Source organism: Podarcis bocagei (genome assembly GCF_964188305.1).
Source record: "Podarcis bocagei genome assembly, chromosome: 1".
Lineage (NCBI taxonomy): Eukaryota > Metazoa > Chordata > Lepidosauria > Squamata > Lacertidae > Podarcis > Podarcis bocagei.
The window spans coordinates 51,344,273-52,489,409 of NC_138125.1; the positions used below are offsets into that span (position 1 = coordinate 51,344,273).

The window sequence follows — 1,145,137 nt, forward strand, 5'->3', positions numbered from 1 at the left end:
CCCTGCATCTACCAAGTAGGAGGTGAAAGAATGAGGCCCAATTCTTAATTCTTATGTGATGGATGGTGTTTGGGAGCCACTTCCGCAGACCATGATCGCATAACTCTGAAGACATCTTGCCATGTGAGTAGGGCGAATGGTTTTATTACTTCCCCCCCAAACACTCCAGGGCTTCAGCCTTCCTGGAACCATGATGACTTACAGAATCTTAGATGGTATCTAGCCTGAGACGCCTTTAGTCAACGTCTCCAATTGCACCAGTTGCTGGAACACAGAAACCTGGTTACTGTAATCCATACCTTGGTGGTTGATCTCCAGATTGGCCTACTTTATTTCAAGTGGGGCTGTCTTGGAAAATGGGCCAATAGCTTAAAATGCTACTGCTGCCTCTTTAACGTATTGTTACAAAAGCCTGGTGCCTGCTCCTCTCTCTGCCAAGCAGCGGCAAGAGTGCATGAGGCCACAGGCACACAAACACACATGGTCTGTGTCCCTTTGGAGAATAGAAGGCATGGTGGAGACTGCATGAAAGAAGTCCAGATGTTAAGGCATTGCCCAGAGTATTGCAGGCAATCTTCCCTCTTCTCCCCAAGATGGATCCCAACCTCTCTTTGTCCTTCTGCCCAGACCTCCCTTTTCCTGTCCCCTCAAACACACAGTTAACACAAACACAAAGGCAACCTTTGTGACATGTGACTCCCCAGGCCAAAGAATCAACACCTTTCTGTAATGCTAACAGGTATGCTCTTCCTCCAGCCAGCCAGGCTGGTTTGCATAAGCCAGCCCAGAAATTCATTTGCAGCTTGCATTCTCCCTTCATACCACAAATAACCAAAATCCTAGCATTTATCAATTTTACCCACATCTATAATAGGGTTACCAGACATCCCCGGTTCCCAAGGACAGTCCCCGGATTTGCAAATCTGTCCCCAAACAAATTCCATCCCCGGAATGTCCCCAGATTTGCAAATCTGTCCCCGGGAAATGTGGCAGCGGCAGTCTCAGCAGCCCGGAGCCAGCCTGGTAGCGCAGCTGCCGCTGCCGAAGGGGAACCGGGGATGTCCAGCTGTACAGATCTCCTGCCCCCTTCCCCCCTTGTTTGACAGATCAGGGGAGGCTCGGGAGTCACGAGTGGGTGGCCATTGCTCAGGAGGGGCGCAATGCACGCAGTTTCTCTGCCAGGCAAAGTGCAAAGCCCTTCTTTCATACCCTGTGAAATATAAATTCGCAGAGTTTTATAAAACTGGACAACGGCCGCCCGCTCACAACTCCCAAGCCTTCCCCGATTAGTCAAAACGAAGGGGGAAGGAGATCGGGGGAGGCTCAGGAGTCACGGGTGGGTGGCGTGCCATTGCCGTTTTTTAAAAACTGCACATTTATGTTTCACAGGGTGCAAAAGAAGGGCTTTGCACCTTTATACAATATGCATGTGTGCTTGGGCCCAGGGTCTTTTGCCTCACCATCCCCACTACTGACTCCCTGTTGCTACTCAGCTAAAAAAAAAAAAAAGTGTGGTGTCCCCGGATTCATTGAAAAAAATCTGGTAAACATATAACACCATGAAGTATCAAGTGCAAGAACTAGAGCTGTGTCAAAATGACACCCAATTTACAACCCTACTCTCATGCAGGGCATTTGGAACCAGTTTGAGGGGGGCAGCCACTAGTGGAGGGTCCCCCAAAATGTCCTGAGAAAATGTGCTCTTGCATATAAGACCACTATGGTTGTGGACTGCCTGCGGCATTGTGGGTGGGGATGGGAATGGCAGCTTCCAGGAGGCAGCCAGGAAGATTGCATTTGCTGCTTCCCCCAGTTTTAAAACTTTTTTAAAGGGGGGGAGGGTTACTTTGTCCACCAGAATTTGCAGTCCATAAAAATTGGATAGACTTCATGAGGTTGGGGGTAGGGAATCATCTCTCCCCATTTCTCACATGATAACTTTTTAGTTCAGCTCTAGTGCAAACAGATATCAAACCATCTGCATTGGTTACCAGTTTCCAAAGCTAATTCAAAATTCTGAAGAGATGCCTTCTCCCTTATGAGCCCAGTGGGGCTTTCGGAACTGCCAATCTAAGTGCCACCTTCCCAGGAGTTGAGATTAGTATGTATTAGGAGAAGAGTCCTTTCAGCTGCAGCTTCAGACCTGTGGCATATACTCCTGAATATATTCTCAGGAGCCCTATTTGTGTTCTGCCTCAAATGTTCAGAAACATTTGAGATTTATTTGGGAATGTGTTTTTATGGGTGTTTTGTTTCTGAATTATTTCATTAACATGCTTTATAATTTTTATATATACACATGCTTCTCTGGTTGCTTTATTGTGTATTAACTGTCTTGGGAATACATTTGTTATAGGGTGTTGTAGAAATCGGGTAAATATGTAAATATGTTGGTCACATGACTGCAGGACTTTGTATTTATGGGATGGTTCATGAATGGTTTTGCCACTTCCTGTCTCAAAGTCCTTGACCACAGTAATGCGCAGCTGCTCACCATCTTCCCCAAACCACCTCTGTCTTCTCTCACAGATATATCAGCTCCCCTTCTTACATTTAACATGTGGTTTTTGCAATGCTTCTATAATGGCAGTTTGAGAATGAAGCCCAAGAAGAGGCATCACAAGATCCAAAGCAGAAATTCAAAGTAGATTTCTACTGCTAATAATAATTTAATAATTATTATTATTATTGGCTAATTATTATTAGCCACTCTGGGCAGCTGTGCTTAAACATGGCCATTCAATATGTTGGAGAGAGATTCCAACAGCTACAGCAACATAAATCCCTGTTTGGCTTCCTGTATGATATATGCAGTATCAACAAAATATCTGCTGAAGATGTACATAAGGCCTGCAAGAATTTGGAAAAATCATTGATGCACAATAGAAGCAAATATATTGATGCTGAATATCTATGCTGTAAACTTATAGCTTGAAGGCTTCCAAAGTCTATGCCACCACATCTCTTCATACTACAGGTACAGCAAAAACTCCTAGATAATGTGTCTAATGTTTCTGTTGCCCTAAGGATCCTTCTCACACTTCCATTGTCAGTAGCAAGTGATGAATGCAGGTTCTCAAAGCTCAAACTTATAAAACATATGCTCAACAATGTTGCAAAAGAGACTAATTAGCTTGGCAGCTATATCAATTTGAACATGCCCAAGCATCAGCACTTGACCTGAAGGAATTGGTGGGGAGAAAATGCAACAGAAATAGCACATAAAGTGAGATTTTTATGTGCCTGAAATTGAAGCTTTTTAAAAGAAGAAACTTAAATTTCAACATAACAAGTTCGTTCAAAATGCTTTGTGTGCTAAGATATTTTCTTATGACGATAAAAGATTGTTGTATTACTTACTTTTGCAATTTAAAATAAATTTAGCAGTTTCAAGTTTTAAGCTGTTCACTTTTTTCTACAACACATCTGTTTTTGAAAATTGAAGTTAGCAACCGGGGGCGGTGCAAGTACTTAGCCTTGCCTAGGACACAAAATAGCCAGACGCCAGCATTGGTTGGACCATAACTTGGATCAAAGTTGACCCAGAACCCTCACAATGCACCAAACAGTTTTCTTTCTTTCCAAGCGCCCGCAACATAGAGGACACATCGTATTTCCCACACGTTAAGGAGCAGGACTGCAAAACTGCATTAAATACCATTTTAATCACTGGGTATCAATCTACTCTCAAGTCCTGTATCATAGTCTATTGGAGCATGCTCTGGCAGACTGTTCTCCCTCTCTACACACTTACTAAACAATTAATACCACAGATGTTTGAACAGGTGATGTCACAATCTCATTTCAGGTATCCATGCTGCTGCATATTAATTTGCCCACTGAATTGTTACTCTGCCTCTCCATCATTTTACTTCTGGCTCCCATTTGTTCCGGAGGCAGCTTCTTGGAAATGATTATATTGATTAGTTTCCAGAGTGGTAGCTGTGTTAATTGTACCCCAGCAACATTTGGGGATCCAAGGTTGGGGAAGGCTGCTATAAGCCCAAGATCTTGGAAAACATTATTTTGTTAATGACAGATGTAGACATCTGTGTCTGGGTGTATACCTCTGCTCTACCTCCACAATTGGAGGAAGCAATGCTTCTGAATACTAGTGGCTGGTTGCCTTCTGAGGTCCAATTGCATAAAATAATAGATTTCATACTTCAAATTTTAAACTGTGAATGTTAAAATACCATTTTTATAGTAAAACTTTTACAGTAAAGAGTCCTTGGTGCAATTATTTGGACTGTGAAGTGAAGCAATATTTATAAAACATCAAAAAGGTTTGGAATTTTCCAGCAGTAAGCATCAAAAAGAAAAATACAGTTCTTACAATACTGGTATATGATAAAATGAAAGTATAACGCTCTGTGCGCTTTCATTCAGTATGAATGGAGCACCTGAACGCTAGAAACTCCAGTGAAAATCAATATATACCTTCCTCTGCTGTTCTAGAAGCACTTGGTGCTTCTTAGGATGTTGCTTCTGAAAGCTGAAGTTCCATTTAGCTAGCATGACTAATACATTGCCAATGAAAAGCATTATTGAAAGCCATCTACACTAATGGCCATCAGCAAACCTTGTTGTAGTGAATTCCACTAGCTAACCACTGTAGGAAGAGGTAAAGCTGGCAGCATTATTTTCTGAGGGTGCCTGAATTTGGTTTTCCTTTGACATCTGTAAACATGGGAGATCATGGAGTTTGGGAGGAAGAGCACTGCAGGTCATGAAATACCATTGCACTGCAGAAAATGGGTCAAAAGCAAAAATTACCCACAGTGCAGAGCTAGCCTATAATTTCTTAAGATATACTGTACTGCTGTTTGATGCATTTTTACACAGAACAGCTTCCAAAACCAAAACTTAAGCCACACTCACTTTGCACTTCAGCTGAGGTGTATGTTTGAGACAGCCATTGCACAGATGACAGTTTAGACACAGACCACAGCTTCATGCATAGGGGTTGGAGGGTTGGGGTATAGGGGCAGGAAACCAAAGAGGTAAGGTACATCATGTTCTTCCTCTGCGGTGTGTAGAGCTTGCGGCGTTCATCTCGCTTTATTGGTCGAGGGAGCCGGCATACAGCTTCCGGGTCATGTGGCCAGCATGACTAAGCTGCTTCTGGTGAACCAGAGCAGCGCATGGAAACGCCGTTTACCTTCCCGCCGGAGCGGTACCTATTTATCTACTTGCACTTTGACGTGCTTTCGAACTGCTAGGTGGGCAGGAGCAGGGACCGAGCAACAGGAGCTCACCCTGTCGCGGGGATTCGAACTGCCAACCTTCTGATCGGCAAGTCCTAGGCTCTGTGGTTTAACCCACAGCGCCACCTGCATCCCTGCAGGTAGCTTTAGTTGGGGGTTAAATAATTTGAAGGTCAGTTTCCAAAAGATGAAGAATCCTTTCTTAGGCACCTGGAGTGAAACTGTATATTCATCGGACTTACTGTAATAAATTCCCATTATATTTAGTGGAATCCATCTTTTCATCCTTAGTGGCTGCTTTCATTTCCCCATATGGCAATTCTGAATAAATTCAGAAGAACAATGGTTGGGAAAGCTTAAATGTCACCCGGGGGTGGGGGGAGCAGGGAAGAGACGTCAGGCTACTCAGTTACATGAGTAGGTATCTGAATAGCTTCTGCACAGGCATTTGTCAGACAAGTAGTCTCAGCCTACAGAAATGTGTGGGCTAAAATAAACAGAGAGTACTTGTGATTTGTCCAATTATGCTTGCGAGTGCGTAAAATTAAATGCATCCCAAACTGTTGCACAATGGCTGTACAGTAGACTTATTGTATTAAAACAATATAAAGCTAAGATACACTTAGAATACAGTCGTGCCTTGGTTTTCAAACAGCTTAGTTCTCAAACATTTTGGCTCCCAAACACCGCAAACCTGAAAGTGACTGTTCTGGTTTCCAAACTATTTTTGGAAGATGAACATCCGACGGGGCTTCTGCAGCTTCCGATTGGCTGCAGGAGCTTCCTGCATCCAATCAGAAGCTGCACTTTGGTTTCTGAACATTTTGTAAGTCGAACGAACTTCCGGAACGGGTTACATTTGACTTCTAAGATACGACTGTACTCAATAAATGGTGCTGTTGGAAACTGAAGAGTGTGTGTGTATCACACACATTAAACTTCACAAGTCCAATGCCAATCCCCAGGAAAGCTATGCCTCAGCTGGGGCTCCAGGCAGTGTTTAAATTATGAGGAAGTAATTTGCATTACAGGAGAGGTCTGTAATGAAATTCACAAGCCTCACCCAATGACACTTGCTAATGTTGGACAAATCATGCTGCCAGTAATTTAAAAACAGTAGCTGAGGCGGGCATTACAATAGGTAAGGGGGTGGACCCCCTCTGGTCACTGGTATTTGAGCACTAGTCCCAGGCATTGGGAGGGAGCCTATTGAGCATATTGTAGAGGGGGACTCTCCTGTTTGTTTGTTTGTTTGTTTGTTTGTTTGTTTGTTTGTGTGTATGAATTATCTTACCCCAAAGCAGATGTTCAGGTGGACACCCCCAATAACTTTTTTTCCTGCAGTTTGTCTATATTCAATGTGCATAGGTGCGCTCGACTGTGCTATGCATTCACAGGAAGCTCTGGGCCGGGCAGGATGCATTGGCATCTCATGGAGAATACCTTCCCATTTTCTTGGCTGCACATTTTGCCCTGGCCTGAAACAGATTATGCAATGGGACCCTTCTCCTTAATACATATATTTTTCTGCATACTTTGGTTATCTTTGTTGTGCATAGATGCCTATATCCATGCAGCACAGCCTGGATAGCTGGATAGCTCAGTTGGTAGGAGCATGGCGCTGATAATGCCAAGGTTGCAAGTTTGATCCCCATATGGGACAACTGCATATCCCTGTAGTGGGTTGGACTAGATGATCCTCAGGTCCCTTCCAATTCTACGATTCTATGATTCTGTGTCATGTGCCCACAGGAAGCTCTAGGCCAGGCAGGATCCATTGGCATCTGGAATGAGACATTCTCCTGTTTACACTGGCCTAAACAGGATTTTGAGGTAAGCACCTTCAGTTACTCAGTTTTTATGTTTTCATCATGCATTCATGAACATCTGCAAGCATTATAACTTTAGTTGAGTAGCTTTATTCTTGAGCTTGAATTGAGGAGTCCCCTAATCAAGGGGATATATGATATGGGTATCCCAACATTTATTTTGGGCATCAGTGACAGATAAACATCACTTTGGAGATGAGGGAGGTGTGCATTTTCCTTCCTTTTTCATGTTGCTAACTTTTCAGCTAATCAGGAACTGGGAACTAGTAACCAACTTCAACCTTGTGCTGTGAAGGAAAAGTCCAGGAAGAGGAGCGGCGAGGGGAGGGGAAGAAGAGTACAGGCCTGCCCAGGAAGAGCATGGGGATGGGAAACTTGTGACCTGCCAGATGTTCTTAGACTCCAACTCCCATCAGCCCCAGCCAACAAGGCCAGAGGTCAGGAATGATGTGAGTTGCAGTCCAATAGTATCTGGAGAGCCAAAGTGCAAAAGTGTTGCTTATGTCCAATGCTCCATCCGCAGAACTGAAACCAAACAGTTTGGCAAATCTGTCAGAGCTGGAAATGAAGGCATATAATCTCAGCTACAGGCACCACTAAGTGTTCTGCCTAAAATTATAGTAAAGGCTCTGTGGTGAAATGTTGTGGCCTGAGGGGAAGTTCTTCTTTCCTTAGTTACTACTTAAGTTCCTGTTGCAAGATCAAGCTACTAAGCCCATGCCAGGGAGCCTGTGATGGTTTTATAATGAGAAATAAAGTTCTTTGGAAGTTATTATATGAAAGTACATATTTTCATGCCTCATATTCTGAGTGGAATATATAGAGATAAAAACTCCCAACTCCACGACGTAAAATATCCATTATAAAACTGATTTATGATTATCTATTTTTTTGTGGTAGCTTATGATGGTATTTTATGGGACTGCATATTCGAATTAGTTTGTAAGCTAAAACCTTTTCCTATCCATTAGTGCAATGCAAGAACATTTCAGCTGCCGCCATTGGGGTTCATTTCCACTAGTGCAGATTTTGGTAATGCAAACTGGAACATTGTAAACTAGTCTCCACAGATGAGACTCTTAATTTCAGGGTCATGAGTTCAAACCCGACACTGGGCAAAAAGATTAAATCAGTGTTTCCGAAACTTGGGTCTCCAGCTGTTTTTGGACTACAACCCCTATCATCCTTAGCTAGCAAGACCAGTGGTCAGGGATGGGAATCGTACTCCAAAAACAGCTGGAGACCCAAGTTTTGGAAACACTGGACTAGATGATCCTTGTCCCCTCCAACTCTATGATTCTACAGTACTATGGTTCTATGATTCTTTCACCTCATTTAATTTGAATTGTACCACAAACTAGGTGGCAGCCTGATCATCAAAAGAATGACACAGACACAGGGTGGTTACACGTTGCATATAATTTCACACAGTGCACTCATGTGTTCTCTATCCTTACAGCTGGTGTTACACAAATATTTTGTCTTTACTGAAATCAGTGTATTCTGCCATACATATAAATGTAACTCAGAGACTATAAAACAAATATTGTAGCATTTGTAGCTTAATTATGTAAAAGCCTGTTAGCCTTGTACCCACATATTTATTTGGTTCATGGTATCATTGCCTGTAAAATCTACTTATCTGGCACATTTTCATGTATATATATTGACAGGTAGAGAGATCCAGATCTGCACTCACTGATAAGAAAACAGAAAGCGCTGGAGTTCCCTTTCTGGGAGGTGCAGCGAATTTATTACAATTTCCTAAGCACTGCCTTTGGGTGGGGGGAGAGTGGAAGGAAGCAACAAAAATGGACATACTCAAGGGGTTGTTCATCCATATCACAAATATTTAGCAGTCACCCTATATCTGTTTCTTGTTGAGAAAAACTTTTCAGACGAGTAATGCTAAGGGTTGTGTATATGTTCAGTTCCATTGAATGACACAGCACATGGCAGCTTTTCTTAAACTGGTTTTTAGCTGAAACTAAGGTAAAGGTAAAAGGTAAAGGACCCTTGGACATTTAAGTCCAGTCAAAGGCGACTCTGGGGTTGTGACGTTCATCTCGCTTTCAGGCCAAGGGAACTGCCTCTGTCCACAGACAGCTTTCCGGATCATTTGGCCAGCATGACTAAACCGCTTCTGGCACAACGGAACACTGTGATGGAAACCAGAGCGCACGGAAACACTGAAACTACAGGTAAAGCATTATAAACAAGTTTCTTAAACAGGTTTTTTTAGCTGCAACTACAGGTGAGGCAATATAAAACAGGAGGGGGACACCTCTGACCTCTCCTGCTCTATGCCCTTCTTAGGTCCTTTTGCCTGGTTGGAATGTGTCCTTGAATCCTCTTCCTTACCTGGATGTATGTGTGTGTGTGTAAACCTCTGTTTTTTCCCTGGTTATAATGTAGCCTATTTACAAAAGGAAGAGTCATATCCATTCGCCCACCCACTTTTTGCCCCTGGCCCCTCCTACTACTGTCATGTGGCTCTTGGGGTGAAAAAGGTCTAAACCACAGAGCCTAGGGCTGCCGATCAGAAGCTCCCGTTGCTTAGTCCCTGCTCCTGCCAACCTAGCAGTTCGAAAGCACGTCAAAGTGCAAGTAGATAAATAGGTATCGCTCCAGCGGGAAGGTAAATGGCATTTCCATGCACTGTTCTGGTTCGCCAGAAGTGGCGTAGTCATGCTGGCCACATGACCCGGAAGCTGTCTGTGGACAAACGCCAACTCCCTTGGCCAGTAAAGTGAGATGAGTGCAGCAACCCTAGAGTCATCTGCGACTGGACTTAACAGTCAGGGGTCCCTTTACCTTTACCTTTGCCCCTGATATAAAACATATGGACCTAACCGCAGTGCAGTAATATCTCCTGTAAGTAAACTTCTTTTACTGTAATTAACTATGTAAAGCACCCTGAGAACCTGTTGAAGGGTAGTGTTTATATATACACAAACAAATTTGCTCCTTCACTCATCCCAAGAGATGGGAGAGGGATGAGGCAGCAGGACTGGGGAACAAGGCAAAAGTCATGACTAGATAGCAACTTTGACTGGAATGCAAACCAAAAGACAGGACCAGAGAACAAGAAATACAAGGCACCTTAGAGCTCAAGGAGTCCTTGTTGACCAAAGCACCACCTAAACAGGAAGTCCTCATATTTCTTCCTGCCCAGAAGCTTTCAATGGTCAGCTCTGCACACAGGGCTTTGCTCAATACCTAGCAACAGAAGGGCTGTAGCACAACTTGGCATAAAAATTGTGTATGCTAATTTTTGTATATAGATGCAAATTTAGCCCAACCTTCAGCGGGAGACAGGGGCAAGCAAACAACTTATTATTATTATTATTATTATTATTATTATTATTATTATTAATAATACCCCACCCATCTGGCTGGGTTTCCACAGCCACTCTGGGCGGCTCCCAACAGAACACCAATAACAATAATAAAAAAGCAACAACATCAAACATTAAAAACTTCCCTAGTTCTTCCTTTAGGACTTAGTCTGAAATGCATGGTGTTTTACTGCCTCTGCAGCTGTTTTATATGCTTTGGCTTTGTCATTTTTAACATTGATTAAAATATGGTTTCATTGTTATTTTGATATTATTGTTTTAAAAAAATTGAAAGGAGAAAATTTGAATGTGTAAGAATATCTATTTGAGACCACATATGGATAATACTGTTTTTCTTTTTACTATGCTCTATGGTATATAATGCACCATTTAAAAATGAAAATCAATTTAAAATGTCATATATGAAAGGCCGAGTCCATCTTTTAAGCAAACAATCACACAATTAGCTGCTGTATATATTGTGAGAGAAAGTGGGGATTTGGGAGGGGGAAGCAAGTAAGTTATTTAAGCAGCAACATATGCTAGATTTAAAGCTTAGAATCTTGCCTCCTACATTTGTGACAACATATTTGCCTGTGTTTCTGGCATACATATACTGTCTATTTCTGCCGTGTGCCATTACATGTTTTGTGACATTTGGCATGCTGCCTGGCGCATCCCATTATAAGCTCTTAAGTGGTAGCAGAGTGAGTCTTGGGATCAGTCCCAAGAAGGGTAGAGCAAAGCAGGTGTTCAGTATAAATCCCTTATAGGAGTCAAGCAGCATGGGAGCTAAGTGCTCGGCCAGACTTCCGCTTGTCCTGTGCCTAGAAAGCAAAGGTGCAAGAGGTTTCCGCTTGTCCCGTGCTTTCTAGATGTGGGTCAGAGCAGTTTTCCATTTGCCCTGCTGTTTCCCCCAGGAAAACCCACTCTCTATTGCCTGATCAGAGCAAATGTCAGTCCGTGGAAAACCTGATTGGCATTTGCTCTGATTCAGAAGTAAAGAGCGAGTTTTCCCCGGGGGGAAACAGCAGGCCAAACAGAAGTGTGGACAAGCCCAAACAATGCACCCTCTTGTCCAGGAAGGAGGTAAGGGGAATGGGTTCTTGGTTCTAATCCTGCTACGGGGGCAGGGGTCTCAATAATCAGTCCTAAGCTTTTTGCTGGACGTTTTTCACAGGGTATATATGAGCACAGGTATATCCGAGGGACTAAGCATCACAAATCTTTATACCTTATAGTTTTAAGCATGTGAAAATCAGGCCTAGACAGTTTTCCCAAAGCAGCACTTACATGTTAAATTAAATGCTTAGGGGGGTTTAAGTCTTCAATTTAGACAAACTTACAAAGCAGCAGCTCCTGCATGCTTTAACTCTTGTTACCATGCAAGAAAGAACCTGTTTCTGTTTAACAACACTCTCTCCTATTTCAGATCATCCTGCAAAACCCACATTAAATGTTGTGCCTACAGAAGAAGGAAATAGTCAAGACCTCAAACCTAGGATAGATGCCAAGGGGAATCAATTTTATCTATGATATCTGAGTCTTGTTTATACCTTTTGTGAAAGCCTGCACATTCAGGACAGAGCTAGTCTTTGTAGACATCTCTTTAACTGGAGGAACAGTTGTCCTGAGTGTCCCTCCCCGTTCTTTGTTTTCTTAAGTCAATTTTACTGTGTTTGGGGTCAAATCAGTACAGTACATTCAATCTTTTTGGCAAGTAAGTCACAACTGAAGGTCTGATGTATGATATGATACATGATACATGATACAGGGCCACCCTAAGCCTTCTTCTGGTGCCATCACATGAACAGGGAACATGGATACAACAGGGATAAACCTTTAGCCCCACTCCCTCCAACCCCTTCACATGTTTACTTTTTGAAGTGGTGATCCATAAGGCTCCTCACATAAGTAGAAGCACTGGAGGATCAAGGTTCCCACCTGTGTGAGAAACCTCCCCACTGCAAAATTTCACTGCAAAGGGGTCTGAGGAGTTGTGCAGTTGTGGGGACAGGGCCCCTCCCCCTGGGTTTCCTCTTCAAGTGATAATAGCCAATGAGAACTCTAGTCTACACTACGCTACATATGCAGCCCTGCACCTTATGGGGCTCTTGCCTCTCTGCAATTAGCATGAGCTTATATATCTGTAAGATTCTGTGTCACATCCAAAGGATGTGTGTATCAGGTCTTCACTGGAAATTGGACTCATGATTTCAAAGCAAGTAGAGACTGTGTGATAATCACTCTGGGGAAGAAAGCCAGCAGAGGAAGTGTTGAAATGCCATCCTACACAAAACAGAAGCAGGAAGCAGGTGTTGCTTTTAGTCAAGAAGTATTAATTGAATTGTTGTTGCCCTATCCTTCTGGAATTCACCATGAGTGTACATATGTGTCCAGGTTCTCAGTGTCCTCTAACCTGCCAGTTTGGCCCTGTCAATTCTGTTCTCCTCATAAGTAGCACAAAACAGCAGGTAGTAAGGAGGAGTCAGTTCACAGTAGGAGGCTGGTGGAATCATGGGAACTACAAACTTTTGAGGCTCAGTTGCCTTCAATACAATACAGTGGTACTTGGGTTACATAGGCTTCAGGTTACATACGCTTCAGGAGACTTAAGTATGTTGGTTATATGAGACTGATTATCTCACAGCCTGTTTCATGACTCTGATGCACAATTTGCATGCATGATTTATTCCTGTTCTGTAAGACAATAAATTTGCATGCACAGATCTAACACCAGTACTTACATACACCATTTGATGGATGGGCACTGATGTTGTAAATTTTCCTATGAATTAAAAAAAACAAACCCACATATTAATGTAGGTCAGTATCACCTGTAAAGAGAAAATGAACTTTTTGTTTCAGCTGTTGACTGGATACGGGAGTACATGGCAGGGTTCCCCAAACCCGAATTCAGCACCCTAGGCACAGTTCAGCCATGGATCTGACAGGGTCTCTGTTGTGAACTATATTAAACTGACAGGAATTTCAGGGACAGGAATTAATTTCATGTTCCTTTCAGATTCTGATATGATAATTTGGAAAATGATTAAACCAGAAATGTTCAAATTGAACCAACTTGTTTGTATGAACAGTATATTTATTAAGCATATGTTTGAAGAAGAATCATAATAATAGGATTTTTGAATTGTAATACTTTTATTTTTTTCTGTACTTTTATATACTTTTAGAAACTTTGGTACTCTCTGATACACATTTGCACACGTGCACAAAAAGTTCATTTTCTCTTTATAAGTGATACTGACCTGCATTAATATGTTTTTTTTAAAAAAAACACCATAGGAAACTTTACAACATCAGTGCCCATCCATCAAATGTTGCATGCAATCTTTATAGTAATTTTTTTTTAAAGAGAAGTAATAAATAAACTCATTACATAAATTTAAATCCAGCCCTGTTTCCAGCCATCTGGCTAGATAGAGACCTTACCTACTGCCTCTTGCAATAGAAGGAAGAGGATGGCGAGAAGTGTTCCATCTGTAGTTCGAATTAGATATCAGATCCACTTCTGAGCAAGGCAATAGTTTCTGGAATTGACACCCAAAGTCTGACATCATAGCCCTTGCATTTTAGAAGGGTTACATTGCATTAATCCCTGTCACTATTCAGTGAATAGCAATCACTGAATATTACAGTATCTTATTCAAACCTTAGACCAGGCTTTGGAAAAGCCATTCTACATGGCTACATTACCAAGCAGCCTTAAAGTAGTATAGAAATTTTATGAAATAAATAAATACATGTACATCTTGTTTCATGATCATATATGTTGTCAGAAGTCCACATATATTGACTACATGTTGCATTCCCGCTTCTGGTAACTTCCAGTGTTGTTTCTGGGAATGAATGTCTCACCCCAACACTGTCAGCCTCTGTCTTTTCAGTGCTATATGACCTAACCCAACAGGCATGTGCATATTTTGCAAATTCATACTGAAAGCATCATAATTCACTGAAGTTCCCCATTGTGTTTGTGTGTATGAGAGAGAGAGAGAGAGAGAGAGAGAGAGAGAGAGAGAGAGAGAGTTGTATTTCTGCCAAGAGAAGAGTTTTAATAATCTCCACATGTTAAGCAACTACAAACTACCACCTTTCTATTTATAACTCTTATTTTCTTCAGTTTGAGAACAAGGTTTCCGTATGTATTATTACCCTGGCTGAGTCATAAGCCTTGATTAGAGTTGATGAATATGAAGCTAATCAGTTTCTTGGTTCTGGGAGTGACATTTCCAGGCAATAAGGCTGTAGTACAATCAAGCAAACCAACTTAATACATAGACTTGTTGGGTGAATCTGGAATCATCGCAGCACTATAGTGGCACCTTCCCCACATTGCCCTTGTTAGCAGCAAGTAGTAACTAAAGTCAATGTAACTGACAACAGGAGGGGAGCCACTTTCCATGTTTGTCTGGTTTTCTGACTGGACTTGTTAAATTATACTCTAGGCTCATTGTGATTTAAATGGAAAAAGTTGTATTGATTTTCTTAAAACTGTCTGAGAAGAAAAAGAGCATCCCCGTGTCTTATACAGCTTCCTATCAAGGATTTTGAATTATGGTGCTGGAGGAGACTCTTGAGAGTCCCATGGACTGCAAGAAGATCAAATCTCTCCATTCTGAAGGAAATCAGCCCTGGGTGCTCACTGAAAGGACAGATCCTGAAGCTGAGGCTCCAATACTTTGGCCACCTCATGAGAAGAGAAGACTCCCTGGAAAAGACCCTGATGCTGGGAAAGATGGAGGGCACAAGGAGAAGGGGACAACAGAGGACGAGATGTTGGATAGTGTTCTCGAAGCTACCAGCATGACTTTAACCAAACTGTGGGAGGCAGTGGAAGACAGGAGTGCCTGGCGTGCTCTGGTCCATGGGGTCACAAAGAGTCGGACACAACTAAACGACTAAACAACAGCAACAACAGTCAAGGATACCTGGAAACGCAGACTGCATTCGGTGAATGTTCTCCATGAAAAGTGCCAATGTTCAATTTGCAGCATGGCACCCAACCTGTTTGAAGATCATTGAAAGGGGAAGCAGAGCGCACGCAAGTTAACGACGTATTTTAAACTTAAATTGCAAGCTTTCAAAGGTTTTAATGTTTAAATTGAGAACAGAAAATATTAATAAAATGCTGAGCAAATTTACAGCTAGAAAAAAGAAGAAGCTGAGGCTGCTGAGAAGGCCGGATCCTATCTCAGATGTGAGTCTTGCGGCAGGGGAGGGGGTCCTGCCCCCTGCCTGACAGGCCTCTTCCACCTGGCCTAGTAGGGCGGGGCCCTGACTAACTGCAGCTATGAAAGTTGCTGCAGCTGAACACACATTTGAATTGCAGTATTGTTTAGCTGGTTTCGGTTTCGTTGTGATTAACCCCATTGTCTAAAATGCTTTAAATTATTTTCAACGGTTTTTACAGGGTTTTTGTGGGTTTTTGTGGGATATGCCTGGGAAGAGAGGGGCTGGGGAGAGCAGGAGGGCCCAGTCACAATGGTTCAGGGTGTGGAGCAGTGGGACAGGCTGAGTAAGGGGCACACAGAGCAGGCAGTGAGTGACTGTGCTATGTGCCAGACCCTCCTCCAACCTGGGGAACTGTGGTTGTCATATCAGTCAGCCTTCGGGTTTGCAGCTGCTGTTGTTGAATGTCAGGTCTGCTCTGAGTAATACCATATTGGTCCGAATATAAGCCGCACCCGCAAATAAGCCGCACCTTTAGAATTCGGGGGGGGGAGAGAGAGAAAGAAAAGATAATCATCATCAACATCATTTTATTTGTATGCCGCCTTTCCATAGTTGAAACTATGCTCAAGGCAGCTTACAACATGACAAGATTGACATAATTACAAACATAACAGAAGTCATAAGCAATAAATAAAACACATCAAAAAGTACACAACCAAATGGAAACAATTTCCACGTAAATCGTAAGATCTAAAACTAGAGACACAACAATAATATCAATAACAGCAATAAGCTCTCTCAACCCCCCATAGAAAATACTCCAGTCCAAGAATCTGTTCGACAGCCTCAGTTTTTGTGGCTGGAGTCAGTCAGCACTCCACTCTCCCAGGACAGATGGGAAAGGGCCAGCGAGGCAGGGTGCAGGTCTTCCAGGGCTCACAGCCAAGATGGTCTCATTTAAAACAACACAGATAAAAATCAAAAACAATTTAAAAGAGGAGCCCTTTCTGCTGAGCAGCAGCCACGGTCCTTGTGAAGCCTGTCAGGCCCTGCCCCAAGCCAGGTGGAAAGAGGCAAGGGCAGGGCCCTTCAGGGCCCTAGCAGGCGGCCCTCAGCAGGCAATACCCGAATATAAGCCGCTTGCTTAAAATTCCACAGGCATTCACACCCGTAAATGGCAAATGTAGAAGAAAATCCTACGGGTACTAGAGAGGACCTGCAAGTGGGTTAAACACTTGTTTGTAGCACCATAAATGCAAATAAAAAATCACTACTGCACTGTAAAATATGGGGAAAGCAATGAATGACATTAGACTTAATTGCACAACCGTCTCAAGCTCGCAAATTGACAATAAAACAATTTTTTTTGTTCCGTTTTACCGTGTGTCTGTTTCAGCAGCGATATCGTAAAAGCCAATTTTTGTAAGGTCACGAATTTAGGCCGCACTTTAACTTCTCACGGTCAGAATTTTGGGGGGGAAGTGTGGCTTATATTCAAGCCAATACGGTACTTGTTGCCTGCATTGCATCCTCACTTTGCCATCCAGTCAGAGCTCTTCTGGGCAGTGTGGGGCTTCTTACAGTCCGGCCCAAAGGAGGTGGTAGAACTGATGGTAGCTCACTGTACACTTCTTTGCAAAGCATTTTGAGGAAATAATCACTTGCCTCCACCGGGATTGTGGCTCCGCTATGATAGCAGATTAATCTCAAGGGGTGTCCAGAGCACTGTCTAGTCCTGTTGTGCTGGATGAATTTTAGTTGGTAAGGCTTGACGGTGTGGACAAGTCAGTATCCAAATTTAATAAATAAAATAAATGAACAAATTAATTCTTCAAGCAATAACAGTAAATGTGAGCCCACAGTTCCGATCTTTAGCTGGTTTTGATTTATACCATTTTTGTGAATGCAAGTGTGCCTGGCATGTTTCTGTGGGCTAGCTTTCAAATAAAATGCTTTTATATTGAAGGAATTAAAATGGTTATTTTGTTGAAAATGTTTGCTTTTTTCTTTTGCTTTTTGTCTGACCAGACTAAAGTTGCTCATTATTTTCATGCTGAGTCAACAATATATGGCAGTAAAAAGAATTCTGGAGCAGGGCATTGGGAGTAATGACAAAATCTTCTTATTTTCTCAGGTGATTCTGTCATATAATAGTGAATTCTGTCCTTCTTGGTATAATGAAGACACCATTGATGATGTGCTCGTTTCTATCAATATGACACAAGTAAGCTGAGATCTCGTAATTGTCAGGATTGTGTCTGCTTACAACAAACCCTTTTAACCGTTGATTAAATCTATGATCGTGTAAGCAAATGGAGATTGTAGAGCTTTTTTAAAAAGAGAGAGAGAGAGAGATAAAAGCTGTGTAGAAACAAACAAAGAGTGGGAAAACTATTTGTAACGGGTCTCTGGTTGTTTACCCACTTTGTTCAGAATATTTTTAAAAAGCTAAACTACACCCCACACTTTGCAGTGCTTTGTGCACAAATGAGTTTTCAGTTCATTGCTTGCCTTGCTATTTTGAAATCAGTTCAAATCTGAAATACAGGCTTTCGCAAAATGGTAATGGAGTGCAATTTCCATCTGAAACTTGGTTTTTTTGCATTATTCTAATTTTTGCCATTTGTATTTTTTTTCTTGTCTTTTTCAACCAACAGTCAACAAGAGAACACTAAAACACAGACTTCTTCTTTTTGCAGAATCCTGGTATGTATCTAAGATAAAAGGCTCTTGCTTGAAGGTTAATTAATTGTGGCCATTAAACGTAAGTGGAAACATTCTAATGAGATAAAAGCAGGCTGCAGCATTGTTTTCCTACCTCACATTGCAGAATTGAAAGGAAATTGCCCAGCTAAATGATCTCATTTTCAACTCTGTTTGTTCTGATAATTTATTGAATGTTTTGCCTAGCTACAGGGAAAATGTAGGAAATTATAGGAATCAATAGACATTACAGATGAAATTAAAAGGTCATATCTGGAAGACCACTTCTGGTATACTTGAATAGAAGGAGGGCTGTGGAAATCAAGGTTTGAATTTTTGCTCAGCCATGAACTTCAAACAGATAGCCTTTTGCATTTCCCACTGAGCATGGTTAACAGGACTGAAGTTAAAAGAGCATGCTGGGAAGGGGGGCTTTTCCCTGACAAACAACTCAAAGCTTCTCTCTGGACACAGCTTTTTTAAATGTAGGTCTAACTTGTACGGCATATTTCTATTTACAACTTAAGCAACTTTTAAAACTGACTCCCGACCCAACCTACCTCACAGAAATGTTCAAACAATCAATACAGGCCATTCCCATTTTGTTTTTTCCTGTAGGAGGCATATGTTAGAATGGCATGAAGAGAATGAAAAGGGGAGGAGGCAAAGAAGCAGTTAAAAAGCACCAGCTTATGTTAAATGTTTCTGGAAAAGGATGCTGTGGGATTTTTACAATGAAGGGCAGTACATTAATGTTTTAAACAAAATTGTAAAATATTTGTACAGATCCCCCAATAAAACTGAAATAAGTAACATCCCATTGAACATATTAGACATGTCACCCAGTCCTATCTAAATAAAAATGCCTGGTGATCATGAGGCATCTGATCAAGGCCTGTATTTTAAAATGAGCTTAAAGATAGATATATTTGCAAATGTTTGTATCTTTCATGCCAGGCAGAAAAGCAGCTGGCTAAGTACTTTGGCAGTTGTTTATCCTCTTGAACAGGGCCTCCCTGATTTATAGCAGTAGCAGGAGACACGTTTCTCAAAGTTGTAAAAGGAAATTACAGGCTGGGAGCAAAGGTCATACTGACCATACATATTCCAGAATACAATCAAGCTGCAAAAACACTAATTAAGAGTTGGTAAATAGTAAGATTTATTGTTTAACAGAAAATAATACCAGGTGCCTCCCATTAGACTCGAGCCATATTTTCATAAGGTTAAAGGGCAAGAGCTAATAGGAACAGCAGCTGGCTGGGAAAGGGGGTGTAAACTGAAGAGGCTTTTTTTGAAACTGTTTTTACTAAGTTCCTTTTCTTCTAAAAAGCTATATATGTTAATGTATGAAATATATTGGCTTAATGTAATTATGCAAAGGATTTAGAAAGTAAGAAATGTTAGATTCTTATGTTAGATTCTTATTTCATTGATGGTGTGTGAGAAGGTGAACCCAAGATCTCTGTTACCATCCATCTGTTTTAGCCATCTGTTTTGGAGTGAATAGGGCAATAGGGCAATAGGGTAAAAGGTGATCTGGTAATTAAGGTGCCTTGTCGAGGCAAATGTAAGATATATGGCTACTTGTCTGCCATTTATGGATAGAAGGAAATATAGCTCTTTGTCTCCCATAAAAGGTAATAGGAAATGGGTGTATCTTTTATGATTGGTTCTAGCAAACAGCCAATAGGAATTTCAACCAGGCTGATTGGACAAAGGCAGCCAAAGGAGGAGCAAGGGGGCCGGGCTGAGGAAATATAAGTGCTGGCCATCAGGGCTAGAGTGGGCAGAGCTTTGGTAACCATATACCACTGTGTCTCTCATTTATTTGTCTGACAAATAAATTATTATTTTAATTTATCTATTGCTGCGTTGAATATTTCATTCCAGCTAAGCGTTAACCACAAGCAGGGTGCTACAATCACACTATGCGTGACACAAAATATGTCACTTCAAGTGCTATTTCCCTCCCACACTCTAAATAGCAGGTCCCAGGAAGACACAATCAGGATGGGGACCATGACACATATGGGGAAGCCCTTTCATCCCCTGTCATGGTCTAGAGGAAGTTATCCCTCCTGCCCATCCCCCACCAAGCCGCTATTAGCCCTAGAAGGGAAGCTGCAATTAACATTTCTTCTTGGGGACAAAAGGCATCTCAGGTAGCAGAATTTTCATGGTGCTGACCTTTAAAGCCCTAAACGGCCTCGGTCCTGTATGCCTGAAGGAGCATCTCCAACGCCATCATTCAACCCAGACACTGAGGTCCAGCGCCGAGGGCCTTCTGGCGGTTCCCTCCCTGTGGAAGCGAAGTTACAGGGAACCAGGCAGAGGGCCTTCTCGGTAGTGGCGCCCGCCCTGTGGAATGCCCTTCCGTCAGATGTCAAGGAAATAAACAACTATATGGCATTTAGAAGACATCTGAAGGCAGCCCTGTTTAGGGAAGTTTTTAATGACTGATGTTTCAATGTATTTTTAATCTTTTGTTGGAAGCCGCCCAGAGTAGCTGGAAAAACCCAGCCAGATGGGCGGTGTATAAATAATAAATTATTATTATTATTATTATTATTATTATTATTATTATTATTATTAATTATTTAGAGTTGGGGTAGGGAGGAAGAATAATGAAACTTGGAAAGGATGGGTTCAGTGTCACAGGCCATTTGGCACATGGTCATTCTTGCTTCCCAGCAACTCCAGATACCAGTTACATCATTGCCAGGAAACAATATTTTACCAATATTTGGAGTGTGTGGTAGGACCACACTGTCCAAGCAGATTAGTGATGGCTGGGTAGGCTGCCTGAGGAAAAGACAAGACCCAGAGAGCAAGAGCAGAGAGTACCACTTAATAATGACATCCACAAGAATCTCTGGATATTTTCCAGCATCTCCCCCCCCCCAACGTCAAAGCTATAGTGGGGATTATCACATTGTGGAGTTTCATGTTTCTCTTCTGAAGTACAGAGTGTGCCTACATCACCAGCTATTTTATTTGCATTTGGAAGAAGAGATTCCTGGCAGGCCCCAAACCCACTTGGAAATGGACGAGTCACAAAACTGTTGATATATATGTGTAGCTTGTAAGGGCCATTTCAAACTATGTACAACCCCGGGTGTTTTCACCCAGGTTTATAGTAGCATTCAGGTAGAATGTAAGGAAGAGACCCCAAATCTGGAGGCAGTATGCTTCTGAATATCAGTTGAGAGCCAGTGTGGTGTAGTGGTTAAGAGCAGTGGACTCGTAATCTGGTGAACCGGGTTCATGTCCCCGCTTCTCCACATGCAGCTGCTGGGTGACCTTGGGCTAGTCACACTTCTTTGAAGTCTCTCAGCCCCACTCACCACACAGAGTGTTTGTTTTGGGGTGGAAGGGAAAGGAGAATGTTAGCCGCTTTGAGACTCCTTAAAGGGAGTGAAAGGCGGGATATCAAATCCAAACTCTTCTTGCTATAAGATGCAGGAGAAAAGAATGCTGCTGTGCTCAGTTCCTGCTTGCAGGCTTCCCATAGGCATTGTCTGGCCACTATCAGAATAGGATGCTGGAATAAATAGGCCATTGGCCTGATCCAGCAAGCTCTTATGTTCTTATGTATAGTATAGTAACACAACATGGAGTCATAGCAAATCATTACTCCCCAGCTTGGTGCATGTGCCGAAATTCTTGGGACATGAATATCCCCTTAATGTTCATGGCAAGTTCCACTGGATCACTGCTGTAGAAACTATGGGCCGACCTATAAACTATGAAGCAAATAACTTCTTATTTTCTCCTTCCTCATGTAGGTATTTTTCGCCCTATAGGACGCACTTTTTCCCCTCCAAAAATGAAGGGGAAATGTGTGTGCATCCTATGGGGCGAATGCAGGCTTTCGCTGAAGCCTGGAGAGCGAGAGGGGTCGGTGCGCACCGACCCCTCTCGCTCTCCAGGCTTCAGGAAGCTCTGTGCAACCCTCGGGAGACCGGCTCCGAGGGTTGCGCAGAGCTGCCTGCAGTCCCGGGATCAGCGCAGCTCTGCGCGGCCAACGGGAGCCGGGTGCGAAGTCCCGCCCCGCTCCGGATGGCCGCGCAGAGCTGCCTACAGTCCCCGGCTCAGCGCAGCTCTGCGCGGCCACCAGGAGCCGGGTGCGAAGTCCCGACCCGCTCCGGATGGCGGCGCAGGGCTGCCTGCAGTCCTGGGATCAGCGCAGCTCTGCGCGGCCATCGGGAGTTGGGCGCGAAGTCCCGCCCCGCTCCGGATGGCAGCGCAGAGCTGCCTGCAGTTCCGGGATCAGCGCACTTCTCCCCATCGCCAGCCCCACAAGCTCGGGGGACAGCTGGGAGGCAGAGCGTGCCTTCCCACTGTTCCCCGACCTGGTTCTTCCAGCCCCGCACCTGGGGGGGAAATTAAAAAAAAATTCTTTATTTCCCCCCAAAAAACTAGGTGCGTCCTATGGGCCGGAGCGTCCTATGGGGCGCAAAATACGGTAACTACTGAAGTCCATTGCATCTCATTTCCCGCAGATCTGTCCCATCCTGTTTCCAGGCAGATTTTAAAGCGCAAATTCATAAAAATCCATCCACAAACACTAATTATAAAGGTAAATTTTAAACAATTTACAAGGTGATCCAAAGGTTACACACTTTATCCATTCTGCCCCCCTCCAAATAAAAATAATTTCCTTTTAAACCTTCTGAAAGGATGTATCCAACCACTGCCAACCCGAGTAGCTAGGATACAAGGACTTTTGCTTGAATGAGCACACCTTGACTGAACATAGAACAAGTTACCGTACCTTGGGAGCAGCAGGGCTTGATGGCATGCCATCACTCCCAGAAAAACATGGCTGTCCCCAGGAATCCAAATAGCCTGGCCAGGGATCTTTCTTGATCCCTCTTCCTATTACTAAAATGCTAAGGATCCCGAAAAAATCAAGTTGATATTTTTGCTTGTCTTCATTTGCATCCTTCCCCTCCATGAACTAAAAAGGTAGGTCATAAATGCTAGCAAGTTTCTTCCACTCTCTGTCCACTTGGACCCAAACAGGCAGAAGGGAATGCTTGGCTTCCAGCAAAGATGGAGAAAATTGACTCCTGTGAGGATAATTCCTCTTCATTGAAACTGTTCAAATGTTCTAACTTCTAATTGCTTTCTTGAATGTAAATGGGTTGATTTCTCTACACTTGGGTACTATAAACTTAATGATGATGGACAAGTGAAGCTCATGAAACCATACATTAAACAGCATTCCGTGGTTTCTCCCTTTGCGTTTATTTGAACTCAAAAAAGTCAGGCTGTGAATGCACATGAGGAGTGAGCGTGGGTACAGGTTGCTTAAACCTCTACCCTCCTGTCATTTTCCTAGCTCAAAACCACCCTCCCCAAGCTGGTTTATCAATCACAGCTGGAAAGAGCCATGAAAATGACATGGATCCCACATGTTTAATTCACCAAGCACCTGGCCACGTTAAAAAAAAATGTCCAAGCATTTAACAGCATTTGATTAACTTTGCACCACCTCCCGCTGTGCTGTGTTTTATGTTATTTTTAATCATACTGTGTTTATAGGCTTCTATTTTTAGGCTGTTTTATTTTTATGACAATGTTGTTTCAAAGAACAAATTGTATGCTGCCTTGTGGACCACACCATTGGAAGGTGGGGGCAAAAATATTTAAAGGCTACAATATTACGTGCACACTTACCTGGAAGGGAATGTTGTTGAACTTCTGAGTAGACATGCAAAGAATTACACTGGAAATGAATAATCAAATTAATACACATGTGAACTCACTCCACTGAAAAGTGTTATGTGATGACTGCAAAGGCATTTGAGCATCCAGGTCATGCTGTTGAGAGTTAGGACCTGTTGAGAGTTGCAACCCCTGGGCCAGGTGCCACCAGGTGGTTAACATCCTCACCCCAAGGACCTCACAATCCACCAAATGTGCCACACTACTGTGAGCTCCAAACAAACCACAAGCTGTAATCAAGGTTTGTCTTGATTTACAGTTTATGGTTTGTCTGGAAGAAATAAACCATGAGTCTGAGTATGGACAGCATGCTAAAACAAACCATGGCTTAGATCAGGGGTCAGCAACCTTTTTCAGCCATGGGCCGGTCCACCGTCCCTCAGACCATGTGGTGGGCTGGACTATATTTTGAAGGGGAAAAATATGAACAAATTCCTATGCCCCACAAATAACCCAGAGATGCATTTTAAATAAAAGGACACATTCTACTCATGTAAAAACACGTTGATTACCAGACCGTCTGTGGGCCGGATTGAGAAGGCAGTTGGGCTGCATCCGGCCCCCGGGTCTTAGGTTGCCTACCTCTGGCTTAGATCACAGAAGTGCAGCAAGAGCTGATCAGAGGAGGAGGCAAGTGGCCATGATCTGTCTGGAAGCCCACAAGCCCATACATTTGTACTAAACCATGGTTTGGCTTATTGTTAGGCGTGAACAGAGTCACTGTGTTCAGTGGGGCTTTCTCCCATGGAAGTATGCATGTGATTGAAGTCCTTAAGTTGTTGTGATTAACTGATCTTTGCTCACTCTATTGAATCAAATTCTATGTGGAGAAGGATTAGGAAGAGGTTTTTTCAACACTTCTTCCCATGATCAATTACTCAGTAACAAAAGGTTTCCACCCATGCATCTTTTCATTCTGAAATGTAACAAATTGTAACAAACCACCTCTCTCTCTCTCTCTCTCTCTCTCTCTCTCTCTCTCTCTCTCTCTCTGTGTGTGTGTGTGTGAGAGAGAGAGAGAGAGAGAGAGTTATGTTAAATATGGTATTTTCCCAGATAATCAGTTTAAATTCATCATTAATCGTCCTCAAGAGATGGGAATAAATCAATTTCTCTTTTTATTGTATTTTTCATTAATTTTAGATGATCTGTTGTGTGTGTATGATGTGTGAATAACAACTCTGTAAAAATCTGCTGGTCATTAAAAAAACCAAATATTAGGGAAATGAATAACCATTCATTGCAGATAAAGTAATAAAATGAAAACTATATTTCCAGCAGATCAGAGCCCAAGGTTTGCTCAAAATCCGCATTCAGAAACCGCGTTCAGAAATGCGTTCCAGTAGTATCAAGTCCTCTTTGGTATCCACAGTATTGCCTAATCAAATACAGTAAAATGCTTTCACACAAGGGATCTCAAATGAAGATTTACCAACATGAAGCAGAGAAGAAGACAGCTGTGTTTTTATTGTGGTTATAATGATCCAATTTCATGACCACATTATAGCCTAACTTTCTATAAAGGGAACGGAAGAGTCCTCGTGTGGAGTCTGCAATCATTCAAAAAGAACATCCGCTGATTCAAGTGTGGAAGTGAGGATAATGTCAAGGGGGGAGATAAATGATGGGAGCAAACCAGAAATGGCAGGAGAGAGTAACAGTTATGGAGCAGAGTGAAGAGAATGGAACTCAGAGTAATCAGCAATACGTAGGGATCTACATGTTGGTAATGGACAGAGGTGTGATTGGGGCAGATGTCCAGGGTCCCATTTTGCAGAATATGCAAGAGCTCCCTCCAGCGCAGCAGGGCTGGCTTGCCACTCTGGAAGTAAGTGAAGTAATGCACATTGCTATATAATAAGAAGGGAGCATAATAAGACCGTAAAGTCCAATGTTTAAATGGCCTAACTGCTTCACTGGCAATGAGAAGTAGTACAGTAGCAGGAGAGCTAGGCAGATTTCAGAGGAAGGAAACCAAAAGTCAATGGTAGGGCTTTAACGCAGTAGTTAAGGATGATAAGGAAGCATTTGAATGGCTATATAAATATAACAATCAATAAAGGAGAGGAAGGAGTTGATGGAACTGAACCCAAGGGAGAAATGATATGGGATATACACTAGAAGTCAAATCAGGGCCCTTCACTGCAGTGTAAACATGGGTATTGCTGGTTTCCAGGTGATCAAAAAGAGGATCAGAAAAGGGCATCAACCTAACCTGGAACATCAATGAGGACTTTGATAAGCTTGTGACCCTGTACCCAAACTTAACCATAATTTGGTCCCAGCTGCTGGAGAGACGTTGTTGGCGTGGTTGCCCTGACCCAGTTGCCATTAATAGAGCCAGAAAGAAGGCAAACCGCGCAGTTGTGCAAAAAGTGCAACAGTTGAGCGGCTGTGTGATACGTTACCCTGCCATCACCTTTGAGCAGGAGGCCTTGTTTCGCGGTGATGGGGTGCACCTTTCCGACGCTGGCAATGATATCTGGTTGAATGACATTTCAGAATGCATCAGGGATTGGTTGCAGGTGTGAGGGTATTGGTGGTGAGCCATTTGGTGTCGAGAGGCGGTTAGGCATTGGGTAAGCTTTTGTTTGGATGGAGGGGAGGTTGCAGCCTTCACCTGCCCTTCCTCAGTAAGGGTATCCTGTTAAAGGGATCCGGGGCCTCCGGCCATGTCACAACCCCAACGGAGACCCCTGGGGGGGTCCCTATTTGATGTAAGTCCTAGAGCTCCTCCTATTGGTGGTTTACCCTATCGTGTTTTTAATATTCTGTTGAGAGCTGCCCAGAGTGGCTGGGGAAACCCAGCCAGATTTAGACTCCCTGCAGACAGGTGGGAGTCATAACCTGGCTTCATCCAATGCCTAAACCAAACTGATCACACCTGTAAACAATAAAGTTGTAGCCTATCTGAACACATAAACCAAAATAATTGTGTCCATGTTCCATAGGGGAACTGTGGGTCACGGGGCCTTTGCATGCAAGTGCACGACAGGCACACACATTTCGTCTGTTTGTGGTAACTAGTTGTTTAATGAAGGGTCACCATGAATATTTCCCCTTGATAAAGATTCTGTTGTAACATGCTGATCCTTGCAGGTGTCAAGTGTGTGTATTTGTGTACACAGGAACACAGAATGCTGTCTGACCATTGGTCCATCTAGTTCAGTGTTGTCTAAACCGATGGGCAGCAGCTGTCCAGGCTTATGGAGGATGGGGAAATTCCTAGCTCAGCTGGAGATGCCAGGGATGGAACCTGGGATACTTACCCAAATATACTGTTGGATTGTCCACTTGCTGTGCTAATTTGCTGGTGCAGGTTAGCGGCTGGGGAAACCCAGCCAGATTTAGACTCCCTGCAGACAGGTGGGAGTTAGAGAGAAAGGCCCATCTCCACAACCCATAGGATACATGGGGTCCTTCTAGACAGGCAGCACCTAGCTATCAAGATCAGCACAAGATATAGCTAGATAGCTATAGCTATAGTCTTGCTCCAGGTGGGAGCCCAGCACCTAATCCTGTCTTTTTTGGCTACCATGCAGTAGAACATAGGAATGGGCTATAGGCACCTACTTATTGTTCCATACAGATGAAAAAAGTAATTGGCCAGCATTTTTCTGTTGTTTTTTAAAATAATAATACTAACAGAGCTTTTCTTGAGAACAGGATATGAGACAAGTTAAGCTAAACTCGGTCCTTTGACTTCCATTCAACCATGGCATTGTGAATATTTCATATGAACACTGCAAGAATAGATGTGTGCCTCTTTCCTCCCCCGCCCCAGCCCATCTCTTCTTCCTTAACCACTATTTCAGCCAAGCCTGCGCTGATTTTGCTTTCCTGTCCTTCATCCAGCTCTTCCATTAGCCACAATGAGAGAGAACTGCATCCTGAGGTTATTGGCATGCTCGGTTACTAAGACACACTGTGTGGTTAACTGCAGGAAGATGACTACAGCTGACACAATGGGGGGGCAGGGGGGGCGGAAGACTCAGATGAATGTCTATATAAAAACCACAAGCCTAGCATAGAAATCACAAAATGGTTTAAAATTACTGGGTCAGTTTCTTCTAACAGATGCGGGGGACATATCTTTAAAGTCTGGCATCCTGATCCTGAACACATTACAGGGAAAGAAGTCCAATTTGTTTCATCTGGCCTAAATTCCACAAAACACATTGCAACCCAGAGGTCCGTGTGTGCAGCTGGGAGCTATTCCTTAAGCTCAGATGACATGCAGCCCTGCCAAATCTTGACTTGCCTTTCAGACTGTGGCAGAGTGCATGCAACAGTACCGTGGGCAGAAAAGGGTTAGTCATTGTAGGAGGAGCCATAGACCTTCCAGAAGCAGGGTGGGAAATAATAATAATAATAATAATAATAATAATAATAATAATAATAATAATAATAATAATAATAATAATAATTTTTATTTATATCCCGCCCTCCCCAGCCGAATCTGGGCTCAGAGCGGCTAACATCAAATGTATAACACATTAACAAAATCAGACAATCAATTAAAATACATCCTCAAATCAGCTCAGAATCAGAACAAAATCCAATCAGATGGCAACCCACAGATTAGGGTTGGGGACCTTAAATGCTCACCAGGCCCAACTGTTTGTGCTGAACTTATAAGGGCCTGTGAGAAAAATTGGGAGGCCACTTTCATGCAAGTTCTTATGAAAGGGGAGAGGGAGTCAGACTGAACCCTGACCAAAAGCCTAGCAGAACAGCTCCATCTTGCAGGCCCTGTGGAAAGATGTTAGGTCCCGCAGGGCCCTAGTCTCTTGTGACAGAGTGTTCCACCAGATCGGAGCCACAGCCGAAAAAGCCCTGGCTCTAGTTGAGGCCAGCCTAACCTCTCTGTGGCCTGGGACCTTCAGGATGTTTTTATTTGAAGACCATAAGTTCCTCTGTGGGGCATACCAGGAGAGGCGGTCCCATAGGTATGAGGATCCTAGGCCGTATAGGGCTTTAAAGGTTTCCGTGCGCTGCTGTGGTTCGCCAGAAGCGGCTGAGTCATGCTGGCCACATGACCCGGAAGCTGTACGCCGGCTCCCTCAGCCAATAAAGTGAGATGAGCGCCGCAACCCCAGAGTCGGCCACAACTGGACCTAATGGTCAGGGGTCCCTTTACCTTTACCTTTACCTTTACCACTGTAAAACCTTACAGTTGCCCAGTAGTTAACTGGGGAGACAGTGCAGATCCCTTAACAGCAACCTTACTGTTGCTCCTAACAGCAGCCTAGCTTCTGCCCCAGCTGCTGGACCAATCTTAAGAGAATCCCTCTAAGCTTCAACTGTGTTATGTTTTAAAACAAACCATTAAGTTCAAGGACACATCCATGACATATATTTAAAGCACTCTTGTACCACTTTAACAGTCATGGAGAAGCCTAGAATGAGTAGTTTGTTAAGAATCCCTAACCTACAGAGCTACAGTTCTCAGCATTCTTGACAAGTGGTCCAAGAGTGCTTTAAATGTATGGGACCCAACAGCATCTATTCTTACCAGAAGCCTGAGAACACCTCTTGACTATTATAGCACAAACAAGGAGATTAAAACCCAATTTTGCTGCTCATCGGAGGTGGCTGTTGTACATCCTTGTACTCTAGGTCCACGTTGTCATTGTCCAACTTGTCCCAAGTACCACCAAACAGATAACTGACAAGAGAGATTGGTGGGTGCCTGGAATGTGCTCTCTCCTTCCAGTAAGGGGGATTGAGGTGTTTCCACCAATGCAGCTGCAGACATGCAGCCAGCTGTTGTGCATTATAATACTTTATCCCAGCTATATCTGCCTTATACCAGGTCAGATCTAGCCCAGTTTTGTCCACTCTGACTATCAACAGCTCTCCAGCGCCTTAGGCAGGCATAGACAAACTCGGCCCTCCAGATGTTTTGAGACTACAATTCCCATCATCCCTGACCATTGGTCCTGTTAGCTAGGGATGATGGGAGTTGTAGTCCCAAAACATCTGGAGGGCTGAGTTTGCCTATGCCTGGTCTCAAGCATAGGTCTTTCATATCACCTCCTACCTGAGTCCTTTAACTGATAAGAGGATTATCACTGCATAGCTGCTGGAGGAAGTGCTACCACTACATGTTTCCATACAATCACAGAAGTCGATCTGAAAGGGTACTCTTCCACAACTTTTTTTTTTTTTTACTATGACAGGATGAGTAAAATGGATGTTAAGGTGTAACTAATTCATATAAAGTGATCTTTAGCTGTATATACTTCAAAAGACCTGCCTTAGAGAACCAACTTTTAGTCAATTGGCCTGTGATAAGAACGAAGGCATGCTAGATTTTCCCCATTACTCATCTTCACTACTAAAGTCTGCTTACATAGAAATAAATTTCATCAAAGCCAAAGAGGCTTATTTTAAAGTGAAGTTGTTTAGGACCGAGGTTTAAGGTTCATCAGCTCATCTTCTGCTACTTATCTCAAGAACAGCAGCAAATGGTGTCTCTAACCAACCATGGTTAGCCTATATACCGGGATTGCAATGAATTGCTCTTCAGAAAATTACCTTATTTTCTTGCGATCCAGCTCTGAGATGTAATCACATCAGCCCTTATAAGTAGAAATGCAGTGGGTGGTGGTGCACAGAGGGTGTTAAACTTTAAAGCAGAAAATCACAGTGGCAATTTGGGAAGTTTTCGTCCAAGCCAATACAGTCGCATGGCGATGGTGCAAAGTTTGATGTTGGTGGGACTGCTTTGAATAAACTGTGAAAATGGGTCCTCAGCAGCCCTGATATAGTCAAGCTCTCTCCGTACAATCTGTGGAAAACAGGAATGTTCAAACCAACATCCTGGCCAAATTCCAGTATGGGTAATTATACTCAACCCACCTACATGGATTGGCAGGGACAGAGAAATGCATTGTGTCTCTGCAACAGTTGGAAGCAAAACGAACCTCCGGCAGATTAAATCACGGCTCCTACAAAGGCTCTTGTTTTAAGCTTCATCTATGACAGGGGTAGCCAACTCCCAAGAGACTGTGATCTATTCACAGAGTTAAAAACTGGCAGTGATCTACCCCCTTTTCGGGGGTTCAGGTCAAGGTTGCTGAGTTTTTCTTAGGAAGGAAAGCCCTGTGTTTTGGGATTCAGGGCAAAAATGTTGAGCCTTTTTTTAGGGGAGCCAAAGTTGTTGAGCTTCTTTGGTGTGAGCTAGTGGTCTACCAGTGATCTACCACAGACGTCCAGTGATCTACCAGTAGATCACAATCTACCTGTTGGACATGCCTGATCTATGAGAAGTGAAAGATTCCACTGATCACGTGGCCATTTAAAAAGAAAAAATCTAAAGAGCAGCACAAATGAAAAGATTCTATAGCAGACCTTCACAACAGATTCCTTTAAACTATTGATGTTCTATCAGCTTTGCTGATCAAAAAAAAAGAAAAGAAAGGAAAGGAAAGGTGGGTAAGAAATGAAAATCTATTAGGAAAGGTAAACAGCAACACGCCTTCAGAAAAGCGAAATAAAAATAAAGCCACCTCCAAGCAATTCAGAGGTTTTGACAAGCAGGGTTAAACTCCTTGTGGGAGATGCCACAGGCGACTGTGCTTAACTGTCCTGAAAAAATAGAGTCAAGGAGCTGGCAACCAGCACAGACTCTTTGAAAAATAACAGTAACTTTGTCTGACTAGCTTAGCTTAATTATGTTGAAGGCAGCTTGACAAGCAATTTGTGGGGAAAGAACATTATGGATACATCTAAATGAGAAATGTCTTCTACCTGCAATTGCCGGGGATGCTTTCTTCCATTTTCCAGATGACTTACGTTAGTTCGTAAGTAAACAGACGTGATTGTATGTTGAAGGCTCTTTAGCACGGTGCCATAGCAGAGAGGAAAAGGGAATGGAAGGCAGCAGCAATTTTCTACCACTACCTCTCGAGAGTCTTTTTCCCCCCAAGCTGTGGTTATTTATTGTACTTACCTGATTTCCTTAACACCTCCCTGATACCAAGTTTCCAAGTTGTGAGCAAAAATCTCTGCCATAACACGTGCAAATGCCATAGGCTGAGAGCCAAAGGACCATAGAGAGAGCGCTGCACAAAATCACTCAGTGTCTGCCCTGGGAGGCAGGTCAGTGGGAGAAGAAGTGATTTCTGGAGGTCCCTCTCTTATTCCTATGTGGCAGCGGTGGGGAACCTCAGACCCAGGGGTCAAATGTAGCTCTCAAGAACTCTCTACTTGGCCCTCCAGACTCAACCTAGGCCACGTCCCTCCCCAGACCACCCCCTCACATTCTGCTGGGTGGAATGTGTCCTTTCAATGTGACAATACCCTTTGATTGCATGGATGGAAGATGGAGAATGCTGGGCTTGTATAGAAACCCCTGTTTTTGGTGTATTTGAAATGTAGCCTACTGTAGAAGGCTAAGAATTTCTTCCACTGCTCCATTGACATTTCCCTCTGTGCCCCCTCACCACTGGAATGTGGCCCCCAGAAGGTTGCCTATGAGGTTATGTGGCCCTGGGGAACCAGGAGGGGAAAATGGTAAAATTGGGAGTAGCCCAAGTCCTGGAAATTTTCAGCTGCTGTCAATACCCCAATTTTAAAACAGTTGAAAGGGAAGCACAACCAAAATTATAAGCCGTGCACTTACAACCATTGCTTTTATTCTGGGGGTACGCAGGGGTACGCATACCCCTAAACATTTTGTGAATCTATCAGGAGAAGAAACTAATTTTTAAAAAATAAAAAAATAGTTTCTTCTCTAGCATGGTGAATCGTCAGTTCCATTGCTACCCCCGATGGTGGCCTCAATTCCTGTCACAGTGTTTCCTGAGTCTCAGACGGAATGAGAGTACCCCTAAACATTGTTTTACAAAAATAAAGCATGGATTAAAGTTTTTAACACTGTAACTCCTCAATCCACTCTTAAATACTATGGAGCACATAAACTATGTGACACCAGCGACTTCTCTTTTTCTTAAGATTTGGAAAACATGTTGCAACTAAGCATAAATACTGGGAAAAGCAACAGTCACATGTTCTCCTGTTTACCTCTCCTTTCATTTCCCAACCTCTGTGGTCTCCCTGAGTCATTATCTAGATAACAAGGCCACCATTTTTTCTTTTTTGCAAAGCACCATGTACATGGATGACACTATGGCTGGAATACAATTTGTATTGCTGCACCCATGAAAACCAGTATAGCCAGTGGTCAGGGTTAATGGGAATTAGTTGTAGTCCAAACCATCTGGAGTACATCTGATCTAGTGAGTTAAATTTCCAAGACAGAAGGTTTAAACTAATCTTTTGCAACATCAGAGGTATAACAAGATTACAGCTCTAAAAGGAAATTTTTAATAACATGTCTTATGCATATGACAGAGGTTTGAACTTGATGTGTAGTTAAGATAAGAGAAGGGGTCACCGTGGTCCTAGCCAGGGCTCTTAAATGACAAATACAAGAAAAAGTTGATAATTAGTTCTAGTCTCAATAATTGCAATGGCAAGTTGATTTATTCCTCTGACACCTTTTGAACTGATGAGTAAGTGAGAAACAGGCTGACTTGTTCTTTACAGCAAATAGGTCAAATGAAAATCTTAATTTCAGTAATTAAGACTTGCAAAAAATAACAGTTTCCTCAAATTACACAAAATTTTGAGGAACTCAAATCATGCCCCCCCCCATATTTTAAAAATTAGTAACAACAACATCAGACTCCTTAATGCAGGGGTCAGCAAACTTTCAGCAGGGGGCCAGTCCACTGTCCCTCAGACCTTGTGGGGGGCCAGACTATATTTTGAAGGGAAAAAATGATACAAGAGCACCACAAGCCCCAGTGGCTGCTTACCTGTGTATTGCAAGCGGCAGGGGCTGGTGGCGGCGGCGGCGGAGGGATGATGAGCGGCGCGCGAAAGGGCTCCAGAGAGGGGCTGCTTAAAATGGCGGCCGCTCAAGTACTGCTGCTGCTGGCACCAACAAAGCCCAGCCCCCTTTCTCCTCTAGGCAGGGCGGGGAGAAGCCAGGAGGAGGGAGGGAGGAGGAGGCGCCCTGCTGTGTGAGGGAGAGGGAAAGAACGTGGTGATTCCCAGACCGTCCACAGGCCGGATCCAGAAGGCAATTGGGCCTGATCTGGCCCACGGGCCTTAGTTTGCCTACCCATGCCTTAATGTTATTATGACCCCAGAGTACATCAGTGACTAGGACATAAAGTCGGTGGCTCTGTTGAGGACTCTTGACTCTGAAGCCGATGCTGCTGATCACAGGACCACTGAAGCTGGCAGACAGGAGCCCACAGAACCAGAAGCACAACTCTCATGAGTACCTTTTCCAGGACCCAAGGAACCAAGTGCCTCCCAAACTGCTTTTCCAAAAGCACAGGGCTCACCTCAGGTGAGAAAAATGTTCATCTTTACTTCAGAGTGTTGGCCCTTTAAGAGATTCTAGTTTTCAACAGGTGGGCAGGGTTTTCGTGAGGTGGACTGGAGGCAGAGGTTCAGAAAACCACAGTTTGCTTCCAGCCCTTGTGAGAGTGGATGTCTCACTTGGAGCTCTCTGTGGTGCTGTGACAAGTAACCTGCCTTTCCTCTTTCTCTGTGGGCCCCTCCACAGGTGCAGAACTGGACAAGTATGTATGCAGAAGTGCTTGTGTGTAACAATTGACTTGCCTGACTCCTTTTTGCAATTATCCACAATGGGCACTGCTCTTCATACATATGCAATAGCTGTCTGTGTTTCTCTGTACTGTATTTCACTCCCGGGGGCACAGGTGGTGCTGTGGTCTAAACCACTGAGCCTCTTGGGCTTGCCGATCGGAAGGTTGGCAGTTTGAATCCCTGTGACGGAGTGAGTTCCTGTTGTTCTTTCCCAGCTTCTGCCAACCTAGCAGTTCGAAAACACGCCAGTGCAAGTAGATAAATGGGTACCACTGTGATGAGAAGGTAGAGGGCATTTCTGTGCGCTCCGACACTCATCATGGTGTTCCATTCCGCCAGAAGATGTTTAGTCATGCTGGCCACATGACCCGGAAACCTATCTGTGGACAAATGCTGGCTCCTTCGGCCTGAAGCAAGATGAGCACCACGCCCCATAGTCTCCTTTGACTGAATTAAACCATCCAGGGGTCCTTTAGCTTTTTTAAAAATTCCACCCTCCGCCCCACCCCCCACCCAAATTGTATATTTACTGAAGTGATGCTTTTACTGCCTAGGAACATATGCATGTACAACTTAAATTCTAATAACTAGAACGTATGCCTTCTCTGTTAAGAAAGCTATAAACAACCAAGAACAAAAACAATATGAGATCAGGTTCCTTGGCTAAGAGTGCAATCCTATCTCCACTTAACTGGGAGCAAGCACCATTCAACTCAGTGGGGCTTCCTTTTGAGGAGACAGGTATAGAATTGCACTGAAGTACTTTCAAGTTCTTGGTTCAATAGGATATGCTTAAGTATATTAAATCAATGGGACTTCCAAGTGTTCCACTCTAACTGGTTTTGACATGTGTTCATGACAACATATACTTTCTAGCCTGCACCCCACACCTCCTGAAACCTGGGACGAACCAAGCATGGAGAAACCCAGGCTTCTTTATGAATTGAGAATGTTTAGCTCATTTGTGATGAATATCCACCAAAAACTCTGTCTCTAGATTCCTGGTTCCTTTCAGACGCAATTCAAAAATTTTATTTTTGTAAAAAAAATACTGCACTCTCAATCCTATGCCTGCTAACTCAGAAGAAAGTCCAATTGATTGAAATGTGGCTTACTCTCAATGGCAAGTGCAGCCTTACTGGGTTACGCTAACTAGTACTTCCTCCTGGGAAGCACTGTGGGAAGAGAATTAAGATACAAAGTGAGTCTTAGGGCTTTTGCCCTGGCTGCAACCCTTGGCCCCATCCACCGCTGAAACATTAGACATGAGGGAATGTGTCTCTCAGGCTGAAAAGGTTTCTCAGCCCTGCCTGTGGTAAAAGCCCCATGAGACCCTCCATAAGTCCTTTATTTTGCAAGTTCATGATGGTTGTGCTCACAAAGACATTGAGGTGATTCTATGCGAGCCTGCTTTCAATACTCATTATGCCTTCAGATGTTTTAGGGTAGACATACTGCTTCTTTTCAAATTTGTGCTTGTCTATAACATCCTCCTGAAATCCTGTAATATTTTATGTCACAAATGTTCCAGCTTTTTTTAATCAGGTTATCATTGCGCTATGGTCTTCCAATAACAATAACATTGGGGAAACCAACTACAAAGTTGGAACAGGTTCAGGTATAAATCCACCAGTAACACACTATTATTGCATCAATGACATGTTGCAGAATATACTTGTGGGGGGGGGGGGAGCTATGACTGGTGAAGCCCATAGCCCAAATTCAAGCACACAATATATGTCAGAAGAGAGACACAAACACTCTTACCAGAGGACAAACTAGCCTAGGATTGATACTGGCAATTTTGTAAAGACTAATGTTCTCTCTTTCTTAATTAGACACTTGACCTTTCCAAGTAGACAGTTATGTGGTCACTGTTATTAATTCAAGTAGGAAGCATGCTAGATTTCCTGATACAGTATGCAGCGCAGCTTTACAACTGGATTTATGCTGCTGTAGCAATTCTGTTGTGCCAGCAGGACATTCTGTCTGTGTGACCTCTTCTAGGGGTGAGACCCCACTAGATGCACAAATGGGTGAAATTATGAGTAGGATAGAGGAGGAAGAGGCTTGCATCCAAAGCCAATGCTCCTCCAGAGGTCCTGATGTCACAATATTGCAATTGTTGTTGCTACTCTGATGCAGTTCTACACAATTGCTGTGGTTCCAACTCTGCATGAGATCACAACTAGAGGCGCTTCCAAACTGCCACTGTTTGGAGGTGAGATTCAGTCACAGCCCAGCAAGTTCAAGCTGTGCAATTAAAGCTGATTTGGAGCTCTTTTGAAACAAACCGAAAATATATTTCTGTGACCAGGCAAGCGATGGGAAAATGCATTGGGGTAATATTTGCTTGACACAATGCTGTCTAATTGCCCGACTGACAAATCAGGGTGAATCCTTCTTAAATAGCCACCATTGCCTAATCTCAATGCAAATAAATGAGGCTAAATGCTCGTTTAACAGGTTGCCTAGAAGCAATCACTGTTATGCTGGCAGAAGGCTGGCATAGTGACAGCTCAGCAGAATGAGACCATGGGGTAGATTCAACTGAACAATGGTGCAGGTGGAACAACTCCCCCCCCCCCTCCCTCAGCCATCCCCAAATCTGTCCTGGAGGATTGAGGGAACCCCTATAACAGATTTAGAAGTATTGCAGGAGAAGGAGACAGAAAGAACGTTCCATTGTGCAAGGAGAGATCTTCGCCCTGTGAAAACATTTCCCTTAGCACTGCTTTGATTGCAAACCCCTCATCCGCCCTTATCCACCTTGCAGTGAGCTGTTCACCACAAGGCAGGTGGCAGTTACAAGGTGTGCTGCAATATTTGTTTTGCACTGCACCAGTGGAGCCTCATCTATTAGGGAGATGGCCCTAGCTGTAGCAGCTCCCCCTTCTGTAGTCTCAGTGTTGTCCCAGTAGGACTCAGGGCAGAGGAGAAGGATGGGGACCAAAACAGAATTAGCTAGCTCTTGCTGTCACTGGTTATGGCCCCGCCTACTACTGGTCTCCCTGCCTTCTCCCCTATCAATCTAAGTGGGCACCAGTCACCACTGCACTACAACCATAGCATATTGCAGCACACCTGTGCCTGGCTTCTGTTTCAAGTTATTTGCAGATATTCAAAATATCCTGAGGAAACTATTATTGCATTGCATGTTCTGGGATGAAATAAGAAACACTGTTCATTCAGGGCTTTAGATCTTAGCTTTTTCTGCTTATCTTTTAATGGGGTGTGATTGAGTTGTGGGTCTGTTTTAATGTATATTGCTTGTGTACTTTGGCTTGTTTTATCCTTGTTTTTAATGTTCCTTTTGGAAAGTTGCTTGGAGTTTCACTTTTTTGAGGGGGGTGGGAACTGACAAATAACTATGTGGAAACAATGGAAACGCACATATCTTGACACAAGGACAGCCATTGTATCTGTCTGAGAACAATTGAACCTGTAAAGGAAACCAAACTACTTTGCAGTAAGCTCTTACCCAGTGTCATTCAGAAATCTGGATCTTCCTAGCAAGAGGTGAGGAGAATGACATCTGCTGCTGCTGCTGCTGAGTGGCAATATATGTGCTACAAGGTGAAGAGAAACAGTTGTTTGTACAGGTTTATTGTTTTCCTGTCTTTCCAAAATAAATGCTCTTGCATTAACTCCACTGAAAGCAGAACGGATGGCATTTAAGTGTTTCTGATACGTTTTAAACCCTGAAACCAATCCATAATACTTTTAAAGGAAAAGATGGTTCCAGAGTCGCCAGTTTGTGAAGGCAATGGGGGGGGCATTGCGCATGTGATGCCCTGATGTCACGCACATGACAGGACATTGGGAGGAGCCGGAGGCTATTTCTTGTCTTTGCTCTGAGTTGGCTTTGTATGGACACCAGGCAGCCATATAAGCTATGGTGGAAACAAACCATTCTGTTAGTTTCACCTCATCTGATCCACTTGGATGCAATGGTGGAGGAAGAGGAGTGGGGGGAGCGCACCTCCCCTGGCAGTGCGATCCCAGTGGGGTGCCATCGCGGCTGCCCCCCACCCCTGCTGGGTGGCGCGCCATGCCCCTGGGGCATGCGCCAGCCCCAGCCCCACCTGCTCTCTGCCCCCCAGTGCCGGAGCATGAAGCTCCGCCACTGCTTGGATGGTTGTACTTGCTTTTGTACCAATATTGCAGGCTCAGAGAGTCTCAGTTTCTCTGACCATGACTAGGTCTTCCTTGTCATGTGTGTTTTCCTTTGAAACGCACATAAACAGCACTGATCATTTCTTCATAAATGAATGTGGGTGTTTTAAAGGGGAAATCAGTAATCTATGCACTTGGATTCCCTTTTGTATCTGATGCATTACACATGCCTTTTGTACTCTGCAACTGAAACTGGAATACCAAGTGATGTGTAAGAAGCCCTTCTGTGCGATGATGGCAGACCATCCAAGAGTCCCTATTTTCCAGGGACATCCCTGATTTAGAGAAGCCATCCTGGTTTCTGATTTGATCCCAGAATGTCCCACTTTTCCCTAGGATGTCCCTATTTTCATTGGAGAAATGTTAGAGGGTATGGAGTTATCCGATCCCCGTGCCGCCTGTAGGCAATCCTGTGTAGGGAAGGTTTTTTTAATGTTTAAAGTTTTATTGTGTTTTTATATATGTTGGAAACTGCCCAGAGTGGCTGTGGCAACCCAATAAGATGTGTGGGGTATAAATAGTAACATTATCATTATGGAATGGGACGTCCCTATTTTCATCAGAGAAATGTTGGAGGATATGTGACGGGAGCCCCTCTGCAAGCCATGAAACCGATTTCAGTTGGAAGTAAGTTGTGTGCCGTGGGTTTGAAATGGAGAATGGATCTTCCCCCGCCTCACCAAACGAAAGATGTTGGGGGTGGGGAAATAGTCTGGATGCACCATAATAATCTGATTCTTGCATCTGTTAGCAGTTCCAGTCCTGCTTACATGGGGCATGTTGTTGCAAACACAATCCTATCCATTGTTTCAAGCGTCTCTCTCCCCTCCTCTCGCTTTCCCCCACAGTAAATAATGAAGAGTAGACAAAACGTCTGTAGTTCTACAGTGGTGCAGTGAGCCAAAGGCTTTCAACAGGTAAAATGCTTATTGTATCTCTGAGTGCTTTCAGGTACTGCCCAGTACACACACACCAAAAGAGAGAAGGCCAGCTAACAAATGATGGAATTTTTCCCAAGGTATCGCATTAGCCGTTGCATTAACACTTGTGCCAAATCCCACTCTGCCAAGGCACAGGTGGGGGCAGTGGGTGGGCACATGTGCATACTGGTGCTCTGTTAACACGACCGGATCTCATTCTCTCTATTTTTTTCCACCTTCTGCACCTACATTGTGTTTTACAGCAACAGCAGAAGTTCACGTGCTGGTACAGTTCTTGTTTTGGCACTTGGTCCTCTTCTGATTCAGTCATTCATAACCTGTTCCTTCCAAGTGTCAAAATGAGTGCCAAACACAGATGTTGCTGTCATCATTCATATTGCAAAACAAACAGGTACCCGGATATTCAAAGTAACAAGATATTTAATATATTATTTAATATTACCTTGTCTGGCCAGTTTCCTCGCTTGCATAGAATATCATCTCCTCTCAGAGGTCTCTCTGAGTAAGAACTGTAGTAGCATTTTTGCTGCCAAATATGCACAATTTGGCACCCCCACCAGCAGCAGGAGAGGACAAGCCAGGACAACTGCACAGCAGGTAAAACTTTCTCGATCTTCCTGTTCTGCTTTTGCTTCTACTCTCTCTGAACAGAGAAGAGAGGTGCTGGACCAGAAATGGGGAACCCCTCAACCCACCCACCACTGATTTATAGCAGCTGGCTTTCTTGCCAGACTTCTGGGTTGGGAGGGGAGAGTGAGAGAAAAAAATCACAGTTGATGTAAATGGCTTTTGGGCTGCAGGAGTATCAGTGCTGACTTGTTCTGTTTATCAGCTAGTTAATGGGTAGGAGTCTTGCTTTCTTTGTTTGTGTGTGTGCTGCTTATTACAGTTATAGGTAACTGGTGTTTTGATTTTGTTTCCCCAATATGTTGTACGGAATATTAATGTACTATATGATCCAATATTTTTCTATTGAGAGAGAGAGAGAGAGAGAGAGAGAGAGAGAGAGAGAGAGAGAGACCCCCTTGGCTGACAAGCAACTAATAAGCTAAATAAATAAATAAATAAATAAATAAATAAATAAATAGTCACACACACACACACAGCTAAAGCAGCCAGTTATTGCCTATACATAGCAGCCTGTTTTGGAGCTTTCCAACCCTGTTTCCCTGTTTCAGCAGCCTCAACTTCAGGTTTCCTCAAGCTTAGGGTTCCTGCATGTCATAGTTTACAAAGGACAGTTCTCTGTTTGGAGGGCTGCCTGGTCCATAGCCAGTTTAAGGATAATGAGCCATTGTAAAAAAGGGGAACAGGGTCTTTGAAGTTGACCATCTTCAGCTAGCACCTGGCAATAGACTCAGCAGGTATGCAGTTCACCTGTTCCCCACTATGATAAGATGCCTTGTGTTTCTGTTTAAATGATAGTAATTAATTCTAAAATTGCTTCTATGCATTATTTTGTGTTTTTTATATTGTAAACCACATGTGATCCTCAGATGAAGGGCAGTATATAAATTTAATAAAAAATAAATAAAATGAAGTGTTGTGCAAATGTGCCCTCTCTCTTTTTGGCACTGCTTTTCCTCAATTTTTTTGTTTTTTTAAATGTATTTTTATTTTAAAATTTCGTATTTTTTCCCCATGTAACTTTTTTATTTTTTTTAACAAATGGTTTCATTTGTTGAGACATTAGGAAGAATAGGAGGAAAGAGGTGGAGGGGGTGGGGTGGGGTGGGGTGGGGTGGGGATATTTCTATTTTTGCTTTTCCTCATTTTGTAGCAATACGTAAGTGGCTTCCCAAGGTGGCATACAGTTTATGGTCAGCAAGCTGCTGGGTGAGTCACCAGTTGCTCAAGCAACACCAGCATCAGAGGGTGGCTGAATCAGGCATTTGCTGTCCCCCAGCCGAAGGCCTGCTGCCAGTCCCTGGTGTCTCCTGATGCTTCTCCTCCATGTGTTGGCTCCCTGTCCTCTCTGAGCAAACAAGCAAGCAGTTGGAGATGAGCAAAGTAGGTAAAGGTGAAGGTAAAGAACACTTGGACAGTTAAGTCCAGTCAAAGACGACCATGGGGTTGGGGTGTTCATCTCGCTTTTCAGGCCAAGGGAGCCAGCGTTTCTCCACACACAGCTTTCCGGGTCATGTGGCCAGCATGATTAAACCACTTCTGGTGCAATGGAACACCATGATGGAAACCAGAGTGCACAGAAACACCATTTACCTTCCCACCGCAGCAGTACCTATTATCTACTTGCACTGGTGTGCTTTCGAACTGCTAGGTTGGCAGGAGCAGGGACCGAGCAACGGGAGCGCACTCCATTGTGGGGATTCAAACCGCCAGCCTTCTGATTGGCAAGCCCAAGAGGTTCAGTGGTTTAGAGTCTACAACTCCCATCATCCCTAGCTAACAGGACCAGTGGTCAGGGATGATGGGAATTGTAGTTCAAAAACAGCTGGAGGCCCAAGGTTGGGAAACACTGGTTTAGACCACAGCGCCACCTGTGTCCCCCTAGGAGCAAAGTAATCTCCACACACTGAGAGGTGCTGCAGGTTGTGCCCAGAAGAAGGAGAAACTAAAGCAGCATCAAAGGGGAGACAGTTAGGACCCTCCTGAGGCTGGAACCAACAGGGTGCCCAGGCCCAAGCCCAACCCTGTGTAGGCCAGCAGTGGAGCTCCTTTTTCATGGGGAAGTCTCATTAGGCAGTGGCGTAGCGTGGGGGTTGCAGGGGGGGCCGGCCGCACTGGGCGCAACATCTGGGGGTTAGGGTTAGGGGGCGCAAATCTACGGGTTAGGGGGCGCAAATCCACGGGTTAGGGGGCGCAAATTACTTGCCTTGCCCCGGGTGCTGACAACCCACGCTACGCCACTGTCATTAGGTATTCTAAATGATCAGTGAACGATCCTAAAAGCTACAGGTGTGTGCACTTTCCTTCTCCTCCCACAGGTACAACAATGTACACTTTGCACATATGCATTTATCTGCAACCTGAAACAATACAACACTTTTAACCATTGAATACTGCTGGCGGCAGGGGTGGGGAGGAAAACATCAGAGGCATGCTGGATGCAGTATCCAAGAAGCGTGGGCGGGTAGGAGTGTTTGCATAACAGTTTCCGAACAGGAACAGTGAGAATTTGGAGTTTAAGCAACAGCCACAGCCCTCCCATGGCCCGTGCTGTTTGTCACAAAGTTACCTTCACCAAATAGAGGTGAAGGTAATCATTGCATTATCTCTGTGTATCTCATTTTCTGTACACATGGGGGGGAAATGTAGGTTATAACGTGCAAAAACATGAAATCAAAACAAATTGGTTAGATTTCAGTTACCTCTGTTAGACACCTGGGCAGTCATTGGCTATAACTGAACACCAAAACAAACTATGGCATATTGTGATTAGAACAAGCATAGCATAGCCTTCCCCTCCCTTCTTGTTTTCACTTCTGCTGCAGTCTAGAGGAAGAGTTAAGAAGCTTTCGCTTTTGCTCTCAATTCACCATAGTTAAGATTAAACAATGATTAGTGAAAGCAACCCACCTTGAAGTTGGCTTGTTTTAAACAACCCATAATTAAGATTAACCATAGCTAATTGGGTTCAGACAACATGGCAAGCCACAGTTAATCATAAATTGATGCAGAAGATTTGAAACTCCTCCTCTTGGCCACGCTTCAGGTGGAAGGGAGAGTGTGCCAGCCCAACTGCAAGTTTGGCTCATTCCTGTCACAATAAACCATGGTTTATCATGTCCAAATGTTGCCATTGTACAGTGCAGGGGTGGGGAACCTGTGGCTCACCAGATGTTGCCGGATCTAATTGGGGTTGATGGGAAATAGAATTCAACCATATCTGGAGGACCACACAGTTTGCATACAGTTAGTCTTTTCTGATAATCAGTATTTTTAAAAATCATATTCAACAATGTAAATGCATACCTGCCAGTACAGACAACTCTCAACTTACACAGGGGTTACATTCTGGGGATTGTGCATAATGCCAACATTGTGTACAGTTGGCGGATGGTTCAACGGTGAATGGGATTGCCCAAGTCATTCTTCTCGGAAGCCCACCCCCTTTAATTTATTTATTTTAAAACTGCCAAGCACATAAAGCTGAATATGTGCAAGTTAGATGTTTGTAAGTTGCGAGTTTCCTGTACTTACAATTTTAATTTATTATTTTCTTTATGTAATATGTAGAGTAAATTGATTAAAAGAATTCACTACAGTGAGATGTGATTGGAGTGTCTAGCATAGATCACAAAACCCTTACCAAAAAGGGTTAAAAAAAATTCCTGGAGGAGAGGTTTCTTCATAAATGTTAGTCAGTATACAGAAACCAAATCTGTGACTCTCTCTTTCTGTTCGTTTAGAGTACCCAGGACATTCATTTTGCTAATGGAGACCAGGCTGATGCTACAGTTTATCTGTAGAATTAAGCAGGCTAGAGCAGACAATGATAATTAAATGACAAACAGGCTCAGATTACTCTAGCTCTTCAGAAACACAGCAGCAAACGTGAGATATGCAGTAGCAGAAAGATACAATTGCTACCTGTACAGAACTGACCCACCTGTAGCAATGTATGTGGAACTAAGTAACCTCACAGAACCATGGTAAGGGCCAAACCTGGCATGACATTATTGGTGCTATTAGCAATTCTGCAACTTTTTTTTTTTTTTTAAGGGAGAGGGAGCAGGGGTCCAGACAGGAGCTGTGGGTGGGAGTAGAGAACTTTAGTCCTTTGCCTATCTGATGGGTCCAATCAGAATCAGCTCAACCCTCCTTCCCACAACTTCTCTTTGCACCAGGAGGAGAACTTTCCATTGGCACTAATGGGATTTTTCTGTCAGAGGCCAATAGCAGCATATGTAAAGGCAGAGAGGCCATTATTCTAAAGCTGGAAATGGATTTAATTTAGAAAGTGCACAGAATGAAGTGTCAGTTTAGTGAATATTGGATGGTATTACCTAGCAGTTGGAGGTTATGGTGTTATATCATTTCAGAATGCCCTACGCAAAGCTGTCCGAGGTTTTGATGATGCTCATTTCTTGCTGGGTTCCTATCAGCATTGGAGATTTCCCATTGTGAACTGCAAAACTCAGTAGATTCAAAGTAAATAGGCTAAAGGCGATGCACCCCAGTGCCCATTAACACATTGCAGGTCAGGAGCAGACATCTCCACCTCTCTATCCAGTTCAACCCACACAATCATCTTTAACAGGTCACAAAGTACAACACACTGCTTAGAAGGCAAGTAGCTTCCACGGCAGTATCCTCCAGAGAAAAATGTATTTTAAAAACGACATTAGTGCCACAAAGGAGAAAAGACACTCATGTCTTACGTTGATATTTATAAGCAGGCCGGATATAGGTTTGATGAGGCCCTAAACTACTGAAGGTAATGGGGCCCTTTTTATGGCCAGCTGTCCTTTGTCAACAACAAATTGTCGCTGTTTTTTGTATTGAATATATGCTATATGGTAATTGATGGACCTTAAAGGTAAAGGTAAAGGGACCCCTGACCATTAGGTCTAGTCACGGATGACTCTGGGGTTGCGGCGCTCATCTCGCTTTATTGGCCAAGGGAGCCAGCGTACAGCTTCCAAGTCATGTGGCCAGCATGACTAAGCCACTTCTGGCGAACCAGAGCAGCGCACGGAAATGCCGTTTACCTTCCCGCTGGAGTGGTACCTATTTATCTACTTGCACTTTGACGTTCTTTCAAACTGCTAGGTTGGCAGGAGCAGGGACCGAGCAACAGGAGCTCACCCCATTGCGGAGATTCGAACCGGCGACCTTCTGATTGGCAAGTCCTAGGCTCTGTGGTTTAACCCACAGCACCACCCGTGTCCCCAACTGATGGACCTTACAGGTATCTAAAGCCATTTGCCACTGTTACTGTATGTAGGTTTTATTTTTTTTATCTTATATTTTTGAAATTTTTTCCTTTAATTTTTTTTTGGGGGGGGCCAAGAGAGTGGGGCCCTAAGCTATAGCTTCTTTGGCTTATACGTAAATCCGGCACTGTTCATAAGACAGGTGGAAAGGGAGCTTCCACATGGCAGTTTATTGTGGACTCGCTGCTCATGTACACAAGTTTTGCATAGTGTCCACACAGTGCAATCTTCAACAATATGCCGTCTTATATTTCATTTCCCCGTTTTCCCTCTATGCTCTATTTGGCAGACAGGCAGCAGAGGGAGGGAGTGGAGTAGCAGCGCAAGCAAGAGGGGCAGCAGGCCAGGGAGCCAGGCTTATGGCTCAGGGTTGAAGAGTCTGGCTGAGCTGGGCTTGTGGTGGTGGGCGAGTTGAGTGACAGAGTTGGCGTGGCAGCATGGCAGGGCTGGAGTGGGCAAGGGCTTTCAGAGGCAAGCCAAGCAGGAGAGGAGGGGCAGGAGAGCTGAAGAGGTTTGGTGTGGCTTAAGGGAGAGGGTTAGGTGTGGGGGCTTTTTTGAAGGGGGTCGGTGAGCAAAGTGAGTTGGGATATCAGCCTCTTTTAACCCAGATTTACTATTTCTGTGGAAAATCAAGTAAGTAAAAATATCCATGGAAGGAGTAAACCCAGAATAAAGGGGGAGGGATAAGGTATGGCATTTTGATGAGGATATTGTGTGGATGCTTAAAAAAACAACACTTGCATGCATGAGCAGTACCAGGTCCACAATAAAGTACTCCTATGCAAGTGCCCCAATGTCACCTCCCCACAAATAAATCCAAATGAATGCTCAGTAAACATGTCATCTGGAAGCAACCAGGGACACCATAGAAGACTGGATCACTATGACCTGTAGCTCTAGGAGCTGCACCTGTATGGTTAACATACATGCTGCTGCCTACTTTATCTTTTGTGCCTCCAATTTAGAAAAGGAAAATGAATCAGAGAGCGTTCTGTCTGCCAAACAGCACAAAAGGAGTGTGGTGCATCACAGACACATTATTTGCACGTGCCAATTATGCAGAACTGGTGGGGTATAATTTTAAGAGAGCCATCTATTATTGTCCCAGGAAGAGAGTTAGGACTGCAGTCAGGGAGCAAGCAGGTAAATGAATTGTCGGAAGGCAACCAGGTCGCGGGTAGTCATCAAGCCTGGTCACTCCTGGAAGCACTTGTTCATTCAAGGTGTATGACAGCAAGAAATGACTTCAGAAAAACCTGCCTTTGGGCTTATCCAATTACATTTCGCCCCACTCTTTCCAGGCACAGGGGCATGTTTGTGTCCCAGCATGGTATTTTTTTTTTTGCCTCAAGCTTTCCCCACAAAAACCCACTCTTTGAAGTTCAGTCAGAATGAATGTTGATTTGGGCTTTGCATGGATTGACATTTGTTCCTATTGAGCATTAAAGAGTGGCTTTTCACAGGGAAAGCTCAGGGGCTATATCTATATCTACATATCTCGGACATGGAACTTTTAAGTGCGGACCGTGCCTGGAAAGAGCAGAGGAAAGGTAAGTGTGAACAAGCCCTTTATCCCTTTCTGAAGAGAATCAAGTCCAAGTAGGGAGCCAAGAAGGACCTGATGAAAGGCAAAGATCTGGCAGAATTAGGTCTGGATGCATTATCCAACTGAACGCATGGTGTAATGGTACACTGAAGTAGCCTGGAGTGTTTATAGTTCCCAATGCTTTAGCTTTATACCAGCGATGAGGAACCTGTAGCCCTCCATCCATATATTGTTGGACTCCACTTCCCATCAATCCCATCTAGTGATCAGGGATTATGGAAGTTGTAGTTCAGCAGCATCTAGAGAACCAGCGTTTCTCCATCCCTGCTTTATCTTCAGTAGCTGGTAGATGCATTCTAGAGGAACAGTCATGTTAATAGCCTGAAGCAGCAGAAAATCAAATAATTTTCTGTCTTTTAAAAGACAAATATATTATGGCATAAGCTTTCGTGGGCTAGGTGTCACCTAGTCACAAATGTAAAAGAAAAAGTGGTCTCTGGCCTATGAAACTTTATGCCACCATATATTTACTGTCTTGAAGATGACACAAAACCGTTGTTATAATGAGCAAACAAATAATGCATTGTAAAGTGCTGGAATACTAGCTAGGAGGCAATAGCTCTTCCACCTTCCCGCAAACCAGGTTGCCATTGTACTTCTGCCAGCTCTGAAGGAAAACAAAAGCAAAAAAGATTGGACACTCCAATATTATTGTGGAGCAATCCATTTAGTACCTTTCCAAAGCACATTGTGGTACAAAGCACATTTAAAGCAAGCAGATACCCGTTGCATTGCGGGCGGAACATGTTTCGGCAGCCTCACTTTTAAAGCAATTTGTGGTCAAACAAGGCAAAAACAAAAATCCTTAAGAGGAGGAATGAAACAGTTGAATGCTTTTGCCTGGGGGGCGGGGGAAGGAGGGGGGATAGTTTTGCTAAAAGCTTGCAGAGAGCTGGACTTAAGGACATGGGGGTCATTTTAAAATTCATTTTTCCTAATTGCAAATGGGCACAAATACACAAAGGCGGAGGAAGTAAAAGAAAAACCTTGGGAAAGCTGACGGCCATCATCCAGTGATGTATGACTTGGACATAGCAAAAGTGCAATGGGGAGCACTAGTTCTTTTAACACATCTTCAGAGGTGGCCCTGGAGGAACAGGAGACACCCAGATAGATGTGGAGGCTGAGATAGTTTTGGTTTGTTTTTTAAGGGAGAAGCAGGGATGCCAGCTTAACAATGATAAATGTTCTCCCGCCCCCCTCAAGAAGGCTTAGATGTTCTCTCTCTGAGCTGTACCTCATATTGTTTTCAATGCCTCTACGCTCCAAGCAAAGTGCTTTCATTCTTTCTTCAAAGAAACTGTCAGTTGCCTGAGGGGTAGTGTGAAAAGCGTAACACACTCTTTGTTTCCTTTTGTGATTTGGGCCAAACATTCCTCTCGAAACCCAGTGTTCAACCTACCAGACAGTCATCAGTGGCATTTGTGCCTCTGGACCTCTGTTCCTCTCTAATAAAAGAGAAGAGACAATGAAAATACATTTGGGGCAAAATAAAACAAACAAACAAAATTAAGCCCACGTAATTAGTCTTTTAAACCTACATTGTGAGTCTCCTAATTAAGTATAAATGATGTGGTTTGTCAAGGCACCAAGGAGCCTAATTTAGGCTTTTGGAGACAGGGGTTGAGCACCGAGTTATAATAATAATAATAATAATAATAATAATAATAATAATAATAATAATAATTTGCTGTGGGCTTCTTCCTGGCTCTCAGATATTAATTTACCAGCACACCGTCTGCATTATTAGCCAAATAATGCAAATATCACCTAGGCCCTTTCCTTCTTCCTACAGAATGACCACCCATCTAGAAGGAACCTCTAGTTCTCCAAATGTTGTTGGACTGCAACTCACATAATCTCTAATCATTAGTCTAATAATATCTCCAGCTCCAAGGGCCTTCTGGCAGTTCCCTCATTGCAAGAAGTGAAGTTAAAGGGAACCTGGCAGAGGGCCTTCTCAGTAGTGGCACCCACCCTGTGAAACGCCTTCCCATCAGATGTCGATAAACAATAATATGACTTTTAGAAGACATCTGAAGGCAAGCCTATACAGGAAATTTTTAATGTTTGACATTTTGTGTTTTCTATATTTTGCTGGGAGCTACCCAGAGTGGATGGCTTATTATTATTATTATTATTATTATTATTATTATTATTATTATTATTATTATTATTTGAAGGGCCACATTCCTAATTCAGATGTACATTATTTGCACTTCCTTTCAAACAATTACAAATACAATAATCTTACCTTGGTCCTCTGGTGGAGGAAGGGGACGGGGGGGCGGTCCACCCCGGGTGCCATCTCTGAGGGGGGGTGACAAAAAGGCATCCCGCAGGGGGCTCGCCCCGCCACCCCCAGGCACGGTGGCGTGAGCCGCCACAGCTGTGTGTGGAGGATCGTGCCGCCCCACTGCAGTTGCAAGCTGAGGATCCCGCTGCCGCCGCTGCAGTAGTGAGTGGAGAATCGTGCTGCCCCCACTACAGCTGCAGCCATGAGTGGAAGTTCGCGTTGCCACCGCTGCAGCCGTGAGCTGAGGATCCCGTTGCTGCCACTGCAGCCGCAAGCGGAGGATCCTTTATAGATGGAGGCCACCTTTATAGTAAACACCTTCAGTTGGGCCAAGTATCAAACAAGCAGCTAATGCATCTCCTTGAGGATGGGGGTAATGTGATCCCAGTTCTGGCAGCCGGATTTTGCATCAGCTGCAGCTTCTGGACCACCTTCAATGGCAGTCCCAAACAGAGAACATTGCAAAGCATGAGGCCACCAGAGAATGTACTACGGCCACTAGGTTCTCCTGGTCGAGGAAGTGTCGCCATTGACAAGGCAATTGGAGCTGAAATACTGCTTCCTGCTGAGGCTAATGGGGCATCGGCTGACAATGATGGCTCTAGAGCACTCACAAGCCACAAACCTGTTCCTCCAGGGGAATTGCAGCGCCGTCCAAAACTGGTCATCCCAGACCCAGGAACTGCCCACTGCTAGGCTGCACTTAGTTCCTTCCCACTGAAATTAATGAGCTTAAGTCATGGCTAACTTCTACTATTTATCACTCACTTAATGTAATTAAGCATATTTGATGCATTTGACAAAGCTAGTCAACCTATTAATTAATATACAGTAAGCAGCTAAGTCAAGCCCTCACAAATTATTTCTCATCAACGCTATCTGTGAAATCTTTGCTAATTTTTAATTGATCCCGTCAAATCCAATGATGTCGAAAGAATTTCATTCACACCCTATTCCTTCCATATCAATGAAGTCACCAAAAATTAATTTTGTCGATTTTCAGCTGTAATAGATCATTCCGTTCCCAATCTTGATTGGCACAGTATGCCATAGTAGAGTATATCTGATAGATTTTTGGGGGGGAATCCTCTTCAGAGTCCCCTCCTGGCAGTGGATGGTTATCTCCCTCTTGTGGAGATTAATACTGGCTTATGTTTGCAGATGAAATTGCTGTCAGCATTCACAAGAGCATGCTAGGCTAGTTTTGCCAGTCAACTGCTAAGCCTAGTTACAAACATAATTTGGATAGCTGATGACAACGAGTAGTTCATGCATTTTTATGTCCTTTCCATACGCACCCCTGCCCCCAAAAAACAATTAGAAATAATTAAATGGCGCCGATTAAAAAAAAATAAGCTGTATTTATCATTACATCAGGTTGTATTTCCAGTGTTGTTTCCTAGGAGCCTTCTGTTCCTCCCCTGGATGCATTTCTGCTCCGAAATTACAGTCTTCTACGTGTCTACTCAGAACATTCTGTTTGGCAATTCCTGAATTGTAGAATTCCCTCCCCACAGAGGTATGTGTGGCTTCTTCACTATACAGTTTTTGGCAAAGGCTGTACTAGACGCACCTCTTTACTCTTGTCTTTGATACCTGAGATGCGCAGTTTTGAAGCCCACCGTATTCCTCTGACTGTACTCTGTTTTTCACTGTTTTTAATTCTGAAGTTTACATTGTAATCCACCCGGGACCTGCTGATGAAGGGTGAGTAACAACAACAACAGCAACGGAGTCCTATTGAATTCATTGGTGCTTTCTGCCAAGTAAATGGGTATAGGATTTCAGCCCTAGCCTACTCCAAAGATGGGGTTACTGCCAAGCATGACAGTCCCACCATAGGACTTGGGGTTCAGTGGCATGTGAAGGGCATATTTCATATCCCACTGGGCCCACTGCAGAGTTTAAATCCAAATACATATTCCACTGAATAATAAGTCTCTGCCACCTTCCAATACTAAAGAGGTACACAAGACGGACTGACATCATTTTACTTTGCACTGTAATGTGAATGCCACTTGGAAAACTTTGATAAACACTCAAATCAAAAGCAGTTCTGCCCCCCTTGCAGATATTTTCATCTTTATGACTTGCTATTTGCATAAGAATGGAATCTTAATTTCTGATGCATATGGGCCTACATCATAATTTCCTGTTTGCGACTTTATCATGCTTTGTGGTGAAGTTGTGAGGGGGAGAGAAGAGAAACATCTGATGTAAGATGAAACTGATACTGAAAGGGGAGAAAAGCAAGCGGCAAAACTAAATGAAAATGGAGGCTTATAAAACTTGTAATCTTCCACCAAGCACAGACCCCCCAAGTGTCCCTATTTTCCAGGGACAGTGCTGGATTTGCAGAAGCCGTTCCGGTTTCTGATTTGATCCCAGAATGTCCCACTTTTTCTTAGAACGTCCCTATTTTCATCAGAGAAATGTTGGAGGGTATGTAAGAGTTACACGTGTCTCTGGGAACTTGCATGTATCGCACTTCACATACAACTCTGAAACATAAGTGAAAAAGGGGGTTGTTTTATGTGGGTCAGCCATGTGCCACCCTGGGCATGTGTCTGACAGAGTTCAAGATCTCCTGTTGAATGCTAAAGCACCATGTTTATTAAAGTGGAGTGGGAAAGAGAAATTCGACTACACACTAAACAATTCAGTGCAGTATATATAACATGTTCAGTCAGGCCATCTTAAGCATATCCGGCGCCATGGTGCAAAGTTCCCTCCGGCGCCCACCCTTCCCAGAGTTGTCCACCTTTTTATAAGCAGGACAGCGCTGCCAGCGGGGCTGGAGGAGGAGGGCAGCGGCTGGAGGGCGGCTCCTCCGGAGGGGAAGAGGTGGAGGCTGGACACGGTGGCTCCCGGCTCAGCTGGCCGCTTCGTGCCACGGTGGCCATGGCAGATGGAGGCTCTGGGCACGGCGCTGCTTTGGTGCGGCATGGCAGAGGCGGGCGAGGGTGGCAAGCTGATGCTGGGGGGTGCCACATCCAGCCTCTGCCTCTTCCCTGGTGCCCTCCAGAACTTGGCGCCCTGGCGCCCCGCACCACTAGCCTCTATGGGTAAGACGCCCCTGTGTTCAGTTGTGCCTCTTAACTATTCCCTTTTTCATTCACAATGAGGGAAAGGGGGCAAGAAGAGGGAGAGAGAGAACACTCAACTTAAAAGAGCAGAGGAAAAGAGATGCTATGATCATAGATTTGTAGAGTTGGAAGGGACAGTGAGGGTACTTGAGTCCGGTCCCCTGCAATGCAAGAATCCCAACTAAAGCATCCATGACACATGGCCATCCAACCTCTGCTTTAAAACCCCCCAAGGAAGGAGAGTCTACCACCTTCCAAGGAAGTCTGTTCTAATATCGAACAGTTCTTACTGTCAGAAAGGCTCTGTACCCTCAGGTTCCAGCAACAGACAAAATTCACAAACACAGAGACCTTATTGTCCTCCATCCTAGGATGCTGTGGCATACAGCCAGGTGAGGTGGGGAAAGGCCCACCCATTTGTCTCTATAGCAACAGAGTCCCTCTTTAAGATAATGATGGTGGTACTTAGCTGAGTGGCTAAGACCATTACCTTAACAAAGGACTGGTCCAAGCAGTTCAGCAGGTTTACTCTTACAGACCCCTCAAGTGTCCCAATTTATTCAGGACATCACAGATTGGCGGAAGCCGCCCCAGCTTCTGTTCCCAACCCTGAATGTCCCAGTTTTGGTTCCCTGCTCTGGTTGCACCAGAGCGAGGGACCAAAAGGCAGCAGGCTGCGTTGGCCAGACACAATCTGCCAGAAGGTCCTGACATGGCGCAGGCTGGGTGCTGTAGAGGAAGACAACTGGAGAAAGGTAGATGGGGGGAGGGATGGAGTGAGGGGGTGAGCGGGTGAGCAAGAAAGGGGTCAGCGGCAGGGAGGGGGCAAGGGACAGCAGGGTGGTGGTGGTGGGATGCCCCAAATTGCCCTCCCAAAATACACAACCACAGGTCTGGAAAGTACCCACAGATATCACTCAAACCCAGCCCTATAACAATTATTTATCTATCCAGCGCTCAAAGGTGCTCTTGCAGCTTTAAATGGGAGCAACACTGTGTGTATGTGTTGATGCCAGCACCAGGTGCCCAGGCCAGGAGTTCTATGCCTCCAGTTTTCATGTGATTTCAGCTCAGACTCATGAGCCCTGACGTTCAGTTGCTCTGAGTAATGTAGCAGTGAGAGGGACGACCAGGTGGTAAAATACCCACCACAGAGCTTCCCAGCCTGGTGTCCTGCATTGAAATGCTGCTGACAGAGAAGGAATTCAGCTACATTAGTTTTTAAAAAGTGCTTTATACCAAATGTGTTATAACACTGTGACACCAGATGGCGCTGTAGAGTTTCATCTTTGGCCAATATGATTTCCCCCTTTGAGGTTCACAACACGTTTTTCTGAAACGCTTTTTTGATGTGTCTAGGTCCTGCCAAGGTAACATGTAATGTACATGTCAGAAGAATCTGGCTTTGTTGCATGTGTGGGAACCAGAGTCATGTGCCCCTTTACTAGGATTTCCGTCTCACAGGAATGCACGGGAGGGGGGTGGGCTTTCTCCACCCTGATCCTTTTTAGGAGTGGGTCTCAGATTACCAGCGGGGTGTTTGTATGTTGGTCCCAAGAGGTGTGGTGTATAAGATGTTGTCTTATTTGCACAGGTATGTCTTCACCCAAGCCTGGATTGCGTTCCAGATACAAGCAGTCTTCCCACTAACCTATAGTGCCTTGCCAGCTGTTTGGAAACTTTCCCATTTTTGCAGGTTTCCTCTAGCTGTCAACATTTTGCAGGAGGGATGCATACCAGAAATTTAGCTTTGTGCAATTGAAGTGGATTAAAGCGTTTTGTCATCCTAGCACAACAAATGCCCTTAAAAACACAGAGAGACTTTTTCAAGTCAGAAACGTGTCAGGGAAATGCACTAAACAGTGTGAGGTGAATGAATGATTAACAGAAAGGCATATAAACACTCCGCAAGCAAATCAGGATGAATTCACATGGTTGTTTAACCATTTCACACACAAATCAGGATGAATGCCCAGTGCAGACCAGACAGGGCCCAGCCTCCACATAAGCTTTGTGCATGCTCCGTGAAGAGGTCATCTGAGGGAACCTGGGGGGGTCTCAGTCAAGCAACAAAAATAGAGGTTGTTGAGCCCTTGATGGGTTGCCATGTTGTTCAAAGGGCTGCCTTCTGTTAGGTGAGTCACAGATTACAAAGGCCTACTTAAAACCATTTGTTTCCATAATGGTGCCTTGCCATAAAAAAGATACTGGCAACTGCCCTCCCTTGTGTTTCAAGTGGTGCTAGTTATATTAATAATCACAGGTGAATAATATAAAACAAATAACTTTATTCAAACAAGCTTGCATTCAACTTCTAACTCTGTCTCTCTATTGATTGTGCTGAGTCACTTCCTGGTAGCTGCTCCCTTAATTTGTGTCTTATCTCTTTGTCACCAAGTTTCTCTCCCTGACTGTGGCTGCTGGGCATGGGACAAGGGGCGCATGGACAAGCCCTCACTCTCATGCACATATTAAAGGCATGGGAGACTTTCCGTGGTGAAAAGAAGAAGAAAGTGGCAAGCCAACTTGGGGATGAAGAATGAGCTCCAGACTTGATCTATTCTTGACCTTACACTTGCTTGCTTGGGCAAGCTACTGGACTTTAAAAAACAACCCATGGCAATTAACATGGCAAGGAGATTATGAGTGGCAGGTATGCCTGTGACAAATGCAGAAAAAGAAGTAGTCAGCCGGTCCTCAGAAAAAAACAAAACTTAAGCCATTGATAGATTAGAAACACATGGATTAAATATGAGTTAATTGTTTTAAACAACTTGCATTTCCAAGGTGACTCGGCTGATCCTTAAAGCAGCTTTATATGGTAATGCGACATTTTGCAGCCTACGTTCAACCAATTATCTCTCATAAGAGGGGGGAAATGACCAAGTTGGTTTGCTGGAAAAGAGCCTTGAATTGAAACACACATGTCTGGAAGAACTATAAATCTGAGGAGATAATGCAAGGGCTGAGCATGGAAGCTGAAAATGAGTACAGCTGCCAGTGCCAGACTTTTGGTCATTCACACACACACACACACACACACACACACACATGCACTCTCTCCCCTCTCTCTCTCTCTCTCTCTCCCTTTGCAATTCCCTTTCACCCCGAGGCCTGAACTACAACCACAACCTTAAGTGATCAGAGCTCAGAATTCCTTCATTCACTAAGTACACTTGCTGGAGTCCATCAGAGACATCCATTGAGGGCTAGCAGCAACTTGCAAGAGGGAATGGAGGCAGTTGTGTCCTGCCAGTGGTAGTGCTGCCCTCATCAGGATGCAGAGGGGCAGGGCAAGGTGGCAGGAAGGTGGCGGGAGCTCTGGATTGGCAGCAGTGACCCCACAAGTACACACACATCTGCAGAGCCATGCCCATCCCATAATGTCCCAGACCTCGCCACAGCCTGATGCTGCTCATCCATATAGGCTGTGCTGGCTCCTACTGGATGAAGTACTCAGACTTCATTTTCTGCTGCAATGTCAGCGTTCAAATCAGCATGCTGCAAAGGCAAGGCAAGGATCCCCTGTGCACAAGTGCATGGCATGGCTAAGCAAGCTAGGATGTTGATCAAACAGCTGGGTCTGTGCCAGCAGATTTCACCTTGGAGGCTGGGCAGGGAAGAGATAGGCGTCTCTTCCAAAGAAACTGTCCAATCCTGCCTCTCTCTTCCCTTCTCTGCGGAGTGTTGGGTTGAACCGGCCCTACTCTGTAATCTATTACCATGAAACCTGGAGGAGGAATGTGTGATTAATATTTTACATTTCTAAAAAACATTTTGGGGTTAATTATTTAAAAACAGAGCATTAAAACTCTCCTAGGAAGTCCAAAGTGTCAGGTCAATTAGTATTATTAGTAGCAGGCTGGCTTGGAAACATTTGTTCGGCTGCTGTTATGTAGGATGGTGAAACGTTGCAGAAACAGAGGACGCTGTACAGTAATGGCTACAAAAACTGATGAGGGACAGATTAGGTTGGGCAGAGAAGAGATGGGCTCCTTTAAGGGTTATCTGAGGCCAAGCGAACCTGCTATAATTAGTTGCCCAGCTGCCATTGACGGGAAATACCCAAAGACAAGATGTAGCCCCTGTTCACTGTGTGCTGCACAGATTCTGCTACCAGACTGCTCCTCAGCTACTAAGAACACCCCAAACAAGCAGAAGTTAAGCAGGAAAGACCTTTCCAGTTTATGCCAGGGAACGCTTCACCTGCTTAACTTCTGCATATCAGGTGGCAGTTAAAGGCCCAGAGTCTTCACTCATAACCTGTTTTTTATGTTATGGTTACCACCTTCTTTTTGCAGCAGATTGAATGGCATCAGCAAACAATAATGATCAATGCTATGAAGTCTTTCGGGCTGCTGTTAAAGGCACAGTAGCTGGGGGGAAATAAGTTGGCAACCCTAAATGACTGCAAACTTTTAGGCTCCTGTTAAAGGCACAGCGGGCAGGATTCCACCCCACCTACCCACCCGTGACCACTTCACTTCCATGTGAAGAAAAGCATCGCCTGCTGAATTTCTGCATGTCAGATGGTGTGGCTAAAGGCATAGGAGCAGGCTGGGCTGGTTCTTTCTGGCAACTCCTTCTGCCAGCGACCTTCCCTTTTTTTGCGGGAAATTCCCTTATTCCAGCGCCGTTTCCTGCAGCTATCCCGGATTGTTAGATATCCCATAGACTGTCCCCGGGACAGGTGAGGCTGCTGATCCCTTATTTTCAAATCTGAAAGTTGACAGCTATGGCCAGTGATGAAAGCATCACCACCGCGCACTGAACCAAGCAGCTCTTGAACATACAACAAGTTGGGAGGTTGTTTGAAGTCATCCCATATATCTTTCTTCCTTCCGTTTTTATGTTTTCCTCTTTATCACTAAGAACCAGGTTTTCTCCCAGCTGGACTGCTCTGTCCCAAACACTCCCTGACTGACAGGGTTGCCACCTTTTTCACTGGCCCTGCTTCTGCCTTCAACAGCAGCCTGACTCTCACCCTCCTTTACAATTGTTATTTTTCCCCATTGAGCACAAGCCTGGGCATGCCTCACAGGAAGGCTATTGTTGTATACAGTTCCCAGACATTTGGGAATTGTAGTTTTCTATGCATGATGAGAATTTTAGCTCTGTGGGGGTAAACTATAGTTCACAGGGCGTGTCCCTTCCCTGTAGCATTAGAGTTGCAGTTTCGTGTCCTGGTGTCATGGATGCAAATGAGTGGTGGGAGGCGTCAGCTGGGGAACATCCAAGGGAACCCCAAAGGAAAGAAGACTCAGAATCAGGGGGTTGATGGTGGGATGACGATGAATGGTCAGAGGGCTGAAGAGGGAGGAGCAGAGACAGACAAGACCAAGAAGTCTCAGATTGCAAGGGGGAGGAGGAGACTTGGGGAACTGTGGGAAGGCAGGGACTTGATTGGGACGAGACCTGCTGGGAATAGTTGCTGTGCTCACTAGGCCTGTGCTGTTTTCTTTCTTTCAATAAAGAATTAACTTCTCCCGACTCCGACACCTGGACACCCGATACATCTGGGTGCCCCTTTAAACCTCCCAGCAGAAAGTACTAGAATGAGCAAATGCATTCCAAGGTCGAAAACGCTGCATCCTACGAGAAGGCAAGCAGCTATTGTGCTTTTCGAGGAATGCCAACTTTTCAACAGCAGATTGATCTGTGGTAATTAGAAAGCAATAATCTTTAGCTCAAGGCCATAAAATAATGCACCTGCCGATTTCTGCATGTGGAAAGCTCCATTAAAGACACAGAAGTGTGCCAGGCTGGTTTATTTCTAGCTAGTTGACAATCCAGCTCCTCTCCCTCCTGTTCTCTTCCTGCAATTTCTCTCTTCTTTCCCTGCCCTGCTTCCAGCACACCATAGGGCACACCAACCAACACACCACACCAACCAACCAACCAACAGGGCTCCTGCACCTTTACTAGTTGCATGGCAAGCTGTACTTGCTGAAAGTCCTGCTTCGACACAGCTCTTAAAGGTACAGAAGCCCTGCCCTCTTTTGCATATGGCCCTCTAGAGCACTGAGAGACTGGAAAGCATGTATCTGGTGTTGGAGAGAGGAGGAGGCAACCCTACCAACCATCCAGTGGCGTAGCGTGGGGGGTGCAGGGGGGCCGGCCGCACCGGGCGCAACATCTGGGGGTTAGGGTTAAGGGGCGCAAATCCACGGGTTAGGGGGCGCAAATCCACGGGTTAGGGGGCGCAAATTACTTGCCTTGCCCCGGGTGCTGACAACCCACGCTACGCCACTGCAACCATCCATTAAGCGGGAAGAGTAGGCGTTCTTCCATGTCAAAGATGTGTCTAGATATGAAAGTGACTGGGTCTTAAAACAGTCATGGGGTTACTCAGGGAGAGACTTTGGGGCTGTTCTGGGAGGAAGGGTGGAATATACTATTAAGTGATAATATAACAGCCTGCTAGACAATATGAGAAAGGTGATTGCATGTCATGGGAAAAAAGAAAGAAATAGGCATAGTGGGATCAAGTTTGGTACTACAGCACATGGGAAGGAAGATTTTACCCTTCTCCCCAGACTGAAATTTGCCCCCCCCTTCACCCTTAACCACCCCTTTCCCATGCACTGCAGTCCTTATGCCTGCTATTTAGAAACAAAAACAAAACAAGACTCATGAAATGTGCTCATACATGTCTCATGTTGTCCCAGAGGATGCCTAGAATCTGATTAGAGATGTAATTGCAGCTAAGCCCTTTGGGAACTGTGAGGATAAGTGAAGTCACCACCAGTTATTGTCACATTTCTCTTTGGGCTGCCTCCCTGATTTAGGGTGACAAGGGGTTGAAAGGGGACAGGGGATCCTGCACCTTTGATAGCTGTGGTGCTAGCAGAGGCGGCTGGTGCCTATTGGGGCTAGTAGGACATAAGGCCAGGAATCCAACAATGCTTGGAACCACAGCCCATAATAGGCAGAACTAACTAATTCTAGTTTTGTCTCCATTCTTGGCCTGATATTTCTACCCAGAATGATTAGCTAGCGGAGTTCATTCCTCCTGAACTTTCCAATTTATTGTACTCAAACTCCTCTTTGCCATCTTGACCAGCACCCTTGCTAGTGCAATCTACTCTCTCCTTTCTGTACATCTCTACACCCAGGTATACCCGTGTCCCAGCTGATAATCGCAGTCCCACCAGACTTCTGATATTCCCACCACAGCTGTGTTCTCTTCTAATACTATATTGCATTGGTATAACTTAACCCTGAAGCTCCAAAAATGTATATTGTGTTGTGAGTTTGAGTGGTTAGACAGAAAAGGATTGATGAGGGGAATTAGACATTGTGTTCTCCCAATCGTTCCATCAGTGCAAGCATTTCAGGTTCCCCAATGCAATGGACTCCCCTCTCTTTCCCCCACATGCTGTCTGGAGCTTCTCCTGGGCCCCACAGAGCTTATTTGTGGGGGGCATAGGAGAGGAGAGGGTGGAAAGTCCCATTGTGCTAGCAGGACTCCTTGTGCTGGCTCCTACTAGTGCATCTACTACAGGGGCGCCGACTTATAAAAAATATTGGGGGGGCCCATACTGGGGTCCTGCCGCTGGTTCGCTCGGGTAGCCGGGAGAACGCAGTTCGAGGTGGCGGTGTTGGGGAGAGACCCTCGCTCAGGGCGCCACAAGACTTGGCGGCCGGCGGCCTATCTGGGGGGTTTTGGAGCGTATTTCGGCGGAGCGATTGGGGAGGAGGGGGCTTGTTGCCGGATTCTTCAGCTGGGCCGGAGATCCGCTGCTGCGGGTCCCTGGGCCGAGTTGTGAGCACGGCCTGCTGAAGGGAGATCCAGCCGATTGCGCGACGGGGACGGCCGGGGCTCTCCGGCTAGGGCGTGCGGCTGGCTGGCTGGCTGGCTGGTGAGGGAGCAGGTGGGGAGGAGGCGGGGGTCCTCACTCTCTTAGGAAACGCACCCGCGCGCCCGATTGCCACGAAGTCCGAAGGGTGCGTGTGTGGAATTAAAAAGCAAAAACGAGATATGGGCAGGGCAGGCAAAGAGTTTTCCACAAGAGGATGGAGGGCAGGTTGAAGAGAAAATCACTCAAGATGAGACAGTCAAATCAGCCATGATAAAATGGGCTCAGGATATTGGGTATAACATCATGTTTGAGGACTGGGAAAGGTTATGGACCACCGGAATGAAATTCACGGCATGTAATGCCTTGATGGAAAATATTATGAAAATGATTTATAGGTGGTACATGACCCCAGTCAAGCTTGCAAAAATATATCACCTGTCTGATAATAAATGTTGGAAATGTAAGGAGGCTGAAGGGACATTCTTTCACCTCTGGTGGACTTGTCCAAAAGTGAAGGCCTTCTGGGAAATGATCTATAATGAGTTAAAAAAGGTATTTAAGTATACCTTTCCCAAGAAACCAGAGGCCTTCCTCTTGGGCATTGTTGGCCAGAAAGTGTTAAAGAAGGATAGAACTTTCTTTATGTATGCAACTACAGCAGCAAGAATACTTATAGCAAAATATTGGAAGACACAAGATTTGCCCACACTGGAAGAGTGGCAGACGCAAATGATGGACTACATGGAACTGGCTGAAATGACTGGCAGAATCCGAGATTTGGGAGAAGAAACAACGGAAGAGGACTGGAAAAAATTTAAGGACTATTTACAAAAACAATATAAGTTGTATGAATGTTAAAAATTTACACAATTCGGAAACTATAGCTTCAGCAATTAGATTTGGGAAACAGGAAATTATATTTTAAGTAAGAAAAGGTCAAAATCTAAGGTAATACTATGTTTAATTTAAGATATAAGTAACTGATGAAAAGTATGTTAAATTTAGAGGTATAGTATTTGAAAAGTACAAAATAAGGTACGAAACAAGGTAATAATTTGCTGATATCTTTATTATAAAGAATGCAGGGTAAGGGAGATGCGAGGAAGTCCAGTTAGTTATATAAAAAATGTGTTGAATGGTTGGTTTTCTTTTCTTCTTTTTCTTTTTTTCTTTTTCTTGTTCTTTTACTTTTTTCTTCAGTGTATGTTTCTAACTTTGTATTTGAAAACTTAATAAAATATTTATAAAAAAAAAAAGAGAGAGAAAATCCTTTCGCTTTTCTGGGGCGCAGGGAAGTCTCAGAGCCGGAGGTTGGGGAAGGGACCCCCTTTGCTCTGCCCTCTTCTCCCGTCTTAGATTCGCATGGGGGTCCCCGCCCGAGCTTGCCTGGCCACCGGGCCACACAAGGGCCGCGCTCTACGCGGCACACCTTGCTAGCCGCGCAGCTGTCCTCCGCGGCTGCGGAGCGGCCCTGCGCCGGTGCCCAGCCCCTCTGGGCGCCCGCTGCGCTGCCAATGACAAGCGGGCGACGTCGCGGGCGGGGAAGGCGTCGCTTTCTTTCCCGATCCTTCATCCTCCCAGTCTTCCAGCCCTTTTTTGGGTTGGAAGCTCGTCTCGTTCGCCCTTCTCCTTTCTTCACCCTTCGCGCAATTTTCCTCCCTCGTCTCCCTCCCCATTTCTCCTTCCTTCCTGACTGACTGGCGGGCTCTGGCTCTGGCTCGGGCTCCGGGTCGGGCTCAGGCTCAGGCTCGGGCTCGGGCAGCCACAGCGTCGGCGGTGTTGGCGATCGGCGGCGCGGGGGGATGGTCCTCCCGGGGGAGCCGGCGCTGCTCAATGGGGTTGCCAAGGAGACAGGCCGGCCGCCCCCCTCCCCCGGCCCGGCGCCCCCCGCCGCGCCGGTGCCCTATAAAAGCCGCGGACGCGCCAAGCGTCAACAGGCAGAGCCTCGAGATTATCTCGCCGCGCTCGAGATTATTGGGGGGGCTGAGCCCCCCCAAACGAATTATTGAGGGGGCTCGGGCCCCCTCAAGCCCCATGGAGTCGGCGCCTATGATCTACTAGTTGAATCTGGGCCTATGATCATAGCTGTCAAGTGTCCCTTATTTGAAGGGACAGTCCCTTATTCCAGCGCCATGTCCTGCTGCTGTCCCTTATTGATGGATGTCCCTTAAATGTCCCTTAAATGACGTCCCTTCATTTTAAAGGAAGCAGCTCCTCCCCCTCCCTCCCTGCCGGCCAGGGAGGAGGGAGGCTCCAACTGTGTTGCTTGGCTGGGTTGCTCACCCAATAAGAAGCCTAAGAACGACTGGGGGGTGGAGCTTGCATGCCTTGTATGTGGCTAGTTAATACAAGCTGAGGGGTTTTTTGAATGCTGGACGCCATTTTGTTGCACGTGCTGCAGCAAACTTTGCAGTGCAAAGCCAGGCCAGGGAGCCATCTTAAGTTGAGGCTGCATAGGCCTTGTGGTGCATTTGATTCAGATTCTGTTCAGTTGAACCTCTAGTTATATAGTTGGTTGGGCAGTGTTCTCGAAGCTACCAGCATGAGTTTGACCAGACTGCAGAAGGACAGGAAGACTGGAGTGCCTGGAACAGGTGAGGCTGCAGGTCCCTTATTTTCAAGGCTGCTGGTCCCTTATTTTCAAATCTGTAAGTTGACAGCTATGCCTATGATACCAGATGCCTATGATGTTCTTTTGTTAGGAAAAAGAAAGGCCAACAGCCCAGGAAATCTAGGACATGCTAGTGACTCATCCTTATCCCCTCACTCCAAAGGGAGGGGCAAGCTAGCTGTGTGTGCAAAAGAAGGAAATAATAGAACCTGAAGTTTTTGAGTGTGGTGAACAGAGGAAGAGAAGCAGAGAGGGCTGAGGTGAGTGATGGGGCTTTAAAAGCATCTAGGAGGAATACAGGGATGTCTGTCTGTGTAGGGACTTCTCCACACTGGAGTTTACTGTGTGTTTGTAACTGTTTGGGTCCCCATTAATTTGTGTAGTCCTCATACAAAACCAATCCCCATGCTTTCCCCCTGTAAATTTGGGTTTACCTGATACCTACTGCCTTGCAGTACATCTTCCAGAGAAAAGGCTAAGGAGTATATGTGGGATGTAAAACACAGAGAAGTCAAATACAACATTCCCAGAGTGAATATGTTTACACATGAGGAGGAATGTTTGTCCAGCCAGCAGGTAAACTTCCTGTTTCCTTCTGGGCTGGGAAGGCTTTCTCTACATATGACCAGAGGTGGGTGTGACCTTCCCTATGCAGGTAATGACAAAAGCACAGGGCAGGGCAGCCATCTCTCTCTCTTTGACTCCATTCCTCGAAGAAGCAACATCTGCTTAATCTGAGATGCTCAGCCAAGAGAGGACAAAGGAGCTATCTCCTTATGGGATAGTTTCCAGGTATATTACTCTTGTAACTCAAGTCTGTCTTCTGGGATCCATCTGTGAACAGAATGAGTGAGTAAATTCTTTTTATACTTTTATAGAAGACTGTGTCGTGTCTATCTTTTTATAGGGGACTAAAGGGGAAATTACCAGGAAACTTATTTTTGAGGCTTATACAAGCCTGGCAAACGCTATCCGCTGCACAAGTTTAAAAATGTTACTCTGCTAAATTGTAGAACTTGTTAACACAAGTTGGAAAGGATATAATTAAACAATATATCCTCTCCTGCCTCCCTGAACATTCCCACAGTAAACCCTACACAAATTCAGAGTGCAGTCCCTTAAAGGTTGGGTGGTGGTGCCTTGTACGCCTCCTTCCGGCAACTCCTGCAGCCAAGCTTGTGCCAAACGTATTGCTCTGCTTTCCTTTGGACCACATCAGTGAGGCTGAGATGGGGGTCTTGTCATCTGGGCAGCCCAGGACTTCCACACACATTGCCCAGGCTCGTGCCCCTAAGAGGTCACTTTGGTGCTGCTACACAGCAAAAACCATGTGAGAGGTAGCAGTTACGAGTTACCAGTCTCTACAGCCACAGCGGGTGCTGTGATTCTCCAGTGGTTTGACTGCACCACTGGCATACCTTCTAACATTTCTCCGATGAAAATAGGGATGTCCCACTCCATAATGATAATTTTACTATTTATACCCCACACATCTTACTGGGCTGCCCCAGCCACTCTGGGGAGCTTCCAACATATATAAAAACAGAATAAAATATTAAACATTAAAAAAATTCCCTATACAGGATTGCCTTCAGATGGCTTGGGGTTGAATAACTCCATATCCTCCAATGTTTCTCCAATGAAAATAAGGACATCCTAAAGAAAAGCAGGACATTCTGGGATCAAATTAGAAACTGGGACGGCTTCTCTAAATCAGGGATGTCCCTGGAAAATAGGAACACTTGGAGGGTCTGCACTGGAGGTGCATTTCATTGTCTCTTGAGACAGATGCCAATAACCTGATACAAGGATAATTAGATAAACTGGGGGAAATGAGGTTCCATGCCACTCCAGATGGATCGTGGATGATCTGTTTCAGTGTGTTTGGATCAATAATCCCTCTGCCGCGCCACTTTCCATGCCTGCTACTTACTTAATACTTTCATTTCTTTTCTGACTGCACTTGTAACTTTTTCTGGTGTGCTCCTAAATATTTTTCCCCCTTTTGGTCCCTCAGATTTGCACAAAACCAGAAAGCTGCACAATGTGCTTTTGCACACTTTTTTGGTCAGGGATTATTCTGTTTTTTTATGGTGGAAGGGAGATAAAATACCAACTAAAATGGAGCAGCAAGTGAAATTATTTGAATATGCAGAATCGGCAAAGATGACAGGAAAAATTAGGAACCAGACAAACCAAAAGTTTAACCAAGAATGAGATATATACAAATTATACTTAAAAGAACATTGCTCACATATGAAATCTTTGACATGCTTTGATTAACTTCTGCAATGTTATATGCCACAAAGATTACAGACAATTTATAATAAAGGGTATACAATATGCAGTCAACAAGGAAACAAAGGACCCATACTGAGGAAGACGAAAGTCCCAATGCATGGAAGAACTTTATTTTATAAGTAACATTCTCTTTGTATAGGGTGTGATTTGTTTTTTCTTTTGTTCTTTTTGGGGTGAGTGATTTCAATATTTAAAATCAATAAAGATTAAATTGCGTGCTCTCTCTCTCGTTTTTAACCCAAGGTATGCAGCAGCTATCTCTGCACATGCCCTATCACAGTGTTTCCCAACCTTTTTTGGGCAAAGGCACACTTGTTTGATGAAAAAAATCTTGAGGCACACCACCATTACAGCCCCGTGACGTCAGCGCGCAGTGTCACGCCGGGAGGGACGCACGAAAGTGTAAGTTTCAATTTTTTCCCCTCCCCCTTGCCGGGGAACCTCCAAGCTTTGGGGGTGGGGGGGAGGAGGCAGCAAAGCGAGGCAGGAAGGAGAGCGCGGCTTGGCTGGGTGAGCTTTGGCAGGGGCAGGGAATGAGAGCCGCGAGGCGGGCGCTGCGGCCGGAGGCGCTGCCCGCTGAGCTCGCAGGCAGCCAGGCAGGCAGACAGTGAGAGCCCCACGCTGGGCGGCCTCTCCTCGCCGCCACCGCCCCGCCTCTCGCCGCCCGACTCGCCCGCCTCCCTCCAGGCAACATCTCGCGGCACACCAGGCAACATCTCGCGGCACACTAGTGTGCCGCGGAACAGTGGTTGGGAAACACTGCCCTATCAGTAGTTAACTAGCATAAAAGAATTCACACATTCAAAGGCAGAGACCATCACAAAAGGGACCGCCTACTGATATGAATGGGAGAGACCAAAGCTGCTCCTCATATACAAACTCAAATAGGTGAGGGTGTAGACTACTGTACTCCAGTCTAATCTGAATGGGAGGGGAAGTGGATTAACAGTTTTAAAATGCTCAAAGGTTTCCTATGATGTGGAACAGCCTTTATTACGAAATACCTGGGGAAAGCATTTCATTGATGATTCAAAGCTGTTTGCATAATAGCTCTGTTCTTTCACTGTTTGGTCCACTAAAATGCGTAATTCATACTAAGTTTCTTGTTTTTTTTCCACTGCTTGAGAACACGGCGGCTCCTACTTTTTTTCCAGCAGTGCTGGAGCCTCAAAGGGCAAACATTTGTATGGCCAGCAGGAGACTTGGGTTGTTGTGCTGTTTTTAGCAGCATTGACAAAACAAGGTGTCAAAAAAGCCGCTTTCTATTCAATGAACAAAAACACCATTTTGATGGCTAGTGTGATGTTGGAACATTCTGCTAAAAGCCTTATTGCAGACCCTGGGTGATACCCTGCCCTCTGTTTTCAAGGCAAGCCATTACAAGGAGGAGTTTGAGTCAAACAGGAGCTTGGGAAGATAATAAGATACTATTACTTCCTTATTTCTGGTCATCTCTGATAGTGGGCAGCTGTTGCAATGCCTTCAACACATGATGTATTTGGTATATATGTTCTTACATGTAAAGCGATCATGTGGAGAAGACACGACAAGAGGTTTATAATTTCATGAAGCATCTGGAGAAAGGGCTATCCAGGGCAGCAGATTTGCTAAAAGGGTGCTTAAGCTGTCCAGCTATTGCAAAATAAACTAACATTTTTAGTTTTATCTGTCTTCCTCTACCTATGTTGTTGTTGTTGTTGTTGTTGTTGTTGTTGTTGTTGTTGTTGTTGTTGTTGTTGTTGTTGTTGTTATCCCGCCTTTCCTCCATGGTTTTGCCCACCGCCCTATTTTATTCCCTCAACAACCCTAAAAGACAGTGACTGTGTCCCAAGGTCACCCCATAAGCTTCATGGCTGAATGAAGTTTTGAACCCATTTCCCAGGTCCCAATCCAAAATTATAACCACTGCACCGTGCTGGTTCAACTTGCATAATGCCAAATAAATGAAAATGTGACAAAATGCTGTAAAACCCCAAACCTAGCTAAGCACTCCCTCCAGGAACTTTTTAGCTCTTGGAGAATTAAGTAGGGGGAGCATAACAGTGCATTACGGTAGAGTTAGCCCCAGTGTATTTATACCTAGCTGGGATAGTTCAGGCAATAGTGCACAAGACTCTTAATCTCAGGGTTCAAGCCCCACATTGGGCAAAAGATTCCTGCTTTGCAGAGGGTTAGACTAGATGACCCTCATGGTCCCTACAATTCTGAGATTCTATGATTGGTCTGGCTGTGTATGCAGAGCCCATGAATCTATGCCTCTCTGATGCAGACATTTCTATAGGAAATACCTTAATGACTCACTGAATGATGATGCTTAAAGAGCTAACTGTGCCTGCTGTCAGCTTGCGCCTTTTTCCTGTGCTTCCCCAGAGGATGATTCAGCAAGAGGCCTGGCTAGCCTCCTTTCTGCAGATTTGTAGCGTGGGCCATATAGCAGCTCCTTTAAATGAAACTCTTAATTGCTACTACTTAGTGCATTCTCTGAAGAGATCATCAGACTGCAATGGGCAAACATTCTCTTTGCTTATGCTTATGCCAAATTGCCACCAAAGTTCTCCCCACCCAGCGGCGGAGCTAGCCGCTCAGGCACCCAGAGCAGCACACATGCTGTGCACCTGGGGGGCAGCAATCTGCCCTGGGGGGACTTTGTTACCCCCCTCTGGGATGACACCTGGCACGTACCACCCCCTTTCCTACGCCCCTGACCCCACCCTCTCGTTCTGCCATTATCATCCAATATACCCCAGCCACTATACCCACTATGTGGACACAATGAAAAACCAGATATTCAAAAGTATCGCAGCAAAACTTTTGATAGAATTGAGGAACAAGGCACAGAAGGAGGGACAAAACAGCTTTAGAGCTAGGAGAAAGGTGTCTCAGAAGAAATAGGATATAGAGGATTATAACAGGAATGATATAAGTGTAGGGAAGATGGAGCTTTCTCTTTCTCCCAGTGATGTTAACTGATACAGTTGTACCTTCTAAGTTGAATGGAATCCTTTCCGGAAGTCCATTCGACTTCCAAAACATTTGGAAACCCAAATGAAGCTTCTGATTGGCTGCAGGAAGCTCCTGCAGCCAATCAGAAACCACGGAATACCCATCGGATGTTTGGGTTCCAAAGAAGGTTCGCCAAACAGAACACTCACTTCCGGGTTTGCGGAGTTTGGGCATAGGCGCCGACTCCATGGGGCCTGAGGGGGCCCGAGCCCCCTCAAAAATTCGTTTGGGGGGGCTCCGCCCCCCCAATAATCTTGGGCGCCCCTCCAGCAGAGCGCCACCGCCGCCCCTCCCCCAGCCCAAAATGCACAGGGTCGGGCTGCATGCCTCCTGCCCTCCCTCCCGAGCAAAAGCTCCACCCAATTTCCTTCGGAGCTGATTAATAGGCGCAGCACGCTCTCCCCTATTCGCTCACGAGGAGACGGCGCCACTTTATCTGCATATTCATGAGCTTATTTATTATTCATGAGCTTTCGCGGGCTCCCCCAATATTTTTTATAAGTCGGCGCCCCTGAGTTTGGGAGCCAAAATGTCTGAGTACCAAGGCGTTTGGGATCCAAGGTACGACTGTACTAGGTTTGAAAGAGAGAGAAAAGCAGCGCTATTGTACACAATGCATCATACTTCACTTGGAACTGACTGCCACAGGAAGTAAAACTAGAAGCGTCACAAGAAGCCATGTGGAGGGAGTATTTCAGATTGGTAGTGCTGGGAGAGATGGGCTTGTCACGTTCTCGATTACACCCCTGAAGCTGCTGTTTCCCCAGGGAGGAGGACATAAAAATGCCATTTATGCCCCTGGATGCTTTCCTCCATGGAGCAAATACCAGCTTCAGGGGCATTTTTATATGGGAAAATGACACAGGTAGAATAGGTTCAATTTACAAGCTCCTCTAGTGCCATGGTCCTGATCCAGTAGGATTCCATGTCTGTTCTGGCAGGGCTCTTTTTCTGTTAATGCTGCCATCCTGCCTGAAGGTCTGCTGTTCTTTTAAAAATTAAGGATTAAATGACTGCTATGGGTGGGAAGGAAATTTGATTCACTTCAGACTTAAAGGTGAATCTATCAGTTTTTCACTTTCCGAAACAATACAAATCGCCGCCCTCTTTCAAAATTCAAAATTTTGTGATGCAGTTCTGCAGTGAAATGATGCTTATAAAAAGGCATGAGTTGGGGGAAAGCGTGCATAAAAATAAATAGCACACAAAAATGTATTATATTAGAGGAAATTGCTTACCTTGGTCAAAGGAACATACAAAAATGTGGTTATCAAGAGAAATTGACAGATCCTCCCATCCCTAATGACTGTCCATTTTATCTTGCTCTGCTTATGGAATAAGTACACAGTATCACTTTTCTCTTTTTTGCCATTGTTTTATTAAAATGCCCTTTCTGTAAAACTTTGTGGCCTGGTGAATAGTGTGGTGCAGTGGTTAGACCATTGGACTAAAGCTGCAGAGACCCAGGTTTAAATGCCCACTCGGCCATGAATCTCACTGGGTGACTTGGAGCCATTCACTATTATTGCATTCCTGCATTACATTTGGGCATGGGCAGAGGCAGTTTTAGGGTAGTGTGACCGGTTTGGCCATACTGGGTGCCACGCTGCAGGGGGCACCACAATAATGCTGTACAGTGGAGTGCAAGGGGGGATTTTAGTGTTGCACAGGGCACCACTAAAATTTGGAGAAGGGCCACAAATTAGTGGTAGAGTACACATGGTAGATTTTTGCATGCAAAAGGTCCCGGGTTCAATCCTTAGCACTGCCAAGTAGGGCTGAGGGAAAAGACTTGTGTGTGAAATCCTAGGGAACCAAACCCAAGAGATCTGCTGCCAGTCAGTGTTGGCAATCGTGAGCGAGATAGACCAACTACAACCAAGCCTAAGTAGCGCCACAACATTTGCTCATATTCTTGTCTCAACCTTCCTTTTCTTTCCTTGTCAAAATTAAGTTTATATGCTCATGGGGAGCAGAGATCTCTCTTTTGTCTCTGCTCTGTGAAGTGTCATGTATGTAGACAGTGGCAAAATATAGAGCACATAGCTGCTCCTCCACTGAGATGGCTGAGCAGCTCCCAGCTGATAATGGCGTTTGCGTATTTGCGTATGTGTGTTTTCCATGCTCAGCCAGTGCTAATATTTTGTGCTCTGCCAGATATAATGCTAAACCACGAGCACTCCTCTAACAATTGCTCCAAACTAATGAAAGGTTTTCCTTCGCAGCAAAGGGCAACAGACATTTCCCTGTTCCACTGCTTCCATATCAGATAATTACCTCGTGAACTGTTGACATATGTAGGATGAAGCCTTGGTGCTAAATTTGCCAACGCACTTCAAAAAGATGGCTATCCTTTTGTGCAAGATCCTTGGTGAGCAGCTTCAAGGACTTCAGCACACAATTGCTCATTTTCTCACATGCTCGCATAAGATGCTGGGGTCATGTCCTTCCAAACATTTCAGCACATAGCCAACTAGATACAAATTGGCCTGCCTCACACAACACAGTTAAGCCACTCGATGATTTGCTGGGACTCTGAGAACATGCAGGCTCCCAGAGAGGAGCTCATAACAACTGGTCCTTTTTGATCCCATGCCACACTAAGCTAAGTCAAGGTTTGGCCTAGCTCGGAGCAGAATTCAATGTTACATCCATAAGGAAACCTGGACAGTTGCTTGGAACCAGCTGACTGGAACTCCCCGGGGAGAAAAGCAACCTTGGGAGGGCAAGAGTCGCAGAAGGAAATTGATAGGTAGAGAAAGGGTTAAATATTCCCTCCCTCTAACATTTTCCTGCTCTAAATTTCCCCCTCCTGAGGTGGCTTTGCACATACCCTCCAACAATTTGGGAAGCCAAATCGGGACACCCGCCCACCCCTATCATTTGCTCGCGCACTTGCCAGTTGCCACTGCCTGCCCACCCACCCCCTTCCTCCCTTGCCCCTCCCTCCCCCATTGCACTTTCTCCCGCCAATGATGCCATCACTGGCACAACCTCCTCTGAAGCCACTGGCTCCTCCACTGCCAGTACCACAGAAATACTTCTGGAAGCCAGTGCTGCAGTTCCAGAAGTGCTGGCTTCCAGAAGTGCCACAGCAAGAGAAGGAAGAAAAGTGCGGATGTGGGGGGGGAGGGGCAAGGTAGGTTTTGCTTCTGTCTTTTTTCCCCACAAAAAAATTATTCATTTTATAACACAAATAAACAACACAAACAGAAAAACAAACAATACAAACAATTTCTTGTCTTGCCCTTATTTTTTCTAAACATTGTTAGGTGAGTTTCCCCAAGTCCCCCCTATCTGATTTTCATTTTACCTCATCTTTAGCAGTTTACATATATCATAATTTTTAACCATTTTCTTTTATCACACTTACTTTTACCATAAAAATCTTCACATATTACCCCTTACAAATAATACTATTTTTAAATACACTATCTTCTACTTCTAACCCTACAGCCTATATCCACTTCCAAAGCTATTCTAAGATTTAAATATTAACATATTTTTTCAAATGTTCTTTAAACTTCTTCCAGTCTTCTACCACCATCTCTTCTCTCTGGTCCCGGAGTCTCCCAGTCAATTCGGCAAGTTCCATTTGCTTCCGTCTTTTAGTCCCACCCTCTGGTGTGAGCCAACTGACTCACGCCACAGAGCGGGACAAAAAAAGAAAGGTGTGTCTTTTGGACTCGTTCTCTGGAGCAGCCAGAACCCAGGAGCCAAAACAGGATGTTCCGCTTAAAACAGGACACTTGTATGGTGTGCGTCTAACTGTTGAGCTGCTTGCTTCCCACTCAGCTATCAGCTCTCACACTCCCAAAAGCCGCCAGACAATTTGGCTGTTCCTATTTCTTTGTAGCTGATGGCAATATAATTGTCCTTGGCTAGTGGGAGTAGCAAAGGGAAGGGCCCTTTTGACCCAGGAAGGCTCACTGATGCCAAGCAAACCCCCAGAAGTGATGTAGTGTTTGTTGAATGTGGTATTTGGTGTGAACAGAAATCCTAGGATACGCTGCAAAATAGATCCTAGCCAAAGATCAAGTGGAGATGCTGAGGAGAGGAGAGGAAGGAATGTGCGTCTCCACTGCGCAAGCCGCTGCGAGAGAAAAATGGGTTTAAAAGTAAAGATTGGGAAAGAGAGCCTGTGTGAAACTCTGAGCCGGTATGAAAGAAGCCACAATACTCTGCGTGGGATGGAAACAAAGGCACACAGGTTAATGGTGGGAGAGAGCGAAAAAGTGAGCCTGTGGGGCAGTCACACTGAATGTGTGGGTAAGCTGAGCAGAACGCGGAGAGACAATACAAATGCGAGATGGATTTGCAGGTGGCTTGTTGCTTTGCAAGTATTTTCTTCTTCTTTTTTTGTCCTTGCCTTCTTTTGTGCCTTTCTGTAATAAATAAACTTCTGAGGCCTTAATCTTGTCAAAGCAATTGCTGCACGCAAGAAGCCAATTCAGTAAGACATGCCTGTAGATACAGCTGCTTTCTGGCTCCCCCCCCCCCCCCGCCCTGATTTCTGAAGAAAACTCACATTTCTTCACTATTTTAAGTACGTAGCTGGGACACATTTTCATTTATCAGCCTCATATCCAGAATCATCTTCAACAGTTCTGCTTTTCATTTAGAAGGCAGTATTTGGTGCAGAACATAGTACAAAATGAAGATTGCAGCGCTTTCGCCTCTTGCATTTTTTCCCTTTACAGTTATGTAGATGTGACAGGCACAGGAGCCCTGAGAGAGCAAAAAGTTGGCAACTCAAGTAGACAGGCGGCCCTGTCCCAGCCCCTCTCAGCCGCCTCCTCCTCCTGGGGCTCTTCCCTCCCTCTAGTAACTGCTTCTTTCCCCTCAGCCACTCTGTCCTTTTGTGACATCAGAGGCAGCCTATAGCTGATAGCAACAGCTAAGGAGGGGTCAGCACAACCTCCCTTGGCCTGACCATTGTGGGGGCACCTCAGTAATAGTTTATTATAAAAAAATATTTACAGCCCACCCTTCATGTGTGCTGATTGGGGGGGGCAGGGGGTCACACCATAAGCTCAGGTATTTGACCTTCCATTATCTGTCTGAAGAAAAAGATAGAAGAGACATGAAAGGTACCGGTATATGTATTCGGAAAAAGCATTTATATAGAAATATAAGCTGGCTTGTATTTAAGCCCTGCAATTCTCTTTCATTGCTTTCACCAGGGGTGGGGGGTGGGGGTTCAGATAGCCCTATGGTTGGTTTCATGCATGGTTTTGGGAAAGCTTCATCACCTTCAGATATTCCTGGAATCAAAAAGCAAAAAAACAGACAGTGAGGGCGACAGCTACCATCCAACAGCATCATCCAAGCACCACCACTGACATCTGCCTGGTGACTTCATCCACTAACTTCATCCTTCCAACTTCCACAGGTTTCGTCTATTCATAACCAGTTTCCTTTCACACCTCTCATCCAAGCACATGCACCTACCATTTGCCTCCACCACATTCAAAACTTCCCATTCACGCGCTCAATCATTTGCCAGCCAATATCCAAGAAGAAGGGTGGGAGAGTGCTACAGTTCTGTCTAGTCCTGTTACATGGGATCAATTCCAATCTGTTACCTCCGAGGATGTGGACAGGCTGCTTGGACGAGTGAAGCCAACCACCTGTCTCCTTGATTCTTGCCCATCCTGGCTGATAAAAGCGAGCCGGGAAGGGCTGGGTAGTGAATGCTTCCCTCTGTGAGGGAGCCTTCCCAGACCCGCTGAAAGAGGCGGTCATTAAACCGCTTCTTAAAAAAAATCTTTAGACCCAGCCAATTTGGCCAACTAGCGCCCAGTCTCAAATTTACCATTCTTGGGCAAGGTGACTGAGCGGGTGGTTGCCAGACAACTCCAAGCACGCCTGGAGGAAACAGACCATTTGGATCCCTTCCAATCGGGATTCAGGCCTCACCATGGGACTGAAACTGCCTTGGTCACGCTGGTTGATGATCTCCAGCGGGCTAGGGACAAAGGTGAGAGCTGTTTCCTAGTTCTGCTGGATCTCTCAGCGGCGTTTGATACCATCGACCATAACATCCTTCTGGACCATCTTGAGGGGCTGGGAGCTGGGGGCACTGTCATACAGTGGTTCCGCTCCTTCCTCCTGGGCCGTGTCCAGAAAGTGGTGGTGGGGGATGAGTGTTCAGACCCCTGGGCTCTCACTTGTGGGGTGCCTCAGGGTTCCGCCTTCTCTCCCATGCTTTTTAATATCTATATGAAGCTGCTGGGAGAGATCATCAGGGGGTTTGGGCTGGGTGTTCATCAGTATGCAGATGACACCCAGCTCTACCTCTCCTTTAAATCAGAACCAGTGAAGGCGGTGAAGGTCCTGTGTGAGTGCCTGGAGGTGGTTGGAGGATGGATGGCGGCTAACAGATTGAGGTTGAATCCTGACAAGACAGAAGTACTGTTTTGGGGGGACAGGGGCGGGCAGGTGTGGGGGATTCCCTGGTCCTGAATGGGGTTTGTGCCCCTGAAGGACCAGGTGCGCAGCCTGGGGGTCATTTTGGACTCACAGCTGTCCATGGAGGCACAGGTTAATTCTCCAGGGCAGTTGTCTACCAGCTCCACTTGGTACGCGGGCTAAGACCCTACCTGCCCGCGGACTGTCTTGCCAGAGTGGTGCATGCTCTAGTTATCTCCCGCTTGGACTACTGCAACACGCTCTACGTGGGGCTACCTTTGAAGGTGACCCGGAAACTGCAATTAATCCAGAATGCGGCAGCTAGACTGGTGACTGGGAGTGGCCGCCGGGACCACATAACACTGGTTCTGAGAGATCTGCATTGGCTCCCAGTACGTTTCCAAGCACAATTCAAAGTGTTGGTGCTGACCTTTAAAGCCCTAAACGGCTCGGTCCAGTATACCTGAAGGAGCGTCTCCACCCCCATCGTTCAGCCCGGACACTGAGATCCAGCGCCGAGGGCCTTCTGGCAGTTCCCTCATTGCGAGAAGTAAGGTTACAGGGAACCAGGCAGAGGGCCTTCTCGGTAGTGGCGCCTGCCCTGTGGAATGCCCTCCCAGCAGATGTCAAAGCAATAAACAACTATTTTACTTTTAAAAGTCATCTGAAGGCAGCCCTCTTTAGGGAAGTTTTTAATGTTTGATGCTGTACTGTTTTTAATATTCAGTTGGAAGCCGCCCAGAGTGGCTGGGGAAACCCAGCCAGATGTGCGGGGTATAAATAATAAATTATTATTATTATTATTATTATTATTATTATTATTATTAATCATCATTCTCATTCTCATTCTCATTCTCATTCTCATTCTCATTATTAGAATGCCAGTGGACACATTCACTCCTCTTTCTCTGTCCGTTCATTCACACCCCACCATCAATTCACAAATATCCACTGGCTCCTGCCAGCTGGCTTAAGAAGGTGAATTTCAACCAGCTTCCACCCACAAACTTGCCTTGTTGTTGCTCTAAAGCATCCCACAGCCCCATGATCACCTCCGTCCATCTGTCAATTTGCTTCCTCCAAGTGGAGGGAGACTGCATGGTGCTGAATGCCATAGCTGTTGCCTCTGTGGAAGAGGGAAAGGCCCACCTTTCTATCCACTCAGCTGCCATGTATTTTTGTGATGTCACAGGTAGTCTGTAACCAATGGCAACAGCTGGGGAGGCATAATCTCCTCAGGCCTCACAATTGTGAGTACAACTCAGCAGTGATTTATTTGTGTTCTTGTTTATTATTTAAAAATATGTAGACCAACCTTCCTCTGTACCGCTAGCAGGCAAAGCCATAAAACCATCCTACCCAGGGCTGCATGCCAGTGGTGAGGCAGAGGCAGAGGGGAATAGCACAGTCAATGTGACTCCCGCTTTTGTACAGCTATGCAAAAGTCAGAGGTTTCTAAGTGCCCCCCCCCTTTAAATCCACTTAAGCAAGAATGTTCAAGGAAACATTCCAACCAGGCAAAATCACTTGAGTGTGTAGCGTACAGCTGGAGAGGAGTATGACCTGGAGAGAGTCCACTGTTGTTGTTTAGTCGTTTAGTCGTGTCCGACTCTTCGTGACCCCATAGACCAGAGCATGCCAGGCACTCCTGTCTTCCACTGCCTCCTGCAGTTTGGTCAGACTGATGCTTCAAGAACACTGTCCAACCATCTCGTTCTCTGCCGTCCCCTTCTCCTTCTGCCCTCCATCTTTCCCAACATCAGGGTCTTTTCCAGGGTGTCTTCTCTTCTTATGAGTCCACTAGGCTGCATTTAACTCATGGGCTGGACGTTCCCCCACCCCTTTCATAAAACCCAAGGGTTTTATTCAGCATTAGCTATATTCAGAGTAGACCTAATGAATCAGTAGACATGGTGTCAGAGCTGCCCAAGGTCCCAGCTCACAAAGGACCAACGCCAGTTCGTTGTTATATACAAAAGTCTTTATTGAAGTTCAGTTTGTCTTTCACATCAGCAGCGTGCAGCTCTACGTCTGAAACTCTAGACCGCCGAAGCTCCGTCTGAGTCTCCTCCCCCCAGACACCAGTTTAAGACCCTAGCCTTGCTCCACCTCTTCCTCTGCTCTTTCCTCCTCTGGGTCCGCCTGTCAGCTGGGGTCTCGCCCTTCCTAGACTCTTCTGACACTGATTCCCCTGAGTCTTCTCCCTGCTTCCGGCGGGCTTTAGGACCTGGTTCCCGATCCAGGCTTTCTGCTGTCCCGCGTGCCTGTACATTTGAACTTGGCGCGCGCGCCCAGCCGGTAACCTTCCTCCTGACCGTTACACTGCTCCTGTCACTGCTTCCCCCTTCGGGAAGGCTAGCTGGACTTGACCTCCCCTCCGTTCCCCCACTCTCCGATAGAGGCGTGGTCAGTCTCGACTCATCTTCTCTCCCTGCTGGAGGAGACGCTGGCCCTGACACATGGGACTCCTCCCCCCCTACTACGCTCTGGTGGGGAAGCTGGTCCTGATCTCCCGCTGCTGCTTTGGGAGTCCCCGCTGGCCCCTTGTTTCTGGTGCGTCCCCCCTGGGACCCCCCTTGCCCTGACCATTGGCGCCTCCTTCTGGGAATCTTCTGATTCGCTGGAGAAGCTCATGGAATCTCTCGGGTCACTGCCATACTCCCCTACGCTGCCCTCAGATCCTTCCCCTTCGCTCTCCATCTCCTCTCTCCCCTGTGCCTCTGTCCCTGAGCCCCTGACACATGGTAACTCAAATCCATTGATTTTGAGAGGCCTACTCTATGAAGTATTTGAATATTACTCCAATTATTAAAGACGTAAGAAGTTGAACAAAGGAGAAGGCTAAAATACTAACTTCACACTTTGTTTTATTTTTAGAAAACAACCTTAAAAGCTTGAGGGCACTTAGAGGGCTAATACCTTCACAACGCTGATGGTCATCCTTACAACAATATTTTAACTGTGTGGTGTGTGAAGAAATGCATGTTTCTGTCTATTGTGAACCTCCCACTATTCAGTCTCATCTGCAGGGGCATGCCTGTGTCAGAAAGGAGTGATAGCTCATTTAAGATGGTGCTTGCTTTCTGTAGTTGTACATGTTTTAAAAGTATTATCTTTTCAACAAACAAACAAACAAACCCTGCCATCTGATTGAGGGGACCTTTATAACTCATTAATCAAACCAATTATCTGATTAAACATTCAGACCTTGTAGTCCCTTCCAGCTCTAGAATTCTATGATTTTAACAAAAATAATCCTAAAAATGTAACTTGCTTTATGTGGATAATCGCTTGTATGTGTGTCCGGCAAGGTACAAGGACCATTTTCCCTGCTCAAAGGTTCCCTACAATATTCTTATTCTTAGATTCTCCATTTACAAAAGGAGAAAAGCAGACCAATTTCATGGGCAATGAGCACTCACAAAGCACCAAACCCACTTGTATGTTTCCTATAGGGATCTGGCTGACCACTCTGAGAAGGGTGCTGGACCCAATTTTTTAATTTGTTTATTTCACAAAATTTATTTACCGCTTGATTGCAATAAAACCTCCAGGTGGCTTACAAGATAAACCTCTAAGCAGCTTACAAGACACAAGATTGGTCTTATTTTCTTATGTTGTGTAAACCATGTAACCTATTGCGACTCTAAAATCAGATTTATTGTGGGGCAGAAGGGAGATCAAAGCAAATGGCTAAAGAGCCCTTTAACTTTGCTCCTTATCACTGCATTTCAAATACATGATTGCCCTCTGCTGGAAGGATTTTTAAAAGTTCATTAAAAAAATCAAAGAAAGAAAGAACTTGTACATTTGGGCATTCTGATGCGAATAAAAAGTATGCAGGTGTACAAGATGGTTCCCATATATGCATATTTGTGTATGTGCCAGATGTTCATATCTGAACATGCCTGATACTGCTGGTTTTAAGTGGTGGGTCCACTACAGCAGCAAAATGGTTAAAGAGGTGAAGCTTTGCCATGTCTGAGAAACAGAGTTCAATCTATATAACTTGTCACTAACCACCTTGAGCAAATTTGGGAAATGGGGGTGCAACCATTGGAAGCAAATATATACAAGGGCTTTTCCATGTGATCAACTGAAGTGCATGCCAAATGCATTTTTTCCTGATTGGCAGTATGTCCTCACAACCCTGCTCAGAGAATGTATTCCCACTGTAAACAGATAAATGGGCGTCTGCAACTTAGGCAACAAGCCAAAGGCACAGCCTTATTTTCCTTTCTCTTTTTTTAAGCACGACAGTAGGCAGCCAGGCAGGCACCTCTTTGTGCTATGTTCAGTACATTTGCTATAGTTATGCTGAACAATTTCCCTAGTCATCACCTTAGGACTTGTCAGCTTCAGAGCTGGTGTTGTGCTGCACAGGAGCACACTGCCTCTAAATAATTTGTAAGGTGGCTAAAAGAAAGTGTCACATAACACAGCATAAGAAAGCATTGGTGAAGTGAGGTAATTGGGCAGAGTACAGTGGCTGCTTCAGGCAGCTTGTTTCAGGAGTCATGAAAGAGCCGTGGAGATTTGTTTATTTTTCTTGTATTTTTACTGCCAGGTAAAGGGGAAAGTGCTTGTGGGATTTTCCACCTCTGCTCCCAAAATAGCTTGGCTTGCCTTGAGTTCTAAGCATCATAATGGGATGGGAGTGCCTTTTGCTGCTCCACCTCAGGCAGCAAAATGTCTCAGGCAGCCCTTGGCACCAGCCACATGTCATATGATAACCGTAAGGGCAGCCACATTCCACAAAGCAGCAAAGCAAACTTGGATGACTTTAAAAGGGGATTCATGGAGGATATTCTATCAAAGGCTGCAAGTCATGGTGGCTGTTGTCAGGAGTGCGTGCAGGAGCCAGGCCCTGTGACCAGTAGGGCTTCGCAGGACTGGGGCCTTCCTAAGTTTATTCTGGAGAGGCAAGGCACGACTGCACAGGTGAGGCCATTTGGTAACTCACTGCACCTGGTGGCGAGAGCCAGGAAGGGATATAAGGTCAGCATTTCCCTTCAGCTCTTTGCCACAGGAACACGCATCCTGCCTTGTTGCGTTTGGCTTCTTGCTTCCTGATCCTCGGACCTTGGCTTTGTGACTCCTTGCTTCTCAGTCCTTGGACCCTTGACATTGTGACTCCCTGCTTCCTGACCCTCAAACCCCTGGTTTCTGGACTCTTTCCTGCTCCCACCCTGCCATCTTGCCCCCGGTCCCCATGTCCCCCATGGATTCAAACTACAAGAAAGAAGATTCCACCTAAACATTCGGAAGAACTTCCTGACAGTAAAAGCTGTTCGACAGTGGAATTTGCTGCCAAGGAGTGTGGTGGAGTCTCCAACTTTGGAGGTCTTTAAGCAGAGGCTTGACAACCATATGTCAGGAGTGCTCTGATGGTGTTTCCTGCTTGGCAGGGGGTTGGACTCGATGGCCCTTGTGGTCTCTTCCAACTCTATGATTCTATGATTCTATGATTCCTCAGCCGAGACTTCAATTGCCCGTAGACCAGACCATGGCAGCTGGTGTTCTGACTCCAGTATCGCATACCAGTTGCTGAGTGCAGAGAGTGCTGTTGTGCTCACGATCTTCTTCCAGGATTCCCATACGCATCTGGTTAGCCATTGTGGCAAGCAAATATGGGACAAGATAGGCCTTTGGTCTAATCCAGCAGAACTCTTATGTTCTTAAGACAGCATTATCTAATCAAAGGCTTACTTTCCCCCGCAGCAACAAAATATCCTCATTCAAGTTCTCTGAGAGTCACAGTTTAAACATCACAAAATCCCCACACCCCACCCGCCAAAAAACAAGATGTCTCATCTCACTGCCATTTAACAATCAAGTTCTGAAACTGTTGGAGGGCACATTCTTAAAAAAGAAAAAAGAAAAAAAAGACCAATTATTCAAGCAGGAACATGCAAATTTGTTCTGAATGCGTATTTGTAATTATTGTGATTGCAGACAAAGCTATGTTATTCCAAGTGAAAATGACCAATTAAGTCCATAATTGGCCCTTTGCATGTGAACTGCTTAACTGGAGAGCAAAGCAGTAGTAACTGTGCATGCAAATCAAGCAATCCCTGTGACAGGCTACGTTTAAAGCTCAGACCTTCTTCCATGGTGGAAAATTACAAAGCAATGATAGTTCTGTAAGGAGGACTTTGTGGGAGTTAAATCATCTCTATAAATACATATTCTAATTTGCCACTATATTCCACAGTAAGGAAAGAGAATCTAGCATAGAGCAGATTGGATTCTCAGTGGCTAGAATCAGGGAGAAGGAAACTAACCCCATCCTGTGCGCGCGCACACACACAAACATTGCCCATCTTATAGTGCCCCCAACTGAACCCATTTACCTTTCCCCCATTTGACTGCATAGTTTAAGTCTTAGGAGAGGAATATAAAACACTGCAATGGGAGGCCAAAATCGACCTTCTATCCCCTCCCCCCATATTTGATAACCTGGTCCAAATTTATGGAATTTTTGCAATGAGGGTGTAATGTGTCTGTCTCATGTACAGAGGAATTATATACTTTCTGCTGTATGCTTGGAGTGCTACACATAGTAGTAGGTTAGATGCTTTTCATTTCACTCTGTTGTGATGCTCACTACAAAGCGAAGAACTTTACAGGAAAAGGGTATTCCAGCATCTCAGAGGGCAACATCTGAGCCAGTCAGTCTGATTGCCAGTTATGCCGAGGCCACATTATGCTTTTCTGGCAAGGTAAAGAGAAGTTGGCCATCTCCCATCCCAAGAGTATTTCCTGAACAGATGTCGTCAGCATTTGCTATGGCATTAGGCCTAGACTTGTCAGGCAAGCAAGTCTGACTTGGACAGTTCAAGTTTGTGCTGTTTCCTACCTGCCATGAAACTCTAAACCAGTGACAACTCTTGTGGGTGGCCCAAGCGGGATCTGTCAAGCCTCAGCTTCTCCATCAACCCCTCCTGCCGGATGAGAAGCAGTCAGAATGTTTTTGAGACTAGCGAGCAACATTTCATTTCCACAATGCTGATAGTTTTTTATTATTATTATTTCATTTATTTATTCAAAGGATTTATAGCTTTTCTTTTGAGAATGTGCTCCACAAAGTGGCAAGCAACATATCTGAAGATATAAACTTAATAAATAATGAAAATATTAAACCCAACCAAAGCACAGAGATAAAAATAAAATTTTAAAACTCCACCAGACCCTTGTGTAACACCTCCTGTTTATATTAATCATTAAATGCCATCAAGAAAAAATGAGTCTTCAAAGCCCACTAAAAGGACATAAATATTGGAGCCTGTTTAATTTCAGAGGAACGGAGTTGCGGGGTCACCAAAGAGAAGGCCCTGCAATGAATGTTCAGTTTTATTTATTTGTTTACTGCATTTATTGCACTTATATACAGTACTGTCTTCCTGCCAAGACACTTAAGCAAGCCATCTGAGATGGATCTCAGCATAATTTTTGAATCCAAAAAAAAATCTGCTTCCGCAGGCGTTGATTGAAGTTGCTGGTTCCCTCTACAGCCCTCCTTTGTGCTACCTTCCATACTCTTCTGGAGGGTCTCCCACCCTCTGGAGCAGTCTTTTTTCAAGGGTGCGATGGTCTGCAGCAGGAAAGAGGAATTGCAAAAAGCCACTTCCCCTTCTCTTAAGTTAGTGGACACCTCCTCTGGATTAAAAGCAATTTCATAAATAGGACAGCGAGCTACGTAAGATTCCCCCCAAGGCTTTTCTGCTTATCCTCAAATGCCAGCCAGTACTCGTCTGTAGATGTTCAAAACACTAAAAATCATTAGAAAAGTTTAAAATCTTGTTTGGGTGCATTTTCTAGGAAAGACCAGTATTTCACGACTCCTTCTAGACCTCTCCTTGCCATGTGTTTTTATTTATTTTTAATGTATTTGCTGCCTCATCAAAAGTTGATAAGGTAGACTACATTTCCTAGTTTAATGTATTCATTTTTTACAATATACTAGTATGACACTCTCTCACACAAAAGCCAGCTGCCTTACTTCTTACTACGGAGAAAATTGTGGGAAATTCACAGGAGGGAAATTCTCATATGGAAGGTAAAAATCAGAAAACAGAACAGAAATTGTAGCTCATTTCCTCCCTGTTACAAAAGAAGAGCCTGCTGGATCAGGCCAATCTAATACAGTGGTACCTCGGGTTACAGACACTTCAGGCTACAGATGCTTCAGGTTACAGACTCCGCTAACCCAGAAATAGTGCTTCAGGTTAAGTACTTTGCTTCAGGATGAGAACAGAAATTGTGCTCCGGCAGCGTGGCAGCAGCAGGGGGAGGCCCCATTAGCTAAAGTGGTACCTCAGGTTAAGAAGAGTTTCAGGTTAAGAACGGACCTCCAGAACGAATTAAGTTCTTAACCCGAGGTACCACTGTACAGGATCCTGTTCTCACAGGGGCCTATGGAAAACCCGCAAGCAGGATTCAAGCAGAAGAGCACTCACCTGTGGTTTCTGGTGTTCAGAAGCTTTTTGCCTCTGACTGCTGAGACCTTGTTCCCTTTCCCAGATACAAGAAAGCACAAATCAGTGAAATAATGGACACAGTGGAAGATCAAAGAAAGTGTTGCTCAAGGGAGTTGCTTGGTTACTCCAAAACCATATATTTCCCACATATAATGGGAATTATTTGAGAACCCACCTTTTAAACTGAAATGCTGCACATAATGCATGATGGACTTTGCAGCTTCCTCCACCCTCTTGTGTAAAATCAATTTGGAATGCAGTTTTCTATCCTGTTCCCTCCATTTTCAGGCCAGATTGGGAGATTGGCTCATGATGGTAGTCATCTTACATTTCCTCCAGAACTGAAAGATAACAATTTACTGACACCTGGACCTTGACAGTATCCAGCTTTTGAAAATCAAGGCTCAGCTCACAAGGCAGATCTGCAAACATATCCCCCCCCCAAAAAAGTGCTATGGGGCAGCCTCCCCACAGAACCATTAGCCCTGGCACCAGATTCCAAAGGATCCAGAATTTGAAACAGCCCTGTCAGTGTAACATCACTTTGGCTTAACTGAACTCCATTTATTTTTTCATACGAATAGAATATTCTGAACTCTGCTCAGTTTCCTAGCATCATCAGAAGCACAAATAAACAATTCACTTCACATTAGTTTGGTATCAATTCATATTTAAGGACTGAATCAGCTGCCAGGCGACTGGCTTGAGAACAGTGTAGCGGCAATTCATATAAACAGAGCACAAATATAACAGAAAGAAACAATGTCAGCTCACATTAACAATAGGAACAACCCAATGATCCTAATTTAAACATATATGTTAATATAAGCAGTCCATATGTCCAAATACATAACCAAATGAGGCTGGCAATGGTAAGATGTATGTATTGCATTTGCAAATCATTAACTTGATATCTGATGGCTACAGCCCTTTTCCTAATATAGAAGAAAGGGGGTTGCCAGCTTTTGGACCTTTAGAGCAACTGGATCTGCAACCATTAGCAGATGATTACATTTGCTTCTACATTTTCTTTGGAATTTGCCATCCTTTGATCGCTCACTTGCTTTGAAGACTCCAGATGATGAGACTGCCAAGCTATTGCAGTCTGGTGTTTCCTGCGTGTTGTCCTCCCTCCTTCCCTAGACCTAGTTCGTGACAATGTTTTTTTTCTGGCTTTAAATGCGGTAGCAGTGCATTCAAAATAATTTTCCTCAGTGTCTCACAGCAATGCCTCAGATATTGCGAGTGTTTAAATGGTGGCTCGTAGTTGCTCACTGCCAGGCTGTGCTAGCACATCCTCCAACATTTCTCTGATGAAAATAGGAAACTACATCAGGAAACTTCTCCCACATTTGAACCCTGTTGCACGCATAGACATCATATACACATCGGACACCTCGAGCCAATTGCAACCACTCTGCCAAACCTACCTCACAGAATTGTTGTAAAGGAAAAATGTGTGAGGGAAGGGATTGTGTGCAACACCTTTGACAGATAAATGGAATGAAATAAGATTTTAGCTGTAAGCTGCCTTGAGTCCCTGTCAGGGAAAAAGGAAGGAAATAATAATAATAATAATAATAATAATAATAATAATAATAATAATAATAATAATAATAAAAAATAAATAAAAATAATAGCAACAACAACAACTGTGAGAATGAACAGGAACATACTAGAGAGTAACTCCTATTGAACTCAGTGGGAGTAAAAATGTTTAGGATTGCAGTATAAGAGTGCCCAGTCTTGGCCCAGTTACCTGGAAGTAAGTTCCATTGAATACATTGGGACTTACTTACGAGTAGACAGTGTAAGGCTCCATTTACAATAAAGGAATAAACACTCCATGCGTTTCCTTTAAAAATGGCTGGCTGAATTGCAATTATAGAATTTAAAGTGGATTGGTGACATTTTCCTTCAAAATTTATAGGAAGGGCTTTGTGTGCCAGCTTCACCATTTCCTTCATTTGGTGCAGCTGTTTTATTTTCAGGATAAATATGACTCCGTTTTTGCACTTGAGCACACATTCACACACACATACACACACCATTTTTTATTGTTCTCCGAGTCATGGAGGGGAGGAAAAAGGAAAACATGGACATTCTGGGATCAAATCAGAAACCAGGATGGCTTCTGTAATTCTGGGACTGTCCCTGGAAAATAGGAGCACTTGGAAGGTTTGTGCTAGTGGACTTTGGTGTGGGCTGTGGCCCTTACAGCTGCCCTAGGGGGTAGGGTCTGGGGTGAAGCCTGCTGGAACCTGATATTCACTGAAAACATTTATGTCCTTAATCTTCTTACAGCTCATCTCCTCAGTCCTGGTCACACTGAGCTCATTCAGATCCTCATCTCCCCAATTATGCACCAGCATATTCCTAATTATGGAGCCCAGCTGGCCTCCGATTTCCATCTCGCCCAGACTGAAGCCAGGGTCAGGGTTTCCAGGCAGCAGCCTCTGCATTTCAAAGGAACGATGCCTTAGAGACAAGCTAATAAAACTGGTAAAAGTACAAATGTAGAGTGTTTGTATCTGAAACACCTTTCCGGAAGTCATTCACGTTGCAAGCAGCTCAAACTGGGCTCGGTCGAGTATTTAATAATGGTTGAAGCAGCATGCAAAATTCTCCCTGTCTGCAAGCATTAACTAAGACTCTTCCCTCCTGCGGTTCTCTCTTTTATACAGGAATGTATTTAAGATTCATAGCAGAGTTTTCAGTTATAATACTGGAAAAGTGAAAAGTTAGCTTGTCATGAGAAGCTTCATTACGGGAACTTCAGTTTTTGATCTTTCTGCTTTGTGGAACCGTCTAGGTTTAGTCCCATTTCCCTGACGGGGCCTCTGTCCTTTCAACAGTGGCATGATGGGTAGAGATTGAGGAGACGCAGCTTCCCCAGCAGGGGATTCTACTGAGAGGGAACAAAGCACTTCCCAGAAGCCTCTGTCAGGTGGCCAGGGCTGTAGCTCAGTGGCGGAAGACACGAACCAGGTGGCGGAGATACCAGGTTTGATCCCCGCCATCTCCAGCAAGGGCTGGGGGAAACTGCCATCCGAAAGCCTGGAGGAGAGCTGCTACCCTGCCCATCAGTACAGTGGTACCTCGGGTTACATATGCTTCAGGTTACATACGCTTCAGGTTACAGACTCTGCTAACCCAGAAATATTACCTCGGGTTAAGAACTTTCCTTCAGGATGAGAACAGAAATCGTGCAGCAGTGGCGCAGCGGCAGCAGCAGGAGGCCCCATTAGCTAAAGTGGTGCTTCAGGTTAAGAACAGTTTCAGGTTAAGAACGGACCTCTGGAACGAATTAAGTACTTAACCCGAGGTACCACTGTATAGGCATTGCTGAGCTGGATGGACCAAGGGTTTCACTCATTGCAAGGCAGCTCCTGTGTCCCTAGCCTTTATCTCTGAGGTAGGCTTACCATCTCAGAGGCGCTGACACGTCCATCCCCTGTATAATCTAACAGCCGAGCTCCCATCAGCATCAGGTGACAAACTCTGGCCGAACTGCCTAGTGCAAGATTTGCATCCCTGGACACACCAAGCTAGCATATCAAGGAGAATGCTACCACCTACAATCAGGTGTAGCACGGTGGGGTGCCATGGGTGCCATGGCCCCAGGTGCCATTTTGAGAGGGGGCCCAAACAGGCACCCCATAGCAGGCTCCTTCACCGGAGCCTGGCTCTGCACCAGAAGTAGCTGGGCCTTGGCTGCAGTGCTTGTGCCTGTTGCAATTCCGCCCCCCGGCTCAGGCCTGACCTGGGGGAGCAGAGCAGGCCCATGGGTGGCAGTGGAGATACCTTGCGTACACAGGCTCCAGGTTGCCCCCAAGATTGGGGGAGGCCAGTGCACATCGTGCAAAGTCACACACTTCTCCTGGAGCCATGCAAACTGGTGAAGCTAGCTGGAGTGAGGCCCGAAGGGGCCCACTGCAGCCACGGGAAGGCCTGACAGGGCCTGCCATAGACCATGGATTTTTTTTTTTAAAAGATATTTATTGAAGTTTTACAAATTATATCAAACAAAACAATACACACAAACACAAACAAAAAAAAACAAGTATAATTTCAGAACCTTATTTTCTTAAAATTTACTTCACCGACCTCCTCATACCTCCCCTTTCTGCATTCCCATGATAGACCATGGATTATTGAAGGCACTTGGTCCCCTCCTTGCAGGGCTGATACAACTTAACAGTTTGTGATTTCAAGGTTCCCAGGAACAGTATCTTTCAGTCATCAAGCGCCTGTGGGAAAAGTTAGGCTTCTGAATTCCTCCAGAATGTAAATAGTGAGAAGGACAGACGTATCTCACCAGGGAGGGCATTCCATAAATGAGGAGCAACCACCACAAAGGCCCTGTCATGGGTAAAAGCCAAGAGGGTAGCATCCAATGGTGGCACCACCAACAAGGCCTACAATCTCTCCTGAAGTTTTAGGTACTATTTTAGGTACTATTTTTTAAAAAAAAAACAACCACTATTTTTATTAAAAATGTCTTGGTTTACAAAAGTATGTGCAATGTCTCTTTTTTCAAGTTACATTTTCTACAGATCAGTTTCATTTGTTGAGACATTAGTGTTACATTAAGAAGAAAAGGGGGAAAGAAGTGGAGGGGGCCATGGTGAGTGGGGGTGGAGTCGGGTGGTGATGTTTCTATTTTACTTAATGTATGTGTGGGGTTTTGTGGGTTCTCTTTACTATTCACTTGTGTTCCTTTGGTGGTGAGAGAGGTTGGGGTTGGCCTAGGGTGTGGTTCCTTGTTTGTGATTGGCTGTGGTGAACTTTGTTTTCCTGTGTGTGTGTGTGTGTGTGTGTGTGAGTGGGTGGGTGGGTGTTTTTGAATCAGGTTAGCCATATTGATGCATATGCTGTTGGTGGATTCTTGTCGTTGCATAGCTGTCAACTTTTTCCCTTTTTTAAGGGAAAATCCTAATCAGAATAAGGGAATTTCCCTTTAAAAAAGGGAAACGTTGACAGCTATGTGTCATTGTCTTGTTGGGCTGTGTATGTGATAAAGGGGAGCCATACCAGGTGAAGGCGTCTTCCTCCATTTGTCCCCACGTCAGTTTCAGTTTATTGGTTAGTTTTTCTAAGAAGGCTGTTTTCCATACTATTTGGTACCATTGGTCCATGCTTACTCCTGACAGGTCTCTCCAGTGTCTGGCTATGATATTTCTAGCTGCTGAGAGTAGGTGGATTATGAGCTCTTTGTGATGTGAGTGGACATTATTATATTGAAAGATGTGTGGCAGGGCCAGTTCTGGGGTGACTTCTAATACTTGCTTAGTTATTTTGCATATTTCTTGTATGATTGTTGGATTTGGGGGCATTCCCGCCACATGTGGAGGTATGTGCCTGTGGAGGTGCATCCTCTCCAGCATTTTGATGAGGTTCCTGGGCATATTAGAGCTAGTTTCCTTGGTGTTAGGTACCATAATTTCAGGTACTATTTAAGGTTTTGTATGTGCTAACACCTTGAAGTGGGCCCTGGGAGCTCACTGGCAGTCAGTGCAGCACTTTCGGTGAAGCTACCGTACATGTAGTAGCCACATTTTGCAGTAGCTCATAGACTCACAGAATGATAGCTCCTGCTTCCAGACCAACTTCAAGGGCAGCTCTACATAGAGTGCATTGCAGTAGTCCAGATGGGTGGTTACTAGAGCATGGGGAACTGAGGGCAGACTATCCCAATCTAGGAATGGAGCAAGTTTAGTGTGAGCCTGGATCTGACACACCCACACAAAAACTGATGGCTTAATTCAAACACAGCTCTGCCCCCCTTTTGCTATTTTCACTGCATTTTCAGTCTTACTTGCAAATACCGAGCCAGAGGACATGCTTTGCAGAGTGGCATAACGTTTTGACAGGAGGCCTTGCCTGTCCCAACGTACCAATGTGTGTTTTCGGGCTATTCTAAAATTGTTTCCTGAAATCTCTGTTGTTTACACCAAAATTACCTTGATGTTATGGGAACAGTGGGATAGAGGTCCGTGATGCTGAGCCGAGTTTGATCTAAAATTAATTATGTCAGGTGGTGCCTGGAGCTGCCTCTCTCTCCCTCTTTCTCTCCCAGGTCTCCTCATCGCTCGGTGTATGTTGCTAAGGGAAAAGCATCAGAGAGAGCTGTGGGAGGCAGGAGGCGAAGATTATGCTTGAATTTCCCCTCCTCTTTATGAGCTTTGCGCAGCTTTGCCCCAGCTCCCTGCCCAGCAGCTCTCCTTGACCTTTCCAAAACTGGGCTGGCCCCAGCCTTGCAGATGGCAGCTCTGCAGTCAGGCCACATCTTCTGCCTTCAGTTCAGCTGATTTTCCTCGAAATGCAAACAACAAACGACAAGCCACGTAATAAGGATGCCTTTGTCGGCAGAGGAGAAGCAGCTGAGAATTCTAGCAGGGAAATATGTTTCATTTTGAGAACGAGAGCCAAATGCATAAGCAGGAGGCCAATTAGAACAGCCTAAGCAGGTGCAGTCAAGGGGCTAGAAGTTTGCTTTTCTCAAGGACTTAAAAAATTGCACGATGGGCCACTGTTCAAAACAAAACTAGAAAGAAATCATGAATGGTGTGGAGATAGTGGAGAGAGAGCTTTTGTCCCTCTCGCTCAATACTAGAACCTGGAGTCACAAAGCTGAAAGGGGGGGATTCAGGACAGAGGAAAGGAAATACCTTTTCACACAGTGCATAGTTTAGCGATAGCATTTGACCCCGTAAGATGGCGTAAACTTGGGTGGCGGGTCTAAAAGGCAATCCAACAAATTCAGAGAGGCTGAAGTTATCAGTGCTGGTCAGTATCAGAAGCAGTATGCCTCTGGATGCCAGTTGCTAGGGGACACAAGCCAAAGAGGGCAGCACCAGATTAAGGGCAGTTGCCACCTTTGGTTGGGCAAAATAAAGGACAGGTCAGGCAAAATATGGGACAGGTCGGGGGGGAATAGGGGGAATTTTATGCCCCCTTTGTGCACACAAAAAGAAATTTTTCTCCATGGTACCGGAGCAAGCCTATGCTGCTGCAAACCCCTTGAAAGTGAGAATTTGTTGTATTGATTACTAAATTGTTTATAGCGATTTTGTTAGCTTTGATTATTCACTTTGGCAATGAACTAGATTATTGAGGCATATTGTTTTATTTATATTAGCTGCAGAAAAAGAACACACACACACATATATATAAATCACACATTTTCCCCAAAGTATCCTGGGAACTGTCATTTGTTAAGAGGGCAGGGAATTTCAGCTCTGTTGCAAAGAATGCTGCTTTGGCGCAAGATCAATGTGCTTTAAATACATGATGCATACACAGCCAAAAATATATATAAATGCATTATACACCCATCATGGGAGGCAGCGGTGTGCATTTTCTGAATCTGGTGAGACCAAAGAACAATGCGCTCTGGCCCTTTGTCTTTGTCAAGCGCAAGTCTGGCCTGATTGCACACTGGCTCAAAGGAGTCCAGCTTTGCACAGAGTGCCTGGAATTGCCAACAGAAGAGCGGGCAGCTTTCCTGACACCTCAAACAACTACGAGGATAAATGAAAGCACTCGCTCAAGCTTTTATCCTTATGGCATGTGAAGCTGAAAACACAAGCTCTTCATGGAATGCACATCATTATATCTGCCTGCAAAGGTGTAGTTGAACTCTTACACTGTCATGGGGTGATGGGGGGCGGGGAGTAAAGATTCCCACTGCTGAGATGAGTGAGAAAAGCCTGAGCAGGAGGGCCCAGGAATGGTGACATTTTAATGATTGTTTCAAAGCAACAGAATGTCTGTGCTGGAAACAAGCTGCCTTTCATTACCTTTGGACACGAATCACTGTCTGCTATTAGGTGCAGAACCATCTGGCAAAATCAGGCAGCTAGCCTCTCCCTACTTACTCCTGGGCATGAATTCTGGGGGCAAGGACTGTGGGTTGTGTTTTTAAAGTCTGGCAGTGATTAGTTTCTTTTAAAGTAGGTTTTTTTAAATACAAAATTTTATGAAGCTTTTTTAAGAAGAAGAACAAAATAAATGAATACAAAGAACAGCACAGAATGTAAAATACAGAGAAAGCAACAGTGACCAAAAGACCTCCACCAGTATCCAAGAGCAGACACCTTCGAGATAAATAATTCCACAGAGCAAAGGATATAGAATCATATAGTGTATATATAGAGAGAGATTCCACCTGTAGTGTTGGAAGGCACCACAAGTGTCATCTAGTCCAACCACCTGCAAGCTTTTGCCCAGCATGGAACTCAAACGCACAACACTGAGATTAAGAGACTAATGCTCTAGTGACTGATATATATATATATATATATATATATATATATATATATATATATATATAAAAGTTGGAAAGCCTGACAGTTACAATAGTGAATTATAGACTGTCTTAATATTGTTCTCCAGCTAGAGTCACTGCAAAAATCTTCCTTCCTTCCTTCCTTCCTTCCTTCCTTCCTTCCTTCCTTCCTTCCTTCTTTTATAAACTTTACTGAAAAAAATAAAAAGTGTTCTGCAAATATTTCTGTAAAAGCCAGAAATCACCATCATCATGTCCACAGGCGGGCAAACATACATAGGTAGCTCAAGCAGCAACTATCAGCATTTTAAATGGGTAATCGTCTGGGGAATTTTTTTAATAATATAATTGATTTTTAAAAACAGAAATTACATTTTGTTCATTATACTGTATTTCATAAACTACAATGGGGAATCTTATAAAATCCAATAAAGATACCATCATAAATCTGATTTATCTACAAATATCATATCATATGTACTGCTAAGCAGTAATTACGCTCCTGAGTAATCATTTTATTAAAATGCTAGTATTCAAAAGGTACATTCTATAACCAATTCCAGTTTTCATATTCTTGCCTTGTTTAGCTTCTCCCTTGTGACATGAAATTTTATCATATGTGAACATTTCACCAATACACAAGGCATTCCAAATTATTTTTAACCAATTGACTAAAGAGACCTTCAGTAGCCTTCCATTTACTAGATAACTCAATTATTGCAGTTTTTATTAAGTTACTAACAGTTTCTTGAATGTTCTTTATGTCCTTTATGTTCCTAAGCATGAATCTAACTGATAGCATTGGAATAATCTTCACGTTTAAGAGATTCTTCAGTCTCCTTCCAAGCAGTCCTGAATCATTTGTACAACAGCAATATAAAGTAATGCACCAGGATATTTCTGCTCTGCCTATTCTTAATCCATTTTGCAGGAATGAGATACCATTTGTATATAAATCAGTAGCGATTTTTTTCTTGGAGGCAGAGTATCTGATATCATTAAGGAAGAGAACTTTCTACTTTTCATCCATTAATTCCTCTCGTAAGTTACTGTGGAGTCAGTGGGGAAAATTTTAATTTTAAATGTTTACCATCCAACTTTTCCTATATCATTGTCGTAAACATTTGATAAAAGATTCTGGAATTGCTATTTTTTTAATCAGCAAACATGGTTACATTTCTATCCCCTCCATTTTCTCTTACAAATTGTACTAAAAATAAGCTAAAAGTACTTCATGCAGCGCATAGTTAAATTATGATACTTGCTCCTATAGGAGGCAGTGATGGCCACCAGTTGAGATGGCTTTAAACGAGGATTAAACAAATTCATGGAGGAGAGGACGATCAACGGCTCCTAGCCATGATAGCTATCCTCTGCCTCCAGGGTCAGAGGCAGTGATGCTTCTGCCTATCAGTTGCTGAAATCCAAAGAAGAGCGTTCTTGTGCCTGGGTCCTATTTGCAGGTCTTCCACAGGCATCTGGTTGGCCACTGTGAGAACAGGATGCTGCGCTAGATGAGTCCTTGACCTGATTCAGCAGGTTCTTATTATGTTTTTTATGTTCTTAAATAAATAATACAAACATACATACATAAACAATTGGAAATACTGAATTGTGAGTCCTGGTCTCCATAATGTGTCCAGAGGAGGGCAACCAGAATGGTCAAAGGCCTGGAAACGATGCCTTATGAGGAACGGATAAGGGAGCTGGGCATGTTTAGCCTGGAGAAGAGGAGGTTAAGGGGTGATATGATAGCCATGTTCAAATATATAAAAGGATGTCACATAGAGGAGGGAGAAAGGTTGTTTTCTGCTGCTCCGGAGAAGCGGACACGGAGCAATGGATCCAAACTACAAGAAAGAAAATTCCACCTAAACATTAGGAAGAACTTCCTGACAGTAAGAGCTGTTCGACAGTGGAATTTGCTGCCAAGGAGTGTGGTGGAGTCTCCTACTTTGGAGGTCTTTAAGCAGAGGCTTGACAACCATATGTCAGGAGTGCTCTGATGGTGTTTCCTGCTTGGCAGGGGGTTGGACTCGATGGCCCTTGTGGTCTCTTCCAACTCTATGATTCTATGATTCTATTCTATGATTCTATGATAATCACCATACTCACTAAAGTTCACCACGTTCAAAAAAAACCTCCCAATTTATTCACCACATTCAAAAATCTCCCAATTTAAAAACAAATCTATAATCTAATTGTAACTATAATTTGCATATTATCAGTTCATGAATGACACTCCATGGGCAGGGGGGGTGGAGATTATCCCTACAGATGACACTTTAGAACTAAGTTTGCCTTTTACTTTCTCTCAGCTCAAAAAGCATGTTTTCGTTATGGAATGCTTACTATTACGGTGTGACTCCCCACCCCACCCCCTCTTTTCAAGCACAGTTGGTAAAATACCGCATAAAGTTTTAGTTTTCAAACACCTTTTCCTCCATATAGACCTAGTGGTGAACCAGCACAAGAACAGACCAGGACAGGAGAAACGTGATGGATCTCAAGAGGAAAATATGCATGTTTACCCAGAGGAAAGTCCCACAGATGATAATGGGACAAGTCTGAATTGTATTGCTCCACTGACCTGTAATCATTGTCAAATTCTGAGATCCAGTATAATGTTATGTACAGGGCCGGATTTAGGTTTGATGAGGCCCTAAGCTACTGTAGGTAATGGGGCCCTTTATATGTTCAGCTGTCCTTTGTCAACAACAAAATTGTCAACAAATTTTGTGCTGAATATATGCTATATGGTAATTTATGGACCTAATAGGTATCTAAAGCCATTTGCACATAACAAAATATGTATTTTATCAAAGTTGAACTGAAATACAATTAAGAAGAAGTATACAGCGATACCTCGGGTTACAGACACTTCAGGTTACAGACGCTTCAGGTTACAGACTCCACTAACCCAGAAATAGTACCTCGGGTTAAGAACTTTGCTTCAGGATGAGAACAGAAATTGTGCTCCAGCAGTGCAGTGGAGGCGGGAGGCCCCATTAGCTAAAGTGGTGCTTCAGGTTAAGAACAGTTTCCGCTTAAGAACAGACCTCCAGAATAAATTAAGTTCTTAAACAGAGGTACCACTGTATTAATAGTGAAATTTTGGGAGGACCCCAAGAGAGTGGAGCCCTAAGCTATAGCTTGTTCAGCTTATACGTAAATCCGGCAGTGGTTATGTATCTGCGCAAAATGTGTTACAATGAACAGAACTCAAAGAAAATATTTGCTATACATTGTCTCCATCTTTTGGATATTCTAGGAAATGCATTTCAGAAATCTATCCATGCAGTATATGTAAAACATATACACCCACAAAGTTCAAAATTGTATATTATTTTTGTGTTTTCACTCAGTTACTTTGCAGTGAAGTTCTTTGGGAGGGGGCAGGAGAAGTGCCCCCCCAAGTTTATTAGCATTGCCATTAATATGGTGTGGGTGTGCTGCATCATGTGATCAGTTATGTAGAGCAGGGCTTACCTGCCCCCCCCCCGAAAATATTTTATTGGAGTTGGCACTCCTGCTACATCTTAGTTGCGACACCCTGCAGCACCCCATAGGCTTGGCATCCAGTGCAGAGGAACTGGTCACACTGCCCTAAATACATCTCTGTCAGTGAGCAGCTCTGTTTTGCACAATCTGCAGCTTCTTACATAGAGCACATTACAGCAGACTGCTCTTGAGGTTAACAATGTGTGAGTCAAGAGTAGCTGTGGATGTGAATGAACCCTGTAACATTCTCATGCGCCATATTTCCTGAATGACAAAGTCACTTCCTGTATGGTTTCTTGAAAAAGATTTAAACGTTTCTTTATGCTTTGGGTTATATTTTGTATATTAATAAAAGAAAAATTATTTTAAAAAGAGAAATGTGTTTGGAAGGAAAAGATTCAAATTTGAGTTCTGCCAGAATAAGAGCAACACTAGTTTTGTTAAATTATAATGCAACACAAGCACTGTAGAAAATGGTAGGCTATTAAATCAGGGTATTCATTTATATCCTGCATTTTTACCCCATAGGCTCTGTGATTACATCTGCCTTCTGGTTTTGCAACATTGAAACTGACCATGTTCTTCCTGGAGAGGACAAACTCCGGGGTTACGTCATGTGTTTCCTTGTGAGAGGAAGGGCAGGATATAAATGTGACCAGATAGGGAGACAAATAAAATAGCAAGGCATAGGCTTGCTTCTAGGAACAGGCAACATGCATGTTGCTAAGATGTAATATTCACTTGCAAACATTGTACTTCTTTTGGATAAAATGAAGCACAGGGAAAGCCAGTGCTCTCTTCACCAGTTGTGGTTGCTATGGCAGTTGGTCTACATTGTTCATTTTAAAACAGTGCATTTTTCCATGATTCACTGAATATTCTTAGCCATTCTTCCCTTCTACTTTGAGCCATCCCTCTACTGCCTGCCACCTTATTCTCTGCTGTTAATAACTGTTGGCCAGGTTACAGCACGCTTGGAAATGTTTAAAAAGGAACTGACTCTGAAAGTCAAATTTCCTGAGCACCTCTTCTGTAAAACAAGCAGTTCAGTCAATGATACAGAACTTACCTTGAGCTTCAAAAGACCATTCAGACTGCTTGATCTGCTTTTACTTGCTTGCTTGCTTGCTTCATTTATTTATGTTTACTGCTTTGGGGATTATTGTGATGTTTATAAGTGCTACAAATAAATAAACGAATAAGTAAGAACCTATTCCTATAAATACACAGTAAGCCCTTAACACTCTTTAAGTGCTGTACTACTTGCACAGATAAAAGTTGAAATGAGTTTACATTTAATGCAACCCCCCCAAAGAATCTTGAAAACTGTGCATTAAACATCATTGAAGTTCATCCTAAAAAGGTTAATTTCCAACCTTAATTTCCCACTCTAAATCATGGGCTATTGCAGATGGAGAGTGGGCTGGGAGGGAGGCAGTGCAGAAGGTCTCAATGTCAAAACATGGGTAAGTTCCACTCGATGCTGTGGAAAGGGGAAGAGAGAGCTAGAAATGAAACTGCTACTTATTGCCGCAGTAACATGTTTAGGACCACATCTAGTTTGGCCGAAAGACAGACTCCTTCAAGCAAGCATAGGAAACCTGTGGCCTCCCAGATGTTCTTGGACTCTCCTCATCCTTGACCATTGCCCATGCTGACTGGGGCCAAGATGAGTTGGAGTCCAGCAGTTTCTGTTAGGATTTTTATCTATCCGAGCTGCTCCAGCGAACTAGGTATGTGTATACATCATGTGAGTGTCTGAGAGAGCGTGAGAAAGGAAGTCTGTATTATCTCTTCCTTCTGAGTACTATTGGAAGTTAGTTTCACTTCTGTGGGTGTCACAGTTTTCTGTACTGGTGTTCAGAGAGCAGAGACATACTGATGGAGTCTCTGTATAAAAGACTGCAAATAAAGTAGTTTTAGAATTACAATTGAGTCTTTCTTCTGCTATGATATGCCAGAAGACTGACGTGCTCTTTTCAGGAGAGAAGGGTCGCTTACTACCGGCTACTCTGGACTGAAGGAGATTTACAGCCAGAGGGGGCCACCGGGGAATGCTCCGGAGACTTGGGACGTTTGCAGCCTTCCCAGGGCATGTTTCCCACAGTTTCTAGAGGGCCACAGGTGCCTCATTTCTGGTTTCAGGGATGATAGAAAGATGGTCTACACATCTGGTTAGATGCTGCCCCAACAACAATCTCAAATTATGGGGAAAGTGTGTAAATCATACATCCCATTCCCAAGCAATGATATTTGAACATCAAGATCTGCACAGATACACAGACGCTGTACTTCCTTATATTAAAGTGTGCACCGATAATGTAACAACAGAGAGGTTCATTAGAGTCTATGGGAACTGCAAACCCTGGATGGCTGCTGAAGTAAGGTCACTCCTGAAAGCTTGGGATACTGTCTTCAAGGCAGGGAACACAGAGGGGCAAGAACAAAACTCAGGAAAGGCATTAAGGTGGCAAAACAACAATATAAGCTTAAGGTGGAGAATTGCCTAGCCGATAACAACGCGAAACAAGTGTGGCAGGGACTGCAGCACCTAACCAACTACAAGGGCAATACGAGGAACACAGTTAAGGCTGATGATTTGTTGGAAGAGGAGCTGAATATCTTCTTCACCCGCTATGAGGTAAAAAGATCAGGTATCATAGCTCCTGCCTGCCAGCCTACAAACTGTCAGCCACTTATTCTATATGACCATCAGGTGAAAGGTGCATTGAAGGCGGTGAATCCCAGTAAAGCTGCTGGTCCAGATGGGGTGCTGGGGATAGTGGTAAAAAACTGTGCTGATCAACTAGCAGGGGTCCTGACAAGGATTTTTAACATCTCTCTGCAAATGGCTTGTGTTCCATAACGTTTGAAAGCAGCCACCATTTTCCCAGTCCCAAAGGAAACAGCAACTAACTGCCTAAACGACTACAGACCTATTGCATTAACATCTGTAGTGATGAAATGCTTCGAGAGATTAATCCTTCAACACCTTAGGACATGTTTTCCAATGGATTTTGATAAACATCAGTTCGCCTATAGGAGAAATAGGTCAACAGATGATGCCATAGCTACAGCCTTTCACCTTGCAGTGAGTTATCTGAAGAGACCGGGGAATTATGTTAGAATGTTGTCTATTGATTATAGCTCGGCTTTTAATACCATCCTTCCGGACATTCTTATCAAAAAGCTGGTGGAACTAGACCTTTCTTCTACCATCTGTGACTGGATTAAAGACTTTCTGAGGGATCGGACACAAACAGTAAGGATTGGGCCTGTTACATCTCCCTCCCTGAAGCTCAGCACTGGCACCCCACAGGGATGTGTGCTGAGTTCCTACCTGTACTCATTGTATACATATGATTGTAATTTCATCTGATCCACTGTAATTATTAAGTTTGCAGATGATGCTACCATAATGGGTCTAATTACAGGTGGAGATGAATCAGCATATAGGGAGGAGGTTCAACAAGTCTCCACATGGTGCCTAGAGAACAACTTGCACCTTAATATCAGCAAGACAAAGGAGATGGTGTTGGACTTTCAGAAGAAGAGAGGGGTACTAGCCCCGTTGTATATTGGGGGGTGGGGGTGGAGAGAGTCTCTTCCTTTAATTTCCTGTGAGTTTACCTTAAGTGAAGACCTCACTTGGAAAAACAATATAACTCAGGTGATTAGGAAAGCCCAACAGAGACTCCATTTTCTCAGGGTCTTGCGAAAGAACAATGTTAAACAACAATTGATGACCACCTTCTACCGGTCCACAATAGAAAGTGTCCTCTCACAGTGTGATACGTTGGCTTGACAGTCACAGACAGAAAGTCTTTACAGAGGGTGGCGAACACAGCACATGGTATTATGGGCTGTCACCTGAGCCCGCTAGATGACATCGCAAGGGATTGTTGTCTTAGGAGAGTGAGAAAAATTCTCAGGGATGATTCACACACCAGCCAGCACCTCTTTAATCTTCTACCCTCAGGCAGGAGATGTAGAAGTATAATCAGTTGTGCCAACAGGCTAAAAAATAGTTTCTATCCGTGGGCTGCTGAACGGAAAATAATATAGTGCAACTGACTTTCAGGGTTGGTGTGTTGTGCGACAAGCACACAGAGTGTAATGAGACTGAGTGTTTGGAGGGAAGCTCAGTTAATTTCATTGTACACAGGTTGTACATTGACAATAAAGGTATGATGATGATGATGATGATGATGATGATGATACTGTTACTGTAACTGTATCTGATTAAAATTACTGGCTTTTTGTATGAGAGCTTTTGGCTTTGAGATATGATAATAGGGAAAAAATTGTATATATGTTTTCATTATTTCATTATTTTAAACCCACTATGTCAGGGAAGAAATAGGCCACTCCTCTTTTTTGTATGGAGAAGCATTCGACCATGTAATGACTCTCCTTCAGTCAGAAGTGATACGACGACAGTTTGAGAACACTTACCACATGTGCAGTACATGTAGTCTGGATCAATCATGGTGATGGTCCTCTGATCTGATAGAACATCACCCTCTCAGATTTTATGTGAAAGGTTGAGTGTTTGAAAGCATCCCCAGTGTAAAAACAAAACTCCACACATCAAAATTTTGCTGCCTCACAGACAAAGTCATTCATATGGGATAAGTGATGGCCACATTAAAACTGTGGTGGTACAGTCAGTCCATACATGCAAGGGCTGAACCACATAAAAATGAACATGTCAAGCTGGGAGGGAAGCAGTTTTGCAGATAGGCTCCCACCCCAGTGAAAGTAAGTTGGGAAAAGTGGAGAGAGGGTTTTTCAAGCCTGAATTGGTTTTGAATAGTAGTTTTAATATCAACATTTGCTGATTTGCCAAAAACACTCCCCTAAGTATCCAGTAGATGGTGGAAGGACATCACAAATGCTTCTCAGTTCAAATGGTTTTCTAAATGCAGCAGAGTTAAATATATTACAGCAATCTTCTCCCCTATCCATCAATAAACATGTTTTTATGTAAGTAGTTCTGCCATTTTCATCCTCTTCATTTAAATTATACAAATGTATCAGAATATGCATTGTTGAATTGATGTCTTACTATATAATCTGATCCCATGAATATTGAGCTCTTACAACCCTCCTGGCATATGATATTTTGAAATCTTATAACCTTCCTATACACTGCACGTATGTATCAATAAGACCCCTAGAGGACATATATGTGTTGTAGTGCTGTGAAAGAGAGGGAGGCTTGGTTCACAAGCACATCCTGCTACTGTGTGTGTGTGTGTGTGTGTGTGTGTGTGAGAGAGAGAGAGAGAGAGAGAGAGAGAGAGAGAGAGAGAGAGAGATTAGATTGTAACAAAACTAAGCGGCTGACAAGAAATATTAAAAGTATCAACAAAAGCAGTTAAAAGCAAGTAACTAAAAACATTTTAAAACAATTTGAAAATGCAGTAAACTGAAAAGAGCTTAAAACACATCGGCAGCTACCTTTCTGGACAGGCTTGCCTAAACAAAAATGTTTTAAGCAGGCCCCCAAAAGGATACAGTGAAAGCGCCTGCCTGATGGAAGCGGTTCCAAAGTGTAGGTGCTAACACACTAAAAGAACAATTTCTTTCAAGTATGGAACACGTATTGTACCAGATCAAAGTGGTCAAGTGGTAAGGTGGTCCTGAAACTAGACTGGTCCCAAGCTTCTTAAGTGCTTGATATACCAATAGCACTACCTTGAACGTGGTAACAAATCAGCAACCAGTCCAGATCTCTGAGCAGTGTTAGGTGCTGGCAGGGTCTCGCTCCTGTCAACAGCAGTGCTGCAGCATCCTGCACTATCTGCAGTACAGTCATACCTCGGGTTACAGCCGCTTCAGGTTGCGTTTTTTCGGGTTGCAGACTGCCAAACCCGGAAGTACCAGAACGGGTTAGTTCTGGGTTTCAGCGGTCGCACATGCACAGAAGTGCTAAATCGCACTTCACGCATGCTCAGAAGCGCCGAATTGCAACCCGCACATGCGCAGACACGCAGGCGCAGGTTGTGAATACTGCGGGTTGCGAACGTGCATCCCACACTGATCACATTCGCAACCCAAGCATCCACTGTATCCTGATCAAGTGAAAGGGAAGCTTCACACAGAGTCCACTGCAGCACTGAAGCCACCGCTGCCTGGCCTGCCATGGTAAAGCTCCTTCAGGGGCAGTCCAGGGAGGTTAATGGACCAATTGCTCTATCACATGAACCACTCGCTTACAGTGCCTCTGTCTTGCCAGGATTCAAGTTCAGCTTATTTTCCCTCATCCATCCCACCACTTTGTCCAGGTACCACTCCAGGTCCTGCACAGCCTCCCCTGATTCAGATGTTATGGAGAAATTCTAATGACAGCTTCCAGTGGTTTCATATAGATTTCAAACAGCGTGAGAGAGAAAACGGCGCCCCGTGGAAATGCCTAGCACAACCACTAAAGGTAAAGGTAAAGGTACCCCTGCCCGAACGGGCCAGTCTTGACAGACTCTGGGGTTTGTGCGCCCACCATCTCACTCTATTGGCCGTGGGCCAGCGCTGTCCGGAGACACTTCCGGGTTACGTGGCCAGCGTGACAAAGCTGCATCTGGCGAGCCAGCGCAGCACACGGAACGCCGTTTACCTTCCCGCTGATAAGCGGTCCCTATTTATCTACTTGCACCCGGGGGTGCTTTCGAACTGCTAGGTTGGCAGGCGCTGGGACCGAGCAGCGGGAGCGCACCCCGCCGCGGGGATTCGAACTGCCGACCTTTCGATCGGCAAGCCCTAGGCGCTGAGGCTTTTACCCACAGCGCCACCCGCGTCCCAGCACAACCACTAGGGGCCCCCAAAAGCACTCTTCCAATGCTTGAGAATAACCAGGATTTGTTCCCAAAGGCAAGACTGGAACCATGTGATTCAGTCAATGGCACTGTAAGCCGCATGAGGGACGCGGGTGGCGCTGTGGTCTAAACCACTGAGCCTTGGGTATGCCAACCAGAAGGTTGGTGGTTCGAATCCCCGCGACGGCATGAGCTCCCATTGCTCGGTCCCTGCTCCTGCCAACCTAGCAGTTCGAAAGCACGTCAAAGTGCAAGTAGATAAATAGGTACCGCTCCAGCAGAAATGGCTTAGTCATGCTGGCCACATGACCTGGAAAAACTGTCTGCGGACAAATGCCGGCTCCCTCAGCCAGTAAAGTGAGATGAGAGCCGCAACCTCAGAGTCGTTTGAGACTGGACTTAACTGTCAGGGGTCCTTTACCTTTTTTTTACTGTAAGCCACAGAGAGGTTAAGAAGCAGGAGCAAAGTGACAGTCCCCTTGTCCCACCTTCTGTAAAGGTCACCCATCAAAGCATCTAAAGGCACACACCTTCATTTCCAATCAGTACATATCCCACAGCTTCCTGATGAAATCCTTTTTGTACCATAGATGTTCGTTTATTTTTGCCCCACTTTTGTTGTGCAGTACTGCCCCTCCAGACAGCAATAATGTGGTATCTTTGGTGAAGCATCAGAGAACATACTGAAGCAGAATAAATCTACCACTAAACTAATGCACAATGATTGTGCCAAGAATGTACCCACAATAAAACACCACTCTGGAGGGGACCTTAGTCAAATTTGTGTGGGGTTTTTAAACCCCCATCATTCATTATTTTACCTGCTTGGTAAAAAAATAATACTGTGTGGGCAGATTGTTTCTCTTTGTTTCAAATATATCCAACAACTTGACTTTTAAGACCTACAGATGACACCCTGCTGTTAATGCCCTGCTTCCATGGGGCACAGAGATTTTTTGTTGTAACTGCAGAACTCTATTCTTCTGGTCTTTTGTCTGCAGCTTCTGATATTCAGTGCTATATTGCCACTGTACATTTAGCTATTGTCCCACTGATAGACCTAATATCCTCCATGAATCCCCATAATCCTTTTTTTAAAATCCCTTTAAAATCCTTGTACTGTAATGGGTAGGAGCTGCCTTATTCTAAGTGAAACCACTGGCTCATCTCCCACAGTTCTGGCACTACTGACAGCAGCGTTCCAGGTTCTCAGGCAGAAGTCTTTCCCAGCTCTGCTACCAGAGGTTATTTACCCAGAGATATTAGAGAATTGAATGTCAAGGCATTGTGCACACAAGGCATGCGCTCTGTGACTGAGTTTGGGGCCCATTATACACATGCTTTGCATTTCCTTGGCCTGTGTCGACACAATAACCAGATCTATAATATCTAAAATGTATGTTTGCTCTAAAAATCATTCTCTTCCACTGTGTATTCCATTTGAACAGCAATCATAAATGCATACTAGCAGCAAGAACAATCCTCAGAGTTTTTAGTTGGTGTGGGTGCCTGTAAGCCTTCCCCTCTGCAGCTAATAACAGCTTCAGAGTGGGGGGTGGGGGGGTGAATTTGCACTGGTGAATCAGTAAAACGACAACACCATTAAAAGAAATCACACAATGGTCCTGATCCGAATCCCACATGCACGCATGTGCATGGAGCTTCATTCATGGAACCCACACATAACGTCTACTGTGGCCTTCAGAATCTACACTGGAGTAAACAACGTTTGCTTACTCTTGGGTGTTCTTTGCAGGTAAACAGATTTTTCACATAAAAATACACTAAAAGGACTCAGCTATACAGCTGCAAATAAAACGTTTAAAGTTTCGTATACAATGTGACACTAAATGGTGATCATGAGCCTTATGGAAAATTCAATGTATTTTTTTTATAAAAAAAACATTTTCAGAACATTTTTTATATGTGTATAGATTCCACCTATGAGAATTAGGGAAATTCCTTATATCCATCACAAAAGTACAGGGGGAGGCATATGTAGATGATGTGCTCAATTCAGAGAGCCATACCTATTTTAAGCAAGTACCCAAACTGTAATCAGTGGTCTCCCAAAACAGTGTCTCCTTGTGACCACTGAATCACATATCTCACAGATGGCTGTCAGTCAGAAACTGTATGTGTGTGCATGCGCATGTAGTGTGGTGGGGAGAAAGGCTGGGTAACTAGGATGGTGCAGTGTTTGTGCTTGAATAACCATTTATGTCTGAAGATAGCAGAGAGCTGCAAGGAGAATATCTGAAAGAATCTGCTCTCTGTGAGTGTAGAAATGGATGCGGAGTGACAAGTGCAAGTTGCAGGTTTACTTAACTGGAAAACTGGTAATACATCTAGAGTTCATGTTGTTATGTGTGGTTCCATAATAAAAGCCATGACATCTTTGAACAGATTTAAAACCCATAGGATCTGGAGAACTATTATTGCAGGTGAATAAATTGTCACCATCATATAAGCCGCCTTCAGCTGTCCATTTTTCCATGGGAGGAGGGGAAAATGAGAATAGCAGCACTCATACTCTATCACCTTCCATGAGCTGGAGGGCAACTGTCTCTGCAATGGGGAGTCAACACTGCAAGTGAAAGTTCCCCATGCATTTTAGGACCCTGGTTTTCCAGGACTTTAAAATGCACAGGAGTCTGCATGATAGAGCAGGCTAGGAATGGACAAATCTACTCATTTTTCCAATCTTAAGTTCAGATCTCTACATTTCTGCATCACTTGGTGAGTTAAAAGTCCTCATGAAAACCATGAATGTATTCAGTTTTGCCTAATATTTGCAAGCATTTCCCCCTAATGTAATGCTTTAGTATCCACACCTCTTCCTAATACATGCATTTCTGTGCACATATTTGGGTTGAAAACTGCATGTCAGAATTCAGGAGTTGCTTTTCAGTTCATGTATCATCATGGGAAGTGCAAATTAGATAAGTCTAAATTAAATTGTGAGCCAAGCTATATTTCTTCTTCCATTCTTACTGCAGACATTCACCCTCCAACTCAACTGGAGCCACCCTTAGAAGTGTACATAGTGCTCTTGCTTGGCACAGCATTATCTAACCTCCCTATAACAAATCAGAATGAATGCTCAGTAAATAGCTGGTGTCTTCTAACCTCCCTGCAAATTTTGTTCAAACAAATGATGAATGCTCAGTGAACAGGTCACCTGGAAATGACCTCAGGAGTTGTGAATATTTTACAATGCCACTAGTCTATTGGTTGGAAACCTTCCATTTGCTTCATTTGGATGACACAGTGGAACTCATTTGGCTAATGAAACAGGGTTTCCACATGAACTTCTGGATCTGAGCACAACTGCTCCTTTGTCAGCGAGGTCCCCCTACACAAAAGCCCCCACCCTTCTCATTGTCCTAGAAGGGGTTCCTTATTGGTGTCCTTGCTATTGCCTAGCTTTGAAGTCTGGCTTGTTATTTGGTTATATCTCGGGTTGCAAAAAAACTGATACAGTTCATCCGGTTTCCATTGTGAGGGAATGATTTCATGTAAAGCAAGCGAAAAGGCACCAGTTTATTGGCCAGCTGAGTGGAACTGAGAGTGTGTTGCATGCAATGCTCACTTTAACAATGCAAATCTGGCACAATTCTACAGAGAAACTCAATGAACAGAGTTGAATCAAAACAAAAGTACCATATTTTTTGCTCTATAAGACTCACTTTTCCCCTCCTAAAAAGTAAGGGGAAATGTGTGTGCGTCTTATGGAGTGAATGAAGGCTGTGCAGCTATCCCAGAAGCCAGAACAGCAAGAGGAATCACTGCTTTCACTGTGCAGTGATCCCTCTTGTTGTTCTGGCTTCTGAGATTCAGAATATTTTTTTTCTTGTTTTCCTCCTCCAAAAACTAGGTGTGTCTTGTGGTCTGTTGTGTTTTATAGAGCGAAAAATACGGTATCTCAGTCTAACACAAACCAAGAGGGATCACCTGGTTGCCAGGAGCTGATACATAAAGGAACTGAATCTAAACTCTTGTTATCTTCCTCCATCAGGAAAAACATCGTTTACCATATGATATAGGTAAAGGGACCCCTGACCATTAGGTCCAGTCGTGACCGACTCTGGGGTTGCGGTGCTCATCTCGTGTTATTGGCCGAGGGATCCGGCGCTTGTCTGCAGATAATTTTCCTGGGTCATGTGGCCAGCACGACTAAGATGCTTCTGGCGAACCAGAGCAGTGCACGGAAATGCTGTTTACCTTCCCACTGGAGCAGTACCTATTTATCTACTTGCACTTTGATGTGCTTTTGAACTGCTAGGTTGGCAGAAACCATATGATATAAGCAGCGGTAAAACATGAGTGATTCAGTGTGCATTCAGATAAGGTTTGAATAACCTTAACCAATTAGAGAAACCAGTAGTAATAATCACCAGCCTATTGTTTGGAAGAGTCCTGCAAGGCATCTCAGGAGGAAGGGGAGGAAGGGGCAGTATTTATTTCTTAACTATTCTTTCCACAGCTGTTGAAGTATTAGGAATTTGGCAATCCTATGGTTCTACAGCTAGCATTTCTGGAACACAGAATTATGCTTTAAAAAATCCACACTGCTCCCAAAAAGTAGCCAGGATTGGCTGAAACACAGAATTTATTTAATTAGGTCTGGGGAAACCCCTGACATTGACTAGCATTAAAATGAGCATATGGTGTTGGCATCCTAGATCACTAGTAGTTTTTACATGAAAGAACCGCCCTCTAACTAATCTTCACTGAAAAACTGAGCTATTTACTGAGAGTGAAAACATCTATCTTTCCAGCAAGAACTTTGAAACCAGATACAAGGTATAGGAATATGAACTTCTCATCTTTTGCATTTATCTTTAATACACCATGTGAACCCATAGCCTTAAGACAGCATCAGTCTCAAAGTAAGATTTTAGGTGACAAGCTGCACCCAACATTTTAGGAATAGTCCTTCCTTCTGCACTTAGGGCTCCACTAATGGAATGGGGGGTTGCCAAATCCCCCTCCTTCTTGCAGCCCTCCAAACCACTGCATCTGCAGTTATTGAGGATTCTTCTAGAACAGGTTTTGCGGGGAAACGGGACCACAGGAGGAATGGAAAATATCACCTTTCTGCTTCCATTAGCACAGGCTTCTGATGTATCAAAAGCCCTTCTGTAGACAGAAAGACTTTTTCTGTTCATGGAAAGGCAATGTTGGATGCAATCCTTCAGCACCATTAGGCGGAATGGTAGGATACAAATTTAATAAATAAATACCAACATACATGAACACAAATACAAATACACTTTCTTCAATTTTAGTGAAATAAGCTTATGGTTTTGTGTTTGTCTTCCAATATGTGTCATCTTTCTGTCCTGAATGTTTTTAAAATTGCATGTGCCTATCCATAATTTGCTACTACAACTGAAACAAGGATTGTGGATGCATGTGAAGAGGATTGGGAGCCAGGATTCAAAGCTCCATACTCAAGTCTTTGGCCCCCAGTAAAGCTTAAAATTCCCCAATTCAACTGAAATAATTATTATTATTATTATTATTATTATTATTATTATTATTATTATTATTATTACCCCGCCCATCTGGCTGGGTTTCCCCAGCCACTCTGGGAGGCTTCCAACAAAACATTAAAAATACATTAAAACATCAGTCATTAAAAACTTTCCTAAACAGGGCTGCCTTCAAATGTCTTCTAAACATCAGATAGTTGTTTATTTCTTTGACATCTGATGGGAGGGCATTCCACAGGGCAGGTGCCACTACCGAGAAGGCCCTCTGCCTGGTTCCCTGTAACTTCGCTTTTTGCAGTGAGGGAACCACCAGAAGGCCCTTGATGCTGGACCTCAGTGTCTGGGCTGAACGATGGGGGTGGAGACGCTCCTTCAGGTATACTCGGCCGAGGCCATTTAGGGCTTTAAAGGTCAGCACCAACACCTTGAATTGTGCCCAGAAACGTACTGGGAGCTACTGTAGGTCTTTCAGGACCAATGTTATGTGGCCTCACTGGCCACTCCCAGTCACCAGTCTAGCTGCCGTATTCTGGATTAGTTGTAGTTTCTGGGTCACCTTCAAAGGTAGCCCCATGTAGAGTGCGTTGCAGTTGTCCAAGCAGGAGATAACTAAAGCATGCACCACTCTGGCAAGACAGTCCGCGGGCAGGTAGGGTCTCAGCCTGCGTACCAAATGGAGCTGGTAAACAGCTGCCCTGGACACAGAATTGACCTGCACCTCCATGGACAGCTGTGAGTTCAAAATGACTCTGAGGCTGCACACCTGCTCCTTCAGGGGCACAGTTGCCCCATTCAGGACCAGGGAGTCCCTGGTTCGGGTTGCGAACACTGCAGGTTGCGAACGTGCCTCCCGCACAGATCACATTTGCAACCTGAGGTTCAACTGTAGTAGAAGGTTATGGCAGTGTGCTTCTAACTGGAGCCCCCAGGTGAGCTCCCGTCATTTCTGACCATAAGTCTAAAAAGGTTGGGATGATGGGACCCAATGTTGAAGAGCACTGTGCAGTCCTGGTTATAGCTGGATTGCAGAGTTGAGAAGACCAAGAGATCACAAAGAGCACATAGCAATAGTCCAGCATCAGTACCTGGATTGGTGCACCATGTGAGCCAAAGGCCATGTCAAGGCTCAGGTAACCTGGAGCCAAAGGGCAGGTCATTTGGAGAGTCATCCCAGCACCAGACTAAAGCCTGATTGGGCTGCATTTGGAAAATGCATGCATTTCTCTGCAGAGTACTGTTCTGCATATAGCTGAATACAGAAAGGATGCAGGAATTGAAGAGATTTCACAGTGACTAGTTAACAGAGAATGAAGGCAATGAAAGTTACTATAGAATTCATCCGATAGAAGTTAATGTTTAAAAATGGTGAATCAATGAGCCCATTCAAGGTTATTCCCATTGAGGGACTAGAATCATGGAAGCAGACCATGAATCATACCCAAGTAGTATGGGTAACAGTGTAATAGAGAGGTAAATGAAATTATGATTCCACGGCTATGGAGCAGAGATTGATGAGGCAGCCAAAAGCATTATTGAAGATAGAGATCCTAGATCCTTTTCCAATTAGATAACTGTCAACTTGGGCAAAAATTAAACAGCAGCAGCATTTTCACAAATAAAGTCTCATTCCAAAAGTCTTTCCAGACATTTTTGTGGGAGGTATTCTGGAAAAAGGAAATTGGAATATCAAGCACAGCTGATTAATTAAATTACCATAACTGGCAGAACTGGAAAAGTCCCAAGAGTATAGACTGGATGCAGCAGGAATCACTACAGTGGTGCCCTCCAGATGTTGCTGGATTGAAAACCCTACCAACCCTGACTATTGGCCATGCTGCCTGGGACTGATGTAGCATCTGGAAGGCAATACACTGACTGCCTACCCCTGTGATACAAGGTGAGTAAGAAACAGGTCTCTCAATTCCCCCCTCCAGCCTTCAGGAGCCAACATGTAGGAGGAAGTCTTTCAACTTTTGTTGCCTTAATTCATGTAGAGAAGGAGGCATGAATTACTCACAGTTTCTCCAGTTGGCAACCATCACTTTTAAAATTACTGAAACATAGTTGTTTTTTGTTTCCATGGACATTTTTCTCAGCTGGATGTGGAGAAGTAAATTAAAAATTTGTGCCATGGAGCAAAACGTGATGTCCAAATCTATAAGGGCAGCATATGCTTGGTCCCACTAGAAAGCTGTGTGGTTGTACTTGAAGTAACAGATGGCATGACTAACTCAATGATATTCTGAAAATGTTAAGAAGAGAATTAATGTACAGTTCATTGACAGAAAATACCTGATGCAAGGGACAAAGCCACGACAGAGTGGCTATCTTGGCAAAATTGCATGGCTCTAATTGTATGGTATGTTTTGGTTTTTTGAATACAAGGAGATAATTATGCATTATAACAACATATAAGAATAAGCTTAAGTTTTCATGGGGGAGCATCTATATTATTATTAGCATTATTTATTTGAAACATTATACCAAAAAAGTCTCAAAAGTGTCTTGCTGTCATGGAATTCTACTCAGTATTGATCCACAGTAGATTCCAATGTATAGTTAGCAGAGCAACAACTTAAACATGTTGCAGGATTCCCAAAAAACAGAGGCAATTGTATTTCATCCAGCAAAGCTTTACTGCTACTGAAGGCAAATGAGCATAATGGTCACAAATCCAATACATTCAAGATTGGCACTGTCCATAAGAAATCCAGTTGCAGTAGACTTAATTTAAACTTATAATAACTTATAATAAGTCTAAACTTTAACACTAAGCATACTATATACACCACACCAGAAGGAAGAGAGATAGAAAGAGGAAGTGGAAACCCAGGCTCCTTCAGTCGGCATGACTTTGACTGAAAGACATAAGAGAACCAGTTTAAACCAGCTGTACTCAGCTTCTCTGAAGGAATAACCCAAACATCATGAACCTTCTACTTGTTTCTTTCATACATACAGAGAAGCTTCCAGAAGCTTCCAGAACCCTCTTGAATTAATTAGAATAGGAAAGATCTCTACACATCAGCTCAATACTTTCTGCACTAATGAATGCAAACTGACACTTACAACATCATAAAATTAAAAAATGCATAAATTAGTTAAAGAACAAGGAAATCAAAATAAAGTGAACAAATATTTCCTGGAGTGCCCAAGCAGCAACACTCTTACAAGGACACATCCTACCTCACCCCACTAAAAGATGAGAACCACAAAAGAGGCCCAAATCATACTAAGTATCATCCAAAGCTAACAGCCAGAAGCCTGGGGAAACAGGAATGCCATAGCCTATAAGTTAATAATGATGCCGTTGGGTGTATTTTTCTAGGGAAAACATTCCACAGATAAGGAGCCAGCACCAAAATTGGCTGTTCCTGTGTTGTCACCTCCACAGCTCACCAGATCTGCTTCATCAAGTGTATATGAAGGAAATTCAGTTAACATTATCATCAGTTTTGTTCTAAAAGGAATAGCATGTGGAATGCTGGCACTCCCAACCTAATGTGGATGAGAACAGGTTTCTAGGGGGAGAAATTACTATAGAACAAGTGTGGAGAGGTTTGGGTCCTCTAGACAGCCCCAGCAAGCAAAACCCATTGCAAGGGATATGGGGAGCTCAGCAACATCTGGAGGCCCCAAGGTTCCCTACATCTGTTTTAGAGAGTCATAATCCTGTAGAAGGACAGATCCTGAAGCTGAGGCTCCAATACTTTGGCCACCTCATGAGAAGAGAAGACTCCCTGGAAAAGACCCCGATGTTGGGAAAGATGGAGGGCACAAGGAGAAGGGGATGACAGAGGACGAGATGGTTGGGCAGTGTTCTTGAAGCTACAAACATGAGTCTGACCAAACTGCGGGAGGCAGTGGAAGACAGGAGTGCCTGGAGTGCTGGAGTCCATGGGGTCACGAAGAGTCGGACATTACTAAACGACTAAACAACAACAACAAAATCCTGTAGACTTCTGAACACAGCAGGTGAGCCTTCCCCTCCTTTGAACTAAATATTACTTATCATTTCTGTGGTGTTCATGGCATTCCTTAGGGCATATCTCTCTACACCACAGACTTAAATTTGTTTAACAGTTATTCATTCTCTTCAGGGAACCCTTGGAACTGTAGTTCTGCAAAGGTGGCTGGGGATCTCAAAGAATTCTCAGCAACTCATCATCACACAATTCTCAGTATTCTTTAGGGAAAGCTATGACAGTTCTCCAAAAGCATAAAGCTGATATAATTTTGTAGTGCAAAGTAGAAATTTAGTGTCGTCAACTACAATCCAAGCAAGATCACCCCAAGAAAATGCATTGAGGGTTGAATCCAGAGGAGACCCACTGAAATCAATGGGGCTTAAGTTAATCGTGAATAACCTAAGCCCTACTGATTTCAGTGGACCGATTCCAATCACAGCGAAGTGTGGATCCAACACAGGGCTCTTTCCTTCTCTACATTCTACATCTTATCACTCTGTGTCCTGGTTAGCCATCAGAAACTTTGACGATGGAGTTCCTCATCCTTGCTTAAAGAGTCAAGAAAGATCTCAGATGGGCCCTAGAATTGCCTTTTCACTCCAGGTGTGCTGGACTACAACTCCCATCATCCATGACCATGGGCCATGCTGGCTGGGGATGATGGCTGCTGGGATCCAATATCTGGAGGGCTACGGACCTGTCCATCCCTGTTTTAAAAATAAATCAGAAAAATGATTAAGTGTAATAGAGAAGCTTTATACGATTGCTTAATTAGCATTAAGAGGGCACAATTTTTCTTCCTAAGGATGGAGAACAGCAGGATGAGCTCCTTATAAATGCATATTAATGGCATCAAGCAACATGATTTTATTATGCACTGTAGATGACCCCAGGAAAGCGAAGGAGTCCCATATGGTGTCTCAGCAAGAGAAGACATCATACACCTACTACAGAAGAAGTCGCAGTGACTCACTTGAGAAGGTAAACAGAGGGCAGGCAAGAAAAGAACTGGGTTCCCTACTTTACTGAATATGAAATGCAAGTCCTATGTGACACTTAAGGAATTGTCGTTTTATCAGTTATGATAAATAGAGCAGCAGGGAATGAGATTTTTTTTAAATTCCGTTTTATCCTTTTTCTTTTTATAGAGCTTTTGTGTTCTAGCACAATTGATCGGCTCCTTTGTATTTTGTCTCCAGCAATACCATCTTTGTCATGCGGGTGGTATTTGAAATAGGTTAAGTGCTCCATGTGGTGAACTTAATAATTGTTTCTGATGAGGTTGTTAAGTCGCTTTGGGCAAGATAAAATGACTACCAAATCCTAGCACTCCATCATTTTCCATGAGTTTGTGTTGGGAAGTGATTGATCAGCTCTGTAGAGTGTGTGCTACTGTTGAACACAGTGGTCCCATGCTGGCTCTAGAGATAGGGGCTGTGGTCTCCAGTCCAGGCTTAGGAGTCTCCAGCATCTCAGTTACATAAGCAACTTGGCCTCTGGTGTCTCCTGTTCTGCAGTGGTGTTCAAGCCCTCCTTTTATGAAACCACTGGTCCTTCAGCCTTTGAGTGTGCCCAAGTGTGATCATGATACATATGCAGGCAGACGAGCTAACATGGGGTGGAATGATGAGTGGGATGTAGGCAGCTCAGGGACCATATCCTATACTCCTTCAATCCACAGGCATGCCCACATCAGTAATACGAACAGAAGTGTTGGTTAGCCAGGCTAGTGGTCCATAAAGCATTCCTCCCGACTGGCTCAGCTATGTATCCTGGATTTGAACCTGGGTCACCACACATGTGTAAAACATGTGCTCTTAGCTCCTCCTGCAGCCACTGTACCCCTAGCATCTATGGCCAGGTACTGAGGTGAGAGAGGCAAACAGCCTGTTATGAGTGTGATTTGGGTCTGCTATTGCGGTTGCGAGGTTAAGTAACTGCTCTGTGAGTTTGAGTTCCTTCTCTTTTGCCTCTGACATTCTGTTTGGTGAGTCACTGGAGGTTGCTACTCACAGTGTGTGTCTGAGTCTGCCCTGGCCCCTTCCTCCTGTTTGATTGCTTGGCAAAAGTGCATTTCCCTCCTTGGGTCGGCCTTGAACCCTTGTCCGAGGAAGAATGTGCGTGCTCTCTGCTGTAGGCATCCTGCCCAGAAATCTTTGTGATTACTCTGTGTTATGTCTTCCACTTCCCTACTTTCTGTCCATTATAAAAAAGTGTTTGTGAGGAACATAAGTGTGTGTCTTCTGTGCCAACTTTTAAATGCCTGAAGAAAACTTTACTGTTCCACCAGGCCTATGCAGCAATTAAGAGTACATCGCCCACAATGGTTAACTGATGTTTCTTTTTAATTTTATTTTCTCTTTTAACTAGTTTTCAACTTTCTATGATTCTGTTGTTTTGTTTTTATATTGTTGTAAACCTCTGCAATATATTTTTATGATACAGTGGTATATAAGTATCTTTATAAATAAAAACAGATAAAATAAATTTGAACACCTGCCTTTAGGGATGACTGGAGACTGACAGTACAGATGGTTATTATCTTATTCACATCCCAATCTATCAAGGCCTGTGCTCTGCATTTGCATCAGTGATCTCTTCCTCATGTAGGCTGCCTCGTTTATTTTCATGGCTTTGCCCAGGCAAAGGAATATGCACATAAGAAATCTTTGAATTGAGGTTTTGTTATTCTCTACCCAGAGGCTCTGGGATGAAGAAGAACTACAATAGTAAATAATATTATTATACTCAAGCTATACCAAATTAGAATTGTCTAACATTCTAGCCACTAATCATATGTGACCAATTTAGAAACTAGATGCAGCTAACTGAATTTTTAATCACACATTAACAACCGTAATAGATGCACGTTTTGGGCAAATGATCTTTTGTGCTCACATTTGTCTGCTGTTAATTACAGTCAGTGTTTGCTCATCGATCATTGTACTTCTGTTACTGCATATTGGTTCTCTGCTGAAGCATAGCACCACTGAAACACCAGCAATACAGCAACACAGAGGGCAAACCTGTCAAACACACTCAGCTCAATTGACCAGAATAACTGCTTTTAGCTAGAAAATAAAAAGGCAAGCTCAAACAACACTGCTCAAGTAGTCCCCTTAGGACAGGGCAAAGGGCAAGCAAAACTCAGCTGCATTCAGGATGGACAGCAGGAGCAATTGTGCTATGTTCACACAGGAAATGACAGACAGCACCAAAAGCAGGGAGTTACTGCTTCTGGTGTGCCATTTACCAAGATTGTCTCTCTCTCATGTTCTCACTCTATAATGATATGCAAGGGTTTCAACCGAATTTATGAGTTCAGGGTGCTTGGCTTCCACTCTGTGAGACAACCTTTTCCGCACCTCAGTAGGAGCACTGTTCCTGGCATCTGCAGTTGCATGGTGCTACAAGGTGGTAGAGAAGGAGAAGCTTCAGCGGACCCCAAGGATGATGGCAGAACCACATTCTCATGATGGAGTTAATGTGCTGCTGAAGGGCTCCCCCTCAAGCGAAGTGGCTGTATTATCCAAATCACAGTCCTCCTCAGGTCAACACATGAGGCCTTGAAGCCGAGGACATGAAAATTTATAGCAAGGGGGTGACAAGCCCCTGGGCCAGATCCATTCCTTGAAGGCACTTCTGGTGGTCTGCCAGTCCTTGGTCAAAATTAGTGGGAAGCTATGGGGCCATTACAAGAAGGTAATGGCCAGGAAAAAGAAAGCCGCTCTAAGACTTTCTTGTAATGGCATCCCACCAGAATAAGGCAAGAGAGTGGGCAAGCTTTTCTGCCTCTGTTTTTCTACCCAGATGGTGCTGTTGGGCTAGGAGAAGATCTAGCAACTGCTTCATTTGATATCTTAAATCTTTGGTTTTGATTCATTATTCTGATGGTCATAGGATCTTTGAAGGCTAGGAGTACAAAAACCCATCACAGGTTAGGGCCATCCATCCATCAGCCCCACACAAAATAACACGCACAATCTACACATGCCTCCAATTCCCTGTAGTCTAGTATGTGGAAATTAGTTAATAGACACAGATCCAGCACTCAATGACTGTGTCGGTCATTTCAAAGACAACACAATAAAGTTCAAATGTAGACTGTCCATGATGCTGAGCAAAAACTAAGGTGTAAGGTTGCTCCTACATGAATATTTTTGTTGGAACAGAATGCTGGACTAGTTTGGCCTTTGCTTTGAGGCAGTTTCCTTCGCTCTCTCTCTCTCACTTAGTTTGTCACCCTTTAACTTTTCTTGCCTTTAACAGCTGCATCAATAGAAATCCAACAGGTCCCACCATGATTACAAAGGATGTGTCAAGGGGTAAGGTAGGTAGCTGTTACTGCAAATACCATGTATTTGTATTTACCAATGTAAGGTAAAAAGGTAAATGACCCCTGGACAGTTAAGTCCAGTCAAAGGCAACTATGGGGTGCAGCACTCATCTCCGCTTTCAGGTCGAGGGAGCCGGTGTTTGTCCGAAGACAGCTTTCTGAGTCATGTGGCCAGCATGAATAAACCACTTCTGGCACAACGGGACACCATGATGGAAACCAGAGCGCATGGAAACGCCATTTACCTTCCTGCCACGGCAGTACCTATTTATCTACTTGCGCTCGTGTGCTTTTGAATTGGTAGGTTGGCAGAAGCTGGGACAGAGCAATGGGAGCTCACCCCGTTGCGCGGACTTGAACTGCCAACCTTCTGATCAGCAAGCCCAAGAAGCTCAGTGGTTTAGACCACAGCGCCACCTGCTCCCTCCCAGGCAAGGTGGACCCAGCTGCCCCTAAGGATTAGCTTCCCCAAGACCTGGATCTTGGGCATTGCCCCTCCCTTCCTTCTCCTTTCCAGAAGGGCTAGTCATTTGGTGGGTGGAGGCGGGGAAGGATACAGCCTCCTCCTCCTTCCCAAGGACCTGTGCTTGCTTTTGGCAGGCAGAAACCCCTCAGGTTCAGCTTCACCCCCCCCCCACATCGCCACACCTGTTGAATTTCTGCATCAAAGGCGCCTTCCGCAGCACCATTGGAAGGAGCCCTGAGGAAGAGGCACCCCACCACCCCCACGAGCAAGGCGCCGCAGCCATGACTGCCTGGCATGGGAAGCGAGACGCCGCGCCCCGCCCTCCGCGCGCGCCCTTCCTCGGCTCCTCCTCCGGCCCCGGATTTTGCGCCGGAGCCCCGCGCGCGCCGGCGCCCCTTCTGCCCAGCCACCCCGCCCCCGCCCGCCCGCCTGCCCTCCTCACAGCCGCGGCGCCGCTTCCAGAGCTGTCAGTGCAGCGGCAACAGCAGCCGCCGTCCAGCCGGCTCTCTCCCGCCTCCTCCAGCAGCAGACGGCGGCGACGGCCACTTCAGCAGCAGCAGGTACATGGCGAAGCGCCACCTACAGCAGCGCCCCCAGGGCAGCTTCCATTGGGGGTGCGTGAGAGAGGCAGCCGCCCGAGGTTGCTTTTCCCACCTTTTCTTTTTCTCTCTCCCCCTGCTTTGATACAGTGGTCTCTCCTCCGGAGAGGGGGCAATGAATGCTGTATATGGAGGGTTTGAAGAGGAGGAGGGGGTTGTCCTACTGTGAAGCGGGAACGGGGGGTGTCTCTCTGTAAAGTATTATCCGGGGCAGATGGGATTACCTATTTGATGCATGGCTTATCTTTATGGAGCTTTGTTCTGGTCCGGAAGGGGGAGTCTGGATGGAGCCTGCGGGCTAAAGCCCCGTGCAGAATCCTGGCAACGGAGACAGGGAGGCATTTAGCAAGATATAGATGGTGTAGCCCTGGATATAGATAAAGACTCCTCAGCCTTGTAGGTTTTCTTGATCAGCTCCACCCCCATCCCCATTCTAAGGTCCTTACAGGTGACCTCCTTTTCCAGGTGTCCTTCTCCCCACTGATCCACTCCCCCCACCTGTCACTGATTTAAGAAGCCGCCAGATCAAAACGTAAAAAAGAAGGGATGTTTTAGAGTTGTGCTTACTGAGGCGGGGACACCCCCTATTTTCTATGGAAATGTGAAAATCAGTTAATGCCAATGGAGCTAAAGGGATCGATTCATGTCAATAGAACCAAGGTACAGCCTTTTAAAAATGAAGGACACCTCCTCAGTCTGGGATATTTGACCCCCGAGATCTCTCAAGTGGAGCACTGTTTTGCTAACCTCCTCTCTACACCACAATGATGGGATATCATCTGATTTCTCGTTCTATTTCTCATAATCTTTGGGTTCCCTGAGTGCTTTCTCTAGGGTTAGAAACTGAGGCATACTGGAACGTGTGTGTGTGTGTATGGGTGGGTGGGTGGGCATCTCAGTTCATGACACAAGGTTATCTGGGAAGGCATACGGAGAATCTCTCTAGTCGGTCTCTGGAGTTGAAACCTGAGGACAGAGTTCTATTCGGCCAATTTTTTTCCAGCAGGTAAGGAGCAGGAGGAGGAGCAGGGTGTTAAACCCAGGAAACACATTTTGAGGCTCATTTCTTAACATTTGTTTATTTGCCTAACATTGTGAAGCAATTGCCTTCTGATCAAGAGGCCATCCCGATCCAGGGCGATGTTGCCACAGTCCTTGCTGTGACCTCTTCGTGAGCCCTCCTCAAAGCTCCTAGGAAAGTGGGTCAGCTTCTCCTGAGAAATCTATCTATCCGGCACTTTCTTTATGAGTTTCTGCACTGCCAGCTGGTTAGGAGGCTGCACTCTGGCCTCTGTGTTTATGCACATATTGAATGCGCTTTGCTTCAATTATTCATTTTTGGTGCTACAGTAATTTCCTGCAGCTTCTCTTCTCCAGGGAGCTGGTGCGTAACAAGATTTTAACATACTCTGCTTTTGAGGATATCATCCCATTTAGCCACATGGCAGCTGTCTTTATTTCTGTGCTTAATATCGGATACGTAACCAATAACAGGAAAATCATTCTGGATCTGTCTGAATACATCAAGGGTCTCAATCATAACAAGTGTGGGAGGGAAGTATCTTAGCATTTCAACGTGAGGCTGAATGTGAGGTGAAGTCACATCTAAACCAACCTTTTCCATCTTTTGGGCAGGGGGGCAGGATTACTGGGCTCATTTGTATGCACGAATAGCCTGCCGTGACCATAAAGCAAGTAACTAACAGTAAAACACCAACCAAAACAGCCCCCCCCCAGCCTTCAAACGTTACGACTCTTATATTTGCTGGCTTCACAATTTTGAATGACAGATTGTAAATTCAGTCAAGCTCTGTCCATTACATCAGAGGTAATGGAGTAATTTTATCAGGGTTCATGGATGTCAATTCCTTTCTGCATCTGCAATTTCAGCCATAATATCTTGTTTGCATGCTACTTATACAAATATCCATTCCCATTTCTTCATCCGAAGTTTCTGCAAACAATGCCCTTTGTACATAAATCATGCATCCCTGAGTTCCAGGTTTGGTCTCCTGACTCGGTTATGCAATCAGATTAAATAGATGCAAATATTCTCAACTTCCTACATTCTGGTGTTTTGCCCATTTAGATTTTGACACTGGATCCATTTAAATTTTCTTTCCAAAGCAGGGTTGAATGATTGGGAATAATATGTGCAGGGAAAGAAGGGAGGGAGGCCATGGTTAGGGGGCTCAGCCATTGCAGAATAGCAGCACATGGGATCATGACTGATAAACTTCTGCTCATGGTGTGGAAGCCTCAATCACTGGCCACTGGAAGCCCCCACAATTCTTTCCTGATTTCTGAGGACCGAATCTAGACAATCCGGGTTGGTTTTGATGCAGTTGCAGTGGAAAAATACTCATCTCTTAATCCCCACATAGTAAAGAGGTGGAGTAAACAGTTTTCAAATGTAGGAAGGGAAGAACCAGGCAGAAAGGTAGCTTAATGGCTGGCATTTGAAACCCCCAGAATGGCGAGGGAGGAATTTAAATCATAAGCTGTTGCAATGATGTCCCAGGCACTGTCCCAATATCAGCCCACAACACCAGCACAACCACTCAAGTCTCCACACAGTATTTGTGCAAGAATTGTGAGACACACATCTTCAGCAACATTGTGCTGTTGTTTAAGCACTTAGAAAATGTGGTTTCTGCTGAAACAGATCAGCTCATCATAGGAAAAACGTCTGGATCGTGTATGGCAATCAGATTTCTACTCTACATTCTGCACAATCTGGGAAGGGCCTGAGCCGTTAGCAGATATTGCCCTCATGTTTCCAAGCCTTTCTTAACAGCCTTGTGGTCTGGACTCCCCCCCCCCCCACTCTCTCAATATAAAAGGTGAGACACTTTCGGAACCAAATTTTGCATTTCAACAAAGGAGTCTGTGGATACATGAAATATACACACCTGGCCATGCTTAGAGTGATGCAAATTGACATGGAACAAGAATGGATATTTTTCTCCCCTTGCCACTTTAAAACAACACCTTCTAATCTGCCATTCCCTTTCAAAGGCAAACGACATTATTACAGGACCATTTCAGGCTACATTGTTGGATTTGAAAAACAGAGAAAGTCAAAGCTCGAAAACCTAAAACCAACATTTCATCATCAAAGCCAGAGTTTTATGGGATTCAAAGCTATTTGCCTACTTTTGAATTCAACAAATTCAAGCATCAGAGCTATGTCTGATTTGAATGTTATGTGTGATTTATTTCATTTACCACTATTTAGCAAAGAGACCCCCTGATAAAACATCATACTGGGGTAGTGCCTTCTCATCCCATTCTTATGCCTCTCCTGCATTAGTTTTGAAGACAGTCTATAATATTTTGGCAGAGTCAGCCTAAGAAGCTAAAGTCTGAACTCTGCTTTATTCCCTAGAAGTAACAAATCACAGGTTTATTCTTTCATTCATTCCATATATTTATATACTGCTTAAAACTTGAGACAATCTCTAATTGAGTTACAAAATAACAAAAATGATATGTATACCATTAATGTGGCAAGCTCGTTAATCTCCACCCATTTGTTCTGTGCATCCCTTGAATATTCAGTTCTTAAAAGTAAAGACCAAGCATTTTGAGTGAAGGAATGAGGGCTAAAACAGACAACTAGTGACCATGGAGAAAGCACTATCATTTGCATGCCATCAGTGGCACCTGCCCTGGTCACTGATCACTGGCATGTTAACCCTACATGAGTATGGGCCAACTCACATGGTAAGTGTGTTAGACACGGTAGTGCATGCATGAAATACTTGCATTGGAAACATAATGTGGGCACACACTTGGCTTATGCCCACTCTCACATCTGCTATCTGCCTCACTTTCTGGATTTCCCCAGAAATTTCAGAGATCACTTGATTGCAATCAGCAATCAGTAGAGGCGGAGATCCTGGCTCTTATATGTCTTAGAAGCTCATTACTCACTGAAAGCCTGAGCCTGTGGTTCCATTTATACATATAATCAGCCTATGCATTGCAAGGGTGAAAGAAGCAGGAAAACCTTTGCTCCAGCTTACCTGAAGCCAGGATACAGTTGTACCTGCTCAGGTACAACTGTCCCTCCCCACGAGGGAAGGTCAGGGAAGATGTACATCAGGAACAAGAGAGGAAGAAAGATTGGCACTGGCATCTGCTGCCCCTGTGGATCTTGCCACCTGAGGCGGTCCCCTCACCTTGCCTCATGGGTGGACTGGCCCTATAAGTGCCCTTATGCAACCCTTCTATGTTGGGGGCTGGAGGCAGCCGCCATAGCAGGACCAGCAGCTTTCACTGATAGTATAAGTAAGTGTAGCATTAGAGCAAGTCCACAGTGCTGCAACGTAAGAATCCAGATACATGCAATGTTATGCTGCTTAACTTTTTTCACTGCAACTTGAGTACTTCAATGTTGTCCAACTGTTTTTATGCAGCCACATGTAGCCTGCTGGAAATTTCTCTCATCCCCCTTCTGTGTGTTCTTTCGTGTGCCAATTCTGGTACCTCCGTAGTCCTCTACTGCCTCTCACCAATGCTTTGTAAATTACTGGCATGCTCTAATCAGAGTAAAGAACAAGAGAGAAAATCCTTGCTGTGCCTGATCAAAGGATTGAGGCTTCCAGTAGGAATCACCCTGCTAGGAGCAGGAACTGATCACAGAGCCAAGCAGCAGAGATATCCATCTAGAGGCTGGTAATTGATTGCAAAGGCTAGAGGAGAGGAGCAGGGAGAGATGAGTTCATGGTGGCAACCTCCCCCTCAGCCTCCTGTATTTGTCAAATGCTAGAATGTCTACCTTAGCAGTGCTGAGATGAAGACTCAAGAGAGGGGCAAAGAGAGACTGGTGATGACTGTAGAGAGAATATTAGCTGGAAATTACAGCCATTTTTGAACCTATGCAAATCGATATCAGGGCTTCAAGGTATGATGATGTACTGCCTCTCCCACCTACCCTTTTCCTTGCTTCAGTTTTTCCTGATCCAGTTACAAAGGGCTGGATCTGTTCCAATGGCATCAGAAATACAAAGCAGGTAATGTGGTATCTTCAAATCAGGGATGGGGATCCTGTAGCCCTCCAGATGTTTCTGACTCCCAACTCCCTTCAGCCCCAGCCAGCTTGGTCAATGGTCAAGGAAGATGGGAGTTGTTTTCAAGCAACATCTGGAGTGCCGCAGTTTCCCCATCCCTGCTTTAAAGAGATCCATGTATTCTTACTGTAAGGGAAGCTGCTCCCATAAACTTTATGACACAAACTATATAATTACTTCCTTTGCATCTCTGACATGAATTTGAGCCTCATGTGATTCCACTGATCAGAGGGAGGCCAGCAGGTCAAAACCTTGTTTAATCATGTTAGGGAGATGATTAGTGAGATTCCAGCAGATTACATGTTGGAATTGTAACTGTGCGTCCTAAATCTGAAAGTCTCATCAGCCATAATAATAATAATAATAATAATAATTTATTATTTATACCCCGCCCATCTGGCTGGGTTTCCCCAGCCACTCTGGGCGGCTTCCAAAAGAATATTAAAATACTATGATACATCAAACATTAAAAGCTTCCCTAACTCATCAAGTGGCCATGGGAAGATAACTTTCGCTGTTTTGATTTGTAATATTGGGCAGAGAAATGGCAGCCACCTAACTCATAGGCTTGCTAGTGGAACGAATTGAGAGAGAATGATAAAGCATGTTGCACTCCAGAACTACTCTGGAAATTATGAACAGTCATCATATGGATATCTTGATTTGCCCTCACTGGAGGAGCAGTTATGGAGGGTGTTTGCTGAAAAAGGAGTCTGAAGTCAATTATATTAACTGGAGGTATTGTGTCGTGCATATATATGTTGCCAAGGGAAAGTATCTTGATCTAGAAGGCATGCGATTAGTTTTTGGTTTTTTGCTTTCCTGAAGCATAGATGAGGAATGTGTCTGAAGAAGAAATCCCATCTGCACCTTTATCAATATCAGCAAGACCTGTAAAAGGCATTAAAATGTGGAATGTGGAGTATTTTGAGCATTTCATTTTCCATTAAGACAAACCTGATAACAATTAGCTGTGCATTGTGTCTTATCCATACTGCATTTTAAGGGCTCATCCAGATTTCATTTTGTGCTGCACTCCTAGACAGAGGTCGCGGCTTAATGCTCCATGTTTCAGTGGTTTTTGTTTTGCCTCTGCACTTTCCCCAAGAAAACTCTCGTTTTGCCGCTGAATCTGAGCAAATGTCAACCTGCAGAGAACCCAATTGCCATTTGCTCTGATTCAGTTTTCCCGGGGGAAGCGCTGGGGAATATACCAAAAAGCTACTTGGAAACAGAGATTTAAAGCACAAACCTGTGCCTGGAAAGTGTGGCACAAAAGGAAATCTGGATGAGCTCTCAGTCTTACAAGAACAGTGAACGTAAGATCAACTGACAATACCAATAGTGGAGCAGTTTCAAACCATGGTGTCACACTTAATACTCTGTTAATGAGCTGAAGCCTTCGTTTATGACAGATACCATTAGTGACTCGAACCATCATCTGGAAACTTTGAAGATTATCTTCAGAATGAGAATTCTACATAGTTCAGTTCCTTTTAAAATAAAAACCAAAGATTCCAGAGCATACGTTTTCAGTCTTTAAACAACAGCATTATAACTGGAGAGATGCAGAATCTGGCAAGACTCAGAGCTGCAGCCACAGAGAACCTGAAGATATACAGACTGATCATGAAAGTTATTATGTTTATAGGAGATTCATTCACTTTGTATTTTTTATAGGAAATGAAGCCTGAGGATCACAGCCAGTCTCCCTCTCTCATGAATAAAAATCAAAAATTACATGCTAAATCTCAGAAAAGAACAAATCCTTATTGATAATATCAGCAATCAAAGGCTATCTGCATTGAGCGTATCATAATCCTGGCTTAGTAGAGGATGCTTGATGCATTTCTTAACAGAAAAGGAGACAAAATTAAACCAGCCGTATGAGGAGGAGAATTATGAGATAATATCTTTGTTGATAAGGCATATATATATATATATATATATATATATATATATATATATATATCCTGACTGAGATCCTTTGACTAAACCCTGAAGACTAACTAGTCAAAGAGATGTCTTCTCTAGGTGGAACATGACTCAATAAGAGTGTGGAGTCAACAAATGAGTGTGGTTTAGTGGAAAGAACATTGGGGAGAATTCAAAATAATGTTCTTCAGCTTGCCAAATGGAACACCTGCCAATTCCCTTTGAATGCTGTTCTGAGGGTTCTCCTGACCCCTCCCTGAACCAATTTCAGGGGGTGGGCATGTAGGACAGGGGGGAGGGGAGCCCCATTGTGCAAGCAGAAATTCTTCCACAGTGCTTCCGCTGACGGGACCCATTCAGTGAATTGTGCCACTGAGTTCAGCATCATGCAGACTATTCAAGTTTAGAATTTATCATTAATTTACAAATAGCAGCAAGAATGTGAATCGGAAACAAAGGGGATCCACATTTAAAGAGATCAGCATTTGGAAGACAGGTATGGCTATCACAGTGAAACACGCTATCTTTGTGAGAACGCTGACAGCAGAATGAATAATTGGTCTGAATAGACCTTTTGAACCGTCAAATATCCTTGCAATTTATTTTCCATGTTGTAAACTCTGTTTGAATAAAAACACATTTGGACAGCCATAAGAAGCTCACTGAATCACTTTAGGCAAGTTCCTGTCTTACCATCTAATGTGGTTGCTGTGAAAATGAGATCACCCCAGGTATGCTGCTGCAAGGTTATTAGAGGAAGGGTAAGATACAAATAGGGTACGCAGGTGGCACTGTGGTCTAAACCACTGAGCCTAGGGCTTGTCAATCAGAAGGTCAGAGGTTTGAATCCCCACAACAGGGTGTGCCACCCTGCCCAAAGAAGCTGTAAATGTAAACTATGATATTATTGGGTATAGGGATGCAAGTGGTGCTGTGGGTTAAACCACAGAGCCTAGGGCTTGCCAATCAGAAGGTCGGCGGTTTGAATCCCTGCGACGGCTTGAGCTCCCTTTGCTCGGTCCCTGCTCCTGCCAACCTAGCAGTTCGAAAGCACGTCAAAGTGCAAGTAGATAAATTGGAACTGCTCTGGCGGGAAGGTAAACGGCGTTTCCGTGCGCTGCTCTGGTTCGTCAGAAGCGGCTTAGTCATGCTGGCCACATGACCTAGAAGCTGTCTGCAGACAAACACTGGCTCCCTCGGCCAATAAAGCGAGATGAGCGCCGCAACCCCAGAGTCGGTCACGACTGGACCTAATGGTCAGGGATCCCTTTACCTTTATTATTGGGTATAAAGTAGGGCCTTATCGGTTGAATACAGGTATTGAAATAACATGATGATAAGTGTTTCAACAAGGCAATATACCGATGCACAACAGGCTTAACAGCTTCCCAGGAGGTAGCCCAGCTGGACCGATACTTTACAGATACTTTGCAGATAATTTGCAGGCACGTGGTCTCCTGCTTTGTTTGCTCTCTCCCTCCTCCCTCCTAACCTAAAGGATATGAAGATAGATAAGAAGATGAGCCCTCACACAAACCAGTAAACACTTTCAGCTTCACCTGTATCTTTCCACTTAGGTAAACAATAGCAAATATAATAACACACACAAAAATTAACAAGATTCTCTGAAATATAACATATTCTCTGGAATATGATTTCAGTTTGCAAACATAACGCCTGGATCTGTGGCAGAGCCATCTAATGTGGTGTCTTCCAAATGCTGTTGAACTACACTTCCATCAGCCCCAGCCAAAATGGCCAATCATCAGGGATGGTGGGAGTTTGTAGTGGCCACTCTGGCTACCTCTGATCTATATATTGTTGCTGTTCATTGCTTTGCATTGCCTAATGGGTCATATCTGCCATTCAAAATGTCATGTCATATTTATGACATGAATAACATATAATATGGCATGAAAGTGAACTGGGAAATCTTAGGATCTGTGTGAAGAAGGAGGTAGTGTAAATACAAAGGAAACAAGGCAGTGATCTTCAGATAACTTGCTGCTAATGCCCACTCTAAGGTCCCAAATGAATTAGGCACAGGGGAAAAATCATTTTGAGTACAAACCTGTTTTGATTTGTTGTTGTTTTTTTGAAAGGCTCTTGAGAGAGTTTGTAGTTTTTCTTCTGCAGGTATTAGCCATTTCCAAACACCTAAAAAGACAGCTCTGGGGGAAGTTAAAGATCATCAGGTACCAGGAGGATGAGAAGTGCATTTCTTCCACCAGCCAAAAACCAGAGGAAATCTCTCTGGGACCAGAAGGCTGCAGAGCAACTGCTGGAAAGGTGTTTTTTTTTTTATTGAATGCACAACATAAACCGAAGCTGAGGAATTAGACTCCTATACTTAAGTCTTCTCATTGAGGCTTTGCCCATTTGACTGTGGCATATTAACACTGAAATCCCATGAGGCTTATGCATTGGTAGAATGCACAAAATTGTATGGAATATTCCCGATGTCATATTCTCTGGGATTTGTAAGAATATATTATTGGGGTGGGGCGTGCAGAAGGATCAGGTATAGTGGAATGGGAAACACTGTAATCATCATTCGTGCACCCCTCAAAAAGTGCCAACCCATATTGCTATATAATCAACCTTGAGCTAAGTGTCATAGTGAATACCCTACCACTTGAAATAGAGTCCACATACTGGGCAGTTTTAGTGCTCTGCATTAGGGTGGGCATGCAGCTTCACAGAGGCCACTCTTCTATTTGAAGGGTCCAAGTCTGGTTTAAAGACAAAGAACCCTAAGAAGAATGAACAAGAGCCTCAAAAGCAGAAGGGCTCTAACTTAGTGGCAGAACGTCGTGCAGAAAGTCCCAGGTCCTCAGCATTAGCAGGTAGGGCTAGGAATGTCCCATGTCTGAACCCCTGGAAAGCCACTGGTAGTCAATGTAGACTATGCAGAGCTAGATGGACCAATAGTTGGACTTGCTATAAGGCAGCTTGCTATGTTCCTATGCTGCTGACCATCCAGAGTTAATACCTGGACAGCAGACTGGGTAGGTGCACAGGTCACCTTCTCATAGTCTTCCTCGCTCAGTTGTAGTTATTATTTCTACAAATGGATCCATGCGTATAGATTAGCATAGGCAAGGCTTATGCAAAAGTGTGTCCTCTTTTTTGGCAATGCAGACAACCAGGCAGGCAAAATCTTCTACCACGAACAGAGCCTTAGTTTCATTTGGATTCAGTCCTTCTAAGGTATAATTAACTTTTTCCTGTGATGATGCATGCAAATTATAAATTGCATCATCACCTGATACTTGGGGTCAGCATCCTGTGAATGGAACAGGCAGCACACAGTATCAGGGCAAATCAAAGAAAAAGCTTTATCACGTCTCTGCTAACCACAGGGCATGCAGGCTGCTCATTGTACAGGCTTTTGATGATTCATATAATTGAGACACTTGCAGCTGTCCTAAGACATTAGGGTGATGTGTTACAGTGCAGCCGGCTAGAAAGTACCAGGATTTTTTTTTAAAAAATGCAGCTCACGAGATATTGAGAAGTACTTATATCATTCCGTGCAGCTACATCATTTCATGTGAGTAGGCAGTTCACCTTTTTTCGATCATGGGTCTAATCCATTAGCCATATGTCCAAAGAGTCTGTGTTTGTAGAACATCTGCAGTGTCCAGATTAAAATATAGAACTGTGCTGTGCCTCCTCATAAAATTCTGGCCTCATTAATTAGAAGAAGGCTCACCTTTCCATAGCCACAGATTCATTATGGACACCACCTGCAGTCTTAACACCATGAACATAAAAATGCAAGGATAAACTTCACCTACCATTTTGACTTTGCCAGAGGTCAGAAAAACTCCTCTCTAACCAATGTGAGGCTATTGATATTTGTTTCCCTGAGAAAATGGTGAAATACTTAATTTCTGAGAGGGGCTGAAAGTAGTGGCTGAACATGTGAACTGTTAAATGTTTCAGCTCTTGACTTCCCGGTCATTAATTTAATAGCAATAAGATGAGTCACATGTGGGTACACTCTGGGTGCTATAACCACATAAAAATTGCCATCTGTTCATGATTGATGGCCGAGAGGCGGACTTCATTAATAAATAACATTTACAGAGAAATCACCATCTAATTTATGTTCTGGACTCATTTATATCCTGCCCTAGTGTGCTTCAGAAGATATGCAGCTTTATAACCTGAATGTAGCTGTGTTGGCCCAAGGATTTAAGGTATGCTTTGCACCCTCAAGGGAGCACCTTAATTTGGAGGATCTTATGGATGTTCAAACTGAAATTTCTCTTCTCCTGCACCTTATCTTCTTAGATAATCCAGGCAAAGTGATCCTGCTGATGTCTGGAAGTGGGTTCTTACCTAATGATGGGACCTAGTAAATGCCTGGCTTAGCAGAGAAGGATCTAGCTGTTCAACTGCCTGATTTCCAACCCCTGGAGCAATGTGTCCACATGGAATCTCTCATCCCTTTCACTTCCATGGGAGTCTTCTCAATGGGACACACTACTTCCAGAGCTGCACTTTATATTTAATTTTCTTTCTTTCTTTCTTTCTTTCTTTCTTTCTTTCTTTCTTTCTTTCTTTCTTTCTTTCTTTCTTTCTTTCATACCTTTTTATTGGGGGAGGGGAATGGATTTTGTACATTAACAACACAAGGATTGGTAAAATAGCCATCAAATGCAGTAAATACCGGTAGCTAAATATTTCTAACCAATGTAAACAAATCACATAACCACTTTTACTTTTGTAAGCATTTTCTAATCCGGGGAACATTTGGGAAACTATATTAATATATGAGGACAAAAACCAGTGATACATTCAGATCTGGGTGAGCCTGAGGATAAATAGTGCCCTGGCCAAGGAGCACCTTGGTCAGTGTTGCAGTCTTGCCAAGATGTTTGACTTGGAAAACTGAACAGTGTTAACAGCTTCTCCAGCTCCCAAGCTTTTCCAGCAATAGCCACGAAAAACTGCTTCATTTCACCCCTAGCTCACAACATACAGTCAAAAAGCACCAGGCTTTGCTCAGTGCTCCCTTCCAGTCAGCACGCAGGGTGAGCCTGCAGCTCAGTCAGCTTAGAGATGGGTGAATATGTCAATGATGGTTTCTCCATTTTTCATTTTTTCCACTTTTGAATTCAGTTCCCCGCATTTCCACATCAGTTCGGGCTTTGAAAAAAGAAGTCCTTGTAAAAATTTATCGGCATTTAGTACATTTAGTGTATTTCTCCTAATTTAGTGTATCTAGTGCATTTAGTGTATTTCTCCTAATACACACATCTTTGTATGGAATTTTGCCTAATATACTCATTTTTGCAAAGCATATTTTCCCTAATGTAATGCATGTTTATATGACATTTTCACACTAGTATATACACTTTTGTCCATATTACTTGGCCGGAGAAGGGCACTGCAAAATTCAGAGAAGTATGAATCTGAAAGGATGGCTGTGTTTCAGTTTCCATCTTCTTTCAGAAAGTGTGAGTTAAGTAGGTTGTCCTTTAATGTGAACTGAATGTGCGCATGTACAAAGGCATTTCATGATATTTTTGTGGTTTAAAAATGTTTGCAGGTAAAAGTAGCTCAATAGTCCCCTCTATTTCTGATGAATGACTATTGATTGAGACAGAAGATCAAACCATTCTGACGTCTTTGTCAAAGGGAGATTTGGAATTCTGAGAAAATGCAAATAATTTGCTGACTATTTAGGAAGAGCTCTAATTCAAAATGAAACTAAGTGGCTACTTCATCCAAGAGCTGCTGCAAAGCGGCTAAATTTAGCCTTTTCTATAATGACCTTATCCGGAAATTAACACTGAAGCAGTAACAGGGCAGTTGTTGTTTCAGGGACCGTGGGGGTCAGCATTCAGTGGAGACGTCTTCAAGTCTGCAAGCCCTTTTTGCATAGCAGCTACCAGCTGCCTCTCTGAGAAATGCTGAACCTGTCCCAGAGAATAAGACGTGCTTTGGAACAATGCTGGCTACATGCTGTCAAGCTCAGTCCTTTGCTGTCATCCCCAGCCTGAGTATGAACAAAGACATAGCAGCCCTCCAGGGCTTCAGTGCAATCTTGTGGCCATAATATCTGAATGCACTAAGGATTCACAGACTTAGACTGGAGACAGTTGAAGGTGGTTTGAAACAGATTGCTTCTCATGACATGTACATTCATCCCATTTTCACCTCTGGTAAACATGCTTTGCAGGGTTTTGCAATTGTTTCAAAGCACCTCTGCATACACACAGTCTTTCTCATACCACTTTTAATGCTCATAGAGACAATTGTGTGGCAGATACAAAGCTGTCCTTCTGCGCCATTCAGAGCTCCTGAGTGGAGCCAGTTCCTGTTAAATGTGGGGCTTGTATTGGGCACTGAATTTAAGTCTCAAGTAGGCCTCACCCCCACTATGCATTTAAAGCACTATGGTACCACTATGGTACCGCCCCCCCCCAAAAAAAATAAACTCCTGGTAGTATGTTAAGGTGTTGAGAGTTGTTGGGAGACCCCCTATTCCCCCTGCAGAGCTACAATTCCCAAAGTTCTCTGGAAAGAGGGATTGACTGGTAAACCACTCTGAGAACTCTGGGAAATGTTAAACCATTATGGGAGAGGAGTGTGGTGAGAGAGTCCCATTTCACGAGTGGAAACTGCTCACAGGATCTGGATTCAACCTTATAATATCTTAATTTAGAAGCAGTTACTTAGATAAAAACTGAAACATGTGGCTTTGCAGTAAAAAAGTGTACATCAAGCAGCTTTGAGTGAAGGCGTATTTTTTCCCCTGTTCTGTGACTGTGAAAATAGTGAATGTGTTTACTATTCTATCGTACCAGAGAATTGAGAGGAAACCTTCTGTAGACACAGTCTTCATAGCTTTGGGGTAATGAGCGTGCAAAGGTTTTACATGAAAGGGGTCTGCTTGAAAGCCGTTGCTGTTTGCAGCACACGGGGATAAAAGAGATCTGATATTTCCCTCTATTTCTAATTATGCAACTGCTGATTTAGACAGATCAAACCATTCAGAAGTCCAGATTTGTGCCTGGAATTTGAGACACAGGCCTGAGAGTAAAGACAACCAGGACTGAAATCCTCACGGCAGTATTTTGTCTTCCTACCAGCATCTCTCCCTAGAAGAGGATCCCAACACCTGTAGGCCACTTGCTTTACTTCTGCTTGTGCTTCAGAGTTTCCAGACACACACACACACACACACATGGCGAAGCGTATCTTTTTCATGGTATCTCTAGCACTTTGCCTTTGAAACCCTTTGATGCCAACAGCACAGCCTTCTAAATTCATAGGCTGCCACCTGGCAGTGGGCCAGCTCTGAAGTGACAGACAGTGCAGACAAGAGACCCCAGCCATTGAGCTCTCAGACTGAGTGATGTTTTAATGAGCACAAGAAAGAAAGGACAGTGAAAAGAGCTCCATGTCTATGCCATGACTGCCAGGTTTGTTCTCAGGCTGAAAGTGCCAATAGATCATGCTTTGGCCTCTTGTCATTAGGATTATATATATTGGAGCAGGGAGGGAAATGCATTTAGTTCTTTCTCATCTGTGTTTCTCGTGGACCATCGATGGTTGTTTATGGTAGGCAACCCAATCTATTTCTATCCCGTAGTTTGGATCCCCCTCCCTTTCACGAAAGGTCTGGTTTTTACTGCTAATATAGACATTGTGCTTTGTGCTCTCTGGTTCCATCCCCTCCTGTGTGTGGAGCTGCATGCAGATTGCCTCATCGGGGGGGGGGGTGGAACTGGATTATCTGTCTGGAGTTTTAGCCTACCAAATGATAAAATCAGGTTTGTGAACAATGGTGTATTCATTTTCATGTTGTCGTCCCCCCCCCCTTCACTTTTTTCCTAATTTTCCCAGTGAAATGCCCCTACTGTTTGTGCTGGCAGTGAAGTAGCCTTTCTGGAACCAACCAGGGAGCAGCCCTAGATCTCAGCAGCTCTGTTTACATTTGCCTACTTCAGAGCTGCTAATAGGCTAAGCAGGACAAAGCCCACACATCTCATCATCACCCAATCCCTTTGATGGGTGACCAAATCACATCCAGCCCTGGCATGCAAACAAGTAAGGCACCTTAGGAAAAGGAGGCAGGGGGGACTAGCAGTCGAAGTCAGAGTGAAATGGGAAATACATTCTAAACCAAGGAATTATTTATCACAATAATTATTATACAAGCAAACCCTCCAGAAATAAATCCTTAATAGGCTAAAACCTCTGCAATATCTTTGAAGATGAGCCAAACCCATTTATTTGATGCTTTGGTGGAGACCGTAAGCAGATTTAGCCTATTAAGGATTTATTTTTGGAGTCCTTGTATATATGATAATTTATTTTATTGTAATAAAGAATTATATGCTTAAAATACATTTACCTCCACTACCACCCCAAGCTCTGTTTTTGAATCTAGCCCTGTTAACAATAGTTTCCGGACCTCTTGCTCTCAGTGGGCAAAGCATCTTGAATTAGCAATCAGTGTTCCTTAAAACCAGACAGCAGTGTTCAACTGAAAAGGGAGAGAAATGTCAATAGTAGGTTTAGGTGAACAAATACTGGTTAAAAATGGAGAAACAACTAAAATATTGGACAGAATTAGGTTGCCATAGCAACAAATAGAGCTCTGTTTAGAAGTCTGCAGGGCTTGTCTGCAGACACATGTTGAATGGTTGGATTCACATGAAACTCCAGCAGTCTCCTCCACTATCACCCCACCTTCCAACACTGATCCATGATGACTCATGTCACAGCTGGCAATTAAGAAAGTTGGCCAGCCCAACTTCCCCCATGCCACATTTTCCCACATCAAAGGGTATTGTTCTGGATGGTTTTGATTTTAAACAGTCAGAGTTGGATATGCCCTTGGAGTTCATTCCTGTGCATGTTAAGGGTCTTCATGTTTTCAGTCCCAAGTAACCATACATAAACGTGTGGGCTGATGCCAGCTGAGACTGGTCAAGGTATGGTAGTCTTACATGGATTGCCACAGGATCTTTGTTGCTTGGATTTCAAATGCTTCTCTCCCTGCTAATAATCTGTTCCAGTTTTGAGTGTGATCGAGCTGCAGCGCTGAACCTGCTCTTACCTTGTTTTGAAATACTTCAACTAAAATGTTGTCCCCTTCACTTTTTAAAAAAAATCTTTAGATATGACGACTCAACTGAGAACCCAACTTTTGTTTGGCTTCCTGTGTCAAATCACCTGCTCCATTGTCTACGGCTTCCCTGCTGATTCTGGATCTGAGTTCCGGTCTGCTTTCTCCGTCGCTAGAACCAGCAGTATGGAAGGCAGCACTGAAATGGTGATCACCTTTGACAAAGTCTATGTGAACATTGGCGGGGACTTTGACCCCAAAGCTGGATTATTCCGATGCCGTATCCCTGGAGCCTACTACTTCTCCTTCACGGTTGGAAAGTACCCCAAGAAAAACTTGTCTGTCATGCTGATGAGAAACAAGAACGAGGTTCAAGCCATTGTATATGACGAGCATCACCGTAAAGAGCGGAAAGTGGCAAGCCAGAGTGCCATGTTGCAGTTGGACTACGGTGACACAGTCTGGCTGCGCTTACATGGAGATCCCAAATATGCCCTCTACAGCAATGTAGGTCCCTATACAACTTTCAATGGGTACCTCATCTATCCAGACACATCCAGCTATTTTCAAAACAGTGTCGGTTCCCAAGAGCTAGGAGAAACTTCAGGGCCTTCTTCACCTAATGTAATTCAGCAACTTTCAACGAACCAGAACGAAATCTCAGAGAAGCACCTGTTTTCGGACCAGCCCAGCAGATCGCAGGATACTCGCTCAGCCTTTTCTGCTGCCCGTTCGGAAAGCCTCCTGGGGTCAGATGAGAAGCAAACCCAGCACGAGCCAATCACATTTGACACAGAATTTGTGAACATTGGGAAAGATTTCAATTTCTCCACCGGCATCTTTACGTGTCGCGTTCCAGGTGCCTACTATTTCTCCTTCACCATTGGCAAGATGCCCTTCAAAACCATGTCCGTGAAACTGATGAAGAACCACAACGAGGTTCAGGCGATGATCTACGATGACAACCACTCCAAAAGGCGTGAGATGCAGAGCCAGAGCATTATGCTGCCTCTGCAATATGGCGACACCGTCTGGCTCTACAGCCACCAGCACGATGGCTATGGTGCCTATAGCAACCATGGCAAGTACATCACCTTCACTGGATTCCTGGTCTATCCCGAGACAAAGACAAAACCGCCTCCAGATGCCAACATGTCTCCAGGGTCAAGAATCTAAACAGATATATGAAAAGGGCATAAGAGAAGCCAAGATGCAGTAGGCTCTGGTGCAGGTCCTGGACGGACGTCATCTTTCACATGACAATGTTAAGAGCATGCTATTGTATGTCCAGTGCATTCCTTATGCTGCACGCTTGTGTTCTGACTACAGAGCCATTGTTGTTTCTCCCACTCATTCATTCATAGAATGACCTTCACGGGATATGTGTGTTTTGTTCATTATTGATGTTTGATTTAAGCATAAAGCATGAGGTAGCTTGGGGAGTAGAAGAAATAGGGGCAGTGAAATGAGATGTGAATAAAGGAACTGCTTACGGGAATGCTGGAAGAACTTATGAAAGACTCGGCAAGGCACTTGGGAGTTGATAACATCCACTGCAAATGCAGACCAACACTCTGAGAGACGGGTGTCTGTAATAAAAATAATGAACTCAATAAAATCCTGAGAGAAAAGGTACTGGGTTTCCTTGTCTGTTTTGATGTATTAGATTGATTTAGATGTATTAGATTAGATATAGCTACCTCCATCATCAGTTCATAGAACATGGTAGTATGTTTTGGAGCTGCCAATTATTAAAGAATGTGAGGCAGATTGGTTACAAAGAGAGGTGATCAATTAACTAACAGGCAATTGTTAATTTATATAAATTTTAATATTGCCAAAAACTCAATATTGAAGGAAGTGTGAGTTAATAAGCATTAACTACTTCCATAAAAAAACTGGAACCAACATAACCTTAAACCCAATAACACGTCTGCCCTTAGCTGGCCCCTGCAATTAATAATGCCCCCCTCTAATTAATCAACTAAATAGGGTAAATCCAATGGTATTTATTCACTAGCAGAATACAGATGGTGGAAACGATTCCCCTTTCCCCTCTGTGCACCCCATAATCTGCTCTAGAGGGTTGGGGCATTGTCCAGAGCAAGAATGGGAGGGAACACAGAAGACTGCATGAGAGACAGGAGAAGGGTGAAACTCCATCATGCGTGATGTGGAATGTCGCCCACTTAACACTTCTGGCCTCTGTGTGTGCACAGCTGTGTTGTTAACACAACAATGTATTATTGGCTATTGCATATATTGATGACCACAGTTGGTGCCTTCAACAGATAGGTTAGGTGCCTGAAGAGCAACTCAGTTGTCTCCATATTAATAAGCTTTGGAGCTGCAAATGGTTAAATTCTGTTATCGAAGCCAGACATACGTCCACTGGGCAAAGCTATGCAGCTGCCTAGAGCCACTTTAACAGCAAATGAATGGGACCCAAACCCACTGAGTTCTGTTCTGTGGTATAAGTTTTTCTGCTGTTTTAAAAGCATTGTTTCCATGTTTGGGTGCTGGGGCATCTATTCCCTGTATGCTTGGCCCTGGCATGCTGCATTTTGACCAATACAACTGGTGTAGGATTGGGATATTCCGGCACAGACACCTGCTGAAGCCCACTTCTGCATACAGGCAATGATTGATTAAGTTAAAAAGCCAAGGGCAAGACTAAAGCTATTTCTTGGCTAAGACAATGCTGTCACAAGTATATATATTCACATTTTAAAAGGTAGCATAGCCCTTAAAAGTTTATATCAGGTCCCAACCACAACATATGCAACACTCTAGTCTCATTTGCTTACAAACTCTGTTAACTAATCCCATACAGACAGCTCCCTAAACGGCACATTCCTTAATACAGTGGTACCTCAGGTTACATACGCTTCAGGTTACATACGCTTCAGGTTACATACTCCGCTAACCCAGAAATAGTGCTTCAGGTTAAGAACTTTGCTTCAGGTTGAGAACAGAAATCATGCTCCAGCGGTGCAGCAGCAGCAGGAGGCACCATTAGCTAAAGTGGTGCTTCAGGTTAAGAACAGTCTCAGGTTAAGAACAGACCTCCGGAACGAATTAAGTACTTAACCTGAGGTACCACTGTACATTCAAAATTAAATTCCCACAAGTGTTTGATACCACAATTCAGTTATGGCTTCCCCAGTGCACTGTTTATCACACAAAGCATATTTGATTCATATATGGAGCCAAGCAAGCTTGCTTGCTTAAGGTACATTCAGTGGTTAAAGTTGCAGGTCGTGGAACAGACTTACTAAATTTGCTAACTGCTTCCTTCAAATGGTCTGGATGCAGGGGCATAGCAAGGGGGGTGCGGTAGGTGCGGTCCGCCCTGGGTGTCCCCACTGAGGGGGGTGACAAAATGGTGGGCGACACTCACCACGGGGCCTGCAGTGCGCCTGAGCCATGCGTCTCTTCTGGGAGTGACGCGGTGGCTTGAGCGCCCGCAGGCCCCGCGCTACCGCAAACAGTCCGCCCATTGCCTCCCCCTCAGCTGTAGGGTGACTGAGTGGGAGGAGGCAGGCAGACTCCTTGGAGGCCCCGCGGTGCCCCCATGAGCAGCTGGCCCCGCCCCTGGGCGCAGGGCACGCGCGCCACCCCAGGTGCCCAATCGGCTTGCTCAACTGTTGTCTGGATGCCAAACCTAGTAGAACTAAACTAACCCTTTTCTGACATAGTGGCTTTTAGGGCAAACTGTACACTGTACCTGAAGACTTTTATGTTCTACAAGAAGAAACACTAAGCTGGAAGGACTGCCCCATTGGGCATTCAGTCTCATCACTTTCTTTCTGACATAAAGCCTCCTGAACTGATGCTTGTCCATAATTTCGTAAAAGCTCCCTTCTAAGAAGATACATGTTCTGTTGGTAAACAGTTCTTACAATTCGTAAGAGTTCCCTAGTGTTTAACATGGATCTGGTTTCTTGTAATTTCCGCTACACACAAAATTGCAGTGTAACACATAAAAATCCCAAGAGCAGGGACATGTAACTCCATGTTCCTCAGTAACCCAATTCCAATCAACAGCAAAGTGCTGTCTGAACTGCATGTCCTATAGAGAGCGCAGGGCAGAGGCCTTGAACAACATGCTAATCATAGAAATCCAGTGAAAAGCTAAGCAGCAGCTACACCAGAGATAAGAAAACAGGAAGGGTGACACTTCTGTGCACATTCCTGGAGAATGAACCTAAAAATATATATTTGCATATTAATTTGGCTTAGAGGGACCAAGATTTCCCCTTTATGGATGAGAGTCTCTTTGGGTCCTGGCTAGGCTAGACCGGTAGAATTTCTTCAGTGCAGAAATATAGACAGGCATTTCCTGCCAAGGCCTAGAGGCCAGAAGCTGAACAGAATCCATAGATTCCTTCGAACAGAATCGTTTGCAGAGATCACGGAGTATTTCAATAACCAGCTGAGAGAAAAGGTTGATCCAGAGGTTTTTCTCCAGGCCTTGAATGGAGCGAATTTGGTAAGCACAGTAGACAGTGGTAAAGATGAGCTTCTTGAATTCCTGTGGAGTTATAGGGGTGTCAGACTGTGAGAGGAAGTCCAGGTACTCTTCAATCCCGTCTGGGTTTTTTGGAATCTCATGCTGAAAGACCCGGAGTAATCGCTTGGTGGGACGCAGAGAGGCAAACTCCTCATCCTCAATCCTGATTGTCTCATTGGCCATAATTTCAATTCCTCTCCAAAGTAACTGGAAGAAAAAGAATAGAATTGTGAGGATCAGCAGACAGTTTATTCTCTGTGGTAAGAAGTGATCATGCTCGAGAATTAATTTTTGCTCAGGGCAGAGTGGCTAATGGCCAGGAGGATAAAATTTGTCTTCTGTTGTTGCATGTGACTTGACTTACTTGCTTGCGTATTCTGGGTTGTGTTATTAAACTAATTCCTGACACCATTCAAATGGCTTGTTGTGGACTCTTCTCTATTCACAGCATCTACAATCCAGCTTAGATTGGCTCATGAGAAATAACTGGTGATAAAAAGGACTCTTGGCAGTCCTATCTTTGGACCAATGCAAGGATGGGGAACCAACATCCAGATGTTGTTGAGCTATAGTTCCTGTCATCCCTAACCGTTGACCATTGGGTAGTGAAGTCCAACAACATCTGGAGGGTCACAAATTTCCATAGCTGTCAACGTTTCCCTTTTTTTAATGGAAATTCTCTTATTTCGAATAGGATTCGAAAAACAAGAAAAGGGAAAAGTTGACAGCTATGCAAATTTCCCGTGCCTAGAGCTAGATTAATTTTATCTCCATTCTAGCCCTGTGACTCCTTATCCAAAGTTTCCTTTCCAACATAGCCTGTACCCTCTACAGGCATGTTGTCAAACTTGGGTGTCTTTTAGACTGCTAGGCATGGCAGATGGAGTGAGGGATCATCAAGAGAATATTGTTCACAACGGCAGGATTGTGGAACTATCCAATACCACATCATTTCTGCTCCTAGAGGAGATTTGTTTCCTGCATTCCTGATTCTAGCTCTTCAACACAAATAAGGGCAGGAAATTCTGATACAGGCTAAGCAAAGCTCACGAACATTAAGTGAAGATTACTGCTCAGATACCCATCTGCATCTGGCTGCTTGAGACCTCAAAATGAATTGTGCTCCAATATAATAAACAGAGTTCATCACTGATATCACCACTGTTTTGGTGGCAATGGTGTGTGTGTATTTAAGATTATTTTTAAAAAAGGAAGGGTGTGGAAGGTTCACACATACAGAGGGAGAATAAATATTAAGCATGGGTTCCCTGTTGAAGGTTAACGGTGGGTTCCCATTCTGAAGGATGAAGACCATCACCTTAAGAAATACTGCTGTTAAAGAAAGTGGTGAAACAGCAAATGTTGGTAGCCCAGTACTGAATGTGTTCTCTGTCACTCAACTGGGCTGTTGCACAATCAGGAGTTCAGAATCTTTCCATATCTCCTTCCTATAGCCCAGCCAGCTAGCTCAGTCTAATGAGCAGAAGTAGCCCAAGGCTGCCATCTTCTGGACCATAGCTTACATAAACAGAAAACAGTGTTTCTCGGGAGTTCCATTTCTCCTCACTGAAGCTTCAACCCGTGCCTTAGCTGAAGTAAAAGAGAACCTGAAATCCTTAGTAATATGGAGCTGCTGTAAAAAAAGGGGGGGGGGCATTGTGCAGTATAATGATCTCTGTCGAAACTGAAGAGCCAAGAGAAAACAAATCGGAGCACTAATGTTATTGAGGGCCATTGCTACCATACCCTATACCAAAATTTTGAAATTTGCCTCAAGCATTGGTAACAGTAACCAATTGCTGTGGTAGAGAATCTGCTGGCAGAAGGTCCCAGATTTAATCTCTGGCATCTCCAGGTAGAGCTCGGAATGTCCCCTGCATGAAACGCTTAATATTATAATAATAATAATAATAATAATAATAATAATAATAATAATAATAATAATAATAATAATACTTTATTTATACCCTGCCCATCTGGCTGGGTTTCCCTAGTCACTCTCAAAAGCTGCTGCCAACTCAATACAGTGGTGCCTCGGGTTACATACGCTTCAGGTTACATACGCTTCGGGTTACAGACTCCACTAACCCAGAAATAGTACGTCAGGTTAAGAACTTTGCTTCAGGATGAGAACAGAAATTGTGCGGTGGCGGCGCAGCAGCAGCACCAGGAGGCCCCATTAGCTAAAGTGGTGCTTCAGGTTAAGAACAGTTTCAGGTTAAGAACGGACCTCCGGAACGAATTAAGTACTTAACCTGAGGTACCACTGTATATGGTAGATTCCTAAGCTCCTAGATGCACAGTGACCATCTTCACACCTAACACAGCCACATTCCTCAGTACTAAAGAAGGGGCAGAAGTGTGTCCTTGTTCCTACACAATGACAATCACACTTCTCCTCCTGGCACCAACAAAATGAAAGGTTGGGTAGCTGTAGGCCAAGAAGTTGGAGCTGTTGCAGTGATATCGGCAGGCCATGCCAAAGGTGAAGGAACCTCACATCCTTTTCTTTGTGGATTTGCTTTTGCCTAAATTACCTCTAGTATGATGCCAGCATTCTCAACCCCATTTGTATCTGGAGCATCCTGGAGATCAATTTGTTCATCTGGAAAAACAATAGAGAAAATAGTATTTAAATCAACATCTCTTCACCTATCCTCCTTCACATAAATGCCTGATTTTCTGAGATTTATTTTATTGTGTTCAATAGTAACCTGAGGTAAAAATCTCAGTTATAACACTTATTATAAAATAATTTTTATTATTATTTTTAAAAAATGTATACCACTTTTTATATGAAGATCACAGGCAGGTTCACAATATAAAAATACAAAATAAAAACACAAAATACATAATAAAACAAAAGCAAAACGAATAACCCACTTCCCAGAAACACATTTAAAAGGCCATAGAATGTTAATCAGCCAAACAGCTTGTGAAAGAGAAACGTTTTCACCTGGCACCTAAAGGTAAGTAATGAAGGTGCCAGGCGAGCCTCCCTGCGGAGAGAATTCCACAAATGGGAAGCAATAATGATACAATCTGTTTTGTTCTCTCGGGTACACCAGTAAAGACAGGTGTCAAATTTCTTCAATATAATGTGGTTTCATTTATGTAACAATCAGAGCATAGCTTTGATATTTACTTCATCATGGTCTTGTTCTCTCCTAGCTCCCTCATACACAACTCCAACAGACAGTCTGCCTCTGGCTGAGGCTCCATCCTTGCATATAAACCTCCCAGAGGGTTTCCCCTTCAAAAAGTTTCAGTCCTTTTAAAGCCGGTTGGACTAAGTCAGGGGTTGGGAACCTCAGGCCCTCCAGGCCTTTTCAGCTGGCCTGAGGGATTTCCTCTAGACAATGGCTCCTCTCCAGATCATGCTCCTCACTTGTCCTACTTCTGCACCCTTCTGGGTTCTTTGTCAGACTGGAGTGCGTTGCTTGATCTGCAATAATGGTTCATTCTCATCAGGACGGAGAGACATGTGAGTAGGGACTCTGGTTTTTGCAAGGCTGGATTGTGCTGTGTAAAGCCAAGCATCACATCCATTCTTCCACCCACTTCTGCCTCTGACTCCACCCCCCCCCACTGACATGTGACCCCCCCCCACCTTGTGTGTGGAACAGGAAAGACTGATTGGCTTAGAGATTTGGGGGAGTATTATTATTATTATTATTCTGCCCCGTGGAGGACCTTAAGGTCCACAAATGACAACATTTTGGAGGTCCCAGGTTGCAAGGTGGTTAGATTGGTCTCAACTAGGGCTGGGGCCTTTTCAGTACTGGCCCCGACTTGGTGGAACGCTCTGTCACAAGAGACTAGGGCCCTGCGGGACTTGACATCTTTCCGCAGGGCCTGCAAGACAGAGCTTTTCCGCTTGGCCTTTGGTTTGGGCTCAGTCTGACCCTTATGTTTCCCTCCCCTTATGGTCTTGATTTATCAGCTACTTTAAAATGAGGCTGCATTTTAAATTGCATTTTAACCTGTATTTTAAATTGGGGTGTTTTTTCCCCTCTCTCTTTTTCTCCTGTTATGTTTTTATTGTGATTTTATTGGTGTTAGCTGCCCTGAGCCCAGCTCTGGCCCGGGAAGGCGGGGTATAAATAAAATTTATTATTATTATTAGGCATTTTCAGTGGGAGGTCTGTGCCCCAGTAGCCCCAGTGGACCAGCCTCCGCTGCATGCTGATAAAGTTAATAAAGTATACTGCAATGATCACAGTAAAACTTAGAACTACTGTATTTTGTTCAAAAGGATGAAATTTGCTGTAAGTGAGGTAGCCTGTTTAAAGGTCACGGAACTTCCTCCATTTCATGTTGTTGTATATTGTTTTAACTTAACATGCTAAGTTATACTGAAGTCTTACCTCGTTATTTTATGTATTCATACTTAGCTGGTTCTGCATTTAATATTTTTCTCTGTTTAGGCATTATTATATATTTATTTATATCCTGCATTTTCCCCTGGCAGGGACTCATGCGCTCCATTGTTACAACCCGCAGGCTAGACCAAAAGTGGGGGCCCCGTGGCCCTCCAGATGTTGGTGAAGTACAACTTCCATCAGCTGCAGCAAACATTGTGAGTGCTCAAGAATGATGGAGTTGCATTTCACCAATGACTGAAGGGCCACTAGTCCCCAAACCAAACAGTTCAGCTGTTCCCAGATTTCTTTGCTAGGGACTGTGGGAGGCAGCACCAGGCCATATTTTGCAAGTGGAGTTGCATACAGAAGCAGGTCTGGAGTGCATTATATTGTGGAGTCCAAAATTAGGCAAGTATCCTGGAATGGCGTACCAAAGATGAAGAGGTTAAAACTGTGATAATACATTGGGCTAAAAATTTTGGATATAATATTCAATTAGAATCATGGGAAAGGTTATGGAAGGAAGGTATTAATTTTACTGCATGCAGCGCACTTAAAGAAAATGTTATGAAAATGATGTATAGATGGTATTTAACACCAGCTAAACTTGCCAAAATGTATAAGACAAGAACTAATGAGTGCTGGATATGTAAGGAAAAGGAAAGTACATTTTAGCACATGTGGTGGACTTGTAAAGAGGTAAAGGCTTTCTGGGAAATGATATATACCGTAATGAGTTAAAGAAATTGTTTAAAAATACTTTTGTTAAAAAACCAGAAGCCTTTTTATTGGGTATAGTGAGTGAAGAGATACTAAGGGAAGATAAAAGACTATTTATGTATGCAACGAAGTACCAACAAAAGAAGAGTGGCAGTTGAAGATGATGGACTTTGCAGAACTCTGACAGGAAAAAATCCTGACAGAAGCTGACAGGAAAAATCGAAAACCAACAAGATCAAGTGTTTCAAAAGGACTGGAGTAAATTTATACGATATCTGAAAGATTATTGTAAACAACTAACATCACTAGCAGGGTTGTTTGAAGTCTTGTAATGAGAAACTTTCTACCTTTCTATATTTATTTAAATTTTGAGTTATTTTGTAATGTGTGTAATTAGAATCGGAAAACATACAAAATGCAATGATATAAAGTTTAATTCTGAAAGCCATGAGGTGGGAGGGAAGGAGGTTGACAGGCTCTAAAAAGCCAGGGACGTAAAGTGGAGTGTAATAATATATATAAACTAGGCAAGTACCCTTGGGAATAAGGCACAGGGAGGCTCAGTGTATTGTCGGAATGAAAAAGCCAGTGGGAACTCCTGATCTACAATATTTTCATTTTTGGCACAGATGTAAAAAGTTAAGGTTCTCAACTCACAGAGGCAAGATAAGAACTAAAATAGAGGTTAGGCTTGCTCTAGAAATGTATTTTCTGAATTTCATCATTGGGATTATTAGATTAAGCTAAGGAGGTGCCTGCAAGAAATATAACATCTGCTGTTTCTGTAACTTTCCTTATTGCAGACAGCTTCCAGCTTTCCCTTCTAGAGTAATTCTCCCCAGAGTCATGGAGAAAAACTCACAGAAGTTGCTTGGAGAATGAGGCTGTGCACTTTTGCTTAGAAAAGATGATGCCTCTAGCCAGGTTGCAGTCTCCTGATCAAAGCCATCTGTCTTCAATTTTGGATTAAAGCTCAGATTGCAGCTGCATTTCACTTCTTCATAATACATAATTCAGGAAGTCTTTTGAGACTGGCAGGCAGGAACAGAAATATTCCATTAAAATAACACTAATGGTGAAGTTAGTATAGTTCTCAACATCTGTTTTGTTGAGTTCACCCAAGTGACTTCCAAGCCTTTAAAAAGAAAAAGGTTCTGTTGGCAGTGGCAGGCATCCTATGCCTTCAGTAAATGATATGAAAAGCCCTATTTTGTGCTACCTTTAAAAATATTGCTTTTCCCCGGCCATTGCCACCCGAGGTGTATGTTTTTGGGACCCATCCAATTATTGTGAATGTGGTTTGTTTTAGACGGCTGTATTTTAAATTGTTGTAACTTAACCTTTAACATTTAACTTAATCCTTGTGGTGAAGTATAATAAAATAATAATAATAATAATAATAATAATAATAATAATAATAATAATAACTTTGCCACTTTTTTTTAAGGCACAAGAGTTGCTTTCCTAACCAGGACCTGGCAACTTCACATTTGATTACCTTACCAATGTAATCATATCACTACGGTAAATTCAAACTCCTGCTTCTGAGAGTGAGGTATCAAGAAAACGGCTACGGAAATTCAGTATATAAATAGACCAGTCAGAAACTAGCCCTCTCTGGAATTGTTAGTCCAAAACCATTCGCCATTTTGTGAATGCAACAGTGCGAGCAGCAATTGGAAGCAGAATACAGCAACAGAGTAAACCACTGCAGAAATAATAATAAAGTCAAGATTTTCCCCACAAAGCACCTGCCTCATAGCTGCCACCTATGTTTGAAGGCTGCTGGAAAATTCGCAGATGATGTTAACATGCTATTAATTCCAAGAGAGAAGAACTGCATGAGTGTCCCATACAAACAGATGCTTGTTTCAGAGATTAAACAGAGGAAAAGTCGTTGATACGTATAGCATTCCTTAGAAAGTATGTGAAAGGGGTGTGTGAAAACTCAGTAGAAAGTATCTGTGTCTGCACTCTAGCAAGATCCTGACTTATTTCCTTTGGCACAGTAGCAATCCTTTCTTGAGTTTTATCAGATAACCTTAGTCCTGAAAAAAGCCCATGAAAAACACTCCACTAGCGCTCATGCACAAAATAGCCCAAATGGTTGCATTGATAATAACAGAAATATATTGGCTGCCCACTGCAGAGCAGCCTTCTCCAGTTGTGGGTGAGCTTCCTACCTGTCTGTCTCCGGGATCCAGCAAACACACAGAGCATCAGAGCTGCCCACAGGCAGGTTCCAAAGTGCAGCTGCAACACCTGGGCCATGTCAGGAAGAGTCCTTACCCCTTTCTGCAGATAAAGCACTTTGGGTGAACCTGAAGTTGTTTACTGCTGTGTCGTTTCTTTCTCCTCTCTTTACAGTCCAAGAAGTTGCTGCTGAGACAGCTGGCCTTTCTCCAATTCCAGCCCAGGGCAGGGCTTCCAGTTCAATTCCCAGTTCCTAACAGATAGTTTCCATCATAATGCAAAAGAAAAAGAAAAGAAAAGAAAAAAACTTTGAAGGCTCAGGCTCCAGATTCTCCAAATGCTGTGCCAATGCAAGTCCCATTTATTTCCACTTGGAGCATCGGGCTGTTCCTTATTTGGTTTTTGGCTCACCAGGTTAAGACTTTTATGATTCTACCCCTTCCCCCAACCAGCTGCGAGCTTTTAAGAAAAGAAAGAACATGCTCTTAATAACCAAGGATTTATACTGACAATTTGAAACATGCATGGCCATAAACTAGTCCTCCTTAGAATGGCCCATTGATACTGCCTGAAGGACAGTGGAAGTGCAGCTTGTTTCATTTTGCTTCAAGTCATTCTTTTCCCCCTCAAAGTTTGCTTTCCAGCACTGAAATCCAACAGAAATTCTGACATGCCACAGGAGGGTGGGGCCTGCAAATCTATGCCAGAAAGTATTCAGTAGAGAGGAAAGAAAGGTCATTTCTTCAACTCCGTTGCTCTTGGAGGAGAAAGAGGAGTACAGTGACCTGTCAGAAACCAACACACACCCAACCGTCTCCATCAGCCAGCTATCTCCACATGGGAGGACCAGTTTTAAGAAGTTTGATATTATCATCCGTTTCAGCCATTCATAAGAATTTTCCACAGCACTTTCCCACCCCCACCCCTGGATTTCAGGAAAAACAGGATTTATGACCTATAACCCTGCAAATCCACTATGGCACTCCAATTGTTGTTGGGACTACATTTCCCATCATCCCTGATCATTGGCTGTGTGGGCTGGGGCTGATGGGAGCTGGGCCAACAACCGGAGGGCCTCAGGTTCCCCATCCCCTGCTGTAGGATCTCTCTCTTTTAGCACCATCCCAGTGTTTTAAAAGGGTTGCTTGATTCTATATATTTAAATAATTTCATGGAGTGGGGGACTGGTAAGAAACTTTCTGCACCTACCCAGTCCCCCCCCCCTTGTACCAATATCAAAAGCTTATCAAGTTTGACCCAATGCTGTGGTTCAGTTTGCACCACAGACGTTTGCATGTGCAATGGAATTCCCCCTTCCTCTCCCCTACAGCCCCCTCATGCACCCTCAACATGTATCCCAGAGGGATGTGGGTCCTTCCAAAGCAGATAGGGCAGCATTCAGACAAAGGAGAGGAAGGGTAGTGCCAGTGTGCAAATGGCAATCCACTTGTGCAGTGTTGAAATACAACCCAAATCCCATATTGATACACCAATATCTAGAGGGCCTTGATGTATTTCAAACCTATAAAGACACCTGCAGTCAAAACAGTATTGTTGCCCACAATCCTCTTCATTTTCATCTTTCCCAGCTACTGTATCATTTTCAGGTTTGGGGCCTCCACAGGCGGAATCTCTTCTTCCTCTCATTAGGAAGAGAGACAACAAAAGTGCCACAGTATCTTAATGCTACCCTTCTTTCCAAAACAGGTCTAAGCACACACTAATCCATGAAGTTCGATTCATTGCATCTAAGCCAGTTTTCTGGAAATTTTACCAAATTGGGTACTCCCTAGAGGTGCGTGTGAGGAACCTCTAGAACATGTCTTGTTGACAAAGGATCGCTGAAACATCAAAAATGGCCCTGGACTTGTCATTTAAGTTCACTCCAGTAATTCTTGACAATCTGCAAAGTGTTGCAAAGGCACAAATCCATTGTAAGGAAAATGGCAAATGCTCCCCATTATCTAGAAAAGGGGAAGATGTTTGGGAAGATTCACTCACCCTTCTCCCTCCAATGCAAAGTGGAAAGCACTCTGTAGCTGATTAGCTCCACATGTGCTGAACTCCAGCTGCTCAAATCTCTGCAGTGAGCTTTGGCACAACTTCTGTTGTCTCTCAGAAATCCCCCATACTGCTGCAACAGCAGCTTTTTTTAAACAAATGAAATTGAACTAGAACAAAAGCTTAAAACATCTGGATTCCAAACATTGTTCTGGGTTCAAACCCTCAAGAAAGGAAACGTTCCATATAATATATCTGAGGTCAAATTAAATCTATTGTTTGCAGCCCTCCACCCACTCATCCTCCCCCTTCTCTTATATCACACCCGGTCCTCTATGTTACAGCCTATGCTCAGGGATGGGGAACCTGTGGCCTTCCTGATGTTTCTGGACCGCAATTCCCATCATCCCTGACTATTAGCCATGTTGGCTGGGGCTGGTGAGAACTGGGGGGCCAACTTCCAGAAGGCCACAGCCTCCCCATTCCTGTCCTAAGCCCTGCAACAATCTATGTCTTGCTTCTGCAGAGTGTTTGGCTCACTTTTGGTGCTTAATGTTTATTCTCAGTAAAGGGGCAACCAGAAAACCACAACTCATATTGCTCCACATTTCAAAGAGCAGCCTCCTTTAAGGCCACATTCATTACTGAGTAACAAAGCCATATGCTTGCGGTCACATTTACTGCAGCATATTGGGGTGGGGGGTGGGGGTCACAAATGAATTGGCAGATAGAGACATTAATAAAATGTATCCAACTTCATGGCCTAGAGAATTTCTCAATAACCCGCAGACACTGCTGCCAGTGTCCTCCAACAGCAGCTGCGTGACGACAGCTTGTTTGAAGACACACAAATAGGCCTAACAATCCAATAGACTTTATGTGCAGAGTTCCATGGGACTTCTCCTTCCTCTCTGCTCCCCCATAGCCTCAAAATCGGCTTGAGGGTCTTTCTGGATATTTTGAAGGGGGGGCACAGGGGAGAGGAAGGGAAGTTCCACTGTGCACGTGGAAGTCTGCTGCACTAGCTTTTGAATGCGACCCGTTTTGCTTGTTTCAACAAAAAAATCAGTTTTCCAGCTACACAGAGTATTCAATAATTCTAGAATGGAGCCTTTTACCAAAAGTGAAAAAGCAAGGCTGGAACTTTGGTGCCTGCAGTGTCTCTGGGCAACTGAGGGTCTGTGCTTGCGAACAGTTGATGGTCATAAAGCATGGGATCCTTCTTTCTTGAGGCTTTTGTTTCTTTCCTGAAGGGAAGCAGAGTCTACTGTTCTCATAGTGCTCTTTTAAAAAACAAAAAACACAACCTCCCCAGTTCTTTGTACTCTTCCCTGCTGCTCCTTTGTATACCTTGAACCCTGCTCCAATCTTCTGGATATTAATAACACCTTATGCATGCTTCACAGCCAGTCTGAAAGCTGCATTTCCTGCACATATCAGACAGACAAAAAACCTTATGTCAAGTTTTTTTTATTGATATTTAATATATATAAATACTTAGATCAAACAGGAAGGTGGTGACACAAGGATATCTCTGGCTTCCTCTCCTTCTTTCCTGCTGCTATTTCTCATCTCCTTTCTTCTCTCCTGCCTCTATCTTGATGGTTTGCGGAGCCTCGCGATAGGCAGGGAAAGTCTCCCAGGGACTGTTCAGATCAAATTTGCGGAACTCCTGCGACAGCTCCACAGGCTCTGCCACCACTCGCTTCACCTCATCATCATACCTGACCTGAAGGAGGAGAAAAGGCATTAAGATGAGCGATGGTGATGGCGGTCAACTACAAAAACATACCTGGAATTTTAGAATTAAGCTTCCTCCTCATTTGTAGGTTGCTTAGTATAGATCAACAGTCAATTTTCCAGTTAGTTAAATTTTCCAGTTAGGCGATAAAAGCAGTTATCTCCAAATCTACAACTCCTATCATGCCTAGCTAACAGGACCAGTGGTCAGGGATGATGAGAGTTGTAGTCCCAAAACATCTGGAGGGCTGAGTTTGCCTATGCCTGTGCTAAAGCTTCTCAAGTGGTTTGTGAGCCCAAAAGTCATAAAGTGTAGGATTCTCAGGACATTATATTATGTAGCATCAAAGGCACTTAATCAAAGGCATGTCTCAAAGGGTAAAGGGTGCTTAATACATGGACTTTTGGTCACAGGGCAGGAGACCAGGCAGGAAAGAGTTAACCCACCCACCCACCCCAATCAAAAGCATTGCCAGCAGAGTCAATGTCCCTTCTGAGGATGAAGTTCCTCCCACGTCCAGGACATGACTTCATCCATCCAAAATAGGAACTCATAAACCAAGGGTACAACATGCAGCAGCAGAACCATTGCCCTAAGGAGGCTAATGAACAAATATCAGAGAACATATCCACAAACAGGTGAGCTTCCTTTCCCTTTTCTTGAATTCTGTTGCCTGTACAGCTGAGTAAGACTTCAATGTAACTCAGTTATAGGGTTTGATGTTTATTTAATATTACATTTATATCCCACCTTTCAGCCACAGAGCTCATACATGCTTCTCCTCTTCCCTGTTATATCCTTCCCACAACCCTGTGAGAATTAGGCTGAGAGCTGCTGACTGGCCTACAGGACCTCCTTGAGCTTCGAACCATGCTCTAGTCCAACGCTTGAACCACTATGCCATACTGGGCCTCTGGAAGGATTCTGCAGTTGAGTCTAGCTTTTCCAAATGCTCATACCTCCACATATCCAGAAAGAGGGAAGTCCTTCCGGAAGGGATGACCCTCAAACCCGTAGTCTGTGAGGATTCGCCTCAGATCAGGGTGGTTAGCAAAGAACACTCCATACATATCCCAAACCTATGAATATGGGAATCAAGTAAAGAAACAGCAAAGTATATCAATTTTGGTTATATATATATATATATATATATATTGCTTTTTATATATATATTATATATATTGCAATATATATAATATATATATATTGCTTTTCGTATATATATATATTCAAATTTTACATTACAAATTAAACACATTTTATTATACCATACATTTATTACTTCCCTCCCCTTCCAAGGGTCATTTAACTTTCTCACCATTCCTCCATATATTGATATATCCATCTAATTCTATTTTCCTATCTTACATCACTTCAAATTATACTGTTGAATTTACTTTAATACTGTCAGCGTTTTCAATTGTTCACAATTATTTTCAATATACCCGACAAAAAATTTCAACTCCTCCTTGAATACCTGTTCTTTTTATTCTCTTATTCTACTTGTTAGACCCACTAACTCTGAATATTCTAACATCTTAAGTTGCCAATCCTCCTTGCTGGGGACACCCCTCACTTTCCATTTTTGGGCTAGCAAGATCCAAGCCACTGTAGTTGCATAATTAAACAATTTTTTCTGTCTCCTAGGAACCTCTGTCTGAATAATTCCTGACAAAAATGCCTGTTTTTCCCCCCCTGGAATGTTGTTTTGAACGTTTTTTTATCTCATTATATATCATTTCTCAATATTCTTTTACATTTTTGCATGCCCACCACATATGAAATAAAGTTCCTTCTACTTCTTTATATTTCCAACACAAATCCAATTCTACATTATACATTTTAGCCAATCTACACAGAGTTAGATACCATCTATGGATCATTTTCATAGTTTTCTTTCAGTGTGTAGCATGCAGTAAACTTCAAATCATTCTTCCAAAGTTTCTCCCTGGCTTCTCCTCAGATTATATAATTTTTTTTTGCCTTTTACAAAGTATAGCAGTTTTGAAACCTAGCTTGGACCGATTTATATGAACATTTTTATTACCTCACAAATACAAAGCATCAGGCACTCATTGCTAGCTGGCTGAGACACCTCATAGGCAAGGCAGCAAGTGAGATTCAATTGTATAAATGCTGAAGATTTAAAAATACATCGATCACTTGCTTAAACTCTACTATTTTACATCATTTATATGCTGCTTGCATAAAACATCTAAGTGGTTTCAATTGTCCTGAAATGGCAACACTCTCCAAATAATGCCAAACAGAAGTTATCCAGGACCTTAAGGCCTATAGAATTGAGACCATGTCATTGGGAAGGAGTGATCACTGATCAACACCTAAAGGGCCATTGAGCCAAATGGGACAGAATGTGATGTTTGCAGAATAGGAATGTGCACACAGAAAACTGCGAGCAGCACCAGGCCCTTTAGGGCAACCTGGGCCACAGGGACTGTGTTCAACTCAAATTAAACAGTGGGCTCCCTCTTCTTCCAAGAAAACATACCAGATCTGTCCCCTCTTCCCAAATGTCAACCACCTTGCAGCTTACCTCTCTTTCATACCAGTTTGCTGCTTGGTGCACTGGGACTGCTGATTCAATGGGTGTCAATTCGTCAGTATATGTTTTCACACGAATCCGGGAATTATAGGCTATGGATAAGAGATTATAGACAATCTAAAAGGAAAAGGTAAAAAACAGCATTGTCATGTATTAGTACACATTATCAGATTGTGACATCACAAAAAAGAATAACATGTATGATTATAGTACAGCCACATAAAAAAAGACACATGGAATTTTTTTTTTAAAAAAGTTCCTTAATGTTGAAATGATTTCCAAAGCTAACAGTATATGCAACAAAAGGTCTTGTCTATACATGAAGAAATGGCTACTTCTTATAATGATCATATACAGTGGTTCCTCGGGTTAAGTACTTAATTCGTTCCGGAGGTCCGTTCTTAACCTGAAACTGTTCTTAACCTGAAGCACCACTCCTGCTGCTGTGCCACCGCACAATTTCTGTTCTCATCCTGAAGCAAAGTTCTTAACCCGAGGTACTATTTCTGGGTTAGCGGAGTCTGTAACCTGAAGGGTATGTAACCTGAGGTACCACTGTATCTCTGGTTTATTTCCAAGATATACAGATTTCTTAAGAGCCCATCTGTCAAAGTTTGCAGCACTGTGGCTGGAAGTACTACAAACCCACAACATAGATGAAATGTGATACAAATTTAAATACTTTTTGTTCAGTTGGATATTGTATTACACTGATGAAACACAATTTAAACTAATTTGAGCTAGAGAAGAATTTGAATTGCTATATTTAGGTCAATCTATGAAGACATTTATATATGTGTGAATATTTTAACATGGTCGAGGCAAAGAAAAAAGAAGTTATAACTCTGTTGGACTGTACAGAGCTGTCAGATGCTGTTACTAAGAGGGTCCCACAAGTAAAATTATAGCTTCCCTTCTGTCAAACTAATATATTTTCAGGTATATTTATAAATATCCACTTCTGGAAACAGGTGCTGCGGCTTCCCAAGACAATGCTTGATGACTAAGCAGGTCAATTAGCTGTTTAAGCAACAGAATTCTCTCCCAAAACAAATGTCACTAACATCACACTGTTAAGCACAACCACCATTTCTAGATCAGCGACTACATAGATCAACAGAACAAAAACTGAGAAAGTAACCCAGAAGTAATATACTAGTAGTCAGTGAGCATAAAGCCAAGGCACCAACATGGGGGGAAACTAGGATACTCTCACATTCTTGTTTAGCCATGTGAATTTTTTTGGAACTGTGTCTTCCTTAGAATCTTCTTTGTAGCATAGCTTGAAGAGCAGCTTCTACCTCAAAGCGGTTCTGTCGAGATGGAACATCGATTGCTGTCAGATCAGCTAAGTTTTTGAACTGGGCGTTGGTGTGATCTTTAAGAAAGGTCAAAACTGGAATGATCCCATCTGGATGAATTAAGATTTCTAGCTCGTTGAAACATGTCACCTGTTAAAATGAGAAATAGTAAAATTTTGTATGGATCAACTTCATCCAAATTCTAAGCACACATACTTAGATAGAAATCTCATTAAAACCAATGAAATGACTTCCAAATAGATGTGTTGAAAACTGTAAAGCAGTTCAGGCTGCAGAACAGCAGACCAAGGAACAATTGTATACCTTTCCAGGTCCTTGTAGCACTCATTAGCTTTCAGAAAAGGCTTAGTACTGCCTATTACAGTTTCAAGAGAGAATGATACAGCTGATGGAACCCACCTGGACTTGTTGAACATACTTGGGCAGAATTTCAGCCACATATTCTCCAAAAGCACACAGCTGCTTTTGTGTCACTTCATCCTTTGGTCTAACAGTAGCTGAAAAGAAAGTTTGCGGTGGTGAATTCTAAAAAGAACAGCACCAGCTCATAGCCAAGCCAGCTCAATGTTATTCCAACTGCTATCACAGGGATGGGAGCAGTTCAACACTGGTCAACATGGTCAGATATACCTATTGTACCATTAACTTTTCTGCTGTGTGTGGGGTTCTTTTTTGGAGGGGAGTGGGCCAATCAGCACGATAGAAAACATAATTATTCAAACTCTACAGCAGATTAGTGCATGCCTGACAGATAATATAATGCCTAGTAAGTATTCAGTGTCCACGAAACTGATAGTATTGTCTCAGAAATCAGGGAGCCTCTATAAACATTAAGTTTACCAGGAACTTAAGAATGAATGAGATGAAGTCATTTGCACATGTCCTTTTTAACATCAAACTTCATCTGCTTACAATCAGGTGGTACATAGTTTTCACTTAACAAAACTGTACTTACTGTAATGCAAAATAAAGGATGAGTTGATCAAACACTAAGCAAGTCAGACTTACGTTGAGTCACAGCAGTATTCCCTTCAAACCGAGCTTGCAGTAGCATTGCAGATCGCCCAGAAACTATAAAGAGTGGGGAAAGTGTTAAATTGCCATTATTTACAGCCATAGCATCTACTGATCTCCACAAAGAAGTAGCTTCAAATATACCATAAAAATGTACAAATAATAAAAGCAAGATGGTACATTAATCTACATTTCTGCAAGGAGTAATAAACATGGAATTAAAGGTATTTAAGCAGACCAATTGTGAGTAGGATTGCAGTCAAGATAATCTAGTTTAGAATGGAGTGCTGAAACATAGCATCTACAGCACTGGTCTTCAACTGGTGGACTAATCTGAAGTATATTACAATAGGAGCACTACCATAATGCAAATATATAGTAAAAGATTAAGAAATGGGTCCCCAAATGACTGTTTGGGTTAAAAGTGCTTACTAGGACTGAAAAGATTGAAGTCTACTGTTCGGCTCAGCAGGAAACTGCTGACTAGGATACACAAACTCAGGGCCCAAAAGAATACTTGAAACATCTATATCAGGCCTGCTCCACATTTTACTAACACCTATACATAAAATCTTTTCATCTTTTGATTAAGGGTGGTATAAATATATAAGAAATAAATGGAAATACCTTATTTTATTTTTATTTCTTATATTCTTATACCGCCCTTAAGAATTATTTTTAAATGGTTTAAAAACCTATGTATAGATTTTATTGTGTGATGGCAGCACGTGTGGATTTCATATACATCCCTTCCATGCATTTTTTTTTAAGTGGAGCGCTAATTACTGGGAATTGTAAGTGGTGTCAAATGCTTGCAGGGTTTCTATAGGCATTTGGCTGATCAGTGTGAGAACAGAATGCTGAACTATAGCTGGGGCTTTGGACTGATCCAGCAGGGTTCTCCTTACGCTTGTAGAAAACCAAGGACTGCGCTGTGAAAACCAAGGACTGCGCTGCACTGTTTTATAAAACAGGGATCAACTGCAGTTACCAGTGTCCCTCCAGATGCTGCTGAAAAGTTTAAAACCAAAAACCCAGCAAGGGACTGCCTCGGGCCAAGACCGATAACTGACCCATCTAGCTCGGTAAGTATTGACCCGTGCGCTCCTTTTGTGGTTTGTCCATTTATTTGGCATAACCTAAACCAGGATTTCGAGGAGCAAAGTGTGCGGCGGCGGCGGCGGAGACAGCAGGAGGCGGTGAATCGGTGGACAGAACGCCAACTGTTTCGCATCGCTTTCCCCATCATGGCGCCCTCCAAAGCATTCTGGGAACTGTGGTTTCGTGAGAGAGCTGAGAACACCGCAGCAAAGCCCGGCCCCCTCCTGACGGAACTACAGCTCCCAGAATCCTTTAGGAAGGAGGGAGAAAAGGAGGCTATGCCCTCTGCAGACAAACACCCCAGCGTCCCCTCACCAGCAACGGCCACAGCCCCTCCAGACGGGAAGCCCTCAGTCTCCTCCTCCCAATAGGCCCCGCCAAGTCGCAGGCTCACCTCTCAGGCCGGCCCGAGCCAGCCCCAGCGCGGCCGCTAACATCTTTGCCTGCTCAGGGTCCGCAGCCGGAGCCTCACAAGGACACCGAGCGAACTCGTAAGGCGCACGCGCGCCATCGAGCGCTCTCTCCTATTGGTCCGACGTAGCAGAAAGCACTGCGTCCCGCTCGCGCAAGCTTCCACCACCGGAAAACCAATCCGCGCGAGCGGGGCGGGACGAAATGATCCGGAAGTCAGAGGCGCGCGCGGGCGGATCGGGTGATCGGCCAGCTTCCGGGAGCGCTTAAAAGAGCGGCGTCGGGAAGGGCAGCCCCTTCTGGCGTCCCCCTGAGCCATTCCCGGTGCGAAGTTCCGAGCCGGCGGAATGAAGGGAGGCGCCTCAAGTAAGAGCTGCCGCCCGCCGAGGCCGGGGCGCTTCTCTCCTCGGGGCTCAGCCCTGCCCGTTGCGGGGGCGGGAAGGTTCGGTTGCCGTCCGCCAGGGGGTGGGGCCGCGCACCCGGACGCCGGGAGGCGGCGGCGCCGGAGCCGCCTTCCAACGAGGCGCCTCAGGGCCCGGCTCGAGGGCCCCGTGAAGGGCTGGGCTCGCTCGGGAGCTCGGCGGCGCCGCACTCGGTGCAGAATCGCCCGGGATCCCTGTTCAGGTTCTGTTCGTCACGATGTTGGGACTGGGCGCCTCCGCTCAGTGAGCAAAAGCATCGAGAGACCTGTTTCCAGATACTGTCCCTGGCAGCTCATTGAGCCCTAGCTGCTTTAAAGCAGATACCGAAACAACCGCAGGCAATTTTAGACTGGGCTGCATTGCTATAGAGTACATTGCTTGGTCTAGGTCTCATTGTACTCTAGGGCAGTGTTTCCCAACCACTGTTCCGCGGCACACTAGTGTGCCGCGAGATGTTGCCTGGTGTGCCGCGAGATTTTGCCTGGAGGGAGGCGGGCGAGTCGGGCGGCGAGAGGCGGGGCGGCGGCGGCGAGGAGAGGCCGCCCAGCGCGGGGCTCTCGCCGTCTGCCTGCCTGGCTGCCTGCGAGCTCGGCGGGCAGCGCCTCCGTCCGCAGCGCCCGCCTCACGGCTCTCATTCCCTGCCCCTGCCAAAGCTCACCCTGCCAAGCCGCGCTCTCCTTCCTGCCTCGCTTTGCTGCCTCCTCCCCCCCACCCCCAAAGCTTGGAGGTTCCCCGGCAAGGGGGAGGGGAAAAAATTGAAACTTACACTTTCGTGCGTCCCTCCCGGCGTGACGCTGCGCGCTGACGTCACAGGGCTGTAATGGTGGTGTGCCTCGAGATTTTTTTCATCAAACAAGTGTGCCTTTGCCCAAAAAAGGTTGGGAAACACTGCTCTAGGGGTCTCACTTCTGAGTAGCCTCACGGAGAATTGCACTGCCTTGCTTTTGATCTGCCCAATGGTCAGCTTTCCCCTTCCATCGGCCTCGGTGATCTTTAGGGCCTCTTCGTGCACCATAGAAACCAAACATACCTTTTTAAAGATGGTGTATGCACGGCAGTCAAACCCAACCCATCACAAACTTCCCGATGTCGGTGTAGTCTTTCAAAATGCACATTTGTCATTCTTCATATATTGCAGTTGTAATGTGCTCACCATGTAAGCAGAGCACAAAAGGCTTCTGAGCTTTTTAGTGTTCTGGTGATATCTGTACAATGTTTTGGGGATAGTTTTTAAAACAACATAAACTTCCTGCAGTTCATGGGAAAAGGAACCCTTGTTAAGAGTACTTCTCTTCAGGTTAGCCAAGTTCCATTGACTCATACTGGGGTGTATTCCCAGTATGTTCCTCATACTCTACAAAGTCTTGTAATCTGTGATTACCCAGCATTTAAGGATTGGTCTAACTTTTGAGTTCTTGTAAATATGGTGCACTATGTCACATACTACATAAATGACTTGATCCTGTTATGGTGTTACTTGGATACAAAACACTGGTACACAAAGAAGTAACACAATCTTTTGGCTGCTATTTCTACATGATAGGACATGTGTTCCTTATCTGTAGCATTTGTTTTTCCTTTCTTTTTATTTGTTTGCTTTAGTTGAGATACAGTACAGCACAAGTCTGTGATAAAAGAATCTCCAATGTCTGTTGTATTTCAGATTGCTGGAGGTCAGATCTAAGCGGCAACATGGACTCACTGGAGGAGACTGGAGGTTCCTCAACAGAGGAAACTGGAAATTCCTTAACTGAGAACTACTTTGTAAATTACACTTTCACTGACCGTTCTCATTCAGGCCGTGTGGCCCAAGGAATTATGAAGTTGTGCTTAGAGGATGAGCTCTTTGCAGATGTCACCATCTCTGTAGAAGGCAAAGAATTCCAACTGCACCGGCTAGTTCTCTCAGCTCAGAGCTGCTTCTTTCGTTCTATGTTCACTTCCAATCTGAAGGAGGCACATAACCGGGTGATTGAGTTACAAGATGTTAGTGAGAGTGTCTTTCAGCTCCTTGTGGACTACATTTATTATGGAACTGTAAAGTTGAGGGCAGAAGATTTGCAGGAGACTTACGAAGTAGCAGATATGTACCAACTAACTGCCCTCTTTGAGGAATGCTCTCGTTTCTTGGCTCGAACAGTGCAAGTGAAAAACTGTTTGCAAATTATGTGGTTGGCTGATCAGCACAGTGATGTGGAGCTCTATACGGCTGCCAAGCACTGTGCCAAGTCATACTTATCACAACTTCAAGAAACTGAGGAGTTTCTGCACCTTCCTCTCCGTCTCCTGACAGATATTGTCTCAGGTAGGTAGAATGGTTACTGAGACCTGTGGTTACTAAGGCCTTTCTGAGAGAGATGGATTAGTACCACTGCATTTCAGTTTCAGACCTAGTTTAGAATCCGATGCCTTTGATTGCCCAGGTACATGGCTCTAAAGTGGACAGAAGGAGCACCTTCCTGTTGGATCTGCTGCACCTCTCAGAGGCTTTTGGTACAAAAACTTGTGGTATTCCAGGTTATTTAGTGAAGATGAGGCTTGGAAGCACTTTTTAAACAGATTCTAGTCTTTCCTGGAGTAACAGTTCTTTAAGGTGGTACTGGGGGCCTCCTTCTCATCTCTTTTGCTTATGAAGTTCCACTGGGCTCTGTTCTGTTCCCCGCCCCCTTTCCCAATTGTAATTTGTTTTACACATTTCTATACCCTTGTTGTTTAGTATCTACATGAAACCACTAGAAGTGGTGATATAGAGATTTGGAGGTCTATGCAATCAGTGTGCAGATTACATCCTACTCATTCATCACATTCCAGGGAAACTAGCAGTTTTAATAGAAATAGAAATCATTAATAGAAATGGGCTGGATGGCAGCTAGTAAATTGAAGATTCAACTAAATACAGTGGTACCTCGGGTTAAGTACTTAATTCATTCCGGAGGTCCATTCTTAACCTGAAACTGTTCTTAACCTGAAGCACCACTTTAGCTAATGGGGCCTCCCGCTGCTGCCGCGCCGTCGGAGCACGATTTCTGTTCTCATCCTGAAGGAAAGTTCTTAACCCGAGGTGCTATTTCTGGGTTAGCGGAGTCTGTAACCTGAAGTGTATGTAACTCGAGGTACCACTGTAATAGCCAGTAGTATATCCAACCTAGAACTAGGGGGCAGTATCCACCAAAGTAGAACCACTAGTTACGATCTTAAAACCCTATATGGTTTGGGGACAGGATAAATTTCTCCTGTATTAGCTTACCCATGCATTCAAATGCTCTGCAGAGGCCTTTTGTTGGTTCTACATTCATTTGGTTGGAATGAAGGGGAAGGTTTTTTGTTGGAACTCCCTGGATGTTGATACTGCCCTCTCCTTGACCATCTGCTGCAGTGCAAAGCTCTTTCCATTTAAAAGGGCTTTTGGCTTTTAGTAGCTGGACTATACTACTGTACTACTGGTATGTAATCTTTCTGTCTCATATATATTTTATTGCTGTTTAATTGCTTTATTGCTCTTTGTTGGGCCTTGTTGTAGTTTATGGGTTATCTGCCTATGGGTGTTAGCAGATCACTAGACATTGACTTCTGTTCATTCAAGCAGGGCAAACCCATAATCACCAATGCCAAGCAAGCATCTTGCTGTGAAGCCACTAGGCCTAGAATGCAAGATTGCTTGCTATGTCTTGCCTATCATATTTACACCTTCAGAAACCCTACAGCAGCGAGGTTATGAAAGCTGTTTATAACCCACAGCTCTAATTACCCCATCCCCTCAATCTCTGGATTAAGACCTAGCAGCTCTGTTAGGTGGTTGTGTGCTTTTCTGCTGTGGGGAACATGAAACGGACCCTTAGAGCTCTGCTCTGTTATCCTCTCGAGGGAGCTCTTTTTTTAGTCCGCTATCTCTAGGAATAGCAAAAATCCATTTTGCTTGCTGTTGAAAGAACCACCTACATCTTGATTCATGTTACCTAGGAGTATGTTTTGATAAGCTGTAAAATGTAGTTCAGAGTGTTTTGTTTTCTAGCTGCTTAAGAGGTTTTGTTACAGTCAAGCAATATATTACATTTTGTCAAAATAAAATAGCTCCTTCTGGAGATAGATTTTACAGTAGCCATGCGTTCTTCAGTAATGCTATATACTGTTAAATCTCAAATTCTTAAGTTTAATGTGTTTCACATTTGAGTTTAACATAGTTCAACCCTGATAACCACAAATACCCTTTTTGTTACTAATGTTATAAAAATATTTCACTTCATGCATCTAATACACAGCTCTTATGTAGTAAGGGTGTACCCCTTTTCTTCTGCTCTTTATTTTTACTATCGCAAAATTGTTCTATAAGAAGCATTTGTGGACAGAATGCAGTGAACTTGTTCTGTCAGCGCAAGAATTTCTGCTTGTGCAACAGAATTCTCCTCTCCCCCGTGCGCACCCTGCACCCTCCCCAAATCAGCTGCAGAGGGCTAGAGAAAAACCCAGAACAGATTTAGGGGGCACACAGTGGAAGTTCCATTGCACAAGTGGAATTCCTCACACTGACAAAACAAGTTACTCGCATCCTGCCCTATATGTTTAGCCAGGCCTGTGGAAACATGTCAGGGGGAGCCAACATCACCTAATACGTTTGACTGAGGGAAGGGCGAATTGTATGCAGCTCTAGGTGGTCATGCAAGAAGACAAATCATATGTCAGTATATCTTTGTGAGGAATTGAGTAATTCTCAAATTTGTTGACTGCAGCTCTGGTAAAATTAGCATTGAAAGGGAAATCCCCAGATCCACCAATAGTTAGGTTTCCTATGGCAACCACTTCTGGCTCTCTTCATCATCTAAAGGTCCAGCCACCTCCTATCTGGTTTTCTGATATTAATGTAGTTAAAGAACTTCTTGCTGTTGGTCTTTGTTTTTAGCAATGTGGTCCTCAATTTCTTTTTTTTTTTTTGCATCACTTTTCGTCCACTTGCATTTCTTTTGCTGAAGTTTGTGTTCCCCTTTTGCTCTCCTAATTTGAACAAGGCTTCCATTTTATAACACTTGCGTGTTAACCAAGTGGGCAACCTCTTGGCTCTGGTGGGACCTTTCTTAATCTGAGCATCTAATATTGTGATTTTAAACAACTCCCAAGGAGTAGCGTCCTCCTTTCCATGACAGCAAAGGAACGGTCATCCTTGGAGCGTGACGAGCTATCACGCTTCCTGAAGGCCTTGTCCACCAAACTCTCTTCCTTTCTCAGACTCTCTTGGTCAGCCACTTTGGCCTCAAGGGAGTGAATCTGTTCCCTGAGAGCTCACTGCATCAAGGACCAACCCAATTTTTTACACCACATACAGGGGTCAGCAGACTTTTTCAGCAGGGGGCCGGTCCTCTGCCCCTCAGACCTTGTGGGGGGCTGGACTATATTTTTTGTGGGGGGAATGAACAAATTCCTATGCCCCACAAATAACGCATAGATGCATTTTAAATAAAAGGACACGTTCTACTCATGTAAAAACACGCTGATTCCTGGACTGTCTGTGGGCCGGATTTAGAAGGCGATTGGGCCAGATCCGGCCCCCAGGCCTTAGTTTGCCTACCCATGACATAGATGGTGCACGTGACAAATTGTGTAATACACTGGAAAGCAGCCCCCCACACCTCTGCTGGCATTCTACCTGCATATCTACTTTTGCATTTTGTTTGGGTTTACTTTATTTGGAATTTGTTACGTGAGAGGGTGGAGGAACAGTGTGCTGAAGAACCTAGAAAGGGACTGGACATTACTTCCTGAATAATGACATACTAGATTGAAATTGATTTAGAGACTGAAGACCTCGACACACAACTCAAAAATTCTATGCAGCTATGTACTCCAGGTAGTTTTTAATACTCAGTTACAAGGGTCATAATTAGTTATGATTTGTAACATGATAGTTATATTACAAAGTTTATTAAAAATTTAAACTGAGACAATACATTGCTTAGTCTTAAATATTTATTTATTCAATTTATATCCCATCCTTCCTCCCAAAAAAGCTCAGGATGGTGCCTGATGTATGTAGTTTCCCTTTAAGCAACAGCTAATGCCAGAACTCAGAGCTAGAGGAAACTCAGAAAAAGCAAGCTTAATGGCCAGCATTAATACTGAATAAAGTTTAAGATTTATCTGTTGTTTGGTCTACTGACCCACTTTTTCAACTGAAATCCCTATTAACTTCTGCTGGTTTCTACAGCCACTGATCTTATTACTAGTAATGGGATTAACCAAGAACCAGCTTTCCCACAGAAGCAAAGGCCTGCTATCCTGAAGAGCAGGAAGCGGAGTACTTAATTGAATCAGGCAATGGAACTGTATTTGATTGGACTTACATCATTGTACTGAAAGCACAGAATATTTAAAATTATTTCCAATGCAATGCAATGCAGTAACTTAAAACATGTCAGGATTTGTAATGTGGTTAAAAGTTTCTTTGTACGCAATACTGTCACCAAAAAATATACTAAATGTTCTGGTGAATAGCTTTTCTAAAATGACAACAAAGTTCATGTCTGTTGCAGCATCACTTCTTAAATGTCATTCTTTGTGAGACATATGACAAGAAAATATTTAAAAAAATAATCAAAAATTAAGCAGGACAAAATGAAGGCCTAACTGTTTAACTGTGGCAAACAGAGAATGTAGTCTGGTCCTGTTAATAATCTTGAGGCTATGGTTACCAGATAACAAATTCATTAAGTCGATAGCCTTGGGCAGGAAATATTTTTGCTGCTTCTGTAGAATAGGAATGCTAACATGCAAGGGTTCCTGCTCTTGTTTATACCAGCTAAACCTGGTATGTGTTGGGGGGAAAGGGAATACTGTACTTGCTATGCCCACGCCATGAAAATTTTATACTTTAAACATTTTTTTTATCTGCAACCATACAGATGGGGTTCCATGTACACAGAATCCAGCAGCTGCCATAGAAACCTGGATTGGCTTCAATAAAGAAGAGCGTGCAGGTTTCTCAGAGATCCTGCGATCAAGTTTAAAGGTACATGACAAAGCAGTCTATTCAGTGTTTCAGCCTGCCTCCCTTAACTGTAATCAATGTAGAAAAGTTTCCTTAGTTAGAAATGTGGGCTGCTCTTGACACTAGAGTGATGTAAGCAGTGGCAATTAGTCTGATGTGATAATAGAATTGTAAGTTCATTTTCAACAGGGGGTGGAGGAGGATCCACTGGTGGGTTGTTTCTCCTACTCGATCCACTAGGCAGAATCAGCCCTGCCCTTTCAGTTCCAGAAGGTACAACAGCTAGCTGTAACCCAAAAAACAAAAGCATGGCAAACCCAAGAAGAAAACAAAATACCCCATGAAACAGAAGATTAGAATTGCAGAAAGTTAACAATTGCACTATCATAACCTCATTTCACCCAACCATGGATACACTACTGTGGTGGTTCAGAAAATGAACTTATCACTGTAAGTCCAGTGTTCGGTTTTCCTGCAGTGGAGGACGGGATCTGTGGTTGGGATATAAAACAGCAGTAGCCAGGAGGCCACTGCAGGGACCTCCTACCTTGGCACCACTTGCCAAAGCAACTTCCTGCCAAAAGACAACACAGCAGAATTAAACGTAATCCTCATATAGCGCTTCAATAATGTGAAAACAGGTGGTCATTGCTGCTCTGCAGATGTCAACTCAAGGGGCATTAGTGCTAAAGGCAGCAGTCAAAGCACTCCTGGTAGTGTGATCCAGAAGCTACATAGCACTTAGCTATGCACGTCCATATCCATCAAAACAGAGTTGAGGAGACATTTTTTCTTGCAAAGTGCTTGGCTAAAACAGAATCAGACTGTCTCAACTCCTTTCCTCATCCTAGGTAAATTCACACCAGCCTATGAACATCTAGTGACACTACTTTTCCTTAGGACCTGGCCAAAAATGATGGCAATTAACTTCCTGAGCCCTGTGAAAAATAGAATTCCTTTTAGGAATGAATGTAGGGTGAAGGCCATTGAATCTGAGTGGAAGATACAGAGTTCTTTCCAAGATGACAGGGCTCTCTGCTCTGAAATCCTTACAGCAGAGGCAATTAACTACCAATAAAACCACCTTATGGCTCAGACACTTTTAAGGCTATGGTTATAAAACTTGAAATGTGATTTTGCGAGGGCCTTGTTTAGGTCCCAGGTAGAAAAACGATATACCAGGGGAAGTTTCAAGTAACTCCTTATAATAAAAGGATGTGAGGATATGCAACCCTTGCATCCCTGAGACAGAAGAGAGAGCTGCCACTCGCCTTTTTGGAGTATTAGGTGTCAAGCCCCAATCCAGACCATCCTGAAGGAAAGTGAACACCCACTTTGATGTTTGCATGCAATGTGTCCTCATCTTTTCCTGCACCACCTCACAAAGATTTTCCAGATTTTCTCATAGGTGCAATGTGCACAAGTTTTATATTAGTTTAGAAAGGTAATGACTGCTCTGTAATCAGAGCCTTTATGTTCCAGACCCCCTCCTCTTTCAGTTGTTAAACAGGAAGGTACAAGGTCTGGGTGGAGAAAGTGTCCCTGGGATCTCTCTTCTCTCTACCAAAAGGATCCCAGTCCCATCAGATTGGAAAACCAAGCCATGCTGGCCCAGAAGGGAGACACAAACAACTATCCCCCCCCTCTATACACACCCTTCAAATAACCCTTTAGATCATGGTTGTGGGTGGAAATGTTTATAACCTGCTCACCTTGGAATTTGGCTAAGGACACAAACAAATTACCTATATATGGATTCCCTTCTCAGCTGCTGGAAAATACTCAATTGAAATGTTAGTTTAAACTTGCTAGCTACATAATTCAGTAACTGAACCTGCATTTCTTAACTGTTTATCTAGTTTTCATCTTGCTTGTAATATAGGAAGTTGCCTGTAATGATTGACAGCAAGTCTCAAAAATGTCAGGCAAAAGTCTTTTCCAGCTCTCCTTGGGGATGTTAGGGATTGAACCAGAGGCTTTCTGCATGCTAAGCATTGGCCTGGAAAGCTATATACATTATGGTTATAAAAGAGTCACAAAAGACTTCAGTCCCAGCATGTCAGCTATCAGTGGCCTAATACATTGTGGTAAGTGTGGAATAGCTTACTAGTAATTTGAGCTGTGAAACCCCAAGCTAATTTGCCGTAGGTATTTCTTTGCACTTATCATTGGCCGCCTCTTGACTGAATTTCTGCATGCATACCTATGCACAACTTTAATCAAATTTTGTTTTATTGTTTAGGAAATTGGAGAGAACGTTCATATCTACCTGATTGGAAAGGAGTCATCCCGTACACATTCTCTTGCTGTCTCACTGCATTGTGCAGATGATGACTCCATCAGTGTTAGTGGTCAGAACAGTTTGTGTCACCAAATCACTGCAGCTTGCAAGCATGGTAGTGACCTCTATGTTGTTGGAGGATCCATTCCACGGCGCATGTGGAAATGCAACAACACCACAATAGACTGGGAATGGTGTGCCCCCCTGCCCCGCGACAGGCTACAACACACTCTGGTTTCTGTGCCCAGCAAGGATGCGATCTATTCACTGGGGGGCAAGACACTGCAGGACATCCTCTCAAATGCCATCATATACTACAGAGTAAGAGACAATGTATGGACAGAGACTAGCCAGCTGGAAGTTGCAGTGTCTGGGGCTACAGGTGTAAATCTCAATGGTGTCATTTATTTGTTAGGCGGGGAGGAGAATGACCTTGATTTCTTTACCAAGCCCTCTCGGCTTATCCAGTGTTACGATACCAATACAGAGAAGTGTCATGTAAAGCCTTACGTGTTACCCTTTGCAGGCCGCATGCATGCTGCTGTGCACAAGGACCTGGTGTTCATTGTAGCAGAGGGGGATTCGCTGCTGTGCTATAACCCTCTGTTGGATAGCTTCACGCGGCTCTGCTTGCCAGATGCCTGGAGCTCAGTACCATCTCTTTGGAAAATTGCTAGTTGTAATGGCAACATCTACATCTTCCGGGATCGTTACAAAAAGGGAGATGCCAACACCTTCAAACTCAATCCAGCCACTTCTGTGGTGACTGTCACCAGTGGCCTCAAGGTGCTACTCACGAATTTGCAGTTTGTGTTGGCATGAAGGAAGAAAGGTGCAGTGCCAGAACGAAGACATTCCTTTAAACAGCTCAGAGATGTATAGACCCCATAGCTCCAGCTCCTTGAGAAAGATCACAATACTTTAGAGAGTTCCCTGCCCCACCTTCCAACTCGTGCTCACAAGCAGCAGCATTGTAGCCACACATAGGCGGCATCCACATTCTGTCTGGATTACTGCTGTCACTGTGGTCCCCTGCTGGTCAGCTTCTTATGTCTCAGAACCCCACAGCTAAGAGGCTTCTTGGGCCTAAACCCTTTACCAACAAGCCCTATGCAAAATAGATGAAGTATTTATACTGTCTTATGTTGCAGGCTATCTAGTGCAGCAATCTGTCAAGGTACAAAACATCCCTTAGAGCTGCAGCTAGCAGATAAAAGTGAAGGCTCCCTCCTTTATCAGGGCTACGAAGGACAAATCTAGCAAGAGGTACTGAAAGTAACATTAGCAATGCATTGGATATGATAAAGGAGGCAGCTATCCCTGACTGTGTTACTACCTGGCAAAAAATGGAAAGCTTGGACCCTTGCCCTCATTTAGAGGGCTCATGCTGTGACATACGGGGGGGGGGAGGGGGAAAGACCATGTTGAAAGAGGAGAATCATGTCAAACCTATTTGTTGATACTGTAAGATCCTTGGGCTGCAAGTCTCAATAAAGGCCTTCCGGAACAACACAACTTGTTTATAATTGCTTGTATTTGAGAGGGAGCAGCGCTGGCAGTGGTCCCATGCTGGTGCACTGAGATAAGTAGTAATAGAGACCAGCAGTAGAGGCAAACCATGTTCAACTAGCAGTGATAAAGCTGGAAGCTACCAGATCTCCTTTGCTCTCATGCTTCAAGAAACTTTGTGGTAGCTGAGACAACAGTCTACCCCTAAACAATATGTTAGGAACCAGATGTTTTCAGTGGACGGTTCTGCACGTTGTGTGTTGGCTTGTTCTTTCCTTGCTGAATCTTTGGTGGCTCTTGCTGTGCAGGAGTTCCAGCAGTTACACACGTATGAAAGTCCTCCAGCAACTTCATTTGCTTTTCACGTATGATTATATGAGGACGTATCTTAAGAATTGTGGCTATTGCTTGTTGAGGGGTACAGTGGTGGAGCTGCAAAGGCAGAAAATCCAAATGAAAAACTATCTAAGCTGGGAACTAACTAGCTTAAGCAGTGGAATGGAAAAACAGATAGTGAGAAAGGGAAGTTCAGAAACAATGCCCTCACATTTAAAAGAATCCCAAATATTTGTTGTCATTTGTGAGTCTGTTGGCTAAAATCTGCCTTGTCTGATCCTAGCAGATTACTCAACAACTGTTATACTTAACTATCTCTTTTTTGCTCCTGCTGGAGGAAGAATGGCTGCTGCATTGCTTTCCATTCAATCTCAAAGCATAATTGATTATATTTGGGCTATATGCTCTAACACTATCCAAGTATCCCAGCATGATGAATGTATACAAGCCTAGACAAAGATCTTATTTTCAAAACTAAATGATGTACAACTGGTAAGGAAAAAATGCACTAATAGTCGTCTATCTAATATCCTACACATTTTCTCCCCACTTTCCAGGCAGCAAGGGGCTTGCAAGTGCAAGCATTTTTCATTCATACTGCCAACTTTAATACAGAAGTGGAAATGACTCCCAAGTCCATCCCAGTCACAGGGAAGCTGACAGTCATACTCATTTTCTCTCCCAGTGAGTACTAAATAAAGTGCTATAACCTAATTAAAGCCAATAAATTAAGACTGTGTTGGAAGCAGAGTAGCAGTCCTGGGAAGAGTTCCGCTTCTCTTATTCTTGTTTAACAGAAGCAGTTTGTGTACAATTGATCCATTACCACTTTCTCAGTGTATTAGAAGCTTTCTTACCTGAATTAAATATGCAGCAACCATAGTGGCACTGCGAAAGCGGCCAGCTTTGCAGTGCACATATACTGAGTTTCCTGATGCACGATGCTTCATCACAAACTCAACACCTTTATGCAGGTTTTCCAATGATGGGACGCCAGTCAAATCAACAGTACTAAGGCGCAACTGTTCTACACCCATTTCTGCCCATTCCTGCAATTAACCCAGAAAACACAGAATCATCCATTTGGAAGAGAGAGGCAATGACCACTGTCACCTTTTCATTGGGCACAATGAAAGTCAAGGGAAAGATGCCACAAGAAAAAGTTGCTAATTTGGGCTGCAGTTATCTTCTGAACCCTACTGAACTCCATGAGACTTGGAGTAGACACACATACAATTGCACTGTTAAAAGTTATCGAGGAAAGCTGAAATAAAGACTGCAAAAACGGGACTAAGAAAATAATGCGGGAGACAAAATGGTAAAATTAGGTAGTACAGTGAGGGTAACTAAGTGGGGAAAGGGGGAAATTTATCTGAGTATAATTCCCACTGACCTCTGCATTTATTCAGAAGTATGAACAATTATGTTCAACATGCCTTTCCACCAAGTAAACATGCACATAATTGCAGCCCAAATCAAGACGTTTCAGTGAAAACATGGCCTGAGGCTTGCGCACCATGGGAGGGCAGTTTGGTGCTAATGCAGCAGTTTGCCTTCACCCCAGAGGCGCACTCCATTGTCTCTCAAGACAGACAGGTGCCAACAATGTCTGTGTAAACATGCACAGATATGGTAGCATAACATGCAGTTCTGATTCAGTAAGATTGTGGGCTGTCCTGTATCCCCCTCAGACAGCATTCTATACTGATGTTTAAATATTCCCTTCTGAGGGAGCTTGTCAGTTGGATCCCCTCTTTTCTTGGACACAATGGAGCTTGTGGGGGGACTCACCTCAGAGGAATAACACAGGAAGCGAGTCTCATACTCTTCGTTCATGGTGACCACTCCTCGGACATTCTGCTCCTCTACCAACTGCAGGAAGAACAGACAAGTCCAGGTCTCAATATATTTCAGTATCTAGCCCATCCTCTCCTAATGGTTCTCACTCAATATGTGCCATAAAGAGAAGCTTGCAGACAGAAGGCCATAGAAGCAGGTACCCACTCCCTTTTTTAACCACTTTTGGTGGAATCTAAATTGTTGCTCTGATTTTAATTTATGCTTTAGTTTTGTCAATATGTTCTGCTGCCATTTTAGCTATAATTTTTGCATATTTTATTTTGTTCACTATTGTTCAGTTTTCTTCTATATAATGTTTTATACATTCATTCTGGAAACTGCTGTGTGATTACCATACAATGAATAGCAGTCTTCTTCTTCTTATTATTATTATTATTAAATTTATATACTGCTTAATGCCAAGATGGCTTCTGAGTAGTTTACACAACATAAAAACCAATTGTACAACATTGTTAAAATACACAGCAAAACAACCCCATAAAGCAATAAAATATAATCATCCACGATGATTGAAATATGCAATCAAACAATTCCATTCAAACAGCACAGCAATTAAAACATGTATCTTCTAAAGCAAGTAGAATGTCAATACAGATGGGGGGCCTCTTGTATTTCTGCAAGGTATGCATGCCTCAGCACTGATACCAGCAGTTAAAAAGTCCATCTCTGCATCATCACAAGCCAACAATCATCAGGTTGTGGCAGGACTAACTGGGATCTTAATGCTTTTACCCGGCAATGGAGCAGAGGTCCACCAGGTAGCCTGGTTCAGGGCTGTTTAGGGCTTTATATCAATCAATCAATCAATCAATCAATCAAAGAACTAAAAACTGGCTTGATAGCCAACAGGCAGTAAGTGTTGATCCCTTCACAGTTGGCATGAGGTGTATCCAATATGGGGCACTACTTGCCACCTGGATCTCAGCATTCTATACCAGCTGCAGCTTCCAAAGCAGCTGTCAGAAAAGTTCACAGTGCATTATAGTACAGTGGTGCCTCGCAAGACGAAATTAATTCGTTCCGCAAGTTTTTTCTTCTTGCGAGTTTTTCGTCTTGCGATGCACGGTTTCCCATAGGAATGCATTGAAAATCAATTAATGCGTTCCTAGGGAAACCGCCTTCAGACCAGGTCCGGGGGCAGTCTGTCCCCCGACCTCTTCTGAAGGCTGGGGGGGGGAACAAGGGCTTTTCTTCCCACCCCCAGCCTTCAGAAGGCTGTTCTGAAGGCTGGTGGTGGGAAGAAAAGCCCTTCTTCTCACCTCCCGCCCCGCAAGCTCCGGGGACAGGAGGGCTTTGCTGCCGACCGCCAGCATTTTAAAAGCCCCTGCTGTCCCGGGGCGATTTTAAAATGCTGGCAGGTGGGAGCGAAGTCTCTGCTGTCCCGGGGAGATTTTAAAATGCTGGGGGTCGGGAGCGAACACTTCACTGCTGACCCCCAGCATTTTAAAATCTCCCCGGGACAGCAGAGAAGCAGCCCCCTGCGACCCTCTCCTGGCTGGAGAGGTGACATGCGCCTATGGCAGGAGCCTCCATAGGCGCGCGTCACCTCTCCAGCTGGGAGAGCGCGCGCGGGGCTAAAGCAGCCCCCTGCGACCCTCTCCCGGCTGGAGAGGTGACGCGCGCCTATGGCAGGAGCCTCCATAGGCGCGGGTCACCTCTCCAGCTGGGAGAGCGCGCGGGGCTAAAGCAGCCCCCTGCGACCCTCCCCCGGCTGGAGAGGTGACGCGCGCCTATGGCAGGAGCCTCCATAGGCGCGGGTCACCTCTCCAGCTAGGAGAGCGCGCGGGGGGCTAAAGCAGCCCCCTGCGACCCTCCCCTGGCTGGAGAGGTGACGCGCGCCTATGGCAGGAGCCTCCATAGGCGCGCGTCACCTCTCCAGCTGGGAGAGCGCGCGGGGGGCTAAAGCAGCCCCCTGCGACCCTCCCCCGGCTGGAGAGGTGACGCACGCCTATGGCAGGAGCCTCCATATGCGCGGGTCACCTCTCCAGCTGGGAGAGCGCGCGCGGGGCTAAAGCAGCCCCCTGCGACCCTCCCCCGGCTGGAGAGGTGACGCGCGCCTATGGCAGGAGCCTCCATAGGCGCGGGTCACCTCTCCAGCTGGGAGAGCGCGCGGGGGGCTAAAGCAGCCCCCTGCGACCCTCCCCCGGCTGGAGAGGTGACGCGCGCCTATGGCAGGAGCCTCCATAGGCGCGCGTCACCTCTCCAGCTGGGAGAGCGCGCGCGGGGCTAAAGCAGCCCTTGCGACCCTCACCGGGACAGGGGGAGATTTTGAAATGCTGGGGGTCGGCAGCGAACGCTTCGCTCCCGACCCCCAGCATTTTAAAATCTCCCCGGGACGGGGAGATTTTAAAATGCTGGGGGTCGGGAGTTTTAAAATCTCCCCGGGACAGGGGGAGATTTTAAAATGCTGGGGGTCGGCAGCGAACGCTTCGCTCCCGCCCGCCAGCATTTTAAGATCGCCCGGGGCAGGCGGGGGGAAGGCAGGCGGGGGGGGGGGAGCAAAGACTTTTGCCCTCCGCCGGCCTTCAAAAGAGGTCCTCTTCTGAAGGCCGGCTGTGGGCGAAAGTCTTTGCTCCCGACCGCCAGCATTTCCCTATGGGCTTTCGTCTTGCGATGCAAGCCCATAGGGAAATTCGTCTGGCGAAGCGCCTCCAAAACAGAAAACCCTTTCGTCTTGCGGGTTTTACGTCTTGCGAGGCATTCGTCTTGCGGGGTACCACTGTAGTCTAAACATAAGGTTACCAGTACATATGTCACAGTGGCCAAACTACATTGTCCAGACTCCAGGAAAGTTGACTAGGTGCTCTTCACCAGCGAAGTCCCTCAATGCTATTCTCTGAGTTCCATCATGCAAGCTGGAGCAGAACCACCACAGAACAGTCTATAAACCTGATTTATAAATCTACCGTTGCAGGTTACAAATTGATTTATACCATTAGTGGCAAGGGATAATTTATTCCTTCTGCTCAGTGCTCCACTGCAGTGGGCCTTGGACCCAAGAGGGGCAGCTGCCCCCGCTTGAGTTGAACCAAAGCTAGAGAAAGCCTTGCTCAGGAACTTTTCCAGGGCTCACTACTCAGCCCTTCACATGAAACAACAGAAGCCAGGATACCTTGTAGCTTGTGTGGCCCCTAAAGAATAGCCCCAGCTGTTTGCTGGGTTCGAATCAGGATGGGCTTGCAAACCTTGAGCTTCTGTCAGATTTCAGCCTCCATCTCCTTCCATGTTGACAATCCTACACCGGCTACCCTTTTGTTGATGGGGTCTTGATCACTTTTGCTGGCAGATACCTTTGTATCTTTCAACAGCAGAAATCAAAGAGGTAAAGCCACAGAATCTACCGAGCGTGTCCAGCGCAACGCTGCACGTGCCTACTCGGGAGTAAGCCCGCGCCGAGTTCAACATAGCAGCGGGAGCAGGGCCAAAGCCTGAGTTTCTAAAGGGAAGGACGCAGCTAAAGAAGCAGAAACCTCGTGCGCCGTGGGAGCTATTCCGAGGTACCTCGCTGCTCCCCAGCCGAGTGACCCGCGGAGCCAGCCTTGGGGAGAAGGCGAGGAAACGGCGCCTGGCGCTGAGCCGTAGCTCCCGCCCGGCAGCTGAAAGAGCACCCGCGGGCGAGACGCCTGCTCCGCCCGGCCCGGCCCTCCCGTTACCTGGCGGCTGCGTCCCCGCAGAGGCAGCGCCCCCAGCAGCACGGAGCGGTCGACGCGGCTGAACCAGGGCCGCTGCGAGCCGGGCAGCCACTCCCGCACCAGCGTGTACAGCAAGGTCGGGTAGAACAGGACCCGCGCGGCTCCGGGACCCAGCGCGCTCAGCACCATCGCCAGGCTGCCGGCCTCTTCGGGGCGGGGAGGGCCGTTAGGGCAGCTCATTGCGCTCAGCGGAGAGGGGGCCGGGCCGCAGGCATCTCGGCGGCGCGGACGTGCCCGCGCGTCCAGACGCAGCTACAACTGTCGCGCGGGTGGGCGGGGGAGAGCAGCGAGCGTGCTCATTCGCGGACGGAGGGGCGCGCGCGCGGGGACGAGTCCGCTCGTTCCCTCGCGCGCCTTTATCTCGTTGGTGCGCCTCCTGCCCTGGGATGGTCTTTCCCGGAAGTGCCGCCATCTTGCGAAACCGGCCTGAGGCGGAGAGAGCCGAGCGGGGCGCGGGCGGATCCCCCGGGGCAGGCGCGAGGGCGGCGGCCGCCAGGAGGAGCCCGGGAAGGGCAAGGAAGGGAAGGCGCGCAGCCGACGGTGAGTCCGCTCAGTCCATTTCTCCACCTTATTAGGACTCTTCTCCCTCTTTTAATTGGGCCTCGTTAGGACCCGAACGACTTTCGCTTCCCTTCCCCGCTGGCGAGACGGGAGTTTGGGCGGCGGGGGGGGGGGAGGGGAGGCTGCGCTGTCTGCCCCTTTTCTCTGCCTCACAACGGCCACTGCCTTGACGCTGACGGGCCGCCAGCTGCGCGGGTTGCCTGCCTTCCGCGGGTGGCGAGGCGGGAGCGTCTCATGACCAGCCGGAGACTGTCCCAAACCCGGGGGGGGGGTTGAGAAGGAGGGAGAAGCGGCTCTCAGGCGCTTGGGTGGCGGGCAGCGGCGGGTGTTGACGCTTGTCCCTTCTTCTGGTCTTTGCGCTTCTCCTGAAATAGTTGCTGGCGAGACATTCCGGGGTGGGGGAAGAATTTCGCAGGCGCGCTTTATCGCCCGCGGGGCTCCGGGGCAGCGCAAGCCGCTGGCGTCGCCATCCCCGGGCCCAGGGGGCGGGGCTCGCCTCCGGGAGGCTGAGGGTCTGACACCACACGTCTGTGTCTCTCGCCTCCGTTACGGAGCTCCGCTTTACCTTTGAGATATTACTCTCAACTTCCACTCCCTCGCCGGCAAATTTGATCCCCCGGGCCGTGATGATGACCCGCTGGAAAGTGATTCCGACGAGGGACGGGATGTACGATGTATTCCTGGCGGTTTAATGGACCCCAAGTGGAAGGAAAATGAGGAGGTCGGAATCCCTGAAAGATCGGCCACGTGCTGCGATTTAATGACGACCCCCTGACTCTTGTGAAACGTCTCCCTGGCTTATAATGGCAGCCCCCTTAGCTCTCCCCTGGCCACTTGGCTCAGTCAGAGTAGTGCACCACAAGTAGTTGGGGTGTTGTGTTTCAAAAGGCATTTTGCCAGTAGGGGAGAAATAAACGCAGTAAACTTAGAGCAGAGGCAGATGAGTGAAAAGGTAGTCAGTGAAGTACAAATGGAGGAAAGAGGGACATGAGGGAGATGCTTTAAAAAATAAAGTAAAGTACGGGTTGTACTAGTACTTTAGTCACGTTATGTAGGTATGGTTCAGTGCTAAACTACACAGATACTTGCATGGTTCTTGTGTGGGAATTGCTGTACTGCACTTTCTCCCATAAATTTATTAACTTACTCCTAGGATACTAATATATGAGAAAATACTGCATGTATATGCTTCTTCCTTGTTCCATGTACTGCTCCACTGCAGGAACATACAGTACTAGAACAGTTTCTCTTGCTGCAGAAGAGGGAAGTGTTGCTGGGAGACCATTTTCTGTACAGTTTTACATGATCTGGAATTTACTTCTTTCAGTTTGCTATAGCTTGGTCTTTTTTCTTCTTCAAATGCTCTAGAACTATTCACTTTTGCCACTTACATAAAACATTCACGTAGTTCCTCATGTTTCGTTTCCTTACTATGTTCTGAGTACAATAGAGAAACAGCATATTGGGAAGTGGCTGTCAAGGTAGACAAGAAAAGAGGGCATTGTCTATCCTATGCCTCTGTGTAATGTGTTTTCATTGCAGTATACTATACTGCTATGATGGCTGCTGCTTGCTTTGCCCCTTGATGGGGGGGAAGCATACTGAAGTTGGCTGTCAGACAGAGTGGTCCCTCTGCTTCCTCCAGGGTCACACTACCTGTTTCAAGGCAAGGGGAAAAGGTGTAGTATTGGGGTAGATGAACAGAAAGGATAGGGCACAGAATGGCTTGAGAAACTGATTTGAGGGGGGAAGGGATGGAGTGAAGGGAAATAAGGCAATGAGCAAAGAGCACTTCCTCCACCCCAAGGGAAAATGGGATATTGGTTCCTATTTCTAAAAGTGTCTGAAACTGGAAGTGTACGGTATAAATTCAATCTATCAGTCAATAAAAATGCAACACTTAGATATATTACTGAATGATGGTGGAGACTGGCCTCTCTCCTATGGGGAGGGGATAGTGTTCCTTAGTCCTTCCACTCCAAAATCATAGACATTCTGCTAGTTGATTGCTATACCATTTTGTGGTGGCTTTGTCCACTATTCTAGAATTGGATTTTTGTAAACTGTAAATGCCCAATTAGTCACTTGATATACATTTGCTTGCATTTGGCAACTGAATGTTTGTGCAGATTTTTGCTGCCCTTACAAATTATTTATTGTGATTCCTGACTGCATTTTTGTGTGCATCTGGTCATTAGGTTTGTTCTTTCCATACTTGTTTCATCTACTTAGAACATTAGTGGAGTGTTAAAAGTTAAAACACACTGAGCTAATTTGCATGTCATGTTCAAGCCAGGGGTACCTAATCTGTGTCCTCCAATTGTTGGTTGACTACAGTTTCCACCATCTCTAAGATCATAAGAATAGCCTGCTGGATTAGACCAGTGGCCCAACTAGTCCAGTATCCTGTTCTCACAATGGCCAATCAGATGCCTGTTAAAAACCAGGATTCCAACAACTGGTATTCAGAAGGATTGCTGCCTCCCAACTGTGGAGGTAGAGCATAGCCATTATGGTTAGTAGCCATTGAGAGCTCTCTCCTCCATGAATTTGTCTAATAATCCTCTTTTAAAACCACCCAAGTTGTTCACCATCATTGCTTCCTGGGGGAGTGAGTTTGACTATGTGCTGTGTGTAGACTTACCTTCTTTTATCTGTCCTAAATCTTTCAATGTTCAGGTTCATTGGATGTTGATAAGTATTATGTAAAAAGGTAAAGGTACCCCTGCCCGTACGGGCCAGTCTTGACAGACTCTAGGGCTCTAGGGTTGTGCGCTCATCTCACTCTAGAGGCCGGGAGCCAGCGCTGTCCGCAGACACATCCGGGTCACGTGGCCAGCGTGACGAAGCTGCAGCTGGCGAACTGGCACCAGAGCAGCACACGGAAACGCCGTTTACCTTCCCGCTATAAAGCGGTACCTATTTATCTACTTGCACTTAAGGGTGCTTTCGAACTGCTAGGTGGGCAGGAGCTGGGACCAAATGACGGGAGCTCACCCTGCCGTGGGGATTCGAACCGCCGACCATGCGATCGGCAAGTCCTAGGGGCTGAGGTTTTACCCACAGCGCCACCCATGTCCCTGTAAGTATTATGAGACAGGAAGAAAAAAAATTATCTGAACTTTGTCCATTCCATGCATAATTCTATAAGCATCTATCATGCAGCCACAGAAAGCCCTCTCCCTGGTTCCAATAAAATATATATATATTGGTGGGAGCAGAAGTAGGACCAGAAACAAATACACAATCTAAGTCCATATTTGTTCCTGCAGCATGAATTAAATCATGTGTCTCTGTTTTGCTTTAAATGAGGCTTGATTATTTTTTGCTTGCTGTCATGCATAGCTGTCAATGCAAAGATAGAGGTAATCCAATCTATGTGTCTCAGAATGAAGGCTGATTGGTGGGTTCATGAAGGGATTTTTGTCCTGTGTAAAATGTGATACACCAGAGTGTGTATCATCCCAGGCACATTTTAAAGCATATGGAATCTGGTGCTTTCCATGTGCACTTGTCCTTAATAAATTTCTTGCTGTAAAGTAGCTGCAAAATTGGAAATGCCCATTTTGTTTAATTCAAAAATGCACTGTCCTGAAGATGTCTTCATTACTTCTTCATCTCTGGATGATCTTACAGATGTCTCTGGACACTTTTTTCCAGACATATGCTATTCCACCACCATTTGTGTTTCTGGGTATCTGGGCAATGCAGTCAGTGTAGTCCTTGAAGGCCTCTTCTTACCCAGGGTCTAACTTATTTAAGAGCCCAACCATATCAGCTTAAATCCTGCCTTGTTCTCCAGCAATTTTTTCATGCCTACCATCCACTTCCTCTTTTCCCTAGTTTGAGCGTGCTGCATAGTGATTTTCTTGCTGCCTGTCTCTGAAGCTGAGTTCCATGGCAGTGATAACCTTATTGCAAGGCCGAGAACATTGCAAGGCCGAGACTAAGGCTGATACTAGTACAGGCCCCAGAACTAGTATCCTTAAAAGTATTATTATTAAAAAGTATCACTCATTTCCTAATTTTACCATTGTGAAACTAAAATATTTTTATGCTGTTCAACCTAACTTAATTTTTGCCCCCCCATTTATTTTTCACAGGAAAATGAATATCATAATTCCCAGACCAAGCTGTCAAAATTATGCCTGTATTTGTCACCTTGTCTGTATCGCTCTCTTTTTTATGAATGTAATTATAACTAGTCTGCATGCATGCAGATCCTTGTCTGTTCCATTGTTCAGAAATTTTCTGTAGTATCCACTTGTCCATTAACATTTGAAAAGTGGGTGAGTTTAACACATTTCTCCCTGTCAATTAAGTTTCCTTGCATCTGTTCATGGCATCTAGATTTTTGGTTATATAAACTGGACATTTTCTTCACTAAACATATTTTGCTACATTTCTAAATGTGAAATAGCTTCGTTAACTCTCACTGGGTATGTATATATTAGCGGGCAGAGCAGAAGCTAGTTTCTCTTAGCAACCATGTAAGGGTAAAACCGCTGAATTTTTTGCTCCTCAAGAGAACGTGGAGCTAAAACAGTTCTTCATGTCTTCTGTATTGGTACAAATGCTGCAGACTAGCTTGCAGAGTGGATGGCCTTGTGTGTCGCATTGTATTTCAACCAGGCTTCCAGTCTCTGCATTTGCCAACCTGTTAGTTTGTATGCATTTTTGCTACAACTGGGGGCCCAAGCAAAAGATGATAATATTGGTCTCTGGCAGTGCTAATGGCCTTGGAATATATCTTGCTGATAAAGTAACTAGTCTGTGAATGGGTTAGCTCAGAAGATCAGAGTTTTACTTTGAAACGATGAATATTTTTCATCGGGGGTGTTTGAAGACCCTGTCATTGGTTGGGAGAAATATATTTATGAAAGGGCATTATAAATTCTGTAATTATTTGATAATGTGGGCCCATAAACTTTGAGTTGGCATACACAGCAACCATTATTATACTTAGAAAACTTGGGAGAGGGGTGAATTTGTGCTTGGGTTGGAGCTACCAAACCAGGGAGACTTGTGCTGCTTCTGCCTTTGATGCCCAGTGCAAAATGAAAGGCACTGCCCCATAGGCCACTGCGTTCTAAGGTTTTGCACCATATATTTTTACTGCTTGCTTCCTGTGATGGTATCTCAGGAATATAGTGTGCTGCATTTTGATGCAATATTATCTCCTAGATAACCAGAGAGATTTAACATCCATGAGCAGTTCAAAAGCATACTGGCTCGACTAGATAAATAGGTATTACTGTGGCTGGAAAGTAAATGACATTTCCATGCACTCTGGCTTCCATCATGGTGTCACGTTGTGCCATAAGTGGTTTACTCATGTTGGCCACCTGACCCGGAAAACTGTCTGTGGACAAACACTGGCTCCCTCGGCCTGAAAGCGGAGATGAGCACTTCACTCCATAGTCAAATTCAACTGGACAATGGTCAAGGTTGATGGGAGTTCTATTACTACTACTACAGTTTATTATCCCCCCCTTTATCCTAAGATTCCAGAATTAAAATGCAACATTAATATTCATACACTGGTACCTTGGTTTAAGAACGATTTGGTTTACAAACTCCGCAAAACCGGAAGTAGTGTCCCAGTTTGAGAACTTTACCTCGGTCTAAGAATGGAATCTGAATGGTAGAAGGGCACTGGCGGCAGGAGGCCTCATTAGGGAAAGTGCACCATGGTTTAAGAATGGTTTCGGTTTAAGAACGGACTTCCGGAACGGATTAAGTTCATAAATCGAAGTACCACTATACACGATTTTCCACAATATTAAAAACAGTTTAAAACAACTTAAAATTACGCAAATAAAATGTGTCCTTAAAATATACATCAATTGTCAAAAGCAAGGCTAAAGAGGTGTAGTCCAGAACATATGGGGGACACCAGGTTGGGGAAGGCTTCTCTTTTCCCACTGTGTGTGTGTGTGTGTGTGTGTGTGTATATATAGACAAACATTCACAAACATGCACACTGATTACTTTCCTCACATCTTTTCCCCTATGTTACATGTTAACTGGAAGACAGTAGCCTCTTGGAGGGGCCAGAAGGTTTAGCCTGTAAGCCTTGCCCATGAAAAATAAAAACTTTGTTATAGCTGTAGCTGGTGTCCAGGAGACAGTTCTGTTTAGTTGATTGCTGTTGTTCATTGTAGATCAGCTTCAGTGGGTGGCCCCAAAGAAGAGATTGCCCCTTTGGGTTGGGGGTGTGGTGAAGGCAGTTGGGTGTGGATGGGCTTGCTCCTACAGCCCTAAGTGAGAGATTCAAGCGAGGCAGGAGGGATGGATATGAATGTACTGGCTTCCAAGTTAGAAATGCAATGCTGGGGGACTTCCGGGGTGGCGGCATCGGCAATGGCGGACTCCCTCTGAACCGGAGGGACCAGCTCCGCACGAAACGGGTCTTTTCCGCTGCGGCGAAGCGGGGACCCTTTCAGAAATCACAGGCGGATGAAGCCTGTGACCGTGGGACTCGGCGGGCACCTTTAGCGCCCCCCCAACCCGCAAAGGAACCCACTAACGGGCTCCGAAGCGAAGAGGGGGAAGTGGCGCGGTGTTGTGAGTCAACTGCTATTTCCGTGGAGCGAAGCCGCACAGCCGTTGCCAGAGAGCGCTGCCTTTTTCCTGGGAAAATTTGGCATCTAAAGTAATCACCCGTGAGTACTCAAACATTGAATAATTGGACTTCAAATAAGAACTGGCGATTAGAAAGGAATTGGACTTAAACATTTATCTTAATTTGGTACTGAAACGGGAAGGTCTAAACAGGAAGTCAGCCTTTCGTTTCCTTGTAGTCAGAAGAAAGCAAAGACAACGTAAACTAGAGCTTAGAAAATTACTTTTAAAGGATTGTTTTTCACCATCTAAAAGCGTTGAACCCCCCTTCGGTAGCAGGAGAAGAAGGGGGATCTTTTTTGGACTGTTTAAACCTGCAGAAGTGAGTTTAAAGTAAAGTAACTTTCCACCGTCCTGACCCTGGAGCGGGGTGTCAGAATTGACGTTTTGAAGCTCATTGACCAGAGACAAATGTTTTTGACAGATAGTTAAAAGAAGAATAACATTGTGATCCCACTGTTTCCTTTCGCATTTTAAAGGAACAAATATTGACAAAATATCTTAGAAAAAGAAACTTTGTTGCTATTGTTCTTGGAGGAGAGAGCAACCGGAGGTTTCCCCCTAGAGGGGGACTGTGAAACTGTAACCAATTCTAGGGAGCTTGCAGCTGCCAGATTACAACCGTGGGAAAGGACTTGTGACCTTGCAGGACAATGTTTTCAGAAGCACTGTTGGGTGCTTTCTGTAAAATAAATGCCCTATTGGATCAGTTAAGTCAGAAGACGGATTTGATGACTAATGCGGCCAGAACATTTGAACAGGTAGTGGGAAATTATATGGAGCCCACCCAGGAACTTAAACAAGAGTGTGTCCTGACAGAGCAGATGATAGAAGAGGATGTTGCAGAATCCTGGGCGCCAGAGATGGAGGGACTTTGGGCCCAGCAGGAAAATGAGCCTTTGGATTTAACAAATGAACTTGGAAAAAACCAGATTTGGAAAGACAAAGTTTGGATTGACTTGGAAATGGGGGGTTGGACTGACCCCCCTATGCAGGGAAGTTTGGACTTTCCGAATCTGGCAATGGGCCGTCAGAGGTTTGGAGCTGTTGGGACTTCCAATTTTGGAGGGAATTTGAAACATGTCTTAAAATACCACATGGAGTCTAGTCTGGACTATGGGAAAGGGGCTGATTTGTTGAAAAGGGTCAAAAACAGTACCAAGCTGGAGTTCCCACGAGTGAAAGGAAAATATGAAGAAGAGCTGCGGAAGGGACATGGAAGAGATTTGAAGGCCTCGGATATAAGATCACCAGGTTAATGTGCCAGACCAATGGGACAAAAAGGACTGACAATCCCGGGACCGGGGGGAGGGGACGCTGGAAGAAGATTGGATTGTTTTTATTCTCCTTTTTTATCATTAGAAATGTCTTATGAACGTTGGGAAAATGTTGAAATGAAACTACTTGGCTCTTGTAAAAATGTTTAAAGAATTAGGTAAAAAGGTAATGGTTATGAGAAGCTGGTAAAAATAAGATTTAAGTTTTAAGGTTTTTTATAAGATAAGATGAAAATAGAGTAAGGTAATGTAATGACAGAATATTATGAATTATGGAAAGGATTTGCTGTGACAATTATTAATCAAGATACAAGAGATGGGAGGAGGAGGAGGTCATGGAAAGAAGGTAATGAAAGTGGAGAATTTGAAAATGATGGTTTTATTTTTTATTTTTCTATTTTCTGTTTTTGTCTTTTTTCTTTGTAATTTTTTTAAAAAATCTTTTTTCAATAAATATCATTTTTAAAAAAAGAAATGCAATGCTGGGGAATTGTGTCTGTTGTGAGAGCAGATTCCACCTGTGTGATTGGAGATATTTGTTGATATTGTGATCTTATATTGTTTGGCATTTACAGTCGTACCTTGGTTTTCGAACAGCTTAGTTCTCAAACATTTTGGCTCCCGAATGCCACAACCCCGGAGGTGAGTGTTCTGGTTTGTGAACTATTTTTGGAAGCCGAACGTCCGGCGGGGCTTCCGATTGGCTGTAGGAGCTTCCTGCAGCCAATCAGAAGCCATGCTTTGGTTTTCGAACGTTTTGGAAGTCAGACTTCCACAATGAATTCCGTTTGACTTCCAAGGTATGACTGCACAGTACTTTTATACTTTTTTTGAATTAATATGCTGTTCATCACATCTGGGGCCTTCAGACCAAAAGCTGTTTATATACAAATCATAACATGAATATTTGCACACAAACATGCAAGCATTCACAACCATGAAACTTAACAACATCATAACTTACTTTCAACACTCTCCATACCCAGTGCATCTGGTTGAAGGTATGTATGAAGATACAGAGTGCTCTGTGTGTGTTTATACAAATATTTGCCTTCTACTTACCCAGTTTGAAATGTTTTATCTCCCTTAAACAATACAGTCATACCTTCGCTTACCTAAACTTCAGGATACGTAAGCGGCAAACTCGGAAGTATATTTCCAGGGTTTTGCCACATGTGCAGAAGTGGTCCATCCAGTTGCGGAAACTTCAGGATCCAACCGGAGCTCCGGAACAGATCCCATCCATAACCGGAGGTACCACTGTAGAGAATTTTAACTAGGTCAAATAAAGATGTCCTGTTTGGGTGTGGCCAATCTACTACGTGACTGGCAGTCTTATGTTATACCATACACACTTGCCTGGAAGTACGTTTCCTTTGAGATCAATGGGATTTACTTATCAATTAGTATTGCACTGATACAGTTATCTACATTACAGTTGTATTCCATCTGAGGACCTTAGTGTTCTAGCTTCGCTAGTTGTCCTGAGAGATGTGAGCTCCTTGTCCCAGTAAATTTCATAAGCGAGTGACCCACTTTCTCCAGCCATAGGCACTGCCCTGCTAGATCACCATCTAGTCTAGTCCATTATTCAGTTTCCAGGAAGGAGAAACAGGGAAGATGGAACAAGCTTTTTTCCCTGCTATTCCAGAGGGTAGGAACTGAGCGATTGGATTCAAATTACAAGATTCCAACTAAGCATTAGGAAGAACTTTCTGATGGTAAGAGCTGTTTGACAGTGGAACTGACTCCTTTGGGAGGTAGTGGACTCTCCTTCCTTGGAGGTTTTTAAGCAGAGTTTGAATGGCCGTCTGTCATGGATGATCCCAGGGAGCTGAACTAGATAACCCTTGGGATACCTTCCAACTCCATGATTCTATGAAACCAATTGAGTCCTAGGAAGATTGCAAGCAGCCTTCTTGTATTATTAATCTTCTAGTCTCTGGCATCTTGAGGTATGTTTCCTCTGTCTATGAAAAAGCTGCTTAGCTATCATGGCTGAATTCTGTTAATTTTAAATTATTTAAAAAAACAATCTAGGCTATTGACCATCACTACATTGTAATGAATTCTATAAGTTGTTGATCCATTGTGTGGTATGCTGCTTTTTCCATTGGTGACATAACCTGACCCTGAGTTCTAGGAACAGAACAGATTGGGGTTTTTGGGAGGTTTCCGGGGGCATAAGCAGATTTCTGTTGTGCAAGTGGGTGGACATCATTGGTCAGCTCACATTTTCTATACTGAGATGGCTAATCTGTGGCCGTCCAGATTTTGTAAGGCTACAACTTACATAGGGCTTGTGTGCAGCCAAATCATTTTGCATGTCAAACAACTTCTGCAGGTGCAAAGGAACTTCCATTCCCTCTTCTCTCTGGTGTGAAGCCCCAGTCTGATCTGGGGTTTTCCCCAAGCCTCAGAGCAGATTTGGTGTCAGTGTAGGGGGAGGAAGGGGAGAGGGAGTTCCATTGTGCTCACAGAAGTTGCATACACAGTGATTTAGGTGGAGTCGATCTATAATTGCTGACCATTGTCCGTGCTGGCTAGGATTGATGGGAGTATGAAGTCCATCAACATGTGAAGGTCACAAGTTAAGGTCCCCTGTCTACATTATTTGAGTAATTACAGCAGGGCTGTCTTTAGCATATGCACCGCCAGGGTGCAAAGATCCGCCCAGCTCCCCCAATTTTTTTAGGGGGGGGGCGAACTCAAAGTTGTTGAGCTTTTTTGGAAGGGGGGAGCCAAAGTTGGGTAGGAAATAACTGCTTTTGTTTCCTGACTCGTTGGGAATATTTGACACTGGGGGGGGGCAGGAACTTTCGCTCCATTGCTTTTCAGTGCCACCGATCGAGAGGGACCGGTATACAGTTGGTATGCATTTGGCGCTCCCCGGAATTCGGTGCCTTGCACCCCTGGGTAAAGACAGCCCTGAATTACAGCTAGTTTAGACACACCTCATTGTATGTGTGAAGTTAGGATTTTTTGCTGTAATGAATATCCCTTTGCTACTCATTTGCTATTTTGTTGCCCATTTAGTATGTGTGAAATTTAGCCAAATCACTGGGGGCTTGATAAAATTGCTGCAAATGCAGGATGTGATCCATAAGCTATCAGTTGACCATTCTTGCTATGTATTATAAAAGCATGAAAGAATGATTTCTTTGGCATTGCCCAAACCTCATAGGGGACTGTTAACACGAACAACCTGCCACATGGAGCCATACCCACTTGGTTGAATTGCAGGTTGCCATCTTCTTTAGTTTTTGTACATAAACAAGCCATTATCTCTTGTGGACAGACATGTTCCTACGCTGCCAAGCATATTGGACTGAGTGTTGCATTCCCTCCCCCTTTAGTTAAGTAAATTTAATAAGCAGCAGAGCTACTGTGGCTTAAAGGATGTCTAGAGTAGTTTGTAAACTAAAGTTGTAGACTACCATGAACCAGTGTCAGGAAAGTGACTTTGGTTCTATTATGAGAGGTCAGTTCACTGGATCTATAGGTTTTGGTCTCAGAGAGATGGCTCATATATCACAGAGAAGCACACTTGTTTTCTATTGTAACATGCAAAGTGGGACTCTTATTTACTGCTTTTGCTGCAGTTAAATATACTCATCCCCCATTTTGCATGTAATGGCAGAAGCACAACCAATTCATCCTTCTGCTTCCCCCCTCTTGAGTTTAGAATCCTCTGTCTTTAACCTCAATTGCTGATTTACACACCTCAAAAGAGAGGAGTATTGAGTGTGATGGGGGGAAAGATTTAAAGAAGTTGGGTTACATAATCATAACAACATAAGAGACTAGCTGGATCAGACCAAAAGCCCGTCTAATCCAACTTTCTGTTCTCACAGCAACCAACCAGACGTCTGTGAAAAACACTCAGGCAGAACATGACACATAACAGCACTTCCTACTTGTGTTTCCCAGCAACTGATATTCAGAGGCATATTGCCTCTGATAGTGGAGATAATATAGTTATTTTGAACAGTAGTGATTGATAGCCTTATCGTCCATGAATTTATCTAATCTCCTTTTAGAGTCATCAGAGTTGGTGGTCATCACTTCTTCAACTTGTACAAGTGAATTCTGCTGTAGAAAAAAGTGATTTTATCTGCCCAGAATATCCCACCATTCAGTTTCATTAGGTGACTGGATTCTGAGAGGAAGGAGATCTATTTCCATTTTCTCTACACACTTTAACTTTACACACCTCCATCATGCCCCCCTTATTGTCATTTTTTAAAGCAAAAAGCCCCAAGCCTAATCTTTCCTCACAGGGGAGATGCTTCAACCTCCTAATCATTTTGGTTCTCTGTGTTCCCATCTTCAGTTATTTTTATTGAGGTAAATTATACTGACTCATACTTCAAAGAAATCCATAAGCGGTTAATCATCTATGTATAACTCGTAAGTTTGAGCACTACAGCTTTAGGACAATGAGCACGCAACTGCCTTTAACATGACAGTCATTCTCCAGAAGTGGTTGTTGAAGCAGTAAATATAAGCCATCATATTACCAGGCACTTAGCTTCTGACTTGGTTTACAAGTAAGAACAATAGAAGTAATAGAGACTAGCCAGGAAATAAGCAAGCTAACTAAATGGAGATTGGTACATTCAACAGGTATCAGAGTTGATTTCTACGGTAGTTCAGAATTAGCCTTGAAGGCACCAAGGAACCCGAACTTCATATGAAAGAAGACACTCCATGGTAGGTGTAGGAAAGTTAATATGCATAATTTACCCACCTTTTTTTTAGAACTCTGTCAGTTTGGTAAAACTTGCGTCTGAAGAAGGTTTTAACTAATGTGTGGGAAAGCAATTTTGGAAAAGGAGAAAGGACTTCAATTTAATGCCAGAGCTTGAGAGTTTAACACTGTGAGAATTTCAGACTGAATTGTGTATTGCAGTGAAAAATGCTATCGATGATTTTTTTCATATCTTGTAGCTAGCATATTAAGAAATGACTTCTTTGGCCAGGAGTCTCTAAATTTCACCTTGTTTTCCAAGTGAAATTGGGAAGTTTACCAATAGGTTCAATTGGGATTTCTCCCTGTTCTATATGCAATACTCAAGGCTGAAGTGAAATGTTGTTCTATTGAAGGAATTAGAAATCTTGCCCAGCCCCACATAGCAAGCATGTTGAGCCTGGTTATATATATGTTGAGCCAGGATTTAATAAGCTTCCACCATCTCATAAAATGTGATTAGTTGACCTCAAACCAGGAAAGCAGTGTAATGATGCTTGGTTTAAGAATATTCTACCTAAAGAAATATTTAAGGGCTCATACTTTTGTGGTAGTGAGTTTGATTGGAAGCTATGAAGCTAGTTTGTGTTCTTTTCTGCTCTGTTGCACACAACTATCTTCATGGATCTGACACTCTGTTTATCTGACAGTGCACTCAGTACTGCTTTGCCAGGGAAAATTGCACAAAACAAGCCCAGTGCATCAGCATTTTCATTGTGTACTGAGCTGAGTCTCTCTTCACATGGTCACATCCCCTTTTTAATCCTGGTCCTCATGTTTCTTTCCCAGTCCAGCCTGTTTTTGTGGTGTCTGTTGCTGGTCTCCCCAAGCTTGTGTTCTTGTGGTTTGAGTGTTATTTTGTGTGGATCACTGTGTTAAGACTCTCAGAAATTAAGTGGTGGTGTTCAATTGGTTCGACAGGACAGTGATCTAGCATTAGTGGTTTGTGGTAAGCAGAGAAGTGATGGCTGCTTTTAAGTTGGATTTCCTCCCAGAAATGATGGTGGATCATTGCTCCTTGAATGCCAGCCCTATGTGAGTATTTTGTTTTCATAGCTAATCTACATTAATGCTGATTGCTTTCAATTTGTTCTTTTGAAGGTAATTGGTGGGGAATTTTATTATTGTTCTGTATTAAGGGAAGAACCAAAAGAGGCATATAAGACCCTAGAGTTAATTTATGGAAGAGAGCCTAAAAAATGCTTGGAGTTGATACTCCATGAACAAGAACTCAATTGGGGACAGTATGTTAAGTTTGTACCCAGCATAGGATTATGTTCCAGGGTGAGTTAATTTTAGAGAAATACACTTTATGGTTCACATAGCCGTTAAGATACAAATAAATTAAATTCTGCACTATATGTGGCACATCCTTGCAGTTCAGGAGGGAATGCCAAATACATTCTTGTGAAATTTCATAGCTTGATTTGTAACTATTGTACTTTTTTAGCATGTTAGATTTGCAGTTTTACACATTAAGTTAATTTTCTGCTCCTTGTATGTGCAGACACCTTAATATACTTCAAACACAATAGTAAAGTTTACTGATCAAAATTATATGGTATGGATGCATGTAGCTATCAAAGCATCATTCAGAGGCATTTAATGGTCGTGGTATTAGCTTCATTGGAATAAACTGTTTTCAGGTAAGTGTGGGACATCTATTTTCTTGATTTTAATCCAGAAAGATCCCAAATGTGTGTTTTAATCCCAAAGGATCCCTATTACAATTGCATTGGGGCTACTTCTGGCCCCTTCGATATCTAACTTTGCTCTGGGATAGCAATTTAACATACATAGTAGAAAGCGACTAGCATGGTTGCTTGCACCATGTGTGTGCATTGTGTTTCAGAGTACAACAGAACAAACTCTACGTAGAGAACTTACAAACACTCATAATTCAACACTAGGTGATGATGTAGTGTATTCATTGGAGTCTGAGTACATGGGGGGAAATAGTATTATTTCAGTAACATATATTTGGACTTGGTTACAAAAGGGCAAGGAGACACACCTGTTTATACCTAGATCCAAACATGTTGTTTCGGGGTTGTATCCAATTAATTATACTTGGAGTAGACCCATTGAAATTAGTGAACCTAAATTAGTTATGTTTATTGATAACTTTGGTTTATGTTTCATTCGTAACTCTTAGTAGTACCTGCATTGGATACAACCCTAGGAGTCTGTAATCCAGTCAGTTTTGCACAACTGACTACACTTGTTAATCTATGGATGCCAGAAATCCTGATGCATAGGCCTTTTAAGAATCAGCTATCTGTATGAGCTGCACTTTTGAAAAATAAGTGGCCTGCCTTGTTCTGATATTTCTTGATTTTACATAATCTTACTGTTCTCTTAGGTGTGGAATGGTGGGTAACCATTTGAGGTAGCAGTGAGATCACACAGATCCAGTTTTCGGAGCATGTCCTAGAAGTGGGATTGAAGGCAGTCCACAAACAGGCAATGCGTGTTGCACACCCAATCCAAATTTGGTTTTATTCTTCTCTCTCTCTCTCCCTTTCTTAAAAAAATCTTTTAAAGCTGTGGGTCCCCTGAGGAGTCACAGATAGAGTTAAATGAAGCATATCCACACTTATTGATACTTTCATACAACAATATCTACAGCAGAGTAGCATACAAGTCCATAAAACATACTAGCAGTAAAAAAGGATTTATTTCAGAATAAATCCTTTTTTACTGCTAGTATGTTTTATGGACTTGTACCTGATTATTTAATTTTTTAAAAAAAAACATACAGTCACAAACCCTTTAAAAGCAAAATAAAACACCAAAATCATACCATTTTTGATAGGAAAGGGGTTAAAAATAAGTTACATATATAAAATAAGAAAAAGAACAAAACCACCCAAATCTCTTTATAAAACTTTTTTGTGGAAAAGATAAATCTACATAACCTATAACAGTAGCAGCCTGAAAGAAACATAAATGCTTTTCACTTTGTAAAGTCTTGCTGTCTGGTTGCCTGGAGGCAATTCTTAACTTTCAGTATTGGAGAAAACTAAAAACATTTTTATAGAGTTTATGAATAAATGGGTCAGCCATCCCCTGATAATAATCACTTGAAAATAATGGCACTTAACGTGGTTCACAAGAAGGAAAGTGACAAAAAAACCCCACTGAAGTTAAAACTGTACAAAAAGTTACTCCCTTGCTGTTGCAGCTTGACTTTCAGATTCTGCAATATTAGCTCTGTGTATGTTGTATGAAGTTGGATTGAACAGTGTATGCCTTTGGGTAGCATGATGTTAATACAAGTCTACCTCCTGTCCCTTCACCACAATCTTATTCTCCTTTTTCCTCCCTGTAGCTAGACTGTAAAGCAGGGATGAAAATATGTGTTTCTTCAGATGTCATTGAACACCATCTTCCATCAGCACCAGCCAGCATGGCCAGTGGTCAGGGATGTTGGGAGATGTAGTTCAGCAACAGATGGAGGGTTGCAGATTCCCTAGTCCTTATCTAGAAAAAACACATAGGCAAAGGAAAGCTTTGGCAGTTTTTTGGTGATCTGTGGTCCAGATGCCTAATTAGAATCATAGAATCATAGAGTTGGAATAGACCACAAGGGCCATCGAGTCCAACCCCCTGCCAAGCAGGAAACACCATCAGAGCACTCCTGACATATGGTTGTCAAGCCTCTGCTCCAAAGGAGGAGACTCCACCACACTCCTTGGCAGCAAATTCCACTGTCGAACAGCTCTTACTGTCAGGAAATTGCTCCGTGTCCGCTTCTCTGGAGCAGCAGAAAACAACCTTTCTCCCTCCTCTATGTGACATCCTTTTATATATTTGAACATGGCTATCATATCACCCCTTAACCTGCTCTTCTCCAGGCTAAACATGCCCAGCTCCCTTAGCCGTTCCTCATAAGGCATCGTTTCCAGGCCTTTGACCATTTTGGTTGCCCTCCTCTGGACACGTTCCAGTTTGTCAGTGTCCTTCTTGAACTGTGGTGCCCAGAACTGGACACAGTACTCCAGGTGAGGTCTGACCAGAGCAGAATACAGTGGCACTATTACTTCCCTTGATCTAGATGCTATACTCCTATTGATGCAGCCCAGAATTGCATTGGCTTTTTTAGCTGCCGCGTCATACTGTTGGCTCATGTCAAGTTTGTGGTCAACCAAGACTCCTAGATCCTTTTCACATGTACTGCTCTCAAGCCAGGTGTCACCCATCTTGTATTTGTGCCTCTCATTATTTTTGATACTGAGATCCGAAACTCAACTTCCTAAACAATAAGTCCATGGTGGAAGCAACATCTAGTAGGGGCAATCAGTATGTTCATACAAAATTCCACAGAATGGAAGAACCTGAAAGTCTCAGTAAATATATTATTTACAGTCTGTTCCAGTATTCTGAATAGTGCTTCTTCCTTTGTCTCAAATTCACAGATTATCAATAGGATTGACAAACAGTCAGTTGACTGACTGTTGTTTGACTTTGATCCAGTAAAGCTAAGAACACCACTGTGGGTTTTGTTATTTTAAATTTTGAAACTGTACACTGGCCCTGGCATTCTATGGTAAAAGTCAAAAGACAAAAACTGTTCAGTGAATTATTTCAGTCAGTAGAAATCATACTTGACATGGTTAAAAGTTATAATAATTCATTATTATTATTAAAAATCCAATGTTTTACAATAACAATTTGTTTTTATAATTAATGTAAGTATTAAATGTTTTGATGATGACAGTTAATTACTAGGTTGAATCTGTGTGCCTTCTGATATTAAAGCAAGGTTGCTATTTTTCTTCTTGTTCAGTTTTGAAAAAATATGTCACAGTGTCTGTGGATTATGAAATACAGGTTTAAATAGGAAGACAATGAATGCCTATAAGTGGAATGATCAAATGGGAAATTCAAATTCCTTTGTACAATGCCCTGCTCATTTAAACCTGAAACTCAGCAATCTACCATTGTAGCACAATTACCCTAAAGTGCTGACTCCTGAGGTTTGGGGCTAGGGGAGCAGGAAGGAAGCTGCTCATCTAGCCACAAATCTGAGTGGTGCAGCGCAGTGAATGAATGTTTCTGTTTTCTTCTCATCCTCTCAAAATATGCTGCCTTTAAGCTTGAAAGGTGAAACAAGTTTGAATGTGCACCTCATAGTGCAGGGGTGGGTAACTTCTGCTTAGCAGGCTAAGTTTGGCTTGCTGCTGGTGCAGTTTGGCTCATGAGGCCGTTTCCCCAAAACCATGCCTGCCCACCCATCTTATCAACATCAGTTGATAAGCAGGAGGACAGGATTTTATCCTGCATTGGCTGTGCCACTCTAGTGTCTGCAGGGAACAAATCACGCTGCTGAGGCAACAGGATTTAATATCAACTCATTAGATGACATCACATGACTGACAGGTGGAGAACCCTTGCTGGAGCAGTGTGAAAATGAGGGTGGAGGTGCTTCAGAGAGCAGTTGGCCAAGCCGCTCTCTGCCTCTCTTCAAAGAACAAAGGGTCTTAACCTTTGCCCAGCAGCTGATGGGTGAGCCTTGGCTGCACAAACCTCTTCCCAGCTCCCCACCTCTGCCATAGGGGCGTATCTGTGCCCCATCTTCCTTTTTTCTCTAACTGACACTGAATTGATCTTCACATGTCATTGCTCCTGGATGTCTGCTCAGTCCATTGAATTGCCAAAGTATACAGACACAGTTCAAGTTTGTGCAAATAGTAAACTCAGTGATCCTAAGTGACCTATCAAGGATGATGCTGAGTTTGGTATTAGTATAGATATGTGGCACCTGCATGAAAACGTTGCAGTGTGTTGTCACTTCTGAATATGAGTGCTTTTCAGAGTTTCAGCTGGTCTTTTCTTCCATGCAGAGTATTATACCCAAACCAAACCATTGGTCTATTTTTACGATTCCCATTCAAGAATTTTATTTTTATGGTTTTTAAATGTTTTTTTAAAGTTCTATATGTCTGCAAACATTGGGTTCTCCCAGGCAGGTTGACACCTCCCTTTTGTTTCTCAGTGGCCCTGTTTTGGCTCCCATTTTTGTTGACACTCAGCACTTTAGTTTGCTGTTAGAGGGATTGGTGATATTTTTTCATCTTTATACTTACTACTAAATTCATTAGTTTTAGGTACACCAACTTTTAGCTCAGTTTTCCTTTTTCAATAAACCATTATTTACCCTTTATACAAGACTATAAGGCATTCTATTTCTAAGATGCTAACGTTTCTGGGGGAGAAAACGGCAAATTCGTCTGAGACATCTGAAGGCAATCAAGTCTTTGGAGAAGTGTCTCTTCTCTCTTCCCACCACGTGCCTGGTTTTCAGTGGACAGAATATGTTCTCTGAATATCTCAGATAAGCAACACTTTGAGTTTTAATTATTATCTTTCTAATACATTTGAAGAAGGGTTGGTTGGGACAGAGTCTAGGAGGACCCTTACCATATGTTTCTCATTGACTCATGCAGCTCAAAGAAAATGAATGGCACACTAGACCATCCTGACCAACCGGACATTGATGCCATCAAGATGTTTGTGGGCCAAGTCCCACGGAGTTGGTCTGAAAAAGATCTGCGAGATCTTTTTGAACAGTATGGTGCTGTCTATGAAATAAATGTCCTGCGGGACAGGAGCCAAAATCCTCCTCAGAGCAAAGGTGAGAGCCCTCTCTTTTCTTTTTACTGGAGGTTTTGGTCCAAGATCATTATGCGTCTTATTGACACTTATTACTCTGAGAAAGCATGTCTTTGTGTTGTTTTGATATCACGATCCATGCATGATCTTCATGTTACTGCATTTGCTTTGGTAGCAAGAAAAGCAGATAGTAGGAAGGTTAGTTTAAATGTCTGTTGTTCTTCACATGCAGATGCAAACTTGGGCATGTCACTACATGTTGACAGTTTTATTGTTGAGCTGTACCTGCATAGTTTGCTTATTTTATAGGTTTTCTCCTGAAAAAGCATAAATGTGTGAAGTAGCCCTAAGTTGGGGGCATAATTCACATAATGTTATTCCATTTGGGTGTCTTACTGATAAGATTCAGAAGCAAGGAGTGTCCACTTGATGTCCATTGAAACATTTTCTACAAGATTGATCTGTCTTTTGACCTGTGCAACTCAGTCTCAAGTGTGAAACAAGGCTCTCAAGAGTTTCAGGAAGTTGCCACAAATGGTGTAAGTTCCTGACCCCCTATCTACTTCTGCCTTGAACTATTGACCAGGCCAGGAGGTAAGACTGTAGGAAAAGGTTTACTCTTAGTGTTACTAATAAGCATCTGATGAGGTGAGAATAAGGTGCAACCATCAGCAGTTAACTTGCAATAGTAAAAAAAGGGTTTTATCTGCTGTATTGTGAATTCTGAAAACTAAAAAGTCATGCAGTGAAATGAGACCTCAAAATCCAAATGTCCATAGTGAAGGACGTTGCTTCAAGATGCAGATAAAGGGGACATTTTTTTTTGCTCTCTCACTTAAAAAAAAGCTCCCTGCAAGTTGGGAAAAGATACTATTGTATTCGGGACCCTGTATCTTAAAAAGCAGAGGCATCACCTTGCCAACAAAGGTCCGTATAGTTAAAGCTATGGTTTTCCCAGTAGTGATGTATGGAAGTGAGAGCTGGACCATAAAGAAGGCTGATCGCCGAAGAATTGATGCTTTGAATTATGGTGCTGGAGGAGACTCTTGAGAGTCCCATGGACTGCAAGAAGATCAAACCTATCCATTCTTAAGGAAATCAGCCCTGAGTGCTCACTGGAAGGACAGATCGTGAAGCTGAGGCTCCAATACTTTGGCCACCTCATGAGAAGAGAAGACTCCCTGGAAAAGACCCTGATGTTGGGAAAGATGGAGGGCACAAGGAGAAGGGGACGACAGAGGACAAGATGGCTGGACAGTGTTCTTGAAGCTACCAGCATGAGTTTAACCAAACTGCGGGAGTATTGGAAGACAGGAGTGCCTGGCGTGCTCTGGGGCATGGAGTCACGAAGAGTCGGACACAACTAAACGACTAAACAACAACAACATTCAAATGAGGAATAGTTGATTTCTTGTTAGTTCAAGTTCTGCATGCCTCCAGCCTTGGGTCTTGTGAATACGTAAGTCACTTATATAATTGGGGCTGAAGTATGTTAAATAGTGAAGGCATTAGAAACATTAATTTTGATATGAATCATATCCTTCAAATATTCAGACTTCAGTTAGTGGCACCTTTTGACTTAATGCATTCTGCTATCAAATAATTTATGCTGGAATGGATTATTTTTATATGTTATGCATCATGTAACTTGTTTGCATTACAGGATGCTGTTTTGTTACATTTTATACCCGTAAAGCTGCACTAGAAGCACAGAATGCTCTTCATAACATGAAGATTCTCCCAGGGGTAAGACAATAGGCATCATGTATTTAATCTGCTCTTTCAATATTTCTGCATGAATCCACACTCAGGATGCCATCTTTTCTGGGATGGGTATGTGGAGCCCCTTGGCTTGACTAATATAAATACAGGCAACTCCTCACCTACATGGGGGGTTACATTCTGGGCCCCCACGTGCACAAGTGAAAAAACACATACAGTGGTACCTTGGGTTACATATGCTTCAGGTTGCATACACTTCAGGTTACAGACTCCGCTAACCCAGAGATAGTACCTTGGGTTAAGAGCTTTGCTTCAGGATGAGAACAGAAATCATGCTCCGATGGCGCGGCGGCAGCAGGAGGCCCCATTAGCTAAAGTGGTGCTTCAGGTTAAGAATAGTTTCAAGTTAAGAATGGACCTCCGGAACGAATTAAGTACTTAACCCGAGGTACTATTGTAGTTGGGAGTACTCTCTCAACACCCTTTAAACACCTTCTCTGCTGCTCTCTCTTCAGTCGGTACCAAAAAGAATGTATCCACAGCTAGAATTGAATCCCTGGGGCTGGCAGGAGGACATACGGGAAAGGGGCAGCTGCTCTTGAGCTATCCTGCACATCAGCTGTTAGGTGGGAAGGCTGAGCAGCATAAACAAAGTCCTGCTGCATTTCAGGTCTCTTCAGGTGCTTCCTCTGTCCTCATTGACATCCTCTTCAGGATTCAGGGAGGGTCTCCACGAGGACTCTCCTGCTCTCTCCCGCCATTTCCGGGTTTGAATTGAATTACTGAATTATTTCCCGGCACTTTGTGTGAGTTGATTGTGCAGAAGTGGGGAGACGCCTGTACTGTCTTCTCTGTCCTCTGAATTAGTCTCTGTAAAAATGGATTTCTAAGTTCCCTGGTTACAACAGCTTTGAAAGGAATGTATAGTTGTGGCTGGAGGTGATTTACTCCCCAAAACTTGATTTCCACCTCTGCACCACTCCCAATCCTAATTGCTTTATCTTTGTTACAGATGCACCATCCCATCCAAATGAAGCCAGCCGACAGTGAAAAGAATAATGGTAAGTGTATGTAAAACAGGCTTTTTTCAATTTAATAAGTCTGTTATATGGAAAGTTCATTGATTTTGACTTAGAAAACAGCATCCAAGTTACTAAAGCATCCCATACTACTACTGCCTTTGTGCATTGCCTTTTGCTTTGCACTTAAGAAGTGAAAGAAGCTGATCCGTCTCCCTTGGTTGAGGAAATGCTAATAATACTTCTACAGGTTCAGCTTCAAGTTCTATAAAAACATATTCATTGCAAAGGCTTCATTGTGATCCTAAAAGAAAAGGGGGAAAGCAATATATTTGCTTTCTCAGAACGATTTTGTTACTTTTGCTGCCTACTGAATGAAGATAATCTCTGGCATATAGTTCTGCATCTAGAATTACAAGGCTGCTCTATATACACAACTTTCTCTTCTCTTACTATAAACCCTTCTGTTCTAAAAGAAGATTATAGTCTATTACCGTATGCAAAGATTTTTATTTTTTAAATGAAGCATTGTATTCAGGCTTGCAAGCTTGTTTCATACTGGAAATTACTTTGTAAAATCCACCTATGTTAAAGGAGAAATCACTGTCTTCTATTTATATTGAAAGGATGATCAATTTCTCAGTAATAATAAAAGCTGGTCAGTATTTTTTGCACTGTAGACTACTTAAGCTTTTCATTTTCTGTGGTTTCTGCACCATGAGTGTTGGGGAAGGCCGCTCCCTCCTCAGGCTAACTTCACCAGGCCTAGGGGGCGGGGCCCAGACTCACCTCCGCCACAGCTTTAAGGACACTGGTGCTGCAGCAGCAAATGTTAAAAATGTTTTTATATATTTTAAAGTGTTTTAAAGGTGTTTTTACTTTTTACTTTGTTGTACCACCGTGAACAGTGGTTTTTATCTATGTATTTTTATTTTGTTCCGTTTTATTTTAGTTTGGGGTTGAATATTGAGTGGGGATTGGTTTTGTTTAGGTATAATTGTTTTTGGTTTGGTTTGTTTTTCTATTTTGTAAATGGAGGCTAGTATGAGGCTTGGGATTCTTACTGTGGAGGGGCGAGGGAGGTATGGCGGTGGGGGCAGATGTTATAGGCGAAGGGGATCGAGATACGGATATGCTCGTACCCCTTCCAATCTGCGCCCCATCCCGAGAGACGAGGGTAGGGTGAGCAAGGATTACTCACCTCCGTCACTGGTGTTATGCAATGCCAGGTCTATAGGCAACAAAACCGCCACCCTGCGAGATTTCTTTACCTCGCAGGGGGTCGACCTGGCTTGTGTGACGGAGACCTGGGTGCGCGAAGGGGAAACTGTTACCTTACGAGAGATGGCGCCCCCGGGTTTCTCCGTCCTCCACCAGTCACGGACTGTGGGCCGGGGGGAGGGGTGGCATTATTAATCCGGGAAGATTGTTCTTTCAGGGCTCTACCATCACCATCGATCCCCGGCATTGAATGTGTTGGCCTAGTGTGGGGCTCTGAGGTGAGCTTGGCTGTCTGGCTGGTGTACCGGCCGCCTAGCGCACCAGCAGCCATCCTGTCAGGCCTGCTGGAGGCGGTGGCCGGCTGGGCCTTGGAGTTCCCTAACCTATTGGTATTGGGAGACTTCAACATCCATGCTGATGCCACTCCCTCCTCACAGGCTCTGGACCTGGTGTCTTCCATGGCGACACTAGGGCTCTCCCAGTTTGTTTCGGGCCCCACACATCAAGCAGGCCACACGCTGGATTTGATCTTTGGCGTTGGTATAGATGTGATCGTGTCTCCTTCGATGAAGGTGCCATGGTCTGATCACTACGCTCTGAAAGCCAGGATTGACTTTCCACCCCCACCCTGCTTAGGTGGCGAGCCGATTTGGTCTCGCCCGCAGAGGCTGATGGACCCTGATAGATTCCATCAAGCCTTGCGGGACCTTGCTCCCCCTGGTGACTCATTGACTGAGCTTGTTGAGGGCTGGAATATCCAGCTCCTGGCAGCCATTGATGAGATCGCACCTAAGCGCCCTCTGCGACCCCGCAGAAACCGGGCTCGCTGGTTTACCGAGGAGCTTCGGAAAATGAAGCGGGACCTCAGACGGCTAGAGCGAGTATGGCGGGGTGCCTGTGACGGAGCCTCAAGAACATCTTATGGGGTTTTTATGAAAACCTATGAGATGGCAGTGAAGGCCGCTAAGAAGTCTTACTTCTCGGCCTCCATTACATCCGCTAGCTCTCGCCCGGCGCAATTATTTAGTATAATTAGGTCTTTAACGTCCCTTGAAGGACAGCCAAATTTAAATAACAATCTGACACACAGCTGTGAGGCATTTGTGAGCTTTTTTGCGGAGAAGGTCCTGTTGCTCCGCCATGACCTCCCTGCCAATTTGGATACAATAAAGGAACTGGAGGCCCCTCGACTGTCCTCGGGTCCAGTATTGGACCACTTTGACCGGATATCCCCAGCCAATGTGGACAGACTCCTCCGAGCTGGAAAGCCCACCACCTGTCCTCTTGACCCGTGCCCGTCTTGGCTGATTAGAGCGTGTCCAGACGAGATGCGGGCCCCCCTGGGGGATATCATCAATTTGTCCCTTGGCACCAGGATATTCCCAGGGGAACTGAAGGAGGCAGTGGTGTACCCGCTCTTAAAGAAAACATCATTAGATCCCTTAGATCTATCCAATTACCGCCCGGTTTCAAATCTTCCATTCCTGGGTAAGGTGATTGAGAGAGCGGTTGCTGAACAGCTTGGCAGGTTTCTGGATGAAACATCGGCTCTGGATCCATTCCAGTCTGGCTTCTGCGCTGGTCATGGGACCGAGACGGCTCTGGTTGCCCTAACAGATGATCTCCGCAGGCAGCAGGATCGAGGCGGGTCGGGGCTGCTGATTCTTCTAGACCTGTCAGCAGCCTTCGACATGGTCGATCACGAACTCCTGGACCACCGCCTTGCCGACGTGGGGATCCAGGGCACAGTCCTTCAGTGGCTGCGCTCGTTTCTCTCTGGTCGGGGACAGAGGGTGGCGCTTGGGGGGGAATTGTCATCACACACTCCTTGGTGTGTGGAGTGCCTCAGGGTGCGATACTCTCCCCGATGCTTTTTAACATCTTTATGCGCCCCCTCGCCCAGCTTGTCCAGAGTTTTGGACTGGGTTGCCATCACTATGCCGATGACACCCAACTCTATCTGTTGATGGATGGCCATCCTGACTCGGCCCCAGACACATTGACCAGATATCTGGAAGCTGTGGCTGGATGCTTACGTGGAAGCCGGTTGAAGTTAAATCCTTCGAAGACAGAGGTCCTCTGGCTGGGACGGGACGATATGGGATTGAGAGGGCAACTTCCATCTCTTGCGGGGGTGCAATTAGTGCCAGCACCGTCCGTTAAGAGTTTGGGTGTAATCTTCGATACCTCCTTCTCTATGGAGGCACAGATTACAGCTATAACAAATGTGGCATTTTTTCATCTCCGCCAAGCTAAGCAGTTGGCTCCTTATCTCTCCCACCCTGACCTAGCCACTGTGATCCACGCGACAGTCACCTCCAGACTGGATTATTGTATCTCGCTCTACGTGGGGCTGCCCTTGAGACTGACCCAGAAACTCCAGCGGGTGCAGAATGCCGCGGTGAGACTCCTTATGGGGTCTTCGCTGCGAGATCACATTCATCCATTACTATACCAGCTGCACTGGCTCCCGGTAGAGTACAGGATCAGTTTTAAGGTGCTGGTTTTAACCTTTAAAGCCCTATACGGTCTAGGATCCTTGTACCTACGGGACCGCCTCTCCTGGTATGCCCCACAGAGGAACCTACGGTCTGCAAATAAAAACATCCTGAAGGTCCCAGGCCACAGAGAGGTTAGGCTGGCCTCAACTAGAGCCAGGGCTTTCTCGGCTGTGGCTCCAATCTGGTGGAACACTCTGTCACAAGAGACTAGGGCCCTGCGGGATTTGACATCTTTCCGCAGGGCCTGCAAGACAGAGTTGTTCCACCAGGCCTTTGGTTAGGGCGCAGCCTGACTCCCTCCTCTGGCAATCTGCACAGAATTTTGCTTAACGGTTGCCATCAATTTGATTTAATTAATTTTTATAATTGAAATGTTTTTAGAATGTTGGATTATTTGATTGTTGTTAGCCGCCCTGAGCCCAGCTTTGGCTGGGGAGGGTGGGATATAAATAAAATGTATTATTATTATTATTATTATTATTATTATTATTATTATTATTATTTAATGTGTAATACATTCTTTGTTACAAATTATGTAATTATATACAATACAAATATGTGCTCATTTGTCTATCAGCTTGTTCAAGAATGAACAAGTTGTTCATGGTTTAAATTCGTGGTTTAAATTTTAAATATGGTTTTACATTTTTGTGTACTGGAACAGCTTATTAATATTGCCAACAAAAATACGCCAAGTAGCAATGTACAATGAGAAGATCTCTCTATTTAATCAATTCTTAATCTAAGTGACGGTATCCGGTGCTCCTGTTCTGCTAGTTGATTTACACTACAGAACAGAACTTCACTTCCTCTCCCTTACAGCCCACCTGCCCCCTCAAAATCTGATTCAAGGGCTTGGGGGACCAGATGGAGAAAATTTTGGGTTCATACGGTGAGGGGTGTGTTTGTAGATAAATTGTGAAGAAATCTATTTATATAATTTTACTTCTTTAGTCAGGGCAGATAAGTGACTTCCCTTTTTGTTCTTCTCTTAGCTGTGGAAGACAGGAAACTGTTCATTGGGATGATATCAAAGAAGTGCAATGAAAATGATATCAGAATGATGTTTTCCTCCTTTGGGCAGATTGAAGAATGCAGAATTCTACGGGGTCCTGATGGCTTAAGTCGAGGTAAGCATGGGGAGCTGGTATGAAACTGTTGATCGTTTTGGAGATCTCACACCCAAAGTATCTTACTGGAAAGCATTTTAAATCTTTGAAATCAGCAGAATGTCCGCTTTTTTTGTAAAAGGTTTGTGTAAACTTAGCAAGTGAATTTGATCCTACTATCTTCCCAGGTTGTGCTTTTGTGACTTTTACAACAAGAGCTATGGCACAAACAGCAATCAAAGCAATGCACCAAGCACAGACCATGGAGGTAAGAAACGTTATTTAGAGTAACTGGGATAGTTTGAATAAAAAAATTCCTTCCAGTAGCACCTTAAAGACCAACTAAGTTAGTTCTTGGTATGAGGTTTCGTGTGCATGCACACTTCTTCAGATACACTGAAACAGAAGTTGCCAGATCCTTCTATATAGTGAGAAGGTGGGGAGGGGTATTACTCAGAAGGGTGGTGGGAATGGGAGATTGGCAGTTAGCTGAGATGAGCCTGTTGACGATTCTTAACGACTGTAATAGGTCTTACAGGAAAAGGCAAGGGGTGAGAAGGTGAGAAATGGCTTAGTCATGTATAATGAGATAAGAATCCAATGTCTCTGTTCAGACCAGGTCTCTCCATGGTTTTAAGATTTGTAATGAGTTGCAATTCAGCAGCTTCTCTTTCCAGTCTATTTCTGAAATTCCTTTGTAGTAAAACAGCTACTTTGAGATCTTGTATAGAATGTCCTGGGAGATTGAAGTGTTCTACTGGTTTCTCTGTTTTGTGATTCTTGATGTCAGATTTATGTCCGTTTATTCTTTGGCGTAAGGTTTGGCCTGTTTGTCCAATATAGAGAGCTGAAGGACACTGTTATTTGTGGCATTTGGAGGTAATGTATAAAGTATAACTATGTGAATTGATATTGCAGGGATGCTCTTCTCCCATCGTAGTGAAATTTGCAGATACCCAAAAGGATAAAGAACAGAAACGAATTGCACAGCAACTCCAGCAGCAGATGCAACAAATCAGTGCTGCATCAGTTTGGGGAAACCTGGCTGGACTGAACACACTTGGACCCCAGTACTTAGCAGTGAGTTTCCCTGGCACTTTCTGTGCAAAATCATTCGGTTTATCCACAATAATTACTTGTAGCAGAAGAATCCTTGTGCTGATGTTCTGTTGCAAAACTCGGTGTTTCATGGGCAGGTTGATGAGTGTAGGTAATTAAGTTGCTACCATTTAACAGCATTCATGTGCTCAGGTTGGTGAGGAGGGATCTGTCACTGTTTCATGAGGACTGAAGTACTGGCCTTCTAAAGGTTTTCATTTGGCATAAATACAGAAAGGATCTGTGTTATTTTCTGTGTTATTTTCTGTGTTTAGTATGTGCGTAGTGTTTTCTGTGGTGTGAGGCATTTTTGCAATTACACAATCAGTGGCACACTAGCCATGAATTGAGAGAGAACATTTTGCATGCAGTTGTGGTGGCAGTGAGATTTCACCCTTTTAATGGTATTTGGGAATGCTATTGCTTTGTGTGCCGCTTGATATGGTCTGTTTGAACAGTGGCTATTCCACTTAGGACGGCGCTCTGGCTGTGGTGTAGTGCAGTGTCTCCCAGCAGTGGAGCCAGCCCTCATTCTCACTCTTGTTCTGTTTTTGGTGTAATGTCTAGCTTTATTTACAGCTCCTTCAGCAGACAGCAGCTGCCTCCTCTGGAAATCTGAACACACTGGGCAGCCTCCACCCAATGGGAGGTGAGTGTTTTCTTTCCTTGTCCCTTGGAATCTCAAAGTAGGTTCGATGTCATATTGAAAAAGAATCATGAGAAGGCTGTTAAGAAAGTGTGGTATGATATACTAATGTCAGTGAAGATGGCTCTCAATTGCTTATGACAGAGAAGAGTCTGGAGTTGAATTTTTACTCTTCTCTCTGCACTGCCTCTTCATTATTTCTAGGGATTTTATTTCAAATGTGCAGGAAGTGTTCTAAATGCAGAAGAAGTAAGAAGTACAGTTGCAGTTAGGTGACTGTCCAACTCATGTTCCTCATACTCAGGCATATTTAATATATCTACTTTTCTATCTATTCTGGAATCTTTGTAATGGTCAGACAATAATAGGAAAAATATTGCTTCACTTTATATAGTGAATTTCAAGCTGTGTTTAATTTTAGAATCTACATATGTCTAGCTCACTAATATGGATTTTTCTGGGGGAGGGGAATCAATTGGAATTAATTACTTTTTTGGGGGGAGGGGGATTCAGTTTGCAATAGAAAATTTACTAGAGTAACTTAATTTGGCATGCTTGTTTTTAGTTGTATTTCGTAAGTATAGATATAGCTTTAAAAAAATAGAAAGTGGCACCCATTCATTGTTACTAATGAATCTATAAAATTAAGAATATTCACAGAAAAATAAAGCACCAGAAAACTTCAGAAATTTTTCTACCTCACATCACTTGTCTAGCATCTGTCCTTTTGTGTTTGGGCAATCTTTTTGTTGTATCTCTTACAGCTAATAGCTTCTCTTTTTTTAAGAACAGAGAAAATTAGCAAAATAAGGCAAACAATTCCTGTCCCAGTACCTACAATTTACCATCAGGGTAACAAAAGCTTTACATATTAAATGTAAAGTAATTTTTAAAATATTGCTTTTGAACAAGAGACTACAATCATCAGTGAAGAGCCACAGCTATCTTTAATAAGCTTTCCATTTGAAAGTATTAAGGGTAATGGAGAAGAACCGCATGGAACAATATTGTAAAGGATAAAAATGTATAAAATTAGATGGTGCATACCTCATACACTGAATTAGAGGTGGGATGACAGGTTAATGTCAATACAGTGAATAAGGGGAAGAATATACAGCTGTGGTCAGCATTTTTACTCTTCTCTCTGCACTGCCTCTTCATTATTTCTGTGTTTAGTATGTGCGTAGTGTTTTCTGTGGTGTGAGGCATTTTTGCAATTACACAATCAGTGGCACATTAGCCATGAACTGAGAGAGAACATTTTGCATGCAGTTGTGTGGGCAGTGAGATTTCACCCTTTTAATGGTATTTGGGAATGCTATTGCTTTGTGTGCTGCTTGATATGGTGTGTTTGAACAGTGGTTGGACTAGATGACCCTTAGGATCCCTTCCAACTCTGCAATTCTATGAATCAGAATAATTTGAATTCTGCTTTTTCCAGACAAGATACAGTCATACCTCAGGTTGAAGTAGCTTCAAGTTAAGTATTTTCAGGTTGCACTCCACGGCCACCCGGAAGTAACGGAGTGTGTTACTTCCGGGTTTCGCCGCTTGCGCAGACACTCAAAATGTCGTTTTATCTTTACTTCAGAATGCGAACGGGGCTCCGGAACGGATCCCATTCATATCCAGAGGTACCACTGCACTACAGAGTCCCTCTTTAACATGCTGCATTCACATGGATTTCAAGTCATTGGCAGTTGTAACTGGGAAATGTAGGACAGCATGATCAAGAACTTCACCATTTAAGTTAGGTCCCTGGAGAGGTTATGGAATCATAGAATTGTAGAGTTGGAAGGAACACCAAGGGTCATCTAGTCCAACCCCTCGCAATGCAGGAATCTTAACTAGATCATATATGACAGATGGTCATCCAACTGCTGCTTAAAAACTTCCAAGGAGAAAGAGTCCACCAACTCTTGTGAGAGTCTGTCCTACTGTAGAATAGCTCTTACCATCAGAAAGCTTTTCGTGATGTTTAGGTGGAATTTTGTTTCTTTTCACTTGAATCCATTGGTTCAGTTCCTAAGCTTGTTCTATCTTCCATGTAACTGGCCATTAGATATTTGAAGATGGCTGTCATATCTTCTCACAGTTTCTCACAGTCTCCTCTTACCAAGCTAAACATTCCCAACGCCCTCATAATGCTTGGTTTCCAGGCCCTTTATCATCTTGGTCGCCCCCTTCACGTGATCCAGCTTGTCAGTATCCTCCTTAAATTGTGGTGCCCACAATTCATCCTGATTTGCTTGCACCAGGCTTACATAGCACATAGTTAAAATATGTAACTCACTCCCACAGGAAGTAGTAATGGCCACCGACTTGGATGACTATAAAAGAGGATTAGACAGATTCATGCAAGATAGGGCTTTCAATGACTACTAGCCATGATGGCTGTATTCTGCCTCCATGGTCAGAAGCAGTATACTGAATTCCACTTGCTGGAAATTGCATGAGAGGAAAGTGGTGTTTGCGCTCCGGTATTGCTTGCAGGTTACTCGCAATCACCTGGTTGGCCACTGTGATAACAGGATGCCGGATGGAATGGTCATTGGCCTGATCCAGCAGGCTCTCCTTATGTTGTTGCCCTGTAGGTGATAATATTATTTTTAAAAAATTTAAAGGTTGTGGTGCTTGAGAATGTTAGGCTTCACTCTCCTCCATAGAGCAACTTCTGAATGCTGTTGCATTCACTAGTGATTTAGTGCTTAGTGGTACCAGAACAGAAACACTATTTATTGATGTGTTGCAGGATTGAATGCAATGCAGTTACAGAACCTAGCTGCATTAGCAGCTGCAGCCAGCGCAGCTCAGAGCACACCAAGTGGTACCACTGCACTCAATTCTTCTAACAGCCCTTTAAGTGTGCTCACCAGTTCAGGTAAGAGAGCCATGTCTTGGTATAATACAGTTTTGCATATCTTAAGGCCACATGACAATGAGCCGGCTACTCATTAAATCATAAGCTTTTTTGTGGGGAGACTTGATTAGTCCTGCCTCCCCAAAACACATTTCTGCTGTTTACACAACATGAAACAAATCAGTGTAGGTGTCTTCAGCATATGTGATAGAAGTGGGTGTATGTTGCATCTGTAAATAAAATACATTTCTGCTGAACATATGAAGTAGTCCTCAAACATCGAAGCCATCTTCCACAAGAAGGTGTTCTTTTTCAGAATATAGTTGATCTTCTCTCCTGTGTTGTGATTCTCCAATTTTCAACTTGCTTTAGAATATTGCAGGGTCAAGTGGAATTGAGAGAAGGGTTGCATGTCATAATTAGTTGGGAGAAGATAATTTGCATTCTGATCACAGATGCAGGCGCACCAGGCCACGTATTGGCGTTTCCTAAGTGCAGTGCTGTACTTTGATACATGGAAATGAATGGTGACTTTGAAGGAAATTAAGGGATTTCATTTAAGGACTTCATGAGAAAGAATGGAAACTAAAGCGGTCCCAGTTATCTAGCAAGTCCGATGCCAGAGTAGGAGTGGGAAACGTTTTTCAACCTGAGGGTCACATTCTCTCATGGGCAGCCTTCTGGGGCCTGCAAAGCAGTGATGAGTGGGATAATGGATGTGACTCTTTACCTTTGTACAGTAGGCTACAGTCCAGTCACGCAAAAGGTCAGATGTTTTGACACATGCACCTCTCCATCCAGTCAAGCAAGAGGTATTATTACAGTTTAAGGACACATTCCAGCCAGGCCAGAAGAACTAGAGGGGGTGAGGAGCAAGGCTTTGAAGGGCTGTGGCCTGTGAAGAGCCCTAAGAGCCTGATAGAGAGGCCTGGACGACCACATTGGTCCTGGACCAGACATCCCCCACCTCTGTGCTAGAGTGTAGGAAAGGGGAAGTACTTGGGAACTGAATGGGTATATCATGATCAACTACTGAGCAGTCAACTGTTCTGAGGTAGTAGAACTCAAATGTCAGTAATGCAGCATGGTACAAATTCATGTCAGATCAGCTTCCATTGTGCCTGCATCAACATGTCTAGCTGCCAGTTGATCAGGACAAGTGTTCCCAGCCTCTGTTGAGCAAGGCACCCAATACTGTGTAGGTCCCTACCCAGAGGTCTCATTTCTACTGTGGTTTCTAAGCAGGTTACCAAACAACAAAGGTCCCTTCTCAGCAGTCCTGCTGGTTTTTTATTTTCTCCACACACCATACAAATGAGAGAGACTCCATCTCCCAAGGCATCTGTTCATTTCAGAGATTCTGAGGAGGAAATTGGTGATGACCTCAAATAATGACTGGCTTGTAAACTATGCCAACATTTGTGGACCCCTGCCTGCCTTAGTGTCTAGGCACAAGGTTACCAGTGAAACAGGCTTTGAGGTTTGCACCCCCAAAAATACACTGCTGTACACAATTGGGGAATTTTAAGTTTTGGTATTTTAACTATCCTTGGTATAAATTACTGAAACCTTCGATGCAACATTTTTTAGTGCACATTTTGGAGAAAGTAGTGAATTGATTGCGTTGGTAGCAGCTATTGGTGTCTAATGCTTTCATTTTAATAGCAGGATCATCACCCAGTTCCAGTAGCAGCTCCTCTGTTAACCCAATGGCTTCTCTTGGAGCACTGCAAACACTGGCAGGGGCTACTGCAGGCCTCAACGTTGGCTCTTTAGCAGGTATGTTTAGCATGAAGAAAAGAAAGAGCCCTTTGTTCCGGTTGCCTCTCAGCTTCCCTTAATAATAACATATGATTTTAAAACTGGTTGACAAATCAGTCACTGACATTTATTCAAATTTTCTGCTTAGGAATGGCAGCCTTAAATGGTGGACTAGGCAGTGGTGGTCTCTCAAATGGCACAGGGAGCACTATGGAGGCCCTATCTCAGGCTTACTCTGGGATCCAGCAATATGCCGCTGCAGCTTTGCCCACACTTTACAACCAGAGTCTGTTAACGCAGCAGAGTATTGGTGCAGCTGGAAGTCAAAAGGAAGGTAGGTGAAAGACAGTGGCGGGAAGGTTGGTTCTCTAAGAGCTAGAGTCCTGTACTTTTGCAAGAGAGAGAAACAATAGAAACTACAGACAAACATTATGTTAAAATATCAAATATTTTGGCTCCCTGGCCTCAAATGGCTAATGTACATAGACTGTTTCTAGTAGCCTTTGGCTATTGTTACGCATCCAGGTACACATACACACTCTCACTCTCTCTCTCTCTCTCTATATATATATATATATTCCTTTCACTGCTGCATTTAATTTTGAAAACCTTCATAAATTTTGTTTTTATCCCTTCTTTTAGAATCTTTAACAGTTCCAGATTCCTGGGAAAGTGGGGAATGGTTTTCATATTTCAAGCGGTGCATTTCATACACAATAAATTCTGTCTGTACAATAGTCTAGTAAGGTGGTAGGACACTGACTTTATTGAGAATGTAGAGAGCACATTGGTGTGCTCATGGTAAAGGCATCATTGATGACTGGCTTTGAAAGGTATAGGAACTTGGAAGCTAGTTTTGTGCCCACATAATTAGCTGTAAAGATTCATTTCACATTTGTATGAAGTTGTGAGATCCCCCCCCCCAACCTGCTGAAGACATGATTTAGAAACTAAGACTGAGAAGACACACTTTTAAAAGCTGCAGTTTTTTGGCAGGAAGTGGACAGATTTTTCACTGACAGAGCCAAGTTTGAGTTGAATGACTCTTAGTACTCTGGAACCATCCCTAGCTCTTGAGAACTGAATGGGTTTTGATCTCTGCTTCAATATTAATAGCCAAAGAGTTGTGCTTTCTTTGAATTTTTCTCTAAATGGATATTTTCAAGGTCCAGAGGGAGCCAATCTGTTCATCTACCACCTCCCCCAGGAGTTTGGGGACCAAGATTTGCTGCAGATGTTCATGCCTTTTGGGAATGTTGTCTCCGCCAAGGTTTTCATTGACAAGCAGACTAATCTGAGCAAATGTTTTGGTATGTTGGGTATATTTTGCAGAAATGTTCTTAATTCCTTTCCTTAAGATAAAATAATATGAAATCAACTTTTGTGTGCATAGCTCTTCACTGCTGTGTGAGCATGATAGAATCACATGAGCCACTTGTATCTCTCAAAACCTAGCTTAATGAGATTCAGACCATGAAGATTTGTTTTGCTACCTTGTAGGATTTTGCCCCTTCATGAAGTAATATCTGATGAAACTTCTTTGATAACTTGATATTCACCAGTTCATTGATATCTTTGGTAATGAGGACATGCCTGTGCAGCTTCATACTCACCAGTGGGAATGCAGCCCACGAACCATAAAACTTGGCCTGACCTGTGCTTGACAACCCATCCCAATATTTCTTCATGTGTTTAACTTATTTCAAACACATGAAACACCTTTTGTAGATGTATGAGTCTTGTTCTGCCGATTTTGAACCAACTTATCACATGATTGCCTCCCCCTTTCTGTTCTAATGTAGATTGTTTTGACACAGTGGCTTATGTGTAGATTCATTGTGGAGGCAGGTGATACCCTCCAGTATGTAACATAACTTATTATAGCAGAAGTAAACATGAAAAGAATAGTTAATAATTGGCACATGTTTCGTATGACAGCAAAACTTTATCCTAGTTACCCTTTCAATTACCTTCTTAATACTAGAATTTCTTTGCTATCAGACAGGTCCTCTTTTTGTCATTTTCAACACAATTCCTAGCTTTTTCCAGACCTAGGTAGGTAGCAAAACAAGGTTTATGAAACCATTTTGGATCAGGATATGGTGTTCTGTGTTTGCACAGAGCTTTTCAGTTCCTTCCATCCCACAGTAGTCCGTCAGAGGCCTTTCAGAATGGCACTCCAGGAGGCACCAAGGGCTACTTCCAAAAGGGAAAATAGACCCCACTACCATATCTCACTCGCACTGACACCTCACTCTACGTAATAAACATATAGTTTTCTAATGCAGTGCACTATTGGCTTAACATTATCTTATAATCTTGTGACTTTGAGTCCTGACTACTTACAAAGTTCTACGCAATTCCCATTGACATTGGTGTGACTTGTATGTATTTAACTGGGTACATAATTGCAGGCAGGTATATTTAGTGTTGATGTGTTTTGCCTTCCTGGGAACAGAATTTTAAATACAGCAGAAGGGAACTTGACAGAATCCTCCTATGCTCTGCAATTTAGTGATTAAAGTGCCTATTTGTTCAATCTCCAAACACACTCTACTTGGTTGTAGCCTTTAGCATTGTACTGAATTCAGCCGTTTCCCTATTTATACTCACTAACACTTTACGTTTTACCAGCTGTCTGCCACTAGTCATCTCAGCTCTCCTTAACACAGCACCCTGTCTGGTGGTCACAATCCCTGGCTGTACTGGGCTAATACTGTACTGAACTTAATGTTTAGAAGCAGCTGGAGCAGAACTTCAAACTCTGCAACTTACACTTCACATAAAATATCACTGTTATGTAAGAAGTCATTTACTATAGCTCAGAAAAGCACCTGTGTACTCTTTCGTTTGAGTCATAAGGAAACTGGCCTCCCTTGTGATTTTTTTAATAAAAAAAAAATCGTAGCCCTCTTATATTCTCTAAACCTATGAACAGTTCATACACTTCATGGTTGCAGTACCAATGCAAGCACAGGTGATGATGTCAAGGTACAAAAACAGAATGGGTTATTCCCATTCCAGTCTGACCATAAATGTTTTAAATGTATGTTTTCCTTTTCTTAGGTTTTGTAAGTTATGACAATCCAGTCTCTGCACAGGCTGCCATCCAGTCAATGAATGGATTTCAAATTGGCATGAAGCGACTGAAAGTACAGCTCAAGCGCTCTAAGAATGACAGCAAGCCATACTGAGCGCCCCTCCCCTCTGGAACTGGAGTGAGAAGGATCTTCTGGTAAGTTGGGGAGGAGTGTGCCTGGTGATTCAAAAACTCTTTAAGGCTGTATTTTTACAGTCACAGAAGCTGATTGATGTCATTCTAACTGGCACATCTTCCCCTGAAGACTCGGCTGCAGCCTCTACTGGGAATTCTTCGGATGGAGGACGAGTTTGTGATTCTGTTTCCAGTGTTTTACTTTGGAGTTTAGGTGCCATATCGCTGATTATTATTTTTTTAAGTTTGCTGTGTTTGTAACCAGTGTGTTTTGAGAAGGACCAATGCCAGCCACCTTGGGGAGATGGGGAGATACCAGGTGCAATTGGAACTGACATCGCATGACTTAGACTTAAGAAGGAGAAAAGACCTATTGCCAGGCCCCAAGTTATATTCATGAAAAGAGGGAGGGAGAGAATCTGAATCCAAATCACTTGGTGGTTGGTTAGTGAACAGACCCTCAAGGAACATTGCCAAATCCTCATTTGCCCAGCTTTACTTAATTAATGCCTTATGGGAGAATGTTATACTGAATCAGTCACTAGGGTGGGAGAAAAGTAATTGGGCGAACAGATTCATGTATTAAAGGAAAACTGCAGTAATTAAGAGTGTGTGGTCAGCTTACAAAATGATCCAATTGTGTTTCTAGAGCAAACATTTACAATCCAGCCAGAACAACCTTTAAAAATTGGATACTTCCAGTTTTCCAGTATTTGTTGTTTAATGGAAACTAGGCAATTTATAATGGAGGTATACATCTTAGCCCCACAATTTGCTCACGATCTGCTGCAAATTCTGTATGTCTTGATTGAATTTCCTTTGCAGCTTCTGCCCCAGTTTTACAGCTTGTACATAAAGATATTACTAGAATCAGTGTTCATAAAGCACTATTTAAATCCTAAGCACTAAACTGACAGATGGCTTCTAAATAAGCTCATGGTTCTTTGAGTCCTGACATTCTGCTTTTTTGCGCACACTCTTTAGCTGAACATTCAGAATAATACTGCCCCAAAGATCAAATTTTTTGCTTATATAATTTGATTTTTCGTATGTTGCTGTTTTGCTACATTGCAGTTTTCCTTTGAGTGCATGGGCCAATATAAAACACAAAGGGCTGAATCTGCTGCACAGGATCTTGATCCTGCTATTGTTTATCACCCAATATATTTTAACTCACAACTCAGAATTCTTCCCCTTCTAATACACACTTATTTTTTTCCACACGTATGAATTTGCCAAAATGTTAAAGGGTGGTTTGTTTTTTTTGTACACACTGATGACATGGGACTAAAGGGAACTTTGACATTCTGGCCTCAGCCATGGCAAGAAGTCAGTGTAGAAGCTAGCTCTAAAGCTACAAAAAGCCACCTCTATCTGTGAGGAAATGAACGGTGTTATATATAGATTCACTGCATTCCTGTGTCCTCAGTTTATTCGTCTCTTTGGCCCCTTTTTTATTATGTTTTTTTTCACAGCACCCCAGTCAACCCACAAATTTTGTGTTTGGGAATCGTGTTTAGGGGAGCAGGGAGCAGGTTTTTTTTTTAAAAAAAAGGCTTTCAGTTCACTCTGTCAGGAAGCGCCACAAGGCTTGTTGAGCCTGAAATGCCATTTAAGAATGTGCCAGAAACTTGGAAATCAAACATAACCAGGGACTGGGTCCCCTGGTGTATCAAACCTCAGAAGTATAAGATGTATTGGGCCTTCCTTCTCAGGTTCAAGTAATATTTTTCTTGTAAATTTGGAAGTATTGTTGATGCAAACTGTCAGTATTATAAAGCACACAGAATGGTGGCAAAAAAGGTTGAAAGGTCAGATTGCCAAATTTCCCATTTATGCTGGCATATGGTACCCTTCTGTGTTCAGTATTTGGGTCTATTCAGAAGCATATGAATACATTTAGGTGAACTGTATACATTTGAATTTTGTGCACTAGGAAAAGTTGTGTCCTGATATTCTGAGGGGGGGGGAGTATTGGAGTGTTGAGGCTTCCAGAGTTGTCATGGGATTTTTTTAAAAAAATAAATAATATACTTTTCGGGGGGCGGGTGTCATGGTTGGGAGCAGCTGCTCCATTTGCAACCTGATATAACCAAGAATGTTGTTTCTATTTTTATAGAAGTTTTATACTGCTCCAGGGTGGAGAATATTTATTATCTAAATTATTTCACTGGAAAAAACAGGGTTTTGCATAATCCTGAATGTGATTGTGTTACACATACATACAGCAATGTGCATGATTGAAACTACTGACTTTCAGTGACCTGTCTGCAGTTGGAAAAGCTGCTAAATAGGAAAAAATGCTGTGAACTAGTGGAGAGGGAAAGCTGTGCTCAAGTTTCTCTATAGTCACTTCTCCCAGTACTTCCTCTCCCCTGCTCCCTCCGTTACATTTTTGTTTTTGTTTTGACTACCCAAATTAGTTTTCTGTGAATTATCTGTTCGCTCACCCTTTTATTTAATGTCCATAATATTCCTAAACAGCATATATGCTCTCATCATGGAAACTGTGAGGCAAATCACCTCCTGTTAAATTAACATGACAGCAAGTGGGTATAGATGGTTTTATAATCTGAGAAGTATGATTTATTTGAGTGCTCTCATCCCACCTGAGAATTGCCAAAGTAAACTTTCCAGGTTAAATTCCAGAAATCAGGACTCTGGTGGCAAAGTTGCTGCGCCTTCCGTGCTGGTGCTCTGAATTACTTTTAACTAGAGGAATTTAACCCCATATTCCTCTCCCCTCCCTCAGTTTAATTCTCATCTGCCCATTCATGCTTTTCAAAACAAGTAATAAAACTAAGTCTCTGGAGTAGGTTCTCTATTGGCAAGGAAATCGCGTGCACAAATTCAGCTTTCCACTTGTAGGATTACGGCCTATTTGTCACATTGTGGGTTGTTCTGCACAGTTTTTAATTTCCTCCATCCTTTTTCTTTTCCAAGTTTGAACAGATCCTTTGACATAAAACCCTGAATGTTACCTTTTTGCCTATCCCTCTGTAGGAGACCAGTTTATTATCTATGTTTGATCCAATATGACAAAGGGATCAAATTGGGAAGAACAGCCAATTTTAGTTGTTCTTTATTAAGAAATACAGGCTGCTATGTATCAACTTAAGTTGTATTTAACCTAAAACAATCATAGATGTATTTTAGATTAAAACAAGTTCTCATAATAAATTGGGTGTCTGGTAACATGCAGAGACAAATCTGTAATCAATAAAAGAAGAAACGTTGAACTGAAAAGTATTTTGGGCTGACTTTGGCATTCCTGAGGCATATTCCCCCCCCCCCAAAGAAAAGCCTTATTCTTGTAATTTAAAAAAGGCTCTCAACAACTGCTGATGAATTTGCCTCACAATAGTGTGCATTTCCTCTGTAACATTTTAACTTGAGTAAATATATGTATATCCTTCAGCCTTGTGAGTGTGTCCTGGGGGCTGGGGGGGGAGAGAATCTACTTTTCAGATTCTGCTTGATGTACATGTTAAGATCAAAAATCTAAGACAGTAGAATAGCTTAGCACTTGTAAACAGAAGCTCAGTTTTCATTTGGGAATTCACACACACAAATAGAAAAATAAACTTTTTAACACTGAAATGAAATGCAACCGTATGTTTTAAATCAGAATATTATATGCCTTTAATTGTAATTGGAATAAAAGTTACAGTAAACCTAACAAGCCTGCTTTTTCCAGTAATCACATGCTGCCTCAGACAGTTTTCCATGTCATTAACAGAATGCTTAAATGTATTTGTCATGCAAATCACATCTCTTGTGTTGTGCCCTTATTGGAGATTCTATCAATTCTGAGAAAATGTCAAGATACTCAGACAAAATTCCTTCCACTCAAACTGGTAACAGTGACTGTAGAACTTATGAGAGCCCAGAATTCCACCTCACAAAGTCAGGGAGAAGGATTTATTTATTGAAAAAGTTGCAAACGTTTATTTGTAGGTATTAAATAAAAAGGGCTCAGCTGAGGCAAGTTCTTGACTTGCAATAAAGTCTTAATTCCTTCCTATTTCAATGGGTTTCACTTCTATTTATGTATCTTATGTCATTTTTTGGTTCTAAAACCAACAGCCAGTATCCTTGTTTCCTAAAGAATAGCTGAAACAGAGGATGGATTTCTTAGGCTACTACTGCCTATGTATGTCGCATGATAGGAAAGAAGAAAGTATAATCAACCATCAACCCCAGTGGTTCCTCCTGTGTCCCCCCATCTCTTAAAATCACCCTGGAACCACATTTTATGGATTCAAGATCTAACAGAGGAGGAGATCTGTGTTTTCTTCCTCAAGCAGAGGTAGCAGGAGCACTGGCTCAGGGCTGTGGTGACTGCACAGCTGTCTGTATGCCACTAAGCCATAGTCCATTCTGTAGCTAGTGTCTAAAGGAAATCCCAGGCCTCTACTTCTATCTGGTTTCTGGTCGTTTTGATATTTATTTGGTGTCTTATGCACTTCAACTTTTACTTGTTTGTTGTTGGCATGTGCTGCCCTTCCCTGTCAACTCCCCTCCCCAAGAGGTCTCATTGTACAGTGCCCATTCTTGTTCTCTCTTTCTCACTCTCACTCTCTTTCTCTCTCTGTTTGGATGTACTGCTCTGTGTAACTCAGTGGGTCTCCTTCTTTCTGGTTTGTTTTTTTTTCTAGATTCCTGCCGTTTGTTCATCGTTGTGCCTAAAGCATGTCGATGTGGCGTTCAAGTACATCGTCCAAATCCTTGTCTCTTCAGCTTCTCTGATGCTTGAACTCTCACCTTTGACCTTGTGTTGACTTTTTGATGCTGATGTGTATTTTTATTATGTTTGTTTCTTTTCTTTTCTTTTTTTTTCTTTTTTGTGCTGCCAAATTGGTTTTGCTAGAAAGACTGCTGAAGGGGAATATTTAAACTTGCATTTGAATATAAAAGAATTCTATTTTTCTAGAACTTCGTAAGATAACCACTTGATTTTGTGATTCTGATTCTTTGTAACTGTCTTCAGAGCAGCCTTGCTAGCATACCTCGTGGAGTATTGTATTTCTGTGAACATACAGCCAATCACTTTCTAGGCTTAGTTTTTTCTGTGTGCTTAGTTTTAAAACAAATCTTTGAAGGAAAAGGTAAAATGATGAGACTTTAAAAATTTAGGAGGCTTCTGGTCACATTTTGCTGAATCTATTTTCTGTGCTTGAGGAGACAGCATGTATTCTTTGACTTGAGTAGCCTCAGCAGAAAACACTTGAACAACACTTTCTCCTGATTGTAGCTGCATTTTTGCCCTGGCACTTACTGTTTTTTTCCTTCCTGTGTGATTATCAGCCTTTGTCTGCAGTGAAATTTAATCAAAGTTGATGTTGTATTTTGTTAAACCCTAGCATGCTTAGTTTTTTGTAACTACAGTATCCTCATTAAAATGTGAGATTTTGTTTTTTTCCTCCTTTAAAAACTCAAATAACGCCCTTGTAAACGTTTTGCATGTTTCCTGCTGTGTTCTTCACAACCTTGTGTATATAAACACCCTTCACCTCTGTTTTCTATAGTTTGTGCAAAAACTGAGTAATTCAATAGGTTTCAGATCTATCCTTTTTTGGATGCCAGACTTGTGGTCATATGTCACGTAATGACATCTCCTGTGCATTTAGACTGCTTTACACGATATCTGCACCTTGCTCTATCATCACAGCTATTGAAAGGTCTCAGGGGGCTTGATTGCACTGTTCAGGTGGTGGTGGCGGCGGCGGCAGGGATAGAAGGAAAGGTGTGGGGTGTTTGCAGTAATATTGCTTCTAAGATCCATTGGAGCGAAAGCTCTTTTGGGGTAGCCTTAATTTGTACCTCTTGTTTAATATGTGGCTTGCTTTGTGAGGTTTAGCACCATTAAAGCTCAGTGGATGGAAGCTTGATTGCTCTCCAGTCTTTACACTTGAAGTATCATGTTCTGCATATCCCATAGAAGGAATCTGTAAGTTTAGGCACAGAACTGCTGACTCTTTCCCCAAGCGACAAGCACAATATAACAGCCTAATAGCTGTTGCCTGAACAGGGTACCAACCCCGGCTCCTTTTCTCAGGGGCCTTAGCTGGGGGATGATCTCTACAGAGATTATTATTTTTTTTAGTTCTTAAATTGGGTAAGGAGTCATGCAGTCTTTCTTTTTTTTCTGGCCTGATGAAGAAATAGCACGGATTATCCTTCTCTGGGAAGCATGCATCAGCCTTCCTGCATAAACGACCTACTGTAGAAGCTGAGACTTAGTACTGGGTTTCACAGCACCTGCGAGAAACTCCTGTGGTAGGTGCCTAATCACAAGGGGCAAAGGGTTGGGGAAGCTATAAAGGAACTTCAGACAGGAGAAAGGAATGTGAGCAAAACTTCATAGAGTAGGGATGTTTGGGAGACCTGTCTCTAGGCCATATGGAGTGTTCTAGTCTTTAGGACAAAAAGAATTCCTGCTCCATTGTTGGGTGGGTAATATTTCTCCATGCTTGTTAGATAAATATGCATAGGTAGCTGTTCCCTCAACCTTGTGATCTTCAACTTTTGAGGGTGAGAGTTGCTTGCAAAGAGATGATTGCAATATCTGGGTATACAGCTGTGAGATAGTTGCTCTTAGGCTCACAGTCGCAATGCACAGGGATGTCTGATGGCAGGGAATGTGAGACCCTGCAGTGTATTGATTAATTTTGCCAATACATTTCTTTACAATGCGCATATAGTTTCATGAGGAACTCTGGGGGAGCCTGTGGAAACAAAAATCTCTGGAGAAAACCAAAATGCCAAACGTTGGATGTTCCTTTTCTTCTTTCCTTTCTTTCTTTGGTTGTTTTAATTATTCTGTGGTGGTTTTAATGAATTTGAGACAGTAACGCAGCAGCTGCCTTTTATTTCTGGCTGCTTTTTGTGAATAATTTAAAAAAAGAAAATTTACATTTTGGAAACAAACCTGTGGGCTTTTTTATTGGTACACACATTGTATTTAACACTAGGGGTTTTGTACAGTTTTTTGGGCTTTTCTACTAGAAAACAATGTAAAGTGATTCACAAATGTGACAAGAAAACAAATTGCCACTATGACCAAATGTAGAGTCTGTTCTGCAGTAACAGGATTTAATCAACTCAAATTTGTGATTCTGTTGTAGCAATGCTTTTCTTTCCTTGTTTGAGCTGTTCCTTTTTTCTTGTTTGATTTGCAAAATGTCCTTTTTGTGTGAAATTGTGTTGTACTCTGTAGAAAATTATGGCTTTTACTTTAATGGTTTAAAAACAGAAGCACATGTTGCTTTTCTGATCACGGAGTTTGTGTAGTGGATTTAAAAATGAAAGTTTTGTTAAGTTTGGAACAAGCGAGTATGTATTAAGGAATTTTCTTCCTTTTGTGTGTGGTTTCTTTTTGTCCCACTGGGGAACCTAATGCCGTTTTAATTGCACAGACACACAGACAAGAAGTCATTTTGTATATGCCAAGTGTGGTACCTCCCTTTGTTTATTTGCTATTAAACTGTTTGAGAAGAATTTTCTGTGTCATTCTTGTTTTTGCTTGCACATCACTGGCTATGTGGGTACATGAATTCTAGAATATGAGAAAGAGGACTGCTCCGACTGCCAAGACTAGAAGATAGAATAAAATTTCTTAATTGTATAAACATGGGCATAGCCAGGATTTTTGTTAGCGGGGAGCAGTCTTTTGTTAGGGGGGCAGAACCTCAGATATAAATTGAAGTTTATTGATTTGGATTGATTTAGGGGAGCAGCTGCCCCTCCCCTTGGCTATGCCCATATGTATAAAACAGTGGCCTAGTGTTCGTAGGTACACCTTGTAATCTGTCCTTGGTTCTTTATTTTTCCTTGTCACCCTCTCTTAATTTAAATTAACCTCTTGCTGATCACATTTCCTATCTGTGTGAGTTTTACTTCCTTTCATGAATGGTAAGTTTGTCAGACTAAGGATGAGTTCTGTCTAGGCCTTTCTGGAAAGCTAGTACAGTCATACCTCGGGTTACGTATGCTTCAGGTTGCGTTTTTTAGGGTTGCGGACCGATGAAACCCGGAAGTACCAGAACGGGTTACTTCTGGGTTTCAGTGGTTGTGCATGCGCAAAAGTGCTAAATCACGCTTTGCACATGCGCAGAAGCACTGAATTGCAACCCACACATGTGCAGATGTGACACTGCGGGTTGCGAACGTGCACCCCTCACAGATCACGTTCGCAACCCGAGCGTCCACTGTACATCAAATGCAGTCATACCCCAGAGTTTATTTGGAGGGATACAAAGAACAGCATTGCTCTTTGCCCACAGCAGTTGGAATACTTGGTGTGAGTGTGGTCGCATACACACTTACACACTTACATTTCCCTGTCTATATGCCGGATTTTTTCAGTCCAGTGATTCATTAAGCCTTGGCATTTTATATTCTGACAATGGCTATTCCAGTGCCACAAAGAAGTACATAAGTGAAGCAAGATGGTGATATTTCCTCCTTTGTCTTTCATCTCCACAGCCTATTAGAAATGGGCATAACATTTCTAAATATAGACTTTGATAGGGCTACGTACAAGCTACCTCTGCTAGTAGTCATTGATGTATCTGTTCCCCATGTTTTGTATTAAAGCAATTAAAATAGGCCATCACAACATTGCTTGATCGCATAAGGCAGTATTTTTTTCAAATATGCTGGTTATGACTAATTTAATGTCCTAACTCTTATGGTCTTATAATTCTCATTAATGTCTACTGATGATTTTATAACCATCTAAAGTAAAATGTTACAGATGCTTAAACCCTTACTTATAAGAAAATATACTCCATCCCCTGATCATCCTAGATGAACTCTGCTGCAACTTTTTTTTTGTTTGTTTGTTAGATAAGGCCGTGTATAGTTGTTGTTGTTGTTGTTGTTGTTGTTTGGATTTGATATCCCGCCTTTCACTCCCTTTAAGGAGTCTCAAAGCGGCTAACATTCTCCTTTCCCTTCCTCCCCCACAACAAATACTCTGTGAGGTGAGTGGGGCTGAGAGACTTCAAAGAAGTGTGACTGGCCCAAGGTCACCCAGCAGCTGCATGTGGAGGAGCGGAGACGCGAACCCGGTTCCCCAGATTATGAGACTACCGCTCTTAACCACTACACCACACTGGCTCTCATAAGAATTTCTTCGCCAGTTCAGGCATCTCTAACAAACAAGCACATCCTTGGTATGGATACACAATAAACTTGTATAATGACACTCTGTTGCTTTCTGTTTTTTCCCATCTATTCCCTCATTTCAGATACTGCATTTGCTTCTTGTAATGCCACAGCAACTCATATTTGTTTTCAGAGTGCTTTCTACTACATCTCATCTTTAGTAAGTAGTTAGCCAGTTCATAACCCCTATCAGTATTCATGTACAAATAGGAGCATACATCCTGCAAGTGAACAATTCTGATTTGCATTGAATTTGTCGGTTTGGAGACCACCTGTATTTTTATTGTGCTGATTACTGCACCCTCTGCATCAAATCACTACCAAGTTCTCAATTTATTGAAAAATGGACGTTAAACCAGCTGTTTTCTTTTACAGTACATTGTAGGTGCTCCCCAGAAACGTAAAGCAAAGTGGACTCTTTTGCAACAAAATGACTTGCATAAAAATATGAGTATTAGGCAGAATTTCATTTAGAAGCCAGTTGGGACATAAGGAATCATGCTCTTAAGGAAAGTACAGTTAAAATGAAACATCTTACTTTTCTTAGAATCAGGGTCTTCTTGTTTGAACAATTTAGGAGGTATGAATAGCTTTTCCTCTTACTGGATCAACACCTTTAAACATTTTTAAAGCAATGTTGTCAATTTAATTACTGTAACAGTGACTGTAAGGTAGCAATTATTCAGTCATGCATTCCATCCAGTCATCCAGTTCAGCCTTTTAAGCATACAGCAGATGGTTGTATCACCTTTTTGTGGTACACAAAACAGCAGAAAAACTAATAGCTGTTTAAAGTCCAAGAAGGGTGAGTAGAAGATGGAGGAAGCAACTGAATGACCCATTTTCCTTCAGTGAGAAATGGGAACAAAGCATCATTATGCTCACTGTGTGTTATTACCAATGTGAAGCTGCATTGCTTGTATAAAAGAAGATCAGCTGAAACCAGGCCTATGTATTAAAACATAGTATTCATTTTCTGTCTGGCTGTAGTATTCGTTTTCTGTCGTCCTACCTTGGCTGCATGTTCAGTCCTTCCGAACCTCAAGAAAGATTGTTTTGTTGTTCACAGTTGCTCTAGCTATGGAGAGATCAAATGTGTTCCCTCTTTCTGATCTACAAGCAAACAGTTGTCAGAGGTCAAAGGGGCACATTGGTTGCCTGATGTGAATTTTTTTTCCAGCTCTCCTAATCCACTAAAAAAAAAAAAGCACCTTGGAGGCCACAAAAAGATTTTGGAGAGGCTATCTGGCCTATAGGCTAAGAGTTTGCCACCCCTGCACTACGGTAAAGAGTTCTACATGTACATAGCACCACCTACTGAAAAAGCTGGCCTTCACAGTTCAGCCATTTTCATTAATGAAGCTGTGCTGTGAGAGATGGAGAAACTTGCGTCTTTTTCTTCTAGTTTCTTCTAGACCTATTAGTATAGTTCTCTCTTGTGAACATGCTGCTAAGAATTTTCTACCACTATGCATGTGGCCCTAATTCACCTAGTAACTAGTCAACCACTAGAGTCCAAGAATTCCAGGATTTTGCTCACAGGACTATTAGATCAGACCAAAGGCCCATCTAGTCCAGCATCCCTTTTCTCACAGTGACCAGCCAGATGCCTTTGGGAAGCCCACAGTCAGGACTTGAGCACAATAGTGCCCCCTCACTCATAATTGCAAGCAACTGGTATTAAGAGGCATACTGCCTCAGATATGATAGTCATAGCCACTATAACTTGTAGCCACTGACAGCCTTAGGCTCCATGAATATATCTCATTTGTATTAATTTGTACACTAATATGCCACCTTCAGTAAAATATGGATGTGCCACAATCTGTCATGCTGAGTACCAGTCATAGCTATTTTTGTCACATGCGTATCTGTACTTATATAAAATAGTTTTTGTAATGTAGGGTTTCCCCCCATGAATGCATTCATTGAGAGGCTGATAACAGGAACTGACTCTTCAGTGTGCACTGGGCCAACCAGCAGTTTCCGCATTACAAAACACATGCTTTCATACAAGTATGGACCGGAGAATACCGAAATACAATGTGAGGATTGGTGCCAAGTTCCCTAAGCTCAGCTTTACACTTGCATGAAAAAGGTCCCAGTTAAGTTCATAGCTGGCAAATAATGTTTCAGAGCCACTTCAAATGTTACACTTTAAAATGTACATCTAAGATAAAGTGTGTTCCTAAATATTAAGAGGATGAGTGCCACGAATACACATAGCAGAGACGTTCACTCATTAGGGAGCTGTGACTGTCAACAGCCCTCTGAGGAATGTATGTTATGTGGCAATCTGAGGTTTGCTGCTGTTTAATGTGCGAAATGATCCTCGGTGTTAAATCCTTCTGCATTTAATACTCAGGTTTCCAAGATGTGTGTTTGGAATCCTAAAGATGGCAGCGTTCTTGGCCATTGTGCTTAACAAGCACCACACATCTCATCTCACGGTTAGGCTACTCATAAACCCTTAGTGCTCTTAGAGTCTGTTTAATGCTAGAATGGAAATGGATGAAGGCCTTAATTTGCTCTACCGCAGCAGCAAAGGATGCCTTCTCTGGTATATTTATAAAAGCAACGTAGAGGGAAGGACAGCGGCTGCCTCTGGCTTGCTTTCTGACCTTGGGAGTTACCAAGACTGGCATTCCTGTGAAGTCATGTGATCAGGATTGGCGGGCACAGCTGTCACCAATGGAGGGGAGGGGCACAGGAGTGGCCATTCCGATTGAATTTCACTCCAGCCACTTGAGATTTTTCTCTTCTTTTCTTGCAGTGGTTTTTTTGTCTTCCGCCTCTTTTGTTCATTGATTTGGGTTTTAGGAAGTTCTAGCAGGACAGCAGCATCCAAGATGCTAGCCTAGAATATTAGGATGGTTGCCCTAAGACCTTGGTGGCCACACTTGCCATCTCCTGCTGACATTCCTTCATCTGAATCGTCCGAGGTTCCTGTGGTCCAGAGCTTCCGAATGGTAAAATCTGCCTTCCAGTTTTAGCACCAACTTTATTGTGTTTCACGGTGTGTCTGCTGTCCTGGCAGGTTAGTATATGACGCTCTTGAGCACAAAGGAGATGGGTCAGGACCAGACAAAGCAGCAGATAGAAAAAGGACTCCAGCTTTACCAGTCCAACCAGACAGAAAAGGCCCTGCAAGTTTGGTTGAAAGTTTTGGAAAAGAGCACGGATGCTGCTGGCAGGTTTCGAGTCCTGGGTTGCCTCATCACCGCTCACTCAGAGATGGGCAGGTACAAAGACATGCTAAAGGTAAAACAGATTTCACGCTGAATGGCTGCTCTTTTCTCTCACTAAAAAGGGGGTGGGAGCTGTGGTGGGCAAGCAGGCTTTGGGGAGCAGTTCAGCAGATAAACTGCAAATACAGTGAGCCTGGATTTGGTAGAATTGCTCTTGAAAGGTCCTGTAAATTGCTTATATTTGTAAATTGCCATCCTGCATCTCTGCTCCCAGTTCTCCATCCCCAGAAATTCTTAGATTGTCCGTCTTTGATGTTTAATTCCCAGGAACGTAATTGCGCTAGCCAAAGCATGTTGTGTTATTGTAGAAGATTGTTCAGTTTTGCAAAGCATTATTTGCGTGCGAAAGTGTGCATAACTGTTCAGGAGGCAATGCCCTGAGGCTATCCTTTGATTTCAGTGATTCATCTGTCATATTATGCAATCTTCAGAAGAAGGGGGTTATACAAATTAAATAAATCAGCAACAATAGCCAGACACTCCTTTCTTGTTATCATTTTACTAGCATTTATGGTCTGATGCCAGTAAGGCAGTGACTCCCCAATGGTGCTTCGTCAGGGTTGCCAGAACTTCCCCTAAATGTTCAAAGCACCCTGCATACCTTCTTGTGATGACCTAACCAGGGGGTGAGGGGTAAACAAAAGATGAGCCCTTATAGATCAGACCAAAGAGCTATCTAGTCCAGCATCCCCTTTCCCACAGTGGCCAATTAGATGCTCCTGTTGTTGTTCCCCAGCAATTAGTATTCAGAGACGTGCTGCCTCTGATCCTAGAGGGAAGCTATACAACCATCATGGCTAGTAACCACTGGGTTGTAAGTGCTTTGCAAAAGGCCATCCAATGATACGAGACTGGAATTCAGATCTTCCAGAATCTCTGTTCTTATTGGCCACTACATGACACTAGTTCTTTTGAAGGCAGGGATGGTGAATCTGTGAGCCCTCCATATCTCATCAGCCCCAGCCAGTGTAGCTGATATGTGGGGGCTGTAGTTCAGTGGCAGGGAACACCCAGCCCCCAGGCCTCCCCCTTTGGCCTGTGGGGCAGTTTCAGCCAAGCCACAGCCACTTGCCCTGCACTTACGTCTTTTATGACTACAGTGTAGTTCAGCAACATTTGGAGGGCCAAAGGTTAAGTCACCCTTATTTTAAGGCAGTTGTAGGAAAAGTGCAGTGTAGACAGTTGTGGGAGGATTATCTGTATATCGTGGGTTGGGTGCTGACTAGTGTACCTTCAGCAGAGACTCAGCTCCACTAGTGGTCCCTTCAGTAAAATACTTGGGAACCTAATTTCTTGCTAGTGCAGCATGTACTAGTAGCATTTGCAAGCGTTTCATTTGAGGGTTCACTGAGCCCCAAGACCAAGTGATAGCCACACAAGGGATTCTATAGAACCTAACACTAAAGTCTGAAACATGGGCAGGTGGATACAGCCCTGCCCCAGAGAGCTCACAGTCCAAATAGGTATGCACACAAACTTAAAAGAGGGGCTGCAGAAGAACAACAATTAGCCACCCCCAACAGTTGCTTAATGTCATTTCCTCAGTTTGGTGTTTCGTGTTTAATCTTGTCACATCTTCCACAAAGCCAAGTGCATTAATCTCTGTGCAGGCCTCTGAGTGATGCAATCCATCTTGAAGAGCTCACAGCCAGGTGCTTATTAGGTAAGAACAGATGCATTGGATGAGGAGGTGCTTAATGATGCTCAAACCCATACACAGTGGCCAGGAGCATTCCAGTTTGCAAAGGAGGGCTCTTCTTATGTTCTTAAGTGTTCTGGGAGGGCGTTCCAGAACAGCAAGGGGGAAAGGGGGAAGGCATTGCAAGGAGCAGGCACCCTTTGGATGGCTGAGGGTTATAGGAATGGATGAGTGAAGGTCACAAGAGGTACATGTTGGGAGATCAGTGCAGAGGGATAGGCAGGAACAAGGCGATGGAGGCTTTGCAGATAAATGGAGAGCAGGAGAGGTTCCAAATTGACCAAAATATTGACAGGAGCTTTTAAAAGTTTAAAGTCAGGGTTTCCCAAATTTGGGTCTCCATCTGTTGTTGGACTACAACTTCCATCATCCCTAGCTAGCAAGGCTAGTGGTCAGGAATGATGGAGCCGTAAGTTTAGGAAATACAGGTTTAAACCACAGAAAAACAAATGAGACAGCAGGCTTGAAATGACACAGTAGAATCCAATGTTGTGTGAGCAGGCTTGCACTTGAGCAAGGAGACTTCCTTTCCCTCCAATCTCCCCACCCCCGTTATACCCCCAAAATCTGCTCTGGAGGGTCTACCAACTCTTTAGAGCAGATTCTGAAGGTGAGAAGAGCAAAGAAGGTGAAGTCTAGTTGTATGAGTGCATGAGTTCAGTACACACAGAGAGAGAGAGAGATGAGTGTGCGAGTGCATGCACAAACATGCATGGACAGCATTGGCTTATATCTAATATTAAGTCTTAAAATAATAAACAGGGACGATAACCTGTGAAACATTTAATTTAGCTAAGATGACTTCATCTCTAATGTGTGCTTCATCAAGATGCTGGAAATGATACAGATACCTTGCCTTGAATACTTCAGAGTCTAAATTAAGAGACCTGGACCTAAGTTTGGAGAACCTTCTGGAATAAACAATTTATAAATGGAAAGCCTTGCCAAGCACTTCTGTTCATCAAGATGGCGCTTAATTCTTTGCCTCAAATCTAGCATGGGAGCTGGTTTTAATTAGCTGGGAAAGGACATAGTTGCACCTGTTTAACACTAAAGGAGAGACCACAGGCAAAAGTTCTGGATGACAAAAGCTATGTGAGTTGAAGAGGGGCTGGTCTAGGGTGCAATTCCAGGGATCAGCATCCTGGCTGCAATTAATCCTTTTCTTAATGATACACAGAAGGGAAGCAAGTTAATGGAAACAGTTGTTAGGACTGCTTTACCCAGGACACGCTTTTCGCTATGGAAGGGAAGCAGCCCACGGTAAGGAGACGCAGCAGGGAGAGAAAAAGAGTTGGGAGTGGTTTGTTTTACTTAATTATATTGCATTTGGGTTTTGACCAGCTTAATTTAAAAAATCAAGGCAGCAATATCCTACCATTTCTGACTCACTTGTTTCTTATACAAGAAAGCCCTTTCTTCGCCCAGTGTGCTTCCAGATTACCTGCTTATTGAGCATTCATCCTGATTTCTTTGCAAAGGAGATGAGGCCATGTTGGCTATTTAATGAGCATTCTTTCTTCTTTGCTTGTGGGGAGGTTAGATGTTACTGCATCCCATGTTTCTAGTCACTTTTCTTGCCGCAAAAAGTCCAACCTTTTGGGGAAGCACCTTTGTTTCACCAGATCTCTAAATCAGCTTTAGTTATACCACTGAATTTGCTGGTAGCGCCCTCTGCCCTCTTAGCTTCCCCACATGTAACAGTTTTCTTCAGCAATTAGTCATTTATCCCCGCTAACCTCCACTCAAATAATAGGGTTAAACCAGAAAGCAGACAGAGTAGCCATGAAAACGATTAGTTTTTCAAGCCAAAAAGCAGCAGACTGCAGTGCAATGGGAAGAGTGAGCCAGGGAGGCATGAGAGTGATCGGATATCACAGTGTTTAGTGGTTGAGAGTGGGACGTGCACAGCTATTTAATTATTTAAGAAAATTAGTTTCGTTAAAGCTGTTCAATATTTCATGTAGTTGAAAATAAGCCAAAACAAATTATTTAGGGAGCAATTCAGTCCATTCTCATACTGCTGCCATCTTTCTGAAAATGCCAGAACTGAAATATAAAAAGACAGGGTAGGATATGGGTAAGGACTCTCGAATTTTACTGAAAGATATCTTTCCTGAAATTCCCTCACACAGAAACTCTGGTAAGGATAATTGAGTAGGAAGAAAACTGACCTTAGCTAGCAATAGACTGAATGGAATCATTGGAGTTTACAGTAGTATAGCTGTGAGGAATGGGGATTAATTACGATGCCCATTGAGATTCATAAAATGATAGAATCATAGAGTTGGAAGGTTCCCCATGCAATGCAGGAATCTCAAGTAAAGCATCCATGACAGATGGCCATCCAAGCTCTGCTTAAAAACCTCTAATGAAGGAGGTTTAAATTCCTCCCTCTCTCACCTTCTGTCTCCTCCTGTGACCATTGGCTTCTCCTCCTTATACCTACTTTTGAGGCTTCTTTGTCATGAAGGTCTCCCACATCTGCTTAAACCACCACCTCTGGCCTTAATTCACCCAGAATACAGAATACCTCTGTATTCTTAACTCCAAGCTTCTCAGTGCATCATGCACCTGAATGCATCAGCGGTATCTTTTCTAGCAACAGAGATGGTGTTCCTTAAATGTTCTGTTCTCTGCTGGAAGTTTGCAGTTGTGCAGATTGACACAGCCCGGGAGCTGGAGGATCCGGACTACCTTACAGAGAGCTACCTGAATCTGGCTCGGAGCAACGAGAAGCTCTGTGAATTCCAAAAAACCATCTCCTACTGCAAGACCTGCCTGAACATGCAAGGCACCACAGTGAGCCTGCAGCTCAATGGCCAAGTCAGCCTCAGCATGGGCAATGCCTACCTCGGCCTCAGCATCTTCCAGAAGGCTCTGGAGTGTTTTGAGAAAGCCCTGCGCTACGCCCACAACAATGACGACAAGATGCTGGAGTGCCGGGTCTGCTGCAGCTTAGGGAATTTCTACACACACCTCAAGGTGGGTACTGCTCAGGCAGGAGGTGGAGAGGGACTGCAGTTAAGAAGCTGGACAATATGACAGGAGCAGAAGGAATTTGAGGCATGCGGACAAATGTCCATGGGCCTGTCCAGACTGTGGTTTGGTCATGTAATGCGCAGGATGCGGTTGGGAAAGTATCCTGGTGACAGGCAGATACCTTTGCCCCCTCTTAGGCTGCCCCACAATGAGTGTGGGGAGCCATCATGCAGGCTGAAAAGATCCTGACAACCCTTGCCAACAATAACAGGAGGAGCAGGGCACTGAATGCCTAGTTAGCAGAGGTGGCAGTGCCAAGTTGGCAGTCCTTAAAGAAGGGCTTGACTTTGAGGCTGCTCCATATATTACAGTTTTGGTATAGGAAGCCTGCAAATTACGAAGGGGTTACATTCCAGCAATCACGTCTAAACCAAAATCAAAACACATTGGGTGCAGTGGCGGGTGGGATTGCCAAAGTCTTTTCCCCCTGGACAGCTGCCCCCTTTCCATCCCCCTTTTATTTATTTACTTATTTGCCAAGCAAATAAAGCTGATTGTGCACAAGGTAAATGTGCTTAAGGGGGACTGTAATATTTATAACTTACTTACACCATCGTTTTCAAGGTATAACTGCAGTTATAGCACCTTTTGGTCATGTGGTGTGGTTGTGTCTGATTAGCTGTCACATATAGAATTTTCTGAGAAAGTGAATGCAGTGCCCATCAACATGGACAATGTTTTATCAAATAACTCAATAAACTACTGCCTCACTTGTGTGAATGAATCCCAAAGTACTAGTACTTTTCTTCTAGAAGAAAAGGTACTCGCCATAAAGTTGTTAGAGTAAGTGCCACACTTTTAATAAGTGCTTTTCTTCTAGGGGGAAAAAGGTGCTGGTACTGCGTACCTTTGAGCACCCCCAGGGAGGGAAAGCACTGCTAGTACCAGTGTTTTCCATTGGAGAGGGTTTGGCAGGTTTCCCCCCTAAAGCTTTACATTTCTGAGAAGGAAATTCTCCCAATTCTGGGGAAAACAAGCATATTCCTATTCTGGGGCAATAGCCCCCCTGACCCTGGGTGTAACATTGGCAACGCTTGTTTTTAATGCATTCTCACTTTAAATTTGGGGATTTGTAAAAGACTCAAACCCTTTCCCCAAATTGGTGCTCACTAAAATCTGTACAATGAGATGCAAGTCCCTTTGAAGAGCAACAGCAGTGTGCAGAGTAGGTGGGTTTCCCTAAGTTACTGAAAATAGGTGAGTTTGTAAATCTGCTAAGTTTTATCTTCTAATTTATGAGAGGTCGTGGAATTAAGAGATTGATCAGAAATAGGCATGTCTGCTGTACATACCATACAATGCATGCACCTTACAGCCTGACTGATTAGGGACTAGATTTCAGCCTGCTTGCAGAACTGGAGATAGGTGCTCCCATTATTACCTTGACAGGCTCTTTGCTGCTCCACAAGCAGTCTTAAGGGTCTCATGCTTCTCTCCCGCCCACCTCTGTCCCTGCTTTTGTCTCTTATCTTTTTAAGGACTATGAGAAAGCCCTGTTCTTTCCATGCAAGGCTGCGGAGCTGGTGAATGATTATGGAAAGGGCTGGAGTCTAAAGTACCGCGCGATGAGTCAGTACTACATGGCTGTGGCCTATCGGAAGTTGGGGCGCTTGGCCGACGCAATGGAATGCTGTGAGGTACAAGGTGGCGAGGCGCTAAAAAAAGAGAATGAGAGGTCTCTGCAGGTCAGCAAGGGATGGACCGTAATTCTGTGGCAACAGACCTGCTTTGTGAGCAAAGGATCCTAAGTTCACTCCCTGGCATCTCAAGTTAAAAGGTCATATAGACCCTAGAGAGATTCTGCCAATCAAAGTGGACAGTATTGCGCTAGATAGAGAAATAGAAGGTCTGACATAGTGCAAAGTATATTCCCACATAGATAAAGGCATCTATTGCAATATATGCCCTGTAGCTCATACAAGTATACTCCTGCTTTCTCTTATTGCCAGCAGATAACATGGGTGAGGGCTCTCCAGTGCAAGTGGGGCACAAGACCAATATACAATATATGAACACCCTCACCCCCAAGTAGATGCAAAATTCTTAGAGCAAACTGGATCTATGGTGTGGTTGACAAGGTTTAAATTCTGATTCTGTGACATTTTCTTGCTAGGAGTCAATGAAGATTGCCCTTCAGCATGGAGATCGTCCTTTGCAGGCACAATGCCTGCTTTGCTTTGCTGATATCCACCGCAGCCGTGCAGATATACAGGTATGCAGGCCCATGCGGAGTGGGATGGGGGGCAGCCAGGTACACTTGCCCACGACTAAGCCAGCTGAGGTGCCTTGCCAGAGACCTACTGCTTTTTTGTTTGAGTTTATGACTTTATTCTAACAAGACTCCTGTCCTGGGCCTCAGACAAGCTCCGCATGCTCCTGCAGGTATGAAACAGGCAAAAGCAGTCTGGAGATGAAGTTATAAGGCTTGGAGAGTGATTGACCTCTCTTATACCGCAGACAGCATTCCCCCGTTACGATTCCTCAATGAGCATCATGACCGAGATTGGGAACCGTCTGGGACAGATCCAGGTGCTGCTGGGCGTGGCCAAGTGCTGGGTGATTCAGAAGGAACCGGACAAGGTCAGTGATAGGCTAAACTGAAAAGCTGAATAGATGACATCTGATTCCCCTTCGATCTCTTCCGTTTCAGTTCTTTCCCCTAAATCCCAACAACTTGGCCCTCGCAGTTACCACCTTAAATATTATTCGTACTGGTAAGGCTAGCCTGTACCAATCCAATGTTCCTGTGGCCTGATTTTTATTACATGAATTAAGAAGTAGCCTAAGACACCAATGTAGCAAATGGGGAGCAGAGGGGGATTGATGCTTATCACCATGGCACTTTATTTCTTCAGTTCTATGCTCATTTTATAGGAAAGTGTAACATCCAGTTCCGATCAAAGATCCTTGGTTGTGGCTGGGGAAATTCAAAAGTTAATAATAAGGGCAATCTGGAGATAACCGTGAAACATTAAGATTACCTGTTCCCATAATAGATACAGTACGGTGGTTTTTCTTTCAGGGTTAGTGAGCATGAAGAGACAGAGACAATGCCTTCCTGCTCAGATATGTTCACGGACCATTCACAGAGAGTATGACTAAGGATTCCTTCATGGCAGGGGTAGATGGGAAATCTGCAGCTCTCCAACGTGGGAGGCAGCAGTTACAAGTTACCAGTTTCTGCAGCCACTGTGGGCGCTGTGATTCTCCAGCGGTTTGAGTTTGCCCCTAGAGACGCACTCCATTGTCCCTTGAGACAGATAGATGCCAACAGCGATAAATCAGATGTGGCAAGCAGGACCATGTAGCTGCACCGTAGATTTCCACAAAAGGCCTTACCAAATTGACCATCTTAGTTTATGTTCCTTCCCTAATAATCTCTAGGGTGGAACTAGGCTTTCTCACTGCCACTGCACGGTTGAGTTGAAGTTTTCAGTGAGCTATCCAACATGAGTAGATATAGGAGCTCTTACAGAAATGCACACAATAGATTGTAATAATATTTTTTTAAAAAAATTCAAGCTAAAGCCATAGCCTTTTCACCTGAGGTGTGTTTCGGCATGCAACATGAAAACTGCATAAAATGGATTTATTTCTGTCTCATCTACAGTAATATGCAGCATAGTGAGCTTGTTTCATTTCCCACAGGCACTAGAAAGTATCGAGAAGGCTTATGAGCTGGCAGAGGGACTAGGAAACAAGGTAAGTCCTCTCATTGCCAATTCCTTGTGCCAATTATGAGGTAATCTGCTCTATTTATTTAAAATATTTGAGTTGTGTCCATCTAAGTCATATTCTGAGGAGACTCGCTGAAATCAATGACCATTGACTTTGATGGGTCTACTCTAAATAAGAAAGGATATAAAAAGTTGAATCCAGCTTTCTGCTTAACAGGCCTCCAAGGCAGCTCCCTAGTGAAAATGAATGCACAATATCACCATAAGACTTTTAAAAGGCAGTGGTGACTGATGAAAGCCCTGGCGCTGATGGAAAACTATAGACTTGTAATTGGTTAACAGTCAATTCCTTTCACCAGGGTCCTTTTGAGGGAGCAGGAATAGGAATTCCTAACAGAAACTGCAACACCTCACCAAAATACAATTCCCAGGATTCTTCAGGAGAACACTTTAGTGTAAATTGATAATGTAAGCTGCGCCCTTGGTGGAGGGAGGCCATCTTAATAGAAAAGGAAGAAAAGAGCTATTCCTAGCTTTTTATAACTTTCAGGAAAATGGAGTTAGCATGGTAGCTACTACACTGAGGAGAAAAAAACCTCTCTCATTTTACAGATGGTTTAGGAGAGGCAATCATTGTAAATGTCCATAAACTTCATTGGGTCTCCTCAGAGTATGGTTAATGTGGGAAATTGTCCACTGAACCTGAAAAGAGGGACATTTTCATCAAGCTTGATTAATATGTATGTTGTAAGATTTTCACCTTACAAAAACAAGAGTTCTAGGTGAGAGAAGACTAACCTGGCAGATGGTAGAGGACAAGGAGGAGCACAAGGGGAGACACAGGAGGTGATAAAGGTGTCAGAAAGTTGTAAAAGAGAAAGTTTTATTGTTGATTAAGGATTCAAATGGCTGGATCCGCAGAAAGCCAGTCTAGTCCTCTGTGATGCCCTTTCTGTCTTTCCCCATCTCCACACAGCTTGGCCTGCTGAAGGTTCACTGCCTGTGTGAAGGCATCTACCGCACAAAGGGGCAGCAGCGGGAGCTTCGCAACCATGTGGTGAAGTTTCACGAATGTGTGGAAGAAATGGAGCTTTACTGTGGCATGTGTGGCGAATCCGTTGGAGACAAGAACCACCAGCTCCAAGCTTTGCCCTGCTCCCATGTCTTCCATATAAAGTAAGTAACAGAAAGGGATGCATCAGATCATAAGTGATAGAGCTGAATTGACTGGGGGGTGTTGGTGAATGAATGAATTCTTTATTAACTAATGAAGGTCTGCTGTTAATGACACAACTCTTGTTTTGTAGTGAAGTTGGTAGGGAGGTATATTGAAGTTTATGACCCAGTAGGAACTAGGTCATATTGCACCACAAACTAGTCGCAAAATGTGGAGAATTGGAAGAAAGGATGGATTGTGCTTGATGTCTACTCCAAAATGAGCAACTAGAATAATAAAATCAGGAAGTAGTTGAAGGTCATCTATTCCAAAATGTTGTCCAAATGTAGCATATGCTGTGCATTAAAAAAGGAGTTGAAGGGGTAATCTGTCGCTGTGAGTTACTAAATGCTGCATTACATGATGGGAAATGCAACAGGCAAGTGGGGAGAGCGAGTGAATGGAGCAACTCCATGCTTTGCAGAAGCATGGAATGAAACTAGGGGAGTTCAGGAGTGGTTTGGAAGTCTGATTGTAAACAAAGAGGTCCTGGAGGCCAGCATCAAAAAGAAAACAGCAAATGACCTCATGGATGAGAAATCTTGGCATCCATAATCTGGCAAGGCTAACTTTAGCATGTAGTAAATAGCAGATCAAATATTAAGAAACAAAAAAGAGAATGTGAACAGGTTGGTAGCCTAGCCATGACTAATGGTTAATGTGAGTGGATAAAACCCACAAATTGCAGCAAATGAGTTGCTTAGTTTTCTTCAATGAAAAAGAAAGCATCCCTGTAACAGATTTGGAAAACAGTGAGTGACTAAGTCGATACATTGAGATCAGTGGGCTTATGTCCTTTAATTTCAATGAGTCTACTCTGAATATTGATTTGTGTGGCAGTGTTTTTTTAATGGTACCGTTATGTGCCTTATTCCTGTATCTTAAATACTGTACTGAGATAGCTCAGTTGGTAGACCGTGAGACTCTTATTCCCAGGGTGGTGGGTTTGAGCCCCATGCTGGGCTAAAGATTCCTGCATTTCAGAGGGTTGAACTAGATGGTGCTTGTGGTTCTTTCCAATGATTCAATTATGAGTATAGGTAATTAGTCATTATCAGGTCCTATTCCTCCCTAAGGACTAGTTATTTAAGTTAGGACCTCCTCTACACTCCAGCTTAAGGTGTTCTTCTTTTTCACTGCAGGTGCCTTCAGACCAATGGGACACGTGGTTGCCCCAATTGCCGGCGCTCATCTGTTAAACCAGGATTTGTGTGATCCACTGAATCCATGATTTAAGAGAGCTCATTCGATAAGTGTCAAATAGCTGGAACATTTTAGGCTCATGGTATGGAGATGGGGAACCAATGGGTAGGAAGAGGGTCTCCTGCAGACTGGATGCAACATGTGGACCTAGTTCTCTGCTCCCTGATGTTCCACACATCTGAGTTGTGGATGTCTACCTGGAGTTCTCTGACATCTCTTTCCTCAAAACCAGTTATCACAACCAATATGTCACCTCTGTTCTTTGAAGGGAGTTGGTTAGCATGTCTTCCTACGATCCCAGTCCTCTCATTCTCATGTTCTGCTGCTTCTGGTAGTTTCTACCAGGTCCAGTTCTGACACTCATACCACACACCTTATTTTTATTCATTCCTTGTGGGAAACAAAATTATCATGACAACACACTACTTGGATGATGTAGCTATGGAGAGGTACCAGCCATTTTCCAAGTACCGCTATAAGTTACTTCCTCATGGCATGTATTGGATGCCTAGCAGCAGTTCCCTGTATATACTTTGGGAAATGAATATGATATCCGTAATATAAAATAGGATCCTTTGATGAGCTCACCTGACTTATCAAATTCAAGCTTCTTTTGCCTTAGAATGTTCAGCTCTGTGATGTCTCCACCTGTCCTTCAGCAATGTGTTTGTGTCTGCCACAGTGTGCTTGGGATTCTGCCCAGAGTATTGGATTTATTTGGCTTGAGAGCCACTCTGTTCTGCTCCTGCAGAAAATCCAGTTGCTGCATGGGACTACAAAGGGAAAGCCTCTTGGGCCAGGGTGGGGGAACGTGTTTGTTGGGGGGATGTTTCTTTTGTTTTATTCGTTTGCCATAGTATTGTGATGTTACACAAGCAGAAGCAGTTATCTGTCTGCAATTATGTTGTCTTCAGTATATTTATACATTCGGTAAAACTATTTATACTGGAATCAATAAAGTTGTATCAGCCAACGACTCAGTATTTTCAAATTACCTTAACACAGTTCTCTCTCCCATCACCACCGCCCACAAACATTAAAAGCAGTTTTTAACCCAGTAATGCATGCTGTAGTTAGCATCATTTTTTATTAATATACTGTTGCATTTTGTGTTCCTATCAAAACAACAACAGCAAGAAGAAAACCAGAATGTAGAGAGAAGGGAATGGCATTTTTAATGCAAGACCTATTTGAGGAGAATTGGAAAAGGCTTGTGAGCAACCCTAGGTGCAGATGAGGGATTAAATCAGTATGTTTGTTAGGGTTTTTGTGGATTTCTTATGCTATGTGTGTGCAGAATCTTAGCAGATTTCCTAGCATGGGTTGTGGAGGGAGGAGAGCTGAGGCTGAGGGTGGCTTGCAACAATCTCTTAGCATGATGTCACCCATTATTAATAATCCATCTTGCCGGTGTGATGGTGGCATGCTGCGAGAGACAGTGGCTTATGTGACAACCCTCTAATGAAGTCCACTTTTAGCATCCCTATATTGCAGACTGCGTGAGAATTTTAACCAAGTGTGGGTCACGATCTCCACCTATCTGATGGGGGACTGAGTGAGAACGACTTGGCAGCGGTCTTTATTGTTGAAACATGACTCAGATCCCGGTCTCAACTGCTCTATTACACAGTAAACACATTTTACGTAGATAACGGCGATTGCAAAGGAGAAGAGCGCTAAGAGTGTTCTTTCGTCTGAACCACCTGACGTTGAGCGTATGGGAACATTGAGACGCTGCCAATTAACTGAGCACTTTAAAGGGAAAGTTCACAGTTAATTGACTGCCTGAATATTATATCCCTAAAAGGCTTTAAAGCTAAGCTGGCCTCCGTACTCATTCTTCCCTCGTCTCTCTCCTTCCCTGTTGCTGGCCCCCGTTTTCCAGCCCTGCCAGCAAACGGTATATAATAACCTCGTTTAATGAACTTGTTATGTCAACCACACGTTTTGGTGGGGACGAGGCAGCATACTGTTAAGAATAAAAAGCTTGCATCAGGTTGTTATAGCTAAGGAAAACCTAGCTGAGCTGTCCATTCCTTCGTTCACATACGCGCAAAATAATACCAGGCGCATTTGTGCTTGTTTACCCGCATTCTGAAACGGGGTGTTTCCCTCCTCCTCCCGCAGTGTAAAACCGAAATCGAACTGAGGACTAGGGGAAGGGTGCTCCTCCTAAGGTTTTTATCTCTATGAAGCTAAGTCGTCCGAGGTTTCCGCCGCTGCCCTAAACTAAGATGGCAGCGGAACCGCTCGAAGTTCTACTAAGGAGCTAAGGAAAGACCATCACTCAGCGAATTTGAGCGCGTGGTCACATGACTACAGTGTAGGGAAATCGCCTATTCCACCTGCTTCGGCAGATTCGACTTTCCCATGTTTTCTCGCTGGGTTAAGGAAAAGGCAACTGTGGTAACTCAGCTTTAAAGAGAGACGGGGAACATTGAGAGACGTCGGTCACCACTGCAAAGAGTCATTATCGCTGCTCTCGCCAAGCGCGTCGAATCTGCTGCTTCGAAGGCGGAGCTTGGCTAGTGTGGCTAAAGAAAGATGGCGTCGGTCTGGGATGAAGCGGAGGTGAGGAGATGGGGGGACGGACGGATGAGGGCGCAGGGGGTGAAAGGGGACCCCGTGGTCTCGGTACTGTTCGGCGGCAGAAGCTCCCCCGGTCGGGCCGCCCCGTGGCTTCCGCGGAAGGGTCCTGGGTGGGTGAGGAGAGCCGGGCCTGAAGAGACGGGCTGCTTCTGGCCATGACTCTGTGTTTCTGCCTAGGATGGGATCGGCGAGGAGGTCCTCAAGATGTCCACGGAAGAGATCGTGCAGAGGACCCGCCTGCTGGACAGCGAAATCAAGGTGAGGTTGCGCTGGGCTGGGCTGGCAGAGCCGGTGGCTCCAGGTTGCCATTGTCCCTTTTCAGTCTTTTCTGTTTAGTTCCTGTAATCGAGACACACCCACCCGGCTCGCCCTTCCCCTTAAGGCCGTTCTCGTCACCTAGCATACCTGTTCTTTGGCCTGCCTTTCGAGGCAAAATGCCCAGTCACTTAAGTGTGACTTAAGTCCTGGCTGCACTATACATTTAAAGCAGCACCATACCGCTTTAAACAGACATGGCTTCCCCTGAAGAATCCTGGGAAGTGTAGTTAACAGTCCTGAGCATTGTTAAAGGTAAAGGTACCCCTGCCCGAACGGGCCAGTCTTGACAGACTCTGGGGTTTGTGCGCCCATCTCACATCTATTGGCCAGGGGCCAGCGCTGTCCGGAGACACTTCCGGGTCACGTGGCCAGCGTGACAAAGCTGCATCTGGTGAGCCAGCGCAGCACACGGAACGCCGTTTACCTTCCCGCTGGTAAGCGGTACCTATTTATCTACTTGCACCCGGGGGTGCTTTCGAACTGCTAGGTTGGCAGGCGCTGGGACCGAGCAGCGGGAGCGCACCCCGCCGCGGGGATTCGAACCGCCGACCTTTCGATCGGCAAGCCCTAGGCGCTGAGGCTTTAGCCCACAGCGCCACCCGCGTCCCACAATTCACAATGGTCTAATAGTAAATCTGTCTTCCCAGGGAGCTCTGAGAATTGTAGCTCTGTGAGAAGAATTAGCTGAGAGTTGTTGGGAGACTGTTCCGTTTTCTTCTACTATGGCCAAATTATTTTTGCTGCTTCTTTTTTTCTCAGCAGATTTGTTTCCTTTCATTTTTTGTTTAGTTGTTCCTCTCTAGACTTGCATGAACATACTTACGCTGATGCTTGTTTTTTGAAGTAATATCTTACTTGGAATTTACAGATCATGAAGAGTGAGGTGCTGAGAGTAACCCATGAGCTGCAAGCCATGAAAGATAAGATCAAAGAGAACAGTGAGAAGATAAAAGTAAACAAAACACTGCCATATCTTGTTTCCAATGTCATAGAGGTGAGTTTCTTATGCCAATAGTAAAATGGATGCTGCTAAGATTGATTGTTTCTTATTTGTGCACATGAGACGATCCTTTGGTGCTTTAGAAGATGGCTTAAGATGGTAGTGCTAAACAGGTTCTGCAAAGAGAACATGGATGGAGTCTGTGGAGAAAGCACTATAACAACTTGGCCTGTTAAAATATGTAGGTTGTTTTAAAAGGCATTATTTCTAATGTTGTCGTTGCTGCAGAGTTCCTTTCATAGTTTTCACTAGCTCAGTTTGATTTCTTGATGCAACTTTTTGGCTGCAGTGCTAAATAAATTTATTAGGTAAACCCCACTGAAGACAATGGAACTTAACTTCCAAGTATATATGAAGACAGTTGTCTCTCTCCCTGTGCTTTAATTTGCTAGTCTGAAAAATAGTCATAAATGAATCAACTTCAAAGAGGACCTACATTTCTTGGCAAAGGCAGCAATCTGCAGTCTCCCTTTGCATTTCTAATGGGGACTACTTTTCATTTTAAAACTTAGGGGAAAATACTGAGACAACATTTGGACACTGGTTATTAGCTTATATTTTGCAGTGAACTACCCTGGGAGCTGTTTGGCTAAAGGGTGATATAAGTAAATGCTTAATAAATTAAATGGTGTCTGCCTATATTACACAATATTTCCTAGCTGTTGTGCAATAGGCGAAACTACCTACTGACTTGTACCTATTGATTTCCCCTGCAAAGGAGTGATGGACCAAGATAATTCTGGAGGCCTCAAAGACTCTTAATAGTTTCTGGATAACTTAGTGCTTCTTTCCATTGCTGTGTGTAATTGTCAGCCAGGATTATGATGTGATTAATTGTGGTATGCTTGCACTCCTGTTGGTCTCTTTGCACCTCTAGCTGCTAGATGTTGATCCCAATGACCAAGAGGAGGATGGAGCAAATATTGACCTTGATTCTCAAAGGAAGGGCAAGTGTGCTGTGATCAAGACCTCTACTCGTCAGGTGAGAACAGCTTGTTGAGAGTGCTGTCATTTATACACACATATATGAAGCTACCTTAAACCATTTTAACTGGAGGTGCAAGGGATTGAATCTGGGATTTTGTACATGCAAAAAAGTATTGTTGTTTTATTATTTATTAAATTTGTTAGTCACTTTATTTTGCTCAGGACAACCCAAAGCAGCTTACAACCAACCAAACAAACAAACGGATCCATTGAACCCATTGAAAATAACTATTGAATTATGCCCCCCCTCCACAAAACACTAAAGATCATGACATTACCTCCCAATAGAAGCTTACCTGGCATATCTTTTAAACCTGTTTTATTTCAGCAGGCATTTTTAAGCTAGGGCTTTTTTTTAGGTTTTAAGAGTGCATTTTAGATTTATTTGTTGTGTTGAGCATTTGGCGAACTGATGGCACCTAGGTCAAATCCAAATGTTAATACTTTGTTGCATTTTCTTCAACAGACTTATTTCCTGCCTGTGATTGGGTTGGTTGATGCTGAAAAACTGAAGCCTGGAGATCTGGTGGTGAGTAGTTTCTGCTCTGCGCAACCATAAGCAGCCATTTGTTTTTCATGATATACTGTTGAGGGTAAAGGTAAAGGGACCCCTGACCATTAGGTCCAGTCGTGGCCGACTCTGTGGTTGCAGCACTCATCTCGCTTTATTGGCCGAGGGAGCCGGCGTTCAGCTTCCGGGTCATGTGGCCAGCATGACTAAGCCGCTTCTGGCGAACCAGAGCAGCGCACGGAAACGCCGTTTACCTTCCCGCCGGAGCGGTACCTATTTATCTACTTGCACTTTGACGTGCTTTTGAACTGCTAGGTTGCCAGGAGCAGGGACCGAGTAACAGGAGCTCACCCCATTGTGGGGATTCAAACCTCCGACCTTCTGATCGGCAAGTCCTAGGCTCTGTGGTTTAACCCACAGCGCCGGATAGTTTACCTTAAATGAGGTATCCCTAATTGTCTTGAGAATTATTATGACATTTTAGTAAACTGCCACCCCAGGCAATCTGTTCAGCCAATATTTCTTAGCTGTTTGATTTAAGTCCGTAGTAGACTTCCCTTTTAATGCAGCTGAGGTATGTGTGAATGCTGTACAGCAGGGGTGGCTTACCCAAAAGTGGCCCTCCAAGAGTTTTTTGTAGCCTATCAAGACCCCCACCTCCCCCCAAAAAGAGAATTCTATTTAAAGAAATATTGGATACTTATGAACACTGAGATTCACTTCACAAAAGTACTGCTTGGTGTCTTATTACGGGGTTCTTGTTTACTCCTCTGATGCTGAATCTTGGTGCATACAAGAATTATTTTTCTTATGCCTCAGACTAGTGGTTATAACATGAATTATGATGACAAATATTCCTTTTCATGAATGTCCGTGGCTGTTCGCTTTTCGCAGTTTAGTAACTATTTTCTGCTTTAAAGTAAAGACTAGTCTCTTGTTTGATTTCAAAATGGAGTCCAAAATTAAACCAGTGCAACAGTGCTTGTTGGTTCATCTAATGCCCAGAAATAGTAACTCTAATGTTTAATTGACAGATTCTTGATGGATTTGCAACAATAACACAAGAGAATTTAAAAGGGGGGGAGGGGCAGAGAGCATGACCTGAGTATGAAGATGTTGGTTTTGGAGTAAAGACTAATTCCTGAACTTATATCTGCAGGGAGTGAACAAGGACTCTTACCTGATTCTGGAGACCCTGCCCACAGAATATGACTCACGGGTCAAAGCCATGGAGGTGGACGAGAGGCCTACAGAGCAGTACAGTGATATTGGGGGACTGGATAAACAGATCCAAGAGGTGAGAACAAGAGGCAGGGGGGGGGGAGCAGTCTTTTAAGCTGTAAGCCTGCAAGCAGGGATTGTCTTGTTCTTAATATGTCTGCGGCATTGGATACATTTTAGGTGCTTTATAAATGATAAATAATACCTGTCCTGGAGTGTGGATTAATGGGCAGCATGGTCCATGGTAAGGATTCATCATCTCTTTCTGTATTGGCAGCTGGTAGAAGCGATTGTCTTGCCAATGAATCATAAAGAAAAATTTGAAAACCTGGGTATCCAGCCTCCTAAAGGAGTCCTCATGTATGGACCTCCAGGAACAGGAAAGACACTTTTAGCAAGAGCATGTGCTGCACAGACAAAGGTAAGATTTGATGTTGAATTCCCAAAGTCCAGGAACTGTCTTAGTATTGGGTAGGGGTCTGTATGGTGATTCCACAGCTGCGTAGTCCATGCTTCAAATCCAAATCCTTTCATACTGCATTTGATTTGATTATTTTATTTCAATATTAGTTTTTTTATGTTGTTTTACTTTATGGAAGTGTATACTGTTAGGATGCAAAATACTGTATTTAGTACAAATTTTGTTTGCCTGGGATACCACACTTGTGCAGAACCCACAAGCCTGCATATGCTTTCCTTTTCTGCTACCCACTCTCTAGGCTACATTCTTGAAGCTGGCTGGCCCACAGCTGGTGCAGATGTTCATTGGAGATGGAGCCAAATTAGTGCGAGATGCCTTTGCATTAGCCAAGGAGAAAGCACCTTCTATCATCTTTATTGATGAACTTGATGCCATTGGCACAAAAAGGTAAGATCTTGGGACTGTATATGATCTGGAAATCATGCCAGGCTCCTTTGTGAAGCCAAATAAGACTGTAATGTACAAGCACTGATAGGATCGTTCCTGATTTCTGTAAGAATATATGTTAAAAGATGGCTGAACTTTTGTAGTCCTAATTGAGATCCATGGTAGCTGTTGAAAAACCACCCTCCTTATAAGCTAGCTCTGTATACAGGCAACAGCAGATTTGCATGGGGTTTCGGTTCCTGACCCCTGTGTGCATCAGCAGAGCATGCATAAGTCCATTTTGCCCCATCAGGCCCCCTTTTCCAGCCACTGCTAGGTTGCTGCGTTCCTAGTCACACATCAATTGGTGGTTGCCTGTACATCAACTACAGCTGTTTTTGGACAGGAATAGTCTGGCCATAGTGATTCATACATTGCTATAATCAAGTCTTGAGGTTACCAATGTGCTCTGAATGGGGCTACCCTTGGGCCTGGTCTGGAAGCTCCAGCAGGGGCTAGACTGTTCATGGGGACAGACTTTCACCAGCACAGAAGTCTGGTGTTCAAAAGCTTGCATTGGCTGCCTGTAAACTACTAGGTCAAGTTCTAGGTTCTTGTATGAACCTTAGCAACTTGAATCCAGGAGACCACAAGAACTGCCTAGTATCTCTGTCCCATCAATGAAGTCTTTGGGGGTAATCACTGTTAGTGCTTCCCCATGGCTCGGATGCACAACTTGTATCCACCGGGAGCCATGTGTTCCGCATTTTGGGCCCAAATTTGTGGAACTTCTTTCCACTTGAGGTCAGACAGGTCCCCTCCCTGTTGAACTTCCACCACCTACTGATGATTGTTGTTACAGCAGGCATTTTAATTGAAGTCAGATAGAATTGTCCTAAATCATACTACTGTTTCCCATGTCAGCAGCATAGACCCCATCATCTATCTTGATTAGCCTATTGATATTGGCCTATTAACACTGGCACAGTAACTAATAGTATGTTTACATGACACATGCAAAATCCATGCTTCTGAAGGTTCAAATGGTGGTTGTGCTACCAGACCATAGGGGAGTCATTTGCTTCACTGACTATGATGACCTTGCAGTAGCAATTAGATTAGGCTTATACTTGTATGGTGAACAAGAAAATAAGGTTTCTGCAAGGGATATGCTGTGTAACAAAAGTTGACTTTATACCATGATTTCTTCCAGATTTGACAGTGAAAAGGCTGGTGATCGGGAAGTACAGAGGACCATGTTGGAATTGCTGAACCAGCTTGATGGATTCCAACCTAACACACAAGTCAAGGTAACTTTCCTTTGCTTGAGGGTACGAGGTGGGCGTGCTGCAAGCAGAGATTACAGAGTGGCTTTCGAAGCCATTTTGATGAGAAAGATGTTAATAGGTTCACCTGCATCTCAGAGCACTAAAATCACTGTTTCTGGGTTCTCTCTTATCCAGGTGATTGCTGCGACTAACCGTGTGGATATCCTAGATCCTGCTCTGCTCCGTTCAGGACGACTGGATCGTAAGATTGAGTTTCCAATGCCCAATGAGGAGGCTAGAGCCAGGATTATGCAGATCCATTCACGCAAGATGAATGTCAGGTATTAAAAAGGAATGAAGCCAGCTTGTGGAAATGGCTGGGTTGCAGGCAATAGTACTCTTCCTTTATTCTCCAGGCCTTGTCATAAGTAAACTATAGAGTGTTCTTGTCTTGGATTCAGTAGGAGCACAGGTTATGCTATTGGGCTTAAGAATCTTGACTTTCTCAGAGCTCAGTTCTGATCTTTATGGCTGTAAACACATGTTAGCGCTGGGTGGTACTTGCTGTAATCTCAGAAATCTAAGGGACAGCCAAGCAATATTTCCAGTGATCAAGTGGGGCTTTAGTACCCCTCATTGCTTCTTTCCTTTCCCTGTGACTTGTCAAATCAGAATAATTAATTCAAATTTAAATACAGTAAGTGTGCTTAATTTTATACAGAGGGCAGGTTTTTTGCTTTATGTGGTGCAGAAATTAATTTTTATCACTGAACATTGCACAGCCCTAGCTTTCACGTTGAAGCATTCTCAGGAAGTTTTTGTGTGTCCTTTCCAGTTGAGTTCTTTCCCCCTTTTTAATTTTGAAAACATGATTTCTTTCTTTGCAGCCCTGATGTGAATTATGAAGAGCTGGCTCGTTGCACAGATGACTTCAATGGGGCACAGTGCAAGGCTGTGTGTGTGGAAGCGGTAAGTAGATCTACCCCACCCCCAATGTTGCTTCCTTTGAGAAACTGTCCTTGGCAGCTTATGCTGAACTGGGGAGAGTGCCTTCAACACAAAAGAGTGGCAATTTTCTGTGATGTATTATTAGGTTTTTTTCCTGAGCCATCCTTTTTCTCTTTGGATCAGGGGATGATTGCCTTACGGCATGGAGCTACAGAGCTTACCCATGAAGATTACATGGAAGGAATCTTGGAAGTCCAGGCCAAGAAGAAAGCCAATCTACAATATTATGCCTGATTCTTGCACCTGAAGCTTATTATTCAGGCTTTGGCTGAGAAACCAGGATCAAGAGTTGGATCTGGAACTTTCTTACTTTCTGTTATTACCTGATGGGCTAAAATAAAGCATTTGCTTTGACTAAGGCAGCTGTTATGTTGCTACACCTTGAAGAAAAAGAATTACCTTCGTGGAATGGTACCCTTATGCATGTATGAGGCATATGTCTTTCTTTTAACCTCTTAAAAACACCAAAATTTGCACAAAGAACCCAGATTTGTCATTTGCTGTTTATGTGATTGAATTCTTAATCTTTTTAAAAATTACTCCTTCACCACAGCATTCCAGTTCCTGCTGATGTATGCTTACACCCCCTACAGAGCACTTAAACTAAAGGCACAGGTATACTAAAGTCCCCTAGAGGGTGTAAGGTTGCACCAATCAACCTGCTTATTCTCTGGAAGTAATTTTTATTTGAGGCAAAACTTGTTCCATACACACATTAGGCTTTGTGGGCAGGAACAAGATCAACAGCTGGGATTACGAGGCCGGCTGCCAAATAAGTGACATTCCTGTCTCCCTGCATGACAGGGTTTCTCCAGCAGCTGTGATTGTGTAGAAGTGCAGAAAATTAATGTCAGTCTCTCTTAATGAGATCCAAAAGGCTGAGAATCTCCAGCTTCTCACTGGACCCAAGCCTTTTAATTTAATGCCTCTTGAAACTTACAACTTCCATTTAAAAATCACACTTTCCATGAATACATTGACTTTAGCACTGAGTTATTAATTACATGCCACTTAAAAATACAATGTAAACAGCCCTCCAAAAAAGGCTTCTGTGTAGTCTTTTGAGGAGACAGAAAAGGAGTACAATGAGGAAAGACCAGTTCCTCCCCTTCAGCACCATTGTTGATGTTCCTGAGTTAGGCCCAGCTCTCGTTGTTCACGTGCATACTGAGTCCATTTAATAAAAAGTGCTTCCTTTTCTGTTAGAAGAGGATGCTACCAAGCGGGCTGTCTTTTCAAGTTTCTGTGCTCATTATCCAAAATGGTAAAGTTCTACAGCCTGGAAGGATTTGAAGCCGCTTGCAAATCTCATTTGCCTATTACAGCAGTTGCCATGACAACATCATTTCTAGGATGGGAGCCCTGGTCCACTTTCTTGCCTCAACCAGAAACCTGTTGTTTTGTTCTTTGTGTTACTTCAAGCAGGAATATCACACGTGACTAAATAACTTAATTAGGTTCAGCCACCGCTGCCATCCCCAAAAATGATTTTCTGTATGCGTGTGAGTTATCTTGACACTAACTCAGGCCTGATGCCTTGGTGGAAGAATTCCTCAAGCACTGAAGTCTCATTTATTTGCTGCTTGCTCTAACTCCCTATGTGTTATCCCAGAAGTAACCTTTCATGAGCTACTGCTATACATATTTGGCTCCCAGAACTGGCATAGGTTAGATACTGTGTGGTCCAGAGGAAGAACTTGCTAATGTTCCTGTCTGAATGTCTATAAAGCCCCCACTTAAGCTGGTGTCAAAGGCTGAAGCAGTAGGCTGTGTTAAGCCTGTAACAGCATCAGGTCCCTGCTGCAGAAGAGAATCAGTAGGATAGCTCAGTTGGTTAGAGCGTGGTGCTGATAGCACCAAGGTTGCGGGTTCAATCCCTATATGGGATGGCTGCATATTCAGGTTGGACTAGATGATCCTCAGGGTCCCTTCCAACTCTATGATTCTATGAATACTGAGACTGGCTGGATTTCCCTTTGGTCTTTACCTCTGACTGGTCCTCAAAGATTCTTGGAAATGGAGTTCCCTGGAGTCACAAGGATGCCAAAGGGAATTCACAGTGGCTTCTGCTCCTAGCAGAAATCTGATTCAGCTTAAATGGTACACAGATCCTACAGCAACACACCCTATTTAACAGAAAAGTTCCCTTTAGGCAAGCCAGGAATAAAGAATTAACCTGATTTGGTTGGTTGTATCAGACAGGCAGGCTGAAGAATCAAAGGAAGGGAGGGGTCCCCCCCCCAAGTCTTTGACATAGCAGCTGAATTCCTTCGTTTGTTTGCAGTGGGAACCTCCCTTCTTCATGAATTTCAGATGCCCCCACTATTGGCAGTAACCCACTGCCGGACCTGGCCTGGCCTGTGCTTGCTAGAGTCCTTTGCTCCCTTCTCATCACACAGTACCATTTTCCTGTCTGGGTTTCTGTACGACAGTCCGGGGGCTATTGAGAGAGGGGGCCAATGTGCATAAGAATCCTGCCAGAAGCGTCAGTCCCAGGCCTCCCCAAGCACAGAACATGGACCAGCCATAGCCATGACTGATGTCCTCTGGTAACCCATAGACATAGCGAGGGTAACGAGACAGCTCAAAGTTTATCCCAGCCACACATGTGCAAAGGGAGATGATGCAGCAGGTACCTGAAAAAGAAGAGAAGAAAGATAAAGCCAATGTTTCTCAGCTTCCTTGCAAAGGGCTGCCTCAAATATGTAAAGCTCCCATTTTTTGTGACTTGAGGAATTTTGTTGTAGAAGGAAACAAACTTCCACAGCCTATTATTCACAGCATCTGATTCTCAGATTCAAGGGCCTTTTTCCTGCCCCTTTTCAGGCTACTGTCAAATCTGAACTATGCTTTCACATTTGTTTTGATCTCGCTGTTTGATCTCCACAGAGAAAAGAAATCTGTTTTGAATATCTTCTTCCTCATCAGCTGCTTTTCTCTCTAAAGGTTATGCTGCTCTTTTCATGTTGTACTGTACAAGGAAATGGAAAACTAGCTCCTTTGGAAGAGCAGGATATAAATTTATAAAATACATAAAAACCATTAGAGGGTTTCTGGTTTCACCTAAAACCAGTTAGTTAGTTAGTTAGTTAGTTAGTTAGTTAGTTAGATAGATAGATAGATAGATAGATAGATAGATAGATAATAAAGAAAGAAAGAAAGAAAGAAAGAAAGAAAGAAAGAAAGAAAGAAAGAAAGAAAGAAAGAAAGAAAGAAAGAAAGTTTTCTACTAGCACACCTATGAAGTAGCCAGTCACATAGCTACAAGCACAGCAGTGGGTATGCTGTGCGCCAGACCCTTATCAGTATTTGACAGATGGTCAGTGCCACCCACTGGTCAGTCACATGCTACCACATGAATGACAGGTGGGTTGTCCTACCCATCTGTCACAATCCCTCATGGAGGTTTCCCAGGGTAGAACTGGTCCAAGAACTGGGTAAGTACCATTATCTGACACATGTTTCCATCCCGGTCCTTTTTGTCATTTGAAAGACTTATCACACATTTTAAATTCATTGAGACAGTCCAAACAATTATATCACCTGTTCCCTAGTTCTTGTCCTGTGAGCCCAGGTCCGTCCCCCCCAAGGCTTTAATTCATTACATATAGGGCACAATACCAAATGCATTTCTTCAGAAAATGGCTCTCAGCCTACGAAGAAAAAAGAACTCTCACCTCCCATAAGGAAGAGCAGTCCAGCTACATATTGCATGAGCTCATGCTGTTTACAGCAGCCCAGCATACCAATGATCCACCCAAAGAGAATGATGGAAACTGCCATACCAATAAAGCCAGCTGTCATTCTCCGCAGATCTGAGGAGGTGTTGGTGCAAGGAAGAAAGAAGATGGAGAAAGAGGGAGAGAAAAGAGAGTCTGTGAAGAGTAATTTGGAGACCGCAGAGGAAATCAGAGGTGGAGGCTCACATTTGCACCAGTGATCCATGAATATGAGTGCTTCCATCTTGTGAAATCTTATAAAGCATTTAAGAAGGCAAAGTCTCAGCGCTTCCTAAAAATATCACGCCTTTCCGTAAGAACCCCCAAGTCAAGAACATAATCACTTTGGAAAATGAGCCAGATTGTGGAAATTTGCCTTCTATATTTATTACAAGTGGTTTACACTGTGCCTTTATGGCTCTTTACAAGAAAGCACATAAAGAGGCAATCTCTTTGACTCTCCATGCCATCAGGCTCCCATTCAGAAGCATGATGTGCTCCTGGGTTACACAGACTGCTGATGTGGTGCAGTTACAGGAGCAAGCTAGGTTGCTATTGACATGTGTCCTCAAAGAAGTCTAGAAAAGTATCCATGAAATTAGGCAATGAAGAGGAAAGGGTTAGATACTCCTTAGCATATGGCTAGTGGGTTGGTGGAGCAGGAATGGCAGTGAAGAAAGGAAAGTAGTAATTAAAGTACAAGGTATGATACCACCAGAAAGGAAAGCTATATGGGGAACCAGCTGTTGAGTGGCAGTATTTAGCATTGTAAGGGGGTTCCAGTTTGGAGCACAAATGTAGGAAAGCCCTGAACAAAGCTATACAGAATTAAAGTTGTCTTACTGGCCACCATAACTGTGTAGTTCAGAGGTCAGAATAACCTCCGAGCTAAACCACCACTCCAAGAATACCTTAACCGTGTTTTTGATTGCATAAACTGATGGGAAAGGGACAAGATCTTAATTTGGGGCATAGATGACCTTTTGAGCCCTTCTGGCTTTAGGAATATACGAGTAACAATGTCAAAGTCCTCCTATATGCAGCGGTGTAGCTAGCCACTCAGGTGCTGGGTGCGGCCTGTGCGTTCTTCAGCCACCCATGGGGGCAGGGCAGGTTCTTCCATTCAGTTCTCTCTCTCTCTCTCTCCCCCCCCCCTCTCTCTGACACTGACACACACACACACACACACACACACACACACAACACACACACACACACACACACACACACACACACACACACTCATTCTCTCAATGTAACCTTCCTGCCACCAGCTGCAGTTTTGCATGAAAAAAGGATCCTATTTTAGGAGGCTTTTTCCAAGCCTAACTGCAGTGTGGGAAGTGTTTTCAGCAGCTGTGACCCTCTACAAAACACTGCATTTAGGCTTCAAAAAAGCCTGCATATTGGAGCCAATAGCAGGTAAAATTCAAGGCTAAAATAAATGAATACAAGGCATGGTGGTCTTGGGTGGGCTCAGAAAGTATTTGTTTACTCCTGTGTATCAAAAAGACCATGTACATGGAAAGCTAATGTGTCAAGAAGAAGGCTCCTTGATATGCTAGCTTTCATGTGCATGATGCTTTCAACAGGAATAGTCAAACGTGTGATTTACCCCACCTGCATTCTGAAGCAGTACAGTTCCAGGAGGTACATGTGATTCTCCTGAACTTTGATGAATTCTGGTAACAAAGATACAAAAGAACTATGTTCAGCGAGTGCTTCGGATACTCACGGAGGGCATGCCACTCATCCTGGCGAATAGTGTTGGTAATATTAACAGGCAAGTTGCGTGGCAGGGAAGATGAAGTGTAGTGATACTTCACAGATGTGCAACGCTGTATGACTCCTGAAAGAGAAAAAATGACAAACAGAAACACTATATATCTGACATTAGGCTTTATTGACATTGCTTTCCGTTTACTGCCTCCTAAACTATATTAGGCTTGCTTTAGTTTGAACTCATTTGTACTCATTTAGTTTGTACTCATTGTACTAAGCCATCATTCAATGCAGGGCCAGATTTAGGTTTGATGAGGCCCTAAGCTATTGAAGGTAATGGGGCCCTTTATATGTGATATTTTAGGGAGCAGGCTAGCAGGCAGGGGCCATTACTTACATCATAGGACACAACACAAAACACTGTTGCTGTATGCGTTTTTTATTTTTATTTTATCTTATATTTTGGAAATGTACATCCAGTTGTTTTTTCCTTTAAATTTTTAGGGCCCCCCAAAGAGAGTGGGGCCCTAAGCTATAGCTTGTTTAGCTTATACGTAAATCCAGCACTGATTCAATGTGAACCATGTCACTTAATTTCACCTCTGCCACAAATTCAGTACAGAGTATTAGGCAAACCACTGATTCTCAACAAAAGCCCAGCATCTGCAATAAGGGAGCTACAATACAGATCCTATTTATAGTGTTGTAAGGATTGCAAAAAGATAATATATGTAAAGCACTTTTAATATTCAGAATTATGATGTATTGTGATGATGATGATGATGATGATGATTATTATTATTATTATTGATATTATTGTTATGTTTATTACTAATTATCACATTTCATTATTAAAGCACGGCATCAAATAATCAGCAGGACCTATAGTAATATACTCTTTTCTAGGTTGATGTTCTGGTTATAGTGGACAGGAACAGAATAACAGAACAAGATTATTTCTACTATGGAAGAAACAGGAGAAGCTGAAATGGGACCTGAAGTTTCTAAAAAAAATAACAGGATGAAAACTGTGAAGAAAAAAATAGAATGAATATTGTGACTGTGGCCTTTTGAATCACTGTTCATAACCATTAAATAGAGGCAACCTCTCCACAATGTAATCCATGAGTCCCTCCTCTTATATCACCCTTAATTGGCCTTTCCAAATTAGTTTGTGCTATGGAATATTATAGAGCCAAACTAAAGAGTTATCAATTCATGATTTTATCATTATGATAACAGTGAATTACGTCTTTCAGATAGACCCCCAACTCAAGTCAGTTTCTGGTGTCTTCTGTAGGCTCCCAGGGGATTCTGTTATCACTTGCTAGAGCTCTTTGAAGATTTGATTTAAATAACTGAACTTCTCTTTCCTGAATTTTCATTGTATTTATAATTAACTGCTTAGCCATAGGACAAGGCAAATATGTGCTTAAATGTCTTCTACCGATTTTCCCCTGCTTTAGGAGATTAGGGAGTATCAGTTTCTTACCCTATCTTTATTGAGACATCAAATCCAAGGTAGTCTCTGCAAACCTACTTTTTATATTGGAAAAAAATATTGCTTTGTGACAAGCAGTTCTCTCTCTCTCTATATATATATATATATAAACTCACTTTTAGGAGCTTGAAGAAAATTGTGAAAAAGAATAAACAAGGTTGCATTCTCCCCCATAGTGGTTAAAAAGCATATATTTCATAGTTCAAACAGGTAAAAATTAATCCTTGCCAGTTTTTCACAAGTAGGAACTGTCACAGAAAATTGATGCATTGCATTTAAATAGCAGAAGTTTAAAAGATGGTTGCATCCATGCTCACCATGGATAAACTAAAGCTTTTAAAGAAAGATACTTCAGTATTGCACAGCAGAATAGGAGACATTTATCTCCAGCCATAATGTAGTGGTAGATCACATGCCTTGCATACAGAAAACTGGCATCTCCAGTTAAAAAAAGAGAGCTGAAATCAGGGAAGGAAAGCCTTGTGCCTGTGATCCTGGAGATCCACCACCAGCCAGAGTAGAAAACACCAGCCTAGCTAGACAAATAATATAAACTGGCCTATCTAATCTCTTATATCTTCTCCTATAATAGGGCCTGTGCATGAAGAAGCAAATAAAGAATCTCATGCCAGCTCAAGGGACCCAATCACAGAATAGGCTTCCCACTGCTTGATCCACTACTCCAGTCTTGTCTCCTTCATCCAAGCAGCCTCCAATGCAGGCAGATCATTCTTCCATGTCTCTGCACCAAGTGCGAGTGGCTCTTTCATTTACACCTGATGCAGAGATGCAACAGAATTACCTGCCCTCAGAAGAGGCACACTCAGAACAGTGACTCACAGGCATACCTAGCAGGGCTACACTGAAGAAAGATAATTCTTATCCTTACATGCCTTGGATGAGATCTAAGTTTCCTCTACTTCCCCCTGCAGCCCCACATGAGCTCAAAATCTAGAGGGATCTTCCAGAATAGATGGAAAGCTGGAGAGGGTAAAAAGAGAAATTGGAAGTCCAGTTGTACAAGTGCATTTCTATTGCACAAGTGGTCAGAAATCATTAGAGGTTGATGTTTAGAAGTAAGCCTTTTCAAATGTAAGAATGAAGTATGCCTACAAGTCTATTGATTGATTGATTGATTGATTGATTGATTGATTGATTTTTAAGTGTCTGAGCCATCAGAAGTTTGGAGCACACTGCTCTAGTGACTATAAGTACATGATGAGACACACACATGTGCTCATTACTTTGAATAACTATTGTTGTTTATAGAGGAACTGACATGGAAACAGAAGATAGGGAAAAGTTGAACTAAGAGACTAGAAGAAGTACAATAATTTGCAGTGCAATACCATACATGCCTACTCAGAAGTATATCCCAATGCAGTCAATGGGGCTTGGTTGCAGGTAAGTGATTATAGGATTGCAACCTGAAAAAACAAGGCTGTTTTCTTTTATGTGCAAATATATCCACACACAGAAAAATATTAATTATGGCAAAAGACACAAGACTATGACTATGAAGAGTTATTTTTGAAGGCATACTAGCCAGGAAGGATGCTGGCCCTCTAAGCCATAAGAAAAAGGAACCCAGGAAGGCATTTAGGCCACAATCCAACACAAGGGACACAGGTGGCGCTGTGGGTTAAACCACAGAGCCTAGGAGCTGCCGATTGAAAGGTCGGCGGTTCGAATCCCCGCGGCGGGGTGAGCTCCCGTCGTTCGGTCCCAGCTCCTGCCTACCTAGCAGTTCGAAAGCACCCCTAAGTGCAAGTAGATAAATAAGGACCGCTTTCTAGCGGGAAGGTAAACAGCGTTTCCGTGTGCGGAGCTGGTGCTGGCTCGCCAGATGCAGCTTTGTCACGCTGGCCACGTGACCCGGAAGTGTCTTCGGACAGCGCCGGCTCCCGGCCTCTTGAGCGAGATGAGCGCGCAACCCTAGAGTCGGTCACGACCGGCCCTGATGGGCAGGGGTACCTTTTACCAACACAAGAGCATACGTAATCCCACTGAGTTTAATGGGTTTACCCAAAACTAGCTCTGTCTTGGATTGTAGCCCCATTGTCTGACATGAATTAACTTTTCATAAAAGAGAGAACATGCTGAAAACAGTGTTAGAGAACAAGCAACAGAGTTTGTTTTCAGTCCTTCTGGAAATAACAGTGGGAGCAGAAGGCCTTTGGCCAAAGTGGAGGAGAGAGAATCAAAGAGATGTAAAACAGCATGATCCACGACTATACTAATTACTATAATGAAGTAAATGAACTGCTTTCAACATGGAAACATAAAAATGCAGAAGATGGATTCTAGTGAATTAAATGCAGGAAAGCAGCTGTGATGTTACAATGGGTTCTGTAAAGAGAATCTACATCTATATCTTAGACATGATACAGGATCAGAAACACCAGGTTAGCAAAATAATATAGCACCATTCATGGACATCAGGCTTCACAAAGAAGAGTTTTGACAGGTTCTCAACCCAATGATGTTCACAACTTAAAAAACATGCTGTGAAGCCTTAACAGAAGGGGCAAAACAGAGGTTAGGATAGGGCATGCTATTATTTTAATTACATGTTACACAATAGTCTATGAGCTGTTCCAAAGGCTTTCTGGAAATGATGAGTTTTGAGGAGAAACCTGAAGGAAGTAAAGGTGTTTTCAGGGGCAGTTCTAGGTGTAACGGGCAGCAAGGGAGTAGATAGTTTATTGGTGTATATATTCAAAGACTTTTAGAGCTAGAACTCTACCTCAAACCATCATCTTGCCATCTCTATATGTATCCTTAAATAATCACTGAGAAAGAGATTTCTCAAAATGCAGGGTATAAAATACATAAATAATTTTAAAACACCCCAGATGTTTCTCCAACAGGCTTTCATTGTTACCAGTTTTAATGAGCAACATCTTTTACCCTTGTTGCTGTTTTTTTTAATTTGTAAGTATTGGTTGTAGAATGTTTTTTGTCATTTTTTTCTAAATTCATTGCTAACTGAACTTTTTACTGATTATGCTGTATGTCATTCTTTTAGCAGACGGCTCAAATATATTTTTATTGAGTGATTTAACTATTTCCTATTGTGAGATGGAAATGCCACAATCTCTGCTATTAGCAATTTCTTCAACTGCCTGGAAGACTATACTTGAAATGTAAGGAAATGGGCTGAAGCATCTTGTGCTGCCAGCATCGGAATATTATATAGCTCATGTTTATTGGAAGCATGAGCTTCCATCCTGTTGCAATTTCCACAACTGTTACAGGTAAAGGAAATCCTCTGGAAAAGGTGTGAGATTCAACCACTCTATGTCCAATGCAGCACAATGAAGACAACCATTGCCAAATTTTAGAAGGGTAAAGCAAGAGCTGCTTTCTATGTGCAGTTCCTGGGCATATGTCAGGAATGCCAGGTACATTTCTTAGCCTCTCATGGTGGAAAGTGGAACAACACATAGCAGCCACAAAAAGATTTTGCCTGACAATCAAGAGATATACCTGACAGTGACCTGCAGCTGGATATGGTGGAGCCATGTGTCAGTAATGGCGCCCAGCATTCAGGTTTGTCACTCATATATAGACAATGCCACTTACAAGGCAACAGCCCTTTCTGACACCACACTGCACGACTCCGGAATTGTGCATAGCGTCCCTGGAAAATGAAGGCATGTTTTCTTTTGGGGCAATCCTATGTCTAAAGCAAGATCTTCCTTGTGCATAAAGCACATCCCACCCTGGCCAAACAAATTGCACCTCTCACCCAGGTGGGTACAGCACCCCCTGCCCATTTATTTATTTTTAACTGTGTGCACTGCATTTTGTTTGGCAGACCTGACCACCTTTGAGCAGGTGGAAGAAATGCATTCCCAGGGAGAAATGAATGGTGATGGACAGCTGTGAACAAGCATCACTTTCCCCAATGGCTGCAACCACAGAAACCCTGGCAGGTTGTACCCATGCCCAGCTGGTTCACCTGAGGTCTTCCAGAGGAACATATACAGGAGGTATCTTGCCCGGGTTATTCTCATGCATAAAGAGGGCATTGTGGGCATTTGGGAAAGGACCCTAAGCCGTGGAGATCTAGGCCGGAGGAGAATCCAGTGGGAGACATGGAAATAACCACCATTTTAGGCAGCCTTGACTTGAGAAAATGCAATTGTCCCCCCCCCCCCTTCCAGCTCTTGTTGAGCCCTCTTGCCACCATGGAAGGAGGAGGAGGAGAGAGCCTGCAAGGCTCTGGGGCACCTGGCGCTTGGCTAGAAATCTGTGAGGAGAGCGGGTGAGGAGGCTGCCCTGAGGCGGGGACTCGGCCCCACAGCCCCAAGGAGCTCAGCAGAGGAGAAGGTCCCCGGAGGCGTCTCCCTCCCTGGCCTGGGCGGGGAAGGCAGCTCTGCAGACTCAGCACCCTGGACAGCAGCAGCAGCACCCACCCCACCGGCGCCCCTCAAAATGTTCCCTCGACGGGAGCGAGCTCTCTCTCTCACTCCCGCGTGCGCGCGCCCTCGACCCCCGCCAGCACAGCCCTCCCTCGACCTGTGGGGCGCGGCCGCCGCCCCCTCCCCGCGCACCTTTCTGGATGAGCTCCTCGCTGTCAGGCTCGAAGCCCGCGCGGTGGCAGCGCCGCCAGAGGCCGGAGACGGTGGAGTTGAAGCGGCGGCCGCAGTGCGATTCCAGCGCCAAAGCGGCGGCGACGGCGGCGGCCCCGGGGAGCAGCAGCGGCTGCGCTGCCGAGGGCGGCGGCGGCGGGGTTTGCCCGGGGAGCAGGGCCCTGGGCGGGCGGGCTCGGAGCGGCAGGTGCGGGCTGGGCGCCGACATGGAGCCGGGCGGGTCGCTGTTGTTGTTGCTGTTGCTGTGGGCGTTGCGCTTGTGGCCGTAGCCGCGGCAGCGCTCGCGGTGTCGCCGCGCGTCCGTCTCGTACCAGGAGTCGGTGCCGATGGCCACGGCCAGCAGCGCCAGGGCGGCGGCGGCCAGCAGCAGCCCGGAGCAACTCAGCGCCTGAGCCGCGGCCGCCATCTTCGCCGCCGCCGCCGCCGCCTCCTCGGAGTCGCGCCGCCCGCCACTGCTCCCCCTGCAGCCCGGCCGGGGGGCCGCAGCGCCAGCCAGCCTCGCTCGCTCGCTCCTCGCCTCCCGCGCTCTGCAGGAGGCCCTCGTGGCTGCCCAGGCCCGGCCGCCCCTCGAGCAGCGAGCCGGCCCAGCACGGGGAACCCGAGGGCAGCGACAGCGCGTTCCTGGTCTGGGCTCTCCAAGAATTACTTGGGTTTATTTTGTTCGCAGTCTCAGGGCTCGGCTCTCCGGGTTCATTTTCAAGCCTTCCTAGTGAAGGCTTCCGTGCACGTTTATTTCTCGCGGGTCAAGCCCACGTTTTCCTTCAGGGAGGCCTACCTGTTTCTCTCCCTCCTGGCACAACAACCCTGTCAGGTAGGTCAGGCGGAGAGGCAGTGACTGGCCCAAGGTCACCCAGTGATATTCGTGGCCCAGCAAGGGCTTGAATCATGGTCCCAATCCGACACTCTGGCCATTACACCACACTGGCACAAAGTGCATCTTTCCACCACCCCACCTGTCTTGGTAAGAGTTTCAAAGCAGTTGCTGAGGAATTAAAACACTTTCTATGCTGGGCATGTTTGCTGCTGTACTTTCCGGAGCAATCATGTGAAAGGAGAAAGATGGAGACACATTCCTAATGGAGACACATGCCAAGAAACTGGTGATCTGTGGCTCCTTGGCATTTCTGTTGTTTCAAGAGCAGGGAAAGGAACCTGTGACCCTCCAGATGTTCCTTGATTACAATATCCATAATCTTTGATGCAAGTTGAAGTTGATGGGAATTGGAGACCTCCAAATCTGGAAGGCTACAAGTTTCCTGGCCCTTGTTCTAGAACAGGCATAGGCAAACTCGGCTCTCCAGATGTTTTGGGACTACAACTCCCATCATTCCTAGCTAACAGGACCAGTGGTCAGGGATGATGGGAGTTGTAGTCCCAAAAAACATCTGGAGGGCCAAGTTTGCCTATGCCTGTTCTAGATCCACTCAGCTTTGGGCAAATTCCCTGACTAGGAAAATGAAAGAAATATGAAATGATCATACTTAGAGTCACGAGGGATTAGACCAGAGGCTGTTTCTTCTTGTTCCTTCCAACCATTGAGTAATGGCAGAGATGGTTCTTTCCATGATTTGTCGTTTTTTTCAGTGATATACATTCTGGAGTCCAATAAAAGGGTGAAAACATCTATGCTGATGAAGAAGAGGCCACACTCAGTTTTCTTTATTTCATCTCTACTGCCTCCATGCCAAGATCAATACAGATGAATGAGAAAATGCACAAGAGCTAGTGCAAAACAAAGCCAGAAAGACAGGATTCTCTCTGCATTTCCTGAAGTGACAAATAGTGTGGAGAAATTAACTGTACTCCCCCCCCCCGCCGCCCCCAATCCTGTACGTAACACTGGGGTTGGCCTCTTCCCTTGGACCCTGAATGGCCACTTTAGGCAAAGCTTCCCAAGATCTGCAAACACAGTCCAGCCCAGGGCAGTCTGGGCCGCAAGCCAGAAGCAACAGCTCACAGAGATTAATGAGTCAATGTCACCCACTTTGCATTCCTGAACTGTGATCAGAAAATTCCTGCTGCAGCTTGCAGCCTACGCCAAACCGAACCCTGATGCAAATAACATACGCTTCTGGGTACTCCCTCTTGGGTATGCACCAAAGCCTCTTACCAATGCCAACTGGATTTTTAAGGACAACAAATATCCTGGAACAATATATAGGGTACTTTGTCTTCCATGGTAGCTTTCCCTCCTTCAAGCCAGGGCTTTGCTAGTCCGCACAGAAGCGTGGCAAATTAGAGTCCTGGAGCAGCACTAACTGCCTAACAGTGAATAATCACACAGGATGCCTGGGAATAGGAAGGGTGTCTGTTTTGGAACAGTGATGTTCTGAAGCTGGATGCCTAACAGCTGACAACAGCTGTTAAAGAAAGGCTACTTTCCATGGGCAGATCAAGAGAGACAGCCTTTTTCATGATGAGAGTCAATGAGGCAGACCAGATGCATTCACTGCTGCTTTCTGGAAAATATGTGATTGAAACTTTCCTCTACATGGGTACTATAGGCAACCGTCCTTCAGATAAAGCCACAAAAATAATGCAGAATCACAGTGTTCCCATCCCTGCAGATTTAAGGCTGCATAAGCAACAACATATGTTTCCACTACAAAGCAACAGGGAGCAGATGTTTAAATTATTCTCCATGCCCCGCTTAAGCAGAGAGGATGGTGCATGAGGTGATCCAACAGTGGATGTTGTTCCTGCAGCTTATGCAGACTACAACCAAGCAATTGTCCTAACGATTGTTCTGGCATCCCATGACTCAGTAGCACATCAGTAGCTGCAAGCTGTGCAATCATACAGAAACACCCACCCACCCCTCAGGATCTAGACAGAGACCCAAGGGGCATCTCACCTTTAGGCTTCACTAGAACTCACCAAACAAATGATCTGAGGATTGAAAGCACTGAGGAGTAAAGGCATGTTCAAACCAGAACAAAATTCAAGAACTTAATACAGTCTGAACCCATCTGACCTTTCTTTTAAACATCCTAAAACAGGAATATAACAAAAAGACTTGTCAGGACAAAAAACTGCCAGATCATTTGCACTTCCCCACGTGTAATTAGCAGCACATCCACGCTACTGAATTAAAACAAACAGCACATACAACAGATGCCTGGAGTGGAGAATGGCAGCAGAGTTTTGTGCTGATATTCTCCCAGTAGTGTTTTTGAAAGAAGAAAAAAAGTAGATCAGAAAATGGTCATCCATTTGCTGGAGTCAGGATGCAGATTTAGCTGCTGCCGTGGAAACTACTGTTTGTTCTAGGGCTGCTTGTGTCATTGGTGCAACACTGTAAAATGCTGAGGGCGGCTCCCAGGGAGAAGAGAAGCTGGTCATTGCTACGGTCAGGCAGCTTTTAAATGCTTTAATAACAACATATTGAATTCCCAAACCCTTGTGGCACAACGGGTCGGTGTGCCTGGCTGTTAATCAGAAGGTTGGTGGTTTGAGCCCACCCAGGGATGGCTGTAGGATTCCTGCATTTCAGGGGGTTAAACTAGATCAGGGACGTCCAGCTCCCAAGAGATTGCAATCTTCTCCCAGAAAGAAAAAAAACCATGGGGGGGGGGCAGGTCTAAGTTGTTGAGCTTTTTTGGAGGGGGCACCAAATTTGCAGTCCTAATTAGTTAATGGGAATGCTGAAAAACCCTCACCAAAAACAGGGCCAAGCAACGAGCTTCTGTTTTAGCGATCTTGCGTGAATGAATGACACAGAGGGGCTGGGGCCAGTAATGAGCAAGTGATCGACCAATATCACCCGGGAATCAACCTGTCGATCACGGTCGACTGGTTGGACATCCCTGGACTAGATGATCCTCATGATCCCTTCCAGCTATACAATTCTATGATTCCAAGGAAATGCCTCCTTAGAGGCCCAGTGATAACCAGGCCTGTGCCCATTCCACAATTTGCTTGCTGCACTATGCAAGTACAGAAAAAAGACACACAAGCACAGATTATAAAAAGTTAGGACTACAAAGAAAACCATACATATCTGCAACTAAAACTGTAACTATTCACAGAAAACAACATAACTTCTACAAATAATGATAAAACATTTATTTATAAACAAGTTCAAATAACGAAACAGCTCGTTATATAAAGGTAACATCATTGTATTCTTTTATTTTGAAGAGCACATAACCTCACACACAATTTACCTTTGTGCCACTGAAGACAGCTTGGTCAAAATGCATTTGACAACTGAAAGTGCTGTTTATTTGCAACAAGACCATTTAGTCATTTGTTCTTCTGTCTTTCAATACACACGGAATCTCATTGCTGTTTTTAGACGCCATTTCATCTCACTGTTTGGCAACTGAAGGGCCTATTCGAATTAGGCTGTCAAGCTGCGTTTACTTCCGTTTTTAAACTAGAAGTTATAACACTTAGTTTACTTGACAGTCCTGACTTTAATAATCTGTGCTGACGCTGACTGGCCAGAAGTCATTCCTCTTTGTTTAACCCTGCAACAGTTGCACATCCAGAAAATCTTCCTTTTCCTCTATTTTTGGTAAAGCAAGCCAGCTCACTCAGCAAGGAGCTACCAGGTCAGCCAAAAGGAATGCAAAATGTGTCACAGGGGCTGAGACAGATCCAGAAAGGCAGAGTCTGCTGCTTCCATACTACCTTACGGTTTGAAAGCATGAGGAACTCTTCCCAGTTTAAGCTGTACAGCCGTAAACCAGGCATTATAGCCAGGTTCTTTGGTTAGAGGCAGGCATTGAACAACCTCTCCAAAAATTTCCAGCATGAATACTGATTTCAGCTACAATGCTTCAACCCAACTGGATCTTCAGTTACTGCTTAGGGAGAGGCACAGGATCAGGCAGTAGCAGACCTCATCCTAGAAGGTTCAGAAAGCAATTTTATGGCAGGGTGGGAGAAGGTTTCCATAGCTCAAAGGTAGCACTTATGATTTCCATGCAAAAGGTCTCGGATTCAATCCCTACTATCTCTAGTTTGAAAGGGATCTTGGGTACCAGAGCCTTCCTTGCCCAAGATCCCGGAGAGCCACTGCAAGTCAGAGTACATAATGCTAGGCTAGAGGGACTAATGTAAGTCTGACCAGGTATACTGTGGTTTCCTATATGAAACAACCAGGTATTTTGGCCAGGGTTGGAAGATAATTCTTTTATCTCTATGCTGACATTGCAACCTGCCTTTTTATTCTAGCACACATCAAGTCCAAACTGGCAACACTGCCCCTTTCAGCAAAAGCAGCACCTCTCTTCATTGCTGGTTGTTGTTTTGTGTTCATTTAAATTATTATTTTTTAACCACACACACACAACTTGAAAAGAAAAATCCAGCCACCCCACTTTCTTTTCTCAATACTTTGGAAGTCCTGGCCTGTGAAGCTTTAGAAAGAAGAAATGGAGTCCAGAACCAGGCTTCCATGATTTGCCTCTCGTAGCAGCAGCCAAATCCACAGGCACACAAAAGAAAAATTCAATGGTGTCCCTTATTGCTCTGTAACAGTTCAGAATGAAGGCAGCTTTGGGAAGCAGCAGAAGGCAGCCGGAGCAGGAGTCGCTCATTCGGTAGTGAATGAGAGAAGCACCATGACAATGATGCCAGTACACAGGAGGAGTACTTGTTGCACTGAGTTCCTAGGCAAAGGAAAAGAAGAAGAAGAGAGGATGGGCTGAAGATCAGGCATGAGGAGGATCTGGATCCTTCCACCCCCCACATTCTTATTCCTCCTGGGACCCTCAAGGCGGCTTATAATGGCTCCAAGATCAGGAATGGGGAAACTTTGGTTCTTCAGATGTTGCGTGACTCCAACTCCCATCAGCCCCATCAACACAGTCAATAGGAATGATGGGAGTTGTACTCCAACAATATGGAGGGCCACAGATTTCCCTTTGCTGCGCTGGAAGTTATGCATGGGGTGTTCGCCACCCCCACAAGTTTTTCTTCCCATAAGTAGATGTGGTGAAGACACTTACCAAATATTCTTCTCTTCTAAGAGATCGGGCACGACATTTACCAGGGCGATGTATAAAAAGCCCCCCGAGGTAAATGGGAGAATCCAAGCGATGGTTTCCCCTGTGTAGATAGTGAGAAACACATCAGTGACCAGGAGGTGGCAGGAGAGAACTGTATTTGGGTAAGATGGGATGGATATGTGGGTCTCTCATTCATCCCTTCTGCATACTCCAAGTCTTACCTGTCCCTTTAGGTGACTGAGCACAAATTGCAAAGCAAGCACCGAGAATGCCTCCAAGGGCCGTGGAGAGCTGTAACTTGGCTGCGCTCCAGCGATCAAAGCCGGCACGAAGGAGGATGACAAAATCTCCCACCTACAGCAATAAAGCGGGGACAAAAAAAAAAGAGAACTGGAGAACTGCACAGAAGCTGACAACAGTCCCAAAGCATGGCACTGCAAGCTCTTTTCCAGAATTGCCATCTACAAAAAGTCCTTTCCTGAACAGATAACTAATTCCAAGCCGCAGAGTTAACAAGTGGGGAAGTCAAACATGGAACATAGTCAGTTAACTCATTTATTCTAGCCTCATAGGGAGGGAAAGTATTCTTTCCAATTATTTGGTTGGCAATAAGTAATTCTAAGCAAACAGAACATTCACCATCTGCTGCCACCACCACCAACACGTTGGCTGAGAGAAAGCCTAAGGATGTGCAAATATACAATATTTGCTTATCCCTTGTCTCTCCCTTCCATTCCATTTACTTCATTCATTGTCAAAATCCAGATTGTAAGATTCTTGGGGCAGGTACCTTTTTGGATTTTGTTACTCTGGAAAGTTTTGTGTATTATTGGTAGTGTGTGTGTGTGTGTGTGTGTGTGTGTGTGTGTGTGTGTGTGTGTGTGTATTAGAGAGTGTGTATATTACAGAGATTTGCTCACTCTTTCAAACAAAGCCCTGGCCTCCCGGTCAGACAAAACATTGAGACAACTTCCCAGCAAGCCTATTACAGATCTTACTTACCTCATGGGGAATTTCATGCAGAAGGATTGCCATAGTGGTCAGGAGCCCAACCTACAGCCAATGGCAGAAACATGTTAAGGCATTCCATATCACTCAACAGGGACACAAGGGCAGCAAAGCAAGACTTTTCTAAACATTTTTTTCCTTGGAGAAAAGGGGAGATGCTGACCCTGCCCCCCTTTGAATGGTGATCTGTGCAGTTTTAGTGTTCAAAGCAATTGCAAGGGCTTTTAGTGTTGGGTTTTAAGGAAGAATGTGGAAAAAGCTGTAGTTATTTAATACATATTATATAGATATTCTGGAGAGTGAAAGTATTAGGAAAATGCTATAAAGAAACAGCACAGAATTGCTTCTTATTTGTCTACTTGCTTTTAACACCAAGCTCTGGGATCTGAACATTAGGGGAGAGTCAAACAGGTCCCCTAAATAGGGAACTTACCTTTCTGCTAACCAAAAAGCTGGCTGCCACTGCCAGGCCATGTGTGAAATTATCTATTGTGTTGGCCAAAAGATTGAGGTATCCGCTGATCTACAGTGGCAGGGGAAAGAAAGAGAAATAAAATCAGAGCATCTAACACCTGAAAGACAAGGAGACCACAGACAAAGGCCATATTCACAAACAAAGGTAAGAATGCCAATTTTATCCACAAGGTAGCTTATATAAAACTTGTGAATGTGGTTAACGAGGCACATAACATAGTAAGTAGCAGTCTTTAAAGTGACTATCGTATTCTAACACCCCAATGGATGTGGGTTATCCTGTTTTGACAAGCAGATGCAGAAATTTAAAATATGGGTTGTCAGCTGTCAAACAGGAATGCAGCACGGGGCTTTTCTCTTAGTGGATGTGGTCCAGCTCTCCTCTCCTGAACTGTAAAATGGCAGTTATATTCTTAAAAACACAGAAAGATGTTGAGAGGTGGCATTTTTGTAAAGACGTGGGAATTTTGTTTTTAATGATAGAAACTTTTAAAGAAAGCAGCTTAAATTCAGGTAAAGACTGTGTACATAAAGGATCAAGGAGAAGGCAGGTGAAGGTCCACACCAAGCAGGCGATGATGGAGTTGAAACCATCATTCAGTGGTAAGATCCAAGGCTCAATCCCTGCCAATTATGTGGGACTGGGAAAAACCTCTGACTTTGACTCTGGACAGCTACTGCCAGTCAGAGTGGATGGGGCTAGACAGCCTGACTCACTATAGGGAAGATTCATACATGTTTAAGAGGAAAGCATCTGCATGCCTGATCTCCCCTAAAAGTGGGGGTTTGGCTATTTTTTTTTTTTTAATACTGCCTGCCATCTTTGCTTTCAGGAAGTTATCGAACTTCCTTTTGAGTTGTTTTTGCTTAGACACATATCGCATTTTCTCCACTGGCCCATGGACCCCACTCCCACCACCAAATGGTTTGTTTACCTTGATCTTCTGGGCTGGTAGAGAAGACAAGTGAGAAGAACCATTACTCTGAGCTGTGCCCAACTTCTTTCTTTGGACTGGACTGGCTGCCTCCTGCACAGCAGAGAAACTGCTCCCATTTGGAATCCGTTTAGCAGGTGCTTTGGAATCACTGACCTAAGTCACGGAGAAGCGGCTGGTCTTTTTCCATGTCCATCAAACAGTGGCCCAGAAACCTTTTCCCATTCCCTTCATATAGTGCTATCCTAAACTCAAAGAAAACTATAGCTACTTCACATCTGATGAATTCTAAAGCAGAAGAATGTTTGCAAAAAAAGGACACAGAAGCCCAGAGGCTGTCATTTTAAGTGGTTTGTTAGGCAAAGTCACACAAATCAGACAAGGACGACCTCCACTTTGCTCATGCAAGGTTGACGGGGAAGCAAACAGATATCCTGCTTTCCTGACTCCCTAACTCTAACCTAAACACACACACACACACAATTCAAAACTTGAAAATCCCATACTTTGTATTTTGCATAATGTATTCAAATACCATATTGAAAGCATTTATGCCAAATATAGAGGAAGTTATGCCAAGTACAGAGGAATTGTGCACATGGTGGGGGAGGGAACTCATATAGGATAGGGGTGGTTAAATTGTGGCCCTCCATATTTTTGGGGAGTCTAACTCTCATCAGCCCCAGCCAAATGGTGAAGAATGATGGGAACTGTAGTGCAACAACATGTTGGAAGGCCACAAGTTAACCATTCCTGCCATAGGGCATTATGGAGCCCTTCTGTTCTCCTGCTGACCTTCACACCATGAATTTATGTCATGCCTCCTGAATCACCGAGGAGGCTACTGGGAGGGATAGGAAGTTAAGCTTCATGCTGCGTTTCCAAGATCACATGGCAATATCACATGTCATAATCAAACTGGGATCTTGTGCCCCTCTCAGAATCCACTCACCAAGCTGGAGCTTCCTTCCTTTCCACTGTCTGGGAACATCTTCTGGAGGCTCAGGAAGGTCAGCAAACCAATGATCACCCAGAGTCCCAGGAGCTTCTGCTGCTGGAAACTCTGCCCTTCTCCTGTAGAGGGGAAAGAGGTAGAATGGACAAGTCTCACCAGAATTTGAAAATCAGGAGCCCCCAAAACCATTTTCCCCACCCAAAAGCAAACAAATTAAAACACACCCCCCTGCTTCATTCACACAAAAGGCAAACTGGTTTCCAGAAGAAACATACAAATCTGGGGCCAGTGCACTACTCTAGAGCAGGGTTTCCAGACTTGGGTCTCCAGCTGCTTTTGGACTACAGTTCCAATCATCCCTGACCACTGGTCCTGCTAGCTAGAGATGATGGAAGTTGTAGTCCAAACACAGTTGGAGACCCAGGTTTGGGAAACCCTGCTCTAGAGTATTATCAGTGCTGCTGGCGTAAAGTAAGAACCCACACACTCAGCACACATCTCTGATAAAGCTGAAACAAAAGAGTCTAAGGGTGCTTCCACATGTCAGCTATAGTGGGGATGCCAACTGACCCAGATCATCAATCACCTGTAAACAACACAGGTAGGCAGGGGAAGGATGGATGAGCTCTGTGCATGATGCTGGAGTGGGTGAATCTATAATAAATTGACCCAGCAAAGCTCTTCTGTTCTCAAGCACTCTTCTCAAGTGTAGAAAAAAGAAGCCTTGAAAATAGAAGAGGACTCTGTAGCAAAGGGTGGAAGGGCACCTGTGCTTTCTATAGCTCCCTCTTCCTATGGCTACCACTCTCTGTCTCTCGGTGTATATCTCTCCCCACCCATCTCTTCCTGGATACCTTCACGTACCTAGCTCCCTGCCAACCCACTTCCCGTGACAGAATGTTGATTCCTTGAAAACTCAAATCCTGCAAGCTGGAGATGCTTTACTTGCAAATTCATTAACTCTGAATGTTTTATTTGGAGAACAAAACTGGATTATTATTTTTTTGTGCAAAGACATTGGCAGCCCCTGGTTACAGCCACACGTTTACCAGTCAAATTCTGAAGCTGAGCCTGCCTAAGCTGCGTGCACAGGCATGAAGTCTGTGCTCTGGAGAGCTCATTCCTCCTCCTCCTCCCGCCACACCCTGGCAAAGTTCTTTGCCTAAGGACAAAAGATGTCCTTTTTGATTAGACGGAGTGCGGTCAGCTTCCCACACGCTGTTGAGACTGGCTGTAGGCAAGGGAGAATGACAGGCATGTGTGGGGTGACGCAATCCTGAAGCCCAAAGGCCAGATAAAGGCTGACAAGGCGGGGGAAGTCTTCCAAGGTCACATTTTCAGGAGGCAGCAACACCTGCGGACTCAAGGCAGGCAGCAGCACAAGAGCAGGTGCCCTTCTTATGGAGGGAGACCTATGCAGACCTTCAAGATCAGAGGAAGTTGTCCTTTACGAATCAAGCAGTTAATTGCAGGGCTGCATGGAAGAGCACCCTTCCTCAAGAGAGGCAACAACATGCTATTCAGGAGCAAAGGCGGCTGTGTTTGTTTCATCTCTTGCGTCTATAGAAGAGAATTCCTTCCTCAACTTGGTGCCTTATTGTTGGACTACAGCTCCCATCGACTCCTGCCATAGTGGTCAATGGCCATGGAGAAGGGGACCTGTCCTCCAACAACATCTAGAGGGCTACAGGTTGGGGAAGAGGGACAGGGCATTTCCCCTATGATAATCATCCATGAAACTCACTGGGTGACCTTGGGCCAGCTGTTCACTCTCAGCCTAACCTACCTCACACGGTTGTTGTGAGGATAAATGGGGAAGAGAAGAACTATGTTCACCATCTTGAGCTCCTTGGAGGCGAGGTGGGTTACAAGTGCAACAAGTTAATTAGTAATTCATTTGACACAGCTTTGGAAGAAGCATGACTATATTATTAGTATTATTAAGAGTCAAAGCATAGAACAGAGAGAAAACAAGCCCTGGCGTCCAGGCATCCCCTTTGAAAAGATAACAAAGACCCCAAATGGAACACAACAATCTGTGCAGAAGCAGGGAAAGAAATGGCTGTGGCGTGCCTTGCAGATCAGTGCCTGTGTGATTTCAAGGCATTTGCACAGTTCCAGGCATTACCTGCAGTGGCACTGCAGGTGTAGGCCCAGGCCTCTGGGAGCAGGTGCAGAAAAACATTTCCCAGGAGCCCACCAATGGCAAAGCTCAAGAACTGCTTCATCCGATGGGATCCCTCTGAAAAGACAAAGAGCAGCCAGTCACCAAAGAGCTTGATCTCATCTTGCTATGCTACTCATGGGAAAGCTGAGGGAACAGTCATCTCTTCCCCCATGCATAGGGTTTGCTGCCGTAGCAGCTGATCAGGATGCTTTGTCTACTTCCAAGAAAATGCTGAAACTGGGAAAGCCAGTTGAAACACCTAGTACATTGCTCCCACCCAATGGGGCGGTTGTGAACTTGCAAGGAGAGGTAGGGCCAGTGGGAAAACTGTGTCCGCCTAGTGTCTGGAGAAGAGAGCAGGGCTGTGTTTATTCCACAGTTTTGAGCCTGCACCACACAAACACACAACTTAGTGTAGAAGTCAATATCCTGTTTCTAGCCCTTAAGAGTACAAGGATAAAATCAAAACCATGCAAGTGGCACCAAGGGAAATCTCAAAAGCCACAGAAAGGAGACATTTCCAACTGGATTTCCAGTGGCCAGAAGACAGGGCTTCATTGTTATGCCTGATGCTTTGCCCTTTCCCATGGCTAGTAGGAAACAAAGGCTTACAAAATACTTATACCTATACATCAGTTACACAAGTCACAGAATCCACCTCTCTTGACATGAAATTTGGTTTACTACTAGAGGGTGAAGGTCCTGTTTTAGAAAATCCACCAGCACATGCTCAACACCCTAAACTTAGCCATTGTCCGCCCACCTGACTTCATGGAATGACTTGATAAGAGCATATTGCTCCTGTATTACAATAAGCATGCCGCATCCAGGTCTTGCATTTAAAAGCTGTGCTACCCCGAGCAATCCCTGACTGGGATGCTGAGCCAGAAAAAGAAGGCAGAAATCATCAGGGGGTGCTTACCTTCTGACTTCAGTGCTGCCCCTGTCTCGAGAGGAATCACCAGCAGGGGAAGGACCCCACTCAGCCCAACCATAACTGAACCAATCAGAGAACAGATCCAAGCATCCAGGCGCTCCTCGCTGAATATGGCCCCCCAGGACTCAGTCTCCTTTTCACACAGGGGACTAGCCTCATTGTCAGCCTGGGTCAGTGGAAGGTCGTGGGCCTGGCAGGCAGCCATAAACATCAAGAAGGAGAGAGTTCCATGGAGAAGCAGTCGTTCCCCCATCATCACTGTGCAGCCTCAGCCTGGCTGGTCAATCCCTGCAAGGAAGAGAGAAAAGATGAACAGTCCATGCCTATGACCCTTCAGTGCTTCTCCTCTTCACCCATCCCTTTTGAAAGTCAGTCCCAAGACATTTGTTCTTTTTTTCCTCCTGAACTGAATTAGTCTTCCCATTGTTGACTTCAGGGGCAGAAAGGATGAGTCATACTTCTTTCTCTCATTTTTTTACTAGATGGAAATCTCATAATGAAGCGAGATGTCCCTGCAACTCCTAGGTAGCTACTTATTCTTGTATGTGGGATCTTCATATTGTGAAAAAGAGGTATCAGCATAGATCTCGGCAGCCCTTTTCTGTGACTGAGCTTCACTTTCCTCACATTGGGGCTGTGTGGTTCTGAACCATTCCTAAAAGAAAATTCACATATCTCCTGTATGTATAAACACTTATTGAGCTGGTGGGATTTTTCTGGTGTGGCCTGCTGGCCCATTTAAATTTGGCCACGTGGCCCAGTTAGACCAAACAAAGGTTCCCCCACCCATTCCAAGCATAGGTGCCAAGGGCATCTGGCAATATACCAACCAACCATCTGCGCTCGTGACAGCAATGGAATCTGAGATGGAGTGGCAACCTGACCAGTTCACCATGGGTGGCTTGAGGCAACATGCTGACTGATGAGGACATTACAAGGACAGCAGCCCAGCTGGAAACCCATCAAAATGGTAGTACAAAACTAGACCCAGAGTTTAATGGCTTCTGCAGATACTAAAATTATGTAAAAGAGGAATTCAACATGCCACTAAGCAGATCTGTCAGCACAAGTATTTCTGCTTACCTAATGGAATGATCCACTCTCATCCCCCACCATGCCATACCCTCCAGCATTCCTCAGATGAAAATAGGGACATTTTCATCTGAGGAATGTCGGAAGGTATGCTGCCCCTTCGGCACCTGTGTTTCTGCTGCCATGGCCCCAGGAGTTCTCACTCTCCCCCAATTGACCCTCACTGACCCCCACTTTTTCTGCCCCCCCAGCCCTCACATAGAGCATTTCCTACCAAAGGAAGTGCAAGTGCCACCACCAATACGCAAATGGATGTATTGCCCTCCACCATCCTGAAAAAACACCATTTTGTTTTGTTTTATTCTTTGGTAGATTTACAAAAATAAAAGCACACACCAAAAAATAATTTGAGGGAGGGAGGGGGAAAGCCCCACTGCTATAGCAGAAGTTCTTGCATAGGCTTCTGCTGGCAGGGCCTGTTAGTTGAATCCCACCCTTAGTGGTTAAAGATGTTGGACTTTGCCTGGGGAAGCCCATGTGTAAGCGGCTGTTGATAAGCAACTCCAATCTCCAGACTGCTGTGGCCTCATCATGGCCAAGTATAAGCACAGACCTGGGGGATGGGGATAGGAGTGTCAAATCCATCCTTATCAGTAGATGAAGACTCAGAAGAACAGCAAGAGGGAGATGCAGCAGCAATATAACTGGGAACCTCCACAGCCTACAAAGGCAAGCAGCAGGAAGTCTTTACCACCTGGGGGAGGAAAGCTAAATGAAAGAGAGAAGAAGAAAGAAAGAGAGAAGTATTCCAGACCCTGAAGGGTGGTGGTGGGGGAGTCAATCAGAAACTGTGAGTTATGGAACTCCAGAGAATCAGAGAGAGAAAGTAAACTTTGGGGCTGTATAAGAATTTTAACAATATTTGAAACTTAAGTTCCTGCTATTCAGAAGTGGTTGGGACTACATGTAGGAGAGGGAGACCTTCCCAGCTCTCCTCTAGAATCCTGAGGCCTACTTGAGTCTCTGAAGGAACCTACGCTGCCAAATGTTGCTGGACCTCTCTTGAAGAGAAAGGAAGCAGTAACACCATAACAGATATATTGCAAGTGTATCTTCATATTTTTGTAATCTGGTCAGGGCTGACCTGCTTCCTCCCTCTTTGCCCCATCTATGCACTTCCAGCCAGGTTTGTGGTGGTGTGAGAGAGCCAAGCAGCAGCCAGTTCCACAATGTATGCTCTGTCCTGTCCTGACACATGTATATCCAAGACACCATGTGGTCAGGAAACACCTTTGGGGAAGTCACTGGAGCAACCACTCAGAAACGACAGCTCAGGGGTTTAAGGCTCTTCAACAGGGATAGCCGCAGAATTTTTTAATATTTTATTTAGCCCATCTGTTGGCCCTGCAGTTTGAAGCTAGGAATTTCTGGTCAAACTATTTCTTCAGCCAGTCTGTCCTGTCTACTCGAGTCTGATTGGCATCAGCTTTCCATGGTCTCAGGCAAAGATCTCTTCCGGTCCCACACTTGCTTTGTAGTTATTCAGTGGAAGTATTTATATCTTGCCTTTCAATCATACTAAAAAGGCAATTAACAACATTTTCAGTAACCCAAGATACTCTTGGCTTGAGTTGCCAGAGATTAATCCTGAGACGCTTTTTGCATGCAAAGTGTGTCCTCATCCAATGAGCTCAAGCCTTCCCCTCTCCACCCTCACATCCCTTCCTCTCCTTCATAGATTTGTATTCTACAATTACTTTCTCCCCAAGGTTTTCTGCAGGCAATGCAGTCAATCTCTCCTGCTCCCCCAAAAAAGTTAAGCTGGCAAACATGGGACTCCCTGCCCCTCTGCCTTCAGAGCAATCCTGTGAGATATGATTAGAATCAGACACAAGCCTTATTCACTCAGTCTCCCCACCTCCTCCAGCCAATTACCATAACACAAGGGGGTGAGCCCATTGGCCTTGGCTTCTCACCCCTGGCACTGTTCCTACAGCCCCCAATATGCTGAGGACTAACTTCTGCAGTGAAGAGGCTGTCCTACTCATGGGGTCTCCCCATCATGTGATCTAGAACCCCAATCTTCTTAAGACTTCTTAATTGCATGGGGAGCTTTCTGCCAGTGCAGTTTGCCATCTTTTGGGGTTCCTTTTCCAGTCAGCAGTGTCACCCAGAAAGTCTTCCAGAATCTTCCACTTCACAGTTCGGCTCTTCTCTTGGTGAACTCCCATGTGGGAATAAACACCTCACCCATTTTTGTTCTTCTTAAAGTATTTATTGTCAAAGTAACACTACAGTGTATACGGTTACCAGATTTTTTTCAATGAATCCAGGGACACTCCCCCCCCTTTTTTTTGAAGCTCAGTAGCAACAGGGAGTCAGTAGTGGGGATGGTGAGGTGAAAGACCCTGGGCCCAAGCACACATGTATATTGTATAAAGGTGCAAAGCCCTTCTTTCGCACCCTGTGAAACATAAATGCGCAGTTTTTTAAAAACTGGGCAATGGCTCCCAAGCCTTCCCCGATCTGTCAAAATAAAGGGGGGAAGGGGGCAGGAGAACAAGGGAGGCTCAGGAGTCATGGGCAGGCATTGCGGCGTTGCCCAGTTTTAAAAAAACTCTGCGCATTTATGTTTCACAGGGTGCGAAAGAAGGGCTTTGCACCTTGCCCAGCAGAGAAACCGCACGCCTTGCACCCCTCCTGGGCCATGGCTGCCCGCCCGCAACTCCCGTGCCTTCCCCATCAGTCAAAACAAAAGGGGAAGGGGTCAGGAGATCTGTACCGCCAGATGTCCCCGGTTCCCCTTCGGCAGTGGCGGTGGCAGTCACCAGCCCGGAGCCAGCCACAGCCAACTGAGCTACCAGTTGCTGAGGCTTCCGCTGCCACATTTCCCGGGGCCAGATTTGCAAATCTGGGGACATTCCGGGGACGGAAGAGTAACTACTAGGCGGTACTACTGTCATTTGGGAGACAGCTCTCTTTTTCAGTCTACTCACATCTGCCAAACATAGGACATGTGAACAAGCAGGCAAGGACAAACATTTGTGGCTTAGCAGCCCATATGCACTTGCTTGCAAGGCCCATGGTGGAATCAGTGAGTTATGGAAAATTCCTAGAAGGCAGAGTTCCAGGGGGCTAGAAGGCCTGGGAAAACACTGGGGAGCAGGAGGGGACAGAGCAGGGCTCCCTTAGTCATGCCAGTGCCAACTAATTTGGGGGACCTATGTAAATAACTCCATCTGAGACATGTGAGGTATCAAAATGCCTCCCGAAATCCCTTTTGAGTTATCCTAGGTTGAACCTGCATGTGATGCTTTGAGTAATCTGTTGTCCCCATAAGAGCATAGGAAGCTGTCTTATACAGGTCCATCAAGCTCAGTCTTGACTGGACGCAGCTCTCCAGCAGTTGAGACAAGCGTTTTTCGGAGCCCAGATGCCAGAGGCCAAACCTAAACAACCACATTTCCCCTAAAGTCAGCACACCTGCTTTCTGCAAACCAAGCAGCCCACAGAAGCTCCCTGCTCCCTGCATAACATATGGGTGAAAGAAAGCAAAGCTCATGTGGGGAACACACTCTGCACTACTCAAGTTTCCTGCAGGATTCCCTCCAACCATCAGAGCCTTTTTCCTCCCGGGGAATATTTCCCCTGTCACACACACACACACACACACACACACACACACACACACACACTTCTTGTTTAGAAATAAAACGGAACAAGGAAGCACTATTTTTAACTACCACAACTCCTCTAGGGAAGATGCCTATTTATAAAAGGATTTAACCAATTCATGGCAGAAGATGTTGATCAATGGCCATTTCCCATTACAGCTCCAAAGGAAGTTCCATTTTCAAAGGGAGTGTACCGGATCATCAGATGTTAAGGCCAACTATCGGAATATTTCTGTTATGTTCAGGGCCTACTTGTGAGTTTTCCACAAGCATCTGGCCAGCAGAAAAAGTGCAGAGCTAGGTCAAACGCAGCAAATCAGTTCTTACATTCTCAAGTGGCAAGTATGGGAATAAGGAACCTATGGCTCTCCAGATGATGTTGAACTAAAATTCTCATCCCTGACCACCAGCCATGCTGGCTGGGGCTGATGGGAAATAGAGTCCAACAGCATCAGGAGGGCCCACAGATTCCCCAGCTCTTCCCTAGGTGTTTGCCTAGTGACTGTTAGGAACTCTGAGCCAGTGTACAGGTTTTATGGTGTTTTATATTTTGCTGGAAGCCCCCCAGAGTGGCTGGGGCAACCCAGTCAGATGGGTGGCATATAATAATAAAATTATTATTAAATTATTATTATTACACTTGCCATGAGGTTACCACCCAAAGGCAAGTGATCTCTAAACCAGCAACCATATATAGTAACAGGTTTTAGGTGATCCCCAATGGATCCCCTTTCCACTTCTCCCACTCACTCTCCCTCTGTGCGCAAACTGAACAGCCTCCAAGGTACGGACAGTGATATGCAAGGGAAGTGGAGGGTGTTGTTCCATTTCCTAACTCATCATTGCTTGCCCACTTGGAGAGGACCGATGAACAGGCACCAACGGCAAGTTGATGGACCAGCAAACTTCAGAGCATGACAGTGGACCCTCTCCTGTAGTGGGGTGGTACCCAAGGATGCCACCTGCTTCTGCCTGGAACTCCATTATCATATTGTGAGCCTCCAAACCTTCAAACAATGAACATGAAGCCAGGGGAGCAAATAGTTCTACATATTATGACAGAGAGACGGAACATTTGCCATGGAAATGAGGGGGGGGCATTTTTGGCAACATCCCTCCAGAGCTTGAGTGATGAGGGCCAGCACAAAAGATTCTGCATCTCTCCTCTCCTGCAATTGCAACATGTCACATTAGTAACATAAAGAGGCAATGTGTTTGTGGGATTGAACCATCACAGGTCAGGCACCATGGTCAGAACTTCCATAACCTCTCACAACAACTCAAACTCAATGTTTTTCAACTGAGTAAATTCCTATATCCAGCTATGAGCCATCAAGTATTAAAAAACCTATGTTTTTGTGTGTGTGTGTGAGTCCTAAGAAATCCCCATTATTTATTTATTCTTTTAAAAAAGAACTCCAGTCCTTGGTAACTTAGGGAAACAGCTTTAATGCAAAACACATCTGGCCCAGTGACCCTTTCATAATTCCCAGCAAACAGGATTGAGGTCATGACCCACACAATTTTTTTAAAAGTAGAAGCTTGACTCAGAGCACATTCCATTTGGGGGTATTAGAAGTGGGAATTGTCCCAGAGGAGAGGAGACTCTGCTTGCTAGTGAATAACTGTGTTCCCTGGAGGATTATCTAAATTGTGAGGAGCTCCTGAAATAGCAACTGGAGGATGATTGATATACGTAAGATTTTTTTTCCCCCAATTCAGAATGAGATGCTGCAGGAAAGAAACCCAAAACCAGACAACAAGAAACACAAAAAAGCCTTTTCATATGGCACATGTAGATGATTGGGGTTGCTATCTGAAAAACACTTCTGGTTAAGCATGCTTAGGATTATGTTATTAACACTGTGAAAAGTCTGCATGCCTCTCTAGACAGGAGACCTACACCCACTCCATTCTCTTGGATGGTAGAATCGATAGCCAATGCCACTTGAAATATAAACCTACACCAAGAGAAAGAGAGAAACGGAAAAGGGAAAAAGACCAGAATGTTTACTTGAGACATTTCTGAAACTGCTTAGTCTCCCTTGCAAGAGATTTCCAGTCTATTCTAGAAATGGCCTTTATCCAATGCACCTGGAAAATCCAGCTCAGCTCTCCCCACAGCAAGCTCTGTGCAGCGGTCAAGAGTTTCTTCTGCTCCTGCCTCCTCCCCTGACAGCCAGCAGCTTTACCCTTTTGCTGACCACACTGTTCCAGCATTTTTCCAGTCTTGTATCCTACCACCATGCCACTCTTAAAATATATATATTCAGGCATATTCCTCTGGAAGCCCAAGGCTCATCTCTAATTATGCCAGAGAGCCCAGACAAAATGTCATCCTATTCCCCCGCAACGGAAATAGAAACAGCAATAAACAAACTCTCTTCCAGACCCTTTTACGAGTCCAGCAGCAGCAGCAGTAAACGCCTGGAATCCTACTGGAAATCCTGACCTTCTGCCAACAGCTACAAGGCTTCACAGCTCCCAGCTGCACCAATTCCGCCACTGTGGGGTTTGAAGCAACCCACTCACCCTGGAGTGACCCATTCAGAACCAAAGTGTAGCCTGATGCTGGAAGCAGGTCTAGCTCTAGTCTGTGGCTGGATGTAAGTTTGCCTGGGAGCCTCGTTCCCATGTCAGGGTTCCATGATAGAGCTCTGTTAAATAAACAAACTTCTTTCCCTGCAGAGACAAACTCCTGTCAAAGAACATACAGATCTGAACTGGAAGAAACATTACAGCTGTTGACATGTTTTTATGCCACTTCTAATTTTGCAAAGTGCTCCAGATCATATTAGAGTATACAACTGCCTTATGAGGTAGGCCATGTTCCCATTCTACAAGAGACAAAATGGGAAAAACAAGTTTGATTTGTCCATCCAGTGAGTCCATGGGAGTGATGGGCTTGCCCAACATACTACTTCAAGAGCCATCATGGAATTCTCAAAAAGCACCTAATTTAAGCCTACCAGGAGCATGAGTCAGTCACAGGTAGGACTGCGTGGACTCTGTGCTAAAAAATTAAAATAAACTTCAATATCCCAAGCAATTCTGCACCAAGAAAAGCAGAACTATCTTTCTTACTTTGCCTAATTTATTCTTCAATACTTCTTCTTTTGCATAATTTATTCTGGTTCTGCAGGTCACTGAAACGCAGCTATTGGAAGCCTTATTCAACCAACTCCCTGACTTCTGATATTTCAGCAGACATTGGCTAAACAATCTGAAACATTTTTTGTAGCCATAAGGACCCAAAACTTAAATGAAAGCTGAGGGGAAGGTGGCTTCTGCATGCAATACCACATTATGTGTTTCCCCTCCACTTTCACAAAGTCACAGCAACATACAGGCTTGACTATTATTAGTGTGGAATTTTTCAGCAAGTGGAGACATCTATGAACTCATCCTATGAACAGAAGTGCAGCTAGCAATTCATGGGGGGATATGTTCTGCACCTATTCAGCAACCTCTAAAGGAGGAGAAGACGCCCCCTTTCTCCAAACTGCTCTTTGATTCTTCTTCTTCTTCTTCTTCTTCTTCTTCTTCTTCTTCTTCTTCTTCTTCTTCTTCTTCTTCTTCTTTTGCACCTTATTTTGCTAGCAGCGTTGTCCATTAATTTCTCTAACCCCCTTTAAGGGCCATCTCAGACAATGGCCATTATCACAAGCTGTAGCAGTGAATTCTATCAAGTGATTACACACTGTGTGAAGAAGTGCTTTATGGTGCCTGTTCTGAACCTTAAAAAGTTCATGGGAGGACCCAAATTCTAACATTATGATGGAGGAGGAAAAAGGTTTCTGTGAGTTTTGTCCACACTATTCATAAACTTCATTGATGCCCCACCTTTACTCTAAAGAGAAGCAATTATCAAATCACCACACCAGCAGTCACTAAGAGAGTGAGAACATAATGAGGCAAATGACAGGTGAACTTGCTCCTACTTGAAAGAGGATCAAGTCATGAGTCCTTCATAATTTAAAACATTTCCACTACATGGGTCCACCATTCACCAGTATTATACAACCTCCATGAAGATACAGCTAATCACAGATCTTTGAACGGCATGTGTCCTTACTTAGCCTCAATGCAGATGTTCCACTGTGTTTCTAAAAACTTGTGTAAGGTCACAATGAAGTATAGTGGGTCATGCCTTCCATAAGTTAATATAAACTACTTGTGACACAGTAACTACTCTGCACCCGACCAAATCTGCCCATTCCAGTTTCCTATCCTATTATAGGTAATCAACTTAGCACAGCTAGGATGACTGGGTTAGCACCCATAACTACTATTGTGAATGGATCACTGTGCTCCTCTTATATGCATTTGAGCTTTAACAGACTTGTCAGAAGCTTTTTGCATTTCACGGCTCTTTGATCCCACTTTTTACATTCCACCCTCCCTCCTCTACATAGTTATGTATATATTTTATCTGTCAGTTGAGGATAATACATTATGCATCTGGTGAAGTGAACTCCAGGTCACAAAAGTTTATACATGGGTGGATAACCTGTGGTCCTCCAGCTGTTGTTGGACTACAGCTTCCATCATCCCTGACCATTGGCCATACTGGCTAGGGCTGATGGGAGTTGGAGTCCATCAAGATCAGGAAGACCACAGTTCCTGATCCGTATAATTATCAGAAAGGCTGCAATCCCACATGTACTTGGCTGCAAATCAGTCTTGTTGAACTCAGTGGGATTTACTTCTGAGTAGACTTGCAAAGGCTGACACTGTAAAAGTGTCTGTATTTAAGATGCCACAACACACTTGTTTCTGCCTATAAGAAGTATTCTAACTCTTACAAGACCCAATTCTGGGTGGCCAAGACATAAAACTTCTACCAGATGGAATACACTTCCATTCATCCCCAGTGCAGGTGCCTCTATGTACCAAACCATTATTTTGCCTTTGAAATTCTTCTCTCCTCATCTCCCATTATAATTTGTCTGAGCTGGAAGCTATAGTTTTGAGTGGGCCAGCTAATATGCTAAAGCTGTCACCACAGATGTTCCTTTATTAAAACACGTGTCTATTTATTAAGAGGCACAGTGGGACATTATCTAAGAAATTGTTCTATGCAGAGTTGCCTTGGGAGTAAACCTCATTAAAATAGCTTCGGAGCAAACATGCAGAGTCTATTTAGCGGCGACTTCTGCTGGAAGGAAAACTGGTGGAGGACCGGAGAAGTGAAAAGCGGTGGGGTACGTGCAAGGCTCATTAAGCACATCAATATGGTCTGCGTGCCGTATGGATCAGAACTCTATATTATGGCTATTTTCCTTCTGAAAACAAAATTACCAGGCAGCTCTTGCTCCTTGGGAGAGAAGAGCGCTACATTATCCTAGTATCACCCACTTCTAGGAAGCCGGTAAAAGGAAACCCCTTCTCTCAACAAACCATACCGAGTCTAGGAAACACACAGTCAGAAGATCTCAAAAGCGCAGCAGTTTAAAAAAAGGAAGAAAGTGAAGGATCAGGCTATAATTAACGGCAGAGACAACGAAGCTAAATGCAACATCTGTCAGCAAGTTTCCCCGAGGCATCAAGTAACCCACCTGGTCTATGAAGGATACCCCTCCACACACGCACTTCAATCCCGGGGTGCTCTTTCTTTTCCTACTGCTGCCCGGGCACAGGGTACCACTCGCGCCTCCTCTGCCCTCGCCTCGCCTCTTCCATCCCGCTCTAAGCCCCGGCCGCGCTCCGCCCGCCTCTCTGCCTCTGCCGCCCCGGAAAAGTTGGGCTCCCTGGACCCTCGGGATGGAGGGCAGGGGTGCTTCCCCCCCAGGGGCAGCTCAGGGGCTGGTTCGTTACCGTGCGACACCGGGGAGCTCCGGGCTGCCCCTGCCATCCAGCTGCGTCTCCGCTCGGGACTCCCCCCGCCTCTTCAGCCTCGGCTCCGCCTCCAGAAGCCAGCCACGTCGGTCCCATTCTCCTCGGATCAAAAGCCGCCGCTCCGGCGGACGCTTTAGCGCGCGGCACCGCTTCCGACGTGTCCGCCAAAGGGGGACCGGATAGCGAGAGCACACGCTTCTTCTCCTAGAAACGCTAAGGGAGCCGGCGGGGAACAGGACATGCTTCCGGTCAGGGCAGGATGGGGGACCGGGAAAGAGTCTTACTCTGCCGTACAAGTGACAGAGCGCAGGTCTAGGGCTGCACGGCTGAGTCTTCACCAAAGCTAGGAGTCGCCGGCGGAGGTAGCCGCGCAGAGAAGCTGCCGTTGCTTTCTCGTGCCCCACGCCTGCCTCTGGGACATCGTTTGTGTTAAAGACTCAGGAAGAATCCCTTTTTGGGTCTATTTGGTTGATAGACATCCGATGCCCTTTTAAAATGAGTTTTGGAAGAGGAGATTCTTGTTCTTGTTTTTATTGTGTATTTTGTGTTCTTATGTTGTGAACCGCCCTGAGACCTGCAGGTATAAGGCGGTATACAAATTTAATAAATAGTAATTGAAATATCCTCGGAGTCGAGAGTGGATTTCATGCTCTTTATTCAGCTCATAGTGGTGAGGCAGACTGGAGTTCCCCCAGACTGCTTTATATATAGTGTGGTAACTCTGGTTAAGTACTTAATTCGTTCCGGAGGTCCGTACTTAACCTGAAACTGTTCTTAACCTGAAGCACCACTTTAGCTAATGGGGCCTACCGCTGCCACCACGCCACCAGAGCATGATTTCTGTTCTCATCCTGAAGCAAAGTTCTTAACCCAAGGTACTATTTCTGGGTTAGCGGAGTCTGTAACCTGAAGTGTATGTAACCTGAAGCGTATGTAACCCAAGGTACCACTGTACAGTATTTACACAATGGGCCCCACGTGATTGGCTAATTCTGGGATTCTCCTGTAGGCCAATCAGGTTGCGGATTCACTTCCACCTGGAGCTGGATTGGGTGGCTCCTGTGGACCAATCAGACTGCTGCATTTTGGATCCTGTTCAACTCAGTACATAACAATAATAATAATAATAATAATAATAATAATAATAATAATAATAATAATAATAATTAATTGCAAACCTTATAAAGAAGCCTTTCCCAACTGGTCCCCTCCAGAGGTTTTGGACTGCAACTCCCACTGGCGGGTGTTGAGGGGATTCATGGTTCAAAACCTCTGAAGGGCACCAGGTTTTGGAAAACTCTTCTAAAGAGTGGCCAAGCACATTTCTTGTAACCTAGAGTGCTTTTTAATTTATTACCTGAAACTAGTTCTCCGTGTCTATTCTTTGATCTTTAAAATGCTGGAACTGGCTAAGACTTTCAATTGGGTTAAAGCAGGGATATGTGTAGACAGCAACCTGTGTAGATTGTTGCAATTAAACTTTCAACAAAACCTTTGTTTTCAAAGTGCCTCCCTTCACAAAAGCAATGTCTGAATGATAATGCAAATCATTGAGGAGTAAACATGAAAGGTTTGTGAGGGGAGAAAAGATCTGAAGGTTGGAGCCACTGAAAGCACGGAGAGGTTTAACCTGGGTGCTGGTAATGACTGGAAATTTCTGAGGGTTATCAGATGCCTCCAGGTGTTTGTTTACAAAGTACAGTGGTACGTAGGTTTTCGACCATAATCCATTCCAGATGACCATTCAACTTCCGAAACGTTCAAAAACTGAAGCATGCATTTCCGGAAGCATTTCCGTCTGGAAATCTCAATACAGAAGCCACATGGCGCGTTTGGCTTCTGAAAAGCATTTGAAAACTGAAGCAGTTATTTCCAGGTTTTCGGCATTCAAAAGCCGAAACGTTCAACTTCTGAGACATTTGAAAACCAAGGTTCCACTGTATCTCCCCCTTCATAAAATGATGCTTGAACAATAGCACACTTTATTATTTATTTGTTTATTTAAATTTATATACCGTCCTTCACCTGTAGATTTCAGGGCAGTTCACAACATAAAAAGATAAGATAAAAAACACAAAATACATAACAAAAATAAACCAATAACCCTCCTGCCCCCTAGTTTAAACAGCTGCACAGTTTAAACACTTGCATATTTCTGCACAGTAGCCTATGTTGGTCCAATGAAAGGTGAGCTTTCACCTGTTTTGTATCTCCTCAGAGTTGTTAGCAGCATGAGAAGCAGCCTTACATCCTTACAGTGCAGTCCACTGAGTTAAGTGGGGCTTACTCCCTGGTAAGAAGGGTTAGCATTGCAGCTTTAGTAAAATAGTCTGCCTATCCTTCCCCATATGCACCCCTCCTTTTCAGGGGATGAGCAAGGACTGGAAAATACCATTATGGACTGATGGGAACTGCTTCTAAGAGCCCTGTCAATGTTTCCTAAATGGAAGCTAAATTGTTAGGATGCCTTTCTTTTGATATCTGATCTCTCTCAATTGTTCAAGCTTGGAGGAGTTGGCACCTGAACCACCACCGCTCTGTGGCAGTGTGGATATTATAAAGTATGCATTCATGAACAGGAAATAGAGTTAGTAGGTTTTGGAACGGAATCAGCATGTGAATTAGATTAAGGCTGGAAGCATATTGTGCCCATACAGGACCTCTCTCTGGAAATGTGAGGTAGGGTTGTAGAACTGCCCGCTTTGAAGGAGTGCTTGCTGTTTGCCTCCTCTTGTGTTCTACATTTATCTAGTTTTGTAATAAATAAAGGAAATAAATTTTTAAAACCGTCTTCTCCAAAGGAAGTAAATGCCAAGTAGAACAAAGCTTCTTGTGACACTTTAAAGACTAATAAATTTTCTTATAACATGATTTTGTGGTGTGGATTGGAGCCTGCTTCATTAGATAAAAGCAGTGTGATTCTCAATTGTAAAGGGGAGAAACATAAAGGTTGATGTTAAATGGCAATGGAACGCAGAGATACATTCTGTGATTATTTAATCAGAGCTTAAATGAATGCGAAATGTCCTGTCACAGCAGCAGTGGCATCATAATGCAGTCATCTTAGTACAGTGTAAAGTGACGATGCAGCTATAGCTTAAATATATCTAAATGAGCACAGTGACCCTTAATAACAAGAATGATTGGGAACTGTATTCACAACAACATAAAGAGGTTTGCCACTTTTGTATTATGGCAAATCATAGAGAGATAGGCTGTGTACACACCATAAACACATTCAAAGCACATCTGCCCCCAAAGAATTATGGGTACTGTAATTTGTTACAGGTCCTGGGAATTATAGCTCTGTGAGTTATAGAGTTCACAGGATTCGGGGGCGGGGGGTAGGGTGCTTTAAATGTGCTTTAGAGATATTGTATGTAAGCAAGTCATAGACCCATTCACAATACTCAAAGATGAAGCCTCAAACAAGATTTGCTTAAAGTTTATTTCGTTAGTGAACCAGCACCAAATGGGGAACATGTAGATAAATGGTGCCTCCATGTGGCTATTCTAAGATGCTACAGTCCTCAACTTCCTATTTTGCTCATTCAGTGGAAGTCAGAGATTGTAACTTCATAGAATAACCACATGGAGGCACCATTTATCTATATAGTTTTATATCCCTAACACTTCTTTCTTTCTCTTCCTTCAAAATATTTGTATTATAACAATGCTAAAATATAACAAGTCAAAGCCACCAGCAGATTAAAACTTCATACAGATATCTCAGTCACATTTCAACTTGTGTAGCATACTCCCTTTGGGACAAACCGTTGCCATTGTCCTGGAAACGTGCGGAATTTATATACAGTGGTACCTCAGGTTAAGAACTTAATTCGTTCTGGAGGTCCGTTCTTAACCTGAATCTGTTCTTGACCTGAGGTATCACTTTAGCTAATGGGTCCTCCCGCTGCTGCCGCACAATTTCTATTCTCATCCTGAAGCAAAGTTCTTAACCCTAGGTACTATTTCTGGGTTAGCGGAGTCTGTAACCTGAAGCATCTGTAACCCGAGGTATGACTGTATTTATGAGTTGCAAGTTAATTGCTTCTACAGTTGGGAGTAAGGTATACATGATGTTTCAGTATCTAATGTCTCTAAATTTCTTGGAGTAACTTTCTGTCTTTAGTCTCACTGACATGACCCAGCCCCACTGTTCCTGTTGGAAGAGCTGGGTGATGGTTTGATCTGTGTAAGCAGGGTTTGTCCAGCCTGCACTAAGATTGCATTTCCAGATCCCTAAACATTACTAGCCCCCTTCGCTCACTGTTCACTTCAGGGGTCGACGAGAGTGCAAAGGGGTTGTTTAGCTGTGCTATTCCATGGGTTCTTCCAGCTTGCTAACTTGTTCAAGGGAAATGCCAGCAGTGAGGAGGATTCAGACATCTCTGAGCCCCCTTCTCCTCCTAATCCCCCTTATTCCCACCTTTAGCATAGGCTGGCAAGGGTGGTTACCTCACCCTCCCACCCCCCAAAACTACATAGAGCTGAAGGAGGAAGCTGGAAAGGTGAGACTCCTTTCCCCTTCATCTTTCACCTAATACTAACTGAGCTGGCTGAGGTCAGGATCTTGCCCAGCCTGACTGCTTGATATTGGTCTGGACCGCGTCTGCACCTACCAGTCTGAGGATTCTTGTTTCTAAGAGAGAGGGTTAATGAACCTGAAACCAGGTAGGTTTGGCCCAGATTCATCCATTGCTAGATCAGTCAGAGGTGGTAGGTTGTCACTGGAGCTGAACAGTAGGCAGATGACTCTTAATGGTCAGCAAATATCTGAATGGGGTGCCTCTTCTCGCCTCCCTCAGGAATGTTGTAATCCAAGTGTGTGTGTCAGAAAGGACACAGCCAGTAGCTTGAAACAGACTGTAAATTTTGGGGGATTTGAAGGTGCTGGCTGTTCCCCAGAAGACCTGATATGGGTGCAGCGAACTGGGGGGGGGGGTATTTTAGGTTGTTTGATGCTGCACCTCCAACGACGCCCAAGCCACATACTTGTAAATAAGGGCAAAATTTTACAAAACACCATATAACCCTCCGGTGACCTGCTTTCAAAGGAAACCAAACCCCTGAAACTTCTCATGACTTAGAGAAAAAGTGGAGTGAGCAAAAGAATATCCTTGAGGTGGGGTTGCCCAAACTGAAACTAGGATCTCACTCATGCACATCATGTGATCTTCCACAGCCTTTGTCCTGGATACACTGCCTTTCTTTCAACACATACCCAAAAAGCACCACAATTGAAAACCAGCTGGGATGGTCTCCTACATTAGTGTTCATCAAACCCTCTGCTTCCCATTGCTCAAACTTTCTCTTTCCTCTACATGGCTTATCTAGAAACACCCTACCCTTATCCAGAATTCTTTAAACACTCTTAAGCTTATAATTGACCACATAAAGTGATTTCTAGAGACTGGTGTAATGAGCATTCATTTTGATTTGCTTTGGGGAGACTAGACAACTTGTGCCAAGCAAGTGTTACCCCATACTTTCCAGTGCATCTTCTTGTCGCTTTTTACAGCAAAATGTCTGATCTTCTGAGGAAGAGGGTTTGTTTCACAAGAGCTCCAAATCAGCTTTAATTGCTCAGCCTGAGTTTGTTCGGCTGTAACTAAATCCCACCTGAAAAATAGCGACAGTCTGGAAGCAACCTTGTGTTGGTAGGGTGGGAAACTAGACAGAAATAACCTGCTACACAAAGTACAGTTTGGAGAAACAGAAAATTCAAATTTCTTGCTGTTTTGCTTGAAGTTGTCAGAGCAGCAAGATATTCATATGTGCATGGAAAACATGTGAATTATAGAGAGACAAACCGGTGGTTTCTCCAGTCTTAAGTTCAGTTCACCCTATTTCCACATCAGTTGGCAAATTTCATATTTAAAGTCCCCCACCCCTCCAAATGTCAGCATTATCTTAATGTACATTTCTCCTAATACACACATTTTTGTATGCAATCTGGCCTAAAATGCACACATTCACACAAAAAAACCCCCTTAATATAATGCATTTTTATGATGTTTACATATATATATATATTCAGACTCACTTTCCCCTAATATACAAGAGAAGAGGCCTGCTGGATCAGGCCAGTGGCTCGTCTAGTCTAACATCGTTTTCTCACAGTGGCCAACCAGTGCCTGTGAGAAACCCATGAGCACCACAGCACTCTCCCTTCCTGGACTTTCCAGCACCAGATATTCAGAAACATGTACACATTTTTGTACACATTTTTTTGGCTGGAGAAGTGCATTGCACAATTTTGAGAAGTACAATTTCTAAAGGATGACTGCATTTCAGTTCACATATTGTTTTGGGAAGTTTGAATGAGTTACGTACGTTTACATATAAATGCGAACCGATCCAAATTTCTCCACTAATGTGCACCATTCAGTGATGAATTTCTGAAGCAAGTCACCGCTTCCTGGAAAGAATCCCAACATGCCCTTTAAAAGTAAACTGCTGGTCTTAGTGGAGTCTGAGAAGGGCCTAAACAAGGGACAATAAGTCGTTCTAAAGCCTAGAAAAGGTTTGTGTTAGAAAAAGTCTAATGAGAACAATTGGAAGTTATTTTTTACAGAAAACTTTATTCTGAAAATAAATGGCAAGACAGAAGTGGAACATGAGTATGCAAATGTCTAGCACCATCTGAATCCATTGTGATTTGTAATGGGTAGTTGTATGCAAATTATTCAGAGCTCTTAGGATATATTTTCTTGGCGTTTCCAAGTACTGTGCAAACTATCCACTGCTTTGTAAATAAAAATAGACATGTGCCAACTTGTAATCACATGGAGGACCAAGAGGGAAAGGATGCAGAAAAAGTCAGGCAACTTTGTTATGCTTGACATTTTTGAGCAATGATCAGGGCATCTTTCCCATAAAGGAAGATTGCATAAAGGAAGGTATAGCAAAGGATACTGTTAGGACTTTGTGAGTGGAGTGTAGGCTGTATGCCTGAGCCCCCTTCAAATTCCTGGATCCATCAAGGGTTAATATCTGTAATGGGTTTAGGAGTTGCTCGTGCGTAAGTTGCCGCCACTCCTGGCTAGGTTACCTGGTTGAACCCTTTCTGACTGAACAGCCTCTAGCATCGTGACTGTCTCAGTCGCTGGCAGAATCCGTCAGTGGGTGTTTCTTGAACTTCTTCCAGCACAAAAGTTCTTTGACGCCTAGTCTCCGCCTAGTCTCCCTGCGCAGAAGCCTTCTGTGCAGGGAGGGTGTGGGCAGCGGAGGACCCGTACTCTCTCCGCTGGTCTCCAGCGAGGAGTCTTGGAGCCTCCTCTCCGATTCCCCCATCTGCCCCCCTTCTCCACTGGTGTTACACTGATTTCCTTCCCCAGCAAATGGGCTGCCCCTCTCCCTACTGGGACCCTCTCCGGCATCCCTCTGGAGCCTTCCCTCCGCCTCTAGCTCCGATGGCAGTTCCCTGACAATATCTAAGCAAGGATTAATATTATTGAACGAGCCAGACAACTTTTGTGGTAAGCACCATCTGAGCCATTAAGGTAACAAAAGAAGTGGCTCTATGCCAGTTGAAAATTGGGTGGGTCCCCTCCCTCAGCTCACTGGTAGTCAGAAAGACAAAAGCCAGAATAGAGCTGGTGTGTGTGTGAGCTAGAATCTGGAAGCAAGGCTGCAGGCTGAAGCCTGTGAGACAGAGCCATGCTGGACGTCTGCTGGAACCTAAAACTGTGGCTATGGGAGAAGAAAGCCCCTCTTGGAGTGTTACTGCTGTGAGTCCCTCCATTACACGCTCAGGTTGTATATATGTGTAAATAAACTATATAGCCTAAAGACACCATCGTCTCCACTGTCTCTCATTCTGAGGAAACTGAATCCTGGGTAAATGCCTGGAATCTCACACCACTCAGAGATTGGGATGGTATGTAACAATACTCTCAAGTGTTTGCCAGGAACCAACATGATACGATCCGCAAGCAGATTTCCTGAGCTTTTAAGAAACAATCTCAAATGCAGCTGTGAGACGCTCTGCATTTGATCAGATCAAGCGGGGACAGAGAAGTCCTGATCAAAATTACACTCATACACCTGACTGTTATGCGTCCTGCAAGGCAGGATGGAGAGAATATGTTTTCTCTTGCCAGGCATTGAGGTTGAGAAAACATATACTGTACAGGGAAAGGATTAAACCAGAGGTTTTCAACCTTTTTGAGTCCATGGCTCCCTTGACCAACTGCATTTTTTCTGTGGCACCCCTGTGGGGCTCAGGAGCCCAGTTTTGAGAGCTGGCAGCCTCTCACCCTTTTTCAAACACCCTCCTTTGTGGAGTGTTCCCTCAACCTCCTCTCCCCCCTCCTTGGGAGTCCTCCTGGCAGCCACCACAGCCCCGCCCCCAGTCTCTGCGCTGCCTCAGCTCCTGGCTACCAGTGCCCCCTGATCAGCCCCAGAGGCACCATTTGCCTGGGGAGCTTGTACCCAGGGCTGCTGCAGCAAACAGCTGTGCAAGCTTTTGGGAGGCAGAGACATGAGAGGGCATCAGAGGAGGGAGGGGAGGACAGAGGAACAGAGGCTAGTGTTGCCCGCAGCACCCCTGGCCATCATTCAAGGCACCCCAGCGTGCCACAGCACACTGGTTGAAAACCACTGGATTAAACACATCCATGCTACTTTGATCAAATTCAGAGATGCCCGCTACCCATCACCACCAACACAAAGCTTTGGGAGATCCAATGGCAGGTGTCCCAGACAACCTGTAATTTAGCAACGAGCCCTGGGGAGTAAATTTGTGGGTGCTGAGGGAGCAGAGTGCCTGAAGATCATGGGTTGGCTGTGCTGTTCTGACTCATCCCAGGATGCAGTTCTGCAAGGCACAGCAGAAAAGGAGAAGTCACTGCTGGAGAAGGAGGAGGGTCCTTGCCCCTTGGAAGCACAAACCAGGGAATTTTAGTCTTACTCATCATATTATTTTTATATCTGGTTTTTCAGATGTAAACCTCAAGGCTTCTGTCAGGGCATTAACTCTTGAGTTGACAGCCACACACCCAGCAGAGGCCTTGATTTCTAATTCCTAGTACCTTTGCCAGGGCAACAGATATACAACTGTTAAATAATCTGCTGTGGGGAATCCAGAACTCTTTCCTCAAGGCAGCTTCTGCGTTACGGGGATTTGTCACATTTTCCCTAGCGCTCCGAGCACAATATTTTGTCACTAGGGGAAAATACTTATTTCTCCCTGCCCCCACAGCCAGTTCACGCTGAGGGCTGTGAGGAATGTGGCTTTGTGAGTATGAAAGGCATCTCCCAGCTGGTTGGTTGTTTATTTAAAGCATTTTAACTTTGGTCTCTCGAGTGGCTTAAAAAATATCAGAACTACAATCTAAGGCTGCATACAAAGCACATCTCCCCACCCCACCCACGAGTTCTGGGTACTGTAGTTTATTAAAGGATGCTAGGAATTAGAACTCTGCGAGGAGTAAACTACAGTTTACTACTTGTACAACAATAGTAGAAACAGCACGAAAAGAGAGAGAGGTGTGGAACCATGGAGTGCTTCATCAGACAAAATTAATTTGGAAAATGGGTATGTTTAGCTTTGGAACTAGGTCTTCATCACAAAGGTGACTTTTCCGTGCAAGGACTTCTTAGTGTTTGACAGAACTTCCTCTCTCTCCCCCGAATGCCTGTATGCCGCCCCCACCAAATCTGCTCCAGTGGGTTGGGAGAAAGGGAAACCCAAAACACATCTGGGGGTCAGGTGGTGGGGGGGAGGAGAGGGAGGGGAAGTTCCACTGCTCATAGGATGACTTCGCTAGATACTATTCAGTGTTCTTGTAATAATCAGCTGAAATGAAAATAATTCGGGGGGGGGGAAACGTTGCTGGTCTCTGACAGAGGGGCCTTGTAGTGCTTAAGGTGGTATGGGATGCAAGTAAATGTCAGGCTGCTGTCAGCAGCTTCCACGGCCAGTTGCCCAGGAACATACAAAGACAAGGAATGTTCTTACCATCCACTTTTAATTCAGTATTTACAGAGAGAGGCTTTAGAACCCAGCCTCTTGGATAATGGTGCCCTGAGTGAATCTCCCTCCCCGCTGTCTCTCCCACTTCTTCATTCGTCATCCTCCACCTCCTCTATGGGTGCCATAGCTGTCAACTTTCAGATTTGAAAATAAGGGATCAGCAGCCTCAAAAATAAGGGATCTGCAGTCTCACCTGTCCCGGGGACAGTCTACAGGATATCTAACAATCTGGGATAGCAGTGGGAAGCAGCGGGAAATGGCACTGGAATAAGGGGATTTCCCGCAAAAAAAGGGAAGGTTGACAGCTATGATGGGTGCTGATGAGTGCCCTCTGTCTGTGAGCTCTTTGCTCTCCTACTTCAATGATCGCTGAGTTCTGGGAGAGGGAGGGTCTGGAATACTTTCTAAAGACACGTGTTTGTCATCTGTCACCACCACCCCCAGTGCTTCCTCCTCCTCCTCTCCCATTATTTCCCAACTTTTCCCCTCATCTACCTCTGAGCTGTGACCTCCCTTAAACCCCTGTTGTAATTCTAAACTGTCTTCCTCTTCTCTGGAAGGGTCAGGCTTTGGAAGGCAGTCTCCATCATTCTTCCTCTGCTCAGTCCCTGACAGTAAAGCAGTAATACGGGGGGGTTTTATACAGCAAAGCACATACCAATGAAAGATAAGAGAGCAGAAAAAAACAAGAAATTTTGCAAGAAATAAAAAGAAAAGAAAAAGAATCAATACATTCTCCTCAAATAGAGATAGTGATCAGGGTATCAAGATGTTGCAAATGCAATATTCAATTATAATAAACCAGGAAATAGAGCTGAAAAATAAATATTTGAAACAGAAACAATTTGAACAGGTTAACAAGCCAGGGAAACTATAAGCTTGGCAAAGAAAAAAGAAAAAACCTGCATTAATAGAATAAATATAGGAGGCAGAATTGTGGAAAATCAGAAAGAAATAAGAGATCAATTTGTGAGTTTTTATACATAACTATATTGAGCCAAATGAGGTACCGGTAATTTAGAAGAAATGGGTAAATATTTAGAAGACAGTGGACTACCTAAGATACCAAAAGATAAAATGTAATTTCTGAATGGACATGTGACTATGATGGAATTACAGCAAGCAATTTTACAGGCAAAATTAGGGAAGGCACCCAGACCTGATGGACTTTGAGCAATCTATTATAGAAAATTACAAGATTACCTAATACAACCTTTAAAATATATTATGACTATAACTTTGAATACAGGAGTTACCAGAATCATGGAAGAGTGCATAAACAACTCTGATTCATAAGCAAGATAGAGATCCAGAGCTGGTTAAGAACTATCAACCTATTTCATTGTTGAATAACAACTATAAACTGTTTGCAGACATATTAGCTAGTAGGTTGAAAAAATGTATTAAAAAAGGTATCCCTCAAGATCATGCCGGATTTTCGCCGGGCAGACAAATAAAAGATAATATTAGAAACATAACTGATGTAATAGAATATTTAGAAGTGAGAAATGAAAAACAAACAGCTTTAATGTTTTTAGGCGCTGAGAAAGCATTTAACAATGCTTTCGTGGGCATTTATGTTTAAGGATTTGGAATATATGGGTTGTGGAGACACTTTTATAAAAGGAGTTAAGACAATATATACTGATCAATCAGCAAAATTGATAGTAAATATTGTATTGAGTGAGAATTGTAAAATAACTAAAGCAACTAAAGGCCGTCACCTTTATTGTTTATAACAGTTTTAGAAGTTTTGGTACAAATATAAGATATAATCAAGATATTAAAGGAATAAGGATGGGACAGAGACAATATAAATTAAAAGCTTTTGCAGTTGACGTGGTGATATCTGTAGAGGAACCAATAGAGTCAATCCCAAAAGCACTGAAAGAGATTTTTAAAAAATCGGAGAAATAGCAGGTCTTAAAATTAATAAAGATAAAACCAAGCTCCTGGTAAACAATATGAATGATGAGAGTAAAAATAAAAAATAAATTACAAAGTTTATCAGGCTTAAAGTTTGAAAAGAAGATTAAATATTTGGGTGTGTTGTTAACAGCAAAGAATATAAATTTGTATAAAGATAATTATTTAAAAACTTGGGAGGATATTAAAAGAAATTTGCAAATATGGAGTAGAATGAAACTTTCATTACTGGGTAGGGTGTCAACCATTAAAATGAATGTATTACCAAGGATGTTATTTTTGTTTCAATCAATACCAGTGATTGTCAAGACAGATTGTTTCAGCAAATGGCAAAAAGATATTTCTAAAAATATCTGGCAAAGGGGGGGAAATTGAAAATAAAGTATAAAATATTCATAGATGCGAACAAGAAATGTGGTTTCTCCCTGCTGGATATGAGATTATATTATGAAACATCTTGTCTGTGCTGGGTGAAGGAATGGTTATTATTGAAGAATCCACATATTTTAGATTTGGAAGGTCATGATAATATTTTTGGTTGGCATGCTTATTTGTGGTATGAAAAGGTGAAAGTACGTAATCGTTTTACAAACCATATAATCAGGAAAAAAAATGTATAGAGTATGGGATAAGTATAAAAACTTGTTGGAGACCAAAACACCACAATGGCTTTCACCTTTGGAAGCCATAGCAATGAAAAAGAAAAAATATGATGGAAAATTGGGCAACTTATAGAAATTTATTAAGAGAAGAAGGTAGAGAATTTAAATTAAAAGAATTTAAGGATTTATCAGAGGTGATAACAACATGGTTACAATATTATCATTTGAACGAAGTATTTAAAAAGCTTATGAAGTGGGAGTTTGGGGAGCAAACATCACAATTAGAAAGAGACTTGTTAAATTGTAATGTTAAAGTAATATCTAAAATGTATAAGATGTTATTGGAATGGGAGACAAAAAGTGAATTCTTCAATGATACACTGGGTAATAGATATTGATCATGATATAGAAATGGATGCATGGGAATGTTTATGGAATGTGGATATAAAATTTACAGCATGTTATAATTTAAGAGAAAACTATATGAAAATGTTATATAGATGGTACCTAACACCTAGTAGGGTTGGGACGCGGGTGGGGTTGGGACGCGGGAGGCACTGTGAGTTAGACCACAGAGCCTAGGACTTGCCGACCCGACCAGAAGGTCAGCGGTTCGAATCCCCGCGACGGGGTGAGCTCCTGTTGCTTGGTCCCTGCTCCTGCCAACCTAGCAGTTCAAAAGCACGTCAAAGTGCAAGTAGATAAATAGGTACCGCTCTGGTGGGAAGGTAAACGGCGTTTCCTTGTGCTGCTCTGGTTCACCAGAAGCGGCTTAGTCATGCTGGCCACGTGACCTGGAAACTGTACGCTGGCTCCCTCAGCCAATAAAGCGAGATGAGCGCCGCAACCCCAGAGTCGGCCACGACTGGACCTAATGGTCAGGGGTCCCTTTACCTTTAACACCTAGTAGAGGGACACAGGCGATGCTGTGGGTTAAACCACAGAGCCTAGGACTTGCTGATCAGAAGGTTGCAGTTCGAATCCCCGTGACGGGATGAGCTCCCGTTGCTCGGTCTTAGTCATGCTGGCTTAGTCATGCTGGCCACATGACCCAGAAGCTGTGCGCCGGCTCCCTCGGCCAATAAAGCAAGATGAGCGCCGCAACCCCAGAGTCGGCCACGACTGGACTTAATGATCAGGGGTCCCTTTACCTTTAACACCTAGTAGATTGACTAAAATATATAAATCCAAATCAAATATACGGTGGAAATGTAAAGAGAAAGAAGGTACCTTTTTTCATATGTGGTGATCTTGTAATAAGATTAAAGTTTTCTGGGAAATGATATATAATGAACTGAAAAAGATGTTTAAGATAACATTTATTTTTTTAAAAACAAGCTTTTCTTTTAGGAATTATGGGATCAGAACTACCTAAACAAAACTGCTGTTGCAGAACCTGATATTTCAGAGATCTAAAATAACATCCTTGTCAAAGCTGCATACATCTCTCTCTCTCTCTCTCTCTCTCTCTCTCTCTCTCTCTCTCTCTCTCTCTCCTGCTTGTCTTAAAATGTGAGAGGAACTATTAGGGTACACTGGGTGGGGAGGGATCTGATTTTCAGGTTTTAACATTAAGAAATCTTATACTGGAAGACTACACAATAAAAAAAATGAACACATACACCTGCTGCTTGCCAGCACCACAAAAAGTTTGACCCAGTACATGGATCCATGAGCCCGGCTGCGGCTGGGCAGGGTGGGATATAAATAAAATTATTATTATTATTATTATTATTATTATTATTATTATTATTATTATTATTCATGTTTGCCTAGAATGCCAACAAAACTACCCTCAAATCCTAGAACACAGATGCGGACACAGAAGTGAGCTATGATTTAATTGTGGTTTTGAAGGGACAGGATACCCAAATCCTGTCTGAAATCACCCCAGGCTTCAATAATCACCCCAGGCCTCAAAACTGTCCAAAATTCCTTTTGTCTTCTAAAAATCCAAAACAGCTTTTCTCTGCTATTCTCTGCTATTCTCACAAGATGCTGTGCGTAGGCAAAATGTTACTTTTAAAGGCTAGTGAATAGGCTCTGTCATTGCCAAGAATACTCAGGTCTGAGAAACGAATCTTATCTTATTCCAGTTGCAACACATCTGAACATGCTGAACGCAAGGCTCTCACCCCCCCTTTCCTGGGAAGGGTGCCAAGAGTCCACAATAGTCCCAAGCCAACTTTCTGTTCATGCTCAGAGGAACTCATGGGCAGGACTCTGGAAGAAGGAGGAGAAAGGGGGAGGGAACTGGAATGGGTATATATATACTCTGTGCACATGACTGTGAACTTGTGCATGGTTTTGTGAACTATCACACTTGCTCCTTCTACCAGTTCATGGATGGTAGAAATAAAGCTTTTTCTCTGAAACTATTCCTTGAGTGTCTGTTGACTCCCACTTCCCTTTCCCGGGCGCAATATTTTTCTCACCCGAGGGCAAAGCCTCATAAGGCTACAGTTTCGCAGGTAATCCCGTGTAAAACTTAAGCTGTATTTCTCTCCTTGTGTCCCTCTGGCTGTAAAGGTTCGCCAGCCTTGCTTTAGCAGTTGATTTCTCCTCAGGATTCTAGTTTTGAAATGGTTTGCTTATGCTGTTTTCCTATTTACAAAACAAAGAAGCTCTGCACTGTAGGATTCACAGAGAGCCTAGATGGCACCATGTTGGGAGTGGCAAAATATAACTTTTTTGTACATATTTCTCTGCTTGCAAACCTTAAACCTCCATCTGCACAGTGCCACCTACTGGCCCTTGTGCATCACACCCCCCTTTTTAAAGTGGTAACTATGACAACATCAACACATAAAACCCATACAAATGAACTTAATAAGCACAGTATGGTTATTATAATGTCCCGTGAAGGTCAGGGATGATTCTGTCCTATGGACAATCCGTTACTAACTTTTCTTTTCTTTTCTTTTCTTTTTTGCGGACCACCCAATGTTATGTAATCTCTCAGGAATGCTGGTGGTTTGTCTGAGAGGAGCAACACAGGGTACCTGAGCTATAAGATTCACAGCAAAATTAGGGTTTTTGCAGAGAAAATGCCTCCACTGTTAATGCCTTCATTGCGTGGTACGCAAGAGCCAACCCGTGACAGGCTTCTCTTCCCCCAATATGGCTCTTTTTGTTGAGTAACTGATTGATTTTGCAAGAGACAATGACATGAGGAGATGACAGCAGATTCGCACATCCAGGTTGCCATCATGAGTAACAGAATTTGTGGGTTTTCTTTCATTTCTTAGATTTTCATCTTTTCTCGGACGATGAAGGATCTGGAACAGACAGGGCTAGGGGTCACTTTCCTCCTTGCCTGCCCTCAGCCCAAGTCCACTCCATGGATTGAAACACCCAAGGTCAAAGGTTCTCACATCCTCCTCTCTCTCTCTGCATTCTGGAGTTGGGCTACGCAGCTGCCCAGCACTCCTGACAGAGCCCAGAGGAAGTTATACAAGAACACTTTGTCAACACTTGTTCCCATACAGGCCAGCTCTTGTCTCCCTTGTTACCGTAAATTGGCACAAGAGCTGCTGAATCATGAGATGAGAGAGTCTCAGAAAAGTTATGAGATCTTCTCTCCCCTCTCCACAGCTCAGAGTTTCCCTTTTGTCTAGTAGTAGAGGGCCTGAGTTTGCCTTTCAGACCCACCTCCCCTTCCCACACAGTTTCCTTTTTTTATAAGATATTTATTAATGTTTCACAAATTATATAATCAAACACAACAATACAAACAGACACAAACAAGAAAAAACAAGTATAATTTCAAATCCTTATTTTCTTAAAACTTACTTCACCGACCTCCTCATACCTCCCCTTTCTGCATTCCAATTTCAAATATTTAGTTCAGCAAATCCTCACCCTTAATTTAATCTAATTGTTAACCTTTCTTTTCTTTTAACTTAATCTGTACAGCTGTAATCCACTTACTTTCTAAAGCCGCATCATTTTAACACTTGTTAATTTTACAATGTTTCTTGAGATAGTTCTTAAATTTCTTCCAATCTTCTTCCGCCGTCTCTTTTCCCTGGTCTCGGATTCTGCCAGTCATTTCTGCCAATCCCATATAGTCTATCACCTTCATCTGCCATTCTTCCAAGGTGGGTAGATCTTGTGTCTTCCAATACTTTGTGATGAGTCCTTCCCACACAGTTTTCCACCTGTGCAACTCCTTCTTTATAAGAGAGCCATTTAAGGGTTTCTATGGACAATTACTGGTACTCTTGAGAGTCCCATGGACTGCAAGAAGATCATTCTTAAGGAAATCAGCCCTGAGTGCTCACTGGAAGGACAGATTGTGAAGCTGAGGCTCCAATACTTTGGCCACCTCATGAGAAGAAAAGACTCCCTGGAAAAGACCCTGATGTTGGGAAAGATTGAGGGCACAAGGAGAAGGGGACGACAGAGGACAAGATGGTTGGATAGTGTTCTCAAAGCTACCAGCATGAGTTTGACCAAACTGCGGGAGGCAGTGGAAGACAGGAGTGCCTGGCGTGCTCTGGTCCATGGGGTCACAAAGAGTCGGACACGACTAAACGACTAAACAACAACAACATGGACAATTAGTTTTCACAGAATCATAGAATTGGAAGGGATCCCGAGGGTCATCTAGTCCAACCCCCTGCAATGCAGAAATCTCAATGCATGGTCCTCCATCCAATTTGAAACCATACTGGACCCTGCTGAGCTTTGCAAATGTGTTAGCCGTTTTATTGCTGCACCACTAACACAAATGTGTAACTCCTATGTTATAAGAAATGCAGACACCTCATTTTAAGGTTTTTGCCTCTGTTGCAGGAAAACGGCCTTTTTCTATAATTCAAACCACAAATTGTGGTTGCTGGGAAAATATAATTCTCCTTCCACAAGCAGGAAAAGAGTTGTGCAACTGGTGTTAACTTAGTTGTCTAGAGTGTGAGTCAAGAAGTCCCCCATTCAATTTTTACATCTGCTCTGAACTCGCTAGGCAAGTTGGTGTTAGGATAAGATATGCACTCACATAAAAGGAACAATCTCATGTAAAGATCTGCCTCAGAGGGCTTGTGTCATGTGCCCCCACCATCAGATGCACAGTGGGTGATTACTGGGGCAGGGCCTTCTCAATGGTGGCACCAAAATGAAATAATTTCCTCCCTAGGGAAACATAAAAAACAAAGGCAGCCATACTGATCCAGAAGACACCCCTGCAAAAAAATTCAAGTTTGCTTTGTGTCTTACCAGGCACTATTTCAGATGTGTGGGGGGGAGGGTCCTCCAGTTGATAGGGTTTTTAGTTTTTATGATACTTTGTGATTTTGTTTCTTTTATGTCATTACTGTTTTATAAATCTTCCTCAGGAGCATGGGCATAGCCAAGGGGGCGTGAGGGGCAGCTGCCCCCCTTAATCAGTAAAAATCAATACAAATCTGAGGTTCTGCCCCGCATAACAAAAACTGCCCCCCTAACAAAAGCTTGCCCCCCCCAACAAAAAACCTGGCTATGCCCATGCTCAGGAGCATGTATTTGCTAGAGCATTGCCAGTACTGGTCATTATCAAGCTTATACCCTGTTATTCCCCCATTGTGCAAGTGATGTAAAACAACTGAACCTATTTCCTTCCATCAGTGCTGATACTCAAGACTCCAATAAGCTCCAGTGCATGACAGTTTGGAACCAGCCAGTTCCTCTACACTCTGTGTACACACCAGAATGTCCACGTTAATGTCCACATGAGTTGCACAGAACCAATTTTTCAGTGTGTGATTTCAGTAGAACTCAATGGGTGGAATTCACTATTGCCCTGTTCTTTGCAGCTTGCCAGATGGAACAAACCCCTCTGCTACCCCACACTGTTCTTGGGGTTCTCCCAATCCTCCCAGAGCCAATTCTGCGGCATGTGGATGGGGGGGGGCACAATCTGCTGCACAAGTGGAAATCCTTGCGCAGGGCTTAAATGACTAGGCTTGTTAGGTCAATCCTGCCCAATGTTTCCACTCCAAACTAGTGGCTTGTGTTTGATGGGATGCATTTGCACTGTGTGCTGTTGTCCCCTCCCCTCACTTAGTGCTTCCACAACCTCCCTGACTTCCAGTAATCTAAGGTCCATTGTGTGCACAAGGCCATTAAAAGACAACAACACTGAGGTACAAGTTTTCCAATATACCAGACTTGCACAAAATTTCCAATATACCAAACTTCCACAAAATTATGGGTGAAAAATTAAAACACCTGGCCCTACCAACAGCTCACTGAGGAGCACCTCGCCATTGTAGGCAGAAGGTATGATGATACATGATAGATGGCACAATGTGTTTTAAAAAAAAACACCTACCAAATAATGCACATAAGTTGTTTTAAACTGTTTCTAATACAGTGGTACCTCGGGTTAAGTACTTAATTCGTTCCAGAGGTCCGTTCTTAACCTGAAACTGTTCTTAACCTGAAGCACTGACTGACCGAACCCAAAGGGTTCTCATCAATGGTTCCTCTTCATCCTGGAGAAGAGTGACTAGTGGGGTGCCACAGGGTTCTGTCTTGGGCCCGGTCTTATTCAACATCTTTATCAACGACTTGGATGATGGACTCAAGGGCATCCTGATCAAATTTGCAGATGACACCAAACTGGGAGGGGTGGCTAACACCCCAGAGGACAGGATCACACTTCAAAACGACCTTGACAGATTAGAGAACTGGGCCAAAACAAACAAGATGAATTTTAACAGGGAGAAATGTAAAGTATTGCACTTGGGCAAAAAAAATGAGAGGCACAAATACAAGATGGGTGACACCTGGCTTGAGAGCAGTACATGTGAAAAGGATCTAGGAGTCTTGGTTGACCACAAACTTGACATGAGCCAACAGTGTGACGCGGCAGCTAAAAAAGCCAATGCAATTCTGGGCTGCATCAATAGGAGTATAGCATCTAGATCAAGGGAAGTAATAGTGCCACTGTATTCTGCTCTGGTCAGACCTCACCTGGAGTACTGTGTCCAGTTCTGGGCACCACAGTTCAAGAAGGACACTGACAAACTGGAACGTGTCCAGAGGAGGGCAACCAAAATGGTCAAAGGCCTGGAAACGATGCCTTATGAGGAACGGCTAAGGGAGCTGGGCATGTTTAGCCTGGAGAAGAGGAGGTTAAGGGGTGATATGATAGCCATGTTCAAATATATAAAAGGATGTCACATAGAGGAGGGAGAAAGGTTGTTTTCTGCTGCTCCAGAGAAGCGGACACGGAGCAATGGATCCAAACTACAAGAAAGAAGATTCCACCTAAACATTAGGAAGAACTTCCTGACAGTAAGAGCTGTTCGACAGTGGAATTTGCTGCCAAGGAGTGTGGTGGAGTCTCCTACTTTGGAGGTCTTTAAGCAGAGGCTTGACAACCATATGTCAGGAGTGCTCTGATGGTGTTTCCTGCTTGGCAGGGGGTTGGACTCGATGGCCCTTGTGGTCTCTTCCAACTCTATGATTCTATGATTCTATGATTCTATGATTCACTATTTCTGGGTTAGTGGAGTCTGTAACCTGAAGTGTATGTAACCGGAAGCGTATGTAACCCGAAGTACCACTGTACTGTGTAATATTGTGTTTTAATATTAATGTGTTTTAATTGTTGTAACTTGCCCTGGGGCCTTAGATTGAAGGTCTAGAGTGTTGTAATAACAATAACAACAATAAAAATAACAGAAAAAGTAGTCTAGAGTTGGGTAACATGAAATTTTATGTTGGATTCCTGCCCTGCAGATCAGGGGAAATTTGAATTGAACAGGAGAAAAGTAGAGGCTTCCATTTGGATGAAGGCAACACAAAAAACATGTGCACGTGGTATGCATGGTAAACTGTTGTGTGTACACAGACTCTCTCACACACAGCCTGATCATCTATGATGGCATGCACTGTATGCCCTCATCCTCTCCTGTACCCATTGGAGACAGGCCTCTTGCCACAGTGCTTGTGGGAAAGGGAGGAACTGGAAGCTGTCTGACAGAGATAAGAGGCTGAGGTTAGGAACAGACCAACTGTTACACCCCAAGGGATTTGCTGCTCTTTGTATAACCTTATTGTGGCTAAGCGATACAGATCAGCACTATTTTGATAAATTCCTTCCACTGAGGCAACCAGCAGTACATTTCCAAACCCTTTATCCCCCAAGATATTAACTCTGGACTCCAGAGGAGCAGTCCTGTCAATCCACCACAAGGAAAAGACAAAGAATATGACAACACCTTAAAGGTTCACCTTTCTTGTTGCATGGATTTCTATAGCAAGGAGGTGTTTGTGTCTCACACCTACATTTGGACTGAATAACATTTGATGAAAAAATTGGTAGTGGGGGCTTCCCTGTATTATTATTGTCACAGCCTGCCTTTTAGGGTGTTTACCTGTAAAGGTCTGTGCCTCAATAAACTAATTAGTCTTTACAATATCACAATTTTCTGTGCCCCCACCCCCTGTGAAAAGCTATCAAGGTGAAAGAACTAGGGATAAGAGAACACACAGTCTGCGGATGCGTCAGAGAGAATTAAGTATGTAGCCAAACGAGAGACTATGCTTTGTTCACTGAGAGGATGATACAACAGATGTGTCTGTTATAAGAAAAAACTGCTCCTTTTCCCTTATAGGGTACCCAAGAGCCTATGTAGGTTCTCTATCGGTAGGAGAAAATAACAGAGGCCAACCAGAGAATATTGAGAAGCAAAGCAGCTAGTAAGCCTGATCTTTATTAAACTGTTGCAAGAGGGTGCTTACCACCCCACACAGGAGGAAGGAGGAACCCAGAACAATGGTGTGCAAGCTCTTATATAGACTTTTGAAATTGCCACCTTGTAGCTCAAGAGCACCCCCCAATACATCATACATACATCACAGAAGAGGCAGTCTACAGCAGAATCCTATCTGCCAGGATACCTGATAATGGTCACTGATTGCTTTTACCAGTAGTAGATAGGTAGCCGTGTTGGTCTGCCATAGTCAAAATAAAAAAATTCCTTCCAGTAGCACCTTAAAGACCAACTAAGTTAGTTCTTGGTATGAGCTTTCGTGTGCATGCACACTTCTTCAGATACACAGGGCATCCTGGCCATTCTTTTGTGATGGTACAGTTCCTGAATCCAGGTCACATGCTCACCCTATTCATACACAAATACGCTGTTAAGACAGGATTTGTGAGCAAAGAGACAATGGGGAGGCTTTCCTATTTCCTTCCTCCTTGCAGAGAAACATTTGAGGTCAATTTGGGAGAGTCAAAATGGTTTCAGGACTGTCTTGCTGTACTGTTTCAGACATGTGGTTTATATATTTATGTACGTTTTTGCCTTGCACATTTATGAACCTTTAATTTATATATTAGAGACCTTAAATTCTTATAACACGTCTATGCAGCTGGCTTGAAGTGGATTGGATGTAGTCACAAGACATCAGTGTCTTTAGCCCACACTGTTCCTCTGCTTGTCCTTTCCAGTCCTAATCATAGTTTAGAATGCCTTCTTTGGCTGGGAAGAGCACCCTTTGACCCTGTAGGGTCAACGGATGGGTGTTGTCTCTCAGATAAAGAGTCCAATCAAAGCACTTTCTATCTATTTATCTATTTTTTATCTATATTTATCTATTTATCTATTTATCTATTTATCTATTTATCTATTTATCTATTTATCTATTTATTTATTTATCTATTTATCTATTTATCTATTTAAAGTGGTTTTAAAAAATCCGCTAGCACAGATCAATTGGTATACATATTCGGAGGGAAACAGTTTTCTATTCTTTTCCAGCACACCTTTCTACTCTGCCTAACATATTGGCCCTATGTCAACTCTGTCATTAATAGGAGGGCTGGTTGTTTAGACTGGGCGAGAAGTGAGATCACACTTGTAACAAAGCAGGCCAGTCAAGTAACAATGGCCTGCTTGTATATTGTTGGGAATGACACTGAAAAATTCAGTTGTGGAACCACGAATCCTCTAGAGCAGGAGTCGTATTTTCACCATGACAGTGTGTGACCTATATGGGAGTGTGAAGTTTATAATTGTGATGAAATTATGTTTGAGGTGATACTTATGAACAAAACAGATGTGCTGGCCGGCAAGGATGTCTCCCATTTCCCCCCACAATACTGCAGTTTGCGTGCTGTGAAAATGTGGCCTCCCTCCCAACAGAACTGTAATTGCAATGACCAGAAAGACTCTCATATGCTATTTGGCAATTTCACAGTACCACAGATGTTGTGTTGCAACTTTCTGATGCTTCAGATCAAATTAACTGACAGAAGGGGGAAAATAATAATTAAAACTTTCCAAAGCACGTTCTAGTAAGAGCCTGATGAGGTGGATCAGCAGAGAAAATAAGTAATTCTGAATTAGTGATTCAGTCTCTGTTCTGTAATTGATTTATTATTTACAAAATTTCTAACCCACTCTTATCCCAGAGCAGACCTGAAAGCAATATATTTTATTTTGAAGCAGAGCACAGAATAAAAAGCCTCCCAAGAGTTGTCATAAATCCTTCTCAACTGTAAACAAGAGCCTGGCTAAAGAATGATGACTAGAAGCCATTCCCAACAATCGCCTTTCCCCCCCAGAGGACATCTTCTCATTTGTTGAACACGATCTCACCCATCTTCCTTCAAGACTGCATTTCTGCGGTGAGGATAGGAAATTCCTTATCAAGGGGTGGGGGGAGAGTCTCCCTCAAATTCTTTGACCATGGAGAGGTGGGTTAGGAGTGATTTAATACATAAAAAGAAATGCATGCATTTAAAGTACTTTTAAAGTACATGGCTTCGCCCAAAGAACCCTGTGAGTGGTAGTTTAGCCCTCACACAGCTAGAATTCCCAGTGTCCCAGAGCACACTTTCCTCCTCTCAGGTGCCAGGGGTGGTGCAATCAGGATAAGCAGTCGGGGGGCTTGGGGAACAGATGGCAGGTGTTGCAAAGTCCTCTCCTTGTTCCTACTTCTCTGACTGTCTGTATTTCTCTGCTGTTGCGTGGCAAGTCACCTCCCCCAATGAAATGAAGACACGGACACAATGATATAAGGTTAATGGGCGTAAATGGTCACAACTTTATTGATTACGAAATTTGAAGGTATTGGCCTTAGGCATTGGCTCCTATCGACTACCCGGCATGGTGACCGGGAAGGGTTGAACACAAACCGCGGGAGTCCTGTTGAAGTACGCCAAGTAGGATCCCACGGGTGTCACCGCTCGGGGGCGTGCCGGGGGCCCAAACTCGCAAGGCTTCGGACAAGGCCACGCCCCCCGGAGTCCTCTACCGGACTACCCCTTCACATTGGGGGAAGGTGATGGCGCTTCCTTCCCCCCCTCCATTTGTCTAACCATTGCCCCATGCCAATGCCTAACCGCCAATGCCGAGAAAGTTGTGACGATTGCTACGAGGTAGGCGAAAAAACCAAAAGGCAGGAAATTGCGCCAACTTGGAAAAATTCCTACCAGGCCCCTTGCGGCGACCAACCGGAGTCCATAGCAAGGCCAAGTCTAGCTAATCTAAGGGTGGGTGGGATGGGAAAACCGCTGGGCAAGGGGGAAAAGAGGGCGGTCCCCGGGCGTGCCTGGCCCTAAATAGCCCGGGCCACGCCTCCCCCGCCCGCCGATTGGCGGGCTGGGTGGCAGACACGCCTGGGGATTCCCCCAAGTCTCGCGGGGGCAAGGGAAGCCCCCGCGGATGTGGGAGGAGGATCCTGCCCGCAACACCCTCTCCGCTGCAGGGGCGGAAAGGGCTTTGTCAGGAGGAGCTGCAGTGCATCTCCTTTTACGGATGTAACCTGGATGTGATGATGAACAGCATTCTATCCACCCAAATCCCATGTACCTTTTTCTTTTTACCATTACACCACCCCTGCACATTTTCAAGGTTTTCCTTCCTCCATTCCTCATTTCGTATCTTTTCTCGCTCCACCTACATGAATATAATTGCTTTCCCAACACTATTCACTGCATTCTGCAACGATTCTCCTGTATGGATTTATTTAATTGTTTTAAATGCCTTTTGATGATTACCTTAGTAAAAATATTATACACAAAGAGAAAATCTTCTTTCTTATCACTTTTGTTTCTGTTGTCCTGGTTACTCTTTGGGCCAGTAGTTCTCCAAACAAAAGATGACATCATTTTGGTTTCGAATATAACACAATGTGCTGTTGGGCAATTAACAACTGAGTGTTCTTTTATTATTCACATCCTAATGAAGGATGGACTCTTTGGACCAGAAAAGAATGACAATGCAGCCTTATTATGAGTAAAAACAAAAAGCAGACTACAAGAAATTATACAGAACCCCAAAACTATATGTGGTGTTCAAATATGTTTTACTCAGAGTAGAACCACTGAAATTTATGACCAGAACTAAGTTAGGGCCATTAACTTCAGTGGGTCTACTCTGAGTAAAATTCACCTGACTACCATCCCATGCCTTTATTGACAATACAAGACAGGTATAAAAATGAAGAATGGAGCACAACTGGTGATAACTTTACAATTGTTTTGATACCAGGTCCAATGAACAGAGTTCCACCTGTCAAAATTTGACCCTTGAGGCCAGTCCTGAAAATAATCTGAGCCATGGAGCCAAAAAGGTCCACCACCCTGGTCAATGAGGATATTGTAGCTTTGGGAAAGGTGTAGAAAATGGCAGTTAAAATGATCAAGGGGCTAGAGCAACTCACCAGTGAGGAAAGGCTTTTTAGCTTAGAAAAAAGGTGAGTTTAGCTTGGTGTGCACAGTGTGGAGAAAATGCACATGGAGAAGTTTTTCCTCTTTCATAACACCTCATGTCATCCAAGGAAGTTGAATGCCAGATTCAGGACAGGCAAAAAGAAGCATTCCCATCCCCCAAGTGCTTAGTTAAATAATGGAATTCACTACCAGAAAATGTAGCAATGGCTGCCAACGTGGACAGCTTTAAAAGGGGATTAGACAAATCCAAAGAAGGAAAGGCTACCAGTGGCTATGAGTGATCATAGATGGCTGCACACAATCTCTATGATCAGGGGCATCATGCCTCTGAATACCAGCTGCTGGAGGACGGTAGCAAATATCAAGAGAGGGATGGCCATTGTGATCATGCCCTACCTCATCCTATAGGCACCAGTTTGGCTACTGTAAGAAATGGGAGAAAGCTGTACTGGACAGGCCATTGGACTGAAATGTACCTGTTCTTTTGTTCTTGTTCTTGTTTTTATTATGTATTTTGTGCTTGCTTTCTTGCATTTTTATGTTGTGAACCACCCCGAGATCTACGGATGAAGGGTGGCATACACATTTAATAAATAATAATCAATAATACACAGCAAGCGGGAGAGCAATCATTTTCTAAAGCGATGCTCTTTACACCATAGTGGAACTCGAAGTATGGTGAAAATTCTGAAATATCATTTTAATTAAGTCAAAATGTATATACTGGCTAAATGCAATAATTCAACAGCCTGAGTGAACAGCCTGAGCTTTGTTAATTAAGAAGCAAAAAACCCCAATGAAGCTTATTCAAGTGACAACAATCTGACCACATAGATTATTACGGGTCTGAGGAGTTGATGCCCGGAATTGCACAGAGGCTGATGGGTCAGCAGATTTCTCATTGCTTTCCCTCTGGAGCTCACCAAGTGTTCTGTTAACATTTTGCAACAGGTTCTGCAGCTCAGTTCACTGGGAGGGTGTAAGAGCCCACTGCTTCCTGTGGTGATGGTGCTTCCTGTTTTCTCAAGACTGATGGAGACGAGCTGGCGGGGCTGATGATTTTGAAACCAGGACAACTGCATGATCGCCTTGTGAGAGTCAAGATGGGAACAATGAATCACCACCATCATCCTCACTAAAATCCAAAGTTGGAATTTAGAAAGTGCAGAGCCTCACTTTCCAGTATCAAAGATGAGTAGGGCAATGATGACTGTGGCTAAATCAAACAGATATACATTCTGTCTTGAGCTGTAAATGCACCTACCAGAATATTAAGGGGATATCTTCACCCACTGGAAGGAGCAAGACAAACACATTTTCATGTGAATGCATGTGGCTGCAACTATGGTTAAAATCTTAGTTCCTGTGGAGTTTCCAGTACCACCTGCTGCCACCCAATCCCAAAAATCTGAACAGGACTTATTGATGGACAAAGCATAAATTAAAGGTTAACCCAAAAGGCTATTTCTCAGTTCCAAACCAACAGGACTGCTGGAACTAGCTCTCTCTCTCTCTCTCTCTCTCTCACACACACACACACACACACACACACACACAGAGAGAGAGAGAGAGAGAGAGAGAGAGAGAGAGGAGGAGGAGGAGGAGGAGGAGGAGACGACGAAGAAGAAGACAGGTCACTGTCCTAAGAGCTTAAAATAAAATAAAATAAAATGAATACAGTGCATCCAAGAGGAAAAGAGCAAGGAAGCGAAAACAGAGGTAAACAAGGAAGCAACATCTCATAGCTTCAGTGACACATGCTTAGGTTTATTTTCAGGGAAAAGATAGGCTACTGTTCTGCCCTTGTCACATTTATTTATTCTGTAGTCCACCCACACGCCTCTGTCCCAAAGGCCCATGGCAATTAACACTAATTAAAAATAGACAGAAACATATGCACCAGATCACATAAGCACATATTTATAACAGAGGATGGGCAGAAGGCATTTGGTGCAGATTCATCTGTCTTTTCCCCAGCAGACAGACCGGTGGAAGCAGCCTGAGAAGAATTATTTCTGGCAAGGAAATGGCCCAAGAGGAAAGGATTAAGAAGCCCCTCTCCATCCATCCCAATCTTCTGCATCAGATTACATTCTCCACAGTATAAAATACAGTTTTGGATATAAACCTTGGAAAAAGCTACATGTTATTCAGAGTGACTTTTAGTTTGGCCCTGTGGTAACAATATGTGAAATGCTTTGAACGTTTCCCCCTCCCCCTTTTTACTCTTTTTTAAAAAAACCAACAACACAAAAAACCTTATGGTGTATCTAGTATGGCTGAATGCCCACCTGTGTTTTGAAATTCTATCATGGGCCCTTCCTGACTGTTCAGAAAACAAAGACTGTGAAAGAGAAGCCTCCAGTTTCCTGTTGGTGCAACTCAGGCGTTCCACTTTCTCCTCACCTCATTCACTAAAGCAAACCAGAAGCACTCTTCATCTAACTTAGCTTTCCCTCCTGCTTTGTTAGAAGGCAAAACATGGTATGATAAAGGTGGGTGAGTGAGGAAAGAGTTAGGCGGGAGGGTGAAAAGTGGCCAAGATGAGAGATACCGAGGAAGATGGAGGCTGAATTTCCCCACACAAATGGAGGTGAACACCCTACAACTTCCTGTGGCAGCGCAGAGAACTCTAAGGAACACCTGACATACATTAGTAGCATTGCGTTCATAATTAACCAGTAGCCATAGGGGCCAACTCTCCCCAATGAAGTATTTGAGGGGGCCGGCCCGCTCCAAGGTTGATGGGCATTGTCATTAAAATGGTGTGTGTGTGCTGTGTCTTGTGATCGATTATGCGGGGCGGGGCTTACCGGGCCCCAATTTTTTTATTCAAGTTGGTACCTCTGCCAGTAGCACAGGTTTTGTGTCTTAAGAACAAGCATATAGCCACACAGTCATTCACAGTACTCTACTACTGTCTAAGGTGGGATAGGAATCACTGCAGTGCAGGAAACAACAAGGCAGGGTGATAATGAATTCTGAAGGGTTATTGTGGTCCTCCCAGGCTTGCCAACTCTAGGAAGCCGTGGTGTCTTCGGCACCCTTGATATTTGTTTGAAGGGGCCCTGGCCCCCTCAATGTTGAGGATGTGACGTCACTTATCGGGAGACAACACTTATCGGGGGACTAGTGCGGCCTAGCAGAAGGCTGCACCAACCTGTGTGGTCTTGGGAGGCGTGAGTGATGTCACACACATGTATTCGGCTCTCATATTTGACTGTGGGTGAATAGGTCTCGTGGTAATCCTGTCCTGGTACCTGTGAAAAACCTCTGGCACATGCAAGGCATCCTGGGCCCTCTCAAACCTGGGGGCAACCTGGCGCCTCTATGTCCTTCAGAGTCCAAAGAAAAAACAACTCAGAATCAGGGCTATTTAAAGGCAATATGTTGGGGGTTTTTTTCCTTTTCATTTGCCTTGGTTGTCACTTCCTCTTTTCTCTTCACCAGCTCAGCAGTGCTAGTAGCTTTTTATAAACCATGATTCCTACTGCTGTCAGCTCAGTTAGCAACTCCATGTTCAGTTGTGTTCTGTAGTTTAAATTGCTCAAAAGGGTGGGGAGAGGGGAGAGGAGAGCAAGAGGAGAAAACAAATTCACCCATTCTGTGCATTTATTCCCATATGCCATATAATTTAATCCTCTGTTAGCACCACTCTCCACCTGCATATCATGTAGAAATTACATTGGAAAGCCAGAATGAGATGCTTCATGGTATATTTCATGGTATATTTCATGGTAAACCTACAAGTCTCCTAGTTGGTCACATTATGCTTCTGTGGGCCATGCTGTCTTGATGGACGGATCAATGCCCTCTTTCATTCCTGGTAAGGCCTCATCACTGATAAGACAACAGACTGCACCTTCCATAAGCATCTGAAATATGTTATGAGTCACTTGCCCAAGGTGGAAGCTGAAACCAATCTTTGCTCAGGCTGGCAGAGCTATTAAGAGATTTTGGGGGAGAAGCATTTTTTGCTTTGGAACTACTGCTGCCTATCTCTGTCCGTCCCTCTGGAGTCTCATTATCTCTACTTATTCTGTTCATTTGTAAATAAACAGACCTCTTGGTAATCAGACATGTCAGATCAGTTTGTGCTAACCATAGGCTAGAGCCAGCACTATGGGTGGATCTCCTAGATGTATAGTAGTCAAACCACAGTTTAGAGCTATTTGGTCGATTTCATTTCCCACCTAACACTTAGCTATACTGTACATACACTCCTAAATTCACATCATCTTCATGGCACAGCAACCTCTTGAAACAGACCAGTGGCCATAACTGTGAATTGTCAATGGTTGTAGTTGTTGCTGCTGCTGTTGTTATATTCATGATAAGATCTCAGGGTGGTTCACAAGATAAAAATACAAGGTAAAAGCACAAATAAATAGTTAAAACGAAAAAAACAACAAAACAATACTCCCCCTCCCAAAAACACATTCATTTAAAAGGCTGTAAATATTAATCAGCAAGGAATGTTTTCACCTGGTGCCTAAAGATATATAATGAAGGTGCCAGACAAAACTCCCTGGGGAGAGCAGTCCACAAACAGGGAGCCAATGCAGAAAAGGCCCATGCTCATGTTGCCACCCTCTCAACCTTTTGTGGAAGAGGCACATGAAGAAGGGCCTCAGAAGGTGAACAGGGAGTCTGGGTCGGTTTATATGGGGAGAGGCAGTCCTTGCAGTGTTGCAGTCCTGAGCCATGAGCTGACATGTTAGGACATAAAACAAAGCGTGTCATGGCATCATATCTGAATGCAGTTCTGAATTCTCCAGAGCAATGTCCTCCAAGCCAAATGTGACAGTGGCTATTTCATTTGTTTAAACCAGGCTTCCTCAATCTAGGCCCTCCAGATGTTTTTGGCCTACAACTCCCATGATCCCTACCTTGCAGGACCAGTGGTCAGGGATGATGGGAATTGTAGCCTCAAAACATCTGGAGGGCCGAGGTTGAAGAAGCCTGGTCTTTAAATATGCTTAAATTTGGAGGATCTGGTTTTTACAGCAAAAAAGGGCGCACTGGTAAGGCATGCTAATTTTGTACCCACAGCTTACTCCTTTGCATTCTGTTCTCAGCTGAGCTGCAATATACCAAAAGCGAGCATGACTAGAAGAAAAACATTTATGAGGAGAGGCTACAGGGAGGAAAGTGTAAAATACAGGGACCATTCATCTGCCCCTTAACCATGCACTCCTTTTGGTCATAAAAAGTCAACCCCACACCGACTTCTGCTTTAGATATCTGAATAACCAAGTCTGTGGTGTCATGTCTAGTTTGATTCTAAGCTGACCATGCAAAGTTTGCTCTGAACTTTCCACCGCTTGAGGGGAAGGGGCGCATCGGGGCTGCCCCTAGACCATGAAGGAAAGGATTTGACACCCCCGCCCATTCCACATGCAAAAGTTGGCCAGACTGCCAGATGGATCTTCCATTGACAATGAAAGAGGGCAGTGTCCCCCATCACACCAGAGGGCTAGTTTAGGAAGTACAGGGGAGGCCACGTGACACGCACAGCTCTACCTATTCCCCACCACTCTACATTTGCCACCAGAGGTGGCTGCTACACTTTGGGGGGCCCTCCATACATCCTTTTTATTGCACTTCATGATTATTTGCACTCACAATGCCATTAGGGCGGTCACGTGCAATCCTGCTTCGAATACTGTTTGCTCCTGCAAAATGTTTTGGAGTGGTCACACTGCTTCACTTCCAATCAGTGTATATCTCAGAACTTCTTGCTGAAAGCACATAATGTTTTTACCACAAATGTTCTGGTTTATTTTTGTCCTGCCTTGGCTGTTCTGTAGGCCGTGCAGACAGCAATAATGTGTTAACACTGGGGAAGCATCTCAGAACAGCTGATAAATCCACCACTAATACACTATTATTGTGTGAAGAACATGTACAGGATCATAGAATCATAGAGTTGGAATAGACCACAAGGGCCATCGAGTCCAACCCCCTGCCAAGCAGGAAACACCATCAGAGCACTCCTGACATATGGTTGTCAAGCCTCTGCTTAAAGACCTCCAAAGAAGGAGACTCCACCACACACCTTGGCAGCAAATTCCACTGTCGAACAGCTCTTACTGTCAGGAAGTTCTTCCTAATGTTTCCTAAGGATACCCTTGGAAAAACAACAACTCCAAAACACTCATCTGGAGGGGTACTCTATGTCATGGTAGGGCCTGTTCCAGGGCTCATGAGACAATGCTCTCTTTCCAGAGCTTCTCCACCTGTCCTACAGTTTTGGAACTAAAGCTTTAAAAAGCTAAGTGTGGAAGAAGCACCAGAAGTCTGAATTTTCTTCCAGAATGCATACAGCCCTCAGCCCTCAGTTTCATATTCATGCTGTTGCATTGTTAAGAGAGGACTTTTTCTCTTGCTTCATCCTGGAACTCACAGGACATGGTTGTGCAAAAATGTCTACAAAGCAGTCACTCAGGCTTCTTACATAGCAAGAAGACTGTGTGAAGTTACAGTATCTTGCTTTCCCAGCTGCATGACTGTTGGTCAACGTCACTGATGCAGAAGAATAGAGTTCCATGTTAATGAACACATACCAGATAGCTTCTGGCAAATTGTTATCACCTGTGGAGGAACTACATGTGACAGTAGCAGACCTGCTTCTTTGAACCACTCAGTCAAGCAGCAGTAAAACACGGGTTAGGATTTCCTCTAGAGCTGTTGTAAGTGGTTGGGAGGTGCTGAGCCCTTCAGCCAACTCTCCTTCTCTCCCCAACTGTTTCTCTGTTTTTCTCCCAGACTGGAAATTAGCCCAGACAAGGGAAACTAGGTTGTGGGGAAAGATTTTGGAGGGAAGATGATGGGCTGAGGAAGGATTTGGCACCCTCACCTCATCCACCACTTTCTGATTTGAAACAAATCTCCTTCAAAAAAGGACATAGGTAAAGGGACCCTTGACCATTAGGTCCAGTCGCGGATGACTCTGGGGTTGCGGTGCTCATCTCGCTTTACTGCCCAAGGGAGCTGGCGTACAGTTTCCAGGTCATGTTGCCAGCATGACTAAGCCACTTCCGGCGAACCAGAGCAGCGCACAGAAATGCCGTTTACCTTCCCACCAGAGCGGTACTTATTTTTCTACTTGCACTTCGTGATTTTGAACTGCTAGGTTGGCAGGAGCAGGGACCGAGCAACGGGAGCTCACCCCGTCATGGGGATTCAAAATGCCGACCTTCTGATCGGCAAGCCCTAGGCTCTGTGGTTTAACCCACAGCACCACCCGCGTCCCTCAAAGAGGACATAGAGACCAACAAACTAGAAATCCTAAAGGGGGATTCTTCCACAGAATCATTGTGGGTGGTGATAAGGAATTTAGCATTGTGGACATGCTGTCATTCCCCTGATGAAAATGCTCAGGGTAATCTTGAGATGGAGAATGAAATCAAGGAGTTATTCAAAAGAGGAGATGCTGTAGTTATAGGTGACTTCCATTACCCTTACATAGACTTAGTATGATGTGTGTTCTGCTCACGACAAAGAGGTAAAATGTCTAGATATACTAAATGACTGTAGTCTATTAGAGACAAGCTGTTAGAGACAAGAAGATTTCATTTAGAAAATGGAGATCTCATCTGCATGAGGGGAAGAAAAAGGAACACAAACCTTGGGTAAGCATCTGAAACCCCTGGAATCTCACACCACTTGGGAGAGTGGGATGACGTGCAACACAATATGATTAGTAATAAATGCAAGGCATGGCCTGGTTCAGAACTTGTGGGCATCATAGAGGTTTGCCTACATAAGAACCTTTCAGCAGAATTCAGCTTGGTTTTAAAGTGTGCATTCATCTTCTTCTTCTTCTTTGGTGATCACTCGTAGCCAAGTAAGATTGTCTTCCATAAACACGGTTTTAACAATGAGTCTGTAAGTGACTGTGGAGGCCAATTCTGGATCCACACGTCCTTCCACAGTGGGGACATAGGTTTCTGGGTGGGATTTGATCATGGTAAGGGTTTGCCAAGCATGCCTTCCTCTTAGCGCATTTCTCCCTTTCGTCCTGAGTTCGAGTGTCTTCAAAGCCCATGATAACTTTGGTAAAGGCTGTTCTCCAGATGAAATGCTCGCAGACCAGTGTTTCCCAGTTGTTGGTGTTTATACTACATTTTTTAAAGATTTGCCTTGAGAGAGTCTTTAAACCTCTTTTGTTGACCACCAGCATTAGGCTTTCTATTGTAAAGTTCGGAATAGAGTAGCTGCTTTAGAAGACGATAATCAGGCATCTGCACAACATGACCAGTCCAACGAAGTTGATGTTGAAGAATGCTTTGACACTTTGCTTCTTTCAGTATACTGGCATTAGTTCTTCCCAAGTGATGTGTAATTTTTTTTGGAAACACCGTTGATGGACTCTTTCGAGGAGTTGGTGGTGGCGTTTATAAGTGGTCTATGTTTCACAAGTATACAGTAAGGTTGGTAGTACGATAGCTTTGTAAACAAGCATTTTGGTTTCCCTGCGAATGTCCCGGTCCTCAAATATTCTGCAATTTAATTGGGAGAAAGCCGCACTCGCAGAGCTCAGGCGATGCTGGATTTCAGCATTAATGTTGGCCCTTGTGGAAAGATAACTGCCCAGGTAGGAGAAGTGATCAACATTTTCCAACATTACACCATTGAGTTGAATTTGTGGCGCTGCAGACGGGTTGTTTTGTACTTGTTGGTGCAGCATGTTGGTTTTATGGATGTTGAGCGATAGACCAAGCTTTTTGTTAGGATGGTTTGAAGGTCATCCTCTGAGTGTGCACACACTACGTTGTCGTCAACATACTGATGATTCATAATGAGCCGTTTGCAAACTGTTTTCAACATGCCCAGCTAGGACTTAGTACTAGATATGGAGGAAAATCCAAAGAGCTTCCTAAAGGTCACCCAAGAGCTTGGGCAGGCCAAGTGGGCCTATTGACCTTTTCCCTTTGAATGGCATATATCTCCCACCCTTCAGTTTTAAAAGAGGTTTTCCCGTGTTTCATGGCAAGCAAAAAAGAAATATGAGTCCAAGGCTCCCTGAGGCGTGTCATACTAGTCATGTGGTTATTTGGATGCAGACCTGATGGTTGAATTTGTGTGTGGACAAATTCCCAGACAAAATGGAGAATAGTAATTTCTTTAGTATTAACTGCTGAATACTGCAACAAAGAAGGTGACAAAAAAAGGTCTTCCTTAATGACCTGATTAACAGGAATTCTGCCTTTGTACAAGAGAAGCCATAAGAATTATAAATATACAGCCTTGGTTTTGTTTTAGTGTTGGCTCCTCCTCGTCTCCTACCACCATCTCCTGCTATGAAACAAACCATTTCCCTTTTTTCAGTGACCACACACATCATTTAGGGAAATTCCAGAATATGCTGTGCAAATTCTGATTCACTTTTACCCCCACAAGGATTTAACTCATTCTGGGAATTGCCACAAGCGAATCCAGTCCAGCACGCTAAAGATATCGCGACTTCCCTTTTCTTTGTTTGATTGTTGTCAGATTTCATGCAACATCTTAATGTCCCAACTTCTTGCCACCCAAGGGCCTGAGCACGAGGGGCAGGCAAAGTAACAGGCCTCTCTGGGGTAGTTTGAATTTTCACACCATAGGAAATGTAGAACCAATAGATACAACACCGTGCACACAGCTCAGGTTGTGGGTCCTTTGTACTATTTTTTTATAAAAACCACAAAATTCCGTAGCAATGTACTTAAATTATTCTCACCAAGAAACTTAAAAAGTCAATAATTTAAAATGACCTAACATGCTACTGATCATATATTTAATGGCCTTGAATTAGGGATTTAAAGCAGGGGGACCAGTGCTGAGATGAAATGTAAAAGTGAGTGCGTGTCTGACAGCAGGAAACACAGAAACATTGAAAGTAATAGTGTACCTGTCTATAAGTTCAACTCAAACAGCAGGTCAGGAAGGTAGCAGAGCAACATAATTTGAACAGAACGGAAAGGGAGGTAAAGAGAAGAGCAATCAAGGAGCATGTTCCATACAACTCCTTACTCCTCTCCACTTGACTGGCAAAAACAGCATAATTTATGTTCGTTAAGCAAATAGGCTTCAATTTCACAATTTATACATGAATTTTAAGTTTCTTGGTGGAGAAGAATTTAAGTACAGTACATCAGCGGCGTAGCGTGGGTTGTCAGCACCCGGGGCAAGGCAAGTAATTTGCGCCCCCTAACCCGCCGCCACTGCCAGCTTCTTCTTGCTGCTGCCTGGTCTGGTCTGGTGTGGTTCTCTCCCGCGCTCAGCGCTGCGCTGGGTGGCCGCTGCACTGTCCCTCCCCCAGATAGTCCCTCGCTCTCTCTCCGCACCGCACGCCTGGCACCCACCCCCTCCACAGTGGGCGGCGACCCAGCGGCTCGGATCGGATTCGCACAGCCAGCACTGCAGTGAGAGAGAGTGAGTGAGCCAGGTAGGGGCAGAGAGCTGCGAGTGCGAGTGCGCGCCCCCAGATGTTGCGCCTGGTGCGGCCGGCCCCCCCTGCACCCCCCACGCTACGCCACTGCAGTACATTGCTACAGAGTTTTAAAAGTCAGTGCAACTTCTGCATAGCACCCAGAACTTTGTATGCCCTTGAATAAAAATTGGGACAGTCTTATCCCCCTCCTCTTTAGGTGGAAATGTGCACTACTAGTTAACCTACTTCAGAATGTGGTAATGGCTGCTTACCCAGTTCATGGGTGAGTAGTGGTTGCGACTCAGCACAGCGCCTCCTTCATCCCCCCAAAGCCACACCATTTTTTTTTGCGGCTGTTGGCCCCTTCTCCCTGGCATCCATAGTGCATCCTGGTTCCCGCCAAACCCAGATTTCAATTTTTAACCAATCTGCAGTGGCCTAGAGAACAGACCTTGCTTCCATAGTCTTCACTCAGGTCTGCTTCCGGTGTATTTAAGCAGGCCGGAGTGGCCTGGCTCCTGGGGTAGAGGGTGCTGTGACTGGGTACGCAATAAGCCAAACTTGCTGCCTTTTGGGCCTTCTTATTCACGCTTCTTACTAGGGCTCTAGACTGCCACCCCAAAGTCCTGGAGTTGGCCCCACTGTAATGAATTACCTCTGCACACCAGTCTTGAGTTTTATTCAATGACATACAAAGTTCTAGGTGCTTTACAGAAGTTGCACTGACTTAAAAAAACACACACACTTTATGATGAACAATTTTATAAATTTCAAATATACCTTCCTTGTCACTCATGGCTGTCTGCAGCAAGATTTTAAAAAAGGAAACAAACATAAAGACAACATAAAGCTGCAATAAAACATCAGCAGGAAGCATAAATGACCTACCACACAATCCTCTAATACAGATAGACATCAAAATACATAATTTCATAGTAGTAGCCAACATTGCAAATGTTTACTGAAGTGAGCCTTGTATTTCTTCCTGAAAGTAAATTACTAAATGGCATTTCCATAACTCAAGAACGCCAGCATACAGAGGATCAAGACACACACAAAGCTACCAGCCAAGCAAGCACCAACTGTAAAAAGTAGAATGACGTGTATTTCACAGATGTTTCCTGTGGGGTTGGTGAGCCAGTGTTCTCCACATCCAGAAACTAGCAAAATAGCAAGTAAAAGTTTTTTTTTGGGGGGGGGGGCAGAGGGGAAAGGACATATCTACAATATAGACTTAAAGTGATTTAACAGTCATTTCCCACTTCCTGGGAGAGGGAATTCCAGGGACTATAGTCCTGTGAAAGGGTTGGTGGTCTATGGACATTTAACAGAGAATTCCCATCACCCTCCACAAATGACATCTCCCATAATTCTTTGAGAGAAGCCATGACAGTTAAGCCACATCTGCATGATACATTTAAAGCACCATTATACCACTTTAACTGCAATGGCTTCCCCCAAAGAATTATGGGAGTTGTAGTTAGTTAAGGTTGCTGAGAGTTGTTAGGAGACTCTCATTCCCCTCACCGAATTACAATTCAGAGTGGTTTAACAATGGATCACTTTTCCCAGGGAACTCTGGAGAGCAATAGAGAAGCCCTTTTGTATAGAACTCACTAGCTGAATCCTACCCAGTGTTTTCCTCTTTCCTTAAAAACTCCAGTATTCCTCTCCTCCCTCCGTCATAAGAGATTTAGAACCCTCATTCAAAAAGAAGGTTTTCTTTAAATCCTGGTCTGTTTATTGGCCTACAACAGCAATTCCTATATTTGGCATAGAGAAGCTTTTGCCAATCTGGTGTGTGCTAGATGTTTTGGACTACAACTCTCATCAGTCTCAGTCACCATGCTTATGTCGGCTGAGGCTGATGAGAGTTCGAGAGCACCTAGCTGGTGAAAGCTGACATACAAGGGCCCACAATTCTTCAGAATCTCAAATTTGCACGTGAGTGAGGAGGAGTTTCATATATGACTTCACATTCATTATGTCAACAATCCTTACAACAGCCGTGAAGTATTACTGTGTGCGTACTGCAGTTGTGGTGGAAAATGTTACTAAGAGATAACAGCTTACCTAAGATCACCTACTGAATTTGTGGCAGAGATTTCTATATATTTCAACAGGGGATTTCATGGATCACATGTCAGTTTCTTAACCTTTATGCTACAGTAGCTCTGCAAGAAGCATAGTATAAGGGGGAAGACATACCATGATCTAGCCATAGATCCTGGGAGATTTAGGCTGAAATGCTAAACACACTCACATGGGAGGAAATCCCATCAGTTAAGAAGGCTTCTGATAGACTGGAACATGTCTTGAGGAAGGTGCATGGCTCAGAGATCAACTTCTATCAGGAAAATTTGAAGGAACTGAGTATGTTTAACTGGGAGAGGAGATTATTAAGAGCTGATATCATAGCCATTTTCAAATAGCTGAAGGGCTGTAATATGGTAATATGATGGAGCAGATCTGCTTTCTTAGCAAAGCAATGGGTTCAAATTACACAAAAAAAAAATATGATTTAGACTAAATGTCAGGAAGAACTTCCTGATGATGCAGGCTGTTTGACATAGTGGAGTAGATTATCTTGAAAGGTGGTAGGCTTTATTGGAAATTTTTAAAGCAGTGTCTGGGTGGCTACCTATAAGAGATGCTGCAGAAGTAGATTTTCTGCATTGGTAGATGGTTAGACTTCAATGCCACTTCCAACTCTATGATTCTATGGAGTAGATTACCTTTGATGTTCCTTCCAGTTAAATGACGCTATGAACTGAAGGTAACTTCTGAGTAGGCATGCACAGCGTTGTGCTGCACTGCTGCAGTCCTACCCACATACTTAGCTGATAATAAGTCTAATGGAGCTGAATGGAACTTCTGTGTGTGTGTGTGTGTGTATATATATATATATATATATATATATATATATATATATATATTTGCTTTCGTAGATTTTCACGGGTACAGGAATGCAGGTTTTGGTGTCTTCGGGTATCTTCCCGTGTAAGAGTTGGGGTGTCTAGGCGACGTTTCGACGAGGTCTCACTCGTCATCTTCAGGCTGGTGCTTTCGGCTTCTTGTTACTAGAACAGAGCAGGATCTCAGTGTTTGAGTTCCTATAAATACTGTTGAGGGGGTGTGGTGTATAGCCTCCAACGTTCTGGGCAGAGAGGAAGTTCCCAGGTTATTGTGCCTTTTCTTCTTTTGTTCATTAATTACTTGAGGGATATCTTGAGTGATTTCTTGAGTGATATTCTGAGTACCACTTAGGAGGGTCATTAGGTGTGGATTAGTTGCTAAAGCTTTCGTGTCTTGACCTCTTGAGCTTGTGAAGAGTTTTTCTGAGTTTTTCTGAGAAGAGTTTTTCTGAGAAGATGGCTGTACTGCACTTAGTTGTGCTCTGGCTTGGCTTCGTGTATAGGGGCGAGCTGTGGTTTTGTGCCCTGTGCCAGCCAGATCTGTGTAGGGATTGCAGGGGGGTGCAGCATCCGGAGGTGCCACTATGGTTTGGCTACTGGATGGTGTCTGTAATTTATCTGTGGAGAGGGTCTGGGTTTGGGTCTGGTGTGGTTGATTGGAGATGGCGTTCTGTGTGCCTCTGGTTCTGGTGTCGGTTTTTGTGGGGAGGGCTAATTTCCAGATGTCTGGCAGGCGGGACGTGTCGTCACGCTTGTTCATGTTGTGAGGGTGTTTCTCTATCTCGATGGCTTCCATGATTATTCTCTTGTGGTGATGTTCCATGTTAAAGAGCAATTTGGAATCTGCAAAATTAATTTCGTGTCCTGTTTCTTTCATGTGTTGAAAGAACCAAAACCTGCATTCCTGTACCCGTGAAAATCTACGAAAGCATATATATATATATATATATATATATATATATATATATATATATATATGATAATCTTCTATCCAAGATGATTTCCATGCATGCAGGCACACAATGAGATTAAATTTTTTTGTGTGGAAATATACCGTATTTTTTCAAATCATGTCAGTGAAAAGTGACCTTCAGGATGCTTTAGTCCTCTGCACCTTAACTGTCTTGAAATGTACATATTACCTTTCAGCTGAGAGACATGTAAGCAAGATTTTAATGAAGATCAATATCTGTGAAAAGGATGAGATATGAGGAAAATCTCATCATTCCTATTCCTTTGTCCTGTGACTTGTTTTAACTGTTTTAACTTGTTAACAACTGTTGTTGTTGTTTAGTCATTTAGTCGTGTCCGACTCTTCGTGATCCCATGGACCAGAGCACGCCAGGCACTCCTGTCTTTCACTGCCTCCCGCAGTTTGGTCAAACTCATGCTGGTAGCTTCGAGAACACTGTCCAACCATCTTGTCCTCTGTCATCCCCTTCTCCTTGTTCCCTCAATCTTTCCCAACATCAGGGTCTTTTCCAGGGAGTCTTCTCTTCTCATGAGGTGGCCAAAGTACTGGAGCCTCAGCTTCACGATCTGTCCTTCCAGAGAGCACTCAGGGCTGATTTCGTTAAGAATGGATAGGTTTGACTGTTTTAATACTGTGTTTTAAATTGTTGTAATCCACCCTAGGACCTGCTGTTGAAGGCCAGGTAATAGTAATAACAGTAATAACAGTAATAATAATGGCTGAGAATCTGCACTGTGCAGAGAATACTTCTATTCTAGCACAGAGAAGGCATGAAAGAGGCAAAATCTGATTGTTAAGAAAGTAACTGAAATAAAAATCAGATAGGTGATTATTGATGTGGTTTGGTTGGGAGGAAAAAGAAAGCACCTTAAATTGTGTGCAGGACTTGAGGGGAAACCACCTCAGTCTGATGTGGCTGGCAGCTATTGGGAGGGGGTAGAAGAACTGCTCTTCATTTCTGCAGTGGTATTTGCTTCTGATGTGCAGCATCGGATCATAACTATTCAGTATAGTGATGTTGAAGGAATATGATGTTCCTCCACACCAAATCTAACAACACAGGTGTCAAAGCTTAGACCACTTTCACATGAAACAAATCTGCATCACAAACATATATTGGCTTTATTCCAGCCTAACTAGCATGGTGTTTCTGACAGAATCCTGAAAACTATAGTTTACTGAGGGCGTTGAAACCTCGCCATTAGAGATATGCAGATTGGTTCAGAGTTCCACACTTACTAGAGTTACCTCGACAGAAGTTATAATGAAAACAAAAAATTTAAAAAGCACAGAATGGAAAGAGGTAAAGTACTGGGTGGGGGGCTCATCACTAATGCTGCCCCACAGGAACTGTTCAGTAGGTGGCTCTCACACTGACACAATCCCATGTTGCACAGCACTCTATAACAGCAATGTGTGAACTCCCTGCAGGAAGAAGTGTAATGACAAATATATTAATGTACCAATGTCCCCAGGAAGCTACAGTAAGGTAGCCTCTCTTATGCTTCCTGTCTAAGCTTTCCTAGTTCCTTCCCTAATACCTCCCTGCATATCCCTGGAAGCTGAGCCTTTTGACATAGTTCCATCTTTTCTATTTTAAAAATGCATTAAATATATAGAAACAATAAATGTTTATACTGTACATCTTAATTCTTGCTTGGGATGGGCAAATCTGTGACTTTCAGTTTCCCAGTCTTAGTTCAGTTCTTTACATTTCCACATCAGTTTGCATTTTTTTAAAAAGAAGTCATCGTCAAAATTCATCAGCATTTGAGTGTGAATTTCTACTAATGTACACATTTTTGTTTGCAATTTCCCATAATATAAATACACCAGCAAAACAATTTCCCATAAATAATGTTATTTTTGCTAACATACATTTTTATAAAAAATTCCTTCCAGTAGCACCTTAAAGACCAACTAAGTTAGTTCTTGGTATGAGCTTTCGTGTGCATGCACACTTCTTCAGATACACACATACTTCAGTGTGTATCTGAAGAAGTGTGCATGCACACGAAAGCTCATACCAAGAACTAACTTAGTTGGTCTTTAAGGTGCTACTGGAAGGAATTTTTTTTTTTACTATGGCAGACCAACACGGCTACCTATCTAATACATTTTTATGGTCACTTTACCCCAGTGTATGCACTTTTGTACACATTACTTGACTGAAGGACTGCACTGCAAAATTCAGAGGAGTGTGAATTTCAAAGGATATCTGTGTTTCGGTTCTTGTATTGTTTTGGAAAGTGCAGATTAGAGAGGCTTGCCTTTAAAACCAAACTGAATCAAAATTCCCCGTCACCCCTATTTATGGCCCAACCCAGCACAGGCTTGCTAGTATGTAGTGGTTTTGCTTTCATTTTGCTGTTTCGTTTTGCTTCAGCCAACGTCTGGTGGCCACCATTTTATTTTCCTCAAATTCCCCCACTGTTTCATGATTCCAGGGCATTTGATGTGTGGGGCAGAATTGGTATGGCAGGTGTCTCCAAAAAAATGGCAGCAACCAGTTTCCCTTTAGAATGCGCTAGAACATCCTTTCTCCAACTTGGTTCCCACTGGAAGTTTTGGACGACAACTTCCAGTAGCCCCAGCCTCCATGTGCAAGCACAACATTATGGGCATTCTAGAAAAAGAACATGGTGGCTTCAAGGAAGCAGCCAATGATATCAGCTGATACCACTGGAAAAAAGTAATTCCCACTGCTGAGTAAGCTATTTATGTGCATAAATGGGCGACAAAAAACCCTCATGCAGACTCATTCATCACTCATGACATACGTTTTGAATAGTTTCCATGTTAATTTTTTTCATTCAGAAGGAATGAATGTGCATGACTGCTAGCACTAAAAATTTCTCAGGGCGGCACCTGATCTCTCTACCTAATAATAATAATAATAATTTATTATTTATACCCCACCCATCTGGCTGGGTTTTCCCAGCCATTCTGGGTGGCTTCCAACAAAACACTAAAATACAATAACCTATTAAACATTAAACGCTTCCCTAAACAGGGCTGCCTTTAGATGTCTTCTAAAAGTTTGGTAGTTGTTTTTCTCTTTCACATCTGGTGGGAGGGCGTTCCACAGGGCGGGCGCCACTACCGAGAAGGCCCTCTGCCTGGTTCCCTGTAACTTGGCTTCTCACAGCGAGGGAACTGCCAGAAGGCCCTCGGCGCTGGACCTCAGTGTCCAGGCAGAACGATGGAGGTACCTGATACTTCTTTAGATACACCAGCATGCACTTGAACCAGCAGTGATTTGTGGGCTGGCACAAGCAGGGCACTTGTCTTTCCAACAATAAGTGCCAATGCTGCTTACCAAGAGTAGTGGGGCAAGGAACAGTGGGCTCAGTGTGGCGCAGTGTCAGGAGTGATAGACTGGCTCTGCCACTGCCACTGCCCCTGCACCATGCAGAGCTCTCTGTGCCTCACCACCCTCCTTTCGGGTAAGCGGCAGCGATGATTGCTGCCAGGAAGTCAGATACGCAAAGCCACCCTACCTGTGCCACCCCACTGACCACTGCTGACCGCAACCATTTAGGTGGACCGAGGAAAGGTTTATCTGTATTGGTCTCAACTGATTTGTAATCAGAAGGAACTATTGTGCGGTGTGAAATGTACCAGGAGAAACACTTCATTTGATAGCCAATTACATCTTTTCTTTCATGCACACCATTGCTCTGTCTCTGATCAGGATCTGCTTATGTATTCAGCTGGTCGCTTCTGTAACAAGACTGCAATCTCTTTTCAGATGCAAAATTGCTTCTTCTCCTAGAAGATTTGTTTTTCCACTTAGCTGCATTATTGAAGATACAGAGAGTAGAAATTTGATGAACATACTGGAATATACTGAAGAATCTCAGCCAAAAACATTAGGAGTCAGTTTCTCTCACTCACTCATAGTTACTAACAGGTTTTGTATGTTGAAGTTGGAATCCTAAAAGGGATAATTTTCAGTACAGGAAGGAGATAAAGGCATATGGGAGAAATGTGCGCCCCCCCAATTTATTTAATGCATTAACTGAGGAAGGAACACAAAAGATCTCAAGGTCTCCTCAAAAGTTTGCATAATTCTCACTTCCCATGGAATTATGGCAGCCTGGGAATTGTAGTTCTGTGAAGGGGAACCAGTGCTTTTTTCTGGGCGGTCTCAGGGGTACGCATACCCCTAAACATCTTGTGAATCTTTGTACTTTTGTCCATTTACTGTATTTATTTTTACTGATTTGAAATATAAAATGGTGATTTTCTTGAGTCAAAATGAGAGTACCCCTAAACATTTTTTTTAATTAAAAAAAAAGCACTGAGGAGAATTACTATTTTTAACAGATTTCAGTATCCCAAGCTGTCCCCACCCCCTTTTGGGGGATAGTGTGGGGAGGGAAACCATGACAGTTGAGGTGGCATAATTCAATATATACTCACAGTGTAAATAGATAAGGTCTCACTCTTCATGGCTGTCTATTACGATTATGCAAGTTTCCCTCACCATTGTTTGTTAGCTCTCCGAGGAATATTTATTGGTAGATGGCCATATAAATTTAATAAATAAATATTCAATAATATTATTCAAATGGTTCCTAACAGGGCCTCACAGACCCAAGGCCTCTTTCCAGGTCTTAATACACAGTATGATAAATGTTAATTACCCATTCACCAAGTTTCTTTCTAAATTCTTGCACAATTTTAGATCACGTTTTCTGTCTTTTATCACCCTGGCAGAACAGAATCACAAAAACGGGTTCATGTTCCTGAATTCGTCCTATAGACAGTTGTCACAAATGACAGCCTGCCTAACTTGGTTATTCTGGAGAGAAGTGCAAATATCACAACATAAACTCATCATGGTTTCATCTAGAAATGTTATCTATCTGTACCAAGTTGCTAGTTCTTGCCTGGACTGGGCAATAATGTTTGCTGTTGGTTATGAAGCAAGTACCCGATCAGGCTGGCGACAGACTTCCTGTTAACAACACCACAACTCCTTAAATGTAATTTATGCAAACTGGTTGAAAGGCCGGGTTTTGTTCTGATGTCACACTGGGCTACAACAGCTCAAGGGCTATCTCCATCCTACAGATATGTAGTGAAATCAGGAACTTCAGATACGTCGAAGGGAAGAACTCACCTCCAGACCTTTTGAGGGAAAGTATGAAAACTAATTAGGGTCCTTCCTGTCCTGAGGTCAATCACTGCAAAGGGCCTTCAAGGAGTTCTGTTTTAATTTTAAAAACAGGATCGATGTTTTAATTTTTATTTATTTTTATTTGTTTGATGTCTTTTTACAAAGCTGGATAACTGAAATTAGAAAATTAGTTCGCAAAGAAGTTGACTGAATGTTGCAAACTTGCAAGATGGAAGGATTTTCCCTCATTTCCCCTGTGAGTATATGGCATTAATCCCAGTTTTGTGTCTTTTGCTTTGCCAACAGACTGCAAAACAAAATATGTATGATTTGTTGTTGAAAAAATGCCGTTCTTTTGTTATTTATAATACTAGAAAGTTTTCTGCTGGCTCGTGGGTGTATAAAATTAGTGATTTGTTATTTAATGAATGGATGGGAAGTTAGCATTTCCCCTCTGCTTCTTTTATCTCTTCTGCCTTTCACTGATATGACCCCAAACAGTATTATTTTATGGGTATAATAAGCCAGCAGGCATCTAGGGGGGGAAACTTGGCTTTGTGGTTGACTGTTGGGTTTTGTGTGATACTGTAGGTATATTGTAATCTATAGCTAAATATAGGTTTTGGTGTTCATACTATATGGTTTTAGGCGACAAGGGAGAAAACAAAATACAAAGGAAAGAGAGTTATGTTCTAAGCATTTTAGGATTGTCCTCTCTTTTTAGGGACTGTATTTTCTTGTCAGTATCCGGATATTTCAGAGGAATTTCATATCTTTGTTTAGAACTCTTAGCTGTTACATTAAACAGAAGCAAAATCTCTCGACCTCATCTGGTTTTCCCAACTCCTCCATCTTAAATGAGACAAAGGGGCAAGACTTTCCTGCTTAGGTTGATCAGATGGAATGTTCAGGGGATAAAAACCATTCTCTCTCTTTCACCTCCTGCAGACTGAAGCATTTATTAATATTTTACTATATGCTTGTTCCAATATTCTTGGTCGTTTTTATTTTTATTTATATTAATTAGTAGCAAATTAATAATTAATTTGGTTGGCATTTATAGTTTTCTAAGCACACAAATGCTGTCTTATATATTTGGAGTAGATTTCATCCGTGCTTGGAAAACTGGCAGGCCAGAAGTCCATTGAAATACGACCCATTGCTAAACATGTTTTCTCAGAAATACGTCTTTCTTGATCAAGTGGGACTTCCTTGTAAAAATATTGAGGTTTGTAGAATTTAAACAAATGCATATTTAATTTCAAAGGTGCCAATGAATCTTGCTTAACTGTGTAGGAGTACATATTAGGAAAAACAAGATAAGCAAATTTGATTTTTTCTTATCACCTGACATATGGCTGTGTGGTTGAGTAGGGCAGGCTTGTTTTCAGTTGCACTTTAGGATGCAGTGAAAGTAAGCAGAATACTAAATAATTTTGGATGTATCTTCATCAACATCTCCATCACCACTGTAAAGTAGTTAGACTATGTAGAATACTAAATCATTTGGCATATAGGTAAATGCATTTGCAAAACCACCCCTTAAAAAGTCAATATGAACTACTTTGCCTCATTAAATATGTGGGCTTAACTTCTGAATAACTATGTGTAGGTTTGCACTGTAAATTACTTTTATTGCAGAATATTCTACAAGTTAATATATCTCATTGCACTATTTGCCAGGATGGGAATACTCCATGAATACCGAGAGCCAACAAAACATATACCTAATACTCTGTGTTGCTGGTTTACTTGCCTACTTCAGTCTCTTCCAGGCAACTTTTTTTATCGAGCATTCACCCTGATTTGTTTGGACAAATTTTGCATTGAAGTTATACCGCACCACTGTAGTTGTTTGTAAACTTATTTTATTTAAATTTACTGTTCATGGAGCATTCATTAAGACTTGCTTGTGCACTGCAATTATCCCACTCTGCATTTCCCTATCGCTTTTCTCATCACAAAAGTTCATGTTTGTTTTTGGTTTGGGTTCTTAAAAAAGCACTACATGCACCATATTTGTGCTGCATCTGATTTAATCATACCCACAAAATAGTGGTTGTTTGGAAGTGGCCTTTGAGTATTTTCACAAAGGATGCTTGGACTGCAATTGTATGTACACTTATTTGGGAGTAGGTTCTATTCTATACAGTGTTATCAGGTTGCAGTAACTGCTTTGTAATGCAGCATGTGCCGCTTATGAATGGTACACAAAATACATAGCATGACTTTTGAAAATAAAATGTACATTCTAGTCAACGTAGAGATCTCATGGGCAAATGTCCCATCCTGGACCCCTCCTTTGGAAGTGTTTGATTTAAAAATTATTATTTATCAAATTTATAAGCTCAAGCCATTCCTTGCTAAAAAGAAAAAGTTACAGAATGCTGAAAAATGCCAAATTGTGGATACAGTGGTACCTCAGGTTAAGTAGTTAATTTGTTCCGGAGGTCTGTTCTTAACCTGAAGCACCAATTTAGCTAATGGGGCCTCCTGCTGCCGCCGCACTGCCGGAGCCCGATTTCTGTTCTCAACCTGAAGCAAAGTTCTTAACCTGAAGCACTATTCTGGGTTAGCGGAGTGTGTAACCTGAAGCGTATGTAACCTGAAGCGTATGTAACCCGAGGTACCACTGTAGTCACGACTGCCAATTGTGACAGTTTCCCATGGAATGACAATTGCATATTGGGATTTTCCTGATTTAAAGATGATTGGAGTTATATTCTGATGAGAAGTTATCTATAATTCATAATCCCCAACATCTTGTAGCCTTGCATGCATTTACCCTAGGTTGGGGTTGCAAATTCTTGTGTGTGTGTTTGTGTCCACGTCGGATAAGGCAATATCCTGTTTAACAGGATGTAACCAGAAGCAGTCATGGGGGTATATGATATAACTCTTTCCAGTTAAGTGTTACTAAAGTTGCAGCCCTATGGACACTTACCAGAAAGCAGGGCCAGCTCAAAGCATATCACCACTAGAGGCAGGACAGCAAATTACACTCTCCCCCAAGTCAAAGAAGTTAATAATACAGAAAGTTAAGAACATAAAACAAACCTGCTGGATCAGGCCAATGGCCCATCCAGTCCAGCATCATGTTCTCACAGTGGAAACAGCACTCGGCTCACCTGCAATTCCCAGCAACTGGTCTTCAGAGACATAATGCCTCTGACAGTGGAGGTAAAGCATAGGCATTGATCCCCTTATACAGTGGTACCTCTGGTTATGAACTTAATTCGTTCTGGAGGTCCATTCTTAACCTGAAACTGTTCTTAACCTGAGGTACCACTTTAGCTAATGGCGCCTCCCGCTGCCGCCGCATGATTTCTGTTCTCATCCTGAGGTAAAGTTCTTAATCTGAGGTACTACTTCCGGGTTAGCGGTGTCTGTAATCCGACGTGTTTGTAACCCGAGGTACCACTGTACTGCATGAATTTTTATAATCCTTTTTTTAAGCCATCCAAAATGGTGGCCACTACTGCCTTCTGGGAGAGCAAGTTCCATAGTAATTGCATGCTATGTGAAGAAGAGCTTTCTTTTATCTGTCATGAATCATCCTACATTCAGCATCATTGGATGTCTATGACTTCTAGTGTTGTGAGAAAGGGAGAAAAAGCTTCTTGACCGACTTTTTCCATGCTATGGGTGGCCAATTTATTTTTCATCTGAGGCAGAGAATTCCACAAGCACCTTTCCCTGGCAATAAAAATGAATGTGTCTGAAATCTTAAAAATTGCTATCCTTTCATGATATCCAGATGGTAGCTGCCCAACTTTGATCTTTGGTAGGTTTAACCCTGCTGGAAAGTAAGTTCTACTGAAGTCACTGTAACTTACTTCTGAGTAAAAATGCATACACTTGGACTGAGAGAGCTGTATGGCTGCCAAGACAGGTTTTATGATGTGCCATTACAATTTTTTAGCTCCCTCTAAAGATTAAGGATGTTTCTGTGCACTTCTTTAAATGTATTTTTGTTGTTGTTGTCATAGGGGTGTTTAAGTGGCTCTATGTGCACGTACGTGTAGAAATGTTATGAGAGATTTGTCAGTTTGCATAACTCCTCCTGGGCAGATACATTTTTAGAACCCTAAATATATGTCGAAACCTGTTCACAGATTTTCACTGGAAATGGGACGTGGGCAACCAATTTCCATGTAGTGCCATTTTGGCTAAAAGTTGGGAAACAAATGTAAGCAACAAATAAAACAAAGCATCTGAAAAAGCAAGCTATAGAGCTTGTTTCTGATTTTGCAATGAAACTCCTGTTTTGGTGCTAGTTGAGGGAACAAAAATCTTTTTCTTTTTATAACCGTTTCAGTCTTTAAAAAAGGGATGCATAAGAGAGCAAGGGCAAGGGAAGGCCCATAAATTGTTTTCCACAATCCCTAGTGTATCTTTTTTTGACGTAGATAAAGTACTACAGAAAAGGACAGGATAAAGCACTGAAGCTTCTTTGTGGGGGAGGGGAGGGATTTGACTCTTGCACCTTTAACAATTGAATGACAAGCTATACCTGCTGAAATCCCATCTTTTACACAACTATTAAAAGTGCAGGACCTCTGTCCTCTTTTTCACCTGGCCACCCTAGTCGCCAGTAACACATAGGTGCAAACCCTGCCTTTCCAAATTGTTGCAGCCCCAATAAAATGACAAGCTCCAAGCTTTCTGCCATAGAAATGCTAGGTTAATACTACAGCCCTAGTGTAAAGCAACCCCATGATATATGAGGGCAAGAGTGGTTTTGCGTATTCCACTGCCAGGTGGCTGACATGGCTGACACATACCCTTGTTGAAGTAGTGCAGATAATTTAGTTGACAGGAGTCTTCTGGGGTGGGTTCCTGCCTTTTCCAGGGATATTCCCCACACTCCCACTTTTATTAGGACATGAATATCTTCATTTCCCCAGGACAGCCCATCTATTTATCATTAGACCTTACGAGGGTCCTTTGCCACCCCACCTGTCAATGATTAGGGACAGGCTAAGTAAGTAAGGTGACTGGCCACAAGCCACACATTTTGAGGTACCATTAAACAGCAGTGACTAGTCAATAGGAACATAGGAAGCCGCCTTGTACTGAGTTAGTCCACTGGTCCACCTAGCTCACTAGTGGCTACACTGACTGGTAGCACCTCCAGGACTTCAGGAAGGAGTCTTCCCCAGCCCTACCTTGGGCTGGTAAAGGTAAAGGTAAAGGACCCCTGACAGTTAAGTCCAGTCGTGAACGACTCTGGGGTTGCAGCACTCATCTTGCTTTACTGGCCGAGGGAGCGGACGTTTGTCCGCAGACAGATTTTCCGGGTCATGTGGCCAGCATGACTAAGCCGCTTCTGGCGAAACCAGAGCAGTGCACGGAAACACCGTTCACCTCCCCACTGGAGTGGTACCTATTTATCTAGTTGCACTTTGACGTGCTTTCAAACTGCTAGGTTGGCAGGAGCAGGGACCGAGCAACGGGAGCTCACCCCATCGCAGGGATTCGAACCACCGACCTTTTGGTCGGCAAGCCCTAGGCACAGTGGTTTAGATCACAGCGCCACCCACTGCGCTGGTACATCCTCCTAATTATTTAAGTTTATGTAGTACTATATTTTAACACCACTGTATGTGACATTTGGCTTTCCCCTGTCAGGCACCAAAATGCCTTGGCCAGACTGTGGCTGGGTCACAAACCAGAGTAGTGGCTCAGTGTTAAAAAACAGTATTGCCAGCAAAGCTCCCCAGGCTTCTCTTCATCTGCCTTCTCATTTGTCTTCCACTGTTTAGTTAATAACTTATTTGTTCACTGGGGCTTTTAAAAAAACACCAAGCAGAAGTTGCTTCCCTTGTTCTGCTGCTATTTAAATGTTACCGTACTTATATATTTTTTAATTTTGCTTCAGTTTATTTTTTATTTTCCTTTATTTTATGTATTGTTTTTATTGCAGAGGTTAATGGTTGGTTGCTCGTTGCCCTTTGGCAACTTCTTGGGAAGATGATTTTGTACATATCATGCAAATGAAATCAAATTAATGTTTTTGGCTACGTGCTTCAGCACTTAATCCTACCTTTCCCTGATAAGATGTTTGGAAGTGCTGCTCATGCAGTCAATATCACAGGCACAAAATGTAAGACTTAGCAGGGAAGAAAGAAATCCAGGATGAATGATGAGAGGTGTGTATAATAAAGAACGTCAAGACGTCAGGGAGGCTGATATGCTCCGAGAAGGAACATTTAATATGATCTTCTAATCCTTTCTAAAAACCATACAGTTATTTTGTAATTCTTTCCAAGGAAATGAGGTTAGGTCTGTCCGTTAAACCAGCCTCAGCTGTGCATCACGGGGAGTCATGTTGGGTATTTCTGAATCATCTGCCAGAGAAAATTCATATCATAATTTAAAATAGCAAGATTAAACTGTGGTGCATTTATGGAGGAATTGGAATTGGCTGAATCTGGAGATGGACAAATCTCTCAAGTTCAGCTCTCCAAGTTTCTCATTTTTCAGTTTTTGATTCAGTTCTCAACATTTCTGCAACAATGTGTAATTTTAAATTCTTCATGAAAATTCATCAGCAAATCTTAGTGCGAATTTCTCCCAATAAACCTATTTTTGTATGCAGTTTTGACTAATATACAAATTTGTGCAAGCACTTTCCCCTAATATAATGCATTTTGTACTCTTCTTTCACTAATATATGCATTTTGTGCACACTTTATCCTGGTAAGGTAAAGGTAAAGGGACCCCTGACCATTAGGTCCAGTCGTGACCGACTCTGGGGTTGCGGCGCTCATCTCGCTTTATTGGCCAAGGGAGCCGGCGTACAGCTTCGGGGTCATGTGGCCAGCATGACTAAGCCATTTCTGGCAAACAAGAGCAGTGCACGGAAATGCTGTTTACCTTCCCGCCAGAGCAGTACCTATTTATCTATTTGCACTTTAACGTGCTTTCGAACTGCTAAGTTGGCAGGAGCAGGGACCGAACAACGGGAGCGCACCCCATCGCGGGGATTTGAACCGCTGACCTTCTGATTGGCAAGTCCTAGGCTCTGTGGTTTAACCCACAACGCCACCCGCGTCCCTACTTTATCCTGGTATATACACTTATTAGTGTATAATTATTATTATTCAGATTTGTTTCCTGGAGAACCTCATTACAAAATCTAAAGACGTGTGAATTTTGAATGGTAGTTGTGTTTCGGTTTGCATATTATTGTTATTTTAAATGGTAGGTTCACCTTTAGATGTGAACAGAATCAATTTTCTCCCCAGCTGTATCAGATGTTGCATAAGTCATATATTGTTGCCACTCACTGTCTCCCATAGTGATGATCTTGACTAACGTTCAGATTGTGCCCTAAAAAAATCTTCTATATTACAATTTCTCTCAATGCATAAGAACTGACCTGCAGACAAATGCTTTTTAAAAACATACAGTCACAAGTCATTGTCATAGCTATTGGGAGCAGGGAACTAGCTGGGGTTTTTTGCCCCAGATGAAGTCTCCAGAGGATCACCATTGAGGCTCCCAGCCTGTGTAAGCAAATCTGCATGGGTATGTGTACCAAATTGGGTATTTGGCCCGGGTAAAATAAAGCCTAGTTTCGCCTGTGCACAACATAATATGGGATTCCTGCCTGATAGTTTAAGGACTACCAACTTAGAATAGTGGTAGAACAACTAATGCAAAAAATAAAGTGAATCTGTACTATAATGATTTATGCACTGGTATGAATCTAGGAGATTTATGAAGCATGCAGTAGAGCTAATTCTGTGGGGAGGGGCTCAGAGCTCCTGAAAACAGGATTGACATCAAAATAATAACTCCATTTGTACATAAGAAAATAGGAGCCTAGGAAGAGACCTTCTGGATCAGACCAAAGGCCTATCTAGTCCAGCATTCAATTCTTGCAACCAGAAGTTTACTGTCTCCCTCACATTCCGCTGCAGAAAGTACTCATCATGATTAGCAGCCATTGAGAGCCTTTTCCTCCATAAATGTACCCAACAATCTTTTAAAGCCATCCATCATGGCGACTGTGTCTACAGTCTTGTATTCTTGTAGCTCTGTAATCTGGTGTATGAACCTAAAAGGCTCCTTCAGCAACAGCTAGGATGTTCTCACTGAATAACCTCCCAGCTTGCACTGTCATGGGGTTCCAGTATGAACTTTTTACAGAGTCACTTGCATTCCAATTTGTTTCCTTGCCAGAATGGCTGCTCGTGCTGTTAATAAGGCTTACAATGAAGGAAAGAAACCTACAAGATGGTTAAGCGTTTCACCTTAACTCTGCTTCTTAATTACAATAGGGTCATATGATTTACTTTACTGTTCGTCACAGTAATGTACTTTATGGGGGAAATACAAGCAGACCCCACCAAGACTAGAAATATAAGCAAAGAATCAGGGGGGTTAGAATGCAGGAAGCACAGTTGGTGCAACAGTTCAGAGCAAAAAACCACATCAAGCATTACTTTCTTTCTTTTTTTGCATTAGAGAAAGTAAAATCACATGGACTTTAAAAAACTATTATCACAATAGGATGCCTTCTAGATATATACTTTCTTGTGATCTGAATAAGAACTGAGATTTAGTTTATGGTAGGAGATGGCTGTTGATCTGAAAGGACCAAATACACAATAAATACATATTTGTATTTAATATGCATATTTTTTTAAAATGCAAATAGCCACTGGCAGGAGCCCGGCAGATAAATGTTTGAGACTGCAGCATATAGGGAGTGTTTAATTTTTTCCTGCCCTCTTGGTATTCAGATGAAAACTGATCTTCCAAAACTGCACTTGCATTGGGATGGAAGCTCACATGCATCTCTGTATGCAAGAACCCTGCTGAATCAGACCAAAGGTCTATTTAGTCAAGAATCCTGTTTTCTAACAGTAGTCAAACATGCCTCTTGGAAGTTGTGGCGGGACTATATTCTATCCCTATGTGTAAGCATAGGAAATGTTGTGGCACTTTGGGGAGAAGAGCCATAGCTGAGTGTCTCTGATCGCGATTTGTATGCAGGAAATCCTGGGTTCCACCCCTGCCAACTCCAGGTAGTTCTGGGAAAGACTGTTGCCTGAAGACTGGGATAGCTGCCTCCAGTTAAGAGGAGAAGAACCAATGGCCCAATCTGGTATAGGCCAGCTTCCTATATATTGTGAGAATGCCACAGAGCCCAGGTTGCACTCCACTGTGCCCCTCTTGTGTCTTGTGGAGTGTTGCCAGCTCTTCTCCAGTCTGGTAACTGGAGCCAAACCCTCCATAAGATACAGGAAGTTTCAAATATAGTGTAATATGCATAAAAGTGGCACCCAAAGGCTGCCCACCCACCAATGGTTTCAGAGGTATCATTTTCCAGGAGTCTAGATGTTCAGGGTGTGTGAACTCCTGCTGGTTCCTGCCTGTCCACCAGCTGGCACAGATATGGTCCTGTCAGCAAGGCCTTGTGCTGCCTTCGGGGTTTGTTTCCTCAGCTTGTTACAAGGTTGCCCAATGAGAAAACAGACTTTTCCCCAGCGCATTTCCTGAGCTCCTAGTGAAGGCGTGAGAAGCCTCCATCTGGATGAGCCCATAGTCCACAAAGACTGGCCACAAGACCAGAGAGAGGAAACAGCAGGCAACTTTCAGATCCCTTTCTGACTTACAGTTCTTTGAAACGCACATAGGCTTTTCTTTTCTTGGCATTATAAACACAAATGTTGAATGGAAAAAACCTAAGTGGGGACTTGCAGGAGGGTTTTCAGGGTGGACTTTTTATCACCCAACCTCTCCAGTTGTACCTATTTGATTGCCATTGCATCTGCTATCTAACTTCAGTGGTGAGTAGCACGTTCTTAGCATTTATTTGCAGGAGTTTACTGTCACATTCTTAGGCTGAAGGCGCCTCTTCTTGCACAAAAGGAGTGCGTGCTGCTGACCCACACCTGCAAAAACATGTGACTCACCAAGCCAAATACTGCAATGTACTGTGGTCCACCAGGTGTTAAGCAACCTTCCTGCTTACACAGTCTTAGTCAGACAGCATGGACAGGTGGTTTCTTGAGCTCCTTGTTGGGTGCTGTGCATGGACTGATGGCCTCTGTTCCTCTTGTTTGGTCATGATTTGTACATGCCCACTTTAGTGCCTGTCACTGCAGTCTGATTGAGCCACGGAGCTGTGAATAAAAATTCCACTTCAAAACTGCAGAAAAATGCTCAGGGCCTTTAAATAACTCCTTTCTCCTAGAATTACATAGTTACTTTGGACTGGAAGGCTGTAAATTAAGTTTCTGTTTTGGTTCTAAGACCATATGGTATCATTTTAAAGTATTAGACTGGTATATCACACTGAAATTACACAGAGAGTGCTAATGAGATCCACTTTTGTGATACCCCCAGAGGGCTCTTCTGAAAAATACCAGACACAGGTCAGTTGGAAGCTTATAGTTTCAAGGCATGAGCTGCTTACTCCATGTACAGAATGGCTTCTTCAAAACTGCTGCATACTTAGGAAGCCCAGCTGATCTTTCTATATTGAACAGGTTCTTACAAGCATCTTGTAGACAAAGTCTAGAAAAGCCATGTCAATGCCAGCCCTTGAGCATGCTGGCTGGGGTGAAAGGGACTGCAGTCAAGCAACTTGGAACACCTCTAGTTGTCCCTTTTATTGTGTGGGGGCGGACCATGTGGATCAGCCCCACCTCCCTGCAGAGGGGAAAGGTCATGGAAAAGTCTAGTTGCACCAGGAAGCGATCTGACCATGGCACTTCATTGTTATGCTGGAACTTAGTGTCAGATCACACGCGTCCACAGAGGTCAATACCAGATCTAAGGCATTTCCACGGCAATGAGTCAGGCCAAACTTATTCTGGGACAGCTTCATGGAGGCCTTGCTTTCCAGAAAGTCGTGAGCGGCCCCTTGTGAGGTTGTGTTGGCATAGATGTTCTAGAGCATGAGACATCATTCGCTAGGTGTTGTGGATTTAAATTCCTCTATCATATCATTGTAACTAACTGACAAAGCCAATTCTTGTTCAATGTACAAAATCATGAATGAAGGATGGTCAGGGTGGGTTAGACCAGTGTTTCCCAACCGGTGTTCCGCGGCACACGAGTGTGCCGTGAGACATCGGCTGGTGTGCCGCGAGATGCCTGGAGGGAGGCGGGCGAGTCGGGCGGCGAGAGGCGGGGCGGCGGCGGCGAGGAGAGGCCGCGCCTCCTGCTGCTGCCTGGCGCTCCTCCTCGCAGCCGGCAGCGCTGCCTGGGCGCCTCCGCGCGACTCTGCCTCGCTGGGTTTGGTCTCCCAGCAGAGACGGGTCACACGCGCACCTCCCTCCCTCCCTCAGCCTGCGCGGAGGGAGAGCCAGAGAGAGGCATCGCTCCTGCGCGGCGGGAGAGGGAGCAGCCGGAGCGATGCCCCAAACGAGCTGAATTCCGAGCGAGGGACTGAGGGGGGAGGGAAAAAACTTTCACTTTCGTGCGTCCCTCCCGGCGTGACGCTGCGCGCTGACGTCACGGGGCGGGGCTTTAATGGTGGTGTGCCGCGAGATTTTTTTTCAGTAAACAGGTGTGCCGTTGCCCAAAAAAGTTTGGGAAACACTGGGTTAGACAACAATGCAAACAAATAAGGACAAGAAAGAGGTAAAGAGGCAAAAAGCTAACAGAGCAACCACAATAAACAGGGTCAAGAAGCCAAAACAGGAGACCAGAGGCAGGGCATATCTGGATGAGGGTGGGATGGCTCCTCCCCCCTGTTTCATGCTATAAAAGCAGCCCCTCACCCACAAACAGTGGCAAGCAAAGCTCAGATGGAGACAGGGCCATCAGACAGACATAGACAAAAGGCAGAACAAAAAGGATGGAAAGAATCTGCAGCTGCCGCCTGTGCCACTTCCAGGGACAGCAGAAGATGCAGATCCATTCCAGCCTTTTTGTTCTGCCTGTGTCTTCTTCCCTGTGAGTCATGCTAGGTGAAGGAGCTGGGTTGCCGCTCCATACTCCGTCCTTCTCACCATGATTATCAGGTTGCTGTTGTTGTTGTTTTAAAAAAACTTTGTCAGATGGTCTAAGGCAGGGGTGCCCAAACTTTTTTCAAAGAGGGCCAAGATTTGATGAAGTGCACATGCGTGAGGGCTGACCAAAGTTGCTGAGCTTTTTTTAGGCCCCCAAAATGGACTTTGGACATGCCTGGTCTAAGGCCAGGGTGAAAATGTGTTTCTTCAGATGAAAACTACATAATGAGGATGCCAGACACACTTCTGTGGGGAGCAAATTCTACACCTTAGAGGCGATGACAGAGAATGCCCCCTCCTGGACTGCTACCCCCCCCAGCTTCTAAGGGTTGTAAAATGATCAAGGCGGGCCCCCTCTGCCTCCCTGAGCCTCTAAATGCTTATAGTTTCTTATTGATTGACAATTGGGTTGGGGGATGCACATCATGAGATTAAATTCCCCTTCCTACATGATACAGGGAGTTTCAAGAGGGAAGAAAGAGGAAAGAGCACTTTTCCCACCCTCTAGGACTTCCCCTTCCACACTACATAGAAATAAATCAAAAACTCAGATTCAGGGCTGACACTAACAGTCACAAACCTGAGTCCCAAACCCAAAACAGTCCCAAAACAGTCCCATACCAAGGCAGGAGAGGTTTCAGAGCAGGGGTAGGAAAAAAAGTATGTTCCCCCACTCTCTTTTCTAAAACTTTTTGCCCCTCTGCAAATATCCAACAGTCCTTCAAAATTGCTGTTCCACGATGACTGGATCCTGTTAGCATCTGGGAAGTACATTGATATATTTTGTGGTATTTTGTGGTTCCCCTTTGTGTGCATTTGCAATATCCTATCATTTTGTTAGCCTTTTATGTTACTGTATCTCCTTTTTAAATCTTTGCTTTTTAATAACTTATTTGGAGTGTCTATTGCTCCGACACACACATCCTTTTTTCAGCCTTTGTTCACTTGCCTTCTATGGAGAAATCTAGATATTGTCATCATCATCATTTATTTATTTTTATGCTGCCCATCTAACCGGGTTGCCCCAGCCACTCTAGACAGCTTCCAAGAAATTAAAACATCAAACTTCCCTATACAATCAGCACCGTCCAACGTTTTCTGTGTTTTCTCTGAAGTGTGGCAATTATTTTTCCGCACAATACAATTGCAGCACCAGCCTGTCCAGTGTGGGCAGGGAAAGATACATCTCAGGGCTTCTGTGCCTTTAATTTAATATCTCCTGTTTGCAGGTCTAACCTTGCAATTGCTTCTCCTGCAGAGGATTTCTTACAGATAGCTTCCTGTAATTACTCCAGAACACATTCCCAGAGGGGAGGCTTTGAAAACTGCTTTCTTCTCAGTATTCTCTTCTTGTTTTTCCTCACATAAAACAGAACTACACTGTAAAAAACACACAAAAACTTGACAAGGAAAGCAGTTATAAAGACCTCCCCTCTATATAAGAACAGAAATGACTTTGCTTCAAGTAACAGAGGTCATTCAAGAGCAAATGAGACCCTATTCTTCATTAATCCTACCCAGCCACAATCAATACCAACCATCAATCAATAGGAACTCTAAAACAGGCAGGACCTGCAGGAAACTGTCTTGTTTCAGGCTAGACTCAGACTGGTGAGGATCCACAGCAAGGTGTGCAGGCAGTCCAGAGACTGAGTATACAGCAAGCAGTGCAAGCAAAGTGAAGAGCCATCTCAGTCTGGCCACACAGAGGTAGTAGTTCAATCAAGGGCCCATAAACAGCAGGCCAAGCTAAGTGTCCAAGAGGAAGGCACAGGGTTGATGGGAATACAATGTTCCAGGTTACTCAAATGCTGGATCTGGACACATCAAAGAAGCGTTTCAGTTAAACACGTTGCAAACTTTGTATGAGAAATCAGGTTAGCAAAAACAGAACTCCATATTACCATCTGGTGCCACAGTGTTGGAATGCATAAACAACGCATATAAAGCACTTTTTCTTTGCCAGTGTAGCTGAATCCCAAGACTTGTATCGAGGCTTTTAAGACAGGGCCCAACCCAGAGCCCAGCTAAAGCCCAAGGTTTCTGCAGAAAGCCCTCCTTATGAGGAGAGCCCTACTCTTGAGGAGCCTTTTACTCACAAGGAGTCCTTCTCTGCAACTGAGCACTTCTCATTACTGTGAGGACCTCGGTGTGCCTCTTGAGATGCTATTGCTCTTGGGGGATATTCTGTCTCTGCTTCATAAGAGGAGGCATCTAATGTGAGCATGACAGGCAATGATCTTTGGCTGAATGGAATTTAGAAGTGAGCAAACATAACAGAGGGCGTGGGGGCATGGAGAAAGTCACTGCTGGATAATAAAACTCTAAAGTGTATTGCAGGGCCTCTGTTTTAATTTCACTCTCAATTTCGTAAAAGCAATGCCTCAGCAACTTTAAAGAGCTTTAACATGGGTGTAACCAAACTGCTATACAGACGCAGTATACACTGTTACTCATTGCATACGTAATACCAAATCTATTTATCTATTATTGTTTCTGGTGAGGGCTAAAGCCATAAATTGAAGATTTTTGCTGTATACCCAATGTGGGCATTTTATGCTATTCTTGTTTTCATAATTTGAAAGCTACAGTGTTTCCAGATCAGTAAAAAATGTCCTTAAAAAAACTTGTAGCAGGTAAATATAGAAATCAGTTTCATAATATTCACAATATTCCAAGCCTTTCTATAACTATTGAAAAATGCTACATTTCTGCATTCAGCTTCTAACTTTTAGTTTAGACTAATTTAGCAGCTCTAATAAAATTGCTCAATAAAGAAAGATTTTCCATTGCCAAGCATCTGAACAGTAATACTGTTGGGTTATTTCAAAATCTTTGTTGAATTCTGAACTAAGTCCATGCCAATTTTGCATGGACAAGATATTGCAATATTTAAAATGGAAAGAGAATTGGAGCATTGAAAAGAGAATTGCAGAAGAGCTAAAATTTTGTGGTAGTTACAAACATAAATCATATTACAAAACCATACACTGTTTGGGAATTGTGTCTTACTGGACAGAAAGTCCCAGAAAACACATACTGTGACAATTAGCTGTCTACAGAAGCACCAGGACCAAATTTCAAAATACTCAGAGAAATGCAGTGCACTGACTGAAGGATCAAATTTTCAATTGCAGAAAATGAAATGGTTTCATTCATCCATTCTTTTTGATTCTCTGCCATCTCAAAAATGTTTCCCCAAAAGTTGAAAGCCAGTTCGAATCCTATGTTTCTAAGAATGTCCTGTTTCCATGAAGTGAAAGATAACATGAGCTTTTTGCTGTTGTGTTCTGTTGGCATAAGAATAAGGAGATCGACAAATGCTCTGTCAAAACTGGGCTAGGACAATCCCCCAATATACTTCCATGGTCTGATTTACCGGTACTTATTAACCCCCTGCATCTGTAATACCAAACTGCTTTTTAATTTTAGCTTGGATTCTGTAATCTCCCTAATGTTGTTATAGTTTGTACCGTTATACCCTTCTGATTGTGGTGATGATACATATTCTGCCCCCTACTGTATTTCTCCCTACTAATACCACTCTTGTGCTGGATCCCTAAAAATTGCTGATACGCCCCAGCTAAGGCTCTCAACTATTCTAAGGTCTAACCACATCGGAGAGATAATGTTTTAATGCTTTCCAATCACTGCTTCAATACTTTCTCCACCATTCATGCTGATATGTATTGTTCCAGCCGACATACATATCTGTAGTGTTTTGCTCTTCCCCAATCCTATCCTTTTCGATTGGCAGAGGACATAATGTTGGTCTTTGAATGCTCATGTCTAACAATTCCTCCCTCTTGCAGCCCTCTGAAGATCTGATATCCTATGAGTCAGACATCTACAGGCAATCCCATGACAGTTACCAGTATCTGAACAGTGATGCAGATAGTCATGGCGGTAAGTGAGCTGTAAGGCCTCTGGGAAGAATAGAGTGATGGGTTTGGGGACATTTGGAGGAGGAATGATGTGTCTTGTCTATTAAGCACATTTTTCAGTAATAATGTTTCATATGCTTAATGCCAGCACTGCCACTGAGTTAAAGCAATTCCAGACCACTTGGATTACGTTAAAGAACACAAGTAACTTTCAGGAAGTAGTTAACTGTTGCACCATCATCTCATAGACCAGGTGCAGGGAATCTTTAGTCCTCCAGATGTTGCAAAACTGCAACTTTCATCAACCCCAGTTAGCATGTTCAATGACTAGGAATGATCTGAGTTATAGATCAGCAATGTCTAGGGAGTCAAACGTTTCCTGCTCCAGTCATAGACCATAAGCTAGATTGTTTGCTTATTTTCATTGCAGCTCCCACAACACAATATATTGGTGACAAGGGATTGTTTGCTGTAAAGCAAGCATGGCCAAACTTGGCCCTCCAGATGTTTTGGGACTACAACTCCCATCAGCCCTAGCTAACAGGACCAGTGTTCAGGGAGGATGAGAATTGTCCGAAAAAATCTGGAGGACCGAGTTTGGGGATGCCTGCTGTAAAGGCACCTCTGAAATTGTTAGAACAACATTCTGGAGTCAGACTAAAGCTGCATACACACAAAATTTTATTCTAGAATCCATGGAATCCAAGTCCACACAGTCTAGATCTATTGCAGGCATGGCCAAACTTGGCCCTCCAGATGTTTTGGGACTACAATTCCAATCCTCCCTGACCACTGGTCCTGTTAGTTAGGGATGATGGGAGTTGTAGTCCCAAAGCATCTGGAGGGCCAAGTTTGGCCATGCCTGATCTATTGTATATATTTTTGCCCTTGAAAAGCACATACTGAGAAATTATTAAAACTGATTCTGTATTACTCAGCAGTGTATCCATTTGAAAACCACAATAGGGGGCGTATCCACACCTGTCCAATGGCATTGTTGGTGGGTATATACCAAGATCACAATCACCACTTCCTTCTTTATTCACCTGGGGCATGTTCAGGAAGGAAAAGATGTGGATAATCTAATCAAGAGGAGAATTTTCAAAGGTGTATCAAGAAGCCATAACCATCCTTGTAGATGGCACATCTAGACTCAATCTATTTTTTAAAAAAATGATATTTATTGAAAATTTTAAAATTACAAAGGAAAAAAGAAGGAAAAAACAAGGAAAAGAGAAAAAGAAAGACAACAATAGATAAAAGTAACAATTAAACAATACAAATCAATAGAAACCAAAATCAAAAAGAAAAAACAAAACACACAATACAACAAAGTCAAAAAACAAAGATATACAACAAATTTAAAAACAAATCCAATATTCCCAAATCCTTAACTTTCATTAACTTATTTCATCGACCTCCTCACACCTCCCTTTTTTGTATTCTAGTTGTTAATTATCTCAGCAAATCCTTTTCATCTTTTGCAATATTCTGTCATTAAATTACCTTAATCTATTTTAACCTTATCTTACCATAAAAAACCCTAAAACTTAAATCTTACTTATACCAAATTCTTTTAACCATATCATATTCTTACATAATTCTTTTTAACATTTCTGCTAAAGCCAAATAATTTCATTCCAACATTTTTCTAATACTCGTTAATTTTACGATACTTTTCTAAATAAATTTTTAAAACTTTCTTCCAATCTTCATCCATCCTCTCTTCTCCTGGTCTCGGGTTTTGTCAGTCCTTTCTGTCCCATCCATCTAGTCCATCAGCCTGGTGACCTTATATCCGAGGCTCTTAGGTCTTTTCCTTGTCCCTTCCGCAGGTCTTCTTCATGTTTATACCTGTACTTTACTTTGTCTTCTGCTCCTTTCACTCTGGGAGACTCCAACTTGACAATATATTTGTCCCTTCTCGACAAGTCAGCCCCTTTTCCATAGTCAACACTGAAATCCATGTGATACTTAAAGGCATGTTTCAAGGCCCCTCCAAAATTAGGGGCCCCCACAGCTCCGATCTCCCCCCGGCCTAAAGCCAGACTTGAAAAGTCAAAACATCTCTGCATAGGGGGGTCCATCCAGCCCCCCATCTCCAAGCCAAGCAGAACTCCATCTCTCCAAGTCTGACTCTTTCCAGGTTCATTCATCAAGTCCAACGACTCATGTTCCTGCTGGGCCACAGCTCCCTCCATCTCTGCCACCCGAGGTCCAGCAACAGCCTCCTCCCTCATCTCATCTGTCAAAGCGCATTCCTGGATTAATTCCTGAGTGGGTTCTATATAGGTACCCACTGCCTGTCCAAAATTTCCTATCGCAGCTGTCATCAAATCCATTTTCTCATCTAACTGTTCCAATAAAGCACTTGTCTTGCAAAAGGCAAGCACCAAAGCCTCTGAGCACATTCTTGTTCAAGGTCGAAGTCTGGTCCCACGATCTTTAATCTTTTACAGCTGCAAAACTCCCCAGTTCAACTTAAAAACAGTTTCACAAGCTCCCTCTAGGGGAAGCAATTTCTATTTGTATTCGTCTTTTTTTCTCCTTTTTTTTTTAAAGGCAGATTTAGCAACAAAGTTTTCCTTTTTCAGATATTTTGTCAATATTTTGTTCCTTTTAAAAGCGAAAGGGAACAATGGAATCAATATGTTTCTATTCTTTTAACTATCTGTCAAAAACGTTTGTCCATAGTCAATGAACTTCTCCAAAACGTCTGTCTTGACACCCTGCTCCCAGGTTCAAGACGGTGGAAAATTACCTTTCTTTACTCTCTTCTGCAGGTTTAAACAGTCTAAAAAAGGTTCCCCCCTCTTCTCCTGCTTCCAAGGGGAGTTCAGTAATTTTAAATGATGAAAATTTAGTCCTTTACAAACGACTTTCTGAACTCTAGCTTGCCATGTCTTTGCTTCAATCTATCTACAAAAAGTGGAAGGCGGACTTCCTGTTTAGACCTTCCCGCTTTCGGTGCCTAATTAAAAAATTTTCACAGTCCAATTTTCCGTTCTACTCACGGGCAGTTGTTTGAAATCCAATTGTCCACAGGAAAAAGTCAGCGCTCTCCGGCAACAGCAATGCAGCTTCACTCCGTGAAAGAAGCAGTCGATTCAAAGCACCGCGCCACTCACCCCACGTCGCTCCGGATCCCCAAAACAGGGTTTCCCCGCAAGTGGAGGGGGCGCAAAGGTGCCAGTCGAATCCCACGTCCACAGGCTTCTCCCGCCTGTGGTTTTTGATGGGTCTCCGCCTCGCCGTGGCGGTTCAGACCCTGTTTTCCACGGAGCGGGTTCCTCCCGATCGGAGGAAATCCGCCATTGCCAGAGGCGCCAACCCGGAAGTCACATCTAGACTCAATCTAGATTGAAAGCAGCATGTTGAGGACGAACGGGAATGATACCGGATTGAGAAAAACTACATTTTGTGTGTGTGCTACAAATGGATTAGTGTGACTGCAGCCTATGTCTGTTAGAAAGGAAGGGAAGTGTTCCCCCCGCCATCTCCACTATGACTAAAATGGCTGCATTAAGCAATATTTGAAGTGAGTAGGCCAGCTTCTTGTGACTATTCTCCTGAGTGGCTTTCCTGTTTCCAAGAAGCTAATGAATGCTATTTCTTAGGAAGAAAAAAATTATTTTGACCATTTAGCCCTATTTGGCATTCCCCTCCACAAAACTGTAACTTTATTGAGAGGGAGAACAGAACTCAATCAACTAGAGTTGACCCCACCATCTTGTTCCCTTCTATGTTCCTCCACTCCAATGGAGGACACAATCACATAGAGGATAAGAGAGTGAAAAGGCCTAAAGTGGTGCCCAAACATTTGCCATTGCTAGTTCCCTTTACAGAGCCTTCACGAAATTATAAAGACACAACACAATTTTATTTACTGAAGAATCAATATATTGCCTTTCAAAAGAGAGTTTTCTCAAGGTGGCTTGCAATTAATAGAAACATCTAAAACTGATTTCTAAAAATATTTAACTTAAAACAACAGCATATAACACATTCTAATCAGCCAAAAAGCCTTACATTGTTTTAAAACAGATAAAAGACATATCAGATCCCACCTCATCATTTCAACTGATTTGAAATAAAAAAGGCATTTCAAACCCATTTATAAGCAAACAGAGACGAAGCACACATTTCTAAACTGGCAAAAATAGCTATAGCCAACCATCTAATATGTAGATTGTTGTTGTATCTAATACTCAGATGGTGGTGGTGGTGTCTACAATTTCTTGGCCTTGTGAAATAATACAGGTCCTGCCCTTATAAAAGAGAATAGGGAATGGAGCTCTAAATTATGGGCTGTTTCCCCATTCCTGCTAAGGAATAATGCATGTGTTTACAAAAAAGAGCAATCTCTTAATTTAGGTGTTCCTGGACTACAACTCCCATCATCTTTGACTCTGTTGGTCGTACTGGCTAGGGTTGATGGGCACTGGAGTCCAACAGCATCTGGAGGGACGCAAGTTCCCCGTCACTGCCTTAATTGGTTCATCTTTAGCTGTCAGACTAAAATGGGTTTATCTGCACGTTGTTATCCTGATTGTAAGGAGTCAAGCGTAGGTTAGCAATAAAACACCCGGTGTCAGTGAAGTTAACTTTTTATTCAAAGAAGCCAAAACAGCACAGGCCTAGTGATCACAGCAACTCTTCCCAGTATGTATTGCTCCAATGGGGCAGTTGTGAGGACTGAAGGTCCCAATCTTCCCACAGCTGCCTAAGTCCCCTCCTCTCCAGCATTTTCCCCAAGCAGTCATAAATTGCGACTGTGTACAACCAATCTCTTTTCATTTCTCTGCGTGTTCTAGAACACCAAGGGGAAGAGGAGCTTGTCGAGGCAGGAGGGGGAGACTCTCTGGCTTCTTCAGCAGCTGCCTCATTGCTGCCTCTTGGCCCTCATCCACTTCTGCCTCTGAGCCTGGACTGCTCTCTGCCACAGACTCTTCCTGCTCACTAAACCCTGTTGCCTCTTCAGCTTCTGACACCTCCTCCTTCCCATCTTCTCCTTCTGACCACTTATCATTGTCCCACAACCAGTCCCCTAGATCTGAGCCTTCTTTCCCTGGGGGTTCCCTGGGGGTTCCCCAGCTGGTGCCTCCCACCACCCCTTTGTACCCAGTCAGCCCATAAGACTGATGTGCACAGGCACATGAATATATGAACCTTCTTAAGTGCATGGAAAACAAATCCCAAGAAGCCTACTGATTTTTGTCACTGGAGTGCTCCCCACCCCACCCCAACCACAGCCAATGGAAAGTATAGAAAAACATTTGATGGGAATTCTCAGACAAACTTAATGTATTCTGCCACCACACATGTGGGTTTGTTTTGAGACATTTTACTGTTCTGAGAGGCATTTAATTTGGCTTAGGGTAGTAAAATGTCCTCAAACACTGTTTGTGTAAAATATTTTGCCCTGCTTAAGAGGCGATATTTATGTACTGCCACTTAGCAAAGCTTCTGAGGGGCTTACCCACACACCCACACACCCCAACTCCAATCTCCTTTGCCCATAACAGCTGCCCTGTTAATTAACACATGGGAGAAACAAGCCACCTGAGCTGTTCTCTTGTCAAATAACTGATATATGCAGAGGAACTAGACTTCTTTGAAGAAAGAGAAAAGAGAAAGGTCCATGCTAATTTGTATTTCTCTCTTTTGTTGTTGTTCTTTCTCTTCCCACTTTCTGTATCCTTCAGTCTCTCCTCTTGGGTTAAATCTTGTTACTATTGTCAATATGAAAATCTGACCAACTTTTGTTTGAAGTTCCAAAGAAGGAAGGAAGTGGGTTACAGAAACACCCCGTGTGTAGCAGTCACCTCAAAAGAGGGAGGGGTAGGCCACAAAGAATTTTGCCGATCATACCTGACAACAGTCACATTTTGATTTCGGTTTGTTTTGTAAAAATCCTGTGTTAAAGTTTGATGAAATCAAGAGTGAAATATAAGAAATATGGGTGATTTATGGGTAGCTAGTGGCTAATATTTAATAAAAGACAGAAACATGTAAAAGTTCTCCCGTATGAATGATTTTCTATGTTGCTGTGGACACACTGTACCTTTAAAGCACATTCAGAACACATCAATTATGGGCGCAGCAGTTTGTTAAGGGTTGATGGGATTTTTAATTCTCTGAGGGGTAAATTACACTGCCCAGAATTCTTTGAGGGGAAGAATGGGCTTCAAACATACAGTGTGTACACAGCTGAAGTGGGGAGCAAATATACCACCACTCTACCCCATGGGTAGAGATAGGGGAAGTGGGTCTTGTCCTTCCTTTAACCTTTCACTATATTAGACAAACACTTTCCATGTCTCTACAGCAAACAATTCTCTCACATCCTCTTTCATTTCACATGACATTTCTCAGAATGACTCTGGCATTTAAAAGCCACCCAACTCGTACGGATATTTCACTGGAGAACAAACAAAAACTTCACCCTTTCCCCACACCATCTTTAGAGCTGGACATAGGAACCAACTTCTAGAGGACGTAGGGGCTTCAGCCCCGACAATAAAATATTTGAGGGAGCTGGGCCCCATCAACAAAGTTGATGGGCATTGCCATTCAAATAGTGTGTGTGTGTATCGTGTGATCGATTTCGTGGGGCAGGGCTTACCTGGGCCCCCACAATATTTTATTCAAGTTGGCACCCCTGGAGCTAGAAGCGAGGGAAAACAGACAACCACCCCCACTGAACATTTGTGAATTGCAAAGAATGTGTAGGAGTGTAAGTGTCATAGCTTAGCAGCAAAACACTTTTGCATGCACAGGGAGTTCCAGATTCAGTCCCTAACATCTCCAGTTGGAAGGATCTCGGGACTGGAGGGCTGGGAAAGAACCAGAACTTTCAGTTGGGTTTGGAAATGAATCAGGACCCAGCAAATATAATAAAGTACTGGCATAACATGTTTCTAATACCCGATGTGTTAGCACGCTTGCAGCCACATTGTGTACCAACTCAAGTTTCTGTACCATTTTCAAAAGCAGTCTAAGTGAATAACTCCAACCAGAAGGTTACAAGCTCATGGCTCACTGAAGCCAGGCTCTCTCTGCCTAGATCAGGGGTAGTCAACCTTTTTATACCTACCACCCACTGATGCATCTTTCTTGATGGTAAAATTTCCTTACTGCCCACCAGTGCTCAATGGAAGGAGGATTCAACTTGTGGCATAGAACCCCCTACTGCCCACCTAGAATCCTGAAAGGCCCACTAGTGGGCGGTAGGGACCAGGTTGACAACCCCTGGTCTAGAGTGGTAATTGGCATACCACTCTAAGCCAATAAAAAGTGTTCGGAGCCTTCTTGTGTCTCTAGGGGCCATACTATGAAACTCCTCCCTTAAACATGAAACCCCCTCTAATATGTTGTATACTACCCAACCAAGCAGACAGATCACACAGTTATGGCACCTATACATTGACTTGGGTTTTGCCATCACCCAATCCATTACCATGGACAAGAACTGATTTAGCATCCGACCTGAGTGAAATGAAAAAGAGAGATAAGTGTCATCCATCTACACAAGACAGTGCATTCCAAATTGCTGGATCAAAACTGAGATCCAGGCACTGAGTGCCTGTCGTGCTGCTCCCTGTACTTCCTTGGGCCTACCAAACAAGGACTGATCCAGTGGAGAGTGATGGTGAGCCCACTGCCTTTTAAATGTCCAACAATGCTCCAGAGTGGCACTTTATCAGGGCACTGTGGGGAATTTTAAGTGGTGAGCAGCTCACAGCTGCCTGCTGATGATTGCAGTGCTGTTGTTCACTGCCAACAGTACGTCGCACATGCACAAATGACTCATTGCTCTGAGTTTGTGTTTCAAACCTGTTGAGATCTGCAGAAACCTAAATCCTGCCCCAGATAACAAGATCCAGTTCAAATTCCATGTGTTTGTCTGGAAACAAGATCTATGTCGAACGATACTGGAAAGAGTTGTAGCTAGCTCCTTGGTACTGTTCATAAACAGAGAACTGAATGATTTGCTTCTGTGTTTAGCAGGTGAATTGTTTTTATGTCCATCAGACCACTGCTGGGAATATCACCCCCACCACCTGCACCCGGAGTTTGAGACCTTTGGGGACAACCACTTTGCAGAGCTCCAAAGCGTCCAGCCACCTCAGTTGCAGCAGCTGTACCGGCATATGGAGATAGAACAGATGCATGTTCTAGATCCTGGGATCCCTGCCACACACTTTGGGATCAACCACAACCATCAGGTACAAGAAGCACCTTGTTATGTACCTCTGTAGAAATGCCTTATCGCTTTTCTTTCTTTTCTTTTCTGAACACCAGGTTTCAGTATGAGGGAGAAGAGACCCTGGCAGGAAATGTTATGGAAAATCTGATCCACAGTAGAAACTGTTGCTGTACAATCAAACCATGATACTGACATAGATGAACAGAGATACCAAATGAGGGTTGAGATAGGTGTTGCCTGTAGTAGTTTGTAGCCTTCCCTTGACTTTAACAACAACACAATACAAGCTGTCACTTCAAGAGCCTAATTAAATGCAGCACTTGAAGTTGCATACTTTTTTTTTTTTTTTACTAGAAACAGTAGGAATGAGGACATTAGGACCCAGACTCTAGGGCAGGCATGGCCAAACTTGGCCCGCCAGCTGTTTTGGACTACAATTCCCATCATCCCTGACCACTGGTCCTGTTAGCTAGGGATGATGTGAGTTGTAGTCCCAAAACAGCTGGAGGGCCAAGTTTGGCCATGCCTGCTTTAGGGCATAGAAGTTTTAATAATCCCTTTCTTCCTTGCTGTTGTCCCAACAATAATCACCCCCCTGATGGTGCTATTAGCTCCAGAAGGGAAGTACCCATTGCCTCCTTATGGGGAAATGACAGGATGGAAGGAGTTGCATGACATTTCTTTTATCCAATCCAAATCCCACACACTGCTAAGCTCCCCCCCCCCCGCCCTCTCCATGCCTTCCCTTCCTACCCAGCCTTAGTAGGCCTGCAAAGAGAAGTAGAATGTTTTGCCCAGTGCTTTTTTCCTTAAAAACACACATTTAGGGGTACTCTCATTTTCCTACTCATATTGAAATACTGCCCCCCAATGAGGCCAAGCTTAGATTCACAAAATGTTGAGGTGTATACATACCCCTGTGCCCCCCAGGAAAAAAGCCCTGGTTTTGCCTACACGGTGACTCAGAGAGCAGCTGGATTCAGTGGCTACTATTGGGTGTAACCAAACTGTTATAGCTACTCTGTTGTAGAGATGGGAGTTTCCTTTCCATGACAGAGAACACCAGCTCACCAAAAAGAGGAAAGGCACTAATATTTTTGGACCGTAAATTGAAATGGATTTTAAAAAGAAAAAAGCGGAGCAGAAACCTTTTGAATGAATGAATGAATGAATGATATGAGCACACAAGAAGAGCAGCTAGGCAGGGCAGAGTTAAACATCCTTTCCTTGCGCGATGCAATCTTGAAGGAAATCCCCCATGCACCCACTTACCTAGAATCCCTCATGATGTAACGTAACGTAACCACTTCAAGGTTTCAACTACTTTGAGGATTGTTGTCTTTTTTGCAATCAAGTAGCATATAAATTTTACAAAATATATAGTAAAATAGCATGTAGGCCCTCAGAAACTGGCTGTGTGTTTGTGTGTAAATATTACAAATTAAAACAGAGTTTCTTAACTCCACACTCACTGGCTCCTCTTGTGCCTTAGGCCATCACACTAACTTTATCTGCACTCCTTCCCACTTAGCGTTGCTGGTGAAGGAATACATTTTCATTGCCTCTAAGAGCTTTCATAGGAAAGCAGATCTGCAGTTCTGTATCAGGGAGAATAAACATGTTACTCACATGGCACAGTTACATTATCTTGCTGCTACTTAGCCCAGATGTGAAACCCACAATAGTTTTAATTGAAACCTCTTGAAAATTAATATTCCACTTGCTATCACCTTAGTAAATGATGCTAGAAGGGGAAAAGACAGGCTGGCTGCATGCGGGGCAAAATTTCACAGGCAACATTGTCTTCCCTCTTGGCAGAGAAATTATTATTATTATTATTATTATTATTATTATTATTATTAAAATCATTATTACACCCTTCATCTGCAGACATATAGAAGCATATATTAGTTAAAATAACTTACACAAATGAATGAAACTCTAAACTTCCCTTGCCTCTCTACTACACAAACACACACCCCATCTCTAAGGCTGCAGTTTTGTTTAACTATAAGGTGCTCAGTGTGACTCAGTGGATAAGGTCAGTAGTTTTACCCTTGAATATTTGGCAGGAAATGTGCACACACAGTTACCCAATTCCAGCCCTTCCAACCTTACTCATCTCCAGACAATTTGCCAAGTCATTAACCGCTTGTTGCTGTGCCCCTGAAGCAACATAATTGCACATTCTTTACTGAGGCATTTCGGAATAACATCAACAGAAAAACATCAGATGTCCAATGCCTGACCTACTGGGCAACCGAAGTCATGGGCAAAGTTCCATTACTTATCTTATCTTTCAAGGTGCCCTTTCTGTCCCTCTTTGTTCCAAACACACTTGTGACATATTTCTTGTACATATGACCAAAGACAAGGATCAGGCATTTGCTTTTATGGACAAATGAAACAGTTCTCTCTCTCTCTCTCTCTCTCTCTCTCTCTCTCTCTCTCTCTCTCTCTCTCTCTCTCTCTCTGTTTTTCCCAGCGAACACTACTGTGCCTTTTTTGCAGGTAAATGCACCTGTGAGTTGGCACTCCAATCAAAATTACATATTTCTGAACTGCTCATGAGTTGTTTGTAAGAAAGGGCCACATCTACACTAAGAAGAGAGCTCAAAGCATGCTTACAGTGCTACGAGAGCCTTTTAGTATTATAATATTTTGTTGGAAGCTGCCCAGAGTTGCTGGAGAAACCCAGCCAGATGGGTGAGGTATAATAATAATAACAATAACAATAACAATAACAACAACAACAATAATTAGTGTTTGTCTGTATGGATCCTGAGCATGGTAATGAAAAGAAATAACTTAAATGTGATTGACTGAGAGTTCTTTAATTTCCCATGTCACTCTTGCTGCGACATCCACCTTCTTTAATTGGAGTATTTTCCATTCCCACCACACTCCTTTATCCCCAATACTTTTTTTTTGCATCTGACAGGTTACATTTGTGCCTCGTACCGTGTGTGTGTATCCCTCTCACCACCGCAGTTCTGATGACGAAGATCCAGACAGACAGAGTCCACCACTGGAAGTATCAGATGGGGAGACTGATGTTAGGGAACCTGGCCCTGGGATTATAAGTGGAGAAGCAGGTAGGTAGTCAGCGCTAGGGATGCAACTCACTGTTGTGTACCAGTTCATCTTTTGGTTGCTTTATCATTACTCTAACTTGGTCTGTTGTGGTTCACATTTCATCAAATCTGGAGTATCCCAGCCTGGCATGGTGTTTTGCAAAAATAATATTATTTGTTATTCTCTTGACAGTAGCATGTTCCCCTTTTACATAATGGATATCATTATATTCCTATATTTTTCACTATTTACAATACTGCTACTGCTATTGATTGCCCATTATCAAGCAGCCATCCCCTGCCCCCCCCCAGCAGTTTTACTTTAAGCCTTATTTACTTGGGGTGGGAAACAAATCTAAAGATTTAAAAACATTGCCTGCATGTAAATGACAGAGATCACTAGCAAGACATCCCTGATGGGAATGGGCATTGTAACACAGTAACAAATCTCTATTGACTTCCCTTCCTCACGCAGAAGAAAAGATGGCAAGGCAATTGCTGCAAAATGCAAAGAAAGCAGCATTTTAAACTGACCTATATTTTGGATTATGCCATGTGTGCAGCGGCGGAGCTTCATGCTCCGGCACCGGGGGGCAGAGAGCAGGCTGGGGCATGGCTGGCGTGCATCCCGGGGGTGTGGTGTGCCACCTGCAGGGGTGTGGTGCCCAGCACGGGCGGGGCCCCACCAGGATCGCACTGCCAGGGGCGGTGCACTCCCCCTGCCCCCCTCTTCCTCCGCCAGTGCATGCGTTTGAGTCTGGTACAGAATGTTCATTGATGATGATGAAAGGAAGGATACAAAGTACACAGATGGGGTAACGTCTCCCTCCGCCCAATGAAATGTTGCAGAGGCTGGATGGGTGGATTTTTCCTTAGCATTTTGCAATAGTGAAACTGACATAGCTTTTGTGCAGCAATGTATGAGACGCTCGGAGAAACTCAGAGAATAATCATTTATTTTTTTAAAAGAATGCATATGTGTTTATAAAACTACTCCCATTCAATGTTATTACTTTAACTCGCTGCCCAAACATTCCCACACACAATGATGCAATGCAGAACTATTTAAGTAGGGAGACAGGGTAAGAAATACAACAATGAATGTTAATGGCTACCATTGTCACCTCAATAAAATAGAGTTCAATGGGAAATAAACTTCAGCATTTCTGAATTGCACAACCAAAACAATGACAATAAAGAGAGTAACGTTAGTTTAAGAAATAATTGTTCAATATGGCAAGGTTTTAAGGAAGCAGCATTGTTCATTCCATCAGATTGTGTGTGTGTGTGTATGTGTGTGGTATCAATAAAAAAAAACTTCCTGCTTGCCTGGTAAGTGAGTGAACTGCTGCAGAGCTCGTGTCCCTGTTTGATTACTGCAAAATTCCCTACCATCCCTAATCAACACCTTGCCCCGTTCTACCTTTCTGTCCTTATTTCCTTCTCTAGCCTGCCAATGGCCATACTTCCCTCTTCCAACTCATCTATACTGAAAACCTCCTGTTTTCTTGAGCAACTCCCTTGCCATCCCTCACTGCACATGCAAAAATTCCAGGTTCAATCCTGGCATCCTTACGTAGGACTTAGACTCCTGTCTGAAACCCTGGAGAGCTGCAGACAGTCATTTTAGACAACACTTCAACAAATTGTCTCATTTGGTATAAAGCAGTTTCTAAGGTCCTCACTAGAGCTGTGTGCAATTTGCCTCTCAAAATTCCCCACCTCATTTGTGAGGAGAAAAATTGGGGGGAATCATTTAACTGAATTACCTCAGCATGAAGAGAATCAGTGGCGTAGCGTGGGGGGTGCAGGGGGGCCCGGCCGCACCGGGCACAACATCTGGGGGTTAGGGTTAGGGGGCGCAAATCCACGGGTTAGGGGGTGCAAATTACTTGCCTTGCCCCGGGTGCTGACAACCCACGCTACGCCACTGAAGAGAATTTCTCTAATTGTTTCTTGAGGGTGGTGCTCCCCATTCAACAGTGGCAATAATATTGTGCCATTCATTTTTTGTAAGTTTCTGTGTTTGTGCATTGCTGCAAGTGGAATCAGCAGCAACTATGATGGCAGTTTGGCCACCATTTTGCAGCCTCTTCCAGTGCTCTGAATCTAGCGTTGTTCTGGGTTAGGGGTGGGGGATAGCAGCAGCCACAAATATGTGGCCTTTTTTTCTAGAAGAGGGAATGAGAAGAAGAAAAATCCCAGGAATCTTCTTTAAAAGATGTGACGTTTTGGCTCCTTTTCAAAAACGGCTTACTTTATTTCTTCCTACAGGCAGTAAAAAGAAAATCCGACTGTACCAGTTTCTTCTCGACCTGCTTCGAAGTGGAGATATGAAAGATAGTATCTGGTGGGTGGATAAGGATAAGGGCACTTTCCAGTTCTCCTCCAAGCACAAAGAAGCACTGGCTCACCGCTGGGGCATTCAGAAAGGCAACCGCAAGAAAATGACCTACCAGAAGATGGCACGGGCACTGAGAAACTACGGCAAGACTGGGGAGGTCAAGAAGGTCAAGAAGAAGTTGACCTATCAGTTTAGCGGAGAGGTGATGGGAAGGAGTGGTATGGATAGGAAGCACTATAGTCTTTGAAGGAGAGACCCTGGAATAATGAAAAGCCAGTTAATAAAGACACATGAGTTGGACTTAGCAGCAGAGGTTGCCAAACACATCTTTTACTATGCTTCCAAAGCCCTCATCTCTATCTCATTGAGGCGAAATTTCAACAGTGTTTCTGGTACGAATTCCCTTCTTCAGCTTTGAAATTCCTACAGAACCCAAATGCAACAGGTTGGACATCGCAGGGATTTTCTTTTTTTAAGGGAATGTATCTTATTTTCAGAAAATATTTCATTGTGCTGTAATTAAAATTTGCAGCTGACGGAAGTTTTTTGTCCTTCACAGGCAAGTCGCATTTCACCTTCAAAGACTCTGCCTTAGCTTACAGCTTAAAACTAGCATTAATACAGGCTCTGCTATAGTTCTCCATGGCTAGAGAGAAGTTTGCAGATCTTGGGAATATCTTACTGTGCAAATATTAATAACGTGTAAATATTTAATAAAATCAGGTTTAAGAAAAGCGTATTCCTGTAGTAATCTGTAATGGCTCATGAGTAAGTCTTGCAATCACTGAGTATCTATCCACAACACAGACTTATTATTAATCTGTAATGGTGCATATCTGCAGCCCAGATTTATTATTAATCATTCAAGTATAAAATGGTTAAATTGTAACGTGGAATTATTCATTTACTTAGAACGATATATATGATGATTTCAGGTGTTATTTTCACAATTTCCTGATATATGATTCATCAGTGGCAATCTTCAGGTTGCTAAAGTGTTGGTTTAACTCTCATATTCTCCCCTCCCCCCCTTTAAAAAAACTGTAGAGGAAAAGTGATTCCCAGTGATACCATAGCAATGAAAGATCCCTAAGAACACAGGGAGTTGACTTATAGTATACCAAGTCAAAGCAGTGGTCCAATATCAGCAGTATTGTGTACACTCTTAAGGGGTTTTCCAGACAAGGCTCCTTCCCTGCACTGTCTGGACTTGGAGATAGCAAGGTTTGTACCTGGGGTTTTCTTTTTGAATGTTCAGACCCAGAAACCTCCCCCCTAAATAAATTCACACTTGACTCAAATTTTGTTTTTGGTTTTTGGCAGAATTTAGGCCACAACTTTATTGATTACAGAAAGTGACTGGTTGCATAGGCTCTGGTTTGACTAGCTCCCTGCCATGCAGCTAGCGGTGACCCAGGGTTCCAGCATAGGTCAGCTGAGGGTGAACACCTGGATAAGTGGAAAGCCGGGAATGGGCTAACTCTGCCACCCAAATGTCCCCCTGGACTCAGGCACAACCCCCTCTACGGGGGTTGACCAAACCATCAAGTCTCTGGATTCCTTTAGCGGAACACTCTTCAAATAGGGATGGTGAGAGCATTCTTCCATCCCTATCACCAGAACCAGAGCCTATTCTCAACCTTACAAGTTGTGACGATTTGCTACGCGGTAGACGAAACCCAAATGGCAACAGCCAATCAGCAAAGTGGGGAAAATTCCTGCCATGCCCCTGACCCAACGACAGATGACACATGACAGCATAGCAAGGTCAAGCGCAAAGCCCTAAAAATAGGGAGAGGTGGGTGGGTGTTCCGAATGCATGGGCCGAAAGAGGAAGCTCTGGGTCATGTGCATGGATATAAATAGGTCACTCAAACTGTTTTGACTGTGTCCCATTGGCCAGATTGCACCCAGCTACAAGAGACCTACCAATCGGGTGTTGTGGCTGACCACTCGTGCCCACCCACAACATAGGGAGTCAGTTGTCCAGGTCTCACCGCAATACATGCCCTCTTTAAGGGAGGACCCGATGTGCAGAACATGTGCTAAAGACCCAGCCCTCAAGCTGTATACTCTTCACCATTGTACCATGTAAGTATGACAAGCCAGAGAAGCAACAGCAATAGCAGAGCTGGAGCATCTTTCCCACCTGACCTTATAAGTCTCTGTTTCATGCAAACATCAAGATTTCTATATTGTTTCATTCCAATCTTCCTTTCCATATATAGGGTGAGAGTTAACACCTGCACTCTTCCCTCATGCCACTGAGTGATATATTTTGGTAAAGGGGTGCATAAAAATCAATATATTAGTAAAAATAACATACAGAAAACGCATTCTATGTGGGAGAAATTGCATGCAAAACTCTAGTACATGCAAAAATGTGTTCACCAGGGAGAAATTCACACTAAAATGCTGAATAATTGTCATGGTAATTTCTACAAATAAAACATGCAAATTGCTGCAGAAATGTGGAGAACTGAACTGAAGACTGGAAAAATGAGAAACTGGAAGCAAAATTGGCAGGATCTTTCCATCCCTTGTTTTCACTCATTAATATTGTTTCACTGAAAGTAATTGCATTAGGGGAGGGTGGGCACTGCGACGGGTACCGCAATGTCAGATTAGAACAAGCAGACATTTTATGATAGAACACATTAAAAATAATTGTGGATATAATTTCATTTTCATTTCAAAGATTTCCCCCCTCTTCCTCCTCTTTTCTAAAAATACTACATTTGAGATTAGTTAGAGTTTCCACCACAGCTGTGAAGGGAGCCTCATGCTCTATCCAGCTGCATTTATCAGTCTACATTTGTTTTACACACCTGCATTTTTCCAGACTGGCAACCGTTCCATCAAAGCTCTGTCACTGTGATCTAGTACTGTAGTTCTTTATCCTTACACACACATTCCACTCTCCTATATTCAGGGATTCCTGTTTTCTGTGTGCACATTGCTACTTTAGAGCACAGGGAAGTTGTCCTCCCACCCCAGCAGTGTGTTTCACAGATCTTTCTCTCCCAACTATTCATATCAGCACGGCTTCATTAGTGTCAAATTTATTTCAGTTTGTGTATAAACCAGGGAGTGTTGATGGGGCAGGGCTGTCTTTACCCTGTGCAAAGGTGTCCACACCTTGACTAGAGATTAATTAGGAACCACTTAAGGATTCCAATTGGAGCAAAGCTTGTTTGAGAAACAGCACATCAAAAAGTTTACACTTCTGTGTTACAAATGCTAAGGACAAGCAACACCCCAGCAAAGTGTTTCCTGTGTTCTTAGAGCACTGGTGTCTATTACTTTCACAATTCCCATATCACACATTGGAACAAACAACCATTAAATGATTATGTTTCAGCCTTATTGAGGAAGACCTTGGGGTTATAATGGATTACATGTTACGTATGAGTCAGCAATATAAACTTCTTCCAAAAAAGGCAAATGCCTTGTTCAGTTGCAGACGTAACACACGCATGATACAGGAACTGTGAGAGAAAGGCTGAAATCTAACCCTGAGGCAAGGACTTCCTTTCACCCTGCTGTTGGTAACATTAGCTGAGAAGTAACCAGAATGCAATTTGCAAGCTTTTAAGATGGGCATAAACAAATGGAATGAAGTGAGCCCAACTGAATTCCATGAGATTGCTTCCTGGTAAGTATGTACAGGATTGCAGCCTCAACAGTTCTCAGACTCTTGCAAGTGTAGGAACCAACTCCTAGGGGCCAAGGGGGGCTTCCCACACAATAAAATATTTGAGAGGGCTGCCCCCCCCCAAGTTGATGGGCAATATCATTCAAATAGTGTGTGTGCAGTGCATCATGTGATCGATAGTGTTGGGTGGGGCTTACCTGGTACCCCCCCTATTTTATTCAAGTTGGCACTCCTGTTTGCAAGTGTTTAACTGCAATTCTTGCAAAAGGTTTGAAGCAAAGCACTGACCTCTGCTGCCCCCTTCTACCAAACCCCCAAACTTACCCTTGGGAAGATGACTACAGTGGAGGCAGGCACTGCCAGAATCTGCCAGATTCTCAATTTCTACAAAGGCTTGGAATCTGTGGCAAAAATTATAAAAGCTAGCATCAGCTTCTAGCCAGGAATTCTGAGACTAGCCCCAGTGCCTGGTAAAAAAAAGATGATTTGCTGGGATCCTGTATTGTTGTAACCCCCACTACCTGGGTAAGCTATTGGTTTAGGGGAAGGGGGAAAGGACTTACAGGATCCATGTAGCACCATGGCATCTGCAGAACCATACTTAAATGCAAAGAATACTGTATAGGATATCTAGCCAAGTCCAACAGACAGCAAGCGATTGCCAACTCTTCTCACCTCTGAGCAGCAGGACTGGGCCTTTCCATCTGTTTCACCTGGCCTGTGAATAATAGCAGGAGGCCCTTGTGCCCTGGGGGTGGTGATATCAACTAGGCTCTGCAAGCTCACCTGCTGCAATGGGAGTGGCAAGAAATTGACAGATTTGAGCTAGGCCCCAGAAGATTAAGGCTCAACCCTAAGACCTACTGCTTCTGGTGGCTTAAGAGTCATTTTCTGGGAAGTTAGGGTCACCGTCTTGCCTGGTCTGAGTTCCTGTTGCTGGCCATTTTGGACTTGGTAGTCCAACTCTTCGACTCCAAGCGTTTTCTTATCTAGCTAATATGCTGTTCCCAAGCAGCTTTGCTCTTTACATGACAGCCTTTTCTCACCTATAGTCCCCTGGAAAGAGTCATACTCCAGGGGTCTCCACCAAACCAAGTAAGTAGGGTAACCAAACCAAGTAAGTAGGGTAACTTTTTTGGTAATAGCACTCTATCCCTGGGAGTTTTGTCTGGAACCATCTTCATTGACTTTTCAGGTGAAGCACTCTTTATTCACTCAGGCCTAGGCCTCTCTGTTTTAAATTGAGTTTTAAACTGTTTTCATCGTGTTTCAGCTTCTCAAAAATAATTTATTATACTCCCCCCCCCCTTATTTTATACTGTATTTTAATTTAATGTTGTATTCCTTTGCTTTGCGGCAGATGTTATGTGGCAGCTATATAAATGTAATAAATAAATAAACATCAAAATAATAATAATAATAATAATAATAATAATTGAATAAATGTATACCCCGTCCTTCCCGGTTCAGAAAACCAGGCTCAGGGCAGCTAACAACAAATTTAAAACAATTGATGCAATAGTAATAATTAATAGCAATAATTCCGTAAATTTTTACATCACTTTCAAGTGCTCAAAATGCCTCATATGCATTATCTACTTATAATCCTTAACAGCAACAGTGTAAGGTAAATCAGCATTATTAACCCCCCCCCATTTTTTATTTTTAGGTAGTGGGGTTGAGGCTGGGGACGAGTGGCTTGGAAAAAGCCACTGAGTTCCTGACAGAAACAAGATTTGAGTGGGGAACTTTGAGATTCATAGCTTAGTCTCTTAGCTGTGATAATATGCCACTATGTGTGGTCAATCTCTGGGTGGCAAAATAAATGTTATCCATTGCACCGAGGCGGAGTCTGATGGCTTGAAGCAAACCTTATAAAGTTCAGTGTCCAGTTAATGACTTCAAAACTCCTTACAAAGGGAGATGAGTGAGCTCTGAAAATTGGAGTATGTCTGTGAAGGAACATAAAACTCAGCGCAGACTGGGTAATATGTATTATCATTACAATGTGGCCATCTGGTAGCTAGCAGCACAGTAGCAGCGGGGGCAGGGGGGGCAGAAATCATTCCTTGTCCATGTGTTCTTTGAGCATGAGGGCGAGATCTGAGCCAAAGAAATAAATATGTGTTTTAAAACAGAACAGCTGAGAAGTTTATATAAGAGCCACAAATATGATTGGGCTGCTTGCCAGTTCCCAGCCCAATCTTCATAAATGAGGGAGGTGGAGTTAAACTATTAAGAGGAGTCTCCATTGGCAGGGTAGATATGAAAAAAACCCCTAACTCAGTCCTAAACCACGTTTTACAGGTTCACTTTAAAAAGAAGAAACCTTATGCTAGGCAAAAATGACACCGCTGTCATTCTTTGTGTTCAAGTGCCAATGCACAAAGAGAGGACTCATTTATTGCAGGAAGGGGGAATTCATATTTTAAGATAAATTAAGAAAAACTTTTGCAAGCATGAAAAGTAAACTTAACTTTTGATAAAAGCCTGACTGCAGTCTGTAAGGCTGATATAAGTTGTTATAATGTATGGATCATAGATACCCAACACTCTTCCTGAGTGAAGCCCTGTTATACTCCTCTCTTGCAACTGTGCTGCAAAGTCAGGATGCTGCTAATGGTCAGGTTTGGGTACCCAAGTCTACCATTTGTCACTGTGATTCCAAAAACAAAGGAGACAATTCAGCCAACGTTAAGCCTGTTTCTATCCCACTGATTTCAGTGGGAGAGATTTGAGCATTCACTCATCACCTCTCGCATTTAAATGAAGGGGACTTGAAAATGCCTAACTTTGGCTGGATCATGCCCATAGTGGGCACTTCCAGGCTGTCACTATTTTTGGATGTGATTAAGTCACATGCCGGCAAATTCAGGTTGTGCAATTAAAGTTCCTCTGACCGTCTTCCACATAAAAAACCCATGTACCCCCCTCCAAAAGATTTTTTTTTATATACTTCTTGCAATGCATGGGGAAATGTACTGGAAAGTGTAGGAAAACAATTGCTTGGTGCAACATCATACAACTTCCTTGTAAAGAAATCAGAATGAATGCTCAACAGCTGATGTTATCTGACCTCCTCACAAGCTTCATGCAAACAAATCAGGATGATGCCCAATAAGCAGTGTCGCCTGGAAGAAACCAGTGTATTTAGAGGTTCAGTGTGCGTGGTCACATATAAATATGCAAATTGCATGTGGCAGAGAGGGTGAGGCAAAGAGCATCATGGTGTGCGCTTGGATTTGCCTTCCATCAAATGAGCAGCAGGGCCTGTTCTTGAGTGGTTCACACTCCCTGACGCATGGTACCCAGCTATATTTATCCTGGCTGGAAGAATTCTGTCAAGTGCTCTGTGCTGTTGATAAGGTAGTGGTGCTGACAACAGTTGGGGAACAAGAGGGAGGAGCAGGAGGGGGCATCCCAGTAGTATTTCTTTAGCAGGGAGGCTTGGAAGTCATTTAGTCTCCTTGCAGTCTCACTCAGTCAGCTCCTGGTAAGCCAGCCTTAAGATGCCAGAACCTGTAAAGAAACCAGGTAAGGACTTCAACTAGAGACATGAAAAAAATGAGCATTGCCTTCCTCTTTGGGAGAGAGACTGCTAGGTGGAGCAGGTTTCCTCATCAGGCAGTGAAACAAGATGCCTTAGCAACAACTGTACTGAGGGGGAAACAAACAGGTGGCTTTCTTTTGAAGTAAGCGCATAGAAGCCTAATTCAAGGATAATTAAATTAACTGGGATTAGCTTCATTTAAACAAACACATATCACCACCACACAAACATCTAATCAAGAAGGGCAAAAGTAAAATAGTTTTCATTTCCCAGTTCTTCATTTCCTCTCCTCATCACCTTCAAGTTGGAGGAAGCAGGGTGTGGTACGTCTCTTGGAAGCTTTCTTTGTGGAGGAGAAAAGTGACTCCCATTGTTGTTATTTTTTTCTCCATCACTTTCTTTCAGGCAAATGTAAGTTTACAGCTGAATGAGAAAACGAGGCATTTTTCTCTATAAGATTGGTTCTTGCCTGCCACTCTGAGATCCCTAAATAGTAAATGTATATCCTTCCTCCTCTTTGAAAGGTGGTATAGGGTCAGAATAGATTTTGTCACCAGAAAAGTCACTTTTATATCTTCTCTGAAAGACTAGGTAGTGCAGAGAAAGAAAACAAAATTTATGGTTGTAAATATTCATCTTCTTTTAATTGTCTATAACTGCAGCATCTAAATAATTTTGAACCTTACCCAGTGCTTTTTTCTGGGGTGACGCAGGGCTACGCATACCCCTAAACATTTTGTGAATCTAAGTTTGGCCTCATTGGGGGGCAGTATTTCAATATGAGTAGGAAAATAAGAGTACCCCTAAACATTTTTTTTTAGAGAAAAAGCACTGACCTTACCTATAAGTATTTAACAACTGCTGTTCTGAAAACAGTATTCATACTCTCTTCTCAAGTTCTGTCTCTGTAATCTAACGACTGGAGAAGGAGGCATTCATTGTTGTATTTGAAATGTTATATATAATTAATTGTTTAATGTTTGCCAGAATATAAAGGCTAGTCTCTTTTTCATTTCCAAGCAGCTGGTAAGCAGAGAAAGTACAGTCACCCAACATCTGATATTTCCCTGATTTAAATTAGTTTTTTTCCCATATAGTGCTTCTGAATATTGCACTTTCTTGTGTGTCGTTCTATCTGTCTGTCTAGCTACACACACACACACACACTTGATACAGTGTTTGCTGTGTTAACAAGTTGTATCCTTTTGCCTTGTTTGCATGTAAGTGTGCTTGAAATATATGATTTGTGTGACTTAAGCTGCCTCACACGTTTTTAAAAGGTATCTGAAAAAGGCTGTATGCATATACATAAAGTGTGATGTATAAGTACATATGGTTATGTAAATCTGTTTATTATGGATGGTTTTGTCAGAGGGCTGTGACTTACCATAGTTCTTCACCATGCACACTTAATGGTGAAGAGCTTTGATTGCAATGGCCCTGTTCACACTTTGCAGTAAACTAGAGGTAGCCAGTATGGTACCTTCCAGATTTTCTGTACTACAAGTCCCATCATCCTTGAAATGTGTGTGCTGAGAATTTACAGTCTTTTTCATTTCTGTTTCCAGGGCTCTTGAAGAAGGAGCTGTTTTTCTTTCCCTTTTGATCCCTCAGATTGCACAAGACCAAAAAAGCAGAAGCAAACCACATTAAAACTTGTGTGCTGAGAATTTGCAGTTGCCTTACTGTATGCTTTTGCACGCTTCCTGGATGGGGGTGTTGTTTTTTTAAGACAGTGTGTGCTATCTGTGTGCATGCCCAGTTGCAACTTAATCATCATAATTCAATCAACAAATTAGAAGGCAGGGCCAAACACAAAATGTGAACACCTACTGGTGTGAACAGGGAAGACTGAAGCTGTTCCTTATACAGTATGTACATTCAACTTGCAGATAACTTAAACAATAGGGAAATATATCTGGGATCCTAAGGGTATTTAGTCTGCTGTCCTAAAATCTGAATCAATTCCCAGTCTATGGGAACTATGTTATTGCTTCTCTGAGTTTGACTTGTCATGTTATCCCAAGCATTGTGGAACCAAATGCTGAGCCCATGTTTCGCATGAGTAAGGTCTCCAGTTAAAATGCTCCGTTGGCAAGTGATAAGAAATATGTCTGCCATGAGCTCTAGAGAACTATTGCCAGTCAGAACAGATAGTCATAATCCAGATGGAGAAATAGTCCGACCTTGGATAAGACATGTACAGTGGTACCTCGGGTTACATACGCTTCAGGTTACATACGCTTCAGGTTACAGACTCTGCTAACCCAGAAATAGTACCTCAGGTTAAGAACTTTGCTTCAGGATGAGAACAGAAATCACGCAGCAGCAGCGCAGCAGCAGCAGCAGCGGGAGGCCCCATTAGCTAAAGTGGTGCTTCAGGTTAAGAACAGTTTCAGGTTAAGTATGGACCTCCAGAACGAATTAAGTACTTAACCCGAGGTACCACTGTATCTTCCTGTGTTCCTGATCAACTTCCAAAACCAGATCATTTGGGTGATCAGATGCAGTAGAAGTGCTTCTTTCTGTATCTTCAAAAGTTCTAAAAAAGAAGGAAGGTTTTGCAGCTGCACTTTTGCGGGAATGAGACAAGCTGCACCTATTGAAAATTCTTTCTTCTGCATAACCATTGAGGTTCAAGACAAGTCCTGCCATTTGCTATATCATGCTGGCAAAAAGGCTTGAAGTCTTTCTCACTTACGTAGGAGCTTTGGTGGAAAATTTAAACCTACAGCTTTTTAGGAGTTGCTTCCACACTAGACTAGACACCAGCTCACTCCATTTTTACAAATTTTATATATAGTGGTACCTCGGTTTATGAACATCCCTGTTTACGAACTATTCAGTTTATGAACTGTGCAAAACCGGAAGTAGTGTTCCGGTTTGCAAACTTTACCTCCGTCTAAGAACAGAATCCAAACGGTGGAAGGGCATCGGCGGTGGGAGGCCTCATTAGGGAAAGCGCGCCTCAGTTTAAGAACAGTTTTGGTTTAAGAACAGACTTCAGGAATGGATTAAGTTCGTAAACCGAGGTGCCACTCGTATGTGTGTTTGTGTGTCTCCAGAGAACATGGCTGCATTCTAGTATTTTTCTACATTGTCCTGTTTTTTTCTCAGACCTGATCTGGGGAGAATTTTGTCTCCAAATGCAGTTGGAACACCAGCTTGCCCACTTCAGCCTTGCTACTTGGGGCTTATGCTAGGGCTGCCCCAGGATGTTTTGCCACTGAGAAAATGCCGACCCCCACCTCTACCAGCTGCTCCCCTGCCAATTCTTTCCCTGCCCCTTGCTGATAACAACTCTGCCCCACCCCTGCCCCCTCCCCCGCTGCTGATGGCTCTGCCACCACCAACTCCACAGCCTCCCTCCACCCAAAATCGATGAGAAAAAGGAAGCTGAAAAGGAAACTAGGCAGGGAACTGGTGGTGTTGGTGGCAGTGGCAGTGGGGAGGAGGAAGAAGAGGAAGCGGCAGGTGGCGTACCTCTTTATACGAGTTGCTGTTGAATACAATTGCAAGAGTGCTGTTGTGCTCATATCCTTCTTGTGGGCTTTTCATAGACCTCTAGTTGGGTCCTTGTGAGAACAGGATGGTCCACCAGATAGGCCTCTGAACTGCAGGGCTCTTGTGTTCTCCTGTTGTTATGGATGGGGGCTTACCATCTCTCCCTGGGCTCCCTGATTGTAGTAAGGTTTTGCCCCCTCAAGCAACATACAATATACAGTAAAGATAAAGGGACCCCTGACCATCAGGTCCAGTTGTGGCTGACTCTAGGGTTGCGGCGCTCATCTCGCTTTATTGGCCGAGGGAGCCGGCGTACAGCTTCCGGGTCATGTGCCCAGCATGACTCAGCTGCTTCTGGCGAACCAGAGCAGCACACGGAAATGCTGTTTTCCTTCCCGCCTATTTATCTGCTTGCACTTTGACGTGCTTTCGAACTACTAGGTTGGCAGGAGCAGGGACCGAGCAACGGGAGCTCACCCCGTCACGGGGATTCAAACCGCCAACCTTCTGATTGGCAAGTCCTAGGCTCTGTGGTTTAACCCACAGTGCCACCTGCGTCCCTACAATATACCATATCTTCTATCAAATATTACCTCAGTCATGAACACACTATTTTCCAGGCTTCTAGTCTCATCCCTGCACCTCCTTTTGCAATATGGGATAAGAAGACATTTGGTTCAATGATTTCTGAATTAATGAAGTGCTCTGAAATGATTATTATATATTTTGTTAATGTATCTGTTATCCTGGGAACAATTACAGGGTCAAACAGGGAAGCTATAAAATGGATTTTCCAAATACGGAATCATCTTATAAAGTTTTGTGGGAAGAGCAGTGATACTTAACAAAATTTGAACTTTAGGCACTGTGAGTGGGTTTTCAAGAAGAAAACTGCTTTTGATAAGTAAACGAGAGAGAGACTTGCAAACAGCAGTGGTGTTCACATTTTTCAGAAAAACCTTTGCATTCTCTGTAATAATTTCCAGTGTAGTAGATATGTGAGTTCCATGGCACTTTTAAAGACTATTGCACTAGTTTTAAGCTTTCAGATTCTAGTCTATAAAAGCTTATGCGGTAATACATTTGTTGGCCTTTAACCTGCCGTAAGTCTCTTTGTGCTTTTTAAATTCCTCTTGGAATCTAAGTGAGGCATAATTAGATTTCACAGACTGGAATGTTTTACTAGGTTTTCTTTTTGAAGAGCTTGAAGGTTATGTAATTCTTTAGTCATACATTAAGTATTACTTGTTTTTATCTGCAGATTTAGAAGAACTGTAAAAAGGGAGGGGGATATAAATATAATTATTTTGCATTATTGCACCAGTGGCACAACAGATGTACAGAACAATTATATACACAAGGTTATAAAGTAAGGTTGTGTGTGTGTGTGTGTGTGTGTGTGTGTGTGTCCGTGTGTGTGTGTGTCCATCTTATTGCTAGCCTTTTACTCATGTTACTGGAATTTACAGCCTCAGCTGCTGAAGGGGAAGAAGAATGTAAGATAGCGAGACTTGACAAGTTGGGATCAAGGGGTAGCTAAGCCTATAAGTGCAGAAAGTGCCTTTGCCTCTTTTCAGCTGAGGAATTTATAGTAACGTTATATAGCTCCAGAGCAAAACACTTAGACAAGTTCCTTCGCTGACACATTTGGAGCATTCGAATGTACATGCCAAACTCATGGGCAGTTATTTTGTTGATTGGAGGCAAATTGGAAGAAAATACTATTATCATTCATTTTCATGTGTGCCATGGCTGTGCTGGAATTCACAGGAAGTAAAACTAAATAAAGGAACATGGATTCTCACATTCAAAAATCTTATCTTTGGAGGGGAGGAATGCATATATGAGCCTGAGTGAACTAAAGACCAGAGCTTTGCTGGGGATCATCAAATTAAGAAGGGCTGGAGGGAAACCCCTTTTAAATGGGTGGAGTGGGGACCATGACTCACCTAAAAAAAATTTTGGGGGTCAATAAACTGGACTACCTTACTTTTTTCTTCTTCAGTTCAAGTCTTGGCTAAGGGGAACGCTAGCAGTCTTGAGTGGGTCCAAGGGCAAAATTATGCAGGACAATCCAGTGACTGTAGTTTTTGGTGAGCCTGGGGTAGAGCCCAGTGAGAAATTACCTAAGGTATGCAGCCTGCATGAGGCATTTATGGCCCCGGAGCCAATCAGAGGGAGGCCAAGGGGGCATTTGATGCAGGGTTGCAAGCTCAAAGGGGGGGTGGAATTAAGGCATGTGTTAATTTGTTGGCTTTTAAGAAGTTCTGGAACTAGTTTTTATGCTCATTGGATGAAATTGTGACACTCGCTCTCAGCTTAGAAATGCAAATTTAAGCAACCAAGAGGTGTGATTTGGTAAAATACACAATTTTCTGGTTAATTGATCCATATTTTGTTATATCCTTAACACTGACTGTGACGTTGCATGAAATCATTTTTTTTCTCAGTAATTAGTATGTTTGTGCAGCTAAGGCTAGATTATCAATTGCGCAATAATTGGAAGTTATCTAAACATTTGATTTAAGATGGTAGCAGTCCAGGGGTTCGGGGACAGCATGGCATAACTGCCATGGAAGAACTGGAGACATCTGAGAAGAGACAAATTCTCAGTGTCCTTCTGGCTGGAAGCTGTACTAGTTTACCAGAGTACAACACGAAAGCTTTATAGACAAGACACTTGACTAATCATTTGGCAGCAAAATGTTGACATGGCTATACTTCAGGAAGAACTATTAAGAATTACCTTAAATGGAATGGGACTGGATATTACAAGATGATTCAGAGAAGGAGATATTAGATATCCAAGTTCAGGGAAGGAGACTATTTTTATTTGTTTGTAAAGCTGAGTCATTTCAACAGAATAGCTGAAGTGATGTATGAGAAGAACAATGTGAGATAACATCATGATGATAGAAAAACATAATGTGTGAATCTTACCTGTGAGTTGCAGTGTGTTTCAACTCTACAGCAGCTTGATTTTTTAAAAAAATAGTATATAATTAGAAAACCTCCCTCTTGTGAACAGGGAGTTCCTGACTGCAGCTGAAAAGATGCCATTTAAAAGTTGGAACTTTTACAGGATGCATTGTTGTCAAGCAGTTAACATATTTACAAAAGCTTTTGAGGCTAATAGGATGAGTGATGATGACTGGGCTTCAACAGAAATATTTCTCTAAATCTTTTTAAACCCAATGCTATGGGGAAAGGAGCCAAATGGTAGATGTTTGTGCTTCCTGGTAATCTTCCAAAATGGCATGACTCCCAATTGTGCTAGAGAGACTGCGAAAAAGCTCCCTGGTGCATAGTCACACAGTACCAGTCACCACATATGCTTTGATCTCCCTGTGACCCTGCACCTCCTTTTTCTGTGTTTTAGCATCTGTGATATGTGTAAATTTCTGCATATCATATGAGTTTAATGAGTATTAAAAGAGCTACTTAATATCCATTGGAAGGGGATTTTAAATATTAATATCCATGGTGCAAACACAATGGGTCAACTTGTCTGGTGCTTTCACTCAGCTGCACAAATAGAGTTCTGCCTTCAGGGGACTTGTTTTGTATGAGTCTTCCCAGATGTTTAAACAGCAAGAGCACAGGGTGGACTGCCAGATGCTGCCAGATTGCAGCTCCAGCACTTCGTCATGCTTGACTGTGGGGCGAATGGGAATTGGAGTCCAATAACACTTGTAAGTTCACAGGTTCCCAACCTTGGCTTAGCAAGACACTGATTTTTGACTGGTCAAATGAATGGGTGTGTGTCTATCATAGTGCTAGGATTTCCATATGTCCAGAATTTCCCTGACACAGCCGCAAGCAGTGTCCGGGTGACAATCAGCGAAAAGTTCAGGAAGATCTGGATGTATGGCAGTCCGTATCGGCAGTGTCATTTTTGCCAATTTTCCTCAAAAACGCCCAATTTCTTTGTGATTTTGCAATAAAAGCTCAACATCTTTGGCCAGAACTAAATAAAGCTCAACAACTTTTCTGTCCAGATTTTCACTTTTTGAAATATGGCAGCAGACAGTGAGCCAGGAACAGCCCTGCCATTAGAGAGAAAGTGGCAGCTGCTCCAATGCAGTGAACCTTGTCCTCATTTCATATTTTGCTATATCCTGTCCCCAGGGTGATGGCATTGCTGTGGAAAAGCAACCACACTCATTATCCCTATTTCAGAGATGTGCCCTATAGTTTTATTTAGTTTACGGCATTCAGTAAACTAGAAACGGAAAATAAGTTTTAGAAAACTGAAGATCCAACAGAGGCATCGTTGGCCATGCTGTAGATACTAGTGTATTTTGTCCTGCTATTGTCTCTATCTAAACATATGATACAGGATGGGGGTTTTTCAACCACTATACAGGCCTACAACATCTATTTGTAGATGATGGTAGGGCAAAATAAATGTATGGATATTCTGTGGATATTCAACGGCAGGCCTGCTAGTGGATAGAATGGGGAGACCACCTTAGGCAGGTTATTTGGGGTATCATGAAAGAACAGCAAATTTATAATTTATTGTATTTTTATTATCAGAGAGGAGGAGAGGGGCTTGTGGGATTTTCTGCCTCAGGCATGCCACCATGATAACTTAATCAGCCTTGGGTGCTATGTACTTTGATTTGGGAAATGGGATGTGCAATTGCTGCTCCACCTCAAGGAGAAAGTGCCCTTGGCTTTTCCTGTGTCAATCAGTCAGTCAGCCATTTATTAAATTGCTTAAAACCAAAGACCAACACAAAACCGTAAAAGATCCATTTGCCAGCTGGATAAAAACAAAGGTGTCAGAACAATATACAAATATGTCCTGGGTATAAGTAAATTCCACTGGAACTTAGAATCAAGTTGTGCATGGCAGCAGGATGAACTTTGGGTTAGCCCCACAGTCAATAAAATTAATATGAAATTGTTAATTTTTAGAAGAAGTATTTAAAACATTATCTCTTTCATAGACAAACTATTATGGAAAATGTAAACCAATTCTCTCAAGAGGGCTTTGCCAGGAATTAATAGAGCTGCTCAAGCAAAAAATAAACAGGATTTGTAGAAGCTGTAAACAGTTTAGTGTGAAATAGTGATTTAAACAAATACAAGTTGTGAATGAGGAATTCTACACAAAAATGGGATAGGGTGTTGGCAAGCATATGTCACAATGATGTTAGCAATTCAGAATTTCTGTATTGTGCTTTTATGAGCAATAAATTTAAAATTGCCAACATTTCTAACTAGACTAAATGAGATGAAATTCCCGCCATATAAAAAAAATCTTAAAAACGCAACAGTCCCCCAAAGGAAGATGTTTCGTGCCCAAGGTATTCTTCTGATTACTCACAGTCTTATTCTTTTTCTTATCCAATTCAATTTCATATGCACTGTAGGTAGAAGAGTGGGTGGGGGAAAGGGCAGATCTGCATGCATTTGTCAGCCTTGCTGTGGAAAATAAGCCTTTTCATTTCCTCTTTAGCTTCTGCATTCATCAAGAAGCCAAAGACAACAGATGTCGTCGCAGGAGGTGTTGCTGTTTTTGAAGCAGAGACAGAGAAGACAGGTATCAAGGTGAAGTGGCAGCGAAATGGAATAGAAATCGCTGCAAGTGACAAGTATGTCATCAAGTCAGAGGGGAACAAACACTCACTGACCATCAATAGTGTCGGAAAAGAGGATGATGTGACATATGCTGTCATTGCCGGAAGTTCGAAGGTCAAATTTGAACTCAAAGTCAAAGATCCAGGTAAATGGGGTTCAAGATGGTTCATGGATGCACACAACCTCATTAGAGACATTATGATGGAGTGGTTATTTCATCAGGCCTTTCTCAAAAGCCTTTAAGACATAAATTATTGAGCTAATGGTACTCTCTTCACTGGGAAACTACTTTCTTGCTAACTGGATATAATTTGCAAATAAGGCCGTTAGTCCAAATGGGATAAATTATAATGCATGGTACCAGGGTTGTGGTTTTGTCTTGGACGTAAACTCAACAGTCAAGCATTGTTTTATGGCCCTGACAATACATGAATAACCCAGCACTCCACAGCAATCTACCCTCGCATATTGGTCTCTCTGCAGTCAAGGGCATGATTTTAAGGGCGAAAAGACATTTCAGTTTTCCCTGAGAAGGAACAAGCAAGAATGCTGCCCCAGTTCACTTGCAGTTTTATGCAGCTAAACCATTCCGGACAACAACCCTACAGGAAACAGGTTTGAGAAAACAATTGTACGATACACTCTTGTCTGGGTGTCTTGACAGAAACGAGGCAGCTAATCTTTTTTTCATTTTCATCTTTTCTTTCATTATATTCCTTCAAAGATATAAAGCCTTCTTCAGAAACTGAGTTGCCTGTGTGGCCAGGGCCTAACTGTTCTAAAAAGAGTCTACTTTGTTCATTGCAAAGTTCATGTAAGAGCAGGAAAGAAAACCCACAAATAATAATCTTGTGCTCTACAGCCACTTCCCCCACTTTTAGCATCAAGTGTTTTAGCTGCTCTAATATTTCCAAGTTTCTAACTTATATCATTAAAGCCTTCTTAAAATAAAATTTCAAACCCTAAAAAGCAAAAATGTAAGACCAGTTCTATTGACAGATGCTTAAATGATGCAATTTTGCATCATTTTCTCAAATTTTGCATCATCTGAGCATGCATTCTGCTCAAAAAGTATGGATTTATTCATTGCTGATTTGGATCCTATTGTGCATATACCGCAGGATCATGCATGTAACATGAGACACCATTTAAAATAATACACTATACTTTCCTGAAAAGCACCAGGTTTTCAGCATGTCCCTTATTCATTCTTATTACGAAACTGAAATAAAACATTTTTATATATAGAAAATAGCATGGGGCTTTTAATTACTTTTCTTTGATTCCCTTCCTTTCTAGAAAAGGTAGAAGAGACGCCTCCTCCTCCTGAACCTGCTCCTCAACCAGCTGTTTCAGATGCACCTAAAGGAGCAGATACTCCTCAGCCAACTATCTCAAATGAACCTACAGGTGATAGCAAGAGTTCAGAAGGTAAACAAGATATGATGGTAGTAGTCTCCCTCTAGTTGGAATAATGGAATAATGAAAATAATAACATAATAGGCTCAATGGGAAAAGTAGAAACAGTTAAAAATAGTAACTAACAAGAGAAGAACAGGAATGAACTTGTGAGCTACATCCAGGGCTATTTTTCTAGGAAAAAAAGGTGCTGGAACTCACCACGAACACCTCCCTTGTTCTCTTAGCATGGCAATGGCGCCCATCTGAGAGGTGCCAGAACTGATTACCAGTGAGTTTCTGCTGGAAAAAAAGCCTTGACTATATTAAATGTACAAACGGGCACCAGTTCATATATTACTTCATACATGTGTTGAATAAATGTGTCTTTGTACCAGAGGGAAAAACAAAGACACTCGCAGCACCATATATGTATTACAAAATGCAGGCCTGTGCATACACTTCAACTGTCCCTATTTACTTGTCCAAATACATTGTAAATCACACACTGTTTTCCTTCTACAGGTAGGGGCATAGGAAGCCATCTACAAATGTAAGAAGGCATTTTCTGTTCTGCCCTGGATTCGCTGCATTTCCATTCCAAAGCCATATAATGGGTCTATCAAACTCATTTGACTAGCAACAGCTAGAGTTTCAGACAGGAGTCTTTCCCAGGCCTGCCTGGAGATGCCAGGGGTTGACCCCAGGGCCTTTCAGTTGCAAATAGGGATGCTGGAGAATCAGTCCAGCAAATACGATCAGTATTAGCTGTTGCTTTCAGTCCTCAAACAATATGCAATCTACTTGCATTGTGTTTTCTTTAAATTGAAATGAATGGAGTGCAATAATGTAACGATGACATAATGTATGTTACATAATTTTGTCACAACAGACAGCAAGAAATATAACATAGATTTTGGTAGAAGACGAACTGCAGTGGAATGGAAATAGAGTTGCATGCAGTGAATCCATGGCAGAACAGAAAATGCCTTCTTATATCCCTAATTGCAAAGCATGTGCTCTGGCACAGAGCTGTCACCCCACTCTAACCTGTCAAAACGTTATCGGTACGCACAAATGTGCACTCAAGTTGTCATCTATGGAATTTTGGCCCCCTTCCCATAGAATTAAAATCTGTCAATGCACTAGAGGGAAGGGGACCATTTTGACAGGTCAACATCTCAAGCACAGCTTGTCCAATTGTGTTGTTGCACCCAAATCTCCGAACAGTGTGTGATTCCAGGGGTTCCAGGCAGGGCCGCAAACTTGCCCCCCACATTTTGGGGGGCGCATTATGTGACATCACATGACGCAGTGCATGCTGCCCTGTGATTCGTCCCGCCCAGTGGGACATGCTGTGGGGAGGAGGAACCGGTGCTGGGCTCCGCACTCTGCCTCCTCCCTGCGGCATGTGCCAGAGGGCGAGATGTGGAGGGCAAGATTTGTTGAAACAGTTTAGAAACAGGCCTGCGAAGTGAGCGTTAATGGAGCATCTCAAAGGGATAGCTCTATACGTAGAAACATATACTGTGGGCAGCTTGGAAGTAGCGTGAAATATCCATACTGTAGTCTGGAACACATGATACAATGCAGTGGGCTGGTCCTAAAGACCCGTATATCAGATATCAAAGGCCAGGGTCATTCATTTGCTTTCCAGTTCTTCCTACAGAAGCCCAGCAAGAGGCACCTGTGGATCCTATTGGTGTCTTTGTGACTCGGCCACAAGATGGAGAAGTGACTGTTGGTAAGTGCATAGCCTAGAAATGGGATGGGTGGGAATGATACTTCTGCTGGCTGTCTCTCTCTCCAGTTGTTATACCTCAGATGACACCTTCACCTTAATATATTTCCTTCTCAAGGTGGGAACATTACATTCACTGCCAAAGTGGCAGGCGAAAGCCTCCTGAAGAAGCCTTCTGTGAAATGGTTCAAGGGGAAGTGGATGGACCTGGGAAGCAAAGTGGGGAAACACCTCCAGCTTCATGAGAATTATGACCGAAATAACAAGGTACAACTCACAGACTAACCGTTCCATCTTTTTATTTTTAGCATACTTTTTTATTTTATTTTTGCTGTTTCAAGGCTAAAGAGAATCTTTCCTCTGCGGTAGAAATGCCAGGAGTTGCCTACACTAGCTACCCTACATTCCTCTTGTGTCACAAAAAGTTTACTAAAAGCTACGCTTTCTATTGGGGAAAAACTGTGCAGAGTTAAACCGTGAAACTTGCTCACAGGAGACAGTGATGGCCGTCAACTTGGATGGCTTTAAAAGAAGGTTAGATACACTGCCAATCTATATGTTGTAATGGTGAAAGTTTGGCAACTGGAAGGTTTGGAGAAGAAGAAAAATGCAAAAAACACTTTCAATCTGGAGAAGCGAGTTGGAAAGAGTGAATGTGTAGGTATTTTATAGATGAGAATGAAGAATGCTTGTTGGGTTTCTCAAAGACACAATAGGAGTTCAGTTCTCTTGGCAGGCAGGCAGACACACATAGAATCGTAGAATTACAGAGTTGGAAGGAACCCCGAGTGTCATCTAGTCAACCCCCTGCAATGCAGGAGATCTGAATGCAAAATGCCTTGTGTGAAGTGGTCCATTTATTTCTTCTTCTTCTTTTAAGATTTATGTCTTTGAAATGCAAATCATTGAAGCAAAAATGGCTTATGCAGGAGCATACAGATGTGAAGCGGCTACGAAGGACAAGTTTGATAGCTGTAATTTTAGCCTCGTTGTCCATGGTAAGATGATTTTTCATAATGGCAGAGGGGCCTTGCATTGCTGGAGTAGCTATCCCTCCTTTCTTCATGGTGATAATATTTCTGAGATAAGCACTGATTTGAAAAGCTACATCAACTGGGGAGGGGGATCACTCTGGCCACTTGGTAAAAGAGTAAGAATGAGATTTCTGGGTGGGCGAGCAAGAAACGATTAACTGTAGTTAAAGATTTCCCCCACTTGTCATTTGAGTTGCCAGACATCCCCTATTGTGGAGATATTTACTAATTCAAAGGGTAGCCTTTATTTTAAAGGATACATTTAAGAGCTTCCAAGATCCTTCAAACTAGGGATGGTGCATCAGTCTTACTCTGTTCCATTTCACTTTTGAATGCATCAGCATATAAGTCTGTTCCATCTGTTTCCACATTGATCTGTAAAACTGCACAATTTTTTTCATTTAAATACATATTTCTGAACACTTAAAAAAGAAAGAAAATATGCATTTTAAAACAAAACAAATAAATGTTTCCTATCTTTGCAACAGATTTTAAGAAACATAATGATGGATATCATAATGCATTCAGTTAAGAGAATTGTTAAGTATTTGAATATTAACTAGGCTAACCCTTGACAGGGTTTCTGGCTGAACTGTCTCTTCTGCCGTCTAATTTAACAAACCTATCTGAAAAATCAAAGTCAAAGTCTTCTGCCGTCTAATTTAACAAACCTATCTGAAAAATCAAAGTCATGTCTTGTTTGTGGTTGTGGTTTTTTAATCTTGGCAATCTTAAAACAAGCAAATTGTTTTAAAACAAGCAATCTTAAAAAATGGAAATTGACTGCAAGCAAATTGAATGGAGATGAATTCTGTATCTCCATCTAGTCCTGGTCAGTCAAGTCAGCAAAAGTAAAAAAAAATATATATGTCAGAATATAAACCATGGCTCTATTTAGGTTCAGTTCTAAAAGAGGAAGTGCAAAGAAGGGAAAATGAATTTTACCGCACATAGTGCTTCCCCACACAAGATTTGAAAGAGTAAGTTGGACTGTGCTGGAAGCCCATTTCTCTGACTCCCCTCAAATACAGGAACTTGCAATATTTTTAGATGACTAGTTTGACCATCAATTTTACTCTAAAGGCATTGTGCAGTTACCGCTTTTAGCGCATCTCAGTTGCAAAAGTTTCTGTCGCTGATTAAAAGGCAAATGAAATGTTCACTATTGTTTCAGCACCTTAGTACAAAACCAGAACAATGAGAGCTAGGCTGTGGTCTATTTACGTATTGTGGGGGGAAATAAAGGCACTGATGAGAGGGCCATGCATACAGGAAGAATCACATTTAAACAGATCAAATAGGACACAAAAATCACCTCTGGTGTGTTCATCATTAGATATGTTTAAAGCATTTGACTATGTGAAACCAAAGTATTTAATTGGAGTGGTTAAAAAAAAGGATTTGGTCCTAAATGTGTCAGAATACTGGAAAATATTTATGGTATTACATCTGTTCAAATATCATGGCCTGCAGGCAAAATAGCAAAAAATAGCAAAATAACTAATACCATCTTTGTATACATCTATTATAGATGTTCAATTTTGCTCTCAGCACAGTTTGAGAAGATGGTGGGAACTGAATTGGGGCTTAGAATCTGAAGAAGAAGCGTGGAACAGACTGTGGACAAAAATGCCATACAAAACCATATTGGCAACCCCCAGAGAAAGAGTTCTTAAAATTGTGTATGGTTGGAATTCAACACCTAGGTTCCTAGCCTATATAAAACCAAACAGTTCCCCAATGTGTTGGAGAGGATGTCCCACTATTGGGGAATATCAACTCATGTGGTAGGAGTGTCCAAAAATTGAAAAAAATCAGGGAAAATGTATTTACAGAAAGAAATTTGATTATGGGCAGACAGTCCCCATGACCCCCAGGACTGGCTCAACTTGTCATGATATGTTGCAAATTAAAAACAAGGAACTTATAATATATCTGTTAACCACTACAAGAACAACAATTATTAACTATGGACATATGGTATATTGCAAATTGGCAAACAGCATTATTAGAAGAAGTTGCAAGAGGCCAAAAGAAACATGACAATTTTATCCAGTGTGCTATTATACAAATAACCAGGCATATGGTAGAACAGTATCCATAGTTTGCAGCACAGTCTGACATGCATGAAATACTATATAAAACCAATCAGTTCTCCCACGTGTTGGTCGCCAATCTAAGCAATACATGTTATTTCACATCATTTCATATCTGTAACAATTTTGGCAATTATTAGTTATTATTTATTTATTAAATTTTCATAACATCCTCTATCTGAAGACCTCAGGGCTGTTCACAACACAAAAATACAAGATTAAAAACACAAAATGTGCACTAAAAAAAGAACATAAACAGGCCAATAATCCACTTCATCCCCTTTGGCACAACTTTGGTAATATATCCTGAAACGTTTATCTGATTGTTGTTGTTTTTTTAATTTTAAGTAATTGTTGCAGGTCATATGCTCTAATGTAAACAAAGATATATCTCAGTGCAACCATGTCAATCAGTTTAAAAATGAAAATTAATAAAAACTATGTTGCAAAAAGAAGAAAAAGAAGAATGAGAGCTAGAACATAAGCAAAATGGGGGTATGATTGCTCAGCTTTTCCCAGTGGGGACAACTAGAAGAAATGCAGGGAAAAATCAATGCCAGAACTATAAAAGAGAACGCCCCCAAGACTGAAATCTATACACACTCACCTGTGTAGTCACATTGTGGTTGTGAGTAGAGTAGACACCTATAGGAAGTTGCTGTGGTGAACACAAAAATATAAAAATTCCTTCCAGTAGCACCTTAAAGACCTTAAAGACAAAAATATAATTTATTCAGCCTCCAAGTTAATATCCAAAACGAAAGGTATGAACAAGTTTTTTGAGGGGACGATTTTGAGAATGTTTCGGGTGTGACTGTTGGTGCCTTGTATGCAAATATATTTTCATTACTACAATTTTTCTTTTTGCAATCTATGTTGTTTCAGAGGCACCTGCAACAGGGGAGATGGACTTCCGCTCAGCACTCCGACGAGGGTGAGTATCATCAGAAATGTACTGGTCTAATGTGAGTGAACACTTTGGGGCAAGTGAACAGGGTTGCTAATATCAAATATGCCCCACCTCTGTGTACACACGATCCAATGGTAGTTTTAGACACAGGTAGGTGTTGCACAGAACTGGTGATGCATACATAGTAACCACACATCAAAGTCATAGAAAATAGGTGGGGATGTGCAGCCCATCTGCATCACAAAATGGATATGAAAAATGCGCCCCCATCCAAATCATGCAAGGCTGATAGAGATTCTATTGGCTAGGTCAGGGTAAACAAAAGTAGATCAGAATATACTGGTGGTTCCCTGGAGGATTAGTAGGAGGCTGACAAGGGTTTATGACTCCTCGTTGTTTAGTTCTCACAACCCCAAGCTGTGACAACAAAAAGACACTTCTTTGCCCTTAAATGGGCTGCTGAAAGAAAGAAAGATTGGGATAGCCAGGACTTTTATGTGAAAGGACTGTGAATTCTGTCTCTTTAAATTCCATCCATATGCCTTTAACACCTAGCTCTGCTTAACTGAACTTGGGGTTGTGAGAAATAAGGTTCTGATCCCTTGCTAGCTCAGAGTCACAATCTACTTGGAGACAATTCCCACCACCCAGTTAATTTGAATATTGCCTCGCGATTATTCACAGAATAAAGCTTCCTTTGCAAAGGTGCTGCTTTTAGAATCCCTAGGTGTTTGTCTGTTGAAGTTGGGAAGATGTTGAGAAAATGCTGTTGGACTAAGTGAAGTTGTGCCCAACTGAATTCTGTGTTTTGTGACTCTCTTATTCAGGAGCATGGTGGGAGGAGGGAGACGGATGACTGGAGCTTTCGCCAGGTAGCCACATTTAATCTGGTGTTCAGCCTCGGTCTTCATGATGAACTGTTGCTCAATGGCCACGCTGCCTAAATTTTGTGTGTAAAATTTGTTGATGGGGTAGTATAGAAATGGGACGCAGGTGGTGCTGTGGTCTAAACCACTGAGCCTCTTGGGCTTGTCGATCAGAAGGTCAGCAGTTCGAATCCCCGCAATGGGGTGAGCTCCTGTTGCTCGGTCCCAGCTCCTGCCAACCTAGCAGTTCAAAAGCACACCAAAAAGTGCAAGTAGATAAATAGGTACCACTCCGGCGGGAAGGTAAACAGCGTTTCCATGCACTGCTCTGGTTTCACGAGAAGCGGCTTAGTCATGCTGGCCACATGACCCAGAAAAACTGTCTGCAGACAAATGCCGGCTCCCTCAGCCTGTAAAGCGAGATGAGCGCCGCAACCCCAGAGTCTTCTGTGACTGGACTTAACTGTCAGGGGTCCTTCACCTTTACCCTTTATAGAAATCTGACACTGATGAATTAAAATGGTTGTTCTTTGGAACACATGCATACCTTTAAATCCACTAACTATACTGCTGATTGGAGCCTTAGCATATAGTCCCTGAATTAGATGTGGCTATTACAAGCCATTTATTTATTTATTTATTTATTTATTTATTTATTTATTTATTGCATTTAGTTGCTTTTTACAAAATAAAAAGTCTCAAAGAGACTTAACAAGATAAAATACCGCAGATGGAACAATTGCGAGAAGGTGCAGTGGCATCCATGAGAGACAGATTCATTCCTTGAAGAGAGTGTTCTGGACACACAGTATGCCATGAAATGGTGCTTTCTTAGTGACTGCATGAATGCTTTTTGTATTCACCTATTTCTCTTGAATATGCATGGATTTCACCATTCACATCTTCACCACTACGACCCTGCATTTTGAGAACTGCCACAGAAGCCCTGTTTCCCCCTCAGTAGAGTTCCATTCTTTTTGTGATTCTGGGTTGGTATAAACTAGGATAAGGGCTTTCTTAGCAGTTAGCTACAATAATGTAGAATACTGTCCTTGGGAGTAATGTTTGCCTTCATCACTGGCAGCTTTTTGGAAACTGACACTTACCTGTTTCATCTACCCTTTGAGGCTGATAAACTGCTGAATTTCATTCTAGTTCATTTATTTTTTTTTATTGGTTTGGGCTATTGTATTATTTTTCACTTTCCCCATAGCAATATATGGATGCCCAAGGCAAGACCAACTCTGGAATATTTTATGTGGGTACGGTCTGAAACAATAACGGAAGCAAAATACTGTGGTTTTCCTGGACTATAATTTGAGTCAAACAGGCTTCTGTTTCCTCAATTCTTCCTGCTCTCTCCTGTCAACACAGGATGGCCTGTTGTAGAAAGTGTAACATTTTGTGTGGATGTGGTTCACTGCATGCAAGATCTTTCCTATCCTGCCGGATCAGAGAAAACAAGGCCTGACTGCATTTTAGCCTGAACAAAATATGTACCGTACATAAGTCACTTTTAGAGAGATGGTACTCATATAATCACAAAATTCTATGCTACTAATGTTGAATCAGCAGAAGTATAAGACTTTTTTTGTGGGGACGGGTCTCTTAAAATGCATGTGAAACTTATCTGACTTTTATCTTCAGCATGAAGATGCTTTAGTCTACATCTTTGTGTGAAGTTATTGTTTCTGCTTTTACTGCATTCTGTTTCTGTTCTGTTTATTATTAATGCTACTGCACAGTGCGGATGGACATGAAGAAGGCAGAGAGTTGGATTTCAGTGCCTTGCTGAGAAAGAGGTGAGCACGCTGCCATCTGTAAAATGATGGTACAAAAGGCTAAAGGTCTAGATCAGTCTTTCTCAACCTTGGGACCCTACAACTCCCATCATTCCTAGCCAGCATGGTCAGCAGTCAGGGACATTGGGAGTGTAGGGTTAGGGTTAGGGTTAGGGTTAGGGTTAGGGTTAGGGTTAGGGTTAGGGTTAGGGTTAGGGACAACTAGGGACCCAAGTTGAGAGAGGCTGATCTAGAGTAACTGTCTTTGTCATTCTTACATTTGCATTCACGTGGTTGTACTAGGTCTCTCAAGCCTGTCAGCTGTGGCAATTCGTATGGTCTGTGAAAATTACCTGCCTAATGTGAGAGTCCCTGTTTCTCATTGTGCATGTGCTTAATTATTCAGTTTTCGAAGAGGGAAGAAACTGAAGCTTTTTAGGACCAAAAGAAAAGTGATCTCTCTTTTTTTGTGCACAGAGAACAAACAGGAGAAACGTCACTCTGCTTAAACTGTTTTACGATCTCATGTTGGGAGGAGGAAACAAGTTCCAGAAATTATTGAGCAACTGGTGGGGGTGGAGAGAAAGGGGATGAGACTCATAGTCTGTAACAAAGAATTATCAGCTTTGATTAAGATTTCTTTTTCATTCTGACTCCTTATATATTTTTTCATTTTCTTTGTCTCCTCTTCCCTTGCTTTTCTTTCTCTCTCTCTCTCTCTCTCTCTCTCTCTCTCTCTCTCTCTCTGCCTCTCTGCCTTATAATCTTCCTGTCTGTACTTTGCTGTCCTGTTGTGTCTTCCATCTGGCAACATATCTTGGAATTCTGATGTCTGGAACAGAGAGTAAGATTTTATTTCTTTTTCTGTGTGAACTGCATGGAACAGAGGAAGTTAAAAGGCTATGGGGTTTACAGAATGTACAAACCTCCCCTTTTCTTTTTGAAAACTTGGAAGAGCATAGGTTTCCCATCCCAGACATTATTTTAAAATCCAGTTAATACAGATGGAAAGCAATTAATTTACTTTCATGAATATTCTAATTGTCACTTTTGAAGCAATTTTAAAATTAGGACAGGATTTTCATTTATTTTTCTCCCCAAGCTGTAGAAATGCTATTATCCAGAACTTTGAGTTATCTCAGTGCATCTCCCCAGAGTGTTGGCCATGTCATTGCAACCCTGCATAACGTCCAACCTTGTTCCTCTGCCTACTGGATTATGCAGACGTTTCTCAGGTCCCTTAACCAACTGAGGTGCTCCTATTTCCCTACTGAATTCCTCATCAAAGGTGGAAAGAGTTTGCTGACCATGTTTTTGGATTCGATGCAATCCTAAAACATCCCCAATGAAGTAGATTGATTAAAAATAATATTTATCAGTGACATAGCATCTTCCCTGTGACCAGATCCCACGCTGATCCAGTGGTGTGTTGACTGGATCTTAGTTCAGGTATGCCAATTTAAGAGATGTGTGGTCACAGTTAGAGAGAGAATCATTTCAAAACTTGGAGGAATTCTACATGACTGGTGTGTAGCCTAGTTCTCATTTATCTAGGACAAAAGAAGAAGTGACACCATTCACACAATTAGTATTATATTATATTAGCAGATAGTGTGGTCTCAATCCAGACTGAAATGCAAACAGCGGAATAGGGGGGCTTTAACCTTTCGTTCCCTGCATTCCGTCCAATGCAAATAGCAGACCTGGGTGCTCCCTATGCCCTCCCACTTGAGTTCAAAGCTAGATTGGGTGCCCTCTGCCAGCCATTCACCATAAAAAATATTCATGCAACTGCTAATTCTGTGAACGGTGACATGTCTGGTTTGGTCCTTAGAAGTAATCAGCAGGACTTATTTCTGGTTTATTGTGCTTAATTTCCCAGCCTTTGTTAACTAGCCATTACTGTGACTTATTTAATTCAGAAGATGAAAGTTTCCGTTTTAATACTTGCGGCAGCAGAGTATCAGAAGGCGTTCCTGGATTTATATTCCATTCTAGTGGTGTTGCCAGAAATGTGCGATGTTTCTTCAAAGGATAGAAATGCAAGTAGACCAAGGAAATCTATGATAAAGAACTCCCCATAGGTGCAGGATACGTCTTGCAGTTGTCACAACCAGGGATCCCTCCCATGTTAATCAGCAAGTGACACTGTTCCTGGAGCTCCTGCTGGAAAGGGTAAAACTTTATTAATATTGTTCCAGAGTGTGGACCTCTGTTTAATGGCAGAATAGTTTAGATGACATTGACACAGAGGTGCCATAGGCCAGAAAGAGGTTGGGAGGAAAGGGAACAGTTGTCACTCTGCTTTGACATGGGATGGTGAAGGGAGACCTTGAAGGAGGTGACAGCTGAGAGGTCTGAATCAGTTTAAGGTAATAGGATAGGAAAGGCCCATCGCTGGAGTGTATGCAACTATTTTTAACTCTCCCGCACATGTTTAGAACACATTGACAGCTTACTTTGTGTGGAACAGGTTCTGTCTAAAACACCTCAATGCCTCCAAGTTCATGGGTAAACTGTGGTCTTACTGCATCTAATACCCCTCCCTCCCAATATAGTGTTACTAGTTGGAGCCAGTGTGGGAAGGCTAGTGTTTCAAAGAAATCCTGTGTTCCAACATAAACCCGTGCTAGTGCAAATTCTTCTTGTGACCCCCAACTCCATATCTCCACTTGTAGCACAGACAAAGTCAAGTCAGGCACAGGACAATCTGGGTGGACTGTGCAGGTCAAATGTGCTTTGGAGTAGACCTGGTGTACAATCAACCCATTTATTTGTAAAACTCATGCAAGCTCTAACTGTTACTAACAGAAAGCGGTGGAAAATTGGCAGGAGGCTAAATCTAGTGGTATGTTTTGCTTATTACTTGCCCTCTTAGAGCTTAGCAATTGCTCTGTCTTCCATTCTGTTCCCTTTGTTTGTGTGGCAAACTGATCTGCATGACATTAGCCCTCTTCATGCTGGCATCATGAATTCTCCATATATGCTAATATAATGGACTCTATCTGCCTGATCAGGGGCCCTGCCTTCTGCATGGTTCCCAATCCCATGGACACTGCCTTGATGTATACAAATTGACTCTACATAGGATTTCATACATACCTTCAGCTGAACACATGAATGTTGGGGGCACAGACATTGAGTACAGTCTGTGGTCTCCTTCATGCATGAAGAGCCATATAATCACTTGGTATGCCATTAGGATAGATATCCCGAAAAATATCTGCAGTCTATGACTCCCCAAGTGTTTCATTTCTTTCCACCAAAACAAATTGTCAGGGATAGCTGGACAGGAGTTGAAATGGAAATGTCGATCTAGCATTGCAAGCTAGTTAGATTCTTGTTTTAAGCAGATTTTCTCTCCTTTACAAACCAAGTTCACTGACTGTAGGCTGAGCAAAGTCATAAACCCTACTGCATAAATTGTGCTGTGACTGGTCCATTGATGTGCATTATAATTAAAAAAGAAACCTCTTTCTAGGAGTATACATAGGTTTCTTCTGCTACATTTATGCTTGTTCTTGACTATGTGAGACCACTTGAGTAGTACGCTTTCCAAAATCGGAAATGAAAAAATGAAAGACTATATATACATGATATATTCCCATTACCCTAAATGAGGCCTGTTTCCAGCAAAGCTGTACCTCACGTGGTCCCTCTAGGTTGGTATAAATGTAGGGCCGTGAACACACTATACCTTTAAAGCAGGCATTCCCAAACTCAGCCCTCCAAATGTTTTGGGACTGCAACTCCCATCACCCCTAGCTAACAGGACCAGTGGTTAGGGATGATGGGAATTGTAGTCCCAAAAACATCTGGAGGGCTGAGTTTGGGGGTGCCTGCTTTAAAGCATATTCTTTTTCTCAAAGAATTATTGGAACTGTGGTTTACCCCTCACAGAATTATAGTTCCCAGCAGCTCTTAATAAACTATGGTGCCTAGAAGAAGAGTTTGGATTTGATATCCCACTGTATCACTACCCGAAGGAGACTCAAAGCGGCTAACATTCTCCTTTCCCTTCCTCCCCCACAACAAACACTCTGTGAGGTGAGTGGGGCTGAGAGACTTCACAGAAGTGTGACTGGCCCAAGGTCACCCAGCAGCTGCATGTGGAGGAGCGGAGACGCGAACCCGGTTCCCCAGATTACGAGTCTACCGCTCTTAACCACTACACCACACTGGCCTAGAATTCTCTGAGGGTGAAATGAGCTTCAAATGTGCTTTAGAGGTGTAGTATGTACACAACCTAAGACTTATGTAGAACTGGATTGTTTAATGTGTGCTGTGGCTTCTTTACCATCATTTTTCATTATAGTAAATCCTTAGTCCTTACCAACAAAGGGCTGCCTTCTTCTAGTAATGGCGCTAATGCTAACACATGTTGCCCTCTTTCTTGCTCATGGGGATGCTGCATGCTCATCCAAATGCTTCTCTGCATCGTTCTCAAGTCCAGCAGCTTCTTGCGCTCAGTACATCGGTAAGCTTTCCATTCCCTCGCCTCTGCTAACTGTTAATCAATCTCTTACATGACTGCTGTTTTTGTTAATAAATAGATTCACAAAAAGAATATAAACAGATTCATGTGCCTAGAAGATGCCTAAACTGTTTAAGTGAATAATCGGCTCAGGGGCCCCAAAGTTGCTATCTTCCTATCTAGTTTCTTCCATTCTAATTGTTTTTGAAATCGGTACATGGTCGATAAATGCCCAAGTTTCATTTTGAAGAGAAATTAACACTTTCTACTTGCAAGACGGAAAAACCAAATTATTTATTTATGATACTTATATTCGCCTTCATCGTCATTAAACAAATGAGCTCCTATATAATTAAGAATGGTAAGTCAATGGCGCTTTCTCACTCAAAACTCACACCCTAAAGCCCACAGAAAACTCACCTGTTGCCTAACATCATGGTCTCCATGACCCCTATTGCAAGATACAGTGGTGCCTCGCAAGACGAAATTAATCCGTTCCGCAAGTCTCTTCGTCTTGCGGTTTTTTCATCTTGCGAAGCACGGCTATTAGCGGCTTAGCGGCTATTAACGGCTTAGCGGCTATTAGCGGCTTAGCGGCTTTAAGAAAAAGGAAACAAACTCGCAAGACGTTTCATCTTGCGAAGCAAGCCCATAGGGAAATTCGTCTTGCGGAACGACTCAAAAAACGGAAAACTCTTTCGTCTTGCGCGTTTTTCGTCTTGCGAGGCATTCGTCTTGCGAGGTACCACTGTAGAGGAAACTGGTATTGTTGTTAAGTAATTGATTTAGGAACTTGAAAATAATGGTCCAATCATTGAATCTGACACATTATCTGATCTTCATCAAGGCACTTAGTCTTTCTATGCCTTAAGCACCTCACTGATGATGAGTCCCCTAAACTGACAGGTATTTTAATATAAATAGGAATTTATACAGTAGAGACACAATCTAACAGGCAGGCTATTTGAAGTCCCTTATGAGAAAATGTTCTATATGCCCCTTTTTTACAGAATTGAGGCAAAAACTGAAGCACAGCCAGATGTTGATGTGTGGGAAATCCTCCGGAAAGCTCCTGCATCAGAATATGAGAAAATTGCTTTCCAGTATGGTATCACAGATCTGCGAGGTATGTTGAAGCGTCTCAAGCGCATGAAGAAGGAGGACAAGAAAAGCACAGGTAAGAGAACATGATTGCTTCTCTTCTTTTTTCCTTCATGGGAAAGGCCTCTTTTTAGGGGGGAAATACAATGTATGAAGCAGCTTTCAAACTCTTCCATGGGAGGAAAAATATGAAAGACCATTTCACATGTATGTGTCAGTTCCCATGCTTCAATTTACTATCAAGAAAAGAACAGTAGGTTCTAGAGAATTAGAAATGAGGAACCCAGATGAGAAAGGTAGCCATTAAAAGGAAGTATACGAAATTAAGAGATAATAGTGGTGCTTCTGGCAAGTCTTGTGGAAGAATGCAGCTTCAGCAGAAGAAATAAGGGAAGAGAGTCGTGGTTTACCATAATTCAATAATGATTTGAAGATATTAATTAGCTGAGAACATAGGTAACTCTCATTAAAACACATAAAGCAGAAAGTTGGGAAGTGGACATTATAATTAAGCCTCTGCCCAGTTACTAGGGATGGGTTAACCTGTCAATGATGGTTTCTCTCAATTTCTCATTTTTCCAATCTTCAGTTCAGTTCTCCTTATCTTTAGCCCAATGAACCCATAAACCTGAGATTAAGAGTCTCATGCTCTACTGACTGAGCTAACCCCTGTGGGCAGAGTTTGAGTACATAAACTGTTTCTTCCCCAGCCTTTGCCAAGAGACTGGAACCTGCCTACCAGACTGACAAAGGACAGAAGATCAAATTAATGGTGGAACTTGCTAACCCAGATGATGAAGTGAAATGGCTGAAGAATGGGCAAGAGATCCAAGTCAGCGGCGGGTAATTTAAAAAAGCAATAAATACTAATGGGAAAGTGTGGGCTATAGAAGCTCGAGTCATTATCTGAAGGGGGAGAAGAAGAAAAATAGGGTCTATCAGAAAGAAAAGTGGAGAGAATAATGAAGGGTCTATATAGTGGATATAATTGGATGGGAGGATTGTGAATTAATAGGCAGATTTTAATGACTGTCTGATTTTGTTCCCCCCTCTTTCAATCTCTGCACCTGGAACTGAACCCAATCACTGGTCTGTCTCTTAGCAAGTAAGTTCTCATGTCGTGCTTTCCCATTTGTGATTCAGTTAATTTCCCTTTCTTTACGATATCCTGGCAAAGTTGTTATACAATAAGCCCATTATCAACATCAGTGTCGTTTGGTCCATAGTGTTCCTTTATGCATGTCCCAAGGGATGAATTACTTCTCTTGGGGCTCTGTGTGCCATCAGGGAGGCAAAGGGAGGAAGGGATAAGGTGTGTCTTCCCACTTAACTACACCAGGATGGGGGCATCTAGTCAAAAGCTCTGCTTTATGTCATGATAGAAGACAGGGTGGTGAAGATTTAGGATTCCTTCTCTTTTGATACCTTTGAATTCTCTTTGCATTTCACCAGATACATTTTTGAGGCTCTTGGGAACAAGAGGATTCTGACCATCAACCACTGCTCACTGGCTGATGATGCAGCATATCAGTGTGTGATTGGAGAGGAGAAGACTTTCACAGAACTCTTTGTCAGAGGTAAGCATAATTCATAACCACCATTTTATTGGGATCAGAGAAGGGTCCAGCAGATTGATCTGTAGCAGATTTTGAGGGGTGTGTAGGAGGAGGAGGGGAAATGGAACTCCTGTTGTGCCAGTGGAGCCCAATATTTTCATTTGAAGGGACTCAGAAACTTAACCTGCTTCTTCCCTTCCACCTTGCCATTCTCTTTCTTTTGAGACTTTATTCTGGTTTACGCCAGAATTTTCTACATTTTAGTTTTAAGGGAGGATTTAGGCAGTCTTAGGTTACAAAGAACAATCAAGTGTGCCAAAGTCCTGATTTATAGTTACAAAGAAATGAAGGGAAATGGTTTATGTAAGAAAGTCAGTTATGTAATTTGGCATCTCAGCCAAATTGGAAAGAACTCTGGGAGTGTAAGGACCTGCTATTCATATAGCTACAGCTGACCATCAGCTGGGAAAGCTGGATGAGAGTTCCAAGGTTTTTTGTTTTCCTCTGCATTCCTCTCTCTCTGAAATTAGGTTTCCTCCCTGTTTCTAGAGCCTCCTGTCTTGATTACTCATTCTCTGGAAGACCAGGTGGTCATGGTTGGTGAAAGAGTGGAGTTTGAAATTGAAGTGTCAGAAGAAGGGGCTACTGTGAAGTGGTAAGAAGCTGGGGAGAAGTGGGGGTTCCTACTTCCTGAATGACTAAGAAACGAGAACAATTGCCCTCCAGAGTCCTAGGGGCTCAAAACTATCACACAAGTGCCCATCACCCCTCTTGCATGACCAAAGAGAGAAGACAGAACAGGCAATAAGCAGAGGAAGGGGTCCCTAGGTCAGAAAGATATTCTAACTGACACTCACATTCCATTTTAAAGATAGGTCTAAAGGCTGTTGTGGTTTTCTAAGAAGATCTACAAGTAGGAAAGAAAACATAACACATTTGAAGTGTGGTGCAAGGATTTATTTATTTGCCTTAAGTTACTTAGTTAAGGGGGTGCTAATGTCTTTGGGTCAGTGGGCACATTTTGAATTTTGAGAAGGGCCCCAGTCACAAAATGGCTGTCATCGCATAACACAAAATGGCTGCCCAGAGCAGAAAAAGACAGATGACTATGAAGGGGAGTGGGCATGCTCTACCCTCAGCGCCCCTTCCTAAATCAATCTGGAAAAGCATTAAAATCAGCCACACCCATGCTCACTCACAGAGAGAATCTCTTAGCATCAGTTTGGTGTCTGGGAGAAGGACTTGTTGGTTGTGGCACCCAAGAAGTAAAATGGCTTCCCAAGAGAGGTCTACTTAGCCTGTTCTGTTTGCTTTTAAGCACAGAGTGAAGATTTTGGGTCTTTCAGAATCTTGATTTTGTTGAGTATTTTGCAGTTTCCCAGGCTTTTTTTTTAATACCTAAGATGTTTTTTTTTAACTGCTGTTGCTTTGTTGTTTTGTTGTTATTGCTTATATGTAAGCCACCTTGTTGCACTCTCATTAAAATACAGGGTATAAATTCATCAACATTATCTGCATAGCAAGCTAATCTGCACCTTCTTTTATTGTTTTAAAACAGCTTAAATACAGCTTTTCGTTCATAAAAAAATATCAAAGCAGTTCACAAGTCACAATACAAAATTCAGTGAAGCAGAAAACAACCATTAAAATCAAGTAAATATACTGCAATGGAAACCCCACCCCAACAACCCCCATCATTGCCTTACAACTGATGTGTGGTGCCATGTGGCTGTTCTAATGTGTCAACCAGCCCTTCCTGAGGAAAAGGGCAAGAGGGTCTCCTCGTTACACAAAAGAAGCTGACCAAACTGGCACTTGAGTCTTACTTGAACATTGGCAACGGGACAGTGTCCTCCACTGAACTTGAGGACAGCTTGGAACGGGTGCAGGGCAGGTTCTTTGCCCTAGACAGTTCTATTTGCAACACTTGCTCACCTCTCTACATGATAGCTGCTTACTGCCTGCTCAAACAAATACTGCAATGCATCAAAAGTGGCACCAGAATCTGTCACGGCAGCAGAATGACACACACACACACACACACACACACACACTCTTACAGGGTGCGTGCTGGAGAAAGTGGACAGGGCTGGCTCCCTCTTTGCCTGCTTGCTTAGTCTGTTTTCATTTCTTTTATGAATTTATTACAAACAGCTCAAATCACAAAGCTTTTATGAATTTATTACAAACAGCTCAAATCACAAAGCTCTGTACATAATAAAAATTATCAATAAAACACAGCCAAAATGATGCCCACAAAACTGTTATACATAAGATAATTATTAATAATGTAAGGTACCTTATGCATAAGGTAATTGTTATACATAAGGTAATTGTTAATAAAAACACAGATGAAATCAGTAAAAACAAGCATAGATAACTAAATTCTGCAGTATATCTGGGTAGGCTTGCTGAAATAAAAATAGTTTTCCGTTGGCATCTAGAACAATATAGCCTTGCAAGTCAGTCCAGGCCATTAACAAGCAAGCATTACTAAATAATAATAATAATAATAATAATAATAATAATAATAATAATGATGATGATGATGATGATTTAATTATACCCCACCCATCTGGCTGGATTTCCCCAGCCACTCTGGGCGGCTTCCAACAGAATATTAAAAACACAATAAAACATCAAACATTAAAAACTTCCCTAAGCAGGGTTGCCTTCAGATATCTTCTAAGAGTCAGATAGTTGTTTATTTCCTTGACATCTGTTGGGAGGGCGCTCCACAGGGCGGGCGCCACTACTGAGAAGGCCCTCTGCCTGGTTCCCTGTAACCTCATTTCTCGCAGTGAGGGAACCTCCAGAAGGCCCTCAGAGCTGGACCTCAGTGTCTGGGCTGTACAATGGGGGTGGAGATGCTCCTACAACCAAGGTGTGGACCTAGGAGGGCAGAAACAACCAGGGAGAAGCATCTGCTGAGCCCCAGTACCCCCTGTCTGTGGCCACTGTCTTACTTTGCCTAATGATAGGGCCAACCCAGAGTGCAAGAACAAAACTGCTAGCTGTTGCTGCAATACTTATAGGATTCATCAAACTTAAGTGTTATCATCTGTTCTTTTTTGGGGGGGGGGAGATAAATAGGCCCATGCAACTGGTGACTGTGTGTACATTGCATGTATGAAAATATAGCACAGATGTACATTTGTTGTTTGGTGTTCATATAAGGATGTCTGGAGATATCATACTGTGTGGGGTGTGTGGGTGTATATGGGTATGGGAGTATCTAATCCTTCCCAAAACATGTTGCAGCTGCCACTATCTGATCCTGTGGCTCATGGCTGCTCCCTGAAATATAAATACTCATTATAGAGTATTGATAGCTGTGGAATGGGCAGCAGACAAGGGTAGAAGTGCAGCTGTCCCAGCTTTAAATGGAGGCAAAGCCAGAGGAAGAACTCTCAAATTTTCACCAAACCTCTAAAATAGTTCAGGGTCTAACATCATTCTTCATCATTTCAAGAGTACCAGAAATGAATCCTTGTTGGCGTCAAACATGAAATCAACATGGAGAAAATATTTTTCCCTTTCTGAAAAGGAAAATCAAAACTATAAAATTAGTACAAGAGTGAATATTCAGTCTTGTCATATTCAGTCATATATAATGTTTTTGTGCTATATATTATTGTAACCTGGACCCTATGTGAAGGGTGGATAATAAATTGAAGAAGAAATAATAATAATAATAATAATAATAATAATAATAATAATAATAATAAATAAATAAATAGCCCTATTGCTGCTACATTCAAATTCCATCCACATGGAAGGTTTTTCTTTCCATACCACATATATTGGAATAAACTTGTGCTCATTTTACATATGAAGAAGCAGGGAGACATCTGGTTTCACTAGAATCACACAGGGAAGCTAAGACAGCATTTTGATGAGCATGTCTGCACAAAATTACCCAAAAATGTCTCCAATCCTGTCCTCCCAACCTGAGGCTGGATGTGCAGGTTCACAGGTGCATCCACTACTTCTGGTAATCCCTCAAAGATCATGGGTAACATACCCATGGACCATGAACTTGTGCTATATGAACAGGAGCCGACTGCCCTGTTGCTGAGCATTACGGAGAGGTGTAACAATATTTCATACCTGTAGGGAGAAGGACGGAGTGGAGCTGACCCGGGAAGAAGCATTCAAATACCGGTTCAAAAAGGATGGAAAAAAGCATTACCTCATCATTAATGAATCCACCAAGGAGGATAATGGGCATTACAAAGCAAAGACTAATGGTGGGGAGTCTGTTGCTGAATTGATCGTGCAAGGTGAGATACAAAAGGAACTTTTTAATAATGTATGGCGGCTGGTAAACCACTTTGTGGCTGGGAAACGGCCGTTAGCTAGATGGCTAATTGTAGGACAGCTAATTGTGGAGGCCTTCAAAGCATATTATGGGGATTGTTAGGCCCATGTGCCGGATGTAATAGATATCCTGATAACAACAGGTGCTTGCTTATCAAGTCCTGTTAAAGTCCCACGTGCTCTGGATGTCTCTTCCTATTTCACCTTTCCCAAAACAGTTCCTTTAGCCTCTTCTTTTTGTAAAAGACACATCCACAGCTTCGCTGCTTGGTTGACCTCTGACCTTCTGGTGTTTGTGTTGCTCCATCTGCAAAATTCGTGATCTCAGAGAAGAAGCTGGAGGTGTACCAAAGTATCGCAGACCTGACAGTGAAGGCAAGGGACCAGGCCGTGTTCAAGTGTGAGGTTTCTGACGAGAATGTGAAAGGCATCTGGCTGAAAAATGGGAAGGAGGTGATTCCAAATGAGCGGACTAAAATCTCTCATATTGGCAGGTAAGTCATGCTTCAGAAAATTAAGCCAGGGTGCTGTAAGTTGCTTGAGTAACAAGCTGCTAATAGTAATAGAAGTAGCAATAATAAATTGGTGGTGTTAGTAGTAGTACTTTCCTTTGGGTGGAGAGAATATGTGATAAGATGGTATGTGGTGAGAGAGAGCAGTTGTATATAACCCAATATTATATTCTAATTTTACTCAGAGGGAGAATGCAACCTTCCCTCTGAATGGCAAGGAGATATCTGGGAATGCCTTCGTATTGTGCTTTGTGGGTGTTTAAATTGACGTGAGGAGTGTGTGTGTATTAGTTTGGAAGAGTTGTACAAAGGCTGTGGTTATGTTACAGTGAATGATTCATGAATCTCTGGGAACAGATCTTTCTCCAGTTTTCAGACAAGCCCCTATGAAGGCTGACGATTTTTGCATTCCGGTCACTGTGGCATTTGTGGTAATACAATTGCCCATACTGTATACTGGAAATGGCTGCTACTTTATGAAATGCCCTCAAACATATAGTAATATACCTAGAGCTCAACCAAGCCCATTGCAGTCCATAGAAGGATGGATTCCCCTATTCTGTGACATGTATGTGCAAACAGTACGCAAGGTTGTTAGAGGGAATGGGAGGTGTGTCTACAGTTCTCAAGTTTTTCTCCTTCAACTTGGCCAAGAAAAGTGAATTTGTTCACTAAGCAGAGCACAGAGGAAGACACAAGGGTGCTGAAGGCACACTCAGACACTTCCTATTCCCTACCATGACCTGTAATGATTCAGCACAGTGTTTGTGTATGGATATCATGGAGGAGGAGTGAAATTAGGATTTTGTTATGCCTTATACGGATCTCTTTGAGCACAGGTGCCGCACCTGCAGTACATGGGATTGAAACACTAGTCGAGTTGATTTGAATGGGGCGACATCTTAATAAAGTTTGTGATAATAGGTTCCACACTATTTATGCTTATTTATTATAATATAGAATATGCATACGTATATATGCATGTGGCATTCTTTCTTACCTATCCATCTACTCTGGGGATGGGATTTCTCCTGTACGGAGGTGAGTGGACCCAAACAAAGCTTGTATTTTGTATTTTTGCAATATCAGAATCCATAAACTAACCATTGATGATGTAACTCCAGAAGATGAAGCTGATTATTCTTTTATACCCGAAGGATTTGCATATAATCTCTCAGCCCATCTTCGTTTCTTGGGTAAGTGTTCTGGAATCGAATTTCTGTTCTTGGTGGGAATGTTCACTTTGTGTGAAGATGAAATGGGAGATTCCCTCTTGGTGATGCCTGAGCTTCAAAGCACCTTAGTACTGCGCATCTCTGTGTGTCCACTGTGGCAGTAAGGGTGAAATAAGGTTCTTCTGTACCCTAATAGGGATATCTCCAAGCATGGGCACTAGGCCAAATGTTTTTATTTAAAATGTCAGCCCACTTTTTGACTGATTTTTTTAATCCCTCTAATTGCCTTATGTAGCACCACAGGAACTCTGTGGATAAATATCTTATACAGTGGTACCTCGGGTTAAGTACTTAATTCGTTCTGGAGGTCCGTTCTTAACCTGAAACTGTTCTTAACCTGAAGCACTACTTTAGCTAATGGCGCCGCCTCCTGCCGCCGTGCCGCCGGAGCACAATTTCTGTTCTCATCCTGAAGCAAAGTTCTTAACCTGAAGCACTATTTCTGGGTTAGCGGAGTCTGTAACCTGAAGCGTATGTTACCCGAGGTACCACTGTACCTTAATAGAGAAAGTTATGAAAAGAATTGTGGTATTGACCAAATTATGGGAAGGTCAACACTGGATGCCACAATTAAACTGAAATTTAATATATAGAGAAAAGCACACACAACAATAATGAGTAGCTTCCACTTTCCTATAGTTTTGGCTGTGAACCAGCAGAATTAGGTGCAATTAAGCTTATTGATCTCAGTGGAATTTATGTGCACATAACTGTGCATTAGATTATCACCATGGTGTAAAGGTTGCTTCTGAATTTAGTTCATGGAAACAATTGCAGCATTATAAACTGTTGTTTCCTAGAAGCTAATTCTAAAACCCAAAAGAGGAAAATCTATCCTTGTTTTGATAATAATAGGAAGGGGCAAACTTCCAGGAGGATATAGCTCATCTGCAAGAAAGTCTTACTCCAAGCCAGCAATCTCTTCTGAATAGTTTTTGTACTGTTTTTGGTGTAGAGGACCAATCTTTGTACATAGTCTTCTACTGCAATAAATGGAGAGCCTCAAGTCTGCAGGTGCTCAATGTGTGCATTTACCTTCCCATTATTTTATGGCAAGTCATAGGACAAACAGTATTGTGCTAGCAATTTATTTCAGTGTTTACTGTATATGGAAAATCCATTATAGCTTCTGCTCTCATTCATTTTTATAGGTACTGTTCAGTTTCATTCCCATTTGGCAGATATATATGCTCAAAATATAAAGGGTTTTAATTGTTGATCATTGTGTCATTGGTGCTGTCTAACCCCCCCCCCCAAAAAAAAAAACTAGTACAAACCATATCCTCATCTATAGGACTGTTTGAAAGGATGTGGATTGTACTGTTCAGGATAAGCCTTGGTCGATCCACACATTAGGGGCATGTGGAAAAATTTGTCTGTTTTAGTTTCTTTCCATTTCTTATTTTTCCAGTCTTAAATCCTCCACATTTCCACAGCTGTGTGCCCATTTAATAAAAAATCCTCATGAAAATTTAGTAGCATTTTTAGTACAATTTTCCCCCAACACCTTGGTATACAGTTTTGCCTCAGATACACATTTTTGCAAGCAATTTTTCCCTAATGTATATTACTTCATGGATGTATACATTTAATGCATTTTTTCCTTCAGTACATGCACCAGACTTTTAGAAGGCATCTGAAGGCAGCCCTGTTTAGGGAAGCTTTTAATGTTTGATGCGTTACTGTATTTTAAGATTTTGTTGGAAGCTGCCCAAAGTGGCTGGGGAAGCCCAGCCAGATGGGCGGGGTATAAACAACAACAACAACAACTTCTTCTTCTTCTTCTTCTTCTTATTATTATTATTATTATTATTATTATTAGGGTGGAAAGCTGCTCTACAAAATTCAGATATATGTGAATTTCATATGATAAAATGTGTTTTGGGTTATGTATAGTTGTGAATTAGTTTCTCATTAAAATATCGAAGAAAGAAAGAAAGAAAGAAAGAAAGAAAGAAAGAAAGAAAGAAAGAAAGAAAGAAAGAATCTCACAGCCCTGTTCTAGACTCTGGACTGCAGTTTGGACTAGCAGTGATCAGAAAAGGAATAGGCATGATCCTCAAGTATGCTGAGTGTCAAGTGTGTGCAAGTGCACACCTAATACGAAACAAAAAACAAGAAGTGCCTCCATCCAACTGAGCAAATGGAGAAACAGCTGTTCAAATTAAAAATGAAAAGAAACATGAGTCAGATGGAATTCCAGTAGAGGTCTTGAAGCCAATGGTTGGAGAAGGGTGGTGGCTATCTAATGTCTCAAGAATTTCATTGTAAAAAAGGAGAAGGTGCCAGATGGAGAAGTGTTAGGACAGATGGTCATGGCTATGGAAATGTGCAGGTCACTTCTGACCATTCCTAAGCCTTGCTGTACTGGCAAGTACATGCCTTAGATATAGCATACTGTGCGCCTGCATTGATGCAACACCACAAAGCCTGAAATAGAAATCTGGGCTACCTGAGCCAATGGGAAAGATCTCTTCGAGCAATCAGCATTGTTTCACAATGTAAGGGAGAGGTTTTATCTGTAATCCCAGCTCATTACAGTACCTGTACAAAAGACACCTGTTGACAGAAGCAATCAGTCCAGCAGATTCCAAAGTAGCCACCATGACCAAGACCAAAGAGCTGTCCAAGGATGTCAGGGACAAGATTGTGGACCTGCACAAGCAGGGGATCAAATACTCCCCCCCCCCCCGTATGTAAATGGGGAAGCACTCAAAAATATTCCTGTCTGCAGTCCTATGTAAAAAGTGTAGCTCAGCTCTTATTTACAGTACAGTTCAAAGTTAAGCACTTTTGTCCTTTTAATTTCAACAGGAGAGCTGAACATGTGCTTAAATTTCTCCCATTGAAATTAAATTAATGTGTCTTCAGTGCTTGACTTTGGTGAGATTGTACCGTCACATAAGAAAATTATTTGTGTTTGGTAAAGATTCATAAGTTAACCCAATAAATAAAGTTAACGCCCTCCACCTATCAGGAACTGGATCCTAGCCTGCTTTGGCCAATGAGGATGCAGGCTGGGACTTGGGCTGTGCCAAGGGATGGAGCCGGCGGAGTGGGTAGGTTTCACTCAGATCCCTCAGAACCCTTGCCCATTTAAGCAGCCCACATTTGGGGCACTAGCTGGTCTCAGTTGGCAGTTGGGCATTGGGGAAATCCTTTATTTTGGATGGAGGGGAGGCTGTAATCTCTGCTTGCCCCTCCAAACACTGGAGTATCCCATTAAAGGGATCTGGGGGTGGTGGCTGTGGCAGCATGCTGAGGCAGGGCCAGGCCCAAAAGCAAACCCCCAGATGATGGTCCCTGCAGGGGTTGCCCTATTTTATGTAAGTCTTAGGAACCCCCACCTGGATTGACCACACATCACTTCCAGCGGGTGAGCCAGAAGTATTTAGATGGCCCCATGTCCAAGCCAAACCTCTTTCATCTGTGTTCAATAAAGTTGTGTCCTGTTTTGACCCCAAGCCAGTCTTACTGGTCTCTTATTTATATGGGTTGGGGTATGGGGAGCCCGGCGCCTGGTCCCACAACGAGCATGCCGCTCTGGTGGTGAAAGGCATGTGACAGGATAGTGTGTGAACTGTTTCAGCAGATAGAAAATATACAATCCCAAGTATTCACAAAGTAAAGTCATTTGTTGTCATAAAGGCACCAGAACTTCTGAGATGAATCACTTCTGGGCAAAAATTAAGGACAACGTTGCTTGCATTGTATCCTGATTTTCTAACCTGCTTCTCCTAATGTTGACAGTTTTGCATCATGAGAGGTTATTGTTTATGCATTTTTAAAATGAGCCTATGATTGGTCCATTTTCACATCCAACAGGGGAACTGACTTTGGGGTGCAGTTCTAAAGATCTGTTATTGATGATTTTACTGCGTTTTATTGTGATTTTATGGCTCTGATGACGGTTTATTATTGATTGATTTAATTAATTTGTGTTGTTAGCCACTCTCTTCTACTGAGTGGAGGAAAGGGTGGGAAATAAAAATAATAGATAATAAAATAAAAACTTTCTGATACATTTTATCCTTTTTCTTTCTTTTCCAGAGGTTAAGATTGACTTTGTGCCTAGACACGGTAAGGGCAATATGTGCCATTCACAAGTCAGTGAAATGGGAGAAAGGCAAAATAAAATTGAATCTTTGAGTAATCCTTAGTAACGCTAGAAAATGCTTCTTTGCCTTTATGCTTTTGCTGCAGAACCTCCCAAAATCCGCCTGGACTGCATGGGCCAGTCTCCTGACACCATAATTGTGGTGGCTGGAAACAAGTTGAGACTTGATGTACCCATATCAGGAGATCCAGTACCCACAGTGATCTGGCAGAAAGTAAACAAGGTAAAAATGTCACCGTGTCCAAGATGGTTTAGCTCAAGCACGTATGTTCTTATGTCTTATTTTATTTCAGAATTATAACTGGATTGATAAAATAAAAAGAAATGGTTACTTGAAAAGATATCAACTTTAATGTGTGTTCTAAAATAAAAACTATATAACGTTTACCATTCCAAGTAAGCACTTTAAAAAAAGGCAACTTCAAAATGGTCAAAGCAGCTTCAGTTCTGAGTTTGTTGAGGATAGCAGTCCAAGCAACAAGGTCAAGTCCCCTTGTGGTAGTGGATGTGTTCCCACATTTATGTTCATTGCACTTATCTCCCATCTGATGAACACGTGGAAATGCTACTATTTACGGTATGTTTTAATCATTTATCATGGATCATTGCTTCTTGTGACTAATCCAAACAGCAGTTACTCAACAATGGAGGATCAACGTATGAGGGAATGATCATATATATATTCTTCCTCCTTTCCTTCCTTCCTTTCTATTGAGTCAGGCCATTGATCCATCCCAATGTTTGTTCTCCAGGGTTTCAGACAGGGGTTTCTCCCAGCCCTACCCAGTGAAGTCAGATTGAACATGAAGTCTTTTCCATGCAGAACCCCTTCCTCTGGGGTTTCACTGCATATAGAAAACTTTAGAATCTCATTTCTTCTTGTGGGACCATTTCCTTTTTGAAGCGTCTTGGCAGCAGTTCTGCTAGACTTTTCCGTATGGAGCTCATCTGAAGAACAAGGATGCTGCGAGCTTCAATTGCTTGTGTGAATTTATAAAATGCAGACGACTTTCCCTCAATGAGACTTGGAAGGAGATTTAGGACTATAAAGTAAAACACCCAGCATTATGTGTTTGGAAAAACTGCAGGAAGTTCAAAGGAATGTTCTGGACCACATAGTAATGGGAGAAAATGGAATGGAATCTCTCAAGATTCTCAAGGCCCTCTCCTTTTTAACATTTCTATTTGTGTGGTGCAAGGCTGACCTCTTGTGGCCCTTATTGCCAACTAGGCTTGTCTGTCCCTTTGAAATTCTGATGCTGTCAAACAAGGTGTGTGGTCATGGAATGGGGAGAAATGCCCCCTCCATGGCAGTTGCTTTGAGGGTCCAACCCACCTCCTGAGGGTCTTCCTTCCACAGGCTTTTCCCACTTGCTTGTTGGCAAGACCAGACACTTCCAGCTGTCAGCATTTATCTCATCTTGCACCCCTCTCTCATCTTGGCCTCCAGCATAGTTTCAAGTGGACATTATTAGAACTTGCACATGCTTAAGGTGAATAAGAGGAGGGGGTATAATATGGCAGTTATTTCCCATTCTTTACAGGTCTTTCGTGAACTGGGGAACAGTTTTTGACACCGCAATTCTTTTCTGCACATCTTCAGAACATGTGGTTTTATTTAAGCCCTAGAACATTTTTTGGGGAAATTCTGATATGTGAATTAGCATAACCACACAGAACCTGCTAGTTCAATATTTGTTTATTAATTTATTTAAAATATTGGGCCATTTAAAGGAGATTCTGCATGGTTTAATTCCTTACATCCAACCTTTATTTTCTATTCAGCTTTCTTTAATTATTATTCTTTCTTTTTTAATTTCCTTTCCTTATACAGTGGAACCTCAGTTCTCGGATGTCTCTACTGACGAACAATTCAGAACCCGAATGCCAACAACCTGGAAGTGAATGCTTCCATTTTCAAATGCACCTCAGAAGTCGAATGGCTTCTGAGCCCCGTTTCTCCATTTTTTTCAATGGATTTTGCTGACCGCCCTTTGATCTTCGGTTTTTGAATGTTTCGGAAGTCAAACAGTCTTCTGGAACGGATTCTGTTGCTCAAAGGGTCTCAGATACTAATGCCAGGAAAGACCTCCATCTTGAAAAGCTGTGGTTTGTTAGATGGAAGACTGAGCTGGATAAGCCAATGGCCTGATTCAGTAGATGGTAACTGCATATGGTGCTAGGCTTGCTGCTTTTAATCCTGAAGGGAGACTCTTATAGCAATCACTGCAGAGCGAAGTGAATTAGCTGCCCTTCCTTTTGCCATTGTACTTCATGGGGAAGAAATTGTGTATCTCCTTGCTTATATCTCCTAGTTCAGGGCTAGACAACATGGTGCCTTCCAGATGTTTCCCCACTCTTCCTGTGTTTTGTGTCTCTTCCAGAACAACGATCTAGTGCTGCTAAGTGACCAATCCAAAGATATTACAGGCACAGGTGGAGAGTTAAATAACGACAACAAGGCAAGTTCTTTGCGCTTCAACCAGTCGAACAGAGATATCTGGTTCTTAATAAAGAGTCTTGGTGACTCTGTCATGAATTCAGTAATTAACAATGCTGGAGAAAATAGGAAAGCTGACCTCTTGCATAATAAATTGCTATTTTAAAATATTTGTTTAAGGTATTTCCTTGAAATCTGTCTCTCTTTGGACTCAGAGTTTTTGAACTTGAGCAACCCTTCTAAACTTACAGGGCTGCCAGCCAAGCACTATTTATCTGTTCTGCAGCTAAATGTGCAGAGATCCTTGTGGAGAGAGGGAGCAGAGAATCATGTGTATACAGCCTGCTGCTGTGTGCAAGGATCTGTGGAGTGGCAATAATCTCACACTGGCATTAGAAGAGTACTAGAGCAGGATCCCTCTGAGCCCTTTCTAAAACTGGGCATAGGGAAACCAAAGAACAAAACCAGAAAGAGTTTCAGAACTCCATCCATCCAAAATCACATTGTGATGACTAGGGAGGGAGTGTCTATAGTCACCCATCCAAATCCAGTGTGGATCAGTTAAGGTCTACTACCAGGAACTATTTGGTCTTCCCAGATCTCTGCTGGTGAGGGAGAAAGAACAAGTGGCTCAATCTGTTCCCAGCACAGATCAATGACACATACAGTGGTACCTCGGTTTAAGAACAGCCCTGTTTATGAACTATTCGGTTTACTCTGCAAAACTGGAAGTAGTGTCCTGGTTTGTGAACTTTACCTCGGTCTAAGAACGGAAGCAACATAACATAACAACCTTTCACCCCATAACTGCTCACAGGTCTTCTCTGATTCCGAAGGCCGAGTCCGTGTAGAGATGTATGAAGACCATTGTGTGTTCACCATTGAAGGAGCTGAGAAGGAAGACGAGGGAGTCTACAGAGTTACGTTTAAGAACCCAGCAGGGGAAGATACAGCTGATATCACTGTCAAAGTGATTGGTAAGCAAGGCAGATGGGCACTTTCTAAAGCCTGGTACAAGTGAGCCAAGTCTTCTCTCTGCCAGCCTAACACGCAGAAACAACCACTGGTAGAATAATACATTTTCCAATGGAGCAGGAGACCCTGCAGATGATGTTTCTCCTACCAATGTCCCTCTGGCCTACTGTGGCAAGTAGGACTCCCAAGTGTGCCACATAGCAGGCAGAGACTGAAAGGGGGAGAAACCTGCCATCTGGTAGTACAGTCGATCAAAAGGATTAATGGACAGATTAGGTGATCATTGCGGCCCTAATAAGTAGTTGTCTTCATTGTCTAAACACAACATGAAACACAACATGATCTTCTTAAATGGATGTGCCCTCTCTCTGTGACTTAGGAGGGGAAGAGATATGAGAAAACTGAGTTTTTAGATGAGATTCACTGTCTGTGTCTCTTTCTCTTGTTTCCTTCATTCCTTCATTCTTAAATTGCTTCAGAGATGTGGCTTTGCCCTGTTGACCAAACAATATATCATACTTGAATTTACCCCAAAATCAGCTGTGCAATTTATGCATTTGTTTTATCAGGAGGTCACACTTTCTTTGAAATGAAAAAGCTACTTAAGGTTAGACTCTTTAGATAACAGTTGCAATGACAAATGCATCAAGACGAAGAATGCTTCCTGCAATGAAGAGGGAGCTTTATGCAGTTTGTTAGAATCATAAATAGGGTTACAGCACATTCATATGGGAACCTCTAAAATGAAGGAGTAAATCTGGTTGTGTGAATAGGGAATACTGAATCGTAAGAAGAGCCCTGCTGGATCAGATCAGAGGTCTGTTTACCATCCATTTCTCCACAGTGGCCAACTGGATGCCTCTAGGAAGCCCATAAGCAGGACTTGCATGCAGTAGCCCTTTCCTCTTTGTGTTCCCCAGCAACTGAAGCTGTGGATATGCTATATATTTAAAGCATAGCATTTCCCCCAAGGAATCCTGGAAACTGTTTTCACCCCCCATAGAGCTACCATTCCCAGGAGCCTTAAGAAACTACAATACCCAGAATTCTTTGTTTAAAGCCATGTGCTTTAAATGTGTGATGTACATGCATGTAGCCTTATATTGGGAGGCATAACCCTCAGAAGCTGTGTATAGCTATCATGACCAGTAGCCATTGATAGCCTCACCCTCTCTGGATTTGTGTTATCCCCTCTTAAACCTGGTGACTGTTACTACATCTTGTGACAGCAAGTTCCATAGGAAGATATTCTGTGGTGAATCAAACACTAGCCATAGAAATACGGTGTGTGTGTGTGTTTTGAAGGAAACAGGCAGTTACAAGAGAAATATTGTTACCTCTCTTTCTTTCTCCAGATGTACCTGACCCTCCTGAGGCTCCTGAAATCAGTAATGTTGGTGAAGATAACTGTACAGTGCAGTGGCAGCCTCCAAAGTATGATGGAGGACAGCCAGTACTGGGTAAGAATTGCTATAGTGAAAACATCACCTGGAGGATGATGATGATGATGATGATGATGATAGAAATGATAGTAGTATTAAGTAGTAGTAATTTGTTATTTATACAAGGCAGCTCCCAACAGAACATTAAAAACACAATAAACCATCAAACATTAAAAGCTTCCCTAAACAGGGCTAAACAGGGCTGCCTTCAGATGTCTTCTAAAAGTCAGATAGTTGTTTATTTCCTTGACATCTGATGGGAGGGCGTTCCACAGGGTAGGCGCCACTACTGAGAAGGCTTTCTGTCTGGTTCCCTGTAACCTCACTTCTCGTAGTGAGGGAACCGCCAAAAGGCTATCGGAGCTGGACCTCAGTGTCCAGGCTGAACAATGGGGGTGGAGACGCTCCTTCAGGTATAATGGGCGGAGGCTGTATCCAGAATGAAAGGATTTTCTGTATGTTCCCAGAAATACATTTGTACTGTGAATTATTATATTTTACAATATAATTATGACACTGTGAAATAGGCAAAAGTTCCTCAGTTACCTCTTTGATTTCCCATATATATAGTTTTTCTGTCATTTTGAGGACAATATGGGCATTACTGCTATTTCTTGAAAGGGTAGTTTACTAAATACCCCACCAGCACTGAAAGAAGATTTGTGGGGAGTGAGTCTTGCTTCCTGTGGACCACCTGGAGTGGGAACTGCGTTTTATTTATTTTATTTAATCAAGTTTTAGCTCGCTTGCTATAAAAACAAACAAACCTTGAATTGGTTTGGAAGAAGAAGAGTCGAAACTCTAACACATGGGTAGGCAAACTAAGGCCCGGGGGCCGGATTCGGCCCAATTGCCTTCTAAATCCGACCCACAGACAGTCCAGGAATCAGCGTGTTTTTACATGAATAGAATGTATCCCTTTATTTAGTACCAATATTTGAAGGCGGCTCAGTTGCAAATAGGCTAATAGGTAGGTTTTGCATCTTCCTCAGAGGTGCTGAAAGTGGAAACCTGGACTACTGATAAGCATGTGCTCCACGTACACGCCTGCCAGTTTCTCCCAATTTCAGCTGTTGTTCAGGAAACACACAAAGAGGAAGCTCAGACCACTTCTACTTCCTCTGGCAGTGCTGCAATGTGCAAAGCTGCTCTCACTCTGGGACACATTTAATGGAATACCCTTGAACAAGGTCACTAACGGGAATATCAAGTATCAGGATAGAAGGACAGGATGAAACTGTTACCAGAACCAGCTGAAGTTAAAGGACACACACTGCTGGCATGGTTCAGCCATTGAAACCACTGCCAAACTTTGGGTGAAATGTTAGCCAAAGCCCCCCAAAAGTGCTATTTTACAATGGCTACCTGGTTATAATGGGATATGGATCACCAACCCTGTGTCCATGGGTGCAAAGTTGGCGGCCTTCATGTATTTTGGGGGGATTTGGGGGAGAGATGGATTTTTATGTGGGAATAGCAAGTACTTCTTTCACCTGTGGAAAACCTCTCTGCATTTGAGTGTGGGTGCTCAAGGTGTGTGGGGGGGGGATATGTATATGTGGCATGTGGGGGAGAGGGGGAGATATGGATGTGTGATCTGTATGTGGACATGGTGAGCTTGTATATGTGGTTTTGTGAGAATGAGGGAGAGGTGTATTGTCCAGCTGTTGGTATGTAAAGTGTATGAAAATATAAAGTGGTATAGAAATGAAATAATTATTTATAATTAATAAGTGTGTGCAGGGGAGAGGGGGGGAATGTGTGATTGGTAATCCCAGTAATAAAATAAAAGCTTTCATTAGATAGTATTCTAAACAAAAGAAGTGAATCAAGAGGTGCTTGTATCAGTTTTTGCATTTGTAAATTCCGTAAGGATTTATTATGTATATTCAAGTGCCTCTTTTTCACTTATTATATCATATCAACCAGCGCTATTTTTCTAGAAAAAGATAACTCACCATGAACACCTCCTTTGTTCTCTTATAATGGCAATGGCACCCGCCTGAGAGGTGCCAGAACTGAGTTCCGGAAAGTTAAAATGATATATATATATATATATATATATATATATATATATATATATATATATATATGCAGGTTTTGGTGTCTTCGGGTGTCTTCCCGTGTAAGAGTTGGGGTGTCTAGGCGACGTTTCGACGAGGTCTCACTCGTCATCTTCAGGCTGGTGCTTTCGGCTTCTTGTTACTGGAAGTTCCAGTAACAAGAAGCCGAAAGCACCAGCCTGAAGATGACGAGTGAGACCTCGTCGAAACGTCGCCTAGACACCCCAACTCTTACACGGGAAGACACCCGAAGACACCAAAACCTGCATTCCTGTACCCGTGAAAATCTACGAAAGCAAATATATATATATATATAAAAGCCCTGATTCATAGTGAAAGGTGTTTACATCTATAGAAAATGGTTGTAACCCTAAATACGCTTGCTAAGGAGTAAGCCCCATTGAACACAGTGGGATCAGGGGGGGTGAGCATGATAGGGTGGTGCCATAGAGCTTTTCTCCCAGCACCAGTGTTGCTACCACTTACCTGGACTGTGTAGGTCAGGTCAGGCTACTGGTGATGTCAGCGCTGTATGGGCACAGTGAGAGTCAGTCCAGCAGTCATGACAGCATACCTGCGCAGGCATGAGTTCACCACTAAGTTTGCCTTACCCTTACCTCATCCAGGTAACTAGCTGTGATGTTGTCAGAAGGGTGGGCCTTCATCAGCACCCCACCATGCCACACTCTTCTGAGTGAGATACTTCTAAATAATAGTGTGTCAAGTTGCACTATATGACGACCACCCGTTATCAAATTCATTCGTAATCTTCAGTTCTGTGTCTTCTTGCTGTAATTAGTCATGGAAATGGCTACCCTTAAACCAAAGTTTGAGTGTGTCCTAGTAGACTGAAACATTCCCCCACTGCTTTCTGTGTGGTTCTATTTTTAATGCCCAAAGCATATCTCTGAGGTAAGTGAACTTCATTGAATTTACTTCTCGGTAGACGTGTATAGAATTGCACTGTTAATTAAGCACTGACCTAATTGGGCTGGTGGCTGATGTCATATATTATTTTAGAAGATGTGCAGGTGAGTGAGCGTTTAATAATATTGATGACGTTATTAGGTCCTGTAATGGATTTGATGCAGTAAATGTAAAAAAAGGTCTGGTACTTGGGCTTGTTGTAGAGTTTGGTCCCTTGAGCCATATTCTTGACAAGTGATGAGTGGCTATTCTAAGTTATTAGTCCATCTGTGATCATTAGACTTTCCTTCAGTTCAACTCTCATTACAAAGCTAGTCCTTTTCCAGAATCGTTGTTAGGTGGCTAAAATGCCTCAGAGGTATGCGTTTTATACAATGTCATCAGCATTTCCGAAAAGTGAGATTAACAGTGTTGATTCTCTTTCACAGAATGATGTCGTCGCATTTTGACGAACAGCTGAACTTAGCACATTAGGCAGGATAGGAGAGCGGTTATTACTGGGATCCAGAGTGGATCTAAAATAGTCCATACAAGGTTTGAACTGTATCCATTCTATGGATCAGGCTTTAGTTGGTTCAGGGCACAGTCCTAGGCATGCTTACCTGGGAGTAAGCCTCATGGAAAACAGCGGGACATTTCTGAGTAAACAATTTTAGGATCCAGTTTCATACCAGTAGATTAAGCAAATAAATCTGAAATGGATTAATAAACCAGAGCAAATGTTAAATCCATAAGGCTGTGAGTTAAAGGCAAAGCTTATTATCTTAAGACAGGCATAGGCAAACTTGGCCCTCCAGATGTTTTGGGACTACAACTCCCATCATCCCTGGCCCATCCTGTTAGCTAGGGATGATGGGAGTTGTAGTCCCAAAACATCTGGAAGACCGAGTTTGCCTATGCCCATCCCAAGAACTAATAGGGAACGAAGGAGAAAATATTAAAGACGGTCTTTCCTTCCAACCATGTTACTTTCTCCTTGTTTTCTTATTAAATGGTAAGTTGCCATATTTTGCGCCCTATAGGGCGCACTGGCCCATAGGGCGCACCTAGTTTTCAGGGGGGGAAATCAAGGAAAAAATATGATTCCCCCCCCCCGCCGCAACTCTGGGAGCAGCGGACAGGCTGCACGCAGCCTGTGCGCTACTCCAAGACCTTCTTCCTGCTTTTGCGGGAGGTGGTGGAATTCCCCCACCTCCCAGAAAAGCCAGGAGAAGCCGCACGCTCTTTAAAGGGGTTGCGCGGCTTCTGCGGGAGGTGGAATTCCCGCTGCCCCCCAATCCTCTGGGGCTGGCGATGGGAGGAAGCGCTGCTTTCTCCCACTGCCAGCCTCAAAGAGCAGACTCTTCTGGCTTCAGCGAAAGCAACGCGAAGCCTCCGGAGCGCAGGCTTCCTAGGCTTCGCGTTGCTATCGCTGAAGCCAAGAAGCCTGCATTTGCCCCGTAGGACGCACACACATTTCCCCTTCATTTTTGGAAGGGAAAAAGTGCGTCCTATAGGGTGAAAAATACGGTATCTTGTTCTTTGTTCATTCAATAAAAACGGCATAAACTTGTATATTTTGGTTGTATGAAATTGGGGTACACCCAAACTAGCACAAGCACAGAAAAATTCATACTGAAGAATTTTCCACCCTTCTTCCAGTTGTCATCCACTACACCACACCCTGTGCTGTTGCTGAGGGTACCCTGATCCACAGAAGATGCTTTTCAGGGATTGCAACAGGGCTACAGCAAGGAGAGAGATGGAGAATTCCCTAGTACAAGGCTGGCATGTGGTCATGTTAGTGTGGATGTAATACCACACACTTAAATGGAATTGATTTTGTAATTAGCTAAAGGGCAGGTGATTGAGCAGCAAAATATTCTTTAATTTACTGCCTCCCTTAACCTATGTACAGAGCAACTAAATGGGAGAAGCTCTGAAATGTAAATTTGGTAAAACGGAGTCTGCTTTGGGAGTTTCTGTGCAATAAAAGCAAAATGACCATACTTGTGTCTCTTGTAGAACAGGCTCTCTATCCGTGGTGTCTCTTTTCACTTTGTAGGCTACATCTTAGAAAGGAAGAAGAAAAAGAGCTACAGGTGGATGAGGCTGAACTTTGACCTTCTAAAGGACCTGTCATATGAAGCGAAGAGAATGATTGAAGGAGTTGTGTATGAGATGCGAATTTACGCCGTCAACTCAGTTGGTATGTCCCGGCCCAGTGCTGCCTCACAGCCCTTCATGCCAATTGGTGAGTGTCAACACACATTGTGTTACTTCTCAAACATCCAAAGGAGATGAAGAGACACATGGGCACACAATTACCTTCTCTTTCTCCACTCAGTAGGGACACAGAGTCCATATTTGTAAGACAGGTGGCTCCTTCTTGATCTGTTTTATATTTTCTAACCTTTTTCTAAAACCCTCTTCGCGAATGGGAGTAGCAAGGTTCCAATTTCATGAAATTGCTGATGAATTTCTAACTGTTAAAATTAGAGGTGTGAGAGGCAAGCTGGGTCTCGATGAGAGAGGGGAACTAATTGACAGTGACCTCCCATTGCCTCTCAGCTTCCCCCATTCCCTTATGGGTGCAAATATCACCGTATCCCACCCAGTGCTTCATTACTCCCACCCCCTGCGGAGCTGCAAGGATAGCTGATTAAGAAAATATCCATGGAATTATTTTCTATAAATAATCATGATGACCCCACAGTGTTTCTATCAGTCCCTGAACTAAAAGCAAACTGTGGGAGTCTTTGAGGGAGGAAAGAACAATCTGAGCGCCTGAGGTAGAACAGCAACAGAAATGACTAAAGTGGTGGTTCAGCTCACAGAAGATCATAAGGAAGGGGACGAGTTTTGTGAAGAAAAGAGTGTGCCACTGCAAAACCCCAGCGATGGGCCAACAGAGAACGAGAAAGAGCAGGAGGAGGCGGTTAATTCTGATCTTCAGCCAACACTCAACAGTTGGGCTGTGCAGAGCGAAGAAAGACAAGAACCCCCACAGGAATCAACTGAACTAAAAGGTTCAGGGTTTTCTTGCAATAAGAAATGATATACTTGATTAGAAATAAGGCTCCATCCTACAACTATGGAGATGAGGCACTGGTTTGTAACATGCGTCGTGTGGTAATCCAACCATACTCCTATGTGTGATGCACATGCTTTTAAAGACTGCTTTGAATGTTTGGCTTTAATTATAGTTTAAGAAGGGAGTAAAATGTTGCAGCAGGATGATGTGGGATGCTAACATTAGGTTCTCCATCTGTTTGTGATGTTTATTTATTTTTTTAAATGGTGTTATGTGGTAGGGAACATTCTGTATTTTTGAAATATTTAAAATAATGCACACAATGTGTTTAAATACCACAGCTTTCCTGGCTTATGATAACCACACACATGGCATGGGGGGGGGGGAATACTTCAGGTATTGTTATTTTTTCAAATACACAGAATCTAAATGATTTGAAAATGAACCAAAATGACTGAGTATCTGTCACTGCATGCAGAGATAGGCCCTTTGCAGTCTTTGTGAAATGTTTTGCCAAGGAGTAGAACAGCTTGGTTTTGCACAGTGGAATCTGAAGGGTGGAAATGGTACTTCTTAAATTCACAGCATCTTTAGATACAGGAAAACTTTTCAAAAGGGCAATGCTAGTACCAAAAGGACAAATTCCAATTCTGACCATGGTAGGTAATAATCTTGAACTTCTCCAAACTGACCCACACCCCCAAATGTGAATTTCTATAGTTGGTAAAGAAATAATATTTGGATAGTCCTGTACTGTATGTAACCCAAATATCTGCAGTACCCTGTCCTATATATTCTAGAATCACAGACACAAAACTCACCTAGCCTCACTTCTCTTCACTCTTTCACACATATGCATTTACACAAATTAGGATAGACTCTGGAGTCCCCCTGTGTCAGGGGTGGGGAACCTTGGATCTGGAGGTCCGGTGATCCTCTGGGCCTTTGCAATTCTTCCCAGCCTGCACCCCTCACTGCCCCTGCTTTGCATCCCAAGTGTTTTTGTCTGGGTGAAAACCTTAAACTCTTATAATGCCGCTTGCTTGGCTGGATGGAGGGTACAGTGGAGTGGGTGAGTTTCGAAACTGCTGTACTGTATAAATTTATATTTGTTTCTCCACTTATTTTTGCCTCTGGCCTCACCCACCACTGGCTTTTGGAGGCAGAGGTGGATTTAGGGCAATGGGAGCAGCATGGTTGCACCAGGTGTGCAGCCAAGGAAGGCGCCTTCTCAAAGCCCAGTAAGCACTTGTCCGGCTTTGGGAAGGAGATGTAACAGCTCTGACAGGGTCCCAGAGTTCTGTCTCCTTCCCAAAGCCAGGCAAGAGCTTACTGGGTTTTGGTAATGAGGAAGGAGGGCTCTAGGACCTTGGTAGAGTTCAGCACCTCCTTCCTAATGCCCAGCTTAAGCCAACACCGCAAGGGCTGGTGGGAAGGTGTCAAATGGCCTCACACAGGGCAGCATTTTACCAAGGTCCTCAGGCGGAAAAAGGTTCCCCTACCAGTGTTCACACATGAACACTCTTCTCCCCGGGCTACTGTGCCCGAGAGCAGACAGATGAGCACTGCATATAGGAACTATGGGGTTTTCCACATACCACACAGAAGTTATTGTAGATCCATTAGGACTTATGGATCCTATTGGCATCATACCTGGGGCCCATGCATACTGAATTTCACTGGTCTCATCAATGTACCCTCGAAGTGAGTTCAAAAACTGAATACTGTATTCCCTGTCTTAGACCGAAAGCTAGCAGGAGATTGGCATTCCCCTAACTTAGCAGAATTCCTACTACCAACTGATGTGCACTTTTGCTGTGCATCTACTGAATTCAGGACCTATAGCACTAGGCCCACAGCTGCCTTGTAATGATATTCTTTGTTGGCTGCATAAGGCATCAAGGTCTAGTTAGTGGCCATTTGCTAATTGTGAGGTACAGAAATATGAAGTGAATCACTATTTATAATTAGGGTACATCTAGTTCTTTTTTTGCTATTTTGCTTAATTATGAAGTCTTATGCTATTTATTAACCTGCAGCATTTATATACCACTTATTTGCACTTCTAAGCAGTGTACACCAAAACAATCCTAATATCTTTTTCCAATAGGATAAATGTGAAATAAGAATTGTAAGGCCATTTATATAATACTGCTCTTGTGCCTATTATATATCCATATCATTTTGCCAATATTTTAATTTTATCTGGAATGCATTCATCAAGAGCCATCCAAGCAGAAGCTTGGTGTCTCATCCAGTTATAAATTTAGCAGAAAACCTTTGTGTCACAAGAATTCATTCTAGAGAATGTTTTCTAATCTCTTGCTAACGCCTTTTCCCTCCTAATATCTCACTTTGAAGATCAGTAATTGCCACATCATTTGTTTAGCAGCTACGAATTCATGACTGCAAGGACTGTCTATTGTGGGAATGTTTAGAAACGGCAATTAGTGCAGAATGCAGTAGCCTTGCTCCTGACAGGAACAAATCACCAACAGCATTGATTTGTTTTGTTTCTTTGTTTAATGGTTTTTAATTGCTCCCACAAGTGGTAAAGTGGTGATACCCCCTGAACTGGATGACTTAAAAAGACGATGAAGCAAATTCAAGTCCTGCTTTTGGGTTTCCAAAAAAACCCATATGTATCTGGTTGGCCTCTGTGAGATCAGGATGGTGGGCTAGTTGGGCCATTGATCCGATCTCATTGCTCTTCTCATGTTCTCACTCCAGTTTTCAGTGGAAAAAGGCTCCCTGACTTCAGGTTTACCCTCTAAAAGACAGAAATGGGATTGGAAGTGAAAAAGAAAAGGCACCAGTTCTTAGTAAAAATATAGCACCTCCTCCTCCCCTCAAAGATCAGATAGATGTGTTGCCTTAGGCTGCTCACAGTTCCCAAACAGGCCTCAGCAGGTTGCCACAACAGGCTTGTATCCAACCTTCTGTTCCTCACAGGGCTTTTGGAATTGATGGCCTTCACCAGCTTGGCCAGGCTGGTGAAAGCAGCAGTGAGAGGAGATAGCAAAAGCTGAAGTTCTCTTTAATGTCTATAAGTCCTACCCTGTAGACATTGTATTGGCTGCTGAACAGCATCCAATCCCAATTTACCCTATAAAGCTCTAGGCTGGATATACAGAGAACATATCTTAAAAGATCAATCACGTATCCCAATATGAGCCTTGCTATCCTTTGGAGTAAATAAATATTAAATCAACAAAAGTACAATGCAGGACTATGGTCCACATTTTGTGGAAGCCAACAATCCGTTGCAGGGATTCTCTTCGCAGGTAGTATTTTTATTCTGGCAGGTATTTTGCAGTGGTAATCATTTTAACTGGATATAGATTGTATTGCTTGTTCTATCTTGCGAAGTTTTAAGCATTTGTTAGCCATTTTGATAATTTTAATATGAATGCTACAATATATTATTAGCATTAAACAAATAACCCAAAGGCTCTGGATTTTCTATTCTGTTTAGCTCCTCCAAGTGAGCCAACACACTTCACAGTAGAAGACATTTGTGATACTTCTGTGACTTTGAAGTGGAGACCCCCTGAACGAATTGGAGCAGGAGGCTTGGATGGCTACAACATTGAGTACTGTAAAGAAGGATGTAAGTAAGCCCATGGTGCTTTCGGAATTGTTGTCACATGCACATCATACACTAAAAGCCCAAGGCTTCCCCCAAAGAATCCTGGAAACTGTATTGGGAATTGTATTTCTCTGAGAGATAAACTACAGTCCCAGGATTGGTGGGGAGCTCCATATGCTCTAAACATATTTTAAATGCATGGTGTGGATGTCACCACTTTAACAGTCATGGTTTCCCCAAAAGGATTGTGGGAAGTGGAGTCTGTTAAAAAAACACATGGTGCCAGGGTGGTGTAGTGGTTAAGAGTGGTGGACTCGTAATCTGGTGAACCGGGTTTGCTTCCCCACTCCTCCACATGCAGTTGCTGGGTGACCTTGGGCTAGTCACACTTCTTTGAAGTCTCTCAGCCCCACTCACCTCACAGAGTGTTTGTTGTGGGGGAGGAAGGGAAAGGAGATTGTTAGCTGCTTTGAGACTCCTTCAGGTAGTGATAAAGCGGGATATCAAATCCAAACTCTTCAAACTCTTGCAAGGAGAGCCTTACTAGAAAGTTCCCAGGATGAGTCTTAAAGTGGCTTAAAAGCAGAGCTGCCCACCTATGAGGCAGCAAAAGTGCAAGCAGTGGTGCTACGCTGGCCCCACTGCTTTTACCACCAAGAGAGAGGTACAATATTCTGGCATGCGGCATTGCCACTTGTCTTCCACACCCCAAGGCAGAGAAGCTGAGCAGCAATATTTTGAGGAGTGTCCCAGCTCCTACGAAGTTCATCGAGAGCCAGGGCATGGTGACATTGGATGTGGAGGCAGAGTGCAGAAGCAGCAGGTGGCAATTCCCATTTTGCCTCAGGTGGCAAAAAAGGGCAGCTTGAAGTGGATGGTGTGAGTGTCATCTAGGTTCTAGGATAATCAGTTTAGTCACCTTTTAACTGAGAAAGGCAGCAGCCTTGGGCAGATAAAGGAGATGGAGGATGGTATTGGTACAGAATGAAAAGCAACGTGCATCTGTCTTCAAACATCTGAGATTAACGGGGACAGAAATTTTGTTCTCCAGTAGGGTCAAGCCCCAGAGATTCCCTTTTAAAGGAATTAACCATTACCTATATTTCTGTGATCATCACAATCTTGCATTTCTTTGAAACGTTGTGTGAAGTTGTTGTATCTTATAGTGCATTGGATGCCATGGGTGCTTCAGCTGTTATTTTGAAAGCTTTAGCTGTGATTCTAAAAGGCTGAATGCCACCATTCTGGAATATATGAAGCAGTGGTGCAAATAGAAAACATGAGTAAAAATACTTGGGATTGTGCCTTCAGGCATAGTTCTATAAACCTCTGCTTGAAAAGCTTTGCCTAACAGTAAGTGATCTTGCATTTGCAGCCACAGAATGGATCCCAGCACTTCATGGCCTGATTGAGCGCACCTCTGTCCTGGTAAAAGATTTGGTCACAGGAGACAAACTTAATTTTCGCATCACTGCTGTAAACCTGGCAGGTGCAAGTCAGCCAGCTGTTACAAAAGAGCCGATTACCGTCCGAGAGATCTTGCGTAAGTATCTAGGGAAAGCCAGCACTAGAATCACTGAAATCTCACCACTTGGAGATCTGGGGTATGGATCTGTATTAACCTGTGGAACTTTGGTTCTGATATGCAATAAACCGGTATCCCTAATTATTAATACTTAAATTGCACACAGCTTTTAAAAATTACTTTCTTCCTCAGTACAGCTCTCCTTCTCCCTGTGAGGTTACTGTGCATTTATTTCTGATATTTCATGCTTGGTGTGGATTGTTGCTTAGGGGAGTGAGGCCAAGCACCCGGCTGTCAGTCTGGTGAACATTCATGATCTCGGTCATTAATCATCACCTTGTCTGTAGCCCAAGAGTACAAGTGGTCTAATTCAGTTGGCTGGAACCCAGAAAGACGGCTCAACTGATATAACTTCTCAATCCTTATTTCTGTCTGGAGTTCTAAAAGACGTGACCCGGATTCTATTAACACCAGAATGACCCAGAGCACTATTATTAAACTACAAGCACAGGGCATCCCAAACCCAGAGGGACTTACTTAAAGGCAGGGGGATTCAGACAGAGTAGCAGTCACAGATAAAGAGAACCTCCTTCAGTGAGTCAGAAGCAAACAGACAATTCATTATTATCCCCATTCTCCCAGCTGTGATTATCCTATATGTTGTTGGACTCCAACTCCCATCATTCCTAGTCAGCATGAGTTGGGGTTGGGGATGGTGGGAGTTCAATCCGGAGACCTGCAAATTAGCCACCTTGCTCTAAAACATCAATCACTGGAGACAGCCAACTCTGCAAACCACAACAAAACATTGCAGCATCAATTACTCCTGTCCAGTGTTGCAGCCAGCCATGCCCTAGAACACATCCCAGAGTCCCCTATTATAGGGGTGGGTGATATGTGGCGCTCTGACCAAATCCATGCAGCTGGTAAGGAGGGAAATGTTAACATTGTTACCAACAACCCTCTCTCACCCTCCTCTCTCTTTCTCTTTTCCCTCTCCTGAAAGAAAAGAGTCAGGGGTGGTGATCATCCCCGCCCCATGTGGCCCACAAGAGATTATGCATGTTAATTGTATGGCTCTTAACGATGATGGCTGTCTACTTCTGCCCTGCTGTATAAAGAGGTTCCATGACTTCTATTTCTCAGATATCATTACAATATTTGCCACTGGTACAAATTCATTTGAAGTCAATAATGTATTCAGCTACTGAGTATCCCTAGTAGGATCATGACAGCTTTCTCTCAGAATTTCTTGGATTTCTACAAACTTTAATTGCTAGAATTTCTTGGTTTTCTACAAACTTTAATTGCTCTTCAATTTTTCTGATACATATGACATATCTAGTAAGTTGGAGAAAAAACCCTGACTTCATAATCCTCTGATCCACAGAGCGTCCCAAAATCTGGTTGCCACGCAATCTCCGACAGACTTTAATGAAGAAAGTGGGCGATACAATCAACATTGTCGTTCCTTTCCAGGTACTCGATTTAATTTGCTATTCGAACTCTTCCCTTCAGTCCAGCAATTCCTGGCAGACCGCTGTACTTCAGGAGCTCTCCCCCTGCCCCATTCCAAATTTCCTTATTTGTTTAATGGAAGGGTAGCTTTGTGCATCATTAAACACACAGAGAGAGATGCAGTTTCCATTTCAGTGAATAAGAAAACAATGTTCACTTCAGAATAGTCTATGTGGCTTATATAAACCTGGAGTCCTGTGCTTTCCTAGCTCATTCAATTCGACAGTCATACGGTTTCAAAACCTATATATCGGTTTTAAGGTCTGTTCAGATAATCAAATGTTGCTCACTTATTATGGAGGATTTAAATGGCTTTTCTTAAAAGTTGTGCTTGAGAGACTAATCACATTTTCCCAGCTCCCAAATGACAATATTTTGACACTAACAAATATGCTGTCTCATCCAACCACACCACACTGTGGAGATGAAGTTTTGACATATTTTCAGGGAGCAAATATAGGTCAGAACTATTAAGTCAACCATGTCACAGACAAGACAATTATAAAAGGGATCTGATGTCTTTATGTGTGTGTTATTACGATGTGCAAAAGTGTCAAATGAATGCTATAGGGAGTGAGCAAAAACGAAATAGTTGAACAAGAGATAATAATTTTCTTCAGAAGAAATAGGGGATTAAAGGCACAAACTACTCAAGAATCCACAGCTGGGCAGTAACCTTTATGTGAACCAACCAAAATGTCAAAGAATAGTGAGCAAGCTTTCAAGTTCTCCAGAACTCTTTATCAGGCTGGATGTTATGCAAAGCAGGAAGTGGTAGAGAAGACAAACAAAGAACCAGGTCAGTCTGGGTAACTGCTGGCCTTTATGTTTCCAAAAGTGGGGGCTGGCCATTGCTAGGGCAAGCAGAGACCTGCACTCCCTAGCAGACTAATCCAATCTGCAAACTCCATTTTGAGATTGAGTCTAAATACAGAGCTGAAGGCAATAACCAAGCCAATGTTTTCTTATTTGTTTGTTTTGCCCTCTTTCCCTTTCCTACCCTACTGCTTTGTGTAGCATCCAAGCTGAGGAAGAATACTGGAGAATTCAAAAGCTTGCTCACTATATTGTGACATTTTGCTTGGTCCTACTAAAAGTTTAGTCCAGCTCTACATTTTGGAAAGGACCAACAAGACTTCCTTTGCACTTTATGTGCCAAGTACTCAGTAGCTTTCCTTTCCTTTTTTTCTTCTGCAGGGAAAACCTAGACCTAAAGTTATCTGGACAAAGGATGGTCAGCCAATAGACTCTAAGGAGGTGGGAATTCGAAACAGCAATACAGACACCATTCTCTTCATCCGAAAGGCTGAGCGCCACCATTCTGGAATATATGAAGTAGAGGTGCAAATAGAAAGCATGATAGATAAGGCTACTATTACCATTCAAATAATGGGTAAGGAACTGTTTGGAGTCTTATGAATTTCCCATTTAAACACAGTCACTTTAATGCAGGGATTTGGTGCAGGTCTATGTACAGCACTTCAAGTACTCACAGGAATGCTCCTGTTCTTATCAAAAAAGGCAAGTGTAGCTGTATGGTGGCTAACAGACTGAGCTACTTCTAAAATCGTCTCTGCCAGGAACCCACTAGATGGCCTTAGGCATCTAAACCTAAATTTCCCCCCTCCCTAATCTGCAGTACAGTGGTACCTCAGGTTAAGGACTTAATTCGTTCTGAAGTTCCGTTCTTAACCTGAAACTGTTCTTAACCTGAGGTACCACTTCAGCTAATGGGGCCTCCCGCTGCAGTGCCGGAGCACGATTTCTCTTCTCATCTTGAAGCAAAGTTCTTAAGCTGAGGTACTATTTCTGTGTTAGCAGAGCCCGTAACCTGAAGTGTCTGTAACCAAAGGTATCACTGTATGTTGATTTACCTTACAGTAGGAGTTTGGAACTGGTTTTGGCCCCTCTCTCCCTCCACCAGGCCAAGTTGCCTTATGGCTTCAAACAAAGCCATAAGGGCAAAGACATAGCCCTGTGCAAGCATGTTGACCCTATGATCAGATGATCATTGGGGCTTACAAAGTGCCACACACAGGGCTTTGCGAGTGCCTCCAGGTGGACAAAGCAAAAACCAGGGCAGAGAATGAGACTCTGTACTTTCCATCTGTGCTGCTTGTTTAAACCTTCAAGGTTTAAAGCCAGTTTGAATGAGCAGAGCAGCCTTGGAAAGGGCTTTCAAATAGCCTGAGTTGCATTTTGAAGTCTCACCAATCAGGGTTTCTCAGTGCAGTATCGTGGGCAGGATGCTGCTTGCCACCCCCCTCCAACCTGCCATCTCTCCCCCTCCCCACACATATGTGGTGTCGGTCAGGTGTGCATAGCCTTGCCAGTCAAATAGTGATGCCTGGCCAGCCTGATTGGACCTGCAGGTCAGGATTACAGTTCATGCATGTGAAGCAATTTGGCTACTTGAAAGTGCTGTATACAAATGTCAAGTGATATTTTCTTTTGGACGCATGGAGCAGCTTCTGTCACTGAAATGAATGGGAACACCCATGTGTACACAAAGGGTGACTCCCCAGTACCAGGACAATGAACGCCTGCATGCAGTGAATTAAAAAAAGCTGTGACTGCATGTAGCAACTGACAAAAACATGAACTTTATTATCTCTAGCCACCCCCTCCAATGTGGCCCATTTTTATCCAGCCTTTTTGGCAGCAGGAGACTTGGCAGCAATAAAATCCACAATACTTCAGGACAAAATTTAAAAGCCACTTACACAATTTATAATGAGAGAGAGAACAATGAGTGACGTCACTCAAGCAGCTTAACAGCATCAGTTCAGCTAATTGCATTTTCTCCTTCAGATCCCATAAAAACCAGCTGGCTATTAAAATTTCTTACAAAGGCTATTCTGTGTGTGTGTGTAAATCCTGCTTAGCATTGCTGATGCCGCAGCTCGCAGCTGTAATAACCAATGTAAGATTAGCGCTGTGAGTTTCTTTCTGCTGCTCTCTAAGATTTGAACTGCATACATAATGTGAAAAAATATCCATAAGGATGCCAGATTTGGATGAGAGCCACAGTACAGGGTGAAAGGCCTAATCCTTTGCCTGTGCAAAAACATGTCGGGAGCCATGAAATCCACACAACACATGTAGGCTATTTACACACTCCTGCTTATCCTGCATCCAGTACGCTCCCATCGCTGGTTTGGGATGCAGTGTAAACACGGCATTTCCCACAATCCATATTGTAGTGGTTGGGAGTTACTCGTGCGTAATCCTGCCTCGTTTGAGCATTGGATTGCCTGGTTAAACCCTCCGGACTGCACAGCCCATCTCAGCGTGGCTGCCCTTAGTCACTCGTAGAATCTGACTGTGGGCGTTTCTTAAAGCGCTGCCAACATAAGAGTTGTTTGACACCCAATCGTCTCCGCCTCTCACTGCGCGGGAGTCTCCTGCGCAGGGTGGGCATGGGCAGCGGGGTGCTTGGGCTCTCCTCAGTAACTTCCAACGAAGAGTCCTGGAGCCCCTGCACCTCCCTGTCCCGTTGCTCTCCTGGATCCCTGGTGTTACACTCATTTTCTTCCCAGCTGAGTCTCCCCCTAGCGCTGGGACCTTCTCCTGCAGAATCAGAGACCCTCTCCTTCTCCCGTGCCTCTGATGTCACTTCCCTGACACATATATATCCTGTCATTTCTTACAAAATATTGTGTTTTGATGGATTTTCCCCAAACCAGCTTCAATCCAAATTTGGGGGGGGGGGACAACCTAGATGCTTTTTAGGTCGGTAATGTGTACACAGAGCCACAGTTTGACTCTAATTCTGGTTTAAGGAAGTTTCAAGTTCAGTGCTAATAGGCAAGGTTTGCAGCAGCATAGCGTATAATTTTAATCCTCAGTGAGAGGCCTGGTTATCTAAGGCTTGCTTCGCTCAGATTACATTTGTCCCTCCCCAGTACTATCAAGTTTCTAGTTTGATTTTTTGTGTAATATTAATAATAATGATAATAATTTCTAATGTATATAAAGCAGTGATAACAGATCTGTATGATTTGGGAGCAGAAAAGATGAAGGCAGAACTGAAAGAACTGATTCAGTTACTGTGAAGTGGTGTACATATCATTTGGAAGGCTGAGAACCCAGTCCAACATTCCCAGGGGTAACTAGTGAATTACTCACAGAGCATTTGAAGAGTCTGTTAGAGAGCTAACTTTCTTTGACAGGTGTCTTGCTAAGAAGGGATTAATGGATGTAGCCAATAGACATATGCTACTGTCTTTTGGATTCAGACATAAATTAAAGTGACATGCTGGACTGAATTTCAAGAGAAAGTATTAATTATTCTAAGCTTCCAAACAACCATAGTTACAATAAATGAGAATCTTTGTCAGTTATGGCAATGCTAACAAAAACTTGCATTCATTTGCAAATTGCTGCCAAAGTGGGAGCAAATAATGGAGCAATATTAATTGGAGATGTCAACCTTAAATGTCTGTGGAAGGTATGTGTGCATTGATCTATACAGCAGTCTGCAGGAGTTAGTCTTTATCTTGCCAATATTGTTTTGGGACACTGGCTCAGTTAACAGAACATTTTTGATGTTTGTCTATTACCAATTAGTTAGCAGTAGACCATTTAAGTCTTGCTCCTTTTTCTTCCTGAAAATACTGAGTGGTAGATCTTGAATACCTTTTCTATGACTTTCTGTAGACAAGCCTGGCCCTCCTCAGAATGTAAAGATTGTGGATGTGTGGGGATTCAATGTTGCGCTGGAATGGAAACCACCCCAGGATGATGGCAATGCTCCAATCACAGGATACACTGTCCAGAAGGCAGACAAAAAAACAATGGTAAGGGTAATGGGCTGAATGAGTGTATGAATCCACCCTAAATTATGTACAGTGAAACTGTAATACCTTGAGTCCTAGCTCATGACTCAAAATCATGTCAGCAGAAGAATGGTGGTTTTGGGCAATTGCACTCCATACAAGTGGCTAGCTTGGAGCTGCACAATATATAGAAGCGGAGCATAATTGAGAAGCCACACTTGGAATATTTATCCATGATAAATTACAAGATTCATTGTTGTTTAGTAGTCTTAGTCATGTTCGACTCTTCGTGACCCCATGAACCTGGGCATGCCTTGGAAACTCACTTTCTTCTCAAAGCTTCTCCTTTTTATGTCCATGGAGTTTTCCTGGCAAAATACTGGAGTGGTTTGCCAGTTCCTTCTCCAATTACAAGATAGGCAAAAGCAAAAATATAAGATATGAGAAACTCCCTCCCTTCCTATTTATGACTTTAACATCCATGACTGGAGGTCTTGATGAGAAAACACGAACATACTCAGTGCCAGTCACTGGATTTATTAGAAATTATTCCTAACACATAATGTTCCAAAAATCCAGACTGTGACCTTCACAAGATCTGATTTTCTGACAATGGATTATTTCATTTCAGGAATGGTATACGGTTTTTGAGCACTATCGGCGCACTAATTGTGTAGCATCAGATTTGATCATGGGAAACGAGTACTATTTCCGGGTCTTCAGCGAAAATCTATATGGGTTGAGTGAAAATGCTGCTAACACCAAAAATTCTGCCTACATTAAAAAAACAGGTAACAGAGAGTACCTAAATTGACGTTTTCAGGAAGGGGATCTGAAGAACTAAAGCAAATTATACTGGTTGCAAAGCTATCAAGTTCTCTGGCCTTATTGGTAAATTAAAAATCGAGAAGTAGTTGGGTCACAGGACTCAATTTGAAACTGATTTTCAAATGAAGATATGTATCTTGTTCCTAAGATTGTCCTTTGACTGGAAAAGTGACCAGTTTAATAAGATTTCTAGGAAATTAGAAGTGAATTTGGTTAACATCTGTTCTGGGTAAATTTTAGAAAGCATTTTTAAAGATAACATTATCATGCACATTATCAAGTCTTGCTCAGGAAGAATCAACTTGCACATTGTGGCATAAAAAAAAAATATTCACATAGTGCATAGTTGAACTGTAGGATTCACTACCATAAGCTTAAAGTTGGTTTAGAAACTGCCAACTTAAAGACTGTTTTAATGAACTTAAATGTGCACTGCCTGGAGAGAGAGGCACTGGTCCTGTTATGTTTCTTGTGCAAATAAAGTTCATTTCAGATGGGAAAAAGACAATTAGATAAATTCATAGAGGATAAGGCTATCAATAGCTACTAGTCATGATAGCTATACTCAAGCCCTAAGTTCAGAAGCTTCATGCTTCTGTATACAAGTCATTGGCGAATAAGAGTAGGAAAGAACTATTGTGCTCAAGGATGATGTGGCATTCAACCAGGGAAGGGGAGACCCATCCCTCCTTTGGGTAGCACCATTAGCTATTTGTTCCTATGACAACATGGTCAATTCTTTGGTAATGCAGAGAGGTTGCTTAATTGACTTGGCCACGGCCATTATCTTAACAAAGGATTTACCCACGCTTCCTCTTGTACTGCTGCTTCTCCTCCAACCCCTCCCAGGGAAAACGGCTCTTTAGCACTCATTCAGAGCAAATGGCAATTCAGGGCTTATTTGGATTGAAATTTGCTCCAATTTACAGCTAAGAGCTGGTTTTCCGTGGAGAAAGAGTAGGGTAAGGGGGAAAATGTTTAGACCTGTGCTTTTAGACATGAGACAAGTGGACAAGATCCTTGATATGTGTTGAAATAATACAGGTTTCCTGGAAGGTAGTTTTCAAAAGCGGTGGTATTTGATGATTAGCATGCCATTGTATTTGGTCTTTGACAGCTGACATGGAATGGAACTTTTTGTTCTTACATTATTTGATAAGTAACATACAATAACCATTAGTATTTGATAGTTGCCTGCCAAACTCACAGCAATCAGCAAATGCAAACAAGGCTAACACATTCCAATTCACAATCTGTAATGCAAGGTAGAATTTGGCCTTGAAATTTATCATTCATAAATATAGATGGCAGAATTTCAAAAAATTCCAAAGCTTATTATAGCATGATGTGGGAGGAATGTGTGAAAGCACAATGTGGGAAGAGTAACAGCTAGTTCCGAACCTTCTGCCACTCCAAGGAGACCTTAAACAAGTGTGATTCTGAATGGCTGGAGCCAACAGGGGGTAGGAATCGGATGAGACCCTGCCCTATTGATTCTCCAGATGCTAGATATAAATGGCCAGCATTCATTCCTACAGGGAAAAGGAGAAGAGAGCCAGCATCAAGGAGTAGGACAGGGGAAGTGAGTGAGTGAGTGAGTGAGTGCTGCAGAGAGGTATAAGGTGGGGGGGGGCAGAGGAATTTAGGAGTGGAGAGTGCTGGAGTCTCCTGCCCTCTTGCTTTTTCAGCTAGGAGCGCAGGAGACCTGGAATGAAGGGGGATGCAGTGATAGAACACAGATGGAAAGGGGAAATGCTCTGGAGCTCCCAACCCATTCATATTAGGTTCTCCTACCCATGTTCTAAATAAAGGCTGCTGCCTCGCTGATATGTCAAGAGAGAGAACCTTAGAAGATGTTCCTTCTCTTTAAAAAAAAACAAAACAAAAAAAAACCCCTGAAGGACAGGCAGAAGATATCATCCCGGTTCTTAATATTTCAGTACAATTTCAGCTGCCAATTTTCAAATTATGTTAAATCATGGGCAAGATTAAAATAAGTGTGCTTCTGACTTTGTTTCTACCCACCCTAAACTACAGGCACAGATTATAAACCCCCCAACTACAAAGAACATGATTTCTCTGAAGCACCAAAATTCACTCACCCTCTTCCAGATCGCTCTGTGATCTCTGGGTACAATGCTACGCTCAGCTGTGCTGTAAGAGGAAGCCCAAAGGTACACACACCTCTTTTCTCAATATGCAGTTAAGTGAGCGAGGGGAACATTGGTACCCTTAGTGAGCAAATGATGCCATTATTCCAGTTGACTTGGCTGAATAAATTATATTTTTGAAGCGGGGGGGGGGGGAGCTTACAGGCAGGTGGACCAGAAATGGGGTGGGTGGGGTTGAGGAGAGCTGCTAAATAGCAGGGAGATCTCGAGAGAGCAGTTGAAATACTCTTAACTGCAGCGAGCCTGTATGCTGATATTGCAAGATTTCAGGACCAGAAGTCAGCCTAGACATTAATTAATATTAGCCGCAGCTGCTGCTGCTACTATAATCCACCCTTCACTATCAGGTGCCAGGCCAGCTTACAACATTACATGTCTAGGAAAAGCAGAGAGCCTGCACACCTTGTGTGGAGAGCAGCAGGAAAAGAACAGGGGGTGGAATTAAGAGTGGGCTGCAGGAACAGTACTGACGCATAATAGAAAGTGGTTGGATACAGCCAATGAAAAGTCCTGTGGTATCTGTTGACTGAAGAGGGCTAATAGGAAGAGGGCTTTCCTGCTGATGGACTCCCCTCCCATTTTTGAGGCATTGGTGGGCTGGAACCACCTCCTCAGCAGATCCCCAGATCTTCTTCAGCTGCACTTTTCAATAATTTTTACTTTGCAAGGTATTCCTTGGAACAAAGCTGCTCAGGTGAAACATTTGTCTCTTATAAGGTTCAAAGAAATGTAGGTATTCTACTGGTTAAAAATAAACTGTCTCAGTTGGTGGTACCCCTCACCCCATGTTTCATCTTTGCTTTTCCTATTATCATATACTTAGCCAAAAATCTTCTGGTTCAAAAACAAAGTGGACCTTTCTGGAGATGCCAAATACCGCATGTTTAGTAAGCACGGAGTGTTGACTTTGGAAATCCGGAAGCCCAGCCCATTTGATGGAGGCCTCTACACTTGCAAGGCTGTGAATGAATGCGGTGAAGCTGAAATAGAGTGCCGGCTGGATGTCAGAGGTAATGAGGATGCCACACACTCAGTACTCTAAGCTTAAGCAAAAAAAGTGTCTCCAACATTTGAGGGGTCCCTTTAAACAACAATAGCTAACTAGTGGGGTTCCTTTGGGGTCAAAAGACAGCTTCAATGTTTCTTCCATGACTCGAGTAGGAATGAAGCTGTTTCATAAGAGTGAAAGTTGAGCATAACCAATGCAGAGTTGACTGGATTAGATGCTTCCTTGCAGTTTATTAGTCTGTCTTGGAGCCAGGTAGGTACATTATTCATTGTTGAACTTTGCTTACATAGCTTTCAGCATTGTTTCATAGGAGCTTTCCTATGCAAATTCCAATCCACAGAAGAGGGTTGTAGCAACCAGTAACATGCAGAGAACAAAGCTGTGGGCGGTGCTCCCAAAATGTATACGGGGCTATGTCTATTTTCTGTGCATAGCAAGATACATGGATATGTATTGTGTGCATCTTCATTTGCAATAAAGGGCTGAGGAAGACAGTATTCAATTATGCTGACCCCACTCCATTCACATATTATATAGGCCACCTTACCTGTATCCAGTGACATCCCATAGTGCACAAGCAAGTCAACTGCTGGGTAAAGATGACTGTGTCAGGAGAAAACATGATGGGTAGTGGAGAGTACAGTACTTTACCCACACACAAAGTAGAAGGTCTTCCCATATCTGGAGGAGCTGTTGGCTGTCCCCCAGATTACAGAGGCCTAGCTGGCCTCAGCTAGGCTACAGCATTTAATGTCACCAGTCCCACGCTGTGGAACCCTCTCCCAGCAGAGATTCAGGATGCACCCTCGCTTTTGACTTTCCAGCATCTCTTGAATACCTTTATTCATGAGCATAGCCAGGATTTTTGTTGGGGGAGCAGAACCTCAGATTTGTATTGATTTTGATTTATTTAGGGGGGCAGCTGCCCCCCTGCTATGCCCATGCCTTTTTTAGAAGGGGTTCAATTAACTATTCACTTTAATAATTCTATATATATTGTTTTCTTAATGGTGGTTTGTATTTTGTTGCTGCAACCTGCCTTGATATTTTATAATAAGGCAGTATAGAAATTCTGCTTATAAATAAATAAAAACAGAGATTGTGCTGTAACAGTTTTACCTAGCTAAATCCAACATTATGAGAAATGCAATTACAACAGTGAGTGAGCAGCACATTGTGCTCACAGTCCTCTGGATCAGGGACACTCAAGTTAATAGTCATTGTCTGGTTGCAGCATTGTCAATTAGTATTTCTCTTTTTGCTTTCTGCAGTTCCACAGTAGAATTCTGAACTAATGGCTGTCATCGATTCCAGATGTGGAGGCAAGTAATTCTGTAGAAATCAGATGCTTCTGAAGCAGGTGGTTTAGCAGCAAAGGGATGGAGAGTGAGAGAGATAAAAGACCAGACACAAAACCTTCTACTCATTTACAAATTCTGGCTTCTGGCTCCCAGAAACACAAGCTGTACTAGCCCTATGCTTCCTGTAGGGCTCACTCTCAGGAAAGTTAGAATGTGCCTACAGATGCCATCCAATAAGGTAGAAGACTAGACTGTACTAATTCAGAGCACATGTAAGGCAGGTTTTTAATACTCCCCTACACCAAAAAACAAACAAACAAAAGCTACATCTCTCTGCAAATAGAAAATCCATACAGAAGGGACAGGGCCCTGATGTGTTAGCTTACAGGGTGCTTTTTATGTGGAATAGTATTCAAGAATGGCATTCCCCACTTGCAGTCTGAAATGGCACCACTCTCTCCACTATTTCATTCTACTTTCCATGTAGACTAGGCTTTGCAGTAGTCTAATTTATTAGCTAATTTATTAGCTAAATGAAAACGTAGGAGTCATGGTATCTATAGTAAAAAAAAGGGAAGTATTAATTCACTGTTGAAACATCATACATGCTTGCTTGCAGCACTAAATCCTTCATTCTGTCTTTCAGGTCATACTGGGAATGGAACATAGCAGAAATGCATAAAATAAGTGAATAAAAGACAACCTGAGATTATCTAAGTAACTACTCGTCTTTCAGTGTCTCATTTGTCAAGTGTGCAATGGGGAAAAGAGAATATTTTGTTGCCAAGCAAAACCAGGCAAACCTTGCAACACAAAATTCTTAATTCTGTTTAGTAAAAAAATTCTCAACAGCCTGTTCTAGACCATCACATGTGCACATGGAATGCACCAGCAAATCCTTCTCCATTAATCCCAAATAGAGGAGCCCTGGCACACACACTTTGTGCACACAGCTTTGAGTTTAGGGAGACACTCTCATGGATAAGGCAGCACTTTGCAAGGAGCCTCCTCCAGGATAGTCACTTATTCAGCAACAATTGAATACCAGTGGTAGTAGAGGCATCGGTATCCTCAAAAGCACCACACTTAATGTCTGAATTAAAAGACTTAAATAATCAGTACCCTTGATTTCCACTCACAATCCCTTTTTGAGAGTTTCTGGTTGTGTTGTCGTGCAGGTTAATTTTTTCTGTGGTAGCATAATATGCCAAACATAATTGTATCATTGCCTATTGTTATTCATTTAAGTTAAGCATTATAGTTTAACACAGTGAAACAAATAAAATCCACAGTGGTTTCTTTCTGAAAGTCTCCTGCTTCACTTAAGCTTCCATTCTAGAGTTCTTTTCACTAGCTGTCAATGTTTTGATAAAAAAAAATGGTTTCAATATACAAAATGCAAAACAAGAAAGCGGCAGTCAGAAGAACAACTCTGTGCAACACAGGATTGAGTTGATCCCTCCCTTGCACTAAAGGCACAGGAAAATCTGCACTGTTACTGTAGCTTATTTTCCTCATTCTAGAACAATGAGAAATAGATTTAGAATGAGAAACATTAAAACAAGAGCTTTTGATGATATAGGTGTGTATCCCGCTATACCTCATTAGTTTCTACCAGAGTAAATCATAACATTGCAACAAAATGTTTAAGGTTGCAATCCAACATTAGTAGAATGCTGTTCAATGAGAGCAAGAATTTCCACTTGTACGATGGAACTTCCTGTCCTCCTCCTCCTCTGCTCCAGGGGGGTTGGGGAACCCAACCAAAACAGACTGGGGGGAGTATATGGAGGAGGAGAACATTCCATTGAGCAAGCAGAAATCTTGTGCTGATAAAACATTCACCTTTGTGCTTATATTATACATTATTTATTCTAATTTATGTCCATAACCCTTCATGTAAGTTGTATGGTCTTGATTGATTACATTCATATAAAATTTATATTGCATGACGCCGCCTCCCCAGGGTATCTTTTTGGAGATTATGAAGAAAACAGTTTTTCTTGAGTGTTGTTACATGTTTAACTGTACAAAAAGTTATGGAAAGGAATGCAAATCTATTTATTACTTTAGCATCTAACCTATGATTCTAACCTATGATTTGATTTGTTACTCAGCTCTTCAATGCCAAGGATTCTCAGAGCAACTTAAAATAGAATTTGAAAACATAATAAATACCAATTGAACAGCACAGCCACAGCACAAACAGTAAAAGTTAGTATTTATTATGTTTTCAAATTCTATTTTAAGACTACTCACTACGAGAAGTGAGGTTACAGGGAACCAGGCAGAAGGCCTTCTCAGTAGTGGTACCCGCTCTGTGGAACACCCTCCCATCAGATGTCAAGGAAATAAACAACTATCTGACTTTTAGAAGACATCGGAAGACAGTCCTGTTTAGGGAAGTTTTTAATAGATGGGGTATAAATAATAAAATTTTATTATTATTATTATTATTATTATTATTATTATTATTATTATTATTGGGTGGGAATTCCAAAATCTGGGACATCACCACAAAGTAAACCCTATCTAGTCACAACTTGTCCCATTTTTGAGATGGGGACCTGAGTAAGGAAGGACCTCTGAGGCTCCATTGGTGCAACACAGACAGAATCAGCCCTATATTATGGGCATTATATATGCCATTAAATAAGTCATGGCACTATGGAATTGGGAGTGTATGTGATACCGACATGGAGACATTGTTACTAGGTAGGTGGGCAAAGCCTAATGCATTAAACAGCCCCTGCAGATGCCTAGTGAAAAAGTACAGAAAACTCATCCTTGGCCAGTTCTCTTTTGTACCCCACACAGCTGTAGATGTAAACATGTTGCATAACTTAAAGGACCTGTGAGAAACTCCTCTAGGTTTATTTTTTCTCCTCTCCTCTTTGGCTGGTGTTAGTGATGCCTACAAAATGTTGATATACAGAAAACCGCTCTTGGCAGAACTCAAAAGCTTTTTCTCGGCTCGGCACTTAACATGCCATTTTGCTGTGGCCATAGCACAGTGATAAGGCAATCATTTTGCATCTCAGCCAATTCCTGCACCAGTTTTAGCTCACTTTACATGCACAAGCGAAATAGCCATTGGTTAACAACTTCCTTACATGGACACTCTTTAAACAACTGTACAGAGAAGCTGCTGTATTACCCTAACCAAATGTTGCACTTCTGTTTCTTAAATACATAATCACTTAAACCAAAAGAATTGTAAAAAAAGTATTAATTACAACTGATAAAGTTTTATATAGCCTTAGGAACATTTTAAACACAGAAGCCTTTCAATTGTAGAATTGGATAGCTATTTATTTACAGTCATTGTCATTTGGATGATAGAAGGGAAACTTTGAAGCATACCAGTTCATGTAGTGTAGATAGATTGGTTAGATAATCTCCAGGATCCATAAAGTATTTTAAATTCTATATAATAATTTTAATAATTTATGAAATGGCTTAGTCATACTGGCCACATGACCCGGAAGCTGTCTGCGGACAAATGCTGGCTCCCTCTGCCTATAGAGCGAGATGAGCGCGCAACCCCAGAGTCGTCCACGACTGGACCTAATGGTCAGGTGTACCTTTACCTTCACCTTACCCCACCCATCTGGCTGGGTTTCCCCAGCCACTCATATATACACAAAGGGCTAAGAATTTTATCGGGGGGACATTTAGCTGCTCTACTCAACTGTGAACAGAAAAAATCAGGGCTGTATATATTACATGGAGGATAAGGAACGGGCTCTCTTCTCCTCCCCAGTCTAAATCTTTTCCCCACTCCAAGCTGTTGTTAGTGCCACTAACATAGTCGTTAGTCACCAAACAAGTGAGATAATTCCTTTTATTACAACCCACGTATATTAAAATATAGCTTTTGCAAGCTATTTAGCATGAGTAGGCAAACTAAGGCCCTGGAGCTGGATCCGGCCCAATCGCCTTCTAAATCCGGCCCATGGACGGTCCAGGAATCAGCCTGTTTTTACATGAGTATAATGTGTCCTTTTATTTAAAATGCATCTCTGGGTTATTTGTGGGGCATAGGAATTCGTTCATCCCCCCCCCCCAAATCATAGTCCGGCTCCCCCCACAAGGTCTGAGGGACAGCGGACATGCCCCCTGCAGAAAAGTTTGCTGAATCCTGATACTGAGTAACAGAACCTTCCCAGGGTAGTAGTATGTTCATGAAATGGGGGGAAATACGATACTTCTGAACCTAGATGTGCTCCAGCCTGGCTTACCCTTGGCTGTAGATCATTTTTTCCCACTCCTGAAACTGAAGAAAATACTAACAGACTTCATTATGTTAAGGTCTGGACACTTTTTGAACCACCAAACTGTGTCCTGTTCCTAAATTTCGATTTAGACTAAAGTAACACTACTTTTCTATAGTTAACTGTGCCCAAAGTGGTCATCAACCAGCAACTTGTCATGAAAATGCATAACAATTTGTTACAAAACGTATCAATAAACTCAAATAAGACAACAATTCAAAAAACACAGGACAAGGTCAACATTATAGTAAAATAGTCTAGGCATGCAATTAGTAGGAGGGCTGTCCACTTGCCTCTAACCCAGGAGTTGGAGCTGCACAGTTCTACCCAATATTTATCATGTATACAAGAACCAAAGGGTGTTTATTGTGATATCAGTGCTCCTCTGGCATGCAGTGGTTTTTTGTCCATCCGTCCCCATCATTCACATGACTTTGTTGGCATAAAAAATGCCAGCCCATATTTTCCCTATTTAATCTGAATTTTCCAGGGAAACTTTGTAATCAATGACCTGTTTGCAGATTAAAGCCCAGCCTGGAAGCACCCTTTATCTCCTCAATCAAGCCTTCAAACTGGTAATGCTCCCACCCCCCCTTTTCAAATGTGAGAACAGAACAGAGAAGGAAAATGACAATATTATTTAGAGACAAGGGCTGTTTTGAATGCCACAATTCTGAGGTCTGTAATGTTCCTGGACCAAGAGTGTATTGCTTTTACACGATTCAGCTTTCAAAATACATCACAGATTTTCAAGTCACACAAAGGCTCTGAAACAAAGTATAAAGGAATGTGTGTTCCTTTTATTTATTTCTAAATAGTTCTCACACATTATCCTGAATACACTCCCCCCCCCCTTTATGGTTTGTATATTTTTTTGAAATAGAACCAATCTTCCATTACTGCTTTATCCCTGCAGCCTTGGTGTAAATTGAAACCCTGGTTAGATGGTTTGACTGTAATTGGATTAAGGCTAAAATCTTAATCCTTCTCAGAAAATATCACACTGCCCCCATCTGCTACTTTCTACCAGCATAAGACTTTTTTAAAAGTCTGCAGACAAGAAGGGCCAGGCTAATGCTGTACCTTGCACAGAAGCATCTCTCATTCATCCTTTTTGCTTTTACTTTTCTTGAACACTCAGCCTGAGGAAGAGTTTTGTTGCCCAAACTCACAAGTCATTTCTAGCAGGCATAATCTCACTTGTTTTTGCAACACCAACATGGACTCCATATTATGTTTCTTAGAGGAAACTCAGATGCATTTAAGCCCTACTGATATAGCTGAAGTGCCACTCAAAGCAGAGACATCTATTTTAGGACAGCAAAGCAGTCGAGTAAGTGGATCCCATTTCTGAAGACCATACATTGTGTGACATAAGGACCACATCCTAAAATGACTTGAAGTGGTGAAAGATTGAAAGTGCTAACTATTGCAGCCTCCATCTGTTATCCCTGAGCTTGAGTTGGCATGCCCAAGCAAAGAGGCGGACAATAGAGAAAGTCTTAAAATAACACTTACTTAAGATACTCAGCCAGCAAATAAGCAACAAACCTTACTGAGAATAATGTACTTCAGGAGGGTAGGAAGGGAAATAGAGATAACTAGTGTCCAAGAAAGTAAACTAACCCAGGCTTAATAAAAGGCAGAAAATGTAACAGTCCAAAGAAAAAGAGCAAGCCAGAAATCAGCTTTCCTTTCCTATGATCAAAGACAACCAGAGATTCACAACAATACAATTCAGAACATGGCCTTAAGTTTTAAGTACTGTCCTCCTTTGTGGGTACCCTGTTTTGAAGAGAATGGGATAGAATCCAGACAAAATATGGAGGATTTGCAGCCTAGTTGCTGCTAGAACATCCATTCCAAAACCCCAGAAGACCTAGAATGACATATTCTGTATAAATTTCAGATAAAAGAGCAACATTTCAGGGGAAATAGTATTTTTTTAGGAGAAGGTCAAACTAACAAACTGCTAGTACTGTACTATTTAATTCACAATAGACCAAAACTAGAATCTGAAACAAAATTCTGCTTCATAGCTATCTCAAGTTTTATTTTAAGAAAAATCAAGCTTGCAACCTTCACAGTTTTAGATAAAAAAAATCTTTGAACGTATGTAGACAGAGTTAACTCCAAAGCAGGAGCAATATCTCAACTTTCTACACAGACTCTCTTTATATATGCTATGGCTTTTATTCCCTGAATCCATCTTGACAATCCATGGGTGAAGCCAGCGGGGGAGGCATCAGTAAAACTCAATAAAAATCAATACAAATCTGAAGTTCTCTCTCTCTCTCTCTCTCTGAAGCTCCCAAACTGCCAATGGAATACATAATACAAACTGTTACAGAAAATTAAAAATTATACAAAATTATGCTGAGAGTATCATATGGAATGTATGCAGGTATAAAATATTTGCCAGCTTTGCTTATATTGTTAGCTATTGAATTAACAACGAAATCATTTCATATGGCTGATTTCTATCAAGCCTGCTTATTCCTCCCACTTGTGCAAGGAGAGTGCTCTTTTGGCTAGATAATGAGAACTATTAGTATATAAATATATAGGGCCTCCTCTGTCACATGTTTTGGCTTTATTTGAAACTTAAATCACTAAATTTTAAACAGTAAGCAAAACTAATGTAGTTCAAACCACAAGAGTCAAGGTCGTTTAATGGTAGTTTATTTTCACATTCACACAACTGTACACTTTTCTATAAATAGATGTGGGGCTGAAATATGTACATCTTCCCTCCCTCCCTGGAAACTCATTCATAATACACAGTCCATTCAACAGCCACACAGACCAAGCTGAATGGAACAATCCCAATGATTTCTGGAGGCAGATTGCCAATAAACCCTGTGAACTCATATGGTACTCCAATATGAGTCAGAGAAGTCAGTCAGATGTTCTACAGTTTGTTACATACTGCTGATCCTCTCCTTCAAGTACCCTGGTGCATGTTTGCATTAGAGTCCAGTACAGTCCATGAAAAAATAAAAGGCATATTAAATATTCATTTTCCAGCTTACTTAGAAATAAAAAAATCAAATGATACTTTACCTGGGAGGGAGGCTTCATTGCACAGTAGCACGGTGTTTGCAAAATTATTTAATATACATGTACAATTTGACAGAAGCAATGGCTAAAAGGAGACTTGGAATGAGGATATACAGTGCTATGGACAAACATTTGCATCCTCACAACCATTTTATGATTTGATGTGTTTCCAACAATATATAACAGAATTATAGGGTGCTCTAAATACTGAAGCTTTATGTGAGTATGTAATGATTTAACCAATAGCACTGTGTTGATTTTGGTGGTGGTGGTGGTGGAGATTTGCCTTTCTTCACTTAATTCTAGACGTTTACCATGAAGAAGTCTATCACTATGAGCATGTACTACGGAACTGAACTGGAATGTCAGCAAAATGTTAGTCTCCTGTTTAAAAGAATATGTACAGTACATGCACACTGGACTGCATCATCCTTCCTGTGCCTTGATTTCCACCCATTCCTCTGAAGACACAATGACCAGACATGTGTGTAGTTTTGCTTCCACTCTCAAACAACCACGCCTTTCTGTGGAATGGGTTGGAGCAGCTTGCAGACAAAAAAGGGCCGCGTGAAAGTAATTCCATGCTGACAAAGTTAAGTCTGGAGAGCAAGGAACAAAATAATGTACAGTAAAGCACATTAGCAGCAGCAGCAGCAACAACAACAACGGGTGAGCCAGGCAAGACTGAGTTGCTTTCATTGCATACATAACAGAAAATATGAAAACAGAGGCTTGATTCTATAAATAAAAAAAAAGTCAAACAATGGTATCACTGTAAAATAAAGAGAGCCGAACCTCATGTGAGCAAATCGTCTGGGACAGCTAATTCCAAGAGCATGGCCAGAGCAGACCACACTCAGTTCTAGAAAGGATGCCAAGAAGTGCTGGAGAAGAACAGCTTCAGCACACAAATGAATAGTTAAGTCTGACTTTTGTAAAGGGGACTTGCAGGGCCATAGATAAACAAACAAGTTTTCATAAGAGATGGTTATGTGAGCTCCAATAACAGCCATAGAAAAGGGAGTATTACAGGCCAATGAATTTCCCGTGGTGGTGTTGATCAGCTGGAGACTGGGCGAGGTGGCTTGCTTTTGCTTTCTGCTTCTTTCCCACGAACTGCAGCCACATAAGAGAAGAGACACAATACCGAGTAGCAGATCTCATGAGCCTAGAAGACATTAGGAAAGACAACAGTGAAGGTTTGAGTAATTAAAGGTCTCCGGACTGTATTTATTGTATACCTTAGAGTTCCTTTACTTCGAGAACAATTATAGAAAGCTCCAATAGATGCCTTGAAATTGGTGATTCATCTATCTCATCCACACATATAAGGCTAAAGAATGCCCACTGTTTCAGCCTCAAATAAATTAAGGCAATAACAGGTGTAATTTTTTCCACCTGTGGAACCTATCTGCAGTGCCCTTACTTGCATTTAAAATGGAGCACTCAAGTGAGAGGCCCAAGGGCCATATGTAGCCCTCAATGCATCTTTTAGCACCCCCACCCAGCCCTGGTGCTGTGTTCCCAGAGCCGGGTGAGGCTGGGCTTTGGGAAGGAGGCGTGAGGGCTCTGATAGAGTCCTAGAGTCCTCCTTCCTCATTCCCAAATCCTGGTTTGTGCTTTCCCAGTTTTGGGGAGGCAGTGTGAGGGCTGTGCCAGGGGGGAGGGCATGATATTATAGCCTTGCTCCCTTCGCCCCATCCAATAAGGAAGTGTGCAGCCTGAGCGTTCTGTGTCAAAGTATTCTTGTGGCCCAGTTGATATGAAAAGTTGGACTGCCCTGATTTAAAACATACCTTTGCTCTTCAAGGTTGAATTCTATAAAGACTGGCTCTGCGTAAACGGTTTATGCATGGAGCCTATTAAATTCTATGATAGGAAGGACGTCTAATTCGGAAGCCCTTTGCGAGCGTTCCTGAGGGATCCTGCCTTATGCCACTGAGATAAGGTTTGTCCGGAAATAACAGAAGCTCCGCCTCCTAGTTAACAGAATTGGATGTCAGACCTTGTCTGCTGCCAAAAGGAGGTGCATTCTCAGAAGTCAGACTGCCCTACTGTTACTATGGAGGCAAAGCAAAATCAAGAGATGAATCAGTGCTTAAATGAACAACCATGCAGTGCTTTACAAAAGATAAAAGGCAGGGAGGGAGCAGCTTGCTTGAAGCATTATGGAGGGGCAAGGTTGGCATTCCATTCACTGATATGCGCATATATCATTTCAGCTGCAAAACTAGTGCGTAATTATTGTTGTTTGTTTGTTTGTGGTAAAAATTGCTTTTGTTTTTCCATCTTTCATGTACACATCTGTAAGATCACAGTTGAGTAGGTATGATGCCCTCCTGCATTTCTCATGCCTTTTGTGGTCACTTGTATCATAAATACCTATTAACTGTAAACTCAGTAAAAATATTGGAAGGGGCACTGCAAAACTAGGAGGAAGCTGGGTTTGCACTGCAATTGAGGTGCCTGACAAACATCATGTTTCCATATCAAATCTGTCTTCATCCTGAGTAGAGGACTTCACAAAGTGAAAGTAGAAGTTACACAAGTGTGCAACCATTTTATGTGCCATCCAAACTCTGGCTGGCTGCAAAAGACTTTTATGCAATAATAAAAAAAAACTCGTTTGAGTTTGCAGCAAAGCATCAGGAGATCTATGGAGGTAATGTTTAAAGGAAATGATACCAAAATTCCACCTAAAGGTTCAATATTATACACAGAGTGAAAATGGTATGTGGAAGGTCTGTTTCTTATTCTAGGTCATAGCCCAAACATATTGTTAACCACTAGACTTTGTCATCTACACAAACATACTTATACAGTGTCTAAATATTTTTTTAAATCCTCTGCTAACTGGTAGCATCAAATGTACCCCAAAAGGGGGGAAAAACTTTTCTGCCAGTCTTTTGTAACTGTCTATTAGATCCCACACACCATTCTTGTGGGTTTATATCCTATACAATGTATGATGTTATTGATCCCAATGATTTATTTGCAACTATATTGTTTTACTAAAAAAAAGGTGACTTTTCAATGAAGGTGTAATTTTGTAGATATGTACTTGCTCTCATGCTTAATACAATCTCACAGTTTTTTGTTTTAGTTTTCTTGGGGAAAAGTTGCCCTCATTTGGATATAATAATTTTTTGTTGTTGCTGGAGGGTCAAATCAAACAGTTTTAAAACTCTTAAGATATCTGCTTCAATATACACCTGACGATTATAAAAATTTTGTTTTCAGATTAATTCAAAAGATCTCAAGTGGTAATCATTAATATAGTTATGTTCTCAGTGATCGTAAGCCAGTATGTGTAGCATCTTAAATACAAGACTTTTAAGTTAATTATAGAATTGAAGATTCCCATGTTTTATTAGCTCAAACCACAAATCCTCCTAGTTTCTGGAAAATGGGATGGAAAAGTAAACATTAATTAGTAGTTGTCCCATTTTCTAGATGCTGACTGAGGTCTTTAAAAAACCAATTATTTTATACTGTATAGTTGAAGTAATCAGATAAAATGCAAACCATCAAATTTTGCTAGTCTAGTTTGCTTCTGAAGCCCTAGTTTGCTTTCTGAAGTTCAACACAAAAATAAGCTGAAACCCATCATCAGAATACACACAAAAACCTGTAGGCTTATACATTCCTTCAGTCCTTATTTTTATTCTCTTCATTTTGAAACTGATCATAACCATACTTCCCCAGAAGCTTCCATTGAAGTGAAGTTGTCTAACTTGGGAAAATTAGCAAGATGGAGAGCAGTCTGAATGCTGAAATGCCACAAGGTGGACATGATAAGAAAACTTTTGAGAAATAACCAGACGACATAGCAGATGACTCACCATTGGCGTCTTGTACTTGTGGCTCACCACTTCTTTAGTTTCAGGAACTAAAACCGGACGGGCAAGAGACAAAACAAAGAGTTCAAAAAACGACAAGAAAAATTGAGGGGTATAGTACAATGTTCCCAAAGGCAAGAGGAAAGGAAATGTGCAATGAGCTGCAGGGGGAAAAAGCACTCAGAATCACAGAATTGTAGAGCTGGAAGGGACCCCAGGGTCATCTAGTCCAACCCCCTGCAATGTAGGAATCTCAACTAAACAATCCTTTTTTACTAATGCTAAACTTTACTCATTCTTTTTTCTTTCTACCGTTAAACATTGACCTATACCTGTGCTGGTGCCATTAGTTCTTGCTTTAGATAACGTTCCAAAGGAAGATTTGGCAGACACCATCTTAAGAGCCTAAATACTTCTGTTCAATCATTTGTCAATGTGACAGGCTTAGTTTCAGATTTCACCTGTACATCAGCAACAGCAGATACATATTCCACTCTTATATAAACTAGCAGAAATTTACTTATGGATATTAAAAATTAAATGCCAGGAAGTCCAACTTCTATTCCCTCTGCAATAAGGAAGCAGAAGTAACAACGAAGGAAATACTGCTCTTCTTTTATCGCATTCAAATTGACCACATCAAAAGCTTGTGCATTAGTACAATTTCTGATCTGAATAACGTAATCAAACAACTACAGGCGTCCCTCCAACTTACGTGCGATTGACCACATATGTGAGCAGCATTGGGAAATAAATAGACTCAAACCAGGAAATGGCAGGATTGCACTAGAAAGTCCTCGTAACTCATGAGGAGACACTTCCCAGAGTCTGAAGAGGACTTCAGTGAGGGCAGAGGAAGCCCCAAAGAGACCAGAGGCACAGCAGGGCTTTGCTTTGGCTGCTCAGCCTCCCCACCCAGCAACTGACATACATGGGAGCAAGTCACCACCTATTTTCTGTGCATCCTCTAGCCTCCAAGTGGCCCCAGAGCTTCAACTCTAGTTTCAGAGAGAGTTATATGCAGAGAGAGCTGGAGAGCATGTAAAAATGGGCATTCAGAGGCTTTTTAGAGAGTATTCCCCACTTATGTGATTTTTGCTTATGCGAACGGGGCCCCCAAAATGTAACCCAAACATAAGTGTGCGGGAGGACGCCTGTATATTCTAAAGTCAAATTATTATGGAATGATTTTGAATCTTTTCTTTGCAAAACATCTCAGATTTTCTAGGTTAACATAAAACAACTGAAGAAAAGAGCCACTCTCCCCACCCCCCAAAAGGAATCCATGCATTTATCATGGGGAAAGATAGAGTAAGTATCTTATCATATAAACCCTGATATCACCTACTAAGACAGAATAAATGAATAGTCAATCTATGAACAAATGAATTCAGTATAAATGCTTATGTGGTGAAACAATATAGCTCAAACAAGCCCTTTCATACACGAGAACAAATGCTATCCAGGAGAAGGTCAATACAAAACGATAAAAAACTAACCAATATTACAATGAGTCATAACTCTAATACAAAACTATGTGCCAGCAGCTAGAACACAGGGCATTGCGGCATCAACATTTCTGGAAAGTTCTTAGGAAAATCCCACATATTTAACATATGTACATCCCCAAAAGACACTATTCCATGCCACCAGGAACTAGATGAAGAGCAAGGTCTCACTCTAAACTACTTTAGTATCAAATAATTCTGGTACCAACTCTGTATCCCCATAAAAATGATTTAAACAACTAAAACCTGCTATATCATCACAAAAGGAATAAAAAATGATTAACACATTTCTGAGCTTGGAGTTAGTATGATCATTTGAAAGGCAAGTATATTGGACAGAAGAAACTGAAGTCAAGAAGTCTGGACCAAACAGAAGAGGAGTTGCAAAGTTCCTGACCCTTGAGAACTGGTTTTAGGAAGGGGACCATCACGCTCACTAAATCCCCCTGTTCCCCAACTCCAAAAATGAAAATAGGTTTTTAGAAAGGAAACTGGAAGAGAACCGGGGGGGGGGGGGTTACAAAGACCAAAAAAAGTTTGGTGGGGGGAGGGGGATAAAACATTACTACTGCATAGTATTAACAAACAAACCAAAAACAAGCTGAAAGGGGGCATCTGATTTCTGAAGCTTTTACAGTTAGAAGGATGAAAGAAATAAGTACACAAGTGCCATCCTGCTTCCTCTTGCCCTGTGAATAAGAATACAGGTACAAAGTACTAACAAAGGATTGGGAGGAGGGGCAACACTTTACCTGCTGGAGAATGAAGGTTTTCATAGCAGCAACAGTGAAGGGGTCACCAAAAAGTTAAGCACAAATACATAGCAGTAACTCAAATCTCAGAGCCAAGGCCTGGTGCTTCCTACTTTCTCTAAGCAATTCTTTCCAGGAACACTTGCTTCCAGCTATACGCCCTAAGATCTCATCTCCAACTTCCACATTGTCCTTTGTAAAGTGGTCTTGGATAACATGAGAAACATAAAAACAACCAGTTGCAGATAGGTAGCCGTGCTGGTCTGCCATAGTCAAAATAAAAAAATTCCTTCCAGTAGCATCTTAAAGACCAACTAAGTTAGTTCTTGGTAATACCAAGAACTAACTTGGTTGGTCTTTAAGGTGCTACTGGAAGGAATTTTTTTATTTTGATAAAAACAACCAAGCTGACAAAATGAAGATCAAGCAATGTGAAGTATAATCAGTAAGACCTACAGAACAACCTTATTACTCATTGGTTAGCTAGTTATTTTGGATGGCGATTAAAAACTACAATTCTTCCTATTAGGAAAAAGCAGGAAAATCTGCTTTAGCAATTGTGGATTCCATGCACTACCACTTTCATACTTTCATATGCAGCTGATAATGTCTTCTTTTGAAATTATCAAAACATGAGATAATTATATATTATATACAAGGCTTGGGCCTATTGTCTATAGTCATTGAAATTTCGGTTTCAAGGTCTGTCAGACACAAACTGACTGAAACAAAGATGGAGACAAAGTGGCTCTTTGCTGGACCATAACTCTTAATAGTCTCTCACCCTTGGCCGCACTTATCAGGTTCTTCCTCGCAGGCTAAATTTGACAGGTGGGCAAAGCTGCCTGTCTGCTGATCACCTGATGTCACAAATGATATCAGGTGATTGGGTGCTTTGAAATCAGCCAAGTCCCACCCCTCCCTGCCCTGCAATTGACATCAGGTGTAGGCCGGGTGGGCATGATGTGCACAAAGCAGTTTGCAGGCCAAATAGGGAAGCCTGATGGGATGCATCTGGCCCATGGACCAGAGGCTTCCCACCCTGTTCTAGCTTAGTAAACTTAGTAAACAATCACATAGCACAGGGGTGCCTGATCCAGATCAGGGCCATATCAAAAGGAAGAAGGGATGAACCTTTCTTGGGACAGGCCAAGACTGCAACAACTTATTTCTTTCCAGGGGAGTTTCTAGATGGGAAGTTTATTGTGGAACTGGTGCTGATCACTAACACAAGTTTTTTAGAGTGTCCTCATGGCATTGTCATCAAACCGTCAGCCCATTTTTTTATATTTAATACAGATTTCCCCTTAACCTAGAAAATATACATAAAATTAACCTCCAAATACATCTTCAGTCACTTCTGGTCTGAAAGCTCATTAGCTTTTGGTGGGTGGTTTATTATGTGATGGCATTTTAGTAGATAGTCTCTGTCACATCTCTAGTCATTTCACTTGCAGTGGTCCCCGGTACCACTGGAATATTGATCATTTCATGCTGAAGGCTTGCCTGTTTTGGAGAATCTAGTCTCTCAGTACCTTCACACCATGTAGGGAGATTGCCTTTGAGACTAATTGGAGTACATACACCAGGGTTTTAAAAAATGTTTGATATGGAGGTCTTGCAGAAGACCTCTTTATCATTCTTGCCCAAGTCTTATGGTAAATCTCACTCTTGCACAAGACCTCAGTGCTAAAAATTAAAAATCAAGTGAACAAATGAAAATGAATATGGCCCTCACTACAGCAAAAAAGCACACTCCTCCATTTTACTCATTGTGAAACCAGATAAATGGCTGGATAAGACTGGTAATGTGTTCTTCTGGGTTTGTTTTTTTTTTAAAGATACACACATCGGTTCAGAAATACCTGTATACATGTATATTCAGACTAGAAAAAGGAGATTGGGGAAGGTGGGAGGAGTGGCACAAAACTCAGCTCAGATACATTCTGTCAAGCTCTGCCCATGGTGAATGGCAAGCGGCAGAACAGAATGAACATTGATGACTGCAAATGGAAATGTGTGGCTAATGTGTCAAATGGACAACCAACCAAATCAGATCTGAAGGACCTATTCTGTGGTATAAGGCCACTCTCTGGAAGCACCCAAACAGTACTTTCACAGAAGAAAGGGTCTCCCAAAGCGAAGTGAACTGGAATATTGACCAGCAATTGCTCTCATCAGTCAGTCTGAGTATCAGTTGAGCATTTATGTGAATCCCATGCAATGACCTTTGGTGCAGTGCAGATGGCATGGACTGCTTACAAACTGCTATAGAGCTTCGGCGTAACTGACCTGCTGATTTGTACCAGTGTACATACTCTCAAAAGATGTCTTGGAGAACCATCTACAGAAGATGGAATTCACTTTTACATTACATGCCCCCACATTTCAATGAATTTGAAAAGAAAAATGATTATTGATATATGGAACTTCATAAATTGGAATAAATTTGGAACATCCATAAATATGGAAGTTTAAATTGCCCTGAGTTAAATTCTACACTCACTTCATGTAGCAGAAGTTCTTTACCTAGCTATCCCTTTCCCAGCTCTTCTTTTCCCATCAGAATAAGTTCCTTGTCAAAACAAAACAAATCACTATGCTGAATTTACCCCATTCAACGAAGTTTTCTTAAGCAGCAAAAAAGAAGTTAACTTGTTATCCTCATTTCACCTCAGATCAAATACAAATCAAAGAAGTGTAGACATTGTAGTCTGTTGCAGAACATACAACAAGAATCCTCTAACACATTGAAGTAGCAAATTATTGTGGCCTAAAATTCATGATCCAGAGCCCATTTCATTGAAACCAATGCAATGCATCAATACTATATCTAGTAACAGCCTAACTACTATAGAAAGATAGCCTAGTTAAAAAAAACAAAAAAAACACAAAGTACACTAATTGCTGGTCGCCATCCCCATCTGCACTGGACAACCTCAGAAAAGTCAGCTATGTCCTGCTGGTCTCTCTCTCTCTCTCTCTCTCTCTGACACCCACCCACACGTTTCTTCCTGATAGCAACAGGGAGCATTCCTCAGTAACAGGAAAAATATACAAGGCAGTCACACCTCACTCATTCCACATACACTCACCACACACATACAAACCACAGGTGCACATGCAACACTCACTCTCTCTCGCTCTCGCTCACTCATACACAACACACTTCATACCTGCATTTCTCCCTGTCTCTCTGTCCAAGTGCATCTGTCACAGACATGGGTGTCCACAGGAATTTTTCCATTGGGGTAGGCAAAATAAAGCACTGAAAGGATGAAGCAGCCAATGTCTCCCCCAAAATGGGAAGAATAGTGCCTATAGGTTTTGCCTTATATCTCAGGTTCTAAAATTGTTAGAAATGTACATCCTGGGGACACTAAAAAGGCTTTCGCATATGCCATGGTGATGTATTATACTCAGACTCTTGGGCAAGTAACTTGCTCTTTTTGACCAGGCAGATCCCCATAGTAGCTGCTTTGTGGTGGTGCCCATAAGAGTTGCTCAAATTCCTAAATATGCCCACAGACCCAAAAGGTTGGTGACTCCAGCTCTAAAATCTTGTTATCTAAGCTTAACAATGCCTCAAGTTCACTCATGTCTTCTCCAGTTCTAATAACCTGTTTAGACACAATTTATGCTGCTTCCTTTGACCTTTCCCTGCCACCCCCCAAAAAAGAAAAATCTATCAAAACGATACAGTTCTGCCTCATGGAGAGGATCAGAAATTTGAGTTACTGCCATGTGAGTACAAACCTAATATCAAAATAATGTAATTACCAAATTCTTCCAGGACAAAGACTCCTCGCACTGTATTGCACTTTTTAATGTGATTCAGCTCTATGAAAACCTGAAAGAAAAGAGGAGGAAGACACATGATTAGAATAAAGAATGCAATGTCAAAATAAAACAAGAACAAAAAGCACACCACAGCAGTTATAACTTGGAATGTTGTAGCATATACTACCAGTTCAACTATAGTTTACTACTTAAATCAAAAGAAAGAGAAATTGGAAAATAAAAATCAAAAAATTGCCACAATGCTAGAAATCAAGAAACAACTTAAAAGGCTAAGAAGCTAAGACAGCAGAAGATGGAGTACCTTCCGCTCCTTGCAGGAGGAGAAAGCATGGAAGAGAAACGAAAGAGTTAGTAACTCTTGACATATCCAACATTGCTACCCCCTTCAGGCACTCAACTGAGTTACAGCAAAAATAAAAACCAACACACTTTGAAATGAAACAAAAGGAGGGACACAGACTGCTTCCAGATTTGGTCTGTCATTTGTGGTCTTGCCCCATCCCATTAAATGTCTGCCTCTCCATGCATCCTCCTCCGGCACAGAGGGCAGGCAAGAGGTGCCATGCTTCCCACCCAAACCAAGGGTTTTTCTTCTATGTTTCCACACGTGATGATGCTCAAGATTTACAGACTGCAGATTACACTAAGTGCTAAAACAAAGGGAGGTTGAGAAAAAAACGAAGCAGCAGGTTTTCACTTCTCTGACTCAGAAACAGAAAGTGTGTGAAAATAAATAAGCTATCTTATTGTAGTAGTCCATTCAACACCCAAAGTAGCTTCTCAAACATCCATGCGCATCTTGGAAAGTGCAATCACACTGTTTCATTCAGGACGAGGGGTAATATACGGCCTATGTGGAAAAGTACAGGAGGGAAATCATATCTCTATACTAAGATCTCTCCAAACAATGGCAAAATCCCAGGTGTTTTTCTATTAGCAATATACTTACACTAGCATACATAAAATGTCAATATGCCATCCCCAAAGAATGGGAGGATAGTCTGTTTACAGGGATATGATGGGAGAGATAAGTAGGAGACTGCTTTATTAAAGGAAGATAGCCTGGTTTGTTTCTTTAAAAATGCATTTAAAAATCTAGCCATTTCTCATTTAAAAAAGTATAGTACTAAGTCCTAGGAAAAGATGCAACATCCCTGAAAAAGAAATGCTTCTGGAGGGAAAGATGTTCTCCAACTAACTGAATAACAACATGTTTATTACCGTATTTTTCGCTCTATAAGACGCACCAGACCATAAGATGCACCTAGTTTTTGGAGGAGGAAAGCAAGAAAAAAAATATTCTGAATCTCAGAAGCCAGAACAGCAAGAGGGATCGCTGCGCAGCGAAAGCAGCAATCCCTCTTGCTGTTCTGACTTCTGGGATAGCTGCGCAGCCTGCATTCGCTCCATAAGACGCACACACATTCCCCCTTACTTTTTAGGAGGGAAAAAGTGAGTCTTATAGAGCAAAAAATACGGTATGTTGTATATTGCATAACTGACAAAGTCCTTAGAATCAATCATTTATAAAAATAAATAAAAAGCTTACAAGGGATGATTACACCTATCTCTATCCTTTTCTGTTTTACCAGAATCTACAATCTCAGTGTTTACCCAGTGCATGGCTGCAAAAAATAGGTTGTCAGTCTTCGAGCAATAAGTTTCCAAATCCGGACAATGCCACAACAAAGGGCTTGTTATTTGGGCAAAATACAGCAATACCTATCATGCTAGAGTCTATTTGGGTTTATAGTTTCGGGGTGCTTTGGGAATCTACTGCTGCATCTGGGACTACAGATTGCAACAGTGGACAAAATTATAGCCCCAGAGCATGGTTTAAGGATACTGTACATGATTCTGCTACTTCGTTGGCAAACCATTGGGAACCCTGTGTAAATTATCTTGTTTCCATGATGGAATAAAGGCATGAAAGGTATGTACAATTCAGTTGACACAATCCCCCAAACAGCTTAAATACACAGAGAAGTGTGAATTAGAATAAATGGTGAATTAGAATACACCTGAAAATTTATAAAGAATTGACTTGCTTTATTCCAAGGTTCAAATGGCAAGTTATGAGGCAACTATAGGATTCCAAACTCTGTTGTTATAACATGGGTGTAGCCAAGGGGAGGGCAGGGGGGCAGCTGCCCACCTAAATCAATACCAACCAATACAAATTTGAGATTCTGCCCCATAACAAAAGCCTGCCCCTCCTAACAAAAACCCTGGCTACGCTCATGCATTATTGTGTTTGAACAGGGTGCTAGGGAGATTTGCAAGGGAGAACCAACATGTAAGATTGAGATGTTAAATCCTTCCACTGCCCCTGTATTATCTCCTGAAAATTCCTGCCTTACTGTTGTTAACCAATTTTCCCCATATTGATTCCAAGACCAGAAGCCAGACCAACTGGGGGGAACAGCTAGTGGAGGGAGGCATTTACAGGGGGAATCTATAGGTGCCAGAAGGTTCACACACGCCACTTCTGCCCACTGATTCTCCTCAAGAAAAGTCCCAATTCATGCAGTCATGTCACCCTGGCAAACACAGGTTTGGGTAGACACATTTGATGAGATAGCCCAAATGGTTAGAAATTCAAGGAAATCAGGCTTATACACAATGACTTCTGATCACCGCTTTCTGTGCTTCATTAGCTACACTCCCCCCGCCCATGTATTCAAAGTAGCAAATGCTCAATCATTGTTGAAAAGTGAGTGTGTAATCCCACAGAGCCATTTCTGCTGAAAAGCATCTTGCTTCTTGAGCAGTGCAAGTGGCTATACTGGAAAGTTAAAACAAAAACAAAAAACCTCCATCTGTATGTATATTTCTCCCCAGCATATGTGAACAGCTTCACTGAATCTCAGCCTAGGGCTCCTAGGGACACCAGTAGAATTTAGGAAAAAAATTAGAAAAACAACAACAGAACACTGCACAAAAGACTGACTGACAAATTTAACTCTCTCCCCATCTCTCTCCCCATCTCTCTCTCTCTCTCTCTCTCTCTCTCTCTCTCTCTCTCTCTCACACACACACACACACACACACACACCCAGCCCTAAAATTGATTCCACAGCATATGCAAAACAAACATGAACACCAAGCAAAAGTAAAACAATGATCAAGAGAAGCAAAAAAGAAAACACATCCAGAGAAAAGAACAGAGTGGCACACAAATCCATGTGTGTTTCCTCTATACCTAGAGATAATGACAGATTCAAAAGGGAATAAATAATTACGTCTGTATCTTTATGAGAAAAATTGTTTCTGTCCGATTTATTGAACAGCCTCCGCTTTCAACCACAGATGAACAAGAGCACTGCCCTGCCCTGCCCCACCCATTTAGGGGGCGCAGCCATGTGACGCGTTTTGTGACACCAGGGGCAGGACTCATGGAGGGTGGCAATCTTTGCGCTTGCTCGTCGCAGCCCCCACCCAGCTCCTAGGCAAAGGCTGGCCAGTGGCAGCCCCCTCAATATTGGGGGGCACAGCACCTTTCCCCTGACTATTAGGGGGCAGGAGCCCCTTGCGCCCCATATACCTGGCGCCCCTGCAGATGAATTACACATGATGCAGGAGCGGCTACCTATCTTTTTACAAAAAGTTTGCTAATGCCAATTTTAGTTATTTTAGTTTATTTTTCCATACAACAATAGTTGTCATGAATTCACCAAAGTTAAATGGTGAGCAAATTGTTCCATAAGGCTGGAAAGTTATTTTTTTAAATATAAAAAAGCAGTGTTTTTTGCTACGTCCATACAATATACCTAAGTGTTCCAAGACTAAATGTTGTTGGAAATTGTTTTGGAAATCCAATGTAAGCAAACCTCACCATCACCTGAATTTCATTTTTTTCTTCAGCTTGAAAGAACAAAATACATCTATAGCATCATTAAGAAGATTGAATGAACAACCCCATATGCTGGTTGCAAAGAAACTAAAGCTCATTTAAAGAATTATTTGGATTAGGGCCATTATTTTTGTTGGTAGTTTGTGAATTCTGCGTACTAGTATATAGAGCTAATATTTCATTCTAAGACAGATACTACATAATTTAAATACTAACACTGAGATTCTCTTAACTGTGGAGGAAAAGAATTGTCTTTCTCCTTCACCTCCCCAAGGGAAGAGGAAACACGTTTATTGGTGCACTTTAAGAAGCTCCATGCTCAAATACTCTTGTTCAAGGGTTCTTTCCTACCTGACTGTGCATGAATTTCAGGTTAATCCCTTCCAGTGTGACTTGGAGAAGCCCCCCTTCACCAGTTTTCATATCCTGCACTGGGAATTCCCCACCCAGTTCAGGGCCTGCAATGTAAAAAGAAAACAGAAAAAAGGAGGAAAATGCTTCCCAATACAAAGTGATTTACGTACACAGAAAAACATAGGACACTGCATTTAAAGGAGGATCCCAGAAGCAAACCCTTTCCTCAAAATGGTGCCATAGCACATCTTATTTCTATAGGATGGATAACAATAAGCAATATAGAGATGCTAACTAGATGTCTGTAAACACTGGGACTTTAGAGATCATGGTATGTTTTGTCATTTATGCCTGTTAAATTCTTATGAAGGATAACCAAAGAGCTCTAGCCCTAAGCAGTAGCCTAGCATTTCATTATGTTACTATAATGCATGGGTAGGCAAACCAAGGCCCAGGGGCCGTATCCAGCCCAATCGCCTTCGAAATCTGGCCCACGGATGGGTGGGAATCAGTGTGTTTTTACATTAGCAGAATGTGCCCTTTTATTTAAAATGCATCTCTGGTTATTCGTGGGGCATAGGAATTCGTTCATTATTTTTTTCAAAATATAGTCTGGCCCCCCAAAAGGTCTGAGGGACAGTGGACCAGCCCCCTGCTGAAAAAGTTTGCTGACCCCTGCTATAATGCCTCACTGACTCACAAGCCTCACAACACAAGGGCCAATCTGTTGGTGTTCCTGCAACTTTGTACTGTTTTGTTCTGGCCTGATGGGCGACAATCTTGCTGTCTCTTGAACTGTTATTTTCAGCGTGGACAAATGATGTCCTAATGTCACACTTTAAATTGGGAGTGGTTTTAGTCTGCAGAATCATTTTGGCAATCTTTCTGAGCAGGAGAAAGGCTCTGTGGGCAGGAAATAAGTGACATTTCCTCCATTTCCTTATAGGCTATCTGCACACCTACGAGTTGTTGAACATATATGGATTTTTAAAAAAATTCTGCAAATGTCTACATGTGTAGCTGTGTACAATTTTGCTAGTGGCGCTTAAGACTTCTGCAAAGGATCAGGTGTGTATCTTGGAGGTGCCGGGAGATTTTGGGTCTTTAGGACATTTGTGGGGCTTGGTGGAAGAGAAGATTTAAGAGCAACCATGTCCTAGTCATCTGGCTGCTAAGCTCAGTATCCCATTATTACTGCAGTATCAGGGGAAATAAATAATGTTTATTTCTCCCCCGGCAATTCCTTGGAGGAAAGTCAAATTCCTTTCTGGCATCAGCATTTCCAGAGTGAAAAGGAGGGGCAGTATTTTCAGATCCTTTAATATAAAGGACAACACACTCCCAAAAACTCTTTTAGAAAGTTGTGGCACTTGCCAAAGTTCATCTATGCCCGTTAAGGCTCTTACCAGGTTTTGTGCTTTGTTGTCTTGCCGCCGCTCTCTCCATACTGTCTTTTACACAATAATATAATTCCCGGCACTACAACGGATTAAAATAAAATAAATAAATAAATAGGTTTTCTGCAGATACATAATGGAGATTTATAAAACACAGAGCTAATACAGTGGCGAGAACTTAATAGCGCAAAGAATAATAAAGCATACAAACAAACATTTCTGAGTACTTATTAATTATCTGCCACATTTCCTCCAAGCAGCTCAACTTCTTGAAGGAAAGTTGGGATACAATGCACAGGAAATAACAGTAGTATTTTAGACCATACTTTTTAAATATTTGCTAAAAATAATAAAATACGGTTATCTCAAAATACGCCATTATTTTGAAATACGTTTGGGATGAAAGGATGGGGAACTTTAAAGGCAAGACATTTTTATGATTATTCTGTTTTAATGGCATTTTATGCTTCTTGCATTTGTAAATTTTCTTGAACTGATATCTTATATGAGGGGCAATCTATATGTATTTTTTTAAACAAACAAACAAACAGTGGTGTTTGGTCCACATATATAGCTCTATTTTTTCTTTATTTTATTAAATTTATATCGCATCTTTCTTTAGTCATAGAATCTCATGTCATAACTGCTTCCCTTACAAACAATTTGCATCAGCTGAGTCTGAAATTCTCTATATGTATGTAAATGAATGCTATCCAAATGTGTTATTTTATTAAAACAATGCACTATAACTTCCTCATGTTACAGGCAAAAATGTTACATAGCTCTCCAGATCCAAGATGCATCTATCCCATCATAAACCCAAGATTAGGATGTGAGCATTTCAATAGCAATGTTCTACCCACATCTCTCCACTGGAAACTATGCTTAAAATTGCTGTTATGGGTGGAGAGTGATGCAACTCAAACCATGGAAACAATATCTGGAGACACCACTTAAGAAAAGCTTCTCGCATTGTATGTCAGCTACTGATCATCTCAGCATCAAAACCCTGCAGCAGATTCAAAGACAGATAAAATATACAGTGGTGCCCCGCAAGACGAATGCCTCGCAAGACGGAAAACCCACTAGACAAAAGGGTTTTCCGTTTTTGAGCTGCTTCGCGAGACGATTTTCCCTATGGGCTTGCTTTGCAAGACGAAAACGTCTTGCGAGTGTTCCGCTTTCCCCCCGCTTTCCCCCCTTTTCTAAGCCGCTAAGCCGCTAATAGCCTTTTAGCCGCTAAGCCTTTAATAGCCGCTAAGCCTTTAATAGCCGCTAAACCACTAATCCGCTAATAGGGTTGCTTCGCAAGACGAAAAAACCGCTAGACGAAGAGACTCGCGGAACAGATTAATTTCGTCTTGCGAGGCACCACTGTAAATGGTCCAGTAAAATACTAAGTCATTGTAAACAGAACATTGTAGAAAATGTACCTTTTTGGTGTAGAACTTATTCAATTGTGTCTCCTGGCCATTCCTCCTCCAGAGACAAAGCACTTTTGTTTTGGGACAGTATGTCATGTTGATGAGCTTCTCATACCACCAGCGTTCATACACCGTGCCAATGTTACTCCTCAGCACAATGCAATCATCGCATACCTGGAGACGTATATATTATTAGAGAGGAATTGCCATACAACCCAATTAACAGCAATCATTTTGTTAACTTTTAACCTGGTCTCTACCTCCATGAAGAAGATGTCCCCGGTTGTGTCTGTGCCAGCATGCACAACAAATGTTTGCTTCTTGATATGTCTGCTGCCACTGGGTCGGATTTGGAGCTCCCTGACATTCTAAATAGAAGGAAAAATCCTATTAAAAACCTTCCACTTTAATCTTTACTTCAGCTTCAGCAAGTCAGATCTCACCCATCTCCTGTACAAAAGTAAAATTGGATTAAAACACTGAAAAGCACCAAGTATTTTTTCAGTACTAGGGAGCAGTTTTCAGCCCCATAAGGGGGAGGAATGGGGCAGGTTTATGAGTTTGTACATGCTCCACCGATGTGCACAATGACCCAGAACAAGACCCCTGTACAAATGGGGAGTTGTCTATAACTCTACACCCAAAGTTTTCAGAGTCAGAGGAGAATCTGGCTAGCTTGCGCCCAATTATGTTTTTATAGCATACACTTAACACAATGTATCTACACACCGACAAAAAAAATGTAGCATGCTCATGCAGCAACTATGCTTTCTAAAAACATGTGTATGGTGGGGAGGCACAGCAAGCAAAAAGAACATGGGAAACCCATCAACTAATTTCTCTTTTAGTAGCACTATCAGAGAAGTAAAGATGGAATTCAGTGCTGTGCTCTTACAATTGTTCTGTCTGCACAAGCATTGCAGCTTGCCAGGTGGAATGATTCCCCCCTCTCCCCCACAGCTGTTCTGAGGGTTCTCACTGAATCTCAGGATATAGCATCTTCAAAAAGCCCCAAAGACACCCACCCTGGAGAAGCAGCCAGCAACTACAGCAATAAAAAGAGCTGGTTTTCCCCAGAAGCAGCTGGTTCAGTTCCTTACCCAGGCTTGTAACAAAACGACAAGAGATTAAGCCTAGAGAAGCTGCTTACCCATTCAGCTACTAAGGAGGAGTTTAGGAAGCAGCAGTTAGTGCCTCTAGTCCAGCAGGAAACTGGCAGACCCCAGCCCGGGCAACAGAGTGAGAAGGCAGCTTGTAGCAAGAATTTCATTCTACAGCTCTTGAGAGCAACACTATAAAAAGTTCAGAAAGATCTGACCTCTGTGTCTACTGTCTTGAATAAAACAGGTGAGGAGTCTGATTCTCTGTCAAGCAAGGTATTGCTGAGTAAATCTATACCATCCAAAGATCTGGGTCCCACTAGCCCTTGCCATTAAAAAGTACATGAAGAAGGCAAGATATCAGAATGTTTCTATCTGCAGTATTTTAATCTTGTACACAATTTGTGAAATACATTATAAAAGAGGAACATAACTCTTTTCAGATTTGTAGCAATCAACACTGCCATCTGAACTGCAGTGAAAGATAATCCTCCTCTTCTATCGAAGGGACAGAGATATAGATACAGAGGTGGTCAAAGACTTACTATATTGGCAAGTTTGTCGAGTATTTCATTTATTTCTTGACTATGCACTAGGCCAATGTGAGATTTCCCCATCAAACGGCGCACTTTCTTCCTAATATCATTCTTGGACACCTACACAGCAAAATACAGCATTTGGTTACTGACATCTCCTTAGGCACTTGCATATATATTTATATTTCAGTACATAGACAAGAACTCATTTACTGTGTTCCAAAGAGTTTAAACTACCATAGAAACAGGTCAACCAAGAGAAGACACTGTGTAATAACAAGTAACTGCAGAAATCAAGTAACTGGGAAGAAAGAAGTGATCAAATACATCCCATTGACCTAAAAACAAAGCCAAAACAAAGTATGACATGGCATTATTTCTGCAATTAATATGGGTTTGCTCTTGCATGGGGGGGGGGTTAAAAATTTGTGGCCACAGGACACCCATATTTCTCCCATACCCTACCACAAATCTCACAAAAAAATGCGCAAAAATTAAATTAAAATATGAAAAAGTGGCACCTTCAACATAAGCATGTAGGCTATCATATTGTGAAGAAGCGTAGCCAATAAGCGGTCTTCATCATCTTCTAAACGCTTCCGGTCATGTTCTCCTAGAGACAAATACCTACAAAAGGAACACACATGTACTTGAGTCTCCGATGGACTAACTGCCACTAACTGCAAAGAAAGATGCAAAATGTTCTGCATCCTCTTCCTTCTTTTATCTTTTTTAACGGAATTAAATCTCTCCACAGACCCAGTACCAGATGATCAGAAATTAAACTTAGCCTTAAGTTACATTTCCTTTTATAGGCCCAACATTAAAAGACAAGCAAAGCTTCAGGGAGGTCCAAGGTGGTGGGAGGGTTTTTTATTGGTTTTTGGTTTTTGTTCTTGCTTTTATCATGTATTTTGCATTTTTATATTGCATTTTATGTTGATATCCATCCAGAGATGTACGGATGAAGGGTGGCATACAAATTTAACTAACTAACTAAATATTTCAAAAGACAGACTTTGTGTATAAAGAAAATTAAATTTGGAACAAAGTCTTAAATGTTTTATTTTTTTAAAAAAAGTTAGAAAAAAATTGTAATCTGCTTAATAAAAAAACTCTAAGCAGTATACAGTACATAAATTAATATAAAGTGATTATTTATTTCAACAAATTTACTCAGAATAAAATCACATCCTGAATTCCCAGAAAGTTGCTAAACTAAATAATGCAGAGGGAGAGAAAAATTGCAGAGAATTTCTAATTTACCTGTCAATCATCTCTTGAGGCCCCTGATCCATCCCCATTCCTTCTCTTTCCAACATCACAGCATCTAGGTAAGCATCTTCCCAGAACTGCATATGGTCCCACAGGGTTGATCGCTCTTTGCCTAGATAGCAGAGAATAAATTAATCCAGAAGACCAATAATTTTGCAAGGAAAAAACAGGAAAAAACCTTTTTCACCACAAGATGTGCCGAGTAATCAACACCACCACCACCACCACCACCACCACCATCATCATCATCATCATCATCATCATCGTACCGCCACAGCAAAATCAGTTCTGTTAAAAACACAACTGAGATCAAAACAAGCCAGGAGATGCAAGGTTCCCTGTCCTAACTCACTGTATATATTGCAAACATTTATGGTCCCATCTTGCTACCTTGCCTAAAGCAGTGCACCAACTTTATTGCGTTCTGTGTTATTGTTTTCCTCTATCAGTATTCACCAAATGAAGAATGCAGGAACAAGAAAAGAAGAGAACAGTGGAGTGTATAGGAATACATGTGAGAAATCTTTTTAATACACACAGAAAAGCAAAAAGAAGAATTATTACTCATAGAGAAGGTTTCCATGGCAGCATCCTCTAATTGGTCCCAGACAGATCCTTTATCCCTCCCTTTATAGTTCCAAGCAAGCAGCAACATGGCAGCAAAGAGGAGAAATGAGACATATAACAAGACTGAGCAACCTTTCTGGAATAATGAGACTCAGGAGAAAAAGTGCAGTGAAAAATATGCTACATATTGCAATTGTGGTCGAAGGCCATGCCTCTTCTAATCCATCAATATAGTCTGATCTTTAGCATACTGTGTTATGAAACAACTTCCCTGCTCAGGATACCATTTTAAATATATACTTGATTTGACAGCATGTACCTTATATGATAAATCTGTAGCCCACTGATTGAATGTGGCCCACACGGCCTTCCCATGCAGGCTTCTGGCCTGAACCCCACTCCCATCCTTGACCACATTTTCTTTGCTGCTGAGCTATAATCTCTTAACAGCTAAGCAGGTGGCAGGAGGGAGAAATTCCTGCCACACAGCATAGAAGCATAGTGAGCTCCTTCTTCCCTGCTCCCGGGCTGTAACCTTTTATCAACTGGGCAACGAGGGGTCGGGACAGAACCACCATGGACTACATGTACCTCATGCTGGAAACTTTGAGGGTGATCGCACCCCCCACAAATCAACAACTTTCCACCGCCACCACCAAATGTCTGGATTTTCATTTCTATTTTAGAGTTTTGTTTTCTTAATTTGGGGTTCAAAAAAATAGGGGTCGTCTTATACATGGGGGCGTCTTATACACAGAAAAATATGGTATACTAATGACAAGCACTTCTTATGAAATGTTTTGAAGAAAACCATGAGTTTTTAGCTGATGATTTGTCTATGGTATGTTAGAGAATTCAAAACTCATCTATGGAGGTTTCACTTTAGTAGATCAGATTGTTGTTCTTTAATTTCTTTTTGTTTAGAAAATACTACGAAGAAGATTAGCATGTTAAATGCTATTTCACTAAAATGCCTATGCTTTGAACAAATTTGCTTCAAACAAAATAAATGTCAACACGTACCCAGAAGACCCTCATAGAGATAAACTCGTAGGCTTGTATCTTCTGGTGCTCTCCCAGGACTGCTGCATTTATCGTCTTTCATGGTCTGCTTCAAGCTATGAGATTTACCCTTTTTAAAAAAATAAAAATTAAATGCCAGTTTAATCAGGCATGCTCTATTGCTCTGTATTATGTATTCAACTACCAAGATTATTCTGCAAGCAATATATATTCCTTGTAAACAGAAAGATAATTCAGAAGGTAAAAAGTGGGCAGCAGAAAAAGCTTAAGCCTCCTCTCAAATTCAACTCAGTTCAAAGATACTTCATTCTCATGATATGACATTTGAGGCCTTTAAGATTTCCAAAGGTCTTTAAGAGGTCTATCACTCTAAGCCAATTTACACTTACAAGGTCAGTGTGCTTGCCACATATATAATTGAGTTTGCAGTGCATGCACACCCTGGAATATATATGCTGGCTCAGAATTGCTGGTACTTCTTCACTAAGGATGGACCGTTTCTAATGTGATCGCTTTCCATAAAGTAATAGGTCTTTTACACTACCCACCATCACTACAATAATTCCTAAGCAAAACCAAAGCATGTTCTTACAAAGATAGTGCTAGTTGCTGAATTTGTCTCAATCTCACTGTCTGACACGGTGCCTCGTGATCCTGTCAGATTTCCACCGCTTTCTCCACCAAGGCCATCACCAGCATTGCTGCTCAAATCACTATCTGCTCCTAATGTCTCCCCAGAGCTGTTGCTCACCTGAAGAGGAAAACAAACTGTTTAAATGGTCAGTCCTTTACTCAATACGAGTAGTTAATGTGGAGACAAAGATTTATTCAGAGTGCCACTCCAGAGAAAGCTAAATCTCAATAATTCCTGCATCCCAACCAAACGTAAAGGGGCAGGTTTCTGCTAACTCACGTTACATTGGGACCCAGCACAGTATACTTTAGAATGCAAAGTGACTATTTGCAGGGCACTGTGTTTAATGTTTTAATGCTTTTTTTTTCTTTTTTAGAGCTTCAGTCATTAAAAATAAAAGGCTGGGCCTCAACTTTTAAATTAACATTAGGATGAAGTCAGATTCACTTTTTTTAAAGAAAAAGAACACTAATAAATGTCTATTCTTTGGCCCAACAGGACAATTTAAGATAACTGTAGACATTGCCACAATCATTAATTTACAACAACTATTTTCCGAAAACAAATGTCACAATTTAACAATATAAACACAAATAAAATATGTAAGATTACAAAACTGTAGCAGTGGATAGGATCCCCATACCTACCAGAGCATTTTATGTACAATTGGGGGACATGATTAAATGTAAAACTGGAGAAGGATGGAGAGTGTATGCCCTAGAGATGCACTCGGCGCTTGCAATTTACACAGGTGTTGAGTAAGAAAGTGTGTGCAAATGATCAAGCCTGAAAAACACCACTAAAGCAAAGCACAAACATTCCACTTCAGCCATGCCCTACCACTGTGCTAACTTCAGAGTCTTGGCTGGTGCTTCGGATCATAACAGCAGGTCCCACACTTGCCACAGAATCCAAATCACTCTTCTGAAATCATGAACAAAGAAGAAGAAAAATAATGCACATTAGTCATTACTATTTCTGCTTGGAGACTTGGACCACACATCTTATTTGGGCCCAGACTACTAAGGAACTGCAAATCTCATGCCTCATGTTTCTAGCTTCCCAGAATCAACAACACTGGAACATGTGTTGCTTTCACATAATTATCAATGCTTCCCCAAAGTGAGTACATGCCCCCCCCATGAAAACCAGAATCTATGGACAAAGACACAAGGAATTCTCACTACCTTCTACCCCCATGTCAATCTCCTTGAGGCATTTCTCAAATAATAAACAAAATGTTCAAGACACTCACATGAGAGCTGGAAGTTAAGCTCAACCCACTATCTGCACTGATCTGGGATTTCTTCTCATCTGTCTCCCCGAGATCATGAGAGTGTTTTTTACCTTCTGACCCTAAAGAGAGGGAAAGTGATATTTCATTACTGTGAACAAGAAAATGAAAGAACCAGAAGGCAAATGATCGCTTTGGTGCATGAGAAGTACCAAGAGGGGGAACCAGAGGATCTTCTCCTGTACTCTTGAAATAGCATCCACCAGAAATATAGCCTGGCTGGTTGCAGCCACCATTCTGTCCAATACATAAATGCACCTGAGAAGCAGACCAACTGCCTTAAACAGTCACCCATTGGAGAAAGGAAAAGGGGAAAAGAGACAAAGCAGGCACCAGACAGATTCCAGTTAATACAAGGCATGCCAAACGGTCGACACATGACTCTGGAAAGCCACTTCCTTATGTCACAGATACAAGATTGCTTTTGTTGCTGTTTGCTTTTTGGAGAGGGGCAGATCTTATTGTTGGACACTTGGTACTTAATCTAATATGCTACCATCTACAGCCAAAGTTATTATTTTTCTCATGTTCACCAAGTGACTCATGGTGTGACCATCCAAACAGTCAGCAATAATAATCTGCATACCAGAAATGAGAGCTTCAAATGGGACATTTTGGGGCAAAATAGCAATATTATACAGTCACTGTAGGGATGTATTACATGGCTCTCCAGAGTTTGTAACAACAAAGGTGAAGCAGTGAGTTTCAGCTGCTACGAAGACATGCATTCATCATCCCACCCTATCCATCTAGAAAACAAATGGTGAAGGGATTTATGCCATGATCATGCAGCTTAATGTTTTTTTACCCTCCCGTGATGAGATGAAAGACAGAAAGAAAATGGATGAGAGGAGAGACAGAATTGAGAAGGGTTTGGAAGCTGTGTGCAATGGAAGTAAGGAGGCAGGAGAAGAATACACTGCAGACTACACAGGTCACCATTAAGAGCTCGAAGGGAGAAGAGACTGAATACAACCCTTCTGCCATAGCCATATCTGCCAACCGTTCCTTAACAGGGACACATGACCAGCAGCTGGAGGATTTTATTTTATTTTATTGCAGATCTAGGATGTGTACAAATAATGGTGTGTGGCAACTCTATGTACACAATACAGCAGTACCTTACATACCACTAAATATGATGAACTAAGAGTTAGGAGTGCAAGTGGGATGTATGATGTCTATCACTAGATACTGCCAACATCAGAAAAAGTGAAACAATGTGCAAGAAAGAAAGAAAAATTATATATATGGTGTGCGTGAAAAAAAGACTATTGGTGTGCATTTTTGAGATGACCATATTATTCATGAAGGTAGAATTGTCAAAAAGATGGGCAGCTTATCCCAAAGGTTGTATGTACTAGCCATGGAGTATATTTAAAGAGAGAGTATCATATATAGAACATTCAAAAAAATCAACTGGCATTGGTTTATAAACCTGACTTTAACATACATTTCTAGACTATGTTAGTACTTAGATGCCTCTAACTATGATGCTAGAAGTAAATAGAAAGTGGAATCATGAAATTCATTGGACTTGTTTTCAGATTCTGTTCACAACTTAGGTACATTAGCAACAGATTCTTTTTTTAATAAATACCTTTAATCAGTCAAAAGCATGATTTAAAAAGGTGTTATGAAAACACTGGGACGCGGGTGGCGCTGTGGGTAAAACCTCAGCGCCTAGAGCTTGCCCATCGCATGGTCGGCGGTTCGAATCCCCGCGGCGGGGTGAGCTCCCATCTTTCAGTCCCAGTTCCTGCCCACCTCACAGTTCAAAAGCACCCCTAAGTGCAAGTAGATAAATAGGTACCGCTTTATAGCGGGAAGGTAAACGGCGTTTCCGTGTGCTGCGCTGGTGCCAGCTCGCCAGAGCAGCTTCGTCACGCTGGCCACGTGACCCGGAAGTGTCTCCGGACAGCGCTGGCCCCTTAAGTGAGATGGGCGCACAACCCTAGAGTCAGACACGACTGGCCCGTACGGGCAGGGGTACCTTTACCTTTATGAAAACACTAACTGGTTAATTTACGTATTATTCCAATCAATTTAATAAGCACAGAATTTAACTGTGGATTTTTAAACATACTAAAGATTATGACTGACTGTTATTTACAGTTAAGGACTGTGAATGAATATTCACGGTTCAGGGCACTGATGGAAACAAAGTTATACATACAGAGAAGGCAATTCCTTCAAGATGACTTATCTGTAGGGATTGGCCAAAAATATACCTTTGTCAATCATACTCAGAAGTTCCTTTGTATTTCAGTTAATTGATCACACAACAGAGAGAGTTAGTTAAGTGAGGAGGGGGGGAAACAAACCTTTAATACTTGGTCAGCCTAAGTCAAAAGTCCATAAAGATGGAAAATAGCTATTTCTTTAAATAAAAAACCCTACACAAAGTTATATTTGACTTGAATGACTACATTTCAAAGATTAAGTGACTAAAAGGGCATAAGGACCATATTCCAGAGAACAGGGAACACTTAAATTTCACAGAAATCAAGGGGAGTTAAAGTTCAATTCTATACCCATTTGTCTGGAAGTAACTCCTGTGAGACTAATGCTTGAGTTGATATGCATTGGATTACACCGCACAGCATTCAAATAACACGATTAAATTATTTGACTTCTCAGCAATCACTGGCCCAATTAATACGTTATTTTTGCTGAGCAAGGGTCACTTTTACAGAGTCTAGTTTTAAAACATTCTGCTGTCAGAATGAGGCAAAGGCTTCTCCAAGTCTCTTCTACTTCTTCAGTTAAGTATGGAAGTAACTTTTCCACCTAAATACGGAAGTTCTCGAAAAACATGGGCACAGACTTCAGAGATCCCCAGTCTATTAGAATAATTGTCTATTACTTATAAGATGGGATACGGCCTAATAAAAGCATCCTTGAAAGTTTCCCTACTAGCCTGTCTTTTAAAAGGAATATTCTTTAAAAGAACCTAGGACCAGCAATGACTAAATCTGGCCAGCTTACTTTATGAAGCAAACAGGCGTCTTGGTTACATACTTCTATAATGTGAATTAATATCTTCTCTATACAATCCAACGAACTTTATATTCACAGTATTTAAGTAGTGATACTCTTTTTTGCGTATTCTCAGTGTGTTCTCTAAAGCATTATAGAATAAGATTTCTATAGATGCTATAAAATAAGATACTATAGTGGACATTGGGGTTGCGAACATGATCCGTGTGGGAGGCACGTTCGCAACCCGCAACGCTGTGTCTGCGCACGCGCGGATCGTGATTTGGTGTGTCTGCGCATGCGCTGAAATCCAGAAGTAACCCGTTCCGGTACTTCCGGGTTCGGTGCGGTGCGCAACCCGAAAACGAGCAACCTGAAGCATCTGTAACCCAAGTTATGACTGTGTACATAAGTTCTTAACCCGTGGTACCACTGTATAGTAGAAACAGATAGAAATACTATACAATGTTGCTTCTGTAGTTAAGTCAGCAATATTTTTTTCAAATATTCAATAAGCGGCATACTATAGGATAAACTATATGTTACACTGCAGAAATTCAACTGCCTCTCCTTCTTTACAAAGAGCCTGTAGGCACTTTAAAGTGGAGGAGAAGGAACATGGGAAGGCTGGTGGGAGAGTTTCAACCCTTCCCCAACAGCCTATTTTCACCCAAAACTGAAGGGAACAATCTACTATCACTTTCTACTTTATTCAGGTGCTACTGAAAAGGAATCAGACATATATATCAATATATTTTTTAAAATCACACACCGTATATTGAAGATACAGTCTGTAAATTTAAGAAGTTGCAATTTAAGAATGTAAGAAAATTTGAGAAGGATATTGACAAGCTGAAATGTGTGCAGAGGAGAGGGAGAGGGGCCAAGATGATTAAGGGTCTGGAAATCAAAGCTTATGAGGAACTGTTGAGGGAGTTGGGTATGTTTAGCCTTGAAAAGAGAAGACTGAGAGGAGACAATAGCCATCTTCAAATATTTAAAGGACTGTCACACAGAAGCTGGAGCAAGCTTGTTTATGCCTGCTCTGGGGAGTAGAACCTGAACCAATGGGTTCAAGTAAGAAGAAAGAAGATGCCAACTAAACATCAGGAAGAACTTTCCAGCAGTAAGAGATGTTCAACAATGGAACGGTCTCTCTTGTTGGAGGTTTTTAACCAGTGGCTGGATGGCCATCTCTCATGCATGCTTTAGCTGAGATTCCTTCACTGCAGGGGTGGGAACAGATGATCCTTGGGGTCACTTCCAAGTCTACAATTCTATGACTCTGTTATTCTAACTATGTGCATTATTAAGCACTATCAGTTTTATGCATTTGACAACAACAACAAAAGCAGAATGTTGAAGTGGGGCTTAGCTGGACATTCCACTCTTTTGTCCCAAGGGTGGGAATCAAAGAACTACAACCTAGAAAACAATACATCATCCCTGTGGATGGAGAACTTCACATTCCATTTCCAGTCAACCACCATTCTTCATATTATTCCCCAAGGTTACTCCCAACCTCATACAAAATAATGAATCATCAAACAATAATTGTGGACCTTTCACATTGGACTTGAACTTTACACTTTATATCTGCTATTGGTTAAGAATTCAGGACGAACATTTCTTTACACAGAACACTCCATGATGCATATATTGCAGAAAACGTTGGTTTACCACCAAAGAAGGATTACAATTTCATGGGGGAAAGACTGTCCAAAATTTAATTTATAATTCAGTGGTAAGGAAGGATTTGAAACTTGGCTGGAAGAGACTGTATTTCCCCCCTCTCCTCTCCTGATACAAAAAGGGCTATTCAGTGAACCCCAACACTAGATTTCTTTAAGAAATAGTGACCTCCTTTGTCTGCCCTATGGCTCATGTGGCATGGGTGTTCAATCAAAGGCTTAGAGAGTTGGCAGTTATGGGGAGGCTTGGAGGAGTGTCAAGTTTCTGTCCTTTTATCATATTCTTACTCAGTTTTTCCAAAGCTTTTTGCTTTGACACTTCGTTGTGCTTGTTCCACAATTCTACTCAAGATGCAATGTAAGCAGGAGAGAAAGACAGAAAAAATGTCAGATGCTGATCAGAGGCGGAAATGGAAAATAAAAATAAAAAATAAGCCACCCAATCCTGCCCTACCAAAGCAGAAATTAATGATAACTGGCATGTGAATAAATTAATCACATCTTCAGTCAGATCAGGGTAGAGACTTCCATCGCTTTCATTCACAAGATTTCAAAAATAATACCTATATATAATTAACTGGCTGAGACTCACCTACCTGATCTCATTTGCCTTCACAGAAATGACAGATTAAAGAGAGACAGAGTCAGGTTCTTTATGTCCAACATTTAAAGTTTCTTATCAGTGGGTTACACAAAGAATACAGTATGTATTTTATGTATCAATGCGCCCCAAACCACCAAATATATTTCAATTCAAAGTGTAATAAGCGATAAGAAAAACTATTTCTATAAACACTAAAAAAAAACTATGTAAAAAAACAATTAGTTTGGGTCTGAATATGCCTGTAATAACCACTTGGCTTCTTCTAGCTTTACGTATGTTAACTATATCAGACTACAAATCATTTTCATCAGGGCAAAAAGAATAGCAAAAAATGGGGAGGGGATCTAAAAAAGGAATACACACCATTCTGTTCAAATGGTACCCTAAATTTTCATCCCTGTGGCAGAAAACTTCAGATAATTCCAGATGCTGGCCCAATGCCAGTGGCAGAACCATAATAGGCATAATGGAAATTCAAGTTGGAAATGCATTACTGTATTTTAATATTTTGTTGGAAGCCACCCAGAGTGGCTGGGGAAGCCCAGCCGGATGGGCGGGGTATAAATAAATTATTATTATTATTATTATTATTATTATTATTATTATTATTATTATTATTATTATCATCATCATCATCAAGTACTAGTAGTGCACTTCATTTCCCCTCCCCAAATAGGAAGGAAGAAGCTGGGAATGCTACAAAGTAAGAAGCAAACTCAGCTCTTACAAGAGCAGAGAAAGATAAGTGCAGAAAGTTTCTTCTGCTATGGAAACAGGGCATGGGAAAGCACAGATAGAAATGGGAGAGGAAACAGGCTCAGAACACTTGAGAGCAATTCAGGATTTGTCTGCAGTAGGAGAAAGACAGCTAATTATAATTTATCCAGAAAACCTAATCAATTTCCCCATGCTTTATTTGATGGAGCAACACCAAATAAACAAACAGCGATAAGTACATTCAAACTGAAAATGAGATTTCTGGAGGCTCCCTCGATTCCCTGGTGCTATTATTTATTAAAGGTATAAACACCATGGCTGCCCTTCTTTCCCCATCCATCACAATTCTGCTTGCTCCCTATGCACATTGGTACAGAAGGTTACTGTATCCATTAAAGGGAATTCATCTCAAACTATGGGAGGGGAGTCATGCTTCAGAAACCCATCTGACAAATATGTTTGCAATTATATAGTTGTCTTTGCACAATCTCTTGAGACTGGGTAGGCTCTTTTTTTCTACATATGCACGGCATTATCTGCTAGAAACCCTCAAAACTATATTTACTTCTGTCCTTTGGATGGTGAGTGAACGTAGCAAAAAGTATTATATTTGTTCTTGTAGGTTTTGCTTTGGTGGAAAATAGAAGATTATACATTATACAGAAACACCCACAGCACAAGGGCTAGAATTGAAGATGAATGAACATGAAGTCCAAAGCTGCAATCCTGCACACTTGTACTTGGGAGCAGATCCCCAGAAATCAATGGCATAGTACTGGGCCATTTTCCTCTCAATAGTAATTTGTTTTTGTGGCAACTAGTCCCTGGTGCACACACTCCCAAGAAACTGTTTCCATTACAGACCAGACTATTCTGCCTGTAAGACTATGTGAACAATGATTAAAGTTCCCTATGCCAGCATCATACGGCTATCTCCACTAGCCTAGCCATAAAATTCCAAAAAGCATAGAAACACCAGAAATGCTTAGCCAATATTTCTCCAAGCTGTGAGAAGAGCATATATGAATAGTCTTTGCAGTCCAAGTGAGAGTGAAGCACATTACTGCAGCAATGATAAGGCAAATGTTTCAATGGGAAAGATGCAATCAGATTCTAATGCAGTGCACACTTTCCTGCATTCCATATACACATAAATACACACCAATAGAAGCTACAAAATTTTCCTCCTTTAGACTCCTTGTGTCAAACTCCCTCGGCCCTTTCCCTGCAGGGCTTGGGGCCCTTGGCATGAGCTGGGGTACTGGCAGTTGCACCTTGGGTTTCGGTTCAACCCTCGTGGCTAACATAGGGTCCTTGCCAACCGGAGTGTATGCTCCATCTGTTGGGCTTCGTTTTCTTTTTTCTGGCTCTTTAAAAGAAAGGAGGAGAGAGAAATCAGCAGCCAAAAAAGGGGGGAAATGGAAAACACATACCAGCAATGGTAAAAATAGAAGGATTAAGAAAAAAATGGGAGAAGAGTACAGAAGAAAAAGATTGTTCAGATGGCGTTAATCATTTGTTTACAGATAATGAAAAAGCAGCTCTCACATTTAGATCTTAAAATCAATGTTCAAAAGCAGTGCTCAAAACACAGGGTCTGAAGGCTTCGTACCCAGTACCTCAGAGTACATTTCTCACACAAGATTGACTGGCTAAAATTTGCTTCAGAAGACTTTCTGCAGGAAAGTCTAAGATCCAGTAAGTAGTACTATGTTATGGATTTAAACAAATTTAATACTGGGCAATATCAAACTACATCTCATAAGGGAATCCCTTTGCTCTGTCCCAGCTTCTGCCAACCTAGCAGTTTGAAAGCATACCAGTGCAAGTAGATAAATAGGTATCGCTGCTGTGGGAAGGTAAACGGAATTTCCATGTGCTCTGGTTTCCATCAAGGTGTTCTGTTGTGCCAGAAGCGGTTTAGTGATGCTGGCCACATGGCCCGGAAAGCTGTCTGTGGACAAATACCAACTCCCACGGCCTGAAGCACAATGAGCACCACACCCCATAGTTGCCTTTGACTGGACTTAACTGTCCAGGGGTCCTTTATCTTTAGCTTACTAATAATTATTAATAATTCCAGCTCCCCATCTTTCTAGTTCTCATGGCAAGTTTCAAAATGTAAAGAAAAACCAATTGTGCTGGGGTACAACATGGATACTAGATTTAGATAATACTGCATACTGCTCTTTGCAACCCTCTCACCTCCCACACTCCACCAACAGGATGTACTCTTTTAAATTTCTCAGCCTCCAGTAAAATTTGAATGGGTGCCAGAAGCTCCCTGTATATAATGTTTCCTCTTCCCCCCCCCCCATCATAAGCTTGGTAAGGCAAGATGCTGGGTAACAGGAGCGGGGAATGGCTGGCCCTCCATATGTTGCTGAATTACAACTCCCAGCAAGCCTGGTCAGTGATGATGGGAGCTGTAGTTCTCATCAAGCACAAGCTCTGTATGCAAAATATTATACATTGGAGGGCCAATGGTTCCCCACACCTGCTATTTATATACACACCATTGCCCTTATATACAACTGTATCATCCCCACTGTGCTTAATAAATAAGTGCTATTGGGGCATGGGCCTTTTCCTTAAGCAGCTAAATATTTGCACTTTTTCTCATGGCTGAACTGCTGAAATGAAATTAATTCAGACAAACATTTGCGTGTGCCAATGAAAACAAAGTAACGGCATTCTGTACTGGAGTTGACTGAAAATACATTAATCATTTTCGCCATGAAACTATTTGTACTTATAGAATTATAGATGCAATTCAAAATACTTATTCCAATAAATTTCTTTTACATGGTTCAGTAATTACTCAAAATCTAAAGCTGTGATAAAATAAATGTGATTATTGGTTATGCCAGAAAGTCAGACTAGCTCAGATCTACAACAAGTAGGGCATTTCACAGATTTACATTCATTTATTTTATATATTTCATTAGTTTATCTTATTCTCTTACCTTTGTTATAGTAGTGAGTATGAGCTATTTCCAGCAGACCAAAGACACTTGCCATTCCCCCAAGTCCAGCATTTGCATATGACTGCTCAAGGCTTGACACAGTACATTTCAGCAAATCCAACATCCCTTTATAAACCTTGCGGCTGATCTCCTACAATGGAAACATTCATACGGGTAAGGATGCGTCATTTATTAGGAACCTGGTTCAGCTGATTAATTTCCACTAAAGTAAGCCATAATTCCCTTGCATTCTAATTAATTTTCTGTAGCTTAACTACGCCTCCTTCAGCTTAGGACCATAGAAAGCTGCTTTGTAGCAAGTCAGGCCAATAGTTCCTCTAGCTTAGTATTCTCTATGCAACTCACCAATGTTTCAGACGCCACACCTCAAGATACCAGAGACTGAACCTGGGACCTTTTGCATACAAACATGTGCTCTACTACAGATCTATTTCTGTACCTAAAAGAGAATTTATCTTTATAGAATTACCTCTGTTAACTAACTCTGTGCAAATGCTCTTTCTAGTAGGTGGAGGTTCTGACAGCACTTAAGCAAACTGTTGTGAAGCCTCCCCTAGAAAAACCATTACTCAATCTCACTCAATCCCACTGATCTCAGTAGCTTTCATCAGTTTTTAATTTGGCTTTTTTCAGTAAGTTACTTCAGTGTAATCAGTTCTAGGTCTTCTTGGTTTCCCTCAACCCTCCACAGCAGATCTAGGGGTCACACAGGTGCATGGGGAGAAGAGAGAAAAGGAAGTTCCATTACACAGCCAAAAGTCCTTGTGCTACTAGAACTGTTTGGTTGGATACCCTTCTGATTGTTAGGATCCTTTCTAATCTGGTTTCTGACCTGGTATTTGGAACAAAAATGGCCTTGGTCACTTTGGTAGATGATCTGTACCAAAAGATGGGCATGAGGCATCTGACCCAGTTGATTCTCCTAGATATCTCAGCAGCTTTTAGTATTGTCAGCCATGGCACCCATCTGGGCCACTGAGAAAGGATGGAGTTGGGAGGCACAGCTCTGTAGTGGTTCTGGTCTCCCTCACCAGCACCAGCACCCCACCTCTCAAGGGTCTCAGAAGGTCTACTACTCAGCCCCATGACCTCTGGCTTATGGAGTGCTTCAATGGCCCATCTTATCCTCCATGCTGCTTAACATGTCTGGTTGAAGTCACCCTGAGCTTTTGGCTTGGGTATCATCAGTATCCAGATGACACTAAGCTCTACCTCTTGTCTGCATTTCCTGATCCCAATGAGGCAGTATACCCACTCCCATTAAGGGAGACGAGAATGAATCATAGAATCATAGAGTTGGAAGAGACCACAAGGGCCATCGAGTCCAACCCCCTGCCAAGCAGGAAACACCATCAGAGCACTCCTGACATATGGTTGTCAAGCCTCTGCTTAAAGACCTCCAAAGAAGGAGACTCCACCACACTCCTTGGCAGCAAATTCCACTGTCGAACAGCTCTTACTGTCAGGAAGTTCTTCCTAATGTTTAGGTGGAATCTTCTTTCTTGTAGTTTGGATCCATTGCTCCGTGTCCGCATATCACCCTGGTCTTTCATCAACTGCCCTGATTATCAATTGGTTTCCTGGCTCAATTCTCTGCCTTGCTCTAAAGCCCTATATGGCAAGGTAACAAGACTGTTTCAGAATTACTTCTTCCCATTTTACCCAGGAACTCTACTGCACTTCAAAGGCCCTCTCCACGTTCTCTTCCCATCCTTTGTATGGGCATGAGAGAAATAGGTTTCTCTATTGTGACACCTAGATTTAGAAACAGCTTGCCTAGGGGGATGCACCTTTCCCATTGCAGCATGCTTGCCTTTTGGGAGGTGATGAAGGTATGTTTATTCTAGACACCATTCATCTAACTGGGCCTCTGATATTCTAAGTACTGGGTTTTTAACTTATTGTTGTTTTGTAATCTATGATTTATTAGTTATGGTTTTACTGTGAGCGCTGCAGCAGAAAGACGAAATAAAACCATTTAAAAGAAAAGAGGAACAGAGAACTGACCACATCCTGGACAACATCCTGCCGTGCATCTTCCTCCGATTGGATGGTGCGATTAAGCTTGCTTAATACAAAGACACGGAGCTGCTCACTCTCCAGGAGACGGCGGACTCTCTTCATGTGAAACCAACCAACTCCTTGTCCATCTAGGACATTGTGCACCACCTCTTTCAAGAACTGCTGGTTCTCACTATATTATATGGATACACAAGCAATAGGGGGCATAACCCTCCAGGACACTTCCATAGGTATATTAGACTTTACAATAGGAGGATACTGACACAACATAAATCTACCTGTATTTAGCCATGCTGACTTCAACTCTAACCATAATATGCTAGGTATCCTTGATGCAACCTGCATCGGATCCTGCTATATATCTCTATCACTGACTCAAGTGGAGCAGGTGGAATAACTAGGCTGGGGTAAGAATTGTGGCTATCACACTTCCCCAGCCCTTTCTGCCATGTGGAGCGCCACTGCAGAAAGGAAGAGATGGGGCTGTGCCTAGATCTGTGGCTCAGCAAAGCAGAAACAGCCTGTAACTATCATTTTGGGTCAAAGTATCCTGCTGCCCATCAAAACTAGACTCTTGTAACCTAGCATCACACTGTTGATGTGTTCCATTTGTTATGAATTACAATCTCTATACTTTTCTCAGTAATATGTCTAACCATTAATACCTCCTTTTATTTCTGCATTTGGCTGTTTCTTATTTGTGCAAACAGAAGACGTTTTGTGAAAGTGGGTTTCCTAGTCTCTCCTCACCATATTGTCCCTCCTACCCTCCCTAAAAAGCAGCTTTCAAGAGTCACAATATATACTGGAATAGGGTTGGATGTGGTGCAAGATCTACTGGGACAGAAACAGCCAAAACTAAGTGGAGACAACTTGCATGAGCTGATCAATTGTGTAATCCATTACAGTGATTCAAAGATAAAGTGTAGGTCACCTTCTTTAATTTTTCCTTTTAGAAGTATCACCAGATCTTCTTATACTCAGAGCAGACGTGCCCAGGGCATGCCACATAAAGCTCATTTTGCATTGTACAGAAACTCTAAGCAAATGCTTTTACCTGGAATTACTGCTTCGTCCCTGTGGTGAAGGAGTCTCTCTTTTCACTGTCGGGCTGTGCTTTATAACAGAAGACTTTTGATCCACAAGTGCTCGTCTATTTCCTGAATAAGAGAGGAAGCAGAACAAGAAAACAGTTACTGAAAAGGATGCCCAAGTCCAAGAACGGTACCAATGAGACACACAAAAGTCAGCTAACACTTAATTAAATGGACATACAAAGAAACTTGGAAAAGCAGCAGCATATTTTGTATTATTGCATCATACATCGGCAGAAAACAGTAATGGGAATGAGACAGAGACAAAAGAGAAGATGGTAACAAGAGCAGAAGGTGAAAGGCAGGAGTTTGGCTGCTCTGCATGCATTTCTGCCACAAGAACCATCTTCTGATTAGGCAACATATGGAAAAGCAATGTGTTACGGGAGTGTGACTAGTAGAAATCACATGATACTGGCTTCCAGTGGAAAAATTGCCCAAAAGACAGGCACAAGAATGCTGGCTGGGAGTTGGTATGTCATGCACAGTTCATAATGCAAGGAACCCACCTTCATTGCTTACTGGCCCAGCTTCAGTAATAATCTCCATTATAGTATTTAGCCCAAATACTGGGACACAAAATAAACAATTAGTAGTGCACTGCAAAATCACCACCATTTTTATATTTGATTAGTTAATTGATTAATCCCCTCTCTTTCAGAAACAGCCCTAGATTAATGTTGGGGAACATCTACATTGGGGTGGTCCATATAACAGCTTCCCCCATGGCTAAATAGGAATAAACTAAACGTGGAAGGAAAACTTAAGGAAGAGGTATTAACTAGCCAGTGTAGCAGGGGAGGTTTCCTACATTCCCTGTTCTATCGGCCCACCTGTAATGGTGCTTGTTCTTGATTTGGTCCTGGGATTAGCACTGCCCTTGTATGCCTTGTGAGCATTAGCTCGGCTCATTCAGTATGGTAGAGAGACTCAAAACAATCATCTCTGTAGAAGCACATTTTGAAACAAATTTCCCAACCCTAATGGCTTCGAAACACAAAATCACAAGCTCTAATTTCTACTGTAGATGTGTCCTAACCTGATTTAAGGTCACTTGAAGGCTCAAAAGTTACTCTGAACCCCATTCAATTCAGGAATAATGCTTCTATTTTAGGAATTATTGTCATCTTTTATTTCACAGGAACTGCAAAAAATAAAGCTTATCTCCCTTCAGAACATGAAGGTAAATAAAACTAAACATTAATGAATAGTTGAAAAGGGTAATGAAACAATGGCAATGAATGAAATGAAAAAATATCTAGCCATCTTGTATCTCAAAGAATTCAAACATTAAGAAAATTGATATTTACCTGGCATACACAAATCATTAAAATGTAGAGTTGGAATGGTCCCCCAAGGGTCATCTCGCCTAAATATCTACTATCATGCCATCCCCACCACCCAACTAGTATGATACCTGTCAGGTCAGTCAGGTTATAATTTTTCTTTATATATGAAACTGACTAAATTACTGACAATTTTATCCTATAGAAAATTGGAGATGCCACATGGAACAAGAGTCATCAAGAAATGGCAATAAACTGCAGAAGATGAGACACAAAGCATGGAAAGACACAGAAAAACCCATCACTGTTTTCTTCCAATGTGTGTTATCAATAATAGGTTTAGCTAACAGAAGATCTCTGCACAAACAAATGTAGGAATATGACTAAATGGAAATATCCCCAGAGACCATGCAGAGTCTTCACCAAACTACTCACAGTCCTTCTGCGTTGGTTTCTGGTTTTTCTACACACACACACACACCCCTAAGAAAATGTTAACTCTTATCCAAAGCAAAGTCCAATGCAGCAACACAAAACTAACTTTTGGCCTTTATTACTAAAAGGTCAAAGGTCAGCAAACATCATACCAACCTTCATCCACATCCCTTCCCACTTCCAGATTAAAGTAATCTTTACCGATGAAAATGGAGAGGGGGAAGAAATAAATAAAATCAACTTATTAAAAACAACTTATTAAAAATAAAGCATTCTTCCAGCTGAGCAACCAAAAAAATTCAATGCAAAATCAAACAATGGTAAATTAGATTATCTTTCCTTTAACAACAGCAATGACAAAAACCAACTGTAGTACAGATAACATGGAGTAATTTCTACAGATTCTACTCCATATTTTTCAAGATTTAAGAAGTCTACCTTAGGCTAAGTCCTATTGCTCCAAATGAATGGCTTTCAATAATTTTCCTCTTAAGGTAAGTTTTAGCCCTTTAGATAAGGGACAATTAAAATGTGATAGCCTTTCCCATGAAAGTGTTTCACGTAACTGGTGAAAAGTTGAAAAGGTTGGTCTCCCTCTATCTGGGCTGACAGTGTCCATGTGCCAGGAGAGCCAACAGCAGTGATATGCAGCTGTATACATCTGAGGCAACACACACACACACACACACTAAGGATATGCTTGCCACATAGACTGTTGCCAGGGAAAGGGCTTTTAAGCTGCCTCCATGTGGGGTTTGTGAAATTAAATCAGTCCAGAGGATTAAGACTTTGCATTCACTTTATGCAAAATCTCTTTCCACCAAATTGCATCTCATACAGCCGGTGCATTAAAATAAAGACAGACCAAAAATAATACTCTCTTCCATACAAAAAAGTGTAATTAATAGTCACTTAAAGAATTCTGCTTAAGAAATCTGAAGCATCACTCAAAATGAATTCCTAATTCTAGACTGCCTGGTTTCCCAAAATGATTTTTTTAAGGGTTGGGTGTAATTCTGTGACTGCTTGGCAATCAAAGGGATTCTGAGAGCAGTAAAAGGCAAGGAAAAGTGATTACCTTTCAGGCTAGGAAATGGAGTGTTTTTGTCTCTCCCAGCTTTGGTTGGAAGGGCTAAATTGGACAGACTAAAGCTTGTGCTGTGGTTCTTGTATAGGCTACCTATAACAAAAATAAAATAAATCAAGTGATCTAATCATCCCCTTATCTCATTCAGAAATTTACTGTGCAGTTTACATCTGAACAGCTTTCTGCACTCTGGGATAAACTAGACATGACCTTAAATGCAGCATAAAGGTTTTTAAACATGAAGGTAGCATCAGCTGGTTGGCACTAATGAGAAATTCCCCCACCCCAAGAACTTCCAGTTTCAGAAGTGGGGTTTCATCAGGACCACAGCAGAAAAGATAGGCCTGACGGGCTGCCCTTCATGGCCCCTTCAGCACTTACTGGGCCCTTCCCAGTGCCTGTCATCACTTGGGTCTTCCAATGGCATTGCTACTGCAGAAGACAGCATTGTCATCCTCCTTGTGCTTTTCCATGGGCATATTCATAGTGGAAGCAGCCCTGTAACAGGCCACAAGTTGGGCAGCTACTTGGCTTCCAGGTCACTATGTACTTTTGGCTATAAAGTAAGCTTTCACGTGAAGGGCAGGGGAAGTTGCTAGTAGCCTCCTCCTTCCTCTTATGTATGGCACCACAAACACCCAAAGGGAAGGGATGCAACAGCCTGCCAGCCTCCCCTTCCCTTGTGAAAATAACAACAACATTTATACCCCACCCATCTAGCTGGGCTTCCCCAGCCACTCTGGGCGGCTCCCAACAGAATATTAAAAACACGATAAAACATCAAACATTAAAAACATCCCTAAACAGGGATGCCTTTAGATGTCTTCTAAAAGTCAGATAGTTGTTTATTTCCTTGACATCTGATGGAAGGGCATTCCTCAGGGCGGGCGCCACCACTTTGCAAGAGCTCCAGGGGAAGGCTGTGGCCATAGGAGCACCACTACCAGGTAGGCAAAGGATGGCAGGTACAGGGGTGGAACTAGGGCATGAGTCCCAGTGAGCTTTGCTGGGGCATGTGGGTCCCAGCAAATGACAGGTCTGAGGAGGAGGAAGGAGGTTTGATCCCCAAAATTAGCAGCCCATCAACTGATACCATTTCAATTTCAAAAATCTGCATGTTACCACATTTAGCATCATGTGTAGTTTTGCCCTCAACAGCAGGCTCTCTCTCCCTCTATGAGAAATGGAATAGTTCCTTACTTCTGCTACAACTCATGAAGATATTTTTGAAATGAGACAAGGGGAGGAGGAGGCAGAATAAACACTTTACTTGTTTATCCTGTTCCTCTACTTCTCCATTTAATTTATTCAATGAAATGAATGTATTTAATTCAAAATCTTGACATTCCATCATTTACATTCCACTATCTCATTCTTAAAATGTGCAAGGCAGTTAACATTCAAATCATTTAAAACATCAAATCGACACAGCAGATAAAATTCAGCTTTAAAAAAGACTGGGAACTAACACAATGGTTAGGTAGGATCAAGAGCATGTGAGACCACAGACCTGCTGGAACAAAAATTATTTTAGCTGATGTCTAAATGTCACTAGAGAGGCAGCCACCCAGGTCACCCCAGCCTGGGTGCTATTGTGGAAAAAATGACAACTGGTAACCAGAGTAGCACATTCAAGTTTATTGGCCCAAGGCTTTAGGTAACCAGCTCTTTAAACTGGGCTCTGAAACAGACCAGAAGCCAGTTAAATTGATAGAGTAAGAGCTCATCCAGACTTCCTTTGTGCCATATTTCTAGGCAGAGCTTTGCACTTCAAGGCACTGTGTCCAAGCACTCTTTTTTTTTTTTATCCCAGCCTTTTCCCACTCTTTATCGTTGAATTGGAGCAAACGGCAAATCGGAATTGCCGTTTGTTCAAATTCAGTATTAAAGAGTGGGTTTTCCTGGGGAAAGCTCTGGAGGAAAAAAAAGTGTTCAGACATGGAGCTTTAAAGCACACACCTGTGATTAGAAAGTGCGGAGCCAAACGCAAGTGTGGATGAGCTCTCACTCTCCCCCAAAATCTGAGTCATGCCGAAATTTTGTTTGCTGGTTTTTGCACTAGTTGTAGCTTCTGTACATTTTCCCCAGACAATCCACTTAAGGCACATTATAATACTTCAAACTTGATGTAACCAGTGCATACACAACTTCGGCTATTATCTGCCTTCTCCAGGAACAGGTACAATTGGTGCACTACCTGATTGTTCAAAGGGAGCGGGACCCCACACAAAACACAGGTGAACCACTATTTTTGAGACAGCAGTACTATTGAACAGGAGAATTAGTAGCTCTATGACAATGTTGCTCACCTGACGTGATTGGATACAAATGAGGGTAGACCTGAGCTAGCTCTCTCCCTTCCACTGCATTCTCATCTCCTGCCCCTCCATTGTTGGTGTTTTGGAGGGCAAATATCTGCAAGCAGGGAACTTTAAGTGCATGGAGATCTAGGACGAATACAGTAGGCTGCACACTGCAGTTGTTTGCCATACAAGGACAACAGTGGGGCTGTGAAAAGTTAACTAGCACATCCCAGCTACAGTGATTCCTCTATTGCATGAGGACACCACCTGAATAGGGTTTGTGCCCTATCTGAACTAATTTCAAAAAGGAGCTAGCAACACCAACCTTGTAGAAAAGAGCACTACATAACTAGGGCCCATCACCAAACATGTCTTGTTGCTAGTTTCTGTCAACCTCACTCACCCCAGTTGGAGAAAGCTCATGGAACAGGTCCCACCAGAAGATCTCAACGCCCAAAGCTGATTCCAAAGCTATGAAGGGCTTAACTTTTCAGGATGTCATGAAATGAGTGTGGGGCTTCTGCTCAATTCCATGGCACTATGTCCTGTGGAATCCATAAAAGTTCCATCTCCACCCACCCCCTTGCTGTTTAATGTCTATATGAAACCACTAGAACAACTCGTCCTGGAATTTAGGGCTCAGTGCCATCAATGTGCTTAAGACACTCAGCTCACTCATTCTCTATTCCATCTGAATCAGGAGAGGCTGTGCAGGACTGGTGCCTAGGGGCAGTGACGGACTCAGTGAGAGCCATTAATCTGAAGGTGATTAATGTAAAATGTACGATGGAAGTGCTATAGGTGGGTGGTCCAAGTCCAGGAATTAGGGAGACTCCCTATGAAGGAACAAGCACATAGCATGGGTGTTCTTGATTCAAACCTGCCATTGGAGACACAGGTGGCCTCAGGGATCAACTATGACTGGTTAACCATCTAAAGACGCTGTTTGACCAGGATAGCCTGAAATCAATAATTCATGTACAAATAACCTCACAAATGTAGGGGAGGGATAAGGGAGCAATTTGATTCAATTCACATTTAAAGCTGAAAATATCAAATCTGCACTTTTCAAAACAATATGGGAAACGGTCTTCCCTCAAAATTTGCGCTTATCTGAATTTTGTGATGCAGTTCTCCAACCCACATTTACAAAAATGCATACCGTATTTTTCGCTCTATAACACGCACCAGACCATAACACACACGTAGTTTTTAGAGGAGGAAAACAAGAAAAAAATATTCTAAATGAAACAGTGGATGTATGATTTTTGTGGTTCATGCTGTGGCCACAGACATGTGATCTGACAGTGAGTTTGGAGTAGCCCAATACAAAAATCCCTGAGGATCCATGTGGATCCATGCTTTGTAACCACGTTTTTGCACCACTGCGACCCCAGGCAACAGTGGATGCGTGATTTTTTTGGTGCAAGATGTAGCCATGGACATGCTATGTGATCTGATGGTGAATTTGGGGTGACCCAGTGCAAAAATCCTGAGGATCCATGTGGATCCGTGCTTTGTAACCACGTTTTAAGTGGGGAGGGAAGGAAAAGCACCCAAGGGACAAGGAGCACGCATGGGGTGTGTGGAGAAGGATGCTGCTAATAATGCTATTTAGCGAGCTGAGTGGGGAGGAGAGAGGGACAGAGAGCCTGCTTGCTTTAAAGGAGCCAATCGGACAGGAGCTGCTTACACTCATGTAAGCAGCTCCTCTTCTCTCCCGCTTTGCTCCTTTAAAGCAAGCAGGCTCTCTGTCCCTCTCTCCTCCCCACTCAGCGGCTCTTCTCCCACTTTGCTGTTTCAAAGCAAGCCACGGAGGAGGGAAGGAAGGGGAACCATGGATCCTCTGCTCACGACTGCAGCAGATCCCCCCGCCACCCGTAGGCATTCGCTCCATAACACGCATAGACATTTCCCCTTACTTTCTAGGAGGAAAAAAGTGAGTGTTATGGTGCAAAAAATACGGTATATGAAATTGCATAGAAATGACTATACTGGTGAAAATAACATACAAAATGCATCATATTAGGAGAATTTGCTTGCAGAAATGTGGGCATCAATCAAAAGTATATACAAATATGTGTTTATGAGGAGAAATTCAGGCTAAAATCGTGAAGCATTTTCACAAGGCTTTTTTCTTAATTTATTGCAAATTGCTTCAGAAATGTGGGGAAGTGAAGAGAAGATTGGTAAAATGAACAACTGAGAGAACCAAAACTGATAGATTCTTCCATACCTAACCTGGGGTTACCCTTGAAGACAGCCCAGAAGCAGCAGCAACTGAAGAATGTAACAGCAAGGCTGTTAAATAGGGGAAGTAGATGGGATCATTTTACAGCAATCATCAGAGCTCTGCACTGACTGCCTGTGAGCTACTAGGGCAAATTCCAGGTGTTTGTACTGATGTAATTAAGCCCCAAATAGCTTGAGGCCAAAGCAAATTGAAAAGCACCTCCCTCATAGAGCCATCTCGGTGGCAGATCCACAACTGACAAACTCCCTCCCCATGGAATTTGTGTTGTTTCCCACATAGTTACTATTTAGACAATAATAAAACATATTTTGCCACTTTGTCATTTTGGCCATAAATTGGTCCTGAGATTGAACAGTACAATGTTATCATGCTGCTTTGTTATACTATTTTTAATTATCCACTGTATTTTTTATGTTGTGCACCACCCTGAGCTCCTTTAGAAGGAAGGGCAAGATGTAAATGAAAATCATCATCATCATCATCATCTTCACACCAGTTCCTGCTATAGCCTTTGCATATGGTTTATTATACCTGCAAACCTCAGCAATTGTGAAAGAGGAAGCAAAATGTAAATATTAAGGGTCACAGAGGACATAGCATACTATTAGTACTGAGTAAGTGACTATTAGTACTGATTAGTACACTTCCTTCATTCAATTTGGCACCAAGCACACCAACGTTGCTCTCTGAGCTACCCAGACTAATTTCCAGCTCCCAGTTCCAAGGTCTGCTCCCTAGTGCTAAAATTTAACCAAACCCAGTTCCTATTCTTCTCTACTAAGCCAAGACTCCTGTTGCTTCCCTTTCCTTCTGCTTTTGCAAAAGATGCAAGCAGTAGATGAATGTCATGTATTAAGCAATAGCCAATGACTTTCACAGGGCTGGTGCCTTTGGGTCAAATACTTTATTTCAATTAAGTATTCTTCTTTCTGTGGGTCTCTTCCCCACTTTCTTCCCACCTGCTGTTCAAATTTGCAAATAAGAAACAATTATACATACTGGCAAAGGACATAATGCCCCCAAAACCTTCACTGCTGTTGTTGGATATTGTAGAATTTGGGGAACTGGCATGGGAATCCGATTCCGCATCAGACTCGTTGCCTAGCTTTAAGCTGTTGGGGCGCAGAGGCTGCAGAGGCCTATAAAAGAAAAGACAACGGTTACATTGTTGGCATCGTTATGTATCCTGCAACTCAAAGTTTGTTGGGACCCATCTCATATCAGTAACACAAACAGCTGATTTAGCTGTGGTGTCAGTTTGGCAGTTGCCATGTCAACTGATGCCTATTTTAGAATAGAGCAAGTATGAAAACAAAGGCAACAGAGAAGTAATCTTCTGCAGATTCCAAGTACCAGCCATCTACCAAAACAGAAAACATATTGGAATACTTCCAGGAGAATAATTACAGGCCTCTTCTCCAAGTAATTATATGTTCCACTCAATACAGGGACTCATCAAAGTGCTGTGGTCCCAAGCTGCTACATATGTGGTTGTGAATACTGTAACAATGTGGCCAAATCATGAGACTTTTCCCTCCAAGTTGTCATTGTCCATACCAGCTGGCTGTCACATGGGGAAAACCCACATAGATCCTTCCTTCATGTGTTCCCCCAAGTGGTGCAGGACTGCACCAGAGAAAAGATGCTTCCTTGATACTGTGGGTCCTGAAATGCTGATGTGTTTAATATATATCCCTCTAGGTCTGAGGGAATATGATAAAGACCTAAGAAAATCATTAGAAGATATCTGAACTGCAGGGGGATTTTCGGAGGATAATGCATGGTACTAAGCACAAATTAACAAGATTAGTAAAATTCCAGTGTGGCCTTCATGGAGTCCTGAATATAGTGATATCTCACCGATTGCCATTGAGGTTCTGATTGAACTTCGGTGTATAGCTTTCTTCCTGTTCATCCTCTTCTTCCTCTGCTGGAAACCCATACTGTGGCTCAAAGTATGGGTTATCATACTCTCTTTTCTTCACCATTCCATCCACGGAACTCAAACTGTTTGCTGGATTCTCACTATCACGACGTTCAACACTCATTTTGGGAAAACTTGGTTGTAAAGGCAAACTGGGGAGGTGATTTGAAAATCCAGCTACCATCTTCTCCTCCATCTCTGCTGAATCAGCAGACTCCTTTGTAAAACAAACAAAAATCCAATTTGTCTACAAATACATATCCACCTAACACCTGGTGTCAGGCCCAAGAGGGCCCTAAGATTCTGAAGGCCAATTGTTATCTTTATTTCTAACATTGCCTATACTAAATGAGCTTACATCATCTCCCTGCAATTTTGTCTCCCATGTCTAACATTTCACAATTTATTTGCCGCATTAGACCAACTGTTTTCTATATAATAAACTGTATTAATATTAAATGTTCATCCATTTTCTAACACTTCTTAAATTGTCTCAAATATTGTCTCATGATTTCATCACTGTACTAGCTCATCACTACCTCTAAAGAAACATGGCTGCTCACTTGAAAAATTCCATCCAAGGTACAGTGTTGTTCACAGGGCTTCCATACAGATCTATGTATAATACTTATTTCACAAAAAATCCAATAATTATATATCATAACCAGTCTACTTCTCCACTCTCAGATTTTAATTGTTTTAAGCATTCCTGTATTTTATTGGTGAGGAATGAACCATATGACTGCAGTTCACCATAGTTTTATATCAAATACGTAATTGTGACATATCTCAAATACATAATAGTGACATAAATTCACTGTCATCTACTTTTCTCTAGTCACATTGGTCATGTTTTCACATCACGGTAAGTCATAAACCATGGCTTCCCATCCATGAGCCAATCATGCCCAGTTTGCTTCTCCCCACAAGAGCTAAGAAGGGGGATGAGCACAATCCTTGGCTTAGTGTTATGGATCATAGTTTGTTTCCTCCATGTACTACCAGGGAGAACAAAAGAGCCCAGAGAGGTCCATTCATTGTAAACTAATAACCATGGTTTACTGTGATGTGCATACCAGACCAATAAATATTAAGAACACAAAATGACAAGAGTTTTTTTAATTATTCATTCTCCATGCATCTTCCAAAAAGAAGTCCAAAGCAGCTAAGAAATCCTTTCCATCTCAAAGCTTCAAGGAGCTTTATGCCTCAGTCTTTGCCTCAGGCTGATAAGAAGTGGTTCATGAGGGAACAAATGCCCCAAACAAATCCAGCCTTTGATGAAGACCAAAGTAGTAAAACTCCAATCATCTTCAGGGTCCTTCCTATCATTCCTGTATCTCTTGCCTCCCTTACTTATACAATAAGCCCCATTACACACATGATTCACTCCATGGATGACAGTGCTGGGGCTGCTGCTGGCTGTAGTGCTTGAACTTGACCGAGGCTGATTGTTGTCTTGGGAGTTTTCACTATCAGGGGCTTGTTCATCCATATCACCCGAGTACTCCTGGAAGTCATCAAATTCCACTTCACTTGCATCACCCAGAGCTGCATGGGTTAGAGGATCCACATCTGTAAATAGATATTATACACATAAGTTCATAGGGTCAACAAAAATCACAAAGGCCCAGTCTGCATGTAACACTAAGGCAAACCATGGCTTAGCATGTCCTCCTCCCTGATCCTGCTGCCGCCATGCTGCCTAGGCTAAGTGATGGTACGGCTTAACATTACATCTGAATCTAGGCTCATGGTTCGTCTCCTTCAGACAAACCATGAGCAGTAGACCAATACCAAACTTTAGTTACAGGTTGTGGTTTGTCTGGAGCAAGAAAAGCCATGGTCCCAGATAAGGTGTAACTCTATGCCAAACCATGACTTAGCCTACAAAGCAAGGTGGCAGTAAGACCAGTGGTGGGGAGCAGCTGGGAACTTTCATATTTGCGAATTTGCCATTTGAAAACTGGATCAAAATCTAACTCTAAACAGCAAAATATGCAAGCTATTCAAAATGTAGCTTTATAATTCTTTACTATAGGGGTAGCTAACAATTTTTTTTGCCTGTAGGCAGCATTCACCCTTGTCCAACTCTCTAGGGGCCATATGCCAATGGTGAAAGCGGCCAGATGTGGATGTGGCCACCTACACTCTCATACACAGGCCCTCCTTGCTTATCATATGATTGATCTGATGAGTGCGAAGGGAGCTATTTGCATCCACATTAGGGCAGTGGCCACAGGGCATCCCAGCACTATGTTCTACTTTTTTGCCACCCTTGCAAAAAACTAGTGGGGTCTGAGTTGGGGGACGGGAAAAAATGCTCGGGGACCACATCATCATGTGCCTGGGTCATGAGTCAACCACTCCAGCTTTAAAATGTAAAAAATAAAGGGAAGTAGTGTCCACGTCCATTTACTTGATGAGAAAATATGAAATTTACAATGTAAGTACTGACCAGAAACCTCAATAAAACAAAAGCCAGATTTTCTCCAGTATGGCTTTTAAAAAATATTTCTATACTGCCCTTCACACTGCCTGTCACAAAGCTGTTTACAATATAAAAATACAAAAATGCATAACATAGTAAAAAACAATACCACCAGCACCCCACTGTTTAAAAGGCCATAGATTGTACAATTAGCCAAAAGCCTGGGAGAAGAGGAATGTTTTTGCCTGGTGCCTAAAGATATGCAATGAAGATGCCAGACGAGCCTACTTGAAGAGATCATACCAAAAGCAGAGAGCCACCACTGAAAAAGCCCATTCTAGCTGCAAATGACATTCTAGTCACAACGCTGCTGGTCTATGACTGTAATAAACTGATTGAAATTCTAGTCACAACTGAAGATGCCTGACCAGGCAAGAATATGTATATTTAACCAAAAAAAGCAGCCAATCAGCTTTTACCTATACTGTACTGAATACTCTCTTCTACAGTCTTCTAGAGTGATATGATTATAGTAAACAGTAAAACTTTTGGCTGGGTGGCACAAGATGTGAAAAGTAAATATACCTGTTTACCTAAACACAACATATCTTCCCAAGTCATTCACAATTATCTTAGGTTCTTTCTCTCTCAAAGCAATTAAATCAGACCAAAGCATGCACGTGGAGCTAATTAAATTATTAACTCAAAGTTACTCACTTGGAGTGTCACCGTTGATGTCACACTTCATCATTTCACTAACAAAATCACCAAGGGATGAATATGAAGAGCTGGAGTCATCATAATCCACACTGTCACTGCCACTATTTTAAGGGGGAAAGGGTGAGAAAGAATTAGAAGTGGCAAAAAAGGAAAGAAAAATATAAAGCAATAGAGAATGAGAACAGACCAGCAATAGAAAGAGAAGCAACTAAATGGAATATTTTATACTGCAAGGCTATGGTGGCATAGGTTTTGTTAAATGAACAGCTTCTCTTAAGTAGTAGGTCATCATATATACTGTATAACTCTGTGTTTGGAAATATAATTTTTAAAAAGAAAGGGGACAACTGATTTTTACTCTACCAGAAGCATTTTTAAAGGGTGCAGAAGATGGAAGGTTAATAAGAAGGTGTTACGAGTAGCATACTGCAGCAACAGAGACTGGCGCCTACATGTTATATTTTCAACACTAGCCAAAACCCTTTTTCTTCTGCCAGTCTTTTAAAAATGCTTTTCAGAACCTTTAGATTTGGATTATATGATACCCTGAACTTCTGATTTGACTGTATTTTTTTTATCTTGCATTGTTAATGTTTTGTCAGATTATCTGTTAAACTGCTTTGGAAACGAGTGCTGGAAGCAGTATTGAAATTTTTCAGGGGGAAATGGAAAAAAACCAGAAAGACAAAGGCCACTTAGAACCAGCTACATAAAGTTGCTCTACCCACTAACCTATCATCAGTCGGTTCAGAATCTGTTTCTCTCTCTATTGGGACACTCAGTGCTTCAGCTAGTTGAGAATTGCTGTCATAGACACGGTAATGAATTGGCTGCAACTGATGAGCATACCACTTTGGCTTATCACCAATCAGAGCAGGGTCAAACATGTCTGTAGAAATAGTAAGAAAAATGAAGTTATTTCCATGATGTCATCCCCCAAAATCTCAATCAAGTGGGGCTGAAACTGCCCTACAGAAATTATATTGTAAATGGTAGGCAAAACATCAGTCCATAGAAAGATATTTGCTTAATGGGGTTTGAAATTAAACTGAATGTAGAACTGTCCCTCCATAGAACAGATACATGCATAATTTTATTTGTATGCCAACTTTCCACAGTTCAAACCAAAAAGGTGGCTTACAGCATGAAAAAATACATAACTACAACACAACAAAAGCAGTCATGAGCAATAAATAAAACAATAAAAAATACACAACCAAATATAAACCACAACAATTCTACACATCTGAATTAAGATACAAAAAACAGCAACAGTCCCCAACCCAAACACACCAGCCCAAGAATCAGTTCAGCAGCCTCAGCCTTTTGTAGCTGGAGTCAGTTAGGGCCCTACCCTTCTAGGTCAGGTGAAAAAAGGCCTGCAAGGCAAGGGGTAAGTCTTCCAGGTCTCACAGCCAAGATGGTCAGATAGGATGCAGGAGACACTATTTCCTGACACTACTTTTGTATTAGAAGATTCAGCATTAATCAAGAGGTAACAGTAAACACAAGGCCAAGACTTACTGTTGTGGATTCTTTGGAAAGCATAATTAGTTGGGTTGAGTGACCATTCCCCAAAGTATTCCACTGCCTGTGTCTTCGACAATTTATCTGCAAAAGGTGTCTGTTTTGGTCTTGAGGCTAAGAACGAATTGGCCTGAAATGCAACCACAGGCCGGGGGAAGAGGCGAAGTGTGCGAGTATGCATCTGGAATCCTTGTAAAACATTTGGTGAATTGAAGAATCTCACCATGGCAACCCTAAAAAAATCCAAAAGGTTGGTAATATATTCAACATGACAAGTCTGAAGGACACAGTACATTCACATATCATGAAAATTCTACATTTGCCTCTAGTAAGGGAAGGACAGCGGAATAAGGTCACCCATTCATAACTAATATCAACTGCGGCCTCAAGACAAAATATGCCCTATGGAAATAAAAGAAACACCAGTGCCCCTATTGTGCTGTGACCAAAGAAAAATATATTTGGCTTCTATTCTCACTTTCTTTCCAGTAAGCCTAGGGTACAAAGATGATATTGAGTTCCATTATCAATTCTGAAGGCAAATAATCTCTTTTACAGTAGTTGGGCCAAACAGCCTAAGCCAATAGAAGGCACTCCACACCACCGAAGTCTCAAGTGGCAGAAGTAATGGAACCAGGAGAAGTCCCAAACTATGATCCCACTCTTTCAGAGGTAGTGTGACCCCTTCTAGAGCAGGCTGGACATTGAAGCTGGATAGAAGAACCATCCACTAACCGTATCTCAGTCTTGTTGGATTATGTTTCAACTTCACACAATTGAAATCTGGCTGGTTGAAATCCCGCAAATTGATTGCTCACAAGGCAGAGAGCTTCAAAGTTCCTTTTGCTTTGGGTTTTCCCAACATGAAAAGAACTTTTAAGCTCTCAGACCTGCTAACTGTGCTCTGGAACACTCTTGAGAGATCTTGTGGAAACTTGGATAGTCCCACAATATGTCACGGGAGCATCCCAGAGCCCAGTAAGCAAGTCTGAGAGCTTAAAAGCTCTCTGCCTCCCTTGAAAAGAAAGACAACCACACAGGTGTGATTCCAAGGGTATATGCATTTTTACATGTACATGTCATTTCTGGAACGTAACCCCCCACAGAAGATTCAATCATACAATACTACAATCTAACAGTGACTCGGTACATTCACTGTCTCGCCTGCAGAAGAAGAAAAGGAGAAATGAAGCTGCTTGTCATCAGCATAAAGAGGACAATGAGCTATAGAACTCTGTATGAACCTACTTAATGGTTACCTCTACATTCTTTTTTCTATTTTAAATTTTCAATTAGAAAACATAGTCAGATTTAACAGAATATATATCTCAAAACAAAAGACTAGGAATGGCCAACAGGATGCTCTCCAAATGGTGTAAACCACAACTTTCATAATCCATGACCCACTGATCGTGCTGGGCTTGGGCCAATGTTAGTCGTTGTCCAAAATATATCTGGAGGGCATCACACTGGCTGACCGCTGTAATGGACTGTGTGGAATCTGTATATACACAAGAGAATCTCATCCTCTAGTCTTATGCAGCCTAAGCAGTAGAAAATATTGTTAAAAACTGATGGTAGCTCACATAGAGTGTGTTCTAGTTTATAACAATAAATGTTCATGAAAAAGTCAATGAAAAAGCATTTGCTTTTTTACTGGAAAGCCACAGCATTTCAGCTAACATTTTCTGCAGGACAGAGCAGAGACCTTCCACTGTATTTGGAAATTTAACAAAAATACATTGCTCAGACTCACCGAGTGGCCACATCCACAGAGTCTACATCATTGCCATAGATCAGGGGGTTGAACTCTGTAGAAGGTGTGGACTGCATGTCATTCTGAGATTTCCCCGTAAGCAGTGGGATCTCCTGGCTTTCATGAAACTTCTCTAGGTTAAGAATAGGCTGGGTATTCAAGCTCATGCTAGCCAAAGCCTGAAGGGCAATAGGTCACAAGAGTAATAAATAAGAACGGCATTGTCAAAACTGCTTAAACTCATGGACAAACACAACCCAAGTGAAATGTTCTAGTTCCCCAGAATCAAAATACACCTCTTTCAGCAGATCAGTAAACTTTTAAGCACTCTTTGACTAACCTTTGGCTGCTCCAAGCAGAGAAAAAGAGAGGACCTTACAACCATTTTACATAACAAATTTAGAATGCTGAATGGTAAATCTAATGACTTATTGGTTGACTAATTTAGTCACTTTATCATGCCCAAAGCAACCCAAAGCAACTTAAAATCCCCCAGGCTAACTAGTATTAGGAGGAGGGCAGGTGAGTAAAACAAGATTTATAAATATATCCCCCCCCCCAAATATACTGGAAACTAACATGAGGAAGGTGAAATCCACCCTTTCAGTAGCTCAACTGTATAAAACCAGAGGATGGGTGTGTTAAAAATTAATAAACTGAGGCACTCCACAGAGTACCCCAAACACCAGAGATAAGGCAGATAGTGGCACAAAAAAGGACTTTTTTCCACCTGTAGTATTCCAGTTGTAAAACACCTTTCCTGAAAGAAGGCACCTGGAGTTCACTTTGTTATCCTGTAGGCACAGGGTTATGCCCCAAGGTATATTTCATATTTGTTAAGTACTGGTTGTTTTACAAATATCCACTGCTGTTTTTTAATGATTAATGCCTTTGTGCATATTTTATTACTTTTTTGGATTTTTAATTGCATTGTAAACCACCCTGTGATAATTTTATTTATTTAAGGTATTTGTATGCCACCCTTCATACCAATCCACTCAGTATTATTCTCTGCACTGAGATCCCAACTCCATCAATTTAAAAACTATCTTTTCAATCCAAATAAAGGTGCAGGGTCACTGTCCCCTTTCTCATAACTGCTAGTCAGGGAAGCTCAGGTTTCTAGGACAGTGCACTGTTTTAAACCCTACAGTCTTCTGCAGCTCACATGGCAAAGCTAGTATTTTCACAGAACTAACATCTCATGGTCTGACAACATCACCCAGAACATGAAGCATATAAGAGTTAAAGTTTTCACTTCCGCACGTAGTACACAATCTCATCAATCTAATTTTGCCTCGTCCTCCACTTCTTAACAGTTGTGGCCATCCTACAAACCTTGTGCCTTTCCCCTCGGCCTGAAAAGTGAGATGAGTGCCACATCCCATAGTTGCCTTTGACTGGACTTAACTATCCAGGGGTCCTTTACCTTACCTTTTTTTTTTAACCTAATCCTCCCCGTTTTTCTCAATGTCTGCCTCTCTCTCTCAACCTCCTTGTCCTTCCGTAAAGTTCATTTTCCCACCCCCCAAAGCAAATAAATCAAAACAGGTTAAAAAATAATCCAATGGAAACTTGAGGCAGAAAAGAGTAAAATAAAGACACCTTTTTGTCAGGCGTGAGCAGCTGTTTCTGAGTGATTGCAGTCATGCTAACCAGACACTGGAGGCAAGATGGAAGATCACATGACAACACCAGCGGACAATCAGAGGCAAGACGAACACATGATCACAGAGAGACAGATGGAGAAAAAACTATTACTACTAATACCACAGATGAGAAAGGAAATAAAAAGGGATCATAAACAGTCACAGTTCCTGAGCAAGGCCAGACTGCTTTCACCCCACACATCTGCTTGCATACACCTTTTTAAACGGACTACTAGCCAGCTGTTTTCAGTATAAATATTTATAATGACACTGATCTGAAAGGGCAATAATAAGCCCGTATATATTTGTTAAGTATTTATGCATGCATAATACTGTTGCGCCAATATTTCCCACTACCATAACTATGTTTTGTCACAAGGCAGTCACCTTCACAATGTCACCCACATTTCCTTTGCTTTACCCTGTGGATAGTAAGGTTTTGTGTCTTGCATCATAGAATGAAAGGAATGGTTATTATTCTTTTGTTAATTCACTTCACACTGCTCAAATGTGTGGGAGTTTTGCTGAATAGCCCCTAAACTGTGGAGAGAGAAAAGCAAACAGATTCTGAATGAGCGGCTGGGGATTCTACTGTAAGGGTCAATGGCTGTTCACTGCAACAGGTTACACAGGAAATCACAAACGGTTAAATGTGTAGTTCTGCTCTTCTATGGGAGCCAGAAACAGCAGCTTTTGTACTGCTAGTCTTAACACTTTACCTTTAAATACTGCATGCAGCATGCAAGGAGGTGTGGGGGAAAGAACAGAAATAAAATCATAAAACCTATTTTGACAGACTCATTCAATCTGACTAAAACCAATAAATAGCTTCACAGGATTAGAGAAAGAGAACAAATATGGGCCTCATAGGCAGCAATATGAAAATGGAGAAAATGATCATTAAGAAAGGGGAAGGCAAGACAACTGAAAGCCCAGAGATTCTAAAGGGTGTATCATGCGGGAAAGCAGATTTGTTTGTAGATATTAAGTACTGGTTTAGATGACCATTTTAAATGTAATGATGAATTGTTTTATGTAGTGCACAATATGCCATGAAGCTCTGATGTGTATGATTATCTTACAATACCGCAGGTTTTAAATGGGGGTTGATTAAGGATGAGATAAACCACAGCCTACCACAGCTTCAAATACACGAAAATGAGTTAACAATACACAGTAATAACACCTGCTGATTTCAATGTTTCATGACCACACCAAAATGCTCATATGAAAACACACTGGTGGTTTTTTGTCCGGGGGGTGTGTGTCTCCCAATCCCTCAGAGCCAACTGGGGGAAGCCCTGTTGTGCAAGCAGAGGTCCTTGCACAGGGCTTCTGCTGACAGAAGCAATTAGTTGACTCTCACCCAGGATCCCAAAACATAACAAAGTGACCTGGTTTGGATGTAACACTAAATCATAGTTCGGTGTTAGACTCACATGTTCCCCCTTTTCCTTCTGTCAGGGCTTCAAGGAGTTCAGAAGCTTTCCCTTCCATGTTAGATTAACTGCGGCTTACTGTGCCATTCAAACCTGGAGAATGTGTGGCTCATTTTAACTATGATCAGCTGAAACAAGCCAAATTCATACCTGTTTAGGAAGCTGGCTTGTTTCAATTAATTGTAGTTACAATGAACCATAGTTTAGGGATTGGACAACCCACTAAACTCTGGTGGATCTACAACAGAAGCAGAACCTTCAGTTTTCCGCCTGAAAGTCACACCAGAGGAGAGGCCACAAGCCTGAGGCTTGATTTCATAATTCTAAACTACATACTTGCCTAGGAGTAAATCCTACTATTAAATATAGCAGGACTTACTTCTGCATAAACATGTGTAGCATAGGATTGTAAAGAATCTGAACAGGTAGAAAGGCAAATCTAACAGAATTTTGGAACAAATTCAAAAATGTTACTAGATCAGAACTTTTTTTTTTTAACAAGCTTGACTGTTCACAATGTGGCACAACGGCATCCTGAAAGATGGGACTCAACAGTATTTCAGCTTAATATACAGTTGTTCCTTGTGCCAAGTGTTAAGGCCAGTGCTTTTTTCAGGGGGTATGCAGGGGTACGGATAACCCTAAACATTTTGTGAATCTAAGTTTGGCCTCATTGAGGGGCAGAATTTCAATATAAGTAGGAAAATGAGAGCACCCCTAAACATTTTTTTAGAAAAAAGCACTGGTTAAGGCTTTTAGCTATTTACAAATCTGATCCAAAGCCTTTCTTACTTTTCTATCTCTAGAGGCTCCTAGGCATTTTTATGTGAGCTTCTCTAAAGTAGAAACAGAGGACAGAAAAGTAAGAAAGGCTTTGGATCAAATTGTAAATAGCATGCCAAGAGAAGATTATTGTTCAAGAAAAACGGCTGAAAAATGTAAATGGAAGGTCCTGCAGTTTCACAAGCCAAGTCAAATTAGAAAATAAGTGAACCTTAAATTAATATAGAAAGGCAATTTTTTGTTATTAGGGGAAATTTACAATGTGCTTTGAAAACAAGACTACAACTTCTACTTTGTGCCACTTAAAAGAGAATGAACTGGGGGGGGGGGTCAAAGTGTCTCCTCAAGGGAAAGGATACTTACTGGACCTTTGTTCAATAGTATAATTGGACAGAATCTGCATCTAAACACACACCGGCTTTCCCTAGTCATCCTCTAACCAAGACCGACTGTGTTCCAAAGGAGCCATTGCAAAGATATATTTTTATTCATGGCACAGAGCTACAGAAGTCCCATTGGACAGCAGAATTTCCTGCATTGAATGAAGTATCACTAATGTACCCACTATCAGCTACCTGATATAACTCTCTTTAACCACATTTCTCATAATTTAGAAATGTTTCTTCATAGAAGTTGAAATAGTCATATTTATTTTAGAGAGTCCACTTTGAGTCTGAACTTTAGTAATAAGTTGTCCCATTATGATGCTGCAAACTGTGACAGCATCCTTAGTTATCTAATATACTAGTAGTGGAAATTCTCCCAGCCACATTCACTAGAATCCTTACATACCTGCTTTAAGTGCTTTTTCAATTCTAAAGATTCTGGTTCCGGCAAAACAGGTAATGACTCAGCATTTGTAGGAACAATCACCTGGAATAAAAATTTATAGAGAAAATTGCGTTTACAAAAACTCTTGGAGTGGACAATCTTTTATGACTTCTTGGAAACAAGACAGAAATAGGGGCAGGAACCTTGAAGTGGATCTAATTTTTCCTATTGCTTATGCATTATTGGCTGTGCTCTAAGATGAATTCAGAACTGTCAAGCAGATGATTTGGTTTTCTAATCTGTCAACAAATTAAAATGTGACCTAATTATGTCACTTTGCTCCTTGGTAACAGTTGTTTTAGAAAACTTTTCCTTGCCCTTTCAATGCAATATTTTTTTAAGTGTCAAAAACAATCACCATTTAATTATAATTTTAAATTGTTCTTTTAAATATTGTTTTAACATAAAAGCCCTATAAATATATTAAACCAATAAACATATTTCAATTTGTCTTGCACATCAAGAAACATTTAACAAAGGCTCTATGGGTGTGGCTATCCGAAATGTGTATTTGCTAAATTATAAATGTGTTTTTAAGCTGTCTTTTAGGGTCTTGCATGTCCAATGTGGCCAACATAACACAATATAAAATATATTAAAAATCAGTAATCAAACAGTTACAAAGGACAGTGACTTAAAAGCCTAACCAGAACCATTTCAGTAGGTTATTACAAAACAACTTCAAGCAAATCTGCAATTTAAAAAACGAGCAGCTGTTAAAACCCTTTAATACATAAACAAACAAGGCAACATCTCTTTTGTGTTAATTAAGAGAAGGAGGTGGGATTAGGAAATAAAATCAAAACACCCACACAGTCCCCTTCAAGAGGAATTATATATAAATGCTGTTTTATGAATAGGAGTTACCTACCTTATTAGTATCCAGATCAACTAGCCATACATCATCTGGCATTTTAAAGTCTAGTTTGTAAAGAAAGAAGCTGGCTGGGACTCCAATGAGATAGGGTGTTGGGGCCAGAAGCAGCTGTAGCAGGCAGAAAATATTAATAAGGAAAAAATCTGAATCCTTACAGCTTTTCTGCTAACAATCCACCCACAATCACTAAAAGCAAACTACTGGAGAGATGACGACACTTAAAAGCATAAGCAAATGTTGCTACAAGAATTCATTAAACTTTGGGCTCAGTAAATTACTGTGAAAACAATAGATGCTATAGCATTACTGAGGTAAAACAGGTGCACATCTGAATAGCAATCTGGATAGGAGACCACTGTGCATGTAAGAGCAATATATTCACATAGATAAGTATTTTTTAAAAGAATTTATCAAACACTGAGGACAGCAGAAGCTGACAAAACATCTAAATTTGGGAAGGCCTCCTTGCACAGGTAGAAAATGAGCTTTTCATCAAAGGACCAGATTATAAATGGAAGAAAACTGGTGCTTGAAAAGGCAGCCTGTGGTAAAAATGGCAATCAAAATGATATTGTGTTTGGAACAGCACAAAAAAAAAACTGCAGGGGAAATAAGTTTTGTGGAGACCAGCAAAAGAAAACATTTGACAAAATAGGCCTTGCTAAGAAATACGTCCTTTGCAAACATTCTACGTTCTTGTAAAAGGTAAAAGAATAAGCCTAAAGCTTTAACAGCAGCAAGTAATGTTGCTGGAAATTGTTTTCCCTGTTTTACAATTATTGGCTCTTACAGGAACTACACTTCTAGAATCACAGGTTTCCTGCAGGAGTAACATGACCCTTCAATCTTCTAAAGTAACTGTGGACCAAATTGCCTATATGGCATCAACAGCTTTGGAAAAAAATATACCATATAACCACAGATATAATATGGAACATCTCAAAGTAAAGTTTACTCTTTTCTACACTGTCTGCCATTTCTATTCCTATCACTAAGCTTTACTGTGATTTGTAGGAACATCTCAGTAGTTGCCAGGCACATTGAAAAATATGCATTTTAATTTAGACAGGACAAAACCCAGGAAGAATTCGACTATTCTCCTGATAAAAGGTTTCAGCAGTGTCACAGCGGTACATCCTTCACTGAAACGATGGCATACCTGCTCTGCAGAAGCCATACAGGTAGGAAGGAGAGGAATCACTGGGAACATGTACTCCAGTGGGTAGATCATAGCCACAAATGCCATGACAGACATAGAGAGCGCATTATAGTCCCGGGACTGCAACACCACCTGCAACCAAGGAAACTCTTGTCAATACATCCACACAATTATTTTCTCATGATAATAAGCTCTTACTTAGGCTTCTTCCCATGGACCTTCATGTGATAAGTATTCTAATACTGCAAAAAGTTTTCCCTAATCAAATACTATTTCATGCAGAAGCCTCAGAATCTTTATTGCTTCTGTTAATAGGAAATTGAACGTTGTGATAAAAACATACATTCGTCCTTTCACATGGTCTTTGTTAAGTTTCTGTTGAAATGTTGAGGAACAGACATTGCAGCCTCTACGTCTGAAATGTCTACAAGTATATTGACACATGTCCCTCTCACCTTATGTTCCAGAAGAATGCAGGATAGCACCTGCAAACATGCATCCACACCTAAGAGCTCCAAGGGCAGGTGCAGGGGGAAATCCACCAGAGAGAAGCGGGATGGGTCAGGAAGGGCAAACGTCAAGGCTGGCTGCAATTCATGGGGTAAGACTTCCACATCCACGCGCTTCTGGCCAGCAACAGGCACAGGTGAGCGAAGCAGCCGGTAAATCCACGCCTCAATTTCACGCAAATCATGTAGCAATGCACTGGATTTCTCCTCCACTAGAAGTGAACCTGTGAAAATCCGCCATATTGTGTCCCTGTGTAAAAGCAACAAGATTAACCCCAAACACATATACTTGGTAGTTCTACTAAGAAACCTGCCAAAATACTCAGGCTATGTGAATTCTTCCGTAAGAAGTCAGACTAGGGGGTATACGCATGTCCTATTATTTTATTTTGTTAACAAAACGCATATACCATTTGACTGTAGTATAACCTTTGAGCTATTGTACAACGCAGACCTAGGTGAAAAGAAGTATGGCAGAGCTTTAATTGCATCTTGTTGGAAGTATAAAATTCCTTGCAATGTATGGATCTATCTTTGCACTTATGTCACTACTAGAGACTCTAGCCCTGCTCAGTTTGCTCGACAATCCCATCTACCCATGCTTGCCAAAGTCGCCCACTCTCTCCCTTACAGAGCTTTGGGCTGCCACACCCTGCAGTGGATGTCTCTCCACAGATTTCCTGACCTGCCAACCCACTGCTTCTTGTCACACTATAAAACCACCTGTTGCCCACCAAGTAACCTGCAGAATGATGACATTCTTACATTTATATTGTATTGTATTGTATTGTATTGTATTGTATTGTATTGTATTGTATTGTATTGTATTGTATTGTAAGATAAGAAAGCAATCAAACTCCAAATAAATCAGATGCTTCTTTGACTCCGAACAAGTACCCCAGGAATTGTTATTCTGTTGTGCAAAACAGAAGAGTCAGGTTGATAGTCCCCAAAGATATTTAAAGTGTTTTATATAGCATATAATTCCTCCACTGTATCACACATATAGTCAATCTATAATGTATATTTTTAGAAGGCTCTAGCAGTTTTAACAGCATAAAACGAGGGGTGTAGAGTTACCGAGAACAGAAATTGTTTTTTTAAAAAGGAATCACAAATTCGCTTTCCTGTGTAGTTTTGTATTAGAATGCTACAACTACATGTACCTAGTTCTCTTTTTATGATATATTTGTGCACAGAACATGAGACAAAGCAACAATGCTCCTGGCAGAGCCTACCAACTAACTAAAGCTGATCCAACCATGCAGATATAAGAGCCGGGGAAGTAGTCACTTTCAAAACCACAAAGTAACTAGAACATAGGGAACAACTACAAAACTGAGCTGATTACAGACATTATTGGTTCAACTTAAGGCACAAATGCAAACTGGGAACTTGGCCCACTAAGAGGTATATGACATCCTAGGCTGGCTAAAATATGTAAGCACATAGTACATATCTTCTGCAACAGGTGTCAAGTTCTGGCACACTATCAGAAGTAAGGAAAGCAGTACCACTAGGTAGGGTGTGTGTGGAAAAGGACAGCATGGTATGATACATTCATGCCTGCAGTGACTATTCCTTTGCACTAACTCTGTGGCCTGTGTACAGCCTGCAAGTCCTCTCATGTGCCTTATGAAAAAACAGTGATTCTGTGTCTACTCCCTTTTTCTTGGAAAATAAGCACGCTTCATCAAACCACAGCAGAAAATGAACTGCATCATCTAGATATGGTATTAAAAGGGACGTTTGCATCCCTTCATGTACCTCTGCACGCCTCGAGGGATCCCAAGCTTCTTGCCCAAGAGTCTCTCGCTGCAGCAGTCCACCAATTTCTTCAGGGTATACAGACATTCACGAAAAGTAGAGAAAAAGGGATAGTGACTAATGATGCAAAGTGAGGTCAGGGTGCTGTTACGAGAACGGTGGGTGCCTTTTGCAGAACGTTTACTACGAGGTGATCGAGTAACATCTGGCGCAGACTCTGTGCTCGGTGGTTGCAGAGAACCACCGCTCTCTGAACTCTCATTACCCCTCTCTTCTTGGGTAGTGGATGTATCCCCAGACTTGGGTGCTTTCTGCCCATCTTGGGAACGATGTCTGCCACCGCCTTCTCCCTTCTCCTTGGGCACACGCTTTTGGAAAGAACGGTAGAAGTTGACGCATATCCCATAGCGAGTGAGACCAGAATCTTTATCAGTGAGTGTAAAGACAAAAGAATTATCATCTCGCAGGCTCATCCGTTTCTGTCGCACACTTAAACATCCCTCTGGCTGGCAGAAGAACACTACATCAGGAGGAAGTGGAAAATCAGTGTGATCTTCTAATGGGTAGCAGCGCAGTAGTTCAGGTGTCTGTGCCACACTATCACTGCTTGGTTGCCTACAAGCAAAGCAAATGCAAAATTACTTGATACTGAAACGCCACACTGGTTACACATTTGAACAGTGGAAATACGAGAGGGCCTATTTCTGTAAGTGGGAGCTGCAAGCACCATGACTCTGGGTTGCAATGTAATTAGGGCAATGAATAGTAAGATCTGCATCAAGAACAAATGAAAGCAAATTTGTGCTTGGCGAGGCTCTGACAGGGTGGCCAAGGTACTCAACCCAATCAAAAAGCAATGTGTGAAGGTAGGGCAGTAGCTGCGTGCACAGCTTGCTGGGTGGGAAAACTGACACCAAGGAGAAAGGACGTTGAGACTAGTGACAAAAGGAGGCCCCTGCCTTCACAAAGAGAGAAGTGGCAATTGTCAGAGGAGCTTGATAACATCTTCTAAAGTGGCAGGTATTATCTGTGTGGTCTGTACACACAGGTGGACGTGTTTTCAAACAAGAGCACAACAGTGTTCTGTTTCCCTCTCCTCAATTAGCATTTCTATCTCTCTCTCTCTATACACACACACATGCAACCACAAACATACACCTGGCACTTGTGGCCATCCACTACCAAGTGCTGCATGAATGCACCACTGCCTCAGATGCCTCCAATGGATGTTCACTGGTAAAGCTGTAGGATGCCCTCCCCCATAGCTACTCCACCTCACTAGGCATCACTGGCCAAAACACAACTCCATGTATGAGGTGGCTTACCTGTGGGCTGCATCTGGCCACCTAAGGTTTTTTTGTTTATGAATATATATATGTGACAAGGGTGTAAATTCCATCTAGGTTGCTACTGTACCTGGCCCCAATAATCACAAGGTAATCAAGTAAGCGAGGACAGCTCCTCTTCTTCTGCACCATTGTCTTTCCTCCTTCACTATGTCATCTCAGTAAATTCTTCCCTCACTGGACCAGCTGGTTTCTGATAGCTGCCTCAGAAAACAGAATGCTCATGGAAATTGAGACATCAACCTACAACAAAAGATATTCAATTCAAGGTCAGACTCACATTCATCAATAACAATGCTCTGATCAGCACTTTCAGTATAAGCAGCATATTTGTCACAGGACAGGCTGTTCAAGCAAAATATCCACACTTCCATGTCTTAGTATGAAATACATTTGTGCTGATAAATTTTTATTAATATTACATATATATGCATATAAATATATACAAAATCCATTACATAGCTTGCCCATTTTATATCCACTCCACAAATCATAGGTATAATACAAAGTTTTTACAAATCATATGTATAATATAAAGTTATTTTAGGCTCAGCCGAGCCTTGAACTTCCTTCCACTCCTTTGGTAAGTATCAAATAAGTTTTACAGTCACGTATTTTATCTCTTTTACCTAATAATCACTTAGTATGAAATATACTTGTGAAGGGTAAACAACAGGGAAGTCTTGTTCACATAAGACAGCCTCCATGAAATCACTTCAAAAGATTTGGGGTCACTTGCTAGAACCACAGCTGGGCAAGGCTTGCACAGGAAATGGGGTTTTGTGAACTGACACCAATACATGAATGATGTAGATACAGCTGTCCCAATTTCCATTGCATTGTGACTGGCACCATGTGCTACTAACATAATAGCAGTTGCCTTCACACAACTTAGAATTAACTTGCAGAGTCCACTATCTCTGGATGGGACTCTGGTTGGTCGTTTAAATGGATCTGGGGTTAGGGGGAGAGTTTATCATAAATTAATGAGGATGGTTATATCTGAAACTCTGCTTTTCTCTTACACAAATTAGATCCAATTATTCACTATGTTCAAATTAGGACCTTAAAAACAGGAATTGGTCTAAAGCACAAATTACATGTGACTTTAACTATACTTCTGCCCTTGAGTACAGGGTTTCCCTCAAATTGCCACTGTGAGGGGACTTAACCTGGGTTGGGATCTTAGTGGGGGGGAGGGCTTTAAGACTTTGCCTCCTGCTATTATCCTGGTCCATATTAGGCCCCATGAGACCATTTTTTGCGATGCAAATTTCAAGTGTGGGCTATCCCAGCTATCTGCCTACATTGCTAGGATAACAACCTTGATGACAATTTTTTAAACTGTATTAACCACAATCAACCAAGGCAAAGATTGTAAAATTATTGTTGAGTGAGATAAAAAGAACATATAAAATTGATAACGCAACACAATTCTTAAAATGCACAATTCATAACAATTCACAAAGCCGTTTACTAATAGCAGTAGCAGCAATAATCCTTTTATCTGATTGGGTCTCTCCTTTCCTAAAGGCTGCCAAACACAGTGTATCTTAACCATTCGCCTAAAGCTATAAAGAGATGAAGCCAGATGCACCTCAGTACAGAGGGAGTTCGACATGCAAAGAGTTACCAATGAAAAGATTGATCTTTGGGCTCCAACACCACATTCAACAGGGCATCATATGCTGATCTCAAAGCATGGACAGATTGATATGGAAGAAGGTGTTCTTGCAGATATTTGGGTGCCAGGAAGTTTAGAGCTTTTAATATCAGAGTGAGCATCTTGAATTTGGCCCTGAAACAATTTGCAACTGCTGCTGCTGTTTCAAGAAATGAATAATATGCTTGCTCCTTCCAGAATTCTTGCTATAGCATTTTGCGCTACCTGTGATTTTCAGGCCACCTTCACGGGCATATTATAATAGTCAAGCTTAGAGGTTACCAATGCATTATTCAGCATCTGGAGGGGAAAAAATGTTTTTTACAAGTGTGATAGGATATATTTTGACAAAATTTGACATCTTTTTGTTGCTATTGTACGTTATAAGTGCTTGTGCAGCCTCCATTTTAATTCCACTTCTTGCTAATGCAGTAGTGAAAAAGAAATGCCTCAGCTGAAAAACAAAACAGGCTGAGATGTGGAAGCAAACTTATCTTGGGCACCTGAAATATTATAACTTTTCTACAAAAATAGAAAAGTAAATCTCTATTGTGATACCATCTACAAAACAACACTTTAGCAAGTGTGTGATTTTCAAATAATCACAGTCCACACAGCAATCATAATCATAGCTTATTAGTGCATAATCATACTGCACTTTATTAGTTGGAAGGAGGGAAGATTGTCTGCGTCTCAAGACCAAATGGAATCAGAAGAACCTTGGATCAGCTAGGTACTTTATATACTCTTTGCAAGCCCAAACGAGATGAAACATGGTTAAATTCTATTTTCATAAATCTTAGCTAAAACCACTTACCCTATAAAGCCTAGATAACACATATAGTAGTACACAAATATGGGCTGATTAATCTGATTATCCATTTATATAAGCAAATCCTTTTTGGCTCAAGAAGGCTCTCATTTACTGCCAGTCCACTGCAGCAAGTTCCTGAGTCCCAGTTCTATCCACAGATACAGTGGTACCTCAGGTTACAGACACTTCAGGTTACAGACTCTGCTAACCCAGAAATAGTACCTAGGGTTAAGAACTTTGCTTGAGGATGAGAACAGAAATTGTGCTCCAGCAGCGCAGCAGCAGCGGGAGGCCCCATTAGCTAAAGTGGTACCTCAGGTTAAGAACAGTTTCAGGTTAAGAACAGACCTCCAGAATGAATTAAGTTCTTAGCCCGAGGTACCACTGTATACTGCAGCACTGAGCACTGGAGATGTCAGAAACACGTTTTTTAGAAGGAAAAAAATCATTTTTATTATTAAGTAACAAACACATAAAAGTGACCATTAAAAAACACAGAACAGAGAAAAGTACAAGTCATTACCCAGAACAGCATTTGGCATTCTACATTTATTTCTGGAGAGTGTTACTTCACTCAGGGAGAATATTTATCTTTTCACTTTTATCTCACTACATTCTCATTTCAGTAGCTTCCACTGATACATAAAAAAGCAACTACTTACTCTTCTGATTTTATATTATGTGCATTCAGTTACTTTCATAAACAACAGAAAACAATATATTCATTCATATGTCACATGTCATAATTCCATAGCCTCCATAATTTCAGACAAATAAATTAGGAATACTCTTGCATGCTTTATAACAACTTTTCTACACATGATCTGATGGACAAACTAGATGTGAAATTAACGATGTTATTGCAGTTAACATATCTAGCCATTTAAATTTAAATAGACACTGGGGGACACCTATCAGGTTCACAACTCCAGTTCATGGGAGGAGACTAATCTTTCCCCATGCACCATAGTCACAATTCCAACAGTACTCCCCCTTGCAGTTCCTATTTAAAACTACGTATGTTTATTGAAATCATGCAATTAATCTAATGTCTAGTTTTTCTTGAATATCACTGCCTTCTGAAGCAGGAATATTAGTTTTTCCTTGCAAAAAAACAAGCAAAAATGTTTAATGGAACATTTAATTTCACAATGGATCTAGCTGTACTTACTATACAATGGCTTCAACTTGCACATTCCAAAACTTTCCTGATATGCAGGTAAGTGAGGGTTGAAGAGAAAGCATTTTTTCTTAGACAAGCAAAAAAGAATATACTTGGCTCTGCTCAAATGACATAAAAGCAAAAAGGATGCTGTTTCATATGGCTCCTGTATGATGCTCCTGACAGTTATTTATCTATCACATTTTGCACCAGTTGCAACTTCTATGTCATCTTCAGGGGCAGCCCCACATACATCATTTTCCAGTAATCTAACAGAGAGGTTACCAGAGCACATACTACTATGGCCAAATTATCCCTGTCCAAGAAGGGCTATTGTTGGCAGTAAAAATACTTTTATTCACTTATCAAGTTTTTTATTTGAGTTAAGCCACAGATTCAGCTTGTTGAGATATGCTGCATATTATTCTGTAAGGATAAGAGTACTGGTATCAACATTTAAGCATATTAATACGTATCACAATAGGTTGGCTAGAATATAATCTATAGGCACAATATCTAACAAGAAACCTGAGCATCTTTTAAGCTACCCAAGTGTCTGGCAAAAGCCTTAAGACTGCAAACGGTTAAAAACATCAAGCATTAATATCTGCATTTTAAGTGCTGGATTCTTTTTGAAATAAGGGGAAATGTTTTATTCTAGTTATGTAAATGATAATGCCCATTCCGGACTTCAGGAGGAGGGGGGGTTGCGGGCTCACGACCCCGCCCACACTCCCGCGAGGCTGGCGCCAGCCTCGCGGGAAACAGGGATTCCCTTATTTGCATCCCCTGAAGCGGAGCCACTTGGTTTTTTCGCCTACCTCGTAGCAATTCGTCACAACTCCCTCGGTTTTGGCGGTAGGCATTAGCCGGGGTATTGTTATGCAAATGAGGTTGGGGGGATGAACGCCATCACCTCCACCAATGCTTGAAGGGTAGTTCGTTAAAGGACTCCGAGGGGCGACGCCTCGTCCGAAACCTACGGAGGCTAGGGCCTAAAGCGCGCCCCCGAGCGGTAACCCCTCGGGGAGCGCCTAGGGATATGCATCTCGGGTGGCTCCCCCTGTTGGTGTTTAACCCTTCCCGGTTAGACCGGATAGTCGGTTAGGGGCCAATGCCTAAAGCCAATACCCTTCTTACCTGTAATCAATAAAGTTGTGGCCATTTACGCCCATTAACCTAAATTTCTGTGTCCGTTGTCTTTATTTATTCCACCTGTGGGGGGGGGGGAGGGAATAGCCACGCAACTAGTTCTCTTCCCACTCAGAATGGGAAAGGGGAACAGGGCTCATCAAAAATAAATAAAGCCTTCGGAAATTTCATGAGAGTGCAAGACAGTTAAGAAGGCCAGATATGAAAGGGCACAGATGCTACAACTTCATTTCTAGTGATGTTAAAAATATATTGCCTTTGCAAAAGCAGTGACATGATGACAGAAACACTCTCCCTCCAGCATGTACCGTATTCAGTTCTATAATCCATATCATTGCCTCTTCCACAAGAGATGCTCAGCAGCAGTGCTTTCCCCCCCCCCAGGGGGTACTCAAGCGTACGCAGTACAGGCACCTCTTTTTGTTGTTGTTAAAAAGTGTGACACTTACTGTAACAACTTTAAGGTGAGTACTGGCACCTATTTTTATAGAAAAAAAATCACTGCTCGGTAGTGTGCAGGGCAAAATAGGCAGTTGTGTTCCTCAACAACACTCTCACGTAGAGTCAATAAGCAATAATTGAATGATAATTCATTTTCTATACTGCTTAATATATTAAAAATATCTCTAAGAAGTATACAAGAAACTGAAGCAACAACAGACAACTTTTTTAAAAATTACAAAAGCAGAAAGTTACATATAAAATGTTACATTAATACAGTTATTAATATATACAAATCATATCAATTCATTTTCCTTCTGACACAACCTCCCTCTCAGCCTCTGTTTGGACGCAGTGTCCAAACAAACTCCCACCTCATACACAACAAAAGTCTCACAATGAAGAGAGTTCCTGGAAACAGTAGGTATCACCCTTGTCTCTCACTTTTTATGGGCAGGCCCAAGGTGGATGGTACTTCCTCAAGATGCCCACAGCAGTGTCCCATTCAGCTGGGAAGCAAATACCTAAATCAATTATAAGTGTCACACACTGAGGAAAGCTAGCATTCTTGCTTCACTGCTGTACATAGTATGGTTATAATTGATGTAGTAATTGTTTGGTCTAATATTACCACACATAGTTACAAGGTTTCAGCTTTCTTATAAAGTTTTTTTGCCTTTCAGAGCAGAGTACGATGACTGTGTTTTCATCAGCAAGTGCCCTGGCCATACAACCTTCAATTCCATGCATACAGAGACTGGATAACAGGAGCCTCAGGTAATCTGATTCAGATCAGTCTCCATAGCAACTCAGTCTCTTGTCCCTAGATCACAGCCCATTGGAACTATTTATAGAGCAATTGCAATCTCCCCGCCCCCCCACACACCATGCACACACAAATCTCTCAGCACCACCCACATTACAAACAAGATTCACTTGGGCACAATAGCTGCCTTCAGCTAGCAATTAAACATCACGTTCCCAGTATCAGGAGGTGCATATGACAGTGTGACATTTTCACCATGCACTTCAACCTGCAACTCACAAGAGCTTCCCCCCTCTCCCCGTGGAGGATAGAATTCAGATTAATTATCTCTTATTGTGAACTAGGCTACTTTTACTGGGCTCAACTGGGGGGGGGATCTCTATGCATCACAGAACTAGTAGAATAGAATGAAGAGAAAAAAATCGTCAAGAAAATCTGGCTCATGAATGAAGTAAGCCTGAATGCCTGTCCTGAGTAAATACATATTTTTCCTCAAAAAACCTAGAAGCAGGAGGAAGAATGTGAGAGGCAGAGGAAGATTGGAGGTCTGGAGACTGTAGGCCAGTGAGCAAAGGGGTCAGACAATTGCCACATCTATAGTCCAGAACAAAGGTAGCCAAGATACAGTAATGCCCTTGGCTCCTTTAGCCCAAGTCATTGGGCTACAATTCTCATTAACCCAGTCAGCATGGTCAATGGTCAGAGATGATGGAAGTTTTAAATCAACATCTGGAAGACACCACATTGGGTTATCCTTGTTCTAGAGTCCTAGCAGAGTGGCTATTCTTTTAACAATTGCATAAAGATGAAGCTGTGTCAATTTTGGCTTCTACTGTCACTGCAGCATTGTGACCTGATAGGCCTTAAAGGACCAACAAGGGCTAAGAAGCAGAAGAGGATGGATGCTGACTGAACGAGCCAACTACTTCCTTGGCCGCAGGCTTCTAATATAGAATACATAGAGCAAAACAATCTTGCCAAATACTGAAAGACAGTCAGTAAAGAATCTGACCTTCAAATTCTTTGAGCTGACTGCACCAAAAACAACAGCCATGCAGCCAAAGGAGAACAACTGAAATTTTCCGTAATCAAAAATGGCTTTTCTTTATGCATCAGTGCCAAGAAGCACAGCTCACATCTTCTTAAACGAACAGCTATATAATCCAAAATTCAATCATGGGGTAATCTCATGTTCAAATATTATGTTAACTTGACACTTACTACTTGGATGAGAATTTTGTTCATTCCTCATTTTAAAGTGAACTGACTCAATTCCCACTTCCTGGACATACACAGACCAGAACACAATTATCCTTCGGATTTCACACTTCTCCAAAATTTATGATCCAGTTCTTAACTCAAAGAAATGCACTAAGTGTTTTGGAAGATGGTCTCTGGGACCATATCAGACATCAAATCACAACTAGTCACATTGGACTCCACTCTGGACCTTTTATTGATCCCTCTGAAACAAAGGAGGCAGGTAGTACATAAAGACTTAGTAATACTGCTACTCATGATGGCCATATGTATTGTCAAAAAGGTCCATTGAATCTCATTATGTGGTTGACATTCAAGACAGACTCGAGTATTGCTTCATTTGGTTGTAACTAGTTAGTGTTGCAACTAGCTAGTGTTAAAACTAGCTGATATTTAAGCATCCAAGAAATGCTCTTTTTCACCATTTTATGTTACCTGAAATACAAGATAAAACTCACAAGCCAATATTATTCTCTAGGATTGACTGTAGGAGCATAAAGTATATTTAAATTTCCTTCCCCCAATGTGCTCTGATAGTTACAATAAAGGTATCAACTTTTCTGGTTTCTCACAGCTATGAATGACCAGATTAAAAAGTCATTCTGCCTCCTGTGCAGCCACATAAACTTTGTGTGTAAACAGCAGGCAGCTTAGCTGTCAGCCGAGATCTAAATTCAGGTAGATAGCCTTGTTGGTCTGACGCAGTCGAAATAAATAAAAAAAATTGTCCAGTAGCACCTTAGAGACCAATTAAGTTTGTTCTGGGTATAAGCTTTCATGTGCATGCCAAGATTCAGCCAAGATCTAAGTTTTATCTGTTAACAGTGCAGGAAGATTAGAACTGATCCAGAATTGACAGCTTAAGCACTTGCCAACAGAATTATTCCCTGTTAAAGCATTACAAATTTTGCCACACAACCAATAAATAAAAAGCAGTCAACAGCATAGTAGAATGCCAATTTAGTGGCTGTTTGACTCTTGTTTATTCCTTCTTCCAGGATGGAAATCCTCGTGGATAAAGCTGCAAGAATCATTTATGCTGTATGGGAAGCTAGTAAGTTTTCCTAAATTAATTCCACACTTAATAAAATAACCTTGTAAGAAATAGAATTAACAGGCTCTCCAACAAATGTCAAACTATATAAAATTACTCAACTGGGCAGGATTATATAAAATATTCATTTGCTTCTTTTACCCACTTTTGCCTCATTTTCTCCAGTAGTATTTCCTTTAAATATTATCTAAGAGTAAAGAATACTCCACAAATACTTGTTCTCCAACAGTTAAAGCTCTAATGATAAATAAGCAAAAAGAATGTTAGGATGCATATACAGCACCACATAAACCAGATTAGCTGCCCTCAATTAATTTAACATGATGCTCATAGCATCATTGCAATTAGACAGGAGATGAATGATGGAATTGTGGCTCAGCAAGAGGTTTTTTAATATAATGGTTATGGAACCCTGAGAAGCTGCATGGTGCTCCAGCCTCACATTCCTAAAGGGAGGTGCAGACACCCAACATATGCAGGCAGGGTTCATCTAGACAGGCCAACTTATTAGCTGCGATTCCTGCATTGCGCGGGGGTTGGACTCAATGAGCCCTTGGGCTCTTCTAAGTCTACAGTTCTATGATTCTGGCTGTCTGGTTAAGCACAGAAAATAGTAGAAGGGCAGGGGAAAACAACACAGTTGGGGAGTGGGGTTGTTGTTCAAGCTCCCCACCCCCCAGTCACAGCAAGGTTAAATAAATAATATTTATTGCGTTGGTCCACAGACCATAGCAGAATAAAACAAGACACCAAGACTTCCATAAAAGTACAGGAGTCATCATTGTAATGGTGATGGTCTCTACTTCATCGGAGGTTTTTAAACAGAGAGTTTGGATGGTCATCTGTCAATGATTCTTTAGCTGTGATTCCTGAATTGCAGGAATCTCTGGGCTAGATTACCCTTGTGGGTCCTTTCCAAATCTACAGTTCTATGATTCTATGATTGTTCCGTGTCAATCACACATGCTATGATTCTATTATTGCTCCATGCAGTGAACTGCAATAATTTGTTTGGGCTTTGCCGCAGGAATCTTAAGTGAAACACTGGCTATTATCACTGACAGAATACTAAGTGAAAGATCAGGATACTAATATTGCACATTTCACTGAGTCATCCTACTAAATACTCATGGCTAATTTCATGGCTATGTTCTACCTTCACTATCAAAGGCTCTGAGTACCAACTGCTGGGAATCACAAATGAGAAGGTTTTGTTTTTTAAGTGGGAAGAGTATTGTTGTGATTTAAGTCTTCCTTGAGGGCTTCCCATAGGTACCTGTATGACCCCATGATAACAGGATGATGCACTAGTATGCACACTTAAAAAAAATATAAGTGTATATAGGCTCCAAAATTTCTATGCAATATGACAATGGAAAAATTGTTTGAAATCATATCAAATTTGTTACCTATTTTTGCTCACTTGTCCACTCCTTACTTTTCCTTATTCTATTGAACATTTTAGATTGTCCTCATAAAGTCATACAGTACACATAATGTATTAGTGTCATTGTCAAGATTAAAGTTCCTGCATTTCAAGTACATTCAGGTTCTCTCCATTTGTTACATTTCTATTCAAAACCATCTGAATATTTCATTAGCATGCGATTTGCTGCCAACATTAAAGAATTATGAAAGATGTTAAGGAGTATGAAGGCAACATATTTTCCCCTAATTTCCTTGCTATCTATTACTTTGTTTCCATAAATGTTGAAAAATATGCAATTAAGATTCTTTAGGAACATGTTCAAGGTTATGTTGTCATAACACATTGCCAGTATTTCTTCTCACAGAGTGGATATGTCTGCACAGAATTTTATGTAAGAGAACGAAAATGATTCATCTACTGTGTGCTATAGAAATTGTTAGTTATATAACTGCATGCAGCATGTGCACATAATATATAGTCTGATATTTTATTATGCGTTTATCTTGTATCTAATAATGAAGCTCTAGATACCCTAAAATGACTGTGTCTAAAAAATTTGGTAATGGACCCAATCAGAAAGGAGGTGAATCTTGACATAAACTTAAGTGGTGCCCAGGATCTGATGCTAGATGTTAAGTTAAATCAATTTGGAACAGTTTCCATACACCTATCAAATTCAACATACCATATTTTTCGCTCTACAGGACGCACTTTTCCCCCTCCAAAAATGATGGGGAAATGTGTGTGCGTCCTATGGAGCGAATGCAGGCTTTCGCTGAAGCCTGGAGAGCGAGAGGGGTTGGTGCGCACCGACCCTTCTCGCTCTCCAGGCTTCAGGAAGGTATCCGCAAGCCTTAAGAGCGCGGCGGGAGTGCCCGCTGGGCTCCCAAGGCTTGCGGATAGCAGCCTCCAAACCCGACCTGGTTTGGAGGCTGGCGGTGGTGGAAAGCAGCGCTTCTCCCCATCGCCAGCCCCACAAGCTGGGGGGACAGCGGGGAGGCGGAGCGCGCTTTCCCGTTGCTCCCTGACCTGCTCTTTGGGCTGGCGGTGGGGGAAAGCAGCTCTCGCTCCCCCCCGCCAGCCCCAAAGCACAGGTCGAAAGGAACCCAAAGCCTCTGGAGCCCAGCGGGAACTCCCGCTGGGCTCCGGAGGCTTCAGGTGAACGCACCTTGAACGCACCTTGTTTTAGAGGGGGAGAACAAGCAAAAAAAATTTTTCCCTGTTCTCCCCCTCCTATGGTCCGGTGCCTCCTACGGTCCGGTGCGTCCAATAGAGCGAAAAATACGGTATGTGAAAGTAAACATCTGCCAAGAAAGTTCAGCAGTCACATTTGACTTCAAAAGAGGAAATTTCTACTTAAATGATGAGATTGGTAGAACCAAATAATCATAGAATTGTAGAGTTGGAAGAGACCCTTAGGAACATCTGGTCCACCCCCCCTGCAATGCAGGAATATGCCGCTGTCCTATGCAGGAAACAAACCTGCAACCCTGGTATTATCAGCACCACACTCTAACCAACTGAGCTAAGGCCTATATGTCTAATACAGGTATAACAAGGGGGGGGGGGAGGAATTGTTTATGCATAAAGTTTTATCCTGCTTTTTCATGTCTCTCTAAATATCCAAAGCATATTGCATAAAATATATAAGCACACTCATAAAATTATTATTATTATTATTATTATTATTATTATTATTATTATTATTATATTTCTTTATAGCCTACCTTTTCCCCCAACAAGGACTTAAGCTAAAATAGAATAAATAGCAATCACTAAAAACAAAAACAAAAACATTCAGAGTGTGTATGTGTGTGTGAGAGATATATATATTAAAACATACAGATCATTACAAAGGTATTACAGTACCAGACCTTTCCTTAAAAACAATCAGTTCCCAAAAGCCTGTTGGAAGAAGAAATTATTCACCTGCCAGAAAAAGGCCAACAAAGAGGAACCAGTCTAATTTCTCTAGGAAGGGAGTTTCAAAGTCTGGAAGCAGCCGCTGAGAAGGCCCATCCAAAAGAAAAATCATACTATAAATTGTTTCAAAATCTCATTTGTCATGAGGATGCAAGCTATTTCATAAAACCCTGAAAAAATAAAAAGGTCTTAATATTTTCCCCTAATTGTTTTGCTGAAAGGAGAGTTCAAAAATAAGATACCATGACTGAAAAGGGCCAGCTCTATTCCCTTACAGATTCCATCCAATGATTCGGTGAAAACTAAAGTAGGATGTGGCCTGTCCATAGATGGCAGAATAAAAAAGACTAGTATCTTCAACATGGCCCATTAGAATAACAGTAACCAGCACAATTAGTTAATACTGGTACTATGTGCTCTCTCTACTACTGTTTCCCTTATCCTTGAAAGTAATTGAGCTGCTGCATTCTACACAAGCTGAAGCTCTGGAGACTTTTCAACAGCAGCTTTATACACAATTCACCGCAAAAATAAATTACAAATGCATTAATCATGTGAGCCCTAGGCTGCTTCCATGTTGAGCAGCTACCATGAAACAGCTATACTTTGCTCACTCACTTTATGTACAACACCTACATTACACAGTAAACAAAATATCCTCCTCCCATGCTTTCCCTGTTCAGCTTCTGCTACCCACCCCTCAGAAATTTATTATGTTTTAAAAGTTGCACAATTTTCTGAGGTGTAGCTGACCCATGGCACAGCAATTCCAGCATCATTGGCTGATAATGGCCTGCATATAATGTGTTCTAGCCATTTTCTTCTTTATAGTCTGTGTCACTGTAGGAATTCTCACTATCTCATCAACCCTTCTCTTCCAAATAGCATTACCTTTACAGCTGTACCTTGGTTTTCGAACAGAATGTGTTCCGGAAGTCCATTCGACTTTTGGAACGTTCGGAAACCAAGGCGTGGAAGCCGTGCCGGACGTTCGGCTACCAAGGCAAAGTTCGCAAACCGGAACACCTACTTCTGGGTTTGCAGCTTTCGAGTTCCAAGTTGTTTGTGAACTAAGCTGTTCGAAAACCAAGGTACGACTGTATTGCAGTGAGGTGGGTAGAATTGATCTGGAGAGCAGGGAAGGAGTATTTAACCCTTTCCCACAGATACTATCACATCACTGAATATTATCCCCCCCCCACACACACACATTTGGAACTAGAGACAAGGGAACTGATCACTTGGCTATGTAATTTGTATCCCAGAAGTATGAATGCAGCTTAAGGCAAAACAACAAAAACTGGGTGTAGAGATATCATTTATGTTTGAAACATAGCAGCCAGTGTTGTGAGATGGCACTGTGGAGCTGCCCTGACTCCAGAATCACTGTACTTTACCTGGAAGGGGCTGGGCAGCAATGAGTTCAGGGCTATGCAGATGCCCCTGTAAGAGTGCCAAATTGGCTTCACCAGTACAGATTTTGTAATGCAGACTTTGTAGTTATCTGCCAATTTGTTGGCCTGCATTTATGTAAGCACTGAAGTTGCATAGAAATAATTTATAAACTACATCTGATCTTAGCCAAAAGGCCAAGAAGCAATCTTCATTTTTTTCATTTGGCAAGTACGTATGTGAATTCTTTAGTTTAAGCAAATGCCTACTTGCACAGAAAATACTGTACAGTGGAATCTCGGGTTACGTACCGTCCTCCTTACAAACACTTTGTGTAACGAGCTCCTCTAACCCGGAAGTAGATGCTCTTGGTAGCAAACTTTGCCCCGGGATGCGAACGGAAGTCGCGCAGCAGTAGCAGGAGGCCCCATTAGCAAAAGCGCACCTCAGGTTAAGAATGACTGCAGGTTAAGAACGGACCTCCGGAATGAATTAAGTTCATAAACGGAGATACCACTGTAATTGTTTTTTGCCTTCTCCTGCTGGGTCTGATGTTACATATGATTTAGTGTTTTGCTTTTTTATTATTTTCATTATTTTAAATTAATTTTTGTCATAAGTTATAATAATAATATATTATTTATACCCCGCCCAAATTTTAATAAAAACTCAGCAAACAAGAAGAAATTTTATAAAAGCAGCTGAATACCAAAAATATTTAATAAAAGTATGATGGGGGAGGGGGGAACTGTTTTCTTTATGTGCAAATATACATAGCATTTTTCTTCAAAGTACTGGGAATCAAGAGATAAGCCTATTCAAACTTGTAACCAAAGGGGAAAGGGGAAATACTATGTAAAACAGATAAAACATCACTTTTTAATTACATCTCTGAGAAGACGAATCAATCATAATACATTAGTTATTTTCTCAGTTTTGCCTTGCTATTCTGACATTTCCCCACTGAAGAAGAAAAAAAATGCCTCTAGTAGGAACTTAACATATGTGAGAAAGTTTATTTAATTAGAAACCCACAAAGACACAACCAGGAACTGTTGACATGAGTCAAAACCATACCATTTTGAATATATGCAAATGTTCCAAATAAATATTAGTAAAGTACAAAACAGTTTGGAAATGTCCAAGCACACCCCATACTTGGGATTCATGGCAGCCATGTGTACGCCAAGCTTGTTTATCCTTGTACTGTTTATGCTTGCCTGTCTCTCTACCCCATGGCTCTACAGAAATCACATTTTAGATACTGTGACAGACATTTTCTACCTGATTTGCAAGGTAGGTTTGTGCATTTCTCTATGTGATTTATCTAAGCTTTGTGCAATTCCTCATGACATTAATATAACATATGTACATAGACTATAACCTATAAAACATACATATGATGAAAACAACTGTCAGCTGGACTAGGGAAATAAACTAATGCCAACAAAACTGGAGTGGGTGGGGAGATGGGTTTCCTGATACAGAATGGTAGTTGCTGTATCAATGCAGATCTGTTATTATTAGGCTGCAGAGAAACTAACATGTGGATGGCCAGATACTAAAGTGGGCCAAGTGCTCTGATGCAACAACACAGTGCATATTTGTACAATAGTATAGACAATCCATGAAAAGCCACTCCTAAGCTACTTATTACCTTATCTTAATAAATTCTACCAATGAATTCCTTTATTAGAATGAAGTCACATGCACACACCATTAACAAATTATTATACATTAAATGCCTGTTAGTAGTTCCAGGTAGTAACAGAAGCATTGGTACAACTTCTCTACTAACGAAGGTAACAAAGGTGATTTAGAATATGCCAACCACTCTACAAAGTATTAAGAACATAAGTATTAACACCTGACTATGCTGGAAAATCATCATATCATATCTGACTCTGGTTTATATATTTTATCATAAATAAATATCACTTGATGTTTTTCAATGATTGGTATTATTTTATAATGAATTTTAAGTGGCATAATGTTGGCTCTATCAAAATAAATTATTCATTTTGAATTATCATAATATGTATTACACTGCTTATTGTAATGATGTATTGATAGGTATTGATAGGTAGTTTTACGGTTGCATTGCAAGCCACATTTTTGGGATTCATTTATGTGGGAAACTGGCATACAAACTGAACTAATAAGAATGGTGTTAGTGCTGGGCTCCAGTGCTAGTCATTAATTCTTGCAGGTAGAATTCAGGTTTTTATTTTGTCCTTCTATACCTTAAATTACTCTCAGTCCAGTGCTCTAGCAAGGGCATCTATAGGAACTTTCTCAGCAACTGTCCTACAGACATAGAACTTCTCTTCGAGACTTACAAAAGCCTAAGGATCCTAGATTATTTTCACATAGCACACTAAAAGGTGTACTTGAGGTTTTCAAGTATTATTTCTTCCACAGGAGACAAAGAACAACCATTTAAGCTTCTTGTATGAAAGTCAAATACAAATCACTTTAGGCAGTAATCCATGTTGGTTTTTAATGTTTGTTTGTAATTGGTTTAAAAGGATAAAATGAGAATTCCCCAGATGCCTAGATGGGGTAAATACTCTCTTGGTGAAAGAGCTCCAGCAGATATTGAAAATGACAAAACATGCAGCAAAGCAAAGCAGTAAGCTCCACTGAATTCAATAAAGCTTGCTTCCCAGTAGACATGTTGAGGATTGTGCTGTTAGAAATGTTTTTGACACATGAACGAAGTCTCAGAATATTTTTACATACTACAAGGCCTCTTGGTGAACTATTTTACATACACAATAAACACTTAATACAAATTTTAGAAATTGAACATTTTAACCAGTGTTGTATTTTGCATGTGTTACAATTACAAAAACTACCAAGGCTCACATGTGAAAATGTCCTTAAGCCAGTAGGGGGTAGAGTTTTGTCTGCTCTGGCCTGTCTTTCACAAATGCTGTCTGTCATTCACTTTATGTCAAGTAGACAGATGGGACAGAAATCGAAATAAATATGCTTTAAAGATCTCAGCAACATTAGCAAGCAAATCCTTGGCAGAATTTCCTATCAACATTCCCATCATGTTTAATATACAGCCTAAAAGTATTTGTTTTCAAGAACACACAAACATTTTATCATACAAAAGGAGACACTTGATGGGGGTGCATTATTCTGGTCAGAATTATTGAGAGGCTCCATCAGATATGGATAACTAAAGACAATAACTATTCACTGTACATCAGAAACACATAAATAACATGCTGTGTAAGGGGGAAAATGCCAACTAGATGGTTCTGATGAGTTCCTTGCTTCTGCAAAGAAACCATGAAGAATGGACAGTTTCTGCCACCTCCAAGGCATCACCTAGTGATGATCAGATCCTAACAGATAAATGGTATTCTTAAATTAATTTTGATCCTATTTTATATTATTTTGATTGATCTACAGTATGTTACTTTTATTATGTATTTCTTTTGTAATATGTGTTAATGTCGTTCACCACTTTGGGGTGCTTTGGGCCCAAAAGCATTGCAGAAATGATCACCAGGAAAATGAAATCTATCTGAGGAGCTCATGTGTACAGAATAGATGCTACTCTTTTAGTTGAACTTACAATGTGTCACCACACAACCCTCCATTCTTTAAAGCACACATACAGTACTCCTCTTTCAGATTGTTTCAACACTGGGAGGCCAGCTGCTTCAAAAACCACAGTCCCTTAATAGATGCTGTAATTTTCCAGCTGGCCAAACTCGACCCCCAAAAATGCAAGTCAGAAGCAAGCAAGATCGATATCCCAACACATTATTTTGCAAGGCACAGACAGCAAAGACAGACTCTTCATTTCCGTGTGGAATGTAAGCCGACCCCCGGGGCCTTGGGGACGACATACGACCCCTCCGCGGGTGTTGTTGGGCCGAAGAATAGTTGGTCACAGCAACAAGAGCCGCAAACTGCATTCTATCTCTTCCTTCTATCTCTTCCCTCGATCTCTCTCTCTCGTGACCTTGGATAAGCATCCACCCGGAGCGAGTCCAGGAAAGCAGCTGCAAGGGTATTGCATCCCCGAAGGACAGGAGAGATGGATCCACAGAGCAAGGACGGGGCATCTTTGCGTTGCAAGCTCAGCCCAGAGGTGGGATGAGAGGGGGGCGTAAGCCACACAAATCACACCAACATCAGGCACTCGCCCTCCTAAACCCATCTATACGCACATAACACACACATACTATGTTTTCGTGTGTGGCGGGTTTTTGTGTGTATGTGTGTACACACCCACACACCCACACACACTGTACACACATACAGTGGTACCTTGGGTTAAGTACTTAATTTGTTCCGGAGGTCCGTTCTTAACCTGAAACTGTTCTTAGCCTGAAGCACCACTTTAGCTAATGGGGCCTCCTGCTGCCGCCGGAGCACGATTTCTGTTCTCATCCTGAAGCAAAGTTCTTAACCCGAGGTAAAATTTCTGGGTTAGCGGAGTCTGTAACCAGAAGCGTCTGTAACCTGAAGCGTATGTAACCCGAGGTACACACACATACACTGCTCCAGTACCTGCCCTCCTAAACCCATTTATACGCACATAAACATACACACGCACAGTACCTGCTGCATCCCCGCTAATGCTCTAAGCTTTATCCCTTTATCCCTCCCTGCCCCCCCCGGCAGCTCCCCTCCCCCCTCCCCATGCGGCTGCGCCTCACCCAGCGCCTGCCAATACTTCTCTCCCCCACACACACACACACCACCTTCTCTGCGTCAGCCGTCGGCACCCCCCGCCCGAACGCCTTTCAGTTCCGAGCCCCCCAGTCGTGCCTGCTGCCCTCCAACACCCGCGCACTCCTCCATCCTCCCCTCCCGGCCCACGCGAGCTCCGCGCGCCCACCTGCTCTCCACCGAGCAGCCCCTCAGCCCAGGCGCCACTGGCTGCGTATCCCGCCGCCGCCGCCTCAGCCGGCAGGTCCGGTTCTCCTCGCCGCCACCCCGACGCAAGCGAGCGCGCCTCCTCTGCCTTCCCCACAAACCCTCGCCGCCTCTCAGCCCCGCATATGTCACAGACAGGAGGCCGGGCGGCGCCCCATTATCCGCTTCCCAGCCGTTAGCGCGAGGCCTGCTCGCCTTTACCTGTCAGACGAGGCCGCCGCCGCCGCCGCCTCCTCCTCCTCGCGCACCGCTCAGCTCAGCCCCAGCCTTAAAGCCGCCTGGCTCCAGTTCCGCATCAACAGCCCGGGGAGGAGCGAACCAACAAGCCGGAGGAGGGCGGGGAGCGGGAGGTGGGAGAGCCAAACCATTCAGCCGCTCGCAGGGGGAGGGCGGGGCGGAACGCAACCAGGGGAAGCGGCGCGAGAACCGAAAGCGGCGGGAAGAGGCGCTGCGGAGTCGCTCGCTGCTGAGGGCCTTGAGAGCGCCGTGGCCCCCGGCCGGGCCCTTCAGGAGGGGGTCGAAAAGCGGGCCGGAGCCGCGTTAAGCGACAAACCTCCCCCCCCCCCACGCCACTATGTGGGACAAGGGCTGTTGAAAGAGGCGTTATAATGAGCACGAGCAGGGCAACCAAAGAACCATTTCAATCCAAAGGAGATGCCACATGTTCTCCTCCCCACAAAAAGCAAAAACCCGCTACCCAAAGATGCGCACATTTAACAACGGTTGTTTACTAACAGTGAACATTATTAGTTTTAATTTTTTGCATAAACATTAGCATTTTGCAAACAGCCAAAAATACAGAATTAAACGTAAAGGATATTGCAACAGCAAAGTTATATATAAAAAAACAGATTTTACAAATTGTTACAAGTGCTTTATAGTGAGTGAAGGCCAATGGAAAGAGACCAACCTCAAGTGCAAAACAGACACAAGGCCGACACCATAGGTATGGCACTTGCTACAGTCAACAATCACATTGGTTCATGGGCCCAGGCTCTTAGGATGGTTGCAGGGCAAGCAATTTAAATCCCAACAAAGGAAGCACATACTACTGCAGTGCCAGGGAATCGCAGATTTAATTCACGGCATCAATTTGTTTCTTCTAGCGAATAGAAGGATGGGTGTTTTTCTTCAAGTAAATTAATCCTCTATGCAAACTTAGGTATGCTTAAGCATATTGATTGGGTGTGCCTAACTCTGCATAGGACCAGGCTGAAAATATTCAACTATTTATAATGGGTATCAACCTTAAAGGAAAGTCCTTAGATAAAAACTTGACACGTTTAAAGACGTGAAGGAAGGATTATAAACATACACCTCAAAATAGATTCAGGCCCCTTTTCTCAGCGTAAACTTGGATCACACATGCAAACTTATTCTTCTTCCTGAAGATAGGGCAGCAGAGGAAAAGATCGTTTTGTAAGACAAATTTGGAGTGAAGAATCAGGTTGGAGGGGAGAAAGTTCTTAACTCTTTAAATACCTGCCATTTTTTGCTGCAACAGTTCTCCAGTTGCTTTTCTTTCCACATGGGGTCCAGAGACATAATTTACCCTTATAAACATTATGTCTGGAACTTTATAGAGGAAATGGCTGGTAGGGAGGGGAGTTGCAGCTGAAAATCAGTGGGAAGGACCAATTCTGTTCCAAATTGCCTGTTTCAAAGTGTCTCTTCTCTTACTAAAATAGACATCAGTACCCACATTACACAGATACCCAAGTAATGTTTGATACTATTACAACATACATACACACCCACTGTAAGCTCATACAGATAGCTCAAAATACAAGGAAATGGAACATTCTTGATCCCTGGAGTCCAGGCATAGAGACACCTTCCCATGCAGATCTTTCCTGTCCACATGACTGAAGGAGTAGTACAAGACATGACAGAACATACAGCTGGCATCCCGAGCTAACCACACAAATCTCTTGGATTTGTGTCCTTTGAATGTTCCTCTGATCCACCTGGCACAATATGCATTCCCCACAAGCCAAAAAATAATGAACTAGACATGTTCATATAGACACAACCTTCTACGAAATCATTTGTCATGGTTATGAAACCCAAAAGGAATACAGGTGCAACAAATGTTATCTACACAGAAACAGTATGGCAAGGAACAGCACTGATCTCCACTATGCCAAGACTATGTCTGACTGTGGGCAAGAGGGTTGATAGTTAAAAAACAAGCATGCTGCTCAGTGCAGATTCTACAGGTAAGATGTGTCCCATGTTGAAGCTATGCTAATCTGCAAGTTCACAAACTTTATAAGGGCCACTTCACAGATTGCTCATTGAGACTGCAGTCCTATGTGTAATCAACTGAATGCAAGCCACACTGAACTAAGCAGGATTTACGGTACTTTTTAGTATCTGTATACAGGATAGGGTTACACAAATGCATGTTGTGTGTACATGTGATATACACCTTCACATTAGAAGCAGCTGCATAGCAGGGATTGGTTATTGGGCATGGCTCCCTGTGCATTTTTGATATACACATGAATGGCCCTAAAATACCAGTGGTGGCACATAGGAGTTGGGAAAAGAAATATCACTGAGTTTTCTATGATACAGCTACCCTTCCAACCTTCAGAGCCCCTTTGAAAAAGTCAACAAAATTGCATTATGGTTACAGGATTCGGGGGAGGGGGGAATCCGTCAAGAACCAAAAACTACTCGAGACTGCCAGAAACCTCTATGAATGAGAAAATGTATTTAGAATATTCAGTCCAGACAACTCCCAGTAAACTAAACAAACTGGATACATAATGGGGGCAATGCTTCTGAAACCCTGAGGGGTGTGGGTGTGTATATGACAGGTCCTTGAAATTAAACACAGGATAAGTGCCTGAAGAAGGAGAGCCACTGGAGAAATTATTAGGGTGGGTTCGTCATCTCTACTACATTGAGGTGTTTCAGTTCTTCTATTTCTGGAAGGCATTAAAATCAAAGACTCAAGCATTAACTGGTCCATCTCAATTGCCTTCTGCATTGTTTCAGAACAAAGAAACCACAAGACCATAGCCCTCTGCACTGAGCTCCAGTGTTTTGGAGAGGGGAGGACAGCTTCTGGTTAGCAACAGTCAAGGATGGGGTTGCTTCAGCTAGCTGGTCCACGGGGACAGTGTGGTCATTCATTGACATCCCAAATCTCTGAAAGAAGGGGTGGCAGCTTCTTGTCCTGCAGCCGAAGAGCAAACACCTGTTCAGAATGGACGCTACTTAGAGTCCGAAGACTGACCAGTTTCATTAACATCCGTGGGAACATTAGATGATCCTGCAAGGTCATATGCAAAAGGACAATGATATCAGTCAGAGCCAAAATCTGCTTCAGTCTCAGCTTCTCATCAGCAAAGCAGGACTACTAATGACTTCCTCCCATGGTAATAATATTAAAAGGCATTTTAGATATCAGCGTAATTAATAATGTTAAATCTAAGCCTATGCCAATCAGTTCAATTGTAAAATGACTTGGCAACCTCATAGATTGCAATGCACTGTGCCAAAGAACCCCAAGCTCCTTGCTCAGAACAAATTATGCAAATCATGGACATTTGCATGAACTGCTTTGCACTCTTTGCATAATGAATTTAAATCTTAATATTTGGGTTTGTTTTTTTGGGGGGGGAGGGGGAAATGGTACCATCAAGAACTGGGGAGTTAAATGACAAAGCAAAAATCAAAGGACTACAGGGCAGAAAGCTGAGAATATAAAACTAGGAGCAATTATATTGTGTACCAGGACGCTTGGACAAGAAACAGTATTATGTTCTGTGCGCTAAAACTCCTGTTCAAGACTTGTCTGAGCTTCCAGACCTTCAAGCAGCACATTTCAATCAATTCTCTCTCCCCATCCCCCAGCAACTACAGTTCAGAATCAGAACTGTATTATCTCCCAAAACAAGAATGTCTAACTTGTGAGCCTTCCAGATGTTGTTGAATATCCATGAGCCCATGTCAGCATGGTCAATAGCCAGGAATAAAGGGAATTGTAGTCCAGCAACATCTGGAAGGCCACTCCACCCCTGGCCTAAAAGACAGTTAGACAGCTCCACATAGGGAAGGTTCCCCAAGATCTTGAGGAGCTGTTGAAAGTGCTAGCAAACATAACTTACTATAGGTAGTTCCATATAAACAGGAGGCAGATAGAGGTTGTACAAGGCTGCATAATGTATATAGGATTGCCCATTTCTAAGGGAGTCTAAGCTGTCACAGAATGTGCAGTAGCTGCATCTCCTAATCTACAGTTCCTTTAGGCCACCTTCATTTTCTGCACATGTAAGGATTAACTTGTTATAGAAAGCAGAAGCATATGGTGGCTGAAAAGGCAGAGGGCCTTCTCGGCAGTGGAGCCTGCCCTGTGGAGCGCCCTCCCATCAGATGTCAAAGAAATAAATAACTATCTGACTTTTAGAAGACATCTGAAGGCAGCCCTGTTTAGGGAAGTTTTCAATGTTTGATGTTTTATTGTGTTTTTAGTGTTCTGTTGAGAGTCGCCCAGAGTGGCTGGGGAAACCCAACCAGATGGGCGGGATATAAATATTATTGATGATGATGATTACTGTGACAATGGAGCTGAAAGCATCTCCACTAAATATTTGCTTTCTCTCCTCAAGCTCTTAAAGAAAGGAGCACTCTTTGAGTAAGCCCCTATTAGATCTGCAATGTTTGCCCCTTCTCTGTTTTTTTAAAAAATAAATATTAGATAGCAGGAAAGGAACCAAAGTTCAATAGCAGCACTACATACAGAAAGCCACAGGTGCAACACTTGGCATCTCCAGATAAAAGGATTTCAGCTAAAAGGGCTGGGAAAGATGTTTGCCTGTGAGCTTGCAGAGCAGCTGCCAGTCTGAGTATTATTATTATTATTATTATTATTATTATTATTATTATTACTACTGAATTAGACAAGCCAATGGTCTGATTCAGGATAAGATAGATTCCTATGCAAACAGAATCATTTGGACATGCAGTCCAAAAGATCAATCAATACAACTTAAAAAACCCCGATAACTTTAATCTCAGTAGTATTCTGCACACATATTTTTGGCAATACAAAATGATTCAGAGCTCAGCCAGACACTTACGTTTGGTCTGTGGATGCAAATGTAAGAATGAAGGGCTTCTACATAGGTATGCTGCAACCTTTCCACCAGGGTCTGGTCTTGAACATTTGGCCGGTCTGCCAATAAGCAAGACAAAAGGTTCATAGGTAGCTGAATGCAGACTAGTCAGACTGAGGCTAAAATCCAAATACTCAAATCCACCAAGCCCCTTCCCGAAGTCTGGCTCCACAACTGTCCATGCACCCTACAGCTTAGACATGCACAGGTTCCTGTCACGTGAACCATTCTCTCACATCTGCTGGATTTTATTCATGTTCATTAAGAACAAGTATTTAACTCCCACCAGTGTCAATGGAAGAAGCAAATGTTGTGAGCTAGGCTGCCTCTACCTTATAAGGTTATTGTTGTTGTAGCAGCAAGTTTTATTTCATCGCAACAAAACTAAAATATCAATAGAAAATAAAACCCAAGAGCTGAAAATATTGAGATAATATATATGAAGGACTTTGAACATTCTGAAGTTCAGTGAAACATGGAGAGGGCGGCTCTGACCCTCCAGATGTTTTTGGATCATAACTCTCATCAGTTTTGACTATTGGCCATGGGGCTATGGGGTTGAAGGGAAATGTAGTTTGGCACCATCTGCAGGACCAAAGGTTGCCTAACCCTGCTTTAAATTATATTCATCAATGAGGAGAACTGCTGAGCTTTGGCTAGATTTTTTTTAATTATTATTATTACTTTCAGCAATACTTTTCTCTGTATCAAAGCATCCAGAAAACAACATTAATAATATTTTTTTTTAAAAAAAAGCATCCAGAAAACAAAACAGGAGAAATATTTTCACTGTGACATCCTCACCCAACTCATATATTTCCATACACTTTCACACAACTGGGGCTTAGGTGTTTATGTCTTGGGGGGGGGCACAGAATCAATGGGCCAAATTCTGTAACTCCAAAAAGTGAACCAAAGCTAAGCCACTTCATATATCCATGTCAAGATGACTTACTTCCCTGCCCCCACCACGATATAGGACAAGAGTCACCAGCATAGTTCCCTCCAAATGCTGTTGGACCACAACTCCCATCAGCCCCAGCTGGAGAGCAGCAGCTATGGGAGTTATAATTCAACAACATCTGGAGGCTACTGCACTGGATACTGAAGAAATAGGAATACTCCCAAGCCATAAAGTGATTACTATGTCTTCCACATTCCCTATTTTTCATCAGAGGTTTTATGAGCATCTTTTACTTCTCAACCCTCTTTTAGGAACAGATTTATAGTCCCCATGAGAACAATTATATTAAGTGGGTTGTTTTTCTATCATATTGTCACAGTGGACTCTTTCGTGAGTTACTTCTGCTCTCGGAGACTCAGGAGGTTGACAAGTTATATATGTCAAGACTTCCACCTGGTTCTCGGTATGTTTCAAAGACCGATGATCCAGAACATTAATTCACAGCACAAATTATCCTTCAGCATCATCATTAGAATCTTATTCTATGCTTTATCTATGTGTGTTTCTTCGTAAGAAAATGGTATTAAGCTCCCACATACAAACTCTTATTTTTTTGATTCAGCAACATGAGCTCCCAGGCTTTTTACCTGCAGAAAAAATGCTGATAGCAATTAAAAGTGCATATTCAGCATCATTGAGTTGCAGTTCATTCATTCCCTTTGAAAATCCAAAGATGGGGTTGATGAACTCAAACTGAAGGCCTGGGAGGAAAAGACAGCAAGCAGGAAGTTAAAAGTTGACATTGCTTTAATGTAATGCAAAATATTTTTTTAAAAAATTGAAGGCATTTGAATCTTAATGGTGCTCTATTCTTTCCCATGTTTTTGTTCAGTAGTTGCTACCTTATATTCATGGCACTGTGACACTAGCTAGCCTGTCCTGCTTAATTTTAATGAGTTTTAGTAGAGTCATGGAATCGTAGAGTTGGAAGGGATCCAAGAGTCATGTAGTCTAACCCCCAAGTGGTTCTCCATCCCATTTGAAACCATACCAGACCCTGCTTCGCTTTGCAAATGTGCTAACGGTTTTATTGCTGTACCACTTGGAGTCCTAACTTTTGTATTTTAATGTTTGTATGTTTTAAAGAACAGTTGTGTTTTTTAATTGATTTTCTTGTTTTATCTTCTTGTAAATTGCTTCGAGGTTTTTAACAATCAAGTGGTACATAAATATTATAAATTAAATAAATAAATAAATAAATAAATAAAATAGTGAAACGGAGCCCTTTAAGCCTTAAAAAAATTATATTTTCAAGTACAAGAGAAATCAAACCCCACAAGAATCACTTGGGAATTCCAAAAGCAGGACAGAATGAACCATAGTGAAAATTTCCATATTAAAAGGTGCAGCTGAGAGTAAAAATGCCAAGTTCAATCACTTAGAGCCTAACTTCTTTTGGAGCAGAGTCTGGACTTTGTTTTTTTCAGCATTAAAAAAAAAGCTTCCCACAGTGAAGAAGAAAAAAGATCTCCTTGATACTCTAAACTGTGTTTAGCTCACCAGCTTTGGCAAAGTCATCCCGATTATAACTCAAGTCCTTCAAAAAAGTGATGCATTCTGTTTCTGGATTGTAGCGCCGAGATGTCTCCAACAGCATCACCTTAAATGTAGAAAACAGAAGTCATTAAACGTCTGGCAATAAACTAGCAGGACACATCCCTGAACCAATAGCCCTCAGTAAGACAGTAGACAGTGGCATGGATCCTATTAAGTGCTCACAGAAGGGAATTTTCAGACCTGCTCCTTTTCTTACTATGTCAAGATTTGTGGCCTGCAAGGGAAAAGGCAGGCAAAAGTCAGGTCCAGTTAAGTAGGTCAAATTACAACAAGGCAGGTCAGGTTTCAGTAAATTGGGTCCAGTTAAGTAGGTCAGGTCAAAGTCAGCCAGCTCAAGACAAATCAATTTACTACTAATTTGGTCATGGTAGGTTCCAGTAAACAACAACCAGGACCATGGACAGCTCCAAATGAGCTGATGTAGAAGAGCATTGTCTCAGCAAAGAACCAGGTGTCACATGAAGACTTGAAAATGCTCCTGAGCATTTTAAAAATCTTTACTATCTAAATTACAATTTGGTGGGCAATTCCTACATTTGATTAATCAAATTTACTCACTGTTTAATGCCATTGTTACAGGAAATGGGTATGACACCAAACCCATCCACCTCAATAGGAACACCTGCCAAAGTGGTCCCCTGTAGCTGCCTCTTCTTGCAGTGGCAATCGAGGTGCCTGCCATTCAATTGGGGGCAGATACCAGTAGCGTAGCTAGGCATGGGTGGGGTGGGGGCCGTAGGGCACAACAAGGGTTTGTTGGGCGGTACGGGAGTCTGTTGGGCGGCACGTTGGCTGGGCACGTTCTGCCCTGTCCTGACAAGCTTTCACCAGCCAGGTGTCACCGTTGTTTATGACTGCAGTGACAGCTGCCATTCCTTCTGATGAGAGCAGTAGGGTGTAGGTCTTACCTCTATTGTAGAAGTCTTCAGAAGAGCAATCTGATCTTCCCTGGTGAGCTCCAGGAAACCTGGCAACTGCTTTGCAAAGTCCACAATCTCCTGTACAGAAATGATTGCCAGCTCCGTAAAATGAGCAAAACGCTGCTGTCGTGCTTCGCGGTGAAGAGGATCTGAAATCTGAGGCCACGGCTGAAGTTTTCATGGGAAAGCCATGGGGAGAAAAGGAAGAAAGAGTCTGATAAAGGTTGGAAGGGAAAAGCAGAAAGTCTCCTGAAATGAATGAGAAATATCCTACTTCTTCTACATCATCTCATATCTCTTATATAGACCCAATCCAAACAGCCCCACTATTCTTTCCTGTTCAGCAGTCTGTGGCTAGTTATTCTAGAACCCCAAAAGCCACATGATCCATGGTCAGCACCTTAAGTCCACAATTCCATTGGGCATCAGCATTCTGACCCCATCTGCTCTAAGGTAAAAACAAACTCCTCCCAGGGTCTACAAGCTTGGGCCGTAATGCCTGGGATATGCAGGACCCTTTGAGATCCATGAGAATCATAGAATCGTAGAGTTGGAAGGGATCCAAGGGTCCCTTGGAAGAGATCCAAGGGTCCCTTGGAAGGGATCCAAGGGTCTAGTCCAACCCTCTGCAATTCAGGAATCAATGAGAAGTACAGTCGTACCTCGGAGGTCAAACAGAATCCATTCTGGAAGTCCGTTCAACTTCCAAAATGGTTCACTTCCAAAGTGCGGCTTCTGATTGGCTGCAGGAAGCTCCTGCAGCCAATTGGAAGCCACGGAAGCCCTGTCGGACGTTCGGCTTCCAAAAGAACATTTGAAAACCGGAACACTCACTTCTGGTTTTTGATCATTTGGGAGCCAGAGCGTTCAACTCCCAAGGTGTTTGGGAGCTGAGGTACGACTATATCAGAAAATGACACCATCCCTGTTGAGTATGGGATATCCCCCCCACCCCACCCCTACATACAATTTGATGAACGTGCCAACTTAAGTTATTCAAAGGGGAGCTTTACTGAAGGTAGGCGAGGTCTGTTTTCTCCCTCCAGTTCAGAGCCCCACCTAAACTGTGCTTTTACCGTCACTTTGAGTCTGTCTGTGAAGGAGCGCCGATTACACTGCTGTTGAGCTGCCACAAGCTTTTCTATCATGTCAAGCTGCTCCGGTGTCATTTTAGGAGGGGTATTTGGGGGGGATAATGAGCTCTGGCGCACAACTACCATCCGAGATTGATCGTCCTCCTGCTTCTTCAACTTCTTCAGCTGGATTTGTTCTTCAGAGAGAACACCTAAAAGTGCAGCACAGAAAGGGAGAAGTGAGGGGACAGCTGGTTACACGAAGTACACAATCACTAAATTAGTGAAATCTTTGCTACAGGATGGAAGCAAAGTGTCTCAACATTTATTATTTCCTAGGTGGCAACTCCACATTTGGGGTTGGCATCCACCTCATCAGCTTGCCCTATACTGACAAACTCACCTTTTATTTATATGGCTCCTATACAAGCAGCCTATTCACATTTCATGCACCAACAAAAGATTACGCAGGGCAAAATCAGGTCTCCTGAGACTTTCTGCTCTCTCCTCCCCCCCCCCTTTAAATACAACTTTCTAGATCTCATGGCTGTGAAAGATTCCCACCCCCCATTGTGTATGTACAGCTGCCTAAAGGCATTTAAAGGCTACACTGAATGTGCCCTTCATATATCTATCCCTCTTCATATTTCCTTGCAATTACCTGCTCATCCCCTCACCCTGCTTGAGATTGCCCATCTTTTAACTTGCCCAATGGACCTAACTTAGTCCCGTTTGTTTTAATTGGTCTCTGAATAAAACTTGGTTGAATACCACCCTCTGAACTCAGTGAAAATTGGAACATTACATTTTCAACTTAAGCAAATATTATTATACAATTTCACACTTTTTCTGAGCATACACCAGATTCTATTAACATATAGTCACTGATTTTTTTTTATGCGTAAGATGGACTATTGCAATAAGGAGCACCTTATTGCTCCTACACATTCTCTGGCCTCACATCCCTGTTCTTGTCACCTACATTGCTCTCGCATGCCTGCCTCGTGGCATTTGCGCAACCGGCACTCCTGACACTTTCGCCGCATGTACATGTCCATCTCACACCTGCCGCCATTCTTGCAAACATACTGGGCACCCTTGATGACACTGCGTCGGAAAAAGCCCTTGCAGCCCTCGCAGCTGAGGACATTGTAGTGGAAGCCTGAGGCCTTGTCACCACACACTCTGCACACCTCATTGCCAAGCATCTTGGGGGCTGGCCCCTTCTTCCGTTTCAGAGGGGGTGTTTCTGTAAACACAGATAAGGATGAAAGGGGTGGGGAAAGAGAGGCTGTAAGATTTCATCCAGAAAACAAAGGAAGACCATGCCTCACAAGGCAAATTATAGCAGTCCTTCCTCGCATAAGGCTGAGCACAGAGAAATCTCAAACTCCACATCTCAGTCCAATAAAAGCACATAAGGACCTAGGCCGAAAGCAGGTGCAGATTCTTCCTCCTCTAGTTTAGCAAAGTCTTTCTCACACAGTTCTAGAGCCATGGGGTTACACTAATATTTCTCAGAGTCAATTCAAACAAGGAAACATAACAATTAAAAAATATGTGTAATACCTCCACGAACGTCCGCCTCGCCTAGCGTCCATTCCGGCGAATGTCTGCGGCAAACCCGGAAGTACCAGGATGGGTTACTTCCGGGTTTGCCGCTCACGCATGCACAGATCCCATTCGCAAAACAAGGTACGACTGTATAAGCATGCAAACAAACCCTGTGACAAGTGTCCTGAACTTCCTCTTTCAGGAATAAGGACTTGCCAGAACCTGACAGCTAATGCCATACGGTCTTAAGGTTCTGAGGTCCCTGAGCTAAGTATGGAGTGTGAGGAAGGGCAAAATAGGTAGGAATTTTACACTAACTACACTTTACACTAAAAGGTTTGCTCTCCTAACATGGTTCAGAGTTTTTTCTGTGAGCCAGTCACCAGAGGGCAGTATTGTTCCTTCCTCCTTAGCTGAAGTCAGCTATAGCTTATATGAATGGCTGAGAAATACATTGGGTGGGATTCACCTAAGGAATCCTGTCAGCAGAAGCCTTGAGCAAGGACTTCCGCTTGCACAAAATACCCCCCCCTTCCTGCCCTGTCTGCCCCGAAATTGGCTGGGAATGGGGTAGGGAGAACCCCCAGAAGAGTGTGTGAGGGAAGGAAGAAGAGGAGTTTGGATTTGATATCCCACTTTATCACTACCCTAAGGAGTCTCAAAGCGGCTAACATTCTCCTTTCCCTTCCTCCCCCACAACAAACACTCTGTGAGGTGCGTAAGGCTGAGAGACTTCAGAGAAGTGTGACTAGCCCAAGGTACAGATGCAGGTGGAGGAGCGGAGACGCGAACCTGGTTCACCAGATTACAAGTCCACCGCTCTTAACCACTACAGCACACTGGCTCCAGACAAGGAGACAAAGGCTTGTTCCATCTAGGAAGCTGAAATGTTTGTGCAGAAGAAACGCTCGTAATAGAGTAGCATTGAATTCTACCCATTGCTTCCTATGCTGCACACATTTTGTTGCTGTTGTTCCTCTGGGCAAACAGTTAATGCAGGCTTTTGAAACAACAAAAAAGAAGTAAATGGGGAACGAGCATATCTCCAGCTTCTCTCTCTTTCTGCCTCCCACAGTCCCCCCATCACTTTCTCAAACCTAGACGCAAAGAGTGTATTTACTCAAGTGTAGGCCCTATTCACGGCTAAACTTTTTTCTCCATCCTTTTATTATTATTATTATTATTATTATTATCCATCATTTACTTCCTGCAGGGAGTTGTGCACTTAAAACAAAAATTGCGAGGAAGCATTTAAAGAAATGACACACACACACTTTCAATCTGAGGTGGTACAGTGCAGATTAATTCCACTACTTCTGTCTGTCACCCTGTTTGGTGTAATATATAAATTTCAAAGCCTAAACTCTGCTCAAAGCATTTGCACTGAGTGGCTGAAACAAGGGTCTGGGTCTCACCTATGTGCTCAGGTGGGATCTCTGAGCCATGGAAAAGTGCAAACCCTTTTTCCTCCATGCCAAAAGCACATGCCTTCTTCCCATGATTCTGTGCCACAAGCTGTGTAGGACCCATGATGGTTGCCCTTGTGGGGCTCCTCATGTCCTTCTTGTCTCTAAAGCATGGTTAAGGCGAAGCTTAAGACATTTGAATCCAGTGTTACAATATCCTCACAAAATGGAGAAGGCCCTGGAGGAAAGTGGAAGCAGAAGAAAAGAAAAACACAATTACCAGAGATACCAGCCAGACATTTTTACACTGTTCCTGTGCAACAGTACCAGCCAAGACTGCCACCCACTCTAATAGCTGTTCCTTCACAATTGCCATCTCCCCGCTTTCAAATAGGAGGCATCTAATTTAAAAAGTGATTTGCCTCCTTTGACATCTGATTTCTCAAACTACTTTTTTGTTCTGTTCAGTTTGATTATTTTACATATTATTGAGTGGCATAATTTATATTCCACTTTCCCCTGGAAATATAGCGCTCAAGGCAGCTAACAAAAAATTCTCTTTAAAAAAACAACAATACTAGAACGATAATAAACTGGTCAGAATGAAAAAAGACACTAAAACAGGTGATTAAAACAGTGTAAATCAATGCTGCTAACAAAAAGACCATCCAAGGAGGGCAAATTTAACCAGATGGTATAAAGTGAAAAAGCAAAGGGGTCAGGCAAGCTTCCAGTGTATGACAGTTTCATTTTCATGGAGGCTTCTGAAACAGCAAGTAAGGTGAATAACTGAAGAACGGAGTTTGTTAGACAAAGATTGCAAGATATCTTATCTCCCTGAAAATAATTAAAATAAGCCTTGATGGGCACAGAATGTTAAATAAAATCATTGTTTCGAGTCCAGTTCTGTCCAGTGAAGCAAACTGGCCTTCTGGTCATTCACTGAGTCTCAAGAGGCACTGCCCCCTGTGTGCTTGCTGCAGAGCTCCAATGTGAAAAGTTTTTTGTGGATCATTTAACCAAAATGTCCCTATTTTAAAGAAAAGCCTCCCAGATTGTAAAAAAAATTATTATTATTATTATTATTACAGTCAAACCTTGAAACTCAAGCAGCTCCGTTGCCGAATGTTTCAGTTCCCGAACTCCGAAAACCTGGAAGTGGGTGTTCCAGTTTTCGAACGTTCCTCGGAACTCGAACGTCCGACACGGCTTCCACTTGAGTGAAAGCTCTTGCAACCAATTGGAAGCCGTGCCTCGGAACTCAAATATTTTGGAACTTGAATGGTCTTCCGGAACGGATTACTTTCAAGTTCCGAGGTTTGACTGTATTATATTCAGCGCTATTTTTCTAGAAAAAGAGATGCCGGGACCCACCATGAATTTCCCCCTCGTTCTCTTAGAATTCCAGCTGAAAAAAAGCCCTCATTATATTTATTTGTATTCCTACACAAATTAAAACACAGGGGGGAAATCCAAAAAGCTAAAAACATATAAAAGATAATGGTTTAACAGTCATTAAACTCTAATAGAATTAAAACAATGTTAATAAAACAAATCTATTAAAATAAAGATAATAAAACCAGGATGGCACTATTAAAGCCCTTCCCTTTTAAAACAGTCAGTTCCCAAAGTCCTGTTGGAATAAAATATAGATACTAGATATATTAAAATAGGGAAAGATTTTAATTTCTGCACCTAAAAATCTGAACCACATAATTTGGTCTTCTGCTGGCATCAGCACAGAAATTAAGCAACTTTGGGGCAAACTAGTATGTTCCAGTAAACACGGAGGAGGGCCAGACAACTGGAGCCAAAGAGAAGGGCAAAGACGCTTGCCTAGGGAGATTTCAAAACTGACATGTCATCAATCAACCAAGAAGGCCAAGTCAAACAGTCAAAGAGAAATTCACTGCTAAATTGTCATTTTAACCCACAAGGGCAGTTTTTGGCACCATGAGGGCTTCAAGTCCTTGACTGACTTGGGAAGGATGTAAAAAGTCTCTGATGCTGTAGATAGTCCACTGCATTTTCACAGCCCCGAACACAGGTTGAAAGAGGGATTCTTGCCCAAATGATATGGTTAGCCTGGCTTATGGCAGCAGACCTGACATTTCTGACCTCCATTTTAAAAGTGTCCAAATTCCATTTTGAGTGCTAATAAATCTCATTTGGTTTATTTCCCTGTCTGTAAGCCAGTCCAGGGGGCACGGGTGGCGCTGTGGGTAAAACATCAGTGCCTAGGGCTTGCCGATCGCATGGTCGGCGGTATGAATCCCCGCGGCGGGGTGAGCTCCCGTCTTCGGTCCCAGCTCCTGCCCACCTAGCAGTTCGAAAGCACCCCTAAGTGCAAGTAGATAAATAGGTACCGCTTTATAGCGGGAAGGTAAACGGCGTTTCCGTGTGCTGCGCTGGTGCTGGTTCGCCAGAGAAGCTTCGTCACGCTGGCCACGTGACCCGGAAGTGTCTCTGGACAGCGCTGGCCCCCGGCCTCTTAAGTGAGATGGGTGCACAACCCTAGAGTCGGACACGACTGGCCCGTATGGGCAGGGGTACCTTTACTTTAAGTCAGTCCAGTCCAATTCACTTTCCTGCCTAGTTCATAGCTGCTCAATCAACCTCAAATGCCTGTCAATACTGTACTTTGGAGAGCAATGGCCAAATGACTTCCTCTGTGAGAGGTAAATTAAAATTCTTCCCTTTGGGGTCCCTTCTGCTGATCTAAACACCTGAGAGGATCTGCACAATTCTTTATGTCTGAAGAGGTGACTAAGAAGCAGCTGCAGCCTTCTTAAAGGATACACTGGGTCTGCGATTGGACTAACCTAGAATGCCTTTTTGCTGCCACAGAGAAAACTGTGTACAGTTCCAAGGAACAGTGCTTTTTTAAAGGAGGCACTCAAGTGTATGCAGTACCGGCACCTCTTTTTTCGTTGTTAAAAAGTGTGAAACTTACTGTAACAACTTCATGGTGAGTACTGGCACCTAGAAAAAAAGCACTGGGTACAGCACTGAAATATTTTGCAAAATGCTGCATTCTCATTTTACCTTTGTGGATCCACAAGCAGTTGCAGTTTGTTCGTGCGTATCTAGGGTTGCCAGCCCCAAATTTCCAAAATTTGGAGTGTTCTGCAGCTGTCGTATCTGAAACAAGAGGTATTTGTTATTTCAATTGGAAGGCACTGTTGTAAAATAAGAAAAAAAAACCAAGTTTTATTTAGCACCCCACTTCCCCTGTGTTCCATGCACTTGTAGCATGACACTTCTTCAGCGCAGAGATGTGTGGCATGATGCTGGCAGATCTAATGTGCGGCCTGAGAGTGAGGCCGTGATGGGTAATTTACAAATGCAAAACCTGCACAATATTCTTGCTGGTTCAGAAACAGAGTACACAGAAAATCCAGCTCACAGAGATGAGAAGACAATGCAAAAATAATAATAAATTGCTATATTGCTGGAGCAGCTTTGCTTAGCCTGGTGGCCTTCAGATGTTTTGGACTATAACTCCCATCAGTCCTAGTCAGCACAGTCATGGAGGTTGGGGCTGATGGGAATTGTAGTCCAAAATGCCTGGAGGGTACCAGCTTGTGTTAGCTTGTTCTTGAGTTATAGGATCCATATTACAGACCCTTTTCATATTTTTATCTGTAAAACAATGACCAGAGTTAGACTAGTCTAACATACACTGAAAATGAAAATATACAATTAATTTTAAAATTTAAAGCATTCAGAACACAGACCAACGCCTAACTAAAATGTTTTACTGTTTACTTTGCCTGAAATCTGCAATTCTCAGAGTCAAATCAAATGAACAGTAAGGATTTGTTTTGTATTTTTAGGCTGGCCACTAAAGGGTTTAAAATCAGCACATCTGGATATAGAACAGCCCTTAAGTATGATTCTTTTATTCTAAATTATCAATAACTTTGTCAACAACAACAGCATACACCCTATTGTAGGGGTCAAAAAGCTTGCAGAAGATTCAAACCATTTTCATCTCATCAATATCAATCTGCCTAACAAGGGCAAATCATGATCTCTCAAATCTCTCACTTAGGCGCAGATCTCAGATGGCAGCAGAGTTGGCTCATCCTACAGGAGAATTGCCAGGTCCTACCAAGAGAGGCAACCTGTCACACTGAAAACAATAGAATAAGAACACTAATGCTCCCCACCCTGCTGTTGAGAATTCCACCAGCTTTTTGCTAAAAAATATTATTGGAATCCAGTTAAAAGATGTAAAGCTCAATGTACATTTGCAGCAATCAGATTTAATTTAATTACATTTACTGCAGTTCAGTAATGTTGCATTAAGAGTACCTGTAAACTGGAAAGTTGGTGACCACTGTCTTGCCAAGTTGTTGACAGTGCCAGCCCCAGAGGCAAAATGTACAGAATGTTATGAAGCCTTCCTCTCCAAAGTGCAACTAGAATGAACAGCAAAGCCCCATGGGGAAGTAAATGTAGGTGAAAGGCTGAGGGAAGCATATATCCCTTAGTCTGTGGTCACATTTGTGTCTCAGATCAGGCGCCAAGTACTTCCAAGTTATGTTGGCACCAGCCCCAACCCCGCCTAGAAACAGCGGAACAACTCAGAGAGCAAAAGTCCCAAGTACAGCAAATTTTGTCGCTTCAGGAACATGGTGCTACCAAACAACCCAAGATGTTTCATCCTGTGGCCACCATCCACACCCCAGCCACAAAATGACTCCCCTTCCCTTCAGAGTAAAGGTTATGTTCGCGAGTAGCTAACCTGTGGCTCCTCAAATGTTGCTGGACTACAGATCCCATCATGCTTGACCACGGTCCCTGCTAGCTGGGGGTGAACAGAGTTGGCTCTATTCCTTCATTATTCCATTTCAGTACGGGCTTGGGATTTGTTCTCATAGCCAATTCTCTCAAAGGCCAAATGACAAGTTAACGAGCAGCTGTATATACCGTAATCTCCCCTCTGATGTTTTGTGTTAACTGAAAGAGATCTATAGGAGACTACAGTCTTGAGCAGAGCATCAGCTTTGTTTGTTGTGTTGTGTTTATTGTTTATGACTACTGTTTGCAGTTATGTAATTTTTTATATGTTGTTAAGCCGCCTTGAGCATGGTTTTAACTTTGGAAAGGTGGCATACAAATAAAATGATTGATGATTGATTGGTTGATAAGCTGTTCATTCCCTTTGGGCTGTTCCCCATGCCATAAATTTGCCTCCCAGCTGCTTTTCATCACACAGGTGGAAAAGAACAGGCCCCCATTTGTTCCCCACCCCCATAAGGAGAAAAACAGCTTATATCCCGACTGGAAAAAATAGCACAAAGGAGAAAAGTTAATAGCTCCCATGTCTCTTTTTGCTGTGCAGGACAGTCTCCCACCCGTCCTTCGTTTTTAAAAGCTGCTTTTCAACTTTAGATAAAACTGTCAGGGAGAAAAGTAAAATGCAATGGAGTTTGTGCAATTTGGCCCTGGATTTTGCCTTTCCCCATAGAAAAGCTCCCCACAGGCTAGTCATGTCTCAGCCAGCATTCCTTTGCCTGCCCTTCATTCCTCTGCTCCCGCTGGTCTAAGAATCTCTTGCACTGATGGAAGCAATCCTAACAGGACTGTAAGACAGGCCTGGCCAAAGGCATTTTGAGGCCTAATGCAAAGAACAAGATGGCTTCCCCCTCCTCTCTGTGTACCGAAGCCAACTGAATTTACTGCTTATTTCAACACTGCCAATGAGACAATGGTCCTCCACTGCAACTGAGGGCATGATATGGCCTTCAAACCGGTTTTGGATGATATACAGTGGTACCTTGGGTTAAGTACTTAATTCATTCCGGAGGTCCGTTCTTATCCTGAAACTGTTCTTAACCTGAAGCACCACTTTAGCTAATGGGGCCTCCTACTGCTGCCGCGTCGCCGGAGCACGATTTCTGTTCTCATCCTGAAGCAAAGTTCTTAACCCGAGGTAATATTTCTGGGTTAGCGGAGTCTGTAACCTGAAGAGTATGTAACCTGAAGCGTATGTAACCCAAGGTACCACTATATTGATATATTGGCCAGTAATTACTGAAGTGCTACTAGCAGAGGTGAATGCTAATGGAGGGAAATATGAGGTGAAGGATGCATAACAGAAGACATAGTCACGAACATTTTCTGGTACGTAACAGGCTGGTGCCACCATGACATTTTGCTCTGGACAATTTCTCTTATTTTTATGCCACCCAGCAAAATTTTTCACAAGCTTCCTAAAAGACTTCCTCACTTCGTTTTGAGGATCTACCATAAGGAAACTAAATGTTCTCACACTCTCTCAAATTGTTCCTCTTGATCTCTTCCCCTAGTACCCTTTTTTTCTCAAAGCTTTTTTGGAACTGTTCTAATCCACCACCCTCGAACTATTCAGAAGTAGCAATGTACTACTTTTAAATATTTGTGACCCAAACTTGGGGTGGTAGAATACTGGGGAGAGAAGTTAACTCTGGAGACACTATGAGTCTATGAATCTCCCAAACATCCTCTATATAGCATGCAAAGCTGGAACGGAGGCTGTCTCTGAATCCCTAGCTTGAAAGAGTTCCCCATCCCAACAGACTCAGGACAAATTTTAAAAAGTCTTTAACAAGTATTCTGTAGAAAAAGATTCTGGCCCCATTAAAATCATAGTGCATTCCATGCAGGAACTCTTTTCCACGTGTTGCACTATTAATTGCCTCAATTGTTCATCTCTCAAAACTTACAGTTTTGCTTCATTTCTAATTCAAAATTCAGCAACATATTACTATTATTATTATCACGCACACAAACATTATATGCGCGCGCACGCACACACACACACATATATATAATATAATTTTTACCAAATTTTCTGTTTTACAATTTAAAATACTCTTTTTAACATCAATATCAATGACTTCCCTTCTTCTCTTTCCATGGTTCATTTTGCATATCTTAAATCCCTGCATATTTTACATAAACCAAACCATTCAGTATTCCATTACATCCATCAAAACTTATTTACACTGTTGAATTTATCTTAGTGCTAAATGCTACCAACGTTTCCAAGGGTACACAATCCCCCCCCCCATATATTCAATAGATATTTTTCAATCTTCTCTAAACATATGTTCTTCTTGTTCTCTTATTCTGTATGTTAGATCTGGAAGCTGCGCATATTCCGTCAGCTTAAGTTGCCATTCTTCTTTAGTTGAGACCTCGCTCGTTTTCCATTTTGGGGCCTACAAAATACGGGCCGCGGTAGTGGCATACATCAATAACCTCTCTTTTTTTGACACCTGGGAATTTCAGTCTGAATTATCCCCAACAGAAACGATTCTGGGTTTTTTGGGAAAGTACTTTTAAAAGTATTATTACACTTTTTAAAAGGCTGCTCCCACGCCACACGTTAGCCTTATTCACATTTCTAATAAAATATTTTTTTTCAAAATATAGTCCTGCCCACCACATGGTCTGAGGGACGGTGGACCAACCCACAGCTGAAAAAGGTTGCTGACCCCTGACCTAGACTAAGAGATGCAAAGCAAAATGGAACCATTTTAGTAGCTAACCCCTTGATAAAAGGGTTTCTACTTGAAACACACCAAGGTTTTAATAGAAACCAAATAATTTGCTGCAGAGCTGTCACTGGATAATTAAAGAAAGGAAGCTTCAAGGTTACAGATAATTTCAAGGGGGAAGTGGGAGTAAAGTTAGGAAGAACTGTACATGATTAACAACATTTTTGTTCATTTCCTAACAGATACAGTCAAACACTATGCATATTTACTCAGAAGGAAATTCCACTTAATTCAGTTGCGCTTACCCACAATTGAGAGTGCACAGGGTTGCAGCCTTAACAGTAATCTTTCTTTAAAAAGCTAGGAAGTCTTCTCTAGGAATAAATGAAAAACATACTTCCTAACACAGAGATGAGAACTAACAGCCAGATAACTACCAAATTCTATTCATTATATCCTGCTGCAGAAGGTTCTATTTGTGGCTTATTGCACAGCTAATTTTTCACTTACACATTGCACATGCAACTGAAATATTTGCATGTATTTTTTTAAAATTGCTAGTTTTAATAAAATGGGATTGTTTAGTTGAGATGTTTTTAAATGTTTCCCATTGAGTTTTATTGTTGTATTTTATGCAAGCAGCCTTGGGGCGATTTTTATTCTTGAAGAGAAGGAAGGAAGGAAGGAAGGAAGGAAGGAAGGAAGGAAGGAAGGAAGGAAGTTCTCCATTTACTCCTGCTTCCCCTTCCTATGTTGCTTCCCATGTTGAATTTTAAATTTTAAGTTTTGTGGGGCAAGGATCTTTCAGCTTGTACTTTGCAAACAGCAATGCAGATCTGAGGCCTATAGAAATAACAGCAGCAGCCAAGTTGCTAGCTAATTTTCACCAGGAAAAAAAGACTGAAGCAAATGTCAGTGCCATTCTTTCAGTTGTTTCACAGAACACAAAAGTCAACTTTCCCCTGGCTGAACATGACAGGAGATTCACAGGAGCTGAAAGACACCTTTTGTCTGAAAACACTTGTCCCCCCAAGAGTAAAAGCAATCCTCATCCCACACCTTCCAGTAAAAGGAGATAAGCCCATTTTACAGCAGTAATCCAGAACCATCATTTCGTTCTTTTCACCTCAGCCTTAAACAAAAACCTGCTGCTTGTGACTCTTTGAATCAATGGGTCACCTCCTCTTCTGCCCCTCACTGAATAGGTGTCCTGGGCAGAAACTCAAAGGAGCTAAAAGAGAGGTGAAAATTGGTAATTTTATAGTAGATAGATGCTGCATATATACTACTACACCTTCAAAGCACATTCATATCACATTTCCCCCCTCAAAGAATTCTGGGAACAGGAGTTTACCTCTCACAGAGCTCCATGTCCCAGCAACCCTTAATAAACTACAGTACCCAGAATTTTCTGAGGAGGGAAATGTGTTTCACGGGTGCTTTAAAGGTATTGTGTGTACACAGTCACAAGCAGATCCTAGAACAGACAGTATTTCCTCCCCTCTCTGCCTGCAGGATTTACTTAGTCCTCCAATGGACAGAAAGAGAGGGAAAAGAAGGGACTGTTCTTACATAATCTTTCTGGCTGTTTCTCAGACAAGAGTTCCCTGAATCACAGCCAGTGCTGGTGGTGGATGGCTTACTTGCCTGCAGAGGCAAGGTGAGGCAACTGCCTCAGGCGGCAGGATCCATGGGAGCGACAGATCCCGATGCAGATATTTCTTCGCTGCTTGTTCCTGATATAGATCTTCATTCACTGCTTCTTCCTTGGCAGGGAGGTGGGAGCTATTTTGTGATCCACCTCAGGAGCCAAAATGTGGCACAACCACAACTGCCGGCACGTGAGCTTGACTGCCTCTTATTTTGTTGCACAGGCTCCAACTGTAAGCTCGTCTGAGGGCAAGATACTGGCTTCATCACCCAACTTCAGTCAACATTGTTATTCCTGACCTAAAGGGGGTTCTAAGTGCTTTTAATGTTTGTAAGACAGGGTCACATGCAGCAGCAGAAGTGTCTTCCTGCAGTGTCACAAGGGTCAGGAACAGCTGCACCTGTCAACAAAACTCTTCCTGCTCCACAACTACCAGAGATCCCTGGGAGGCCAGACATCCACAATATTTAGCTGGCCAGACCCTTTAGATCTTCTTCCTGACACTGCAGGACCCCTATGTCCCCTCTCCACATTGCTTTCCCTCCATCTCTATGTGTCCTCCAAGCCTTCTGCTTCCACTGCCCTTAATACTGCAAAACCCCATACACCAGGGGCTGGGAACCTTCTTCAACCCCAGAACCACACTCCCTTGTGGGAAACCTTCCTGGGGCCACATGGCAGTAGTGGGTGGGGCCAAAGGCAAAAGAGGGTGGAGCAACTGGGGTAAATCTTACCTCTGTACAGAAAGCTAGTTTCTGCGAACACTAAGACGTACGCCTCTCTATCCTCCATCCAGGCAAGGAAGTGATATTATCAGGCTTCAAGGACACATTTCCACCAGGCAAAAACATTTAAGGAGAGCTAAAAGCAGGGCCAGTAACCGGCATGTTCTAGGAGAGGAGAGTTGCAGGAGAGCAAGGACCAGACAGGGAGACTTGGAGGGTCACATGTGGCCTCTGGGTTTGAGGTTCCCCACCCTTGCTAAATACCACTTCCACCCAACTCTTGGGCCCTTTCATGTTATTTTCTTGCTGGGTTTAAGGGAATGCACTCTAGAAAACTGCCATAGCCTGGGCAGATTGCTTCTGGCTGGCTGGTCTCCAAGACTTGGATGCACCCATGACAGAAGAATGAATTTTAGGATGGACATTTTGTAACTTACATTCCCCCCACCCCGGTGATTGTTTTCATTTCTACACATTTTATCTTGTTAAATCATTTTTGAGACCTTTGCTTTTATAAAGTGACCGATGGGTATAATAAATTATAACAACAATAATAACATTTCTGCATGCATGCATGCATGTCACAGCTCCAGTGACAACTTGCAGAAAAGGGTTGTGGCACAGTGGTGCATGGATCAGCCCCAGTCACAGGCTTGGAGGCCTCTTCCTGCGTCTCCTGGCACAGTCTGGCAGGGGCTACTGGCAGGAGAAGGCGTTGTAGCCCAGCCACTTCAATCAACTATAATACAAAGCACAAGGACTTTTAGAGCTTGAAGCACAGGGCAGGAAAGTACCACAATGTACGGCTCTCTGTTTATAGAAGATATACCTGTGAGCAGCTATTAATCATAGCTAACTCCAGCTTCCATATTCAAGGACAGCATACCTCTGAATATTAGACATGGGGATAAAAGATCAAAATAGGAATGCTGTCTTAATGTCTTGCTTGTGAGTTTTCCAGAGGCAGTTAACTGGTCTCTGTCAGAAAGAAAATGCTGGACCATATGGGTCTCTGGTTTAACCCAGCAAGACTCTTTTAACAGCTACCAAAAGGGAGAAGGAGAAAAGGCTTGCCATAAAGACACCGTTTAAAAGCAGGGAAGTATAAGCTTAAATCAGGGGGAATCAGCTGCTTCAGAAAAAGTACTTCAATAAATTAACAAATGAGGATGTTGCTATTTTTATAAAAGCTCACCAGTTTAGTGTTTGTTTCAGTTTCAGAAATATCTTAAAATTAAGAGCCTTATGAAACATAACCACAACTGCAACTCTGGAAATTTAAAAATATCTTATTGTCAAATTAGTTGTGTAACTTAAGTGTCTTCTGCAGACTGTTTCCATTTCCCTTTCTCTGCTCCGCCCTTTACTCCCACAATTAGGATACAAGGGACGCCTCTCCCACTCCAAAACCATGAAAGACAAAGTCACAAAAGCTCACACAGATGCATGTTTCCCTTCATCTGGTTGACAAAGCTCATTCGCTGCTTAGGTAGCTAAGGGGGCCCAGAGAGAGAAGAGGAGGGTCTTCACTTTTGAAAGTGAACTGTAGTAACCTTAGGTTCTTGGCTGAGCTCAGAGCCAGGTCTGACTCCACTATCAGCGCTGACCTTTGGACGGACAGCAGGAAATGCAATCATGACTTTGACAACTTTGTCAAGGGATTCAAACAGGAAAAATCACATTAGTGCTCTTCCCTTGAGAGAAAAGCAGGGGTGTGGGGTGGGACACCCAAGAATGGTCCCTACCTCCTCCCATCCTCCACAAAGCAGCTTGAGGCACGTTGACAAGGACAGCCAATAGTCGGGGAAATAATAAGTCAGAGAAAACGCCGGGCTGTGGAAAAAGCTAGAAGCAAGCCTCAACGCTGATCCATGTGAACTCAGCTGTTCTGCCATCAGTGCACTCTTGTACCATTTGCCCTGGGACAACCTGTAAATGTTAAAAACCTTCTGGATCAGAGCAAAGGCCTCAAAAGTCCTGCATTCTGTTCTTGCAATGGCTAACCAGATGTTGGGGGAAAGCCCACAAGCGGGTGCAAAAGCTCTGATCCTGAGAGGAATATATTCAATCTGGTCCTGGAGCCAGTTTAAACCTCTCCACCAAGCCCAGCACAGGGGAAATCCAGCAAGTGCTGCGATGGAGAATTCACCCACCACAGCCCTGGGCTGGCAAGAGAGGCTTAAACTCCTCCCTCAAGCCCAGCACAGTAACAGGGATGAGTGTGGGGTGAGTGTATCTGTGTGTGAGAGAAAGACTGCCTGTGAGTGAGTGAGTGAGTGAGTGAGTGAGTTCTTCCTGTGTGGTGAGCTTATGTTCTGTATACATGGGGACATGCAAGAGCTTAAACAGGGTGGAGGGCAGCCTGGGTGGGTATAGGGCTGCTGCCCACAATATAGGACTGGTGTGTGGGAGACCGGGTGTTTGCTACAGTATGGTTCTGCTTGTATTTATTGGATCAGGGCCCACTTGCAATGAATTGAGTAGAGTGGATGATTAATGATGTTGTGCAGGTGTGGGGGACCTCCAGCTCACAGATTTGGACTGCCAGCATTCCCTTTTTGGCCTGTGAGGCCATTCCGGGCAAGCCATGGCTCTGAGCCAGTCGTATGTGACAACAGGTGTGGGGCAGGTAGCAGTGGGGTCTGGCCCAAAGGGGCTTTGCAGGCATTGTCAATTATGAGTGTCTCCAATCAGGTGGTTGTCGGGCACTTGGAAAGAACTGTGCAAAGGACTTTGCAAGCCCTAAGCTTGGCACTTGGGAAGTGCCGAGCATAGAGCTTACAAAGCACATTGCACACCATGTCCCACCCAGCTGATTGTTGGGTGTTTGGGAAGCACCACGCAAACCAGCCTTGCCCTAGATGCTTCCAGGTAGATTACTACAATACACTCTACATGGGGCTGCCCTGACTGAACACTGAAGAGAGGGACATGGGAAGAATACTAGCCAGGCTGCTGAATTCCATAAGAGAAGTTAGTGGAGGAGGCGGGGGCGAAGGAACAAAAATATGAGAACTTTAAAAGTTCCATATTAGGTATAAGGAGAATGATGGCTAGAAAGTGGGAGAAGCCCATCTGTGAGCCAGGGAATGTGCATAGTCCTAATTGCCAGTGGCACAAGGCCAAATGTGAAGACGAACTTTCTGCAGACTTTGCCCGGCCAAGTTGCGTTCCCTTCTCACAACATCTGACATCACAACAAACTGCCGGCTAGAAAACAGTCCCGCAAGTCAAGCTGAAGTGTCCTTGGCTCCAAGCCAGCCAGTGACAGGGCTGCACTCAAGGCACACCCACCAGACGAGAAACAAGAGCCTTGAATTTCTCCAGGGTGGCTTCAATTACTTGGAGCGTTGCCCTGCTTCTCCCAATGCCCTGCCCTTCCTGATGTCTCGTGTCTTATAAGGCTTTACCTGCTTCATCCAGCAACTTGCCAAGGCAGCTTAAAACAACTTCTTTTATTTCCAAAGCTTCCGTAGGTGATCACCAGCCCTTGCTGGTGTAAAACACTGTCTGTTGCATTGCAGCAGCCATAGAGATGGGGGACAAGTAGCCCTCCATATGTTGTTGGACTCTCATCAGTCCAACCAGCAGGCCCAATGGTCAGGTATAATGGGAGCTGTTGCCTCAAAACATCTGGAAAGCCACAGGTTGCTCATCTCTAGTATAATAAAATGGAAACATGGAAACTAAAATCAAATAACCACATTATTGTGTTGCTTTCACAAAAGATAGAAATATCATGTGCTAAGTTTTTCCTTTATGTCCTGCACGCCTCATAACACTGAAAGCCGCATGTGGATGAAGGAAACATGAGAATAATAAACAATGGAAGGATATATCATCCCCTTCCACTTAAACTGGATAATTAAGACTTAAGAAGTGTCAAGTGCATCTTACTAAGATGGGACTCCCCTTTGAAATCTAGACCTGTTTGTGTGATCTGTCTGCTATGTGGGCTCTAGCAGAATATATCCCCCCCCTCGCTGTTACCCTCCCCTCCCCTCAAATGTTGTCCCCCCTACACACACACAAACATACATTTTGGAGGTAGGCTTAAGCCCTTGCCTCTGGACAAAGCCCTGAGTCATATGATTTATTTTTAAATACTACGTTTTTAAAATTGCAGAAACAAAGCTCACGGTGTTCTACATACTTTAATAAAATATAGAAGGGATGTACAAATGGGGAACCTGCTAATTCGACAGTATCCAGGGATATGAAAGCCTGCATGTGTGGGGAGAAGTATTCTTCATTCTGAAGTGATCAGAAGCGTCTACCATGCGAGGAACAGCACACTTGAGTTGGCCGCTCATTCAAACATAAAAGAGAGATCCAGTGCTGGGAGGATCCAGCAGGGGAGGTTTCAAGGCCTAGCAAGAATATCTCCTCTCTTCCACAAGACATTACTTTAAATTTGGGAATGGGCCTTCCATATTAGTTATCTTGCTACAACTAGCAGCTTTTCCTATGGAGGATGGACACTGGGGTCCTCAGCTGACTGCTCCATGCCATCTGGACCAAGGAATAGAAACACACACACACACACACACACACACACACACACACAATTACTGGTCTGCCTAATTAGAATGGCTGCAATAGTCACATCAGTCTAAAGACAGGATTAAACATCACCATCATCATCATTTTATTATTTATACCCCTGTTCCACAGGGAGGGCCCCACTACCCAGAAGGCCCTGGAGCGCCTTCTTCCTCCATGAGAGCCTGGAGGTAGCAAAAAGGGACCCAAGAAAAGTGGAGGTGAGGGAGAAGGATGTGAACAAGCGGGGGGCTGTACGTGTGGAGGATGAGTGTCACAGAACTGCTAGGCAATCAGAAAAGAAAATACCTGAATGAACCTTAAGATAGAAAGAAGAGTGGATTGAAATGGCATCCTGCTGTTGTTTAAGAATTACAAGACACATCTGCCCATTTCCAGCTGGAAAGGAGCAGTAATAACACCCAGGAGCTACAGGAAAGTTGGTGGAGAGGAAGGAAGACAACTCAAAATCACAGGAGGACCCAAAGACAAAAACAGAGTAGTCCTGTTTCCAGGCATTCCTAACCCTGTGGCTGCCTCTGTGCAGTAGGGATGGGAACCTGTGGCCTCCAGACGTTGTTGAACTGCAATTCCCACCATCCCAGGGAATGCTGGCTGGAGCTGACGGGTGTTGAAGTTCAGCAGTAATTGCAGGATCACAGGTTCCCCATCCCTGCTGTATAGCAACATACTTTGCTAGGTAATAATAAGATTCACAGGCCCCAACACATATTTTTATATGTTGAATTGTATGTACAGATGCAAGTTAAGATGGTGGAGGCTGGAATGGCACTGTGCTTTGTAAGCAAAGGTATTAAAACAGTTTGAGAAGAGGGGCAGGAGATCTGGGGCCCAGTACAAAACACCCAGGTTCAGGACCCTCAGGCCATCTCCTAAAGACATCTCTGATACAGAGTCAGCCACAGGGTTAGGAAAACCTGGAAGCAGGTTTTCAAGTCTAACTGCTGTGGGGTAGGACAACAATTTTCAATGAGGGCTTAGGGGAAGTACACAGGGGAAGGGTTAACTCTCCTGCCTCCAGCTGCAACCCTCACAAACCAAAAATTTCCTGCTGAGCAGCAATTGGGCTTAAAAAATAGCTTCCATTGGCACTAATGGAAATCCTTTTTAAAGTCTAATTACTGCACAGGTCAGATAGGGAAGCTCCCGTAGGCCATATCTGGCTTGCAGGCCAGCAGTTCTTACCCCTGTTGCATAAAGTACAGATTTGCCCAACACACGGATCTACTAAATGGAAGGGAGAACTAACTTAGGAAGGGCTGGATCAGACCAAAGGTCCATCAGGTCCAGGGTTCTAGCAGTGGTCAGCCTGATGCTTTTGAGAAGCAGACAAGTGTGGTATGAAAGCAAAATCCCTTTCCCACTGTTTGTCACCAAATGAGGGTATTAAAAAAAAAATAGCCAGCTGAAACACAATCAAAATACAGGTTAAAGAAAGAGCTGGAGATAAAACAAAATGTCTGTTTAAATGAAAAGGGGGTTGCCTGCTGGTGGAAGGCCACTAACAAGATAAATAGATAAGTGACACTTCCTTGGTAAGGAGTTCCAAAGTCTGGTTACAGCCCCTGAGGAGGCTTTTCTCAAATTCCCATCAAATGCACGTCAGATAACCTAGTTTATGGGAGCAAACTAATTGCATACTGGAAAATTAGGTTTGCGCAACTAAAGTTGATTTAAAGTGCTCTGGTGCAACAAATCTACTTTAAGAACAACAACAGACTTTTGCAGTCAGTAAAATGAGGGGGAAATGCACTAAAAAAGTGTAGGATTAATGGGAAGACATTTAATCACTCTGCAAGCAACTCAAAATGAATGCAGGATGAATATTCATTGTCATAAAATTTTCTCACAAACAAATCAGAATGAATGCTCAATGAAGACCAGACATCGCCTAACATCAGTTTAAGTCTGGTGCAAGAAAATCAGGATGGATTGTGGGCACCACAATTTAAGAAGGCTACTAACAAGCTGAAACGTGTGCAGAGGGTGACCAAGATGATCAGATTTCTGGAAATCTAGCCTTGTGAAGAACAGTTGAGGGAGCTGCGTATTTTTGGCCTGGAAAACCGGAGAGTGAGAGGAGATATGAGAGCCATCTACAAATATCTAAAGTGCAGTCACATGGAGGATGAAGCAAGCTTGTTTTCTCCTGCTCCAGATGATAGGACCCAAATCAGTGGCTTCAAGTTACAAGGAAGGAGGTGGTGGACTCTCCTTCAATGGAGGATTTAAAGCAGAGGTTGGATGGCCATCTGTCATGTATGATCTAGTTGAGATTCCTGCATTATAGGGGGTTGGACTAGATTACCCTTGGGATCCCTTCCAACTCTATGTTATTCTTCCAATTCTATGTTACTCTGGGTGCTGAATAAACAGGTGGTTTTATGGAGCTCCAAGTGTCTGGGTTCATTCAGAGCACTGCTCCTTGTTCCACAGCTTGGTCAACTAGAGTCAGCTACCATAATGTACATGGAATTGATTTTGGTACACAGCACATGCCAAACAAAGGTTGGTCACCACTTAATGTAAGAAGAGAACCCTGCTGGATCAGACCAAAGGTCCAGAATACCCCGCATCCCACAGTGGTCTACAAAATGTCTCTGGGAAACCCTGAAACAAGTTATTGTTATTTGCTTTTTTCCAGAAAAGTGAAACTCAAAGTGACTTACAAAAATGAGTAATAAAACATGGATTGAAAATAACCTAGAGTGGTGTGTGTGTGTGTGATCCAGGTGAATAACAATGTTTTTACCAGGCCCGTAAAAAGAGATAGTGATGGGGCTACGCATACCTCCCTGAGGAAAGCATTCCATAAATGAGGAGCCACCACTGAAAAGTCCCATCCTCATGTTGCCAGCCTTTTTACCTCCCACAGAAAAGAGCATGCAGGATCCAAATCGCTTCATGTGGGGAGAGGCAGTCCTTGAGGTATTGGGGTCCTGAGGCTATATAGGTCAAAACCAGCACTTTCACTTGATCACAGAAACTGACTGGTAGCCAATACAGTTTTGACAAGATTTTGCTCAGATTGTCTTCCCCTGGTGAGCAACTTGACCACTGAATTCTGCACCAGCTGCCATTTCTGAACTGTCTTCAAAGGCAGCCCCACATATAACTCATTGCAATAATCTAACCCAGAGGTTACCAGGGCACAGACAACAAACGTTAGGCTATGCCTGTCCAGTAGCCTTCCCCCACTGTTGCCCCCCACTGATATTCTAAGAAATACTGCCTCTGAAGATGAAAGTTCCTTTTAGCCATTATGGCTACTAGCCATTGTCCCCTATTTAAGCCTCTCAAATACAAAGACCAGGCCTCCAGCTAGCATCCACACATTGATAGCTGGTTAATATCTGCATCTTACAATCTTCCATATTTAACCTTGCCTCTCCGCTTAAATATTAATTCTTCTCTGACATTTCTTGGTGAGTAAAGTGCAACACAATTCCAACTCCAGGGAGATAGACAGATAAGGCCACCTACTGAGATCACGACTGAGCAAAGAGTTCACGGCTGGTTTCCCAGGCTGAAGCAGAAGCCGTGTGGTTCTATTTCCAGCCTTGCAAATGATGGTGCAGGTTTTGGTGGGTCCTGGGCAAAACACCATCATCAATCATTTGTGTCCTCTTTTCCTGATGGGGCTTTTCACACCAACCTCCTAAAAACTCATATAGACAAGAAGCTGACCGCACAAAGGCATATCTCTCCAGGTCTTGTGAGCTCCCTAGTGAAAGGAGTGTCAAAGTTTTTAAATTGCAAATAGTGATGACTACTATATACTGTATAGGAAAATAGAAATCTGCCTGATGCTGAGACTGAACTACTGATCCATCTAGCTCAGTACTGTCAATATGCTGACTAGCAGCAACTCTCCAGGGTTTCAGAAAGCGAGTCTCTCCCAGCCCTATGCCAGGGCCTTCTGGATGCAAAGCAGCTGTTCTACCTGTGCACTATGGCCCTTCTACAATAAGACAAATGCACCTGCACACTGTATGCCAAGCCCCTTTCATTGACCGAAAGCCACAAGGGAACAGACATCTTCCTGCACATGTCATGTGATAAGATGTTGCTGAAGAAGTGTTTTCTCTCCAACACCCAGTGTTCACCCTTCTTTCTCTCCCACCTGGGCCTGAATGAGTGAAAATTTACTCAGAAGCACCACTGTGTTAAAAAAAGGTTTACTCCCAAGTAAGTGAATGTCTTTCCAACTGCAGTGTAAATCGTATAGCAACTCAAAGGCATGTGTTTTGTACAATCACTAGTGCCAGCGTTCCATCCATAAATGTCTTGGAAAGCGGAGAAATTACACTCCTTTTAGCCAATCTCCCTCCCTTTTTTAAATATACATCCAAAAATGGGGGATCCGAATGTGCGCATTTATCTCTTTTAAGCTATTTTTTGAAAATGTTTCTTTCCGCAAATCGGACAAGTAAAGCAGTTCTTTACTTGTGCTTCCGTAACACTGCAATCAAACAGCAATCCGGGGAAAGAAAAGCACCAAGCGCCCTCTTTATCGCCACGCATCTAGACGCATGTGTGTACGCTGCCCGAGCGCCAACAGGTGGTTTGACGCCGGTAGCTCGAGTTTGGCGCCGCCACGAAGGGGAGCGCAGAGCGGCGGCGGCGGGACGCGGCGGCCGAAGCCCCTCGGTGGGTGAAAACGCGCTCTCTCGAGCGGGCGCCACAAACTCCCCGGTTGCCCAGGGCGATCGCGTAAAGAAAGAAGTTACCCGCGTCAGCAACAGCAGCTCCAGGCGCGCCGGCAGCCCCGGAAGGGGAGGCGACAGGGCAACCAGAAGCCCCCCTCTCGGGAGAAAAAGGGGCAGGTCGGGAGCAGGCAGCGAGCTCCGGCCCCCCAGGAAGGCCCACGGCAACTGGGCGAGGGAGCGATCAGACAGCGCCGAGCGCGCGAAGCTCAACGGCGCGCTGTTGACTTCGGGCTGGCGAGAGCCGCTCCGCGCGAGTTGCAGTGATGTAATGTCAGCAAGAGCAGCAGCAGCCTCCGAGTCACATGCCTGAACTTTCCCCAACTCCACCCCCTGGTGTTCCTTTCGCCCCCTCCGATTTCTACATCCTGGCGGCGTGGTGTGCATGAGAACCCAAAACACAAGGGAAGAAGCCCCTCCTTCCTTTGCACGCCGAATGCTTTGCTTGCGAGGATCATTTGTGCCTTCCACGTTTTTATACCGCCCTTCGTCAGAAACATACCGGGGCGGTGTACAGAAGATGTAACATAGGCATGGTTATTTATGGACTTTTTTTTTTAAGGGATCCTGCGCAACCCAAAGCCTTGCTACATTCCCCACAGGGTTTGCCTGTTAAAAAAAGTATCACAATCTGAAATCGTTTGGAGCCTGTTTGAGACCGACACAGCACCCCTTGGCCCAAGCTTCGCGGGGGAGTCAGCGGACTATTCCACACCAATCCACTAGCCAACTAAGCCGGCGTGTTTACTGATAAAGGCAGCTGGCAGCCTTTGCTGTCAGTGACTGGAGGGCCCAGCAGACGAAATGCCACCCTGTACTTTGAGTGGGGTATGGCTGCTCTCCAGATGCTGTTACCTGCAGCTCCTCTTCTCCACCATTGACCAAGCCGGCTGGGGCTGGTGGGAGATGTAGTCTAACAACCTCTGGAAGGCTGCAGGTTTGCTGCTCGGTGCTCTTCCTCGACTGGCAATGTATAACAGGTTGCAAATAGCAGCGCACACAGAGCAAGCATAGGAACATAGAGAGCTGCCTTATTCTGAGTCGGAACATTGGCCAGCCCACCCATGAGGCAAGGTAAGGCAACTGCCTCAGGTCTACAGGGGTGGCAGATCCTGCCTCCTAGGAATTCATGTGGCCCTTCAGATACTGTTGTCCTCCAACTCCCATCAGCCCCAGCCAGCATGTCCAATGGTCAGGATGATGGGAGTTGTAGTCTAGCAACACATGGAGGGCCACAGATTCCCTATCCCTGCATTAAACCACACTGTCACTTATTTTAAATCACTTGATCTAAAACACCAAGGGGTGAGTGTGAGTGTGAAGGAATTCCCCCATGCTCTCCCTAAATGGCAACCCCCTGGAGAAGTATAGGAACGCAGGCAGAAAGATGTCCAAAGATGCTTCTGACCAGCCATTTGCCCCAAAGCAGGATTCTCTAAATGTCACCTTCCACCTCTCAAGAGATCCGCAGACTTTTGAAAAGAGACACTCAGCTCTTGGGCCCGTTGGTGTTTGCTCTGGCTACATGATGATCCAGACAGCCCTCATCAGAGCATGGCTATGCTGAATAATACAATTAGACTTTTCAGAATTGTTGCCTTCCCCTTCTGCTTCACTCATACCAAGGATAAATGAGGAAAAGGCAATATGAGTGTGGCTGCAAAATTAAAACTATTTTGAAACATTACTGTTGACAAAATATTAGGTGAGGAGAACCAACGCTGCTTCAGGCTGGAATGCCGTCCCTGTATACCTGGACATATGTCCTACTGAACTCAGCTGGGCTCACTTCTGAGTAGGCCTGCGTCAGATTGCACTATTATTAACAACACTGCTGTGTGGTCCTCCTCTCACAACATGCTGCTTTAATCTTCATTGGATGTTCTCTCTAGGGAAAGATTTTGTCATGGGGCAATTCCCAGAGGGGTAGTAGCCATGTTAGCATCTCACAGCAAAAACAACAATCTTGTGGCACCTTAAAAAGTGCATTGTGGCAACATGGCTTTAGATTTAATGGACTACAGTCCATTTCATTAGATACTTGAAGCATTATCCTGAGTTGGGGAGGGGGGGTTGTAAACACTCAAGGTCAAGGTTCTCATGTTAATTTACAAGGCCCATAATAACTTGGGTCCAGGATATCTTAAGGACTGCCTGATCCCTGTTATCACTGTCATATCTATCGTTGACATCTCTGGGGGAGTCTCTCTAATGGTGGTCCTTGCAGGGGTCAGATGCATGGCTTGTAACTACCAGAAGCCCTGCATTCGGTATGGTGGGACCTATCCTGTCGAACTTCTTCCTGAGTGACATTAGACAGGCCCCCTTCCTGCTAGACTTCAGGTGCTTGACAAGGACTTTCATGTTTCAGCAGGCGTTTTAAGGTAGCTTTCTGTTTGGAGGATGGATTTTTATTGTCTGTGTTCTTTGAACGGCACTTTTTAAACATTTTATGTACGCCACTTAGAAATTATTAATATCAAATGGTTTATAAATACCAGAATATCTATATCTATGGACCGTTTGCACATTCCTTGTCACAGTGAAGTCATTAGTTTTAGGGAAATTACGGTACCTATAAATGAAGGGGATCTTCCTTCTCATCACTTGGGGTGCTTAGGGCTCTGGGAAGTGAATTGAAGTTGCACTCTCATTTTCCACCAGCAGGGGCTGGGAAAGACAGCTCAATTCCCACCTTTCAATGATGACAACAGGAGCTCCAGCAGCTCTAATGAAGTGGGAGCAATAATATGCAGCAGCCTTTGCCAACCTGGTGCCCTCCATATTTTCTGGGATATATGGATAAAGGGCAGAATACGAATAATAATACTAATACTACCAATAATAATGTTTTGGATGACAACTCTCATCAGTCAGTATGGCTGTGTTGACTGGAGTTGATGGGAGGCAGTCAATTTTTAAAGAATTATATTGTTTTAATAGTATTTTATGTTTTATTGTATTAGTGTATATTGCTGTACGCTGCCTTGAAAGATGGTATACCGGTATATGGTAAATACACAGACACACACACACATTTGAGTTTTTTAAGAACTCCTGGCGTGGGCGTTGCCAGGATTTTTGTTAGAGGGGTAAGGACTTTGGGGGGGGTAGAAGCAACGTGATTGGTCAGTTATTAAGTATTTCTATGGTTTTCCTTGATCTGAGGGGCAGCTGTCCTCCCCACCCCCCTTTGCTACCCCCATGACTGCTGGGTGGATTCCATCTAGATCTAGCAATTTGTTAATTTTTCATTTGTTGCTAAAGCCTTCAACGGCTCACGTCACCACTGTTGCATCAATTCTGAATACTCCCTGCATACTCCCTGAATACCTTCTGCAGTGCAGACAATCACAAATAATCCATCCAGCTTTTCTGCAATCTCCTTAACCTTTTTAAGCACACCTTTAAATTTCCCTTCTCGTATTGTCCCACTGCCTCCCTTCTGCTTCTGGTGTATTAAATGTGTGTGGTTTTTTTAATTAATTGATCTCACTGTTATAAGCAACATGCTCCTCGAATTCTGTTTTTAAACATCCCCGATTGCCTCGTTTCGCGTTTGTGTGGGCGTGTGCATGGGTTTGTGTCAACATCTGTTCCCGTTGGGGCAAGACTTTTATTGTCTTGCTTTTAATAACTTCCTTGCCTCTGCTGCTTACCATGCCGGCATCTTCGTGCATTCGGCGGCACCTTTCCCGATCTGCTGTATACTGTATACAGTACTTTATTGTTATTATTGTTGCTGTTATTTTGCATACCCTTTGTAATCGTTGCAGGAAAACAGTTTCCGCGACCTCTCCAGGGACTTCCACTCCCTCTAGTGGTTCTTCAAAAATAACAGTAAAACACCCAGCCATTTCGCGATTGTCCCATTTCTAAACAAAATCTCCCTCGGGGAAGGGTGGGGAGGAACCCCCCCCCCCCGCTTAGTCAAGAGGTCACAAAGTTCAAGGGAATTTCTCAAGAGCCAATAGGCGAGATGGGCACCAGCAGCTTCGGTAGCTGATACTGAGCATGCTCGGGGGAGGTGGAGCATGCTCACTCCCTCTTTCCAAGGTACGGATGCCGAGCGAGGGAGCCTCGGCGCGGATAGGGAGCAAAGCCATGGAGGGTGGAAGGAAGCGGCGGAGCTGGCGAAGCGCCTCTTTCCCGCTGCTGCTGCTGCTGCTGCTGCTGCTGCCGAGTCTCGCCCTTGAGCTCGTCCTGCCGGTCGCCCAGGCTCGGAGCCTCCGCTTTGTTACCTTGGTGAGCAGCAGGAAAGGGAGGCAAGAAAAGAAAGAAAGGGATTAAGGGGGGCGATCTTTTTTGGGGGGGTTGCCACGTGACACAAGGCTTCCGAAGCCCCAAATGGCCAGCAAGGAAAGGGAGGAAAATCTCGATCGGCCCTTTTTAAAACAACAACACACCCATGAAATTCGTGTTGAAAACAAGTGGCTTTTCTTCGCTGCAGGTTGCGCTTTGCAATCGAAGCCGAGATCGCGATTTCTCCGTTAAGAAAATAATCGAAAATTGCAAGGGTTTGGGTTTAATCATCATCATCATCCTCGCCCTAAGTGTTGGTATAGCAGGAGCCAGGGAGGACCCAAGAAGATCAGGGTGCTTGGTGTCCCGTCCCCCCCCCCCCCCGCGCGCCACGTTCTTTCCTTGCTGCGTATCTCCCAGCGCCTTCGGTTATCTTGAGAGCCGGCTGCAGGGCTTGACAGCAACCTCGCCTCGCTTCAGGGTTGGGGTGGAGCAAGAGTCCTAGTTATCTCTGGCCCGAGGCACAATGCATGGGAATTGGGCAAACAGGAGAGGTAGAGGACGCCAGCAGCTGCTGGCTAACGGTGAACTATTTTGGTTTTCAGTTATACCGCCATGGAGACCGCTCTCCTGTGAAGGCATACCCCAGAGATCCCTATCAGGAAAGCTCCTGGCCTCAAGGATTTGGGCAACTTTCTCAGGTAGGTATCTCAGAAAAAGCGACCTGTGGGAAACTTTGAACCCCAAGGAAACACATTTCCCAACAGGAGAATGCAGAACTATTTTCTTTGAAGATGAAATTGTGTCAAAACATGGCATGTTGTTATTTGTGGTGGTGGTGGGGTAATTCGCCATGCAGCTCCAGTCTGAGGTTTCCTCTTTTGCCACTGCTGCTGCTGCTGCTTTTCCTCTTGGGAGCTATTTTTAGTTCCGCTTTCCTTTTCTCTTTCCTACCCCAGGGAAATGACAGTCCCTTTTAAAATCAGATGAAGCAATAACTTTATTTTTTTTTAAAAAAATAATATTTATTAGAGATTTAATAATTACAGAAAAAAGAAAGAAACAATAAAAAATTAAACAGAACAAAACAATGCCTTACAATACATCAAAAATAAAAATAACAAAAAACAATACAACTAAACAACATAAAAAACAAAAACATTTAAAAACACATCCAATATTTCCGTATCATTACCTTTCATTTACTTGTTTCATCGACCTCCTCACACCTCCCTTTTTTGTATTCTAGTTCAATTAGCTATTTCAGCAAATCCTTTCCATCTTTCTCAATTTTTGTTCTATAATTTATCTTAACACAATCTAACCTTAAATTTTCCACTTGGCCCATTAACAATCTATTTTTACTTAAATCTTTATATCATTTCTGCTAAAGCCATATAGCTTCATTCCAACATCCTTCTAACATTCATTAATTTTGCAATATTTCTGTAAATATACTTTGATTTTTTTCCAATCTTCTTCCACCGACTCTTCTCCCTGGTCTCGGATTCTACCAGTCATTTCCGCCAATTCCATGCAGTCCATCAGCTTCATCTGCCATTCTTCCCGAGTGGGTAGATCTTGTGTCTTCCAATGCTTTGCGATAAGTATTCTTGCTGCTGTTGTAGCATACATAAAGAAAGTTCTATCCTTCTTTGACACCAATTGGCCGACCATGCCCAGGAGAAAGGCCTCTGGTTTCTTCGGGAAGGTATATTTAAATACCTTTTTCATTTCGTTATAAATCATCTCCCAGAATGTCTTAATCCTTGGGCATGTCCACCAAAGGTGAAAGAATGTACCTTCAGTCTCATTACATTTCCAGCATTTATTATCGGGCAGATGGTAATTTTTTGCAAGCTTGACTGGTGTTATGTACCACCTGTAAATAATTTTCATTAAATTCTCTTTTAAGGCATTACATGCCGTAAACTTCATACCTGTTTCATAACTTCATAACTGTTGTCTTTATTTAAAAGACAACAGTTTCCCCTGTTGTTTTTATAAAAGCAAATTATGTATAGCTTAACAACCTGCAAAACATGTTGCGGGGGGAGCGGAGGGCTGTGTCATTCATTTCAGAACAGATTTTGGTTAACATTTCCTGTGTCAGCAGTGACCAAGCTGTAACTCTATTTGTTCTCATTTTCGTTGGTGTGGTTGTGCAAGCAAGCACAAAAACTTGCTTTGCTGTTAATTTGTTGCTGTTGATACGCGTAGGAAGGAATGCAGCAGCAGTGGGACCTTGGTCGAGCGCTTCGAAAGCGTTATGATGGATTCCTCAATTCCTCATACAATAGACAAGAGGTTAGTGCATTGTCGCAAATTGCTTGAGGTATCATGACCATGCAGTGTCCTCTTTGCGCTCCCTGTATTAAAACCTCTTTCCTCTCTCTTTCTAAGTAAGTGGCTGAGGAAAATAATGGAACAACATGAAAGGCAGTTCTTTCAAATGGCATCTTCCGTGTAAACAGTTTGTCAAATCCCTGATTGGGTTAAAATAATAAAGGAACAATAAACAATTGATGACCAGGGCAGTAATGTAAAGGAAAGTAAAAGGAATAAGAAGATGGCATCTGAGATGGACTGAACTTTGTTTGGTCAAACAGGCCACTCAAGACAAAGGGAATTGCACGAGACACAATAAGAGACTGGGGTACTTGGTAAGAGTATATATCAGATGATTTTCTCCTGCTCTCATGCCAGTGGATGGACCTGTTTGAGCGTGTTTGTTGAAAAATCTATTGAGAACTGTCAGGAGTTCTCTGGTGAGTTGGCCTGTAGTTTTCCACTGCCTTTTTTCTCAGTGATGAAAGCAGATAATGGAAGGCATGGCCCATGAACCAAATTCAGGTAAATACAACAGTAAGAACATCTCCCAAACCCTGTGATGCACTTCAGCTGTCAAGCAGGAATTTATGACGTCTGGCTTGCCTTGCCACATGCACAAAAACCTGCCCAACTGGATTGTTAACCACCTTCTGGGTGTTTTTATTTAACTTTGTCTCAGTGCCACTCAGTAAACAGTTTTAAATGTGCATAAAGGACAATGTGAAATGAAGCAATAGGCCTATTTTATTCCTGTTAGGAACATTGTTTTTATTTGTTTATTTCTACATTTATATCCCACCTTTTCCTCCAAGGAGCTCCAGGTGGCATACACAGTTCTCCGTCCCCGTTTTATCTGCACAACAGCCCTGTGAGGTAGGCTAGGCTTAGGGACAGCGACTCACCCCAGATCACCCAGGGAGCTGCCTGGCCGAGTGGGGATTTAAATCCTGGTCTCTCAGGTCCTAGTCTGGCAGTCCTAACTGTGGCACCGCTGGTGTGGTGTTATAGCATAGCATGACTCTTCTACAGCAGCAGCATACATTAGACAAAAGTGTTCTTCCTATGAAACAGCTTCTTGTAGGCCCTCAAATTTTCCAGCGAAAGCTACAATTTAGATGATGATGAAAGCTCTTCAGGAACATTATTATTAGCCTTTGTGCCCATCCTGTTAGAGCTCAACCTAGGTAGGCAACAGCAGTGCTGCTTTGGGGATTTCTTCCTGTGTCAGTTTCCAAGCTAAGTGCTGCTTCATGCAATGGGCCCTGCAGTTCCACCATGGTCAGCTGTGGTCTCTCTTTTGTGTAACACCTCCAGGAGATTTGCATACCTTGAAACACAGTTCTAGAAACTGTGATTGGCTGAGGCTTCCAGAAATCTGCTTAGCACACCTAAAGAGCTCCACTAATGCTCTTTAGGTGTGTCCAAAACACAATCAATTCTTGTTGCAAGTGGGGTAATTGCTCTTTGGCTGCAATGTGTGAAGTGGCAACGAGACAGAGAACTGAAAGCCATCTCAACTCAGCCTGGCCACAGATCATCACCCATATTATCTGCCTGCTGGCCCAGCCCAGGATGAATTCAAAGCAGGAGCCCTGCTTCTGTTGCCTTCGCTGCTCATGCCTTCTAAGGTGATGCCCTGCCAATCTGGGTATGCTGCATGTAACTTGCACATATTGCAGAGAGGATCTTTTCAAGCCCCACATCTTTGTCCTCTTGCCTGTATTAGAGTCATTGCTGACTTAGTGGCTGCACCTGGAAATACAGCAGGAGCGGCAACTGAAGAAGGTGTCAGAGGGAAAGTTGGAGAGGGTTTTCTCTTGTGACATGTAGCTTGGGCTTGCTCTGGAGCAATTTGCTCTCCAGGCATCTATTGTTTCTTGGTGAAACAGCATGGTCAAGTGACTTCTATGGGGCTTGAAGGCAAGAGTCCTGGCTCTTGCACATGGGAGTAGGATTGAACAGCTGTTGAAGCCTGAAAATTGTACATTGTTTTAAATTTGGCTGTAAGTCGCTTTGGGTTGCCTTGGGCAAGATAAAGCAACCAACAAATGTAAATAAATGAATGAATGAACCTGCACCCCATTTCATATGCCTTGTAGAGTGGATATATGAACAAGCAGCACTTTTCTAGTTGCTTCTGAACTTCCCGGGAAAGCCTGTGTCGCACCTGGTCTGATTCAGCCCATTCCTCTCAGAGCTGGAGACTAAATCTAACCCAGGCACCTCTCAGCTTCCACTATCTGTTGCTTATCTGCAGGTAGCTCAGCTTGCTATCTTTTTGGAAGACTAATGAAAGAAACCTAATATACTGTGTGCCGACAGTTGTCTTTTTAAAAGACTGCGCCAAGCCCACGGAACTCATTTGAGAGCAGACCAAAATATGTGGAGTAAAGGTTCACATTCTGAAATGCTTCAGGGAATAACAACATCAGGTGCCTGTTGAAAACAAAGACTAGTTAAAGAAACAGGGATAAATTAAGGGATTGGGAATTATCTCAAAGGGTGCTTATTTCCACTCTGTTTGATTACATTATGTGTTCTTAAGTCCTAGGCTATGACATACACTCCCTTCTTAGAACTCAATTTGTTTATTTGCATAAGTGAAGATTCAAGTGGAATATCCTGTTTGGAGGGAGCTGATTTATTTTGCCCTGCAGGTTTTGTGCTGTCATAGACACACTCCTGTTAGTGACTTGCCCACCAGGGACATTGAAGCATTAAATTCCTTGTGGAGAATGATACATAGAGGCACATCTGTAGGGCTCTAAGATAGGGGTTGCAGACAACCTATCTGATTTCCACAGACAACATATGCAGGCTTCTTCGGTCTGTGCTAATTCCCCTCCATTCCATATGTCCTTTAGATAATTGGGGACCACTATATGATCTGTCCTTGTAGCTAACCTAGAACAACACTTTGCATTTTCAAGGCAACAGCACTCAACTCAGCATTCAGCGTGGGTGGTCTTTAGCCTTGGAAAGTGACACACACATAACTCAAGGCTAGAACATCTGTGTTTTGGATTTGTGAAGTTCCATTGCCATTTCTGTAGCTTCCCTAACCACAGCTATGCTTGATTTTCTAGCTCATCTGCTGCCTCTACTTTACTTTCCCTCCCAAGCTCCCATCCTATTTCCTTGCTTTGTATAGCAGCTCAGATACTCAGAATAGCAACGTGTATCAAATGGTTCTTTGATCAGACTCTGTTGGGACCTGTTTATTTCCAGCTTCCTCACTATGTCTCTTGTTAATAGCATGTCTAAATCAGATCAGCACTGCAGCAGAATCAGGAACATAAATGACCTTCTGTATTTGATTCTATACTCTGGCAGATCTACATACGCAGCACAGATTTTGATCGGACCCTGATGAGCGCTGAGGCCAATCTGGCAGGACTGTACCCTCCAGAAGGGTGGCAAGTGTTCAACCCCAATATTTCTTGGCAGCCTATTCCTGTCCACACAGTACCTGACTCAGCAGAGCATGTAAGTCACTTTCAGACCTAAGTACCAGTAGACTGGACCTTCTTGCATAAAAAACCTCTCTCTCTCTCTCTCTCTCCAATTGTTTTCATCTACCCTGAATGCTACCATTCCACTTCTGACTCCTTAGCGATTCCCGTTTTGGAGCAAGTTGCATTTCTCAGGCCCCATTTCACCTGTCTGGAGGCAGGCAGCCTCTCTTAGAAGCATCACTTTGCTTTCAGCAATTAGCCCATTAATAAGCAGACACAACAGTTAGCATTGCTTGTAAAGATGGATTCACGGTCAAATGATCCTCTTAGTGAACATCTCTATTTTGCCTCTGTCCAGCTCCTGAAGTTTCCATTATCTCCCTGTCCCCGTTACGAACAGCTGCAAAATGAGACCCGGCAGACAGCAGAGTATGTGAATAAGACCATCCAGTACATGGTATGTCAAGTTTGATGTACTTCTCTTTCTCTTTATACAATGGTGGTGGCATGGAGAGGTGGAAGAGCTGACTGTCTTTTGCTCCTGCAGGGATTTCTGGAGATGGTGGCAAACAAGACTGGAATTCAGGATGTCTCCCTCGAGTCGGTCTGGAGTGTATATGACACACTCTTCTGTGAGGTGAGCTGTCCATCTGTAGTCATTAGTCATTTGCCCTACAACCCATTTAGTATCAGAAGCTGTCTGTGCTCTTGGCACTAGAACCCAGGCTCAGGGGCCAAATGCGGCCCTCAAGGCCTTTTCGGCAGCCCGTGGCAACATGAGACACCCCACCCAGCAGCCCTTGCACTGCCAGATGAGGTGGTGTGAGGGCTCTGACAGGGTCCTGGAGTCTTCCTGTCTCCTTCCCAAAGCCTAGTTAGTACTTTCCTAGATTTGGGGAGAAGTTGGGAGGGCTCTGGGACCTTGCCAGAGCCTTGTGCCTCCTTTCCAAAGTCTGGTGCCTTGGTTAGCCAGCAGTATGCGGACTGTGGGGGGGGGTGTAAAATTTGGCCTCGCTTCCCCCCCCCCACGGGTGCGACAAAGCTGTGTGTGGCCCACAGGTTCCATGCTAAATTACTCTTGTGGCCCACTTGGTAAGAAAAGTTGGACCACCCTTCTCTAGGCCACATTCTCTCTCATCAGGCTACACCTCTTGCTACCCCTGCTCTGCACCTTCCTTGAGTGCTTTTGCTTGCTTGGAGGATGCAGAGCTAGCTGTGTGTGTGTGTGTGTGTGTGTGTGTGTGTGTGTGTGTAGAAAGAAAGCTCTGGTCCCTGTGTGGCTGTAACATAGCCAGCTGCACAAAAGGAAGAGTCACATCTGTTGTTCCACCCACTTTTTGCCTTTGTCCTCACCCACCACTGACATGTGACCACCCAAACAAATTAAGAAACAGCCTCCCCCCAACACCCCCCCCCCGATTTTAAAAACTGGGAGGGGGCAAAAGGCCTTAGTGGGCACCAAGGGAGGTACCCACTACACTAGGGGCTCCATTTCTGGCAGGCCCTTCCACATGGCCCTAATTGTGTTCTAGGGATGCAGGTGGCACTGTGGTCTAAACCACTGAGCCTCTTGGGCTTGCCGATCAGAAGGTTGGCGGTTTGAATCTGCACAATGGGGTGAGCTTGTGTTGCTCTGTCCCAGCTCCTGCCAACCCAGCAGTTCAAAAGCATACCAGTGCAAGTAGATAAATAGGTACCTCTGTGGTGGGAAGCTAAATGGCATTTCCGTGTGCTCTGGCTTCTGTCACGGTGTCCCGTCGCGCCAGAAGTGGTTTGGTCATGCTGGCCACATGACCCGGAAAACTGTCTGTGGACAAACGCTGGCTCCCTCAGCCTGAAAGCGAGATGAGCGCCACATCCCATAGTCACCTTTGACTGGACTTAAGCGTCCAGGAGTACTTTACCTTTACTTAATTGTACTCTAATAGGAAAACTGCACTGAGAAGTAAGATGATCGCAAGAGAACAGAGCAGATTTGAAACTTCCTTCCAACACAATTTCTGCTCACAGAAATTCTTTTCTGTGGGAGAGGCTTATCCTGTCTACTTTAGAGTCAGCCACAGATGTGCGAAGAACCTTCCCTTGTCAAGTTGAGAAGCAGGTGTTAGTGCAACGTTAAAATTTGCATAATCAGTTTTTACTTAAAAGTGTGAGCATCACAGTCAGACATGTTAGACCTGAAACTCCATGCAATAATGAATATTGTGTCACTTGGATAAGTAGATTAATCTGCTTATTGTGAAGGAAAGCTTGGGAGTTTACAAAATGAAGGCTACCGGAGGCTGTTAGGAAAGCACAGTTCCTTCCTCTGCATCCCAACCCTTATGCACACCAAAGATTTGAAAGCAAAGTATTTTGTCTTCATGAATTCTGATCATAATGACTGTTGAGTTTTGATCCAAACAGCATTGCTTTACAAATGCATCTGTGGTCCTGGGTTGAGGCATTTAAGTTCAGAGGGCAAAAATTTGCCTTAGACCATAGGGCAAGCTCATTCCGGACCAGCTGCCATAACTCGGGGGGGGGGGGCTTTCATTCTTGTTTGCCTAGTTTGTGTCTCTGAGTGGCCTCTCTCTCTCTTGCAACATCTTTCCAGAAAACACACAAAAAACATCTTCCCGATTGGGTAACTCTCAGTGTGATGACTCAGCTGAAGCAGCTGAAAGATTTCAGCTTCGAATTCCTCTTTGGGATCCACAAACGGGTGGAAAAAGCTCGTTTGCAGGGTGGTAAGTGAAAGAACATGGAAGGCAGGTTGGGAAGGAGTGGAGGAGCATTCATTCACTGGTCAAGAACTAGGTTCTGATAGTTTGTTCTGTTTCTGCAGGGGTCCTTCTGTCTCAAATAAGGAAAAACCTTACTCTTGCTGCAAATGCCTCCACACCTCGCCACTTCAAAATGCTAATGTACTCAGCAGTAAGTTTGTTTCTGGGAGCTGTGCTTGCCTTCTCATTATTACCATCTTGTGAACTAAACAAAAAAACAGCTGCAGTTTCCAGCAGTTTCTCCTGCTCTGTGAAAGGAATAAGCAAATTAGTACTTCCGTCTCTTTGCAGCAACTACGGATGCTACAAAAAACCCCCAGATGCTCTCACAAGCAACAGAGAACTTTGTCACTTAGCCTCTCCTTGTAGCACAGTTCCCAATGTTCCGCTTAGTTTATTTATTTACTTACTAAATGTGTTAGTCGCTTTATCTTGTCCAGGGCAACCCAAAGCAACTTACAACCAAACAGGGTGTTGAAATAGGTGCCAGCCTTTTTTCCACGGCCCTGGAGCCCCTTTCTCAGTCTTCCTACCAGCCCCTTGGGAATCTCTGCCAATCTGCCTTCTTCTGAAATGTGGTTTTAAGTCCCCTTCCATATGCACAAAGGAGATGTTCACATTTTTCTTCCTCTTTCTCAGCATGACACCACCCTTGTGGCACTGCAGATGGCTCTGGATGTTTACAGCGGGAGGCAACCACCATATGCCTCGTGTCATATATTTGAGCTGTATCAGGAGGATGATGGGTGAGGGCTTCATGAAGCATATCAATCAAAGGAAATGGTATTCAGAGGCAGTAATCTATCAGCCTGCTGTACCTTAACTTTTGTCCACATATTCATGGGAGATGAAATGAGGTAAAAGTAAGACTTGCAATCTTAAGATGAAGAAGGGTTTATACTTCTCTCCCCTGTAGTGATGGAGTTACCAGTGAATATATTAGTAAAGCCTTACGTCTGATATGACTGTGATAGAATTACAAGAAGGAATATCAACAGTACTTTTATGCATATCTGAATTTAAGAACACCTGACAAAGCACATATAGTATATTCCTGTTAACAGTCCTGTTTGTAACCCAAGGTACCACTGTACTTTTATGAGTTATTTGTAACTAACATCCAGTCTAATTTTTAGTTTTTGCCCCTTGCTCAAAAACAAGGAGGGACAACCCAGCATTTGTTAATTTCTAGCATTCCTCATGCATCTTAGGGTGGAAGGGGGTTGTACGATGATTCAGGGCTTGATTCCAGTAGAAAACATGATATGAAGATGGACGGCAAATAATCAGAATCTCAGTTCCTCTCTTCCCTGTTTTGCTCCTAGTAACTTTTCAGTGGAGATGTTCTTTCGGAATGAGAGTGGGAAGGAGCCTTACCCAGTGCAGCTGCCTGGCTGTGCACAGCGTTGTCCCCTGCTGAATTTCCTGCAACTCACTGAGCCTGTTACTCCACAGGACTGGAAACAAGAATGTCAGATAGCAAGCACCATGAAAGACACAGGTGAGTGGAGGCTGTTCCAGTAGATAAGCCAAAGAAGGACTGAAGTGATTTCAAGTGCCATAAGCATTTTTTTCCCCCCACTTCACCCTCTGCAGAACTTATTGTGGTTTTGGCTGTCTGTGGATCCATCCTCTTCCTGCTTATTATCCTGCTCCTGACAGTACTCTTCCGTTCCAAGTCCCAGCCTCCTGGCTACCGGCACGTTTCCAATGAAGGAGAGGAACAGCCTTGACATTTGCTCCAGCCCCTCCTGAGGCAGCAGGAGAGCACGGTGCTGACTCTAGAGACAAGAGGGGCTTCTTTCAGTGACTAAGGGTCTTCTTCATTTGTCCCGATTGCTGCTTCTAAGCCAAAAGGCCCAGACTCTGTGGTGGAGCTGTTGTGACTATCGGTGCAGTCGAGCTGCCAAGCGAATAATACCGTCATGAACTAGGAGTGAAATGCAAGCATGATTTGGGGTTGCTGTTTGCCAGTACGCGACTGGTTCTATCAAGGACCCCGGTCTTGCTTCTTTTGAACCCAATATGCTGAAGTCTCTGCTACTGGTGCAGAATGGGCAGCCTTCCCAACTGAAACCTGCTGCTCCTCAGAAAGCCTTGCTTCCACCTGGCGGTTGTTACTTGAACCTCCCTGAACTGTGGGAAAGGGGCCTGGTGCTATAACTGCCTTCTCCAGCTGAGTTATTACCTGGGAATCAAACCACTGCCTCTCTGTCTTATGTACTTGGCTCTTAGCCACAGGGTCCATACAGAAGGATAAGGTTGGGGCTGGACCCAATCTTCTATAACAGAGGAAAAAACGACTTTCTCAAAAGCAGCCTTCTTCCCATTTGTCACTGACTACAGAAATTCAGTAAGTGGAACGCAGTACACTTCCTCTGTCTCCCCACTATTTTCAGCCTCAACGTATTCTTACAAAGCAGTGCAGCCTTGTGTTTAGTGGGAAGTGAACTAGTGGAATTTAGAAGTGCTTATTAGCAAAGGCCTGGCTACAATCTTTAAATGCCCTATATCATGCACAATATTCTGGACCAGCAGAGATTCAAAGAAAATCTGCTGTTTTAAAAACAAAGGTAAGTCTCTGAGGCAGAAAAAGTAGCTAAGTATGTTGCCCTATAGAAAGAATCTTTGTGTATCAAGTGTAGCTTGAGAATTTCACAGTAAGGATCTGCAGCTTTTGTGGAAAATCCTCCTATCACGCCACACTTTATATATGACAGCATACTTATTCTTTCTAATACATCTTCAAGCACTTTCTCATCATGCATGTTATATCTGACATGCAAAGAACACAAAAATAAGCATCTCTGCTGTTCTAAAAACACAAAGAAATTAAGAACACTCACAGCTGCACACAAATGTCTTGGGTACAAACAAGAAGAGAAAAAGCGAGCCCAGACCCAGTCTTGAACAGAAGTGCTTCTGAGCATATACAGAATGTGTTTCCTTCATGCTTGAAAAACTACAGCTTACCTGCTCTCTACATACACTAAGGAATAAGAGTCCAGGCATGATTGCAAACACAGGCATGAGTTCCCCAGCATACTTTGCAATCAAATAACACAGTCCTCCTCTCCAAAAAACTGAACACACTCTTTGCTTTTCTTTCCTCCCTGCTGCTTCCCATCTCCTTTCAGACATAGCTCCTCAAAACAAGAAACCAGTGTTCTCTCTGCACATTTCTCTGTCCTGCTCCCATAGGCAAGAAAGCCTCATTCCTTCGTCTTCACCCAGGGCTCAGTCCAGGAAATCTGAGGCCAAATCCAGAAAACAGAGTCTGTCCTTTCCCTCCTTAAAAGTAGCCCATGCTGGTTTTTCTCCCCACCTTTCCCAAGTGCAGCAATTGAATTCTTCAGAAAAGAATCAGAGGCTTGAAAAGAACAAGAGGTGCTTAATAAGAACATCACTTGTTTGGTGTTTTCCCTTGGATGCAGAGAGGAAGCCAGGATTTTTAAATATGGGAGCTGGATGAGAAAGCAGCTCTGCTAAGTGGGAAGAGTTAGTTACTGGGACAACAGCAATAAATATTTAAAATGGCCAGTGCTATTTTTTAAAAAAATGAAAAGAAGTGCCAGTACTCACCATGAAGTTCTTACAGTAAGCACCACACTTTTAACATTTGGAAGGGGGGGAGGTGCCGGCACTGCGTATCCCTGAGTACCCCTAGGAAAAAACCACTGGAAATAACAGACATATCTAAGCATGGGATTGTGGGGAGCTGGCAGAACTAATCTTTCCCCCAGAAAGATGTGCTGCTCATTCTGAGGCTTCAGCACATGCATTAAAATAAAGACAGAGTATTCCTGTCCCTCACTACATTACCCATCTTCCTAGTAATCATATTTATTGATGCTTCCATTGCAAATAGCGCTATGTAAGAACCACCCTCCTAGGTAAGGCCAAAGTTTTACCACGGTGGCCAATCAGGTGCCTATGGGAAGCCTACAAGCAGGACCTGAGTGCAACAGCACTCTCCACACTTGTGATTCCCAACAACTACTTTCAGAGACATACTGCCTCCAACAATGGAGGCAGAGCATAGTCCCCATGAATTTGTCTTTCAAAGTCACCCAAAGCCACTTTCTGCACTGCAGCTTCTCACTGTTGATAAGAGACCCGAAGAGTTCTGGGTTGACAAAGTCCATTATATTCTTGCAGAGAAGCTGGTAAAATGTGGGCTGGATGAGTTAATTGCTTAGGGGGATTTGCAGAGGAAGGGGGTACCTGGGTGTCATCCCTGGGGGGGTTGACATCGCGCCCCCCTGGGATGCTTGCCCCACCCCCACGGGCAGCTAGCCCCCCCCCCCGAGTGCACAGCATGTGTGCCGCTCCAGGTGCCAGAGCAGCTAGCTCCGTCTCTGATTTGTAGCTGATTGACTGGCCAAACCCAAAGAGTGTTCACTAATGGTTCCTCATCATCCTGGATAAAAGTGACGAGTGGGGTGCTGCAAGGTTCGTCCTGAGCCCGTTGTTATTCAATGTCTTTATAAACTTGGATAAAGGCTGGACTGTTTTTCAACTGGAACTCGCCGGAATTCAATTCCAGCACCTCTCAGGTGGGCGCCATTGCCATTATAAGAGAAGAAGGGAGGCGTTCATGGTGAGTTCTGGCACCTTTTCCCAGAAAAATAGCACAATAAAAAGGTATTGAGCATATGCTCATCAAATTTGCAGATGACACCAAACTGGGAGGGGTAGTTAATGCCACAGAAGACAGAATCAGGATTCAATATGACCTTAACAAATTGGAGAACTGGGTCAAAGCTAAGAAAATTAATTTCAATAGGGACCAAGGTAAAGTTCTGCACTTAGGCAGGAATAACCAATGGGGGACACCTGGCTTGCCAGTAGAAAGTGAACTCGGGGTCTTAGTGGACCACAACCTTAACATGAGTCAGCAGTGTGATGCAGCAGCAAAAAAAAGCTAATGCTATTCTACACTGCATCAACAGAAGTATAGTGCCCAGATCAAGGGAAATAATATTCTACCTTAGTCATACCACCCCTGGAGTGCTGTGTCCAGTTCTGGGCACTACAATTTAAGAAGGATATTGACAAGCAGCAACATATGCAGAGGAAGGTGACCAAGATGATCGAGGGATGAGAGGAGATATGATAGCCATCTTCAAATATCTAAAGGGCTGTCACATGGAAGATGGAACAGTCTTGTTCTCTCCTGCTCCAGAGTGTAGGACCAGAACCAATGGATTCAAGTTTCATGAAAGAAGATTCCAGCTAAACAACCAGAACTTTCTGACAGCAAGAGCTGTTCAACAGTGGAACAAACTTGCTCAGAAGGTGCACCTTCCTTGGAGGTTGTTAAGCAGATGTTGAATGGTCATCTGTTATCGATGCTTTGGTTGAGATTCCTGCATAGCAGGGGGTTGGACTAGATGACCCTCAGAGTCCCTTCCAACTCTACAATTTTATGATTCTACGAACCTGCATATATTGCATACATCTGGCAACACGTCATGCAATATAATTCTGCAAAAAAAGGGGGGGAAATGGCCAACTCTGTTTGCAGCTGTCAGCATCTATATTTTCCCCATTGCTGATCACCCAACTGCATGGCATGGTTCCTGCAGGGCAGGATGCAAACACAGAGGCAAATGAAGTCCAGCACAATTGGTTGATTACTATTACATGTATTTCCTGCAAGCCAGGTAAAAAATCAAGAGGGGCAAGATTTAAAGTTGTCTGCTTTGGTACAAATTGAGGGCAGAAAAGGTTTCTGTGATTTATTGTTTGAGTCTCTGATTGTTGTCTTTGTAATTCACTTGGATAATTTTCTTAGCCTCCCCCTCCCCCCCAATTAAAAACCAAGTGGAGAAAATCAAGACTGGACTCTTGTTCTTTCTTCCTCTGAGGAGGTTTTAGAGCTGGACCAAAAGGGGGGGTGCAATTGCAAAATACATCTTTTTGCATCATGGATCCTAGTGAGAAAACATTTCACCCCAAGGGAAAACCTGCCTTTATGAAAGTTGTCTGTATATACTACACTTTATTTTACTGTTTCTTTATGTAAATTGATGTATTTGTAGGAGTGAGTTTATAGGGTTCCACCTACTCTGCGCATTTATATCTGGTGTGCAGTTGGAACATCTTGAAACTGCTTCTTTTTAAGGAATCAAACTTGAGCATATGGAAGTAGAAGCAGGGGAGGAGATTATGAGGCGAGTTGAGCAGATTTTCAACCAAGTTTGCAAAGATGGGGCTCCTGAACCTTTTTCTTCCTACTATGGTTATTATTCTTTGATTCCTGCCCAATAACACTTCTTTTGTTCCATAGCTCTTACCAGAGGGTGGGGGAGGAGGGAGTCAAGATCTAAAAGGCCTGGTTCTTGAAAGCAAAATTATGCAAGTTACTGAAACTTGCATAATTCATTCTATGCACAGAACTTCAGGTTATTTGGGATAATGTTTGTAAAGCTCCTCGTATCTGGTCTTTGGATGTGCCTACTTCCTGGTTCTTTTTCTTCTTAGGGAGCAGTTCAGCTTCTCAGGCATTACCCAAAAAAATGTTCCATACAAAACTTTATTGAATATATCTCAATTTGTAAATGAGGTGAACAAAACAAAATCCCAATAGCAACTGCTGCAATATGAAACCCAAGCCACCTGCCTTAGTCTCAAACAGCCTCTTCACGAAGTCTGTACTTCTATACCTAGGCCACAAGCAGTTTATCAATCAAGTAAATGCTTCTAGCTTAACAGTTGCCTCACAACATATCTGCTTTGAGGAAGCAGTGCTGGGAAAGAACCCTTGAGAAGGGAAATTCTCACATTTTGAACTGGCATGGGAAGACAAACCCAGGTTGCTCAATACACTGGAAGGGGAAATAGTGTGTTCTGAAAATGCAAACTGAACTGTCAGCATAGCCCAGTTCTCTGCATTGTGCCATGTCCCAGACAGTTAAAAATCTGCAAGTGTGCACAAATATGGTGCTCCTTTAATTGGGTCAAATGCATGTGAGTATTGAGCGTGGACCCATTCTTTGCTCTTAATAAAGGATTTTGAAACATACCATCCGTGATCCAGCAACATAACATCCATGATCCAGAGAAGCTGGGTTAGGGTAAGGGCTTGCTTCTCTCTGAAGCCACCATTGCCTACCATGCCAGCACAGGCTTTGCTCTAAATGAACACCACATATGCTTGCCTGATCAGTCCTCTGAATATTTTCCTCTCTTCTTCTTCTCTTGTAATTTATGCTCTTTGCCCTTTGTTTTGGTGCTCTCTAATTCAAGACTAAATAGTTTAGTTTTAAGTTTGCTTGCTCCTGTGGTTGATTGTCTTTGGTTCTGTGTCCCCAGTCGAGATAAGCGTCTGCATCTCATTCCCTGCTCTGTCATGGACTGCATGAGACACTCCTGATTCTGGGTTACCATTTCCTCCCGACTCCAGACCAGAATATTAAAACCTGCCAGAAAAAAGGGACAATTTTAGGAATTCTGCTTTGGAAAGCAAAATAAAAAGTACATTCTAAGAGCTCTGACCATCACCAGCGAAAATAAAGGAATTGTTCACATGATGCTGATACAAATGCTTTGCTCATATACTACGCAAAAGAATGAAACTTTACTATCTCTCCTCTTACCCCCATCTCTCTTCCCACTTTCTTTCCCGCCAAACCCATATTGCCTGTAACAGTAATGTCTCACTCTGAATGTGACTGGCCTGTATGAAGAAATATCTGACTTGAAAACAGAGACTCTGTATGTACTATTGTTACCCAAGTACATATTTTAAATGATGATGATAATAATAATACATCCAAGAGCTCAGACATTGTCTGCCAGACCTGCTTACTTCCCAGCTACTAAGGTTTAATGGAGTGATTGGCTTTTGATGTTAGATCTACAAAGTCTCATTACAGGAACAGAATCCAAAGTAGTAGCTAATAATCAGGTATATCAGTAATTCATCTTTCCCAACACTTAACAGTACCTTTAAGTTAGACAGCTATGCCTGAGTATTTTTTTATTTCATATTTTCAAACACCTCTTAACACTTTATAAACCTCTTTAACACTTAAGACAGTTTCTTAGTGGTTTATAAAATTGTGTGTGTGTATGCGCCCCTGCAATTATGTGTAGTATATATATGGAGAGCGAGAGAGAGCAGACAAGGAAACTGAGAAACAACATTAAAATACAATACAATAAAATCCCCCAAAACAAACACAAAGTGGCAAATTATAAAAGCATCTTAAGAGTCAATTATCCCTTCCCCCTTCCTTGACTCACAATATACAGCATTCATCTCAATGACACACACACATTACATCCGAATTCTGTCTTACATCCACTCAAATCATACATCTGCTGCTCATTCAGTATCACTCATTCCATTCTATTCTCACACATCCACCCGCTCACACACACAATCCACACACTAACTCCCACAGTATCTCCCACTCAGTCACTAGTCATCATCACCAATCACACTGTGCACTCAGCTAAAAACGTACTGCAAAAACACCAGAAGACAATGAAGCTATAGCCTGAGTGAATCGTAGAAAATAACAAAACTAACTGCAACCCATTAATCATGCAGATTTACTGCTCCTAACAGCAATCTGCCTGTCACTCAGGTTGCTGCCTCCCACCCAAGACTCCCCCCCCGCCTCCTTTCTTCTCGCCAAGGAATCCTGATACGCCATTTACTTATCACCTGGTGTTTCTCCCCTGTCCCTTGCTCTCTTGCATGCCTTTATGATGTTGCCAAATTACCTCCAAGCAAGGAAGGGTCCGCTTAAGAGATGAAGCAGACTGGTGGAAACTAGCAAAAGTGTACAGGTTCCGTCCACAATCCTTGGTACAGACAAAGGCACTGGTATACTGGTACTGCTAAAAGGTTTATTTGTCCCAGGTGCTAGGTAAATTTACTTAAAGAATCCATATAACTGCCAAGGTTAATTTATTATGGGCCTTCTGTCTTTTGCATTACTGCCTAAAAGGCCAATAGATGGCAGCAGTACTCTCCTTTCAATAGACTGTTCCACCCTATCATTTCTAAGCTAAAGAACAAAGTAGTCAAGGGTCAAAGTACCGTATTTTTCCGTGTATAAGACGGTGCTTTTTGTTTTTTTTAAAAAAAGGCAAAAATTGGGTGTCAGCTTATACATGGATAATGAATGCAGAGGGGGGACATGTGATTAATGCCAGCAGCAAGCAGGAGATTGGCAGCGGTGATTGGTGGTTGTGGCAAGGCCTGCTGGCGATTAGCTGCAGCAATTGGGCAGGCAATCGGTGGCTGTGGCGAGGCGGGTAGGCAATTGGCGGCCACAGCAAGTGGGTGGGTGGGCTGTTGGCGGCTGCGAGCAGGCAGACAATTGGCGGCTGCAGTGAGGTGTGTGATCGGCAGTGACTGTGGCAAGCGATCGGCAGTGGCGGGCAGGCGGGCGAACGATTGGCAGGAGTGACCTCCCCCACCCCCCCAAAAAGCTAAACAACTTAATTTCTTAATTTTGGGTTTAAAAAAAATAGGGGTCGTCTTATACATGGGGGGCATCTTATACATGGAAAAATACGGTAGGTGTGACTGTGACAGCAAGAGATTGCATGTGGAAAGACACAAAACTGGCCCGTTCACATGCTAAGCAGGGACTGGTATCTTTAGCAGCAAAAGGATCCCACAGGAATGGGGTGATGAACTCTCCTCAACCTCATATTTTCTCTGTTTCTGGCTTGCTTCTGGTAACAAAGCCAAGAAGGTGGCTGGAAGTAAGGCATGGGAAGGGTTCTGCACCACTCTCTCTTGTGCTTTTATTGTTAAAGCACCACTCATTCTTCTGTGTATGTAAACAGTCTTAAAATACAACTTTTGTAGTTGTTGAGGAAAGGTAGGATAAAAATGTCCCAAATGAACATCTAGAAAGTGTTATAGGTATAGCCACAAAATCCCACCCCATTGTCAGCATGCTTTTATCTGGAGAGTGCCTGATTTTATCTGGTGAGAACAGTGGTCCATTATCAAATGTGTAAGATTAAACCAACCACTCACCCATTCCAGAAGCCAGGGTGTCTCCCATAGGGTTAAACTTATTGAGCTGCAAATGTAAACACAATAATGCATTGTATCCATGTCGGTTGTTCACTTAACATCATCAATCAAATAAAAAACCAGAACATTCTGGACAGAGAAACGCCCAGCACTGGATGTGGAAAGAGTTTTGCACAAATCAGCAGAGCTTTGAATAGAAGGTCTCTCCATCTCCCACCTATCAGTCTATCACGAGATGCGTATGGTGACAAGAAGCAAAGGATTAAAAAGATTTTTAAAAGCCTCCTGCAGAAAATTAACTGACAGATCTAACCAGGAGCCTCAGTAAGCGGCTCTCGTGAAATCTGGCTTAGGAAGAGGCAGCTCTGGCAACAGGAGATAAAACGTTTCTTCCACCACAAGAATGGAAATGAACCTCTGCCTCAGAAACTGCATGGGCGCACAATTAAGATAGGTTTTTTTTAAAAAAAATCAGGGCTCTGATTTCAATTCTGAACATCTGGTGTGGAAATAAACAACTCAGGTATTCTTTCCCACAGCCCACACACCAAATGAATTGACATGAACTTTGTTTATTGAAGTTTGGAGACAGCTGTGCATCTCCTCATTTCTGGAGTTTAGGAAATGAAAGGCATGCCTCTGGAGGAAAGGGTGGGGCTATTACAGTAGTCTGTCCAGGCATTCAGTGGAAAGGCTGGAATTTGCAACATTGCAAATGGCTAGTTCAGCAGCTCTTTAAAAAAAGAACAGCTAAGAAAACCTAAAAAATACAAATGTCTCTGCTACAGTTCACAAACACATTCATCAGTGGCAACGACAAAAAACTGATTCTGATGATCTTGACTTTGCAGAAAGTGGAAGGTGCCTCTTCCTCCCTGAGGTCTCCACACAATGTAGAAACTCTGACAGCTCTCACACTTCTTGCTGGTCAAGAGATACACATCAAATGCATAGACACACAATCATAGAATTGCAGAGTTGGAAGGGACCACCAGGGTCATCTGGAAGGGACCATCAGGGTCATCCAAGCCCCTGCAATGCAGGAATCTTTTCCCCAACATAGGGCTTGAACCCACCACCCTGAGATTAAGATTCTCCACCGACTGACCATACCTAAGTCATCCCACATGTACAGAAAACTCCGGGGTGGGGAAGGGGTCTCATCTCTGACCTTACACCATGCTTTGGATGATTCAGTAGCAGCAAGAAGTCTTGTTGCTGCCAAAGATCTCCCAGGTGCAACATGGGGTCAGAAGTGAGACACAGAGGAAGGTCAGAGTAATGGAAACCACAGGTGCTGGCTACCAAGACAAGCTAAAATGTGTGAAGCCATGGCCACATCCAGTACAATAGAGCAGTCCAGGTTTCAGAGGATATCTCTCCATTAGGCACTAGTGGTCCTACCAAAAAGTGGTAACACAGGGCCTCCCCACCCAAGTGAACTCCTGCTGTGAATATGTCTGTCCTTAAAAAAGAGCTGTGTGAGCTATTCTTAAGGAGAAGCGCTGTATTGGAGGCAAACATTTGTCACAAGCAAACCCATCAATCAGTTGCACCATATAAGAAAAGAAATTATTATTTCCCTAACCCTCTCACTTTTTTGGGGCTGGGGCACAGTAGCTCTTTGGACATGCTATCTACACTTACCGAGATAATTCCAGATGCATTTGGATCGTGCAGCTGGCACACCATCTCCCCACTGTTTCCATCAAATATGTCAATGGTTCTCAACTCGCCCACTGTGTAGCTTGGGAACCTAGGGTCTGGGTAACGACCCACCACAATGAGGTCATAGCGAGGATGCCATGTTGCCTAAAATAAAGAAGAGATGGTTAAGCAAGGTCAGTGCTAAACTGATACGTGTTACAGAGGACTAGGATGACGATGACAACAACAGTCTTATCAAGTGCTGGCGTTCTGTGGGTCATCCAGATTCAGCTCGTACCCCCCACATGGGAGTAAACAAACTGCAGACCTTTCAAGGTAACATAATGTAGCAACATAATTTCCATAGGTTCTTACTAACCCTACCACTTGGAACTTGTGTACAAATCTAGGGAGACGTTCTGATTACAACTAGGTGCCACTGCCCTAGGATTCCTTCTGCCCAACCCTGCCACCAATAATGGTTGCTGTCACTGTAGATTCCAGTCTAAGGTTGTATACTGGAATGCTTATTTATATAGATTCATAATCAGAAGCAGAATGAACCACTCTCCTCAATATCCTATACTTGAATCTATACATATAGAAAGAGCCTGTCCATAAGGCTCCCAGCAATTTTCCATACAGGAGTTGTAGGATGCTTTTCTTCTTAACTCTCTGCTCCCTGCATCAAATGGGTCACGCTTCCAAGTCAACACTCCTATTTCTTCACCTTGATAGGTGTAAGGTGCTGGAACTGCCGATGGGGATGTGAAATCAGATGCTGGGGTTTGGACCAATCAGAAGAGGAATAGACCCGGATTTCATTGTACTGGTCAGTACTCAGTAGCTTAGCCCCATCCGTTGGGCTGAAATATGCTGGGGAGGAGGGGGAGAAAACAGGAATATGTATAAATGTATGTAAATGTATTGTGGCCAATAACAAAATAAATTATCAATGAAATTTTATATTTATATATTATATTTGCAGCTATGATTACTATCTCACTATGCTTATTATTAGTAGTAGTAGTCCTGTAGAAGAATTACAATAAATGTGTAATTGTTGAGTGATGGTCTCTTCTAAAACAAATAAGAGCAACATTTGAATATGTCCTAAACAGCACCAGTTATAGACATAACTAGAATGTAATACACAATCTTATCAGAGAACAAAATGCTGAATTTCCACCAAAATCAACCAAACTATCTGCATAAATCCTTAAGTACCACTGATTTCATTAGGTTATCGGTCTCTAAATTCAATTTCCTTGGACTTAATTAAATAAATTCACACTGACTTCACTTTTAGCTTTACCACACACTTTTTAAACAAGACTGAAAATGTGAAATGACAATTGCAGAATTTGGGGAGGCAGGGACTGGTTTAGAATTCAGTGATTCTGAAGTAACATTTAATATAAATCTTGAATATTGCACTTGGATATTTGAAATACATAGTGTGGCCTAAACATCAAGTTTTATTTGGAATCTTTTTCAGATGCCCAAATACTGATTGCAAGTAAATGGCCTAATCAAAGACCTCCTATGTTGAAGGATAGGGAAATTATTACTATGATTTGGAATTTGGCTGAAAGATGTGCATTAAAGAGATGGTAAACAATTCTTGTTACACTTTATTTATGAACACAATTCAGACATTAAGAATAAGATTAAGAATAAGATTAAGATTAAGAATAAGTGTTGCATAATATATTTTTTAACATGGAAAATAATAACTAAGCCAACACCTCTATTCTTCTCTGTTGTTGTTTTTATCCTGTAGGGCTAACATTACTATTAAAACTTGATTTAAATTTTAGCAAGTCTATAGACACACTCAGTATAGACACACTTCATCTTTTTGACAAGACATGTGAAACTATGACAGGAATAGGACTAGTGTTTGTTTTTTTCCACATATCTTCCAATTTCCTTCACAACTTAGGCCAAGGTTTGAAGGCACCTTATAATGTGCTTGTACAGTGGTACCTCGGGTTACAGACGCTTCAGGTTACAGACTCCACTAACCCAGAAATACTACCTTGGGTTAAGAACTTTGCTTCAGGATGAGAACAGAAATCATGTGGCAGCAGCAGGAGGCCCCATTAGCTAAAGTGGTACCTCAGGTTAAGAACAGTTTCAAGTTAAGAACGGACCTCCGGAACGAATTAAGTTCTTAACCTGAGATACCACTGTATCTCATTTTATCCAAACAATCTTGCGAAGTAGCAGGACTGGCATTGACCTTTACAAGGCCAACAGCTGGTACAGTGAATGCAAGGTTTAAAGACAAAGGCATGTGGCACTGACCTGAAGCACGCACAAGCCAAGAATGGTTAGGTGGCAGAGTATAAGCCATGAGCCACTTTGCTTTCTTACCTGCATTAACGGGTTTATCATGTGGAAGTACATGAAGAGAACTTGACTTGTCCTTAATGTTTCTCAGATCCCATATCTTTACTGTCTGATCCACAGAGGCTGTAGCTAAGAGCCAATCACAGTGAGAATTGAATTCCACGTGAGTTACTTTCTTTTTGTGCAGTTTCAGGTTCCATACCTGCAGTGGATAAAACAAAAGCCGAAATGCATTACAACTACAGAGCAAGAGATTTAGACATCAAACATAATTTTCTAGGAGATGGTAAAACCTCTTTTAAAAAAAATATGATATGGAAGACAGGAGAATATATGCTTGTATTCTAAATCAGCCTAATAAAGACAATTCCAAAACTCTACCAGAGATCAAAGATTAATCTAAATAAGGAACTTCCAGGTTCTCCTCCTGGGGAATATGATCTCTGTAGTAAAGGGAACCTATGGTTCTCCAGATGTTGTAATACTACAACTCCCATAATCCTTGATCAGTGGCCTTGCTGGTTGGGGCTGATAGGAGTCCCAAATCATCCATGATATATATTCTAAGTCAGGGCAACATTAGGCAGATGTTAAAAATACCCAAAACCTATGTATGTCTGATCAAAGCAGGCTGTAAGGCAAAGAGGAGGGGCACACTAACCTTTTCACCCTCAGTACTGAGCAGAACTACGTTGCCCACATTATCACCTGTCGCCACAGTCCGGCAAGTTGCAGATACATCAACACTGCAGTACCAGAAACTAAAAAAGAAAGAAGTACAAATTCAGAATGTTCACCCCCTAGATGTACAACTAAGGTGGTTCTCTGTTCTTAGCAGAATGCAAAAACAGTATTTATATAAATAATGGAGTCACAGCTGCGCTGAACTGAACCCTAGTGGCATTCTGATGTGGGATCAGTGTTGGATTATTTATCAAGTAGTGTAAAAAACCCAACAGGCATCACTTGGAAAAGCCAAGCACACTCTTTAAAACATTCACAATGTGTATCGCATCAGTTCTAAGTATTTGAAATGAACACTAATTTTAAGTGTTGGAAAAGGGGTAGATAAGTTTGGACGTCGTGAAACACAGGAACCCAAAGCTAGCCCAAGACACTTCACTGCCTGGTGTATAGGTCAAGATGGCTCACCACCATCACACACACACTCCCATGGATACAGAAGCTGAGCAGACTGGCAGATGACTCTTATTTCAGCACTGGGGGTGAGACAGCATCCACCACACTTCAGAGCAACAGGCTAGCTTAGGGGGCAGGAAATAGGGGCAGAAGGCAGACCTTGTGGCACACACTGCTCTTATAGGGAAATAGTTGAGGGGCTCAGAAAGTAGAGCAAGGGGCTTCTACTACTGCCCTAAAACATCTGCTAACATATTCTGTCCAATGGTAGGGTTCGTCCTGCAAGTGTGAGAGCCAAGTCACGCTTTCTGTGGCAGGTGAGATTGCTCCTTATCTTTCACGTCTTCCAGTAAACCTCCAAAATGCTTGAAAAAGAAACCCAGATCTAAACAAGCATTAGAATTCTATACATTCCTCTTTCTTTGAGCATATTGCATGCTACCTCCCAATACTAACTCCCAAACATGAGGTGCAATTTATATCTTCAAAAAGTTTCCCTTCCTGTATTACTTTGTTTTAATGGGAGACATGCAGCTGATAAATGTTCCTGCTATATGAAAGCAGACCTTATTGGCTCTGATGCACAGCCACACTTGCTCAGTTCGGGACAATTAGGCAGTGTAAAGATAAAACCCCAGAACCTGTCTTGTTCACTCTTCTTTGAGCATGTGTGACATGGTTAGAGTGCTGCAGTTTGTAGAATTCCTACTGAAAAAGTTGTTTGCCTTCTCTACGTGTCAGGTGTGCTATACAGGGTATGCTATGCACCCAAGGAAAGAGGGATTTCCAGGATCTCAACACTCCATCAAGCAAAACACTACTCAAGTGCTCATGCCCACGAAAAAGCCAAACTACTTCCATTTGCTATTATGCACAACAGTAATCGTATTCCAATCCACATGATCAGAAACGTATTGCCTCCAATAGGCCCAGGGAAACAGCCCAAGCAAATGCTAATAATCTGTCCTGGCACATTCAAAGGAAGGGTAAAGGAAATTTATGAGCTGAACAACGACACTGCCCTTCTCACTCCTCACCAAACATCATGGAATTCATGGTCACAGACTGGGGTGCGGGAGATCACTTGCGCTGGTCGGCCCTCAAGGTGCTGTAGACTAAGGGTGCCATCCCCTGATGCCACATAAAGATTTGCCGACTCAAATGGGCTGAATTTCATGCCTCCAAGAGAGTCTCCTGGGCCTTTCTGGAACACAGATGGGAAGAGGAGAGGAATATGCCTAAGTTACTGAGGAAGGATGGGAATAGGCAGTCAGCACAACCTGGCAGAGATGCACTGAGTTCAGGCTCTAGGTGAATTCACACCTACCTACTTAATGCTGAACATTGCACCTTGTACAGTACTAGCTCTGAACTAGTTAACTTCTCAGATGTTGCATGCAAATTTCTTTCAGAAGTTCCACTTCAAAAATGTTGAGAAGCTATACAATATCCTCTTCAAAAGCACCAAGCAATTTAAAAAAAAAAACTAAGAGAGAAACATTAAGCCATCTGTGTGCTAGTAGACTGGTTTATCAAGCTCCTTCTTGCGGAACTATTAGTATTGACTTTCTACTCTTACATTCTTTAACACTTCCAGTACCTATTTAAACATAGAGCAAACAAAGAATTTTGCAGAGCTAGGATAATTCTGAGGACAACATATAACATTATGTCTCAAGTCACGACACACACCCTCTGTCTTTAAACAAGTATAGTACTAAATATTCCCAACTGTGTATAGAAAACGCAAATAAGTTCTGCACCTTTATGATAAAGCCAGGCAACTTCCCACATATTAAAAAGTTCCCTTCAGCTACATTAAGGTTCCTCTTGTTCCAACTAAAGGATGTGAATGTGGCAACTGCAACTTGATATCCCTCCACACAATTGAAAAACCAAGAATAAATTGGAACACTAGGGCTTGCTGATCAGAAGGCTGGCGGTTCGAATCCCCATGACGGGGTGAACTCCCATTGGTTGGTCCCTGCTCCTGCCAACCTAGCAGTTCGAAAGCGTGTCAAAGTGCAAGTAGATAAATAGGTACCACTCCGGTGGGAAGGTAAACGGCGTTTCCGTGCGCTGCTCTGGTTCGCCAGAAGCAGCTTAGTCATGCTAGCCACATGACCCGGAAGCTGTATGCCGGCTCCCTCAGCCAATAAAGCGAGATGAGCGCCACAACCCCAGAATCGGCCATGACTGGATCTAATGGTCAGGGGTCCCTTTACCTTTACTATTCCATCCTATTGAACCTCATCACTGAAATTGTCCATTATATATTTCTAGGAAGGTATTCGTTCACAACCTCTCTGCAGCTGCATCCAGTGTATTGTTTATTTTACTTCTCAACAACCATTGGATCTTCTGGAGATTCCATAGCATAGAGGAAAACTAATCTAATTCCATCAATCTTCGCTTTGCTGCATCAAAATGTGAAGACTTCACACAAAAACTTATGTCACATTTATTCCTTTACACAAGGACCTCCATCTGTGGAGGGGTATAAAAATATTACATGAGGATATCCAAGCATGTGTCTGTTTTGCTTCTGATATATGCTTCAGATAACTACTGTGAGAATCAGATTCCTGATGCCTGAATTAAGGAGGAAAATAAAACACTCATGCAACCAAACCTACATTCAGGTTGACACAGATAAAAGTTTATTCACACATTCTTCCCAAAGCTGGTGTTAATATCAGTATCAGGACAAAGTAACATCAAATAAAGTGCTCAATGAAGTTTCAAAAGATCCTAAGATAGCTTAAGAACAAAAAATGTGAAACTGGTAAGCATTCAAAATGAACCCAAAAACAAGGGATATGGTATCACAAGATGCTGACAAAATAAGGATGAAAAAAGAAGAAGAAAAGAAATTCTAATGTATCTCAGTCTATTGTCATTGAAGGCTTTCCTCAAGTGTCAAAATGAAAAGCAGCCTACAGAGATCTCTGTTAACAGCATCACTTATTCACAGCTGGCAACACAGGTGGATGCCACAATATTCAACAGACTTATTGCGGCAAGAAAGTTTGTGAAGAGCCCACTTCATCAGATGCACTTCTTAAAGGTGCTACAAGGCTCTTTTTTGTGTTTGCTCATAGTCCGAAACACTGGTGCCCAGAATAAATGTAAATTGTAATACTGAATATGTATGTTTCATTTGTAAATATAATTCAAAACAAGCTTAGGAACACAATAAAATAATATCCACTTCTTTGTCACGTGCACAGGGGAGTTCCCAAACTACCAATCCCCTACCACATTTCCAACATTAATTTGTTCTGTTATGGCTCTTTATCTATCTATTCATTACAGTATGTTTGTTATTGCTCGGGTATATGTCACATGTACAGACAGATCATGTACATTTAAGGCCATAAATTCAATCTGATGCATATTTGGGAAATATATCTCTGCCAAATGAGAAAGAACCCTTTAGGCAAAGAGATAGGCTTCTGCAAAATGATTCACTATGTTTTCCATAGCGATATCAAATTGTACACTGTTTTCCTCCACATTGTTTTTTTACTTATGTAACCTGCCTTAAGGCCCAGTTTCATGGGGCTAAAAGATAAAGTACATGATTAAAGCAAATAGTAGTGATTCAAGAAGAGCAAATCATTCACATTCTGAGTGAATAACTCTGGTAAGAGCAGGGTGAGGGCCGACCCATGCCGAAATTGCACCACTTCCTCTGTTTTGTTGCCTTCTAATACTAGAAGCAGTGAGAGGTGGGAAAAACTTTTATCACATCTTACTCCCAGTTGTCGGTACTGGTGAAGACTCGAATTGTATTTCCATTAAAATCCCGCAGGGCAGTAGTTCCAGCAACTGATGAAGTGTACAGCTCACTAGGGTTAAAAGGGTTAAACTTCATTCCTGTGATGGCCCCTCCAGTTCTCATCTATAATGAACGGGATGAATAAAAACAGAAAGCCACTCAGAGATGAGGAAGAAGGAAAGTCCCTCTTGTTATCTCATCTAACACCAGTACAAGGCAGCATTCATCTTTATGTGGCATTAGCCAAGCTGAACAAATATCCTCATAGAGGAGAAGTTTCCTCTGGCCAATACAATTTCTGTTAAATAACTGCCATGTTGAAGAGCAAGCCTGCAGAACTCCTGGCACCGTCTACATCTTGAGTGGCTTGGCTCAGCTTCTTCTCAAGGTTGCCACCATGAACTAAACTGTTGAAAGTCACCTACTCAACCTCTTTACAAGAATGGGTTGTTCTGTGAACAGTTGCTAAAGGACTGAACCTAAGGGTACCAGAGGTGGGAGCAGGGAAAGGGATAAAGGATAAGACCGCAGACAAGTAATGTCCCAATGGAGGGAGGGGGTACTATATATGAAGAGTTTCAGGAGCTCAATTTGGGGGCTGAATTATTACCTTCTTGTGAGGATTTGGGAGGATAAAATGCAACATGGAGGTGATGCCAGGAAAGCTGTTCTGGATGATAAACAACAGCTTGGGAACTCTGAAACTTCCATATTCATTGTTGCCATAATACTCCCCCTTATTTTTGTTTGATAAAGGTGCAAATGAAAGTCCAAAGTCATGTTTCTGCCCAGAGTATTAGTCTTATGCTTTTGTGAGCTTTTCTTTGGAATGTCTAGGACGATATTATTTTAAAAACATTTGCTTGAATACAGACAGATATACAAATCATAGCAGCTCAGTATCCTTGGAGAAGACTTGGAATTCTCAAGGAAGCTATTTTCTTCCTCTGGGTTTGCTCACCCTTTAGAAAAGATGAAGTTCACTCCACAGATAAACACAAGTGTATTTTGCCAAGGAATTATTAACAATTCAAAGCAAGGCCGATGGAAAATATTATTTCATTTGCGGGGACCTCATTCCTTCAACTCAATGAAGTACTTTCACATCTAACAAAGCATGAAGCTGAAATAAAGAGTTAAGACAAATAAAAAACCTCTCCAAATACGTATGTATTTTCTATTTTAGAGTAAAAATTATCTAACTCAAATATGTAGCCAGATCATTCCCTTGCATAGAAAGCTGGGAAATTACAACACAGATTTATCCAGTGCAATGGAGTTCTAACTAGAAGCCTTCATCATTAATCTACATACCGCTCTAACACAGAGCTTGCATAGACACTGCATTCGATCTTCACAATGACTTACCCCTTTTATGAAGCAGCTTTTATTAAGCATTTCATAGTCCCAAAGGATGATGTCTCCACCTTTGGAACCCACAGCAACTGTGCTGGGGTGCGTTGGGTGCCATTCCAAGCATGTAACCCTCCTGTCAAAGGGACTTGCTGTGCGGAACAGGCGGTACGAATAGAGGGAACGTACAAAGGGCACCTGAAGACACTGTTACAAAGACAATGAGAGAGAGAGAGAGAGAGAGAGAGAGAGATAAGCCCTGCAATTCCCATATACTCAAGTCTGTGCTACTCTTCCAACTACTGTATACTGCTAACAGGTTCAACTGTGGACCATACTACACTACATGCATCCATATGTATCTTCCCTCTAATTTTCTTTTTTAACAGAAAACAACCTCTAGATCAGGTGTGGATCAGGAAGCTTTTTGGCCAGATCTTCATCTCCCCACACCCTGCAGGCTAACTTTGATAGGTGAGTCAATGAGCTGTCAATCAGCTGATGTCATAATGATGTCATAATGTTGTCAACATGCATTTCTGCATCTAGATGATGCAAGCTTCACCAGAGGTACAACAAGAGGAGCTGTGGAACTCTTTATCTGCTCGTTTTTCTACTTTAAATTGTTCCCCTCCCCAGCTGGTTTTCTCCAGAAATGATAAGGGGAAAAGGAATATGGTGAGAAGATGAGCAACACGACAATGAGAAATTATTATCCTGTCCATACAGGGGCAAGAGTGAAAATAAATGGTACTATGTATTCCATAATTTTACATTTGATGTGGTGGAGGAAAGGAAAAGTTTGTAGATAGCCATGGTTTAGCGTTGCCTCTCATCATAACCTTAATGCTATGAGCCTGAACAAAGCACTACAGTCACACACTCCCCCCTTCTCCTTGCCTCCTCCTGCATGGCTAAATCAGCAGAATTTACTTTAGCTTTTAAAGAATCCCAGCTTAGTTACAATTGGACCAAGGATGTTGTTTTTATAGAAACTTCAGTTAGCCTATCAAAACAGGCCAGCTTCATAATCCGTGGTTTCAAGTTGACTTGTTATGAAACTTACTAGAGTTTTGTTTTAAACCAGGATTCCTGGTTCAAAAATAATGCTAAGCCAATATACTTTAAAAGTGGAACTATACTCTGCCATAGTCAAAATAAAAAAATTCCTTCCAGTAGCACCTTAAAGACCAACTAAGTTCAACAGGAGGAGGAGGATGGAGAAGAGTCAGTCTTTCTCAAGCTCATTCTAGCTAAACTATCATTTAGCATTATGTGCAAATGCAACCAGAGTGTCATGCAGGGGGGAAAAGGAAAAATCTACACATGGCTGTATTATGCATACTATGGAGGAGGGAACATAAACATGGGTCAAACAGTCAATAATAACAGAACTGTAACTCTTTTCTCCTCCACACTACTATGCAGAGTATGCATTTAGATAGAAATAGAAACTGCAGGAACCTTAGGTGTTCGGCCAGTTTGTAAGGAAAAACACCTACCTTTCTGAGCTGTGTCCCAATAGCACCACCCAGCATATTCTGATGTAGATAATGGACAATGTTCTTCTGTGTCTCTCGCTGATGGAAGAACACTCCTGTTTTTCTGACCATGGATCCATGGAAAGCTTCTCCTGCCAGACAAAAGCAAAAGTTATATTACTACCTACTTACATGCTCACTTAGGACAGATTTCAGGTTTTTAAAAAATAAAATAAAAATGGACACATACCCCAAACTGGAGCCAGGTGCAATGAAACAAAAAAAATACTTTAAAACAAATTCTAGTCAGTTTTCAAAACAAGCCACTTCAAATCATGAGTTATAAGGCTGGCTTGTTAAATTAACCAGAGCCTATTTTAAACTGCAGTCTCTGGTTTAATTGTAATAACAAGCCAGGATTCTGTGAAAGCAAAATAAAACACTGCTGAAGTCTCTTGCTGGACATGTTGAAGGAGGTAGGGCGTATACAAGCCCAAGTTTGGGTTGGACTGATTCCAGCTTCTTACACATTTAATGCTAAACTACTACATGCAAAGTACTCCACTGAGCTCAATGAGGCTTACTCTCTGGTTAAGTATGAATAGCATTGCAGGTTAACTCTCACTACACTAGACTAGGAGCAGCAAACTTTGGCAACCACTGGTTAGGTGGGTGTATAATATTGAGTGGTTTAAGTTTCTGAGCTACTCCAACTCTTCAGTTGGCTGGGTGTTAAGCAAAAAAAACACACCAAAATAGTAGAGGGCAATGAGAAGACTATGCAAGGAAATAACAATGGCTGCAACAGGCCTGAAAAAAAACAGAGGCTGTATTTTGCCCCCTTTCTGATCTGAAATAGGTTAGCAGTCAGTATAGCTCTACCAGGTTAAAAATGAGCTAAAAACTAAGGCAGCTGGAGACATCATTCTTAAAGCACAGTGGAAGAAAATAAATATTGGCCCAGTTTAGGATAAAAGCACAATATTCCAGATACTTCCAAAAGAATGAGTACATAAACCCCAGCCAAGCCCCCCGGAGTTCCTGCAGAAACAGAATATTCCAGGTTTGTTCTGTAGCCTACAGAAAATGTGCAGAGCTATTGGCAGGCTGTTCTCAACAAACAAACCTGCTGACTCTTCATGGAAAAGTCTAAAAACACTGTTGTCCAGGGAGAATTTTGCTGAGCAACTCAGCTTGGGATTTGTTTTCGAACATTGGTTCTGTGTTTTGTGTTTAATTACCAGAGGCATCTACAGCAACACAGAATCTGACTGCAACATATCTAATCACCCCCAAAGCAAAGGAATTCGGCATATTGCAATTTCTTAGGAGTCAGACGACAACAGTCCTCATCATGAGATAGAAGCAGATTAAATGAAACTCTTGAAACATGTATTTTTGCAAGGAAGGGTCCATAATAAAACAAAAGTGTTTCCTTAGTCAACCAAAAGGTGAGAATATTAAGGATGCAACCCCCATTCAAATAACAGCAAAACTCCCCACTGATTTTAACTGGCCTGGTAAATCTCTCTGTCATAGCAGCATACATAAAAAGGGGGCACAAACAGAGGTGTTGAGTGCTCCCCCATCCCTGGCAAGTACTTTTCTTATAGTCAGTCTTACTTTAAACCAGAGATTTCCAAACTGTGTGCTGTGACACCGTAGTGTGCACTTTGTAGGTGTGTCGCGTGAACACTTCCTGCACTCTTCCCGGGGCTGGAAAGGGGGTAGTTTAACCTCTGGTTTCCTAGTAAAACTGAATTACTGTGTTGCAAGTTGATGCATGCCTAAAAACTGTGTCACCAACATGGAAAGTGGAAAGCTCTGCTTTAAACAGTGGAGCATGAGAGTGCCTGAAAAGGGACTCTACTGGCCCTTTCCACCGCATGAATGGGGCAGACTCAGATTTCAAAAGATGCAGTCTCATTATTGCCACATACAATATTGGGTCTCTGTCATTCCTCAGCTGGGAGACTCCTCATCAGAGGACAACCTGTAGTCCCCAGCACTACCACAAGCCTGGGATCAGACTCAGGCTGAGGTGAGGCCATCCACACCACAAGTGAGTTCAGCTTCTGGGGTTGCGTGTGCACAAGTCCTGAGTCTGGAGGGGAGATGGCACCTCAAATGCTAGACAGGATCCACCTCAATAGAAGGGCCTGTCTGCAGACAAGCACTCCATAGGGGCCAATGAGACTTCTGGATGAAGGCAGCTGATAGGAGTCATCTGGATTTAGGGTGTGAGTCCAGCACTTCCAGCTCAAAAAAACCCCCATACTTGGCTGGAAGAACTGCTGGAACAATGCTTTTGTACCAGAACTGTGACAGATTTGGCTGACTGACTAGCCTAAGCCTGACCTCAGACCTGTCACCTGCCATGCCTTTGTTTGCCCATGGATTAAACTTGAAGATGACCTCAGACTATCCCGAGCTTGCCTCTCGCTAGGCTTCTTGTTTTAGGCCCTGATTACTTGGACCATAACCTTGGATACCACTTCTGCTTGTGCTCCTGTCAGTATTGCCTTAACCCTAATCCTGTTTCCTAAAGAATCTAGTGAGAGCAGTACAGCCCAATTTTGAACATGCATGTGTCCAATGCTTTTACACTTCTAGCCTTATCTGCACTATTGAGAGACTTCTAATGTCAAAAGACTTTTAACACAGAGAGTTATATTTGGACCTGCTTATATCATGAAGATTATTTCTTTAAGAGGCTTTATTTTCTAACGTTTTTCGGGTTGTACAAAGCTTCATCTTCTTTTTAAAGCCAGTGCAGTTTTTTGAACAACACTCGTAAAATAACATTCAAACAAAAACTAAGTGAAGTGTTAAAATAGGTCCATAAAGGGAGATATGGAAAAGATAGATTAAAGTGCTTTTACCAGATAAATTGGAAAGGCAAAATATACTGGACTGCTGAATGGGATAAATAAGTTTCAAGGAAAGTTGACCAAATGTTCCTGTACTTGTCTTTGTGTTCACATCAATGCATTACTAGTTCAAATAGGGAAAGGGAGTGTAAACCATTTATTCACTGTTGTATGGAAAGGAACAGCTTCTCCTTCCAGCATTGAAGCACCATTCATTTCTCTGACCCTGGAGCACACATGACTCAGGGCCCAGTGGTGAATTCCAAATAGCAGGAATGCAATTGCAAAACATGCATATATCTGAAATATAATGAAGTTTGCAGGACCAAATTAAATAATTACCAGAACTCAAAAAGTGTTACAACTGAGCAGCCCCACATGAAGCGGCAAAGAATTTGATTTCTGCTTCATATTGCTGTACAAAGCAAACTTTTAAAACTCTCCCAATTTCACTATGTGGGGATTAAATTACCTTTGTTAGTTAAGTGGCAAACCACCAAAACAAGCTGCATTTAGAGCTGATTTCATTATTACTATTTTGGCCTAGAGAGAAGCAAAAGGCTTGCAGGAAAAATGACAGGGGAAAAGATTAAATATGAAGAGATCAAATTACATGTACCCATGGTCTGTTAGCAATAGCAACTATCTGAACAAACAATACCACTAGAATCAAATTGAATTAGCATTACATTGACACATATGAGAAATGTATGTTTTTAGGCCTTACCCATTTTCTCCAGAATCTTGGGGGCTTTTTTCACAAGTAATTTATTTGCATATGGCTCATTTTCCAGCTCTCTGGTGTCTCGCTTCCTTTTCCCAGTTGTTTTTGCCTCTTTTTCTGATGGACACTCAGGAGACTTTTGTAGTTTCTTGTCCCTTGACTGCTTCCCAGGGGCCATTCTGGTAAATCACTGAGAAAGACCAACAGAGTGGGGGATATAGTCATAGAAGAACTCTTTAGATTCTTAAGAAAAGTAGCATACATTTTTAAAGTAGCTTAAAATGGAAGTAAACAGCAAATGTAACATGAGATTTCAAGCCCCACCATTTCATAAATCCTCACCAATACTTTCTTATTATGCATTCTCTTTTTACATTTATATCCCAGTTTTCTTCCATCATGGAACTCCAGATAGCATGCAAAAGTTCTGAGGAGGTTCTGAGTAAGTGTGACTAGCCCAAGGTCACCAAGCAGCTGCATGTGGAGGAGCAGGGAAGCGAACCCAGTTCACCAGATTATGAGTCCACCGCTCTTAACCACTACACCACACTGACTTTCCTTTCTGCAGGATCCAACAACCCCCTCAGTCAATTTCATTTCTTCCCAGAAACTAAGGATTACTCGCTTAGTACTGTATAGGTATTCTTCTCCCTTCCCTTGATCTTAAGAGGATAAGAGCAAGGAATATCAGAAAACAATGAATTGCCATGAAATTGCCATAATTGAAGTTGTTCAATCTCTGAAGCATCAGACGTTAGTAATTGACTGGATGAGGGCAAAACAGACTGAAGCTTAATCCACACAAGACAGAGATTCGGAACAGATAAAGTACGCCATTATGCAGCGCACAGTTAAATTATGCAATCAACCTCCATAAAATAATATTCTTGTGTACAGTCTATAGATATTTTAACTTGAAGCAGTCAAAAGGTGTTTAATTATTCTACAGCTGCATTTCACAATTATTATTTTTTAAAAAATTATTATTAAATTTATTACCTGCCCTTCATCAACAGCTCCCAGAGTGGGTTACAACAATTTAAAATTCAGTGTTAAAAACAGGTCAAACAAATGGTCACAGGAAAAGGTTGGTAACTTGAAACACACACACATCTCAGATGCCAAATGCTAGGGTAAATAAACAACAGCCCAGTAATGAGAAGCAGACCGGTAGTGGTTGTAAGCAGGGGGAGATGAAAAATCAGAGTGGGGTGGGACTGCGTTCATATCAATTATTCTCAGCAGGAATAAAACCTCATTTAATTCTGAATAAAACATACCAAAACGAACTGACTATATATTATTCTGTAAAGGCAACATGCCTGGGGGGGGGGGGGTGAAATAATGTGAAATAGCAAAAACACTTTGACAAACATACTCCAGTATCCTCAATCCAGCTTCTCCTGTTTTCCCCCCTGCTGCTCTGAAGGGCTTCTCCCAAGTCCCAAGTGGGGAGGAGGAGGTCAACATTCATTCATCTGGTTCCTTAGGGTCAGTCCTTAACAATGGTGCTGCCTGCGGAGTGCCAAAGCACTGAAGCTACCTCCATGTTTTGTGCCCTAACTTTCTTCAGAAATGGCCAAGTGATTTACTTTTTTGATAAAAAATGAAAGCGAAAAATTAGAAGGGGGTTTTCTGCTGGTCTTGGGGCCCCCAAATCCTATCCATTTTGCCATCTGTTAGTGGTCCTGGGTCAACCTGTATTCAAAAGGCACTGGAAGCAAATGTAGCCAATGGTTGCTAGACAAATTATGCCTGCTCTTTCCAAACACATTTATAATACAGTAGTTTCCTAATGGCCATACGATATATAATGACAAAGCAATTTATTTTACCACATGTTTATTATCAAAATATATAAGTACAAGGAGTTGTGGCATAGCTAGTGTGTGGCGGTGTGCATTTGAATATGAGACCCTCAGAACAAAAACCCTGTTTAACACCTTGTGTTGTCAGTGTCCTTAATAATAACGATGGTGATGATGATGATACTTTGGGGCATTATTCAGTGGCTAAAAAGCTCCCCTTTCATGCTGACTGGGCAGCTCTAGGACGCTGGAGACAGAGACCTTCCTGCATGAAAAAAAAAAATAACGGGTCTTCGACCCCTGCAACCCTGAAATACTACACCACTGATCTTAACACACAAAATATTTTCACCAGTCTGGAGCAATAGCTAAGTGCAATGATCAGAAAAGAAAGGAAAAAATTCAAGAAACCATCGTAGAAGGAAATACTGCAGGGGGGCTACTCCTCCTCTCTCTCCCTCAAATACAGCACGTGAAACAACTTTCAGTTTTATGTAAGTTCAATATTATTAGCATACCAGAGGCGGGCCAAATAGTACAAGGCTGCCTAAGTAGAACCGCCCGCCCTCCTCACCCTGGACCAAAACGAAAAAAGCCCACCGCCTTTCAGGCGTGAGGGGACTTTGAAATAAGGTTGGGGGCAGCAAGGCGGAGCCCGAAGCAAAGAAGGAGGTCCTTGGCGTCGGATAGCGAGAAGCAGGGAATGCAAGCGAAGGGGAGGGCTGTGTATCCTCCGAGGGGGGAAAGCGCCTCCCGAGCGCGGGAGCCTCCGCCACAAGTTGCAAGGGGTGCAAAGGGGAAGCGGTAGCCAAGGGCGCCCCCTCACCTGAACTCCCTTGACCGCACGCTCCTTGCTAACGAGGCCGCGCCGGCTGAGGAGTGGATGGACAAAAGACGCGGGAAGAAGGAGCCGCCTCCTCGCCGGTTTCATAACCTGAGCGGGGGGGGGGGTAAAGGAAGGAAGGAAGGAGGGAGCCGAGAAGAGCTTTACGCGGGAAATTAGTCGGGTTCCGGCGTGGCTTCGGAGTGGGAACCGTGCGGCTGGCAGGCGAGCAGGCAGCCTCCCTCGGCTGAGCGCTTTCTCTTTCCTCTCGCCGGAAGGAGGCGCCACGAAATGGTCTGCAGCTGCACCGAGAAAGAGCTCTCCCCGCGGCCTTATGTTTACGTATAACCTAAACAAGCTATAGTTTAGGGCCGCACTCTCTTAGAGCCCCCCCAAAAAAAATTAAAGGGGAAAAAACGATGTACATTTCCGAAATATAAGATAGAAAACAAATAAAACCTATATACAGCAACAGTGTTTTGTGTTGTGTAGGCTCCTTTTTCTTATGTGCAAATGGCTTTAGATACCTATTAGGTCCATAAATTACCATATAGCATATATTCAACACAAAAAACAGCGGCAATTTGTTGTTGACAAAGGACAGCTGGACATAGAAAGGGCCCCATTACCTTCAGCAGCTTTGATCCGGCCCTGGTTACACCAGAATTTGGCCCTGGCGGCTGATTTATTTGTTCTTTAAATCGTAGGAAGAGAGATATAGGAGGGTGGTTGCTTCTGTAAGTGCCGCTGGGAAGCATCCTGGGGCGGGGAGGGGAAATAAGTTATCTGAACGTGTGCAGAGTGCCACGGCCATAACCACTGGCAGCTCAAATGCATAAACAGGTTCGGCCTGCGCCATACTCGAACCCCGGAATCAGTTAGCATAGGAGCCAACTCCTAGGGGCCGAGGGGGTCTTCGCCCCTCCGCCCCAAAACTGATGGGCATTGCCATTCAAATTGAGTGCACTGTGTCATGTGATTGATTATGCGGGTGGGGCTTACCTAGGTTCACCCCCCCCCCCAATATTTTATTCAAGTTGGCACCCCTGGCACTTGGAAACTTGTGGGAAAGTGGAGGTTGGGAGATAAATCCCTAAAAAGGAAAGAAATCCATGAATATAGTATGCTACATTTGTGACATTGTTTATTCCAGCTCCTACTGGACGACACTCGTGGACATGGTGCAGTAGTGTATAAAAAGCTGGAAATCATGGAAAGTTCCAAGCCAGCATGGATTCATATATGAATGTTTCCTCATTTAAGAAACCCCATGCATGGGGGGGTGGGGGGAGGCATGTTAGAAAGGAGTGACAAGAATGGTATCTCAAATACAGCAGTTGCTAGTTATTGTTTTTGCAATGTTTTAAAGCTATTTTTAACTTTTTACTGGTAATTCCATTGTTCTTTTTATAAACAATTTTGAAGGTGTATTTTTTTTCTTACAATCAAGGTATAATTTTTTTATTAAATAAATAACATTACAGATTTTAGGCAGGAACCACTCGAACGTGATTCCTCATCCTACAGTCTGAAGCTATATGGTCAAGTTAAGAATTGCATCGAATGTTTCTGATTATGTAGCTCAGTACTCTGATTCTCATGAAGATGGAAGCTTTCTATGCTTCTCTTAGGTGGCTGTTGTACTGTGAGATTGTGTTGCTGGCAACCCCTTCCTATACTTCAGGTTATTGACCACTAACTAAATCATGTGCCCTCCTTGCACATTAGGCAGGGATATCAGCCTGAAACCGTCTTTCTGGCCTGCATACATTCACCAAACCATCTGTACACTCACTGCATATGTATACAAACTTTTTATGTGTGGCCAGGGATCCTAGGCACACATAGTTAGGTAGCTCATCAAAATTAAGTTTCATTTCATTCTGTACCTTAAAACATGCGGAAGTCACCTAGGATTATTTTTTTACATGTATAATAATTTTAAATTAGCAGCAATCTTTCATGCACTGTGTCAATGTCAAAAGGAAAAGGACTTCCAGCACAGATTCATTATTAGGAAAGCAAAATGATGGACAAATGGCAATACTCTGCCAGGAAGGAAAGAGCAATCAAGAGCTGCCAAATGAGAGAGGGAAAGAACAATCAAATGCAAATTGCATCAGGCATGTTTTAATCTATTATTGATGCTGCAATTGATTAAAAAGCCAAATTAATCAATTCATTATTTCAGCTCTAATTGTATCCACAGTCAAACCTCATTTGAGTAAATTAAAAGGCACATATTGGATGCAGTTTACAAGCTACTTTTTCTGGAATAGTCTATGCTGCTGTTCTGGATTATTCATTGCTCTCATTGTCTTCTTTTCAGAGACCTATGGATTCCCATCCATTGTCAATGGTTATTCAGTAAATGCAAATTGTCAAAAAATATATAGATGTTTCCTTTTACATCCTATTCATAAACCCTGAGACATCAGTTACTTCACCGGCTTGAGAAGGATATATAAATCAACAGCTAAAGGGAATACTTTGCCATGGACTAATTGGGATTTTTGTCATACTAATTTGCATTTGCTTCATATTTGAAAGCATAAAACTGTATGTTTCTTCAAACTTAAGCTGATGCACACTTACCCAGAAGTCTCATTGCTTTATTTTCTTTAGACAACAGTATTTTTTCATACTTTCTAATATTTGTATTGTTCCTTTTTATTTTATATTAAAAAATACAATAAAGATCATATTGAAAAAGAAGTCTCACTTTGTTCAATGAGACTTACTTCCAAGTGAATGCGCACAGAACTGCAGCCTTATAATTATGTTAAAAAAAATGCCACAAGTGGATGTAGCATTAGAACAGGGGTCTGGATGTGGCCAGCAGGCCATCTCCCCTTGCCCCTCCCCCATGGGCCAAGTTTGACAGGTGGATCCATCTGTCTAACAATCACTAGATGTCACTTTGCCTGTGAAGTGTGCACAACATTTGTCTGTTGCCAACCACCAGCTGGTGGGTGAGAGTGGGGAAGCCCTGTGCACAGGTCTATTTCATCCATCCATCCATTTATTTATTTTAATAATTGACATACCACTTAACTGCAATAGCCTCTAAGCAGTTTACAGAAATAAAAGAGAAGCAATACAAATAATCTGAAACTATAATAAATTTAAAATGCATGCTGGGATTAAAAAAAAAAGTCTGGAGTAGGCACCAGAGGTTCAGCAGGGAGGGGGCCTATGTGCTAGGAAGGGATTTCCCCTGTGCCAACAATTAGCTGATCATCGGTGTCTGCAACACACCTTAGTTGGCCACTGCCTCCCTTGTTCCATGAATCCCAACGGTTGCCACCCTTCCTTGTAATTCAACACAACCATTGCCTCGGTTTTGCATACCAGAAGACCAGGAACTAACCTTTCTGAGTAAGCACACTTGGCACATCTCTGCTAACTCCCAAAGTGGTTGTGGGTTTGGTTTTTTTAAGATGGATTTTAATATAGACAATTGTCTGTAGACAGAATATTACAGCTGAGCAGCTGTACTGAAGGGGGAAGGATCTTGCTCTGAGCAGTACTTTGATGGGAAACCACCTGGGAATCCTGTGTAAGCCACTCTGAGATGCTTGGAGGAAAAGCGGAGTATAATAAAGTGGAAACATATAACGAAAGACCTGGTGCGCTGAACCTGGGTGGCCCTGTTTTTATCGGTTTTGAAGCAAATGGATGCCACCCACAGAGAAGATAGTGGATCCTACATCCAAAGCAAACTCGCCCAGCTATGCGGAAGTATAACAGCGTGTAAATAAATAAATAACCAAGCAGGCTGATAAGGACCTGTGCTAATCTGTTCCTAGGCCTTACAAAATACTGAGAACAACTGTTGAGGGTGTCAGTTTGGTACTGGGGAGAAGGGAAATTGACCAAGAAGACTTATTTGGCCTGAGATCTTCTATACATTGTTGGAACTCCTATCAGTCCCAGCTAGCATGACCAATTGTTAGGGATTATTATTAAGATGGAGTCCAGCATCTGTAGAGCTGCATGTGCCCTGGTCCTGATGCACAGTATCCTGGAGAGAGGAATTAGGAAGCTGAGGCTGTGTTCCATGGAGTTCAAAGCTGCCCACCCACACTCTGTATGGGAAGTTTCAGGAAGGAAGAAATATTTTCTTTTCACACTCTTTGGAAGCTTTACCTTTATGTATCAATAATGTGTTTAGGTTCAGAGCTGGATGTCAGTGCTGAACCTGAGACCTTTGAGCATTATAAATAGCATGGGAAAAGGTTTCAGGCAGGCAGGTTGGGGGGGGGGGGAATAGCATCTTAAGACTTTTCTCTTTTTTTCTCTGTCCCTTCCTGCAAGCTCTGAACAGCATTACACGTCTTCTCTTCCAGCAGTGGCTGGAAGGATGGAAGCATTCCTGTCAGTCTGCAGATACAAGGCAACATTTTGTTGTACAGGGTGAGTCCTTTAAAAGAGGCCCCATGGATACAGAGTACACATGTTCCATGGGGCCTCTTTTAAAAGACTCGCCCTGTATGTTCCATTTCAAGTGTCCTTATTTCAACTTCAGGATTCAGTGTAAATATTTATGAAAGATGAAAAATTGAACTGACTCATTAAATATTAAGAGAGTTATGTGTTTGGAAAAGAACAAAAACAACAACAACAACACCCAGATACCTGGCCATGTTATCTGTCTTTTGTGGAAAAACCAGTGAAGTGTCTTCTGGCACCTTAAAGACAAACACATTTCTTATGACGTAAACCTTTGTGCACTACAGTCCATTTTCATCATATGCATGAAGTTTTATTCTGAGTTGTAAGTATATATACACTCTTTTGGGGGGGAGGGTATTGTAAAAAGTGAGGGCAGAGGGAAATGAAATGCAGAAAAGTACAGACATTGAAAATTACATACTTAACAGCAATAATTCACAAAACAATTCTTGATGGCACAGACATCCTAGCATTGGTAAGCCAATTAATACATATAATGTGCTAAAAATCCTTTGGCTTGGCTCAATCCACAAGTGATAGCATTGAAATTCTTGATCTATTGTAATTCAGCAAGTCTCCCTTTGAACTTCATTTGTTCCATGGCTACATAAGAGACTGGCCTGTTTGTCCTATGTTGAATGCCCAAGGGCATCACTGGCTGGTGATGCAGTAAATCACATTGGAAGATGATCATGTGAATGAACCCTGCATGTTGTGGGTGGCATTATTAGGTCCTGTAATAGTGTTGTCAAAGTAATTATAAGGACAAGGTTTGCATATAAGTCTGTCACAGCAGAATCTCTTTCCAAGGAAATGAAGGTAAAAAATCCACTACTGTCAGCATACTGCATGGACTATTGTGAGAGATCAACAGAATTTAGTTTTAGGGGGTTTAAAAGACAAAGGATTTTTATCAATTTCCATCATCCCTGGCCATGCTTGCTAGGGCCAATGAGAATTCTAGTTCGGAAAGAGCTGGAGGGTCAAAGGTTACCACTCCTGCTCCAGAGCAAGGCTGAAATTAATGTTTTTAAATATGTGGTTTACTCAAGAGTATGGACTACAAGTCTGAGACCTAATCTTGATCAGATTCCAGTTGTACCTCGGAAGTCGAAAAGAATCTGCTCCCAAAGTCCGTTCAACTTCTGAAACATTCGACTTCCAAAGTGCGGCTTCCGAATGGTTGCAGGAAGCTCATGCAACCAATTGGAAGTTGCAGAAACCCTGTTGGATGTTCAGCTTCTGAAAGAACATTAGAAAACCGGAACACTCACTTCAGGTTTTCGATTGTTCGGGAGCGGAGGTACGACTGTAATGAGGTATTTTAATGAGATCTAAACAGAGAGATACCTTAATGGGGGCCACTAGCCTTTGTCTGAGTCAGTTATCTGGAGTCTGAGTTATTATTTTTTGTTTTTCTGGAACAGATGGAGCAACATAAACTAAGTGTGGTGACTTTAAAGGCTGCTGCACAAGTTACATTTTAGGTGACAGTGATATGCATTTAGGATTACATCCTACTGAGTTCAATAGAATTTGTTTCAGAGTAATCATGTTTAGGACTGGGATACATGACTGAAGTTGTATTTTTCCATTCTGAAAACTTAGCATCTATGTTCCAAAATGTGTAATACCTATAACATACAGCAGGGAAGTTCCAGTTGCCATCAATGTTCAGCGGCTTGTTTTCCTGATGCAACGTGTGTGCAAAGTCTTTTCGCTTATCACCATGTAACCAACCAATGGTTCTCACCCATATGTGATTAGGAAAAAATTGTCCAGGGTGTAAGCTCCAGATAGAAATTAGTTCTGGCAAGTTTTATTTTAGAAACTGAGACTCTATGTGGGCAGTAGCCTTCTTCCACCTAACAAAACAATAGTAATAAATCCAAACCTATACCCTCTGCAATAACGGAAGCTCTAGATTGTTAGGGCTAGCATAAACAGAAAGTAGACTGGAAAAGGAAAATGTTCCCATGCATGTAATGCAAAACCTTGTCTCAAATGTTGAGTCATAGCTAAACTGGTTTAAGGGAGGTGGAGAACGCAGCTCCACTTTTCAAGGATCCCAAAGAGCTGTAAAAGGTAGGAACTGAAAACTGGAGGTGGAGTGTTAAAATGAGAGAAGAGGAAGAGAAAAAGGGTTGTTTAAAAACAAAACAAAAAACCCGGAACCAAATTAGGGGATGAGGGAAAGGAGAAACCTGGCAATAAGAACATGTCTTTTACTGCATCAATAAGCAGTGCTTTTTTCCTGGGGGGTATGCAGGGGTACACATACCCCTAAATATTTTGTGAATCTAGGTTTGGCCTCATTGAGGGGCAGTATTTCAATATAAGTAAGAAAATAAGAGTACCCCTAAACATTTTTTTTTAAAAAAGCACCGTCAATAAGGCATCTTTTTAAGCATAGGAAGACACCATGGCCTTCAGAAAGGGTGAGTGGGGAAGGGCTGTAGCTCAGTGATAAGAGCACATGCAAAAGATGAAGGTGAGGGAAGATCCCAGCTGGAAACCCCAGAGAGCTGCTGCCAGTCTGTGTAAACAGCATTGGGGTAGAAAGGCTAATGGCAGCTTCCTATTTAAGACTTCTGGTTTCTCTTCAGACAAACATCTCAGTGCTCTGTTCCTGGAAGCCAACAAACTGGCTGTTTGTGCCCAAGGGAGAAGTGGGGCAGCAGAAAAGGTGAGTTGGCTGTTCCAAGAGCGCAGCGCCAGCAGCCTTGTCAAGGAGTTTCCTCACTGCAGTGCCGAGCCCAGCAAACCACTAAAAAGCAATCTGGGAAGGAGGACGCCCGGGTGAATCACTGCTTTCTCCTCTTTTGGCAGGAAAGAGCCCTACAGCCCTTCGACAGGCTTTGCGAGTGCAGCTGTCTGTTCCCTTTTTGCCCCATGGCAGAAAACCCTCCGCCTCGATATCCCCGGAGCCTCCTCGGTGCCTGCTTGTTGCTTCAGCCTGAACTGTGCTCAGCGGCTTAAAAGGAAAGAGGAGCGACAGGGCCTGCAAACCGCACCGGTTGGAAGGTTGGAATCCCTGCTCGCGTGAGGGCTGCGCCGGAGTCACGCACTCTCCACATGTGCAGAGGCGCTCCCACTTTCCCTCGCCTGTCCCGACTGAAACCCGGCTCCTTCGGAAGCTGAGCCCCGGCTGCGGTTATGCGAATATCACCACCCCATTCCCCCACCCCGCCGCTTTAAATGCGGCCAGCTCAGCCTCTCCTGTTGCTGCTGGGCAGGGCCTCCCTTCATCCCCACGACGACAGCGGGATAATTGGATCAGAAGCTCCCTCCCTCTCGGCCCGAGGCAGGAGGGTGGAGGGAGCCTTCTTTTTCTTGCCCAGCGAGCTCGCGCTCCTCGCTCGCCCGCCCGCAGCCCAGGCCTCTTTGCGCGGGAGTCGCGCCGCGCTCCCCTTCGGAGGTCTCCGGGGGGCTGCGTGGGTCCGCCTACCGCCCGGGAGGCGGGCCGGCCTCCCCCCTCCCCAAACGCTTCGCTGTCCGTCCGGCCGCTTGAAATAGGGGGAGGGGCGACGGAGCGAACGAGAGCGAGAGTTTGCGCCGCGGGAGAGGAGCGAGAGGCGGATTGATCCAGGCAGGGTGGGCTTGGCGAGGAACGTGCCCAGCCTTTCCCCCCTCGGACGCTTCGCTGGTTGATCCCGGCGAGCCCCAGGACTCCTCTCCGAGCGGGAGTCTCCGGAGCAGCAACTTGGAGAGGTAAGTCTCCTAGTAACCTCCTCTCCCTGCGGGCTCTGCTCGGGGGCTGGACTACTAGCAGCGTCTCCAACAAGAGCCCATTCTTCTAGCAGGGAAAAGAAAGGGAGATTCTTTTTGGCCCCCCCCCCCCGTTTTGGGAGGGTGGGACCGAGGTGGTAAGTTCCTTTCTTGGAGCTGTTCCCGAGCAAGGAGCCACAGGATCCCTGTTCCCTTTTTTGCTGCGCTCGACCTCCTGCTCTGCGTCGTGGAAAAGGCGCTCCGAGCCCTTTCGCCTCGCCAGACAGAGAGCGATTGTCCTCTTCGAGGCAGCAGCTGCGGCAGCTTCGAGAAGGTAACGCAGCAGCGACTCTCGAGGGAGGGGGGGGGGAGGATAACTGAGTCGTCTTTATTTTCCTCTCAGGACGGCTGGCGGGCGCCCGGGGCTGCTCTCGCCCTCTTTCCACCGTCGTCGTCCTCGCTCCCCTCCTCCTCCTCTCCCCTAGTCAGGGCTGCTGCGCGTGCGGAGGCGGCGGGGCGCGAGCGCGCTCCGGGTCTCCCACGTTGCTCTCTGCGGACATTCTTTCCGCTGGATTGCGCGGGGGCAGGTAGGTCGTAGCCCCTGTCCGGGGCAAAACTGCCGCCGCCGCACCCACTTCCAAGATCTCTCCGGTGAAGGAGAGTGGGAATGGGGGGCGGGGAGGCATGGGTTTCTTATAACGGGTGGGAGGGACAGACGCGCTCGCCAACTTTTTCAGTTTTAAACATTAGGAACTAAGGATTTGGCAGCGTTCTGAACAGGTTTGTTTCATACTTGTGGTCCTCTCCCTCCTCCCCACCCCCTTTCCTGTCATCGCTAAGGCCGATAACTTTCGGGTGGGAACCCCTCTGCTAGGGAGCACCCTCGTCTGATTGGTGCGGAACTGGGCTCGGGCGCGGGAGATAAGATGACAGAGCTCCTTTGTGAAGGAGGATCTGGTGCGAGTGCTTCCCACAATGAAACTGGAAGCCACGGGCCTTGTAGGGGAGTTTAGCAAGAGGGGCTGCCAAAGAGAGTAAAAGCCACTAGGATCCCTTCCTCCACACTTATCATTCCCCCCTCCACCATCTACAACTTGATGTTTGAAGGGCTGGGTAAAAACGCTTCTGCTTAGCCACCAAAATGAAATTTCCTCCTGCAGGAGATGACTGAATATTACAGTTCTGGGCCGATCGGAATTTGATTTGTTTAAAAGGTGGGGTGCCAAATAAGAGTATACTACATAATAATAATAATAATAATAATAATAATAATAATAATAAATTTTATTTATATCCCGCCCTCCCCAGCCGAAGCCGGGCTCAGGGCGGCTAACAACAATCAAATAATCAGTCAAATAGTCACACAATCTAAAAATAGTTCATTAATTGGTGATATCAAACTAAGTCATACTCTGAGTAGAGCCATTTATATTATATTATTGGCTAGCTTATACTGTAGTCTAAAATTTAGTTGTTTGTAATATATAGATTGGATTTTTAAATTAATTTAGTATTTAAAGCTTTGGGAATTCCGACTGGAAAGAAGGGGTGGGACAGTTTCAAGCTGCATAGCTTGTACACTACAGAATTAAAATGGAAGTAGCAAGCCTTGCCAGCAGAAGGTGAGATGCAAACAGCTGCAGTATTACTGCAGTTTTGTGCTGAGAGGAAAAAGTGGAAGGGAAGGTCCCCTTGTAGATGCTGAGGATATTATCTCTGTACGGTTGAGTGGCATTTTGTTGACGACTTAGGTATGGACATGCAGACACCAGGGGTTGCTCTCTGAACCTGTGTGATCTTGTTACCTGGCTCCACAGATATTTTTATTTTTATTTTGGGTAACTCTGTCCATGAAGGAAAGAAGCTAATATGCTGTGCTGATATTCTTGTACAGGGAACTTAATACTGGATTTCTGTTGTAGCAAGAGAGAAAAGACCATCTGTGGTTTGTCCTTTCTTGGTCATGGAAGAGGTCAGAAGCTCCTCAAAGGAAATGTCAGAGGAGCTTTGCAAGCTGTACAAACTGTGAACCAGTATAACAGCTTTCTGTGCCAGCTAAATTTTCCCTACTTGTTGCACTTAACACAATCTATTTATTTGAAGGGCTGGTCAAAAGGAGGAGGGAGATAGCCACATGCAGCTTCAAATGTGCCCTTCTGGATTTCTCATACAGCAGATGGCTTCCAAAAATCACAAATACCAGGGACAGTAAAGTCAGCCATGAACCTATTTGCATGGAAATGTGTGAGGTTTTTACCGATGGTTAATAATATAACTCTCAAATGCCTCCCATAGTATTAAAGAGTTAAAACCTTGCTTTAAAAGGCGTATGTTCATTCCACTAAACTTTACCTTGAATAACATTAAGAGGATTTGCAATTATGAAGCAGAGCGTTAAACAAATGCTGGATAGAACTGTTTCTAGGTGTGAGCCGATTGCTAGGTGGAGCAAGAATGGCATTTCTGCTACTGCATTACAGAGTTAGATGCATTGTGGCTCAGGGGAGGTTTGTTTTGCCTCTGGGTCTTCTGACAGTTCTGGCTGTTGAAGAAACTTAAGGGCTGCTTAAGTTGACACACATAGTCACCAGTTAGGAAGTAGAAATGTGTGAAATGTACCATAACTGTCTGTCTGCCATCAGTCTGCCATCAGTTTTGGCTATTTTATTTTTTGAAATAGTCTTCTTCATACAAAATAATCCCTTCAGCATGCCAAACACATGAGCCTTGCTTCTTCTCAAACCAGACCCCAGGTACTGTGTAGGACCCCAGGTACTGTGAGGTATAAGATTGCTCCTCTGTTTCCACCAGCCTGACTTTTACTCTCTGCAGAACCATGTTGCTGCTTGCCCTAAACCCGGTGTATGGGGGAAACTAGAATAGGCGCAAAAACTTTGTGGATTGTAGGACACTGCAAAGTTAACTAGTAGTTTGTCTCTGTTCCTTACACCTTAACTGCAATACTTGTTCGATATAAATTGATGTCATAAACTCACCCTGGAAACAACTGGAATAAGGGAAAATGAGACAACTATACTAGGCTATTTCCAGAGGTACAAGGTAGCTTTTGGCATGATAAACTGTGATACTCAGTTCTAGGTCAGTCTTTGGTGCTTCTTTGCACTGTTAGCATATGTAATCAAGTAACTGATATCTTAAAACTTTGCATGTTTGGGGCCTCGTGCTCAAACAGACGCCAACCACTGGATTTATCACTTAGCATCACCCCAGCAGATCTGTAAATCTTTAAAGCAGGCTGAATACGCCATCCTATAGCAGATCTCTCCTCTTGCCCTCCTGTCAGGGGACCTAACATTTTAGGCCCATTTACCAAGTTTAATTGAAATAAGGGTTGAATTCCTTTATCTTCATATGCCAGCTTGAAACATAGTTTGATTAGCTGAAGAAAAACATCCTGGCGGAGGGCACGTTTCATTGCCTTGTATAGCAAATGGGTCAGTTCCTGACCTGGGAGACCATGGAAGCCCTAGAAGCTCAAAAAGAAGTCATAACATGTATAGCGGCATTTAGGAATGGAGCATATATGTGTAGTGATGAGTTCACAAGGTTTAAGATAAAGAGGCATTATTTTTTGCAAGTTACTATGCATGTATTTGTTTATTATTTGTGCCCTGCTCTTCACTGAATGGTCCCAGGGTGAGTTACAAAAATAACACAATTAAAACAGGGACAAATATATATTCAAACCAGAACAAACTAGCCAATGACAAAGTGAACAAAACAACAGCACAGAATAGTAATGTAGGAGGAGGAAAAACACCTACCCCAAAAACACCCTATGTAAAGAGAGGTGACCCCCAACAAGGAGCTTCCTGATGCTGCAATATGCCCCTTGTGGGGGGTTGTCATCCCACAACTGGGACATCTTCTAGACCAAAGTGCCATATTGTGTATTTGTGTGCATTTCATAGCTTATGCTGTGCACATACTTTGTGCACTGGGTATCCAAGTACGAAAGTAATCAACTGCTTGATCTGTGTGTCAATAGTGAGAAACGTATGTGTGGCCTGTACTGATTAATATATTTGAAGGAAACTGTGACTAATCTATCCTGTTGAAGTACAATATTGTAAATCTGTTCTGCTTTAGCATTGTAAACGTGTATCCTTATGGCATTCCTCCTCTCGCTACTGAACTCCTTTCCTAAAAGACTTTTTCTCGCTGGAGAAGATAAGCTTACCTTATCCATTCCTGCTGAATGGAATGCTCTATTGCCCATTTGGAATGGTGGCTTTTGGCTTCAGTGGGTGAGGAGGGAAAATGGGCAAGGGAAGCTGCCCAGGGAAGCTGTTGGAATGCTAGTGATAGGAGGGTGGTTCTCTGCCTTACTGCCACCCAATTATTTTATATGATTTGTGCTGTATTTGTGATGCTCTATTGTTTTATTTTGTTAGTGTTATTTATCATTTGTAAGCCCCTTTGCAATTCATTTGAATGAAATGTGGCATAGAAAAATAATAAATGAAATCAATCAAATCCTGGCCACTACTGCCTACAAAAAAAATCCCACAGATTCAGCATGGTAGGGTGATGACACTGGACTATTCTACAGGGACACATTTGGCAAGCTAGCGTAGCCCATGCTCTCTCAGCCATATTTCCACATTATTATATAGGTATAATAATGATACTCTTTTCCCACAACACATTGCAAACTTGTGGGATCACTTTTCTTTGGTATGAGGTAAGAGTTGAAAGATCATGAACTCTATTGCTACATTTTTGTTTTTAGTAGACATATTAGTGCCCGTTCACAGCCACACAAAAATCCTGAATGATAATAATGTGGGACAGCAGTCACTTCTCCACCAGAAAAGACCAAAAAAGGAAGTTCCTTCTCCAGACTTCTCTTTGTTGAACTGAGTAGCTCTGCTTCTTTGAATATCAGTCATTGTTATTTCATTCATTGCTTGCAAACACTGTAATATGGGAGCAAACCTGACTAAACAAGTGCTTTATTTTTTAACAGGATAGCTGGGGATTATGGTCCATTTGTGGGGTGCTGCTTCGCTTGTGAATTGTACCTCAGATGCTCCAGGCTAAACATGTAGTGTTAGATGAACCAAGGCGCTAGCCTCATTCTGCAAATCTGCTGTGACTTTTTTTCCATTAAAAAAAACTTTTGGGTGCTTTAAATAAAACTGAACTGATCGGTGCTGCCTGTCATTAAAACAACATTCTTCTAGACTTGAACTAAACATGCCCAAGGCACTAATTGCATTACTTCCAACTTCCTGATGAACTCTAGAGGTAGCCTGCCTAGTATTCTCCATGCTGAGTTTGTTCATACAACACAATATTCTTCCTGCATAACAAAAACATTTCTGCATTTAGACAGAGATGGATGTTGGAAGGCAAGAAAACTCAAGCTCTTTCTGACCAGGATCTGGCATTAATATGTTAGCAACATAATATGATAGTACAGTATTAGTATATGTCTTCTGTTGAGATGGATATGTAGGGTAAAAGTAGGGTAAAAGCTGAAGTACAAAGTCAGCTATTGGGAACCATACAGAACAGCAAAGATGTCTTAGGGCAGCAGCTACTACTTTGTTTACAAAGCTTTATAGAGGCTTCAGTAAAATCTACCTTAAAGGTGAAGGCCTTGCTATAACTATATGGGAAAGCTAAAAACAGTGGTCTGTCCTATGGAACTCAGTTGAATTGCTCATACTGATGTTCTTATTGCCTGCTGCTAACCTTTAATGTTTGAAAATCTGTAACAACTTTCTGTAGGTATATTTACAATGGTATAAATAACTAGACATGGTAGCTGCTTCATTCAAGAGCAAAATGTTGAGTTGAATGAGGTGACTAGTGAAGCTATACAGGATTTTCATTCTTCTGTTTGATTCTTAAACTGCATTCTCAGTTATACGTTGTATGGGTTGAGCTTCGTAGATTATCAGTTAAAAAACCTATTCTGTTTTCCAAAGAAAGGTATTATTGAGATGCTGTATTGCGGGATTCCAGATCCTGAGACTGGATATTCTGTGAAATACTTTTAATTTCTTTTTGGGGGACAGAAAATAAAGAATTTCAAATTTAGACTGAACTGGAACAGATATGCTTGTTGCTTATACGGTTGAGAAGTTTGCTTCTCAAGTGGCTGTGCTTCCTTTAAAACCAAGATGAGCACTCTGTGGTCCTCCTGATGATATTGGACTCCATCCCCCAACATGCCTGACCATGGGCCATGCTGGCTGGTGGGAGCTGTGGGCCACAGGTTCCCCATCGCTGCTGTAAAACAAGGATGGCCAGCTGGTGACCTGTGAGTGACCTCCAGTCCTGAAATTAACTTTTTTTCAGGCCCCTATTAAGTTTCAATCATGATAATAATAACATATTTTCTAAAGTTTTCCTTTTGAAAAGGAAACAGTTTTCAAAAGTTGCAAGATGTCATACTGCTATAAATACAAAAGCTAAAGAGAGATGCAGTTCTCGGCCATGTGCGCTATGACTTTGGAGCCCTTACTGTTAGATGATGCCAACTATGTTGCAGGACCTGAATGCAGTGGTACCTCTGGATGCGAGCAGGATCCGTTCCGGAGCCCTGTTCACATCCAGAAGCGAATGCAACCTGCGCGGGTCGCGATTTGCTGCTTCTGCGCATGCGCGTGATGTCATTTTGACCGTCTGCACATTCGTGAGCGGCGAAACCTGGAAGTAACACGCTCCGTTACTTCCGGGTCGCCGCAGCGCGCAACCCGAAAATACTTATCCTGAAGCTGCTTCAATCCGAGGTATGACTGTACTGATAAAATGTTCAGACTAACCTGCCAAATAAATTTCGGGCCCCAGCCCACCATCTGGAGAGTATAGTGACTCCTGAGACTATAGAAGTTGGCCTTCCCTTCTCTAACCTTTACACTGACATTACACGGGTATGGATTGCTATATGTGGTGTAAAGAAGGGAGAGGTCAGAATACTGGCAAGCTCCCCACACCTCTCTCTAGTCATCTGTGTCAGCACTTGCCTCGCATAATCCACAGCCTTCAAAAGAGGTAGCTGAACACAGTATTGACCACACAATGCCTCCTACACAGTAGTTTCTAGTCAATTACAGGGCCAGTTTCTGCTTGCTAGTACTGAGCTGTCATATCAGTAGACTAGCATAGGGTAGGTTTAAATCACTGACATCAGAACTATACTAGAAAATATATGGGATTGACTTAAAAAGTGTTTTTCTTTTTATTTACAATGTTGTAGTGTTCACTGTTGCTTCTGTAACGTGCCTTGAGGATGCAAATGAACTGCTCTGATCGCTTGGTAACCTTTTACGTAACTAACTTTATCACAAGTTAAGACAAGTTCTGTCTGAAGAAGGACTGAAAAAGCCATTCTGGGAATAGGCTTGGTAAATATCTTAAGGTCACACAAAAATGAGAATGTAAGAAAGGTTGTCTATCATCTATCTATCTATATCTGTCTTCTGTTTTCGGATGCCCTCTAGCAGATAAGAAGCCTAGGGCAGGGGTCAGCAAACTTTTTCAGCAGGGGGCTGGTCCACTGTCCCTCAGACCTTGTGGGGGGCTGGACTATATTTTGGAGGGGGGGAAATGAACGAATTTCTATGCCCCACAAATAACCCAGAGATGCATTTTAAATAAAAGCACACAGTCTACTCATGTAAAAACACGCTGATCTGCAGGCCAGATTTAGAAGGCGATTGGGCCGGATCCGGCCCCTGGGCCTTAGTTTGCCTACCCATGGCCTAGGGTTAAACTCCTTAACTGATTTGTTGTGTATCACCTAGGGCTGTAGAGATTGATGGGATTTGCTACTTTTCAGGCCACTTAGTGTTTGTCCCATCCAGCAGTTTACCTTGGTAATCCTCAAAATAAACCTGGCAGGCCAGTATTACTCTGCTCCCATATTAGAAACGGGTGAGAAAGATGAAGCTGAGAGAGAAGCTCTTACTAAGGCCAAGCAGTGAATTAATAGTGGGGCTGAGCATTGGACTAGAGATCAAGCTCATTGCGTATGCTCTTAACCTTGCACAGTGTAAAAGTGTGTGCCTCAGCATGTCTGATACTGGTTCTAAGGCATGTCTGCACACTCATTGGTTCTCTGGTTTCAGAGCATCTCTTTCTTAGTTCCTGGTGTGTTTGGATTTTCCCTAAGCATGACTTGAATAATCAATCATATGGTTAATGTTAGATTTTTAAGAAGGTCCACTGTCATAACAAGTCACTTATATAGCTGTTTATAGCAGAAGAGCCTGACATATCAGACCCCCAATATTGTATATCTGAAGTCCATAGTGGAAAATGTTTTGTTTAATCACAAGTGTTTATAGCCCAATGGTAGCTGCTTTTTCTTTAACCATTGCATCAAACAGCCTTTTGCCAATGCCCACTCCTTCCTCTCTCCACTCCCCGGTAAGATTGAATGAAAACCGAGGGACATAAAGATGGTGTTTCGAAGTGGTTTCGTCAGCTTTGATGTGCATTGTAGCCACCATGACCTATTTCAAAATTAAACATTGATTGATCCTGGTTTAAACAGGTTTTGCTTCAGGTTTAAGTGTACTTGTTTGGCTACAATTGGAATCCTACAAAAAATAAAGTTTTATTGGTGAATCTTAACAGTTGAATTACCAGCTCTAGAGGAATGCATAGTATGCAGTTTGTCTAGTCTCTCATCCTGATCAACTTTTTAAAGTGGTTAACTATCAAGTGGACTTTGCTTAAAGTCTAAACTAATTTCTTCTATGATGCTCCTGCCCATTTTGTTGCACACACTTCTTGTGAGCTTGTCTTTTTACTGCCTGTGCTTGGGAGTAGGGACTGCGAAACAACAGTGCAACCCAACATTGGCATTGTTGAGCTTAGAGGAGGAGTTCTTTCTATGTACCTTGATAAAGAGTAGGAAGTAATCTGCAGTACAAGGTGGCATGGCAAACATCTAAGGGAAAGCATACACCTGTGTTTTCAAGTTATTTCTGTTTTTGTCCCCAGCCTTTTCCCCTTTATCAGTGTGTGTTCTCTTCTTTGCTGCTCAGGATTTCTTCAAATGACTAGTTTTTCTAGGCTGAAGTCCTTGGCAGATGTCTACACCTGGATAAGGCAATTGCTGAAGGCTATGGGTGGTTCTACTAAATCACATGACCTGCTATGTATAACTTTATACAGAAATTGCTCTCTGTATATTCGCTGTGTGCTTTTGCCAACATCTAAATGGAGTTAGTTGTGGTGGAGAACAGACTTAGTGATCCCAAACTGGAAGCATCTTGATAAGTCTCGCCTGTACTTATAATATGTCTGACAGAGGGCTGCAGAGATAGTATCTGAAACAGAAAACCTGGGATTAAAAGACTCTAATTTTACAGAATGCAGACTAGGGCTCTTCTTCTGGAGTGAGATCATGATTCTCCATGTAGAAATGGGCAAGGTGTGCGAGGGTGTATGGAGAGAAACAATTTGCCAGCAATACTAACTGGGTGAAGAAACATTCTGAGGAATGTGCCTATAGGGAGGTGATTACATTCTCAGAAACCAGCTATCAGTCTAAAGGGTTTGGGTTGTAAACCCGGCTAATGCTAGCAACATCCTTCCACTTGAGCCCATGAGCTCAGCGCTTTTTAGAAAATGTCAATACAGTCATGACAATTTAATGCATATAGTGCAAACTTTGTTTTGCAGCTCTAGAATATTGTGACAGAAGCTGCATGGCCAAGAAGGGAGTATACTTCCCACACCAAGATTCTATTTTTCGTATAACACTATCTTCTGTTAAAAATTAATGTAAATATCTGTAATAAAACAAAGTAATGAGGAGGAAGCATTATTTTGCACAGTATTGTGTTCATTACGCAGGCACAATTACTACTGGAACCAAGTGGAAACCAGCAGTGGACCAGTTTTAAGAATTGCCAGCTAACTTCCTTTTTTCCAACAGGGATGTACCACAGTTAGTTCCTCATGCCCATTGTTTTGAAAGGGACATTGGAACAGTGTCTTGTTAGGGGGAAATAACACAGTTGCATCCTGCATTCCTCAACATTAAAGCTTTGGCAATGTGGCGAGGAACATAATTGTGCTATAATGTCATCTTGTTTCTGTGAGCTGTTGTATGGCTTCAAACAGTCTTTTTTCAATATGTGAAAAAAATAAATTGGCACGTCTGGAAAAAACTGTCTAGCTTAACTTTCTCAGATGGTCACTTTTAAGTTGGTTTTGTTTTTGTTTTAAATGGGGGAAGAGTCAGGCAAGCACATCCCACATGCAGCTTGAAGTGGTTCAGAACCCCTTGGTTCTGCTGATCGGCATGAGAGGGTAAATAGATAACATTATTAGATCAGACTCTGGTTTTATGATGTGCCAAACCTTTAAAGCAGCTGTGGTTGATGGGAGCTGGAAAGCACGAAACATTTGGAAGTCAGCAAAGGCTTTTCTAAAGCAAAATTCCCATATGAAGCATGGGCTAAGCAGATCTGGTTGGTGGCATCTCACTCTAGCCCAGGACAGATCATAAGGAAGAAAGTGGCATCATACGTGGTTAGAGGCATAGACTGCAGAGGAGTGAAAAGCTGTTACTGGCAACTTCTCATCAATCAGTAGGAAGATCCAGATATAAAACATACAGAGATGATGATAATAATAATAATAATAATAATAATAATAACAATAATTTATTATTTATACCCCGCCCATCTGGCTGAGTTTCCCCAGCCACTCTGGGCGGCTTCCAATCGAGTGTTAAAAACAATACAGCATTAAATATTAAAAACTTCCCTAAATAGGGCTGCCATCAGATGTCTTTTAAAGATGTCCATGTTGCACAGCTGGAAAGTTAAAAGCTTTAGGACCTAATTGGGGGAAAGTACAGTGAGTTGGAAGGGCACCTCCAGAGGCTCACAGAGGCTACGCTTTGAAAGAGAGCCATAATTATACTTTTTAGAATGTAGCTCTAAGTACTGTACTTGGGATTTTCAGAGTAGTTACTTCCATTCCATTGGCACTAACCATCCTTCGAATGTTGTTTCCATTTGAGGACTAAATGGTACATTTTGTTTAATGTTGAGAGAGCTGATAAATCAGTTAAATCTGGTCTCCTTTCCATGCTGAGGAAAATGTCGTCACCAAGTTGTTGTTTTCCATAATTTACCATTTATTAAGGAAAATAATAAAACACAGCAAATTCGTAACTATTTGTTATGAATCATGCCAATTTTTGTAAATCAACGCTCATAAAAACGTTCTGGTAACACGTCTGAGCACATCTAAATTCATAGGTTTTAAACTCCATTCTGTACTTTCACTTTCAACAAATTTGAATCAATATCGTAACATCTATTCTTTCTTCTTTTTTTAAAAAAAAATTATTAAAGTTTTCTTGGTTTACAAAGGTATGCGCAATGTCTCTTTTTTCAAGTTACATTTTCCATAGGTCAGTTTCATCTGTTGAGACATTAGGGTTACATTAGGAAGAAGGAGGGGGGGAAATGGAGGGGGGAAAGGCGAGTGGGGTTGGGAGGCAGTGTTTCTATTTTTCTTAATGTATGTGTGATGGGTTTTGTGTCAGAGTCGCTTGTGCGGGTTTTCTTTACTATTCACTTTTGTTTCTTTGCTGGTGAGAGAGGTTGGGGTTGGCCTAGGGTGTGGTTCCTTGTTTGTGATTGGCTGTGTTGAACTTTGTTTTCATGTGTGAGTGGGGTGGGTAGGTGTTTTTTTGAATCAGGTTAGCCGTATTGATTCGTATGCTGTTGGTGGATTCTTGTCGTTGTCTTGTTGGGCTGTGTATGTGATAGAGGGGAGCCATACTGGGGTGAAAGTATCTTCTATTTGTCCCCTTGTCAGTTTCAGGTTTTTCATGGATGGTGGGCCCTCCCAACTCAACTCTTCCATCTGCTGTTCCTAGGCATATCTATCCCTGCACTCCTTTTCCCCTCCCCAACCAAAGAGGCCTCTAAATTCTGCAGAATAGGCTGGTGTACAGCTGTTGGTCTCTAGGGTTCTACCTCTGGACAGCTCTGAACTTTTATGTTGTCTTGGATTTTCTTCTTGGAGGAAGTAATTGAGTAAACTAGTTAATACCAGCAGAAGTGTGAACAATGAATCTCTCCATCATCAAAGCAGAGGAACTGATTACAGTGAGTAACAGAAAAATGGAGTTGGAGTAAATACCCCCCCTTTCCTATCCTTTTGCTCCATTTTGTAATAGCTACACAGCCCTTCATATTAATGAATCCCAATAAATGTATCTTTGTCTTCACAAAGTTTTTTTTAAAAGAGTTTTGTTCTGATATAATAGCTTAGAAGTCCCCCCCCCCTCCAAAATACAGTGGTACCTCGGGTTACATAACGCTTCAGGTTACAGACTCTGCTAACCCAGAAATATTACCTCGGGTTAAGAACTTTGCTTCAAGATGAGAACAGAAATCGTGCTCCGGTGGCGCAGCGGCAGCAGGAGGCTCCATTAGCTAAAGTGGTGCTTCAGATTAAGAACAGTTTCAGGTTAAGAATGGACCTCCGGAATGAATTAAGTACTTAACCCCAGGTACCACTGTATTATATCAGGCAGTGTTCACCTGGCTGGTGCTTTGAAGTGCTGGAACACATTCAGTTGTTCCCTGAGTACATCGGGCACAACTAAAGGGTAAAAATGTATATTCTGTATGTTAATAATAATAAACAGAGTTGTCTGGTAGTCTGACTGGGAAACTTGCTTGGGTACATGCCTGAAGCAAATATTGAGTGCTACTAAACCTAGAGCAATTTCTACATTACGGAAATAGGTTAAAAAATAATAATCCTCTGCACTGAAAAGAACCACGAATCTTCACAGTGAAACAAGTCATCAAACTTTCCAAACTGTAAATAGGACTTGGTGGCCAATATTTTCTTTCTTTTTTTTTGCAGTGATTCCTAGTGTAAATAAAACACATTAAATATAGTTCCACAAACTATTTTAAGTCTGTAAATATGTTAAAAATGAAATATCCATGTGCAATGGGTTGAAAATTATAAATTTTGCCCCATGGTTTGGTGTTTTGTTTTTTGGTTAATGCACAATTTTTCTGCTCTACTTGGCTCCTCTTGTTCCTTGGCTAGGGCACAGTACACAGATTGTGTCATCATTGTTCATAAAAGCACTTGTAATCAATGAGAATGCCATGGCAAATAACAGGAATTCTAAGGGAAACATGAGGAATACATGCAGCTTTTGCTATTTATCCAGTTATGTCTTTGGTTCAGTTGTTTTAGGAAGAGGTTGAAGAATGTATGAATCATTTGCAATTTATCAATTAGAGAAAAGCCTCACTGTGTTTGTTGTGCTACAGTAGCTTTTCCCCAACCCAGTGCCCAGTAGTCAAAAATATCTGGAAGGCACCAGATTGGGGGAGGCTGCATTATAACAAGAAAGGTTTAAATATTGGGGAAACAATCTGACTCTGATGTAAGCTGCCAAAGGGGGAAAGCAGGACAGCCAAGCTCTTCAAGGCTTGTCTAGAAATGAATGGATCCTGTCCTCGGAGGGATGGTTTGGGAATGAACTCACTCCTCCTACAACATAGAGACGGGAGGGAGCAGATTGGTTAAATTTATTGAGCTGGAAGTGATCTGGTTTTCATAAGTAAGTTGACATTGAGGTTAGAAATGTAATGACACAAATGGCAAAATGCTTTGAAAGTACTGCAGTACTGTAATACAGCTGATTCATCTGGAGATGAGTCAGGAGAAGTGATACCATTACATATTAAAGTTAAAAATACCCCACCTTCAGCTGATGAGGGTGGTAACAAGCAAATATTTAGCTGTGAGCACATATGCTATAAATTGGTACTATTTAGGTGCTTAGAGAAAGCTGAGGATTTATTCTCTCACCTATTTCTGCATTAATGAATTAATGGTGTCTTTTCCGTTAGATGTGGCACATTTGTTCACTTTCAGAGATAATGAAAGAAAGGTGGAAGCTGGAGAGCTCTAATTTCTCAATTGAGCAACATCTATCTTGTTCCCCCCTTGGATTGAAGGCAAAATAAAATGTATGGTTGTCTGTAGAACTGCTGTGGACTGCATTCTGAATAAATTGGTATCTGTTGGCAATACGAATTACAGTATCCTGAAACTAAGAAAATTATATGCTTAATGTTAGAGAAACATCTACGAAGTCATAGCTTTGGAGACGGGCTGGCTAAGCATATAAAGTCTAGTACATATTTTTGAGGTACAGAAATATATTGGGCCCATATTACCGACTATCAGGAGCACAGAGGAGTGTTGAGTCTTTGATCTGGCAAACTGGTCTGTTTACATTGGACACATCCAATATGGTTCCATATGCAGTTATTAACTGCTGGGGGATTTAAGAAGCTGAGTGTCCTGAAATCCCTTAGGTTGACTCTTCTCTGCCTCGCTGTTTTGCCAAGGTTTCTGGTGTGGAAATAAATCTCATCTCCTTCTTGGAAGATGTGTCACTTGTGGGACTGGAACACTTGGCTAAATCTTCTCTGAAACTGGATCAGGCATTTGAAATAGGCATAGATTCCAAGGGAGAGGCCGGGAAATGCTCGTTCCGGGCTGCTTTCTCAACCAGGTGACTCTTCCTTAGGGAGTGCCCCCTGGACAAGGAAAAACACCCATTGCACAAGTGTGCATGCATAGGATTTACTTGCTGCTGTTCAGCACAAGAGCAACAGCTCTTAGCTTATCAAGCTCCTCTTCAAAAAGCATACTGTGTTTAAAAGCTTTACTGTGCCATAGCTGCAGCCCACAAAGTGAACTTTGGGTCACTCCAAAAATGTGAGTACTAGTGTTTCTTTATGTGTCATCTTAAAGGCCCAGTGGATTAACTGCAGGTGGCGGCAATGCAAATCTTAAAATTTAATCTAAGCAGTACAGGTATTTCCTGTTGCTTTGCTTTTTTCTTTACTGAATGATGATATGTTTCTTGCTTTTTGTTTTCTTTGTTATTGGTGTCTGATTTGTATTGCGTGCAATGTACCTTTGTTGGTTTGATTATATTATATTAAGTCTCAATAATACGTTGTAAAATCTAAACTAAGATTATTACTAATTGAAGTTGATACAGAACAGTCTCTGCTCCTCACCACCAAGTTTGTCATTAGCTCTTGGTGGCTGTTGCTCAGTCACTTGTGCTCACATCCTGGCTAGTATTGTAAGCAGGTCTTCTTGTGACACAAGGTGGCAGGGAAGATAGAGAACACAGCGGGGACCTGGAAAGGTTTCTTGTTTTGGAATCCACTTTCCCAGAGGTCTACTGAAAGCTAGCTTTATTCTTGTTTATTTGCAGAATAATTAATATTAATAGTATAATAATGACTGTGGGTAATGTGGTTTCAATGGAGTGAATGAGAAAATATTCCTGAAGTATGAAAAGAAAGTAAGTAATGAGTAGGTAGAGGGTCCTGCAGGTCCCAAGTAGAACCATGTCAGGCTGGATCCCTTACTCCAGTTTGGAAACACTGGAACATGAGATTATCCCAGTTGACAAACCTCATTGGACTTTGAGCCCCAAGTCCCGTAAGGATTACCTCTACTTGCTGGTGTGCTGCGTGTTTGGATGTAACATAGGGTAATAAAATACATTAGCTTTTATCTGGTCACAATAAGTTGGATACCCCGTGGGCAGCTTGTCTGTTGGTGTGTACTGCTGCCAACCACAGAGGCACCGAGTGGTCCTGTTGGTGGAAAAGCTTCAGACGGTTGCACTTTTCTTAAACTTCCACTCAAGTGCCCAGGCACCACCTGGGCGTATTGAAGGGTGGTGCACAGGGAGAGGTTCTGTTTTCAGTAAACCTATACAGGTGGATAATTTATAGCCAGGCTTCCTGGAGTGTGTGGGCATGTGATGACAACAGTCCATATGTTTCAAAGCTATAGGTCAAATAATTCAAGTAATGAGGAATTTCCCCCCTTTTAAATTCTGGCTTGTTCTGTGTTTGCCTCCCAACACAAACATTCTCAGCTTTCACTCTAGAAACTGAAGAACTAGATGCTTTAATTTGTTTGATTTGGCATCTTAAAGTCATTTAAATAACCCCTGAGCTGCAGATTCGGGACTATGTTTCTTGTGACTTTGGTGTTACAGAATGGTAGCCTTGGACCTAGAGTTTGTATGTTCAAAAAACAAAAGAAACTCACAGACAGAGAGAAAGTGCTTATAATTTGAGAGGGAGGAGGGTGTTGGAGGGGCATAATTACTATAGTTAGAGAAACTCAATCCACTGTAGAGGAGTTAACCTTTCCCAAACAAGTTCTTAAAGTAAAAACAAAATGACCCCCATAGGTCACTCCTACAGTAACTTGACTTCTTAATTATTACACTCTGGGCTCTCCCTAGTTTAGCTCGCAAGGAATCAGCAGTTGTGTTGATGCGTTTAATAACTTAAGTGGTCCCTGTATGAGCATCCCCACATGGTGCTGTGCATAAGTCAATATACATTCTGCCTGCAGAAGTTTGCAGCATTGCTTGGGGCCCAGTCGGAGCAAATCCAGCTGGGTAAACTTCATTTCCTAGCCTTTCAGATAGAAGAAATCACTTGTTGACTCAAATTATGTGGAAGCTGAATTTTGATTGTCCAAAGGATATTTATTGTTCAGTGAGTGTTGTTTTTATTTAAAAATGAGATGCATCTATGAAAACCATAAATAAGCATCATTTTTATCTTGGCTGTAGGATGCCCAGAGGAGGAAGTCAGGCAGATTAATTGAGGCAGGTGGGAGAGCTGGGCTGTGGGCCAGTGCTGCCTGGACAGGAGATCCATGTTTGTGTTGGCTCTTTCCGGTTGGTGAGGAGCTGTTGCTTTGTACAGCTGTCCTGACTGGGCCTTTTCATACCACCCTGATACTTCTAAACTCTGGGGTAATATCTTTTTACAGTAGGACTTGGCATATTTCCAGTATATTTGCTAGAGAGTGACACCTTGGATTGCAGGGGGTAGCTGCTCCTGTTGCTATATTTGAGGGTGCCCCTCCCTAGATTCTGCTGAAACTGAGAAGTACACTCTGGGTGAGAGGGTTTTCTTAGTTGTCAGATGCAGTAGCTGTATTTGAGTCAGGCCAGTGAGAATTGGCTACAAAGCTGCGTTGACTCCACTTTTTCCAGTGTACTAAGCAAGCACTTTAAGAACCTAGAGACGTCCCTTCCATCCCTTGGTATCTGGCAGCCTTGTGTTTGGGTATGTAAATCTGTAACGAAACTGGGACTCTTAAAACGTGTGTGAGGGAAAGTGAGCCTAGTTTGTTGGGACGGAGTCTTTGGGCTTGCTTGGTAGCTGATTTAACTTCCTTGGTGGTCAGGTGAGCTAGGGCTGTTAGAGTTTTCAGTACCTAAACCAGGAGCATGCATTTTAAAAACGCTTTCCCACGTAACAGGAGAGGGCCGATGTGGCAACATAGCAGTGGCTTAATCTCCTTCTGTTTGGGTGCCAGCTTTTCTCTTAAGGATCTCTCGGAGCATTCAGTATCATGGAAACTATTGCCACAAGCGTTTGAAGGGAGGATGAAACCCAGTCCTTTGTGCCATGGGAGCTCTGCCTTGCCATGGGAGCAAGTTGGATACCTTTCCAGGGTGTGGGGGAGCTTTTTATAGCAAGGAATGTGCAAGAGGCAATGAGCAACAGTCAAATATGTCCATCAGTCATTAACCATGAGCTAACCTTTATAGTGAGCTATGATAATGGAATCCTCCTGTCACCAAAACAGGCTGTGGAGGGTGCCTGGGAACCTCTATTTTTGCTGTATACATTACATGCATGCCAGCTGAGACCACTGACACAGTCTTACTAGAATTGTAGTGACTAGATAAGCATGTGTATATTGCCGAGTGAATATCTAGGAAAGTGAGACCGAGGAAGTGGTTTTAGGGTAGCATGACCAGTGCACCAGAACAATGCTATAGGACAGAGCACAAGAGGTGGGGGTGCCAGGTGCCACTAAAATTTGAGAGCCCAAAGTCTGCCACTGGAGGCTGCTAGGGTGAAAAGTGAGCAAATGCACTACAGTGTTGCCACTCTTGTGGTGGTAAGATATAACTATGGTCTGCTTAAACCCAAGAGCTCAAGCAATGACAATATTATTTTGTTCTGTTAAACAGCTTGGTAAGTTCTTTTCCTTCCAGAAAGGGAACAAACAAAAGTCCTTTGATAATACCGTAAGAATCAAGGCAGTCTGCAGAACCTTGGAGATTGACTGATGACATTAGCTTTTTGTAGGCAATGTAGTAATTCTGAATATTACATAGGGGCTTGGATGTACTGAAATGACACATCTAGTCCCTTAAAAATCTATATACAGTCTTCCTCTGGGATTCAGCTGTTGCAGGAGCAGCTTCCAGATTTCTCCCCTGGGACAGAGAGATCCCTTACCAGAGATGCCTCCCACACTCCTGACTGTGAACTGAATTGGAAAAGTAGGCAGCTGGGGTGAACGTGCCTTTGTAGACTTGGGCATGTCCCAGTCTGGCCCTAACCCAACTCCTCCCAGCATTACGGAAAAGACTTGTCCTGTAAGTACTTTGTGCTACTAGTGGTACTTGTATGTGAAGATTCCCCCACAAGGAACCAGAAGGCCTACCTCATTCTTGTCCCTGTAGATAGTGACCAACATTCCTATATAATGGGGCTAGCCTGTTTGGGTTTGGATGACACTCTACTTTTCAGTGTCTCATTGGAATTGCCATGTTCTGCTACATATACAGTTATTTTGCTTTTCTTCCCAGCTGCTCCAAAATCTGCAAAAATTCTCTGCTGCAAGGAAACCAGAGTGATGTCATCAGAAGATGATACTGGTGGGGAGGCACCCAGTGGCAGTTTCTGGGAGGTAAGAGAGGGCAAGATGGAAATAAAAGGGTTCCCCTTTGTCTAGAGTCACATAGGATGTGCTAAGAAATACTAAATCAACCTTGGTTTTAGTACCTCCTGACAGAGATATACAGACAGCAAACCCAGGACAAGTTGTCATTGGATGCCCCTTTTTTAAATGGTTCCACGATCCTTAGTGCTGAATAATAATAATAATAGTCCCTGGAATGTGTCCATAACAGAAAACCCAGTTACCGCCCGGCCTTGCTTGCTCCAGCTGAGAATTTGGGTGGGGTCCTGGGATGGGAGTGAACCTAGAGCTCAGAAGCCTTCAAAAGGCTTGCCTGTTCTGCCTAAAGATATATCTGAGATGTGTGCAAGAATGACTGATGGTGTTAATCTAATTTCAGCCTGGCAACTACAAGCGGACAGTGAAGCGGGTGGATGATGGCAGCCGGCTGTGTAATGACCTTGTCTCCTGCTTCCAGGAGAGAGCCAAAATTGAGAAGAGCTATGCACAGCAGCTAACAGACTGGTCCCGCAAATGGAGGACTGCTGTGGAGAAGGGTACGGTACAGAAAGCACATCACTCAAGATGGAACTCCTGTCTCTTTAGGGAGGAGCAGGAGTAGGAGGGCATTTTGAAGTCCTGTGAACAGAGACCCCAACACTTCGAGTTGGCTTGCCCCCTCAGCTAAGAGTTAATGAAATAGAGGTGCTGACCTGGCAACCATGAGCAAGATAACATCGTATCTTGGGGTTAGGCAGGGAAAACAAAAAGTTTATAAATTTGGAGAGGAATGAAGAATGTTTAAGGATGTTTTTTGTTTTTTAAAAAATAACAAGGGGAGAGAGAGGACAGAAACCTTTCCAGATGTAGCAAGGATATAGTAAAGGATTAGATTTAGTCTGAAGTGTATTATGGGAAAAACTTTTTGGTTTTCATGTTTGTTCTTCTAAGTGTCGGTATAAACATTTTTCTAGTATTAAAGACATAACATAGTCTAATTGACATCTGCCTGGTGTGCTCTATATTTCCCCCTTTTTTATTTACCTACCCAGCAAATATTTAACTATTTATTTGTTGAGTTATTGTGTGGTTAAAATATTTTTTTTAATAAAAGAAAATAAATGTGTTATTTGTTCCATTTTCTACTACTGTTGTTATGGAGGAATCTGCTCAAATTAATTATACAAGAAATGGCTTTGTTAAAACAAGTAAAGCTGATGAAGGGTTTTAGTTTTGTGGGAATGCCCTCAGAAAGTCTATGGCAGGGGTGAGGTCTCTGCAGCCCACTGGCCAGATTTGGTCCTCGAGGTCATGTTCCCCAAACCACACCCACCTGCCCCCATATGTGACATCGGGTGTGGGGCAGATAGAGACACAAATGGATCAGCTGTGGGACCAAGTTCTCTGTGGAGAACTCAATCATGCAGGTGATATCTGCAGAAAGCATGGTTGAAGTCACTTCCCTTTAGCTGTTGGACACTTGAGTTCAAACCTGCTTGAGTGTCTGCATGACCCATGTAGCTGATCCCTGAAGGAGGCAACATTGCAAGCCTTAAACTCGGTACTTTGCCAAGCATAGGTTTGGCAACACCCCTTGTGCTGTGGTTCACAAGATACTTTGACAGGTGAGTGGGGCAGCTGCCTTACAGACGGGTTGATCCACCCACCAGTCAAAGTTGGCTTGCAGAGTGGGGGTATGGATAACCTACTGGGCCAAAACGATTCCCCATCCCTCGTCTATAGGATAAATTTTGAGGGGAAGACAATTCCACTTTCATGGCTTTCAGCTACTGTCCCATTAATTGAGTGCTAAGTGCCACACAGGTCAGAAGAATTCATCAGCCCACAGAATCTGGTCAACAGAAAGACTTGTAGGAGGAGCAAAAAGTAACCTGGCACAGTGTACTGGGAAGGCTATGTGTGATGGTAAAAAGTAGGCGATGAGAGACTTGGGTGCAGATTGGAGGACTGCCAGTACAACTCTGGATGATCATTTCTTGGATTATAAAGATGGGAAGTCAATCAAGTCTTTATGCAACAGAGACTGAGCAGAAGTTTGTTGGCACACACTCTAGTTGCAGTTACCTAGGGTTGAGCTCAGCAAACTTTCTGTAGGCAGCAAATGCACTGTCTCACACTACTATCAATATGTGTTCCTCCCACGCAGCTCTTTCTTTTTGAGCAGTAAATGTACTTTTGAGATAGATGACTTTGGTAACAAACAAAGCCTGGCTTCCAAACCTGGTTCCTTCTGTACTTGCATAATTACGTTGCCATGTCATCTTTGTTGGTTCATCTAGGCCCTCAATATGGCACACTGGAAAAAGCCTGGCATGCATTCCTGACAGCTGCAGACAAACTTAGTGAGATCCATCTGGAAGTACGGAACCGCCTGGCTGCTGAAGACTCGGACAAGATTAAGGCCTGGCAGAAGGAAGCCTACCATAAACAGATGATTGGTGGCTTCAAGGAGACAAAGGAAGCAGAGGATGGATTCCGCAAGGCCCAGAAGCCCTGGGTGAAAAAACTGAAGGATGTAAGTAAGAAGTTGCAAGCAGGAGATGGGGGAATAAACAGAATATCAAACATCTTGATAGGCACCCTTGGAATTATTTGATTAATCAGCTTTATGGTCTGGGACTTAACAGATGGCAAAACAGCTCAGTCAGCCTATTGTCCAGCCTCATGTTGCTGGTCATAGGCTAGGCAGTGTTGAGATGTAAATTGTACTTTGCTGATTTCCTGCCACTTTCTCTTGAATACAGCTGCTTGTCTCTGTATGTGATGGGAAATAACACTGCTGATACATTATTCCATATGGTATCTCTCTTAGGTGGAAACTTCGAAAAAGAATTACCATAGTTCTCGTAAGGAGGAAAAGACGGCTCAGACACGCGAGAATCATGCCAAAGCCGATTCCTCTGTATCGCAGGAGCAGATGCGTAAACTGCAGGAGCGTGTCGAGAAGTGTGCTCAAGAAGCAGAGAAGGTAGGTAATGTTGGAAGGTGGTACTTTGGCCATTGACTCTCTTAAGATGAGGGAGAGTCCTAAAAGCAGGAACAAAAATCAGGGCCTTTTCTGTGGTGGTCCACCTGCCTGTGGAACCGTGCCAGGGAGTAGTTAGGCAAACTCTGTCACAGATCTCACAGATCTCTCTTAAGAAGACTTTTCAAAGCTTTTTTAGAATGACCTTTAGAGATTGAAAGGCGATGGCAGCAATTGCTGGTTTTGTCTTATTTTCATGTTTGAATACAATGTGATTTTATAGTTGTATAATTGTTTGGTGTGTTTTGAAAAGCATTTCACTGTTTGTAAACCACCCTGTTAGGTAACCAACCAGAAAAGTGGCATGGCAGTTTTAAAAATTAAATAAAAGAAACAAGCTGGATTTTGGATCTTTGTCGCTGACTAAATTCTGTGGATGGAGAGGCAGCCCAGTGTTTCAATGGATAGTCCTTTAAGCAGATGGGCCATTGCCCTTGGCTGCAATATTGGCTGCCCGCTAACCAGACAGAGAACTCAGAAAGCATCAAGTCACTGTTGAGCCCCTAAACTGAATGGTGCTCATGGAAGAGAGCTGTATAAGTCAATTACTATACTCTCATTCAACTGGTGAAACTAAAAGAGTAACCTGCAAGAAACATGGGTCCCACCTTGGTCCCAGTACCACCTTGGTCCTGAGCATTATAGGCAGTCAACAGCTCACAAATGTTTTGTTTTGGTTCACTGCAGTGCAAGGATCAGTATGAGAAGATGCTGGATGAACTCAATCGCTACAACCCTCGGTATATGGAGGACATGGAACAGGTCTTTGAGGGCTGTCAGGAAGCAGAATGCAAACGGCTGTGCTTCTTCAAAGAGATGTTCCTGGATCTGCACAACCATCTGAACCTGTCTACCAATGATAGGTGTGTGTGTGTGTGTGTGTGTGTGTGTGTAAAAGAGGGCTTCTCTGCCCTTATTGCATTCTATGGGATGAGAACTATTTAAGGTTTTTTTCCCCCTTGAAAGGCTACATCTCCTGGTACTATAGGAACATATTTCTTGTTTGTCCTTTCCTACATGTCTATGTAGCTTTCCAAACAGAGTTCCTTATGCTTGTTGTGTGTTTCTTCATGCCTGCAGCTTCCATGCACTTTACCGGGATTTGTATCAGGGAATAATGGCTGCAGATGACCAAGAGGACCTGAAGTGGTGGCGTCAAACCCATGGACCAGGCATGGCTATGAACTGGCCTCAGTTTGAGGTAAGCCATCTCTCTCTGGTGGGAAATACTAGGGAACTTGCCCCCTTTAGGTTGTAAAGTAAGTCGTGTATTGTATTATCCTGCTGAAATCAGCACTCACCACTATTTCTCTATGGAACAGAAACGAGATGCATAATATACCTGGCATGATAGGAACATGCAAAGCTACCAGCCCAGAGTATTTGTCAATCTAACCAAATATTGACTACACTGCACTCCAGGGTGTAACCTGTTCCATTTTTAGTGGCGTTGTCTGGGATCAAACCTGGGACCTTGTTCTGCAAATAAGCAATAAATTCCCCTCCACATAAAGGATGTCCATTGTCTGTGTTGGATTGGGGGGGAAGAGGAAGCATTCAATTAATATTCTGAAACATTTTTGGAACTAGGGACTGATAACTTTCTCCCCTCTAGGAATGGTCTTTGGAGACACAGAGGCCAATCAGCAAGAAGGAAAAAAGTGGGAAAAGCGGTGAAGATGTGACTTTAACTAGCATTGTGCCTGCAGGTGATGGTGTGAAACAGACCCCTACACCGACAAAGCAAAGGCAAGTTGCAACCTGTAACACTTGGGTTGGAAAGCAGAGAGGGCAATGTTATTGCAGGATGGCTGACTCACCAAAAATGGGTATAGCAATACCTTCTGCTTCCCTTTGAGAATATGAATTCCCATTAACAAGAGCATACAGAGGCTAGGCCCTTGCAGATTTTGAGATAAATGTCATAGAATGCAGGGCTGTTGTTAGGCCTGCTGGAAGGGCAGAAGCTATGACTGGCACTGTGCCTCTCCTCTGTCCCGCCCTGATGTAGCTCTGCCTCTGCTTGTTCCACCCATTAGTCTCAGAGTGAGGATTCTGGCAGGATTTTCCTCTCCAGCTGTTGCTGATCTCAGGGAAAGCTGCAACAAAGGCAGTTCTGGATTCTTGATTTGCATCTGTTCACTATGAAGAGAGATGTCAGCTAGCCAGGCCCTTCTTACTCAAACACAGTTCATGTTAGTTCTACAGTGAAGTTAGTAGATAGCAAACATTCTGGCTTTCGTAGCTGGGTGCTGTGCATCCAAAACCCGACCAGATGGCATACTGAGCATGCTGGTCCAGTGGCTGTTGGCACAAGATTACAAAGAAGGGAAAGACAAGAGAAGTACAGGAAATAATAAATTCCTATCTTAACCTTTACTGCAATGTAGAGTCTGCTTTTGTTAACACGAATATCACCAGCAGTAGCTATTCTGCAGCATAACCTTGCCCTTTTCTTGATTTAAAAAGGCTTGTTTGCCAATCCACAGGTATTCATACCAGGAGGAGCAAAACAGTCACTTCTATGATACCCTGAAGGCCTCGGCCTGTATGAAGTTAGTATGAAACTTAAGACTACTTAGGGTACCTGTTTCCTTGCTTCTCCTTTGCTGTAGCTTCTTAATACTTTCTAGTTAAGGAGATGGGCAGTGTTAGCACACTCTTTTTCAATTTCTCCCAAATAGACACCTTTTTAGCTTTCTTCAAATAGACCACCTTCTGTCTACCCTGATTGTAGTCACCTAGGGCTTTTAATGTAGTTATTTCCATAACTGGTCAAGGTTACTGGAAATACTGTGTTTTTGAACACCTGCTATTCTGCTCATTCTCGTTCTTTCTCTCCCCCCACTCCCCCCCCCCACAGCTAATGGTGACTTCTTTGCCTTCCATGTTTTGCATCTTCCTCTTATTTGTTCTTCTCCTAGAAAGATGCATGATTTGGAAATGGGATGCTTTAAATAAAGAAGGAGCTTTGGGTTTTAAATGACCTTTCTTTCCCATTCTTCCTCTTCCACTATCTCCTTGCACAGTGGAGGGAAAGAAGAAATCTCAGAGTGGTCGGATGAGGACACTCCCAAGAAGCGCCCAGAAGTCAATGGGCATGAGGACGACATAAAGGTACCAGGCGTGCGGGTGCGAGCACTGTATGATTACGCAGGACAAGAGGCTGATGAGCTGAGCTTTAAAGCAGGTACAAATGCACTAATCTTCTAACTTGCTTGCTAGTGTGCTTTTGCGGTATGGATGGAAATTTTCCAGTAGGACCTGGATGGCCCCAGGACGCCATTTGCCAAACAAACACTTGAGTTTTCTGAGAGAATCCTATAATAAACCAAGCCATTTATGAAAGGGGTCAGCAGCATGCTAAGAAATTGCAGAGAGAGAAAGAACCAATGGGGCACTTTTTAACTACTGGGAAAGACGGAGGATAGATAAATTACTTCAAAGTTCTTCCAAAGGGACAGGAAAAGGCATGGACTTGCTCCCAATGTGGGCTCTGTGGTATGAGACTCTGAAGGAAGATGGCAATTGCTTCAAGTTGCTATTCTTTCTTTAAAAATGTTTTTATTAAGTTTTGTAGATACAGGAATATAGTGGCAGAAGATAGGGAAGAAAAGAGTCCCACCCTCCCTAGATTCCCCTAATCTGATGTCAGCAATTCTCATCCCAAATTGTCTTTCCATAGAAGTCTTTGCGTTCCAGGTGGGCAGAAATCTTGTTCTTTTGTCTCAATATCTGAAATAAAACATGACCAGATAATCATAAAACTTGTTGGTTGGTTGTTCATTTCTTCTGGCATGTAACTCGTGAGTCAATTTTTCCATTAGCGCCAAGTTCCACGCTTGAATATTCCGCTGCTGAGTTAGCATCCAGGGATCTCCAATGCTTGGCAATAAGAGATGCTGCTATTCCCGAGACTTCCTGTATGTAGCTGGGCCTGGCCATTTGTGTTCCATTTATTTTCCATGCCAAATGGCCAAAAATGCTTCAATATACCAGGACTGTGCTCCCTTGCTCAGTGGCGGTGAAAGCAGAGCTGCATATTGAGAAATAACACATAAAGGGGAACTTGGGAGCAGGAGTCTTTCACGAGAAGCTGGCAAATGCTGGAACTGAGCAGTGATTTAACATAAACTTTCAGCACTATCTGCCAGCCCAGATGGAAAGGCAGTCATCTGTTGTCACCAGTGACGTAAAATGAACATTATCACACACCTGTTTCTCTGGATGGTTGTGTGCATGGTAATGCTAGCCGTGCTCTGGGGCTAGTGGCTTGCCACATGGCCAGAGCCACAACACAATAAACTTAAATAGATGCCTTATGGTTAGTGATCATCCGATTCCACACTAAAATAGTTTTTATATCCACCAGCCTGATCTACTGGGAAGCACATAGGAATAGGGGCCATCTGGATCTTGGGGATTTCATTCATGCTTTAAAAATGTATTTGTAGAAATGTGATTGTTTTTCTTTTTTACAGGTACTAAAATCTTTCAAAACCCAGCACTTGGGTTTGCATGAAACATGCATTGCTGAGTTATCATTATTAAATATTCTAGTACCAACTTACTTTGCTTGATCTGCCTGTAGTAACTAATTAAAACAGGAGTACTACAAGAATATCTGTAGCATGAAATAAGTACAAGAAGTAGATCCAAACTGCTTTTTGGTTTATCATTTGTGAAAAATCCTTCCAGGCACCATCCTGGTTTGCTTCTGCCTGTCATGTTGTCTTATTTATTTATAAAATAGTTGTATACCACTATATCAAAGCAGTTTACAGCAGTAAAAGCGTAAAAAGTTTAAAAAATAAGTCTATGAAGATAGGGATGCTGAGCTTTCTATACTTTGTTTGCTGTGGTTTGTCTAGCTTACTGCATGTGAGCTGAATTTATTGATCTCTGTCAAAGAACAATTCATCAGTTTTTCTTTTTGCTTTGCCAGGGTCGTAGTGTCTACCCAAGGGCTTATGGGAACTGGGTCACTCCTCTTTTTAAAACCTATTGGTGCATCTTCCCCATCTAAATACTTCAATAACATGCAATTGTATAGTTAATGCAGACAATTTGTTATTTCACTGAGTCAGTTGAACTGATGCACTATTTTCCTTTTGTTTCTGGAAATGATATTTTAAATTGTTCTCCTTAAATAGAAAGTTGGAGCAAGTGCCGATGCGTTTTTAAAAAAGGCATTCTCTGGATGGTTACACCCCTTTCAGGTGGTCTTTAACTTCACTAATGTGTGAATTTTGCATGGCAGTTGACCATTCAGCATGAGTCAATTGAGATGACATGGGCAGCTGGAGAGGGTATCACTGTCTAGGAAGCATCTTCTGGCTGCTAATGCCCAAGAGCTTTTAAGGTGCTTCTCCGTACAATAATGGCTTTGTTCCAGTAGGCCACTATAATATAGTTGTATGGAGAATGAAGGCTAACACTGACCCTAAACTCGTTTGGAAATGAGACACACAGATTTCAGTGGAATTGTTATTAAATAAGTGTGCATGGTATCTCAACCTTAGCTTCACTTCCATATGTGTGCATTGCCAGCATCTCTGGAAACCAGAAGGGAAAAGAAAGCAAGTCTCATATCATTTTAGTGAATATCTAAACCAATGAAACCTTGCCTTGTTATTCATTCTGAGATTTTTCTTCCTCTAGGTGAAGAGCTCATGAAGATCAGTGAAGAGGATGAACAGGGCTGGTGCAAAGGCCGGCTTCAGACCGGTCAGGTTGGACTATATCCTGCTAATTATGTTGAGAAAGTAATTTCATGATTGCTTCCTCCCTTCCCCCTTAAGGTGTGCACCCTGCAAGCATTTTCTCCAGAGGTCACCAAATCAGTGGCCTCCAACTTGCATCAAAAACCATGAAAACAATCTGGAACTTTCTGAGGACACTCTTATTGTAACCAATGCTTCCTTTTAAACATCTAGAATTATGGTGATGATTTTTTTTCTAATAAAGGTATATAAAATTTTCTGAATCCTGTGTGTTATAATGGAATAGAAGGTGGAAAACGCCCCGTAAAATGCAAAGCACCCAAACTCCTTTCCTCTTCTGTGCAGCGATTCCAACAAGCCTATTGTCTGCCAGCTGAATAAGTAGCAGTTGCTCTAAAAACGAACATTAAAGGATAGTTAGAAGCCAACTGTGGAATGGCAACTCTCCGACAGCTTATTCCTAGGCAAGAGTCAAACTAGCCATCTCAATTGCACCCCAACTACCTGTCTAGCAACTGTATTACATAAGCTCCTATCCCAACTGCTGAATCTGTTGATAGTTTGCAGTACTGACTTCATATGGAAGCAAGGTATTGAAAACTATGCTGTTAAGAAGCGCAACTAGGATCTGATATTACTGTTACAGGACAAACCATAGTATCCTTCAGTATAGTCACATGGATTAGATGGAAAGCACTCAAATAAGCATTATGTTTGTGGTAACAGATGTACATCAACTATACATGTGGGGCTCCTGTGCTACATCAGAATAGTTGTGAGAGGAGGTGCTAGTGGTGTTCAGAACCACCCAAGGAAGGTTTGCACAGGATGAACGGCATAGCATTTCAGCCTATAATTGACTGCTAAGAACTGCCTTCGCCTCACTTCTTCACATGCCCCATGGAGCTATTTTTACAGAGCACCACTGTTAGGCAGTGGACCACTTTGGGTCAGGTCCTCAGCAATCTTGCAAGAAGTTGCAAAGATCACTTGCTGTAGTTGGTGTCTTTTATGTAGCAAACGTGCTTTGCCTTGGGGTTGAAGTTTTGCAACAGGTGCAAGTCTGTTGAAATATGGAGTGCAGCTGTTGCAACAAGTAATCGCTCTCATTCCTGTGCTGTTTATTGACCTGGCCCAAGGCTTCAGCCACTTGGTGCTGGACTTTGCTTCTTGATAGCCAAAGGTCAAGAGTTATGTTCTAATCTGGGCTGCTGCCTCAGCTTTGCTTCTACAGACCAGAGTGGGGTTGGTAACAAAAGTGATGGGGGAGGGGGAAGTCCCAATTGGGGGGACTAGTTGGAAAAAAGGCATATGGTTCTTAAAACTCCAGAGCTGGGACTGCACAACAAAGGAAGCCATGATAAGTCCGTAAGCGAAGTTCCAATATCCACTCGGGGAAACAACTTTATAAGGACCAGCTTTGCCAATGTAAATAGGATACCAATATTCCTGCACTGCGGGGGGTTGGACTAGATGATCCTTGGGGTCTCTTCCAATTCTACAATTCTGTGATCCCCATGCTGTAAGCCCTGCAAAAATGCTTCTCAAAGGCACACACACATCACTTTCATGTGAAAAGTTAGAATGACCTTCCTGCATGTCAGTTCCGCATGGACCTCCCTGCCTGTGTCTGCTCCAATAAAAAAGCCAAGTGCAAAGCAGTCTCATAGTTTTCTACCAGCTTGCAGCATATCATAAGCTACCACTTCTCTTACAAGGCCATGTAAACATTCAGCTTCCCACCACCTTCAAATAGGCATGTACCATTCCATAAGTCCACGCGTTTGCTGAGGCCAGTCCCTGCTGGGGCCATCTGCATTCCCTGTCTGCTGCTTACCATTAGCCACTTTCAAAGAGCTGCTACATTCATGAGTCGGTGGCATGGACAACTGCCCTTGCCCTGCCTCAAGCCACAGTTCCAAGAAGGTTCGCACAAGCTCCTGCAGCAGAGTGACGTAATGGTTGGAAACCACAGCGTTGCTCTCAAAGAGGTGGTTGCCCAGGGATGAGAACAGACTGGGCTCCTCACTCACATCTGCCAAGATGGCCAGCTGCCGCGCCAAGAACCCGCGGTGGCTGGAGTCTCCAAGGAACAAGGAAGGCAGGCCAACAACCTGCTTTGCTCGGCGGATCACCTTTTGTACGGACTCTGCTGGGAGGTACTTTCTTCCCTTGCTCTCCACGCACAGCAGGGCACTGCCCGCAGGCACACCCTTACAAGGGCACAAGAGGGCAGCGCGGCATTCGGCGCAGGAGAGGAGGGGCAGCAGCTTCCCCAAAACAACCCAGGAAATGCAGGCAATGGCGTCTTCCTCCAACTCGGCCAGAAAGGCTGCAGCTATGCCCTGTGTCTCTCGTGGAGGCCCAGTGCCCCGAGGCCAGAGCCAGATCTGCCCGCGAGCCAGAGGCCAGGAAGCCTGCAACTGGAGGTTAGTTCTTCTGCGTAAAGATATGTCAAGCAGGTTTGGTGGATCGAGGCCCAGACCAGAAAGAGCTCTGTTCAAGACAAGCCTGTATGCCTGCTGGAAGGTCCATGCGGGGCCAACACCTTTGTGCCCACGGGCTTGCTGTATGGCTCCCCTGCACCACTCCAGAGGGTCCAGGCTCCACCAACAGGACATCAAAGAAGTAGTGGGCTCGTCTTCTGCCTGTAGATGGGTCTGCGCCAGCCACTGAAAGCTGCGCAGGTTCACCAGGAAGCCAATGAAGCCCCATCGATGCCTGCTCAGCCCTACCAGCTCCCCGGTGGCAGTGCGGAGTTTGCGAAGCAGGTTCTCATACTCGTTGCAGAGGTTGTTGAGGGCGCTGGCACTAGCTCGGGAGAGGGGTGCCTTGAAACCTTTCCCATAGATGCCGCAGCTGCTGCACGCGTCAAAAATGGCACTCAGCAGCCCGATAAAGTGGGCGGTGGCTTCATGACCCTGAAATTGAGGCAGGCCGAGCCTCGCTGCAAAATGCAAGGCCTGAACCGTGCCTTCGCTGAACAACTGCGTGGCCCCATTTCCCCACACTTGCTGTTTCTGCGGGCTGATCGCTCCGGCCTGGCATGCCGCCCGGAGCACCACTTCTTCCTGCAGAGCCCCGAGATGCAGGAGGTAATCCCAGCAGACCGCCTTGCCGCTCACCTGGAGGCTGCCGGCGGCTTGTAGCAAGCGGTGGATCAGCGTCAACAAATGGCTGGGATCGAAGTAGTATGCTATTTCCAGCGTAGGAGTAGCTGGATGGAAAAATGTGGACTTGACAAAGAGGCCGTCCACCACCACTCCCAGCCGCCTGGCTGTCTCGATATTGGGAGCTGTGGCATCAGACGTCACAGAGACCACCTGCACGCCAATGTCGTATAGTTTGAGGATACAGTGGCATAGGAGCTGGGCTTGTATGTCCCCTCTAAGGGTGGCAAGGAGGAAGTAGCCAACAGGCACTATCCACTGGCCTTGGAATCCAACAGCCACGAGCAGGAGGGCTTCTCCGGCTGCCGAAACCTCATCCGCATCATATTTACCAGCACCAAAGTCCATCAAACCATGCAAATGCCCGGTGGAAGGGTCATAGTGGCTTCTCCTTTCCAAAGGGATTGAGCCCATAAGGAGAGAGCACAACTTGAAGGTTTTCTCCCCTGCTTGAGATCTCTCCGCCAGAGCATCGAAGGCTTGTTGGCTGAATCCCGGTTCATAATCCAGGTTTGAGAGCCACCTATGAGGGAAGAAGCATGGGAAAGAAAGCTAATCAGCTCCATGTTTGGTTCAAACAAAAATCTTTCTTCTACTGCCAAACTTCAGAGCCTGAGGATAGTATGTTTCTTTGCCCTCGTGCTTAAGAAAAATCAAAGCATGATGTTACTTTCATAAACTATTTTAGGCCATGCTTGTGCTAGAGGGCCTGAGAATAGTTCCACATGGGAAGGCAGAGCTTGCATCAGTTCTGCTTATATCCTCTAGTTCTCTTTGCAGTATTTGAAATCGAGAAGAAAAAATCTCCCATAAACCATCAGGTGAGCTTGAAAGCCTGTTTTCTTCCCAACACACCAAATCATCCATGTGGTTTCCTTTAGGCTAACAGTGCATTTGGCACAGTTTGTGTGGGTCACTCTTAGGTTGCTTCCCAATGGGCTCCTAGTGCTATCTAATTGTTGCCTTTCTGTGAACTACAAGCAGAGTAACAATTGACTTTCCATAGTACAGGGCACTTTGTGCTTTTCCCACGTGTACATCCCCACCACATTGTGTCCACCACTCTCTACACCACTATTTTATGAGTCCATTTTTTAACACCTATATTTTAATTATCACTGAAAGATGTTTCTGGCTCTTGAAATTAAAGAGGCACATCATTATAGCACGGTACTTTGATTTTGCCAAGTGCCGGTTGTGTGGTTCTGTGATACACGTGCCTTTGCTATGTCTGCTTTTCTTGATGTTTCCATAGTCCAAAGTTGTTTTCCCAATATCTGGGCTCTCACAGAATAGCAGAGTACGTTTTCCAGTGACAGATCTGATTTTAGTGTTTTAACTGATTTTTACCATTTTGCATTGTATCTCTTGTACAGTGGTACCTTGGGTTACAGACGCTTCAGGTTACAGACCCCGCTAACCCAGAAATAGTACCTCAGGTTAAGAACTTTGCTTCAGGATGAGAACAGAAATCGCACGGCGGCAGCGGGAGGCTCTATTAGCTAAAGTGGTACCTCAGGTTAAGAACGGACCTCCAGAACGAATTAAGTTCTTAACCCGAGGTACCACTGTAAACCACATAGAGACTATTGTAATTAAGTGACACGTGCGTCTTATGATATTTTTTAGCTTATTTCTTTGGTGCCACTGAGTGTTTGGATGGATGGGAGAAGACCAACCAATTCAGACTATCTTTCTTAGATTGCAATCCTATATGTATGTATGTGGGACAGAGAGAGAGAGAGAGAGAGAGAGAGAGAGAGAGAGAGAGAGAGAGAGAGAGAGAGATCATACTTTTTTTGAGAAAGCAAGACATATTTCTGAGAAAACCTTTAGAGGCTTGCAGTGATGCTTATACCTCCAAAGTCTAGTTTTATCAACTAGCACAGCTGTTTCCTTTTCCTTGTGAATTGTCCATCCCTCTGCTTCCTTTTGCTAATAAATCTGATCTTACTTTAACCTCCAGTGGATGAAAAGCTTAACTTCTCTCTCTGTGTGTGTACACACACACACACACACACACACACACACACACACACGGGGCACATCACATTCAAGTCTTTTTGTTCACCTTGGCTTTCCCCTGAGTTTTGGGCATCATTTACCTCTCTCAAATTGCTTTCATACAACAATGTGATGCCAAGCCAGCGCAGAGGTTGTACTGTCATGCTGTACTAAACAAGGGACAGCCCAGGTTTAAATTCTGACTCAGTCCTGAAGCTCCCTGGGTGACCTTGGGTCAGTCACCATCTCTCAGCTTAACTTGCTTCACAGCGTTGTTGTGAGGATAAAATGGGGGTCGGACATAGAACCAAGTATGCTACCTTAGGTTCCCTGGAGGAATTTGGGATATAAACAAAGGGCCAAATTCAACTAACCAGTCTCACTTGTGGAAGCCTGTGCAAGGACTTCCGCTAGTGCAATGAAGGTTTCTCCCGATCCTCCCACTGCATGCCCCCTGCACCTCTGATAACAGCTCTGAGGCGACTGGAGAACCCCCAGAAGAGCAAGCGTGAGCTGACAGTGTGATCTGTTTAGGGCTACACTGAATTCCTCCCATAATAACCCATGTAAAGTGATCAATTAGTTGGCTAGTACATTACTCAAATCTTTCAAGGTTCAATTCCAGTAACCTTGAAAGATTAACCATTTCCCCCCAGCATGCCTTCAAGGTCATTTGGTGAAGTAGCAGTGCAATCCTAGCCATGTCTACAGAAGTAAGTCCTATTGAATTCCATGGGGCTTACTCAGAATAAATGGTGTTGGGCGGCAGCCTAAGCTATTGTTTACAAAAGTCCATGCATCGATAGTCTTCATGGTGCCACAGGCATCCATGTGTCCCTTGCAGGATGTCAAACTCATTTTTATCTGTCATCCAGCTCAGTCATCCAGCCCTAAATCCTTGGTTACCAACAGTTATATCCTCATGGTTTGACAATTTCCTCCTTTTGCCCAATATTGCATTTTTAATGAAAGCTTTTCCAGGGGATCTGCAAATATCTCCTCTGAGGAACCTGATTTTCAGATTTGGGCTCTTCTTTTTGGAACAAAGGAATTTGCCCTACTTTCCTTGAGGGATTGTTACATTTGCCTGGAATTTGGTTTCCGGCAACCTGAGTGAAGGCATTCTTGATACAGGGCCTCTGAGGGTGGAACTCCCTTCCCCTCCAGATAACATCTACGGCAGCTCTTAGGAGTTTTCGCAGCTAGTGAATTTTTTTTTTTCATCTGGACATTTGGCTGAATTTATCTGTCTCCTCTGCACCTCAAACTTCATATTTGCCCTTGTGGATTGTTTGATGTGGAATTTACTTGTGTAGCATGAGAACAGAGGAAGCTGCCTTATACCAAGTCAGACCACTGCTTCATCTAGCTCCACAGTGCTAGCAGAAACCCTTCAGGATTTGGGGCAGGAGCCTTTTGCCAGCTCAGGGACTGAACCAGGGACCTTCTGCTTGCAAGTCAGATCCTCTGCCATTGTGGGCCTTCAGAAGATGGCCCAAGAGGTGTCATCCATGTCTGAGCAGTCAGTGGCAAATCTTACAAAGAAAGCTTGCAGACAAAGTTCAGGAGTTCCTCTAAGTCTGTATGTGAGGTGTCCCGACATAATGAAGTAGTGTGTTTTCAGGCATTCCCCACCCCTCTTTCTTTTCTCCCATCTTAAAAGTGTCACACTGGAAAAAGTAGTTTCTTCAGAAGAAGAAGAAGAAGAGTTTGGATTTGATATCCCGCCTTTCACTCCCTTTAAGGAGTCTCAAAGCGGCTAACATTCTCCTTTCCCTTCCTCCCCCACAACAAACACTCTGTGTGGTGAGTGGGGCTGAGAGACTTCAGAGAAGTGTGACTGGCCCAAGGTCACCCAGCAGCTGCATGTGGAGGAGCGGAGACACGAACCCGGTTCCCCAGATTACGAGACTACCGCTCTTAACCACTACACCACACTGGCTCAGCAAGCTAGAATGCATATATAGTGCCTATGTCTGTGCACTGTTGCTTTGCAACGTTTGCCCCTAGTTAACACAAACAAGATACAAATAAGAAAGACATACGTGCGAAGGGTGTTGGCCTCTGGGAGCTGGAATGTCTTCTTCACGAATTCATAGGCCTTGGCTGAGAACAAATGCAGCGAGACGGCAAAGTTGCGGGTGGCAGCTGGGTAGTTCTCGCACAGGGTTCCCTCACACTGCAAAGTGAGCTGCAGGTCTGCTGAAGTAAAGAGGGTTCCTCAAGCAAGGGATGGACAGTGAGGTGAAGCTAATTTGGGGTGATGCTGCAGAGGAAGCATTTCAGCAGTGACTCTGCTGCATTCAGACTGGAGGCTGGGAGAAGATTCAACATCCTCTATTTTCATGGGGAAGGAAACTGGGTCCAAAACCCAGGAGGATTGGGTGACCAAGAAAGCAGAGAAGGATGTACTTAAAGTTATTAAGGATTTGGTGAAGTGGGGGAGATTTGTAGCAATTGCATACTGAGCACAACTGGCCAGTCGGAAATGCTGAGGAGGTAATCAAGTGAGGTAGGGGGGCTGAAACAATGCCAATATATTCCACATCTGGCAACCAATGTGCTCCTTTGGTTTCAGAAAGTACATGGGTAGATGACTCTAAAAAGCCCAGGACACAATTTTTTCACGGCCTTCTAGCAGCTACGGTGGTTCATTTACCAGAAGTAATGTATTTAGTGTTAACTCTGGGAGCGTATACTTGATTCTGACCAAACTAAGCCTCCTACAGCAAAATATACATAAGGAGGCATAGTTTGGTTAGAATCAAGTATACACTTCCAAAGTTAACACTAAATACATTACTTCTGGTGCGTGAGCCGCTAGAGGGCTGTGAAAATTACCCCACGCATCTTAACCAAGCCTTGAAGCTGGTTTGTATCACGGCTCCCTCCGTGGAACCTTGAATGATTCTGAAACTGCACTGGTCTTATTGCAAAGGCCTCTGGCATGAAGAAGAGCCCCTTTGGCAAAGCTTACGGTGCTTACCGCTGAACTGGGAGCGCAGCGTGTGTTCCATGTCCTTCTGGAGGAGATGCTGCTCCCGCAGGCTCTCCAGCACACTCCACAGCTCCTGCTGATAATAGGAGAGGCGGCGCTGCGCTGCGTCCTGCTCCCGTTCAGTCCCCTGCACGGGGCCAGTGGGGATCAGAGACTTGGTTCTGCTGCCCATAGCTTCACTCAGACTATACTGATGCTCCGCTTGGATGAGCTCCACCTACAGGAAGACAAAGAAGACCCGTTGCTCCATCTCTTTAATTCTCTCACCATAACTTCCATGTCCTCCCAGCGCCCAATGTTTGTCCATGCAGATTTTCCACAAAGGGCTGGATTTGCTTATTCCTGAAAACTAAACTGACTTCACCTTTCTCCTTTGCCTTGATTTTCCTTTTAGCCTGTCACCACAGCCAGAGTAAACCGTTCCCAGACTCCCTTCTCCCATCAGATTCACAATAGTTAGAGGATGTGGCCACTCTCCCTCTTTAAAGCTAACTTAGGATACTGTGATGGAAGTCAGGTTCTGCAGTTCGCTCCAGGAGCATAGAATGTAAAGTTCTACCTTTGTACAGTAGGCTGGTTTCTACTCACACTTACACACCACCTCCATCCAGGCCCACAAGAAGCATTATTTGAGGTCAAGGATACATTCCAGCCAGGCACAAACACTCAAGGAGGATGCAATCTAAGAACAATTAGGGATGTGGCCTTGGAAGAGTGGGTGTGGCCTGGGGAGTGTCCAGAGGGCCAGAGAGGGACCTGGAGGGCCACATTTCACCCATGGGCCTGAGGTTCCCCATCTCCGCTATAGGCTTTGTCCAAGTACCAATGGTAATATAAGCTACACGCTAGAGCATTTAGTGACACACAGTTTTGTAATTTTAGATTCTGGACTTAACGGTCTCCTGGTGGGGAGGAGGGGTTCTTCATATGGTAAGGTCCATTACTTTTTTCAGAATTTGGAGCCAGCTCTGCTGTGTTTAGCGTTCTCCTGCTCATTCTTCTGTGTGGGGCCCTTGACCTCTGCCCCAAAGTCCTTCCCAACAGCTGCATTGCTGGCACTGGAGAAGGCACCAGCAACCCTCGCTGGTATACGTACTGCTTTGGCTTGTGCAGGAGATGAGTCAGCTGCTGGAGTAGCTTCGCTGATACTAGCCACTGGCCAACTGATGCCCATGGTTTTGACAGACTTTGATGGATGTTTCCCTTTTGTTGCTTCCTGTATTGAGAAAAAGTTCAAATGAATTAGACATAGCAATTCGACCAAAAAAAAAGAAAAAGGCCTAGTTGAAACAGACTGGATAAGCTAATGCTGTAGTAGAAGGCAAAAGTGAACAAAAAATAATCCCCAACAACATTGCCATGGTATTACTGGAACTAATTAAGCATACTTCAAACTTTAGAGGCTGGATCCAGGTTATGCCTTAGTCCCACACAATTAATGAGGCAACTTACTCATGACTATCTTAAATTTCATCAATTTAACTGGGTGAAAAGTTAACCGCTCGGCTGCAATCCTAGATACACTTATCTCAAAGTCCCACTGAAGTCAGTGGGATTTACTTATGTGTAGACATGTGTTGATTGTGGCATTATGTTTGATCCAACCTACTCTCTATGTTATTTACTCATTGTCAGGCAAACCCAGATTTATTTCAAATGAAGAAAAAAGGCATTTCTGAGACCAGAATACAGATGAGGGCTTATGTATTGGAATAGCCATCCACTACAAAACTAATTCACTGCACAATAAAGGTAACATTGTCAGAGACAGTTGTTCTCTTAGCCTCCTCCATGGTGTGCTGGTTTTCCAGTGTCTGACTTCAAACACAGAATTCCTTGCCTGTGCTCTGAAATAGTATAGTCTGAAGGTTAAGACACATCCCTTTTCCTCAACACCAGCTGTCAGGCATGGGAAGGGAATGAATTCTGGACTCTCGGAACAGAGACACGCAATGCCTACACTGATTTGACAGCAACTCTCCATGGCTCTAGGCAGGAGTCTTTAGCCAGCACTACCTCGAGATGCCAGACATTGCACCTGGACCCTTCTACATGCAATGCAAATATTCTGCCTCTGCATCACCTTGCCTCCCCATTATTATCAGTGGGATATGGAAGGAAAACTGGCTTTGGGAGTAAAGCTTCGTAGCCTTTTCAGACAGAGGCCTAATCTCAAGCATGCCAGCTCTTCAGGTGCAGATTATTATATCAAATTTCCTAAAACATTTCCGATGCTGTTGGGCTACAAGGTACACACCAAAAACGACTATAAAAATCTATGCCCAATGACCACTACAGAAAATACACCAAAGACAAAAGGAAGAAAATTGCACAGATGAATATGGTTCCTAAGGCATTTTGAGAACCAAAGGGGGGGGAATGCTTCTTAATAAAAACTGCTTGGAACATTCCCCCACCCCACTGCAGCACACCTAAGCATATTCCCCCCGCCCCCACTTTGACGTAGTGGGAACCATATCCATCTCTGCAGCTGTCCCTTTTTTTGTTTTAGGACTATGGAAATCCTCTGCTGAGCCCACAAGCCGGTGGCAGAACAGGAAAAGTGCTGGGAGACCTTGACCTTGATCAAAAGCTGCAATGTTAAATGCACTTACACAAAGAGGGGTACAACCAATAGGATACAATGACACTTAACCTCTGACTAAATATGGATAGGACTGTTGGAAATGTTTGATAACAAAGTGTATAAGAAAGAAGGGAAACTCTGCAATGTGTCTTCCTCTGGGAGAGTTATCAGCTGAAGTGTGGGATATAAATTTTCAAAATAAGATAAATCCCGTAGGTAGATAGATAGATAGATAGATAGAGAGATAGAGAGATAGATAGATATACTGCTACTTAAAGTGTCCCTGAATTTGGTGCATTTGCCTGACCACCTTATTCCTGCTGTTCCCTGATCCTTCTGTGTCTTGTCCCTCTGTTGAAGTGTGAGCTAATTTTGGCAGGGTGCCAATATATTGACTACTGTACAACACTTAACATACATTTAAGCACTTTAATAAATAGATTTACCCACTGAATATTGCTCCCAGTACAGCAATCCCTTCCTTGTTCCTGTCTTCCATTTCTACATATAGTACTATATTTCATGTCAGGCTATCATCTGGACACCCCTTCTATTGCCAACAAATGGTCTGTCCTAGCAGGTATCTGGATAAAGAAGTTCTTTTGTGGCTCCTTCTTCACTGTATGACCCTTTGTCCGAGCAGCTGAATCAGAGACTCATAAAATGTGTTGGCACTTCTTCAGCTTTCCAGTTCCTGCTATTACGGAGCAAAAAGCTGATGGATGAACCAGAGTTCTTCTCTTCCATTCCCTTTACATATACACCCCCAAGGCCCACTACCAATTCCCAAACTCTCGTCCTCCCTTACTGCATTTTCCTTCCTTCAACCCAAGTTTGCAAGTTTAAGTAAATCCTCTCCCTATTCTGAATCCCACTGCTTTTGGCAATGTGTCTTTTTCCTTCGCATATTCCCACTTTCAATTCACTCTCTTGCACCTGTGTTCAGTGGATTACATACTAGGAAATGTGTCTATCTACTCAACTGTCTTCAAAAATAAACACAATCACCTACAGCTTATTTTTCTTCATTTAACGGATGGTCTTAGAAGCCATTGCTTCCTGAGCAGCAGGGGTGAGGAAACTTTTTGGGCCCAAGAGCTGCACTGCCCCATGGAGAACCTTACAAGGGCCACATGCAAGTCATGGAGGAGGCCAGAGGCAAAATTGGGCGGGGCACCAGATGGGACTCTTATCTACATAGGCTACATCCTAGTCATGCAAAAGTCATAACAATCTGTACTCCCTGACCCCCACATACACACACCTTTCCATTCACACAAGCAAAAGGCATCATCACAGACATCTTCCAGCCAGGCAACAGTTCACAAGGAGGGTACAGAACAGGGACAATGAAGGGTGTGGCCTAGTGAGAGTCATGAGGGCCTGAAAGAAAGGCCTAGAGAGCCACATTCACCCTCAAACCTGAGGTTTCCTAACACTGCTGAATGAGAAGGGGAAAGTGCCATGGAAAAGTGAGGTTGCATCAAATCTTATTCATATGCAGAGAAGACCCACTGAAACTAACAGACATGACTAACTTGGGTTCATTAATTTTAATGGGCCTACACCAAGCAGAATTTAGTTGTAGTCAACCCTTAGAGGTTGCGGGTTTTAGACTGGACCAGAACCTGAGGTAGCACATATTTTAGGGACAAAGGAGATCTAGGAGGAGGGCCCTTGAGGTTAGTAAATGAGAATCAAGCTGCAGCTCAGAAATCCCTCAGTATGGCCCAAGGCTGCAAGGCAGACAATTAAAAAGCCCAGCTAAGCTGCCAAGGTGAGCTGCACTACAGCTTTCCTGACCAGGGAAGAGTCACTAGCAGGAAGCCTTTCCTGTCCTGTACAAGGAAGACAAACATCCCTAATGCCAGCAATTCTTACATTTCTGCTGCCTTCACAGAAAACCAGGGGATGGGATCGGAAGCATCCACCTCTGCAGCTCTGTATTGTCAGAGACTAGGAATGCTGTCAGAAATTATGAGGCATTTGAGGGGCCTGGGTAAGATTTAGGGACGAGAACCAGCCTTCTTGTTCCTGTACCACAACTCTTTCCCCTCTAGGACAGCATGACTCACACCAAGGAGGACAAGAGACAAGCCCCTGGGAAGTTAGTTTGCTTCTGTGAGTTGTGCAATGTCATTTCCCCACCCCTTTGGCTATAAAAAATTCAAATGACTTTCCATTCAAATGAATTTATTTCAACTTTTGGAAAGAGGCAAGGAGGGTGCACTCTCCCCAGGCGCTCATTTTTTGGACTGAGGTAGCAAATCCAGTTATTACACCAGGGCCTACTCACAGGATGTTGCGGTTACCTCACTAATCCAAACCAGATGTTGAGGATCCCAGAGACCATTGCTTTCTTCATGCAGTAACCCAGGCCTCTCCCAGATGTGAGCAAGATATCAAGGCTGAGAGAAACCCCCTCAGAAAGTCCAAACAGTCCCAAATAAGACTACTCCATTTAGAAAGCATTTTGCATCTGCCTAGTTCTTTAAGAGGCCTGATTGTTCTACAAAGGCACCAAACTAAACTCAGTTCTTCTTCTGTGAGAAGGATTACAAAACAGGCCACAGGTAGGCTGCATATGGATAAAATCACTTCTTTTGGGATGCTTCCAACCCCCACCCCCGGCCATCTTCTGTGTTTGTCATTTCCTTCTACCTTCTATGACCCCAGATGAAAGCTTTCAATTGCCATAGGTAGTGCAAGATCTTCTGCCTCAATCCACAAAGGAGATCTACCTAGCTCAGCATCTTGCTTCAAAGAGTAACAAGCCACATGCTGCTAGGGACTTGCTTCAAATCTTAATGTAACCCAGGATACCCTGCCCTCTTGGACATTTTGTTCCTGCCGTAGCATGACATTTAACAACAGCTGTACATACTGAAACTTTTCGTGGACAGTGCTTGCATTATTCAGGGACTGAAGACAAGGAGGCAGGGCACTCTCCTGAAACAAACACTTGGCAGTTAAGAGCAGTGTGCCTATGTTGCAGCTTCAGAGGCATACAGATCACCCATTCTGAAAGAAAACAACAAGAAACACAGGACAGAAAGCCCCAGGGAGCTACGTTTTGGGCAGCCTATGCACTGATGAATACAACCAGCAATAAAGGGGGAGAGTGGGGGAAAGGTCCCACATTGCAGCCAAATCTGATGTTCCCTCTTGTGGCAAAACCAAAACGTTATTCTGTGCAGAGATTCTTTTAGATTGGATCAGCAATACTTCCAGAAAAACAACCACCACCTCCCTATACCATGGAGGCGTGGAAAAAAGATTAGATATGAGGCAAACACAAAGAATTATGAAGTGGATATAAAGAGTGAGGGGCACACAGTCTCCCCACCCCCTTTAAACATCATAGCAAGGACAGAAAACATGATCTTCCGATGTTGCTGTGAATCCAACAGAGATGATGGGAATTGTATCTAACAACATCCCTACCTCTGACTTACAAGCTACAGACAAATCGAGAACTTTCTGTTCTAAATAAGTGAGAGACAGGAACAAAACCTTAGTTCAACTCTCTTCCATCTTTATTCATTGAGCTATACCAATCCCAGATCCTACAAAGATGTGCATCCAGGATAGACTTATCTGTAAGGTGAGAGTCTAGATGCTAACTTGTGTCAACATGCAGTCACATGGACACATCCCAGCTAACAACTAAACATTTAAGTTGACTAAGCTTTACTCAGAGTACACCCACGGAAATGAATAAACATGACTAAGTTAGGGCCATTAAGTTCAATGGGTCTACTCTGAGTAAAACTTAGTTGAATGCTACCCTTGAACGAAGTAGCAATCTTATACTGTAAATACTGTAGGAAGAAGAGGGGAGATATCTGGCTATTGTACCAGGAGACCAGCCATTATATCTGAGGAAAACACACAACTCAGAAAGCATTGAAATGGTGTAAAAACAGCAGACCGCCCTCCCCCACACTTCCTACTACAGTACTAAGAAACTCTGCCAAAGCCCACCAATCAGGGACTATAGGTGATGGTGCCCACAAATGGAGGGAGCCAGCGAACTCTTAATGACTCAAACACACACACACAAAGAGCAGATGTCCCTTCATCTCAACATGAGAAACCAGCAGTAACTCTGCTGCTTGAAGCCCCAAAACATCCCAATAAGCAGGGGTTCAAGACTCCTTTTGCTGCTCTCAAACACAATTTTGTAGCCAAAACACGCAAGGGAAAGGAAGAAGATCCCACCCAACACAGCACTCATGTTGTTCCCATAGCACATATAGAGCCGATCCCAAGCGGTGCCGGAAAGAGGCAAGTTGAGGGGCAGTTCAAGGTCCAGGCAACGAGTGTTCCAGCCTGGTGCTGAGGTCTTTGAGCTGGAGCTACCGGAACCACACCCAGGGGTCCAGCTGAGTTTCATGAGCTGTTGTCAAAGAAAGACTCCCAAGTCTGGTACTTCCCTTTATGGACAGGTTTCCATTTGCTGTTTAAAACATTGTTGCTCCTACAAGCTCAGGGTCCATCCAGCCTTAGCTTCTGAGGCCAAACTCTCCCACTGTGCCAACAGCCCCATAGCGGCCTTGTCCAAGAGTCCCAACTTACTCATCTCCCCAGATCTAGTCAGGTCTGGGGCTTTGCTAAGTACTGGGGGCTCCAGGTCATCCTCCAATGAGGAATTCTCCAGCTAATACATAGTACAGGGGTAGGCAACCTAAGGCCCGTGGGCCAGATGCGGCCCAATGCCTTCTCAATCCGGCCCGCGGATAGTCCAGGAATCAGCGTGTTTTTACATGAGTAGAATGTGTCCTTTTATTTAAAATGCATCTCTGGGTTATTTGTGGGGCACAGAAATTTGTTCATTCCCCTCCCCCCCAAAAAAATATAGTGCAGCCCCCCACATGGTCTGAGGGACAGTGGACCGGCCCACGGCTGAAAAAGGTTGCTGACCCCTGATATAGCAGCAGCAGTGGGGGCTCTCCAGCCTGCAAGATTATTTAGGCCCACCAGGCTGCCCCATTTGGCCTGTGAAGGCATTTTGGTCAATCCAAGCCCACCTGTCCTACACCGGATGTCATATATGTCATCAGGTGTCAGGCAAGCAAAGACAAAGTTGGGCCAAAAACGGTCTTGCTTGCAAAGCAGCTGATTGCAGGCACCTACAAAGTACTGTGCCGTTGGTTTGATTTCAAGCTGTGCAGGTCAAAGGAAGATGGGTCACCTGACATTACGGTGATGTTGGCTGACTGACAGGTGGGCAACCCCATCCACTCATTAAAGTTGGCCCCTGGGTGGTGTGGAACATAAGGACCCTCAAGTCTTCTGACCAGCCAATTCCCCACTCCAGAATAGGGCATGGAGCTGAGAAGCAACCCATGCCCACTCAGCTAGTGTAACTGTAGTATCGAATTACAATGAAAATCTCTTCCACTGAATAATATTAATTATTATTATTAATTATTATTATTATTCATTACTTAAACCGCAGACATCCAACTGGCTTGCCCCAGACACACTGGGCATCTTTCAACATAATATAAAAACATAGTGAGACATCAAACATTAAAAACTTCCCGATACAGGGCTGTATTTGGAAAGTTGTGTAATTGTTCATTCTTTGACATCTGATGTGGGGGCATTCAACAGGGCGAGTGCCACTACTGAGAAGGCTCTCTGCCTGGTTCCGTGTAACTTCACTTCTCACAATGAGGGAACCACCAGAACGCCCTCAGAACTGGACGTCAGAGCTGAATGATGGGGGCGAAGCTGCTCTTTTAGGTATACAGAGCCGAGGCCATGAAATCAGTGAGACCTGAAAGTTCTTAAACTTGAATAGATTCTGCCTGAACTTGCAAGCAGAAATGGAAACACTGCAACCAGGGTGTGGCGCAAACTCAGTGAAACGTTACACAAAGTGGCCATTGTCTGCCGAGCAATCATGTGTGGGTTTGCATATTGCAGGGTTCCCCACAAAGCACTCCAGTGTTAAAAAAACAAAACCCCAACCTTCTAGATGTCTGTCCCCCCTGTTATGTAAGCCTAATAAGCAACCTAGAGGAAACTAAAATCTGGATCAAGTAGAGGAACTCTAAAAAAGAAATAGAAACATAAAGATACCCTGAAATACACATAAATTGGTCAGTCAACACGTTTTGAATTAATGCTCAAGGTGGTATAGAAAAGTTGAATACAATGGAAATAAGAGCTAAATATAACTTCCATTCTTCCTGTGTGCTAATATAATGTTACTGTTAAAACCTTCCTACCCTACAGCAATGAAATATGGAGTGACACTGTGACATAAAGAGGAAATGGGGGGGGGGAACGATGACATTTTATTACAGTGGTACCTCGGGTTACATACGCTTCAGGTTACATACACTTCAGGTTACACACTCCGCTAACCCAGAAATAGTGCTTCAGGTTAAGAACTTTGCTTCAGGGTAAGAACAGAAATCGGGCTCTGGCGGCGCAGCAGCAGCAGGAGGCCCCATTAGCTAAAGTGGTGCTTCAGGTTAAGAACAGTTTCAGGTTAAGAACGGACCTCCAGAATGAATTAAGTACTTAACCTGAGGTACCACTGTACAAGCAAATCTTCCAGAAGCATAGAAATGAACAGCGCAACTAGATAATGTGCAGGGGTGTGGGAAGTGTATTTACAGAACAATCCTATTCTCGTGCTATGACAAAGAGGCAGTAGATAAGTCACCACTTTGTTGGCTGAATAGCTGCCACACCCAATGCAAGCTCAACCTGAAACAGTGTGGTGTGGAATACACAGCACAGAAATGCCAAAAGCAGTATAAACACAGACACAAACTCACTACCCCTAGAAACATCCTAAAGCTTACCAGTTAAGGACCATGCCTGGAATGAGAGCCAGTGTAGCGTAGTAGGGAGAGTATTGGACTAGGACCTGGAAGAACGGAGTTCAAATCCCCTCTCGGATATGAAGTGCACTGGGTGACTTTGCGCTAGTCACAATCTCTCAGCCTAACCTACTGTACAAGGGTGTTGCAATAGTGAAATGGGGATGGGGACAACTGTGTATACCACCTTGAACTCCTGGAGGAAAGGCAGGATATAAATGTAATAGTGAAGGATGCCCACCAATGGGGCATTTGGCCTCCCACTCCCACCTCCAAGCCCCAGCATCCAATTATAGGTGCTAGGAGCACAAGGGTTGCAGGAGAAGCCCTGGTTTGTTAGAAAAGTGCAGCAGGGCTTCTGCTAAACCCTGCAGCCCCTCAACCAGCAGAGAGCGGGCCCTTTCTGTGGTGGCTCCTCATCTGTGCAATGCTCTCCGCAGAGAGGCTCACCTGCCACCATCATTACATGTCTTTAGGCGCCAAGCAAAAACATTCCTCTTTACCCGGGCCTTCAGCCATTAAATAATCTATGGCTTGTTAAATGTGTTTGTGGCAGGGACTGTTATGGTGAATATTTTATTAGTATGCATCTATAATTATGCTCTGCATTATGTTTTTGATTATTATGCTCCGTGAAATATGTTCTTGATGTTGTACACCACTCTGGGATCTTTGGATAAAGGGTGGTATATAAACTGAAATCATCATCATCATCTTCACTGTATGATTGTGCCCTTAAGTTTCTGGTATCTTCTTACTCCAAGCCCCTCACATGTCCTCCACCACACAGCATATATTGTATAATAATATTATGGCTCCCCCCAGTGGTTCATGCTGTTGATGCACTACAGTGCTGGGAGAGGGAATCAAACACTTCTCCGAACTTTGAGGCTACTTGTTGCTGGGAACAGAGCAAGGGCAACAACATGAATTGGTGTGAGATAATCTTCAGGTGTACTAACATAGTGTCAGCAGCACTGTTTTATTATGACTGCTTGCAGTCTTGTCTGCCTTGGTAAAAGAAACCTTTATTACCCCATGAAATAAGGCAGCATGGCTTGGATCATGAGCAAGAACATCAAGACACACGGAAATAAGAGTAGCAATTAGCGACAGGAACACATGACCAGCCTGTCAAAGTTTGAAGCCCTGCTGGATCACATCAAGGGCTGTTTAGACCAGTAGTGGCACACCTTTTTTCAGACCAGGCTCCCTATTTCCTTCTGAGCGCCACATGCCAGTAGTGGGTGGGGCAGTACCAAAAGTAGGCAGAGCAATAAATGCAATAAATGCAAATTTACCTTTCTATACACACATATACATCATACACCCCTCTTTATCTTCCATCCAGACAAGCAAGACACATCATTAGAGCTCCAACTAGGCAACAATATTCAGGGTGTGAAGGGTATCACCTGGGAAGAGTTCCAAGTGCCGGAAGAAGAAGAAGAATTTGGATTTGATATCCTGCCTTGCTTTTAAAAGTTCGGAAATAAGATTATCTAAATCCTCATGTTAAAACTCGACTGTTAGCTGACTGTGCCTCTTCAGACTGTGGGTGGGTGATCAAATGGAGAAATGCTTTCTGATATTTTAGGTATACACTTGTCTGTGCAGAAAAATTATCAGTGGGAGGGAATGTGGACACTCATCCCTCACTTGTAGTCTTTAAGAATTTGGGGGAGCATATGGTTTCTATACAACTGGGCATCACAGGAGCCAACTCCTAGGGGCTGTGGGGGCTTTGGCCCCTACAATAAAATATTTAAGTTGATGGGCATTTCCATTCAAATGGTGTGTGTGCACTGTGTCATGTGATCGATTATGCGGGGCAGGGTTTACCTGGGCCCCCACAATATTTTATTTAAATTGCCACCCCTGCTGGGCATTCAGAAGCATCACTGCCTCTTGGCAGCAGTGCAGCCCCATGAATCCTCTTTTATAGGCACCTAAGCTGGTGGCCACCACTGGGGGAGCAGTCACAGATGGAGGCTAATACTCTGCTTTAAACCATGGTGGAGCATTGGCTACTTGGTGGTACTGCCTGGCAGCACTCTCCTCCCTTCTCTGGCGCTGGGATACCTTGAAGGAGAACACGGAGGGGATCACGCCCGCCTTCAGCCTCTTCTGTCCTCCATACACCTCGAATTCATCCTGGAAGAAATGATCTGAGCAGATGCAGGCGCCTGAGCCTGGGATCCACAGCTTCCTGGAGCCGGGCTCGATGCGATTCACAGCCAGCATCCACTTCTTCCTCAGTTCGTGGGCTTTGGGGAAGCTGCAGGAGGAAGAAGAGATGGGAAACTATAAATCCCACTGACTTTCCCCCCATGGGCTGATGGTGCAGGTGACGACACCGACTGACACAAAGCCCCGCCCACAACCTCACACCGGGCCCCGCCCCCTGGTAGCCAAAGCCCCGCCCCTGCCGCTAATAGGCTTAGAACCAGCCACACTCTCCATGAGGAGGCCCCATTACGGTATTCAGATGCAGACCTGTGGAATGAGAGGCCCTTGGCCCGGTTCTCCCGCGTGTCCCGGTTGGGACAGTTAACGGCCGAGCAGGCTTTAGGCATCGTCTCCGACTCCGCGGCGAAAAGCCCCAATCCCGGCTCCCGCCAAGCGCGGTTACTTTGCCTCGAGCGTCATGGCGGCAACGTCCGCGGCGCACTCTGGACTGACCCCGTTGGCGACCCGTCGGAGGGAAACACCCCGCGCGCGGATTGGTCCCCGCGGCGACCTGTTGCCGGCCGCGGTGGGTGCTGGGAAAAAGAAAACATGGCGGCCGGGCCCAGCAAGGCGGAGATTCAGACCCTTTTCAAGCGGCTTCGGTCTGCGCCGCCCAACAAGGTACCGAGCGCGGGGAGTTGAGGCAGGAGGCTCTGGAGTGTCTCTTTGGCCGCTGTTCCCGATGGCAGACGCCCGCCGGCCCAGCGTCTCCCCTCCCCACCGTCCCCTTCCGGTTCGGTTCTGCCACCGCCGCAGTCCTGTCCACCTGCGACAGGGCTGGGGCCGTGAGGTTTGAGACCTTGAAGGAGGACGGCACCTGCGTCCCCTCATAGCACAGCGGCCCGTTTCATCCCCGCAGTCCCCTCGTTTCAAGCTACAGGGTGGGGAAAGACTCGTCATAGTTAGAGTCACTAGCGCCAGACCAGACATATGGCTCCCTATAAGGAAGCTGGCCTGCTGTCCTTCCTTTCCCGGTGGCTCCCTGTTGGTCTTCCTCCTAGCTTCTCTTCTGTTTCTTGTAGTCCTGCTTTGACTGCGGCGCGAAGAACCCGAGCTGGGCCAGCATCACCTATGGAGTGTTTCTCTGCATTGACTGCTCTGGGGTTCACCGGTCGCTGGGTGTGCATCTCAGCTTTATCCGGTGAGTACTAGGGTTTTGTTTGTTTTTGGAGGGGTGGGAGGTAAGAGGAGGAACGTGAGAGATACAGGATCCCTGCTTTAGTCGTACGGGGACCAACGATCAGCGTGGCTCATAGTGTGCAACTCCAGTGTCTTGTGTAATTGTGGTACTTAAGCTTATTCCTAAAATGGCTCTTGTGCAGTAAAACGTGTTTGATTAGGTAATCTTTGAGGATCCTAAGAATAGCCTAATCCCCTTTCTCTTACTTGTTCATTGTACTGCTGCTTGAAAACAGGCAGGATATTGATATAGTTCATTATACAGATTGGTACTCACCATGAAGTTATTGCAATAAGTGCCACACTTTTAACATCTGGAAGGAAAAGTTGCTATTACTGGGTACCCTTGAGAACCCCCAGAAAAAAGCACTGTAGTATATTTGTAGTGAAGTTTGTTCTTCATGACTTATAACAAGAGATGGCTACTGTCGTAGTTAGACAAGTATTGAATGAACTTATTTGTAATGTTCCGTTCATCTACAGATGTAGTTATGATACTCAGAAAATGCACTGCTGATTGCTCTGATCTTTAAAAATTATTTTGCACCTGTGTGACTGCATACAAGTTTGCACTATTTAATCTATTTATATACTTCTGCAAATTGAGTGATAGATTTGTGTGTTTCTTTCTGGTATTATCGTCATTTTATAGGTGGCATTAGTTAATATTTTGTGTTGTAGTGAGTGCATGCTTGTTTGTACCTATACAGCATTTGAAGGGAAATTAAAAAGAAGGGAATCATCATTTCAGAAAATGTTTCTGTTTGCCATGCAACAATCCTCGTGATTAGTTATGGAAGGAAAAGAGTTGCTACAGGCATTCCTTTGGTTAAAAACTTGTTTCCACACCAATGGAAGAAAACATTGGAGTTGGGGCCATGTTAGAATTCTGTAAATCTGTAAATTCCTTCTTTGGCAAAGTATAAAAATAACAACTGTTCACTGTAGTGCACCAAGACTGATTTCATACTTGAATTTTCCACCACTTGACACTTCTCTGCTGCTTTCTGTTGAAAGATTTTACATTTGAGGTGATGTGCAATGATCATAAAAGCTGTCCATCTCTAACTGAGCAGTGAACATGCTTGAACCGACCCTTTAACATGCTTTTTTTTGGCTGACTTGTAATACATTGAAGTATTTGTCTCATTTCAATACATTTGTGAAGCTTGAAAGCCTGCACTTACCCTTTACCTGACCTACTTCTGTGAGAGTATCGGATTACTCACACAGGCTAGCTAGCTAGCCCTAGTTCTTGTTCTTACAGTGTAAGCTCTCTGGCTCTTATAATAGTTCCTTACCTGAAATGCTCTCTCTTTGTCCTCGGTGAACAGAAGGAAAGTAGAATTCTGTGCTGGAGCAGGACCACGCAATTATAGCAAAGCAAGAAGCGCATAGCTTTTTCTGGCTGCTGTGTCATGTGACAGAAATGTGAGATATTTGATACATATTGATTTCTGGGTATCTCATGGCTGACAGTACCATACCAGGAGAAATGAAATTCATACATCTAGAGGAAACTTTCATTGGTTAGAAGACTACCAGCTAGAATCATTTGTACTTCTGTATTTCTATTTTAATAAATGAATGTACAAAGTATGGGTACAACAGCTTTCCCATGCTCTGGAGTGCATAATTCTCTCTGGTAGTTTTCGTGGTCATTTCTTCCTGTATTTATGAGCCTATAGAAGTATGTACACAAATTAGATAAGGCTTTGAAGAACATGTCAAAGAAGTTTCTGCAGAGCTGCTGGACAGCAGTGCTAAAGCCATCACATCTATTTCAACAGGACAAACACTGCTGCTTCTGCTTTTAAAAATATTTTAAAATTGATTTTCAATAAAAAGAACATGTAAACATATCCTGTCCTACAACAGACACCCCTCCCCTAATATTTTTTTTTGGGGGGGAGGAAACATTATTTCAGAGAGTACAAACACTTCTTCAAAGTATTGTTGACCAGCACATATTGAGATGAGTTTTGTATCTTTGAAATTAGCCATTTATTTATTTATTTAGAAGCTTTCTATACCATCCCTCCTTTCGTTGGGTCAGATTTCAGGGCACTGCTAATGTAATTCATAATACAATTTGAAAAAATCAAAACACAAAAGAACAAATAAAAGCTCAAAACATTCTGAGACATATATACTTTTAAAAATACCTAGTTGAATAAAAGTGTCTGAATCTGGCATCTAAAACCTTGTAAGGTTGGCCCCAGGCATTCCTCCTTGGGAGATGGTGTTCCGTAGCCAGGGTACCACCACTGTAAAAACCCTCCTTTATTGTTTCATGGTGCACTCCTGATAAAGAAGTCAGAGTAGGCCCTCAACAGAAGATCCTAAGAGAAGCAAGCTGTCTTCCTTTGTGCATGCTTGTTTTTCCCTAATCCAAAAATTTGTCCACTTGGTATTTTTGTGTGTTTCTTGGGAAAAAAGACAAATGCATGCTAGCTGGATACATCTGAAGAGTCTTTTTGCTCGTGTGCTCAAAACATATTCTCCTTGCCAACACTTTTGCATCTGAATTATTGAGTATCCACTACCTTGTATTCAGTCTGAAATTACTCTGGTCAACAGGCCAGATTGAAAGAGTTCAAACAGCCAAATACAACTGGGTCAAAGCTCTGGTAACACATGAGCCACTGGCAGGGGTGTACCTAGAGGTTGGCCAGGTTGGCCCCCACCAAGGACGCAGGGTCAGGATGGCACAAAAATCACATCTCTCCATCTGGCTTGGAGTGGCTAGGAATCTGGGTGCCTCACCAGAGGAATCCAGTACTGGCATGGGACATCTCAGCAACCCTGTGGTGCCCCCTTCCCAGTCAGAAGTGTGAGTGGAGTGCCTAGCAAGGCGTAGGGAAGAAAGACAGGGAGCGGGTAAGAGTTGCAGGAGGAGGAAAAAGGAAGGGAGGAAGGAGGCAGATGGGAAAGCAGGGAGTGGAGGGAGGAAGGTAGACAGATGGACCAATGGAGGAGGAGGAGGTGTGGAGCAGAGCAGATCTGACCCTGATGGCCACAAAGGGAGTCACTGGTGCAGTACAAAAGGCAATGCAAAGCAGACTTTATGAGTTTCTGGTCCTTGCTCTCTCCTGGCTATAGAGGCACTGGTACAACATCTCCTTGCCCAAGGGCACAAGGAAACCAAGGTACACCTCTGCCCTCACCCGGAAACTAACATGGGAGATATTTATTGGTTTAGGGGCACTAACAGTAGCACATACATTCCCAGAGATCTGCTTCCATTGTGTATTATGTTGTTCAAACCCTTCTGAGCCTGATCTGGTGAACTTTTCTGAGATAATGACTCCAGGTTTTGTTCTCTTGTCAGGTCCACAGAGCTTGATTTCAACTGGAGCTGGTTTCAGCTGAGGTGTATGCAAGTGGGTAGCAATGCCAATGCGGTAAGGAGCCATTTGAAGTTGATGATCTTTGGTTGCATGCCTGGACCTTTTTACCATTCTCCTCTTTGTCATAGTCAGGTGGTTGGTGTTTTCTTAATAAATATTTATCAAACCTGCTTATAAAATAAAAGAACACGGTGACCTGTGTTCCTGAAACTCCTGCTTCCAAGAGAAAGCTGAATTCTTGCAGGTCTGTGTCTGGAATTGGCCCCTTTAGTTGCAGGAAGTCACCCGTTTGTTTCATTTGCTCTTCATTTTTCTAATCTTGGACTTCAACTAAATTTCCTCTCCACCCCCGCCAGACTGCCTTTTTCCGCCAGTATGGTTGCACCACCGCAGATGCCAGTGCCAAGTATAATAGCCGCGCAGCCCAGATGTACCGGGAGAAGATCCGGCAGCTGGCAGCTGCTGCGATGGCCAAGTATGGGAATGATGTAAGTGCAGATGAGCCTCTTTGCTGTTGGGAAGGATCAGGGACCATGGTGCTTGCTACTGAATACGACAAACTATTTTCTCCTTTTCCAGCTCCTGATCGATGGGCTGAGTGGAACTCCAGGCCACTCCCCAGAAAAGAGTGATGCTGATTTCTTCTTGGAACATACACAGGTGTGTTGAGCCAACTTGGATTGCCCATTTCCATCAGAAACCTTCAATGATGGGGGAACTACAGGTCATGAATGTATTTGATCCAAAACTCTGTGACCTACATAGATCAAGTTGGAGGGGCCGCGCTGCTCAGTGGTTTGGACCTGCCATATTCACTAGGTTTGCCTCCTTGAGGTGGTTGTTTACATTCATACATGCAAACTGGCCTGGTTTGCATGTCACAGTAATCAGGATTGGGCTTGGATTGTGGTGAAGATCGCTCCTCCTTGACCACCACCTGTAACCTTAGGAAGGTTTTGGCTACAGATCATAGTTAAGGAAGAGAGACCTTAACCATAGTCCCAGGTTCGAATGACAAGCTGAGACAAACCCTAGCTGAGGTGCTGTGCTGACCTACAAAGCCTGAGGAGGAGCAAAGTAGCTGCAACCTCCTCTTTGGGAGCCGGTGTGTTCAGGCTAAGCCATGAACTGACTTGGTGTGACATGGCCACAAAGTCAGATCAGTGGTCTTTTTGGCTCAGTCTTCTTTGATTTGAGTGTTGGCTGTTCTCCAGTCAGAAGTGGTCTTCCTAGCCCTGCCACCCACAACCCTCCAACTGGAGATGGACCCTGGGATTCCTGTTCTTGCAGCGCCTGTGTTCTTCTACTGAGATACAGGCCCTTCCCTTCTTCTTCTTCTTCTTCTTCTTCTTGTTCACAAAGGATAAACAGGGCTCTTGCCTTGGGATCTTCCCACCCTGACTTTGCTCAGGGGCAGTATACTTCCAGATACAGTGGTACCTCAGGTTAAGTACTTAATTTGTTCCGGAGGTCCGTACTTAACCTGAAACTGTTCTTAATCTGAATCACCACTTTAGCTAATGGGGCCTCCCGCTGCTGCCGTGTCGCCGGAGCACTCAGGATGTTCTCATCCTGAAGCAAAGTTCTTAACCTGAAGCACTATTTCTGGGTTAACGGAGTCTGTAACCTGAAGCGTATGTAACCCGAAGTATCACTGTACTGGATCCTGGGTTCAAAGATATGATTGCTTTTAGTTTCTGCACTGCTTCTGAGCTTCCAAGAAATGGAGTTTTGAACTAGATGAACTATTCAACAAGACGATTCATAGCTTATGTCTTTCCTGTCTAGAATACCTTCTCTCTAGTACAGGGGCAAGACTGGCAGATTTCCACTTTGACTCTAAACTGGAAGTTCCATTGATTTCAGGGTACCATCTACTTAAGCATGCTTAGGATTGTAGAGCTGGTCTCAAGGGATTGGGTTTCCTTCTCCAAAACTGTTTCTTGCCACCGAGGAGATTATGTCTAAAGATACGGGACAGCATGGCCTGAGTCTTAAATCGGCTTGGCTCCAGATTTCCCCACAAGAAGCCACCTTGAGGGCATGCATTGTAATACTTGAGAACACTGTTAATGCTTACTGGATGTTATGCGTTTGAAATGCATATCCTGTTAAGCAAGGGTTTCTGAGTTTGATCTATTTGTACTGTCCGATCCAAATTGTTGCATCTTCCTGAGGGCCAGTTCATTTTCTTTTAAGGATTGTAATACCTGGGATGTGGTTGAAACAGGCCAGAGCACAGTGCAGCCTTCGCTAGAATTGGAGAGAACAGCAAAGTCTACTGAGAATAATGAAGTTCAACGTGAGTATCGCTATTTAGCTCCTTTGCCCCTTTTGAATCTTCCTAGCCTGGCTGGAAAGACACTTGATCTTGCTTGTTCTCAGGATGGATGATGAGCAGAGGATCTGTGCAGTGTAACACATGAGTCAATATAGAGGATTGAAGAATTGCTTCATTGTTGCATGCATGTCGTGGCATCTCTCCACAACGTTTGGCAGCCATACCCATGTTCTCTTGAAGTGACATTTTATTTTTCTCTTGGAAAAGGGTGTTTACGTTGCGTGACTTAAGTTAAGGAGTCCTGCATTTCCTATAGGGCAGGGGTGGGGAACTTCTGTCTTTCAGAAGTTGATGGACTACTATTCCCATCAACCCACATCAGTGATGACATTGCTTGGAGCTGATGGGAGCTGGAGTTCAACAATATATAGAAGGCCATGGGTTCCCCACCCCTTCTATATAGATTAAAAGTATCAGGTGTGTGGAAGCAGTTCTGTTGCTTGGAATATTCTTGACCAGGCATGGGCAAACTCGGCCCTCCAGATGTTTTGGGACTACAGTTCCCATCATCCCTGACCACTGGTCCTGTTAGCTAGGGATGGTGAGAGCTGTAGTCCCAAAACATCTGGAGGGCCGAGTTTGGAGATGCGTATTCTTGACGGTCAGTGAGACTCTGGTGGTTTCTACTAGCTGTCCAGTAATTTCCTGCAGGGAGTTTTCTGGATAGTATGCAGTGGTCCTGGAACATCAACATTTTGTGGGGTGAGAAAAAAATCATTTTAATTGTCCAAGATACTGGACACAAGACATGCATCTTCTTTGCTCTACCTTAGTTGCCATTTTAAAAAATAAGTGTGTGCTCTTTCCCATAGAGCCTGACCAGGGTCCATCTATTGACCTGCTGAGCACTTCTCCTAAAGGATCTCTTGGTAAGTGCAAGCTCCCTTGTTTCCTATTATGTTAAACGTAATGTCTCAGTGGCTCACCATTTAATTTGAGCAGATGGTCTGCATTAACAACAGAGTTTATTTCAGATGCTGAATCAGGTAAGGGAGGCCAGAGCTTCTGACTCTGGAGGAGGAATTGGGTCACTTCTAAGTCTGGCTTTTGAAAATTAGAGTTGGAATATACCTAAAGATCATCTAGTCCAACTGGCTGGTAGAGGAAATTGGCCGTTAGGCATAAAATTAGAGTATTCACCCTGCAATGAAGGAATCTCAATACGTGGTCCCTCATCCAATTTGAAACCATGCCAGATGGGTGATCCAACATCTGCGTAGAGATTTCTAACAAAAGAGAGTCTTTTACTTCCACACAAGTATGTTCACCTGTCAGCTGCTTGTTCCAGAAGGAATCTCTTCATAATTTTTAGTCACAATCCCCTTTCTTGTAATTTTAATTTGTTGGTTTGGACCCTATCCTCCAGAGCATCAAAAAACAAATCTGCTCCATCAGTATAACGGCCTTCAAATATGAAGATGACCATTCATCCTTGCACAGAATTAAGAAAAAGATTTTATTCAGTATTGGAGACTCTTTCCATATATGGTATCAGCATACCATATATTCTGCAATTTCTGGATGGCCTGTTCCTTCTGACCTTGAGATCCCAGTGTTTGTTTAGGTCAAAAGCAATAATTCACCAGGGGGACTGGGGTAGTATCGAGTGAATAAATGCAAATTAGAACTATTATTGACTTATTCTTCAAGAGGAACTAGCCATTACTGAGGACTGTGATCTGATTCTGATTTTAACAATCCAGTCTGCTAAACCGTGGTGTATTGGACCAGGAATAGTTACATGCATGTTTGCTCCTCCTCCCCATATCCATTCAACTTTGGCGAAGATACCTTACATTCTAACCACAGTTTCCCTTGATGTCAAAACAGGGAAACTGTACTTTACGGGCTCAAGAATATGAAACTAGAATCGGATTTGGTTTGGAGGAGGACCTTAAAACACAGTTTCTGGATCAGATGTCACTATGAACTAGGTTGCCTTCATCAAAGCAGTGTGTGTGTGGAGAAGGACAGAGAAAGCTTGCATGCACAGGATCTGTGCCTGGTCTGATAAACCACGATGTCTGATTCCAGCCTATAGATGCTAGTATCCTGTTCCTGCAGTTTTGCTTGGGCCTTCTTGTGGAGAATGTGTTTCGGTCTATCCTGAGCCCAGACTATACCTAGAACGTACCATTTTAGTTTCCAACATGTACATGTCTTTTTCTTCCTCAGACGCATCCATGTGTCTGTCTCGGCAAGGGGCTGCTCCTGCCAGAGGTAACTGGCTAAGGGCCTGCACTGGCTACTTGTGGTGCCTTGCCTCTGCCTTCTCTTTCTGTGGTTCTGCCTTCAGGCCAGGGGTTGTCTGTCTTCTACATTCAAATTGTCATTTCAAGGAAGTTGATCTTCCTCACTAGTGAAGTTGAGGATCCATCCTGCTCTTTGCTATCTTTGCAGTCAGCCAAGTGGACACACGTGGCTTGTTTCAAGGAGGCACTTGCGTTGCTAACTGCTTTAGGAGTACTGAGCAGCCTCCCTAGAAAATGTAGCTTCAGTCCTGCTTTGTTGCCACTAGAGCTCTTCTTCAAGGCCAACCTGAGCTCATGAGCTACAAGGCACCCTTTGGCTTCTCAAGCACCAGTTTTTTGTTGCAATATATGTAACATATTGAGAAATCAGTCTAGTTTTTTAAACCAGATTCTTTGAAGCACCACTTCTTGGGGTGATTTTATGCTGCTTTCTCAACTCAGGAAGGGGGACCACAAAGCGGCTAATCTGAAATTGCATGGTGTGGCCTGTCATACTGCCTTTGGATTTCTCTACGCTGCTGCCAGAGCTGTTGGGTGTATTAACTATGCATCTGGCACACTTGGCATAGCTTTCAATGTGCCACAAAAGCCTTAAATAACTGCTACTAGTGTTGGGACTAACAGCAGATTTCTTGCTGTCTTTCATGTCTGCTCATTATTTTTCCCTGTTGCAGAAATAAAACCTTCACTCATTGGAAAGAAGAAGCCAGGTGCTACTAAGAAAGGGGTATGTCTGCTGAGAGGGATTTTGTCTTAACTACACACATCTCTTTTTTCAGATAAAGATTTGCTCCCCAGTCCACATCTACCCAGCAAATGGCCTTGCCATTTGCCTTGAGTATCTAATAAGGATTTTCTCTAATCAGTTTTGCATTGAATGCTATCTGTGGGTATCAGTGCTTCCAGGGATCTGCCTGATTCTTGACTGGATTTGATTTCAGTGATTGTGCACACAACCAAATACTGTGCATATACAGAAATATTCAGAATGAGCTTGAAAAAGCTGGGTGGGGGAGGCAGGGAGAGATTACACCATTGGTAAACTTATAAAATTTCAAACATCATATGAAGTACACCTGATGAGTAAATAGTGGAATTGCATACAGCAAAGCTTGCAAAATAGTGAGCAGCTGTTTTTCTCTGGTGGGGAACCTACAGCCTGTAGGCCAAATTTGGCCTGTGAGGCTATTTTCCCCAAACCGTGTCTCCCTGGCCCATACCATAGGATGAGATTTGTGGGGCAGTCAGAGATGTGGCAAGTTGGGCTGAACAACCCAAGTTTCTTACCGGGGGCGGGCGGTGGGGGGACCTGTATCATGTAGCCAATTTGATTCCTGTAGTGAAAGTGATCCCTTCCAGCTCTACAACTCTATGGTTCTTTGATCTCTGCAGAACGCAGCTTGACCAGCCTTGTGCTCAGCACTGTTAACTAAGCATGGGGATGGCAAAGCCCCTTGTGCTGCAGTTCCCAAGCCCTGTGTAAGCGACTTTTAACAGGTGGGTTGCACCAAGCAACTGTCACAGTTGCTCTGCAGGGATGGGGACAGAGAAGGATCTGGCCTGCTGAGCACAAAAGAATTCCCACCCTTTAAATCTTCCCTTTCAGCATTTGGAGGGGCCTATCAAATTTGTCTTGAACTGGCCAGATTTGTTCACTGACTCTCTTTGCGCCCCTTGCGTCGTTTGCAGTAATTGATCCTTTGGTTTTGCCATTTTAAAGGCTCACTGTGGCTTTTCTTGGAACCTTTATTCTGCTTCTGTTTCTTCCAGCTGGGGACCAAAAAGGGTCTTGGAGCTCAAAAAGTGAGCAGCCAGAGTTTCACTGAAATTGAACGACAGGCCCAGGTGGCTGAAAAGATGAGGGAACAACAGGCTGCAGAGTGCAAGAAGCAAGCTGAGGAGTCCCTGTAAGTGAGGCACACTTGCCGCATCCTCAAGTTAGGATCTGTACATGTTTGCATGCAGAGTTATTGGGACAAGCTTCCTATCATAGGAAAACTTGTATTTGGCATGGAATGATGAAGCAATTGGCACATAACAAAGTCAGGACTAAATAAGTGTTGTCCTGCCCGGGCCTGAGCTTTTTTGAGTACATAAAGTCTGTCCTGCTTACCCATTTCCTCATTTCAGAATGATGAGATAAGTGGGTAGTTTATATGTATTCTGGACTCACCTGCCAGTTGATTTTGTTGTCTCCCTCAGAGTTGCCTCAATGAGACTGGCATACCAGGAGTTGCAGATTGATCGGAAGAAGGAGGAGAAGAAATTCCAGAACCTGGAAGGAAAAAAGCGTGAACAAGCTGAGAGACTGGGCATGGGATTGGTGTCCAGGAGGTATTTGCTATACATGAAGAACAAGGAGAATGTGCCAAATGGGTAGATTTTAGTGTAACATCTGCCCCAGGATCACTTGGGGGTTTAGTTGCTGCTGTCTCAATAGGCAGGAAGATTGTGGTTCAAGAGTACATCATTGGTGAGCTGAGTTCTAGTCTACTCTATTTGGAGTGGCTTGTGAATCCTGAATATTAGCCTTGAATGTAATCTATATTTGCCCCAATCAAAAGATTGCTTCTTTCCAGTAGATCTTCAGCCTTGGGTGGCTCTTCTGCTTTTCCATCTTGTAGAATCTGATCTGAGGTATAATTAAATTTGTATCTTTAGAAAATGAGACACTGTCCTGGCTCCCTCGTTGTTTATATATTACCCACCCAGACTGTATACAGCATAAGTTTTAGCAATAAGAAACCCCTGCTTGCAGTCTTTTAAGTCTCACATCTGCTTTTGCCATGATCTCTACATTCTGGCTAGCTCAGAGCACAGCCTTAATGAAGTGATGTAGCAGCCTTTCTGAAAAGCCAGAAGGTCTGGTTAGTGACAGGATGGGAGGCTGCCTGCAGAATTTGATGAGTAACACCTTGAGCTCCTTTAAAGGGAGGCAGACTAGATTGACTTGGGCCTTCTTTTTGAGCCAATGTAGTTCTAATGGTGAGAAGTAGGTGTTGGGCTCTGCCAGTAGGGTTTTATCTTGGTGCTTCTTCCTCCTAGTTCCATCTCGCACTCTGTCCTTTCCGAGATGCAAATGATAGAACAAGAAACACCAGTGACTGCAAAGTCCTCTCGGTCCCAGCTGGATCTGTTTGAAGACACTGGAAGTTTCACATCCGGACCACCCAAGTAAGACTGAGTGGTTGCAGTGCCATTTGCTCTTGCCCAGCTTTTCTTTATCTGGCCTGGATAAATCATCTCTTCTCATTTTTCCCCCCATAGGTACAAAGATAATCCCTTCTCATTAGGAGATGCTTTTGGCTCGCAGTGGGAAACAGACAACACCTGGGGGATTGACAAAGGGGAAGAGGAGACAGACATCACTATCTCCAGTATCCGGCCCATTGGTGAAAGGTAAAAGTGATGAGTCCCATCTGGAAAGGAGTTTCTTGAAGGAACTGTTCAGGGACATACATGACTGGTCTTTAACCAGCACCTGACAAAAAGGCCTCTTAGGCTTTCCCAAGGCATTTTGCCTCAAGCACTGTCCAAAAGACACCAGTTTCAAAATGGCACCGTATTGTGGTCTGATAGACTAAACTTCAGAGATGAGGGTTCAAATTTCCACTCAGCCATGAAGCTCCCTAGGTGACCTTGTTTCTCAGCCTAACCTATCCTGCAGGGTGGTTGTTAGGATAAAACAGGGAGGGAGAGAAACCTAATGTGACACCCAAAGCTCCCAGGAGGAAAGGTGGGGCATAAATGTAATAATAACAACAACATTTGCAATCAATACAAATGGATCTCAGAGCAATGCTTTGACTAAGCCACTGATAAATGCTGGTTGCTCGAGTGATAGTCGCTCTGTTGCTGATGAGAGTAGGGGGCTTTTGTCTTTGTTTAACTGAGGAAAATAGTGACCAGGTTTACACACTGCAGAAACCATAGTTTAGAAAAACAATTCACTAAACCTGTGGCTTAATGTGAACAAGCAATGTGCCTTAAGTGTACTGCTGAAAGGTTCTCACTGCACTCCCTGCCTGCTCCTGCTTCTGCTGTTCTGTGGACAAAACAAGCCAGACTTTGGCTTCTTGTAGCTTCTGGGCCATGGCCTGAAATTTGTTTGTCCCCAAACCACAAGCAGTAACAAAGGTTTGTACTTGGGTAGCTACTTGTGGGTTCTTCAGGGGAACAAACCCAACTCTGCCTGGTTTTGACTGTGGCACATCAGGAACGGGAAGAGTGCTGTGGAAACTTTGGAACAGCCTGCAACATGACACACTGCTTATTAATTTAAAACTGGCTGGGTTTCAGCTATGGTTTAATGTGCTGTGTGAATCAATCCAGTGTATGACATAGCGCTTAGCTGAGGGGGCTTATGACATCCAACTAACTTGGAGTTGAACAGATGCGGTTCCAATTTCTCACCATGGCTGAATACCTGTGCACTGGGTTGTGACTCTATGGATTGCTGTTACAGGGCTTTCCTTTCTCCTCCACTCAGACCCACCAACAGAAGAGAGACAGAGAGCAAGATCTCAGTAGTAGAGTCTAGTGAAGCTCGACAGAAGTTTGCTGGGGCCAAAGCCATCTCGTCTGACATGTTCTTTGGGCGGGAAGCTGATGCTGAGGCAAGTGCTGGATGATTTCTCTGTCTTCAAGCTGTTCCCACCCATCACCTGGCAACCACCAGCTTCTGTTTCCTGCATCTTATTTTGTTTTCTCTTTCCAGTATGAGGCCAGATCCCGACTCCAACAACTCTCTGGCAGCAATGCCATCAGCTCTGCTGATCTGTTTGGAGAGTCTGAGACAGGGAACTCGGGTATGTCAGCAAACAACTTGAGAGACGGGTTTTCTTCTGTCACCAAGGGGCTGGTGTGGCCCTTAACACCGATTACTCAGAAAGGGATGGGCTCAGCTGACTTGAGTGTCAAATCACTGAGCAGATTACATATCTGACTCAGGGTTACAGGATCTCATAGTGGATTTCCCAACCTAGGATCTCAGCCAGCAAGGCCTCTTCCATGAGATGAGCATCTTCCTCATACAGCAGAACTCTCTGATGGTGTTGTTTTCCTTCCGTCTCTAGGTGGTGTTTCAATTGGAAATGTACTGCCTGCTGCTGATATTGCCCAGTTCAAGCAAGGAGTGAAGTCTGTTGCTGGCAAGATGGCTGTTCTAGCCAATGGTGTGATGAATTCCCTTCAGGTGAGGTAGCACGCCTGTTGTGTAGTCATGGCAAGAGGCTCTAAATGCCTCACGCAGAGTTCAAACTCTGATAGTGAAGGTTACAATCCTGGAAGCCATGTGTGATGTCTTGTCTCTGGCTTTTGTTTTGTTCTCATTCATGTAGGGGTCAAAAAGTTTCCAACACTTCTAAAGCAGCTAGCTGGTCAGTCCACTAGAAGATAATAAATTACTGCACCATGTATGCTAAATTTAAATTCCCAGCTTTTGCAAAGCTACTTGGACTCAGGTTGATGATGCAAAGATATGCAAAGTAACTGGTGTTATTATACTTTGTAGTTCTGGAACAGAAGTTAAGACGGAAATCTTAATGCAGGCCTCATCCACACTTAACGCTGTGTGTGCAAACCTCAAGCTCACCTGCTTACACACTTGGGCTGTTCCCCTAATGCTCCTGTGCGAGGAGCTGCTTTTGTCAAATGATGGGATGACAGGGGCTACAGCCAGTTCTTTTCTCATGTTATTGGGGAGAGCAGCTCCTTGATTACAGTGGAGATGTTGCATGATCTGAGATGGCAGCATGGAAATTCTCTGCCAGCAAAAGTAACCTTTTACATGGTTCATAAGCCTCTTATTCAGAGCTTAGTAGGATGGGCTTGCTTTTGTCATATCCGCTTGCGTGGTTCCCCATATCTGGTGGGCCGTTAGAGAACAGGATGCTGCACTAGATGGGCCATGGACCTGATCCAGCCGGCACTTTTATGTCCTGATATTTGGCCTGAAGTTTTAACTGTTGGGGGGGGGGTTAGCTGCTGTATTCAGGTACCAAGAAATATGGCATCATTTCTGTGGGCAATGTGCTAAGTTGCCTCTTTCTGTCCTCCCTCTCCCACCTCTTAGGATCGCTATGGCTCATATTGAGGATTCAGGAGAGACTTTGCAGCTTGTGGCCATCAGTGAAACACCAATTGCACCTTGAGTCCACCTGGAAGAATTGAACAGGATTGCTTTTTAGCCGAGCATGGCTAGGGGCTTCTTGAGGAGAGAAGGAGAAATGGACATGCCTGGCACTTGCTCAAAAACTCTCTGGACATTATTTTCTATTTGAAATGACCCCAACCTTCAGCTAATGGAATATTGGCCCTTCCAGAGAATCCCCCGCTGCTGCTGCTGCGCACTGCACAAGGGTTGCCAGTTGACCTCTGTGCTGCTGCTGTTTCCACTTCCCCCAGCCCCTGGCTGTTATTAGCAGAATATGTTTGGGGGGAGAAGGAAGCTGTGTCTGAAACTCTTCCAAGGGAAATGGCAGTAAACAGGGGAATGGTGGGGAATCCCCAGGACCTAGACTGTCTTCTAGAACAGGGGGAAGTTTTGATTTTGGCACAAGGTCATTCTTGCTGGCCGTGCCTTGAACCAATGTGATATAATTAGATCCCTTTTTGAGAGCAGCGACTTTAAAGCCTCCATCTGTAGCAAGCCGCGAAGGATCAAGGCATGCTTGGGTGGGCTTGGGCAAGATATTTGCAGTATTATGCAAATATGCTGGACAGCTGGGGAAACGTACATTTCTTACCCTGACACACACACACCCTGAACCATGGGTTGATGCTGTTGAGAAGAGAGCATCTTCAGTTGAGGAATGAAGAGGTTATTGGGCCTGCTGTTGCCTCGTCTCCTTGTTGCCCTCTTGGTTTCCTTTCAGACCTTTATGGAAACTGCTAACAAAACAGGGCAGTGGCCGCTCAGTCCACTGGCTCTGTTGCTGTTTGTGCAACCACTGCTGTTGCTGGCCTCCCTTCCCCAGCGAGATCTACCTGAATATCATGGCCCCATCTGTGCTGCATGTGGGGAAAGGAAGCAGTTTCAAGGAAAGTGGCTTCCCCTTGTCGAAGCTTCACTGCTGCCCCTTTGCTCCTTCTAGCCCAGCATTCTGGGTTTCTTTCTTTCTTAAATGACTCCAGTTACAGTTCTGCTGGTGTAGATGAAGAACAGGAGAAGATGAAAGTGCTCTCTTCCATCCCACAATGCTGCTTTGATGCTCAGGACAGAAGGTATCCTGCCACAAAGCCCCCTCTTGCTTCTGCATGCCTTTTCCCCCTGCCTTGGTTTATGTTCTTCTGTTGGAAGAAGAATCTCCTCATCACACTGGGAAACTCAATCCACGTGAAGCAGTGCTTGCTGTTGTAACCATTTTACATTTACCTTGCATGATAGTTGCTGTTGCAGCTGTGGGTTCATTTGAAGACTTGCGTCATGCCCATTGTACATTCTGTTAAGGTAGCAAGTCTGTCTAATCGCTCTTCACTGGGAAATCAACCACTAAGAGTACACTGGAATGATGACTTTGGTTTCAATAAGATGCTCTTGCTAGAGAGAGAGATGAGGTTTATCAGGGTAGCTTGAGGACCCACTTTACGATGGAGCAACATTTTGCCTATTTCCATATCTGCATATTCATTAGTGCAATTGACCTGCTTTCTCCTTGCACACTTCCCCAAGAAGGTAAATGGCTGCATGGGCTTACTGGAAATCTCTTCCCCGCCCCCTTGGGTCTGCTCCACTTCTCATTTTTTGCTCCCTGGGTTCTGAAAATGCACTGATGTTTTAACTTCGATTATTGCAAATTTGTCTTAAAGTGCTCCTTTCCAAGGCCAGGAGTTTGCAGAGCTTTGGTTTGGCCTGGTGTGCTCTCGACTGGAAGAGGGTTCTCTTCTTGGGCTGTCTGTGTACTTTGAGTTAAAACGGTAGTATTAATGAGCTTTGTTGTGGCCAAGGTTGGGCCTCTGCTGTGTGGGGGGGTCCAAAGGGGAGTGATATGGATTCTCTCCCTCGCACCCCAAGTGAATAAAATCAAATACGTGTGTGTTCCATTTCTGTGACTCCCTTTTTTTAATTCAGATGTAGCTGATGGACCCCAGGGACACTGGGGCAGGCAGAGCTACTCCCTTTTCTATGCCATGGGCTAGGAAGGGAATTTAGCAGACTTCAGGTGAGGTGTGAAGAGGACACAGTCTGGGTGTGAAAGCAGCCTTAAAGGATTACCAATTTGTGTTGATTTTTTCTTTATGAAAAATGATCTGATTTGAAACACTACCTGATAAATACACTGTTTTTTAAAAAACTTTGTACCTTCCCTAGGAAGACACTTACCAATGATTTAGTGGAGTTTTGAGCGGAATTGTCACCTTTCGCAATTCCCACAAGGTTGTAATGAATCTCAGACACATTACTTGCCTTTTACAACATGCTTTATTTACTATATATTATACTTTGTTTGCAGGAAAGTTTAAAGCTTTGCAAATTAATAAATAATGCCCTACTCCTTTCTCCTACAATGGAGCCCAGTAAGCATTTGAAAATGCTCATCGGCAATGGCCATCCCACAAAGTATGGAAACTTAGCCCCAAATTTCAAATCTGGTGACTTAACTGGGGTCATATCTTACTAACTTGTTTGAATTTTGAAGTGAAAGCTTGGAAGGTATTGGAATAGCTAACCGACTAGCAGATAGGGCATATACAGGAGGAGAAAGTAAAATAAATTTCGTGAGGACAAGAAGAGTGCTTTGAGTTACAGGCTTCATATTGTATATTTTCTATCCTTGGATGAGGATGAAAATGTTTCACAGTACATAGTTTTGGGATTAGAATTGATTCTTCCAAGGTAGCTACTACTTGCCCTAGTGCTAGAACGTTTCTACTAATTTGACTTGTTTGCCACCAGAGGGCAGTCGAACCCTGCAGCTGATGTCAGCTTTCATGGCCTATCCATCCAATTTCTCTGCCAGTATGAGGAGGAAAGAACAGTTTTTGTTAGAATGGGGTGTGCCTTGCTGAGAGGGAGCTCTGAGCTATAATACTGATAAAGAGTAAAAAGGAGTAGGTCACACGTTGAGATTGTGGAGGAAGGTGCTTAAACAGCTATGTTTCATCAACGCCTACATGGCTTCAGTTACAAGGGCTGGAAATAAGCTTGTACTCCCATGCATATCTATCCATCAGTTCTCAGAGGAATCTGTCTCTTCGGTGGAGCCGTCGCTTTCCGCATCCATTTTCCGGCGGTGGAGGAGAGGCCTCCAAGGGGAGCTGAGTCGGAGAGAGGGGCGGGAAGGCACATTGGTCGCATCCCCGCTGGCAGGGTTGGAATTGGAAAGGGAGAGCCCGGAAACCTGAGCTACCCTGCAAGAAGAAAAATGGGGCTGAGAGATTTGTTGCCGTCAAGAGGGCTCCTCTGCCGCATGGAAGACTTTATGTTTGCAACAAGCCAAGAGCTTCCTCTGCTGGCATATAGCTTCCACTTCCTAAACTGCTCTTGTTTAAGTGACAGGACTCTTGACTTGCACAGCTAAGGCTGCCTCCTTAGTTAGAAGCCTCTGGGTCTCTTTTAAGGTGGCTAACCAAACTGCTGTGTGAGACACCTTTTGCACTCTTGCACAGGTGCTGTTTGTTGGGATTAGACTTGGGCTGGAAAATCTTCCAGTCCTCCATGTCAATTAGCAGTAACTGCTTAAAAAGGCAATTTGCCGTCTCATCAACTGCACCACTGAGCTGGGACGGATCCAAAGGGGAGTCCTGCTGCATAACCTGTGCCTGTAGCTCAGGGGCAAAATGCATGTTTTATAAACGGAAGGTGTTGGGGTCAGTCCCTGCAGACGGGTGGAAATGTCCTTGAAGGAAGAGGCACTGCAGAGTAGACTACTGAGCTAGAGGGACATGTTGCCTGACTCTGCTTTCTCCACTGGAAAAGGGACTTACAGTTTCTCCAGTTCCTGATCCATATGTGGGTCAAGCAGCAGGTCTGCCTTATCTGGGAGAGCACCTGGAGGAGGAAAAAAGCAACAAGGTGAAGATCAGCCTGATACTTCAGCAAAAGCTGCTGTCATCCATATGCCATAGGAACTTGACAACTGCTATGTCCATTGTGTGTGTGTGCTTTTCAGCTGAACACTTAAGTTCATAATGCAAATATAGCCTTCTGCAGAGTGAATGATACATCCCTTTGAGAACATGCAGTTAAGTCAAGGCAATGCTGGTCAATCTCTTTCCCAAAACAATGGGATTTGCGGGTACTCAGTTATGTTAACTGATTACCTTTTACATGCTCTATTGCTTGTTTTCTTGCTTAGAAGGAGCTACATGATCTCGGCCACTTGTAACAAGGGTGCCTATGCAGCTGTCGTCTTCTGAGGATGCCTCATAGAAAATCTAACACATAATCCCACTGAGGTGTCTGGAGGGGGGAGCTGAAAGCAAGCACCCTTGCTGCTGTCTTTCCATTGTGCCTTCACGGAAATTGTGCAATTGTGTAGAATGAAATCCTGATGGCCTGCTTCCTTGCTGCAAAGCAGTAGTGACAGGAGACAACTTGGGGTGGAAAAAAAATGCCTTAAGCCTTTCTGGTTCCCACTATGTACTGGATACATGTTTGCAAGAGGGTAAATAAAGATGTAGTGGCTTGGGGTGGGAGCTAAGCTGGGAGAGCCACTAAACTAGATGGACCAATGGTCTGACCACAGTGACGCTCCAAGAAATGGGGTACATCAGCATCCCTGGTTCCATGTCACAGAAGCCTGCAGCAGCCAAGAAAATGCTCCTGCCTGCCGCCCGCCTTCCACAGCCTCAATTAGCTGAACCCAGCCAAATGCTGGTGATCTTCCTGCATGTGTAAGAAGGTCTCCTGGGACGCTTCAATCTCTTGGGAGAGTCGGTAGGCAGCACTTAGAGGACTGGTGAATCAATATTGACGTGAGGCTGGGCGTTGCCATTTGCCTGAGAAACTCCTCCGCTGTGCTCTAATCCCTGCCTCTCGTCATGGCAGGGCTGCTTCCTCTCCAAGGCCCCCGCCTGAAAGCGCCTCCCAGCTCTCGCCTGGAACTGCCCTCGCTGCAGGGCTCCGGGGAGCCTGTGATCCCCTGCAGACCAAAGCCTATTCAAATCAGCCTGCGTGCAGGGAAGATGAAAAGGCACCAGGAGAAGAATCCGGCTTCCCTTGCCAAGACGAGAGCACCTGTTCGACTTGCGGCTGCTGCCCCTCCCTGTGAGAGGCCTCGGCAGGAAGCTGGCAAGAGGCCAGAGGCCAGGCCTTCCTTAATGGTAGGGAAAACCCAGGCACTTTGTGCATGGCACAGCGATGGCAGTGGGCAGGGCTTGCTCAGCCCATATGCTGGCTTTGCACCTTTACTGGAAAGTGGTTTTTGCAGACCTGGCTGGGCACAGTCCAGGCACCCTCTTCCTCCTGTGAATGGATGTCTCTCTAAGCCTGTTTGCAGAGGGGATTGCAGGCTTGTATGCTCTGTCCCCTTTGATATATAATCTCCTTGCTGCTGGGTAAACAGCCCTGCACCAGGAGAGCATTAGCAGCTCAGATGGCTGGCTGAGGCACAGGGAGGGAGAGAGCAGCGCTGGCTGTGCTGTGACTTAGACCCTTGGCAGACGGCTCACATGAGCCAGAAAATGAGAGCGGGCAGAGGGACTGAGAAGCAGCTTCGTACAGGGACTTGCAATGGGTTGAAGATACTCAGAAGTCACTAGTACGCCTCTGCAAGGCCTGGCGACAAGCTCCAGTAACATCTGAATGGTTAACCTGCTGCTGAAAGACTTTACATTCTCAGAGGGGCACAGACACTTTCCTAGTGTTACCAAACCTAGCTGGAAGCACAGATACACCTTTGCAGGTATGATGATGAGAGTTAGGAACAACACAACTCTGGAAAGTGTGTGTAAGTGCCCAGCTAAAGCAAATTCTCTCTGATAATAGAGAAATGTGGAGCTTCTTATTGAGACAAAGGTGCGTTCCATCTCCACTTTTTTTTTAAAAAAACAACACAAGCATTTTTGAAAAGAAAATATGGGGTCTATAACCTATATACGTTAGGCTAAGAAAGGAAGTGTGCCCATATTTACCTACAGGGCACAATTTATCCTCATTAAAGGAAGGACGGGATGTATATATTGGGAGGGAGGGAGGGAGGGAGGGGAGGAGGATATATGTACAGACTTTCAAACCTATATTTGCAACAGGAACTAGGAATTGGGGAATGAGGGATTAAATTCCCAGGTCGCGGAATTTAGCATGCCTTACCTAGCATTCTGCATGTAGACTTACAGAATAGACAGAGTCCTGATTACACGTCAGCCCATGAGGCAAGAGAAAAGGAAGACAAAATCACCAGTATTTTGGGCGACGAGAGGCATAGCAATGAGGAGAAATTAACAGCATCTCTCTCAACTCTGGGGTAAGCCCAGATTCACAACTGAAATGTGAACAGCAGCAAATCAAATGCCAACTCCGTCTTCAGTATTGTCTGCTCCCCAGCCTTCCTCTTCTCTTTTCATTTTTAAGATTGCTGCACTCATGCTCACTCATGGGCTTACCAGTTAGAACAAAGGAAATGTTTTTAAAGTGCAAGACTGCTTTAGAGTTGGAGCCGGGAGCATTTCTTCATGGCATCATGGGGAACCAACCAATCAGCATAACGTGGATCAGGCTTCTGCTGCAAACTTGACACCTGACAGCCAGCCACCCCCCATCCCAGTCCCTGCCCCCAGTTTATCCCTGGCGAGGAAGAGGTGTGGCTGGACTGAACACAGGGAGGGAGGTTCCAGACTCATCCCAGCTGGTTCCCATAGTTCCCATGTTACATCTTTCTTCCCCCTTCTTTGCTCAGCCTGGGACTTACGGGTTTGTCGCAGGAACAGCTCTCCTCCCTATTATTGATTTCAGGGAGTAAGAGCAGGAAAGAGATTTCATAAAAGAAAGGCTTTCAGATCACTGAGCTAGGGAAAGAAATGGGAACATGCTGCAAGGTTTCAGTCTAATATAGGACAGAACCCAACAATAACTAGAAATTTAGCACAAAGGAATACATGAGATTAAATATGAAATCTGATGGGCTCACTTTAGCCAATCGTAATTCATTTGATTCAGTCCAGGCCACAAATGATTGGGCCAACAATTAAACAATTAATTTAAGAACCACTTCCCTCATTTTGCAGAAACAAATCAACAAATGTACACTCAGCAGACGGTTGCAGCCAGTCACAGCTGCCTGACAAGGGGACCGGTATGAAACCCATGTTTCCAAACACGCATCTGCCACAGTCACACTTTACAACTAAAAGATAGTTCATGATGTGGTCTTTGGGCAACTGGAAGGAATTAAAGCAGTTTAAATGAAGGGTTTTTCTTTCCTTTTTTGTACTGTCCCGCTTGCCTTTCTTGACTGATTCATTCCAATTTTCTTTACGCCAAAGTGACCTTTCTAAAATTCTCCTACATTGTTCTTCTGGCATATTTGGTCATGGCAAAGGCATTTTTCTCAGTGATCACTTCCCTAGACCACATCATTGCAGGGGAGAGGGAAGAAACAGGGTGGGACTTTTCTTTACCGAGGGCTCTGTTGATCCCGTGATGCTTTGCAAGAGCCACCAGAAATCCATAGAAGGTCAGTCTCTGCACACTGCTCAGAACTTCCTTCACAATAGCAGATGGGGGACAGCTAGGCAAATGAGAGGAACACAGGAAGAAATTGTGCTGCATCAGTTTCAGCAATTTCAGCTTATGGATGGAGGGATGGATCAGGTGTCACTTTGCAACATGAAGCTGTCTTTTAAAAGTACGCAGGAGGAAATAATCTCCCCATAACTCCCTCCTACTCTGGCCATGCGTGAATTGGGCTGGACCCCCTTGCCTCAAGGGATTTTGGTGGGAGCTTCCACTGGCATTTTACCAGTAAGGGAAGACTCCTTTCACCATAGGCTTGCCAGGATCCAATCAGTTAGTCCCATTCCCTTGCCTCAGGGGAGGATTGCTGCCCGCTGTGGCATCAAGGAAGAAGGACAAGGACAGGAAATGATGCCTGGACAAGCCTGGCTCTGTGTGGGCCCTGTACAATTCCTGCTTCTGTACTAGATTTGAACATGGCTTTAATTTTTGAGAATCTTCTGTGAGCTGCTTTGAGAGTGTCTTGGGGCTATAAAGCAGGGTATGAATAAATAATCCATCTCCACAGGCAACCATGATTGCCTTTTAATGTGAGGAGGTGAAAAGTGCTTTGCTGAAGGGCATTTCCCAACAACTTTGACCAGCAGGTACTGCAATCCATTTCTGTCAGCGCTGGCATAGCTCTCATACTGAAGGAAGGATACTGTCAGCACTGTTTCTATTGAGAAATGGGCCCTATTTCACGCTCAGCCTGAAACGCCCTAGAGGGGCCTGAGAATACTGGGGTACTCTTAAGTCAAAAGACCACTTCCCTCTGGCAGAACTCAAGAGTTAAGAGGGGGTTCAAAACGTGCTCACTTGTTACAGGGAAAACTGCCTTTTTGCAGTTGTGAGCTCCTTGAGAAGTTGGTATCATAATTTCTGACACCCATCTAACTATCAGTGGTACTTAGCCGTGCTAGTTTCAGAGGGCAGAGAGGCAGCATTGGGCTAAGGATACAGGGCAACTTGCCACATCTCAGTTCCTAGATGTGATGAGTGACTTCAGGGAGCCCCTCCCCTCCATGCAAGGTAGGCAAAGATGAACCATGGTTTATTCATGTTAGCCGGTCACAAGCCTTACCTGTATTTGGACCTGTCACACAGAGACTCAAGGCACTGGTAAAATGCAGATGCCTCCACCCCATCGAGCTGGCTGCACTCACTTAGAGTCTGGCGCGAACGATGCTGCCCAGAGGAGGATGTAGGCACAATGACGGTGTTTGGGTTCTTGCCCGTCAAGAGCTCTTGATAGATGGCAGCCACGCTTTCAATGAACTCTGTAAAAACGTAAAGGCAACTTAGAAATCATGGTTATTGGCACACATGGGAATTCTCAAGGCTTGGGGACATGTGTAGCAAATTGATCCCCTTCTTCCTCCTGCAGTTACTTACGCATGATACTGGCAAAGAAGCCTTAGAGCATGCAATACTGTGATGTTACTATGTGATGAGGTGACCCAAAAGGCCTTAGTGCAGGGGACGCCAACATGGTCCCCTTCACATGGTTTTGGACTAATACTATGGTATGTATTTTTGTGTTTTTATATTGTAAACTGCCTTGTGATCCTCGGATGAAGGGTGGTCTAGAATTGTAAAAAAAACACACCAAAAAAATAAAAAAACCAAGCAGCCCCATCATCCCTGGCCATTGGCCATGCTGGCTGGGGCTGGTGGGTGCTATAGCCCACAACATCTGGGAGCAAATCACACTGGCAACCTCTGTGCCTTACTGACATAGCCTAACACTTAGCCTTTTCAGGATGGGACAAGAAAGCCACAAGAGGATTTCACAGGGTCACCTCTGAAAATCTTGTGGATGAATTGCTGGTCCTGCTCTTTGAGTGTGCTTTTTAAGAAAAATTCCTTCCAACTTTAATTCTATGAAGGAGAGTGAAAGTCAAGGCCACCCAATCAGACTAGCTTCTTAAACATGCAAACTTCCACGGTCACAGAGATAAACACCACCCAAGTTAGGAAGAAGCTGTTTGGAATTGTTGGAGGAGGCAAGGGAGTTGGGTCAAGCAGTCTCCAGCCTGCAGCCCAGTGTACTTCAGCACAAATCCAAAGTAAACATAAGACAGGGTCCAAAGGGAAGATTAGGGGGAGAAGCTGGCCGAAAGCATTTCCCCCCAGGCTCCAAACCTTCCCCGCTGTTTACTCCCAGAATCTAAATTTAAACAAGTTTGTTTATGGACCTGGTCAGCCATTTACAGATGTAGATTCCACACTGAGTGGTTTGCATGCATGTGGGCTGGTAGGGTAGCCTGGAAAGCTGACGTGCGCAGATGAGCATGGAAGTGGTGACCTGTGGTCTGCGTCTGCCGACCTCTACGCACACAACAAAAGCCTGGAAGGCTATGATGCGTCACAAAGATGGGTGGCTTTCTAAGGTTATCCTGAAGGTCTAGAGTTTAGAGCAGCTTTCAGAATATGCTGCATTCTTGAAATGGACCCCATTCACGCAGGAGAGAGTGACTGAGAGAGGGGTTCATTATCTGCTGTGCATTCGGATTCCATCCCTGCCCAGAGATAAACAACAGAGAGGTGTGTCGTAAGGACGAAGCAGGACAAGGAATTTAGCACACGATTCCATCTCCCATAAGCAAGAAAATGTAAACAGGCATTCCCACATGGTTACCATGAATATACACTGTTCCCAAATTTCAGGGTTTTTACCCCTGACAGGTGCTAGAGTCTTCACTCAGACCCATTCTCTCGCTGGTTACCATCAGAAAGGAAACTGCCTGCCAGAAATAAAATACTTGGGGCTGCTTCAAGCATTTTGAATTTGCTACATGTAAAGGGTTTTTATGAAGATGTGAGGAAACCATGTACATGATGCCTATTTGTGGTTGTGCTGGTTGTATATTGATATTTTTCTTCTCCAGGTGTTTTGGGTTACAATGCAATCTGAGGCAGCATGGCCAGTATTCAGGTATGGTGGGTGCACATATCAGTGGAGGTTTGTTCACAACAGGTTTTTGATGGGGTTACACAGAATCAGGTGTGTGGTTTGGGGGTGCTCCTGGGCATAGTGTTATTTATGGACATGACCTCAGTGGCTGGGAGTGACTTCTATCAGTTTGGGTTCATTCACCAATTGCAGCCTTGTCTGGAGAAAGTGGAGCTGTCCCCAGTTACACATGCACTGGTTACATCCAGACTAAACTACTACAGTGATCTGCATATAGGACTGCCTTTGGAGACAGTCCAGAAACTTCAGCTGCTACAAACTTCAGCTGCCAGAATGCTTGTGGGAGTAGACAGTTTGATCACATCACACTGTTTTTGCATCAGTTGCTCTTGCCACCCATTTGTTTCTGGGCTCAGTGTGAAGAACTGGTGGTAACCTTTAAAGCCCTGAACAGTTCAGGACCAGATTATTTGAAGCGCTGCCTACACCCATATGAACCTACCCAGGCTAAGGACCTCCTACTAAGGTTGGCAAATACCAAAAACAGGGCCTTTTCAGTGTCAGCTCCACACTTGTAGAAGAACTGCTTCTCCCCTTTTCTTGTCCTTAAGCAGACCCTAAAGACTTCTTTATTTCACTGAGTTTCTTATTTTTCAAGCTGGACCCCCTGTATATACTTTTATCTCATGTGTTTTTACAGTGATACCTCGGGTTAAGTACTTAATTCATTCCGGAGGTCCGTTCTTAACCTGAAGCATCACTTTAGCTAATGGGGCCTCCTGCTGCCGCCGTGCCACCGGAGCACAATTTCTGTTCTCATCCTGAAGCAAAGTTCTTAACCTGAAGCACTATTTCTGGGTTAGCGGAGTCTGTAACCTGAAGCGTATGCAACCTGAAGCGTATGTAACCCAAGGTACCACTGTATTGTTATTTGTCCATTGTTTTTCAAAAGCCACCTTGTGAGGGCTTGCCTTTAAAGGAGTGGGTAGAAATATCTATAAACCAATAATAATAAATATGCAGTGAAATGGATGCAAAGTTCACACATGAAGAGGAGCCACATGTACTTTTCATGCTTTAACGTCAGTGTTTTCTGGAAATGAGTTGTGTCCGAAGTGCCTCTCTGGCTCAGGAGTGTGTAGAATGAGTGACCTTCACATGTAGTTCTCTATCAGGAGGATCTGCGTCGCAGGACAGGGCTTCCTGGCCTGTGTTGCCCACACTCCTGCCATATTTCTCCTGTCTAATGTAGCTGTGCAGGAAGACAGTGGCACCATGAGGGCAGGGCCACACTCAGCAGAGTGAAGTGCAGGGCTGCTGGCTTATCACGTTTTGAAGTTAAGTGAAGCAATACATATTACCATGTAAAAAAAGGGGGGGGGGCAATGGTGTGAAGCTGCTAGGTCTACAATCCTAAATGGGTCACTGTAGTAAGAGAGGCAAGGTTAGTAAGATGGGCTCACCTGAGTAGTAAAACTGGATCTGGAGGGCAAACAGGAAGTCTGAAAAAGACATCAAGCAGTCCACAGCATCATCCATGAGAACAATCCTGGAATGGAGAAGGAGAGACAGATAGCTCAACAACAGCCAGTTGCTAGGCCAGGTAACTTACAGCTGAGGCCAAGTTCACAGGAAGTGAGCAAGGACTCCTCAGAGTCACAAAACGAACTCACAAAGAGGGTCACAGCCCTTTATAGACTAGAACAGATGCACAAGCTTCCATGGACTGGAATCCTAGGAATTACCTCTGCCTATTTCCCAAAGCAGGTGATGGGAGGCAGAGCCAAAAGTGGGGCAAAGGCACACCTTGCCTCTCTCTCCCGGTGTGCCACACTGTTCTCTCTGTCTCTCTTCCAGCTCACCCAGCAGGCTGCCAGGGAATGAATGAACAGAGGTCTAAACTGCCAGAGGTCTAAACTGATCACATGTCAAGGGCTTCCCTGTCTTCCATCACTCCATCTCTTTCGGCTCTCTCCCAGCCACACACACACACAAGATTCCCCGCCTCCTGCTCTCTGCGCTCCCACCAGCCACACAAATTTAGCTTGAAGGCTACAGGTTCACCACCTCTGGCTTCAGCTGTTTTGTTATAAAGTGGCTAAATCTTTAAGGTGCCCTGAGACTGCTTCTGCTAAAACAGACAAGCATGGCTATTGGGTCTATCTTGTCGCCGGAAACCCCCCCCCACACACACACTGACACGTGTTACACAAGCACCACACTCACACATGCACACATCTTCCCCTTCCTGACCCTGGAGACGTCCCTTTTAGAGGGGCATCCCTTTAAAGCCTTCCGTAAATAAGGAAGCGCTAGCTTGACAGCTTCCCGCTATGGCACTCCGCGCAGTCCTATTTTTATTATAGGTAGACCGGCCGACCGAGTTCCGCTGTCAATCGGCGCCCGCCTCAGCCAATCAGCATTACCGAACAGCGCCCCTTGCGGCGGCCACGCAGGTACTGCAGGCTACTGCCGCTCTTTTCCTAACCCTTGACAGCCCTCAATACAAAGTTTCCGAGTTCAATTGACCGTGACTGATCTAATCAAAATGTAGCAAGCCGCTTCCTGAAGACGAAAGTGTTTGAACTTCAAAGACAATATCCTTTATAAATTCACTAAAAATCAGCCGTATTTCGGATTTTCACCGGACCACCTTTATTCTACTGTATATTGCAAGGACTATCAAAGGGATGGCCTGATATCAAACGGCCATAATCCCTTCACCGAGCAGTCACGTATTCTGTGCTCCTTCCTGGTATACGTGACAACCTTGATAGCCATCGGTGATGGGCTCAGACAGAAGGCTATCAGGGACATAATGAACTGCATATCATAGTGTATTCCGCGCGGACTCTCACAAAGGACTGTGACCGGATTCCCCTCAGGGGGGCAGGAACTTTGCCCTTTTCTTTTGTTCTTGAATATGGCTCATGTAGGGAGGGGGAAGGAGACTCCGGCCAGGTGTCAGGACACTCAAGTTACCTGTGCAGCTCCTCCCCAACTCCTCCTATTTTTAATATAATCATGATGTAAATATGATGTAATTCTGAGGGTGTAGCTAAGGGGATTAGTAACTAATAAAAGCTAGGGTCTCCCTTTGTTCGGGGCTTCCATTTTGCTTCACCTTGTGGGCGGTGGGAGTCCTGTCGCGACAGTCTTTCTAAATAAAGACCGAGCCTACTGGCTGCTGTTTTGCTCTGACTTGCTCTGGTCGGTGTCTTCATTTGCCCAAGAGGACCCTTGAATTTCCGTTAACAGTTGGCGACCGCGACTCAGGGACACTTGGTTCTCCTGTAAAGGTGAGAGGGGAGATAGAGGGGATCGGGCGCCACCGGGCAACCTTAGCCCGGGGATCCTTTTCTTCCTCTCCCTGCCTCCTCTTTGCGGGCGGTAATCAACCGTCACCAGAAGCCCAACCAGAGGGAGCAAAGGCGAGGTAAAGCCGGCTAAGGAAAGATCCCGGGATCTGCGGGGGACATCAACGGACGTGAGTATGGTTCCGAAGAAAATACATTGGGAGGAGGGTGGAAAATAACGTCTCCACAACAGCCAGATCTTTCTCTTTGTTTCCAACGTTGCATCTGCAAAATCTCGAACCTCCTTTCCCTTTTCTCCCCCGTTTTCCCTTTCAGAAGTATGGCCAGGAAAACGTGGTGCTTATTGTTTCTCTGACGTCCTTTCTCGGAGTCGGCCAAAGGCGTCCCCCTACAAATCTCTCCTTTTCTCCCCCGCTTTCCCTTTCGGAAGTGTGGCCAGGAAAGCGCGGTGTCTATTATTTCTCTGACGTCCCTTTCGGAGTCGTCCAGGGGTGTCCTTACAAATCTCTCTCTCTACCTTATTTGCCTGTGCAAATGAAGCCGCCCCTCCTGCCCGGCGACCTTTGTTAGGGATGACCCGGGTACGTGAGAACGCAAGGTCATTTGCTTCCTTTCAAACTTTTGTTTTCTCGGAGCCCGATCTGGCACTGCACTGTGCAGGCGTTCAGTAGGGAAGCCGAATTTAGTCTAAAGGTTAGGCAGGGGGCTGTTGTGGAGGGTAGAGGGGAGGTTCACAATTGGGGCCCCACATTAGGATTAGCTTTGAAACAGTACTGTGGTTTAGGTTCCGGGCAGCGACCCGTGGTTTAGGTTCCGGGCAGCGACCCGTGGTTTAGGTTTCCGGGCAGCGACCCGTGGTTTAGGTTTCCGGGCAGCGACCCGTGGTTTAGGTTCCGGGCAGCGACCCGTGGTTTAGGTTTCCGGGCAGCGACCCGTGGTTTAGGTTCCGGGCAGCGACCCGTGGTTTAGGTTTCCGGGCAGCGACCCGTGGTTTAGGTTCCGGGCAGCGACCCGTGGTTTAGGTTTCCGGGCAGCGACCCGTGGTTTAGGTTCCGGGCAGCGACCCGTGGTTTAGGTTTCCGGGCAGAGACCCGTGGTTTAGGTTTCCGGGCAGCGACCCGTGGTTTAGGTTCCGGGCAGAGACCTGTGGTTTTAAGCAAATAATTTGTGGTTCAGAAATAAGTAGAGATTCCACTAAGACTAGGACATTCCAAAATACTGAAAGGATCTTTTCTACCCCTTTCCTCCCAAACCCTCTTTCCCTTTTTCCCTTGTGTGTGTACGTCCATCCTTTTCTGCCTTTAGCATTCCTCGCTAGCGAAACCACAACCTGATAGAAAAGAAAGGATGGGAGCCCAAGCTTCCAAACACTCAGACTGGACTCCTCCCGGCGACAAGGCTTCCGCGGAGCCTTTCCGCCACAGGGAGGACTCTGATACCCCTCTTCAATTCGTCCTCTTAAACTGGAAGGAACTGAAAGGGAGAAAGGGGCTCTCTAAATCCAAGCTGAGGGACCTTTGTAACATCTCGTGGGTGGCCTTTACCCACCACCTAGAACCAGCTTCTAGATGGCCATCCCATGGCTCCTTTAATCTTCAAAAAATGCAAGCACTTAAAACTTACTTGGCTGATGAGAGGCCCCGACAACTATACTACCTGAACGCCTTTGCCGAAGCCCGCGAATTATTTCAACGGCAGCAAGCCCAAATCGTCCGCCAAATGGCTGTTTTAAGAACAACTGGACCTCCCCCATACGATGAGATTAGAGCTCAGGAGGAACAATTGGACCGAACCCTCGTCCCCTTCTACTACCCCGAACCCGAAGCACCCCGACAGCCAGGGCCTAGTGTGGGAGGCAAAGCAGGAGCCGGAGGGGGAGGCGCAGGACCAGGACCGAGGGAGAACGTAACAAACCCACCAAGCGCAGGACCAGGACCGAGGGAGAGCGTAACAAACCTACCAGGCGCAGGACCAAGAGGGAATGTAACGAACCCACCAGCCACAGCCACTGCCCCTCCCCAAAGCAGCACCCCTAACACACTGCCGTCCGATCCTTCCTCAAGCGCATCGAACTCGGCAGAGAACCAGGCTGACTTGGACCTTGGGCCTTTACTCAGTGGGCAGCTCCTAACTGAAGGAAGAGAGGGACCTGTTTCCAGTAGAACCAGAAATAGGGACAATCTGCTAAACGGAGAAATAGAAGGTGCCTTTCCACTGCGCGCATTACCTATACCTCCCGTCAGAGCAGGAGACCCTCCCCGTATGGTTTTTACTCACCAGCCTTTCCTTACCTCTGATCTAATGAACTGGTCTGATAAGATGCCCTCCCTACGGGACGACCCAGACAAATGCCACCGCCAAGTGGCTACCATCTTCTCCACTCACAACCCCACGTGGGCGGATGTGCATATGTTGTTGGGAGCCCTTTTTAATGAGGCAGAGAAGAGGGAGATCTTAGCAAAGGCAGGAGAAGCCCTTGGCCGGGAAGGGTACCAGCCAGGCCGTCCGACCTCAATGGCCCCACTGACCACTCAGACGTTACTTAACGACCCTGAGTGGAACTATAACACTACCGATGGCCAATGGGGTCTAAAAATCTTCAAGAAGGCCATCCTAGATGGCATCAAAGCTGCAGGACAGCGAACTGTAAACTGGACCAAAGTCCAAGCGGTCCTCCAAGGACCTGACGAACACCCTTCTGACTACTATTCACGGCTAGTCTCCGCTATTAAGACCTGGGGTGGAATAGACCCGGAGAGCCCACAGCACGAAGTGATAGTCAAAGGGTTCTTCAAAGATCAGGCCACCGCCGACATCCGAAAGGCGTTAAATTCACATCTCGGATACGATGGAAAAACCATAAACGAAATCCTTTCCATCGCAAAGTCCGTTTTTAACTCAAGGGACGAGAGGAAGAAGAAAGACCAAAAACCCGACCAGCCCCGAGTATTAGCTTATGCGGCCGCGGTTCCCACCTTCAAAGAAAAGTTTAAATCAGGCGGGCCGGAATTACAGGATGAACGCGTCTGTTTCAACTGTGAGGAAGTCGGACACATAAAAAGATACTGTCCTCTTCTGGCCAGGAGGTCTGACTATAAAAATTCTAAACCATACAGGCCAGAATACAAGGAAGGTGCATATCCTAGGAGTAGGGAACCTATCTCTTCCTACGATGCGAACCGACCCCCAGCCCAAATGCAGCCCCGTGCGGGACCTCCGCAACCGCGGCCCCGAAACCTACCCTACGGCGCCACCAACCCCTTTAACCAAGGGAACCATCCTACAAACCCGACCCACGAAATGGTGATGGAAGAATATCAGGAACAATGACAATTAAAAGCAGATCCCGCCTCCTTCTCATTTCTCTGCCCGGTCTTACAATTATCCTCAACAGATCCCATATGCACTATGCAAATCGATGGACAGTCCTACGACTGTCTCTTGGACACTGGAGCCACTTACTCCACCCTCACTAACAGCCATTTAACCCCAGGAGAGGAAACCAAAACCGTGATGGGGCTTGATGGGATCCCCCGAAATTGCCCTTTATCCAAACCTGCAAAGGTCTCCGTCGGACCGTTGTCAGTTAAACATACTTTTCTATTGACCTCCAGTCCAGTCAACCTCCTCGGTAGGGACCTGCTATGTAAACTAAATGCTACTATTCAATGCGGCCAGGAAGGAATTTACTTACATATGCCAAATGACTCCATATTCAACTTCCAAGGAGTCCTGCAAGAAGCTAACAACAAACCCATTGATCTTCCTCCTGAACTTCTAAATAGCGTTCCTTCTTGGCTATGGGGAACTGAATCGACCTCTGTTGGACTCCTAAAGTCTGCAACCCCAGTAAAAGTCAACTATAGGAAAGACCTACCCTTTCCCTGCACTAAACAATATCCCCTACCTCCCGAAGCAATCGACGGCCTCACTCCGATGATCGATGAATTTCTAAAAATGGGAGTTCTAGTTCCCTGTGCCTCACCATGTAATACCCCCCTACTTCCAGTCAAAAAGCCGAATACCAACCCCGTAAAATGGCGCTTGGTGCAAGACCTTCGATTGATTAATTCCTTCATCATTCCCAGACACGCCGTGGTGGCAAACCCACACCACCTTTTAAGCACCATCCCGGAGGGAACTGTAGTTTATTCCGTAATAGACCTCTGCTCCGCTTTCTTCAGTATTCCCGTGGATCCAGAAAGCCAGTTTCTTTTTGCTTTTACCTGGCAAACAGGCCAATTAACGTGGACCCGGTTACCCCAGGGATATGTAGAGTCCCCAGCAATTTTCTCCTCCATATTACACCAAGATCTCCTTGATGTGAACCTTCCGGGTGGCTCAGCCATCAGGCTTTATGTAGATGACATCTTACTCTGTGGACGAGATTTGGAATCCTGTAAATCAGATACTATAACTCTCCTGACAATATTAGCACATAAAGGCCACAAAGTATCCCCAAAGAAGATACAATACTGCCAAAAGGAGGTAAAATATCTTGGCCACATCCTCGGACAAGGTACCCGTGCTCTCACCACCGATAGAATCGAGGCCATAACCAGACTACCCCTTCCAAAAACCAAGAGACAACTCAGGGGCTTCATTGGAATGAGTGGATTTTGCCGAGCATGGATCCCCCGTTATGGCGAGTTCACTCGGCCCCTCACTGCAATGACGCATGATAGCGCCCCAGACCAATTGCAATGGACTGCAGAGGCACTCGAAGCCTTCGAATGCATCAAACGGGAATTAAGGTCATCGCCCGCTCTTGGACTCCCAGATTATAGACTGCCCTTCTCTCTATTTGTCCACGAAAACAAAGGGGTAGCCTCAGGCGTCCTTACACAACCGTTCCAAGGGAGGAACAGACCTGTGGCTTATTACAGCCTACAGCTCGACACTACGGTACTCGGAAATGTAGGATGTCTTAGAGCCGTAGCCGCTGCAGCTTTGCTTCTAGAAAAAGCCCAAGAAACGGTTTTGGGACATGAATTGACTGTAAACGTTCCCCATGCGGTGGCCACCCTTCTTAGCCTACAAGGCTGCCAACGCTTCACGATACAGAGACTGAATAGATATGAGGCTATCCTCCTAAGTCCATCAAACGTAACCATTAAAAGAGTAAATTCCCTCAATCCCGCAACCCTCCTACCCCTCCCAGACGATGGAACCCCACACCACGACTGTAGCCAAGTGGTACGACATGCCGAGAAACCACGGGGAGACCTTGACTATCTCCCTTTAGATAACCCCCACCTAGTACTGTACACTGACGGGAGCTCAAAAGTAGTCGGAGGAGAACGGAAAAGCGGGTATGCGGTCGTTAGTGACACTGATATCCTGGAAGCACGCCCTGTCCATGCCAAGTATAGCGCACAGGCGGCCGAACTCATCGCTTTAATCCGGGCATGCGAGTTAGCAGCAGGAAAGAGGGTAACAATCTACACAGACTCCAAATATTGCTTCGGTTTAGTTCACGCTACCGGACAAATCTGGTTGCAGAGGGGCTTCCTAACGGCCGCAGGCACTAAGATCGCCCATGCGCCCCTAGTGCAGCGCCTTATGGATTCCATACACCTTCCCGAGGAAATAGCGGTAGTGCACTGCAAAGCTCACACCAAGGGAAAAGACCCAGTATCTACAGGGAATCGCTGCGCAGATCACACAGCACAAGAAGCAGCCCTTCAACCGCTAACTTCAGATAATGAATTCCAGGGACCCCAAATTCCATCGGACATAGACTTTGACCTAATGTATAAAACCGCCACCCCGGAGGAAAGGCAAGGGTGGGAAGATCACGGAGCTATCCTTGAGAATGGCATCTGGTACCTTCCCGACAAGAGACTTATAATGCCTAGACTGTGGGTGCCCAAGCATGTCAGAATTCTCCATCAGTGTACTCACTGGGGAAGAGACAAGCTTATAGACTCAGTTCAACGCTGCTGGTATGCCCCCGGACTGGCCCTTGCCGCTAAGACGGCAGTAAAGAACTGTCACACTTGTCAAACCTTTAATCCTAAGCATACTGCCAGAGGTCCACCTGGAGCCAGACCATGGGCTTTTGTCCCTTTTGAAAGTCTTCAAATTGATTTCATAGATTTGCCCCCTTGTCAAGGCTACAAACACGCCCTCGTCATCATTGACCAGTTGACTGGATGGGTAGAATGCCTCCCAGCCCGCCGAGCTACTGCCCAAATGGTTGCGAGAACTCTACTACATGAAATAATACCACGCTTCGGGGTACCCAGACATATAGATAGCGACAGAGGCTCCCACTTCACCTCAGAGATAGTTCAACAAGTCGCGGCAGCTCTAGGGATCAAATGGAAACTGCACACCCCCCCCCCTCTGGTGGCTGTCCCCAATAGATATTTTATCATTTAAAAAATCAAACTTGGAAGAGAAAAACCTAACATATGAAGACTTACTGATAAGCTACCGTGAAAACTGGAAACTAAGACCATACGAGGAACTGAAAGGAAAGCTGAAGGGTTGGCTACAGTACCATCAGATCAATGCAAGATGGACGGAAGACAAAAAAGTAGGAATGAGCGAAAAGAAATCAAAATTCCAAATTGAAATAATTGAAAGTAAATCTAAATTATTATCCAAATTGTATAATATCTTATTGGAAGAGGATACTAAAGATGTAGAAATTAAAGAGGTTATGGTAAAGTGGGCAAGAGATTTGGGGCACAACATAGAATATGAGAAATGGTCGAAATTATGGAATCAGGGAATAAAATTTACAGCAAGTGTAGCAATTAGAGAAAACCTAGAAAAGATGATATACAGATGGTATTTAACACCAGAAAAACTAAATAGGATGTACAAGACCGGTAACAAGGCTTGCTGGAGATGTAAAACAAATGAAGGGAATTTTATACATATGTGGTGGATATGTGAGGGAATAAAAAAATTTTGGAATCAAATATATGATGAACTAAAAAAAATATTTAGACTCACATTTCCCAAAAAACCAGAGGCCTTTTTACTAGGGATGGTAGGAAAAGAAATACCGGAAAAAGACAAAACCCTGTTCCAATACGCAACAGCTGCGGCTAGAATGTTAATTGCCCAGAATTGGAAAAACCCAACTACACCAACGGTGAAGGACTGGCAACTGAAGTTATATGATTTTATAGAATTGGCAAGAATGACGCAAAGAATCAGAAATCAAAAAAATACAAAGTTAAAAGAGGATTGGAATAAATTTATGGTATATATTGAAGGCGATTCTGGTAACCTAACAACTGTAGTAGGTCTGATCTAACTCTTCCGATGTTATAAACCATAAACTAAAAACTAACACCAGCTGTAAGACGAATCTATCGAAAGTAGAAACCCGAAATCAAGAGGGAAGGAAGTCGATATAAATATGTGGTACGTGTTTTTCTTTTTTCTTTTTTTTCTTTTTTCTTTTTCTACTTAATGTCCTTTTAATGTTTAATGTCTAACTTTTAATGTCTCTTTTTGTGCCTTTTTGGATGTGTGTGATGAAGGAAATACAATAAAAAGCATTTATTAAAAAAAAAAAGAAACTGCACACCCCATACCATCCCCCATCCTCAGGCCAGGTTGAAAGAATGAATCAACAGCTAAAGTCACAACTAGGAAAGCTTTGTAAAGACTCTGGAATCAAGTGGATCAACGCTCTCCCCTTAGTTTTACATAATCTCAGAGCTTGTCCCCGAGGAAACTTAAACCTATCCCCCTATGAAATACTCTTTGGTAGACCCTCCCCGGTATATAATACCCAATTTCCAACATCCGAGTTGGAAGTAGGCGAGTCAGACTTAACACAATATGTGATACACCTACAGAGACAACTCATTCGCCTCCACAGATACGCGGCCTCAAACCAAAACATCCCCCTAGATGAAAACGTCCACCCGTATCAACCAGGGGACTGGATATTAGTAAAAACATATCACAAGGTACCCCTACAGCCCACCTGGGAGGGCCCCTACCAAGTACTTTTAACCACTCCAACTTCTGTTAAGGTAGCTGAAAAGACAGCCTGGTTGCATCACACCCGCTGCAAGCCGGCTTTGCCACCTGAACCCACACCGGACGACTCGCCCTACCACGTCCCACGCCAACCAGCAGACGACGACAACTGCAACGAGCGGGACCAACAGACCGGACCAGATCGGGGCACGAATCGAGCCCAACAGACCGGACCAGATCGGGGCACGAATCGAGCCCAACAGACCGGACCAGATCGGGGCACGAATCGGGCCCAACAGACCGGACCAGATCGGGGCACGAATCGAGCCCAACAGACCGGACCTGACTCACCTCTCACATCAACACTTTGGTCTTCCGAACTCATCACTACACCTAGCCAGAAAGATAAACCCCCCATCCGCCTGAAACTCCGCAAGGTATCACCGCTCCCCATTTGACAGCTCTGCAGTTTGACAGCTCCACCGCTCACCGCTCCCCATTTGACAGCTCTGCAGTTTGACAGCTCCACCGCTCGCCGCTCCCCATTTGACAGCTCTGCAGTTTGACAGCTCCACCGCTCGCCGCTCCCCATTTGACAGCTCAGCAGTTTGACAGCTCCACCGCTCGCCGCTCCCCATTTGACAGCTCTGCAGTTTGACAGCTCCACCGCTCGCCGCTCCCCATTTGACAGCTCTGCAGTTTGGCATCTTCACCTCCCGCCACTCCTCATTTGACAGCTCTACTATGACAACCACCATACCCATCCTACTCCTCCTCCATTTCACCGCCACCTTTTCCCAGAACTCCACGAACACACATACTTCTTGCCCTGGATTACAAACTGAATACAAATACCTGGACTTTGGCATCGTTGATATGGTAAAAAGAGGAACATTAGACCGCCTTGGGGATTTTGAATTCTGCCTACCAGAGACCCGCGTCCTCCTTCGACACTCCATCTCACCTGTCCTCAACACACACCAAGCCTGGGAACTTTTTGTTCGCTCACCATCGTTCAGACCTCTAGGGAAACTCATCCTTACCAGAGACGGCCCTTGGAACCGTGCCCATTGCCTCAATGGTTCTTACGTACTTTTCTCAGACGGTACACCTGAACAATCACTGAACTGGACTGCCCTCGATAATGGTGGTGGAGAATCAGTTTATACTGACCAGAACCACCCCACTGATCGTCTGATCCACGGATTTTACTGCCAAAGGGTAGATTCCACCCCCCGCCGAACCATTTTACAAGGCATCTGCCTCCGAAGGTACTGCTGCGTCTGGGATATTGGATTAGCCTCCAATTGGGACGGCAAAGCATACCTAGAAGGATGGCATCACTCTGTACCGCCTACAGCAGAATGGGACACCACCGGGCCGCAGAGATGCGGAGGCCTAACCACCAATTTGACCTACTTGTTGCGCCAAGACCCCCTTCATCCTGCCGGCACTGCACCTCGACAAAGGGGGGAACTGTCGATGTCCCAAGACCCCAACAACAACGACCTCCTGTCCACCTGGCATTCCAATACCTATGTGAAACTCATCTCCCAAATCGCAAAACAAACAATCACCAACGAATGCTGGATCTGCGCCAACGCTCCCTCACACCTCCACAGTGGCATACCATTCCTTGGAGTGCCCCTCACCTTGGAACAACATCTTTCCGCTGATGTACGGTCCTGGAACCTGACCGCTGTGAACTTAACCCACCAGTACATCTACCTCACCGGACCCACTACAGGCGACCTCTGCCGAAAATTCAGCGGCAACGACAAAGTCATCGGTGAAAGTACCTGTAAGTACACCATTGATATTACCTTAAGCGGCAGAGTTACCCTATGGCACCAAGGCAACCCTTCTACCCACCCTACTTTACTGTCCGCATGGAAGCGTGTGATGAACTTGCCTGATCCCTGGGACCCTTCCCCAATTTCCCAGTGTTTCTTCCGCACCTTCAATACTGGGCGCATAGACTCGTGCCTGCAAGGGTTGTTCTGGATCTGTGGCCACCGCGGCTACGTATGGGCTAGCCCCCACTCCCGTGGCACCTGTTACCTTGGACTGATTTTACCTGGGGTCCGCGTTACCCAAGAGCTTCCCCCTGGAAAGAAGCGAAATAAGAGAGCAAAAGACTTGTCGGAGCTCTCCGATGTTGCAGCCAACGGGGAAACTTACGGCCGAGCCCTCTTTCCCGCCTATGGGGCCGGCTCAAACCACGTTGACATCCTTAAACTGACTGACATACTGCTGAACTTTATGGAGGAATCCAATGCAGCTACCCAATCCATCTTAACTGAACTAACCGAGGTCAGGCAAAATTCGATCCAGAACCGCCTTGCTTTGGACTACGTACTCGCCTCGACTGGAGGGGTTTGTGCCCTCATAGGAACCGAATGCTGCACACACGTCACCGACCAGACCCTAAACATCACAGGACACCTTAATAACATCTACAAATTGACCGATAAACTTAAAGATATCCAACATGAGGGCCTGTCGGACGCTCAACTCTGGAGCTGGCTACCGGGGTCGACTTGGATAAAACAACTTCTGGGGAACGGCCTCTTAATACTGATCACTGTTGCCATCTGCGTTGCTTTCTTCTGCTGCATGATTCACTGCTTCCCGATGTGCTGTCAAACTTGCGGCTCCTGTCTTCCTGCCCTTCGTCCGCGATCAACCACCATCTATAGGCCACCGACGGCAGAGATCCAGTCAACTCCCATCGAATTGGGACCTTTGCATAACCTCCGGACCCTGGACTCTAGGTATGACATCCCAAGCCTCTATTGATTATGCGGAGAAAAGGATTGCACGGCTTCCTTGCCTTTGCAATCTTATCTCCGAAGGGGGGAACTGTCGCCGGAAACCCCCCCACACACACACTGACACGTGTTACACAAGCACCACACTCACACATGCACACATCTTCCCCTTCCTGACCCTGGAGACGTCCCTTTTAGAGGGGCATCCCTTTAAAGCCTTCCGTAAATAAGGAAGCGCTAGCTTGACAGCTTCCCGCTATGGCACTCCGCGCAGTCCTATTTTTATTATAGGTAGACCGGCCGGCCGAGTTCCGCTGTCAATCGGCGCCCGCCTCAGCCAATCAGCATTACCGAACAGCGCCCCTTGCGGCGGCCACGCAGGTACTGCAGGCTACTGCCGCTCTTTTCCTAACCCTTGACAGCCCTCAATACAAAGTTTCCGAGTTCAATTGACCGTGACTGATCTAATCAAAATGTAGCAAGCCGCTTCCTGAAGACGAAAGTGTTTGAACTTCAAAGACAATATCCTTTATAAATTCACTAAAAATCAGCCATATTTCGGATTTTCACCGGACCACCTTTATTCTACTGTATATTGCAAGGACTATCAAAGGGATGGCCTGATATCAAACGGCCATAATCCCTTCACCGAGCAGTCACGTATTCTGTGCTCCTTCCTGGTATACGTGACAACCTTGATAGCCATCGGTGATGGGCTCAGACAGAAGGCTATCAGGGACATAATGAACTGCATATCATAGTGTATTCCGCGCGGACTCTCACAAAGGACTGTGACCGGATTCCCCTCAGGGGGGCAGGAACTTTGCCCTTTTCTTTTGTTCTTGAATATGGCTCATGTAGGGAGGGGGAAGGAGACTCCGGCCAGGTGTCAGGACACTCAAGTTACCTGTGCAGCTCCTCCCCAACTCCTCCTATTTTTAATATAATCATGATGTAAATATGATGTAATTCTGAGGGTGTAGCTAAGGGGATTAGTAACTAATAAAAGCTAGGGTCTCCCTTTGTTCGGGGCTTCCATTTTGCTTCACCTTGTGGGCGGTGGGAGTCCTGTCGCGACAGTCTTTCTAAATAAAGACCGAGCCTACTGGCTGCTGTTTTGCTCTGACTTGCTCTGGTCGGTGTCTTCATTTGCCCAAGAGGACCCTTGAATTTCCGTTAACAATCTGATTTCATGGTGTGTGGATGCAACATTAGAACCCTGTGAAAATGAAAATAATGAAGCACTAAGAGCTGAGCTGCCTCCAAGAGACTGTGTGCTTTCAAGGAAGGGGGTTCTTAACTTATTTCACTTGTTCCTAAAAAGGTGGTGATGGAGGGGCTTCCTGACACGTAAGCTTTGGAAACCCACACGTATCAGTCCTGCCTTGGCCAGTACGAAATAAAAATGTCATACACGTAAGATACAGAATCAACATTTTCTGACAGCACATTCTGGAATCCTAAAAGAATGAAGGACACATTGCCTTCTGCTATCCTGGTTTAGCAATAATGGCAAAGTACTCTACACATAAAGGATAAAATGAAGACAAGATTGCAGCAACAAATTCCTCCTGTTCTGACCTTGGACAAACACAGCTAATGCTAGCAGGAAAGAAAAGGGCTTTACTGTGCCAATTTATGCTCCAGTTCCAAATATTTCTGAAACTAGCAGAACAAGATGAAAGCGAAACCTGGGATGCTCCTATGAAGGATTCAGGAAATAATCCTTTTGTTTCCTTCATCTCTCAAGTCTGGGCTGCTCACTACAATGAGTAGGGAGAAGGGAGCACTTTGTGGGGAGTGCATTAAGGGCCCCCACATCTGTTTAGTGGGTTCTGCAGGGCACATGGAACTATCATTTGTGTTTTATGCTTCCTACTTGGTGACAAACACTGACATGGCTCTTGGTTTGCATCTGTTTGCCAGTTTTTGTCCATATAAAGACCCCATGCACGAAATACACAAATGAGAGGTGAACTTGAGAATGGATAGACAAGAATCATAGAACTGTAGAGTTGGAAGGGGCCACTAGGGCTAACTAGTCCAACCCCCTACAATGCAGGAATCCCGTGCCCAATGTGGGGCTCAAACCCACAACTCTGAGATTAAGAGTCTCATACTGAGCCATCCCAGCCTAGAGAGATCCTGTTAGGGCAGCTGGGCCTACATCACAGCCTACAAACGCACCTACATACAGATATACCATTTGCTCTTCATAAAACACTTAGGGTCAAATGGGGGAAAACTCATTTTGCTTCCATAAACAGTAAGCTCTGTCATGGCTTTGGCAAGCATCCTCCAGCATTTGTCCGTTCATATGGTTCTAACACAGAGCAAACTGTATCCTTCAAAGCAGGAATGCCTTTTACTGGGGAGGGTTTGGGACTAGGACCCCCTTATAATCCAGAGTCCTGGGTTGCTCCAACTGGTGGAAGAGGCTTGCGGAAGCTGAGCAGGAGGAGGAGACAGAAGAACAGCCGGACGCATCTGCGGGAAAGGCTTCCCTCTCCGCCACTCGGACCAGCTCAGTTCAGTGAGGCAAATTCAAGCACACAGAGCAGCTTGAATTAATTATTGCCAAGAAGAAAGGCTACGGCTAAGAGGGTCCCCAGGAGAAAAGCCACTATTTAAAACAAAACCCTTTGAAGATGTCGAAGTGCTTCTGTTTTATTTATTATGTCCCAGAAACCGCCTCCTCCTCCTGCTGCTGTCTAGAGCGGCAGCAGCTCCAGTTCCTAATTCCCACTAATAAGCACGTTATGGAGATTGTCGGTGGCCACATCAAGGAGATGGCTTTGAAGCTGGAAGGCAGAGCATCTTCCATCTCCCAGGCAATGCAGCGCAGCCTCTGGCATCCAAAACCACTCTTCAAGCCCTTGGAAGTGCTACAGGCTGCATCGGTACCTCAAAGCTTCGCACCCCTCAGGTAGCCCCAGCGAAGGCAGCCGAAAAGCAGTTACCAGGAAATATCTGCTCCTGGAAGAAAGAGGGTGAAGAAAAAGCCGGGGGCACTGAAGTCATGCTGAGTTTCAGTGGTGAATTCAAGGTCTGACCCTTAATGGAGTCGGCACTCCTTCTCTCCCCCCACCCCGCCCCAATTCTAGAAGTGCTGGAAGGCTGTGATAGTTGTCTGAAGCTCTGCAAAGGTATTTGAGGAAGCTAAATTAAGGGAAAACCATAAAGCTATGCCAGAAGGTGTCTTGAGGAAGCACCTAGCTGGAAGCAGGTGTCCTTTGGTGTTGGGTTACCGGCTCCAGTTGGCCCGAGTGTCTGTTCTCCAGAGAAGACCAGTCATGGGTAGAGCCGGCCCAGTTGCTTAAGAGGAGGGTGAGCGACAGAGTTATTTCCCCAAGTGAACTGCTGGCTGCACAGCTGAAGCAACTGTAAAGCACTGCCAGGGACATGTTTATGCTTCTCCTAAAGAGCTGAATGGGAGGAAAATCTGAGGAAGGGGAGGAGCCACAAGAAAGGGACGCGGTCCTAATTTATGGTGACATCCTGGAGCTGGAAATGGACCGGCACGAACTCTCTAGAAAACAGATGTTTGTGGACAGGGGGAGGAGAAACGTCTCATCCTTCCCTTTCTATTTTTCATATTGCACTCCAAGCACAAGGTTACAGAGCCCGGGCGATGCTTTGCATATTGTGGAGCACTCAATTTAATGCCTTTAGTTCATGGCAAAAACTAAAGAAACACAGAGGTGACAGAAGGACTACAAGTTGAAAATAAGGCATCTTGTAGATCAGATGTGGTAGTCTGACTCTGCTTTTCTGTAAGTTAAGTCCCCTCTTCCTCCATCCATCCATTTTATCAATTCCTGCCTTCAGCATATTGTGAAAGTAGGGTCCGTTAATGGGGACATTTTCCTCCTAAGGTTGCTAGCTGCTGAGGGGTGGGAGTAACCGCTCTTCCAACCATGGAGAAGGAGTGAAGAAATAAGCCTCCCTCCACATCCCGTGCTCTGGCTTCCTAGTAAGAATCACACACCCCTGTAATTAATTAGGGAAAAATAAGCTCCATCACTGTATACTACCCATTAAATGAACATCTAGCTTGGCCCTAAGTCAGCAGGTGTCACAGACAGAAATTGGCCATGATATGAAACTCCAGCAAGCCTACTTTTCAGCAGCAACAAGTTGAAACTGTCAAGCGTATGTTATGGGGTGGGGAATGTTTGTTAATCAGCACAATGTCATCAAGGCCCTTGTTGAAATAGCTGAAATCTGATCATTCCTTTGAACAGATGCAGGGAGGGGTCTTGATAAAGCTCCTCATCTGCTATAGACTGGCTGGATGCAGGGGGAGGGAGGCACCCCCTCCAGGAGAAGAAGGCTCAGAGCCAGGGGATCATGAGTGGTCAGAGGGGCAGAGGGGGCAGACTGGGAGGAGGAGGTTTGGAAGCTGAAGAGGTAACAGGGTTTAGTGAGCAGGAAGCAGCTGTGACAGACAGGAATCCAGAATCAGGGGCGGGGGAAGGTCAAGAAGCAAAGTGGAGGCAGGCTGCTGAAGAAGCCAGCAAAGCTCTCCCTCCATCTGTGACCAGCTCCCCTTCCCCCTGGTCTCCCAGAACAAGAAGAGGAATGAAGAGGGCGGAGCAAAGAGAGACCAGGCGGAGGAGCCATAGGCTGATAGAGAAGGAACCTTCAGTCCTCGCAACTGCTTCGTTGGGGCTAAGCCTACTGGGAAGGGTTGCTGTGACCACTAGGACTGAGCTGTTTTGATTTCTTTGAATAAAGAGCTAACTTACCTGACACTGGGTGTTTTGTTGCTGACCCGCCCCTGAGATCAGAACTGAGGGAACTGCCCGGCACTAAGCGGACTTCTCTCATACCTCTACCACCACACCCTTTGGGAAGGGCTGACTTCAGGTAGTTTCAAGGTTACAAGCAGCTGATGTGTGGGACACAGCCCATCACTCCTTCTATGGTGCTGGAGACAGAATGGCCCCTGCTCTTCGAGCCAAGCTGGATCAGCTCGTGTCTGTGTCCAGGCTCCCCATTCTTCCTGATCACCCCTGTTATGGGACTGGGAGCCCATGCAGAGAGCACTTAATATGAGCAAAGCCTATTATTAACCAGCAGGCCCAAATCATTGCTAAAAAAAAGAGAGTTAGGCACAGTATATGGTGCACTTGCAATTCTGCTGCAAGTCCTAATAGTTTGCTTCTAGCCAGATAACCCTCCTCTTTCCCACCCCACAAATCAAAGCAGGTTTATGTCACATATCACTGCCAAAGATGAAAGCCTCCAAACTGCCTGTGGCCGATGCCTTGCAGGGAACTCACCTGCGCTTGTGGGAACTAGCCCTGTTCTCTCTGGTTTCGTCACAAGAGATGGAGGCCCAGACTGCACGTGAAGCAGCAGACCTGCATCTTTAAAGATGGGTCCGTATCTGCCCCTTTCATGTGGGGTGGGGTGTGATTCATAAGGCCAAAGGGGAACATGGGTGAGGGTTCTTGGAACTCCCCCACTCGCCATCACCCCCTCCTGGAGAAATACACACACAGCCTCTCTCTCAGAAGTTTTTCTAGCAGCCAGGCTTACTCCCTGTATCAGAAGGTGACTAGAAGAAAAGTCTTTGGAGAGAGGGACTGGAGGGAGGGATGGGAGCAGTGGGCAGGCAGCTCACAGCTCACCACTCACCTACCATTTGCCCCTTTAGATGCCACCCCATGAATGGAGCCAACCTGTGTTTAAAGATGCTGGATCACACCTCGTTCTCTTCTGCATTGCGGCTGCCTCTCCTCTCTGCCCCAACATCGTATGTGACCTCTTTCTTTCATACTGTTTGTTATCAGCACATAGCAACAGGCCTCCAAAGAGCTGGCTGCCCTGTGAAATCATCTCAGCCATGCAGCTTCAAGGATTCCAAAAGGCCCGTTGGATTATGAACGATGCCTGCCTATGAAATCATAGCCCCCAAAGCTTATCGATAGGTGCTGTCACTGAGTGGACTGATGGTAAGCGTTAAGTTATATCCTACTTGAAAGCAGAAACAAGAATCCTGGTTGGCAGGGGAGGTGACAAGCATGAGCCTGCTTGCCGATACTGAATCGAAAGAGCCAGCTGCCTGGGAAAAAACGATCTGTCCAGCTGGTGACACTAATGGCCCATCGTCAGCCAGGGGCTTCCGATGTACGAGTAGGGGGAAACGAAAAGAAAAATGCAGACAAGAGTATCAGAAGGTGTAGGAGAGGAAGGAGAGGCAAAACCAGCTTCAGGTTTAAGGCAGTATATCAAGTGACTTCCCTTGATTAGCTGCGTGGGTGAGAGCAAATTGTTAGCGCAAGGAAGCTCTCAAACCCAGAAGAGCAAAGGCAGTGAGATCATTCCCACCTGAGCCGGGGTGCCTCAGACACAGATCTCATTTTTCTCTCACACCTGCCGTCCCAAAGCCCCCAGCTTGTCTGTCTCCAAGGCACAAGCAGACAACAGAGGAGTTGTGCGAAGCCTGCCCCCCTTCAGTGGGGCCTCGGGTTTACAATGGCTTTGCAGATTAAATTCCTTGACACAATCTTCAGCACCGTGCCTCCTCTCAGATTTATGTATTCAGACTTATAGCCTGCATTGTGAAGACTGTGGACCAATGAAGTTATTCCTGGCAAAAATTCTCATTTATCCTTGCAATCAGCTTCTGAAGTAGGTCGCTATTAGTTTCTTTTTTCTTTTCTTTTCTTAAATGCTTTATTAATTTTGCAAAAAACAATCAACAAAAACAAGCCAAGATCAATACAAATTACAAAAAGAAAAGAAAAGAAAATTCATACATCAAAGATTCCATTATGACTTCCAATCACCCCATCGTGTTTCCTGGGTTACATTATCAACTGCACACTTTCCATTGTCTCTCATAAATTGTCTCAAATTGTCTTGGTTTTCTAAAATTTCCTACTGTCATGCAGGGGTCAATCAAAACCTGCCAGAGAATTTAGATGTTTACAATGCTCTTTTAGGTATACTCTGTAAATGTCCCATTCTCTAATAAACCTTTGTTCTGTATCATCTCTCATTCTTCCTGTCGTTTTTGCTAATTCTGCGTATTCTAGCATTTTTGCCTGCCAATCCAACTTAGTGGGAACAGATTCTCCTTTCCATCCTTTAGCTATTAAAATTCTTGCTGCATACATGAAAATTCTCCTCAGATTTTTCAGAATATCATTAATAACCAGCAGAGAGGCTTCGGGGTTTTTTGCAAAGGAAATTTTAAAAATCTTTTAAAGTTCATTGTATATTGTTTCCCAGAATCATTTTATTTGTTTACAGTTCCACCAAATGTGGATCATCATGTCCTCTGCCTCTCCAACAAATGCTTGACCTGATTTTATGTATTTTAGCCAGTTTTGAAAGTGTTAGATACCAACGGTGAAGCATTTTCATGAAATTCTCTTTCAGGTTATAGCACGTAGTGAACTTCAAGTCTTCAAGTCACTTTGCAAACTGAACTGAAACACAGCTGACTCGCTCACTTGGTTAAAGTCAGCCGATGAGTTCATTGGATTAATACCCAGGTTTCACAGGCCAGCTCTTAATACTCTACTAACTGGCTCTTGATTAAACCAGCAGTGACAATAAAGGTGACATGTGCCTTATTTCCCCCCCTTCTGCATGTTGAGTAAGATACTAGAGCATTGCAGAAAGCGTCTCATGATTCATAGAGCCTGCTGCAGCAGGCAAACTTTGTTTTGTCAATTCCCTTAAGACCATACCTAATTCTGCTGAGAACCAAAAGGCAGATCCTCTTGCTACTGACACTGTCTTTATGTCTATTAGACTCTTAAAAAGTGGCTTTCAACTGGGTTCTGGAAAAGCCCTGGTGGTTCCTTGGAGGGTTCTTCATGAGAAGATTAGTAATGGCCAAGAAGCCTCCCTGAAGTTCCTCATAGAATCATAGAATTACCAAGCTGGAAGGGACCCAAGGGTCATCTATTCCAACCCCCTACAATGCAGGAATCTTTTGCCTAACATGGGGCTCAAACCCACGAACCTGAGATTAAGAGTCTATGCTACCTTGACAGTCTTCAGGAGACAAGGCAATACAGAAACATATTCCTGAAGATAAAACAATTGAAAACCACTGATCTAGTATGACACCCTCCCACACTCAGTTTGCATGCTTTTCATGTTCAAAAGTTTATTTTATTTATTTAAACAAAATTAATATACTGCTTGCTTGACAGAATATCTCTCAAGTGGTTTGAATCTATCAGCACACCAACTGTGACTTGTTTTCAAGCAACTTTACATATAAATCTGCCCATATCCAATTCAACATAGACTCTGCCCCAACTGCGGCATCTAAGCCAGAGATATGTCAGGCTATCCGTTGCCAAAATTGCTTAGATTACTCGATCATTGGATGTCAACAGGATGCCTGGGGAATCTCGCATATCAGTCTGGAGTCCATAAGGGTTTGGAACTGAGACCAGAGGAGCTGTTCCTTGGAAGATTTCAGACTGAAAGTGGATCAAGAATAAAACCCATTCCCCTTCTCCCAGAATTTGAACATGAGGTTCAGCTCTGAAACAGATCCCTTTATATTAAACCAAAACATGCAGTACAAACCCCCAAAATAAACATATTGCTTATGGCAAATACTGCAATTTTAAGAGACAGTTCAGTATTCATTCTTTGTTTTAAGTCAGGGTACTAAAAGCATTGAAGTTTAAATGGGTACCGACAGCAGTACAGTCAAATGTACAGGCTTCCCTGTATTGAACACAAAAGCAGTGATCAGGACAGACTTGTGTCCCCCATGTCTGTGTTTATCATAGGCAACCTGCATCATTCCAATTGCATATGCACCATGCACAACTGGCAGTGCCAACACTATTTCAGTACAGGCACTTTTTCTACCCAAGTATAAAGCAGGAGCTGATTCTCGCTGTAGGAAATAACCACAGATCTAATTGCTGAAGGAGTGCTCACCTTGCTGCTTTCTGTGTAAGCTCCATGGGGAAGTCAGGACAAAGCAGCTGCAGGAGGCAGTGGTACTCCTTGGCTGTCAAGAGGTCTGCAACAGAAAGAGAAGGATATTATTACTATTTGTGTTCGTTCAGTTTATGAGTCATTTCCCACCACCATCACAGAACAACTTGCAAAAATTAAAATAACAATGCAGAACGAAGTGTTAAAAGGCAATGTCATACAGACAAGAAGGTGGGCAAAGCATAAGAGAGACTCAACCACTAAGGAGTCAGAAGGAAGCAATTTCCATGCCAACCTGTATTTGTCACAATCAGCACCATTTCTGTTTCGCTGCAGTTCAGTTTCCAACAAATATTTCATTATTTACCTCACTGCCTGCTAATTAACTTAAGTTATATAACTTACCATAACATATGTGACTATTTATGTGACTTGCACAACTTGCATTCATTTCAATGTAAAGGAAATATCATAACAATCTTTAATCAGTCATCAATCACGTATCATTTGCATGGGGGGTGACGATGATGTGAAGGAAAACAATGGTGTTAATTCACTTGGCTGATTTCCATTCCTGACCACAGACAAACACACCAACTGCAGCAATTTCCGCTTTCTTTTCCATTTTTGCTGGAATATGCCAACATTCCTTTATTTTTACATTTTTCTTTATGACATTATTCCAACTAATCAAAGCAGATGACAGTTTCAAATCATTGAATCTTTTGTGAGATGAATTCACCCCTTTGCCCACACAGCTGAAGTATATTCTTTTACCATTTACCATTTATTTATTTAATAAAATTTCCAAATCCTCGACTACCGGAAAAAAATAATGGTTGGGCTAGTGATGGCATAAAGTGCACAAAGGACGTTTAGAGTTTGTAGGGAATTCCAGCATTTGGGGAGTGGAACATCTGCTTCCTTAACTGTCTAGACTCTTTCTTTCTTTATCCATAGGCCCCAAATGTTCCTTATTTACTAACACCTCTCCTCCTGCCACCACATTGCTTTCTGCCAAAAAGAAGAATCCAAATTCTGCAAAAAAAATATGCATGTATGCAGTTTTCTGAGTTCAGTAAGCATATGTCACATTGTTTGACTTAGTATATTTTAAAAACAAGTTAGTTTTCTTATTACGGGAGCCAGATTTTCTTGCCAACAGAGTATGAACATGGAAAGTGACAATAGGACTTATCTTCAGTGATATAGGTAGGCATTCCAATAGAAAAGTTGTAACAGAAAGGGCTGTAGTTGAATGGCAGATTATCAGAATTCATCTCCAGATACAGCTGGGAGAGAGAGACCCATCTGAAAATCCAGAGAGCTGCTTCCAGTCAATAAAAACAATATTAAGCTACATTGATAGATGGTCCGACTCAGTAAAACATGTATCACTTAATGCACAAAACTTCCCCCAAAGAACCCAGGGAAGTGCAGTTCACCCTTCACACAGCTACAATTCCCAGTACCCTTACTGAATGAGAGTTTCTGGGATTCTTTGGGGGTCATGCTTTAAATGTGCTTTACATGCATGATGTACATAAAGTCCTGAGGGCCAAATTATGTTTCATACAGATATATGTAAAATTAAACCAATGACCAAGTTAAACAGGAAAAGTAATTTCTGGAGAGGCAATCTGGACCAGAAACAATGATGACTAAGCCTGGCCAGCCATTTCCCTGCTTCAAATCTGCCAAGTAGCTTCTTTCCTTTAGGCAGTGAGAATAGCTCAGCTGGTACAGCATGGGACTCTTAATCTCAGGGTTGCGGGTTTAAGCCCCACACTGGGCAAAAGATTCCTGCATTGCAGGGGGTTGGACTAGATGACCCTCGTGGTCCCTTCCAACTCTACAATTCTTTGAACCCTGTGAGGGCACACACAGACGCTGCAAACTTCCCCGGACCTGACTGCACACTCTTGAAACAGCTTTTCTTATTCAAAAAGGGCTGCGGTGGCAACATTACATGCATCTGTGTGTAATGTCTATTTTGGCCCAGTGAAGAGCCAAAAGCCCAGTGAATTAAAAGTTGCTTAAATTTGTTAAAAATCACTGGCAGGGTAACATTCGCTACCACATGCTAGGAAACCCATCCAAGCAACATCTGGCAGCATTAGGAAAGGCAAACAAGATCTAGGGGCATGTATGAAGAAGTATGGAGCACAAACCCACAGGCATTATTACTTTGGCATCCAGCGAGGCAGCTGGATGGCCTCTTTTGTAATTGTGTGTGCGAATCTGGTCACTATATTAAAGGAAGGCAGAGAGACCAGATCCAAAATACACAAGACAGCCAACCCAATGATTCATCTCTTGGGGAGCTGCTTTGTGAGAGGCTGGCAGAGAACGGCCTCTGTGGCTCAGAAGTGGGGCAGGGGGAGAGACGAAAGAGGTGAAGCTCAGGGAGGTTTATGGGATCTAAGGAGAATGGAAACATACTGATGTCAAAAAGCTGCTCATGATTGCATGTTCCCTGTCCAAAAGCCTGTGGACTGGAGTTAAGGAGAGGACTGGCTGAACAACAGTAATTTTGCTGTGTTTCTATATGCAGAAGAATGCAAAGTATGGAAGAAAAGCCAGTAGTAGAAGGAGGGCCAGGCTGGAAGCAGGCAGGGAGGATCCAAAGTGAACTCAGTGGGAGGACAGGGCTAGAAGAAACTTGGGTCACTCAGTTAGCCTTCTATTGCTCGTCCATTTTCTCACTCCAGTGCTCCATTAATGCATTGGGGATCCAAAGAGGTCCAGTCATGTGCACAGAATGTTTACGTGTGTGCACATGGAGCTAGCCAGCTTGCCCTTTGGTCTGCAGTATATGGTGCCTCATTCAACAATGCTGTAGCACATGGCGGTCCAAATTTTCATACTAAGTGGGCCACAAGAGTCCTTTGACACAGAATCTGTGGGTCGCACACTGCCTTGTCACGTAGGGGGTGGGGGGAGCCAGGTCAAAATTTAACACACCCACACACCCCGCCAGTCCTTGCACTGCCTTGCCAAAGACAGCTAAGCAAGGCATTGGGCTTTGGGAAGAAGGCATGAGGCTCTGGGAGAGTCCTAGAGCCCTCCCATCTCCTTCCCAAAGGAGGTGGGAGGACTCCAGAACCCTGTCTGAACCCTCACGTCTCCTCCCCAAAGCCCACCACCTTGCTTTCACAACTTTGGGAGGGCGGTGTGAGGGCTGTGGATGGGGGGAGAGCATCAAATGTTGCTGAGAGACCACCCTGCTCTAGAGGAACTCTAGACATGTAAGAGCATCTTTTCAGCAGAGGGGCCATGGGAGTGGAGTAGGCTGGGAGGTCCTGGAAAACTGATGGGTGCAATGCTATTGGGGTCCTCACCAGGGGCGCTGACTTATAAAAAATATTGGGGGGGCCCATACCGGGGTCCTGCCGCTGGTTCGCTCGGGTAGCCGGGAGAACGCAGTTCGAGGTGGCGGTGTTGGGGAGAGACCCTCGCTCAGGGCGCCACGAGACTTGGCGGCCGGCGGCCTATCTGGGGGGTTTTGGAGCGTATTTCGGAGGAGCGATTGGGGAGGAGGGGGCTTGTTGCCGGATTCTTCAGCTGGGCCGGAGATCCGCTGCTGGGGGTCCCTGGGCCGAGTTGTGAGCACGGCCTGCTGAAGGGAGATCCAGCCGATTGCGCGACGGGGACGGCCGGGGCTCTCCGGCTAGGGCGCGTGGCTGGCTGGCTGGTGAGGGAGCAGGTGGGGAGGAGGCGGGGGTCCTCACTCTCTTAGGAAACGAACCCGCGCGCCCGATTGCCACAAAGTCCGAAGGGTGCGTGTGTGGAATTAAAAAGCAAAAACGAGATACGGGCAGGGCAGGCAAAGAGTTTTCCGCAAGAGGATGGAGGGCAGGTTGAAGAGAAAATCACTCAAGATGAGACAGTCAAATCAGCCATGATAAAATGGGCTCAGGATATTGGGTATAACATCATGTTTGAGGACTGGGAAAGGTTATGGACCACCGGAATGAAATTCACGGCATGTAATGCCTTGAAGGAAAATATTATGAAAATGATTTATAGGTGGTACATGACCCCAGTCAAGCTTGCAAAAATATATCACCTGTCTGATAATAAATGTTGGAAATGTAAGGAGGCTGAAGGGACATTCTTTCACCTCTGGTGGACTTGTCCAAAAGTGAAGGCCTTCTGGGAAATGATCTATAAAGAGTTAAAAAAGGTATTTAAGTATACCTTTCCCAAGAAACCAGAGGCCTTCCTCTTGGGCATTGTTGGCCAGAAAGTGTTAAAGAAGGATAGAACTTTCTTTATGTATGCAACTACAGCAGCAAGAATTCTCATCGCAAAATATTGGAAGACACAAGATTTGCCCACACTGGAAGAGTGGCAGACGCAAATGATGGACTACATGGAACTGGCTGAAATGACTGGCAGAATCCGAGATTTGGGAGAAGAAACAACGGAAGAGGACTGGAAAAAATTTAAGGACTATTTGCAAAAACAATATAAGTTGTATGAATGTTAAAAATTTACACGATTCGGAAACTATAGCTTCAGCAATTAGATTTGGGAAACAGGAAATTATATGTTAAGTAAGAAAAGGTCAAAATCTAAGGTAATACTATGTTTAATTTAAGATATAAGTAACTGATGAAAAGTATGTTAAATTTAGAGGTATAGTATTTGAAAAGTACAAAATAAGGTACGAAACAAGGTAATAATTTGCTGATATCTTTATTATAAAGAATGCAGGGTAAGGGAGATGCGAGGAAGTCCAGTTAGTTATATAAAAAATGTGTTGAATGGTTGGTTTTCTTTTCTTCTTTTTCTTTTTTTCTTTTTCTTGTTCTTTTACTTTTTTCTTCAGTGTATGTTTCTAACTTTGTATTTGAAAACTTAATAAAATATTTATATAAAAAAGAGAGAGAAAATCCTTTCGCTTTTCTGGGGCGCAGGGAAGTCTCAGAGCCGGAGGTTGGGGAAGGGACCCCCTTTGCTCTGCCCTCTTCTTCCGTCTTAGATTCGCATGGGGGTCCCCGCCCAAGCTTGCCTGGCCACCGGGCCACACAAGGGCCGCGCTCTACGCGGCGCACCTTGCTAGCCGCGCAGCTGTCCTCCGCGGCTGCGGAGCGGCCCTGCGCCGGTGCCCAGCCCCTCTGGGCGCCCGCTGCGCTGCCAATGACAAGCGGGCGACGTCGCGGGTGGGGAAGGCGTCGCTTTCTTTCCCGATCCTTCATCCTCCCAGTCTTCCAGCCCTTTTTGGGGTTGGAAGCTCGTCTCGTTCGCCCTTCTCCTTTCTTCACCCTGCGCGCAATTTTCCTCCCTCGTCTCCCTCCCCATTTCTCCTTCCTTCCTGACTGACTGGCGGGCTCTGGCTCTGGCTCGGGCTCGGGCTTTGTCTCGGGCTCGGGCAGCCACAGCGTCGGCGGTGTTGGCGATCGGCGGCGCGGGGGGGTGGCCCTCCCGGGGGAGCCGGCGCTGCTCAATGGGGTTGCCAAGGAGACAGGCCGGCCGCCCCCCTCCCCCGGCCCGGCGCCCCCCGCCGCGCCGGTGCCCTATAAAAGCCGCGGACGCGCCAAGCGTCGACAGGCAGAGCCAGCGCGGCGGCGGCGCTCTGCTGGAGGGGCGCTCGAGATTATTGGGGGGGCTGAGCCCCCCCAAACGAATTTTTGAGGGGGCTCAGGCCCCCTCAAGCCCCATGGAGTCGGCGCCTATGGTCCTCACCTATATTTCCAGTCAATATTTCACCTATATTTCCACAAATCATGGGATTTCTGTTTCACAATATACTCTATTATAGTACTCACAATTTCCCCCATTGTTGTTGAGACTTGACATACTCACAGCACAGCCATATACAGTATAGATGGAATTTTGAGTTAGTTCACAAGAGCCAGAGTACAAGATCCTTCTCATGGCAGCATTCTGCTTCCCTTCCATTCAACCTGTATTCGCTTATAGCAGTAAATGGAAGGGGACTGAGATCTCTTCTGTTGCAGACCTGGAAGATGGGGCTTTTCCTTCTCCAGCTCTGTTCTCTCTCATGGGGATTGTGTTGTTTGTACTCCAGTTGTCCCTCCAAACTTTCAGTGCTGAATTTTAATCAACAGACATTTCCTGGGTTCCCGTGACTGCTCAAAGCGGCCATGACTGAGGAGCCTGAAAATCTGACACCATCTCAAGGAAGGCAAAGGGGGGGGGAAGGTCTACTGCCCTAACAAAGTTTATAGAAACAGGTGTGGTTCTGCAGCAGAATCTCCCCCCCCCCCCAAGCAGCAGCTGTGTGTGTTTATGTATTATCCTATGCTGAATGCTAATTCCTGGGGACTGGTTCTCAGTAAAATGATATCAAAGCACTTTCCTTTAGCTTCATTGCTGTTCCCAGTTTTGAGAGTTTTTTGTTTTGTTTTAATTCTCAGAGGTGTAGAAACTTCTTATCGAGAAAAATGCACATTGGACCTTCTTCTGAGGAGCACAAGACAACAAAATGCTAAATGCTCCTTTCTTTATGGATGTGGGGAAAGATGCACAAAAACACTTGCAAGCTGCAGTCCTGCTCTCTTTCCTTGCAAAGTTGTTTTGTGAACCGCCAAGACCTCTGGGTATAGGGCAGTATATAAATTCAATAAACACACAACAACAACAACAAAGTACAGTGGTACCGCGGGTTAAGTACTTAATTCGTTCCGGAGGTCCGTTCTTAACATGAAACTGTTCTTAACCTGAAGCACCACTTTAGCTAATGGGGCCTCCTGCTGTTGCCACGCCACCACCACGAGATTTCTGTTCTCATCCTGAAGCAAAGTTCTTAAGCCGAGGTACTATTTCTGGGTTAGCGGAGTCTGTAACTTGAAGCGTATATAACATGAAGCGTATGTAACCCGAGGTACCACTGTAACCAGTAAGAAATTCTAAACTCTGCACTGACAGACTTTGTTTGGTGGGGAAATGTGTGCATCCCTCTTTTCTTCCACCACACAAATAACATCATGTGTGATCTTGCTTAATTTGGGAGATGGGGGGGGGGGAGAAATGTGACATGATGGAAGGGAAGCAAGTACCTCACTTCATCACAGGAGATGAGAAGACAGAAGCTGCTCCATCCCACCACATGAACACTTGCCAGTCCTTTTCATGCCTGCAATGGATCACTGCCTACATATTTCCACACTTTTAATCTGCAGAGAGGAGGGCTAGGAAACTTATTTTTTCACAATCTCAGGCCAGATTCGTTTACAAGCAATACACGTTTCTGTGGTCCTTGCATAATTATTTATGGAACGTTAATTGCATTGGGAGTATCCACAGAAACACAGAACACAATGTCTTGAGTCCTGTGCCGAGCATCCTTGATTTTAAGGCAGCTGAAACTAAACCACTATATATTCCAGTTCCACGGCAAAATGGGATTTTTTTACATCAGGCTAACCCTGGGAAGTTTATGAACACGATCTCTCTTTGTATCTGATCATCCTATCTAAACAGGCCTAGTCGCTCAGTTCATTTCAGGGACTCATTACATGTACCCTGGAGATAGTCAGGTTTTTACTGTCATGATTCAGATACGAATGAAGCACACACAAATTTGAAGTATCACACTACATAATATTGCATTGGGAGATGCTACAGTAATCATGGCAAGGTTTACCCTATTATATTTTACAGCAGTTAAAAATACTTGTAAAACTTTTTTTAATCTTGTGAAAATTATCTAGGATAAAGTCATCACTCACTGTTCAATTATTCTGCAAGGCTAAGAGCATGATACAATTTATGACTGCAAATAAAGTTAGCTATACAGCTGCAGGTGAATTCCACATGGATTTTCATCCTTCGCAGTAATCTGCATCTTTATTAAGAGATATATGATAAAGTCCCAGTTGTTATTGCAAAACAGAAAGATGGCCAGATGTTTTTCTTATATCTTCAGGTCATGTTCAACCTGCTGCCTATCATTTAAAAAGAAGATGGAAGGGGTGTGGGCATCTCTACTGATGTAAGTAATAAAGCTTCACTATGTTCAAGGGTAAGTAAACATGATTCTTCACTGTGTCATCTGTGGATAGATTTTTGTCATGCCTAAATTGCACCTAAATTAAGGCAGAAATTCACTTGCATTGAATTGTGAGCATTGCTATGCTTTATTTCCTTCTCTTAGCCAGAAAGCACCATTTGTTGCCACCATTCCACATTTCTTCTGACCAGTATTTCACAATGACCCGTTGAATAATTCTGGTATTCTGGTCACTTTGTGAACATTAGAAGAGAGCTCCACTGGAGATAATGATGCAGTAACAACCACTGATATATCTGATGAACTGATATATCTTCTTGATATGCTGCAACAAGCTTCAACATTTATGAAACCTATATATTGATAGGCAGTCTTGATGGATGTTTTTAATTCTGCATGTAAGTCATTTGGAGACATTTTGCATGAGGCAAGAACTAAATGAATAAATTAATAATAATAATGACAACAACATAATCATAAGTAGAAAATCTTCCTACTGTATATCCCTACTCATTATCCCACTGGAAATTCCATATCACAGACGGAGAGCTGCAGCCTCATTGGTGTTAGCGTCAAGGGCATAAGATTGTATTTACTCACATTCTTCTCCATAGCCTAGGCAAGTTGGTAACCCACTCCAAGGAGGTCATCAAGAATTGTTCTTGGCTGAGCATTTGTTTTTTCCCCCTTCTCCCTCCCTGCTTGGCACCAACTCATTTGCACACCCAACAGTTTGTTGATGTACCATGGAATTTCCTGGTGTGCTATCTCCTCTGTCTGTTGGTGGCTGCAGATTCCAGCCCCAAAGCCACTGAGTTCTTGTTTGTCCCCATGTCCTCACCACTGTCCCTGCAGGGCTCCTGGTAAGGACCCTGCCATACTCAGAACATGGGATAGGACTTACCACTCAGTCATATCATTTTCTCTGCTAATTGCTCATTACACAAGAAGGGATCACCAGTGCCCTTATGAGATGCCTACTATTTGCTATGATTACTGCTTTCCAGTTAACTATGGTGAAGTCACGGAGGTCCATGTGGGAAAATGTCATTTGCCCATTGGCCTGTCCAGGCTGCCAAGAGCTGCTGTGAATAAACAGAGGTGGCTTGGGTACATCATGACCACAATTCTCCTTCCTGTCTCTTGGGCACCGAGGCTACAATCCAGGCCGCAGTCAAGTCAACTGGACTCACTGTTGTTCTACAGGGAGAGAAGTTGCTGGATGAATTAAGATATTGGCTGCCACAAATTACCAGTTTAAATGTTTAGTCAAAAACACACATTTGTGATACATACAATAGGCAAGTCAAAACATAAAGCAATCTGCTCTGTACCCCAAGCCTCTGATGCCACCCATGAACTCCAAAAGGCTTGGAGTCAAGTTGAAATATTGAAGTCTGAGTGCTATCTATGTTATTCTTGTTTTTTAGAAAAACATGATTCTTAGTCATTCTGCTGCATGGAGATTGTTTTAAAGCAAAAATCTCATGTTCCTGTCATGAAGCACACATAATCCTAACTAAGGGCAGAGCTTTTGTTTGAACTGCGAGAGTCCACTGGAAACCTGGCAGGCCTAATTTACAGACATGTGCAGGATGCCATAGATTACGCTTAATTTCTCACACTGGCTGGTGAAAATCTGAACATCTGCCACAACTTTAGTGTATGTGAGACACAAACTTATTCCTTGGAAGAAACAAATTTCACAAGTGCTTAAAGAACAGCACTTGTGCCAAGCCCATTTCCAGGAACAATTGGAAGTGCTGGTGGTTGCCTTTAAAGTCCTAAATGGCTTGGGGCCTGGGTACCTAAAAGACTGCCTTTTCCAACATAAGCCTGCTTGTACATGGGGATAACCTTCAGAGGTCTCCTCCTGATAACTCCACTATCTGAAGTGGGGCATGTTGTCACAGGGCATGTTGTGACACTGTCGCAGTGGTGGGGCACTGCTCTCCCCTGGGAGGGTTGACTAATGCCTACACTGGTGTCTTTTCATTGCCCAGCAAATAACATTTTGTGTTCCTAGGTCTTTTAACTTTCAATTTTACCTGTTCTGTTTTATGCTGATTTTATCTGGTTTTCACACAGTTTTACTTCATTGTATTTCAACCTGCTATGGGTGGGTTGTTGTTTTTTAGAGTGGCATGTACATTTTTTCAAAAAGCACACACAAGTATAATAATGAAGTGAGTTTGCAAGGGCATACACAGAATATAACTTACATCACCATCTGTACTGCAGTTATTTATTATGAAGATTTAAGACCTGCATTAAGACTAAGCAAAAACTCTGGTGTGCTTATGAGTGAGAACTCTTTCTATCCTTCTCCAATGAGAGGTCACATCCAGCACCTGAACCTGAGACTTCCTGCAGGTGAACTTGTGTTGTTCCTCTAGCGCTTTTTATGCAACTTACTTCCTCAAGGTACATTTGGTTGGTCTGTAGCTAGCAGATGACAAATGTCCCATAATGTGTCATCTTCCTATCTTCTGCTGTGATTGAGTGATTAGAGAGCTGCTGTGAGACCTGTGAGTTTTAGCTTTGTCCACTTTCCCCCCTCCACCAAAGCACACCTTTAGTTTCTTACATAAATGCAAGAAGTGAGTTTGGCTTTAATTTTATCATTCTTCCTATCCGGGTTTGAATTCACATTGCCTGTTTTCCATACTTTTGCTCTGATTAGTAAACTAGCGATGTTTTCTCCCATGAAAATGTAGTTGTGGCTTCCTTCATTGTCTGTCCTCATTCCACCCTTGTCCTGTCAGCTTTCTCCCCAGATGGTTGTTGCTTCCCCAGGGGGACTTGAACCCTGACCCAGAAAGCCAGTATTTGCTATAACATGAAAACATTGAAATACTCAGTTGGCTAATGAAACTGATTAATCTGCTACAGAAGACTGATTTACCTCCCCGGTGGGATCTCAGCTCTTGAATTATGGCAAACCTTTGTGTCTTATCATTCCACAAAACTCTGAGAGCTCATTTATATATATATATATATTTGCAGAGTTTTTGGATCTGATTGTCAATAGCATCCTTTGGCTTAAGAGATATGATGCACATATTTTTCGTGTTCTTTCACTGTTGTTATTGGATACCATTTTGTGGTTTCTTGGCTGCTGCTGGAAACAGGATATTGGATTAGATGAACCAGGACAGCTCTTATTACATTCTTAAACTCAAGGAAACTGCAAATCCCAGTAAGCGCTGCAAACGTCTGGCTCAGAGAGAAAAGCAGCACCTGTTGAGAACTGGCACTAGCCTTCCATGACAAAAGAGTGGAGTCTAACTGGGTACAGCTAACGTACATGACCTTAAAGCTCATTCAGATACCATGGACAAACTGGGGTGAGAAATGCACTCTGTATGTAAGAACGAAAGAAGAGCCCCGCTGGAGCAGGTCAAAGGCCTATCTGCAGAACCTGAATGCAACAGCACTCTCCCCACTTCTGATTCCTAGCAACTGGTAAACTGGGGCATGCTGCCTGTGGCAGTGGAAAGAGAGCATAGCCATCTTGGCTAGTAACTGTTGCTAAACTTAGGCTCCATGAATTTGTCTCATCCTCTTTCAGTGCCATCCAAGTTGGTGGCCATCCCTATATCCTGTGGGAATGAATGCCATACTTTAGCCATGCACTGTGTGAAGAAGTACAGTGGTACCTCGGGTTACATACGCTTCAGGTTACAGACGCTTCAGGTTACAAACTCCACTAACCCACAAATAGTACCTCGGGTTAGGAACTTTGCTTCAGGATGAGAAGAAAAATTGTGCTCCAGCGGTGCGGTGGCAGCAGGAGGCCCCATTAGCTAAAGTGGTCTTCAGGTTAAGAACAGTTTCAGGTTAAGAACGGACCTCTGGAATGAATTAAGTACTTAACCAGAGGTACCACTGTACCTCCTTTTGCCTGTCCTGAATAATCCAACATTCAGCTTCATTGGATGACCCCCGATTCCAGTATTATGACACAGAGAGATTAGTTCCCAATTCTGATTGGAGGTAAACTATAGTTAACAGTTGTCTAATCTGGATATCGGGACGCGGGTGGTGCCTAGGAATTGCCAATCAGAAGGTTGGCGGTTCGTATCCCCATGACAGGGTGAGCTCCCATTGCTTGGTCCCTGCTCCTGCCAACCTAGCAGTTTGAAAGCACATCAAAGTGCATGTAGATAAATAGATACTGCTCCGGCAGGGAAGGTAAACGGCATTTCCATGCACTGCTCTGGTTCGCCAGAAGCGGCTTAGTCATGCTGGTCACATGACCTGGAAGCTGTACGCTGGCTCCCTCGGCCAATAAAGTGAGATGAGCGCCGCAACCCCAGAGTTGGTCACAACTGGACCTAATGGTCAGGGGTCCCTTTACCTTTACCTTTAATCTGGATTTCACTTTAAAATATTGTTAGCTTGAAACAGAAAACACTGGAAGGAATTGGATCATGCAAGGTCGGGGGGGGGGAGGGGAAATGAAAAGCAGGGAGCATATCTAATGGGCCAAACCTTGGTGTGTGAATTGAGCTGGTGTGTGTGTGTGTGTGTGTGTGTGTGTGTGTGTGTGTGTGTGTGGAAATCTAGGGAAAGAAATAGGGGCCTATAGCACAAAGCACTAGGTTGGGGAGATTATTTTAATTTAATCTAAGTGTTAGGGATTAGATGTGGATCCACAGTTCATTGTTTATATACTTTGTTGTTGAGTGATTTTATGAGCTATCGGCAGATAGATCTCTTTCTGCTGGATGGGGTTTTGTTTAAATGAAAGATCTGAATAACATATATGGACTATTCCTGTGACTAATTTGCTTTTTGAATGTCAAGGCCAGTTCTAAAATAAATAAGAACCAGAGACAGATAGTACATTTGTGGTGCTTTTAAGAACCGATTTCCTCATTTTCCAAACACACAGAAACAGAAACAGCAGTCCTTAATTATTCCCACTACTGAGATTGAAGATTAAACCAGGACAAACATTCAGAAAAATAATACAGACAATGTTCCAGAAAATACACATACTAGCCAACTTTGCAGTTGATATCTAAATGACTAGAGACTTCAACTTAAGAGCTAAAGACCACTTTGGCTACCTTCCAAGTATGATGATAAGAGCTGCTAGCAAGCAAAGACATGGTTTGCACGCATGCATACATCATTTTATTTGTATGTTGCCTTTCCATACTTAAAACCATGCTCAAAGTGGCTTAGAACATTAAAAAAATTACATAATTACAAACATAACAAAAGTAGTCATAAACAATAAATAAACATAAATACACAACCAATCAATTTCCACATAAATCATAAGGACTAAAAGAAACATACAAAGAATCTATGACAGCAACAACAGCACCCCCATTGCAGAAATAGCTTGTGCTGTGGAAGCATTATACCAGTAATAAAATGCCATTTGTGCACATCCCATAATAGCCAGCACCCTTAAGTCCAACATGTTTGCTTTACTCCTAGTTTAGAGGTGCCAAAACATAAGAGGTAGATTCAAGGTACTCAATTAGCATCTGAAGGTTGCATCCACTCTTAGTCCTACACAATGTAGACCCACTGAAATTAGTGGACATTACTAATTTACATCTATTCATTTCAATGGGTTTGTTCAGAGTAGGACTAACATTAGATACAACCCAGAGTATCCCCTTTCTCTTTTCGTTCTTTGTACATACTAAGACATATGCCTGTATTTCCCTCTTATCCCGTAAAACAGCTTAAATAATCTTGGAAATGGATAAGGAAGAAGACAGATAAATGGGGGGACCAAACAGCTCCCCTCGGTGAACTGGCTACCAGTTTCTGACTACTGTGTCAATGCAACATTATTCATTTTATTTTCTTTATTAAATTTATATCCCACCCTTTCTCCCAAAGAAGCAAACTTAATAACAAGTATTTAATAGAGTTATTTCGTTGTTGTTGTTTCATTTAAAAAACAGGATATACTGTGTGTCTGGCCTAGTTCCAATAGGACATATTTCCTTCATGGGAGTTCTAGCAGCAATTCCCATGGAAAAAAAACATTACATCTGACTACTAAGTTTTGGCAAGAAGGACAATCTTTCTGCTCAATAATAATAATGCTTGCTTAGGGCAAGAGCTTAAGGATCATTATGTACTATAACTGCGTCATAAAGCTTCTTGACCCCGCTAGTCTGGAGCAGTGCCTTTGGCCCAACGTGTAATTATGAGGTCTTAGAAGTGGAGACTCGGCAATACAATATTATCCTGCAAAGACAAGGAAATTAAACCTCCCAGATATCCCTTCATAACATCAAGGATTAATCTTCAGCCAGCATCCGCTAAAAAGAAGAAAATAAACAAAAACTGCAATTAAAAGAAACCAGAGCTAATGTGACACCATCTTTCAACTATCCCATTATGTAGACGATTTTGGGGTACAATCTGCTCTACCACCATGCTATTAACAAAAGGGCCGGACTGGAACCTAAGAGGAGGAAAGTGGCAAGTGAAGAGACTTATTCTCACCCATCAGTGGAGATGTAAGCAGCACCACAGAAAACACTTGAAGCCAATTACAATATGAATGAACAAGGGCAACAATTATAAATGGTGATACACTGCAAAATTAGCTGGAGTGCATAGCAGCATGAATACACTGTGTGCCCTGGAGAACAGGGGGGTGGGGGACCCAAGGAAACTCTCCTTTATGAGGGAATGTTTTGGCTTCAGTCCTGGGATCGTTCTTGCCTTTTAAACCGCTACAAGAACAGCCCTTCCTTTAATACAGGGGTAGGTAACCTAAGGCCCGTGGGCTGAATGCGGCCCAATCGCCTTCTCAATCCGGCCCACGGACGGTCCAGGAATCAGCGTGTTTTTACATGAGTAGAATGTACCCTTTTATTTAAAATGCATCTCTGGGTTATTTGTGGGGCCTGCCTGGTGTTTTTACATGAGTAGAACGTGTGCTTTTATTTAAAATGCATATCTGGGTTATTTGTGGGGCATAGGAATTTGTTCATTTCCCCCCCAAAAAATATAGTCTGGCCCACAACATGGTCTGAAAAAGGTTGCTGACCCCTGCTTTAATATGACAAGAAAGTGAGTAAGCTTCCCCCTGGACTTCTGAGAGTTTTCATACAATCCCTCCATCCCAGTTAATGTTTGTGGTAATGAAAGTGATACATCTGGTACATCAAGTGTAACTTCTTCAAGATGCAAGTGCCATTTCCTAAACTTCAACTGATGTCTAGTTCAGGTGGTTATTAACCAATGTGTAGAAATTATCTGTAAGGGTGATATACCGTTGCACAGAATGACTGAAATGGATCCTTTTCTGAGCATTTGGAGGAATTAAATACAGCCTTTTACAACATGCATTCTAATGGCATTTCTCTCTCACACCACTGTATTCTGTTGCTGCTCTAGGAAGCTTATGTGCTGAAGTATACACAGAGGTACAGCATTTTTAGCAGTATACAAGTGATTGTCAATCAAAGCGAGTGATGGCAGCTCCAAACCCCTAGGACAACAGGTATTTCTTCTGTAAAGTGCTACAATTGCCAGAGAAACAACATTTTGAGGTCTCTTTACATCTCCCTACTCTATCATCAGAGCAACTCTTTTTCTATGAAGTGCAATGGTTCTCCTCACAAAGCAGCAATTCAGAATTAATTCATTCTTCAGTTATTCACCACCCAGAAGGTGGTGCTGGAAGACTACTGCTTTACCCAGCGGCCTTTGGCCTACAGGGTGCAACGAGGATCCACACTTTTTAACACCGAAATGAAACCACAGGGAGATGTCTTCTGGAGGTTTTGCCTGAAGTATCATCAGCATGCAGTTCTACCTCTCATTTCCATTTTCTGGTGCTAAGGAGATGGTGGAAACTCTAAACTCCAAACTGGTGTAATTTTCCTCTGGAAGTATTCATAGAATTGTAGGGTTGGAAGGGATCCCAAGGGTCATCTAGTCCAGCCCCCTGTAATGCAGATTGTATTGTGACACAGTCTCCCCATTTTAGGCAGAATTAGCTGATCTAGAGGCTCTAGGCGGGGAAGACGAAACGTACTTTCCTGTTTGCGTATGTCATTACCCATCTCCTGTAAATTCTCTCATTCACCTTTCATACTAACCTTGTACTTTATGCTTTTGCTCCCCCCCCCCAAAAAAAAACCCTTCCCTCCTCCTTGGCCCTTTTACATTCACTTCCTTCCTTCTATTTATTATTCTTACTATATGCAAAAAATGCAAGGTGTTGCTATACTCTGCATATGTATGAGGAAAGCAAGGTAGTCCAGGTCAGTTGTTCAACAGAGCGGGGTGGGGGAACTGTGAAATACCTTCCACCCTTATGTTAAAAGTACCTGCAATAAGGTTTAACAGGGGGTGAGGTGCTTCGCACAGTAATTTAGAAAACTGCTCTGTGAAGCACCCACTCCCTTAGAAGAGGGTGGGGCTTGTGGTGTGAGGGGAGGAGCTTGGTGATCTGTGGGAGAGGGGTGGGTTGAGCTATAGGGGGATAGGCAAGGGGATGGGTTAGGTGTAAAGGGTGGGAGGTTGTTTAAGTGTGGGGGATGCGCAGTTGTTCACATTTACTCCACATGCAAGGAGTTGCTGGTGCTGCCTTTAGTTAAAGCAAAAGATTATGGTATGGCTAGAGGCAGTGCAGGCAAGTGAGGAGGGCACCGGGTAGGTAATGAGATGGAGGCCCGCTTTAAAGTGGCCCAAGCACCGACTTCCGGGGTGGCGCCATCGGCAATGGCGGACTCCCTCTGAACCGGAGGGACTAGCTCTGCGTGAAACGGGTCTTTTCCGCTACGGCGAAGCGGGGACCCTGCTAAAAATCACAGGCGGATGAAGCCTGTGACCATGGGACTCGGCGGGCACCCTTAGCGCCCCCCCCCAACCTGCAAAGGAACCCACAAACGGGCTCCGAAGTGAAGAGGGGGAAGTGGCGCAGTGCTGTGAGTCAACTGCTATTTCCGTGGAGCGAAGCCGCACAGCCGTTGCCAGAGAGTGCTGCCTTTTTCCTGGAACAATTTGGCTTCTAAAATAAGCACCCATGAGTACTTAAACTTTGAACAACTGGACTTTTAATAAGGACTTGCGAGAAGAAAGGAATTGGACTTAAAAATTTATTTTAATTCGGTACTGAAACGGGAAGGTCTAAACGGGAAGTCAGCCTTCCGTTTCTTTGTAGACAGAATAAAGCAAAGACAACGTAAACTAGAGCTTAGAAAATCGCTTCTAAAGGATTGGCTTTCATCATTTAAAACTGTTGAACCCCCCTTCGGCAGCAGGAGAAGAAGGGGGATCTCTTTTGGACTGTTTAAACCTGCAGAAGTGAGTTTAAAGCAAAGTAACTTTCCACCGTCCTGATCCTGGAGCGGGGTGTCAGGACTGACGTTTTGAAGCTCATTGACCAAACAAACGTTTTTGACGGATAGTTAAAGGAAGAGAAACATAGTGATTCCATTGTTTCCTTTCGCACTTTAAAGGAACAAATATTCACAAAATATCTCAAAAAGGATGTTTTGTTGCAAGAACAAACAGAAGTTCTCCCTCTAGAGGGAGACTGTGAAACTGTAACTAATTCCAGGGAGCTTGCAGCTGTCTCAGATTACAATCGTGGGAAAGGACTTGTGACCTTGTGGGACAATGTATCCAGAGGCTCTGCTGTGTGCTCTCTGTAAAACAAGTGCCCTACTGGAACAGTTAAGTGAGAAGATGGATTTGATGACTAATGCGGCCAGAATTTTTGAACAGGCAGTGGGAAACTATGTGGAGCCCACCCAGGAATCAGATCAGGAGTGTGTCCTGACAGAGCAGATGAGAGAAGAGGATGTTGCTGAATCTTGGGCGCCAGAGATGGAGGGAGCTGCGGTCTTGCAGGAACAAGAGCTTTTGGATTTGACAAATGAACTTGGAAAAAGCCAGATTTAGAAAGATAAAGTTTGGATTGGTTTGGAAATGGGGGGTTGGATAGACCCCCCTATGCAAGGATGTTTGGACTTTCCGAATCTGGCAATGGGCCGTGAGATGTTTGGAGGTGTGGGGGCTCTCAATTTTGGAGGGATTCTGAAACATCTTCCTAAATACCACATGGAGTTGAGTCTGGACTATGGAAAAGGGGCTGATTTGTTGAAAAGGGTCAAAAACATCATTAAGCTGGAGTTCCCACGAGTGAAAGCAGAATATGAAGAAGAGCTGCGGAAGGGACATGGAAGAGATTTAAGAGCCTCGGATATAAGGTTGCCAGGTTAATGCGCTAGATCGATGGGATAAAAAGGACTGACAAAACCCGGGACCAGGAGGAAGGGATGCTGGATGAAGATTGGATTGTTTTTATTTCTCTTTTTATTATCAGGATTGTTTTATAAAATTGATGAATGTTAGAAAAATGTTGGAACGAAATTATTTGGCTCTAGCAAAAATGTTTAAAGAATTAGGCAAGAATATTATGGTTGTGAGAAGTCGGTAAAAATAAGATTTAAGTTTTAAGTTTTTAAGGTTTTCTATAAGGTAAGATGAAAATAGATTAAGGTAACGTAATGATAGAATACTATGAAATATGGGAAGGATTTGCTGCATAATTAATAACCAGGATACAAAAAAAAGGGAGGAGGAGGAGGTCTAAGAAAGATGGTGATGAGACTTGGGGATTTGAGAATGATGGACTTATTTTTGTTTGTCTGCGGTGTATTTTTGTTTTTTGAATGTGGTTTGTTTTTTCTTTGTTTTTTTCTATTTTCTTTTTCTGTTTTGTTTTTCCTTTGTAATTTCAAAAATTTTCAATAAATATCATATTAATAATAATAATAATAAAGTGGCCCAAGCACCACTGGTGGGTCCCAGCCCTCTGTCTAGAGAAATACTGCAGTAGAATTAACCTGAGCCTTTAAAAGCATATAGAGATGATAGAGGAAGTTGAAAAAAGTGTCACCTTTTCAACTTCCTCCTTCGGTTCTATGTGCTTTCAGAGGAGGAAAAGGTAGCCATCTCTATGGCAAAGATGGCCTTGAGGGAGGGGTGCTCAGAAACTTCCTGAGTGCCAGGGGAAGACTTCAAGAGCACCACTGCATCCATTAAGTCCCATGTTGGCCACCCCTTTAATATACTGTTACAAAAGGTTTGTTGTTGTTGTTGTTTAGTCGTTTAGTTGTGTCCGACTCTTCGTGACCCCATATTTCACAAAGTAAAAACCAGGACACCCCGAAAGTCCAGATCTTACAGCATGGTCCTCTCAAGAGGGGCTTGTTCCCCACAGCAGTGCAGCACTAGAGTCCAAGACATCTCTCCCAGTCTCCCTTCAGCCAGCTTATCCTCAAGGCAGGATCACTAGCAGCCTATCTTGGTATCTCAGGCACATACAAGCATAGTTCCTTCGCAGCTTTCTGGTACCAGCATCTCCTAATTCTGCTGTTCCTAAAAACTAAGCCTCCTTTATTCATTTGCATTCTAATGGTCAGTTCTTTTGATGCTTTGAAGTACTAATGGTTAATCCCACCAGCCAGGTGTAACCTGACAAAGGAGTATGCCTGACTTCATCAACACTTGTTGATTGACTAGGATTAACGCTGGTACACCTTAGGCGTTTACCTAGGTTAATTAACTCTTCACATGCTAATTGCTGATGCTCAGAAGTAGGTCCACACACACACCCCTCAATACACATGGATCTACACATTCTTTACACATAACCGCTGTTAGAATCATGAAGTTTCTAACTCAAGGGAAGTGACTCAAGGGTCATCTAGTCCAACCCCCTGCAATGCAGGAATCTCAGCTAAAGCATCCATGACAGATGGCCACCCAACCTCTGCTTAATAACGTCCAAGGAAGGAGAGGCTGGCAACATCAGCCCTGCCATGTGGAAATCCACAGAACCTGGAGACAGACAATCAGGTCATGCATCCATAGCAGTGACCAGAGAAGGAATGACCACCGGGGAGGTGTGCAGAGAGAAGAAACACCATGGTGCATCTGCAGCACCACAGCCAGACACCTTCATCTGCCCCGGCTGCAACACAACATGTCCCTCCAATATGGTCTCTACAGCCACAGCAAGTGCTGCAACCTTCCAACTGTTTGACTTTATCCCCAAAGGTGCACTCCTCCATTTTCTCCTGAGGCAGACAAACACCTATTGAACACCTCAAACCCTTTATATTACCCACTTCTGATACACACTGAGACTGTCTTATAGCATATCCCAGTTACAACATACAAGTTCTAATTAAATCCTAATATTTACTAAACCTAAACATTTCGCACCATATATCTATTACAACATGATATAGGCTTTCCTATATCATGAAACCAATATATGCAGTGGCCTGATTAGCAGATTTCCTTCACCTCACAAAAAGAGCTGAAGAGTCTGAACTAGCCTATGAATCACTAAAATCTAGTTAAGTAATAACTAGATGTAAAAGGAGAAGGGAACTACATCGACATGAGAGAAGCATTAAAGACATTTTTACTAGGCTAATATCATGTTACCCTGTCTGAGATTAGGACTAAATATAACTCAAGCATTTAATCACTGTAATAACACCCTAGGTGCTTGCATTTTAAACGACACATCACAGTCAAAACGACAGTCTACTACAGTTCACATGTTTAGGGGATATATTTCTGCTATTGAACAGTATAGTGGTGCCTCGCAAGACGAAAAGAATCCGTTCTGTGATTCTCTTCGTCTAGTGGTTTTTTCGTCTTGCCGAAGCAAGCCCATTGACGGATTAGCGGATTAGCGCTATTAGCGGCTTTTAGCGGCTTATCGGATCAGCTGATAAGCGGCTTAGCGGCTTAGAAAAAGGGGGGAAAGGAAAAAAAACCCACAGGAACTCGCAAGACATTTTCGTCTTGCGAAGCAAGCCCATAGGAGATTCATTTTGCGAAGCACCTCCAAAACGGAAAACTCTTTCGTCTAGCGAGTTTTCCGTCTTGCGAGGCATTCGTCTTGCGGGGCACCACTGTATTGAGTTTTAAAATGCCTTCACTGTTATTAGCAGTTTATTGAAATACTAATGGTATGTCTTACGGACTGACCAGGTGAGAAACTATGAACTAAATACAATTCAGTGAGGAGATCTCACATCATGACATACAGGCAGAAAATGGAACTCTAAATAAGATCAAAAAGTTTTAAACGCGTAACCACTCCTATTAAAACATTATTAGGTCTTGTGTCCCATAATAAAATGTGAACTATTAACAACGTATATTATTTGTATATGCTTTGTACTGCAGAAACACAATGCTCAGATAGCTGGTTTCTCAAAAGGCTCACCTCACAGACACCAAGGCACCTATTCTGAAATCAGTAAGTATCTTATGTTCATCTTTGTGGAGCACAAGACTAGAGAAGGGTGAACTGAAAACTGCTCATCTTTGAAAACCAGTTTTGCCAATTCGACATCAAGGCTCCTTGGGAGGGATTTCCTGTAACACTCAATGAAGCCCAGTTTCCTTCTGCACCAGTCTCCTCTGGTCCCCACAGGGAGAAAGCTTACCTTGGAGGTTCGGGCAGGGCATTAGACAGCAGGTCCTTTGGGGAGATTTCCCTCCTTCCCTTGAACTTCCTTGGAAACTGAAAACAACTTTGGTATCTTCTTCCACTTAGAATCATGGAGCCTGAACTTCAACTTCCATCATCCCTAGTGGAAACACCAGTATTGGGTCTCTCCTATATTTAATGCTCTCACCTGCTCCCTTGTGCTGTCCTCCAAGATCAGTTTTCTTGCCCTTGGGAGTCAGTATGGACCATGCTGTCTTACCCACCACTGTTCTGCTTGATTTCCAACCCTGTTCCCTGATTTCTTGCAACATCCCTACGAGATACAGCGGTACCTCGGGTTACATACGCTTCAGGTTACATACGCTTCAGGTTACACACTCCACTAATCCAGAAATAGTGCTTCAGGTTAAATACTTTGCTTCAGGATAAGAACGGAAATTGGGCTCTGGCAGCGCGGCGGCAGCAGGAGGCCCCATTAGCTAAAGTGGTGCTTCAGGTTAAGAACAGTTTTAGGTTAAGACAAACCTCCGGAACGAATTAAGTACTTAACCTGAGGTACCACTGTACTCACTTTTTAAACTGGTTGGGATTCACAGAGCTATTATCAGTATGTGTAAGGGCTTGGGCATACTCAACAGAATTTCAGGCTCAACTCTGATTCTGTTTGATCAGAGGCATCTGCATGTAATGTTTGAGGCATGAATGTGAGAGTAAGGAACACTCACCCTGGGGGCGGGGGGGGGGAATCCCAAAATGAATTTTGTTTGCTCACTCATTTGTACAACCCCACCCCGTTCCTGTGAATACACTGCTAATTAAATGTCTTTAAATCTTGTGACCAGCGTTTTTAAGGCTTCTCTGCTCAAATGCTTCCTAAAATTTTGCAGCGAGGCAGTAAACAGTGTTAATGGAGAAATCTGGGGGGATTCCTGCAACAACAGGGATACATGTGTCTGGTGAAAAAATCGTACACTCCCTCCACCCTGCTCCCAGAGTAGGGAAATACCAAGCCACAACCACTTGGCCCACATTCCACCACTAAGAAATGGCTCTGTGAACTAGCCATAAGCTGTGTGGATTGTGACTGTGACTGTGACTGTGCTGTTTATGCATGACTTTGGTTTTGTGGCATGGGAAGTATGTCATAGCCTCAAGGGAAAGGGCAGCAATGTTTTGACAACTTTTATGGCAAAGATGGGAAGTGTATGAAGTGAAATGTGATATTCTATTGATGTGTTTGATTCTCCAGAACAATAGCTTGGTACAGTGGTTTTCTAACTATGGGCCAGGAAATGCCAGGCTTCCTTGGAAGTGGTTCTTCAATTAAGAGATAAATAATAGCAGGCAACCATTTGTGAAATACGGCGCACCCACTACTACAAATCTTTCCCTACAATCCATAGCCGGGGGGGGGGGGGAGAGAGAATTAGGTATGCTCTGGAGTGTTCTCTCAAGTTTGCATTGGTCAATAACAAGATTAATAGGCCTGGATATTACTCTATGTGGACCCAATGAGAATGCTGCAAAATCCTTTGACACACACAAACATCTATGGCAGAAATACAGAGGTTCCTCAGCAAACAAAAGGGGAAAGGAGATATTTACTGTAAAATACTATCCAGGCAATTCCAAAATGGTATTGGCTAGAGCAGGGATGGGACATCTGTAGCCCAGCAGATGGTGTTGGGACTCCAGTTCTGACAAGCCGTCTTACATTCTGTAGTATTAGATGCCGAAGGAATATTTTTTGATTATTTAGCAATGAATATTTCACTTTAAGAGCCATCTTACTATGGAAAGCCAAAGGTCTCTCTAGCTTAATATTATGCAATGAGGATGGACCACTTCCAATTAAAAAAATGGAAACAGTGGGCATGCACATCTGACTAGAATGGGATGTTACCACAGCATCACTGGAGAACACTCCCATTGCCATCAATCCCTTCCAGTCATCCTATGTTTGAGGATCTTCTATAACACAATAGACATGCAGAATGAATATAGTGTGCTGAAGAGACAGGGTACAGACTGTATGGGCAGCGCAGGTACACATGCATTCCTTTTGCCAAAAGAAGAGTTTGTGCACAAATTCAGCACTGAGAGTTCAGAAGCAGACTGAGATAGCGCTTCCTGTGTCGGGCTTTAAGCTGGTCACACAGACAGCCTTCCAAAGATATCTTTTCCTAAACCAGAATACATAATTAGCATCTGCTAAAGCTGTATGGGGTGGGGAGACTTTAAAGCAATGCTACATGATACTGCATCTAAAAGTGCTCCTGTTCCAGGCTGCGTAATGAGTAGAGGATAAAAAGCAATATTTTCTCTTCATGTGGAGCTCAGTAAAGAAAGTTCCAGGCTGCCACACACAACTTCTTTAATAATGCAACCCAGTGCCTTTGATTCCAGGAACATGGTGAAGAATAAACAAGCTATTAATCTGAGTTTTCTAGTTTGCCTTAAAGTACAAAGCAGCAGTGAATAAACCTCTTGGCTAAACCAAATGTACTGAAATACAAAGTCGCTTCTCCCCCCGAATTACTCACAGGGAAATAAAACAGAAATGGCTTTAATGATGGCTGCTCAGTTACAGAGGGTGCAAAGTAGTCTGAACAGAGCTTTTTTGTGTTTTCACATGAAAGCACTTTGATATAACCGGATACACTCAAGCCAATTATGAAAGGTGCAATGCTATCCAACCCAACGAGTGAGAATCATCAGCTTAGCCAGTTCTCAGTGTAGCGTCACTCCACGGAGGGAGGCAGCAATCATTTTGTGTGCTTCACATTCTCAGGGATTTATTTGTCTTGGGTGGCTTTGCAATGGCCTGCAAATGAATTATACAGTTTTGTATCCCACCAATACAAGACTATGCATTTTGCTCTCTGCTGTGCCACTACAAGTGAAGCCAGCTGAGGGACTGTAACAATTAAGTTATCCTGAAATACATTTGCGGTGAAAACATGTGCCCCCTATAATTGTTGAACGGCCAAAGTCTCTTGCCCCTAGGCACAAGAAACAGCCATCTTGCTGCAACCCATTTGGAGAATGAGTGTGTCGGCTTTTTATGCATTTGAATACCAGTAGGGTATGAACCTTCAATAATCAATCAACACAAAGTAGAACAGAGAACACAACGGTACAATAAAACTGACAGCAACTAAGGTTGCAATCCTATGTACACTTACTTAAGAGTAAGCAATCCTATGTACACTTACTTAAGAGTAAGTACTGTATTGTAGGGTGAGGCTTACCTGCAGGTCCCCCCCCCAATTTTTTATTCAAGTTGACCTGCTTGGTTCTGAGCAAACATAGCTTTCAGGAAGTTTATATGGGACTCCCTGGCTATCTCCGTATCCAAGCATCAGTCTGGATAAGGCAGAGATGCCAGAGAGCCTCATATAAGCTATTCAGACCTTCTTGAAAAGAGAACAGAACATAAATATTTGCTTTCATGACATAGCAGCAATATGTCCCCTCAGCTCAACACATACCCAGGATTTTGTGTATGGCACAATTTTTACCGATTAGAGACTGTGGCCCTGGGCACACAGTTATTATTTTAAAATAAAAGTACGTTCCTAGTCTTTATGGAAAGAACTGCTGGAAAAAAGTGTGGGCAATGGCTGCAGAAATCTCAGAAGTCAGATGGTTGGTTGAGTAAGATTTCCAGTTCTTGAGGTTTTCAGTATTCTGAGCTTGCATAGCTTTCTGTGCAGAATTAATTCTACAGAATTGGAGAAATGTGTAAACTGGCTCAGTTTGCAAATTTTATACAAGTCACAGAATTGCATTTTTCTTGGGAAAGGGTTAGGATTATCTGTGTGCAAATATTCCAGTGTTGTTGTTTTTTTTAATAAGGACTACACATGAGTACAGTGCTCCAGAAAGAAAGAAAGAAAATATGTATTAGCCAGCAATCCTGCATGTGTGCATTTATCATGTCCAAGAACACTGGAGTATAGCATAGTCTTCTATTGCCTCACTATCTGAAAAGGCATATTTGCAGGTACTGCAATTCCATTATAATTTCTAAAGCTTAATTTCATCAGCATAGAAAGCAGGGACATGAAATAAAAAGGGCTGTCAGAAATTAAGGGAAGCCCCATCCATCAACAATTGTTAAGCTATATAATGTGTTCCTGCTACACTAGAGTTGAAGTTTGACTATCTAAAGCAAATAGTAAAGATAGCCAGAACTATTGACAGCTTCCAGAGACTCCTTCATTAAAAGGAAAGTTATAATCATTAAGTATGAGTCATCAGGTGCAATTTTCATCAAAATGTTGTCTTCTGCATCCTTCATGTTAATGTTTTTATTAAATAGGTCAGAACATCCCTTGCCTTGGGCAAAATAAAATGTTGCAGCCAGTCCCACCCACTTGTTTCTGGGGCACAAGAGGTGTGTCTCCACAAAAGTGCCACGTCTGCCTTAAGGTTCCCTAAGTGAGTAAAAAAAAAATTGCTCCTGTAAGAGTATCATCCATCTCTTTGAAGTTTCTAAATCACATTTCTAGAAAATTACTCACCATGGGGTTTGAAATAAACAGTCTATGAATAAATTCCAGTACCCAATTACCCACTTTGCAAAAAAATAGATTATAATATTAATTTAGTAGTGAATCAATGTTCAGAACCCTAATTTTAAATGGGATGTGGTATGGGCTTTACTTTTTGTATCAATTTAAAAAACAGTAATAAGTCTTGAATCACTTGTGTATATACTAGGGCTGCCATTCTGTTACTGGATTAATCATATGAGTTTTAGTCGCTTAAAATCTATTAAATTTGCAACTGAGCAAACAACCCAAAGTGCACTTCCTTTGTTTTTTTTAAGATGCACAAGTGTGATTCAGCAAGGATTTACTTAAATGAGGCAATCCCATTATGTGAGTAAGTAAAAAGGAACGCCTCTCAAAATGGTGCTTGCCCCTTGAAGTTTTTATAAGCATTTATATAGAGAGAAAAACATGTTTTTAAAAAATCAATTGGCTAAGTAATCAGGAGCAACATTTCAGTCGATCAGAAAACGGTCAACTTGTATGCTAAACATGTCTACTGAGAAGTAAGCCCCACTGAGTTCAACTGAGTTCAACTATCTGTAACTGAGTTCAACTGGACATACTCCCAGGTAAATGTGCCTAAACTGCAGTCTTAATTAATTTAACCAATTAATCAATTAAATCACGGGTGTCAAACACAAGGCCCGCGGGCAAAATCCGGCCCGCCAGACCTTGTCATGTGGCCCGTGTAGCTGCCAGCCCGCTTCCCCCTGCGAGGCGGCGCGCTGTGGGCGGGGATGGGGGGCTGGAAGGCGGACGGTGGAGAAAGCGAAGGCGCTCCCTTCCCGCGCCGTTACACGGCCGGCCTGAGAGAAAATTTCTGAGGCGGCGGCGGCCTTCGTCCAGGGTCGGGGGGCCATAGCGGGACTTTGCCCTCCCGGTGGCCTGGAGCATCTGGAGCTGGGGCGGCGGAGTCGTCGCCGTCACTTCTTCTCCTTCTCCTCCGAGGAGGAGGCGGGCGAAGCGGCCAGGGCGGCTGGCGGGAGCGTGGCGGCGGGGGCCGTGCTGCAGATGGGCATGGTGGAGTGGGGCCGAGGAGGGGTGCCTTCGCCCTCGGAGGCTGACGCCCGGGAGGGCCCGCCGAGAGCGGGAGGCAGCGGAGGTGCAGGCGGCGCGGCGAAAAGGAGGAAGGCGGAGGGGAAGGCAGGCCAGCAGCCTTGCTCCGCCAGAGGCGCCCCGCCGCTGACGCCGCGTTTCCCTCACGAGGAGACGGGCAAGGAGGTTGCTGAGCGGGAGCGTGGCGGCGGGGGCCGTGCTGCAGATAGGCATGGTGGAGTGGGGCCGAGTAGGGGTGCCTTCGCCCTCGGAGCCCGACGACCGTGAGGGCCCGCCGAGAGCGGGAGGCAGCGGAGGTGCAGGCGGCGCGGCGAAAAGGAGGAAGGCGGAGGGGAAGGCAGGCCAGCAGCCTTGCTCCGCCGGAGGCGCCCCGACGCTGACGCCGCGTTTCCCTCACGAGGAGACGGGCAAGGAGGTTGCTGAGCAGCCGCCGCCGCCTCGCCTGGGCCAAAGGGATGGCGCACCGCCTGCGAGGTGAGTCGCCGCCCGGCCGGGCCCTTCTGTCGCCCTTCCCGGCTCGCATCTCTCCTGTTTCACCTTATTACTTTTATGTTACTCGCAAGTCTTCTGCTCTGAAGACAGATGCAAATAATCCGTTCAGCTCCTCTGCAATCTCCTTTCCCACCTTTAGCACACCTTGTTGGCTAAAGGCTCTACCACAGACATGTCCAAAGTCCATTTCGGGGGTCTAATCCGGCCCCTTCGGCAGTTTATGGGGTAAAATCCTCACAAAACCCCTCAACAACTTCAACCCTAAAAAAAAAAAAGCTCAACAATTTCAATCCTAAAAAAAGGGCAACAACTTTGGTTGGCCCTCACGGCCCTTCACTTCATCAAATCTGGCCCTCCTTGAAAAAAGTTTGGGCACCCCTGAATTAAATGTTGCAGTATACACACACACACACACACACACACACACACACACACACTTGCATCAACAGAAAAAAACCTACCTGTACAAGAGAACTTCCCCTCTCTCTTCACTCCTTGCACACACACCCTGAAGCAGATTTGGGCAGTTTCAGAGGCATGTGGGGGGATATGAGAGGGTGGAGAAGTTCCACTGAGCAAGCAGAAGTTTTTTGTTTCATTTATTTCATTTATTTACTGAATTTATTAGTCACTTTATCTTGCCCAGGGCAACCCAAAGCAACCCAAAGCAACTTAAACACACAGACTAAAAAACCCAAAACAAACCACACAGATACATTAAAACCATTCACACATTGGCCACGCTCACATATAGTTCTAAACCATGACTTATTAAACTATTGTTTATTAAACCCCGCCTTAGAGTTATGTGTGAACGCAGCCCACCAGCTTGACCTATGATTTATCTTTTCTTTTTTTTAAAAAAAAAGATATTTATTGGGAATTTAAAGTTACATAAGAAAAGAACAAGGAAAAGCAAGAAAAAAGAGATTAAACAATACAAATCAATAAAAAGAGAATAAAAAGTACAAAACATACAAAACACTAAAATAAAAAACAAGAGCAAAAGAATAAATTTAAAAACAAATCCAATATTCCCATATCCTTATCTTCATTAACTTGTTTCATCGACCTCCTCACACCTCCCTTTTTTGTATTCTAATTATTAATTATCTCAGCAAATCCTTTCCATCTTTCAGTGTATTCTGTCCTTTAGTTGTCTTAATTTATTTTAGCCTTATCTTACCATAAAAACCCTTAGAACTTAAAAACTTATTTATACATAACTCCTTATAACATTTCTACTAAAGCCTAATAGTTTCATTCCAAGATTTTCCTAACAGTCATTAATTTTGCAATATTTCTCTAAATGAATTTTTAAACTTTCTGCCAATCTTCATCCACCGTCTCTTCTTCCTGGTCTCGGGTTCTGTCAGTCCTTTCTGTCTGTTCCATCTAGTCCATCAACCTGGTCATCTTATGTCCGAGGCTCTTAACTCTTTTCCATGTCCCTTCTGCAGATCTTCTTCATAATTGTACCTGCACTTTACTTTGTCTTCTGCTGGTCTTGTACTTAATTTCCTTCCTTTGTCTCTGAGGAGTAGATCTCGGGGGAACAACCTAAGAATGTCTTTATCCCTTCTCGACCGGGCAGCCCGTTCTCCATGGTTAGCACTAAAATCCAAAAAATATTCCAAAGCATACTTCAATGTCCCTCCAAAGTTGAGGGCCTCGACCACTCCAATCTCCTCCTGGCCCAAAACCAAATCCCAAAAATCAGGACTCCGTCTCTCCAAGTCTGACTCACTCCAGATTCAGTCATCAGAAACGACAGCTTATGCTCCTGCAGGACCGCATCTCTCTCAACTTGTATTACTTGAGGTTCAACAACAACCTCCTCCTTTGTCTTCTCTGCAGCTTGCCCTGTCAGGGCAGATTCCTGGGTCAGTTCTTGAGCAGGTTCTATATCAGTGTTCACTGTTTGACTGAAATTATCAATTGCAGTAGTCATCAAATCCATCTTCGCATGAAGCTGCTCCAACAAAGCACTTGTCCTGCACAAAGCAGACACTAAGGCTTCCTGTGTCAACATTCTTGTCCAAGGTCAATGTCTGTTTCTCACGATCCTTAATCTCTACAGCTGTAGAGTTCCCCAGGTCCACTCCAACTACAGTTCAAAAGCTCCCTCTAGAGGAAACAATTTCTATTTGTATCCATCCTTTTACAAGCATATCCAGCAACAAAATTGTTTTCGTTTTTCAAACCTTTGTTCCTTTTTAGTGCAAAAGGAAACATTGGAGTCAATATGTTTCTCTTATTTGATTATCTGTCAGCATACGTTATTATTCACAGTCAATGAACTTTCCCAAAACGTCTATCTTTGACAGCCCGTTCCCAGGTTCAAGACGATAGAAATTTATCTTTCTTTACTACCTCTCCTGCAGGCTTGAACAATTTAAGATTTCCCCCCTCTTCTCCTGCTTCCAAGGGGGGTTTTGTAGTTTTAACCGATGGAAATTTAGTCCTTTGCAGATAACTTTCCAGACTTTAGCTTGCAATGTCTTTGCTTCAAACTATTTACAAAAGCGGAAGGCGGACTTCCTGTTTAGACCTTCCCGCTCCGGTGCCAAATTACGAAGTTTAATAATCCAATTTTCCGTTCTACTCACGGGTACTTGTTTAGAGTCCAACTGTCCACAGGAAAAAAGTCAGCGCTCTCCGACAACAGCAATGCGGCTTCACTCCGTGAAAAGAGCAATCGATTTGAAGCACCGCGCCGCTCACCCCACGTCGCTCCGGATCCCCGCGAGTAGGGGAGGCGCAAAAGGTGCCAGCTGAATCCCAGGTCCACAGGCTTCTCCCGCCTGTGGTTTTTGATGGGTCTCCGCCTCGCCGTGGCGGTCCAGACCCTGATTTTCACGGAGCGGATTCCTCCAGATCAGAGGAAATCTGCCATTGCCGGTGGCGCTAACCTGGAAGTCCTGATTTATCAACTATGGTTAAAGGTTGCTCGTTAACAAAGGTTTGCAGTTGGTTAACATTACCTGTGGTTAACATTAACCATGGACATAGGCGCCGACTCCATGGGGCTTGAGGGGGCTCGAGCCCCCTCAAAAAAATTTTTGGGGGGGCTCAGCCCCCCCAATAATCTCGGGCGGGCGCCCTTCCAGCAGAGCGCCGCCGCCGTCCCCCGCCTCCTCCCCACCTGCTCCTTCGCCAGCCAGCCAGCCGCGCGCCCTAATCGGAGAGCCCCGGCCGGAAATCCCGCGAGAACAGGGGAATCCCGACTGGCCACACCTCCCAGCCAGCCAATCGGCTGGCTGGGGGGCGTGGCTTGCCCTATTTAGGGCTGGAGCCACTTTATTTGCATATTCATGAGCTTATTTATTATTCATGAGCTTTCCCGGCCCCCCCCCCAATATTTTTTCTAAGTCCGCGTCCCTGACCATGGATTAGGGTTATGTGCAAACCAGGACCTCGTACCGTCAAGGAACTGTCACTGCCCAAAAGCTACAGAGCCATGAATGAAGTGGCAAAAACATCCAAACTGCTTTCAAGGCTTGGCTGCTTTTGCTGGTGCTTAGCTATTCTATATGTAATAAACCAAGATTTAAGTGACTGCTTGGATTAAACAATAGTTTAGCAATGCCTTCACTGAATACAACCCCAGCCAGGTGGGTGGGGTATAAATAATAATAATAATCATCATCATCATCTTTAACAAAACCATCGATTTCCAAAGATATATATATCTTCCCTATGAACTTTCAGAATCATGTTTAGAATCTAAGGTTTTCTTCATATTCTGTGTCAGTAAGTAATTTGTATCATGGCACTGAAAAAGTTTGATTAGTTGCCTAAGCTTTCATGGTGTTTAGTTGTGTAGTATATACATTTTACTAACCATAATTAACACAAAATGTTAGGAAAGATGGCAGATAGCCTAGATACACCTCTGCCCTGAGCACACCTTGATCCCTCCGCTATCTGCTAGTAATGCATAATAACTGCTTTTGATTACAGGGCACATTCTTCTATTAAAATGGTTAATTTCTTAAAGAGTTTTAGGGAGTGAATGGAACTGGTCCAGACAATCTTTGAGTCTAAGAATTATTTTGTTCTTTGTTAACTACGCAGCAATCTTAGTAATCTAAATACATTTACACTTTCCCCATTATCTTACTGTACACTTCACTGGCAACACTGATATTATTTTTCTCTTAGATTACATCAATATTTCTCAAGTACAATATTATCAGAGAATGTATTAAGTGGTAATATAATTACAGGCAAGAGACAGATTATCTGCTGGTAATGGAGACATATATCAGGATACAGCACCAATGTAAGGTAGGGCTCTTAAGCAAGTCAGGACTCTGTTATATATTGATTTGGGAGTTTCCTGGTATAGAGAGAACATGTATCCTGCCCCATTTACCAGACTCCTTAAACATCCCCTACAGCACAGAAAATAAAGGCTACTTGATCATCCCAAAGGAGAAGATCACTATGTTCCTTGAAGGTGAAATTTCAGAATACTACTATCCTGACCAGTAAGAAGGTAGAGAACACGATGTTAAAGACTGAAGAGGGACCAGCTCCCAGTGGGCATGACATTTTTGGAGAAACTCCAGACTGTCCAGAATTTGTAGGAGGGGTTCAAGTACATATGGGGAAATGTAGGTTTGTGTAATTAAAGTGAATTAAAGTGCTCTGTCGCCTTAGTCGCAACTAATCCACTTCAAAAAAGAAACTGACCATTTGCTATTAGGAAAGTGACAGGGAAATGCATTGTGTACAGAATGAATTATTAACGGGAAGACACAAACACCCTGCAAACAAATCAGGACGAATGCAGGACAAATGATTATTGTCGTATAACCTCTACCAAACCAATCAGAACAAATGCTCAATAATGCCCAGATATAATGCAGTCTCCATGCAAGCAACTCAGGATGAACGTTCAACAAACAGGCTGCCTGGAAGAGCCCTGCAATCGCTCAGACAGTCTTCCATGTGTGACTGCTGGCTGCCATGAGTCTCATGGGAGTGTTGTGCAATAGGTGGTCAGATCTGGAGGGGCAAGAGGAGGAGCTTGAAGACCTGGGGCTGGCTGCAGGTCATCAGTTCCAAGCCTTAAGTGGTGTCTGATCTAAGGTTACCAGATTTTTTTTCAAAGAATCCGGGGACACTTTTTTTATTTTGAAAAGAGAGAGAAAAAAGTTATTTTTTAAATATTATTTTTTTAAAAAAATTACGAAGTAATCTCTTCTAGGTCTCCTCTGTCACACGGCCTTCCTCTGGGCCCCAGCGTGATCTCTTGGAGCATTATCTGCTGTGGAGTAGGCTCAGGTCAGGCCTGGGTTCGGCCACGTGTCCTTGCCCTCCCGGTGCTCTCCTACCTCTCTTCATGTTGTCATGCCAACTGCTGTGCTTGCCCCACTCTTCAAAAGAAAGGCATGGGGGCATGCTGCTTGCTGGATCAACATCTAAGCTTTGCCATGCATTTAGCCTCTCATGTACCTCTCCACCCTTGTAACCTGGAACTTGCCTTATGTACCACTGACCTATACATTACAGCCTTTGGCAGATATGCAGTTGTGAGTTTGATTTCTTTGTTGCACAGGGAGGGCCACAGGCAAAGAAAATTGTGGCACTTCAGAAATGTGTGTCCCAACCTGGGTTGGGAGGCTACTATGTAATACCTGAACCAAGTAGTGGGATAAGACAAGGGCAAGAGAGAAGAGAGAGAGAGAATGGGTGCAGAAAATCCAGCAGCCTGCCCCTGATCCCTAAATCATGGTTTGGTGTCAAGATAGCTTAGTTACGACACAGCTATTGGGATAAAGTTATAAACATTCTCCTGGGAGTAATGGAATCTACCCAGCAGAAAGGTGTCCAGTAACACAGCTGCCAAGTACAATTGTATAGCACTTAGTCAGTTAGAGCCCGTGGAGGAGACTATTAATATTAAAACTATGCAGCACTCAACATCATTTCATGTCTATTTACAACTACTCTTCTCAAATGCTAATGAGGGACATTGGCTCTTCAAAGAAAAGGGAGAAAACTCGCTTCTCTTGCCAGTCTCTGTCTTGGCAGTCTTCTGTCCCTGAAACAGAAGTTTTCAGCAAGGGACTGGAGCCAAAGAGTGGGAATTCAAGGGAGAGCAGAATGATGTGAAAAGAATCTCTGCAATTTTATAGGGTAACGGGCCCAGCTGCTGCTCCAGGCACATATACAGAGCATTATGTTATGGTATATGTTGTATCACATACTTTTAGGAAGAATAAGGATCAGGAAATAATCAGCCCCACCTCCAGCCTCAATCTTGTTCCCTTTTGTGTTGGTGTCATGTATGCATGCCACAGTCTTTAATTAGGTCATGAAACAATACAAGGTCTAAGCATCATAATTTTTATGTAATAAAAACAGGCGATAGTTTTCTTTTGCTTGGTTGGCTACATATACAGACAGCACAGACAGAAGTTAATGTTTAGAATAAGCTCTCAATCTGTGTAGACTAAGCCATAATTACTATGGCATACTACATGGAGCAACCCAGCTAACCATTTAAACAATATCTACAACCCTAGCGCATGTTAGTTTTTGCAAGAACGAAGCAAAGGAGGCCTCTTCAACTCGACAGTGGTTATCTCTGCAAAGGGAGATAGTATTACAATAACTGGGTGCCTATTACCATTAGTATGGATGTTGGTCATCTGACACTAAGTAAAAGCGAAACGAAAGAAGTGCCATGGTCAGATCACTTCCTGGTGCAACTGGACTTCTCTGCGACCCATCCCCTCTGCAGGGAGGTGGGACCAATTCAGATGGTCCGCCCCCCACCACTTAATGGATCCAAATGGTTTCCAGAGAGTGGTAGGGGATGCTTTATCCCATGTTGATGGCCTTTCAGCCAATTCCCTGGTGGCCCGCAGGAATGTGGAGTTAACCAGGGCTATTGACTGTTTGGCTCCGAAGCGCCCTCTCCGATTGCATGGAGCCCGGACAGCCCCGTGGTTTTCCATGGATCTGAGGGCAATGAAACAATCGTTGAGACGGCTAGAGCGCCGGTGGCGGATAACTCATTTCGAATCTGACCGGACACAGGTTAGAGCTCAACGTCGAGCCTACCAAGTGGCGATAGCGACGGCGAAGAACACTTTCTTCGCCGCCTCTATTGCATCTGCAGAAAACAGCAGCAGGAGACTTTTTCAGGTGGTTCACAATTTAGCAGAACCACCTGCGACATCTGGGCCCAGTACGGGCCACATGATCTCCTGCAATGATTTTGCAAAGTTTTTTGCAGATAAAATCGCTCAGATTCGGGAAGAAGTAGACTCCACCGTGGGAGCAGGGCCAGGGCGGGAGAGTGCTAGAGTCCTGTCTAGTCAAGTTGCGTGGGATCAATTCCAACCTGTTACCTCCAAGGATGTGGACAGGCTGCTTGGACGAGTGAAGCCAACCACCTGTCTCCTGGATCCTTGCCCATCCTGGCTTATAAAAGCTAGCCGGGAAGGACTGGGTGATGGGCTTCGTGGGGTGGTGAATGCTTCCCTCCATGAGGGAGCCTTCCCAGACCCGCTGAAAGAGGCGGTTATTAAACCGCTTCTTAAAAAACCATCTTTAGATGCGGCCACGATGGCAAATTATTGCCCAGTCTCAAATCTTCCATTCTTGGGCAAGGTGATTGAGCGAGTGGTTGCTGAACAACTCCAGGCACGCCTGGAAGAAGCGGACCATTTGGATCCCTTCCAGTCGGGATTCAGGCCTCATCATGGGACTGAAACTGCCTTGGTCGCACTGGTTGATGATCTCCGGCGGGCTAGGGTCAAAGGTGAGAGCTGTTTCCTAGTTCTGCTGGATCTCTCAGCGGCGTTTGATACCATCGACCATAACATCCTTCTGGACCATCTTGAGGGGCTGGGAGCTGGGGGCACTGTCATACAGTGGTTCCGCTCCTTCCTCCTGGGCCGTGTTCAGAAAGTGGTGGTGGGGGATGAAGAAGAAGAAGAAGAAGAAGAGTTTGGATTTGATATCCCGCCTTTCACTCCCCTTCAGGAGTCTCAAAGCGGCTAACATTCTCCTTTCCCTTCCTCCCCCACAACAAACACTCTGTGAGGTGAGTGGGGCTGAGAGACTTCACAGAAGTGTAACTGGCCCAAGGTCACCCAGCAGCTGCATGTGGAGGAGCGGAGACGCGAACCCGGTTACCCAGACTACGTGACTACCGCTCTTAACCACTACACCACACTGGCTCACACTGAGTGTTCAGACCCCTGGGCTCTCACTTGTGGGGTGCCTCAGGGTTCTGTCCTCTCCCCCATGCTTTTCAACATTTACATGCAGCCACTGGGAGAGATCATCAGGAGGTTTGGGCTGGGTGTTCATCAGTATGCGGATGATACCCAGCTCTACCTCTCTTTTAAATCAGAACCAGTGAAGGGGGTGAAGGTCCTGTGTGAGTGTCTGGAGGCGGTTGGAGGATGGATGGCGGCTAACAGATTGAGGTTGAATCCTGACAAGACAGAAGTACTGTTTTGGGGGGACAGGAGGCGGGCAGGTGTGGAGGATTCCCTGGTCCTGAATGGGGTAACTGTGCCCCTGAAGGACCAGGTGCGCAGCCTGGGAGTCATTTTGGACTCACAGCTGTCCATGGAAGCACAGGTCAAATCTGTATCCAGGGCAGCTGTTTACCAGCTCCATCTGGTACGTAGGCTGAGACCCTACCTGCCTGCAGACTGTCTCGCCAGAGTGGTGCATGCTCTGGTTATCTCCCGCTTGGACTACTGCAATGCGCTCTACGTGGGGCTACCTTTGAAGGTGACCTGGAAACTACAACTAATCCAGAATGCGGCAGCTAGACTGGTGACTGGGAGCGGCCGCCAAGACCATATAACACCGGTCTTGAAAGACCTACATTGGCTCCCAGTACGTTTCCGAGCACAATTCAAAGTGTTGATGTTGACCTTTAAAGCCCTAAACGGCCTTGGTCCAGTATATTTGAAGGAGTGTCTCCACCCCCATCGTTCTGCCCGGTGCAAGAGGCCAAGTTACAGGAAACCAGGCAGAGGGCCTTCTCGGTAGTGGTGCCCGCCCTGTGGAACGCCCTCCCATCAGATGTCAAAGCGATAAACAACTACCTGACATTCAGAAGACATCTGAAGGCAGCCCTGTTCAGGGAAGTTTTTAATATGTGACATTTTAGTGTATTTTTCATCTTTGTTGGAAGCCGCCCAGAGTGGCTGGGGAAACCCAGCCAGATGGGCGGGGTACAAATAATAAATTATTATTATTATTATTATTATTATTATTATTATTATTATTATTATTATTATTATAGTTTCAGGTGCCATGCAATATATCAGGAATGTAAGTAAGCGGTAAGAGAAAGTGAGGTGCAATCATCTTCTTTGGCGTAACCACACAAAGAAGCTGATTTACAATGGGATACAACCTTTCTAAGTTAAATACTGACAATGGGTGCTTTCTGACAAGGGGCAGGATTCACCTTACAAGTCCTAACAGTGAAAGCCCTGACCGAGGACTTCTGCTTGTACAATGGGGCTTCCTCGCCTCTCCTTCCCTGAAACTCCATAAAATTGGCTCGGGGGGGGGTGTGCTCAGGAAACTTGCCAGACCAGTGCAAGGGGCAGAGATGGGGGGTCATTTTATCTGGCAAGCCGCAGTGCTTGCAGTGACAGGACGTTCACCATAGGATGACAGTGAATTCTGTCCAAGGACTTTATATCATTCAGATCCTGGTTTTATGTGTGACCAATTTGCACATTAGCATCCACTGTGAAGACTGCTGGGGAATCAACAATTTCAGGAGCTCCCGCATCAGTGTATACTGGAAGAAGAAATTCCATTGTCTGTTTCAATAAAGGGATTTGGTGAGAACTTCTAAGTGCATTTTGTCCTATCTCCCTAGGGACTCAGCTACATTAGTAAAGAAACAACAATTTGAATGCGCTATAAACATGCAACACCAGATGGCGCCAGAGAGCAGTAACTTTTTACCGCTTTTCCATAGGGTTTTTATTTTTATTTTGTTATAACAATATAATTTCTGACTTATTTATGGAGTTTTTTCCTGTGTGTAGATCCATCCTAGGTCTCTCTAGCCTCTTTCCCCACAAAACTGAACCTTTTGAGCCAATGTGACAACACAAAATAGTGTTCTTCCAGCACTGCAGACTCTAGGTGGTCATCACTACAGAGTTACAAATAAATTGCAGGCTAGTCGGATCATCTTAGTGGTTCCAGCAGTCAAAAGAACATCTGGAAACAACCTTATGGGAAGTGAGATTCAAAATCATGAGTTCATCTGTCCAAGTACAGGAGACATCCGGAAGACTATATTGCTGCTGTTTTGATCGGCCTCTCCCACAAACTCACACACACCTGACGGCATGTCCAGTACGTAGCTAACCAGAGTAGCAGAACAGCCACATGGTACAAGATAGAAATGTTCACAATACACCAGCTCAATTGAAGTCTAACAGGATTTTCAAGAGAACACTCTAGTTAAATCATGTGATCCTCTCCATATACACACAGCGACAGCAAAGGAAAGCAATCTAACAGAAGAGTCTGAGGAACTGCAGGGCACTTAAGAAAGCAAAGGTTCATGTAGAGCCCATTTTTTCCTAGAATTGCAAAATTACTTTTAACAATTTACTACACCATGAACAGATTTATGTGCCCACTCTTTGTTGTAACCTTGATGATTATGAACATACTAATTATAGTTTACGCACCCATCAAAAATTATTTACCTCAGGCAAGTGGGTGAGAGGAATTTTGCAAGTCTGAATTAATTGCCTTAATTGATGACTATCAAGACAGAGTAGAAGGGCAGGGCAGGACTGTCTGTACAAATAATTGGATTGGTATTTAGCAAGTTATCTGTTGAGGAGATGTTTCGTTGCTTGCTTTTGCATAAAATATAAAGATATCTAGTGATGCGTTTGCTGGATATGGAATGAGGGGCAAGGCTTTCAAATAAAATGCAAGGATCAGAAACATATGTAAACAGGTTTGTTTTTTTACAAAGAGAAAGTACACTGCAGGATCGCAAGTGACAACACAAAGTAAGAGAGGGTCATATCCCACTAAGAAAGACAATAAGGCTCGTGAAACAGGCCATCAATGGAAGAAAAGGACAAAAATAACTGAACTTGATGGTTGTTTTGTTTGCATGACTGGCCATACCTTTGGTTTGGTTTTGGACATACTTCCTTACGTCAGCCAGGTTGTGCAAGAGTCTGCATCCTGTCCATAGGCGCCGACTCCATGGGGCTTGAGGGGGCCCGAGCCCCCTCAAAAATTCGTTTGGGGGGGCTCAGCCCCCCCAATAATCTCGGGCGGCGGTGGGCGCGTCCGTGGCTTTTATAGGGCGCCCGGCGCGCACCAGCTCGATAACGGGCACCGGCGCGGCGGGGGGCGCCGGGCCGGGGGAGGGGGGCGGCCGGCCTGTCTCCTTGGCAACCCCATTGAGCAGCGCCGGCTCCCCCGGGAGGGCCATCCCCCCCGCGCCGCCGATCGCCAACACCGCCGACGCTGTGGCTGCCCGAGCCCGAGCCTGAGCCTGAGCCCGACCCGGAGCCCGACCCCGAGCCCGAGCCCGAGCCCGACCCGGAGCCCGAGCCCGAGCCCGAGCCCGAGCCCTACCCGGAGCCCGAGCCCGAGCCCGAGCCCGTCAGTCAGTCAGTCAGGAAGGAAGGAGAAATGAGGAGGGAGACGAGGGAGGAAAATTGCGCGCAGGGTGAAGAAAGGAGAAGGGCGAACGAGACGAGCTTCCAACCCAAAAAAGGGCTGGAAGACTGGGAGGATGCAGGATCGGGAAAGAAAGCGACGCCTTCCCCGCCCGCGACGTCGCCCGCTTGTCATTGGCAGCGCAGCGGGCGCCCAGAGGGGCTGGGCACCGGCGCAGGGCCGCTCCGCAGCCGCGGAGGACAGCTGCGCGGCTAGCAAGGTGTGCCGCGTAGAGCGCGGCCCTTGTGTGGCCCGGTGGCCAGGCAAGCTCGGGCGGGGACCCCCATGCGAATCTAAGACGGGAGAAGAGGGCAGAGCAAAGGGGGTCCCTTCCCCAACCTCCGGCTTTGAGACTTCCCTGCGCCCCAGAAAAGCGAAAGGATTTTCTCTCTTTTTTATATATATAAATATTTTATTAAGTTTTCAAATACAAAGTTAGAAACATACACTGAAGAAAAAAGTAAAAGAACAAGAAAAAGAAAAAAAGAAAAAGAAGAAAAGAAAACCAACCATTCAACACATTTTTTATATAACTAACTGGACTTCCTCGCATCTCCCTTACCCTGCATTCTTTATAATAAAGATATCAGCAAATTATTACCTTGTTTCGTACCTTATTTTGTACTTTTCAAATACTATACCTCTAAATTTAACATACTTTTCATCAGTTACTTATATCTTAAATTAAACATAGTATTACCTTAGATTTTGACCTTTTCTTACTTAAAATATAATTTCCTGTTTCCCAAATCTAATTGCTGAAGCTATAGTTTCCGAATCGTGTAAATTTTTAACATTCATACAACTTATATTGGTTTTGTAAATAGTCCTTAAATTTTTTCCAGTCCTCTTCCGTTGTTTCTTCTCCCAAATCTCGGATTCTGCCAGTCATTTCAGCCAGTTCCATGTAGTCCATCAATTGCGTCTGCCACTCTTCCAGTGTGGGCAAATCTTGTGTCTTCCAATATTTTGCGATAAGTATTCTTGCTGCTGTAGTTGCATACATAAAGAAAGTTCTATCCTTCTTTAACACTTTCTGGCCAACAATGCCCAAGAGGAAGGCCTCTGGTTTCTTGGGAAAGGTATACTTAAATACCTTTTTTAACTCATTATAGATCATTTCCCAGAAGGTCTTCACTTTTGGACAAGTCCACCAGAGGTGAAAGAATGTCCCTTCAGCCTCCTTACATTTCCAACATTAATTATCAGACAGGTGATATATTTTTGCAAGCTTGACTGGGGTCATGTACCACCTATAAATCATTTTCATAATATTTTCCTTCAAGGCATTACATGCCGTGAATTTCATTCCGGTGGTCCATAACCTTTCCCAGTCCTCAAACATGATGTTATACCCAATATCCTGAGCCCATTTTATCATGGCTGATTTCACTGTCTCATCCTGAGTGATTTTCTCTTCAACCTGCCCTCCATCCTCTTGCAGAAAACTCTTTGCCTGCCCTGCCCGTATCTCGTTTTTGCTTTTTAATTCCACACACGCACCCTTCGGACTTCGTGGCAATCGGGCACGCGGGTGCGTTTCCTAAGAGAGTGAGGACCCCCGCCTCCTCCCCACCTGCTCCCTCGCCAGCCAGCCAGCCGCGCGCCCTAGCCGGAGAGCCCCGGCCGTCCCCGTCGCGCAATCGGCTGGATCTCCCTTCAGCAGGCCGTGCTCACAACTCGGCCCAGGGACCCCCAGCAGCGGATCTCCGGCTCAGCTGAAGAATCCGGCAACAAGCCCCCTCCTCCCCAATCGCTCCGCCGAAATACGCTCCAAAACCCGCCAGATAGGCCGCCGGCCGCCAAGTCTCGTGGCGCCCTGAGCGAGGGTCTCTCCCCAACACCGCCACCTCGAACTGCGTTCTCCCGGCTACCCGAGCGAACCAGCGGCAGGACCCCGGTATGGGCCCCCCCAATATTTTTTATAAGTCGGCGCCCCTGATCCTGTCTTTCCCTGAACCTCAAAGCTACATACATGGGGGCTCCCATTTTATCCCCACAATAATCTTGTGACTGCCCGGCCCACAATCAGTGAACTTTCTTGCTGAGCAGGAATATGAACCCAGGCCTTTTGAGACAAAGTTCAACACACTTGCCACACTGGTTCTCTGGCAATTAGCAGTTGAGCTTAGTTTATTTTTAACACTCCCTCTTAGGCTTCAAGATTTTCTAGAGTCAGGATCTTAGTTAACAAAAAGTGTGTCAATAATAATAATAATAATAATAATAATAATAATAATAAAATTATTCCTTTGAAATGACCCTGCAGACTATTTTTTCTCTTACTCTTAAATACTGATTACCTATTTTTCTACCAATTTGTCAAAATATCTTTCTCTTGGACCTTCCAAGCAGCATGGCATTCACGTGGCAGAGTTGGCACTCATGCCTATTTTACGCAGACTTAAAAGTTCTCTATAAAATAATCACGTAATAAGATTCTAGCATGTCTTGATATAATAAATAATGTTACAGTAGATCAAGCAATAATAATACAGTGTTACCTCGGTTTACGAACTTAATCCATTCCGGAACTCCATTCTTAAACCAAAACCATTCTTAAACCAAGACATGCTTTCCCTAATGAGGCCTCCCACCACCGGTGCCCTTCCACCTTTTGGATTCCGTTCGTAGACAAAGGTAAAGTTTGCAAACCAGGACACTATTTCTGGTTTTGCTGAGTTTGTAAACCGAATACAGTGGCACCTTGATTTACATATGCTTCAGGTTAAATACGCTTCAGGTTACAGACTCCGCTAACCCAGAAATAGTGCTTCAGGTTAAGAACAGTTTCAGGTTAAAAACGGACCTCCAGAACGAATTAAGTACGTAACCAGAGGTACCACTATAATTCATAAAAAGGGCTGTTCTTAAACCAAGGTACCACTGTATCTAAAACCGTGATCTATTTGCTGTATAATCTGTGATGATTTTGAGTGGCTGACTGTTTCGTACACCATTTCCCACAAGGCACATGACTTTTCTTAAGACTCCACTCCACAGCATGTTGAACTAAACACCAGAGCCAAAGATTAACCAACTCTCTTTGTTAGAATGCGAGAGAAACAGGTTATCGGACAATTCTATTGTGTAGAAACTGTAATTATCAGGGAATTCAGCAACTACATTGTATCAGTTTGTCTCGCAAAATGCTAAATTATGAGAAATCAACTTACTTCTCTTTTTCTTAAGGTCTAAAAATAAGGGGCAAAAGTCAGAATATGTAATAATAACCTGCGGGCGTTACAAAACTATATTGGTTTGGAAGTCATTGGGAAACTTCCCCTGCCCCACACTGTCTCTCCACTGCAGTTTGCGTGAGTTGTAATAATCTACTTTCTTATTGCAACAATATATGTAAATAACATATTATGGAAAGGTTGCAGGAGGGGTAAGAGACATGTATAGAAATAAATTATGTTGACTATACAGTCTACTTCTTTACCAAAGGAGGTTGAGTCATGTTGCAAGAAGTGCCATTATAGAAACATGCACACTGGTGCTTGATGAAAAGACAGGAAATTCATTTTGGTGTGATTAGCAGTAGTCTCTCTTCAGAACACAGTTTAAACTTTACAGTAATCTAAACTGGAGTAGTTGCAGCATGTGGATCATTGTGGCTGCATTCTCCACCAAATTCTGTTGAACTCTACAGTCTTGGCCATGTAGGAAGCAGAAGAGTACAATGTTCAAGATGGCTCCTTGTTCTTGTTTATCTAGACTCAGCTTCCATTGTGCCTTATGAGAACGCCCCCCCTCCGAAGCTTGTGGACACCAAAGGTCCAAATAGATTAGCTTTCTGTTTACTACCTCTGGGAAGCTGGCAAGCAGGGCATAAAAAAGTGGCATCCTAGAAATAAGGAATCTCAGGGATGGGTTAGGGTTGCCTTACATAGCTGGTATTCAGCCCTATAAACAGCATTGGGGAGGAAATTGCTGAAATGGGAAAAATCTGGATGTTGGTAGTATAGATTTTGGCGAATTTCATTTAAAAAAGCTCAACAACTCTTGTATCTGGATTTTCACTTTTTCAAATATGGCAACCCTAGGGATGGGCCTTCCATGTGTTGCTGGACTACAGTTCCTATCATTCCTGACTGCTGGCCATGCAGGCTGGGGCTGATGGGATTCTGAGTCCAAAAACATCTAGAGGACCACACCCCTAAGTGATTCCCTGTTGTTTCTTCCCTACATGTGGTGCTCAGATGTATTGGGGCTTTGAATTTGGTGAATCATGGCAAATTAGTATAAATAGCACCATAAGCTTTCTGCCCACTCCATCCTGACGGAATTCTGCAGCTCTTGTTGCTTCCAAAGTTAATTTAGCCTACATAATGCAATATATACAATTATACTAGGGTGTGCTTAAATTAATCTTGTTATAGTTTTCTGGCACTATTTAAGCTTTATGCTTTTATGCAATTTCTGAACCTAAATGGAAACTGAATTATTTTAAAATGGACTCTGAATTCCATCCTGTGGTATCCTGCAATGTACGGTACATTTTTGCTGGTTTGAGGCATTCCTGCTTGTTATTACCTTTTGGGTAGTTGCCAGTCCAAATAACAGTCAGATTATGGTATGCAATATACATTATGTGTGAAAAGATTCTTAATGGATGTTTGCTGTTTGCTGAAATTAATGCTAAATGTAAAACAAACGCTAACATAATAAATTATGTGAATTATTATTTATTTTTATTGATTGATTCAAATCTATGCATTGTTTGACAGCAAGGCTTGCTGACTTATGACCTTGAAAAGTACTTCTTCCAAGTGTGTGGGTGGGTGTTTCCATTTTTGGATTGATTAAAAAAAAAAGCAAATTCTGTGCTTTTGTGCTTTTAAACTATTACTTAAATAGTCTGGACACGGAGTAAATTGTCAAATTGTTTTCAGATGACATTCAGGAGACTATTATCTAAAACTGTTTGTGAGGAGTTCCCAAAAGAATCTATTCAAATTCAGTAAAGGCACAGCAAAAAATGGCAGACAGTTAATAGATAATAAGCAATGCACACTGGTAACAATTATAATGACACATATGGACTGATGAGTTCTGAAGTGGCTGTAGCAACCCAAGAAAGAAATCTGGGCATCATCATAGTTAGCATGTTGACAATATCAACCTAGTTACAGATAGGTAGCCGTGCTATCTGCCAATCTCCCATTCCCACCACCCTTCTGAGTAATACCCCTCCCCACCTTCTCACTATATAGAAGGGTCTGGCAACTTCTGTTTCAGTGTATCTGAAGAAGTGTGCATGCACACGAAAGCTCATACCAAGAACTAACTTAGTTGGTCTTTAAGGTGCTACTGGAAGGATTTTTTTTATTTTGAATATCAACCTAGTACATGAAAGACGGACAAATAGATTTTGGTCTTTATTTGTATTATTTTGGAACAAGATCATGTCTACCCATTTTCTTCCACCCCCAAGCTGTAAATTATTTTTATTATTTAACAAAAATTATATACTGTTTACTTGGACAAAAAACCTCTAAGCTTTTTGTGTGCCTGTTTTGTATTTCAATGTTATGACTTTAAAATAAAAAACAGGCAAAACATTCCTCTTCTCCCCAGCCTTTGTTTAATTAAGCAATATATGGCCTTTTACAAAATTGTGGGTTTTTGTTGTTGTTCCTATGTATGTATTTTTGTGTTTTTATATTGTAAATCACCCTGTGATCCTCAGATGAAGGGTAGTAGAGAAAGCTAACAAATAAATAAATGTATGTTGCATTAGCGAGCTGCCACAGTGAAAATGGCAACCTTAATGTTCAGAGTAGTTATATTATGCATATGGAAGGGCTGGATGCAAATGTAATAAGGGAGGGTTTAGCATGTTTTACATTCTACCATGTCAACATTCTAAGTCCGTAATGTAAATGACTGTGTTTCCTTCACTGGAACTGTCAAACAGAATCCTAAAAGGTTATTGTGACATGCTATTAAGCATTCAATGGCTGAACCTGAAGACTATTGAAATTAGTGCAGTACACTCAACTAATATGTAGGCTCCATAAGCAGAAAGGAGTACATCAACGTTAATACTGACACAAATGTAGGGAATTCCCAAGCTAACAAGATGATAAATTTGGCCGTTGTAGGTTTTGTTCTGGCAAATACTTTGATGAAAACAGATTTGCTTCAGCTGTCCTCAGCTTTAGCAGATCATGAGGTAAAATCTTGGCTATTTGAACAAGAAACCACCTGTTAGGTACAACATCTAAAATGCTTTTATATCTTTAGTGACTGAAACTTTTAATTAGGGAACTTGTCTCCCAAGAGGGTGGGGTATAACTTTTCCTTTCTTCTCTGAAAAGAGATAAATGCTAAAAGACTGCATGATTTATTTTCTTCACACCTTTTTGCTTGTTTGTTAGAAAATGTGATATGACTGACTTACTATGTAAAATTAAAGCAGAGCAGGGGCGAGGGAGGGAATTTTACATTTTCAGTCCCTTGAAACCTCTTAACAGGCTTTCCTATATTTGGATGTCATCCAGAAACTCTATTGAGGAGTTTTGGTAAGCCCTTTCCCTCCCTGCTAGGCCAGGTATACAGCTGTATGCAGCCTTTGTGTGCAGCTTTCAAATATGGAAATTGCTTTGCCTTATAGCAGTGAAAGGGGTGCTCATTCCATCTTGTTCTCGTCTCTGCCCATCTTTTCAAGGGCAGTTCTGTAAGAATGACTGACTTCTTGGGAAACAGCAGGAGAATGCCTTTGGGAAAATTGTATTCCACACCCAAAGCTCATAGGATTGCCATGAATCCCAAGAAGGGTGAGTCTGTGCCTTTATTTTCTTGGGGTTTCTTTCCCACCCTTTAGCCTTTATGAATAATCATTGGGTAGGGAATCTTGCTGACAAGGTACATGTTTACATGAATCTTTTTCATGCAGGACTAACTAGTTCTGAATGTAGATCTCTTTCAACTACATTAACTAGCTTACTGTCAAGCATAAGGGCTTGACAGTTCTTGCAGAAGCGATTTACTTTATTTTAGCTCACTGATGCTATTCTTGCGAGACACACTAAGGGCCAAACTGGAGAATACATTAAATGCATGATTACATTTACATATTTTAATTCCCCCACCCCCTTAAATTTGGCTGAGCCCCTGCAATTCAGATCAGCACTGCAGGGGAGGTGTTTGACCCATCTGCCCTGTACCACAGTTCCAACAAAAATAATCCCCAAGAGTGAAGCAGCCATGGGCAGAAAATTTAAAAGATAAAGTTATGCAAATATGACCCCTTAGTTAGCTTATTGTATAGCATAGTTTTGTACAGAAGGAAGTTCTGTCCTACCCATTGAACTGGTGTCTTCAGTAGGTTGTATTCAATAATTTTTTGACTTGGTGTGGGTGGGTGGGGAAAGCACTATCTTGGTCCCTCCTCTGTTTTCTGTGTTTTCTTACTGGAGGATTTTAGGTAAGCATAAATCTTTCAACACAAATCTGTGAATGTGTTCAGCTCTCATTTAGAACAGGATATACAAAACTCTTCAGGATTTAAGGATATAGGCTGAATGCAGTACAGAAATCCACAGAAAACCATCCCAAATCCCCAACATACCTCCCTAAATAGACCACTTTTTAAGAGAGATTCCCCACCTCTCATTTGCGAGGATTCAAAATACGCCTGCATGAATAATGTTATGAATCAATGTTATGATCCAACTTTTTCAGTTGATAGTTGATAAACGTAGCAAAACATTTGCTCGTGCAATGACAAACCATGGTTATTAAGGTGAAAAAACCACCCTTACTTCTCTTCCATTGCCTTCTGATATTGGAGAAAAGTTTGCATATTATATAAGATGCTAACTTGATGCATTCTATTACTGCTGCTCTAGTGGCGTAGGAGTATTTATGTTAAAAGCAAACGAGTTCAGGCATGCTTCATTTATTATTTCTGATTACCACAAATAATTCAATTCATGCAAGTAAGACAAAATGCTCAGGTAGAGCTACACAGAACACATGTCATGAGTTTTCACTTATCAAAAACTGTGCTTGCCTAGGCTGTGCGTTGGTGAGACAAGGTGTGGTAATGAGCACAGGAGTAGGAGTTGGGAGTGCCGAAATTCTAATCCTATGGCTTTCACAGCCTTGGGCAAATAATTTAATATGTTGTTCCTAGGTTATTTCAAGTGTAATCTGAGTAGTATGCATGGAAGGCAGTGAATCCATTGTTTTTGGTTTGATGGTTGAAGCCACTAATATACACTATGTACTTCTTGGGTAACAAGGTATGAGCTTAATAAAAAGGTGGTTTTCAGTGTTTATACAAAGTTATCCCTGGTTAATCTCCACCAAATACATTTCAGGCTTTTATTAAAATCATGCCACAAGTTGAGAGGATGGGAAAGACGTGGGGTGTTTAAAAAGAAAGCTACATAAAAAAAAATACTGTATGTTACGAGACTTGTACAGAGATGTATCAGTTGGTGAACATAATGTCCAGTAATTTTTAGGTAGCTCTTTTAATATTAAGACCTTTTTATTGCTTTCAATAAAATACAAGATTAAGGAAGTCATACGTTAGGCCCCTTATCTATCTGTAGTGTAAGGTGACTGCTGGAAAACTGCAGGTATCCCAGATGTACTGAGATCTACCAAATTTATTTAGAAAGGACAAATTATTTAATAACAAAGCAAAACACTTTTGCTTCCCTTTTGCCACAGCAAAAGTTAGTGTGCAGAAGCATCCAATGACCAAACTGGATAATAATTATAGGGGAAAAGGTAGAAATAATCAAGATAGGAAACTACTGTGTAAAAGGGATTAGCCAGGTGTTGCTCAAGATTCAGTGGTGCCATTTGAGCTCCATGGCTCGCCTGGTTTCGTCAGGTTATTTTCAAGACAATAATAATGTCACAGTAATTCTCAATTATGAATAGGTGGTAGGCTGGGTAAGATGAGGTGGTGACAGCCGCAATGGGTAAAACCTTTGACAAAGATTGACACCTTTCTTATCCGTCCCTTTGTTCTCAGTTAAAATTGACAAGTGCTCTTCAGGAAGAACTGCCAAAAAAAGTCAATAGCAACTGCATCTCATTAAAACATAGCAACACAAATACACATTTGATGTTGCCTTAGGGCTGCATCTCACTTTCCTTTTTGTATCCAGGTACACACTGTGGAGGAGTGCAAAATTGTCCTGGCCCTCCCCAGCCAAGGAAGGCACACTTCTGATAGTTAACCCTTTATTGACAAGAAAAGCACTTACAGCAGCTTCCACAGTGCTCTGCATACACACACACACACACACACACACACACACACAGACTTCTAGCCTCTAGGCAGCTGTCCATAGATCTAGACCCTGCAGAGCAATTGCAGCAACAGGGAAACGCCTGCTCCACTGTTGGCTTATATACCCTCTCCTGACAGGTTGTGTGCTTATAACCTGAGACCTGTTGCTCTTCCCAAGCCCCTCCTGTTTCTAGGAGGCAGCAGGGCAAAGGAAAGTGGGGAGTCTACTGAACCATCTGTCAGCTGAACAGTCTCTTCTTCTTCTGCCACATCTGGTGCTCCTTCTTCCATCTCTGACTGCCCTGACTCCCCCTCTTCCCCCCGCTCCTGCCTTGCTGGCAGCATCAAACCCCATAAATCACTGGTCCCCTCTCCTGTGTCACTCTCCGGGGGCCCTGCCTATGCCACACACTGCCAATCCCATGTACAATTTTAGACACATGCTTTTTTCAACAAGGAAGCACCAACCGGGCAAGAACTGGGCTACTACTTCAACATTGTTTAAGGAGACTAATTCTACATGTAGGTAGCTTTTCTATTTGTCAGAGTGTGAGTATACTTTTACCGAGACTTGCATACTTTTGTACAAACAAGTAGAAGAGAACTGGGCCTGATAGATGCGCCTCATCTTCCTCATCTTCTCATCTCTCGCAGTGACAATTTGCTTTGTGAAGAAGTACTTCCCTTTGTCTGTCTTGAATTTTCCAACATTCAGCATTCATTGGGTGCCTCCAGGTTCTAGTATTACAATAAAAGCTTCCTCCAAACAGTTTCTCCACAACATGTGTAATCTTCTACATCTCCGCGTCCTCTTAGTCACATTTCCTCTAATCTAAAAAGACTCATATGTTGTAACCTTTCCTCATAGAAAATTTGCTTCAGTACCTTCATTGTTTTGATTGCCTTTTCCTGAACCTTGTCCAGTTCTACAATTTGCTTTTCGATGTAAAGCAACAAGAACTGTATACAGTAATCCAAGTGCAGTCACACCATAGCTTTGTATAACAGTGTTATGATATTGGCACTTTTATTTTCAATTCCCTTTCTAATAATCCCTAGCGTGGAACTTGCCTTTTTCACAGCTGCTGCTTTTTAAAAAAGGTGTTATGTTGGCCACTTCCAGTCCTCAGAGGCTGATGTTAGGGACCGGTTACATATTTTTGTTAGAAGAACAGCAACATCACATTTGAGTTCTTTAACAACTCTCAGGTGAATACCATCTGGACCCAGTGATTCATCCATTTCTAATTCATCAACAAGATCTGGAGCTTGCTTTCTAGTCACTAGCATTCGCCTCAGTTCTTCAGACCTCCTTCTTGAATAAATCCAGCTACAGGGATCTTCCCCACACCTTCTGCTATAGATAATTCATTCAGCTTCTCTGCAATCTCCTTCTCCTCCTTTAGCACACCTTTTACTCTCTTGTTGTTCAAAAGTCCAACCACTTTGCTTGACAGTCTCCTGCTTCTCGTGTATTTAAATAATTTGTTGGTGGTGGTCTTAATATTTTTAGCATTGTGTTCATAGATATCTATTTAGCATTCCTTATTCTTTGCATGCATTTATTTCCTCAAAATTTGGGCTCCTTTTCATTCTCCTCATTTTAATACAGCTTCCATTTTCTGAAGGAAGACTTCTTGCCTCTAACAGCTTCATTGACTCTGCTTATTAATCATGCTGGCATCCTCTTCGCTTACGTAGCAGCTTTCCTAATCTGTGGTAGGCACTCTAGATGAGTTTTTATTATTGTGATTGTGAATAACCCCCAAGCATTCTGGAAGGATTTGACCCTGGTGGGATCTAGACACATTAAAGAAGTGTTTCAGCTTAAAGTGGTATGAATTTACACAGGGAAAACAGGAAGAGAAAAACGGGGCTCCACATCGCCCTTTGGTGGCACAATGTTATATCACATATACAACGCATATAAATCGCTTTTTCTTCACCAGTCTAGCTGAGTCCCCTCTTTACTTTCCCTTTCAACATCCTTTTTACCAACCCTCTCATTTTTTTTAGGTTCCTTCAAGTCAAATATGACTGGAACTTTCTTGGGAATTTGGTAGCACTGTGGTCCTTGTTCACAATCCGTTCAACAAACTCTTACAAACTCACACAGGTGTTTGGGCACCACCTAAGATCAAGTCTAGAGTTGCCTCTCCTCTGATCAGTTCCATGACCAGCCGCCATGGGGCACAGTCATTTGGAGTCTCTAGACATTTGTCCTTTACCAGTCACCTCTTTGTTGCGACTGGAACACGCATTTTACCCAGCCCATTTGAGGCTAATTGATGCCACCCATTGCTGCAGCACTTCGTCCTCTGGATGACTCCTCAATTTCATCCTCTGCCTCATTTTATTCAGGGCGGAGATAGTCTGTCTCCAGCCCTAAATTACTCTGAGGCCTGGTTTTGCCACCCACAGCGACTCTCTGGAGGAGTCTGCCCCTTTGGGGATTTCTTGTTGGGACTCTATGTCGTTCTTTGATGTGCAGAGCAACACGCCTCCACCATGCCCTTCCCTGTCCTTCCTATGGAGCTATTCAGATATGCCTATGTACCACTGGTTTTCTCCAATTATGTCCACTATATCTTAGGTTCTCCTTTAAAAGCTCCAGCTGGCCTATTTCAGAAAAGTGTGCAATGTCTAGAGAAGAATGGCAATAGCCCCTGTCCTGAGAGAAGCAACTGTGGAAAGATTGCTTGTAGCGGAATCTGTTAAATGAACTGTTTCATTCCACACGGCCCTCTTTGTCATTGCTACTTTGTTCGGGTTTTTTTGTTTTGAGCAGTAGACGACAAATATATACCTTCATATACAGTGGTACCTCGGGTTACATACGCTTCAGGTTACATACGCTTCAGGTTACAGACTCTGCTAACCCAGAAATATTACCTCGGGTTAAGAACTTTGCTTCAGGATGAGAACAGAAATCGTGCTCTGGCGGTGCGGCAGCAGCAGGAGGCCCCATTAGCTAACGTGGTGCTTCAGGTTAAGAACAGTTTCAGGTTAAGAACAGACCTCCAGAACGAATTAAGTGCTTAACCCGAGGTACCACTGTAATTAGTCTTCCTTGCAAGCCCAATTTTAGAAAGCTAAGCTAGGCTTAATATTGATCACATGAGTTGTGTTGATGAAAAGTGGATTATGAGGTTGTTAGATTTGCAACGAGCAAGTCAGATGTAACTCTGGACTTTCAAGTTTTGCATTGTCCTTTGTTGGGCAGGGTAGGCCATATGTTACATAGTTTAATTTGGGATGCAGTTGTTTAGCAGAGTTTCATTCCAGAGCTATTCAAACAGCCATACTGGCCCAAGTGGCAATGTGAGCTTCCATTAGCTAGCCATGAGTAGCAGCCAATGGTGAAGGACATTTTACTAGCTGCAGCCACCAAACAGCAACTGACAGGCATGTTTCTGCTGAGCCTCTACACCAGCGGTCAGCAAACTTTTTCAGCAGGGGGCTGGTCCACTGTCCCTCGGACCTTGTGGGGGGCCAGATATATTTTTTGGGGGGGAGAACGAATTCCTATGCCCCACAAATAACCCAGAGATGCATTTTAAATAAAAGGACACATTCTACTCCTGTAAAAACACACTGATTCCCAGACCATCCGTGGGCCGGATTAAGAAGGCAATTGGGCCCGGATCTGGCCCCCAGGCCTTAGTTTGCCTACCCATGCTCTATACCGTCCTGTGAGGATCTATGCTAATGCAAACAGATGATGCTATCAACCTGATGGTGTTATCAACAAAATAAATCTCTGCACAGATGCTATGGGGCAGCACATGCACCACCATTAAGTACCTCAAGGGAACAGGGTGCTGTTTCCTTCTTAGCTGCACCTCAGCAGTGGCAGCTGGGAAGAAAAGTGTGCTTCACTGCGGGGGTGCACAATTCAGCCGAAACACTTTCGACCCCATTGGCTTCAATGTGAGAGTCACAGAGTTATTTAACTCTTCCCTGCTGAAATCAACAGAACAATAGACAGTAACCCTGGACAGATTGTGCCCCTGGGAGATGTTTTTGCTTCTTAATCGTTCCAAAAAATCAGCATGTTCTTTGTCCTGATTGAGACTGCCTCCTCTCCTCATGACAAGCCAAAAAAGAGCTTCTCAAAGCAAAATGTATTTAATTGGCTGAAGAGCACTAAAAGAAAAATATAATAATTAAAACCAGAGAGTCACCAAGTCTTGCAAGCCACAGGGGTTGGGGAGAGGCACGTGCTGACCTCATGAAACTCCACAGGAGATCCTGGAGGGACAGTTTATACTTAGGAAATACAATTTTAATTAAACTGTCCCGGGGAACAGGCAACAAACTCCAAAGAGCAGGTCACCAAGATTCCAAAGGTCAACTGAAGACAAAGCAGAAAGGAGACACTTCATTTCAGAAAGTTCCTATGCACAAGCTCTTTTATCAGGAGATTTAAAAAATACCCACGACGCAGAGTAAAATGGAATTAATCTGCATCTGCTCTTCACATTATGAGATTTTGTCATCACAAATACAGTACAAATGTTAGATATTTATTGCCTGCAAGTGTCATTATCACCAAAAAGCATTTTTTATATTCTGTGTTCTCCAAGCAACCCTAGGAACACAAGATGCTCCTTATTCTGAGTCAGGCAATTGGTCCATCTAGCTAGTGTTGTCTACACTGACTAGCAGGAGGTCTCCAGGGTTTCAGACCCTTCCTGGGGATGCTGAGGATGGAACCTGAAACCCTCTGCAGCTGCTCTTCCCTAATAAATGCAGGACACTGGTTCTATTTTACAGATTTGTGTCTGATATTAAGAAGAATGCATTGATCTGCCTATTTCCCTGCTCAGCACCCCTAGATCAGTCACTTTCTAAAGTGCTTCACTATGGCAAGGTACTTGTTACAAGTTTGTGGGTGCTAAATGCCTGCACTCAGTAAATGTTAGAATTTAATTAGAGCTTGTGTGTTAAAACGGGGTGTCAGACCCATGTGCCTTAAGATGTGTGTTAGATGCATTTTTATCCCCTGCAATTAGCATGTGTGAAAAGGCAATTACGTTAGGCAAACTTTCTAAATTGTGTATTAGACACGGCAAAAGAAGAGGAAATCAACCTGTGTTAAAAAGTTAACTAACTCAAACTAATACCCTTGGAGGTGTTAGCCTGTGGTTAGCACAGCAATGCATCAAAGGGACACTCTGGGAGGTGACAATGGGGTGGGGCCCCTTTCACTCTAAAGATAAAGGGAAGCCATGTGTTTTAGAATGAAGAAATGTTGGGGAACAGGGAAGTAAGTAGTGGACTGGAGAAACAGTCCAAGAGCCATGGCTGGGGTCTGTTTGAACACAATGCTGCACTTATGGAGTGGGTGCAGAACATCTTGGGGTATGAATGCTGTGCACCTCAAGGCTCAAGTTGCATATATGTGTAAAGAAACAAGACACCAAGATGAAGCTCTACCAGGCTTGCATTTTGAGCATGCTCTTTAAGGGAAGTGGGTCATGGGCAACTTACACCCACCAGCAGTGACACCTCAATGCCTTCCACATGTGCTGTGTCAGGAAGATTTTGGGCATTGCATGGCAGGAGAGACTCAAATGAAGATGTGCTGTCCCAAGCAGACATTCTCAGCATGTTCGCAATTCTGCCTCAGCGATGTCTATGCTGGGTTGGTCACGTCCACAGAATGGAAGATGGCAGGATTCCCAAGGGCGTGCTCTACAGGGAGGTGGCTTTAGGCAGCAGGCCCGTAGCAGACTAACTCTGCATCACAACGGTGTCTGCAAAGGTGACATGAACGCTGGCAACTTCAACTCCACCATGTGGAATCCCTTGCAGATGACTGCAATAACCGGAGACAATCGGGTCATGTTTCCACAGCAAAGACCAGAGGAGGAATGAATGCTAGGAGGATTGCAGAGAGAAGAAACGCCATGATGCATCTGTGACAGCGAAACCAGATGCCTTCGTCTGCCCCAGCTGCAAGAAAACATGTTTTTCCTGCATCATTCTATATAGCCATAGCAGTCGCTATAACTCTCCGACTTCACTCCTGAAGGCACACTCTGTTCCATTGTCTCTCAAGACAGATGGATGCCAACCATTACACACCATACAGTTAAAGCACTCTGCAAAAAAAGAGGATCATTGGAACCGCAGTTTGTTAGCAGCACTGGGAGCTGTAGCACTGTGAGTAGTAAACTACAGTTGCCAGTATTCTGGTGTGGTGGAGAATGCACTTTAAATGTATGGTGTATATGCAGCTTATATAATTTTGTTCCATGCTATGCACTGAACTGTGGTGTACTATTCAGTCCAATTATGCAAGAGGAGGGATGGGCCACCGATCCAACATAAAATGTAGCATCTTCAAGATGCAAAATGAAAGCAGCTGCTGAAGCCAAGATGACCAGATGTACAGCTGCATAAAGATTTAAAAGGCAGCAAAGGAGATGGACTAAAACAGAAGAGCAGTGGAAGCAGCAATTATTCTTCATTTATTTGGAATTACTTTTCATCTATTATTTAATTATCAAAGCTAACAAATGTTTACTTAAGTCATATTTTAAGGTATTCTCCGTCAGTTAAAAAGATTCTTTTGTCCATGCATCCAACTGCAGCTTTCTACATTCATGGCTAAGTGTGTCTGCTGGGCTTAACCAGGAAGGTTCAGAGCAAACAACACACATTTTCCAAGTCACTACATGTTTATCCCAAGATCGAACAACAAACAGCAAACAGGGGTTTCTATATACAAAAGAAGAAGCATCTGGCAAGCTGGTTAGACTGGTGAGTCAGTTCTTTCCTGCTTTCCCAAGGTTTGAGTGGAAACTCCATTTCCTGGACAAAGTTGGTAGTGGCACAAAATGCCATTTAAAAAAACACCCACTGCCCAATTAAAATTCTAGATGGGATCTGAAACTGTGCTCCTGGCTGTTTTTATCATTGTCACCTCTCCTGGAGGTGAAAAGTCAAGGTCATTTGAATATATATTAAATAATTTAAACATCCAGTTTTGAATTGTCCATACTATGGAGGCCACATTTCTAAAACATTTAGGAGGCAAACAAAAGCATGTCTGGTTGCCAGATTTGGCGGTTGGCTTCCAGCAAGTAGATTCCCCCCCGCCCCGCATTATGCCCTTGGTGTGGAATTCCCCACCAACAAAGATCCAATTGGCACCTGCATCAACTTCTGTTGACTGCCAGACAATGCCTGTCATATTTACCTGGACTTTTAGCTCTTAATTTGGGGGGGTTCGTTTTAATTTTTTGCAGAGTCTTATATGTTTCACCATGCTTTTCTTTCTGGCTTCTACAGTGCTGAATTGGGGATTTGGGCCTTTATTTTTTTGTACACTGGTGCATTTTTTTATTTGTCTGCTGTTTCTTTTTATTATGATTCATGATTGTTAAAAACAGAACCATCTTCCAGGTTATTATTCAGAACACATCTAAAGGCAGCCCGGTTCAGGGAGTTTTTAATGTGTGACATTTTAATGTATTTTTAATCTTTGTTGGAAGCCGCCCAGAGTGGCTGGGGAAGCCCAGCCAGATGGGCGGGGTACAAATAATAAATTATTAATTATTATTCCTAGGTACTCCTGCCCCATTTATGCAGTCCTTCTGCTTGCGCTTTATTTCATTTGAGCAAAATGTCTATGGTTATGGTGTACAAGATGCATGTGTATAAGTGGAAGGCCTGTATATTGCAGGGAGCACTTGGAAGGGCACTTTGCACAGAGACATACTGCAGCCTCCAGTTGGTTACGGAAGTCACACTATTCAGATTCAGGGGTAGGGAACAGGTTTGCCCCTAAACACACACACACACACACACACACACACACACACACGTCCCCAAAAGAGTAGTCTGATTTTCTCCATCAGACTGACATCTATTTACATACATAGAAGACACAAAAGAGTGCACTAGGGTGCAGCACTAGGGTGCAGCTACACAAACCTATCCGTGTTGTTTCTTGGGCATGCTCAGGTGTGACTATACAGTGCAGAAGTAACCAGGAACTGGCTTTTACATAGGCACATGCCACAGCAATGGAATAAAAACTGGCGTGTATAAGCACTATTCCAACCATTTCCTGAGAACAGAAAACTATATTTCTTCCTCAGTCTCCCCACTTACATATTTTGCAAGGAAGATGTAAAACTGCACTTCCTGAAGTGTTCAAATTAGAAACAGAAGATTGTGAATTTTACTAGCCAGTATAACTTAAATATTTCAACTGTTTGTTCCTTAATTTCTCCACTCCAAGAGTGTCTGCCTCTTGCAGATTCATAACAGAATCCCCCAATGTATCGGAATGTGTGCTAATTCACAAGGGGCTGATAATGTAGATAAACCTGCTGGGTCAATATGTAAACTGTGGTTAGTTTCCAGTCCCTTCCAGTACTGATTCTGTGCCTCTCAGCTAGCTTACACCTCACTGAAATGAAGAGATGTGAACCAGCAGAGCAATTTGAGGATTTCATATGTACTTTGCATTACATCACTGAAGCTCATGTTTCCTGTGACTATATTTTATGATGCACCACAGGACATCTGGAATTATCACTCCAGCCATTGAAAGGCAAAACAACAATTCCTGTCTCCCAGAAAAACCAAACCAGTATCCCAGTAAGAAAATTTCAAACCCCAAATTTTGGTTGTTAAAAAATTATAAACAAATAACCAAGCTTTAAAAGCATCCTAACTGGAACTAGATTTTAAAAGCTGGAGTATACACTGACTAAACTAAATCATCTTGGTTGGAACAACAGAGAAAACCCAGTCTACTACAGATACAATGGATGTATAAAGTGGTAATTAGCATAAGCTGCTAATGATTATGTGTTTTGAATTGCCTGAGCAAAGACAAAATGCCTGTAAAAGTCAAACCAAGTTAAAAAAAAGTCACAGAAAAAGTAAGTTTGAGCATTTCTTCCATTTCGGTTTTTTTTTTTTAAAAAAAAGACAAAAAATACTTTTGTACAGTGCTGGATGCAATAGTATTGAGTCCTTTTCACAAACATGTCTCTTTTCTTTTCCCTGTAAACACCCCAACAATCTCCCAAATACAGAGGTTAAGTACCTTTATGTATCTTTATGTCCCTTATCTAAGCAATAAGGACTCTCAGGCCAAGCCATGGTGTGCTAAATAAACACTGCAGTCTTAAGGTCTACTGGCATGGCATAATATGTTCAAGGTCTGCATGGCATAATTCAGTATGGTGGCACTAATGTGCACTAGGGGTACAACAATCAGCTGAACATGTGCAGCAATTATCAAGATGATGGCTGGCCACCACTTACACAGCTTGGTAAGAAAAAAAATCACAATGAAAGCAAGCATTGGTGACAATTCTGCAAGGATTCTGAAGGAACTAGAGAGGTCAGACGGTTACAACCTTAAATATATTGACTGCCTAGATGTAATGCGTTTAATGGAAAATTCTACTAAATATGGTTTTTCACTTTAATACACAGATATGTGTTCAAACGATTTCTAATGATGCAAGTTATAAAACTGATAGACCCAAGTCTCATTTTCTCTAGCACAGGACACCTTTGACCGGCAAGGCAGAGTGTATTCTCCCGCCACCTGCGACAGGTGCTCCCCTCAGGTGGGTGGGGCCCAGAGGGAGCCCACTGCATCCAGCCTGACCAGGCATGAAATTGCTGCCTTGGAAGGATTCTTGCTTGGTGTCAACCAGCCAAGGGGAGGGGTGGCAACGCTGCTGCCAACTCTCCTCTGCTGGCCGCGGACCTACCACTCATCGGGGTCAAGGGCTGGGCGATCAGAGGGTGAAGCGCCTTAGCCAGCCTTCGCCACTGATGGACAGGCGCTCGCATGCCAGGCAGGGGAGGGGCGCAGAGGGTGCGCTTCACCCTCCGCACTCACCCAGCCATGTGAGGGGGATCTCTGCAGGGGGTGCCTGGTTCACACACCCCATTGTGTGCCCAGGGCAACGCCCCCCGGCACTCCCCCATTACGCTAGTGCCACCTCCTAAAAATTCTATCTTTGGAGAAGCTGCCCTTCTTTTATGTAAACTTTTAGAGAACACTAGAGCTGCAAGAGAACATTCATCAATTGTGCAGACGAATGGGAAGTTCAGACAAAAGTCTAGACAACAAACTTCTAGTCATCAGTTCTGTTCAAGACACTAACAGAGTGTTAGAGATAGAAAGTGAAAACTCACCTCCATTTCCCCCCACAGTTCTGAAGCATCACTAGAAGGCGTTCTATTATGGGGTGTAGCTTGAACAATGCGAGTAAGACAACTAAGAGACGTGTGGTGAATGCGGTGGAAATCTTTTATAATATTTAAGCTAAGATTTATATATTGCAGTATTTGAAGCATGAATTTGGTAATATTCCAGGTTATGAAAAGTATTTTTTCTTTTCTTTTGTCTTTTTTCTATATATTTTTTATTTTTATTTTCTTTCTTTTTATTTTTATTGGTTTTTATTTTGGAAAATATGTATATAAGTGTGTTTACAGTGTTATGTATTGTTATTTGTTTTTCTTTGTTTAATTTCAGTTTTTTGAAAAAAATAATAAAAATTAATTAAAAAGGAAAAAGAAAACTCACCTCCATTTTTCCCCACGGTTCTGAAGCATCGCCAGAAGGTTCTTAGAAAGGATGCTCTATTATGGGGTGTAGCTTGAACAAAGTTGAATTCTCGGAACAAAATATGAGTTCCTTGGCGTACGCTGTTAAAGCTACAGAGGGAAAATTAAAAAATACGATTGTCAGTCATACCAACAGGAAGCTAACGCTAGCAAAAAAAAGTCAACTTAAAGAGCATATACAAAACCCAAAGGTTTTTGAAAGAAAAAAAAGTCGCAAAACAACTGACATCCAACTGCTCACTAGAAGGAGGCTTATATTAGTGTGGCAGATTTCAGACCTCCAATACGCTGGAGAGCCCTAAACTCAGGGCACTTCCAGGCTGTCACCATTTTCAGGTGTGAACTAATAACATACAGGCAAATTATAATTCTGCATTCAAAGCTGATTTGGTGTCCTTTCACAACAAACTTCTCCCCCTCAAAATTGGACCCTTTGCAATAAGGAAAGTGATGGGGAAAGCACTGGAAAGTGTGGGATAACAATTGCTCCATGCCACATTGTGTACCCAGAATGAATGTTCAAAAAACAGCCCATTTCATCTAACCTGGTGCATAGTAGTAAGGAAAAATGCTCAATAAGAAGGTAATCTGAAAACAACCTCAGATATTTTTTCCTAAAGATTCATTTGCTAGGTATGTCCAGGAAGAACAATAAATATTTACTTTTGCCAACAGAAACCTGACTGATACCAATGACTTGCAAGAGCATGTTTACCTCTTTTTAGACAAGATCAGTATACCTTTGGATCATTCCTGTGTAATAGAAATTGTGACTTCCAACCCACGTTATTCCTATAAGGACTAGGGTTGGGCTAGATGTTCTTTTGGGATCCCTTCCAGTCTTTGGTTCTATAGTTGTAAATCTGAGATTTGCAGAAAAAACTATTTCCAATGTTAGAGAAGATCCACTGAAATCCATGGGTCTATTCTGGGTATGTCTTAGCTAGGTATCATCCCTTGTCAAGTTTATATGAGATAATAAATGAGAAGTGCTTTGAGTACTGAAAAAAAACACAATATGAATGCTATATTCAGTATCCTAAAGGCAAAAATTAAGGCAGTGCATTTACATTAAGAGTGAAGGTACCCCCACCTGCCCCCCCCCAAACCCCTGGAACAAACAAACCCAACTTATCTCAGTTTCAGATTTTATAGTTTGAAGCAGGGTGATAGTGTTAGCCGCCCTGAGCCTGGCTTCGGCTGGGGAGGGCGGGATATAAATAAAATTTATTATTATTATTATTATTATTATTATTATTATTATTATTATTATTATTATTATTACAACTGGCTTTTCCACAAACAACATACAGGTTGTTTAGCCATGTTCCTGAAATGAATTATATCACTACATAAGCAAAAGATCAGCCCCTAATAAAATATATGGCCTGCCCTGAACCTGCTAGACATGAGTACGGCACCAGCAGAATTATCTATCACTGGTTTAATTCATTTTGAGCTGTACTTCCAGCATCATGTTCCAAGAAGTAATATACACTTAAAAAAATAATTATTTTTTTTTGTAACATTTGTCATGGAATCCCTGCATAACTGTAGCAAGACTAAAAAGAGAGGGTTAATGCTTTTCATTAGCAGCTCTGTGTAAGACTTCAATGGATGGGTGGGGAGAAAATGGATGGGTTTCTGGAATTCCTCTTGACCATATTGACGCTATTTTCTGTAACCAAAGACATTTTCATAATGTCAGACCTGCAAGAGGAAAAAGTTAAACTTTAATGTCAAGCAACCATTGGTTTGGAATGCGTATAAAAATACTTTCTTAGCTGACACATTCAGCGTGGTGCTTTTTGGCAGACAGGCCACTACAGAAGTCTTGAGTACAGTGGTACCTCTGGTTATGAATTTAATTTGTTCCGGAGGTCCGTTCTTAACTTGAAACCGTTCTTAACCTGAGGTAACACTTTAGCAAATGGGGCCTCCCACTGCTGCCGCACCGCTGCCTCGCAATTTCTGTTCTCATCCTGAGGTAAAGTTCTTAACCTGAGGTACTACTTCTGGGTTAGCGGAGTCTGTAACCCAAAGTGTTTGTAACTCGAGGTGTTTGTAACCCGAGGTACCACTGTATTTCACCTATTCTTCTCTTGACTCCGAGCTGAGAGAAAAATCTACGTATTAAATTTAACCCTCTTCTCTAGTTTAAAATGTAACCAAATGCTTTTGATTGATTGATTAGCATGCGATTAGTGAGATCACAAGCTCATTTATACAAAGGGCTGTGGGGTTTGCTTTGAGAGCATAGTAACGTGGATGCTACCCCTAGCATCAATTCCGGTACAGCACTGTTGTGAAACAGGAAAACTTGCTTCCTCTCTGACAGAGAAGGACTGCCTAAATGAGAACAAATAAATATGCTTCTTTGGAACTCATGTCAATTATCATGCTGCGAATTACATTCTACACATCTAGCAAGGTTTTAGCTAAGTTAGCAAGGGTTTTTAGTATTACTGCATTTTCTTATATGCCTGATGGTATGTTCTGTTCTTTCCCTCTCATAAATATTCTTCCCTCCCTTAAAATATTATCTGTTTTAGTTGGTTATGATTCATTGGGCCAAAGATTTTGGGTATAATATACAGCTGAGTGAATGGGTAAAATTATGGAAAGAAGGTTTAAAATTTACTGCTTGCAATGCCCTAAAAGAAAATGTGATGAAAATGATGTATAGATGGTATATTACACCAGTTAAGTTAGCGAAAATGTATAAAGCTAGTAATAAATGTTGGAAATGTAAAGAAAAAGAGGAAACATTTTATCACATTTGGTGGGAATGTAAAAAGGTGAAATGCTTCTGGGAGATGATATATAATGAGATGAAAAAAATGTTGAAATATACATTTACAAAGAAACCAGAAGCATTTTTACTGGGCATTGTTGGGAGTGATATAAATAGAAATGAATGTAAGTTCTTTTTATATGCAATAACAGCAGCAAGAATACTAATGGCCCAAAAATGGAAGCAAGAAGAATTACCGATGATTGAAGAATGGAGGATGAAGTTAATGGACTATGCAGAACTAGATAAACTAACAGGAGGGATTCGAAACCGGCGGGACCAGAAGTTTACCGAAGACTGGAGTAAATTTGCGGAATATCTGAAAAGTATTTGTGACGATCAAACAACGTTTGTTGGTTTGCAAGAAGTTTTGTGAGGAGTATTTGGAAATATTGCAAAAATGGAGAAGGGGGGATGATATGTTAAGAGACGTAAAGGTAGTATAAGGTTAAGAAATGCATAAGAAGTGATTAAGATGGAGGATCATCAGAGGTGCTGATGGAAGTCCAATAAGTTTGTATAAGTGTAAAACTGTGTGGTACATTTTATAATTCATATGTTAAAACCAATAAAAATTATTTAAAAAATAAATATTATCAGAAGCTTGGGTTAAGGTGGTGGTGAGCAGCCCTGAGCATGGTGTCAGTGTGAAAGACTATGTGTGTGTGAAAGATTGTGAATGGGTTTGTAAGAAGCATTAACTAAACAAAAGTGTCCCTTGAAGTAGATCTGGCTGAGAGCAGGACTTTGGGTCCTTGAATTTGTGACAGACATCAGCTCAAAATTTCCAAAATAAAGGATACTTTGAAGTAAGGTTATCTGTGTATGGCACTGTAATGTCCAAAATGAGGCACATCTGTTATGTTCTGCAAAGCTGTGATGTTTGTGAGTTAGGAGAACTCTTTGAAATAAGGGCCATCTGGTAACCTGACAGTTTTACTTCCAAGGTCTCTTGCTCTATTACAAAACTTCCATATATAGGAGTTGTGAACACTGCAGGGCAATGTCATTTAATAAGCTTTTTTGGTATCTTCTTTGTTTCTTTTCAGAAGGATCTTAGAAGTCAGCAATATCAAGTTTCATGTACGTCTGAAAGTGCCCTTCTAAGATGCTATTAAAGCTCAATGTGCAAATTAAATAGAAACATTGATACAAATAAAATGAAAAACAGAGGAACAATAAAAGGTCCCTTCACTAAAAGTGGATTCATCTGTGCGTGTCCCTGTTCTTCTTTTAAGCTTGGCAAATGTTTCAAATCCTCCAGAGAGATCATGAAATCATTCCCCCTAGGACAGCAGCTTAGTGACTCTCCTGAGAGAGAATGAGTGAAAAGATTCATATTCTTGGCGGGGGCAGATCGTCTCCATAGGTAGCTGCTTCACAGTAACCAAAATCTATTGGCTAACTGGATATTGTTTTAGTCCTTTAGCATTTCACAGTACAGTAACCATTCAAAAATGCCTAATACATTTATGCTTAGTTACAAGCCAGACTCTCTCCAGGTAACTTCCAATAAGCTTATCAAGCATTCTCTGAAACGTTACTTAATTTCCAAAAAAAAATTACAAAAAAAGTCTAAGCTAAACATTTTTCTTTGGATATAATGAACAGACTTAGCTACCAATGCATACAGACACTAGGTTAGCACTATTTCTAATGCATTAAAAATGTTGCCCAGTGGTCCAATAATGCACTAAAGCAACAGCAAGTTTTCTTCAAGATACAACTAGATTTTGATTCCCCCACCCTTTCAACAACTTGTTATTTTTAGGCAACTGCTGCTGGACGATTATGAATTCTTTTATAATTATCAGGTACTGTTGGTGCTCCACAAATCAGAGGAAGACATGAGTTGTTACATGGTGGAAGATGACAAGATAAAGAGACAACCAAAATCATACTACAATGCCCCAAAGGCCTGATTCAAAGCCCAGGAAAGCCAACAAATGCTCAAAATTATTTTGCTCACTTTGGATCAGGTTCCAGAAGCATGAAAATTGTTTAATCACAGAGTGCTATAGCTCTGTATTTAAAAATATATAGCTATAATGTTACTTTGACATCTGATGATCTCAAGATTACTATTTTAATTTATTATAATCTAGGTGTTGCAGAGCTCCAAAGCATCTGTTAAAGGAGCTGTCATAATGCATATTATTAAAATAAAATAAAAATGACTGTTCATCCACCACCCTGCCTTTAACTGTGCATGTAGTGCATAGACAATGACCCAGTTTGCATTTCATGGTGGACCATAGTTAATGGTTAACAGAGAATGCAGAGATTCACTCTTCCCCTAGTACAAGGAGGAGCCACAAAACATGATTCCAGGGCTTAGAAGTACATCTGAAACAAAGACTTGATTTGTTTTGCTAAAACTAAGCATGGTCAGTAAGCAAAGAACAAACCTTGACTTACATCATTGCTGCTGTATACGGTTATTCCCAAACCAAGACAAACTGTGGTTAATCTCAAATATGTTTTTGGAGGAAATTAAACAATAATTCATGAAGTTTGCTTGTTTACCTAAACCATAATTAAGATTATCCACCGTTTCAGATTCAGATGTAACAGTTCAGTGAGGTTAACTGAAAATGGAAGTGAATGTGTCCCGATTTTCGGACAGCTGTATTGGAGGGAGAAGGGAGGGAGGAATTCATGCGCCTGAATCTTTGGCTTATGATGATAAAGCATAGTTTGGCATTGTGGCCATGCCAAGCCAATGTGTGGTGTGAAAGGCCAAAGACTGGTACTCCTCATTCAGTTTATTTTTATTTTGGACACCAAAACCCCAAAAAGAATGTTTAGAGGTCATCTTGCCTTTGTGGCAAGCAGCTAAATACCATGTTCTGGACAGATCAGGGGTAAAACTGTTTTCCTAGCCCAACTGCCTATACTACTGGTTGTTGTTTACTGTGCAGTATTAGGATGTCTCGGGAGTCCAAATGGATGGAACATGGCTGAAAGAGAATTACAGGGGAGAAGGCACAAGAGCCATGCCAAGTCTTGGTTTTCCATGGGCTAGTTAAAGGCCTGAAGTATTCTAGTACACCATTTTAGAACTAGTGACCAATAAGTGAGGACTTGGTGAAGAAGTTGTAGTCTAAAGATGATTCTAGCATGTTTTGTGAACCACCCTCCAAAGTAGGCTGCTGGCCATGTCATGTCTTTCTTTTGTTTGGCCACTACTTTCAAATTATCCTCAGATTTATCAGATGAGTTTCTTGGGAGCAAAGATCATGCCAGCAGAACTCCCAGATCCTGCTAGGTGAACCTCAGCCCATTTTTTTCACATGGAAAGCATAAAATCCCCAAAGAAAAAGCATTCTATGTATGAATAAAAAGATCAACATGCAAGTTATACGTTATTTTCAACACAGAAACATAGAAATTCCCTTTAAGATCTGCTGGAATACTCGGGAGAGAAATTCATCACATTGGACTGGAAAAGGACCATCTTGGACATTTAATAATAATAATTCAAGAGCTACTTTTGGACTTTTTGAGTGGAAGAAGGTGAATCGGAGATGCCTGGGATAAAAGATTGCGAAAGCAACACCTAGCAGATTGAGAAGCAGCTATATAACGTAGCTAGATGTTTCCTGCAGGGTATGCTTTGAATATTTTGAATAATAATTATTATTATAATTGGTAGACAGAGAATTGGAAGCTCCTCCTCCTTATCTTTTCTTTTCTTTCTTTTCTTCTCTTTCTTTAGTTTAGATTTTTCATATCTTATTTATTTATGATTTCTTTTTTAAAAAGATATTTATTAGTTTCCAATTTTTTACAAACAAAAAGAAAAAATAAACATAAAAAATATTAAAAACACATAAATTTCACAACTTATTTTCTTATAACTTATTTCCCCGACCTCCTCATACCTCCCCTTCTTGTATACCCAGTTTGAATTATTTATACAGCAAATCCTTATCTCAAAGCATTACAGCTTAAAAAGAAAAAAAGAAAGAAAAAAGAAACACCTTATTTTCTCTCCAACATCTTAAATTGTTATAACTTTAAATTCTTACTTACAAAAAGAAAGTCATTTTATCATAATTACAGCTTGAAACCACTTAATTTCAATCCAACATCATTCAACATTCCTTAATTTTACAATATTTTTGTAAATAGTCCTTAAATTTTTTCCAGTCTTCTTCTGCCGACTCTTCTCCCTGGTCACGGATTCTGCCAGTCATTTCTGCCAGTTCCATACAGTCAATCAGCTTCATCTGCCATTCTTCCAAAGTGGGTAGATCTTGTGTCTTCCATATTTCTTTATGATTTCTAACTCAGGTTTTACTGCTGTTGATTTTTAAAGTCCCCTAATTTGGATTAATGAAGATACACACAGGAAGGTGATAATAGATGGAAGATGAAGGGCTCTGTGTGAGAGGCAGGGCGGAAGGCTGGGAGAAGAAGTAGAAACTCCCAGGTGAGAACTGGGAGGGTTCACTTTTCTGTGTGTGGAAAAGTGAAAAATTGTGCTTATTTATTCTGCGTTTCTTGTCCCTTCACTTCTCTATTTTTTTTCTTTTCTTATTCTTGTTTTTCTTGATCCTCTTTCTTTATACAGTGGTACCTTGGTTTACGAACTTAATCCGTTCCGGAACTCCATTCTTAGACCAAAACCATTCTTAAACCGAGGTGCGCTTTCCCTAATGAGGCCTCCCGCCGCCGGTGCCCTTCCACCTTTTGGATTCCGTTTGTAGACAAAGGTAAAGTTTGCAAACCAGGACACTACTTCCGGTTTTGCGGAGTTTGTAAACCGAATAGTTCATAAAAAGGGCTGTTCTTAAACCGAGGCACCACTGTATTAGCTTGGCTTTTATCATATTTTATGTTGAAAACTTTTAATAAAAAAAATTCCCCATCAGAATTGTTTTACATTTGAAGCAATGCTAAAACCTAAAAACTGGTTGTGTATTTCAGTTCAAAACTCAATGTTAGTATTGGGTGGGGAAGGTTAGGGAAGAATTGCCTTTAAATAGAACAAATTTCTTCCTTTAGTCTATAGGTATTGTGCCTACAGGTGTGACCCTTAAAAAGAATGACAGGCACTGCTTAGTTGTCAGATCTTCCTTGCCCCATGCTTGCTTGGTGCTCCTCAAAATCACTCAGGGGAGACAGGATAATTAGCACACTAAGTTGAAGGTTACCATGGACACAATTCCTGACTTGTCTACTTGCAGCGGCAATTAAAACTAAAGCCCTCATTAGTACTCTAATAGACTTCAAGCACATGCATTTCACTCAGAGGTTTTGCTGGGTTGATGGGCAATCCCGTCAATAGCAATAGTTGCCTTTCACATCACAGAAATGTCCATTTGAAACAAAAAACGCCTGTACTTAGAGACCTTGCCTTTACATGCCCCACCGAAGCCAAACCAGACAGGAATCTTCCTAGGATGCCAGGACTGGGAAAGACGTGCCTTGCAGCATCCTTGCTCTATGCTTGCGGGATGGGCATGTATGTACACATGAATAAGACAGAGCAGAGGACAAGGAAGTAGCAAAGCCCCAAAGCTCTCTGAGAAGGATGTGTTGGGAATGCTAGTACTCAGGTGCTGCTTCTTGGAACACAGAGCAAGAGCTCAATAGAGCATTGTCTTCTGGGTAATTACATTGAGGCAGCCTGCCAGGGTTTTGAAACTTTCATTTGAACAAGGCACGGGGGGCGGGGTGCAGACTTTGGACTCTTTCATAGGTTGCAAAAGTTCTGGGATGCTATGGAAACATCCGAATAGAGAGGCCAACCAACACCACTACTTGCCCCATGTCAGCTGGAAATCTAAGCAGAGCAGAAACATGCATGGCAGAAAGAAGCTGGTTTTTCTGGAAAGGACAGGTATTCAGAATGTACCCCTAGAGGCCTTCCCCCAGCAGGTGGCACCTCTGGCTGCCACAGCAAAGCACCAAATTAATTATGGGATGCCTCCCCCTTACCAAAGGAGCAACAGGGAATGGCAAATGGCTCCCTGATTTGCAGGACATTTCATTACGCTGAAGGTTACTTAATCATATATTACTTATTGACTGGCACAGAAATAGCCTCCACATTCTATCACACACAGTGAGTGCTTCAGCGGGTGGGTGTGCTTGGGGAGGGATTTCTTCAATAGCAACAGTTGCCTTTCACATCACAGAAGCAGGGGACTGAGGTGAGAAGAGGAGACGGGGAGAGACGACTAACTTCAGAAATTGCAAAAGGCCTTAACAGCACTGCAGGCATCAGCAAAAATGTCTGTCCTTTGAGACCTTGCCTTCACTTAGCTCCACAAAAGTCAAACCAGAATTTACACACTTCTCTCGATAGGAATAAAGCTAGCATCACTAACGCGGCAGCCACAGACACCATAGCAAACCCAGACATTCCCCTGGCTGTCCACCAAAGCTTCTTTAAATTCCATTTTTGTGGGGTGGGTAGGTTTCATGGCTATTTTTGCTTTGGTTTGAGGGGTTTCCTGTCTGCTTGGTTTGTTTGCATTTTATTTCTTCTGGGGTGTTCGCGCGCTGCTTTCACTTGTTGTTTGAAAGGGGTGTCCCATCACCCATTTTTTCCTGTGAAATGAGTATCTTGTGGCGTCCATTAACAAGTTCTCAGTCACGCAGTGCTCTCAGACACCTCCTAACCGTATGTATATCACTGGGCCTTACTCAAAGCTTCGCATAGCAATTGATAATGTAAAAATAAATAAATGACTTCTCTACATATGCTGTTTTCCATTGACTTAGGAGCAGGTTGTACTTTTCGACCATCAGTTAAGGATCAAGAGGAAAACAAGGGTGCTGCTTCATCCTCTACTCAGCCCCATCACTGTTATACCAGGTCTTCCCCACATGTCTAAATGATCAGTCTCAAGCCCAAGGAAACAGCTCACAGGATCAATAAGTTTTGGGTGGCCTTAATAACCCATCAAAAGACGTAGTTGCCACCAACCCTCCTCTCCCACATCTCGGCGAAGGAGTGGGGTCTACTCTCCCGATATTGCACTGGGCTTTGGAGGGCCCGTCCATGAGGCAGAGTGCGGCAGCCAACTCAAGCGGCACCCCCCCAAAGGAAAACAGCACCCCCATTCCATCCCCCAGCTTTGCCACCACTCGCCTCTCCTTATAGGAGCAGAGAGGGACCGGAAGCAAAGCCCTGCAGAACGCCTCCCCTCCTGCAGAGTTGCTGAGAAGGGAGGCATTCCGTCACCCTGCTTTGCTGCCAGTACAAAGCCCAGCTGCCGGGCAGTAAGGGGGTACCTCTCCCCCATCGCTGCGTGATGTGGTGTGGCAAAGCCCTGCCACCAGGCAAGAAGGGGGCATCTGGAAAGGATATCCCTTCCGCCCGCCCCCGCCCAGCAGGAGAGACTCCACAAGCCCTTATGGAATTTGCCCCCCGCCCAATGGCAGAGGTGGCAGTGGAGCATTTGGCCTCAGGTGCTGAAACACCTTGGGCTGCCCCTGTTTGGAGGTACTCAGAAGGAGTGGCTGTGGAGTGTCCTCAAAGATCAGAGTGACTGCTGAGAGGAGTCTTCCCACCTGTTCCCCAGGCCTGGGAAAAGGGCTGCTCCTGCAGTCATACTGAGCTTTGGGGACACTCCAAAGTCATTGATTCTGAGCACCTCTGAAGCACAGCATGGGATCAGAGACAGCCCCCTGCCCATCTCTCACTTTACACTCCCCACAAATGCATTTGCTAAGTTAGCAAAATACATCCTTGTCACTGGTGGACGCCAGTCATGTTTATGGATTCCTGCAACAAGGATACAGTCCTTGACTTTGCTCTTCCCTTTTGGTGATAACAGTCACACTACCCATTTGAAACTCTTCTCCTTGTATGTTTATAAGCCTATTGGCAAGAAAACATGCAAAGGCACTCATGCTGGCATCCAACACACACCAGTTTGAGATATACTATTCTTTCACAAAGTTTTGGCTTCTGGATGGACAGGACCTTTTTCAGAATTAAATGATACAGACAACAGTGTTGCCCATTACAATCCTCTCTTAGTTCCTTTTTTCTTGCTGCCCCTATTTCAGGTCAGGAGGTACAACAGCGAAGTAGGTCAGTTATTTAATACCCTAATCTCTCAAATCAGAGCTTGCACAATTTTGCTGTGTTGAATTATTGGGCCACTATGTTTAAAAACAAAAGAGGGAAAGAAAGAAAGAAAGAAAGAAAGAAAGAAAGAAAGAAAGAGGGAGAGACTTTTAAAAACAACAGAGGCCTTTTGATCAGAGTAGCGTAGTACAGCTTGCTGTAACTCAAGCTGGCCATTCTTATGTAGCAGGAATTAAGGACTCCCCCTGCCAGGCAGAGCCCTATTAAAAGACAATGGCTGTTTGAAAAGGATAAGCAAGCTGATATGGATATAATAGGCCACATATAGCGCGTCCTTTCTACTCTGAAATAAAGCATTTTAGAGTTATGAGTTGGGAAATCCAGTATGCTGGGAGATAGACCTATCCTATAAAAGGCTAAGTCGCCATGGAGAAATGCTTGGAGGTAGCTCGGGGGAGAAGGAAACAGTTCACAGCAACACATCAACAGTTAAGAATTAGTGCTTTCAAGTGCTATGTGCTGCTCAATATAGTCCACATCACCGCAGTGCTGTGTAACTGACAGAGACATCCAGCCTTCCACATTCTTATCAGAGCCGAAAACCTACTGTGAGGAACAGTGGAAGATTACTTGATCATCTAATGATCATTGATAGTTCTGGGAAAGCAGAGCCAAAATTAAATTACATTACATTCCCAAGAGTATCAGCTTCCTCTGGTTTTTTTTTTTTAGTGCCACTACAGCCCAAGTCACAGAGACATTTAACCCTCCCCTCTATGCTTCACTGGCTACAGGACAGAGTGAAAATACCCTATTATATGTTCCATAGGAAGGTTGAAGTATCCACAGCTTCATGCCTCTGTTTCCCTCATTTATAAAACAAAGTCAAAACCTTACCTTGTAGCCTTGGATGGAATATATTCCTTGTTTGCAGAATATATTCCTTGCCTGAAGTTCCCTCAAGGGCCAGGATAGTAACTTTCATGGGGGGAAAGACGATTAACAAGGACGTTGTAAAACATCTCTTGTTTCTTTCAAGCAAGTGACCCAGAGAAAAAGTAGTCATACTGTTCTACAGGTGCAAAACCAGCCACATGATAGGTTGCAATCAGTTATGATCCACCACCGCCATTTTGTAATGCAACACAGCTGGACTGATCTCCCCAAGGGCAGATTTTGCTGTAACATTTTTCTTTCACTGGCAAATACACATTTAAAAAACGTTTATGCTGAAATGCAAAATCCATATGGGAGAAAGATCTACGAGCAAGAGCAAACAAGAGTTCTCATATTTACGGACTCTATCTGCAAAACCCATGTGGATTCTGCATTCCGATGTGACGGTTTTCACATTTATTTTTCCACAAAGAAAAAAATGATGTTGGAATCATCCTTCAGTTTCCTACAGGGTATGTTTTGCAATGGAAGGGTAGCCAGTGTTTGATGGAAATTCCCATCTTCAGCGGAAGACATTCCAGGAAAATTCTTTAATAAAAACAAAACAAGAAACAACAAGCTGAATCGGTGTTCTATTCTGACCTTTATTCTATATGTGCCCCTTAAAAAAAAAAAAAAGCTAAACACTAGCTAGAAAGCAGGTAAAGCAAGGCATTTAGGAATAATCAGAGCTCAAAGAAAAGAAATGTATAGAACTGAATACTTCATATTTGAGCTCTTAATGTTTTCTGAATATTCTTCTGGTTTCTGGGGCAGAACTCCCAAATAAATCTGAAATCTGAACAGGGAGAGATAACCAAGAACAGGAAAGATTTCCTTTGGCTGCAAACAGTGAGAGTCTATATAGACCAGGGCTTCCCAACTTTTTTTGACCAGGAAATCAAAGGAAATGCCATGGGCATCCAAAAACAACAATTTCACAGGGGAAAACCCCAATAAGGCTCAGAATTCCCACCCACCAAAAAGACAGGCCAAACAAATGAAACTCAGACCCAAAAAATAATCAGGCAGGCTTCCCCCCTCCAAAAAACAACCCCTCATTCAAAAAAACATTGAGGGGCCAGGAAGCTTTGAAAAACACCAAAGATGGTGTCTAGGTCACCATACAACACATGGAGCTATTCACACATTAAATAACAATAAACCCACCATGTACCATCATGTATACTTTAACCTGGTTCCTCAGGCAACCCCAGCTCTCTGAAAAGCATACATCAGAAAAATCTGCTTCTCCCCCACCCCACCCCATGCAAGGGCGTCATCTGAGCAGACTCTGGAACCAATACAAATGCTTTTACAATTTATTTCTTTTTTATACAAACTGCGCCTCCCAATATGCACATGACCTGATGTGTGAGGAGGCCTTCGCGTGAATGCTCCCCATGCTCCTTTCCAGGGCTGGAAAGTGGTTAGTTTAACTTCCAGTTTGCTAGTAAAACTGAAGTACTGTGTTGTGAAATAATGCATGTCTAAAAAGTGTGTCGCCAACATGAAAAGTTTGGAAAGCTCTGGCCTAAACTGTGAAACTGTCATGGGAGATCCACCAGACCCTCTTTGATGGGTTTCCAATACCACTTCATGACTGTACTGGCCTGTCAGACATTTGAAATCACTGTGCCTACTCTCTCACACACCTTGACATTGTTTTGAATGGGCTGTCCTTCATTCAGTTAATGGCTGTTTTTTAAACTTGTTGGTTTTTTCATTGTTGCTATTAGTTACCTTGGGTGTTTCAATCTGAAAGGCACTACAGTGGTATCTCAGGTTAAGAACTTAATTCGTTCTGGAGGTCCGTTCTTAACCTGAAACTGTTCTTAACCTGAAGCACCACTTTAGCTAATGGGGCCTTCCGCTGCAGCTGCACCGCTGCTGCACGATTTCTGTTCTCATCCTGAGGCAAAGTTCTTAACCCAAGGTACTATTTCTGGGTTAGCGGAGTCTGTATCCTGAAGCGTCTATAACCCAAGCGAGGTACCACTGTATATAAAAGCCTGGTTTGCCCAAAACAGGAAGCTATAGTCAGAAAGAAACTATGGCTTACTGTGAATGAGTAGAATGCTGGTGCCCACTGCTTAATTACACCTGCTGCCTTCTGGGAGAAACAAATGAGGCTTAGATTAGTGTTACGTGCAAACCAACCCTCGTGGTTTGGTTCTCTCCAAACAAACTTTTTTACCAGCAGCTATTTGGCATTTTATCTAATTTAGGGTTAAGTGACTTAACCTTCCAAACAAATTGTTCAAGGCTTTTGAATTCCAAAAGATTAAATTTGACTGTCCACTAAGTAAGCCATGGTCTTCTAGATACGATCTTTCATGCAACAGAAAAGGTCAGTCGCTATTGCTGAAGGGTTTTCTTTAAAACATTCCATTTAAAGTTGTCCTACAGTTTTGCACAGCAGCAGTAGAGTCCCACTATTCAATGCAATTCTGATTGACATGTTGTTGTTTAGTCGTGTCCGACTCTTCGTGACCCCATGGACCAGAGCACGCCAGGCACTCCTGTCTTCCACTGCCTCCCGCAGTTTGGTCAAATTCAGCCTTCTTTATGGTCCAGCTCTCACTTCCATACATCACTACTGGGAAAACCATAGCTTTAACTATACGGACCTTTGTCGGCAAGGTGATGTCTCTGCTTTTTAAGATGCTATCTAGCTTTGTCATTGCTTTTCTCCCAAGGAGCAGGCGTCTTTTAATTTCGTGACTGCTGTCACCATCTGAAGTGATCATGGAACCCAAGAAAGTAAAATCTCTCACTGACTCCATTTCTTCCCCTTCTATTTTCCAGGAGATGATGGGACCAGTGGCCATGATCTTAGTTTTTTTGATGTTGAGCTTCAGACCATATCTTGCACTCTCCTCTTTCACCCTCATTAAAAAGTTCTTTAATTCCTTGTCACTTTCTGCTATCAAGGTTGTGTCATCTGCATATCTGAGGTTGTTGATATTTCTTCCGGCCATCTTAATTCCGGCTAGGGATTCATCCAGTCCAGCGTTTCGCATGATGAATTCTGCATATAAGTTAAATAAGCAGGGAGACAATATACCGCCCTGCTGTACTCCTTTCCCAGTTTTGAACCAATCAATTGTTCCATATCCAGTTCTAACTGTAGCATCTTGACCCTCATAGAGATTTATCAGGAGACAGATGAGGTGATCAGGCACTCCCATTTCTTTAAGAACTTGCCACAGTTTACTGTGGTTGACACAGTCAAATGCTTTTGATCGACATACACAAACACTAAATTTCTTGCAACTCTCCCTCTGGGGAGAGATGGGGATATGGAAGGGGAAATGATGTTTGTGTTACTTTTAATTATTATATTGAACTAGTTGTCAAGCTAGCTGAAGAAGGGGATTTGGTACCAAAATGATTGTATCTGATAAATAAAACAGAGGTGCAGTGCCCAGCCCGGGGGGAGGGAAATCATTTATTATCTGCATCCAACTTACGACATAGCAAGGAAAGGAATGGCTATTGGCTGGCTACTAGTAAAATTAAATACCAGTGTTGAGAAAAAGGGCAAATTAATTCATCATGTGTCGAGTCTCCATTGTCTACTAACTGTGGGACAGAATTAATGGCAGCAAGACAATCTAACAGTGCTTGGGACCAAAGAATAGCCGAGCCCCACGTGCACAACCCCCCCCCCACAAAAATATATTATTGCTTGCATTTTGAATACCCCCAGCCATAACTCTGCAACGACATATGAATAATACAAAATTTAAATACATATATGCACTTGCATTGCATTGCAAATGTAATATTTTTCTTTCAGCTCAAACTCTTAACTGCTCACACATCCTAGATGCCATTAAAAGAATTGCAAACATTTATGCATAAAACATCATGTTTTGGGGAAGTTCGACGAAGAGCTCCTGCTGAGATGGAAATCAGTCTTGCCCTTCATCTCTAAAATGAGAACAGTGACTTCTCTCACAGGGCTGTTGCAAGGATGAACAAAATAAGGACTTTAAAAGCCTCTTGCATATTAAAGAAGCAACATTCAGAAAAATAACAATCCCCAAACTGATGGAATTTTGCTTCCGCTATGATTGTGATTTACCATCATGATTAACCTACATATGCTGGTTTACTTTTCTTGCTTTGAATCACTTTACTTGTTTCAAGAGATATACTTTGGGAAGGAGGGAGGGTCAGTCCTAAGGAATGCTAGGCTGGCAAGGCTCTTGGACAAATATAAGATAATATTAAACCCACTTCTACCATTCTAGTATACCATAGTGGTATAAGTGTGAAAGATCCCAGTTCAAATCCACCTTAGGCCCCAACTCAGCAGGGGACCTTAAGCAAACTATTATTTTCTTAGCCTTAGTGTTCCCATCTGCAAAATGGGAATAACACTGGCCTACCTTATGAAAGCACTGAACTTCACTGAAATGTTAGATGTGAAATGCTTTGAACCGTTAAATATGTTGTATAAATGCTGTTTTATTCTTAAAATAAAGGCAAAAAGAGAGAGATATCACTGACTAGGTCATCTGGAGCATTAAGAGCACTTTAAGTGAAAAGTCTCTGCCTCTTTAGGGATTTTCAGTATCTGTGAATTTAGATAGAAACATTTTTAAGGAATGCTGTAAAATCCCAGTGAGACACCTGCTTCATTTTCAGACAAATTTAGCTACATAACATTTTTACACAGTTCGATGTTTAGGCCTTTTGTGGGAGAGGATATCAAGAGGCACTCTAGAGATGCTGCAGATTTGTTGATGTATATTCACATAAGTGTTGTTGTTTTTCTTGTTTTGAGAGAATATGCTCAGGTCTCTAAACTTAATAACGATGGGATTAAATCCACACTATCAACACAGCTAAAACCTCTGAGTCACTTAGTTGCACATTCCAAGAAGGAATGTCAAATTCTCCCCCCCCAAAAAAAAAACCCTATTCCAGAATCTAAGCAGCATTTTGGATGTGGGAAGAGAGGTCTTCAAGGACAAATGACTTTATTCCAATGTAAACAAGCTCTGGATTCTAGGAAGGTTGGGAAATAAATCCCAAGCACTTCCTCTACAAGGCAGCCACTCAAGCTGGAATCTGGGCACTACTGATCAGACTGGTTTAAAATATTGTGGTCCTCTTCATTAAGCTAAAATATCCAGAGTCATTATTCACTCAACAGTGATTTTATATAGCTCTCCACAGAGTTCACCAACACTTCCACACCCAAGTAGTTAACAATAACATCAGGCAATAGGCATCCTAAAACTGAGAATAAAAATAGCTTCATGTCAGACTTCCTATGGTTCACGTTATTCCTCACAGAGGGGTGGTGATCTGAATATTATATATTATTATTATTATTATTATTATTATTATTATTATTATTATTATTATTATTATTATTATTATATTTCATTCGCCATCTTCAGGTATCCTTGTTAGGTGTTAAGCAAGGCAGCAGATGGGGGTTGTGAGGATGAGTGGGCTAACTCTGCCCCACCATTGCTCACCTCCATGAGCTGGAGAATGAACTTCTGAAGTGGAGCGACTCTTGTACTCATGCAAACACTCCATGCATTTCAGGAGAATGATTTTCCATAGTGTCTCGCTGCTGAGATATCATAGCTCAAGAAGTCAGAATATAGGAGGCTGCCCAGTTCAGACATCCGCCTTTCAGCTTACAGAGGATGACAAGAATGGTGGCTGGGAGACTGAAGCTAGTACACTTGCCCTTATGTCCCCCTTGCATGCTAACACCCAACAGGAACACCTGAAGGAGATTATTGTCAAATAACTTACCCAGAACTCTTCCTTAGGGCATACATTATGCAAGCCAGAAAAACAGCAGTTCCATTCCTTGCAAAATGGAAGGGTTGTGCCAATAGATGTCACTTTCTTGCTCTATACAGAGCAGGGCAGATGACAAGCAGAAACTGAACAGCCCCACCATACCATGTAGAAGATATGCAACTATTCATCCTGATGCATTTTACTGTTTATTCTGAAGGCTCAGAACACCAGCTTTGGCTCACTGAGCACAAGTAAGTGGCTCCCAAGAGCAAGCTGGTCAGATGATGTCAACATGCCAGCCTTTCCCCTACATTTAGATTAAATCCTCGTCACATTTTATCAGCAGAAAGGAAAGCCCAAGTAGTGGAAGGAAGAGAATATGCTTACAGCTCCACATCTCTGGCTGCCAATTACAGGAAAGCACAGCTAGCCAATAGAAATGAAGACTCGGTGGATACTATTCCAGCAAACCTCACATATGTAGAAACCCACTCAGATACTATATACTTCAGAATTTTATTCTGAAAGTAATGAACAAATCTACCAGAAGTAAATCTAAAGCTATGCAGCTAGCTGAGAGTCTGCAAATATGGCAGCCTTTGAGCTTCTGCCAACCTGTTACCGTCTTCTGACTGCGTGCCCCATCCATCTTATTTTTGCCAAGCAAAAACCTAAAACCAGTATAACTTCATCAATTCACTTAGAGTCTTCAACAAGCTCTATGCATCCAGCTTTATGATGTTACAATAGATCTTTGGCAGCTGTGAACCAGCAAGAGTAGCTGAAGTAGTAATGCCATCTGGCTGCTATTGGCTCAGTAGCAGTGACGGCAGGCAAATGCTTGATCAACATTTCTCTCTCCTTTCTTGGTCATACATAAGCGCCTCCTCACTCCACTTCTCATCTACTGTGATTTCGCAGCCCAAAATGCCAGGAAGGGCCTTGCAAATCAGGGTTTGCAATGGCCATGCATTATTCTGAACCCATGAGAAAGCGAAAGAGAGGAAAAGAGGAATGAGCTTGCACACAATCCAATGGCCAGCTGCCTTAACCCTGGTGACTTCAACCATATATCTGAACCAGGCCCCAGGATTGGAGCCAGAGTGTAGGTTGCACACAGCACAAGAACTGATTCACCTATAAATAGAAAACTTCTGTTACCAGATTGGGCAGGAGCCTACAGAGTCCAACTGGCTCTTGCTTCTCTAAATCCAGATAGTGGCTGCTGCCTGCTAAGCCAGTCAGGCACTTGTCAAATTCTGATGGGTTCTGAGAGGGTTCCCTAATATTAGGGAATTGATGGGACATTGCAGAATCAACCTTTTACTGCATAGTATACATATTATACTGAAATGGGAGTTTATTACTACAGTGTTCTTCCTTTCCTTCCTTCCTTCCTTCCTTCCTTCCTTCCTTCCTTCCTTCCTTCCTTCCTTCCTTCCTTCCAAGTGCATGCATTTGGTAGCAGACACAGGAAGAGCTAAGAATATGGTTCTTGTGAGCACAAGCAATGGAATAGTGTCCTGGTGAAATATACTCAAGATGAAAGATACTAAAGAAACACATCATATCTCTAAACTCTGAGCCAAAACTTCCACATCCTGCTTGATGATGACACTGGTGAACTATGGGAAAGCACAAGGGAAGGAAATGGGGAAGCAGCAGGGTGACATTTTATAGGCAAACTAAGGCCTGGGGGCCGAATCTGGCCCAATCACCTTCTAAATCCAGCCCGTGGACGGTCTGGGAATCAAGTGTGTCTTTACATGAGTAGAATATGTGCTTTTATTTAAAATGCATCTCTGGATTATTTGTGGGGCATAGGAATTCATTCATTATTATTTTTCAAAATATAGTCCGGTCCCCCACAAGGTCTGAGGGACAGCGGACTGGCCCCCTTCTGAAAAAGTTTGCTGACCCCTGTTCTTGAGTGAACAGGAGGATCTGCTGCAAGATCCACCTTTAGTTGCAACCCTATGCACAATATCTTGGGTGTATGTCCCATTATTACGTCTTTCTTCTGTATAACACTGGGATATACAGTAGAGGCATACCAAGCCCTTTGTGAGCTAGCTTTTCCTTTTCAGCACTCATGGGAGCAGGGTATCTTAGCTAAAACAGAAGACCTGCCAGGAATCAGCAACAGAAAATCCCAGTGGAAGCTTTGAGCCGAAAGGATCACTTCACAGCCAGGTTGGTGACAGCAGAAGTATCACACATGCCACACAGCTTGCTGCAGCCAGCCAGTATTGCTGAGATAACATTGTCATCTCTTCACTGGAGCAGGGCAATGCTAAGGCCTTGGGGAAGAGTAGGGTGGGGAGTGAATCAAATCCTAAAAGAAAGAAAAGAAAGAAAAAAAGAAGGAAGGAAGGAAGGAAGGAAGGAAGGAAGGAAGGAAGGAAGGAAGGCATGTGCCCTGGGTCTACAGAATGCTAATATCAAGGTGAAAACACTCAAGAAGCACACCATATCCTCAAACTCTGAACCAAAACATCCACATCCTGCTGAATAGGCTTGATGATGACGAAAAACAGACTCTCAAGCCCAGGGCTTTTCTCCCGTCTTGCTGTCTGGTAGCTCAATCAAAGGCCGGAAGATTCTGCTGCCACTACTATTATTATTTTTACTCCAAAATGACCCCCGGTTCCTGTACCCCAACCAGTGTTTCTACAAAATAATCTAGAGGAAATTAAGAAATCCCACAATCGTCTCTCAGCTGACACAAACATCTCTCAGCTGACAAACATGTGTAAAACTCTTGGTGTTCCTTTTGAATAGGTAGACGCCTCAGGACAGGCAGTGTATTTCATTGTGCTGTCACCAAGGATGTTACATTTCTTAGAAAAATCAAGGAATACAAGCGTACAAAAGGAATTATTTTCCTTCAAAAGATGCAGAAACTGGGCTCACAAAAGAAAGTATTTCAGTTCGGGCCTTACAGCAATAGCCGTAAGGATGTAGACCCGAGTTTGGGTCTTTAGTGTTTACAACTGACACCCTATTTTTACTGAGTTTGCTGTGAAACATTGCTGGTCCCACGTGCCATTGTCGGCTGCTGAGCTAGTGGCTGCAGTACTACTTTTTCACCATCTGCAATGATGGCAGCAGAGACCTCCCTCTTCTGGCTACTGTCATAAAGGTACAGAGAATAATACACTAGGGTCTAATTCAGTGGTGGCCAAACTTGGCCCTCCAGCTGTTTTGGGACTACAATTCCTGTCATCCCTGACCACTGGTCCTGTTAGCTAGGGATGATGGGAGTTGTAGTCCAAAAACAGTTGGAGGGCCAACTTTGGCCACTGCCCAGTTTAAAAGGGGCACCCTGGTGCCTTAAATGGAACACTGAGGAGTCTGCCATGTGCTCTGACCCTCTCACCCTAGAAAGATTATAGCAGCCTGCCAAAGAAATCATTGCCAACCGCCAGAGCTTAAGATAACCACTGACAAAGATGGGGGGGACGGGACATTTTTCAAGCTATGCCTCAGCTGCTTCCCACTCCAGGTCTTGCCCCCCTTGGGATAACGATATGTCTAGCTATAACTGTCAAAAAGAAAAACAGAATAGCAGCACCTGAAAATGTCTTCCTTTCCTGCATAAGTTTTTCAGAGACTCTGGGGAGTATTCAGCTTGAGCAGAAAACCCTTCTGGAATTTCATATCCTTCCTTTAGGAGTGTTAGAGAAATATGACCCCACTTTCAGAAGGTCTTGATCTATCTGAGCACACCGGCAATCATTTACTCGTATTCTAGGGCGATGTTACATTCACAGAAACAATCACATGTTTGTTTCACCAGAGTACCACAGCCAAGAGAGGATGCAGAGGCTCAACAGATCAAGAACTGGAGAGTCAGGTAAACAGCTTGATGAGGCGGGAGTGGGACAACACTGCCGGTAAATATTTTAAAATGTTTTTAAAAGCAGAATGAGGAACCTTTCATCATTACTTTGCGGTCTTCATACTCTGAAATTTTAAGTACATACAAAGTATTTCATGGGCAGGGGTGGTATTAGCAATAGCAATTGCTAAGCGATAGAGCACGTGCTTAGCATACAGAAAATTGTCTGTTCAATCCCCAGCATCTCCAGGTAGGACAGGGGGTGTCCCCCCAAAAAAACTGGGCTAAATGGACTCATGGCACAACTTAGGAAGGCAGCTTCCTTCATTCCCATGCAATTTATGCTTATTCTAATGCTTGCACTGAAGAGGTGCTCAAATGATTATCTCATTTGGGTCTTCAACAGCCTGTCATGACCCTGGAGTCAGATCCCCCATCTTCAGGGAATGAGGTCATTAACTCTGAATTAAAAGGGGAATTACACACAAGACGAGCCTGTGATACCAGTGTCACTGTGACCTGAGGATGTCGAATTGACAGCCTCTTATTCAAGAGTACTCCAGTGCAGAATCCCCAGATTCCACCCTGGTGCTGGACCCCTTTAAAAGACGAGGCACCTTTCAGTGAAGGTAGATTTTGTAATTGGGATATAGCTGCTGCTCATATATAGGGCTCAGTCTAAGTCCGACTTGCTGAAGCAGCATCAAAGGTCTGTGCTCTTTTATTATCCAGCCTGGACCCTGCACAAGATGAGCTCGTCTCTCTGCAGAACAGAACAGGGCCTCCTTGATTCCAGCAGTGAGGGAATATGCATTTGACAGAGGCTCAAACCACATTTTGAGTGCTAATATTGTTGTGGTTCTTGTGGTTATTTTAGTTGGGATCTTTGGCGATTATCTTTGTGTTACATGAGGAAATGATATTTTTGTTCATTAGTTATGAATCATGGAGGAATACGTTTAGTGTGTTATGACTGATTTTAAATGTATTTCCATGAACTGCATGAATTTATTTCATGTATATGATTCTTATTGCTACAACTTGCTTTCAGGTCCTGATAGGAAGCAATGGATAAATCAAATAAATACTGACTTCCCCCTTTCTTTCTTATTTTTTCCTTTTTAACACAAAGCAGACTCTTAAGTTGGAGCTGGAGAAGGGCAAATGGGAAGAGGTTGATTAAGCCTGTCTTCTTTAGCCCTTTTTCTGCTCAAAATCCACCTTCTCCAGTCTGTTTCTCCACCAACTTAGCAAAACATACAAGGACCTTGAAGGTTCCCCAAACCTTTCCAACTATGGGTAAAATAGTCACTGAGAAAAGGAAGCTTTTAGCTGAGAAACCAAACGGAGAGGGAAGCGTTAAGTTGCCTCTTCCTGTCCATCCATTTTTCCATCAGATGCTGATTTTTTTTTTTTTAAGCGGAGGACAGTATCAGGGAGCTGTACAGAGCATCCGTTCGCACCTTCCATACACAAGTTGCTGGATGATTCTCTTCTTTATGTCTTTGCTTACAGAAGAATTCTGCTGGGAAGCAGTGAGGAATGTTAAGAATCCCAACAATGTTCACTACACAGACAGCCACCTGTGCCACACACAGCATGGCATTTCCCCACTTGGCTGGGGTTTTTTCTTCTTCACAAGTTGTGACCTCCCTTATCCCTATTGACCTAAAGACAAACACTTCATTCCTGCAATTCCCCATTATTCCAGTTTGTAGGCTTGAGCAGTCACAGCCTCATTTTTAGGACACTAAATTCTTTAATGCATTCATGGTGCCCTTCACATTGTCTGTCTTATCTAAACGAAGGGCTAAAAGAGGCAAGAGAAAATTCCTATTCCTCTCTCCAAATCCAAATTCTACTTTATTCGGTCTGCTTGCTCTCTTTTAAAATGAAAATTGCATTTCTTCATATTCTGACAAGAGAATAAAGGCCGAATGTGTGTGCACAGCCTAAAATGCCCACAAAAGAATCTGTTTAAATCAACCCCCCTCCCCCCACTATATCTGAAAGTGAGGGAATGAAATAAAGGGATGATTCTCGAAAATAAGAGAAGTGCTCGTCAGTGGAGATAATCAGAGGAACAAGGCACTATGGAGAATACCAAGCCTTCTTGTGAAAGAGCCTCATGGTGAGAAGAGCACTTTATACGTAAGAGTTTCTCCACTATTTGGGCTGTCGAGAAGAGTAAGAAGAGAAGCACCAATTCCCTGCCTAAAAACCTGTTGCTTTAGGACAAGGATGGGGAACCTGTGACCTTACAGATGTTGTTGGACTTCCAACTCCCATCAGCTCCACCCAGCATGGCCAATGGCCTAGGATGATGGGAATGTAGTCCAGCGACATCTGTAGGGCCAGAGGTTCCCCACCCATGCTTTAAGATTTTTGTCCAAACCTGTTATACATTAAAATAATGCATGAAGACATATGAAAAGTAAGGAATAGTAAAGCTATTATTGTTACAGCACTATGTAACTGATTTCAGTTATTTCAAATACAGCCTTGTTGTCAGGCACAATTTAACATGCGGCTGGATCAAACATGCCAAATCCCATCCACACTAGTCATCCTTGAGAGCAGAATTTAATTTAGATTTGTTGGTGCGTGTTGCCCATAAATTAAGTTTGGGTTCAAGAATCTCCATCCCTACAGGAACAAAAATTAATTACAAAGATTAACTATAGGTGTGATAGGCATGTTTGTATCAGCCACCTTGTTATACAAACAACCATCAATCTCTAGGCCAGGAGACCTGTTCACAACAATGGTAAAAGATTCAGGTAGGTAGCCGTGTTGGTCTGACGCAGTCGAAATAAAATAAATAAATAATTGTCCAGTAGCTCCTTGTAGACCAACTAAGTGTGTTCTGGTATAAGTTTTCGTGTGCATGCACCAGAAGAAGTGTGCATGCACACAAAAGCTTATACCAGAACAAACGTAGTTGGTCTACAAGGTGCTACTGGACAATTTTTAATTTTTATTTTTATTTCAACAATGGTAAAGTCAGGTAATTTCAAAGGACTAGCTAATCCTGTCATAGTTTCATGCTGCAAAAAATAAAACAATGTAGCAGCATTTTGAGGGTGTCCAAGACTTTGGATGAACGAAGAGCTTGGATGTGGTATATCGATAGATAGAGAACCATCACAAGTGGTTCAGCTTTCCAGTAATTCATAGCAAAACAAAGACTTGAGCCACATATTTTCCCCACACCCTCATACAAACATATAAGCCCACGTAAGAAAAACCACTGTGTGTTAACCAGCTCTCAAAACACTTATCTGTGCTGCTGTCCAGTCTTCCTAAATTTCCTGCCCTGAACCTCCTGCCTCTTTACTCACACTGGCATAGTTTCCTGCACACCTCTTCTGTAGCTTTTCAGAAGCTACAGAAGCTGGCCTTTTTCCATTCTAATTACTCAACCGAATTTTCAGTCCAGTCCCTACTCTCCATTAGACATCAGACTAGATCCTGAATAAAGGCAAAGAACAGAACTAAGAGACTGGTAGTCTACTGTAAACTACTCAAAAGGAAATCCTATTGAATGCAGCCTAAATGTCATGTGTCATTTGTGTACTCCAATGCTACGCTTTGCTTGTTGTTGTTTAGTTGTTTAGTCGTGTCCGACTCTTCGTGACCCCATGGACTAGTGCACACCAGGCACACCTGTCTTCCACTGCCTCCCGCAGTTTGGTCAGACTCATGTTTGTAGCTACGCTTTGCTAGTTAAGTACAAACCAACTTGGGTCAAATTTGGCATGCAATTTATACACTTCCTCACACACATAAGCCTCACTGGATCAAATTCAATTTTGTCAACAATAAAGTCAGCTTCTTTGAAACCCACAGGACCTACCAGGTGTGAACTTGCAATAGGACTGGACAGTTGTCACAGCAAAGGGAGCAATAGTTGGTTGTATATCTAGTAAGTTATATTTCTAAGGCTAAGCATAGAGTTGAGCTGGACTTGGTGGTTCATTTAAGTGCAGACATGTTATATGTATGGGCTAATATGGTATTTGCTGTCACAGTCCCATTCTGTGTTTGTCCTTCCTGTTGCTCTGTCCACTTTCAGGCTAAGTTTGCTGTACTAGGTAGTGATGTACTTACTATTCAGTGAAGAATCTGGCAATACCATATTGACTAATATCGTCTCTGCTTTCCAACAGCTGGCTCACTGCATCTTCCATATATGTGAGGACGTGTTGTTGAGCTGAAAAAGAGGGAACATAAGGAAACTGAAACGTATGACTAGCCTTGGATATAACCCTATGGCTTAAAATAGAGGTTGGCAAACAAGTCTTCAGGACAGTACAACCCACAGCAAACTTCTCCTTCTAAGAGCTCCCAAAGGGATGTTTTCTCAGGGGCAGTTGGGTACCCATCAAAGTAGCATTTATAAAAGTTGACACATTAGAGTCCAAATGGCTCACTAAGGAGAACTGTACATTTTCAAGACTGCTGGTATAAGGGTTGTTAGAGCTTGACAAAGGACACTATTCATTTGCTGTAGAGTTTTTGGACAAGGACAACTTGGTGAAATGCTTTAGCAACTTTACTGCTTTCACAAAAGGCCACACAAGTGGAAGGATATTGGCATGGATGTGCCCCTTTCAGCCACTTTGATGCCAACAACAAACAGAAGGCTTTTCCTGAACTGCTTTAGTGTTGTTCTAGCAGTACATCTGCAGTAATGTTCCTCTCCCCATGTAAGGAAAGGGGTGGAGTTATTCCTCCAACCTAAGAATAACCTTGCTTTAAACTGTGAAGCACAAGAGATAGAGACCAGGGTCTAGTCTGAAGGCACGTGAGACAGTTATTCTCCTGGGATTAAATTGGTCTAGGTCTGGTCAACAGGCGAGGGAGGTCTCCTGAGAACCATATGCATGCCACCTTCAATTATGTGATAAAAAATGTGTAATATAAATGTATATAAAAATAATTGTAAAAGCTCAAGCAAGGGAAAGGGTGAGCACACTAACACAAAAAAGAGGGGGAAGCGTTTTTCAAACGGTGGAATATTTCAAATGGTGGAATAAATAGATTCGACTTCCAGCGAACATTGTGCTGATGTAACTGCTGCATGCAATAAGTACCTCAAACACAGAGCTGCCACATTCTGCGACATCCAGCCAGTTATGCCTGTTGGGCTCCATAATCATGCATTACAAGCAATTCTAGTTAGTGGTGTGTGGATTGCTAAAGAGCACAAGAGCGCTTATTGGAACAATGGAATTTAGTTGGTCCAGCCATGCACAGAGTCCTCTCAGTAGAAGCCCAGTTAGAAAAGGAAGTGCATAAATCTGGACTGATGTATCCTTCTAATTAAAAAGAAATGCAAAAGACACAGTAATGTTCCAGAATCAACTAATAAGGAATGCAGACAAAGCAATCCTATTGAAGTTATCAGAAGGTCCATTCCTAATGCACACAGGTCCATCCTTAAACTATAGCTCAACAGTTCCGATACAAGATTGTCAACTGAAACTGGACGGTATGGTCATATTTAGAATCTTATCTGGGGTAGTTGTCCTTATCCTGCAAGTGAGCAGCTTCAGAAAGTGGTAAGGGATAAAAGGGACATCCACCTAGAGCACCTTATCAGCTGAATCAACCCTGGCAATCAGTGGGCTGACAGATGTTACAGGCAGATAATTCTCATATCCAGATAATTTCAAAATCAGATGATTGCTGGCTGATGAAGACAAGTTTATTACCAACAGCATAGCTTAATACATGCTAATACAGTGGTGCCTCGCAAGACGAAAAGAATTCGTTCTGCGAGTCTTTTCGTCTTGCGATGTTTTTCGTCTTGCGAAGCACGGTCCGTCACAACTGCGCCTCTTCAAGCGGCTTTAAAAAAAAAGCGCAAGACGTTTTCGTCTTGCGAAACAAGCCCATAGGGAAATTCGTCTAGCGAAACAAGGCAAAACCGAAAAACCCTTTAGTCTAGCGAGTTTTTCGTCTTGCGAGGCATTCGTCTTGCAGGGCACCACTGTAGTACAAAAAGTTACCAGCTACTTTTTCCACCCTGTACAGTGTTGACAGTCAACTGGGGTTTTTTTCATCTAAAATTATTTGGGGAACTTTACAAATTTAAGTTTTGGAAACTTGCATTTCTGATATGTTTAACTCACTTTTACATTGACTTGGGATTTGCTTGTGAAAGAGAGTTATATTGTAACAACTGTCTACTAACAATAGAAATCTATAAGCCTTTACACAAGGGCTTTGTCAATTGCACTGGCTTCTAGTCTGTTTTCAGGTCCAATTCAAAGGGCAGCTTGGGGTCAGGTTACTTTTTTTAACGTATTTTTATTAAAGATTTCTTGGTTTACAAAATTATGTGAAATGTCTCTTTTTTAAGTTACATTTTCTACAGATCAGTTTCATTTGTTGAGACATTAGTGTTACCTTAGGAAGAAAGGAGGGGGAAATGGAGGGGGCCATGGTGAGTGGGGGTGGAGTCGGGTGGTGATGTTTCTATTTTACTTAATGTATGTGTGGGGTTTTGTGTCAGCGTCACTTGTGCTGGTTCTCTTTACTATTCCCTTGTGTTTCTTTGCTGATGAGAGAGGTTGGGGTTGGCCTAGGGTGTGGTTGTTTGTTTGTGATTGGCTGTGGTGAACTTTGTTTTCATATTCAAAATAAAAAAAATCCTTCCTGTAGCACCTTAAAGACCAACTAAGTTAGTTCTTGGTATAAGCTTTCGTGTGCATGCACACTTCTTCAGATACACTGAAACAGAAGTTGCCAGATCCTTCTATATATTTGTTTTCATATGTGAGTGGGGTGGGTGGGTGTTTTTGAATCAGGTTAGCCATATTGATTTGTATGCTGTTGGTGGATTCTTGTCATTGTCTTGTTGGGCTGTGTATGTGATAAAGGGGAGCCATACCAGGTGAAGGCGTCTTCTTCCATTTATCCCTATGTCAGTTTCAGTTTATTGGATAGTTTTTCTAATACAGTGGTACCTCAGGATGCGAACGGGATCCGTTCCGGAGCCCCGTTTGCATCCCGAACGGAACGCAAGACGCAACGGCACATCTGCACATCTGTGCATGCCGCGTTTCGCCGCTTCTGCACATGCCCGTGACATCATTTTGAGTGTCTGCGCATGCGCGAGCAGCAAAACCCGGAAGTAACATGCTCCGTTACTTCCGGGTTGCCACGGAGCGCAACTCGAACGCGCTCAACTCGAAGCACATTCAACTCGAGGTATAATTGTAATGCTGTTTCCCATACTATTTGGTACCATTGGTCCATGCTTACTCCTGGGGGTCAGGTTACTTGAAGAATCACCTCCACCCACACGTGCCTAACAGGACTAAAACCACGTTTTGTAGCCCTTACAACTGTTTTTAAAACAGATTTTTTTAAAAAAAGAATAGTATTCTCTAAGAAAACAGCATGAGGAAACATACTTCTCGGTTAAGAATAGCTGGTGATACATTTGTTCCTTTCCATCTTACTACGGACTATATCCCCCCTCCAATATCTCTCTCACCTTCCCCAACATCCAGTCTGACTCAGAAGACCCACAGTTCTGCAAGCCACTGTAGTTGTGCATACTAACCTCTTCCACCCACACATGGTACTTATAATGGAAAGCTCTTTCATCTTGTCATAGCTGACAGGTGGGAAGGCAGGGCAGGTGGACCCAAGGAGAAGCCTAGAGAAGACGATTTGCTAGTGGGCACTATGATTAAAACTTCAGATGAGTTCTGATTGTTATCAGGGACTTTTTCTGTCTAGAACATTATTTAGTACAATGGCAGAATGGGTAAAGCACACCCTGGAAAATACCTTGCAGCTGGTGGTAAGACTGTGAGCCAGAGGTTCAAAGATATTATCTGGCAATAAAAGATACAGGGCGTAGCTTTATTTAATTATTTTAATGCAAAGGAATAAATTTTTTAATTTATGTGAGTGATTAAAGAAAAATAACTCCACGCACCTGTGATGCCTCAGGGAGGAACGAGTCGTGCAACTCAGTCACACTCCTAAGTTAACAGCAACCAGGTTATTTTCTTCTCCTCCTCCTCCCTCCCTTTCCCCTGCGTGCCCAAGTGCTGTGCTCAGTGATCTCCTCCCAGAAATTGTCTGAGCCAGCAATGGCACTCATTAAATCCAAATGCAACACGCTAGTAAAAAGTCCTCACCTCTCACCTAAGAACCTCTTACCCAATTACAACAGGGAGGGCTCCCCGCCCCCTCCACACTTTGGTCTTGAAGATGCTCTTCCCATCTGGTCTGGTCCTGTGGCCAAGCCCAGAGATCTGAACACAAGTTAACTGTTCACACAGACACTTAAAGTGTGGAACGAGCACCTTGTAATCTGCATCTACAAGATGACACTGCGCAATCCATATTTACAAGTTTATATATCACAAAGCACAGTCTCATAATTCTGTAATAATGACAGCATTCAGTGTTAGAAGATATCTCCCAACCAGCTGCAATTTCTGATCATCACAAGCAAATACATCTATTAGCTAAATGTTATAACAAATTCACTTGTTTTTAGAAGGCTTTGAATAATTAATTAACACTGAAATTCTTCTATCCACCTCTTTTGAAGTTTCCCTTTCCCTTTCTCCACTTTTTTTGTTCCTTTCATGGGGTTATTAAAGATAAGTGATCCATTTAAAGTAAGATGGTACAAGGTTAAAACAGTTAATCAACCAATGCAGATAACACATGCAAACATAGATATCTATACAAGAAAGGTCAGGTGAGAGAAAACAGGAAGGGTGGTGGGTGAAGCAGACAACAAAGTTATCATAATCACCACCTAGGTCTTATCAGTGAGACATGGTTATTTGTAACATTTTATTTTCATTGCCTCATTAAACCACAAATCTCGCTCTTAAAAAGGAAATAAATTTAGTATTAGTAAAGTTAATCTGTGTTCTGATCAGAGTTCTAACAAGCATTTTATCACACACCTGTGAAAGTTAAATCATTTGACCGCACTGTGGGCAGACAATGGGAAGCTGATAAGAATCAAGTTCTAATACACAGGATCCAAAGGAATCAAATGGTTCTGTTGCTCCGAGGTAAATCAGTAACCAAGCAGATGGAGGCACATCAAATAATGATTGGCATTATGGCAAATACAGTGCAGTACTAGTAGTGCTGAAGCAGAAAGAAAAGCAGCTGTGTTGCCCCAGGAGGGGAAAAAACACACACAATAAAAACATTAGCCTTGGGGCAATACCTTTATTTGGAAATTGAAAATATCACAACATTGTGTAAAGGTTTTTGAGGTCTCCAGAATTCATCATCAGACTAGATGGTGAACAGGAATACCCATGGCAGTGGTTGTTTTTTGTAATTACAGAGATAGGGAAACAACCATTGTATATATTTGCTTCCCAAGAGGTCCCAGTGTGACCTGATTAACATCTAATACAGCCGAATCTGACCATCTGATGCCTTACCCTGGGCTTGTCCACATTTTAGAATTTTTTAGCTGTTAATCTGCTTTCCCCCTATTTGAATTAGACCAGAGTAGTCCACAGCTGATGTATTTGAATTTGTATATGAAGAACAATCTTGGTCTTTCCTGTTCATACCAACAAGTATTTCCCCCTGCTTTTCAATTTGTTGATTCTATTATGCTAATTAAGTAGCAACAGGGTATGCCCACATATAGCTATGCGTGCACCTTGTTATGAAACAAATTCCCTACCCAACAGCTGTGCAAAAGCACACGGTCAAATTGGGCAGCTGTAAATTTGCTTGTGCAGTTTTCTGGTTTTGTTTAAACCTGAGGGCTCAAAAGAAAATATCTTGCCATATAATACAAACACAAGAGTGTCATCATGCTACACTTTGCTTGGCCACACACAGGTGGTACTGTGAACTACAGTGTGGCAATAGACTTCAGAGAGCTGTGGGGCCTTCACAGCAGTGTCTGAGGGCTACGTGGCCTAGGTGAGTCACAGAGCAATAGTCATGACAGGTGCGGGCAGTTCCTCAGCAACTGTCCTGGTCCACTGCCGCTATTGTTCACCTCACAGCCGATGCCATTTCAGCCTTCTCCTGTGAGCAGGATAGTTGCTGAACAGCTGACCTGATCTGCTGTGACTCTTCCTTTGTGGCTCATGTAGGCTGTCGGCCTCCCTTCATGGGAGAATGCATAAAGGGAGGGGGGTTCCTCTGTGGCTAATTTGAGCCTACTTGTGCTGCAGTTTCCCCCTTCCTCACAGGAGAAGCGGTAAGGGGAAGGGAGGTTTGGCAAGGCCCAAAGGGAGAGGGGAGGGAGATATCTATCTCTCCTTTGTGCCTTTCCTCTCTCCAGGTAAGAGCACTCTGTTAATGTTCAGAGGTACCTGATTTGGGGGTTCTCCCACTCTCTGCCTCAGGCGGAAGCAGCAGCATGAGGTGGAAAGGGAAAAGGTCTACTGGGTTACCTTAGGCAATTGAAAAATGGAGAGTAGGGGAGCAAGTAAAGGTGAAAGACCCCTGGATGGTTAAAAAGGTAAAAGTAAAGGACCCCTGACAGTTAGGTCCAGTTGCGACACTCATCAGTCAAGTTCAACTATGGGGTGTGGCGCTCATCTCTGCTTTCAGGCCGAGGGAGCTAGTGTTAGTCTGCATACAGCGTTTCCGCATCATGTGGCCAGCATAACTAAACCACTTCTGGCGCACGGGACACCGTGACGAGTGCCAGAGTGCACGGAAATGCCATTTACCTTCCCGCTGCAGCGGTATCTACTTATCTACTTACACTGGTAGACTTTCGAACTGCTAGGTTGGCACAAACTGGGACAAAGCAACAGTTCATCCCGTTACGCAGATCTGAACTGCTGACCTTCTGATCAGCAAGCCCAAGGGGGTTGTCAATGAAGGTTTTGTGCAAATCTGAGGGACCAATTCTTGGGCTGTAGCCCTCTCCTTGCACTGTTTATTCTGTTATCACCAGGTTGGGCACTGCTTTTCTTCTGGGTGAAGACAAAGGCCAAGTAAGTAGTTCTGCCTTCTCTCCTGTCACCCAATAGCATTTCTTAACCTTCTCCACGTAAAGGACCTACTACTACCTCGTTCTTCCTCTTGCTTTGAACATAGCCGAAAAAACCTTTAAAAAATATTTTTCACGTCTCTTACAAATGTGGTAGAGTATACTAAAAAGGGGCAAACACTACAAAGAAACAACTGTCGTGTAATGGGTGCTCCCTAGCTTTAAATGTAAAACAAGAAGACCCAATTATGAACTGAAAATTGTAATCATAATTTTCCTGACATTTTCCTTAAGGGGAAAAAACCTACCCACTCAATAAGCTGTCAAGTCCAGTGGGAGGTCAAAACGCTTACATGCTGCAGGGAGGGGGTAAAAATAAAGCCAGCAAGCCCATTACATATTGCCATATCCCCTGTCTCTCCCTCACAGACATTAGGACTCCACTATTGTATGTCTGAGCACTTTCTGTTATGCTGCTCGGTAAGAAAACAGGAGAAAGTGCTGAGGATTATGAAGCAGTTATTACTGGAGCTTAAGCACATGCCGCTCTTGCTGCAACTTTACTTAAAGTGGAATCGTGTGTCTACTCAGAAGCAAGCCTCATTAATTTAATGGGACTTACTTCCAGGAATATGGGTGAAGGATTACAGTTTAAGAGCTGTCAAGAGAACACTAAAAAGAGAAGTCAGAGATGGTGAACAACCGCTTCAGAAATGGACAAGGGATGGCCATTCAAATCTCTCGTATTAAGTTCTAAAAGGATTAAAACAGTATCACATAGCAAACAGTACTACTGCATATATCATCCTGTTTCCGGTAGTGGTTTTTGTTAAAGCCTAGCCATAAGAACATTTTTCAGTCTTTTCAAAGCTGCTACTGCAAAAGTCCTACATTTAGAACTTCATCTGTAATTATCTTCAAAGCACATTTTATTAATTATGTTGCAGATAAAAACTGTACCAGATACATTTCCCACTTAAGCATCTATTTACAGGAAGAAACTCGCTGGCTGTTTCAAATAAAAGAATAACTTGGCTCTAGCATCTTGATACATGTTTCCTGGTGCCTAAAAGTGACAAGAGTGATTCATGAAACTAATACAGTGGTGCCTCGCAAGACGAATGCCTCGCAAGACGGAAAACTCGCTAGACGAAAGAGTTTTCCGTTTTGGAGGTGCTTCGCAAAATGAATTTCCTATGGGCTTGCTCCGCAAGACGACAATGTCTTGCGAGTTCCTGCTGGTTTTTTTCCCCGCCCCCTTCTAAGCCGCTAAGCAGCTTATCAGCTGATCCGATCAGCAGATAAGCCGCTAAAAGCCGCTAATAGCGCTAATCCGCTAATCCGTCAATGGGCTTGCTTCGCAAGACGAAAAAACCGCTAGACGAAGAGAATCACAGAACGGATTCTTTTCGTCTTGCGAGGCACCACTGTATTTTGATTGCCAATCAGGTAACAGTTTGACAGCGACTGTTCCAGTGTGTTTTTTGAGCAAGCGTAACAGACACAAACAAACAAAAACACAGGCACAAACTGGGTTACTGCATGTAAAATCCTATGTTCTGTCTACAGAGGTACGGTGGTTTCAATCACACAAAAGCACCAAACTATGCTCGCCAAACGTGTCTCTGTATACACACAGGGTGTTAAATACTGCTATTAATATATCTGTCAATATCTGTATTGGATTTGAAACTGTTTACATAGATACATATTTTGACTGCTTTTATATAAAAGTTTTTAATTGTTTCTATATATGCAATTGTTTTATAAGTTTTATTCTATTGTTAAATTGCTTTGCATTGCTTCATATGAAATGATTTATACATGAAATAAATAATTGTGCTGTAAAAACCTTTTCAGCTATGAAAATCTTGATTTTTGTGCATTTATGTGACAATCACATGTAACCCAGTTGTTTTGCTTAAGCCTGCATAACAGCAGCAGAGCATACAACTTTTAAAAAAACCCCAACCTTATCCATTTAATATTCCACAGTTTTTATGCCAAAATCTTAAAACTGCTTTTTAAACCCAGGGAGTCTGGAGGTTAGTGGAACATTACCCTCTGGTCAGTAGGCTGCTAAGCACACATTTATTATAATGCTTTCATTTTCACGGTGCAGATTTCTTCCTTTAAATTGGGCCGTTTTTCAAGGTTTGTGACCTTATCTTCAAATGCCTGTAGCCAGGCTACTATAGCTGACACTCTAAAAACATGTCCTGCCACAATAGCTACAGTCCACTGAACTATTCAAGCTGTCAGCCAAGAGAGTGAGAGAGACATGCACGTGAGGGCAGTTTTGCCTTGGCAGCTGATCCCATGCTGGCAAAGTTGAAGGTGCTGATAGTCAGGAACAAGCTGCGCTGCATAATAAGACCAACCTTTGTTGGTTATATGCCTCACTGACCGCAATGCGACTTACTTCTGAGTAAGTAAGTCCTAAAACATGTATTTTTAGAGCACTAAAAATATTTGACACAGTGCAAGTTTATCAGATTCACCATTTCCTGTTTCATCCACTGGGATTTGGCTAGCGTTACAAGTTTTGAAAGCTAAACCCAGAATTGGAGGGATTAATTTGGTTAGAAGTCCCACGAGGCAAAAGATATACACACCTGGGATGCAGCTCTTAAAGAATATAAAACTTTATAGTTCAGTCTGTTTGCTTGGAAATATGTCCTTTAGGGAAACTGGTTTCCCCCAACAAGTGGTTGTGTGTTTGTGTCTGTAGTGGTAGTGGTGGTGGTGGTGGTGGTGGTGGTGGTGGTGGTGGTGGTGTGTGTGTGTGTGTGTGTGTGTGTCTTTTGATTTTGAGGCTTTATGTCATAATTCCTAAAGCACTGCCTCCAGAACAGACCTATGGGTTTCAATGGTAATAATTTGATATTTTTGCCTCCTCCAGTCAAACATTCTGTTATGTAAAGCACAAAGTCATACCAAAACACAGGAGACTGAATTTCTGAGTATTTCCTACTAAAAATTGCTAGGGTCATTTTGTTCATAACCATCACTTAAGACACCAGATACACAGGCGGAATTATAAATTCTATTCTACTGAACTGATTCTTTCCAATCATGTCTTAGATTCATACCAGACAGCCCTAAAGATTATCCAGGACAAGACGGGCAAATAACCAAGACAAACAAAAGCTCAACTATTGTATGCTGCCAGGACCGATCCTCTCCGTTTTACAGAGTTTTGTGACTCTGACACTTTGTTAACCTCAGTATCGCTCTTCAGAAACTCAGGGGGGTGCTCCTACACTGTTTGGCAAATGTGCTGGTCTGGCACGTCATTCAGCAGATAGTGTTACAACGCAGGGTATATGCTGCTGATCTGGGACATGTGTTGTGAGGCTATACAATCTGGCAGTATTTTACCACTAAGGACAACATGGGTCAAATGGAATCTAAATTAAGAACAAAAGAATTTCTCAGTCTTGAGCTCAACTGAAAACAAAAACTTCTGTGTTTAGCTAGCAAAGCAATGCCAATGCACAACCTTTTACAGATAGCCCATCCTCATGCAGCCATGCAGCCTGGTATCACACACCCTTTTTGTGTGTGCTCAGAATCAAATACTGGTATGTTGCTCTCCTCTATGATGGGAGGATGAATGACTTCAAGTGTACCTTGCCAGTTAGTATATGACGGCTGTGACACATTGTGACAATACAAGCCAGGGATGTCCCTCTTTTTTTTTAAGTGGCCCTGTTTTTTTGTGCTGCGCATGTCATTTTGGACTGGTACACTGCACCAAGGCGCTAACACTTTCCCCATGCCTTTTCTACTCAAATCATTATCCCAGGGTCTCCCCACATTTTTTCAGTCTAAAATATCAGGAACATAGGGAGCTGCACTGGCCTACCAAGCTCAGTATTGTCTAAAATGGTACAGAAATGGCACTCCAGGGTCTCTTCCAGCCCTACCTAGAGATGCTGGGAATTGAACCTGGGACCTTTGGCATGTAAAGCAGATGCTCTTCTCCTTCCCCTTCCCCATTTCTCTTACGACTCAAGAGGACTGAATCCAAACTAAGTTAGTTGCATTTAGGACCCACTGAAAGCAATGTGAGAACTCCAGTCCCACTACTTTCAATGGGAACTACGTGTAGCTAACCTACAGCACTAACATCCTATACATGTTTACTCAGAAGTAAGTCCCACTGATTTTAATGAGACCTATTAGCCCAAGGTATTTGGGCAGAGAGTTGCAGCCTTAGTCTGGAGCCGATGCAGAATCTTTAAGCGTTAACTGTGAATGCAATATTAATTACTATGTTTCTTTCACTAAAGTACTTATTATTTCTAAACTCCTTGCCAACCAAATAGTTAAATGTACGAAGGCAGGAGAGCAGGCAGGCAAACATGAAAGAAGGAACAGCTAGCTAGAAGAAAGAAGAAAGCATCAAACGCATCTGCAGTGCCCCAAGAGCTCGTTTTCATGCGCTGAGAGTCAAGGGCTCTCTGACTGGCAATGGCAGAACAGCTGCACCCCACAGCGCTTCCCTTTCGTAAGAGACGCCACAACTCTGGCATCAACCAGTCCCAGGCTTTACAAAACACAGACCTTCCCTGGCAGGGGGCTCATGTTCTCACATGTCCACAGCTGGCACAAGATGAAGGGGAAAAGGATTCTGGTAGAGAGGGGAAAGAGAGGAACTTAGCTCAAGAGAGGAAATAATTAAAAGTTTCAAAATCGCTCTGAGAAGAGTAAGCCCTCCATTAGACCTGGAGTTGGGAAAGCGCTTCACTGAAAGGGCAGCACTTCGTCAAAAGAACCAAGAAATCAAAGCTATGAAGCACATTCAGATATGGTAGAGCTTTGAACTGGGAAAGTTCCTCGTGGAACAGCCATACATTCAAGCTGCTCCGCCTCAACCCCACATCTACAACGGGGAGATATTGATGGGCTGGTACCATACAGAATGGTTGTAAGGATTACTGAAGTTCTATATTTAGAGTACATTGACCACAGCAGGTTTTTAGTAGTGTCCCCTTGGTTTGTATTGTTTAATGCTATTCCCTTTCCAGCTGCTGGTTGGTTTGTTTTTAGCAACCACTTTTTTAGTGGTCCTCTTGACATATTAAGTTAATACCATTTTCTTATGATAGCTGGTTGCTATATGTGTTTTCAAATATTGCATGATTACAAATATTGATTTCATTTCTTAATGAATCCATTCTTGAAATGCATTTCAAAAGGCAGGACATTAGTAACCATACCTAGCATTAATTTCGTTAATGTTTCTTCCTCTGCAACATCCTGAATTTTAACAAGTGGCTGAAATACTGTACTTTAAGCATACAAAAAGGGTTGATATCCTCATCTTCAACCCCATCTTTAGTCACTCCACATTAACTATTGCTTTCATATCAAAATGATCCTGTTTTAAGTTTACATTAATTTTGCCTTTTCTGCAGTCGGCTTATCCCCTATAGGTCCTTCCTCACAAGTTGTTTCTGCTTCTCTATGGTAAATCTTCCTCAGTGGTGGCTTGGGCCCATTGAGAATGGTATCCAGGCTGAAGGAATGGAGGCCAACAGTAGGTGGAACCAGAGCCAATGACAAATGGAGCCTACCAATTCCAGTTTTGTCTAGAGATGAGAAGGCACAGATCCATTTTTTAATCAATTTTTCGGGGGGGGGGGGCTTTTTTAAAAACACACACAAACGAACAGAAAATTGGGGTAGGCCTGTTTACCCTCCCCCATTTTTTCTGGTTTTACCAATCCCCCGCACCCTTCATATCTCTAGTATTGTCCCCACCCACCTCTCTGTTGAGTTCTACAAAGCAACACTGAGACTACAGAGGAGCAAGCTGACAGCCAGTGCTACCTCTAGGCTGCTTGTAAGTTAGACTGCTCACAAGTAAGAATGCAGGCAGGTGCCGGCTGGCTGAGGCTAGACTGGGAATGGCGAAGTAGTCCCATTTGCCCTAATGAACTAGTATCCACTATTTCCCCATATTTAACAGACTCAACTTTCTGGGTCCATTATACTTTGAATAAAGGCAGCTCTGTTCACTACATGGGGGCAGGGATTCAATGCTTTGATATAGGATGGAAGTCTCCATATACAAGGGTAAGGAAGAAAGGTTCAGGGCATTCAATTCTTTCATATAGGATGGCAGTCTCCATATACAAGGGTAAGGAAGAAAGGTTCAGGACAGGTTGCACCACTCCCCAAACATCTATGCAGTTGATGGAGGCAATTGCATTACCAATAGGAAGCAGTCAGGTTTTTTAAAAGCCCCTTGCTCTTTAACAACTGAACATGAATGGCATAAATGAGAACACTGAAATCCAAACACAGGACAGCCTTGTTCTGTTAGCTCAGTTGGTTACAGCGTGATGCTGATAATGCCAAGGTCACATGTCTGATCCCTGCATATTCCTGCATTGCAGAGAGTTGGACTAGATCAGAGGCCGGCAACCTAAGGCCCATGGGCTGGAAGTGGCCCATGAGGGTCGCTTAACTGGCCCATGGGCAGCCCCTGAACCGAGCCACCCACTCAGTGATTTCCAACGCACTGCGCTAAGCCAGCGCAGCGCGGCACAGGGACTCTATTCCATGTATCCAGAAATCGCTTCTGCGTATGCCCAGACGCCAAAAATTGCTTCTGCGCAGGTGCGGTTTTCGGCGTCTGGGCATGTGCAGAAGCGATTTCCAGCCCTGCGGACATACACAGATGCGATTTCCGGTGTCGTGCTGTGCCAACCCAGCCCAGGGAGGATCTCCACAGGAGTGATCCAGCCCAAGCCCAGTAAGCCTTGCCAACCCCTGGGCTAGATGATCCAGGAGGTCCCTTCCAACTTGTACCATTCGGTATGAATGAGGTTCTAATGCAGAGGTATGGACAAGACCCAGGTGCCTCCATAGTCCAGGCACCTCCAAGCACAACCTTGATCTCTAGTCCCTGAAAATATGTCACAGAATGTGTAACAGAGAAATATTGCAGCACAAACTGACAAAGGGGGTGTTCACTACAACAGGGTTGGGATGGGGGTTTAAAAGGACCCAGCTCGCTTAGTTCCTTCTCATGTGTGTAGCGGGGAGGGGGACGACTTACAAGACACTTCACCCATCCCAAGAGAGAGGAGGCTGAGCTTTGAGTCTCTTCAAAGAACACCTGATACACAGCCTGGGGCAACAAACAGACTTCTGAATGAGATTAACATGATTTGGTTTCTCTAATCACAATTACCTGTAGTCTCACAGCCAGTTAATTCTATTAACAAGGCCTTGAGAAACACAATAAAGCACCTGGAGAAAGGCTGCTATTCTCTCCAAAGAATTTTTTTTAAACAAACCCAGGTCAATGCCGAAAGAGATTCAAAAGCACTTTCCCAAACATTGCTTACTTTTACTGGATTCATATTAATCAAACAAACCCTTAGTCAACAGCTTTTGTGAAAATCATATAGGCGCTCCCCCACACCCCTGAAATAAAGTAACTCTTTTAAAAGTGTATCTGAAGAAGTGTGCTTGCACACGAAAGCTCATACCAAGAACTAACTCAGTTGGTCTTTAAGGTGCTACTGGAAGGAATTTTTTTCTTTTAAAAACAACAGACCTGAGCATGATCTATACAACACAGGGACGGGACAACCAACTTATTTTTTACTACAGCAGCAGCCTACTTTTGAGAGAACTGAACTTCCCAAATTCCACACAGTACAGAAATTTAAGGCAGGTAAAAGTCAACAGATTTTTCAAACAGTTTCCAAAAAAGTATGAATTTAAATGTAGGAGCACAAGTAAAAGGGATGAATGGGCTAAATAGGTAAGCAGATCAAATCCATCCATTATTTAGGAGATTATGACCTAGATTTAAATATATAATTGAGAACTAAAAGCAGATATTCAAGTTTAGGGGACAAAAGGCTGGGAGGCCTGAACTTCAACATAATGACATGAAATTATTATTGTCTCCTCCCACATAACAAGACCCTAAGATCTGGTTTGCCAGAAGCAGCTTAGTCATGCTGGCCACATGACCTGGAAGCTGTACGCCGGCTCCCTCGGCCAATAAGGATGAGCGCCACAACCCCAGAGTCGGCCACGACTGGACCTAATGATCCTTTAAGATCATTTTCCCAGGTGTCATGGCCAGATGAAGAGGAGAAGGCCAGTAGCTCGGTAGTAGAACATGCACTTTATTTGCAAAAGGTCTTGTGTTCAGTCCCTAGCATCTCCAGGTCGGGCTGGAAATGTCCCCTGCCTGAAACTTTGGAGAGCCAGTGCTAATACTTTTGCTGACACTGAGCTAGATTGACCAATGCTCTGACCTAATATAAGGCAGCATCCTATCACCCACCCTTGATGTCAGCGGCGTAGCGTGAGTTGTCAGCACCCGGGGCAACGCAAGTAATTTGCGCCCCCTAACCCGGGGCAAGGCAAGTAATTTGCGCCCCCCCAACCCCTAACCTGCGAGTTGCCGCTGGCGCTGCCGCGCAAACAACGCTGCTTGCCCGAAGGAGGATGGAGGCAGAAGCAGCCGCCGCCTGTGGCTGGGCCGAGGGGATGGCGGCAGCGGCAGGGTGCAGAGGCTGCCCGTGCCCGGCCAGGCGTCGGTGGCGGCGTCGGCGCTGCTGCAGCGGCTGCTCCTCCTGCGAGCAGTGAGCGGAGCGCAGCCACAGCGACGGCGGGGGGCGCGCGCGCTAGGGCGCAAGGCTGGCGGTGGCGGCGGGGAGCCCGGCGGAGGAAGGAACTTGTCCCTTCCCTCTGGACTCGCGCCCCCCCCCCAGATGTTGCGCCCGGTGCGGCCGGCACCCCTGGCACCCCCCACGCTACGCCACTGCTTGATGTGGGCGACTACTAGAGAAGTTGTATTTTCAGTGGTGGAGAGGCTTGCCTGGTGCCCAAGTTGTGGTCCTTTTAGCACCTTTTTATTTTCTAAAGCTTTTCAATCTTAATAAAAGTAATAATTATTGTTTCTTAGATTTTTTTTGCACTGTAGCCTTCCACTGACACTATTTTAATTCTGGTTTTATTCTCTTATTGTTTTTAGTTTTACATTTGTGTTTTATGTCATAGTTTTATACTTTTGGTCTTAATTTTTACTTGTAAACTGCTCAGAAAAGCTTTGTTTATTGGGTGGTATATACATGTTATAAAAAAGGGGGGGTACATTCTTTTAAAAAACCGAACACACAGAATCATCATATGATGACTGAGAAATTTGCTCTGAAATACTAGGGGGTAAGGGAGCTGGCTTCAATTGCATGTCCACTCAACAGAGTTCTTGGTTGGCCAAATCAAAACATCTGAGCCTTTGTTTCCTACACTTAAGATGTGGCATAACAATGACCAACCCCACTGGATGGAGCAAGATAATGAGCATTCAACTAATAAAATTAGCCAGTTTTATACGAAGTTAAAAAAGATAACAGAGCTGGATGGTGCTTTCCCACAGACTGGCTTATCCAGTGCCTTCAAAGAAAGGCTTTTCCTTATGGGGCTGTTACTTATTTGCTTAAATGAGTAGATTTTGAATCGTGTTACTGGAAAACCAAGGAGTTATCTCCTGATAAGGAGCTTATCGGGAGTTCCTCAATGAAAAGTTCAGCAAGGACAAACAATTTTACCTAGAAGACAGCTTGCACACTACTGCCAATCTGCTCCTGCAGGGGAATATTGGGCTTGTTTTAACCTAAGAGCATTCTCATTTCCATGCAGGATCAGCAAAGACCTGGCCAAAACCATACATGAGCGGAGTATACCTTTTTGATCATTCTGCTCAGTCATCTGCAATGTGCAGGAGTTCCTTGGCAGGAAGCCAATGTGGGAAGGGTTCTTTGAATATAGATAAATAAATAAATAATAGGTGGCTACATGCCAATTGTGATCAAAGAGATGTTTAAGAGACACACCTCACACTTTCCCCTTTGCAGTATACTATAGACCAGTTTTAATTGTTGGGATTGGGTATAATCAAAGGAGGAACTATGCTATTTTGAAGCAGGGAAATGATGGTGACGATGCAAATACAGATTTTTTAGTATCTGAACTCAATGTCCCAGCAGGATTAAGTCCCTCATTGGGAAGCCTGGAGACCACATCAGTCCTTCCAAACTTCTCCTCTTCTTCCCTTACTTCCATTAATCTTATACTTTTGTTTGCTAAGATGCTTCCAGTAGCTGCTAACACATAGCTCACTCAAGTTGCATTCTGCAACTCATTTAAAAGTATATCACACAACACATGCAGTTTCCTAAAGAAACACAGAAGCCATGACAGACATTGGTAGCCACCAGGTCATGAGAGATGAACTATTCCCAGAGCCTATTCAGCATGGAAGACAATTTCCCAAAATTTATTTGAACACTAGTTTAGATTACAGGATTACATGTGTATAACATCTCTGCTATCCATAGGCATATTTTGTACTGCAAATACTTTATCTTCCATTGCTTTACACATTTCACACGCACTTTCAAGGACAGAAGAAGTGTGCCAAATGACTGATGAGGAGAAGGCTGTGATCTTAATATATATATATATACCGTATTTTTCGCACGATTGGACGCACCGGACCATAGGACGCGCCTAGTTTTTTTGGGGGGAAATAAAGGAAAAAAATTTTCCCTTTATTTCCCCCCCAAAAGCAGGTCAGGGAAACCGAACCAGGTCGAGGAACAGCGGGATAGTGGCGCTGCGCCTCCCTGCTGTCCCCCGAGCTTGTGGGGCTGGCTGATGTCTGCCTAGCGCGCGGGGCGCTCTGCTTCAGGGCGCCCTACCCGCCGGGCGGCAGGCTGCTATCCGCAGCTTGGGGAGCCTTGTGGGGAACTGCTGCAGGGCTCCCCACGCTGCGGATGTATGCCTGGCGCGAGGGGCGCTCTGCTTCAGGGTGCCCCACCCGCCGGGCGGCAGGCTGCTATCCGCAGCGTGGGGAAGCTTGCGGGGAGCTCCTGCAAGGGTCCCCATGCTGCGGATGTGTTCCCAAAGCGCCGGGAGCTCTGCTTTCAGGGCGCCCGACGCTCCGGGAAGCAGGCTGCTATCCGCAGCCTAGACACGGCTAGCGGAGCGCTAATCCCGAAGCTTGGGGCGTGCGGAGCTCAGCGTGCCCCAAGCTTCTGGGCGCCGGCAAGGTCTCCGCTAGCCCTGGGAGAGCCCCGCGACGTCGCGGGGCTCTCCCAGGGCTAGCGGAGACCTTGCCAGCACCCAGAAGCTTAGGGCGCGCTGAGCTCCGCACGCCCCAAGCTTCGGGATTAGCGCAGTGGTCCGCTAGCCCTGGGAGAGCCGTGCGACGTCGCGGGGCTCTCCCAGGGCTAGCGGAGACCTTGCCAGCACCCAGAAGCTTGGGGCGCGCTCAGCTCCGCACGCCCCAAACTTCGGGATTAGCGCAGTGGTCCGCTAGCCCTGGGAGAGCCGCGCGACGTCGCGGGGCTCTCCCAGGGCTAGCGGAGACCTTGCCAGCACCCAGAAGCTTGGGGCGCGCTCAGCTCCGCACGCCCCAAACTTCGGGATTAGCGCAGTGGTCCGCTAGCCCTGGGAGAGCCGCGCGACGTCGCGGGGCTCTCCCAGGGCTAGCGGAGACCTTGCCGGCACCCAGAAGCTTGGGGCGTGCTGAGCTCCGCACGCCCCAAGCTTCGGGATTAGCGCAGTGGTCCGCTAGCCCTGGGAGAGCCGCGCGACGTCGCGGGGCTCTCCCAGGGCTAGCGGAGACCTTGCCGGCACCCAGAAGCTTGGGGCGTGCTGAGCTCCGCACGCCCCAAGCTTCGGGATTAGCGCAGTGGTCCGCTAGCCCTGGGAGAGCCGCGCGACGTCGCGGGGCTCTCCCAGGGCTAGCGGAGACCTTGCCGGCACCCAGAAGCTTGGGGCGCGCTCAGCTCCGCACGCCCCAAACTTCGGGATTAGCGCAGTGGTCCGCTAGCCCTGGGAGAGCCGCGCGACGTCGCGGGGCTCTCCCAGGGCTAGCGGAGACCTTGCCGGCACCCAGAAGCTTGGGGCGTGCTGAGCTCCGCACGCCCCAAGCTTCGGGATTAGCGCAGTGGTCCGCTAGCCCTGGGAGAGCCGCGCGACGTCGCGGGGCTCTCCCAGGGCTAGCGGAGACCTTGCCGGCACCCAGAAGCTTGGGGCGTGCTGAGCTCCGCACGCCCCAAGCTTCGGGATTAGCGCAGTGGTCCGCTAGCCCTGGGAGAGCCGCGCGACGTCGCGGGGCTCTCCCAGGGCTAGCGGAGACCTTGCCGGCACCCAGAAGCTTGGGGCGCGCTCAGCTCCGCACGCCCCAAACTTCGGGATTAGCGCAGTGGTCCGCTAGCCCTGGGAGAGCCGTGCGACGTCGCGGGGCTCTCCCAGGGCTAGCGGAGACCTTGCCGGCACCCAGAAGCTTGGGGCGTGCTGAGCTCCGCACGCCCCAAGCTTCGGGATTAGCGCAGTGGTCCGCTAGCCCTGGGAGAGCCGCGCGACGTCGCGGGGCTCTCCCAGGGCTAGCGGAGACCTTGCCGGCACCCAGAAGCTTGGGGCGCGCTCAGCTCCGCACGCCCCAAACTTCGGGATTAGCGCAGTGGTCCGCTAGCCCTGGGAGAGCCGTGCGACGTCGCGGGGCTCTCCCAGGGCTAGCGGAGACCTTGCCGGCACCCAGAAGCTTGGGGCGTGCTGAGCTCCGCACGCCCCAAGCTTCGGGATTAATGCAGCGCTCCGCTAGCGGTGGGAGAGCTGGGTCTCCCTCTGCTAGCAGATAGCTTCCTGAAGCCTGGAGAGCGAGAGGAGTCGGTGCGCACCGACCCCTCTCACTCTCCAGGCTTCAGCGAAAGCCTGCATTCGCTCCATAGGACGCACACACATTTTCCCTTGCTTTTTAGGAGGGAAAAAGTGCGTCCTATGGTGCGAAAAATACGGTATATATATATATATATATATGCTTTCGTAGATTTTCACGGGTACAGGAATGCAGGTTTTGGTGTCTTCGGGTGTCTTCCCGTGTAAGAGTTGGGGTGTCTAGGCGACGTTTCAACAAGAAACGTTTCAACAAGAGTTGGGGTGTCTAGGCGACGTTTCAACAAGAAGCCGAAAGCACCAGCCTGAAGATGACGAGTGAGACCTCGTCGAAACGTCGCCTAGACACCCCAACTCTTACACGGGAAGACACCCGAAGACACCAAAACCTGCATATATATATATATATATATATATATGTATGGAATAAACCTTGTTAAATCCAGTGGGGTTCACTTCCAAATAGCAATGCATAGGACTGTGCTGTAAGGCATACTTATCTGGGAGCAAACCCCATAGAACACAACAGGACTTACTTTAGATTTACACAAATTTAAACCAGCAAGTTCAAATCTTACCTTAGCAACAAACTCACTAGATAGTCTTAGGCAAGTCACTATCTCTCAGCAGCCCATCCAGAAAATGATATTAACAATAATACAGTTGTTGCAAATGTGAAACATTGCGAAACACTTTGGAACACCCAGAAAGTGCTACGTAAATACTGTTGTTATATAATCTCAAAAGTGCTAGAACCCTTCTTGGGGTTTGTTTGCTTTTTAGTATAAAGACTCCTAACTTGATGCTTAGTTTAGCTTTGTTCCACCCTGATCAAAGGCATCCCTTTTCGTATGGGATGGAAAAAAAATGCCCCAATGCGGTTAATAGAGAGCCATTCCTGGCCCATTGTGAACAACATTCAGTCATCCCAGCCCCCCACCCCCGTTTTAAACAATGTTATACTGAAACGTGTCTGCAGCGCTTCCACCAGCCAACCCATTCACCGGTAATATTAACTGGCTGTAGAAGGAGATGAAAATCACCTTCTGTATTTGCATTACAAGCCTAAAGGATTTTTGCAGGTGTTTGAAAGGAAGACGACTAGCATTGTGTTGCTGGCTACGTCGGCTTTTGCTTTCAAGAATGAATGAACACAGGTTGAAAAACACTGAAAGCAAGACTGCAAACCCCGCGGGCAACCATCCGACTCCCACCTCAGGTAAAGGAGGAAACGCTAGGGAGACTTTAAATCGCCTGCCCCACCCAAGACGAGCCGGGCAGCGGGAGGAGGGGCGCCCCCCCATTCATCCCTGTCTTCCTTCCAACCTGTGCCCGGGGGTCTTGGGGTGACCAATGCCCCACCCACCCCAGTTACGAGAAAAATGGGGCGAGCAGAAATCCGAAGAGCCTCCAGAAGGGAGGGGTGCAGGGAAGCCGCCTGCCTGGACTGCGCCGCTCCCTCCCTTCCTCCCTCGGCTGCTGCAGGGAAGGCGCAGCGGAGGCCACCTGCTCCGCGCCCGCCGGAGCCTCACCCAGATACTCGAGCCCCGATGGGGAGAGGCGGTCGGCGTTCAGCATCCTGTCAAACCTCCTCCCTTCTTTTTTCCCCTACACCGGTCTCTAGGACACCAGACGCTGCGGCCAGGAAAATTGTCTCCGGCCAGAAACAAGCTCCCTCGCAACTAGGATCCCCCTTGGAGGAAGAGGAGCAGGAGCGGGAAGGCCGCGCCCGGAAACCCCCCCCCCTCTTCGCGCTCCCCCGCATCACTGTTTACCCAGGTGCCCAGTCAAGAGGGCTTTGAGGGTTGGGGTGGGCTGTTTGTTTGTTTGAGATTGCTATTAATAAAGGTGTCTGCAGAAGCATCCAGGGTTAACTACCTGCTTTAGATAATACTTCACCAGACCCCTTCTTTTGAAATGTAGATGACGGCAGCAGGCGTCAAACTTTTTAAAAATTTATTAATTGAACAGTGGAACAATCAAAATCTATAAACCACTTAAAGCAACAACTAAAAAAGGCCAAACATCACAATTGGAGCACTTCATATTATATGATTAACAAATCAATACAGCATTTATGAAAATTAATTCCATTTGACATTAACAAAATAGTAACCAAAAAATAAACCAAGCACTGAATTTCATACACACTCTCCACACACCCCATGACTCATACTCTCTCACTCTGTTCACATGATTATAATACATTAAAATACACATGATGCCCATGGCAACTCCCTTCCTGAAGGTTCCTCAGGCTAGAGGTGGGCCAGCACAGGTGAGACCATCCACCACCTCAGGACAGACACAGTCTCTTTCCCCTCACAGTTCTTCCTCTGGAAACAGCTCCTTTATGAAGGGTGGGGGCAAGGCATGTGGAAAAATACATTACCTGCTGACCAGCACAGAGTCTCTGTGCATGTTGTTTAAGTAGATTACTTAAACAACATGTAGCATGCAATAGCAGAAATAACAAGGGAGCTTCACAGTTTCACTTTAGTTGTAGAAACATGCTCCCTCCCAATAATCTCCAGCTGTACCTAGGGATGCTCAGGATTTCGACCTGTGACATGCAAAGCAGAGGTTCTACTACTGAGCTAGGTCCCTCCCTAATGTCTTATAGCAAATATTAGAAAGTATTCAAGCCTTTATTTTCTTTCCTAATTGAGACATTACTAACATGTTTACCCTTGTCTACTTCTTGGAGCAACCAGTTATCAAATGCCAACACAGGTTACTGCCTGCTGTTGTGTGTATATTTGCCCCCTGGTATTTGCATTGATGTACTAGTTTAGCATTGCTTTGAAACAATCGACTACCCTTCCACACCTCTATTCTACACCTCTTGGTTTCAATACAACAAAACATTTCTTTCAAAAAATGACACCCAGATCTGTACTTTAAACAATATACTATAAATGGTTCTGTTATACAGCTACAACTGATACAATAAACTGAAAAGAGATAACTGTTTTGGTTTGCTAAAAAATGTGTGCCTGGAGGAGTTATTTGATCATATGCAATACTTCTTGATCAGTAATTTAAGTACAGTAGTTTCCACAGTTCTCTCTAAGATTCAAAGTACTTTAAATTCCTTACCTTCAGAGCCCAATTCTCTAAAACTACATGAACAGCAGAACTACACCTGCAGGGGCTTTTACCCATACAGATGACACAATAGAACCCAAGGCGGTCACTCCACACAGCACGGTCAGCTCCCAGTACCAAATAAAGAGGATAAGATGTTAGAGTCTGGTGTGGATTTCATGCTCTGCTACTGAAAACAGCAGAACATAGTTCTAGACTATTTATTGTTGCTGTTTTTTAGCTCTGTCTGTGAGTATGGTGCTTTTCATGTCTCTTTCCTAAGGAATTTGCAATCCAAAATTAGAGACGGGAACAACAGAGGAAGGGGAGGGTAGCAGAGGCAGGAGTAAACAAGGAAGCTTTATGTAATGGTTAACATTACATGTGCTTAGGCTTAGTAACAGTTAATTAGTTTGCTCTTTCCAAGATATTGCTGTTTCATCTGTCATTATATGGACCACTCACTTATACATGCTGTTTTGCATGTAGGTTTAAAAGCTACATTTGGAATTTTTGTGGGTATTTCTGTGGTCCTTCTTTTCTCTAGATCTTTTTGCCCAAAATATGTTTTGTTGCTTCTGTGAGGGTTTACTCTCTCTTAAGACCAGCTAAAGGGATGAAATCTTCCTTTCACACACAAAGCCCATTTGTGGTTGTAATAATGATAAGTTTGAGCACTACTGGCGCCTGACTGTTAATGACTCAAAAGAGAACCAAATAAAAACAAGATGTTGCGTCTTGAGCCCTTCACACACTTTATTCTGCTTTGTCACTTGCCCATTGGCCTGCCCCAGCTTGAAGCTGCTTATTACAAGATCCGCTACAGAGATCACCTGCTCTTCAGCAAGTGAGGAGAGTTTAAAAAGCTAAACTCTGATAAGTACATAATGGGTTTTATTATAATTGTGTGTTTTCAGTATATTTACCAGATTTTTTTCAGTGAATCTGGGGACTCTTTTTTATTATTATTATTTTGAAGTTGAGTAGCAACAGGGAGTCAGTAGTGGGGATGGTGAGGCGAAAGACCCTGGGCCCAAGCACACATGTATATTGTATAAAGGTGCAAAGCCCTTCTTTCGCACCCTGTGAAACATAAATGCACAGTTTTTAAAAAACTGGGCAACAACCACCCGCCCACAACTCCCAAGCCTTCCCCAATCAGTCAATATAAAGGGGGCAGGGGGCAGGAGATCTGTACCACCGGACATCCCCGGTTCCCCTTCAGCAGTGGTGGTGGCAGTGGCAGTCAGCAGTCCGAAGCCAGCCTGGTAGCGCAGATGGCTCTGGCTGGCTTCAGGAGCCACTTGCTGCTCGCTGCCATGGCGCCTGCCAGTTTGCCTCCCGGAAGTCCCCATATGATGTGTCTTGTGCGCAACACATCATATGGGGACTTCCAGCAAGGAAAAATGGCGGGCGCCACGGCAACATGCAGCTCCTGAAGCCAGCCAGAGCCAACTGCGCTACCAGGCTGCTGAGACTGCCGCTGCTACATTTCCAAGGGACAGGTTTGCAAATCTGGGGACATTCCGGGGACGGAATTTGTCCGGAGACAAATTTGCAAATCCGGGGGCTGTCCCCAGGAAACGAGGACGTCTGGTAACCCTACAGTAAGTCTATTTCTTACACTGAGGAAAAAAATCAATCCAAATCAAGACACTGATTTGCATCTGAGAGTCAATTCACATTACATGACATCAGAGTTGTGCTGATTCACAAATGGATAATTAGTTCATGCTTAGTATATAGGAAATCAATCACAGGACTGATGTGATGGCAAAGACAGTAAAACACTTAGCATATACTAGGCAATTCCTAACTATATTTACCCAAAAGAATGGGCAACACTTTTTGTTAGGCTTTCGGGTGAGAAACACCAGGGTTACACTACTGTTTCCTGCAGAAAATGTGGGATCGTCTAGTATCTTTATTACATACCTTTAGGCTACAGGCAAACATATTCCTCTTCAACCAGGCCTTTGGCTGATGAATATTGTACAGCCTTTTAAACCTGTTTGTGGGAGTGGGTGGTGATTGGTTTTGTTTAGTTTTGTTCTAATTATCTATTTGCACTTTTATCCTGTATTTTTATACAGTGAAGCACCCTGAGATCTTCGGATGAAGGGCAGTATATAAATTTAATAAATAAAGATATACATGCAGTGCTTTTTTTCTAGAAAAATAGGTGCCAGTACTCACCATGAAGTTGTTACAGTAAGCGCCACACTTTTTAACAACAACAAAAGAGGTGCTGGTACTGCGTACACTTGAGCACCCCTTGGGGTAAAAAGTGTTGTATACATTTATCTTTAAACACCTTTCTACAGTCGAACCTTGGATCTTGAACGCTTTGGTACTCGTACGTTTTGGCTCCCGAACACCGCAAACCCAGAAGTGTGTGTTCCAGTTTGCGAACATTTTTTGGAAGCTGAACGTCTGATGCGGCTTCCGTTTGAGTGTAGGAAGCTCCTGCAAGCAATTGGAAGCCGCACCTTGGTTTTCGAACTGTTTCGGGAGTCGAATGGACTCCGAGAACGGATTAAGTTTGAGAAGCAAGGTACCACTGTACATGCTTATGGAAACCATTACCCTGTCATGATTCCAGTTCCCATACGCAGGCATAAGCCTGGATGATGTCTCCACTTTATATATTTGCTGCACAAAACTCCAGTGTAATGTGAGCATTTCCCATGGCATTCCTTAGGTCTCACTGAAAGAGCAAGGGGGGTGCTTTACTGAGGTAGAATGGTGGTTAATGGCCACACGTGCAGAAGGCTGTGCAGAGTGGCAATGCAGGGATATGTCTGGAATTTGCTCAAATACGACATAATAAAGACTGCATACCAAGAAGAACATATGCTTAGACACCCTGATCTCCATCTTGTTGTGGGTTGTGGGTTTTTTTTTGCACTGTTTCTTCTGTTAAGTCACAATCTTAGCTCTATGGGATATTTGGCCCGTGAATGCATTCCTTTTTCTTTTTCTGTTTTGTGCCTTGCTTTTTGGCACAACCAAACCTAAGTAGAAAACTCTTTTTACTCATTAACTGAAGTTCCTTAAACACCAGTTCCTCATCCACAGCAGTAGGGTGAATGACACATAGAGAATAATAACTACGAATTAACATCATGCAACCATTCCAAGGGAAACGTCTTGTTTCAAAAAGGCTCAGTCACTGGAACATTTTCATCTGGCTCACACCACCTTCAGTCAGATTAAAACATTTGATTTGCCTAGGTCTCTGGCAATTATTGCTATAGTAGCTACATAACTGTGCTGGAAGAAGCAGTTTTCAAAGTCTGTACTAAAGCAAATGCCAAATATTTTTCAGCACCACAAATAGCCATAGAAATTGTAATAAAGATTTAGGAATACTTCCCCCCCCCCCATATGTGACTATGCTTTTCAGATGACCCAAAACAACATTTTCAAAATCCTTCTCTGAAACTATGAAGACTAGAAGTGTTTTGCACACACTCCAAGTGGTGAGAGTCTTCAGGGATGCCTGCATATATGCAGAATTTGGTTCCCTTGATAATGGAGACCGTGGTACCATTAATGACATATGGCTTAATGTACACACATATACAACCTAGGCATAAGATGGAAGGGTTCACAGCATTAACACACCAACAGATCTTGTCTCCTCATTAGGTTAATAGGGCTTCCCACAAGGGCATAACTTTGGGTTCAGCACAGCTGAGTCAGGCCTCTCTTCCAGCCTAGCCAAATGCAGGAACACACAGCCCCACTTGGCCTATCCTTCCCATTCCTAGGATACCATGGCATCCAGCATGGTGCTGTGGGAATTCCATCCATTTGTCTCTATGGCAACAGGGCTCACTCTTTAAGATGCTGGTGACAGACGCTTAGCTGAGTGGCTAAGGCAAGGAACTGGTCCAAGTTGCTCAACAGGTTTCTTCTTCTAGATTCGAATCACAGTTTCAGAATCACAGGCCAGGAAGGGACCCACCATTATTCACTCCAATCCTATAACAATAGTAGCATACCATTTTTCCATTGGTGCTCCAGAATTCAGCTGCACAGTACCTTGCTAAACTTGCAGTTAAGACAAATTTGATTTCACAAAGAAGACTTTCTCTTAAAGGCTGTATGAAATTATGACTTACATATATGAAGCACTCATTGAAGATTTGAAGCACTCGTTGCACATATTTTATATTGCCTTATCATCTTAAATACAGTGAGCTTCAATGCATGCTGGTTTGACACCCACATCAGCACAATCCTATACAATGTAAGTCCCTCTGAGTTCTATGCAGCTTATTCCCATGTTTCTGTTTATAGGATTGGAAATTTAGGGTGCAACCCTACACTTGAGAGATACAGAATACTGGTTATGGGGCTATAGGTTATAGTGGAAGCTCTGTTATGTCCTACTGCATAATGGTAAAATTTGCATTCTTTGCTTCACCCATTTTTGCCTCTTGCCCCGCTCACCCCCTCCATCTTAAAAGGGTCCTGCTTTGGAGCAACCTAAGAGTACTGTGAATATGCCCAGATGCCACCTAGGGTGACAAATCCTGGAACAAAGTGCATTATATCCTTTTGACCTTGCTCCGTCATGCTCTGTGTAAGTGATACAGTATTCTAGAAGGAGAGCCATAATTACGGTTCTGGCCTCTTAAGCCAATTGCGCCTTGGCATACCTTCCAGCTCATGTTTGCTGTACCCATGCTAACCACAGCAATCTAAACTGGGCCTGCAACACCCACTTTTTACTTTTGCGGTTCTCTAGGAAAATTCTAGGAAGCGCACACTGCAACCTTAGTGACTCTTGGTCAATACATATAACCACAAGCTGTTGTTGCAAGGACAGGAGCAAGCAAGTGGGATGTGATGCATAGATAAAGGTGGATGTAGATTTTTAATGGTGTTTTTATTTATTTGAATTCTATGAAAGTTAGATTGTAAAGCAATCAGCTACAGCAGAAGAAACAGAAGAAGGAATAAATATTTAATGTGGCAGATGTCTCACCTCCCATCTTCAAACACAGATTTACAGACATGCTGTAGACCACAAAGCTCATAGACCACTGGTGGTCCATACACCACATTTTGGGAATCCTTTAGGACTGCCATACGTCCGAATGTTTCTGGACATTACTGGGATTTCAAAGGCGGAATAGATGTCCAGCCCAACAATTTTGAGCTCAACTTTCGGGATGTCCTGGTTTTTACTTTTTGAAATATGACAACCCTAAATCCTTGGACTAGGCAATTAGAAAAATAGTACATGCTGCTTGCTCTGCACCTCCATCCGCATTTGCCAATTGGGACAGGGCGGATTTCTCTTGACCTCCACCTCCTCCCACAATGCAGTTGTAGCAAAATGCAGGCAGGCACCATAATGGCTCAGTCTGGGCAGTGGCTGTTCAATCTGTGGGACAACTGCCCCACCCCTGCCATGGATTCCCATGCAAACAGTGCCCCCCCATCATAATTGATCACTATTTTCTTACTACTTAACCATAACAATAATCAAGTTACGAATGCTGGACCAGGGCTAGTTCCACGCTAGTTGTGAAGAAAACGTAATCCTGCTGCTCTGGAGAAATCACATGAATTGTTTTAAGACATAAAAAAAATCAGATCACCTATGAGGCCTCACTTGTCCCAGACATGGTGTGTAACAGACTAGGATCTGAGCTATAAATCTCTTTGATTTTTCAAGGGGGATTTTTTTTGCAAAAAGTAGGGAATTGTTTCATTTCTCCCAGGATTAATCAGCCCATTTAGAAAGGACACACATCTGGCCTCACCATGGGTGATTAGAGATAGGTACACACTCTCTATTCTGGCCCAATCAAAATAAACACAAATATCTCAGTTCAAGCTAGGTCAGGAAAGAGATCAAAATAGACAAAAATGCCTCACCAAACAAATCTAGAGATAAGATCAAGGTGTGAACATAACATTGTTAAATATTTTAAAGGGTGTCTATAAGGGATATCTTAAAAAGTTATTTATACATACTAAGACAGGTCAGGATGACTTGAACACCCAGATTATCTTGATTCCTTGTTATTTTCCGAAAGCTGTCTTTTATATCTTTGTTCATGTTGTTGTACCTGAAAAATATTAATAAAATTAAGTTGCAAAAGAAACCTGCGGGTTTAATTGACAGGACCAATGTAGGTTAAATTTGAGGGAAAGCTTCCAAATTATACGAGCAGTTCAGCAAGAGAACAAGATGCTCAAGGAGACTAGAGAATCTCCATCTTCAGAATGGAATAAGAAGGCTTCTGAACATATTCTCAAGGAAGACATTTTCACCCTTAGTGAGAATTAGACATGAGGATTTTTTTGTAATTCTATGGTTCAAGCCTTTGTAAACTTACCTGTGAGATAGTCCTGCTGGTTCACACATAATCCATTGTTTGTTTTAACCTAACTATAGTTTGTTTGATCATCTAAAGCCAGTCCAGCAGACAAATCATGGTTTGTTTTCTTATAGCAAACCACAATGTGAAGCCATGGTTTGTTTTAACTATGGTTTGGTATTATATCCGCTGGTCTGGCTTAACCATGGTTTATGTGGCCACTTCAGAGCCTCATCAATATACAGAAGAACAATGCAAGAACTGCTGGAAAAGAATGAAAGTTTTGGAGAAACAATCCACTCCTTGTTTGTTTGTCTGTCAAATAACTCGTGGTTTGCTGAGCAAGCCATGCTTACAACAACCCATGGCTTAGTGTTTTGTGGCACATGGTAAACAAATCCAGTGCAACCTATTTTGGAGTAAAAGGTTCACACCTAGGGTGTGTTCACATTACTGCTTTAGAGCACAGTGAAACTGTTCCCTGCACTTTCCCCTCAGCTGTTCACCTTAGCACAGCTTCAAAGGGTTCACACCAGGGAACATTGGTGAGAGTACTTGTTTTTACCCAATGCAAAGATGTTCACACCTTGGCTAGAAACAAATGGCTTAAGAGTTCCAAGTGTGAAGCTGGTTTGAGAAACAGCACACCAAACAGCAGCATTTTACAGTACACATATGTGTTTTGGATAACATCAAGCAAACACCGATTTAAAAACAGGAAACCAAAAGAGCGCACACTAAACAGGGGTGTGAACACAGCCTTAGTGTTTGTAATACTGTGAAGAGCTGGACTGCTGTAAACTAAGACTTAGGTCTGCACTTTGTCACATGATAGAGTCCTTTCAAACTCAAGGAAGCTGAAGAAAGTTTGGGCATATATACTGAGGGGGGCACCAGTTAGCCCCAAGCAAATACCAATCTTGAGCACAAACTAATTCTATAGTGCAAACAGGTCTCAATTAAAAAAAAAAAAGTTTAGAAATTTCTGTCAATCTCACCAAATCACTTCATCTATTGTAGTCCCTCCAGAGTGAATATATTTAAAGCAAACAAAAATGTTTTTCTTTGTCATCTAGAGCTCAAAATCTTTGGGCTGCATTCAGAACACAAGGAATCTATATCCTGAGCCCTGCAATTCTTACAAGGCTGCATTCTCAGAGCCATCTTGTCATGGCTGATGATCACATTAAGCTCAGGGGAGGTCATCTTTGGGCCATGATGAGTTCAAGCTATGACAAAGGGGAGAAGTGGATTGGGGAGGAAGAAACTGAAGGAAAGTCTCTTGACAGTTTCTGTTCAAATTATCTGTTCAGTAAGGAAAAGGAAACATCTTTAAAAGTACTTAAGTACCAAGTGAGTGACCCTTCACTGCTGGAACGCTGCCTCCCTAATGATGCGGAGAAGAAAAACAGCCATTTCTGGCAAGCTTAGTCTCATGCCAGAGGGGGGCAGGGGCGGGTTTTAAAATGCCCGGTCAAAATAAATATTGCTTGGAAATCCTGGCATAGGAAATGTAACTGACAGCCAAGCCTTAGCTCATCCTGGGGGGGGCAACCGAGGAAAGCCTGTACTTCTCATCCCTCATTCCAGTATGCGGAGTAATAGTCCCTGTAACTCAGCAGATGTGTGGATATGGATGTTTCTGAGTGCAATGTGAAAAAGAAACTGGGGATAATGTGCTCCATCCTCTTGGGCAGTACTCATGGTTCCCAAAAGAACAGTTTTCAGACAGAAGCAAGTTTTCAACATGCAGCCCGCAGAGTCTTAAAAAATTAATTACGTCCTAAATTGTGCTGTGTGTCTGTGATGTGTCTTCAGAGAAAAACACTGAAGAGAGATAAAGAAGGTATGGGAAACATGACAGATCAGAGAGGATCAGTAAAAGAAAGATGTGGCAAGATGGGAAGGGTACCAAGGAAGGGGGAGAAGGACCTCATTTTCTATAAACACCTAATAACTTCCAAAAACTCTGTTTCATATGCTCCAAAAAACCACTTTGACAGCAGTGCTTGGGCTAATACAAAAATGTCAATTCTATGTTTTTTGTTCTTTTAAAATGTAAGTGATCTCTTATGTCATATATATTATTGAGAGTAGTTAAAGAAAGGTGTTTGTTTTCCCTTTCCCTTGTAGGCTGATTTGCAGCTGCAGACATCTTCAACAAGGTTATAGTGTTATCTGGACAAAATGCAAAGGCCTGGAGGTTTTAGAGCATTAACCACGGCTAGGGGAGAGAAGATGAGAAGCAGATGATTCAAAAAGGTAGGATTGAGAATCAGTTACACGGGAGAGGAAAACAAATAAAATTTAAACCAACCTGAGGACTTTTTAAAAATGGGTCTCCATATGATGATAAACAATGAGAGGCTTTCTGGATTCCTCCACCCAACACCACCAGACATAAAGGAAAGTCTTTTGGTTTTTATATGATTTCTGTATTTAAACTTTGTAATGTATAGTTTTAACTACATCTAAGAAATAGAACCTGAGAGTCCTGAGGGCTCTTCATCCTGTGTCTAGAAAGCATGGGTTCAAGTGGTTTTCTACTTGCCCTGGGTCAAGGCATGGGTCAGAGTGGTTTTGTCTTTGCCCCACTGCTTTCCCCTGGAAAACCCTCTCTTTACCACTAAGTTGGAACAAACAGCAATCTGTGAAAAACCCAATTTGTTCCGATTTAGCACTAAACCTTGGGTTTTCTGGGGCGGGGCAGGGCGTGAGTGACAGGGCAAACGAAAGTGCAGATCAGCCCTAATACTTCATGGTTGGAAGGATAAATACTACCATCTGTAATCCTTACTGCCCTTCCTACATTTGAACATGTATCTTATAATCATCAGTCTTGTTTGGATATTTATTTGGACATTGCTTATATTAATATATATGTTGAAATTAGGATTTATGAATAACTTTTGTTATTAATATGAGCTGACACTGTTTTTCTTTTTATCTCTCTGTGATATTTACAATAAAATAGGGCTACACCCTCTTAATGGCTTCCTTGATGGGTTAATGACTGGCCACCATCCACCTTGGATCCTCCAATGGCCCACACACAACTAGCTCTGCCAATAAGCCAAATCCAGGGGTTTCCATGTTTAGTCAAGCCTTGATTAATTCTAACTTTTGCTAAATCTAAAAATTATGGATGACTTGCACCCACAAACTCTGACACCCAGTATCTATAACAATATATGTATACTTTAAAAATTAAAAATAAAATACGGGAAACATAGGATGCCTTAAAACTGACCAAACAAAGCCAAGCCCAAGAAACTATTCAAATCTTTAAAATCTCACAAACACCACAAAATGTCAATGACAGTGAAATATTTTTTCATTAATAATGAGTTCTCAACTTTGGTGAGAGAGATCAAATACAAATCTAAACGGTGTGACTTGAGACCATATTTATTATTTACCAGCACATTGATATGCTCTGTATAGAACAAAGCAAAAATGACACAACCTCTTCGCTTAGATCAGACAATCCACAAATTTAAAAATGCAACGGATATGCACATAGAGCTCTAGAAGTTTAGAGTATAAAAATTCTTGTCCTAAATATGCTGTTTCAACCCCGCACAATTTAATGTGCAGGGTGTTTTTTAAAAAAGCCTTGCTTCTCCTCATTTTTGTTTACCACCCTCCTTTTCAAAAGTAACCAGGATCTTTGTACTATAAACCTCAAACTGCATTCAGAATGCCAGCAATTATTCCAATGCAAACTCCACACAACTTGTAGGAAATGAATTCCTAAGTGATGCCAAGGCTGGGGAACCCTAAGACTGATGCATACAGTAAAGAGATGGGAAGCCAGTGAAAGTCTGGCAGGAGGAAAGCGATTGCTTGGTACAAGTTTACCTTACCCCTCATGTGCCCACTCAACTACTTTGGTTGGCAGAATTCAGTTGGCACTACTGCAGGTGCCACATTTGTAGGAACTTGATTGTTGGGTGTGCCAGCACCTTCACTTTGGAACTCCCTGCCTATTGAGATCAAGCAGGTGCCTTCACTGTACAGTGATACCTCGGATTACATACGCTTCAGGTTACATACGCTTCAGGTTACAGACTCCGCTAACCCAGAAATAGTACTTCAGGTTAAGAACTTTGCTTCAGGATAAGAACAGAAATCGGGCTCCGGCGGCGCAGTGGCAGCAGGAGGCCCCATTAGCTAAAGTGGTGGTTCAGGTTAAGAACAGTTTCAGGTTAAGAATGGTCCTCCGGAACGAATTAAGTACTTAACCCAAAGTACCACTGTACTCTTTTTCTTTTTTTCCTTTTTTCTTTTTTGAGCCTGCTAAAAACATTCTTGCTTAGACAAGCCTAACCAGATGCTTAGAAAGTTGTGGCAATTTTAATCTGTTTTAGTATTTTAACTTCGTATGTTTTAAAGTACGGTTGTGTATTTTAAATTTTGTTTCAGCTTTTGTAAACCACTTGGAGGTTGTTGAGTTTTCTTGACTATTAAGCAGTACATAAAGTTTATGAAATAAATAAATTCTGTGTGGATTTGGAGATTGGGGCAGCGTGCAACAATATGTGTATGTCTGGAGATAACAGGAAAAGCAAAAAAAAAAGTAAAAAATAGCATCCTTGTTCATCTGGTGCATGATGCTGGCTAGTAGTGCCCTGTTCCTTATTTGCCCCGAAGTGCAGAGCATACCAGATGCTGATGGGTGAGAATTACATTGAACATACAGTAACAAATTCAGTATCTGTGCCTACATTGGAGGAAGAACTGGAAACAAAAAGAGGCTATGCAGTATATATATATAAGAGAAGAGAAGTTGAGGATGAAGGGGGAAACACTGTCCAGAAATAGCTTGAGGTTCCAGTAAACTGATGATTCAAACGAGCATAATGAGATTTCTTCCATGTTTTGAGGAGCTTATAATTTTCGTATAGACAGGGCATCTTTGTAAGTGCCATACACCTTGTGTACCAATATGGCACTGAACCATAGAAGAGTATACAGTTTAAAAGGGAGAAGAACATGGATGCAAAGAGACAAGAGAGCACAAATTGGAGAGAGACAAAAAGGGAAGGAAAGGACGAGCCATCCAACACAGCTCCAGACAAGATTTCTTGGACGGTAGTTGCCAAAATCAGTCTTATTTATTCTGTTGGTTGGTTGACCACAGGAGATCAGGGTCCTATTTCCACCTGAGGAGCAAAGGACTGGCCATCAGTCCTGAAGTTGCACATTAGGCTGCTTGGAGAGAGGAGCCATCATCATTCAGTAACTATTCCCTGTTGTGGGCTAGGTTGTTACGGTTGATAGCCTTGGGAGCAAAGTAATCGTACTGAGACCTACTTGTAGTGATTGCACTGTGAAGTTTGGTTGTATCATTTTCCTTTTGTGGTCTGTATTTCTGTTCCTGATTACATGGTCTGGTTAACCCTCACACTGACCTGGGTCAGTGCTTACACCAGAGAACCACATGCAAACGTCCTGTTAGGCAAATAATCCATCCAGATGCAATTCATCTAGCTCCAGCCACACAGATGTTATTTGAAAGTGGGGTGGTGATCATTACACATGCACTATACTGGCTGGAGAACAGAACCGGGTGGGGTATATAAGGCTGGTGGACATAAAGAACCTGGCCAATGTAAGTACCTAGCCACTTACAGCTTAGGATAAGGACAATTTGGTGCCGAGCTTCTCTTTATCAGGACACTGAAATACCTCAAGATCCCTAAACTGGCCAAGGTGGCCATGCCTGAACTACCTTCCTGGGGGTGATGAATCTATCGAATTTCTACAAACTACCGTATTTTTTTTTTTTAATAAAATTTTTTATTTGGTTTTCTGCTTTTATAAAAACAAAACACACACAAAGAAAAGACACAAAACAAAAACATGTATAAAATCAGCAAATCCCCATTTCATAACCTTGTTCCCTGACTTCCCCCCACCCCCCCCTCGTGCATCCCAGTTCCCAAGATTATATCAGCAAGTTGGTGTTTCTCCTCTTAACCATCTTATTCATCTTATTACCTCTTTTATAATAAAAATTGATTTTCCTAAGTTGGACTTAAGTTCTCTTCCATCGATTTTCATTTTGTCTTAATTAAGAGTCATATTAACCAAACCTAAAAGTCTTAAGAGTTTTTAAGAATCTCCTCTTCCCTCCCTCCCATCCCCGGTTTTTGTCCCTTCCCAATAGAAATCCAAATTCGAGATTCTCAGCCTGGGTTCCTCACGTCCGAGGCTTTCAAGTCTATTTCAGTCCCTCTCCGCCTGTCTTGTTGGTAGTCCTTTATGTCAATCGTCGAGTCTGGAAAAAGTTCTTTCACCATCAAAGTGTATTCTCTTCCCACAAGGAGATTTGAAAGTAACTGCTGAAAAATTTCCACAAAGCCTGTATCTTCAGAATCAAAGTCCAAACTGAGGCCCCAGTCATATTTCTTTATTTTAAGTTCCTGTATTCCATATTGTCCCGGGACCTCCTCCTTCTTCTTCTGTGTCTTTCGCAGACTTGTGGTAGATAAGTTCCCAGCGTCTCCTTGCTTGTGTTCCACAGATGTCAACTTTTGGTTGTTACTTCCCAAGGTTACTTCTTCTTTTTCTTGTTGTTTAGTCTCTTCCACCTCTGTAGATATTGTTTCCCATTCAGCTGTGGATTCTTTCTCATTCAGGTCCTCAATACAGAGAGCAGAGTTGCCTGTTCCCAAGGTCATAGTCACAAGTTGTTTATTCATGGCCAAGCTCTGCTCTTGTAAGGTTCCCACCAATTGAAACATCCTTTCGATTTCCACTAGTAACTTTCCTTCCACAGCCATTGTATCCATTGTAGTTTCACAGAATTCCCCCTAGAGGGAATCTGGTTACTTATTAGTCGTTTCTCCAACAGTCCTTTAACAAATTATTATTACTTTGTTTCCAACAATTTTGGCTCAATTATAACTCGTCTTAGTCCAGAGGGATCTTAGATAGCGATTTTTCCACTTTAAACCGCCCGTTTGACAGCTTTGACAGCTGTCAAACTCCGCAGCTCTTACACAGGCACAAAGGCAGGACTTTCCCGAGCCCGGGAGGGGGGGTTGTTTAAAACAAAAAGAAGGTTTCCAAAACTCCACTCTCCAGCCCAAAATTTCCTTTAGCCAAATCTTGAAAGTTAATGTCCTTTTTAACTCACCCCACCAAGGGTAGGCTCTCCAGCTTAGCTCTTATGTCGTTGCGTAGATCGTCTGCAAGGGGGGGGGGTGCGGACTTCCTTTTAGCACACCCCCCGGTCGTCTCCAATTCAGGGTAAATTTTTTTAAAGTCCCAATCCGTCTTACTCACGGGTGATTCTTTCAGTCCAAATTTTCAAGGAAGGAAGTCAGCGCTCTCTGGTCATGGCTCGCGGCTTCGCTCCACCGAGGTAGCGATCGACTCTCAGTGCCACGCCACCCCCGTATCCTCTCCGCAGCCTTTAAAAAGGCTCTTCGTGGATCAGGGGGGGCGCTTAAGGCACCCGCCGAGTCTTCAGTCCGCAGGTATCCGCGCCTGCGGTTTTTAAGGGTCCCCGCGTCGCCGGCGCGGCAAAGACCCGTCCTCGGTAGAGCCGATTCCCTCCGCAGCTCGGAGGGAATCCGCCATTTCCAGATCGCATCAACCCGGAAGTCCTGGGGGTGATGAATCTATCGAATTTCTACAAACTACCGTATTTTTTGCACCATAACACTCACTTTTTTCCTCCTAAAAAGTAAGGGGAAATGTCTGTGCGTGTTATGGAGGGAATGCCTACGGGTGGCATGCCTACGGATTTTCCTCCTCTAAAAACTACGTGCGTGTTATGGTCGGGTGCGTGTTATAGAGCGAAAAATACGGTAGATGTTAGCAGAATATATTTACAGTCCTTGACGTGGTTTGTTTGATTGTTTGTGGGTTAACTTCTGGTTAACTCCATGGCTTAACTCCATGGCTTAACACTGTGTGTGAAATATTGTTATCTAAACTTTCCCATCTGTTACATTCTGGACTGAAAATAAAGGATTCCAATATTTTTAAAAGATCCACAGGTGATCTTGAGGTCACTGCCTTCAGTGCCAGGCAACCTTAGTAGTGGCTAAAAGGACAAGTTGGCTCAAATCATAGATAAACATTGAGTTAGGCTAGAGCCAACAGATTTTGAAAGAGAGAGAGAGAGAGAGAGAGAGAGAGTGTCAAACACACCTCTTAGGCCTTTATTCAATAAGCATGTAGATAAAGGAAGAGCCAATCAATATGACACACAAAGGCTCAGAAGCCCTTTAACACCATCCTCATCAACGGCCTTAGGAAAAATCAAGTTATGGCATAAAAAGGAAAGTGTTTTTGTTAAGCACATATATCCAGGCATAACTGAGCACTTTCTGTAGTGGAAATACATTAAACACAAGAACATAAGAAGAGCCTGCTGGATCAGGCCCATGGTCGACCGTGTCCAGCATCCTGTTCTCACATTGGTCAACCAGATGCCTGTGAAAAACACATAAGCAGGGTTCGAGAACAAAAGCACTCTCCTCTCCTGTGGTTTCCAGCAACTGATTTCCAGAAGCTTTGCTTCTGAAGCCTATACTCCATGAATTTGTCTTACCGTCTTTTAAAGCCTTGTAGGCTGGCAGCCATCACTGCTTGTAGGGAGTGAGTTCCATAGTTTAACTATGTGCTGCATAAAGAAGTACTTTATCTGCCCTGAATCTTCCACCATTCAGCTTCATGGGATATCCATAAGTCCTAGTGATACGAGAGAGGGAGAAAAACTTTTATTATCTCTTCATTTTCTCCATGCCATGCATAATTTTATAGACGTCTATCATGTTAGCTCATACTCATCTTTTATCTAAGCTAAACAGTCCCAAATGCTGCAACCTTTCTTCATAGTACAGTGGTGCCCCGCAAGACGAATGCCTCGCAAAACGAAAAACTCGCTAGATGAAAGGGTTTTTCGGTTTTTGCGTTGCTTCGCTAGACGAATTTCCCTATGGGCTTGCTTCGCAAGACGAAAACGTCTTGCGAGTTTGTTCGCTTTTTTCTTAAAGCCGCTTGAAGAGGTGCAGTTGCGACGGACCGTGCTTCGCAAGACGAAAAACATCGCAAGACGAAAAGACTCGCGGAACGAATTAATTTCGTCTTGCGAGGCACCACTGTAGCTGAACTTAAGGATTATAGTTCTGCTCTTTTCAGGCTGTTCCCACTTTCCTGCAAGTATGATCCACTGAGCTCAAGTGAAAAATTCTACCAGGATTTCAGCAACTTCCATCTGACCATCAACCAGCGACCGGCACCCACTTAAACCAGTGTTTCCCAACCGGTGTTCCGCGGCACACTAGTGTGCCGCGGAACGTTGCCTTGTGTTCCGTGGGAGGGAGGTGGGCGAGTCGGGTGGCGAGAGGCGGGGCGGCGGCGGCGAGCACACGCGGGGCGGCGAGCGAGCTCCCTCCCACATCCCATCGCCGGCTCTGCACCAGGCAGTAGAGCTTGGCGAAGTCGCCGCGCTGGAAGGCCAGCAGCGTGCGCGCCTTGGCCAGGCTCTCGCCCGCCTGCGCCTCCAGGCACGGCGCCTCGGCGTCGGGCGGCAGCGAGCCCAGGAAGCGGCTCAGCCGGCCGGGGTCGCCCGCCTGCAGCAGCGCCTCGCACACGCATGAGACCTGCTCCGCCGAGAAGCGCGGCGAGCGCGGAGGATCGGGCGCGGCGGAGGCCAGCCCCGCGCTTGGAGAGGATGCAGCAGCCGTCGCCAAACCCGATCCTCCTCCTCCTGCTCCGCCGCCATCCTCTGGCTCTCGGCCGGGAGGAGCCTCCGGCGACGGGGCGGGCGCTGAAGTTGGCAGAAGTTGGCGCGCCTCCTCGGCAGCGCCTTCGTCCTCCTCTTCCTGCCTCTGCTCTCCTCTGGCGGCGGGGGTGCGCCGCCCTCCCCGGCCGGGGGGCTCCCCGGCCGGGGGGCCCCTCGCCCGCCTCCGGCCCGCTCCCCTCCCCCTGCGCGCTGCCCTAGCCGTGCGGTTCTCCTCCCCCTGCGCCGCCGTCCCCTTTCCACATCCTAGGAGCCGCAGTCCGCCTTCCGCCCCCGGGCCGCGGCGCGGCTCCCAGCCCGGGCTGGCTTCCGCCTCCTGGGACGCGCGCCCACCCTCGCGGCCCCCCAAACTTCGGAGCAACTCTCCAGACGCTTCTCCCCCGCCTCGGTCTCCCTCCTTTCCACTTCTCTTCCCCCCTTCCTTCCCTCTTTCTTTCTCTTTCTCTCCCACCCGCCTTTCCTTCTATTAACTTTCCTTTCCCCTTCCCATGTAGAACAGTCCCTGCAAATAAAAACCTAGCATATTTGGAAGAGGGATGCTAGCCTAACCATTACCTTCTATGCTGTTACTATTTTTTATTTTTATTTTTACATAAGTAAAAAGTGACCTTTCCCCATCTGGCATGGTGGTGTGCCTCGAGATTTTTTTCATGAAACAAGTGTGCCTTTGCCCAAAAAAGGTTGGGAAACACTGACTTAAACTAACAGGGTGGAAGGCAGAGAAGCCATAAGTAGTTAAGAGTCATAGCCAATGACACACAGAGACAACTCATTCCAGTGTTTTGCCCATCCTTCTCCCTGCTGAGTTCTTCTAGACTGACACTGAGAGTAAGGAGGAGGAATCTGACAAGCAATGACACTTCCAGGAGGCAGCCAAGTGGAGCCTGGCAGACGGCACTGTCAGATCGGTGGAGCAGTGCCCCCTTTGCCTAATGGATCAATCTCCAGTGCCTGAGCCTGGGCCATTCCACACAGCTGGCCCATCACCTTCTGGACATTACAGAGGCAAAGCGATAGGTCACTTGCTCATCAGGATTGGCTGGACACCACAATGCAACCATGCACCATCTTATACAGTGCTACCTTAATCCCCAAATGTCTTGGTACTCATACGCATTGGTTCCCAAATGCTGAAAACCCAGAAGTAAGTGTTCCTGTTTTTGAACGTTTTTCAGAAGTCAAATGTCTGATGTGACTGTTGGCTATTGTTTCCAGGGCACCTGCACCAATCAGAAGCCACGCCTTTCTTTTCAAACATTTTGGAACGGATGAAGTTCAAGAACCAAGGTAACCACCTGACTGCTGCACACGTCTACCTGTTTTTCTTCGAGCTACCTCTCAAAGCAAACCAAATGATTCATCATCTATAGCCAAGGAGTATATAAACACATTTGTTCCAGTCCCTAGGAAAGAAAAATCTTGGGCATTGTATAACTACAATATACACCAAATGAACTGAGGAAACAGATCAATAAGGTTTTGCCTATGACTGGACAGGTCCAGAACTGGAACTGATGGAACACATTTTTTGTCACCTCTCAGATAAAACTGCTCTGGCATATTATCAATTATCAGTAGCCCAACCTGGATAATGATATTTCTCTCATGCAGGCCTTGGCTTGTCCCTGCTTATAGGCAATCTAAACTGACTTCTTGCCCACAGCCACAGGCTACTTAAGACAAGAGGCCTAACCCTAGAGATTAGGCCAGGGGTAGGCAAACTAAGGTCCGGGGGCCGGATGCGGCCCAATCGACTTCTCAATCTGGCCCGCGGATGGTCCAGGAATCAGCGTGTTTTTACATGAGTAGAATGTGTCCTTTTATTTAAAATGCATCTCTGGGTTATTTGTGGGGCATAGGAATTCGTTCATTTCCCCCCCCCCCAAATATAGTCCGGCCCCCCACATGGTCTGAGGGATGGTAGACCGGCCCACAGCTGAAAAAGGTTGCTGACCCCTGGATTAGGCCCTGCAACAAATCCGGACACCAGTTCTGTCCAAGTAATGATGTTACATGACTGAATAACCTCAGCCACACAATGAAGAGCTAATTCCTTACAGAAGCAAGCTGTCATCTGTGCATAATGGGGGCCTGAACTGCACACACCTCAGCTTAACTGGGGCTTGCATTTTCAAATCAGATGGAAGGTGGTCTGAGGAGCAACACATGTAACCGGAGTATTGTTCAATAAACTACAGGGTACATATGGATTCTGGCTAATATCATGTGTACTCAGCTTCAAACACCAGAACTGGCAGCACACTGGAGCTGGAGTAAAAGGTAATGTGTACACAGTCTTCTTTTCCCAGAATAGGTGTGCATGGCATCATTAGAGAGATAGCATTAGCATAGAAGCTGGTGTTGTGAATAAGCCACTCTGTCCTTATCTTGTATGCATTTGCATAGAAATTTCACAGGCAGATTGCTGCATAGATTTCCTGCCCTTTTGAACCCACTGTTTACCAACTATCGCCCCCTCTCCTGCAACTAAGTAAATCTGCCAACTGAAGATAACACTGATGGAGTGAGCTCTTCTCCACAAAAGCTTAGGTCACAATAAATCTGTCACTCTTTTAAGGTGTCACAAGATTATTTGTTGTTTTCAATCTGATCAAGCAACTTTGTGTGTGAGAGACAGACTCCTTGTGGATTATGGCAACTTCACCTCTTTTGGTTGCGGCAAACTGGTTTTTAATAGGGTTCAGAGTTGTCTATCGCAATTCCAGTCTGTGAGACTCTGATTAAGCCTGCTGTCTGGAAGTAGTTTCCCCCCCAATAGTCTGCTAAGCACTTTAAATATTTAGGAATATTACATATATACAAAATATCTCACCTAGGTGTAGGTAGGGAGTTTCAAAGAATATGTGCTTGCTACACTAAAAGATTGACTCTTCACCAATATAGAAAGAACATTATAGGGCACTTGTAAAAGTACACAGATCAAAGCAGTAAAGTAGACATGGAAGGAGCAGTGCGATCCTGCAAGTAAATTAGCCCAAAGTTGTAAAGTCCTAACAGTATACAATAGTATACAACTTGGCCTATTAACAAACTGGCAACCACTCTGATCTTTGAGCAGAGATATAGCATGCTGATAGAATCTTGCTCCTTTCAGCAATTGTGCAGCAGCATTCTGCACTAAATCCAGCCACAATGGAAGCTCCACAATGAGTGCATTGCAGTAATCCAGGCATTAAGTTACCAATGCCTAAAGTTATCCTGGTTTAGAAATGGTCACAGCTGTCATACTACCAAAAGCTATTCTTGGCCACTGAGTGACACAGCTGGATCCAGGAGCATCCCAGACTGCGTACCTGGCTCCTCACAGGGTGTGTACAGCATACAATGCAGACAACTGACAAATAATTCACTCACAATGTTGCTGTCTTGCCTGATTTCAAGCTCAATTTGTATTTCCCTATCAAGTCCAATACTGTATACAGATTGTATGGAGAAATAAAGCTGTTACGTTTTTAGAATAATTTGTATAGTTTATGAAGCAATATCCTGCAATCGAGTACATTCTCATAAACAAAACTTACAATAACTTTGTAAGTACTATAAATATTTCAACAAATTCCACATTAAAAGGTTGTTCAGTAACTTTTTTCTTGGATGCCTCAAGTAATAGTTATGAAATAGGCAAACTTGCTATTAGAATGTATGGAACCAATGGCTGCCAAAGACCTAAGACCCAAAATTCATGTGACAATCACAGATCAGAGTTCCAGTTGCCTACCTCAGCTGTCTGGCAACATTTACAATTGCAGAATTGCCTTCATTCCAAAGTTATCTCTGGTGGTTTCACTTCATCAGAGGCGCCAGATGTACGCAAATTCTTGATTTCTATACAGAATAGCTGTTGTGGGTTCAGTAAGTAAGTTTTTATTTTCAGATTTTTGCTAGGACCAGAATCTCACACTTGATGAAACTTTAAATACAACAGATCTCTGAATTTAAAGGAACTGGAAGATGCAAGAGCGCAGGCTGCATGGCACACAGAACTATTCTCTCCAACCAACCCCTCACCATTTACCAGCATCTGCTGTCTAAGGCATCCATCTCTTTCTGCCTAAGGGTAGGGCTGGCCTTGCTAGAATTATTTTTAGGATAACTGACCTAGCATTAAAGAGAGGCATGAAATGCCCAGTGGTTTGCTAAGAAGTTTCCTTCCCATAGATTAGTGGTCTGTAAGAGTTATGGGAAAGATTGTGAACATTCCTCTTTTTTGATCTGGACTACAGTATTTCCCTTACTTTCTTCCATATCTCATGGTACTTTGCACAGTATTTTAAAAAACAAAAGCAGCCATGTTGTTCCATAACATCAAAGGAAAGACCAAAACCCACAGTCAAGCAATACTTTTATTGGGACCAACCAAAATGTCACAAAATTTACAATATTTTGAGGAAACACAGATCCTTGCATGCAGCAAAGGGACGGAATGGGGAGATAGTGTTGTCAATTTAACAATACGTTTTTTGGAAGGGGGTTATTAGTCTCTATTGGTTTTTATTGTAGCTTTTTGTTGTTGTTCACTTAAAAAGTTATTTCTGTGCAATGGTGGCTTTGCACTAGTGGGGAGGGATTTCATCATAGATGTTTTGCCAATCCTTTTATCCACTGCAGCCCTTTGTGTTATATCCCACACTATTCTGCAGCCCCCCCCCCAACTTCAAGTATTGAGTGAGAGAGGTATTGGTGAAAGTCAGGTACCCTGCCTTCAGGGGCAGATCTGCTATGAAACTAATGAAGTTTAAGCTTCAGGGTCTTTAATCCCAGAGGGCCCCAGAAGCGACTTTAGCCCAGGCTGCTTTTAAAAAATGAATCTAGTAGAAGACCCAATCTGAGTCGCACAACTCATATTGATTATTTTGTTGTTGTTTATATTTCAACAATCCTGAAGTTTGAGAGTTGGTAGTGCAGATGTTGTAGAGGTGTGGTGATCTGTCATGGAACAACCCCAGAAGATATCAGGCGTTACCTCATTGCTGGTTGTGAAGGGACCCCCATAACAGTTCAAGCTTCAGGGCTCCAAAAATGTAGGTCTGTCACAGCCTGTCTTGCACGAGTAAAGGGCTTTCTTCTAGTGTAAAGCCACCATTGCATACAACTCACTGTTATGTACTGAGTTGAATAGGATCCAAACTGCAGCAGTCTGATTGGTCCTAGAACAATAGGATTCAGAATGCAGCAGTCTGATTGGTCCTAGAACAATGCAGCAGTATGATTGGTTGGCAGGAACCACCCAATCCTGCTCCAGATAGAAGTGAATCCACAACCTGATTGGCTTACAGTAGAATTCCGGAATTAGCCAATCATGTTCAGCCCATTGTGTAAATAATGTATATAAAGCAGATACTGTGAGGGGACTTTCATTCATTCCTCCTCACCACTATGAGCTGAATAAAGAGCATGAAATCACTTTGCAACTCTTGAGTATATTTCACTCACTATATCATTTAAAGTTTTATTGAACTAGCTTTAAAAGTGCATACCACTTTCCCATTTTGATGAAGTACCAAAAGCAACCAGGAAGAGTATGTGTGAATCTTCAATACCTGCAAATTGAAATGAGTCCAGTGTTATGCATCTGGACACAGTGAAGTGGAACTGCCGTATCTGAGCTGAGAACAGGGGTGATGTGTACATTTGCACCTGCTGATCAGCAAAGGGAGGGGAGTTGTCCTATATGGTGTGAGCGAGGCAGTGGTTTGCAACCAATCTGGGCACACTATGGGAGAAAACTTCCACTTGTGTTCAAAATGCTCTGAGCCTGTAAGGGGTGCAGGTGTGGGATGGCCTGGTGCTGGTGGTGATTTGAGAGCCAGCAGTGGCGTAGCGTGGGGGGTGCAGGGGGGGCCGGCCGCACCATCTGGGGGTTAGGGTTAGGGGGCGCAAATCCACGGGTTAGGGGGCGCAAATCCACGGGTTAGGGGGCGCAAATTACTTGCCTTGCCCCGGGTGCTGACAACCCACGCTACGCCACTGAGAGCCAGTGTAGTTTTGTGGTTAGAGTGCTGGACTAAGATCTGGGAGATCAGGGTTCAAATCCCCACTCATCCATTGGGTAATCCCATTGGTAGGTTAGGCTAGGCTGAGAGGCTGTCATTGCCTCTCAGCCTAACCTACCTCAGAGTTGTTGTGAGGATGAACTGAGGAGGAGGCAAAGAACCATGTACACCACTTTGAGCTCTTTGGAGGGAAAAGTTGGGATATAAATGCAACAAATAAATCATAATTTGAAGGGCTCTAACCCGGTGGTAGAGCACCTCCTTTGCATGCAGAGGGTCCCAGGTCCCTCTCCAAAAAGACCAAACTAGTTTAGGAGAAAAGTAGGTCCCGTGTAGGAAAAGGTTGAAGACTCTTAGCGTAGTAGGGAGTCCTCTGAGTTAGACTACCTGAGTCAGTACACAGCAGCTGTGGGCTCTTGCTGAGGCGGGAAGGCGACGTCAAGTTGCCTTCGTCTTCTCCCTCTCGCAACTTGGGGAAACGTGCCCGGCCGTGTAGCCGCCGCCGCCGCTCCTGTCGGCGAGAAGCGAAGGCGGAGGTTGCCCCTTCGGGACTCCTCCTCCGAGGGCAGGGCCGGGGGCGGGCAGGCGGAGCAGGCAGCCGGAGGGAGCCCCAATCTCGCCGTCGCGCTCCTGCGGGGTGGAGAGAGACGTCGGCGCGGGGTCGAGTGAAGCAGCAGCCGCCGCCGCTCCAACCAGAGCCAGACTCACCGCGAGCCACCCCGGCCAGTCCTGGCGCCTGGTGGTGGCGGCCGCTCTTAGGAGGAGGAAGGTCGCCCGGCCGGCACCGCGGAGAGAGAGAGAGAGAGAAAGAGGGAGAGGGAGGGACAGAGAGCCGCGGGCGCCGTGCAGCGAGACGACTCGGGAGAACTCAACTTTCTGCTCGCCGCTCGCCAAGCAGGGGAGAGGCTGCGTCGTGCAGGGGCTGCGGGAGCTGCAGCAGGGGTCGCCACCATGAGGCGGCTCGGGGGCGTCCGCCCGCCTCCTCCTCCTCAGCCGCTGTTGCTGCTGCTGCTGGGAGCCCTTTTCTACGTGCGAGGTAAGCGCTTCCGAAGGGACACCCCCCCCCCGGTTTCCCGCGCTGCTCTCAGCCGCCGTGCGCTGTGAACTAGACGCGGCCGCAGCGCAGGGCACTTGCGTCGGGGAAAGGCTCCTTTCTCTCCTTTGCCTTTCTGCCGTGCGGCGTCCCGCGGTCGAAGTTGCTCCGGGCTTCCCGAAAGGCGCTCGGCCCATGCTCAGGCGCGCTCGTCTCGCTTCACGTTTCGGACCGAGCCCCGCCTTGAGCTCTCGCCAGGAATCCCCGGACTCGGCCAGTGGCGTTTTTCTGGCCCTCATTGCGGGTGCTCCTGTGTTCTGCCTATACAGAGCTGCCCCCTTTTTCCTAGACCTGCAGCCCTCTCTGGGCACGTACCTGCGAACAAATCCCGCGGAACAAAGCAGGACTTTTAAATAGCACCCAGCGCGCTTAGGTTAGCGTTGCAGGGAACTCCCCCCCCCCTTTTCTTTGCTCCCCGGGGTCCTTGCCCTCGTGGCTGTGGACCAGAGAAACCTCCTCGCAGTCTTCCCTCTCCTCCTCCCTTCCCCCACCCCTTTGTTTCTAAAACTAGAAGTGATGGCATCCAAGTTTCGGAGAGTTGGTGTGTCGGAGAGAGTTGCCTGTGTTCATTGGGCAAGGGTAGAAAGAGCACTCTGCACATGCTACAACCACGTCGCGTAATGATTTGGAACCCCCCCCCCCCGGCCAAATCCGGCACACACTGCCCGAGCCGCTGGTGGCGGGGAGGTGCTCTGAGGCAAAGCCTGGCTGAACTCTGGCTCAAATTAAGCCCGCTCCCTCCACGCGCAGGAGCAGCTGGGTGGAGCGGCGGCGGCGGCTTTGCTCATTTGCAAGAGGTGCTCGAGTGTTTCTGGCGCCGGCGCGCGGGGCATCCCGCCGTGCTAACTACCTGCTTTCTTCTTCCCTACTTGGCATTGTCTTTGTCCCATCCGTCACACGCACGCCTCGTTCTCCGGCGATTCCCTTCCTCCTCAGACTTCGCAGCTCATATTGTGTAGAGCATGCATCTGTTCGGGCCGCTGATCGGCTTTCCTGTCCCAGCCCTTCAAAGGTTTCTTCTTGCAACCCAACCGGATCCCTGCAAAGCCACAGCAAAGGGATCTCCACTTCCTTCATGTACTCTTGCCTTGAAACATGCTTGCTCTCCCCCCACTCCTCCAAAGGGCAGCCGCCGCTTTTGATGCACATACGCCCACCTCCTCCCCTCTGAAGTTGATCTACTAAATTTATCCCTTTCTGTTCACCTCCCCCCCCTTCTCTCTCTCCCTCCCTCCCTCTTTCTGTCTTGCCCTGCTGCGGGTGAGTGAGAGACTGTGGCATTGTTAAATTCAGTGCTGGAAGGTTGTATGTGTGCAGGTTATTTCTAGCCTTCTCTTGCGTGTTGGGACAGCAGCCCTTCCTCAGCAGGAATGCAGCTGCTCTTCCTACCAGACAAGCCCCTTAAAGGTACAGACCTGCTAGGGTGGAATCTTCGGCTCCGTGTACTTTCTTTTCCCTCAGATTTTTTGTGGTCTTGGGCGTGCTTTTATAGTAGTAGTAGTAGTAGTAGTAGTAGTAGTAGTAGTAGTAATAGTAATAATAATAATAAATGCTCAAAATGAGCACCCATAATAAATGCTATGTTGGGAGCAGGAAAGCATGTGAAGAAGAAAAAACCAGCTTTCTCCCTGCCTGTTGCTTAGAAGGAAGACTGTGCATCTTAAGTGTTTTGCAGTGCTGTATTTGAAACTGATGTAGAAAATGTGTTGTGGTTAGTGGTTCACAGATGTGTGCTGAGCACATTATTGGTGCTCAATAAACAGTGGCAGAGTAATAGTAACTGTGTTCTTGGAGGGGGGGAGATATGCTCTGCTGTTTATTAATAAATTGAAGTTGTTGTTTGGGGGGGGGAGAGCAAAGTTTTCCAGATGTTTGTGGACAAGTTGACATTTTCTGTAGCAGGAAGTCGGAAGCATAAATGCATCTTCCTCTTCTTTTGGCTGCTGCCTGTGTAATTTCATCCACCTGTCTCTCCAGATGCTGATTGGGAGTTGCAGGAAGTCTCTGCCTTAGAAGTATTGGCTCCCAATCATTCTCACAAGCATTGGCCTTGGGGCACAATGAGGTTGTGTTTAGCTTAAACAGTTCCTTTCTGATCAGAATGCTGCTTGCGCTCACATAACCCCCCCCCTTGCAGTGGCAGGAGCGATAGTTTGAAAATGCCGGATAGAACAGGCGGAACCTTAATTTATTTTTATTGCTAACCGGAGGAGTTTAAATTTCTCTGGCAAGTTCTGTGAGAGCGTAAAGGAACAATTTAAAGGCTAGACCACTGCCTAGATAGAGGACTGGGTGGGATTTTATTTTGGCTCTTACCCAGGTGCTTCTATTTAATGTGTCCTGGCAGTTAATGACTGTTGGGGGGGTGGTTTGCTGTAAAGTGTAGGTCATTTGTCATGCTTGCTTGTTAAGTGGCAGTGTGTTGATGTCTGCAGAAGGCACTTTTATGCCAGGTTGACTCAGGAATAGCAACATCCATAACTGAGGCTTCATTCCAGCATTATTCTCCTGAGTGTCCCTCTGGGGAAAAGGGCTGGCGTTTATGCTTGAATAAACAGTTTAACACATTTTCTTCCACATATATGCATTCTACTTCAGTTTTTCTACTTACTGATTTTAGTTTTATCTCCATTTGTTCCTACTTCCTTGCAGCGCTGAAGTATGCTAGATGAAATAAAATAATAAAAATTAATTGGGAAAAATAATTTATGCTTAAATTTAGGATACATGCAAGAGCTGGTGCCTCTTTGTTTTTGTGAACAGTAGCTCCAGTGTGATTGTGAAGACAACTTCATATGCTTAAAAGGTTAATAGAACGAAGGGCACAAGCAAATAATTTCAGATAAGAAACTCTTTCCTGTTTAATGTTGTGATACTGTACCGTGCTGTCAGGCTGCACCTTTATTTGTACGGCATCTGAGTGTGTGTACACAGGATATCTGCTCTCCCTATTCCTATTCACAGCTTTTATGTGGTGTCCCTGTTGTGCTGCTCCATGTCAGTATCTATGGGAAGATTTAGGTTCTTCAGAAGTGAGGCTACTGTGGCTGTGTGAGACCTGTTGGTTGGCCTTTCTGTGGTGCCGTTTGTTCGTAATCAATAAGTTTGTTAATATTGCATGCCTTCATGACTTCAACATGGTTAAAATACAGTGGTACCTCGGGTTACATACGCTTCAGGTTACATACGCTTCAGGTTACAGACTCCGCTAACCCAGAAATAGTACCTTGGGTTAAGAACTTTGCTTCAGGATGAGAACAGAACTTGTGCTTCTGCGGCAGGAGCCCCCATTAGCTAAAGTGGTGCTTCAGCTTAATAATAGTTTCAGGTTAAGAACAGACCTCCGGAACGAATTAAGTACTTAACCCGAGGTACCACCGTATAGCAATGATTCAAACAGAGTATAGCACACATATTGCTGCATTTTGTCAAGAATTTTGAATGACTGCCCCTTGACCTTAATTTAATAGTTAATAGTAGAGAGGAGTTGGCACTCCAATCAAATTTTAAGAGAGATGCTTGAACTTAAGCACTTGTGGAAGTTTCATCCTCTGTCCTGGTAGCTTTTATCTGTGACATGCAGTCACTCAGTATCATGAATGTACTAGCAAACTCCCAATTATTATGATAGATGAGATGTTTGTGGAGGAGAGTTTTAAGGACTCCAGAGTGGAAAGGTCAGCGAAGACCAGTTCCATCCAGGTTCTGGCATGGAAGACCCATCTTAACTTCAGTTCATTGTTGTGCCCAGGTGCATCCTTTACCTTTTCTCATAGGAATTCATGACAGCCATTAATTTAGAATCATAGAATCATAGAATCATAGAGTTGGAAGAGACCACAAGGGCCATCGAGTCCAACCCCCTGCCAAGCAGGAAACACCATCAGAGCACTCCTGACATATGGTTGTCAAGCCTCTGCTTAAAGACCTCCAAAGTAGGAGACTCCACCACACTCCTTGGCAGCAAATTCCACTGTCGAACAGCTCTTACTGTCAGGAAGTTCTTCCTAATGCTTAGGTGGAATCTTCTTTCTTGTAGTTTGGATCCATTGCTCCATTGTGTGCAAGAAAGTACAGTCATACCTTGGTTGCCGAACAGAATGCATTCCGGGAGTCCGTTTGACTCCCGGAACCATTCAAAAACCAAAGCACGGCTTCCAATTGGCTGCAGGAGCTTCCTGCAGCCAATCGGAATCTACACTGTACGATGGGCTTCCAAAAATCGTTTGAAAACCGGAACACTCACTCCCTGTTTTCAGTCATTTGGGAGCCAAAACATTTGGCAACTAAGCCGTTCGAGATCCAAGGTACGACTGTTAAGTGCATTCAGAAACAGACACCTTCTGGAAAGGGTGCTAAATCTACCGTATTTCCTGCCCCATGTGATTTCAACAATGGAGAACCCTGCCTGCTTCCATCTCTGCACTCTCACCATGGTTTCTGTTTCTTGGTCACACCAGAGTGTGAAAGAATATTGGGAACTGGTGCTCCTAATGCCTGAATCTCTATATACTTGTCTGTATTATATACAGTATTATTACCTCCCGTAATAGTTAACTTGGATGGTGAGTGCTAACAGGGTTGCAACCCAAACAAGGCTGCTGGAAACAAAGAGGGAAGGTATTGGTGTGCCACAGGGAATACTGAAGTTTTCAGGTGTACAAAAAAAATCATTTAAAAAACCCCCAAACCTAAGGCGGCATCTACTTACCCAGCCCCACAAAAACCTGCTGTATGAGGGCTGAACATGCTGTGTCGCCACAGAATGATGTGTGTTAGTTGGAAAAGAAAATCTGTGTATGAATGGGGGAGGGCCTGACTAGTTGACTAGAACCCTGAACCAGGAGCATTCCTTCTGGAAATTGAGGACACAGTGCTATGTATGTGTGAGTGAGTGGTACAACATTTCCATATATGGAGACTGAGACTCTTTTGGCAAAGTTCTCTGAAGTCTTCAGCGGATGTTCTTCTAAGCCCTGTTACCTAAAATTTGTTAAACGGCTCCTATCTGGGACCTTCAGCAGCCTATACATACCCTTTCCCTAGTGACCCATAGGAGCAGTTTTGGCCTACCTGTGCTAAAAAATGGTTGCAAACTTTGGGGGCTCTCCTGAGACTATTGCACATGATAGAAGAGGAAAGAGACCCGCAGGTTAATTTGACGGTAGCTCTTTGCTTCAGCAAGTACTATGGCAGCTATAAAAAGAAGGCTGATAAGATAAAAGTTGTTATGTCGGTCCTGAAGTTCAGAATGCTAGATAATAAATTTACCAGTGTACATGTCTGGCTGGTATGAATTACCCCTGCCTTTGATATTTGAGATACCGTACTTATTTATAGGACCCATCCTATTCCTGTGACTATACTTTTTTTTAAAAAAACTTTTAATATTGAATTTTAAATTGCTGTAACCCACCCTGGGATCTGCTGGCAAAGGGTTGACAATAAATGATGATGATGATGATATATGCAGCAAACCAAATTAACTGAAGGGTTCTGTTGATTGAACCCTTTTGATTTACCCCTTTAAGCAAGAAAGTATGTAGAACAAGGAGCCTAGTGACACCTAGATTCCTGCTTTTTCAAAGGTCTCTTAGCTCTTTGGACCTCTGGATTCCCATTTGACTTTCTTTGCTCTCCGAATCCCCCCCCCCCCCGCTTATTCTACTTAAGAATTTCTCCTCGGCTGATTGGAGATGAGTACTTTGAATTGTACTTAGAATTTACACCTTACCTTGTACGGACTGAAGTAATGGAAAATAATCTCTGTCTGGGAACTGAAGAATGTAGTTTGGAGGTTTTTAAGCAGAAGTCTAGTGGTCATCTGTCACGGATGCTTTGCTTTGATTCCTGCAATGCAGGGGGTTGGACTAGATGACCCTAGGGGTCCCTTCTGATTCTATGAGTATTGTATAATGGAGTACTTCACAGAGGCAAACTTTTCTAATCTTTAAACCACTTGGTAGACTCTGGAAGGCTACTATTAGGTCAGTTTGAGTTCACAGTTGTAGCTCCTTTTTAAAGACAGTTTTCCTAATCCGGATAAATTAAATTATTCCTGTACCATCTAGTTTAAGTTTTTAAAGGTTATTACACAGACAAAGCATATGATTTGTAGTAGACTCAAAAGGTGGGGTAAAAAAAATGGTGGGTGTAACATTCCCATCATTTTTAAATGAAAGGTTTTGCTAGTTTGCTGCAGGGTAATAATAGATATTTACAAATATTTTCAGTCTCAAACAAGTTACACTCCTCAATAAAAGTAATACCTATCTTTCCAGTTATGCGTTCAATAGCTTCTCCTCATCCTCAAAAGGAGGTGGCAAGTAACACCGTTTTTGTCTGTGAAAATGAGGCAGAAATGTAAATAGTTACACTTCTCCTTATGTTAGAATGCAGATTGTCTGGGATATTTATTATTATTATTGTTACTGTTTCTTTACTGACAGGTTTTGTTTGTTTGGAAAAATGCTATTCAAGGTAGCAAATAAAAAGGATTGGGAGAGGAAAACATGGAAGAAACAGGCCACCATTTACAAAAACTGCATGTGTGTGTGTGATATATATTAAAAGGGTGTACACACATAGTATTAATGGCAAGGCAGCCTTATAATAAGCTTGGGAGATTGGATTACCGAAAAGCCCCACCAGCTGAATCTTGGTAGGAGATCAAATAAATTCTGAGGAGTTTCTCACAATTTGCTTTCCTTATATTCTTTTTAAGGGGTGACAACCATGAGAAATGAATACAAATACAGAAAGATTAATTGTCTCTATGTGTTTATATAAAACGTTTCAGGTTATCAGAATTTTTGTTTTTACTCATTTAAAGCTATTGTAGTGTTGCTCGATATTTTTTTCTTATTTCCATGGAATACATAGAGTGCCCTTACTGGTTTTCTCTTTATGGGCATTGAAGTATGAAAAAAAGGTTCCCTTAATTGATGTGGGACTGAAGCATACTAATTATGGTGCTCTTACAGCATTCTCTCTCTCTCTCTCTTTCTCTTTCTCTCTCTCTCTTTCTCTTTCTCTCTCTCACACACGCTATATCCTATGTAAAATAACAGACAATAATGCAGATTATACAGTGGAACAAGTGCTTTAAGACAGATACAATATGAAGCTTTGTAAAAATCCCTCCGTGAGATCTCATGTTTGTGTTTCCATGCAATTTTTAATAAGCTCTTATTCTTTCTTCTTGCTGTGCAAACCTTTTATGCAAGCAGGAAAACTTGACCATGCAAAAGTCATGGTTTTGAAGATTTAACTCTTTGACTGCCGCTGTGATTTCATTTATTTATTTATTTCATAAAATTTACATACTGTTTGATTGTCAAAATAATTGAAATGGTTACATTGCAATGTTTTGGTGTCATCGCCACCGCCCCCCCCTTGCATGCGCAAATTTTGTCGTGCTTCAAGCGAAAACAAGGACTGGGGGGAAAAAGCAGTTCATAGGAGGATGGCCGGCACCGTTGCTGTATCTCTGCATACCTTTTATTGAGACTGCCACAGTGCCTGCTGAGTATTTGGTGCCCATTTTTTAAGTACAGTGGAACCTCTCTTGTCGAACGTAATCCGTACTGGAAGAACATTCGACTTCCGACAACCGAGGCGCAAAGTGGCTGTCTGCAATTTCCATTGAGAAAATGGAAAAACACGCAGCGGAAGCCGTTTTGACTTCCGAGGCATGTTCAAAAACGGAAGCATTCACTCCCGGGTTTTTGGCATTCGGGTTCCGAAATGTTCAGCTTCCAAGATGCTCGAAAACCGAGGTTCCACTGTAACACATTCCATTACCCTGTGCCCAAACATTTCCGAACAGTTAAAAAAGTATACTCTGTTAAATATTTATTATCTTTCTAGTTTGTGAAAAGCTGAATGCGCATCTACACATGCTCATGCTAGAGTGGTGTTTCTTTTAGGAGTGAAATACAATTGGTGTAGATATTGGTGTAGATACAACCACTATTGAGTTGTATATGACTTGGGGATGTAGCTGCAGTTAGGAACTCCCACCCTCATTTTGCCACTTCTCTTGTATTATGTTGTAAGCTGCCCAGAGTGGCTGGGGAAACCCAACTAGATGGGCGGGATATAAAACAATAAAACAACAGCAACAACAGTCCTGGAACAGATGCAGATTGCCTTGCTACTACTATCTCTCCAGATAAATAATATTCTGGATACAGTCTAATTTTACAGAGGAAACCATGAACCTGTTAATGAATTGTGCCTGCCAAACACAGATTAGATAAACAAAGATCTTTGCTAAATCCCCTTTATATTGTTGTTTCTGTGGCTGTTCCTTTAATATTACTTAAGGAAATCTTTTCAGGAATATGATAAACCATTTCCTTTTTGAAAGTGCATGCCCTTTAAAAAGTATGCTGCTGGCTTCACCTGATGGAGGAGTCTTTGAGCTGGGCTTCTCTTGGCATTCTGTATGCTCACACTGCATTAATTGGCATACTGCATTTAGTGGCTGTCTGCATTTCACACAAATCATGACAAAGAACACTAATTGCAGCTGTTGTCCATGAAGTTAATGTGTCTAACGGTTCGGCTTTTACCATTGAGTTTGCAGTATCTTTGGTTCACTGACATGGCTGTTTTGTTAGGCGTTGGTCTTCTATGGGATTTTGTTCCCTGTGCTGAGTGTTAGGGATATCAGTTTAATCCAGGGGTAGGCAACCTAAGGCCTGGGGGCCTAATCCGGCCCAATCACCTTCTAAATCCAGCCTGCGGACGGTCTGGGAATCAGCGTGTTTTCACATGAGTAGAATGTGTGCTTTTATTTAAAATGCATCTCTGGGTTGTTTGTGAGGCATAGGAATTCGTTCATTCCGGCCCCCCACAAGGTCTGAGAGACAGTGGACCGGCCCACAGCTGAAAAAGGTTGCTAACCCCTGGTTTAATCCCTCTTCTCCATCTCGACAAGAACAGAGTTTGCTAATATAGAAAGCAAAGTAAAGTGTATTCCCTTCCACTACCATTGCTAGATTGTAATCCCAGGCATTATTGGTCTTGTTTGTTTTGTATAGAGTTGGTAAGAGCAAAGTAGTGCCCTTTTTGATTGCTTGAATGTGGATGAGACCATACTTAGCTATTCCTCCAGCATTTCCTTTGGAGTGGTGAGATGATCTATTTCATACATGGGGGTCCTAGGTAAAGGTAAAGGCACCCCTAAACAATTAAGTCCAGTCGTGAACGACTCTGGGGTTGCGGCGCTCATCTCGCTTTACAGGCGTTTGTCCACTTCCGCAGACAGTTTTTCCAGGTCATGTGGCCAGCATGACTAAGCCGCTTCTGGTGAAACCAGAGCAGCGCACGGAAACACCGTTTACCTTCCTGCCGGAGCGGTACCTATTTATCTACTTGTACTGCATGCTTTCGAACTGGTAGGTTGGCAGGAGCAGGGACCGAACAACGGGAGCTCACCCCATCACGGGGATTCGAACCGCCGACCTTTCAATCGGCAAGCCCAAGCAGCACAGTGGTTTAACCCACAGCACCACCTGTGTCCCGCATGGGGGTCCTAAGGTTGCTGTAAATCAAGTGTTTGTGATTGCTCCTCTCCTCCAACAACACAACTCTTTAAAAATGGTTCTAGGGCATGTGAATGCATACTCATTTGATGATCCAGCATAGTCTAATTATACATAGTTAACTCTGTGAATTGATGGAGTGTAGTAGATTCTGTAGTTTGAAACTGAGTAGCTTCATTTACAGTGCCATCCTATACTCAGAAATAAGCCCCACTGAGTTCCAACGAAGTTTGGTCCCAGGTAAGTGGGTATAGGATTGAAGCCTCAACCATGCAAGTGTTTTTGATGACTAGAATTGCCAGTGTGGGAACAAATTTATTCCAGTGGAAAGCTTTATCATTGCCCCATTGCTAAGTAAGTTGCATCAATATTTGTGACCTTAGAATTGTAATGAACAATGTTGGCTCTTGCTGTTTTGTGGAAAGGTTGACATTATGCATTTTCTTTCTAGGCTAAAATCACACATCTATTTTCAGATGCTTTAATGACCTCCCTCCTCACAGTCCCCACGCATAAGTTACGGTTTTACTGCTTTAAATATCACCACAAACTCTCCAGTCATTGTGGAAGAAGGTTCTCTTTCAACCTGCCTGTGTTACCCTATAATTGAATGTGATCCTATCTCAATGCAGTTGGTGATGGTGTGTAACTTCTCTCTACCTTACTTTTCTGCCTCCTCAGTCACCATTCCTCCTTCCTATTGAAACCAGCCTGATACAGGGGGAATCAATTTCATAGATCCTTTAACAACTTTCTAAAATAATACCATATGCATCAAGGCTGATGCACATGCATGCTTTTTGAAAGAGAGAAGGCAGTGTAATTTTTTTTCTTTGGTTATATATTGATATTTCTTTTCACATTTCTTTTTTCTTTATATTTTCTTCTTTTTTGCATTATTCCTTTATAAATGAAAATCTTTCAATAAAAAGTTTTTATAGTACATGTTGAACTTCATTTTTGTATTTTATATATGTATATCCAAAGCATGAGGGTGGCTCAAAAATACTTTTAAGTTGCATGTATGAAATCCTCTTTCTTTTATAGCCAGGGTTGGATCATAAATGAGTTCATTCAATTGATTAAAATGTCTGCCCAGCTTGAATATGTGTTTGCACTGCCACTTCATGTCCCTTCTTTACAAAACATACAAAGGTTTTAAAATACTCCATCATACTGTTACCTCACATAAGATTACCCGTGGCTAATAGAGAAATTTATCACTTGCTTTTCTTCCCTAGTTACATCTGCTGACAAAAGAGTCCAGTCAAGCGGTTTCTGACATCCGTTGTGTCATCGTCGTCTCCGTGAAGCTCCTAAATCTCACATAAGCATCGCTGGTATTGGTTATACAGTTGGCCCACATCTTACGCAAGGGATTGGTTTCAAAGGTAACACGTATTTGTTGCAATTGTGTATAGCCAAAATCGTGTTACCCTTGGAACCACCCTGAGGCTAGCCAAGCTAGGCTGCCTTCTAGAAGGCAGTTGGTGAGGGGAAGAGAAAGAGCATCCCTATCCATCCTAGAGCTGGGGTGCCTTGCCCTGGAAGCAACAGCAAGAGCTTAAAAGCCATTTTCGTGGTGAGTCCACTCGTGGTTACCACGACAAGAGCTTTTAAGCTGTTGACCTTGCTTCTCAGGCTCATTTGACACACAGACTGTGGGACTGGTAGGGATACTCTCACGAGATCATAGACCACACCCGCCTTGCCCACTTATAGTTGAAATAGTGTAGGTTAAATGTGCTCACGGTGCACCCTGTTTGTTGATCAGAATAATGATCCTGTGGAAGCTGGATGGATGATACATTATTGTGATTTACTTTGGGAAAATCCAGTGCTTACTGAATAGCAAACAGTGAGTTCTTTTTAAAAACCAAACCAAAGTGATCAGCACAGAAGTAGTCTTCAAAACACATCTACTAATCACCAGCACATCAATTTATTCCTTGTTACTAAGATAGGCAAGAACTTTAGTATTCTTTCTGTAACTGGCTGGCAGTCCATCCCAGTTTACGGATTATTCTGTCCCGGTTGCATCATTGTTATTGTTTTAATATTGCATGTCTCATTAGTGTTCAGTCATAATCGGGCTAGCTCTCTGGTAGAGGGTGGTGACCTAGCTTTCCCTGGTTTCCTTCTTGCCACTCCTCTTTATGACCCCTGTTGTCTCTTTGTTTTCCCCTGTTAAATTTGTGCTGGTGATGTGGCATGTGTGCTGTTTTTCCAAATAGCCTGAAGTTGGCTGTAACCAAGAGCAGCAGTTAAATAGAGCCCAATTTCGCTGCTTCCTGGCGTTCAATTGTTTAACTCCATTTTCTGGATTTCTGCGGTTTTGATTTACAGAGAAGCAAACCTCCCTGGTGCCTCTGGGCATCTCTTAAAGCCATTAGAACAAGCTCCATTATTTTCTGGTGCTTAGAAATTCTTCTCTTCAGTCCGAGCATCCATCAAAATAATGTATTCCCTGTAAAGGCTTCTGGAAAATGTTTTAATGGGACCTTTTCACACTTGGGGACAGTTCTTGGATGGAAGAGAAATTGGGGGAAGAGGGAATGCGGGTCAGGCTCATAGATGGTCTGACTCTGCCTTGCACTGAGGAATGACCTGAATCCTCTCTGCCTTTACCTCTGTGCAGAGGGAGTGGTGTGAACAGAGCAGAACCAAAGCTGGCCACAAAAAGCGCTGGGAGGAAGAAGAAGAAAAAAGGCCCCACTCTTGACAAAGAGGCAATTGTACAAAGGTGCCGTATAATTTATCTCCAGGAGTTTATTCCTGGTTGCTTTTCCTGGAAAGACCAAAAAACTGCCTTCCTCTACTCACTGTTTCCCTCTTCAAGGGATATGCTGGAGAGGAAAAAGAGAAAGAGGAAACATTTATTAGTGAAAGACCCATCTATCTTCCACTCTCCTTCTCATGCCTATGCTCTCCCCACTCCACTTGAAAGGGCAATGCCTTTGGCAGGAAACCTACTCTTGCTATTGGTCTGCCAAATGATTCAGTTTCTTTTAAGTCTTTGCCTCTTTCCTAGTTCAACTCTTCAAAGTTAAATCGGTCTTGGAAGAGTTGTTTGAGGAGGTCTGCTTGGTGTGCACTTGAGGTCATGGGAACTTTGTTCCCATTGGGTTGGATAAATTGTTCAGCAGATATTTATTTTGGTTAATATGGCATACACGCAAAATGAGATACAGTCAATTTGCAATTTATACACAATTTAACTTGAATGAATTTAACTTCACATGCTTGAACCTAAAAAAATTAAAGTGGACAGTTTTTCTTGGGGGGGATGGGGGGACATTGGCAGTCCCACCTGCCATTGCACTCACCTTGGGAGAGCATTTGGATGTTCAGGGAGCATGTTCAGCAGCCTTTGGAGAGTGTGTGTGGCCTTGGGAGAGAGTTTAGAGGTGCAGGGACAGTTTCTTTAGACTATACACGATTTCGGCTTTTCGCGCTATCCCAGTACGTACTCCCTACATAAGTTGAGAGTTGAATATGCTAGTTAAAAGCAGTGCTGTTGATAAAAATCCATCTTGACATAGGGTACAGCAGGCATTGTCAGGGGGCACCCACGAGTGCTGGGTTGGCTCTGAAATCTTCCCCTGCCATCTGCAAAGCCTCTGAGCACACACGCATGCACACACACATTTACTGCCCCTTGGTCATGAGGTGACAAGGGTGTATACCCTTTTCTCCCTTTAAATTGACAATGAGCTAAAGGACGAAGTTGGAAGAGTGTTTTTCCAAGGCCAGGTTAATTTGACTGGATCTTACTTTTACCCACATCCCTTAGAAATGTGAAGTGTGTATACACACTTTGTCTCTTTCAGTCTTGTGGGGAAGACCTGATCGAGGGGAGAGGAAGGGCCAGAGGTGGGGAGGGGAGCCCATAGCGCTCACTCGAAAATCTAAATATGTGCATGGGCCAGAAATGGTTGGCAACTCCTGGGAGATGCAGAGTTGACATTCTGGCAATGTGGGAGCATTTATGTATTCTCTTCCATCTGTTTTCATATATGTTCAGTCATAGCCTTTAAGAAAGTATTAGCGTCAGAGCAAAGTGTTTATTTGAGAGGAATAAGAAGGAAGGGAGTTCAGAGACAGAAGGTGTTGCGGAAGAAGATGCAAACTTAGCAGTGAGGGACAATTATAGAGGTGCCTCATCAACAAAGAGAAGAAGGAGCAGAGGTGTTGGCAGGAGCCAGTCTGTCTTCAGGCACAGAAGCGCTAGAGCTTGAAGAGGAAGATTGAAACTGTAAGGCCTGAGTGGCAGGTGTGAGATGCGCTTTGCTGATTGCATATTGAAGTGCTAGATGAAGGGGTGCAAGGCATCAACGGAGGGGAAGTGGAAGGGAAAGGGTTTTAATGCTTTGCATTGAGGACAGATGCTGGCAGAGTTTTAATGGGGGGGGGGGAGAGTATCGAAACATATTCAGAATTTTGATTTGGTTTTGTATTTGCCACTTTCCCAGCCACAAAGCTGAGAACAAACTGGCTCACGGGGAGAGGCAAGTATTAAAAATAGCAAACCACATAATATATGTAAGATAAGCCATATCCACACAGGTCAGACCATCCTGTGTTAGGGTGCTAAAATATCAACAACTCAGCCAATGGTTTTGGTGACTGATTTTCAAGAAGCTGAGAGATCAGGGAGCACATGACAGAGGGCTGCAGAATACAATGAACAGGGAAGGTAATTTTAAAAGATAAATATATGAGAGTAAATGCTCCAGCATTGGTTCAGAATTAGGTTGTGTTTACTACATCAGTTCTGTGTGTTTTGTTTTCTAGTGGAATACACAATCTGCACATAATACCATATTTCATCATTAATATTTTAACAGTTTTTAGATACAAAAATGGTTAACTCTGTAAGTAAAATGTTTATTCTATTTAACAATATTTTTAAATGTATGGTGCTGTAACAAGGAATATATAGTTTTAAATAATAATTAAAAAACTGTTGCTATACTGGCCAGTTGTATGATTTGAGTATGGCTAATTTTATTTTAATGTATAATGTTTCGCACCATAAGGTTTCAGAGTGGATTACAACAATCTAATAATACAATTAAAAACAAGTAAAATAGTTTATACAATTTACGACATGGTTATTAGTTTTAATGTTGCTTTCTTTTTATCTTTGGGGGGTGGCTTTGGATTATGAGCTATCACAAGCTAATTGGCTAAGATGGGATATTTAATTTTATAATTAGGTATTGCCATTACTGAATTGTCCCTTAATTGCTAGCAAAGGCCATGTCAACAAACCAACAAACCACACAAAGTTGAACAAAACAAAAGCAAGCAAAACAAAAGCTCGTGCATCCGGGGAAAGGTTAGCATAGAAGATGATGCAGCATTCGCTGCTTTGTGTTTGAATCAGCTTTGAGGCTGCATCCACAGGAGCCTACCACTCTTTCAGTCTTCATTGTTTTGGCACATAGTAGACATCTCTCAGCCATTCCGTCTGTATTAACCACAAGGAGAAAAATGAAAGCTAAACTTTGCAGATAAGTGTATTAGAAAATGTATAAAGAGTATACATATTTTTATGAATCCCTGACCCAGGTAGAAGTCAGGGTGGTGGACACAAAGAGGTCAGAGCATAGATCAAGGACCTTTTTACCCTTACTGGGTTTTACAAATCCTGTCTAGCTATTCCCTTCCCATGGTGGCCATGGCTGCCCACTGTGAAAACAGGATGTGCGATGACATAGGCAATTGGCCTGATCCATCAGGGGCTTCTTCGATTTAAAAGGACCCTTTAAATAAGATGCAGAGTCATGTAGAACCCTACATGACTAATTGATTCTAATGTGCCCTGTATCTCATGGAATTGTAGAGGTGGAAGGGCCCACGAAGATCATGCAGTCTAACCCCCTGCCATGCAGGAATCTTTCACCCAACAAGGGGCTTGGACTCATGGCCCTGAGATGAAGAGTCTCATGCTCTACCAACTGAGCTATCCTGTTTCTCTTGTATATGCAGGCCCTATTCTGTAATGGGCTGAGAGGGCATTTTAATTGTAAATAACCCCCTTTTTGAAAGTGCCATAGGTGGCCTCACACCACAAATCAAACTTCAATGGTTGATGTTCTGGCTAGAACTGCAAAGCATTTGCAGGCAGCCAAAATGCAGTATTGGATCCTGAATTTCCAAGGGCGTACTTTTATGATTTAGGGATGCTTTTAGTTGTTTCCAAGATTGATTCATAGAGGTTATCGTGAAGTTCTTGTTTACACATGCTTGGTATTGCGTGGGGTGTTAGCTACATTCCTTGCTTACTATCTTGGATCATTGCTATGCTACTGTGTTTGCTTGCTGTGAAACACGAACCCCACCTACACCTGCCTGCTCACCTGTGGAAATCGCCATGCTAGTATATTGCATAGGCGCTTCTTTTGAGATGAAGCTGCAGCAAGTTTCCTTATTTTCATTCTGGTTCAGCCTTGGGTTTAAACCCATTTGATAGTGTAAACAGATTAAAGTGAGTTAGAGCAGTTGGGTTTGTTAAGTCACAATAAATGATCATGTAAACAAGCCCCCCAATCGTTTGAAAACATGGCCTTTGGCAAGTGGGAAGAATGACGGACTAACTCGCACTGAATGTGGCCGCTTATCCCAAGCCAAGTACTGAATGTTTAGGACTCCTGGGGAGTGTTTAGAGGGGGTCACTGGGGAGATTATTCAGATTTTGAAGTGGTCCTCATTGAGCACTGGCTGACTCCCACACCCCTTTGAGCTGCCTGCCTGAATGGACAAGAGCACTCAGAAGCACTTGCTACTTAGCAGACAATAGGGGCTGTGCACACTTTCCCCGCCCCCTTATCCTTGCCGTGCTATTGGGGCTCTTGTGCTTGCTGCCCTTTCTCTGCTTTGATTGGGTGCTCGCCCAGTGATTTGCTCAGGGAACAGACTCCGCAAAACCAACAATACCGGCTGTGCTGGAGGTCTCCGGTGTGGAGGGAAACACTCCAAAAGGAACTGTGACTTCTCATGGAGCCAGCTGATAAGAGATTTTGAGGCGGACCCTTTTAAAGTTTTGTGGTTACCGTTTTATAGATAGCGTCAAGATCTGTCGTGTGATTCTCCACATTTAGGAAACAGGCACAATCACATTCCCCAAGTTAGGAAAATCAGAGTTGCTTTGTTTAGCAACGAAGCACCTCAGTCTAGCAGGCTGCACCCCTTCCTGGCTCTCAGACCCTGATCCACTCAATGTGGTTCCTCCGTCCCATCCCAGTAGCCTCACATGCAGCTACCTGGGCACTTCAGGGGCAGTGCTGAAGTTCTTACCAGTCTCCTCTTCTTCTGTGGCCAGGAGGAGATGAAGGGAAGTCTTGGAGGTAGTCAGGAAGTGAGGTAGGTGGTCTGGTTAGTCCGTGTCTGATGGCTCCTCGGGATCATTGACAGGATGGAGATCTACTGGGGATGGGATCCTGCTCCTCTTGCTCTTCACTTGAGGAGACCTCAAGTTTGAAATCTGGGTAGGGCTGAATCCTGGCAGGCACATACACGCCTTATTGAACCTCTCCAAGTGAACATAGAAGCAAAACAAAAACAAAGATATAGATATAGATGGAAAAACAAGGGAACTTGAGTCTCACGGTTTTAAGGTCCTCGGTAGAAAAGCGTAAAGGAAGTGAAATGTCTGCTGTAGAATAGAAACTTGGTTGAAACCCACCTAACAATCAAGACAAAGTACAGTAGAATTGGAAAGGACTAAAACACCATGCAGGCCCTGTTCCTTAGGCCTTTCCTGCACATAAACACATGGAATCCTGAATGCAGCCCACATAGTGCCATCCTGCGAACCTAGAAGAGTGAGAAATCAGTGCTTCTGCCTCCTGGGCCACAATGATACACAGAAAACTGGGCAGAGGAGAGCTGGCAAGCTAAGCTTTGCTTCCTCAGCAGAATCTCAACATTTTTTTCATGGCAAAAACCAGGGGACGCCCTGCATTCTTCTCCCATGCCTTCCTCTTGGAATTTCCTGATTGGGTTAAATATATTTTTTCTTCTGGACAATCTCCTCTCTTTTCCTGTTTTTTGTATGAATAAACTAATCCCAGTCTTGTCATCTTGCCTGGCATTGATGAGGGGGTGAAAAAGAGAAAAGGCTTCAAAACTAAACATCAGTAGTTCTGTTTGTTTGCCGCTTCCCTCCTTCCGTATTTTGATTGCTTCTCCTCCTCCTATGCCGTCTTTTTAAACATAGATATGGTATGTTGTACTAGGATATTTGCAAAATGTCTTTAGGTGTTGGTACAAATGGAAAAAAGACAACCCCAGGTGTTCAATAACTTTCTGAAAAATAGAGGCCTTTTAAACCCCTCTTTCGCCTGAGAGAGAGATCTTTTAAACTTCTTGATCATGTAAGGTATTTAGAGCACGCTCGTCACCAGGGTCATGTCTAAACACTTGAGTAGGTGTGCTCAGACTGAATGGCTGAGTGGAAACTTGAACCTCAGTGTCCCTGGTCTTAATCCAACGCTAACTGCAGCACCACATCAGTCCTCTTGATTAGTTCACCCGATGCATTTGTAGCAAGTATTTGGGGAACCAAACAAATAAAAAGTTTAAAAAAGAGTGGGAGTGTTATAGAGTATATTTATAAAAACATTGTTCCCAAGTAAAATCCTTAATGTGCTTTGATTAATTTTCACAAATTATATAACAAGACAGATAATGTATCCCATACAATACTGGTGAATTACAAGGTGGAAAAGGACGCAGTTAAGAAAAGAGGAAAGGACCTGTAGTGAGGTGGATGGAAGTCACACCTAAAAAGTAGAAGGTTATTTATCTGTGATTTAATGTATCAGTGACATTTTTGTTGAATTGTGCTTTCTTTTTTGTATTTTATTTTGAATAACGAATGGAATAATTGTAATACTTAAGAAACAAAATCAATAAAGAGCATGGGGGGAGCGGAAGTATTTGGGGAACTTGTGAAATTTCTGCCTGCACATTCACTACGTGCTGCTGTGGTGAGGAAACAGCACAAAAATGTTTTATGGCTTCATCAGGCAGAAAGTCTTGGGTGTCTCTGCAGCAAATGTCTAGTGAAGCTGCACCTGTAGAATCTCTGCCTGGACATTTTACAATTCCCCCCACTGCCCTGCTTTTCAAATTGCTTTGTGCCAGAGTGTCTTTTCAAATATTTAACTTTCTCAAACCGTGTGTTCTCCCCTCTACCCCAAATTCAGCATGGACAATCCTTCCTGCATTGTCAAGTTTCATATCAGTCACTGGGTTCAGGCACATACTTTGCAACAAGTTGAGCAGTTTTTAACTATAAGTCAAAGAACCTATTCCCCCTATTTTTCATTATAATGGCAAAATCCAGTTCTGCCGACATGCCCTTTTCAACATAGGTCTGCTACTGTGGCTATATAATAATTGTAAATGGTTCATTGATTTCTTCGCTAATTTTGGAATGCACAAAAATATGGGATGCAGCAGCATTTGCCCTCCTGGTGCCCTCCAGTTATTTTGGATGACAACTCCCATCAACCCCAGTCCAAAAATTCTGGAGGGAACCAGGTTAGCAAAGGCAGGCCCCTCCAAACCATGACCCCCCCCCAAGAGCCTTACTTGCATATTTCAATTTTCAGGTTTCTGCTTTGCTAATAGCAACTAGAATTACCGGTATATATTTTATATGTATGCAGTATACATACATATGCACATACAAATGTCTTCAGCTATAATCAGGCTCTTGAATCAACCTACATATCAGATACTAAAACAGTAAAATAGTCAGTCAAATGAATCATAACAGCAGTGGCACCTAGATAAACAATTTAATCTGCTGTTGTCTGCATATAATTTAGGCCCAGATCCCTTTGACATACACCCTCTGTTGAATTGTGGTTGGCTATAGGTTTCCTCCTTCGTTTACCAATATCTTCTTTCAATTACCGGTCTTCAGAAGTTTCTTCTGCCCTCTCCATTTTTCTCATCTATGGGCTGAGAGGCTGACATTGGCTTTTCATTCTTTACCTCCTGTTTTTTGTTTGTTTGTTTTGTTGCTGAATGGAATGCTCTATTTGTTTTACAAGCCAAACTATAGAATCGACAATGATTTACAAATCTACAGCATGCTTCAGGAATGGCTTTGTAGTGTGCTCGGTGACTTGCTTCACCCATTGTATAATTCAAGGCACAAACCACTCTGTTTGAAAGCTTGGATAGGGGCACAGTTCCTCTGCCACCTGTACTTTAAAAATTCTGTTTCCTATGAGAGTGTGGCCCTTTGCTGTGAACGCTATAGATATTCTGATGACCCAGTAGGCGATTTTGTCACTTTTGCCTATTCTTAGCACAGCCTTTCACAACTTGGTGACGTCAGATCATTTCAACCACAATTTCCATCAAGGGGTTTGTAGTTCAAAACATCTGGATGGCAACAGTGTTGAAGAAGGCTGTCATAGCTGGACTACATTTGCTGTTGCCCATTTGGAGTTGGGTAACTAATCTCTCAAATAAAATGTATGTGCTGAGACATTAGTCTGCGTGACACAGGATTATTTTGTGCACGCAGAAAATATGTCCCACGAAAGCTAATTTATCTTTGTTGCTCATATCCCAATTGACTTTTATTGTTAGAATGCCAAGCTGGAGGTTTGCTGGCCATCCATCATGTATGCCTTAGCAAAGATTTCTGCATTGCAGTAGCTAACCCTTGCGGTCCCTTCCAACTCCACAATTCCATGCTTCTGTGATTCTATGATTCTGTTCAGCTAACAACAGATCAAGAGCAGAAACAATGCCTGTATTAATATAATGCTTAATGCAAGTCTAACTTTTAAATACTAATGTTGATACGTGCTCAGTTTACACACACACAAAAGTTGCTCTCTGGGTGAACCATGATTGGAGGGAAATTGCTTGGTACAATCTTGTACAAGGAGGCAGATACTACAAATGGAATGGGGTTTTGTAAGTAGCCACTTGCCTAGTTGAGAGGTAGCTCCTTATGCAGCCATGCTCACAGGACTGCAGGCTCTCAATGAACTCTTGAGTTTATAGCAGTGGGTCACTGCATCTGACTGTTAACCAGAAGGCTGGTGGTTTGAGCCCACACAGGGATGACTATGGGCAGGATTCCTGCATTGCAGTGGGTTGGACTAGATGACCCTCAGGGTCCCTTCCAACTCAGCAATTCTGTGGCACTCCAGTCTCACAGTTCTTCACAGGCCATGAAGTTATTATATCCCCAAACAAATCCAGACAGGCTCAGCTTTGCCTAACAAGTGTGACAGTCTTCACATTTGTACAGAATACCAGTTGCAAATGGATCCACGCCCACTCTGGTGGGATCTTTTAAATCATTTGTGCTGTGCACAAATATGACACACCTCCCTCTTGCATTGCTAGGCCTTCTGGTCTCACTTTGTAATAACATCCCTCCTCCTAGTCTGTACTATGTGTCTAGGTGTATATGTCAGAGGAAGATAAAGCTTCAGGCAAGTATCAAAATGGGCTCTTGCCCATGGAAACTTTATCTTAAAAGAGATTTGCCCTTAAGTAGTTTTTGTTGCAGCAGACTTATCATGACTATTTGGAAAGTACAGTAAAAAAAAAAAGAGTTTTCTGCGTTTTTTCATAGAATCATGGATTAGAAAGTGACTGAAATATAATTAATTTAAATCCCTAACATGAGTCAAAATGGTCAATTCAAAGATGAATCACAGTGTACCGCAACTTAGGAGCAAGTGCCTCACTCAATGTACTTCTAGCTAAGAAGGGCTGCACCAGAGGGAAACAAATTTCGCAATGGCTGTGGATACCGTTGCTGATAAAATATCCAAAACACCTAATCTTGTATTTCTGCCTCTAGGGCCGGTCATAATGTTTGAAAAGCAGAAGAACATAGGAAGCTCCCTTCCACTGAACCTGAACCATTGGTCTGTCTAGCTTAGTTTTGTCTACATTGACTGGCAGTAGGATCTCAAGCGCTGTCTGGAAACACCAGGAATTGAACCTGGGACCTTCTGAGCTTCCCAAAGATGAAGGGTAGGGTTGAGAAATTGGCTGATTATGCGGCTCCCTCGGCCAGTAAAGCGAGATGAGCGCCGCAACCCCAGAGTCTCCGCGACTGGATTTAACAGTCAGGGGTCCCTTTACCTTTACCTTTACCATTTTCCCCAGTCCTGTCCTCTATGGAATGATGTTAATCTGTCATTCAGGATTCTAGGGTGGTATTCTTTCGATGTGGCCTTATAGCCTTTATGTGTACTTATATCCAACTTTTTTTATATATTAAAAAAAGCCTTTTCTGCTTTTGCATCAGCATCTGCCCATAGGCATTTTATTATGGTTCTGCTTTCCTTGGCTTGGGTAGCGCAGCTTTTTCTCTGCACGTGCTCTCTGTTGCTCTTCTAATTAATCTTCCAGACTTTCATTTTTAAAACTCCCCTTTGTTTAATTTGTGAGAAAGGGGCCTCCCAAATAGAACTGTCCTCTGACAACATCTCCTTGGGGGGTGAAGAGTGCCCATGTGTAAGTAAGGAAGATTTAAAAGACTCGGAGATTGGCATAGGAACAGTTGCAAATTGCTACAGGAATATTGTTGTATGGAGCTGGCACACAGAAGCCCACTGGGCGCAAATATATTGAAGAAATCCAATGTCTTGCTTTCTTACCAAGAGGGACATGGAGGAATTCACATTAGCTGCCGTGCTGTCCTTTTGAAGCATTGTCTCCTCCCTGGCTGAGCTGCAGAATAGTCACTTATTTTGTTGTCAGAGAAAAGAAACATCCCAGATTTTTTGACCTCTAAATTCTGTATTCCTTTCTTTTGCTCTCTCTCTCTCTCTCTCTCTTTAAAATGTTTCTCCCCTTGGGCATTGTGGGAGAATCTTCGCCTCTGCAGGGGATTGTGGGAACCGTTCTGGCCTCACTTATCACCAGTGACAAATCAATGGCAGGCTTCAGAAAGCTGAACCCCAGGATTCCAGCTCAGCCCAGCCTGGGAGCAGTGGGAGGCTTCCCTGGTGGATAAAAGGCTCCTTGCAGCTCTGACTTGTTGCCTTAAATCTAACGGAGGAAACCTTTTCACTCCCTTTAAAAGCAGCCCTCCCCTCCCATCTCAATTTGTCTTGAGGAGGGGGGGAGGGAGAGAAGGGAGGGAGGAAAGAATTGCTAAAGAGGGAGAATGGAAATGGGGGTGGGGGGAGAGGGTTTAGGTTGGTAATGGTTTTTCTGTTTCCTTTTCACAATGGCCCGGCCAGTGCATGCAGAGCTGGACTCACAAAGCCTCCCCGAAGTGGCTGGATTCCCGCAGGGCTCCTCACAGTGCAAGTTTGCTGTGTGTATTCCCATCTACAATACAGCGAGACTCTGCAACAATCTCCAGTTTGGGGCAAATATTTCCACAGCTTTCTCCTAATGGCTCTTTTTAAGGGGGGAGTGGTGGTAACAAGAGGAGGTGTGTGTAGAAAGAAGGATAAATGCATTGAGGGCGGGGGCTATCTCTTGCTTTGCTAATTTGTGTTTTTGGCAGGGTTTAATTTCAACAAGACTTGCTTTATTTTTTATTAGTGCTTGAAATACAAAGCTGACCAGGTGGAAGCCCTGCGAGATGCCTGTGCAGATTTGGTTCACCCAGGGAGAGGGAAATGAACATGGCACATAAGTAGAGAAGCTCTTCTTTTTAATACGAATCCACAGATTCCAGGAATAAGGGCTGCCGGTGTTGATATGTCTTGATTCAGGGCTTTGGCTCAAATGAGTTCCAGTGTTTGAGTTCTAAGGGTGCATTTAAATTAGCTGTTACAGCCAAGTGGCACTTGAAAATTTACTATAAGCTATTGTGGCTTATGTTTGCGCTAGCTATGGATATGCAGGTGCCTCAAAGTAACTTTAAAGGCACAGGTAAAAGTTAAAGGACCCCTGACGGTTAGGTCCAGCGTTCATCTCCGCTTTCAGGCCGAGGGAGCTGGCATTTGTCCAAAGACAGCTTTGCAGGTTCTGTGGCCAGCATGACTAAACCGCTTCTGGCACATGGAGGACCATGGCGAGTGCCAGAGCGCATGGAAACGCTGTTTACCTTCCCGCCACAGCGGTACCTATTTATCTACTTGTACTGGTGTGCTTTCGAACAGCTAGGTTGGCAGGCGCTGGGACAGAGCAACGGGAGCTCACCCTGTTGTGCGGGGCCCAAGAGACACTGTGGTTTGGACCACAGTGCCACTCATGTCCCTGAAGTAACTGTAGCCGATAAAGAAAGGTATATATAGAAACCTCTGCCCATTCCAACCCACGCTGACCCCAGTCAGATGCATGGGGGGGGTAGGGTTTGGATTGCAGCCTAAGCCAATTGTCTAAGTTACCCACTTATATCTGAGCAAACATATTTATGAAATGCCTTGCCCACTGCTTCACCTAAAGCTTACTCACTAAACAAGTTCTTTAAAATAACATAGAGGTGTGGGTATATATGACATCTTAGGTGTGCGTATTATAGGCTCTGACCTTGAGAAGCTTATTTGACACCACAGGAACTTAGTCACTACTAAATTGCAGCATAGATTTGTCACATAGATTTGAATGGGTAAAACATTTTAAAAATTGGCAAAACATTTAAAAAGATATATAAATGATGCAGTTTTAAATCTTCACACAGAGCTGTAAAATATTCTGTCTCATAAATTGTGTATATAATTTACTAGCTTTTAGATTATCTGTCTCTCTGAGTAATGGGGTTCAGGAAGATTTTTCTTTTGTTGATGTGCGTAGGGCAGAATTGCTAGGGACAAAATGTCATCTAGTGAGGTAGGATCATCCATCCAGCAGTCCCTCGCAAATAATCCAGCAAAATCCAAAATACAGTGTGTGTTTGCCATTGTGGGAAAGTGTGGATGAAGCACTGAGAGGGTGATGTGAAGCACCTGGCACATGCAGGACTAGTGGCTTACTCCTAGCAGAAAAGATCCTGAAGCTGTTAGTAAACTGTGACAAAATCTGTGGGAATCCTGCATATGTGCGTGCAGAGAGAGGTACATGCATATAACAAAGTAGTACAAAATGAAGTTGCTGCTATCATTTCCTTTTACAGCTGGGAAGCTAAATGGGAGAGAGTAACTTGACTGAAACCTCATAAGCAAATATGATAGCACTGCACTTAGAACCTTGGTTTCCCAGATAAACAAAACAAAACATTAGAGTCTCTGTTTGGCTTTTGGCTTAAAAAATATGATATGTACCATATCTTTCCTTTGTCTGTTTGTTAGATAAACAAATGTTGCCCTCATGCAAAGTCCACAGATTAGAGGTTCTATTTTTATATATATAATATTTAGTAAAATGAATTTTCCCAGGTTCACACTCATCTGTAAAACCAGATGAAACAGTCTCTCCTTTAAAAAGCCTTGGGACATACTTTCCACCCAAATGCATATCTAGGAACCTGGCAACCTGTTTACAAGTTCGCTGAAGGCCTGCCATTTGGAAATTATTTATTTATTTGTAGAATTCATTTACTTTATTGTTCACTTTCCATTCAGAAATTATCAAATTACACACAGGGATAAAATTTCCAGTATGCAATACATTAAAAAAAGCAAACCCAAATACAAAACACCAACATGGTTAAGCTATTTAAAACAAATCCCCCCATTCTTCAAACAGAGGCTTGACCACCAGACAAATGACCCAGAAAATGGCATCAACTGCTGCAGAAAATTAACATTCAAATGCCTGAGAGAAGAGAAACCTCTTTGTGTGACACCAGAAAAATGGTTAGTGTTTGCCAGGTGAGACTCCCTGAATGTTCCTTAAGGTGAGGGGGGGGGCACTACTCAAAAGGCCCGTTATCTTGCCACCACCCTCTGGTCTTCTTGCCTCAGAGTCCAGCATGGTTCCTATGGAGAAAGGTGTTTTGTAAGGCTTTGTAGGTTTAAAACAACACTTTAAATCTTCAGCTTGAAAAGCTGTCTGACGGAGAGCTTGAAGGATTGAATTCTTTGCTGTAAAATTCAGAACAACTGAACACTACATAATGAGTCCTTTGGCAGTTTTGATGCTTACGATCACATTGGTGGCATAGAGCTGTATCCCTTTTATGAGCCACTTCAAATGAGAAGAGACAATGTGAAAAGCAGGCAGTTGTATTTAAATAGTGTGATTTTCTATAGGCACTGTTTTCCTTCATCCTGTGCCTGTCTGTAAGCAAAGACTTCTGCAATACTAATTGATAAGAGTTTACCTGACTGGCCTTGTTACACCACTAAATTCCAGAGGGAGATTAATTTAAGGAACCAATGGAAAAGGAAACTGACAGTTAATATAGTGAGGTGAGAGGAGCTTCCTCTCCTCTACACAATTACGTTGATTTCACTTGGGACATCGTAAGTGTACAGTTCATAATTTTTGGAATAATTCATATAGTTACTAGCAGATTTACCTGATGTGTAATATTTGGTAGCTTCAGAATGGCAGGACAATTAATAACCTACAATTTCCTGAGTAACTTGATTTTTCGGACCCATTTAAGTGACCTTTACCAGGGGGTAGATCCTGTGATTCTCTTGGACCTCATGGCAGCTTTTGACACCATTGACCCATAGTATCCTGAACCAGCTGTCTGTTTCAGTGGCATTTTTTGGCATTGACAGTTGTATTCATTTATTTATCTGTCTACATATTTATGATCCTCACTTCTATAAGAAATATTTCAAGGCGATGTACAACATGTGAGAATAAAATGAATGAAATGTCCATAAAATGTCACTAAGAACATCAACGTAATCTAAGTAAATACTGACTTGCACAACCTGATGGGAATGTGGCTGAAGGTACCGCTGGGGGATTGTGAACAGTCTTGGAAGTCTCCCACCTGGTTCAATGTGCTTTTCGACATCTAAATGAAGCTCCTAGGGGAGGCCATTCAGAGCTGAGTGAGTGGCCCAGATTATCCAGAAATGGTTGTTCATCCTCTTTGTGATGAGGACCCTGCCACTGTGATACATGCCATGGAAACCTCTTTTGGATTGCTGCAGTGTACACAGTGCTACCTTTGAAGAATGTTTGGAAACCAGAGCTGGTCAAAAATGCTGCACCTCAACTGACTTGAAGTGATTACCATGTTATTTCTGGGCTCAGTTCAAAGAGCTGCTGTTAACCTGGCCCCAGGCTTTAAACATCAACTGCATAAATGTATTCTACCATATGCTCTCAGTCATGCCTTAACAACTGCTTAGGAGTTCTTCGTTTTCTTAGTTGTGTTCAGGAATTTGCCTGAACATGTTATGTTGAAAAGTGGGAACAGGTGCGTGCAGGCGAACCTGCCCCAACATCCCCATGCGGAATCAGCCTTGCCTGTTCAGTTCTCGAACAGTTCTAGAGCAGGGTCTCTGGTCACATGGAGGGTTAATCCACGACTGAACGCACCTGCAGAACTACCCCACTCAACATAGGAAGGTTGGGCCAAGGTACATGGGGACGGATGCACATGAGGATGTTGGGACATGGCTTGAACGCATGCCCTTGCCCCAGCTCCCCACTATTAGACATTGTTCTTATCCAGAGGTGCCCAAAAACTGGGACCAAGGAGCAGGGTATTCTTGGCTGTGGCATCTAGTCTCTGATACTTCTTAATGGAAGTTTGCCTGCACGATTCTGTTATGACTTCTCAAAAGTTGTCAAAACACCTCTTTAATATTTGGTGCTCTTCTTCAACACGCCAGCAGGCTTTTGCTCGTCTTTCTGCTACTTATTTCCCCTTGATAGTACAAGAGCAGTAGGTTGAGAATATGGGATGGTCTGTATGCATCAGGGTCAGCACTGAAAGTTGCCTGTAGCTGATCTTTCTGTTACCTGTTACTACAACTTTGTGTTTTCTTTAATAATGCAATTTGAAGGTAAAGGTGCTTAAGTGGCTTTTGCCCAAAAAGCTGCTAGCATGCAGAGGCCTTGTCACCACACCTTCCCATGTGTAGCTTTCTGCCCTCCCCGCCCCCTAGGCTTGTGCACCTGGCCGATGTCAAAGCATGCATGTAACTGAAGAGACTAGTCAAGCTGAGTAGACAGCAGGTTAAAAATATAACTGAAGGTGCAGTTCACACCTTGGCCCTGGGATGAAATTGTTTCTGGGCGCCTGGGGCAGGGTTGATCATAGACAGGGTATAGGGTAAGGAGAATTTGACTTCTCCCTCCCTGTGTTCAGCTGCTACCTTCTCCATGTCTACAGCATTCAGGTGCCAAGGTAGGGCCTTGCCTTTCTTATCCAACTTTTTCATTGTTCTCTGCCTCTCTGAGGATGAAATAAATTACCATATTTATTTCACATGTTTAAAAAAGTCACACGTGAAGCTGCCAAAAGTTGACAGCTGTTCAATGTCAAATGCCAAATAAAGGATCCCCCTCCACACATTTTTCTTCCAGAGCAGTTGGAATTTCCTATGTTCCATGGACTCCCTTTGTGCAAAATAGAATCTGTACACACAATTATTGTATCATCTCCTTATCTCTAATCTTTCTGTAACGTTAGATTGAAAGCAAATATATCTATATTGTTCAGTGATGTAGCATCATTTATTGTTAACGTTATGAGCTTGTGAGTTTTGGATTTCTAGGCATGTGGTGTGTTTTTTAAGGCGTTGAATGGATTCTGTTTTAGGGTGAAGTCTGAGAGGGCAGAGAGAGAAAATGTCAGTCCAGCAAATCTGGGTGCATATATAGAACTGCCGAACCCCATCTTCAACCTCAGAATGATCTATTACATTTTGCACCTCCCACTTTCTCTTTTTGATTCTCTCCTTTTTCTTGCTGTCACCCAACCAGTTTTTATTACATCTGCTACCTAGTTTAAAATCTACATGCACTCGAAACATGCCAGAGATAGTAATCCTTTCTTTAAAATCAAAGTATTTTATTCTTAAGATGTTCTGTGGGCATGTTGCAGAAATTCATCTGATTCATGGGGGCAGCATCAATCTATTGTCCCCGATCTGCAGTGAAACCAAAACTCTGCAAGTACTAACAGCATGCAAACACATGTCATGGCCCTATTACCGGTACTTTATTTGAAAAATCACTTCTGAGTGAATGAAGCAGGTTTGAGCAGTATCCATCCTCTGTTTGAAGGTGTCTTCTATCTGAAGGGATGCCTGGCTTAGAGATTTTTTCATTTAAAAAACCCTAAGAAGGGCGAGCAGCAGGGTGTATTTGATTTAAATCAAATCTAGTAGTCAGTAAGACTTGATTTAAATTTTAAAAAATTACAGAAAGACTTCTTTCTTGCTGGTATAATCTTTACAACCAGAGGAAGGTTTCGTTTTTGGAATAAGAAATTTTTGGAGTAGTTTTTACAGTTATACCAAAAATTACTGATTTGGCTATACTATTAGAAATACATAGACAGATAACTTATTAAACCTCATAATAATTTCATAATTAACTGTTTAAATTTGGACAACTTTTCTGTACTTTATTGGAAGGAGAAAAATGATAATTTCCTTAATAACAATTTAAACAATTTAACTAAAGCAACAACATTATAGCATATGTATCCATGTTTGTTAACTGATGTGGTTAAACGATTTAAAAAAAAAACTTAGACTGAGTTTTAGCACACATGAAAAACTTAAAACAAATCCTATTTCCTGATGAATAGCCTTTGGACTATAATGTAGCTTAAATAGAAAACTATATTTACAAAGATTTTTCCTCCAAAAGCATTATTACTTTAAAAATCCCATTTAAATATTTTTTTTAAAAATAGAAATCATTGATTTTTATCCACCCTGGCGAGCAGGGACCTTGAAGTCCCAGGCACCTAGATAGCACTTGGGCAGCAGACTGAGCAAACACTTGGGTCACCTGCTCCCAGGCTTCCCCACTAGGGTGAGAGGTGCTTCCCCCATTTAAATTTGAAATATGCATCTATACACATAAATTTCCATATTCAAAGTACATGCAAATCAGTGTCACCCTTTTGCCCTCCTTTTTTGTTGATGCAATTCTTTATTGACAACATATGAGAGGGGCCACCCTGATGAAAGAATAGGGAAGGAAGTAGTTAAGCACCTCTTCTCTCATTACTTCTCTGCTTTAGACCTCCCCTAATGCACCAGAGGGTTCTTGGGGAGAGGCTGGCAGATTGGTTATACAAATTCGCTTGTAATATATAAGCAGGCCCATGAAAGCGGAAATCATGAGTCCTCCTTTCCCATTCACCCTCTCTTTTTTTGTATTGCCACGCTTTTTGGTTGGAGGACCAACCAGCTGATGACTGATGACCGGGACAGGCTCCTCCTGCTCAAATGCCTGGCTGCAGAGGGTCACGACTGAATGTGTTCCTTCTGCAGATCCTGTTGGATTCGCTCTCTCTCTCTCTCTCTTCCCTGTTTTAGTTTTGTGTTGTAGCAACTGCCTTTTCATTTGAGCCACTTGGTCAGGGCGGGGTGCTGTTGAACTGCTGGTGGCTTGGTGCTTACGCCCTCCTTCCCTCTCAATGATCCGAAATGAATGAGAGGGAGAGGATGAAAGGCCACATGCTTGCACACAAAACAGCACTGAGTATGAGCTAGGATCCATGTTGATTTGCACCAGGAAGCTGCCTCTCAGCAATTATGTAGTCCCCACTTCCTAAAGAAGAAAAGAGTTTTGTTCCCCTATGACCCTCACTCTCCAGCAAATTCTGCACTCCTTCAAACGGAGAAACCAGTTCTGGAATGGAACGGGTCAGCTGGGGCCTGAGAACTTTGAGGGGGTAGTGGTTCTGCCTTCTATCTGCTGTGCAAGGGAATGACTACACTTCTTGTCTTTTAACCTTAACCTCCCTTCTGATAAATAATAATAATAACCCCCCTGGAAATATGAAAGATTCTTCTTCTTCTTTTTGTATTGTTGCCAGTCGGTTGGGCTTCTAAAAGCCCCTCCCTGTAAGGTGAAAAGGGACAAGAAAGAACAAAACAGTCTGGCAACAGGAGGAGATGAATGACACTGGCAGAGACTATTGTTCATTTTAATGCTGCAGCAAGGGCAGAGGGAAATGTTCACACGCCATTTTTGGGCATCCTGCTGGGCAAGCAAGGGAAGGGGCAATCCAGCTGGTCATGAGATTTGGCTGGCCAGATAGAGTTGGGCTGAATAGATTTCTGTCCATTTAGCTCATGTTGTGTTTGGCTTTTTTTATATACTTAAATAGTAGTGCACTGATTAACAGCAATGGAACCTGATTATATGAAAAATCTGAGACCATTGTAAACCACTGCAGACACAAGAGTTGTCAGGCTACTAGTACGTGACAACCAGGCTTTAACCCCTTGCAGGTTGACAGATTTTATTCAAGAGCAAAAATATATTTGTTATTGGGATAATTTGTGGAAAAACCTCAGTGGCCAAATACCTAGAAACAAAAACTGAGACGACTAGTCCCTGGAATGTTGTCTTTGCCAGACGACTTGCAGGCCAACAATTTCTGTCAAATCATTTCCCTTGGTGACTGTTCTATAGAATTGGGACATATTCCTATAGCTAAGCCTATTTTCTTCACTGTGTTCCCACTTTGTGCAGATCCATGTAAAAATATGGAGGATAAGTAGATGAATGGCATACAAGCAGTATAGACCTGAATATCAGATCCTGGGGGACAAACCACTGGAGAAGATGATCTACCATCACACACCGCTTGTGAATGCGACTAGAAGCATCTCAATGGCCAGTAGCAGAATGGTTGCTAACATTGATGAAACCTGGTCTGAGGAACTAAGGAAAAGTTACTGGGAATCAGCACAGATATCTAGGACCCAGGACTTTTTTTTCAGCCGGAACTCACCAGAAGTCAGCTCTGGCACCTCTCAGGTGGATGCCATTACCATTCTACTAAGAGAATGATGGAGGTGTTCATGGTGAGTTCCGGCATCTAATTTCTAGAAAAATAACACTGCTAGGGCCTCAAATGCTTCCTTGATGGGAGCAGTCAATGCTGTAAAGATGACCTGAGGGTTTTTGTTGTATTTTGTTGTATATGGGCTACTGGATGAGAATAGTTGTACGTCTAGACTTCCCCTATAGAATAGCATCAAACCTTCTTTTATCAAATGAAAATTTAAGGGGGGGGGGGCAGAAGGGGCTGGTTGGCACAGTTAGTTGCCAACTTTGGAGAAGTGCTTGGATTGTCAAATTTCCCTTCCCAAGTAAAGCATTTGGGCTACTGGATGAGAATAGCTGTACGTCTAGACTTCCCCTATAGAATAGCACGAAACCTCCTTTTATCAAATGAAAATTTAAAAAGGGAAGGGGGTGGCAGAAGGGCTGGTTGGCACAGTTAGTTGCCAACTTTGGAGAAGTGCCTGGATTGTCAAATTTCACTTCCCAAGTAAAGCATTTGTGTCCTTTGCTTTTGGGCATTTTAGACCCTTGGGAACGTATATGGTCACGCTTGACAAATCCTCATTGTTCTACTCTCACTCGAATAAGAAAAATGACCGACAGCTAGAATAAAGATGGGGAGCTTGCTTGTCCATGTCTTTCCTGTTTGTCTTATTTGTCTTGGTGCTCTGTCTGAGCAGCTTGTTAGTGAACTGCCGCTGTGTCTGGAGACTGCCTGATCCATGCCCTCTGCTCCTTCTGTCACTTGTTTAACGTGTTGTTCATTAGTTAGTTTGCGCTGCAGAGGAGTGCAGCTGATCGTTTCACACAAGCTACTGGAGCCTCGTGAAAGGGAGCAGTGTGCTGCAAAGTAGAAGCAGGGGCAGGCGGTCCTCTGCCCTTTTCTCTCCCTCTCCCCTACTCCATATATACTTTCCAGCTTTCCAAATAGGAATGTGGGCGGCGGGGAGGGTGTGCTAACAGATAGGACTGTAGAAACACTCTCAGGAAAGTTATCCAGTCATTCTACACTCCCTCCGTCCCTGCAAGGACACCCCCCACACACACACGTGTGTGCCCACTGGTTTGGAAATGTTTCTGTAGGGAGGTGAAAAGAGCAAGACACAATTGGGAGGAAAACAAAGGTCCTTTGTGGGCCTTTGGGAACATTCTCAACGGGTTTGTTCGGTGTCCAGTACACATTTGGGGAGGATGGGGAACTGTTGGGGCAGATGCAAGCTTCTGAGGTGGGTTATATTGCCTGTCTCAGATAGAAACAGCAGTATTGCCAATTACTCCCAACTGGGTGGCCTCCCAAATAAATAGCATCTATCTGAAACTGAAGGCCATTCCACCTTGAGTAAAACTTTGAACAGGAGGGTATCGCCCACTGATAGCCCCTCCTAATTATTAAAGCCATTTGATGCTGTAGAGCTCAGCTCACCTATCATGCAAATTTGAGAACATGAATTTCGAGCTGGAAGTACCTGGTATTTCTTAGTGTCTGCTAGCTTTGTCTTTACTATGACGATCCTAATATTGGTTCTGCAGGCTTCCAGAAAGGATTACAATGAAGTGCTTTGTGCTCTAAGGAAAAGTGGTATATAAATATTAAGTATTGCATGAAATTTGAAATGCACAAACAAAAGCACTGCTGTGTTTGTATAAGATATATTTTTTATAAAAACCTTCAGTAGAATCTGGCAGATGTTGTTCTGTCATGAATCTCATCCTACGCACCATCTTGAAGTGCTTTCACAGTACAACAAAAACATGCAACAAATACATATATAAAAACAGTTGAAACCATTGTGTATATAATAAACAATTTCAGATGCAATTCAGATATAGATGAGGACAGAAATATTCACCTAGGGACTATTTGTTGACAGAGGAAAGTTGACATTCTTGCTACCCAGCTTTTTCCTCGTATGTGTGTGCTGTAATTGCTCCTTCTACTCCTGTTCATATTCTCTCTCTCTCTCTCTCTCTCTCTCTCTCACACACACACACACACACACCAGATAGTTTGCTCATTTTGCCCATCAGCTGATTGCCACTTTGGCCTTAGTTTCCGAATTTGCCTACTGCAAGATTACCTTGCAATAAGATCAGTACTAAAACTGTGAAGCACTGAAATACAGAAAAATCACTGTCTATAAGGACCTCCTGTCAGACCATATGTTTCATTTTGGTCATTTGTTTCCTGCTGAAGCTGCTGTTGAGCAGGACCAAAAGAACAGGTGTGCAAGAATCATAGATACCAGAAATGTGGCAGCTTAAACCATTTTTAAGATTTTGCACCAAGGTGACCCAAAGTTGGTGTCAGGAAGAGCTGAATTCTGTGTCCTGTATGAATTGTGCTTATTTAGTGGAATTACACAAACATTGTTTGTGTGTGTGAATGTGGGTTGTAGTTATGTAAGGGTGAATTTTGCACCGAGTTGCAAATTCTGTGGTGGCTGCATCAGCAGAATAGTAGCTGGTATGCTAGATTCTGGACTGTGAACTACGCTTAGAGAGGTTAGAAGCACACTTGCTTCACTGTTTTCCTGGATGTGCAGTAATGGGTACTGAATAAAAATAACTGGTTATGTCCAAGTCTGCAGGAGGAACTAACCCTTCTATCATGTGGCTGGAACTTTCCTCTTCTTCAGTTCCCCTGTTTTGTTTTGTTTTGTTTTGTTTTGTGTGTCTTTTTTTAAAAAAAAAAATCTCCCGGTGTTTCTTGGTAGCTTTGCTGAAGTTCCCCTCCTGTGGCTCTGTCAACGTTTAACAAATTTTCCTCCAGTTTTCATGTTTCCTTTGGCTCTGGATCAACACAAACTCCCCAAATCCAAAACTAATTCAGGACTCTAAGTAACAGTAGCATTTAAGTTTTGGAACTGTGCCAGTCAGACGGGCAGCCTCTTCATGGAGGAACAATCTAATTCCAGTGTCAACAATTGCTGTGGAGCTGGCCTTCCCTTTTTAATGTAAGCCTTTCAGTAATCTAAACACTACTACAAGAGATTGGGACCTGCATCAACATCTCTAGAGCCTAACTGGCCTTTGTTTTCCGGTATCACAGGATGCAATCGCACTTCATTCAGGTCAGAGGCCAAGACAGGAAAGACAGGCCATACTTTGATTGCTGAAGTGGAACAGGAGGCTTTATTTTAATTTCCTGAGTTAAGTGTGGAACTCCTGACACACAACTGTGACACTGAAGTGGTTTCCATTAGGGTTTGCCTAATGATGTGTTTAGTCGCAGAGTAGATAGGGAAGGGTGGGGAGAGGAAGAAAAATGACCTTCTGAATTAAGCTTGGAAATGCCTCATTTCAGTTTCCTGCCCTGTCCCACAGTCCAGGTGGGTCCACAAGCATATCAGATGAGTTTGAACTTCAGAGGTGAAGAATAACAATGGCTTTGGCTTATATGTGCAGCACTCAGAAATCGGTGTTGCAGTGCTTCTGAAGCAGGATATAAAACCCTGGTCGTACCTGACTGAGGTTTGTAAATGTTGAGGTGGTTTCTTTTCTCCTTGCTCTGTAGCTTTTCTCTCATGCTGAGTCTTCTATAACAACTGAAGCCATTCTCTCACAAGCTCAGGGATGAAACCATGATACAGCAGTTGAATTAATGTTGAAGTGAGGATCATAATGGATTAGAGAACTTCCCAGCGGACAATCAGCTGAAAAGCCCCGCTGAATCAGGCCAAAGGCATCCTGTTCTCACAGGGGCCAACCAGATATTTGTGGGAAGCCTGAAAACAAGACTGAAGAACAATAGTCCTCTCTCCACTTGTGACTCTCAACAAATGGCATTCAGAAGCGTGCCGCCTCCAACATTGGAGGTAGAAAACTATCATTGTGGCTGGTAGCCATTGATAGTTTTATCCTCTATATATTTGTGAAGAAGTACTTCCTTTTGCCTGTCCTGAATCTTCCAACATTCAGCTTCATGGGATTTCCTCAAGTGTTATGCGAGAGGGGGGAAAGCTTTTGACTGGTGGTGGCTGCAAACCTCTTTGGTCCAGCCACTTGTTTACCTGCCCCACACATGATGTCATGTATCATGTTAGGACTAGTGGATGTGGCTTGGCTAAAATGGCCTTAGCAGGCCAAATGGGTAGGTCCGGCGGTCTAATTAGGTCCACTGGCCAGGGGTCCCCCAACCCTCTCCTCCATCCGTAGAGTCAAGGACTGGATCTTGGTGAGGGCCAGGGCAAGCTTGTTCTCTGTACTGAGGAAGACTTTTTGCAAGGGAGACTGGAGCCAGGAGGCAGTGAGAACTGAAGCATGACTATTTGCAAGCTCTGTAAAAAAGCAGGTGAGATGTGGGTGGGCTGAACAGGCCTGAACTTCTCTGCTTGCATGGCAGCTGTGCAGTAACTTCCACCATGGTGCATCTTGCTTTTCTTTCTGGCAGCACTGCTGGAAACATCTAGCCCCATATGAACCCATAAAAAGTATTTATCATTGTGGTTTCCCCCTGCTCTCCCACAAAAAAAAGGGCCAGGGTGCCTTTTACTTTCAAGTCTTAATTTCTTCCAGTTTTCTGGTTAGCAGTGGGGGATCTGTGATGACATTGTGGTCGTGTGGTGCCCCTTATTTGATGAGCCTGGCCTAATTCTGCCATAGTCAGCTCAGTCTGGGCAGTTAATAATTCTCCCTATTTTGCTCGTTCTCTAAGGGAAACATAATATGTACTGTGTATGTTTGGTTATATGTTTAAAAAAACTTTTATAGAGTAATTCTTTTTCCCAAGATAGCTGCATTTATCTTGTGGTTCAGCTTTTGAAGTTCCTCTGCCTGTGGGATTGCAGAGTAGAAGGTTCTGTCTCAATTCTTGCCACAAATGGCCGCCCTCTCCTTCACTGGAGAACTAGGCTAGGCCACTGTGGTTTGCCTTCCCAGATTCTGGTGGAATAGAGAGTAGCAGCAGAGTAGCTGCTATGCACAGATGCTCCACCGTTGAAGTGTTGACATTCTTATTCCAAACTAACCCCTTTGCTGACCCTTTAGTATAAAGGTTCTGGTTCAAGTTTTGCTTATGTCATGCCACAATAATGAATAGGGTTCTCTTGCAGCCCTCAGAATCCTCAAAAATGTCATATTGAGCCTGAGCTCTTGTTTTCTTATCCTCTGGCAATTGCAGCTCTGCTGGTGAAATTGGTACTTCCCTGCAACACAAAAAATGGGTTTTCTCCAGGCCCCTAGCGAGAAATATTGTGCCGTGTTGCCAAAAGCACACAGGCAGTTGGGGAACGTGTTACACGGCATTGTACAGTAAGTTGGTATAAAACTTCAGGTAGTCTAATATGCCCAGGTACTCATCAGTCTTTGCAGTGCATGTATACCTATTGGCCAGTGCATTGGAACAGAAGACAGGTTTCCTTTCTACCTAAAGGATTAAATGGAGTACTGTACTGCCTCTGCTCATTTCCTTGTCTTTACATTCCACCCCCATATAATCTCCATGGCTACACCTTTGCTTCTTTCCCTTAAATTGCTTGTGTCCCAGTTACCTGAAAGACTCTTTTCTCCTGCATGGACCTCCATTCTAAGACCACCTTCCGAGGCCACTCTTCCAAGTCCCCTGACTTTTGAACTCCTTCTCTGTTGTTGCCCCCTGGTTGTGGAATACTCTCCTTGGGCAGGTTTGCTGGGCAACTTGGATGTCTTTTCAGTGCTTTTTATTTGCCCTGGATTCTGATGCAAATTTTTAGACCTGTTTTTATGGCTGGAATTTTACTGAGATGATTATGTTGCCCCTCTTTTAAATTTGCCAGGGGCATCATTTTTCCACTTGTGATTCCAGTCTTTACACTACAGACTCTGAATCTGAAAAGATCCCACGTCAACTTTGCTGCTGGTGTTGTTCATGGACTGCATCCTTCAGTTTGGTTTCGGGTGTCAGAAGGGTCTAGAGCAGGGGTCGGCAAAGTTTACCCCACCTGGGCCGGTTCACTCCAGCAGAGATCCCTCCGTGGGCCGGATCATGTGTGTGCCTGAGCATGCGTGGCCGCAATTTCCGACATCTGAACATGCACATACACGATTTCCAGCGCTGCAGAAGCGAGTTCCTGCGCCGCGCTGCGCCAGTTTAGCGCAGCATGCGGGGACTCGCCAAGTGGGCGGCTTGGTTCGGGGGCGGCTCGGGGGCCGTTTAAAGACCCCCGTGGGCCGCTTGTGGCCCATGGGCCTTAGGTTGCCTACGCCTCGTCTAGAGTGAGCTGCAATTTAGTGTTAGGGAAGGAGTATCACAGCACAATCCCAGGCAGATTTGTTTGGGAGTCCTGCCATGTTCAGTGTGGCTTACTCTCAGCCAAGTGTGCCTGGTGTGGCAACCTTGATAGGCCTCTTCAGGTCAGGATTTTATGATCCTCTTCTCTTGGAACAAGATTAATAGGCTGGAGAATACGTATTCCCCTTCATAATGGTGGTAATGGTTTATTAATTATTGTAATGGGAATAGTAATTCTAACAGCGTTTGTATTATGAAAAAAATATGATTAATGTTCCTCAGCAAAAGAAAATATGTTTTTAACTCCTAAAGTGCTGGACAAGAATAATAAGAGAAATGGCTTCCTAGATGTATGGACAGAAAATTTATTTTCTTGAAGAAGGTGTGTAAATTTGTTGAAGTATTCAACATCAAAGGGATTTGTTTGGCTCTGAAGGTTTTAATGCATATCATGACATAATAGCCAGAAGAACACCCTGCCTTTTAGCTTGCGTGACCTGGGATAGCTCAGACAATAGAGCATGATAATCTTGACCTCACGGTTGTGGATTCGAGCCCCATGTTTCCAGAATTACAGTGGGTTGGACTAGATGACCCTTGTGGTCCCATGCAACTCTATAATTCTGTGTTTCTTTGCACTTCAATTTTCATATAATTTGCATGATATGATAGATGATATGCAGTGTTTGCTGATTATGTTCCCCTTATTCTGTCATATTTTGAAGCTGACAGTGGTGTAAGACAGCTCAACTTGACTGAAATATGCTGAAGAAAATTTATTAGTGGTTTCCAGTTTGATTTGCAGTTCTTTATGTGATATACCTGATAACATCCTGATGTCAAAGCTACATAACATGTTGGTGATCATGTTGTTTCCGAACCTTAGATGTATGGAGTGAGGAACACATTACTGAGAGGGTTGGGTGTTAGAAAACCATTCCTGACTAGTGTTTGTAATTTGAATATGAAATACCACCTAAAGATTAAGCGTGTTTTTCCTATTCTCCTTGAAGAGATAGTTTGCAATGTGATAGCATTTGACATGAATATTTAAAACATGTCTAATGGTAGGAAATGCATTTGGCAAACAGGAAGTTCAGTGTCCTCACCGCCTGGAGTTCTGTATCCTATCTACAACAAATTAAGCAACCGGAAGAATCTGACCTCTGTGAGTTAGGACGGATATGTAGTGATGAGATCTGTCTTAAGAGGCTGGACTGTAGCCAGTGCCTTGGAAGTCAGTACCAAAATATCAGAGCAGGGAACAGAGAGAGATCAAGCACCATCAAAATATAAGAACTGAGAAAATGAAGAGACTGAGCATCAATTTGCAATGCACTGGAAGCTTAATGGCGTAGTTAATTTGCATAAATTTGCCTGAAAATGGTGGGTGCTGGGCTGCCAGAGTGGGAGAAAATTTCTCTCTCCCAGCAAGTTGGGTGGACTTTTTAGAGCCATTCTGTAGTTACCGCCATATCTTAAAAATCCAGATTTATGCATAACCTGTGTTTTAGAAAGCCTTGACATGTAATATACATTTAGAGGAGGAGCTTTTACTATTTGACCTGCATCTTTCCAAGTTTTTCTCCAGGCGTGAGATACAGAGAAGAATTGTATATTAACCATGTTTTTAAGCTTTCCTTTCAAATCATGCACATCCTTATAAAATGCCAACTGTACTACAGGTTCTAAATTGAACTCTGAATGAATGGCATTAGTAAGTGCATTATTGGTCAATAATGCCCGATGTCGTGATTATTAGATTAATTAGAGGTATTAAACATTTTGTGCCAGTAGTAATGCATACAAAAGTTGGTGCAGAAAATGTCAGGGAGTCAGTGCAGAAGCTGAAAGACAAAGTTGGGATTGCAGCAATGGGTAAGAGTTAACTTTAGCATAAGCAGCATTCTGATTTGCCCGAAAAGTGCAGAGATGATGAGAGCAAAGGCTGGTAAGGAGGGAGGTTGCAGTAGTCTACGTAAGATGTGACTGGAACATGAATTAGGGTTTTAGCAGCAAATATAGAAAGAAAGAGGTACCGTATTTTTCGCACCATAGGACGCACTTTTTCCCTCCTAAAAAGCAAGGGAAAATGTGTGTGCGTCCTATGGAGCGAATGCAGGGGGGAGGCAGGCGGGAAAAGCCCTCAAGAGCCGCACACAAGCTTCGTGCGCTCCTGCGGGCTTTTCTCTAGGAGGGAGAAGGGAGTGACTGGCTGCAGCAGTCCCTTCTCCCTCCTGGGGGAAAAGCCCCCAAGAGCGGCACCCTCTTTAAAGGCTGCGCGGCTCCTGCGGGCTTTTCTCCGAGGTGGGGGAATTCCCCCACCTCCCAGAAAAGCCAGGAGAAGTCGCACAGCCCCTTTAAAGAGCGCACGGCTTCTGCGGGAGGTGGGGGAAGCTGCAGCAGATTCCCTCCTCCCGGGCTCCCTTTGAAGCGGCAATGTGGGAGGGGAGCAGCTTACACTCGTATAAGCAGCTCTTCTCCCACTTTCCTGCTTCAAAGCAACCACGGAGGAGGGAAGGAAGGGGACCATGGATCCTCTTCGCTGCTGGAGGCTTCAGCGGATTCCCTCCTCCGTGATTGCTTTGAAGCGGCAATGTGGGAGGGGAGCAGCTTACACTCGTGTAAGCAGCTCCTCTCCCACTTTCCTTCTTCAAAGCAACCACGGAGGAGGGAAAGAGGGGACCCATGGATCCTCTTCGCTGCTCGAGGCTGCAGCAGATTCCCTCCTCCCGGGCTCCCTTTGAAGCAGCAAAGTGGGAGGGGAGCAGCTTACACTCGTGTAAGCAGCTCCTCTCCCACTTTCGGATTCCTCCTCCGTAATTGCTTTGAAGCAGGAAAGTGGGAGGGGGGCAGTTTACACTCGTGTAAGCAGCTCCTCTCCCACTTTCCTGCTTCAAAACAACCACGGAGGAAGGAAAGAGGGGACCCATGGATCCTCTTCGCTGCTCGAGGCTGCAGCAGATTCCCTCCTCCCGGGCTCCCTTTGAAGCAGCAAAGTGGGAGGGGAGCAGCTTACACTCGTGTAAGCAGCTCCTCTCCCACTTTCCTCCTTCAAGGCAACCACGGAGGAGGGAAGGAAGGGGACCATGGATCCTCCCCTGCTGGAGGCTTCAGCGGATTCCCTCCTCCGTGATTGCTTTGAAGCAGCAAAGTGGGAGGGGAGCAGCTTACACTCGTGTAAGCAGCTCCTCTCCCACTTTCCTCCTTCAAAGCAACCACGGAGGAGGGAAGGAAGGGGACCATGGATCCTCCCCTGCTGGAGGCTTCAGCGGATTCCCTCCTCCGTGATTGCTTTGAAGCAGCAAAGTGGGAGGGGAGCAGCTTACACTCGTGTAAGCAGCTCCTCTCCCACTTTCCTGCTTCAAAGCAACTACGGAGGAGAGAAGGAAGGGGACCATGGATCCACCGCTGCTCACGGCTGCAGCGGATTCCTCCTCCTTGATTGCTGGGAGTTTCTCTGGGCAGGAATTCCCTCAGCTTAAGTGGGGTGGGGGAAGTGTAGCAGGTAGGGGGGTACAAATTGGGAGTGGGCATTGTGTGAAGTGGCTGTGGATCTCCTGCCGCAGAACTGTAGGACTGTATAGAGTTGGGAGGGCCACCCAAGGGTCATCTAGCCCAGCCCCCTCACAATGTAGGAATCACAGCTAAAGAACGCCAGGCAGATGGTCCCCCAACCGCTGCTTAAAAGCCTCCAGTGGTGGAGACCCCAAACACCTTCCGAGGTCATAGAATTGCAGGGTTGGAAGGGAACCCCAGGAGTCATCTAGTCCAGCCCCGGTGGACAGCGGGCGCAATCCATCCCATTGCGCAAGACTAAAGATGCTGTGCAAGGCTAAAGAAGAAGCCAAGGCAGTGAGCGGGATGGATCGCGCTTGCTGCCTTGTCTTCTTTAGCTGCACTGGAGAGGTTTAGCTCCTGGCTGGAGAGGTTGCGCGGCCATGGATCCCGTGCGCTGTCTTGGCTTCTTTGCTCTTTGGGGCTGGGGGGGGGGTAACCCGGGCTTCCCCCGCAGCCCCGAGAAGCTCTGGGAGAAGTGGACAGGCTGCATGCAGCCTGTCCGTTGCTCTTTGGGGCTGGGGGGGGATAATATTTTTTTCCTTGATTTCCGCCTCTAAAAACTAGGTGCGTCCTGTGGTCCGGTGCGTCCAATAGAGCGAAAAATACGGTAATTCTTGGATGGGTGTTGGAGAGTAGGAAGTGACAGCACCCTAGTATTTCTGGAAGGCAGAGGAGATCACAGCAGTTTCTGCAACATGATGGAGAAGGATCAGGTGAGAAGACTGGAATTTCCATTGCTGGCCTTATCAGTTCCAGGTGTCAGCAGCATAGTCTGGAGTAAATGCCTATCTATTAGTTAAATATTAGTTTAATACAGTGCTGCCTCTGGTTACGTACTTAATTCGTTCTGGAGGTTTGTTCTTAACCTGAAACTGTTCTTAACCTGAAGCACCACTTTAGCTAATGGGGCCTCCCACTGCTGCTGCGCCGCCGCCGCGCGATTTCTGTTCTCATCCTGAAGCAAAGTTCTTAACCTGAGGTACTATTTCTGGGTTAGCGGAGTCTGTAACCTGAAGCGTATGTAACCCGAGGTACCACTGTATATCAGATTTCCTGTATATGTAGATCCCCCCCCTAGATTTTCTTGTTAAGTAATGGGGCTTGAATTTAACTATGCTTGCTGACATTACTGCTGGAGGCAGCGGAAGACAGGAGTGCCTGGTGTGCTCTGGTCCATGGGGTCACGAAGAGTCAGACACGACTAAACGACTAAACAACAACAAGCTGACATTACATTGGAATTAATGACCAAATGATGATGCACTCCTGATTTATGTGGGAGTCAGTTCCATTGAACTCATAGCGACTTACTTAGTAAACAGGTTAGGATCTGGCCGAAACAACCTCTCTAAGATTGCAGCATTTGTATATTTTAAAATCATTACTTGTAACAATGACATACCGGCATATCAGGAAACTTTGCTATTGCAGCATTAGTATTTCAATTTTTCTCTCTTCAGATATTTATGTTAGATTGCTGCCTACCGGATGTGAATTATATGACACTGAATTTTCTGCCTCTTATCTGATGCTTTTATTTTGCGCTCTCGTGGGCATTTGCTGCTTTTCCTGTTTTGGTGTTTTCTGAAAGCACCTCTGTGGATAAGTTCCCCTTTTCCAGGTCACTAATGAAGATGTTTTAAAACAATGGCTCTAACAGTGATCCCTGTAGTTTCTAAGAGCTCCATCCCTCCTGCAGTTTGGTATGTTGCTGTTTCTCATTACCCTTTGTTTATGGTTCTTCAGCCAGCTTTTGACTTTTGTGTTCATATCCAAGCCAATTATAATTACTTTTCTGAATAGCGGGCCATGATATAAATTATCATCCTGCAAAGCTTTCCCCAATATGCTCTGAGCCCTTGGAGATATTGCAGCATTTTCATTTCTAAAGATGTGGTGACTTATGAGATATTTAAAGGGAAGCTGCTCAACCCATTGTCACACTTAATTAACATAGGGTAGACATGGGAACTCAGTCTTGCTTTTTAATCAAAGGTGCAGCCACTTAGTCTTTTTAAAGTGAGGGTGGGGCAGAGTTATTCTTCTTTCAGAGTAGCCGATTCTTTCACTTCCACATGATAGTGTGCTTGCATATGCCTTTCAGACCATTGCTGCTTTACCAGAATAAATTGCATTTTTATTGGCTAGCCCTGACTTCCTTAGAATTGGCAGCAGCTTTCAGTGGGTACTAGAAAAGTTACCTCCAGTCATTGGCTTTCAAGGCAAATGTTTACAAGCACTCTTTTTCTCTCCTTCCCGTCACTCTTCAGTTTTGCTACCCTTGAGATTTATTGCTTTCCGTGCTCCATTCCTTTATCATGGAAAAGTACTTTCCTCGGGTTCCTGTTAATCTTTATAGTATGTGTGATTCCTGCCATTTATGCTTACCCAAGCCATAAACCTTATCTGACCTGTATAGACTTGTTGAATTTCTTTTCCTTGTCTGTATAAATCAGACCTGCTGAATTTGCTTGACATATTCCCTTAAGCTTTTAAAGAATAAAAAGGGAAACTTCTGAATGTCAGAAGTTTCTGCATCAGTGTCTCCATGAGGTTTAGTGAAGGTGAGGGAATAGCTATAGCTCAGGGGTTGGCAACCTAAGGCCCATGGGCCACAAACAGCCCACGGGGCTTGTTTAACCGGCCCACGAGCCTCCCCCGAACCGGCGAGTCCCCACGCGCTGCTCTAAACCAGCACGGAGCGGGGACTCGCTTCTGTGGCGCCGCAGAAGCCAAAAATCACGTCTGCGCAGATGCAGACGCTGGAAATTGTGTCTGCACAGACGCTGGAAATCGCAGACGGGCGCGTGCGCACGATCTGGCCTACAGAGGGATCTCCGCAGGAGTGAATCTGCCCAGGCAAGATAAACCTTGCTGACCCCTGCTATAGTTGGTCCTTGGTGCAAGCAGGAAAATATTTCCACGAGTGTGTTATGCCTCATGTATTCGTATAGCATTGCATGAATGTGTTGATTGTACAAGGAGAGGTGGAAGCTTGCATGCTTCCAGCTCCAGACTGGGGAGCTAAACTAGCCTTAAAATCTTCCTTCATTATTACCTTATGTTTCAGAAATGGTGGAGTAAACATTTATGTTTAACAACAACACCACACATAAACTTTAAACTCAACATCTCCTTGGGTGTCCTGTGAATGGCAGACCAGGAGTTTAAATCCCCACTCAGCCATGAAGCTCACTTGGGCCTGTCATCAACTCTCAGCCTGACCTGTCTCAGAGCTGTTGTGTGGATAATATGGAGCGCCATGTATGCCACCGTGAGCAACTTGGAAGAAAGGTGGGATAGAAATGCAACCAACCAATCAAAGAATATCTTATGACAGAGATACTGTAATTAAGCTTGGACTGTGCCATCTTTCAAAGGTGCCCATGGAGCATGATACTGAGCCAGTGGACCTTGATACCTGTAAAATTGGTGACCTACAATACCACATTACATAGCTATACTTCTAAGTAGGTGGGATTCTGGTCAGGTGTTGGACCCCTGGTTGAAATTAGTTCTGCTTCTTATGCTGTGTTAACAGATCTTTGTGGACTATATCAGTGAGTGATGTTTCTTCTGTCATCAGAACATATGAGTGCAGTGTGGCCTTCCCAGTTTCTGACAGAAAAGTTCTCAGTTAAAACAACGGGCCAGCAAATCCCTCTATTAAGACTGGATTAACTGTACTTTTCTTCAGTGGGAAACTGCTACTTGAGGTTAAAAATCACTGCTTCAAGTGACAAGCGAAGGAATAGTAGCCATTTGCTTCTGAAGTTCATTTATGGAAAGAATATCCCTTCAGATCAAAGTCCTGCTAACTAGCATGTGTGTAAAAGTACAGCCTTCCTCAATTGTTAAGCTTCCTAAATGAAGCAGTTCTCCAAAGAATGTAGAGCAATGGCATGTTAATGAAGAGCCAGCAATATTATCTTGCTGTAATGATGTCTGATTGATAGCATCAGTAGAGAATTAATGAAAGGTTGTGGGAAGCAGACCCCCTTCTTTGGAGTAAGGGGTGAAATATCTTCTTCCTTGTCTCTAAGAAAGGTGATACAATTTTTGGACAAACGTTGGGTAAATTGCTTTTCCCTCTGACAACATGAAAGATTCTAAAGAAATACTTTGCACTTAGAAGAGATACCATAGCTGTTACCGGATTTAAAGTCTGCATCAGCCCAAACAGCAGCAGAAACATTTTGACTTGATTACGAGAAGCGTATATTTTATCCCCTTAAGCACTGCTTTGCTTGCCTAATAGGCAGGTGCCCTGACTTCCTGCTCATTTCCGAATCTCCTTAGTTGACCAGGGATGGAACATGAGACTCTGAGAGGGTCATAATCAGAGGCATGGATCCTGTTCTGGGTTTCTGAAACACATGAGTGAGCTATCACACGTGTCCTATTTTTAGAGGCAGAACTTACTTGCAAAGAGTTTGACTTCACTCAGTCCGTTTGTAGCTGCTTCCTTGTTTCTATTCTTGATATGACTTGAACATATCTCCTGTTTCAGGTACAGTATCATTATAATATCACTATAAGTCTGTGAGCATTTCAGCTGTGAGAAGGTGAAGGAAAAAATGGAAATCAGCACATGACAATGTTGGCTGAGGAGCGGCTGCCTTTTTTATGAAGCAGAAATGATGGCATGTGTGCACTGTGGTTTTGTGGAATATCCTTCTGCTTATCCCCTTTCTGGAATCAAGGGATGAGAGTAAACAGTTAGAAAGCCTATAAAAACCTGCAGGCTTCCCTACTTTATTTAAGTCCTCATATATCTGCCAAGCACTCTGGGAATTGCCCAAATATGGGATCCATGCATATATGTGGTGGTGATGGGGAGATGGAGGTGTTGTAAATAGGATATTGCTGTAAGCTGCTCCAGATATTTGGCCGTGGAACCAACCCTTAGATTTCCCCCCTGAATGATTGCTTTTCAGTCGTTGCTTCCAGTCAGTTGCATCTCGGGAATCTTAACACACAGTGGAATGCTGGGAGTGTGTGTGGTTCTTAGGAATATTCCCAGTGTCATTTTGCACTGCATTCATGCACATTAACGTGATGCTAGGTGTCCCTTGCTTTTTCTTACCTCTAAAGCGTGTCAATTATTTTCTCCCTGCAGGTGCAGACAGCAGCAGCAGCGCAGAGTGCGCTTGTGGACGAAACCACTTCACCTGTGCTGTTAGTGCTTTTGGTGAATGCACTTGCATCCCTGCTCAGTGGCAGTGCGACGGTGACAATGACTGCGGGGACCACAGTGATGAAGACGGCTGCAGTAAGCGAACAGTCCATTCTTAAGAGGGAGGAAGGGAGGGAGAGGGGAAGGACTGAGGCGAAAGAAAATTGGTGTGTGCCTGGGTGCTGTGAAAAGTCACAGGTCACTTTTTGCCACCACCGTGGCTAAGGCCTGTGACAAGTATCTGCCCTAAGAGTTTCTTCCAATCCAGCAGAGTCAGTGGCATGTTGCTGACTTGGGACGTGTTGCAACATGTCCCTTTTCCAGACATTTCCTTTGTTGGCGTTCTTGGAAGGTTGTGGCTGTGAGGAGAGCTAGCTGCTTGCTTAATTAGCTTTTGTGGCCCATGCTGTCAACAAAAAGAAAACAAAACAGAGTTTGCAGCCGGTGTGGGTGGGGGTGTCTCCAACCTTCAGTTTTTCCTTGTGGTCCTAAAACAAAGGAGAAGGTCCTCAAGAGCATTAGAAACAACAGACAAAAATCACAGGATTCCCCCAAAACAAGGAAAGTCGTATAAAAACGGATTCATATACAATTTACAATTTCACCACCCTTACAAGTGATTCACATAGACGTACCTTTCAGCCCCAAAAGTCTGAAACAAGAAGCAGGTAAAACATACCTTATCCTTGAATGTGGGAGAATGTGCACTGAGAACATCCACATTGAAATGTGCAACAACCATGAAAAACGTACAGAAAAGCTTCTCATTTTTCGTTGTTTTTTTTTTGCAAAACTATCCGTACTCCTCTCTAAAAAGAATAATTTCATTTCTACTGAGGAGCAAGCATCCTTGGTGAAATAGGAGTTGAACAATGAGACAAGCTACTGCAAAAGATGCCTGTCAAAATCCATAATAGCAAACGACTCTTCTATTTTAAATGTCTAGTAATGATTCTCCATGTACATCAGTTGACTTGAAAGTTGAGTTTTTGCATTGCAGAAAAAGGACAGAACCTCCCTCAGAGAGATATAGACTTGAATCATAATTACAGTGCATCCACAATTCCAAGATTTGCACTTCTGCAGACAGACTGTCCTATTTGCATAAGAACTGCCATCACAATGACTGCAGAGCCAAAACAAGGATGCTAATTGTTAGTATTTTTAATATCCAGAAGTACATAGTAATGAAATCCCAAAGTAAAAATGCACTTCATCTGAATAAAGATTCTCAGCCCTCAGATTATGAAATAAGGAGCAGCGATTCCTGAAAAGTAGAATCTAGCCATTTTACTTTTTTAAAAACATCCATACTTACATGTGTGCACGCAAACACATTTATGTATATATATCTGTCTGTCTTTCTGTCTACATGTGTGCAGTCATTGTACATGCACACATACATTTCTGGACCCCATTTTCAATGCTGGATTTCTTTACATTTCTAAACTCCTTGGGACAACGTTACCTGAAAGATGTATTTATTTATTTAAATAGTTATAAACAGCCTTTTCCTATAAAATATTGCAAGGGGTTATACAGACCAAAAACAACAGTACGCATTTCAATGAAAACATCATCAAGCACACGGTAAGAACTGGTTGGCAAAGAATCTCTGTTTTGAAACACCTGTCTGAATAATACAATTTTAAGAAGACTTCTAGAAATGAGGAGGGATGGCTCTTGCTGAACTTCTTTTGTTAAGGAATTCCACAGGAGCCATCAAACTTCCCCAGAAGAAGACATGACTGATCAAGGAGGAGCATAAAGAATCATGTGGTCATGGAATGGCCTCCCCCAAGAGGCTCTGGTGTCTTCATAGTGTCTTTTTAAACGTGGTTTTAAATAAACTTTACTCTAATGGTGTGGTCTTAAGCTGTGCTGCAAATAATTTTATATTGTTTCTGAAATAACTGAATGCGCTTATGTGCAAAGGGAATGTATGAAAGGTTGATTGAACAGATATAGTTATGAAGCCTGAGGAGGTAGTGCACATTTCGACAAGGGATCATCATGGTGCTCTGCATCAGGTGCAAACCTTAAATTATTGCTGTATATTTGGTAGTGCAACTCAATTTTCACCTTTGGTAACTGCCCAGCGTGTCACATGCTGTGTGTCTAGTACGTCTGTTCAAATACTGTGATGTGAGAGTCCCCTAGCTGTGGTTTTTTTAAATGAGTCTTGCATGTTACTTGCCTATGGTGATGGTTTAAAAAATGCATACAAAGCATTTTTCTGAATCTCCTTGCACCTCCTTTGCAGTTCTTGGTTTCTCATATAAATGGTCTTGCCGGTAAGCAGTGTCACTTCCTTTTTCATCTGCAAACTTTACATTTGAAGGATTTTCATCTTTACCACACCAGTGTCTGCTTAGTTTCCTTAGTTGTCTTCTTTCTTTTCCTCCAACTGAATTGGTCTTTTTTGATGTACTCATTTTCCCTAGGCCAAAAAATAAAAATGAAATCCATTTGCCCTCTAAATATTTAATTGGGATGGGCTTATCTGAAGACACGAGGAGGCACATGGGTACCAAGTCTTAATTTGTGGGGGGAAATATTTTTGGTTTCTGCTCTTTTGTACCTGTTGAAATGTGCCTATGTGGCTGAAAAAGCCATAGAGAAAAAGGAGGTAGAGATGCTTACATTTTCTGTGGCTTGCACTTCTGCTTTATTAAGAATATAAGATGAGCTTGGTGGATGAGACCAGGGGCCCATCTAGTAGAGCATCCTGATCTCACAGTGGCCAACCAGATACCTCTGAGAAACCATCAAGCAGGATTTGAGTGCAAACCTCTTGTGGTTTCCAGCAACTGGTATTCAAAAACATGGCTGCCTCCAAGTGTGGTGGCAGAGCATAGCCATCATGGCTAATAGCCATCAATAGCTCTCTCTTCCATGAATTTGTCTAATACTGTTCTAAAGCTATCAGAATTGGTGGCCTCCACCGCCTCCCGTGGGACTGAGTCCCATAGTTTAAAACTAAGTGAAATTAGAAGCGCCATTGCTGCATACTTAGAGAAATGAATGCACGAGCCCCTTGCCTTGCCTCTCTGGAGCTGCAGAGTGCCATCATCATTTTCAAGGAGGGGGAGCCAGCAAGAGTCTTTAAAATCAAGTGTGGCAGAGAGCAATGAATTAGAATGTGCCCTTACAGAAACAACAACAACAACAGCCTTCTTAAAAACAAGGGGGGTGGGAATTAGCAGCAGCGTATGTGAAGTGCAGAATCATGTTGAAGTGAGCAATGAACAGCATATGACAATCAAAGCATTGCTTTTCTTTTTTTCCTTTTGTCGCTAGTCAATTGCAGAATGAGCTTATGGATGCACTCACCCATATCTTTCTTGTTAACGGCTGCTCTGATTTTGTGTCTTTCCCTGACATACTTCATCCCCTGAAGTATTCTCCTTGTTCTCCTTGTTATCTGATATCATTACTTCAGAGTCAGTCCTTGGGTATGTGGCTTTCAAGGAGCACCTCATATCTCGGGGAGTTTGCTCGTCCCCAGTGTCGCCGTTGTGCCGTGGGGTTGGGGTGTTTTCAGGGAGTGTGTCCCTCAAATAGTAGTCCACCATCCAGAGTTCAAGAGCCCCTGGCCCGACCTGGTGGCTTGCAGCCCTTCTCTTTCCATCCTCTTGATGTCTGCTGCTCTTCCCTCTGACACAGCTCCATTTATCCCCCAGACATTGCTCCATCACCTTCTTCCAACAGGTCCCTGCTGCCTTCCATCGCTCTTGGTCCTCACGCAACTCCTTTCCCAAACATCCACCCAGGGAAGTTGTGTCAACAACAAGGATGCTCGACCTCCTCATGCCTTAAGGATCCCTCCCACTACCAGGTGTGCCTTGCGCCTAAGGGAGTACAGGTGTGGGAGTTGCACACCCCTCATCTGCAGCTTGCCCACCCACCTGCCTGGCACATGGCACTAAAGGACTGAGTCAGTCTTTCCCACCTGCTCTCAACTTTCAGTGTCATTGTGCTGATGCTCATGTGCTGCCAGACGTCCACTGCATTGCCAGAGCCACCAGCGTGACTCCTCCCTCCTTGACAGGCAACGGGGAAAGAGGTGCTAGGGTTCACCTCCATCCTGATCAGCTCTGTTGCTCCCACTTGCCCCTGGTCTGTCTCTCTCTCTGATCACTTGGGGAGGGTGCCCCATAACCCCCCCAGGTCCCGCTGAGGCCCTCCCCAGGGTCCTCCTCCTTGGACCTGGCATAGAGCGCAGAGAGTTCCATGACAACCACAGAGCTAGGCAAAAGTGCAGAGCTGCCTTCGCTTCAAGAGTACCTGGGCATTCAGCTTAGACCAGGCATCTCAGCTGCTTGGATGCTTGACCCAAAGCAAAGTAGAGGAGAAGCACAAAGAGCTGATTTTTGCCATCTTCTGGAAGCCTGGCTGATCCCTTTCTCAAGTCACAGTCAACTGTGGCCTTACAGTTCTTGGGTCACAAATGAAAGCCAATTATGTGGGTGAGAGATAGCACATGCATTATTTTTGTTTAGTTATTACATTTATATCATTCCTTTCTTCCGCAGTGGAACACAAAAGCAGTGAGCACAGGGGTTTTTTGTGTCTTTAATACTTAACAACAACATATTATAAATATGCTTAAAGTTGTTCACAATGCAACAGCAAGTGTCCATTATCCATGTAGGTGAACCAAAATAAAACATGCCACGCAATGATATTCAGCTAAGTTTTACTTAGAATTCCTATTGGAATTCTTGGACCCAAGTTAGTCATGGTCATTTGTTTCAATGAGTTTACTCTGAGAAAAAAAAGAGTTGAATGCCATCCACTATATATGATAGTATACATGTTTTTACCTCTCTGCAAAGATTAACCCTTTGATGCAAATATAATGCAAATGAAGCTGCTCTAAAAGATTTTTGGTTGGGAGTGAGAAGAAGATTTAGGCTGAATTTAGTATGTTCAAAAGGGTTTAGTTGTGCCAGCGTAAAGGTCAGCCTTGATAATGAAGTGTTTTGAGAGGAGAGGCTTTTGCTGCTTTTCTGCTTTTTCACCCATCCTCATGTAGGAATCCTTCATGGAACTTATAGTCACTAATGGGATTACTGATTGCCTTTGAAACCGCCTGCTTTTTAGGCTGAAAACTTAATGCTAGTTAAGTACAGTTTTTCCCCATTGTGAAAATGGGCAATTTGGCACTTGAGAAGTTATCAAGCATAATTATGTGCTTTTAGAAGGGTTTTAGAAAATCAAACACCTTGGAAATACAGGAGCTCCTTACAGAGGCTCTTGTGAATGCTGTCTGAGGGATAGGAGGAAAAGAGAAAGGTCTTTTTTATTTGGATTTTGCTGGTTGATGGCCATTGATGTATGTGGGTATTTCCAGCATGGTTGAATGAAATGGGAAATAATGAAGAATATAGGATATCTATTTATTGGCTGCTAATCCCAAGCTGCAATATTGGCTTTTTCATTAGTTTCTAAAGCAAGGTTTTGTGGTAGGAAGGAAGCCAATGGCTCTTGAATCTTGGATTGACTAGATGAAAAGCCTCATAACTTAAGTCTTCTTTTACATACAGTGCTACTTCATGTATGCAAAATATAAGGTATATGTGGACTTTTGGAAAAAGTGGTCAGCTTATGTTATAGATACCGTTAAGAAGGGCTAGCTGGATGATGCCAGTTGCGCATCACAGTGGCCAACCAGAGCCCTGTGGGAAGACCATAAGCTGGACCTGAGTACAACAGTGCTCTACTCTCCTGTGATTTCCAGCAACTGGTATTCAGAAATAGACTTACTCTGACAGTGGAGGTAATTTTCTCTCTTTCTCCTTCAGCTCCTCAAAGTTGACCGCCTCTGGCCTCCAGGGTATGCGCATGTTTTTGGAAAGCCAGATTCTTTCCAATGAGCGCATCCTCTGTAATGCTTCTGACTCTTGATGCAAAACAGTAGAGAGCTATTCTCCTTTTTTTAGACTTTTGCTGATACCCTTTGACCGCTGTTAATTGCAGTTTCCTGGATGGAACTCTAGTGTTTGGTTTATTTTTATTTTTATTGGCAAGGATGCAATCATTTTATAATTACTATTTAGTCAGACACTTCCCTTGGTTTTTCACCTCAATTGTGTGTACTCCGGGACCTCCTCTAACATAGGTGGAGTGAAGGAAGGAAGGAAGGGCTTTTGCTTTCATACCCATTGCATCACTTTCCCAGACTTGCTGGGGATGTTTCTAAAGGGCTAAGGAAAGGTGAATGTGATTTCCACTTCAAAACTGGGAGTAATTATTTCACTGAAGACCTAGGCTGACATAAGAGTTGGAGCGGTTTGCATTTTCAAGGTAGAAAATGGGCAGTGATTCTGGATGTCCTGGACTGCCCCAAACAACGAGACACCCCCCAGCCCACACTTGACCTCACTGAGGCGGTCTAAAGGAAATCAGAGGAATACATTTGCCACCAGCTTGCCTGCAGGAGTTGCCAGAAGGAGGCTCCACTCCATATTTGTGTAGGATTTACTCATTAGCCTTTTCTTCTCCTGAAGATACCACACAAGGCAGCAGAGGTTTAGGACCCGAGTTTTCCTTCCCCTAGATGGGTCCCTTTCTGTCCCTCCCTTCCCTCTACAGAAACCGTCTTCTTGACCATTGGACCCTATATAATTTCTCAGCTGCTCAATCCACCAGAACCTGTCTTCACACACAGGGGAAGTCCTTAACTCACCAAGGGTTTGAGACCCATCAGCTACCCTCACCTGGTTAAGCTGGCCAGTCAGAATTGTTTCCTGGCGTGTTGCTGCTGTCACATGCTGACAGCTTCTGGGAGTTACAGGTGAGAGCTGAGTGCAGGGTGAGGACCAGAGGTAGACCCCAGAAGGAGCATGACGTTTCCCCCGCCAGAGGTACTATCCCTCCTCTAACAGTCTACTTTGAAAGAAAAAGCCTTCTGTTGTTGCCATTGTCAAGCATTTAGTTGTCAAACTCTTCCTGATCTACTGCAATTTATCCAGCAGTTCTAATATCGTAGCACTTTGCTTATGTTCTTCTTAGGAGCTTACGTTCTTCTTGGGATCTGACGTTCTATGATACAGGAAGCAAACTCCTGGACTGAGGATGTGCTCGCACCAGCACCCCATTCCTTAATTATAACTGTGTGTCCATCCACCCTGAGCTATTATTTTGCACCTGGCTCTGGTTGGTGGAGCTTGAAGTTCTAGTAAAAATCCAAAACAGATCTTGCAAGTCTGAAGATGGTCCACCCATGGCCAAGTATGAACACACAGCCTGACTTTGCTGGATTGGCAGACATGCTGAAGAGGGAACAAGGGCCCCTCTTTGTGTGTAACCGTTTCCCTGTGTCACTTTCCCTCTCCCCCTAACTTGAAGCTCATTTTTCATATTTAAGGAGGGCTTTACATTGGGAGGAACTACTCCCTGTAGGTTTGGAATTTCATTTTGAGCAGTTGCCTCATGAGAGTAGCAGCAGTTCAATAGGATAATGGTATCCGCTATGAACCAGCGCTAATGGCCTAACCCTGTGGGAGCCAGAAGAATTCTCCCCCAGAGAGCCAGCATGCAAATTCCCTTCCAGGCGGCTACTGCTCAGACCTTTGGTGATTAGTCATGCTGGGGCTCAAGGCTGCATATGTTGGGAGGGGTGGGATTGTGTGTGTTTGTGCTACAGCTGAGGCCTGGGAGAGTTTGGTCTGCGCAGAGAAAGTGCTATCTCCTCTCCCATCACATCAATGTGCTCTGCCTTTCTAGGTCTTAAAACACCTCCCCCCTTTTTTATGGAGAGGAAGACAGTATTTCCAGGAGTTAAGGAAATGAAGAGATAGTTCAGAATAAATAGGCTTTCTAATTATGCCTTACTCTTCATTGGCCAGGATGGAAAAGTAGCTTAAGTTACATTAGATATAGAAAGAGCAGAATTGGTATGGCTTATACATTGTTTTGAAAGTGCCCTAATCACAAAACTTTATTTTTCATACTGCATTTAACCAGTAAGGGGTTACAGAGTGCTGTAATTGAGCCAATAATTAAATGTGCATGATCTTAGATTGTCAACTGGCAGGTTTACATTCTTGTTTTAACCTGAAATATATGAAACAACAAATATTTCTTCTGCTGTTCATGCAAGGCAAAATAAGGGGGTACTCAACCTCATATTAAGAGATCCGAAGGGAAAAAAAACAAGGCTTGATGGTTTAATCCAAGTGTACCCTTGCAATTGTGTTCTAGGAGTTGTGTGATATGTGAAACATTGCTGTTTGGATCTGTGAAGCATTCAATTGTTTCATCATGAGCATAGTTTGCTGGTCCAACCCATGAAAGCAGTCATTTGAATGGTACCTAATTGCTGTTGAGGAAGGACTGGTCTGTGGATTTAGAAAGCACATAAAATGGGCCTTCTGGAATTATACCAATTCAGAATGCAAATGGGGGGTCCATGTTTGAATTTTCCATCATGTTAAAAAACAAACTAATAACACCGACCATACCTCCCCATATGACCTGTGAGGTGGTTATGAGAAAACAAGGCCTGCCACATGGAGCTGTTTGACATCAAAGCCGTGATGCCAAATTTGTAAGGAAGTATTGGGAATGTACCAGTGCATTTCTCCTTCTTCTTTGGTAGCTCTGGCTTGTAAAAACCTTATTTTCAGCTTCTGTTCCAGAGCTCAGAGGTGAGTTTGGGGCCAGCCAACATAATCCCATTCCACCTATTCACCTGGAGCATTTTAGAAAAGAGGAATTTTAAAGCCACCCATTGGAGGAGCACGCGACTACAGTGGTGCCTCGCAAGACGAAATTAATTCGTTCCACGAGTTTTTTCGTCTAGCGAATTTTTCGTCTTGCGAAGCACGAAATCCCATAGGAATGCATTGAAATTCAATTAATGCGTTCCTATGGTCAAAAAAAGTCCAAACAAAGCCAAATTTGGTACAAGAGTTTATTAAGTGCTCTTTAAAGTCACACATACTGTAAAGAACATTTCAAAAATTGAAGGAACAATAAATTAAGTTTCTAAACATGGCAGAAAAACATTTAAAAATCAACGAAGTGTACAGTACATTTTCTAAGACTCTGGGGGACAACTCGAAGAAGGTTCCTCTTCCACTCTTTGCTTCTTGCTGAAGAACCCCCTCCCCAACTGTTCCCCCAGCCGCCCACCACACAGAAATTCAAATCCATATTTTTTTAAAAAAAAACAGCAGAGTGGCCCAATGGTCACAGAAAATCATAAAAATGCAGAAAAAAACCACACAAGCTTCCAGATTCTTGCAAACCCCTCCTCAACTGTTCCCCCACCCACCCACCACACAGAAATTCAAATCCAGAATTTTTTTAAAAAAACAGCAGAGTGGCGCAATGGTCACAGAAAATCATAAAAATGCAGAAAAAACCACACAAGCTTCCAGATTCTTGCAAACCCCTCCCCAACACCAAGTCCTTGAATTCCAAACACCCCAACCCAAAATCCAACCCCCCCCCCAAAAAAAAGTTTTAAAAGTTTAAAAGAAGTTTTGGAAAAGCTTCAAAAATCACCAAAGTCTTCAAAAACCTCAAAAAAGGCTACCACACTCCTCAAAGTCAAGTCGCAACTGTATTAACGGTGTTAAGAAAAAGGAAACAAACTTGCAAGACGTTTTCATTTTTCGTCTTGCGAAGCAAGCCCATAGGGAAATTCGTCTTGCGAAGCAGCTCAAAAAACGGAAAACCCTTTCGTCTAGCGAGTTTTCTGTCTTGCGAGGCATTCGTCTTTCGGGGCACCACTGTAATTTTGAAGTTCATCTTCCAATAACAGTCTGGTTATATGTTGTAGTAACTTTTGCATTCCTTTCTTCCTTGGCTAGGAACAGTTTTTCCTTCCTTTCATTTATTTGAGCTACGAGTCTTCAAGGCTGACAAGGCTGGGAACATGGACTTTGCTTTCCCATGTTAAACTTGCAGCCGTTGCCTTAGATAAAGTCAGGTAAATGGGGAAATGGAAAAGGATAATCTGTACTGTGTGGGTTAACTGTTGTTTGCACTGGACAGTGGCAGGCAATTCCAGTTGATGCGGAGCTTGACCATCAGCAACACTGACCATCCAGTTCCTAGACTGCAAGGGGACTTCTCTTTCCTCCTGCTCCTTGTGTGTGTTACTGCTGCATTCATTCCCCTGCCATTCTCTTGTGTTGGTAGAAGGGAAGAAGCCCAGGTGATGACAGCTGGGAGATAGTATCAGCAGACCAGGCAGGGATGAAAGGGTTTCACAATCTTCATCTTCTCTTTGCTCTGTTCTATTCTTCCTTTCTTTTTTAAAAAATAGTTGGAAGTAACATTGTTCCTTTGGAGAACACACCTGTCAGGAGCAAAGTCCCGGTGCTACTCCCTTCCAGTCATAGTTGGCAGCCCTTGAAAGCACAGCCCTCCCAAAGGCTGAGAGTTTCTTTCAACCCTGAGGGGGGAGGCAGGGCTGTGATTGATTTATGCTGTCCTTTTGAATTCCGGCCTTTTACGGATGGCAGCTTCACCTTTCTAAGGGATTATTCTTCTTGCTTGCTTGGGGATGTGAGGCTGCCAGTACTGAATAACCGCTGAGAATTGTGGACGCATTCTCACTGCGCGCGTCTTGGGATGTAGTTGGGGCCTCTCCAAATGAACAACTAATAGAGCAACAAGTGTGCCCTTGTGGCTCATTTGTCGTCTGGCATCCGCACACATTCTCTTGCTTAGTTAAAAGGAGGAGGGGAGAGAAATAGGTTTCCCCCTTTTGCCAGGAATGTAGGAAGCTTCCTTATACTGAGCCCAGACCATTAGCCTGTCTACACTGAGTGACAGTGGCTCTCCAGGATTTCAGGCTGGGTCCTCTTCCCAGCCCCACCCAGAGATGCCCTACTCAGGGATCCATCGTGGGACATTCTGCATGCAAAGCAGATGTTCTACCAACTAAGCTACAGCTCTTGGCATAGCGATTCCTGTTCTACATTGCTTTTATGTCATGCAGCTTTCACTTTTGGTGATAGTGTGCTTTTGGAAATCTCAGGCTGAGCTACCCCTCGAGGTATGGTTCAGCAGCATTTGGGATGCGGCCATCTCAGAGCGACTAACCAGGCTAAGAAGGGCAGCAGAAGGTGTGCAACAAAAAGAGATACCCTTGTTGAAACCTTGTACTCGTTCTACACGCCTGTTTTATAGTTTTGTTTTTCATCTTTTCATTTTCACCAGTTGTTATATCTGTTCTCTCTGTTTTATATACATTATAAAAAATGAAATACAAAATATCGACCAAAAAAAGAATCCTGGTCTTCCTTCTTTTCATATGCAAGGGATGAACATAACAATTCTCTCCCACCAACTACTCAAATTTGTCTGTGGAGAGCGATATTAACCACTAATGCCTTAAGAATATGCTTGAAATGACATTACATAATCAATGTAATGTTTTATTTTTGGTGGAGATTGTATTACATAACTAGACTTACACCCAGTTTTCCTTGTAACCGTTTTTATTATTTTGAAAAAGAAAAAAATTAATGAAAGAAAAAAAAGCTTGGATAAAGAGAGCCCTGCCCAGACAGAAGTATCCTGGGTTCATTACTGTTACTAACTTTGTTTTAGTAAGTTGGTCATGTGTAATTTCTCTTTTATTGTTCCTAGTTCTCTTTGCACAAAAGGAAAAAAAACACCAAACCCATGTATTGGTGAAACCTTTTGGGTGCGCTTAATCAGTTCCCTCTCTTCTCCTCCTTCCATTCTAGTGCTGCCCACTTGCTCCCCCTTGGACTTTCACTGCGACAACGGCAAGTGCATCCGTCGCTCATGGGTCTGCGATGGAGACAATGACTGCGAAGATGACTCTGATGAGCAAGACTGCCGTAAGTTCACTCATCACCGGTCCTCAGAAACAGGGCAGAGCCACTACTGCTGTTCCACCCTACCTGGTAGGAAGCTAGCATAGTGGCTCCAGAGTCGTGACGCACCTGCCTGGGAAGCTGGCGTTGTGGCTCCACCCCCACCTGGCAATCTGCTTCTGCAGGTCTCGTGTTCAGAATTGTTTTCCAAGAGCACAAAGAGCATAGCTGGCGTATCTCAAGCATAGCTGGCTCTTTGCAGGAGTAAGACAGGTCACTGAAAACCACCGTTGTTGTTATTAGCAGCAGTTGTAATTAGTGTGGTGTAGTTTGCAGTCCCAGCCAGCCGAGCTGGGCATTGAGTGGCCTCCTCTGGTAGGTGGGATGTGCTGCCTCAAGCCCTTGTCCTCATGCTGCTGTTTGCTTGATGCTGAGCTCCTGTAATAAGGAAGTGCCCCATAAATTGAAAGAGGACACAGTTCTCAAGGATGCTGGGCAGCACACAAACACTTTCCCGGCTAAGCGAACCTGTGTGTGTTTCTGACTTTGCTCGCCGTTTGTGCTTCCTGTGTCCTTTACAGCTCCACGGGAGTGCAAGGAGGATGAGTTTTCATGCCAGAACGGATACTGCATACGCAGCCTGTGGCACTGTGACGGTGACAATGACTGCGGAGACAACAGCGATGAACAATGTGGTTAGTAGCCAAATCCCACAGAGATTGCTAGAGAAGGGCTTGCGTGGACTTTTGTTGAAGGCAGTGGGCTAAGATTTCTGCATTTCGGAACCTTTGCAGGAAGACTGCTGGCGGTGGGAATTTAGTGTAGCAGATAGGGCTGGCTGGTCACTGCTTCCAAGTCAGTGGGTGAGATCGAAACAAAAAAATGCTCATAAAGTATTTGCACAGAGGGAGAAGGCTGGGAATTACTCTCCAACCAGACCGTTATTGTATATGATATGATGTTAAAGTTATATTTATATAACCTGCAAATCCCGCCTTTCCTCCAAGGAGCTCAAGGTGGCATACGTGGTTCTCCCCCCCCCCCCAATTTTATTCTCACAACCTCGTGAGGTACATCTGGCTGAGAGACAGTGGCCTGCCCAAGGTCACCCAATGAGCTTTAGGGTGAACCCTAGTCTCCCAGTTCCTAGTCCAACGCTTCCAACCATTACACCACACTGGCTACCTCAGAGGAAATTAAGATTACACATTTGATTATTCTGGGCTGAGCAACGGGAACTATGCTGCATTCCTTTGTTGCTAGAGGCTGCTCCTGGAAGGCTGGGCCTCTCCCAGACAAAACCCCATTGTCGTGTTATCACCAGCCTTGTGTGAACCTTCTTGTATTTCTTCAGAATTCCTGAAGATCCATTCAAAAATTAACCCATTGCCTAGTACAGTGGTACCTCGGGTTACAGATGCTTCAGGTTACAGACTCCGCTAACCCAGAAATAGTACCTCGGGTTAAGAACTTTGCTTCAGGATGAGAACAGGCGGCGGCAGCAGGAGGCCCCATTAGCTAAAGTGGTACCTCAGGTTAAGAATGGGCCTCCAGAACGAATTAAGTTCTTAACCCGAGGTACCACTGTATTAAAAAGGAAAGAGCACATAAGCAGTGAGCACATTTGTGGGCTAGCAGATGATGAGGTGGGCACATTCTCATGTTGACAGGTGGGTCGCCTGATCAGAGTCTGGTTCCTAGGAGGGTGGGATGGGATGGGGGAATGGCCTTTCCATTGAACTACTCCTTGTCCTGCCTTGCAGATATGAGGAAGTGTTCTGACAAGGAGTTCCGCTGCAGCGATGGCAGCTGCATTGCTGAACACTGGTTCTGTGATGGGGATACAGACTGCAAGGATGGATCAGATGAAGAGAACTGCCGTAAGTATTCTCTCTCCCCCAAGCCGTACTTTCCACTCTGATGTCACATGATATCTTCTGTAATGAATGCTAGGCATACGTCAGTTTTCTCTTGAAATAAGGACCTATTGTGACTTCGAAGCCTTGCAGTGGTGTAATAGAGCATATAGATTAGCAGTGCAAATCTGTGCAGGCATTTTGCCAAATTCATACTCCTGAGCCCAAAGCTCTGCTTAAAATTACATCACCCCTCCTCCCTTTGATAACAGCATGCATCTCTTAAGCTTTGAAATGATAATGGGCTGCAGCTAGAACAGCTGTAACCTTCTGCAGCACCTTTCTTCTCTTTCTGTCTTAAAAGAGCAACGCGTTCTCCCACACTGATGTTTTTAGAGAGACTCGTAATAAATGCAAATGGTGAAAAGTCACATTGCAGTTGAAAATCCATATTCATTATTCAAGAAATACCTGTGAGCAAGGACGAACTTTAAAGGGTCGGATATGCTGCTGAAAGAGAAAGCAATAAGATTTTTAGTTGCAACGTCACCATTTCCATTCATATTCTTCCTTGAGTGTTACTCTGGAAACACTTAGGTGAAGGGGAGAGTTGTGTTGGACTTGCCCTTTTCTTCAAAGGAAGGGCATGTTAAACCCCCCCCACCCCATTATGCAGGTTGGTTATCATTAATAAAATTTCTTCCAAGGAGCTCAGGTTGGCTTACGTGGTTCTCCCCCTCCCCATTTTATCCCCACAACAATCCTGTGAGGTAGTTACAGATAGGTAGCCGTGTTGGTCTGCCATAGTCAAAATAAAAAAAATTCCTTTCAGTAGCACCTTAAAGACCAAGATCAGTAAATCTGACTCCTGACCGATTTACCAATAGCAGCGTGAGTGGGTAGGAAACTCCTCCCTCTCTAAATTAGACTGCTGAAAGAATGAAACCCTGGTATGAATGAAAATCAAAGAGTAATTTTTTATTTTTTATTTTTGCATTTAAAAATTCAACTTTGTTCTGGTACGACAAACAAATTCTGGGGTCACACACATGCTGCTTCCACAATTTGAAGTGCTTGCGTCCTCCCTCCCCACTAAGCCAATGTTTTGCACGTGGCCCTGGTTGTAGGGAAAAGGGTAGAGCCTAAAACCTCAACGCATGCTCATCATCACCTCTGGTCCAGACGATGCTTGGGGTCAACCGTTCTGGCCATGTATCTTTTTCCATTGCAAATACTAACCAAGAGGGATGGGGAACTTGGGGGCAGAGAAGCACAAATGATGTAGCAAGGCTACACCTTTCTAAAAGGAGGAAACACTACTCACCTTGGGTGTGTTTTTTTAAAAAGCTATTAAGGCAGATTTTTAAGAAGTACCCAGGCCTAAGAAGATATCTTTACTAATCCCTCTTTTACCCTGCCGCTAAACATGGCAACGTTTGAGTTTCGTTCCTCTCCCATCCCTGAGGCATGGATGTTTATTAATAACCAGCGAGGGAAGGCCCAGCCAATGAACAAGAGAGAAAGAGAGAGGTTGGCTTTCTCTCTCAGAGCCTTTTTCCTGGCTCAGAAGTCTTTGCAGCTTTGGCTGCTGGCCAGCTCTTATTATCTGGGGAGATAAAAGACAACCCCACACAACACCGTTCCCCACCCTTGCCCTTCAGGAGCTGGCAGCCCCGGTCGTCTTCCCCACCCCCACCCCAGACCTTTTGAAGTTTCCTCCTATCTAGAACAAATTCTGCAAAATGCCCTTGAGACAGAAGTGGAGGAGGAGGAAGAGAGAGAGAGAGAGACTGCTCAGACACAGAGGTAAGGGGGGAAACAGAAACCTGATAAAAAGCGCTAAATGACAGGCAACCCCACAATAGGCTACAGGCAGCTCCCCCAATACTCCCAGCAGCTAACTCCAAAAATATTTTAACTCACTGGTGATAAAATTTAAGGACCAAGGAAAGGGAGACTACGGCAGGGATGATTCCATAGGCTGCAGCCAGGGGTAAAGTCCTGGGAAGGAATTCATCGAGAGTGCTTCCTCAGAATCTTTGGCACAAATTCAAGCAGATCCTCTTCCGCCACCCGCCCACCCCAAAAAGTTGAGCCACTTTCCCATGCTCACAAAAATCTTTGCTCAAGGTGTGGTTCAAAGCCCCATGAACAACATGGTGGCCTTTATGGGACCAAGAAAACAAATAGACTAACTTAAAAGAAAAAAAGCAGCACTACTTTCTTTAGTGGTAGCAAAAGGTTAGCCAAATTTTTCCTATCAACAGAGAAACAATACCTCGTATCAAAAGATACAGGCCGCTCAGGGGGTTGCAGCCATCTTAGTCTCACAAATTTAGAAACACAGATAACTTTTACACACACCTATCAGTAAGAGAATGTGGTTGGTAGCTTAGTTTGGCTGCAGATGTTGAAAATTTTGCAGAGTGGTTTATCCCCCCCTCTCCCTGCTTCTACAGGGGCAGCAGGTCAGTGTTGGGAACTGGGAGCCCAGGTTTCAAATCCAGTGTCAGCCATGAAGTTCACTGAGTGACCCAGGACCCGTCCCTGTCTCATAACCTAACCTACCTCACAGTGTCTGAAGAAGTGTATCTGAAGAAGTGTGCTTGCACACGAAAGCTCATACTGCCCACCCTTGGTCTGGATTCCAGTGTGCTAGGCTCTTGGTGGCCGTTCATTTGCCTTACCTAATCTAATGCTGTTAGTTGTGTGTGTGAGAGAGAGAGAGTGTGTGTGTTTGTGTGTGAACATTTGTGCATCCCCTGCTGTGGCAGTTCTGCTCAGGCTTCCTCCCAGAGTATCTTTTCCTTTTTGTGTTCCGTGGTTCTGGTTTCTTCCCTCTTTGAATCTTACAGTCCTGACAGCGGTGCCTGGGCACATTGTCCCAGCACACACAGAATGTTCTTGTCCTGCCTAATTCTCCTTGGAGGGCTCTTTTCTGTGCCATAAAGAATTGCCGTGGAGAAGGGCTTCATTGTAAAACCTTTGTCATAGATTATGCTGGGTGCTGCACAGGGTCAGAGTTCTTGGGAAGAATTCTTACAATAAAAAAAAGGGGGAGAGAGAGAGATGTTTGTTCTGGCATCATTTTGAGAGAAGCCGAATTCTTCAAAAGCCTGGCACCGCTCAGGATGTCTTCTGCTCAGCAGTGTTAGCAAGATTTAAACCCTCAAATGTGCCCTCTGCTTTTCAGCCTTAGCAACTTGGCTCACATCAGACCTTGGCACAGTCAGCTCTTAGGTGTATATGGGTGTGGTTCCAGGGACAGGGAAAATTATAGCTCTGTGATGGCCTGGAGCTATCTCAAAAGGTTAGCTTGCTTTTTAGGGGCCTTTAGAAAACAGCGGGCTCTGAGCACTTGATGAACACTTGGCATGCTTGCGGATCGCCAGAAATCAGTTCACATTATGGTTCCCACATGGATTTGCCCATGTGCTGAAATCTGCTGTTCTTAATATGTGTGATGTCACACACACACTTCTGCGTCTGCCTGCCCAAATCTATTTTTGGTAGCATTCATCAGGGTGTGGCACCACTGAACAGCAGCTACAGGGTTACTTTTCAGGGACATGATATTCCTGCTGCACCTGAATGTCAGGAGGGGACTGCCTCTTCCACGACACCCAAATTTTCAGCATGCTCATTGTATGCACTATGTTGGCTTTAATGTGTGGGGCCACTAGTGGCAGTTACCATGCGGAAGGTGGCCTAGGTAAATTAGGCAAATGCCCTTATGTGGGACCTGATAAGATACAACATCTCTGCTGCTGGGCATGACCACTGCAAATATCAGAAATATGCCCTGTTTTTCATTTTTCTGGTATGTAGTATTGGGATAACAGTAGGGAAGTGCTGCAAAGGTTTCATTCTTGGTGGATACTTGCAAAGCAATGAACATTTCATCCAGAAATAAAGACTCCTTTGCCGCAGTGCAGGTAACACTCTGACGCTTTTCAGTGTAGTGGCAGGCTTCTATATGTGTGATGCCTTCCTCTTTTGTCTTTCTGTATTTGAGAAGGGCCACAGTTTAGTGCTAGGTCATCTGCTTTGCATACAGAAGGTCCCTGTTTCAATTCCTGACATCTTCAGGTAGCGCTGGGAAAGATTCCTGCCTGAAGTTCTGGCCTAGGTGTACCAAGGTGTGACTTGGTTTAAGGCCATTTTCTGCTTTCCTGTGTACCTTGTTGCTTACAGTGCCAAAAGCCCGGGGTGGCTAGCCTTACATAAGTATTCTTCATCCTTTTTATTTAGCATCAGATATTCCAGCAACAACATGTAGCCTGGAGGAGTTCCAGTGTGCATATGGGCGCTGTATCCTGGACATCTACCACTGTGATGGAGACGATGACTGTGGGGACTGGTCTGATGAATCTGACTGCTGTAAGTTACCTGGGGCAATGGTGTGCTGGGTGGGTTGCTGCATTGCATTTTTTTTTTTTTAATCAATTTCATTTCTGAGAAGACAAAACTGTGCTGCATTGAGACTCCATAGCTTCTACGCTCAGAAGAAATAGTACAAATCCAAGAATACATTTGCTTCCAGCGATTCTGTTTGCAACAAGGGATTTCCCCAGAATTAACACTGGGATGGAAAGGCAGAAAAGGAAATGTCCTAGGGAACATGAAGCGGAGGTACCTGAGATTTACTCTAATTTGGGCTCAATAAAGAATGGATTGTAATGCACTGTCTTCTCTTTGCAGCCTCTCACCAGCCATGCCGCTCAGGCGAGTTCATGTGCAACAATGGTTTGTGCATTAATGCTGGATGGAGATGTGACGGTGACTTTGACTGTGACGATCAATCGGATGAGAAGAATTGCAGTGAGTGCCTTGGGGCTTGCAGAGGAGGTTTAGTGTAGGGGCAGCGAGGGGGGTGTCTGGCCCTGGTGATATCAGGCAGGGGGCAACTTTCAGTTTTGGATAAGACATGCTGGCTTGTGGTTTGGATTATATATTTGTATTTCTGTTGCTAGGAATTCATTTAATCTTAGTATATATTCATTAATATGTTTGGCCTATTGATGCTTGCATGGCTATTTAAATTTAGGGATGTTTTGCAATTAGTGAATAATATTTAAACGTTGCTGTGTTATGTAAACTTTTCTGATACATGCTTATTTGCCTTATTCAATATTTGTATTATTATTATTATTCCGCCCTATACCCGGAGGTCTAAGGGCCGTTCACATAAAAATATCACAGTATATAAAATAAAAATGAGACTTTATTTAAAGTTAGGGATGCTTTCCAATTAGTGAATTCTACTGAAATTTTATCTAAACCATTTCTGATGGTGTGAGGCACTTTCGGGTAAAGTGACATACAAAAAACCATGATAATGAAGAACAGGTGGAATTCACTGAGTTCTCTCATTTTTATTTCCTCAGCTACATCTATGTGCACAGCTGACCAGTTCCGCTGTAAATCCGGCCGCTGTGTCCGCCTGTCTTGGCGCTGCGATGGGGAGGATGATTGCACTGATTACAGCGATGAAGAAAACTGCGAGGATACAGGTGAAAACTGTGAAAGCAAACCGTTGTGTTGCAGAGTTTTGTGTGTCCCCCACCCCAATCAGCCTTCCTGTATTAGAATCAGTTCTTAAATATAATTTACAGAATTGGGAAGGGAGTTCCAGAATTTGGTTCCAACTACTGGATGAAGCAAACCAGTATGTCCCAATCCTTCATTTTAATACTTGTTTTTATTAAAGGGTTTTCATAGTTAACAATGAAATCCCATTGAAAATAATGGATCTAAGTTAGTCATGTCCATTAACTTCAATGGATTTACTCTTTGTGGGACTAGCATTGAATACCACCCAATGTATATAGTATTACTTCAAGTTACAGTGAAAGTTGAGGCTAATGAGCTAGATACAATAGGTCAATGTTCTGACTTGGTGTTAGGCAGCTCCCTGTATTTTACTGAGGCTGTGGAATCTTCTAGAATGTGACTGCAAATGGAGATAAACTAGTATCCTTACTGTACATGAAAATTAGATTACCTTCTCTTAACTGCTTCTAACTTTCCTTATTGCCCCTTTAGGAAGTCCCCAGTGTGCCCCAGATCAATTTCTGTGCAGAAATGGACGCTGCATTGGTCAAAGAAAGCTGTGCAATGGTGTAAATGACTGTGGAGATGGCAGCGATGAGAGCCCTGACCAAAACTGCCGTAAGTCAGGGCTGCCGTACGTCCGGAGTTTCCCAGACATTTCACATCACATTAGACCATACCTAAAATAAACTGTGGTTTAGTGTGGCCAAGAAACATGCTTCCACGCACTGCAGGAAACACAGGGGCTTTGTTCCTCCTCTGCTCCTGCTGCAGTGCCCTGAGACAGGTCACGGTCTGGCTTCTGGTGTAATCTGAACCTGTGCCCATGGTTTGTTTCCTGTAAACAGACCATAAGCAGTAAGCCAAGAGCAAACCTTGGCTTCCACTCATGGTTTGTTTGGAGAGAAACAAACCATAAGCCCTGGGTTCAGACAACACGCCAGAGTGTGGATTGTTTCCAGCAGGAGTGGAGAAGTAAAATGTGAGCAGCATGCATCAATATACTGACGATTTACATTAAGCCATATGTTGTTTTTTTTAAAAGCTGTGGTTTAATGTGATGTGTTAACCTGGCCTTATTTTTAGAAAAAATAAGCAGCTGCCTGGTGAGTTTTCAACTTAATGTGCTTCTTCTGCAGGTCTTCGAACTGGAGAAGAAAACTGCAACCTCAACAATGGGGGCTGCGCCCAGAAGTGCCAGATGACTCGAGGGACGGTGCAGTGTACCTGCCACACAGGTTACAGGCTCCTGGAGGATGGGAGGTCATGTCAAGGTCAGCAGCCTCATGCCTTGGGCCATCTGTTGGTAAAATCATGCATGTCTACAATATGAGTGGATGTGGAATTTAGATTCCTGCTCTGGCCTCTACCCCAGTGTTGCCAGGACTGGGGTTTAAACAAGTGTAGGGCCAACGACGTAATTGCTCTGGGACTCATGTGCTGTTTGCCCACTGGATATACTGAGCTGAAAGGCCTGTTGGTCTGGGCTCTTAAGTTCTTAGCTCCCCTTGCGACCTCTGTCATGTAGTGAGCTGAAAATTAACAAGTGTGGAATCCAGAGCATAAGGAAGAGCTTTCCAGTCCCTTTTGCACACCTGAATACTTTCTTCCTTTTCCCTGCTTCAGATGTGAATGAGTGTGCAGAGGAAGGCTATTGCAGCCAGGGATGCACCAACAACGAGGGCGGCTTCCAGTGCTGGTGTGAGCAAGGCTACGAACTTCGCCCCGACAAGCGCAGCTGTAAAGCCCTGGGTAAGAAGGGATTCTCCGCTCTGGTTGGACGGTCACTACCTAAAAAACACAACCGTGCCTGATGCAATGTTGTCGGCTTAGTTTGGAGCTTCAGCTTTTATTTGGAGTTCAATCCTGAGTTGCTGATTGCACCATTAGAATAAGACCCATGCTCTTTCTTTATCTCCCCCCTGCCTGCATGCTCCTGTTGAAAACAGAAAGTGGGTGTGTTTGGTGGCAGTGGTGGAGCTCTATGGCTGTGCTTTGAGCATTTTAGCAGGCAGTTGCACTTCTGGGTAAGAAGCAGCAGAGTGGGTGTCAGGAAGCCTGGAATGAAGAGCACGATTGGATTTTTAGTGAATGTTTGCTTGTCAAAGGCTTTGAGGTGGCTGAGCCAAGAGATTTGCAGTGCTCATGTGAGCCTTTTTTGCTAGGATTTAGATATGCTGATTCATCTGATTCCTGAGAAACCACATGGCAGCTGTGCCAGTCCCATCAGCAAGGGCTGCAGATTCTGACTGGAGCAAAACAGAGGAGTTACGGGAAGGGAGGGTTGACATGGGTGCTGTGGCCCATATGCAACCCCACCCCAATAGGAAAAAAATTCACAGATTCCCTTCCCCACATTTCAGATTGAGTTTATAAGGAAGGAGTTGAAATGGAAGGCGTCTGCTGATTCTGTATCGGCAGAGCATTCCAGAGGGCTGGGCCAATGACACTAAAGGCTCCGTTTCTTGTTATTGTCCAGTGAGCCTCGCTAACATGGGGAGCAACCACCGACTCTCCTGCCGACATTCTCAGCGATCAAGCTGGGATAGAAGGGTTCAAGAGATCCCTGAGGTACCCTGGACCTAACTTGTTCCAGGGCTTCAAAAATTAATACAAGGACCTCGATGGGCAACCAGCACAGATGTTTTAGCAATGGCGTTGGCAGGGATCCCAGTCGCCAGTCTGGCCACTACATTTGGCTGGAGCTTCAGAACCAGACCCAAGGGCAGCCCCATGTAGATTGCATTGCAGTAGTCCAGTCTTGAGGCCACTGACACATGTACTACAGTGGTCAGGCAACATCCTGATATTGGTACAGATGTTCTTGTTAACATATTTCTCTGTGTGTATTTCCCTGTCTTTATGACAGTGATGGCTTCCAGTCTTACCAGCCCCCCTCCCTTTGTCTGTCCATGTCCTTCAGGGCCGGAGCCTGTGTTGCTTTTTGCCAATCGGATTGATATCCGGCAGGTCTTACCCCACCGGTCAGAGTATACCTTGCTGCTGAACAACCTGGAGAATGCTATCGCCCTTGATTTCCACCATAGCAAGGAGTTAGTCTTCTGGTCTGACGTCACACTGGACCGCATCATGAGGGCTAATCTCAATGGCAGCAACGTGGAGGAAGTGGTGTCCACAGGGCTGGAGAGCCCAGGTGAGCGTCTTTGAGAATGTCAGAGTCACAGGGAATAGAAATATATTGACGGCCTATATTGAAGTGGGGAATGATGAATCTCTAGGTCAACAAACTAGTGGTTTTGCTAGTGCTTTGATTTGGCAAGGCATGGCGAAGGAAGGACTCTGCTCCCCTTTTCCTTTAGGAGGGGAAAAATTATGGTAGTTGCTTCATGGGATTCTCTTCGTTGCACAGAATACTAATCAGCTTGACTTCCCTTCTGTTTTGTGTCCCAGGTGGATTGGCCATTGACTGGATCCACGACAAGCTGTACTGGACAGACTCTGGAACATCTCGCATTGAAGTGGCAAACTTGGACGGCACCCACCGGAAGGTGCTTCTCTGGGAGAACCTGGAGAAGCCTCGCGCAATTGCCCTTCACCCCATGGAGGGGTGAGTGAGGAGGGGTTGGTTTTCGGGATGGTGGTTCCCGTGTTAATTTATTTGTCCAAACATACTGAACTGAAACTGGCCAAGCTGACCTGCAGACAAAACTAGCTGGAGGTTCCAACTAGGGTGTGTGTGGTTCTTCTTTTTTTTGCTAATTTCCCTTTCACACCTGCACCCAACCCTCCAGCGTGGCTTTTCGGAGGGCTGCAGGGGAAAATGAAACTTGCAAAAATAAATAAATCCTCTCCCTTTCTCCAGTAGCAGGAGCATCTATTGAAAAGAGTTCTGCTCATGAGAACTATTGTACTAGCAGTGAAGCTGTTGCCATTCTCCTAGGCCTCATGAGTGCTCCTCAACACTGAATGCATACTCTATTGTACCAATCATTTTGCCATGGATATGCCTGGTTGCTTTTCACCTAATCCAGGAAGATCCCATATTTCCAACTTTTCTCTTCTCCAATAGCACCATCTACTGGACGGACTGGGGAAATACTCCTCGCATTGAGTATTCCAGCATGGATGGCTCCAATCGACGCATCATTGCTGACACTCATCTTTTCTGGCCAAATGGGCTAACTATTGACTATGCAGGGCATCGAATGTATTGGGTGGATGCCAAGCATCACGTTATTGAGAGGGCTGACTTGGATGGACAAAACAGGAAGGCTGTTATTAGCCAAGGTGAGATAATGGAATGCCCCTCCCTCACCAAATTTGATGGGTTTTAGGCGCCTTTTAAAGTAATATCTTTTCAGTCTGGCGTTTGGATAAATTGTTTCGAAATAGAGTAGAAGCTTGCCCTTGCTGATTCTGATTTGCTGTTACGGATTTTGATGAATTTTTGCAATGGTTTTTATTGTTGAGTTTATTCTTGTACTAGGATTTCTTCTTGTGACTCACTCTGGGATTGAGTTCAATGGAGAGCAGGCAAAAAGTGGCTCTGATGAAATAATGAATAAGGACAGTGGGACTGTTGGCCACTGGACTTCCAGCGCTAAGAAACTACAGACACAGTGCACACCCTGCCTGTATCTTGCACACATTTAATTGTATGAGGCAGAGTTAGCAACGAGAGAGGCCGCTACCCATCTCCTACACTAGTCAAAGTGACGTTTCCAGTCACATAGAATAGGAATGCACTGTATGCAGTTTGTTCACAGCTCTGATCTAAGCTATCCTTATCTTCTAAAATCAGCAGTCATGTTTCTCCTTGGAGTGGGCTTCATCTATGTCTTCTCAGCTTGTGGTAGTATATACTAGACTTGGCCATGCTTACTCCTTTAATTGGAGACAGTTCTGAGTTAGGGGTAGAAGCACTCATTGGAAAGAGTGGCTTTGTTTTCTCTGGAGGCTAGAATAATCCATGTGCCTTTATTGCACTCTTACTGCAGGCCTTCCACATCCGTTTGCCATCACGGTGTTTGAAGACAGCCTGTACTGGACAGATTGGCATACCAAGAGCATAAACAGCGCCAACAAGTTTACTGGCAAGAACCAGGAGATCATCCGCAACAAGCTCCACTTCCCCATGGACATCCACACATTGCATCCTCAGCGCCAGCCAGCAGGTAACTTCAGAAGGAAAAGGGCTATGGTGACTAGCACCTGCTATCCGGAGACTCTCTTGGACCAGATTCAGCTAGCCAGTCCTCCTAGGAGATGCCAGCACAAGGTCTTCTCCTAGTGTAACAGGGCTTTTTTTTTTTTTTTTGCTCCTCTGCGGGGGTGGGGTGGGGTCAGGGGAACTCCTAGATCAGTGTTTGGGGGCGGGGAGACAAGGCGAGATGGTTCCATCTGGCAAGCTGAAATGCTTGTGTTGACTGAATGGTCTTTTTAGTGGTATGTTGAACTCCTCCCATTATATTTGCACTGACATGGTTAAAACATGGAGCTTGAAAAAAATAGCTATCCCCTGTTGTTAAAAAGCATTTGTAGAGTATGTGTCCTGTTAGAATTCTGAGTGGGTTAAGTTTCATTAAATTAACCCCTATCAAAATAAATGTGGGGTGCTTTCGGACCTCTCAAACCCTCCCTTTTTTATTTTCCAGCTTATTTTCACCTAGAAAAAAAGGGTAGGCTTTAAAGGTCCAAACCTTGACTCTTTATTCTGAATGTTTGGGCAGAGCAACTTCAGGGATCATGGTCACATGAGCTATCTTTGAAGACCCAAAGCAGCTTTTCCAAAGCATGCCCTTTTGAAGCCCCGAATCTTTCCCAAACACTAGCTAAAGCCTTTGCTTTCTCTACTAGTTTCCTTATATGTGGTTGTTTTTGGCTATTTGAGCAGGGAGAAACCGTTGCGGAGCCAACAATGGGGGCTGCACTCACCTGTGCCTGCCAAACAACACGTCCTATACCTGTGCTTGCCCCACAGGCTTTCGGAAGACCAGCAGCCACACCTGTGCTCAGAGTAAGTGTGATAAAGAAGAGCTTTTACACCTTAATAGGTGTCTGTGCACACACACGGACATGCATGTGAAAGAGAGAGAGAAAGAAAAAGAGAGGAGGGTTGCAGGCAAAACAAACAGAAAAAAGGCATATTCTTTACTATGGACAATCAGGGAAAGGATTGAAGGTAGAATGGCAGTATTGTAAAGTGTTTATGTAAACAAAATGGCTAGTATGTAAAGTGCTTATGTACATTGATGGCAGAGCTGCCTTTTAAATGTTGTGTTGGATTCCGGTTGAATCTATAAAAAATACTATAGAGCTGGAAAAGATGCAGGAGAGAACTTGCAAAATGATTGGTGTAATTGAGCCCTATATGAAAAGGTAAATGTGTTTGAAGGTTTTTTGCTTAGAACAATAAAAGACAGCTTTGTGATTTTTTTTTGTTAAATTGAAAAGTGGGTAACATCACAATAAAGAGGTGGAGATGGAACACGACATGAGTTTGTAAAGTGGTGTGGAGAATGTGGATAGAGGGAATGCTTTCTCTCTTACGTCATACTAGATTTCAGGGTCACCTAATGGAATCAGTCATGATTCGAGACAGACAAAAGACACAATGCACAATTCACTTATGAAGTATACTATCACATGCCACTTGAATAGTTGTTTCTTAAACAGGGTTCAGAAAAATTTTACACTGAATTTATACTGTTCTGTTTCCATGTGGAAAGGATTCACCTGTTTTATACTTTAAACAGTTTTATCTGTTTTATAATTGTATATTCTGTTGTTGCCTGCCCTGGAACCTTAAGGCAAAGGACAGATAGGAAATATTATAAATAAATTAGTAAATAATTTATGGGGCATATGTTTATGAACAGCTCCTAGCCATGACACTTAACATGGACCCTCCTGAGTCAGAAGCAGTATACCTCTGAATGCCAGTTGCTAAGGCAAATTTGCTTTCGTGCCCTGAAGCATCAACTTGGTCACTGTGAGACACAGGATACTAGGCTTGACGGACCCCTGGGCTTATCCATCAGGGCCCTCACGTCCTTATCTCATATATATAGGAGACTGATGAAAGGATGATTCTCCCCCTCCTTTTAGAAGGCCTGTCAGCCCGCTTTCGTTTTGTGTCAGACTTGCTGCCCTTGGGGAGATGCTTTCCCAGCAGCACGTCCTCCTCTGTCCCCATCCCAAGAATCCTCTGCCAACGGCAGATGTGCACAGCATCCTACCCACTTGCTAGCCATGCATTGTCTGTCCTCCACTATATACTATACACGTATCATAGAAGTCCATGCAAAAGGGGCGTGGATGCAGCAGAGCTTAAGACGTAACAAGATAATTTTCTGTTGTCTGTTACCATGTTGTTGAACTTAGAGAAATTAAAAGAAGACCTTTCGACCTTTGATCAGGTCTTGACAAGTTCCTGCTTTTTGCCCGAAGGATGGACATCCGTCGTATCAGCTTCGACACAGAAGACCTGTCTGATGCCGTCATCCCCTTGGCCGATGTGCGCAACGCAGTGGCCCTGGACTGGGATGCAAAGGATGATTACGTCTACTGGACGGACGTCGGCACTGATTCCATTAGTCGGGCAAAATGGGATGGAACGGGACAGGAGGTAATGTGCTTCTGGGGTGGCGAGGCACCGCACAGCGTTGTTTTGGAAATTTAAGCCTTTTCGAAGATGAATATTTCATTTGATTGACTTCTTTGTATTGCTGGCTTGGCTGCACACCGGCATGCGCATGCCACCTTGCAAGTGTCTGTGGGCGGCTAATGCAATCAAACATTGAAATGAGGGCATCTGCGCCGTCCAATAAATGAGTGAAATGAAGATAGCTAGAATATGATCTAGACTGTCAGGAGATAATTAGAGTGTACCTTTCTCAAACAGCTGGGACAAATTAAATTTTAAGTCCCGCTAGCGCACATCAATTCTCTAATCATCTTTCGCGTGCGCCCACAATTTATCATCGAGGCAGCCAGATGATGGCATGCTACGTCTTAGTTTGTTCTGCATCCATCTCTTGGACGTTGATATTCAGTTATCTATGAACATCCATTTGTAGCTGAATGTGGCTAGTACATGTTTCTGCTGCTGAGCAGGATCCAGCAGCAAGTTTGTTAAGGGTACCCCTCTCTCCCCCTAAGATTCCTTCTTGCTTTTGTTTCTTGCTAGGTTGTGGCAGATAGCAGCCTGGAAAGCCCTGCTGGTCTGGCTGTGGACTGGGTCACCAACAAGTTGTACTGGACAGATGCAGGTACTGACTGTCTAAAACCACCTTAGTCTCTGGAAGATTGCCTCCTAAATCCTAACTGGGCCATACCAAATAATGCATATTTGGAAGTATGAACAATATCACCTCCCCCACAGACAAACTGGTTGGCATATTACATCCTTCTATGGACATGCAGTGCTATTCTACGTGGATTGTTTTCAGGCATCACAATAAATCTGTGGTTTATCAGCCATGACCCCCGCCTCCCTGGGTTTGGTACCTCCCCACTCCTGTCTCCTCCTCCGGCATGGTTGTGAGGATAATAATGAAAGCTTCCTCTCCCAAATTCTATTACTTTCATGTGTCACATCTGAACCGTAAACAGTGGTTAATCTTAACTATGGTTTGTTGAAACGAATTGGATTAATAAACTGTGGTTTGAAGTTGGCTGTTTTGAAACAAGGTTCATCAGTTTTGTAAGGTTTGAACAGCACAGCGAGTTGTCGTTAATCAAAAATGGGCCAAACGCCTTGTGACTATGTTGGGAGGCAGGGATAGCTCAGGGGTAGGCAAGACTCATTTTCTTCACATTAAAAATTAAACCATGGTGTCGAAATGCAGCTTTGCTGCTTTCCTAGAAATTCAGGGAGTATGAGCTCCTGTTTAATAATCCAAAAAAGTAAAGTTCTGAAATAGGAAATTTCCACAGGACGTTCTCAATAGCCGCACAAATGTCCTTGCATGACATTTCAAACATCTTGCCGTGCACCTTATTCCTATATGGATTTGTTTGTATAAACCACAGAATTAAAGCTTTTCCTCAAGCCGTTTCAGATTGTGGCTTGAGGGCTGCATGTTTGGATGCTTCCCCATAGGGGAGGCATGATTTATTTTCTCTGCATGTGGAAAATAAAGTGTGCTCAGATGCAGAGATGATCCAGCTTCCATTTGTCCCTGACATGCTATTTTTCTATGCACAGAGGTCTCCATCCCTCCCTCTTCACGGTGTAGTGTTCAAAACATGCAGCCCGTCACCTGCGACCTGAAGTGGTACAGTCCAGGACATGATTTACATTTAGCTATGATAATAGCACCTGGTTCTCTGTTTCACTGGTTTTAGTGGAAGTTGCTTCCGAAGTAAACTTGCTTCAAAATGCAGCCTAGTTGACTGAGAGTTTGTACAGATGTGGAGTGGGATTCTAAAGCAAACTTCTCAGGTTCGCTGAGCAATTTAGCTTGCTGATAATTTCTGTTTGGGTGATGGGAGTGAAGTGGAGACTGTACTTTTGTATAGATGTTTCTCTTTAATGGTCTCCCCTATGACTCTGGAGGCTTATGGTCTTTCCATCCTCTTCCTCTAATCTATGCAGGAACAGACCGGATAGAGGTGTCTAACACAGATGGAACTATGCGGACTGTACTGATCTGGGAGAATCTAGACAGACCCAGGGATATTGTGGTGGACCCTGTTGGAGGGTGAGAAGCTACTTTCGCAGGAGTCTGCATAGCAGGGTCTCCTTTGTGCTATTGTGTTTAAATTTTCCATGCCATTGCCCTGCGAGGTCCCTGCTGCAATTCCTGAAAGGTTGGGGGGGGGGCTGGACGCTGATGTGGATGGCTCTGCTAAAACAGCAGGACTGGGAGCGATCAGACTGCCCTAGTCCGGCCACCCTAATGCAAGGCTCCTCCTCCTTGCAAGCCAAGAACAGAAGGGGCCAAAGCATACCTGATCAGAGTTGCCTGTAGGACAAGGTTCAGTAAAAATGTAAAAGAAAACGAACAAAAGCCAAATAAACCACATTGGTCTTTAACTAGTCTGCCCTTATCTGACCTGGAGTTTGAAATGTTCTTTCTGGTGGCAAATAGTGACATATCTTAGTTCGCCAAGGTCCCACAGAAAGAAAAAGAAACCCATTCCTAGCTTTTTAACATTGATAGCTCAGCCAGTAGAGCGTGATACTCTTAATGTCAGGGTCATAGGGTTGAGCCCCGTGTTGGGCAAAAGATTCCTGCATTGCAGGGGTTAGACTAGATCCCAACTCTATGACCTTCACTGTTTGGGAAGGGCTGTAGCTCATTGGCAGAACATCTGCCTTGCATGCCAAAGGTCCCGAGTACAATCCCTGGCATCTCCAGTTTGCGCCGGAAAAGTCCCCTGCCTGAAACCTTGTAGAGCCACTGTCTGTCAGTGTAGACAGTAGTGAGGCTAGGTGGATCAGTAGCCTGTCTCTGCATAAGGCAGCTTCCTATATTCCTGAAGCTCTGTCTCTGGCTATGGCCATTTCATATTGCTTACTGTCACTACCTGGAAGGAGACATTGTGAGAAAGCAGTGCAAACTAGGTTTGCCTACAAAAACAGACTGAAGAGAAACTGTGTTGTCTTACTTTGCTGAAGTTCATGGAATGGTCTGATGGCACATGGAAGTTCTGAACTGCTGCTGCTTCTTCTTCTTCCATAGATTAGGAGTGAAAGTCCTGAAATTCTGTTGCCTCATTTTTGCAGAAGAGAAGGCCCACATGATAATGGGATCTCTTGGCAGCCTTTATTATTATTATTTTATTCTTCCTTTGCATGGAGCCTTAGAGTAGGGCGTATAGATTCTGGTTTAGGAGAGTAGTCACTATGAAAGTTGAAGGCACTTGCCAGTTCGTTTGTGGAGTTCATTGGCAGGGGAAAATAATTCTGCCGCTAAAGGAACAGAAGTCACATGCAGTTTTGTGTGCGTGTGTGTGCAGATTCATGTACTGGACTGACTGGGGGGCTAACCCGAAGATTGAGCGTGCAGGCATGGATGCCTCTGACCGCTTGGTGATCATCTCTTCCAACCTGACCTGGCCCAATGGACTAGCTATTGATTATGAATCTCATCGTCTGTATTGGGCAGATGCTGGCATGAAGACAATTGAATACGCTGGCCTGGATGGCAGCAACAGGAAGGTAAGAAACCAAGGTGAATCGAAGGCTTCTGGGAAAGGAGTTGTAAATAGGAATTGCTTGGGGATTAATAATAATACTAATATTTTTTTTATTTATACTCCACCCATCTGGCTGGGTTTCCCCAGCCACTCTGGGCAGCTTCCAACCCAATATTAAAAACAATACCGCATCAAACATTAAAAACTTCCCTAAACAGGGCCACCTTCAGTTGTCTTTTAAAAATAAAATAGTTGCTTATTGCCTTGATATCTGCTGGGAGGGCGTTCCACAGGACAGGTGCCACTACCGAGAAGGCCCTCTGCCTGGTTCCCTGTAACCTCACTTCTCGCAGCGAGGGAACCACCAGAAGGCCCTCGGCACTGGACCTCAGTGTCCGGGCTGGACGATGAGGGTGGAAACGCTCCTTCAGGTATACAGGACCGAGGCCGTTTAGGGCTTTAAAGGTCAGCACCAACACTTTGAATTGTGCTCGGAAACGTACTGGGATGTGTGTTTGCCACTTGGTCCAATGCAACTTGCTTCTGGTCTCCAAAAGGTCTCGGCTGCTTAGATAATTAGCCTGAGGGTAGGGACCGTCTTGTTATTGACCCAAAAAATAAAAAAAAATGCTTTGAATTAATGTCTGTCTGAACCTGCAAATCAATCTACTCCTGAGTGAAGAATGCATACTGCAAAAAGTACAAGGAGAGAGATGGATGCATTGCTGGGGCTACCTGCAGCCTCTAGACCGGGGTGGGGAACCTGGGGCCCAGGGGCCAAATATGCCTTCCAGGTCTCTCTGCCTGATCCTCAGACCTCTTCCCATGCCATAACCCTCCCTGGTCCTATTTTACACCCCCTGTGCTTTTACCTGGCTGGAATGTGTCCTTCAACTCTGATAATGTCTTTTGCTTGCCTGGATGGAGGCTAGAGAGGGTAAAATGCAGGCTACTGTACAAAGGCAAAAATTTGTTGCACAGCCCCTTTTTGCCTCTGGCAAATAAAACCAATTGCACGTGGCCCCTGGGAGGTTGCCCAGAAGGATATGTGGCTCTTTGGACTGAAAAACAGCCCCTTGGGTCCCTGTTGCCGTGCCGGCTGTGTGTTGTTACTAAAACTTCTTGCGGGTCTTTGTTTTGGGGACTGACAGGTGCTGATTGGAAGCAACCTGCCTCACCCCTTTGGGCTTACTCTTTATGGAGCTCGGCTCTACTGGACCGATTGGCAGGCAAAGAGCATCCAGAGTGCTGACAAAAGGACGGGGCAGAATCGTGAAACTCTGCAGGACAACCTGGAGAACCTCATGGACATCCACGTCTTCCATCGGCACAGGCCTTCAGGTACATGGGAGGGGATGCACCATCCCTTGCTGCTTGGCATGACCCTATAGCTAGAGAGCCTCTATGGGATGACTGCCTATTCCTGCATTGCAGAGGTTTGGACTATAGACAATCCTCAAGGTTCCTTCCAACTCTACAATTCTGTGATTCTAAGCACCCTGCACCCCAACAGAAATTTATCTCAAAAGTACATGCGAATGAATCCTTTGTGACTCATTTTCATGGAAAGAGCTCCTCTGTGCCGTTTACGTTCCCGTGCATGCTTGTAGAATTTTGAAGCATGCTGTTGCTGTTATCATCATCATTTTTTATTTGTATACCGTCTTTCTATCTTATAGTACTCAAGGCGGTTTACAAGCTGAAGAAACAAAAAATGTACATCTTATAACAATCTAATGCAATACAAAAATGTGATAATAAAACATAACTTTAAAATAGGCAACCTACATCAAAAAAGTAACATTCAACAATCATTAGAATAATATAAAATAATAATATCAAAATATAAAAGTTAAACAGAAATCCACTCAACAGTTATAATAAATAATATCTAAACTATAATCAATAAAATAACGGCAAGCCACAGTACAGTGGTACCTCTGGATGCGAATGGGAACCGTTCTGGAGCCCCGTTCGCATCCAGAAGTGAACACAACCCGCGTCTGAGCGGGTCACGACTCGCCGCTTCTGTGCATGCGCGTGACGTCATTTTGACTGTGCATGTGCGAGTGGAGAAACCTGGAAGTAACGCGCTCCATTACTTCCGGGTCGCCGCAGCGCGCAACCCGAAAATACTTATCCCAAAGCTACTTCAACCCAAGGTATGACTGTACATAAAACAATACAATACACATTAAGAAGCAGAGACTAGAGGGTAGAGCAAGGCTGGTGGAAGGAGGCCTTGCCTGATGGAGTCTCTCCCCTCACAGTTCTTCCTCCAGGAACAGCTCCCTTATGAGGACTCCTAGGGCCGGAGGGTGGGGCAAGGCAGGTGGAAAGAGGCTTTGCCTGATGCAGTCTCTTCCTGACATACTCTGCATTGGGATTCTCTTCTTTCTTTCTTTTACAATGTTTTTATTGGTTTTTACAGTTTACATTTTTATTCAGATGGGTGTGGTATAAATAATAAAATTATTATAAATTATTATATTACTATCATAATCATACATATAAAGGATTCCCTGAATCCTTGGACTTTCCTCCACCCCTCCATGGGTTCCATCAACATTCCTTTTTTCAGCTGCATCTTATAAGATTCTCCATTTTCTTAATAATAAAAAAGACCTTGTTTTCCCATAGTTCTTGTCACATGACAAGTATTGTTACAATCCGGCCAAAGTTTTTAGTTGCTTTTAGTGTTCTGCAAGATAAATTATAATTTCCCCCCATTCCTTAGTAAAATTTCTATCTTCTTGATTTCTGATCTACCCAGTCATTTCTGCCATTTCGGCGTAATCCATCACCTTTATCAGCCGTTCCTCTTTGGTCAGGACTTTGTCTTCCTTCCATCTCTGGGCCAAAAGTATCTGTGCTGCCATCATCGCGTACATGAATAGTCTTTTCTGCTCCTTTGGTATTTCTGCATCTAAAATTCATTTTTTAAAAAAGCTTCAGTTTTTTTCACAAAAGTTATTTTAAACATCCCCCCCCCCAACTCATTATATATCATTTCCCAGAATGCTTTGGGCTTCTCTGTCTGGCCTTGTCGTGATGCATTGTTCTCTTCTCCTTTTTTTCAGTACATACAGCATGCACAGTTAATAATGGTGGATGCAGTCATCTTTGCCTCCTGGCTCCTCTTCCTAAAGGTTACAGCTGTACTTGTCCCACCGGTATCAACCTACAGCCAGATGGCAAGACTTGCTCACCAGGTAGGTCTCCTCACATTCTGCAGCATCTGGGTCTCTAATCCCCAGAGCCTGCTCTTGATAGGCCTCTAGGTACAAAGCCCTACAACAGGGATAACCAGTGTTTCTGCACCCCATCTCCCATCATCCCTGGCCAGTAGCTGTGCTGGCTGGGGCTGGCAGGAGTTGGAGTCCAACAACGTCTGGAGGGTGCCACATAGGCTTGGGAAACACAAAAAATGCTCTTGGTATGAATACACCCACCAAATAAATCTTGGCCCAGATTCTGCAATCAGAATATATTGTGCACATTTAGCATGATTCTGCCTGAATATTTAGGATTTATGGTAAAGTAAAGAATGTCAAAAAGGGACACGGGTGGCGCTGTGGGTTAAACCACAGAACCTAGGACTTGCTGATCAGAAGATCAGCGGTTCGAATCCCCGCAACGGGGTGAGTGCCCGTTGCTCGCTCCCTGCTCCTGCCAACCTAGCAGTTCAAAAGCACGTCAAAGTGCAAGTAGATAAATAGGTACCGCTCCGGCGGGAAGGTAAACAGCGTTTCTGTGCGCTGCTCTGGTTCGCCAGAAGCGGCTTAGTCCTGCTGGCTACATGACCTGGAAGCTGTACACCGGCTCCCTCGGCCAATAAAGCGAGATGAGCGCCGCAACCCCAGAGTCGGTCACGACTGGACCTAATGGTCAGGGGTCCCTTTACCTTTACCTTTACCTTTAAAGAATGTCAGAAGGCAATGAAACAAAGCAGATTTGGCTATTAAGATAGCCAACAGGGCAAAAGAAACCAAAGGAATGGTAGACACGGCTTGAGATCCAGAAAAAGAAATAAGATGCTGTCCCCTGAAAACCAGAAGTCATATATTTTCTGAGGATGAGAAGTAACGTATGCTCAAAGTAGCAAATTATATGCTTGTGCCACAAGAAGCATGGAAGATGCACAACCTTTATTTCAGAGCCCTAGAGCTGTAACTCTTGCTTCTACTCTTTCATTCCACATCCTCTTTGTCATACCATATATGTGGTCTGTAACAGATCATCCAGTGACATCCTTAGCAGAAGTGGTTTTTTTAATGTTTGGCAATTACTAATTCTTGAATTGCCTTTCACATGAGTCTCAAGACATTTTACAAGCATACAATAAAACTACCAAACTTTTTTTTAAAAAAAGCACCAAAAACAAATAAGATTCAAAAACAATATTTGAAAATATCCTTGTTGCTTCTCGGTTAGCTCAGAGATGGCATATTTGAAACTGCTGAGTAGAACAGTGTTAAATGTGGAATATATTCTTGTCTTCAACTCCGCAGGCATGACTAGCTTCCTGATCTTTGCTAGAAGGTCGGATATTCGGCTGGTTTCGCTTGACATCCCGTATTTTGCCGACGTAGTTGTGTCAGTCAATGTCACCATGAAAAATGCTATTGCCATCGGAGTGGATCCTCAAGAAGGTCTGAAATGTGTCATTTAACCATTTTAAGCACTGATCCAGTGGGGGCTGGTTGGAGTCAAAGTCTAACAACATGTGGAAGCCTTGGGTTCTCTATCCCAGATCTACGAATTGTTAAGATGTAGACTGAGAATTGGTCTTTAGTAAAAAGAGAGAGAGAGAGAGAAGGAGAAGGAAAAAAGTAGAAATATTCCCCCCCAAAAAATCCCTTATGCTTTTGGTAATAAACATACTAATAAATAACTTTTCATGTAATGCCAATACAGTTATAGCTTCTGCCCTTTTGAAGAGCATATCACAATGTCTTCATTTTTTAAGAGTATATGTTTCATAATGCCTGTGAGTGGTGTGCTCCATCAGTAAATACCTGCATTAACAGGTAGCACTGCTGCTGTTGTATTTTAACTGGGCTTAACAAAAGCACACCAAATGGCTTTCCCCATTACTTTCCTTATTTGCTAATGCTACTTCCTTAATGCCTATTTTTAGGATTTTCTATGTAGATGTTGCTGATGTTCTCCTATTTCTTCCACAGGAAAGGTCTATTGGTCGGACAGCACACTGAGGAAGATCAGCAGGGCTGCCTTAGATGGATCTCAGTATGAAGATATCGTTACTACAGGTAATAGATGCTTTACTGGAATAGCCACCTTCAGGCTGCTTTCAGAGATGGATTTTGCCGAGTGATGTGAGCACAGTCTTAATAGCATAGTCAGTTCTTTACTCATGGAGTACCTAGGAATATTTATGTTAAGAAATGCCTGGCGAATCTTGCGGATGTTTTTAAGGAGGGAAGATCCTAAACGTGATGGTTAGTAAGTAGCAAGAAACAATGACATTGCTACTGCTTTTTTACTAGGGTTGCAAACCACAGATGGACTAGCAGTGGATGCTATCGGTCGCAAAGTGTATTGGACTGACACAGGGACCAAAAGGATTGAAGTGGGCAACCTAGATGGGTCAATGAGGAGAGTTTTGGTATGGGAAAACCTGGACAGCCCAAGAGCCATTGCCCTGTATCACGAGATGGGGTGAGTGCTGGCTGTAGTAAGTCTTGGTCAAGGGAAAGGGAAAGGCAGAGGATGGAAAGACATGGGAATAATTCCCATGCTGGCTTCTCAGTTGATCGGTTACTAGCTTTTACTCTTCCTTCAGTTTTATGTATTGGACGGACTGGGGAGAGAACGCCAAGCTGGAACAAGCTGGCATGGACGGCTCCAGGCGCACGGTGCTTATCAACAACAACCTGGGATGGCCGAATGGACTGGCTGTGGATCGAGCAGGATCACAACTGCTCTGGGCTGATGCACATACTGAGGTTGGAACTGCTACAAGGCGTGCAGAATGTTTTCTTGGGGTGGAGTTCATAACTTTATATCTGAAGGAAGGGATGGCATGAGAGGGATTAAAGAGTCCTTGTGGACTAAGGGAATTCATAAGTGCAGGTTCATCGCTCAGCGGTAGCAGTGGCACATGCATTAAGCCATAATTAATGTCTGACATTCAGCTGTGGTGGAGCACAAATGAGCTGCTAAGCCATTCGCTGTAGTGCATCCTGCTCAGAAATTTCCTGCTCTGGTCCTTCCTTGGTCCTCCTACCTGTGCTATGCCAGGAGCAACAATCCATGATCCCTTGGCTTGTGTCAGTCTGAACCCGGGATCATGGCTTGTTTGCCCCAAAGTGAAAAATAAAGCTAGGCTACCACTTGTGTCAAGTCAAGTCAAGTAACCTTTATTAGCATCACATAAGAACATTCAGAATAGATAGGCCAGTGCGATCTCGTCGCCACCCCAACGACACAGTCACCCACCAAAGGGCAAAAGAGGCAAGCAATACGCCTCATCTCTGTGGGTTTCCAGCAAGGGCAGGATCCTGTAGCATACTTTGGCGACAAAAAATCAAATAGAGGAACTTAACTACTGTCTTGGTGAGCTCCTGGTCTCTCCCCTGTAATAAGAAGTGCATAACCTCCATCTCTGGTTTCCATGTTGGAATACATAGATGGTCTAGAAATTGTTGGCGGAGATCATCATACATTTTACATTTAAGTGCCATGTGAGCTAGAGTTTCTACCACTTGTGGTTTGCTTGGAGACCCTGAGTCTGGGTTCAGACAGCACAATGCACCAAGACTCGTGGCTTGCTTCTCCTGGTGCAGCCGGGAGCAGGAGCGAAAGAATGACTTCTGAGTATTGTGAGCAGTTTAACTATGTTTTATTGTAACATGCAAATGAGGCCAGTTATTGCAACATCTCTTGGTGACTTCCATATCAGAAATCCCCATCAGGGTTCAAGTGCCAAAGGCAAGGCTTTCATGTTGCCTGGCGTTAACCTCAAACACTGCGTTTTGATGGGTATTGCTCACGTGTTGTTACTTAATAAACTGCAGCTACAGTTGCCCAGTGAAGAGGATAACCAAGTATGCTTGTGAGATTTTTCTAATATGGTAGCTTGGAATCATAGCTATCTGGGGCCTTTGTTTTCAGCTTTCTGGGGGTTTTCTCTGTCTCTCAAAAAGGGAATAAACATTCCATCTCTGTCCTTCAGCGCATTGAGGCTGCAGACCTGAATGGTGCAAACCGCCGCACCTTGCTTTCTCCAGTACAGCACCCTTATGGCCTCACTCTGCTGGATTCCTACATCTACTGGACAGATTGGCAAACACGTAGCATCCACAGGGCTGACAAGAACACTGGTGCTAACGTCATCTTAGTCAGGGCAAACCTGCCTGGCTTAATGGACATCCAGGCTGTTGACAGGAAGCACCCTCTGGGTAAGTCCCGTCCCCCCCCCCCCCCAGATTTCCATCAAGCCAAACATTGTTTGGAGAGTCCTCTTAGAAGCTGGCATCAAGGGAGTTCTTTACTTCTCCTCTGTACCCCCAAGCCACTCCCAGATACTGTTCACTGCAATGCTTTAATTCTTTGCATTTCTTCTTCAAGGACTTGCGATTTTTTTCACGTCAGAATTCTTACTTGGCCTTTGTGCCTTTTTTGCAGATCTTGCTCCGTTCCCTAATCTAGCCTTGCCAGGCTATGTGAGCCAGTTGTTGTTGGACTACAGTGCCCATCAGCCTTGACCATTGACCATGCTGGCTGGAGCTGATGGGAGTTTAGGTCCAGCAGCCTCTGGAGAGCACTGAGTTGGGAAGCCTTGCTTAATCCTAGCTACTCAAACTTTTTTTAAAAAAACCAATCTACATTCAAACCACTCAAGCACTTTGAAGCCTTCCATTTTATTTGAACCAGCTGTCTTGTCATCCTCACATTTACAATCTTCTCAAGTGCCTGTTCTGTGCGTTTATTTAGTTGCCAGGAGTTCATCTTGCTATTTCCCCTGTAGGGCTAGGGTTTCCCCACAGTTTGAAACAGCATTATTGGTGCCATTGTGCTGGCAAATGATAGTTCTTCAGAGACACTGGCAGGCTTTGCTTTCTGAAGTTCCATCTTTCTGTGGTCCCTTTAACTTTTTATACGACCCTTTAAAAAAATACCTGAGGTACACTGGGTAGTAGTAGCCTTAGTCAAGGCCTACAAATGTTTGTGCCTACTTTTGCTTGAGAATCTCCTGTTTACAAGGACTGTATAGGAGAGTACTGAATTAATATGGACCACAGGAAAGTCCAGTCTGAGAGACTTCCTTTGTTTTCCCATAGGTGCTAACAAGTGTGGAGTGAGGAATGGTGGGTGCTCCCATCTCTGCCTGCCAAATCCTGAAGGCTTCTCCTGTGCCTGCCCTACTGGTATCCAGTTGAAGAGTGACGAGAGGACCTGCGATCCTTCTCCTGAAACTTACCTGCTCTTCTCTAGTCGAGGCTCTATCCGCCGCATCTCACTGGACACTAGCGATCACACTGACGTGCACGTTCCTGTCCCAGAGCTGAACAATGTTATCTCTCTGGACTATGACAGTGTAGATGGCAAAATTTACTACACAGATGTCTTCTTAGATGTCATCAGGTAGGAACCCATTAGCTTCCTTTTGGTGCATTACCGTATTTTTCGCTCTATATGACGCACTTTTTCCCCTCCAGAAATGAAGGGGAAATGTGTGTGCGTCCTATGGAGCGAATGCAGGCTCCTTGGCTTCGCGGCGACACGCCTGTCCTGGAAGCTGGAGGAGGAACAGAAGGGTCTCCTTCTGTTCAGCTTCGCTGAAGGGTGCTGCACCTTTTCCCTCTCTGCGCAACGCCTCTCCTGTGAAGGAGAGGCGCTGCACAGAGAGAGAGAGAGAAGGTGCAGCGCCCCTTGAGCAATGCGCTTATCAAGCGAAGCCCGAGGAGGAACAGAAGGGTCTCCTCCTGTTCCTCCTCCCGCTTCGCAGCGACGCGCCTGTCCAGCGAAGCCCGAGGAGGAACAGAAGGGTCTCCTTCTGTTCCTTCTCCAGCTTCGCTGAAGGGTGCTGTGCCTTCTCCCTCTCTGCGCAGCACCTTTCCTGTGAAGGAGGGGCGCTGCACAGAGAGAGAGAAGGCACAGTGCCCCTTCAGCGACGCGTCTGTCCTGGCTTCTGCTTTAACCCTGCGCAGCCTCTTTGGGCAGGGGGAGCCTTCATCCCGCTGCCCTGAAGAGGCTTGGCGGGGTTACCCCAGAAGCCAGAACAGCCACACGGTATCCCAGAAGCCAGATCCCTCTTGCTGTTCTGGCTTCTGGGGTTCAGAATAATTTTTTCTTGTTTTCCGCCTCCCAAAACTAGGTGCGCCCTATGGTCCGGTGCGCCCTATGGTGCGAAAAATACGGTAATTCATTAATTACATGAGACCTTTCACTAGCTGGTCTTTGTGTTGCAAGATCTGCCTTACAATGTGGTATTTTAATAGGCAGAAATTCTTACTTTCTTTGGTATCTACTGTTTTCTAGGCGAGCAGACCTTAATGGCAGCAATATGGAAACAGTTATTGGTCAAGGACTGAAGACTACAGATGGTCTGGCTGTGGACTGGGTGGCTAGAAACCTCTACTGGACTGACACGGGCCGCAACACTATTGAAGTTGCAAGACTAGATGGCAGCTGCAGGAAAGTGCTAATTAATAACAATCTGGATGAACCCCGAGCAATTGCTGTCTTTCCCAGGAAGGGGTAAGTTGGGGGACAACTAGGGGCAGAATGAGATGGAGGCAGGAGAGTAGTGCTTCAAAGGTTAAGCCCCTCCTTGGGCCTAGAGGAGCATCTGGTCTGTTCACCAAGTAGGCTCCTTTACCAGCAAAGCTTTATGAGCAAACACACTATCCAGCCAGTTGTTCAGCTGTAGCACTTCATCAAGTGGTTGCAGATTAGATTGTTGGAGCCCCTCCTGCCTGTGGTTCTGTTCTTGCCTAGAGGTGAGCGTTGCTGGACCAATAAGAGTTAGGACTACAATCTGACTCTTAGAACCAGATGATCTGTTGGTCTTGTTGAAGGGTTGAGCTGGCCAGATGGCTGGAGGAAGATGTTTTTCAAAAGGCAGTCACCAGCCCTCCCCACCAGCAAATCTACTCCCTAGTGAGGGGTCTAGTAAGAAGAGACATTGCAAATAATAGCAGCAACAAGTTTCAGATGAAACAGCTTCTCCCTTCATCTCCAAAAAAAGAACTACTTGGTGCAGAAGCAGCCTGTGGTTTTTTTTTTTTTTGTGTGTGTGTGTGTGTGTGTCAGTCATCCTGTGTTTGGTTTTTCCCCAGATACCTCTTTTGGACAGATTGGGGACAAGTCGCTAAAATTGAGCGCGCAAACTTGGATGGTTCTGAGCGCAAGATATTGATCAACACTGACTTGGGTTGGCCCAATGGGTTGACCTTGGATTATGATACTAGGAGGTCAGTATAACATAGTCCCTTTCCACGTGCAAAAGTCATTTCTCTGCTTTTAAGGCAGCCTGGAGCTTCTGCATCACATCAGTAAAGAAGTGCAAGAAGGATGGGGAATCATTTTCTTTGGGATAGGAGGTTATGGTGGAGGTTGGTTTCACTTCTCATACTTTCTGTTCTTCTAGGATTTATTGGGTAGATGCTCATCTAGACCGCATAGAGAGTGCTGATCTCAACGGGAAGCTGCGTCAGGTCCTGGTCAGCCAAGTATCACATCCCTTTGCCTTGACACAGGTACAAAGGACCTTGGTGGGAACTCTGCAATGTCACTAGATAGATGAGCTCCCAAAGAAATAGTATATTTTTTTAATTTCTGGGTGTTGGGAGAAGTTGGTGTTCTCATTCTTCCTCCTGCCATACACTGGAGAAATGGTTTTGTTTGAATAAACTTATGTTACCTTTCTACATGGTTTTTGTATCTTCCTAATCCTTTATCTCTTCATTTCTGAGCAGCAAGACAGGTGGCTCTATTGGACGGACTGGCAAACTAAATCTATCCAGCGAGTGGACAAATATTCTGGTCGGAATAAGGAGACTGTGTTAGCCAATGTTGAAGGACTTATGGATATCATTGTAGTTTCTCCTCAAAGGCAGACAGGTATATGCAACAATCTGGGTTTCCTCACTTTATATATAATGAGAGTCAACAGGGTGCATCTTCCAAAATATATTCTAAATGTTTCCTGCAAAAATTGCAACACAGAGAATCACTTGTTCAGTCGCCCCCGTCGCCCACTTGACCACATCTTCAGATGTGCCTTCATGACTCTAGGGTGTCGTGGGAAGAAGTGGTTATGAGAGTATAACAACTCCGGCTAGTAAGGCTGGTACATGGATAATACGGCATCACGGACTTAGGACTGCTGTTGTGGAGTTACGCAATTTCCCTTCAAACTTAGAGGTTGGGTGAAGAGTTGTCATAATAAAAACAGGAATAAAGGGGAATTTTTTTTTTATTTTAGTCTGGGATATTAGCTACCCCTCTCCCATACTGTTTAAATAAAACATAGACTTGTATGCAAAACCTGCGTCATGCTAGATGGATATTGTACTCCAACCTCAGAAATCTGTGCCTCCTTTGCTGCTTGTGGGCTGAGGCCATCCATCATGTCTCTGAACACCTGTCAGGTTCTTTTAAGACATCTAGTAGAATGAAGACCATTGGTATTTAAAATAGGCATGGGGCAGAAATTTAGAAATCACTCTGGCAAAGCATTCTTTAAAACGTTGCTATTTACCTACATATTAAAAAGCCAGTTCCAAAAGAAACCGAAGTCCCAGTAGGGCCTGGTTAGTTTAGTTCTCAATGGCTCCCATTCACTTCTAGGGGATATAGTAAATGCACTGCAGTCTAGGACACAGCTGAGAAGGAGCAGTCTGCTTTTCTGTCCAGGTAGTTAGATCAGTAGGGCAGGTTAGCCCCTGCTCAGTGGTAATACGTACACATTCCTTTGTTCATTCCCATATAAGTGAAGGTCTGATACTAACTTTCCTTACCCTGTGGGGGTAAGGAAAATGGCTGGACTCTGAAAGCAACCATGTAGTGGTGGTCGAAGTCCATTACTCCTGACACCTGACATCCTGGCTTCTGTAGGGAGCTCATAGATACACACACACACACACACATACACCTCTTTAACACTCTGCCTGTCAGTAATGATAAGTAATTTGGTTATATTTATTAAGAAATATTACAAGTCATCTTTCAGGTGAGTTCCTTCTTGTCTTTGAGAAAGCACAAACTTAATGGATTTTGTAATATCAAAGAAGAATGGGAAGGTATTGACTAAGGAGCGATATCAAGACAAGGAGGATACCTGCATTGTGGCCCATTTATTCTCCCTATTTGTCTAGTCCCATGATTACTTGCCAGGGTTGCTGCAACCCTGCACCAACAAACAATCCAACAGTGACCCAGCAAACAGGAATTTTGTGATCCTGTTCTTTTTTTAATGTTATTTTTGTATATCTTTTAGAGGTTTTTAAATATTACGTGGTTTAGAAGGGCTTTTCAATAAATAAAATAAGCTTGCGCATGAGAGGCTTTGGTAAGAACCATTATTCTCGACCATCAGCCACTGTGTCTTGCTGATAAGAATGTGAAGCCCCCACAGTTGAGGACAGAAAACGATGTTTTTCTGGTCGTAATGTCAAATACACTGTTTGCATCTTTTAGGCACCAACGCTTGTGGAGTCAGTAATGGAGGCTGCACTCACCTCTGTTTTGCCAGAGCTTCTGACTTTGTTTGTGCTTGCCCAGATGAACCAGATGGACGGCCTTGCTCAAATGGTAAGTTGCTTGAGCTGCAGACCTTCAGACAGGAATCACGATGTTTTTGCTCCTGCTTCATGAGGACTTTTTCTGTGGAGTTTTTTCTGTGAAACCTAAATAAGCCACCTTCAGATAATAGAACAGCCTAGGCGGCAGAATGCAGTCTTGTCAAAGCATTCAGATCAGTGCAAGAAATCATTATCCTGTCTCCTCTGGACTTGGGCTCCTTATGAATTTGAAAACTTCTCTTTGAAATTCCCTTCCGTTCTCCAGATGTCCCAGATGCATATTTTAGCATTCTGGATGGATCTCTGAAGAATATGGTTCAAAGCAGTTCGTTGTATTTCATTGGCATTTTGTGTGCAGTAACTTTAAAAATGTATGTGCATATAACATCGGGGATGGTTGGAGATTGGCAAAATAAGAGCACGCCAATATTTTCTGCTGCTCCCATACAGGCTGTAGCAGCCCAGTTAACCACCTGTAGCTACACTGCAGTTTTTGTTTTCTTAGGAGCAGGTCACTGTTAGAACCACAGACAGAACCTTAACTGCCTGCTGCTGCATCTGGGGGAACAGATTGCAGTTTCTGCATTTCTGCAAGCTGCGTTTGGCTTAACTATCTCCCCTTCCTAAGCTTCTGTTTCCCTTTCTCTTTGCGTTCTGTGTAGTTCCTGGCATGGGGCCTTCGATTCCCGAGACCACTCGTGCAAGCAAAAAGAGCCAGACCCCCGCTGGTAGATCTGGCTCTTCGACAACCAAACCCCATATATCTTTGGAAACGACAGAAGCAAAGTGAGTGGCTTTAAAAGATGATTGTGACAAAAGGTGGTGTCGAGTTCCTCACTGACTCTCCTGCCCCAGCAAGGAGGAAAGAGACTATGCAGGAATTTTTGCACTTCTTAATAGGATGGTGATATTGGGGGGGGGGGGGGCAGAGCTGTTCCATTCATGTGTACTGTTCAGCTACTGTATTCTTTCCCCCTCCTGCATGTCACATTAAATGTGATTCAAAAACACATTGGGCATCTGGACCACCCTTCCCCAATCTGATCTGTTGTCAAACCTCATGTCCAGCTGCCTCGGTTGGGTTCATTCTACTTGGCCAGAAGTTACGTTGCAGAGGTTTGGACTAGATGACCCTTCCAACTCTTAATTCTGTGACCTTTCACTACTTTCCTTTTCCCCCTGTGTAGCTGCTCTGACAAAAAGGTTGGCCAAGGCTTGTGCAGCCGAGCAAGCGAAGCTGTGCCGGCAACCACTGGTGAGTTTTGACATTATCCCGCATTGCCCTAGGCTGCACCAGATCTTTCTATGTATCATGTTGGAGGCCCAGACACAAGACCGATAAACAATAGCGTTACCAAGGCCTCAGTGTGGGTTAAATGCATGCAGATTTATTTTGGCTCATAGCAAAGTAGTCATGCGTTTGCCCAGCTACACACCCACTGTAGCCTTCTGGAATGATGGAACGACTCAGCACATTTTGACTTCTAGTAAGGAGATGTTGGTGTACAAGGGAGGGAGGGAGGAAATCAAACCACTTTTATTGCGAATCCAAATACTGCATGATATAATTTGGTCTTTGCTTATCAGCCCTCCCCCCAAAAATGCTAATTACTTACTTCCTGATAAAAGGTCTTGGAAAAGTTTCTAGGGAAGCGTAATGAAATTAAAGAAGAAAAAGAGTTATTGGGAATAGGTGTAGATGGTTTAGCTAAAGCAGATTGGAATTATAAGCAACTCAGATGAATTTTAGGTTGCTTGTTTTGTTACCCAAAGGTGTATACAACATTTACACAAGTACAAAATCATTTCGTTCTTTTGGCTGACCAAACACATGCATCAAGAGTTAAAGAGATGGGCTAAAGGAAAACACTCTTGGAATGGAAGAATTGCCACGATAAAAATTAAAAGGCTGTCAATATTGTTGTTGCCTTTTCTGACTTTCTTGTAATTCTGTACAAAAACTAGGGCCCCATCAGCACTGTCAACATGCACACATATTTACACACAGGAACACAGAATGTCATCCTCGATCTAACCTGTTGCCCTCTTTCAGGAGGACTGCACGTCAGTTACATAATCGGAGGCCTTCTCAGTATATTGATCATTCTGCTGCTAATTGGTGCTGTGATTATATACAGGTAATTTCCTTGCCCTACTCCCTCTGTGCTTCTGAATTCATCTTTTTGTTTGAATACTTCTGACAAAGCCCAGGCCTTCCTTGCTGTAGTTAAAAATGCCTCATTGAAACCAATGCCAGAGGACATAGGCATGTTGGTCTGCCACAGGTGTGGTGGTGGCATTCCTGGAGACGTAACGAGTAAAAAGCAAAGTTGTAACCATAAACAAGGGAGGCTGAGATGCTAATGCTCCTAACTTACAGTTTTTGCATAATGTTGTGGACAGTTCCTCCTCCTCTCCCATTTACCTCTGAAAAAATGACAGCATTGGTTTCAGGGAGCAGTGAAGGGTAGTTTTAACTGCAACAAATACTCGATTCAATTTTTGCCCTGTAGAAAGTTTTTGTTCCTGGGAAATTGTTCAAAGGAATCCTGTGGAAATTTGCACATGCCTTGGTTTGGTTCTTACATATTGACTCTTTGAACTCTGAACATTTTGCATGAATGTGATCTCTCTTGCTTATCAGTGGAATTGCCCCTGATTTTCCCACTGGCATACAAGTAAATAAATTTTTGCTGCCTCCCATGAGTGCAGTTGTGATTTGCTATCTGGGATGTTTGCTGTCTGATATAAAAGACTTACTTATGGTTTGAGAAAGGAGAAAATACAAGACCATAGTTATTTTTCTGATAGAGTAGTAGTGCAGAGTAGGGCTTTAGCAGTTGAGGCTCTTTGTTGACAGTTGTATTCCTGCAGGCACAAGAAGTCCAAGTTCACAGATCCTAGCCTGGGCAACCTTACCTACAGTAACCCCTCTTACCGGACATCTACCCAAGAGGTAAAGATTGAAACAGTTCCCAAGCCAGCCATGTATAACCAGCTATGCTATAAGGAGGTAAGAGATGCCTTTAGAATGAGTCATCTGTGTCAAGCCACTGTGGTTTTAAACATCAAATTGCAATAAGCCTAACTAATTTGTCTTATTCTCATCAGTCCTAGCTACCCTAAAGAACCCTGTCCTTCACCTCTCACATTATTAGAAAGCCACTGACATGACTCATATAAGTTAACCAGCAATACTATTTATTTGATGCTTTTGTCTTGGGGCACCTGTTGCCCAAAGGAAATGAAGAGTTCACTTATTCAGAGTTTTAATTCCTCTATTCAGCCAAAAAAAAAAAGGAGTCCAGAGTGGCTTGCAAATCACTGCAACAAGACAGTCCCTGCCTCCAGGCTTAAAAAGATATGGCACAAAGGAAAAATGGATTGGGAGAGAGGAGGAAGTGAGACAAATTCTTAGTCACAGTTTCTGTTAATGGCCATTGGGAGTGGAAAAGTTAATGGAGAGGAGGTGCCAGAAGTTGCTGTCCTCCCAGCTGTTGGAGTGGCCCTGCATCCCTTCCCTTCCATCCTCTGCTGCAGCCTGATGGCAGGTGGCAGTTGATGGAGGGAAGAATCAGACTTCTCAGCAGAGCTCGGGGTGCTGCTGCTGCTGCACCTCTTCTCTTCCCCTTCTCTCGTTCAGGCTGATGTAAGATGACACACTCCCAGTTCCCACCCCAGTGCCTGGTGGGATCCCTGTAGTTCAGTAGTTCTGAATGGCCGTATGCAGCTAGACAGGTGCGCCTGTGCACTGCATGGATCGCCAGTGGGAGGGAGAGCAGACTAATGGAAAATTGTTGCATTTGGAAGGGCACATGATGGGCTGTGATGTCTCAAAGCACTTAGTCTCTCTGTCTTTCCTCCTCAGCATCTTTCTCACCCCCCTGATAGCCTTTCACCATTCCTCTTTTGACCTGCCCACAGCCTCATATCAGGTATCACAGCTCTGCATTTGTGCAGCCTCTGCCTGCCTTATTCCTGTAGTGCTGATGAGTGGCCTAATGCTGTCTTATATTACTTGCTTCTTGGCTGGCTTTCTCTCCCTCTCTTTTTTGTGTGTGTGAGTGTGCGTGCGTGTGCACACGCACCCCTGAAATACTTGTGTGTTTGTGTGCTGGGAAAGAAAAGTGTTTTTGCCTTGGTTAAGTAATTTGAAACTGCTTAAAACTTTACAAAATATTTGTACCCCACCATCATACATGTGCAGGGTATGATCAGTAAAGAGGTTTTCCCCCTCCTGGAATTGATGAAACACAGTTATTGCTAACTTTCCTTGCCTCCATGTTTCCTTGCCTCTAATTTTCCTCTCCTCCATGTCGAATCTGTGTGCACCTTGCTGTTTTTATGAGAGTGTTCTTTAAATCTTTGCTATTTTAACATAATTACTGGTTGGACTGATCTGTGCAGCGCTTCTTAACTTCAGTGTTTATACCCATCAGACACATTTTGCGTAGAATTAACCAGGGTTGGCTTCTGTGTCCCACTCAAATATAGACAACATTTTTCAACTGTTTCCATTTCCTGTACTTTGGAACAAAGCTCAGGATACAGAAGGGTGACTTATGAAGCATCTAGTGCACCCCACCAGATGCTGTTGGTCTCAGATTCCTATCATCCCTAGTAAGCATGGTCAGCACCATGGTTGGCTGCCCCTGGTGTAGTGGGAGACATCCTTCTAAGAGTCAGTGCCTGCATTCTCATAATCTAATCTGCAGCGGCTATTCTGGAGCTGAATCTTAAGTCTCCTAGTTTAATGCTTGATTTCGCCAGTGCTCCTTTTCACTACTCATGATTTGGGAGATATTACTTGTCCTCCCAATTTCTTCACTGCCTGTAACATCTTTTCATGAGTTGATGGGATGCACAGTTTGTAATGGAATTGCCAGTAACAGCCGGTCTGCTAGGAAACGCAGCGCGTGATGCATCTAGATAGTATTTCATGCACACAGACATTTGAGTTTGGCAAACCTGTGAAAGCTAGCTCTCTTTTCTGGTGTCCCATCCCATGACCCTGGGATTTTTGCTCCCTTTCTTAAAGATAGGTCAGGGACCTCCACAGTGAAAGAAAACGCCTGCATGGTATGCAGATAGGTGTCAATAACACCTTTTTGTCTGCAGTGGGGTTTTTTTTGCTAGCTTTTGAGATCTACTTTAGCACCATATTTGGGGGGTCAGAAACTGTTTTTTCTTTCCTCTGTTCAGTCTGGCTAGTGACCTTCTTTCCTTCCCTCCCCTGCTGTGCCCAATATTAACATAGTGTGTGGTTACACCTGGTTAGTTGGAGCACCTGGAGTCATTTTCTCTGTAAGCACTTCCTGCTTCGTGGCTGTGTGGGCTTGGTCCAACAAGCAGAAAGTTGCAGTGGTCATCTCTTTAGTCCCTCCCAAGTGTACAGTGTGACTTTGTTCACATAGTAGGGAACAGCCTCTTGTGGGTTTCCTGCACTTCAGTGTTCTGGCACCTACTTTTTCCTCTTCAGCTCGCATGTCTCATGTTATTGTCTCTATCCACAGGCCGGCCCTGATCACAGTTACAGCAAGGAAAAGATCAAGATTGTGGAAGGGATATGCCTCTTGTCCAGCGATGAATCAGAGTGGGACGACCTGAAACAGATACGGAGCTCTCGGGGGTGTATCCTCCGTGACCACGTCTGCATGAAGACTGACACGGTCTCTATCCAAGCCAGCTCTGGCTCACTGGATGACACCGAAACTGAGCAGCTGCTGCAGGAGGAGCAGTCAGAATGCAGCAGCATCAATGCGGCAGCAACCCCTGAGCGCCGCGGCTCCCTTCCAGACACAGGCTGGAAGCACCAACGCAAACCCTCAACAGAGAGTGATGTCTAAAGCACACAATGAGACGCTTGTCCCTCCTCTGTCACCTTTCGCACTGATGAGATAGGATCTTGCCCGCAATTCCAGGAGGAACTCAAAAGAGACTTGACTCTGTGTCACACAGAGCCCAGAGACTTTCTTTCTGAGAGGAGCCTGAGCTTAAACTGCCTTTGTGGCAGGTGGGAGACAACCTAGAGACTCTTGGCTCACTGTTCATTGATGTTTATTTATATGTCCCCTTTTGCTAGAAGCTGTGGTGTTGAATTCAGCAGCAGTTTTCCCAGCTGTGTCCGATGCAGCTTTCATTCGGTCTAGTGCACCAGCTAGCCATGGACTCCAACACCACCAGGGAGGGATGAGTGTTTCCGAAGTTCCCTGCTCCTGATACTACTACCTTTCTTCAGAGTCTGTTGGCACTAACTAGGTTTTGCACTGCGCTCTTTCTGTCTTAAATGAAAGGGTTTGGGGCCAGGTAGAAGTGCCTGAAGTGAGAAAGGTGATGTAACAGCGGGTCACTTTTGCAGATACTTGTGTGGGGAGAGCAAACAAACTTCACTGGAAGGGGCACTAAATTTCCATGACCATTTTTTTTAAGCTGTGGGGAAACACCTGCGAAATCCAACCTAGGGTGTCAGGAGTTCAGAGGGTAAAGCATTTGAGTCTGTTGCTGGCAACAGAGGTTGCTCCTGCCACAGTTTGGTGTGGCAGAATGCCCACTCCCTTCCTAAAACATACTTCTGGTTTTTTCAGATTGAACTTAACACATCTGTTCCCTGGAGGGACGGCTCGCTGTTTTTATTGCACTTCCCATTAGCTTTGACTTCCGAGGAAAGCACCGGGTGCAATGGTATTTTATCATAACCTTCCTTAGTTAGTCAAGTCACAGGCCCATCCTGTGGAAATGTGTGCTACTGAAAACAACGTTAGCCTGTGGAACACAAGTGGGCAATATGTTTTATTTGTTTGTCTGTTTTGGAAATGGAATATAAGTGGTCAGCGGGTGTACCTGAAACATCAGGTGCAAGTTCCAGCTCCAACATGCTGCTGGACAAACCCAGTAGGGAACATTTGCTAAGCCTTTTCTTGCCAGCGTTCCTGATTGGAAGTTCTGGGCGGATGGGTCTGCTCGCACCTTCTTCTAGGATCTGCTGTGTGGGTTGAGTAGTGTGGTGTCAAAAAGTGGGTGTGTGCAATTTGAGAGATGATGAATGTGTGTGGCTAGGCAAAGGCAGGCAGACGGGGAGTCAGGCAGGGCACCAGAACTGTTTGACTGTGTAAAGTTCCTTTCCTCCTCAATGCAACTAGGTTAAGATTTCCATGCTATGAAGGGAGAACCAAGGCTAAGAAACTGCCTTTTCAAAATGTTTTGCAGGTGGTGGTTTGTGCAACCAAATACTTCCTCCGCCAGTTCCAGACATGATTTGGCAAGATAGCACTTACATTGAGGGAAGTCCTATTCAGAGCTGATAACCACATTATTTATTCTCTGGGAATATGCACCACTATCCCCTCACCTTGCTCCTGCAAGTGCCTCTCTTGTGATTAGTGCATGATGTATAGACTCTGCTTGTGTGAGTGTGACACTCTGACGAGCAGCACAGGTTCCCTGTGGCTAAACAGTTACGTGATCTGATTGCTTCCTCTCATCTAGTCAAAGCAGGGAGGATGCAAGCATTAAAAAAACCAGCGATCCAACTCTAGCAACCTGCCCCCTTGCAGCTTTCCCTCTATAACAGGTCTATATTTCCGTCAACAAGGCAACCCTCCCCCTTATGTGTCTTGTTGAGTTAAATATTTTATTGCACACCTAAAATCATGATACATGAATATGACAATTGTGCATTTTTAATCGCATTCATTGAAGGAGTCCATGCACAAGAAAGCTAGGGTGGGTGATGCGGTTGTACAGTGGCAATTGTGCTGGTTGCTGCGTAGTGTGTGAAGCAGTTATAAGTAGTGCATCTTTGTCACAGACACCTTTTCTTTCTAGATGGTCCACAGAAGACATGTTGTGCTTCTGTCTGTTCCCTCTACCATCTCCATCCCTGCTCACCTCTGCTATTTCCATCATGTTTCTTTACATTTGCTGCTGATCCTCTGTTGCCTTCACCCACACATATTGGGCATGTTTGCACACACTCAGTATTGTAAAAATAAAGCAGTGGAATTTTGGGTTGCAGCAGGAACGGTGCAAGCCAATCATGGTGCAAGACCAGCATTCCTGACAATTAACCCCAACCTTTCCCAACTTGTAGCTAGGAAAACCTCTTGCTTTCTCATCTTGAGGAAGGTATAAATTGGAATTATTTTGGGAGCCGAGTTTTGTATTTCAAGGAAACATGCATAAAGCTCTACTTCTGCAGCATCACACAGCAAAATCAACCTGTGCTTAAAAGTTTCAGTACTGTGAGCAAGTCTTTCTAGGACATGTTTATATTCTTCCATCAAAGACACTCTCATTCTGACTGTTCAACCTCAGAACTGTTTTCCTGTTTTACCTGCTATTACTCTCTCTTCCTTTATTTGCATGTCATTTATTGTGCTTTGCTCTCCTAGCTATCCATGTGAACTAAGAGTTGCATTCATTGCTGTCTCTGCATCAGCAGAAAAGACTTTTCTCTGTGCAATAAGACTTTACTTTCCACTCTTCGCCCTTGCATCTACTCAAAATCTGCTCCAGAGTTTGGGGGGATGTGGGGACTGTGGGAGACTAGAGAAGAATGTGAAGTTCTGTTATGCGAGCAGAAGTCCATTTGTGCAGTGTTTAATTCCACCCTAAGTCTCTCATACTTTCATAGAGATCCATGTATTGAACCACACCAGCTCTTGTGCCTGCATTCATTAATCCATAAGTGACTGCCACCCCCACCATGGTGTTTTACCATTTTCTCTACATTCTCTTCCTTCAGCCATTATTTTCCATTGGCATCTGATTCTGACCCATCCGAAAAGATAGAACTTGAGGATCAAAAATGTAAAAACGGCAGCTTAAAGTCCAAATTAAACCAATTAGCTGTATTTATGTTATTAAAATCACTCATCTACAGGAGCCATCCACACTAGGCTCACTTTATTTTGGGGGAGTCTGGTGAGGGGAGACAAAACAAACAAACCCTGTAAAAGACAATGTGGAGAGCACTTGCAGGAAGGCAAACAGTTACGCACCCTGCCTAGCCCACTGGTGATCTCCTGAAAAGGCAGTAGCATGACAAGGGACTTTGGCTTGAGGAGATCTCTCATTTACATCAATTATATCAGTTTCATGGGCCATGAAATGGTAATATGAACAAGGGCAAAGTCAAGTATAGCCCTTTTGAAAAAGACAGCACTGGAGATCACATTGTGCTAGTTGTATCCTGGTGCCTTTTGTAGGAGGCTGGACTAGATCACTCTGGGATCCCTTGCTGTTGTGCATCCCTATGAAAAGTTGGTTAGAACTGAGGCTTGGAGCAATGTTGTTATTAGGCTTTCCCCCTACTTCCAGGGGAATATATTAGATTTTAATTTAAATATATTTATTTGGGTTGGCTCCAATGAAGCTTCGTCAGGCTGAAGGGATCTGTGGGGGTAGGGTAGCTCTGCTGCTGAAACCATGGACAAAATTAAGGCCATGTGCATTTGAAAAAAGAGTTTAGGAAAGATGAAACCAGACACTTGGCACTGATGAGGGCCACCAGGCCAGGGTGAAGTGTTGAATATAGGCAGTTGCAATTAGAAGAAAAAATATTAAAAATGGAGGCTGGGAAATAACTGAAAAATACTTGTCCTCTTACAAGTTCAGTAAATCAACAGAAAGAGTGCCACTGCCACTAATGTCTCCCCTTGTCTTTCTCCAACTTTTTATTGCACATTCCAGTCTACATAATGACCTCCTTTCTCAAACCCCTTCCCTTGACCCATCTGACCCCTAGCAGCCCTCATAATGGCTGCAGAAGATTGGAAGAATGGTACCTACAGCTTTACTCCTACTTGTGAAGTAAGCAGCGATGAGATGTGCAAGCAGCCTTTAGCCAATGCTGCTGGTAATATGGGACTCTTCACTGCCAATGCTGATGAAGCAAAGTTTCATTGCACTTGGACTTTGCAAAATGTGGAAAGCCAGAAGTGGGGACAATCTCGCGAACACTGATCAACTATGTAACTATGTCTGTCTTGAGTTGTTGGCAGCAATTTCCCTACCTTTCTGTGTAATGGTTTTAAATGTTACTCACTGGAGAGATTGGATTTCCCCTTTCCCCCCAAGTTATTTAACTACTATGCTCAGTATTTTAGGTTTGATGATAATTTAATATAAATTTAGCTTTTCTTAATCGCTCTGCTGGACTTGTGAGTTGTGAATCACGAATGCTACCCAAACAGGCCACATGAAGGCTCATCTCGTTTGAAGAAGCGACAGAGTTGGGACAAGAGCAAACAGATCCCATCACACTCTCACCTTTGAAGCAACAACTGGTTTATGATTTGGGTGAAAGCAGGGGAATGGGAATTAACTGTTACGAATATTACATATGGCAGGTTATGGCACTGCCAAGGACTAACACCAAAAATGTCTGAAGCTCAAATTAGTAGGGCTGCTGCTTGCTTCCCTCTGGTATTAACTTGGCATTTCATAGAGCCTATTACGACCCCATGAAGCTTAGAGGGTTTTTGCATTTCTCATGCTGGCAATTTAAATGTTTACAAATGAATCTCTTAGAATGTACACACTTCTGCTTCTTGTCCCTTAACATTTCCGTGCTTCCCTTTTAGTTCAGTGTGTGTCCCTGTTTCTCAATATACTGATTGATCCCAGAATCATGAGTCATAAATCAAACCAAATTGAAAGTTTACAGTGCTTTACTACATTTCTAGATGAGCAGATTACAATAATTCAAAACGTGAAATGATTTTTACAAATAAAATGAGAACTTACAGAATAATGACTAATTACCTTATTAGCTTCCTTAACAAATCTAAACACTAGTCTAATTTAAAAATAATTACTAACCAAAGTTTGTAGCTAGTTAGAAAATTAATTTCTATTAACCTGGCCAAGATTGTTCCTAGTTACACACTCCACAGCTGGTATTGATGTAAAGAAGTCATTTTTAGTCCAGAAGCAATTATTTGACCATTTTGGGGTCCATTCTATTAATGGACAAAACTATGATTTACAGCTTCAAACTTTAAACATCCAGTACCTAACTGCCCCAGACTAATTTTGTGGATTTGATGACACCTGCAGCTGCATCCATAACTTGATGGCTTTTCCCCATCTGCTGGTGGTCAGCTTTGACCTTGGCAATGGTGCCTTTGGCATGACTTTTCTGTCCTGCCTTGCACCCAGTTTCTCAAGTGTAGATGTAAAATAATGTTCCCCCAAAGTTCAATATATCAGTAAATCACCCATGTACCTTCTGTGCAGTGACAACCAAAGAGGCTTTGTGTTCAAATGGGAGCAGTTTCATCTTCTAAAGGCCAACCTAAAACTCATATTTCCAGCACTTGACATCTAGCCTACATTCATCCTTAGATCTATATATTTCCTCACATCAAGGTAGCATAGATAATGGCAGCATATATATTTCAAAAATAGCAAAAATATGTACCCCAAGCAGCATAAAATATGGCGATGCATCATGTAAGACCCTTGGGATAAATAGCAAACATGATATAACAAGACACATTACATACAGACACTGGCACACAAAAAACTATAAGCGTGGTTTATATGCACCAGAACCCTTCATTGGCCCTGTAAGAAGTATATGATCAGTATTCACAAAGGGCAGGTTGCAGTGTAAAAATTCACAATATCATTTATAAAAATGTCCTCATTTTGCATCGATAGCCTTATGGTCAGATGTGGAAGACATTTTTATTAACATTATTTAGCCTGCATTTCCATCTACACACAAGAACCTCAAGACTTAAGCTTTTGTGTAGCTGCAAAAAGAACACTTGGTATCATTGAACTTTATTGGACTTTTCATTATTGTAGTTAAGTTTATTTACTGGGTATCAGATGAGAGGAATGTATTTCTCATGCCTGAGTATTCTTAATTTACTCTATAACATACAGCCATCTTAAAATGTTATAATCACTAAAAAAAGAAAAGAAAAAAGATTTGGTTTACTCTTCGTAGCCTGCATATAAATCTTGAAATATCAACTCTACCCTTTGCAAGACTACTAAAATGGAAACAACAGTGGACTTCTCCCGTGCTGCTTAGGGATGTGCATATCATTATCCAATGAGTTACAGATATTAGAAATAACTTCTTTTCTCCTAGAAGAGAAAGGAAAAGAATGCGAATATCCTCATACTTTCTTGGTTGGTCCCATTCCCTAGTAGAGTGGATAAGAATATTTCTTATACATACATATTGAAATAACTTTGGTTACTTCCATGTCCATGAATATGGACTATATGAGCAAAGATTCTGAATTATGCTGCTAGGTCATATAAACATTCTATTTAATTGCAAACCAATATGTTTTAGTTGTTATAAAAACCAGATAAAATCCATGTTTGTTTAGGAAATACATTAATTTCAAAAAGGAAGCTTGATTAAATCTCTCCACCCTTTTCCTTAACCACTGGGAATGTGCTACTCCAAACACAAAGTGGAACTATCAGCATATAATTCTATGTAAGAACACTGGTGATTCGCTTATGGTAAACCTTTTACATCGCTGGTTCGTGAATGTGAAATGAGGAAACAGCAAAATGCTTCTTTCCAAACAGCAGGATTCAGCTGTGGGACTGGCAACTGTCCATTCCAGTTTGTCTAAAAGGGCTCATTGTTCTTGTATCTTGTTATATCATCCACATTCTGGCTGGAAAAAGCAGCTCTATTCATCCAGCTTTAGAAATTCTGCCATAGTTGACAAGGCTGTGCCTACCACCTACCAAGACAGTAATGGCAATTGCCAAACCACTTTACTTGGAGTAAACAGATTTGAATATTGGTACCAAGGAATCTTGAAGACTGTACTGTTCTTTCATCTTCATATATCACCTTACTGTAAGGTGGAGTTGAAAGTTAATGTAGTTAAACGGTGTTGAGTCTGTAAAGCATTTTATAGAATTGGAAACACAACAATTCACATCTGTACCAGCACTGCCTTACACTCAAAAATGTTCAGTACTAAAACAGGTGAGGCACCTGTAACTACCTGATACAATTTCACTACAAGGCCAGAAGTAGGAGTAAAGATTGCCTGATGAGGTACATGTTAATTTAGAAGTCCTATTGTTTTCAACAGAATAACTGTATAGGACTACAGTCTTAATATGACACAATTGTAACATCTACGCAACATACATTGGGGAACTGCTCATGTATCACACTCTGAATTGCTTCATTAACTTTGGTATAGACCAGTCTGCTATGGATTAAAAAATGCAAAGCAGGATCCACAAAGGGATATAATACCTTTGTATCATTGCATACAATTATCTAATACCCTTCTGGAAGCTAAGGGAGACTCAGTACAGCCTAGATTCCTTCAAATTAGTCCAAAAGAAATTGAATGCTAGAAGGCTCATAGACAGAAGTGTGTTTGTTGTCTTGTCAATCAATCTTCTCTGTTCTGGAAGTCATACTCCTTGTTAACTTGCCGATAAATACAAATAGGCTGGAATCTTTCCAGCAAGGTGCGGTACCAGTCATGCCATAATCAACAGCTGATTCCGGTAAAAATGCCAACTCGTCATATAAAAAGTTTTTGTATCACCCAATTAAATCTGAATGTAAACATTCATGGGATAGAGGATATCCTTTTTAGAAACTGTTTTCGGAGTTGCTGATCTTAATTGCCTGCCCTAGGCTGATGATGGGCAACTTAATTGATTACTACCTAGGGATTCAGAAAACAGCTAAGATTTCTTAATGGACTTAACTTGGTCGTGTTGATTAATTTCTACGCGGAGTAAAACCTAGTGAAGACCTCCCCCTAAGATTAAGAGGCAACGATAAATGTGTTAAAGCAGAGTGGGTGGATGCCGATAGGAGGTGGCTTACTACTTAATGGCATCCACTGAGTTCTATGGGATAAAGTTCAAGAAGACAAAACTTGCATTTCAACAGTGGGATACAAAGGGCATCCTTTATTTATCTCTGTCCCACAATGTCTCCTTTATTTTCTCTCATATAAGGGAATGGTGTCCATCATTAATCACTTGCTGGAATTCAGCATTTTATCACTTTATTATATAAAGAAGCAACAGGAACACACAAGTGGGTGGGAGAAGGAAGCAGGACACCGCTTTTCTTGGGCCCTCCTGAAAAAGGCCAGGAGACAGGAGAGGAAGAGGCATGTTGCCTCCACTCTAGAGGCCTCAGAATAGCTTTTGGCTTGGAAGTGGTGGGAATTAGCAAGCTTTCAATTTTTTTCAACACTGATCAGACCATAAAGAACGACACCTTCATTAGGGCAAAAAGAAGTGTGCAAACTTTTGAGATCCTCAAGACCCTTCAGCAGGCTGGATAATCTGCAAAAAGAAATGGGGGAGAGGAGAGAAACTGATAACACTGGGTATATACACACACCACTATGCATGCATGAGTAGGGCAAAGGATAAGTCATGTAGAGTTTAAAAGTAAATGTGTATATGACTGCCGCCTTAGGTTAGGCGATATTTGGTGCAAAAATGACTAGGTTGCACCAAAGACAACAGTGAGAGTGAAACATACAAACCGAAAAACTGCTAGTTCTTACTATTCTCTGCACCGGTAGCCTTTACTTCAACCTGAAAGGTTTTGCATAAAGCAAAACTAGCCTAATTAGAACCCAATCCTATGCACATATTCTCTGAAGCAAGTGCTATTATGTTTAAGCAAGCTAGGATTGCTGTTTTAGTCTATGTAACATTTTAATGCTGTTTTTAAAATATTATTTTATTTAACTTAATTATTACAAAATATAAGCAAAATATTGCAAATACATACATACATACATACATATATTTCTGATAAACACACATAAAAAAGAACAAAAAGAAAAGAAAAAATAAGGAGAAAAAGAAAAGTTGGAAGAATTTATTCCAAATTTATTCTACAAATATCTCAATAATAACATTTCATTGATTGACTTCCATCGCTTACACTGCACTTCCTATATACATTTTAAGCAAGATTGTATCTGTTATTCCGTATTTTTCCCATACAATCTCACACAAATATTCTAATCCATAAGTTTTCTAAATCTTTCATAAATCTATTCTAAACACAACCAATACCTCACACTTAATCTTTGACTGTTTTAACTTGGCGGACTTTTTCATCATGTCCTCTCCTCGCCCCTTCATTTGCCTAATCCAATCAGATAAAAGTCTCTTGAAGTTTACATCAACTGGAAAGCTTGCTCAGTGCTCGGCGCTCTTTTACTGGCCCTAATACTCTTGTTATTTTTGGATCTCCCCCAATGAAACAACGTGGCTGCCTACAGTTGTGGGCTTTTTAAAAAGGTCTTTGGTATCCACCCCTTCAGGAAGGGAAGGTGAAGCAAGAATAAGAAAAGCATGGCCCCTGACAACGTCATGAGTCAGGACGAAAGAACCTGTCCGCCCTGATCTTATTATTCTGTCCTGATCGTCATTGTTGTGACGGAGACGGCAGAGGCGGCATCAATCCAGCTGCTCTGCTTAAAATACGCAGGGAGAAAATGGACTTCTCCGCTCGTCTCTTGATTGGCTGCTCGAATCTAGGAAAATGTCATCTGTGAAGCTTCCATTGGTCATCTTGCGCCGTCACTCAAAGCCTGTATGCTGCTAGCATGGCAGAAGGCGGCGGAAAGGAGTGCTGTTGAAAGACTGGGCAAAAGTGGCGAGAACTGAGCGGGTGCAATAAGAGTATTCCACGGTGTTTTATAGCAGAAATTGCTCACTTTGACCATCCAGGTGATGTTGAATTACACCTCCCAACATCCCTGACTGGCCATTAGCCATGCTGGCTGAGTCTAAGGGGGGAGTGGGGAGTCCGACAATATGATGTGGTTGATTTCTCTTTTATAGAGCTAGAAGGTTCTTGTTGAAGCACATACTCAGAATCTACTTTACATATCTTTTTCCAAAATTTATTTCCCATTAAAAGATCTCTTAATAAAGATGGCATGTCTTATTTTTAAAATAATGGATGTAAACAAAAGAGAAGCAGCGCCGATGGGAGTGATTGCCTCGAAAATTATGTTTATGCATTGATACAGCAATACCTTCTGCTTCCTTTCTGCCTACGCATAACTGGGCAGCAGCGGAGTGCGAGGTGTAAACTCTCCTGTCCCCAGGACTCAGCTATACAGCTGCAAATAAAACGTTTTCAGTGCAATATACAATGTGATATCTTGTAAGGCGATGGTGAGCCTTATGGAAAATTCAATATATATTTTAAAAACGCATTAAAAAAACACAGTTTCAAAACGATTTTTATATTTGTGTAGATTCCACCAGGTTCACTTCTCTCCCATACCCCACCGCCCTTTCCATTTATTCCCTTGCTCTGCACACGTTGCATTTTGAATGTGAGTGTTCATGGATGCATGACACAGCAGTTCTATAAAGGAAGAAGGGAAGGGGGACTGAACAGAGAAGGAAAGACAGCTGAACAGAGCCACATGTGACTGAACTAATGAGAGATTAGTAAGTGATGCCTCCAACTAGGGATTTGGGAAAGCTGTGAAATAAAATTGGGGGGGGGGCACCCAAAGCAGTAATTCTACTTGGCAGTAAACTCCATTGAACCCAGTGGGACCTACTTCTGAGTAAACCTGCAAACAAGGCTGACACACTTGTCATGCACTCAACATCTCAGTACTGTGTCTAAACAGTTCAGAAAAAGAGGAAACATCTTATGACTTAAATTAATTTTGGAGGAAATACAATAAACAAGGTGTATTTTGTTTTCACAATAATTAATGCAGATTATAAATATGGCTTTGTGCTTTCAGAGCAGGCGGTGGGGAGAGTTCCCTAAAAATAAATTCCATTGCTGCTTAAAATTTCAAAATACTTTTTTCAGCCCTGCTTTAAGATGTCTTCAAATCATGACAGATCTTATATATTAACACACTTTCAGGTACTATCAACCGCGCCAGGATTATTAAGGCAGTCTCCAATTCCTTTTAACCCTCTTCTTTCCAAACTTCCAATAGTGCCTGTTAGTCTCTTAAAGTGGTTGTTTGTTGCATTGAATTAGCTTCTGCTGGTGAAATGTTTATGGTCTGAATTATGCTTGTCTTAACAGTCTACTTGGTTATGCCCTCTGCGCGGACAGACTCCTCTCCTATCTGGGGCTTGGCACACAAAGTGCCCCTATTTTTATCTGTGAAATGTTGTGAGAGTAAGCTTTAACTATCTCAGTAATAATCAAGAAGGCCTTTGCCCTCATTACTAAGACAACAGCCAAGCACCACCCAGCTTCCTCCCCAAACTCCTGTGCCTTTTAGCAAATACACAACAGGCAGAAATACAAGGGGGGCAAGGAGCTTTCTCTGTTGCACCATCTCCATGCCAGAAAACACACAATCCGAACATCTGCCTGTCACGCACAGGGCTGGATTTAGGTTTGATGAGGTCCTAAGCTACTGAAGGTAATGGGGCCCTTTTTACGTCCAGCTATGGGGTTTTTTTGCCACTGTTTCTTGTGTTGAAATTGCTATTTCTTGTGTTGAAATTGCTATTTGGCAATTTATGGACCTAATAGGTATCTAAAGCCATTTGCACATAACAAAATACGTATTTTATCAAAGTAATTGTTGAACTGAAATACAATTAAGAAGTATATTAATCGTAAGATATAATTAAGAAGTAGTACAGTGGTACCTCGGGTTAAGAACTTAATTTGTTCTGGAGGTCCGTTCTTAACCTGAAACTGTTCTTAACCTGAGGTACCACTTTAGCTAATGGGGCCTCCTGCCGCCACCGTGTGATTTCTGGTCTCATCCTGAAGCAAAGTTCTTAACCCAAGGTACTATTTCTGGGTTAGCAGAGTCTGTAACTTGAAGCGTCTGTAACCCGAGGTTCCATTGTATATTAATAGTGAAACAATTATTAAGCTCTAACTTAAAATGATTGGGGACCCATTACTTACATCACAGGAGTCTACACAACACAAAACACTGTTGCTGTATGTAGTTTTTATTTTATTTGTTTTTTATCTTATATTTTGGAAATGTACATCTAGGTTTTTCCCCCTTTACATTTTTTTGGGGTCCCCAAGAGAGTGAGGCCCTAAGCTATAGCTTGTTTAGCTTATGTACGTAAATCCGGCAGTGGGGGGCGGGGAGCTGTCTCTGTTGCACCATTTCCATGCCAGAAAACGCACCATACGAACATCTGCCTGTCACGCAGCTATGAAAAGCCTAGCAGCGATGAAAAGGACATTCTAAGGTAGCTGCGAGGCTTTTATCCAGCTCCCATTTCAGAAACTAAACAGAGCGGAAGAGCGCCTTGGCTTCCTCCTCCGCCACTTCGTCTCTGGACTCTCCAAGCAGAAAGCGGTTGAGCACGAGAACTTCCGCGAAATTCCGGACGTCTCCCTCTCGGCTGGCGGCGTCGGCACCTGCTCCAAGCCGAGCCGGCGTCGCTGGGGAAACAAACGGCCGAGGGGCAGCGCCCGCGAGGCGAGTTGCAGCTGAAGGCAGCCCCCCCCCGGTAGGGACCCAGGCGCAGGGCCGGATTCAAACCGCCCAATGGAGTGTCAGATTGGGGGCAAGGGCGGGCATAGCGACGGCCAATGGAGAACGAGGATATTGGGAGGTGTGGCCTGCGTCGGTGATTTCAAACCCACTTGAGGAGCGGCCCGAGGTTTGCCTTACCGACTGGCCGGTCGCGGCCTAGGTGAGTCTCCGCCGCCTGCATGAGAGGGGGGCCTCAGCAGGTGCATGGAAAGCGGGGCTTGGGAGAGGACGGCCGGAGCTCCGAGAAAGGCCGTTGCTCTGAGGCGCCGGGCTCCGCCTCGTCCTTACTGCCATTCTAGTCCTCTAGTTGCTGTTCCTCAGGATGGGCTCCACAACACAGCTCCATCCCCACCCCGCTGCTCTTGAGGGGAGGGAGGGTTATCGGTTTGCGTTTGTTCTTGGTTTTTGTTAAGCATTTTGTGTGTGTTTTTTATCTTGTGTTTTTTATGTTGTGAACCTCGCCGAGATCTACCGATGAAGGGCGGCATACAAATTTATTAAGTAATAATAGCAGCAGCTACGGAAGGGCCTCCACCGATCTCGGCGACGCCTGTAAAACGAGCCCGCGCTCTCCGCACTCTCTCTGAGGTGCACAGCGGAATAGGGCTTCCCGCTCGAGTCATCTCTATCTGCGTGTGGGCATGCGCTGCTGCAGGTTTGGGATGGGGGGGGGAGGCTCAACAATTTGCTGTCCGGTGGAAGCCCCATGCTTCCCTAGGCAAACTCACTCACTTGCCTCTCCCCTCCCATCCCTGGTCAAAGGTTAAGCACGGGGCAGGGGGTAGAATTTTGCTTACTGCCAGTTGCCCACTTGAGCAAGCAGGTAGTACCAGTCGCTACTATGAATATACAAAAGTCAGGTCACTGGTTCATCTAGCTTAATCTTGTTTGCCCTGACTGGGAGCAACTTTATAGGGGTTCAGGCAGGTGTCCCTACCTGGGACTTTCTGCAGGCAAAGCAGATGCTCCACTACTGCTCTTCTAGTGAAGGGGAGACGTCAGTTGAGTGAGCAACTGTAGACACCATACCACTCTCTGCTGCCATTGCTGCTAGCTCACTTGCCCGGTAGGGTGAGTGACACTGATGACTAGAAACAGGACCTGCTTGTCTCTCCCTTTCCCTTTCCACCAGTGCTGCTTGCTTGCTGCATGTGTGAGTTGACAAACAGACACTAGAAGTTCCTATCTGCTTCACTGAGGGATGAAGAGAGGCTATAACAAGCATTGGTGTTCACAATGTTACATGTACCTAATCTAGAGGGGAAGAGGAGTAGAACTTTAATACCTTCAGGAGAACCCAATCATGCTGCTGTGATGGATACTTCTACAGACAGGTTGTGGTTGGCAGTGGGCTCTCCTAAGGCCATGGCAGTTGCCAGAAGAATCTAGCCCTGGGCAGGGGCTTCCCAGAGAAGTAGAGGAACCCCTGTTGGCTCTTTGCTCACCCATGACATAGGGAGCAGTGATGAATGCTAGGGCAGCTGTCACCACTGTGAACCGGTGATGATTGTCAGTAGCTGCTTTTAGGGAGAAGTGGGCAGAGGAGCTCACATCAGCAGTTGCCGTTCCCAGAAACCATTGGTGTTCACTTGCTCTGGTGCACTAATGAGCAGCATTGATAGTCCGCGAACCAACAGCCTTTCTTTTCTTGGCAGTCATTGAATGTTGTTGCTGTCAGTTTGTTCAGGTGAACTATTGGTGATAGAAGTGGCAAACAAGGAACAACCTCCATTCCCTACCCTCCAATGCAAGAGGGTGAAGAAGACAGTGAGCCTTATGGTGAGGACAGGGGTCCCCTAGACAGCAAGTTGGCATGGGCCTATCAAACCTGGAGCTGGTTCTAGTCTAGTAGAGACACTTAGGAAGTATTCTGTGAAGGAGTTTTCCTCCAGTGGGCCTTACATCCAAGCCATTTGCTAGGGTTTCTATGCTTAGAATGTTTATATACCTATAGGTATGAGTGGTTTGATGGGCATTGTTAGTGCCTTCTACAAAGTGAGGTGCACATTAATGCTTATTGTGGGCAATAATACTTACATATAATCACACACCTAAGAGGTACCCCATTCAAAAAGTCTTGCTGGATCATATCCAAAGATCCATGTACTATAGTCCAATACCCCCCTTCCTGATGCCTCTGGAAAGCTAACCCTGATCCCCTCCCCTAAAAAAAGTTTCATAATTAAGACCTTGAGGTCCTTCAGTTTAAGATACCTGGAAGTATTACTTGTTTATGCAGTATATCTTCATTTGACTTCTCTCTTGACTGGGGAAAGCAATATTCCTTTTGTAGAAGGAGAGGTATGTTTAAATGCCAGCATCTATGTCCCAAGGAGGATTGGATTAATCCTAGGCATCTGTGCACTTACATATTTTATACTGACATCTTTATATTGGAGATAATTTGGCTCTGCAATATTGGTAACTACTTATAAAGAGGATAAGCTATTAAAATGTTATATCTGCGCTGACCCTTTCCCTAGGCACCTGCCCTGTTCTGAAAGTAGCTTTCATCATGGTTGCTAAGTGCACTTTATTCCAGAACTTGGAAAGTCCATAGAACATAATGGATCTTCTATTTCAGAACATGCTTGTTCTTTTAACACTCTCTAGAACATGTTACAACTTCAAAATGTCTTACTTTGACATTTTTACCCCCTATTGCTACTGCACACTTAGAGACTCCATTGTTTCTAACAGCAGCTTCTGTATGGTCTAGTAATAACATTTCTTCAAGTCTCCTGCAATCTACTGGTGGGTACCTCTTTCATCATTTAGGATAATGAACTGAGAATCTTGAATAGCTTTGTGGGTCTAGACCTGAGGCATTTCCTTTTAATCTCTGAATACAGATACTGTGTTATACTTCTAGTGCTTACAAGTAGGTTACCAATTACTGTTTGAAAATGTTTCATCTGAATTTGGTTGCAAATACAGTGAAAACATTTTTTTCTGGATGAAGCAAAAATGTGAATATGTACTGGAATATTATTCTGCAGACTGTAATTACGTCATGCTCTATTCTGTTTATGGTTTTGCAGGGTTGGGCTTCATCATTTTAATCATTATTGTTTTGTATTGTGCCATACACAAATGTCAAAGGAATTATTTCTGTTTAAGAATATTGTGTTGGTGTATGTGAAATTTCTTGCTCATAGTGTAATGATATAATAATAATAAGTTTTTATTTATACCTTGGTCTTCCCGGTTCAGAAACCCTGGCTCAGGGTGACTAGCAACAAATTTAAAACACTTAATTGTAATACAACATAAAAGCAGCATAAAATACAGTATAAAAGCATGAATAATAATAAAATTCAAAGTTCAAAAATCAATTTGAGGGAAATCCATCCAATAAGCATTAGATAGTCACCTGGGCTAGCTGGCTAAATTAGACCTACAGTGGTACCTCGGGTTACAGACGCTTCAGGTTACAGACTCCGCAGCGGGAGGCCCCATTAGCTAAATTGGTACCTCAGGTTAAGAACAGTTTCAGGTTAAGAACGGACCTCCGGAACGAATTAAATTCTTAATCCGAGGTACTACTGTACTTGGGCCAGCGAGGAGGCCAGGGGAGAATTAGCAGTGGGGTCCCAGAAAGGGTAATCTTCATAAAAAGGGGGGAGGGGGGAAGAGAAGGGAAATAAAAGATCAGGCTGAGTTCAAATTAAAGGCCAGGCGGAATAGCTCTGTTTACAGGCCCGGCGGAAGGAGATTAAATCCTGTAGGGCCTAGTGTCATGGGACAGAGCATACCACCAGGCCGAAGCCATCACTGAAAAGGCCCTGGCCCTGGTGGAGGATAGTCTGACTTCCTTAGGGCCTGGGACCTCTACACCAGTGTTTCCCAACCTTTTTTGGGCAAAGGCACACTTGTTTGATGAAAAAAATCTCGAGGCACACCACCATTACAGCCCTGTGACGTCAGCGCGCAGTGTCACGCCGGGAGGGACGCACGAAAGTGTAAGTTTCAATTTTTTTTCCTCCCCCTTGCCGGGGAACCTCCAAGCTTTGGGGGTGGGGGGAGGAGGCAGCAAAGCGAGGCAGGAAGGAGAGCGCGGCTTGGCTGGGTGAGCTTTGGCAGGGGCAGGGAATGAGAGCCGCGAGACGGGCGCTGCGGACGGAGGCGCTGCCCGCCGAGCTCGCAGGCAGCCAGGCAGGCAGACGGCGAGAGCCCCGCGCTGGGCGGCCTCTCCTCGCCGCCCCGCCTCTCGCCGCCCGACTTGCCCGCCTCCCTCCAGGCAACATCTCGCGGCACACCAGGCAACATCTCGCGGCACACTAGTGTGCCGCGGAACAGTAGTTGGGAAACACTGCTCTACACAATGGTTATTCATGGACCTTAAGGTCCTCTGCGGGGCATACCAGGAGAGGTAGTCCCATAAATACGAGGGCCCTAAGCCACAAAGGGCTTTAAAGGTCAAACCCAGCACCTTGAACCTGACCCTATACTCCATCAGGAGCCAGTGCAGCTGGTAAAGCACTGGATGAATATGCTCCCATGGCAGGGACCCCATGAGGAGCCTCGCTGCAGCATTCTGCACCCGCTGGAGTTTCTGGGACAGTTTCAAGGGCAGCCCCGCGTAGAGCGAATTACAGTAGTCAAGCCTGGAGGTGACTGGTGCGTGGATCGCTGTGGCCAGATTGGGGCTGGAGAGGTAAGGGACCAACTGCTTAATGCAGCGAAGATTATCAGTGTTAATGACAATCACCAATAGACACTCCCCCCAAAAAAACCTATTACTAGCTTTATGTATGTATGTATTTACTACAAGCATTTCCACTTAGAAACTCAAGGCAGTGTGCATGATTCACCCTCTTTTTATCTTCTCAACAACCCTGTGAGGTATATGACACAAGCCCAATGTTGCCCAGTGAGCTTCATGGTTTAGTGGGGATTTGAACCCTGGTCTCTCAGGTTTGACAGTCACATAGAGAATTCCAGCAGAATGAATGATTGTTTTTGCAGTGGTAAATGCTGTTTCCTTCAACTTTGTGGATGTTGATTTGTTTATTAACTTTGTTTCCACCTGGTAAGTTCTTGTTAAAAGGGGAATTATGGTTACACAGAACTTGAATGCATTTCAGAAGCATGGAAACGTGCTAAGGTTTGGATACATTAACATGTTCCTATTTTTCTCGACTTGTATTTTTTAAAAAAATCTTGAGGTGCTTTCCCCTTGCTGTGTAGGGTATTGCAGACATTTGCAGCCATAAAGGGTAGAGCTTACCTAATTTCTCTGACAATGACCTAGTTGCTGATTTCTGTAGTACTGTCTATTAAAGCTGTGAAATGGCACGTGCAAATTAAGTGGTTGTTGCAGTATTTATCCTTGACTGGTATTAGGATTATGAGCTTCATTTTACTATTGTAGGTGGAAAGCATTTCAGCATACTGATGTGTTTGTGTGCACCTTTCATTATGTTCCTTTGAGGTTAGGTGATTGTAAGAAGGCAGGAAAACCAAGCTTTGATGCTTATATAAAACACGTGATTCTAACAAAGCATTGAGTAGTGCTACAGAACGCTGAGCAGTTAAAGGTGTCTCCTGAACAGAATTGAAAATTTGAGGAAAGTTGTTGCACTTTGAACAGGTTCTATAAGGCAAGACGTTGTAGTTGGTTCTTCTTAGGGAGATGGGTCTCGACGTTTTTCAAAGGCCATTTATTTTGGCTTACCAGCGCAATGTTACAAAAAATGTTTATTCGAAAGCAGTTGGAGGCAGAGTAGTTCTTTTCGCAATTAAACGTATGCTTGCGGATTCTGTTTCGGACCACTATTTTTAACAGGTTCAATTTACGGTCCCTAGTACAGAGATCACACATAAGCACAACCCTGTACATACCGTCGGGCTCCTAGCCCCGCGGGATCAGCAAGACTTAAGATACGCGGAAACCTCTTCAGGAGCACGACTCGTCAAGCTAGCTAGTCTGAACATAAGTGGACGACTGGCCTTCCTGGCCAGGCCTCTTTTTCAGCTTGAGAACCCGTCTGCGACAGAAAGGGAATCAAAAAGGCTTGCGAACTGGTTAGGGTGGGGACCCTCCGCGGCGCGGAAGCCTCCGTAGAAGCGCTCTGCCTCTCTGATCGGGGGTGGGGGAGAGCGAAGGGGCGGAGTGCGCGCATGGTCTGTCCAGGGCGGGGATCCCTGCCTTTGTTTGTCACATGGCCCGGGGAAGGCCCTTCGCTCAGGTGCGGCGGGAGGCGGAGGTTGGTGTCGCCGGCTGCGACGAGCCCCGCCCTTTGGGGAGGCGCCTCCTTCTCTGCCGGTCGGAGATGCAGCTCTCCGCCCGCTCCTGCTGCTAAGCCGGGCCGCGGTTGCTGGGCAAGCGAGAGTCCGGCCTAGTCCGGCCTGGGGGAAGGCGACGTTGCCCGGCGCCCGCTGCAAGGTAGGGCGGCGGCACTGGTGGCGAGGCCTAAATCCCCAGGGTGAAGGCCAGCTGGGGCGGGCGACTGTCATAAACAATGCCGGGGGAGCGGCCTGCTGCCCCGCTGCATTCGGTGGCCAAGTTGTACCGAGCAGCGTCTCTTGGTCGGTCGTTCCGGCTGGCGAGCGGCGTCGGCCGATTTGTTGTGCTGGTGGTTGTAGATGTCGACTGGCTCCGAGCTGCAGTAACTGGGGAAATGTGGCCCTGCTGGGCATAGAGCGGGAAACGGTGTCTGGGGAGCCTTCGGCAATTCCTGTCGCAGGGGAAGGGGACGTGCGTTGTAGGTCTAGACCGGCAATGTGATCTGGAACAGAAAGGGGATCCTTGACAGGGAAGGGATTCGGATCATCTTTTGAGATTCCCCTGTATGTGCTTGGAAGACGCTGGGGTGGCATGGGCGCGAGATTGTATTGAATGAAGAAGGCCTGTGTCAGGAATCCCCAACATCGAGCGCTTGAACATTTTGAACGGAGGTGTTATGTTATGCTGTTCTACTCTGAATGTTCACAACAACAACGCTGGCCCTATTTCAGGGTGCTTGCTTTTTATGCTTCTTGGAATTTTCATTCTTTGAAATTTAAACCAAGGATGCTTAATTTTTGACTCTCCAGATGTTGGACTACAACTCCCACTAGAAATCAAGCAGGGACTATCTCTGTTTGAGATCGCTGGTTTAAAAGGTTTTCCAGGAAGTCCTTGTGTTATGAACTTGTTCTAATGTTTTCTACGTTCTGATGTTGTAACTTAAGCGTTAAATTCAGTCTGTTGTATGTTTTGCTCTTTCCTGTAAACAGCTGTGAGATACGTATTAAAAAGTGGGGTATAAATATCTTAATCATCCCTGACTGGAATCCAACATCTGGAAGGCCACAGCCTAAGCAAACTTATTTTAAGCTTTTTGTATCTGTGGTGCTTTGCAGAGCACTTTTTTAATTAAAAAAATGATTTCTTGAATAAAAAAAGTGTTATCTTGCCTCCATGTCAGTGACATTCACACATGCATGTAAATACTAGGGCAAGATGCAGGGCTCTACAGCATTAATTCGATTTTAGAAAATAAGAGGTACTCGTGGAGGACCTATATTAGGTTTCACTAGAACAGAGTTGGGGAACAAATGGGACTCCCAACTAGCATTGTACCGTAAATGGTTGTGGATGATAGGTGGCATTGTTCAACACCATCTGAAGCACCATGGGCTCCCCACCCTGTTTCCAGGACTTAGTCATAGAGCCTACCTAGAATATTTCCATGTAACAGCTCCTGAATGCAGATGCAGTCAGGTACAACAACTCTTATTTGGAAGGAAATGTGATTTAAAATAAGTTGTGGAAAAACTCAGTAAGCAGAGTGGCAGTGAATAGAGCCAAGTGGTCCTGTCTCAGCATAAGGATTCTCTGCTGGCACTCTTGTTGTGTAAACAACTTGCCTTGCTTCTGCAAGTGGTGGGAGTGTTTTTTTCTTGCGCTCCTCTTCATAGAAAAGACTTCCAGGGATGTATTGTATCCCAATTTGGTACAAAATTTGAGGAATTATTTTTTGGGAATTACAGTACAAGTTTTTGAAAATGGTACTAAACAATATTTTAAAAGGCTTGTGGCACTGTGGGTTAAACCACAGAGCCTAGGACTTGCCGATCAAAAGGTCGGCGGTTCGAATCCCCGCGACAGGGTGAGCTCCGGTTGCTCGGTTCCTGCTCTTGCCAACCTAGCAGTTCGAAAGCACATCAAAGTGCAAGTAGATAAATAGATACTGCTCCGGCGGGAAGGTAAACGGCGTTTCCGTGCGCTGCTCTGGTTCGCCAGAAGCGGCTTAGTCATGCTGGCCACATGACCCGGAAGCTGTACGCCGACTCCCTTGGCCAATAAAGCGAGATGAGTGCCGCAACCCCAGAGTCGGCCATGACTGGACCTAATGGTCAGGGGTCCCTTTACCTTTACCTTTGACAACAAGCAGTTCCTAGAGTTATAGCAGAATTCTATAATGTTTACCCAGAAGTAAGTCTCACTACCCCATGCTTCAATTTTATTAAGACTGTTACAAAGCTGGCTGCCTCCCACTCTCTCTGCTGGGTGGTGGCAAAAGCCCATGGGGATTGAGACACAGCAGAGACTGTTGTAGCTTTAAGAAATATGGGTTATTCATTCATTTACACCTTCAATCTGCATTGAGGGAGTCCAGATCTTACAGCATGGTCATTTCAAGAGGGGCTTGTACCCCACAGCATCTCTCCCAGTAATTTTCTCAAGCAGCCTGTCCAAAAAAGGCTCCCAACCCTTCTTCATCCTCTTTCCCAGAACCCCTTACTACCAGACTCCCTTTTCCTGTCACCTCAAACATTGTTTTGCTGGCAACCTTCCAAATCCCCTGTTCACCTGGGGTGGGGGGAAAGGACAATTCCTCAATGACTCTCTATTGTTTCTTAAAGGCCCTAGCTTGGCCAGGTTGTTTAGCATAGGCTAGTCCAGGAATTGATCTGCAGATTGTATTTCTCCCTTCACACACCCAAATCATCAAAATCCTACCATTTATTAAATTCTGAGAGGAACCCTAATCAAGCACTGTGTTTCTGGCTTCTGAAAACGTATGATTACTTTGTTGGAGTGCTCAGTTTATTTGTTCTCTCTCCCCAGTTTTTTTTGATTGGCTGTTTTCTTTTAGAAGACATCTGAAGGCAGCCCTGTTTAGGGAAATTTTTAATATTTGATGAATTGTATTTTAATCTTTTGTTGGAAACTGCCCAGAGTAGCTGGGGAAACCCAGCCAGATGGGCGGGTTATAAATAATAAAAATTATTATTATTGTTGTTGTTGTTTTATATTTGAAACAGCAACTGCTATACTGTAAAATATTTCAAACGATGCAGTCAAATTTAAGCACTTTTAAGTCCCCATTGTCTGAAAGTAGGAAAAAGTTAAGCATGTCTGTTAATCCTGTTGAAATTGAGGTCATAAAGGTGCTGGATCATTTAGCTCAATCTGATATCTTTAGCTCAATCTGAAGATGTTTTCTTTGAAATAAATCTTACGGATTTCAGTGTGGTGTACTCTGGAATAGCTGTATGTAGGATTGCAATTAGATACTTCAAAGTCACATTGTGTATTTAAAACACAATCAATTCTGTACAATTCTGATACAGTGGTGCCTCGCAAGACGAAAAGAATCCATTCCACGAGTCTCTTCGTCTAGCGGTTTTTTCGTCTTGCGAAGCAACCCTATTAGCGGATTAGCGCTATTAGCGGTTTAGCGGCTATTTAAGGCTTAGCGGCTAAAAGGCTATTTAAGGCTTAGCGGCTTAGAAAAAGGGGGGGCGAAAAAAATCGCAAGACTTGCAAGATGTTTTCGTCTTGCGAAGCAAGCCCATAGGGAAATTCGTCTTGCGAAGCGCATCGAAAAACGGAAAACCCTTTCGTCTAGCGGGTTTTTTGTCTTGCGAGGCATTCGTCTTGCGGGGCACCACTGTATTAGAAAGCTTTTATCATTTGTGTCCTCAAAGCAGCTTCTGTGAAAAGTAACATTTTGAGATGGCTTGGTTGTGTTGTTATTTGATAGATGAATCTTTGTGCCAAGTCTTGCTGTGGGTGATGGTGGAGGTCCATCACAATGTTAAACAGTAGAATGCACTGGGTAATAAACTCTTGGCTCACCATACTTGCTAGGTGGTCCAGAACAAATTACAATTCCTCTGCCTAGCTAATGTCATAGAATAATTATAAAATTAGATGTGAGTTCCCCATAAAAAGCAAAAAAAGAAGGGCAAGCTGAATGAACAGATTTGATCTTCAGTTGCTTCATCTTTTAAGCATTGGGTAGCTACAGGTGAAGTTTTGCAAATAGAATTGGAAAGGAAAGTTTTATTAAAAATTAATCTGAGGTTTTGCTTCTAAGTGAGGTCTTGAGCAAAGCTTTTCCTTGGTTGCAGCAAAACAATAGTAACTTACGGAGTAATGACAACAGTGGCAGTGATCCAAGTATCAGTTCAAAAGTAGCAATCACAGTGTGTACTGCAATTAAACACATCTATCCTGAGCTACCTTTGGTTCTCCCTCCTTTTCTTCTGTCTTCCTCACTGGCTCTGTTCATATCTCCGTTCATGTGCTGTGGGTTCATTTGCTCCCCTCTCTCACCTCAGTTTTCTTTTTCAAAATCAAGGGGCCTATGACTATTAACAAGGCATTACTTCCAAGCCACTGAAGATTGAATGCATGACATTTTAATAGAGCCATTGTCTATTTTAAGCGGGGGTAGGGGCGCTTATGAAGCTCTAAGATGTCATGTATTCTCATTGTGTTGTAGCAATAGCTGATTCATAAAATGCCTGCTTCATGCCATGTTGATCGTTGGGTGGGTGGGTGCACGACTGTGGTTTGCCCCTACTGATGTCTGGGATCTGCTGAACAAATGCTGCCTGTTTATGCAGCAGCATGATTTTCCCAGCTTGAGATAAACATTACCAGGACAGAAGTGATGTGGGACAGCTGACTGCATGGTTTTGACGCTACCCCAGCTGCAACATAAGCTGCTTCTATGGCAAATGCAGGAAACCATCCAGAGGCAGTTTGGTCAGGGAGTGCAAAGGAAAAGAGTCTTGCACCATCCTAACCTATTTTGAGTCTTTCCAAGGGGAAAGACTGTGGTTGTGAGAGCAGGTAAACCTGTTCAAGGTGCCCCAGAAAGGAATTGGAAACCAGAACAACACTAGAGGGCATCCCAATTTAACCAACCATATCCTTTTTGAGCACTTGAACACTGACATTACAGTAGCTTTCTTCTCATAAAGGGAGCTGACTGCTTCCATCTAAGGCCAACAGGCGAGGAAAATACTCGTTGGTAGTGGGGGGGAAACTACTTTAAAAGCATTGTTTGTATTGTTGAAATAGCAAAGGACCGCAAAATATTGTTTTTTTAAAAACTTCATATTTTTTGCAGGTACTGCAGTGCTTCACTTAAAATCTTATGTACTATATTTAAATATAGTAAAGTATAAGCGACAAGTAGCTTTTCTACATTACATGTAAGGAAACTACCTCACATTTTGAAATTAATGGATTAATGACTAGTTTATTGCAAACAAGTTATATGCTTTTAAAATTATTGTTAACGTTGACAGTCATTATCCTGTTTTGTATGTCATTTTAGTGCCTGGTTCACTGTTGAAATCTCATATGTGCACTTGTTCTTTATACAATTTTTAGGGACCTGGTGAGCATTTTCTGTCATAGTTTTAGTTGCCAGTGTGAGGGATTGCCCTATATAACTTATTAAATTAGGAGCCTGAAGCTTGTCCTTTATTTTTGACTGTTTGGAAAGAGAATTGCACCTACATTCTTTAACATTTAACAACTGACACAAAGAGCCTTATAGTTTCAGTGCTTATGGTCTACTGGTATTAATGTTATTCTTGTTAACTATTTCAATAAAATACTACTATTGAATTTTTATTTTGTTTTATAAGAAAATTATACCAAGAGAAGGACAAGGAGTAAAAATGCGAAAAGGGAAAATAAAAGAATTCTGTGATCTGTGAAGGTTGTATATATTAGGTGCTGAATATCAATGACTATCTTGTAATCCCTTCTGTAATAACTGACAGTGGGAGTACACTTTTGTAGCAGAACCAGTAATTGGGATGCCTGTGATTCTTAAAATGCTGCATAAACAATCCTGAAGTGCTTTGGGGAATTTGCCTCATAGTTGGAAATGGATACTTGTTCCCATTTGAGGTAACTCAAAGGCTATTCTATAAAAAAATAAAATAATGTAACATTATACAAAGTTGACTTTTTTTTCTTTTAATTCAGTATATGCTATCAATAAAGTAGATGCTGTTACCCCAAGTTTGCTGGTGATGCTGTTATCTTTTTGCCTCCTTGAGTAGATTTTGGCATGTCTGAATCTTCTAGGCTTTACTTGTCATCTTACCAGTGTGTCTATACCTTATTGTTAATATAAGAAAATCTTATTTATACTAGTTGGACCAGATAGCCTTCAAATACATTCCAACTCTTTCTTTTGCATGAAGAATAGAATAAAAATGACCTCTTTGTAACTATTCTGGAGAACCTTGAAATGTTTTTAGCATTATTTAATATTTTATACATTAGTTCAGACGTTATACAGAATGTGAAGGAGGTGTTGGAACAGGTATTGAAATTATTGGGTGGTGCTCGGCTTCCTGTCCATAATTAATATTACCGGTAGGTAAGGCAGTCTCAACCTACTGTGGCTTCTGTGAAGTAATTCTGTGTAAATAGTTGACTTATTTTACCAGCTTAACCTCTCCTTTCAACCTGGCCACAGAAGTTACCGTATTTTTCGCCCTATAAGACGCACTTTTTCCCCTCCAAAAATGAAGGGGAAATGTGGGTGCGTCTTATGGGGCGAATGCAGGCTTTCGCTGAAGCCTGGAGAGCGAGAGCGGTAGGTGCGCACCGACCCCTCTCGCTCTCCAGGCTTCGCGGACCTCTCCTCAAGCAGCGGGAACGTTCCCACTGCTTGGGGAGAGTTGCCGGCATCCCGAAGCCTGCAAGCGCTGATCCCAGCACGTGCAGGCTTCGCGGATCTCTCCCCAAGCAGCGGGAACGTTCCCACTGCTTGGGGAGAGTTGCCGGCATCCCGAAGCCTGCAAGCGCTGATCCCAGCACGTGCAGGCTTCGCGGATCTCTCCCCAAGCAGCGGGAACGTTCCCACTGCTTGGGGAGAGTTGCCGGCATCCCGAAGCCTGCAAGCGCTGATCCCAGCACGTGCAGGCTTCGCGGATCTCTCCCCAAGCAGCGGGAACGTTCCCACTGCTTGGGGAGAGTTGCCGGCATCCCGAAGCCTGCAAGCGCTGATCCCAGCACGTGCAGGCTTCGCGGATCTCTCCCCAAGCAGCGGGAACGTTCCCACTGCTTGGGGAGAGTTGCAGGCATCCCGAAGCCTGCGCGCGCTGATCCCAGCACGCGCAGGCTTCGCGGATCTCTCCCCAAGCAGCGGGAACGTTCCCACTGCTTGGGGAGAGTTGCAGGCATCCCGAAGCCTGCGCGCGCTGATCCCAGCACGCGCAGGCTTCGCGGATCTCTCCCCAAGCAGCGGGAACGTTCCCACTGCTTGGGGAGAGTTGCAGGCATCCCGAAGCCTGCGCGCGCTGATCCCAGCACGCGCAGGCTTCGCGGATCTCTCCCCAAGCAGCGGGAACGTTCCCACTGCTTGGGGAGAGTTGCAGGCATCCCGAAGCCTGCGCGCGCTGATCCCAGCACGCGCAGGCTTCGCGGATCTCTCCCCAAGCAGCGGGAACGTTCCCACTGCTTGGGGAGAGTTGCAGGCATCCCGAAGCCTGCGCGCGCTGATCCCAGCACGCGCAGGCTTCGCGGATCTCTCCCCAAGCAGCGGGAACGTTCCCACTGCTTGGGGAGAGTTGCAGGCATCCCGAAGCCTGCGCGCGCTGATCCCAGCACGCGCAGGCTTCGCGGATCTCTCCCCAAGCAGCGGGAACGTTCCCACTGCTTGGGGAGAGTTGCAGGCATCCCGAAGCCTGCAAGCGCTGATCCCAGCACGCGCAGGCTTCGCGGATCTCTCCCCAAGCAGCGGGAACGTTCCCACTGCTTGGGGAGAGTTGCAGGCATCCCGAAGCCTGCAAGCGCTGATCTCAGCACGTGCAGGCTTCGCGGATCTCTCCTCAAGCAGCGGGAACCACCGCTGGGCTCCCACGGCTTGCAGAGAGCTGCCTGTTTGGGGGCTGGGGTCGGGGGAAGCTCGGGCTGCCCCAGCCCCGCGCCTGGGGGGGAAATAATTTTTTCCCTTTATTTCCCCCCCAAAAAACTAGGTGCGTCTTATGGGCCGGAGCGTCTTATGGGGCGCAAAATACGGTAGATTAAACTGGTAATAGGTGTATGGTGTTTTTGTTAAGCATGTTCTCTTTGGAAGATGAGAGGTTTTTCCACTGCTGAACGGTCTTTGGGAGTTATCCTGGGGCCTCCTCCAGCTCCAATGTGGTTTGAAAGTAGTTGCTGAATTTGGATTTCCTTGTGTATTTTTTCCTATACACAGGAATAGGAAAAAAAATACACCAATAAGATCACTTGAAGTTGCTTAAAATTCTGTTTCTCTTCCACAGTCTTGCATAAAAAAGCTTCTTAAATCTGTTCTTTGGGGCACCACAGACTTGCTGTTGCTTGCCAGGAGCTGTTGTGATAAATTTCCACCAGTTGATAGTAGCCCATTTGGTTATGGTACAGCAATAATCGCTTGACTCTAGGGTTAATATGGGATGAGGGCATGTTGATGCAGCCGTGTTGAGTGAGGTGACAGAGGGTTGTGAGATTGCATATCAGCAAGTGGTGCAGACAGGAAATAGAACAGGCAGTAGGAAGGTAGAGGTGCTTCTGCAGTCTGGAAAATGCTGGTTGTCGGGATTAAAAGTGCAGTTAATTTAGTGGCTTAATAACTTGCTCTGTATTGTGCATCATTAGTTGAATTTGGCATTTAGAAATACATTATTGACCTGATGAAGTTGACTCTGTATCAGCTCTGAGAAAGGCATTTATGTTAAAATACTACTATACCATGTAAACTTGCATATGTCTTGGAATGATCTTACAGAGTTGGGTGTGTTTCAGAATATATTAAAAGCACTTTAGGGGACTGAATGAGAGTCCGATTAACTATGTTCCTTACTACAGAACATTATTGCTACATCTATATAATTCTGAAGGAAGATTCCTGTTGCTTTTGTGTCTGCCAAAAGAGGAACAGCAAATTACTTAATGGTATATTTTCTCATTTCATTGTAATTTCTATAGCCCTTTTATGGTGGCATTGATAGTGTATTGACAGTAAAAATTGAGGTTTGTGTGTATTTTGCAAAGGCAACTATGACCACTGACTGTTAATTTTACTTTCCACCCTCCTACCTAGGAATTACTGATTTACAAGAAACTAAAGCACCATGGGGGATGATAGTGAATGGATGAAACTACCCATTGATCAGAAATGTGAACACAAGGTAAGAAGATTGTCTTAAACTGTAACACAGGTTAAGACAAGATTGAGTGTATGTTAGCTGCCAAACTTGTTAATGGATAACGTCAAAATGACTTGTGTATACACTAATCTTTTGGGCAGAGTATAAATAATAAATTATTATTATTAGAAATTGTTTGGTCTTTTTGTATAATTATTTGAAATGTTTGATGTTCTTCTGCATGTCTTCTCAAATGAGACAGGTTTGCTCACTGACTTGCATTGCATGTGACTTTGCTTCCATCCATAACGGAAGACCAGTTTTACGAATACTCTCAAAATCAGTTATAGAGGCTATAGAAAAATAGCTACTTTGTTTGATTTTTGTCTTATGGGGTCACTGATAAATGTTTAACAGAGCAAAATGGAAATGGCTGGTAGTAAATATGTCCGTTATGTGAGAAGCTATAGAAAAAATTTAGGTGCTAGTTCTCACTTGCTGCTTTTATTGTTCTAATAAAGGGGGGGCTGTTCTTTTAGAGAGTTAACATCTTGTTCAAGTTAAGCAGAAATCTTCCTGATATCTTTCTATTCTAGTTGTGGAAGGCTAGGTTAAATGGCTATGAAGAAGCCTTGAAGCTGTTTGAGAAGATAGATGATGAGAAGAGCCCTGAATGGTCCAAGTATCTTGGACTTGTAAAGAAATTTGTGACCGACTCTAATGCAGTTGCTCAACTGAAAGGATTGGAAGCAGCCCTTGCCTATGTTGAAAATGCCCATGTAGCAGGAAAGTAAGTTACTTGGTGTTTGCCTTCACTCCACATTTTCTAGGAAGGAACTCTATCAGCTCTTGCCTTGCTACAAATAATTCACCAGAGGAAGCATTAATTAAGTGACTTTGACTTTTCTTGAGACTCTAGAAATGCTCCAATGAAAACCTCATTTTTTACCTATTCTCCTTGTAATCTCCCTATTGTAAGATTTTGTTGCTCTTTCATAATTGACCCAAAATTTCATTCCTTTGTAATAAATGCATGCGTTCAGATTTGTATCTTACACACCTTTTAACAATAGTGTTACTTTTCGGTATACTTTGAAAAGCAGAAAAAAGTTTCAATCGTAGACAAAGATTTGGAATTAAAAGGTACAAAATCCAGTTGCAGTTTTTAAGCGAGCATCACATTGCTGCTGCCTTACATCAAGTGGTTTATGGGTAGCCTTAGAGCTGCTGGTCAAGCAGAGAAAAATTAAGTGATGCATATACATGTCTGTAAACCAACATTTGACATGTACTCTTGAATGACAAGGGAACCTTATATTTCAGGGTGATCTATTTGCCTGTTGCTTAGGGTTGGAATGAGTCATTAAAGGACACTTCAGATACACTTCGCATGAAAATTGTCTGTGATCAGAATAAATGTTTAAATGGCTGCCTTAGGTCATTTAACAAGATATGTAAGAGTCCAGCATTAGACCGAAGAACATGGATGGAGATTAGAGGTGTGATTTGTTTGGAGTAGAGTGCATTCCTGTACATACAACAAACAAAACTTAATTCCCCCAGGGAACAGAATGGTTAATGTTTATGTGACCTAAAAGTGTTGCCTTCTTTTTCTTTTTTTAAAGAACAACAGGAGAAGTGGTGTCTGGAGTTGTAAATAAAGTGTTTAATCAGCCTAAAGCTAGAGCCAAGGAGCTTGGCACAGACATATGTCTTATGTTTATTGAAATCGAGAAAGGGGAGATAGTACAAGAAGAGCTTCTGAAAGGCTTGGACAACAAGAACCCCAAGATCATAGTTGCATGTATAGAAACACTGAGGAAAGCACTAAGGTAAGTTAATCTGAAGAAGCTGTCATTCCAGCCATGTGAGGAGAGGGGTGTTTGTGGTGATTAATAGAATTTGGTATTGGTATCTGAGAGTGCACTGAAGCAATTATAACAATCTACTAGAACAGAGCAATACACTGAATTGTATGACTCTTGATGAACTCTCTTGTAGCTTACTGCGCTGCCAAGGAGAGAAATTGATCCAATTTAACAGATGGTTTCCTTAAAAACATTCCTGCTGGTAGCATAATTGTTCAACAATTGCTGCTTTCAGATTAATAAAATAATTGTTAAAGACAAAGCAAAAATATTTGTCCAGAATCAAAGAAGCCATGAGAGTGTCACATGCCCATAATGGCTTTGAACTTTAATACTAGCTCATATAGCATGCTAGGTCACTTTAAAAAAAAATATGGTGGTTTCAAAAGTAGTTTGTGACTTTAAAAATGGGTAGCTCCCACTTGATCATGTTGTGGATGCATCTAAATAACTATTCTAATTCCTCTCTGACTTCTTTGGTTATATTTTGTCTATTAAATAATTGCAAGTCTAATCACAAATACTCAATTTTCAAAGTGTTTTTAGTGAAGGAATCCATGTAAAAAACTAATTTCCATCTTCAGTACTGTTCAGTCTTGCACCATTCATATGTTCAGACATAGAGATTGTTAATAAGCAGTTGATTATAATCCAGGTATCTGAATTATTGTATATATACTTGATAGTTATAAGCAGGATTATTGTAGCTGCTGCTAAATTAATCATTGCATGAGCAGAACTTTACTCACATGACATTGATTCAATCCATTGCCCATGTTTGTATGACTCAAAAGTAGGCAAACATGAAATTCCATAAGAGGGGAATGCAGGGAATCCAGTTTAACAACTATGTGCATTTAAGGCTGCAATTCTAAATACAGTTAGGATTGAATTTGTGTGAGAAATTCTTACAAGTGCACCTAGTATTGTGTTGTGCATTGTATTCAAAGACTCACACACTTTTCAAATTAAATGTTAAGAGAAGGTTTTACATATTGGCAGTTTAGCATGAGTAATCTCAGACTAACAGTGATTGAAATTGTTGCCAGTACAGATCTGCCAGATGAAAGAGCTAGTATACATAGTAGATAGGTAGCCGTGTTGGTCTGCCATAGTCAAAATAAAAAAATTCCTTCCAGTAGCACCTTAAAGACCAACTAAGTTAGTTCTTGGTATGAGCTTTCGTGTGCATGCACACTTCTTCAGATACACTGAAACAGAAGTTGCCAGATCCTTCTATATAGTGAGAAGGTGGGGAGGGGTGTTACTCAGAAGGGTGGTGGGAATGGGAGATAGGCAGATAGCTGAGAGAGCCTCTTGACGACTCTTGACGACTCTTGACGACTCTTAACGACTGTAATAGGTCTTACAGGAAAAGGCAAGGGGTGGGAAGGTGAGAAATGGTTTAGTTGTGTATAGTGAGATAAGAATCCAATGTCTTTGTTCAGTCTAGGTCTTTTCATGGTTTTAAGTTTGGTAATGAGTTGTAATTCAGCAGCTTCTCTTTCCAGTCTATTTCTGAAATTCCTTTGTAGTAAAACAGCTACTTTGAGATCTTGTATAGAATGTCCTGGGAGATTGAAGTGTTCTCCTACTGGTTTCTCTGTTCTGTGATTCTTGATGTCAGATTTATGTCCGTTTATTCTTTGGCGTAAGGTTTCGCCTGTTTGTCCAATATAGAGAGCTGAAGGACACTGTTGGCATTTGATGGCATACACAATGTTAGACGATGAGCAATTAAATAGTCCCGAGATGGTATGTGTGATGGCCCCAACAACATCACACATACCATCTCGGGACTATTTAATTGCTCATCGTCTAACATTGTGTATGCCATCAAATGCCAACAGTGTCCTTCAGCTCTCTATATTGGACAAACAGGCCAAACCTTACGCCAAAGAATAAACGGACATAAATCTGACATCAAGAATCACAGAACAGAGAAACCAGTAGGAGAACACTTCAATCTCCCAGGACATTCTATACAAGATCTCAAAGTAGCTGTTTTACTACAAAGGAATTTCAGAAATAGATTGGAAAGAGAAGCTGCTGAATTACAACTCATTACAGGTGGCGCTGTGGGTTAAAGCTTCAGCGCCTAGGGCTTGCCGATCGAAAGGTCGGCGGTTCGAATCCCTGCGGTGGGGTGCGCTCCCGCCGTTCGGTCCCAGCGCCTGCCAACCTAGCAGTTCGAAAGCACCCCCGGGTGCAAGTAGATAAATAGGGACCGCTTACAAGCGGGAAGGTAAACGGTGTTTCCGTGTGCGGCTCTGGTTCGCCAGAGCAGCGATGTCACGCTGGCCACGTGACCCGGAAGTGTCTTCGGACAGCGCTGGCCCCCGGCCTCTTGAGTGAGATGGGCGCACAACCCTAGAGTCTGTCAAGACTGGCCCGTTCGGGCAGGGGTACCTTTACCTTTACCTTTACCAAACTTAAAACCATGAAAAGACCTGGACTGAACAAAGACATTGGATTCTTATCTCACTATACATAACTAAACCATTTCTCACCTTCCCACCCCTTGCCTTTTCCTGTAAGACCTATTACAGTCGTTAAGAGTCATCAAGAGTCGTCAAGAGGCTCTCTCAGCTATCTGCCTATCTCCCATTCCCACCACCCTTCTGAGTAACACCCCTCCCCACCTTCTCACTATATAGAAGGATCTGGCAACTTCTGTTTCAGTGTATCTGAAGAAGTGTGCATGCACACGAAAGCTCATACCAAGAACTAACTTAGTTGGTCTTTAAGGTGCTACTGGAAGGAATTCTAGTATACATAGTTCTCCTATTATAATAACGTAAATAAGCCATGTTCTAATGTCACAGTAAGACATAAACCATTAAAAAGTGGCATTCTAATGTATGCTGTTGAATCACTCCTATTCTGCTCTTCCCTTTGTCAGATTTGGGAACAGCAAACCATGAACCTTGGGCTAAGTGTAACATGAAAACCAGCCCTCATTGTTAGTTTTCTCCAAACAAACCAGTACTTGTTCTTGGCTTACCAAACACAGTTTGTTTGGAAGGAACAATGAGTGCTGTTTCGCACATTACGTTAAGCCAGTGGTTGTGGTTTGTTGCTCCTGGCTCAATGAAGAGATTCAGCCAAGTTCACAGCTCATTCACCGGAAACCATGGCAGTGGCTTACCATGACGTGCAGGCAGGACCTAAGAATAACCGAGTCAATGTGCATTATTTATTTAATTATTTATTTGTCTTGCATTTCAGTGAATTTGGTTCAAAAATAATCTCACTGAAGCCAATAATCAAAGTGTTGCCAAAACTCTTTGAGTCTCGAGAGAAGGCTGTTCGAGATGAAGCCAAACTTCTCGCTGTTGAGATCTATCGGTGGATAAGGGATGCTCTCAGGCCTCCATTACAGAATATAAACTCTGTTCAGGTAAGCTTGGCAAGTACTGTTTTCTAGCATTCTTAGTGTAAGTAGCCGCCCACCAGTAGATCAGGGTATATTTTTGTTACATCTTTTGGCTTGAGCAAAAGGGAGGAAATGAATAAATCTTTAACCTAAGCATGAGGGAGGGCTGGGGTTTACCCAGAATTCATGCGGAATCTTTCCAAACAAGATGCTACTTCACATAGAGGCTTAATGTGACCAGGTAACCATGTCCCTTTCTTTAGCTTTAAGCTTCAAAAGGTAGAGTATCTCCCAGACCATGTTCTAAGTATGAAGTGGCTAAGTAAAAGCAAGAGAGCAGGTATATTTGAACCCCAGTGGTGTATCTGTGTTTTCATTGGGCTTTCCCCCCTTTAAGTAGAGGAGCAATTCATAAATAAGAGCACTATTATCCAGTAAGCAAAGGAGATACTTGGAAGTAGGGTCTCGGTTTTAGGGAAAGTAAAACTGTAACTGAAGACAGGAGTGCCTGGCGTGTTCTGGTCCATGGGGTCACGAAGAGTCGGACACGACTAAACGACTAAACAACAACAACAAAACTGTAAATATTGTTGTACTAGGGGCTGCCAACCCCATACCCCCACACGTGGCCACCCCCTCTCCTCTTTACATCTTGCCCATCTCTTTGCCAAGCCCCACACAGGACACCCACATCTCCCTTCACCTCACAGCTTGCCCCAACTCTCACTCCCTTTTAACAAACCACTCTCTGAAACTCCTCTCACCCTTCTTTAAACAGCTGTTGCTTAAACTTGCCTGCTTGCTGCTCTGTCGTTACATTGGCCTTAGGCAGCTACACAAACCTCAGCATGACAGGCTTACAAATTTATTATATAATAAGAAATGCCCACCAGACCCTAGCTTGAACTGATGTTTAACTAATATTTTCCATGAGAAATCTCAGATGTAATATTTTGCTGCATGTTTTTAAGATCTGTCTCAACATTTTTATCTATTTTTAAACTGGCAGATAAATTCACACATTCAAGTGAAGTCACAGCATTGTATAATAGATTTATCACTTTTAGCTTATGCCTGCATTGTTAGCTGCCAGACTTGATAAAATGTTGCATAACTGATGTGATAGTAATTCATATGTTCAAGTTAGCAAGTAATAACTTGAGTTTGGAATTGTGTTTGACATGGTCCAAAATTTGTCAGCTCTCAAATAATGACTGTCATTTTCTTGTCTTAAGTGAAAGTATACTGCTGTGAATCCCCTCCCCTTAAGACAGAGTTTTAAGAGTCCGCTGCACACTAATTAATTTCCCTGAATTTAATTTGGTGAAAAAGCAGTTAAATTGAACCTAGGTAATGAAGAGGTGTTAATGATCTTCTGCTCTAGCTTTCCTACAGTAGCTCGGGATTATGGCAAGGTTAAGGAACAGTTTTACTTGTGACAAGGGAATGCACACATATCAGTAGGACATTTTGTGTTTTGATTCTTGCAGTTAAAAGAGCTGGAAGAAGAATGGGTCAAACTACCGGTATCAGCTCCCAAGCAGTCACGGTTCCTTCGCTCCCAGCAAGAAATGAAAGCAAAGTTTGAGCAGCAACAGGCAGCTGGTGGAGATGCAGATGGAGGTAACTGTTGACTTGGGACTTCACAGTAGATAACTTTGCTGACTAAGAATCAGATGAAGGTGGTCAAAAAACATAAGCTGGCATAAAATGTTGATGCACATCAATCTCTAGGAAAAGTCATTGATTGCAGAGTTAATACTCTGCTTCACAGCTTATTATTTTACATATAATAAAGTAAAAAATGGTGACATAATTAGCCCATCATGGACTAGTGCCATGCTGTTTTTATTGAAATTATTTGTATGTTTTAAACGTATTTAGAACATATTATAACGTATGTTTTAAACATTTTTTAAAAATTCTATTGATGTTTAATCATCTTTAAGCTTTATTGAGTCTTGTCAGAGAAGAAGGCGGAGGATAAAATATATATAATAACAGTGTCTGGCTATATATACTAACAATTCTTTCAATAGGAGGAGATGATGGTGATGAGGCTGTTCCACAGGTGGATGCCTATGAACTTCTGGAAGCTGTTGAAATTCTCTCCAAACTTCCTAAAGATTTCTATGACAAAATTGTAAGTGGTGATTCAGTTAACCATTATTCCTTCTGTAACCTTAATAATAAATACACAAATGAATAATTTTTTCTGAACCATAGACACTAAACAATCTTCCCCATTTTCTTTCACAATTAACTGTCATGTTCTATGTATCTACAAAACAGCTTCATTTTTCAGCAGTCTTAATTAAAATGGCTTCAAGTTCAGGGACATTAAAGTATTTGGTGGGAACTCCTGAGCTGTCATTGAATGAAAATAATAAAAGTGCTTTTATTATTGTTTATCTTGGGTTTCTACAAGTGTGTGAAGGTGCTTCTCTTGTACACAGAGATGCTGCCTCAGCACAAAAGCGCATCATGTCCAATAATGCATATACATAGACATAAATCATGTTGTATATATAAGGCTACATGTTTTTCCAGAAACAGTGCACATCTATTTGCGTCTATGTCTGCTGGTGGTAAAAGTTTTCCCTCAGCACATGTAGAAAAATCTATACTGTCAGTGTAAAAAACAAATGCCTGAAGAAGGCTCTGTCTGCAAGTGTTCTGGTTAACCTTACAGGATTTGCAACAATTTCTGAAGACCAAGGTATATATAATTTTTATGTTTTGCATTGCAGGAGGCCAAAAAATGGCAAGAGAGAAAAGAAGCTTTGGAAGCAGTGGAAGTGCTAGTTAAAAATCCCAAACTTGAAGCTGGAGACTATGCAGACTTGGTGAAAGCGCTTAAAAAGGCAAGGACCTCTCTAATACCCAAATAGTCCTTTCCAAGCCAAATATGTGGCATCATTATTACTGTATTTAAAAAGAGGTTTGATAATTCATTGGTTAACACAGAGTGTGATTATAAAGTTCATTCATGGGATTGATTTGATCATGTGACAGTGTTTAAATTGCTGGAATGGGAATAGAAATGCTGACATTCCAATATGTGGGAGTGCAATTGATATAGGTGGTATAAGAAGGGGTTGGGTGGGGAAACGCAGTGTCTAGTATGGTTCTCCTGAGTCTGCAGAGGTATACTGCTTCTGCTTGTTTAGACATCCCATCCAAATAATCTGAGATCTCAGACTATTGGATTGTAATGTTCCTCTTCCCCCACAGGTTGTTGGAAAGGATACCAATGTAATGTTGGTTGCTTTGGCTGCCAAATGCCTTGCTGGACTGGCTACTGGTCTCAGGAAGAAATTTGGACAGTATGCGGGTCATGTAAGTATGCAGGTCACTACACAGAATACAATATCTGAGGTTAGCACTGGGCTGTTACTGGCTCCTGCTGCTTGAATATGAAACTCTTCTGTTAAACTTCTAACAAAGTGAGATGAAAAAGAGCATCTACAGGAAGGCTTCCCCACCTCGCTTTCCCTCTTTTTTAAAGGAAAAATAAGAGGACTTCTTAATTTTTAAACTTATTTTAAAGGGCTATCTTGAATAGGCTACTCGCACAGTGTTCCTTGAAGTAGTACAAGTTCAGTGTGTTTGTTTTTCTGTGTATGGGGCAAACAGGAGTTTCCTTATTGTGCACTCTCCTAGAGCACAGTGGGAAATCAAACATTAATTTCAACTTCTTAATACCTTGGTAACAATTTTTATAGGTTGTCCCAACTATCTTAGAGAAGTTCAAGGAGAAAAAGCCTCAGGTCGTACAAGCATTGCAAGAAGCCATTGACGCAATCTTCCTGACTGTAAGTGCATGGCTAGTAGTGTTTTAAACAAGTTTAGCAGACCATGGTTTCGCCAGAACTAATATCCTTTAACCAACCATTCTAGACCACGTTACAAAATCTAAGTGAGGATATATTGGCTGTGATGGATAACAAAAACCCAACCATCAAGCAACAGACATCCCTCTTCATCGCAAGAAGCTTTCGTCACTGCAATTCTACTGTCCTTTCTAAGAGCATGCTGAAACCCTTCTGTGCTGCGCTTCTCAAGGTAAAAAAAGAAGTTCTTAGCATTGTAGAGGTCTTTGTTTGGCTGAAAGTAGTATGTGGAACTGGAGAGTGTTTCTGTAGTGATTCTTGTGCTGGGAATCACAACAATCATGAACTGTTTCGTAGAAGAATTTTATTTCAACCAGGTAGGAGAGCAGGCACCTTGTCTTAACTCTGGAGAAGAAAGGAAATCATAGAATTGTAGAGTTGGAAGGGACCCTGAGGAGAGATGAGACCGGTATGAGAGCAGTAGCTCTCCAAAGGAAGGAAAGCCAAAATAAGCCAAATAAGCTTTGTAGCCTTTAACACAATTGCTTTTTTGTGCTTGGTTTACTATGAAAAGGGCTTACACATTGTGCATGCTTACAATAAAAATCCAGGGCTTAAGACAAATTGTAAGAATCAATGCAGTTAATAATTTCTGTCCTTTTGCTGCAATGCTTAATAATAATCAGTGGTGGAGCATCATCCATTTTTTTTTGTTAGATTACTGCAATATGTTATATGTAGGGCTGTCTTTGAAGATAGTTCAGAAGCTTCAGCTGGTGCAGAATTTAGCAACCTGGTGCTCACCAAAGCAAAACAGCTTGAGCGTATAACACCAATCCTGGCCTGACTGCACTTGCTATCAATTGGTTTTTGGACCTAATTCAAAGGGATGCTCTTGACCTATAAAGCTGTATGTGGCTCAGTTCCCCAAGGACCACCTATCGCCATATGAACCAACCCAGGCTCTGCAGTTGTGATTTGAGGTCTGGAGGCTTGACTGGTGCCAGGCAGAACTTTTCTCTGTAACCAGACCTTTGACCTTTAACTACATGTGGTGTTTTAGAAGTGGGCATGATTTTTTAATGTATCTTTCCCTCCTTGGTTTTAATCTATCAATGTAGGATTGGTCCCCCCCTTTTTCTCTCTCTCTCTGTTTGTTTGTTTGTTTGTTTGTTTGTAAGTCGCTTTGGGTTACCTTGGGCAAAATAAAAAAATGAAGATATGTAATAAATAATAATAGTGTGAACAAGAAATCTAGTTGGCAAACTCTTCAGGTCTTGTGTTTTTGCTACAGCACATTAATGATTCGGCTCCAGAAGTTAGAGATGCTGCATTTGAAGCCCTGGGTACTGCCCTGAAGGTGGCAGGTGAGAAAGCGGTGAATCCTTTCCTAACAGATGTGGACAAACTAAAACTAGACCGGGTAAGTCTCACTGTTTGACACTGAATCATCAGGCTTTGGCAGTTTCTAAAGACATCAGCATTGGGGAAGGCCTGTACATGGGCTTTAGGCCACTGGTGGAGAACCTCCACAGTTCGGGTGCTGCATTTCGGCTTGTAACCAACTTTCATGTGGCCCAAGGCAAAATCATGCTCTGGGGCCTCCACCCCTTCAGTCCTGAGCCTTTCCCAGCAAGAGACAAGCAGTACATAGTGATGGGGAAGGAGCTTCTTTAGGAACGAAGGGGGAAAAGATGGTTAGACTTAAAGGAGCTGTGCTTCCATGTCCATGAACATCTTGTTCCCAGTGCAGAATTTGCCACCTCTGCCTGAAGGAAGCTTTCAAGGAGGCAAAGTCTTTTCTTTTCCATTCTGTTGAGTTTTCCTGTTGCTAAGTGGCCCTTCATATAAAAAAGTTCCTTACCTCTGAGACTTCACTAAGCTTCTTTGATTCCTCTATTTGCTTTAAGAGTGGCTGGGGCAAACCAGTCAGATGGGTGGGTTTCATATAAGAAATTATTATTATTATTATTATTATTAACGTTATGCAGATAACACCTCAAAGTAACAAAATGCGTTAGCATTCATAAGAAGAATTATAAGTGAGTCTTGGAGGCTTTAATGGTTACATACTGAAGATTTATTGTAACTCCTTTGGTCTTCTGATCTGTCCACTAGATTAAAGAGTCTGCTGAAAAAGTGGAGCTGGCTGGTGGTAGTAGAGCCAGTGGAGGAACCGATAGAAAAGAGAGCAAACCTGTTGCTGGGAAGGCTCCAGCTCTTTCAGGGGCTGCAGGGGACAAAGATACAAAAGATAATTCCAAATCTGGTGCACAGAAAAAGGCACCTGCGGCTAAGGTAAGGGAAACGTAATCAGTTTAATTATTGAGTAGACCTATATAAAGAACTAATTCCATGTTCACAGTGAGAAAGTACACCAGCTACATTGGCAAATGAACAAATAGGGAGCCAGATGTTTTTCCCAGGGGAAGGGAGTGCTCTATCTTGGGAGCTACAACAGATATTGGATCATATGGACATAGACTGACTGCCCTTTAATAAGTATTGATGTAAACTATTTAGGGTATTTAAGGGTAATAACTGACATTTTGAGTTGCTATCAAAATAGAATTGTTTTGGTACAAAAAAGGGAAACCATTGCTATTGAATTTTGCACCAAATGAAGTATCCAAATGCATCTTCGAATACAGTCCCAAGGAAAGTTAATTACAGTATTCCAGTTGGTGCCTATTGTCACACATACCTTAGTTGTATTGATATGCCCTCAGCCTAAAACATCACATTTCGATGGCTGAGTATATGGAAAAACCAGAAATGTGATGTAGACAGATGCTAGTCTTTTGAGAAAAGGCAGTCTCGAAAATGAGAATCCCTTTCTTTTTTTACTTTTCACTCAATTTCCTACCCTCATCCCAACAGCTGGCGTGGTCATCATTTTAAAGCATCAATCCAAGCTTTGCTCAAGTTAATTCAGAACTTTAACTGACTTTACCTGCTGCTTTCTTCCTGTGTAGTCTGGTGGCCCACCCAAGAAGGGTAAACAAGCTGCAGCTGGTGGGGCAGGAAGTACTGGAACAAAAGGCAAGAAAGGATCTGAAGTAAAGGAGATATTTGAGCCAGAACTCTCGGTGGGTGCTTCATCTGTGTTAAAATTCAGTGTAAAATGCTATTTTTTAAAAAATACCTGTTCATTATTTTTTTCCTGTGAAGGGTCAAAGCTCAGTAGTAGAGCATCTGATTTGCATGCAGAAGGTCCTGGGTTTAGTCCCTAATGGCATCTCCCCAGATAGTACTGGGAAAAGGCTTCTGGAGAGCTGTTGTCAGTCAGTGTAGACAGCACAGAGCTGGATAGACAAAGAGGTTTGATTTGGTACAAAATAATGTTCACATTCTAGGACGCGGAGTGGCGCTGTGGGTAAAAGCCTCAGCACCTAGGGCTTGCCAATCGAAAGGTCGGCGGTTCGAATCCCCGCGGCGGGGTGCGCTCCCGTTGTTCGGTTCCAGCGCCTGCCAACCTAGCAGTTTGAAAGCACTCCCGGGTGCAAGTAGATAAATAGGGACCGCTTACTAGCGGGAAGGTAAACGGCGTTTCCGTGTGCGGCTCTGGCTTGCCAGAGCAGTGATGTCACGCTGGCCACGTGACCCGGAAGTGTCTCCGGACAGCGCTGGCCCCCGGCCTCTTGAGTGAGATGGGCGCACAACCCTAGAGTCTGTCAAGACTGGCCCGTACGGGCAGGGGTACCTTTACCTTTAATGTTCACATTATTTGAGTCGCTGTTAGGTCTAAACAGAGTGGTATTTCCCTAGAGTAAGTCACAAAATTAGCAAAGGCAGCCTTTTTTTTTTAAACCAGGTATAATACTTTTGTTCTGCATCTAAAGATCAGTGTGCTTATGAATATGCTGAAGACGAAAGGGGGAGAGAACATAAAGGGATTAGAGAAGGCCAGAATGGGAATTGTTTGCTAAATTACATAGTAGTAGTATTCAGGATCAGTTGAAATGTTCTAGCCATTTGTGTGGACACCAATTTTAGGACATTTTAAAAGCAGTCTTGTAGTTTATACACCTGCCTACCATGGATGTGAAATGGCTTGGCTATTCTTGGCCCAAATAAAAGGGAAAGCATCAGATGTTTTATAGCAGTCTTGCAAGGCACAAACCTAAAGTTTGTGCACCACAAGTACAGTTCAGTGTAGTGTTAATTATTGCACCATTTTGTACAAGTGCTCTCATGGGTATGGTTTTCTTTTTAATTTAGGTCCCTTGGCTATATAAAATATGCTGCAGCACAAGAATAAGCTACCAAAATAAGAATTTTTTCCTTTTCTCTTTGTTTGCAGATAGAGGTTTGTGAAGAGAAGGCTTCAGCTGTCCTACCAGCTGCTTGCCTACAGCAGCTAGACAGTGGCAACTGGAAAGAAAGGCTTGCTTGCATGGAAGAATTTCAAAAGGTAATCAAGAGTGTGGTGTTTTGGAAGTTAGCCTGAATCAGAGAAGTGGTCTCTTGAGCTGTAAGCACCACCTGTTCATAGTCTTTGAAGTCCACAGAAACCCTTGGGCATCATACTATGCTTCATAACCTTCTGGACTATCCCTTTCTTACTAAATGCAGAGTTTGTTCTGATGGGACATGCAAACATCTTTTTCGAAGCTAGAACACTATTTCTGGGAAATTGCATTTCCCCCTCTATCAAACATCCCTCTTCAAATTCATTAGCTAGTCTTGTAGCTTCGCTGATGGAGAGCTGTGAATTGCTCCTTCCCCCACACCTTTGCTTAGGCTATTTCAAAAACAGTTACATTATTGTTCTGTTTTGGTGTGTTATTTCCTCTTGAGGCTGAGTATTCCTTGCTTCTACAGTCCAGCAAGTACTTATGAAGGGTTTAGGGCAACCAGTTTTGAATCCCCATATGATGTTGGTCCCATCATTCCTGCCCATTGGTCACATTGGCTAAGGATGATGGGAGTCCCAACAATAATTATCTTCCTCTCTCCCCTGCTCACCCTTGGTATCTTGCTATCCTATGTTCTCCCCTTGATAGCTGTGGAACACACATCTCACCTGTTCATGAAAACTTTAAACCAGCCCACACTGTTAGCTTTACAAAGATGGAACCAAAGTGATGGGGTTGTATGGTGAAGATTTATTACAGTCTTCATCTCAGTCAGCATATACATTTTGTGTGTTTCAAAGTCATTTTGACTTTCCCTTTCCTTAAGATAACAAGGGGAATGGGGGAGGATATTTAAAATCCTGGCTTAGAATTCAAAATCTCCAAAACAGAGAAGCTGCTTTTGATAATTTTCATGTGAAACTTTTAAAATTGAAAACTCCCCTTCCTAAAATGAAGGGAATAATAGATACATCTTTTGTTAAGATACAGTGGTGCCTCGCAAGACGAAATTAATTCGTTCCGCAAGTCTCTTCGTCTTGCGAGTTTTTCGTCTTGCGATGCACGGTTTCCCATAGGAATGCATTGAAAATCAATTAATGCGTTCCTAGGGAAACCGCCTTCAGACCAGGTCCGGGGACAGGAGTTCCCGCCCCGCCGCCCGGCTTCGGAGCATCGTTCCGAAGCCCGGCGGCGGCGGGAGGAGGCGTTCCCGCCCCACCGCCCGGCTTCGGAGGAGGTCCGAGGACAGTGGGGAAGACGCGCTGCGCTTCCCCGCTGTCCCGGAGATTTCCCTATGGGCTTTCATCTTGTGAAGCAAGCCCATAGGGAAATTCGTCTTGCGAAGCGCCTCCAAAACGGAAAACCCTTTCGTCTAGCGGGTTTTCCGTCTTGTGAGGCGTTCGTCTTGCGAGGTACCACTGTAATAGATTCTGTGGATGCTAAATGGAGACCTGACTATAACTTGAAAAAGAGTTCCCTAATGAGTGCTGGATTGTATAATGTTTCACATTTTCTAGATTTTAATTATCATCTTCTCCTACTCTCTAAGGCTGTTGAGCTGATGGATAGAACTGAAATGCCTTGCCAGGCTCTGGTAAGGATGTTGGCCAAGAAACCTGGATGGAAAGAGACCAACTTTCAGGTAAAACAACACTGTTGTGCTATTAATGGAGCTACTGCTAGGAAAAGCTGTAGCATTAACTACTGTAATCTTTTATAGCAACTGAAGTCCAGCAAAATTACATTGGTGTTTAGGAAAACGTTGAGAACTATTCTCTTCAGAATAGTATGCTGAATCAACCAAATCAGACCTGGGTACATACAGCCAAAGCTACAAGGCATGGGCTGAAGCTACATTCACATCCTTTATTTTTCCTATGCAGGTGATGCAGATAAAACTTCACATAGTTGCTTTGATTGCTCAGAAGGGAACCTTCTCCAAAACATCTGCACAAATTGTGCTGGATGGTCTTGTGGACAAGATTGGTGATGTGAAATGTGGGAACAATGCAAAAGAAGCACTGACAGCAATAGCGGAAGCATGTCAGTTGCCTTGGACTGCTGAACAGGTATGTGGAAGGCTAACAATAGTATGAAACCAGTTTTTACATGTTTATCGGTTGTTTATTTTAGTTAGTCTTACTGCCATACTCTTGTGGCTGCATGAGTTCTAGCTGTATTTTCAAAAGCAGTAATTCAATCAAAGCTCTCTTCATTCAATGTTAATAGAAGTTTTTTTCTCCTCAGTTTTACGTTGTCCTCCTTTTGAGACTAAATTATTGGGAGCAATTCGCTGATACCACCGGAGGGGAAAGTGCTCTTGAGCTCAGAATCCCACTTGCTGGTTTCCCACAGGCATCTGTTCGGCCACTGTGGGAAAAGAATGCCGGCCTAGATGAGCCATTGGCCTGATCCAACAGGCTCTTCCTATATTCTTAAGATAATTGCAACAAGTTTGTGTGGCCATGTGCCATAAACTGCCTTCCAACCTTTTCTGTCTCATGGGCGGCTTAGGTGAAACTGTCAAAGGTGCCATTACAAAATGGTTGCTGCAGCAGTATGGCTAGCCTCAAAACGACTGGTTCATGGGTAGACCTAAATTGCTCTGTTCATCCACCACCGTCACACTCCCTGTACACAACAAAAGGCTTCTGCTTACCATGTGCAGCAGCTGATATCTTGTTAGCAACGGAACTGCCCCATGCTGCTTCCTCTGACTCCCCCCAAAAAGCCTTTTTGCAAAGCATGGGCAGCAACAAGCCAGATCACCAGGTTGGAGGGACAGGGTGGTGCGGAGGTGGGGGCCAGGTTTGTTATCACCAGAGGATAAAGCTCTGGGAAAAGGTCATTGCTTCAGATTCTTCCAGCCCACTGCACAGCTAAGCAATGGCAGGTGCAGGAAGTAGAGGCCTTGTCATTTGGCTAATTTTCTTTTTAAGGCTTTAAAAAATCCAGTAGAAGGGAGTGGAGTGCCTCTTGGGTGCTGTTTGCAATCTCTGTTAGTGTCACTGCACTCATAGGTATCATGTCTATTTTAGAAGGTTGCATGTTCCTGATTTGTGGAGGTGGGTAAACTCTTACGTTTTCATTCTAGGTAATGTCAATGGCCTTTTCTCAGAAGAATCCAAAGAACCAATCGGAAACCTTGAATTGGCTTTCAAATGCAATTAAAGAGTTTGGGTTTTCTGGGTAAGTTTTAAAATACTAGAATAAAGAGCTTTAATATAGAGGAGCCATTTGACTCATAGATCAAGCACTACAGTCAGTTATTGTATCATCTGGCATCACCTAAAATGGGTGGAGAACCTCAGGCCTGGGAGCTGAATATGGCCCTCCCAGTTTTTCCATCTGGTCCTCTGGACTCGCCCCTGTCACACACCCTCTTCCTAGGCCACATCCTTCACCAGACTTGTGTTGAGTATATTTGTCTGGCTGAAATGTGTCTTTGCATCCCCCATGTGATAATTCTTTGTTGTTTTCCTGGCATTTCCAGCAGTCACTAGGATATTCTTGTTGGTGTTATATTCCATTAATCTGGTGTAATATCATTATTTTATAACAATTTTCTTAAATTCAGGCTTAAGGAGAACCTGTGGGATTTCCTTTAATGTTTGAAGACTCCATCATTACCCCATGGTTTATTAAGTTTCTATAGCTAAAGAATTTCTGGTTGGTTCCTGTAATTCAGTTATAGACTTACCTGGGTCAGAGAAACTACTCTAGAATTAACTACAGGCTTATCTAGAGAGATTTAAGATGGCTAATAATAGTCAAATGATGGTCAGAAAAGACACATGGCCAATAACTTTCTGATTCTTAACATCTAACCTTTGAAAAGTAGTGACAGTAAGGTGAGGCAATGTAGTTGTTCCAACTCTGAAAGAAAGTTGGAACAGGAAAGAGGTTTTTTTTTTCTTGCCCTACCTTCCATTCTTTTGTTGGACTGACATCTAGTCTTTCACTAAAAACTAAATACATCGGGCCTGTTTACCCACTATTTCCCCTGTCCCACGTTTCCTGTATAATGTGCAAATTCTCAGCAAGGAAGCTTCAAACCACCTGCCTCAGGAAAATGGAACTAGTTCAGTTTTCACTATTATCAAACTCATTTTCTTGTAGGTGCCATTTGAATTGCAATCCCATTGTGAAAACAGACAAAATACATTGTGTAAATAAGAGCTGAACAGAAAACTAGAGATTTCAATTCATTGGCAGTTGCTTCTTACAAATTGTTCCAAAACAAACAAGTAGCTGTCCCGTATCTTGCTACTTTATATGCATTGTTGTGCTGCTTTCAACTAACCTGTGTGTTCTCTCCCCCCCCCCCCCCCAGATTGAATGTAAAGGCTTTTATCAGCAATGTTAAGACTGCTCTTGCCGCTACAAATCCTGTGAGTAAACTTCTCTTCAAACTTAAGTTCTAAATACAGTCTGAATGGTTGAAATTGAGCCTTTCTTTTTCCTATTTGACAGGCGGTGAGAACATCTGCAATTACCTTATTAGGTGTCATGTATCTGTACGTGGGGCCCCCTTTGCGGATGTTCTTCGAGGATGAGAAACCTGCTCTTCTTTCCCAAATAGATGCTGAGTTTGAAAAAGTAAGCTTCTTCCGAAGTGCTGCAAATGATTGTATTCAGCAGCTTATTGCACCAATTTAGGAGCCTTAGCTTGTGTGACTTTCAGTTAAGATAGTGTTGTGCAAGCATGTGAACCAAGATGATGTGACTGTCTAACCACTGCTAACACCCACCCCCCAAATATGCATTCTCTTTTGACTTTTCAGATGCAAGGACAAACAACACCTGCTCCAACTCGAGGCAATACCAGACACGTGGCTGGCAGTGGAGATGATGGGGAGGAAGGAGATGAACAAGAGGATGCAGGAAATGATGTTGTGGATCTCTTGCCAAGAACTGATATCAGGTTTGTATGGCTTCGGCATGCCAAGGACAATTTTTATAGCTACAACTTCAACATGCAAATTTATAGTTACTCATCTGTAAGCTATGTTGTAAATTTGTATTCTCTGTATGCACTGTTAAGATACTTATAGTGTATTTCATCTTGTTTAACAGAAACTATAATCTGAGGTGCTAACTCTTCCTCTTCTTTTTAGTGATAAGATCACATCTGAATTAGTGTCTAAGATCGGTGATAAAAACTGGAAAATCCGAAAGGAGGGTCTGGATGAAGTAGCGAGCATAATTAATGAAGCCAAATTCATACAGCCAAACATAGGCGAACTTGCACCTGCCCTGAAGAGTCGTCTTAATGATTCCAATAAAATCCTGGTAGGTTATTTTAAGTTGTAGAATTGAAAATAAACTTTTTGTAGTCTTGTCATCTTTCAGTTATGAATACCAGTTTCATTTAAATCTTTCATGGAGGATTGAAATGACAGTGTTATCTAGTATGACATTTTAATGCAATTTAATCCCTTTCCTACAGTAAGGAGCTCTAGAGTTCTACAATTGCTAGTTTGTCTATTGATGTTGATGTTCTTTTGGCACAAACAGTGGAAATGGTACAGCTATAAATATACTCTGTGCACCTCAGAGAACCTGCTCTGTGGCTGTCAAAGCAGAGGAAATGCACTATACTACTGAAAGAACAACATTACTACAATTGAGCTTTGTTAATCCCTTTGTTGCACATTCTCCAAAGCACAGCTGGGCAGATTTCATAACTCCCTGTTAATGGTGCTTCTGTTTGTCCTGAAAGTCTACTACAGATGATCATGGTTCTGTGATTTGAAACAAATGCAAATTTAAATTTAAATTACAACACTACTTTGATTATAAATGCCCATAAAATATGTGTGTTTGTAGCTTTCCCTACAGTTGCACATGCCGTTTTCCATGTATACACATTTGTTTTCCAGTGTGTGGACAGTAATTTAATTATTTTGTTACTTTTTCCGCTTCTTATCTATCAAAAACAACAACAACAACAAGTCTGTCTAAACGGGCATCTGTTTGCAACCAAGTTCCATATGCAAGAAACTGCCTAGACTGCTTGGTTTTGTACTTGCTTGGAATAGGCCTTACACTTAAATCAGTCTTTGGGGAAGCCAGAATGTGCTCACCACCCTATGATATGTTCGTTGCTGGTTTTTAAAGTGACCTGTCTTTAAAGACCCAGAATTGCATAGCTCCCTGTTATAATTGGAGAGAGGCTGACGGAGACAGCAATTAAGAAAGAATACTTGTGAGAAAGTACCTGAACTCTGTGTTTTACTGTTGTGAACACACACACACACACACACACACACACACACACACACACACACAGTGCGGGGGGGGGGGAGCTTGGAGGCAATAAGGAGAGGGAATGCTAACCATTCCGCAATGCTCGATTGGAACCAGTATCCCACAACTGATCAGAAAAAAACCTACAGTGGTACCTCTAGTTACGAACTTAATTCGTTCCAGAGGTCTGTTCTTAACCTGAAACTGTTCTTAACTAGAGGCGGGCTTTTGCTAATGGGGCCTCTTGCTGCTGCTGCACCGCCGGCACACGATTTCCGTTCTCATCCTGGGGCAAAGTTCTCAACTCGAGGTAACTCTTCCAGGTTAGTGGAGTTTGTAACCTGAAACGTTTGTAACCTGAGGTGTTTGTAACTCGAGGTACCACTGTATTTCTATATAGATTCACAACTCTGCTGGCTTTTATTGTAAGGGTACCTATACTATCCAGTCATTTGACCAGCATGGGATCACCAAATGGCTTAAAACCTTAACGTTCCAAAGCTCCCATGCTCACCTCACTTCAAATAATCTAGGATGTGGCAGACCCACATGGCTTTAGATTCCTCAATTCCTTCTTTCTCCTATGTAGTCATCCAAGGAGGAAAACAGTTCACAGAGAGAGCAAGAGATATGGTCCTACCTCTCTTTAAAACCTAAAAACCTTGATGATTAGAGCTCCACAGACTTGGGCAAATCATGAATGACAAAAAGCCCTGGAGTAATCTAAGCACCCTTCTGCTAGTAACACTTCAGTTAAGAATCCCAGGAAAACGTTGTCGTCCCTCCCCCTTGTGTGTGTCAGAGAGAGAACAATAGATAGGACTGACACCCAGGGAAGTAAACATACATCAACATTTCCAGTTTCCTCTTTTTCTGATGTTTAGGCTACAAGTGTTTACATAGCAAAAAAAAACCTGCATTCAAGAGGGAAATGTTGGAACCTCAGGGTTTGCATAACTGCAATAATTGGGGGGGGGTCACAAAGGGGAAGGAACCCCCCAAATCAGCTGAATGAGGACGGAGCATCCAAAGTATCCACAGAATACTGATTCATCGCAGAAAATCAAGAGAAGGGATTGAATGTTGTCACTGGGAATGTGAATAGTAGCACTCCACAATGCAACATTTTATTATCTACAAGTTAGAACATACTGCTTCACAAGCTTCTGAAAAAGAGAGATATGACACACTGGATCATTAAAATGGCCAGAGCAGGTAGACTTAAGACAATTTCAGAGTTCAAGTTCATGTGTTTCTTCTGTTTCCAGGTGCAGCAAACCCTGACCATCCTTCAACAACTTGCTACTGCTATGGGCCCAAATATCAAGCAGCATGTGAAAAACCTGGGCATTCCCATTGTCACAATTCTTGGAGACAGTAAGGTAGACTCCCATATTTCTCAGTACAGCCTGTAGGAATGAAGGCTATTTGAGACCAAAATCACCTTGTTTCTTGTTTGAATATGACCTCATTTAACACTGACATATACCACTGTCCCTTATTAAAGTTACTGTCCTCCTCCTCCTCTCTGTAACCACCAGTGTTGTGTGGTGTTGGGGAGCTGGGAAAGCAGTGTGGCCTTATTAGCTGTGTATAAAGAGTGCTGTGCAGAAAGAGTGCGGGGTGGACACACCCACCACTGGCATGCAGCGCTGCTAATATTGGATAGCATTAGTATACTCAGGATTCAAAGTTTTGTGTCTCTGTTGTGGGAAATGTACACTTTTTTGTATGTGCTGTAATTTCCACGTCAAGAAAGAGGTGTAAGTTGAATATTTTGCTGAGTTCAGGTGCTGTCTGTCCACAAAACACTGAGGTGTTTTGATAGGTCACATTAGCACTAATCCTCGTTTGACATGCACCATGGTTCCTCGTTCAGCAAGTGATTAGTGCATGGAAGCTGAGTCAGAGTGAGAAGGTTTGAGGTCAGTTAGGGAAGAGTGGGGAGTACAAGGAAGACTAAATTCCTTTCCTTCTCCCTCCAAAATTACTTTGTAAGTATCATACACAAATGTGTTAGACAGGTAGGAACTCCTTATAAAAGTCATGGAATTTTTTAATGGCTTTCCACTTGGGCCTGTATCGTGAGAAGCCATTGTTCCCTGACCCTTGCAGTCTTTCAAGCAATCTGTGTACTGTAATAAAAGTACCTTTAATGGGAAACATGGAGGGAGAGAAAAATATTTGCAAAAAAAACCCCCAAACCTTGCTCTGTTGATTTTCTTACCGCTGCTGAAGTTTAGCATGTGTAAATCTTGTTTTTTTTCTTCAGAGTAATGTCCGAGCAGCTTCTCTAACAACCGTGAACGCCTGGATAGAGCAGACAGGCATGAAAGAGTGGTTGGAAGGGGAGGACCTTTCTGAAGAGCTCAAGAAGGAGAATCCTTTCCTAAGGCAAGAGGTAAAAGATTGTTCCATGTAAATGAACTTTGCATTTATCCTTTGTCAAGAGAAACTGAGAAAAGCTACTTTATATTATGTCAAATTAGGTGGGTAAATTATATATGTAATGTAGTTAAATGAGGCCTTTCTTTGTATTGTACTTTTGGATGCTCCAGTTCCTTTTAGTGTCCCAAGAGTGGCAAGTATCAAATAGGAATTTTCTGAAGCAGTTTGAGCGTTCATTATTTTGTTCTTGAACAAACTGTAAACTTGTACAAACAACTATTGTGTTTCCTGCGCACACCTGAGCCTGAACTCTTTGCAGCTCATTCGAGAGAGGGGGAGCAAAAGTGGAGGCCTTGCTCTGTGAATGGAAGTCTGTTCCCCTCAAGTGAGCAGGAGTAAGCCAGGCAAGAGTGGATTATTCCCCTAAACCAACTACACCAGACAAGATCACAACACACAGTAATAGTGATGAATATCTCAGCAATACCTTTCTCTCCCCTTTAGCAGTTACTTTTACCCCTCACTGCAGTTTCAGTCATGCATGCTCATATCTTCTGAACTGGGAGCAGGATATTCCTATGACCACAACTAAATAAACTGTGTCATCATTTGGTTGTTACATTTGAGAAATGTTCTGTAGGACATGGAATAAGATTTCTGGGAACCTTCTGAAAACATTGGATTGGCAGAAAATGTGTGTATTTATGTCTAGCCAAGGTGTCTATCCAAGTATTATGTCTATCCAAGGTGTATTGCTTTCTGCAGAATTAAGGGATCTTCTTTCTTTTCTCCCAGCTTTTAGGTTGGCTGGCTGATAAGCTCCCCACTCTCCGCTCTGTTCCATCAGACTTGGTTTTATGTGTGCCTCACCTATACTCTTGCCTTGAAGATCGAAATGGAGATGTCCGTAAAAAGGCACAAGATGCTCTGCCATTCTTTATGATGCATCTAGGCTTTGAGAAGATGGCCAAAGCCACTGGCAAGCTTAAGGTATAGCAAACAAACAAAATAGCTGAGTACAAATGGTGTGTGTGTGTGTGTGTGTGTGTGTGTGTGTGTGTGTGTACACATCTGCAAATGTCTCTCTGTGTGTAACATTTGCTTTATGGGAAATTAAACAATGGAGAAAATATAGTTCAGTAGTAGAGCATTTGTTTTACATGCCAAAGTCTTGAGATCAATCCCTGGTTTCTCCAGGTAGAGATGGGAAAGAATTCTCTCTGAAAACCTGGGGTCAGTATAACCAATATTGAGCTAGCTGGACAGATTTTCTGATTCTGTATAAGGCAACCTATAAAACTGCAAATTAACAACTTTGTACATTGGATGAAGCATATTCACAATATTGTTGGTACTGGGAATGTGATCACTGTCTTCTTTCAACTATGTTGACCCCCAGATGACTGTTAAGAAAAAACTATTTTCCATGTATGTAGTGACTTGCAAAATAGGAGGCATGTGCCATTAGGTGCCTTTTAAATTCTTTCTTTTGCTTTCTAGCCAACTTCCAAAGACCAAGTACTGGCCATGCTTGAAAAAGCCAAAGCTAATATGCCTGCCAAACCTGCTCCACTTTCCAAGGCATCTTCCAGAGCAGTAGGAGCTGCTGCAGCCAAATCTCAAGTTGCATCAGGTAATCTTTCTTCATTCCATTGACATCCCACATTGAGCAAACCTGTATTTTAAGAGTAATAGAGGTTCTATTATATTTATAAGCCAGGTGTGTCTACAGATAGACACTGCAAAATCTAGGAGATTATAAACAGGATCCTACTGAAGTTCCTTGGGTCTATAGCATAGAAGCCTGTAATCACAATCTTATGGTCATGATGTGCTGTGTGAGCAAGGAGCAGTCATTTTAAGCATATTGTTTGTAAGTTTAGACCTATCTGAATTATTTCCACAGTGGTTTCACATTATAAAATAGAAAAGGCTTTAGTTTTTTGCCTATCATGTTTCTTCTCAAAAGACCTGGGAGACTTACAAGTGGCTTGGTCCTATGTTACCCTCAGAATATGTGTAATTTGCAGGAGGTCTCTTGTGGTCAATTGACAAGAACAATTTCTTTGCCTATCTTGGAATACTAGCTGAGCAAGCCAACACTAAAGGAATGGTCCCCCCCCCCTTTGTATAGATAAGGAACATTAAGGGTAGAGCAACTCTAAGCACTCAATCAATCTTAGATACTTCTGGATGTACAATTTGCTGCAACAACCAGACAAATATAAGTTTATATTGTGTCTTAGTGATGGTTTCCTTCCTAATAAGAACCAAATTAATGCCTGGATTCAAAAAGGTACTTCTCAAGGGTATGAGTATGTCTTGTGTGGATTAAAGAGTGTGGATTCTTTGAACAGGAGACATATTCTGACATAAACAGAACATTGCAAAGCATTTGTGAAAGTTGCTTTTAAAAGTAGTTTGCAATGTGACGTGGTGCAAGCTGAAATCTGCTTTATGTGGGGGGAACTTGTTGCATGCTGGGTGTGGTTCCAGCCTTATTGTGTAGTTAAAATTATGTTGATCTGAAGGTTCTGGTGAAGATTATTCGTCCAGCACCATGGAGTCCAAGGCTGATGCCAAAAAAGCCAAAGCAGGAGGAACAGCCCCCAAATCCAAGGTAAATTCTACTTCAGCACAATGGAAGTGGTCTACAAGGTTGAAGTCTAGGAAGTTTCATTGTGTTTGTGTATATTTTACATTTAGTGTAAACTATATGGAGATTTGATAATTAAGAAGTTTAGCAATCCTGTTCTATAAAATAAACAGTTTTGTGGTAATAATGTGCTCTCTGTCTGGAGCAAAATCTCAAAATATATTGAGGGTGGGGTTTGTTTTAAAGGGGGGGACTGGGTAGCTGGGATAGCCAGAGTTTTTTAAGAGCCACTACTAGGAATAATAGATATTATTGGACTGAAAGGGACCCATCTGATTCCATGTTAGGCCAGATGTGTATGTCCATTTACATCCATACTACTTTTAGGAGCTGCTTATTGCGAGTGATGGGAGCTCAAGTTGGTGGGCAGAGCCAGAGCTGATGGTGGAGCACTTTTTCGCTCTGTCTCTGCTGCCACCATCACTCTTCCTCTTCCTACCCTGCAGCAGCACTCAAGTAACCTTTCCCCCCTAAGCCTAGTGCTTCCCCTCCTCACCCCATCCTGTAGTAATGAGAATAAACAATGAGTGAGAGAATGGGAATTTTATCTCCAAGTACAATTGCCATGTCAGGGATTGTGATTTGGAAGTGGGGAGAAGGATGGTGATGCACAGGGAAGGTTTAATCCTCCCTTCCCTGTTAGGCAGTTAGGGTTTTAAAAAGTCCCAAATGGGTCCTTTTTTCTAAACCTAATTGCCACGAGGAGCTGAGGAGAGGAGTCTGTGGGCTGACTGTTCCCCAGTCTTACCTTTAGATGCATTGTAGTTCCTATTTGGACTTTGTAAGCAAGTACAGCAGGCTTGCACATAACAAAGAATGGTCCATATTTACCTTATGCAGCACTCAGAGGGATTAAAGATATTGTTGATGTGGCATACACCAGAAATATAATGGTATGATTTGGAGCCTGCTATTAACCACTGAGCATTTTATGACTTATTTCAGCATTCTGATGCTAATACAAGCCTCACCAAAGGCAATAGCAATGTGACAAAGAACAAGCCTACCAAACAGGTAATAAGTGGGTATCACCTGTGACTAGTGCACTGATGAGGAAGGAAATCTTGCTACACTAAAAACCTGCGCACTATGGTGGGCTTTTTCTTCATAGTACTAAAATATACACCTGAAGGCTTCAGCACACATTTTAACACAACTTATGAGTGGGCAATCTCTTTCTCCTGCATGCTAGCGGGATAGTGTTTCTTCTGCTGAGTAAAACATACTTGGAGTGCAGTGCTACACTACCTGCTCAGAAGTAAGTGCTATTGAGTTCAATGTAGCTTACTCCCAGGTAATTGTGTAGGATTGCAACCTAGGAGATTGTGATTTTGAAAGAGTGTATTCAGTGTTGTGGTTTTTTTAGGGTATACAGGGGAAGAAAGTACCAAGTAAATCCAACTTGAAGGATGATGATGACCGATCTGGTCCAGTTTTTATCTTAGTACCAAATGGGAAAGAGCAAAGAATGAAAGATGAAAAAGGATTAAAGGTAAGAGAAATTAACAACCTCTGATCTCTAGCAGTAGCAGATACCTAACTACTGTAAGTTAAATGCTATTCATTTTAGGAGTAACCTGTTAATGCTTTTTCATTTAAAAAAACACGGCTGTGTTTTCCACACAAAAGTGCTAGAGAGGAAACATATGAGCTTGATGCTTACTGCTTTTTTGTATAGCACTAAACTATGGTTGCTGGTTAGGCAGGTTTTGGGTTTTTTTAGGCGGTAACTACTGCACTTTGTGGTAGAGGACTGCTTTACCCTACCACAAAGTGTTATGGCTAGAGTGGCCAACGTTGCTTTTTCCTCCTTTTCTTGCTGCATGGGCCACTCTAGCTGCACCACAAGAGTGGTCTGCATGTCAAGTAAATGGCCGCTCTAGTCACACCACTTTGTGGAAGATCCACTTTGGCGGGTCTTGCCAAAATGCCTCTTGGGGCGGGAAGCAGTGGTGGGGGAGGGGGTGCATACCAGCACCTCCTTTTTTCAAATAAAGCACTGTTATTGAGTATGAAATAGGTCAATGCAATTGGCGTAGGTTCAGTCTAATCCACTTCAAAGGTTATTGTGAGGGTAAAATAATACTGTAATAGGAATTGAAACAAAATTTATTGTATCCATATTTAAGTCAACAGATACATTTGTGAAGGAAAATATTTTCCATCTCTCTCCCAACATGAATTCGTTTTGATATCTATATAGTTAGAAGACAGGTACTATTTACATATTTTTTTAACCTAAACCACCTAACACCAGATGTGTTACCAACCAGATAAATCATTATAGGTATATTTTCTTTAAAATAAGCAGTCTCCCTCTCCTCTTCCTAACCTTGAGGTGATTTTTTTAGGTTCAGGGACTGAAGTTAACGCTGTTCACACCTTCTCTTGAGCAGGGTGCTGATACTGTTTCCCCCCCTCGCAGGTTTTGAAATGGAACTTTACTACTCCTCGTGATGAATATATTGAGCAACTGAAGACTCAGATGTCCAGCTGTGTTGCCAAGTGGTTGCAAGATGAGATGTTCCATGCAGATTTTCAGCACCACAACAAAGCTATTGCTGTTATGGTTGAGGTGAGAGGACTGTATTTGTGGTTGTAGATGAAGAATTATAGTACAACATTGGTGGTGAAAGTATAAAGGAGGTTTCCCAGAGCATGCAAGCTTTGGAAACTCCCTGTTCAACGCAGAGCCCTACATTATAGTCTCGTAAGAATAGGGCAATTAGTATCAGCCTCCCAGTTTTCTCATCTAGGCCTTGTGCAACAGGTGTATACAGTGAAGCTAATTATAGGAGCCGACGCAAGTAGCTATTATGCATATGCGGGCCAGCCATTTTTCAGTGTCTGGTACCAGGAAAGTTTCAGAGTTTCTGTTTTGGCTTGTCAGATGACTCTTTAATTTTATTTTAAGTGCTGCCTATTTGTCTGAACTTGACACTGCAATTTGCTTTTTCTTCTAGCACTTGGATAGTGAAAGGGATGGAGTGATCAGCTGTCTGGATCTAATCCTGAAGTGGCTCACACTGCGATTCTTTGACACCAACACAAGTGTCCTGATGAAGGTCCTGGAGTACCTCAAGCTGCTTTTTGCCATGCTGAACCAAGAAGAGTACCATCTAACTGAAAATGAGGCCACCTCCTTCATCCCCTACCTTGTTTTGAAGGTATCCAAATCTGGCAAAAGTTTTTGAGTCACGTCACTCACAAAATACACTAAGCCCACCTTTCTCTGGAGCCTGCAGAACCAGAACTGGAAAACAGTTACCATTCTAGCCAATAGGAATGAGTATTCCAATTTCCATCAGTTCTGCCTTTCATGGCGTTTCCCACTCAGGGGGAATATGAACCTTTCTCCCTCCTTGCTGTATCCAGTGGTCCAAACACCCAGGGTGTTCTTTTTTTAAATGGATTTTTACAACTCGTGTATATATATCATACAGTATCCATCATTTATCCCTTATCCTCATACTTCCCAGTATTCTTTTCCCCCAGTCACTGGAAGGCACAATGTTTGAGAGAAAGACTTGGCTGGGGTGGACTAGGAGCCAGCTCCCTCCAGAATAAGCATACAAATGGCTTCTTCCAGCTTCTGTAAATTTGCAAATATTTCCTCCTCACCTTCCAGGTTGGGGAACCAAAAGATGTTATCCGCAGAGATGTGCGTTCCATTCTAAACAGGATGTGCCTTGTCTACCCAGCCAGCAAGATGTTCACTTTTATCATGGAGGGAACAAAGTCAAAGAACTCAAAACAGCGGGCAGGTGAGATGCTTTAGCACAGAGGTTTCCAAACTTTTCATATTGGTGACACACTTTTTAGACATTCATCATTTAACGACACAGTAATTCACTTTTACTATCAAACCAGAGGTTAAACTAACCCCTTTCCAGCCCTGGGAGGAGTGTGAGGATCATTCGTGCAACACACCTACACACTGCAGCTGACACACTCAATGTGTTGTGACACAGTTTGGAAAGCTCTGCTTTAGCAGAAGCTGTTGGTCACTAAAATGCGCTGTTTAAGTTTACAGAAACAAAGCCTTGTGGTCCCTTATACTACAATAATAATGTCATAAGATTTTGTGGACTTGAATCCATTTCAACATAGGAAGCTGCCTTATGCCACTGGCCCACATAACTCATTATTGTCTACCTTGAGGGATGGCTAATGCATTGCCCTCCAGATGTTGCTGTACTAAAGCTCCCATCATACCTGACCATTGCCAATGTTGGCTGGAGCTGATGAGAACTGTAATTCAATAATATCTAAAAGGGACCACATTGGCTACCCTGGTCGACACTGACTGGCAACAGCTCTCCATGATTTCAGGAAGGTGTGTCCTGATGCTAGGATATCCTGGCGTTCGTAAGCTAATTTTCACCCATTATGCAATTTTTACAAAAATCATTATTTCTATTCAGCCAAAGGAAACTGAGGTTCTTGATGAGTTGTAATTCAGAGGCTTTATGCTGGAGTTTTGGATTAAGTTTTTCAAGCAGTGCTTTCTTGAAAACTTATAGGCAAATGAATGAAGAATGTGAACTAGCAAAGGCTTAATTCTGGGTTACTCAGCATTCTTGAAGACAAAGGATTGCATCCATTTTTCTTCATATACACAGTAGAGCAATTGAAAGTAATGTACATTTGCTAACTAACATAGGTCTAATAATTTAATTGATTTTGTAACTTAGTTGGATACTACTCTACCTTTCCCTTGCAAACACATGGGGTTCATAAAATTACTATAAAAGTTCCTATTTTTATTCATAATCAGATTTAGAATATACAAAAGCATCAACAAGTATTTTGTAAACCAAATGGGTGTAGCCTTTTGTTTTCATAGATGTCCATTTCTGTTTGGTTTCTCTGTAGAATGCTTGGAAGAGCTGGGATGTCTTGTTGAATCATACGGCATGAATGTGTGCCAGCCAACTGCAGGCAAAGTCTTAAAGGAAATTGCCATTCATATTGGTGACAGGGACAACACTGTCAGAAATGCTGCACTCAACACCATTGTAACAGTTTACAATGTTCATGGAGACCAAGTGTTCAAGCAGATTGGAAATGTGAGTAAACCAAAATGGACAGGCAATATTTAAAATATTGAATGTTTAGTAGTGTGTCACTCAGGTAATGTCATGAATGGATAATCAAGTTCCTCAGGTCAGTTGCGATTAATGTTGAAAGCTCTGTTTGAGTGTCAAGAGCAAATATACTTTTCTTTTTTCTAATGATGAATTCTGAACTCTAGAACAGTTATGAATTGTGAAGCAGGAGTAGGTGCTGTCTTCCTTGTAAGGAATGTGTATTTATAAACAGCAACATACAAAAGCAGTTTGGCTTCTCTGTTTGCTTTGAGCCTTGTAATTCAAAATACTTTAGGACTATTAGAGCAGGGAGGAGCTGAAGGTAATTGCATCAGTCACAGGAGAAGGCACATACAAGCCACTCATCCTTGTCTCACAAACTGGCCGTGGCATACTGATACAGTGAGACAGCTTGAGACACAAAGCAGAAGCACATAATATATTCCATGATTCCTGTCTGCATTGAGAGGTGCACTGGGAGTAATAGGAGCACCTGGAATGCACCATAGGTAACTGCAACGCAAAGAGAATAGGTTGGTTTCCAAAATTGACAAGGAATTTGGGGAAGCAGTAGCCCCTTTGTTTTATTACATAGTTGTGCATATAGGAGAAGATAAAGTTGCTCTCAGATCTTATTGAAAAGTAGCTTCACATGGTTGTCCTCTGAGGTGCCATTTGATAAGAGGGGCTGGGGTGCACTTGCCTACAGGAAACTAGAAGAGGAAGTTCCCAGGGGAAATGGTTCCTTCAGTCTTTGGTTCCTTTTAGTCCATAACCACTCTTTTGATTCCTAATCAGGATTATATGGGAGGCAATGAAGCTTTGGCTTTTCCTTCCGTCATGAATACCTGATTTCTCTAATTCCATCAAATTCTTCATAAATAGATGTTGCTTTTTCAGTGGTTCAAACTATATAATTCTTCACTAAGCAAGTATTATTGGAATCATATTTTTCCCCCAAAATTGCTGCTTCTCCAAATTCCTTTAGCCTGTTTCCCAAACTGGACTATGTTTCCTTCACAGTGCTGTAGAGGGTGGTGTTGTGTTGGTATTTTATTTAATTAAATGCCAGATTCTGCCTGTTCCTACTTGATGCTTGAAGGAATTTTGGTACACTTTATAACTAAACAGGCAGTACAGCAGTAGGCATAATTGCTGAGTACAGGAACTAGGCTAAGGGGTGGGGTTAGCTGTATTGTAAGTCTAGTAGTACACAGGAACAGCAAAGGTTTTGAAACACTCTTAATGGCATTGGAGTCTGAACTAAGGAGCATACCTGTCATAGCACTGAAAAGTTGCTGCTCTTGTACAGCTTTCGGAGAAAGACCTGAGCATGTTGGAGGAGCGAATAAAGCGGTCTGCTAAGAGGCCAAATGCCACTTCAGCAAAGCAGGTGGAAGAGAAACCACAGAGGGCTCAGAGTGCCAGTGCCAATGCTAACATGCTGAGGAAAGGACCAGCTGAAGACATGTCTTCCAAACTCAAGTATGTAAAGTGGGGAAATGCAATGTTTGCCTGACATTTCCACAGTCTGTGCAAAAAGCATACCTTGCTGTTGCCTTGTGTTTTTGTCTTTTGTTTTAATCATCTATGTCTGTATGTGTCGCAAACTGCAAAAAAATGCTGCAAATCAAAATGTTTGAACCTTACTTCATTTGTTTTGTCGTGTCTTGAATGCTTTCTAAATGGTATTGTGCCTTTTTTCACTGCTTCTCCATGGACAGAATTATGTATCGCACTTATAGGATGTAAGTACTGACCACTAAATCCTTGGTAGCAGGGCTCTTATAGCTTTGTCTTACCTTTCCCATGCCCTAATCCTAAACATACTTGAGAATAAGTCCCATTGATTTCAATGCAACAATTCATATTAAGTGTGCTGTTTGAGAAGCCTGGCTTCAAGTTCCATCTTTGCTGTGAAAATCATTGAGTGGTGTCAGGCAGGTTGCTGTTTCTTGGCTATGTTTTTGTTTTTTTTAAATAATACTGATAAAGTGGCTTACCTCTCAGCTGTAAAAGAGCTAAACTTTGCAATTTTCAGGAATCTGACTAGTGTCAGCAGGGATACATTGTAAGACCAGATTGCTTTAACCCTTCCAGTCTTGAGTCACTGGTAGAAGATTTGAGATACCTGGAGCCTGAACAGCATCAAATGTAATGCAACAGCTATTATTTGGGAAGCTCATATAAGGAAATTAAGAAGTAAATCTAAGCTTAAAACCACTTCTGGAAATGGAACGCTTCTTGTTCCTAATGCCATGTGCTTTTTTCTATTCTAAAATGCCCTTTTGTGTAGGCAGGCTCTAGCAAAATAGGCATAATAGGGAGTTGAATTTGGAGAGTGCAAAATTCATTCTAGGGCATTTTGTGCTTGCTGGGCTGCATTTACTGTAATGTCTTTCCCTTATATGGGAAGAGAGCCGAATAATGAACCTACCGGGATTGTTTTACTGTCACATTCAGTTTAGCATTGTGCAGTAGAGCATGTCTTTGCTGCTGCCCCTGCTGCAAGGCCTATAGGTGTTGAGGGGAAGCCAGCAGCATCTTATCAAAAAGTTCTGGATTCCCAGCACCTACGGTAATTGCTGATGGGGCTGAATAGATTTCCTTATCTATGTTGATATGGAAGATTAGGAACTAGTGATAGATGCCAGCATGGATTGTTGCATCAGCCATAATAATCGGGTCCACAAATGTTAGCTTGGCTTAATAGCCAACCCTTACTTGTGATCACTATGAACTTTTCCCCAAATCCTGCAAAAGCCCAGAGAGAAAGAGAAACTTATTTTCTCTCTAGAGTCCTCTGTGAACCGCAAAAAACTTGGGGATAGGATGGGTAATTGATTTGGCTGTGCCTCTTGCAAAATCCTATCAGGAAGGGAGAGAAGGCACTGTTCTCCAAGTTATATGCTGCTTATGGAGAACTTGAAAAGGTTTGTGTGCGCTGGGGGTGTGGGATGGAGGGGCAGTCACCACGGGTGACGTGATGGGTAGGTTTGTGGAACCCTGATAATAAAAAAATGCTTTTCTTGGTTTCTGTAGCCAAGCCCGTAACATGAGTGGCCACTCGGAGACGACGCATGCAGTTCCACGGGAGTTTCAACTGGATCTAGATGAGATAGAAAATGATAACGGCAGAGTGCGATGTGAAATGCCAGCACTTGTCCAGCACAAACTGGATGATATATTTGAACCAGTTTTGATCCCTGAACCCAAGTGAGTGCAGATCAAGGGCTGCTAATGAGGCAACGGGGGGGGGGGGGAGAGAGAGAGAGAGAGAGTGTGTGGTTTAGGTATATCAATCTCCTATATGAAGCCAAGTTCCCTTATATAAAGGAAGCTTCAGGGAGAAGCTTTAAAATGTGGAAACTATGTGTCAAACCAGGAAGGCTTTCAAACTGTACTTTATATAGCTGCTTATTCTTTCAAATATCATCTCCCTTCCCCAAATATTTTTATTAGCCACATGTACAATGGCTAATATCTTCATTCACATTTCATACTAAATTCTTACCAGAGGTATGTTCAGAATGGTGTGCATTAAACATGGTATTGCTGTGCAGCTATGGAATTTACATGTTGCTACACTGGGCATCCTGAGAATGGTATGGTTCCCATTGAGGTCACAGGGCATATTTTTTCTTTCTTACAGGCTAAGGCAAAGGTTGGAGGTTGGGTTGGGGTATGGAATCTTAAAGCTTATTGTGGACAGTACTATCTCCTGTTCATAGCCTTTGCCAAAATGTTCAAATTCTTTGAAAGCCTGGATCTTGAAAGCAGAATAATGATGGAAAGGGTCAGATATATCAACATTTTATCTGCATAAAAGGTTTTATGGTTTACTTTGCCAGTTATGCACAGCCATTGTTGTTATGTGACAATACTCTCTGGTAAAGAGTACCAACACCCCTCTTTTTGCTGCCTACAGCAACCTTTTTCTGCTGGCACCCACAACATTTCTTTATCAAGATATGAGTACCGGCACCTTTCCTTAACCCCCCACTCTACACAGCCCTTGATAAGAGAGATCCAAATATAACTCTGGGGACAACATACTGAGTGGGGTAGGGTTGCCCCCATTAAGGTGGCTTTTGTGTAATACCACAGACATTAATCAACTTGCTCCATCCACTTTAAAGAAAATGGGGTGCTTTTAATCTGAACTGCCTGGAGATGACAAATTGCTTCTAATCTTTTAACCCAGGGACCTAAGTGACTTACTGAATCTACTGCCCTTTAAGCTATAACACTGTTTCTCCACCCAGGATCCGTGCCGTCTCTCCACACTTTGATGATATGCACAGTAACACAGCTTCCACCATCAACTTTGTCATCTCCCAGGTAGCCAGTGGTGATATCAATACTAGTATCCAAGCTCTAGCACAGGTGAGTGAAGCCCCCTCTGGTTGGCAGCTACATAACACTGATGGGGTCAGCAAGTAACATGCGAGAGTGATGAGTTGCACATTTGGTGGAGCTGAGTCTTGGTGACACAAGTGCCACTCAGAACCTCCCTGGTGACAAAGCCAAGTGCACAGGGGCCATCTGACTCGCTGTTCTCGACGAGAAAGAAAAGAGTGTGTTAGTGCAAAATGTCCTTTTCCATCTCCCAGGTGGATGTCTGATGCTTGCTTCAGCAGCACATATACTAAAAATCTCACTACCATAACATAGGCTGGTTTAAGCTTGATGGGGCCTTGGGTTGCCTGTTGATGAGATACAGGCAAGATGGGGCAGGCTCATTGCTTGCCTTGCTATGTGTTGCAGCGATGGAGCAGATTTCATGCATGAAAATGAAACACCAGAAAATGTTATAGAATCATTGATAGGCTCTTAATTAAGCTTTAGGTAATTAAACTATGGTCTGGCTTACTTGGGTTGTAAAAGTGGGTTTTCTTAGGACGTAAACAGTATGTCTGTTGGTACAGTAGATAACAGGAAACTATATGGAATAATTTCTAGTTTATTGCAGCAAAACCAGAGTTTTATGGCAGTTTATATATTTGTTATACTAAATTATTAGCCTTTAAGGGGCCACAAGACTCTTCATTTTTCATGCTATTCATGGAAATGATACCATTATTAAAAACTTGCTATAATGTTGGGTTTGTCTGCAGATTGATGAGGTTTTGCGACAAGAGGACAAAGCAGAAGCTATGTCAGGCCACATTGACCAGTTTCTAATAGCTACCTTCATGCAGCTGCGACTCATTTACAATACGCACATGGCTGATGAGAAACTAGACAAGGATGAGATAGTCAAGTTGTACAGTTGCATCATTGGAAACATGATTTCGGTAAGGCTTTTGATCGGGAAAACGTGGTGGAAGTTTCAGCCAGTAGAACCAATTAATACTGTCTTTAGTTTAGTTTTTGTTGCGCTATACAATTGCCTCTTAAAGTACTGTAACACTTCTGTGCTGCAAACTATTTTGGTATCTAGTTAGTTTACAGCTTTGATCCACTCTGGATGGACTCCTGTACCTGCAAGTTTCATCCTGCTTTGTGAAAAAGGAGGAAAACTTGCAGCCATTTAAAAAAATTCTATTATAGAGCTGGGGACTTCTTTGGATTTAACCGGAAAGACACAAGAGCAGTTCTGAAGCATATATGGTTTCTTACAGATACAGATTAAAAGCAAATCCTATACTGATGCTAATCCCTAACTTTTATCAGTATTTTTATCATTCTTGGCAATAAAAAGCTTCAGTGAAATGTATGAAAATAGGTATTTACTTCCCTCAAATCAGTAAAAATGTAGGTTTTTCTCTTGTAACTTCTAGGTAGCAGCAAGAAATGGAGTTTTGGGGTGCTAATCTAGACTGTAGTGTTTTATCCTGAATATATCCTGGTATCTAACACTTGAATTCCATTGGCAGTTGTTCCAGATTGAAAGCTTGGCCCGGGAGGCCTCTGCAGGAGTGCTGAAGGACTTGATGCATGGCCTCATTACCTTAATGCTGGATTCGAGAGTTGACGATCTAGAGGAAGACCAGCAGGTTATCAAATCAGTCAACCTATTGGTGGTAAAAGTTCTGGAGAAATCTGATCAAACAAACATATTGAGGTAAATAGATTTTTGCTAAGGGCAAACATCTTAAATCCCTCATCACTGCAGCCTCTTACCACAAGACTTAGCATGTGCTACAATTTGAACACCTGCTTGATGAGATATTATTGGTCTTCCTTGTTATAGTTTATTACCGCATTGTCAGATCTTTCTGCAGTTGCTGATCAAGTTACACTAAACCCAGGCAGTCTTTTAACCTTGAGGTTTGTTCAAATCTCTGTGCTCTACGGGTACAAATCTGAGATCTGATCCAGTCTTATCTCTAAAAATGCTGAATGATCTCATTCCCTTTATCGGTATTTTGAATAACTTGAGCAGTCTGAACCTCTCTTTAAATCTATTTTAATTTTGATGCTCCAGCAAGTTTTGTTGTATTTATATTGGATTCTCTCCCCACCCCCTTTCATGGTTTTATGTTTTGCTTTGTATTTCAGTAGTTTTTTTTTACCTATTTATTGTAAGCCACCCAAAAAGCTTGAAGTTTTAGAACAGCATGCAAATGTAAATAAAAATAAAATTACATTAAATTATAAGATAATAATAATGAAAATGTTGGTATTGTGCAAGAAATTGCATAGCACTGTGTTAAGAAGCTGAACTGGCCAATCAGTTTGTGTTGTCCCATGTATTTCTGGAGACACTTGTGGAGTTTGTATCGTTAATGCTGCTGCATTTTTTTCATCCTAGTGCCCTGCTTGTTCTTCTCCAGGACTGTCTATTAACAACAGCAAGCTCTCCCAAGTTCTCAGAACTAGTAATGAAGGTGTGTATTGTTCTTGTTCTGTTTTTTATTTCAATTTCTTATTGCATAGTGATTGTGTATTAGCAGACTCTCTCATTACACCTCTTCATGGTCCTTCTACAAAAAAGTGTGGTTATTGGCTGTACTGGAAATGACTCTAGCATGAATGTACAACTTAATATTGCTTGATTTGCAAATCACATTAAATCTCAGTTTAAAACTATAATGTGATGTGAATGCAGAGCATGCTTGTTTGTGCTGTTGAAAACTTACTGCTTCTTTTCTGCACAGCTTCTGCTCCTGCCATGCTTCTGGGGAACAAGCCATAATCTGACTTGTTGTGGCCTCTGGGCTTGTGGCTTGTCTCTCTCCAGCCAAACAAGAGTACTAACCAAGGTTTGTTCTTTCCTTAATGCCTGTGATTTGTTTGGGAGAAAACAAACTCGGGCTCAGACATCACAACATGTCAGGTTCCTGCATTTACCTAGACATGTGAATGCTCAAAAGCATGAAAGGGGACATCTTCATGGCCATTGTGCCCTCCTCCCACTCCCCAACCTTCCCTGCATTGTGTGGGAAGTCTGCAGGGGGCCTCCGCTCACAAGTGCAGGATGAGTCTACTCCTATTCAAGCAAATGCAAGTAGAAGCCCCGTGCAAACTTCCCCACACAATGCAGGGAAGGCTGGGGACTGAGTGGGAGGTTGTAACATTTACAAAGATATTGCAGACAGGACTTGGAGCATGTCTTATGTTTGGGCAGGCACCTGAACAAGCCCATTGTGAAGAAATAATCCATGCGTTATATCATTTTAAGCTCAAAGAACCAAGTTCAGAGATGACATTCTGAGATTACTGTGAGGACTTGCTTTGTCTTAATGTTTATCAAAGAAACCATCTACCTTTCCCCCCTCCCCCACAGTGTTTATGGAGAATGGTAAGACTTCTTCCTGAAACTATCAACACTATCAATCTGGACCGAATCATGTTGGACATCCACATCTTTATGAAGGTCTTTCCAAAAGAGAAACTAAAGCAGTGCAAGAGTGAATTCCCAATACGGACACTGAAGACTTTGATTCACACCTTGTGCAAGCTGAAGGGACCCAAGGTGAGAGCAAACTGCTTCACCCCAAGGTCCTTATGATCTCTGGAATAACAAAAGGTTTCTTAATTAAAAGGTATCCCACTTCTTCCTAGCTTTTGGATCATCTAACAATGATAGATAACAAGAATGAGTCGGAGTTAGAGGCCCACCTGTGCAAAATGATGAAACACTCCTTGGACCAAACTGGAAGCAAGTCTGACAAAGGCACAGAAAAGGGAGCTTCTCGCACAGTACGTATTCCATATTTTAAAAAATCGTTAAACATGACACCCAGGTGTGAAGCTCGTTAGTTTACTGAGCACACAACTGGAATATTTTCTGAATTGTGTCGTGCTTTTACCTCGGACCATTCAGAAGACTGATTAAGCTCTTCAAGTATCTCTGTTCACTTTTAAAGGAAGGAGAATGCAGCATGATCTGCCTGTCTTGCCTTCCTCTTCCCCTTTCATGTGTAGCCAACAGAAGAGAAAGCTGTGTGAAGAGGGAGTGGCTTGCTTCTTGGCATAAACTTTGTCTCCTCTAGGACAGTAACATTGAAATTCAAATCCATGCAAACTTGGTGCAGCACAACTGCTAACAAGTACTAATGTTAAAATGTACATTTTTAATTTAACATAGTTGCAACTTGTGCCTCTTTAATTACAAGGTTATTCTTACTGGTGTGTGCTAATGCTAATGCCCATTGGCTTCTTATTAGCTCAGCTGGTTCCCTGAACAGCTGGATGCTAGGACTCCTCACCACCACCACAAGGTTAAAAATGTCTATGTTCTGTCCAGAGGTTCATCTGAAACAGAATGTGGAAACAGTGATTCTCACCACCCCATATGTATGTATGTATGTATGTATGTATGTATGTATCATAGGTTGTAGAGGTTCAGAGCAGGATAGCCAAGAGGTGGAAGAGGACACATCTGTTTCTTCGCCACAGTACATCTTTAATCCTGCTTGGGGTTGGATTCTCACACAAACCTACAGCTAACCATAAACCTGTATCATTGCATGGTGGTTGATGCAAGTTTTTCCCAGTCCAGTAATCCTGTGCTTCCAGGGCACCTAGTGCATTCATGGTTGACCAGGTCTTGACTTATACTGCAAGACCTGGTACAGTTCTTGGCTATTGAGCACCATGTCGTTGCATAGACTTACTACTTGTTGGTGTTGGAGATTCCTAATTGTGCAAAATATATGGAATCTGCAGCTGACCACTCTTACTCTAATAGCAATAGCAACCAACACCTACTAGTTCAGTCAGGACAACTTATCTGCCCTTTATTATATTTATAGAAATGCTTCAACTGTCTAAACTGTCACCCCTCTATTTTGGTAATATGTCTCAATTTCTTTTTATAGGATGAAAAGACACCAAAGGCCAAAGTGAATGATATTTTAGCAGAGATATTTAAGAAAATTGGGTCTAAAGAAAACACTAAAGAGGTGAGGGCTTTATTACCATGGTGGGAGGTGAAAAATTAGGAACATTGGTACTTATAATGAATTCTCAAAGGGCTCATTTGGGAGTGTTGTCCATCATGAAATAAAGAATATAGTGAATCGGCTTGAATTTGATTCATGAGTCTTAATGAAAACCAGCTATTGGTTGATTAGCAAAGAAGAGTGGATCCTAGATGCACTCTGCATTCCAGCAGGAGGTAATCTTCACGGTAAGTACCAGTCCTCCTTTGCCTGTTGGAGTAGGATTCTTTCCAGATTGGGATATTTTTTTTAAAAGCACTTTGATCACCTGGATGATCTAAATCACTGTTCTCTCATGGCGCTCCAGTGCTACTATACACAGAGATTGGGACATTTTAATGAGAGGGGTGCTAAGGTGGCAGCTGTTGGAAAGTGCTATGATGCATAGTGCCACAGGGTTACATTGTGCCTTGCATGCCAGTGTGATGTATGCTGGCTGATTCACCTGGCTAAGGGAAAGGTAGATATGATTGTTTCCTCATCTGGATGGGTTAAAGGAGTCAAAATGCTCTGTTGTTGAAAAGCAAATGTGTGTTGTGTGGATGTCATTCTGTGGACTAATTCTAATTACAGTGGTATCTCTGATTAAAAACTTAGTTCGTTCTGGAGGTCCATTCTTAACCTGAAACTGTTCTTAACCTGAGGTACCACTTTAGCTAATAGGGCCTCCCGCTGCCGCCGCGTGATTTCTGTTCTCATCCTGAGGTAAAGTTCTTAACCCGAGGTACTACTTCCGGGTTAGCGGAGTCTGTAACCTGAAGTGTTTGTAACCCGAGGTACCACTGTATTGTTGACAGTGCTCTGGATGGTGGTAGATGTTAGGCGTGTATACCAACCACAGGTTTAGGTTCAGACCCTGATACGGCACTTGGGAAAACAACCTGCCTCAATCTGAGGTGCCAAGTCAGTCCAAAACCATTTCAGATTTCCTCTTCCCAGTTAATTATTGGGAAGTAACACACACACACACACACACACACACACACACACACACACACACACACCATTTGACAGACATGGATAAAATTTGCTGGCATATAAGCCCCTCCAAAGCAAATAAATCCTGCCAAATTAAAAGCAGTTTGGCCCTGGGCCTTTTGTAGTGGACACCTTCAAACTCTGTTGTGTTTACCAGTTTTGCAGCACACTCACCTTTAACCCTAAAGCTGGTGATGATTTTGTAAACGTGTAACTTTTGAATGACTGAAGCTCTTCTTTCTGCAGGGTCTGGCAGAGCTTTATGAATATAAAAAGAAGTATTCTGATGCAGACATTGAGCCCTTCCTAAAAAACTCCTCACAGTTCTTCCAGAGCTATGTGGAACGAGGTCTCCGACTGATTGAAATGGAAAGGGAGGGCAAAGGGCGCATTCCTTCTACAGGTAACTCCCAGAGCACTGTGACAGCATGGACTAGAGGGAGCCAATGGCTGCCATCAGGCTTTCTTTCTGTAGGGGGCTTCAGAAATAGTTCACCTGTTCTTTTGTAACTGGTGGTATGAAATATAGGCATGAAATTAAAACATAGGGCAATTGCACAATAGTCTCTCACCAAGCATTTTTCTGTTGGCCTCAGGAGGTAATTGCGTTTAACTTTCCCCCCTAAGAGCTGGTTCCTGGGCTGCGTAGAAGCAAAGAAAATTGTATCTCCTGATCCACAAGCTTCAGATCAGCAAGTCCCACCATCCCATGTTACAATGCAAGAGGGGAAAGCAGCAGCACGAGTCATGGGTCACTTGCGCATTGCCTTTCCTAATTGCTTTGTAACATACGTGAAGGCTTGTTCTCAGCCTTCCTATCCACGAAAACATTAGTAAAAGCAAGTAGTCTGCAAAGTGAATCAACAATGTCACTCCCACTGCAGAAGTAGGCATATTAAAAGACCTCTGAACCAATAAGGACATGTCCTGGCATCTGAACTACACTGGGGCCACTGCTGCTTGGCTCATTTTCCTTCACCTCTTAATAATCATCAGAAACCTCAGACTGCTACATAGGAAGAACCCACATCTTGGTTCTTTCCCATAGCCAGTGTTGCTCCCGTTTCAGGACAGGCAGTGCTGGCAGGAGTAGGAGCCATGCGGTGGACTCATGGTCCAAGGCTTCTGAGGTTATCCCCGGAGCACAGAAAGTGCAGCAGCTCCTACACCACACGGACCCTGAGAAGCATCACAATCCTCAGTTGGTGTCTGCTTGGACTCATTTTTTGTGTTTGTGTTTGTTTTTTGTTTTTGTTTTTTCCATATTCCAGGGGTTTCTCCACAGATGGAGGTATCGTGTATCCCTACTCCCACCAATACAGTCCCTTCATCTATAGGAAATGCCAATGGGGAAGAGGTGGGGCCTTCCGTCTACTTGGAAAGGCTAAAAATCCTCAGGCAACGATGTGGCCTTGACAATGCAAAGGTATTCTCTCGATTTACGTATGCGGCAGTGTCTGTGTTTCAGCTTCCTCTCTCTTTCTCTAGTCCTTGGTGAATCCTTTTCTCTCATGGCATGTTTGCTCTTGGGGCAGAAGGCTTGACACATCTTTGCTTGCAGACTACTTGCTTTCGCTAGACTCCTTGGGGCAGCCAGTTGGGACAGGAAGCTACTTCAGGCGCTGCACAGAACTGAGGAAAGACAAAGCACGAGTGATATCACTTGAGCTGCTGTTTTCCCTGTAGCATAGGAGGGGCTTGCTGATCTTGCCTGTCATGAAACCATTGAGCCTCTTGGGTGATCAATTCTGAAGTTCATTTGATCTCTCAACCAATGATACACATTTTTCTTTGTATGTAGTGCATGAACTGTCTGATAGGGGAAGGCCTAATGTATTTTTGCCTCCAAAGCTCTAAGCGTCAGGCTTTTGCACTACTGCTTATTGTTCTATGAGCATAGGCTGCACTTGAAAGAATGGTTTTGTGGCAATAAAATATTTGATTTGCAAAAAAATAATAATAATGTGTAAAGGTTACAGAATTAATCAGTGCATATTGAGCTGTGACAACTAATAAAATTGTAAAGAAACATACTGTTTATATGGGGCAGAGATGCTAGAACATTAATGCCTGATAAATCACTGGAGAAACTGACCCAGGACCACATCTAGATAAACTTTGGAACAGTGTTCAGTGGTTCCTTAGATGTGTGAACCATCTAGAAGCTCCAGTTGAGCACTTTCTAATGAGAGTGGGGGAAATGGAAGCTAACAAGTTGTGACCTGATTTCTCACACTGTCTTTGAATTGTTAAGATGTTTTTGGTTCAGTCACAAAGGTATTGTTAGACGATTGTTTCTACAAAGACTGGCTCCCTCTCAGAATGGAATAGCATCAAAGTTTCAGCTTTGTGTCTGATGTGGACTCAAACAAATGCCATGTGTTAATTTATTATGCATCAAGCGCGCTTGAGCAAATTCCTTCCCAGCTGACAGATGCTGTATGTGGTGAAAACGCAATTGGTGGAGGAGCAAGCCAAGATGCTGAATCGTTCACTTTAGCTATCCCATAATCAGGATTGCACTATAAGCACGGGAGTATGAACCCACTCATTATTCTAAACCCGTAAAAGGATCAGCACACCACCTTTTTTTGAATGGTTTCCAAATAGCAAGCAGAACAGAAAATGCTCTGGTATTGATAATTTTTGCTTTAGAACAAGTGTTTTGAGCATTGTTTCTGTCCACAGCAGGAAGACAGAGCACCCCTGACCTCCCAGCTGTCCAAGCCATCAGTCCCTACAGTTGCATCCTCCACAGATATGCTCCACAGTAAGCTTTCACAGCTCCGTGAGTCACGGGAACAATACCAGCACATCGATCTGGACTCCAATCAGACCCACTCTTCTGGCATTGGAACCACCACTTCCTCCTCTGCAGCATCCAATATTGATGACTTGAAAAAAAGACTGGAGAGAATAAAAAGCAGCCGCAAGTGAAATTGCATCAGACAGCGTGGCTGTTGAAGAGCTGTCCATCTTTAGTTTACTAAACTAGAAGTCTTCATAGTTAAGTGGCCTCATGTAGGCCTTCTGTATACAAACTGGTTTATGTGTATAATACAGCAGATCTTGGAGGAGGATCCAAGTCATTGTGGCACAAGTCTTTGTACATACTTTGCTTCTCTGTGAGCATTTATTGACCGTAGAAGACTGTCTGTATTAGTTTTAGTGTACAGAGCTGTAAACAACCATTCTCTTCAATCCAGTTTCTCATAACTTTATTTGTAAAGTTGTCTTCTCTTTCTTAGCTCTTAGAAGCTCTTCAGTGGTTTTCCTTTTATTTTTAACAACTTCTTCTCCATATAATCCTTGAACAGTTTCTGTACGGACGCATGGCATGACTTAACTAAGTGTCTTTTTGTAAATAAAGTTTGCATTAACTCTCTCTGGGAGCAGCAGTGGCTGTTGGTGAGAAATGTCCATCCATGTTCTTAGTTACAAGTGACTCAGCATTTCCAGTTGTCTGTGAGCTGCTGTCTAAACCTTCACAGCAGATTTACTTTCATGGAGAAGCTGAGACACTAACATTGCAAGCATGCTTCAGGTTGAAGAAATCTTTGATTTCTATTGAGAGCACTGTTAGTCTTACCATGGCTTCCAGAATAGCATGGGGCAGAGGCAGAACATTTCACCCCCTAAAAAACCACTTTCCAAGCCCTTCTCTGTATTTTAATCTAGTTAGCCTACAAGTGCTAGAATGCTCAGGTTCCTTTTGAGGATTTAGTTTCATCCATTTTGAGAACTGGTTTTTTTGACATGGTGGATGATCAGTATCCTACACTAAAGACATGTTGGCCTTTCCTCATATGTCAGTTGCTATACATGCTGGAGCCCAGAATATTTCAATGTGCTCTTAGATATATTTTTAGCTCTGCTGTCAGCCTGAAAGTTTTGTAGTAAATGTATGATCAGTGATTGCTGCTAGTGGTTGAGAACATAGTCTTGGGGGCACTGTTTCCAAAATACATGTGTTCTCAGAAGGTGAATTATACTGTGGCAGTTGACAGTCATGTGGTTGTGGGGAATTGTTCTGGAGGACTTGCTGCTTTTATGTATGGGTTACGCATTTGTGTGCCTCTTACAATCTGAGACTCAGAACTGCTATAGCACACAGTTGTTGGAGTAATTTCTAGGTTAATCTTCCCTCCTCTGCCCCTGCCTTGGATATTTTGACATAAGTGGCATTGCACCGGCTTTAACATGCTCCCAGAAATACCAGCTCTTTCCTGTGGCTGACAGAGATTTAATTTCATTTGCATTTCTTCGTGCTTGTTAGACGTTGATTAAATAGCATTTACTATTCACCATAGTTTAGTGTTGCATCAAATCAAACTGGTTGTCTTTATAAACTTTGTTGGTCATTGTGTACACATTATGATGTGTATGCTGATTTGGAAGCGATGCCCATAAGAGGGCGCATCCCAGAGTGTGCATTATTTGCCTTCTGGGAGGACTCTGCACACGTCCCATTTTTAACTTGCAGGTTTTTTCAGTGGATGCCACTTCATATTGAATCAGCTGCCTTAGCTAGGGCTATGAAAGATTGAATCAGCACCTGTCAGCCACATCATTCTATAGCACTTTGGTGTGCCTTGCAGTGGTGCAAAATGCATACAGTTTGTGGGGCTCTGAGTTGCTGCTTGTGCACATCTAGTGATAGCCTCCTCTTGTAACTGATGCCCTGTTCCTTACTCTTATGTTGGAGCTCACACTGGTATAGTAAGTGCAAGGAACAGAGAGGTAATGGTCATTAGAAATACAATTTGCAGGGGGGGGTGTATGCGTGTCATTAGTGAGATTTGAAAATGCAATGAAGTCTCTGGCAAACTTTGTTTTCTCTAAAAAGATGCTCTCCCCACCACTAGGTGTGGCTTTAGTTTTGATACATTCTCCCCTTTCAGTGCTGGTTTCAGAAATGCCCTATTTAAGCCACGTTTAGCTTAACCTAGAGCCAATGGAAATGTTTCTACAGTATGTTTGAATAAATGTTACATTTTACTACTAAAATTCTCTGTACTCCCTCAGTCTTGGTGATCTACCTATGATAGGTACTCAAGGAGAACTAGCTCCTTTGCCTACCTGTGTCTGAAATGACAACGTCTGATCAGCTTTAGTATAAATAACAGGTTTTTTATGAATATAAACTATCTTAATGGCGTATGCACCATATCCTTATAGCACATTCGAAGCACATTCTTTCCTTCAAAGAATTCTGGGCAGTGTAGTTTATCGCTCCCAGATTTACAATTCTCACCAACCCATAACAAATAGGGCCCAAAATTCTTTGAGGCGGGAAATTAAAGATATAGTATGTATGCAACCTTTGTCAATATTCATGGAATTTGACTAGTTTTCTCCATTGTATCTTTTAATGATGCCTCACTTAGAAATGGTTCCTGCTGTAGAAAAGGCTCAATTTAACAGCCGTGGCAATGGTGGGGTACATTTCTTTGCTTGCAGACACTACTGTTTTTTGTTTAATGGGATTAAACTGCATCCCACAGCAACTACATCAAAGAACACACAAGCTGCCCTTTGGTTTACTCCCATGAATATCATAGAGTGGTGCTTGTAGTTTCACTTTGAACTATATTTTTTGTATTGAAATTGCTGGAAGAAAACATACTTCAATCAAAATGTATCTGCTTTCTGCCCAGAACCCCAAAACCGATGAACTATAGGCAACTTCTTTTACTCTCTCCTTTTTGAAGGCAAAAACGCAGGCTAAGTGTACTCCTACCTTTGTTACTCTAAGATAAATAAGGCTACATAACTTACAACTTCTTATGCTAAGGCTGTAACCCTAGCCACACTTGAGGATTTCCCATTGTATATTGTGAGGCTTGATTCTAAAAGATCCTGCGTAGGGTTATCCTGCACAGCTATTTAACTTGCTCATTCAACCAGATACAGTACATTCACCTTAGTCACAGTTTTGCTTTGCTAACTTTTCAAGTAGTACCTGTACTGCTAAGTTCCCTTTTTTGCAATTGACAACAAAGGAGATTGAGTACTTGGTCCAGAACCTTTATTGAGGTTTGTGCCAAAATACGTTTCCTTCCTTAGGCTTTTAGTTACCTGTCATATTTGACCACTATACATACATCTCTAAATCATTGTGCAGGTGCTGAGCTTAAGTTCTTTAATGCCCATGTTTCTCAGTAACCTTTTGCAACCATTTCTTCAGGCGGAAGACGTGGGTGTAGAATCCATATTTGCCATCACGATCACAGCCTTCTCCCCATGAGACGATACCTGTCTGATACCACCGATTATCTGTTGGGTTCTGGAGAGAGGAGAGTGCAAGAGCACCAAGGAAGAGTCAGCATACTGGAGAAAAGCATATAGGTCAGATAAAGAGGGCAAGCAGCAGCAGTAGGACTCTGTTTTTCAAGACTTTCAGAGCCCATAGAAGGTCCAGATCCAGGTATTTCTTACAGTGGAGCTTTATGAGTATCTTTTCTAAAAAGAAATCTCAGCCTTAATCGCAAAGATGTGGGATGGGGGGCTTGTTGCCCAACAATGCGTGTGAAGATTGACTTATCAATATAAATCGGATCCACAAGCTTGTTTCTATGTCGGGCGGGTGGAAAGCTCCCCCCCACACACACACAGAGGGCAGCATTCACTCAGAGCTGTAACGAGTGACCTGCTGACAGTGGGAGGGACTGAAGCCCATAGTGGGTAGGGCCAACCAGTCTCCATCCTGCTCAGCAGACTGCCAAATGACGAAGAGGTTTCTCTTGCCAGAGGCTGAAGTGATTGCTTTGCTTACTAGGCTCCCTGCATCCTTGCTGAAACGTGAGCACTGTTCCTCTCTAATTGATCCAGTATTTTAAGCTCAGGGCCCACCAAAGAAGTCATGACATATGTCACCCTTTTGCTGCCACTTGAGATTGATGTATTACGTCACTTGGAGCATTACACATACCTTCATGACAAAAGGGCCTCCACTGTCACCTTCGCAGGCGTCTCCTCTTTGAGAGTCCTCAGGACTGTACCCTAAACAATAAAAAGGCATTTGGGGTTGACTACAGTGGATTCAATATCCTGTTTTCCTTTTGCTGCTTTTCACCACCTGATACTTAATCTTTTAGAAATCAGTGCCTGTGTACTGCCTTCTCAAGCAACCAGAAATCTCTTTTTCCAGAAAGGGGGAATCGGCCCTTAGTTAACTAAAACTGGGATCTAGCTCCATAAATTTCCCTGTTGCTTTCACTATTCTTCCATTTATTGTCATTTCAGTATGAATTGGGATTGGACTGTGTGTTTCTGTACAGCAATGTGAGGTAGATCAGATATGCTAGGGGACCCAGTTATGGATCTCTGCGGCCGTTTTCATCACTCCATGTATTTGCTTCACCATGTGTGTATCTGCCTCGTGTACAGGATACAAGCAAATACCTGCTAAATGTATGAAGCACTCCTGTCTCACCTCTTGAGCTTCAGCCTACTTTGTGTTTCTTCTCAGCTGAGCTTTGTCAAAGGCACAGCCGTGTGTCTAGCCTGGATTTTCATCACACTGCCCACGCGAATACATTATTTCCTCTCCCCACTCCAGGCTGGGAGTTCCTGGCCTGTTGCAATTTTGCTCAGGGCCTGGTGCTAGCTTGGCCAAGTTTCTCACCTGACTGGTGGTGCCTTTCTTAGCATTAAATTAGAGGACATCATGTAGGCTTATGGGTCTTCCTATTTTGTGCAGCAGCTTCACTCAGGGAACAGTACTAGCCAGACCAAAGGGAAATATCCCTCCCTTAGACACAGCTGGAGGCCACTGAGGTATTGCCCAGTTTGTGAGGGGAGGCCACTTGTCAAGATTCTTCAGTCTGGGAGTCCAGATTGTCACCAGCCAAGGGGGTTGGGGGTAGGAGTATTTATATGGTGAAGGACAGTTCCAGCTGTCTTACTGTGGTAATCGTATCTCATCCCAGTTCAGATTGGCTCATACTCTCCTTCCCTTGAAACGTGGCTTGGCTCACTTCCAGTTGAAATCGTTGGCTTTTCCTTCAGTATTCCCAACCACACAGATACATAACCTCACCAGTTTCTCCCTCAGTTGAAAGAACGTATCAGTTGCTAAAGAAAACGTACCTGCACAGAACATGTTGTCTGTGACTCTAATCTTGGTGGATGCCTTGCAAGTTTCCCGTGGCACAATAGGGAGGTTCACCTGCTGTAGTATGCCAGGCAGAGGTGACCTGCCAGAGGTCCATGTCTCTTGTAGGTTTCCCCAACCAGTCACACGCCCTTTGTATCCCGTTAGCATCAGGCTACAGAACAAAAAACAACACAAACCCCAGTAGCTTAAAATCATTTTGGCTGACATTTGTAGGCAAAACATGTTTCCTTTTGTTATGTATATGTAATGGTTTGTCTTAATCCTAATTACACTGCTCCAAACAAAAAACTGGTGTCTCTTGTGTGTGCTGAATTCTTCAGCAGAGACCAGGGTGCTACAGGAAGGAAGGCACCCATGGTGAAGTCCTCTGTAGGTATCTAGAGCACATAGGGAAGGAAGCAAGGCTAGACTCCAGAAATAAATGGCAAGTTACATCAAACAGGATGTTTCCATTTTGCTCTTTGCAAAATCCCGAGTTTTCCAGACTGGCTGTGCTCTCATTGTATTTCTTCAACCGTGGGAATAGAAACACTCCTTAAACACACACTGTCTGTCTCACGTGTGCATGACCCCTGGCCTACAAGGTGCAATGGCTGTGGATGTACAAACCACGCATACTTTACTCTGCATTCGGCCTCTTTTGCACACAGCTGCCACATGTGCATTCTATTAGGCAAGAAGAACAAACACCATCCCTACCAGTAAATCCATCATTTGTCTTAAGGTTCAGATCTTCCACCCCAGGTCTGCACATGGGGCTCCTTTTGCAATCAGTACTTTGGACTAGGCACTCACGGTTAAGATCCGTCTAAACTTAGGCTCCCTATTCATTTTGTACTCTTTGCCCATCTCTACTTTTTAATTCAGCACAAATGGCTGGGAAGTGTGTGTCCAGCCAGCTTCCTAAAATCCTTCTGCTAGGATATCAAGTGTTCTACCTATTCTCTTTAGGCAACCCACCTTCTGTTGCAGGCAACTCCCTTCAGGAAACAGAACCCTTAAAGCAGGGGTGGGGAAAGCTTTTCAGCTTGAGGGCCACATACCCTCATAAACTGTCTTCTGGGGGCCACATACCAATGATTGGTGGAACCAGAGGCCAAAGTAGATCAAGCAATTGAGTTGTAACCTTCTGCACACTTAAATTGGAAGTAAGCCAAAGTGGGACTTATTTAAGGTTACTTTTAAGCTCTCAATATCATGTAGGTTAGCCGCACCCTACCCTTTTCTAACAGTTATATTGCATGCTGTTTTCTAATAAAGAACCTATTGAAGCTACTGCTACTACTGGGAAAATATGAACGGTTGTGTCCTATATATAAGAGCTCCAGCTTCATTTGTCTGCCTTATTCAGTTCATGGCAACCAGCGCCTGTCCAATAAATTTTGCTGCCTGAGGCAAAGAACCAAATGGTGTCCCAAGTATAAAACCCGACTTGACTAGTCTTTGGATTTTACTTCAGTAATGGCAACAGGACAGGGTCCTCTACCATGTCTGAGGACAGCAGGCTAGCTCAGAAGATGCAGGACAGCTTGAGTGGTACACAAACATCTTGCTGCTGCTCCCTACCACCCAGCATCCACTGCCTCAGTCTGCCTAATAGCAGGACCAGGCCGGGTGGCAACTTGCATCCTGCTAGTGAAGACTACCCACCTTCAGTGGAAGGCAGAAAGGGATTCATTAGTCAATCCCAAGGTTGCCTTTTCCCAGTGTTGCTGCCATTCCAGATTTTATCAGTGGTAAGACTGGGAAGATGCATGTTTGAGGACACTCACAATCTACTTAGGCGATGACACAATGTCTGGATGGGCCAACTGTCCCCCTCACCAAAGGTTTACAAACCACTAACTTAACTTGACAGGTTCCCTATCATTTTGAATGGGGCTGCTCCCATTACAACCATCACGTTCTGTCTCCTTACCTTTGAACAATCTCTTTAGTGGGTAAACAGACTGGATGTATATAGTTGCTGAACTCAACAGGCTTCTTCAGTAGTAACAGTGCAATGTCCCGGTCTAGATTCTCCTTCCAATTGTACTTGGGGTGAATGATGACTTTCTCTATCAACATAATTTTCTCCATGGTCCTCTCATAGCTGAAACATTTCCCCAAAAAAGAGAGGGAAGCAATTGACATATTTAAATATTGTCATCAGGATGCCTTCAATTTGACTACAGTTTACAATAAGCCCAAGCCAAGTAGATGGTGAAATAGGACTTCTGGAGGCTCCTTAATTGTGGCAAGGGGGAAAAAAAATACAGGTTGTATGTTCAGGTAATGTGTCTCCATGGGAACTAATTGCTAGGGAATTACTTTTTGATACAGGAACACTCTGGGATGTACTGGATAGGCATGAAAGATCATAGAAGTGGGGGCATAAGCATAACCCCCTCCCCTAAGTAAGAATGATGTAATCTAGGTCTGTGTTTTTTTCTGGGCAAGGGAACGAAGGAGACTACAGTTTTCAGTCAGAAAGAGCTGACTTTATGAGCTATTCAAGTTCAGAGAACTTGCCTTCATTAGAGTTGCCTCTCTCTGGAGGTCAGGCAATCAAACTGGCTTTCTGTTAGTGTGTTTACCCTAAATCTATGCTCAACCTGTATATTTGTCAATAAACTTTAAAAATGCCATAACCTTCCAGAGACCTCCATACAGAGGAAACCAAAGCTAAGCCCCTGGGACTTCTGACCATTTGGCATAGTGGGGCAAGCCTAAGGATGATATTTAAAATGTGCATACTTTGAATTTAGTGTGTGGATGCATGACACCTTGGACCCTGGAAGATTTCCCTTGACACCAAGAAGCATGGTTAGTGTTCTGCATGCCCAGAATCAATTCTGACTAAACGTCAGGAAGAACTTTCTGATGGCAAGAGCTGTTTGGCAGTGGAACAGACTCCCACAAGAGGTGGTGGACTCTTTCCCTGGAGGTTTTTAAGCAGAGGTTGGGTGGCCATCTGTCACAGACGCTGAGATTCCTGCGTTGCAGGGGGTTGGACTAGATGACCCTCAAGGTCCCTTCCAACTCTACAATTCTAGGATTTTTGTCTGCGTCCCCAAATGGTTTCCCTTTTCCCATATAGAAAAGAGGCATTTATATAGAGCTCTTATGGACTATGGTCAGTATGTAATTTGAAAGATTTATAATTTCCTTTCCAATCTCTTACACCTTCCGGTCGTGTTTGCCAATCCGTACAATGATGTCGTCTTTAGTGAAATTCTTGTCCCAAGGTGGGTAGAAGATGCAGTGGGCAGCAGTTAGGATCCAGCGATTACTGATGAGACTGGCTCCACATAGCAGCTCCTGGGGGCTCTTCCTGAAGAGCATCACTTGCCTAGAACAAAACAGGCAGGGAAAGAGAGGCAAGGCTCAGCGTCTTAGCCGAAACAGCACATGACCAGAGCACAGGCTGCAGAGAACAAAACAGACTAGCATCTTTCTACTGCACTGACAGGCCATTCTTGTGCTTCAAAGGAAGAGCGAGGCAGAAACACAAATTGCAAAAGTCTCTTCCTAGGGTTGCTGGTGCCATTTACGGAGTTCCGAAAGGTCACCCGTCCATGCAAAAGAGTAGACAGGCATGGGAAAGGAACATAAGCAAACCTCAGTTATGATGCTTACCACGGGGAACTGCCTTTTTCAGCATCGGATCCCTTCACAATTCGGCCTGCCAGATAGGAGTCCAGCAGCTCCTGCTCAGTCTTATCAGATACGTGCAGCTTCTCAAACAGAGGACGGGAACCACAGTCTGGAAATACAGATCCATTCTTCTGTAACTACCCAGTTCTCAAATATAAACATATCTTTCATAAGCTAGCATTTCTGCTACAAGAAGATAATAATTGGTGGTGACTAAGACATTGACCCGGAGCTGGAATTTTATCTCATCTTGTTGGAAAGGTGAATAATGGGAGTTGATTTGGAGCATAGGTTCAGTCCTGGACAGTCTATATAAAATGCTGTTTTTATTCCTTTCAAAAGGTTTACATGAGTGCCAGCTAGATTATCGGACTTATGCTATTCCACCCTTAAGTTAAGGGATGCTAAACTCTGGCTGGATAGGACCATGTCTGAATGGATGGGGAGAGCATCCCCTTGTAGCCCACCTCCTGAACGTTCTGGGGGATCTTCTGGTTAGATGCTTCTGTTATAGCTCTGATCTCGCTGGGGAATGGACAGGGTCATCAACAGTATCACCCCTAAGTGCCCACTCTGGCACTGCGGAGCCTGAAACACACTTGGTTCTCCAGTGAGCTTTGGACATGCGGTCATGTGACCGCAACAGTACAAGTGGCATCTTGCACCAAGGCCAACCAAGTACAGGTCAGAGCATGTGACACCATTGTGTCCTTGGGTAGCTGTCTGGCAGAGGTGTTTTTTGGGGGTTTTTTGAGCTAGTGAATGTTGGCTGCTATTAGTTAGTTAGTTAGTTAGTTAGTATACCGTCCTTCATTCACAATATAAAAATACAAAATGAGAACACAAAATACATAATAAAACAAACCAACCAATAAGTCCCCTCCCACAAAAACACTTAAAAGGATATAGGATGTTAATCAGCCATAGGCCTGGTTGAAAAGGAATGTTTTTGCCTGGCAGCTAAAGGTGTACAAGGAAGGCTGTGAGTGCTTGGAAAGTTTCTGATCAATTAAAAAGGTGCCACTGATTATATGAGGGGGGATATATTCCTAATACCCCCTCCTACACACTGTGGTTAGCAGCCACTGTCTGAAAAGAGACATTTCCCTCCCCCCATTCACTCAGGAGGAATTGCCTCTTCAAAAATGATAGTCTGCTTCTTGCTTCAGCAGAACTGGGTTGAGCCATTCTCAGGCAGTGTGTGCTAGAGAAGCAGCTGGCACTGAATGGACTTCAGGTTCTTTCATCAGACGGCATCTCCCTCACCGAGGCTAGTCAGGACCACAGGAGAAATGGGATTTCATCAGGTCCAACCCATGCCATAATTTTCCAAAAATGAGATAAACAAGAACATTCACACCAAGTAGGGAAAAATTAGCCTGAGGAGAGTTTGGAGAGCTAACCGCTAACGGCTGCTTCAATGAAGGCAGGAAAGCAAACTGGATTCTAGAAGACCCTGCTTGCTTTTCTGCCTTTGACCACAAGGTGGAGCCAGTAACCACAATCAGCAAGAAGAGAAACCATTCCAGCCCCTGTTCCAATACAGTATTTAAAAAGGGTCCTATTATTCAGCAATGTGTTGTACGAAGAAGTTGTGGCTTAATTAATTGTTATTTTTCTTTCTTTTGACTTTATCTTGGCCCTCTCACCTGCTTCGCCTTGACCAAACGTCTTAGGATCAAAGAAGGTTTTGTGTTCTTGGGCAGTAGTCCGGCCTGCTCTTTGCTCATCCTCATAATCGAAATCATCCACAAAACTTTCTGAAAGAGAAGACCAGGGCGGAGAAGAACTTAATTCACAGACGAGTCAGTCTCCTCATTCCTGCTAAATCTACTTTCTACATTGGCCAGATACAAGCAGGGGCAGCGGGCTATCTTCAGGAAACTTCTGCACTTTCAAAAGTTATGTGTGTGTGTGTGAGGGGGGTGTTCAGCAGGTGTTGACTGTATGGCCATCTCCTGTTCTACAACAGGGGTAGGCAGAATAAAGATTGGGATCTGTGGGGAGGTCTTGGGGTGATTCGCAATCTCACTCCCAGTTGTCTAACAATAGCAATAACTTAAGCTTCCCATGCCGTGTTCTAAAAGGATGAAAAAGAGTGATTGGGTGAAAACCCAGAGCAGGTTTTGGGTTCTGTTTACTGATCACGACTTCCTAGGCTCAGCATGCATTCTTAGCATATGTCTGCCTGGCTGGGACATTATTTTGCACCTGGCTCTGGCTGGTGGACCTCAGGGTTCAAACACACACACACACACACACACACACACGCACTGGTAGATCCTGCAAGCCTGCAATCTGCCCATCGCAGCTCTACATAACCATGAAAAGCCACAAGAGCCCTGCCTTCTGTTCTTCCTGGCCACCCTGTCTACTTCCTACCTGCAGGCCACCAGAGAAAGCGATTAAGTGAGTGGAAGCCCATCAAATCCATGGGAAGCTTTCAACACGTGCCCACCAATACCAGCATGCATACATGACTCCCAGCATGCACCTGGCTCTCCCACATAAACCATCCTCCCGTCTCATCTTAAGAAACTCCTCTTTACCACAAAAAGCAAAGGCCCGTCTCTTTCAGGCTCCTTACCGCAGTAGTTCAAGTCACAATAGTCAAAGGTCACGTTAGGATGGTTGATGTAGCACCAGACGCCTTCGTCGTCCTCATCAGGGTTGCGGCAATAATTCTGCACCAGGTTAGGGTTGCCATGGAAGGGTTTCCCGTGGCTCATCGCTCTCGCTTGTTCAGAGGCCCATGGCAAGCACTGAGCCCCGGAAAGAGTGACGGAGAGGGTCCCCGTATACTGCAGCCCCTTGTTCGGCACACAAGGCCCTTGCTTCTTCTGCTCTTGCCCTGGGGTCCTTGGGGAAATTGGAACCGAGGTCCGGTTCTCACCTGAAAAACGAGGAGCAAGGGAACCATGACCATCGTTTTGTTTAAGAAGTTCTCCTTCACCGTATCTAAAGTGGTTTTAGAAGGGAAGCTGTGCACATATGCCTGGAATTGAAAGGAGGGACCTAATCAAACTCTACTTCAGACATCTTTAGGCAGCCCTGTTTAAGGAAGTTTTTAATGTTGGATGTTTTATCGTGTTGGGAGCCGCCCAGAGTGGCTGGGTGTCAGGGACTGTGTTGAGGAAGGCTGCACTGAGGAGGAATGGTAATAATAATAATAATAATAATAATAATAATAATAATAATAATAATAATAATAATTTATTATTTATACCCCGCCCATCTGGCTGAGTTTCCCCAGCCACTCTGGGCGGCTCCCAATCAGTGTTAAAAACAGTACAGCGTTACATATTAAAAACTTCCCTGAACAGGGCTGCCTTAAGATGTCTTCTGAATGTCAGGTAATTATTTATCTCTTTGACATCTGATGGGAGGGCGTTCCACAGGGCGGGCGCCACTACCGAGAAGGCCCTCTGTCTGGTTCCCTGTAGCCTCACTTCTCGCAATGAGGGAACCGCCAGAAGGCCCTTGGCACTGGATCTCAGTGTCCGGGCTGAACGATGGGGGTGGAGATGCTCCTTCAGGTATACAGGACCGAGGCCGTTTAGGGCTTTAAAGGTCAGCACCAACACTTTGAATCGTGCTCAGAAACGTACTGGGAGCCAATGCAGATCTCTCAGAACTGGTGTTATGTGGTCCCGGCGGCCACTCCCAGTCACCAGTCTAGCTGCCGCATTCTGGATTAATTGCAGTTTCCGGGTCACCTTCAAAGGTAGCCCCACGTAGAGCGCATTGCAGTAGTCCAAGCGTGAGATAACTAGAGCATGCACCACTATGGCGAGACAGTTCGCGGGCAGGTAAGGTCTTAGCCTGCGTACCAAGTGGAGCTGGTAGACAGCTGCCCTGGACACAGAGTTAACCTGCGCCTCCATGGACAGCTGTGAGTCCAAAATGACTCCCAGGCTGCGCACCTGGTCCTTCAGGGGCACAGTTACCCCATTCAAGACCAGGGAATCCCCCACACCAACCCGCTCCCTGTCCCCCAAAAACAGTACTTCTGTCTTGTCAGGATTCAACCTCAATCTGTTAGCCGCCATCCATCCTCCAACCGCCTCCAGGCACTCACACAGGACCTTCACCGCCTTCACTGGTTCTGATTTAAAGGAGAGGTAGAGCTGGGTGTCATCTGCATACTGATGAACACCCAGTCCAAACCCCCTGATGATCTCTCCCAGCGGCTTCATATAGATATTAAAAAGCATGGGGGAGAGGACAGAACCCTGAGGCACCCCACAAGTGAGAGCCCAGGGGTCTGAACACTCATCCCCCCCCCACCACTTTCTGGACACGGCCCAGGAGGAAGGAGCGGAACCACTGTATGACAGTGCCCCCAGCTCCCAGCCCCTCAAGACGGTCCAGAAGGATGTTATGGTCGATGGTGTCAAAGGCCACTGAGAGATCCAGCAGAACTAGGAAACAGCTCTCACCTTTGTCCCTAGCCCGCCGGAGATCATCAACCAGCGCGACCAAGGCAGTTTCAGTCCCATGGTGAGGCCTGAATCCCGATTGGAAGGGATCCAAATGGTCCGTTTCCTCCAGGCGTGCTTGGAGTTGTTCAGCAACCACCCATTCAATCACCTTGCCCAAGAATGGCAGATTTGAGACTGGGCGATAGTTGGCCAAATTGGCCGGGTCTAAATATGTTTTTTTAAGAAGCGGTTTAATGACCGCCTCTTTCAGCGGGTCTGGGAAGGCTCCCTCACGGAGGGAAGCATTCACCACCCCATGAAGCCCATCGCCCAGTCCTTCCCGGCTAGCTTTTATAAGCCAGGATGGGCAAGGATCAAGGAGACAAGTGGTTGGTTTCACTCGTCCAAGCAGCCTGTCCACATCCTCGGAGGTAACAGATTGGAATTGATCCCATGTAACAGGACCAGACAGAACTCTAGCACTCTCCCGCCCTGGCCCTGCTCCCACGGTGGAGTCTACCTCCTTCTGAATCTGAGCGATTTTATCTGCAAAAAAACTTTGCAAAAGCACTGCAGGAGATCTTGGGGTCCCTACCAGGCCCCGGTGGTACAGGTGGTTCCGATAGATTGTGAACCACCTGAAAAAGTCTCCTGCTGCTGTTTTCTGCAGATGCAATGGAGGCAGCGAAGAAGGCCCTCTTCGCCGTCGCCATTGCCACTTGGTAGGCTCGACATTGAGCTCTAGCCCGTGTCCGGTCTGATTCAGAGTGAGTTTTCCGCCACCGGCGCTCTAGCCGTCTCAACGATTGTTTCATCACCCTCAGCTCCGGGGAAAACCACGGGGCTATCCGGGCTCCATGCAATCGGAGAGGGCGCTTCGGAGCCAGACAGAATGGTGGGAGCCTCCCCCTACCCCTGCTCCTGGATCTTCCCAGGAGCAGGAGGAGAGTATAGATTTGGAACAGTGGTTTGCAGAGGGACATAGTTCAGAAGGCAGAAGCTGGGAAATACTGGATGGGGATCAGCTAGGAGAGGAAACACTGAAAGAGAGAGAGTTAACAGACTCCCTTTCACTGGAAAGCGTCCATCCACTCAGCCCAAGGTCAAGGAGAGCAGATAAGGTGGCTGCTCAGAAAGCACAGTGGTTGCAAGATCAGGTTGCGAGATGCGTTGACGTGGGTGACTGGGGGGAAGTGGGTAGAACCCTTAATTGGGAGCACCTTATTTCCTGGAAATGGATTCTTTGTTCTCTCACTGTGATCATAAAAAATTATAACTGGCAAGCGACTCCTTTCGCTTTGTTCCGCTTATCTACTGCCAAAGGGGGGGGGAGGGGGAAGCTGAGTCCCTGAAGCCTGACACTGGGGAAACCCAGCCAGATGGGCAGAGTATAAATAATAAATTATTATTGTTACCACTACTACTACTTTTACTATTATTATTATTATACCTGGAGCATCAGCACTGAGACTCACCACACACAGGTACAGCACACTCTTCTGCGCGCACGACTGGGTTTCGGGTGTAGCACCAGGGACCCCTTGTGTTGTTGTTTGGATTCCTACAGTAGTTTTCACTGAGGTTGGCACCTGGATGGCTTGTCGTGTTGAAGCTAAAAGAAAGCATGATACATTAGAGCGATACAGGGAAACAGAAAATCCCTCCTCTTATAGTTGGGCTTGCAGTAAGGGAACTCTGGATCTTGCGTGCAAAAGGGCTGCACTGCAGTTTATGGCATGTTCTACATGAAAAGCACTCCCTCGGAAGAAGAAAAAGAGGTGAAGCTCAGACACAGAGAGTCACATACAGCAATCACATGTCTGCATTTCACTGTGCACGTCCATCAAGAACAGCTATGACTGGCTATGGCTTCCCGCCCAGCATGTGCACACCGCATGTTCATGTACACCAAAATGCACATATGCGTGTGCACAGATTTCAGATTCCACCCCCCTTCCCCTGGGCATGTCCTCCATTGGCTATCTTGCAGCTCACGGCTATTGGGAAGGGCCACTATGCTTATCTGAAGACATTCAAGCTTTTACTCAATTGTCCCTGTCGTCCGCATTGTTTTCATTCCCCTCAAACCACATTGCTTACAATCCCCCCTACCAAGGGTAACTGAGGATAACACTTAATGCGTTTGATGACGCGGATGCTAGTCCTTGAAAGTTTTGTTTACGTGGTTAACTCAGTGATTCTCAAAGCTTTCGTCTCCTTTCCTCAATAATTTATCTTCCCAGGAACTGCCATAGAAATCCTACATATTTCAAAGGGTGTGGTTTTTTTTTGGGGGGGGGGAGGTTTCACATTATTGTCATGCTACTCGCGCCTGCAGATCCCCCTTTTCCCTAGAGCACACCAATATTCCCCTGTACAATACTCCTTTGCACTTTGTGCTTCCAGTTAAAACCCAAGATGCACAAGATTCAATGGGCAGGCGACTGGATCCTTATTCTCTGCTCAGTCTCTCCATCCAGTGTTGTGTGAAGGCAAGTGGAAGTCAGGCTTGAGTTGCCTCCAGTTCAGAGGCTGGCCCTGCAAGCAAAGGGTGGCACAGAAATGTTTTTTTACCAAACAAACAAGCAAGCAAACTTACTCAGGCTTATGAGGAAATTTGCTCGACCAGTACTGGCATTCAATTCCTGACTTGGTGAACGAAATGGATCCCCTATAATTCTGCCCCTCATCTTTGACACAGTCACCTGTTGGAATAAAAAATACAGGATGCAGTGAAATGGAACAGCCAGCAGCATATTCAGAGAGTCAAGCCATCTCAGGGGCTTGGATGTAGGCTGATACACACAACAAGCGCTAGTTCAGAGGTGCTTCTATGTCCCCTGGTTTAGCTACACTTGATTGCTCTACACTTCAGAAGGGGCAGATGAATCTGGGAACTGACTCCATTGAAAAGCATTGTGTTTAAAGTGTCAGTAGAAAGAACACAGAGAAAACAGTGTGCTTGAAAATACATGTTCTATCAGTGGTGAGAGTTTGGGATAGACCATTCATATAGGCAATAGTTCATTCATCAAGACACATTTGGCACCCAAGCGAAACACAGGCCTTTATATTATTGTATTTATATTTGTTTATATATTTTTAGGTCACCTTTCAGGGTACAACTCCTACTGAAGATTATATCAACATGGAAAACCACTGAACTATGTTCAATATACAACAGTTGCTCCTAGGCTGCCCTTGGTGCTGAAAAGAAAATGAAGAAAGTGCTGGGCAATTTTTATTTTGTTTACATTTTTCTATTTCATATGGGGAGGAGGGCTGGATCCATGCTATACTCTGGAACAGCTAAGATGCCCCATAGAAGGACCCCAACTAACTTCTTAGGCCAGCGCAAGGATTTCCATGTGCACAGTGGAGCATCCCCTCTTCTCCTTTCCCCACCTTCCTCAAACCCCCCTCTCTCCCCAAATTGCTCTGGAAGGATGGGGGAAACCCCAGAACAGGTTCAGGAGTGGGGTGGAGAGAGGAGAGGAAGGGAAAGATGTTGAATGAACAGGAATCCTTGTACTGGTGAAATTGGTTCGATATCCCTGCAATGGGTTTGTTACAGACTATAATAATGTTACGCATTTATTATATTTGCTAATTGGTTTTCTTAACAGATCACCCAAAGTGATATTTGGGCACATCACACATTGCAGGAGACAAACATGATTTTGTTTTTAGAGATACGCATGTGCAGCAAGGAACCAGGCTCTGGCTTCATCTCTTTTATACTACATTTGAGAATTTCAAAACCCATCCTGTCTCTCACACAAGTAGAGTATTGGTAGTGTCTACATTAGGCATCAGGTCTCCCCCATGCCCCGCTCTGCCACCAGCTGCCCTATGGGCAAGAATCCTGATGACTTGTTCTATCTTCATATTGTTTATTGTGAAGTTATGCGCGTAGTTCAATGTTCCTTTAAGACATCTTGCAAGGATTTGTATCCTGAAAGCGGGGGGTGCAAGTAGCTGCAATGCATGTAATAAATGGTATATAAATCATGCACATCTGCTAAAATGTGATTTGCAGCAGTGTCCCTCTGCGAGTTTAGGAAAGAGACAGGGACTCTCCTGAGAGGAATGCTTCTCAGTGATCTTGCCTTATTTAGAATTTGCCTCCAGTCTCTTAAGAGAAAGCAGATTCCTTGCACTCACCATCACCAGGGCATCACAGATTCACTGTTAAGCTGCTTACCTTTCAGGCACTCATCGAGAGCTGCTCTGGGCTGCTTCTGAGACTTGCATACTGGGGAGAGAATAATACAATTCAGCTTAAAGGGATCTTCAGCTCATAAGAACAGCTCAACAGGATTGACCATGGGAAGCTTGCAAGGGGGACTGAATGCAACAGCTCTCTCTGCACTTGTGATTTCCAGCAACTGGTACTCAGAGGCATGCTGCCTCTCTGATACTGAGAGCAGCACACAGCCATTGGGAGATAGGAAAGCAACTCTCATTTTCCTGGCTCCAAAAGCCCCCAAGGGGTGAAATCCAACTGTGCCTGTCTGCCAGTGTAATCAACTTCCGTTTGTGCAGCAGATCTTCCTCTCTTCTCCACTCCCAATCCCACAAATCTGATATGGAGGATTAGGAGACCACTCACATCAGATTTATGGGGGCTTCAGGGGGAAAGAGAAGCAAAAATTCCCATTGCACAGATGTCACATGACACTGGATTCCACCCAAACACTGGGCAAGGATGAATTAGGGAGAAGTTTCTGTTTTGTAGTGGTTAAGAGCGGTAGTCTCGTAATCTGGGGAACCGGGTTCGCGTCTCCGCTCCTGCACATGCAGCTGCTGGGTGACCTTGGGCCAGTCACACTTCTGTGAAGTCTCTCAGCCCCACTCACCTCACAGAGTGTTTGTTGTGGGGGAGGAAGGGAAAGGAGAATGTTAGCCGCTTTGAGACTCCTTAAAGGGAGTGAAAGGCGGGATATCAAATCCAAACTCTTCTTCTTCTTTCTCCATTTTTAAAACAGATGAACGGTCCAGCCTTGCCAGTAAGAAACCTTTGGCAGCTGCTGTCAGTGCCATCTTAATGAATATGATGTGTTGCTTAGGGATAGGCAAATAGGAAGGGAGAGAGTGCTAGTGAAAGGATCAATCCTATGCCGAAAGAGGGATCTAGCCAATGGGTGGGAGGACATTGGCGGCAGCAGGAGATGCAAGTTGACCAAGTCCAGTTGACCAAGAACTAAACATGAATGGATGAAGAGCAGCAACATGAAAAACTTTGAAGCTTGGTGTGGTGATAGTAGTTACTGAAGGGACAGGAAGAGAGAGGAAACTGAAGGACACGGCTGGAGGAAATTAGTTGACACAACTGTGGGGAAAGTGTGTGTATGTATGTTATGGCCAAAGTAGCCCTTAATAGTTGGGTCAATTTAAATGGTATGACTGGTTTAGTTTGTGCAGTTGGACTTCCGCAGCAAGAGCTCCAAGATCAAATATGGTAATAGAAGAAGGAAGAATTAAGATATGCTACTATTATGCTTGCAACTTTATCATCCTATGCATGTTTACTTGGAGATGTTCTGCTGATTTCAAAGGATTTAACACCAAATAAGTATTTGCAGGAACTGCTGCTCTGGGATATGCAAGGCTAATACTGGCCAGTGATGTAGAGACATAATTCTCCAGAGCCTGTGAAAGCCAGATCTTGGAATAAGGTTCAGTGGTAAATAATATACAAAATAGCAAGGGTATTTGACAGGAGCTTTAGACATGCATACCTGAATATTGTGCCCAGAATATATCCTGCAAAACAAAAGTGCTCACTTAGAAAGAAATACCCAAGAATGAGTAAGTCAACTGATGCAGTTCTACAGTACTGCTGATGCTAGAAAGGTCTTACCCTGTAAGCTGTCAGGATGAGACACCACTCTGAGCTCTTTGGAGGCAGCATGAGATATGATTGTCATGACTCAGCAAGAGAGAGGACACATCTGATTTTGCTTCTGCCATCAAATTAAATCTACTGCAATTATGAGATGCATAAAGCTCAAGGGTAACTACTGCATGAATTAAACAAGCCCTCCGCCAGCCTTCCATATGTTGTTAGACTCCAGTTCCCATCAGCCTCAGCTAGTGTGGCCAGTGGACAAGCGATGATGGGCATAGTAGTCCAACAACATCCACCCATTTTAGAAGTACAAATTTAGATCTTTGACATGGCTAGCCAGTATATTTTAATATAACAACCTTTAAGGTTTGGCTGAATAGGGTGGTGGCATCTGCACCAAGCCTGTCCCCACTTACATCCTACAGCAGGCTTCCTCAACCTCGGCCCTCCAGATGTTTTTGGCCTGCAACTCCCATGATCCCTAGCTAGCAGGACCAGTGGTCAGGGATGATGGGAATTGTAGTCTCAAAACATCTGGAGTGCCAAGGTTGAGGAAGCCTGTCCTATAGTATCACCCAGTCTTTAGGAACAAGGGGAAGTCTTACGATAATGTCCTGTCAACTATATTGCTTAATGGATTATTATTTACATAAACCGTTCCTGTTGTCTATAGCATATATAAAAACATGTATGGGGATAAACGCTTTCCCTGGTTATTGGGCTTCCAGTGGAGGTCATTTCTCATCTGTTCCTCTAAGAGAAGAGATGCTACCAGACAACGGACTCCTTTTGAACGACTGGTCAAAGATCCAACACATTATGTAAAGGGACTGGTTTCTATATTATACAAATTTATTATTAATGCCTCATTTGGGGCCCAGAGTCAAAAATCATGATGGGAATTTACCGTATTTTTCGCTCTATAAGATGCACCAGACCATAAGACACACCTAATTTGTGGAGGAGGAAAACAAGAAAAAAATATTCTGAATTTCAGAAGCCAGAACAACAAGAGGGATCGCTGTGCAGTGAAAGCAGCGATCCCTCTTGCTGTTCTGGCTTCTGGGATAGCTGCGCAGCCTGCATTCACTCCGTAAGACCCACACACATTTCCCCTTACTTTTTAGGAGGGAAAAAGTGAGTCTTATAGAGCAAAAAATACAGTAATTGGGACATACAGATAGATGATGAGAAATGTAGTGGTGTAGGAGAGCTGGAAAAAAATGTCACATCTGGCTACCAATGTGCCCCTTTTATTTCAGATAGTACCTGGGTAGATGAGTCTAAAAAGCTCAGGACACAATTTTTTCACAGCCCTCTAGCAGCTATGGTGGCTAATTTACCAGAAGTAACTTATTTAGTGTTAACTCTGGAAGTGCATACTTGATTCTAACCAAACTAAGCCTATTTTTAGAAATCTTTATTATTTGTAAAGGGTATCTTTGTTTGAACAATTTATTATCCCTTTAGAGCTGCACTGGGTCTTTGTACTTTGTCCTTCCAAGCTGTGATGCATTGTGGTTTAAATCCCTTATTATTTGTTTCTTTTCCTTTTTGCTATGTTTGCACTTTTTGTTGTTATGAAATTAATACATTTTATTATAAAATAAAATAAAATTACAACATCTGGAAGGAGACTGGGGGAATTAAAGAAGAAATCCACTGTGAAATCCTCACAATGGTTGCTGGGCCCTTGAATATGTGACTTAACAGGCCTTGTTCTGCAGGAAGGAAAGTGGAATGATACCTACTGTTTGGGCATTAGACTCAATGGCTTCACGGGCTTCTTCATAGCTGCACACTTCCTCCAGGCACTCCCGTTCTAGATTGCCTTTGCGCACCTCTTCTAGGTATCCTTTGTTGGCTCGCCTTGAGCGCTTCAGCAAAGAGAGTGCTTGCTTCTGATCGAGAAAGACTAGCAAGAGCAGAACACCCATCAGTCAGTCCTTAGTGTGGAGGCTCATTCACTGGGGCAATTGTAATTCTGAAGGACCATTGAGTGGGAAGAACCCTACAGCCAGCCCTCCTCCTCCAAGACATGATTAACCACCACAACACAAACACAGACAGATCAGATGACACAGTCTGGATATCAGTGGTCTAGAAGCAGAACTGGGCACCTGCAGAAAGCTGCTACGAAGAAAATTTCCAGATGATTCAGCCCACGGAGGTACACCACACATGGTGGAGAAGGGCAAGCCATTGTCATGTTTTCAGTATAATGTTGCATATTTCAGGATATCAGCTCTGCATTCCTACAATGCTCTCCCCTTTGTAGGCTCCAGCTGCCTGATTACAGATGTAATGCATTGCCCAACCATTGACAGTCTTGTGTTACAACAGACCAAACAGGAAATTGTGTCAAATGCCCAGTTTTCACTTCTAGATCTCAATGGGGCTGATCCAACACTACTGTCAGTGGAACTCCATGTGTGCAGCGCTGGATACAACCCAGTGTGGATTTCTCACCTAATCTTCACCTTTATGGCATTTGTTTATTTCAACCATTTGCATGCCTCTTGACTGCAGTCATTTCTAAGCAGCGTGTAGGAGACCCAATACAATAGGAATAAACATGAGTTTAAACTATAGAATCAGAATTCAATAAAAAAAAGACTGCTGGAATAAGAAAAAAAGTATTCACAAAGCACCAAATAGAAAATAGTATTTCTAGTGTACTCTGGTCTTATGGTGGTAGAACCAAGACTCTTGTTCAGTTTAGTATCAAGGTTGTGCCCAGAACTGACCACTTCCAAATGGCAGGTCTCTTTCTGCTCTCTGGACACTTACCCTATTCCTGTTTGCACAGAAAAACATATTTACTCAGCCCTCGTCCTGTGTGCCTCTTTGCTGGCACGTGTGCTGGTCTCTGTTTGCCCACCCCAGAATCTGAACCTTTGTAGTCCTCTCATTTCCCTTTTTCACATTCAGACATTAGAACTTTCAGTCTCGGTCATGGGTGGGGAATGTCTGGCCTATGAGGCTAAATAATTAGGCCATGTTGGTCAAGCCATGCCTACCTGCCAGTCACTTGGTGAAACCAGGCTTTGATACTAGGTGATACTAGGTTTGGGCAGGTAACAAGGAAGCTAGGCTGGAACAAAAGAGGCTCCTTAAGATGATTGTTCAATGTTTCTGAAGTCCTGCCAACCAGCTGATTGGTGGTGCTTCAGAAGAGTTGCACACTTGTCTTCTGAAGCACCAACAATCAGCTGTTTGCTGGGACCTCAAAGCATAGGACATGGCTCTTTGCAAGCTCCTTTCAGAGGCCTGTATGCTTTGAACACCCAACAACCAACTGATTACAGGGAGTTAAAAGCACCATGTCACCTGACATAATTGTAACATCAGCTGATTGGCAGGTATGTCCCCAACCCACCCATCAAATTTGGTCTGTGGGATGGGTAGGGGTATAAATCCCCCCTCCATCTGATTAAGGTCTAGCAATGGTTGCTGAAGGATGAGGAGAATCACAGAGCTACGCCACAATGGAAAGCGTCAAGCTAGGGGTTGGGTTGGAACAGAGGCAGCCTTCTCCAATCTGGTGCCCTCCAATATTGTCAGACTCCTACTCCCATCAGCCTAACAACAAGTATAGCCAACGGTCAGGGATGATGGGAACTGTAGTCCAGCAAGATCTGAATGGTATCAGGTTAGGAAAAGGTGAGACAGGGTTTCTGACCAGGTCTCCTCTATTGGAGAGAGAAACAACAGGGTGCCCTGTGGCAGCTTGAAGGCCAACAATTTAGCAGAAGCTTTCATGGACTAGAGTCCACTGTGTCATTTTTTTAAGATGCCACAAGACTCTGTTGCTTTGGCTGCTGCAATAGACTAATACAACTGCTCCTCAGGAAGCTGCCATTGCAGGCATAAGGCTGCATCCAATGCAAACCACTGAAATTGATGGACGTGAGCAACATAAGACAATTTTTTTTCAGTGCATTACTTAATGTATTGCTTAGTTGGATATAACTCAGAGAGCACACCCTGTTTCTGAAGTGGTTAAACTGCATACACATGCCCCTCCTCAAAAAGGTACTTGAGGAGTACATTTTAATCTTTTGGTAAGTGCCATGTTCCTGCTAACTCTATTAAGAGTAAAGAAGAACCTTCCTGTTAAGATAAAGAACTCCAACAAAGAGGTGTCCATTGGGGAACCTCCCCTCCCCTCCCCCCCGTCCCATCAATCTTCCAGCAAGAAGCATGGAAAAAGACACACTATCATGTGATGTGACTCCTGTGTGTTCTGTTATTCAGGTGTGCATTCACAAATACAAAAGCTAAATGATAACTGGTCTGGAGAGAGAGAGTTCTGGCACAGCGCTGCCCTACCTCCACCATCTTTCCTCAATTATCACCCGAGATCCTTCCTGCTCCAAAGCTGGGAGTCTCTGAAACATGGAGTGACATGCCTGCCTCTCTATACAGCTGCCACATCCTCTCCACCTCAGCCATGCCATGATAGTCTCTTTCAATGGGGCTGCTGCTGGGATTCAGGGCTGTAGCTCAGTTGTAGAGCCTCCCTTAGCATGCAGAAGGTCCTGGGTTCAACTGCTGGCATCTCCAGATAGGGCTGGGAGAGACCCTGGAGAGCCACTGCCAGTGAATGTAGACAATAAGAGATAGATGGACCAACGGCCTCAGTATAATAAAGCTTCCTATTTTCCCTGGATGCTTGATCTGCCACACTGAACTTCCAATGTAGGAGGCCAACAGAATGAGTATTGCTAATCTGCTCTACTAGTCAATTGCAGCTCAAGCCTACACGTTTTCTCAGAGTTCAACATTCATCCCCTTCGCACATGTTCTTAGGATTGCTGCCTGAGCTGAGCAGGCTGATTTCCTTACCCTGGTTGTAGCTCAGTGAGAGGTCCAGAAGAATGGCAAGGAGAAGGGTCCTCAGCATTCTGGTTCTGCTCTGTCCCATTGCGTGTGCGCCTGACTGCAGGAAGATTGCAGAGGAAATGGATGAAGAATGATTGCAGCCCAGCCTGGGTTAATGTTGAACCAGGATGAAGAAACAGGAACCAGGTCACAGTATGTCAGGGACAGTAAGTTTGAAGATCTCACTATCTCACCCATCCTGGTTTTCCTCTCCCTCTCTCCCTCCCTTGCATTTTTGCTTTCAGGTGCCTTGGTGGCACAAGCAACCAATGGAACAAGAACAATTCCATCCATACATTTAGATTGCTTGTGGTCTCAGAACACCAAATAAACATAGACTGACATTAGGAAACAATATGCACGTCTTATTATTACGTCATTATTTCATAAAGCAGAGGACATTTGGCTATCCTGGCTTAAAATAAGGGAACTGCCATTTGTTTAGAAAATCCTCCTGTTGCAGATATTTAATCCAGATGCCAAAAGGTCTATTCCCTGTCTTTACTTCTGTGATCCTGTTCTAGAATACATTGAGAGACTGAATTTCTTCTCCCTTCCACAATTTATAATTCTTTGATTCTTGGATGTCTCTCAGCAAAAATTCAGTGAGATCCCCATGACTTCTTTCTGAATGCCCAAAGAGATGTGCTTGATTATATGTGTGTTGGAAAGGAGTCCAAGAAGTCAGCACAGATGGAAGACACCAAGGAGTCAATTCATTAAATATTTGCATCCTGTTTCTGTTCATTTGTATCTTTTAAATTTTCCCCGTTTAATTGTGGTTTGGACATAAATTAATTTAAAACAAATATTTGGTATATTGACCAGCCACATTTAATGGGTAAATGTAATTTTCAAACAGATGCATGTCATAAACTCTTCAAGATTGTAGTGCAAGTCCTGTAAGGTGAATACAGATGAATAATTATTGTATTCACTGAACACGATATTCGATACTCATTGAATACAATATACAAAATTGAATACAAAAACTTCATTGGGTTCAAATGGGTATGGAAAGGCAGCTAAACTCAAAGGCCCAGAGCACCTTTCAAATGAAGAAAGGCTTGAGAACATGGGGTTTTACTTTATGAAGGAACACAGAAGTTTGTAAAATCATGATTGCTTGGAGCGAGCAGCTAGAGCGAAATGTCTTCTGTTTTCATAACACTTATGTACACTCAGTGTAGCTGACTGCGACTAAGTCCAGGACTTAAAAAGGAAGCACTTCTTCACACATAATGTAAGACAATAAGATGTGGGGATAGTCACTAGCAGCTTGGCAACTTCTTAAAAGGATTAGGCAAATTAATAAAGGCAAGGCTCATCAAAGTCTATTTTAGTTAAATGCAGTGCTATTTTTTGAGAAAAAGATGTGCCGGAACTCACCATGAAAGCCTCCCTCATTCTCTTAGTATGGCAAAGGCACCCACCTGACAGGTGCCAGAACTAAGTTTGAGTGAGTTCCCCCTGAAAATAGCCCTGGCTAAATCGAACCTCCATTTTCAGGGGCAGCGCAGCTCTGACTATCAGATGAACAAAACACCACAGAGTGACTACTACCTTGCTTATGAGCTTCTAGAGACATCTGACTGGCTACTAGAAACAGAATGCTGGATTGATAAATCCAGCAAAGCAATTCTTATCTTCAAAATTATTGAGATGAGTCTCACTGATAAAATAATTAAATTAGGAGTCAGTACAGTTAGATCTTGAAGTTCTAAGGCCATAATCTGAGCCATATACTCTTGATCAAAATAAATTAGCAACATCAAATTCATCACTTGGAATTTAGGTCTTTGGAGATTCCAAATTAGTCCACCGTTTAGTAAAACAGGTCCCTACCCCGTCCTCATCTGAGACAAACTGTAAGTGTAGGAGGAGCTTAGAGAACTACCAATCTCAGGCCCCTTTCTCTTGCTCTTCTCTGTCTCTCTTCTGTAATGGTCTTCTAGTCAGTATTTGTTATCTCCATTGTACGCAAGTAAATATTAGCATTAGGGTAGCTGGGAAGTGACTCTTTGGCCACTTGTACAAAGAGCAATTGCACAGTCCCCACCTCCAACAGATTGCAGAGTTTGAAGAACACAGAGTCTCTTTCTAACACACAATAAAGCAGAGAGATTTGAGAAATGCCCAGTTCTGGGTCTAGCTTACTGGGATATTTAGGCAGAGCCTGAGTTCAACCACAGGAGAACATCCAGACAAAGAGTTCTGGCCCATGTATGAAGGGAAACGTTTGAAGAACATTCACAAGCTGTCAAGACTACAACACTGCTTCCTGTAACATCTTCTCAAACCTGAACCTTTGTGAAGGCTGAGATCAGACTAGTAGCCCTCGTTAGTTCAGCATTTCTAACTTCCTGAACAACTCCCCTTTTCACCTTATAACATCTGCTACAATCTCTTTCCCATCCCTACATACAGTGTTACCTCGGGTTACAAACGCTTCAGGTTACATACGCTTCAGGTTACAGACTCCGCTAACCCAGAAATATTACCTCTGGTTAAGAACTTTGCTTCAGGATGAGAACAGAAATCGTGCTCCGGCGGCGTGGCAGCAGCAGGAGGCCCCATTAGCTAAAGTGGTGCTTCAGGTTAAGAACAGTTTCAGGTTAAGAATGGACCACCGGAACGAATTACCGTAAGTACTTAACCCAAGGTACCACTGTACAGATCTAGTAAATATTAATAACTGCCAATCCATCAGGTTGCAGCAGATGGAAAGATGGGAAGCAGGGCCACTCAATTATCTCAGCTGAGAGGCTTTCTTCATTTGGCTCCACCTATCCTTGACTTGTTTACGTTCAGGCTGGTCTTTGCAATAACTTTGTAACTTAAAAACTGGTACCCAAGTCTGCTTAATTCTCGCCACCTTTTAAACATGACACAAAAGATAGTAAACTATCTTGTGTGTTCGAGCCCTTACATAAGTGGCTCAAAGAGTTTTTTTATCTGAGGCATTATCACAGGACCCCCAACCCCTTGTTTTCAAACCATGTGCATCATGCAAACAAGTGCATATGCTTAAAAGACTGGCATAAGACACCTCCATCCAATCCGTGATTGGTTGGGATCAGCGCAACCAACAAACGTGCTTGACACCACATCAGCAATGATAGAAGATTGATATTTTGACTCATGCGTGGATTTCTTGGGTTTTGGCATCAGCAAGTCACTTTGCAGCTGTGTCAATATTGATACATGGAAAAGCTGCACCACTCTCTTGGAAAAGACAAAAAACATACATGCCATCCATTCTAGATCACTGCTCCAAATCCTACTGCCTCAAAAGACTGCTTCCTTTGTGACTGCTTGTAAATGTACCACTGGGTGAGCCCAACAGTAGGAAGTCAGTACTGTAATCTCAAGCAACTGTTTACTTTATCAAAACAGTTTGGAAATGTGGGGGTAGCAGAGACATAGGAAAAGCAACAAGTGTAGTTATGTGACCTATTGCTACCAGCACCAAATGACAGCTGGCCCATCCTAAGTATTCAAGAAGGAAGCATGTGGTAAATGAACACCACTTTGCAGAGGCTGTGACTATGTAATAAATTATCTTGTTGACAATGCAAGCCACCTAGCGAATGAATAAACCCAAGTGCGTTAAACCTCAATGTATTTTCTGGAAATAGCAAAGCACTAAGGAAGAACTGTTAAAATATTGGACCACAGACACTCGCGATCCAATTTCTACCCAGCCGTGAAGTTTTGATTTGGCTTTGGGCAATTCAGACTCTCTTGGCTCAGTTTCTTATGTGTTAAAATACCCGACTGGCCTATCACCACAGGATGCTGGGAAGAAGAAAATTACTCTCAAGTAGTGAATACAACCGCATAAAGTGATACAAAAATGGAAAATAAAAAAATTCCCATCCAACATTAATTCAAATTAGCTTGGACCAAAACTACTAACTATACATTGCAACACTATGGTGCAACATGACCTCCTGACAGGAAGTCTGTGATACTCACCATCAAGGAAAAGCTAAACAAAACAAAAGTAGAAAATTTGGCAAAGTACTATGTTAAAACGAGACAATGTAATTAAGCATCATTTTCATTTGTCAGTTTTTATATACTGTAATGAAATGCATTACAGGCATAGCAAAGATCTTCCTCATTGATTTACTTCCATGTGAATGAAAACTGTCACCATTTGAATCTTGCTCCTGCAGTATGAAGTGGTCTAATCCAGCAACACAGGTATCATATGCAACTGCTGAGATGATATTTAGCAGATCCAATGAAATGGTTTTATTTTAAAAGCAAACCTTTGGATTACAGTTGCAGCCACTCTGAGATCTACAATTCTCACTCAGACTGCAATGTGCTGACTTGGGCAAAACCCAAACACCATCTTGGTAGGTATCAAACAAATGTCTCTGGGACTCCACATCATGGTAATAATATACATAACCAACAACCACACTGTGGCTAAATTGCATGGTGACTATCACAGCATCACCAGCACAAGCCCATGGAGAGGTAGAACTGGCAAAAGAAACACCTATATGTTCTGTCTGAGTCACATGATTGACTGCATGTGCTACCACAATGTTTTTGAGAGCTGCTTACATCACCAAGCTAATGTGGGAGTTGGATCTTAGCCAATGTTGTCGTTAGCTGTTATTAAAGCAGGCATCTGATGGCTTCATCCCCTACTCAGATGCAGCAAGTATCAAGTTAAAGCACATTTAAGCACAGTTTGGGCAAATGAGTCAGGAGCAGTAGCTTCCTGTTATTTATACCTTTGAAGCTAAAGAACTTTGAACCCTCACTGGTGTTGACATAATCCTTGCACACCTCAGAAAATTGTTGGAAGTTCCTGCTCTTTTACTTTAAAAAAGATATACTTCCATACTTTCTATTGCATTAATTTTTGGACCATATGTGCATAACCATGTGGAAATCTGCAGACGCTTCACCACTCAGTTTTGCCACGTTTTCACTAAACATATGTAACACACAAGCAGAACCGGTGCAATTCCTGACACTGGATCAATTTGAAACAAATTCTGTTAGTATAGAAGAGATGCATAGTGAAGACTTTCTTCCAGGCATAACCTCATCTATCAGGCAGACCCTTTTGGCCAGGCTTACGGGCTTTGGAAATGATGGTGGGAATCCAGCCATAGCCTTAGCCAAACTGAAGTCACCTATTCCCTTCTAAACATCCCAGTATATATTTCATAACCCGCATGCTGTTTTCTTGAAAAAACACATAGAAAGAGCACACTCAGACTTCCAAAGATGTTTTAATGCTATCTGCAAAAAGACTGACAGTCATGTCCCTACTTCCACCTCCACCACCTCCGCCACTGTGCTAAAACTGACACCCTCTTGAATAATGAACATGTCACTGGCGGAGCCCTGCTCCTGCACAATGATGCATTCTTTCTCCGTGTCCGAGACAGCAATCTCAATGACGTTCTTGTGCTTGGCAGAGCTCTGTGGTGCGGTAACATAGTGCCCATCATTGGTGATAAGGAGCTCTGTGTGGTTTCCAGGCCCTGCCGTGTCCACAGAGTGCACTACCAGCACAGGTGGCTGCTCTGAAGCTGGCAGCTCCTGGGGGGCTTTTGTGTCCCTTTTGGATGGATCCCCATCTAGGTTTCCTTTGTGCTCAAGCTGGTGACGTCGCAGGCTCTGGGGGAGGGCGTAGCCCATGCCACAAATTTGGCACTGGTGCGGCTTGTCAGCGTGGTGGGCTTTCTGGTGGCGTCGCAATTTTGTGGCCAGAGGATAGGATTTAGGGCACAGATGGCAGCGGAAAGGGCGCTCGCCTGTGTGCAAACGTTCGTGAGCCCGTAACGTGTGGGGATCACGTAGTGCTTTCCCACACACTGTGCACAGGTGAGCCTCACCTGTGTGGGAGATCAGGTGACGGCGCAGCTCAGGGCGCTGTGGAAAGGCATCTCCACAGAAGTGGCAGCGGTAAGGGCGCTCCCCTGTATGCAACCGAAGGTGCCCACGGAGATTGCCCTGCTGGCGGAAAGACTTGGGGCAGTAGGGGCAGGTATATGGGCGTTCCCCTGTGTGCAGCCGCATATGGTTGCGCAAAGACCCAGGGTTGGCCAGCTGCCGCTCACATATCACACACTGGCAGGCGGCAGCAGCAGCAGATGGCCTTGGCTCCTTAACCTGGTGGGTTTTGCGATGGATCCGAAGAGAGGGCCGGCGGGCAAAGGATTTCCCACAGTCAGGGCATACAAAAGGGCGCTGGCCCGTGTGCAGCACTTGGTGTTCTTGAAGGTCCCGTTTGGTGCCATAACTCTTGTGGCACTGTGGGCAGGGGAATGGCCGCACCCCTCGGTGGCCCAGTGTGTGCGCTTTAAAGCTTTCTTCCGAGCTATAGCTCTTGCCACACTCTGTGCACAGGAACGGTTTGTGATCAGTGTGCACAAAGTGGTGCTTCTTCAGGTGGCAAAGCTGCAGGAAGGCTTTGCCACACTCTTCGCACCGGTATCGTCGCTCGTGGTCTGCCTCCTTGAGCTGTGGAGCACCACCCATGTTGCTTGGAGACACTTCCTCCTGCTTGGGATTTTCACTCTGCTCCTCCGCCCTGTCCCTGGGTGTAGACATGGCACATCCACTGGGGGCTCCTTCAGCACAAGATTGGCCCCTCAACACCTCCACCTTCTCAGCCAAGTGAGCACTGGGTTGAATTGCACTGGATGGGGGCGGCCGTGAACAAATGTCAGTTGGTTTTACCTTGGATAGTGTCTCATTCACTTGCTCTGTTTGTGGATGCAGCACACCATCCTCTTTACTTCCACCCTCCTCAGCCACAGAGCAGCTCACAATGGGCTGCTTCTCTCCATGCTGCTCCTTGGAGTCCCTGAGCTCAAGTTGCAGGAACCCATCTTCATTCCTTTTCTTGTGATCATTTTCCAGGCCAGGAGGTTGCTTGACTGGCAGCTTCTTATCCAGCAAAGGAAGACAATGGGCTCTGGCTTTCTGCTCCACAACCTTGGGGATATCAAGAGCACCTGCAATTTGAACCAGTAACCATTAGCTCCCTTAACAAAGAAAACAAAGTAATTATTGACACTTCAAGGTGAGACTTCTATTTCTATGCACTGCTCCACTCCCCACCCACTGCCTCAATCATGCTGAACAGAGATCTTTTGCTGAGCACAGAGGCTCAAGAAGTCCCACTAGTTATCAAAGCAGTGCTTCTGAGAATTGAAACATAGCTGGGTTTAGCTAGGGAACTCTGCTTGAATTTAAATATCCTAAAAGTTTAGACTTTGGGGAGGAATATTTTAGTATCTTCTGTAAGGCTCACTTTGGAAACACAGCTTCCTTAATCTTTTTGACGCAAATTGGATTTCTCTGAAGTGCTTTACTACATAACTTAGAATGAGGTTACAGAAATGTGTAGAAACAGCAAATTTCAACACTCTTATCATTTGTAATCTTTGCTGTTTTCTTTAGAAAGCAAGAATTGCAAACTAAAACAGCTTATCCACACAGTCACAATACCAGGGACCTGTGTTTCCCCCTTATTTACAACAAGCAGAGTTACCTTGAGCAGTTTAATTCACCTAAGAAAATTCTTAAGGAAACAGACATGGATATAGAATGTCACAGGAAAATGAAGTTCTGTGTGTGAGAAAACCAAGAGAGAGTAAGGAGCTTGACTGATTCCAGCATTATGGACAGGAGTTGCCCACATTATTTGTGGGTGCCCATTATTGTTAAAATGGTATAAAACTAACGTAAGCTTCTAGTGCAGACATACCCTCAGATATTTGATCAAATGTACTCTGGCATGATAAACATTCTGATTCACCATGTGCACTTCTCAAAGAAATCGCCTCCTCCAGCACTGCAATAAAATAGCAAAGCACTGTTTGCAAGGGTGGGGCTGGCCAGTGCTGTTGAGCAAAATAAAGGCCACTGGCTAGAGGAGTGGACATTGGCCTGAGTTCCACTTCTGCCTGGCTGTAAGCTGATTGAATTGTCCTGGGCAAGAATATGCTTCCACACTTGGTTCCCAATCAGCACTGCTGAAATATTCCTTATTCACAGCAAGAGAGTCTATACATTCTGAACAAGTTGCCTCCCACAGTATCATTTGAAGTAAAACAGGAACCCCTAACTTTCAAGTTAAAATATTATTATCAGTCTGAGTTTGTTCACAGACAGATGACAATTTAGGTCTGTGAAAATCAAATCATGTACTATAAACTCTTTTTGTGAAAGGAAGGACAAAACACAGGGTGCTTCAACTACAGCTGCCTGGGTGTGCAGTTTGGCAGTGGAGTTCTTTACTTAAGGAACATGGTTTCTATTACCAAGTATGTTAGGTCAATTTTTTAAAGAATAAAAACCCTTCCTGTCTCTGATGCTGCTTAAATCACCTGTGACAACCTTTCTGACTAAGTTTCTAGGAATTCAGGTACAGTACCTGCAAAGGAATCTATTGCATCGCCATCTAGGGAAGTATCTCCTTTCTGTGTCAAAGTCTCTGCTTCCACATCGGTGGTCTTAGCTAGCTGCTCCTCTACCGTTTTCCTCTCTGTGACAAACACCCCATCTGATATATTTGCTGGTGCATTCTTTTCCAGGCAAGCAGGACTAGCCTCTGCTATCCAGTACAGCAGTTCACTGCCAGCAGCAATGGGACAGCATACTCGGATGTGGAGCTCCGCATTGATCCATACTAATGCCACATTTGCCTCATCTTTATCCTGGCTTTGCTTCACCAAGCTGTAAAACACATGCCAAGCATCAGTATCCAATATGGGCTTTGTCCGAAGCACAGGGGCATGACAAGGCTCTAGACAGGCAGTGCAGGTGGGTGTTATGCGAGACTTAAGGGGGCCTCAGTCAGGTCTATCAACTACAATGTCTATAGATCCTGATGGTATTTTTGAGCAGACTCCTAGGAAAAGTCAATTCAGAATACTTTTTCTGAAGTTACCTTTTGTTGAGACAGATTTTTTAGTCCATCTAACTCAGGATTGTTCACATACACTGACTGGTAGTAGTTCTCCAGAGTTTTAGGCAGGGATCCTCCTTGGAGGTGCGGTGATTGAACCTTTAAACTTTCCTGAAAGCAGTTTATGAAACCATACAGGTAACAAAACACCTAGTTCAAACAAAACGGATTCTTGATAGTGGCCATGCAAGAGTACTGATTAAGGGTACAAAAGACTTGTGGCTGCTTCAACGTTTGTTATATTTAAAGTCACATATAGGACGTTTCATCAGCACAAAATTGCTGGCTCATGACCGATTGGTTAAATTGCCCTCTCTGAAGGCTAAATGAATATATTTAGCTTTACCATCCTATTTTTTTAGGGAGATGAATAATTATTTAAGAGATCTTTGTTAAACTGGATAGAAATTTATTGCTAGCTGCAAAATATTGAGTTGTATTCAATTAAGTCCAGGCAGAATAGAGCCAATGAAATTAATGAGCCCAAGTGAGTCAAGTCCATTAATGTAAACAGGTCTACTCAAAATAGGACTAGCACCGAATATCACTTACTGATTTCATTTATGTTTTTAAGGGTGGAATTCATCATAGAGATATTATAATCCTATCAGCAAAGGGATTTCAGTTGCTGGACAGAACAATCTCCCCTCTCCTTCCCCTGAACACTCTTCTGGGGATTCTGGCATGAGAATTTGGCATGAGAGAAGGGAGGAAGTTCCAGTGCACTGGCTCTTATTAGAACACCTGCTTAGTTGAATATGTCCCCATTTTTCTTCTCAATTTTTATGAATTTAAGTTTTTTTTCTATGTAAATGGAGTTCATTTTTTAAAAAGCTGTAATCCACTTAGCTTCCTTTCCAGAGGAAAACATGGAATGCATGTATCATAATTATTGATAAGCGGCAACTTAGATGGATTAACATAGAGGTTTTTTGACAATACAGCCTAAGAGACCAATAAGCCTGACATTTCAACTCGCCCAAGAATTCTCTAAGGAAAACTTGACCATCCTTCAGGGAGGGTTCATGTTTCTGATTCTGCTCCAAGAAAACACAAAGCATATACTTGTTTATTTTGCATAAATGTATTACATTTGTAATATTTCTTTGCCAATATTTTAAAGGAAGTTGAACAGGATGGGAAGAAAAGTGAGATCCTGGGTGTGGGCAGGGAGTACCAGTGAGGAAGAGAAAAAAGGAAACCACAAAAGGAACTGAAACTTACAGTGCATTCTATGTATCAGGAGTAGCCAACATTGCACTTGGTAGGTGCTGCTGGAGTTGCAGTCCAATTTTGGGAGGGATTATTCCTTTGCTTTTAGATCAGGGGTGGGGAACCTCCAGGCTGAAGACTAGATTTTGACTGCCAAGGGTTCCAGTTTGGCCCAGAAGGCAGTTCTCCCCAAATTACACCCACCTGCCCCATGACATCATATGTGGGGCAGGTAGAGACACAGACACCAATGCACATTGGGAGCCTTAAAGTGCATTCCTGACTGTGCATTGGTTAGGGAAAGCAGGCTTCAGCTCTACTGCCCAGATAGGTGAGAGCCAATGCTTCCCCTAGAGTTCCCTGCAAGGAACTTGTTCATGCAGCTGATGCCTGCAAAAAGTAGGATTCAGCTCTCCTGCCCATCAGCTGACTGGTGGAAGAATGGAAGCCTGCTTGTTGCAGGAATCAGCTGCCTGCTGCATTGCCGTGGGGGGCTTATAGAGCTGCTTGCAAGCCCCGCACAGCAATCCAATTTCTGCTTTCCTGCCTATCAGAACCACATTACAGCTTCTGTGACACAAGATAACCCAAGGAGAAAGGACAGTGACTCTGCTGAGTTTTTCCTCATTCTGTTGGTTGACCTGCCTGCCTACCCCGTAGCTGATTTCCTTCAACATTAGGGAAAAGTTGCAAGATGAGAAGAAAGACAGCAGAGGAGCTGCTCAGCTCCTAGGGGTGACAGAGGAAAAGAGCAGAGCTAGTTGCTATTAAACAGGCCAGTTTCTACATCTGCAGCAAAAACATTTATTGATCACACATTTATCACCCATTCTTCAGTGGCTAACATACCAGAACCTATATATCCACAATATCACTAGTTACTTTTGGATTTACAGAGGCATACAGAGTCATCTGTATTCCAGGATCATATCTGATTTTGGCTCACTTGACTACAAGTTGGTCCCAGCCGTGGAGCAAAATTTATCATCTCATTGCTCTGTTATATGTCTGGACTGATTTATGAGATGTGTGAGAATAAAGTCCTTCACATCATCATATGCTGAAAATTCATCTGGCTGCTTGAAGAAACCATCAAGTGATCACTGCACTACAGTTTGTGATAACAAACACTGAGCTTGTGGTGCAGCCACAAGCTTTTCAACAGAAATGGTCCCATGCTGGTTGCCGGAAAAATGTTAAGTGCTGTTGGTGAGATAAATACTAAAGTCTGATTCTCACAACTTACATAATTTTCAGCCTGAAACAAGCAGGATTGATAGTAAAAGATCTATGTGGTTTACACACAAGTTAAAAAACAGTTTGCGTGAATTGACCCTAACTTGTTCATTATGGTTTGAATGATCGTAGCCAACAAACCACTTCATTAGATGTATGAAGTTTGCTGAGAAAGTTGTAAAGCAGAACACAAGTTACCCACATAGTTTTGCTGTTCTCACCTTTTCCAGCTTGCTATCCTGTTGCAAGCAGAAGCCTCTTTCCAGCAAGCTGGTGGAAGTTCCTGAAACGTGAGAGTAAGGGGAGTCCCAGTTAGAGAGGTATTTTAATTCCCACAGGCAGATCTTAAGCCCAGAACTAATGGGCTAGCTGTCCTTTTCACCTGAGGGTCAATTCAACAATCAAGCTGGCATATTAAGAATGAGTGTGGTGGCTTATGCCCTCAGGGCCAACATACATATAATGTAGGCAATATGCTGTGAGGTCTTCCAATGTCTTTTTATTTACTTGAGAGCAGCTAGCTATGCACTCTCATCTGGATCACAGCCTTCACACAGTTTCCTCTGTTGAAATTAACATCCTAAGTTTAAATGCACAGCTCACACCCTCTAGCAGCTGTGCCTTCAGTACTGTGGGCCCAATTTTATGGAACTCCCTTCTGTTTGAGGTCAGACAATCTTCCTCCCTGTTGAACATTGGGTGCCTACTGAGGAGTTTTTATTCTGGCAGACATTTAAATGAAATTGACTGATTTATGGTTTCAACTGATTTTTATCTTTATTGTATTACACTATTGTACTTTATTTAAGAGACTACCGTAATTAAGCAATACATAAATTGTCAAAATAAAAATAAATGAATGAGCTGTTGTTTGCCCTCCAGGAGGTGGGGAGGAAGTCAGGTAATGTCATGGGCCCCTCGGTCCTATCAGGATTGGGCACCTGGAGGTGGAGGGTGTGGGTCGTCTCCATGCAACTTTACAGTGGTGCCTCGCAAGACGAAAATAATCCGTTCCGCGAGTCTCTTCATCTAGTGGTTTTTTCGTCTTGCGAAGCAACCCTATTAGCGGCTTAGCGGATTAGCGCTATTAGTGGTTTAGCGGCTATTAAAGGCTTAGCGGCTTAGCGGCTAAAAGGCTATTAGCGGCTTAGCGGCTTAGAAAAAGGGGGGGGGAGCGAAAAAAAATCGGAACACGCGCAAGATGTTTTCATCTTGCGAAGCAAGCCCATAGGGAAATTCGTCTTGCGAAGCAGCTCAAAAATGGAAAACCCTTTTGTCTAGCGGGTTTTCCGTCTTGCGAGGCATTCGTCTTGTGGGGCACCACTGTATATGTCAGAAAAGGGGAAACAAAGCTACATCCTCTTAGCTCTTGCCACCTCTCCTCTTGAGAGGTGCAGATAATCATTAGGGAGGGAGGACGACTCTGACTAGCCAGTGGGAGGAGCTGAGCAAGAGCAGCTCGAGGGACAGGGGCAGGACAGTCTTGTGGCCACAAACCCAGTACCACTTTTGTAGGTGGGATCAGCTGCATCTGCCCCAGAGAAGCACACATGTGCACGCGCAGCTGGCTAGTGAGGCAAGACAGTCTCGTGAGTGAACATACTCCACCTAGTCTTTTTAAAACTTGGTGGGAGGGGTGTGACAACCATTGGGACATTTTCTAGCATCATTCATAGAATCAAGAATTGTAGAGCTGGAAGGGAACTCGAGGGCAATCTGGTCCACCTCTCTGCAATGCAGGAATCTTTTGTCCAGTGTGGGGCTCGAACCCACAACCCTGAGATTAAGAGTCTCATGCTCTACCAACTCAGTTATTCAGTTCTAAATCACTTATCTTGCTCTTGTAACTTGAACTCTTTACGACTGAACCTGTGCTTGCTGCTAGCCTGAGTAAAGATCGCTTCCTTACTATGAAGTAAGCACTGTGTGATTTCAATCATGGAAATAAGGGGAAAGAGTTAATCATCTTCCCTAAGCACTGCTTCACCATCCCATTATCCTCCCTCTGCAGTATGTTTTTTAAGCTATTAAAAAAATAATCCCAAGATACAGTGATTGCTACTATATCACATACAGTTCAGCCATCAGATCTACAGTAACAATTATTGGTAACTACTGTAATTCAACACATGTTCAACTGAGTTGTCAGAAATGGGATGAGCTTAGATTATTATTTGTAATACTACTACTACTACTTGTAAAGTCACTTTGGGGAAATATAGCCAGGTGGTGAACTGTTTGCCTATAGAGCTTCAGCAGCTACAAACTATCCCCCCATTTTCATTCAGTTGTAGTAAATACTTGCCTCGCTAGATGGCCTGATACTACAGATGACCAACTCTCCCTACACAGTTGCGGTCACTTTGCAGTGACCTTTTAAGCAGCTGGGGGTAGTGCGCAGTAGTGGCTAGACTATGTAGGAGACCAAATGTTAAAACTGCTCAGATAATAGAGGAGTAAGTGGCCTTGAGCAACAATAACTTTCAGTGCCCCTTCACAGAATTGTTGAGTGGATAAAAATGTGTCTGACTGTAAGTTGTCTTGAGTACTTACTAGTAAAGTGGAATATAAACTAAGCAGACATCATGCCACATTCAGTCAGTTTCAACCCATGCAAGGAGCAGGGATATGCCAAGTGAGGGCTGAGTTGTGTGCATGATGGAGCAGATACATGAATGCTTCATGAAGAAGGGAGAGAGAAACTTCACCTTTGAAGCACATTCTCAATGGGTCAACTAAGTAACATGAAGTGACTACAGTTCAGACTTCTATAGACAGAAAGAGGAAACTGTGGCAGTAGAGCTAGATGTGTGTGCAGTTACCTTATAACATGAAAAACCTTGCTAGTTTGGACGAAGGTCCCTCTAGCTCAACATTCTAACAAGTCTGATATGAGGGCAATAGCCCACTCTGTGATGGTATTCAGTGGCATTCGGAAGCCGAAACACTGTGGCTAATAACCATTGGTATTTATTCCCCATGAATTTTTTAAATCATCTTTTAATGTCATCTAAGCTAGTGGTCACCATATAGTGTGACAATGAATTCTGCATATTAATTATGTAAGTACAGTACTTCCTTTTCTATCCCGTTTTGTTAGCTTACTGGGAAGGTCTAGCATCATGAGAGAGGGGGAAATGCCATCTATCCCCTTTCTCCCACCCATGCGCAGGTGTCAAGGATACCAGAAACCAATCAAAGCTATTTTTTGGCCGCCCAAAAGTGACTAGATAACACTAAGACCAGGACAGTTGCACTTTGAAGAGAGAAATTGGGCAAGCAAGCTGCTTTCTTAACTGGTGGATAGAACAAGCTGCGCCTGCCAGAATCCCTTCTCCCGGCAACCGAGAAGGGTCGGGCGTCTAGATGTGGTTGGCTGGGCAGGGGGTCGCGAGAGGGCGCCCCCACTGGCCTGAGGGCTCTGACTGGAGGCCCAAACTTGCCCGCCCATCGCTCACCGCCGGGCAGGCGCCCGCCTCCTGCTCCTCTTCCTCCGGACCAAGCAGGAGCAGCAGCGCCCCCGGCTGCAAGGGGCTCCCCACACACCACACCCCAAGGCCCCTCTCGGCGGACAGGGAAGGGCCCAGGGCTAAGCCCCGCGGAAGGCTCCACACTGGGCAGCAGGACCAGCCGCCGCCGCCGCCGCGCGCGTCCGGGGGCCGACCTGAAAGGGAAGCAGAGACACGAAAGGGACGGTGAGAGCAGTCAAGGACGCGGGGCGGCAAGCGCTCTCCGCTCCCTCCCGTCTCCCGAAAGACACCCGCTCGCCCTCACTCTGGCCGGGGCTCTGCTCCATAACGGCTCCTGGGCGGAACGTTCCGCGCAGCGCGCCGTGTTTGCGCCCGGACTGCTTTTCCTTTTCTCTCGCCGGCCTTTCCCTGAGGAGGCGGGAGCGTGTTGCCACGGAGACTCGTCCTTTTTCCGGTTCGGAGGCGGATGTTTGTGAAAGGGGGGTTTGACAGGCGGGAGTGGCGGCTGCTGGCGAGCGGAGGAGCGCTCAGGGAGCGCGCAGCGCAGGAACTCCGTACTGGGCGCGCGTCGTCGGGGCTGCATCTCTTCCCTTCCCCCCACCGCGCACACCTTCATGAGATAAATAGTGAGTGGAGGCTTCGAGGGCGGGGCTCCTTCTGGGTTTATTCCCTTGCTTATGGGGGGGGGGGAGAGCGGGGGGCTGGGGACGAAGTTGAGGGAGGGCGCATGCGTCGACTCCAGCCTCAGCGTGACTTTCGGTGGGAAGGAGGGAGGTCTCTTGTCAAGCGGGGGCCGCTGCCAGGCTTCTGGGCTGGGCTTCTGTCTCGACCCTCCCACCATCTCCGTGGGTGTCGTCGTTCTCAGGGCTGCCAGTTTCAGATCTATGTCAGATTTTAGAAGACGCCCCCCCCCCGTTCCCTCAGCAACCCAAGGGGCCCCCATGCCTTTGTTGTTAAGGACCCCCCCCCCGCCCTCGGTCCTTTCCTGGAGATCTTTTTTTGTGCTGGAGGTGGAGGTGCCTACACTGGGGAGGCTTTTAGGAGTGTGCGCGTGCGTGCAGGTGCTTAAAGGCGGCGGGGGTGGGGAGAGATGGGAAACGTTCGTTTACGTTAAAGTGAACTGATTTTAGGACCCAAACCCTTGCCACCTGTGCACACTTTTTTTTTGGGGGGGGGGAAATACTTGCAATTTGGGAAATACTTGCAACTGAATTAAGCAGGGGTAGTAAGGTCAAGGGGTTGTGGGTTGCTTAAAAGTAAACATATAAAGACTTTCCCGCTGCAAAAATAGTGACAGAACTCCCAATTTCTATTGAATGGGGCTTGTCAGAGTAGTGTCGGATGACTGCGTGTTGGCCTCCTGTCCCTTACGCAGAAGGGTGCTGGAGTGAATTGTGATGTCTCCACTGCCATGTGTATGAAGCTGTTGGGTTCCACTAGGGACCCCATTTGTCCCATGGAGTTAAGCGTATGCTGCTGGTACTCCATTTCTCTGTTACACCTGAATCAAGTGTGACTGTGGAAGCCCTGGATGAGTATGTGGTATGCACAGGAAGTGGGGATGAATCCTGTTAAGACCAAGGCCCTGTAAGTGACTAGCTCTGTGCATGGATTTTTTCTGGACCAGGGTTCTACTCCCTCTGCTGGAACTGGAATGTCATATGGGGGTGCTCCTTGATCATTCTTTGTTTCTGGGGAAACAAATGACCTCAGTGGCTAAGGGTTACTTTTGCCACCTTGTACTCTTGCACTAGCTGTGACCATTCTTGGACCAGTGCAGCCAAGCTACAGTGACCCATGCATTGGTAAGCTCAAGACTGCATTATGGCAGTTTGGTCCATGTGGGACTGGCCTTAAGGCTGGTTTGGAAGCTGCAGCATATAACATCTGTGTTGAGGGACTTGTGCTGCTGAGCGAAGTTGAAGGTTTCATTATACCTACATATTCCTAAAAGTAAGGGGAAAAAGTTTGAGAGACTGCCTTCTCACATATAGATGTGTCTGTTTGCTAAGGTCTTCAGAGAAGGCCCTATCACTTATGCTGTGGCCCACAGAGACTTACCTCATGTTAAGCTGGAAGAGGGCCTTCCCCTTTTTGGCCTCCAGCCTGTGAGATGTACCTACTGTGGTGAACTTTCATCTGCTGTTAAAAACACAGCTACCTTATTTGAGGCTTCCCTGGCCTCTGATACAATGACGTGTTTGTGTTACGTTTCTTTTATCGGACTGTTTCTATTGTATATAGAATTGCTTTGTTACACTGAATTATTTTGTTGCACTCCATCTTGATATTTTAAAGAGGTGGTATGTAACTATTTTAATTTAAACTTTCAAAGTTTCTGGAGCCCTTTTGGGGTTTTAATCTGGTAATTCTAAATGTATGCTTTGCTAGTTTCAATAAATCATCTCACAGAAACTGCTTTATCCCGCTTTTATCAGGATTCTTACATCATGCTTCTGTGGTAAATGTAACCCCACAAATACTTGAGTCTACTGCATAAGGCTTTGTGGCCCATCACAAGATTGTCACTAGGGCTTTGTGGTTTACGGATTTGAGCTGGAAAGAAAGGGGGAGTTGTATAGTTCTGTAAAGGAGAAAGAGTGGGAAGTGTGGGATGTGGTAGGGGCTCAGTAAAACTAGAGAGGTGTGATAGCACTTGTTTAAGGAGAAATCATTATTTATTGTGTTTTGGTTCATGCATGTCCATAAACAGAGCATTGAACTAGGATGAAGCCACTTATCAGATTATTATGTCTGACTTGTGAAGAGCATTCTGAAGAAGGAAATATGACAGGAATGCCCACTTTTATGACAAATTTTTGCTTTAAGATAACGAGTGAAAGAAATTAGAGGGATTATATAGCCAGCTTGGAAGTCTTTGATGTTCAGCTGTTCCTGCTGAACAAAAGCAGTCAAATTTAAAGTTCTTTGGTTTAAATGAAATGTTTGAGATTATTCTATGCATCTATGTTTTCATGTCCTTTGAGCTTGCAGTAAAAACCTTAAAGCAAATAGACAGAATTATCCTGGAAGCAGGGTAAGTATGTGCGTTAAACATGTGGCACAATTCTTCTCCATCCCCCACCCCATGATTGAATTTGTGTAACATTTCCAGAGTCTCAGTGGAAGCTCAGCTGCTGGAAAAGGTTGGCTGAGGCAGGGCTGAGTAGTCAGGTTTATGATCTGACCGGAAAGGTGTGGTGTCTTTTTAGTTCTGTCACCTAACTCAGTTCTGGGAGTTCAGCAGATTGCATTGTTCAGTGAGTGTATCCTGTTATCCTGTTTGATTTAAGCTGGTAGCTTCTGAGGGGAGAGAGGATCTGAGGGAGGGACTACCTTGGCTTAACTCTTCTGCTCCCTCCCCTTGAGGCTGACAACAGTGTTGGCTAGGTAAACGTAATGGCTGCCTTTCTTTACCGTACTAAAATATGGATAAAATTAAGTGGATTTCACAATCAATGCAGCACTGGAGGCCCAAACAGCTGTAGTGGACACTTCTATATTGAGTCAGCAGGGTTGTTGATAATATGAAAGAAATAGGGTGTGATGTTCCCATGACCTAAAAGCAGGAATCTTAACTCACCAGCTGTTAAAACTATGATTAGTTGAAAACCTCTCTTGCAGTTAATGTCTTCAGAGAGATCCCTTTTCCAGTTATCATTTAAGGAAATTTGGTTTATGGAAGTATGGAACAAGTTGTTATAACACTGCATCTATGGAATAGTTTCCCTGTGGAGATTTGCTGTACAGCAACACATAAATGAGGGTCAGAGTAGGTTTAAATGGTGGTGTGACTGATGCTTTTAGAATGTTGTGAGGAGTGAAGCAAGGTTACATTATGGCTCCCACTCCTTTTAGCATTTATATGAATGATTTGGTGCCGTATTGAGCCAATGCAAATGCCCCTCTCCAGTAAGGAACAATCTCAATCTTGATGTATGCAGATGATTTAGTGCTCCTCTCTCGTTGCCGATTGGGTCTCAAAAAGCTCCTGGAGGTGTTCAGCTCATACAATAAATTGGGAAGCCTATCCATAAAACACTCTAAGACCAAGATTATGCTTTTTGGCAAACACAGTCCTAGGCAGTGCTATTTAGAAAAAGAGGTGCCAGAACTCACTATGAACAGCTCCTTTGTTCTTATAATGACAATGATGCACACCTGAAAGGTGTGGGACCAAGTTCTGGTGAATTCTGACTTTAAAAAGTGCCCTGGTTCTAGGTATAAATGGTGCTTAGATCAGAAAGCTACAGAACACACTTGCTCATTTAGATACCATACCTGGGCCTACTCTTTAGTGAAACCCTCTTTTGGAAGTGCCATATGGAGACAGTAAGGCCAAAGCACAAAAAACCATAGCGGCATTGATGAAGTTCTGTTACAATAAGGGAGGGAAACTGATTGAACCTGCCGTAAAAAATATTTGGTAACAAACCATTTATTCAAATCCTCTTTGTAGCATTGAAATATGTGGCTTTGATTCAACTCCATTAAAGTTTTGGAAATTGTGCAGAATGTCCCCCCCCCCAAAGCTATACTCTCTACAAACAGGAATATCAGCAGCTCGTCCTCATAAAGAACCAGTTAAGGCAAGAGTGGGTAGTTAAAGTATATTTTTAAAAATACTACTATGCCTGTTGAGAGTTCTCCTGTACTGTGCTGTATGGAATTGGGTGAAAACCAACTCTGGAAAGCAGCTTGTCAAGAAGTTTTAGATCATTATTGTTTTCTAGAATTGAGCTCTGCTTTGACCTTGAATAAGTGTCAACTAAGGGATTGGCTCTGCTGGATAGAATCCAGAAAGGACCTGCAGCTAATTAGAAATACCACATTCTCTCCCCGAACCCCCCGGTATCCACTCTTGATAACTATTGTGAAGCATAGATTGGAAAAAGCCTACTGCTAAGTAATACAACAAATGAATGGCCATGGTATATGAAGCTTAGGGTGCTTCAAATGTAACACCAACCATAATTTGGTGTTATGAGAACGTAGTATCATTTTCAGGCAAATGGAAATAATGGTTTTCCAGTTTGGATGAAAAAGCAAGCCAGCTAAGTTTCAGTCCTGATTTTCAGTAATCAGTTACTGATTTTCAGGAATCAGTAATGTACAAGGGGAGGAGAATGTGCAAGTCAAAAACTCCTCAGGCATTCTTACATTCCTGAATGTAAACCCATGGTTGAATAACCCATTAAAGTTGTTCAGATCTCAGTGATGTTTGTCACATGGGGCAAAAATGAAGTAGAAACACCACAAAGTCTATATGGCAAAGCTGTGGAATTTTCAACACAATATTCAGCAGTCAGATTCAACCATAATCTAAAATCCTTTAACATCTCATGCCTCAGGAATGGTGAGCCTGTGACCTTTCAGACGTTGTTGGACTCTAACCTTCATCTTATCCAGCCAGCATTGTCAATGATCAGGGATGATAGGAACTGTAATCCTACAACCGAAGGGTCACAGGTTCACCTTTAACATCCCATGCTCTAGGAATGGAGTCTAGATTATGGTTGAGTCTGAATGCTGAATATTGTGAGTAGGTGGAGTCTTGTGCAACTCTTTTATTTTGCTGACTTTTGTGTAAAAGCATTTAGATCTGGATCAGATTTTTAAATGAATAGGCATATTTAGCTACAACACAACCTGACACTAGGGAAAATGAGATTTCAAAAAATATTTTCACTGTGTCTGCCTCCAAATGGAGAACAGACCTAGCTGAAAGGTCCAGAGTAAGAGGAGTTATTTCATAATATGATAGGAAGAATTAAGATATGCTTAACTCTCTGCTAGAAGTAGGATCAGTCTCCACTGAACACTCAAGTTTTTTAGGTGGTATGAAATTTGACTATAGTGTTTGGTCTGTGGTGGTCATTTCAGTAAGCTTCTCAGTCTAGTGATACCAACCTTTTTTTGGACCTGTGGGTACACATAAATTGGATAAACTGTTGAGAGTGTCACACACCTCATCCAAATGCACACCACATGTTCTGTTAGCTACAACCGGAATCCTTTTTTAAAGCTTAACTTAGCAGGGTAAGGTGCTCCAGGGAAGGCTTCTGTAGGTGTATGTGCACACCCAGGAACCACATTGGTGATTCCAGTTCTAAGTCATCAAGTGAGAAAAATGTATATGTAAATTCGTCCATAAAGCTGTATAAACAAATACCACATGAGTTTTGTCCACCAGAATCCCAAATACCCAGTACTCCAAATTCTTTCCCATCCACTAGTTTGGCAATGTCTACATTCAACAACCAGTTTTCCATGTTCAGCAAGAGTCTTCTTTCTGTACATGGGATGTAAAAATAATAAATTCTCCTGCTAAAAAGAATATCAGTAGCATATCTGCCTCATAGAGCTCATAACTTATTCTTAAGTGCTTTGCTAGTGCAGATCTGGCAAAAATGTAGCCCCCCAACACTGCAGTGATCCAATTGCGCATCACGAGTTGAGAATATTCAGAATCCCTTGGTAGAAGAAAGCTTGGGGCTGTCTGCATCCTGCTGCCAGGGTAGGTTTTTTTTTGGACAATTTCAGATAACTGTGAGAGTAAGTTGCTGGAGCTAGAGTTGTTTCCAAACGAATGAGTCACGGCAAATGCTGGTTAGAGTTTCCATAGAAACTGGGTACATTGCTAAGGGCAGATGGTTGACTGCAATTTAAGCATGGTTACAGCATTAGCTAATAGCTCAGAGGAGCAAAGTGTCTTGCTCTTTACCCCCACTGAGGTCAAGCATCTCCTCCAGCCTGGAGAGACTAGCAAAGAATAGCTGTGGCTGACTTTGCTGATCTGCTGTGCCCTGAATACTTCCTGATCTGCCTTGAAGATCATCTGCCCATATATGTCGTTGTTTTGTCTGGTTACAGGAATGCGATTTGACTTGCTGCGCAATAAGCTTACAGCCATCTGGAAAATAAGGACAATGAAATAATTGTGTAAGCATTGAAGGAGAAGGGAAGAGGTCTTGTGCAAATCACAGCTCCCTTCAACACTCAGAATTTGGACAAACACTGGTGATTTTTTTGGGAAATGTCCAGAGATTCCCTTAACGAAGCATGAGTGACATTCATTTGACCTTCTCTGACCATATATTTATTGAAATGCTAATATTGATCTCTGATCTTAGCTGTAGCATTAGCTTTGGTCACAGTAACTTAACTTCTGTTTGAGGGCTGATGTTTTAGACCGGTTGTTTTCGGAGGCACTTTCTGTTTCTTCTTGTTTCATGATAGAACTGTGTTCATGTCCTACCTCTTGAGAACAATGATTAACCTTTCTAGTGATCTCATATATGCGGTTATTTATTGACCAGTGGTGTGCCTCCTTTGGTGGTGACTCTAATCAGGAGTCCATTAATGTTTTAGTGAACATCTAAAATTCCAAAGCTGTTGTCTTTCTCAAGCTAAGAATGACATTTCTTCGTGGAGAAGGTCCAAAAGTACTAGGAACTGAATTCTTCTCAAACTCCAGAACTCTTTGGCTGCTTTTTCAACATGCGCCACTCAAGGACAACCTGTCTATTGTTGAATCTGCCCTCTCACAGTTCTGCTTGCAGCACTGTGAAGAATCCTCATGTGTGTCTCTGTTGTTGGTTTGATAGGCCAGTGGGGGAAGGAATATTTGGGCACCCTTCCAGTGCAACACCTTGCTGTGCAAGCTGTTTGGCTATATGCCAACTCTGCCAATGGAGCGCAGGAAATGGGAGCCTTTAGAATCAATGCGTCAGGCAGGGGGTTGGTGTAATCTGTTGCATTTCCCTGCCGTTTTGGCTTGTATGCTACAAACAGAAAGCAACCAGGCCGTATTTGCACAGGAGGGGGAAATGGATGGAGTACAGCCAGTGGTGTTCCCCTAGCCAGCCCCCTCTCACCTTTGATATGAGGAAAGGTTCTTCTGGACAAGACATCTGTGGCAATATATAAAGGAGCAGCTTTGGGAGATGATATTGAAGATTGCTATGTATTTGCTTGCTTGATCTGTGAATCCCTGTGCTCTTCCTTCTGGGGTTTTTAGGAGAGCAGTTAAAGCTTGGAAAACATGGAGCAATATCCAGATCTACAGGAAGACCTGAGTTTGGAGGATACCAATGAATCCCTTAATCAGCTCAAATTGGCCTCTCTAGATGATAAGAACTGGCCACCAGATGAAGTGCCTGTTTTTCCTAAGTCAGGTGAGTACTTTTACTAGCAATGAAGTGACTAGAAAGGAATCTATATGCTGCAGCACTAATCTTAAAATATACCTTTAATAGCTTTTTATTTATTAGATTTATTTATATCCAGACTTTCAGGATAGGCAGCATCCAAATGATATCAAAATAATTAATAACATAATAAATAAGTGGAAAAATAACAAGATTCAGGGTTCAGTAGGTTCTTTTTGTGTTATATTCTTGCATGATAGTTGTATACAGTATAGCCCTGTGGGGGCAAGGGTAGTCTAGTGGAGCACTCTCTGAGGTCTTTGCCTGTCTGCGTCTCTTTCCTCTTTAAGATGCTGCAGAAGTACTAGTTAGCCCCTGTATCTAAACTGGGATGTAGATCTTATCTAAATGGGGTGGTGAGAGCATGGAATGCTACAGACCTTATATGCCAGAGAAGTATCTGTCTCTCTGTGCAGTGTAAATAGTTTATTCTAGTGGATGAATGTGGAATTCTGTAGTGGAGAATTTTAGATCATTGATTACTTTCCACTTATAGTGTGTTTATACATTTGAGGCAAATATTGACAAATAAGCTAGCACAATTGGTCTGAATGCATGCAATGTTTTGTATTGAACATAAAATGAACAATTGCACAAAACTAATGCTATTCATCACAGTTCCTTCTGGTTCCGTGATATACCTGATCCCTTCTCTGTGTTTTTGTATCTTCGTATAGCTGTTCTGGTTTTTATGTTCTCTGCATTTTCCTCTCACCCCATCCCCTTTATTTTAAAATGTAGATGACTCCAAGGGCTCCCCTGACCCTGTCACTCACTTACGATGGGATGACCCATACTACGACATTGCTAGACACCAGATTGTGGAAGTGGCAGGTAATGGGTTCTTTTCATTTCTTTGTCTTCTACTTCAGAAAGCATTTTGATACGGCATAATGACTTGGGATATAGGGTCTATTTTATTGTTTTGCTGTTTTGTTTTATTTATGTTCATGTTTTTATCCTGTATTTTATTCTGTAAACTGCCCTGAGATCGTATGATGAAGGGCAGTATATAAATCTAATAAAAAAGTAAAAATAAAAATAAAATAAAATAAAAAATAAAATAAAATAAACAAGCCCAGCAGTGGCCCAACAATAGGTTGGATCCCAAGTTGTCTTTTAGTGAATGATAGGATTCCTTCTGTTTGTAGAAGGAGCCAAGATCCAGCAGAGGCTCCTGCTGGAGGAAGCAAGCAGGGAGGAAGCTGTTTTTGCCTGTTCCCCTTGCAGGTCACGGCACAACTGTCCATGCTGTCCTGGAAGATTCTTTGACTCGTAGGTGCAGTTCTGCCCATGGGTAGTCTGGATCCAGCCAAATAGCTTGATTCACATAGTGGTCATCGTCGTTGTGAAAATAGCAATTGTACAGAGGAAGAGAACTTTGAGAACCATGGGCCCATTAGAGTTATTTGATAGTCACTTGAAGCAGCAATCTGACCCCAGACTTACAAACTACGTTATGAACTCCTCAGTCAGATGTTGCATTGGCTGATAGTACCATGAGTTACTGAGATTTTGTTGGCTGGGGTCTGGAGAAGGGCCTTTTCTATTGTAGCATCTGCTCAATGGGATGCACTCCAGGGTGGATGGGTTCCAAAACTGGGATGTTTCCTGGAAATGACTGGCAGAATCCGAGACCAGGGAGAAGAGGTGGTGGAAGAAGACTGGAGGAAATTTAAAATTTATCTGCAGAAATATTGTAAAATTTTTGAATGCTGATGACATTGAAATGAATTGCAGGGGCTCTAGGAACAAGGTAAAATGTAAGATTGGATCAATAACAGATAAATTATCAGGATATGAACTTGCTGAACTAATTTTTAAAAGGGATACAAGAACGGGAGACGTGAGGAAGTCAGGAAAATAAGTTAATTTAAGATGAGAAATTAAGAAAGAGGGAATTTTTTTTCTATATGTGTTTTTTCTTTTTTCTTTTTCGGTGTTTAATGTCTGTATTTTTGTATTTTGTAATTTGTATTTTGTGACTTTGTATTTTCTCTGTCTTTGTATTTTTTCTGAATTTTTCTATTGTTAAAATTTAATAAAATACTTATAAAAAATAATTAAAAAAAACTGGGATGTTTCCACCAACTGTTGAAGAACTGTCTCTTTCCCCTGGCATTTCCTGACAATCACCAGTTTGTTGCTCCAGTTACTGTGGTTATTGCAATAATGTTTTTACTTGATTTTAATTGTTTGTTTTACTTGATTTTAATGGATTTTGTGTATTGCGAACTTCATCAATATTTTTGCTAATGAAAAGTATCACATAAGCTTTGAGAATACATTCTGATAAATAGTTACTATAGCATACTGGACTTAGAAGAGTTCAAATTCATGGTCTGCCATGAAGTCTACTAGATGACCTTGGGTCATTCATTGGCTTGTATCCGACTGAGTCATACTCAGAATAATTTAATTCCATTGATTGCAGTGTGTCCACTGTCAGTATGACATAATCAGATAGAACCCATTATCCCTCATCCTGGCCTACCACATAGAGTTGTTATGAGAATAAATAGCAGGAAGGGAGGACCACGAACACGTACTGTACCTCACATTGAGTTCTTTGGAGAGAAGAAGGTGGGAGAAAAATAGTACGTGCAAAACTGAAAACTCATTCTCCCGAAGAAAAACTGTTTTAACTTGTTTGCAGGCTAGAAGAGACTCTGCATGTGTGCCTCTAATTTTCCTGAGCCATGGCAAATCCCTCAACTGTCTAAACAAATCAGTCAACTTTAGGTGACTGCCAAGTCACACTTGAGTCCAGGGCATCAGTGGGCAACCTGTGAACTTCCCTATGTTGCTGGACTCCAGCCCCAACCAGAATTGCCAATGGTGATGGAATATGAGAAATGTAGTCCAGTATCACCTGGAATGCCACAGGTTCTCCACTTCTCCTGTGGAGCATCCTGGAGTGTGGAATTGTGCCACAGCTGCAAGGAAAGAGTTAAATCTTAATTATTTTTTTAAAAAACTTATTGATAAATGCAATACTTACAAACACAAAACAGAACGCTAAACAAACTTATTATACATAGATACACACACCTCTCAATTTAAATTACAAAAAAGAAAACAAACAAACAAAACATACAAACAAATCTTGACTTCCCTCCACCTATGTGTGGCTTCCTTTATTTCTTTTCTTCTTTTCGCTGTGCTATCACTATTATTTTTGACTATCTCATCTTATACCCATTTCTTCTTAATTTTTTACTCTATAAGTTTCATTCATTGCATATTGATATATTAATACCAGAACAATGTTTTTTGATGTATTCCTTCACGCAAGTCCACTCCTCTATCAGTTTTTGGTCTGATTGGCCTCTTACCACTGCTGTAAGTCTTGCTGAATCTATATATTCACAAAATCTTATTTGCCATTCTCTTATTGAGGGAGTTTTTTCTCCCTTCCATTTTTTTGCTATAATCATTCTGGCCACAGCGGTTGCATATAAGAAAACTTTTTTCCTAGTGGCAGGAATGTCAGTCGATATAATTCCCAAGAGGAACGCCTCTGGGGTTTTTTTTACATGATATTTTAAGCATTTTTTAAAGTTCCTCTTGAATGTCACTCCAAATTTTTTAATATACACACACTCCCACCACATATGATACATGGTTCCTATCTCTGTTTTATATCTCCAGCACAAATTAGATTTTGATTTATAAATTTTCGCCAATTTGACCGCGGTTAAATACCATTGATATCATTTTCATTATATTTTCTCTGATTGTGACACAGGCTGTGAATTTGATATCATATTTCCATAATTTCTCCCATTGATCTAAACAAATCATGTGGCCTATATCTGTGGCCCACTTAATCATAACTTCCTTCACCTCTTCATCTTTTAATTCCTATTCTAATAATAGATTATACATTTTAGATAATATCTTTTTAGGATTTTTTAATAACTCTGTGTGTAGTTTTGATTCTTCTTTGCCAAATCCGATAATCTTATCCTGCCTGAATAGGTGATCAATTTGATAATATTGTAGCCATGTATTACAATATTGGCCAAGTTCTTCATAAGATCTTAACCTTAATTGGCCTTGATCTTCTTTTACTAATTTCTGATATGTGACCCATTTGCCTTCTGTATTTTTCTTTTTTCTTTTTTCCTTACATTTCACTAACATTCCTGGGTTGTCCTGTATGGCTGCTTCACTTACATTGTCTGCAGTTCAGTTACTGATTTTAGCAAACTTGGTTTCCTGCAAAGAGGAAATTTGCTGTGTAAATGATTGCTGGCAGATTGCTGGCAGTGCTGTTCAGAAACTGGAGGCAGGAATAAATGCTGGGAGTTTATTTATCACCAGCTTTTGCTATTGGCCATTATGCCAGGTATTGCAACAGTACATCCTCTTGGCTATACAGACCATTATTCCTTATGCACATTGATAGCTACTGCCAACCAGTGCAATATAGAAGTGAAGACTGGTTAATTTATAGCAAGCAATTGATCGTTAGAAAAGGGAAGAAATTGAAATGGCAAATGATCTGGAAGAAGTAGGAGCTGTGCTTAGCTTTTACTTACGCTTTTACTTACATTTTACTAACATCTGCGTGGAGTTCATCTCCTCCCTTCTTGGTAGCAATGTTTGTTTTGGGCTCTAAAATTACTGAATTCTCTGGAGTTTCTCTCCTCCAGACATTCTGGCTGCTCAGGATAGTTCAAGGAATGGTTATTTCCTCTGAGACAAAACACATCTTAACAGTTTTTGAATTTAGCTTTGATTTTCAGTGTGTGACCTGAGAAGTCCTCAGGATGGGATAGTTCTCTCCTCCCATAGCAGATACATTGAGGATATCTTTCTATTCCCTGGGATGGTGAATTGACATTAAACAATTTAATCAAACAAAGATCTGCAGTGTTAAGTGACTGGATGAGTTCAAACAAGATATTTTCTGATACGCATTGTATTCAAATGTATAATAATAGCTCTATTGCTGACATTCCAGGATTTCAGCCAATTGAATGAGCTTCACTAACATCATGCCCAAGTCTGGCAGTATTGCACATTCATATACTTTGATAAATAAAGAATTCCCTAACAACTGACATATCCTTTTCCACTATTGATAACATTAGTTATTTCTTTGTTCGTATAGATGTATTTTGAAGTGCTTTCCCCTGTAGGACTATGTATTACTGAAGATTCATTTCACTTAATATTTTTTTAACTGGCAACCACATGCCTTAGATTCCTCTAACATCTATCACCCAGAGCGCTAGCACTATGTTGGCTTCTGACATACTGAATGATGGAAAAAAACTCTTCACTGTGGGCTCCCTTAGCTCTCAACATGGTTCTGTGAATTTTCAGTGTCAATAAGGCTTGTGGGTGGAGTTGCAGTGTGAGCGAAGAGCAAGCTGGAATTTAACTAATAGCTACATTTCTTTAAAATGTGTATTGCGTAGATGCATTTCTAGCACCACTAGTATATTCAATATTTAGAGAATCATCTCAGAAAGTAAAAGCTTTGAATACACAGAAATGTGTAGGCTCTTTATTACTATACTTACAATAGAGGCACATTGGCAAGGGTTGTGTGGGATTGTATATCCTGCCATAGCCTCCATTTACTGAAATTCCCTGTTCAGAGTTCTTGTCCTAATTAAGAAAGGTTAATTTGTCCACCTTATGCCAAAAAAAGCACAACTAAACAAAATGACTGCAAAGAAATAGTTTGACTAGATGCTGTATCTGTTAGCAGCTATCAATGTCTTGAAGGCATTTCAAGGCTGATTTTGTTTCTTCTATCTCCAGGTGACAACCTGAACCACTGCTTCTACTGACTGATAGCTTGCACAATGGAAGCAGGAGGCTCTTTTTAATCCTCTAACCTGTGCCCTTTCAGATGTTGTTGGCCTCCTGCCCCAGCCAACAATGCCTGTGGTCACAAATGATGGGAGCTGTAGTTGTAGCTAAATATTAGGCTAGTCTAGGTAGATATGCAACTTCCTTGTTGAACTAGGGATGGTTGTCTGATGCAGAGACGCAACCTCAACTTTGGGGAAATGTGGTCATTTCTGATACCAGGCAGTGTTGTAACTTTGGTTTCAAAGACAATGGAAATGCCATGTCCTTATCCCAAGTGATCATCCAGATTACATGCCACAGGCTATTCTGAATTTAACCTTTGAGACGCCTATCTTTTATTACTGTGGGCTTGGGGCCCTTGATATGCCTTGACAATTTTGGGGTTCTCTGGAGTCTAGAAGTATGAAAGTTGCTGGAATAGCTTGTGATGGGGAGCATTGATTAGTAAATCTTTTGGTTTCCTTTCTTTGTTTGATTCTGCTTTAGGCTGAATTATTGGAAATGATTGTTAATACTTTTGAATTCAGTTACTTCAGTGTCTGATGAGCAATTATCATGCTGTACTCCAGTGATTGATTTGGGGAAAGCCTCTTAAGGCTATCTTTCTGTGTTCTTGCAGCAGCATTTTTAAAACTGGGAGACTGCCATTGAGCATGCGTCTATGTGTTGTAGTGGGACTTTGGGACACACTAGGTAAAGGATAGGGAACCTGTGGCCCTCTAAATGTTGTTGGTCTACATCACCCATCAGTCCTGGCCAGCATGGCCAATGGTCAGGGATGATTAGAGTTGTAGTCCCAACAACATCTGAAAGACCCAGGTTCAGCATTGTTGCTCTAGGATCTGGCCTAGGGCTGTCCTTTTGCAGTGTACATCCTTTTGCCTCAAATGGAGCATGCTTACTTTCCTGTAATCTACAGGAACTCCTCTTCCTGCTTCTGCCTGTGTATGTTTGCTGGCTTTTCAGAGGTATTGACCAAGTAATGAGGGATTTGATTTCCTGAATTATTGTTTTGTTTTTTTTAGTTCTGCCAAGCAAGAAGCAGTCCTTGATCCCAGAAGTGTTAGGAACTGAAGTTACTTCTTAAACTCCCCTGTGACTGGCTACTCTTGGGTCTCAAAACTTGTGTGAAAGAGGAGTGGAGCAGGTGGTGGATCTGAGTTCTTAAATCCTAGAGCATTCTGTTTTCTGTATATCAGGACCAATATTAAGGACCTTGAAATGGACATGGGAGCATTCAGTTTTGTAACTGAAAATGGGTTCACTGACTTTTCAGTATTAGCAATATCCTGTTGTTTAAATGTCTGGTAGTATGAAAAAGCTACTGTTTACCTTTTCATGCATACCTTGTATGGGAAACCTGACATATAAAAAAGCAATAGTTCATCCAGATTGTAGCAGAGTCTAGAAAGGGAGGAGGGGGAAAAATCAACTTCTAGATTTATCTAGTTAACAACTAGGTAATAATGTTTTTGAGCTCGTTGTAGTTTTGAGTGTATGCAACTCTGTGTGTGTGTGTGTGTGTGCGCGTGTGTGTGTGTGTGTGTGTGTGTGTGTTGGAACTTTTCTGTCCAGCCCTTTCAGCTCGGTCCTTAAGATTATTCTGGTTAAAGGACTTCGGTTATTATGGTATAATGTAACTTTGTTTCTGTTCCTCCAGGGCAGGGTGCACTTCATGGGGTCCAGCCAGGTAGGTGGAATACCTGGTGTCATTGGCATTTAAAGAATGTGGCATTCTTTAGCATGACTGTGGCCTGTGGCTGGGTTATCTCAGGGGAGCCCAAATTCTGCAAAGCTGAGGGTGGCATCCCAGAACCTCAAAGTTGCACTTGATGTGCATTATGTCAAGTAGATTGCAGCCATGCTTCTCTAAGCTGGTGGTATAGACATCTTGGTAGCTTTCCAAACTGGACATGTGGCTTGGAATTTCCCTGGCAGAGCTCTTTGTGGACTTCAGCTTGCGGTCTTCACTTTGGGTGCCGCAGTTCTCATTTGATGCTTCAGCCTGCCTTCTTTTTTTCTTGGATGGTGATGGGTGTACTATCCATCAGGACATGTCTCCCAGGCAGTCATTACTGCTAACTTTCCCAATCAGAAATCTTTTGCGGGTGATTTCTTCTGCAGCTAAGAGTTTGCAGGATATTGCATGACAGTGATGTGTGATTTATGTTATTTGGAATCTATGCAGGATGGAGCTGTTGTTGCTTTATTCCCACTATGGCATCATCCAGACACAAATCTTTGGCAGAACTTGGCCTTCTTTATCCCCTGTGACCCAGCAGTAGGCTGAACCCATTGTTTGCTGAACAGCCTATGCAAGTACATTTGCCTGCCATTCTCTGTTTATTCCGTAGTAGGTCTTCCATTCTTCATCATCTCTTCTTGCAAGTGGTCACTGGCCTGCTGTATCTGCAGATCATGTCTCTGATTCTATGCTAATCATTTCTCCACCAATTTTGATGCAAGTAAATGGTTACTTTGAAACACTGACTAGTGTCAGTTCTCCACTGTGCTATTTTTCTAGAAGAAGAGGTGCCAGAACTCATGAACACCTCCCTCGTTCTCTTATAATGGCAACCTGAGAGGTGCTAGAACTGAGTTGTGGCTGAAAAATGCCCCAGTTCTCCATCTCTAAATGTAGCCATTGACTTTTGGCTTCCTCAGGCATCTCTGCATATATCTAGAAGCTCCATGAAGGTCACTTTGATCACAGAAATGGTGTAGGGGAAGCACCTTGAACTGCCACAAACCCTGAAAATTGTCAGCCTTGTTTATGATGACAAGACTGTTTCCGCTTTTGTATTTTTTATAATGCTTTTGTACCTTCAGAAATATAAATACCCTAGACAAAGAGGTGCTAGCTCTTAACTATACCACGATTGCTTTAATTTCTTTGCCTGCGTTATGTCTCAAGCCATTTCCCCGATCACTTTAAGGGCTGTGTCATCAACTTGATAGTGCAGGAAAAGGAGCAGCTTCCTGTTTAATCAAGAGCTGTGACAACTCACTGTGTTATTTGCAACATGCAGTTCTCCACATTCTGCATTCTGAGAACTTCTCTGAGGCTTTTTAAACAATCTGTTGTTTCCTTACTCACTTAGGTTAATTTAGATGTATTTTCCCCCGCTACATGGAAAGAATCCCTGCTATGGGAAGTGCAGTTGTTAACCAGAGTATTCTCAGAGGAATAAAAGAACTGCTGCATGTCCAACAATGTGACGTGGACATGTTTTCCTAGATGGGGAGAATGTCAGTGTGTATGTGTGTGTCTGTGTGAATTATAAAATGGTGCTGTGTTATAACTTAGGGTATTTTACACTTTTTATTACAATAGCAGAACATTTCTAATTAAATGGGCTGTCATGTGCAGATGAGTACTGTAATTCCACACCTGAGGCATTAATCAGGTCATTAAAAAATAGCTTTTCTCATTTGATTTGCATAGAAACTTGACACATGGGTTATTGTTTCATAGAGTTCCTGAAGTTTATCACACTTTGGACTTGTTGCTCAAATTTCAAATGGCCTGGGCATTTTTCTAGATAATGGAATGAAACATGGAAGTGCTTTAGTTTATTTGAAGATAGTCTTGTAGAAGTTGTTGTTATTGTTAGCTTTGCAGCTGTACCTGGTAACAACAGGGCCACACACCACAACTGTGCAATGGAATTTCTAATGCATACAATATTTTTATGGTTCAACCCCAGCAGGGGCTTTATTTCAGATTTAAGCAGGAGCTTTTATGATAATTACAGCAAACCCGTTTGGGACAAAGGCAGTTGAATAATTGCTTACTGTTGGGTGCATGCTGAATGCTCCCTGCATGGACTGATGGGACTCTATCTGGTTGTGTCATACAAGAATAGTGTTAGGGTGCATATCTGCATTTAATGGAATGTTATGCTACCTTGACTAGAGCTTGGTCTAGAAGTAGAAGCCTATAGAAATAAGCCTTGCTTAGTCTATGAAAAACAAATAGAACAATCAGGAGATGAGCTAGAAAGAATCAGTGACTATTAAAAGGCTTCATCACCTGATTTGAGATTTCATATGGGATGCTTACTTCAGGTAACCAGAAGCTTGTGGGGCAAGTGTAACCATAAACTGGCTTTTAATTGTCCGGGTCCTGAGGAGCTAGGTTTGACCTGAAGTTGTAGTCTTTTCCAACTTTAAGACCTTGAAGTGGAACCATAGTTATATGTGTTCCTTTCTCTTGACACTTACAGCTGGCAATTTGAAGATCCATCCTAAATACCCCATCTGCCTGATGTTGTTTTCTGACCCACCAGTTGGAAAATGCTGCTCTAAAGCAGTAGATGTCAATATAGTTTGATCTTGCATTGTGTTCTATTTATACACTGCCAAGTTTTAAAAATCAATTTCTCAATAACATCTGCACAGGACTAATTATCATAAAATGTTGCATTGGTGAAAGTGACTACTATAATTCCACACCTGAGTTATTAATCTATTCAGGTTCTTTTCCCATTTCCCATTACAGAAATTCATTTGTCTGAAACTACCTCTTTGTCAAAGGAAGATTCTCCATTTCTTAATAGAACAGCTGTGGTTTGCAGAGTCAACAGATACTACCATTCAGGTCTTGCCACTCAGACTTATTTGGGCAGGAGCATTTCTTCTTCCAACCTAATAGGGTTTCTTTTCATGATATATTGCACCATCATGCGTACCGGGAATTATTTTTGTTCTCATCAAAAAGGGGTGCAAGGCTGCAAAATATCTCATAGGAGCACCATTTTACTACATTGGTCACAAGATTGTGACACCATTCAATATACTGCTAGGAGCATCTGCAATCTACTCCAGTGCATACACTGGATGTGCGTACACACAGTTTGTGGCCATTGAATATATGGGAAGCTGTTTGGAAGTCCCTTGGTTAGGTACTCTATTTTTGGGCAACCGTGGGATAAACTGTTGGACATTGGTCTTGTGATCTGGCTGTAGTTTTGTACGGTCGTTCCAGATGACCTCTGCATTGCTCTTCTTTTTTTTCTGTCTCTGGTGGGTGCCATGTTGTCCTGCAATGTCTTCTACCTTCGCATGCTTCACATGTGTTCATGTGATGGTATATCATCCTTGCATCCCCATGGCATTTACCTGGTGCTCCCCCTCTACCTTAAGCATGTCCTTGACTTCCCATGCTGCAGCTGTTTGCATATTGAGGGGTGGAGTAAGTTTTATAGCTACATAATCTCTGTTTATGTGTTGAAGGAAGTCAAATGAGAAGAGGAAAATAGGCAGGATGAAGGGAAATCTCTTATTATGGTTAGGGTTTTAGGTGGGTAGAGTAGCATACTAGATACATAGCTTAATTGACTCTTTCTGTTCCTGTGATATGCAGGCTGTCATTCCTTTTGTGTGTATACAACATACTAGAGATTGCCACTCCTACTTTCTCTGTTCTGTGAAGCAAAACACTGAAAGATGTATCCATGACTTTTAGTTACTTCCCTCTCATGAAGGCATTTGATTTGTTTGGATCATGGGTTGTAGTTGGTATATTTAAAGCTTTTCTACCTTGCTTTTTAGTTTTTTTTAAAAAAAAAGCTACTAGAGCAGCTTACCCTAGAGATCAATAAAAACAAGACTGTCCCTGCTGACTTTCTTAAAAACACAGAGAAGGGGAGAGAGAAAGTGATAAGGAAGGAAGAGGAAAACATGTAAAGTCTGGCACCAGTTTGTAAAGTTACAAAGCTATTATGAAGACCAACTGGGATAGCAAGGGTCCAGGGAGAAGAAGAGCCAAAAGGAGCTGGTTCCTTAGAGTTTATGGAATGGTCCTGCTTATCTCCCTCATTTGTAACTTAATGGAATGGTTGCTGCTAAGTGACAATTGACGGTAGAGGGAAGACCAAAGGGTTGCCTTCTAAATTAGATAAATCTTTATCACCCATGAATGAGTTTCATTTGCCATCCAGTATGTGTACTGAACAGACTTCATGCTTTTTGTTCTTTTGAATATGTAGAACTCACAGAATCCTGAGACCATCTTCCTTATTTTATTTTACTTTTAAAAAAACAAAACTCTATTCCCTTCTGAGCCTGGATTAAGTATAAAGTGGGTTGGTAGTGGTAATAAATGTAAAGGTAATCAATGATGGTGGCTGACTTTGCAGCATGGAAGGTATATATTTTTAACATCTTCACTGTTATGGTAGTGAAAGCCCCAAAGAGCCTTGTGGCACAATCTAGTCCCTCCTCATATGCAGAAATGTGTACCTTTGCACACATAGGAGATGGTCATTGGTACACAATTTCTTCCTCATGGGTACAGGTTTGTGTGCGTGAAGAGATTGATCCTGAGAGAGGGTGATTTATTTATTCATAGAATCATAGAATCATAGAGTTGGAAGAGACCACAAGGGCCATCGAGTCCAACCCCCTGCCAAGCAGGAAACACCCTCAGAGCACTCCTGACATATGGTTGTCAAGCCTCTGCTTAAAGACCTCCAAAATAGGAGACTTCACCACACTCCTTGGCAGCAAATTCCACTGTCGAACAGCTCTTACTGTCAGGAAGTTCTTCCTAATGTTTAGGTGGAATCTTCTTTCTTGTAGTTTGGATCCATTGCTCCGTGTCCGCTTCTCTGGAGCAGCAGAAAACAACCTTTCTCCCTCCTCTATGTGACATCCTTTTATATATTTGAACATGGCTATCATATCACCCCTTAACCTCCTCTTCTCCAGGCTAAACATGCCCAGCTCCCTTAGCCGATCCTCATAAGGCATCGTTTCCAGGCCTTTGACCATTTTGGTTGCCCTCCTCTGGACACGTTCCAGTTTGTCAGTGTCCTTCTTGAACTGTGGTGCCCAGAACTGGACACAGTACTCCAGGTGAGGTCTGACCAGAGCAGAATACAGTGGCACTATTACTTCCCTTGATCTAGATGCTATACTCTTATTGATGCAGCCCAGAATTGCATTGGCTTTTTTAGCTGCCGCGTCACACTGTTGGCTCATGTCAAGTTTATGGTCAACCAAGCATGAATGTTATTGTAGCATGAATGTTCCTAGAATAGAGCTAACATTGTCAAATGCAACCAGCTGCTGATGAGGAAACTTCTAGTGAGAAGTCCATGATCAACCAGAGCATTTAATGGCCATTCATTAATATGACCCGCTTCCTTCTACAATTTTGTTTTACTTATCAAGTGCTTTTAGCTCTGCTCAGTGTAAGTAGACAGAGAGGCAAGACCTGTGTTTATGTGTTGTTCTACTGATAAGTCATTATTACTGGTCTTAGCCATGGATTATTGCAAAGGCTTTTACTGTTGTCATAAATTTCACATTAGTGGTAATTTCACTGTCATGAAATAACCAGAAAAAACCCATGATAAGGCATTTATTGGACTTTCATGTGACAAGAGCTATATAATCACCCCCAGGCCTAGTTTGTAACACTGCTGAAGCAGACTTACTAGGTCATCTGCCTCATTTGGGACTGGGGAAGAAGTTAAAGATTATTTTACAGAGTATTTGTTCCAGGCTGATAGCACAAAATCTTGTGCTTCTGCAGTTTGCTGGTGGCTTCTTCTCACAGCTGATTCGCTTTCTGATCCATACTGTTTCAGGCCAATTTGTCATTGTGCAGTCCTTGATTTTGTTTGTGTTCTAGTTCTTTCCTTATCTACAAGGGCAGCAGGTGGTATGGAACTGTGGATACACTGGGGGGAAATGATGGACAAGGCCAATACTTTGTAAAGCATCAGTGACCTTTTCTCTGAATGTTTGTGGGGGGAGTATTGTCTTTCCTCCCCTCTCCACCTTGGAATCACAAACCTCAGCAATGCTTACTAGAATAACCCTGTGGATACTCTGCTCCTCTGGGGGTATTTTAGGCTGTTTCCTGCTTGAGAATCATTTCAAATTGTCTGCTCGTGATCCAAGAGTATGTGCCCCTCATAATTTCTTTTCATCATGCCTTGCTCTATTCCACTTCTCACCCTTGGGTCCTCTCAAAATGCAGCCTTCTCTCCATACTGGTGAAGTTTCATGTTCCATTGTTAACTTTTTTGACAAAGCAGAGCCTTTGAACTTTCCACTAGTATCACCTTGGAATAGTTGAGTACTCCACAAGCAGTGCTCCATTATTTGCCTATTGTGGTGTCTTCATGCTTTGTCTTTCAACCTGCTGTGATGTGTGGCATTTTTTGTCCTCAGGTGACGACAAGTATGGGCGGAAAGTAATCCTGTTCAGTGCCTGCCGGATGCCTCCCAGCTATCAGCTTGATCATGTGAAACTGCTGAGGTGAGTGCTGCTGGAGCGAACCACCTGCTTTGGTGAAGATTAGACCTGAGACTTTCCCCTGATCATTCAAATCTGTAATGATTTTGACTACATGAATTTGGGTACCAATTAACCCCCAACTAAGATATAAGTCAAAATTCCTTAAGCACTTGGTTAGGAGTGCCCTTCATCAATCTGACCCCACCCTCTGGCTGTATATTCATTACCTCTGTGCCTATGTCACCTATATTACTTTCCTTATGCTGTGGCTGCAGGAGGCAAAGAAGCAAATACATATTTTTTAAAAACTCTGGAGCTTAGGTATGTCCATCTCTCCTTAGCTATTTGAAGTATACATTGGACCAGTATGTTGAGAGTGATTACACCTTAGTCTATTTGCACCATGGCCTGACCAGTGAGAACAAGCCATCCCTGAGCTGGCTGCGGGATGCCTACCGGGAATTTGACCGCAAGTAAGTGTGTGTGGCTGTGGATTTTGCAAGGGTCAAATTGCTGTGCGGGAACTTTTTTGGGTGAAAGGGTTGGCTTGGCTTCTCATCTTTCTCTCATTATTAGATACAAGAAGAACATCAAAGCATTGTACATTGTGCACCCAACGATGTTCATCAAGACACTGCTGATTCTCTTCAAGCCCTTGATCAGGTAGGAAAGTGCAAAGGTACTTTGCTCTGTGGTGGAACTCGCTTTGGTATGAGGAGGAGCCTTAGGAGCCAAGTGGGGTTTTATCATCAGAATCCTGAGACTTTTTTGTTAAGTAGGTTGCTGGTAACTTGTGTATTTGTAAACACTTACTGTGATGACAGCATCTGATAACACCTTTCATTTAATTTTACATTTTTATCCATGTCCTCCTTCCATGAAGCTTGAGGGCAGCATGCATTGTTACCCCCAGTTTTATCCTCGTAACAACTCTATGAGATAGATTAGATTGAGAGAGAGAGAGAGAGAGAGAGAGAGAGAGAGAGAGAGAGAAAGTGACCCACCTTGCAGATTCAAATCCCCACTTTGCATCTCCATGGCTTGTCACTACACAATATTGGCTCTAATTTCTATAAGCTATAATTTCTATAATGTGGGGCTCCTAGAGGGTTTGTTCATTGCAAGGATATGCATAGATGGCTCATCTTGTATATTCCATATCATTTTTAGACAGCTGTTGCTCACTGATGTCAGCTATATCCTGTCATAGTTGCAAGATCCCCTCCATTTTCTGTCCAAAGCTTTCAGTGTGCACCTTGAATTGCATTATATAGTCCTATGAGGTCAGAGGAAAGTGGGTGTCATGTTCCTGCATACTCTTGATCTCGATCTGAGAGTGTGGAAATTGTCCTGCAGATTAGTACTTCACTGGAGCTTGTTGCTTCCTCTCTTCTGTCTAACTGAAGAATTAGGTTTGATAAACTTTGCTTCTGACTTATGCTGAGTGACTGACCCTGACATGCAGGCCCCTGCTTGCATTGTTGTCCTTTAGTTGGCTAATAGCCCAGACTTGCTTCAGATATTTCCTGGCCTCTGCCAGAGAATGAGGAGGAAATAACAATGGACATAACTTGTATTGTCAGCAAAATCCCCAGGTTGAGGCACCAGAGAAGTACCTTTTAGCACATTGTCAGGCCTAGCTGGGGTCTTTCAGTAATGGACAAATCCCTGCCTATGTGTTGGGGAACTGCAGAGTGGTGCAACTGGTACACAAGCATTGCCTCACAGTTCTCGGTACCATTTTTACCTCTTCATCTCATCTCTACAAGCCACCCACAGATGTACTAGTGCTGCTACTCTGTACCCTAATTTCTTTCTTACTGGTTTGTCACCTGTCTTGCAGCTTTAAGTTTGGACGGAAGATTTTCTATGCAAACTACCTGAGTGACCTGGAGGAGCATGTGAAACTGGAGCAGCTGGGTATCCCAAGCCAGGTGCTAAAGTGAGAGCATGTTTAATTATTTGCTGGTGTTTAATTTTACTGTTTACTATTAGATTCTGATGGATTGTTTAATGTTGCTTTGTTTGACATAAGTTGTTTGTTTTAAAGGTATTGTGACTTTTTATATTGTATTAGATTGTTATTGTTTGATGTTTCATTATGCTTTTATACCTGTTGTTGTTGTTGTTGTTGTTGTTGTTGTTATTATTATCAACATCATCATCATTATCCACTTTGCCTACTAGCTTACCTTTTGTTTCTGTAGAGGAGGCTGTAACAGGGAGGAGAACAGGGTGAGCAGAGCGGGAGTGGGGTGGCGAAGGGACACTGGGAGTCTGACTTGTCGGCACATACAGTATGATGTTGTGAGCTGCTGAGATGGCTCTCTCCTCTGCATGGCTTGCTCTTTATTGTCATGTGACCCTCAGAAGGTTTCCCAAGAGGGAGTGTGGCTTCGGGCTAAAAAAGGATCCTCGCAACTCATGTAGCAGAAGTAGCTTGTAAGTACTTCTTAGAAGAAGTAGCTTGTAACTAGCGTAGTGCCAGGGCCTCTGGGCTTGTGTTTACAGGATAATGGGACACTGGACACCAGCTTAGCACTTTTTGGTGTAGTTTAGAATGATTCCATACATACATGTTTGTGTCTGTCTCTCACTGTAGGTATGATGAATATCTGAGATCCCTGCAGAAGCCCCCCCAAGTGCCTCAGAAAGTAACCCCACCACGCCCACCTCTGCCAAACCAACAGTTTGGAGTTTCTCTCCAGCAGTGAGTATCCTCATCTTTTTTCTATTCTTGGTGGACCAGTGATACCTATAGTCTATCTGTGGGTAGTTCTGGAAATGCTTTCCAATCATCTTGAATCGGCACCTGTGGTTAGCTTGACTTTTGCCAGCCTTGAGCTTTCTAGATCAGGGCCAGTGATACACTGGATATTATGTCTGATTCAAAGATGTTTCTTTGTGGGAAGTGACAGGAAGAGTCTAAGCTTCTACTTTCTCAACAGCTTACGGGAGAAGAGCTTGGATCAGAATCCCATTCCACTTGTGGTAAGGGAGACCATTGCCTATCTGCAGCAGCATGGTGAGTGAGCTAGGAAGACCCCTCTTCTGACTTGTCTTGTTGCTACATCCACTGTCCTTTGTCTCCCAACAGCACCCTTCTGTTGCATCAGCCTAGCCTTTTTAAGATGCCTTAGCACAGACTCATTCTTTTTTCACTGCCCATCTTACTATCTTTCTTGTCATTTGATTCTGGTCTTCAGAAAGACACAGCAAAATTGAACACTAGGGAGCTGAGGGATTCTACTAACCTAATTCCCCAAGTGCCTTCTGCATAGCTGTTCCCATGCAAGTGTCCCTGTGCATGTGGCTTTCAGGATGTCCTTGTCCTGTGATATTGGAAAGACTTGCTGTTATGTGTGGTAGGTCTTCCCTGAGACTGTGCTCTTCTGTTTCTCTTTGTCCCCAGCTCTTAACACAGAGGGGATTTTCCGACGATCAGCAAACACCCAGACAGTCAGAGAAGTTCAGCAGAAATATAATATGGGTAAGTGCCTGCATTAGGTTCCAGAAGTCTGCTTAAGCTACTCCACTGCCCCTTACCACCATTCTTTTTGTCTAGGCCCCAAATCTGCCCTTAGCACTTTGGACTTGTGCCCTCCCACAACGTGCTTTAACTTCTGAATAGATCTCTGTTTGAAACTTGGCTGGAATCCAAGGAGTTTATTCCTTTTGACATAAACCTATTCCAGTCTAAATCTATACCCCCTGGATAAAGGAGGTGCTTAACCTTCCACAGCAATTATGTTTGATCAATGTATAATGTGTTTCCTCTGTTTCATCCTCTGGGGTGTGTGTGTCTCCATTTCCCTAATATTTGCTGGAATCCTGTTGCTGGTATTTTTGAAGCAATTCTTCCAATGCTCCTAATGATTGCTGCTTTGGAGGAGGATTGAGTACCACTGATCTTTTTTTTTTTTTGACAGTGTGTTTACCTGCTCCTGCCATGCATCTGCCTCTAGTTCCCAGTCTTTGGATAAGTTCCTTATTCTGCCAGGTGGAGGGGGTTCAGCCCTGGTGCTCTAGTTATGGCTTTGAACCTATCCACTTTCTTACCAGGGCTGCCTGTGGACTTTGTGCAATATGAGGACGTGCACCTGCCAGCTGTGATTCTCAAGACCTTCTTGCGGGAGCTGCCTGAGCCTCTCCTCACCTATGGTCTCTACAATGACGTCGTCAATTTCTACAGTGAGTTGCTACCAAGAGTGTCCTGATCCCAAAGCAGAAAACTCCTCTAAATATGCTCTACCCAGAGTTGTGCTGTACTCTCACAGCAGATTGGCTGTATTACGCTTCCCAGGGCAGCATAGTAAAAGTCCTAATTCTAGTACAGTCATACCTTGGAAGTTGAACGGAATCCATTCCAGAAGTCTGTTCAACTTCCAAGCTCCTGCAGCCAATTGGAAGCTGCGGAAGCCCCATCGGATGTTCGGGTTCCAAAGAACATTCACAAACCGGAACACTCGCTTCCGGGTTTGCGGCGTTCAGGAGTCAAAACGTTTGACTTGCAAGGCGTTTGGGATCCAAGGTATGACTTTTTGAGGGCTTTTCATCTGCAATCCACCTCTCCACATGAAAGCTAGGACTTTGCTTGCTGGTATAAATGTCCCACTTGCTTTCCTTTCCAGGTGTAGAGGAAGAAAAGCGTGTAGATATTGTTCGCAAAACCCTCCAGAGTCTCCCGGAAGAAAATTACCAAGTTCTGTGTTCACTGATGTCCTTCCTTGTGCAGGTGAGCTGTCCCAAAGCATTTCTTTGCACAGCATGTATGCAGCATCTGAAATTTGCTGCCACAATATACGATTATAGGAATGGGCTTAAATGGCTTTCAGGGTGAATTAGGCTTTTCTCTCTTGTGAATTTGCGAACTATAGTAACTAAATGGTGCGTGTGTGTTCAGAAGCAGAGTACATCTGGATACTTGATGATGGGGACAGCCAATGGGGTGGGGTTGTTGCTGTTACACCCCGCAAAAGGCTATGATTTACAACATCTGTTTTGCCATTTAAGTAATCTGTTAATGCTTCTCTCTGAAAGCTTGAAGCCTAAATGATTAAAGGAGGAGTTGATGCAAAGTAGGTTTTATTTCCATTAATCAATAGAAGAAAAGAGTTCCAGGCTAAAATTTCCAGCCAGTGAAGGAGCAAGAATTATTGCAGCCACATTTTAGTGTCTCGTCTGCAAGTTATCTCTTCATGCATGCTTTCCATTGGCTGTTCCTTTGTTTATAAGCTAGAGGCTTCTAGAGGCAGATGGTGAGGAACTAGGGAATATATTTGTCTCTAAAGTGAAGTATTTTCTTCCTCCCTCCTACGTAGGTCTCTGCTAACAGCGACATCAACAAGATGACCAACACTAACCTGGCCGTCGTTTTTGGCCCAAACCTGCTGTGGGCCAAAGATGCAGCCATTACCCTCAAAGCCATTAATCCTATCAATACGTTCAGCAAATTCCTACTGGACAACCAGAGGGAGCTTTTCCAGAGCTTGGAGGCTTGATTGAGAGCCTCTTTGTGCTGACACACCATGTGTCCACTGTGACCACTTCCTTCCTTCCTTCTTCCCTCCCCCTCCCCTTTTCCTTTCTACTTTATCTTGGAACCGTGGCCAAGCTTAGAAAAGCATAAGGTGATGAGTGGAGTGAAAGAGGAGCAGGAGATGGTATTGAGAGTGTGTGTGTGTGAACATGTGCATGAAAGAGGGAGAGAGAGAGAGAGAGAGAGAGAGAGAGAGAGAGAGAGAGAGAAGGGGTGGTCAAGTGGGCTGGGAAGCTGGCCTCTCCATCTCTAGAAGTGGAGTGTCCAGATTACTCTTAATTCCTTCAAGTAGCTCTTCTTGTACCCCAGCAGAATCCCTACCTCTTGGTGCCTGTGTGATCTGGACTAATACGTGTTGCTGCAGTGGCCCTTTGGCTGAGAGGAATCTATTTCTACTTCTCTTCTTTGGCTCATATTAGTTCTCCACATGCACCCAAGTCAGTTCTGAGCATTCCCATTTTTACTGAACACAACCAGCTTGCTACCCTTGATGGAAAAGCTGACCCCCTAAGCCCTATGGAAAACATGGGGTATAAAAGAAGATTGCTTTGTCCTGGAAGTGCCCATGTTTATGAATAGAGAGCTATTTGTACATTTCAAGGAACTCTAGCACTTGTGGTAGGTGCTGTTACAATTTCCCTGCCATGATTTAAAGGTTAGTGCCCTCAGATATTGTGGAGCCCACTCTATCTTTTTGTAATGCCCTTCTGAAGAGAGTGTCTCTGCGAAACTGGCCTTGCCATTAAGGTTTTCCATTTGGGGGGGGGGATAGTGATTTGTGTGTGTTTTGCTCTCCTCCCTGCCAGACGGTAGGAGTCATGCAGGGGGTGTCTGCTGTGGTGGTATTAGCTCTTCAAAATGCCAAAGGCCAGATTAAAACACTGCCCATTCCTGTAACTGAAGCACAGACATCCGTGCCTCTGGTTGCTGCTGCCTTACCATTGTGATGAGAGCATACTCAAGCAAATGACAGATCACTGAGGCCAAACTCAAGAACCTTATGCAGAAACCTCCTTGCCCCAATCTACTGGGCAATCTTGTGCCAAAATTAGGGGAAGGCGAGTTTTCTCATTGAAGGACCACTGCCATTGTGTCCTTGTTGAGCTGAAATATAGTTGTTTTACAAATACCAGAATGGCTCTGATGGACCCTTGGTTTCCTTGGCACATGGAGATAGGAAGCATTGCTGCTCTTTTCTCTGACCTGAGAAAGGTTATACAGCCATGCAGTATGGTTATTCCATAGATTCTTGCCTATGTGAGTTGTTCCCCCTTTCAGATCAGAAAGCTGAGTTATTCTAAACTCTAAACTAGGCTAAGCCATTGGCCCAAGCACAATAAGTTTTAAGCCAAATGTTTTCTCTCAAAAATAGCAGTTTTCTGCTGGGCCTATAGAAGCTTTTGCTTTTTAATAGTGTTGTAAAAGTGCATTTTCACAATGTATTACTGCCAACTGTCGTAAGGCTATTTTGTCCACACCCAACCCATTAGTTGGCCCTGTAAAATGGCAAGCTTGGAGTTCACAGGATTAGAGATGTTGGGGGTACTTTTCTCCGCCTTCCCAGAACCTGTGGCTTTCTGTCACAAGACAGTTAGAGGGAAGCTGGCAAGGTGAGTTTTGTAAATGCACAATAGGCTACTGTTTAAAATTGAATAAAAGAAGGACTGTGCTATGGTTTAAAATTGACAAAGTGAGCACTAAAATCTGCATGTGAATTATCAGTGCCCGTAGCCCAGCCAGATCCTGTGAACTGGATTCCACATCTGTCACAGATGGCTGGAAATGGTGAACTGAAGTGCTTGACACTATTATGAGGAGCTGACGAATGTGTTGGTCAGAGTTCATCATCCTACGTAAGTTACAGGATCAGTCAGCATATAGGAAGTGTTCAGTCTGATAACATATAAACTTAGTTAGAATTTTGGAACAACACAGCAGTTGGGAACATTGATTTTTCTGTTTAGCTGAGACATGGAGAGGCTTTCACCAATAACACTAACAAGTGAACGGCTATGGGAGGAGCAAGAGCCTTTTGCCTTCTAGTATCTCTTGTATAGAATAGTTTAGCATGGTTAACTTGCTCACTCCTGTTCAAAGTTCCCAGGTTGGAAGGAGAAGCAGCTGGTTTCCATGGGAATCACTGCCTCGGAAATGGAAGGCCCAGGCACTTTAGGACACAAGGCTGCAGGTTCAGCCACTGCACTGTAACATTAATTCCTCATCTTCTTTTAGGATTAGGAGCAAGATCAGGCAGGAGGGAGAAAGTGCTGTCATAGCTGCCCAGTAACACTTTTATGAAGTCCACAGATTCCCAATTTGTGTGCATGTGTGATTTTCCCCACCCCCAAACACATTGCAAATCTTTGTATTGCTAGCTACTGCACACAGTTAAAAGTGCACTCACAAAGCCCTGCAAGTAAGCCAGTGTAAAATAGCTCTGTTGCTTTCCCTACTTTGTGGGAGCTTCCAGGACACCTGGAGTACATACATGGCAGCAATGTCTGCTTTGCCTCATTGCCCTCTCCCCTCACAATTTTTTTCCCATTTTCAAATCTCTTACCATTGTGGGCGATTGGTGGAGCTGCATGCTAGGCCTGACTGCACCCTACGAATTAAGTTTGCATCTTTGGCCAGTTAACTCCGAACTTCCTTCCCCTTCCCTTTTTTTGATTGCTGCCATGTGTGCTGTCTGAATTAGGATGGTAGGCATCCAAGCAAGTGGTTGGAATTACTAGAAGACCAGCATCTCAAAGGGCCAAATATGTCCTTCCATGCTCCTCTTGTAATAGAGGCCAAGAGCTGGTTAGATCGCCATGGCTGCACATTGTTTTCTGTCCTCCTGCAAACTTCCAGTGCTACAGCTGCTTGGCTGCCCCCTTGTCATGTAGCTTCCATGTTAGATATTGGCCACGGTGCTTTTGTGGGTGGAGCGCTCCATCTCTATTGTATCCTTTGCTTGCCTAATAAAGCCCATCAGTGTCTTGGTACCCCCTGAATACACTCTGTGCTCTCACCTCTAGCAGTCAGTCGTGTATCTGTAGTGAGAACAGCTTATGGGTGGTGCTGCTTATGCTGAAGCTAATTGGATGCCTTGTGGTAGGAGTGGGAAACCTGTGGTCCTCCAGATGTTGGACTCCAGTGCCCATTAGCCATAGCCAGCCTGGCCAGTTTTCAAGGATGATGGGAATTGTGATCCAGCAACATCTGGAAGGCCACTGGTTTTCCACCTTTGCCTTATGGTAAGTCTCTTTGCTGACTCAGCAGAGGTCTTTGATGGCCAAGTGACCCCGGTTGTGTGTTCTCCACCAGGGTCTGTATGCAGAGTTTACAGCTTTGCTTTTTGTTGCTGTTATCTTGCATTTTTGTTCTCATTGATGTTTATTGGGAGCAGGGCTGGGGTTTTTTATTTTTATTTTTACTGTGACATTAATTTACACACCCATGTTTATTTCCTTCTAATGGTACCAATCTTGTATTTCACAGTTTGCACTTTTTGTACTTCAATAAAAACCCAAAGCCAATACCAGTTTTGGTGTTTTTCTTCAATGTGCTGTTCTAGAATCAGTCAACAAGAGACTGGTTAGTATCATCCACCTGGTGCCTATACATCAACAGAGTATGTGGTGAAATGCAAATCTAATCCCCTTCAGGGAGGTTATTTGTTCATCCTTGAGCTCATCCTTTGCCCAGTGTAGCATTGTCTGGTAGGTGTAAATGGATCATGGGACTTTTCCACCTTTTATTCAGGCTGTACTTTGTTACATTACTTGCTTCATAGCTGTCTGTGCTATATACAGTAAACCTGCAACTTGTGCTTGTTTTACTTGTGCAATCACCTTATGCAGATGAGGAGTAAATAGAGAGCTGGGGAAACCCTACCCTGTGCATATTTATCCCGCACCCCACACACTCAGCGGGGTATTCCTTGTTTAGTGGGCTTGGGGAAGGGAGTGCATAATCTTGACTTTGAGTGTAGACCCCTGGAACTGAACCCTCACGTGGGCCCACTGTATTTAATATAGTATATTCATCTTCCAACATAACTAGCACCAAGTTCCTAGTTTTAAGGTTTATTCAGCTTAAGTTCACCAACCTGAACTCCTAGCTGATCATTTCCCAGGCAATCATGTTCCCCTAAGTGAAAGCTGGTGAACATCAATCTTTGCTAGATAATGGGTATGACAGATGTTTTCCCCTGTGTGAAGGGAGGATGTGCCCCTGCCTTTGACCCCCCCTTTTTTACTGGCTTTTGGTTTAAGAATGACACTACCACCAACTTCTGTGTTGGTAACCTCAAGGCTGGATCATTCCAATGAACTTTCTGTGGCTAGCCCTTGGGCCTGATGCAGAACCTCCAGCTGGTGCAGATTGTGGTAGTTAGACTGATGGGGAAACATGGCTGACAACACTAATTAAAACATCTACACGGGTTGCCTGTGAATACAAGGATGTTGAACTTGGCTTGGTAGTTAATTTACAAACACTAAACAACTTGGGCCTGAGGTTCCTTTGGGACCATCTGAACCAGCTCAACTACTGAGTGCCTCTGTAGGCACATTGCTGGTCATCCCCTGGTATGGCTTATTTCACACTAACAAGAAACCAAGTCTTTCATGCCATTGGCCCAATCCTGTGGCATACTCTTCCACTGGAGATTGAATAGGCATATTCAATATTCACCTTCAAAACATTTTGATGGCATCAGACATATGCATAATAAGAAAAACATTGTCTGGAATATAGGTAAGTTGATGACCTGTGATTTTAAATGTTTTTTTTTTTTGTGTGTGTATAGTATTGCTGTAAACCACGTTGATTTAAAAAAAAAATTGCAGTATACAAGTTTCAGTAACTAAAGTAGTTGAAGAGTTAGCATTTTCCAGCAGCTCGACCACTTATCTCTTTGAAATAAGACTTTTCACTAGGCCTCTGGCTGACAGCTGAAGTTATTGGAAAGTATATGAATACATGTTGAAGTAACTCTTGAAAATTAGTTCTAAAGAAATATAATTGAGGACCCTTCTCCTTTTAACCAAAACACTTGTAAATTATTAGCTATGTACAGTGGTACCTTGGGTTACAGACGCTTGAGGTTACAGACTCCGCTAAGCCAGAAATAGTACCTTGGGTTAAGAAGTTTGCTTCAGGATGAGAACAGAAATCGCGCGGCGGTGGTGCGGCAGCAGCAGCGGGAGGCCCCATTAGCTAAAGTGGTATCTCAAGTTAAGAACAGTTTCGGGTTAAGAACGGACCTCCAGAAAGAATTAAGTTCTTAACCCGAGTTCCACTGTATTCTCATTTACTGCAATAAAGTACCACATAAGGAGCAGTAAGATACCTTTCTTTGAAAGTCTGAAAAAAACTGGATCCCTGTTCTACATTAGTAAATTAATATCTTGATCAGGTCTAACTAAGGAATAATGTACTCTTAAACTGAACCAAGTAGCAAGACTTGGAAAACCACAAAGAAAGCAGTATAAAAAACCCAGCAGCGCTGCATATTCTGTGCATAGAGGCACATCTGTATTTATTAGGCCCTTCCATGGCAGTTCTGTGCAGACATATATTGGTCTGAAGTAACTGGGACAGGCAGCAACTGGCTAACTTCCTTTAACTATTGCAGCATCTTGGCGTGAAGAGGAGAAACTATACAGGCATTGCCATCATATGGAGAAACTTCAGGGGGAAGCTGCAAAAAATAGTTATGAGTGATCTAGTAATTATAATTTGGCTGGTGGGGAGGCAAATGTCACTTGATCATTGCAGCGGGATCAGCCACTCTGCAAGTAACTAACCAGAGAGCAGGCAGATGTTCCCGTAACAGATTCTCTTGTCAGTGCACTAAAGCCAACTTATGTAGACAAGATTATCTCCATAGCAGTACAGTGGTACCATACTTTGAGCTACAAACGCCTCAGGTTATAAATGATTCAGGTTACAAACTCCGCTAACATGGAAGGGTTACCTCGAGTTGAGAACTTTGCCCCAGGATGAGAACGGAAACTGTGTGCTGGCAGCGCAGCGGCAGCAAGAGGCACCATTAGCGAAAGCACGCCTCTAGTTAAGAACAGTTTCAGGTTAAGAACGGACCTCTGGAACAAATTAAGTTTGTAACTAGAGGTGCCACTGTACTATCATCATCAGCTGGTCTTGGGAAAACCATTGGTCACCTTGTAGGTCATTATAGGAATATAATTTCATTGTGCTATATTCCAGTATGACTAGAAGGATAAAGAATTCCCAAAGCACCTAACAAACCACAGAAGGCCCTGGATCAGACATTATACAGTTTGTGGCATTTTGCAAGAGACTTTTAGGGGTAGTTTTGATATTGATATTACTTCTGCCAAAGACAACTACCCAGAAGCACTTTTGGCCAGAGACTGGGGTTAGATCATGTATTTTCATGGACCAGTGTCATGCAAAGGCATTGCCAGTAGCTACTTTGAATACAAACTGAAATGCCATATTTGAGCACATAAATAAACTCACAATTTTGAGAGTTAGTAATGCAAAACAGCAACATGCTTGAAGGCAAGAAATTGGAGCTTCAGCTCATTTCTGTCCAGCAGTAGGGGTGAGAAACCTAGAGAGGTTACATGGTTAGATGATGGCTGTTGCCTAAAACAAACAAACCCCCTTCATCAACAAGAAATGGAACCATATACTTCAGGAAGTTAACATCTCATTACTTTAATCAGGAAACCATAAATGGTCCTTCATGTCCGCAGTCATAAGAAATAGTTTATAAGAGAACAGGTTGCAGGGAATGGTCTTCGGCATTTTACAGTACAATCCTAAGCACATTTCCTCAGAATTAACTTCCACAGAGTTTAATGGGATTTACTCGCAAGAAAGTTTGCACAGGATTGCAGTCTCAGCTTGGTTTCTAATGAAAAGGAAGAAATAAGTTGTGCCCAGAGTCTAACTTATCCCTGAGCTGATGCTTAGTGTTGTTTTTCCTTCCCCATATTTGGTGAAGAACAGAGCAGGCAGATCAAACACATAGCAATGTCAGCCAATCACACTGCTTAATGGCTAAGTCATTAGAAAAATAAACTTTTAGCCAATCAAAACCCCATCAATTAAAATAAGTACCACAAACGTCTTTAAAATGTGCTTGTCTGAAAAAGCTACTTTCTAACTAAGTGCAGACCACAGCGAATGTATAAGCCTGTCAGAGACAATCATTTTAGAAACTTTCTACCAGTGCACTGCATCAACGTGCATTTTTATTTATGACATCCACAGACCCAACAGGGCAGAATGGAAATCGAGTCACCAGAAGAGATCACTTTGAAAGCATAACCATGTCTGTTTCTGAAAATAAGTATTATAGTTTACCCTGCAAACGGGAGTGGGGGAAATGACAGCTGTTTGGAACAACATACTTGCAGTGACAAAGGACAAAGCAGCCTATATGGCTACTTTACAAAGTGAAAGCATCCACATACATTTTTTTTAAATATAGGTTTCCTTTAGAGTAATAAATATTTCTTATTTTATGATAGAGCAGCAACATTTGAGGGGAATAGAGGAAAGAACTTTGGACTAAAGACCCCCCCCCCAAATTAAATAACCCTAGAGAATTAGGATTCCTAATTCATATTTACAACTGCTGACTGTAAACACAGCCTACAAACTCTGGATCTTCTCCAAATGCCACAGACCATGCTTGTGGTCTTGGGGAGGCAATATATTGACACACACCGTGTTGGCAGGTAATATACAAAAAACAATTCTTTTAGCGTCTGTGGCTTACTTTGAAACTGCACTAGACAATCAGGTCAGGCCCCTCAATTCTTATTTCCACACAGATGTGCTACATTATGTTTGCTTTGTTTAGGGCACCACTGGTGAAAAACGGCCCCTTGCCCTTATGCTTTAGCTGCACTTGCTGAAGGCAAGCCGGTGTTTGAACCACGCTAGCAGAATCTACAGTGCTCACAAGACAGTTACATTTCGTCAGAGTTATTTCTGCTTGGCGTTACTGCAGATGCAGGGAAAAAGACTGTCCCCAGGAAACCAGACTGTAGAGCCCTGTTGAGGGAGGAAGAAGCATCAGTGTCTCTCAACACATGAGAAAATGGAAGAAGAACGGGCCTTGATCTTGTTTCCTAATGCACTGTATTCAATACGAACCTCACACGGGTAGAAAAGCAAGTCACACCCTTCCCAAGGACTAGTTCAAAGAGATACAGACCACTGTTTCTGCACCTGACAGAGCAAAGCAATAGTGCCTACGAAATTGGGGGACGGGGACAGAACAAGACACTAAGGGAAGAAAGGCAGAATGCATGGGCTTCCTTTTCCAGGGTGTCTAAAAAGTTCAATGCTGCTGTAGAATAAGCCGTTTTACTGTAAGGTCTCTACAAAGGCATCAAATTCTTTGACATTTTTCTCATGGACAGCCAGTTTATCTGGTAGAGAATCCTGTGAAGACAAAGAAAAATTATCAGTAGCTACATTAGCCAGTTCTTTTTTCTTTCACATAATACACAGCAGGTGTGGGGGCCCTCCAGATGTTGTTGAACTCCAACTCCCATCAGCACCAGCCAACATGGTCAATGGTAAGGGATGATGGGCATGGTAGTCCAAGAGCATTTGAGGGACCACAGGCTCCTCACCCCTGAGACACAGGAATAAAAGAGGTAGTTCAAAAAACATAAAACAGAAGAGCAGAGTAAGGCATAATTAATAATAATAATGCTTTATCTGAAGACAGATTTGATTCAATAGATTCAGCACAACATTACTATCAAACTATGAAATGCTCTCAAGATCTCCCAACCTGTATGCACAGCTACCCTGGAAGGGAGTAAAATGCTGTAAACAGCATCTATCCACGTCCATGGCTTGTTTGTAGGTGTGAAGGTGCATGAGATTGTGGCCTCTGAAATTTGCTGGAGCAACTTTAGCACAATTACACTTGTCAGCCTGCTGCTAACAGATGGCAACTTGCAGGCATTTTCTTTCAAAACCTTTTGTACATTTTACAGGGTTTCAGAGGCAAAAACAAACATGTCATTAACCATGAAGAGCATATGATCTACAATAAAGCAGAGAAAACAAAAGGGAGGGAGAGAAGAGTGTGAGCAAATGCAGTCAGACTTGCTCAGCTACAGTTGGGAATGAAGACTGAAGAGTGAAGACAAAGACCTCATGGGAAAGATATGCTCAAGGGGAGCACTGTGCTTAAGGAATCAGTTCTGCACATAGGAGAAAATATTAAGTTGTGACTGAGTGCAGGATACTGTCTGAGGGAGCTAAGGATGATACAATTCTGAGGATGTAGGGAAGCAGGGAAATGAGAACCAGTGTCAGAAAACACCTTGGATCATCTTGTAACAACATATTTATGTGGTACTTCAAAATGTTACTTCTTCATATACTGTGCTTTATTATCTCAAGGAACCCTACAAAACCCCTGTAAGGCATGTCAAAATGATTATTCCAATACATTGTGTGGGTGGTCACTGGGGCAGTCTAAGGTGATGAGAAAGTGGCCTGCCTAAGGCCATGTATTTTTATAGCACTTACAAAAGATTTGAACTTGGCGCTTTGGCACTTTTGAGTTCACAGCACAATTATCTAACACATTAAATAATGAATGACCTGTTTGATCAGTCCTCTCAAATAAGGCATATTTGGTTTATGTATGGCAGGGAGCAATGCCCCCAAACTGAAATCCCATTTTTGCATACCAGATCTTCTGCCATGGACTGAGCCCCAATGTCAATGGAGAGGCTGCTGAGCTGAGGAGGATTCTGAAATTCACGGTAGAATGTTCCAAGGTCTATTGGGAGAATGTCATCCTTAGAAAATGCCGGTTTCTAGAATTAAATGGACAAATATCAGTCAGCTGTACATTGATAACACAACAGTGCTCTGTTCAATCATCATCTGATAATGTATTTAACCAGTATCAATGAAATGCATTCCATTGTTTCACCCAACAACAGCACAATGTATGGCATATAGTAGAACATGTTTTCATCTTTCTCCTATCAAAACTGGTCATCTGGCTATTTTCTGGACTGCAAGTGAACCTGTAGTCTGTAATGTTATATTGCTTTTACTATTTTTGTTGGGAGCCGCCCAGAGTGGCTGGGGCAACCCAGTCAAATAAGCAGCATATAAATAATAAGTTGTTATTATTATAACCTGTGTTGTAGACCACCTTCTTAGATACTGCTCTTTGCTCATGTCACCCTATAATCTGAGTAACGTAGAGAATTTGCTGAGATTGATTTGGGGTGAGAGTTTGTGAAAAGGGCCACTTTTGGACAGAAGGCTGCACCAAATAGCCTTTGAGTTCTAGTCCTATGAGTAAAACTCATCATGGGTTCTTAAGAATAAAAGTTTCAGGCCTCTCAAAAGGGTCCAGTATGCTGGAATTCCTGCAAGCTCAGTCTCTCAATATTTTGGGAGGCCACATCAGTACACTTCTGCTTTTTAATGAAATAATATCCAGAGCCATTTGCCCCACATTGGTTCTGTGAAGATGCCTTTTCCTAAGGAATTTCATATATTTTAGCATTTCAGTTCTCCTTCAGACATTGAGGCGAAGGTTGTATGTGTATGTAAAGGGCTGCATCAACTTACGAAGTCAACCATAACAAAATCGTCATGGATGTTCCCATTGCTGCTGCCACTGGAGCCCACTGAGTGTAGGCTGCCCTGGAGGGGAGACTCTATTTCTGGAGAGTCAGGAGGATTCACCTGTTGAAGAAATCCAAGTGTCAGACCAACATACCCAAACACTGGCATGAGGGAATTAAATGGATGCTAAAAGTTACGTTTTTCAGATAGAAAACAGAAGCATGCTAATGGCTGGGTTAGGAAATTCAGACCCACTCAAATCTGAGAAGGCAGGACTGAGCAAGACTGGCATTTCTTACCATGGGGTCATTATCTTCTGGCTCAATGTTCTTGGGAGCAAACATAGCAAAAGGAATGTCCAAACTGGCCATGGTCACCTAGAAAGGATCAAAAGACAGAATCCCAAATGTTCAGTCAAATGCCGCTCCTCTTACCCAGCATGCAACACAGAACTGTGAATCTTCAAACTATGATCAACTAATGTTCAAAGAAGAAAGAAGAAAGAAACAGAAAGGCTGCTGTTGTTTTCTGCCTCCTGTGTCAAGGGAGAGGATATTCCTTGAGTTTTTTCTTTCCTAAAGAACAGCACATCATAGAATTTCAGAGCTGGAAAAGACCTCGTCCAAACCCCTTGCTCAATGCAAGACTTGCAACCACCATATTTATGACACAAAGTCTCCAAGAGCAATGAATTTAAATTACCTGGTTGATAGGTTTATTGACAAAGGCTCCCACCTTCCGCACAAATATTGTCTCCCAGAGATCATGTGGGGACCCACTCTTTCCTTCACTGCTGTTAGATACAGTTTCTGTGTCCTCACTGAGAGAGAAAAGAGAAGGGGTATTAATTGATTTCCTTTTGTTTTTCTTGCTCTGCACGAGCTCTGGAATGAAGCACTGGTACATGAGAGTGTATTATTTGTTTACCCATATGTGGTACTGCAGGTACAAAAGGCAGTATTCTACACACAAAGGACAATGCATAATGTGTAAAAAGTATCAGCAAAGTTCATGGTGAATCAAAGTTATCTCAGTAGTCATCCCAAATAAAACTGAAAAGGCCCTCTCCTGGGTACCCACTTGCTGTATTTCAGATAGTGGTGAAGGTGGTGGTCCCAAAGGAAGGTCTCCAAAGTGGAGTAGAAATCCTGGACAGACTCATTTGCAGGCTGTGTGTGTCTTAACATATTGTGGTCCCAAGATTTTAAATATTGAAGCCAACACTTTGAATTGAGCCTGAGAACAAACTGGTAACCAGTGAAGTTGGTGGAGGATTTGCGTAATACAATTTGAACAGAACACTCCCAGCCACATTCTGGATAAAAGACTACAAAACTGTTCCCATAGAATATTTCACTACTCTTTTCTCCTTCAAAATGGATTTTGTTTTCTTAATATTTTCATGGGTTTCTCCCCACTTCAAGTTGTGATTTGTATGTTAAATTAATATCCACACCATAAATGTCTTCAAAAGGCAATGTCATTCCAGGCCTCTGGAGGCTCCTGATCATATCCCTCATGAATGCAGGTACAGGTGTGGAGAGGGAGATTACAGCCATATGAACAGGGGCACCACCCAGAGATTATGGAATACACGTGAACAGGCCCTAGACCAAATAGTGCCCCCTGCACCTGTTCAGCTTTTGAAAGCCCTATTTTTTATTGCATTTGTATCCCATTTCATGACTTTGAGGTGTAGTATGCATGGATGATTTATTCCTGTCAAATATGGTGATTAATTGGCACATGTGGATCTGTCAATCTGTATATATTGATATCACACATAAACATAAAAAACACTAAATTGGCTTCTTCTAAGCTTGTGGGAGCTTCCTAACATTAATTGAAATGTACTAACATCAAGAAATTGAACTGTACAGCAGTGCTGGCTGGAGCAGTATTAAATAGTGTTACAGCTTTACAAGTGAGGATGAAGTGTTTGCATGTTTATTTAAGTTTATTTAAGGGGACAGACAGTGGGCAATTTGAGACTAGCATCCCAGGCGCTTGTCTAAATTACATCCTCAGGAAAAATAGAAATGTTAAGTTTGCCAAAGCTACCAGTATTAAACTGCAAATGTGAGTGTTGGTACTGTCCTCAACTCTAAAGGGCAAGGTTTGTGCTTAACCCTAACAGAAGCTCAGCAGGAATTGGTGTTTGAGGTATTCTTGTTAGAAGCTACAACTATGCTTTAGTACCTGCATTCAGAAATGAAACCAAAACTACTTTATTATTACTAATGAAGAGTCTAGTATGTGGAACTAATGAAATGTCACAAGGTGGAAATAGTGGCATTAAAAGTAGCTGGATCAGACAGATGTAGATCTTACCAAGAGTACAGCTCCAGTTCTTACATTTTTTGCTGCTACTGAAATTTGTAAAGTTTCCAAAGTCCAAAACAATGCTGAACTTTAGGTGCTGATCCATCAAGAATAGTGAAAGTTACTGTAATTACTGAATACTAAATAACTGAACTAAATAATGTTGATTTTATGTGTGTAGATGCATTTTACTATGAAAACATTCTATCAAACAGCTGTTGGATTTGGAAAATTACTGTCCTATCTTCCTACAGGGCTGTAGTTACTGCAAATGTAGGAGAACCCTACTTACACATGCTTTCTCTGCACTTTCACTTTGGGGGGAAAGAAAGGGAGGAAAAAGAATCTGAATTAGGGAAAGTTAAAATCCTCTAATGATCTTCCTAACTGCCTCTTTCCAGAAAGCTGCTTATAGCCTAGCAAATGAATTATTATTTTTAAAACCTGTAGTAAGACTATGAATCACCACGAAGAGATGGAAAACTTACCTGCTAGCTGGAGTAACTGCAGAGTAGTGACCCCCATCCAAAGGGGTGCATGTTGCCATTCTCTCATGATCAGCCTGAGTGCCATGAACTGGTTGGCTAGGAATCAAGGGCACTCCTCCATCCTTCCCTGGAACCATCAACTGGAGGAGAAAGGGATAAGAAAATTAGATATTTTAGTATTCATTTAAAAAAGCTCTAGGCTCTTTTATTTTCAAGTGTATGGTTGCCTGACTCTCAATGATAGGTAGCTGACAGCTGATTACATGTTATACTCATGATATGAGAAACAGCCTGGTTCTGCCTGAAGGCTTCCTACCAACAGGTAAAGAGAGCTGGAGAGGATCTCAGTCACTTACAATGAAGTTAAGACAGGGAGCACCAGAAGAAATTATCAACTAAGGAGAGTGATAACCAGACATGACAAAGAAAGCTGGGCATTGGCCCCCCATTCCCAGCACTTGACTATGATATCCTCCAGTTTTCTTTGCTTTATGGCAGAAAGCCTTCAAATTTCTTAACAGGCAAAGCAAGGCTGCTTCTTATGTTGCTCAGCTCTGACTGTACCCTACAAGTAAAATAATGGGGTAAGAATGGATAGAGAAATATGTCAACAGTTAAGGAACAGAGTTAGCTATGAGACATATAAAACGGTCTCAAACCTCTAAGAATACCTGGTGAGGATGTGCAGCACTCAAGCCGCCAGCAAAGACTACTGGGTAGGCCAGGTCAGCTGATCCAACTCCCAGGGCTGTAGGCTGATAAGAAAGACGAGAGCTGGAGAGCTAAGAAATGAGAGGGGGAAAGGGAAAGGGAGAGAAAGGGAAAACCCCACACAGTCTGAATAATTTTCAGAATTACTGGAAAAGGCCAGGAAAAGAAATCAGATTTGCAGAATAAAATACTAGGCTGGAACTGAGGTAGTCTGAGCCACATGCACACACAAAACCAAACCAATCCTAGACATCTTTACTTAAAAGAAAAAGTTGCCACTGATTTCAATGGAACTTATTTTCAAGTTGTGTTTAGGATTACCAGGGACCACTCTCAAGCCTGGATTTTGCTTAAAAATGATGCACAACACCTACAAATTATGGAGATGGCATTCATATAGGACTGAGAGGATAGTATGAAGTGTGTTGACCAATAACATGCTGGACAAGAGAGCTATTACTTAAAAGCTGTGTTTATTATTTGTTTTCTATGAGGGTTTTTTTTAAATGACTGTTCTGTGTTTTATTGAAATGTTTTATATATTATTGTTATATGCTACTTCAACTTCCTATTGATTTTCACTGCCTTTATTAAATAAATGCTACAGAAGAAGCCTGGAAAACCACTGCTCTGACAGCAGACTCTAACTGTGGATATAGGTTCATTGTCAAACAAATCATGTGACCAACTGCATGCCTCTCTTTGACTCTCACACCAAGAAGGGCAAAGCCCGAACATAAAGCCTCACATTCTGCATCTCAGTTATAGAGGCAAAAGTTTCCAGAGCAGTCATTTTATAGTCCTCAATGTGAAAGTCCACCTCATAGCCCAAACCTTCCTCTGCTTAATATTTTAAAAATCTTTAAATTGTATATATAACCTAATAAACAATATCATTAAAACAAGAATACTACATCAAACCCTTAAAAGAACAGTTGTGTAAAAGCATATAAAACAAATAAAAACAGGATTTCAGGGAATTCAAACAAATAAAAACAGGACTGTTTTCAAAATGACTCAGGTAACATTAAAAAATAGAATCTATTGGTATCACACCCCCAAAGCACAGTCTGAAACAGCTACAGAAAAACATTGGACAACAAAATATTAAATTCCTCACTGGGCTATCGGAAAGCTCTGGAAAAGAAACAGAAGAAATGCCTATGTGGAATACTGGGCTCACAGTAATTAATTAATGTGCTCCAAAAGCCAATGTCTAAGGCCAACTGTAACAAAATTAATCCACTAGAATAAAATTCACTCCTGAGGTACAATAACTGCTTCAGCCCTTTATAATGGTGACAATAAACTTTTAATTTCTTCAGAGGTGAAAAATACTGTTTATTTCCTGTCCCCTGGTCAACTCAAGAAAACACACAGCAATTTCCAGAAAACTCTATTCCACGAAGCGATCAGTATTCTACGATTGCTCTATAAAGTTTGCCCTGTAGTCTAAACTACATCTTTTCATTGCTTCTTTGCAAATTTCCTGTTCAGCAATAAAGACAATAAATTTATAACTTCAGAGATGTTTGATTCATTTTCTTTTCTAAAAGGTAGTCAGTAACTGAACAGATTTTGCAAACCTCTAAGCACATTAAACTCAAATGCATGTTTCATTTTAGGCTAACCAGCCTAAAGAGCCAAATCTAAGGAAAATTATTTACTAGTTAGTGAAAAAATACTTTTGTCATGCACCTTCTTTATTTTAAAGGTGATGTCAGGCCAAACATATTTTTTTCTACTATGAACTCACTTGATGTGAAAAGGTCAGCCCCATCAAAGGGCCCTTCAATGTATCCGTCACGACAGGAGGAGGGGTCTGAAAATATGCTTTAGTGACAGTAAATACACACTGAACACAGACACACAAAAGGAAAAGAAAGAAAAAGACTTCAGAAAGAAAAACTGAAAAGGGTTGGATGAAGTGAATGTTGGTGAGGACTGTGGCTACAGCTATGAGAAACATTCATACATGTCAAAGAGTTGCAGAATTGCAGGGGAGCTGCATGCTTTATAAAGGGTTTAAAATGTCAGGAAACTGTTGTCCGCTTTTTTAAAAAAGTGTTCCTAGTTGTAGTCTTTATCAATGAATTCACTGCTGATCATATATAACCAACAGCCTGAAACTCTCTTCTAAAGTCAGATGTTGTAGGACTTTTATTGATCATCTTAACAACTAGGCTTGAATAGCTGTTGGTGACAACTGAGCAAAGGGGGAGCTATATAAAGTGGAGATCACTCTACGTCCTCATGCATCTCAGTGATCAAAGCAATCTCCAGTTGCACTAGGCTTGAAGGTTCAATACAAACAGTAAGACAATAGGCTTTGTCAAACACTGGTTTTTTTAAAAAAAGATACCTCACCCTGTTACAGAGCAGCTGAACACAAACCCTAGCAAGAACAGAGAAAAAGCCTTGAGCCACAAACTCATCAGCTGTGCTGGCTGTCAAAGTCAGAAGCCATGTGTCTTCAGACTAGAGTTTGATTGAGACAACTGAAGTAATAGATTCAGAACCTTTTATAGGAACTTGTTTCTTTTGTGATATTTGACTGGGCAACCAGGAGAGCCCCTAAGCATAAGGCAAAAATCTTTAGAGTGCCCCAAAACATACATAAATTGGAAATGGACACTTTGATCCAGGAAAACAGGGGTGAAGCAGAAGGCTGTGCCCAACCCACAGTTGCCTGTAGAGCATGCCCTCATCCTCTAGCCTGAAGTTAAGATATGATCCTCAGCAATTTCCTAGGATTATGTGCACCACAAGTGTTACATGCCTTCTCCTTCCCTAACAACATCTGTTTACATATCTTCTCTTCTGGAAATGCAATCAGAAACTCATTTCCACGCCAGGGTTGCCCTAGTGAAGGAGATTCGAAAACTAAACCTTCAACACCAACTGCACAGCTCCAAAGGCTCTTTGCCAGTCTTTTAAATCTATGGAATACATCGGCCAGAGTATGCAAAGTTTTAAAAGGAAAAGAGAAGAGAAAAGTGACCCAATCTTTAAGTATTTTACACTTGCCAGGTATAGAGAAAGGTTTTTAAATTGCAGCAGGATGGAAACAGGTGAATACTATGCAATCAACAGATTGTCAGCAAAATTGATTCAGAACTTAAACTGCACTCTGTGCAATCAAGTGTGACCAATACCACATTGTTTTATCTATAAAGAGACAGAATTTTTGTATGCACAAGGAAACTTATCATTAGGCACAGATGTAGTAAACTATCATTTAGTTTTCAGTAACCTTCATTTTTGTATTTGTCTAACAATCTGTAATATTCAATTTTTTAAAATGTTAACTAAAAATACAAGTGTCTGTAAACTAAAACGTGCCTTGTTGACAAACATGACAATACAGCTAGCTGCCTCTCTGAAAGAGGCATGCTGGAAAACATACAATGGTCTCTGAAAAATTGTTTACCTGTGATGGTGGAGAAGTAGAAAAAGAGGTGGTGCAGGCTTCTTGAGAATCTTCCACTGATGGGTATGCATTTTCCTCACCAGCTGTTCTGTAACAGAAGGAGATAAACTTCAAAATGGGAATGCTCAATAAAACGTAATATTTAAAGTACATACAGAGACAGACATTGTAGACAGACCCAGAACATCTGAGTGGAGTTGAAAGGAGAATTATGAAGGAGCTCTAACTCTTTCCTTATCGGGGTTTAAATAAATGCTACTAGAGTGGATTATGTCTGGATTTTATTTGTCCAGGAGAAGTATGAAACATTATTCACCTATCTGCCTTTTAGTTTTTGTTAGGAAGATTCTTCCTGATAAATGTTACCTATGCTACCAGCTGTAGAACATAGCTGTCAACGTTTCCCTTTTTTAAAGGGAAATTCCCTTATTCCGAATAGGATCCCTCACAAGAAAAGGGAAATGTTGACAGCTATGCTGTAGAGATGTACAAAATGTAGCTTCAAAGCCACTTTAAAGCACCTTATCATTGCTTTTGGTCTGACTGCAAAGGAAATGTTTATAAAATAAAACCTTTTACTAAAACAACTCTTTGATTTTGATGACCACTTGTTATGTATGCTTCAGTTGAGATTCCAGCACTGCAGAGGGTTGGACTAGAGGACCCTTCAAACTCTAAAATTCTATGATTCTTTGTCAAAGTATTATACATTGCAATGGGTTGGCTCTAGGATTCCCATAAGTGGAATTCCACTGGATAAGGAGGGGGTAGTTATTCATCAGTTCCTAGTTTCACTGCTCCTGAGGGTTGCAAAAAGTGAGGGAGATGGCATACCTCCGGTCCCTCTTCCTCCAGCAGAAGCATCTGCTGGTAAACATTCCCTTTCACAAATTAAAGTAGACCCAGTATTTGAAAACTATATGAAATAAATGAACCACATATGCTTTTGAATGCTGACACTTGAGTGTACAAACACTAAAATCAATGCTTGCAATGCACTGTGTTAGCTTTCTTCTGCAACTCATTTCACGTAGCAGTTAAGAGTTTTCACTCTGCATAGTATTTTTTCTGATTATATACTAATGATGCAAATGAGAATTCATGTGAACCGCTGTCTACGTGAACTGGAGAGAGTCTGAAACTCTAAGAACCCTCTAGACCATATGCCATTCACCCACTTATAGAATAGAAAATGCAGGGTTTTCCATTTCATGTAATAACTTTTTCTTTTCTCCACCCAGCTGTGCATGGTGTAGAGGCTCTGTATTTGGGAAGAACTGCCTTCACCTATGATCTGTGATTTGTATTTCCTCACCTGTAATTGCAGGGATGCATGGGTGAGGAGCTGGGGTAGGGACGTTCCACAAAGTGATCAATGATAATCCCCATGATAGGTGGGGTCCTCTCAAACTGCCTGCAATGCAACAAGCAAATGGTGTTATTCATAAGACTGTGTTCTCTTCTCTGCTGCAACCCCAATTCTGACAGCTAGACTGCTCTTCTGCATCAGTTAATGGGAAGCAGAGCATCCCCACAATTCAACCCTACAACTCCACACATGAACAAGGAAATTGGTGTTCAGGAGCATGACTCAGGGCTACCAAACAATATCACTCCACAAAATCTGAGAAGCCCAGGATTTTGGGCTTCAGAAGTGGAAAGTGTCCTGGAAAATGTGGCTTAGTTTGACTCTCATGCTCTCACCTGGTAGACATGAAAGCTAGGTTGATTCTGTAGGCACAGGACAAAGTAATGGTGCCTAATGGAGTACCCACTGTCCCAACACGGACGGTCTGAAATCCTATGGAAATAGAAAAATTATCAATAATAATAACAACAACAAATTAATAGTCAGCATTAAAGATAAAGATTGATTTGCCATTTCTCTGTTGCTGAATGACAGTTTATGTCATTCTGCTAGCAACAAAGGGATAACAATATGCTTTCCTGCCATATCCCTTACTGAAGGCATACCTCTTCCTAATAAATCTCTCAGCACCTTTTTTAAAAAAAGTTATTTTACTAATTGTGCTAGTCCATGTAGGGACTGATGCACTTGCTGTTAATAAACGTTATACTGCTATTATTGTCCTCCAGTAAGGGAATATCCTAATTCCCCCTACATCCAAAATCCTTCATTTTCTTCTTATATTCTCCCTGACTGTTATGTTACTGGTATATAGTACAGTGGTACCTCGCAAGACGAATGCCTCGCAAGACAAAAAACTCGCTAGACGAAAGGTTTTTCCGTTTTCGATTTGCCTCGCAAGACGAAATTTCCCTATGGGCTTGCTTCGCAAGACGAAAATGTCTCGCGGCTTTGTTTCCTTTGTCTAAAAACAAAGACATGTTTTGTTTATAAAGTTAATTTATTTTCCCTTCAATTTTTGAACTGCTCTTTACAGTATGTGTGACTTTAAAGAGCAGTTAATAAACTGTTGTTGTACCAAATTTGGCTTTGTTTCGACTTTTTTTGACCATAGGAACGCATTAATTGATTTTCAATGCATTCCTATGGGATTTCGTGCTTCGCAAGACGAAAAATTCGCTAGACGACAAAAATTGCGGAACGAATTAATTTCGTCTTGCGGGGCACCACTGTAGTTGTTTTTTTAAGTCTTCAGCTAGTTTGTTCATTGCCAAACCCGTACCTTCTCCCAAGCCACTCAGCTGAACTTCTCCGAAGTATATCCTATGAGAGAGAGAGAGAGAGCACATTAAACATAGTCTACTAGGTAGTATAAAGTCAGGTGCACTAAGTGTTTATCATTGAGCTGTGTCTTCTGATTTACAAAGTACTTTACAAGATTAAGATTCTTTACCCATACAATATTTATCTGAGTATTATTGCCTTTTACTCATGAGTAACTGGGACTGAAAGACAGCAGTTTGCCCAATGCCATCATCCAGTAAATTCATGGCTGAGCTGGAAATCTGAACCCACAGCTGATATGCTATTCACTGGTCAGCAGATGAACCAGAAATATCATTGTAAGACCCAATTCAGGCTTGCCTTTTCTATTTAAAAAGGATCCCCCCTCACCCGCCAAACCTTTAGCAGTTCGAAAACTTTCTACCAGACATGTTCTAAGACAAAGATGGGAGAAAAAAGTTATGTTTTAACTAAGGATCCTTTTAAAGGAAACAACTGAGGAAGCAAGCTGGCTTTTAAAGGGTAAGATATTCTAAGAATATGGAGAAGCTAAAGAAAAATAATGAAGCGTTGATCAAGAATTGCAAAATACCATAGGAAAAAATGAGTGGGAAAAGTGCATGAGCCAATAGTTCTATTGTTTCTATTTCAATATTTATTACCTGTACAATATTACATATTCATGACCTTGTTTCCTAGAGAGTCTGTAGGCAGGAGTCACCCTTGTTATAGCAAGTAAAGACTTCAGTAATAGAGACAGTCTGTTGTACACAGTGTAAGAAACTTTGATTTCTTTATCACACCTAAAAAGCACACAGAAAGAGTTAGTCCGATATTCTCAATGAAGTGACACAAAGTACACTAATACAAGCTAGAGACAGTGACATTTGGGGTCTACACTAGAATTAGCCATGTAAAATAGAAGCAATTGAGATTACAACCTGCCCTTAGAAACACAATCTATTCATATACCTTCATATACCTTATGCAATTTGTTCCTAAAGAATATTTATCGAATTGCAAAAAAGTATTTGCAGAAGTTACAAATAATCTTGTACTAGAATTAATTACTGTAAGTTTTTGAGCATTTTTTAGCTTATTTTATTACCGTATTTTTCGCCCCATAGGACGCACCGGCCCATAGGACGCATCAAGTTTTTTGGGGGGAAATAAAGAAAAAAAAATTATTTCCCCCCCAGGCGCTTGTGGGGCAGGCAGCGGGGAGAAGCGCTCTTCTCCCCGCCGCCCGCCTTGCGATCAGGTCCGGGGACAGCAAGGAGACGCAGCGCGTCTCCCTGCTGTCCCCGGAGTGGTGGGGCAGGCAGCGGGGAGAAGCGCTCTTCTCCCCCCCGCCCGCCTTGCGATCAGGTCCGGGGACAGCAGGGAGACGCGCTGCGTCCCCCTGCTGTCCCCGGAGTGGTGGGGCAGGCAGCGGGGAGAAGCACTCTTCTCCCCGCCGTCAGCCTCCAAACCACTTCGGGAGACAGCAGGATGGCGGCGTTCCGCCTCCCTCTGTCCCCCGACCTTGTGGGGCTGGCGCTGGGGCTCTCCTGAAGCCTGGAGAGCGAGAGGGGTCGGTGCGCACCAACCCCTCTCGCTCTCCAGGCTTCAGCGAAAGCCTGCATTCGCCCCATAAGAGGCACCCACATTTCCCCTTCATTTTTGGAGGGGAAAAAGTGCTTCTTATAGGGCGAAAAATACGGTATATAGCTTGTAGATACCTATATAATTATCTTGCATAATTCTTATTTGTAATCAATTAGAAATCCTTGTACTTCAGCACAAGATACACATGACTTTAAATACTGAGCAGGTATGTTCTGTGAAAAGACACTTGAATTTCTCAGCTAACAGAGACCAAGAGTTCTCTCTTACTTGAATGATAAATGTGATAAAATCTTAAGTCCCTTTGCAATTTTTCTAGTCTAGGAGACAAGTAAAAGCTGCGAAGCAGCAGATGCTTGTGGCTAATTATGTTTGCCTGATGCAGAATTTAAAAAAAATCAGAACTAAACTGCTGACTCACTGTAGATAATTTAACTCCAGTGTCTTCTACAACACTGTTAAATCAAAACAGGCCATTTATATCATGGGTCAATAGGAGGATTTATTTTAGAGCTTTCTGCCATCTAATAATAACTGCCCTTTTAGATCCAGGGTGGATTGATTTAAATCAGTCATTTAAAATCACCAACAACCAAAACAACCAGCAGAAAATAACCTAATTTAACTCAACTTTCCTATTTTGTAATTCATGCATTTCCTAAACCTGAGTGCACATGAAGTGGTTGCTATTACCATTTAACCATATTGGCTTGCAACTATAGTCATTGAAGATAATCCAAACCCCACATGGTTTTAGCTCTACCCTGTTATATCTGCTTCTAGGCAAGTGGGGAAACTGTGAACATGACTAAGAACATAAAAAGAGTCCTGCTGGATCAGACCAAATAACTATTTAGTTGAGTATTCTGTTTCCCACAGTGGCCAACCAAATACATATGGGAAGCCCACAAACAGAACATGAGTGCAACAGCCCTCTCCCATTGTTGTTTCCCAGCAACTAGTATTCAGATGAAGTCCTGTGCCCTTATGCACTTAGTCAGCCAAGAAGTATCTGCTTATTGGACAAGTATCAGCAACACACACTTACTTTTCATTCATTTCCAAACACCAAATTTCCAACTCCATGGAATCCCCCTGCAGTGGAAAAAGGAATGTTTAAATAACATCTTTGTGAGATGCTCAATGAATGGGAATAACCTGCAAAATAAGTTTATCATCATATGAATAATCATTTTAGATCTTACTGTGGTCCCTTTGGAAGTTGAATGGAGACACAAAATTCAAAATACTACATGTAATAAGGAATTTGTAGCTATGGTTTGCTCCTTCTGATTCATAAGATTAAAGATTTGCATATATAAACAAGAGACCCTTTCCCCCTTGTGAGATGCACTCAGCTTCCTTTTGACTTCAAATGACAAATATACCATATTTTTCGCTCTATAAGACGCACCAGACCACAAGACGCACCTAGTTTTTGGAGGAGGAAAACAAGAAAAAAAAATTCTGAATCTGCGCAGTGAAAGCAGCAATCCCTCTTGCTGTTCTGGCTTCTGTGATAGCTGCGCAGCCTGCATTTGCTCCATAAGATGCAAACACATTTCCCCTTACTTTTTAGGAGGGAAAAAGTGAGTCTTATAGAGCAAAAAATACGGTACCTACAAATGGCCTCAACAGTTTGGCCCCATCCCACATGCTTCTGGTGGGCTGTTGAGTTTGTTGAAAGCAGCTTGTTTGCTTGTTTAAAGCTCACCCCTATACGTGGTAACCATCATACAGTTCATTTTTTATTTTTCTAATGATGATTATTTTAAAAACAGATACTGTATTTAGGCTGAAAAACTATTTTGGATAGTTAGGGTGCCTCTACACAACCCTCTATAAAGAATGTGACAACAACATAGTAACTGCAGTTTATGACCTAGGGTGGCTCTTTTTTATGTATAGTCTCTCCTTAACAGTGCCAGTAGTGTTGTGTTAAAAAATGCTTGCAATAGATATCATGTGCATAGTATGAAGACATTGCTGACATGAGCCTTAAACCATGAAGATGGCAAAAGTGTAGTTTTGCTTAGGCTTTACCTCAGAGGTTTTGAGAGAGATTTCCACACACATTGACCGTCCAACAGCAGGCAGCTGTCCTGCCAAGGCTTTTTTTGCTTCATGGGTAACTTCTGGGATATCTTTGATTGCCAAGTTGAACTGCAAAATTAAGAGAGTTGATTTTACTTTTGAGGAACTTATTTGAGAAATCTACCATGTGTCACACAACAGGAATGTATGTATTGGAACTTACAACTTATTGTATTTACTCAAATGTAATGCACACCTTTTTTTGCCAAATTTCATCGCAAAAATTAGTGTGTGCATTAGATTTGATGGCGCATTTACATTCGCAAGGAAATACTTTTTTGGTTTCCAGGTTTTGAAATTTGAGGTACACATTAGATTCGTGGAAAGACGACAACAGGTCAAAATATTCTCTGCTGTCACACACTGATGATTACTAATAACAGTCTTGCTTTACTTTCCTTTTTTTTTGTAAAGCAGATAATACCATCACAAAATTTCCCAGCTCCTTCCTTGTTCTCTCTATTTACAGTTCCTCTCTTAAGAGCTTTTATCAGAGCCACAGATGAAAAGCAATTAAGAGAAATCCACCCAGAATCAGCTGAGGTAGAAACTATTCAGACATATATATTATTTGTATACCCAGTACCACAAGATGCCCAAATAGTAGTTTTATGTGGTTAAAAAGAAAAGGAATACTGTTTAAACATTTTTGCATGGTTCTATGTCTGCAGTTCTGCTTCAGTCTTTTGTTTCCTGTATCTTAACATGGCACAAGTATGGGAATAATGGGATTCCTATGAGGAATATAGTTTACCCAGTCAGAGCCTGTTGGCGAGGATGATGATCGAGTACAGATTTTTTCACCAAGTCGGGCCTGGACAATCACTTGTACAGTCTGAAAGAGAAAATATGAGATTTGTGAGAAGTCAAGATTTGTTACTAAACAGGAGAGAGATGAGATGAAACACAGAAACAAAAGTAACTGCTTTCACTACTTCAGTGTTTTTGTTGGTCTTCCATTATTTTATCCTTCCCCTCTTGCTGTTGAGATCATTCACCTCTCTTGTTAGTAAAACCATACATTTCTCCTTTAATCTATACACACGCTTTCCCAGCTTGCTCTGCAACATCTATACTAATCTCAGTCAATCAGCACAGGACAATCAATGGGTGTTATAGGATGCTGTCTATAAGCAAGGCTTTGATATCTAGATACCTCCCTTCCCTAACCTGGCATCTTTCATATGTTTAGACTCAAGCTCCCAGCAACCCTGGCCACTGTGTGGCTTCCTGCTTTGTCTACCTGGAATGCCAATTCCAAACTCCCTTTCCTTGACTCTTAAGCATGTGTGATTCAGTCTCAAGGTCTGCAGACGGGTCACCTGACAGTCAAATAGGAGCTTGTCATATTCAAAAGCTGGATGACTATGGGGCTTTGTTTTGTTTTGATACTATAATCTATATTTTTTGAAATCCAAATGAAGTCAGAGATCAGCAAAAAATGTTGTTTTAAAAGGTTTTGACATTGCATCAATCAACATTATGGCTCGGCAGCATGGGGCAGTGTAATAAGTACAGGGAGTTTTGGTTTGTCACAGTGCAACAGGAATGTGGATTATTATTTTTACTTCTATTCCAAAAAACAATAAATTACCTTCAGGGCAAAAAATTTGATGAACTTGTCCAGGTCCTTCCTGTCCTGGGAGCTGAGATCAGTGTCCATTTCATATGGAAATCTAGAATAGAACAGGCATAAATATTCCAATTTGTTACTAACAGGAGAGAGAGCTTACTATATTATTTAAACTAATCAAAGTTAATGAACTTCAGGAAACTACAGTAATCTTAAAGAGACATAAAACTAATCTTAACCTTGCTGAGATAAATTTGTGTGATTTACATTAATACACTACTAGCTACGAAGAGAATACGCACCAGTGAAAAGTTTATGTGCATTTTCAGAATCAGCTCAGTTGTTGTGGGAACTGGAGCAGGAAAAGATCACATTTCATTTAAGCTGCTGAACTTGCTAGAACTAAGTGCCAAATGAGTTTGGTCATTATATGCATTTAAAGAAACTCTAGCATATTTGTACAAAGCAACAAGAGTCTACACATGGAAGTCATTCTTTCACATAAAAATTGACCTATGTAGGCAGCATAGCAATATTGGCAGGTGACTGAGCCCCTGATGGCAGTATAGCTGATGATATTTTTATTAAGTCATCCAATTGTGTTGCTGGAGTGGAGATGTGGGCAAAGCTGGCATTTGTCATGTCACAGCCCTACTGTAGCTATGTGCTAAATAAAAATAACAAGTCATACTTATGAGCAGGTGCTAGTCTGTCAAAGTTCATGCCATAATAAATGTCCTCAAGATACCACCAGTCACTCCCCACCATCCCATAATGCTTCACAGGAACATTCCTTGCAACAATATAATGTTAAAATGCAATGGACTCAGCACTGGGCAAAAGTGCAGAGTATACCTGAACAATACTGTCTCTTTCACTAAACAGATGTGATATTTGATAAACTATTTCATTTCTTGATAAATGAGCAATGATACCTACCTAGTTATCATGAAACTGTGACAGATAAAATGCAATGTAGAACAAAAAGGGCTAACAGATTTTACCTAAGCTGTGGTTAGGAAAATTTGCATGTTTGCTTGTTGAAAATAAAGTTTTATATATCAGAATTTGACCAATATATGGATCATGAGCTGGATACAGACTAAGTCGTGCCTGAGAAGACCCACTGAAATCAATGGAACACAAATTGACTAACTTGTCCTGTGAATTTGAGGGGATCATGCTAAACATCACACACTATTTTCCTCAGTGATCTACCAATGTTACTGAACACAGCTGGAGCCTGAATGTCAGAATATTTATTTCTAGCCCAGAGGATAACCAACATTATCTAAAAGGTGAGATTTTTGTACCTATGAGCCAGTCAGGTCAGGGAACTATTGGGTTCTATGCTTCAGAAAGCCATATTTTTTTGGAACTGACACCCCCATCACCACATGAAAACCAATACACACAAACTGTAGCACTTATAAAAAATTTCATTTTTGCAGTTTTGAAGAAAAACTTCCATTATATAATGGAAATCTAACACAAATTCACATATGTGACACACCTTCTTTGTGATGGTCTATTGTATATTTCAGACATGCTTGCGCTTTAATGCATGGTGGTAATTTCCACAGGACCAATCCTACTCTAAACCCTTGTTGCTTTTAGTGCCTCTTTCCTGAGTAACTATAATACACAGCATATCTAAAGCAAAATATTTCTATTTCTGTTGTTGTTGTTATTTATATAACACTTTTCAGGTGAATCTCACGAAGCAGTTTACAAAAAAAATTAAATTAATAAGTGTTAATTAAAACTATGTAATAAAGCAGCAAAAACAAATTACAATGACTTTCCCCCCCAAAAGCTAGATATCGCCTTCTCTCAGGTCAAAACAGTTCTTTAATAACACTGTGGTGGCAGGTTTCTTTTTACAGGGTAAGGAAACAGCTTTCTTTGCTCTCTATTCTGGCAGACACATTTAAAACAAAGGGTGTTAAGAAATGAGTAACCTCAACCCATATAGTATTTCAATGAGAAGACAGGATGGACAATTATACTGTTCAAGTCTCTCAGTGCAGTGATTCTAGAACCTTCACAAGGTACTAGAATATCAGAGATACTTCATGATTCTCAGGTTACAGATCATTCGCTTTGGGATGAACTGTAGCTCAGTAGTAAGGCATTAACTTTGGAGGCAGAAAGTTCCAGGTTTAATCACCAGTTAAAAGTACTTGGGTAACAGGAAGATGTGAAAAACTTTGGATCAACAACTTTGAAAGCTACTGCCAGTCAAAATATCCAATACTGGGCTAGATGCACTCAGTATAAGACAGTTTTATATTTCACAAGGCTTTCCAATTAACAGCAGCATTGCTTTCTCTAGTGCAAACTCCTTAAAAGCAGGAAAACATTTTAAAAGATCCCAATAAAAAAATTCAAATAAAAGCCTAACACTTCTGGGTGACACACAAAGCATTTATGAACCTGCTCCTCCTTTGCCTGTTTACCATGTTTTGAGAGTAGGGAGCAGTTGTCTTGGCAACATTTGCATCACAATCTCCTAAGAGGAACAAGAAACACTAGATAGAGCTCCAACTTAGGGGTTGATTCTTTCAGGAGAAATAATTATCCTTGAATTCAAGTCCAGGCAGATCTAATGTATGCCACCTCACCATTAGTCTTTCTTGGACCCAGAGAACTGAGTGTAATGTTAAAGTTAAGAAATTTTAGCCTGCTCAGTACCTGGAAAGGAGAGTTTGTGGGAATCCACTGTAAGTTACTGATTTCCTGAATTAAAAAACAACAACAGCTACATGTAATAATAATTATAAATTATTTAACAACATTAGAAGAAAACTGACTATATAATATTTTGGGCCAGTAAGAATATGTTGCAGTATGGAGTGCTTCTGTATAGTGCTCCAGTCAGCCAAGCCTTCCTTCCTTACACTCCTGGCCGTCACCCACCTCAGTCAATGTACTCAGCCTTCAATAGGCTGTTTTGACTCCCCTGCCTCAACCTAAAGATTTTTAGTACTTTTGCAAGCTGGGATACCCAGAAGCCTGCTGATATCTCTCTCTTGTGCATGCATGGTAATGTTTTGATTACATAAACACTGGCCCTTGGATAATTGAATTTGCTCTTAGTACAGATTCTATGATAGAAAGCATATGTCTATAAACTTGACAAGCCGGATCTCATTTTGTTCTGGAATGAAAATTAATTCTGTTACATCATGAACATATATTTCTAAATTTGGAGAAAATACTAAATATGATGTCCTAAAGACCTATGGTTCACTTATCCCCATTTATTCTGTTTCCTAAAATAGTGAGACAGCTTACAAGAATTCCCCATTTTGTACCTCCTGAGGGCTGCTTCCAGCGTGTCTAGTATAATTTGTGTACCTACAACACTGCCCACTATGTGCAAGAACCATTTAATTCTGTTTGATTTGTGTGCTCTCTACAGATGTCATCAAAAGCCACGGCTGGCTCTGGGGTCCCTCAGTGAATGCAGCATACATGAAAATCAACTAGAGCAGACATAAAATTCTAACGCTTTACAAGGAACCCTATTGGCAGATATAGCACACAGAGGCATATGCCTTAATTCCTGTAAATATGAAGCAGCCCAATTTTAGGTTTTGTGGTAGATTTTCTTCTTGATAGGAACCAAACTATGATTATGAACTTTTTTATTCTTGTTGTTACAGCAAACGGGAAGGCAGCAAACATTGATTAGTCCCTAAGTTAATATAAATTCTAGGGGAAAAGAAATGAAGAAATGTAATTTTAAGGCAAATAAAAACATGTTTCTAAAATGCCTTTTCACTTTTATTGAAATACAAAAAAGCCAGTGATTCTAACTAAACTATTTTTTGTTTATGTGAATGGCCTAGTTTTTCCATTACGCAATAGGTATTTTAAAGACCCAGAGCCACATTCCAATGCAGAGTTAGGCACACCAAGACTGAAATACTAAACATATTAACTAGAGAGAAAGTCCCACTCCTCGTAGCAGAATTGCACTGTTTTGGTTAAGATTTCAGTGAACTTAAGCATACTTGAATTTGTGTTGAATTGTGGCCCAAGAGTTTGAAAATCCTCACATTATTTCAGTCACATTTTTGCCTGAAAGATTTAGAAATATCTCTAGATCAAAAGTCCATGAGGTCAGATCACATGATGAAGACAAAGTATGCAGCATAAAGACTGGCAGCTTGATCCTCAAAGGAAAACATGATGTAGAACTGGTTAGTGAAAATAGGTCCTGTGTTGCTGGAATTCTTTGAAGACTGTTGCTTTAAAGCAGCTTAATCATTTATCAGCAGCAGATCTGAAACAACCTCAGTCAACAAAACTCCCTTTTGACAAGGTCATGAAATAAGTTACAGATATATTCAAGCTCCCACATCACACATGCTAAGAAATTTAGTGGTGCAGCTGGGTTTAAACCCAAGGTCATGCACGTGCCACGTCATACGTTGACTACATCACATCCTCAAGGAGGTTTTATTTTCAGTACTCCTTAGGTTCTGAAAGGTTTGTCTAGAAATAAACAGTCCTCACAGCCCTATTTTCCCTACTACCCACAACTCTATACAATCAGACTGTGATCCGCTGCTCTCCCCACCCCTACCTACTCTGTGGGAGCAGACCCCTCACCCTACCCCAGCAGAAGCCTAGTCGAAACCCATCAAATTATGTGCATCTGAGGTGCAGGGGGGGGGGAATTACCTGCGGGAAGAAGGCTGAGGTGATGGCTCGGGGTCTCATTCCGGGGACGAGCCCGGAGGCTATCCTAGCCCCTCCTCATGGTCAGACCCAGTGGGCCTCTCCGAAATCCTCGCGGGTGGTTTCGACTCGAAGGGCTGGAAGGGGCCGCCCTCGCCGCCTCCTGTGGCTTCTTTTCTCGGAGAGGAGACGTGGCAGTGAACGTCCTTTGCTGGGTCACCTCAGGAACCCCAATGGGGGCTCGCAGCACCAAGACCCCTCCGGCCCCGCAGACTTGAGGGCCGCCCGCCTCTCGTCTCCCTTCTTCCTAGCGCACCTTTCGCGCTCGGCTCCGCTGCCCAATTCCCGCGCGGGACAAGGCTTTCCTCAGCCCCCGTCAGGGAATATGGCGGGGGTGGGGGGTGCGCGTAGATTCGTAGCCCAAGCCTGCCGGGAAAACAGCGCCTGCTGTTGGGACCTTTAGTCCCGAGGCGGGTGACCAATATCCGGCCTCCACTCGCCGCTGCCCAGTGCTTGGTCCAGCCCAGGGAAGGGGTTGGGAATGCCCGAGGCTGGCTGGCCCGCGTACGAGTGGAGTCTCTGCTTGCGCCGCCCCTTCGAGGAAGGCTCTGAGGAACCGGCGCCGGCCTTCGAGGAGAAGTCGCTCAGTCTGCCGGTCCTACGAGCCGACCTGCCCGTCGTCGCAGGTTACACAGCCAGAGTGTCCCTCACGGCCGCAGACTCCCCCTGCAGCCGCCGCCGCCGCCGCCATTGCTGCTGTTTGTTTTCATCCGCTCAGGGCGAGCGGGGAGCGCTGACTCCGCATCCGCCGCGGCACTTTCCACAGAGACGAGGACCCGCCTCCCGTTATCAGCGCCCCCCCCCCCGCCCAAGTGGGCCAGCCCGCAGCCGTTAAGTATCGGCGGGAGGCGGGAATGCCCACCTCCGATGCTTAAAGGGTTGAAGGGCCGGTCTCGTGAGGAATCTGCGACTGGGAATGAACAGTCCGGGCGTCGTGAGAGGGACTTGGAGCTCCGCCTCGGGATCCGGGTGCTGGGAAGGGACTTCGGGACAGGCTCCCCTTGCGCTACCGGGGTAAATCGGGGGCCCGGCGGAGAGGGAGGTGTGGACGCATAGACGCGCCGCCAAACATGCTTATATCCTGCGCTTTCAGTCTTCCGCCAAGCGCAGCCCCCTCTCTCGCTTCCGTCCTCCCTGGAACACCCCCTTGCGCCCCCCCCCCCAGTCTTCTCCCCGCTTCTCTAGGGAGGAACTTGTAGTCCACCACAGGGCCGGAATAAGGTTTGATGAGGCCCTAAGCTACTGAAGGTAATGGGACCCTTTATATGTCCAGCTGTCCTTTGTCAACAACAAATTGCCGCTGTTTTTGTGTTGAATACTGTATATACTATATGGTAATGTATGGACCTAATAGGTATCTAAAGCCGTTTGCACATAACAAATAGGAGCCTACACAACACAAAATACTGTTGCTGTATGTAGGTTTTATTTTATTTGTTTTTTATCTTATATTTTGGAAATGTACATCCATTTTTTTTCCCTTTAAATTTTTTTGGGACCCCCAAGAGAGTGGAGCCCTAAGCTATAACTTGTTTAGCTTTTACGTAAATCTGGCACTGGTCCACCAGATGGTGTTGCACTACCGTTGCCACCATTGGCCATGCTGGCCGGTGCTGATGGGGAGAGTTGGAGCGGGTGAGATTTCCCACAACTACTGTTGGGTTACCCTGCTGCATGTTCCGCTTTCACAGCATCCTCCAATAAGGCAAAGTCATGCCCCTTTCGCAGAGACCTGCCTGCTTTTCAGCTCTCTTTTGCAGTTCCTGCTTCATCAGGTGCCCTTCACTTCCCACCACAAACAGTTTAATGCCTCGTTGCCATTCTTCTCCCTCTCTTTTACCCCTTCACCTTCCGTCATTCATGCTTTGGGTCCTTTAGGAAAGTCATTCCTGGTGGCTCAACCGAGAAGCGTGAATGAAACCTTGAAAGTGACACATGAGAACCCAGCTGGATTAGACCACAGGCCCATTTGATTCTGTATTGTGCTTTCACACAGTGACTAACCAGATGCCTGGAGATGGCCTCCTTCTTTGGGTGCACTCTCTTCTTCAAACATAGTCTTGAGTGTCAGACGTGTATTTTGCTGCACAAAGGTTATTGCATGTTTTTGTAGACATACCCATATAGATGTGTCTCATGTATGTTACAAGACAAAACATTGCATTCTCAGACATTGATAATGATGCTACATTTCCTCCTAAATCTATTCATCTCAAAATGATGATAGGGATATTAATGACATATCAGTTACAACAGTTAATTGTGGGCTTAACAACTAGCTGCTAAATACCAGGAATAATTTTTTTAAGTAGACATATTGCCTCAGCTGTTACTGAGACAAAATAATATATTACACATATGTCAGTTGCAACTACTTTTGTATTCATCGCTGGAAAAAGGAAAGCATTTATCTTTTAGTCTCTTGGCTGGAATCTACACACATTTAGAAAACACTATGAAAATGCTTTTTTTAAAAAAGTTTTGAAAAATACATTGAATTTGGCATAGCTCACTCTCGCCATCTAGTGTCACATTTGTATATTGCACTCTACAATACATTTAAAATATTTTATTTGCAGCTGTGTAGCTGAGTCTTGGTAGCAGAATCTGTATGTATGCTGGCACGTCTTCTGAGTTGGTTTATTGACATAGGTAAAACCTGCATTGTTTTTGACAACTTGCCTGGTACTCATGGGTGACCAGGAAATTCATGTAGGTGAATGAACAGGTTGGTGGAGGAGGAGTGGGTTACTTGGTCTCTTTTCTGCCACTCCACTTGGTTTCTTTGCTAGCCAGGCAGGAAAGGAAAGCCTATTCTTTCATAACCATGAAATAGGCTAGTGAAGGAGGAGCAGATATACCCTTCCTTCCTACATGCCCTTTCACTTAGCAAGCTGATTAAAAAAGCTGCCTTCTAAGAGTCTAGTAGCTTGCATTTTCATGTTGGCCACAGAAGAGGGGACTTTCCCTCCTCCATGGCCACCATGGCAACACAGACTTCTGGCTTCTTAATAAGCTGTGGTGGTGAGCTAATTACTTTTGTGGGCTTATTTTCAATGATGGCTAATACTAGGTAATCCCTCAGTTGTTTGGGGGAATTCACACCTTTGGTATCAGATGTTCATAGAGGAACCAGACCAGATTCAATCCATTGGTTTTTGGTTTTTATTATTATTAAATTGTTAATCTTGTGAGTGCACAATAACACAACTATTATGAGAGAGGGGATGACAATCAAGCATTGTTCATACATTCAGAGGGACAGAATGTTATGTTTATGTAATGCAGCACATGGGTATATGAAGAGGGGGAAATGCTTATTACATACAGGAATGAGGAGATAATGCAAACTATTAACATTTTGGCTCTTTCCAGCAATGGACTCCAACTGAGAACAGAAAAATTCTCTTGTAGAGATGCCACCCTAAACTTAATAGGCTATATCTGATACCAAAGTGCCCCTTACATTGCTATTTAATTAGATACCTACCTGCCTCCTTTGTATTATAACTACTGGGAGTCACTGGTCGACATTGAAAAACAGGATACAACAAAAAAACAGTATTACTTTGTTGAAACTTTGATTTTGCAAGAATGGAACTCCTTGGTTCTCAAGACAGCTCCTTGCCACTAGAATATGACTGACTTGCTTAACAATGGAAAAGAGTGGTTGGGTGAAGCATCCCAGTTTATATAACTTGTTCTTCTTAGGCACTTAGTTTCAGTCCATTTATCAACTCCAGTTGTTCCAGAATTCTAGATTGTGTGTGCACTTGGACAAACAGAAAAAATATCCTTGAGGGACAGCACAGCTTATTAACAAGCATTAGAACAAAGCAACTCTTTGTTTTTCAGTGCTGCACGTTTCTAAAAATATCACCAGCTTAAGTTTTGCCAATTCACACCCTCATGCCTCATACAGCCAATTAATTTTAATGCAGTAACACATAAAGCAAGAAATTTTCCTAGTCTTGTTTAACCGGTTCAGAGAGAGAACGTAAACATAGCACTAATTTCTTGTGAAATATGTACTCAACAGTTCCAATTTTGCGTATGACCCAAGGTCAGTACTAATTGTGCATTCTTGCTTTCTCAAGAATGTCCCACGACCCTGTGTGAAATTATATACAGCTCCAAAAAAAATTCCACTGGAAATTTCCCAGAACTACGACCATGATTCATTGGCTCTTTCATTGAAATTAATAGCAGAATCCCATGGAGATAATATTGTCAGCTTTTCTGGTAGAATGTTATCTGGTAGGACTCAGCCACATTAATAGGACTGTGGGAAAGTTTTCTATATTTCTTTTCCTTGTGTTCTCAGTTATATGATCTGGTCTCATAGCAATTAGTGTAAATGCCAAGTTAAATTAAAGTGTACATTTGTAAACTAATTTCAAAACCCTATTTACTTAAGCCAATAGGTTTATTTGTGTGTAATTAGTATGAAATTGACAGTAGAGTCAAGTAGGCTGTTAGGATCCATGACCTCAATTTTCCTTTTTTTTGGCTCCAATGTAGGTGAGTAGAGAGAAGAAAGATCAACCCATCATGGCTGTTCCCATAGCCATTCTTGATTGTGATCTCTTGCTATATGGTCGTGGGCATCGAACACTTGATCGTTTCAAACTGGAGGATGTGACTGATGAATATCTGGTGTCTATGTATGGCTTCCCACGTCACTTCATTTACTATCTGGTGGATCTTCTGGGTGCCAGCCTTTCTCGTCCTACACAACGATCAAGGGCCATTAGCCCAGAGACGCAAATTCTTGCTGCTTTAGGTTTTTACACTTCTGGTTCTTTCCAGACTCGCATGGGAGATGCCATTGGCATCAGCCAGGCCTCTATGAGCCGTTGTGTTGCCAATGTTACTGAGGCCCTGGTGGAGAGGGCATCTCAGTTCATTCATTTCCCAGATGATGAAGTGTCGGTGCAGCATCTGAAAGATGACTTTTATGGGCTGGCAGGTATGCCAGGGGTACTAGGACTAGTTGATTGCAACCATGTCTCAATAAAGGCACCCAGTGCTGAGGACTTGTCATATGTGAATAGAAAGGGCCTTCATTCTTTAAACTGCCTGCTGGTTTGTGACGCCAGGGGAATGCTACTGAGTGCGGAAACACACTGGCCAGGCAGCTTGCAGGACTGTGCTGTGCTGCAGCAGTCAGCCCTCAGGAACCAGTTTGAAGCTGGCATGCACAAAGATGGCTGGCTACTTGGTAAGTTCTTTCTCATGACTGGCATCTTTGAAAGTCTATTTTGGTGGAATTTCTGTTTGGTTCTGTGACATGCCACATAACAGTTATGTGTCAAAACTGCAGATTTTACAGTTCTCCCTCTATAAAGATAAATCAAACAAAGGTAGCATGAAACAGAATAATAGGGTAGCATAAAACATAGAATCTTAGAGTTGGAAGGGACCCCAAGGGTCATCTAGCCCAACCCCTTGCAATGCAGGAACCTCCGCGGAAGCATCAGTGACAGATGGCCATCCAACCTTTGATTAAAAACCTTCAAGGAAGGAGAGTCCACCACTTCTCGTGGTCAACAGCTCTGACTGTCTGAAAGTTTTACCAAATGTTTAGTCTGAATCTCCTTTCTTGCAACTTGAAGCTAGTGGTTCGAGTCCTACCCTCCAGAGCAGGAGAAAACAAGCATGCTCCCTGCTCCATGTGACAGGCCTTAAGATGGCTATCATATCTCCTCTCACTTTCCTCTTTTCCAGGCTAAACATACCCAGCTCCTTCAGGCACTCATAAGGCTTAGTTTCCAGACCCTTGATCATCTTGGTTGCCCTCCTGACTTCATACACATTTCTGGCATCATATAGATGCCTGGTTTTATTATCAGGTGATGGAATTATTTTCACTCTCCTGTCCCTGTTTGGTTTGTGATCTTTCTTTCTTTCTTTTTCTTTTGACAGGTGATAGTTCATTCTTTCTTCGCACTTGGCTAATGACCCCTCTGCATATTCCTGAAACGCCTGCAGAGTGCCGGTATAACATGGCACATTCAGCCACTCACAATGTCATTGAACGTACATTCAGGACAATTCGGTCCCACTTCCGTTGTCTGGATGGGTCAAAGGGCACGTTGCAGTATTCTCCCGAGAAGGCCAGCCACATCATTCTGGCTTGCTGCGTGCTTCATAACATTTCTCTAGAGCATGGACTGGATGTGTGGTCTTCCCAAACGATGGGACAGATGGAACAGCCAGAGGAAGAATATGAACATATGGAATCACTTGACTCTGAAGCTGATCGAGTTCGTCAGGAATTATTACTCACTCATTTTAGCTAACATTACAAGACATACTAAGTTGGACATATTAAAAGACATGCAAACAGTTATGATAGATCCTGATTTCCCTCTTACATTCAGCAAGAGACATAAATGGGGATGCAACTATTGAAATTGAAATTTTGTGTTTGTATAATATTTTGCATTTAATATTTTGGTTTCATTGTGCACATTGCATCTGATTCCGTCAGTACTCAGTATTTAAGTACCTGCTACTTTTTAGTGTCCAGCCTTATTGGAGGACCATTTATCAAGGACAATATGATATGGGAGGAATGCATATTCAGTTTAATATTGTATTTTTAAGTATTTAAAAATAAAAAAAATGTATTTTGTGTATGGTGTAACAGATTCGGAACACTTTTGTGTCAGTTATTAACTGAAGTTCACCCATATTGGTCTGTACAGACACAGCAGGCGCTGTAATTCACCCAACAGTTTAACTTTACCCTTGATGGTGCACTTTTCCATTGTCTCTTGAGACAGACGAATGCCAACTAACTAAACTGTAAAGGTGGCTTAAACATGGTTAAAAATAGAAGCATTCCTCTTTTTTTGCTTGGTAACTTATCACTCTTGTCTACCTTTTTTCATCCAACAGCAACTGGATTTGTGTAACGGGATTTGTGTAAAGGGATGTTGTAACTGGATTTGTGTAAAGGGATGTTGTTATTACATAGATTGAGGCAGGAGGGAAGGAATGGTTTGTGGTCCATTTTGTTGTCCCAGTTACAAAATGGGAAAATAGCCAACATTGAAATGGACATGTAATTCCTGAGTCATCAAGAATGAGAGGTCAGAGCAAAAATAGCCTCAACAAATCTACAAAAATATTCCCTATGATCAAATATCCTTATTTCTGCCCAATGTACGAACACAAATCTATGTAAAGTCTTAGTAAACATTAACCTAGAGATTAACCTCTCCCTGTGGGTGTAAGAAAGGTTTATTGTAGAGACCCCTACATTCTTCACAGAGACTTGCACTCCATGGAGTCTATGTTGGTGTCAGATTACGGAGTCGTCTTCTTTGGCCATCACTCATAACCGAGTAAGATTGTCTTCCATAAACACGGTTTTGGTTTTTTATAACAATTGATTAATTTTCCAAAAAGAACATAAAAAATAAACATAAAAACAACAATGTATAATGGAGAAAAAAGCCATCATAATCAAAAATTTTAAACCATTATTTTTGCTTGACTTCCCTCCCCTCCCCCTCTTGGTTTCATTGTTTAATACTTGTTTGTGCACGTCCTTATAACCTTATAATCTTAATAATGCAACTTTTAAACTTTGTTCATCTTAATACAAGTGAGTTTTAAAAGTTATACTAACGTGAAAGTCTGTACACAAAGCTTAAAAGATGAGCATTAAACCTTTACCCCTTTTTTATTATTCAAAGTCCTCTTTCTGTCTTGGGTTCTACATTAACTAGTTTATCCTGTATAGTTCAGTACCGTAGTTTAGTTTACCAGTCTTCTTCGTCTTCTTTAACGGAGGCTTATTCCTTCTGTAGGGGCTGGCTGGTCTTGGCCTGGCGTCCAATCTTGCATACAGGAACAATGTCTTTTGTTCAATAAGTCCAACAAGTTCTGTACATCTCCATGTCATAACTTCAGTTTTTTTAACAACAATCATTTCCCAATTTGTTTTCAAATCTTTATATGTCTTATCCCAGGCTTTTTTAATGATTTTACATTGCCACCACATATAATTACCTTTTATGCTTTTTGTTCTCCCTTTTAGTTTTTTCTCTAACACAGTCAAAGCCTCTTCACACAGGGCATCATTTTTATATTGGACCAAGTCATAGACCTCCCAAATCAATTCACACAAGGTGTCATTAACTCATAAACACGGTTTTAACAGTGAGTCCATAAGGGACTGTGGAGGCCATTTCTGGATCTACATGTCCTTCCACAGCGGGGACATAGGTTTCCAGGCAGGAGTTGATCACTGGGAGGGTTTGCCAAGTGTGCCTTCCTCTTAGCATGTTTCTCCTTTTTGTCCTGAGTTCAAATGTCTTCAAAGCCCATGACACCTTTTGTAAAGGCTGTTCTCCAGCTAGAGTGCTTGCAGGCCAGTGTTTCCCAGTTGTTGGTGTTTATGGTTTCCAGTGATGAGTTAAGGATTTGGTTCCAGAACCCTTTTTCCATTCTTAACTACTTCCACCCCAGGTGAGGCCCTGGCCTGGAAAAGAAGTCCTGATGTCACTCCATGCCCAGCTCTGTACCCAATCTCAACAATCGGGAATCTGCCCCCTCAAAAAAAAACCAAAAAAAAAACAAAAAACCCTGAGGTGGTGCAAAGAGCCTTGGCCCCTTAAAGCCAGTGCCTATGATGGGAATAAATTATTACCTGCTTACAGTATTTGCCCTGCTCTAGATTCCATTTCAAACAGTGTAAGTCAATGCATGTCTACTCGGAAGTAGAGTTCACTGGGACTTACTGCCAGGAAGATGTACCTATGATAATTGGTTCCCAGTCTTCGTAATGTTGCAGCTGGATCTAACTGTGTGCCAAATATTTAGAAAGCTAGGAACCATGGTGAGGAAGAGCTTTTTGAACTCATTTGTAGAAAAATTGACTCCATATTCCAAAATTTATTTTACAAGATATGTAAAGTACTTCTGTAATTTTAATTGTTTGCTATGGTATTTGAGAACATGCAGCAATGCTAGGATGTGCTGCTGGAACTCTGAATGAATGTTTGTCAGGCTAGCATTTAGGCAACAATGCTAATATATGCTAAACTCAGAAACCAGATTGAGGCAAAACTCAGGGACAGACTTTGGTAATCTGTTGTAATGTGGTACCTTGGGTGAGGACAAAATTTGGTGCCATTCAAAATGGATCTTCTCAGTTATGGATCTTCTCATTTTTTCTCCCCCTCGGCTTGGTGCCCTGTGCAGGGGGAATCACCCACACCACCCTAAATCTGGTGCTGCAAAACTGATTAGAAACGAGAGGGCCTTATGAAACTCAGACACCTACATGTACAATATATTGTTGCACAAGCAGGTGATGCGGGACCTTCATTAAGTACCTGTCCTTAATTATATTTGTGTTGTAATTATGATGCATAGCTCCTGGTGAGATCATGGCAGAGCTGTCAGTGACTCTGAGAACTAAGAGGAAAAGATGGGAAAAGATGGGAAAAGCAAGCCTAAAGAGAGCCTAGCCTTAATGCAATCCTAACTTTGTCTACTCAGAGAAAGTCCTATTGAATTCAATGGGGTTTACCCCCAGGTAAAAGGGGTTATGATTGCAGCTGTTGCACAGGGAGCAGTACATTTTGCTTTGTGAGTTGTTGAATACAAGCATTTGCTTCTTGTGCCTTTTCTTAGTTTATTAGCAGAACTAATATCCTCAGACACATCTAGAAAGTCATGCAGCACAACCTTATGTAGGCTTACTCAGAAGTAAATCACAATGTGGTAGCAGTAGGAGGCCTCTTAAATCTCTGTTTCAGCGTGGATCTACACACAGGAAAAAACACGCTAAGTAAGTCACAAATTAAATCGTAACAAAAGAAAAAACACTATGTAAAATATCATAGAAAAAGTTTGTTCTACAGTACCATCTGGTGTTGCATGTTTATAACATTCAAAACACTGGTTTTTTTTTTTTACTAATGTAGGTGAGTCATCAATGCCACCGTTTTAACAGCAACCCTGTGTATATTTACTTCATAACGAGTCCTGGTGAGTTCATTGGGCTTATCCTAAGCCAACGGCCATACATATAAGGTGCATGGTTTTCCCCAAATCCTAGCACAAACTATGGGGAAAGCTTTCAATGTGTGGTGTGGATGTGAACCTTTTTTACAGCATGAAAGAGTGTGCGTTCAGTATAGAAAGTGGAATTGATAGTGTATGGGAAAATTTGGGAAATGTGGTTTGTTTTTTGGGAAAAAAATATCCAGTGCGCAGTCATGGTTTGCCAAATAAAGTTATACTGATTTATTTTTTTTAAGTCTTACAATAAAAATGTATTGGAGGCAGTGGTGGTTATTTATGGCTTTGATTTTGCGGGGGGGGGGCGTGTAGCCATTTTTAAAGAACATGTGTTGTACTTTATGGAGGTCCCTGGCAGATGATTACCAAAGGGACGAGGGCGATGTGAAGGTGAACATCTCCCCTCCACGTATCCCTCGGCTAAGGGCTCGTTTCGAATCAGACGATCTCAGAGCCCGGAAGGAGGCGCCTCCTGACGCAGGCCTCCCCGTGGGCCCCGCCCCTGCCTTTCCCCGCCCTCCCGGTCGCGAGGACAGCGCCGATCCCGCTCTCTGCGCTCTATTCGTCAGCTCTGCTCCGCTTTTTGCGCCTGCCGTTCGATTGGCTCGGCACTCGGCATCTCCGTACTCGGCTGCTTAGGTGCTCGGCTAGGCGGCCTGGCCTTGGTAGTAACTCGGAGCAGCAGCAGCGGCGGCAGAAACTGCAGGGGGAGAGGCCGCCGTCGGATTTGGGTTGTCCCTCCCTGGAGCAGGCCCCGACCAGCCCGGAGCGTGCCTCACGCCACCGCTCCGGTCCTCTCCGGGATTCGAGGGCGCCAGGCCTTGGCCAGCCCCCCCCCCGCCTCAGGTAGGCTCTGGGCCTAGAGGCTCCGGGCCTGGTTCCTCTCTAGGGGGGTTGCCGGGCTCCCTCAAGCCGGCGGGGAGAGAAACCCGGCGGGTGGGGCCGGCCGGGGAGTTGGGGAGCCTGAGGCGAAGGGCGGGACGCGTTTCAGGAAGGGTCGCCTGGCGTCGAGTTCCTCCGCTCCACCCCGCCCACCGCGGAGCCTCCTGCGGCCGCGTCTTTCTCGCGAGGAGGCTGCCTGGCTGTGGCCCTCGCGTCCTCCTCGCTCGGAGAACCGGCCTGCCAGACTCCTGGCGGCCTTGGCCTTCCTTCCCGGGACCCGCAGAACGAGGCTCTGAAGGCCCGCCCTGTGTTGTTTCCGGAGCCGTCGGTCTGAATACGGGGAGGCAGCGCTTCCTTAATTTAAAATACATTCGGTTCCCCTCCGCCCACGTAAACACTCGGCCGCACGGTTTTTTTCCCTTTTCAGGGATGCGAGGAGGAATTTTCGCAACGGGATATCTGTTTTCCTGTGCGAATGTGGCTCCGAGCCTGCCCGCGCTTCCTTGAGAGTAAGGCCTGGTGGGCACGGGGACCACGACGGCTTGGCTCTGAGGAAACGAGCACGAGATTGCAGGGAGAGTTGGCTGTTAGCTGGCTGGGGTCTCTCTGTACACGGGTCTTAATTAATTATTGTTAATAATAATTAAATGTGAAGAGGGTTGTGAGGCTTTGCATGTAGAAGAAGGTATTTGGTTCGGAGAACTCAAGCCTGTTTTCCCCAATGTTTTTATAACTCCATCCAGCCATATATTTAACACCATAATTGGGATACAGTTGTTTTTTCCGGTCACCAGGATTTTACAGAATTGTGGACTGGTATATGTTGGTGTGTGTATGTTCTGTACCATGAAATTGCTTATTAGTTTTTTAAGCTGTGTGTGTTTGGTATGCTTTAAGGATTTGGACTTTCAGTGTGTATTGCGAGGAGAGAGTATGGCAACTAAGAATAAGTGGGTTATGGAGATAGAAGACAGGTAGCTTGGAGAAGAGAGTGTGCTAAATAAAATACTGAAGCCCTATGTAGCTCCCCCCCCCCACCAATTCCAAGTTTTATTCGAAAATGGTTACTTTGCCCTCCCCCCCCCAACAAAACACATTGCAAGTTTGCAGGGAAGTACACTTAATTTTAGATAAGTTAGTTTGATGCTTTCTGTCTGAAACATGGCTAAAATTAAAATGCCACTTTGGTTATACTGTGCAAAACTGGTTGTTGCAACTTCTATAAGCCATGAGCTGATCCAAAAAACGTCTTTCTGAGGAAAGTGACAACAGAGCATACGTTTTCATAAATCTTATTGGTTTTGCCTGTGCATAAACCTGTAGTATTTGAAATCTCAGTAGTTCATGCTCACCTGTCCTCCTGAGTTTTTCTGTAAATCTCAAAGTAAATTCCACAAGTGCCTTTCACATTTGATTCAGATTTTTAAATACTTAAACAAATTTCCTAACATGTCACCTAACTATGTTTTCTTGCAGTTTGTATTAACTGCTTCTTAGATCCAGAAAATAATTTTTCATTTACTATTTTCTGGAAGCTTGTTAATATTTGAATACTGGCAGCATGTTATTCCTATCTCAGTTCTTAAAAGGCAGATCCCTTTAGTTTGTCTTAATATGACTTGCTTTCTAGACTGCTTATCACTTTTGTAGTTTTTCTCTGAATCCTCTTCTGCCTATCATCATCTTTCTTTAACAGGTATCTGGGTAAACATAGCACACTGAATGAAACTCTGCTCAGCGTTGGGTAGTACAGAAAGAACTACAGTACTTAATACAAATCTAATGCAGATACAGATCTCAGGATGGCATTGCACTTTGGAGCTGCATCATTGTCTTCATTTCTCATATCATTTGTTTACATTTTCTCAGAAGTGTTATTGAGTATTGGCACATCTGCTTTTATAATTGTATATTGGATGGGTCTCGTATAAACATTTTACATTTGAGCTTGTTGAATTTTACTTGATTGTTAACTCCTCAGCTCTTCATTTTGAAACTATCTGGAGTTGTTTTGCTTTTCATCCAACATGTTTACTGTTACTCCTATTTGTGTTGTACTTCCAGATCTGAATGAATGGATAACTACTTCATCCAAGTATTTTTTTTTAAAAATAAACTTGATGTTGTCACCACTAAAATTATTTGGTGGTATACCCTAAAACACACAAATGGTTTTAGTTACAGATAGGTAGCCGTGTTGGTCTGCCATAGTTAAAATAAAAAAAATTCCTTCCAGTAGCACCTTAAAGACCAACTAAGTTAGTTCTTGGTATGAGCTTTCGTGTGCATGCACACTTCTTCAGATACACCTGTGTATCTGAAGAAGTGTGCATGCACACGAAAGCTCATACCAAGAACTAACTTAGTTGGTCTTTAAGGTGCTACTGGAAGGAATTTTTTTATTTTGACAAATGGTTTTGTATGATAAAACCAAGCAATAGGCACAGGAAGAACCAGCAGAGCAAATATTTTAGGTCTAAAACTGATAAATAATTTATTATTATTATTATTATTATTATTATTATTATTATTATTATTATTATTATTATCATCTACCTTTTCATCAGATGGTCCCAAGGTGGCATACCACATTAAAAATAGATTAAAACAGATTGATGTTGCTAGTCCCCTTATAAAGCAAATGAAACTGAACTATAATTGCATTTTAATACAGTTTTAAAAATTTTTTGTCTGTATATGCACAGTTGTAAAAATTAGAGGATTGAAATTTTTGAAGGGTGGCTATATAGCTGGCCTTCTAAGGGAAGCTGGGTGAGAAAACTTATGTTGAGCTTCCTTTAAGGATGAAATCTTGAAGGAAGTGCCACTGAATTCTGTAGGATTTATCTTACTTCTGTAGGAGTAACCTTACAGAGGATTGGAATGTTGCTTGATGAAGCTCCAGTAAGGCTGAATGGCCAAAAAGACTGGGTTGTTAAAAAAAGAAATTAAACAAAGACATATCTACAGTATTATAATCTTAACTTTGAAACATAGGCAGGTGTACAGATAGATTCAAAAGGGTGAGCAAAAAAATCATTACAAAAAAGGTCATGGAAAGTTTAATTTAATGTGAAATTGTCAAATAGCACTATTGTGCTCTTGACTGAGTGTTTATGAGAGGCCCCTTTTGCAGAGGTGACAGTATTGTGGAGTGCCTTGTTTAGGGTTTTCTACTACTGCAGTCCTTCAGATTGGGGTGCCCAAACTTTTTTCAAAGAAGGCCGGATTTGATGAAGTGAGCATGCATGAGGGCTGACCAAAGTGGTTGAGCTTTTTTTATGATTTTACCCCAAGGTTGTTGAAGTTGTTTTTTAGGATTTGACCCCAAGAAATAAACTGCCACAGGGGCCGAATCAAACCAGATGAATTAAGCTAGATGAGCCCCCCCCCCCAACGGACTTTGGACATACTTGCTTTAGAACAGACCACACTAATGCAGTTTGAGTGTCATTAAACCATATTTTAAAACAGACAACGGCTGCATGTGTTGGTTTGTGCTGCACAAAATTTCCCCCAGTGCTCTTTCCCCATTTCTGCCATGTTGCAGATGAGATCAGCTGGCTTCTGTTTTGTCATATTTGAACCTGAGCTTATGGTTACTTCTCTTCAAACAAACCATGAATGGTAAATAAAGCCAAGAACAACTTTGGTTAACACTTTGGTTTGGAGAGAAGCAAACTGTGAGTCCGGGTTTGGACAACACAACAAGCTAAGCTCTCTGTCTTGTTTCATTTTCAATGCAACAGGAGCGGGGATGAATGATGTGGACTCTTCTCAACAGTGTGCACCAGCACATTGCTCATTCACATTACAACATCATTAGTTTAAAATACGGTTTAGGGTGATGTGTAAACTGGGCCATTGTGTAGTATTACTGCAGTCTAACAATGTAATGTGTATATTACGTTGTATAATATATAGTTTTCACAAGGCCTTGTCTCTCAGAATGTTCTTTCTGAGCTGACAAGTTCCAGTCTGTGTTCTGTTGCCTTAACCCAACTCAGCAAAGTGCTATTAAAAGTGTGCTTACTAGAATGATCGTTTTATTATCTCTTTTTCATTTTGTCTTCGTCATTTTTGCCACTGTGAAGTATAACCCAAACTTACTTTCCCTCCTTCATGTCTTCTTCAGATTGTCATTCAGGAATGCACTAGTTCCAAACCTGCCAAGTTCTATCATCTGTGGATCTACTTTTCCTTTGTTTTGGTAAGAAAAATCTTAGAACTATTCTTTGATCTTTTATGTATTGAGTTGCATTGTAAACAACTGGACAACTCATCAATTCACATTCAGTTAACATAAATTTTAGGCTTGAGAAACTCCATGGTAAGTCTCTCCCTTGAGTATAGGAGCTGGCTTTTTCTGCATTCATTCTTTGTAGAATTTTAAAAAAGATTCTCCTTTTCTTAACCATGTGAGCATCAGCGTTCAGACTTAAAAAGAGATGCATTGTTTTTCGTGTTTTCTCTGTTGGCTTGAGCCTGACTTTAAGAACTTTCCTCCCTTTTAAAAAAAGTACTATATATAACTCATTTAACTTGAGTAGTCCCTACTAAAAATAAATAAATAAATAAATAAATAAATAAATAAAGCAGAATCAGTTCTTCAAATGTTGAAAAATTTATTTGGGGAGTAGGGGAGACAATTATTTGGCAAGTGTGTGTGTGTGTGGGGGGGGGGAAGTTTAGTATCATTACCAAATCCTCGTGATTCAGCAAACTTCTATAGCAAATGGTAGGACCAGGTTTCCCCTGACTTTTGTCTCTGAGGAGAAGATGGCATTTCAGACTATAATGATGTAAATGTGCATCCAAATGTGCATCCACAGCAGGAACATCTGGGCACATTTTAAAACTAGCTTTTGCTATTGCAACATTGATTTTCTCTCAGAAAACTCAAAATTGACCAGGCCTGCACTTAGCTGATAAGAGAAGACTTATTCTACTTCAGTTTGGTAGGAAATTGTTTCTCAAACTGAGAGTGCCAAACCACAGCAGAGACATTGCATGTGGTTCCACAGAAATAAAACTTGTCTATTATGACCTATTACATGGATACAGATGCATGGATTGTATGAACTGAAATGGGACAATTAGTTGCAGCCCTCCAGCTTTTTAATACAAAGGCCTTTGGAAAATACATTCTCATATGTGGTAATATGACTTCCCTCCCTTTTTCTCTAGAGTTGAGGCACTTGCAAGAAGTGGTACTGGAACTAACCTAACTCCCACTGTGCCAGAGGCTTTGATTGTTTTATTGTTCACTCATCTCTAGCATATGCTTCAACTGAAGTAGTGTCCACAGTTCAGAAACTATAATAAAACGTGGTTAAAACCAACCAATGTAACAAGATATTAAAGACATGTAAAGCAGCTGCTGAAAGTAAATTAGCTCAAGAACAGATCTACAGCTGCTGCTATTTTAGCCCATCAAAAGCACCTTCTTAAATATTCACTGCCTGTGAACAGTCATCAGAGTAGGGGCAAAAGAGACTATTGTTAGAAGGGTATTCCATAGACTGAATGGTACAGTGGAGAAGACCTGGATCCGTGCCTTTCTATTTCACATGTGTGTAAGAAGGGACATGAACAGTGTCTCCCCAGCAGGTTGGGAAATTAGAGATGGGGAGGTATTTATGGAGGAAGAGACTTTCACTGGTATGTAGGATCCAAGCTGTACACTGCTTTAAAACTGAGAACCAGCACTTTAAATTGGGCCTGGAAGCAAATAGGCAGGTAGTGCAACTGATAAAACAGGAATAATATGTTCTTTATAAAGTGTACCCATCATAAGGTGAACGGTTGGCTCTTGCACCATCTGCATCTTTCAAACAGGAGGCAGTCCTGTGTAGAGTTCATGGCAGTAATCCAAATAGGTTACAAATGACAGAGGCTAGGTGCCAGTTTGAGAGGAGCAGCCAAAATTCCCTCAGATGTTACTAATAAAGTATATTAGGGAATTTGAACACTTGTGTGCACATACATACAGATATCTGCCATTTTGCTGCCTATTCTCAGTGCTGTGAACAGTTTTTTAAAAAAATACTTTCTTTTCCACCTTTGGATCCGGAAGGATTTTCAAGGTGGCTTATATAAAATAATGGAGTATAATTGCGTTAGGGCTGCTTCTGCGCCTTGCAACATGTGCTGTTCTACAGGCAGTACTACAGGTTCTTCCAAAACAGTTTTCATTACTTCATTCTTTCCTTTCATCCTGCAGAATGCAGCTCCCATGTTTATATCTAGGGCAGCAAGATGGAATCATGTATAACCGATCCTAAAAACTGCACTGGTGGTTTGTGTTCCACTGGGCCTAATTCAAGGTATTAGTAATGGCTTGCAAAGTCTTCAATAACTTAGAACTCAAACCTCCATTTCCTGCCAACTTGATCCTTAAGATTAGCAATGGGAGGCTATTGCAGCCCCCCATCAGGATTTGGGGAGCAAGGATCTGTAGAAGGGTCTTCTCCATAGTGGGACCCGAATTCTAGAATTACCCCCATAGGTATGCCTGTCACCCCCACTTTGGTTTTCAGACGTCAATTAAAGACATTTTAATTCATCTAGGCTTTTGTAGTTTAAATGTTTAACCCTTGGCAACAGTACTGGAACCAGTGTTTTAATGAGTTAATAATTGTTTTAGTGGTACATTTTTACTGTTTGTGTTATGATGGATATATGTTTGTACATCACCCTGGGCTCCTTTGGAGGAATGATGACAAACAAACAAACAAACAATAGAATGGCATCTCATTCTCATGGTTGGCAAGTGATTGGTCCTTTGTCTGGTTTCATGCTTATTATTCTCTTTCCCAGGACTCTAGGACTTGTTGCTGAGCAGGGGCAGAGATCCAAGTGCAGCAGCTGTACATTGGGTCATCCACTAAGCAATAGTAGTTGGTCCTGTAACTTTTCTCAGTACAGTGGTACCTCGGGCTACAAACACTTTGAGTTACAGACTCCACTAACTCAGAAATAGTACCTCAACTTTACCTCAGGATGAGAACAGAAATCACGCGGTGGCAGCGGGAGGCCACATTAGTTAAAGTGGTATCTCAGGTTAAGAATGGTTTCAGGTTAAGAACGGACCTCCGGAATGAATTAAGTTCGTAACCAGGGGTACCACTGTATACTTTTAGACTTGCATTTCTTTGAAACGCTGCTAATTATTTTCATACAAAATGCCATTAATGCACAAGATGCTTTTGCAGGTTACAATTCATTCATTCATTCATTTGGAGTATTTACACCCCACCTACTAACCAAAGTAAGCGACTTACAATGTATTTAAAATATAGCAAAATAGGCAAGAGTTACCAGACAGGCAAAAGTGTTACCACATTCCCCCACCCCCAAATGTCCCTGCTACTACTTTGTTTTTGAAAATTTGGGCTAGAGCAGATCTAATGTTGGTTAATAAGAAAAAGGTCCAGTTCAGAGTTTTGAGGTGCACACCTCTGTTCATCACTGTAAATTAATGGTTACCTTCTGCTTACTGTCTCTAGAGCCATTTACTGTTCATGTTCTTATTGTCTTGTACTTTTATTACTGAAGAGCTATAGGACTCTAAATTTGATTTGCTTTCATTAGCTAATCCAGTTGCTCACAGAATGTTGTAAGACGTCTTTGAGGAAAACAAGAAAGCAGATGCTGTTGCAATCTGTGTGAAACTACTGGGACCTGTTTTGGCTATTGGTAGTTTATGCTAATACTGGCCTGCTGCTGTGGACCTTAAAACAGTGGGTTATAGCTTCAAAATAACAAATGAACTTCATTGCATTAACGAGTTATGGCAAGAAGCATGTTCTGATAAGGGAATTAAGTTATGCATGGCAGGAAAATGAAATGTTGCTGGAATTTTATTGTTTAAAATTTGCAGTTTCTTCCATTTGGTTGAGTGAAATTGAGGTTCTCATCCTCTTATTTAACTTTAGAGGACCTTGGTGGGCACAATTGCCTTGGAAGTACCAACTGCTAGCAGGGGACAACTGGCCTTCATCATGGGGCTGAGTGAGTTCCAGCTGCTCACCTCTACTACTATGCCTCAAAGGACCTGCTGCCTGGCAACTGCCAGCAAGAAAATACTGCTTCCCTCATGGAATGAGCAAGAGCCAGCTGCTCAGCCATGCTCCTTTGCCTCAAGATTTTAGTGAGGGCTGTTCCTGGTATGACACCATGGAAGAGCAAGGATGCAAGCAGAAAATGCTGCCTAAATAATTCTGGTTCCATGCAGTTACTGTGTAGTTTTTATTTCTGTAAGCCACTTTGAGAGCATCTCAGGGAGCATCTTGGGATTATAGAATGGGGATTGAAGTATGGTGGTACCTCAGGTTACAGACGCTTCAGGTTACAGACTCCTCTAATCCAGAAATAGTACCTCGGGTAAAGAAATTTGCTTCAGGATGAGAACAGAAATCGTGCGGTGGCGGCGTGGCAGGCCCCATTAGCTAAAGTGGTACCTCAGGTTAAGAACAGTTTCAGGTTAAGAACGGATCTCCAGAATGAATTAAGTTCTTAATCCGAGGTACCACTGTATTCTAAATAATAGTAAATATGGATAGGGATCTTCACTCTCTCTTGTAACATGATGATTTATTCTCTGTTATTAGGGGACATTTGGTCTGCTTCTCCCTGTGTTCTAAAAGTGGCTATAAGAATAAAAGAAGGACAACTTTTCAGTAGGAATTTTGCAGCTTGTGGGGCAGCTTTTGATTTTTATGGCAAGGATTTTTTTGGGTACAGTAAATGCTGTCAGGGAGTGTGGAGGTTAGCAATTTCTCAGTGCAATACTGCCTTGCCAAGTCATCCTTGTTCTGGTGCCCCCCCCCCCCTTATGGCCATTTATATAGCTGATGAATGCTGTATTGTGACCAGTGTCTTGGATTTAACCATGTGTAAATTGCCACTTTTGACCTGATACTAATATGGATACTACAATATGCTCTGAGATACGGATGTCTGAAACGAGTGCAACACAATTCTAAACACATTTACTGAGAGGTAAGCCTCATTACCCTCAATGACTCATACTTCCTATTAAATATGGTTAGAATTGCAGCCATGCAACCCATGCCAGTGTTTTTGGTTGATTGTTCAGATTTCATGTTGGTTTTGCTCTTTCTGTGTTGAACAAGTTCATGGATTACATGAAACAAATGAAGTAGAAAGACATCAGATTTAAGTTTTGAAATAGGGATAGCCAATGTGGTGCTCTCCAGATGTTCTGGGCTCCAGTTCCCATTGGCCTCAGCCAGCATGGCCAATGGTCAAGGTTGATGAAAGTATAGTTCAAAAACAAATGGAGGGCATCACATTCACTACCCATGTCTATTAGTGAAAGAGGCTTGGATTAGTCAATAATTACAGCAAAAGATATTAAGATTACTGATTGCTGAATGTTTCCTGCAGAGCAGGGGTAGCCAACATGGTTCTCTCCAGAAGTTGTGAACTGCAACTCCCCATTGTTTCTCACCTTTGGGCATGCTAGCTGGGACTAATGGCAGTTGTAGTCCACAACATATGGAGGGCACCATCTTGGTTACCACAGCTGTAGATGATACTTTGTGTGTTTGGTATCCCTAAACCTTTTGTTGCTGTTTCTGATTCATTGTATGCTTTGTGATACTCTCGGTTTACAGCAACATTGATTTCCCCTTTCCTACCTTTGTTCACTAAATAAATGTGGGCTGATTGGCTAAGTTGCACATGAAGAGCATTGGAAACATGCATGATATGAATTGGAGTCTTATGCTCTCGAGCCAAGGCTCTTCCATGTGCTTCTGTTAACTTATCCTTAATTTGTATTACCTGTTCCCAGGTGTGTGGAAGCCTTGATTTGCACCATCAAAAGCCTGGAGGAAAAGGGAAGTGTTTACTTGGTGCCAAAAGTATGTCAATAAAGGTATCAAATGGACCTTACTTAGAGATCAGGGCAGGGCTCATTATGTGGTTGGATGGATTATTTTGGGTTCCGGGCAAGACATTTATGAGCTGAGGCACTTTGGATTTTTTTCAAGTTCTTCCAAGTATTAAGTATTAAGTACTGGGGTGCTCCATGACATCCCATGCTTCTTCCTCAGAGGAGGTCTCTGGTGTTTTTGCTGGCAACTGGCACCTGCATTCATTTATTCTGCTCTTGATTAAACAGGCTTTCACACAATTGCTAGAACTATTCTGTATGTACCTGGAGTTGAAAGCAGTAGAAACACTTTTCCAAAATCTGATAAACATTAGCAGGTAGATATCTAGCATTCTTTCAGAATATTGATGAGTGAAACCAATGTATAATAGTGATGGGATATCCCTTGGAATGTCCAGGGCACACTCTCATGCCAGATCAGATTCCCAAAGGGGTTGATGTATGTGTATTTGCTTTTGAAGTGGAAAGAAAAAGTGTGAGTGACTCCAACTTCTTCCTATTATGGAACAAGTGTGAAGGGGGAGTTTTCTCTGTTCCCAATTTGCACAAGGAATAGAAACAGGACATGAGGAAGTGCAGTTGTAAATGGTTGAGGGTAGAATGAACACATTAATCTTCTGCATAATGGTATTTGTATTTTCTTTGTAAAAGGTTTACTTAGATTAAATCTTAAAGATGACTGGCTTTACCCATGTGACCATACAGTTGCATAATTCTTTTAAAAATTAAAAACATCAATGTTTGAAACAAATTAAACCTAGGTGTTCCGCCCATTCCGAGCACCATCACCCCCGAGGCCAGTCATAAAGGAAGAAAGAAAAACCACTCTCAGATTGCACTCAGAATGGATTATGAAAGTTAATCAAATGTATGCACATTAACTTTATGTAAACTTGATTTATTACACTGGTGAGCAAAGCAATTCCTCAAGAAAATTCCCTTGAGAACTCTCTCTGTTAACTTTCCTTAGTAAGGAAAGTTTCTTTTCTTGCAATTGATTAAAAATATCCGTCTTGGTAAGCAGCTGTTGTCTTGGGTCAGCAGTCTGGAAGTTCTCAATAAAGTAAAATTTGTAATGAGAACTCCCCAGTTTCATATTATGCTTGTTAGTTTGTAGCATTTGATGAGACCAGCTTTTGTAAATCCAGTTGATAGTGTGCTTGACCTGGAAATATATTCAGATCCAACTTGGTGGTGTATTTGCTATGTGATTTGGGTTAGGTCACTTTATTCAGCCTGTGACATAACTCATATGGTGAGTTTTATGATGACAGGACGTGATTTAGCAGCATTACAGTGGTACCTTGAGTTACATACAGTTCAGGTTACATACGCTTCAGGTTACAGACTCCGCTAACCCAGAAATAGTACCTCGGGTTAAAAACTTTGCTTCAGGATGAGAACCGAAATTGTGCTCCGATGGCGCGGTGGCAGCAGGAGGCCCCATTAGCTAAAGTGGTGCTTCAGGTTAAGAACAGTTTCAGGTTAAGAACGGACCTCCGAAATGAATTAAGTACTTAACCAGAGGTACCACTGTAAATGTAATCTGTTTATGTTCTATCTTTCTCAAAGATATTTTTTTTAAAGCTGAAACTGTCTTGACTGGAAAATACTTTTATTCTAAATACTACAAAATACATTTGAAAATGAAATTGCCACAAATCAATTCTTATGAAGAGTTATTTTAAAAAAGTTTGACAAGAGTATCCATGTAGTGTTAGATTTGGCATGAAAATGCTGGACCTGGGCCCATCATTCTGCAACCTGAGGAAGATCTGTCGTGAATGTGCTGCAATTACAGTGGTCTCTCTTGAGAATCTGATGATGATAATAGTAATGCTGTGTTGGTGGGGATGGAATGTTAACAATTACAGAGAGAGATACCAATTTGTATTGACCTCTTTGAAACTTCTGACTTGGGTTCCTTGAAATATATCTTCACTATCTAGATTTCCATGAGGACAGCCTTGCAAGGAGTGGATGGCACTTGTGTAGATTTTTGGCACTTGTGATCTGGTGTCTCTCGGTGACTCATTCCCCTGCACTGAGACAGTAAAAGCCATGAAGGTTGTACCAGAGAAGAATGCTGTTCGAATCCTTTGGGGCCGAGAACGGGGCACGCAAGCTTTGGGAGCACAGCGTCTTCTGCAGGAGTTGGTAGAAGACAAAACCCGTTGGATGAAATGGGAGGGCAAGGTAAAGCTCCTTATGACACACTTACAAGTCAACTGAACTTAGGAAGCTGCCTTGCACAAAATCAGAACATTGGTTCAAGTAGCTCAGCGTTATCTACACTGACAATACTTAAGGGTTCCCTTTGTGGGTCTTACCCAGTCCTACCTGCACATACAGTGATCTAGGATAGTTTGGCATACAAAGCAAGTTCTTAACCATGGAGCTTCAGGCTGTGTATGACACTTCTGCCTGTCGGTAATTTGAGTTATATATACTTCCTAGGTTTCTGAATTTGAGTTAAATATTTTTATCTGGTATGTGCCAGATTCAGAATAAATGGGTAGAACCTTTTAAAATTTTTATAACCCTTTGATACTCCTGGAACAATTGTGCAAAAGTATCATTTCTTCTATCAAACTTCACACGAGGGAGGGGTACTGGTATACTTCACTGATACTTTGAGCTCAGAAAATTTTTTTGTGCTCTTTTGACTTTCAGAAGGTTGAGTTGCCAGACAGTCCACGCTCCACCTTTCTACTGGCATTCAGTCCAGACAGGTACACATCTATGTATATATTTTCTGTTCTCTTTTTATTTATTTATTTTATGTTCCCTTTTATCTGTTAGAAAGATTTGTGAAGAGAAATGTTCCTCAGCATACCTGTGAGAGCTTCCAATGAGTCTTCCAGCTTCGCTTATACCAAGTGCTGCTCATTCTTTTGATTATTTGAAACTACTTGTGTACATGGAATACTCTTTTCAAACTATGATAATGACAGAATGTAGACTTGCAAGGAACTTGGTAGCAGGAGATGTTCATATAAACTGGTGAAATGCTTGTTGTGTTGGTTGGTTCAGGGACCCTACAGGGAAGGTGCTAAGTCCTTGAGAGCCCTGTGGAGGTTTTGTCCCTACTGTGGTAGTATCAATTTTCCTTTAGTGAATACAGCTTTTGCTCCTCCACCCTCTCAAATGTCATTGTAGTCCGCTTCCTTTTTGTTTCATAGAACAGTATGCAAGGCAGAGCCAATGAAAACTTATTCCATCCCTGTTTGCATAGCCACCTTTTGTTTTAATTGGTCACCCTAGAGCAGGGGTCACCAACATGGTGTCCTTGAGGTTGTTCCTATTATCCCAGACTATCAGCTATTCTGGTTGAGACTAATGATAGTTTGGAGTCCATGAGCATTTTGGAGAGCATTACATTGATTACCCTTTTTCTAGAGTGTGACAGATGAGAACCAGGAATTGGCTTTCATATACAAGAGAGCTTAGGGCCTGGCCACTGTCCAAATGTACCACAAGCAAGATTGTTGCAGTGCATATCAGAAAGAAGTGATGTTTGAAAATTGGGAGTGACTCACCCTGTAGGGATGGTATGGTATAGATATTAAGGTGGAAAGCACAATTTGTAGAACCTATCATTTTATGAGAATTTGACCAGTTAAAAAATATAGCTGAGTTTACTACTCTACTATTCTTGAGTAATGGTTAAGTCTTTTTGGAGTATTTACTATATTAGAATGACAAAAATGTACTTTAATTATTAACAGGTAACTATTCTCTTACTTGTTAATCTTGGAAATATAATTATTAACTTTTAACAATCTTACATAAGCTTTCTAAAACTCAAGTATGTTTGCTGTGAGGCTGGTTAGATTGAAGTATCATTGACTTATTTTTAGAAAGTTGGTCTTGGAGCTGTGATGTCTTGGTGGTTTGGGTGTTGGGCTTGACAGGCAATGAGGCATATCTGTACAGGTTCATATTTTTCTCTCCTCTGTTTCTGCATCCAAAATTGCTTGCTAAACAACCTTCTCTTCCCATCCTCCCTCCCCTTCTTTTATGTTGCTTTTTAATTTCCCCAGGACCCTTATGGCTTCTACTCATGTGAATCACAATATTTACATCACTGAGGTGAAAACGGGCAAATGTGTTCACTCTCTAGTTGGGCATCGACGCACACCATGGTGTGTAACCTTTCATCCTACCATTCCAGGGCTTATTGCTTCAGGGTGCCTTGATGGAGAGGTTAGAATCTGGGATTTGCACGTAAGTTCCTTTTAATGCTCTTTACCTCACTCTATGCCAGGCTAATCCATGCATTGCCACACTGGTGTGGGACTTTCTTCACTGTAGCATTTTCTCATATTATTCTGGTAATAGGGATAAACCCAAATACATGGTTCCATCCCTCCAAATATAACCTGTTTACCTTACTGTTATGGATTTGTTTTATTTTCTGATCATGAAATGCCAACTCTGCCAGTTGAGAGCCTTATTGGCAGGCTGTAGCAGAAATCTTGTGCTAGTTAATGATAAAGCCTTTGGATAACCTATAATTATTTCTGCAAACATTTCAGTGAAAGATTACTGTAGGTTTCAAGAATTAAAAAATGCTTTCTCTAAGTAGTACTGTAGTGTGTCATGACCTTTATCCATACTAATGTTGAAGGGCTGAAATGTTTCTACATAATCAAATTCTTTTAATTACTCTGGAACATTCAGTGAGTCTCAGACAGCCTATACAAACAGTATATAATGATTTTCCTGTAATTAGTGAGACAACGCTCTTTAAAATTTGGCTTTGCAGTTGGGGGGGGGTGATATAAAACGGAAGCACATGCGGTGATGCTTGTGATATAAATCTAGGTCACCATATAGTGTATATGGGATCCTGTTTGGAATTACTGTGTTTCAATACCATTGACCATAGATTGGTTTGCTCCCAGGGTGGAAGTGAGAGCTGGTTTACAGATAGCAACAATGCCATAGCATCTTTGGCTTTCCATCCAACGGCCCAGCTCCTGCTAATTGCAACAGCCAATGAGATCCACTTCTGGGACTGGAGTCGCCGGGAGCCTTTTGCAGTTGTGAAAACAGCCAGTGAAATGGAGAGAGTCCGGTGAGTAATCCTTCTGCATGAGTGTATCTAGTTGAAGACGAAGATAAGAGGGAGCAATCTGTAGGAGAAATCCTCAAGATAATTGCTTGGGACATAGTTTTAGCCTGAAATGAAAAAAAAACCAAAACCCTATGACACTGGAGACAGCTTGGAAAACTCTTAATTGCACCCCAGGGTTCACTAGTAAACCAGAAGATGAAAGTACGGACTTGAAGGCACATAGTGTGGTTTAACTGCTCAAGTCAAGTAGGCCTGGCCCTATAGACTGCAATCATATTTATTTATCTGCTTACTGTGTTTTTAAATTCTAAGAAGTAGCATTAAAATAATAAGCTCAAAACAGATAATTATGGCCATAGAAATACCACCTTAAAAAATAAGGATAAAAGATAAGATTTTAAAGGCCTGTGAGAATAAAAACATCTTCACCAATTTTGAAAAGCATTCCACAAGCAAGGGGCCACTATCCTGGCTTCCTACCTTTCTTTAGCTTGTGGGGGCACACAATGATAAGAGGTCATTGTTGGGTACATGTGGGAAAAGAGGATCCTTTGGATACTGTGGTCCCAAGCTTATGAAGGGCTTTAAAAGTCAGAACCTGGAATTGAATTGGAACTGGATTTGGACTGGGAGTCAGCGAAGATGATTAAGTCCTTGTGTAATACAATCATAGTTAGTACTCTTTCAGCCATATTCTGTACTGATGGCAGTTTCCAGCAAGCCTTCAAAGGTAGCACCACATATAATGTATTACAATAATCTATAAGGAAAATTGTATAAGCTAACTCTGATGTTACAGGACAAGTATTAGAGTATTCTGCTGCTGTGATTTGATACGGTTTTAATTGATGGTTTTGTGTTTTTAGCTGCCATGTGCTCTTGTTATAGGAAGGCTTGGAGTATACACATGATGGACAAAAGCAAATATTTTTCCAGACAAATAGTGGGACAAACTTGGCACTATTTATAAAACCTGCCATAGAATATCCCTGGTAGTTGCTATTACCAATGCATTTATTATGGAGCAGCAAGAGACTAGTTATCCAGAGTTTTACTTGAGCAGAGAAATGTGTCATTTTTTACAGTCTCACCTGTTACAGTTTTTCATTGTGTAGGTACATTTTTCATACAACTGTAGCATTTCATTAGTACTGTTACCAGGCAATTGGGCAGTAATATGGGATTCATTGAATGTTTTACTTAGAATCATGTAGGACAGAGATTGCTAGAATTATTGTTAGAATGTATACCAGAGCATGAATATCTGTTTAAAAAACAGACATGGGAAGGCATTTTCCAGTTGTTACTACTATTTCAGGATCTCTTGGTAGTCAGAGCTAGCTTAGCCCAACTTTTATATCTCAGGCAGACAGTGTCAGATTGCATCACGTGACTTGTTCATGCAGCCTATAAAGTTAACAGAAAATAACTGAAGATGGATAGAAGCAGCTCTGTGCTATTAGAGAGAGGGGGCTTATGAGGGAGTGCAAAATGATGCAGACAGGTGAACATATGGTTGCTCTTTTGGAGGCTGCTACAGTGGGTTGTCTTAACAAAGGACAAGTTCTAGGCATTCTAAGTGAGGTCAATGTTAGATTTCCCCACTAGTTTCTTGTTAACTATAAAGCATAGTGGTGCTTAGCCTTTGTTGAGCAGGAAGAAAAATAGATTAATGACTCATTAGAGGAAGAGAAGCTAATTGTCCTATCTGTTTTGAAGTTTTGGTAGTGAAAAATGGCAGTTAGGAATAAAAGGTAGCCATGAAGTAAGTTAAGTAAGTAATTTGTTTGTTTGTTTGTTTGTTTACTTAAATTTGTATACCAACCTTTATCCATAGACCTCAGGGCGTTCCTGGAAAGCTTATGGAAGGTTAATTCTTTGCTAATATACTCAACACTATATACAGGAAACATGAGATTATAATGACAATATATTGGGCTAAAGTACTGTATCTACCATGTGTAAGACTTAAATAATAATAAAGCACCATAAAGCAAGTTTATATCTTGGGAAGTAAAATTTTCTTTTCTTCAAATTTTGTAATATGTATAACACTTCATTTTGGAGGTCCTTCTTTTTTGGACTTGGAAGAGTTTACTCTTGAATTGGAATTCATGAACAAAAATTGAACAAAGTAGTGTGCTGAGATCTTGCTGTTTGGGCCTTTGGATACGGTGCTCAGATTCCTGTTGTCTTAGCCATCTCTTCAGATTTCTTGCTCAGATATGGAGATATAAAACCAGTCGGTTGCTTTCTTTTCTGTCTAAAAACAATATACCGTGGAGTCTGAAACGTGGCAGGCTCACATGCTTCTGTGGCCATTCAGCTTCCTCAATCTACCAATTTAGTCTTCTTCCTTAGCAGTTCCTGTTATTTGAATGTTCATTTTGCTAAATTGTGTACAGTGTTTCCTCATTCACATGCATGGCAGTGTTTGGCCATTGTTGGAATTGGGTACACTTCAGGGATGGATGAACATCTCCTACTCCCTGTTATTTGTGAATCTGAAACTTGGCGTTTCTTTACATTGTGGCACACTACAGAAATGCAAGAAGTCCTTCTCGATAGTACTGTTTGATGGAACAGCTTGTTCTGTTAAAATTAAACCTTTCTTCTTTGTTTCAGACTAGTTCGGTTCGATCCTCTTGGGCATTATTTACTCACAGCAATTGTTAACCCTTCCAATCAACAGGTAACTTTTTTATTCAGTTATTAGACGTATAACTGGTGTTTCCTGGTGTAGAGTTCTGTGTCTTTTTAAATAGACAGTGGATATTTGCTGTTTTTAAACTGACTGAATATGAATGGTCTAGGTGTATTTGATGTAGAATGCTTAAATCTAAATAAGTGTGAATCTGGTAGCACCTGGATAACCACGTGGTAATTTGGTCTCGGCTTCCTAAGAAAAGAAAAAAGGCTGGGATATAGTACTACAGAATAAATGTTTATTCATACCCAAAGTTCTGAAATTTTCAAGAATACTTGGCCTTGCTGTGCTGCTGATTGCTTTGCTGTTGTAGCTATCCATACTGGTCAGCCCAAAGCCTCCTTCGTCTGTGATGAGGTTTATGAGCTGCATTAGCGCTTCACTCCTGTGAACTGTGTAAGACTGATATGGTGCCCTCTCCCTTGACAATCTTCTGCTTTCTCCCTCAGGTCTTAAAATGGTACCTATTGCTTGTTCAGAGAGAATCTGGAGGGGGTACCTTATTGTACTGATGGCTGACTGGGTCATATTGCCCAAGGTCATGTCCTATACATATAACTTGTGACATCATACTCCTTGAGGCGATCAATTTAACTCTTTCAGCTACTCCTCCCCCACCCAGGCAGATCTCAAGCAGCCTCTTGGCTTCTGTTTAGTTCAGTTTGCAATAAAAGCAGGATTAAAAAATAATAATCATATAGACGGTATTGGAGTGTGGTGTCTCCCAGGCTCATGAACTGGAAGCCTGGCTCTTGTAGCTGCCAACAGCACCCCCACCAATTTTGGTGGCAGCTTAAAAAAGATAAAAAATAGGCATAGCTCTGAGGTGGGCAGATCCAGTCCCTGAATAGGGATATAAATCATTTTCTCCCTCGTCATCAGCTTGATCATTGGAGCAGAGACAGGGTATCCTCAGTTGATCTGCACAGAGCAATTGAGGAGGGAGAGATCTTTGTGTGTGTGTGTGTGCTTATACACATGTATACACATGTATACACATGTGCATATATGCTACAGGTATATGGTTCCAGGAGGGTTGACTGAGGGTGAATGTGACCCTCAGGCCAAAAAAGGCTAGCTGCTCTTTGTATAAAATGAAGTTGTGGTCCACCTTTGGCAGAATTGCCATTGTTGGAGTTAACTGTAACAACATGAGTTACCTTTGTGTTTCTTTCCTGGATCTGAGAAGTTAAAAATAATAGTAATAGAGAGTCTCCCAGTAACTTTGTCCTGCCCAAGGGCAGAGTCTCTGCTTTGCTTGTGGCAAAGTGCATCCTGTTTTTGCATCATCTTATTTTGATGCAAGGTAATTGATCACTTGCACTTTCTTCTGCAGAACGATGAAGAGGTGGAAATACCTGTGGATAGTACCGAAATGCCACACTATCGTCAGCGTTCCATCCTCCAATCTCAGCCTGTGAGACGCACACCACTCCTTCATAACTTCCTGCATATGCTGTCCTCACGTTCTTCTGGTATCCAGGTGGGAGAGCAAAACGCCATGCAAGACTCGGCTACTCCCTCCCCTCCTCCTCCTCTCCCTCCTCCTCCACCACCACCACCTCCACCTCCACCACCACCACCTCCAGCTAGTGAAGCCTCTAGAGCATCTGCCTATAATGGCCTCAGTGAGCCTGTCAATTTCCCCTCAGTAAAATGTTGCCAACATCTGGGGGTGCTGTGCCTTTGCAGGCGATGTTCTAGTGCAAGACTTCCTTCTCTTTTTCCGTCCCAGGACAACACCCCTTCCACATCCTCTGGGTCCACTGGCACTTCCTTTTCTTCTGTGCAAATGGAGCCTTACCAGCCCCAGGAGCAGGCAACTACAGCACAGCAGGAGCAGGGACTCCTTAACCGACCATCTGCTTTCAGCACTGTACAAAGCAGTACTGCGGGCAACACCCTGCGCAACCTTAGCCTCGGCCCCACTCGTAGATCCCTTAGTGGGCCTTTGTCTGGCCACTCGTCCAGATTTCACCAGTCTACAAGAGAGATGGCCTCTGGGTTGGAGGGTTCTGAGTGGACTCGAACAGTGTTGAATATGGGTCCTCGCTCTGAGTTGGAAGGTATGCCTCCTCCTAGAACCAGTGCCTCTTCAGTGAGCTTGTTGTCGGTACTGAGACAGCAGGAAGGAAGCTCCCAGTCCTCTGTATATACTTCAGCTACAGAAGGGAGGGGTTTTCCAGCTCCTAGTGCTGAAGCTGAAAGCACTAGCAATGCTGGTCCAAGCAATCCAACCAGCATTCGCAATGAGTTTCAGTGTGACTTGAGGCGGTTCTTCTTGGAATATGATAGGCTTCAGGAGCTAGATCAGGGGATAGGTGGTGAACCCAGTCAGTCACATCAAGCCCAGGAGATGCTTAATAACAACATCGAGCCTGATAGACCTGGTCCTTCTCATCAACAGACCCCACATAGCAGTGAAAACAATTCCAATTTGTCACGGGGGCACCTGAACCGCTGTCGAGCCTGTCACAACCTGCTGACTTTTAACAATGACACACTTCGCTGGGAAAGAAGTACACCTAGATATGCACCAGGGCAGGTCCAAAGCACATTTGAAGGTGTGCCATCCAGCAGTAGCCAGCTACCACCTTCCGAGAGAATGGAAAGTAGAACTTCTCCCTCTAGCAGACTGCCACTGGGAAGATCTTCTAATCCGCCAGAGGAAAGGACCGTGGGAGTGGTCTTTAACCAGGAGACGGGGCACTGGGAAAGAGTTTACAGCCAATCTGCTTCAAATAGACCTGGGAATGTATCACAGGACGCCTTAAACCAGGAAATGCCTGAGGAAAGTTCAGAGGAGGATTCGCTTAGGAGGTAAGATTGCTAGATCGTTCTAATTCCTCCTCAGTCTTTCTGAAGCTGTACCATTGAAGTGTGAACTACTGAAGATCTGGAGGTACTCATTTCTGATGCTGTCATGAATCTGGCTGGTAGTAATATTGGATTCAGGGATCAGTTGCTGGCTGCAGTGGGGGTCCTATCTAAAGCATAGAGTAAGCCTGTACACATTCAGAGGAGAGTACTATAATTTCTAGCTGAAAGTAACTATTCTCCCCAAGTCTCATTCTTACGTTGTCGAGGCATTGCTTGGAGTAGCTAACTGTAGCACTTGTTAACAATGGCAGCAAATGCAGTCCACTAGGCTTTTCATATATTCCCAGTTGTTAAGAATAGGGAAAATTTGATTTTCTTCTTAAAGATGGGATGAGCAACTCCTTACTTTTCAGGAATAATTCTGAATCTAAGATGGTTCAACAACTTATCATTACATCTGCATGTGACAATTATTTTCCCCGTAGTGAGAAATAATGCCAATTCTTACGTCACCCTGTTCTTGAATTGTATGTCTGCCAATGACTTGTAGGTGGTTGAGATGGTATCTGAAACATTTCTTCCTGGTATTGGATCATGCCTGGTCACCACAAAAGAAAACAAACAGGAATGCTGATGGTATATTTTGAGGGAATTATATCCCTTTCCTTTATTGCTTCAGGAAATCTGCTCCTGAATTGATTTGAGAATAACATTTCTCTTTGCGTGATGAATATTGGTGATGACAGAATAACTCCTATTTTAAAATCCCTGCCTCTATTACCCCACTTCCCTGTGTTTTTCTGGCTGCTTGTAAGATTACATTTTCTTTTCCTAAGTTTACCTAACACTCATCTTGTCAGGTGCCTGTTGTTCATGAATGACTAATCTTACCTTGAATGCCTTTGAAATTGGCAGCTGTCCTCTTCATACCTATACAAGCCCTCACCCACGAAATGGCATGCAGGTATTGCATCAGTTCAAACCATTTTGCAGCAACCAAGGGGCTTTCACCTTAGGCTGAACTAGTGATGTTCTTTGAACGGCAAGGAACAGTGATTACCACATGTAGGAGGCCCTTCAGCATTTGCTGTGTTTAACAGGCCTGGAAAGTGATCTGTAGACCCTCTTACCTAGAGGTCTAAACTAGAAAGAATGGGATTGCGTTTAATTAAAGTACTGATGATGTATAGTCTCAGAGAAGTATCCGTTTGTTATGCTGCCCCATTGTCTAATCAAAAGAGGCGGTCAGTGCTTTCTTTCTTTTTCCAAACTTTTATTAGGCATTACAGATATAGATCATCTTAAAACGTTCATATACATTTTAAAAAAATAAATACAAAGAAAAAGCCATATAAGATACAGTGGTACCTCGGGTTACATACGCTTCAAGTTACATAGGCTTCAGGTTACAGCCTCTGCTAACCCAGAAATAGTGCTTCAGGTTAAGAACTTTGCTTCAGGATGAGAACAGAAATCGTGCTCCGGCGGCGTGGCAGCAGCAGGAGGCCCCACTAGCTAAAGTGGTGCTTCAGGTTAAGAACAGTTTCAGGTTAAGTACGGACCTCCGGAACGAATTAAGTACTTAACCTGAGGTACCACTGTACATAGTAACAGGAACAAGGGGGCTGAGTGTAAGGGTGCCTGTGCCTGTGCATGCAAACAAAAAGGAAAGCTGTGGAGAGTATCTGGGGGGCCATGGAATTGAATTGGGGAAGAGGAAAGTAGATTTATGAGAGGGACATTACTCCTAGAAATGCTTGGAAGACTTAAAAGCTTCCAAGGCAGTCTTTGCCAACCTGGTGTGCTGGCTGGTGCTGATGGGAGTTGCAGTGCAAAACATCTAGAGAGCTTTGGGTTGGCTCCTTTTTCTCTAGTGCAGTTATAGCTTAGAAGGCAAGCTGGTTCTTTCTTAGGGAATGGTCATTGTGACCTATTTGGACTTCTCTTTCTTTGTTGCTTATGATCCAGCTGATTGAATATTTGGGGTGACTTAACTGTCATAGATGCTTATGTTCCTGCCATCCCCTCTGAGGTGCTGGCAGCTGTGACTGACATTTTATCTCTTTGACCAGATGCTTCTTGCTATGGTAAATGAATTTATAGTATGCAGCCTAGTGCTCAGGCTTGTTTTTAGTATTCAGTCCTTAAGAATTCCAGTAGCACAAAGCTTCAGTAGCTTTTCGCTGTGCAAAACACTATTTCACATTCTCTTCACTTCAGACTCTGATGAATATTTTTCCTTTTTCAGTATGAAGCAGGGGCTGGTGCCTCAGTTACTCTTACTGTTACTGGTGTGAGTCCTATGCCAGGAGTATTTAAATCTAGGAATGTATGTGAAGGGGCAGTTGCATGGGACCTTTACCTGGCAAAGAGGGAGAGTAGTGATCAGGTGGGCAGGACTCGGGGAGTATGCTGCTTCTGTGTTTCAGACATTACCGGCAACAGTGTTAATAATAATAATAATAATAATAATAATAATAATAATAATAATAATAATAATAATAATTTTTTATTTATACCCTGCCCTCCCCAGCCAAGGTCGGGCTCAGAGCAGCTTACAAGCAATAATAAAAACAAGATTAATGATTACAACTTAAAAACAAAAATAAAATACAACATTAAAATATTGGAACATTAAAATATTAAAATGTAGTCTCATCGCAGGAGGAGAAGGAAAAGAGAAAAGAAAGAGAGGGAGGGAGGGAATCAAATTGGCTCCAAGCCAAAGGCCAGGCGGAACAACTCTGTCTTACAGGCCCTGCGGAAAGAAATCAGATCCTGCAGTGCCCTGGTCTCATGAGGCAGAGCGTTCCACCAGGTCAGAGCCAGAGTTGAAAAGGCGCTGGCTCTGGTTGAAGCCAGTCTAACTTCCTTAGGGCCTGGGACCACTAGGGTGTTGTTATTTATGGACCTTGAGGCTCTCCGTGGGGCATACCAGGAGAGGCGGTCCTGTAGGTACGAGGATCCTAGGCCGTGAAGGGCTTTAAAGGTCAAAAGCAGCACCTTAAATCTGACCCTGTACTCCACCGGGAGCCAGTGCAGCTTGAAAAGCACTGGGTGAATATGCTCCCATGGCAGAGACCCCGTGAGGAGCCTCGCTGCAGCATTCTGTACCCGCTGGAGTTTCTGGGACAGCTTCAAGGGCAGCCCTGCGTAGAGCGAATTACAGTAGTCAAGCCTGGAGATGACTGTCGCATGGATCACTGTGGCCAGGTCGGGGCGGGAAAGGTAAGGGACCAACTGCTTGATGCGGCGAAGGTGGAAAAATGTCGCCTTGGCTGTTGCAGTAACTTGCGCCTCCATGGAAAGGAGAAACTATGGTAAAACTTTTTGTGCAACTGGAGGTAGAAGTGAATGAGGCTAAAGGCTGTGACAGGATACTACAAATGTTAACAGGGTTCAAAATTAGCAGGGCGCCAGGCACATTTTCCACCTAAAGATTCACTATTTGTGAGCACCTCAAAAAGCCTGGGTGCCATTTTTTGTACCTGGCTGTCACTCAAGGATTACTGAAATGAGTGTTCTTTGAAGTATATGTGAAGGATAGACAATATGTTAAGGAGTTTCATAATAAAGAGCAGAGTGTTTTGAAAACTGAAGCATGGTACCAATATTTTTATTGTAAACACCAAATTAAACATGTATTAACAATTTCTGCTAAAAATGTGATATTAACAATGTGTCACTTAAGTGAATTGCGTATTCGTTCATGTTTATCAAAATAATAAATAAAAAGTGCTGCCAATCCCCCCCCCAATGGCGACTAGACATTCTGTTTGGGTGCCCACAACCCAGGTCCCAGAAGCCTTTTGGCTCCTAGCTTTTTAATCCCAGTTTCTAACACTGATTGTGAAGGGATGTGATGGAGTGAAGCTGTTCTGTAAAGTTATACCTAGTTTAACTTTCTGCGGTTCAGTTGGCACATTGAACATTGCTAGGAAGGCAATAGAAAGCCAGTGACAAGGCTGAAACCTGATTGTTAATGTGCCCCCCCTCACCTATGCCTATGGAGATGTGAGCTATTATGTCCCAGGTCTAGCTTCTGAGCAGCGTTCCAGGGCAGTTCCCATTAGAGACCAATACTTGAAATCTTGAGCTAACGTTGTTGATCTAAATAATTGCTGAAATGTCAAAGTGGGAAATAAGGCACCTCAGTCCTCTATCAATTCATAAAAGCCAAAAGTGTGTGTACTATACTGCAACCTTCTTTTGCAGTCAACTAGAAATCCAGGATATGGGAGTTCTCCCAGACTGAGAGTTTATGAATGGCTAAAGGAAACCAGAGTCTACTATTGGTGACCTGAACTAGCTCTCAGCAGCAGCCGCCTCTGAATATCAAAACTGCTAAACCAAGGTCAGATATGAAGGGAAGAGCTGGTTATTACTTTACTATTGTCGCTTTACTCTAGATTACTAATAAGTAATCTAGTAATCTAGTAATCTGTGGTGTCACACACATTTTGAGCAGCAGACAACACAAAGAAAGGTGCAGAACTCCCAAGTAAAGTCATGTGGCTGTGATGATGTACTAGACGTGAGGGATCAGCAAATAAATTCTGGTATTAAATAGTGTCTGTTGCTAGTTCATCCAGCAGATGTCACACTTAGCAATGCAGCTGTTGAATTGGTAGCTGAAAGCCTTAAAAGAAGGTTGAAAGATGAAGACAGGTTGTGCTTGCTACCTATGCGTGGGCTTCATTTCCTTGACCTTGTTTATCTGTTTGAGAAGTTCCTTATTTGTGAAGTGTGCGCCTGCACCGGGTGAATGGAGCTAATGATGACTAAATGAAGGCTGTCCCTCTCTGAATCATGTTTCACAGATTGGCCATGTGTGAAAAGAGAGTTCTGATTTTTGACTGCTCTGGGCTAATTATCTGAAGCTAATAACATAGGCATTAATAAGCATCTAATTGGTTTTCTTGCTCTTATCCTTGGTCTCATTTTGTTAATCAAAGGAGATAAGCGAGAACCCCAATAAAAACAGCACATGCCCCTTCCAGACAGTTTTATCGGAAGAGACAGGGTAGGCTGCTTAGCATGACTTGGCACAGACACTGTGCTCTAGCCATGGGACTTTGGTCTCCAGGTAATGCATAATGCAATATTTTGTGGATGTGTACACTGTAAGGTGAAATAAGGCCATATGTCTGCTTCAAAGCAATGAGGGATATGAAGACTTAATTTTCTCCAGTGATCTTTTGATTGGTGCTGTTTGAAGGACAGGACCTCTTGTTTACAGATGCTTTCACCATCTGCCTGTCTGTCTCTCTGTTGGACCCCAGGGTGACTGAATTTTGGAAATACTGCTGTGTCAGTGCGCAAGCTACTTCATTAAGTATGCTGGTGGATGAGAGGAAAATCACTAAGCAAGACACAAAGTTGGTACTCTGATCATCTTCTGGCAGCCTTTTGCAGTGTTTTTATCTTTGTTTTTCTAGGCATGTTTACTTGGAAGTAAGTCTTGCTGACTTTGGGACTTATCCCTGAGTAAGTGTGGCTAGGATTGCATGTTAAGTGTTTTCAAACAATGAGATAAAGCCTGCAACTATTTTCCATGTTATGGAATAACACAGTTTGTAACATTACATTTCTTGAAAGTGTTGAGCTAGCAGATTGTGACTGCCTACCCTCCTTGTCATTTAATTTTTGTTTTAATTGCAGGTTCATTTAGCATGAAACAGTAATGTTTAGTTCACACTTGCAATGCAATCTGCTATAATTTGTAGATGCAGATTTCTTCATTTACTAATCAATACTGCCAAGGTTCCTCTTTTTTGGCAGCTCATTCAACTCTAATTTAAGGTGAACATTACGATTTCCAGGTTGTTCTTTTTTGTTGGCTAAGATTGTCCAAGCTGGAGAAAAATTATCTCCTTCCTACTTCTGCTAACTTTTTTATCTGAATAACAGAGGCTGAGAACTGGATGTCAGGTAGAAGGGTGAAAATGATGGGTAGTTTCATTGGGAAAGGGCATCCATGTGATGGGGAACTGCAAGAGAAAAATAAATACAGGTGGTGATAGAAGGTAATGAAGGAAGGGTTTTGGTGCTTTGCAAATATTGGGGTTCCTATAGGCATGCTAATATTGATTGTGTGTCCATGGCATAATTTTGACTGCATGAGGACTGGCACTTGGATACTTGATTTGCCAGTATCATATATGACGTTCTGCTACTCTAGCATATTGGAACTGATGGAGCAAAAGGTCCAAGTAGCAATATAAGGAGGAATGAGAGGAGGAGCAAGATCATAGAGACAACCCATATAATCTTTCCTGGGTATTGAGTTCAGCTGAATCACCTCATTAACTATGGATAATTTTAATTGAGGGACTATTTTTAAAAAAGAAGAAGGTGGGGCCTCTCACACAATGTCTGCATGGGGAAGGCAGTCAAACCCCAAATTAGGAAGGAGTGCACATACGTTTGAAATTTGCCAGGCACTAGGCGAATTTGCACCTGGTGGTTGGCCTCTTGCAACCAAGTGCAGATGTCTGGGCACCAGGATGGTGCCTGACATCTTCACCATCTGGAGGTGCATGTCTGGGGATCCTTAGATCTTGCCTGTTTTTGCACACTAACAACACATCCTTTAGCATTCTATCAGCAATATTTTATCTGCATAATGTGAACAAATTTCAGAAACCAAAAACTTGTATTGAAAAGTACAGCTTTTGAGCCGTCTGGCCCCAAAATGGCACCTAGACATTTCATTTTGGCGACTGTAACCCTTGTTTAAGTAGCCATTTGTTGCCTAGCTTATATATCTGAGTTTCTAACACTGTACACATAGTTGGAACAGAAGCTTATGAATCTTACAGCACCCTACCCCGGCTATCTCTTCCCACCAGTGCTAAAGAGAGCAGTCAAAAGCTTGAGCTTCATTTCCCCCCTTTTTTTCTTTTGCAAAAAAACACTTGGGCAGATTGGTGGTATGATAACGAACTTGTTCCAAAACATCTTAAGTTCCTTTCTGGAACAATCTTGATCTATGCAGGCTGGTATTTGTTGCAAAAATCCTAACACTTAGCAAGTGGTAGGTAGTCCTCTGAAAATAAGGATCATATGAAGCTGCCTTTCACCAAGTCAGACCATATTACTACCCCTATCTGGAGATATAATAATAATAATAATAATAATAATAATAATAATAATAATAATAATAATAATAATAATAATAATAATAATAATAATTTATTTATACCCCGCCCATCTGGCTGGGTCTCCCCAGCCACTCTGGGCGGCTTCCAAAAGAATATTAAAATACTGTGATACATCAAACAGTAAAAGCTTCCCTAAACAGGGCTGCCTTCAGATGTCTTCTAAAAGTCTGGTAGTTGTTGTTCTCTTTGACATCTGGTGGGAGGGCGTTCCACAGGGAGGGTGCCACTACCGAGAAGGCCCTCTGCCTGGTTCCCTGTAACTTGGCTTCTCGCAATGAGGGAACCGCCAGAAGGCCCTCGGTGCTGGACCTCAGTGTCCGGGTAGAACGATGGAGGTGGAGACACTCCTTCAGGTATACTGGACCGAGGCCGTTTAGGGCTTTAAAGGTCAGCACCAACACTTTGAATTGTGCTCGGAAATTAGGGATTAAACTAGAATCTTCTGCATGCAGAACAGATGTTCTACTATTTAGTCATGGCATTAGCCACACAATTAGACATGGAGCACTGGCCTGACTTCTTCCCACCACCACAATGAGATTGTCAGTTGCTGGAGCAGAGCGCAAGATTTCAGATCTTTCTTTTTATGAAACAGAAGTAACCAGCTTATAACTTGGCCTGGCACCAGATGAGATGAGCCAGACACAATTCTCAAGCCAAGCTGCTGGCATTGCTACTGTTCCTGTTCAGATAGGGAAATGTAAATATTTATATTCAGATGTTTTGATACATTTATCTCTGCCTGCAGCAATCGTTTATTGATGTTTCTTTTTATGTTAAATGATGTTCATGTTACTTTCATTGATGAAGGTGAACCCTCCAACTTTTGGAAGGGTTGTAGAAACTTCTACAGCATGACTAGAAGAGTTGGGAATAAAACCAGAAGTTTGGGTGCCTTTTGATTTGACTGTACTGGCCTTCTCATATCTTGATTTCTGTATTTTCTAGCCATCTTGAAATGCCATTCAGATTTGTGACTGAAACTTAACAGTACTATTGTATTGAATTATAGAGTGGAAAAGGTCATCTGGACCAACCCTTTGCCAGTGCAGGAAATTCACCAGTACAGCATCCTGATAGATTGTCATCCAATATCTGCTTTAAAAAGCTTTTAGAAAGAGAAGTCTGCCATTTTCCAAAGCCATAGGGGTACCTTGCTGCTAGTGACTTCTTAGTACTTTATATTTCCCCTGTGTATTCTTGAATGTACATATATGTTTCTGTGTGTGGAGACTTTCCTCTTAAATTTCTGCATGTTTTGTGGGAATTCCTATCCAATATTTAATTTGCTTTATATAATTGTTTACATCTTCTATCTGACCTGAGTGCCTTAAAGATTTTGTGTAAAGAAAGTTTTGTTGCTTTCTAGTTTTTTAATTAGTGAGACAGACAGGTTGTGTATCCACAGTAGTGACTAGAGGAGGATGAACTAACCACTGAAAGGAGCGTAGAGAAGAAACGCAACAGTGCACCTGTAGCAGCAAAACTGGATGCCTTCATCTGCCCCACCTGCAATAAAATATGTCTCTCCTGTATTGGTCTCTACAGTCACAGCAGGCGCTGTAAGTTTCCAACGGTTTGACTTTACCCCCAAAGGCATACTCCTCCATTGTGTCCTGAGGCAAATGGATACCAACAACGGACAAGCCACCACCAACAAATTAAGCTCAACTCAATCCCACTTGAACTCATTCATCCTTTCTTACAAGCCATATTTCACTTTCCAGAGCTCCACTGTCTAAAATACTAAACAAGACATACATTCTGGGCATGACATGCAAAGACAAATGCCTGGTTGCCATTATATTTTAATTGTTCGGTACTTTTTCCCCACCACCGAGCAGATCACATTAATATCAGTATCATCTATCACTGTGCCATTGAGAGCGTGCTCACTTATGGCTTATGTGTGTGGTACGGAAGCTGTACTGCCCGGGACAGGATGGGGTTGTGCAGGGTTGTTAAGGCAGCAGAGAGCATTGTTGGCTGCCCACTCTCCACCTTAGAGCAGATTTATGCCACAAGGTGCCATAGGAAGGCACTGGACATAGTAAAAGATCCATCGCATCCTGGTCACTGTCTCTTCGAGCTCTTGCCGTCGGGACGGAGATACAGGTCGATGAAGACAAGAACGAGTCGTCTTAAGAACAGCTTCTTCTCCAGAGCGATCTCGGCCCTGAATGGGAAGCCCGGACTTTGAAAGTCATCTAATCTCCCTTGCTGTATTATATTGTATTGTTTAATTAGTGTGTTTTTTTGGAGCAGTCAAGTAATTTCGTTGTCCCCGAAGGGGGCAATGACAACATGACAACAAAGATCTTCTTCTTCTTCTTCTTCTTCTTCTTCTTCTTCTTCTTCTTCTTCTTCTTCTTCTTCTTCCTCTTCTTCCTCTTCTTCCTCTTCTTCTTCTTCATTTCTTCTAATGAATTAACATGCAGAAATGTGATGGGAGATTTTCTTTTCAGCCTCAGGACTGCATCTTCCCTTGTCTCCTGAGACAGATGAATGACAGCAAACACCCTGGTTCTTAATCCACCTTTTAACACTGACATAGATCTATGGACTGTAACCTCCATGTATATTTGTGTTAAAATAGCATGGTTTACTTTATGCAAGACAGTGTTTTTTTCTTTTTGCCAGTAGAGGGTGCATCTCTCAAACTCAATGGTGGGTTGATAACATCTTTAAAGATGGTACAAGAATACTGTTGTGAAACAGTATTAAAGAGCAAAAACACAGCTTTTTCTCCAGCTGAATATAATTTTAAGAAATCTTCATTCAAGGTCCTCCTCCAAGGGTCTTCTGCTGGTTCCCTCACTGAGAGAAGCGAAGTTACAGGGAATCAAGCAGAGGGCCTTTTCAATAGTCGCACCCTCCCTGTGGAACACCTACCCTTCAGATGTCAAGGAAATAAATAACTATCTGACTTTTAGAAGACATCTGAAGGCAGACCTGTTTAGGGAAGTTTTTAATGTTTGATGTTTTATTGTGTTTTTCCTATTCTGCTGGGAGCCTCCCAGCGTGGCAGTCATCTGAACCAACCCTTTGCCAGATGGACGTGGTATAAACGTTGTTATTACCTTCTTTGTAGCAAGATCACCAGGTCCTAAAAACTGCATGTATATTTAGATGATACATTCCTAAACTTTTCCCATACAGCAGATATTTTCAATCTTTTTAGCCCACGGCTCCTTTGACCAACTGCATTCTTTCTGTGGCACCCCTGTGGGGCTCAAGAGCCCAATTATGTCACCCCTTGCCTGCAGAACTGGCAGCCTCTCATCCTTTTTCAAACACCATTCCTTGTGGGGCATTCCCTCAGCCCCCTCTCCTCTTCCCTCTTCTTGGGAGTCCTGGGCAGCCACTGCTGCCACCCCTAGTCTCTGAGCTGCCCCCACAAAGAGAGGTGCCTCCTCACACTGTCCTACATGGGCCTGGGAAGCACCCCATGGCCAACCCTAGAGGCACCTTTTGCCTGGGGAGCTTGTATCCAGGGCTGCTGAAACAAACAGTTGTGCAAGCCTTTGGGAGGCAGAGATGCAAGAGGGCATCAGAGGAGGGAGGGAAGGAAAGGAACAGAGGCCAGTGTTGCCCGTGGCACCCCTGGCTATCATTCTAAGGCACCCCAGGGTGCCATAACATATTGGTTGAAAACCACTGCCTTACAGGATCTAAATGTAATTTGTTAAGTGGGGCCTGAGCGTTTATTTGACAACATCAGTTGAGTTTTTAAAATAATTGATCTTGATTTCTTAATACAAGTACTTTACAGAAATTTAAAATGGCAGACACAAGCTTAAAAACAGTCTGATTCAGCAGAGATCTTTTATCCAGTTCAGTGTCCTATATTTCACAGGTGATGGGCCCAGAGCTTCAGAGAATCCCACAAACAGGTCATGAAGGTTGCAGTCCTCTTGTGCTGTTTCCTCTCCCCCCTCCCTTTCTCTGCCCCACCCTGCCCTGCCTCCCAACTCTGCAGTTATTCAGTGGAAGATGGAGGTTCCACAAACTATCCTAGTTAAAAGATAAACTTGTCTTCTGTGAATTTGTCTTCGCCCCCTTTAGAGCCATCTAAATCAGTGGCTAGCACCACAATTTCTTACAGAAAATTTCTTATGCATTATGTAAATTCCTGAATCTGTCGTCAATTTCATTGGATGGCCTGTGGTATTATGAAAGAGGGAGATAAATGTTTCTGTCTACTTGCTTCATGGTATGTGTAATTATAAATATCACTTTTGATTGTCATCTTTTCTTCTAAAACTGAACAAGAAATGCTTCAGCATTTTCTTGTGGGGGACATGCTTCAATTTCTTGATGGTTTTGGTTGTTCTTCTCTGCTGATAATCCCATCTCAAAAAGACTGTCTCACGTGTATCAAATTCTAATTGTAGCTGCATCCAGAGATTGATATAAAATTATGATGAGTCTGGCTGTCTTATTGTCAGTCCCTAATCCCTAGCATGGAATTTTTTCTCTGTTCACATCTGCCATATGCTGTTGACTTTTTCAATGAGCTGTGAAACACAGACCAAGATCTTATCTCACTAGTTGCTGCTAGGTGAGACTCCACCAGTGTAAATGTGAAGTTAACTTTTTTGCCCCATTGTGCATCACTTACTGTGCTTATTTATTTTGAATTTCTCTCGCATTCATTCAATTTCAAGAGATCATTTTGGACCTCTTCACCGGCCATTTGGATTTTCACTATACTGAATTATTTGACATCATCAGCAAACTTTGCTGCTTAGTTGAGCAGTTAAAGCCAAAAATTGCATTATTTGGAATAAAAATATGAAACGTGGCACACACCAAACACTTTTTTATATGGATCTTTATAAGCAATTCGGACACAGGTGGCGCTGTGGGTTAAACCACAGAGCCTAGGACTTGCCGATCAGAAGGTCGGCGGTTCGAATCCCCGCAACGGGGTGAGCTCCCGTTGCTCGGTCCCTGCTCCTGCCCACCTAGCAGTTCAAAAGCACGTCAAAGTGCAAGTAGATAAATAGGTACCACTCTGGCGGGAAGGTAAATGGCGTTTCTGTGCACTGCTCTGGTTCGCCAGAAGCGGCTTAGTCATGCTGGCCACATGACCCGGAAGCTGTACGCTGGCTCCCTCGGCCAATAAAGCGAGATGAGCGTCGCAACCCCAGAGTCGGTCACGACTGGACCTAATAGTCAGGGGTCCCTTTACCTTTACCTTATAAGCAATGCCCCCCGGAGGTGTATTTTAAGTTTTATGCCTCCTCTATAGTTTGAGGAGTATGGAATAACTGTCCCAGGCTGTAGAGACCACTGCTGTCTTCAGCAATGCTTCTTCAGCAGTCCTTGCATATGGCATTGAGTTCCATAGGACATTCCCAGGAAAACAAACATAGAATTGCAATCTTAAGTGGTGGTTAACTGCTGTTGATGGTACACTGAATGCTCAAGTACAAAGAAAAATGAGGTCTTCCAGACAATGATATAACAACATGTTCTTGAATTGCTCAAGAAGAGTGACCATAGTATTATCAAATTCAACATAAATGCAAATGGAAGGTTGTCCAGAAAATCTTATCACCGTTGTATTTTTTTTTAAGTTTCCTTAAAGAATAAAATTAGCTATAAGGCAGTTGCAAGGAAGAGGCAAGAGGTTAAATATCTTTAGGATGGTTAGAGCTTGATTAGAAACCAAAATAATATAATCATTGCTAGAATATTTTCCACAGATTCAGAAAGGTGGAAACAAGTACAGTCGTACCTCGGTTTAAGTGCTTAATTCGTTCTGGAGGTCCGTTCTTAACCTGAAACTGTTCTTAACCTGAAACACCACTTTAGCTAATGGGGCCTCCTGCTGCCGCCGCGCCACCAGAGCACGGTTTCTGTTCTCATCCTGAAGCAAAGTTCTTAACCCGAGGTACTATTTCTGGGTTAGCAGAGTCTGTAACTTGAAGCGTATGTAATCTGAAGCGTATGTAACCCGAGGTACCACTGTACAGGGAAATGGTTATTGAGAAAAGCAAACAGCAATCAAAGGCAAATAGATTTCCCTTTAAATGTAGAAGGCTTGACCAACTGAAGAAAACAAAAATAACCACAAACTAAGGCAGAAACTACCGTATTTTTTGCACCACAACACTCACTTTTTTCCTCCTAGAAAGTAAGGGGAAATGTCTGTGCGTGTTATGGAGGGAATGCCTACGGGTGGCATGCCTACGGATTTTCCTCCTCTAAAAACTACGTGCGTGTTATGGTCGGGTGCGTGTTATAGAGCGAAAAATACGGTAATTTAAGTTGGCAATAAGGCAGATGAACAAAGACTGAGAAACATACAGCTAAAAAGACACAACTAATATATATATATTTAAATTCATTACCAGCAGTCAACTAACCAGTTCGATTTTTGGATAACAGAAGTGTGAAGGGTTGCAAAAAGAGGAAAGGATAGTTGAAGGAAAGCTGAATTATTTCTTTGTACCTTCTTTGCCACATTGGGCAGATGTGCATGCCTAAACCACATTCATATTCTCCATCTCTCTGGTAGAATGTGCACACATTAAAAAGAGGCTATGAAAATGCTTTTTTAAAAAAAGTTTTTAAAAATACATTGAATTTTGCATAGCTCACTGTCGCCATCTAGTGTCCCATTTGTATATTGCGCTTCATAACACATTTAAAGCACTTTATTTGCAGCTGTATAGCTGAGTCCTCTCTCTCTCTCTCTCTCTCTCTCTCACACACACACACACACACACACACACACACACACACTAGCTAAAACTAGAACTAGAGGTGATGAAGTGAAGCTGTACGCCTAACTCACAAATTATCAAGTCACCCATTCTGGACAGAAACAACTAAGAGTTTTTAATACACTGATATATTGATTTGGTATACATCTCATACTTCAACTTTTTCCATTCCTCTGTCTCACAGGAGGGAAAGTATTTTTCTTCTAAAACATAGTGTGCTGCAAAACACAGGTTTCATGTAAAAACAGTGCTTTCCCCTTCAGAATAGGTTTAATCATGTGCAAATACAATTGATTTGAGGTTCAACTAAGTTTTCTTAAATTAGACACATCCCTATTATGAAATTGTTTTTAGTTAAGTCTCCTTTCTTTGTCAACACGCTGTTCTCAATATAGACTGTCCCAGCTTGATGCCTTTTGGATTATAGAGTGACAGGATATTTGGGAAATAATGTGCGGAATCTATCCCAATGAAGTCTCTAAATGTATGTTAAGCACCTAATACCTTCAAAAAGGATGAAATAACCATAGGCTGGCATGTGCTAACTGTGCCAGTCCAGTGAACATTATAGGGCAGACTTTAAACTTAATTTGCTTTGTATGCGAGCAACTTGATATGTCTTTAGATATAAAGGATTTTCTATTATTACTACTACGCATTCTTTGCTGTGAACTCATAGTGAGGTTACTTTTATTTGTGTTAAATGCTGACACAGCGCTGAAAGCTCGGTATTCATACAATTGTGATTTTTAATTCCCCCCCCCCTTTAAGCATCTCCTTGGGTGGCGCTGTGGGTTAGCCCACAGAGCCTAGGACTTGCCGATCGGAAGGTCGGCGGTTCGAATCCCCGCGACGGGGTGAGCTCCTGTTGCTCGGTCCCTGCTCCTGCCAACCTAGCAGTTCAAAAGTACGCCAAAAAGCGCAAGTAGATGAATAGGTACCACTCCGGCGGGAAGGTAAACGGCGTTTCTGTGCACTGCTCTGGTTCGCCAGAAGCGGCTTAGTCATGCTGGCCACATGACCCGAAGCTGTACGCAGGCTCCCTCGGCCAATACAGCGAGATTAGCACCACAACCCCAGAGTCGGTCACGACTGGATCTATTGGTCAGGGGTCCCTTTACCTTTACCTTTATTCAAGTTAAATAGCTTATCCACACTGTAGATTTAAACTAATTTTGAGAGTCACTCCCTCTTTGAACAGATCTACACTGGCTTCTATTCTGTTGGATAATGGATAGGCAGCTAAGGATTTCTAAAAATTCTTTGCTCTCAATCAGTTCAGATTCTCATGATTCTTTTGGAGGATGCCATGGCTGTTAAAAGTGTTATAAACGCATAGCTTCATAGTGTAGATCATGGGTAGGCAAACTAAGGCCCAGGGCCGAATCACTTAAATCCGGCCTGCGGACAGTCTGGGAATCAGCGTGTTTTTACATGAGTAGAATGTGTACTTTTATTTAAAATGCATCTCTGGGTTATTTGTGGGGCATAGGAATTCGTTCATTATTTCCCCCCCAAAATATAGTCTGCCCCCCCCACAAGGTCTGAGGGACAGTGGACCAGCCCCCTGCTGAAAGAGTTTGCTGACCCCTGGTGTAGATAGCAGGTGGCGAATGGCAGACGAGAAGCACAATAAATGAATCTATCTGCACTTGAGTTCTCTTTCTTAATAAGCCATCTGAAATGATCCACAGAGTCCCTTAGAATAATGGGAAGAAGGAAAGTGGTTTTGCTCTTGTGTATGTTGGAAGCATCTATGCCTGTTGGAATGCTGGCATGTTTTCATTCACAACATTTTAAAGGCTTTTAGAAAATATGAATGTAAAAAAGAAATGTTAGCATTGCCATATGATATTAAAATAATGTGATATTATTTTAAAAGTAGGTAGGAGTAGACTGGATAAAGAAGTCCATAAGCTAATATAAGAACCAATACCTGAAAGTTGAAAACTGAGCAAACCCACTTTGTAATTAGAAAATAAAAAGGTGAAGTAAGACTTCACTTCCAGTGGGCAGAAGTGGGGATTTTGTTTATACTTGCCATTTTTATGTCCAAAATGAATGTTTCTCTAAATGCATGTTGTGTTTAAATAAAAATGAATGGGATTAAGATTGTAATAAAATCTTAAAATTGATAACATAAGATTGGTGTTCTTATGTAGAATGATGTAGTCAGTCAAATTAAATTTCAGCTGTCCTACTCTTATGGATTCAGACCTCTTACATTTGAAGTTTTACTTAGTAAATCTGTAATTAATACTCTTTAAATCAGAAGTTGTTTTTCACTTGAATCCCAGGGTCTGTCAACCAGAGCCAGATGCAGGATTGTTGTGAGGAGCTAGATACAGAATGATGATTAAGGGAATGAAGCCAAAGTGACCTGGTCACTTGGTAGGTAAGGCATACTGAGTCAGGAAGATAAGTGGTTAACACAAGACCATTCATGGCAGATAACTCACTTTACTTGCTTTGAATAAACAACTTGCTGATCTACTGCAGATCATCCAGCAACCTACCAGAAAATCTTTTATCTACCGTCTGCCTGCCCCAGCTTTAGGTTGGTTACTACTATATTTGCACTTGACAGTTCATATGGCTTGCAGTAACATCTTTAAACCAGGCATACCTGACTTCCATGCCTTGTATTGAAGGGTTTTATGGCTTACTCTCTTGTTCCTGTTTAAGCTGGGTATCTGTTAACTGGAATGGTCTACTGTGTTTCTGTTGTCTGTCTTTTGTCTTAACTGTACACCTTGCAACATGTGCAATCTCTGTTCTGTGCAACATGTGTAATTTGTACATGGAGACCTTAGATATTGGAGAATTCTAGATATAAGGGTATTGGTTTCTCCCACTTTATGGTGGTTGTTCTCTATCTTAACTTAATCACCATCAGCAAATAATAATTGTAAAGAGGCCAATGGAGCTATTGGACACTAGCCTGAACACCAGATACTTACTCATTGCATTCCCTCTTCAGATTTACTTGTGGCTTATGCATTACTTGTGCTCACATGTTGCTTACCCACATTCCTACTCCAATGCAGTAAACAAACTAATACTACAGGGTGAGTCCTTTAAAAGATGCCCCGTGGATACAGAGTACACATGTTCCACTGGGCCTCTTGGTAAGGAAGGATTCACAATTTGAAAGTCTGTCAAGAATGTAGAGTGACACCTTCCCCAAGCCAATGGCCTCTGAATGTTTTGGATTGCAACTCCCATCACCCCCCAACCAGCATGGCTGTGGCTAATGGAAGTTGTGGCTGATGGAAGCCACCAGGCTGGGGAAGGTTGATGCAGAACATTTCACATAATTTTTTTAAAAAGCGAATAAGCATCAGTCTTCATCACAAAGAATTAGGGAAATGGTCCTTTGTCCACCCCCAATTGTGTTATAACAACTTCTTATAGAAGAAAGATAGGCTTGTATTATTCGCAATTGTTCCTTTTTGACTCATGGTTCTGTTTGAGATTTCTCTTTGCGCAATCTTTTCTGCACCCACTGTAGCTTCCTATTTTCGGAACACTAACGCTACTGCTATTTCACTACTTTTGCCCTTTTACTCTGATTCCTTTTGTTGTTGAAGTTTGGTGGGAGAAATACATGCTTCTTCCTCCCTCACTTTCATAATGACTAATAGAGGACTTTATGCTTCCGTGCCTGCTTCTCTCTGAGCTGTGCTATAAACCGATAAGGGAGGGGCAATATCTGAACCATTCCTGGCCTAGATGTGGTTTCATTGTTATTGTATCTAAGGTAGAAGCAGGAATCTTGTTCCTGCCACTCTGGTAATTGCTCACAGTCTGAATTGAAATTCATGGGCTTTTTTAAACAAGATGTTTGTGAAGGTTCCAAACAGCTTCCAAACATATCAAATTTTAGATTTGTGAAGACTGATTTCTCCCTTTTATCCAGTGAGAACAGGCATTTTAAAAATCAGTTTTATGCAACAGAGATAAGAAACAACCATGTACACGAAACAACTTCCTTGTTAAAAATATAGTATGTATCCACAGCAAATACTGTAATGGAGTGAATATATATGTGTACACTGCAAAAACAATATGCAGTGAACTGGAGCAATGGCCAAATGAAACAAGAATAAGATATTTTGAGGCTTGTGTTTTAGGAACGTACTCTGAAATGATCAAACACCATCTCCTCAGGCTGCAGCTGAGCATCCAAAAAGAGAGGCAAGAAAGTTGCTGTAGGTCATCTAGGAATTCTTGAAACATAGAAGTGAATGAAAAAAATCCAGTGCATTACCCTATGTGTAATAGACAGCCCCCTTGAGAGAATTAGCAGTTGAGAGGGGAGGTACTAGGTGAGATTGCAGTACCGATGAGTGTTCTTATATTCTCAGTCCAATGGGCTCTTTTATGTATCACAATACAGGAAACTCTCCGTTTGTGTGGGGGTTGTGTTCCTGGTCATTGTGTACATAAGCCCGTTCTGCTTCCGCCCTGTTCTGGGGCTGGGCTGAAAATGACGTGTGTGTTGGAGATTGCATGTGAGGAGCATGCAAAATATATACCACAAACAATAGAAGCATAATAATGCTGACACTGCACCAGGGACTATCCTGATGGGAAGTAGATTGCAAACTAACAACTGACTCTTCTAACTGAATATTGAGTACTTACTTGGTACATTGATTAAACTGTTGGATACAGGAGCTATATTTTCTCTCGTCCAAAAAGGAATGCAAGGTCAGACTTTAGTAACATCTAGTCTAACTACAGCCACCTTGTCACCTTTTTAACCCTTCTATGTGTGCTCTGCCTTGGGTCAAAGCACTAAAATACATTTCTTGGCATATTCTGTTTCTTCTAAAAAGACGCCATTTGGTAGCCCACCAGTTCACTATGGTACAGTAGTACCTCTTCGAACGTCCGCCTCGTCTAGCGTCCATTCCGGCAAATGTCCGCAGCAAACCCGGAAGTACCAGAATGGGTTACTTCCAGGTTTGCTGCTCACGCATGTACAGAAGCTCTAAACTGCGCTTCGTGTGTGTGCAGACGCGGCGCTTTACCCTGCGTCCTTTTCGGCTAGCGGCCGGGACTCCGGAACAAATCCGGGCTGCAAAACAAGGTACAACTGTACTGATTTGATATTTTGAAGAGAGGCACAGTGGATAAGGGTGGTGGTGGATTAAAATGGGCAGGATTTAATTAAGCTGTACACTTGTTTTATTTTTTTGTACCTGGCTATAAAACTTGCGCAGAGCAGCTTTTGTCTTACTGGAGCATGTTGATGTAATTATTTGCTCATTATAGAATTTTGCAATGGGGAGAGCTACAGCTTTGGGATTCAATTACCTGGGGACCTTACTCCCAGCAGGGTTCTGCCTAATGCAAAGGTGGGTGGAGATATCTGTGGCTTCACTCGATGAGTTTAAGTGGAAAAGTGATGACTTTGGCTTTCTCCAATTTAGGCATTCTGGTCTGTTGGGTAACTAATGTGCATTCTAATTATTTTTCCATATGCTTGTTTAACTGATTGCTCCAGATAGCTTTGAATCTGCAGTGATATAACTCACCCCATCCTTTCTGCATTGAACCACAGAAGGGGAATTAACACAAGACATATGCTAGTTCTCCACTATCTTAAAGAAAAATTCCAAAAGGGATCAATTTTACTCATGGTTCCTAAATCTCTCACAGCCAAGAAACATTTGTTTTATTTTTTTTCTGAATTAAAATGAGAAGTGCACTTCACTATTGCATTTGAAATGTTTTACGCTTAAGATTATGTAAAAGTAAGAATTGCCTCTTGTATACCTGTGTGTGCTGTTGTTCTTTGTATGCCTGATTGGAGGAAGACTAACATGCTGAAATACAAATAGACAGAATCTTCTGAGTGCTGGTAACTCTGGCCATTGGGAAGAGGTCCCAAAAGATCTCTCCAAACTGTGTGAATGGGTGGTAAAATGGCAAATGTAATTCAGTGTAAATGAGTGTTAAGTGATGCATGTAGGTGCAAAAAATTATTAATTTCACATATATGCTTATGGAGTCTGAAGTGGCAACGATTGACTAAGAGCAAGACCTTGGGGTTGTAGTGGATAGCTCAGTGAAGATGTCACCCCATCATAATGTCAATGCCATAATGCCATTATACACATTTATGGTGTGACTGCAACTGATCTCTTCATCTCAGAAAGGATATTGTAGACTTGAAAAAGGTTCAGAAAAGAGCAACTCAGGTGATGAAGGGGATAGAGAAACTCTTCCATTAGGAACGGTTACAGCTTTGGGGGCTTTTTACCTTAGAGAGAAGGCAAGTAAGAGGAGGCATGATAGAAGTATATAAAATTATGCATGGTATGTGTTCTCACAACACTAAAGTCCATGGATCTCCAATGACACCAAATGTAGGAAGCATCAGGGTAGACAATAGAAAGTACTTTTTCACTCTCATTTGAGACAGTGATAGCCTCCATCTAGGATGGCTTTAAAAGAGGATTAGACAAATTAGATTACCAGTGATTACTAGCTACAATTACTATACTATGCCCCCATGATGAGAGGCCATATGCATCTGAATACCAGTTGCTGGAAACTGCAGGAGGGAAGAGTACTGTTGTGCTCAGGACCTGATTGTCATCTTGTTGTCAGGACCTTTGGCATCTTGTTGGCCACTGTAAGAACAGGATGCTGGATTAGATGGGCCATTGGCCTAATCCAGCAGAGCTACTATTGTTGTTTATTTTGTTTCAATGCTACATTTAATCACAATACTTAATGTGTGTAGTGCTTTCAAGGGTTCAAAGTGCTTCACATGAATTATCTAGTTGTAATCCATACAAGAGCCTTCCAAGGTAAATCAGGATTATCTCCCATACTGCAGATGGTGGTATGGTGTGCACACTGAAGTTTAAGGCAATCTAATGATTTCATTGCAGAGGCAAAATGTGAGCTAGCTATATCCTGATTTTGCACCTCAGTCTTGTTGCTGTTATACTATTCTTATCTTTTCTATATGTTTTTATACAGTGGTACCTCGGGTTACAGACGCTTCCGATTACAGACTCTGAATTAACCCAGAAATAGTACCTCAGGTTAAGAACTTTGCTTCAGGATGAGAACAGAAATCGTGCTCCGGTGGCGTGGCAGCAGCAAGAGGCCCCATTAGCTAAAGTGGTACCTCAGGTTAAGATCAGTTTCAGGTTAAGAACAGACCTCCAGAACGAATTAAGTTCTTAACCCGAGGTACCACTGCATAGCAGTGTTTCTGTGCACCTGATAGACCTTGTAACTGTGGTATCAGTCAGAGTCCTTTTGCTCTTTGTGTGTTCAACTAATGTCTAGGTGTGAGAGCAGAGCAAGACTGAAGCTTTCTATGTAAGCCTTCAGTGTTTAGGCATTTAATCAGTAATGTATTTTTAAAAACCTTTTAATTGGGCAATTAAAGTACTTAAAAAACCCTGCAGATAGGTGCAATCTTAGAAGATGCATGCCTCCATTTACACAGAAGGGAGTATCTTTTTTCAGAGAGTGTCACCCATATTGTGATAGACACATCTAAAAACAAGGTGAGCTTTTATTATGTGTACATGGATTTTACTATATATGGATACTTTGCTTGGAGAGTGAGCTAGTTTATTAGTCTATAGGATTAAGAAGTTGCAAAATAAGCATACATTGCCCAACACAACATCTTATATTTAAGATGGCATTATTTAGTTTCTGCCCTACTTTCTGGGCATGAAGAGATGGTCTAAGATGCTACCTCCAAATATCTTGTTCTGCCAGGAAGGCCCAGTGTTGAATGCCTTTAATCTTTAAAGGTGACCGTCGGCTTTCTTGCTCCATAGCATCTCAGGCAGGTATGGAAAGACTGCTTCTTGCAGTGTTGTGAAATGGGAACTGCTTTTAAAATGACTCTCCCATGAAGAACTAAAATACTGGGAACAATGTTTATGTTGACTCCCTTTTTCCAGTTTTACCAAGGAATGGTTGTCTTGGGCTCACTGGCAATTTTACAATTTTAATTGTGTCACTTTAATATTTCACTCTGTTTGCTGTTTTTAATTCTAATCCATTCCATTGCAATTCAGATCACAGTGTTCTTGGACAAAGAGAAGCTCTCAGAAAAAATTCTTTTGAAAACTTATTAGCAGTCTAATTGGGACTTTCAGATCCTTTCTTCTGTTTTCAGCAGCAGTGTATGCTTCCAGCCCTCGAAATAACACTGAGCAGGTGCAGTGGTCTTGCAAAGCCCTTTCCACAGGTACTAATATCTGGAAGCAGACAATTTGTTGACATCGCAACAGAGAGCACTATTGAACAGACAGCAATTTATGCCTCTTGATAGTAAAAGAATTTTAAAAAGACAAAGGCTAATTTAGTAAGCCAGATCTACAGCACCTCTCACAGTGCGTAGAGTTAATCTTCATCACTGAGGCCTTGATTGACAATCTGGAGGATGCTAATGTGCAATTCTTCTGCTGAGCGGGGGAACAGAATGGAAATTGCAGTTTCTCGGATAATTGTGCTTTAGCTGTCATTTGTGACAATTTTCATGTTGTCTAGACAGCTTGCAGAGCAATTGGTTCTTGAGCCTATTGCTAGCCAGATGTAGATCTGGGCAGTCTGGCTGGGGAAAAACTTGGAATTCAAAGGGGGCACTCCTGGTGTGACATCAAACATAAAGGTAAAGGGACCCCTGACAGTTAAGTCCAGTTGCGAACAACTCTGGGGTTGCGCCGCTCAATTCACTTTACAGGCCGAGGGAGCCGGCATTTGTCCGCTACACAGACAGTTTTTCCGGGTCGTGTGGCCAGCATTACTAAGCTGCTTCTGGCGCAACGGAACACCGACACCAGAGCAGCGCATGGAAACACCATTTACCTTGCCGTTGGAGCGGTACCTATGAATCTACTTGCACTTTTTTGGGTGCTTTCAAACTGCTAGGTTGGCAGGAGCAGGGACTGAGCAACGGGAGCTCACCCCGTCGCGAGGATTCGAACCGCCAAGCTTCTGATCGGCAAGTCCTAGGCTCTGTGGTTTAACCCACAGCGCCACCCGCATCCCGTTTACTACTTTAAATTGTGTTAAATTTAAAATGGTAAGCAGTAAGTAATTTTATTCTGATTTTAATTGATTGTCCTTGGAGGATTAGGAAACATGCAGGGCATTGATGCCCTGTCCCCTGACACTAGAAAACTTATTTAGGTGTTCCTCTGGCTTCTGAGGTTTCAGTAGACATGTCTTGTATACTTTCTGGCATATCTTTATAGCATAACAGCTAGACACTCACTGGTTTGTTTTTGGGAATTCTCAGCAGAATTCTGCACCCAGTTCTACCAGTTGCGTGTCCCCCATCCCCATGCTCTGTGATTGAATACATCCCTGGCTATGTATCTCTCCTCCCTTTTGTGTTCCTTAATCTACATTTTACACTAGGCGGTATACCAGCTTTCATTTCTTATTGCAGAGGCATCAACTGGAAAGGAGTGAAGGGCCAAGCTCATCACTTGGAAGATATCCAGGGATCACACATAGCATAATTTTTCACTCTGCCACCAAAGAAAATACTGGTTTTGATGGGGGAGGTAGTTAGGTCCAGCAGCTCACTTATAATATGCTCCACATAATCCAGTCTGAATGCATCAAAATCCTTGCGCTGGTGCTCCTCCCATTTGCCTTCTCTCTACTTCAGGCCTGACATTCCTATGTACCACTACTTGCTATCCAAAATCTTCTTTCATGCCAAACAGCCCATCTCTGATGTGTCATTCCTGTCTTCAGTTTATTTGTCAGCTCGCGAAAAACATCGCTACGACCCTTTGCACACCCTTCCCACTTGATTACTACTGCTGGCAGGTTGCAAATTCAACACTCCTATACACCTGCATTATACAAATGGAATAGGCAATGTAGTAGTAGCTATTGGTAGATCAGCTTGTTTGTCCTGTGCTCTCTAGCCTTGAGGGTGTTTTGTTAACTTGTGTGGAATGAAGTAGAGGAGTTGTCTGCATTGGGGCACTGAAAAGGCTTGGTGCCCCCTCCCACCCTTTGTTTGATAGCCCTTGTGCCATGGGTAGTGTTGAGAATTCAAGCTTTATAGCAGGGTGGGAAACCTGTGGTCCTCCAGATGTTTATGCATTCCAACACCTATCGTTCCCAGCCAGCATGGCCAAGGATCAGGAATGCTGGGAGTTGTAGTCCAGCAACATTTGGAGGGCCACAGGTGCCCTCTTCCTGCTTTAGAGTACATTAAAACTGGTGTTGCTGCTTGCAGACTCCTGGAGCTGGACATATTCCAAAAGGAAATGTCTTTGTCATGCCCGGCAACACATGGGCCTTCTTAAAGCAAGGCTTGATTCTTTGAATGCTTTTGATGACTCTATTAGTGTTACAGGTCACAGAGTCTTTCAGTGTAGAAGCATCTGCATTATTGAAGCCATTTATCAGCTTTTAGGAGGTGCTCTTTAGTTTAGCTTGACCCACAACATTAGCTTTAGCCCTGAACAAATTTATTTTAACTAATAAAATGTTGGTGTTGGTTTTGGGCACAATAATAATAGTCCCTTGCAGCACTGTATATAGATGATCTGAATTCTGCAACTTAGTTTTCTCCCTGTTGAACCCTGGCATTCATGTGTCTGTTGTTCATAGCATGTCTTGGTGTCTCTTGATATTTTGTCAGGGCCCTTAACAGAAGTAAGGGCACAGAAGTTCTCTTCAAGCTGATTAAAGGAAACATTGGAAATGCATGAAGGCTTTTCTGTGTGAGTGTGAATGCAGGGGAGACAATGTTTTGTTTTGCTGGTGATACTGTCAAGTTTTCTGTGGCACCTCAACTCTATAGCCTTTACTATTAAAGAGGGGTGTGTGTGTGTGTGTGTGTGTGTGTGTGTGTGTTAAGCATTTTAGGCTACCAAGAGGAGAACATGGTGGAATTGCATGTTAGCTTTTCTGTCTCCATGGAGGGGAATCCCTTATGTATAGGGAAATATGTATAGGGAAATCTCTCAAGGAAAAGGATTTAGCCTGCTCTTCTCTGACAAGCTACTTCTGTATCTGGGGATTTTAGGATGTAGAGGAGAGACGAAGCATTCAAATAAGCACGCACCCTACCTCTGTGCATGGAAATGCTACTGTTCAGGAAAAGCTTTACTGCTTGATTCTACTGATTGTATAAATGGGCCCTCAGAGGCCAAGGGATAAGTAGGGGTTTTATTTTAGTATGTTTACATACATTTTTTATGATGATGTTTTATAAATGTTGCCCACTCTGAACCTCCAGGGATAAGCTGGGATATAAATCTAAATAAATGATAGGCTGTATCTTGAAGACTGTTGTGAAAATGAATCTTAAGCAGAATGTTTCTGTTGGAAACTCCGGGATCATTCAGTGTGCATTGTGGGGTGCTAGTTTAAAAAGTTATGCAGAGGCCCTAGGCTTGAGCTTTGTGAAGCACTCCAGAGATCATTTTGTGTTAGATGGGGAAAATGATTCAACATGACTGGTTGATAACCTGTGCTTTTGAATATTATTCAAAATGGGATTAGGTATCCAGCATTGATTAGCAACAGCATCCTTGAATTCCAGGTATTTTTAACTTCCTCAATTTCTGGATTATTCTTTCGTATCTCTACTTTTGATCCTTCACTGTATCTGATAGTACATGGTAGCTAGTCAGTTTTGGTCAGATATTTGATATGACCAGCTCTCCTTTCGTTTTAAAGAGATGTCTATATTGTGCTAAAAGCACAACAAAGGAACATTGGGACAGAAATAATTTGAGTTAAGGTGTCACAAAAGGGGGAAATGGAGGGGGGAAGATTTAACAGTTGCTGCCTTATGCTGAAATGGGAGATTGGGTGGTTGTTGTGAGGTGAGAATGATGGGGAGGGGTGGGTGCTTGTCATTAAGCAGTGCAAGCAAATGCATGTCTTCTCAGAAGTAAGCCCTACTGAATTCAATGGGGCTTACCAATGAAAGTAGAAGTAAGTTTAGTTGAAATAAGTGGTGCCTACTCATTCATAGAATTACAGTTGGTCCTCTGAGTGGGGAAGAAGATACAAGTTGACGCTAGTAAATAACTCTTAAATTGGTAGAAAACAGATTAAATTGTTAATCATATGCAAGTTTAATTAATATTTTTACTAAATCTACTACTTTTGTTAATTTTAAATTTGCTCTTAAACTCAATATATTCTCCAGAAATCTTTGTTTATTTGAAGCATGCTATCATTGAGTTAATTTTCATATAATTATATGCATCAAATTTAGATTTTGTTGTTGTTGTTGTTCAACAATTTCCCAGGTTATTTGTATTCACTATGACTCATCACTGTATTTTGGATTGTCCTGGACCTGAATACCACCATTTGGTATTCAAGTCCCAAACCAAAGTCCTGTTTGGATGCATTTTGCCTTGCCTTCTGTTGAAGTGATGATTTCATCAGTGTGTGGTGATTTAGACCCGTAACTTAGTAGCAGTTGCTAGGACATTACCATGTTCGCCTCTACAAAGCTCCATTTTATTTCAGATCATGATACAGTGGTACCTCTGGTTACGAATGCTTCAGGCTATGAACGCTTCAGGTTACGAGCTCTGCTAATCCGGAAGTAGCTGCTCCTGCTTGTGAACTTTGCCCCAGGCTGCAAACAGAAATCGCAGCAGGAGGCCCCATTAGCAAAAGCATGCCTCAGGATAAGAACAGTTTCAGCTTAAGAACGGACCTCTGGAACGAATTAAGTTTGTAACCAGAGGTACCACTGTATATTGGTATATTGTGCTGTGATGTTTAGCTGGTGATATATTGTGATATTAAAAACCAGATATTGCCCAGCCTTACTATGCACTTGTGTGCAGTAGAAAACCACATTTTGATATTTCTGTTAAGTTGAAGCATAAAATACAAACTTTTTAAACAGTACTATAGTTTTGGTGTGAAAACAAAACTGTTCTGTGGGAGTCTAGTTCACATTAATTTGCAAGTGAAGACACACAATGAGGAAGGGTAAAACTTGTTGTGAGCACATAGAAAGAAGTTTCAATTCAGCATTGTGGTTTTTGTAGCTCATAGAATATCATAAAGCTGATGTACAGTGGTACCTCGCAAGACGAATGCCTCGCAAGACAAAAAACTCGCTAGACGAAAGGTTTTTCCGTTTTCGATTTGCCTCGCAAGACAAAATTTCCCTATGGGCTTGCTTCGCAAGACGAAAACGTCTCACGGCTTTGTTTCCTTTGTCTAAAAACAAAGACATGTTTTGTTTATAAAGTTAATTTATTTTCCCTTCAATTTTTGAACTGCTCTTTACAGTATGTGTAACTTTAAAGAGCAGTTAATAAACTGTTGTTGTACCAAATTTGGCTTTGTTTCGACTTTTTTTGACCATAGGAACGCATTAATTGATTTTCAATGCATTCCTATGGGATTTCGTGCTTCGCAAGACGAAAAATTCGCTAGATGACAAAAATTGCGGAACGAATTAATTTCGTCTTGCGGGGCACCACTGTACTTAAATGACCACTGACTGACATTATGCTTTGGGTTGAAGCAGGTCTTGCTGAATTCAGTGTCACAAATTCACAGGGGTTTGAACATTAAATTTGGGAAACTCAGCAGTTGGCAAACACCTCTTCTTGAAACTTTCTAATTAATGTATTCCATTCTGTGGCATGGCCTATGAACAAGTGTCAACACATAAGATTTGTTTGTGGAATCTGCTTTTGCTTCGTCAGTAGTATTAGATGCCACAGGTCTTTAACTTTAAGCTTGACAATTAAGCTTGACAAATGCTTGATTTGCTTTTTTACAAACTACTGAAAGAAGTTTGTGAAAAAGCAAATCACAATTCCTATCAACCCGTAACCTATTGATGTTGCAGTCTTTTGCATATGTGATTTCCCTCTAGCAAGGTGCTGACTTGTGATCTCTCCTCAGTCAATTTAACAAGACAATGTGGGTTGTTCTTTAAAAATAAATATATTGTCCCCTAAGGAAAAACACATTCAGAGCTCACAAGAAATTTAAGTATGTGTTATGCAATAGATTTAGTTTGATTTTGTATAAATTCACCTGAGAGGAACTGAATTTTCAAAATAATATTTAGTGTTTCCTGGCAAAAATGGAATAGGGTTATAAATTGAAAGAAATTATCATTACTACCTATCTATAGCTATTTATTTATTTAGAATATTTCTCAATAGCTCTTCACCTGAAGATTCAAGGATAGCGTACAGAAGTGTGTTAATCATTTACAGTGGTGCCTCGCAAGACGAAAAGAATCCGTTCTGTGATTCTCTTCGCCTAGCAGTTTTTTCGTCTTGCAAAGCAAGCCCACTGACGGATTAGCGGATTAGCGCTATTAGCGGCTTTTATCGGCTTATCGGATCAGCTGATAAGCAGCTTAGCGGCTTAGAAAAAGGGGGGAAGGGGAAAAAAACCGCAGGAACTCGCAAGACATTTTCGTCTTGCGAAGCAAGCCCATAGGAGATTCGTTTTGCGAAGCACCTCCAAAACGGAAAACTCTTTCGTCTAGCGAGTTTTCCATCTTTCGAGGCATTCGTCTTGCGGGGCACCACTGTATATAGCACATGTAGACATTATTTAAAAACAAAATAAAGAGTGGGTTCAAAACAAAATTAAGGAATAGAAAAAGCAGTTCAGACTAAAATCCTATCTAAATTGAGTAAAAATTATGGCTTTATCATGCCACTGAAAATATTGTGTCTCCTTGGTATGGCATTCCAAACTTTTTGCCACTTTCACAGAAAAGGCCTCCTCATGGTATTGAAGTATACTGAAGTATTTTCAGTTGCGCCTAGCGTCATTGCAGTATAAATAATTTTGTCAGAGGTAATAGTCGTTTCTTTTCTCTGGAATGTGGAGTGTTTGTCCTTTGCCTCTGAAGGGAAACCGTTATTACTTGAAACCTTTTAGGCACAAAAATAGAAAACTGGAGCACTTTTGTAAATGAGTCATATTTTTTTCTTTCAGTGCCTTGTGAAGTTTGTCCCTTTTTTATTTTCTTTCATGTCCTATCCAATCTCAGTCTGAGCCTTAACCTGAAGCATTGTCTGCAAGTGTGATTGATGGAATTAAAACTGCTAAGGTTCTTCAGATGTCAGATTTCTTGCTTTTGTAGTAAATTCAAGAACTGATGAAATAATCCAGTGAACCTTCTCCTTGGCTCTTTGGACCTAAAGTCTGGTTGGATGCTGGGGCTGTTCTGTGAGCCTAGCTCGGTTTGCTTGCCTGGGCAAGAAATCCCTTTCCCCCTGCCAATTCTGTACATTTTACACATGTACAGTGGTGTTCATGTTCTTTGAAACCTGGACATCATCTAATGCTTCCTGTTTGTGGTATTGATTGTTAGAAGTCATGTTAATTGGGACTGGCCATCCTTTGGGGTAGAGATTACAGACCGTAGCCTCTTACAGTTCAAACAGAAACAGACTACCAAAGAAGGAGCCTTTGAGGATTGGTGCATGGTCCAGAACAGGCTTTGGTCTTCCAGATGTTGCTGAATTGCAGCTCCTATCATCCCTAACCATGGAGGGCCAAAGGTCCCTGATCCTTTATCTAGAAGGATAACTGAGATGTGAAATACAGTTCCAGACTAATTATATATTTGCAGTGGGCCATTACTTAGTTAGCATTCAAATTTTGCTTTATGCACCATGTCAGGGGCTGTGTAAGCACATAGTGCCTAGCTGAACCATGGCTTAGTGTGAACATGTGGACTACCATGGAAGAGATCGCATCTGCTTTGCTCCTCTTGGGTCCTTTTTAGTTTAGCGTAGCATGGCAACTAAGTCAAGGTTTGTTCTTGGCTACGGCTTGTGATTAAGGAAGAGAAAGTTTAACCAAAAGATGATGTTTGGACAACACATTGACTTTACTTCCTTTCTTAGTTAAAAGGACCAGGGAATTTGGTTTACTGCCTTGTGTGATCCTGGCCTGAAAGAGGCCAGGGTCATCTCTTTCAAATTACCAATATTACCTATCCTTAATATGCACAACTTGCAGACTTATCATATAGAATAAGAAAGGGGTGGGCAACCTAAGGCCCATGGGCCACAAGTGGCCCACGGGGGTCATTTAACTGGCCCATGAGTTGCCCCCGAACTGAGCCGCCCGCTTGGCGAGTCCCCGTGCGCTGCGCTAAACCAGTGCGGGGACTCGCTTCCACGGTGCTGAAAATCGCGTCTGCGCAGACGCAGATGCCAGAAATCACGAGCGCGGGCGTGGGATCCAGCCCACAGAGGGATCTCTGCTGGAGCGAACTGGCCCAAGCGAAGTAAACCTTGCCGACCCCTGGAATAAGAGAACAAGATTGAAGAAGATTGGAAAACGTTTATTGAATATACAGTGGTACCCCGCAAGACGGAAAACCCGCAAGACGAAAGGGTTTTCCGTTTTGGAGGCGCTTCGCAAAACGAATTTCCCTATGGGCTTGCATCGCAAGACGAAAGCCCATAGGGAAATGCTGGCGGTCGGGAGCAAAGACTTTCGCCCACAGCCGGCCTTCAGAAGAGGACCTCTTCTGAAGGCCGGCGGGGGGCAAAAGTCTTTGCTACCCCCCGCCTGCCTTCGCCCCCCGCCTGCCCCGGGCGATCTTAAAATGCTGGCGGGCGGGAGCGAAGCGTTCGCTGCCGACCCCCAGCATTTTAAAATCTCCAAGGGACAGCAGAGAAGTCTCTGTCCCGGGGAGATTTTAAAATGCTGGGGGTCGGGAGCGAAGCGCTGCCGACCCCCAGCATTTTAAAATCTCCCCGTGTCCCGGGAAGGTTTTAAAATGCTGGGGGTCGGGAGCGAAGCGTTAGCTGCCGACCCCCAGCATTTAAAAATCTCCCCCTGTCCCGGGGAGATTTTAAAATGCTGGGGGTCGGGAGCGAAGCGCTGCCGACCCCCAGCATTTAAAAATCTCCCTGTGTCCCGGGAAGGTTTTAAAATGCTGGGGGTCGGGAGCGAAGCGCTCCCGACCCCCAGCATTTTAAAACGCTGTTCCGAAGGGGGGGTGGGGACACCTGCCCCCGCCGCCCCACTTCGGAAAGCTGTTCCGAAGTGGGGGGGTGGGGACACCTGCCCCAGCCGCCCCACTTCGGAAAGCTGTTCCGAAGTGGGGAGGGGGGGCGGGGACACCTGCCCCCGCCGCCCCACTTCGGAAAGCTGTTCCGAAGTGGGGAGGGGGCGGGGACACCTGCCCCCGCCGCCCCACTTCGGAAAGCTGTTCCGAAGTGGGGAGGGGGGGCGGGGACACCTGCCCCCGCCGCCCCACTTCGGAAAGCTGTTCCGAAGTGGGGAGGGGGGTGGGGACACCAGCCCCAGCCGCCCCACTTCGGAAAGCTGTTCCGAAGTGGGGAGGGGGGGTGGGGACACCTGCCCCCGCCGCCCCACTTCGGAAAGCTGTTCCGAAGTGGGGAGGGGGGGCGGGGACACCTGCCCCCGCCGCCCCACTTCGGAAAGCTGTTCCGAAGTGGGGAGGGGGGCGGGGACACCTGCCCCAGCCGCCCCACTTCGGAAAGCTGTTCCGAAGTGGGGCGGGGGGCGGGAACACCTTCTGAAGGCGGGCAGGGGGCGAAAGTCTTTGTCCCCCCTGCCTGCCTTCCCAGGGGCTTTTAAATCGCCCCGGACAGCGGAGAAGTCCTCCGCTGTCCGGGGCGATTTTAAAATGCCGCCCGCCAGCATTTTAAGATCGCCCGGACAGCGGAGAAGTCCTCCGCTGTCCCAGGGTTTTTTAAAATGCTGGGGGTGGGAAGAAAAGCCCTTGTCCCCCCCCCCCCCAGCCTTCAGAAGAGGTCCGGGGGCAGACTGTCCCCGGACCTGGTCCGAAGGCGGTTTCCCTAGGAACGCATTAATTGATTTTCAATGCATTCCTATGGGAAACCGTGCATCGCAAGACGAAAAAACCGCAAGACGAAGAGACTTGCGGAACGAATTAATTTCGTCTTGCGAGGCACCACTGTATGGGAAATAATTGTGTACAGCTGAAAACGCTGGCAGCATTAAGATAAATTCAACAGTGTAAATAAGTTTTGATGGATACAGTAATGGAATACTAAATGGTATAGTTTTTGTAAAATATGCAGGGATTTATGATATGTAAAATGAACCATGGAAAGAGAAGAAGGGAAGTCAGTGATATCTTAAGGATGTAAAATAAGTATTTTAAATAGATAAACAGAAAAATTAATAAAAATTATATATACAAAATTATCTATCCTTATCCATGATAGCTGTGTGTGCAACTCACATGTAATTGAAATAATTGTATGTACATAGAATGTAGTTCTATGTGAAAGCTTTGTTCTCTAAAAGAACATGGTTGCTTTTTTCTGTTAACAGTCAGTTTCGCTGAATCATTAAACTCCAGAGACTCCTAGGTTATGTTGAGCTTGTTCATTTATGCAAATATTTGCATTTTTAATATGGCGATATGATATTAATCCAGATCCATGCTACACTATGGTCAGTTATTATGAAATCAAGAGTTCCTTATGTTTAATGGCTTATCTATCTTATCTGCCTGCCTGCCTGTCTATCTGGCTGTCTTTGCTCTCTATCTAAGGACACAGAAAGGAATGTATAATAAAATAAAACATAATAAACAAAGTACCATAAAGCAAATCTAAAGATGACTTTCCCAAGAAAGTTTCAATGAAAATCATATGGGAGGAGATGTTTACATACATACATCATTTTATTTGTATGCTGCCTTTTCATAGTTCAAACCATGCACAAGGCGGCTTGCAACATGAAAAAACACATGATTACAAACATAACAAAAGTAGTCATAAACAATAAACATAAAAACACACAATGAAATCGAACAATTTCCACATAAATCATAATAAGATCTAAAACAAAGATACAAACAATTAATATAAATAACAGCAACAACCTTCCCCTAAACAATACCCCAGCCCAAGAGTTTAATGTTTAATGTTTAATCTTAAACCTAATAAATTTAACCATTTTCCAGGTCTGACAAACCTGCTAAAGGAATGTAGCACTAAGTTAAAGTCATTAAGTGGTATACTTGTTTTCCTGATGAATTGTTTACATCAGCATAATGTTCTGCAAAAGAATGCATAAGCAGATTGCTGGTAATTTGGTTGCACAATAGATCCATCAGTCTCTAGAAGCACAACTGTGGTATTGGATCTCTCTGTTGTGCAACAATAAAGGTGAACTGTCTGCTAGCACAAGAGCACTTGCATTAGTGTATGTACAGGTAATGTTGGATGCAGCCCATAGACTTTACTTGATGTAGAACAATCCCTTTAACAGCAGCCTTGCATAATTTGTTTGTATGTCCATTATGGTATTTGGTAATTTTGGCTGGCTGGACAAAAAACAAAGTAATATTTTTTGTGATTGTTAGTGGAATACTAAATAGTTTTAAGTAATGTAAGTGGCTTACACAAAATTAACATGAATCATTGGGTGGGGTGGCAGTGGCAGCAACTATGTACACCCAACAATTCCATGTGCATTTCTTTTGCTGCCTGTTCCTGAGATGTGTATTCAGTGGAGGAACCATGGCAAATATTATTCCAACTGTGTGTGCACAGGGGAGAAAGTGTTAGATTGCAAGTGTGACTATATGTATTCCATTAATGTTTTTAATGGAACTTTAACATCTGAAACAGCCCTGTGAGGGAGTGGTATCTGGAAATTGAATATAATCTGATTTATTTCCATGCTCCCAGCCTATGTGCATTGTGTGGTAATCTGTGTTTGTTGACATTGTGCTGAAATAACCCATAGAGGATGGTACTTCATTGAATATTAGATCATAAAGGTCCTTTTTTTTTACTTGTAAGGCTCTTAATATCGTGAACAGTGAAAGAAACTGGGCCATGACTTCACTAGAAGATGAAATTAATTGAGTTCTACCATTGTTACATTGGCTATGAAGATGTGGTGGGTGGGTAAAAAAATACCAAATAATATATGGACTTTGACATTTTAATTTGAGAGAAGTCAAGAAGGTGGACACATGGGATGCTAGTAGTTTCAACTTTCCAGTTAAAGCTTTTTGTTTTCTTCCCTAGGAGGCTGCTGGAGTCTTCACTCATTTCATTATCCCGTTATGATGGGGCAGGATCTCGGGAACATCCAATCTATCCTGATCCAGCTAGGTAAGGACAGAATTGAACCCAGAGATAACTGTGTGGGCTCCTGTGAACCACAAAATAAGAGGAGTATGTGATGTTCTTTTCATTGTATTAAGGCTCTGACTCTTCCTTTTACACTACCACTCATTTAAAGAAAAAGACATACCTAGAGAGAAGAAGAGAATGCAAAGGAAAATTACTCTGTTTGTTGTCTCTCCCTTCAAGGCACACTTGTTCCATAAAGCCTTTAGCTTAAGCCATTTCCCCTTTTCCTGAAATGAGTCTGAAATGGAAACTAAGAATATATACTACTAGCATTTGTTCACATTGGTTTGTTGTTATCCTTGCCTGTCAGTTTCTTTGCTTTTCACTTCCATGTTGCAAAAAGAAGAAGAAAAAGTTTCATACTCTTTTCCAGGCCTAAAGCTGCTTCTTGTTCATAGTTACAGATGACATACCAACTATGTTGTTGCTATAAAAAACAATAGGGATTGTGTTTAAGGAACCATCTCCTGCAGTGGTCTGGACTGTGCAGAGCCTGTTTTGAATAGTGTTAGTGAAAGAGTAGAGGCATCTATAGAGCTAAATAGAGAATATGAACTCCTTATATAATGTGCAAGATAATTCTGTGATCAGAAGCACATAAGTCTTCTTAGATATCCTGCATTATTAATAGGATGGGAATGAATGATGTAGTAACAAGGAATAATGTTGATGATGACTTATTTGGATCCGAGTAAGACATGGGAATTCAGAGTGCAGAAAGGGGGGTTTGTAGAAAGCATCTTTTGAAAAAATTAAGAAATAATAAGGT

General features: G+C 43.2%; 27 protein-coding genes and 5 long non-coding RNA genes across 127 annotated transcripts in view; 17 read left to right on the forward strand and 15 right to left on the reverse strand.

Moving 5' to 3' along the window:
- Positions 1–15,067: 15,067 nt before the first annotated feature.
- Positions 15,068–17,041, reverse strand: LOC308571711. Its single transcript, XR_014001580.1, has 3 exons — positions 16,951–17,041; positions 15,974–16,099; positions 15,068–15,402 (listed from the first exon to the last, which is right to left on the reverse strand). It is a non-coding gene; the product is annotated as an uncharacterized lncRNA (long non-coding RNA).
- A 64-nt stretch (positions 17,042–17,105) lies between these two features.
- On the forward strand, positions 17,106–18,288 carry LOC308571642. Its single transcript, XR_014001562.1, has 3 exons — positions 17,106–17,183; positions 17,705–17,794; positions 18,228–18,288. It is a non-coding gene; the product is annotated as an uncharacterized lncRNA (long non-coding RNA).
- Positions 18,289–116,538: 98,250 nt separating this feature from the next.
- C1QTNF4 (C1q and TNF related 4) lies at positions 116,539–134,457 on the forward strand. The gene is made up of 2 exons (XM_081165856.1): positions 116,539–116,682; positions 132,875–134,457. The coding sequence occupies exon 2, from the start codon at positions 132,877–132,879 to the stop codon at positions 133,996–133,998; it is 1,122 nt and encodes a 373-aa protein (XP_081021982.1). The 5' UTR covers positions 116,539–116,682; positions 132,875–132,876; the 3' UTR covers positions 133,999–134,457.
- A 358-nt stretch (positions 134,458–134,815) lies between these two features.
- Positions 134,816–145,181, reverse strand: FAM180B (family with sequence similarity 180 member B). Its single transcript, XM_081166783.1, has 4 exons — positions 144,603–145,181; positions 139,873–139,940; positions 135,923–137,542; positions 134,816–135,678 (listed from the first exon to the last, which is right to left on the reverse strand). Exons 1-3 carry the CDS (start codon positions 144,688–144,690, stop codon positions 137,084–137,086), a joined length of 615 nt encoding a protein of 204 aa, XP_081022909.1. The 5' UTR covers positions 144,691–145,181; the 3' UTR covers positions 134,816–135,678; positions 135,923–137,083.
- A 2,886-nt stretch (positions 145,182–148,067) lies between these two features.
- NDUFS3 (NADH:ubiquinone oxidoreductase core subunit S3) lies at positions 148,068–154,903 on the reverse strand. Of its 2 annotated transcripts, none has more exons than XM_081166557.1 (7): positions 154,749–154,903; positions 153,248–153,310; positions 152,639–152,736; positions 152,219–152,368; positions 150,909–151,034; positions 149,314–149,433; positions 148,068–148,342 (listed from the first exon to the last, which is right to left on the reverse strand). In XM_081166557.1, exons 1-7 carry the CDS (start codon positions 154,789–154,791, stop codon positions 148,175–148,177), a joined length of 768 nt encoding a protein of 255 aa, XP_081022683.1. In that variant the 5' UTR covers positions 154,792–154,903; the 3' UTR covers positions 148,068–148,174. The 2 variants fall into 2 exon arrangements, with proteins under 2 accessions (XP_081022683.1, XP_081022684.1); XM_081166558.1 differs by lacking the exon at positions 154,749–154,903 and adding an exon at positions 154,327–154,428.
- Positions 154,904–154,984: 81 nt separating this feature from the next.
- On the forward strand, positions 154,985–165,959 carry KBTBD4 (kelch repeat and BTB domain containing 4). Of its 2 annotated transcripts, none has more exons than XM_081165086.1 (4): positions 154,985–155,131; positions 156,851–157,492; positions 162,078–162,184; positions 164,406–165,959. In XM_081165086.1, the coding sequence occupies exons 1-4, from the start codon at positions 155,113–155,115 to the stop codon at positions 165,264–165,266; spliced, it is 1,629 nt and encodes a 542-aa protein (XP_081021212.1). In that variant the 5' UTR covers positions 154,985–155,112; the 3' UTR covers positions 165,267–165,959. The 2 variants fall into 2 exon arrangements, with proteins under 2 accessions (XP_081021212.1, XP_081021213.1); XM_081165087.1 differs by lacking the exon at positions 154,985–155,131 and adding an exon at positions 155,317–155,430.
- A 1-nt stretch (position 165,960) lies between these two features.
- Positions 165,961–172,125, reverse strand: PTPMT1 (protein tyrosine phosphatase mitochondrial 1). Its single transcript, XM_081166722.1, has 4 exons — positions 171,803–172,125; positions 168,081–168,161; positions 167,147–167,338; positions 165,961–166,385 (listed from the first exon to the last, which is right to left on the reverse strand). Exons 1-4 carry the CDS (start codon positions 172,019–172,021, stop codon positions 166,170–166,172), a joined length of 708 nt encoding a protein of 235 aa, XP_081022848.1. The 5' UTR covers positions 172,022–172,125; the 3' UTR covers positions 165,961–166,169.
- A 102-nt stretch (positions 172,126–172,227) lies between these two features.
- Positions 172,228–216,319, forward strand: CELF1 (CUGBP Elav-like family member 1). 11 transcript variants are annotated; one of them, XM_081165229.1, is made up of 16 exons: positions 172,230–172,381; positions 184,930–185,016; positions 185,975–186,088; positions 191,503–191,690; positions 193,332–193,414; positions 194,403–194,451; positions 199,127–199,261; positions 199,429–199,508; positions 200,159–200,320; positions 200,906–200,987; positions 203,737–203,865; positions 205,510–205,623; positions 205,754–205,939; positions 206,772–206,915; positions 208,672–208,840; positions 213,478–216,319. In XM_081165229.1, exons 3-15 carry the CDS (start codon positions 186,018–186,020, stop codon positions 208,797–208,799), a joined length of 1,551 nt encoding a protein of 516 aa, XP_081021355.1. In that variant the 5' UTR covers positions 172,230–172,381; positions 184,930–185,016; positions 185,975–186,017; the 3' UTR covers positions 208,800–208,840; positions 213,478–216,319. The 11 variants fall into 11 exon arrangements, with proteins under 11 accessions (XP_081021354.1, XP_081021359.1, XP_081021351.1 ...); XM_081165225.1 differs by having other exon boundaries at positions 172,229–172,381; positions 208,672–216,319; XM_081165230.1 differs by having other exon boundaries at positions 205,513–205,623; positions 208,672–216,319.
- Positions 186,095–187,792, forward strand: LOC308571848. Its single transcript, XR_014001599.1, has 2 exons — positions 186,095–186,699; positions 187,416–187,792. It is a non-coding gene; the product is annotated as an uncharacterized lncRNA (long non-coding RNA).
- Positions 216,320–221,035: 4,716 nt separating the features above from the next.
- RAPSN (receptor associated protein of the synapse) lies at positions 221,036–233,130 on the forward strand (the record flags this gene model as incomplete). 2 transcript variants are annotated; one of them, XM_081165625.1, is made up of 8 exons in its annotated part: positions 221,036–221,251; positions 225,548–225,922; positions 227,458–227,616; positions 228,093–228,191; positions 228,437–228,559; positions 229,628–229,681; positions 230,633–230,832; positions 232,015–233,130. In XM_081165625.1, the coding sequence occupies 8 exons, from the start codon at positions 221,036–221,038 to the stop codon at positions 232,085–232,087; spliced, it is 1,299 nt and encodes a 432-aa protein (XP_081021751.1). In that variant the 3' UTR covers positions 232,088–233,130. The 2 variants fall into 2 exon arrangements, with proteins under 2 accessions (XP_081021751.1, XP_081021750.1); XM_081165624.1 differs by having other exon boundaries at positions 225,584–225,922; positions 232,015–233,125.
- A 1,337-nt stretch (positions 233,131–234,467) lies between these two features.
- PSMC3 (proteasome 26S subunit, ATPase 3) lies at positions 234,468–242,307 on the forward strand. Its single transcript, XM_081165550.1, has 12 exons — positions 234,468–234,646; positions 234,842–234,922; positions 235,851–235,976; positions 236,860–236,964; positions 237,436–237,498; positions 238,640–238,777; positions 238,979–239,122; positions 239,421–239,569; positions 240,762–240,858; positions 241,012–241,157; positions 241,704–241,785; positions 241,948–242,307. Exons 1-12 carry the CDS (start codon positions 234,620–234,622, stop codon positions 242,056–242,058), a joined length of 1,269 nt encoding a protein of 422 aa, XP_081021676.1. The 5' UTR covers positions 234,468–234,619; the 3' UTR covers positions 242,059–242,307.
- Positions 242,308–242,684: 377 nt separating this feature from the next.
- LOC308571029 (transmembrane protein 178B-like) lies at positions 242,685–253,772 on the reverse strand. 2 transcript variants are annotated; one of them, XM_081166267.1, is made up of 4 exons: positions 253,326–253,772; positions 247,279–247,392; positions 245,502–245,639; positions 242,685–244,460 (listed from the first exon to the last, which is right to left on the reverse strand). In XM_081166267.1, exons 1-4 carry the CDS (start codon positions 253,768–253,770, stop codon positions 244,216–244,218), a joined length of 942 nt encoding a protein of 313 aa, XP_081022393.1. In that variant the 5' UTR covers positions 253,771–253,772; the 3' UTR covers positions 242,685–244,215. The 2 variants fall into 2 exon arrangements, with proteins under 2 accessions (XP_081022393.1, XP_081022394.1); XM_081166268.1 differs by lacking the exon at positions 245,502–245,639.
- Positions 253,773–257,414: 3,642 nt separating this feature from the next.
- SLC39A13 (solute carrier family 39 member 13) lies at positions 257,415–276,475 on the reverse strand. Of its 3 annotated transcripts, none has more exons than XM_081175740.1 (10): positions 276,321–276,475; positions 265,783–266,085; positions 264,822–264,935; positions 262,691–262,812; positions 261,739–261,894; positions 260,763–260,852; positions 260,324–260,374; positions 259,543–259,675; positions 259,322–259,421; positions 257,415–258,982 (listed from the first exon to the last, which is right to left on the reverse strand). In XM_081175740.1, the coding sequence occupies exons 2-10, from the start codon at positions 266,051–266,053 to the stop codon at positions 258,907–258,909; spliced, it is 1,113 nt and encodes a 370-aa protein (XP_081031866.1). In that variant the 5' UTR covers positions 266,054–266,085; positions 276,321–276,475; the 3' UTR covers positions 257,415–258,906. The 3 variants fall into 3 exon arrangements, with proteins under 3 accessions (XP_081031866.1, XP_081031867.1, XP_081031868.1); XM_081175741.1 differs by lacking the exon at positions 276,321–276,475 and adding an exon at positions 276,062–276,314; XM_081175742.1 differs by lacking the exon at positions 261,739–261,894.
- Positions 276,476–320,862: 44,387 nt separating this feature from the next.
- On the forward strand, positions 320,863–351,168 carry SPI1 (Spi-1 proto-oncogene). Of its 4 annotated transcripts, XM_081166409.1 has the most exons (6): positions 320,936–320,972; positions 321,114–321,204; positions 336,736–336,829; positions 344,815–345,035; positions 347,958–348,111; positions 350,365–351,168. In XM_081166409.1, exons 2-6 carry the CDS (start codon positions 321,160–321,162, stop codon positions 350,679–350,681), a joined length of 831 nt encoding a protein of 276 aa, XP_081022535.1. In that variant the 5' UTR covers positions 320,936–320,972; positions 321,114–321,159; the 3' UTR covers positions 350,682–351,168. The 4 variants fall into 4 exon arrangements, with proteins under 4 accessions (XP_081022536.1, XP_081022537.1, XP_081022534.1 ...); XM_081166410.1 differs by having other exon boundaries at positions 320,863–321,204; positions 344,818–345,035; XM_081166411.1 differs by having other exon boundaries at positions 320,864–321,204; positions 344,842–345,035.
- LOC308571765 lies at positions 327,136–355,180 on the reverse strand. The gene is made up of 3 exons (XR_014001587.1): positions 354,765–355,180; positions 354,414–354,490; positions 327,136–327,298 (listed from the first exon to the last, which is right to left on the reverse strand). It is a non-coding gene; the product is annotated as an uncharacterized lncRNA (long non-coding RNA).
- Positions 355,181–357,468: 2,288 nt separating this feature from the next.
- MYBPC3 (myosin binding protein C3) lies at positions 357,469–422,760 on the forward strand. Its single transcript, XM_081170703.1, has 33 exons — positions 357,469–357,623; positions 366,611–366,877; positions 368,032–368,163; positions 369,788–369,874; positions 369,990–370,138; positions 370,752–370,869; positions 373,887–373,935; positions 374,739–374,783; positions 376,523–376,579; positions 381,012–381,035; positions 382,043–382,209; positions 382,844–382,976; positions 383,586–383,710; positions 384,239–384,344; positions 387,806–387,972; positions 388,338–388,503; positions 389,611–389,717; positions 393,807–393,836; positions 393,960–394,096; positions 395,708–395,857; positions 396,189–396,335; positions 397,131–397,290; positions 398,644–398,748; positions 403,765–403,953; positions 408,209–408,343; positions 409,698–409,865; positions 411,238–411,326; positions 412,563–412,758; positions 416,025–416,164; positions 416,775–416,934; positions 419,009–419,145; positions 419,966–420,152; positions 421,423–422,760. The coding sequence occupies exons 1-33, from the start codon at positions 357,599–357,601 to the stop codon at positions 421,431–421,433; spliced, it is 4,065 nt and encodes a 1,354-aa protein (XP_081026829.1). The 5' UTR covers positions 357,469–357,598; the 3' UTR covers positions 421,434–422,760.
- LOC308571598 lies at positions 377,490–381,005 on the reverse strand. The gene is made up of 2 exons (XR_014001546.1): positions 380,742–381,005; positions 377,490–380,496 (listed from the first exon to the last, which is right to left on the reverse strand). It is a non-coding gene; the product is annotated as an uncharacterized lncRNA (long non-coding RNA).
- A 5,634-nt stretch (positions 422,761–428,394) lies between the features above and the next one.
- Positions 428,395–508,612, reverse strand: MADD (MAP kinase activating death domain). Of its 37 annotated transcripts, none has more exons than XM_081163332.1 (37): positions 508,483–508,612; positions 490,391–490,563; positions 488,975–489,589; positions 487,154–487,457; positions 486,699–486,830; positions 485,534–485,647; positions 484,624–484,704; positions 481,566–481,622; positions 479,961–480,139; positions 478,202–478,437; positions 477,410–477,566; positions 476,675–476,778; positions 474,908–475,101; positions 473,463–473,743; positions 472,602–472,741; positions 467,037–467,138; positions 464,747–464,806; positions 464,201–464,303; positions 463,129–463,315; positions 461,101–461,251; positions 459,297–459,503; positions 457,102–457,155; positions 452,105–452,205; positions 451,702–451,773; positions 450,808–450,966; positions 450,216–450,324; positions 449,190–449,252; positions 448,617–448,737; positions 447,872–447,977; positions 447,360–447,470; positions 445,975–446,082; positions 445,724–445,888; positions 444,300–444,372; positions 442,891–442,997; positions 438,666–438,735; positions 432,629–432,675; positions 428,395–429,954 (listed from the first exon to the last, which is right to left on the reverse strand). In XM_081163332.1, the coding sequence occupies exons 2-37, from the start codon at positions 490,450–490,452 to the stop codon at positions 429,847–429,849; spliced, it is 5,040 nt and encodes a 1,679-aa protein (XP_081019458.1). In that variant the 5' UTR covers positions 490,453–490,563; positions 508,483–508,612; the 3' UTR covers positions 428,395–429,846. The 37 variants fall into 37 exon arrangements, with proteins under 37 accessions (XP_081019458.1, XP_081019436.1, XP_081019467.1 ...); XM_081163310.1 differs by having other exon boundaries at positions 451,690–451,773; XM_081163341.1 differs by lacking the exon at positions 464,747–464,806 and adding an exon at positions 466,115–466,153 and having other exon boundaries at positions 451,690–451,773.
- A 392-nt stretch (positions 508,613–509,004) lies between these two features.
- Positions 509,005–540,352, reverse strand: NR1H3 (nuclear receptor subfamily 1 group H member 3). 6 transcript variants are annotated; one of them, XM_081165646.1, is made up of 10 exons: positions 540,044–540,352; positions 523,930–524,025; positions 520,894–521,122; positions 518,907–519,173; positions 517,928–518,136; positions 516,840–517,019; positions 515,875–515,974; positions 514,962–515,075; positions 513,375–513,469; positions 509,005–511,468 (listed from the first exon to the last, which is right to left on the reverse strand). In XM_081165646.1, the coding sequence occupies exons 3-10, from the start codon at positions 521,033–521,035 to the stop codon at positions 511,418–511,420; spliced, it is 1,158 nt and encodes a 385-aa protein (XP_081021772.1). In that variant the 5' UTR covers positions 521,036–521,122; positions 523,930–524,025; positions 540,044–540,352; the 3' UTR covers positions 509,005–511,417. The 6 variants fall into 6 exon arrangements, with proteins under 6 accessions (XP_081021772.1, XP_081021768.1, XP_081021771.1 ...); XM_081165642.1 differs by having other exon boundaries at positions 509,005–511,564; positions 540,044–540,349; XM_081165645.1 differs by lacking the exon at positions 540,044–540,352 and adding an exon at positions 530,022–531,114 and having other exon boundaries at positions 509,005–511,564.
- A 3,616-nt stretch (positions 540,353–543,968) lies between these two features.
- On the forward strand, positions 543,969–558,652 carry ACP2 (acid phosphatase 2, lysosomal). The gene is made up of 11 exons (XM_081165356.1): positions 543,969–544,264; positions 544,867–544,962; positions 546,482–546,568; positions 549,926–550,078; positions 550,406–550,504; positions 550,595–550,684; positions 552,644–552,776; positions 552,875–552,963; positions 553,452–553,558; positions 554,138–554,313; positions 554,409–558,652. The coding sequence occupies exons 1-11, from the start codon at positions 544,034–544,036 to the stop codon at positions 554,543–554,545; spliced, it is 1,398 nt and encodes a 465-aa protein (XP_081021482.1). The 5' UTR covers positions 543,969–544,033; the 3' UTR covers positions 554,546–558,652.
- Positions 558,653–559,336: 684 nt separating this feature from the next.
- Positions 559,337–581,042, reverse strand: DDB2 (damage specific DNA binding protein 2). Of its 3 annotated transcripts, none has more exons than XM_081165197.1 (11): positions 580,807–581,042; positions 578,176–578,362; positions 574,600–574,730; positions 573,113–573,304; positions 571,722–571,867; positions 567,485–567,584; positions 566,848–567,025; positions 565,199–565,344; positions 564,469–564,633; positions 562,822–562,867; positions 559,337–560,236 (listed from the first exon to the last, which is right to left on the reverse strand). In XM_081165197.1, exons 2-11 carry the CDS (start codon positions 578,348–578,350, stop codon positions 559,980–559,982), a joined length of 1,536 nt encoding a protein of 511 aa, XP_081021323.1. In that variant the 5' UTR covers positions 578,351–578,362; positions 580,807–581,042; the 3' UTR covers positions 559,337–559,979. The 3 variants fall into 3 exon arrangements, with proteins under 3 accessions (XP_081021323.1, XP_081021321.1, XP_081021322.1); XM_081165195.1 differs by lacking the exon at positions 571,722–571,867 and adding an exon at positions 569,001–569,167 and having other exon boundaries at positions 580,807–581,038; XM_081165196.1 differs by lacking the exons at positions 571,722–571,867; positions 580,807–581,042 and adding exons at positions 569,001–569,167; positions 580,499–580,628.
- A 7,530-nt stretch (positions 581,043–588,572) lies between these two features.
- PACSIN3 (protein kinase C and casein kinase substrate in neurons 3) lies at positions 588,573–616,799 on the forward strand. 8 transcript variants are annotated; one of them, XM_081165376.1, is made up of 11 exons: positions 588,573–588,969; positions 607,676–607,776; positions 608,168–608,324; positions 610,068–610,303; positions 610,601–610,756; positions 611,501–611,676; positions 611,894–612,014; positions 612,429–612,562; positions 613,303–613,368; positions 613,843–613,930; positions 616,475–616,799. In XM_081165376.1, exons 2-11 carry the CDS (start codon positions 607,723–607,725, stop codon positions 616,487–616,489), a joined length of 1,203 nt encoding a protein of 400 aa, XP_081021502.1. In that variant the 5' UTR covers positions 588,573–588,969; positions 607,676–607,722; the 3' UTR covers positions 616,490–616,799. The 8 variants fall into 8 exon arrangements, with proteins under 8 accessions (XP_081021502.1, XP_081021503.1, XP_081021501.1 ...); XM_081165370.1 differs by having other exon boundaries at positions 588,579–588,969; positions 613,843–614,003; XM_081165372.1 differs by lacking the exon at positions 588,573–588,969 and adding an exon at positions 589,279–589,300 and having other exon boundaries at positions 613,843–614,003.
- A 133-nt stretch (positions 616,800–616,932) lies between these two features.
- Positions 616,933–636,830, reverse strand: THAP9 (THAP domain containing 9). Of its 2 annotated transcripts, none has more exons than XM_081164240.1 (6): positions 636,634–636,830; positions 636,220–636,415; positions 625,805–625,924; positions 624,697–624,925; positions 623,756–623,912; positions 616,933–620,229 (listed from the first exon to the last, which is right to left on the reverse strand). In XM_081164240.1, exons 1-6 carry the CDS (start codon positions 636,711–636,713, stop codon positions 618,285–618,287), a joined length of 2,727 nt encoding a protein of 908 aa, XP_081020366.1. In that variant the 5' UTR covers positions 636,714–636,830; the 3' UTR covers positions 616,933–618,284. The 2 variants fall into 2 exon arrangements, with proteins under 2 accessions (XP_081020366.1, XP_081020367.1); XM_081164241.1 differs by having other exon boundaries at positions 623,756–623,909; positions 636,634–636,826.
- Positions 636,831–636,834: 4 nt separating this feature from the next.
- ARFGAP2 (ARF GTPase activating protein 2) lies at positions 636,835–653,531 on the forward strand. 2 transcript variants are annotated; one of them, XM_081165105.1, is made up of 17 exons: positions 636,835–636,987; positions 637,389–637,507; positions 640,877–640,949; positions 641,252–641,383; positions 641,475–641,555; positions 643,095–643,197; positions 644,049–644,105; positions 645,412–645,456; positions 646,163–646,215; positions 647,259–647,395; positions 647,691–647,822; positions 648,534–648,662; positions 648,756–648,887; positions 649,978–650,104; positions 650,206–650,296; positions 650,564–650,682; positions 651,562–653,531. In XM_081165105.1, exons 1-17 carry the CDS (start codon positions 636,916–636,918, stop codon positions 651,580–651,582), a joined length of 1,623 nt encoding a protein of 540 aa, XP_081021231.1. In that variant the 5' UTR covers positions 636,835–636,915; the 3' UTR covers positions 651,583–653,531. The 2 variants fall into 2 exon arrangements, with proteins under 2 accessions (XP_081021231.1, XP_081021232.1); XM_081165106.1 differs by lacking the exon at positions 645,412–645,456.
- A 360-nt stretch (positions 653,532–653,891) lies between these two features.
- On the reverse strand, positions 653,892–814,981 carry CSTPP1 (centriolar satellite-associated tubulin polyglutamylase complex regulator 1). 5 transcript variants are annotated; one of them, XM_081165928.1, is made up of 11 exons: positions 814,850–814,981; positions 807,255–807,394; positions 798,339–798,433; positions 769,679–769,781; positions 744,129–744,259; positions 685,023–685,107; positions 663,523–663,608; positions 660,227–660,422; positions 659,049–659,158; positions 655,416–655,479; positions 653,892–654,839 (listed from the first exon to the last, which is right to left on the reverse strand). In XM_081165928.1, the coding sequence occupies exons 2-11, from the start codon at positions 807,284–807,286 to the stop codon at positions 654,659–654,661; spliced, it is 1,083 nt and encodes a 360-aa protein (XP_081022054.1). In that variant the 5' UTR covers positions 807,287–807,394; positions 814,850–814,981; the 3' UTR covers positions 653,892–654,658. The 5 variants fall into 5 exon arrangements, with proteins under 5 accessions (XP_081022054.1, XP_081022056.1, XP_081022053.1 ...); XM_081165930.1 differs by lacking the exons at positions 798,339–798,433; positions 807,255–807,394; positions 814,850–814,981 and adding exons at positions 773,375–773,421; positions 790,790–790,870; XM_081165927.1 differs by lacking the exons at positions 798,339–798,433; positions 807,255–807,394; positions 814,850–814,981 and adding an exon at positions 790,872–791,037.
- A 144-nt stretch (positions 814,982–815,125) lies between these two features.
- Positions 815,126–915,139, forward strand: LRP4 (LDL receptor related protein 4). 3 transcript variants are annotated; one of them, XM_081163099.1, is made up of 39 exons: positions 815,126–815,498; positions 861,844–861,996; positions 873,615–873,731; positions 874,289–874,402; positions 875,471–875,587; positions 879,815–879,943; positions 880,265–880,384; positions 880,951–881,076; positions 881,609–881,734; positions 882,256–882,390; positions 882,743–882,868; positions 884,040–884,270; positions 884,528–884,684; positions 885,147–885,364; positions 886,075–886,251; positions 886,968–887,093; positions 888,496–888,704; positions 889,266–889,347; positions 890,676–890,781; positions 892,043–892,244; positions 893,374–893,563; positions 895,303–895,434; positions 896,734–896,874; positions 897,409–897,495; positions 897,733–897,904; positions 898,029–898,191; positions 899,421–899,646; positions 900,529–900,832; positions 901,730–901,948; positions 902,530–902,664; positions 902,841–902,949; positions 903,169–903,313; positions 904,892–905,005; positions 905,658–905,781; positions 906,183–906,250; positions 907,049–907,133; positions 907,870–908,008; positions 908,864–908,930; positions 910,509–910,647. In XM_081163099.1, exons 1-38 carry the CDS (start codon positions 815,414–815,416, stop codon positions 908,906–908,908), a joined length of 5,454 nt encoding a protein of 1,817 aa, XP_081019225.1. In that variant the 5' UTR covers positions 815,126–815,413; the 3' UTR covers positions 908,909–908,930; positions 910,509–910,647. The 3 variants fall into 3 exon arrangements, with proteins under 3 accessions (XP_081019225.1, XP_081019223.1, XP_081019224.1); XM_081163097.1 differs by lacking the exon at positions 908,864–908,930 and having other exon boundaries at positions 910,509–915,139; XM_081163098.1 differs by lacking the exon at positions 908,864–908,930 and having other exon boundaries at positions 886,971–887,093; positions 910,509–915,139.
- Positions 915,140–938,801: 23,662 nt separating this feature from the next.
- On the forward strand, positions 938,802–984,047 carry CKAP5 (cytoskeleton associated protein 5). 4 transcript variants are annotated; one of them, XM_081163271.1, is made up of 44 exons: positions 938,802–938,894; positions 939,449–939,642; positions 940,478–940,684; positions 943,949–944,120; positions 945,587–945,719; positions 946,136–946,239; positions 946,847–946,960; positions 947,331–947,435; positions 947,822–947,911; positions 947,997–948,161; positions 949,224–949,352; positions 950,048–950,227; positions 950,905–951,018; positions 952,233–952,343; positions 953,837–953,929; positions 954,171–954,356; positions 955,382–955,476; positions 956,621–956,678; positions 956,761–956,886; positions 957,072–957,211; positions 957,405–957,579; positions 959,805–959,918; positions 960,809–960,937; positions 961,720–961,914; positions 962,425–962,557; positions 963,456–963,544; positions 964,526–964,594; positions 964,947–965,072; positions 966,006–966,155; positions 966,544–966,747; positions 967,209–967,344; positions 968,456–968,649; positions 969,983–970,155; positions 971,713–971,886; positions 972,936–973,056; positions 973,788–973,967; positions 974,550–974,737; positions 975,428–975,503; positions 976,403–976,591; positions 976,681–976,818; positions 977,940–978,023; positions 979,287–979,443; positions 980,312–980,466; positions 981,729–984,047. In XM_081163271.1, exons 1-44 carry the CDS (start codon positions 938,838–938,840, stop codon positions 981,975–981,977), a joined length of 6,171 nt encoding a protein of 2,056 aa, XP_081019397.1. In that variant the 5' UTR covers positions 938,802–938,837; the 3' UTR covers positions 981,978–984,047. The 4 variants fall into 4 exon arrangements, with proteins under 4 accessions (XP_081019397.1, XP_081019398.1, XP_081019395.1 ...); XM_081163272.1 differs by lacking the exon at positions 964,526–964,594; XM_081163269.1 differs by lacking the exons at positions 938,802–938,894; positions 939,449–939,642; positions 940,478–940,684; ... (2 more) ...; positions 946,136–946,239; positions 946,847–946,960 and having other exon boundaries at positions 947,333–947,435; positions 981,732–984,047.
- A 1,004-nt stretch (positions 984,048–985,051) lies between these two features.
- Positions 985,052–1,021,236, reverse strand: LOC308573584 (uncharacterized protein). The gene is made up of 20 exons (XM_081170716.1): positions 1,021,127–1,021,236; positions 1,020,811–1,021,016; positions 1,017,574–1,017,635; positions 1,014,371–1,014,672; positions 1,013,702–1,013,788; positions 1,011,244–1,012,946; positions 1,005,916–1,006,060; positions 1,002,819–1,002,982; positions 1,000,958–1,000,982; positions 999,421–999,471; positions 997,816–997,921; positions 996,692–996,828; positions 993,383–993,688; positions 992,445–992,555; positions 990,778–990,904; positions 990,323–990,490; positions 989,078–989,251; positions 987,132–987,310; positions 985,972–986,042; positions 985,052–985,326 (listed from the first exon to the last, which is right to left on the reverse strand). The coding sequence occupies exons 1-20, from the start codon at positions 1,021,146–1,021,148 to the stop codon at positions 985,183–985,185; spliced, it is 4,290 nt and encodes a 1,429-aa protein (XP_081026842.1). The 5' UTR covers positions 1,021,149–1,021,236; the 3' UTR covers positions 985,052–985,182.
- Positions 1,021,237–1,021,292: 56 nt separating this feature from the next.
- On the forward strand, positions 1,021,293–1,052,175 carry ARHGAP1 (Rho GTPase activating protein 1). 3 transcript variants are annotated; one of them, XR_014001198.1, is made up of 15 exons: positions 1,021,293–1,021,448; positions 1,028,843–1,028,999; positions 1,029,774–1,029,866; positions 1,036,525–1,036,554; positions 1,043,049–1,043,136; positions 1,043,457–1,043,588; positions 1,043,692–1,043,778; positions 1,044,959–1,045,057; positions 1,045,718–1,045,825; positions 1,046,064–1,046,140; positions 1,046,528–1,046,605; positions 1,047,178–1,047,306; positions 1,047,747–1,047,850; positions 1,048,437–1,048,757; positions 1,048,789–1,052,175. XR_014001198.1 is itself a non-coding variant. In XM_081165484.1 (14 exons), the coding sequence occupies exons 2-14, from the start codon at positions 1,028,867–1,028,869 to the stop codon at positions 1,048,614–1,048,616; spliced, it is 1,338 nt and encodes a 445-aa protein (XP_081021610.1). In that variant the 5' UTR covers positions 1,021,293–1,021,448; positions 1,028,843–1,028,866; the 3' UTR covers positions 1,048,617–1,052,175. The 3 variants fall into 3 exon arrangements, 2 of the variants coding, with proteins under 2 accessions (XP_081021610.1, XP_081021611.1); XM_081165484.1 differs by having other exon boundaries at positions 1,048,437–1,052,175; XM_081165485.1 differs by lacking the exon at positions 1,036,525–1,036,554 and having other exon boundaries at positions 1,021,294–1,021,448; positions 1,048,437–1,052,175.
- A 3,156-nt stretch (positions 1,052,176–1,055,331) lies between these two features.
- On the reverse strand, positions 1,055,332–1,079,584 carry ATG13 (autophagy related 13). Of its 10 annotated transcripts, none has more exons than XM_081165059.1 (18): positions 1,078,825–1,079,584; positions 1,074,154–1,074,235; positions 1,073,314–1,073,394; positions 1,072,509–1,072,628; positions 1,071,514–1,071,560; positions 1,069,523–1,069,663; positions 1,068,859–1,068,899; positions 1,067,912–1,068,008; positions 1,067,523–1,067,621; positions 1,066,208–1,066,295; positions 1,064,534–1,064,632; positions 1,062,738–1,062,848; positions 1,062,067–1,062,206; positions 1,059,959–1,060,076; positions 1,059,556–1,059,633; positions 1,059,260–1,059,376; positions 1,058,359–1,058,487; positions 1,055,332–1,057,087 (listed from the first exon to the last, which is right to left on the reverse strand). In XM_081165059.1, the coding sequence occupies exons 2-18, from the start codon at positions 1,074,220–1,074,222 to the stop codon at positions 1,057,010–1,057,012; spliced, it is 1,653 nt and encodes a 550-aa protein (XP_081021185.1). In that variant the 5' UTR covers positions 1,074,223–1,074,235; positions 1,078,825–1,079,584; the 3' UTR covers positions 1,055,332–1,057,009. The 10 variants fall into 10 exon arrangements, with proteins under 10 accessions (XP_081021185.1, XP_081021186.1, XP_081021183.1 ...); XM_081165060.1 differs by lacking the exon at positions 1,078,825–1,079,584 and adding an exon at positions 1,075,072–1,075,149 and having other exon boundaries at positions 1,062,738–1,062,821; XM_081165057.1 differs by lacking the exon at positions 1,078,825–1,079,584 and adding an exon at positions 1,075,072–1,075,149.
- Positions 1,079,585–1,079,748: 164 nt separating this feature from the next.
- HARBI1 (harbinger transposase derived 1) lies at positions 1,079,749–1,085,518 on the forward strand (the record flags this gene model as incomplete). 3 transcript variants are annotated; one of them, XM_081165747.1, is made up of 3 exons in its annotated part: positions 1,079,749–1,079,895; positions 1,083,403–1,084,102; positions 1,084,807–1,085,518. In XM_081165747.1, the coding sequence occupies 3 exons, from the start codon at positions 1,079,749–1,079,751 to the stop codon at positions 1,085,181–1,085,183; spliced, it is 1,224 nt and encodes a 407-aa protein (XP_081021873.1). In that variant the 3' UTR covers positions 1,085,184–1,085,518. The 3 variants fall into 3 exon arrangements, with proteins under 3 accessions (XP_081021873.1, XP_081021874.1, XP_081021875.1); XM_081165748.1 differs by having other exon boundaries at positions 1,079,759–1,080,129; XM_081165749.1 differs by having other exon boundaries at positions 1,079,759–1,079,923.
- Positions 1,085,519–1,093,891: 8,373 nt separating this feature from the next.
- AMBRA1 (autophagy and beclin 1 regulator 1) overlaps positions 1,093,892–1,145,137 on the forward strand; it is a 154,025-nt gene continuing 102,779 nt past the window's right edge. The window contains exons 1-9 of one of the 3 annotated variants that reach the window (XM_081163625.1): positions 1,093,892–1,094,014; positions 1,101,676–1,101,922; positions 1,102,400–1,102,458; positions 1,103,770–1,103,953; positions 1,104,634–1,104,806; positions 1,107,432–1,107,498; positions 1,108,850–1,108,996; positions 1,109,921–1,110,333; positions 1,144,261–1,144,347. In XM_081163625.1, the coding sequence (XP_081019751.1) occupies positions 1,101,788–1,101,922; positions 1,102,400–1,102,458; positions 1,103,770–1,103,953; positions 1,104,634–1,104,806; positions 1,107,432–1,107,498; positions 1,108,850–1,108,996; positions 1,109,921–1,110,333; positions 1,144,261–1,144,347 (1,265 nt within the window). In that variant the 5' untranslated portion in view covers positions 1,093,892–1,094,014; positions 1,101,676–1,101,787. Of the gene's footprint in view, positions 1,094,015–1,099,624; positions 1,099,709–1,101,675; positions 1,101,923–1,102,399; positions 1,102,459–1,103,769; positions 1,103,954–1,104,633; positions 1,104,807–1,107,431; positions 1,107,499–1,108,849; positions 1,110,334–1,144,260; positions 1,144,348–1,145,137 lie in introns of those variants that run through there. The other 2 variants (XM_081163623.1, XM_081163624.1) reach the window with 2 other exon arrangements.

Excerpts from the sequence above, each read along its gene's own strand:
- C1QTNF4 (XM_081165856.1), top strand. The coding sequence starts at position 132,877 with ATGACGACTCAACTGAGAACCCAACTTTTGTTTGGCTTCCTGTGTCAA.
- FAM180B (XM_081166783.1), bottom strand. The coding sequence starts at position 144,690 with ATGGCCCAGGTGTTGCAGCTGCACTTTGGAACCTGCCTGTGGGCAGCT. Across the intron at positions 139,941-144,602 it reads TGGATCCCGGAGACAGACAG|ATGAACAAATTGATCTCCAG; the intron begins GTAGGAAGCTCA and ends TTGTTTTTCCAG. Across the intron at positions 137,543-139,872 it reads ATGCTGGCATCATACTAGAG|TTACTTTGGAGAGGAATTGA; the intron begins GTAATTTAGGCA and ends TTTTTCTTCCAG.
- NDUFS3 (XM_081166557.1), bottom strand. The coding sequence starts at position 154,791 with ATGTTAGCGGCCGCGCTGGGGCTGGCTCGGGCCGGCCTGAGAG. Across the intron at positions 152,369-152,638 it reads AGTATGTTCAACAAGTCCAG|GTGACATGTTTCAACGAGCT; the intron begins GTGGGTTCCATC and ends TCATTTTAACAG. Across the intron at positions 149,434-150,908 it reads CAAACTGGTATGAAAGAGAG|GTTTGGGATATGTATGGAGT; the intron begins GTAAGCTGCAAG and ends CCATATTCATAG.
- KBTBD4 (XM_081165086.1), top strand. Across the intron at positions 157,493-162,077 it reads CCTGACAGATATTGTCTCAG|ATGGGGTTCCATGTACACAG; the intron begins GTAGGTAGAATG and ends GCAACCATACAG. Across the intron at positions 162,185-164,405 it reads TCCTGCGATCAAGTTTAAAG|GAAATTGGAGAGAACGTTCA; the intron begins GTACATGACAAA and ends TTTATTGTTTAG.
- PTPMT1 (XM_081166722.1), bottom strand. The coding sequence starts at position 172,021 with ATGAGCTGCCCTAACGGCCCTCCCCGCCCCGAAGAGGCCGGCAGCCTG. Across the intron at positions 168,162-171,802 it reads TGCGGGGACGCAGCCGCCAG|TTGGTAGAGGAGCAGAATGT; the intron begins GTAACGGGAGGG and ends TTCTTCCTGCAG. Across the intron at positions 166,386-167,146 it reads TTGCTGCATATTTAATTCAG|CTCCACCACTGTACCCCTCA; the intron begins GTAAGAAAGCTT and ends CTGCCTTTGCAG.
- CELF1 (XM_081165228.1), top strand. The coding sequence starts at position 186,018 with ATGGCTGCTTTTAAGTTGGATTTCCTCCCAGAAATGATGGTGGATCAT. Across the intron at positions 203,866-205,509 it reads AAGTGTGCTCACCAGTTCAG|CAGGATCATCACCCAGTTCC; the intron begins GTAAGAGAGCCA and ends TCATTTTAATAG. Across the intron at positions 205,624-205,753 it reads CAACGTTGGCTCTTTAGCAG|GAATGGCAGCCTTAAATGGT; the intron begins GTATGTTTAGCA and ends TTTTCTGCTTAG.
- PSMC3 (XM_081165550.1), top strand. The coding sequence starts at position 234,620 with ATGGCGTCGGTCTGGGATGAAGCGGAG. Across the intron at positions 240,859-241,011 it reads AACCTAACACACAAGTCAAG|GTGATTGCTGCGACTAACCG; the intron begins GTAACTTTCCTT and ends TCTCTTATCCAG. Across the intron at positions 241,786-241,947 it reads AGGCTGTGTGTGTGGAAGCG|GGGATGATTGCCTTACGGCA; the intron begins GTAAGTAGATCT and ends TCTTTGGATCAG.
- LOC308571029 (XM_081166267.1), bottom strand. The coding sequence starts at position 253,770 with ATGGCGGCCGCGGCTCAGGCGCTGAGTTGCTCCGGGCTGCTGCTGGCC. Across the intron at positions 245,640-247,278 it reads GGATGAGTGGCATGCCCTCC|ATCTGCGGAGAATGACAGCT; the intron begins GTGAGTATCCGA and ends ACACCTCCTCAG. Across the intron at positions 244,461-245,501 it reads ACTGCTCTTCCTTATGGGAG|GTACCTGCTGCATCATCTCC; the intron begins GTGAGAGTTCTT and ends CTTCTTTTTCAG.
- SLC39A13 (XM_081175740.1), bottom strand. The coding sequence starts at position 266,053 with ATGATGGGGGAACGACTGCTTCTCCATGGAACTCTCTCCTTCTTGATG. Across the intron at positions 264,936-265,782 it reads GGCAGCACTGAAGTCAGAAG|AGGGATCCCATCGGATGAAG; the intron begins GTAAGCACCCCC and ends TTGTCTTTTCAG. Across the intron at positions 259,422-259,542 it reads TCAGTCACCTAAAGGGACAG|GGGAAACCATCGCTTGGATT; the intron begins GTAAGACTTGGA and ends CTATCTACACAG.
- SPI1 (XM_081166408.1), top strand. The coding sequence starts at position 321,160 with ATGTTGCAAACTTGCAAGATGGAAGGATTTTCCCTCATTTCCCCT. Across the intron at positions 345,036-347,957 it reads GGATCAACCACAACCATCAG|GTTACATTTGTGCCTCGTAC; the intron begins GTACAAGAAGCA and ends TGCATCTGACAG. Across the intron at positions 348,112-350,364 it reads GATTATAAGTGGAGAAGCAG|GCAGTAAAAAGAAAATCCGA; the intron begins GTAGGTAGTCAG and ends TTCTTCCTACAG.
- MYBPC3 (XM_081170703.1), top strand. The coding sequence starts at position 357,599 with ATGCCAGAACCTGTAAAGAAACCAG. Across the intron at positions 395,858-396,188 it reads TTTTTTTCAATGGATTTTGC|TTCAGGGCTAGACAACATGG; the intron begins TGACCGCCCTTT and ends TATATCTCCTAG. Across the intron at positions 398,749-403,764 it reads TGGAGGACAGCCAGTACTGG|GCTACATCTTAGAAAGGAAG; the intron begins GTAAGAATTGCT and ends TTCACTTTGTAG.
- MADD (XM_081163310.1), bottom strand. The coding sequence starts at position 490,452 with ATGGTGCAGAAGAAGAGGAGCTGTCCTCGCTTACTTGATTACCTTGTG. Across the intron at positions 486,831-487,153 it reads GCATTCTTCTGGAACATAAG|GTGGTGTTGCAGTCCCGGGA; the intron begins GTGAGAGGGACA and ends CCTTGGTTGCAG. Across the intron at positions 452,206-457,101 it reads AAAAGCTTTGGAAAAACTGA|GGTCAGAAGGTAAAAAACAC; the intron begins GTAAGAATATGA and ends CCCTCTCTTTAG.
- NR1H3 (XM_081165642.1), bottom strand. The coding sequence starts at position 521,035 with ATGAGGAGCCCCACAAGGGCAACCATCATGGGTCCTACACAGCTTGTG. Across the intron at positions 517,020-517,927 it reads CAGACAGACTCAAAGTGACG|CCGTGGCCTCAGATTTCAGA; the intron begins GTAAAAGCACAG and ends TGAAAACTTCAG. Across the intron at positions 515,076-515,874 it reads GGATGACTTTGCCAAAGCTG|GCCTTCAGTTTGAGTTCATC; the intron begins GTGAGCTAAACA and ends TTTTCCTCCCAG.
- ACP2 (XM_081165356.1), top strand. The coding sequence starts at position 544,034 with ATGCTCGGGGGAGGTGGAGCATGCTCACTCCCTCTTTCCAAGGTACGG. Across the intron at positions 552,777-552,874 it reads AAAAGCTCGTTTGCAGGGTG|GGGTCCTTCTGTCTCAAATA; the intron begins GTAAGTGAAAGA and ends CTGTTTCTGCAG. Across the intron at positions 554,314-554,408 it reads AAGCACCATGAAAGACACAG|AACTTATTGTGGTTTTGGCT; the intron begins GTGAGTGGAGGC and ends CACCCTCTGCAG.
- DDB2 (XM_081165195.1), bottom strand. The coding sequence starts at position 578,350 with ATGGCCCCTGGGAAGCAGTCAAGGGACAAGAAACTACAAAAGTCTCCT. Across the intron at positions 567,585-569,000 it reads CATGAATTCCATGATGTTTG|TTTCTGGTACTGCAGTGTTG; the intron begins GTGAGGAGTGAG and ends TTTCTTTTTTAG. Across the intron at positions 564,634-565,198 it reads AGCACCTTACACCTATCAAG|GCAACATGGCATCCTCGCTA; the intron begins GTGAAGAAATAG and ends TCTTTATTTTAG.
- PACSIN3 (XM_081165370.1), top strand. The coding sequence starts at position 607,723 with ATGTCATCAGAAGATGATACTGGTGGGGAGGCACCCAGTGGCAGTTTC. Across the intron at positions 612,015-612,428 it reads TGAACTGGCCTCAGTTTGAG|GAATGGTCTTTGGAGACACA; the intron begins GTAAGCCATCTC and ends TCTCCCCTCTAG. Across the intron at positions 613,369-613,842 it reads AAGGCCTCGGCCTGTATGAA|TGGAGGGAAAGAAGAAATCT; the intron begins GTTAGTATGAAA and ends CTCCTTGCACAG.
- THAP9 (XM_081164240.1), bottom strand. The coding sequence starts at position 636,713 with ATGCCTAAAGCCTGCTCGGCCGTTAACTGTCCCAACCGGGACACGCGG. Across the intron at positions 624,926-625,804 it reads CTCCTGCACAAGCCAAAGCA|GTGGAGCTCATCCAAGCGGA; the intron begins GTACGTATACCA and ends GTCTTCCTGTAG. Across the intron at positions 623,913-624,696 it reads GCTGCGCTCCCAGTTCAGCG|CAGACCTGCAGCTCACTTTG; the intron begins GTAAGCACCGTA and ends TCTTTACTTCAG.
- ARFGAP2 (XM_081165105.1), top strand. The coding sequence starts at position 636,916 with ATGGCGGCCGGGCCCAGCAAGGCGGAGATTCAGACCCTTTTCAAGCGG. Across the intron at positions 641,556-643,094 it reads TCTTCTTGGAACATACACAG|GATTGTAATACCTGGGATGT; the intron begins GTGTGTTGAGCC and ends TTTTCTTTTAAG. Across the intron at positions 650,297-650,563 it reads GTCTGAGACAGGGAACTCGG|GTGGTGTTTCAATTGGAAAT; the intron begins GTATGTCAGCAA and ends TTCCGTCTCTAG.
- CSTPP1 (XM_081165927.1), bottom strand. The coding sequence starts at position 791,022 with ATGCGGGGGAGCGCGAAGAGGGGGGGGGGTTTCCGGGCGCGGCCTTCC. Across the intron at positions 659,159-660,226 it reads TGTGACAGGTCCAAATACAG|CTGTCCCCCATCTGCTATTG; the intron begins GTAAGGCTTGTG and ends TCATTTGCCTAG. Across the intron at positions 654,840-655,415 it reads GATCAGGAACTGGAGAAACT|GGTAGCTCAGGTTTCCGGGC; the intron begins GTAAGTCCCTTT and ends TTCTTCTTGCAG.
- LRP4 (XM_081163097.1), top strand. The coding sequence starts at position 815,414 with ATGAGGCGGCTCGGGGGCGTCCGCCCGCCTCCTCCTCCTCAGCCGCTG. Across the intron at positions 881,735-882,255 it reads GAGCCCTGACCAAAACTGCC|GTCTTCGAACTGGAGAAGAA; the intron begins GTAAGTCAGGGC and ends CTTCTTCTGCAG. Across the intron at positions 905,006-905,657 it reads TGGACGGCCTTGCTCAAATG|TTCCTGGCATGGGGCCTTCG; the intron begins GTAAGTTGCTTG and ends CGTTCTGTGTAG.
- CKAP5 (XM_081163271.1), top strand. The coding sequence starts at position 938,838 with ATGGGGGATGATAGTGAATGGATGAAACTACCCATTGATCAGAAATGT. Across the intron at positions 944,121-945,586 it reads AGAATATAAACTCTGTTCAG|TTAAAAGAGCTGGAAGAAGA; the intron begins GTAAGCTTGGCA and ends TGATTCTTGCAG. Across the intron at positions 951,019-952,232 it reads TATTTGAGCCAGAACTCTCG|ATAGAGGTTTGTGAAGAGAA; the intron begins GTGGGTGCTTCA and ends CTTTGTTTGCAG.
- LOC308573584 (XM_081170716.1), bottom strand. The coding sequence starts at position 1,021,148 with ATGGAGCAGAGCCCCGGCCAGA. Across the intron at positions 1,017,636-1,020,810 it reads AGGCGGGCGCCTGCCCGGCG|GAACTTCCACCAGCTTGCTG; the intron begins GTGAGCGATGGG and ends CTCACGTTTCAG. Across the intron at positions 996,829-997,815 it reads AAATTTCCTCATAAGCCTGA|CTTCAACACGACAAGCCATC; the intron begins GTAAGTTTGCTT and ends GCTTTCTTTTAG.
- ARHGAP1 (XM_081165484.1), top strand. The coding sequence starts at position 1,028,867 with ATGGAGCAATATCCAGATCTACAGGAAGACCTGAGTTTGGAGGATACC. Across the intron at positions 1,043,137-1,043,456 it reads GATCATGTGAAACTGCTGAG|CTATTTGAAGTATACATTGG; the intron begins GTGAGTGCTGCT and ends ATCTCTCCTTAG. Across the intron at positions 1,045,058-1,045,717 it reads ATCCCAAGCCAGGTGCTAAA|GTATGATGAATATCTGAGAT; the intron begins GTGAGAGCATGT and ends CTCTCACTGTAG.
- ATG13 (XM_081165057.1), bottom strand. Across the intron at positions 1,072,629-1,073,313 it reads CGCCAACAGGCTCTGACTGG|TTCAACTTGGCAATCAAAGA; the intron begins GTAAACTATATT and ends TTAATTTTGCAG. Across the intron at positions 1,059,634-1,059,958 it reads TCAATAAACCTATCAACCAG|GTGACCATGGCCAGTTTGGA; the intron begins GTAATTTAAATT and ends GATCCTTTCTAG.